The sequence below is a fragment of the Urocitellus parryii genome, chromosome 3 (genome assembly GCF_045843805.1).
Source record: "Urocitellus parryii isolate mUroPar1 chromosome 3, mUroPar1.hap1, whole genome shotgun sequence".
Classification (NCBI taxonomy): domain Eukaryota; kingdom Metazoa; phylum Chordata; class Mammalia; order Rodentia; family Sciuridae; genus Urocitellus; species Urocitellus parryii.
The window spans coordinates 31,476,399-32,629,831 of NC_135533.1; the positions used below are offsets into that span (position 1 = coordinate 31,476,399).

At 37.6% G+C, this 1,153,433-nt stretch overlaps 5 protein-coding genes, 2 non-coding genes and 1 pseudogene across 10 annotated transcripts; 2 read left to right on the forward strand and 6 right to left on the reverse strand.

Annotated features, from left to right (window-relative positions):
* The first annotated feature begins 22,764 nt into the window (after positions 1–22,764).
* On the forward strand, positions 22,765–80,457 carry Asb4 (ankyrin repeat and SOCS box containing 4). Its single transcript, XM_026391532.2, has 5 exons — positions 22,765–23,025; positions 33,185–33,484; positions 63,226–63,716; positions 74,952–75,065; positions 78,250–80,457. Exons 1-5 carry the CDS (start codon positions 22,839–22,841, stop codon positions 78,436–78,438), a joined length of 1,281 nt encoding a protein of 426 aa, XP_026247317.1. The 5' UTR covers positions 22,765–22,838; the 3' UTR covers positions 78,439–80,457.
* Positions 80,458–122,136: 41,679 nt separating this feature from the next.
* Positions 122,137–134,247, reverse strand: Pdk4 (pyruvate dehydrogenase kinase 4). Its single transcript, XM_026391542.2, has 11 exons — positions 133,932–134,247; positions 132,849–132,990; positions 131,603–131,674; positions 130,675–130,859; positions 130,433–130,519; positions 129,882–129,959; positions 127,950–128,026; positions 126,033–126,131; positions 125,723–125,833; positions 125,326–125,439; positions 122,137–124,048 (listed from the first exon to the last, which is right to left on the reverse strand). Exons 1-11 carry the CDS (start codon positions 134,053–134,055, stop codon positions 123,905–123,907), a joined length of 1,233 nt encoding a protein of 410 aa, XP_026247327.1. The 5' UTR covers positions 134,056–134,247; the 3' UTR covers positions 122,137–123,904.
* A 14,600-nt stretch (positions 134,248–148,847) lies between these two features.
* Positions 148,848–149,459, reverse strand: LOC113184735 (large ribosomal subunit protein uL6 pseudogene; annotated as a pseudogene).
* Positions 149,460–188,436: 38,977 nt separating this feature from the next.
* Trnaa-agc (transfer RNA alanine (anticodon AGC)) lies at positions 188,437–188,509 on the reverse strand. Its single transcript has one exon. It is a non-coding gene; the product is annotated as a tRNA-Ala (tRNA).
* Positions 188,510–299,611: 111,102 nt separating this feature from the next.
* Positions 299,612–593,462, forward strand: Dync1i1 (dynein cytoplasmic 1 intermediate chain 1). Its single transcript, XM_026391510.2, has 17 exons — positions 299,612–299,693; positions 329,575–329,691; positions 337,005–337,119; positions 340,073–340,163; positions 354,763–354,822; positions 374,917–375,032; positions 474,444–474,533; positions 481,705–481,867; positions 484,457–484,556; positions 492,930–493,055; positions 526,857–527,003; positions 531,166–531,279; positions 534,241–534,374; positions 537,942–538,086; positions 571,077–571,217; positions 575,409–575,534; positions 592,556–593,462. Exons 2-17 carry the CDS (start codon positions 329,584–329,586, stop codon positions 592,664–592,666), a joined length of 1,887 nt encoding a protein of 628 aa, XP_026247295.1. The 5' UTR covers positions 299,612–299,693; positions 329,575–329,583; the 3' UTR covers positions 592,667–593,462.
* Positions 593,463–610,006: 16,544 nt separating this feature from the next.
* On the reverse strand, positions 610,007–789,975 carry Slc25a13 (solute carrier family 25 member 13). Of its 4 annotated transcripts, none has more exons than XM_026391539.2 (18): positions 789,771–789,975; positions 765,479–765,532; positions 754,601–754,743; positions 723,290–723,405; positions 697,720–697,859; positions 683,592–683,738; positions 681,233–681,371; positions 680,395–680,488; positions 680,105–680,189; positions 676,612–676,696; positions 675,972–676,130; positions 662,690–662,742; positions 661,087–661,167; positions 638,445–638,585; positions 620,052–620,190; positions 611,680–611,838; positions 611,488–611,578; positions 610,007–611,152 (listed from the first exon to the last, which is right to left on the reverse strand). In XM_026391539.2, the coding sequence occupies exons 1-18, from the start codon at positions 789,783–789,785 to the stop codon at positions 610,966–610,968; spliced, it is 2,028 nt and encodes a 675-aa protein (XP_026247324.1). In that variant the 5' UTR covers positions 789,786–789,975; the 3' UTR covers positions 610,007–610,965. The 4 variants fall into 4 exon arrangements, with proteins under 4 accessions (XP_026247324.1, XP_026247322.1, XP_026247325.1 ...); XM_026391537.2 differs by having other exon boundaries at positions 676,612–676,699; XM_026391540.2 differs by lacking the exons at positions 723,290–723,405; positions 765,479–765,532; positions 789,771–789,975 and having other exon boundaries at positions 676,612–676,699; positions 754,601–754,685.
* LOC113184748 (small nucleolar RNA SNORA30/SNORA37 family) lies at positions 756,515–756,643 on the reverse strand. The gene has a single exon (XR_003301042.1). It is a non-coding gene; the product is annotated as a small nucleolar RNA SNORA30/SNORA37 family (small nucleolar RNA).
* Positions 789,976–1,088,492: 298,517 nt separating the features above from the next.
* On the reverse strand, positions 1,088,493–1,109,625 carry Sem1 (SEM1 26S proteasome subunit). Its single transcript, XM_026391536.2, has 3 exons — positions 1,109,427–1,109,625; positions 1,094,887–1,094,980; positions 1,088,493–1,088,697 (listed from the first exon to the last, which is right to left on the reverse strand). Exons 1-3 carry the CDS (start codon positions 1,109,500–1,109,502, stop codon positions 1,088,655–1,088,657), a joined length of 213 nt encoding a protein of 70 aa, XP_026247321.1. The 5' UTR covers positions 1,109,503–1,109,625; the 3' UTR covers positions 1,088,493–1,088,654.
* Positions 1,109,626–1,153,433: the final 43,808 nt, after the last annotated feature.

The following is a 1,153,433-nucleotide window of genomic DNA, read 5'->3' on the forward strand; positions in this document are numbered from 1 at the left end:
TTGCTCCTGAATAATATTTTCACTGGATGAATAAAAATTTAAATAAAGAATTTCAATTCTGTGTTGAGAATTTTTATTTTATTTTTTCACTTAAAAAAGGTCACTTCTTTTGACCTCCATTCTTGATGAGTAATCTACTGTTGTTTGAATCTTTGTAGCCCAGGTTTTATAACTTTTTTCTGTTTTCAAGGTTGTTGTTTCTTCTTTTTGCCTTAAATTTTTGGAATTTTCACTCTGACTTAGATGTTAATGGGGAGAGGGGAAGTCTCTGCTTCTTGAATCCATACAATTACATCTTTCTTCAAATTTGAGAAGATTTTAGCTTTATTTCTTCAAATACATTTCAGTCCTTCATTCTTTTTTTTTCTCTTTCTCTTATTCTGGAACTTTGAAGCACATATATTGTATCTCTTATTATCCTATTTTTTCCCTAGGACTCAGTTTGTTCTAAAATATTTTTATTTTTCTGTTATGCAGTGGCACATACCTATGATTCTAGCTACTAAGGAGGCTAAGGCAGGAGGATCACAAGTTCAAGGACAGCCTGAAGAACTTAGCATGATCTGTGTCAAAATAAAAATAAAAAGAACTAGGGATGCAGCTCATAGGTCAAGCACCCATGGGTACCACCAAAAACAAAAGCAAAATGCAACTTTCTTGTTTGGGGATTAAATAATGTTTATCAATGTACCTTAAACTTCACTGATTCATTCCTGGCCCTCTTATTATGTTATTAAGCCCATCCAGTAAGTTTTTTTTTTTTAATTCACATATTATTTTTCAGTTCCTGAATTTCCATCTTGTTCTTTATGTCTTCTATTTCTTTGGTGATGTTTTCTGATTTTTTATTTGTTTAAAGGTATTCTCAATTTTTCATTAAGGCATTTTTGCGCAGCTTCTTAAAAATTATGCTCAGACAATTGTATTAATAGTCTTTTCTCATTTGATTTGAGATTTTCGTAGTTGTTAGTATCATCAACAGTTTTGTACTATATTCTGGACATTTTGAGTATTACTCTAAGATTCTAGTTCCTGTCCAATCATCTACTTTAGCAAATTATTGAGATTCTGTATGCATATCCTGAGACTTATTGTGTGTTGTAGTTCAAATATCAGTTTGTTTTAAGAAACCTCTACTATGCCATTCCAATTTGCTCCACTTCTGTATTACCCAGGTTACAACACTGTGTCCCAAATTATCTTAGCACTGACTGGGTGTTTAGGGTAATGCCACTTTTTACTGCATGGCAGACTTTGGAAGACAAAGTTTCACTCCCGACTCAACTGGAAAGAGTCTCTTTCCTAAATACTGGTGGGCAGGGGCATATTCCAGTAGCTGCAGGGAAAGGGTCAAAGTCAAAGTTTTGCCCAAAGACTCCGCAGGAAGAAGTACTCCTTGTTGCTGCAAGCAACTTGTGGAAATCAGAGTTCTGCTCACAAGGTCTGGAGAAGGGCTACCTCCTTGTTGTGACAGAGACAGGGTAGAAGATGAAGCTCTGCTTTCTAGTTCTGCCACTGTAGTGCCATTGCAGCAAGAGAGGGGGCTGATCTTTTTCCTAGTGTTCACCCCAAGAGCAGGCAAGGATGATTATAGAGTTTCTGACCAACATTTCTCTTGTTTTCTGGCTAGAGAAGGCAGACTTTTATTGAGGCTATATTTTGTCTATGACTTTTGTTAATGCTAGGTTCTGGTCTCTAGCACCAAGGTCAAGCTATTTATTTATTTATTTTATTTTTTAAATTTTTTTATTATTAGTTGTTCAAAACATTACATAGCTCTTGACATATCATATTTCATACATTTGATTCAAGTGAGTTATGAACTCCCATTTTTACCCCCCGTATACAGATTGCAGAATCCATCAGTTACACATCCACGTTTGTACATACTGCCATACTAGTGTCTGTTGTATTCTGCTGCCTTTCCTATCCTCTACTATCCCCCCTCCCTTCCCCTCCCCTCCCCTCCCATCTTCTCTCTCTACGTGGAGCTATTTATGAGGCAACAAGAAACTCTGGGAACTCACTGCCAGGTTGTTCTCAAGCTGTGAGGTCCCTCACCTTTCTACCTTCCTTTTCCCTCCATTCAGAGTCCTCTACAAGTGTCATATTTTTGTCCAGGATTTGTGTGTGTGTGTGTGTGTGTGTGTGTGTGTGTGTGTGTAGAAATAGAATAGAGTGTGATTACTCATTTCATCCAGAAACAGAAGTCTCTAGAGCAGCAGCCTTTGTAGTTGCTTGTTCCTGTTTATTTTTTAGCAGGCGTTTTTCCCTCACATTTAATTTCATATACATTTTTTTTTGTCTTTGTAGGATTCTTTCAAAGGAATCCATTTATGTTTTCCTTTGTGACAATAGACTTTAAGTCACACATGTTTTCTGTTATTTCTAGTAATTCAGTGTTGAAGAGACAGGCTTCCACATGGGCTCAGTCTGTCATTCAGAATAAGATAAAAGAATGTTCTCTACTGTGAACTTATTTATATGTAAAAGTATTACAAAACATTAAAATTAAATCATTTAAACTCAATTAAAAAATCACGCTTATGGAGAAAAAGAAAATTATATGCCAAGAAATACGCATTTCAGCAAAGATATGTACATCAATTAATATTGCATTTGAATAACTAAACTAGGATTATTCTAGCTCTGCATATATAAAGACATACCACAGACACAAATTGAGCTATTGGATGGAGTGGCTTCTGAGAAATCAGACAGCTATTGATTTGGGAATCGTTGCTATGGGTGACTCCATGGCAACAGTTGAAAATTTTAAAAAAGTCAAATGAAAAGGGAGAAGGAAGAGAATTTGGGTGAAAATCCCAACAGAAGCCCAAAGAAAAGAAAAAGGAGGTCTCAGGAATTTCTAAAACAGAAGTACAAGAAGACTGGGAGATCAGTGAGTTCTGTGTCACTATTGAGATAGAATGAAAGAGATTCATTTTGAAGAGCAACCGTGGGTTGATGTAAGTTGTCTTCAACCTAATCATCCATTACTTACTATTACTATTACTATTACGTTACTATGTCATTTTACCATTGAAATTGACATAGACTGTTTAAGAAAGAAAAATAAATCATGGCAGTTCTAGAGATGTAAGGATTTTAATTAAAGGGGAAAAGACGTCCTATTGCATTAGATGTATACAAAAATTAGTTTATTAAATGAGATGATTTTAAGATGAACAAAAATTTTGTAGCTTAGAAAAAAACATTATTCTGATGAGTTTTCAATCTGAGAGAATGCTCAATTTATTTACTTTCTTCAGAGCAGTCCTATCCTTGATCATAGAGTTGAGAATATGAATCTAGAGGTTGAGTAAATTGAAAGTTCACTCAGAGCCTGTAACAGGGGGTGAAACTTAATTGCTTTAAAAATTCTAAATTAGATGACTTGAACACAAATACATTTATGTAATTTTTTTAGTAATTATAATAACATTAATAATGACTAATAAAACATTGCTAGAGATTCTGTTAGACCTAGATGAGTAAATAAATTAAGATGACAGTAGCTTGTGAGCAAATGATGCTTGAAAACAACAAATGCAAATAGTGCTTGAAAACAATGCCTTAAACATCTCCCACATCTTACAACTATTAATTAGCAAACTATGCTTTCCCAGATTGGATCGAGGAAGCTTCAGTGCAGTAAATGAAATTATCATAAACTTGAAATTAGTCTGGAATGAATGGTATTCTGTACTAAAACTAAAAGCTTGATTTACTTTTTTAAGATTGTAACACTTTTACTTTTCTTCTCTTGAAAACTTCCCTTGATTCTATTTTGTTGATAGTTAACCTTTCTTCCTCCTGAGGCACATTAATAGTAAATTGAATGGAATCAGGATTCCTTTTTACTTAGGGGGAAGTCATTTAAATGATTGGTACAGGAATTCTGTGCCCAGCTCTGACCGTATTTTATATTACCAATCTTGGCTTGTAATGTTCTCAATTTATACCAACTAGGAAAAGATAAGATATTTTATGTTTATTGTCAGTGATAAGTTATTTTTCCTCAATATTAAATTCTAAATTAAATCCTATAAAGAACATCTAACAAAATCTGTAGTCTGCTTTACAACTGGACTCGCGTTACCTTTAGGGATTCTGCTACCTTTCACATTTTCTGTTATGGCAGAAAATTAAACGATATCTTAGAAAAATTGAAAAAGATTAATACTCCGTGGAAAAATAATTGAAAGTACAGCACTGGACTCTTTTCAATGCCTTTTCAAATATGACCTCATAGCTCATTTTGGAGCTTACAGAATCACATTTATTGCAGTCATAAAAATTCTGGGCATACCCATGACACAACAAGACACAACAAAAAGTGTCAGGGAAGCCATCTGTAAGGAATACAATGGAAATAGTGCCCCTGGAGTCCCTGGCTCGTGTACTTGTTCCTGTGCCAGCTACTGAGATACTCTCAGTTTAGTTAGGAAAAACAGATGTATGAAAAAATGATTTTTATGGAGTACAAAAAACAATAATGAAATATGTTCAAAATACTATGGTAATGCAAAGGAAGAATTCACATCTGAAGAAGTCCTCCAAGACTACCTACAGCCTTTTTTGTTGTTTGTTTATTTGTTTGTTTATGTTACTGGGCATGGAACCCAGAGCCTCATGAATGTTAGGGAAGGGCTCTACCCCTGAGCTACATCTCCAACCCATTTTGGTTTTTGTTAGTCAGGGTCTGGGCAAGTTGGTAGCTGAGGCTGGCTTTGAACTTGTGATCCTGCTGTCTCAGCCTCCCAAGGGAGGGATTATAGGTGGGATTATAGGTATGCAACAGCATGTGGGGTGCCTCATTCACTTTTAAAGAATTATCAACAGAGGACAAGTCTTTACAAAATAAAATAATGCAGTTAAATCATTATAATAAGGTCCATTTATTGGATTCTTACTATGTACCAGGCCTTATGCCCTTTTTTCCCCCTTCTTTTTTTCTTTTGGTGGTCCTAGGAATTGAACCTAGGAATGTTCTGATACTGAGCAGATATATCCCCAATCCTTTTTAATTTTTTTTTTTTTAAACAGGGTCTTGCTGGGTGCAGTGGCACGTGCCTGTAATCCTAGTGGCTCAGGAGGCTGGGGCAGGAGGAATCCAACTTCAAAACCAGCTTCAGCAATTTAGTGGGACCCTGAGCAATTTGGTGAGACTCTGTCTCAAAATAAAAAACAAAATGAACTGGGGATGTGGCTCAGTGGTTAAGCGTCCCTGGGTTCAATTTATGGTACACACACACACACACACACACACACACACAAGACAGAGTTTCACTAAGTTTCCTGAACTTGTATCCTTCTCCGAGCCTCCTGAGATTCTGGGATTTATAGGCCTGCTCCAACATGCCTGTATGCCATTTATTTAATGTGCCCTGCTTTTTTATGTAATTCATACAACAAGCTCATGACATAAGTATTTTTATAGCCATTACAATATTTGAAGTTTGCTGAGTGAAAACTTTGAAAAACCAAGGTCACATGGTTCTTCTAAGAGGTGGAGATGGTATATTTGGGGAGATGGGTACAATAATGGTGTGCAGCAGGGACCTTCAACATGGCAAAATGAGTATGCCCACTGCCCCTAAGGATCAGGTACAATGCCGCCAGGTTTACATTTGTGAATTACTAAAGGCTGTTTTTACGAAGCTCAGCAAGGTGAAAAAAAATTTTAGTCCTGCAGTTAGCATCCCAAGCAGGGACATCCTGTGGCAGCAGGATAGCCTATTGTTAGCCTCACTCTACCATCATAGCTTGTGTGACCTTGAGAAAGTCAGTTAATCTCTCAACTCCCACTCTTCTCCATGAAAAATATATGAATTATTCTTTGCTAAAACTCAGTAGTAGGTACATAATAAAAATTAAAGTCCCTTGACATCAGGGAGTCAGGAAGGATAGGTTAGGGAAAATGGATCACAAACCTTCAGAAACACTATAAGTGTGTGTGTGTGTGTGTGTGTGTGTGTGTGTGTGTGTTTATAGAACTACAGAGAGGATGTAGACTTAAACTTACACACAAGCGTGCACAAACATTATTTAATAAACTTTAAGTCAAGGTAAATTTAACTTCAAGCCTCCATTCTGCTTTGGATGCCAGAAAATCCAAGCTCAGTCATTTTTGATACTTTCCCCATCCCTCCCTTTGGCATTACACAGGTTTTCGGGCAGGGTGGGAGGCTTCTATGAGTCGATTGGCAGGTTGTGCTCCACACAACCTCAGGGGCACCATTCACATCTCAAGAGGCTTGACCACATTCTTGGAACAGGAGAGAGAAAAAAATAGAGCATGAAACAACCCACCAATTAACATTTCAATAAATTAGCCAGCCACATGCATTTTTTTTTTTTTTTTTTAGGGAAGAGAGTTCATACCTTTCATTAGATTCTCAAAGCAAAGAGGGAGACTGATTTGATCCAGCAAAAGAGATGGGTGTCAAACCTCTGTGCTCCACAAAGCAGGAAAACATCACATTTGCATTGATTATAGACCCCTTTCATAGTGCTGACACATCTATGAGCTTTGAGTGGCCTCATTATTTTTTTATTAAATTGAGTCAGGGTGGGGGCCCCCCATTCAACCTAAATGCAGATGGGGTCATTGTGAATGAACTGCAATATACACAATAGGTAATAAATTCTGGGAAATGAAATCTGTCATCAGACCAGTGTTTCACACAACAAAAACCGAAATGGGGTATAACATTAAGACTGCAGGCCAAAAAAAAAAAAAAAAAAAAAATCTCCAAGATAAAGAGGCAGAATTGAATTCATTGAGTTATAAAGCATTTGGGGGGCCTCTTCTATGGACAGAACAGGAAAGAGCCAGTACTGTTGCAGTAAAAAGTATATAAAACTACTAAACAGAAGACCATGCACGTAATGGAGGGAGCTTATGGAGTACACAATGGTTTCACGAATAAATGTGGACACCTGAATGGGAACATCATTATCAGCCTCATCTTCAAATATAGGCAGAGAAGGCGCTTTCAGAAGAGTCGTAGGAAAAACACTCAGGTTAATGAAGAAAGCCTGCACTAAGTCATATCTGTCATTTTAAGTGCTCATTACAATGATTATTTTTAACCGGCATTTAATTTTGTACAAAATTCAATTGATCAGACCTAGAGCCATGATTAATCACTTGAGGAAGACTAGACGTAAGTGGGTACTAATGAGCAGTAAGTGGATGTCCAAGTCCCATTTTTAGCATTGTTCTTCAAATAAGCAGCGTCCACTTTCTGCATCCTGTCGCCTTCGGATGAATCTGGAAATCCCCATCTCGTGACAGTTCAATTTAGCCTTTTGTCACTTTGATTCCAGAGTTCTTTAATAATTAAAAAAAAAATCAGTACTCAGAGTTTCAACATGTCTTACAATCACGCTTTCCATTTATCATCACAGAAAATAATTCATCTGTAAGATAACTGAAGGCTCTTCAGCAGCTTGTGGGAGGGAGCACAGGGGAATACACAGCCCGTGACATGTGGAATGGACAGCTTTACATCATCTAATCCATTCTCTCACTTGTTAAATGGGAAAGCAGTGCCTACCTTCCAATGATACAGGTAATGAGCCAAGTGTTCAGCCTTGGTGTTAGGATGTGGTCATCACTAAACAGTTCTTTCTTGCTTCAGGGAAAAAGTGAAAAATGATGGATGATGTGGACCATTTTATCTTGTGAGTTCTGGAATGATTGATACTTTGGAGCCAGAGAGATTCTCAGATGAGGAAACTGAAAGCCTGAAGGGGAATAAAGGCTTTTCAAGTTCAGGTATCTAGTTTCCTCAATCAGTAGTGTTTGTTGAACCAAGGAATAACATTACAACATCCACCAGAAACGAAATTTCCTATGCATGGAGTATTAATGTGTCTCTTACAAGTGTGGCCTATGACCTAATTGTGACCATGTGAAATGTTAAGTGGGAAAAAGAAACTGGACATGGTGGTATATGCCTGTGATCCTGACTACTTGGGAGGTTAAAATGGGAGGTTGCAAGTTCAAGGCCAGCCTGGGCAACTTAGCAAAACTCTGTCTCAAAGGAAAACAAGAAGGGTCTGGGGGTGTAGCTCAGTGGTGGAGAGCTTGCCTTGCATGCATGAGGCCCTGGTTTCAATCTCTGGTACTGCAAGGGAAAAAAAGTGAAAATAATTCCTTGTTTTAATTGTTTTAATTATATTTTTGTTGGAAAACATGTATTGAATTCATTCACACTCAACCAATTTAACTTGTCTATTTAGTTAAAAATGACATTGATTTATTGTTCCAGCCAATTACCTACTTCTACTTTTATAATTACTGTATATTATATTAAAGACAAGGACTGGGCTGGGGTTGCGGCTCAGCAGTGGAGTGCTTGCCTAGCACATGTGAGGCCCTGGGTTCGATTCTCAGCACCCATAAAAATAAATAAATAAAATAAAGGTTTTGTGTCCAACTACAACTAAAACATAAATATTAAAAGAGAGAGAGAGAGAAGGACTAAGTCACACCTGGCTGCTTCATTGCCCATTCATAAAAAAATAGAATTATTGCAAATAAGTTCATCAGTACATAATGTGATTCATCTGGCACACTTCTGATGCTTAGGATTTGGTTAAGTTTTATTTTCTATTATATCAGTCTTATTTATATGTGAAAACTACCTAAATGGTGGATTTCCATATAAAAGAAGAGGCATTATGATGTATGAATTTTAAAATAGTGGTTTCTGAGAAATTGCACTGTGGCAGTCCTGCCTTCCTGGGGTTATTCAACAGCACTTCAGCTTATATAATTACCACACATGCCTCCTGTACAGAGCCCGTGAATCTCCCAGGTCGGTCACCATGGCAACAGATTCTGAATGGAGTAGCCCTATCCCAATACTCTGCATAGCCCTCTTCTTGGAAAAAAGTTTTATTTAAAAAACAAATAAATAAACATGGCCCCCCAAATTACAGACATACAATTTCTGAGTATTTGTTCTCCTTTTCTTGTAACTGTAATATAACCACTAAAAGTCTGGACACACACAATTTCTTCAATAACAAAGGAGATATAATACAAAATTTAAATACAGATTGCTTTTTCACTCTGGCACCATTTTGAAAAGAAGAGAATAAACTTTCTGAATAAAAAAACATCTGAATGGAGAGCTATTGGAGAAAACCACCTCTCTTTGATGTTTATGCTGCTCTCAGAACTTTTATGTTTACTTTTAAGAGACTCTTAAAATCCATAGATATAAGCAAATAAAATGTAATTTTTCCATTAAGATTTTTTTTTAAAAGAATGAACAAACACTCCTCGAAAGGACCACATTTGTAAACTTTGTGCAATAAAATCTTTTCAATCAAAGCAGAGAATACACAGATTTGCTCAAGGTTCCCTGGCTATCCCACCCCTCCATGAGTCAGGTACAACTGGCTGAGCTGTTGAGAAAGCTCCTTTCTCCTCTCCTGTTTGCTATTTGGACAGGTCTTGCAGCTGTGTGCCTGAATTCAAGAAGAAGGGCTGATAACACTCACTGGCTCACGAGGCCAGTAGGACTTCCCAAGGCCTTTCCCCATCCATTAATTCACTTGAAACTGAAGGTAGGGTTTTCTTTTTTCCACATTGAAAAAGATACTTACATGTTTTTTAAAAAATTCATTTTAAAATCCATCACCAAACAAGAGGAAGAAATTCACCTTGTTCAGTGTAGCTCCCGGTTTCCAAAATAATCTCGACTTTTGGTTTGTTTTCTTTCAGAACCCTAAATTCAACTTCAATTTTATTCTTCACTTCCATTTTCAGCCATCCTTGACACCATCTGGATTTAGGTCTTGATGACTTCTTTGAAATACTTCCCTTTTTCCTTTCCTCTTGGGCTCATTTCTTAGTGTGTTTTCTATGCACCCTTCCTAGTGCTCTGCAGCAGCTGCATGACTTAGGAAGGAACAACATTATTAACCCTGTTCTATCAAAAAAGGCATGTGACCCATTCCACTGATAAGGCTGGCCCTGAGAAATTAGGGTTGGTGTTTTAGTCAGGCAATTGAACCCCCAGATCTCCAGGGCCAAAGTTATTATCCCATCTTTTTCATGCAAACCCCCTCATTTGCAAAACAATGTAGATTTCATGCTTGTCCTGTATTTAAAAAATGAAGAAATGCTGAAAAAAGGGCTGTCGTGCACTTAAAATGTTTCCACAGAGCAATTATATTTGTATGAGGAACAGAGGCTCTTCCAACATAGTCAGTGGACTCCTCTGATTGTACATATCTAAAATTCATTTGGAAATAAAACAAACGTCCAAATGTTTGGCCCTTCATTACTTTGAGGTCCTGGTTCAATGTCCTCTTGTAATGATACAGAATGCCCTAACTCCAATGTTAATGGTTCAGCGGACAGCAGTAGTGTCAAGAGTGGAGTGATTGCAACAGAGTCAAAGATGGCAGGCTAGTGACAGTTAATACCTCTGGAGCATTTGCTGTGTACCAGGGACAATGCTAAGTATTTTATGTGTTTCAACACAGTCTGCTTTCTTAGGAAGGCACTATTATTATCTACAGTTTAACAGATAAGAAAATGAGTCACAGAATGTTTAAATAATTTGCCCCTGGTAGCACTACTAACAGTAGAATTGAGTCTGTACTTTTGAGTACTATGCCATTCTGTTTATCACATGATACACAGCAGAAAACATAGGGGTGTGAGGGTCCTCAGGCTCATGGCAAAGGGAGCTGGGTGGGGGCAAGGGGATGCTTGGATGGCATATGTTGAAGGTAAACTTGGTGGTGCTCACCAACTCACACAGTTTTGATTCTTCCTCAATCTGTGGTTTTCCCCAGGGATGAAAGACCTGGGTAAACAAGGTTTACATCCTCACTCATATTTTCTCCCCACAGGCCATATGATGTGCTCAAATCAAAATGGAAAGTGTCACTTTTCAGTGACACTTAGAATTGGGGCAGTCACACAGGGCCCGGTGCTCAGGATGACCCAGCACTTAGATTAATGATCTGCTGTCGCCGTCTTGAAAGTCAATAATTTTTGAACAAGGGGCCCTGCGTTTTCATTTTGCACTGGCTCCCACAAATGACATAGGCAGTCCTGGGTAGGATCCTAGTCAATCTGCAGATGCTAGTGGCTCCAGTCTCCCAGAGGGAACGAGGTTCCATTTCCCTGTGGTTCCTCTGGAACTGCAGTGCCATAAATCTGCAGTTGCCTGTGAGTGGATTTGCATTTTACCGCAATGTAATACTTTTCCTCACAGGGAAAGCAGTCGGCTCTCACTAATAGGGGTTTTAATGATACTCTGCCAAGGTCCACGTGCATAGCTCTAAGCAAAAAGGCCCGAGACAGGCTCTGAATTCAATATCAGGGTTAACCGTGAGGGATCCTCTAGGCAGAATGATAAAACAAGGTTGGCCTCAGTGGGATTTGCAACTGGCCCCAAGGAGTGCTTCCGGGGAACAATATAGTTCTACATTTCAATGTGAAACATTAAAGCCCTGGTTCTCCTGGAAGAGAGTACTTTCCATCCCACTGTGTTTGCATGCTATAGCTAAGTCAAGATTTGACCAAACTTTCAGAGAAAACTAAACTGCCTCAGTATGAAGAGGAAGCCAATTTGGTAAACCAGCTACTTCTGCCCCCAATGCTTAAGCAGTTTGGCCCCAGAATAAGCGATTGCTCACCAGTGGTGAGTTTCTGTGGAGTCAGTCGCTCCTGAGGCCTTTTCTGAGGTGAACGGTAGTGAGCTGATTTTTCTCCACCAGTGCAGTAATGGTACCACAGAACAGACACTCTGGGGGGGGGGGGAGTCAACTTCCCAAAGAAGACAGAAAGGGAATTGCACACCTCTGTCAGTCAGAAGAGTCAGAGACTTCACATTGAAGGAGATCTGTCAGTTACACTGAATTAATAACGATGGCTAACATCTTCTAGCATTTACTATACCCCAGACAGCCTTGTAAAGGCTTTATAGATGTCAACTTAGCTAATCCTCACAGCAACTCAATGAGGTACATATTATTATCATCTCCATTTTAAAGGTAAAGGGCCAGAGGCACAGAGAGGGTAAGTAGTGAAGTCAGGAGAGCAGCTGCCTGGCTGCAGGAGCTACAGGTTTATCCAGCAGGACAATAACGGGCAGTGACGAGTTCCCCGGTGGGGCCTAACTGGGAGTGCAGCTGCCCGGCCTGTGTCCTGTTTGTCTGCACAATAAACCCCCATTAACGGGGAAGCATGATTGGTCTCCCTTGCTCTTGCAACCTGAAAGAGCCTATAGAATACAGATCCTATTGTGAATGCTTTTGTAATTTGGAGATTCCTTTTTTTTTTTTTTTTTTAAATAAATGGAATAATCAGCCTCTTAATGTATCCATAGGGAATTCAGGAGAGGGATGAAGAAGCAGCTCCTGTTTTTGAGGCATTTGCAATCATTGTTGGAGAGACAGAACCAACAGATGGGGAACAATGGGGAGGGATTCAGGCCTGGTGCAGGCAAATGCTGCTGTGCTGTGGTCTTTGCCTGTGAATGGCGTGGGGAGTGAGAGAGGGGAAGGGTATTTGCTTACTGGTTAGCAAGCTAGTTCAGAAAGGAGATAGAAAGAAGAAACTGGATGACTCTGGGCACTTTTCTAAATCTTCAGACTTCACCCACTTCTACTGAAAATAAAGCTATAAATTATCTCCAAGACTCTTTCCAGCTCTAGTAGTCAATGTATCTTGACCTTTTCTGTAAAACTTAATTTTTATGTGTGGTATTTGTTAAAAGCTGGGGCCCAACCATAACTGATGTGCCCTGGACTTTAGATCACGTGGTCAGATTGTTACAGTTTCTTGACCTCACAGTAGCTCCCAAGTGCATGTGTGTGCTAAACTTTAGTCTCTCACTTTTCTGGGCAATTCAACTTAATGCTGGCCCTAGCAATATGATGAATTTACTTGTTTATTTTAGCTATTTGTATTTTTCTTCATTTGGTTGAATTTAAATAGAGGATATATGTAGGCTGTAGCACTTAATAACTTACATGTTCATATTTTTCAAAGAAAAAAAAATTTACCGAGTGGGATATATCATTTTGCTTGCTGTCTGTTAATTTTTTTTCTTGTTTCTTTGTTCTCTTTTCTTTCTTGTAGCCTTGTAAGTTATTCTAGCCTCCAACATCTGGTTATGATTGCTGAATATACAGTTTAAACTCAATGAAATCTGTAATTGATGTAGATTGAATAAATTTTAATAATTAGTTTATATATCATTATGCACACCATGTTTTCAATAGTAAAATGATTTCATCCTGAACAGGCATGTTATTAAGATAAAAAATTATCTGATGTTACCAATCATTGAAACATAGAAACAATAAGAAGGCAGGATTCAGAAGGTAGTTTTGCAGTATGATTCTCACAATCAGTTGGCTTTCTATAACCTGGCAAATATCCTATAGAGCTGTAGACCATTTTTTTTTCTTTAAATATGGTCGCAGACCATCAAAACTGGCATTTAAATAGGTCTCAGGTATCAGACTTCATCAGATATGGCCCAGCAGGCTGTGTTGTAACAAGCCTTCCGGATGACTCCAAAGTACCTTAAAGTTTGGAAACTGCCAAAATAATCTAGGCTGTCAAGGGAACAAAAAAAGAGTCATAAATTATCGATGACTATCAATCCTTATATAGTCTCTCCTCATGCCCAGCTGGATAGAGAACTGAGAAGTAATATCACAATACAAAGGATAGGCAGCATTCAATGATTCCCCATTTCAGGCTGAATTAGCATGGACTGCTCCAGTTGCATTCAAAGCTGTCTATATTAATGAATGTAAGCCTGTCTCCAAAGTTATCTTTCGTTTCTAATGATACGCTTTTTTTTTTTTTTTTTTTTTTTTAAATAGTGACATCGGGTTACTATACTTTGCTTCCTGGCTTCTCTCCTGGCCAAAGGGACTATTGTGGTCAGGTGTGAAATCTGGGAAGAATCTGGAATAAGTGAAAGCGTAGGGTGCACATTCCTTCATGAAGCCACTACATTAAAAAGACATTAAGTCACCAGAGACTCTTGGTCTCTGTCAAAATCCTGCCTCAAACACCATTTCCTCTGTGAAATCCTTTTTTAATTCTTCAAGCCAAATAGTGTGATCTCTCCCTTCAGCAATGCCCTAGCCCCTCACCTCCTGTGTTTTGGATTTCTCTCACAGTATATCCTATTCCACCTTATAGATTCCATATTGTGTAATTTATTTGATTTGCTGGTATGTTCTTGAGATCAGGACTGTGTCCCACTCATCTTTCAGGGCTTTCCACGCCTATCACAGTGTCAAGCACATCATAACTCAGTCAATCGAGGTTGAATTGTGGTATGCAGAGGCAGGGCTTCCAGCCAAGCCCGGAGTCATCGGATAGCTTTCAGCCAAGGCTGTTCTCTGTATGAACTAGGTGACATTGCACGTTTGTCTGAAAAAAACCCCTTGCAGGTGACTGACACTCATTCTTTTAAGATTCCTAGAAAACCCACAACCCATGTTTAAAATATGAAATCCATCACGGAGGAATGGAGAAATGGAAGGAAGATCTAGAAGACAAACCTAGCTCTTTTACCCCCTGGAGCTATCAAGGGGTAGCTGTAGACACTAGAAAGGATTGGGGCTGGGAAACAAGAACAAATCTTTGATTTCACAGTCTTGCCTGGGGCCTTGACTGACAGTAGCTGCTGCCTTAACGTCCATCTGTGGCTTCATGCTTTTTTAGAAGGGACTCAGGAAATCTCACTCTGGTCTTATAGGGAATATTTCCAGCTTAAGAGGAAAATTGTGAGCATGAGAAGCAAGCTTGTCTTTCTTTCCCACAGCAAAGACAGAGACTCCTAAGACAATATCATCAGGAAAGACTGAAGATACGTGGTACAAAACATATTTAGTTCATTATTTTCAATGCCCTTTTAATACCTGTGTAGCAAAACAAACAATAAATGGATACCCCCCTCCTAACAATGTTTAATTTGCTTTTATGTATTTGTCAGACACATCTTGAAATTCATTCCATAAATCATAAACCCAGGGTGAATTCTCAACAGAGAAATTCATTGTAGAAAAATATGATCAGAAAAGATATGGTTCCTGTGGATTAAAAACAAGTTTTTTTTAAAAAATCTTTTTTATCCGCATTTGTGATTTAATCTAGATCATGTATTATCTGCATTGGCTCAATTTTTCTTTTTTTCCTTTCCAGGAGATACTGCAGCTGTTCTTCCAGGTTTATTTTTCAAGGAACACTGCCATCATGTGGCCTGATGGGCTGAAAACAGTGCATCAAAGACAACCACCAGCATGGATTCAATTTTGATTCTCTCCAGAATAATGTTTGTGTCCTTAAGATGTATTTTGTTGTTCAAAAGTGTTTTCTGTGAATTTCTTTCTGAAACAACATCCTTAAAATATTTGCCAAAGAATGATCTCTGTGTAGTCCTTTGGATTCCTCCAGTATAGTTAACACATCAAAAATGACATAATAAAATAATAACTGATCGCTGGTCATTGTATAAATTTGTAATATTTCCTGGATTTATCCACTTTAAAGTGAGTGAAATACCTTTCTCATGTACATGAATGCGGCTTCTTATGTTTTTCTTTACTCTTATAAATCAGTTCAGGGAGAGAGACTCAAAACAAGAATTTTAAGAGGCAGCATTATGTAGTTCAAAAACTAAGGGGTGAAACTTGACACGAGGTCAGAGTCTCTGCTTTACCAATAATTAGCTGTATGATTTTGAGCAAACACATAAGTTATCTGGTTTCTGTGCTTTCTCAAATGAGAAGCTTTGATTAGCTAGAAATTGTTTTTCAGCTGTAATTCTGATTCTACTTGACAGGTAAACAAGTTGTTTAAAAAAGCAGATCAAGATATTTTTTTTTCCCCTTTTGAAGGAGATTGCTTTCCTCTCTAGGTTTCTTGAAAGTGTGCAAGCCCCTCTGCTCCCTCCCCCACCCCTAACTACAGCTTTGTCTGCATGACTCATCATGCAAAATTTCCTCTGCAAAAAGCCAGAGATTATGTGTTGAGTTCAGAACTGCTCCAGCTCAAATAGCTTTCATGCATTAGGCATCTTCAACAATATAAAATAAAGTTGATGCATCTTTGCAACTGGTAAACAGCTTATTGGCTTCTGAGAACTATGAGTCTTAAAGGACGTTCCAGAATGTTAGAAAGACAATTCAGAGGACAGCCTGATTTCTTTGCCTCCTGAAAGGGAAGGGCAATTTTCTTCCCTAACTACACCTTCTGCTTCATAAATTTGTCAGAAGTAAAAAGGGAATGCAAATGCTGTGTGGAATACAATTGTGAGGTTAATGTTCTGATGAGACAAAATTATGGTAAATTATTCCCTCGAGTTGATTTTGTGAAGTGTGTAACAGGGTGAGGGATGGAAATACAAGCTGGTGTTGATGTTTAAACTGCGCTGGAAGGGCATGTAAATGCAGGTCAGTTGCTAGGAGACCTGGCACAGAGCTAATGCCCCCCTTGTGTGCGAGGGAATGTTTTGTCTCAAGAAACCTGGTCTTTCACAGTCAAAGATGACATTCAATGTATAGTCTGTCAAAATTCAGGTGGACCAGCGCTTGGTTATTGCTTGTGTCAATCCAGCCATTCTGACACTCACCACCCACAAAGGGACTTTCCGAAAGGGAACAAGTTAGCTTTGTTCCAGGGACCAAGATTCTCAGTAAACACTCAGGGCAGTTAGCTACAAATTCAATTTAAACACTCTCATTTGAAAAGCAGCTGGTTCGTTCCCCGATATCGGTTCCAAAGGGAAGTACTGAAGAAAAAATCACTTCCAAAGGGAGGAATGCCAACCCACAAATAGAGTTCCGAGAGAAGATGTGCTCACATAGGACTTTAGACCCCGATGTTGACAAAGCAACCATTTCAGCCATTTGTGGGAACTGTTTAAAACAAATTTTTATGTGAAACACACAGGCTTCCAGCTCCTAATTACGACCGAGAGCAGAGATGCACAGAACTCAGAGCTGGAACGTCTTAGGAGTTCTTCCAGCGCCCCCAACTGGTTGAAAACAGAACCTGAACCCGTTCGCGGACAAATGCAGCGCTGGAAACAGCTTCCCCGAGGCGAGTCTTTCAGAAAATCATGGTGAGGTCTTCTGCCTTTGTAAAATAGTGTCAAGCTTTGCTAGTGTGCAGAAAACTGGATTCAGCAAGGCTTAAAAATGCCTAATGACTGAGGCATGAGTCCAGTATGCCTCCTTTTACCTAGAGAAACTTAGATTAACTGAGAAGTATTTTAAATTATTTGAAACACACAACTGATTATCAACAGAGCCTGGAACATGATCCAGTACTCCCAGTCTGATCCACCTAGTTTTTCTCAGGAGAGTTGTGGTATTTTCTTTTTTTTAAAGCTCACTTAATATGAAAGTCTAAAATCTGTAACTCTATTGCAATGCTTAACAATGTACAAAGCACATTTATATACACTGTTTCATTTGATTCTTTCAACCTGGGAATCATTCTTATGAAATGGTTATTTAGTATGCATACACATGATCTGTGTTGTTATTAAAGTATAATTCTAATTGCATTACTTAGCTAGATTTTGTAGAATTTTGTTGTTATGCCTCACATTCAAAGGTGGTTTGATTTTTTTTTTTGCTCCACTTTAATATTGAATATCCACAAATAATATATTTACTTTTTTGACTATCTATAGAAAAAGCACAATCATTGTCAATTACCATTTTGGAGGCCCTACTGTGTGGTAGCGTGTCACATGCTGTTTTGAGGATGCCATTCCAGGCTTAGCTTTTGGTTGAGAGAGTTGGATGTGGGTTTAATATGTGGTGGAAATGAAATCAATGGATATCCATCAGTTCTACTCCTAAACCCTATTGACCTTCAAAAAAAGCTGAAAATAGGTGGTGGCCCCTGATTGAAGATGGCTTCCTGGTGTTCTCTCTTTTTCCTGATCTTAGAGACCTTCAGATCTGCTGCACCTCTTGTTGGAAATACCCTGCAGCTCATGTCTGAGCATGGTTCATTCTCACACTGCCTGCATGTTTGTGCTCAAGGGAAGTGAGGATTTCTCTGACCATTTGTTTGAAATTGCAATGCTTTCTAGGCCCTTATACCTTCCTAGGACCTGCCTGGAAACAAAGGAGGCTTTTCTTATTGGTTCAGATGAGCATACCTTTTCCTGATCTGTAAAAGGGTGACTTATGGTCTTGCTGAGACCCTAGAACTTTCTCAGTTTATTTTTCTTTGTAGCATCTGACAAACTGTATCTCACTTTTTTTTTAAAGTTGTTGTTTGTTTGCTCCCTCTCAGTCCTTCCACCAGAATCAAAACTTGATAGAAGTAGTAATTTTTGCATATTTTCTTTATTTATCCACAGTGCTCAGAAGAAGTACTGGTGTCGGCTAAGATGGGCCCCTGTGTTTCTTTCTTCCTAGAAGTCATTCCTTTATTTTATTCTCCCTCATGTTGTTAAATCAGGACTAGTCAGCATGACCAGTGGAATGGGTTGGAAATAGGGGCATGTGACTTTGCCGGTTAGGTTATCACAGCTTCCAACTAGCTCTGCTGAAATTTTTTCATTCTAGAAGAAGCCTGCTGCCATGTTGGGGTGACACTCAATCAGCCCCGTGGAGAGCACTACATTGATAGAAAACAAATTGTCAGCACCGACTTGCTAGCCAAGTGATTCAGTCAGTTTGAAAGGAGGTCTTTTAACCCCAGCCTTTGAGTATTTCATCTGGGGCCTTCAGTACCACAGAGCAGAGAGTAGTCTTTCTACTATGTCTTGAGAGATTGTAAATGATTATTGTTACTTTAAGTCAGTACATTTTGGGGTTATTTGCTATTGCAGCCAAAGATAGCTAATACAGTACCTGGTCTATATAGTAAATTGCTGCCAAATATTTACTCATCAAAGGAATAAATAAAAGCAGATTTCTTCCTAGTTTACTCAGGGAATTTAAAAAATGTTTATAATTAACCTAAATGAAACTGTCTAAAAAGTCATTTGAACAATGGAAACATTAGTTTCAATTTTCAACATCTAGGCTTGAGTCTTACATCTGCTACTTATTTGCCATAGCAGTCACAGTAGACTATAGAAGTCACTTAACAGTCATTAGTTCTTAGTTTTCCTGACCAGTATACTACATAATAACTATAATTACGTGACTAATAATACCACCTCCTGCACAATTCTGCTGATACTAAAAAGTTCTTCATCAGATCTCTGCTAAAACCCATAGTACAAATGAAATTTTCCATTATGCGAATCAATAAAACTTCTTTACTCTTTTTAAGAAAGTTTCTGTTGTTGGTGTTACCTACAACCCAAAGCATCTTTATACAAAACATTAACACTAATATATGAAATCATGACAAACAGGGTGACAGGTCAGGAGTAAGATGCTATGTGGTAGATTTAAGTAAAACAGATAGAAAGAAAGGGATGTCAGATAATCTTACCACCCTTGCATGTTTGTGAGCTGATAGTGCAAGCATTCTAATTCATCTGCTGGGAAAGTCAGGTAGGCCTCTGGGGTTCTGTTTTCATAGAAATTCTGATTTCTTTTTTCTTTTCTTTCTTTTTTTTTTTTTAAAGACAGTGTAGACACAAATCTTTAATGTCTTGAAAACTCGAAGAACTTCCTAGACAAAATTACAAAGAGGCATAAACAATAAGAGAAAAATACTGACATCTGTATACGTAAAATTCTGCTGTCAAAATGTATCATGAAATATATGAAAACACCATTATAGGCTGGGAAATGACTTTTTTTTAGTTTTTAGAAATTTTGATTTCTGAAGATATATTTTAGATCTATTGTGGCTTCTCTTTTCTTGCCTATGATTGTATTTCTTAATTGCCACTTAGCAGCATCAAATTCATGTTTCAGTGTAACAATAAACTAAGGAGCCATTCCTGTTCCAGAGATGGTAGTCCAGTGGTCAGATTGTGTTGTACAGAGACATCAGGAAAACAAATAGCTGGGCCTTTGTACCTCCTGCCTCAGCCACAGGTCCCCAGAGAGTCCAGTAGGGTTTTGTGGGCCACTTGCCACAACATCACACCTTGTCAGAAAGCTTCTTCATATCATTTCAAGAGAAGAGAACACTGTCCTGGGAATGTCATGAAACACTAATAAAAAAAACTCATTTTACAGGATGGAGAGTTTTCATTTTAAAGCTGAGGAGACAAGATTTTCTGACAGGTCTGACTAGACAGTGTGAAACATGGCCACTGTGTAACGTGGCCTCCTGAGTCCTAGAGAGATGGTGACTTGAAGCATGATCTAGAGAATGAAGAGAAGTCTCAAATCTGTTTTATTAGCATTGGTCAAGATATTTCCTAGATGTTAGAATGACGTTGTCAGGCAATTTTTAATTACACTGATATTTGTTTTTAATTATAAATAATCTCTAAATTTTATTTTCTGCTGCTTGGATAAATTGGTCAATAATTGATTTTTTTTTAGTGGAATAAGGTGATAACTTTCTTAATTTTATATATTTCTTCACGATTGGCTTTGTTTTCTCAAATTATCCCACAAAGTTTAGCTCTATTTATTTTTACAGCTATGGAACAGGACTTTCAGAAAGACAATAGTTATGAAAATCAGGCATTAAGAAAAGGAAGTGCTTTAGCACTTCCTTTCTAGTGTATCAATGATCATGCCTGAAGGACTCAAATCATGGAGTTTCTTCTGCAGTACAAAGATGAAAACTGTTTTTGACCTATGGCTTGTTGACCTAGAGAGAAGGAGGGAAAGTTATAGAGGAAGTAAAAAGTTCAAAACTGGACCCTTCTGCCCAGGATGTTTGGAAGTCTTAATGGATTATGAGGAGTAGAGGTTGATCCAGGGGTTAGATGTCAGGTTCTCACCTCCCCCCTTTCATGCACTTCTTCCAGTTGAACTCTGGTGGGGTGCGATGGTTCCAGAAAAAAACAAATATGCTAGAGAAAGTCTAGGGAGGCATAAATATGAATATAGCCAAGTAGGACCAATTTTATGATAAGCCCTTATCCCAGACCAGGGACAGTTTAGAGGACAAGGAGTTCATCTGAAGACCCCCTTTACCTCCCTGATATACACTCATCTGCTCATACTGGTAAGTTATGGCAAAAATCCCTTCTAATAATACTGATGGTTAAGTATTAGCATTTTTAAATCTTACCTCTGTATCAGGAGCCTTTAAGTGAGTTTGAATGCATCTATTGAATTCTATTCTATTCTTTGAGACTTTTGACTTTCCCTCTAAAATAACTTCCAGGAATATGAGATATATATAGGTAATATTTAATATACTAATATCTAACCATCAATTCAGTAGAAGAGACTTTTGCCACAAGTTGTCAGTGTGGCTAGACCAGTCTATATGGCTGTTGGTTACATAGGCATGTTCACTTTGTGAAAATTTGATAAGCCATAAACTTATAACTTGTCCTTTTCCTATATTTCTGTTACACATCAATATAAGAAGTCAAAAATTGTATTATGGTTTGCATCTATAAATTCTAACATTCAAATAATAGTATCATTATAAATTGTTAGAAATTCATATTGCTAATTATATCACAGAAAGTCCCTAGCGGTTTGATTCCTAGCAACAGTATATAAAAATGTATTTTATTTGCATTCTAGCTAGTGTTTGTTATCATCACTTTTCTAATATTAATAAGTTTAAAAAGTACATTTTTCTCTTCAACTTTTTATTTTGAAAAATTTCAAATATCCAGAAAAAACCGAAAGAATGATATAACAGACAACTGTATATCTTTCATTAAATTTGCCAATTTTTAACTTTTTGCCACATGTACACTTTCTCTTGGTATACACACACACACACACACACACACACGTATTCTTATCTACTTTTCTACATGAGTGTTATCTGAAATATTATAAAAGAAGCTTTAGGGGCTGGGAGTGTAGCTTAGTGGTAAAGCATGTGGTGTGTAAGGCACTGGGTTTGATCCACAGCACCACTTTAGTCCTTAATGCATGACTTAAGAAAAATAATATTCTTCTACATAATGACAATATCTTTATCATACCTTAAAATCAACAATTGAATAATTGCATTTTATCAAATAATCTCTAGTCCATATTTGTATTTCCAAATGGTCTCTGTCTAGTCTTTTCTAATTGATTTGAAGAAAACACAGGGTTCAATAAAGTTCATTCACTTGTTGCATCTGGCTGTTTTGACTCTTTAGCTCTTTTTTACTTTAAAATACCCCCCACCAACTGCCCACCCTGCTGTTTCATAATATTGAAAATTTTCAAGTCTAGGTCATTTGAAAACCTTCTGTTTGTTTTCAAATGTGTGTAACCATTTTTGATTTTTACAGACTTCTATTACAAAATTACTACAGGTTTCCAGAACTGAAACAAATTTTCGTTTTTTGGCTATTGGCTAGTCAGAGCAAGACCCTGGGTCTCCAGCCAGGCACCAGATGTTTTTACTGAGTGGAGAAAAAAAAAGAGCATTAAGAGCTTTTAAATCTTACATTATTACTTTGATCATATAAGAAATAAGAGTGACATTTCATGCTCGGAAATGTGTTGCGGGAGCTTTCTTTCATATCAGCACTATATATTACTGAATGGATCTGCTAATATATAACCAGTTTAAAGGACCTGAAAATGCACTGACAGCCAAGAAGGATATTTTGAAGTTTGAAATGATCCCTATATAAATAGAACGGATCAGCATAACTTTGGGATAAAATTAGCCGACAGTTTGTGGACTCTCCAGCATGTGCCTGTTCGCTTAGTGCTGTTCTCCTGATAAATCACAACAGAGCTTCCAGAGAGAGAGAAGGATGGATAACAACAATGTCCCTCTCAGTAAATCTGGAACTGCCAGGTTAATTAAGAGAAATTTCCTTGAGGCGCTAAAGTCAAATGACTACGGAAAACTGAAGTCTATTTTAATCCAAAGGGAAATAGATGTGGACACAGTGTTTGAAGTTGAAGATGAGAACATGGTTTTGGCATCTTATAAACAAGGTAAAAATACAGGTATAATTGTAAAATTGATAGAAAAGAAATTTTTTAAAAAGGCACAGCTTCAGTGACCTACTCCAAAAAAGTAGCTCTTATTTTTCTTTGTGTTTATTTAAAAAGTATTTTCTTTTTAAACTAGAATGCATATGGGCTGATACATATATATATATACACATGTATATGTATGTATGTATAAATGTATGGATATATGTGCATATGTGTGTATTATCTGTGTGTGTGTGTGTCTCTCTCTGTGTGTGTGTCTGCGTCTGTGTCTGTATCTTATATCTGTCTTTCTTCTTTCTCTATACCTTTGCCTAGATTTTGAAATCCTGGACAATCACATTTAGTGACACACTGTGTGTTTCCAACTTTTCTTTTTTTTTTTTTTTGTGATGACCCAGAATAGAGGAAACATCTTTGGATTATGGTTAAGCAAACTATTGAGATATAATCTAGACAATGTGGCTGGCTTGGGAACAGGCTGTTAATTCTCTGTTAACAGCCACTTAGGGATATATTATCTCTGTGTTCATGTGGATGAAAAAGGGGATTTTCTCCCCAATTTGGAGGTTTAATAAATGGGTAAAGCTGTTCCACAGTCACCTTGATGGTCTTCATCATTTTAAAGAGTTTCTATTCAGACACAAAAGTGGAACTCAGAGAAACCAAAAACTTAACTTTTTTCTTAGACTACAAATGCTTAATGCAGAAGACCTGCCTTATACAGAGCTAAGGAAAAAATAAATTAGGAAAGAGTTTTTTTTTTTTAAATCTCAGTATTTTCAGGAATACATGTTTAATAAACTGGAAATAAATTAGCATACTGATTCTGATTTTCCAAATCAACTAATTAAAGGGGTGGGGGGAACTTGAGTAGTTGGGCCCTCTCCTGAGTGGATTGCAAATAAATACCCTGCTCAACATCACTTCTGTTTAAATAAAATAGATGATGAAGTCTTGTGTATAGCATTTAGAAAGAGAGTACTTATTGTTACAGTTTAAATATGTTTTGTGCTTATATAAAAATCATCTGTTCCATCAATTTTCAGATACAATAGCTAATGATACATATTTCTATGCTAATTCACTCATATCTTCTTTTCAGTTCTAAAGAAAGTACTGAATAGTTGAGGCCAGTTACTGGGTTTGTGATTTGTACTTTCAGGACTTTGTAATGAATTGACATTTCTATTTTGATTGAAAGATAAAGGAGAGGGTCTATTTTTTTTCTTTAAATGTTGATAGGGACTCTGTTAAAAAGAAAAAAATTATGTGCTAGAATCATAATATAATATAATCATCATATAAGGTGATTGCTTTCATCTTTTGACTTTGTTCAATGAAAGACTATCTGAATGCTCAGTATATTTTAAAGGTATTTTTAAAACTTATATTTGCGCTCAATGTAAAATAACTCAGGTTCAAGCTGGTGGGTAATTTATTTGACCCTGAGTCACAAAGACTGCCTTTTCTCATTTCCTGAGCAGCCAAATTACCCAGACCACGAAAAGGTTCTGGGGTTATGAGAAAGGAACTTTGAGATGCTGGCTCTCGGGAAGCAGGGTGTTTTTTTTTTTTTTTTTCTACTGCTTCTAATGGTGTCATCACCTCTGAATGAGAAGAAAATGCATTTTAAATTCTTCTTGTCAATATGAGCAGACTCCTATGGTCCTCATAGAGCTAAATTTTCATTCACACTAATGGGTGTTTTCATAGTGTTAGGACTGTGGGATGTGGCTTTCAATTAGGAAACAGCAATTTACACCGTCTGGGAGAGGAAAGAAACAGTTCCAGTCTTATGTATAACAGGTGGGTGTCTACACAGAAATAATAGGACTTGTGGTCTTATCTTCAGGATTTATGCAGGATATCCTTGGTATGTGCATGTGTGCAAGCAAGAGAGTGCACAAATATGTTTCCTCTCTGTTTAACATGAGTGTGGGTATATGATTTTCTCTTCAGTCTTCAATCCAGGCAAAAACCTCATCTTTCTTCAAAGTCACTTCAATTTTTTCCCTACATCCTTCCAGCCTAATAATCAATCCTTTAATATTAAGATTAAGCATAGAAATGATAAATAGAATCCTAGTTGCTTGCCAAACAAAGTATATGTAAGTGGTTCTGTTAATTTCTTCATTCACAAAGGAATTCTCGGAGAACAGTGTGGAGCCGAGTGGTCTACAACTGGTTAGTGAGTTATTGAGTTCTTTTCCCAATAGTTCTAAAAGAATAGGACCCATTTATGTGTGGCCTTGAAGGATTGTGGCTGGATCAAAGTTTTTGAGACTTTATTAAATAAAAGCAGGACTTCTAGTCGTTGCCCTCTTGAACTGTTACACGTTACTCTTTTTGACTTTTAAAAGTGCATTTGAAAAGCTCTATGCAGAAGAGTTATAAATGGGTAACTTGATTAGTTTTCACAAAATAGGCGAACCGATGTAACTAGTATTCAGATGAGGAAACAGAACACTACTGTTTTCTTTTAAAGGATGAAAACCTTCAGTTTTTAGTTATTTTTGGCTTAGTAAGTAATGTATAAAGTCTATAACAGATATGCTTTTACATTTTCTTGTGTAGTTAATAATATAATTCTGTATTCAACATTTGATTGTCCTGCAGAAGATTAACAGTAGTACAATCAATTCTTAATCTTTTTTTTATTTCCTTTAGGACATACAATAGCATTTTTATAGGATTTTAAAAGTTATTAAATTTTATTTCTAAATATAGTACCCATAAGCCAATATGAAATCAGTGTGTAATTTTTGGAATGGCAACTCAGAACTTTGCTGGCAAAGAAATTAACTTAGGATCTGAATATCATTCTTCCAAATATATAATCTTATCAGTACATGACTAGTCAAAAGTTGATTTCATGAACAAATGTGGATTTTGTGAGGAAGATAGAATAAAGCTGTTGGATTACAAAGAAGTTCTAGAAACTAATTTCTGCTTTTCCCTCTAGCCCTGGGCTTCTTTCACTGAGTAATTTCTCCTATTAGTATACTAGAAAACAGATTTAGAATCCAGTTTCCAGAATGAGTATTTAAATTGTTGGTGCTGTGTCTGTGTTTTTTTTTTTAATATTTTTTGTTGTAGATTAACACAATACCTTTATTTTATTTATTTATTTTTATGTGGTGCCGAGGATCGAACCCAGTGTCTCATGCTTGCTAGGCAAGTGTTCTACCACTCTGCTACAACCCCAGCCCTGTGTGTGTGTGTGTGTGTTTTAACCAGCATCATGTTTTTTGGGGGGCATGGGATGGGGCTTTGAACCCTGGGCTTTGAATCCCAGTACAAAAAAATTATATATTCTTTTTTTTGGGGGCGGGGGGGGTGGTTGTGTAATCACACTGCTAGGCAAGTGCTCTCCAGCTGAGCTACACTCCAGTACCATAATAGTGATTCTTAAAATGAGAGAGATCTCACTTTATATTTTTTTCAAGTTATTTTAAGCTTCATAATCACATCTTCAGGTAAAATCATGTTTTATTAATTAAAAAAAAAAGCCACTTCTCACATTTTGCAAAGCAAACAATAAAAATGTGCTGGCTGGCATCTGAGAGGCCTCCCAGGAAATGGAAGAAATGTGGGTCTCAAAAGCAAGAAAGCAAAATAGCATTTACCAGATGACAATTTTAAATTAGGAACGACCTATACTTGAATGAATTCTTAACTCTTGAATGCAATGTATCTGAATAGTCAAAGTATGTATGATATGGGTTTTTTTTGTTTATTATTATTATTTTTTTTTCTGAGCCAAGCAGACAGTATTTAGAATGAAAGTAAACTCAGAAGAAATCTCTAAGAAAACTTAGAGGCCTTTTGTATTTTTGGTTCCCACTGGTGACGGACATTCTGAAAACCTGAACGAGTCTCCATAAAGTTGTTTCCAGTGATTTTCCCAACTATGCATTTTGATTCCCCTTCAGATGTATGAGTTTTGGCTCATTAATGATACAAACCGAATATTATACTTATCTCTTTGGTATGAAATTCCCTAGTCAGCAAGGTTAATCAGAGTCCTTTTATTAATCAGTGTAATGCACTTTAAGTACTTCATTTATGGCCCACAGCTTCTGATTCCTTGGTTGGTAGTCATATTTTTAATTAAAATAACCAATGAATGATTTTACTTGAAAACTTTCTGGCAGGTTCTCTATCTACTTTACTAAGTAGCAACTGCTATCCAAATATCATGAAGGCTGTTATTTTTACTTCCCTGATGAATAATCTCTTTTCCTCTTTGCCAGAAATTTACTCTCCTGCATTCCTATTACTATCCTAGGGTACTTTTTCCTGTCTAGATTTTTTAATTAAAATTTTTAAATTATATATATATATAATTTTTTTGGGGGGTGGTTGTGTAATCACACTGCTAGGCAAGTGCTCTACTGCTGAGCTACACTCCAGTACCATAATAGTGATTCTTAAAATGAGAGAGATCTCACTTTATTTTTTTTTCAAGTTTTATATATATATATATATATTTATATATATATATATATAATTAAAAATTTTAATAATGTAATATATATATATATATATATTACATTTCAAACTCGCTTTCCTAACCTTGTCTGGAGAACTCTTGGGAATTTTCCAGAAAATATTACTATTAAGAAATAGCCAAGAAGCTGGGCACTGTGTTGCACATCTGTAATCCCAATGACTCAGAGTCTGAGGTAGCAGGATTGCAAGTTCCAGGACCTAGGATATGGCTCAGTGGTAGAGTACTCCTTGATTCAATTCCAATCGCAAAAAAAAAAAAAAAAAAGGCAAGAATTTTGCTTCAGTCTATAATCCTCCAGGACTATGTAAATAAGTGGACACAGGCAGAGCAAATGTCTGCTAATCCGGCCATGAGCAGTGTGTGTGACCTTTGGCTGTATCACAGAGGGTTCTAGGGTGTGGGGTTCATTTGACCCAGATAACTGCAACAGAGCTTAGCTGAAGTTTTACCAGAGATATGAGCATCCGGCTCAAATAGGCTCAAATACAGGAGCAGAACCAGTTCTCTCCTCCAAAGGTGTCCCAAACACTCTACTCCTTGCCTTGTTTCCTGAGCTAGGGGGCTCTGAGCCCAGCCATACAGGCATCTTTCTTTTATTTCAGATTTAGATTAAACTTGAACACACGCTGGCGCATGCGCACTCGGGGGATTAGTCTGCATTTTTTTTTTTTTGCAAGGGGGAAACTTCTAACATTCCTTAGAACTTTTATCTACAAGTGATGCTGGTTTGGAGATGAACCGTTTGTAGCCTCTAAATCACAGATTTTGGGGGACACAGAGTTTGAGAGTTTGACTCTGTCAGGACTAGTTATATGAACATGGGAACAATTTACTGATTAACCTCTACCAGACTAATTGTCTTCATGTGTAATATGGAGGCTTTGCCAAACCCTCAGTAATCTATGATGTTATAAAGGTGAAATCATGGGAGTCCTCTGTGGGGTTCGTGCACCGGGAGAAGAATCTGTATTTCCCTTCCCTGGCTTCTTTTCCATTGAGCCCCTTGCTAAAGCCAAGCTGTTCTGAAAGGAGCCATCACTGTGCACAGAGGGAAGATATGAGATGGGAGTGTGAGTGGTTTGCAGCAGAGGGAGGCAGCCGCTTCTTCACCCCCCACCCGGCCGCTGGCTTTGTCTCCTGCTTGCTGCCCACCCCTGTCCTTTGTGCAGTCTGAGCACACAGAGAAAGGGCAGCCCAGCATCTGCAGAGGTGAACAGAGGGGGGCCTTTGAAAGACAAACACTAAGAATAAATCACATTCTAGGTTTCAAAGTCCTGGGAAAATTCTGCTGGGAGAAGAAGGGAGAGTATAAAAAATGAATCTGCCTGATTACTTTGCTGTGTTTCCTTATGCCATTGACCATTGGTGGGTTTATTTTGGAGGACACATTTTGATCTCTTGACTTATCAGCATGCACACAAGTATGCTAACAGACATAGCTTTATCAGTTTTTTTTCTTTTTCCACATTTTTTATTTTTTATAGTTGTACATATTAATGGGATTTGTTGTTACACATTCATCCATGCTCACAATATGACAATATAGTCTGTGGTTTTGAAGACAGTCTTAGCTCGGGTTTGGTCCTCCCTAGGGATAGGTGTACTTATTTCCACACTTGCTACACAGTGTAACCTGGGGCTCCAGACTCATTTTAAGGTGGTTGATTGTATGTGGGTGGCCTCTTAGCTAAGGGCTGCTCTTTTCTCTGCTCAGAGCAGCAGCCTTCCCTGTTCTGCTCTGGGCTGAATCATCTAGAAGCCCCTCCCAGCACACTTAAGTTCTGCAACAGAGCTTCAGGATACCTACCAGCATACCCTGAGCCATAGCCTATGGTCTGTTTATTCCCTTTTCTCCCTGCCAGCTCCCCAGGAGATGCAGCTAAGGTGCCTTGATGTCCCCCAACTATACAATTTTTATCTAGGAAAGTCAAGTTGTAGGCACAAGGCCATTCTGGGAGTTGGACGAATTCAGGGTCTGGTGGTCTGTGAGCCTGATTTGCCAGTTAACGGTTATGATTATAGGAGATGCAGATGAAACTAGCTGAGAAGCCAAGGATGACTGATTCATGTAATAAACGGGCAGGATAAATTCTCTAGGTGCTACTGGGAATTTAAGAGAAAGAAAAAAAATCAACAAGCAAATACATTTCCATATCTGAGATGTGACATATTATAGATGAATTCAGGATCTTCTTCCTTTCTTTGTGATTGGTAAAACAGGCTTGGAGCTAAACCTATTCTGCTTCCACAAAGACAAAGACAGATGAAAACTGCATTGCAGATATTCTGAGTCTATGAGCTTGGGCTGAGGCAGGCGACTTATGGCTTTAGCAAACTGAAAAAGTGGCAGTTTTCTCATCTGGAAAATGAAAGGCTTGGACTGGATAATCTTCCCTTCAGCGCTAACATTCTGCGTTTCTTTGATTTTACATCAAAATGGTGTTTTCTTAATCAGTTCTCTGCTGCTTCCTTTGCGAGATCATTTTTCTTCCCCTTACAGAAGCAGGCGTGAGTTTCCCATCAGTTGCAGCATGGAGCTGTCTAAGCTGTGCTGCTAATCAGCAGGGAAAACACACCCACCCTGGTGTGCAGATCTGGAACCAGCTTCTTTCCAAGACAGAGAAAGCTGTCTTTGCAAGTTGCTAATAGAAGGAAATTTAAATATTAAAATGATTTAAATATTACTTTTAATGTAATTCATTCATCATCAAAAGCAGGTTGCTTACCATATAACATAAGAACTCTGCTTGGAACATAGATTCAACATAAATAAATAAATAGAAATGTATAAGCAAGTGTAGATATGAATACACACACACACACACACACCTATATTGTATGCCTACCATCAAATGGAACCACACTTGAGGCTTAGACTGTCTATGAAACTATGAACTTAAGGACACATGATTTTGCCAGGGAAAGGCCATATCACTAAATGTTGTTTTCTCAGTGTCTAGAATCTTAAATTAGTGTCTTAGAACTCAATTCTATTGGCTGAATACAGATTTCTACATAAATTCAGATAATCCTGAGAGATTACATTTCAATCCTCAATCCATTATTAGACTTAGTGTGAAATAAATGGAGTTCTTTTGAAAGGGTATATTGGGTAAGGGGACACATGGGACAGAAAGAAAGCACGATAGCAGTAGAATTCTGAATAGGATACAAAAGGGATTAATGTGTGTGTGTGTGTGTGTGTGTGTCTGCCTGTCTGTCTGTCTCTCAGTGTGTATCTAGGTTAAAGGGTAGACAAACTTTGGGTAAGTTCATTCATCCTGTAAATGGCTTCTTTAAAATCCTCCCCTGCCCAATAGAAAGCTAATAGTTTATTTTTACTAATTAAAAAAAAAAGTAATACAGCAGGTACTAAGTTTAAAAGTGACAAAGGGGGCATTCAAGAATATACATCTATGTCCTTGTTCCCCAGTTCCCCAGTTCTTCAGTTCTTGGAAACCACCATTATAAACACTTTCTTGTTCTAGTATTTAAAATATATTTGCATACGATAGCATAATATATCTTGACATTTGTCCATTTCAGTGTCCATTGAATTGTCCAATTATTTTTAATAGCTGTATAGTATTTAGTTGTATGGATGCATTATATTTATTTAAATAGATTCCTATTGATGAACAATGAATTTCTTAAAAATTGTTTAACTCTTAGTAACAATGCTGTAGTATATGTATATTCTTATACATATGTCAGGTTGCCAGGATTCATGACTCTCAAAATCACCTTTCACAGGGCACAATGCAAATGATTTCTTGGAGTTGGACAGTACAGTGTGCTCCTTCAGGACATTTCACACAGGAGTGAATATGCTTGTAGGGAAAATATCCAAGAATAATACATATGTAGTTTTTTTTTTTTTTTTTTTTTTTTTTTTTTTTTTTTTGCTTAAATGAGAGAATTTTAATACCTCATCACCAGGTTTACTTTTAGTGTGGTCATCAGCCTCTGAGTGCCCACTAGTTGCTTGTCATTTCTTGCAAGGGTTGGTGCCCAGAAGTAATCACACTATTCTAGAGTTATTCTGGCTTCATTTAATCAGGTAAGAACACCCCTTTTAGTTCTCTTGTTCTAGTCTGTGTACTTTAATTAATGTGGCACCTCCACCCCACTGTTGGCTTATTTGAGCTTACTGTCAACTCAAATCCCGAGGTCTTTTCTCAAATAAATCACCATTAAACCATATTCTGCTAACCTCCTACTTGTCAGTGGAATGTTTATAGTCTCAAAGCAAACTTTTGACTTATCCATGTTAAAATTTATTTTGTTGTTTCAGCCCTCAAGCCTCCACTAGGCTGTTGAGTTATCTTCACATCTTCATCTTGGCATCAATATTTCATCTTTCTCTACCTATTTCCCATTCCTCATTCATAGTGAGTTCAAATGCTGTGGCTGTAGGTATTGACATAGAAAGGTTTATAAAGCCATCATTTAACAATGATGTCAAATATGGCAATTCTCGAAGACTTGCAGAAAAAAGACTCAGTGTTAAAAAATATTGGGTCAGGAGGATAAGAAAGGGAGGGAGGGAGAGAGAGAGGAAGAGGAAAAGAGAAGATGTTTTAATAACTAATGGGAAAATTTTATTTAAGATCTCAGTTCTAGAGCTGTTCTTCTCCTGATCTATTAATTTGTGTATAGCTCTTGTGGTCACAGTTAACTGTGAAACACATCTAGTTTTCCTGTTTATTTAGGCTGCCAGGAAGTTCAAAGGCAAATTTGCAATGCAGTTCTATTGCACAGAACATAGACCCTACCTTACTCTTGAACTCTTCTCATTTTTCTTTTTATCTATTTTCTATATCATTTTTAAAAATCATGTATTGTGTAAACATTTGTGATTTACTTTAAATTCTTCTTTGGAAAGAGATATTGTATAAGCCAAAGGTAGGCATGTAAAATCTCCATGTGACTTTCTAATTTTTAAATTTTTTTTTCAGCATTAATGATGGAACCCAGAACTTGCACATGCTGATCAAGGGCTCTATCCCCAACCCTTGATGTGACAGATTTTTAAGAAATATTGAACATAATCACACTTTGGACAATAATAAGTGTAGGAAAAAAGAATTGGGATGGAGGAAAATTATAAGCTTATAAATTTATAGCTTTGAAATTGTTCAAGATAAATCATTATTGGGAATTAAAATTCCTGAAGAGTGGGCTGGGGTTGTGGCTCAGTGGTAAAGCTCTTGCCTAGCATGTATGAGGCACTCGGTTCAATTCTCAGTACCACATTAAAATAAATAAATAAATAAATAAAATAAAGATTCATTAACAATTAAAAAAATATCCTGAAGAGTCTATGTAACTCACCGTGTAAAACAAAATACAGTCACATAAACGACAGTCTTAAATTGAAGTACTTTTGAAATCTAGGGAGGTACAGTAAATAAAAGAACAAGATAATAGAAATAGTAGAGACAGTTCTTACTAGAACTGGAGAAAGGCTGACCCATTGAAGTGCATATAAATATGCTACTGAATGAAACACTGGTAGACTCTCTATCTACTGATCCAAAATCACTGAGTAATCTTGTGCCTTGATTTTATAAATACGAGAAAAAAAATTCTTTTGAAACTCTAGGTCAAAAAGTTAAAACCATCTTTCCTTTTCTCTTTCAGGTTATTGGTTGCCTAGTTATAAGTTGAAGTCATCCTGGGCAACAGGCCTGCACCTGTCTGTGCTGTTTGGTCATGTGGAATGTCTCCTGGTGCTGTTGGACCATAATGCCACCATCAACTGTCGACCCAATGGAAAAACTCCTCTTCACGTGGCTTGTGAAATGGCCAACCTAGACTGCGTGAAGATCCTCTGCGACCGGGGAGCAAAGCTCAATAGCTACTCCCTAAGCGGACACACGGCTTTGCACTTCTGCACAACTCCGAGCTCCATTCTCTGTGCCAAGCAGTTGGTGTGGAGAGGTAAGCCTTTCTGGGAGGCTGGCATAACTGTCTGCTAACACACTGGGGGGCTTGCCCTTTACTTTGGGCAGCAGTGTAGTAGGCATCTCCCTGCCTTAAGCTTAGCTTAAGAGCTATAGGGTAAACATACACACGCATTTATGTAGTTCTTATGTAGCCAAGGTCCTGCGGTAATGATCACTTTGCCATCTTACTATTTTTTAAGTGTCGGAAGTGCATCAATTTACTCCTTTCCTTAACAAATATTTATTCTGCTCCTACTATGCATGTAATATATTTTGGGAGAGGAATTGATGGAATTCGGAGATGGATTAGATGTGGGTGTTGGGGGGGTGAAGGAAAAGGAAGTTCCAAGTATCATCTCCAGGTCTCTGGTTTCAGAAAACGGGTAGATAGTAATATTATTTTTTGAGGAGGAGAAACTTGAGAAAGAAGCACGTATGGCAGGATGATTTTTAAGGTAGATTTTTTAAAGTCTCGTTAATAGAGGTGTAATCAGCACACCGTAAAATTCACCTGATTTTGAGAAACACCATTTTTGTGAGACCATCACCACACCTTAAAAAGGTTCTTGATTCCCTTTTATTTTTTAAAAAATATTTTGTTTTAGTTGGACACAATACCTTTACTTTATTTTTATGCAGTGCTGAGGATTGAACCCAGCGCCCTATAAGTTCTAGGCCAGTGGTCCACTGCTGAGCCACAACCCCAGCCCTGCCCTTTGTATTTATTTATTCCTTCCACAATAACCACTGATCTGTCTTCTGTCTCTATAGTCTTGCCTTTTTAGAATGTCCTAAAAGTGAAATCATACAATGGGTAGGCCTTTGATATGGTTCCTCCCACTTATCATAATGGGTTTGAGATTCATCCACGTGGAGGATTGGACCAGTAGGTCAGACCTTTTACTCTCCTAGGACTATTCCAGGGTGAGCACGTAATGCAGTTTATTCACTCCCCAGTAGAGGCACATTTGGAATATTCCTACTTCATCAGTTTTGAAAAAATGCTGAAATAGACATGTGTGTACAGATTCTTACGTGGACATGTTTTCTTTTGAATAAATACCAAGGAGTCATATAGTAAATTCATACAAGATGGGCACACTGTTTTATTAGTGATTATACCATTTCATATCTCCACCAGCAATGTGATAAAATTCCATATTTTCCTATCTTTGTCAAAATTTGATGTTAGATATTAATTTTTTTTTAACATCTTTATAAGTATAGATTGGTATCTCATTGTGATTTTAATTTGAATTCCTTAATGACTAAGAATGTTAAGTATGTTTTCATGTATTTATTTGCTCATTATACATTCACTTTGGTGAATTACCTCTTTGCATCTTTTGCTCCTTTTTTTGGTTGTTGTTTTTAAGTAGGTTATTTGATTTCTTATTATTGATTTGAGAGAGTCTTTACATACTCTGGTTACTATTTCTTTTTCAGGTGTATAGTTTGTCCATATTTTAACTTTTTTTTTTTTGGCTTTACTTTTCATTTTCTTAGAAGAGTCTTTCAAAGAGTAGAAGTATTTAATTTTTTATACCTTTATTTTATTTATTTATTTTTATGTGGTATTGAGGATCAAACCCAGGGCCTTGCATATGCTAGGAGGGCGCTCTACCATTGAGCCACAACCCCAGCCTGAAGTATTTAATTTTGATAAAATTAATTTATTTTTTTCCTCTTATGATTTATGCCTTTTGTGTCCTATCTAAGAAATCTCTGCCTATATCAGATAACATTTTCTCTTGTGTTCTCTTCTAGAAGTTTTATAATTTTAGCTTTTTCTCCTAGGGCAAGAATTTATTTTGAGTTAATTTTTATAGATAGTATGAGATATGAATTGAAGTTCATCCTTTTTTTTTTTTAAAACATGAATGTCCAATTGTTTCAGCACCACTTTTTAAAAACACTATTCTATCATTACTGAACTGCCTTGGTATCTTTATCAAAAATCAATTGGTCATAAATGTATGGGTTTATTTGTGGACTTTAGCCTATTCCATTGATCTATGTGTCTATTTTTTATAGTGCTCCACTGATTTGATTGCTGCAGCTTTATATTAAGTCAGGTAAAGTTCTCCTAGATTGGCTTTATACATGAGAAGTTTCAGATCTCTTTGAGACTTCAAAGTGATTAAGCCAAGAATACTTTTGATATAAAAGTATGGATTTCAAAAGAAAACTGTGGACTAAAGCTACAACTTTCAGAATTGTTGGCCTATAGATTGCATTTGAAGCCAAGAAAATCAATAAAACCACCTGGATAAGCAGTATATATCTCTATAAAAGAGAAGCTAGGGCAAAGCCCCGTGAATTTTAACTTTCAGTCTTGAGAAGGATAGGGAGGAGCCATCAGAGAAACCTAAAACTGTCTTTTGGACAACAGAGACTACAAAAGAGGTAGGTTCTGGAAGCAGGGAGTGGTATGGCCATCAAAGTGTAATGAGATGTTCCCTAAACTGGATGGGACTTGTCACTGATAAAAACAATTTTGGTGAATTGGTATAGAAGCCAGATGAGAACAGTGTGAAAGGGGGTTTGATAAGAGATGGTATAGGTATACAATTGCTAAAAAAATTTTGTCTGAAAAAGTGAGCATAAATACAGTGGTTGTTGGAGAACTCTGGGATAATACAGAATATTACCTACAGTTGGAGATAAAAGGGAATGCATGTATATCAAGGGGAAGGACTCAAAGAAAAAAGTTCAGGGCTGGGGTTGTGGCTTCAGTGGTGGAGCACACTAGTATGTGTGAGGCACTGGGTTCGAGTGTCAGCCCCACATATAAATAAATAAAGTCCATTGACAACTAAAAAAAAAAAAAAAAGAAAAGAAATGTGGTAAGACTGCAGCGTTCATAAAAGATACCTCCGTCTTCTCAGCCCAGCCTCTCCTCCTTGCCTACTCTAGGAGGAGGGGTCTGGCACAGAGACACAGACAAGACCCATTCCACTTTTCAATTTATTCATTTCTTTTTAGATTTAGTTTCCATTTTTATTCATATTTTCATTAGTTTAAATTTTTATTTTTTAGATTTTTAGAAGAATATATATTTTTAGAAATTATATATTTGCTCAATGATTCACTTAAAAAAAACAAAAGCTTTTGTGGAGAGAACATTCAAAAGGTACCTTCAGCGACATTTAAGTGCATAACCTCGTGTTATTCACTACAGTTGCCCCGTGTCCATCAAAGCTCCAAACCTACTCATTGTGCAGTACTGAAGCTTTCCTAACTTTACATGCTGCTGACTTTTCATGTGATTTCCTCCAGTACAAAGGAAACAGTGGCCAGTCCTGGTACTCCACGGAGACTTCCCCTTTCCCATCTCTTCTATCCCTGTCAACCCAGGAGACTCCCTAGAGATCAGAAATAGAGCTGTGTGGGGAACTCAACTCTACTCCCTCGAGGCTGACTCTAAAGAATTAGGCTCATAGCAATTCAGAGAGAAAAGGTAAGTCCATGAAAGATGGACTTGCTCTTTAGAGCCCTGGCACCAAAGACTGAATCCAAGAAGAAAAAAAAAAAGAAAAATTAGAAAACAAAAGTGTTCAACTTCTGTGTGTCAAACATCTTAAAAGGCAGTTATAAAACCGAGACTATATGAAAAATGGCTGATATCCTTAACACATAAAAATAATCTTAAAACAAGCCAACAAACACAAAAAAAGAAAAAAGAAAGAAACAAAAAATTAGAAAAGAAGATGAAAAAAGCAAAAAAAAAAAAGTCACATAAATAAGAACTAATGATATGGATGTAACATAATGGTCACTTTCACTGGTAATCAGTAAAATATCATGGAAAGTAACACTTGGAAGACAAGAGGCTTCAGAATAATGCACTTATGGTATATTTTATATTTTTGTGTTAGAAGTATTTATTGGTTAAGGAAATTGTTTAAAATATACCACAATTTAAGCTGGTGTGGTGGTGCATGCTTGTGATCCTAGCTGCTGGGGAGGCTGAGGCAGGAGGATTATAAATTCAAAGCCAGCCTCAGCAACTTAGCAAGTCCCTTTTTTCAAAATTAAAAATAAATAAATAAAAAGGATTGGGGATGTGGTTTAGTGATTAAGTGCCCTTAGGTCTAATCCCCAACATTAAAAAATAATTAAAAATAACTGGGGGCGTTGGCACATGCCTGCAATCCCAGTGGCTCGGGAGGCTGAGGCAGGAGGATTGAGTTCAAAGCCAGCCTCAGCAAAAGGGAAGCCCTAATTAAGTCAGTGAGACTGTGTCTCTAAATAAAATACAAAAGAGGGCTTGGGATGTGGCTCAGTGGTGGAGTGCCCCTGAGTTTAATCCCTGGTACCTCCCCCCATTGAATAAATAAAACAAATAAATAAAATAAAAATAAACGCATGGTAAATAGGAGTTAATAAGAAAATAAAATTGTGCATTAGGCCATTGGGAAAGTCTCTCCCACTTTGTGGGTGGATGAATAAGAGAAGGTAGGTCTTCTGGTCTGGAAACTCTGGAAGCCTGAGCCCCTTGCATTGCTGCTGTCTTGGTATTTTTATGTCCTCAGCCTTTTCGACAATATACATGTCCTACTGACCTGGGAGTAGCTCCCGGAGCCCTGAGTGTGTGGATGGGACACTGTCATCTAATTAATAGAAACTGTTATGTTCACAGTTAACGAAATGCTGCTCTTGGTCAGTTTCTTTCCTCCCAGTCTCTGGGGACACAGCGAAAGGCTGAATTCTCACTCTCTGGCTCATTCGGTAAGCATTTGTGGGGAGAAGTCACATACATCACTTGGTGGCTGGACAGAGTGAATTGAGACAGCACACAGACAAGAAAAATAAGTCAGGCTAACATTAAACTCGGGACCAGGGAAGTCCATTAGGGGGAGAACCAATGCCATGGCAACTGAAAACCGATGTAATTTCATTTGCTATTTAATGGGCTCTTTGTGGAAAAGGCTAATTGAGTCCAAAAAATTGCATGCAATTTTCTCTTAAAGGATTTTCCCCTGTTTTTCAGTGTTGCACAGCTCGCTTTGTCCTCGTGCTGGATTTTTGTCTGCTATTTTTCTGTTTGCCTTTCTACTTAATGCCTCCCATCTCTGGCCTTTGTTTCCTTTGGTATTAGGATAATAGTGTTCATCAGTTGAGAGGGCTTATTTACCTCCGTGAAAACGTCCTCTCCCTACATCCACCATTTCCCTACGAATAAAGAGTCAGGTCAGGTTTGGCTGGCTGCAAAGCAGCATATTATTTCTACCTATTCCCTTTCGTAAGAGGAAAATGAAAGCTGCTTGCTTTGCTCTGCATGAAGCAAATCCTGACAGTGGGAGGAAAATTTGTTACTGCAGGAAAGCCATAAAAATTCAAATGTTTTCTAGCAGAATGTAGCATGAGGGCAATGTAAAGAAGACTGTGCCTTTTAAAAGACTGTCCTCTGCTACTTCGTGTGACAGTGACACAAGTCACCCACATGCTAGGAATTCTTTGTTCCACAAAGTGGAACGTAATAGGTCAAGATGGCACTGGTCTTCATTTTAACCAAGAAATAGATATACTTGCTGGACAGACACCACTCATACCACCCCAGTGTCTTCCAGCTTCCCATCGCTTATGTCACACATCAGAACAGCATAGATCTGACCATCTTGGTCATTTACAAACCACACAAAGATTTCTGCTATATCGGCTCTATTGTTAGTATCACTTATACAACATGAATTTAATTTTTCTTTAAGTTGACATTAATTCTTAAAATTAATTTTAGAGGAAACTTGATATCACTATAAAAAATAAAAAATGCAAATCCCTTGCCATACACAAAAAGGAACAGTAACAGGAAGTAATGGGCAAAGGAATTCTTGACCTTCACCTGCTCAAAACCCCTCTTCTCTCAAGTGGTAGAGAATGATTCTAAAAAGCCTCTCTTCTGATCACTGGTCTCTCCAATCATTCTGTTCTTAAAGAGAACTTGAAATTAGTTTGCAGGTCTTATCTCACGTTCAGTCAGACAGCAGTTCCTCCAACCCTGTGTCCCATGTGAAAATCATCCCACACTTTGCAAAACACAGCTTTAAGCTGTGCAACGTAAAGCTGATGGTCTATTTGGTAGTGGAATTTTAGAAGCAATCCCCTTAAGAATCAGGACGGGAACAAGGTTGCTGTTCTCACCACGTTTCTTCAGTCCTATCCTGGAGATCCTAGACTGCACAAAGACAAAAGAAAAATAAATAATGTATGAAGGCCAGAAAGAAGGAAGCAAACTGCCATTATTTCATAGAATCTATTTGTCTCATAGAAAACTTGAGAAAACCTACCACCAAGTGGTTAGTTAGAATGAGTAACTGAGTTCCGCAGAGGTACTGTATTTCAGATCACTATACAAAAATCAATTGCATTTCTATATAACAGAACCAAGTAACTAGAAATTGGTATGTATGTGATGATATATTTGTCATATGACATGAAATCTAAGGGATCTAGAAAATGTATTCAATCAAGGAGGTGAAAGAGGTCTAAAATTGTTTGATGAAATTAACAAGATTCCATATTCAAGGTTTATTATGAAAAATAAACCTCAGATGCAAACCTTTTCCTTCTTTAATTTGATTTACTGGATGTTTAGCTCCATATTGCTAAATAAACACCATTTATTTATGCATAAAAATTGAAAAGAATAACTAGTAATATAAGTAGTTTTGTGGCAATTGACAGATTTGTCGTAGTGGAAAAATGAGGACCTGGCTCAGTATTCTCCATTGGTGGCCCCCAACTGTACAGCTACCTCTCAGGTCCCCCACCCTCATAATATAGTTCCATCATAACTACAAGGTTGTAGCAAATCAGGGTAATTTTTTTTTTGTACAGTTTCCCCTGCTTTGGATGGTTTTGTGTAATTTATTATTGATTTTTATTTAGTTACCTATATACTCATTGCTATTTGAACCCCCAAACTTACTAAAAGTTTAAATCATTTCTGAAATATGTAAACTCAGTGAGTATTTTAACAATTTCATTTTCTGGAAAAATTGTTTCTGGAAACTTCACACTTGCCTCAATCAATTGTGTGTCTGGTGTATCACCACTGTACTGGGGTCTTCCTTCCCTATCATCCTGGAGATCCCTTTTTCTGAATTTCATGTTTGGTTTTCCTGTTTTCTGAATTCCAAGTCTCCCTAAGTCTTGGTTTGTTGCCTGTATTGGTGAAATATATTCTCTAGTAGATTTCTGAGAAAGGAGACAGGAGACTATACATGCTCCCAAATGTGCTTATTCCACCCTGATTGGCATAGAATTCTAGGTTATTTTCCTTTAGCATGATAAAGGCATTACTCCACTGCTTCTAGTTTTCAGTATTGAAACTGGAAAATCTGAAGCCATTTTATTTCCTGTAACCTATTATCTTCCTCTCTGGGGAGTGTCGAATTTTCTTTTCATCTTTGATTCAGAAATTCCACATGATCTGCCTTGGTGGGTTTATTTGCATCTATTATTCCTTTTAATCCCCAAATACTTGCCTATCAGTTCTGAAAAATGTTCTTGAATTATTTCTTGCCTGAATTATCTTCTTCTGTTCTCTGTATGCTCTCTTTTTTGATTTGTGATTATTTGAATATTATTACCTCCCCACCCTACCCCAGGCCATTTTTGTCTGTTTGTATTGTTTTTCCTGTTTGTGCTGTATTTTGTGAGAGATTTACTCCAGGTTACATTTCTCTGTTTTTATTGTCTCTATCTACTGCATTAGTGGCTTTCCTTAGTTGTCTTCTAATCCTTGGCTATCTACCTGTGTTTCAGATTGAGTGACTAAAATCAAAGTCAAGTTTGTTGACTATTAGCCTCACGGTAGGGGATCTGGCTAAACCTTTCATCTGGGGAATCATTGACATAGTATTTTTTAGATTTTTTTTTTTTAAGACTGGTCATATTCTCCAAAGAAAAATCTAACTGGCTTCTTCCTGGAGGCTCCAGGCCTAATTGTCAGTATTCCAGTTGTTGAATTAGGAGAAAAATCTGGGAATGCAAATATAGAATACCTGCTCTGCCCTCTCCTCTCTGCTGACCTCAAATTTACTCCCATGCAAAGTCTGAGTTCAGATTTCCATTCTGAAGATCTTTATTAACTCCCTTATGCTCACTTAGGTCTGTGCTATGTTCTGTATTCTGGTAACACACTCCAGTTTTCCTTTGTGGCACTTATATTTTATTTGTTTTGTTCTTCGATACATGTCTGCCTGGAGGGTTCAGGAGAGCAGAGACTGTTTTGTTTAGCATAGCCATGTGCACAGTGCATTTTGGGTGTTGATTACTGAATTGAGTGTTGATTATTGAATGCTCTTTGAGAACAAGTTCTAGTACTAAGGAGAAGAGTGGGATAGAAGTAAAGAAATTACCAGAGAAAATCATGCCTGCTTTTTGGATCTATTGTGTTCATCTTTTAGATGACACACTAACTTGAACATTTAAAAAAAACGGGTGGAAAATTCCACTAGGGGGAGACAGATTGAAGATAGAGAGGAGGCATAATTTTTGATGTGAGGATTCTGAGAAGTTTGGGAAATGAGATCCAGAGCAATAGAAGGAAAGATGGAATTTAGAGGAGAACCTGGTTCTACAGTTGCCAGAGAGGAAGAACAGGAGCTGGTATATGAAGTGTTAGGGCTTTGAAGAAGTTTCCATTTGAAGGGTATTTGTCCATGAAAAGCAAGAAGAAAGATCAGAGAGTGAAAAGAGATGGAAATGGATTAAAGACTTGAAAAAAGAGGCTGGAAATAATTATCATGGGGTAAGGGAATAGTTAGGAAGGGAAGCATTGGATTGCTGAGCAGTCTGGAGGGCCCAGCTGTTTTCACATTTGGCCAAGCCTGGAGTATGGTTCTTGCTATATGGCACCCAGCTGTGTGGTGCAAGCAGTGAGACCATAGGTAATTGGGTTCCCGAGGATGAGAGCTACCCATCGCACGGGTGTATGTTATGAAGAGATGGAGAGAGTTAAGGTTTTGGCAGTAGAGTTATTGAAAGGATGGGATATGAAGCTAACTGGACAGAGAGGGATGAAAGTAAGGACATCTAATGGATAAAAAGAACATAGAGAGATTGTGTGAATGAATTCCTGGAATGGCTATTTTGGACATTAAGCAAGCAAAATACAAAGATACAAGGTTATGGTCAGAGAATTAGATGTCAGTTAGTGACTTTCGGAGACTGATCAGTTTCCTGTAATGACTCAGTCCAGGTAGGAGTGTGGGTGGGAGTCACCCAATCACAGGGAGGAGAAAGTCACTCAAGAGAACGAGACCCAGAAACAGAGGGACCAGGGCATTCATTGGGTCATTCGTGTCGTTATAAAAAACACCCAGAAGAATGGCAGAGATTTGTGTACAGAAGGATAATGTGAGTTAGGTCCCTAAGTCTGATGGAGAGATAAATGCATTCAGGAAAGATGTTAGGTGGTATCATTGCAAAAGCAGAGCCCTAAAGAATCAGGGATGTTCTTTTTATTTATTTTTCCAAGGGAATTAGAGAGTAATTGGAAGCAGCAATAGGGAGTCAGATATATGAAAAAAGAACACCCAGCTATATACTGCAGGACAGAGTTAAGCATCCTGCATCCGTTGTTTGAGCTTGGAACAGAGCAAAGCTAGTTTGGTTGCCATGGTAACCAACGCCATGGCTCCAGGCTCATTAATCCTGTGTTCCAAACTAAGCACTTAGCAATAGCTTCTGAATAAATGCAACAAAGCTCTGCATACTGAAAAGGGCACATTCATGTTAAGCAGGGGAAAAAGGTTTTCAATTTCATTCATTAAACTTGAGTAAATAATTTAATATCTTTGTGCGCCAGTCCTCCGAGCTAATGAATAAGGATAAATGCTTAATGGAAAATCTAGCTTAATAAAGTTAACAGCATCGGCTCTCCATATAAAGGAAATTGATGTTGCCAGTATATATGCATATGAAGGGGAAAATGGAAAGGAAAATAACAAATATTAAGCATCTACGATGTGGATATGTCAGGTACTTTAAAATAAAATGTCTCATTTAATCCTTGCAATGACCACGTGAGGCGCACATTATTCTGCTCATTTTATAGATGAGGAATCAGAGACTCAGAGAAGTTAAATAAGGCCTCGGTGCACACAGCTCCTGGTATTCCAGAAGACTCAGTTATATTTGGTGAGTGTTCATGATGATCCTCCCTGTCTGCCTGGGAGTTGTGTACTGTTTACCCATCCGAGACATGTGACTAATTAAAAAATGAGAAGAAAAGTTTGTGCTAAGGTGACACAGAATAAAAGAGAAGCTTAAATAGTGGGTTGAAGGTCCATTAGCTTGAAAAATAGTCACTGCCATGAGATGTTTTGAAAGGTTTTTCCTTAAAAAAATACAAGAAGGCAGCTGGGTATAGTAACAGGGTGTTTAATTAAGACATGAAAAACAGTCGATGCTTCTTCCAAAATTTGTTCCCTCAATGCAATCATTTATCCCCACTCTGTCACTTCCTAGCATGAAGAAGGTTTGGAGCTGGGCTGCAGACCCTCAACACAGGAGCTGATTCTTTCCCTCTGGATAGGGTATCATGCCTTTGTTTGGGTTTTTTTTTTTTTTTTTTTGGATTTGCTGCAATGAAGGTGGAGATAAGTGATGAAAGAAGATATAGTCAAAAATCCATTAATTCATTTTCCTTAAAATTAAACTCTTTAATTAAAAACACCACCTTGATCAATTCCCAATTTCTGCCTCCAACAATGTGATATAGCGAGGTGTGAAATCATAGAAATAACTAGGTGCAGGTTAAATATCCCTGTCATTAAACTTAGCTGTTAGCATTTTGTTTTTTTAATCTAACTACCAATTGTTCGGTCTCAGCCTTACAGTTATCTCAGTCTATTTTCTCACATCAGAGTCACATAATGCTGCCCAGACTAGTCCCAAGAGCATTTTTCAGAGGGAAAGAAGCAAGAACAGCTTTCTTTCACCCCCGTCGGCATTATAGGTTTTCTTCTCGGGCTGGCTCTCTTGACTTTAAGTTCCCCTATCAAAAGCCACATGTGACTTGTGTTCTGAGTTTTCATCCTGGGCGTGCTATCTTTCCTCTAGAGCTAGAAGCATCAGAAATCGGAAATTAAAGGATGACATTTCCTTGGGTCTGTACTACTTCATTTTTTTTTCCTATCAGCACTTCTTTAATTTTATCTTCCTGAGAGTAGCCTGGATCTTATTATCCTCCAAACATTTTAAACACATTTAGCAAAAGATATCAGATTTAGAAACAGAAATGCAGTGTTTTCTTTGTAACCTCTGTAAGTAATAACTTATGTATGATAATCAAAACAACCTAAGAAAGGGGGTTCAAGGGCTCAGACTTGGAGGTAATGGTCAAATCAAACAAAAGCCCGAGGCTCCAATCTCAGTTTTCCATTAAGCTAACAAAGAAAACACACAAATAAGGAAAATGGAAAAAAAAAAAAAAACATCAGAATTGGCGGTTAAGAAAATCAAGAGTATGCCAGCAGAATTGGAGGTTAAACATAAACCAGCTTCCTAAAGGTCTCTACTAATTAGAAAGCCAATGGGAACAGAACGAGTGGACCCTTCTTTTCTGAGACAAAACATCTCCCTAGCAATCAGAAGAGGTATTAGCCAACCCCTGTGAAGAGCCACCAAGGGGTGGATGCTGCTGGGGCGGGGGTGGTCCCCTATAAGGGGGCCCACCTAAAGCAAATCCCTGGAGCTCAATGTTCTTTGTGGTTGTTTACTTGTGGCCTTAGACATCTTGAAGCTCTCAGAAGCATTCTTCAGAGAAGAGGGCCACACCAACCAAAGAACTAGATGGTAAAGACAGGAAACAAATTCACTTCCTGCAAGCAAAGCTGAATTAACCTGGGTGAGACCCTGAAGCAAGGTGGGCTTGGACTTAATAATAGCAGCAACTATCAGATGCCATTTCTATTGCACACCTGGAAATTTATCCACGTTATCATCAATCATCCCAACTATCATGTGAGAGCCGTTCTATTATCCTCATTTGCTGATTTAAACTCCCAGCTTTAGACAAATGGCTGTAATGGTAAAACCAGATTTTGACTGTAGATTGATCACATTGCTGAGTACCTGTTTTGTCCACCAGGTGGTGCTGCCTCCCCTTTGCTAGGGAGAGTACTAGGTTAGAGGTATCTAATTAGTCTTGGAACTGTCCTGGGACTTTTCTATTGCCCTACCTAGGGAATTTTTGTCTCCCTATTGTGTTTGACATTCAATCAGTGAACTTGCACTCCTTTAGCTCTTATGTAAAGGACGGCAAGATATAACTCCCTGAAATCTCAGCTCTCATCTACCAAATAAGGACATTGTTAATAACTCAATTTCATTCTAGGAAACTCCAGCAAGGGCTTTGGTTAAAATAAGTTTTGGGAAATTCATGTTAAGTTAGATTTCCTCACCATAGGGCTTCCTCAGAATCTTTTATATGGTAATGTGAGTTGTAAATAGACAAAGTTATACAGAATCAACACATTAATTTAGCTACAGACCTTTTTAATTTGAATGCATCTCCTATTACCAATATGCTATAGAGCAGACTTTGGGAAATGTTGGTTTAGAGGAATGAGATTGGGGCTTAGAAGGGAAGCTCATATTTGTGCTCCAAGAACTGCACAGAGCTCTGTGTGCATCGGTCTTCTGATGTACAGCTGAGGGCAGGCAGGCAGGCGGGCAGGAGATCCAGGGAGAAGCTGCAGTCTGCTAGCAGAATTCCTTCTGGCTTGTGTTACATGGGTTTTTGCTCTATTAAGGCCTCCAAAAGATTGGGTGAGGACCCCCTGGATTATAAAGGTCATCTCTTTTCACTCAAAGTCCACCGATTCAAATGTGAATCTCATCCAACAGACACCTTCAGAAAAATGTTTGATCAAATATATCTGGGCCACCATGGCCCAGCCAAGATGACACATGAAATTAACCATCACATCCACTGACACCTGTGTCAGATTTCTGACCTATATATCTATAAGATAAATGAACTTGTGCTGTTTTAGGCCATTCAGTTTGTGGTAGTCGGTCACAGCAGTAATAGGAAGCCAATACAGTGGCCATCTGCATCGTCTAAGCATCAGCGTCTACTACAATGCTGGTCATTTCCTGAGGAATTGGTCATCTGTTTTTTTAGTTTTAGTTCATTCCCCCAATTCTGCCATCGTCAGGACTGATTTCGTTTCTGACGTAGATCACCAATCCAGTCTCCCAGCTCCGTGACCACCACTACTCCATGGAACCACCTTCACTGTGCTCCAGTTCTCCACTCCCATGATCACACCTGGGCCCTTTCTCTTGTCCCATTATTTTCTCTTCTTGCCTTTTCTCTCAGTTACCCCTCACCTGTTCTTCAATGACACGATGACTCCAGTTCCTCTCACCTCTTCTTATCCAGGTTTCCCATCCCTTAGCATCATTTCTTTCCTTTTTCAGTCAGGGCTTTTGGTTGATTTGTTGAATTTCTCTTTCACCAGTATTCTAACTTTGCCACCACAGGGTTCTTCTGGGCTAGCAGAGACCTGGACTAGTCCACTTCTCTCTCCTGACTGTTAAATTATCTATTAACAATGCATAAAGAGGAAAGATGGTAGAATGAATCAGAAGTTACTTTTCTATGTTCATATATAAATATACCACCAGTGAAACTCCACCTATGTACAACTCTGCATATGTGCAGATATGTACAACCACATGAATGGGATCCTAATTAAAATAAGTTTTACTCAATGTATGTATAATATGTCAAAATATACTCTACTGTCATATATATAAAAAGAACAAATTAAAAGGTGTTACAAAATACATAGAAACGAGCCAGGTGCAGCGCTGCGTGCCTGTAATCCCAGCAACTCCAGAGGCTGAGGCAGGAGCATTACAAATTCCAGGCTAATTTCAGCAACTTAGCAAGACCCTATCTTAAAAAATAAATGGCTGGGATGTAGATAGAGCACTCCTGGGCTCAATCCCCAGTACGGCAAAAACAAAAACATGAAAATTCAACCAAAACACCCTTTAGCAAAGCTATATTAAACTAGACAAGCGATAAACCAAAGAATGATAAGTTAGCTACTAATTCTATCACCAAAGTTATGTTCATTTTTGAGGAGACGTCATACACAGTATTTTCTTAAACCACATAGATAGATGGCCCGCCAAGAGTTGGAGAAGGAGGTTGACTTGCGTGTTCAGTGTCTGCTGTCAGGGGCACCAACTCTCCCCCTGCCCTTCACTTCTTTTCAGTCTGTGCTTATGATAGTCCACCTCACAGCATGCACCAGGTCAGGAATTAGAGAAGATTCTGGGTCTCTACCTTTCATCCAGATGTCTCAATTTGAAGATGGTAAAAAAAGAAGTCCAACTTGAAGTTTATGGGAAATATTCTGTCCCAGAGCTGAGAGGGAACATTACCCTGACAACTCAGAGGGAAATCATTGTAAAAATTGCCTTTCTATAAGAAACAGGCAAAAATTGTGAAGACCTCTGCTTAATTCCATCTAAAATTTGAAGTGGATGTGGCCTCTACAAGACCCCAGGAGAAAACAGGCAGGGATACCAAGCAGGGATACAAAGGAAGCTGGGGAAATAGTTTCCCTCTTCTATTCTCCTCTAGGGGTCTTAGACTATGTAGTACACCTCTGGTTTCACCAGCCTGGGGCACAGACAATATCACACACAGAGATCCTGGGTCTAACAGCTACAATTGGCCACATTCTGCATTCAAGTGAAGTCTTTCTCCAAGGTTCTCTTTCTCTGCTAGGAATCTCAGCAGAGACTTAAACTCTATTCAGGCCATTGTTCTTTCTGGAAGCTATTGGTGGTAGAAAGAACCTAGGTGTTCTCTCTGGACTAAAGGACTTTACTCATAGTCCAGGATGTTGTCTACACCAGAGGTGGGCTTTATCATGGGGCTTTTGCTGCTGCTGTTGCTACTAAGCCCATTGCTGCTTACCTAATTTCTGCTTATGTAATTGTTTTCTGCTGACTTCGTGCCTCAGTTATATCTGTCTTCTTCCTGCCACATCATCCCCCAATCTCACTCCTGTCCTGCTTCCATGGGGCCAGGGTCATTCATCTTCACCCTCCGAACTGGTCCTGGCCTCCTCTTGATCTCACACACACGTAGGCAGAATTGTGTCCCTGGGTAGAGGAAGAAGTCCTTATTCACTTTCTCTAAGTTCATAGTCTTTTACTTTTTTTTTTTTTTTAAAAAAAAAACTTCCTCATGATTCACCTCTTCTTCGGTTGAATGACAGTAATAGCATTCATTTCCTACAGTGACAATACTCATCCCAACCCTAAGATAGGGTCTGACTTCATGAGCCCAGCAACATTAGTGCAAAATAACATCATAATGGTACATTTTCCAATGCCTGAGTTATTCAGTCTTATCTCTGGTTGTTTTGCTAAATTTTAATCAGTGTTTTTTTTTTGGAATTAAAAAGATAAAAAAATGAAATAAATATAAGGTGACTGAGCTCAGTGCCTGCACCATGATTGTTCTCCAATAACACATCTAGAAAGATATCTTTTCTTTAAGGTTGAGTAAGTTTAAAATAAACAAAATGATAAATAAACATGGGCTCGATGAAAAAAAAATATCTGCCTCCCAAGGGATGGGAGGCAATATTCTGAGGAGTTGGCAGATAAGCTTTGATATGAAAAAGATTTGCTTCAGGAGACAGAGGGAAAGTAGTCTCTGATATTTGCTTCCTGTTTTCAATATAGTTTTTTTTTTTTTTTAAATACAGATAGCTGTTAAAGAAAAAAACTTGTTTTTGAGAACAGATAGGTGTACAGGAGTTCTGTTTAACTAGCCAACTGACTTTCTAGCCCATTTGTGGGCCTTCCTCCAGCCTTGTTTGCTGGGGTTTCCTCTCTTTTGTGTTTAAGTGTTGGTGTGCCCCCCACTCGTTGTCCCATATAAACCCAAGCCTGGCTTCAAATGACATCATAAGGTATTCAACCAGGTTTCTCTCTCCAACCTGACCCTCTCCCCCAGCCTCCAGATGCCTCTTTTTCTCTCTGTAATCTTTCTACCCTGGACGTTCCATAATCGTCTCCAACTTACCCTGTCCAGAATGAAACTGTGCTCCCACCGGGCCCTCTGTGCTCACCACCTGTCCCATCTCAAGAAATCACAATTCAGTTCTTCCAGTTGTTCAAGCAAAGGCCTAGACGGTGTTTCTGTTTCCTTACCCTTTCCTCACACTTCACCATAGCCAGACCTGTTGGTGCTGTTAAAATTGATCCAGTCTGACCCTTTCACCCCTCCTACACTCTGGCCATCTGACTCCAAGTCAGACTCTTTCTTCCTGAGCTACGATGATGGACCTGATATCATTTCCCTGCTTTTAAGCTAGCCAGAGTGAGGGGAGGTGCACTGGCGAATCATTTTGTCTCCCTGTGTGTCCCCTTTGCATTTGGACTGTTGGGTTCCTCACTCCCTCCCTGATGCGATTCCCTACGGCTCCTGCTGTCACTCATCTCTTTTGGTGCTTGTCTTCTTTGTGTTTTCTGAAGCCATCAAATTTGTTCCTACCTTGGAAACTACACTCCTGCGGCTTGCTTTGCCAGGAAGGCCTCTCTCCAGGAACTTCAAATGGTTTGCTTCCTCACCACCCAAACGTCACACCTTAGAGAGCCTTTATGTGAGAAACATCTTGATCCCTTGTCCTTCTTCGTTTCTTATCCAGCTTTATTCTCTCTTGGTTGTCTGAGGTGTTAGGAAACTTTTTGTCCATCTTCTTCAATAACAAGTCAACTTTATGATGTTGGTGACACTGTCTGATTTCTTTAGTGGCTATATTATTCCCAGGGCCTAGATCAAGGGATGGAACACAGCAGGGGCTCAGTAAATACTCATTATGCAAACACCACCTGGATCAATTTTAGAACATTCCATCACCCAACAAGAAACCTGTGCTGTACCCTTCAGCCATCACCCTTCATCTTCCCAAGGCCCCTGCTCCTAGGCAGGTGCTAGCCCACTTTTTGTTTCTATGTACCTGTCTACCCAGAATTTTTCATAAAAATAGAATCTCGTAATAAGTGGTTCTCTATGTTGAGCTACCTTCATTTAGCAGAATGTTTTCAATGCTAGTTAAAACAATGAAATAAAACAATGTACTAGCATTTCATTGCTTTAGATTAAAGAATAATATTCCATTGTATGACTGGGATCCCACATTTTATTCATCCATTCACTAGTTGATGGACATTTGAATTGTTTCCACTTTGGGGCTATTAGGAATAATGCTGCTATGAATATTTATAAGTTTTTTTGTGAAGATGTATGTTTTCACTTTCCTAAAATATATGCTTAGCAATATTAGCAAAACTGGAATTGCTGGGTGGTACCATAGCACAGTGTTTAGCTTTTTGGGGGAATTCCATGATGTTTTCCAAAATGTCTGCAACATTTTACATTTCTACCAGTAGTGTGTAAGGATTCCGATATTTCCATGCCTTTGCTAATACTTGTTTATACATATGTATGTATTTTACCACATCTATTCTCTATTCTAGTGGCCTTGAAGTAGTTGATTTGCATTTCTATGGTAGCTAATGGCATTATGCACCTTTGCATGATTTGCATATTTTCTCTATAGAAATGTCTTTTTTTTTTTTTTTTTTTTTTTTTTTTTTAGTATTAGGGATTGGTCTCAAGTGCACTTTACTACTGTGCTACCCCAGTCATTTTTTAATTTTGAGACAAGAGTCCAGGTAGGTTGCTAAGGCTGGCCTTGAACTTGTCATCCTCTTGCCTCAGCCTCCCAAGTATCTGGGATCATATGCATGCACCATCTTGCCTGTAACTTTGCTCATTTTTAAATTGGGTTACCATTTTACTATTGTATTCTGTTTTTTAAAAAATCTATCAGATATATAGTTGTTCCTATGATTTCAAGAGTATTCTATTCATAGGTAACATGAAAAGAGTAGTTATGATTGCTGGAGGAAGTTATGTATAGGAAGAAGAGCAGGAGCAAATGACGACATCCAGGGTGAAACCCAACAATGTAAGGGGTGAGAGAAGAAGACGAATCCTGGAAAAATCATTAAGGAATAGTCAGAGAGGAAGTTGAAGAGCATAGAATTTTAAGGAGTGCATCATCAGCACCACTGGATGTAGCAGGGAAGTGCAGTAGACAAAGATTGAAGAATGCAGGTGGGAATGATCCATTGGAGGTCCCTGGTGGCCTTTGTTGGAGTTGTCCCAGCAGATTCTGGTGGACTGAAGGGTGACTGGGTGGTGAGAAAGCAGGTACAAAAAAACAGAGTACATACTTTTAAGATATTTGTCCAAAAATAGATCAAAAGAAATTGTAGGGTAGCTCAAAGGGAAGGAAAAGTGGGGACAAGGGTAACTGTGCTTATACGATGAAGGCAGAGTGGTGGAAAAGGAGATGCTGACTATATAGAACAGAGAAATTATTCTCGGGGCAACATTTTGTTGCTGGGAATATGATCAATTGCAAAGACGGAGGTATTGGCCTTCAATTAAAGGAAAGACCTCTTTTCTCTTAAAATAAAAGGGAGGCAGTTAAGGTAAGCATTATTTGTTCATTTTATTGCCACCTGCAGAAACTCCATTCAGTGGTGGTAGAAAAAGTAGAGGTCACTATTCTGTGGTTCTCATCTACTCAGGCTCGCTGGAAATCACACTTTCTAGTTCCTTTATGGTTTAGCAGGTGTATGACTCTTCTAACTAATGACAAGTAAAAAGGGAAAATAAGAGTCACTTTCAGTCTTTTGGGATGAAAAGTTCATATGGGAGTATTTTTTGTTTGGTTTGGTTTGGTTTGGTTTGGTACCAGGAATTGAACTCAGGGGCCTTAGACATTGAGCCATACCCCCCAGTACTTTTTTATATTTTACTTAAAGACAGGGTCTGGCTGAGTTGTTTAGGGCTTCACTAAGTTGCTGAGGCTGGTTTTGAACTCGTGATCCTCTTGCCTCAACCTCCCAAACTGATGGGATTACAGGCATGCACCAAAGCCCCTGCTTCATGTTGGATTTACAGTCAATTTTTCTCTCTGGTTAACAACACTCAGGTAGAGGTGGCAAAACCACAAGACCAACCAAGGCAGCTTGGATTCCTTAGAGATCAAATAGAAGACATTTGATCCATCCTTTGTGAAAGTGAGAAATAAATCATTGCTCTAAGGCTCTGAGATTTGAGTGTTGTTACAGTATCTATTTAGTTTATCCTGACTAAATCCTAGTCTAAGGAAAAATTAGAATATATCGGCAATCAAGGAAGAGTTTAATGAGTAGCGAAGGGTAAGACAGGGACACAACTGGACCCAGGAACTCGTACTAAGTCTAACAGAGTGCAGATGTGTAAACCTCTAACAGGAATCCACTGCAGGAAGATCCAGTGAGGTTTTGGGGGAGTGGTAATGCAATTTGCCCTGGAAGTTTTAGGAATGGGGAATGCAAGTATGTTAGATGGGGTGTCTAAAAGGGTTAGCACAAAGATAAGAGAAAGACTGAGCTAGATACCTATGTTGCCTGTGAAAACAGTAGAGTCACTGAGAGTTGTGAGATTATTGATAAAAAAAGGATGAGGAATAACTTCCCTGGGTGGCATAAACCTTAAAGGATGAGGTATACAGGGCAAGGAAGTAATGGTTCCTGCTAATCTAGAAGAAAGTAGTTCTTAACTTCAGAGTAAAGACAATGGGAGTATTAGAGAAATGGGACCTTACGGAAAAGGTTATTTCATTTAAGATTTCATTTAAGACAAGACTATGGAAGATACAAGAAAATGTATTTGCTTTAGATTGTAGCCTGAAAGGGCAAAATTGAAACAAGAACAAAGCAGCCAACTGAAAATATGCTTTGGTGACAGTTAATAACAAACTTGACACTGTACAAAATTGCATCCTTGACAAAGAAGCAGACCTGAGAAACAATTCCAGAACACTCAGAAAATGAACAGCTCTGAATAGGAAAAAAGAGATCTAACCTTTGAATTAACAGATGTTTCAAAAGAAAGCTTACCTTTAATAATGAGACAATGTATGTAAGACTCATAGTGAAGGCTCAAAAAAAATAGCAGACTTTATTAATTTTTTCATAAAGGAACATGGAGCAAACATGATCTCTTTTACCTGCACCAAAACTTGAACGAATCCTTTGAATGGAGGCAGATGTAGCTCAAGTTGATGAGACCAGGTGTGCAGCATCCAGATGAAACATCTCAGATCAAAGAGAGCTAATGAGGATTCTAAGCCTCCGCTTGAAGTTAGTAAATTGAACTAAATTTCTCCTCCAGTCCTTGTTGTCAGCCCACATTAATATTTTCTCTGTGCCTTTACACATGTTGCAGGCCGCTATGAACAATAAGACTGAAGAATTTTTTTACCCTGTTTTACCACCTTTTCTAGGAAAAGTGCAATTTTTCTAGAGGATGTTGAAAAGAAAGACATGAGCTTATTTAGTCTTATGTTCATTCATGCACTTGAGATCCAAAGTTAAAAAAAAATTGTGAGAAGGAATTTCTTATCAATGACTATAATTTGATAATTGATGGGTAGTGAACATTTTAAACAAAAAAAGAGGGGTTAGTTTTTAATACAGAAAGAAATGTTTCCTTTAAAAATATGACCTGTATTTCATAAGAATAGAAGAAAAAATCCTTATTTTAAAAATCTGCACCCATTTGGAGATGAAATGGTTAGGTTTGGTTTTTGACAAAATTGATGAAGAAGTCTAAACGTATTTAATAAAATATCCAATTTCAACAATAAATATAGTACAATTATGCAAACAAGTGAATAAATAGAAGACTACTTGCAAAGGAACAAAACTTGGTGAGCTTCCATTTCTCAACATTGTTTGGTATTAAAAAAAGAGTGGAACAAACATACAGAATTTTGTGGAGAAAATGCTGTTACTCAAAAATTGCATATTCTGGGCTGGGGATGTGGCTCAAGCGGTAGCGCGCTCGCCTGGCATGCTTGCGGCCCGGGTTCGATCCTCAGCACCACATACCAACAAAGATGCTGTGTCTGCCGAGAACTAAAAAAAAAAAATTAAATAAATATTAAAAATTAAAAAAAATTGCATATTCTTCAAATGGCGTTTTCAATGTACGACCCCATTAGGAAAATATTGTCAGGTACCTGACTTCTTAGAAGCATGCCTGAAGTAATCCTACCTAAAAAATCAACTGGACACGTAAAACTATAATTGGATGATGCATGAGATATGAGGTGCAGTCCTAAAACAATATTAGTTTTATCTTTGGTGTCTCTTTAAATTAAGAATTATTTCAGAGGGTCTAGCTTTTCCCCCCCATCGTGAGATGAAAACAGGCAGGTTCATATGCTCTCAGGTAATTCTTAAGGCAGAGAGAGAGAGAGAGAGAGAGAGAGAGAGAGAGAGAGAGAGAGAGAGAGAAGTTTGACAGTCACTTTTAGCCTCAAAACTCAGTCCCAATTCAAAAGTCAGACATTTGAGGCTGACTAATAATTTTAAACTTGATTTAAAATTGAGGCACCTCTCCCTCTTCCTTTTGCTTTTCTGCTTCGGATTGGAAGCATGCAGAGGGGGAAGGACTAATCTCTTCCTCACTTGGCACTTCTACTTTCTTTTTTTTTTTCATTGGTTGTTCACAACATTACAAAGCTCTTGACATATCATATTTCATACATTAGATTCAAGTGGGTTATGAACTCCCAATTTTTACCCCAAATGCAGATTGCAGAATCACGTTGGTTACACATCCACATTTTTACATAATGCCCTATTAGTAACTGTTGTATTCTGATACCTTTCCTATCCTCTACTATCCCCCCTCCCCTTCCCTCCCATCTTCTCTCTCTACCCCATCTACTGTAATTCATTTCTCTCCTTGTTTATTTTCCCAAACCTCTCACAACCTCTTATATATAATTTTGTATAGCAATGAGGGTCTCCCTTCATTTCCATGCAATTTCCCTTTTCTCTCCCCTTCCCTCCCATCTCATGTCTCTGTTTAATGTTAGTCTTTTCTTCCTGCTCTTCCTCCCTGCTCTGTTCATAGTTGCTCTCATTATATCAAAGAAGACATTTGGTATTTGTTTTTTAGGGATTGGATAGCTTCACTAAGCATAATCTGCTCTAGTGCCATCCATTTCCCTGCAAATTCCATGATTTTGTCATTTTTTAGTGCTGCGTAATATTCCATGGTGTATAAATGCCACATTTTTTTTTATCCATTCATCTATTGAAGGGCATCTGGGTTGGTTCCACTGTCTAGCTATTGTGAATTGTGCTGCTATGAACATCGATGTGGCAGTATCCCTGTAGCATGCTCTTTTAAGGTCTTCAGGGAATAGTCCAAGAAGGGCAATAGCAGGGTCAAATGGTGGTTCCATTCCCAGCTTTCCCAGGAATCTCCATACTGCTTTCCAAATTGGCCGCACCAATTTGCAGTCCCACCAGCAATGTACAAGTGTACCCTTTTCTCCACATCCTCGCCAGCACTTGTTGTTGTTTGACTTCATAGTGGCTGCCAATCTTACTGGAGTGAGATGGTATCTTAGGGTGGTTTTGATTTGCATTTCCCTGACTGCTAGAGATGGTGAGCATTTTTTCATGTACTTGTTGATTGATTGTATATCCTCCTCTGAGAAGTGTCTGTTCAGGTCCTTGGCCCATTTGTTGATTGGGTTATTTGTTATCTTATTGTCTAATTTTTTGAGTTCTTTGTATACTCTGGATATTAGGGCTCTATCTGAAGTGTGAGGAGTAAAAATTTGTTCCCATGATGTAGGCTCCCTATTTACCTCGCTTATTGTTTCTCTTGCTGAGAAAAAACTTTTTAGTTTAAGTAAGTCCCATTTGTTGATTCTTGTTATTAACTCTTGTGCTATGGGTGTCCTATTAAGGAATCTGGAGCCCGACCCCACAATATGTAGATCGGAGCCAACTTTTTCTTCCATCAGACACAGAGTCTCTGATTTGATATCAAGCTCCTTGATCCATTTTGAGTTAACTTTTGTGCATGGCGAGAGAAAGGGATTCAGTTTCATTTTGTTGCATATGGATTTCCAGTTTTCCCAGCACCATTTGTTGAAGATGCTATCCTTCCTCCATTGCATGCTTTTAGCCCCTTACTACATCTCATTACTAAGGCTGGTTTCCAACTGCTGCAGAGCTGGTGCAATGGAAAGGGGTAAAGAAAAGAAGATTAGGCATGGCATTGGCAGGTAAAGGGATGAAGTTAGAAAAGATAAAGCTAAGTGAAGTCAGCCAGTCCCCCCAAAACAAATGCTGAATGTTTTCTCTTATATAAGGAGGCTGACTCATAGTGAGGCAGGGAGGAGGAACATGGGAGGAATAGATGAATTGTAGATAGGGAAGGGGGGGTGGAAGAAGGGGACAGGGGATTAGCAAGGGCAGTGGAATGTGATGAACACCATTATCCAAAGTACAGGTATGAAGACTTGAATTGGGTGGCAGCATACTTTATATATAAACAGAGATATGAATAATTGTGGCATATATGTGTAATAAGAATTGTAATACAAAAAAACAAAGTACATGTATAAAGGCATGAATTGGCATGAACATACTTTATATACAGAGATATGAAAAATTGTGCTGTATATGTGTAATAAGAATTGTAATGCATTCTGCTGTCGTGTATTTTAAAAAAATGAAATCAATAAAACTAAAAAAAAAGAAAGAAAGAAAGAAAAGAAGATGAGGAAACTTCTTTCTTCTAGGGATCTAGCTTGGCCACTTTCTGGGTTTGGCAGTCATTTAACACAAAGGAACTAGATAAGCACATAGAAATAAATTGAAGTAATAGAGTTTACTGACTACAAACAAAGGCAGTAGTCAACATTGTTTAACAAACATTAACTTTAGAATAGTAGTTATCTCTGTGGAAGAAGAAAGGGAGGAGAGAAAAAGGAAGTGTTTCAGGCATTCCTGTAAAGTTCTATTTCAGAAAAAGAAAAGAAAGCTAAAGTAAATATGGCAAAAATGAATATCTATTAAATAGGGTTATGGTACCTAAATGTTAGGGTTATGGTACCTAAATATTTTCTGTATGTTGGAATAATTCATACTTTATAAAAATCTTAATTTGGTGCTATTGCAATAATAGATATTAAGATATAGTAATACAATAGAGTTAACCCAACTCTACATGTAATCATAAAATACTTTTGACTTTTAGGTAAACATGGACATTTCGAGGAAAGTAACTATAGTAAAAAAAAATCAAGGTAATATTGGGTTTGATTTATGCAGAACTAAGATTTTTTTCCTTATTTGAGAATATCATTCATTATGGCTGTGATGCTCACGATGTTTGAGTTACAATACAAATCAACTGTATCAGTGCAAATATGTAGCGGTTCAGATTCTAAATAAGGGTTCAGTGAAGGCACTATTTCATTATGTCATCTAGGGTGGTCTTCCCCAAACATTAGTAAGTTAAATTTTACACTACATCTTTGTAATTTATATTATTTATAAACAATCATAATTTTACTTCTAATCAATGTTAGCAAAGACATTGTATTTATTTTTCAAAACTATGTGAGAAGGTAGGTGATGTTACCTATGGAGGTTACTGAAGAATAGGGAAGGAAAGGCTTGTCCTGAAGGGCCGGGAAGCACTGATCTGGGCTGGTCCTCCAAATCAGCCCCATTTTCCCCGACAGGAGAGCTTCAAGAAATCATGACCGTCTGGACATGGAGACGAGAGAGGGGATGGTGTAGGGATATGAAAAGGGGAAAGGGATTCCCCAAGTTTGGGAAGACAGAGGGGTGAGAGTTTCTGCAGTGACAGAGACCTGTTCCCATTCCCCTGGTTCTCTGGGAAGTGACAGAACTTGGAGGGAGTGGATGCTTGGCCCAGGATAGTTCTGAGGGCCTGTAGGGAGCAGGAAAGGCCAGCAGAGGGAGCCAGAGTGACGACTGTTGGTGGATGGCCAGCCAACCCCTGAGGTCTCCTCACTAGGACTGATGAAATCACTGCTATCTCTTGAATATACCAAAAGAAGACAATGGCAGAAAAGGAAAAATGTAATATTAACGGCACTGTGTTAAAATCCCTCCTCAATCCTGCCTTCAGGACATTTCCCCACAACTACCTTTCCCTTGGGCTTGGGGCCCTTCCTTGTGGCTGGCCAACCTACTTAAAGTCTTATTCTATCTACTCTGATGATCCCATTCTCAGTGCACACAAACCTTGGTATCTGTTGCCCACAGGTGAAATTTGCAAGGTCCTTGTTCTTTATTATGCATAGCAAATTTAAATTTTTATCTGTCTCAGAGTGCCTTGCATGAGTTATAAAGTTCACGGAGGGCATCCTCTCATGAAAAGTAACTTTATCCCCAATCATTTATCCTGCTCACCTAGGATGAAAATACTCACAAATTCTTTTAGGGCATGTAAATTTACAGGAATGTAAAGAAACCCTCTTAAAGAAATAGACCGTATTTATGCATGGAAGGATTCCATAGTATAAGAAAATCTTTCTAAATTGATGTGTACATCAAAATAAGGCCCAGATGAATCAAGTGTTAAATATTTTATGGGTTAAAAAACCTATAAAGTACTATATTATAAATCTGGATAGTTATGCAACCTCTGAGAGAAGTAGGACATTCTAATATAAAGAGGAGAAAAACAAGGAAAAGTTGGCTTATCTAAAGTTATTGCCACTGTATTTAGGAAAAATCTGGATAAAATGGTTCAAATATACAGCATTATGATAGCATCAGCTTACATTTTAATTTAGTGAGGAGTTCATAAAATGCAAATGAAGCACAAAAGATTCAATATATAAGTACATTAATATTTGGACCATGAACTAAAGAAGAAACACCACTATTTAATAATTACAAAGAAAATGTTCAAACTCTACTAATCAAATGTGAATTCAGATTTTAAAAATGACACCATTTCTTCTTCCTAACTATAAAAAATTTTAAAAAAAAGTATAATAATACTATTGAGGGAAATAGCTACTTTTTGCATCAATGGGAAAGATGAATGTAACTTTGGGTAATCATTCATAAAGATCCTCAACCTATTTCAGATGTTCTAACTTATAAGATCAAAATTTTGGAAATATATTCTATGTTCAATAGTTGGTTGTACACTTACTTGCTGGAATATTATGTTGTTATTTAAAAATGTTTAAAGTGATAACATGGCAACACATACTAACATATTAGTATTAGGAATACTAATAATAGCACATAAAAAGTAATGCAAATATTAAAGTATTTAACTTAATTGATAATTAGGGAAAACATTCAAACACAATGAGATATCATGTAGTACCCACCAGATTGACCAGAATTAAGTAGACTGAAAATACCACTGCTGAGGAGGATGTGGCATAGAAAGAACCCTCACACATACTCATTAGAGCACAAACTGGTACAACCACCTGTCTGATGCTATCTAATGAAGTTAAAGATACACATACTCAATGCCCTAGACATTCCACTTATAGGTATAGAAACCAGAGATTTTTTTTTTTTTGTACATGAGCACTGGGATACAGGATTGACACTGTGGTTGGAATGACTTAACTGGAAATATTCATTACCAGTAGGATGCATAAATCATGAGTTACTTATTCTAAAAGAGCACAACAAAATGAATAAATGAGTGTTAAACATGATGGTATACATTGTTTTCCCCAGCATAATGTTGAATGAAAGAAGCAAATCATAAATGAATATGTGTTCATGATTTCATCTATCCTAAGTGCAAAAGTACCTACTAGTTTAGATTTATATACAAAAGTGGAAAAACTAAAAGAAATGCAGAGAAATGCACCTGATTCTCTGATAATGGTTGCCTTTGGCAAAATGGAGCTGTGTTCGGATAGAGTAGGGAAGTAGAGGGCTTTTCTGGGTTTAGAAGTATTTGATTTCTGGGCTGGGGTTATAGCTTCATGGTAGAGCACTCACCTAGCACGTGCAAGGCACTGGGTTCGATCCTCAGCACCACATAAAAACAAATAAATAAAATGAAGGTATTGTATCCAACTAAAACTAAATTTTTTTTTTTTAAAAAAGAAGAGTTTGATTTCTTGACTTGGGATATAATTGTATGTATGATAACTTTATAATTATATATGAATATATACTATATGTAAGATAAATAAAATGTGCATTTTAAATACTCTATAATGCAAGTTACATTTTATAGGTTGGATTATGTCCCCTACCCCTGCAAAAAAAAAAAAAAAAAAAAAGAAAGAAAGAAAGAAAGAAAGAAAGAAAGAAGGAAAGAAAGAAAAGAAAAAGAAATAGGTTTAGGCCTCAATCTTCAATAATTCAACATGTGAATTTGAAAGAGGGTTGTTGCAGATGGCATTACTTAAATTAAGAAGAGGTCATACTAGAGCAGTGTGGGTCCCTAGTGCAGTAGGATTGCTGTCCTTATAAGAGAATGGCCATATGAAAAGCAGACACAAAGAAAATGCCCCGTGAGGATGGAAGCAGAGACATCTGCAAGCAAAGGGTCATCAAGGATTACCAGCCATCACTAGAAGCTAGGAGAGAGGCTGAGACAGATCTCCCTCACAAGCCTTCAGACGGAACCAACCCTGCTGACACCTTAATTTCAGACTCCTAGTCCCCAGAGCTATGGGAGAATAAATTTCTGTTGTTTTAAGTTATCCAGCATGTGATATTTTATTATGGCAGCTCTGGGAAACTAATGCATCGTACTCTCACATTAAAAAAATATTTGCATAAGCCCACCAAAAATTATATTTCTGATCTAATTTCTTGGATAAATCTCCAAAACCTAAAATCAAAAAGTAGTCAAACCATCCAATTTTAAATATTCCCTGGAATAGTTATTCTCAAAGACATAATTCAAGTATAAAAATAAGGAGCTCCTAATCAGAAAAGACAGCCAAGCTGCATATCTAGTTGTACCAAGGGGTCAAGGATCAATTGTAAACGTCCAAGTCCATTAAAAAATAAAGGATGTAGTTGTTCCACGTTGGCCTGTAAAAATTTCATCCTGACCCTCTGCTTCTCTCCCTTACTGGAAAGTCTCCAGCGACTGATGTGACCCTGCACATGGCTGCTGGGAAAACATGCTTATTCATTCCATTTCACTCCTGAGCAAAGACCTGACCTGAAAGAAGACCTCACTCAGAACTTTTCCAGGGCAGAATACTGATGAATATAGGGGCTCTGTGGAAGATCAGCTTGGTTGCAGCTCGAATTTCTGCAATTTAGAAGTACACAGTCTCGGAGTTTGCAGAGAGCAATGTGCTCTTGCAAACCTCACTGGAGGTTTGATTTTGTGTAGCATACTAAGCTTGGTAGTGGAAGTATTGCTTTTCTCAAGTAGGTTTCATATGCCATAAATAAGGGCATAAATGAACAATCCATAGAGAACAGATTTTTTGAATTTTAAAAAAGACAACATTATTTTTCTACTATGCTCTGGTTTTCAAATATCAAACAAAAGTAATGTACAGAAAAATTTTCTGCAGGAAAAATAATAGTGAGGTAGAATAGCATAGTAATAAGGGAATTTGAAGCCAGCTTGTCTATTCCCAAATCATGATTCTGCTTCTTACTAGTTTGTTGTACTTTTGGCAAATTGTTAAGTGCAAATTTCTTCATCTGTAAAATTAGGATTAAAAATGCACATACTGTGAAGAGTTGCTGGGAAGATTCAATGAGGCAGTAAATGAAAAGAATTTAGCTCAGAAGGTTGCACATGGGTAAATGCAAAATAAATATTAGTTATTGAAATAATAATGATAATAATAATAACAATAATAACATCTCTTCAGACTTACACTTGAAGTAGCTATAAAAATTTCTAGAATTGATTATAGACTTGGCCCCCTAGGGGTCATTTGGTTCGCCATATTAAATTAGATGGAGAAGGGAAATTTCAGCTTCTCAAGTTGACCATTTTAGTACTTAACATTACTTATCAACAAATATAATTTATTTAAGTTTCCTGGTCTGTTAAATAAGTGGGTTGAATTAAATAATTTCCAGGAGCTTTTCAAACACACAAAAAATGTATTTCTAATATCCTTTCTCAACCATAAATCAAACATATTACAGTCTCTAAATTATTTCCTTTCTTTCAGGTAGTATTTCTATTATAATAACTTTTACCCTTTTTAATGCAAAATATGACCTTTAGGCTAGTTTGGTGGCCAGAGAGAGAGAGAAATGTATTTTCTGTATTTTCATTGTATTCCAAAGATTGTGATTTCAGTGAAAAGGCCGGGTAATTTCTATGCCACTGAAGTTTTCCTGCACCAAACTTTTAGGTTCATCAGCTTTGAACGAGAAGAAACATTCAAAACAATCGATGATTCTTAAAGTCACCCGTCTGAGCTTCAAAGTTTGCGATATAACCTTTATTTTAATGGTGTTTGGTATTTTGCTAATAAAAGCTTTATGGTTATAGAAATCATTTGATATTTCCAAATCCACCTGGGAGTTAGGAACTGAGCTTCTACAAGGCTCCAGCCTTCTTTGTTCTGTGTTCCTCTCCTCTGGGTGCATTTGTGGGCTTTCCAGGAGGTGGCGCTGTTGTTTAAAAAGAGTGACTTGCACGGGGATGAGAAATGGAACTGGATCAGGAGGTTAAAAGGAATCACCCAGAAAAGTCATGGGTTAAAAGGAATCACCCAGAAAAGTCATGTTCAATGAACCCTGGGAAGATTGACTAAATAAGTATAAGTAATTGTCTGACTCAATTTCCCCCTTTAGGTGCAAACGTGAATATGAAAACCAACAACCAGGATGAGGAGACCCCCTTGCACACGGCTGCTCACTTTGGCCTCTCTGAGCTGGTGGCCTTCTATGTGGAGCACGGGGCCATCGTGGACAGCGTGAACGCCCACATGGAGACGCCATTGGCCATCGCCACCTACTGGGCTCTCCGCTTTAAAGAGCAGGAGTACAGCAGGGAGCATCACCTCATCTGCCGCATGCTGCTGGACAACAAGGCGGAGGTCAATGCCCGGGATGACGACTTTAAATCCCCCCTCCACAAGGCAGCCTGGAATTGTGACCATGTGCTCATGCACATGATGCTGGAAGCTGGTGCAGAAGCCAATCTCATGGATATCAATGGCTGTGCTGCTATCCAGTACGTGCTGAAGGTCACTTCGGTGCGACCAGCTGCCCAGCCAGAGATCTGCTACCAGCTGCTGTTGAATCATGGGGCTGCTCGCATATACCCTCCGCAGTTCCATAAGGTGAGGCTGCGCCGGTCCTGGGCCTCTCAGAAGGGTGACCCAGACGCAAATGGTGCTTGTCCTAAATCTCCAGGTAACTCAAGCTTGTTGGAGGCTTGAGTCCTTTGGACTACGAACCTCTCCACCTCTAACTTGACCTTCCATTTACACGCCTAGCTCTAGCTGCCTCATCCTAGTCCAAGTCTGTTTGAAATCTGGGTCTGAGAGTCAGGGATGAGAACAAGGGTAGCAGATAATCTTTCATTCTTGTATGTACACCAGTGAATTGATAGTGACTTTCTGGGTGACTGAGGTGAGTTTCCAGAAAGGTGAATGGTGTCAGGCTGGCCATCTTTGAAGCAGAATGTCTGATCTCAAGATGCCTCAACATGTTTTGGAATAAATTAGCTTATAGCCATGAAAGGGTCACTCCATTTTCCAGTTTGATGGAAGCTGATATTTATTGAGGACTAATAATTATATTTATTCTACATATAAGAATTAAATGCACTGTTAAAAGCATTTTGGTATGTTAATTAAATTGTTACAACAATCCTACAAGGTATATATTAGTATCCCCATTCTACAGAGGGGATATATGTATGTTCTAGCACTGCAACTATAGCCAACTGCAACTACAGCTCCTAACTCCCAGATGGATTTGGTTCCATTATTTATTCTTGTAATACCACACTTCATAGCCTCTTTTCAGAACAACATTGATTGATAATCTCTAATGGTCTGGCAGGGACCAAATGCTAACAATATTGATATAACTAAGACATGGAACCTACCCTCAAGTAGTTTGGAATCTAGGAGGAGAGACCAACACATAATAAGCCATGCTAAATGATAAAGTAGGGAAATAAAGGATGTGATGGGAGCAGAGAAGAGAGAAGATTTTTTCATTAGGTTATTGAGGGTACTTAGTTTGGTAGCCAAAATGTATTTCACTTTAGAGAAATCAGAGAAAGCTGTACCTAGAATCTCCCTCATTCTCAAAATTTAATTAACTAGAAGGAGAAGAGTTTGCGGTGTAGATCAGCTAGCTAAATGTAGGGCCACAGAAATCAAATTAACAGAATTTTTTACTGAATTCCAGCTAAGTTTTAGCTCCACCTCCTGCCTTGGTAAAATGTCAGGACCTCATCTGAAGCCCTGCAATGTGAGGATTATTCAGAAGAAAAGTTCTGCTGAAGAATTTAAGGGTAGTGCACTCAGGGCAAACTCTAGACGGACAACCTAGAGAGAATTCAGATGAAGATATGGTGGAATCAGCGACTCCTGTGACCTCTAGAAATAGAAATAGAAATAGAAACTCTATCCTGTTTGTCAGTGTTTTAATAGAAGACTAAGTCATTTCTTTTCTTAAAATTATATGTTAAGCTCAGAATGTTCTGGGACTTTCTAAAATTTTTATCGACAATTCCAAATGATTGACTACCAGTTAAGGGTGTGATTCAGATGGAGGACTGTCCGACTCTGAAGCTTGAACTCTTAGTTTCTGCTGTATTTTCTGAAAAAACATTACTCATGAAATGTAATTAAACCTAAAACATCATGAGACAAGATGCCTGAAGAGGTCATTTTTGTTTAATTCTTCAGGTTCTAGGCAGAAGTAGTACTTTTGTCCTATTTGGGAACTTCCATGAAGGGCAGATTCTGCACCACTGTGGGATACCTGGGGCAACTCTTTAATTCTGAAACATTGCCTCCCTTTCATTTGTTAAAAAAAAAAAATATATATATATATATATATATATATATTTTTTTTTTTAAATTTTAATTCTTTGGAGATTGAACTGAGGGATGCTCTACCACTACATCCCTAGACCTTTTTTAATTTTTAAATTTTGATACAGTGTTTCATTAAGTTGTAAAGGTTGGCCTCCAATTTATAATTCTCCTTCCTCAGCTTCCCAAGTAGCTGGGATTATAGACATGCGCTATCATGCCCAGCTTAACTTAAAAAATATATATATATATGTGTATACACACACACACACACACACACACACATATATCTTCAAGCCAATCTTTCAATTCATGACCTAGGATAGTTCATATGTATCCTAATTAATTTTTACATTTTTGTATCAGTTTAGACCTGGGGCTTACTTATTCTTTCAAACCAAATTTTATATACCCCCAATTTTTAGCTACTAATTGTATTTGCCTCTGGATCTTAGTTACATATGTTTGAAAGGACCAAGAATCATGTAGATATTTAACCTTTACATTTTCCCTATAATTTTAAAATAGAAAGGGCTCTATAAAAGAGAAAGTACCCTATATATGGCTTCAAACAATACTCTGAAATCTTTTGTTGAAGATTGGCTTCAGTTGTGAATTATCATCTTTCTTGTGCTTTCAAATTTTTCAATATTTTTTGTCTCAAAGAATATTTTCATATCACAACAGCTATACTGTATCTTTAGAAGTAAAACTTATGAAAAGTCAGAAACTTATTTAAATTTATAATTAATATATTAACTTGTACTAAATTTTATTATATATTAGATATATTAACTTATATTTACATATTATATATTAACTATACTTAATATATAACTTATTTTTAATATATTAACGTATCTTAAAAATATAGTGATCTATTAGCTATAAATATCTATTGTTTAGATTTCCTCTATCTTCTCAACATACATTGGCATTCTGGACTTGGCTAAAATAACAGATGTTGACAACCTCAAATGTGAATATAGAAAATTTTAAATTGCATATGAATTTGTTCCTGCTTTCAATTTTTCAATTTTTGTCACATGCATCTCATTCACCCTAGATTTAGCTATGCTTTCATATCAGAAATAAGGAAACATGGACTTTGGGGGTCAAACTTGGGTCCTATTACTTTCATAAGACAGTGACTGAATAAATTAAAATTCTGGAGCCTCAGTGTCTTCCCCTGTGAAATGGATGCACCTTGCCTTTATTCCTTGGCAAGTATGCAAATTCAGTGTTTTGGAAAGAAGTTAATCCTACTTACAGCACTTTACAAATATGCTCAGGACCTAGAAAACATTTCATGATTCTTAGGTTACTTTCTGTCTTTGCAGAGTATCCCTGTTTCTTACCTTGACCTTCACCTGTGTCTTTTAACATTTCTCCCTTGGTCTACTTCCACCTTTCCCCCCCCACTCATGTCTTATAAGGCTTTGTGTATTCTTTATAATGGAAGTTCTAGAAGACAGCTCACTTCGTAAAGCATAATTTTGCACATATTTATGCTCCTAGGACACCTACCCTCCAGAGAAAAGGGTGGAGAGGGATATGGAGCATAATAAGTAGCTAGAGAGACATCCTCTGCCATTTATTCAGGAATAATAATTGCCTTCTCAAAGGTTGTTTTGAGAATTGAATGAGGTAATATTTAAGGGTTGTTTAGCCTGGTGTCTGGGCCATGGTAACCATTAAAGAAATGCTGCTATGACTGTTGTTATTGTTACCTGTCTGCTGAGCAGTAGAATCAGTACTCCTGGGCCTACTGTGACCCTTGGGGGACTTCCAAGCAAGGAGAGACACTGTGTGCTCGAGTCCTTGACTAGAGACCATATGCTGAGTTTGTACTCTTGATACTCACTACTGATTGCATGAAATTTCTAGGAAAATAACTAAAAGACCCTATCTTCCTTCCTTTTTAAGAGCCAGATTAGCAAGAATGGGCCTTTAAATGGAGTTTCTATTCTCCAGTAAGAAGTCTTGTGAGTATGGAAGGTCTTCAGGAAAATTTTTCATGAAGGCAATCCTTTGAAAGATACCAAAGAGAAGGGTTTAGAGTGGAGGCTTAGAGACTATGGTCTCAAGTCCTGCTTTGGCCATTTACTTCCTGTATGAGTTTTTATTTTTTATTTTTTTTGGTAGTTGTAGATGGACAGCATATCTTTATTTTATTTATTTATTTTTATGGGGTGCTAAGACTCCAATTCAGTGCCTCACACAGGCTAGGCAAGTGCTCTGCCACTGAGCTACAGCCCCAGCCCCTGTATGAGTTTTGAATAAGTTCTTTAATCTCAGACTCCAAATTCCTCATGTGAACAATGAAATAATATGAACTTTTCAAGAAGTCTGAGTAGTGAGTCCTCTGTGAGCCCAGGGCTAGAGCTCAACCACACTGCTTCCTTTTCTCTTCCTCTTGGAAAGATGTGCTCTTGGTTCAGTGTAGGCATCTCCCCTGCTAACCCTTTTGGGGGTTTCACTAGCCTGTGTCCCAAGAAACATCTACCCACCATTCGTGTTTTCTTTTTCAGTTCTACGCACTCTGCCATGTTCTTCTAGTTTGGCTGGATGCTAAAGAGATTTAAGACAGAGTTGGCTACTGGTAGCAGGCTGGTATTAAAATCGTTTTTTTGTTGCTACCCAACAGAATGTGTAAGAGAGCTGGCCCCCTTCCAAAGAAAAACTGAAGAAAAACTATTCAGTTTACTATGCAGATGCTTGAAAGTGATTTAGAACAACTACTCAACAGCTCGAAATTCCAAAGAGAAAGTCATCTTTACGACAAGTAAATGACTGACTCATTTATCCAGAAGATAAAGTGATTTGTTCTCTTGTGGAGGGGGAATTCAGTTTCCTTATTTACAAGGAACAAGGTCAGAGCTGAAGATGCTGTCTTCCAAATACAAAGCAAATTTGTAGAGGGTGTATTTCACTGAAAGCCAATGTATAAATTACATAAGCGGGGGAAAAAAGAATTATAGGGTCTTCAATTGCTTTCCAGGGTACAAAAGGACATTTGATTTTTTTTCCCTCTAAGCATAATTCAGTAGGAAGTGACACCCCAGGGAGCCAAGATTAGGATTTCTTGTAGGGCAAGAAAGACATTTTTCTAGGGGAGGGAAAGATAACGTGAGGGTTTGGGGGGCGGTAAGGATGATTTCTTCCATTGAAAAATGCTTATATGAAGCCCAGGATACAAGCAGTTCTCTTTGATTATCAAGCATATTTCTGCGCACAAATATATCAATATGTAAGGGCAAAGGTAGCTTTACAATTTCTCTACTGAAGTGGCTTATAAGTGGCAGTTGGATTGAAAGAGTGGCAGGAACTACTCAGAAACTACTTGTCTTGAATCTTTTTTTTTTTTTTAAACGGGTGATATTTATGCATTTAAGGATGAGATGATGAGAGGAAGTGTCTAAAACTCTCCAGCTGTCACCTCTGTACACAGAGGTGGTTTTTTTTTTTTTTCTAATTGTTCTTTTATGATGTGAGAGACTCCAGAGACTCGTGGGGGATGAAGCTCCCAGGGTGTCTATTGCTTTCCAGGAAGACAGAGGCAAAGAGAAGACAGTGGTGTTTTGCTTTGGGGTCTAGAGCAGTCCATTGTCATTTGATGATCCAGGTTCTGACAGTTGGCATCAAGTGATAATTTAAGTTTGCTACTTTTGAGGGTGTTTTTTGTTACCATTGTCTGGCGAAATTACTGAGGCCTGAGAAGGTGTGTCCAGTTGGTCTTAGTTCTAGAATAAGCCAGTGAGGAGAGCTGGGAGGCCGTCAAGCTAACAGGAGCCTTCCTGCCCCCAGAACCAAGTCTTCTGTCAGCAGAAAATACAGTAGTGAGAATGTCAGCAAAAACTAATGACAGCAGTGGAGACTTTGGACCTCTTGCATTTAAAGATTGCAGAAAGTTAAGATTTGAAACCACCTAATTTTTTTTTAACCCTAATGAAAGGAGAGAATTCATCTCCCTGTGATATGCAGGGATCTGCTGGGTGCAAATAGAAACACCAAACACATGAAGTTTGGCTCCCAAAGCACAAATGCTTTACATTCCCATATGCACAACTGAGTTTGAACTATTTTTGAACAGGGACTGGAAATAGGATTTCCAGATTAAAAAAAAATACCACTTACTAAGTTCAATGCGAATTTAGATATATAACAAATTTTTGCATAACCCCTTCTCAGGCAAAACTGGGGACATACTTATACGACAACTCATTTGTTGTCTGTCTGAAATTCAAATTTAACTGAGCAGTCTGCATTATTGTTATGTACTAAGACTGGCAACCCCAGCTAAGAAGTAGGTAACATGGAGCACGAGAGGAATAACTTTTAGCCACATCTATTCTGCCTCAGTTGCTCTGTGTTCTCAAGGAGGGGGAGGTAAGGAAACCTAGGGACAAATCAACTGTGTCGTTTGGATCCCTTGAAGAGCCAGTGTAGCCTGGGAACGAATGCAGAGCATAAAGGTCAGTTTTTTTGATGACCCTTAAACCATATGCTGAGCCTCCTGTTAAACTCTTTTTCTATAAATTCCATATATATATATATATATATATATATATTTTTTTTTTGATGCAGCACTGAGCACTGAACACACAGCAAGGGCTTTACCACTAAGCTATATCTCTAGCCCTTTTTATTTTATTTCTTGTGATAGGGTCTCTCTAAGTTGCCAAAGCTGGCCCTGAATTTGAGAGCCTCCTGTTTCTGCTTCCCAGGTAGCTGGGATTACAGGTGTGCATCATTGCACCAGGCTTAGAATAAGTATGTTTTTGATATAGACTAATTTTAGCTATCATGACTATATTGGTAACTTGTTTTTTTTTTTTTTTGATTCCTCAATTACAGAGGAATGAATGTGTCTGGAAGTCTTTATGGCATGGATGCTATTCCATATTGAGTATTAGCAAAATCTTTGAATTAACAAGGAAATTCTTTTGAATTTTAAACAAAAACCCACATTTCAGTTTCCTCATCTCCGTATATTAGGGGGACTGTTTTATCTCTAGGGTCTCTTGCAACTCTTAACATTTTGTTATGTTATGATGGCAGTTTATAACTAGTGCTCAGCCTTTAGGAAGCTTTAGCTTTTGTCTATGTCTTTTGTTTACAGGTACATCTCTAACATCCTCATCACAACCCCAAGAAAAGAGTAGCCCCATTTACCTCAATTTTCACAGACCATGGTGTTGTGAAATTACCTGCCCACCTCATGGTCATGAACCCAGATCCTTCCAGTTCACTTTCTGTAGGCTCCGGAATGCTGGGTCCTCAGAGGTCCACTAGCAGTGGGTGACTGGCTCCAGTAACCCTCTTACCCCATTATGGACTGAGGATACAGGGTTGCTCTTTGATTGCTGAAAAAGCCATGGTCAGTGGTACGACTCTGAGAACTGTACCCAGAACATGCTTGTGAATATGTCCTCCCATTAAATCAGTGTTCACATCTTGGTCATTTGGATCAGATCATGGGGCAGGTTATTTCTGATGCCTTTACTGATTCAGAACTTCAGTGTGTACATTGAGTCTGTCTTGGCTTGTGACTGAGCTTCTTAAATATGGAGAGTATTCAAAGAACCGTGTATTGGAATTGGGTTCCAGTAACCTATGAGACCTGACTGTGAAATTATCAGAAGTTTTGAGATCTGATTGTTACATGCAGCCATTATTAAAACTCAAATCATAATCTTAAAAGATAAAATATACTAAAAGAAAGCAAAAAAAAAAAAAACCCTGTTACTTCCTAATTCTATTCTCTGCATTTCCTAATTATTTTACTGTATATATCTGTGTTCTTGTCTGTATAGTGAAAACACTATAATACTGAGCAGGCCTTGATTTATTGTTTCATTGGTATCTAGGCTTAATAAATTAATGGAGGACGTGTTTCCAATACAGATTAAACTTAAACATGACCTGGTGATTTCTGTGTTGTAAATACTCTTATCATAGTCTATTTCAAGCCACCCAGGTGTGTGGGAAGGGATGGGCATATACAGATGTGTTAGATGCAGAAAATTCTTAAAAAAAATTTTTTTGGGGGGGGGGTAATATCCCCTTCTGATGATCCTCTCATCATATCTTCTTGTTCCTGATTCCCACTGAAGCTAAGTTTTGATGTATTATTCAGAGAACAGCCCTTTCCTTTGTCTCATATTTTTATAAGGAAAATTCTGGTCAGTAACCCCCAACAGCTTCTGTCCTGACCTTTTCACTCCAATTAACAGACTGACCAGTGGGGAGGAGGAAGTGGGTTTCCTCAATATACCTTGGACCTAGAGGATGTCTGACTGTTCTCTTTTTCTGAGTGGCAAGTTTCCAGGCACGAGTTCTGCTTCTAGGGAAGAGGCCTTTACTTTTGGGGAATAAAATTAATTTGGGGATAGAGTTAGTCAAGCTTTGTGTGGCCCCACAACTCAACATATAACACGTGGTCAGTTTCATCAGTATTAAAGACTGACAGCCTAATCTCCAATTGTTTGTCATCTTTCATTTCATTTTTAATGAGTTCTTAATTCAGAAGGGCAAGTTATTTATTAGGGTTCTAGAACCTTACACTCTGAAGCGAGAGGTCTTAAAGATGAGGGTGGATCAGCCCCAGTTACAAGTGTCCACCCATCCTCTATCGCACAATCTGGTCCTTTCCTGTTTCTGTTTGCCTGACTCCTGGTAACTTGGCCTTCTAATCAAATCTGTTAATATTTAATCTGTCTTCATCTCTGGGGTTTTCACAACCCCAGTGACAATCCAGATCTGAACACTCTGTTCATTTGGCATCTTTTACCCTGATATGTCTAGTTTTCTTTTCACTTTGGAGTTGTGCAGAACTGCATTTGAATCCTGGCTCTACCCTTTACTGATTAAGTGACCTGGAGTGTCAATTTTCTCCACCTGTGTTTTTAAACTTGCAAGGTTACAGCAAGCTAAACTGTAGAGATGCAACACAGTCCTTGCTTGGTACATAGGAAGTCCTTGAATTGTGGTAGCTACCATTCAAGTTTCCATCTTCCCTCCTCTTATTAGGATTTCTGAAGCTGGTCCTCGATCTTTTCCATTTATATACACTTAGAGTTTGCTCAGCATCCCAGCTTTAGCCAGCACATGCTTTGGGGGTGCACAAAGCTCCTCTCTCTCCACCTTGGCCTTCTGGTTAGAGCCATCTTCGTGCACATTTTTGATGAACATTAAGACATTACAGGTGAAATATCCTCCTGCTCTTTATCTGTTCAATGCCCAAATTCCTATGCCCTTCCAGGTTTCTCATGTCTATCGGGGGCACCCTATTTGTTCCTGACCTTAGGCTTTCACGTTGTATTCTCTACTGCCCATATCTGATTATTACGAGGCCACGCAGACTCTTTCCCGTGGCTTCCTGCTCTCCATTTCCAGGGCTAACCTTGATGTGAGCTGAGCAGCTGCTCCCAGCCCCCTCCAGCCTCTCCCTGCTCGCTGGCTGCCCTTGATGTGCTTGTTTTCTCCTTTGTGCTTTTGCTCATGGCGCTCAAGGGACACTTGATGATCTCTGAGTTAGTTCTTTTATTATTTACTGACTTATATTGCTCTCTAACTCTTTGAAATATCTGTCTTTTCTCCTCAGCTAGGTTGTAAACTCCTTGAAGACAAAACAAAACAAAACAAAAACCCAAAAAACAAAAAACAAAAAACAGGTCATAAACTTCTCAGAATTATTGTCATAGTATCAAACATAGGACTCAGTAAAGGCCTCCTAATAGCAGGAATAGATTGGCTCTAACCCTTCCCCAGGTCTTCACACTGGCTCTCCAGTGTCAGCTGCCTTTGTTGTACCTGCTCTTAGCTCTGACTATTTCCTGTTTGAGCTTACCACCATACACACACACACACACACACACACACACACACACACACACACACACTCACACTTACTAACTAACTTGGGCATTAAAATAATAATCTTTCTGTTATAATTTTTCATGAGACTCTAAGACATTAGGTACTCACTACTCTACCTTGAAAAATGTGAGGCTGGATGATCTAGGAAGAACTAGTAAAGGAAGTGGGAAAAAACTAGGTTTGTGATCTTTTTCTCAAAAATATGAAGTCAAGGGGTTGAAACCGACCAGGAAATTAGGAAGAAAATTTCTTTCCAGAGTCATTGACATGCAGAGGCATGACTTTCTTCTAATGGTGGAGGCCTAAGCGCCTTCTCCTTTTCTCACACCAGTGAGAGGTGTCTGAGGAGGATTCCTGAGAGAGCTTAATTTACGGTCTCTCTCTTCAAGGGGGAAAATAGGACTGATATGTAACTCATGATGAAGGAAGTGAAAGGAGCAAGTTTGTGACTAGAGCTGCTTGTCCAGTGGCATAGGAGAGAGAAGTGTTTACATTGGGAGTCAGAAGCACCTTCACTGGTGATGGGTCACTTCCCATGGCGGCTCCTCTAAGAAATCTTTCCTAACTGGCCACAATCCAAAACAGTTCTCTTTAGAACTTCTTTAGTTCCTATTTTTAAAAACCATGTAAAGTAACACTTACATACATGGGCCAACCAATTGACTCCATTGGTTTTTTCTCCCATCCTCATGATCAGTGTCTCACTAGGAACCAATGTATTTTATTTTGGGGGTATTTTTTTATATATCTTTACCATTATAATGTACTTGACTATGGTTGAGATAGATACAAACCTTATGGCCACTTCAAACGTCTGTTAAGTGAATTGAATAAATATACAGTTTGGTCTAAAATCTAAAATGAAATTATTCTTTCTTCTATGGGACATGTCAGCCACCTTGAATCAACTTTCCTGTGTTCTGGTTGGCCAATGAACTGTTGAACAGGGTGCTAATGAAATAACTAAGGTTCATATCATCTTTTATTTGTTCATGAAAGTTAAAATACCATAGTAACCAGTGAGTGTGGTTTAGTGTGTGACATTAATCCTCTTCAGGCATGTACTGGGAGATACCTTTGACCAACTCGCATGGTACTCTGACGTTTGCTTTATCTCATGATCATCAGTGAGCTTCGGTCCTTGGATTACTGACTTTCGGATTTTTGAGAACAAAATTTTCTGTAGACCTAGGAGAGTTTCCCAGGCAGCAGGAAGAATATTCTGAGAATATCTCTCTCAAGATTGCTTCAGTTATGGGCAGGGCAAGTAATTCTTCAGGATCCTAGCTGCTTTATTAGCACCTCGTTTTCACTGAAGATGGTAAAGGAAGGTAGTTTGCTTTTATTAATAGGCCTATCTACCATGAGACATATCAAAGAAATTAAGTTCTCCAGGGAGCCTAGCAGGACTAGAATCTGTTAATCACTTCCCTCCCTCCCCTGCACCTTTCTTTCTTTCTCCTGGCTTGATTTTAAACTCCTGGGCTCCAGGGATCCTCCTGCCTCAGCCTTCCAAGTAGCTGGGACTACACATGCACGTTACTGCAACCAGCCATGAGCTATGAATTCTTGATGTCTCTGTGAGCAGAAGGCATGAATCATATGTGTGCATTGAACAATGAAACTGTGCTTCCCCTGCAGGTGATACAGGCTTGCCATTCTTGTCCCAAAGCAATTGAAGTGGTGGTCAATGCCTATGAACACATCAGGTGGAACATAAAGTGGAGAAGAGCCATCCCGGATGATGACTTGGAGGTAAATAATCAATTTATTTCCTATGGTTTTCACTACCAAATATTGATAGACTGAAATTCAAGTATGGAAGGAAATTTCTAATAAAAAAATATGCTGATTTAAAATCTTTTGGATATATATTGAGGAGTGGTATAGCTGAGCATATGGTAGTTCTATTCCTAGTTTTTGAGAAGTCTCTGTACTGCTTTTCCAGAGTGGTCGCACTAATTTGCAGTCCCACCAACAATGTACAAATGTACTTCTCTCCCAGCATATTTGCTAACACTTATTACTATTTGTATTCTTGAGCATTGCCATTCTGACTGGAATGAGATCAAATCTCAATGTAGTTTTGATTTGCATTTATCTAGAGATGTTGAACATTTTTTCATTTCTTCTTCTGAGAAGTGTCTGTTTAGTTATTTTGTCCATTTATTAATTGGGATATTTGGGGGTTTTTTTGGTGTTAAGCTTTTGAGCTCTTTATATATTCTGGATATTAATGCCATATCTGAGGAGCAGGTGGCAAAGATCTTCTCTCATTCTGTAGGCTCTCTCTTCACACTCTTAATTGTTCTCTTTGCTATGCTTTTTGATTTGACGCCATCCCACTTATTGATTCTTGTTTTGTTTTGTTTTGTTTTGTTTTCTTGTGCTTTAGGAATCTTGTTAAGGAACTCAGTGGGCCTACATTTTCTTCTAGCAATTGCAAAGTTTCTGGTCTAATTCTTGGGTCTTTGAACTGCTTTTAGTTTAATTTTGGGTGAGAGATAGGATTTAAGTTTCATTCTTCTGCATATGGATAACCAGTTTTCTTAGCACCATTTGTTAAAAAGGTTATCATTTCTCTCGTGTGTTTTTGGCACCTTTGTCTAGCATCAGTTAATTGTATTTATGTGGGTTTGTCTCTGTATCTTCTATTCTGCTCCATTGGTTTTTATGTGTGTTTTGGTGCCAGTACAGTGCTGTTTTTGTTACTGTAGCTCTGTAGTATAATTTGAGGTCTGATATTGTGATGCCTCCAACATTGCTTTTTTTTTTTTGCTTAGGATTGCTTTGGCTATTCTGAGTTTCTTATTTTTCCTAATGAATTTTAGAACTGCTTTTTCTAGTTCAGTGAAGAATGTATTTTGATGAGGACTGCGTTGAATCTGTATAATACTTTTGGTAGTATGGCCATTTTGAAAATATTAAGCCTGCCCATTCAAGAACATGGGAGGTCATTGCATCTTCTAAGTTCTTCCATTCCTTTCTTCAGTGTTTTATAGTTTTCATTGTAGAGGTCCTTCACATCTTTCATTGGCTTAATTCCCAAGTATTTTATTTTATGTTTTTTTGAGGTTATTGTGAATGGGATAGATTTCCTAATTTTTTTCCAGCAGATTCACTATTGTAGTATAGGCAAGTGATTAATTTATATATGTTGATCTTATATCCTGCTGTTTTACTAAATTTGTTTACCAGCTCAAGAAATCTGGTGAAGTTTTTGCAGTCTTCTAAATTTAGAATCATGTCATCAGCAAACAAAGATTTCTCCTTTCCTATTAGTATCCCCTTAATTTCCTTCACTTGCCTAATTGCTCTGTCTTGAGTTTCAAGGACTATAGTGGAGTGGTAAGAGTAGGCATCCTTATCTTGGTCCTGGTTATAGAGGAAATGCTTTCAAGGAATGCTTTTTTATCCATTCAGTATGATATTGGCCCTAGGTTTGTTGTATGTAGCCTTAGAATGTTGAAGTAAATCCTCTCTGTCCCTAGTTTTTCTAGTGCTTTAAACATAAATGGGTGCTGCATTTTGTCAAATGATTTTCTGAATCTATTGAGATAAGCATGTGATTCTTATCCTTAAGACTATTTATGTGGTGGATTATGTGGTCTGTTTATTAATTTATGTGTCTTGAAGCAACCTTGCCTCCCTGGGATGAAACACAGTTTGATCTTGGTGCACTTTTTTTTTCTTTTCAAATTTTTATTAAGGGAAAAGAGATTGATTTGCTGTTTTATAACAAATTTTCCTATTCACCCATTTAAACAAGTGGGGAATACTTTTAGATGTATATTGTGCACTACCTTTTAAATGTGTTTTTGTATGCAGTTTGCCAATATTTTATTAAGCATTTTTGCATCTATGTTCATCAAGGTTATTGGCCTGAAGTGTCCATTCCTTGCTGTGTCTTTGTCTGGTTTTGGTATCAGGGTGATACTGGCTTCACAGAATGAATTCAACAGTGTTCCCTCCTTTTCTATTGAGGAGGACTGGTATTCATCTCCTTTAGAGTTTTGGTAGAACTTAGCTGAGAATCCGCCTAGTCTTGGGTTTTTATTTGTTGGAAGGCTTTTGATAGCTGCTTCAATTTCATTACTTGATATTGATCTGTTTAAGTTTTCTATATCCTCATGGTTCAATTTGGGAGGGTAGGATGTCTCTAGGAATTTTTACATGTCTTCCAGATTTTCTAGCTTATTGGAGTGTAAATTTTTCAAAATGCTTTCTGATGATACTCTGGATTTTAGTAGTGTCTGTGGATTACTGTACTAACTTTTAAATGCCTTGATGTAGTTATTGTTAGTCAGGAAATGGAGTATTGCAAACAAGCTATGAGTCATACAGAAAGCCCCTGGCAGAGCCAAGTTCACCTGTAGACTTATGTACTTTGCTGTCTCTGTAAAGCAGTCCTTCCCCAGAGCACCCTGTCCTTGCTTTTAAAATCACAGACTGTCCTCAACACACAGAGAGGCATCAAGTATAGAGTGCAAAGTTCCCTGGACTTAGAGGTCGATGGCTTAGGTGTGCAATTGTTTTCTGCTACTTATTAAGCTCTTTTACTTTTAAAAGTTGCTTCACTTGACTGAGCTTCATTAATCCTCTACTCCCACTAAATATATGAATTTGGAGGTCACACAAGACACATAAAGGACATGCAATAATATTAGATTAATTTGAAAAGATCCAGATAGCTCACGTAAGTATGTTTTCTCTCATTTCCTGGGTTCTGAGTTGTGCAGTATTATTTCTCCTCCTGGCTCTCTATGTACCTCCTTCTTACCTCCTCATCTCAGCTTGATGTTTAATTTTGTCTCAACATCAGAGACCCTAGAAGGCTGCCCTCAGGTATAAAGTGGGGATTGAATGCATCACTGTTGATTTTTATTCATATAAACAGTGGGGCCTTTGTAACGTTAACCTGTCTTGCCTTCCTTTACAGAGATACTTTGATTTCTACCACTCTCTCTTCACCGTATGCTGCAACTCTCCAAGAACCCTCATGCATTTATCGAGATGTGCCATTCGACGAGCATTACACAACAGATGCCACAAAGCAATTCCTTTGCTTTCTCTCCCATTGTCATTGAAAAAGTACTTGCTTTTAGAGCCAGAGGGAATCATTTATTAAGCCTTATGAGACAGCAGTTCCCAATCCTAGATATTTAAGTGGACTCGCTGGGTAGACACAGTTTGCATAAATAAAATGGTACTTGGGTTGATTATAACACTTCAGGGATTTCAAAACACTTTAAAAACACTATGTCATTAATCCTGGAGTATCATGGTGAGGGGAAATAAACAAGGAAAGTTAAGGAATTTTCAAAGACAAGAATGTGTTCACAAGGTACTGGTATGACAGTAACAGCTGACAGGTATAGTGCTCTTACTAGGTGCCGGAGACATCATGTTAAACTTTGCATATATTATCTCATCAGGGACCCATGTTTTCTTACAACCATTCTCACTCTCTACCTTATCAGTAATAAGTTTACATTACCATATAGTTCGCAACATAGCAGGTTTTGTGATGGGCCTCTTAAACTTGGCGTGTTCCTTCATGACCATTTAGCAGTAATTACTGTCACTAGTTTTGCAAACTCCTATTCCCCACACCAGGCTCCTCAATTTTAGTGAAGAATGCACATGAGCACAGGCAAAACAGGGAGATCTTTGAGTCTGATTAGAAACGAGAAGGGAAGACCAGTCCACTTAATAGTCAGGAATGGCCATTTCAATACACACCCATTAAGCGAGACTGGAGATGCAGAGATGAGTCAATGGGACTCCTCCTGCTCTCCAGGATCTCACCATTTAGCTTGAGGATCCGGACCTATAAGCAGGCAACTGCTATAGAAGAGATCGGGGCAAGAGTACAGGTGCAGACTCATGTTTATTGCTTTCAAAGTTGTGTTTCTGACATGAAGTGTGTGATTTTTCTTTGAAGCATGATAATAAAGAGTGAAGGGATTGTGTAAAGTAGAGGGATCTTCTGCTGTGGTTAGGGTAAAAGTATTTGAGTGTCTCTGAACATCCAGATATTGTCTTATTTTAGTTTCCTATTTAGTACCTTCCTGGATTCTTTGAGAAAAATAATACCCACTCAGTGACTCCTGTATGTAGCACAAGGAAGGTCAGGAAAGTGGGCTATTGATAGCAAGGGTGTAAGGGGAAAGACTTGGTCAGCTATTTTGCTCTTTTTATGTAATAGACTGACACGTGGAGTGTTTTAGCTAGAAGATAAGGAGCACTTTGCTAGTGACAGCTGGTTTCAGGAAGTAAATAGAGTTTTTGAAAATGGTACAAGTTTGAGAAACTTGGAAAGATAAGTGTGTTAATCAGACTTGCTAGAAAGAGGAACTTAGATAATTCACCTCTAGGTGTCTTGGTTTATGAGGCTAACTTTGCTTCACTTTTTTTTGTTCTTGCTAGTCACTTTTAGATAAGTTTATTGCCTCTTAGCATTGCTTTTTTTTATAGGTTAAAGCAGAAGTAATTAAGTGCAAACAAATATATTTGCCAGTTGCAAGCAGGTATCTTTTATTTGTGTGGTCCTCCATCATATATAACTTTGTATGCTTGTGTGTTGAATAGAGATGTGGTCAAATATTCCACTAGACTACCATTAGGCTGTGCTTCTGAACTGGGATTCTCCTACCCAGTTGTGCTCTGGAAGAAAAACCATAGGTAGATATAATAATCTTTTTGAAATATTAGTTCTACTCAACTAACTTAGGAGAATATGAGCTCTCTATCTTAGGACAGACTGCTGAATTTGCATGAATTATTCATATAAAACATGAACTTTCAAAAAGTAGTATACTTGTAGCGAGTGGTATAGAACACACGGAGGAACATTTGAAGGATTGCAAGCTCTCCTCCATTGTCGGGAATGTTCTGGCAGAAAAATCTGTGACATACTGACTTAGACAAGTAAGCTGATGCTGAGGAGGAGGGGAGGTGGTGTTCCTCCTATGGGGAGATAGTAATGTTTCCAGCTAGCTTGTGTGTGTTTAAACATCTATATCAATCTAGCATAGAATATGTGAATACTCATTTTGAAATGTTTATTTGTGGACTTAAAGTGAGCTTTTTTTTCCTTCATTTTTGAACTTTACAGAACTTAAATAAAGCTCTTCTCTTTCCTTTCCTCTTTGAGTGTTGTTTATTTACTGATAAAACTCATCTTCCTAACGCGGTGTTGACTTTTCAGCAGTGACACTTGAAGAACTTTACATATTTCATTGCTTCCTTCAACATTTAAAAAGAAAAAGAGAATGAAGCGTTGTGCCCGTGAATAAATAATGCTTTCTGAAGAAAGTAAAGGTTAAAGATGGTGGAAAAGCAAGTAAAACTCAGGCTAGTGCTACAGGGAAAAGAATGTTTTAATAATAATGAACAGATTGTGCTGACTCATTCTCCTCCACTTCTCACCTCTTCTGTTGTCCTGGGGTTTTTCATTTCCCCTCATTCTCACCATCCTCTCAACCCTGGGCAAAGCAACAGAAGAAATTACATCCTCATGATGCCTGTGTTGCTTTCTGGGAGAACTTCCTGTAAATAGACATCTAACGTCCTGAAGAAAAAGCCATCAATCTTCTGTAAGTTACACGCCAAATAGAGGCTATGATGTGAAGAAAAGACCACCTGTCCGGTTTTCTCACTTCTTTGGATCTAGTCAGACTCCTGTTTTATTTTTTAATCACCTAGTGTTACATCTCCACTTTGTCCTTCCATCCTGAACCCAGTGGGTTCTGATAAAAACACAGCAGTGGAAAGTCAATGGTAGTGCTCAGAAAAGCAACAAACCATTTGCAGTGGGTTATCAGTGTTGGAAAAGACAGCTGAGCCTGATATTAGTATGACTCATCTGATTGGGAAGAACTCACAAAAGTCCTAAGTTCAGACACTTTCAAAACTTTTTAAAAAAGGACTCTTGACTATTCACTCACTTTCTTTGAAATGCAAACATCGTACCTAATGCCTGGGAGGAACTCCCCGTCATTTTCTATAAGAGGATAAACAGGTGCATTAGTTCGATGTTCAGTGTCTTTCTATCTGGGCTCATAGATCAGCTCCCACTCGAATTTGACCTATAATCTAGGGGAAATGATATAATTATTCCCTTCCTTCACTGCCTCATTTGTAAAATGGGAATAATAGCGGCTCCTGTCTCATTGCACATTTATGGGATTATTTCAAGGGTTAAATTAATACATTAAAACACATAGAACTGAGCATGACAGTTAAGCATTTTACTATTGTCATTGTCACAATCATTATAATTTATGGATAGGTTTCTACCAGTGGGGTATTATATCCTTAGAGTGATGCTGTCACTGTGAGCGAGACACAAAGGAGTTCTGTTCACTTGGGGAAATGAAGCAGGCAAGCTCCTATCATCCCATCCCACTGTCCCACCAATGACCACTGGGAATCAGTGGGTAAGCAAGATGAACCAGGTTCTTGACCTTAGGCTTTTTTGAGATGAGGAGTGAGGGGTGGAAATAACATTGACGTGGAGGATTAGGAAACAAGCCAAATGGATTCATATTTGAAAATTTTCCCTTTGTAAGTGGGTTTATCAAGGAGGCAATGACTCCTTTTATTATTTTATGAAGGCTGTGGGGGATCAATTGAAAATTTGCCACATGGACAGAGAGGATTGTTCAGCTGCCTCCTTCTTCAATGGGGAAAAGAGTAGGAGATCACCATACAGTGGAGGAGTATGGATTAGCAATGAGGATCCTGAGGGTCACGGTTATTGTACATCAGAATGAATGAACAGGGACAGTTGGAGAATTTCATTCATTGATCCTTTTGCTTGCAAGAATTTATACAGTACTACTACACATACAGTTCTGGATTAAATGGGGATGGAAGGAGGGGAGTGTTTTTACCAAGTCTTTGTAAGATTCAATGTTTTTATTGATTAGTTTTTATGAGAAGCAAGAATAAAAAGATATATATTGTTTCTTTTTATTAGATACTATCTCACTGAACTATTTTTTCCCTATAGCCTGAAATAAAATGGTTGATTAAAAAATGATTTTCAAAATCTATATTTCTTTAATAAATTGCCTTCTTCATATTTGGTCACATCTGCCACCAAAAAGAAGCAATGCATAAAACATGCAAAACCAGTCTCCAAAACGTGGCTGTTTTTCTCTCTCTTTTTAGCAACATGAAGTGGATTAGGTGTGGTTAAGTGTGTTCATTACTAATTGGTTTTCTCAGATAGAGGTATGCCTCAGTGATATTGGATAACAGCTATGCAAATGTATGCTAATCCAGCCAAGGAAATGAAGTAGTGATGGCATTTGGTACTTTGTAAATTAAAGACGCCCCTGGATTAGTTTTTAGTGCTTATCAAGCAGGGAAGAGCAGACAAAACAGAACTATCATTGTGGGACGTGTAAGGCAATCTTCCACACAGATGATAGAAGGTTCAGGGGCCCAGACCCTGTCTGCTCAGAGACACGAGGGAGACACTCATTCCGTGTCCTGCTTCAGACTTGGGGGATCCAGAAAGTCAGTATTTGATTAACAAATGGTGGATGCCAAATGGAAATTATAATGTATTTTATGGAGGCAACAAGATGTAGAAACTGAGCTCTCCTTCTTTCTATCCTTCTCCCGGTCACGGCAGGATCAATTCCCTGGACTGCAACAACTGGATTGCCTACCCACTGGGTTCATCCAATAGGGAGATTAGCAGGATATTGGGACCCTTTCTGGCTCCCTTTCTGCTGGGCCCCTTGCTGGTGGCTGAATTTTTGACAAGGCCATACCTTGTGTCAAAAGTCTCTCTCCTAAGCTAAACCATTCTCCCTGGCTGATGGTAACTGCCTCCTCCATCAAATCCTTCAGATCTAGGGATAGTTAAGCTTTCTTAACTATGTTTGGTTGCTTTTGTCCCTGTTCCAAGTGCCTCATCTTCTTTCCTTGATGTTTTTTTTTTCTTTCTATGCTACCTACACTTCTATAATTAAATTCCCTCTAATCATCTCTATTGAGTATATGTTGCTTCTCCGATGGGGATCCTGACAGGTGCACATGCATAACAGTGAGCCTGATGGGTGGTCCTGGTCCTAAGAGGTGTTGGAGTGGAAGGCTGAGAGAGGTTGCTGTGAACCAGGGCAGGCTGCATGCAGGCAGATGACCTGGGTTGACCTGAAGAAGGGTGGGGTCTGGGTAACCTGCTGTGCATCTGTCATTAGCGAGGATAGCGTTTATCAATAGTGAGTAGCCCTCACTAAGGTTGGAGCTGGGATGTACAATGACACTCACCATCACCAATGACACAAACTTGATGGAATAGAAGGGGAGCATTGGTGTCACAGAGAGCAGTGGAAGACGTTGGAAGGACTGGTTGGGACCAAATGGTGAAATGCCTTGGATCATGAGGAGCACCCAGGGGAGCCAATAAATTCATAAGCACCTTCGTAATTATACTTCTCCCCATCTTGCAACTTGTATACTAATAATTTTTATGATACAACTATGTAAAATTTATGGAGCGGTTTATTACTTTAAAACATTGTCATGATGTTTCAGAGCAGATAATTGCCTTCATCATCACCATTAATTCATTTTCCATGTCAAAATAAATCAATAAATAGATATGTAAATAAATACATAAATTCTGAAGCTTTAGAAAGACATATGTCAACATACCACTAGTGAATCATGTAAAACACTCCAATCCTATGGGCTGATTTATTGAGTGGAAAGTGGGATTATAGCTTTGCCTTTTTTAAATATTAAAAGCTATCTATTATTTTTTTATATTGGGGATTGAACTCAGGGACACTCAACCACTAAACCACACCCCCAGCCCTGTTTTGTATTTTATTTACAGACAGGGTCTCACTGAGTTACTTAGAGCCTCATTGTTGCTGAGGCTGGCTTTGAACCTGCAATCCTCCCGTCTCAAGTCTCCCAAGTGGCTGGGATTATAGGTGTACACTAAAAGCTAACTATTTTTTTAAAAAATTATGTTATAAAAAGGAATCTTTTCCAGGGCATCTGAGGATACAGAACAGAAGCAAAGTTGGAGTTGTGGGACTGCTAGCTCCGGTTCTCAGAGTGGCAGTTTTCAAGTGATGAATTGTTTACGGAAATGCTGACATAATTACAGTCCTGCAGGGGTCCCAGACGTCCCAGTACTTCGAAGTCAGACGGACAGTGAAAGGCCCCTGAGGATGATCCATCAGGGAAAGTTTAGGCATCAGCAAATTGTTTCTCAGTAACCTCTCTGGCTAATTCGGTGGTAAAGAAACAAAAAAACCTGGGAGGGTTTGCTTCTTGTGTTAGCACTGCAGTAGGGGCTCAGGGATAAAAATAAGGACTTTGGGTTTCAATGGTTTGGTTTTTTTCCCCTGGTCGTGCCATTATTGTCTATATGACCTTCAGTCAGTTTCTAAACCCAAGTGTCAATGTAGATAATAGTGATTAAAGACCTGACACACAAGGCTCTTTAGGGAATTAAATAAGATGACATAAGTAATTCATTTTAAACAGCATAATGTATGTAGTTAATCCCCAATAAATGGTCAGAAAGTACCCTTCTCTGCTATGTGGTTGATCATGTAGAATATAGAGAATACAGGGCAGAGTTTCTAAGACATTTATATGCACAATACACAAAGACCAAAGACAAAGACAAAACCTTTTTTTTTTTTTTTTGTACTGGGGATTGAACCCAGGGGCCCTTTACCACTGAGCCACATCCCTAGCCCTTTTTATTTTTCTTTTGAGACAGAGTCTCGCCAAGTTGCTTTGGGCCTTTGCTAAGTTTCTGAGGCTGCCCTTGAATTTGTGTCCCCTCTTCCCCAGCTTCCAGTCTCTGGGCTCACAGGTGGGCATCACTGTACCCAGCCCAACGTTTGATTTTGATTGCTCTTTAACCGTTCACCGTTTTCCTGAGGTACTAACTCACTCTCTGAAGTCAAGGGTTCAAACTGACTTGTCAATCGTTCTCTGCTTGTGGCAGTGTGGTCTGAAGGAGGCACTGTGGGAGAACTTCCGCCTGCCCTGAATCAAAGCGGTTACTGGCGGCTGGAATGACTACAGGGAGCTCTCATTTCTAAAACGGACCCTTAAGAAATCTAAACCTAAAGGCCCAAGGAAAACAAATAGATAATCTATAGCAACTTTCTTTTATCTCCTGGTTGTAGTTTCAAACAAATCAACTCTGCTGTTTATTAGAATGAGATCTGGGTAGAGGGAAGAGATTTGGCCTGTGGGAATCTTATGGGAAGGAAAAACAGAAGAAGAACAACACTGCAGTGAGTTTCTCTCTCTGTAGCCCTGAAGTAGCCAATTTCATTAATCATTCTGTTCATTCAGTTTCCCTTCTTTCTTCCTCCATCCCTTTTTGTTTCTTGGGTCTTTGGCGGGGTGTGCTTTTTGCCTCTGTTCCGGTTGGATTCCAGTATGAGCAATATAGAGGCCATGCTGCTATACTCTTGGGGACTGTCAACAACCGATGACATGGGTGTCTGCTGCAAAATTTGCATTTAGTTTACACTTTAGGCCATGCATCCACTGGGACATTCTGTGCATCTTTCTCCTTTCTTTGATTCTGTGTTCCCAGTTTGAAAACCCCAATTTTGGAAGACTTTGTTTTCCTTCTAGCAATAACTTACAGGTGAGAGATTGGGGCCAAGCTAAAAACAAAAACTACCAGAGAGGTCACATGGAGAAGACCCTCCAAAATTAGGCATGCATATGCCCACCTGTCCCTGGAAAACGCAAAGGAAAATGCAAAAACATCCACTCTGGGTTACAGGTGTCTTGTTTGTTGCTCTGCTCAGTCAATCACACCTAGGGTTATAAATGTGCTCCCTTTGGGAAGAGCACTGAAGAATTACTTCCTGAGATAATAGTTGTGGGGAGCCACTCCAAATGCATGCACCTTTAAGTCCTGAGGCACCACGGGGATCTGAAACATCACTGGTGCGGTAGTGCCATCACTCATGACTCAGGCTTTTCCCTCGCTCAGATAACAAGGCATGGCCCTAGGAGTAGGTGGCACTGGGAGAGGTTGAGCTACACTCACCTGTTCCTTTGTAATCTTACCCCTTGCCTCATTTGAATGGCTTCTTTCCAATAAAAGGGTTCAGCACGTGTTTCTCTCTTTCCACGGACCCCTAAGGTCAGAGGAGCCATCACAGGACCCAAGGAAAAGGTATTTCTCTGTCTCTGTGTGATTATTTTGTGCAGCCCAGTTCACCTGGAGTGACCCTGAGGGTTTTAGTCGTGGAAGAGAGGACCACCTAGACCCAGAGTCAGACTTCTGAAGCAGTCTCCACCTTGGTCACTAGGGGCAAAAACTGCCTCATTGTAGAATTCACCAGGGAGTAAATAAAATAAGACCTTGAGCATATTTAGTACAATGCCAGGAGCATGGTTAATGTTGTTTAATGTGGTACTGGGATTGAACCCAGGGCCTGATGCATACTAGACAAGTGTTCTACTACTGAGCTAGAACTCAGCCCAAGTTTTTGATAAATTGTAATTATTATTCTAAGCCCACCATGCTTGATTTTTCCAGCTGAATTCTAGATTTTTGTAAGTGAATGATTAGTAGACCCCACAGATGTCAGCAAAGGCTAGACACACATATCTAGCCAACATACATGAGTAGAATACATGGCTGTATCTATTTAAGAACATTCCATTAGTATGTACTGCAGCTCACAAGGGTCATCTCTAGACACTGGCAACATCTAAATAAATCAACATAGGCCCTCTCAAGGTGCTAATCTTTGAGTTAGTTTTCAAATAATTTCTCTTTTCTCTTCCTTCCTTCCTTCTTCCCTCCCTCCGGTTCTCTCTCTCTCTCTCTCTCTCTCTCTCTCTCTCTCTCTCTCTCTCTCTCTCTTTCTTTCTTTCTTTTAGTTACAGGGTTCCTAATATGCTGCCTAGGATGGTCTTGAATTCTTAGACTCAAGGGATCCTCCTGCCTCAGCCTCCCTAGTATCCAGTGTCCAGGGTGATCGATATATATATCTTACATGTGCCTTAAATAATTAATTTTTTTCTGTGTTGGAACAGGTCTAATTGATTCACTGAACATACACTACCTCTGTATGTATGGCTTACTTTCTTATTTAGATATTATGTGGTGCTTAAATTTGAGCTGTTCTGAGATGGCACAGCATTTTCCACACCTATGGCAGGCAGTATTAACGAATTAAGATATTCCCTTTGTTGAGCCCAGACCCTGCCTCAGAATCCTTCTTAACACAGTGTCTGGGCTGCTACTGCCAATTGCTTGGAGTTATAGACAGGATGAAATATATTTGTCATTTCTGGGTTCTACTCTCCATGTTCTCAAAGGCTCATGGCCAAACATATTAATAAAAAGCTGGAAGGAATTAGAAGGCAAGCGATGATACTTGGAACAGGGCTTTGGTTTTGTTTTTATCAGACGAAGCATTGAATTTTGACATTTATTCAACAAATATTTGCTGAACTGGACCCTGCTCGGGGTTGAAAGGTGAATAATGGTGGATAAAGTCCTGGTCCTCATAGGTCACCAACGAATCCAGGTGTTCTCATTCTGAGATGTACAGCAGGACACCTGTGATAATTTTAAGAATACCAGTACCCATTCATTGCCACCCCCTTTTAAAGCTTCAGTCATCTAATTAGGCTAAGTTTTCCACTTGTCACTATATTTTAAATGTCTGCTTGCCTGTCTTCCCCAGTAGGCTGTAAACTCCTTCAAGGAAGAGCTACACGGATTCATTCAGTTTTTTTTTTTTTTTTAATTTGCATACAGTGAAATACACTACTTTAAATATATAATTGAGTGAATTTTAAAAAGTGTACACACCCCTGTAATCCACATTCAATGAAGAACACATTTATTATTCCAGAACACTCCTCCTCTCCTGTTTCCTGTGAATCCCTGCCTCTCGTAGGCAGCTACTCTGTTCCTTTCGTCATAGGTTAGTTTTACCTGTTCTTGAACTTCACAGAAATTGAATTGTACAGGGTTTTGGTGTCAACATTTTTCTTTTGACAGTGTTTTGGAGCTTCAATTTTGTTTTTGCATCTATTAGTAGTTTGTATTTCTTTACTGCTTAGTAGTATTCCATGGTAGGAATGTACCATAATATATATATTTTTCTAACATTTATTAACACTTATTAACATTTATTTCCCACTCAGGTAATAATGGAAATAATGGTTAATTTTATGTGTTAACTTGGCTGGAATGTGATATACAGATATTTATTTAAACACCAATCTAGACATTTCTAAAATACTTTTTTAGAAGTGATTAACTTTTAAATCAGCAGACTTTTCCCCATACATTTTTATTGATGAGTTATAGCTGTACATAATGGTGGGATTTGTTGTTACATATTGCATACATTACAGCAATATAATTTGGCCAAGTTCATTCCCCAGAATTTACTCTTTCCATCCCATTACCCCTCCCCCTGGTCCCTTTTCTCTATTGATCTCCCTTCAATTTTCATGGAATCCCACCACCACCATTTTTTTTTTTTTTAACTTTTTCCTTTCTAGCTTCCTCATATGAGCCAAAACATACAACCTTTGGCCTTCTGTGTTTGCCTTATTTGCTTAACATAATATTCTCAAGTTCCATCCAATTTCCTGAAAATGACATAATTTTATTTTTTCTTTATGGCTGAATAAAATTATGTATATAAATTACATATTCTTTATCCATTCACCTGTTGATGGGCGCCTAGGCTGGTTCCATAATTTGACTATGGTGAATTATGCCCCTATAAACATGGGTATGCATGTAATCACTACAGTACGATGACTTCAGTTCTTCAGCATAAATGTCCAGGAGTAGTACAGCTGGGCCATATTAAATCAGTAGATTTTGAGTAAAGCCGATCACCCTCTACAACAGGGGAATGGGCCTCATCCAAAGTGCAAAATACCTTAATAGAAAAAGACTGAGTTCTGGAGGTAGAAGGGATCCTGCCTTCAGACTGTCTTTAGATTTGGGGTTGAAGTGTCATCTCTTCTCTGGATCTCCAGCCTACTAGTTGGCCTTGCAGATATTGAGTTTGCCAGTCCGCATAATCGCATAAGCCGTTTCCTTAGAGTCTTCCTCTCTCTCTGTGTATGTGGGTTCGTGTGTGTGTGTGTGTGTGTGTGGTTGGGTGGTGTGTGTGCATTCACACTCACTGTGCATTGAATATCCTTTGGGTCAGTGATGGACAGCATACAAGATAGTGGTCCATAGTAGAGGTGAAAGATTCCTATTACTTAATGACATGGCAGCTAATGTAACATCATAGTGCCAGGCATGGTTCACGTGTTTCTGACAGAGTTGGTGTAAAAAAAATTTACTTCATTGCCACTTGTATAAAAGTGTTGGATTTGTAATTATGTGCAGTACAGGATATTTGAAAATGACAACCAGCAACTATTACTGGTTTATGTATTTACTACACTATACTTTTATCATTTTTTTAGAGTACATTTCTATTTACACTTCTACTTAAAAAAGAAGAAGGAGGAGGAAGAGGAGGCTGAGGAGGAGGAGGAGGAGGAGGAGGAGAAGAAAACTATAAAACAGTTCCAGGCAGGTCTCTGAGGAGGGATTCTAGCAGTAGGCATTGTTATTATAGGAGGTGATGGCTCCAGCAGTGCCCTTGCAGAACTTCTAGTGGGACAAGAAGTGGGGCTGAAGATAATGATATTGATGATCCTGTTCTGTGCAGCCCTAGTCTAATATCTGGGTCTTAGTTTATAACAAAAACTTACTAAAAAGTAAAAAAAAGAAATTTTTTTTAAATTTAAAAATCAAAAGAAGTTTTTAGACTAAGAATGTAAAGAGAGAAAATATTTTTGTTCAGTTCTACAATGTGTTTGTCTTAAGCTAAGTGTTATGAAAGAGTAAAAAAAGTTCAAACAATAAAAGTATTTAAAGTGAAATAGTTACAGTAAGCTTAAGTTAATTTTTATTGAAGAAAGAAAAATATTTTTATAAATTCAGTGTAGCCTAAGTCTTCAGTGTTCCTAAAATCTATAGCAGTGCACTGTAGGGTCCTGAGCTTTCACATTCACACAACTCAGTCACTGACTCACCTGGAGAGACTTCCAGTCCTACAGGCTTTATTTAGGGTCCATGATGTTAGTACAGGTGTTAGTACGGATAATGTTAGCTTTCCATTACTCTGACACAATACCTGAAACAACCAGTCTAAAAGGAGGAAAGGTTTATTTTGGCTTAATGTTCCAGAGGTTTAAGTCCATGGTCATTTGGGCCTATTGCTTTGGGCCTATAGCAGCACGTGGCAGGAATCATGGTAGGAATATATAGCAGGAGAGACCTATTCACCTCATGGTGACCAGAAGGCAGAGAGAGAGAGAGAGAGAGAGAGAGAGAGAGAGAGAGAGAGAGAGAGAGAGATATCCATCTACCTAAAGGAACGCCTCCAATGACCTAACTAGCTTATACTAGGCTCTGCCTTTTGAAGGTTCCACCACGTCTCAATAGCACCAGGCTGAGGACCAAGCTTTTAACACAGGGGCCTCTGGGGGACAAACTAGATCCAATTTATAGCACAGTACGCCATTTTTATTTTTGTACCACATTTTTACTGTACATTTTCTGTGCTTAGATTCATAAGTATTTGCCATTGTTTTGAAATTGCTTACAGTATTCAGTACAGTAATGTGCTATACAAGTTTGTAGTTTAGGAGTGATAAACTATATAATATAGCCTAGGTATGTAGTATGCTACATCATGTAGGTGTGTATAAGTATGTACTCTCACCTTCTCACAGTGGCAAAATCACCTAATACTGCATTGCTCAGAATATATTCCCTTTATTAAGTAATGCAAGATGATTCTCTCTCTCTCTCTCTCTCTCTCTCTCTCTATATATATATATATATATATATATATATATATATATCTCCTCTCACAATCTATAAACATTTCTACTCAACTACTTTTTGTGGATTTGTTTCCATTTCTCTTGGGTAAAATCTAGAAGTGGAATTTATAGGTCAGCCAGTAGGTATGTATTCAACTAATAAGGAAATGCTGAGAATTTTTTCCAAGGGATGTATAACTTTTTCACTTCCACCACCAATACATGATGAGATATTGACTGCTTACATACTTGTCAATAGTTAGTGAGGTTAGATTTTTAAATCTGATATTTCATTGGGTTTATAGTGATATGTCTTTGAAATTTTAATTTGCATTTCTCTGAGAGTTAATGGTGTTAAACAGCTTCTCACTTGCTGCTAATCTGGTTCATCAACTTGATGTGATTGGGAGATGCCTAGAAAATTGGCAAAGTACATTTCTGAGTGTGCAGGTGTTTCCAAAGATGATTGGCTTGTGGGTCAGTGAAATGAGAAGGGAAGACCCACGCTGAATGTGGATGGCATTTTTTTTAATAGGCCGGTGGCCCCACTGTAACAAAACAAGCAAAGGAAGGGGGAAGTTCCCATTCATGCACACTAGACTCTTCTCACACAGGTGTGATTTTTGCTGCTGCCATTGCCTGGGGAATCAGCCTCAACCTTTGAATGCAGACTTGCACTAATGACTCCAGGAAGCTTCCAGGCCTTCAACCTTGCACTAGGTCTGCATCATTGGTCCCTCTTGTTCTGATGCTCCAGCTTCTTGGACAGAGCAACTACTGTTTATCCTGCAGATGGCTATGGTGGGACTATCCAGCCTCTGATTGTTCGGCCAATCTAATAAATTTTGTTTGTTTGTTTGTTTTCTGCTGGAGAACCCTAATGCATTTGCTTATTGGCTATTTATGTATCTTCCTTTAATGAATCACCTATTCAAATTGTCCATAATTTGTACCCTTTGAATTTCAACTCCTAATATTTAATAGTCACTCAATATATAATCATTGAATGAAGGGAATGTTGAATCTTATATGATTATTAAATGCTTATAAAGTACTCACCATGCTTGATACAGAGTCAACATCCAACAACCATTAGGTGTAAGATTTAGTCAGATTTGCATCACTATGACCAAAAGATCTGACAAGAACAACTTATAGGAGGAAAAATTTATTTTGGCTCATAGTATCAGAGATTCAGTCCACGGTTGCCAGACTCCATAGATTGGGCCTGAGATAAAGCATAACATCATGGCAGAAGGGTGTGGTAGAGAAAGCAGCTTAGGACATAACAACCAGGAAGCAGAGAAAGATCTCTGCCTACCAGGGACAAAATCTAAACCCAAAGGTGATCTTTTTCTTCTAGTCACACCCTACATGCCTATGGTTCCCAACCAGTTAATCCATGTCGGTGGATTAATCCACTGATGAGGTTACACTTCTCATAATCTAACACTGTCACCTCTGAACATACTTTCATTGTCTCACACATGAGGTTTTGGGGAACACCTCATATCTAAATCATAACAAAGTGTCATCCCAGTTTGATATGTGAGGAAATGAGGATTGAAAAATATTTTTTATTTGATCACAATAATTTAGTTACTGTCAAAATTGCTGCTTATAGCTGGGCTTCTCAAATTCTGTATTTCATGTTTTGAGTTATTTGTTCTTAGGAGCTTGGCCACCTAAAAATTGGATGCTCCATTAAATTTGTTACTTCATTTATTCTGGTAACTATTATTCATTCTTTTAACAATTAATATGATAAATGGTGACAATTACTTTATAGGTTTTAATTTATTTGATTCTCACTACAACCTTATGAGGAAAGTACTGATAATTTTATTATGTAGGCAATTAAACTGCAGCCCAGGGAGGATTTGCAACCTCCCAGGCTCACACAGATATTTAGAGGTGCAGACAGGATTCAAACTCAATTACTTCCATAAAATGCCTGTATGTTTTTAAATCATGATACAATGCTGTCTCTTATGATAAAATAAATTTTGGATATGCTGAATTTGAGGGGCCTATGGAGCAGCAGGATGAAAAAATTCCTCTAGAACTATAAATTTAAAAGAGAGTTACAGGAGGGTGGAGTAGGGGCAGAAAATTATGTACTCAGTGACTACAGAGCAGGATCATAAGAAGAAAGATGTGTTAGGAGTGATTAGACTAGGTTCTGGATATATTGGAAGATGGAGAAATGCCACCAGTTTTGAGTTCAGAAAGCTCAATGGTGGTCTCCATTTTTGAAGGACTTACTTTGTCCATAAGTGTAGATTAGTAACTGTGGAATCTTATGATCTCCAATAATTCATCCCTAAGATTTTCTGCAATATATTGGCTACTGTTCGATATTAGAATCCAAGACAGATGGACCTATATTCCCTGTCCAAAGTGTCTAGGAGCTTAGAGTTATTCTCATGACCCCTTTTCTATTTACTGGAAACCCCAAGAGTCCCCACAGGGGCTCCTCAGGCCATGTTGACTAATCCGTCACTCTGCTCAGATTTTGCTTTCCTGATCAGGGAGTATGAGGAGCTTTGAGTGAGTCAGTGCTTCCAAGCTGGCAGTGACAGCCCTGGTGTTAATCTGTGTTATCTTAGCTCCCAGGGTGAGTAATCATGCCCAGAGAGAGGATCTCACCAGGAGAAACAGGTGCAGATTTCCAAAGAAGGCCTCTGTGACCATAGTAGGAGGTTAGCTGAAACCAAATCTATATTTACTCCTTGCAACAGAATATTTTTTAAACTACGTTTTGCAGGAACATTTGGGTTCCCTATAAAACTATTTCTGCCTCCATTACTTTGGCTTTGTGGACATGTCAGCAATGTGCCCTGCCAGGAACTAGTCTTGCTTCTGAGAACTTGCCTAGCCGGTCTGAAGTCAAGGCATCCCAGAGTAAGTATGTGACACAGAGCAACCAAGCCAGTCCCTGACTACTAGGATGCACACACAAACATGTTTTTGAAGTCCTTCATTCACATAGCAGGGAACACACTGTTCTTTCTGGGAAATTGCCAGAAACCTATGAGAAATTCTGATCCATGTCAAGAATAGACACCCAGGCTTGCATAGATGAGGACACTATGTGGTACTGAGTTGCCACCACCCCATCTTTACTCATCTGGCCTCCTAAACCAAGCCAGGAGACGGTTTCCCTGTACTGCTCATATCCTTGGTTAGTTTTTAAATTATTGACAGAGGCCACTATATCTCTAGAAATACCACACTACCACTACTGGCCCAAAGTCAAATGTCAACATATTCTTTCTTCTATTGCATCTCTTGCTTCTCAGAGACTCAGACTATGGACCTCTGAGGTGAAGCCCAAGGAGAATAACCTTTAATCTTTTCCAGTTCAAAAAGGTACAGGGAGAGTTTGAGCTGCGGCTGCCCCCCATTAGTCCTAGACTACAGCTTGGGCAAGAAAGGCAAAGATTACTTGAAATTTAGTACAGGCGAAGTAGAAAGAAAACTCGACTCTTCTCTTGAGGTATTAGCTATCTCTCTACTCCTTTTCTCCAAGTACTCATAAATTCTCAGTTTTTCCATCTTGATACAATTTTAAAGGCAAATATTTACCAATGTTTCTTCCTCTATAATAATATTTGTAAGAATCAACTTTCAATTTTTAAGTAAATATTTTAAAATGAGATTTTATGATATTCTTCATGTTTATATAGAGTATGGCTTCATACTCCCAAGTCACTTGACTCATTCTTCAAGTCTCTAAGACTCAAGTGCTTTTTAGATTTATGAAATTGCCAATTAACTAAGAGACATTTCACAAGTGTCAACTACCTGGAATTTAGGTATTTATCCAATCCATCCATGCATGTGTTCATTGACTCATCCAATACTTTTTGAGTTTACAGTCTATCCCTAAAGGTAATCAACCAACATTTATATAACTGAAGTTGAGTATCAACAGGAACTAACAAATGAAAAATGTCATATAGATACTTACTGCTTATTAAGCAACTGAAAATAGAAAAGTTCAGAGGAGAATGATCTTTGTGAAAGGTAAGGTTTCTACCATGGAAGAATTCAACTATGCAAAATACAGAAAGTCAAGGCTAAACAGGATAAGCTCATTCTGTGCTTAGAATGTGCTGATTGGTTTCACAGGCACGTGGACAGAACTATCACAAGGCTAGTCTCTAAGAGCGGGAGAGAAATGAGGTATTTCACCTCACTGATTATTTCTTTTGCTGAGAAGAAGCTTTTTAGTTTGAATCCATCCCATTTGTTGATTCTTGATTTTATTTCTTGTGCTATAGGAGTCTTGTTAAGGAAGTTGGGTCTAATCCAACATGATGAAAATTTGGGTCTACTTTTTCTTCTATGAGACTCAGGGTTCCTGGTCTGATTCCTAGGTACTTGAACCACTTTGAGTTAAGTTTTGTGTATGGTGAGATAAAGGGGTTTAATTTCATTTCTCTGCATATGAATTTCCAGTTTTTCCAGCATCAATAGTTTAAGAGGCCATCTTTTCTCCAGTGTATGTTTTTGGCTCCTTCCTCTAGTATGAGACAACTGTATTTATGTGAGTTTGTCTCTGTGTCCTCTATTCTGTACCAATGGTCTATAAGTCTATTTTTGGGCTAATTCCATGCTGTTTTTGTTACTATTGCTCTGTAGTATAGTTTAAGGTCTGGTATAGTGATGCCACCTGCTTCATGGGAGCAAATTCTTACCACATACACATCAGATATAGCACTAATCTCTAGGATATGTAAAGAACTCAAAAAACTTAACAGCAAAAAACCAAATAACCCAATCAATAAATGGGCTAAGGAACTGAACAGACACTTCTCAGAAGATGGTGTACAGTCAATCAACAAATATATGAAAACAATGTTCAACATCTCCAGCAATTACAGAAATGCAAATCAAAACTACTCTAAGATTTCATCTGACTTCAGTCAAAATGGAAGCTATTAAGAATACAAACAACAATAATTGTTGGCAAGGATGTGGAGAAAAAGGGACACTCATACATTGCTGCGGACTGCAATTGGTGCAACCAATATGGAAAGCAGTATGGAGATTTCTTGGAAAACTTGGAATGGAGCCACCATTTGACTCAGCTATTCCACTCCTCAGTTTATACTCAAAGGACTTAAAAACAGCATATACTACAGTGATGCAGCCACATCAATGTTTATAGCAGCACGATTTATAATAGCTCAATTGTGGAGCCAACTTAGTTGCCCTTCAGTAGATGAATGGATAAAGAAACTGTGGTATATATACACAATGGAATATCACTCAGCATTAAAAGAGAATAAAATCATGGCATTTGCAGGTAAATGGATGGAGTTGGAGAATATCATGCTAAGTGAAGTAAGCCAATCCCCCAAAACCAAAGACCAAATGTCTCTGATATGTGAATACTGATCCACAGAGGAGTTGGGGGAAAGCATGGGAGGAATGGAGGAACTTTAGGTAGGGCAAAGGGGAGGGAGAAGAATGGATAGGGCATGGGGGTAGGAAAAATGGTGGAATGAGATGAACATCAGTACCCTAGGTACGTGTATGAAGACGCAAATGGTGTGACTCTGCTTTATGTACAACCAGAGACATGAAAAATTGTGCTCTGTATGTGTACTATGAATTGAAATGCATTCTGCTGTCACATTTCACAAATTAGGATAAATAAATAAACTTAAAAAAAGAAATGAGATATTTCATCAAAAGGTATGTCTGAGTCTGGGTGAAGAAGCTTTTACATGATACAACAGCATTTGTATGAGGGTGAACCTCTGTTTAGGAGATGCTGATGATCCAAAAGCAATGGATTTGAATGCCACTTCACCATTTCCTAGGCATGACCTTGAACTATTTATTTACATTATTTATAAATCCCATAAATATTTATTGAGTCCTTTAATGTACTGAGCATAATATAAGGTGATGGAAGTTTCTCTGCCCTGATAGAATAATGTTAATTATTATTTGCAGTCCACTTACCTAAGGCGTAACAATACCTATGTTGCAGGGTGGTGTGTAATACTAATACTAAATGGGGCTTGGCTTATTATCTCAGAATTGGCAACTTGGCTCTAAAGCTGGTGACAAATAGGTGATAATTAGGGAACAAAGAGACAGCTGGGATTTATTAAAAGGCAAATTCATTCTGCTACCCTGGTTATCAGTCTCTAGTCACTAATCTTGAAGGAACTATTGAATTATAAATCTTTAGCTTCAGAAAGAGTTTTGTGTCTTTTCTTTCCTCTCCTTCTACAATAAGCCAATGAAGTGTTCCAAGAGGAAGATTTGTAGAGATTAGATTTGCCTGCAAGAAGTTGAGCCTGGAATCTCATTTTTCAGTTGGATGACTACTCAGGCAATGGATTTGCAGAACTGTCTTTTTTGCCTACTACAGCAAGGGGAAAGACATTTAAGGAGGGATCTCAGAGTAGAGAAAACAAGCAGCTGGAGGATGGAGCATACTCCCATTGTCTGAAAGGACAAAGATGCATGAATATTATGTGGAACAAGTGGACACCATGGAAAGCGCCAGGCTTGAACCATTGTGATAGAAACTTGCCCTACACTGTAACTTACTAAGAGAAGAGACCCCAGCAACTAAAGCCCATAGGGTGGGTTATATCGGAATGGGAACAGAAAGACTGGGAGAGGTTCACTGGAGCTGATTTCCTATGAGACATGGTCATACAGTGAAGAGGCTGCCAAAGGGCTTTGCAAAGAATCATCAGGTGTATCCCAGGAGATGCAGTATTTGGATAATTGCCTGGTTAGAGGGCAGAGAATACAATGACATCTGGTAAGCCAAAAAATTCCTCTTCTCTTTTGTGAATCTTTTCTTCCTATCCTGTACATAGAAAGCCATGCAGAAGGTGCAGAGGTCGGAGAAGACGCACCGGAACCAGGGAGGTGGGTGTATATTTAAACTGGGTGAGAAACTGAAGTGGATGCATCTGGACTTTTTTTTTTTTAACAACCTGAAAATGTTGGGAAGCTGGCATCTAGTGGAGATGCCATAAAATCTTGGGAAGGGGAGACTTAGAGGAGCATCATAAAGCCAGGATGGGAGGAAAATATAAACCTTGGAGTTCGAATCCTGTGGTGTTCAGTGTTCAATAAACTGTTGACAAACATGAGGCTCTTAGCAGTCTGTGCCCTACAAATGGCAGATATTATTCTTAGTCATCTAAAGAGAATAAATGCTCAGAAAATCTCTCTTTCTCTCTCTCTCTCTCTCTCTCTCTCTCTCTCTCTATATATATATATATATATATATATATATATATATACACACACACACACACACACATACATATTTACACATATATATTTACTACTGAAGAACAAATAGACATTCAACTTACATTTTTGGTTTAAGAAAAGGCATTTTTTTTTCTGGGCTGCTTTACCACGTTTCATATAGCTGTCTTAGGTGTTTGCCATCTTTGACATTTTATGGGCTTTCCTTCCCTCCTGGGATGCAGAAAATCACAAGTTTCATTTAATCTCACTTCTAACCTGGTTAACATAAAATGCTATTTAATTATCAGAAACTTCTTTTGTTATTAAAAAGTGTCATGTGCAAGTGTGCAAATGGAGTAATTTCTGCAGGCTTGACACAAAAGGGAGACCAAGAGTCCTCATGTAAGGAAGAGGACAGAAGATGTGGGCTTGGAGCAAGGGACCCAGAATGACTCCTGCATTGTGAAGTTTCCTGCATCAGTCAATCACACTTAGCGTCTATTTACTCAATGGTAAAATGGGGATTTTGATAAGGACCACTCTGAATTCATATGACAATTAAATGAACGATGGCATCTAACATATAGCAGAGTGCTAGGAAAGTAGTTATTGCTCAAGCAATAACTATTGCTCTTTTCCAAAGCTGCAGGGTCACAAGACACCTCTGAGTCAAAGAGATGGAGGACTCTTGGTCAGGAGAAAACAGGGGAGTACTAAAGAGCAAACCAAACATCACCTGCACATCCAGTCAGGACTCCTGGCATTATTGAGATGATCCATGGAAAATCATGGTGACATTGTTAGAACAAAAGGACAACAGTGGCCTTTTCCCATTCTTTTCAGAATGCATTTATATACTGTCATCAAAACTCATAATTGAGTTAAAATGCTGTTTACAATTCAAAAAGTTTTTAGAAAACCATAGAAGCTAAATATTTGATATTTTCACATATAAAAATCTATAAAAATAAAACATTGAACAAAGCTTAAGTTTCAAACACATAAACATTAAGCACATATTATCACTCTGAGTCCTAGGAGAAAAAAAAGCAATAAGAATAAGTGTATAAAATAAACAGCACATAAAATGAAAAAGAATCAAACCTGAAAATTGAAAACAAATTAGATGCTTGGATTTTTAAGTATGGTATTAAGAACAATATGCCTCAGGGACATTACCTCTGAGCCTAGTTTTGGGGCAAATTCTTTCAGCACAAGAAAAGATTTTTTTTTCATATTTTACAGAGGAATAGCGAAGAGAGAAACATAAACTAAATCCAAACACCTTCCTCCAAAACACTTTTTAAAAAAAATAATTTCATTTTTTGTCATAGAATAAAAATGGTCTTTCAGAAATTTTTTATTTTTATTAAAGAGTACAATATTTTTATTGACAACGGAAGCTTTTGTTGCTTAAGTCTCAGTAGTGAGCTTGCTGGATGCTAGGTTCTTAGCTTCTGCTATGAAATGGTCTTTGTTCAAACAAACAAAGCAAATCAGTCAGGCAGATAAGGAGTTTCCACCGTGAAACCCTGCTCGCCTTTGCTATCAAACTGACCCCATTGGAAGGGAGTCTCGTCTTGCAGTTGAGTCTTTGTTCCATATGATTCTCTTCCAGAGAGGCTCTGCTTCTTGCACATTCAGGGAAAGTAGAACTAGAGTGAATTTGATCTGAGAAAATCTGAGTCAGTGTTTCAGTTTTCTACTTTCCCTAGCCCAGAGGCCATGAGAGTTCCCAAGATCTCCCTTTTCATGTTGGGTTTAACTCTCTGGGTACTTTTCAAAGTAAAATAATTCAGCAAATAACTTCAATTTTAAAATTTCAAAATACTGAAATAATGGTATCACAGTGAGAAAAATGTTGAAGTTCTGGTACTTAACAATCGATAACATGATAAACTGCAGTTCTAGAATGTTAAAAATTGAGGCCACAGCCACCCATTAAAAGAATCTTGCTCAGAAAAGTTTTTTTTTTTTCCATTAAACTGCTATAATGTTTAACTGCCTTTTTAAAATAAATTTTGGTTTAAGACAAATTGTTCCTTAAAAATGATTATGCCCCAAAATGTTCCCCTTCAGTCACTGATAACTTGGCATGTGTTATAGTTTGGATCTGAGGTATTCCCCAAAGTCTTATATGTTGAAGTCTTGGTTGCAGGTGCAGCAGTGTTCAGAGGTAGGGCTTTGAAGAAGTGATTGGATCATGAGAGCTTTGATCTCTTCTGTGGATTAAGCCTTTGATAAATTCATAATTGAATGGACCACCAGGAGGTGGTAGAGGTGGGGCCTAGTTGTAGGAAGTAGGTCACTATGGACATGCCTGGCTCTCCCAGCCTTCTTTCTCTTTCTCTGTTTTTCTCTGTCTGCTTCTTGGCTGCCATGAGGTAGAATGCTTTACTCTACCCTGCGCTTCCCACCATGATGTTCTACCTTACCAAAGGCCCAAAGAAATGGGGCCAAATGATCATGGACTGAAGCCTCTGAAACCATGGACCAAAATAAAATTTTCTTCTTTTGAATTGATTTTCTCAGGTATTTTGTCACAGTGATGAATAGCTGACGAACACAGCATAGATCATTTATCAGCTGTGAATTTAAGAATAAGTCCCAGAACAAGTCCACCTCTTTTTTTTTTGAGGTTGGGACGGTTAAAAGAGAACTACATGCAAGGAGGAGGATGCTTACAAGTGTGGGAGAGGACCAGGGAAGGAGGTGCATAGACTGGCCCTGGAAAGCCTGAATCTGTTTTAGGAAGACAAAGTGGACTTGGAAGAAATGCTGACGAAGTGAAAGCCAAAGATGGAGTTTGGACAACATATGTCTCCTACAAGGACATCCAGGTTGAGCCCTCTCTTGTTTTGGGGGCTCTTGTATGAAGTGCAACTGAAAAAAAATGTATCTTGAAAAAGATAAGTCAATGCTTTTACTCCCTTGAAGAAGGGGAGAAATCACTTTTGTATAAAATACATGAAGAAAGGCACAAATGAATGGAATCACAAAAATATACAGGAAAAAACAGAGTGAATGAAACGGAGTGAATGAAGTAGGCAATGAAATGATTAGTGATGTATATGTTCCTGTGGAGAAGATATTTTTTTTTCTTTTCTTTTCAGAATTTTTTATTTGCTATAATTAGTTAGACATGATAGTAGAATGCATTTTGACACATCAATACATAAATGGAGTATCAATTCTTATTCTTCTGGTTGTACAAAATGTAGAGTTACACAGGTCATGTAATGGTATATGTACATAGGATAATGTCTGATTCATTTTTCTGTTCTTCCTACCCCCACCCCCCTGCTCTCCCTTCAGTCCTCTCTGTCTAATCCAAAATACCTCTATTCTTCCCTATCCACCCCCATTGTGAATTAGCATCCATAGATCAGAGAAAACATTCAACCTTTGATTCTTTGGGATTCACTTATTTCGATTAGCATGATATTATTCAGCTTCATCCATTTACCGACAAATGCCATCATTTCATTCTTCCTTGATGCTGAATAATAGTTCATTGTGTACATATACCTCATTTTCTTTATCCATTCATCTGTTGAAGGGCATCTAGGTTGGTTCCATGGTTTAGCTATTGTGAATTGAGCTGCTATAAACATTGGTGTGGCTGCATCACTGTACCATGCTGATTTTAATTCCTTTGGGTATATGCCAAGGAGTGGAATAACTGGGTCAAATGGTGGTTCCATTCTGAGTTTTCTGTGGAACCTCCATACTGCTTTCCATAAGTGTTGCACCAGTTTGCATTCCCACCAGCAATGTATGTGTGTACCTTTCTCCCCACATCCTTGCCAACATTTATTTTTGCTTGTATTCTTGATAATTGCCAATCTGACTGGAGTGAGATGGAATCTCAGTATAGTTTCGATTTTCATTTCTCTAATTGTTAGAGATGTTGAACAGTTTTTTTCATATATTTGTTGATCAATTGTATTTCTTCTATGAATTGTCTGTTCAGTTCCTTGGCCCATTTATTGCCTGAGTTATTTGGGTTTGGGTTTTTTTTTTTTTGTGTGTGTGTGTGTGTGTGTGTGTTAAGTGTTTTGAGTTCTTTATACCTCTTGGAGATTAATGTTCTATCTGAGGTACATATGGTAAAGATTTTGGAAAAGGATATTTTGAAGATTTGAAAAGAAGTTGATGGTGGGTTGATAAAGAGAGAAAATTGTTTGACAATGAGGGACTGCTCTATGAAAAGGTGTTGTCTTAGTTTGGGGCCCTGAGAAAAAGAGACTAAGGTTAATCTTAGGAGCACATGCAATGCTGTGGAGCACAAATCCATAGGAAAAAGGAATGAGAAGAAATGGGAAGATAAGAAACAAATGAAAAATTATGTGACCAAGCTCTGATTATAGGAAGTTCAAAGGGTTACTCAGTTTTGAAACCATCTCCAGAGCCACTTATAAATTCACAGCATCTCAGAACCATCCTATGGTGGAAACAAGGATGAATAAACTACCTAGTAGCTTCTTTCCATCTCCTGTTTCTCATGTTTGTTCTCCCCAGCCAAGTGTTAACATGCACACCATCCCTCCAGAGAGCTGCTAGGACCCGACTTAGTCATTAGAGCTTCTGTGGTTTCTGCTATGGTAATAGGAAGATGAGGTCAGTGAACTTGGGGAGGTTTATAACATGCCTGGTATAGAGAGAAAAATGAATAGTGAAACAATTCGCATGTCTAAAGGGAGTGGGGCCTAGAAAAACGGGTGTCTTCGTGTGCCAGTTGGGTGACATTCTGAGAGAGGCCCAAAGCTAGGATTTAATAGGTTGATTTGAGTGAGCTTGAAATTGGTGTCCATTTTGTTGTGCTTTTTATGACTGATCCTTTGGCTTTCACCTACTCAGTAGTCATTTCAACTTCCTGGCTTTATTGCAGGGGCTAGGAAGCAAAAAGCAACCGGAATTATTAGAATGCTGCACATTATTTCTGACTTTTCCAGTAAGATTGGCTCATGAAGAACTTGAACTTGGAGCTGAAGAAAGTAGTGAGCGAAGCATGTGATGCGATTGTAGCAGTGGCAAGATACATCAACAGCACCCACTATGGTGCTTTCCATCATGGCAGGGCCAGTGGTTCCCAGGTAGGCTGGTTGGGTGAGGTAGATTTGGATATTGCTCCTGTGGTCTTAGCCTAGCTACTTATCTCTTAAATGATTTGCAAACCTTGTAATGTGCACTCCTCTCTCTCTCTCTCTCTCTCTCTCTCTCTCTCTCTCTCTCTCTCTCTCTCAATATATACACACACACACACACACCCACACACACATATGATTTTCTTAAAATAGCTAGAGTGGATATATTATGTATGATATATGTGTTTACACACACATACACATATATATTTATACATCTTGCTTACAATAGAATACATATAACTTGCTTAAAATAGCTAGAGTGGATATTTCTTTCTGAGGAAATGACCACTGACATAATATTTTAAAAGGTTTATTGGAGAAGTCTATAGAAGGTGTGTGTGTGTGTTGAGAGAGATTGAGAGATTAATTCTGGTTTTTAGATGCTATTTTACCATTTAATGTCTGCCCACAGTTATTAAATCTGATCATCTCTTTCAGCACATATTCATATTGATAGGACACATGACGAAACCCAGAACTCCCAGAATCTTGAAGGTACCCAGATGCACTTGACTTCTCAGTCATCATCAAACGCTAAGAGAACCTCAGTAAAACATGCATCATGTTAAAGACTTTAGCATCCAAAAATAAGGAAATACATGGTGTTTGACTAGACATCTGCCACCTGTCTCTGTCTGCACTGGACAGATATATGTTAGCTTGCTGCTTTCTACATAACCTCTATGTCCTTCTGGTACACCTTGATCCCTTATTGCACAGTGTGACTTTTTTCCTCCAACTGTGCTTTGCCAAGCAGGTGATTAAAAGATCATTTCAAGCAATTGCAGACAGATGAGTAAAGAATAACTTGTACCTAATTTTATATTTTATCTGGAAGGTGAACTGAAGGTAATGGGCTCAGAAACATTAAATAACTGGTCTACATATAAAGAGCTTACAGTCTTAAAAAGCCAGACCTATCAAAGTGTTCCATAAAGGGGTATTTCTGAATACATTAAAAAGATTCTATGTCCTTAAAAGACATTTAAATTTAAAATAGAAAAAAAAATCCCAATAGTATTAAGAGAAAAAAATAACTTGAGACTAGTACATGGTTAAGACAAAAGCCATATGAAAGAAGGGAACATGATGTTCATAGTCACCAAATACACACAATGGCCTTTACTAACATCGTAGGGACCAGTTTTGATTTTTGTCATAAAAATCAAGGATGATTATTTGCAAAAATATTAATCCACAGTAAACTTCATGCTGACCACACTGAAATATTTAAAAAGATGTGGTTTGTTTTCTAGATTCTAGCTGTTTCAAGTGTCAGCAACCTTGGAATAACCTGGAAAATTGTTAGATGTCCAGGGTCAGCCCCCACCCTCAAGCCCCTCTGTTGATATTCAGATTCCCCTGACCATGTGATAAGATCTGACAGAAAAGGATACATTAAAGGTTTATGGAAAAGTCTATGCTCCCTAATAAGAGGAAAATAAAGATAAAAAATAGCTGACTGGTTCTTGTGAATTTTTCCTTCAACTTAAGGCCCAAAGCTAGGATTTAATAGGTTGATTTGAGTGAGCAAAACAGATATGATGCTCAGTGCTGAGAGCCATCCTGAAACCATGAAGTGCTAAAAATAAGGAAAAAATTTAACTTGCTGAAAATGGTACAGAGGAAAAGTAGGAAGAGCTGATTCCTGATGAGATGATAGACTCACTACCCATGTTCTGGACTCTTTCTCCGGAATTTGTGTTTCGTGAAAAAAAAAAAAAAAAAAAGAAGAAGAAGATAGAAAACAAAAACAATCTTATTGTTGGGACAGGTCCAAAATGACTATAGTTGGGCTCCCTGGCTGAGACTTCTGGCAGGTTATGTTATGTTTTTAATGTGTAGTTAAGGCTATGAGTTGGCTATGTTATGGTTAGTTTGTAGTCAGGGTTAGGAATACTCTGTTTCAGTGTATGTATTCAAGGTCAAAAACATTTGTGCATGAGCATGCACCCTCTTATATTATTAACTTGTTGCCAATATTCCTTCTTTCTTTGGACTTAATATATAAAAAGGGCCTATGGAAAAGACATGGGGGCTAAATGGAACTGGCTGGGACTAAATGAAATGGTCAGGAGCTAAAGCAGAAGCTGGAGGTTGGCGGCCTTTGCCTTCTCTGGATAAAGCACATTTACTATAGTAGCTTCATCTTGCATTTTCTTCCACCTGCAGGGATCCTGAATCTGTTTCCTGGGCCTGAGGAGCCACAGGACACTTATCTAATTAGGTAATTGCTAATCTACTTTGCTGTTATTTGCTGGTAATAAAAATAAGAACTTGCTGTAGTTGGGAAATTACTCTGTAAGCTGGTGTGGTTTTGGAGTCTAGGTACCTAAATAGGAAACGTGCAAGACGCAAGACCTGAATTCTGATATGAGTTTCTATACCTGTCATCTGTGTAAAATTCTGAGCCTTGTTTTATAGGGACTTTGAATCCTCTTATTTACAAGGTAAGTGTCAATACCTGGTATCTTTCTTTCAGGCATAAAAGGGTAATGGGGTTAAGTTCTGAGGATTTTTTTTTTCTGTAAATATATGGGGTTTCTTAAAATTTTTTAGAGAGTCAAATATTTTTCTTGCTAGTGGTTGTTTTCTATAAATGACATTTAATTACAGAATCTTTCTAGAGTACATTTTTAAGTAGTTATTTTTATTTCTCTTTTAAAGATGAAAAAGAAAAGTCAAGTCTTAACAAGGTTTTCTTTCACAACATTTTCCTTCTTTTTTTCCCCAAGAGAAACAAAATCTTATGCTGAATTAAAACAGATTTCCTGAAATCATATTTTAATAAACAATTTTTCTTTTAAAACCACAACTAGGTCCTGAGAGGAAAATGGAACATTATAAAAGAAGCAACAAATTAGCATTTATAGGATTTGGGGCCTACTAGAATTGAATACAGGTTTTTCAAGCAGCTGAGTTCTAATATTTCACAGACATTCTGGTGTGATCTCTCCATTATTGTTTTTTTTTTTTTTTTTTTTTTTTTAGTGATGGGGATAAAACCCTAGGTAAGCCCTCTACCGCTGGGCTACACCCCCAACTCTTCCAAAATTTTAAAAAAATTCTGAGTATGGTCTTTGGTTCTCATTCTTAACTTTTGGTGTCCCCACATTCCTACACAATTAATTATTTCAGAAGCACTGGAAGTTTCTTGATGCCCAAATTGTGTTGTGCTGAGTGGGAAGGCTGGTGAGGGGTATTATGGGTTGAATTGTGTTCCCCCCAAAGATGTGGAAGTTCTGGCCAACTCAGAACAACTCAGATGTTGTGATTTGGCAAAAGGTCACCTAATTTTGAAATAAGGTCTTTGTGGATAAGTTAAGTAAGATGAGGACATCAGGATGGGCCTTAATACAATAGCATAGGGTCCTTATAAAAGTGAAATTTGTGAAGAGACAGAAGACAATATGAAGACACAGGGAAAGTGCTCCCTACAAGCCAGGGAATGTCAGAGACTGTGAAAGCTAAGAAAGGGTCACAGAACAGACTCCCACTCACAGTTCTAAGAGAATCAACATTTCTAGTACTTTCAGTTTGGACATCAAGCCTTCAGAACTATTAGAAAATAATTCCTGTTGTGTAAACCTCTCATTTGGTGATTCTTTCTCATTGTGCCCCTTGGGCACTAACACAGAGGGAAGATCTTCACGGTTACATTCTTTTGAAGAAGCTTCAAAGCATTGCAGCATGGAAAACAGTATTTAAAATTTTAAGTAGTATCTTTTAAAAATAGTATTTTTAAAAAATATATTCAGTAGAACTTAAGCAATGAGACAAATCTGATTGGAAGAATATATCTGATACTCAAAATTTCAAAATTGTGTTTTCTCCTTATTGTGGGTCTTGAGTACTGAACTAAAATCATTACACCTGAATGAATGCTACAGAATGCATTTTTCTGATTTTTGCTTCATCATATTTTCAGTCATGCCCTGGTAAATTTGAGTGTTTCTTAAGTGTAAAAGTAGGAAGGAATACTGTAAAAATGAAGCAATCTACAGATTCAAATTATTCCCTATCAGTGACATTTTCACAGAAATAGAAAAGGCAAAACTAAAATTGGTATGGAACCACAGAAAATCTTCAGATAGCAGAAACAATCTTGAGCAAAATCAAAAATGTTAGAGGTATCACACTCTGTGATTTCAAAATATACCACAAAGCTATAGTTATCAAAACATGTTGATCCAACAGACAAATGGACCAATGGAACAGAATGGAAATCTGAGAAATAAATTCACCAGTTCTGGTCAATTGATCTTCAACAAAGGTGCCAAGGTAACACAATAGGGAAAAACAGTCTTTGTCAATAATTGATGCTGGGAAAACTATTTATCCATTGGCAAAAAAATTAAATGAGACCCTTATCTCACCCAATATGCAAAAATAAAACTCAACGTGGATTAAAAACATAAATATAAGACCTGAACCTATAAAACTACTAGAAGAAAATACAGAAAAAAAAATGTTCTTCCTGGCAAACATTCTTTGTATGTGACAAAACAGCATGGGTTTAAAAAATAAAAGCAAAAAATAGGCAGTGGGATTACAGCAAACTGAAAAGCTTCTACCCAGCAAAATAAATCATCAACAGAGTGAAGACACTAGCTACAGAATTAAAGAAAAAATTTCTAAACCATACATCAGATAAGGGATTAATATTTAAAATTATAAGAAACTCAAATAACTCAACAGTAAGAAAACAAATAACCTAATTTAAAAAATGGGCAAAAACCCTGGGTAGACATTTTTTAAAACAAGACATATGAAAAGCCAATAGATATATAAAAAAGAGACTCAACATCACTGATCATCATTAAAAGTCAAATTCAAATAACAATAAGATATTAACACACATCTCTAAGAATGGCTTTTATCAAAAAGATACCAAATGCTAGCAAAGCTGTGGAGAAAAGGGGCTGTCAGTACACTGTCAGTGAAAATGTAAATTAGTATAGCTGTTATGGTAAACAGTTTGGAATTTCCTGAAAATTTTAAAAATAGAATTACCACATAATCTCGCCATTGCACTTTGGATATTTATCCAAAGGAAATGAATTAGTATGCCAAGAGATATCTACATTCTTATGTTTACTGTAGCATTATTTACAAGAACTAACATGAAATCAATCTAAGAGTCTACCAGCAGATAAATGGAGAAAAATGTGGTATGTGTATATGTGTGTGTGTGTATATACACACACACAATGAAATACTGTTCAGCCTTAAAAAGAAGGAAATCCTGTAATTTACAAAAATATGGATAAACTGGAGGACTTCGTGCAAGTTGAAAAAAGCCAAGCATAGAAAGAAAAATTCTGTGATCTCATATGTGGAATCTAAAAAAGGTGGACTCATGGAAACAGAGAGTAGACAAGTGTCCAAGAGAGGGCAGGGAATGGGGAGTCATTGATCTAACAGTATAAAGTTTCATTTAGACAGGAGAGTAAATTCTAGAAACCCGAGGCAAGTATATCCAATAATATTGTATTATATATTTACAAATTGCAAAGAGAATAGATTTTAAGTGTTCTCATCACCAAAAATGATGTATAGGCGAAATGAAAGATTAATTTTTTTGATTTAACATTCCACAGTGCATACCATCTTTCAAAATACCATGTCATACACCATGCATAGATGCAATTTTTCTTTTGTCAGTTAATAAAATAAAAAATAGTAAAACCCCAAATTATAACCTGAATTGCCTTAGACCTCTGCCTCCTCTGCATATTACATGTTTGAGTCTCATCTAAACTCAAATTGGACCTCCATAGCCTTAGCAAAACCCTTCTAGAAAGGGCAAAAAGATTTCTTATTAATCTGTCCCAAGGTATCACTTACTTATGAGAAAATTCTTTCTTTTTTTTTTTTTTAACTTCACTTTGAAGCCATGATCCAAAACAAATGTGTTTAGTGCAGGGGAATAATTTAGGGATAGGACATTCAACTGCAGTACAAATGTGTTCATTTTTGTTTTATCTTCAGTAAGCAGAAAAACTGTGATAAGATGATTCTTAAGACAAATTTATGTCCATTGGTAGGGGTGGTGCAAGTTTTAAGATATTTCACTGTCTTCACTAAATAATCCTAGTACCTCTAATCTCAAAGCTTTTAACTTCCAACTTTTAGTCCTTTGAATTCTTGGGTAAGGATCCCTCATCAGTATCTCCATGTTAAAATTTAAGTCACCCAACTGGTAATGAATTTTTCAGACATGAAGTAAAAATAATTGGTGTGCATATTCAGAGGAAAACGCCCTACTCTACAATTCAATTTCTAATAGAAATCAAAGTCCTTACACACAGAGCTTCTCAGATTAAAGCATGGCAGTTCTTTCACACTCCTTTGAAGAAAAAATTTAAACTTGTGGTGAAATTATGTTGCTTATCACATTAACATTCTTTTGAGAGGACAGAAAGTAAATGACATGTTGTTGGGAATTCTTCCATCTAACTTTACTAAGATTAAAAAAAAAATGTCTTCACTTTCAAAGACACATATACAGAGCTGTAAAACTCTTTCTCCTCTCTAGGGTATCTTGTACACAAATGCATTTCTGACTTATATAAAATACTCCTTTGGTCAAGTAGCTCCTTGGTCAAAATCAATAATGTCTTCTTACTATGTATCAGATCATGTCTACACTTTTCAGGACCCTTGATAATCTGCACCCATCCTGCATATCATAAATTTTATTTCCTAGGAACCATGCTGTTGCCTTACATCCTTTCTCTCCCTGTCAACTCTAGCACATGTGGACTTACATACAAATATACACATGGGTGCACACATGTGACACATACATATTGTGACCTGGAACCTGACACATTTTCTCTTTTCTTCTGTCTGCTTATATATTTTTCTCTTAGAATCCAAATTCCCAAAGCTGCCACAAGTCTGTTTTCTTCTAAGAAGTCCCCACGGTGGCATTTATCTTTGTTGTTCCTCTGCTTTCTTGTTCTGGTCACTCACGGAGGATGATATTATCCAGCACTTGGCTAAATCCCATTTTATAGTGCTTTCTAATTTTTCATCTTCTTTTGCATCTCTCAAGTTCTTCCTGGCACCTGATGAGGCATAATAAACATTCAACTTCAACAGCCCCCTTTCCACCTCTGTGTAGTGAGCTGTAGCCATAGCTCAGTGCAAAGCACTTATGTGAGGAAGCTCACTGCCAGAATGCCCACCAGCCACCTCCTCCTGGGGAGACTAAGGTCGTGGGGCTTCCCGGCAGCCACACAGCCATTGCTGTACTGTGACTCAAGAAAAGAAGAAATAGTCCTCCTCATATTTGTGTCCACTCATGCCTCTCAAGCTTGTGTGAGGTGCATGCCCAGGCAGTGATCAAGACCGAAGTAACAATTCTTCATATCCATTCTTTCTTTGGTCACCTTTCATGCAATACATTCTATTTATTATCTCATGTATTCCAATCTTCTTAATACTCATCTCCTCTGATGATGCTATCACCCCTTTCCTTCTTTTTCAAAATCTTTCATGTGTCCTTTGAAACTCAGCTGGTCAACTGAACATCTCTTCACTTCATCAGGTCCATATAAACTTGGCTACCTCCAAATCACTTTTGAAGGTCTCACAACGTGGATATCTCATGGTGAGGGATCTATATTCTAAGGGTTCATGTTTTCTTGTTTCCTCATTCCATAATTCCTTCACCCATTCTTGAAAAGAAAACCTACGACTTTGCAGCTCATGTACTAAGCTTCCCCTTTTCGTCCTCATTTCTCAATCTCTTAGAAATTCTACTTTGGTCACTATTGTTCTAGAGCATGCCCATTGCATTCCTCTGCACCATAAATCCTGCTATCATGCTAAGTGAAGTAAAACTCTTAATCTTTATTCTCATTCCCAAATGTTCCAAATGTTCTATCCTATTTCTTCCTGTCTCAGAAGTGGCTCCGTCTATGAGCTGGGCTAATAAGCCAGAAGCCTGGAAATTATTCTTGAGACTTTATTTCTTCTTCCTAAGCTTATCCAGTCATTCTCTAAGTTTTTTCCAAAAACAATTTTGGAACAAAGATTTAAAGAATTAATATAAGACACTGCACATATTTAAAGTACAAATTTCACGTATTTATATAAACATCACTACAGCCAGAATAACGAATATATCCATCATCACCCCAATTTCCCATCTTCCTTTGTAATCACACTTCTCCCACCTCTCCTTTCCCACCATCCTCTCAATCACTGTACAACTTTTTTCCACTAAAATTTGGTTTTTATTTTCTAGAATTTTATATAATAGCACCATAAAGTAGTAGATTTTTTTTGTTCTGGTGTCTTCTCTACTTATCATTAGTGAAGTTCTTCATTTCACTTTATTGCTGCATAATAGTGTATAATAGGCCAAAATAATGCATAATAGGCCAAAACTATGCCTATCCACTAGTTGATGAGCATTTTTTTTCAGTTGCTTCCTATTTTGGGTGCATTCAAGAAAAACCTGTTACACACTCTCACATATAATCTTTGTTTACATGTATTGCTTTTTCTTCCTTTCAGTGTCTGGAAAAGCTGGAACATATGGCAGATATATATTTAACTATTTAAGGAATTGTCAAACTGTTTTTCCTAAATGGTTGTACAATCCCACCAATAGCATATGAGAGTTTCAGTTTCTTCATATTCTTTCCAACAAGTGTTATAGCTACATCTTTAAATTTTCATCATTCTAATATATCAGTGGTGGTATCTCATATGTTAATTTGCACTTTTCCAGTCACTAGTGATGTTGCATACATTTTCATGAGAATATTTGTCATTTTCATACATCTTCATTGATGAAATGTCAGTCAAAAATTTTTTGCCAACTTTTTTTTTACTGAATTAATATGTTTTCTTATTATTGAGATTTGAGAGCTTTTAATATATTTTAAAATGTCTTTTATAAATATATAATATATAAATATTTATTCCAACTTATGGACTGTCTTTTTATTCTTTAAGTCTCTTTAAAATAGTTTATACTTTTGATCAGGCCTAAGTTATTATTTTAAATAATGGATTGGCCTTTTGTGGCATGTCTAAGAAATATTCCTTAACCTAAGGTCACAGAGATTTTTCTTCTGAATTTTTCTCTATAAGTTTTATAGTTTGGGGTTTGCATTTAGGTCATTGATACATTTGGAGTTAATCTTCAAATATAGTATGATTGATGTTCATAGTTTGCCTGTGGATATCCAGTTGTAGCCGCTCACTTGATAAAAACACTAGCCTTTCTCCATTGAATTGCTTTTGCACCTTCGTCAAAAATCAATCGTCCATATAGGTGCAGGTTAATTCTGAATTCTCTATTATCACCAATTGATTTTTTTTTTTGGCCTATCATGATGCTTGGACCACATGGGCCTGATTATTACAGTTCTATAATAAGTCTTGAAGACAGATACTGTTAGTCCTTTAACTGTGTCCTTTTTCAAATTTGGTTTGGCTATTCTAGGTATCTGACATTTCCAAAAGAATTGTAGAATGAGCTTGTCAATTTTCACCGAAAAGCCTACTGAGATTTTGATTAGGATTGCATTGAATCTAAAGATCAATTTGAAGAGAATTGATTTCTTAAAAATGAGTCTGTTGATTTACAGATGTGTTATATCTCTGCTTGTGTTTGTATCATTTTTATTCTCTCAGCAATGTTTTCTTTTTTCTTCAACGTGTAGATTCTGTACACCTTTCATCAATTTTATCTAGATATGCTTGTCTGTTCACTTCTCAAAGGTGTCTTTCAAAGAGTAGTTTTAACTTTAATAAAGTTTAATGTATCAGTTTTGTTCTTTCTGGATCATACTTTTGGAATGAGAGGATGTTGTAGTTTTTGCATCTTTTTATGATGCAAAAGTTGTTCCCACTACCACTGATTAAGGTACAATTATTTTTTTATTTATGTTATCTTAAATTTACTCTGTCTATGCTCACTTGATGCTAAGTATCATGAAATTAGAGGCTGTACCTGTTTTTATGACCATTATATCCCAGAGTCTAACTTTATGTTAAATACTGAGTAGACACCTAACCAATATCATCTGAATTGATTCATAAATAATAATGATTGGTGACTTCACTATCTGGTGGACTCAATGTTTCAACAGTTTTGTTCACAGGGCGCTGAGTGTTGTTGCCTCTTTTAATTTTCATCTCATCTATCAGGTAGCTCTATAATGACAGATGAATGTGATCATCCTGCTTTATTTGCTTTCCCTAGACCAAGAGTCAGCAAACTGAACCCTGATCAAGGAGCTAAGAACAGTTTTTTAAAAAGAACATTTTTTTTAAAGTTATTAAAGAGAAGTAAATTGTGAAGGAGACCATAAGTGGTGCACTAAGCCTAAATTATTTCCTGTCTGCTCTCTTCCAGAAAAAACGTTTGCCAGTCCCAACTCCAGACCATTGAGCAAATTATGAGAAAAACACACAACTGAGCAGCAGTTGGTCCCCGGCATCTCCTCTCTCCCCACTGAACCTACCACTTTCTCTTACCAGCTCATTTTCTATTCTGCTATTATTTCAAAGCCACTCTCCTGAAACCTTGAATCCTCTCATCTTTCCTCTTTTTGCCTACAGATAAGCTTCTCAGCCCAGAATAGAATCTACCTGTGACTCACACTGTTTCCTCTTGCTGAATGGAGGATTTGTTCCTATCCATAGCTGGGAACTGTCCCCCCCCCCCCAACTGTGTCTGGACCTCCTCCTTTCCAGGTGTAATGGACATACACTTGGCTTGTAGTTTGCTACTATCCTTTCCTCTGCAGAAATATCCATATATTCTATTTCCTAATTATCCTACGACGTTGATTTGATTTGAATTGGACCAACTGCTTGTGATTTGCTACCATTAGTCCCATGGGTAGTCACACCACCCAGCTTTGGCTGATCAGAATATCCCATGACAGAGACATCAAGAGATCAAAATATGCTGTTCCCAAATATGCCATTTTGGCATAAGGTTTATTTTGAGCTTCAAGACACGTGTGACTCAACTAACAAAGAAAGAAGCTTTCTCAGAGAGTCCCTTATCTGACTAAAAGCAGAAACTTTTGAAAAATAAAGACTGCCATAAATCCTTTCTCCCAGGGAAGTTCTAAGACCATGAAAAAGTCAGAAAGTTGGCGCTGAGATGACCCTACATGCACAAACTCTGTTAGTTTTCCCATATATTTCCCTTGCCACAGTCTGCTGTTCTAGGAGGGCTAAAACCTTCTCCCTTGTCTTACCACTTTCCTATAAATTTATTGTTCTTTTCAAAGCTGCCACATAAGCATAAGTTTTATGCACTCTTTTGACATGTAGATCACTTGAGTTTCTTGGTGTGTATTTGTACAGAATGGGTTAATAAACTTTGCTTTTTTTTTTTCTTGTTAATTGTCTTTTTTTCAGTCTAATTTGCAGGACTCCAGCCAGTGAACCTAAGATGGTATCGAAAGTTATTTTCATCTCTTCCTCCACTAGGTCTGCATTGGTTGCACCAAGGGTACATTGGATGATTCAGAACGACCAGGGTAACTCAACATCAGGTACAACCACAAGAATAGGAATATAATTAGAATAAGTTTTATTTCATTTGGGTATAATATGCCAAGATACATTCTACTGTCATATATGACTAAAAAGAACAACCAAGGGCTGGGGAAAGTGGTGAAGTGGTAAAGTGCTTGCCTGACATGCACAAGGCCCTGGGTTCAATCCCCAGCACCACAAAACAACAAGAAAAAACAACCAAAACAAAAACAAAAGACTGGGCCTCTTCTTTGTGCTGGGGAAGGTGGCGCTTGTCTTTTCATCACAAGGGACCACACTGAAGAGCAATGGCAGGAGGGAAAGGAATAAAAATGGATACCTGCATGGTTCGAGCTTTGGGGGCAGGTTTTCTTAGAACCTGGATTAAAGGACAAGTCTGGAAACAAAGATAACTGAAAAGATAGAAAGAGAGACTTGCCTTCCAAGAGTTATTATTTCATGGACACATTTCAAAGGAGGTGAATTCAGAGAGCCTTGTCTTTTATTTCCCTTGTAGAAATTTACTTATATTCCAAAGTGTGAAAATGAAGGAACCTTCCCATTTTCTCCCAAAGAAGAGTTTGCATACATTAAGCATCAAAAATTTCTCTGTCTCAGGAGGAAAGTGGAGAGATAACAGTCACTCTTCCATATGGACTCAGATTCTCTTGGGGTTCTTTACCTACAGTGCTGCCCCAAGCAAGTGTAAAGTGAAATCTGGCTCTCATTGCATCACCTTAGAAGGGGTAAAAATTGGGGCAAGGAAAGTTCATGCAGTTATTACTCTAAATAAGTACACATAAGTTTGTTCCTGACCCCCAAATCACACATCTACTCTCAGAGTCATATGAATAAATATAGATATAAAAACATAGCAATATTTATGAGAGTAATTTCTGTGCACAGATAGGTTATGATGCTCTTTAGCATAGAACTCCTCAAGGTTTATTTTAGTCTTCCTGGGGCCTGGCAGCACGTGGTACTTTGAAAATCTTTGCCAATTGCTTGTTGAATATGTGAGTTGCCTCAGTGCCCGAGGAATGGTGAAGTGCCGTTTGGTACAAGATGAGGGCTGGTCCAGTCATCCCAGGTTTCTGATGGCTCAGAAGGTAGGGAGGGCCTTCTGGGTACCTTTGTCTGAAGAACTCCAGGGACTTGAAGCTGGTGGAATTGGCTTGGTGCTGATGAGGCCAGTGTCAGTGCTCCTCTTCCATGGAGATGACTCATTGTCAGGGTCTCAGACTTCATTTTGACTTGAGGCTGTTGTGGATGCATCTCTCAAGGGACCGTTTCTACACAGCAAGTGCTCTGGTGTTCCACTCCCAACACTGCCCTTCAATAGGAGCAACTCACTTGACTTCTCTGTTTTTGTAATATGGAAAGGATAATCGCATAGTTACTGTGAGGCTAAAAAGGGTGAATATTTACAGGAAGTTTGTAGTGATGTGCAATGAATTAATATAAAATACTTAGAGGAATACATGACATATGATAAATTCTATAGATTTTTTTTTACCATTTACTTTTTAATTTTAAAAGAGTTCAGAGAGATAAAAAAGAAAGTCCAGAGAAACGAATTTCTAGTCTAATATATAAGAGAGATGTGTATGGTCACTGAAAAATATAGTTAAAAAAATCAAATCAAATGTATTGTCTTTGGTTAAGAGATTATTTCTTCAAATCCAGGAGCCAATTTCATCCCTCCAAATGATTTCACTCAAATTAACACATGGTAAATGGGCAGCCTAACTGGAACTTTCTGGATTATGTAAAAATCAGAATAACATCTGACTCTATACAGAATGCAAGATATATTTTTAGTTACAAAGAACCATTGTCAGACATTCTAAGAAAAAAAATAAGAAAATAAGAAAGCACTCTCTACTTTCTAACAAGCCAGGGTACTCTTTTCAAAGGCTTTTAAAAAACCTTGTTTTTGTTATCATTTGGATGTCTGCTTTCACAAGATGAAATATGATATTTAGAAGGGGAAAGAGGCAGCCTAGGGAACAACTGAAGCCTAATTGTTACTCTAATGGCTTAAGCCTCTTTTCATCCATTCGACAAACAATTATCAAGAGTGTGCTTTGGGCAAAGTGCTGTGTGAGGCCGTCTGCGTGTTTATTTATAATGTTCAGCAAACTGGCCTCTCTTCTATGTTCAGGGAAACGAAGCGCAGTGCTTGCAAAGGGACCCAGAAGAGTTAATAGGTCTCATTAGGAAACACATGGCACCACCATCCACCCAGTTTTTGGTTGGACAGCATTACTAAAGAGGCCAAAGTCTAGGTCTGATCCTGCCTGGACAAGTTTTAACAGCTTCAGATCACAGACCTTACTTTGATCTAAAAATCTAACCCCAGGGTCACAACTGATGTACTTTAGAGCAAGTTTGTTTTCAATTTTTGTATGCTTACATTGTTAGGGCTTCACATTTTGAGGGCTATTCTCTATTTTTATTGCTATCAGCTCATTTGTATAAGCACTTAATATAAGGATTCAGTATCTAATGTGTAAATAACATTTTTGATAATATAGTTAATAACTATACAATATTTAGTATGAACCAAGCGCTTGTAAACATGCTTTAAATATATTAACTTGTGTTTCATAGCAACCTTCCTTATAAGGAAGAAGATATAATATTATCCCCATTTCTCAGATCAGAAAACGGATGGCAGAGAGGATATATAACATCCTGTAGCTGTTAAATGGTAGAGCTGGGATGAAACCTTGGTAGTCTGACTCTAGAGTCTGCATGACTGACAGTTTTGAGACTTGGGTGAAACACACTGTTCTCACTCATCAGTCAACACATATCAGATTCTCCCTGTCATTATTCAAATATTAAATTCTCATTTCAGAACACTGAACAAATTGCTGCATTGTATGTTGAAAATAAACTGACAGTGAAACATGCAGTCTCGAGATTTTCATCAATCGGACTATTTTAATCCTTTGACTAGTTTAATAAATGGCTCCTTGGTCCCATGCACAGGCACTCAGGCTATCTTTAGTTGATCTCCAACTTTCCTTTCCAACGGTCTTACCATATACTTTCTTCAATGGAATTTCCATTTTCCCATGTAAATTGTCCTCTTTCTAACTAGATTCTTTGGCCTGAAGTCATGTTTCTTTTTTACATTTTTTTTTATCACAGTTTGTACATTTTCATGGGTATATTAGAAATTATGGCATCCCCTCAATTGTTAGTTTGTATTGTTATTGAAACCTTTGGTCATGATTTAACTTCTCATGTTTGTCTTGACTCCAAATTTTCAATAGGACTCTAAGCTCCTAAAGGGCAAAAGCCTGAATTATGCCTAAAACAAAAGGTTTAAGTTAATTGTGTTTATATATTACAGTGAAAGTCCGTCTGAAAATAAATATGGATGCTTCTAGAATTGAGAAAAAATACTAAGGGCCATTAAAAATATTAAGATGAGTGGCTTTGGTTTTGAATCAATAGAATATTTTGCTCAGTGAGGACTTGTTCCATTGCTTTTCTGTCTTCCCAATTCATCGATAATACATTAATAAAAAATATTTCTTGATGTCTACTATACTTGAGACAGGCTTAAGGTCATTTTTAAAAAAAATCTAGGTATGTGTATTCATAGTCTAACACAATTAAGTTGGATTTCTGGATTTTCTCTCTCTCTGTAACATTTAACAGGTAACCTTAGGAATTATGTGAGAAGTATTATGATAGTACTGGTCATCTGAAATTTTAGAGGAGGTTGGGAGCTCAATCCATGGAGGCAGGATTTAAGATGGGCCTAGAAGTCTGAGCAGCATTTAGAAAAAAGAGAAGAAAAGAGGGGCATTTCAGACAAGAGGAAATATGGGTGTTGAAAGTTTAGAAGACAGCATACCAAACATAGTTCAGTAATGAAAGATAGGAACTGTAAGGTTGGTCATGTAGGTAATATTGTAGAAAACCATAAATATCGTATCAATATCAGATTCGTAAGCATTGGAAGGCCAGTAAAGGATTTTGACTTGGCAGTGATATTATGAGAAGATTGGTCTAGGAGAATTAATCTGGCACTTGTTGTGTAGATGTAACAAAGACAGATTGGAGGCAGGATATTCAGTGAGCAATTATTAGAAAATTTAGATTCAAAGACTTTAGGATTTGAAGTGCCTTCTGTATATAGCAAGAAGAAAAAAAAAAACTTAGGACTCAACTGGGTAAAGAAAATTACCCAAGAATGTGCATTTTGTTTTCAAATTTGTATTTTCACTTCAGGTCAAATATTTAAAGTTTTAAACAGATTATATTACAGTAAAAATGAATTAAAATGGAAAAGATTAAGCTAAGGCCAATTGTACCAAATGTAAAAGTATTTTTTTTTAAACCAGAAACACACTGAAAGACATAGCTTTATGAAATGGATAAAAATTCTAGATTTCCATGGACTAAGCAGTTCTAGATTTTAAAACATCCCTTTACATTTGTGTAAAGTAGTATGCTAATAAGTAATTGCTGGCTATATTGTATTACTTGACAACTGGACTTGTGTTTTTCCATTACATTAAATGCAATAACAGTAAACACAAAAATAATGGCTTAAAATTGTTGATGAATTTTATTATTTTGTTGCTGAATTTATTACTAAGCTCACATCATTTTCACATCATTTAATAGATTCAACATGTTTTCAAGGCTACTGACATTTCTGTTGGTTCTCAGTGGCTTTTAGTGTTTATTTACACTTGGGAAAGAACTACAACATCTTATCAAAAGGTAATTGTTCATTTCCATTAAGGAGCCATGATATATGGGTGGTAATATGTTTTCATCAGAGTCCAAGGTAAGAAGAATAATATTCATAAAATCTAAAATGCCAGCCCACAAGATCAAGAAATTTCCTTAGTAGTGATAACTTTCCCACGATTGAATTTCTTATGAAATATGTGGTAATTTCCAGGGGTCAAAGGCCATTGGAAAGTGACATTAAACAAAGATCAGTTTCAATTTAGCTGGTTTGGAAACATATTTCAGAATTCCAGAAATGTTGTAAGACTTCTTGAATATCACTTAAAGCATGAAGTCTTATGAAATTTATGCACAATTATTTAACAGTTTCAATTGGCCCTTAATTGCTGGATGATATTCTACAGCTAGAAATTCAGTCATGTAGTCATTCCTGTATTTATCCAGTGAATATTTATGGAGTGCCTATATAACTGTGCTGTAAGTGACAAATGTGGAACATGATACATTAAAAAGAGATGTGTGGCTAAAATGCTAACAGAGATAGAACCCTACTGATCTAGACACTCATGATGGAGATTCAGTGACTTCTTATGTCTTAGGCTCCTGTGAAATTATAAAAGCCCCTTAACTCTTCCACCCAATCAGACCAAAGTGACCAAAAGATTCCACATACTTGTCAGTGTTGGTATGTATGAAAATGTAAATGCGATTCTTGAAAGTATAGTAGGAGAATAAAGAAATTAACAGTCAATGCCCAGGCTACTAACTTATAATGGTCTATCTTTTTGCACAGTTATGGTAGTTGAAAGTAAATAATCTTACTATTTCTAGTTACATGGCCTGAAGAGAGTTTTGATGAAAATTTGGCCCACTTTGTTGAACTTAAAAATTAGAATCCACTGGGAGGGTATATATATATATATATATATATATATATATATATATATATAGACATGAGTGGAAAAGATGGGTGTGCATACATGGAAAGTCATGGGTCTCAAAGTCTTGTGATTATTATGGAAACATGGGTGAAATTTCTGAGACTGTACAGTGCACTAATTTATACCTATTAACCAAACATCTTGAAACAAGGAAATTGAACAGTTATATCTAACATGTGTGCACATGTGTGCGTGTGCACGCTTCTTCTAGGAAACATGTACATAGTGCACTGCTCCCTGGCCAGTGGAAGAAGAAATGAAGATTGTCAAGCCTTGGGAGAGTGTCACTGGTGAAGGACAAGGACGTTAGTGTAGGTTAAGGTCTAATGCTGTAGGCTGTTGACATTTTTGCTTCAAATGTGATTATTTTAATAGACAAGATTTTAGAATTTAGTTATGATAAAACTCATTCCACTGATTTTATTTATTCTAATTTCTCTTTTCCTTCTTTTCTTTTCTTGCAGAATCTTGCCATTAGGGCATTCTGAAGATGAGCAAGTGTTGCTGAAGGTAAAGAAGGACTGATTTAGTAAAGGAAGGCACTAAGACAGCACAGTTAATATTTGCTGCCATTTAATGTAGTGATTTCTATCCTGTTTCTACCTCACTGCTTTTTAGACATTTAATCCAAAAGTCGTTTGGGAACTGAAATTATCTAAGCAATTATTTTGTTACTCCACTCTCTTTATGCAACACAGGCACTAAGTGAAACTTTAAATTTATGCAAAAAGATGAAGAAGAAGATTGCAGGGGACATATTCACTGTAAAAAATGATTATTCAATAAATACATGTAGCTAAGCATAGTATTATGTGTTAGTGATGCATACACAAACAAGAAAAGGGCAATCTGAAATTTCTGAACTGCTGTGAAGCACTTATCTTTTGTTTAAATATTAAGATTTTACATTGCTTTCAATCCTTTTAAAAGGCTACATGAAATATAAATTATAATTGAATGAAGTGAGGAAACTCTTTAATTCAAATTAATCATTTCACTTTGAGGTAACTCAAGAAAAAAGCTTTAAAAGATTATGTCTAATATTATAATAAAAATATTTATTATAAAAATTATCACATTTCTCTGTACATACCAAGACAAAAATACAATTCATACATTAATAATTTAAGTGGGTCTGAGTGTTCAATAGCTATTCCTAGAATCTTAAAGGTCTTCCGTAGACTTACATATGCCAAGGTAGACAATTTCTATTTTATTTACATAGTTCATGTTATTGAGATATTAACATTTCTTTCTCTCTAGTATTTTAAAGATAGTTTACAGTGTTTGGGTTAATTATATAACTGCTTAAAATCTTTGGTAAATACAGTATGTACATGCAAAAAGTTTTTGCTCACATTTCAATAAAAAATTAAAACAACAAATAGCCTTTTGCAAACAGTTTTGGGTAATCACTAAATGCAAGAATCAAAGTTGCATCATCAAGAAAAGTCACTGTCTAGGACTTTTGATGATAAAATCTGAAATCCACAGGAAATAGTTGAGGCTTCTATTACCCCAACCAGAAGCACCACAACACCAGGCCATTGCAAAATTAAATACCAACACCAAATCCAACATGTAACAGTACCAATTATTTTACAATGTAGAAAATTCTAGTTTTATTTCTGTATATCAGTTTAACATTAATTTGACATGGATGGGTTTATTATCTCATAAAACTTATCATCTTGTAAGAGCGAGAGCCATTTAAAGAAGCCACACTCTTTTGAGAGTCACCAATTCCTCCTCTTGCCAGTCATTTTTCCATAACAATGTAGATCATTATCTGGAATAAGATGTGGGGGAAAATAGATGCCTGCCTTCTGCTTCCTTCCCTTCCTATCGCCCTTTCTTCCATCATTCATTTTGTCTTTCCTTCTTTTCTAAGAGTAATCTGCATGAATGGCCGGCCAACCTGCGGGCCATAGTCTTCCCAAAAAAATACCTTGTGCATTACAGCTGTCATTCATTAGCTCTCAGCCTCAATGACTTTCAAATGAAAGCATCCTGGCCTAAGAACATCTTACTTCCAGGCTACCTGTTGAAAAAGACATGCCAAGAACTATTTAAATTTTAATGTTCTTAAGTGATTCAGCAACTAGAAACTTTTAACACGCATGTGAATGTGTTAATGTTGGAGTGTAGAGGATATAATTAAATATATCAAAAATGCATCTTTCGTAGCCTAGAAAATGTATGCCTGTGGCTTATCACCACTTCAGGGTAGAGACTAGCCCTTACCAAGTTAGATACTTAATATGCGATTTCTTCCCTGAACATTGTTTTTTTTTTCCATCTATTGCTTCACTTATAAACAAAGCAAGGTAAGATATCATTTGGCTCTCGCTTTGCCAATTCTTCTCTCTCTCTTCAACCTCCAACTTCCTGAGTTCAGTGCACATTTAACAATTCACGCAGTACAAGGCACGTGGAAATAAGTATTCACTTATTGTGTGGAGTATGAACAAGACAAGCAACATAGTAAAGGAACTGTACTACTCAGAAGAGGTTTTCTTCTGAGTTTTTATATTGTCTGAATGCCTTGGCTGCAATGTCAAATTAATGCTGTGATTCATTCCTCCTAAAAGTGAACATCATTTTAGCCATTATTCTTTTCTCCCTAGAGCATATAAGAGTATACAAAACGTACAGGTACATAGTACAGAGTGTAAACTAAGCTCTAATTTTCTCATGGCAGGAGAATACTGAAATCTTGACATTTGATATTCATTAAATAACAGTATCCTTTGGGGGTATGTGGAGAGTACCAGGGTAGTATCTCGTGATGTCAACAAAAGGTCTCAACTGCTAACTGCTAGCCTCTCTCGTCATGTTTTCTCAGCTTTCCACCTCTTTATCCAAGAGGTGGAAAGCTGAGTTTACTTACTCTTCAGGATCTGGAATCCACTCATAAGTTATTCTCCATTATAAAACAAGGGACTGGCCATCTGTTAACTCCTGTGGTCCTGCTCTGTGTTCTCTTTGGGTCACAGAAGTGACCTCCGTTCCTCTTTGGAGCAATGTTTTTGTTGCTTTCCTTTGTTTTTGTGGAAACAAGAGTCCACACGCAAACATTCAAGAAGCAGCACTCTCATTGACCCACTCTGATCCCATACAATGTCCTGAGTGTCCCTCTTCACATAGCCATTTTTTCCTTTGAGAGGTTCCTTGGTTCCCTGCTTGGGATACACCAGTCGTCAGCCTCGGAACTCATCTGATAATGTTTGAAGGCTGATTTGTTAAAGACGGGGAGTTTTTCTACAGACTCAGATGATAAAGCCTAAAAGAAGAGGGGGAAGAAAACATCAGACCAAAGAAGTTTTGCCTTCAAGTTTGTACTTGAAGTTTTATTCAAAATACATTCTGAGAGGCTGGGGTTATATAGCTCAGTGGTAGAGTGCTTGCCTAGCATGTGTGAGGCACTGGGTTCTCTCCTCAGCACCACACAAAAATAAATAAAATAAAGAGACTGTGTCCATCTACCATTAAAAAATAAAAATCAAAAACACATTCAGAGGCATTTCATGTTCAAATACATTCGTTTAACTGATTTAGTAATAAAAGCATACCAATGTTCCAGTGTGCTAGGCATTTTTTGAAAATAAAACTAAAATATAAATATTATTTCCATCCAATAAGAGCTAAAATAGCACATATGCAATTATAAATTAGGGAAAAGAATTTACTTTTAGTATTTACACATCCTTTGTTTGAATATTGCTGATCTGATAGAATTGATTAGCAAAGCTATTATTTCCAGGGAAAATCCAGTCTGGCTATGATAGAATGAGGGTCCTAATCTGATACCATTAATCTACTAAAAGGCGCTTTTCCAATAGTTTGAAGACTTTTCCCCATTTCATAAATGAATGCATTAACTATTTCAGACAGTTAAAGGCCATTTGGCATTTAATTCCGATGTACAAAATGGGAGCCTAGGAGCTTAATGTTTTAGCTGCTACTCTGTGAATGTATTTTCAGCTGAAATAGTTGGCAAATGATTAACAGAATCAGGGCAGTGATCTTAGTAAATAAATTGAGCCTTTTTCAGATATAGGAAAAAACATGTACTAAATTTTAAAGTTCAAACAGGAAATGCCAGCCATCCCACTGACAGCTTGTGAGCAGTCAGATTTCCTTCCCCTGGATTTCTAATAAGGTCAGCTTAAGGTCTCCACGTGTCTTGATTTCTGTTGCCTTTTAGGCTAGAACATTATTTGCATATGTTTCCCCACAAATTTAAGTAAAACAAAAGCACAGCTTCTCTCACAGATGCCAAGAGGAATTGCCTTAAGAAATTCCCACGAGCATGTGAGCATGTCCTCACTCTGAAAGTCAGGTAACTGCTTCTTGGGAAACAATTTTGGTCACCTGAGGCAGGAAGCATGACCCAGCTTTCTGTTTGGTAGATGACAAAATTAAATAATATGTGTGAACACACCCAAATAGAAAACAGAACAACCTGTGCTCATTATTTGCATTAATTCAGTTTGTGTAATTCACTCTGGATCATAGAACCCAAAGCTGTAAAAGAAAAAACAACCATTCAAAGGCTACCTTTAAGTAGATGATAGCATCTGTCCCGTATCCTGACAAAGAGTAGAGATTCAAATCTCCTTGAAAGTACTTGGCGTAAAGACGAGAAATTGGCAAGCCGTAACCAAAACCAGCCTAGAGAGGGAAGGAAGTTATTAGTGAAGAAGTGGACATGATCATTAGAATATGATCCTCACTGATGCTGATGTCCTAGCTCCTAGGTAAATAAATTCTGGTTCCTATCAGAGACTCCTATTCGAATTGCTTCTCTTTGTTTAGTTTACTTTGTCATTCCTTCTCATATCCCTCATGCCTAATTCAACTAAATTGATTAACTTACCTAACTACTCCCTTGTAATCCTTGCTCTACACCTAGAACTAGGGACTGGGATGAATTCAGCCACACAATTGGTCTCACCAAAGGTGCATTCCGGGAATTGTCCATCACGGGTGTTGGTGCAGTGGAGTACATGTAGCTGAAGAGGCGGTCTGTAATCCTCAGGGGAACACCACCTCCTCTGTCCGAAATCTTAAGCAAGCAAACAAGTCATTAGAGCTACACATTAAAAACCATGTACATTTTGTCTCTGTAAAAATGTCTTTCCTTCATTTAAAAATCACCTGGTACAGATGACTTGAATCATTTGCCCAAAGCAGAAAGCCTCATTATTACTGACCCTTTCCAATTCTCTCAAGAGAGAACCACAAGAAAAGCAGAAACTGGTTACCTTAATTGTAAGATCTTCTTTTCCCAGGACAACAATCACCTCAACTGGTGTGAGGGAAGGCCAACTTTCCTGGTGTTCAACAGTTGCCCTCATTGCATTCTAAAGAAAACAAAACCATAAGGAATTCAATGGCAGAAGAACGAAGGACAATAAATAACTACTTTTTATGTTTAAAATAAAAGCAGCACAGAGGGTAATTCAAAGTTTCTATTTTTTTAAGTTAGTGGTAAAACAGCTCTGTAAATAGCCATTTATGAATGTGTCATGTAGGATGTATAATGAAAAATATTCATTTACCATGTAATATAGCTCTTGGGAGTAATGTCTAATGGAAAAACAATTCTGCTAGCTGTCAAGTTCTTATTTGTAAGCTTAATTTAAATGTAGAAATTGGTTTTTATAGTCCATTTCCTGCCTCTCTCTTTTCGGTCTTTCCATTACATTTTACATCCAGGCACCAAAGACTATTACATAACAAATGAACAGTGAATCATTGAACCAATTTATTGGCTTTTATAAAATTTGCTGGAAAAAGGTTGCTACTATTTAAAAGGACAGTCAATAATTCTAAATTAAGTTTCAATTTGCATCTGAACTTTTACCAGTAAAGGCAAAATAACTATGAGTTGGATCATTCAATTTAAAAATAATTCAAATCCAAAAAAAAAAAATGTATCCTTTGTCTTTTAACACAGAACAAACTTAAACTAGTTTGGCCTACTGGCTGAATATCCTGCAGATAAAATCTTGGGTTATTTACATCATTTTCCTCTCCCGCCACCTTTTAGTATATTTTCTGCTTTCTATATAATATTAAGATCTATTATTCACTCATTAGTGGAAGTGAAATAAAATAGATGAGATGTTTGTAGTTCAGTCAATAACTCATTGCAGTGATATTAGAATAAGTTAAGAAACAGTACATTTTGAAGAGTTATGTCAGAGTTAGGGGCAGATTTTATTGTTTGCTTTTTTTTTTTTTTTAAGTTTCCTCCTCTCAGTCCAGGGGACTTTTTGGAAAGTATCACAAAGCTTCAGGTGTTTCCTAGTTTTTAATTTTTGTTCTTGATTGTTTGTTTTTGGTTTAAGTTCAGAATTATAGTTTAATCTTAGAACCCATGAAAGGATTGATCCTTAGCACCTGGTTACCTAAGACTGGAAACATTGGAATCCTCTGAGAGTTAGTTAGAATTACAAATTCTCAGACCTACAGAATCCAGATCTTTAGGGCATTCAAGCATATGCATTTTAACAATACCTCCAGAAGACACTGGTGCATGCTAAAGTTTGAGAAACACTGTTCATTGTTAGGGAAAATGTAGACTGTGGGCAAGCAGCACCACTAGTAGGCTTGTTGGAAATTCAGCATCTCAGCCTCCACCCAGATTGACTGAATAAGATTTTGCATTTTAACAAAATCTCCAAGTGATTCATATACCCTGTAAAGTAGATCACTGAAGAACTGTCCTCTGAGCATATTCCAGACTAAGAATGCAGCCATATCACCAACAGTAACTCTGAGTTTTAGCCTCTCAGATTTGCGCTGGACCAGCCTTTGGGGGAAAAGGTTACAAGAACTAGTTCACTGAAGCATTCACCCTGTGACCTCTCTTAATGAATGCATAAATGACAAGCGCTTTTTTTGACAACTGGAAAAATAATGGGAACATATTCTTGGCTCTAAAGCATTGAGACACCATGAATCATGTTGTGTGTTCTCAAACATGTTGATGCTCACATATAGTGAGCTTCACGCACTTTTGCAAATATTGGCTCTATAGCTTCTTACTATTAGTAAGCACAGAAGTAACAGTGGAGAATATATGGAGGGTCTTGTTGAGTGGGGAAATAAAAATATAACCTGTGAGCTATTTTACATTTAAAGACAAAAATCACAACTGTTGTAGAATATCATACCTTGAATAATTCAAAGAGCATATGATGAAGGTGAGAAGGAACATACACGATGTGAATTGGCTGGCCTGGAAATTTTCCTGGAAAGAGTAGAATCTTTTAGAATTAGAAAGCAAATATTTTGCTAAAATAAACTTCCATATCTTCTTGATTAATAGTTTTGATTAACACAAGGTTGGAATATTCCCCATCTTCCCCAGCTGAAAATCCTGCCATAGAACTTCTCTTCTTAAACGATAAAGACAACTGGCTTATTTTCAAAATGTTGTTCCAGCTGCTTTATTTTTTTTTCATTTTTCTACAAATGCATAAAGTTCAATGAAGTATGAGACAAAAATATTATAAATTAGATTATATGACTCACCCCCATCTTGAACATATTTATATTGGACAAGTTTAGTGTTAATATTATATGTATTTGGAGCTGGGGTTATAACTCAATGGCAGAGTGCTTGCCTAGCATATATGAGGCACTGGGTTTGATTCTCAGCCATATAAATGAGTAAAATAAAGGTCCATTGACAACTAAAAAGTATTTTTTAAAATATTATATATATTTTAAGATAGAAGAAATATCTGTTTTAATGGTATAACAGTGAAATTAATTTTAATTTTTTTAATGCATGATAGAAGAACACAACTGATTTTTCTATCACCCTAACATTAAATCTTACATACTAAATATATTTGAAATTTACCAATAGGCTAATGAAAACAGAGAAACAAAAACCTCATGAGACTGTTTTGAAAAGAAAAATAAAAGTATTCTTTAGTGTCCCAGGCCTTGGCAAAGATTGAATCAGAAAACACAAGGTCTGGCACAATCTGCTCTTTATCAGACAGTTCAAGCAGTTTATTTACAAGTATTATGCAACAATGCAGCTTATGTTGAGAGATGTTTTTCAATCTTTATTTATACCCCTGCTTTATCTAATTCACTTGAATTTTCATGTTCCCAACCTACTCTTAATTTGAGCAACTTGATTTTAAATTTTGTACCTAACAAAAATTGTTCCTATATAAGTGTTACATGAAAAAAAATGTTTACTTTGAATGGAAAAGAGAAAGTCATTCCAATATAAGCATTCTGTCTTGCTTTGAGATACAACTATTTTCTAGAACAGAATGGGACAAGATAAAAAAAAACACCTTTCATACATCATATAATTATTTTAATCACTGTGGGATGACCTTGTCTTGTCAGAGTTGAAGTATGTTCTGCTTCCTAACAGTGATATATACATACAGTACATTTTTTTATGTGGTGGTAAGAACATTTAACATAAGATCTATTTTCTTAAAAAAATTTAAGTGTGCAATACAGTATTGTTAGTATGCACATATCTGATATCTAGAACATATTTATCTTGCATAACTGAAATTTTTGACCTGTTGAATAGCAAACTCCCCATCTCCCTTTCCCCTCAGCCCTTGGCAAACACTATTCTATTCTCGGCTTCTGTGAGTGTGACTATTTTGGATATCTCATGTAAATGGCATAATGCAGTATTTCTTAGTGCAATTTAAAGTATTTTTGTTTCCAAGTCTGATGAGGGACTTCTTTGAAGATATCTCCACTGCTAAGTGGCTCTCCCTGTTTCTGGTCTCCTTATCTTTCTTACTCTAAAGTAAGCAATCTTTTCTTGATCTAAGATCTTGGAAGCTAGGTGCTATTTTAAATTCATAATTATTTGTTTAACCATTCTTCTTTATGAATCATCATTAACAATTTAACATGCACAATTAGAGGTTTCCAGCTGAGATAGTTAAAGAGAACCTTGGCTCCAAAAAAATGAGTACAAGTTCTAGACAAGTTCAGAAGAGGAAAAAAAAAAAAAAAGGAACACAAAAGTTGTCTTATATTTACAAAAAGGAATTAGACTGGAGGAACAGTGAATTTTCTATAGGCTAAAATATAGTTTATTTATAGCTTACCATTTACTTGTGTGAGCTTTAATTCTGGAGATGTTAAATAATACTGATCGCAGAGCATTTTTGAACTCTCGAAGGCATCTAGAATAGAATTTTTTTTCAAAACAAAATGAAATGAATTTATGCCAAGTACTGCTTTCAAGTAATCTTCAACATGCATGGTACCCTGGATCTAAAATATTCACTGCAGCGTAGCTTTATATATATGAAAATGTCTTTTTAATATTTATTGGGCAATATTTTATTGAAGTTGTGGTTGTAGTAATAGGAATATATATATATATATATATATATATATATATATATATATATATATTGAGAGATCAAATATACAAGAATGTGACATTAGCCATTTATGTTTAAATTTTTTATAATATTATAAATGAATGTTCATGCTTCTTACTCTTAAAAGCAAAGGACTTTGATGGCAGTATTTATAACAATACAAACAAAATACTATGAACATAACTTCATTTGCAGTCACCTCAGTTATAGATATGTCAATAATTTATCATATATTTTCAATAAAGGAAATGCTAGAATTTAGAAATTACCTTGTATCACTGCTACCACGTCACATTTTGGATCAATGCTTCCAATGTGGCTGGGGTTTCCTGTCTGTGAGTCACTAAATATAAGAACTGTTGAAAAACAAAAATATGTTATAGTAAAATGCAAGACAGTGATTAGAATTATCACTGAGAAAGACTGTGACCCACTGGTTATTAGAAGGCCCAGTTATAGTTTGGCTTATAGTAGATACCCATATCTATGTATCATGATCAAGGTAACTTACTGTGCTGGTTCATCAGCATCCGAGTAGAAATACGGTTCATATAAAATCGATCCAAAAAGTACTGAAGACTTTGATTGGTGACTGGGTCAACTGTACAGGTATCTTTGTACTCTAAGATTCCTTGTGCCATTGTAGGTACTACATTGTGGTGTCTATTTCGAACTTTGATGAGTGTATCTACAAAGCTAAGCCATAACATTTACAGTTAACATAAGTTACATAAATTTCATCTACTTCTTTTTCTTAGATTGTTTTAAAGAAAGCTAAAGTTTTTTTTTTTTATGGTACCCATCTAAGTCTAAACAAATAAAATGATAAAACACTGGGGTGAAGATTCACTACAAATTCTTCTAATACAGTAGAGGAGATAGTTTCATAAATAGATTTATTTTATATCCATGTTACGCATAAAACTACTAGCTCTGTGATTGGTACATTGATTTAGGCATTCATTAAGCCTTCTCTTTAAAAAATTATTGAAATCCAAGATGACTCTGGAATATCATTGTGAAAAATGTCTCAAAATTTCTTGTCAGATGTAGGAAACATCTGAACTTAACTTATTTAGGTAGTTAGAAACTGTCAGTTACTCTGAAAGTAAGTGCATAATCTTCAATGCCACTGAGATGTATTGAAATTATTTAATAGTGCAAATATAATCATTGGAATAAATTTATAGTAAAAATGGAATTCCTTGGGGGGGAAGAAAATCTCAAGACCTATACATTTATTCATACTCAGTACCAATTTTTGATGCCATATTTATTCACTTCTAAAAGCCCAATAGGCCAAAATTTGTCATCTGTAAGGGATTGGAAATTTATTATTCAGAGTTGGAGTTCCTTTAATTTAGGTCTGGAAAAAATCTTAGGATTATGTCTGAAAATAGACAAAGTTTTAAACCCTTATTCTACTGCATAGAGCTTACTCTGACAAATTTTTCTGGTCTTCTGGGCTTTTCTCATGGAATTCCACCAACTCCATCAGGCTCTGGATATACCTGTAGAGTAACAATATGCTGTGTTTTAAAATCAACACTCAGAAACAAATGGCTGAAAATAAAATGCCTTATTTTTCCCAAATGATTTGAAAAGAAAAACCAAGCATTATGTTCAAAATTTAAACTTTCCTTTACAACAGTTGAAAAATAATAAGTTAAAAATGTAAAAAGCTACAAATTTCAATCCTCAACTTTCTAGCTTAAAAGTTTAGCTTAAAATGATTTTTTAGCTATTTCAGATCAGTATTCATTTCCTGACTATTAGCAAAGACACTTGGAAAGGACTTTTTTTTTTTTTTTAGAAAATGTTTTTTACTTTTTTCCAGTATTTTTTTCTATAGGAGAGTAGAAGTCTTGAAGGCAGCAGTAAATACTACAGATTAAATACTTGTGTTGGACTGTAACTGTTTCATGGGTGTGTATGATACATATATTTCCTGAATCAATGACTACAGAGCTGTGCAGTGAATGGATAAGGGTAACATTCTGGTTATCCTGGCTTTGTTCTCAAAAAAAAAAAAAAATTCTCTTTTAGGTTACTTACCTTCTCTAAGTATCAGTAATCTTATTGCAAAAGTGGCACAAACTGAGTGCTGGCTGTGTGCTAGGTACTGTTCTAATTTTCTTAAATGCATCACCTTACTTAGTTACGTTCAAACATCTTTTTGACTCCTACACTTACTCTCTTTAATAACAGATGGGGGATTGAGGCATAGAGGGTTTTAAGCACCTGCCATGGATTCCACAACTAGAGAGGCAGAAGCAGATTTCAACCCAGAGCTTACTCTGTAACTCAGTGTTAAGTAACAAAGATTAGGCTCTCTATAAATAGTCATTTTAATCTATTTCTAGGCATAGGATTTCTTTTGCAAACTCCATGTACTATTTTGTAAAGAACAAAATTGAAATTGCATATGTTGATTATTTTTCAAATTTCTCCCAGAAGTCAAAATTATATTGTAAAGAAATCTACATTTTTAGGATAAAAAATCCCTATTTATAGTTTCATAACTGCCCTAATGATAATTGATATTAATAAAAAAATTCTTTACATCTTTCAAAAGTTTACTGTTTCAGACCACCTGTTTTCTGATTATGATTTTATTACAGTACAAAAAGCCATCATTGGGTCATTGTTTTAAAACTCAAAACTTCAAAATAGTTCTCCACTTACCAGCTTTTAACCAACTGCACTGAAGAAGTATTTGTTAATCGATCAGGGAGGACATCAATCTCCTTTAGGATATTGGCTAGTCTCACTGGCAATTCTTGTCGCAAAAATGAAAAAGAAGTTCTTTCACATGCATTGTCTGAACCTATAATAAATGAAATTCGTTTAGTTTTTGGATAAAAAATAACACCTAAATGATATAACCAAAACCATTAACTATCAAATATTGAAAACACAAATATTATAAAATTATATTTCACTGAGTTGAGTTACTCTTTCTAGGTAATTCAGGAGCACATATCTTTATGGTCTTTTTCTTTCTTCTTTTTTCTAAAAAGTCACCAATATAGGAGAATTCTTTTCTTTTTCAAGAGACTATGTTCCCAAGAAGTAAAAACATCCCACAGTTCTTAACATTCATAAAAGGCTCAGACAACAACACAACATTCTTTAGTGAGTTTAGACTGAATTGGGAGTGGGGGGGGGGGAGAAGGTGATGGAGTGAAAATGGAGATGTTTCCAGACGAGCAATAAATAATGTTTCATTTAAACCCTTGAAACTCATAAAACTGCTGCAGCAAGTATATAAATATTTTCAGCAATAATTCAAATATATGGCAAACTATTGGCGAAAAAGAAAAAGTCTGTTAGGAATACAGAAAGAAGTACCCTGGAAGGGGTAGAATCCATTAATTGGAGGGTACTTTATAGTATTAGAAATCTTCTTCCAAGAAGTACACTGTTGTGAAGGAGGGGACACTTTCTAGTTCTTTGTTAAATGGTGACTGGAAGCTAAAAATATTTTAACTCAAAGATTTAGGCAGATATAGGAGAAAGATAAGCTGAAATCGTTCAGTATCAGCAGGGCTGCAGGTGGCCTTGACCTGTAAGCGCAAACTGTCAAGAGAGTAGCCACATCTGGGAAAAGGCCAGGTGCGCAGACCTTAAGGTTCCAGGACCTCACGGCAGAGTGGACCCCCGCTGGTTGCTTAGCCTGGATACCAGCCCTTCCTATACCAGGGTAGAAAGTTATGGCAGCTCCCCAGTGCTAGTGCCACCCGGCCTGGATCTTACGTCCCCTCTCACCAAAGTCCAGCAGCTGCTTCATGGAAAGCGGGGAGGGGCTGTAGCGGGAGAAAAGCTCGACCTCCCGGGGTACCAGGCTGCTCAGGGAGCCGGCGCTGCGCATCGCGAAGCGAGCCGCCTTCATCTTGACGCCCACCGAGCTTGGCAGGGACTGGTGCTGGCGAAAGCTGCTGGGAGCAGAACTTGGGACCAAGGAGGGGACGCGGTGTGTCCAGGCGAGAACCGCAGGTGCACCGTCAGGCTCGGGTTTGGAGGGTGCTGTAGAGGAGCCAGGCAGTGAGATCCAGGTGCAGTGGCCCAAATCCTTGCGTCTTCCCACCCTAGCTGCCTTTTATTTGTCTCTCTGCACTCTCCACCCCCAACCCCAGCCGGGAGGAGTCACTGGGACTTGGCAACAAGTCCCGAACTTGGAGCGACGCCAATCAGCTCAGAAAAGGAACTTTTGGCCCCGCCCCCTGGCCTGGGTCACCAAAGAGTGGCACAGTGACCACGTAGGGGCCTGGCACTGGCGGAAGGGTAGAGTGGGACGGTGGCCAGAGAGGCGGAAGCTGGGAACAATGTGGGCTCAAGATCAGTCTCTGGGGACCGGGACCCAAGTCGCGTGGGTTGGGGGCCCGCCCAGGCTCGTCCTTGTTTACAATTCCGAAGCTGTCTCAATGTCACGCAGTCGGGACCTGAAACTGTTTCCAAGAGTCGGGACTCAGAGAAGCTTATTGGTCCTCGCTCAGAGCGGGACTTTTACAGTAGCCAGTCATCTGCGTACAAAAGTATGGGCTTCCCTGCATTGGACAGAGAAAGGAATGAACAATCTAGAGGTTTCCCCGCGTTTCCCCATTAGCAAACTGCGCACACCTTGGGAACTGAAAATCCCTTTTGCTTTGACTTTAGGAGCTGCCAAAGGAAATCTACTTTTTTTCCCCCTGGGGGGAGGGGGAAAGACCATCAATTCGTTTATCTCCAGTAAACACTTTTTTCCCTCCATTAGATTTATCTCTTTATTTAAAAAGTGAAAAAAAAGTGATCAATTCGTTACTTTGACTCACCTTTTTCTCCCATCAGAAAATTTCATCACTCTCTCCCCTTGTATGAAATGTCCTTACACTAAATCTTTGCCCGAGGCATTCTATTGTGCCTTCAAATGTCCTGCACAAACTATCTGCCCCAAGAGATTTTTCCTGATTGCTCCTCTGCCCTCCTTCTTCCACATATGGCCTTTGCCACTCATGTAATCACAACACACTGTAGTTATTTAGGTTCTTATATTATCGCATCTTCCTGATCCTGCTCCCCTAAAAGAGATCAGAATAGGAACTTTTCTGATGAGTCTTTGGAATTCTTACCCTGCTTTGTCACTACTCAATATGCATTAAATTAGAACATTCCTCCTAACATTCTTCTCTCCCTATACCTCCTACATTCCCTAAAGGGAATGGAGAATGAAGCCACCGGGGTGGGGTAAGCTGGTAGTAAGAAATTTGGTGGGGCTGGGGATGTGGCTTAAGCGGTAGCGCGCTCGCCTGGCATGCGTGCGGCCCTGGTTCGATCCTCAGCACCACATATCAACAAAGATGTTGTGTCCGCCGAGAACTAAAAAATAAATATTAAAAATTCTCTCTCTCTCTCTCTCTCTCTCTCTCTCTCTCTCTCTCTCTCTCATAAAAAAATAAAACAGTGATGGAATTGAAAATGAAACCCACCTTATATAAAAAAAAAAGAAATTTGGTTACTAATGAAATGGAATGGGACCTAATGAGTTTAAGATGTTTGCTATACAAGATCCCATTTGGCCTCCTGCCCCTGCATTTAATAAGCAGCCTGGGAGAAGGGGATTATGAAAGTCATAGGTGAACCTCAACTCCATTGTCACTCTTTGCCTTCTTTCTCTAGGAGTTCTCCTTCAGTTATAGGACTAATACCCAATTTCTTTCTCTAATACAGACTTTCTCATGACAGCCAAATTCCTATGCTTTATTAACTATTTGACTTCTCCACTCGGATGTCTAATCAGCATAAATTTTGCTCCGCCCAAATGCACCACTATTACTGGGGTTCTGAGCTTGTCCTGTTAAGCTCTCTGTAATTTTTGTTACCTGTGTATAGACACCATATTTACTTTCCTACAATTTCCCAGTTTGTTTTTGATCATAAATCTTCCAGGATTTTTGACTCCCTTTGGTCCCCAAATATTTTGCTGAGACTTAAGAAAAATAGCCTTATGAAGACATCTGACTATTCTAATCTTCTTAATTATGAGAATGGGGCTTAGCTTTTTAAAGACAGTGAGAGATGATTCTGGGGTGCATGAAAAGACTCCAGCAGTTGCACTTGGGTGAGACAGAAAAAGAAAAGAAAATGCATCAATTCAAAACAACAGCTCAAGCATGTATCTTAAGTTGGAACAGTTGTGTGAACATAGCAAATTCCAAACTGCATCTCTACTTGTACATAGGTTTTGATACTACCATAATTTATATTTTGGTACTTGGAATCATTTATTTAACATTTACATAGTACTATGAAGCAAAGACCTGTGTTCAAGAAACCAAAAGATGAAATAAGACTCACTTTTATGAAGCAAACAAATTTAAGGCGAAATCCCCTCTTTTCCATGAAAATCCTGGGAGAGAATCCCTCCCCTTTTTGTGTGGTGCTGTGATTGAACCCAAGGCCTTATACATGCTACTAAAGCTCTCTACCACTGCACCACCCCACTCCTCCACGGATTACATCCTTATGTGAGGTCACAAATGGACAAAAATACATACTGCAAAGAATTATACTCTGATTTGCATAGGGAAGGCAAAGGAAATTATGTAGTGCAGGTAGATGTAGGAAATATGAAAGTCCCATTTGTTGAAGTCCATGTAGTGCTCAACCTCACTTACCCTGTCAGTTGTGGGATGATTAAAGATCAGGTGGAGTCATATGATGTTCACAGAGATGACTAAGAACTAAATGTGAACAGAGGTCACCCAAATTTTGTCTCCATGTTATCCCATTCAATAATATTTACCGCAGTTGCTCTCAGAGTACATGGCATTCTTCTAGGTCATTTCTGTATGATGGGAGCTCATGTTATAATTGGCACCATTGATGGTAGCTGGGCTGGAAGGGTCAGGTCACATTGTTACCCAGTTGGCTGAAATGTGATGTATTACTATGATTAAAGAGTGGCCTGGGGAGAGAGTGGCATATCTATTCTCAGCTGCAGATCATTGAGATGATCCAGTTGGGACAAAGGTGAAACAAAAACTATTTGAGGGCAGTGGAAGTGAAAAAAAAATCCATATATTCATTTGAGTAAACTATGAGAAGACTATGAAATGGTTTACTGTTGGGAGGAAGAATCAAAGCTACCACTTTGCAGATACAGCAACACAGCAACCCTGCATGAGAAACCCAATTTCTTGAAATTTTGAGGTAAACTCTTACCTAGTACAAAATAAGTCTGTCCAGCTTACTTGGAAAATGTAATATAAGGCTGGGAATGCGAGTCACAATATTTTTAGAGGGTGGGAGATGACCAATTTGACAAAATGCATCAGAATCCTTAAAGAGAAGCCTATTCTATTTTCCCACCTCCACGAACATACTCCAAGAAAGCAACTAAAAATATACATAATTTGAACTACAAAGCCACAGTGGAAAGATTAATGGATTTGAGGTTAAGACATGAATAGCAAATTTGAAGAAAGCATTTGCATAATATGCAACAAATGATTATTTAAGAGTGGCTATTCAAGTAGGGAACAAAAAGGTCATGATCTGTTCTCTCACGGAGATTATAGACTTCCGGGGAAATAGCTATTACCAAAGAAAATGGACAATAAGACTGTGTATTAAATCGGGACAAGCACTATAAAGAAAACTCACATAAAGAATATAATGGACTAGAACTACCTTAGATTTGGTGGTCAGAGTTGTTCTTTCTGAGATAATGACAACTAAATGAGATGGAACAGCCTTCTATTGCGGATGACAGCAAATGCTGGTGAAACATATTGGTGGAGATATTGGGGGAAAGCAGAGGCTAAATCACCACTTTGTCTCTGCTGTTTCTTATAATCATGCTAACTTGGAGGTGCCAGGAGCATTTTGTCGATGTACCAACACCTATTCTCAAGTACTTCAGACTCATAGTAGATGATGGGAAACAATGGTCAGCTATTTTATAATTTACAAGACTTTCATTCAATCCCTAGATTATAAAAAGCTGTAATTAAATGCATTAAGACAACAGTTCACAAGAAAGTTTTGACCAATGTACCATGTTAGTTATGATGGTGTTGGTGGTAATGGTGATGGTTCCTGACAGTGAGTGATGCTATCAATGCTAAGGAGCATGTGGAGGAAGAGCTACGATGTTGGTGATCAGGGACTTTTACCTCTGAGAATCAACACTTAGGATGACCTTAGAAGAATGAGGAAAATTTTGGCAAATCATTGATAGGCAGGGAGAAAAAAAATCATCCAAGCCTTGGCAAAATTACAGATTTGGAGGTAGGGATACATGAGTGGAGTAATAACCAATGTAGTCTAGAAAAACCTGAGACAGGAGGGAATGGGAGAATGTGCTCCCTGCTTAAATTTGTTAACAGTTAAATAATTCAATTCAACTGAACTTTTTTTTTGAACACCTGTGCTTTGGGCCCTATGATTGATGGTACGGATAAAAAGTGAAGAAGGTATAGTTTCTTTTTTTCAAGGATAGGAGAAAGACATGAGTAATATTTTTAAAAATATGATGCACATAAAGTATGTCTGGAAGAGGCAAGGAGTCAGGGAAGTCTTCCTTGATAGAGGAGACATGTAAGTTATAAAGGTTGAATAAACATTGATAGGCAGATGAAGAGGAAGGGTATTGGGCCTGACCATCGTGAGAGGGAATGAAAGGAAACTTCTTGTTTGGTAGGCTCCGTGGGCTTTGTCAAATCTGAGAATGAAGATTAAAAAAAAAAAAAAAGTTCTCTGATGTTCTAAGCCTGTAATACTGGAAGGAAGTGATTTCATTAATAAAGTCAAGGCAGCCAAAAGGGTCAGGAGGAAAGGATTATGTTGATTGGAAGATAATGTGAGTGAGGAGTGATGGAGTGATATTTTATCCAATTTCTTTACACAAGGCTCCCCTCCTATTTAGCTTCCAACTGTATCTCACTTTTTTCCATACACAATATTTCCTTCTAGGGTAGCCCTTCGTTTTATTCTTGGCCTTCTTAAACTTATCAAGGCCAAAATCTTTCACCTCCCTAATGTCATACCTTAGCAAAAACATCATTCCTTTCTTTTGCCAATGTTATTTTTTTTTTTAAAAAAAAAAAAAAAGCAAATGAATCCAGAATCCTGAAGCTAATACCTCTTGAATTTGGGGGTGGAGGAAGGGTGGTAAAAAGAATTTTTGTTTCAGCTCCTAAAACAGGCTTTTTTTCTCTTTTTTTCCCCTTGAGAAATTTCCCAATTATGTTTGATGTTTGTTTTACAAAGCAATAAAGAAAGAAAGGTGAGCAAAAGAAAATGAACAATTAACTGAAGAAGAAAAATCAATGCATAATACGCAAATGAAAACAACCTCAAACTAATGAGTAATTAGGAAAATAAACAGAGATAAAGCAGACAACATTGTTCTACCATCAGATTGGCAAAAAAGAAAAAGGCTGATAGCATCTGTTAATAGGGCCTGAGGAATGAATACTGTTCTGTGCTATTTGTGTGAGTGTAAAATTGGCAAACTTTTTTGGAAGGCAGTTGGCAGAATCTATAGAAATATCAAGCATGGTTATCCAAGGTGTCAGTCATTCCACATCTACAAACCTATCGTACAGTTTTACCAATGGAGAACATAAAGATATATGTATAAAGTCATCCATTTTACTATTAACTATATGAACAAAAATTTGAAAACGACTTGTGTACCCATGAAGGAATGGGTGATAATCTATGGCTGCCCACAAATGATATACTCATGTATCAAATGTTATGCAGAAAATATAATGAATGAGGTAAGTTTTTGCAGCAATCTTGGAGGTCTGCGGCTCTGATCTTTCAAGGAAGAGTTTGTTGTCAGTTGCAAGGAATTCAATAGCTGACAGCCTTCAGCACCAACATGTTTGGGATCCACACAGCAGTTGAGCTGAAGCCACACCCTTCCCACACAACCCCTAGTGAAAGATGAATACCTAGAAGGACCTGGCCACTTCTCCTCAACATAGGACTCCTCTGATGGGAATTTTTTGTTTTGGAGGCCCCTGCTGGGTAGCTGAGGCTTTTTCAGATCTATGTCTCAGACTGAGTCTGCCTTGCTCAGTATTGCCTCTCTGTCCTCTTTCCTTTCATCTGCATCATAGTTGGGAAAACTTTCCCAGATCAACTTGCTTCCTCCCCTTTAGACTTTCACATCCTGCCTCAGTCAACCTAGCTAGGAGCTCTGGAATAAACACTTGCCATTAGAGAAGTCCTACACTGGGAGAGAGAGAGATATTATTTCCCTCCTGTCCCTGACTGTATAACTGGGATTTACATACTTGGTGGTCGCCATTTGGAAAAATCCCACTTAGGACTCTGGCTCATGAGATTAGGGAAAGACCACGTCTGGAAAATTTCTCCCACAACTAGATAGCAAATAGAACATAATAAAGCATTTTGGTGGAAATGACTGAGACTAGTGCCATCTTTATAAGTATCTTATGGATGTAGGGATAGTATTCATCATCATGTACCATGTCATCATTCATATGAAGTCATCTTTGGAGACTGAATGTTTCCTTGAGAATGACTGGTGACTACTATGAGCCAGGGGTGTTGTGCACCCTAACTGAAGAGGCAATGCTGGATGTCAGATTCTCACCAAACCATATTAATTAGTGGAAATGTAAACTAGTACTCTGGGCATATATACAAAGGAAACGAAATCAGTGTGTTGAATAGACATCAGCTCCTGTGTTCATTGCAGCACTATTCACAATAGCCAAAAAATGGAAACAATGCAAGTGTCCATCAATTGATGAGTAGGTAAGGAATATGTGATACTGCTCGCTCCCCAATGAAATACTATTCAGCCATAAAAAGAAGAAAATCCTGTCATTTGTAACATGAAAGAGCTTGAAGAACATTATGTTAAATGAAATAAACCAGTCACAAAACACAAATACTGAATGATCTCACTTGTAAGTGGAATCTGCAATCATTGAACTCTTAATTGGAGAGTAAAATATTGGTTACCTTAGACTGGGAGATGGGGACATTGAGAAGATATTGGTCAAAAGATAACAAAATTTCAGTTACACAGGAGGTGTAAACACAAAAGATATCTTGAACAATACAATGACTATAGTTAATAATAATGTGAAAATTGCTAGAAATAGATTTTAAGTATTCTCACCATAAAAATAGTATGTGAGGTAATATATATATATATATGTATATATATATATATATATATATATATATATATGAAAATTACCTTCATGTAGCCATTTCACAATGTATACTTATTCCAAATAATAATAATATTTGCACATAATACACATATATGTTTTTCAATTAAAAAAAGAAAATTAAAAAAATACAAGTCAATATAAAAACATGGTCCAGGAGCATGTTATACAGGCACTGATTTTTATTTATGCTATCGTTTCTACCAGCCCACCTCCCCCAAAACCTTTTCCCTCCCATCTCTGCTTACCAGGGAATGCAGATTGACACCATGTGTACATACTGACTTAGGAAATTGTCCTCTGTAGTTTATTAATTGTACAAAGAATATTGCAGACCAATATATTAATAATATGATGTGATTTTTATTAGAGAGAGGGAGAGAAGTGTATGTGAATCTGAATTCATGGGAGCTTACAGAGAGTCTGGGAAGGAACCATACCAAACAATTATGGTATTGGAGATGTGTGGAAGGAGAAATACTCACTTCTCGCTCCATATTTATGTTCTACATGGTGCTAGCACAGTGCTAAAACCGGTAATAGTTCTTGACCGAGTCAACAGTGTAGGAAACACACTCCTCTGTAAAGGGTTGTCACTTGCTTTGTGATTTTCTTCTCTCTTGGGATTATGGGATGAAACAACAGTGAACATGGGCAGCCAGATCTTGACTTCTGCTATTGCTGACTATGCCCCTGCCAGTTCCAGTGGTCCCTTGTGACTGTGTTTCACTGTAGTGTGAAGGATTGGGAGGGCACAGTGGAGAGCATTTCTAGAAATAAATGCAGTACAATGAGTCATGATGGTCTAACTATTTGGTGTATTGGCCCACTGTCACTGAATTTGAAGGTAGAACTAGGGCTCTGGAAACTGTATAATCCTCGGCAACTTCAAAAGGTTAGGAGAATTAGCCAACTCTCCAGCCCCTCAATTTCTCAAACTCATCACAATAATGTTGACCCCCTACTGCATTTCTGTTACCTGTTTGCATGGGCACTTTACATATCAGATGCGAGGGTTTGATATATATCTTCCAAAATTCATGTTTACACTTAATTCTCAATGTGGTGTATTTAGAGGTAGAGACTTTGGGGGGAAGTTAAGTCATGAGGGTTTTGCACTCCTACGTGGATTGGCACTTTATTAAAGGGCTGGGAGGAACTGACTTAGGTTCTTTTTGCTTTTCTGCTCCTCCATCATATGATAACAGTGTTCCAGCCCTCCAGAGAATCCAGCAACAAGGCATGGTCTTGTAAGAAGAGAGCAGTCCTCAGCAGATAATAAACCTGCAGGTACCCTGACAAAGGACTTTCCAGCCTCCAGAACTATAAGAAAATAAATTACTTTTCCTTTTAAGTTGCCCAGGCTAAGTATTTTGTTATGGGAGCACAAATGGACTATATACCAGATGACACTCGGGACTATCTCATCTCTGAAAACATGAAGGCTGGTGGTGGTTCCTCCCCTCTCGGATTCCAACACATCCTGTTCTTCTTCCCTTTTGTGTATCTCCTTTCTGTCCTTCATTCTGTCCTGGCACTCATGAAGATTATCTGGCCATAATCCATTCCTTTTGCTCTAATATGTCATTCATTTTCTGTTTCCCATGTTTTCCCTCTCCAGCTAGATGCTCTGTTCATTATTTCTTTCATTCTCACCTCTCTGCTTCCTTCTCATTCTTCTTCTGTCTTGTTATCTATTAACCAAGGGATGTATATTATTCTTCTGTGATATATTCTCCCCAAGGCAATCACAGCCTTTCTAGGTGTGTAGAAATCATAATTTAGCTAACCGACTGTCTGGATTCTATGTTGTATCGTTGGACCTCAGAGTCTTCCTAGGCCCATCTCATCATGCATCAAGTCCTGATTTAACTCAGGCATCATCTAATTTCTTTGTCTTATTTCATCTACATTTGACTAGATTCTTCTCTGAACTGTTTTGGATATTCTTCAAAGTGACATAGCCTCTCATTCTCCTCACTCTTCTTCCAAACACATCTGCCTTCTGGAACTCAGAATTTGTCTTCAAACTCCCTATATAACCATTTGCTTCCCTGAACATTCTCTCCATATTTTTGCCACAACTTGAAGACACCATGTTTCTTGTAGCTTCTTGGGTGTAGATGACTTTTTTCAACCCAAAGTAATTCATGTGCTAAAGGTGAAATAGGAATCCTCCTCCTCCTCCTCCCATACCTTGTCTGTTACCTCTGCTGCTTTCAAAACATTTTTCTTACATTCTCTACAGATCACAAGTCCTTTGCAGAACAGGCATCAGACAATAATAGTTGGTTGCTTCTTCCATTTATAGAATACCTGGTGGCTGTCTTCCTTGTTAATATGACTCCTGTTATCACTGTTGTTAAATTTAATGCCCCTGTAATGGATCCAGCTATACTTCCTCCCCCAATTCATCAATCTCTTCACCTTAATATCACCGTACAGCCCAACTCAGCTTCCCATTTCCATAATCACACTTCTAAAGTTGTCTTCACAAATAATACCATGTCCAAATGATCCAATATAAGCATCCTATGCCCTCCCATAATTTGAACATTGAACTTGACTCTTTTTTCAAGTTCAATACCTCAAACTCACTGGGTCTCTCATTACACTTTCCTTCTTAGGTCTCCTTTCCACTCTTATCCAATGAGAATGCCCTAGTCCAACACTATAATTATTCACCTTGGGAAAACCTTTTAACTATCCCCTTCTGTTTTGCTTACTTAGTAAGCCAACTCACATTAAACCACTCTAAATATAGAAAGTAGGTACAAATTTCAGTCCATAAATGTCAAATGTGCAAGGGTTGATATTTGATTTGCCTTGACTTCCTATGTAAGTCAGATTGCTGTCTATGATAAGATCCTCTGGAGAATTTAGGATTTTATTCTTCTTTTTCTCAGAGCTTATGGATACCTAAGGTATTAGGACAGCTGGGCATCTAGCCATGTAATATCCATTGAGATACTTTCCATTCAAATTTGGTCTTAGATTGTTGGTTCAAGCGAATTGTTGCTTCATTATGCCTCATTCCATCCAAAAGACCCATTAGGCCTGGTGCTTTTCCTTTGTGCTTTTCTGAAGTCCATGGGAAGTATTTCACTCTGCTGCTCCTGAAACATACTGACATCTTGTGCTCCATCCACATCAGTGTCCCATTTGTTGTGGCTGTACTACATTATTAGGCTGAAGCAAACTTTACAAGGTTGTCTCAGGCCTGTGTGCCTAAATGCCCCCACAGCTATTGTTTTTCCTCCTGACTGCCAAGGGTTTTGGTACAGAAAATGAGTTTCAAAAGCAAAGATCTTGAAAGGATTTTTAATATGTGAATATAAAACATATCGCTTCAAGGTTCCCAATAAAATTACCTCTCAAACCAGAATAAATTCTCTGGTTCTGGAGTTACAGAATTGAATAAGAGTTGGAGAATTGACAACAACTCAGACGAGCCCTAAAAGGGGGTTACTGGATAGATCATAGGAATCATACATAAGTTTTGTGGAGCCAAGAAAAATGAAAACATGAATTTCAAATTTTCAGTAAAGCATATCTCTTAAGTTTGCAGTGAGTATTTTTGGCCCTTTTGTGAATCATGGTCCATCTATCCACATGGGTGACGGAGGAACATGGAGCCATAAAAAATGTTGGTGAAAACACACAGTTAATATTTTGAATATCACATGCACAGATGTAAGAAAATACACCAATTTAACAATAGTGGTTAATTTTTAGGTGGTAGAATTATGGGTATTTACGTTTGCTTCTTAAATGTTTTCCCAAATGTTAAGCAATGAACTATGTCTGTGTTATTTCTTAATCATATGAAAATAAATGTTATTTCAAAAGTTGAAATGAAAATAGAAAACATGTAGAAGAATTTGGAAAATATATATTCAAAAAAGGCTTTTTTGGGGGATTAAATTTTGAAAGAAGAGCAAGATTTAAAAATGGGTCAGCAGACTAGTTGCAGTGGCACACACCTGTAATCCCAGCCAGTCAGGGCCTGAGGCAGGAGGATCGCAAGTTCAAAGTCAGCCTCAGCAAAAGTGGGGCAAGAACCTGTCTCTACAGAATAGGGCTGGGGATGTGGCTCAGTGGTCAAGTGCCCCTGAGTTCAATCCCTGGTCCCACCCCCCCCCAAAAAAAAAAATACAGATCAGCAGTCTTCTGCCTTCTCTTTGCAACCCCTTGTGCACATCAAGAGGCAGAAAGATTGAGGAGCTAGGCCACCTGCAGACCACTCCCTCTCCCTCTATCATTCCCACCCAGTAACTGCTGGGGGCTGATGCTGAGCCACTGCTGGCTGAAACTTTGCTTCCGGTTCTCCTGCCTGTTTTTTTTTTTTCTCTGCTTTCTCATCATTGGCTAAATTTCCAGGAGTTTCACCAAACAGCATATTTCTTCTCCCCACAACCCCACCACACACAGAGTTCAGATAGAATTGGCTTCCTTTTAAAAATCAAGGTTTTGCCACCATTCAGGTTTGGTTTATGTAGTTCTGATTGGCCACCTCGGATCAGCTTTTCTGATGTTTCAAATAATAAAAGGGCTATGATCAGGCTCCAGGTCATGTGAAAGACAACTGGACAAGACAAAAGGAAGTCTCATCGTTTCTTTGTTTAACCCAGGGAAAGATTAAGAAAACAAGAACAATAAATAAAATCACATCAACCTTGCACTGACTATCCAGGTAAAAATGAAACAAATTTAATCAGTTATATAAATATTCCTGACTACCTAGTTAATTCAATCAATTCATGTGCTCTGCTCTATTAGTCTCAAAAATTTGGCAGTGAAATGTCAGGTATCAAGATGTTACGCCAAAATTTTTTGTTTGAAAATACTAGTTTAAGCAAGTGTATGTTATGCAAGCTCTCAGTCCCTCCCTGTCCAACGGCGGCTGCTAATAGATCGTATCCTTTCCTATTTGGTCTAGGTTGGTCTTGGGATTCTTCCCAATGTAACACTCCAGATGCCTGTGTATGAGTGAATTAGGTTTTGGGGATGCAACCCCTTTATTCCTGGGATGGGGTCCAAGGCATTTCCCAGTGAGGCATCTGGTCTACAGCAACATCCCTGCCTCCACCTTCCCTTTTCCATTTGGAAAATCTGCCCCATGACAAATGTGAAAATCATTTTAAAAAATCATTTTTACATTTTACAAATGTAAAACTGCCCATGACAAATGTGAAAATCATTCATTTAATCCGATTTATTCACCTGCAGAGGAAAAAATGAAAGAAGAAACATTAAGTCATCCAAGTCACATGGCCAGTAGGAAACATGGATTGTCTAAATCTCAGTTTAAACAGATACCTTTGCCAAACTCTCCTGGGTCCTGAGAATGCTAAAGAAATTTTACCTTAATGTTTTTGACACTCTGGAACTAAGAATGCCTGTTTGCTCTCTTGGCTAAAACCAGGCAACAATATGAAACTGAGTTTAAAACAAACCAAGCAGATGCTTGACATTCAATGGTTGGTGTGTTGTATGACACTTATTTTACCTGACGTCCTTTCACAAGTAGATCATGGTGTTAACTCCACCAGAGAGAAATCTAGACTGTTTCCGACTTTGACAATAATCACACAGGCACATGTTCCTTTCCCTCTTTAGAATCTCTGTTTTGAAATAAACTTGAGGATCCAACTGTGCTGAGTCTGGGCACATGTTTATGTTCTTGTTGACAAAAGGGGCCTGGCCAGGTTTCAACAGCCAGTGCAGGGCGCAGAATGGAAATGCAGGTGGGAAAGGCTGGGCTCCCCTTCCGGAATCTTTCTCCACCCTTTCCACACTAGGCTTCTTCCCCCTCTCCTTTCAACTCACTGTCTCCTCAGAAGTCAATGTGTGTTGGAGCAAAGGGATAGTTTTCCTTTCCTAGAGCAGTAATTAATTCACAGGTTTCATTTCCTCTTTAAAAACGAAAATAAAGTTACTTTCTGCACCGCACGGTTTTCATAGACATTATTTTGCAAGAAAGAACAGTCTGTTTTGCAGAAGCTGAGCAGAGACCAGCCTTCTCTTTAGTGAAGCTAAGTGGGTGAGAGGTCAGACCAACACCCACAGCAGGGCTGGACAGACCACAGCCGGAGTCAACAAGGAGAAGTTAAGTAGGTAAAAGGTCACTGTGGTGAGGCAGCAATAACTTTCCATGCATAAGCTCTTAGGCATCCAGTTTCTGTTCCCGGAAATAAAGCTCTCTAGGGCAAAGGTTGTGGATACCAGCGGCAGCTCTATAATAACCCTTGCCTGATCCGAACTGTGTCCAGAACATGAGATTAAGCTTCTCAGGCTTCCTGGCCAATAGGAATTCTGCTGCTCCAGTGGAAAAACAGATTGTACAGTGCTTTATAGGTCATCCTGTGCTGAATATAACAAACCGATAAATAGCCTGTCCACTGACAAATTCATATTATGTAAAGTAACTTTACAAGGAGAGATTCTTTCAAACAGTATATTTCCATAAAATAACTTATAGTTTTCTTATTAGTGTTCTAGACTAGAGCAATGGTTCCTCAGGTGGATCTGATGTGCAGCCTAACTGTAGACTTCTTAAAATATGGCTTTAAATGACTCCAGATTAGGAGAGAATTTCTCCACATTTTAGAACATGCTTTTTAGACTGTAGGTTAAAAGTAATCACAGGGTCATCACATCAGTTTAATGGGTCACAAATAACATGAAAAGGAAGTAAAAGTGGGAAAAAGCATGCCTGTAATAAGTGAGGGTTTTTGTTTGTTTATTTATTTTTGCTAAAAATTTGTTTCAGATCTATCTGGATCTTGATGTAAGAAAATCACTATTCTATATTTTAGGAACAAAATCTTGCTACCTTAAGCCCTCCTCCAAAGAATTGTTCTAAGTCAAACTGATTGTTAGCTTTTCAAAAAACTCTACTGATTCCACAGGATATTGTAGCTGTGATGGGGGAAACTTGTCATTTCATTATTTTAAAAGTGTCTGGCAAACAATGTTCTTCCCTGATGGTTTCCACTATTGGTTAAATGTGAGTATTTCTCTCCTAAAATATCAGGAATGTAAAAAGAAAGATCATGGTCAACATTCCAAGGTGAATAAATGCAAATGAGAAAGAAGTTGGTTGCTCAAAAGCCTGCACAGACACTTGCCCAGTGTGCACTCCATTTAAAGAAAATAGAGTTAACCAAGGACGAGCAGGGCTAGCTCTTACCTGTGGAATTGTAAGGTGGTAAACAGGTTGTCACTTAAAATGACTATAAACTGTCAAATGAAAGAACTGGTGCTCTGAGAGGATGGGGCAGTCCCACTCCAGTACAGCAAACTGTCCAATAGCTCTTAGAGATCCCAGAGACTATCAGTGGGGACAATAGTAGTAGAAGTGAGAGACTCTAATTTTTGGATGACATTTTTTTTTTCCAACAGAGGTCTTTTATTGTATCATTCAAATACCACAAATTGATCTTATAATCTGGGTTCTTGTTTCTATAGCTGGGTAACTCAGATCTTATTCATCAGCCTGCTGAACTGTTCCTTTTTCAGAAACATAGATGCCAGCCAAAAATTTTGGGATATCCTTGTTTTTAACTGTTGTGGCTTGCTAAATCAAAGCAGCTGAATTTGAAACAAGTTCAATATAATTTCTTTCAAGGATTAACGCATCTCTCTGGACTTGAGATACTGAACAAGCAGCACCTGTCCTCATCTGAACCTTGCAGATGTATTTTTTCACTCAAGGAATTTTAGATCTCAGCAAGAGACCCATTTCTTGAATAATGACATTGATGGGGACAAGAGTGCACACAGACCTTGTCTTGTAAGGAAGCCCAGCTTATCTGCACATGACTACAGATAGTGTGAACTGCAGCCACGTCTTCTCTCTTGCCCTGTTTTTTGTCAACCAGAGCCTCTTCTTTTTCTTCCCTAGGAGACTGAGTTCGAGTCTGATGTTATTGAAGTCCTTCCAGAGGGTTCTTCTAGGGTCCTTCACAATAACTAAGCATCCCTTCACAGTGATGTCAACATGTTCTGGAATGTCGACACTCTAATTGCTGAGAGTGGTCTTTGTTTTCACAATAGATATGGCAAAGAGAGAAGGATAGACCTCCCCCCCATCCATTAATGTTCTTTCTTATTTTTCTTTTGATTTTCTTTTAAATAAGTGTTTCTGAGTCATTTCTAACCTTTCCCTGGCTGCTAATGGACACTGTATTTTAGGCTGCAGTTAGAGAATCTATACTCAACATCAATTTGAAAGGAGATAGGAGACTTCAGCTATTAGACCTAATTATGAGGTCTCTGAATGACTGAGATTTTCACATTTTATCTCCGTTTTCCTTAGACACAGCCTCTAAGGAAACTCTTATTTTAATTCTGCCTCTACATTGATGAGGAAGAATTAATATTCTCTGTCTTTCAAAAAAGGGTGTCTAATGATTTAATCTAGCCATTTCAGTATTCTGATTTATGAAGGGATTTCTTGAAACCAATGAACAATAGCATTTGCCCTTCTTTCTCAAGAAAGGAAGATTTGCTGTGTTCTGGCAACCAAAGAAATAATTAAGCTAATTTCTCCAGGAACCTTGGAAAAAGTGGCAACACATAATGGATTTGTCCTTTAAGAAACAAACATCTTTTCAGTTACAAATCCATTTAAGGCATTTCCAGATCAGCCATAGGTTATTTTTCTCATTAAGGTTGTGTTTAAATGGTTGTATCCGGACGTAGGAGACATGAGACAAACAACACCTGCGATAAGAATTGGTGAAGTATTGATTTTTCATCAGTCAAAAAGTTTGCTAAGCAGATGAAAAACATTTGCACCTTCCTGGTGACATTTTCCTGAGGTCTTGCTAGTGGAGAGATATTACTTTTCCTTTAACACCAAAATTTTAATTACCAGAAAGGTCAAGGGCATGTTGGTAAATTAGAGGTCATATCAAAACAGTAAATCAGGTTTGAATGAATGTTCATATTATCTTCGCCTCCCGTTCAACTTTCCCCTCCCAACATGACTACATTTCCTGTGTTGTTAGCTCTGTTAACAACAATGGGCATATTGGAGGATTTCAGTAGGTTTTATATTTCTATTATGAAATGCACTTTCTCAGTGAAAAAAAAGAAGGATGGACTGGGAACATAGACATCTGGGTCTTGTAACTTCTTTCGATACTTACTGAGAGCCTGTGGGAGGGTGAGGAGAATCATTTTTGTCTGTCTAGGTCTCAGTTTCCATGTTGATAAAATTGTACTGTTATAGATAACCTCTAAGGTGCAAATCTCCTCACTTGCCCACTATGGACTTCAGAGTTGTCACTGAATGAGTCTGAAAAATTATTGCCTTTCCAACACTGAGGAAGAATCTGGATTAGAATTCATTTATTATAAACTTCTCTAATTGGGGACATGCTTACAGCCTCCTCAACCAAACGCCATCTCATTCTTGCCAGGCTACTTCAGGTGATCCAGTGTTCTCCCTCTAGTAAAGGGTTTTATTTCCTTTTGGTGCAGGAAAAACTAAGTTCTTTATGCTAAGACACTGTCTTTACTCTATCTTCCTCTAGAAGGAGTTAAAATAAAACTAACCCCTTCTAGTTTCTTCACTTGACATTTAGTAGTTATGCTATCTCAATTCAAGACCCCAATTTCTCTTTGGGGAACACCCCATTGTATTTTGTCTTGGAGGAAGAGGTGCACAAAAGATGTGCGCTCTCTCTCTCTCTCTCTCTCTCTCTCTCTCTCTCTCTCTCTCTCTCTCTCTCTCCTTGTAAAACCAAAGCCAGATATTTGATTTAGATTCAACTCATCGAGTATTCTCTGATGGGGTTTCAAATCTTGAGTGAGCACTGCTGCTTCAAGAGCCATGGGGTCATCATTATGGACAGTGGCAGGGGTGTGGGGACCAGTTGGTGTCTTCAGGCACTCTTGTTCCAGAGCCTCTTCTATCTTTACTGAACCTGATCCTCCTACCAGTTCTAGGTTTTGTGAACATATTTCTCCTTTGATTAAGATATCTCTGGTTAGGTACAACAAGAGATTTTTGAAAATGAGACTAGAAGCTGGCAATTGAGATGCCTAAATGAAATTCCATGAAATTTCCCCACATTTTTGGAAGCCAATGACATTTTTTTTAAAGAAAGAGTGAGAGACAGTGAGAGAGAGGGAGAATTTTTAATATTTATTTTTTAGTATTTGGCGGACACAACATCTTTGTATGTGGTGCTGAGGATCGAACCCAGGCTGCACGCATGCTCAAGCGCGCTACCGCTTGAGCCACATCCCCAGCCCCGAAGCCAATGACATTAATGCATGAGTATTCTATTCCTCGGATTTTGCACCCCATTTGTTAACATCATTCTCAGAGCTTTCATTATCTTACATATGTTTACAGTAATACTTAGCTACAATGTTTCTGTTATCGTTCTCTCAACAGTATAGACTAGGGTTGAACTGGTTTTTGATGCAGCAACAATATACTTTTGGTGGAGTTTATTCTCAGTGAAAGAAAACTCCAATACCTGATCTTACCCATCCTCCACAGAACATATACGCTGAACTAATAGATTTTTTTAAGTCCCATAATGTTGTGTCTCATCAATCTTGACTGTCAAGAGCTTAGTGATTTGAAATTCTATATTATTGTTCATTTCTTTTAAACTAGTTTGAGTCTGTTGAAAAACTGACAAATCTGTTTTTGCCATTTGACCTTATCCTTATAAGGATAAGGTCATGGTCCAAATTCTTTGGAAGATCTCTAGGAACTGTTCCTGGAAGAAAACGGAATAAAAACCAATTTTAAAAGATGCAGCTGAGAAAAGAATACCATGCTCAAACACATGTGGAAACTATGACATATTAATTCACTCTTTGAGATTTAACACTTAAAATACATACAGACACATATAGAATTAAAAACTTGAAAAAGAATTGAGTTAGAGACCACCTTCCAGATTTGCATTCATGAACTATAATTCAGCATTTCTCTAAGTGTGCCCCATTGGCTATGCCTTACTCAAATAAAGTAGGCCAGCAAAAATGAAATTATTTACTGCACGAATTTTACAACCATGTTTCTATTTATGTATAATGTGAAATCAATAGATAGAATATTCAGTGTTTCTACAATCTACTGAACCACAAAAGCATCTTTTCCACAGAGCATCCTTCAAGACTGGTATGGGAAACTTGGCAAAACTACATCAGAGAGTATTTAAGGGCCATGGTTATTACACTAGCTATATGTCTGTCTAGCTTTCTAATCTTAAATCTTGTGAATTGATCTCAGGAACAACTCATACACAAGTACTATGAGCAAACATCAAGATTACTTCTTGAAAGAAAACAGCGTCAAAAAATTAACTTTACTGAGTTCAAATCAACTTTATTGTTATTTATAAACAATAAAGTGTGCTCCTTCTAGGGGATGCATTCTGATAAATCTATCATAAGTTGAAAACATTGTAAATTAAAATACATTTAATCATTTAATCTACCAAACATCATAGCTTATCCACACAGTACAGTGTACAGTATCGGTTGTTCCCCTGGTGATTATGTGGCTGACTGGGAGCTGTGGCTGGCCACTGCTGCCCAGCATTGAGAGTATGTTGAACTATATATTTCCAGCCAGAGAAATTATCAAAATTCAAACTATGACGTATGGCCTCTACTGAATGCATATCACATTTGTACCATTGTAAAATCAAAACATAATTATGTTGACCCATCATAAGTTATACCACTTGCTGTTTGTAAACACACATTTACACAAATATATATATATTTGTGTATATATATGTATATATAATATATATTCACATACATTACTTATGTGCATGTATATATGTATATGTGTGTACAGTATTTTGGACATATATTGAATATTTTGTCCTGTCTGTAGTTTACTATTTCAATTCTTAAACAATGTCTTTAATGAGTGGAAGCTTTGGATTTTTGAAGTCCATTTGTTCTTTAAGGTTCTTGCTGTTCTCAGCTTCTCTATCGTCTACCTTATGGTCACAGAGGGAGAAGTACATTTTCTCCTTTTATTTTTGTGTTGGCTCATCTCTGTCATTGTGTTAAGCTTTGGTCTCATTTCCTTACCCTCCTTTCCTTTCCATGGACTCATTCATGAATTGGCTAGAAAAGTTTCTAGATGGCGGGAGTCTGAATTAGCCTGTATGACAGGTCAGTGGTTAGTGGGGCGCAGAGAATATTTATAACCATGTAAAATTTACACCAGAAGAGCTCTCTGGGAGTCCTTTCCTAACTTCCCCGATAATACGACTTCTCTAGATACTCTCTATCAGGTACCCTCAGGAATTTTCTTTAAGGTGCAATTATTTTTGATCATCTTGTTCATTTGTTTACTCATTTCCCATCTGACCTCCACATGAGACTGTAAACTTTTCTGCTTTGTTCACCTATAATGAATGAATGACCAGGAGAGACCAGGTTGCCCTGTGGCTTGCCCTACTGACAGCAGTTTGGGGTTGCAATCCCACCACTTCCCACTTCCTCTGTCACTTTAACCCCCTACTGTGCATTTGTAAATAACTATATGGAGATAAAATCTTTGCATGGAATTGCTAAGCCCATTCCTTTAGGGAGGCAATCTCTTCCCTCTTGAATGCATACTGGGATCCTCAGAAACTTCTCTGTTCACCCTTTCCTTGGTAAGAGAGGATTCAAGATAGGGGTAATGGGGGAATTATTGAGAAGATTGCTTTTTTTTCCCCCTGTAATTTCCTCTCTACCTTTTAGATAGGTAATTAGCAACAGTATATTGGTTTTTCTTAGATTGTTGCCTAGTAGCATAAGCTAGGTTAAAACAGTCCTGCTGGCATTCTGGAAAAAGGTTTCTTTTACTTGTGTTTATCATTCAGCTGCTGAAATTCACACTGGGTGGAAATTGGCATGACAGCCTTCAGCTCAGTTGCAAGTTGGAAGAAAACAGATTCTGCTTTGCTTAAATTGTTTTCGATTGACTGGGTAAGAATAAATTAAAGGTTCTCGTAGGTAATAGCTTCTGAATTCAATTAAAAATATCATCAGACAGCTGCTTTCTTTTTTTTTTTCCCTGAAAGTACAGAAATGATTTTGAGCTACTTAATTGATTTTCTTATGAAGTTTTTGACTGACAGATAGAGCCTAATTCTTCCTCAACATTTTTTCACTCACATCAATATAGGACTAGAGAGCAGGAATCGGAAGAAAGGAGCAGTTACCCTGCTATGGTAAGAACCTCAGAGTTATAATCTTAAAGGCCAATCCGTTCATCTCTATGTTTAACCATTCACCTACACATTGATTTATTGATCAAACATTTATCCCTTAATTGGAGCCAGGTTCACTTCAAAAGCATTTAATACTTATTGCACTTGGGATTTTTTTTTGTTTACAAATAATCCTACTTTGCTAGTCAGAGGTACTGATTAATAAGTACCCAGAATAGTGGACTTTCAATAAGCACTTAGTGGAAGACAGGAAGGGAGGATGGAGAGAGGGAAAGAAGGAAGTTAACAAGGGCAGTACCTTAAGGACATGCTTCTATGATGCTTTTTTTTTTTTTTTTTTTTTTTTTTTTTTTTTTTTTTTTTTTTTGCTTTTGAGAACCATGGAACATCAGACTAAAGGAGTCTGGAAAAAACAAAGAAACATACCCAGAGGCCAAAATTTCCCAAACTTTGCTCTCCATCAGTACAAGTCAAAGGAGATTCCACAAGAAGTACCCCCTCTTAGCCATGGAGGCAAGATACATTTTCTAAACCAAAAGGTGAAATCACGGGGCATCACACTAGGCCATAGAAGACCAGCCTGATTTGTTTGTTTGTTTGTTTTGTTTTCATTGAGAAGGCAGAACCTGAACGAATTCTTTGCCATCTAGTAGGGTTTCTAGCTTCAGAGGAGGGAGTATGGAATTCTGTTCTACCTCCACTCATAGCTGGCTGTAAGTTCCCCTCTGCCTCGGTTCCATTACCTTGAAAGTGAGGTAAGGATGATGGGGATACTTCCCACATTGCCTTTGTGAGAAGTGAATGTGCATCCATGTGAATGCGATTGATGGAACCTGGTTCCTTGACAGTAATTTGTGCTGAAGCTATGAAGAAGGATTCAGACAATTTTACATGCTTCATCCCCCCCAAAACCTTATCTATTTGAGAAGAAGAGACACTGCGAAATAAACTAAGACCCAAGCTGTACATTTTATATAATTCTGTTCTTCTCAATATCAAAACCAGTCAAAACTGGTTGACATAAGTGCATGAAGGATGGAAGTGAGTTTGGGGACTTCTGGAGTAAGTTCTGTAATTTTACCTGGTGGATGATCCCGTGGGTGCCTCCACAGTAAAGAACTGGTCTCCGTACACTTAAGTTTTGCATATTTTCCTTATATTATGTTTCAATAAAATAGAAATTTAAATACAGAAAATGATAAAGAAAAAAACTTTCCGAGAAAAGCCTTCTGAGATAACAATGTTTCAGTGAGTTTTTTTTTTTCATGGTGTTCCTGAGCCAAAAGAAATCCTAACAGTTCTGTTTATTAAACATTTAGATCCAACTTAATAGTAATAGTTTAAATGGTATCAGAGTGATGTCTCTGTTTTCCTAGAAAATTTTAAATATCCTGCAGCAACCTTGCAAATTTCTTGCAGTAATCTGGTTTGCCTTGGCAGACAGTTTGGGAACCAGGTGGTTGACCAGAGCTTTTAAACAATATGTGTTGACCAGCAGGCAAAGACCATTTGCTAAAATTTTAATGTAATTTGACCATTGGTTACATCATAGAGATCCTTGGACAAAAGTTCTGAGCCATATGTTACTCTCAAGGCACAAGTCAGGTGGTTATCACATTTGACTTGAATGAATGAAACTTACCACCAGGATTTTAATATTGCTAATGTTATACACAATATTAAGCAACCCAAAGTTCTGGGTTCTAAGGGACTAGATTCTTACTCAATCTTGGTTATTGGTAGCCTTAAAGTCCTGATAACAAATTGTATTAGTTCATAAACTTTGCTGCTAATAAATCATTTGCAGTCTGGATTAACAATGAGCAAAAAAAAATTTTTTTTGCTTAATATACACGTAGATTTTTTGTTTGTTTTGTTTTTTTAGTAGACAAAAATCAAAAATCCTTTCAAGATTCCACTGACATGTGAGACATAGAAGAAGTAAATTTTTGAAAGTTACATTTGTGGTGAAAAGTTTGCTCTAATCCTTTACTTAGACGTGGCTATACCTTAGTCTGATTAATGAAGTCACTTTAGGGGGAAAAAGTGGAGGCTCCTTCTCCAGAAGACTACCAGATTTCTGTGTGGCAATGTTTGTCAGGGGTAATGTGTTTGATCCTCTTCCCAGATTCTGAATTCTGGATTCCTATATATACAAGCCAACTTTTCAAATAATTTTTGATCTTGAGGGTCTAAGGATGGTTGAAGCAACAATCAGCTTTATTTTTAAATTTTTTTTATTTTTTTCACATCTTCATACATGTATTTTGTATAATGATAAGGTCTCCTTCCACCATCCATGCTATTCCTCTTCTCCCTCCCTTTCCCTCCCACCCCTATTCCCTATCTAGAGGTAATCTTCCTTCCTTGCTCTCCCTCCCAACCCCATTTTGAGTCACCCCCCCCCTTATATCAGAGAAGTCATTTGGCATTTGTTTTGTTGGGATTGGCTAACTTCACTTAGCATAATCTTCTCTAATGCCATCCATTTCCCTACAAATGCCATGCTCTTATTCTTTTTTATTGTTGATTAATATTCCATTGTATATAAATGCCACATTTTTTTATCCATTCATCCACTGAAGGACATCTAGTTTGGCTCCACAGTTTAGCTATTGTGAATTGTGCTGCTATAAACATTGATGTGGCTGTGTCCCTGTAATATGCCGTTTTTAGGTCTTTTGGGTATAGTCCAAGGAGAGGAATAGCTGGGTTAAATGGTGATTCCATTCCCAGTTTTCCAAGGAATCTCCATACTGCTTTCCAAATTAGCTGCACCAATTTGCAGTTCCACCAGCAGTGTATGAGTGTACCCTTTTCCCCTGCATCCTCACCAGCACTTGTTGTTGTTTGTCTTCATAATGGCTGCCATTCTTACTGGAGTGAGATGGTATCTTAGAGTAGTTTTAATTTGCATTTCTCTGATTACTAGAGATGGTGAACATTTTTTCATGTACTTGTTGATTGATTGTATATCCTCTTCTGAGAAGAGTCTGTTCAGGTCCTTGGCCCATTTATTGATTGGTTTTTTTTTTTTTTTTTGGTGCTTGTCTTGTTCAGCTCTTTGTATACCCTATCTGATGTGTGAGGGGTAAAAATTTGTTCCCAGGATGTAAGCTCCCTATTCACCTCACATATTATTTCTTTTGCTGAGAAAAAACTTGTTAGTTTGAATCTGTCCCATGTGTTGATTCTTGGTTTTAATTCTTGTGCCATAGGAGTCTTATTAAGGAAGTTGGGGTCTAGCCCCACGTGATGAAGATTAGGGCCTACTTTTTCTTCTATTAGATGCAGAGTCTCTGGTTTAATCCTTAGATCCTTGATCCATTTTGAATTAACTTTTGTGCATGGTGAGAGATAGGGATTCAAGTTCATTTTGTTGCATATGGATTTCCAGTTTTCCCAGCACCATTTGTTGAAGATGCTATCCTTTCTCCAGTGCATGGTTTTGGCACCTTTGTCTAATATAAGGTAATTGTAATTTTGGGGGTTAGTCTCTGTGTCCTCTATTCTGTACCATTGGTTACTAGCTTGTTTGGGTGCCAGTACCATGCTGTTTTTATTACTATTGCTCTGTAGTATAATTTAAGGTCTGGAATAGCAATACCACCTGTTTCACTCTTCTTGCTTAGAATTGCTTTAGCTATTCTGGGACTCTTATTTTTCCAGATGAGTTTCATGATTGCTTTTTCTATTTATATGAGGAATGCCATTGGGATTTTGATTGGAATTGCATGGAACCTGTATAGTGCTTTTGGTAGTATGGTCATTTTAATAATATTAATTCTGCCTATCCATGAGCAAGGTACTTCTTTCCATCTTCTAAGGTCTTCTTCTATTTCTCTCTTTAGGGTTCTATAGTTTTCATTGTAAAGATCTTTCACTTCTTTTGTTAGGTTGATTGCCAAGTATTTTATTTATGTATTTATTTATTTATTTATTCATATTGAGGATATTGTGAATCGGATAGTTTTCCTCATTTCCTTTTCAGAGTATTTGTCACTGATATACAGAAATGCCTTTGATTTCTGGGTGTTGATTTTATATCCTGCCACTTTGCTGAATTCATTTACTAGTTCTAGAAGTTTCTAGGTAGAGTTTTTGGGTCTTCTAGGTATAGAATCATATCATCAGCAAATAGTGCTAGTTTAAGTTCTTCTTTTCCTATAGTTATTCCTTTAATTTCTTTCATCTGTCTAATTGCTCGGGCCAGTATTTCAAGGACTATGTTGAATAGAAGTGGTGAGAGAGGGCATGCCTGTCTTGTTCCAGATTTTAGAGGGAATGCCTTCAGTTTTTCTCAGTTTAGAATGATGCTGGCCTGAGGCTTAGCGTAGATAGCTTTTACAATGTTGAGGTAAGTTCCTGTTACCCCTAGTTTTTCTGGTGTTTTGAACATAAAGGGGTGCTGTATTTTGTCAAATGCTTTTTCTGCATCTATCGAAATGATCATATGGTTCTTATCTTTAAGTCTATTGATGTGATGAATTGCATTTATTGATTTCCATATGTTGAACCAACCTTACATCCCAGGGATGAATCCCACTTGATCATGGTGCATGATATTTTTTATATGTTTTTGTATCCAATTTGCCAGAATTTTATTGAGGATTTTTGCATCTATATTCATTAGAATATTGGTCTGAAGTTTTCTTTCTTTGAGGTGTCTTTGTCTGGTTTTGGAATGAGGGTGATATTGGCTTCGTAGAATGAATTTGGAAGTGCTCCCTCTTTTTCTATTTCCTGAAATAGATTATAGAGTATTGGAATTAGTTCTTCTTTAAAGGTCTTGTAAAATGTGGCTGTATATTTGTCTGGTCCTGGGCTTTTCTTGGTTGGTAATCTTTGGATGGCTTCTTTTTGGTTGGTAATCTTTTGATGGCTTCTTCTATTTCTTTGCTTGAAATTGGTCTGTTTAAGTTGTGTATATCTTCCTGACTCAATCTGGGCAGATCATATGACTTAAGGAATTTATCGATGCCTTCACTATCTTCTATTTTATTAAAGTATAAGGTTTCAAAGTAATTTCTAATTATCTTCTGTATTTCTGTAGTGTCGGTTGTGATATTGCCTTTTTCATCACGTATGCTAGTAATTCGGGTTCTCTCTCTTCTTCTCTTCGTTAGCATGGCTAAGGGTCTGTCAATCTTATTTATTTTTTCATAGAGCCAACTTTTAGTTTTGTCAATTTTTAATTGTTTCTTTTGTTTTGATTTCATTGATTTCAGCTCTGATTTTAATTATTTCTTGCCTTCTATTACATTTGCTGCTGACAATCAGCTTTCTTAAAATACAAGTTTGGACTTTTCTTCTTTTTCATTCACAAGACTGCATTATGAAAAAGATAGTTTATGTTTTCTTTCTCATTTTGGTAAAATAATGGCCCAATTTTAGGCAACTACTAACTTCAGAGAAAGACCAGGATCTGAAGAGAAAATATATATAAGTAGATGTGAGAAAAGTCTTAATTTGAAATTTGCTTAAGGAATTTGATGATTTGACATTCACAATTCTAAGCAGAAGATCAGTGAGGTCACATAAGATTTAAATGCTTGCTATATACTAACTAGACCTGCTAGGCATCTGTAGAACACTCTATGCAACAATAGCAGAACACATATTTTTCTCATATTCACATGGAACATTCCTAAGGATAGACCATATGCTACACCATAAAACAAGTCCTATTAAATTCAAAAGAATTGCTATCAAACAAAGTATGTTCTCCCACTATAATGGAAATAGAAAGCAGCATCAAAAAGAAATTCTTACAATCCATAAATAAGTGGAAGTAAAACAACATACTCTCAAAAAACCAATGAATTAAGAAAAACTTTAAAATTAGAATTTTCAGACAAATGAAAATTAAAGTACAGCCTACCAAAACTTATGGGATGCAGTGAAAGCCTATTTTAATAAATAAGATATATCAGAAATCAACAACCTTACTTTCTACTCCAAGACACTGAGGAGTTAAAATTAAAAAACCTGAAGCACAAAAATAAAAAAGGAAACAGTAAATACTATAGCAAAAATGAATAAAATAGAGATTAAAAATAAACATCAATGAAATAAAAATTTGGTCTGGAAAAAAATGAACAAAATTGGCAAAACAAACTATTCTGAAATCTACAAAATGTTGTTGGAAATAATGAAGACTAAAATAAAAGACATACAACGCTTGATATTGGCAAAATGGCAATACTTCCTGAACTGATTTACAGATCCATTGCCCTTCCTTTCAATCTCCCACATGTTTTCTTTGCAGAAATCTACAAGCTGAACCTAAAATTCATACCAGAATTCAAGGATACCAGAATGAAATTATCTTGAAAAAGAACAAATTTGGAGGACTCTAGTCTTCTCAACTTCACAACTTAGTGTAAAGTTAGAGTAATAAAGACAGTATGGTACTGTTGTAAGGATGATATATAGAAGTAAGAGTCCAGAAATAAAACCTCACATTTATAGTTGATTGACTTTTGACAAATGTTTTTTAAAAATAAATAAATGGAGGAAAGCATAGTCTTTTAAATAATACTGGACACTAGTTATTTGCCTGCGGAAGAATGAAATATGCTAGTAGAAAACTAATGCTGCTTGTAAATTAATATTTAGACTCAAAAAACAGTTTTATTCAGCAAGAAGGAAATTAAATCTGGAAAAAAACTATAGACTTCAGAATTAATGAAAATAAATAAATCCTAAGCCGGTTGAGCCAAATAGGAATGTCACTGAGCTCTGCCCAGCCATCACAGAATTTATGTCCAAGTATCTATCAAACCATGTGCTCATACCTGATAGTGAACATACCTGGGGTCTTAGGCTGTGTTGAGAATCTTTTTCTGGCTTGAAAAGATTGAGTTTTTATAAATGGAACAGAGACACATTTTAAATATATTTCAGGAGTGTGTGTGAGTGTGTGTGTGTGTGTAGGAGAGGGAAGTCCAATTTGCTGACAAGGCTTCACTGTTCCACTCACAGAATCTGTGGTCAACAGAAGTCTAAATTATTGAAATGCAACCTCTGGTGCTCCCAGCACTGTTGATTTCCTTGATGCACTTCCTCCTTCCTCTAATCCCCCAACTCACACTTCATTCTGCTCACCCCTCCCCCTTTTCTCTACCCCTCTTGATGGTGATTCCTTCACTGGTTGCAAAACATTAAGTGAAGAGCAAAAATGCTACTCAGTGTGCCAGTATTATAGCCTTCATTTAGTGGACAGTTAATGTCTAATCTACAGTCACTGATAACTGTAAAGATTGTTGCTTCTTCTTTTTCCTCTCCGCTATCATAATAGGTTCAGCATATAGCTTGAAATTGGGATGAAATAGCCAACTGTTAGCCAGACTTTGGAGAAGCTCACCACCTGTGAATTACAGAATATTCTTAGCACAAAGGCTCAGAAGATTTGTGCATCATTGCTTTTTTGATATGTTGTGATACTGCTAAGTGTCTCTTCATATCATCTACTAAGTTCTCAAGTGATGCCCCTTTGAGAAAACACACTCTCTCGGGGTCCAAGGAAGGCATCATTGGATGGAGATTGTTATCTAGGGAAGCCTCATTCTGCACCAATGGCCTGATTCATTGCTTCAAGCCTCATGCTCATTACACCGTGTACTTTTCCCTTTTATCTTGTGAGGCATGACAGCTTTCATAGCATTGACGTCAATGTTCTGATGGCTTCCATGCAGTTGGCGGAGATGGGCTCACAGTTCTAACATTCATCTGCTTGAACAATCACAAACAGAAAGCCAAGCAAACCCTTTTCCACTTTTGTGCTTTATTTATTCTTAGCACTTTGCTGAGACTTGGCAACAGCCGATGGAAGCAGGAGATAATTTGTTTGGATTAAGTCAATAGCCATCCTCTGAGATTTTCAGCTATCTTGTTTGTTATGCTGCAATGATCCCTGTTCTACCATGTCATTTGAGTCATAAGTGGTTTGGATAAATCCATCTCAGACACATAGATGCCAACAGAATCACTGGTATTTATTTATTTGTGAAATTTCACGTTTAAATCAATCATTATTAATAGAATGACATCCATATCTATTTGCCAAACTCAGTTTCTTATTAAAAAACAAGGATACAACTTGGCGCAGTGGCGTATGCCAGTAATCTCAGCAGCTTGGGAGACTGAGGTGGAGGATCAAGAGTTCAAAACCAGCTTCAGCAAAAGTGAGGTGTGTTAAACAACTCAATGAGACCCAAAATAGGGCGGGGGATGTGGCTCAGTGATCAAGTTCCCCTAAATTCAATCCCTGTTACCCACCCACCTCCCCAAAAGAAAACAAGGATACAAACTCAAGGAATCTGTTTTCCTAACTATTCAGAGATGTGTACATATGTAACTGCTTAGAAACACATTCTCACTGATATTACAATTTCAGTTATTTTGAGAAGGTTTTTTTTCTTGATATATTAAGCTAAGTAACTTTTAAATTAATTGAATGTTTTTTTCTGGTACAGGAGATTGAATTCAGGGTTTTGCACATGCTAGGAAAGTGCCCTATCAGTAAGGTACATCCCCAGTGCTTTTTAAATTTTTATTTTGAGACAAGATCTCCCTTAGTTGCCCAGGTTGGACATGAACTTTGTGAACCTCCTGCCTTAGCCTCCCAAAGAGCTGGAGTTAACAGGTGTTCACCACTGCACATGGTACTTAATAACTTTTAAAAAATAATAGTAATAATTAGGGAAATGGGTTATACTGTGCAGAATAAATCTGGCTCCATTTTTAAAAGGTCCTATATAAATCTCTAGCCATAATTTGCATTTTGACTTTCATGTCCCCTCTCTTTTAAAAATACAGGTTGTAAATGGGAGTTCATAACCCACTTGATTCTAATGTATGAAATGTGATATGTCAAGAGCCTTGTAATGTTGTGAACAACCAATAAAAAATAAAAAATAAAATAAAGATGCAAAAAAAAAATAAATAAATAAAAATACAGGTTGTCTATGTCAGATATTCAGGCTCTTTCAAGAGTACTTATGCCTTTGTAATATTCTGCTTCTTCCATCATCAAATCATAAACCTTACCGTATTGCACAGCACATCTTAGTTTTCAACCTCTCATATTTACTTTGGTGTTTATAATAATTCTGTGTGGCAGTGGAGTCAAATATTATATGCCTCTGGTATGAAATGTTTTTCTTCTTATAATTAGTGTAATTGTAATGAAATTAATTATGCTTCAAGAATTTTACAATGCCTGGTGACATACCAGAAGAAATGGTAAGGTGCTGTAAAAACAGGTAGTGGAATTCCTGGCTTAAGAAATAGAGCCCTTCAGGGTGTGCAGTAAAATAAACCAGGAAGCAAAATGATGAATAGAGGGTGGCATCTAGCAATTTCCAGAAAAGCCTGGAGCTTCACATAAACTAATGCTGTGTTTGGTTTCTTGGCTTCTTCCATGTTTTCACACATGTTCTTTAGGCCATACATTGATTTTTAATTACTTTTCCTTTTCCTCCCCCTTCTCTCTGCAAAAATTTTCTTTATTTTTTTCCTTTTTAAAAAATTTGCCTGCATAAAAAGTTTTAAAGTGCGGTTTGGAGGAACTCAAGTTCTATAAAAGTCAGAGTAAATAACCACCAGCTGCTCTGATAGTCAAATTTTTAAAATCTCATTTGTTTAATAATACAAAGAATTATTTCTTGCTCTTATCACAAGGCTAATGCAGGTGAAGCAGATTTCTTCCAGTGGTATTGCAAAGAGATCCAGGCTGCTTCTGTAATGCAAAATGTTATCTCAAAATTCTTTGCTTCCAGATTCACCAATGGGGGGGGGGACGTGAGGTGAATTCACAATTCATACTGGTTCAACTCATACTACCTTGGACCCAGAGTAGCATATTATTTACATTCACATTTCCATTGGTTAGAGCTAGTTATAAGCTCCCAACCTAACTACAACACTGAAAATCATAGAGGAGCATAGAGAGTATTTAGTGAGTACCAACTATCTGTGCTATGAATATACAGAATGATAAGAATTCATAGAAAATTGGAGCTGAAAAAGTTTTTATAGACTATCTTGTCGAGTCTTTTTCTTCATTTTACAGATTGGAGAAGAATCGGAAGCTAGAGAGTTTGAGGGATTCTGCCCAAGTAGCAAGATATGGCAGAGGGAAGAGTGTCTAATCACAATAACTAGTATTTATTCAACTCTTGTTATGTGTTGGGCACTATGTTTTTCTGTATGAACTATCACATTCACCCCATGAATAGACTCTGTTGATCTTTATTTTAAAGTTGAAAAAAAAATGACAACTAAAATGTCTCATGTCACACAGGTCATAAAGAACAAAAAAGGAGATTCAAACCCTGGCTGCCTATCTTCCTAATGCCAGCATAGAATTGTTTTTGTTTGATGTGTATTCTTTTTCTCTGGTCTCCAAATTGCCTTCTCGTCATACCACCAGACTTCATAGATTTGGGATAAAATGTAAAAGTCTTCATCAAAGGATGATACTACAGGAACATTAAGACAGAAACTTCTCCAATGTTCTCAGTTATCTTGAAGACAGATTGAAGTTACCTATGAGAGCAGAGAGAGAGAGAGCAATGGTATCAACATAAGCTTATCACTACTAGATTGGCTTGGTAAAGCTTGCTGCTTGCTGTAAACAGGTCTTTCCTGCAAGATCTAGGAGTATTTTCTGTCACATGGGGAGTAGCCATTTAAGATCACAAGCTAACAAACATTAATTTATACCCATTGATATAAAAATGTGTGCCATAAGGGCATAAGTTGAAGAGAACAAATGTGGCAACTTATGTTTAAGAAGCCAAAACCAAATGTTATGGATTAGTTCTGAGTTGTCATCCATTAAGCTAATGTGATAGACAACACAAGAATATTTAGAGGTGAAATGGTTAGATTATGAGAGTTGCAACCTAATCATGGATTAATACATTGATGGATTAATAATTTGAATGGAACAACTGGGTGGTAACTATGGGCAGGTGGGGCCTGGCTGGAGGAGGTAGGTCACTGGGGTTGTGTTCTAGAAGAGTGCATCTTCTCTGGGTCCCCTTCTTCCTTTTCTCTCTGCTTTCTGGCTACTAGGACCGAAAGATTTCCTCCACCATGCCCTTGGGCCGTGACATTCAGCCTCACCAACCATGAACTGAGATCTCTGAAACCATGAGCCCAAAGTAAAATTTTCCTCCTCTAAGTTGTTCTTGTGAGGTATTTTAGTCACGGCAACAAAACTATGTCTAACCACTGAGTCAAATAAAATAGTCATTTCTCGTGGTTCTCACTCCTTTACATGACAGCAATACGGGGAGTTTAGTTCACAACTGTTTACAATAAGCAGTAAGGATCAAGTTTAATGTTCAAGTTATCTAGTTTGTCATCAAGGTTAACTTCTTCATTGATATAAAAAAAAATACAAAATCTAATGAATTAAGAACAAATTAGCCAGGCACAGTGGCACAAGCCTATAATCCCAGCAGCTGAGGCAGGAGGATGGCAAGTTCAAAGCCAGTCTCACAAAAGTGAGGAGCTAAGCAACTCAGTGAGACCCTGTCTCTAAATAAAATACAAAATAGGGCTGGGGATGTGGTTCAGTGGTTGAATACCCCGGAGTTCAATCCTAGGTATCCCCCCACACACAAAAAAAGATTATGTGATACAAATTATGTGACATGTTTAGCACAGTAGCTGAAATATAGTAAGTATCACAAAGTGGAAGCTCTTCCTCCATCCTCCTTGTTCTGTCCCATTTTAGCTGGTGAATCACTGTAGAATCAATCTTTTTTCCTATTTTTTTTTAAAAGGTTTATTTCTGCTATCAAAGAACAGAATTATGACAGTGTAATTTAACAATCCTAATTGGCTTCATTTTTAATTTTAAAATCAGGTAACACTTCATTCAATAAAACAGAATCAGTTTTCCCATGAGCTAAGCACTCATCAAAAATAATTTGATGAGTTAACATCAGATTATTTATTTTGCTTACCCAAAATAAGGTCAAGGGAAGTTCACTATTTCACCAGTTGCGAATGGCTGTTCTCCCTCCAATCCAGATTTTTCTTGAAGGACCAGATGTGTCAACTTGGTTTGATTGACTCCATGTTGTTGTTGTTGTTGTTGTTGTTGTTTTTCCCCCTGGAATATTGTCTCTGTTGAAAAACTGGCTTCACAAAGAAGGTGGCAGCAGGAAAATTTCTGAATCCAAAGCTTAAAAATAAGTCTTGGGCAGTGTGGGGTTATTTTCTGTCTCTGGGAGGGATCATCCAGTGTCTGAGGCCTGGAGACAGAGGCAAAGTCCTCAGCTGCCCATCCAGGAGATGTCACTCTCAGTAGCGTCTGGTGTCCTGACCTTTGCTCACCCAGGATGATGGTGGGTAAGGAGCAGCAGGTCACAGGGGCCCCCTGACCCTCTGGGAGACAGAGCTCTCCCTGGGCAGACCCCGGGGCTGAGGGTCAACGGCCAGGGGAGAATCATATCAACGACTCCCCGCCTTGGTCCCTGAGGTCCTGGGGCAGGGATGTAGGAGGCAGCTAGAGTCATAAGACGTCCCCATCCCCAGCCAGGCTGGGCGCCTGGCTAAGTGAGGAGAAAGATGGTGGCCTGGTCCCTGCGCCTGGTCTCACTTCCTCCTGGCACCGCCTGGAAGGGGAGGAAGTGACACTCAGGGGAAGGCCCGGAAGTGAGGCCACCTACACATTCAAGTTCAGGGTGCGACAGCTCAGTCTGCCCCCCAACAGGCCCCATACTTAGCTCTCCTTCATGGGCCACGTCCCTTCTGAGAGTCACGCCCTGCCCTTTATAGGCACAAGGACCCAGAAGTTCCAGGGACACGTCCACGTTTAGGCCCTCGGATCCGGAAGTACCTCAAGTGTCCATGTTTAGGCCCCCGGATCCGGATCCAGAAGTTTAAAGGTGCACATCCATGTTTAGGTGTCCAGATCCGGAAGTTCCTAGGGCGCACATCCATGTTTAGGCCACAGCATTCAGAAGTGCCTCAGGTGCACATCCATATTTAGGCTCTAGGATCCGGAAGTTCCTCAAGTGTCCATGTTTAGGCCCCCATATACAGAAGTTCCTCAGGCATCCATGTTTAGGCCCACGGATCCGGAGGTTCCTCAGGTGCACGTCCATGTTTAAGCCCCTGGGTCCAGAAGTTCCTCAGCATCCATGTTTAGGCCCCAGGATCTGGAATGCCTCAGGTATCCATGTTTAGGCCCCCAGATCCGGAAGTTCCTCAGGTGCACGTCCATTTTTGGGCCCTCGGAGCCGGAAGTGCCTCAGGGGTCCATGTTTAAGCCCCAGGATCTGGAATGCCTCAGGCATCAATGTTTAAGCCCCCGGATCCGGAAGTTCATCAGTCCTCCATGTTTAGGCCATAGCAACCGGAAGTTTCTCAGGCACATATCTATGTTTAGGCCCCCCGGATATGGAAGTTCCTCAGACATCCATGTTTAGACCCCCTGATCCAGATCCAGAAGTTTCAAAGGTACACGTCCATGTTTAGGCCATAGCATCCAGAAGTGCTTCAGGTGCACGTCCATATTTAGGCTCTAGGATCCGGAAGTTCCTCAGGTGTCAATGTTTAGGCCCCTGGATCCGGAGGTTTCTCAGGTGCACGTCCATGTTTAAGTCCCCGGGTCTGGAAGTTTCTTTTTTCCTATTTTCAACTGTGATATTATTACAAATTCTTTATCCCAGTGGAGAATTGAAATTTCACAGGTGGGGGGGGGCACATGGCAATGACGTACAATTACCCATATTATATTTTAACTGAAATGACTCCTTTCTTGATTGCATTCACCAGGTTGCTTCCGCAAGGTACAGACCCAGCTTGCAATTGGAAGGAGACCAATAGGGAGGCAGGGGATCACGTCGTTCCTAAAACAAGTGGACACAGGCCAGGTGAAACATGAGATAATTAACCAAATCTGAGTCCAAATAAGTGTTTTGGAGGAAGAATAAGTTTCTGTTCTCTACTCTTGATGAGATCTCTTGGGAAGGAAGCATGCTGTCCAGGAAAAATCAACATTTGCCACCCTAAGAACTAGTAGAAGTTCCAACTCTTTTTACTGATTTGTTAAGTCCCTTACTTTCTTCAAAGCTGTTTTCTTTTCTATTCTTATTTTTTTAATTTTCATATAGTTATTTTGAGAATATAGTAAGAAGACCTACTAAGGTTTAACAATAATTCTAGGTTCCTGCGAAACCCTACCATAACACGACAAATGAGATGTGAATATGGAGTTACTTTATTGCACGATTAATGAAATGTAGGAAGTTCCATGTTCCATGTGTGCCATTTAACATCTGCCCAGGTCCTACCTGAGGTGTGACACATCTCGTCTCTCCAAGTTACTTGGTCAGAATGAATGAGAGGAATAGTCAGGATCCAAGGATCCATCTTTTTCAGATTCCTCTGAGTGGTTGAAGATTGTTTGCTCATTTCCCTTCTGGTTTAGTCATCTTTTTTTCTTCTGGACACTTTAGCTTACACTGATTCAGAATGGGATTAATCAGAGGCCACTGTTATTTTCAATCATGTTATATCCATATTTTCCATACCAGGGAATTTTCACTTTGTTACTTTTGAGAGTTGAAGTTATTCACCACCGTATGTGTCATGGGATAGAGAAAGGTTTATTCTCGTGATTGGAGAGAAAGAACTGCATTTGGTTTAAGAAATAGTTTGATGTACTATAGCTCATGTTATGCATGAGGTGAAAAGAGAAACCGACGCTGCTGCTCAGAGGATGGTGTCATTTGGATAGAGATGAAGGGTGGAAAAAATGCAGAAAGGAATAAGCAAGAAAAGGAGAAAAGGAGCTGGAGTCCTTGTAGGCCCTGGATCTTTAGTGTGTGTGCAGTCCAAATATATGCTTTGATCATTGGAGTGTTTGTGTGTATGTGGAGTTGTATGTATATGGAGTTGAATTCTGGGTTGTGGTTTTCATTCAGCTGTCGTAGGAAGAGCACAGATGAGCACAGGCATATAGGCACCTTTATGGCACCCTAGTTATCTATGAAAGTTCCCAATACTACTAAATAAGCTAATTACCACATACAAGTCATTTCATAGGTGCACAAGAATCTCTGTGGGATGATCTCAATTTAACATCAACTTTTGAATCTGGGTTCACATAACCAACAGAAAGCTGAATTTCTCTTCAGTTTGCTCTAATTCTAGATTGTGGTGAAGTCATGAGGCTTAAAGTTGGAAACATCCCTGTCTTTAAACCCTTTCAGATGGCAAACTAATCCAGAATTCATGACTGCTTCCTTCATGGCACATTAAATAAGCAGGGCTCCATTGACTAGCAACTTAGAACCCTTAGGATTCTTCACATAAAATTGAAATTGCAGAGAATGGTATTTTCTGGAAATAAATCAATCCTGTGCCACTGCATATAATTTTCCTACTTTGTTCTTAAGTGATAAAAGGAATATTATTTTCAGCTTTTCAACCCACATGTGGTTGATGAAAAAAAAAAGTCTTACTTAAAAGTATTTAAATATTTATTACCTAAGTTATTAAAACATTACCAAAGACCAGTGGTTCCAGTTTAGTCTCAATAAGATATCACACATTCTAATCAATAACAGTGGCTTCCCAAGGCTTGATACTTCCTCAGAGAGTGGGCAGATAGGGAAAGAAATAGGGGCACCTGTTCATTTCTGAGAAATTTTATGAAGATCATATCAAAAGCAATCAAAAGAGTAAAGAATCAACCTACAGAATGGAATGAAATATGGGTTAACTATTCGGTGCTGGCCCCCTCTTATCCCACATACTGGTTTACCATGCTGTGCTGAGAGAGTGGGTTAAGAGCACCCATGTGAAACCAAGTTCCAGCTATGTGAACTTGAAAAGGCTTTGAACTTGGATGTGCTGTCTCCACCTGACAGACAGTTAATATCTGGACTATCTAAAAAACTGAAAAAAATTAACAAAAGACCAAGTAATTCAACTAATAATGGGAAAATGATCTGAACAAATACTTCTGAAATAAAGATATACAAATGGCCAAAAACATATACAAAGATGCTTAATATCATTTGCTATTAGGGAAATGCAAATCAAATCTACGAGATATCATTTCAACCAGTTAGAACAGCTGTAATAAAAATAATAACAACGAATGCAGGTAAAGTTGCAGAGAAAAAGAAACTGTTCCCTTTTGGTGGAAATGTAAGTTAGTAATAGCCATTATGGAGAATAGTATGGAGGTTCCTCAAAAATCAAAAATAGGTCCACCATCTGATCCAGCTATCCCATTTCTGGATATAAAAGCAATACACCAAATATCTGCATACCCATGTTTATTGTGGCACTATTCACAACAGCTAAAATTTGGAATCGGTCTAGGTGTCCCTCAGCACTTGGCTCAATGTTATTGTTCCAGACTTATGTTATTCGGGGTTTGGATTGCACCAGCACTATCGGTTAGTTGAGCAATCCCCTTCAGGTTGGCCCCACTTCTATTTTTTCATCACTTGTGGGAGGCAGGAGGTTGAGGTCCTGAAATCGTGGATGCGGGGGGTTTTCCAGGTGTGGCACGTGTGGAGCAGGCATCCGCTCAGGGCAAGCTGAGCTGCCTGGCCATGACAGGTCGTCACACCCTCTTGCCTGGGCCCTGCATGTAGAAGCAGCCCAGGCTCAGCACCTGCACTCCTGCCTGCCCCACCTGCCATTCCACAGCTCCAGGAGAAGGGCTTGGCTTCATCATTCTCAGTGTAGTCATAGAATCATCATGGAGAAAAGCTAATGAAGGATGAATGTGGGAATGAAAAAAAGGTGAAGTGAAAAAATGTCACAAAAAGTATTGTCTTCACTCGCCAGATAGGAAGATACAATATTCTAATATTAAAACCTGGAGTAGTATAGACATTTGCCATCTCTCAGCAAGACTGACTGTTGAAGGCACATCATAACTGCTTACCTTTGACCCTCCAACTCCTGTTTCCATGAACTCCCAGAAATCAAGTGTGTTATGAGTTGGATGTGTGGTGTCCCTCAAAAGCTCACATGTGAGACAATGCAAGAAGGTTCAGGAGAGAAATGATTGCCTTGTGAGAATCAACTCAATCAGTGAATTAATTCCCTGATGGAATTAGCTAAGTGGTAACTGGAGACAGGTGGGGTGTGGCTGGAGGAAGTGGTTAATTGGTGGCATGGTTTGGGGGTATATATTTGTACCTGAAGAATGGAGTCTCTCTCTGCTTTCTGATCACCATGTGAGATGTTTCTCTCTGCCACACTCTTCTACCATGATGTTCTGCCTCACCATGATGTTCTGCTCTGAGGAATGGAGCCGGCTAAGACCTCTGAAAATCATGAGCCCTAAAGTGAGCTTTACCTCCTCTGCAATTGTTCTGGTCCAGTTCTTTAATCACAACAGTGAAAAAGCTGACTAAAACAAGCAGAACAGGAGACAACAAACCCCGAATCTTATTTTACTGAAGTATCTCAGATCCTTCCGTTTTGATTTAAAGCACAATGTGGACAGGGAATGTGTGTGGGAGCCAGGAATCTGTTTCAACACCTGGAAATGACTTCAGGTTCTATAAAAACCACCTCCTATTATTCATCATAACAAGTGTCAGATATAAAAAGAATCCAATATACTAAATAGGAATAAATGTAGAGCTGGATCTAAAGTTCAATTAATTACAAGTTGGAAATTGTTTAATTCAGTGCAAATATTTCAAGGGTCTATAGCTTGTTTTTAAAAAGCAATCGATTAATTATAGATTGAATTAATCTACATGACAATATTTTATGTCAGGCAGTGAGGAGATATAAAGGACAATTCATTATGATGCATGTTATCTTTTCTGGATTTCTTGAATGAGATACAAAGTAAGCAAAACAAAGTTAAAATCTATTTTGCCTATAAAGTGGACCATTTCTTCACTAAAGTATGGTTTGCTTTCTGTGGTTTGTCCTTCAAAAATCAAATGTGTGCAATAAGTTCATCTGACAAAGCCATTTCAAGAAACAAGAGAAAAATGCAGTGGCAAAGTTGGTCCAAGGGTGAGTCTTGAGTTGGTCACTGCTGTGGGCAATTAGAACTCTCTGATGAGCTGTGTAGATGGTGCTTCAGGATATTCAATCCAGGGAATAGAAGAAAGGGACATTTATCCATCAGCTCTCATTCTGCATTTGCCAGAAGTTGCCTTATGGTATTAACTTCCTATACTTCCAGGCTGCACACGTGTGTGAGAGGTTCTTAAAGAGATGCCCAGGAACAAAATATGATAGATAATCAGTAAAACTAACGTAGTGTATGCATGTATCTTTGAGCAGAAGGGCTGGCTGCAGCAAAGTATGTAGTGAAGGGTGACTTGAGAGGAAGAGAGATGGACACAGGAGTCAGCTCTATCAGGTACCACATCCAACTAATCCACAGTGGCTGCCAGACTCCGGTATTGGGAAGAACTCAGATGCCGATCCTGGACTCAACAATGAAGAGGTGAGAGTTATGGAATTCTCGTTTGATGTCATTTGGAATTAGAAAGGTCATAAATTGGTTTCCTTGCTTCCTCTTTGATGGGAGTGGGGTGATGAGAACTGTGGCTGATGGAGTCGTCCTAAACCAACCTGACTTGGTACTAAATGCCTCCTTTCAGAGAGATGTTTAGATACTGCTATAAAATGTAAAACAGAACAATATTCTTTAGACTGTGCCTAAAACAGAAGTCTGTCATGAGATGGGTTGGCAGAAAATAACCAATTCCTTTGGATTTGTTTGCTTTGGATTGAAGAGAATAACCAATAAGGAGCATAGTGGAGAACGTTTCCCACGCTAAATGAGAAACTACTGCCATTTTAAAGAAGGAAAAAGATATTTGTGTGCTTAAATATTCTATAGGTCTCTGAGTATTCCGATATTCTGGGGACTCTTCTTGATTTAACTATGTCCCTATGCCAAGCAGTTTTGGGAAGGCTGGCATCTTCTCTTCCACTTCTGAGGCTTTTAGGATAGGAGATGTGTACATTCTCTGATTGTTTGCCATCTGTCACTCAGAATTCTTCTTCCTGGCCTTGCCAGTGTCACTGATACCTCTTTTGTCACCAGTTCTGCTGGATGCTCTCCCCTTTTGTCACCCCCAATGTGCCTGAATGCCCCTCTCTTTCATTCTGTGGCTCTATCAGAGTTGCCATTGTCACAGAATTTTACTGAGGATTTTGGGAAAGTTGAGAGATCAGAGCAGAGATGAGGAAGTTCGCCAAATGGCAGGTTTCACTGTTTCTGGAGAACTTGGCTACTTCTCCACAGAGGAATCCAGTACAGGCCGTCTTTCTCTTGAGCCTCATATGTCTCAGGTTGCTGGAGTCTGCAGTTTCTCATCTTTGCATGTCCTCCCACTTCCTGGGGTCCCTAGTCCCTCTGGTAGCCATGGGACAAATCAAGAATCTCTGTCACTTCATTATGCAATTTAGCTTTTGCTTTTTCTCCATCTCTCACTTTTAGACTAGACCAGAAGCTGTTCCTCAACAGAATAACAGTAAGATCTAGAAACCAACTTTTTCCCCAAAGGGGCAAATTCTGCTACTCATTTGGAGCTCAAAGCTCCAGGATGTTTACTTTATTTTCTAATTTATAATTTATTTATAATTGTCTAATTTATTTTCTAATCCTCCAAAACAGGCTTGGAGCTAGTTAAAGTTAGAAGTTTAGGATTTGGAGGGATCACAAAAACTAAGACTGATGGAAAGAGAGTTTTCAATGGAAGAATATTTAAATGTATCTTTAGGCCAAAATAGAGGAAGAAAATAAGAATTCCCACCCCCCAGAAGAATAGAGAGAATCAAGCACCAGAAATTCCAATTATAATGTCTTTACTAATGAATCATGGGACCTAGAGATGTGTGTACAGTGAAATAAACAGAACTGAATATATACCCAGGTAAAAGAAGAATCACTGGGCAGCATTATTTATTAAAATCTTGAGTGGTCGACGAAGACATTAACCTTACCCATTGGGTTTAGAAAATCTAATTATTTTCCCCAAGAGTTTGCTTCCCACTCTAACTTGAAATGAAACAAATCCCCATGTGTGAGGTAGAACTGGAAGAGATTTATTTCATGTTGGTGGAGGACATTTGGAAAAAAGCATTCCTTTCTTGGTAATACCCCAAAGTACTCAGGTGATTTTTTGGGAGGAGGGGGGAATCAGTGTAGATGACTTAAAAAGAGATCATGTGCAGTAAAAGAAAGAACTACCCATCCCACCTAATGTAAAATGTCAGCATTCTTTGTTTAAACCAACTGACAAACTGTATCCAAAACCACAATGCACTTGCTGAAATTAATTTAAATTACGAAGTAAAACCTAAGCAGCTACAAGCAAACATTTACTCCATTAGAACATTTGTTAAGTCCTCAGTGAGAGGCAAACTAGGAATAAAATTCATCTTGAGTTATTCTGATACTGGATTAGTTTTCCATTCAGGTGCAGTGGATTCCCTTTAAAGTGATTTTCCAAATCAACCATATTCTGGAACTTTTTATGATACTTTGAAATGATGACATAATCTTTTTGTATTTAGAGGTGGTGTGCTTTCTTAATTTTTTTAGGAAATTGATTTTTTTTTATTCTCTGTGCACTAAAGTTTGCAATCAGCAAAATGAGAAATTCAGGGCCAGCAATCTTTGTGAATAACATTTTGCTTTGTCCTTCCTAAGAGCTGGTAAAGAACAGGCTCAGGGTAAGAGGTATGAGTTTCAGATTGGAGCAATTGAGACTTGTAGACACCTTACAGCGGCACCAAGCAAATCCTGGCTTTGATAGTTTCCATCCACATTATTTCTCAGGCCCCCACATATCCTATAAAATACCACCTTCTGATACCTTTACTAGCACTGGCATTACTAGCTTCCAAACCTGCTTTCTATCCGAATGCTTAGAATTCTGCCTGGTTTTGGTCTGAGTGGTGAAACTGGCTAGCATGGAACACTTCTCTGTCTTGCCTTCCCCACAGGACTTCTCTTTCTTCTCCATATGTTGTAGGCCAAGGTTTAGCAATGCTCCTTCTGCTTGTCAGCATGAGTTCCCCCAGACTTTGTACCCTATGTCAGGTCAAGAGCTTTTGAATGTTCCTTTCTCAGAGGAGAGAGTGGTTACTTCAGTCTGATTAGAACATTGAAGAAGCCAAGGCCGGCTCTGCATCTGGACAGCTGTACTGCCAGTTGGTCCCAAAGAAACTTGAGTAGCAGATGGATGATCAAGAGAAGGACTCTGACCCAGCTGGAGTTGAGAGGCAGATGACATGGGGCCTTAGATGCAAGAGCTGTGGCATAACTCAAAGTATTAATCACATGTTCAAAGCAAGAGGCCACACCTCCAGCATTCAGGTCTTGACATCATCTGCCTCTCAACTGCATCTGGGTCACAGTCCTTCTCTTGATCACCCATCTGCTACTCAAGTTTCTTAGGGACTGACTGGCAGCACAGCTTCTTCCTACCCTCTTTCCAGTGACTAGAAATCAGTCCTTGGCTGGAAGACTTCATCATCAACTTTCCTCCCGCTTGGTGCTTCCTCTTTACTTTCTATATCTGGCCTCATCTAAACTATTACTGCTATCCATTCTCTCTGTCCATGCCTAGGGCTTATCACTGTGGCTACACCTTCTCCTTGTCCCCAGACTTTCTGGATCCTTGTCCACAGACTCTCTCTGTCTTCTTGTCCCAGCCATCTCCAATCTTGACTTTTAAATAGCTAATCAATATCCAGCAGCAATATTTTCACCTTTGTGGAGCATTTCCTAAATATCAACATTAGACACATTAACTCTCAGCCTCACAGCATCTCCAAAGTAAGTCTCTTTACCCTCATTTTGTAAAAGAGTAGAATGAGTTTGGGATTGACCATTTTAGGGGAAAACACAGGAGCCAGAATCAGACTGAGGTCTGGCATCAAAACGTAGCTTCTTCATTTCACCAAATTGTCTCCCCTTGGAAATTGGTGAAGTACATTATCTTGAATCCTCACCAATATTATTATCTTCACTTATAAACGTAGGGACCTCACGAATGACAAAGTCATAATTTGAGTCAAGATTGACTCTGAAAACCCTACTCTTTCCACTGCATGACGCCATCTTCTACTGTGGTGCTCAGTCCATTATAAATTGTATACTTGCTTTGTAAACACTCAAATTTTAGCCTGAGATCAACTTAAGTGCCCTTACAGTAAGGTCCCCTAATATTGCATCTGAATGCTGAATTGTCACTTTGGACAACACCTTTTTCCTTGATGTAATTCTGCCTCTTTCTCAGCTTCCCCCTCCATTTGTCCTTAGAATGATTCATCTTTCCATTTTCTCTTCAGCAGGCATAGATTGTCCCTAAGGATGCTTACAGAACTTGAAATATCAGCCAGAATGCCAGCTTTAAATTACAGTGAGGAATGGAGCCATCATGCTCTCTAGTGACTCATGTGTGCTGATCAGTTGCCCCTCTCCCTGTGGGCAAATCTATGTGGGATGTTAAATTTATAATTGGGAGGTGGGTTCACAAAGGAGGAATTGGAACAAGAGAAATTAAATGAGGTGACTGGGTGTAACAGACTACATGGTCCAATGCATCCATCTTTTCGTTTGAAATTTTGCTGCCACTGGCCTTGGCTGCTTAAACCTGGACCTGGGTACAGGCTCCCTCCTCAGGTACTTTAGTGGAGTGGGGAAACATTGTTACTGTGCTTGATCTGCTTGAACAGTTTTTAAGAATTTTTAAATGACACATTAAGTAAAGATAAAAATATTTATGGAAAATGTGTAACATTTAAAGAATAAATATTGTGAACATACACTTTCCCAGTGTCCAGGCAAGAAACAACATTATCAAGAACTTTGAAATCTATGTGTTGCTACCTCATCCTATCCCATTTTCTTTCTTAAATAATTATGAATCAGCATTGTGTGTTTGTAATTTCATTTGTTTTCAGAATAGCAATATCATTGAATCTTGAAATAATATATTGACTTTAGATAAATGAGATCATATCATAGTTTTTAATAAGAAAATTTAAGTTCATGCTGTTTTGTGTAGCTGAAATGCATTACATTTTTGTAGCATATAGTAGTCCATTGTAGTAAAATATGACTATTTACCTGTTCTACAGTTGATGTGCATTCAGATTGTTTACAATTGGCTAAGACAATTAACAGTGCAACTATCTATATTCTTGGGCATTTTTCTTGATGTCTATAAGCATATATTTCCAGGGTGGAATTCCTGGGTTATATGGTACACACATTTTTATTAAATTAAAAATAATAATTTGTATCCTAGAGTACTGTGGTTATTATATATATATAAATATATATATTTATATATATAATATATATAATATTTTATATATTTATATATATATATATATTTTTTTTTTTAAACATGGGGTCCCCTTATATTGTCCAGTCTGTACCAGATCTTCTGAATTCAAGTGATTCTCCCACATCAGCTTCCCTAACAGCTGGGACAACAGGATATGCCCCATGCCTGGTTGATACTCCTATCAGTAATATAAAATTCATCTTTTTTCCTTCTCACCAGGGTGTAATATAGCCAGACTTTAATTTTCATTAATATTGTGGGTGTGATGGTATCTTATTATTGTCTGAATTTACATTTCACAATTTCTAATAAAGCTGAGTATCTTTTCATGTTTATTTCTACTTGTGATTATTCATCTGTGAAGTTCTTATTCAAGATCCACCCCCCGTTTTTTTTATTGTATTCCTTTTCTTTCTTTGAAATTGATTTGCAGAGATTTTTTTGTTTTGTTTTTATACATCTTTTGCTATGAATCAGTTTTATGTGTTAAAGATCTTTTTTCCCAGTTTGTGTGTTTTCTTTTAATTATTTTTATGTCTTTTGAATGAAATGATAAATCACAATTTTCCTTTATGGTTTTTGTGTGGATTTTCAGAAATCTTTTGCTAGATGGAGATCATAAAAGTATCTTCTGTCTTATTAGTTTTGTCATTTCTTATCTAAGATTTTAATTTAATGAAACTGGGTTTTACTCATAGTATATGATAAGAATGACATTTTACTTTTTCATCTGTAGATACCCAAATATGCGCAGATAATTTATTGAAAAGTGCATTCTTTTTCCAATAACCTGCTATACATCTGTCATGAGTACCACCTGACTCTCGGCTTTCTAGACTGTTACTGGAGTACATCCTCACAAGACCCCTCTGTCTTAATAATTGGTTTTATAATAATGCATGTGATAAAGGAAGTACTCTTTTTTCTTCTCCATCGTGACACCTTGCTCTTCCATATAAATTTTAAAATCAGACCGTCAAGTACCACAAAGTTCCTTTGGGATTTTGATGAGACTCTCTTTGAAATAACCAGTCAATTTTGGAAGAATTGTTTTTTTCTATGGTATCAAGTCTTCTTGTGTATAAGGGTTATATGTGTGCTTATGCAGATTTTTTGCCTTTCCATAAAGTGTTATATTCTTCTTCATTAAGTTCTTGAACTATTTTGTTAGATTTATTAAAAATATTTTATTATTTGAGGTTATTATAAATGTGTTTTAAATTAAATATTATGTTTGAAGAAAGTTGTTTTTGTACATTTGATTTTTTCTGTGAATCCATTCTAAATTGTCTTATTAATTTTAGTAATTTATTTTTACCTCTTTTTGGACTCTGCTCCACAGATCATATCCACAAATAATATCAGCTTTTTTCATTCTTTCCAATCCTTATACCCTTTATCACTTTCTCTTGCCTGATTATTGGCTAAGACTTCCACTACAAGATTATACTAGTGGTGCTAGCAGATGTCCTTGTTTTCTTCTCAATATCAGAGAATGCTTTCAATATTTCACCATTAAATATTATGTTTGCTATAGGCATTCTGTAGATACCCCTTGTCAGTATAAAGATGTACATTATTGATTGCTTTCTTTACATCTACTAAGAGGATTATAAGATTTTCTCCTTGTATCTAGGAATATGGCGATAAAAATGTCAAATTAAAACATGGTATTTTATATAAATAAATTAATTAATTTCCTATATAAAATCAAACTTGTTATCCTGAGACCAACCAAATGATGCATTATTTTAAAATGCAAACACACACACACACACACACACACACACATTTCTGGTTTATATTAAAATTCTGTTTAGAATTTTTTTTAATCTTTGTTCATAAGCAAGATTGATTTTCAGTTTATAATCATGTTTTCATATTTTGTTGGACTTTGGATCAAAGTTATGCTAACTGATAAAGCAAGCTAGGGCTATTCTATTTTTCTATAATGAGATAATTTGTGTGATGTGGAATTATTTTTCCTTGACTATTTGTAGACATTTCTGTCTTTATTATTTGCTGGAAATTTTTAACTGATTGGACCTGGTTTTTCTGTGAGAAGATTTTTTACTTCTTATTCAATTTTTTTATAGTTATATAACTTACATTTCCTATTTCTTTTTAAGTAAATTTTGATGTCATTTTTTTCTTAGAGATTTATTCATTTCACCTGAGCTTTCACATGTATTACATAAAGTTGCTCATGATATCTTTTTATTATCTTTTTAACTTTGAAGCACTGTTAATGTTTTTCTTCCTAATATTGTTTACTAGCACCTTCATGCCTTTTCAAAAATCTATCTTCAGAGACGTTTATCAATTTTATTAGTTCTGTCAAAGAGTAATGATAGATTTTCTACTCTGATATTTTTTCCTGGAAATTTTTCTACTCTCCTATGAAATCATTTCCTCTGTCAAGCAGTGGCATTCAAGATTGGATATTATAACTTGAAAAATCACTTTTTTCCCTCAAAAAAAAAAAACTATCAGTGTTTCTTAAGTATAACTTTGAGTTGAATTCCACTGGAAAAAATAATTATGAAGTCAGTTGAGTTGAGGATTTAGGATAATAAACGTTCTCTTGTGTAGTTTTAAGTAGGAGATGTTGGATGCTCATACAAATATTTTAGTACTCTACCTCCATAAGCTTTTGCAGACAGGTCTTAACAGGTTTTTTTTTCCAAATCCTTTAAGCAACCCACCAGTACAAAACACAGCAACCATCAGAAAAGAACAAACATAACGCTGGTTGCTTTGATCAGGTGGCAAAGTTAAAGGGTGAGGTTATTTCTTGAAGGTCATAGAATCTAAGCTTCCAATCTTATTTTTTAATTATATTTCCTCTTTCCCCTTCCGGCTAAACGGAATCATGCATTCATACCGAGATAGGACCTGTGTTTTCTTGCTTCACTTCAATTCTTTCCTGTACTTGGAATTCTTTTCTTATATATCTTTTACCCAAAATATATTTATCCAGCAGGGTTTCTTCCTAGTCTATGTCCTCCTTATTTGAAAATTGTCTTTCTTTTCTGCTCACATATGTGGCTTCAGCTACTATGTTTGCTCTACACAACCTTTTGGCACTTAACAATACTAAACTGGCCAAAGTTGACACCTGACCATATGTCAGATCCCCTCTTTGGGTAACTTGGAATTGGAATTCAGAAGTTTTGTGAGTCTCAGATGGTTCCTACTTTCTACCAGATTCCTGGATCCAGTCTCTCTTTAGGCTCAACTAATTTCTACCCTTAAGTTCCAGAAGCTACCCTTGTATCATTATAACATAATTCCCCTTTTTCCTTATGCAAGTCAGGTGAGATGATTTTTTGCAACCAAAAGACAATTTTGACAAAGAACCCTCTGCCATGAAACCATTCCTTATTCTTCCTATTTAAAATATAATCTTTTCATGAATGGCTACCCAACTTTATTCTACTACCTACTTAAAGTATGTCCTATTCTTTTTTTTAAAAAAAAATAGCTCTTATCCTGTAATTTTTACTTTTCTTTTTTATTTATTTATTTTTTATTTCTTACATACATGACAATAGTGGAATGCATTACATTCATAATTATCCATTCACATCACAATTTTTTGTAAATCTGTATATAGAGTATGTTCATGCTAAATTATGCCATTATACATGAGCTCTCTTATTTTTTTGCATCACAATTCTTAATACATTAATTTTTATTTTTAAAATGTGGACAATACACACCAACTTTTGACAAAGAAAGATGAGGATTTACCTCTGTCACTGTCCTCCCCCTTCAAGCTCTTGTTCTCTTATTTTGGTCATGACATAATTTTGCTTAGATCATTGCTCAATATTTACAGTTGAATGTACATACCAGTGTTGTAACAGCTGAACCATATGCAATAATGGGTTACTTTTCCTTTCTTTTCCCCTGAAGGTTAATACTTGGCTTTTTCTTTTCTTTTTTTTTAGTTTACTAGATTCCTATTATAAATATGGCCTCACTTTTTCACTAAAAGAACTTTAAACCTCCTCTAAATATGGCAAACACATCGTGTAAATTGAATTTTTCTTTTGACGATGTCTCAAGGAAACTGCCTTTTTTCTCCTTCCAGTTCTTCTGTTGCTATCTGCACCATAGTTGTCTTAAACTTTCCTTCACCATCTGGAATATTCCTTCACCACTTTCTGTTGTACGATTCCTTTGTTTCCTGGGTCTCATGTCTTCTTCATTTTTGTTTTTCTCCCTGATGATTTGGAGAATTCTTTCTTTTCTTTGACCACAATGTTCTAACGTCTCATGACAATGTACCTGAATGTGGGTTTGTTTCATTGTTTCATTCATTGTTCAGATAATCCCTTTAATCTGACTTTTTTCTTTTTTTCTAGCGAGGAATCATCTAATTTCCTGCTTTGGATGGGAATGAGTGGGGATGTGTATATGTGTCATAAATCCAGTAGCTAGTGCTCTGGGAGTATAGCAAGCTTTCACTTAAAACCTGTTGATGGTTTATTCAACCTTTTAACAAAACTATATGAACATACATTATATTTCTTTTCTATTTTAAATTTATTTTATTTTACCCATCCCAACAGACAGGCCTTTTTTGTGGACAATTTCTGTAAATGAGTGTTTTGGAGGTCTGGTTTTCTGTTTGACTTATAGTATCCCAGTGTGGGAAATAAGAACTATTAATCTATTTTGTGCCTTTGGACCCTTTGGCAATATTTTTCCTAACCAGAAAAATATTTTTAATTCATAAAGTCAAACACATATAGGATTATAAATAAAATTGCTTATGTTCAAATACAGATATTAAAAAAACACATTATAATGCAATAATTAGGTACTTGTAAATAAACACATTAAAAAACAAGATTCAGTGATAAGTCTTAATAACTTTTATGATTTTATGGTAGCAAAGAACATAACATTTTAAGATCCCTGCAAAAAGTAATATATCTTCCAGGCACAGTTGTGCATGCCTATAATTCCAGTGGCTTTGGAGGCTGAGGCAAGAGGATCGCAAGTTCAAAGCCAGCCTCCCCAATGGCAAGGTGCTTAGCAACTCAGTGAGACCCTGTCTCTAAATAAAATGCAAAATAGGGCTGAAGATGTGGCTTAATGGTTGAGTACCCCTGAGTTCAATCCCTGGTACCCCCCCCAAAAAAGTAATATAATATGGAAATAACTATAATTGCTGTTGATGAAAAAGACACAGATTTCTTGCCTCTATTCATAATGGAAGGAAATGCTGAATTTCAGCTAGATGTTAGTGAAAATAACAATGTATTTCCTTTGATTCCCAGGTTCATAAGCCATTGAAGTATATCCATGGACCCCTGTAGAGGAAAGAGGAAGAGATATTTATTGTTGTAGTACAGAAAAAAGCTCAATAAATTCTTACTTCAGAACTACTTCTCTCTCTCTCTCTCTCTCTCTCTCTCTCAGTGTGTGTGTGTGTGTGTGTGTGTGTGTGTGTGTGTGTTTGTTTCAGCTGAGCTTTGATATTTAGTCACACTCCCAAGGATGGCTTACATGACTTTAAACTCAAGTTGGCACTACTCCATTTCAAGCTACATGTACAATGTTGAAACAGATTCTGACAGAGTCTACATTTAAAGAACCACTAGAATGGTTGGTTTTCTCAATTTATTTGTGATGCAATTTTTGTAAATCACTAGTTGTGTTTACATCATCCATTACAGAGACAGTTAAAAGAGATGAGTGTAAACCCAGGATATTATCTGTAAATGTGCCTCATAGTATTGACTGAATTTTTAAAGTGCCAATTTTTATATATTTCTCCTTTTTTAGTGTAGACAACATCTCAATTAAATAAATATAATTTATTAAATAACACAACACTTAATATTGCCTGAAGATTTCACAATGTGAATTCAAGTTTGAAGTCAGGTTGACCTTGACTGTGGTAAAGTAAAATGGAATAAAGGGAAGGGGGCAAGTAGGTAAGAAACTAAAGAATAAATAAAAATAACTTCAAGTCTTTTCACTAGTGACCATTATAGGCAATATTCAAAAGACAGCAAACAGCTGAAATTCAGAGTAGTTCATGTTTTCTACACAAAACTAAATTCAAATTACCATACATTTTCTAACAAGCAAACAAAATATAATTTTGTTCTGGTAAGCCTCTCTGCAATTAATTGAGTTGTTGAAAGTATTTTAGAGGAATTTCTGTAGTGTTGCATTAAAAGCTGCATGTGACATTAACAGATAACTCAACATTTTTTATTTTGTTTCCCTTTCCTCCAAACACATGCATTACTTCAATTAATCAATAAAGTGCTTTTTAGTATATGACTGAAGGGGAGATTTGGTTAGGGCTCTCTGGCCAAATACATCAAACCCTCCAGTTTGTCCCTTCATCTTTATAATTTTACTCTTTCAGACCCTGAAGTTTTATTTTTCAACTTTAATTTTTTCCAGATTTTTAAGTGTTTTGGGGAAACATTATTGATTGAACATCTATCAGGAGTTATTGTATAATATATGATTATAATAATATATACTAATATATGATTAATTGCTAGGACCATGCAGAAAAATGTTAGAAGGAAAGATGTAACATGCATATTCAGATGACTTAAACCTAAATCTTGGCTATACTACTTTGAGGATTTTTTTTATCTTTGTGGGGGGTATTTATTATAATGTCAGCCTTGTCTATTTCAGAAAAATGCATAAAGTTGCACTGTAATTAATATATACTCCCATTTCTTTAGTGCTTCCCTGTGGGTCAAGTTTCAGGAAGGAGAATAAAAAGTAAACTGAAAAATAAGGTCAATTAAAAATTTTTTCATTGTAGATGGACACAAAACCTTTATTCTATATATTTATTTTTATGTGGTGCTAAGGATTGAACCCAGTGCCTCACATGTGCTAGACAAGTGCAGTACCACTGAGCCACAACTACAGGCCCCAGAAGGTTAATTTTTATTGTTTTTGTCATTACTGGCCTGTAGGGTCTATTCTGAAGTTCAAAAGGACAAAAGAAATTTAAAATGTAGTTTTTTCTATAGGGAGTTTACACCTAAAGTGTGTCACCCTTTATTTATCCATCCATCTATCCAACTATCTAATTCATGATCCAGCAATTACCTAGCACCTGTTCCATGCCAGGTATGGAAGAGCTCAGACTGATGGAAAGACCTGCCTCCCCACCCCTTGTCTAGTTCTGAGACTCCCAGAATAACAGATATATTGTCCTCATTCTTTGAGTTTTCTTCCATTTAATGTTCTCCAACTACTGTTTCCTAAAATAAGCCTCTAATTGAAGATGTCCTCTTTTTGCAAAGCTAAGTTTTCCTCAAATGAGCTGAGATAATTTTTCTGAAAGAACCAAGAAAATCATCTGACAAGTTATAAACTCTTAACACACATTCAGGTATGTGTGGATGTATTATTAGTATTGTGAAAAAATGGCAGGTATATAAGACATGTGGAGGGACATATGAAGATGGATTAGTAGGTATCCAGATGACTGGAACTAAAAACAAGTAATTGGTACTCTTTATTTCAATGCAACTTACAATGCTTTCACAAACGTTATAGCAAAGTTATCAAAAGTTAATAATTAATTACAAAAGAAGTATTGAGTAGATACCCTACACTGATCTTAGTTGGGTATTTCAAAGTGTAAAGCATATGGGTTCATGCAGTTTTAAGGACACTATTTTATTATTTTCTTTTTTTCATTTCACATTACATTTACCTAGTCTCAAACTCTATTTGAGACATTAAGAAACAAAAACTTAATAAAACAACATAATTTGTGGATTTTTTTTTTTTTTTGGTCTGCATTTGTATCATCAGAGAATTACAGTGGAAACCAAAAAACTTCTGTGAGCCTGGGCAACTCAACTAAGCACTGCAGTATGTGTAAAATGTCAATATGCATAATTTGCCTGCCTATCCCATGAGGTTACCATGCAGATCAAATAAAATCATACATGAGAAGGCTCTGGGTTTTGTTTCTGTTTGTTTTTTTTTTCCAAAAAATGTTATGCACGCACGATATTATAATTGTAATTATTAGTTTGATTGGTATTATCTGTGCTTCTCAGTCAGCTATGTTGTTTACTGTGTATCTTCCTCATTGTTTCCGTTTTAGAAACTGCTCCTTGGAAAAGAAATAGATTGTCCTTTGTTGGTCATTATATCTAACTGTCTAGTGGAGGTGTAGCGCCATGCATTCTGGAAACTCTCCTCATCATGCTGAGGACAGAGTGGCATAACCTTGTTATAAACAGTGTCACTATTCACAGATTACCAGAGGATCCAACCCTGTCTCCTGTGTACAGGATGATTTATAGTGTATGGTATAATGGAAGGTTATAATGCTGCAATCAGGGAATAGATTCTACTTGCATCATGGAATAGGCCATACATAATTCTGTTCACAGGATACAGCATCTTTCTTTAATGGCCTGAATAATGTAGTAACAGAACAGCAAAAGAAAGTAATTTGGGAAATAAAACCAACCTGTTATTAAGTGATGCATAACACTGACAGTTGCCAAAGCATTCTTTGTTCTCATTATTTTTTATCTATGAGGGAAGTTAACAACCATATAATATCTGATATATGCCTATAGAATATGTTTAATAGTTTTAATGGAACATATTTTAATTCCTTAGTATCTTTAAATAGAGTATGGAGGGTAGAGTCCCGCCCTAATTTTATAGAAAGGGAGACTAGATTTTTAAAAATAGGCTCAACAAAAAGAAGAACGGAATTATGTCAACTGCAGGAAAATGAATGGAACTTGAGAACATTATGTTAAGCATAAAAGCCAGACTGAGGAAGTTAAGATTTGTAAGTTTTCTCTCAGATGTAGAATAGAGAGGGGAAAAAAGGAAAAAAGGGCTAGGAGAGATCCCATGAAAATAGAAAGGAGACCAGTCAAGGAAAGAGGAGGGAGGAGGGGAAGGAAAGGAGAAGTACTAAGGAGTAAAATTGACTAAAGTATGTTTTGAGTTTATAACAAGATATCACAATGAATCCCACTGTTATGTATAATCATCAGGTACCAATAAAAATTTTAATATGCTGAAAATCTTTGAATATATACCTTGGTATAGTAATTATGAATCACACTCAGGTCTTTGATTTGGTGTTTTTGTTTTGCCTCAGTAGATATGCTCTAAATGCATATGCAACATCACAAACATCCTGGCTATCCATTAAGTGTACATATCTCTTCTGTTTTGAGATAGAGAAGATTCTAGAGCTTCTCCATGCATGCTGCAATGAACAGACACAATCCTGAGCAAATCAAGAGAAAGTAACCACAATGTCACACAAAAATAAAAACATCACCACTTTTGTTAAAAGTTATTCTGTCAAAAGACAAGTTTCCTGACATACTTTAGTCAGATACTTACCAGTTAATTGACTAACAGGTCACAGTTGCATACATCTTTTTCAGTTACAGTTCAATTATTCCTGTTATACTGGTGGTACAAAATGTACTTATTTTATTTTTATGGGAAGATTGCAAAAGATTTGCATTGAGCTCAAAGTTCGTTCTTTGCTTCCCTGGTGATAAAGATCCTCAGCCATAGGACAACTCAGTCAACGAAGCAGCTAGTGCAGCAAAGGGAGGTGGATTTGCTTTCCAGTTGAGAGTCTTTTATTACAGGTACTACCAAAGCAATCTTGGCAAAGCCCTATTTTTGTTTATCGATGAACTCTGTCCTGTGTTCCACGAGAAGTCACATACTGTTACAAAGCACAACCACTACCCTCTTGTTATGACATCAGAGAAGTATTGGCTATGGGCTCAATTCCAAGATTATGTAATATAAAATGGTTCTACCCAATGATGGGGCACAGTCAAATTCACGGCTCAGGTCTTTTCCCAAAATTGTAAGAGAAGATGATGTTAAAGGTGTGTTATGTATTAAGGGACATTGTCCTTAGTTTCACATTACATTGCTTTTGCACAGCCCAAGTAGGATGAAGTCTTGGCAATTATCTAGCTAATGTGATCAATGTTAATGGACAATCTGGTTAATTTGCTTCTAAAAGCAGATTTCAGCAACCAGAAGTGAAACACCGAGAGAGTTCTTAAATGATTTTTCTTTAATTTTTAAGTTAAATTGCAGTTCCTTTCTCTATTTTCCAATTACTACATGATGTTTCAATAGTATTGTTGCAATAATAACACTTTGTTCTTAAACAGTTCCTTGAATTCAATTAGTTCAAAGTACATTTTGGTATTTATATATAGATTATCAGTTTCCATCCAGCCTTGTAAGATGAATTTGAGCTGCAGACATTTGTAACTCTCACTTTCATTGTACTTATTCTTCTCTGCATTCTAGTCATGGTGATTTATCATGTCCTTGGAAATTTCATATATATATATATATATATATATATATATATATACACACACACACACATTATATATATGTGTGTGTGTGTTTGTGTGTTCTTGGAAAATTTTGTGTGTGTATGTGTATGCACATACATTTTTTATACATTTTGTTGGACACAATTTTGTTTGTATGCTTGTTTTTGCAGTATTGGGAATTGAACCCAGGGTCTCTTGCATGCTAGGCAAGTGCTCTACCACTGAGCTATATTCCCAGTGTAGATGGATACAATTTTAATGTTTTGTAATTCGAAAGTATTAAGCTAGTCTTACCTTCTTTCATTGTTGAACTTTAATACTTGTTTTTGTCCAAATGTCTATTCACTTAAATGAGTACATTTTTATTAGACATGTACTAATTTTATGCAAAGAACAAGGTTTAAGGTTGATGCATGACTTTTCCAATATGTAACTGCTTTTGACCTCTACTTTGCATATCTTGAAACTAATAGGTGAGAGATTCTAGCCTTTAGCTTTCCTTAGGAGCTATACTTACAATCTCATCTTTATGAGATCATCTGTTGCCATCTTTATCACCTAAGTACTTTTTAAAAAATTAAGCCATAAATTTAGTTAATTTTAGTTTAAATTGGTCTTTAGCAATGTTCGTAGGCTCAGCTTTATTGACAGAACTATAAATGTAAATGCTTTATTTTATTTTTTTTATGGTACTAGGGATTGAACTTAAGACATCGCACATGCTAGGCAAGTGCCCACCATAGAGCTATGTCCCCAGCTCTTTCCTAAGTTTTATTTTGAGGCAGGGTTCACTGAGTGGTCCAGGCTGACTTCAAACTTACAATGTTTCTGCCTCAGTCTTTGAAGTAGCTGGGATTACAGGTTTGCACAAACCTGACAGGCAAATGTAAATGCTATCTAAAGGAATTTACCTTCATTTCAGGTCTCAAAGAATCTCCACAAACAACATTTCAAGGACAATTTGCAACACAGATATTATGAGTGACAGAAAGTGGGGAGAAGGGCAAAAAAAGGCATAAGACAGTAGGGATGAGAATTATCAGCAAATATTTTAAAACAGCTATGATCTATAAGGTTACTAAATAAAGAAAAAACCTTCAAAATATCTTTGGGGAATAGTATTCTATAAAATATTGTAGACTGGATTTTTTAAACAATTAAAAATAACTTTTAGAAATAAAAATTACAGTAACTATTAACAACTCAATATACAGACTCTTAAAACTCACCAATAAGAAAATGAAAATCCCAAATAAGATGTAGTGTAAAAATCTAACATCCCACCAAAGAAGATATACAGATGGCAAATAAACATAAGAAAATATACACATCATATGTCATCAGGGGACTGCAAATTAAAACAATAACATATCACTACACTCATTAAAATGTCCAAGATTCATGTAATGATACAGATTGCTGATGAAGATGTGAAGCAACAGGAGCTCCATTTATTGCTCGTGGGAAAGAAAAATGATTCAACTACTTTGGAAGACAATTTCTTACAAAGCTAAACATAGTCTTACCATGTACCCAGCAATTGCACGCCTAGGTATTTGCCCAAATCAGTTTAAAGCTCATGTCTACAAAAACAAAACAAAACTTCACATAATGTCTACAGAGGCATTATTTATAATTTCCAAAAATTGGAAGCAACCAAAATGTCTTTCAATTATTGAATAGATAAACAAACTCATACAGTCATACAATGGAATATTATTCAGCAATAAAAAGAAATGAGCTATCAAGCTGTGAAAAGACATAGAGAAAATATAAATGCATATTGTTAAGTGAAGGAAGCAAATCTGAGAGTCTCTGGTGTATGATTCCAACCATATATTCTGGAAAAGGCAAAATCAGAGAGAGTAAAAAGATCTGTGATTGCCAGGAGCTTGCAGGTAGAAGGAAAGAGAGGAGGAATGAAAAGATGGAGCCCAGGGAGTTTTTAGAGAAGTGAAACTTTGTCTATCATACTGTAATGGTGGGTACATGTACATGATACATGATACATGGCAAACCTACACAAATGAAGACTATAAAGAGTGAACCTTAACGTGAATTAGGCAGAGCAGAAGTTATAAATTTTGATGAGGTCGAATTTATTGATACTTTTTCTCATGGGTCATGCCTTTGGTGTTGTACTGAAAAAGTCATTGCCTTATCCAAGGTCATCTAGATTTTCTCCTGTATTATCTTCTAGAAATTTCTAATATATTTTTTATTGGATTTTTATTGCATAGGAAGGAGAGAAAAAAGTAGAGGCAACAATTGAAGAGAAAACGGATAAAGATTTTTCAGAAATGATGTTGAGAAAGATGTTAGTGAGGAACAGAACCACGGAAAATGCATCCACTCTAATACACATGTGCAAGAGGCAACAGGGAGGAGCATGGTTTGTCCTATGGTAGGAACTGTTTCTCTTTATTCTTTATTGTTCATTGAGAATGAAAAAGTTTAAACAGCTGTGTATGATCCATTTTCCCTGAGTGTGTTGCTCCCAACAGAGAGCAGAGAAAAAATAGAAAAGTTAGCCCTGTCTACTCTTTTTGTTAACTGGAACTCCAGGTAAATAAGCTATTAACAGTTGCTCAAAGAGGGGGGGGGTTCTTATCTGTAGAATGCCTTATCAGGATGTCCTTGCTAAGAACTACTTAGTAAATAACCCCCAGAATCTATGGATCTTTGACAAGGGTTCTCTGAAGAATGCTATGAGTTATTCACCTCTTGAATGGGACCTGGAGATGTTTCATAACCTAAGCACTCCTTCTTCATGAGTCAAAGCTGAATATGTATAGGAAACCTCATCCATCATTTTGGAATGGAGAATACATGTACGAAGTGTGGAGGGAGGAGGACCCATGAAGCTGCATCTGATGTCCCAGACCATGTGCTTTGTCTTAACTTCTTGACTGCCTGCTTCCTGAAATCATTAATGATGCTCGTTACTGTGTAAGAACATTGTGAGTCTGACTTGACAATCAGATCTTGCATATTAGCCCACTCATGAAATTGGAAAACAACTTTTTAAATGTTTGGTGCTATAGAGCACTTTATTGTATTGAGCCATGTCGGCAGGCTAAGATAAACTTAAATAGGCAACAAATGTTTAGCTCTCAGAAATTGAACTGCAGTAGTAAAGGATCTGTGAATATCTCTGTATTAGGTCTGCTATAAAATCAACATATAATAAACAACATAAGAAAATATCCTTGAAAAAAAACTGTAAGAACATATGCCAAAATATTAGTAGTAGTTATGTGTGGGTAGTGACATATGGGGTTATATTCACTTTTTTCTTGATTTTATCTATTTTTCTCAAAATATTTTATAATTGCATGATACTTCCTTTATAAGTCATAAAAGATAAACTTTGAAAACTACAATCTTATGATACCAAATTTATCACAACTGTTTTTAAAAAGTACCCAGCAAAAAGACTGAAAGGAAATATACCATATGTTACCTAAGATTTTCTTGAAATTGTTGGTATTTGAGTGATCTGTTTTTATATTTCAATGTTCCTAAAATATTTATATTGAGCAGGAATTATCTTTGTAATGAAAAAAAAACTGCTAAATTTTGGAAGAGAATGCAATTTAGAATAGATTTTGAACTGAGCATTTCTCTCTGTCTTTCTGCTCCCTTTCAATCCACTCATTTCTGATCTTGTGTATTCGCCTGCTCATAAAATCAATGAAGAGAGTTTTTAAATTAAATGCTTGGTGTTATAATTGACAGTTAGTATTTAATAGTCACAGAAAAAGTACAAAGTATATAGACTTTGGCATTAGCAGTTAATGATCCCTAAGCCACCAATACTTTTTTTTTTTTTTTTTTTGGTCTTCAACAGATTCTCTAAAAATGCTGTTGAAGCTATAATCTTGTATTTACTTATTTACCCCTATCTATACATATTTTTGTCTTGGATGATAAAGAACTTAGTCTAAGAGTTGTAGAAATAACTTCTTCACCAGGATTTTAAAAAATGGCATTTTTATTTTAGTTTAACCAATATAAGTCATGATCTTCCCTCCCTTTTATTTCATGCTCTAAGCACTATATAGCAACTTTCTGACAGTACTAAGTTTTTTGCCTTTTTTTTTTTTTTAGCATTATCAGGGAAATGACTCAGAAGTAAACAGAAACATTCAATCTAGAGCCAAAGTCAAGAATATAGATTCAAGCCCATATTGGTTACAACTTGTTGCTGAGTTCTATGGACAGACTAACCTTGGTCAATGTCTGCTTGAAAAGACAACTTTACTGGTAGGTTAATCCCATTCATTCATTTATAAATTATCCCTAGCAATGTGTATGGAATAGAGGATTCAGGAGTCTTTAGGGGTAAGCAAGACACACACAGTCTCTGAGCTTACTAAATTTTTTATTTTAGGAGTGACAGAGGAAAACATTAAAGAAACAACATTAAGTATGTATTTATAACCTGTAATAATGGCTTCAAGGGATTCTATGGAAAGAACAGTACAAGAGGACCTGATTTAGGAAGACCTAAATTGGGTTCAGTTATCTGAGCTTGATCAGTTTCCTTTGGTGGTGTTAGGTTTGCCTGATTGTTTGCTACTCATGTAGCCTTATGTTGATGTCTATGCAATTGAAGGAGTAAACCCTTATTTCAGTTTTCACTGATCAGTTTTGGCAAGTTAAAGCCTTCTCCTGTTAGTTCTTCAGGCAGATGGGATTACCTCTGGGCTAATTAATGGTTGTGTGAGATTGAATTCTATCTGATCCCTAGGTGGATAATACTCTTATAGGACCTTGGTCCATGAAGTTTGGTCCATGGTGCTGCTTCAGGGATCTCAGATAGTGGGCTTGTTACCAGGTGACTGATGGGTGTAGTTTCCTCTTTGTCTATGGAAGAGCTCCTAATGCATCACTGGAAAATCACTGGACGACCCTCACCCGAGGCTGGGAGGGTCTAGAACCATAACAAAGAAGAACAATCTTCTTTAGAAAGGACATTTAATGGAGTAGAAACAGCATGGATATTTGAATCAGAAGGAGGAAGATGAAAGACCGAGGAAGGAAATGTGTGGAGTATTGGAGGAACTATAGAAAGTCGGAATGGTTGAACCAGAGTGAATAAAAGAGCCTGGAATGAAAGACAGTCTCAGTGCCCTGGAACTCACTGTATTTGGGATTTCTATCCAAGACCAATGGAAAGTCATTGAAGGATTTTGAGCAGAGGAATAATCCTGCTGAAAAAATAAATGAAAATGAAACCCATTCTCATATTTAAAGCCATCATGGGAGGGTTGAAGCACTAGATTCCATCTCTTTGGGGATGAAAGCATACATACATGGGCTGTATGAACATCAGACAAAGTTTGAGTTTCCTATAGTGGAGTGTTAAGACTTAAGGCTTTGAAATCAGACTGTCCTGTGTCCGCTACTTCCTCAGTGCGTGACTTTAGGTAAGCTAACTCTATACAGCAGGAATAATAATTTGTTTTTGTGAGAACTGGATGAATAATACATATAAAAGGTGAACACAGTGTCTGGTACATAGTTAGTGATCAGAAATAATAGCTGTTATTTCCTGACTCACCACCATTGGGGAAGAATAAAATCATCACACTGTGGACCTTTATGCTCCTTACATAAGCTAATGCTGGATGTGTTTTTAGTGAGCTAAATTGTACTCAGTGTTTTCAGAGTAATGAGCCAAATACATTAACTGTTCTGGAAACAGATGAAGCCTGACTATTCTGACTAAATATAGAGATAATTAGAGTCTAGACTCTATCTGTTGATAGGCTTGGGGAAGCATAATAAGAATAATCATGCCATAATAGAATAATACACAGGGCTAAAACGAATCAGAAATTTCACAACACAGATGAAAAACAACTAATTTTATTGATGTCAGAAATACATTATTAGCTGAATCTTCTTATAATCTTATGATGTTTGTTTCATGTTGTAACAGCTCCCTAATAGTGTAATCAATTATACCTTTCTGTTTTGTCTTTTCTTTCCTCCAAACATAGTTGAGTAAAATTATCAAGTGTCAGATAAAACCCTATTCTGTAGTTTTATAATATGCATTAAAAGCACTCATTCTTTGATGTACTTGAATATAGAGATGAAAGGTCCTTACAGATACTTTTATTCAAAGCCAGAGACCTATTTTCTATAAGAAAGGTATTGACTCTTTTGCCTGGTAACAAGGCCTAACTACATACAAGTTGAGTATCCCTAATCAAAGAACCTGAAGTTTGAAACGCTCCAAAGTCTGAAACTTTTTGATCACCAACATGATGCCACAAGTGGAAAATTCCACACTACTAAAAATATTGTATAAAATTACCTTTAAGCTATATGGATGTGGTATATGTGAAACATTACTAAATTTCATATTTAACTTAGGTCCTCATCACCAAGCTATCTCATTGTGTATATGTAAATATTTCAAGATAAAAAATATTGAAATTTGAAACACTTCTGTTCCCAGGCATTTCAGATAAGGAATACTCAACTTGTATTTGCATATTGTCAGTGGAGCAATTCATGTTATCTTCTGATATCATTGACTAATATACATGTAAATAAGTCTACAATGCCCATGTGTTACACAGAAGGGAGAAAAGAACAGACTAAAATATTGGGCTTTGGGCCATCCTCATGATGGAGAGCCAGATGTGAATGTTAGAATTGCAGGATTCCTTGTTCATCTCCAGCGGTGTGGGAGAAAGTGACAGGGCATAGCTAATGGTAAACCTGTCTTCATTTTATGATTTACAACGCGGATGAAGTTCAGGGTTTGAAATACCAAACCAAGCAGTGCAACAAATCAAGCAATTGGGAGTTGTTGTTAAATCAGATGAGCTTCATTAGGCTAAATGCAGGAACTGATTAGTGTATGGAACACAGTGCGAGTTTGCAAATGCAACTGATCAATCCCAGACCATGGTTAATTTTTCACTAGTTCTTGGCAAAAAGAAGAAAAGTAAAGACAAAATAGTGAGCTTTTCATAGAGTAAGTCATTTAGGAGTTTTTAATTCAGAATCATGTCCCACTCTTTTTTTTTATATGGAATTATAGAGGTAGAAGGTTTTTAAAAATCAATGCTGGTTACTCTGCAAAATAAAAAGTTGATGAGATTATGTCAGTCTACAAAGAAAACATTTATTTATTTATTTTTAAAATTAAATACGTACATATTATTTTAATTGACATAATGCTAATTGTGCATATTTATGGCATACAATGTGATATTTAAATAATACATGTATACAATGTTTAATGATCAGATCAGGGTCATTGGCATATCAGTTGCCTCCGATATTTACCATTTCTTTACAATGGGAACATTCAGAATCTTCTCCCCCAGCTATTTTGAAATATTCAATTAATTGATGTTAACCAGTTACCCTACTGTGCGACAGAACGAAGTTTTTACTCTTGTCTAACTGCACTCTTGAAACTATTAACATCTTCTCTCCATTTCTACTCACCTTTTCCAACTTTAGGTAACCACTAGTGTACTCATTGCTTCTATGAGGTAAACATTTTAGCTCCCACATAAAAGTGAAAACATATGGGACTTGTCTCTCCGTGTCTGCTTTATTGAACTCAAGTGTCTCCAGGTTTATCCATGTTGCCACAGATGACAGAATTGTATCCCTTCTTGGGACTAAGCAGTACTCCATTCTGTATTTATGCCATATTTTCTTTATCTATTCATCTATTAAGGGACACATTTGTTTTTGAATCTGTGAAATTTAAAACTCTAGCATCCACTGGGATAGAGCACATGTAACAAGAAAGAAAGCTAAAATGGGCCTTTTAAGGATCCCAATAAAATTAGATTATTAAAGTAAATATTTTGCAAGAATTAGAGGTTGCAACCTGGAGGCCCTGGTTCAGTTCAGGCCTGTGGGCTCAGGCTATGACAATGCAACACATTCAATCAATAGGTATAGCTCTATTTTATGAGAATGAAAGACTCTGGCTATAGTGCTAGAGTAAGATTCTGCATCTAATGTGCCATGATAGAATCTTTGTTATGACAAGATGTGGATGGGGGCAGGAGAGCATGCAGGAATACCAAAAAGTGGCTGAATAACCAGACCCTTGGGACACTCTGTTCCAAAGCCATTGGTTTATAGAAAGACAATAGAGGCTCCTGAGCCCTCTTCTCCCAATGTCTTCACTGCCTCTAACCAAGATTATTTGTATATTTAACTCTTTCTCACTGCTAAACTGTTCACTCTGGAGGATCAATCTTTGAAACTGGCCATTCTGATTACTTAACACATATTCTGCAAAAAAAAAAAAGCCTTCTCTAAATCAATAGTACAGCATTCCAGAAATTATACATAAAAGGATGTCAATAATATTTAATTTATTATCAAATACCCAAACTGCCTCTTATTCTTCTGTGGCTGCTGAGTTGGAAACATGGTCTCTTCAAGGACCTATAATGTAGTTATAATATACTTTAATATCCTCAGATAAAATGTGTCATGTCAATTCATCATAATTAAAATGCATTATTAGAGAATCTCTACTTGCTTTTGCTATATTTAATATTTTTAATTTGTAACTTCTTGCTATCTCTAATTGCTGCTTCTGAAAATCTCTGTATGAGATGAATGGAAATTATACTTGTGTACTTCAATCCTTTTTAACAGGAAAGAAATGTAAATTCAGACTTTTTTTTTAGCTCACACAAATCAGAGGTGAAAGCGGTTGTGAACAATTCTGGTTCTGGAAGAAAAGTAACTCTAGAACACTTGACAAAAACAAAAAAAACAAACAACAACAACAACAACAAAAAAACACTAGACATGCTGGATAGTTGATTCAAAGAAATCAAGTGAAGTCTCTAGTTTTCAGAAGTATAAAGGGAATGGAAGACAAGAAGATTAAGGGTACACATGGACACTCCAAAAGGGTATAAAGTGAGAGAAAGGGGCTTGCTCTACATCAACTACAAGGCTGTAGTACCCACAAGGGGACAGTAGATGAGCCTATTATTATGAACTGAATGCTTGTGTCTAACATTTATGTGTTGGAGCCCTAACCCCCAATGTGGTAGTATTATGAAATGACACCTAATGGGTTACCACTGAGGTTGCATGAGGTTGTAAAGGTGGGGCCCTCAGGATGGGACTATGCCCTTACAATGAGACGCCAGCATGTTTGCTTTCCCTTTCTTTCCACCTTGTGAGGACGCAGCAAGAAGGTACCTATTTACAAGCCAGAAAGAGTTCCCCTGAACCCTACAACACCAGCACCCTAAACTTGGAATTCTATCATCTAGAACTGTGAGATAATAAGTTTCTGTTGTTGAAGCTACCTAATGTATAGTATTGTATTATGGCAGCCAGAGAAGACTAATATAAGACCTTCGTGAGGGAGAAAGTTTGAATTGTTTGGATGCTCTGAAAGGATTGCACTTTTAGTAGAACAGTAGACCAAGAAATAAATGTATTCTCTAGCAAAGAGAGACAACTGATATATTTATTTGTTTCTGCCTAAGTTTAGAGTGAAAAAAAAATCAAAACAAAAGAGCTACCTCTGATAATTTAATACTATAGACTTGTGCCTCAACTAGAGTTAGAGCTTGACCTTAGCTTACTCAAAAAGGTAAAACCCTCAACCCTAACTTAAGGAATTAATATAAATGTTAATGAATGTAAATATTAATTCCTAGGCTATTATATTCCAATCTCCTGACAAAACCAAGTAGACTGAAAAGATGCTCCACAATGCAGGCCAGAGGGAGTTAGAACAGGAAAAAAAAAATCAGTTAAAGAAGAGAATCCCTGGCAAAAATTCCAGACCACACAAAGAAGGCATTTACCATGAATGAGAGAGAAGGAAAGCAGTAGAATGACAACATAAACTTGAGATAATAGGACAACTTGAAACAGGACATGAATTGCCCATTTAAAAGTGTGAAGAAAAATTCCTAGGATTGCAATAAGGAATGAAGAACACAGAGGCAAATATGTGAATAAACTTAAATAAACCTTGATTGCATTCAAAAAATTGTGAAGAATTGAAGCCCTAAAAAGAAATAAAATATGATAAAAGGAATAGTAGACATGTTAGAAAAAAAAAGAATAGAAAAGCAATATAATAGATTAAATATTTAAAATAGATGAATAAATGGATCCTGCAGCTGAATAATTGGTGAACTAGAAAATTTATCTGAGGATATTAGATAGAATATAGCACTGGGAAATTATGAGATGGGAATTAGGAATTGGATTAATAGATGAGAATTTTGGAAGTAGAATTAGAAGGTCCTCATACCCTTAATAGCAATTCCAGAGGATAGGACAGAAAAAATGGAGCTAGGCATACTCATAAGGCTGTGAGAATTTTTCAGAAGTGATGAAGTACATAAATTTGCAGAATTACGAATCACATGGTTTCTAAGGATAAATAAGAAGAAATCTAGCCCTGTGTTGTGGTGTTCGCCCATAATCCCAGCCACTTGGGAGGCCAAGGTGGGAGGATCACAAGTTCAAAGCCAGCCTCAGCAACTTAGCGAGGCCCTAAACAACATAATGATGCCCTGTCTCAAAATAAAATATAGACTACCAAAAAAAGCGAGTGTGGGTGGGTACGTGGCTCAGTGGTGTGTGCCCTGCTTCAATCCCTAAAATCTTAAAAAAAAATCACACACAAAAGTAATGTAACCAACAAAACCACAACTATTAGACAAATCCCCCAAACCTCTCAATAGCAAAAAGCAGAGACTAGAAAATAATGAAATAATGCATTCCAAGTGCCAAGGAAAAGTAACTACCAATCCATGCTCAACGAAATTCTATTCAATCAAATTATTTGAGAATCTTTAACCTTTGCTAAAAAGAACTGTTAAAGGATATACTTCACAAAGAAAGAAATTGAATTCATGAAAAGACTGATAGAAAAGAACAATCACACTCACCCACATGGGAATTAGTAATGACAGTGGTGACATATTTGAAGAAACAAAATCAAGATGGAGCAAGAATACTAGAAAACAAGAGAATGTAAAAAGTAAAAGGAAAAAACATTCTAAGATACCATTAGAAAGTAAAATGTTGACTAAATTTAGACATTATTATGTCAAAAAATTTATGTTAAAAGCTTAAAGACACCACTAAAGGGGAAGAAATGTAACATACAACTTTTAAATCAGGGACAGTGATGGATAAAGAAAATTGTTAAAAAGAATCTTAAAAAGGAGAAAAATAAACAAAGAAAAATTATGCTAAACAGAATATATTACCCTATATATTGAAGATCAGTTCAAATATATATGTAATCATAATAAATTCAAGCAAACTATACTCATCCATTATAAGATAGTAGAAGGATGCCTTTTTTAAATATTAGCTCTACTGTTTATAATAGATAAAGTATGACTCAGGGAAGCTGCAAATAAAAGGAAAATTAGTCAAATACAATGATGACTAAATGAAAGTTGGTGTAGCTATGATATACCTAATCATTTTAAGTAAAATATTTTTAAAATTTAGGGGAAAACACACTATGTAGTCACAAGGAATAAAACAATCAAGAAGATAAGAAATTCTAAACTTAGTAATAAACCAAAAATAATAAAAAGTTGAAAAGTTCACAATGAAAACCTGACAAATCCATAGTCATAAGACTTTAATAGAGCTTTTTCTATAGTTAATAACCAAGCAAATAAAAATAGTAAATAATTAGAATAAATATCAGAAAAAAATTAACAAATTTGCTATAACTTATATGGAATTTCATATATATATGAAAATAATTAGTAGTTTTAAATATATATATCTCAAAGAAATCCTTAGCAAGAAGAGTGAAGTAGGAGGCATCACAATACCAAACATTAAACTATACTACAAAGCAATAGTAAAACAACGGTATGATATTGGCACCAAAATAGACTGTCAGACCAATGGTGCAGAATAGAAGACACAAAGACAAACGTACATAAATACAGTTATCTCCTATGAGACAAAGGCACCAAAAACACACATTGGAAAAAAGATAGCCTCTTCAACAAATGATGCTGGGAAAACTGGAAATTGATATACAGCAAAATGAAACTAAACCCCTATCTCTCACCGTGCACAAAAATCAACTCAAATTGGATCAAGGACCTAGGAATTAGACCAGAGACCCTGTACCTAATAGAAAAAGAAATTGAACAGAATCTTCATCATGTTGGATTAGGCCCTGACTTCCTTAAGAAGACTCCTAAAGCACAAGAAATAAAATCAAGAACCAATAATAAATGGGATGGATTCAAACTAAAAAGCTTCCTCTCAGCAAAAGAAAAAATCAATGAAGTGAACAGAGAGCCTACATTTTGAGAGCAAATTTTTGCCACACATATGTCAGATAGAGCACTAATCTCTAGGATATATAAAGAACTCAGAAAAACTTACACAACCTAATCAATAAATGGGCTAAGGAGCTGATACTTCTCAGAAGAAGATAAACAATCAATCAACAAATTTATGAAAAAATGTTCAACATCTCTAGCAATTAGATAAATGCAAATCAAAACTACTCTAAGATTTCATTGCACTCCAGTCAGTATTGCAGTTATAAAGAATACAAACATCAGTAAGTGTTGGCAAGGATGTGGAGGAAGAGGCACACTCATACATTGCTGGTGGGACTGCAAATTGGTGCAGCCAATCTGGAAAGCAGTATGGAGATTCCTTAGAAAACTTGGAATGGAACCACCATTTGACCCAGCTATCCCACTCCTTGGTCTATACCCATAGGACTTAAAAACAATATACTACAGTGACGCAGCCACACCAATGTTCATAGCAGCACAATTCACAATAGCCAAACTGTGGAACCAACCCTAGATGCCCTTCAGTGCAGGAATGAATAAAGAAATGGTGGTATATATACACAAAGGAATATTACTCAGCAATAAAAGAGAATAAAATTATGGCATTTGAAGGTAAATGGATGGAGTTAGAGAATATTATGCTAAGCAAAGTAAGCCAATCCCCCCAAGCCAGTGATAAGTGGATCTGATAAGTGGATGTTAATCCATAATTGGGGGCAGGCATGGGATGAGTGGAGGAACTTTGGATGGCGTAAAGGGGAGAAAGAAAGGGGTATGGGGGTAGAGAAGATGGTGGAATGAGATGGACAACTTTAGCCTAGGTAAATGTATGACTGCATGAATGGTATGATCCTATTTTGAGTATAATCAGAAAAGTCAAAAATTGTGCTCCATCTGTGTACAGTGAATTAAAGAGCATTCTGATATCATGTATATATGTATAGAAGAAATAAATAAATTTAAAAAATAAAAAGAGTCAATGATGAGATCATCATATCAAAATTTATGTAGTAGAGTCAAAACAATCATTAAATGTATTAATTACATATATTAAGTGAAAACACAAATTAAAAATAAAGAATCTATCTGGTTTAAAAGTTTGAGGAAAAATATTTACAAATTAGCAAGCAGTATGGGGAAATATGATTTTCCCATAGATCGTACAACTCATAGCCTTGACTTACCCCTAATCAATAACGAAAAGCACTTTATCTACCCCTAGCTATTTAGTGGTTAAGCCTGAAAGCTCCATTGACTTGGAATTATGATTCTATCAGACTTTCCTGATGTGGTCCATATGTAAACTAGGGAGCATTGAAGCATTTAATATTCAAGATTCCTTAGGAAAATAAAACATCATAATACGAAAATACTGACTAATGAATTGGCCTTGTCATTTGAACTCCCCACCCAAGCACCTTAACCCTGCCTAGCAATGTCTACTTTGGTCAGACTCTCACTGACCATCCATTGTCTAAAACTTCCTTCTTTTCAGATAGGACCATTAAGAACATAATGCAAATGCTTGTAAAGTGAAAGTGCAAACAGTGGAAATCATACAGGATATTATGAAGTCAATAAAAGTGGAGAAGTATTTGAGTCAAAGCCATTGACAAACATTTGGCAGAGTTCAAACATGTTAACACACTCCCTGAAAAAAAAAAATTGACCAGAACAACAACACTATAAACATTGTGGATGAAAGTAATTTTAAAATCCAAGCACTAAGGAAATTTTGAAAATCTAAAAGAATTTTGTAAAATTATCTTTATGACCACCTTGAAAATACAAACCTAAAGTGTAGAGTATTATATATCTACCCATGTAATTTTCTTGAAAAAAGTTTGCATCACCCACTTAAAAAAAAAAAAAGCCCATTTGAATGACTCTTCATTCATTTAAAAAATTATACTAAGTTGTTTCTACAACGGGCATAAGTGTGGTTGATGTAAGACAAAATAAATGTATGCTATCATGTCAATCACTTTCAAAGATAATGTTCTAATCAAACTCTCTCCACCCCATTGCTCAATCATATATACATAATTCATCATGTAAACATAAATAAATGGTTTTTATTTCAAGTAAGGTCTAAGCTGGTCTTTTCTGGCACCATTTACATTTTAAATAGGGAGGACCTCATGAACCCTGACAACCTCAAGGTTACTATGAATCTTAATTGACATAATTAATATGATTACAATGTGACCGGCCCACAGTAATCATTCAATAAATATCAGGAGTTAACAATGCCATGCTGCTGTAGAACTAAAACTTCAAAAGATCTCCAAGCAAACTTTCTATATAATTTACAAACATCTCTGAACAATATTGGCTCCTATAAACTCTGTTTCTAATCCAAATTGGACTCCTCTATATCTTCACACATACCAACACAGTAATCTTATGTTCTTTTTTTTTGGCCCCAAATGTCTTTCTGCACATTCTGCATATCTAGATTCAGACAAGGTTAAACAAAACTTCTCAAAAAGTCATTCTCTAAACTCCAGTTGGAAATAGCACTTTCTTCCCCTGAATTCTATGTTTTCATAGTAAAACGTATCCTCTATAATAGATTGATCAAGTTTTTCTTAGGAAGAGCTATTTATGTCTCACTTCGCTTATGGAGCTGTCATCTCTGCTGAGAAAAGAACCCATGTTTGAATTATCTTAATATCCTCATAGCATCTTGCATCTCAACTTGCCCGTAATAGTCATTCACCCACCCATTCATTCACAATTGTCTGTGAAATATCAAAAGGAGTTAGTTCTTAGTAATCGTATTCATTGCATGAAAGAATCAGAGTAGTTTATTAAATGGGCATTAATACGAGGTTCTTTCTTGCAGCTTGCCTAGCAATATCCCTTCCCAATCTTTTCTAAACCATGAGAACATACAGGATTCTGGATATGTGCCTTTCCGGAGATGTGCTTGAGGGAGTAGCATGTGTTATTCATTACATCACATATAACCTTTTCAAGTTTACAATCAATCTTGCTTGGACGGCTGGTGTCATTTAAAAAGTACGGCAGTGTGTTGGAAGGAGAGACAATCAGAGCTGGCTACAGTCTGTGAATCCAAATACCCTATTTAAAGGTCCAAACATGAAGAAGGAGGATGTACTAAACACATCATTTTCCTTCCAAGTGATTGAAAAGGGATGGTACATTGAAGCTTTGTTGGGTTTCAATGCATTGATTTTTTCACTACCTATTTTTCTCAGGTTTGTCAGGTACTTAAGAGTCTATTTCAAGTTGCCTGCAGACTTCTTTTCTCATGTTTCTTAAAACTATTTGTGATTAAATCACCCATATTGTCTTCCAGGATCTAATGATTCTCTTCCTCCTAAACTCTCTTCCTTTTCTTTACTATATTCTGTTTACCACATCTTTATTTTCCACTCCACTGCTTACTTTTGGTATCCCCATCAATTTTTCTGTTTCTTGATTCTCTGTACACACTCATATTTGTTCACCTAGATATTCATTCAGCATATAGTAGTTTCAGGACACTTTCCAGGTCAACACTGCACTAGTCAGAGATAATAAATTCCCTGCATTTAGAGAACTCACAGTCTAAAGTAGTGATGGGAGATGCAAAAATTATAAATAATACTTTTTGACATAATGAGCAAGCACAGGATAATATCGTGCATGTTATTTAGGCTTCTCCATAAAAATGGCAAAGGGGCACATTAATTATGAGGTAAACTGATGGATAAGGATTTTAGGAATTAGAATTAAACTAGAATTTTAAGTAAACAATGGGTGAAAAAAAGGAATTCTAGGAGTATCAAATAGAATAGCAGAGTTGATAGATATTTAATTGAATGATGCCTGATCAAGAGCAATAGTTCAGTTGGGCACAGTGACACACACCTGTGTTCCCAGCGACTTGGGAGGCTGAGGCAAAAAGGTTGCAAGTTCAAGGCCAGACTCAGCAACTTAGGGAGGCCCTAACTCAAAATAAAAAATAAATAAAAATGCCCAGGGATGTGGCTTAGTGGTAGAGCACTCTGGGTTCAATGCAGTACTGCAAAAAATTAAAAATTAAAAAAAGAGCAATACTTCAATATTTTGCAAAGTACTATCTATGGACTAACTGCATTGGGATCATCTAGAATGTTTTTGAAGTTGTACATCTGTGGGCTTCACCCCAAACCTATTGATCTGGAATCTCTGGAAGTAAGTAAAATCTGCCTTTTAATAGTAAGCACTGCAGTTTCATGTTAGGCACAACTAAGTTAGGAAGCATTGTATAGAGACAGGGGAGTATCGATAGGAAACAGGCAGATGAACTTTCCTGACATGAATGAAGGGGGGATGTGAGTCCAAGGCAGCTGGGGAGGTCCCCAACTTTATTACTATTATTTTCTATCTTTTATCATTTCCAATGGAGAAGTGAGTGTTAACATTTTGATAATGCCAACCAGGTGTGTGTCATGATGCTAGGAATTCTCTAACTGAGAATTTATATCTCAAAACAGTTCATCTGTCTTCTATGTATCTCTACCTAGGCTGATAAATACTGTTAGAGAAAACCATACAACCACACAGGTTGGTTTCACTACCAGCATATGGTCCTCCATCATGTAAACGCTCAGCATTGTCTGGTGACCTATGTTTCTGCAGACATCTCATTCTTACAACACTTTTAAAAAACTTTCTCCATTCTCAACCCTCCTACTGTACTACCTCTGTCTTCATTCTTGATAGATAAGCTTAACTCCTACTTCATCAAGAGAAGGAAACCCTGAAGATAGAACTCTCAACCCCCATGCCCTCCACCCCTGCTACAAAACAATTGCATTTGCACAGTAAGTTTCACTATCTATCCATGTTCTTTCCAACCTGGGATCTAAGAATGGAAACAGCCACCACCAAGACACTTGTTAGGAACACAGAACTTCAGACACAACCGGCAGGATTTGCATTTTAATGAGAGGATTAAAGTTTAAGAAATTCTGCTAAGCTCCCAGCCCCTTGAGGGTGCCTGCCTTCCTCAAGTTTAACCATAAACCCTCCTCCTTCTCAGCAGGACCTTCTCAATAACATTCAAATATGTGAATCTCCCCATTCTAAATAAAAAACAAAACATCGCTTTTTATTGAATGTTGAAAAACATTCAACTATTCTTAAAAGCAACACTATGATTTTCTCTTTTTCTCTACAAAGTCGGAATCGTCTAATACTCCCTTATATTGTTTCTATTTTGTTCCCATTCTTTCCTCAACTCACTTTTAAAAGAGACCACTAGTTGTTCTGCACGATTCAGTATTCCTGTTTCCTATAGTAATAATAGTAATAATACCCTGATATTTAGCCAGGCATTTAATGGTTTAGAATTCGGGCTCCATTTCCTAGCTTCCTTTGCAGATCTGTGTGTGCAGGTCTCTAGGTTCTGAATGGTGAGCTGCTAATGGAAGTGGTATGTGTACTAACTGAGAAATGATTTTAAAGGAGAGAGGATAACCTTCCCAATTTTTCTCTTTCCTGCTGGTAGAATGTGGAAGAGATGACAAAAATCCTAGCAACCAACTTGAACCAGGAGATGAATTTGGAAACAGAAACCACAAATAACATGGGGACAAGAAGAAAAAGATTGAAATAATGCATTTCTATCCCACATTGAACAGACTATCCTCTGACTTCTTAGATATGAGTAAAAAAAATATAGTTCTTTTATTTAAGAAATGCTATAGCAGGCTTTTGGTGTCAGAATCCTAGCTAACATTTTACAGCAATATGCCAATCTTCCTTCACTTTCACCAGTCCTGATCAAGTTATCAATGATATTTGTTGTTACTCCTTAACACTCATAACACTGTTGACCACTCTTCCTTTTTAAAATTTTTAAATTAATGCTACTCACCTCATTTAAATATTTTCAACACTCTTCTTTGGCTTTCTGTGTATATACATGGGTACATATGTGCATAGACATATATATAGAGAGACATATATAATCATAGACATATATATGTCTATATATATGGACATATATAATCATTACATATTATATGTGTATACATACATAGATAAAGATATATATATACACACATATGTATTCATGTACACATCTGTACATTATGTACTACCCACACATTTACATAAATATGTACATGTATATATATGTGTATGTATGATGTGTGTGTGTGTGTGTGTATATATATATATATATATATATATATATATATATATATATATAATACAAATTTTGTTTTGCAGTACTGAAGATGGAACCAGACCTCTGGCATACTAAGAAAGTGCTCTACTAATGCCAGGCATGGTGTGAAACACCTGTAATCCCAGTGGCTTGAGAGGCTGAGGCAGGAGGATTGCAAGTTCAAAGCCAGCCTCAGCAACTTGGTGATGCCCTAAGCAACTTAGTGAGATAGTGAGACCCTGTCTCAAAATTTAAAAATGGCTGGGAATGTGGCTCAACACCCCTGGTTCAATCCACATACAAAAAAAAAAAAAAAAAAGAAGAAGAAGAAGAAAAGAAAGTGCTCTACTACTGAATGACACCCAGCTCTATTACTTGGGTTTTTATCCAAGCAGTCCTCTGCCTCTATTTAGTCCATAAATCAGAGTTCTCACCCAGTTTCACTTGAGAGTTTTGAAAAAAAAATACTGATATCTGACCTCAATTGCAGAGATTCTTGTTTCAGCAGGCAGGGATGCCGTCCTGCATGGCTATTGTTTACACTCTCCCCAGTGAGGAATAGCAGCCAGGGTTCACCACCATAGCCTTAAGTCTCACTGGGCTGAAGGATGTTGTAGACTTAAGACTCTTATTTACTGCTCTGCACATTCATCCTGACCAACCTCATCTGCTCCTGCTTTCAGTTACTGTCTACATACTAATGACTTTCAGGCTTAAGTCACTTGGATCTCACGAGCTTCAGACCCATATATGAAACAGCCAACTGGACAGCTCCAGTAGATAAGTCATCAAGATTAACACCTGCAACTATTTTGATTATTTCTTTCCACCTACCTAAAAATTCTTGTTCCTCTTCTGTGTTTATCTGTGTGAATAGTACCACTACCCACATAGTTGTAAGAGCTAGAAATAGCAGAATCCTTCCAATTCACCTCATTCTCAGTCTCCCTGTTAAATCAGTCGTAACACTTAGATTCTATATTTTCATATTTCTCTCCATTTGTCAATTTCTTTCCATCCCCACTGCTGTTTTCAGGTTGAGGCTTTTTAACTTCTTGCTTGTACTGGTTTTTCTCCCAACTTGCTTCTTTCCAATCCATTCTTCACACAGCAGCTGCAGTGAATATTTTAAAACACACATCCAGTTATGACACTTCTTCACCTAGAACCCTTCAGGGGCTCCTCTTTGCTTTGGGATGAAAGCCAAATGCCTTTGCTGGACCCATCGTGATGTATCTCTGCTTTACCTCTCCAAACTCATGGCTCCAGTCCTCCCCACCCTGTGCTACTGTTCAGGTACAAGGAACTATGGTTTCCCAAATTCATATGTTCTCCCCTGTCCCCAACCTTGAGCATAGTTAAATGTCCTGCTTTCCTATCTGGTTGACCAGTCCATAAACTTGCCTTAGTTCAGGGAACTGTTTCTTGATCGCCACTTGTATACACAGGCTTTTATACAATGTCTGGGGTATAATTGACTCTACAACAAATATTTTTGACCACTTACTAAATCCCAAATGTCATGGAACTTGAATTATGGTGAATTAAATATTTGTTAGGTGAAAATAAGTCCTTAATTATTTCATGGGTAGACTCAGAGAGGTTTAGTAATTTTCTAAGCTTCACAGAAAATGGTTTAATTGAAGCTATGTTTGATATAGATTTACTGTATTTGAAGCTCATGTACATCTTTTAAAACATAAAAATGCTTTTTGAAGAGATTATAATGGCAGGGCATGGTGTTGCATGCTTGTAATCCCAGCCACTTGGGAGGCTGAGGCAAGAAGATTACAAGTTCAACGGCAGCCTCAGCAACTTAGTGAGACCCTAAGCAATTTAGAGAGACCCTGTCTCACAATAAAATATACAAAGGATTGGGGATGTAGCTAAGTGGTAAAATGCCCCTGGATTTAATTTCAATCTCCAGGATGAGGCAGTGGGGCTGGGGAGTGTCTATAATAAAGATGGCATTTAAAACAGAGTCCTCTAATACTTAAAATGTTTTCTAGGTTATCATTATATTTTCTGGCTTTTCTAATTAGCCTGTGGCTTCTAACAAGCTCATAAAACAGCAGTCTGGAGATATGTTCATCTAAAAGCAAAACATTTGGTCAATTAAACCAATTTAGTGAAAAAAGAAATAAACAACTGAATCCATTGGAGGGACATCAATTTTCTTTTGGAATAGTTAGTTGGATATCACTAGGCACAGTATTACACTCCAGAATGCTTTTCCTTTTTTCATTTGGGTTTGGATCCTGAAAGTGAGGCTTTGCTGTGCTTTGCTTCCTGAAATTACACAAAAGATTAATTCTAGGTCACAAGAACGAGTGCTTATGGGAGCAGGGTAATTAAAGCAATGAATAGAGAAGGTCGTATGTGACAAATACAGCAGCATACACATGATGGTAATGCATTGCAGTAACACAGAAATGAAACACAGGGCTTTGGGGGTAGAGAGAAGAGATGAGCACAGAAGTGAATGATCAGAAAGAAAGAAGGCAGAAAGAGCAGAAGAATTCGGTGGGAGGCCATGTGGAGGTCTTGCCGCAGCTGGGTTCAAGATGAGAAGAACTGGAATCCCTGGGTTGAGGGGCAGAAGGAGCAAGGTGGCTGTGACAGCCATATTGACCTGGAGCTTAGATGAAGCATCTTCACTCTGGGAGGAGTTTCTACTACAAGATAAGGAACAATGAAAAGCATAAAAAAAAATCTACTCCTAAAAGGAATGACTTATGTAAATAACTCATTCCTGCATTTGTGTAAGAACATGTATAATATTAACAAGTCAAACTGGGGAGGAAGAACAACAGCCATGGGATCAAGAAAATGTCATTGTCCCTTAACTCAGGGATTGAGGAGGAGACTGAACCTAGATGCTTCCCAGAGATTTTTTCTACTTAGAAGCAAAGCCTTAGAAATTTGGAAGTTGATTGTTCATAAACTACCTATATAGCCTTCTAAAAAGTAAATCGTATGGTAGAATATTCAAAAGATGTAAAAACAACCAAAAATTTTTATTCTGATGTGTATCCTTTCTAAGTTATTTTTACAAACCAATTAATTTTATGTTAGCATTTGTGAAAATGAGGAAGCAGACAGATATGTGTTTGTGTGTGTGTGTATATATATATATATATATATATATATAGAGAGAGAGAGAGAGAGAGAGAGAGAGCTTTATCTATATACCTACATATAGGGATATCTATATATATATATGTCTATATATTTATTTCTGGAAGGACATGCAAAAAATAATGAGTTGGGTCTAGGGTGTGGCTCAGTGGTAGAGCGCTTGTCTAGCATGTGTGAGGCAATGGGTTTGATTCTCAGTACCACATATAAATAAATAAAATAAAGGTCCATTGATATTTTAAATATATTTATAAAAAAAGAATGAGTTGTATATTTGGGAAGTAGATGTGGTAACTTGGCAGACAGGAGATAAGGTTGGAGGGAGTTTGTGTGCATACATATCTGAATTTCCCCTTATTCTCTTTATTTTGGAGCCAAAAGAAATATACTATTTATTCAAAAATCCAATCGATCTACTTTAAAGAAAATAATAGAGCCCTCATTACTTCATTATAACTATAGATCCCTAAGCATGTGCATAGGGATCCTGGTACCTAGCTCCAGTTGGTCTTATATATGGGCTTGTCATGTTTCATCTACCTTCTAGAATTTCTGGTCTATTGCAGCTCTGAAAGATCAGGGCTGAAATGCTCTACAAAGATACTTCATGATTCAGGTGGCCCCTAGAGGACAAATAGAGAAGTTTGGTTATATCTTCCTCTTCCTAAACGAGAAGGAGTTTAGGACACAAGACACATGGTTGGGAGTCATGACCTTGGGTTGCCTTTTGCTCGTGATCACTAATGTAAGCACTAGATTCAAAGCCAATTTATAGAGAACACATTAGGATGACAGCATACTGCAGAATGAAATACACCTGGAACGTGACACTACCCTTGTCACTCATGCAGACTCTGGTAACTATGGGAAGATTCCTAGCCTTTTTCGGTCCTAGTTTCCACATGTGTACAATGTAAATCATGATAGCATCCTCGTAATATCTTGCATTTAAAAACTTCCCCTTTTAAGATTTAGAGCTCAAATAGGTCAGGTATCTTCAATCCTAAGGCAATCCTAGGTCTCCCAAACTCACTCCTACAGGAAATGAGCTGCTACAAAGCACCGCCAGACAAAGCCTATTTCAAAGAAAACCTTCCTAGAGACAGAACCAGCACATCAAATTAAATTACTAAGGAATGCCACAATATGATTGGGGTTCTGTTTTAGTTACTTCTGTTGTATTCCCCCATTTTTTGCATTTCCCTACGGAGTTGTTATTGCAATGAATAGTTTCTGTTGGTTGAGGATCACTAATGTTATGATTTACTATAAATTGCTGAACCACATGGAGCCAAGTGAGATCTGATAAAAATGCAGACCACCTACATAACCCAGATTTGAAGTAATGAAGTATAGGTTTCCTTTCCCTAGAAATGAGGTGAGTGATTTTAATTTTTTTTTTTTCTGTAGACAGGAGCACCTTTTAAGTTATATGTATGGAGTGAAGAATATATGGAGATGCTGGGAATCCTCTTTAGTATTTTCATTTTCCTTTATGTTATGCAATTCTGATTTACCCCAGAAAATTCCTAACCCTAATTTTTAACCTTTAACCCCAATTGCCAAAGCACATAGTATGGGTAAAGTTGATTTTATTCCTGGCTTGAAAAGAGGGCTCTGACTCAGAACACTATAAACATTTAATCCCAATGGTATGAATATCGAATCCAGTGCAGGTCAATGCAGAAAAAGGATTTTGGTCCACAACATTTTTTGCCAGCTTAGAGCTGTGAAGTTACAATCAAGGAAAATCACATGAAAGAAGTTCAGATAGATGAGAGAGAGAGAGAGAGAGAGAGAGAGAGAGAGAGAGAGAGAGAGAGATTGATTCTTGTGATCCAAGAACATGTATGTCCAATTATGTGAATAATAAACTTCTTTTTGCTTCAGCCACTGAGTTGGGTGTTTTAACCCTTGCAAGTAAGAAAATCTCAACTAAATCCAATGGATCTTCAATAGATGAAAAGATGTTTTGCTTTACTTAAAATATAGGAAACAAAATTAAATCCACAAGTGGTCTGCCAAGTTACCACATCTACTTCCCAAATATACAACTCATTCTTTGTTATAAATATTTTTTAAATGTCAATGGACCTTTATTTAATTTATTTATATGTTGTGCTGAGAATTGAACCCAGTGCCTCACACACGTTAGACAAGCACTCTACCACTGAGCCACAACCTTAGCCCCAATTCATTATTTTTTGCATGTCCTTCCAGAAATAAATATATAGATACATAGATATATCTATCCCTGGATTTAGGTATATAGATAAAGCTCTCTCTCTCTCTCTCTCTTTCTCTCTCTCTCTCTCTCTCTCTCTCTCTCTATATATATATATATATATATATATATATATATATATATATATATCTGTATATACATAGAGACAGTTAAGGTGGAGCAATCCATTTGAAAATGTTTGTTGAAATTACAAATGCATTTACCTTTTTGAAAAATTTTTATTCTAATTTGTTATATATGACAGCAGAATACATTACAATTCATCTTACACATATACAGCACAATTTTTCGTATCTCTGGTTGTATACAAAGTATATTCACACCAATCGTGTCTTCATACATGTACTTAGGATAATGTCCATCTCATTTTACTGTCTTTCCTACTCCCATGCTCCTTCGTTCCCCTCCCACCCCTTTGCCCTATCTAGAGTTCATCTAATCCTCCCATGCTCCCTCTCCCATCCCCACTGTGAATCAGCCTCCTTATATGAGAGAAAATATTCAGCATTTTGGTGTTTTGGGATTGGCTAACTTCACTTAGCATTATATTCTCCAACTTCATCCATTTACCTGCAAATGCCAATATTCTCTTTTATTGCTGAGTAATACTCCATTGTGTATATATACCACATTTTCTTTATCCATTCATCTACTGAAGGGCATCTAGGTTGGTTCCACAATTTAGCTATTGTGAATTGTACTGCAGTAAACATTGATGTGGCTGTGTCCCTGTAATATGCTGTTTTTAAATCCTTTGGGTATAGATCAAAGATTGGGATAGCTGGGTCAAAAAGTGGTTTCATTCCCAGATTTAATCTCCATACTGCTTTCCATATTGGCTACACCAAATTGCAAAAATTTAATGCAATTTTGATTGGAATTGCATTAAATCTGTATAATGCTTTTGGTAATATGCTCATTTTGACATTTTGCTCATTTTGTATGAGTGTGCCTTTTTCCCCATATCCTTACCAAGACTTATTGTTGTTTGCATTCTTAATAGCTGCCATTCTAACTGAAGTGAGATGAAATCTTAGAGTAGTTTTGATTTGCATTTCTCTAATTGCTAGAGATATTGAACATTTTTTTCATATATTTGTTGATTGATTATATATCACCGTCTGAGAAGCATCTGTTCAGCTCCTTGGACCATTAATTAATTGGGTTATTTATTTATTTATTTTTGGTGTTTAGCTTTTTGAGTTCTTTGTATACCCTAGAGATTAGTGCTCTATCTGATGTGCAAGTGGTAAAAATTTGCTCCCAAGCTGTAGCCTCTCTATTCACCTCACTGTTTTTATTTTTCTGAGAAGAAGCTTTTTAGTTTGAATCTATACCATTTATTAATTCTTGATTTTAATTCTTGCCTATAAGAGTCTTATTAAAGAAGTAGTGGCCTAATCCAATATGATGAAGATTTGGGCCTAATTCAACATGATGAAGATTTGGTCCTACTTTTTCTATTATTAGACTTAGGGTCTCTGGTTTAATTCCTAGGTCCTTGGTCCACTTTGAGTTTTGTGCATGGTGAAAGATAGGGATTTAATTATATTTTGTTGCATATGGGTTTCCAGTTTTCCCAGCACCATTTGTTGAAGAGGCTATCTTTTCTCCAATGTAAGTTTTTGGCACCTTTGTCTAATATAAGATAACTGTAATTATGTGAATTTGTCTCTGTGTCCTCTATTCTGTACCATTGGTCTACCAGTCTGTTTTGGTGCCAATACCATGCTGTTTTTGTTACTATTGCTCTATAGTATAGTTTAAGGTCTGATATAGTGATACCACTTGCTTCACTCTTTTTGCTAAGGATTTCTTTAGCTAATCTGGGTCTCTTATTTTTCCAGATGAATTTCATGACTGCCTTTTCTATTTCTAGGAGGAATATTATTGGGATTTTGATTGGAATTGCATTAAATCTGTATAGTGCTTTTGGGAGTTTGGTCATTTTGACAATATTAATTCTGACTATCCAAGAACAAGGTAGATCTTTCCATCTTCTAAGGTCTTCTTTAATTTCTTGCTTTAGTATTTTGTAATTTTCACTTTAGAGGTCTTTCACTTCTTTTGTTAAGTTGACTCCCAAGTATTTTATTTTTTTAATGCTATTGTAAATGGGGTAGTTTTCCTCATTTCCCTTTCAGAGGAGTTATCACTGATATACAGAAATGCCTTTGATTTATGGGTATTGATTTTGTATCCTGCTACTTTGATGTATTCATTTACTAGTTCTAGAAGTTTCTGATGGAATTTTTTGGGTCTTCTAGGTATAGAATCATATCGCTGGCAAATAGTGCTAATTTGAGTTCTTCTTTTCCTATCTGTATCCCTTTAATTTCTTTCATCTGTCTAATTGCTTTGGCCAGTGTTTCAAAAACTATGTTAAATAGAAGTGGTGAAAGAGGACATCTCTGTCTTGTTTCAGTTTTTAGAGGGAATGCTTTCAATTTGTCTCCATTTAGAATGATGCTGGCTGGGGGCATAGCATAGATAGCTTTTACAATGTTGAGATATGTTTCTGTTATCCATATATTTTAGTGTTTTGAACATGAAGGGATGCTGATTTTATTGAATGCTATTTTCGCATCTATTGAGATGGTCATATAGTTCTTATCTTTAATTCTATTAATGTGATGAATTACATTTATTGATTTCCATGTTCCCACTTGATCATGGTACACTCTTTTTTATATGTTTTTGTACTCAATTTGATAGAATTTTATTGAGAATTTTTGCATATATGTTCATTACAGATATTGGTCTGAAGTTTTCTTTCTTTGATGTGTCTTTGCCTAGTTTTGAAATCAGGGTGATATTGGTCTCATAAAATGAGTTTGGAAGTGCTGCCTCTTTTTCTATTTCCTGAAATAAATTGAAGAGTATTGGTATTAGTGCTTCTTTAAAGGTCCTTCAGCTATGTATCCATCTGGTACTGGACTTTTCTCGGTTGGTAGGCTTCTGATGGTGTCTTCTATTTCATCACTTGAAATTGATCAGTTTAAACTTTGTATATCATCCTGATTCAATTTGGGCAAATCATATGACTCTAAAATTTGTCAATGGCTTTGATATTTTCTATTTTATTGAAGTACAGGTTCTCAAAATAATGTCTAATTATCTTCTGTATGTCTATAGTATCTGTTGTGATATTTCCTTTTTCATCACATATGTTAGTAATTTGAGTTTTCTCTTTCCTTGTCTTTGTTAGCATGGCTAAGCATTTATCAATTTTATTTATTTTTTCAAAGAACTTTGTGTTTTGTCAATTTTTAAAATTGTTTCTTTTGTTTCAATCTCATTGATTTCAGCCCTGATTTTAATTATTTCCTGTCTTGTGCTGATTTTGGTATTGATTTGTTCTTCCTTTTCTAGAGCTTTGAGATATAATGTTAAATCATTTATTGGTTGATGACTTCTTTTAAGGAATGAACTCCATGCAATGAGCTTTTCTCTTAGTACTGCCTTCATAGTGTCTCAGAGATTTTGATACATTGTATCTGTGTTCTCATTCACCTCTGAGAATTTTTTAATCTCCTCCTTGATGTCTTTCACAACCCATTGTTCATTCAGTAGCATATTATTTAGTCTCAGGTGTTGGAGTAGCTTTTATTTCTTATTTTATCATTGATTTCTAATTTCATTCCATTATGATCTGATAGAATGCAGGATAGTAACTCTACTTTTTTAAAAAAATTTTTTAGTTGTAGTTGGACACAATACCTTTATTTATTTATTTATTTTTATGTGGTGCTGGTGATTGAACCCAGGGCCCTGCACATGTGAGGCAAGGTCTTTACCCCTGAGCCACAATCCCACTCATAACTCTACTTTTTAATATTTGCTTAGAGTTGCTTTGTGGAATAATATATGGCCTATTTTAGAGAAGGATCCATATGCTACTGAGAAAAAAGTGCTCACTGAAGGATGAAATATTTTATATATGTCTGTTAAGTCTAAGTTTTGATTGTATTATTGAGTTCTATAGTTTCTTTGTTCAACTTTTGTTTGGACCATCTATCCAGTGGTGAAAGAAGTGTATTAAAGTCACTTATAATTATTATGTTGTGGTCTATTTGACTCTAGAACCTGAGAAGAGTTTGTTTGATGAACATAGATGCTCCATTGTTTGGGGCATAAATATTTATAATTATTATGCTTGTTGATGAATGGTTTCCTTAAGCAAAATGAAATGTCCTTCTTTATCCCTTTTGATTAACTTTTGCTTAAAATCTACTTTATTTAATAAGAGAATGGAAACCCCTGCTTGCTTCTGAAGTCCATGTGTATGGTATGATTTTTTCCAATCTTTCACTTTCAGTCTGTGGATGTCTTTTCCTATGACATGAATCTCTTGGAGGCAGCATATTGTTGGGTCTTTTTTTTTTAAGTCCAATCTGCCAGTCTATATCTTTTGATTATGAGTTTAGGCCATTAATATTCAAGGTTATTATTGAGACATGATTTGTATTCCCAACCATTTTTGTTTATTTTTGGTATTTAACTTGACTTGTTTTCTCCTTTGATTAGTTTTTCTTTTACTGTAGTACATCCCTTTGCTGATTTTCATTGTTGTTTGTCAATTCCTCTTCATGGAATATTTTGCTGATGGTGTGATGTAGTGTAGGCTTTTGAGTTGTAAATTCTTTTAACTTTTGTTTATCATGTAAGGTTTTTATTTCATCATCAAATCTAAAGATTAATTTTACTAGATACAAGATTCTTGGTTGGCATTCATTTTCTTTCAGAGCTTGATATATGTTGTTCCAGGATCTTCTAGCTTTCAGGGTCTGGATTGAAAAAAATCTGCACATAATCTAATTGGTTTCCCCCATATGTAACCTGATTCCTTTTTCTCATGGCTTTTAATATTCTCTCCTTATTCTATATATTAGGCATTTTCATTATAATGTACCTTAGTGTGGATCTGTTGTGATTTTGTATGTTTGGTGTCCTGCAAGCCTCTTGAATTTGGTTTTCCAATTTATTCTTCATGTTTGGAAATTTGTCTGATATTATTTCATTGAATAGACTGCTCATTCCTTTGGTTTGGAACTCTATGCTTTCCTCTATCCCAATAATTCTTAAATTTGGTCTTTTTATACTATTCCATATTTCTTGAATGTTCTGCTCATAGTTTCTTACCATTTTCACTGTGTGGTCTACATTCTTTTCAAGATTATATATTTTGTCTTCATTGTCTGAGGTTCTGTCTTCCAAGTGATCCAATCTGTTGGTGATGCTTTCAATTGAACTTTTAATTTCTTTTAATTTGGTTTATTGTTTTTTTTCATTTCAAGGATTTCTGATTTTTTTAAGAACCTCTATTTCCCTATTGAAATAATCTTTTGCTTCCTGTATTTGTCCGTGTAGCTCTTTGTCAAATGATCTTTTTCTGCCTGTATTTGCTCTCTTATATCATCCTTTATTTTGCAGAACATTTTAATCGTGTGCATCCTAAACTCCTTCTCTATAATTTCTTCTGCTGTACTAGCCGTGGATTCTAATAATGTGGTATCTTGATTTGTTTGGGGCACTTTATTCCCTTGTCTTTTCGTGTTACTTGTGTGTCTTCCCTTCTAGCACTGTGGATCCAAGGTGTTACCATTTTTACCCTGTAGGCTTATAGTGCCATGTGGGGTTCCAATATCTCTCCTTTGAGTTGAAAGACAATGTTAACAGATCTCAGTATAAACAATATACATCCTAAAAATAAATATTTGCTATTAAGACATACACAGTTTGGCCACAATGTACAGAAATGGTGAATTCAATTATTATCTAAAATATACTCAGTAGGTTTGTACAAGGGTTTACAGTTTCTGATGGTGGACAAAGATCTAGGGGTGAGGAGTAGGATGATATGCTAAGGAGATAGGAAGTAAGGATATAGAGTTATTATATCTTAGGAAGTGTGAAAGAGAAATCTAAAGAAGAAGATTAGTAGCAGGAGAAGAGAGAAGAAGTACCTTTGGGTAGACAAGTAAGTGAGAAGACAGTAGAATACATAAAGCACACACACACACACACACACATATATTAAGAAAAATAAAAAATGTTAAAATAGTAAAAAATGGTGGAAAAAGAAAAAAACAAAGAATATACAACACAACTGTAATATACTATTCAGATGTCCTCGTCCTCAAAATCCTAATTCATGCAAAGTACTTGGTTTCACATATGTTGGGGATGTGAGGGCAGGAGAATAGAGAAGGAGAAGGAAAAAAAAATCTTGAAGGAAGAAACAGATTATGTTTTGGTTGGAGATCAGTATCATCCCTGCTTCTCTTCTCAGCCAATAGATGGAGTCCTCTGTTGTTAACTGGTATCCCGCCCTCAGGATAGTGAAGGTAACCAGGGTGGGAGAGTTGGTCCTCATTGGAGGGCCCCTGGAAGGGGGGTATAGGACCCACTGATCCCCAAAGGGAGACTGCACCTCAAGGATCTCCTGGAGAGAAAAGTCACTCATTAGGAAGTAGTAAGGAAGAAGGTGAATGTGATCTAGTTTAGAGACTAACACAGAGACCAGGAACTAGGAGGTCTTCAGGTGAGATAAGGAGAAAGACCAGGTACTCACAGCACAGGAGTGGGCCCTTTCTCTCGGGGGCTCTTGAGCATGGCACTTTGGGTATGCTGCGCACTTGCCTTGCTGATAACTGTTCTGTGTTGGGCACTCACTCTGCCAGGTTAGCAGCTGCTGAGGAGAGGGGGGATTTAGAATCTGGGTACCTGGCCAGTCGGAGTTCCAAAATGAGAGTTGCCCCCACTAAAGATGGTGATGAAGGTGACCCAAGACAGAGGTGATTGTTTTCAGCAATGGGGTGTAGGGTTGGGTGGAAGGAGCCAGTCAATGGTATTGGACAATGAGTTCAGAGATGAGTTTTGTGGTGTGCTCTGTGTGGCTGTTGCTGACTTCAGAGCCTCTGTGAAGTTCCCAGGTACAGTCAGGCTACTGTGCTTAGGGGGACTTTGTCTGCTGCTGCAGAGTCTCAAGATGAAGGCAACCAGGGGAGACCCACGGTGGCAGCTGGAGTTCCTGCATGTGGGAAGCTGCTGGGTGTCCTGTGTGGGAGCGTTGTCCATGATTTCTGCCCGGGGGGGGGGGTGGGCTGAAAGTTCTGCGAGGGTGCTGATGCCAATGGTCCCACTCTGGTACCTGGTACTGGTAGTCCTGCATGGCGAGTAGTTGGGAGACTTACTCTGACGCTGAGGCTTGGAGCCCTGGATGGGCACATTGACAGTGCTTCCTGCATGGGGGCAGGAATATCACTCAACAGAGAAGCAGTATTCTCACTACTTGAGTCCCAGGTCATGGAGTGACACAGAATGCTGCCTCCCTCTGGCTCACCATCTTGGATCTTCTGCATTTATCTTTTTAGCTAACAATTTGACTTCAGGGATTTATGCTACAGATGTACTTGTATATGTGAAAAAAAGTAACACTTATTCATTATAGTATTGTTTGGAATAGCAAAATGTGTCAGTCAGAATGTTCATCAATAGGGGGCTGGAAATGTGAAAGATTATGGTACACTTATACTAGGGAATCTGTGAAGCTTGTAAAAAAGACCAAGTATTTCATAAATATATGAAAAAATAGAGACATACTTTCAAGATATGTGTTAGAAGAAAAATTTTTAAGTACAGATATTTGTGAAAAAAAAACATTTAGGTAAAAATGGGAGGAGAAAAGGAAATATCTTTTCATATTTGCTTGTATGTGTGTAAATATAGAGAAGAAACTGACAAGAATAATTATTCATGGAGTGGAGATGTGGAGATGACTCTTGAGATTTAGGGAATACAAATGCAGGGGATTCTTCTTCTTCTTCTTCTTCTTCTTCTTCTTCTTCTTCTTCTTCTTCTTCTTCTTCTTCTTCTTCTTCTTCTTCTTCTTTTACCGTATACCTTTTATGTTATTATATTTCATTTTTTTGAACTATATAAACCTTTCACAATATTTTCAATATATATACGTTTAGAGAAAAAAAAAACAGAATAATCAAGTGAGGTTCTGGAATTGTAATTTACATACGGGGTGCTCACACTGAAATATCAGCCGCATAAATTGGAGGAGCAGGCTTTCTTCCACCTTCTAGAACATTAGCTGGAAAGAGATCTTTGCTGCATTGCTGCAAGGGGATATATCCTGTGGCAACAGTGACATCTACAGGACACATCCAATATCTTCTGTTTGTTTTTTTACTTCTCCGAGTTGGAGGCAAGATGTGGATCCGGTGGTAACCGTTAGTTTTCCATTGGAGTTGCTGGACCAAAGTGTTTCTGACCGTCACTGAGATTTATTACCATATTCACCTGGATCACTATTCTGATCATCCAGCATCGGTAGCTGTGCACAAAGGCACTTACATCTTTTTAAAGCCATAGTTCCTTTGCTTGTAAAATGTGGATAATAATATCTACTCTATCATATTATTACCCGCTGATATTTTAAGTGAATCATGTCTCTTAAGGAATAACAACCCTGCTCCCCAAAACAGCTTGTGATCGCTCAACCCCAGGCCCCCAAACCTGCAGCGGAAACCAAATCTTAAACAAAGGCTGCTCACGCAGCAAGAGGGACTCCATGCAGAGAAAGCAAAGGAAAACCGCCAAGCAGAGGGGAGCTGGAGAGAGAAAGGCAGGTGGAAGGGGGATGTGGGGAGAGTGGAGGGTGATGGCAGCCTTGAAACCCTTGTACCCACGTCTACGGAAAGCTCTGCATTTACCTCTGACTTTTCAGCTGAAGGACAACAAATCCCTTTTTCTAAAGACAGGGCAGGGTGGTTTGTATGTTCGTTTAGTATTCCCCACATGTAACTGAAAGACTCCTAAATATTTCATATTAGAAGCTGTTCAACCTCACTCTAATAAAAGCAGACATTAAAAATGAGATAGCTCTTTCTACCAATTATATTGGCCAAAAAATTAAAATTGATAACACTTGTTGGACAAGCTGGGCAGAAACAGACATTCTCCTATTTTACTGGTGAGAGTATGAGTTTAACAACCCCGAAGGAATGCAAATTAGACACATTCATTAAAACTGTAAATGCATGTATACGTCAACCTAACAATTACATTTTTGTGCTATTTACCCCACGGATATTTACCCATATGTGCAAAATGAGGTGGGTACAGGATTATTTGGGAGCCAGGACAGTGATGCATGCCTGTAATCCCAGTAACTTGGGAGACAGAGATAAGAGGATCACAAGTTCAAGGCCAGACTCAGCAACTTAGTGAGGCCCTCAGCAACTTAGTGAGATGCTGTCACAAAATTAAAAATAAAAAGGGTTGGGGATATGGCTCAGTGGTTGAGCACCTCTGGGTTCAAACCCTAGTACAAAAGAAAGAAGGAAGGAAGGAAGGAAGGAAGGAAGGAAGGAAGGAGAGAGAGAGAGAGAGAGAGAGAGAGAGAGAGAGAGAGAGATTATTTGGTGCAGCATTGTCCAAAAGAGCAAACAAGGGGAATCAACCTAAATGTTCCTCACTGGAGAAGCAATTCATTAATGTAGTGCAGAACTTTCAATATACTAAAATATACTAAAAGCAATAAGTAATTTCTAGAAACTGAAAATGCTAAGTTCTCCATAATATATAGCTGTGTAGGAAAAAAAAAAAGCTTGTTAGGAACAGCTTGCTGTAATTAGTGTTAAAAAGGATGAGGGAAGGACCCTTTGTTCATCGTTACTTGTATATTCTTTAATATTTCTGAAATAAATTATAAATGAATTACCATTGTCAAGGCTATGTAGAGAAAATTGGTGGATAACTGAGAGGAAGAGAGATTTTTTTCTATGAATACCTTTTTGTGCACTTAATTTTTGAAATCCTTTACATGTATAAATCATTGAAAAATGAAATAAAATTTCAGAGGAAAAGACTCCTAACTTATATGTTGAGTTATGGAATTTGGGGGTCTTTAGGTGAATAATATGCAGACTGGACTCCATTGCCCTAGAATTTCTGACCCTTTCCAGCTTTGAGAAAATAGGCTGCATTGCTGGAGAGAAATAGCACATGCAGACAGTGGCACCTATAGGACAAGCTGAGAATGTTTCAGTTTGTTTCTTCATTTTCTGGTGTTTGCAGGAAATCAGAGTTTAGGGGGAGAGGAATGATGATTTTTTCCCATTTAGAGTTGGTAGTTATTGCAAACGTAATTTTCATAGATACATACTGGAAGCTTAGACCTTGAGCAAAATACCCCCGATTACAAATATGAACAGTGTCACTCACTCTTTATTGTTCCCAGCTGTGTGACTTTAGGTAAAGGAACTTATTGTTTCTGAGTCATAGAATCTACCTTTTCAAGTGCAGTATGCTATCTGTGTGGTAGGTTAATGCCTCACAGTGAATTGAAAGACTTCTTTTGCCAAAGAAACTCCAAACCTGGCAAACAACAACCTGTGATTGCTGAACCCTTAAGACAATCCTAGACACCAAAAGCCCATTCCAATAGGAAGTGTGATGGTTTAGATGTGATGTCCCCCAAAAGCTCACATGTGAGACAATGCAAGAAAGTTTGGAGGAGAAATGATTGGGTTATAGCCTTAACCTAGTCAGTGAATTAATCCCTGATAGGATTAACTGAGTGGGAACTAGAGGCAGGTGGGTTGTGGCTGGAGGAAGTGGCTCGTTGGGGGCGTGGCTATGCGGGATGTATTTTCTATCTGGAGAGTAGAGTCTCTGCTTTCTGATGATCATGTGAGTTGCTTCCCTCAGCCATACACTCCCATGATGTTCTGCCTCACCCTGAACTCTGAGGAATGGAGCCAGCCTTCTGTGGACTAAGAACTCTGAAACTGTGAGCTCTCAAATAAACTTTTCCTCCCCCCAAATTGTTCTGGTTAGATCTTCTAGTCACAGCAGCGATAAAGTTGACTAAGACAGGAAGTAAACTGCAGAGAAGACGTACCTCCAGATTATGACTCCTGCCCCAAGGTCTCCGGCTCACAGGGGCGGGTGATGGAAAGACAAAAGAGGTGCAGACAGCTGACCAGAGCTAAGAAGCTCACTTTATCTGGAGCCCAGGGAAGCTTTACTCTTCCTGTCCCATGCGACATGGTGTTTGCTATGCTACATTTTACTGTTTCCAATTTTCCTCTTTACCAAGTAGATTTTTAAGAAATAACTGTCTTGGTCTTTCTCTGTCCCTCCATGTATTGTGCTTATGGTTATACTGGATCCATAGGTTACTGGGCCACAAGGGCCCACATCAAGATGTGGCCAAAAAGAATAACCCAGAAATTCTGGACTTGGAGCAATAACTGGATGATTCTTTTTTGTGGTCTCTGTCTGGGAAGAGAGGAGTGCAATTTTCATAGTGTTTATTTAATTAGATAGACATGGACATCTTTGAAGGGATCTATGTGAATAAAAGGATATGAATGGATGTTAGGCTGTCCAAGGTGTGGATTATAGCAAAAACTTGTGTTGTAAATCAGTCAGCATCTATTTGTTCTTCTTCATATAATATCACTTTGATCTTTCACTGGACAGTGGGAATTCCCATCGTTCACTCAGTCCATCTAGTTGGGGTGATTTTGACTATCCCTGGAACCAGGAGTGGTCGTGTGACTCAGAAATGTCTAATCAGAACACATATTTCCTGCTCAGTTCAAGTCACACTCAGTCTCTCTGTTGGTGTTGAAGCTGTGAGGATAAGAGGAAAGGGAGGCTGTGTGAGGATAAGGCTAAGACAGAGGGAGGCTGGAACAAGAGCAGAAGGGGAGCGAGGAGGAAGAGACAGAGAAAGAGAAAGAATACTTTTTATTCATTCTCAGATTGGCACAAATCCTAAGCACACTGTGTTGGTCAAGCTGTAGGAAGATAAACTATTTCACATGTGGTTGGTACAAAGATAAGCTGGTATTGGCCCTGCAAAGGGCAATTTGGAAATACCTATAGATGTAGTAAATACACATATCCTCAGATACATTGAGACATGTTAATGTGCATGAAAAATGAACTAAATACAAAACATTCACTTAAGCATTACTTTTAATACCCAAAGTATTAACATGTGATAATAGAGAAATGAGTAAATTTAGGTGTATCTATACAATGGGAATACTCAGAAGAGAGACAGGAAACTTTTTATGCCCAAGGTTTTTATTCCAGTTTAGGATTTGTAGTACAAGATTTTGAAGGTATAGTGTCATATGGAATAATCAAGATGAAAAAAGATGATGTAATAGTACATTATTTTGCAAAATAAAAGGAAGTCGTTTTTAAAAATTATTTGTATGTGCATAAAACATTCTCTGGAAGTACAAATGAAATTAATAACATTATTAACCTTAGTATGGACTTAGAAAAAGGGAATTTTTTCCACTATATTCTTTTTATTTTTATTTGATTTTGAACTAGAGAAATATATTACCTATTCAGAAATTAAATGAATATAGAATTAAATCCCTCACTACTGTCCAGGATCTGCAGAACAATAAAAATAACAACAACAAACACAGGTTTTGGATCCTGGCACTGAACTGCATAAATTGGATGAGCCGACTTCTTCCATCTTCTAGAATGTCTAGTCTATTGCCGTCCTGAGACAGCTCACAAAACTGGAAATAGATGTTCTGTGATGAGGGTGGCACCTGCAGGACAAAGTGAGAATTTTTCTGTGTTTTTCATTACCCTCTGAGTGGCAGAGAAATTCAGCAGGATGTGGAGCTAGAAGGAACTATGCAGGAGTTTCCACTTAGAATACCAAGTATGAAAGTTTTACTGATAATAATAGATATATTGTTAACAAGAGTATTTTTATATAAGCTATACAGGAAAGTCATGTGGAATAGAGGGATAAATATATTTATAACCCCTCTGTTATAAATATTGGCTTTGTTACTCCCTAGCTATGGGGATTTCAGTAAAGTCACTTAACATTAATGAATTATGGAATACAAATTTTATTTTACAAGTTATAAGGGTTATTGCTTTGTAACTTTTTAAAAGAGAATTTAACCCTTTTTTAAAATTTATTTGTTTGTATGTGGTGCTGAAGTTCGAACTCAGTGCCTCACACATGTTTGGCAAGCTCTCTACCACTGAGCTGCAACCCCAGTCCCCCTGTAACTTTTTAAAGGGGTGTCATAGCCAAAGAAATGCCACACCGCACCAATAGTTCCCCACAGTTGCTCAATCTCTGAGGGGATTCCAGGCCCCTACACCTACTCCTTCAGAAAGTAATATGTCAGGCCATACATCTCTAAAATGTTCTCACCTCAAATGGGACCATGGAAGATAAAAGAGAAAAGAGAACATTCCACGCCTGCTAAATTCATATGACCAAAGAGCTCACTTTGCCTCAGCATCAGGGGACTTGGTCGGTGTTAACTGTTTGAGGTCACAGACCACTGTGCTCTGCTTTTTTTTTTTTTCCAAATGAAAGACTTTATCTTATTTGTCATTATCTCTCCCCAAGTATAATGTGAGTTATGATCTTCATTTAATCATGTTTGTTGGATTATGAGAAACCACATTAGGACCTGATCAAGAAGAATATTCATCTCCCAGAGTTTCTGGACTTTGATCAATAACTGTTTTATTTATGAGTTAGTGTTGTGCATCTTCCCTCCCTCTGGGTAGTGAAAGAACACAGTTTTTATTGTGCATAATTCAGCTGCATGATGTTAATGGGGGCATTTTGGAAGATATATGGATGGGTAGAAGGAAGGGTGCATTGTCCTGTGACTCCAGCCTAGACAAGGAAAGCTATGCCCCCTCTGTCTGTCATGCCTCAAGGATATGCACATGATGCAGGCAAAGCCATGAGAGCCAGGCCTCGTTGCTGGTCCTTACTGCTGATGTTGGAGCTGTGATGCCCAAGCCTGGTGCTGCCTGGGAGAGTGAGAGAGATGCAGAGGGAAAGCAGAACCAGGTGTGATGAGATCCTTTCAGTCCCTGGATCAAAGTATGTCTCCAGATGGACCTACCTGACTGTTTTCCGTGAATCATGTTTCTTTCTGTTTCTTAAAAAAAAAATCCACTTGTGTTTTCTGCTGCTTATAATTGGGTTTTTATGAAAGGATGTTAAACCCCCTCATAAAAAAGTGAAACTACTTGGAATATCATTTTTGACTTATATTGGCAAAAGTCCAAACACTTGATAGCACATGATTGGATGAGTTGTGGGTTGGAGGACATTTCATGTTATGTATTGGAGAAAGCATTAATTGCTATGACCCCTGGTGGGGTGAGCTTGGATATTGTATTAAAATTACAAATGTATCTACCTTTGGTCCAGCAAGTCCACTTATATGAATTTATTGTGCATTGTGCATATGTGGTGCAGTCCTCCCCTTACCCGGGGTTTCATTTCCTGTGGTTTCAGTTATCCAAGGTTTCAGTTACCAGTGCTCAACTTTAGCCTAAAAGTATTAAATGGGAAATTCCAGAAATAAACAATTTGTAAGTTTTAAATTGCACACTGTTCTGAGGAGCATGATGAAATCTCCCTTCATCCTGTGTGGAAAGCGAATGATTCCTTAATCCAGTGTATCTACACAGTATGTACTACCTGCCTTCCAGTCATTTAGCACTGTCTCAGTTATCAGCTCATCTCCTCACATCCATCCATCAGCATCATCATGGCTTGATAATCCTCCTCTGACCTATCATCAGAGGATTGATAGTAGCCCAATGTCATGTCACGGTACCTATGTCATGAACCTCACTTCATCTCAGCACCTGAGTATCAAATCATCTCTTATCATCACAAAAAAAGAGTAAATATAATTTTAAGGGACAGAGAGATCATATTCATATAATTTTCATTAGAGGATTTTTATGGCTGTTCCATTTATTGCTATAATTGTTAACCTCTGTGCCTAATTTGTAAGTTAAACTTAATGACGGGTGTCTATGTATAGTGAAAGCATAGTCTATATAGTGTACGGAACTATCTGCACTTTCAAGCATCCGCAGTGGTGGAGTGAGGAGTGTTTTGAAACATATCCCACGGATAACAGAACTGCAGCACTTCCTCAGAGAAAGTCCAATGTGGTTGGCTCTTCTCTCTTTGTTTCCCCACTCTGTTTCCATTCTTCATCCTTTACTGCCATACTTTTTGATTCAGAAGACTGGCCCCTATTGAGTGCATCACGTGGACTCCTCTGTGGTTTTGTCTTTTGAGGTTAGATTTAGGGAGGGGGCACTAGCAGGAGGTTGAAAATGAGAGGAAGAAGGAAGACAAGGTAAGTAGTTCTTCTTCTGCTGACACCTGCTTTGACGAGAGTGACCTGTTAAAAATTGTGTTTTTCTGTCCAACACAGATAATGTCAGATGGCCTCTTCCATAGCTATAGCCATCACCAGATTCTGATGACACTAATTCTTCTTCATTGTCCCTACAGATAAAATGCTAGTAACAGGTTTCTGCTACAACTAATCCCTACATAATCCTCATTCTATTTTGGTTCCTATAATCCCCCAAAATGTATTATATATAGTATGCATTAGTATATTTTATATGTCAACTTAAAATTTACAGTAAGTTTATTTAAGTATTTTTACTTAAAAAAATATTTGGCCCATAGATTCCCAAGATATTAGGTCAAATATGATTCTGAGATGGTTTCTCTGAGCATGTTTGGATCAGATTATCATTTAAATTAGTAGATTAAGTAGAGAAAATTGCCCTCTACAATGTGGGCAAGCCCCATCTAATCAGTTGAAGGCAGGGATAGAAAAACAGACTGACTTTCCTCTAAACCAGATTGACTTTTCCTGCCTGACAACCTTCAAACTAGGACATCAGTTCTTTCTAGTATACAGCTGCTGAGCGTTAGTCTTTGGACTCACGCGGGGACATGGGCTTTACAGATTTTGGATTTGCAGGTCTCCGTAATCATGTGAGCAAAATCCAAAATCCAAAATCTGTAAAGCCCATAAAGCCCATATGTGTGTGTGTGTGTGTGTGTGTGTGTGTGTGTATTGTCTTCTGTTTATCAAGAGAACCCTTTTACTCCTCCCCTTTAAAATATTTCCTTCATCTCATTCTCTTTAGTTAAACATCTTGAATATAAGATTCATTTTTGTGGATGTTCTGACACAGTAATTGTCATCAAGATGACCCAAGGAAACAGACCCTCAAATGAGATTCTGGGATTCTGTTGCCCATATATTTGATAAGCCCAAATTATCCTTTACCAGGGGGAATTGGGACACTAGTAATCCACAGGATATAGCAATACCATGATTACTCAAGTCATCACTAGTGTGAGACGCAGTGCAAACAGATGACAAGGCATGATCAAATGACTGTGCCTCTTACTTGCTATGTCAACCAATGATAATTGGGATTTGTGGTCTGGCTGCTCTTAACTGCCTTGGAGAGCTTTCAAATGGTGGGGGGAGGGGTGGGGCTTAAAACTTTGAACTTCTCACTTGTAGAACAAGGAGAGAATTAAAAAAGACTAAGTGGTGTTCTTAAAAAATTCTTATCTAGAGTGTAGACATAACTGAGAATTAGGTCCAACGACTGACCATATGTATTGCAGAGAAGCAAGCTTTCTGGGTATCATGCACTGCCAATTAAGTCATTAATGAATAGGAGTGGAATTCTGAGAGTTGGAATAGGAACCCTTGGGTAACCACACATGAGGCTGAGCATTTTGAACCCTGAAGTCCCCCTGAATCTTCCTTGACTAAGAAGCCCATCTCTTCCCCCTCTTCTCCAAGGAAGCTTCACTTTCCTATATAAATTTCCTTTATTGACTTAACCAAGGGCTACACCTCACGATGGGAGTCAATTCTCCCCCTACCGAGCCCCACTATCCCTCATGAACCTTCAGACCTATCATGAGAGTTAAATACCAGAATAACTCAAAGGGAGAAGTGCAAGGTTGGCTCTGGGAGGAGATGAAGCATATTTTGGATAAGTCACCAGATATTGTCCTTTGTATTGGCAGGAGTCTAGGGAACATGCACAGGCATTGACCCTGAGGGTACTAGATGAAACATGAGATTGTATTGGGCCAGATTTATTGTTACAGAGACACTCATAGAGGATTTCTTATTGAATGCTGGAGCACCTGAATATGGTTAATTGAAACCTGGGCAATAGTAGACTAAGTTAATGAGGCTGTGACACCAGAATTTTTTTTTTTTTTTTAGCAAGCTGTAAAGGGCAGAGTTCAAAGACCTCAGAAAATTCAACTGTTGGAGTGGATCTATTTGCACACAAGTTTCATAGCTGCCTACCATCCTCAATCATAACTAGCAAGAAGAATCAGGTGATAGTTTGTTTTCCAAGGCATTAAGAAATGTCTATAAAAGCTCAATTTAAAAATTCAGATTTAGTAGGCATGTAATAATGATGGAATATGCTGCCATGGAATTGGGCCTGATTTCACTGGGAATAATAGGATTCTGGAATGGAAGATGCCAAGTGGCTTGCTTGGCTGTCAGAGATAAAATGGTAGTGATTATTTTAATGAGTCACAGAGACCCAGTGGTAATCAAGGTGTTTTGACTCATAGGTCCATTAAACTGATATTATGCTAATTGTGGCTGGTAAACAGAAAGTCGAAACACCTTGACTGCCTTAGTAAAATAGATGCATGCCAAACATGCAGGATCCTACTCCATTGATGAAGTTTCCAGGGGTCAGTGGTCTGAGCATCTATGTAAGAGACAAGTTACTATCACTGCAAAGAAATGGTGTCAATGCACAGTGAGCTTCTTTGGAGTGTAGAGCCAGGGAATTCGGCATTTCAGCTGCATTTCCCTCAGCCTCTTTACTAGGTAATCTATAAGACCACCAGTTTGCTTGAAGCCTCGAACAAGAAATGGTCAAGGCTGGTGGTACACTGGTAAATATTTAAGAAGCAACTCTCTAGTAAAGCAAAAAGCCTGATTTGCTGTTTAATGGTGGAAATATTCCCATTATGGCCAATTTCAAGCTACCATTGTGACCGTCCAACCTTCAAAATTCTGAGCATTGAATGGTTGGCTCTTGTGAGTCAGTATGAGCTATGACTAGCATACCATGGGTCAATGCAAGGTACCTTCTACTCTTCCTCTAGGTACTTATGATACAGCAGATGCATTGGTACTTGACACCATTCTGTAGCAGATAGAAATTTTATACAAATGCTTTGAAATTCCCACCATCACAGGGCAGACCTAGTGATCTTTGGAAAAAAGCCTCTTTGGTCAATACCTAACGTCCATTCGAAAAGCATTCATGGCTTAAAACAAAATGTTGATAGAAACTGAATTTCTCACCATTGGACTCTAAAATATTATGTGATACAAACTGCTCGCTCATTCCCTATTTTCTCTATGCCTTCTCTGAGCCTGAGCATATTAAACTCTAGAGAGGACATCTTTCGGGCTTCCAGTGGGATTGGCCAATGCAAGGAGAGCAAAAGTAAGGGCAAAAGTAAGTTAGGTATTTAGCCTCACTTACCCCTACTGCTTTTCTGCCTGGTCTGATTGCAACAATGCTCTACTTCCCTTAGGTCACAGCTTGTGAAACAGGAGCCATCTTCCACAGTTCCAGCCCTTGCCAGCCTCAGTTATCACAATTTTCTCTCTGTTCACTTCAAGCTGAGGGATGAATTTCAGCTAGCTGCTGGCCATTCACCATCCTTTGTGAATTTCCTTCATCTTCCCCTCTCTCTGTCAATAGTTGTTTTGTTATATTCTCTTCAGTTAAACTCTTTTTAATACATCATGTTTCCTGCAGGTCTCTGGTTGATGCAATGACTAATGTGTTGAGTGACTAATGGCAACTCTATATTTGACAGAGGCAATAGGGGGAAGTGCTTAAGAGCACAGATTTGGTGCCAGAGCAACTCCACCACTCACCAGCTTTGTGACCTTAGGCAAATGATTTACCTTCTTTTTGCCTCAGATTATTCATTTGTAAAATGGAAATAAAAATTGACCCCTCAATGGGTGGTAATAAGGATTACATGAGTTCATATAACCAAAGTACTTAGAAACAAGTACTTTGGTTTCTAAGAACATAGTTAAAAAAAAAAAAAAGACAACTGACATTCTATAAGCAGAATTTTGTAATCTCCAGAATCTGTAATTCAATGCGCTCTAGGAATACATTACTTTGTATCATCTCAAAATAGGGAGATTATTTGGGTAAGTCTGATTTGATCACATGACCCCTAAAAGCAAAAAGCTTTCTCTTGATGGTGGCAGAAAGAAAGTTCAGGGAGACTCCAAATGTAAAAAAGAGTTGATTCCCTTTCTGGTTGGAAGAGGGCAGGAGCCATGTGAAAGGAATGGGACTGCCTGTAGGGTCAGAGAGTGACTCCTGACTGGCAGTCCCCACAAGTCAAGGAATTGAATTATGCTTGTAGCCCAGTGAACTTGGAAAGGGGAGCCTACAAATAAGAGCCCAGCAGGCCAATAATAGCTTGACTTGTCTTTATCAGACTCTGAGCATAGAACTTGGTTGAATGCACTCAAAATTCTGATCTACAAAACTATGAGATGAGGGGAATTGTTTAACTTGTTATGGCAGCAATAGAAAACTAATACAGACTGACATTTTTATTATCATTGATAAATAATAATAAACAGTAAAATTGGAATCAACCTAAATACACATCAATTGGAAACTATTTAAATAAATCATTGAGTGTTTTATAGTGAAGTACTTTTAAATGATTGAGAAATAGAAAAAGCTTTTTATATCTTGATATATAGAAAACTCTAATATGTATTTTTATATGAAAAAAACAAAACAGACTAGTTTATATAATATGCTATAGTTGTGTAATAAAAGGGGGCAGTGATATGTATCAATATTTCTTTTTTAAAAAAAGAGAAAGAGAAGAGAGAGAGAATTTTTTTAATATTTATTTTTTTCAGTTTTTGGCAGACAAAACTTCTTTATTTTATTTTTATGTGGTGCTGGAGGATCAAACCCAGCGCACCGTGCATGCCAGGCAAGTGCGTTACTGCTTGAGCCACATCCCCAGCCCTCAATATTTCTTTATATATGCATTAACACTCTCTGGAATGATACAAGAAGCTGATAATGGAGGCAAGCTGCTTTGAGAGGTCATGAATAAGTAATGGAAGGGATATTACTTATATGCCTTTTTATATTTTTTGATTTTTATATAATGTATATATCCTCTATTCAAAAATTTAAAAATGATTTCTAGAAGGTAAAACACATAACATATATTCACAACATACATGTCAGAGCTACAGAGTCTAAACACATGGCAGGATTTACCGATATGACTATCAGCCACATAAATTGGCTTCTTCTGTTTTCTAGAACGTCTGATCTCTTGTAGCCCTGTGAAATCAGACAGTTAGAAAGAAATATCGCATGGTTATAGTGGCATCTACAGGACAAATTGAGAATTTTTGCTTGTTGGTGTTATTTTTTTCTGAGAGGCACGTATTGGAGGTGGTGCATACTGAGTTCTCAATGGAATAGCTAAATCAGAAAGCTTTAATGACTGATGAAATATTGCAACCAAAATACATATTTACATAGGCCACACTGAGTAGGATGTGCAGAGCAATGAGATAAAGGAAGGCTTCAGAACCTCACGCACTTGGAGTCATATTTTCTCTTTGCCACTATAGAAAAACAAACCATAACCTCTTGAATATTAATCTCTTCATGGGTAAACCTACACAATCCTGTACATTTGCAGTGTTGGTGTAATATTATGTGTAGTGTGCTGAATTTGGGGACTGGCACACAGCTGGTTCTCAGGAGCTGTTAGCCAGTGTGTTCTTGAACTTGAACCTCTCTTCGATATCATTGCACTCACAGGCCGACAGTCCTACAGACTCACCCTGCTTCCAGCCAACCCTTAAAAGATGCGTTTTGAGCTTCTCTCAACTTTACACAGACAATCTCATCACATTATGCACAATTTAGCTTTTTTGTAAGTCTCCATATCAAATTAGCATGGCCTCATATTGTCACTCCTCATGGTACTCAGGATCTGGGGACAGTTTATGAAATTTTAGTTTGTACTTTTCATTTTTTTTTCAGGGAAAGTATCACGAATTATGTTTATACATTTTTTTTAAACTCACTGACAATAACATGTTGTAATCCACATAATGACATGACATTTTCTCCCCTGGGATGGTTATTAAGCTTGAGCCTGACCTTTCTTCACCTTCAGAGTGTAAATGTCCTTCTGAATCTCTGCTGGCCTTTCTGTACACATGCACTGCTTCACATTTTTAAACTGATGTGCTCTTGTATGTGCATAAGACGAAAGCAAAATAGATCTTGAGATAAAGAACCAAGAGAAATTCATTAGTAATCTTAATCCATGAATAAATTAAAAAAGATTTTCTAACTCAATGAAGGGAATATTTCCTGGACAAGGTAAGCATGATTTTTAAAAAATAATTAACTAGTTATTAGAAAATACAGAGGTATGTTGAAATCTAAAGCAGAAGGTGAGTTGGTTCCCTGTTTTCATGATGTTTAGACTAAAAAGAGAAAAACTAGACAGTAAAAGGATGTGATGATTATGATTTTAAGCAGAGGAGGATTTAGACCATAATGGGGGGGGGACAGCAACAACAACAGAAAAAAAGAACCCTCTGTTTCCAAGCAGATGGTGCTGCATATCATAAATATTGTGATGAAGATAATGACCCAGGGGATTCTGGGGCTTCCAGTTCACTCTAATGGGAGATTTTAACAATCTAAGTGACAGAAATCAGAGAGATTAACCAATCACAATACTAAAAACTCTATGCTGTGGTAGTTATGAGGTATGATCAGTTATAAAATAATAAATACATAATATTACAAACCTAGTGGTATCTGCAATGTCCATCGTTACAAAATATGGCTAAAGAATTAAGGCCATCAAGTTAGAGACTCAGAGACCATGGGGCAATATACGTGTGCATCATGTACCTTGATACTATTGAAGATGTTAAAAACAAAATGGGGCTGGCATTTAGACAACAGAAAGGTCACAGGCTGTCAACAGGCATTACTGAAATGGACATTTACAGGGTGGCAAATTAGATGGCTAACACCGAACAACAGCTTAAGAGCTAAGTCACAGAAGGACTGAAGAAGAAGAACAAAACAATACTGACGACACAGGAAGAGAGAGCACGGGTGTAATGCACTCCCCACTTGCAAGGCAAATTGTTGTTCACACAAGTGTAATTAAGATGAGGGCACTTACAAGAAGAGAATTGCAATTATAGGAGCAGCTGAAAGACGTAATGATGTCCCAGCTGAGACGAACATGGTTAGGACATTGCTGTCAGACTGCTAAAAAATATGGACATATAATGGACAGAAAAGTGGACGTGCGAGAAACTGACAAAAGAGGAGAGTACATCAAGAAATGTCTTAGAAAAACAAAGAATCAGAAAAACTCCCAGTGCTTCTAGAAATGAAAAGAAATAAATCACACCCATTTTAAGAAGTAAACCCCATAAGACACACCAACAGATGACATAGGGATAAATGAACTTCATACAACTCAAAACCTCTACCATTCCCACAAAGGGAGGCAAGGAATGAACCATTGCAATAAAAAAAAAACACCCCAAAACAACAAAACAAAACCAGAGAAAAACTGAAATGATGTATACAAAATTGAGAGATCCAAATTAGATAACTTGGCATTCTTTTATCTTCCTAGGTCAGAATTTCCCCTTACATTATCTATTAAAATGTAATTGACTAAAAAGTTAGGATTACTATATACAGATATATGATATCATATATCAGTAATTTTAGGAAAATGCCTGTGTATGCATAAAGAAAATAGAAACATAAAATTTGAGATGTTATGATTCCTGGTGAAATGAGAACTAAGATCAGAAGTTGCTTTATCAGAATTTAAGAAGTGCCCTTAATAATTAGTAACATATCTAAAAATGGATTTTTATTCAAAATACATAAAAGAACTCTCTAAATTTTTTAAATATGTTTTAGTTGTCAAGGGATTTCTCATTTTATTTATATATATATATGCGGTGCTGAGGATCAAACCTAGAGCCTCACACATGCCAGGCAAGTGCTCTACCACTTAGCCACAACTCCAGCCCCAAGAACTCTCTAAATTTAACAGTAAAAAACCAAACACCCAGTAAGACAAAGGATAAAATACTGGAACAGATACTGAGGAATAGGGGAGGATATGGATGATTAATAATTGTAAGAAACAATAAAAAGAAAATCATAAGATATTAAAACAAGATCAATTTAGCTGTATATTTTTCTTTTTATAATTTTTCTGTTCTTTTTAGTTATACATGACAGTAGAATATATTTTGACATAAATATAAGGAATATAACTTCCCATTCTTGTGGTTGTACATGATTTGGAGTTACACTAGTTGTGTATTCATATATGAGCATAGGAAAGTTATGTCTGATTCATTCTACCATCTTTCCTATTCTCATCCCTCTCTGTTCTCCCCCTCTCCCCCTGTCCAATCTGGTGAACCTCCACTCCCTCCCCATCCCACACCCCCCCACCTATTGTGAGTCAGGATCCGAATATCAGAGAGAACATTCGACCTTTGTTTTGGGAGGATTGGTTTATTTCACCTAACAGGATTGCCTCCAGTCCATTTACTGGAAAATGCCATAATTTCATTCTTCTTTATGGATGAGTAATAGTCCATTATGTATATATACCACAATTTCTTTATCCATTCATCTGTTGAAGGAGACCTGGGTTGGTTCCATTAGTTGTACACTTTTCTATTGGAGAGAAAAAACTGGAACCAGTGCCACTGGATCTCACATTGGTTTGTGAAGTGTAATATATATTCTGTTAAATCAAGTTTATTCTTGGAAGTGTTATAGAAATTATTTGGTGTTTTTTAAAATATTTTTTAGTTGTCATTGGACATTTATTTTATCTATTTATGTGCAGTGCTGAGAATCAAACCCAGTGCCTCACACATGCTGGGCAAGCACTCTGCCATTGAGCTATAACCCCAGACCCCTTATTTGGTGTTTTTAACATGGGAAAATTTATTATAACTTTACTTCATTTCTTTAATTTGTATAGATGACCTATTTAGATTTTCTTTATCTTCTTGATTCAGTTTTGATAAGTTGCATTTCTCTAGAAATTTGCCTATTTTATGTATATTTTTAAATTCATTGGGATAAAATTGCGGAGGTGGCAGTAGTATCGGCAGCTCAGTGGTTCCTTTTTGGATAACCTTTTGAAATGATTATAGACTCACATGAAGTTGTACAAATAGTACAAAAAGATCTTGTGTATCCTTCACCCAATGCCTCCCAGTACTAACATCTTACCTAGACAAGTACATGATTGAAAGAAATCAGGAAATTGATATGGTCCAGTACTATGAACTCTATTTGAATTCTGCTGGTTTTTACATGAACTTATTATTTTTTTTGTGGGCATATCATTCTATGAAATTTTATGGTTGCATTGGCTCATACAGTTGCACCACAATCAAGATATGGAACCGTTCTACCACCACACATCTCCCCTGCTACCTTCCTATAATCTCATCCTCTTTACCTACCCATCTGCCTTCATGACCACCATTGATCTGTTCTCCATCTCTGTAATTTTGTCATTTCAGAACTGCTATACAAATGAAATCATGATGTGTTCAATCATTTGTTACTGGCTTTTCCTGGCTCATCATGGTAAGTCATGGTGAACATTTATCTTCATGTGCTTTTATTTGCAATCTACTTTCCCTCTTGAGTGTCTGTTTCAGTGTTTTATCCTTTTTCTAATTGGATGTTTGTTTGTCTTACTGTTAAATTTAGAGAGTTCTTTATATATTTTGAATACAAGTCTATTGTTAGATATGTGACTTACAAATAAGTTTTTCAATCTGTAGCTTATTTGTTTTTTTTTTTAATTCCCTTAATGGGTTTTTTAAATTAGAGCAAAAGTTTTTAATTTTGATAAAGTCCTATTTGTAAATTTTTCTTTTAATTTTGTACTTTTTGCATCATTACTAAGAAATCTTTGATTAGTTCTTGGTCATTAAGATGTTTTCTAAAATGTTTTCCTCTAAAAATATTATAGTTTTATATTTCATATGTAGATCTGTGATCTATTTTGTGTTAATTTTTGTGTAATGTGTAAAGTTCAGATCAAAGTTTTTCTTGTAAAGATGTCTCATTTTTACAGCACTGTTAAAAATGTTATCTTTTATTTATTGAAAGTTCAGTGTCTCTACTTGTGTGGCTCTGTTTCTAGGTTCTCTGTTATGTTGAGTTGATCTTTGTTTCTTTCCCTCTATAAGACTATCTTATTACTAAATAATAGAGTAAGTCTTGAACCGAAGTAGTTCAATTTCTCCAGGTTTATTCGTTTTTCAAAAAGAATTTTATCATACTTTATTTTCCATTCAATATTTTATAGTAAGCGAGACTATATCTACAAAAGATTATGGGGCTTTTAATATGAATTGCATTAAAACTATAAATAAATTAAGGAAGAATAAAGATTCTTACTATATTGAATAGTCTAATTTATGAACAGTCTCTCTCCAATTTATTGGTGATTTAATCAGCACTTGGTAATTTGCAGCAAGTATTTAAATTTTTTTGCTGAACTTACACCGGGTTTTAATTGTTGGAGTTAATTGGTATCTAAGTTTGGGGTTCCAATGATCATTGCTAATCTATAGAAGAATAAATTTTAGTATTGACCTGTATCCTATGATCCTACTAAATTCATTTATTAGTTATAGGAATTTTTGTTTAGCTTCTTTTGTGTTTTTATATACATGAGGAATCTGCAAACTATAGACTGTGAGGCAAATTCAGCCTATTGTCTGTTTTTGTAAATAAACTGTCATAAGAACATGTTCATTTGTTTTTATTTTGTCTCTGAGTGTTTTCATACTACAAAAGTAGAATTGACAAAGATCATGAAGCTGCAAATATTTACTTTTTGACCATTTACAGAAAACATTGCTGACATTTTTTATAGACAACTGTACACACAAATGGAGAAATTTTGTTTTTTCCTTTGATATCTGTGTGCTCTGGGTGTCCTTTCCTTGACTTATTGCACTTTCTAGAATTTCCAGCACTGTATTTACCAAGAGTGGTGAGAGGGGATAACCTTTCCTTGATCCCAATTTCAGAAGAAAAGCATTCAGTTTTTTATCTTTAAGTCTGATGTTAGCTTTAGGTTTTGCTAGATGCTCTGTATGAGATTGAGGAAGTTCCCCTGACTCCTCGTTTGTAGAATTTTATCATAAATCTGTCAAATATTTTCCAACCTTATTTTCTGTGCCAATTGTAGGTGTCTTTTCTCTCTGTTAATATTGACCTGCTCTGATTTTTAAATTTAAGCAGTCTAATATTTCTGAAATAAATTCCATTTAGTTGTGATACATAATTCTTTGACCTGGATATATTTGCAAATATTTTGTTGAATTTTTTTTTTTGGTCTGCTGCTTTCATATTTTTTGCTGAATTGTCTACTAACTTCATAAAATGATTTGAGAGGTGTTTCTTCTTGTTTAATTTTCTGAAAAGATTGTATACAATGTTTGTTAATTTTTATTTAAATGTTTGTGGGAATTTTCCAGTGAAACTATCTTTTTCGTCTTTTTCTTTTCCTGAAGTTTTCAATTTCAACATCAATTGACATCAATTGATAGCTGTGAAAAATTATTCAGACAATCTGATTCATCTTTGGTAAGTTTTGTCAGCTTATGGTTTTTCAGCAACTGATTCACTTCATGTAAATGGTCAACTTTATGTGTGTGGTTGGTAATAGTGTCCTCTTAATAGTCTTGATATCTGCAGATTTTATAATGATATCCCTTCTTTCATGCCTGAAATTTTTCATTTGTGTCTTCTCTTTCTTCCTCAGTTTTGTTAGATGTTTATCAATTCCATCGATTTTTTCCAGCAATTAAATTTGGTTGGTTGATTGATTTTTCTCTATGATGTTTTCAATTCCATTGATTTACATCCTATTATTTCTATTATTTTTCTCAGCTCCTCTTCTCTCCCCTCTTCTTCTGGGACTCTGATGGCATGTGTCAGATTTTATATTATTGTCTTACACTTTTCTAAGGTTCTATTCCTTTTCTTCAATTGTCTTTTTGTCCATTGTTTTGATTAGATAATTTTTATTGATCTGCATTCAAGTTTATTACATTTTTCCTCTGACATTTCCATTTTCCTATTAAACCCACCCCATTAAATTTTAAGGTCGGTTATTGCAGTTTTCAGTTCTAAATTGTCATCTGATTATATCTTTTCATTTTTTTCCCATTTATTTCAAGAGCGTTTCTCCTTATGAAAGCATTTTCATGACAGCTGCTCTAAAATGCTTTTCAGATAATTTTAACAAACCACATCACCTTGATGTTGGCAAGTCGTGATTTCCCTGGTTTTTGTATAATGTGTCATTTCCTATTCTTTTCTAGACAATTTTTGTTCTATTATTTTATGAGACTCAGTTCCTATTTAGATCTTTTCTTAAGCAGGCATTCAAGCTACTCCTCTTCCAAATAGAGAGTGCATAAAGAATCTTAGAAAGGAAATACCTGGAGAAAGAGACACTGAAAATTCGTGTACAAAGGTTTCACCAAAAGAATTTTGTCCAGGTGGCCCATTCCTTTACCAGTCCCTCGGGTGGTAAGAACAGGATTTCTCTGAGCTTCTCTGATCCAGGCTTATTGGCATTTTCTGGCATTTCCAGGGGTCTTCTCCAATACAATGCTTGATTGATAGAAGGGAAAACAACTAACTAAGATAAAGAGAGACCACACTCCCCTGCCCTTCCTTATACCCTAATGAGGGACCACACCTCCACTGCCCTCCCTCAAGCTCCGACATCACTAGTCAGTATACTTTTTTTTCCCCTCACATTTCAGATTCTTTTTTGTTTGTTTGTTTGTTTTATGTAGTTTGTCCAGGCTGTTTAGCTATAATGAGTAGAAGGAATATATTAAAACATGTTTACTTCATCTTGTTTAGAACCAGTAGCTCAACTGTCACTTGGCACTTACCTCTACATCCCTTCTGAACATTTTGCAAAAATTAACTTATCATATTGAATCCCACCACCCACCTTTTTTTTTCTTAAGCTATCTAGTGGATTTCTACTTCTTTCCTTAACAGTAACTGCTATTTAGGAAGCTTGGTCGTCAGAAAGATTATGACTAAATACTGAAATACCAAGTTTAGCTACAGCAATCCCACTGGACACTCTTCTCCATGAGTTTCATTGCCAGATAACATAGCTTCTGGCCACAATGGACAGAGGAAGATGTCCTCTGCTTCACTTTTACCTTCCAGTGCTTACATGACTCCCATGTGCCATATGGAATCAAATTCACATCCGTAAGTTTAATTCAAAGAAGGGTGGAGAATGCAGTTTGTAACTCTTCAATATTTTTATTACATAGGCCCTGTACAAGAAGACTGGGATTGTGATGGAAAAATAAATCCACAGAATGCACTACAGCACATGCCTGCAATACCCAGTCAATATTCACAGACAAGTTTCTGCTCATACTTAAAAATAGTAAACAAACAAAGACAGCACCAATATGTTTCCTCCTTGCAATTGTGCAACTAGTACTTCCACAAATTAACAGCACTCCCTCCTAAAGGGGTGGTCAAATGCAACAAGCATCATCTTATCAATTTTTTTTTTTGGTATTGGGGATTGAACTTGGGGGCACTCGACAACTGAGCCACATCCCCAGCCCTATTTTATATTTTATTTGGAGACATGGTCTCACTGAGTTGCTCAGCACCTTGCTTTTACCGAGGCTGGCTTTGAACTCACAATCCTCCTACCTTAGCCTACATTATCAATTTTTGAATGCTGTTTATTCTTTTTATTAATTAATATCACAATCCACTATCCAGAATAAGGAGCAAAATTAATTTTTTAATAAATATGTGATTTAGAGAAATGAAGAAATAAGATACGTGTGCAGCTGGTCAAGAGGTTGTATTTGTTATTTATCACTGTATTTCTGTATACCTACCTAATCTCCTCTCCTTTGAAGCACACAGAATATTTTATTTTTCTGCCCCCACCACCTTAAGATTAGAAAAAAATATCTGACAAATCTTGACCAGTGGCCTGTGCACAGAAGGGAGTGTGTGCATCTCCCAGCCCAATCACTCAATCACTGGAGCTAGAACGTCTAGCTTTCTTTTCCTTTACCACAAAAACCAAGGGGCCATCATGTTCCATCTCTAGCTTCACTAGAGATGGAGGAGCCTCTGGGACAATGTGAATCAAGTTCCCCACTGGGCCATGACATGAATTTGAAGTAAGAAATAAACTTTGTTGGGCTAAGTCACTGGAATTTCAAGTTTAAAAAAGTTTTAATTGATTTTTTAACTGACATAAAATGTAAAAATAGTACATGTTAATGAGGTGCCATGTAATGTTCTATACATTACACATTGCATAATGTTTACATCAGGTTGACATATTTATCTCCTGAAACATTTATCATTTCTTATGTACAAAACTTCCAAAATTTTTTCTTATAGATTTTGGAAAGGTACAGTGCAGTATTGTGATCTGTATCACCAAACTACCAGGCATGGTGGCGCACGCCTATAATCCCAGCGGTTCTGGAGGCTGTGATGGGAAGATGGCGAGTTCAAAGCCAGCATCAGCAATAGTGAGGCACTAAACAACTGAGACCCTGTCTCTAAAGAAAATACTAAATAGGACTGGGGATGTGGCTCAGTGGTTGAGTGCCCTGAGTTCAGTCCCCAGTACCTACCCCCCTTAAAAATACACACGCACACACACACACACACACACACACACACATCATCATCATCATCATCATCAAATTGTGCAATAGTACCACCAGAGCTTCTTCTCCTAACTGTAACTTAGTATCTATTCATCAACATTTCCCTATCTATCTCACCTATCTCCTCTAACACCTCTGGTAACCACCATTCTATTTTCAACTTCTATGAGATCAACTTTTTGAGATGAAGTATGGGTGAGATCAAGTAGTTGTTATTTTTCTGTGCCTGACTTGTTTCACTTAACACAATGGTCTCCAATTCCAGTCATGCAAATGACAGGATTTCATTCTTTTTTATGGCTGAATAGTATTCCATTGTATATATGTACCACGTTTTTCTATCCATTTATCAACTGGTGAATACTTTAATTATTTTTGTTTCTTGGATGTTGTGAATAGTGCTGCAATGAATGTAGTAGTAAAGCTGTCTCTTCAGCAGACTGATTACATTTGCATATATACCTGGTAGTGGAAATGCTGGATCATATGGAAGTTCTATTTTTAGTTTTTTTTTTGAGGAATCTCCATATTAGCTGTATTAATCTACATTCCACAAATAGTGTGTAAGGTGTCTCTTTTATCCACATCCTCACTAGCCCTTATTAGCCATTTGTTTGTCTTCCTTTGAGAAATGTCATTTAGATCTATTGCCCACTTAAAAAGAATGTTTTAAGTTGTTGATGAACCTTTATTTTTTTCTTTATTTTTTTTTAATGTGGTGCTGAGAATCAAACCCAGTGCCTCACACATGCGAGGCAAGTACTCCACCATGAAGCCACAATCCCAGCCTGTTGCCCACTTTTTAATCATGTGATTTGTTTGTTTTTGCTATTGAGTTTTTAGAGTTTCTTAATGTATTCTGAGTGTCAATCTCTTGTCAAATATACACATTGGAAATATTTTCTTCCATTCTATAGCCTGTCTCTATACTTTGTCAACTGTTTCCTTTGCTGTGCAGAAGTTTTTTAGTTTGGTGGAATCCCATTTTGTGTGTGTGTGTGTGTGTGTGTGTGTGTGTGTGTGTGTGTGTGCTGGAGATTGAACCCAGAGGCACTGAATGATTGAGACACATCCCTGTCTTTTTTGTTTTTCATTTTGAGACAGGGTCTCACTACATTGCTGAGTCTGGCCTTGAACTTATGATCCTCTGGCCTCAGCTTCCTGAGCTGCTGGGACTACAGGCATGTACCACCACACCTGGTGCATGTCTATTTTTTGTTTGTGTCTTGTGCTTTTGGAATCTTGTCCACATATATTCCTTGCCCATTCCAATGTCCTGAAGCATTTCCCTTATGTTTACTTTTTTATATTTATTTTTTAGTTTTATGTGGACACAATATTTTATTTTTATATGGTGCTGAGGATCGAACCCATTGCCTCATGCATGCTAGGCGAGCGCACTACCACTTGAGCCACATCCCAAGCCCCTTCCCTTATGTTTTCTTCCAATAGTTTCAATTTAAGTCTTTAATCCATTTTTGTAGATGGTGAGACAAGAAGTTCAGCTTCATTCTTCTATGTGCACATATCTAAGTTTCCCAGTACCATTTCCGTTCTCCTCTCCCTGTACCTTTGTTGGAAATGAGTTGGCTGTAGAGGTATGGGTTTACTTCTAGGCTCTCTTTTCTGCTGCACTGGCTGATGTGTCTGTGTTCATGACAACACCAGGCTGCTTGATTACTGCAGCTCTGTAGTTTGTTTCAAAGTCACCTAATGTGACCCCTCGTTTTTTGCTCAAGACGGCTTTGGTGTTAGAGTAATTAATGCTAACCTCCTCCCAGAATGTGTTTTGAAGAATTCCTTTGTCTTCTAAGTTTGAAATAACTTGGGGAGAATCAGTATTACTTCTTCAAATGCTTGGTAAAATTCAGCAGGGAAGCTGTAGAGTCCTGGGCTTTTCTTCAGTGGAAAGCTTTTTATTCTGATTCAGTCTTTTTACTTGTGATCAGTTGGTTTGGGTTTTCTACCTCTAAGGTGTATGGGTCTAGCAAGTTTTACATTTCCTCTAGCTTATTAAATTTGTTTTTATGCGGTTGTTCCTAATATTCTCTAATGTTTTTTTTTTAACATTTTTATTTTATTTTATTTTTTTTTTAATTTTTTTTTTATTGGTCGTTCATAACATTACATAGTTCTTAATACATCATATTACACGGTTTTTTTAAAGATTCTGTGGTATCAGGTGTAATGTCTCCCTTTATATCTCTGATTTTACTTATTAGAGTTTTCTCTCCATTTCTTAATCTAGCTAAGGGTTTGCCTATTTTGTTTGTTTGTTTGTTTTGGTACCAGGGATTGAACTCAGGGGCACTCTACCACTGAGCCACATCCCCAGCCCAATTTGTATTTTTTTAATTTAAAGACAGGGTCTCATTGAGTTGCTTAGCACCTCGATTTTGCTGAGGCTGGCTTTGAACTCATGATCCTTCTGTCTCAGCCTCCTGAGTTTCTGGGATTACAGGTGCGCATCACCCACCTGGACTGTTTAATCATTTTGAAGAACAAGTTTTGTGGTACACTTATACATTGCTGATGGGACTGCAAATTGATGCAATCACTCTGGAAAGCAGTTTGGAGAGTCTGAAGAAAACTTGGAATAGAACCAACATTTGACCCAGTTATCCCACTCCTCAAGTTTATACTCAAAGGACTTAAAGTAAGCATACTGTAGTGACACAGCCACATCAATGTTTATTGCAGCTCAATTCACAATAGCTAAACTATATAGGAACAACTTAGGTGCTCCTCAACAGATGAATGGATAAATAAACAGATGTATATATACACAATAGAATATTACTCAACCTTAAAGAAGAATGAAATTATGGCATTTACCAGTAAATGAATGTAACTGGATATTATCATGCTAAGTGAAATAAGTCAATCCTCCAAAATCGAAGGCTGAGTGTTCTTTCTGATATGCAGATGCGAATACCCAATTAAAGGTGGTGGTGGTGACAGAAAAATAAAAGTTTATTGGATTGGATGGGGGGGCGTAGTATGAGGAGGAAAGGGAGGGGGATGAGAATGAGAAAGACAGTAGAACGAATTAGACATAACTTTCCTATGTCCATATATGAATACATAACCAGTGTAACTTTACATCTTATATCTTTACAATCACAAGAATGGGAAGTTATACTCCATGTATGTATGTCAAAATACATTCCACTGTCATGTATCACTAAAAAGAACAAACAAAAAAAGTTTTAAGTGAACAAGCTTTATTTATTTTATCTTTTATGCTGTTCTTTTATTTTCCATTTTATTAATTTCTGCTCTAATCTTTATAAATTTTTTTCTACTAATTTCTGGTTTAGCTTTATTTTTCTACTGCCCTCAGATGTACGATAAGATTTTTTATTTATCTCTTACACCCTTCCTTTGTAGTTAAATGTATTACCCTAGTAGTGTGTTTTGAACACTTGCTTATTATTTTGGTTTGTCTGTTATAGACTTTTGCTTTGTGGATACCATGAAGCTTACAAAAAAGAAAATCTACTTTTCTGATGTGGCCATAGATTGCTGTAAACTTTTTCCTCTTTATACTGCTTGTTCTATATCCCAAAGTTTTGGTATGTTGTGTCTCCATTTTCATTTTTTTAAGACATTTTTAAGTTTATTTGTTAATTTCTTTTTTCATACATTGGTTATTCAAGTAAAGGGTTTAATTTCCATGTATTTCTATAGTTTCCCAAGTTTTTTCTCTTATTGATTTCTAGCCTTTTGCATTGTGGTCAGATAGTTACTTAATGTGATTTTAGTTTCTAAAAATTTGTTGAGACTATTTTTGTGACCTGATATATGATCTTTCCTGGAGAATGTTCCATGTGCTGATGAGAAAAATGTGCATTTGGTAGCGTTTGGGTGGAATGTTCTATAGATGTCCGTTAGGTCCATTTGGTCTAGGGTGTAATTTAACTTTGATGTTTCTTCATTGATTTCCAGTCTGGGTGATCTATCTGTTCCTGAAAGTGGGGTGTTAAAGTCCCCAACTATTACTTTATTAGAGTCTATCTCACCCTTAGATCTGTTAATGCTTTATATATTGGGTTTTTCTACTTGGGAACATAAGTGTTTAAAATTGTTATTTCTTTCTGCTGAATTGACTCCTTTATCATTATAGAATGACCTTTCTTGTCTCTTTTTACTGCTTTTTATTTAGAGTCTATTTTATCTGGTATTCATATGGCTATTCCTGCTTCTTTTGGATTCTATTACATAGAATACCTTCTTCCAACTCTCCACTTTCAGTCTGCTTAGAGGTGAAGTGAGTTTCTTGTAAGCAGTATGTAGTTGGATCTTGTTTTGTTTTATCCATTCAGCTGCTCTGTCTTTTATTTATTTATTTATTTTTAATTTTTATTTGTTTTAATTAGTTATACATGACAGTAGAATGCATTTATGCACTTCGATATATCATACATAGATGGGATGTTATTTCTTATTTTTCTGAGTGTACATGTTGCAGAGTCATATTGGTCATGCAGTCACATATATACATACAGTAATAATGTCTGTTTCATTCTATTGTCTTGCCTATCCCAACATCCACTCCTCCTCTCCCATCACTCCCCACTACCTAATCTAAGGTAACACTACTCCTACCTAGTGTACCCCATCTTATTGAGAATGAGCATCCGTATATTATTGAAAATATTTGGCCTTTGGTTTTGTAGGATTGGCTTATTTCACTTAGCATGATATTCTCTGACTCCAACCATTTACTGGCAAATGCCATAATTTCACTTTTCTTTAAAATTGACTAATATTCCATTGAGTATACCACATTTTCTTTATCCATTCATCTATTGAGGGACATCTAGGTTGGTTCCATAATCTAGCTATTGTGAATTGAACTACTATAAACATTGATATGGCTGTGTCACCATAATATGCTGATTTTTAAATCCTTTAGGTATAAACCAAGGAGTGAGATAGCTGGGTCAAATGGTGGTTCCATTTCCAATTTTCTGAGAAATCTCCATACTGCTTTCCATAGTGGTTGCACCAATTTGCAGTCCCACCAGCAATGTATGAGCGTATCTTTCCCCCCACATCCTCACCAATATTTATTGTTGCCTATATTCTTGATGATTGCCATTCTGACAGGAGTGAGAAGAAATCTTAGAGTAGTTTTGATTTGCATTTCTCAGATTGCTAGAGATGGTGAACACTTTTTAATATATTTGTTGACCAATGCTATTTCTTCTTCTGTAAAGTATCTGTTCACTTCCTTAGCCCAATAATTGATTGGGTTATTTGTTTTTTTTTGGTGCTAAGTTTTTTGAGTTCTTTATATCTTAGAGATTAATGCTGTTTTGTAGGTGCATGTGGTAAAGATTTTCTCCCAAGATGTAGGTTCTTTCCTCATGTTATTAATTGTTTCCTTTGCTGAAAAGAAGCTTTTTAATTTGAATCCATCCATTTACTAATTCTTGGTTTTACTTTTTGTGCTTCAGGAATTTTGTTAAGAAAGCCAGATCCTAAGCCCATGTGGTGAAGATTTGGGCCAATTTTTTCTTCTATTAGCCACAGGGTCTCTGTTCTAGTGCCTAAGTGTTTTATCCACTTTGAGTTGATTGTTGTGCAGAGCGAGAGATAGAGGTTTAATTTCATTTTGCTACATACAGGTTTCCAGTTTTGCCAGCACCATTTGTTAAATAGGCTATCTTTTCTCCAGTGAATGTTTTTGCCACTCTTGTCTAGTGTAAGATAACCATATTTATGTGTGTTTGTCTCTGTGTCCTCTATTCTGTACCATTGGTCTACAAGTCTATTTTGGTGTCAATACCATGCCTTTTTTTTTATTCTCTAGCTCTGTAGTATAGTTTAAGTTATGGTATTGTGATGCCTCCTGCTTCACTTTTCTTGCTAAGGATTGCTTTAGCTGTTCTTGGTCTCTAATTTATCCAAATAAATTTCATGATTGCTTTTTCTATTTCTATGAAGAATTTCATTGGGATTTTAATAGGAATTGCATTAAATCTATATAACACTTTTGGTAGTATGGCCATTTTGACAATGTTAATTCTGTCTATCCAGGAACATGGGAGATCTTTCCATCTTCTGAGGTTTTCTTCAATTTTTTTCTTTAGTGTTCTGTAGTTTTCATTGTAGAGGTCTTTCTTCTCTTTTGTTAGATTGATTCACATGTTTTTTTATTAAGCTATTGTGAATGGAGTAGTTTTCCTAATTTCTCTTTCAGTGGATTCATGACTAATGTATAGCAATGCATTTGATTTATGGGTGTTGATTTTATATCCTGCTGCTTAGCTGAATTCAGTTATTAGTTCTAGAAGTTTTCTGGTGGAATGTTTTGGATCTTCTAGATATAGAATCATGTTATAGCAAATAGTGATAATCTGAGTTCTTCTTTACCTATTTGTATCCCTTTAATTTCTTTCTTTTGTCTAATTGCTCTGGCTAGAGTTTCAAGGATGGTGTTGAATAGGAGTGGTGAAAGAGGACATCCTTATCTTGTTCCAGTTTTTAGCATGAATGCTTTCAATTTTTCTCCATTTAGAATGATGCTGGCCTTGGGTTTAGTATATATAGCTTTTATAATGTTCAGGTATATTTTATTATCCCTAGTTTTTCTAGTGTTTTGAACATGAAAGTGTGCTTTATTTTGTGAAATGCTTTTTCTGCATCTGTCAAGATGATCTTATGATTCTTGTTTTTAAGTCTATTAATATGATGAATTACATTTATTGATTTCCATATGTTGAACAACCCTCTACCCCTAGGATGAATCCGATTTGATCATGGTGCACCATCTTCTTAATATGTTTTAGTATGTGATTTGCCAGAATTTTATTGAGAATTTTTGCATCTATGTTCGTCAGGGATATTAGTCTGAAGTTTTCTTTCCTTGATGTGTCTTTGGTTTTGGTATCAAGGTGATATTGGCCTCATAGAATGAGTTTGGAAGGGTTCCCTCCTTTTCTATTTCATGGAATTCTTTGAGGAGTATTGGTTAATTCTTCTTTAAAAGTTTTGCAGAACTTGGCTGAGAATCCATCTGGTCCTGGGCTTTCCTTGGTTGGTAGGCTTTTGATGGCATTTTCTATTTCATTACTTGAAACTGATCTGTTTAGTCATGTATGACCTCCTCGTTCAGTTTGGGTAGGTCATGTATTTCTAGATATTTGTTGATGTCTTCAATATTTTCTATTTTATTAGAGTATAAATTTTCAAAATAGTTTCTAATTATCTTCTGTATTTCAGACATGTCCATTGTGGTATTTCCTTCTTCATCTTATATTTTAGTAATTTGAGTTTTCTCTCTTTTTCTCTTCACTAGCATGGCTAGGGGTTTATCTATTTTATTTATTTTTTCAAAGAACCAACTATTTGTTTTATCAATTTTTTTCAATTATTTCTTTTGTTTTGATTTCATTGACTTCAGCTCTGGTTTTAATTATTTCCTGTCTTCTACTGCCTTTGGTATTGATCTGTTCTTCTTTTTCTAGGGCTTTGAGATGTAGTATTAGGTCATTTATTTGTTGACTTTTTATTGTTTTAATGAATTCACTCAATGCAATAAGCCTTCCTCTTAATACTCCCTTCATAGTGTCCCAGAGATTTTGATATGTTGTATCAATGTTCTCATTTACCTCTAAGATTTTTTTATTTCATCCCTGATTTCTTCTACTGTCCATTCATCATTCATTTGTGTATTATTTAGTCTACATTTATTTAGTAGCTTCTATTTTTTTCTTTTATTATTGATTTCTAATTGTATTCCACTGTGGTCTGATAGAATACAGGGTATTATCTCTGTTTTTTTTTTTCTTTTCTTTTTTTTTTTTTTTGTATTTACCAAGAGTTGCTTTGTGGCATAAGATATGGTCTATTTTAGAGAAGGAGCCATGTGCTGCTGAGAAGAAAGTATATTTGCTCCTTGATAGATGAAATATGCTATATATGTCTGTTAAATCTGAATTATTGATTGTATTATTTAGTTCTATAGTTTACTTATTTAGTTTTTGTTTGGATGATCTGTCCAGTAGTGACAGAGGTGTTTTAAAGTCACCCAGTATTATTGTATTGTGGTCTTTTTGACTCTTGAAATTGAGAAGAGTTTGATGTACATAGATGCTCCATTGTTTGGGGCATAAATATTTATAGTTGTTATGTCCTACTTATATAGACTTCCCTTGAGAAGTATGAAATGTCCTTCTTTATCTCTTCTGATTAACTTTGGTTTGAAAGTCTACTTTATCTGAAATGAGAATGGAAACCCCTGCTTGTTTACACAATCCATATTAACTTTGGTTTGAAAGTCTACTTTATCTGAAATGAGAATGGAAACCCCTGCTTGTTTACACAATCCATATGAGTGATAAGTTTTTTCCATCCTTTCACCTTCAGCCTTTGGATGTCTTTGGCCATGAGGTGAATCTCTTGAACACAACATATTGTTGGTTGGTAGGCTTTTAATGGCATTTTCTATTTCATTACTTGCTTTTTAATCCAATCTGCCAGTCTACGTCTTTTTATTGATGAGTTAAGGCCATTACAATTCAAGGTTATTATTGAGATATGATTTGTATTCTCTGTCATTTTGATTTATTCCTCATTTTTTATTTGTCTTAGTTTCTCATTTGGTTGAATGTCCCTTTAGTGTAGATCCTCCTTTGCTTATTTTCACTTTTTTTTTCATTTCATCCTCATGGAATATTTTGGTGAGAATGCTCTATAGAGTAGGCTTTCTGTTTGTAGATTGTTTTAATTTTTGTTTATCATGGAATGTTTAATTTCATCTTCAAATCTGAAAAAAAATTTTGCTGGATATAAAATTCTTGGTTGGCATTTGTTTTCTTTCAGAGCCTAAAATATATTATTCTAGGACCTCCTAGCTTTGAGGGTCTGGGTTGAGAAATCAGTTAAGATACAAATTGATTTCCCCCATATGTAATTTGATTTTTTTTTTCTCTCACAGCCTTTAAGAGTTTATCTTTATTCTCTGGGTTAGTCATTCTCATTATAATGTGTCTTGGTGAGGGTCTGCTGTAATTTTGTACATTTAGGGTCCTATAAGCCTCTTGTATTTTATTTTCCATTTCATTCTTTAGGTTTGGGAAATTTTCTGCTATTATATCATTGAAAAGATTGTGCATTCCTTGGTTTGTATCTCTGCTCCTTCATCTACTCTGATAACACTCAAATTTGGTCTTTTCATGTTATCCCATAATTCTTGGATGTTCTGTTCATGGTTTCTTACCATCTTATCCACATGTTCAACTCTACTTTCTTTTTTATTCACATTCCAATCGTCATTTATTATTTAAGATCCAATATTTTATCAACTCTACTTTCAAGATTAAATATTTTGTCTTCATTGTCTGAAATTCTGTCTTCCCAGTGGTCTAGTCTGTTGGTGATGCTTTCTATTGAATTTATAATTTGGTTTACTGATTCCTTCATTTCAAGAATTTCTGCTTGGATTTTTTTCCAGGATCTCTAACTCTTTATTGACATGGTCTTTCATTCCTGTGTTTTTTCTTTGATTTTGTTCCTTATATTATCCTTTACTTCACATATCAATTTAACTATATACAATCTGAACTCCCTCTTGGACATTTCTTCTACTGTGTTATCAGTGGCTTCTATTGTAGAAACATCTTGGTTTGTTTGGGGTGCTTTATTCTCTTGTTTTTTTCATGTTGTTAGTGTGTTTTCCCATCTAAAACTATGGATCTAAGGTAGGATAAATTCTGCCCTGTAGATCTATAGTGTCCGTGAAGGTTTCTAGCACTTTGCCTTTACTGGTGAGACCAATGTCAACAGCACCCAGTGTATACAATATATAGCCTTAAACCTAATAGCTCCCACTAAGGTGTCTATTGCTTTCTCGAATTAAACCAAAATGATGAGTTCAATAACTATCTATAGTACAAACAGAATATTTGTTAAAATGATTTACAATTTCAAATGGTGGATGAGAGAACAAACATAGTGTAGTATGCAATATTCACGAGGGAGAAAGAGAGAAGCTAGAAGTAAAAATTCACAGGAAGAGTGGAAGAGGAGTCGACAGAGACTGGCTGTTGGTTGGAGAAAAGTTGGAAAGAAAATAGATGAGAGAGAGGAAGGATATGAAAAAAGAGAATTAAAGACAAAAGAATACAACAATAATGCAAAATGCCATTCGTATATCTTTATCCTTCACACACTGATGCATAAAAAAACCTCCTGTTCCAAATATGGTAGAAAAATTAGTGAATCAAAAAATAAAATAAATAAATAAATCTTGCTGGAAAGTCAAACTGTCTCTGCCAGTGTTTAACAGTTTCTCAGCCCTGTCTCTATCCAAACCCAGTCTTTATCCCACCAATATGGGGTTTAGATACCTCAAGCTCAGCCACGCTTCAGTTCCAAGATCTCAATGCTGCTCCTACTTGCAGAAAGACCACCAGGGATACACTCAGGCAAAGGAGCAACCCCTTTTTCTTGCAGCAGCAAGAAAAGGGCCACCAGCACTCTCAGCAGGAAGACCCCTAGCTCCTCCAAATTCGCAGGCACCCCTACACTGGACCTACAGGTCCTAGCTGTAGTCCCCAGACAGAGGCTCTTATGGTTGTAAACTTGCTGACACCTAGGCCCCACCCAGGTCCTAGCTGGTATCCTAAAATGGGTCAACCATGTGCAACTAAACCTGGAGTCACTCCTGAGGCAGTCCTCTGGGCTGTGATAGCATTGGTAGTGATGGTAGTTGTTGGCAGCAGGCAGCGGGTCAGGAGTAGCAGCAGCTGCAACTGCAGCTGTGGGGGCAGTGTCACCAGGCAATATCCAGGGGTCAGCAGCAGTGTTGGCTTCAGTTGCATCTGGGATGGTGTTTTTTTTTCTGTGGCAGCAGCACCCAGAAAGAAGACCTCCAGGTGATCTCAGACTGGCAGCAGCAGAATCAGAGGCAGCAGCAATGGCCATAGGGGTGCCAGCAGCCTGCTCTGTCTTTTAATTGGAGAATTTAATCATTTTAAAATTAAGGTAACTACTAACAGGTAAGGTCTTATTACAGACATAATATACTTTATTTTCTAGATTTTTTTCTTCTTTTTTTCCCTCTCTTACAGCCTTCCTTTTTAGTTAATTACCCTAATAGTGAGTTTTGATCCCTTGTTTATTATTTTGGTTTGTCTATTATAAATTTTTGCTTTATGGATACCATGGGGCTCACCCAAAAAAAAATATTTTGGTTAAAAGAAGCTACTTTGAAATGATAGCTTAACTTGACCAAAAGGATAAGAATAAAAACAAAGAATAAGAGAAAATATGTGAATAAGAAAACTCTCCAGTTGCATTTTGAATTTTTGAAATCCCATTTTATCTCTTTCTTTCTATATTGCCTATATTGACATATTAACATAGATATTATTATTTTAATTATTTTTTAGTATTCATGCTTAAGGATATGAATCGTTTATGCACCACATGTAAAATATTAGAGCATACTGATTTGTATAATTACTCTTACCAATGAGTTTTATTCTTTCCTATGTTTTCTTCTTATTCATTAACATCTCTTTCTTTCAGTTCGGAAAACTTCCTTTCACATCTCTTATAGAACAGGTCTGGTAGAGACACATTCTCTTAGCTTTTGTTTGGGAAAGTCTTTATCCCTTCTTCATTTATAAAGGATTTTTTTTTTCTGGGTGTAGTATTTTTGGTTGACAGATTATTTTTTTCAGTCCTATTAAAATCGCATGTTCTTCTCTTCTGGCTTATAAAATTGCTGCTGAGAAGTCAGCTATTTGTTTCTTTTCTCTTGAGCCTTAAGAATCTTCTCTTTATCTTTCACCAATAAAGTTTGATTGAAAGATGTCTTGGGATAGAATTTTTTGAGCTAAATTTGGCTAGTGACCTTGGGACCTTCCTGTATCTGGATTTTGTATCTTTCTCTAGGTTTGGGAACTTTTCTGTTATTATTTCTTTGAATAGGCCTTCTACCCCAATGACATTCTCAAGTCCTTCTTGAACCCCAGGAACCAGAATATTTGCTGTCATTTCCACCATTTCAGCACTGGCTGTTGCCCATGTTCACATTTGCCCAGAGTCTGCTGTTGGCGTGCTGTCACTATTTGAGAACTAGAGGGCAATCAAAACCCAGGTTTATCCCAAAACACACTGTTTTTGTGTTGTCAAGGAAGAAACAGGAGAGTATCTAGAAATAGTAATGACCACATGCCTCACCCTAGACCAGGGTAGGCTGGATGCCTCATGTATAGTCATTAGCCTATGGTCAGATACTATAGGATTCTTCCCAACTCTGGGAAAATTCCACCATGATGGACCAGTCTCTGGCTCCTATGTCAGAGTATTTGTTGTCACTAATACTCGCAAGTTGTGTCATAACCTGTTCCCATAGCCCACCAAGACCAGTGCAACACCGGATTAGGACCAAGGGCAACATTGCTATGGGCTGCCTATGGCTCAGGTGAACTTGTGGCCCAAGACCATTGCAGCCAGTAACACGTGATGCTAACAGTGATAAAACAGTGATAAAATGGGCTTGCAAGTCTTCCTCTGGCATTGGGGTTGTTCCAGAGGCTCCCTCTGATTTTCTTAGTTCCTGTAAAGGTAGTTTAGTGTGTGAATAACAGTTCAACTTGGTATGTCTATGAGGAGAGATCACTAGAGGATCTTACTTAGCTGCCATCTTACTCTGCCTCCATAAGGTTAGTTTTTCAAGTGAAGTATAACTGGTTCTGTCTTGACTATTAAAACTACTGGTTTCAGGTTTCCATTGACTTCAGCCAGTATCTAATCTGGTCAAGCTTATTGACATGGAAATGTGACCCAAATTTTAATTCTAAATGTATCTGTTTGGTGAACTCTGTCTGAATTTTATTTGGACAATCTTTCATTAACTTTTATCATTGATCATGCTAGTTCTGGTGTATATTTTAGAGTATACATTCAATTTCACTATTTTTTTTTCATGTTCCATTTCTTAGTAGCAACTTTATTTCTACTTGATAGCAAGTATCACTCCTTCCAGTCAACACAGTAATTTCCTTTATGGCACAATGACACAGAGCCCAGCATGGCCTCAAATGGCATTTTCATATTTCAGTTTAAGATATTTGTTGTTTTTTTTCCTTTATAAAAACATTCCTTGATTTGACCTATGAAACAATAAAGCTATAGGTCACACAACTTTCAGATTGATCATTAAATGAAACAGGGAGAGTTGACACTACAGTTTTTATTCTTGGAGACTTGTATTCTGACTTTGAGAGAAATACTATCACATATTGTTCATTTATTCAAAGAATATGTGATACTTCTCAAGAAAACAACCTGTTCATGTAAAATTGTCCAGTAGCTGGGTCATTCTGCTATTCCATAAGGCCTGAAGTTTCTGAGAGATAGGTGTTTAACAACATTAAAAAAAAAAAAAAAAGGTGTTTGGGTTGTGAAATGAACTCTCAGGCCAGAGACAATATTATTATATTATGATATAAATATACAGGTACCAAATGTCTGAGTCTTCCCTGATCAGTGCCATTGGTGTCTACTGTCCCAGAGTAATTATTAATAACACTCCTTCCTCTTTGAGAATAACTGAGTTTGAACAATCAACAGTAGGACAGTGGAACAACAGACAAAAGTAAAAGTGACTATATTAGAAGGCTTATTCTTTTGCTTTTAACCCACCAGTGTTTTTATATTTAAAGTGATTTCCATGCAGGTAGCATATACTTGGATAACACTTTTCTATCCAATCTTATTGATGACTTTTGTGTGTTTTGATTAGAAGAAAACATTTTAAGTGATTTCTTGCAAAGTTAACTATATATGTATCACACAACCAAATAATTCTACTCTTTACTCCAAACCAAACTATTCATAAAGATTGAAAACAGCTTTATTTGTAACAACCAAGAATTGGAAACAACCCAGAAAATCCTTCCGTGTTGTAAATGGGGAAATAAATCCCCAAATGACCACAGAGATTACAGGTAGAGAGGCACATAAGATTAAATGGTTTATTATGGGTCCTAGAGTCTTGGCAAACCACATGGGACCTCATGGGAGGAGCTGCCATTTGGGACTCAGTCAACCAGGTGGGGAGCAGAGAGAGACAGAGGGCAAGTACTCTTATTAATGGTCAGGGTGGGATGAAAGCAAAAGGCTGAAAAGATTTCATGGTTGTATCTGAACATCACCAGGTCATAATCAGGGAAGGGCAAGAAGGTTAAATTGTGGTGGGGGCCAGCCTTGTCATTGCTGAAGTACCTGGTCCCTGGGATGGGATGGTCACATTCAATATGTTGGGCTATTAAGGCAAGGGGAAAATATAAAATTTTAAAAAGGTGAAACACACCTTCAGTTTCTGGCTGGATAATTAAATCACTTACATCTATACAATGGGATATTACTCAGTGATTCAAAGGAATAAATTTCACAGCATGAGTGGATCTCAAAGACAGTGTGCTAAGTGACAGAGCCTGATTCAGAAGACTACTGTACGGTATGATTCCATTCATCTGGCAGTCTTGAAAAGGCACAACTCTAGGGACAGAGAAATCAGTAGTTGCAGGGGCTGGGGTGGGAAGAAGGTTCAACTGCCAAGGGGCAAAAACTAAATTTGAGAGTAATAGGACCATTGTTCTGCCTCTTGATCAAAATGCTGGTTACCTGATCAAAATGCTGATCAAAATGCTGTGCTGAGGCAGTTGTCAAAGTCATAGAAACTATAAACTAAAATGAGTGAAATATACTTAATAGAAATTAAGCCTCAATAAACCTGACTTCTTAAAAAATGTGCACAGAGAAAATTCCCATGGAGGTGTTCCATCTCAACCCACCCAGCACCAAGTTAGAGAGTACAATCTTCTCTACAGTTCCCATGTGCAGAAAGTGGCTTTGATTTTTTTTTTTTAATTTAGATTCACCTTCCTGATTGAGGGCTTACCCCCACTGCAGTCCCAACTTTGTGTGATGGTATTTTATCTGACTTCCCATCTTGTGGGAACTCTGAGGCTTGCTTCCTATTTTGATGTCCCTGGAGGCCACCAGATGGTTGGAAAGCATGAGGTAGCTTTAATTCTGCAGATGCCCTTTGAGTAGTCTATAATCTCTGAAATTTTTCACCTTCTTGATTAGCCTGTTCACCAAATTTTACCTTCTGAAAATATTTGATACTTTTCTGCCTAAACTGAAAAGTTTCCTGCAAATTCAGAAAAATTAGTTTTCCTGAGCTTAAGAATTAATTATTGTGTTTCGGATTTTTAGATTTTTTTTTCTACAGAGTGACCTACTTTTATTTATTTTTTAACCATTGTGTCATGACTGATAGATAGAATGAATTTAGTGTCTTTCCCTGTGACTGAAAGAGGGAGAGATTAAAAACCAAGAAATAGGAATGTTATTCTGGGCTGTGCTCTTTATTAGTGATGTGGCCCCACAAAATTAATTTTCCTTTCAGTGTCTCATTTCCCAAGTAGGAAATGAAGGAAATAGACTAAATGATGTCTCAGAACTCTTCACTGACACTTGTACTATTTTGATATTGTAGCATAATAGAACAATCACTGATCTGGGAATCTGGAGTCTTGATTTGGTTCTGAAACTTTCTAGCTTTCTGCTTTTAGAAATGCCATTTTATTTTCTTTCATTTTTCCCCCTCCATATTGTTCTTTGTGTGGTACAGTTGTGCATCATGGTTGGGTTTGTTGTTATATATTCACACATGCACACAACCTAACAATATAATTTGGCCAAATTCATTCCCCAATATTGTCCCCTTTCCTCCTCTTCTCCCTTTCCCTGGTCCCTTTCCTCTACTGAGCTCCCTTTGATTTTCATGAGACACCCCCTACCTTTTCCTTCTCTAGCTTACATATATACGAGAAAATATGTGATCATTGACCTTCTGAGTTCGTGACACTTTATTTCTGATTTTTCATTCTTTTTCCTGCTTCTCTCTTTCTCTACACACACACACACACACACACACACACACACACACACACACGCTCCTGTGCATGCAGATTATATCTACTTCACTTGTCAAAATTAAATGTGACTTTATGTATAAAATTGTTTGGCATATGTCTAAATTAACAATAAATTCCTTTAGTGTTCCAAAAATCTATGCTATCACCTAAAGTCAGCTGTTAAGGAAAAGGAAAGGAAGGAAGGAAGGAAGAAAAAGAAAAGCTTTTGCTGCAGTTCTCACATGAGCTCTCTAGAGGTCTCCATTACCAAACAAATGAGCACAAGTTTTAGAGCTATTGTGGAATTCAGAAACTAATCTCTCTCTTGTCAAATTCAGTATTTTCCAACGAGATTTTTACACTTTTGAGGCTACACCAGATGATTTTCCGGTAACATTTGTTCTTTCATCTTTCAGATTAGGAAGGACCTTCCTCCAGTACTCATTAGCAACTTTAGAATGGTGATGGATATATCACTATCTACAACTCCATTATGGATGTGTGTGTGTGTGTGTGTGTGTGTGTGTGTGTTTTAACATGATGAATTCAGTTGTTTCTCTCCAACTCCTTATATTTAAAAAACCATTAGCCAGACCCAGATACTACCCTGTTCTTTTCCAAATTCAGGTTATCTGTCAAAATAAACAAGCAAAAAATTGAAAAGGGAAAATTTGAGCAGAAGAAAGAAAAACCTCCTAAGGCAATGTTTTTCATAACTACTGTTCTCCTCAGTAAGAGGCATGTCTCCGGCTGTGGCCCAGCATACACACATTTAACACACATTTAACACACATTTAATACACGTGTTTCACAAAGCAGTAGTTATCCTTACAAAGGAACCACACTTTCCTATTCTATTCTGCTCTATCCTATTGTATCCTTTCTAACGTTGTTTTTTTTATTATTTATTTTTATTTTTTAATTTGTTCTAATTAGTTATATATGATTATAGAATGCATTTGGATCTGGGAATCTGGAGTCTTGATTTGGTTCTGAAACTTTGGCACATTATACACAAACGGAGCATAACTTCTTCTTTCTCTGGCTGAACATGGTGTAGAATCACACCAGTAATGTAATCATACATGAATATAAGGTAATAATGTTCTTCCCATTCCACTGTCTTTCCCATTCCCACACCCCTCCCCTTCCTCCCTGCCCCTCACTTCCTTCTGCACAATCCAAAGTTCCTTCATTCTCCCCACACCATAACACAATGGAATATTGCTCAGCCTAAAGAAGAATGAAATGATGGCATTTGCAGGTAAATGGATGGAGCTAGAGAAATAAGCAAAATAAGCCAAACCCAAAAAAATCAAAGGCTGAATGTTTTCTCTAATGGTGCTTTTGACACCATGAACTACTGAAGAGTGCCATCAGTGGTTTGAAGGATTGTGAAAATCTAAGACTAGGTAGATTTGTTTAGCATGCAATATATGCTGACTGATCTAGAAATACTTTATGAAATGACAAAAGCAATATTCTCAGGTGACTCCATTCTATAAGGCATGTGAGTACTTGTATGCTCATTTATTAGGCTAAGTGGGAGACCACACTGTGCTTTCTTTTTTGACCCAGGTTCGAGTTGGCCATCAGGGAACTTGTATAAGATTTGGAAGGTAGAAGCAATACAGCAGTCTTTATTCTGAGGTGATCACATAGAGCGATGCATAGTGGATCAAAATTTCATGTCCATGTGACCTTTTCTGATGCCCCAAAGTAGGCCCAAGCTGATAAATAGATGCTTGGCTGTGGATTCAGAGAGGCTGATAGGCAGAGGCGATAGCTTTCCCATAGCCTTCTCCTTCTTCTACATCAGGTGGACATGGCTGGCTTCTCAGATTTCCCTGCAAGCTCAGGGTATGATTTTCCACAAAGCATCGCTCCCTGGCACTCTGGCTGGGGACTTTGATCTTTGACTCCCCTTCCAGGTTTTCACCACCCCAGCACCCAACACATTTTTGTAAGGTCTAATTCCTGTAATAAACATCTTCATCCCATAATTCTCATCACAATTCTGCTTCTCTGAATGAATCCCTAGTGATACAGACAAAAATAATCAGTAGACAGTAGCAACTTCTGAAGAGGGAAATAAAGGTGACAGGAAGCATAAAGGAGAATAGAACTTTCTTTGAAGATGTTGAAATCAGTTAAAGTTATTGAAGGGAAAGCAAGGAATAAGAGAGAAATGAAATACAGAGACCAGGCAGAGAAACAGGAGAGTTTGTCAGTGCTGACAAATCTTTCTATAGGAGAGGCAAAACAGGCTTGAATTCAGGGACTTTTATGGGAGAGGCTGAAAGCCCAGCAGGTCCTAATGCAGTTGGTATAAGGGAGTGGTGAACCTTTCTCAGAAGTGCCCTTGGGCAGGAAAGTGAAACTTTTTTTTTCAAATGGTGGCTGTCACTTAAGAGGACCATCTAGATGCTAAGCTAGGGCATTATAGTTATACAACAAGAGGGAAAAGAAAAAAAGGAATCTTTTAAAATACCAAAGTACATGCAGACCCAGAAATATGTCACACGGAGGTAAAATTGCCCTGTTCCAAACATCTTAGAATGGATCAAAATGACTTTGACATTCATATAAGTGACTATAAAAGTGTTTGTGGAAATAAAAAGACAAACTGACCTAGACTTTTCAAAAACTCATAATCATGGGAAAAATGTGAAAACAATGTGCAAGAGCAGTCACTTCTCCATGCCGAAGGTGCAGATGGGTCACCTGGAGACCTGTTCCCAAAGTTGATTCTGATCCAGTAGGTCTGGGGCAGGGCCTTATATTCTGCATTTAAAACTAATTTCCAGGTGATGAGGATACTGATTCATGGATCACACATTGAATAGCAAAGTCCAAGAGAACATGGGAGACAAAAAGATCGACTGTAATATAGAATATAGATTGTTTCAAAGGGGGAAATAAAGTCATTTGGAAGACAATTAAGAAAGTTAAGTGTAAACTAGATATCAGAAGATATTACAAAGGTAATGCTAATTTTTAGGTGGGATGTTCTTGTGGTTCTATGAAAGGATATTCTTAGAAAGGGTATCCTGAAGTACTAAGGGTGAAATATACGGTGATGTGTGCAAGTTTCTGTGATTGTAAGAATAAATTCCTCTTGCTCTCAGTTTTTAAAAAATGCATTGGATTTAGTAATTATTTTCCTAAATAAAAATAGACGAAGAAATAGAGGCAGTGAATAGTAAATAAATGTCCCCCAAATTATCAGCAGTAGAGGTGTTTTGTAGTGTAAGTGCTGGTTTGGAAATGACAGTGTTATGGCTTGGGTTAGGTGGTGTCTCCAAAAAGCTCATGTGTGAGACAATGTAAGAATGTTTAGAGGTGAAATGATTAGATTATGAGAACTGTAACTTATTAGCAGATTAATAATTTGAATGGATTACTGTGGTACTAAAGGCAGGTAGGGTGTGACAGGAGGTAATGGGGCACAGGGCAAACCTTTGGGATTTATATTTGTCCCTGAGGAGAGAAATTCTCTCTTCTCGCAAGCTGTTATGCCCTGAGGTGCTTTTCTCTAGCATACCTTTCTATCCTGGTGGTCTGCCTTATCTATGCCCAGAGCAACGAATTTGCAAACCATGGACTGAACTTTTGAAATTGTGAGCCAAAAAACTTTTCCTCCTCTTAAATTGTTTTTGTAGGCTCTTTGGGCATAGCAATAAAAAGCTAACTAAATCAGACAGTGATAATAATTGGATTATTCCTGAGCCCTGTGCTCCTAGAACATTGTGACAGCTAAGAATCTACCTCATCCTATAGTGCTCTGAGAAAGATGGGTTCTTCCCCATATGATTTAGCTAAAACTTGTAGAAGATTTTCTTGTTTCCTTAGGTCAAGGCCAGATGTAGGTCCTCCAAGTTCCCATTCTTTGTCTTATAAGTTATACTAGCTGAACTATTTATCCCTGATACCACTGGTTACCTTGACAAGTCCTGCTACTTTCTACACACTTAGAGTAGAAAGTAAGAAGGTTTATTAAAGGATAGTAAAAGAGAGTTCTCCGGAGTGGAAGAAGGGGACCCAAAGAAGAAATCCATGGGATGAGGAAGTCCTGTCCCTTTTATACATCTGAAGTTTTCCTGTTCTCCTGCATTCTTCTCCCTTATTTTGTTCATTTTCCCTCATCCTGCATAGTGACTGGGGCATGTTGGTGGAATGGCCAGGGGATGAGCAGGTGGGTTGGAAGAGCCTTGGAGGAGTGCTAGGCAGAAAGAGAGCGGCAGCCCATGGGGCATTGATTAGTAGCCTCCAGTCTGCTCAGGAGTTGCTTAATTAACAACTTGGGAGCAGTAGTATCAAAGGGCTCTGGAGATATGAGTATTTCAATCTCCCAGGGAGCTATTTCCAATTTCCCACTCAAATCCGACTCCATTTTCTCAATCTAACCTGATTTACCTAGCTACACTAACTACCTGTCTTTAAATCTGGCTCCATCCCCACTTTCAATATGAACAAAATGTCTACTAACATCTCTCAACCAAAATTCAGTCAGCTTCTGTCCTTTCCCCAGACCCCTGAACTCTGTTCTCTGAGGTGAAGCAAGTGTTGGAATGCAGAACAATTCCACATAACAACCCAAAGAAAGACATTTCCAGCTCTACTCTCTGAGCATTCCACTTCTCATCCCGACCCCAGACTCCTATTTCTTTCTATCCTTGTTTACTCCTCCCTAGAAAACAAAGGTCCTTTGTGCTAACCATGGAGGTGCTTATAGATCTTACAGTCAAGCATCTCCTCTGTATATAGAGATAGTCCCCTTCCCCCATTGCAATAATCTTTTTAAATAAAGTCCAGATGTGTTTTTTTTTTATTTGAGAGAAATCCAAAGTGGAAGACAGACATTGCTCTACTTAAGTGAGTATCAGGAGAGGGGGCAAGACAAGGAGTTGCTGAGTCCAAGGAATCTTGGAGCAAGGATTCAAGAGTCCCAGAAGCTGAGTGCTACAAGATAGCATGGCCCTGAAAGAGACCTTGATCCCTGCTCAGGGACTCTTCTGTGTGATTGCACTATGATCTCAAAATCATGTTGTGCTCTGTTTGACTGGTTTTCATCTGGCAAGTGGTAAAGGGGCTGATTTGCAGCAAGCTGGGCTTCTGTCTGAACCAGGAACAAGTTATGAGATGATGGCCATTAGCAATTCCAATAACCACTAGCTACTGGATTCTTAAAGTGTGCCGGGAGCTGAATGATGAACATTAGATACCTCATTTCAAATATAACTCTGAAAAATGGCCTTCATGATCCTTATTTTATACCTGAAGGAATCATGTCTCAAAGGCTGTCAAGTGCTTTTGCAGGAAAAGCAAAGCAAGGAGAAATTCTTTTTCCTGGATACCTCAAATGAAACATCTTCATTTGCAGTATTTCCATGGGTGCCTATGCAACATTTTTGGCTAACAACTCCAATGGGAAATCCAAGATCACCTTCCTTGAGTGATGTTCCAACTATAGTGCTCTTCTGTTCAGCAAAGATAAATAAACTGGTATATTCTCAGTTTGTCCTGCAGGTGCCACCCTTGTCATGAAATAAGTATTTAGGGCTCTCAGACACTCTTTTTTTTTTTTTTTTAAGACTGTGATTGCCTGATCAACCACTTTTTGCAATCTTTATTTTTGGGGTCATGACTCTAACTATAGATTTAGAGGTTCCTAGGTCCAACAAATTCCTTAGAATTCTTCCTGCCTTTTATATTTTGAAAGTATTTTATTTATTTTTGAATAATTAATGGTTTTATATCAAGAAGTATAAAAAATATATAGTAAAAAATATTTTTCCTGTCACTATCATCCTTCTGCTAAGTTTTATCCCCCAAATAGAAAAGCTACTAGTGTTAGCACCTTGTGTATCTTCCCTGAGTAATTTTTTAAATAAGCAAATATAAGTGGATATTGCTTTGCCATTGTGTTTAATGCAGCTATTAAACAAGAAGTTCTTTAGCTTCTCCATATGAATATGTCTTGAGTTTTTTTACCTGTAAACAACCACGTGGCATTCCATTTTATGACCACATTTTAAATCAATTAATCAGTTACTTATATCTGACTGATTTTAATGTTTTGCAATTAAATGATGGTGATGGTGGTGGTGGTGGTGGTGGTGGTGACGCTAAGTGTTTACTCTGGGTCTGGCACTGTATCAAGCACTTGTCTTGTATTAACCCTGAAGTCCAAACCACAACTCTGTAAAGTAAGTGTTTTTATTATCACCATTTTATATATGAAGATAGAAAAGCAAGGGAAGATCAGACAATTGGTCCAAGATCACCCAGCCTGTAAGTGGTGGCTTGAGTAGAGCAATTAAGATAACACAAAAGTGGTTGGCAGTTCTTGGAGGTTAGAGCCCAGTGATTCCTCAGATGAGGGTAGGACTGGGAAGGGGAGGACAAGGAGCACCCCTGCTACCACACCAGAAAAGACTATCTAAGGCCCCCAAATATTGTTCCTATAGGCTGGAGATTTCCAGATCTCAGTATATGAACATGTTAGGCTGTGACAAAGAATGTTTACACTCATCCATAAAAAGATATGGATGCTGATGGAAACTGCATCCCAGGTACCTGGTAATGACTCTGATTAAGGACACCACCTTCATACTATTATCCCTATTTTCTGCTTCACTATAGGGCCTAAAAGATGTGACTCCTTGACTGGGGATTCTCTTCTGTTATTTCCCACCACCAATCTTAAGCATGCTGGTGTCTATCTTAGCCCTTTAAACCAATTCCTGCCTTCTTCTTTTTTTTAATATTTTTAAGTTGTTGATGGACCTTTAATTAATTAATTAATATGCAGTGCTGAGAATTGAACACAGAGCTTCACACATGCTAAGCAAGCACTCTACCACTAAGCCACAACCCCAGCCCGCCAACTTCTGCCTTCTTGATGCCACAGATTTCACTGTGCCCTTCAGTGAGATTGCTTCCAGCCCCTATGGTACCCTTTTGCAAATGAGAGTCAAAGCTGGATACATCCTAGGTTTGTATCTAGAAAGAAGAAAGTTGTTTCTTTTTTTCCCTCCTTGGTCTTTTCTTTTATGGAATGAGCATGAGAATGACCTTGTACTCTGGCCAGCTTCTACCTGTGCAGCTTGGCAGAAACTTACCTCATACCCAGTCATTCCCTACCCTCAAGCTTTTTATTGATCCATTATCATAGAGATTTGACTGTGAAATGGCCAGCCACTCATGCATGTAGAACTAAAACATGTGGGGCAATGTGATATTTAATTATGGTGGCAATTTGCCCAAGCCATGGTACCCAGATAACTGGCCAAACATTAGTCTACATGTTTCTGTGAAGGTAGTTTTAAATGATATTAGCATTTAATCAGTAGAGTTTGACTAAAGCAGATTGCCTTCCATAATGTCATATAATTGATTGAGGACTTAACGTAAAAAACTGACCTCCTCCAAATAGAAGAAATTCTGCCAGCAAGTATCCTTTGGCCTCAAACTACAGAAGTAATTCTTTCCTGAGATTTTGGATAAACCAGCCTCCATGATCAGCTGAGCATTTTTATTTATTTATTTTATTTATTTAAAATAAATCTTTACCTATCCATCTATGTTAGTATATGCAGCACGCACACACACACACACACACACACACACACGTGTGTGTGTGTGTGTGGGGGGGTACACATGCATGTTTACATTCTCTGGAGAACCTGATTAATACAGGTGGTTATTTCCTGATGAGGTAACTTTCACTAATGTGAGATGGAAATCAATGGTAATTCTGGACTGCCTGCTCAAGGGAAAAAAAGAGGAAGCCCTTGAGCAGGCAGTCCAGAATTACCTATTAGGCAACAAGTTGAATTGATTTTCTATTACCACTGTAAGAAATCAGCACAAACTTAGTGACTTAAAACAATGTAAATTTGTCAAGTCAAGTTTGGTAGGGCTGAAATCCAGGTAGGCTTCATGGGTTTGTCTGCCCTGTATTTCACAAGACCCAAATTAAGGAAAATGTCAGTCTGGATTTCTCTCTGGATGCAGTGGGAGAATCCCATTCCAAAATGATTTGGTTGTTGGAAGAGTCCATTTCCTTGTGGTCTCAGGATCAAGTTTCCCATTTTCTTGATGGCTTTCAGCTGGAGAATGCCATTAGCTCCTTAGGGGTCTCTCTTCAATTTTTGCATATGGGCTCCTACGTCTCAGAGATCGTAGAAGCATTTTGAAATCCTTTTCCTACTTGAAATCTCTCTGAATTTCCCTTCTGCCAAATCTTGCTAATCTTTTTTCTCCTGTCTCCAGTCAGAAAAAATTCTCCATTTCTACAGATGCATGGGATTAGCGTGGGATCACCTGAGTAACACAAAATATTTTAAGATCAGTTAATTAGTAGTCTCAATTACATCTACAAAGTCCTTTCATGTTAATACCTAGATTAAAGGACTGTTTTTTTAAGTCCTTTGGGTATACACCGAGGAGTGGGATAGCTGGATCAAATGGTGGTTCCATTCCCAGTTTCCCAAGGAATCTCCATACTGCTTTCCGTATTGGCTGCACCATTTTGCAGTCCCACCAACAATGTATGAGTGTGCCTTTTTCCCCACATCCTCACCAACACTTACTGTTGTTTGTATTCTTAATAGCTGCCATTCTGACTGCAGTGAGATGAAATATTAGAGTAGTTTTGATTTATATTTCTCTAATTGCTAGAGATGTTGAACATTTTTTCATATGTTTGTTGATTGATTGTATATCACCTTCTGAGAAGTGTTGGTTCAGTTCTTTGGCCCATTTATTGATTGGGTTATCTGTCTTTTTGATGTCTAGCTCTTTGAGTTCTTTGTATAGCCTAGAGATTGGTGCTCTATCTGATGTGCAAATGATAAAAATTTGCTCCCAAGCTGTAGGCTGTCTATTCACCTCACTGACAGTTTCTTTTGCTGAGAAGAAGCTTTAGTTTGAATCCATTCAGAATATAATTAGAAATTATTTTGAAAATTTTTACTCCAATAAAATAGAAAATATAAAAGGCACTGACAAATTTCTAGAGTCATATGATTTGCCCAAATTGAATCAGAATGATATACACAATTTAAACAGATCAATTTCAAGCATTGAAATAGAAGATGCCATCAGAAGCCTACCAACCAAGAAAAACCCAGGACCGGATGGGGATACACAGCCGAGTTCTACAAGACCTTTAAAGAAGAACTAATACCAATACTCTTCAATTTATTTCAGGAAGTAGAAAAAGGGGAAGCACTTCACCCTGATTCCAAAGCCCAATATCACTCTGATTCCAAAACCAGGCAAAGACAAGGAAAGAAAACTTCAGACCAATATCTCTAATGAACATAGATGCAAAGATTCTCAATAAAATCCTGACAAATTGAATACAACACATATCAAAAAGATAGTGCGCCTTGGGGGACATCTTTAGAATTCTATGGTGGTGACCACCTTAGTTACTTTCTAGCTTTTCCTGCTTTTTCTTATTATCTCTTACCTTTGCTTCATGGTTCATGCTCCCCAATAAGATAGAGACATTTCAGCTTTCTCTCAAACTCTACATATTGGGGAACTGGCCTATAATATCCACAGTGGTTCCCAAAATTAGACCCTCAGGATGGGATTCTAAAGCTGGTTCAATTACTAGTCAGATGGCAACAAAGGGCACAGGCTTGGAGTTATGCAGCCTGTAGTTGTATTTGCATACCGAAGTTCTCGTCTGTAAGTTGATGGAGTAAGATGCAGGTGGAAAGTAAGATCATGGGTTATATTTTGATTGTGTACTATGTTAATACTGAAAAATTAATAATCATGCATTGAATGAGATTTTTTTTAAATTTTTTAAAATTGAGCTTTTATTTTGAGCTAATTGTGGATTCTCATGAAGTTGTAAGAAATACAAAGAGATCCTGTGTCCCCCTTAACCTCCAATGGCAGTACCTTTCAAAACTGTAGTATAATCTCACAACCATGACATTGGCCTTGATATAGGGAAATTATAAAACATTTCCATCTCTACAGTGAGTCCTCCTGTACTCTTATATAGCCATACCCTTTCTCTTCCACCCTAGGCTTCTTATCCCTGCACTCATCAACCTGTTCATTTTTATAATTTTGTCATTTCAAGAGAATGATATGAATGAAATCACATAAACATGTAAATTTGGTGGTCATTTTTTCACTCAGCACAATTATGCTGAGATGTTGCCAAGTTGTATTTATCAATACTTTGTTGTCTTTCATTGTTGAGCAGTACTCCATGGTATGGAATGTACTATATTTTGTTTGTTTGTTTTGGTACCAGGGATTAAAACCAGAAGCACTTAACCATTGAGTCACATCCCTAGCCCTTTTTATCTTTCTAAGTTGCTTGGAGCCTCTCTAAGTTGCTGGGACTGGTTTTGAACTTGCAATCCTCTTGCCTCAGCCTCTCAGACCACTGAGACTACATGCACGCAACACCACATTCAGCTTTTTTTGTGTATTTTATGTATGAGTTTGCTGAGTCATGTATTTATTGAAGGACAGCTAAGATTTTTGTTACTGACTTTTAAATTTTATCACTGTGGTCAGAGAATATATTCCCTAAGAATCTAATATTTAATTTTAAGTTAGATTATATTAAAATAAATGAATTGTTTCAGATGACACCATGGGGTTGAGCAACCATTCACACACCTGGGAAGACAAGTTATTGTTCTGGTTTTCCCTGCTTCAGTACCATTGTCTGCCATTCTTCCTTCCTGGATCACACTCTCCAACAAACTATCAGCACACGAGATGAGATCTGTTCTCAGGTACTCCTTTTATTAAACCCAGGCTAAGACTGGTATTCTAGGGTATTAGTTGCATTCTCAGAACTTGCTCTATGTACTAGTGCCCATAGTCACATAGAAGATGAAATAGATGCTAGGTCACTGGGAAGGAGGTTCAGACATTATTTGGCTTTGTCCTTGATAGTTTTTCTCAGGCTCCAAATATATAGGGAATTATTAAAGGTAAATACATTAATCTAGAATGAAGAATGATATGGAATGTAGTATATTTGGTATATGAAGGTATAAAAGATATAAGAATCTACAAAATGAGGCAATACTTCAGGAAATAGGTATTTTTAAAAATCATACTGTCTCCAAAGGAATTGAAATAATTATGTCTAAGAGACATCTATACTTCCATATTTATTGCAATATTATTCATCAGAGTCAAGATATGGAAACAACATACATGCCCATTGAAGGCCAAATGAATAAAGAAACATACAGAAACACACAAACACACACACACACACACACACACATACACACTACTGAAATACTATCCAGGCTGTAACAAAAAATGATTTCTTTTATTTGACATATCATGGATGAAATTTAAAGAAAATTATGTTAAAGGAAATAAGCCAGACACAGAAAGACAAACAGTCCTGAATATCACTTATATGTGTAATTTTAAAAAGTTTAATTGATGGAAGTAGGGAGCAGAATGGTGTTTACCAAGGATGGAGTGAGAAGTGGATGGGGAAAGAAAGCAAGTTAGTCAAAGGGTATAAAGTTTTAGTTACAAGAAATAAGTTCTAGTGATTTATGCACAACATGGTGACTCTAGTTAATAATAATGTATTGAATATTTCAAAATTGCTATAAAATTTTAAATGTTTCCACCACAAAGAAATGACAAGTATGTTAGGTAATAGATATGTTAATTAACCTGATCTAATCATTCCACATATATACATACATAGTAGCATCACATTGTACCACATGAATGTATACAATTATCGTTTGTCAATTTAAAATAAAAATTTAAAAAGTAATCCTGAGATCAATGATTTAGAGTTCATATTTTAAAATTCATCAAAGTCAGAAAATTTATGCATTGGAATTCTTAAGTGTTATTAATCATTGTGTCTTACATGAATTTAGGAGAAATTAGAGTTTTGTAGATATCATAAACTGAACAAAGATTTTACCAATGAAACGTACTTTAAGTTCAGAATATCATAGTCTGGTGAAGTTGTTTGGTTTTATTGGTATTTATTTCAGATACTCATGAAGACAGAAACATGAGAAGAGAGAGTCATATCTAGTATAAGTGTTCCAGTTCTAGATAGTGATTTGGGTATTTCCAAAGTCTAGCCACCTTTTGAGAGGTAAAAAGGAAATGAAATATTTGGAAATGCTGATGACCCCAGAAGGACTTTGCAGAAACTTAAAGGAGGAAATTGACCTTGTAAGGATTGGTGCTGCTGCAGCTGACATATGAGGAACACATTGTGCCTCCATAGGGGATGAGCCCAGAGCCAGGGAACACTTCTGACTTTACCTTATTGAAGGCCTTTGGATCCTTTAGAGAGAAGTGGGAAGAAACCTGAGCAGCCATGCCAAGCACTTATGTTGGATGTTGAATGTAAAATCCTAATTGTATTTTAAATAAATGGCAACTTGAAAGACTTCAAGTGGCATTACAATGGGCATACACTTGAGTAAAGGAATACATAGATTTAGATTTAGATTTAGGATGCAGTGGTTAAATCTTAGTATCTGTATGGATTGCAGCAATGTCCTTACCAGTGTTAACTTGGGCACGGATAACAGCTCTAGAAACTGTAATGTTTGCATTTATGATTGATGAGGGCTGAGAAACAGAAATGTAGACAATTTATTAATGGCATCACCAGGCTCAAATCTCAGCTGAGGGAGCACTTGCCATCCAAGATAGAAAAGACTTGCATCCAAAAGATTGTAATATATATCAGCAGCCATACAATAAGTAACTTAAAACTTTCACAATCATCCCAAATGAGAGTGGAAAACTGGCAGAGAGCCCGGTGGAAAAATTCAAGGTGACAGAAATAACAGAAGTCTTCAAGTAGGGAAAAGATGAGTCTTCTCTAAAGGCCAGAACCTACTCTAATGGAAAGGGTTGAAGCTAACACCAATTAATGAGAATTTCTAGAAGGTATTCAATGCCTTTTAAATTTACTCAGGAAGGAACAAGTACTTCCACAGCAATTTCAATTCAGAAGAGTAAGGAAATATATGATGACTGACTGTTCCTCTGAACTCTGCCTAAACTAATCAGAAAAGGAATGCATTACAATGCTCTTATGCAACTCACAGATTTGACAGGAAAGTTAAAGACCTAGGCTTACATACTGGGCAGATTTCTAATGAGTCTGGGAGCAGATAACATATCTATAGTTGTGCCACAGGAATAAGATCCCAGTGCTGGTACCATATTGCTGTGGTGCTGGGTACAATATTGACTCCACCACCACAGATGATCATTCTTCCTCTATATCCCAAATCAAGACACCTAGTGTCCTTTAGTTTTCATGTGAAGATTAGATCTCTACCTCTCACAAAGACTTATATGTTTTGGTGGTTTGTTTGTTTGATTTTGTTTTTAAAAAATATAAATGGGACTTATTGGCTGGGCACCCAAAGATCACTAATAAATATCCATTCTTATAACCCTGTGGGCTATTCCATATTCTACATGCATTCTTTCTACATAAATGTACTTTATTAAAATAGCTTATGAAATATTAAGATTATTTCTTATTTCTTTTAAGAAAATAGAACTTGTTCATGTATCCATCAGAGCTTAGAATTTTCATTGTAGGAAAATTTGCACAATGATTTCATTAGTGATTTAGATTGGTTAATATTTATTGCATTATAGAAATTGTGAGCATTGGGGCTGGGGTTGTGGCTCAGTGGTAGAGCACTTGCCTAGCACGTGCGAGGTCCTGGGTTGGATCCTCAACACCACATAAAAATAAATAAAATAAAGATATCGTGCACAAGTGTAACTGAAACAATTTAAAAAAAAAAGAAATTGTGAGCATTATAGGCCTATTTAGACATTTGTCCTGTTAGCTTTGGTAAGTAGTATTTTCTAGACTTCTAGGTATATCATCCACATTTTTACACATATTGGCATAAGATTATTTTTAATATGCTAATATGTTCCTATTTACTTTTAATGCCTGGAAGATCTCTAGTGATGCCACCCTTTTCAACCATAGTATTCTAATATCTGTGCCTTTTTCTCTTCCTAGGCTCATTAAGTGTTTATCAGTTTTCAATAAATCAATTATTTTTGTTGTTGATTTTCACTATCAACGTTTTGTTGTCTGACTTCATTAACTTCTGCCCTTATTTCTGTTCGTCTTTGTGCTTTGTTTAGATTTATTTTACAGGTTTTTAATTTTAACTTTCTGAGAAAAAAAAAGTCACATACATTATCTCACCATTTTTCTGGTGAAAACATTTAAAATCTACTGTCTAAGCAATTTTCAAGAATAAAATACATTGTTATTAACTATGGCCATCCTGTTGTACAATAGATCCCTTGAACTTACTCCTGCCAACTGAAATTTTGTATCCTTTGACCAATATCTCCCTAACTTCCCCTCCTCCTCCAGGCCCCTGCTGGCCCCTGGTAAACACTATTCAACTTCCTACTTCCATGAGTTCCGTGTTCTAGAGTCCCCCTATACGTGTGAGGGAATTTTATCTACAAACTTTTCTTTTGTCCATTTTTGCATAAACTGAATTTTCCTAAACTTTTAGAAGGAAACATTGTGATAGTTTTTCTAATTTGATGCATTTAAAGTTCTTCTTCTGTTTCGATGAAGTTACGCAAAAATAAAGTGGGTCTACTGTGAAAGATTCCCTATCTCAGTTTTCCTTGTCTCCTCTCACTTTTATCTGCACCTTCCTTTTCCTTTTCCTTCCTTTTCCTCTTCTGCTCACTTTGAGCTGATTTCCAGCAATTTGCCTACAGCACGAGGCTTTATTCCAACTGGAGCTCTGACTGTTAATTTTGAGAGTTCACAGGGTCAAGGCTACTTGGGTGCTTTCAGATGTACTGCAGGCCACTTGTGCCTACCCTTTACTATAAATGCACATCCTCCCAGTTGGAGCTGTTGGACATTGCCCAGCTACTTGATGAATGGTGACTTTGAAGTTCTCTGTTTTGTCAGAGGCCCCCTGGCTTCCCCTGGTTCCTCCTACATAGATGATGCTGTTACACAGGTTTGAAGCTCTGAGCATGCTCTTTCCCACTCACATTTTGAGCTTCATGGGGACATTTGGCTTACTATTGTTTTGTGTATCATATCTTTCGAAAATGTTTTAGAATTCTTATTTTGATACTCTATAGAAATAAAATTGATTGTGAGTTTGGGCCTCACAGTTGGCAGTTAAGCCCATTTGCATTAATTCTATTGATTTAATTTGTCCATATATTCTTTTGGATAGCCTGTGTATAAAATCATGTCAACTAGGAAGTAGTTGTGTCTATTCCTTACCCTTTTTGTATTTTTTCTTAACTATTGAATTATCTAGGAACTTAAGACTAACATCAAAGAGAATCGTGGAAGTGGGCATCCTTGTCTCATTCAAAATTATTTCCAATTTCAGATGAATATATTCAACATTTCACTGTTAAGTGTAATGATTATACAATTTTGTCATAAATACCTCCTGTGAGATAAAGAATGTTCTCCTTTGCAACTAGTTTGCTGTAATTTTTATCATGGAAAATGATGAATTTTATCAAATGCTCATTTAGTACCTGTTTAGATGATTACATAATTTAACCCTTTATTTTACTTATGTAGTGATTTATTCTGTTCCATATGAAAATATTGTAATAAGATATTACTCACATTAAAAGAAAATAATTTTTTTTGGTACCAGGAATTGAATCCAGGGATACTTTACCACTGATCCATATCTCCAGACCATTTTTCAGGTTTTATTTCGTGACAGGGTCTCACTAAGTTACTTATGACCTCACTAAGTTGTTGAGGTCAGTCTAGCATTCTAAATCCTCCTGTTTCAGTCTCTAAATAAAAGAATTTTAAAAGTACAGCTTAGTGTGCCATGGCCAGTGCATAGACCCTTGTAATCAAGAATCCAATCATGCTACAGAACATTGCCATATCTTAGTTTTGCTTGTGTTCCCTTCTAGCCATTTGCTCACCCCTCTTTAAGCAAAATACTGTTTTGACTTCTATCCCCACAAATTAAAGTTGCATGCTCTTGAATTTCAAAGAAATGCAACCAAAAAGAATTTCTGCTGTGTATGATTTATTTTCTGCAACTATTTTCTCAAATAGTTTGAGATTTATGTATGTTGTCACACCAATTAGTAGTTTCCTCTTTTTAATTGCCAAGTAACACACCATGATATGAATAGACCAAAATTTGTTTATTCTTTTGATGGACTTTTGGGCTCTTTCCAAAGTTTTGCTATTATTTTTAAAGCTAAAATGAAATGAACATTCTTATACAATTTGTTATCATCGGGGGAACTAGATGCCCAGAATGGAATTGGTGCAGCACATAGTAGGGATGTTTAATTTATAAGAAAGATCCTTAATGTAGTTATCCCACTTTACGTTCCTGCCAGCAATGTATGAGAAACTCAGTTACATGTCATCTTCACTAGAAGGTGCTTTTCTTCACAATTCTGAATACTCTAATGGATACGTAGTGGCATCTCATTGTGGCTTCAGTTTTCATTTCCACTTGGCCAAGAACATTGATCATCTTTTTATGTACTTCTTGGGTATTCACTTTTCTTTTGTTAATGAGGAACCTGTAAAACATTTTACCCATTTTTATTGAGTTATTTAGATTTTAATTATTGATATGTGAAAGTTCTTTGTACAACCTGGGTGCAGGTTCTCTGTAAGATATATGAAGTGCAAATAATTGTGACTTGTTTTCACTTTTACTTTTATGGATTTAAACTATCTTGAATTAAGTTTTATGTGTGAGGTAAGGGTCAAGATTTATTTTTATCCATATGTGTAGCTTGTTCATAAACCACCATTGTTGAATAGACTTTCTGTGTACTATTAAATTCATGGGCATATTTTTGGAAATTAAATTTACATATTCTTGTGCAACAAATTCTGAATTCTTTCTTTGATTCCACTTTCCTGTTTAACTATCCTCACAACAATACCATACTCTTTTAATTTATATTCATGCTAGATATGTAAATCAATACTAGAAGTACACTGTTATTCTGTTTTCAATGTGTTTTGGCTATTATTCGGTTCTCTGCTCTTCCATATGCATTCTATTATTAATTGGTCAATTTCTATATCACATACTGCTAGGATTTTTATTAAAACTAAGTAGACTTAACAAATCAACTTTGAAATAATTAACATCTTTAAAACACTAAGATTTCTACCTATGAGCATGGGCTATTTCTCCATGCATTTAAATGTTCTTTAATAACTATCAGCAAGGTTTTGTAGTTTTCTGCAGAGAGATACTTTTTAATGTCTTTCATTATAATTATTCTTTCCATCTTACATTTTACATGCTACTATAAGTGGTATGGGTTTTTATTTACTTTTTCATTTTGTTTCTATTACACAGAGATACCATCTTTTTTCCCTTATTGGATTGACTTTCCATGTCTTGAATTCACTTATTTAATCTAGTAGTGGTTATAGAGTCCTTTGAGTATTCTTCATAACTACTCATGTTGTCTGAGAAAAGTTTTACCTCTCTTCCAATTTTAATGTCTCTTTAATTTTTGGTGTTATTACTCTAATGTTGGGTAAAATCTTGAGGTCAAATGGTAAAAGCAGATGTCTACACTGTTTTCGATCTAAGAAACAACATCCATTTATTGATTGGTTTATTTGTTTTTTTTTTTTGTTTTATTTTGTTTTGTTTTGGTGTTTAACTTTTTGAGTTCTTTGTATACCCTAGAGATTAGTGCTCTATCTGATATGTTAGGGGTAAAAATTTGCTCCCAATATGTAGGCTCTCTATTCACCTCACAGATTGTTTCTTTTAGTAAGAAGAAACTTTTTAGTTTGAGTCTATCCCATTTATTGATTCTTGATTTTAATTCTTCCCCAAAGGATTCTTATTAAGGAAGTTGGGGACTAATCTCACATGATGGAGATTAGTGCCTACTTTTTCTTCTATTAGACACAGCATCTCTGGTTCTATTCCTAAATCATTGATCCATTTTGAGTTGAGTTTTGTGCATGGTGAGAGATAGGGGATTAATTTCATTTTGTTGCATATGGATTTCCAGTTTTCTCAGCATCATTGTTTAAGAGGCTATCTTTTCTCCAACGTAAGTTTTTTGGCACCTTTGTCTAATATAAGATAACTGTAATTATGTGAGATTGTCTCTGTGTCCTCTAATCTGTACCATTGGCATATCTGTCTGTTTTGGTGCCAATACCATGCTGTTTTTGTTACTATTGCTCTTTAGTATAGTTTAAGGTCTGGTATAGTGATGCCACCTACTTCACTCTTCCTGCTAAGGATTTCTTTAGCTAATCTGGGTCTCTTATTTTTCCAGATGAAAATAACCCAATCAATAAATGGGCCAAGGACCTGAACAGACACTTCTCAGAAGAGGATATACAATCAGTCAACAAATATATGAAAAAAAATGTTCATCATTGCTAGCAATTAGAGAAATGCAAGTCAAAGCCACTCTGAGATTCCATCTCACTTCAGTCAGAATAGCAGCTATTAGGAAGACAAACAACAATAAGTGTTGGCGAGGATGTGGGGAAAACGGTTCACTCATACACTGCTGGTGGGACTGCAAAATGGTGCAGCCAATATGGAAAACAGTATGGAGATTTCTTAGAAAATTGGGAATGGAACCACTCTATGACCCAGCTATACTACTTCTCAGTGTATACCCAAAGGACTTAAAAACAGCATATGATGGGGACACAGCCACATCAATGTTTACTACAGCAGCACAATTCACAATAGCTAAACTGTGGAACCAACCTACATGCCCTTCAATTGATGAATGGATAAAGTAATGTGGCATATATACACAATGGAATATTACTCAACAATAAAAGAGAATAAAATCATGGCATTTGCAGGTAAATAGATGGAGTTAGAGAAGATAATGCCAAGTTAAGTAGCCAATCCCAAAAAACCAAATGCCAAATGTTTTCTCTGATATAATGAGGCTGATTCATAGTGGGGTTACAAGGAGGAGCATAGGAGGATTAGACAAATTCTAGATACAGCAAAGGGGTGGGAGGGGAAGGAAGGGGGCGTGGAGTTAGAAACAAGGGTGGAATGAGATGGACATCATTACCCTAAGTACACATATGAAGACACGAATAGTCTGAATATACTTTGTATACAACCAGAGATATTAAAAATTGTGCTCTGTATGTGTAAAAATTATAATTTATTCTGCTATCATATAAATAATAAAAATAAAAAGTAAAATGGCAATTAGTATTCTGAAAAAAAAAGAGACAACATCCAATATTTCACCATTAAGTACTGTGTTATCTTTAGATTTTTCATATATGCCCATTATCAGGTTGAAGAAATTCCTTTGTTTTCCTGGTTTAATGAATTTTTGTTTTAATCATGAATAGATCTTCATCAGTTACTTACCTATTTGTGAAGATATCACAATTTTTCTCCTGTGTTTTAAGCTTGTGAGTTATCCTGATTTGTTTTCCAAAGTCGAACTAATATAATATTGTGTTCCTGAGATAAATCCTACTGGGCCATGAGGTATTATCCTTTTAATATATTTCTGGATTCAAATTGCTAAGTTTTTATTAAAGCTTATTTATCTTGATTCCTGGGAGAGATTGGTTTGTAGTTTTCCTGTGTTTGTTTTGGCATTAGGATTCATGCTGGACAAAACAAATTGGGAGATAACATACCACCACCCCTTTTCCTGAAAGACACTGCAGTGGGAGACTACTTCTTCCCAGAGTATTTGATACAATTCAACTAAACTATCCAAGCCAAGAGTTTTTTTCTTATGATAAGACTATCAATGTGGTTTTTGTTATGGTTTAGATGTGAGGTGTCCCCCAAAAGATGCAGTTCATGTAGACATGTTTAGAAGTGAAATGATTCGATTATGATAGCTGTAGCCTAATTGATCCCTCCTAGTTTGAATGAACTGACTGGATGTGGGCAGATGGAGCACAGGCTGGAGGAGGGCATCACTGGGTACATGCTCTGAAAGGGTGCATCTTCCCTGTGACCTCTTCCCCAACTCCCCAGTCTGCTTCTTGACCCTGGTGAGAGCTGAGTGGCTAGCTTCCACTGGGCCCTTCCTCCATGATGTCCTTCCTCATCTTGGACCCAGAGCAATGGAGTTGCCTATCTATGGACTGAAGCCTCTGAAGCTGAGCCCCAAGTACACTTTTCCTCCTCTAAGTTGTTCTTGTCCGGTATTTTTGGTCACGGAGATGCAAAAGTTGACTAAAACAATTCTTTATAAAATATGCTAATTAAATTGTCTTGAAGGAGCTGGGGTTGCGGTTCAGTGGCAGAGTCCTTTCATAGCATGTGTGGGTTCAATTCTCAGCACCACATATAAATAAACAAAATACAGGTCCATTGACAACTAAAAAAATATTTTTAAAAAATTGTCTTGAAATGTCATGTTATCTCTTAATTCTATAATCAATTTCCAGTTATTTTTATACTATGTAATAAAAGTGGGATTAATGTTTGTCTTCATACGCCTACGTAACTTACCTAGCACCATTTGTTGGAAAGAATTTTCTTTCTTCATGAAATTAACTTGGGAATATTGCAAAAAAAATAAATAATTTGGCCGTAAATATATATGGTTTACTTCTGCTCTGTATTCAGTTCCTTTAAGGTATTTATATACTAGTCTTGATTACTATATCTTTAGAGTATGTCATGAATTCAGGTTGTGTAAATCTTTCAATACTATCTTTCTCAAAATATTTTTGGTTATTCCAGGATCTTTGCAATCTTTACAAAATATTTATTGAGGATGTCTGTAATTTCTGCCAGTAGTGCTTTGTGATTTTCATATCATGTCTTAAAATATATTTGCTAAATGCATCATTGAATATTCTTGGTTTATTGATACTATTATCTTTATTTTTGTTTCTAATTGTTCCTTGCTATTATATAGAAATACAATTGACTTTTGTGTATTGACCTTGTACCTTTACTTAACCTTGTATCTTAACTAATTTTATGTAGATTCCTTAAGGCAGTGATCTGTAGGTGATATTTTCTGCAACTAAGCAGTTGTTATTTTCCAATGTCTTTGTCTTTTATTTTGATCTTGCTTTACTCAACTTTCCAGGAGCTGCAGTATAATATTAAGTAGGACTGGTAATAGAAGTCATCCTGACATCCTGGGGAAAATATTCAGTCTTTCAGTATTTAATACAATGTTAACTGCTGGTATTTCATAGGTGCTTTTTATCAAGTTAAAGGAAATTTCTTTCTTTTACTTTTCAGAGGGCTTTTTTTTTTAAAAAATTACAAATGGGTGTTTAATTTTATGAAATGCTTCTCTGAATCTATTGTAAAAATCATATGGCATTTCGTCTATAGTCTGTTAATATGATGAATTACAGTGGTTGATTTTAAAATGTTAAACCAACCTTCCATTTCTTAATTAAACCTTTCTTGTTCCTAATGTATCATCCTTTTTATAGATTGATAGATTTAATTTGCTAACTTTTTAAAAGGAATCTTGTTTATTAAGGACATTAGTGTGTAATTTTCTTTTCTAATGAAATCTCACTTTAATAGAAAACATGAGCCATTTAAAAAGTAAAAGGCCAGAAATGGATATATCATGCAAATACTAATCAAAAGCAAGATAATGTAGCTATATTAGTATTAGGTAAATAATACTTTCAAACACTGAGTACATCATAAAAAGGAACAATTCATAATGATAAAAAAATCATTTTACTAAGATGTCATAACAATAACCAAGTAAGCAAATTAGAGAAACAGACACACCCAAATTAAAATTGGAGATTACAATGTTCTTCTCTCAGTACTTGATAGAATAATTATACAAAAAAATCAGTTAAATTTGGAAAGGTTGAACCACACTAACCATCAACTTAACCTGATTGATATTTATATAACACTCCAACCCAAACTAGCAAAATAGATACTTTTGAAACATATGTGGAATTCTCAAAGATACACCTTATGCCAGATGACAAAACAAATTTCAATACATTTAAAAGAACTGAAACAGTTTAGACTATCTTCTAATCAAAGGATTATTAAAACTTTTAGAGCTAGATTTCATTATCCAAAAATGAGCTTCAACATCCAAAATCATGTTATCCCTCTGTCAGGAAAAATGCATAAATGTATTTTCTAGTCCCTGAACACAGAGCCACCTAGTAGTTATTTCTCTCATATTGTTACAGATTCAGTTTTCTTTCAACATTTATTTATGAAAGGGAACAAAATAATGGTTTCATTCCCATACAGAAAAAATGAAAAAGAAAACTCAAAGTGTTTTTTTGTCTATTTATCTTTTTTTTTTGTCTATTTATCTGTTCATAGACATTAAGGTTGCTTTCATAGCTTGGCTATTTTGACCATGCAGTAATGAGAGTACAGATATCTCTCCAACATGCTAATTTCCTTTGAATATCTATCCAGTATCATATATTTAAATATTTAATCAATTTTAGTTGATTTTTTTATATGGTGTGAGAAAAGGGCTTAATTTCATTCTTCTACAATGTAGATACACAATTTTCCTAAATCATATATTGAAGAGACTGTACATTCCCCCTGGGTGTTCTTGGCATCTTTGTTAAAACTCAATTGACCATAAACATATGGATTTTTAAAAAATGGACTTCAATTTCATCCAGTGGTCTATATGTCTGTTATTATGATAATACCTTACTATTTTGGTTAGTGTGGCTTGGTAGTATATTTTGAAATTAGTATGATTCCTCCAGGTTTGTTGTTTGCTCAAGCTTGCACTAACAAATGGAGATCTTTTGTGGTTCCAAATAAATTTTAGGACTTTTTCTACATCTTTGAAAAAATGATTGGAATTTTGAAATAGATAGCATTGAATCTGCAGATCACTTTGAATAGTAAGGAAAATTTGAGAATATTAATTCTTCCAATCCATGAACATGGAATGTCTTTTTATTTATTTTTGTCTTTATAATTTTTTTTCATAAAGTTTTACAGTTTTCAGTGTACAGATCTTCCAACTCCTTGATTAAATTTATTCCTCAGTATTTTATTTTTTGTAGCTATCATATATAAAATTATTTCTAGATTTCCTTTTTGGATAGTTGCTAATATATCTGGCTACAATTTTTTGTATATTGATATAATATTCTACAACTTTACTAAATTCCTTTATTAGTTCTAACAGATGTGTGTGTGTGTGTGTGTGTGTGTGTGTGTGTGTGTGTGTGGTCTTTACAATTTCCTCCATGATTTTCTAAGACTTTGTCATTAGCAAACAGAAACACTTAAACTTCTTTCTTTCTAATTTGAAAGCCCTTGTTTCGTCACTCAGACTAGGACTTCCACTGCTTTGTTAATTAGAAATGGCAAGGGTAGTTTCCTTGTCTTTTTATTGATCTTTAAAAAAGCTTTCATTTTTTCCCTATTGAATATGATGTTTACTGTGGACTTGACAAATGTGACATTTGTTGTATTGTTACATTTTCTTCTATACATAATTTGTTGAGAGTTTTTATCATGAAAAGATGTTGAATTTAGTCAGATGCTTTTTTCTTCATCTAGTGAGATTATCATTTTTTTTCCTTCATTCTGTTAATGTGGTATATCACATTCATTGATTTGCATATGTTAAAAAAAGCATCCTTACATCCCAGGGATAGATCTCACTTGATCCTGGTGAATTATTATTTTAATATCCTATTACATTCAGTTTGCTCATATATTCTTAAGAATTTTTGTATTTTGTTCTCTGCAATATTGTTCTATATTTTCCTTTCTTGTAGAGTTCTTGTCTCTGGCTTTGATATTGGGGAAATATCAAATATTGCTGGCCTCAAAATTTGAAAGTGTTCCTTCCTTTTCAAAATTTTAGTAGAATTTGAGAAGCATTTGTGTTAATTTTTTAAAATATTAGGTAGAATTCAGTAGTAAAGCTAACTGGTCCTGTGCTTTTCTTTGTTGAGAGGTTTCCAATTACTGATTCAATCTTCTTACTAATTATTTATCTGTTCAGATTTTCTATCTCTCCATGATTCATTCTTATTTATTTATTTATTCTAATTTGTTATACATGACAGCAGAATGCATTTTGATTCATAGTACACAATGGAGCACAATTTTTCATTTCTCTGGTTGTTCACAAAGTAGAGTCACAACATTTGGTCTTCATACATGTATCTAGGGTAGTGATGTTCATCTCATCCCATCATCTCCATGATTCATTCTAGGTAGATTGTATGGTTTTAGGAATTTGCCCATTTCTTTTAGACCCAATGTATTGTTCATAGTTTTTCTTATAATCCTTTGTTTTAATGAAATTTTTTATTTGATCTTTTTAATTATGCATGACAGTAGAATATATTTTAACATACCCGCATGGAGTATAACTTCCCATTTATGTGATTGTACATGATGTAGAGTTACAGTGGTCATGTATTCACATATGAACATAGGAAAGTTATGTCCAATGCATTCTACTGTCTTTCCCATATTCATTTCCCCTCTTTCCCTTCATTCCCCCTCCCTCCAATCTGGTGAACCTCCACTCCTTCCTCCTGCCCATTGTACGTCAGCATCTGCATATCAGAGAGAACTTTTGGGATTTCCTTTTTTGGAATTGGCTTATTTCTCTTAGCGTAATAGTCTCCAGTTCCATCCATTTACTTAAAAATGCCATAATTTCATTCTTCTTTAAGGATGAGTAATATTCTATTGTGTACATGTACCATATTTATCCATTCATCTATTGAAGGGCACCTAGGTTGGTCCCATAGCTCAGCTATTGTGAATTGAGCTGCTTTAAACATTGATGTGGCCATATCACTAAAGTGTGCTGATTTTAAGTACTTTGGGTAGATGCTAAGGAATGGAATAACTGGGTCAAACATTTGTTTCATTCCAAGTTTTCTGAGGAATCTCCATACTGCTTTCCAAAGTGGTTGCGCCAATTTGCAGTCCTATCAAAAATATATGAGTGTGCCTTCTCCCCCACATCCTCACCAACATTTATTGTTACTTGTATTCTTTATAATTGCCATTCTGACAGGAGTGAGATTAAATCTCAGTGTAGTTTAATTTGCATTTTTCTAATTGCTTGTGATGTTGAACATTTTTTCATATATTTCTTGGCCAATTGTATTTCTTCTTCTGGGAAGTCTGTTTAGTTTCTTTGCCCATTTAATGATTGAGTTATTTACTTACTTACTTTATTTATTTATTTAGAGTCCTTATATATCCTGGAATACAATGCTCTGAGTTGCAAGTGGCAAAGATTTTTCTCCCATTCTACAGACTCTCTCTTCACATTCTTGATATTTCATTTGTTGTGAAGAAGCTTTTTAGTTTGATACCATCCCATTTATTGATTCTTGATTTTATTTCTTGTGCTTTAGGATTCTCACTGAGGAATTCAGTTCCTAAGCCAACATGATGGAGAGTTTGCCTACATTTTCTTCTAGTAGGCACAGGATCTCTTGTCTAATGCCTAGGTCCTTGATCCACTTTGAGATTTGTGCAAGGCAAGAGATAAGGGTCTAATTTCACTTTGTTACATACTGCTTACCAGTTTTCTCAGCACCATCTGTTGAAGAGGCTATCTTTTCTCCAATTATGTTTATGGCACCTTTGTCTAGTATGGGATAACTGTATTTATGTGGGTTTGTCTCTGTGTCTTCTATTCTGCACCATTGGTCTTCATGTATGTTCTGGTGCCAATTCCATGCTGTTTTGTTATTGTAGCTCTCTAGTATATTTAAGGTCTGGTATTGTGATGCCTCCTGCTTCAGTTTTCCCACTGAGTATTGCTTTGACTATTCTGAGTCTCTTATTTTTCCAAATGAATTTCTTCACTGCTTTTTATTTTTCTGTGAATGACATAATCAGAACCTTAATAGGAATTTCATTAAATCTGTATAACAATTTTGGTACTATGGCCATTTTGACAGTGTTGATTTTGCCTATCCAAGAACATAGGGGATCTTTTCATCATCTAAGATCTTCTTCAATTTCTTTCTTTAGAGTTCGTAGTATTCATTGTAGAGGTCTTTCACATCTTTTGTTAGATTGATTCCCAAATATTTTATTTTTTAGAGGCTATTAAGAATGAGATAGTTTTCCTAATTTCTCTTTCAGGTGATTCATCACTGATGTATAGGAATGCAATTGATTTATGCATGATAATTTTATAACCTGCTACTTTGTTGAATTCATTTATTAATTCTAGAAGATTTCCAGTGTAGTTTTTTCCTAAATATTTCTGATTTTCTTAATCAGGTTGTCAGCAAATTGAGGTATTTCTTTTCCTATTCATATCCCTTTAATTTCTTTCCTTCTGTGAAATTTCTTCCACTGTTGTGTTGATGTATTCTGCTATTTGTTCCCTTTCTTTTTCACATTATTTGTCTGATAACATTTAACAGTATGGATCTGAGGCAGAAGAGTTTCTATCCTGTGGACTTATAGTGTTTCTGTATCTTTCCAGTACCTCACTATTTAGGGGAAGACAAATAATAACAAAATCGATGCAAACAATATACAGCAATAAACCAAATAATTTCTGCTATGACATCTATGATGTTAATTATCAAAATAAACAGAAACTATATGATCAGTTATTGCCTACAATAAAAACAGTAAGTTTGCAAATGGTTTTACAATTTTGAAGGGTGAACAGCAAGAGAACGGAAGTGTTAAGAGGATGTGATAATATGAGAAAGGAGAATAGGTAGAAGTAAAAAATTAAAAGGGAGTGAAAAAGAGAACAATAGAGATTATCTGCTAGTGGAAGAAAAGAGTGAAAGAGAATCAAGGGAAACAAATGAGAGAAAAATATATAAGTACATATTTTAAAAATAAAAATAAAAGAATACAAAACAAAACTGATATATATTAATCAAATATCATATTCCTCAAAATCTGATCCATGAAAAATAACTGGCTTCAAAAATGCTGGAAATGAGAAAAAAATATATTTTTTCTCATATGTATGAGTATGTGTAAATATCCATGAATCATTGAGGTCAAAACTACAGGAGGAAGGGAGGGAGGGAGGGTATCACAATGAAAAGTTAAAAAATTGTTTCCATTGCAGTTCAAAAGATTTTCAGCTTCTCTTCTCAGCAGTGTTAGGTGGGGTCATCTGGAGCATGATACTCCATATTCTGGATTGCTAGAGTGAGAGAAGTAATCCTGTAGGCAGAACTCCTGGATGCAGGTTTTAGGTTTAGGTGTGTTCCAGGCTTTTTGTTGAATGAAAATCGGTCTGGAGAGTTCAAATCAGTGCACCTCCAGGGCCCAACAATTGCTGGTCTGTGATGGAAGACTGCACCCCAGGGATCTCTCCTGGGTTCCACTTGTGTTGTGGAGGAGTTCAGTCTGCTTTGGGGTTCAGTCTCCAAACTGAATCTCTTCAATCCCCACCCTTTGGAATTCCCAGCCACATGTGGCTCTCCCAACTAGTCCTGCAAACAGTTGGATCCAAGGGGGAGGGGAAGAGCCAGGTGGAGGTCCATGACCAGCTGTCCTCTGTGAAAACCTCCCTTCATGTTTGATTTTCTTCTTGTCACTTAGGCACACTCTATTTCATGCAGCATGGATTTGCCAGGTCTGTATTTTGGGCCAAACTTGGGTTTGCCAGGAATCAGCTCCCCCAGCTGTTAGGCCCTGCACCACGGCTGCAAAATGGCTCCTTCCTCTGTCCCCCACATGCCTCCAGGAGAGATGCTGTTCTTTCCTGTATAAGGCTATTGTACAGGGGCCTTTCAGTTTAGCCAGGCAATGTCTTTGATTTCTTTATTCTCTGTACCTAGACATGCCTCAGTTCTCCTAAAATTGTGGGTTCCTTTAATTCCCTATCCCTCCACTTTGCTTGCAGAGGGATTGCTCTTTCCATGGCAGTAGCTGTGGTGCTGGGGATTTCTTTCTTATTGTATTATATCCAACCTCCTGAGTGTCCTATCTGCTTTGAATGTCCAGCTTTAAATTCCAGTAAAGCCTGATCCCCCCACCTTCTTTTATCTACCCACTTTGCTGAGAAGCTGCCTGTCTGATTTCTTGGTTTCAGGCCTCAGAGCAGCCAAGAAAGCAACTATCTCTCTTCTGCCACCTTGAAACCCCCTCTTATAGTCCCTTGTATTTCTGTAGATCGGTTATGATGTCTCCTTTTAAATTTCTGATTTTCTTAATTGAGTATTCTCTTTTTTCTTGACCTAACTAAAGATTTGTCAATTTTATATATATTTTCAAAGAAACAAGTTTCATTGATTTTTTTTCTACTATTCTTCTGGTTTCTATTTCATTTACTTCTGCCTTCATATTTGTTATTTCCTTTCTTCTACTGTCCTTGGGCTTAGTTTGGTCTTCTTTTTCTAGTTCCTCAAGGTATAATGTTACATTGCTTATTTTAGATCTTTCTTCTTCTTTGTGGTAAATATTCATTGCTATGAACTTCTCTCTTTGAACTATTTTGCTGTATTCCATGAGAACTGATATGTTGTGTTTCCATTTTCACCTCTAGGATATTTTAATTTCTCTTTTTAATTCTTCTTTGATTTACTGATTGTTCAGGAGCATGTTGTTTAATTTCCACATATTTGTAAATTTTACAAAGTTTTCCAATTATTGATTTCTAGTTTCATACTATGGTGATTAAAAAAGGTATTTGATATTTCAACCTTCTTATATTTATTATTAGTTGTTTTGTGGCCTAAAATATGATCTATCCTGCAGAATTGTCTGTGCAAACTTGAAAAGAATGTATATTCAGCTGTTGGATGGAATGTTCTGTATGTCTGTTATGTCCATTTGATATGAAATATAATTTATGTCCAGTGTTACTGATTTTTTTTGTCTGTGTGATCTGTCCATTGTTAAAATTGGGTTATTGAACTCCCTTTCTATTATTGTATTGCAATCTCTCTCTTCAGATCTATCAATATTTGCTTCATATTTAGGTGTTCTAATGTTGGGTGCCTCTATATTTATAATTGTTATATCCTCTTGATGAATTGACTACTTTATTTTGTAATCATGTGTTATTTAACAATGGTGATACATCCTGAGAAATCCATCATTAGGTAATTTTGTCATTGTGCAATCATCATAGAGTAAACCTAGATGTATAGAGTTGTGCTACTTGATGCAGTCAAGAGACATGGTTAACACAAGCTGTATGAGGCTGATGTTTTTGTGAGATGACATGCTAATTTATAGTAACTATATTTTTATAAGTAGAATTAGCATAACAATTTATAAGTATAAGATAAAAAATTATAGTATAGTAAATATATAAACAAGTAACATGGTCATTTATTATCTTTAACAAGAATTATGTACTGCCCATTATTATATGTGCTATACTTTTTTATGATCAACAATGCAGTAGGTCTATTTACACTAACATCACCATAGACACATGAGAATGTGCTGTGTTACAATGTAATAATGGCTCCTACATCAATAGGTGATATGAATCTTTCAGTTTCATTATAATCTTATAGGACCATCAGCATATATGTGATCTGCCACTGACTAAAGTGTTGCTATGTGGCACATCTATATACAATGTCTCTCTTTGCAGTTTTTGACTTAAAGTCTGTTTTATCTGATACAAGTAGAGCTACCTCTGCTCCCTTTTGCTTTCCATATGCATGGATTATCTTTTTCTTTTCCTCACTTTCAATTTATATATTTCCTTAAAGGTGATGAGAGCCTCTGATAGGCAGCATATCTTTTGATTAGAGAATTTAATCCATTTACATTCAAAGCACTTACTGATATGTAAGGACTGCTACTGCCACTTTGTGAACTGTTTTCTTGTTGCTATCTTTTTTGTAGTAGTATGCCTTAATTCCTTACTTTTTATCTTTTGTGTATCAACTATAGGTTTTTGTCTATTAGTGCTTGCTGCTTGCCTGAAACATCTCATAGCCCTATAGTCTACTTTAAGCTAATGACTATATAATTTATTTTGCACACAAAAGCTCTCCACTTCTATTCCCCCTTCCAAATTTTGTGGTTTTGATGATATAATTTACATCTTTATATTATGTATTATAACCAATTATTATAACTACTACTATTTTTATTAGTTTTAATACTTAACCTTCATCCTAAAGATAGGAATGATTTACACTTCACTATCATGGTATCTGAGCTTTAGATCGGTTTCTGTACTTACTGTTACCAGTGAGTTTTGTACTTTGGTGTTTTCATGTTACTAATTAGTATCTCATTTTCCCCCTAGCCTGAATTCCCTTGAGTATTTCTTGTAAGGCAGGTCTAGTGACAGTGAACTCACTCAGCTTTTGTTTGTATAAAAATGTCTATCCATGATATCTGTTCTTATCAAATCATGGAAATATCACATTTCACAACATCACTGCTAGAAGTGATAAAGTATCCTCAGCAAGAAGGTGGTCTAGCTAAGATCCGAAACAAAAATTAGTATTAGAAGTGTCATTATCTCCTTAGCCACCCCTACTAATTGCACTTGTGTGGGCATGTGCATATGTGTGGACATGTGTGTGTGCGCGCACACACACACACAAAGCGCGCACACACACACAAATACACACACACAATATCACAGGAAGGAAGGGTCCCTTTATTTAGGAACATTAAAGGGAAAGAATTTTTCCACAGCAAAGCTTATCACACAAATGAAAACTGAAAAAAAAAAAAAGAAATGTAAACTGAAGTTAAAGGAAGCCCTGTCCTAAGAAGTCATTTCTATTGGGTGTGGTTTCCACTTATTTGAGAGATTCTGGGTGTACTTCCTTGGCTTTTTCATTTTTAATCACTCAAAACTGCTCTCATGCAGTTCACTGCTAGATTGATCTGTATTTCCTTCTTACCATCCACTGCCACAAGAATTCATAAAAGTTGTTAATGAGGCTGACCATGCTCAGGATTCATAGAAACTGGCACTATTTTGAACTCAGCCATTAGTAGCAATAACAAATTCAGCATTGGTGCCTGACTTGAGTCTTAAAAGGGCCAGCGAGCGAGGCTTCGGGTGGAGTGCATTGGGGCAGGGTGGTGGGTGTAACAGGGGTGGGAGGAGGGGAGTTACAAAAGGCACATACACATCATACACATCGTTAGTGGGAGGCCAGAGACCCAGTCTAACCACAGCCCTGAGCACAGCTTCATCCGGGACAGGAGTAGGTGGCGGGGAGAAAAGGGCTGGCAAGGAGTGGGGGGATGTCTGAGGATGTGATTGTATTATTATGTCCTACCACCTGTCCTTAGTGTGCTGGGTTGACTGTGCTGGCTTTTACCACTAATTCTCCCAGTGTTTATTTCTATAGAGATAGCTCTCAGGTTGTGGGTGTGTGTGGATGTGTGTACATACACATGCTTAAATTTTAGAAATCCTCCTTCTGATAGGGAATAGTAGCCATTCTTTTTTCATCCTTTCAGTATCCCTCAAAGTAGTTGTGTTTCCATCGCCTTTTGCATACTTTCCTTTCTTAACTGACAAGAGCTGAACCCACCATTCTTCAAAATCAGAAATGGAGAATTGAAAAATATATGTATATACATACGCCTGGGGAACTGAAAAGCTATTAGGACACAATAGTTCAGAAGTTTAGGGATAATGCTTGCTATGTATGTGGCATTTTTAAAGTGCTTCTGATGTGTTAACCCATTTAATTTTCAGGGTTACCCAGTGAAGTAGGTGCTGTTAATATCTCCATGTTACAAGGGAGGACCTTGAGTCACGGTGAAGTGACAATGGAGGTCAAGTAAATACCTGTTTTGCCCAAATTATCATTGTGAGAAGTCTGTGTGTAAATTCAATTCTCTGTTTCCTGAGTACAGCAGACCTGATAAAACCCCCAACTAAATTACATAATCATGGTAAAGCACTGGAGCTCTGGCACCAAACAGTGTGAGGGTCCTGGCTTCAGTCTTTATAGGATGTGAGATCTTCAGAAAGTTACTTGACCTCTATATACCTCAGTTTTCCTAATACATCCAATGGAATGATGCTAATAGTGTGTTTATACATCAGGAAGAACTGAGCACACAGTGGGAAACATTCTTGCATCTTTGGGAACTTGGCACAACAAATATTTATTGAATGCCAGTTGTCATAATAGAAGAGCACATGTTGACAATAACAGTGAAAGGGTCATTTATTAAATGTACTTATTCGAAATCCCCTCATTTTTCCAACATTGGAGAAAACAACCTACAAAATATTTTAAGTGCCAACATCGGGTAATTCTAAGGCAGGCAAATAAAAATGAATAATTTGGTACACATTTACTTGAAAAAAGTAGAAATGATGCTACAAGCTAAGTTTCTCTCTTCCTAGCAAATATATACCCATTCTTGGACATAGCTATGGATAGATCATATCCAGGATGCTTAAAATACTTTTTTTGTTGCTTTGATGCTGATGTTTTGATCAATAAAAAAAGTATCTCCTATGGCTGGAGATGTAGCTCAGTGATGGAGCACATGCTTAGCATGTATGAAGACCTGAGACTGAGCCCCAGCACAAACAAACCTCTTGCTCTCTTTTCTGGCCACTCTGGCATGCTCATTTATAGGAGCTTTGAACCAAAGTTTTAAAAGATGATTGACAATTTCTGAATAATGTTTAAAATACTGATTTTCCCAATTTCTTCCCCCCTTAAATAATGTTCTTCTATAAATTGTGCTTGATAGAATATTTTTAGAAAAAAAAAATCTACATCTGACTTGGATATAAAGGCTCATAAAGTAGACTCTGATTCTGATTTTAGAGACTTTGCAGCTGGGCATAGTGGCACACACCTGTAATCCTGGCAACCAGGGAGAGTGAGGTAGGAGGACTGTATGTTCAAGGCCAGCCTGGGCAACTTAGAAAGCCCTGTCTCAAAATAAAAAGTTTTAAAAGGGATAGGGATATAGCTGTTATAGGCTAGATATGAGGTGTCCCCCAAAACTTCATGTGTGAGACAATGAAAGAAAGTTTAGAGGTGAAATGACTGAGTTATGAGAGCCTTAATCCAATCAGTGTGTTAATGCCCTGATAGGGATTAACTGGGTTGTGACTGCAGGCAGGTAAACTGTGGTTAGAGGAGGTGGGTTATTGGGGACATTCCTCTGGGTATATGTTTTGTTTGTGGTAAGGGAAGCAATGTCTTTCTCTTTCCTGGTACCATGTCCACAGCTGCTTTCCTCTGCCACATTCTTCCACCATGATGTTTGGCCCCACCTCCAGTCCTGAGGAATAGAGTTGGCTATTTGTGGACTGACACTCTGAAATCATGAGCCCCCATATAAACTTTTCCTCCTCTATGCTGTTCTTATCAAGTCTTTTAGTCACTGTAGTGAAAAAAACTGACTAAAACAGTAGCTCAGTGATAACAAACCCCTGGATCAATCTCTAGTAAATTTTCCCTTTCTAATAATAATAATAATAATAATAATAATAATAAAGAAGGTGGCCATGATTTTGCACAGGAAAACAAAATAGCAATTTAGTGAGCTATGAAATTCAAAGAGCTACTAAAGCTCTGTATTTAGTAAATTCATGGACAGGATATTATTAGGAGTTGAACAAATGTGTCAACTCTAAGTTATTCCTTTATGTCTGGATAAAGTTCTCAGAATTCCACTGGAAAACAAACCTTTATTCTAATAATAAATCTCAATGCTTGAAAATAAAAGCGAGTCAAATGTTTCCCAATGGTAAAGGGAACATTAAAAGATTGTTAGTAAACCCATTAATATTGACCCAGTGTTCAAAAATGATTGAAATAATATGCAGACGGGGAAACTTTATCTTATACTGGAACTAATCTCAGTGTTCACTGACTCCTTGCCTGTTTCTTTGTTTTGTGTTTCTTTGGGACTTATTCCCAGTGCTTTCCTTTCTTCCTTTCCTGTTCTCTCCTCTTCTCCTCTTCTCCTCTCTCTCCTACTCTACCACAGAAGTAAAACATAAAATGCACACTTTGAGTTTGTTGAGCAAAACTTTGAATTCTATTAACCTGTTGACTTGAAATGTTTTGAAATATTTTCCTCAAGATACAGAAATTTATTTAATTTAAAAATTTTATGGTAATTTATAGTATAAATTTATTTATAGTAATTTGTAGTATAAATTTTTAACATTTAGAATCATTTTTTAACTATATAGAAGAAAAAGGCTTTCAGACTCTTGATGCTAATCATCCCATTTACAGGCTCTTGTATGGTCTTATTCATATTTGACAAGTGAGAATATTAAGAAACTATTTGAACAGTTCAGCAATTTATTTCCATCAATGTGAGCCTTTAGTGAGGGAGAAAGTTTGACTTAAAAATGATGAAGTAATATTAAGGATGTCAAAGTAATGAGAGACATAATAATTTTAAACAGCTTACGATATTTAGTCTTTTCCTTTTAGTCCATATGTTAAAAAAACTTTCATTAAAGAAGTCTTAAAGAAAAAACTTAAATAAAAATTTGCTAACCAAAAGAGGAAAAATTGAGTTTAAAAAATACTGTGAAGAAAAGTTGGTTCACTACTGTTACTAAATAGTTTCATTCAAAGTAAGAAAAAAGTCCCCCAAGGCCCAAATGGACATATATGGACACTTTTTTCAATGCTCATAAATCATTTTTTTATCCATAGACCATTATTCAACATTTTAGTACATATGTGCATACATACATATCTGCAATAAGAAAGTGTTCAATCTAAAACATCAAATTTAGAAGTCTTTCAGAATTTGGTGAATACAAACAAAAGGCAGAGAAATGGTCCAAGTGAACAATAAGATCCATTCTTAAGTCAGAGTATCAGAGTACCAAAGGTTTCCTCATGTGCAAATTGGTTTTCATGCTAAAAACTGAAATGGAAATATTAAACTTATAAATTATAGTTTAACTGTATTTTTAAAATTCATCTTGTCAATCATGTGAATTGTATCATCCTCCACAAAGAATTTCACCTGAATACTAAGAAAATGTCAAGGAGGACTGTTGAGGTGCAAGAGTATTTATACCCAGATGGGTCCACCCCAGTACTAGTGTGAAGGGCATCTCCCCAGAGAAAAGACAGGGGCAGAGACTGCAGTAGATCATGGTAGAATCCCTGGGGAGGGAGTCCTTCCGGGATCACTGAATCTCAATGGAACCAGAGTGGCACAACCACCCACTAAGTGGTAGGAATTAGATGGAGTGAGCAGAAAGAGAATGTGTACTTGGTGTTTCACCAGGAAGTGAGAGGGCACACCAGTCCTAAGTCACATGGACTCCATCCTCATCTTGACTCTTCTTGTGACAAGGAAGTGCCACACTTTATGTATCTGCAGCTTGCTGTTTCTAATGTCTGAAATACATATTATAATCACTGCCAACAGTTGGGATTTAGTGCATATGTAGGGAGTTTCCAGAGGAAGAAGCTTATACCGTGACCTTCTATTGTGTTTAACTTAATGCTGTTACTGAAATGACTCCTGGTATCTAACAGGCTTATTGAACACACAAAATTTATATTTGTCATAGAGCAATTAGAAAATAAGGTTAAACTCAAAAAGAAATCTATAATCTATTAACCAAGGAGAGACACCAGTAACATTTGGGTAAACTTTCTATTTTTTCTATGTCCTCCTACATGCTAATAGCAATATCTAGGTGTCAATCATTTTGTCAAGTTATGTATAAACTTTATTTCATTTAATCTTTGTAACAACCTTAAGAGATGGGCACTATCACACCCATTTTACAGATGATAATATTGAGAGGTATAGAGTTTAAGCAATTTGTACAGAGTAACACAGCTAGTTAATCATAGGAACTAGTTTTAACTTAGATATGCCTTACTTCAAAGCCTGAGTTCTTTACCTCTAACATTTCTGATTTGTACATTAATACCAGAAAATTATGGTATTTCATACAAACTGTTTAATAATTTTTTCTTCAAAGTGTAGCTCTATTAATGAAAAAAGCATAAGAAGAAAGAGCCTTAAGTGGGAAACATATATAAAATTTGTATTTTGAAGTATATAAAATATCTGGATTTTGCTTCTTAAGGGTCAAATGATTTTAAGAGTTAGCACACGAGAAGCAACAAATAATGAAGCACCACAAAAAGAATCACTCAGATTCACGTCAAAGGCACACATACAGGCACACACATACCAATATGTATGTGTGTGTATGTGTAATTATCTAAAAATAAATACAGATGACTATAGATGGTGGGGGAGCTAGACCAGACAGATATATCACTCCTCCATTAGAATCAAATTTTCGGAGTAGTGGTTACAAAAACTATGAAATGTGTTTCTAGAGAAGTAATGTACAAAGATGTGGTTTATTTTTATCTTTTGATAAAGTTGGCTTATTTGACTCCTAGAAATAAAATTTCAAAATAAGTAATGAAATGTATGTATATGGATAGATTTCACAGCAGGGAAAAATAAATGTTTCTATTTAGACAATGACAGAAAGTGAATTTAAAGCAACATAAATAATTTATATTTAAATTATGGATCATTGGATCCATAATGCAAATTATTATTTTTCCCTCCATAAATGTATGTGCTTAAAATGATTACTCTAAGATCTAAAGATTTTAATTTGTGCTGCATAAGTTATATTTTATTATTGATTATTTAAAACATGTATTTTGGCTTAGTATTATCCTTGAAAGTAAAACTGATCAAGGAAGTATGAGGAGGAGGGAACAGGAAGAGGGGCAGACACACAGAGGCAAAAGTGAAGGGGGTGGGAATGTTAGTAATTAGGGTACAGTTATATTACAAATATAGGTCATTATAATATAATTGTAGTTACATTTGAAAGTTTTCCAAAGAGCATTAACAAAACTCTGAAACCACACAGTGGACATCTCTTAGCTCATTCTTGTAAAACTGAAGACGAATTCTCTGCATGCAGCATAAGCAAAATCCATTAATGAAAAGTGTTCAGAAGACAAAAAGCAGGCATTGCATTAAATGTTGGAATCATTGATTTCCCCATAAGCCACTCTTCGATTTTCAGTAAACTTTCAAATATGTTTTGGGATCTCTAGTATGGTTTTGCATTGGCACAAACAAACCAGCTTCTGTCATATAATGAAAAAATAAACTGTATCTGTCATCAACCCTATCCTACACAAAAGCATAATAACACTGGCAGTGGTTTCAATTAATGTCTTTATGGGTATTTATTCTTAGCATGATGGAGAGTTAGTGCCATCCTAACTAAAACATATTTTCAATCATTTTTTTTTCTTCTGTGGGTGTCTCACATTTAACAGCTGGATACTGATGGGCTCAGAATTCTTTTTTGTGATTTTAGAGCCTTTGGATAACAGATAAATTTTCAGTTTTATTTCCTCCAACCCAGATAAAACAAACTGAGGAATAACTTCCAAAGGGGGATTCTGGGAAGAGCTGAAGGGTTTGGATATCTAAGAGTGTTGGTGGAACCTGTGTGAAGTGAGGCTCTAGAAAAGCAGTTCAGAAACCATTGAGCCACATCTGTGTCCAGCACTCATGAACAAAACAACAGGTGCACGGATGCAGAGGAATCTCTGTCTTGAAGCCTGGTAGAGCCCTAAGGTCTGAGTGGTCCCTAAAGTCAGGTAATGTTACAGTTTGGACACTGAAATATAAGAGAGTACAAAGCTTTACTTTTGTACTTTTCATGCAGGCTGGGTTAAAAACAGCCAACTCTAGCTAACATTTATTGAGTGTTTTTAATTATGTGCTAGGGACTGAGCCAAGTGCCTCACATTGATTAAGTCATTGAAATATCACAGTAGACAAATATTGTTTCTTTCAGACTTCTAGGAGACTTGAGTCCCAGAGGAGTCTAGTAACTTACACAAACATTGGTTATGGAACCAGTCAGTGGTAGACTTAGTTTGCACCCACAGTCTGATTCCAGAGTAGGAGAACTCAGCCACACTGTTCTCTAAGAACCTCTAAATGGCCAGCAAGTCAGAAATTTGCCCAGTCTGTTTTGCAGTAGCTATTTAACCTTTTCATTGAGAACTTCTTTCAACCACAGGAGCAATAACTAGCTTAAGATATAAAACAGGTGCATTGCAATGAGTATTATTTAGCTTGAAAAGACTTTTAATATTTCCTTCATGAAAGTTTTATCAAATACCTTTCATTTTAATCTCAAAGTGATTTCTGTCTCTAACATATGCTTGAGGCTGGGTGAAGATACATAACATTTCAGATTTGGCACTCTTTCCCATAAGAGGGAAGTTTTGATGCTGGAGTTGAGAAATGTTATTTCATGTAGAAGAATTCTTCTCCTCATTCTGATGTTCCTTTGTACTGAATGAAAGTGTCTAACGTTTTTAGGAAATTTCAGTGCTTGAAAATCTGATATACGAGTTAGTGGGTGATTACTTGTAATACAAATAATCCATCCCAGAAATATAGAGTGTTAGCATTATGTGCAGGTTTATGCAATAAAAATGTAGCTAGATTTAACTTTTCAGATTGTTGAATAAAGTGAGATGCACTGTCTTTAATTCACTATTCTCTAATCCAGAACAGAGGTTATCTTGGATTGTCAGATTACAGGTATGTTGCTGTAAAGAGCTAATTTGGCCAGCATCATATGATAATCCCTAAAAGATCACTCCAGCTGAATATCAACTCAAAGGAAAAAAATATGCCTCACAGAATCTTTTTCAAGAAAGTGCTGAAACAAATGGAAATCCACATGCAAAAAAAAAAAACAGAAAAAATATGGACACAGACATAATGTTTTCATAAGATTAGCTTAGACTTGATAGTAAACCTAAATGCAAAATGCAAAAATATAAAACTTTAGAAGAAAACACAGAAAGGAATCTATGTATTCTTGGTTTTGGGTTTGGTGATAACTTTTACATAAAACACCAAAAATATGACCTATGAAAGAAAAAATTGATGTTATTCTTCTTGAAGTTAAAAACTTCTGCTTCATGAAAGATATGGCTAACAGAAGAAAAGACATGCAAAATAATAGAGAAAATCTTAGCAAACAAATCTGACAAAAGATTTATAGCTAAAATATGAAAAAAAAATTCAAATTTAACAATAAGAAAATAAACAACTCCATTTATAAAATGGGTAAAAGATTTGAAGAGATATCTCACCAAAGATATACAGATGGAAAATAAACACATGAAAAGACACTCAGCATCATACTTATGAGGGGATTCAAATTCAAATAATAATGAGATGCCACCACACAGCTATCAGATTGGCTAAAATCTAAATCACTGATAGCACTAAATGCTGGTGAACATTTGAATCAATAGGAACTCTCACTTCCTGCTGATGGGAAAGAGAGAAACGATACTTTGGAAGCTACTTTTAAGCTACTTTGGAAGAAAGTTTGGCAATTTCTTACAAAGCTAAATATTAGGTTCATCATATGATCCAGTAAACACACACACAGGTATTTTCAAAAATGAGTTGAAAACTTGAATATATACAAAGTCCTGCTCATGAATGCTTGTAGAAATTTTATTCATAATTACCCAAACCAGAAGCGACCAACTTGTCCTTCAACAGGTGAATGGATAAACAAATCAGTATATCCATTCACTAAATGTTATGCCGTGATTCGGAGAAATTAGCTATTGATTCATTAAAAGACTTAGAAGAGGGCTAGGGTTGTGGCTCAGTGGTAGGCGCTTGCCTAGCATGTGTGAGACACTGGATTCAATTCTTAGCACTGCATATAAATAATGAATAAAATAAATGTCCACCAACATCTAAAAGAAATAAAAAAGAGATGTGGAAGATACTTAAGTGCATATTTCTAAGAGTAAGGAGTCAGTCTGAAAAGTCTGTATATTGTATATTCTAACCATAGGACATTCTGGAAAAGGATAACATGTAGAGACAGTAAACAGCAGTGGTTGACAGACTTTGAGGGGAGGGAGAAAGAAGGATAGCAAGGTGGAGCATAGAGAGATTTTAAGATGGTGAAATGTGTGTGATATTGTGATGGTGTATACATGACATTATGCATTTGTCAAAAACCTACAGAACTTTATAACACAAGGTGTAAACTCCAATGTAAACTACAGACCTGAATAATAATATATTAATTTTGGCTCACCAATTTTAACAAATATATCACACTTTTGCAAGGTGTTAATAATAGGGGAAACTGTAGGAAATTTAGGAATATCTAATTTCTTCATATTGTGGAATAACATTTAATGAATTGATATACTGATTTGTTCATCCATTCACCTGTTGAAGGACATGTTGGTTGCTTCTGGTTTGGGTAATTATGAATAAAACTGCTGTAAGTATTCATAAGCATTAGGAAGGTGGTATATGAAAACTCAGTTTCAGCTATTTTTTTTTTTTTGGTAAACCTAGAATTGCTGCAAAAAAAAAAAAAGGTAGCAATTAAAACAACAACAACAACAACAACAAAATGGTTGATGTTTCTTTTTGGCCTTATCTCTAACCCCAATTATCATCTTCAAACCAGTCTCTTCAGCATTTGCTTGTTCCAGTCCCTTTCTCATTAATACCCTCTAATGACTCTTCTTGAGTATCAATCTTTGCTCAAATGCCTTCAGTGGTTCTTCATTATTTGCTCTTCAGCGTCTCTTAAGACCCTAGTCATATCTTGTAGGAGTTTGTCATTCTTCAACATACAGGCTCACTTGCTGTTTGCTAAGCAATTTTGTCTATTCTCTGGAGTTTTCTTTATGGCTGGAAATGCTCTCCCCTCCATATTTCTATCTTCACAAACAATAGCTTTCCAGCTCAGATTTTATTCATATTCACAATGGTCTTTACTTAGGTTGCCTTTACTCTTCCTTCCATCTTCAATAGGATTTTAGCCCCTGTGAGAAGAGAGACTGTATTTTGCTCATTCTTTAATTATGTGAAGCTTCTAGAAGTGTGCTGTGCAGGCAGTGGGCGCTCAGCAACTCAGTGTTATTGATATTGTATTCATAATCAGATCTATATTTATTTTAAATTACTGTAGTCCTTATCAATTGATAAACTTATAAATATTATGCCTAATACACTATTGTGCATATTGAGGACATAGCAATGATCAGGAGACAGTCCCTTCCTTACAATATCTTACATTCTAAGGTAAGAACCTGATGAACAAGGAACTTGAAAAGCTTATCTATAAAATGGTGTCCACCCCATCGATTAGCATCCCCAACTCCACTTCTCAGTGTTAAAACTTAGTTATTATGACAAACTTTGGGGGAGTCCAAGAATGTTTACTCAGATATCTAAAAGCTAGGACTAACAACGTGGAAGCAAGCTGTGTATATTTCCTTTTGGGAAAAAATGGGATCCATCAGACTGGGAAGTCACTGTGAATAGCGAGTGGATCTGAGCTTTCTTTTTTTAAAATGACCTTAAAGTTTAGCTGTCTGGCAGTGGAAGTTGTTCAATGGTGGCATGTCGGCTGGAGCTGCCAAAACACTCTTCCGTTTGCAGCAACTCAGGTGTGAGTCCTGCCCAAGGCAGAGGGATAGACCTCCCCAGGTCCCTCCCCTCCTTGCCACCAGCCTCTGGGCTGGGGGTGCACCGCTCGGTGCCGGAGCGCGTGCGGGAGAAGGAGAGGGAGGGCACTCCCGCGGGAGGGGCGCGGGGCGTGGAGGGCGTGGGCCGGGGGCGGGGCGAGCCCCGCAGACTGGGTGCTCGGGAGCTGTCAGTGTCAGGCTCGGGAGAGAGAGGAAGTGATCGCTCCCGGAGGAGCGCGAGCCGAGCGGCCGGCGCAGCGTGAGACAGCACATCCTGCCCGCGCCGGGCCCGCCGCCCTACGGTCGGCCCGCGCCGCCGCAGCCCGGGAGCCGCCTCCGCGCTCCGGAGCCCAGTGCCGCCGCTGCAGAGCGCATCCAGGTAAAGCCCCAGCGGAGGTCGGGTCTCCGCGCCGCAGCCTCCGCGCCCCTCCCCAATCCTTCGAGCCCGGGTGCCTTGGGCACTGAGAGTGGGGCAGTAGCAGCGACCGCTGCAGCCACCGCTGGACCTTGCCTCGGCCCCCTCCTCGGGCTTCTGCGTACTCTGCTGCGCCCAAATGCGACTGGAGCCCCCCAGCGGAAGTCCCTGCAGCAGTTCCCCCAGAGGAACCCAGAGACGCGGGCGGAGGAGGCAGGGTCATGGAGTCATCACCTTGTCGCCCACCTTGTAAACTGGGAGGGGCATCTCAGTGCGCCCCGCCTCAGTCTTCTCCTGGGGGAGCCGAAGGCAAGCATCTGTGCTATCCGCACCCCAGTGGGCCACCAGCTGACGGCCCCTGGGGGAGGGGGAGCTATAGAGGGAAGGGTAAGGATGCTGTTTGATTACATTTTCAAGCTGTCTGCAAAGCTCTTCCAAGCCTATCCGCTAAGTCGCAGGGAGCGAATGCACTTTCAGCAGGGCTTTAATTAAATACTCACACAAGAAAATGCCAATTTCTCTCTGCTGAAAAAAAAAAAAAAAAGTGTGACTGGAGTATGTATTTTGGTAAACACCTTCCTGGCTGCTTGGCTCTCCTTCCCCCACTCCTACTCAGAATCGCTCTGGCCTTATAAATCTGTGCGTCGTCATCCTAAGGGCAGTGATCCTGGCATCCCTGATGGGAACTGAGTGTGCAGGAGTCTCATGACTTGTACCTTGGCTAATGAGGTTGAACAGAGGACCAGGACCGGGACAAGAAATTTCTTAGGAAGTCAGAGATTCAACAAAAAGGAAGAAAAGGGAATATATTTGTTATTCTGGTCTCTACACACCTAAGTAAGGGGCAGTAAGTAGCCAGCCATTTTCTTGCCTGGAATGCCTTTAAAGTGTGCACTGTAGATTTACTGCAGTTCATAATTGTGAAAAAATTGCTTCCAAACATTCCAGACTAGCAGAAGACATAGCTAAGAGCGAGGGACAGGTAACTTCAGTAGACATCCTTGCTACTGTTAGCACAGTTACCTGTGACTGTCTCTGCACTTTGGTGAAATGGGGAAATCATAGAGAAGCATGTTGATCAGTGTTCTAAATTTGAAATGGGAACATACAGATCAGATTGCATCCTGAGGGCACCAGTGAGAATTTCAGTAATACTCCCTCTGATTATTTACAATGCCAAGTTTGCTTTGAAAGGTTTGGGGTGGACAAGGGGTTTAGACTCAGTTCCGATCATGATTCTCAATGAAATGAAATCTGATACTGCTAGCTTTAAGGCACCATATTCTCTTCAATGGAACCAGCTCTCCAGGTTTCTTAGGATCTGGGGAGCCAGTGCCTTAGGAGCCATTCTTTTAAGAATCCCTGGGATGTTTCTACAATAATGTAGAGGTCCAGAGAGGATTTTTCCAACCTGTCCCAGCTTTAGGTCCTGTTTTTGGCATAGACTATCCCTAGCATCTCTTCCTTGCCTTAGGCTTCATGCATAGATACACCTGCTCCCTCTACTCTTATCAAGATGCTGTATCCTCCCATGCACCCCTTGAAGAGGAGAGGGGTAGCCTACAGCCTGTCCCTACTCCTACCTTCCTCCTCCTTTTCTGCTGGAAATATATTCAAGATTGCTTGGCCATTAAAGGTTTACATCATTGGGCTGGGGATGTGGCTCAAGCATTAGCGTGCTCGCCTGGCATGCCTGTGGCCCGGGTTCAATCCTCAGCACCACATACAAACAAAGATGTTGTGTCCGCCGAAAACTAAAAAATAAATATTAAAAAAAAATTCCCTCTCTCTCTCTCTCTCTCTCTCTTTCTCTCTCTCTCTTAAAAAAATAAAAAGGTTTACATCATTAGGTATAATTACTGTTAAGGACATGGTCAGAAAAAAAGAAATTCAAGCCACAGGAAAAAGGGACAGAGTTCTTATACTATTAATCTGTGATCCCCAATTTCTGATCAACTTCTGAGATGGCAAAAGGAAGTCACTCAGAATTTCTGTCATCATGCTTTATGTCTAAGAGGGATCACTATGAAAAATTTTACCAGCAGTTCTTTCCAAAATACCCCTTCCTGAGTTTACGTTTAATAAATGAGTATTTCCTTGACTCCAGTGCTGAGTCAAGCAATTTCTGGGGCTCCTAGACTCAGTTTATACTCAGAAAGCTGTGTAGGCCAAAAATGTCAAGGACATGCCAGGTCTTTAAACCCAGTCCCCTCTCCCAGCACAGACCATGCACTCAGGGTTCACTCTGCTCCCCTTATGGGATTTTCCTTCTCCCCAGTTTCTTTCTGTCGTGGAACCTAGCCTCAAATGGAAAAGTCACACACATACATTGCAAACATAAGTATATTTTCTCTTTTGTTCTCCCTTCACTTTGTTCTACCAAATAAAACAAAGATTGATTAACAACAGCTAAAATGTAATGACACTTTATCAGGCATTTCAGTTTAAATTCTTTCACGTGTTTTAATTTATTTAATTCCCACAAGGATCTTATAAGGCAAATATGGTTGATAATTATATTTTACAGAGGAGAAAAATCATGGCACAAAAATGTCAAGTATGGGGGGCACAGAGGTGCCTGCCTGTAATCCCAGTGGCTCCGGAGGCTGAGGCAGGAGGATTGAAAGTTCAAAGCCAGCTCAGCAATGGTGAGGTGCTAAGCAACTCAGTGAGATCCTATCTCTAAATAAAATACAAAATAGGGCTAGGAATGTGACTCAGTGCCCCTGAGTTCAACCCCTGGTACAAAAAAAAAAAAAAAAAAAAAGTTAAGTAACTTTCTGAAGCTTGTTCAGCTACCAAATTGTAGAGCCTGGATTTGAATCTAAGAGCCCTGACTCCAGGCCTGAACTTTAAAGTACTCTTCCATACTATAAAATAATTCTACTGCTTAATTGTTAAATACCAGATTGTTTTCTTAAGTTATCTTGCTTCAGTTCTTATATTAATGCTGTTAAGTAGACATAATTCATATTTTATACAGAGTGAAACTGAGTTGAGAGTTAAGTGGACCAGGCACTGTGGCACATGCCTGTAATCCCAGCCTGGGGAGGTTTAAGTGGGAGGATTAGAGTTCAAGGCCAGCCTCAGCAATTTAGCAAGGCCCTAAGCAACTTAGGGAAACCCTGTCTCAAAAAATAAAATAAAAAGGATTGGGGATTTAGCTCAGTGGCAAAAAGCCTCAGGGTTCAATTCTGGTTACAAAAAAAAAAAAAAAAAACAAACAACAACAAAGAGAGAGAGAGAGAGAGAGTGAGAGTGAGAGAGAGAGAGAGAGAGAGAGAGAGAGAGAGAGTTAAGTGGCATAGTTAACTAATGGCAGAGGTAAGATTCAAATCAGTTCTGTCTGGTGGCTCTAAGTAGAATCCATTTATTTCAACTCCTGTTCCCTATGAGAAACGAAAAAGGAGTGTTTCTTTCAAATTGGTTGCCCAGTTTCATAGTGAGCAAAATTTCCTTGAAGCTACAAGTGTAGCCAGTGGCCCCCCCCCCTTTTTGCCAGCTGATTGTTACTACAGATGACAAGGTGAATCCTGTTACCCTATTGTCCCTTTGAAATCAAATATTGCATTGAGTTTTGCCTCCTTAGTGAAATTAGCTAATTGCCCATAATGCTTTGTGGATTTTAAATGTACTGTAGATGGTTTCTCCCTCAATCAGGGGTCCCTTTTATGGGAAACAATTGTGGCTTCTATATCCTCTAGAAAATGTGAAAACATGTTCTTTGGGGAACTTTTCTGAAACAATGAAACTCTAGGGTTGACCTTTTTTATAAAAAAAAAAAAAAAAAAAAAGGTTAATTCAACTCTTGCTTTTCTTCTTTGGAATGTATAAACTCTTGCCTAGGGCCATATGACAGTCATCCCTCTTGACTGGGGATTTTTCATGGCCTTTGCTTCCTTGGTGCAGGAGACCTGGCACCAGAACTTCATTTTACATAGCTGCCACTGCCCAAGTGCTAATCTGGAGCAACCCCAAGGTTCCTAGGATCCCTGATTTTGTTTGGAGCACCTTTCTTAAAGGCCATACACTCTAGAGAGAAGGCACATGGATAGTTTCATAATGGTTGTCATTTAGCCCATTAAAATTAATCCAAAATTAAGCATTTGTGCATAAACGCAGGGTTTTTAGGGTAAATATAGGGTATTACAACTAAAAAGAGATTTATAACCATTGGTTTATAAGCACTGGTTTGGAAAGGGGAGAGGAGAAGAGGTTGCTCTGATGAAATATATTGAAGAAAAGGCAAAATATTGTGCCTAAGGAAAAAAAAAAGTTCTTGGCCATTAAGACATTTCTGGCCTTTCATAGGCAGCCTGGGCGACAGGAATAGTGTACAGTAACATCTGCTGCAACCAAATTAGGCCTCTAGGAGTGGCGGGCAGCCCCAGCCCTGCTTCTATTCATGGGGCATTTATTTACCCTGTGCATAACTAGAGCTTTACTACAGATATTTAGTTCATCAGATCCTCCCAATATTCCTGTAAAAATAGACATTTTTCTTTCTGACAAACAAGGAGATGCTTGGAAGGATTTCAGCCTCTTGGCCAAGGCCACATGAGGCCAGTTGGTGGAAGAGCTGGATTTCAAATGCAGATCAGTCTGATTCCAAGGTCTGTTTATTCTCTTCCCACCCCATCTATTGTTTCTCTATCTATGTGGGTTGCCAAAAAAAGTATTGTTTAGTGTAGCTTTTCATTGTAGCAGCACTGTGAGTCCCTCAAGAACATACTCACATGCTGATAGGAAAAGCCTAAGTGTTATCAAAACGAACAAGAAAATTATACATTTCTCTGTGTGGCAGAGGATAAGCAAGCCCTGCTTTCCTTGATGTGAAATGAAGTCCCACTCACGTGGCTCTCACATGTTGCCAGGCGTCTTGCTGAATACCAAATATGTAGCAGTCCTCATCTAACAGCCCAAAGACTATCTGGCCAGGGTAACTGTAAGTCAAAACTTAATTCATTGCAAAGAGGGATTTACTTGCAGGCTGCTGGATCTTCTGGGGCTTACCTGATAGAGTGACTGTGTCATCTTCTAGTACTAATTTAGGCTTGGTACTAAATCCTGAGAGGTCCTCTGCTTACTAACTGACCCTATGCCTTGTTTTTAGTTCACATCAATCCTGAAATCCTCTCAAGCAGTTTTTTTCTGCTTTGAAATATTAGTTAAGCCCTAACATCTTTACACTGTCCTGTACTCTTGCTATAGTCTTAGAGAACAACCTGTGGTTCATCTCAGGGCACCAAATGGCTGATGCCATCAGGATGGCAAGTGTCCAGAGAAGAAACTTGTGTTGGAGTTGAGGGCATTCTTCTTAATTGAGGCAGTGGGCCTCTGACACTGTAGAGGACAACAGTACTTGATTCACAGATCTGCCTGGCAACAGTTGCTAGTGAGCTTCATCGTGATTTAATTCAGCTACTTTCAGCATTTGTTTCTCTTCTATGACCCTTAAAGAATTTTTTTAAATTCTGCCACTCCCTCCTTACCCCATGTTTTAGATTGATAGCTAATGTTTGTCATCATAAATTTAAATAATCACATGAATGTGATTTATAGCATATTGTAAACTTTGGCATGTACCAACGAAATAATATTATTCATTGAATCAAATAATATCTAAATATGACACTAACTTCAATGTAAAACATGAAGATCTGTAACAAAGGGAAATACTTCTATCTGTAGTAAAACATCATTAAGATTTGGGATTTCCTTTCATTTTCCTTTGTTTTCATTTTCTTTTTACAATAATATAACATAAGGGCTTTTGTGAAAATGGATGGAGTAGGAATGTCACCTCTAAATGACTGTATGGTACATTCTCTGGTAGATCAGTTTTAGGAAAGCATGCAGACACAGAAGCTGCAGATCGTCATTTGCTCTTGTCATTCCTGCACATTCTTTAGAAAGACTTTGTGGGGCGAGTGGTGTACAAAAGCCAGTTTGAAGACTGCACATTTGACTGGCCCAGGTGCCTTGTGTGGGGGTTAGTGTGGAATAGGTGCTAGCAGTCAGGCAGTGCCTGTGTCTCTGTGGCTCCAGTTAAAGATGGGTAGGTGGAAAGGAACCACGTAGAGCAGTTGGTGTCATGTCCTGCTCTCAACTAGAGGTGACTGTGTGGACAGCTCTTTATTTAATGATTTTCAGTAAGAGATGGGCCATTCTAGGATGTTTTTAGATTAGTGGTTGTCAGCCAGGATTATTTGGCAAAGATCCTGGGAACATTTGGCAAAGCCTGGAGTCGTTTTTTGCTTATCACAGTTGGGCAGAGGGGCTGCTACTATCATCTACGAGGGAGAGGTCAGGGCTGTGGCTGAACATCCTACAGTGCACAGGACAGATCCCACAGCAGTGAACTACCTGGATCCAAACATCAATGACACCAAGGTTGAGATGCCCTCTTTCTTGGGTTTTCTCATTGAAATCTTCCTGTGCAATTTGTCCATTTGTTTGATCTTTTACCAGATAACAAGAGCATACCATGTAAGAGGCAGCATAAAGTAGTGGGAAGAAGTGGTGGGATCTCCTACACATTGCCTTATGAGAGCCTCAGCTCCTCCATCTGTAAAATGGGGATAATAATGCCCACTTATGATAAGCATCATGAGGATTATAGACATGAGTGTACAGGTTCCAATTCATGAAACATAATCAATGCGTGAAAGATGGTGTTTTCTATTATCCAGTAGCAATTTTCATGCACGAGGCTTCTCTTCTCTGAAATGGGCATGATCTTCAAAATAAATAAAACTCCTTGGAAATAAAGGTTTGCTTTTTGAAAAAACAAAAAACAGACTCTTTGTTTATACTTACTTATGTACATTCTTCCCTCCCTTTTAGACTCTAGATTTCCTGAAACATCCTTTTCTCTTCTAGCACAGGGTCCTGCGCACAGTATATACTCAACAAGCTTTAGTTTGACCTGAAGTATTAGCCAAATAAATCCCACTTAATTTTCTTTTTTTTTATAAGACTGAATCCCTTCCCCTTGGACCATTTTCATGTGTTTAGTGAAAACAGTCACTTCCTGAAGCGTAGCTCCCATTGTGTGTCTGGTCCCAGTGTGAATGTGGGCTTGGTAATGCCTAGATTTCTGAAAGCCTTGCCTTCCTGCATCAGAATCATGTGGAGCACTTCTGCTGGGGCAAGAGGAGTCTTGGGAACTTTTTGTTCTAGAAATGACAGGCAGGATGTCTTGAGTCTTGTGTTTTGTTCTGCGAACCCCTCAGGCTAATTCTTTTGATCTGGCTTTGATCTGACACTCTGCTGAGCCGTCCAGTATTTGGGTTCCTTTCAGATGGGAGCAGGGGAAATTTTGATTCATTATCAGATTTATATTTTATTCTGTCCAGAGAGAAGCTACCAGTCATAAGCATATTTTAAATAGCTCTAATGAGTTAATGAGGACACGCATTTGTCCTTTGCCTACAGTCTTCTGCTGTAAGAGGAATGCCTGCTGGATTGTCTGCTCAGACCTGAAATAGAGCCCATTTTTTTTTTTTTGGTTGGACAAGATGAAGATTTTACTAATTGAATTGGAATGAAGTCCTCTCCTTTAGAGTACAGTTTTAGATCCTATAGTGTGCCATATGGAAGCTTTTAAGTGTTTATCACGTTGTTGAATGTTAAAATGAGCCTGAGTCTAGAGAATGGCCTGAAATTCTGTCCCAGAACCCACTTGTGGAATGTCAGGAGTTGTTGGGTTTGGATGACTGAAAGGGCAGAAGGCCCTGTGGGGAATGTGTGTTTTGACACGGTGTCCTCATTTAAAATGACCGTGCCTCTCTTATTTCACCATCCGCCCCATTAGTATCAAAATAGCAAGGGGTTGTGGGAATTGGAGTGTATTTTGTGGAAGAAGAATAACAGGAAAACTTCTCTGCCTGATTCCTTTAAAAGTGTGACTTTGTTCACTTGTGGAAGGTATAGGTTACAGCTGATTGGGAAAGAGGATCTCCCTGTTTGAATGCCTTCAGGCTCAGAGGAAAAGTAGAATTTATTTACATAAGTTAAAGTGCCAAACTAAATCTCCCAATGCAAATATGGACCACCCCAGGACAGTGTAAGGGCCAGGTTTGGGGTTTTGAATGCTTACAGATTTTCTTAAATTTTTTTAATATTTATCAAATACTGCTGAAAAGTAATTGGCATATCAAGCAATGGTGAAATCCCATATCTCATACCATATAATTTAAAGGTGGAAACTATTCTCATTTTCCTCAAGGATTCCCCACCCCCCACCTTTTTTTTTTTTTTTTTTTTTTTTGGTACTAGAGATTGAACTCAGGTCAAACACTGAGCCACATCCCTAGTCCTGTTTTGTATTTTATTTAGAAACAAGGTCTCACTGAGTTGCTTAGCGCCTCCCGTTGTTGCTGAGGATGGCTTTGAACTGGTGATCCTCCTGCCTCAGCCCCTTAAGCTGCTGGGTCACAGTGCCAGGCAAGGGTCCCTTGTTTTTAAAGGTAAAATATGGGAATGTCTAAAATTTGAAGGCCAACACATCATTATAATAGATTTTATTTAAAGAAAACAGAAAAGTCAGGTTACCAGGCAGTTTCTTGGTTACTTGGGGAAAACCTTACTTTGAGGATGGGTCAGAGCATTGGAAACTGCACCTCCACACCATGATTATCTTCCCAAATGCCAGGCAGGTAGATGAGGTCAGCACATGGTGAGGGTTCTCCATACTCTCTGGTGGCAAATAGAGAGTGGAAGTTGCTTTAACTGGGGCATGTGTTGAGGTGACCATGTGGTTCATGTTGGCAGTTGTCTCTTTCTTCTTTACACTCTCCTCACAGGACGTTCCACAGCCATGTCTGTCTGGGGATGGTGAAAGAAGAGTACTTAGCAGTTGCCAGCATCCATTTGAGGAAGGTGGAAGTAACAGGAATCCTGGCTCACTGGGGTGAATTTAGGCCATGGGGCTGTGGCGGGGGCTCTATTGAATAGGTTAGGCTGGGTCACGATGCAGAAATAACTCCCAAACCTCAGCCCAGTGGCCCAACAAAAGACTTTTCTCTCTCATTTGACATGGCCAGTGTGGGCCCACAGGGGCTCTGCTTACCCTATTCACCAAGACCCAGGCTGAGAGGCTTCATCTTGGACAGCATGTCCCCCATCTCTATAGCAAATTGCATACTGGATATTAAACCCATTCCAGAGGTGACACAGGACAAACTCTGCCCACAAGTCATAGGCCAAAGACAGTGTTCCGTCCTTGCCTAACTTCAAAGAAGTCCTTCAGAACAGTCCTATGGGAGGAAACTGGAATTTTTGTGACTAATACAAATGACGGAAAAGGAGGGATTTACATGAGATGTGCTATTTTCTGTTGTTATCCATGGGCTCTAAGAAGCATCCCTAAGGATACAATCTGGTCTGTAGCCACAAGACCATTCAACTCTAGTAGCACATGAAAGGATGCTCATTTAGAATCTAAAATGCATTTGCATGATTTTAGCATCATGAGCAATAATAGGTCCCTGGAAAACAGAGCTTCTAAATCTAGACTATTTTTTTTTTTTACTAACAATGAATTTTAAAAATATGTGTAGGGGTGAAAATTAGCTTCTTCGGTAGTTTTTCAATTGTAGTAAAAAATATTCATTTAGTACTTATGGAGTGCCAGCCAGTGAGTGTTTGGTGGACACGTGGAAGTGAACAAGTTGTAGATCTTAAGAACTGTTATCTAATCAGAGAAAAATAGAAAAGTTTAATATCAATAACATGGTCATATGTTGTCAGGTGTATCACATATCAAATGGTGATCACTTATGGTAAGATGTGATAAATGCCTGATAGAGGTTTAACAAAGTACAATGGGGAATCAAAGAAGGAAAGTGATTAAGAATTAAGTGAATAATCACCTTAAATTTTCATGCTGATCATACATCAGTGTTCCACTTTTATTGATGTTTTAGTCTTCATCTTCCTCCCTTTTCTTAGACTTAATTTGATCCCAGGAAAAAATATAAAGTAATTATGATTGAAAGGTACTAGAGAAGCATGACTTCACTTACTAGATATGTGTTACTTTGCCTCTCTTACATTCTTTGTTTGTAAAACAGGTCTGATAAAAAGAGCATCCACCTCTTAGTATTGTGACAAAGTTTGAAAGAATAAAATCCCCTTGATTTTTTTGCTTCTATTTTTTTCTCTTGGATCATTTTGATACATTTAATATAAAAGCTTGACTTCCTGAAATGAAGGAAATGACTGGTTAGGTATCAAGGCCCAAAATGAGCATGGGTTTGGCCAACCTTGACACTCTGGAAAGCTGGCCTTCCTGAGTCAGGATCAAGTGGAGCCTTTCTGTTTACCCAGGTGGGTTGTGCCTGGTTCACAGTAAATAACTTTTTCGGGTGAGAATTCAAGTCAGCATTTTTCCTGGCCCAGGAGGCAACCTTATTCTAGAGAGCTCTGGAGTTTCAAGCTGGTTTCTCTTCTGATCTTGTATTCTGGTCTGTTGAAGGCACATTTCCTTGTTCCCTTATACCCATCCTCATCACTTCAAAGCCATGTTAAGTTCAAATCTAATGTAGTACAAATTCTTCGTGGCTGAAGCCTGGGACATCGGCATGTTTGATTCCAGAAAGTTCGAAGGTCATGTGCTTGGAGTCAGTGTCACAGGCAAAAGTATGACAGTCAGAGTCTGGGTACTATGGATGGAGAGCTGGGTGGTTCCTTTGGTAGATGTGCACATTCTGTGTCCTCAAGCTCTTCTTTGGCTCCCCCCTCCACCACTCCTTATATATAAAGTCGGAGGAACTGAAGGGATCCTGTTCTGAGCCTATGGGCTGTAAGAAGGTGAAGGTCTAATTTCAAAGACTCCATCTTTGGAAATGAGATGTGAAGACACCTATCAGATGTGGCCCAAACTTTTAGTAAGAAGCATTGAATTCATATCAACGTAATAGAAAACCATTGATTGACTCAAGCTGATCAAACACTGGACAGCTGTTGCGTTGTGAATTCTCCATGACAGGAGGAGATCAAGTGTGTCCTGTTCAGTGAGGATCATCTTGAAGAGACTCACTGATGAGAGGTCAGGGTAGTATTTGGTAATTTCTATATTATTTTTCTCCAAATTTGAGAACCTGTGATTCTGTGGACTAGACAGAGCCTTACCTCACTCTTTTCACTTGGGTGTAGCATAAACAAGGGGTAGATGCCGACCTGGAAAAATAAATGTAATGATGTATTCTACTTCCTTTCCCTGGGACCCACTCAGGTTGTAATAGTCACTCAGTTGACAAATCACTAAATTCCTGTTACATGGAATTTAATGGTGTGGTTGGAAGTAGCAGATGTCATTGAAGAAAGTTGACTAACTTGTAACAACCACTAAAAGCAAACAAGAAATGCCATGGCTCATTTCATTCCTAACTGGCCACACCACCATGCAGGTGAGGGTTCATTAATTCATTAATTTATTTGCTCATTAGGTAGTCTCTTAACATATCCTGATGATGTTTGGGATCTGATCTGCCATCTCCAAAACAGAGGCTAGGTGAAGGCATCATTTCAAAAGGCATAAGCCAGAAACCCCCAAATACCATGAAAAACAGAAAAGCAAGAGATTACTTGAGGGATGAGTTCTCACCCTGCTTATATTATGTGAATAATATATTATACATGCTAAGGTATCTGTTTTCAGGCTTAATTTCTCTCGTTTTCACTCTATACAGGAAAGGTGTGATATGTGAAGTGTGAATTCTAGTTCTTTGCATTGATTAACACATTTGTGTAGATTGGGATAGTCTTAACATAGAAATGCTTGTTTTTTTTTCTTAATCCCTTACATGTTTTGTAAATAAATAATTTTCTTTTGCAGTGAGGTGGGATCAAAGGCCAGAAACAATTGCCCTTACTCAGTTATAGCTTGAAAGTACAGCACTAAATACCCTCCTTCCACTTTCTCCCCCATTGTTCTTCCACTGCTCTGACACCAGTCAACCATATGCCACAGTCCACTGACTTGTGCTTTTCCCCAAACACAGGCTGCTGCCCCCTGTGCCTGTCATTTCATTTACACTGGTCTCCTTCCTCAAGACATGCTCTCCTGGTTCATATCCTACCCGCACATCAGTGTCTGGTTCTTGCAACTGTTCCTTTAAAAAGCCTGTTCTGTCCTGCAGTTCCTGCACACCATCCTTGGGCTTTACATGTTGGCATGTATTTATTCCATTCTCCCTTGCAAAGTTGCAAGTGTTTTCAGATCCTTTCCTATTACAAGCTTTTTGGGACAGACTCTATCTTGATCCTTTTTGTGAGTCCTACAGTATCTAGAACAGCACTTTGTAAGGGCTTGGTAAGTATCCATTCAACTGAATTAACATACAGATACATTTAGCGTCCTGGAGTCAACAACTACTCAGTCTTCCTGTCTTTTAGCAAATTAAAAAGTTTGGTTGATTTAATTTTCTGGGGGGAGGGGTGTGAATAAAAGTTTTTACTTATTGCTTTGTAAAGCAATGTGAATCTCCCTGGTTTAAAAGGCATGGGAGACATTGCTCAGACACTGAGGTATTTTCTTCTTCCCTTACATAAGAACAAATCATCCTGCCCTCATTCTCAGTTCTCACTCCCTTCCTGCAGAGAGTTACTGTGCAACAGGGACTGGAGCTGTGGAAAGAAGAGTGCTCTGATCCGTGAAAGAAATTGGCATTAGGTGACTATATGTACATGTGTGTGGGTGCATGCTTATGTACTGAGAATATGACCAGGCTACACTGGTTGGGCATCAGCATCTTCATCTGTAGTGAGTTGTCATATTGTAGCCATGGAGACAGACAAGGTCAGGGCCAGCAGTTAATTAACTATACAGATAGGTGGGATTAAGATCTGAATCTTCATTCTGAGAGTGGGTATATTAGATTAGTCTTAGGTAGTCCAAATTCTCCAGCAACTCAGTGATGAATAAATACACGACTCAATATAAGTATATATTATATATGATACCACAGATGTAATATGCCACCTTCCTAACTTGCCAGGAGAAACTCAGCTTCCCATGGGATCATAGTTCTCTTGCTTATCAGTCAATATGGACTTGTTTGAGAACTCAGATTGCTAGGCATTTGGTATCCCGTCTGAGCTGGGCATGGTTGGGACATTCACCTAAAATCATTCCAAAGGCTAAGTCTAGATGTGGCATGTGCATTGGAAAACCAAGCAGATGGTCTCATTATATAGTAGATTCAAAAGGGCAGAAAAGGGAAGTATGATAGGTGTGGTAATAATATGTCAAGCAAGAACATTGGATTGAAGCCAAAGAGTTGAGAGGGAGGGTTGGGGAACAGATCTAGGGGAATTCTGAAGCCAGTAGAGCTCTGATCCTTTTACAAAGGGTATGGCTGGGAAGAGAGGGAAGAGCTCACTCAGGTACATTATTGAAGCCAAATTTGTTCATGTGACAAATATTTATTGAAGATCTATTCTGCACCTGTCATTATCCTCAGGACTAACAGTACATCAGAGAATGTATTATGGACAAAATCTCTGCCTTCATTAGAGCTTAAGTTCTAAGAGGAGGGACAAACAATGAAAAATATGTAATCGTTAGGTTGCAATATGCATAATGAAGAAAAATAAGGCGATGAAAAAACTTGGGAACACAGGGGCAGTGAGGGAGTAGTTTTCTCTTTTAAGTACAGTGGTTAAGTAAGGCCTCAGTGAGATGAAGTTTGAACTACAAGTTTGATTTTCTTGAAGAAGAAAATCCTTCAGATACTTAGGGGAAAATGGGTAACAGCCGAGGAAATAGTAGGTGCAACCTCGAAAGGTGTACTGATGTTTATGAGGAGCAGCAAGCAGGCCAGCATGTTTGGAGATGAAGCTAAGAAGATATCAATGTTGGAGAGGTTGAATTGCATAGGACCATGGAATCCATTATAAAGACTTTGACTTTTTATTGATATAGGAACCACTGGAAAGCTGTATGCCAAGAAGTGACATGATTTGATTTGTGTTTTAATGAATCACTGTAGCAGCTGTGTAGAGAATGGGCTGCATAGAAGGCTGAAGGATGAATATGAGAACTTTTCGGGGAATTTTGCAATAATATGGGTGATGGTAGCTTAGACTGAGTGATAGCATAGGATATGATACAAAACAGTTTTTGAAAAGGACTGGAAAGGAGAGCTCAAATAATTTGCTAATGGGTTGGATTTAGGGTTTGACAGAGAAATCAGGGAAGACACCAATATTTTTGGCTTGATTTACTGAAAAGCTGCAGTTGTCTTAATCCAGATTGGGGAATTTTAGTGGTTGGATGCACATGGGACCAGAGCACAGGAAACAGTCATCAGGCTAGGCTTTGTGGTGACTCTCCTAACAGATGCAGAAAATAGATGTCAACCGTTCGTCAGGGTACCCTGTTCCCTAAACATACTGCAGAAAACCTTAAAAATTCATGACCATTCTCCTACCATTCAAGACTCCTCCTTTAATTGCACAGTTTTTATTTATTAATTACGTGGAGTTTTTCATTACATTGGATCAGCCCTAGCTCTGTTGTGGTTTTCCATGACATTTGGCATTGTCCTTCAAATTCTTCAGCTGGAGACACATCCTGTCTTTCAGGATAAGATCCAGTGCAACTCTGAAAAAATGACCATGCTATATTTCAGTTATTTCCAAATTCTTGGAGAGTACCTTACTATCTCACCTTTCACTGCCTCTAATATTGTCCCTCAAATCAGATAAGTTGCTTTTATGTCTCCATTCTGCTGTTTTGCAACGCTGTGACTTGGTGGGAAAGGTCTAATTGCAGCGATTAGAACTTTCACAGTGATTGACTTTGCATTCAAGAAATAGTGTGGAATAGGAGCAGCAGCCTAACAAGGAAAAAAGATGATAGAATTGATCATGTAAAATAGCTGCTTCCTTTGGATGTTATGTTGCTGCTTAATGTGGTCTTGAAAATTGAAATATAATTCTTCTTCCAGTTTAAAATTCTTTCTGCCAAAACTGGTTTTCTTTAAAAGCTAATATATACAAGCCTACATCCTATTTTCACACAGAGAGACAGATGGTTGAAACTCACTGTAGCTAAATTTTTTTTAAAAAAAAGTTTTGAATAAAAAAAATACATGTAGTATCAGACAGGTTTAAGCCTTTTAGGACTGGTTGAGAAATCTGTTCTGAATGCTGTCTCATACCATGGAGTTATCCATTCATGTACAGAATGCTATTTGCTGGGCCAGTTTAGGGGATTTGCAGGCAAGCTTTTCAGATAGATATTTGCTTTCTAACAGAAATATAAAGATTATGCTGATGGGACAAATAGCCAATTCCCAAATCCTAGAGTGGCATTCCGCATTTATGCTGACATGATCTGCAGGAGACATGTATGGTCCTGGATTTCTGGCAGTATTGATTTTCTACACTCTTATGGGCATATAAGAGTAGCTGGAAAAGTGGATTAATCTTTGAAAGTGCATCTGCCTAGAAGTGCTTTTGCCCTGAAGTACTCAGGGACTTATTTTATGTTTTCATGCTTCCATTTGCTGGTAGATTTAAACAAGTAGAGCCAAGTTTGCTTTGGTCAGTCTATGGTTGATTTTCCCATCAACACTTTGTGAGTGAATTACACGCTACATGTGTACCCAGAGAGTAATCTCTTGGCCCTTAATTTAGTCAGAGCCTGGGAACCTCTATGGTAGTGTTCTCTGTCTGCCTTAACATGTTTTATAAATATCATCATGATCCATGAGTGTCATAACATGTAAATTGTTGGCTGAGAAAGAACAAATATAGAGATAAATTTAGAATTTAAAATTTATCAGTCTTAAAAATGATGTACCTCAACCAGGCATGGTGGTGCATGCCTGTAATCTCAGCAACTCAGGAAACTGAGATAGGAGGATTGCAAGTTCAATGCCAGCTTCAGAAAATTACCAAGACCCTAAACAGTGTCGTGGCTCAGTGGTTAAGCACTCCTGGGTACAATCCGTAGTACAAAAAAAAAAAAAAGAAAGAAAGAAAAGAAAAGAAAAGAAAAGAAATGATGTAGCTTAATACATCTCAAACTTTTAACTTCAACTAATAATAATAAATATGTGTATATAACACATGAATGTGTATGTATGTATCCAAAACAAGTTATTAAAAATATTTTTAGTTGTAGATAGACACAATACCTTTATTTTATTTTTGTACTTGTATGTGTTGCTGAGGATTGAATCCACACATGCTAGGCAAGCACTCTACCACTGAGCTACGACCCCAGCCCCAAACCCATCTTTGTGAAATGGTATTTGCTCTTATCATGTATGGTGCATTCTAATTGTTTTAATTTGCTAAATAACAAAAATTGCTGCCTGTGACTAACTTGATTTCATAACTTGCCAGTGAATTGCAACCCATGTTTTAAAAGGTTGATGCAGTGTGTATTATATGGTAGTAATAAATTATCTGGTCTGGTACTTGCACAGATGTTTTTGTGTTTCCCTTCTGCCTACAGAGAAGTTCAGACCCCTTTGAAGCATGGTAGAGCAGACCTTTGGCTGTAGGGTGACCAACTCATCCAGTTTGGCTGGGGTTTTCTTGGTTTTAGCACTGTAACATGCTCAGTGTGGTTACCCCCTCAGTTTTGTGCAAACTGGGGTGGTTGATCATCCAACCTTAGTGATCTGATCTTGGACTGCATTTCCAGTCTCATCTTCCTTGACCTTCTTTTGTACTATGTGCCATCCATATCAAGTCTTTCTCATCCCTGCATCCCCACACTTGTCCATGCATCCTCCTCTGCCTGGGATGCACTGCTCACCCCTGCCTTCCTCAGCTACAGTCTTCCTCTGTGATGGTTTAGTTCACTTACTCCATGGATATCTGTCTCATATGTTCTGTGAACAAAGGGGTGGTTACAGGCAGCATGGATTTATGAGATCTTTAGTAGCTCTGAATTTTTCTCAGTAGTCTTATTCTTTTTTACCTGTAGAATGAACACTGGAAGGAAAACATGATGTAAGTGGGTGACAGTGGCAAAGACAGAATATAAAGGAAGTAGAATAAACCTGCAAAGGTGCCAAGGCCAAGGAAGTAGGGCAAGGGAAGGTGAGAAAGTATAGCTGCAGGACTCATAGCAGTTAAGAGCCTGCGCTGTGGAGATGGGTTTGAATCCTGACTCTTCACTTGCCTAAGTCATTGGCTTTGGGTGTCTTGTCTACACATCCCTTTTCTCTTTGTGCTTTTCCATCCATCATAACTTCAGCAAGGACTTATGGTCCCTGAAGTTGGATAGGCTCAATCACAAGTGCATAAGTATTTTATAACTGATTTGGAACAGCACTGAATTAAGTGAGTGTAAGATGTAGAGATAATCTGAATAACTTCTATTTTTTAAGAAGATCAAAACAAGATGGCTTCTTGTGAAAGTACATATTGCTGACTTATATTAGGGGAATCTGCTTTTTACTTTATTATTGAACATTAAAATTTTTCCTTCCCTAGTTTTTTAAAGTGGATCTTAACTGACTTTCCTTTAGTATGATAGTTTAATATTTTTTCTCACTTGAGAGCTGCAAAAACATCTTGGAGCTGAGATCACCTGCATCCTCAAATAGGAAGACTGTGTGCTCTCTGCAGGCAGGCTTATTGGCCAGTGCTGGCTTGACTTAGTTCTCTTGCATAGAAAATCTGGCCCCTTTATAAGGACAGCAGGTCAAGACTCCAAGTCAAAGCTAAAGCTAATCATGTCTGATGATTTGCTTGTTATCAGGTATTTTAAAGATCAGTCCCTCAGGTTACCTTGGAGTAGTTTATTTTTAGACATGTTCATTTATCATCTTAGCAACTCAGAGAAAACAGCTTCAAGTGCTACAGAGGCTCTGTTCTAAAGCACAGATTTTTTTTTTTGCATCCATTTTAAAGAGAAAGCCCAGGTATCAACACAATAATTTATCCTTAAGGCATTTGGTACAATAAATCCTAGTTTGCTCAGAGAAGCAATGGAGTCTGTCAATTATAAATTGAATGAATTTGCTAAATAATCCTTTTAGATTCAGAAATCAGATTATTGGGGAAAAATATATCAATGAATCTATAAGGATAGTGGCTTAGTAAGAGATAGTTTAACGGATGAAGCGGTGCTAGGAGTGGGTGTTTGTTGCACATTTGTACTGGCGGGTGAGAAAATAAATTTCTTCTACCATGGGAATAAAGATTTGTTGCATAATAAGGAAGGATTTCTTTGAGCTTGGTCATTCAAAAGCATGGCACAGTGACCTAAATTTTTGATGACTAGAAAATCTCCAAAATTTTAGTGAAAATATGGAAGATTTCCCATTTATATATAATGGTTCTTTAGCCATTCAAAAAATATTTGCTGAGTACCCATGGCTAGGCACCAGTGGTACACAGATAATTAGATGTGGCTATTGTCTTAGAAGCTTTAAGTCTAACAGGAGGAGAAAATAACATCAAAAAAATAATATAGTCACCATTGTGGTACCTGTTCTAGCAAAACCACACACAGGGCACTCTCGGGGCACCAGTGCCCAAGCTTGTAATGGCATTCAGAGCACACTACTCCAAAATATGGGACCTAAGAGTATTGAATATGTTAAGCTAAAGGAATTCGAGAAAGAGCATAGGCAAGAAAGACAATCTTCCCTCACCTTCCTCTAAAGCATATCAGGTTATAAGACCCCCATGGAGGTGCCCCCTTTCCATTCCCAAAGCAGAGGAGCATCCTTATCTCCAAAGTCACAGGGACACAGGAATCTGAACACTCGACCTTGCTAGGGTTTCCCCAGTTTATTACCTTTAGGTCCCTCTCTTTTTGCCCTACCATCTCTTCCTATGACTCTTCCTTCTTCATCAGACCTATTTAAAAACACTCAGGTAACTGTTTCTACAGGCCTTCATTTCCTTATGAAGGCTCCAGTGCCATGTAAAACTTATACTAAAAACAAAACTGTATGGTTTTTCTCTTGTTAATCTGTCTTTTGTTAAACGGTCTCCAGATAATGAACCTAAGATGGGTACAAGGAAAAGATGTTTTTCTTCTCTGACTCTTGATGCACTGGGAAGGCCTTCTGAGTTGAAACAGAAATACCAATAAGAATCTTTAGGTAATGAGTGGGAAGGAAAGCATTTTCAGAGTTTGTGACATTACAGAGGTATGTGTCAGTACAATGTGAACTAGGGAATGGAGTGATCTAGAGACGGAGAGATGGGAAATAAGAACTCTTAGGTGCCATGATGTGGAGTTGATGTGTATGTTGTAACTAAAAGGGAGTCATAGCTGTTTCAAGTGTACTCATTAGATTTGAGTGACAGAAAGATCACCTTGACTCAGTATAGATGTTGTCTCATGGAGGGAGCAATATTAGCATGGAGAGAAGAGGTGTTAGGTGAGTATCACCACTGTCAATGATGAAGCAATGATGAAGATTGCCATTGGGTAGTGTGAATGGGACATAGATAGGAGAGCTTGGACTTGGAAATACTGCATGGTAAAGTTTGGAGGACTGTTGAAAATTGGCTGTGGGATATAGTGAGCTGAGGATTTGGGGGCTGATCAAGGAAAACAAGAACATGAGATGGCAGCATTGCACAATAAGATTTATTGGGTGGTATTTGGAAAGGATTGCATAAGAAAGGAAGTCCCTCACAGCAGATCTTATAGGGATAGCATCATGGCCATAACCCAGAAGGTGAAGAAGGCAAGGGAATTTCCTGGAGAGAAGGGAGTGGAAGACGAAGACTATGTGCATAAGGTGGGGAGCCTGGGTGTGAGAGACCCAATCTTCTATAGCCTCAGGGCTGGTCTTATCTATGGCTAGCAGATGTTGGGAGAAGTTTTGCACAGTATGAGAAATATCCAGGCTCTAAATGGCTAAAAACATGCTTATATGAGCTCCATTTAAAGCAATAGTGTGTGTAAGAAATTGTGTTTGGGGTAAGTAGGCTTTCAGCTAATGCTACCAGCCTGCAGAAAGGAAAAATATGGACGCCAATAGACAGGTGCCATCTTTAACTTATTAATACAGCCAGTGTTGATTGAAAGCCAACCATGTACCCAAGCTGAGGAGCCACTGTACCAGTTCCAAAGTAAAGTTACGTGATGATCTGTGAAGAATTGCCCCTTTCCATGTGTTCCTTGAGAGTATCTGTTAAGAATGAGATGCTCCCTTGTATTTTAGAACCTCTAGGGACACAGAAAATTTTCTGTTATCTAAAGTGTAATGGTAGGAGCCTTCTTGGTTTTGTTTCTTGTCTGATACCTGGCCTAGGTGGATGATTCCTCTTTCCCATCAATTTTGACCCAAATGTATGTGTTTCCAAGAGATACTTTTGGAAGGTCTTGCATCTTTCTTCCTTCTAGTTTTCCCTGTGATGTAGCCCTAAGCATGCCCATCTTCTTTTTTCCAATTCTATTTCCTAGTTCCTCTTCTGCCCTAATTCATATAGACTCAATTCCAAAATACTTCCCTCTAGTTGTCCAAACTCTTCCATTTCTAGTTCATGCTCTTCAAGGATTCTACTTAAAGTTATCATTTCCTGAGGACTCTTGATATCATCTGAGTGTTTCCTGAGGAAAGATGTTCTAGGATATGAATGGCTGATTCTCTTAATTGGGGAACAATCTTTTTCTCAAAGAGAAGCATTTAGAATCTCTAAATTGGTGGAATGCACAGTAGGAGTCAGGAATAAAATAAAAAATTTCAGAACTTTTTGGCAAAGATAACAATGGCTTTTGAGTCTTTTAAGGATAAGAGCTCTTATCCCCATTCTGCTAACTAGATGAGAGGTCAGATACCCTATGGATTGATTTTGCTCTCTAGCAAATGGGTGCTGTGCTAAGTGCTTGAGTCTCTTCTGTTTAATACACTGCGATTGCCAATGCTCAAGTTATAGGTTAAGCAGTACAATTTAAGCCACTCAGAATCATGAAACAGTGGAAGTAGAACTAGAAACACTGTGCAGACAAAGCCATCTGAAACACATCTCACAAACTCAGCAAGAGTGAAACGAAAGGCTTTCTTTTAGACATATTTTGGTTTGGCTTCTTAGTTAAAAACTTACACAATAAGAGTAAAATTGAGAGCAGCCTGGGAGAATCAACATGAATATTTAAAACTATGTATGATTGAGATAGTTGTTTTTCCAGAACAGTAGTTCTCTACTGACATAAATAGATTCTTCCTTTGCAGATGATTCTCATGAAGTACTTGAGATCACCCAGTATTGGGCTTTGGTTTTATGACTGGGAATTTTCAGTGGCAAAGGCTTACCTAAGTGGTGTTAGCTCTTCCATGCAATTTACATGTACTGTCACCAGGTGGTGATAAAGAACAATGGCAAGATTGGACTGGAGGTGGACCATTGGGGGGTCCACCATAAAGGTCTTTAAAAGGAAGAGCTTTCTTTAGATTAAAATGAGTAAAATCTAGAATAAGTAAACATCAAAAGGGAAGAATTATTTGATAAAACTCTTCAAGAATAAGGAGACTGAAAATTGATCAAATTATGTTTTTATGTATGTATGAATATGCCATAATGAGACCAGGCTGCATGCACCATATGCACCAATTTAAAAGACTTTTAAAATTTTCAAATTAGGGTCTGGGGTTATGGCTCAGTTGTATAGCGCTTGCCTCGCATGTGCAAGGCCCTGGGTTCGATCCTCAGCACCACATAGAAAGAAAGAAAGAAAGAAAGTAAAGGTATTGTGTCCAACTACAACTACAAAAAATATTTAAAAATTTAAAAATATTTCAAATTAAACCTCAAAACAAACAAATGAAAGAGTAAGGAGATCAAACGTGTCCAGTTCTTACTCTTTCCCATAATGGTTATGAACTTGGCTAACTACATCTCAATTTCCCTATTGATGGGTAATATGTATTACCAGATATATAATCTTTGAAGTTTTTATTATGAAATAAACATGCATCATTGTAATTATTAGAACAATCTTAGCCAAATTCAAAGGACAAAAGGTAAAATAAAGTTTCACACAGAATAGTCTATTACTAGTTTACTAACAACTGTAGTTTACAGTAGTTTACTAACAACTGTCTTTGCTTATATCACAACCAGGCTAAAGCCATTTAATATGCATGTGTGTGTGTACACACACATATTGTGGGAAAAGGGGATAGGGAATGAGAAAAGGCTTCTTGATTCATCCGCCTTATCTCTTGCCTAGCATAGACAAGTGAGAAATCGTTCACACATAGTCTATGGGTCCTTCTCCTCAAGGCCTCTCTAACTCTACTTTTCCTCATACTATACATATCCTGAGGTCTTAGATCTTCCTGGTACTTCTAGATCAGTTAGTTTATAGACACTTAGTTCCGAATTTTCTATGTGATTTTCAGTGATTTTCATACTGTATCTTTCCCCTTTCTTCAAAGGAAAAAGTGCAAACTCCCTCCATTTAAGATATTTATATAAATATTTAGCAGCACTTTGTTAAGAAAATGTCGCTCCAGGTTTTAGAATCAGCTCCATGTTATCATAAGTGTGTTAAGTCAGATGGCAGTCTAAGGAACCCTGGAGGACCCAAGACACGTTCAGGATTTGTAAAGGCAAAACTATTTTCATAATAACAATAAAATATTTTCTGTGATTTTTCATCATGTTGATATTTTTAGTGACAATGTAAAAGCAGTAATGAGAAAATTGCCGCATAGTCACAGCTTACATAACCCAGTTTCCCTTAAGAATGTTCTTCATGAAGTAGAAGAGATATTAGCTGTATTCAATCTCTACTCTAGATGTGTGTCCTACTGTGGGACAAATGGGAACACATAAAGTAGTTCTGCTACCTCCCAGAGTTCAGAGTTGTCTGAGGAAAAGCCTTTATGCAATAGTTGAATTGTGAGTTCATTAGCTCCCTTTTGTTATAAACTCTATTATTTACTTGAAAAAGTTAACTGACAAAACTATGTTTATTCAGACTTCACTAATTGGCAGACATTTTCACAAAAATCAATGCCATCAGCTGTCACTTCAAGAGAACAACTGACAATATTTGTTGCTAATGATGAATTCTTGAGCAAAAATTAGAAAGGTTTTATGTGTCACTACCATAAGCTTGAGAGCATTACCATACCTATAGGCTTTTCTGGGGAGATTGGTAGTGATCTTACCGAACTTGATTTTCAGATGTTTTAAGAAACTGTTGTTTTTTGACTTTTGATGTGAAATCAAAGAAAATCCACAATTACCTGAAGAGGACATTAAAATACTCATCTGTTTTCAAACTGCATATCTGTGTACAGCCAGATTTTCTTCACATACTTCAATTAAAATAGCATGTCACAACAGATTGCAGAAGTAGCTATGAGAATCCAGTTGACTTCTGTTACATCAGATATTAAGAAGATATGGGAAAATGTAAAAGAATTTGGGATTGGGGTTATGGCTCTGTGGTAGTGCACTTGCCTAGCATGTGTGAGGCACTCGGTTCGATCTTCAGCACCACATTATAAAAAAAAAAGGTATTGTGTCCAACTACAACTAAAAATATATTTTTAAAAAATGTGAAAGAATTATACTATTCTTACTGCTTTTTGTCTTGGATGACATAGGTATTCTTTTCATAAAAATGTTATATGAATAAGTAACAAGGTTTTCATTGTTTTAACGTTAATCATTAAAAAATGTTCCCAGTGTTAATTGTTAACGAGGGTAATATGGATATAGTCCATAGATATGAAAGCTCTTAGAAGTCTTTGATTTTTAAGAGTTTAACAGGATTCTGAGGTCATAATGAGAACTGTTCTTCCATGGTAAAAATGGATCAGGTCTGGGCATTGTCCAACTATGAGAAAGATTTTATTTTATTTTTAGAGTGTACTGATGGCTATAAAAATTAGACAATAACCCCTGTACATGTTTCACCAACCAACTTCCTCCTGAGATGTCTACATTTATTGACTCAGATATACCTCTAAGCTGGGTTAATGGTTGTGGTCCATGTCATCCCTGGGTTTCCGGATCCACATAGAAGGAGGTAGCTATGTTGTATGAGAGAGCAAGCAGGTGAAATGAGGCTGCGAAAGATCCAATTCCTTACACATACCTAGTGGCAAATGGAAAGTTCAATATCTGATAGTGTAGAGCTCGCAAGAGCAATGGCATCCAGGCAGGAAAAGAGAACTTATTTCTAGGTATTTTTTTCAATGAGTCTGGCAACAGCTGAGCAATGACTTCGACCTTGCGTGATTACGACTTTAAGCTCAAAAATACATTTGCGTCTGCCAGCATTAGAAATGGAATCTCCAACTGCTGCCAACTTAGACGACCAGAAGGAAATAGAGATCTATAGTGTTCAAAAGCTAAGCCTTGGAAGGGGCTGTGACCCAGCAGCTGTGCAAACAGGGCCAACCCCATTGCTTCTCCTCTGTTAAGACACTTGGTGTGAAATGAGACAAAACCCGCTGTGAGGAAATGTGCAGAAATGAAAAAGGTGATAGGCCCCTTTGGGTTCAAGAGAAGCTGACAATTTCCCTTTCTGCATGGATATGCATGGATATGAGGAATGTGAGGACAATGCCAGGGAATAAGGGAGGTGGGGGAAGATGTGACATTGACTGGTTTTTCATCTTCCCTCCCGAGTGTCCACATTTCTCTATTTCATGTTTTCCTCCTTCCCTCTTCTTCCCCTTCCTCCCTCTAATGCAACTTGATTTACCTTCTGTGGGAAGTGGGTAAGAAAGAGAAGGATGCCTATCCAGCAGAGCCTGTTAAATAATTCTTATGTTCACAGAAAAACTGGAATAATTGTACTACTACTGTTAAATTAAATGACTACATTTCATATTTCTAATTTTTTTCTTTGACTCTCAACTCTTTCCTCTCATGCATTCCACCTGTAACCCATTGAATCGCAAAGGTGTTTCTGTGCACCCTGAAATGCCTGAGAGTCTTTGGGGGCACAGATTGGCTTTCCTGGCTCTGAAGGTGCTGCTGCTGTTGAATCAGTAACGTTCCACACCCGTAATGAAGTTCTCGAAGTAACACCTTCAGAGTGATTAGATTGAAATTTGACTGATGGTGACGTTATAAAATAAGGGCGTAAAGAGTTTGTAGGATAAGTTAATAGCAAAACTAATTGAAAAAGAAGAGGAGGAAGAAGTAGAAGAGAAGTTGAAGGAGGCAAAAGAGGAAAACCAACTTTCCTTAGGTGGTTTAAAATTTGCCAGGTACAATTCCAACCTTTTTACATGGAGACTCATTTATTGGGGGTCAAAGGAATGGCAGATCACTGGGGTTGCAGATGGGCTGAAGCCAAAGTTATCTGAACTGAGAACTTTGGGAGGATGAGTGACAACACTGAGCTGGGGATAAAGGGCAACCCAGGGGACCAAAGGGAAATCAGAGGCAAAGAATTGAAAATTGGACAAGTTAGGGTGTATGGGGGTTCACTTACGGAATCCAGAGTAAATGGAGTAGCAGATTTGAACTTTGAGATCTCTCTTTTGGAGTGGATGTAATTTGGTGAACAGATGAACACAAGAGAGAGATGGAATTGTGTTTGGCCATAGTAAAGCTGGATGTTTTGCAAGAGCCATGATGTGGGGTAGAGAAAGATAAGAAGTATGAATTTGGTAATGAAGCCAAAAGAGATGGAGGCGGGGGAGAAGCCAATGGAAAGGAATTCCGCATATGGGACTCTGCAGTGAGGGGTGCTGGACAGGAAACATAAAAGTGAGTCAAGTCATCCCAGAATGGAAGTAGCTCTGGGTGCCACTGAGCCATGACTGTTCCTAAGCCTGGGTAGAGTCAAGCCGTGTGTTGGCGGGTGGGTGGGAGAACATGTGGATGATTAGACAGGGAGGAGCCCCACACTCAGAAGTGGGCTTGATTTATCTACTTGACCCCTTGCCATCTGTAAATGAAAGAGACCAGCTTTTTGTGTATGTGAAGTAAGCGAGCAATAATTAGCAGTGGGTAGCTCTGACTTTTATTTTCTTAGACTGAGAACATCAGAATTGCCTTTGCCATGACCTATATTAGCCCCAGGAATCTCTATAACTCATGTCCCGCATGCTTTGCTTCTCCATTTGCTTTGTTTGATGTGTAGAGAGATTTAGTGGGTCAGACTGGCAAGTCCCCTGGGAAAGCCTGTGGAGCTCAGTGCTGACACTGCATTTAATGCCACCATTGAAGCCATCTCCTTATGTGTAAAGGCTCATTAATTTACTATAACATGTACTTTCCAAACCTTTTAGGAGGCATTCTCTTGAGATTTTTTTTTTTAAATTCTGTGAGTCGATGATAAGTGTCTACTGTGGAATAGATTAAAAAATCAATAAATGGAAGGTCCTCCATAGCTTTGTCTTTTAACACTGTAGCTCTACGACATTCTAAAAGGGACTCATATACTTTCAAACATCTCTACTTAATCTCTCTTTCTCTCTTTTTAATTTTTAAAGTATCAACTCTGTGGCTGAGAATACAACTTAAACGATCAACATCATTTGGCATGTTGAGCAGTTTGAAGAAAGCCTTTGTACTTTGAAGAAATGAACTAGGGATATATCTTACTTCCTCTTGTGATTAAAGTTCTTTGCAAGAAAATCACAACAAATACAGGATGTTTTATAGAATGGTTTTCTCCTTATGTCCATAATAGATAGTGAAGTGGTGCCAGGCATTTCTAACTGGGGAAAGGTATGTAATCATTGAGGAAACATGGAGGAGGGGGAAAGTTAACTTTTCTGAAGTTTTCACTGGCTGGATTTTCAGCTTAGAATGATACAGGTCTTGCTCTAACAGTGATTTATTTTCTAATGGTACATTTCACTTTTGACAACAGAAAAAAAATTCAACTACATCAATTAGCTTGAACCCATTGGGCAAGAATGTGTATAACTTCTCAGATGGCTTTTGTAATTAGGTTCAAATTTGCTCCTGCCAGGAATTTTACCTGCTGGTCTCAAAAATTATTGTCTACCTGTATTTTATTGATAAACTTCAGTTTTTTCAGATCTGTAGCTTCTTTTGGAAAAAAAAAAAAAAAGATAGGAAGATCTAACTGCTTGGATCCATGTTCCTCCATGTTGGTCATCAGTGGGAGCTGGGTGGAGTGGTCTCCTTTAGACAGAGCTCTTCCTCTCTGCTAGCCTCTGACACTATTCTGCTTCCTTGCACTATCAACCTGACTTCTCTAGGTTGAATCCATGACTCAAGTTTTAACAATCTTGTAGGTGGATGACTCCAGTGAGTTTTATTCCATAGTTTCAGTCCCTGATCCAACTGTCAGTCTCATCTGTATGTTGTATCTATGCATTTGTCTAAAAGTCTCATTGATGCCCAAATTAGGACATGTTACAAGTGTGTTTTTTTTTTAATAGTACCCTTTTATTTTTTCCTTCTCTTCTCGTTTTCACTGCCTTCCTTTTTGCTCTCTTGAAGATAAATTGATACTGATCCTTCCTCCTTTGCTTCCACATCTAAAGACTACCAAGAATTACTTGGTCCTTGGCTGTGCTATCTCCAGTCCACATCTCTACTTGCTGTCTCTCCACCACTTACCATCCCAGTGCAGGTGCAGTTGACTGAAATAGGTGTTGGCATCAGCCTCCCAGCAACTTGCATTATTTCTAGTTTATGCTCCTATCTGTAATGCAGGCAGGGACAAGAATAGGCTTAAGCAAATTCCATTCTCATTTTGTCACTTCTTTCCCATTCAAAAAGCTTCTGTGATTGTCCATCACCTGTTAAATCAAATACAACTCATTTCTCTGTTTCTTCCCCCCGCAAGGCTTTGCCATTTGCCTTCATTTTTCACAACTAGAGTTTATATTTCTTGATGGATTCATGTGTAACTCTTATATTCAATCTTCTGGTTTCCCCCTTCCATAGATCTCTGCATATCTAAATCTTCCCTTCCTTTGATAGTTCCCAAGCTTGTACAACATCCCGTTCAAATTCCGTGGGCTCCTCAATGCTCACCTGGGCCTAATTCCTCAGATCTTGATTATTATTTTGCTCTGCATTCCCTTTGAACTTGCACCTTGGAGATTAGAAGTGTGTGGTAGGTCAGAGCACGTGCAAGCTGGAATGTAGGTTCTGCCACATATTGGCCATGTAGTCATGGGTCTTGCTGAGCGTTCTTTATCTTGATTGTGAAAAAGACATTAATTGTGCCAGTCTGCTTGAATTGTGGTGACAAATATGATAATGAATGCAAAGGGCCTGATACGCTGTAATCAATAAGCCAATGTCTCAGAGACCTCCCCAGTCACACTATAAGCCCGGGAATTTGAGTTCAATACTCCTTGAAGGGAAGAATCTAGTATTGCTGGTCATTGTATCCCTGTGCCTTATAGAGTGGCCGGCAAGGATTAAATATTCAGCAAATGTTTGTTCAAAATTGAAAACAGGGTGTGATCATGAATGGCAGAGATTGATTATTGTGATCATTGTTATTTTGCAAGTCTTTGCCATCACACTGTGAGCAGAAATGTGTCCAACAGGAACACGGTACACTTCCTGGCTGTGTGTCTATCTGACAGCATGCCTTAGAGTGATTGCAGGTTCATGATTATCTTCCAAGGACAGTGACAGGAATTTTGAGCATCTCTTATTGTTCTGTTCTTTGGTACTTTTTTTGTGTGCCTTCCATCACTCTGGCATCTATTTAGGAATATATTATACATTTTTTATAGTTGCATACAAATAACGTACAAGTAAATACTCATGACATTTATAGTTAGTTGATGTTTTTGTTTTTGTTTTTTTTCTTCTTTGAGAAATTTGGGTCAGAGGAAGTTCTTCATTTCTCAGGATTTTCATCTTGTTTGCTTCAGTATGTAAGAAACAAGTAATTATTGATAATTGATAAACTTATTTTATTTTAAAATATTTCTGGTACCATTGCCACCAGCAGCTGCATCACGATTAGTATTAAAATTAAGTCTCATTTGGATAAATTTTTCCAACAACTTGCCCCAGTATTACCTCCTTTTCACGTGTTCCCAAAACACATGAAGAAAAAGGTAAGTGCTAAAATAGTAAATATTGTATTCTGTATGCAAATCAAAGCTTTATAGAATCAGGGTTTATTGGACATGAAATTAATTGTCACAGTTCAGAGGAATTTTACAGAGAAAGAAGATTAACTTGCTAAGTCCTCAGCAGCTGTCTTCCCTGATACATATGTTAGGCAAAATGAAACTTCCATGTACTCAGGTCCAGTGGAGGAATGTTTATAGAGTCTATAGAAATTTGGGCAGGACAGGTCTCTCAGGATTCATGGCACCTGTTTTCTCAGAGTGGAGATGGATTACCCCGTTACCATCTGAACTACAATTCGTGATGATTATTATTTTTTGATGCTTTCCTTTGGTTTATTTGTAAGAAACTTGTACAGGAGATGCATTGCCTATTTTTTAAAATTAATTTTTTAATTTATATATGACAGCGGAATCCATTACAATTCTTATAACACATATAGAGCACAATTTTCATATCTCTGGTTGTATACAGAGTATATTCACACCAATTCGTGTCTTCATACATGTACTTTGGATAATAATGTCCATTACATTCCACCATCATCTCTAACCCCCTGCCCCTTCCCTTCCCCTCCCGCCCACATTGCCTATTTGGAAGTAATTTGCTATTCATTTCAGACCATCTGTTATAATGTTATATTTCTTCAGACATTTATGCCTGCATAATAGGGGAAGATTTATGTAGAGTCAGACCAGATTTAACTTAATTTGTTTTTGATTCTTCAACATAGGCTAAGTAATATGACCTATCAATACACCCCAATCACATTTTCAAGCTGCATTTCCTTTTGAATGATTTTTCCAATGATAATATAAAAAGTTATATGTTCACTTTTCTTCCCTTTTTCTCCAAGGAAACCAACATGTCTGACAAAAGTGACTTAAAAGCTGAGCTTGAGCGCAAAAAGCAGCGCTTAGCACAGATAAGAGAAGAGAAGAAACGGAAAGAAGAGGAGAGGAAAAAGAAAGAGGTAAATACTGGAGGTTGGGGTGTGGGTGTTGTGTGGTAAGAAGAAAATCAGTTGGTTCTGAAGGACTGGTCAAATGGATAAATAGGACCCCTTCCAAGAATCCTTTTTGGATATCTGGAAAAAATGAGTGGGTATCTATGTCCTCAGAAGGATAAGGTCATTGCTATCTGAAACCCAAGGTTCTCCCCAAACTTGAATAGAACCCTAAAGGTAGTCTGGGATCTGTTGTCGGACATTTCTTGACCTTTCCATGCCTCATTTTCCTATCCTTAGAAATGAGAATATATTTATTTTGTGGGCTTGTGAGGATTAAGAGAATTAATCTTAACAGTACCCAAGGTATAGTTAGTACTTAACAAGTGTCAACAAGATTATTTTTAAAAATGACCAGCAAAACTATTTTAGCTGGGCATGGTAGCACATGCCTGTAATCTTAGTGACTTGGGAGGATGAGGTAGGAGGATTGCGAAGTTGAGGCTAGCCTCAGCAGTTTAGCAAGGCCCTAAAAAACTTAGTGAGACTCAGCCTCAAAAAAAAAAAAAAAAATGGATGTGGCTCAGTGGTAAAGTGCCTCTGGGTTCAATCCCTAGTACTGGGAGAGAGAGAGAGAAAGAGAGAGAGAGAGAGAGAGAGAGAGAGAGAGAGAGAGAGAGAGAGAGAGAGACACTATTTTAGATATTTCAGAAGAAAAATAGAAAATGATTCTGATGAATTTCCATTGATGCCTATATGGTATATATTTTCATGGTAGATAAGAATCCTAGGTTTGGTTGAGGGGAAAGGAGGTGAGAGAATGGATGGGGTAGTATAGGATATAGCATATTAAGTGTTAGAGCTGAAAGGAATTTTAGAGACCTTCCATTGAGTCCCCTTTTGATGTCAACAAAGCAGGAAGTACCCAGAGGTAAAATGCAGCTTTTCTGCTGCTAGATCCAGAATTAGAGTCTCTCAACTCTCAGTTCAGTGCCTGGCTGTCATGTCACTATTTCAATCCAAGAAATAATTTATTTTTAATTCCCCAATTTGTTGTGGCAGTTTAGAAATAGCCCATGCTTCCTACACAAACCAGATGCCAAAGATAATCTTGCATAGTCTCCTACGAAGAAAACATCGTGTAGTGTGATACACTTGTGTATACAGAAACCACAGCTGCTTCCCTACACTTTTCTTCAAGGAAAAAGAAAATGTATTTAATGCCTTGCAATCTAAATAAGTGTTGTTTTATACTACAAGGCTGTGAGACCAAAGTAACAGATTCTTTTTTTAACAATTATTATTTTCCAACAAAGTAAAACATAATTGCAATTGCATTTCAGCCCTCTGGCATCTCCCATCTCTCCACACCATTACACTTTGATTGATGTGATCATTTATTTGTCCTTGACATCATGTGTAATGGTTTTCCCTTGGAGATCTTTGCTGTTATGTATGCAGTTTTTGGGTGAAATAGAGGTGAGAATTGACAAGGAATGGCTATTCATGTCTATGCGCAGCCAAAAAAGGCATTAAGTGATTATGTTTCCTTTCCTTCAAACGTCAACACTTAGTGTAGTTTTAAAGCACCTGTTATACTTTACTAATAACTGGTTTCCTTTTAAACTGACATTCTAATATCCAACTCGAATTTCACAGAATTACCACAAAAGATGATGTGATACAGGAAATCTGGTTCCAAATTATGCTGTCTGCCTCATCTTGTTCCTTTTGCACATTTTGGGGAAATTAGAGGCAAACCAGATTGATCGAAACTGGGTACCCCTTTTGCTCCCACACCATGAAGTTTTGCCTGATAGAGATTTAGCCTCTTACACTGCAAAAAGAGTCCTGGGAGATTGGGGTGGCAGGTGGTGGGGAGTATAGAATACCTGGATTCTAGATGTTCCTTTGCCTCTACCTGGTTCTGGACTTAGAGTCACTTAAGGTCTTAGATGCCTCATTTCTAAGGAGAAGAAAGGGCGGTTAAGGCCATGTTAACTCAACCTTGCTCCACAGAGTCACATGGCCATTCAGAGTCCTCAGGTCTCATTCTCAGTTTCTGTCTCAAAAAGTCCAAGTAAGGGTTGGATTTTGCAACACACTGACTACATCATCTTTGAGAGCTATCCTGGCTTTAAATTTTCTTTCTTTATAGTCTTTCTCTCCTTAAAAAGATCTTTCCTCTCCTCAACGTAAGAATCTTTCACAAACTGTGCTGACTTGGTTTGTTCTATGTGACCAGTATAATCAGACAGACGGCAGTAATGCCTGGTAGTTATGCACAGAGGGTGTTTTTTTGTTTTTTTTAAATTTCAACTTGGCTCTTCATAGAATGGCCTTTAGTGAGGTCTTCTATGAGCCTATTTCCTCCTCTATAACATGGAGAAAAGAGTGGTACTTTTCTCAGAGTTCTGAGCAGATTCAAGAAGATACCACAGAGCAGTGAAACAAATCAGTAAGCAACAGATCACATTCTGCTTCTAAGACCAGCAACCAGTGACTGGGACCCCACAGAATGGATATGCACACACTGCTCAGCACCACTGCTGGTAAGAGACATTTTCCAAAAATGCCCACTATTGAAATAATCCTATAATTCAAGACCCCTAGTTTCATAGGATTACAGTATTTTGTAGACAGAAGGAGCCAGGAAATAATCTTTTTTGAAGCCCCCCCCCTTTTTTTTCAAATAAGGAAATAAGATCTACATCTTAGAAGTAGCCCTTCTTTACCTCTAGTTCCCGAAGGACCCCCTCATCCCGCCAGGTATCCAAAGCAGAAACCTTAGATAATTCTTTCTCCATCCCCTCCATAATTTTCAGTGATCACCAGGTTCTAGCTGGAACCAAACTCTTTTCTCACCCATTTCTTTTCTCCCCTAAATCCACATTCTAGCCAGATTCAGTTTCAGGTTGAGTGTCTTTTATCTGAAATGCTTGGGATTGGGGGTTTTTAAGATTTTGAAATATTTACATATGCACAGTGAAATGTGTTGGGGGTGAGACGCAAGTCTAAATAAACATGGAATTCATTTATGTTTTGTATGTAGCTTATACACATAACTTAGAGGTAATTTTAAAAATTAATTTAAATACTTTTGTGCACAAAACAAAGTTTCATTGTGTGGAATTTTCCACTTGTGGCATCAAGTTGTCATAGAAAGTTTGGGACAATTTTTTATGGCGTTCTGGACAACACTCTATTGATGTGGAGTTTATAAAACTCTTTTCTCAACTAAAGGGGACTGGGAAGGAGGTTGGGGACTGGGGTAGAGAGTAGAAGTAGAGAGGATGAAAAAGAATCAACACATGATGCATGTGTGCATGGAAATATCACAGTGAATCCTCTTAATTTGTATAATTAGTATGTGTTAATAATTATAATTAAAAACAAACCTTTAAAATTCTCTTTCCTTTCATATTCTATTTCTCCCTATTGTTCTTCACCTGGCTCTTAACTGCATGTCTTTCTGTTCTCATCTCAAATGTCACTTTCTCCAGAAAGCTCATGCTGATACCTTTATCCACCCATCATGAGGTTAGATCTGCTCTATCCTTGACCTTATCAAACCATTTAAAAATTTTTTTTTAGTTGTAGTCAGACACAATGCCTTTATGTATTTATTTATTTTTATGTGGTGCTGAGAATCGAACCCAGTGCTTTGCACATGCTAGGTGAGTGCTCTACCGCTGAGCCCTAGCCCCAGCCTCCTTATCAAACCATTTAGCACAGAGTTTTACATTTGCTTCCTCAATTTTCTTTCTCTCCCCAGAGATGGCAAGTTTGGGAGCTCATGTCTGTATGTTGGTTTTGTTTTGTTTATAGTTGTTGTTTTTAGCACTGAGTAGCACAGGTTTTGCCAGATAGTAGACCTTCAATAAAATATAATGAATAATGAGTGAATAATAAACATAAACTAGTTTGAGCATGTCTGGAGAGGCTGGTCCCAGACACTCTTTCCAAGTATCTGAAATTTTATTCTGCAGATTCATATTTCTTTGGAAGCTTCTAATCCTGAGTTTTTACAATGCTGCATCAACTGGCCACTGTCATTGGCTCCTAAGTTTAAAATTTGCCAATTTTGGGGTTGTTTGTAGAAAATGAGCCATACTCTTATAACTTTGTTTATAAAAAATATTCTCTAGGCTTATCAAGTAAAACAAATAAATTTAGAATTAAAAAGAAATAAGTTGCTCTTTAATGCTAAACTGAATGACTTTTTTGCCATGACTTTGAAAACTAAAGTCAGGACCACCCAAGTTGATTATCTCCACAGAACCCAGAAAACTGTGTACATATATAAAATTGCCACCCTCTGCTCCTTTGGATGTCATGCTTTCTTGGCTGTGGTATTATGGATGAAATCTGATTTTAAAATAAATATAGTGGCCACCATTTAAGACACAGGCCCAATGTCATGGAAAATTGGCTTTCATGCAGTGAGGTGAGTTTAATGGTGGCCACCCTGTAGTTTTACTCTGTCCTTGGCCTTAAGCCGAATTGCTAGAAGGTAGGATGTACCTGAGTTTCCTAACCTGTCCTCACTTGTCCCTCTAATAAATGTGGAACTGTCTTTGAAAAGTGACTGATAGATAATTCTCAGTTGGCAAATTTTCTGTCTTTGATTTTTCTTTCTGGGTCTCAGCTGTGATTACTCCACACAAACAAAAATTTCACTTGCTGGGAACGTCACCTTGCAGATTTTTAATTACTAGTGCTACAGAATCACTCCTTGTTGAGTCATTAAAACAGTAGGATTCTGTAGTATTTACATGCAAAAAATAAAAAATTTCATGATTAGGGTATTCCCTATTATTGTCTTAAATGAAGTAACATTTTATTTTAAGTTGCTAACGGGTAACAATCTGCATTTACAATAAGCCCCAGTTAACTATTTGCATTTTTCATGGTCAGCGTTGAGTGTTGATAACTTCCCCTTCTTCTATTATATCTGGATGGATGTTTATTCTTTTTAATAAATGTCATTGTATGGTGTATTTTTCTATATGATAATTTTCTTCTTTAAGTTAAGTTAAAGAATTAAAAAGGAGTTAAATGGAGAGCGAGTTTCAGAGGCTCCTTGTGCTGAAGTGAAAATTTGGTGATGAAGCTCAGGGATATTGTTTTTGCACAACATGAGGTTATATGTGTTGACATGTGATTTTCTCTTTACTATGCTTCTTGAAAGCTTGCTGGTTAAAATTAGAATAAATCCCCCAAACCAAAAATAGATCTTGTGCCTTTCTGCACAGGATATCTAGGACAGAAAGTTTTGAATGAAATGTCCTAAGTTTGTTCAAAAGCAAAAGATTAGGCAGATCTTTTTCTATTTACTCTATTGGGACTTCTCAGTTTACTGATACTCTTGTCCTTTAATACATTTTTGTTGAAAGAATGAGGGAAAATTAAACATATCTTTGATGCTAGCACCTGGAAGTGGGTTTGTTGTGAGTGCTGGGTCTTTAGATGTCTAGGTGTTTTGGTCTAATGCTGGTATTGTAAAAGAGATTCCTGGGTGGGATATATAGTTGATGGGAATCAGCCTAAATGATGTATAGATCTAAGATTCTATAATTGTTAAAACAATACTCACCAAAGGCAGATAACTGATGCCTTCATTCAGCACATCTTTATTGAGTATTTACTATGTGCTAGGCCCTGATCCAGATGTGAGCATATTGTAGTGAACAAAGCAATCAAGTGCCTGCTCTCAGTAAAGCTGACAGTTTAGTTATGGTTAAACGCTTTGTTATAACAACGCACTATTCTACATTGGATTTTGAAGACAAATTTCACTTTTATTTTATTTGTCTTTCAGTAGCTGCTCTGGTAATTCCCTTTTCTTTTATTTCCCTCTTTCTTCCTCCCACCTTTTGACTTTCTGACAAATGTGGATAGAGATCCTTCCTCTGCAGCATCCTCTCATCTCAGCTTTGTCTCCACCTCTGTTGTGTACAAACATTAGAGCTGCTTTAGTAGTTTAAATGTTTCAATTGGAAAAGAAGATGAACTTTAATATCTTTACTGGTAATGTGCCATTTCAAAATCTGAGCTTCTGTGAGAGGCTAAAATTCTCTAGTAGTCTCTTTAGCAGTTATTGGCCTACATAACAACAGTTTTCTCTCTAATGACAGATAGCCTTAAAAACTATGTGTGCATTTTAAGCCCAAAGTGAATAATAACAGAAGCATTGGTTCCAGAGCCAAAGATGCACTTTTAGCTTATAATCAGGGAATAGGTTACCATCTGGGGATAAGTCAAAGCTTTCATGAACTCTTTCTACTTCAGATGCCAAGATACGAATTAGGCTTTGCATGTCTGGTGCATGCCCTGGAGAAGGGATGTCTGATCACTGGATAGTTGGTTTCTGAAAAGCTTGAAGACAGCTTCACTCCTGTAAGCTCACAAAACTTTCTTGCAAGGTATCTACACGTCAATGTTCTCATGTTGGAGATAGAGGGAAATACCTCCTCTGGAGTAATAATTGTGTTTTAAAAAGGAGGAAAGACCTGGAATTTTGAAATTTCTCCCAGAATACCTCTGTTGATCTTCATTAAATTGCATTTTAAGTTGTCATGATTTTGTAAAAACGCAAACCGGGGATATAATCTGATTTAAGGATGCCCATGTGGTGTGTGTCAGGCAGAATTCATGAAAGGAATTCCTAAAGGATTTTTTTGCACTGTATTTTTCTATATGATAATTTTCTTCTTTAAGTTAACATGTCGAGTGGAAACCTAATATATCAGAATCAAGTAACAAGATTTACAGCACTGTTGTATTGTTAAGTCTGTATTGCCTTTTGAGAGTTTAGCCCACTGTATTTTAAACCACCATCAGCTTACACTACCAGTACAAATAGTGTAGTATGCAGCTATAGATTTTTATAAATAACTTTATTTTTCATCCAAATTCCAAGAATTGCTGTTTCCACAATCCCAAACAGGGGGCATGAATTTTATAAATATATACTCATAAAGAACTGATGTCCCAGGAGGGACAAGGAGGTCTAAACAACATACAGAATTCTTTTTGAAAAATTCACAGCCCCAGTCAGAAATAGTTGGCTTTGATGGTTTCTTTCAAAACTGGGCAAGAGAAACTTTGATGCCATGGGGTAGAGATGGGAGAAAACTTTCAATCAGGAGAGAACAATGGGTCAGTAATTATTAAATGAGCAGTTGAGGTATTTTTTTCATCCTTTATACATTTGAGGGAATCTATTAGGGCTTTTGCCTGGATTCTCTGCCTGGCATTTCCCACTTTCTGTTTCAGCCAGGAAAAGTACACATTTAGTGATGTTTTTAACTTTCCTTACCGACATCCATGCTTTTTAGGCAGATCTGCAGCAGAAGAAAGAACCTGTTCAAGATGACTCTGATCTGGATCGAAAACGACGGGAGACGGAGGCTTTGCTCCAAAGCATTGGTATTTCGCCGGAGCCCCCTCTAGGTACTTAACAGAGCTTTGTGCTACTATTTCTCAAATTCAACTTGAGTAGGATATACCATGTCCAACATTTACTATTCGTTTATGTCTTTAGCTTTAGTATTTTTATTTTTAAGTAATTCTATGGTTTATGGTTCAGGGTGCATGCATTTTTGGAATTGAGGGGGCTGGAAGGAGATGGGAGGAAAGGTTGTAGAGTCATCAGCAATTTGCTGCTTATTGATGAATCACACAGTCGAACTTTGCCATTGTGTTATTATTGGATTATTTTGTTACTTGTTAAATGAGTTGCCACTTGGGAAATATGAGAAATCTTGGAATTTATTTTTTATTAAATTGTTCTTCGTTTTCACTGATGAATCCCAACTTCTCTTTGCCTCTCTAAATGCTGTGAATCCTCCTTAAAATCCACAACCACGGCAGGCATAGAGTTATTTTATGATGAAAATAGATCAGTGGGAAATTTGAAGAGAATTTATAATGGTGGCAGATCAGCAGCTAATGAACAAGTTTAAATTTATCTGACTCTCTCAAATACCTTGATTTCATTTCTAATTGGCATTCTCACCTCAGTACCCTCCTCCAACTCATTCATTCCTAGTTGCTTGTCCATGAACTCCCTATCACTAAGGTCTGCATATTGAACTATTTGTTTTCTTTGTGCTAAAGATAACTGTGCATGTGCTTATTCTGTCATTTACCTATATACCCTTCATGTAATAAGTTATTTTATTTTTCATTAATTCTTTTATTTTTCATATAATTAAGAGTTACACTAGGGTGTCTGTAAAACTACATGATACCCAATATAGGAAAAAAACCTTTTAAAATAATACTTGGAAATAGATACAATATCAGATCTGTTTAAAATATTTAATTGTCTTCTAATTCTATCACTGACTTTTATATTAAAATAAAATTTCATTTGTTTCCATAGTAACATAAAATAAGAATAGAAATAATCCATGTGCAACAAATGCTCCTAACAATATGAATAAGAAAAGACTATGGCCAGGTGTGGTGGTGCATGCCTGTAGTCCCAGCAGCTTGGGAAGCTGAGGCAGGAGGATTTGGAGTTCAAAGCCAGCCCCAGCAAAAAGTGAGGTGCTAAGCAACTCAGTGAGACCCTGTCTCTAAAAAAATTACAAAATAGGGCTGGAGATGTGGTTCAATGGTCAAGTGTCCCTGAGTTCAATCCCCAGAACTGCACCACCACCCCCCCAAAAAAAGAAATAAAAAGTCTATGTAATCCTACAAATTCCTAAGTATCTCTTGGTATAATTTAATGCATACATGTAAAACTGAAATACTACTAAAAAGCATTTGTACTCAATCTCAATTTGTAGTAGATAAAATCATGTGTCTGAAAATGAAATAATAATCCTTAATAAAATTAGATTTTTTTTTTAGCTTCTTTATGTCTTATAAGATGTAACCAAGGGATTATTTGAGTGATGTAGCATCTTTGAGAAGCTGGAAAACTTCTTTGAACTAAGATGATATGTGACATAAATCAGACACTTTGCAATCAGTTATATTTGTACCTCAAAATAGTCTTTGAAATGCTGTTGCTATGTCAACACCCGTTAGACACAGTAGTGGTAGATCCTGTTTTCCTGTGCCCTATATAAAGCAAATAATTAAATTTTAAGAACAAAACAGTTAACCAACCTTAAACCATAACCAACTTCTCAACTGTTCCTCCAAGCCTGCTAAGGGGCCCTGGCAAGGCTCAACCCCATTTTCATTTTTTGCTGTCTCTTTGGCTTACCCTCTGACTTAGCATGGAGGATAATTGGTGAATTAATTGTGGAACCACATGAAAATTCCCAGCTTCTTGACAGATCTGCCATTGTGCTATAGGATTTGGACAAAATAGTTAAGTCCTTTACCCTATTAAATAAATAAAAGGAAATTGCACATGATTGAAACCAAATGGAAATCTACATTTCTGTATTGAAGTTTCTTTCTGCCCATATGGCTTCTTTGGCTTGTGTGATATTAAGAACCCATTGAATCATCTGGCCTGGAGCCATCTTGGCTATTTGGTACCACTTCTCTCTGAAGGACATTTGGCATGTATCTGAAGGATGGAGAAGAAAAATACATTTTCATTTCCTTTAGTTCTCTCTTATTATCCTTGCTCTCAGATTTTTCAGCTCGTGCCAACCTTGATCCTTGAACTTTTTTCTCCTGTCTTCAGAGCAGCCGTTGACTTCTGGGCCCACAGCACTGCCTCTTAGGGCTGCCAGAAACAAAGGAAAAAAAGTCCCAAATGCAGTAAATGGTACAATAGGATGAAACTATTAATTAAGTGTAAAAATAAAGCAGCCTGGAATTTTCCTTTGTTTTTCGAAGGATTTTTAAATTACCAGGTTCAAATTTATCCTTCCTCTCTGTCACTTTGTCTCTAGTGGCAGAGTAGTTTATATGCCACCAGTAATACATTTCCCTCCCCAGGCAGACATAGGGCTGATTTTCTGACTTTCCTTGGCCATTTAAAATCATTCAGGATCACATATTTCATGATCTTTTAAAGTTTTATAGACACCCCATTTTATTTTTTAATAGGTCACATCTATACTAACAAAATAAAGTGAAGAATTGGAATTATCTGGATAATTCATACAAGAGAGATATTTGACTTGAATTATCTGGATAGCCGTTTTGATTCTCCATTTTACTTCGTTAGGGTGGACATGGCCTCAGAATCCCCAAGTCAATTCTGTCTAAATTCATTTCAAATTTTAATTTCCAAAATGAAAAATTCACTTGACTTTCTTCCTTTTCTTTCCTTTTCTTTTCTTTTTTTCTTTTTCTTATCCCATCTCAATCTCTCCTGGCCATACAACCACTTTAATTTGGGCCCATTTGTTTTGATTTGTCTGACACTGCTCTTCACCAGTGCAGCCGTTGCATTTTTTAACATGGGATACCTGTTATTTTCATTATTTAGTCCCAACCCCTATGTCTCCCTCCTCGAAATCAGTGAGCACCCCCAGTGAAGCTGGAAGCCAAGACTCAGGCGACCTGGGGCCACTAACAAGGTAAGAATTGTCCCTTTGAAAGACAAGGGTGGGATCCTGAGGACATAAAACCACACTGTTAAAACACTGTCAAATGTGCATGCATCTTCAAGTGTGCTGGGTCATTTGTTTAAATTCGTGCTAGCTGCTAGCTTTAGTGGTGTAGCAATGATTTTGAACACTAGAAATGATAAGCTGATATATCATCCTTCTTGGAGTCAGAGTGGGCTACTTTAGGGCCATGTGTCTTTCTTAGCCAACATAAACATTCCATTAGCTTAGGACTAAAAGAAGCAGGAAAGGACTGAAGGTAAATTGAAGGTATAGCCAGCTTTTCATTATTCACTATTCTGCTTTGGTTAACTATAAATTTAATTTTTCAAACATCTTGTCATTTGCTTAATAGAGTTGACTAATTTGAGAATTCAGTCCCCACAGTGTTGTTGTTGTTAAAAGGACTGACTGTTTCTGTTCAGTGAATCGGTTGCCAAACTTTTATTATACCATCAATATTCATAGATTATATAACTTCTGAGTGAGGCTTTAGACGTCCTCTAATTTGATCACCCAAGGGATATTTGAAAGGTAGAGATGTGAAAGGAGAAAAGAAGTTTCATTAATACAGATGCAGTCATGATAACTCTCAATCTAATTGCCTTTACCAGAATTCACACTTGCGGGTGCCCATAGGTAGGTAATATAAGTGGGTGTGGGGTGAGGCCTATAGCAGCTGGTTAGCAAGTACTCCTTTTAAGAAGGCCAGGTGCCTCCTGATGGCTCAAGGTGATTTTGCTCACCTGGAAATCTGGACCCAAGTTTTCCACATCTTCCAGTTTTCACCAGAATTCATGCATTAGGTGTTTAAGCATCAAATGTTAGTAACATTTGGTAAAAGCAGTTATGGGTCAGATTTGGCCTGAGAGCTCTCAGTTTGTGACCTCTGGCTTTGACCCTTAATTTTTAAAAGATCTTTAAATACTTTAATCAAGCTTCAGATAAAGGAAGAAATAGCCATTCTCAGCAGTGCTCTTCTAACAAATCAGCCTTTTAGCTCAGCTATGCACCTTTGGAACCTTATCTACCTGACAACATTTGCCACCATATGTTACTGAAGGAGAGTTACAAATTTTTTATTTCTCTTTTTTCATCTAGTGCATTATCATAAGCATATTCTTCTGAAAGCACATTGCTTGCATAGAGACCTAGGCAATTTAGAAGACAAAATCATGGATGTGAGGATACCAGTAGTCTAGGCTTTTTTTTTTTTTTTTTTGCCTTATAGATACCAACATATAAGACAATAATTCTTTCACCCGTATCTGCCTGTTGATGTGCTTCAGACTTGAATATTCTGTTTTGATAAGGCCTTTCAAAACCAGTAGACACTATTTTCCATTTGAGAAAAATGAAAGTAGTCTTTGGGGGCATAAAACTGGTTTATTTTAGCAGCTGCCTTTACGATCTGGGGCAGCATATGGCTTCTGTCATCTTTTGCTTTGAATAGTTTTCAAAAGGTCTTTGAGGAGGAAAATAATAATAACACAGTTGTATCGGATCTAACATCTATTCAAGAGCTGGCATAATATAATCATGTTCCTTAGGGGGTCCATTGGCCTATCATTAAGTTAACATAGTTGACTGTTTCTACACAATGATCGTTGGGTGTCATTACTGCTTAGCTTCAAGGGGTGAAGTTGGCAGCATTAAATTGTATTACTGACTTCACTCACAGTTGATGAGCCCTTTTGAAAAACTTTCTAGAGAAAACTGACCTACGCTGTTAATACTCTGGGGACAGTAGCAATTATTCCTTCTCAGAGAACATCACTCTTCATTTATTTTACTTCCCTGTAAGATGTCTTTCTTAACTTAGTGAATCACTTTGAAAGAAGGGCAGTTCACTCCCACCCCACAAAAACTCCAACGAGTTTTATTTCTTCATGGGAAAGTTCTGGCAAGAGTGAGTAACTAGAAGTCAATGAGTAAATCTCTTGTTAAGTGCAGGTTTCACAGGACTGCAAGAAACTTGGCAGTGGGAAAATGACAGTTTTCAGAAAAACTGAGCACAGTTTGCTCTAGAAGAATGCACTAGGAATAGCTCAGTAAAACTTGCCCTTGTTTTGAACTTAGGAGAATTCCACTCAAATTTATGATTTTGCCTTAATAACACAGATATGAGAATAAAATTGCAGCAGAATTTATTTGGGTTTTAAAAAACCCACTTGGAATGCCTTTTTATATAGAAGTAACATCTTTTAAAACAATTACTCTTAACTTTAACACTTCATAAAACCTGAGGCTAAGAAAAGAGCTTGGAAAGAGCTATGAATATAATTCTGTAGTCAAAAATTGGCTGCTTTGTGTGGAATGTGGACTCTTAAAAAAAGGAAAATCTTTCAGAAGATAACTTAGAAGTCAAATTAACACATCTGGTTATACCTAAAGTTGCACATAAATTCTGTCATTCACTCACTAACACTTCAAACCCAAACTAAGATTTTTTTTTTGAGAGCCAAAATTGGCAAACATTTCTTTTAATACTTATGACTAGTTAATCTGTAAATTAGCATGTTTCATGTATCCCATTAGAGAGAAAATGTTCAAATAGTGCTTTAAAAACAGAAAGTATAACAAAATCTCTTTCAATGATTTTAAAAGCACTTGAGTCAATGTTTTGAGTAGAAATATTTAGTAATTTTTAAATACATTAGTATGATTTAATTTTTAAAAATTTAAAACTTTAAGTGTCATGATTTGTTTTGCAATTTCTGCTTCTTTATAACCTACTTCATTTACAACTTGTGTTTGTGGTATTTTTCTCTTTCTCTTGATCAGTTGTGGTAGAATCAATTAATCATTGCTCAGTTAATCATAATGGGCAAAGAACAAGCTCTTGGATTAAAGAATAAACTTTTATTAATAAAACACTTGGAAGGCAAGTTTTACTTATAAACATAAATTTTAAGATCCCTTAATATACTATATTCAACTGGAATCCAATACAATATGAAGAGGATTCTATGCTATGATTAATAGGTAATAGATTCAAGTTGCAATATTTTAGTAAAGTGTGTCATCATAATTCAGCATAGAAAAAGGTACAAGTAACCATTGCAATATATACTTATATTATGCCTGAGAAATTTGAACATACTCTTATATTTTAAAACTTAACAATCTAGGAATAGAAGTATGGTTCTCAGTATGATAAAGAATAGTACTCTGAGGCCAATAGCTCATATTTCTATGCACAAGAATGAAGGATTAGCTCTCTATAGCCTTTGAAGAATAATGGCTTCTGTTTAACTGAATCCGTACCTCTTTCTTGGGAAATGATGAATTCCTGAAGACTAGACACTAAGTGGTATTAGAAGTCGTATCCATAGGGTGGGCTTTTGATATATGTTTATTGAATGAATGAACGATCATCCTACTCCTTTATAGATGTGGTCAGGGAAGCACAGAAAGAATTAGTAATTTTCTCAGGTTCACACAGAACATAGTTACAGTGATAGGTTTTAACTTAGGCAGATTGATTTGAGTTTTCATAATCTATTTCTCTGCCCTATATTATCACCAATAATGATTGATATGAATGATGCATGACCTGCTGCATAAAGTTATTATGAGAAGCAAACAAATTAAAACCAGCAAAATGTTTGAAAGCATGGTATGCAGCAAGTTAATGTGAATTTTAGTTATTACTATTAGTAGTAGTCTGTTTTTTTAAAAAAAATACTTTTTAAAAAAGTTTTCCAATGGAAGGAGATCTTCTTTAGATTTTTCTTGTGGAACATGTCAGTATCATTTACAAATTTGATAAGCATACCTATATTGTTATTCAGTAATAATGCAAAAAATGTTGAAGGATGAGGCCAAGGACAGATTATAGTCTATGTCCCTAGAGACCACTTTCTGGGTTGCTCAGCATTTGTTCACAAACCAGATATTCAACCAGAAATGAATCTATCTAAATGATGATCACTGAGCTCACGTTTATTCTTTCCTTTACATGTATGGCTCACGGGGGACTTTGCACCAGACTCTTCTCTTGTTTGGTTGGGGTTCCTCTAGGGTTCACAGAAACACAGACTGAAGAAACCTAGGAATGCTTATTGACCTCATAAAGTTTGCCCAAACACTAAGACATAGGCTGCACTATGTCTCAAACCAGATTCATAAGGGAAAACCTTCAAAATTAATTCAAAGATAAGCATTTCTCGATGTAATAGCATACTGCGCAATCCCCTCTTACAATACTAAATATCAGAAGGAGCAATTTCTGACATTTGCTTTTGATAAGAAGTGGCATGGGGGCTTGGATTGTGGCTCAGTGTCCATCTACAACTAAAAAATATTTTTTAAAAAAGGAGTGGCATGAGGCTGGGCATGGTGGTGCATGCCTATAATCCCAGCAACTTGGGAGGCTGATGCAGGAGGATCGCAACTTCAAAGCCAGCCTCAGCAACTTAGCAAGGCCCTAAACAACTTAGCAAGACCCTGTCTCATAATAAAAAATAAGAAGGGCTGGAGATGTGGCTTAGTTATTAAGAGCCCCTGGGTTTAATCCCTGGTACCAAAAAAAAAAAAAAAGAAAGAAAGAAAGAAAGAAATGGCATGAGTGTGGTAATAAAAATGATTTCTACTTTGTTCATTTGACTATCTGTAGTCTAACAGTATCATTAAGGTCTATTTCTCATAGAAACATTCAAGCTCTCAACATTTTATTTGTAATAATCTGATCATTCCTGAAGCAATACTTATATATTTCATACAATTAGAAAATATAAACGAGTCAAAGTAAGAACATAAAAACATCCTATGCCTACCATCAGAGATGAGCACTCTCAATATCAAACTATATATTCTTTCATATAATCTTTATATCATCATATATATGATAAATGGCATCTGACTGTGCACAGTATTAACCTGCTTTTCTAGTCAAATGTCTCTATTTTGGTTTCGATGTATATTCACCTTATCTAATGACACCATTTTCAAATTTCCCCAGTTGCCTCTAACATAGTCCTGTAATTTTTGCTATTTATTAGTGTCCTCCCAATTATTTTGGCATGTGTTAGCCAAAAATCCTTAAAGCTGTAGGATTTCTCTAGGGAGGTGAGACCCTTCCTTAGGGAACTTCAAATGAGCAGGTGGACAGATGTCTTCTGAGCCACTGTGTGGACACTCAGGTACCAAAGAAAAGCCGAGGAGGTCATTTAGGCCTTCAGCTTCACTCCAGATGAGGATTCAGGGGTGGAAGGAACAGTTTCCGCATTAGAATCTGTAGAGTTAATCATTAATTCTTGTTGACAGAACACTGAAATAAAGTTCATATGTTTGTTTGTTTGTTCAGCCTTTCTCTGGTGAACACTCAAATAAGGAGATTAGATTGGCCTAGAATAAGTTGTTTGTGGGGAACTTGTGCTGGCTACATGTAGACACCACTTTCTTTTCTGGGTGTCCTCAGGAGAAGAAAATTCTCAGGGTCACATTGGCCTCATACCCAACAGAAAACCCGAACTTTTGTCCTTCTCCGCCATCAGATTCTGCAGGACTCTCTGAAAGCCTCAGAGAACTTTTGACTTACTTTGTGAAAACACCATCATCTTCCAAGATAGATGAATAGGAAACTAAAGGGAGGGCATTAGAGAGTGATTTGTAATAGTGAAAAAGTAAAATAAAATCATGCATGACTATGGAGAAATTGAACGAGACTATTAAATTTTTTTTTATCAAAAATTTCAAGTTATCACTATGGAAAGAGAAGTTGGCAGAATGCCCCCAGCTAATTGGACTTAAGGGTGACTAAAGATACTGATTCAAGGTTGATTAAAAATCACTGTGTTTGAAAAATCAGATACAATTTACACTATAGTATTTTCTCTTTTTTGTAGCACAGTAACTGATTGGTTCCAAATTTTTCTTATCATCCCGTCTTCAGGCAGAAGTTACTATATATACCCATACGGTTCTACTAACAAAGTTAGCATCTGTTTTAGCAAAGGGAGGCTGAGCATCCTTCTAGAGAAACTGTTGCTTGGCAGCAGGACTCCGTGTAAGATTTCCTCATCCTAAGATGGAGTCCTACATTTCCTTTTGAATCCAGCACAGATGGACTTCCTATATGTCTTAGCATGGCCCAAATTGGAGCCTGTGTTACGGCTCAGGGTTAGCCAACAGAGGGAATATTCTCATATAGTAAATTAAGAAAAAGACCTATTAAAAAAGGGTCTGATATAAGTGTGCATTGCACAGTCCCAATTTTATCTCTCACATAAACAAATTTTTGCCAATATCTTTGCTGGTCCTAACAAAAGAAATAATTGAATCCGAGAGAGGTAAAACATTAACTCATTATTTAAATACCATTCTTACTTACTTGACACAATTTTAATTAATGTGACAGATTGATATGATGGATTTGAAATGGTCTTATTATTCACTGTTTTACTTTTGAAAATGGCATTTAAAAAATCAGATATTTGGGGAGGACACTAATTAGAGGTTTTATGTTTGGTACTATGCTCATATTGGTTCCAAACATTTTTCTTGTCTGATTAATGGCTAATGACTTATTTGACAGAGAAGACATGTGGAACAAGGGTTCATCGGATCAGTGGAACACAGGAAAGTTCTGTGTCCTGCCCTCCACTGTCTTTCCATCTTAGTAATGAAAGACCATGCAAAGTTGGCTCCAGGGCATTGACTAAACTTGCTATGTTAACTTGGTAGAAAAGATGGCTGGGCCTCTTTTTGTTCTCAGTACAAACCAGCAATATTGTGAATATTTTAAAGATGAACTTTCATTCATCGGTATGGAAGTGAGTCTGAAAATTCTCCTAGAACCATGTAGTGACATCATGCCACACAAGACAAGTTTCTTGTTAAGTGCTTTGGTGAATGTTAAGAAGTCAGACAGACATGCCCTGATTTTTTTTTTCATTTTTAATGAAGAAAATAAAAGCTTTTTTTTTTTTTTTTGGAACCCACTTCCCTTCATACTTCATACTCCTCGGTAGGAGAGGCAGATAAAGATCATTCCCTTGTTCACTCGTTCCTCTGTTTGTTCAATAAATAGTTGAGAAGTTATTGCCTAAAGACATTGCTAGCTCTTCAAGAAATACAAAGGTAAGGAATTATTCTTACTTCCAGAAAGCTTCCATTTTGTAAATGGACAAATGTAATTCGAAACCTTCTAATAAGAGGTTGTTTTTTACTTAAGTGTACTCATAGACATGAACAATAATGTCATAAACAATAATGTCATAATGTCATAAATTATTCCCAAATCACCTACAATGAATTTGTAATAAATTCACATTAGACAAGTGATTTTAGTTCATATCTATCCTCCATAGACTTTTGATTGTTTATTGACTCACAAGACTGTGTGTGTGTAGCCTGCAGAAAACTGGGTGAGTGTAGGAATAAGGACACAGCTGAAAGCAAGGAAGTTTCTTGTCTCCAGAGAACCAAGCATGCTGGCCAGGTTGCCTGAAGGTGGACTGCTCTAGAGGAACTAAGGGCAGTTATAGGAAATGAGGTTTAAGGTGAAGAATCCTCAAAAATAAGGCAGAAATCCAGTTACTGGTTTGAAAAGGCAAAAAATCAGTGTGAGTGTAGTAGTATATATATTTGGCTTGCTGCTGAGATTCCTAGGCTTTGTAAAGTGCTTGTTACCTCTTATAAACCATCTTTAGACTATCTTTAGATGTGGTTTTAATGCCCGATGTAGGTCTTCTACTGAAATCCAGTGTGTAATAGATTGGCAAATAAAATTGTGAAATAAGAGGCCCAAGTACTTCTCTAATTCATGTGCCATGGACAAGTTGCTTCTGAATGGTATTATTAAGGACAAATATATTTGGAAAAAGCATTTGATCTGGGCCTTAAAGAATGCACATGTTTTGGAAAATTAGAGATGGGAGGAAGGCATTCCAGAAGGTAAGATGTAGAAGGGATAATAAGGAGGCAGAAGAAGGGATGATCAGAGTCTAGGAGACTATTAAACCATTGAGGTAGTTGATACTTCTGGCTCAGATACCTGGCAGCTATTCACTGAATTCACTTGGGAACTACCTAGATCACAAGTTTAAGATAAATTATGGGCCTCTTCATTGTTATAATGTTTTCAAAATCTGAATGTTAGTTTTGGAAACCATTGGCCTAATAAGGATTGAAGGTCTAAACTAGGGTCATGGATGTAAGAAGAGAAAACAGATGAGATAAGGAAGGTAGGTGTACAGATAGACTTGTCCAACGGGCATTTGAAAAGGTGGAATTTGGAGCTCAATGGTGATGAGGATGTTGGGATTATTTTTTTGTGGAAGGTGTAATGGACATCTATGCAATTGCCTAGGGTTAGAATACAGAAGTGAAGGCAGAAGACATAACCCTGTTTGGAGAAGGCCTATCTCTATGAGAAGAAAAGAGTAAAGACCTCACCAGAATTATAGTGGGAAAAGGAGGAAAATAAACAAGAGTCTCAGGGACAAGGAAACAAAAAGAAAGAACACACCGTGAAGGAGCTAATAGTGATCGGCAATGGAGAGATAAAAGTTGAGGGACAAGAATTGCCCATGGAATTTGATGATATGAAAGTTGTAATCATCATTATCATCATTGTAGTCATATATTTGTTTTGTTATTGCTGATGATGTTTATTTTTGCAGCCTGAGTTCCTGGCATTAAAACCAATCCATGTGTAATTCAATTATTGTGGTTCCTGCTATACAATGGCATATTGCTTCCCTCCAAAACTGTACTAATTAAAATGCCACTAGCAATGTAGGAGAGGGTCCCAACCACATTTAGTGTTGGCATTATAAATGACAGAGTTTTTAGATATTGTCTTCCAAATGTTTATTGGACATCTCTTTCTTTCTAACCAATACCCAGAAAAGGTAAGAGCGAAATACTTTTTAGGGGAAAATTTTAAGGCTTTCTTCTCTGAAGTCTAGTAAAGATGAAAAGAAGAATGGAAACCACCAAATTGCTGTTGGTAAGAGCAGAACACAAAGAAATGAAGGGCTCTGCAGAGGGCAACATACATGCAACCCACACAGCGTGTCTTTCACTCTTAAATTATGCTTTCAACAGATGGCCAAGGATTATAATTTTTTGTTCTGTTTTGTTTTAAATTTTAACTTCTCTCTAACCTATAAATTGGAACTGAGCAAATAAAATTGGACCACTGAAAGGGAAATTTTATAAGTAGTTGGATAGTGAAGAATTGGTAAGGGGTTTAAAATATAAAGTTTTGTTAGTCTCTTAGTAGTTCACTGCTATCTTGAAGAATTTTGAGGGGGCTAGGGATATAACTCTGTTGGTAGAGTGCTTGCTTTGCATGCATAAGGCCCTGGGTTCTAATCCCCAGCACCAAAAAAAAAAAAAAAACAGGGGCTTTTCTATTCTTTTTTAAGAAGAAATATTGAAGAATATACTGACCCTCAAATTATAAACTGTTACATAGGAGACCCTCTTGGATGAAATGCTAGAGAATATGCTACCTGACATGGTCAGGGTCAAATAAGTGATTTTTTTTTCATGGTATGAGAACATTCCATGCCTAGTATTTTAGTAAATGTGATCTTAATTGGTATGTTCATAAATGCTAATCTAAAAGTGGAACTGCAGAACCATAACAATGCTCCTTAGTTCAGAGTAGGTAAGGAATTACTGTTTTATCTAGCATCTGTGCAAACAGTAGTTCCCATATGAAAGAGATCAGAGTTCTTCTCTTAGACCCCAGAGAGTTAACCTGAGAAGTCAGATAAATTGATCAGAAGAGAGAAACAAGACTCATAAAATTAAGCTAATAAAACTAACATGGTTTCCCATTGAGGAATACTGGACAGAAATCAGAGAGAGAGAGAGAGAGAGAGAGAGAGAGAGAGAGAGAGAAAGGGAGGGAGGGAGAGAGAGAGATGGAGAGGAAGAGGAAAGGAGGAGGAAGAAGAGAAGAAGGAGGGAAAGAGAAAGAGAGAGAGAGTGGGGTGGGGAGACATGGATCAATCAGAAAGGGCTGGGTTGGTCAGTCCAGGAAGTAGAGAGAAGAGAGGTGGGCATCACTGAGGGTCTGTGTGGTCTTAGTAAATGATGAAAACCTGGTGGAGGGAAAGCAGGTGGAAGCCACATTCAGCTTCACTTGTTCTAAACTCAAAGACATGAGTGATCATCTGGCTCCCTAGGAAGCTGGTCTTCAAGGAAAGAAGACTTTGTCAGGCACGTATGATTGACTTGCTTGGAACTTACTGTTCTCATCATAAATTGATAAATTGGCACCTAATGTATAACACAGTCTTGTAAGACATAGCAGACTACCTCAGCCACTTAAGTCCAATAAAGTAGGCACTGATGGAATGAACTTATTATGTCCAAATCCTACTTCATCCTTCAAGATCCAGGTCAGATGGACTCTCCAAATGTATTAGAGAAAGTCTGTCTCCTAGCTGTGACATCCCGAGGATGGTGAAAGTGCAGCCCAGGGCCTGGCTGCATGGTGCAGAGTAAACACAGGGAGATGAACTTACAGTTATCATTATCTTTAATCTTTTTATGGCATTATTTTTTCAGATAATATTTATTGACATTTTAAACTGCCATACAAGTAATAAAAACTACCCTCTTCCTGGTGTATATTTATGTTTTTTCCGTGTCTCGTTTCCTTTACTTAAAAGACACATTCTTAAGTGCAAGTCCCTCAGTATACCTGGGGTGCCACTTTATGTCATGTTTTGTTTTCTACCTTGTTCCACTAAACCATTTATATATGTTTTATCTCCCCATAAGAGCCGTAGTTTCCCTGAGAATTCTTTTAATCCTCTTTCACGGTGTTTTATACATCAAGCCCTTAATAGGTGTTTCTCAAATAAGTAAATGAATGTCCTTATGAAAAATATTCTCTTCTCTGAATGCATAAATTGGGCCATTTCAGAAATGACTAAAAAATAGAACTAATCCTATAGTAAACAGATAGATTTCTATAAGAAAAGAATTTGTGATATTTACTTACAATTTCACTACTTCTTTTATGTTATAAATAAGTTTCCTGGAAAGAAAAACCATCTTTATATTTTCCATGATGCAGTTACTTGATGAAAAAAATGTCTGGAAAGTAAAATCTATGTCAATTGGTTAAATAAAATTATTCCAACCGGGAAGTGAAAGCAAAAAGACAGTATCCTGTAAAATACAGTATCCTGGATTTTAAAACATCAGAGAAGATCCATAATGGCCTGCAGGCCTGCTTCTTCATTTTACTGGGGACAGAGGAGACTTGCCTGATGACACCATATAGCCACACCTAGAATACAAACTCCTCACTCCTTGGCCCAGATGTGAGAGAGGTCTAAGAGACTGCCATCTGCAGGGAAGCTCTCTACAAACTTGCACAGAAGTGAGCATGTCATACATACTCCTAGGCCATCCTTGGAAACCAAAACCAACCTTTGCTCATTTAATGTATTGGCTTTAAGTTCCTTAAAAAAAGAAAAAAAAATGTGCATTCTGTGTGTTTCTGACCATGCCACAGATAATGGAAATATGAAAAGGAAATGAAACTAGCACACTTGATGGTGTCCTTGGCTTTATTCTTCACCCAAAGCTTGTTATTGACAATAACTATGATTTCTTTTATTGGATCATATATGTATGATGGGATGGGGTGGGGGTGTCACAGAGTCAGTTACTATATCACCTTTGCTGCTGTGGTTGAAAAACGCAAACGCCAGACTACTAATCTTGAGACTTCTAAAGTGGGGGATTCTGATGGAATCAGTGTTTTTGCTTAAGGGGACTATGAGTTCAGGTGATGTGGTCATTAAGTAACAGGACAACAGCCAGTCTGCCTGGGAGCCACCTGTCTTCACCTGCCTGGGAGAAGTGGAAAAAGGTCAAGAAAGGTCATATCATCTGAATCCTCAAGGCATACAGTGGGTCCAGGACCTGATCCCACCCCTTACAGGGGAATGCTTCTTACGGTCATCAAGAACCAGAGGCTGCTCTTCTGTCTGTAGCAGAAGAAGTGCCCTTAAATTTAATCCCCAGAAGTATGTGAACAGCAAGTATGAATTATTTTAATGGATTCTATTATTTCCACCATATGAACTGAAGTAAAGAAATTGATTCCTGAACATGAAGAGCTACTTTCCTTGAGTAGAGCATGAATAAGAGCAATGGTCCTCACCCCTAGTTGCACACCAGAATCACCTGGAGGGTTTTCAGAATGACAGATGCCTGGATTCCACCCCAGACATTCTGATTTCATTGGTCTGGAGGTGGCCTGGGCTTCAGGCCAAGCTTGGGCAAATCATGAATTTAGATGCTGATGTAGTTGAACATCAGTGATGTTTTCTGTTTGCTGGCAACTGAGAGCAGTGGCTTAGCCTCGTCATTCTTTAAAGGTAGTCTGCCAGTCAGCTTTGTAAATATCACTTGGGAACTTATTAGAAATACAATTTCTAAGGCTCCACTCCAGATCTACTGAATCAGAATTTTGGGCATTGAGGGATCTAGCATTCTGTATTTTACTAAGGTCTTAAGGTCAGTTTGAGAACCACTGATCTAGGCTAAGACCTTGGTACTCAAGGTGTGGTCCATAGACTGGCAGCATCTGCATCCCTAAACTTGTTCAAAATTCAGTATGAAGCCATCCCAGACCTACAAGATCAGAATATACATTTTAACAATATTCCCAAGTATCTGTATGTGCATTAAAGTTTGAGAATCACTGATTTAAGACACAGTGGCCAGTTCATGTTTCTCACTAGAGTTCAATTATCATCTTTCAGAGCATTCAGGCAAGAAGACAAGAGCACAACCAAAGCTAATAAGGAAAGCTGTGAAACTGCATCCTGATCTCTGCAGGATGAGCTAATATGGGATCTGTTGTGTAGGTGGGGTGTTGACTCATAGAAACTTTTATAGTAGATAGAGTGGTCATGGTAGTAGTAAGAACAGCTACTGATTATGAAATGGTTGTTATGTGCTTTCTAGGTAGAATTCCATTTATCCCATAGAAAACCAGAGAAAGAATCATTCTTTCATTCAGCTAATATTGTATAATATAACCACATAGCCAGGTATAATTCTAGGCATATCCCTATAATACCCACCTCTACCATTGGGAGGCATAAATCCAGGTTCAGATAATGATGGTAATAACTGATATATAATAACATCATAAGTAAAATTGGGTACCATGAAGAAAGTAAGGCAGGGTAAAGGGAAAAAAAATAGTGATAAAGAAGTCCTACTTGAGATCAGGTGGTGAAAAAGAGAAAGAAACTATGAAGTGACAGATGAGCCAAAATATGAAGGAAACAAACTCCTGAGCTCTGTAGACCTCCTATGGAAAAAAAATATCAAGCAGGACACTGATGCTTGCATAGGAGGAGGGAGGAGAAGAATGGTTAGAAATAAGTTTGGATGGTAGCTGCAGGAAGATCATAAATTATCTTATAAGCCATGGTCAAAAACAAGAAAACTGAGCAAGTCTTCTCAAACTTCAAGGTGCCACGAATTACCTGGGGACCTTGTTAAACTGTAGTATGCAGTCAGTAATTGGGGGATGGGGACCTGAGTGTCTACATTTCCAACAAGCTCCAAGAGATGCTAATGCCAGTGGTACATGGGCTACACTTTGAGTCAGCAAAAGAGGTACTGGAGCTGAGAACTTAACAGCATGCCAATGTCGCCCAGCTGGTAAGTGACCGAGGCCAAGTGTGAATCACCCATGCTGACTCCAAATCCAGGCTGTCCATCTGTAGCTTCCCAGACAACCTCATGCCTGGTTCACCTGTAACTGATTCTGAGCAGTAAAATTAAAGAGCCTCCCTGAGATTGGACCCTCATGTGCAATCTCTTATAGAAAAGTTGTTTATTCCTTCTTATTTGGAAGGAGAAATCCCAAAGGGAAATTGGATGCCCTGATGATCTGTGCTATCTCTTGTGAAATATTTAAAAGATGTAAGATGTAATGAAACCCTGGCATCTTAGAGACAAATGACGTTGCTGGTGACCATTTTGATGTACTCTCTATAGAAAAGAAACATGAAAACACATGAGTCTTGAAATCTAATGCATTATATTTGCAGTAATGGACCTGAGGAAGCCAGTTATTCACCAGACACTGCAAGTTGTGCTCCCTCTAGCCTGACTTCCCCAGATGCTCCCATCCTGGCCCATTTGCACTTAGTCTTCTTCGCTGCATGGAAGATGGTTAAAATTCCCAAATGTGGATGGGCTCCGAGGTGTCAGAGATGCATGCATCAGTTTAGCTGCTCAAGTCCTCAGACTTCAGTATAAACCAAAAACAAAGCCAGGGGTGGTTGGCTGTGTGCACAGAGTTTGAATACTTGGCTCTGGGCTTTCTTCCCTGAAAACAACCACACTTCCAATATCAGACGGATGTTCAAAGGGAATAAAAAATGGCTCCTTGCTTTCTCTCCTCACTGGATGATCACTGGGGGACCAGGGGGGAGGGAGTGGGGACATGTTCTGTGTGTGTATTGTATATGCTCCTGCCTTGATGAATGACATGGTTTGGTTTGGTTTGTTGCCCTCCCCTTTTGTTAATTCTCTGTGTTCTTTTTCCTTTGTGCTGCACGATTAGGACCCTGCAGTGGGATACAGACCCCTCAGTGCTCCAGCTGCAGTCAGACTCAGAACTTGGGTATATGTCTGCTCTTTTGTTACTCCTTTTATTGTTTCTTTGCTACAGTTGTGTTGAAATGCTGGAGCTGTTGTTGCTCTTGCTTTTCTCCCCTTTTGTTGAATTCCCAGTTTGATAAGTTTATTTCCTTCTGTTAGTTTTCCTTATAAAGCTTTGAAGAAAGTCTCTCTTTGTGGAAAACACCACAAAAAGATGGCTTTTGATTTCCCCTGTTTATTCCTAGTATGGCAAGAAAACACTGCCCCCAAATCAAAATATGAGCACCTTGACCTACTAAAGGTGGGGCACACAAGTTCTGTGATGGGAGATGTGTGTGACTTTGTCCTAACCACGGTTCCCCTTTACCAACAAGTTGCTGAAGGTTAATTTTGTGAAGATTGATATCAAAATGTTGTCTTATTTGTTTCCTTTCCTTTTCGTTCTTTGGAAAATTCATAATCAGTTATTAATTTGAATTAAATTTTGAATGGGTAGATTCCCACGGAATAAAATCATATTTTTTAATAGCTCTATCTTAAGATATCTCAAATATTTGATACTCTGTAATGACTTCTAATGATAATGTTTTCCGATGGAAATGCATTGTCACATGTTAAAAGATAGCTTCAGAGTTGAAAACTCATCCCCAAAGAACAAAGCACATTGGTATATCCCAGAAACTTGGTTTATTTCTAAGATTGAAGGTAGCTAGAGTCACACATGAAGCTATTCCCAGTGGGTGCTGGAACCAGCTCATTGTCAAGCTCGGAAGAATAGGTTGTGCCTTCTTGATCAGATCATCTCATAATGGCTATGGTAGAGTATATACAATACAGAAATTGATGAATGCTACACAGGGCTAGCTCCTTTCCCCCAAACTAGCTTTTATGCATTTACCAGCATACCACTGGGTACTTCCAATATGTGAACAGCAAATTTTATTATAGCATTTTATGAAACTATCTTTTTTCTTTCTAAATATAAAATAGTATGTGTCCAAGCGGGTATTTATTGCTTATTTATTTTGATTCCGGAGATTCCTGGACATGTATCTGGGTTTCTATCAATTTTAGTGCCTATTGTAAGTGTGAAAGGAGGCTGAGGATCATCACCTTCCACGGGAATCTACCCATTCTGCCTGTGTTCTTTTCTATATGCAAAAGTTCTTCCTTTTCTCACAACAATGCTATGTCAAGGAAATAGTCTTCCTAATACTTTAGTTTACTGACACACTGGTCTTTCTTTAAAATTACTAAAATTTTGGCTCTTTAGTTTTATAGTTTACTGTATGTTACATTTCAACTTATGTTATTTAAAATCAAAACATATGGTTTATGTTAAAAAAAGAAACAATGCATATATAGTAAGTTATGTTAAGGAGAACCTCAAAATGCATTCTTTAATATATCACCATGTTAAATAAATAATAGAAGGGAGGAACTGGCAGAGATTATCCTATGCACTTAAATTAGTGATTTTTAGAGGGATTGCAGCACTGCTAAATTACACTTGCTAATGTGGAATAGTTAGAAAACTTCCTATTTGCATCTGTTTTCCAAGCAAAATCTCACTATTGGCTTTGCATATTAAAACTTCAGACTTATTCTAGGGAGAAGGAATAGCTGTGACTACCACCTTGCCTGCCACAATTCACTTCAGAGTGGACTCGAGGAGAGACAGAGACATGAGATATTCTGTTCACCGACAGTGGCTTATCTTAGGGGGTTTGGAAGGAGTGTTCAGAAAATATAAGAGAGAGACAATATTTTAGCCATGTTACAACTTCAAGTATTGCTTCCATGAAAATTTCTCTTTTTGGTAGTTCTTATGTGCAGGGCAATGAGATTTTTCTATGGACAGTTCTATTTTTCCTTCTTAAGTCTAGGCATTGATTCACCATAGATTGCTCTGTCTCTTGATTTAACAGCTGTATTGAAGTATACTTTGCATAAGATAAACTATAAATATTTAAACTAATAAAATTGATGTTTTAACATTTCTACACATCCATGAAATTATCACCATGATCAAGACAGTGAACATATTCATCATCCCCACAAGTTTCGTCGTGCCTCTTTGAAGTACACCTGTTCTTCCCATGCTTCCAAATCCTCCAGAACAACTGATCTGCCATTACTATGTATTAGTTTGCATTTCCCAGAATTTTACTTTAAATTTAATCATATATCAGGCACTATTTTGATGGCAATCTTTTATTCAGAATAATTTTTTGTCAATAGTGCATTCTTTTGTATTGCCAAGTGATATTTCATTGTATGGAAAGTGGAGGTGAAATGATCGGGTTAGGAGAGTCTTAATCAGTGCATTGATCCACTTGCATGGGTGGTAATTGTAGGCAGATAGGGTATAGCTAAAAGGGGTGGGTCACTGGCGATGTGCTTTTGTGGTTTATAGTTTGTCTGGTGAGAGGAGTGCTCTCTGCTTCCTGGTTGTCATGTCCTGACCTGTTTTCCTCTGCTACACCCTTTCACCATGATGTTCTGCTTGCCTTGGGCACAGAGCAATGGAGTTGGCCTTCTGTGGACTGAGACCTTTGAAACCATGAGTTCCAAATAAATTTTTCCTCCTCTAACATTGTTTTTGTCAGATCTTTTGGTCACAGCAGCAACAAAACCTGACTAAAGCAATTATTAAAAGATCATAGTGTTACTCATTGTGGTTTTAGTTTGCACTTCCTTAGTAACTTCATATGCTTTCAATTTGAATATTTTCTCTGATGAAACATCTTTTACCTTATTTATTACTATTATTGTTTGTAGATGGATGGAACACTTTTATTTATTTATTTTTATGTGGTGCTGCTGAGGATCTAACCCAGTGCCTCACACATGCTAGGCAAGTGCTCTGCCACTGAGCTACAACCCCAGCCTCCCTTATGTATTATTTTTAATTGAATTGTTTATTGTTTCATTATTGAGTTTTGATCATTCTTTATATGTTTAGGAAACATCCTTTATCTTGTATCTGATATAAACTCGATTGAGTTTTTAATCTTTCTTTTGGATTTTTCTTTGACCCAATGGTTATTTAAGAGTGTGTGGTTTAATTTTTATGTATTTGTGAATTTCCTTGTTTTCCATTATTTATTTCTAGTTTTATCTCCTTGTAGTCATAACATATATTGGTATGATTTTGATCTTAAATGTGCTGAGACTTGTTTTGTGGCATAAAAATCTATTCTGAAGAATGTTCCATGTGCACTTGGAAGAACATATATTCTGCTGTTGGTTGTCCTGTACATTTGCTAGGTCTATTTGATGTATAGTATTGTTCAAGTTCACTGTTTTTTTTTTAATGATTTTCTACATGGATGTTCTATTATTGAAAGTGAGGTGTTAAATTTTACTGTTATTACGTTCCTCCTATCAGTTTATCCTTTTAGATTTGTGCACATTTGCTCTATATACTTAGGTACTCTGGTGTTGAGTGCCTATGTATTTACAATTGTTTTACATCCTTTTGGATTGACACTTTTATCATTGTAGGATGACCTCTTATCTCTAGAGAATTTTTAAAATGTGAAATCTACTTTGTCTGATATAAGTACAGCTCTTCTTGTCTTATTTGGTTATCAGTTGCTTGGGTATCTTTTTCCACCTCTTCACTTTAAGCCTACATGTGTCCCAAAGTAAGTTTCTTATAGTGTATTTGAATCTTGCTTTTTAAGAAAATTATTCAGTCACTTTGCATCTCTTGGGTGTTGATTTTAATTCATTTACAAGTAAGTATTTATGTGAGGAAAGGGTTTACTATTCTCAGTTTGTTAACAATTTTCTGTTTGTCTTATAGTTTCATTTTGTTTTTCTCTTTGCCTATTTTGAGTTTTGTTGTTTGTATCTATAAGCTTTGTTGCATTTTTCTTCTTCTTTTGTTTAACTTCCATGGGTAGTCTCTGTTGTTCAGGTGTGGATTATGTAAAATGCCTTATAACATTCTGTTTTAAGTGGGCAGCAATTTCTCTTACATATAAAAACTATCTACACTTTTCTTTCCTATCCCACATCATATGCTGTGGTATCACAATTCACATTTATACTGTGTGTCTATTAACGTAATTTATTTTTACTTATTTTTAGTGGTTTTGTCTTTTTATTTTTATACCCGAATTAAAAGCTTTTTAATCACCCCATTATAGTAAAATAGTATTCTATTTTTGTTCATATGTTTATCTTTACCAGTGAATGTCATGCTTTCTTTTACTCTTCTGTTGCTGTTTATAATTCTTTCATTACATCTAGAACTCCTTTAGCATTTTTTTCTTCTTTTAATTTTTTATTTTTAGTTGTTGATGGACTTTTAATGTTTATTTATTTATATGTGGTGCTGAGAATTGAACCCAGTGCCTCACACATGCTAGGCAAGTGCTCTACCACTGATCCACGACCCCAGACCCCTTTAGCGATTCTTATAAGTCAGATCTAGTGGTAAAGAACTTCTTCAGTGTTTCTTTTCCGAGAAAGTTTTTCTTTCTCAATTTCTGAAAGACAGGTTTACCAGGTATAATATTCTTGGTCAGCAGTCTTATTATAGTACTCCTTATGTCTGTACAGATTGTACGGGAAAATCTACTCATAGTCTTATGGACATTCTTATAGATTTCTCTTATTTTTAGCTTTGACAATTTGATTATAATGTGTGTTTATGGATCTCTTTTGATTATCTCATTTGGTGTTTTCTGGGCTTCCTGTTTCTGAATATCTGTTTCCTTCCCCAGATTTGGGAATGATTTAGCAAGACCCTAAGCAATTTAGTCAGATCGCATCTCAAAATTAAGACATAGAAAGGGCTGGAGAGGCTGGGGTTATAGCTCAGAGGTAGAGCACTTGCCTTGCACTTTTGAAGTATTGGGTTCAATCTTCAGCACCACGTAAAAATAAATAAATAAAATAAACAAAGATATTGTTAAAAGCGGGGGGGGGGGGGGCTGGAGATGTAGCTCACTGGTAAAATGCCCCTGGGCTCAAAGTTCCTCAGTACCAGGGGGGAAAAATTCATGTATTGGTTCACTGATATTATCCCATAATTCCCTTTAACTATCTTTTCTCTTTTTTATTTTTAAAATTTTATCCTTGTTCCTTTCACTGAGTGATTTCCATTGAACCATCTTCTAATTCACTAATACTTTCTTCTGCTTGGTCAAGCCTGCTGTTGAACTACTATATTGAATTTTTCAGTTCAGATGTTATTTCCTTCAGCTTTATCATTTCTGTTTGGCTTTTTTTTTTTTAATTTTTCTACCTCTTTGTTGAGATTTTCACTTTGTTCGTACATTGCTCTCCTGACTTTGATAAGCATCTTTGATTGAAAATTTTCAGTTCTCTGTTGGGAAAATCACATGTCTCCATTTCATTAGGGTTGCTTTTAAGAGATTAATATCGTTCTTTTATTTGGAACATATTTCCCTGTTTCCTCATTTCTTAACTCTCTGTGTTGGTTTCTGCACATATGACAAAATAGCCACCTCTTCTTTGTCTTTATAGACTGATCTTGGATAGGTGGTGAACCTTACGAAACAGCCAGAGATTCTGAATGTTTCTTAAATCTGTTTGTTCATATAAATTTTCATCTTTTAAAAAAAATTAAAAAATAAACAAGTTGTCATCTTTTTTTCTTTCTTTCCTACCAGGACACTAGAGTATTCTAAGTCTCATAGGTACCCTGAGAAAGATAAGAGCCAGTCCTGCAAGTAGCTGCTGGGATAATTGGGATGCTAGATGTGTGGTCCAATTTTCTTCTCTCCTTAGGAAGAAGTTGGGAGCTGGAGTTTATCACCCACTTTCTCTACATTGAGCCAAGAAGCATACTTGTGACAAAAGCCTGTATGTTTGTTCAGATGCATGCTTTTTCAAAACATTTTTGTCACCTCCAGAAGTCTACCAAATGCCAGTCCCCATCAGCTCTCAGATATAGTCAAGTTAGAGTCAATCTCCAGTCTAATAACTAAAATAGTTGGGGTCTAGATGAGTTATTCCGTTCCTTCTAGGGAGAAGCTAGAGGCTAGCTTTTATGGCTGGAATAAGTTGCTGGGAGGAGCCACAGGAAGTATCCACTCACTCATTCAAACTCCTGGCAATTGCCTTCCCTGTCAGTTCCAGGAAACTCAAAAAAGTTGAGATACTAGATGTGCAGTGTAACCGGTTCCAGGAGAAACTGGGAGCTGGGCTTCATTGCTAAAGCCAGCTGGCAGGGGGAATCATGAGAAGAGCCTGAGAGCCATTCAGAGCCACAGCTCTGTCCTCTGGAGACCTCAGGTGACTAGTGAACACTGAATTCAGCAGCTTCAGAATAGATGAGTGAGTAGCAAACATGACAGTTGTTGCCTAGAAAGAAGCCTTGTTTTTATCACAGTAGAGCTGGGTATTGGAACATGTTTATACTCCCAGGGACCACTGATTGCCTGCCTTTTTGGCTTCCAGGTGCAGTCTAGTTAGGGTCCATACACTCAGGTAACAGCTAGAAAAGTCAAAGATCTTGATGTACAATCTAAACCTTTCCTGGTAGAGCTGGTCTTTATTGCTCTTATGCTCTGTGCTGCTCAAGGGGTAAAAGATATGAGAAGAGCTTGAATCTCTGTTTAAAGCTCCCTCTTCTTTCTCTGCAACCCCAGGGGACTAGTGAGCATTGGGTTCCATCAGCTTCCAGAGATAGGCACATTAAGAATCAGTGCCTTTGGTAGCAGCTGTAAAAATTGGGGCACTAGATGAATGATCCAAACCCCTTCAGTCCTCAGGGAGAAACTGAGAGGTAAAGGATCCCCTCTGATTGAATGGCAGAGTGCCAGGGATAGAGTTTATGATGAGACTAATCTCTTCTTACTGATTTTAAAGTGGGAATTTTCTCATTGTCCAGCATACAAGAGTTTCTCAACTGGTTTCTGAATTTTTCTCAGGGAGAAATTGATTCATGTATTTATTTGGTGCTTCTGTGGGTGGAGGAAATTTCCTGAGACTCTTGTTTTGCCATGTTGCTGATGTTCCCCCACAAGAATTTTCTGATACCTTTTTATTGATATCAAACTTTATGAATATTACTTTGTTATGTGTTGGATATATTTTAATGGCTATAAATCTCTTGAAATTTCTTCTGAGATATAATCAATTCACTTGAAAACAGTTTCAGTCTGTCAGTCTTGCTTTAATGTTTTCTTTTTTTAAACTAGCAAGGTCAATGAATTCCTAAAACTAAAGCAAGACTCTTAGGTGTGTTGGAAATAATTCCCCATAAATCTTGAGGTTTTCTCAGGTTGATAGAAACAGGGAATATTCCTAATCCTGTATGAATGCCCAGAACTGTTACCTATAATTCTAGACAATCCTTCCCTTGGTCTGAGGTAGTTTCTGACATATGTGCATTGATTGGTAATGAGCTAAATACTCAAGGGTCAGAATTTTCATTTTGTGGAGTTACCTTCTCTGCTGTTTTGTCCTGTCAATTCTAACAGCCTGGTCCAGCTCAACCTTGTCTCTTCAACTTAGGAATTCTGCTGGATTTCACTGGAGTTCTTTCCCTGCATCATGGCCTGGAATTTCTCTCAATTCAGAAAATAGGGACAGCAGGAAGGTTCAGCTTGCTTGCTTCCCCCTCTTTCATGTATCCCTGTCCTTTATCGCCTGATCTTTAGTATCTTGTAAACTGTTCTTTTGTTCAAACTGCTGTTTATTTTTTAATTATTTCAGTTGTAAAGGTTAATCTGGTGCCCATTGCTCCATCTTGGGACAAGCTACCAAAGGTTTGTTACTTGATTCTGTGTTTATATGTTAACTACATGATCAACACAGCAAATAGCAGCAGAGAGAAATACAGGAGATAAGAGACCTTTTAAAATATAACTTCAAAACAATCACAAATAAAATGAGAAAATAAGTGAAGCTCAGCTCGATTTTTACCAGGCAAATACTAACAAAGGACTGAAAATGCTTTGTTTTCTTAGGCTAGTATAAATGTTTAAGTGAATTGAAAATGCTGGAAGGGAAAAAATAAGATGACAGGATAAAAAGAGCAAGTTAAAATGTCATAAGAGAGAAAGAACAAGATCTCTAGTCTTCCAGGAGATGGGCCCCGTCTGCCTAAGTGAGGTGGGATTGGAGGGAGGAGAGGATTCCCAATTACAACTGGACACCAATGAGCAACAAGGGCTTTCTGTAGCTTACCACTCCGAATGGTTAAACCCAATGACTTAGAGATATTTAGTGGCTTTCGATTTCATTGAAGCCTCATGGTTATGTTTTCTATATAGGTTAGTATATTAAATTCTTGACATAGTTGTTTGAGTATTTGTAAGCAAAGAAAGAATGAGGGAAAACTGAAGCTGTGAGCAAAGATCTGACAGTTCCTCCCCTGGAGGAGGGAGTGGGAATCTCTTCCAGTCTTGAAGAGACATTGTTCCTGGATGATCACCTCTACTCTGAACTCTCTTCTCTGAACTCTCTTCTCTGCATTCTTGGCTAAAAGACAGGATGAGTATTTCTCCCACCACATCCCAAACTTCTCCAGTGAAATAGAGAGGTCACTCTGTCAAAAGTAGAAGTAAAACCAATTCTGAAAGGATACCATAGAAGCATATAATCTTCAAGCTGTTGGTGGGTGTTAGAGAAAACCTAACTGGACCGCTCTGAAGGTCTCTTCGCATTTTAAACTTGTTGCCATTTGCCTAACAGAACTGTAATAACCTCAGTAGTCTCTGATGAAGAATTTTTTGTTGTTGTTTATTTAAGTTTTGTCAAATCTCTTTTTGTTTTGTTATGGTGGTGGTGATGCTGGAGATTGAACTCAGGGCCTCAGACATGTTAAGCAAGTGCTCTACCACAGAGCCACATCATTACCCTTGTCAAATATTCTTATTTGTCTTGTTTAGATCTCTAGTTGAATTAACTTTCAAGATTTCCCATGAAACCATATCTTGAGAGAACTTTCTGGAGAGTCATGTTATGTGGGTTGTGCTCTTGAGCAACTTCTGCTTCTTCAATAACATTCAATCATACTTTGCCCCAAAATGGAAATATGGATCAGCATCTTGTATCGTGTGTCTGTCTATCAAGAGGTGATAGTAAAAAGTGAAAATCAAAAATAAAAAGGAAAAAAAGAAGAACACAACTAGCAGCTGGAAAAAAATGTGATAGTAAAATGCTTTTCGGGATCTATAAATATAAGTGAATTCTGACTCATGAAAGGCTTTAATAATTTGGTTTTAACAGGTTCAATCAAAATCCCATGATTAGCGAGAGAAGAAGCTCTTTGCTCAGCTCTTAACAATAATCATTTATTTGTCCCCAAACATTTCTTGAGAAGCTCCTATTTTGCCAGCCTTTATCATGTGCTCTCAAGAATCTTCAGTAAGCTATTAAGAGATATTTTCTGTTCCACACTAACAACTAGATTAGATTTTTAAAAAGGCAATACTTCATTTTCAATCAATTTCAGAACAATGAAGGCCAGTTGGTAAGGAGGTATGTTTTTACTGTGGTGCTCAGAAAATTCTGTAATTGTGTAGCTTTATGCTAAAAATTTTATGGAAGCTTGTTCAAAAATACCAAGTAAACAAGGGTCATTCCTAAAAAATGTTTTATATCATATTGTCATTTGTATGTAATATTGGGAAAAAACACATTTAAGTACCATCTGTCATTATTCTGAACTTTCAATTTCCTTATAAAGTGGACATTTAATAGCAGAAACTTCAATGATGTTGCCAAATTCCATTATAAGCACGACTACTTTGACTTGTCCTTCAAACCCAAAAATTTTGCAAGATTTATTTGTGTTATGAAATTCAAGGCAAACCTCTTGACTGTGCCTGTTGACTGAGCCAGAATTGACATTTGCTTCTGTGCAAGAAAAATGCTTTAACTGCCAAGCCAATATCTCTGCACAATTAGAAGCAAATATCATGGCAATGAAGTAAGTACTTCATAAAATGATCTTCAGCTGTGAGCATAGAAGAATGGAAACTCATCTTTTTTTTTTTTTTTTGGTACTGACCTCAGGGGCACTCGACCACTGAGCCACATCCCCAGTCCTATTTTGTGTTTTATTTAGAGACAGTGTCTTACTTTTGCTTGGTGCCTCACTTTTGCTGAGGCTGGCTTTGAACTCATGATCCTCCTGCCTCAGCCTCCTGAGCCAATGGGGATTACAGTTATGTGTCACCACACCTGGCAGAAACTCATCTTTCTTGGGGTAACTTGAAAAGACCAGCTACCAAGCCACTTCTTGGTATTTGGAGGGAGGCATAACTCTGAACCCAGATGATAAATCAGCATGTGTGTGATGAGGGACCCCAGAGCCAGCTTCTTCCTTGGTGCCATGCCCTGTCCTTACTTTTCCTCCCTGGGGTGTCCCCATGCTAGCTCCAGAACTCTATCCTGGAGATGTCACAGTTTGACACCAGATTACAGTAGAGCACATTTGGGAAACAAACTCTTTGTCATTTTTAAACCTCTTTCGTGTTCCATGAGCATCTTTGCCCTTAGCCCCTTTTTCTATGGATGCAACTCTTTCTCTTGGGACTCTCAACAGGAGGTTCCCTAGGGATATCTTTAGTTTGTCTTTCCCCCTGAGTGATGGCCTTTCAGTTGGAAAACTCTGCCACAGATCCGTCCATTACAATTTCTACCCAAAGCAGATCTCTCTAGATTCCCCTGTCTTCCAGCCATGCCACTTGCTTTTCTTATGAAGCATGAAGCCTTGAAATCACCTGGAGCCCATTCCTTTTCTTTGACTCTCCATATCAAGTAAACTACTAAAGTCTATCCTGAAAAATTTTCAAGAGTCTCCAAAATGCAGCGTTTCCTTTCTCTTCTTAGTGACTTCTCATCATGCCAGACCAAGTCTCCATGCCTCCTTAGACCACTGACTACAAACCCAGTTGTTTTTCTGGCTGCTCCTTTGGAACTGACGCTTTGCTTACTTTCTGTGGTTGGTTTCTGAGTCTACCCTCTCCTCCTCCTTGGCTTGTGGATCCTTTCTGTATTCCCCTCCTCTCTACACTCAGCTTCTAAGGTCCAATCACTTCCCACACCTAACATCTTTGTCAAGAGGGGGATTTAGATGTCATTTTTCATGTAGCTGTCATAATAATATGTTTTAAATGTGACCTTACAGCTGTCACTTTCTTACTTGGTAACTTTCCATAACTTCTCATTGTCTATATAAAGTCCATATTCTTTGGCCTGGTTGGTATTTGAAGACCTCTAATAATCTGACCTCCAAATCCCTCTCTAAATTTATTTTCCATAGCCCCCCAACTCAAAACTTCTATTCTGAAGGACTTTGGAACACAAAATAGGAATTCAGGTCCTAGATGTTTATATATCCAGGGCCAGCTCCCTAGGACACTGTCTCTATCACTGAGTTCTGCTTCTCCTTCAAGAGTCACATCGGGCTCTCTATTTGTAATGAAACCTTCCTCACTCATCCAGTCATCTGCCCATTGCACTCTCCTGCCCCTGTTCTTATGTGACCTCCTTTGCTGGCTGGTTTTATTTGCTGCATTTCATTCTTATTTGCCTTTTGAGGTATATGTTCTATTTCCTCATTCTCCTTGTGGATCGTGTCTTGCTCAAACACTGTGGTTCCTGATAAATCATGTTGACCAGGTAGTTCCTTCACCATTTGTCCAGGACACTATCCCACCCACATAAAAAAATAAATATATTGTACTAGGAAGCAAATGGCACTATCTTCCCCATCATCCTAAAGGGCTCCTCTTTGAAGAAGTTACCCCAATAAATTTTAGAAGCAATACAAGCAGAATCTCTGGCAGTATTTCAATGTACCCTCAGGATTAAATACAGGTGAATAAGCAGGAATGAAAATCCAAATGGAGTGTGGGCCCAATACAGTCATGTTTTATTCCTTGGCCTTTACCTGCTCTGGCATCCAGCCAAAGAATTCCCTTTCTCTGAGAGCATCTGTTCCTGGTTTTGTCTGTTTGATTTTCTTGTCTAGAAATTTCCCATTATTGCAATGACCCCTTTTAGCTTCCTGGTGTTTTTGAGTGTCGAACACTGGCTTCTGACCCACCCTCCTGACTCTGCCACCTTATCTGCCCACATTCTTCTCCTGCCACCAGGTCTAGCCAATATGCCTTCAGCACTATATTTTCCTGTTATCGAACACTCTTAAATTGTCACTCAAGGTCATATTTTGAGGGTCTTTTGTGAGTCACACTTTTTAAAATTTGGAGACTTTCTTAGATGACCAAGGTGTTATTTTAATTCTGACTTGTCTGTGTCTTGGTACAGGTTCTTAAAATTTTGACATTTAAAAAAAATGCTAACAACTTCAGGTTGCTTCTTTCTTATAAAATTATCTACGAATATCTATGATGGGTCAGAAGAGTCATAACTAAGAGATGAGCCGATGTGAGGATTAGCTGATGGCATCTGTCAAATTTGCAGGGCAGCCCTCTTACTTAGTGCCTTAGCTGTCAAAGCTAGCTCTCCAGCACTGATGTGTTCCTCTGAGTCCATGGAGCACAGTAGTCTTTGCATAATTTTCTTCATGTTTCTTAAATATTAAATATATAAACATCTAGTTTGCTGTATAAAAATTCACTATTGCCTTAAATCAAGTATCAGAAAGTGAATGGTATAGATAGTGTCTAGCTGAATCAGGAAGAATTTGATGATGTCCATGCTAGTGCTAGGGGACAGGCTCAGGGATTCTGAGCTGTCAGCTGATGAGGTTACTGCCTTTGAATTCATCCTTCCACCAGAAACTTGGTTATTGCTCAGGACTCATATCATCAGTGATGATTAATATTCATGAGGAAAGCACTTCTCTGTTTACCACTGGAGAGTAAAGAAAAATTAAGCTTGGGACAGCTGGATATTACCAGGCCAAGAGTGAAGTTGGATTCCTACCTGACACAACACACAAAAATTAACTCAAAATAGATGAAAGATCTAAATGTAAGAGAGAAAACTCTTAGGAGAACACAGGCATAAGTCTTAGGGAACTTGGAATGGGAAAAGACTTTTTAGATATCCACTAAAAGCAGAGGCAACCAGTAAAACAGAGATAAATTGGAGTTCATTAAAACTAAAAATTTTTACATTTTGAAAAGACACCATCAAGGAAGTGGAAGGGAACTCTGAATGAGAATATATTTACAAGTCACATAGCTGATAAGGATCTGTATCCAAAATATTTATGAATTTCTTACAACTAAGCAATAAAAAGAAACCAATTTAGAAATGGACAAAGAATTTGAATGGGAAAAATAAGCACCTAAGAAAGACAATGGACATCATTAGCATTTGAGAAATTTAAATGAAAAGCTCCAATGAGGCACACATCATGCTCACTAGGATGTTATGATTTAAAGAGACAGATGACAGTAAGGTTTGAAGAAGATGAGAAATTAGAACCTTCATAGATTGCTAATGGGGATCTAAAATGATGCAACCACTTTGGAAAACCGGTAATTCCTCAAAAGTTAAAAATAGAATGACTGCATAGCCCAGCAATTCTCCGTCTAGGCATAAGCCCAAGGGAATTGAAGCCACATGACCACACAAAAACTTGTACACAAATATTCATAGCAGTATTATTCATAATATCCAAAATGGAAACAATACAATTTTCTACCCACTGATGAATGGATTAGAAATAATGTATGTCCATACAGAGGAATATTATTCATCAATAAGCAGAAACGGTATACTGATACATGCAACACCAATGAAACTAAAAAATAAAAAAAAGAAGTGAAAGAAGTGAGACACAAAAGGCCACATATTACATTATCTCATTTATATGAAAGTAGACAGAAAACAGATCATTAGTTACCAGAGTTTAGGGAAAGAGGAAATGGAATTGACTGCCAGTGGATACAATGTATCTTTTGAAAGGGAAACAGATTATATAATTAGATAGTGGCCATGGTTGTACAACTCTGTAAACACCCTAAAAATCACTAAATTGTGTACCTTATCTTTTTGTGGTCCTGGGAATTGAATCCAGGGGCACTTTACCACTGAGCCGCATCCCCAGCCCTTTCTATTTTTTTTTTTTTTTTTTTTTTTTTACTATGAGACAGGGTCTTGCTGTGTTGCTCAGGCTGCCTTTGACCTTGCAATCCTCCCAAGTACCTGAGATTATAGGCATGCACCTCCATGCTTGCCTTAAAGATTATACTTTTAAGAGGGGAATGTTCTAGTAGGTAAATTTTATTTTCATAAAATAAAATTAAGGCAGTCTTGATCTTAACTCCCTGATCAAAGAGCTCTGCTTCCTTTTGCCTTCCATCCAATCACCTACCCACCCAAGTTCTTGACATGTGAAATTATTTTCCCACTTAAAATCTTCACCTTTATTTGTCAAGGCACTAAGCAGGGGTTTCTGTGAAATCTGGTGGGTTTTCACTAGCCCACCCCATGTTGGCATGGACCAGTGTCTCTCATATTTCAAGATGCAGGTGCAGTGGCTTCAGAATTGTCCCACTGGGGTGCTCCACTTTTGCAAATACCTCTATGCTTTGCCCATTGTACTGAAAAGAATATTTGAATATTAACAATGTCTTAAAATATCAATAAGTTTTGCCTTCAAATTTCTTTCTTCTTTGAAATGGAAGACAAACCACATGGTATACATTTATTGGAATTCCAGGGGTCGTAGACATGTTGCCCATGCTGTTAAATAATAGGAGAGAATTCTTTTTTCAGTGTTTATAAGTAAGTCTGCATAATAAGAACTTTCTCCAGCTTTGGTGGATATTATTACACCATGCTTAAGTTATGCTTTAGGCTTCCTCTTCCCCAGGTAATGAAACTTTGTCAACAGTTAGCAAAGCCATTGTGGGTAGATAGACAAAATCTCAATTGAACCAGAAACAGAAAGGGGAATGGGGACAGTGATTCATGAAGGGAGCAATTTTCTTCTTGACGTCAAAGACAAATGTCCAGAATCTGGGGGGTGGGGGGGACTGGATTATGCTAGTGGTAAACTAGATATCTTTGCATGCTGAGCAGTTCCAAATACCTTCTCCAACTTAGCTTCATTATTTATTCTTTATCAAGGCCCAATTTTCATTTCAGCAGAAACATTTAATTTTGGTACAATATGGCCAGCTTACTCTGTGAGTTAACATGTCCAAGGAGAGAGGAAGATCCACGTCTTTTAAGGGAGCATTCAGCCTCAGCCATGAGAGAAATGCAGGTCTTTTTCAAAAAAAAGTCAACTTAGGACAATATCACTTGAGGACAATATCAAGTCAGCTCCTGAGAGACCTGTTGTTCTGTTGCCCAGTATGTCTGGATTCTTTACTTGACTTCTTAGTTTTAGATCTAGGACAGATGTAAGCTGTTTCTTCACATTTTTTACACTGCTGTCCTCTTTATCCGACACTCATCTTCTTGCCCTCTCACTTAGGTTGCTTCATAGAGCTTCATAAGCTTGGTCTAGGAACATCTTCTTTCTGAGGCGGCACTAAGCCATGTGCTCTGGAATTTGACTAGGAAATGGGAAGCCCAACTGATTCTGGTAAAACACTGAAGTCTCTCTCTCTCCACTGTCTAATATTTCTAAGCCAGTGGTGTTCAACCTTCAGTGGGCACCAGAATTCCTGGAGCTGGTGAGAAAGAGAACATGGGCAGGCTTATTAAAACACAGATCACTCTGTCCCACCCCCAGAGTTTGTGATTCTATAGATTTGGGGTGGGGACTGTGAATTTACATTCTAACTTCTTCCCAGGTGCCTCTAATGCTGCAGGTCAGAGACCATACTCTGGGAAACCCTGCCCTGGCACTTCTCCAATTTGTATTTTCTCTGTTCTTATTAAGCATGATCACAATTAATCCAAATAGATGAGACTTACATAATTTTTACATGATATTGATTTTTATGTGTTCTTATATAAAATTCTATACATTTAGTTTAGTAATTTAAAAAAATCACTGAAGTCTATTATTTTGGAATGAATTACCAGGATAAAAATATGGAGTATGATTTGATTAAAAAATGCTACAACAGTCAGGATGCAGACCATTTAAAGTCTCAGTTTATGCTTTTATCATATTTCTTCTTTTAACCTCTTCTCTTTCCCCCTCTCTCCCTTCCTTCCTCCAACATTTATTTAGTACTCTCTCTGTATCTGACACTTAACCAAGCCCCAGGCTACAGAGATAGATTAGTAAGGGATAAAAAGTAAGTTTGCAGCCAAGACAGGAAGACAGACATGAAAAGCAAGTGAATACAGTGATATGTGTCATGGGCTGTAGCAGAAGTGAGGATGTGTACCACAGTGTACAGGCACGGCACGGGCTATGCAGGAGGGGTGGCAGGATGGCAGGAAAGATGTCCACAGAGCCTGAACTGAGAAGCCAGCATGGAACTTACAGTCTAATCAGAAGGAATGGGAATTATAATAGTATTAATAGTACAGCAATCCCTCCCCTTTGCTCAGTTGTTTAACTTGCACCTTTAAATAAAAGAATTATGAGCTGGTAAAGCCTTGAGTAAAAAATAAGAAACATGATACTTAAAAGTTCATACTTTAAAAGAAAATAACTAGTACATACTTCAACTGTTAGACATAGTTATTTGATAACTTTGTCGGCTGATAAATTGTAGAAATATTTTAGGGAAATTGAAGAAGGTCTATATTACAAGATCATAGCACATATGTTCTGGATCAACTGAGACAGGCAGACCCTGGGGTGGTGCAGTAGAAGGCCATCAGTGAGGGAGGACTCAGTGGCAGAGCAGGAGGAAAATCTTTCTTGTGAAAGGGCGCCACCTTCTGGCCAGCCTTTCTGGGATGGCTGGGACGTGGGCTTCCCTCAGAAACAGATCCATTATGCCCTGGTCATCTACTCCAGGACACTTCTCAGGAATCCTTTCTTCTGCTTATAAAACGAACACATGTTCTGGACCTCTACTATGTTAGATTGTAATAATGGTGCCTGCATGAATGGGTGGTTAGGAGGCAGTAGAAAAAAAATAGCAGGGAAGAGAATCAGCACATCACCTTTTTGAAGCACGTGGCCCTTGGAATTACTATTGAATAGAGCTAAGGCCTGGGTCTTTTCACTTGCAACCCTTGCAATTTCAAGCACAATTCTTAGCATCACTGAGCCTCAGGGCTTTGCTTTTTGTTTTTGTTTTTTGTCTGTGAAGTTGGAATATGATATGAAATTTTAATAAGGACAAAATAAGATAAAAGTATGAAAAGTGTGTGACATATTGTTACTAAAACGACAGCAAAATAGCCACACACACAAAAATCATTTAATATAAATGCAGTTTAATCAATCTGGACATTATATGGAAAAATAGTTATCTGCCAGTATGCTTAAAAGTATTACAATGAGTTTCTCTACAGTTATAAATTATTTGAGACAGACTCACCCTCAAGCCTGAGAACCACAAATTTATCAATGTGTCAACCAGTCCACGTACTGGGAGAATCATATGACAGCAACTCGGCTTTTATTTATATTTAGTGGCTTGGGTTGAGTTGGAATCTTGAACTCAAAAACACAGCATCCTTGAGAAAATGGCTAGAATGCTATAATTATTGAAATTATTCAATTATTATTGAAACAAGAAAATATTTTTAGTGGAATAAACTCATTCGCGCTAAGTTTTGCAAAAAGGGAAGTTTTACAGTTATATTTTTAGTGAAAGCAAAAGCTAAATGGACTGTTTCAAGCAGTCTGAACCTATATATGTGCCCGTATAAAAAGAAAAATGGAAGTGTGATCCCTATATTTTATCATCAGGGATAATCTTCAACTCTACTGCCTTAAAAAAAAAACATGAGTTTAGAATGTTCATGAATCTGTCTTCTCTAATTTTTAATGAATATATGCATTATTATAATTTTAGTCAAAAAGATAAACTAAAATAGAGCTGCTTGGGCCAAGAGTCACTTGTGAGATGACAGACACCAAACTACATGCTTTGCAAGTATTAGCTTGTCTGATCCTCTCAACTCAGGACCCATTTTACAGACAAGAAGCATGAGGCTTAGAGGGTTGTCACTTGTCTGGGGCTTTTACCTATCATTCATTCAGAGCAGGGCTTAGAACCCAGTTTCTAACTGAGATCCTTATGCTTTGCTACCTCACTAGTTGTTTTTCATTTGCCATGATGGATTTCAAGTTACAGTCAGCCTCCTACTGTCCAGAGCCTGTATCTTGTCACTCAGCAAGATAGTACCTTCAGTGAGATGTCCTCAAATCCCTGCCTCCAGGTATAGGTATCACTGAGTCAGAACCTAGAAATGACTGGCCCTCATACAGATGCCCATGGAAGCTGAGGGTCCAGGGTGCTATCTCTGTGTCCGAGATGGCCCCAGATTGAAGCAGTAGAAGTATGTTCCTGGACCTTGGCTAAAGACTAACCTACAAGGGCTTCAGAAAGGTGCTGGGCAATGGAATGGCAGAGGAGGCTTTGCTTCAAGAAGTCCTGAGGCGTCCATCCATGTTTTCTTATTCACATGCATCAAGAAAGAGCCTTTCCTTCAGGAAGGAAAACAATCTTTTCTTACCCAAGAAGCTTTAAAAATTATAGCTTGAATTTCTTCCTTTGAGACTTGGAGCCTTTTACCTGGTTTGATAATTTTGTTGCTAGTACATTTTCTGTGTTTCTCCCTAATTCATATGAGGGAACTATGTGGGAATGCTGGGTCCCACCCCAGCCCTCCTGTGCATTCTTGTGGTCCAGAGTTCTAAATGTTGGGCTCTTGTAGCCTGGGCGTCCGTGATCTCTGGCTACAGCCAAGCTTATGTATCTGCACCTTACCACCAGCTGGGTAGTTTCTCTCAAGAAGTGTTTGGTCTGTTGGCTTGAATCTGCTCCGTGCACATCTTAGATCTCACCTCAACTGAATTAGTGACTCATAGAAAAGAAGAATTTTTGTTTCTCTAGAATGCTTGGAAATTAATATTGATAACAAAATTAATATTGGTATGCTTTCTCTCCCATAACTACTAATAATAATTTAAAGAAAAATAACTGAATCTAGGCCATCTGCTAGGAAGAAGGAATCATGGTAGTATGCACAGGGTATGTTTCTATTGATCTTAGAAAGCTAGGAAGTGTGGGATTTTGTCTAAATAGTTGCTATACCTTTCTCTATTTTTCTCTCACAGAGACATACAAATGTGTCTCTGCCTGGAAACATTTAAAAAATAGAATATGTCTAATACTAATACTAAATCTGTATACTAAAGGTAGTGTTCCAGAAACTGTTTTAAGTATGTATGTGTATCAGTTATGTACATCTGAATACATAATGTATGTGTGGTGAATGGATAATAATACCTAAACATGGCCCATGAAATTTGTATTAAAAAGTACTATGATCTCCATTCACAGATGAAGAAGCTGAGGCACAGAGAGCTTAGTAACTTGTACAAGATGACACAGCAGGCAGTGATGGGGCTGGAACCTCTGTTTACCCCCAGACAAGGTCCCCCCATGACTGGCTGTTTCTTGGGTGACCTAGGAGGCACACCAGGTTTTTGTGGTCTCAAAGAACCCTAGGAAGGAATTTTTCTTGGTGTAAATTGTACTGGACCAGGACTTGGGTTAGTGGTCTATATATTTGGGGGATCGATATTATTTTAATCCTGATTCTACTGCCTCTGAGCTGTATGCCCTTGGCATGTTCCCTGAACTGGATCTCACTTTCCTTATCTGTAAAATGGAGATGATAGCGTCTGTCCTTACTTGCACAGAGGGGTCATGAGGACAAGTGACATGAGGGATCTAAAGGCACTTGGAAACACTTGAAGTGTTGCATAATCTTTCAGAAATGATTTCCTACGTGGTCACACTTAGTTTGGGAATGCCAAGCTACAACTTTATCCGAGACCACATAGTGTGGCCCTCTGCACACATCAGTGCTATATTAACATCTTTCAAATGTGAAGGATCGGCTTCAGACTTATCTGACATCATCCCACCAATTTGGGCCAGGGTGGGCCAAGAACCCGAGTGTCAGACAGCTCTGTCATGACCTGCCTCTTGTACTGAGAAGTCAAGGTAGTTTGGGAATTGCTTGTTGTAGTGATCTGTTTTATTCCTGATTGCTATTCTGAGATGAAAGACTTCCTTCTCTAAGTTTTGTCCTTCGTTACTTACAGAAGAAGACTGCATAAGCTGGGCGTGTCGAAGGTCACCCAGGTGGATTTCCTGCCCAGGGAAGTAGTATCCTACTCCAAGGAGACGCAGACCCCTCTTGCCACACATCAGTCTGAAGGTGAACTATTCCTTTTGCTTACTTTACTGATTGTTTCTGCAGTGATTGGGAGTGACATCCTTCCTATTGTTTGCATATCTTACCATAAGCCATCTTCATAGGATAGAGACACAATGGCACACAGAAAGCCCAAAGCACCTTTTTTCCAGATCTTGAAAGCTCTGGAGAGGGAATTCTGGATACTCCTCCAAGGGACCCATGAACTTTAAAATGAATAACTAGTGAGATCACCCTATGTCAAAATTATGTGAGGAGGGTGAAAATCATCAAAGTCTTGTATAAGTGACACTTTGTGAATATTGTAATAAGAGTGTGTACATTCAGATTCATCTTTGCAAGGGTCAGCAAACCCCACAGTCTACCACCTGTTTATAGAAATCAAGTTTTATTGGGATATAGCTACCTCCAGCTATTTACAACTATGGCTCCTTTCTTGCCACAGTGGTCAGATTGAGTAGGCATGAAAGAGAACTTTTGACTCACAAAATATAAAATTTTTCATCCTTTACAGAAAATCTGGTGACCTCTGATTTGCTTGGCTAATTCGGATAACAATACATCATAGTTTCTGACTTTAATTTAAAAATGTTATCCATGAAAGCTTTACGTAAGTGAATTGAACTTCCTACCTCCTTTATGTGTACCAGAAAATACCAACTGAATAATTCACATGCAAATCCCAGTGAATCATAAAAAAGTCACTAATAAGAAAAGTTGAAGTTGATAAATCAAAATGCTTCCTAGAATACAGACTGCACCAAAGCTCAATTACATTGAAGTAGATGTTGGAAATATGCATACTGAAAATAGAATTGGTAAAAGTCATACTGTTAGAAAGTGACATTGTGTATATAGCAGAGCAAATTCTCTCTTTACTCATCTTCTGTTATAGTTTGGCATAGTAAGGAGGATATTAGAGTTCTGGGTTTGTTGTTGTGGTATAGTAAATAGTCAACAAAAGTCCCAAGAATAAAAATGAGGGCTGGGGATGTGGTTCAAGCGGTAGTGTGCTCACCTGGAATGCGCGGGGCACTGGGTTCGAGCCTCAGCACCACCTAAAAAAATAAAGATATTGTGTCCACTGAAAACTAAAAAATGAATTAAAAAAAAAGAATAAAAAATTATTAGCATTTCCTGCTTGATTTACAGCAGATATCTAAATCACTGCAGCTCATGCAAGCTGCAAAGATTTTAAATCTCGGTTCTAAACACATATTGTCAAAGGCAGAATGAATCTTAGTGCTTGAAGGTCAGTGCTGCCTACAAGGCTCCTGAAAAGCTTTGATCACTACAGGTGTTTGGGGGGCAGTTCCTTGGAAGCAGGGCCTCCATTGTTCAAGCTCTATAGGGAAAAGAATTTTCAAAGCAAACGTGTAGCACCCTCTGGTGGTAAAATTTTGAACAAACCAGTCAACAAAGGAGACCTGTATGTTAAAGTGGCAGAAAATACCAAGTTAGAAGAACCTTTGGGAGTTCTATCCATGGGCCTCCAGACAAGAACAGGAAGAGCATTAAAAAACAGCCTCACCACCCAACCAAAACATTTGTTTGAGTTAATTTGCTGCCAGAGGTATTTGCAGAGCTGTAGTCGGAGGTATGTTTATTTAGCCCAAAATTTGACCCATAACATAAAGTTCTACAACTGAAACAGGAGAAGGAGTGAATTGTTTTTTTTTTTTAAATGTGTGTACTCAAGATATTGGAAATGGTACAGAAATATTTACAAGGGAAGATAAATTAAGGATGAAAAGGCATCAGCTCTAAATTTTTGAACTGGAACACATCAAAAGGAAAAGCCTGTACATTTCATTTTATTACTGCAAAGAGAGCTGGGGAGCCCTCATTATGCTGTGGTCCAAGCAGCAGGAAAGGAGGAATTTATTCCTCAGCTATTGGCAGAAGTTCTTTCTGTTTTGTTAACAAGACCCGTAGAGCTTTCTTGTGGTGATAGACATTTAGATGGTTCAAATTCCACATTGCAGATTTGAACCCAAAGCTAGCTACCGTAGCTCTTGACATTAAAGCCATCCCTGATGGGTTTGGACAGAAAAACCCTTAGATTTGGGTTCAGTGGATTGTGCTGTCACCACAGGCATTGACTTGACCTTTGGCTGCCTGTAGCCAGTAGGCTGTTGAGATGCCTGGCACCCGCCTCTCACCTGCTGTGTGAAGGCAGCTGGCAGGAGGAGAGGGCGCAGGGAAGAAAGTCAGCAGCGAGGTCCTTCCATGTGGCAGATTTGAGTTGGCTCTCCACTTGGGGTTTGAGCCATGGCAGTGTTTTCATGACAACTGCAGCCTTTCAGAGGCAGGAACACCAACTACTGAGTTTTAGGACACAGTGAGGGTCTTAGGTGGATAACGTTTGAAGCTGCTGTATATATAAAATCCACTTTACTGCTCATAATATATGAAAACCTGATGATTATTTTTTTAAGTCACTGTTTGACTGTGGACAGTTTAATGATATTCAAACTGGTGATCTCAGAGCACTGATTTTGTTCTACTTCTAATGGAGTTCAAAGGTAGTCACTTCCTACACATTTCCATTTTATTATTATTATTATTTTTTAATGAAGGAGAAGATACTTTGGATATGCCAAGCTTAAGCCTCCTTTCTCTGTGTGCTCTGTAATGAACATACTCTTCATACTGGCATTAACTTGGGATATAATGATCCGTTTTTGATAAATACTCCAAAAAATGATTTAAACTAGAAAGATTTCAAAATACAGTCTCTAATGAATACTGTTCTTTCAAATAAGTTAGACCTTCCTTGTCTGCTTAGGTCATTAGTTGTAGGGAAAGGAGCCCTGAGAATAGAGAACACTGATTTGGAGCAGGCTATCTCTACCCCCCAAACATTTTAAACACATGCTTTTTATTTCCAAGTAGTAAGGAAAGGAAAAAAAAATGGTTCCCTGCCAAATTGCCTCGGCTTTGCTTATTATAATATTTCCCTGGATTGTCCATGAGATCCTGGGGTTAGGGAGCCAGTCTTCTGTGTGTTTATTATAGTGAGTAAGTGACTGGGCTCCTAATAGGCACCCCACAAAGCTGCTGAGTGACAAAGATGTTGCCAGGCATCTCTAGCAGCTCCAGGTTCTGTATGGCTCCCAGGTATGAGACTTTCCTAACCTGTGGAAAGACGCCAGCCAAGCTGAGTGGGGAGGAAACTTCTGCAAGCTGTTGATCCTGTTGAAGAGTTCTCTGAATGGCCTCTCTTCTTCCTGGTATCTTACAAATGGCAACTTTGTCATCACATTTAAGCCACTGCCTCCCTGTTCTTCCCTCTTATACCTTGTTTCTTCTACTCAAGACATATCAAACTGCTTGCATTTTTCCAGTATCCTGCAGGCTCATGCCTTGGTACCTTGACGCATTCTATGTTCCCTGCCTCAAATGGCATCTCTCCCATGTGCCTTCCTTCAGGAGTGTGCTCAGTGGCCAGCTTCTCCTTGGTAATTGCTCTTCTGGTTGACGTTTCCCTCGAGCTGCTGCTATAATCTGTTTCCCCCTTATCACACTGTATTTAATTATTATTTATATGTGTACCTTTTAGTCTGTGATTTCCTAGAGGGCAGGATGTGTGTTCTTTACCTTTATACCCAACACAGTCCCTGGCTGAAAGAAGGTGCTTACTAAACATTGATGCAAAAATGAAGAATGAGGTGATGCTAGAGTACTAAAGCTATAGAAACCGCACACAGAGAGATGGAAGAAGGAAGAGGAAATACTGTATATCAGCGAGTGTGATCCATGCATCAAGTCTGCTCTGGTTTTCTGATGTTCATATGGAAAAATCATGTGGGTGAGATTCTGTGGTGAGGGGAGGTCCTGTTTCTGTTTCAGTCAGGCCTCTGTTTCAGGCTGGTGCAGACATTGACTACGCCTGAACATGATAGTTAGGAAAACTGAAGGAGAAAATCACTGAGGCTGCCTGGGTTGGCTCAGGATAGAGCAAAGCAGGCTTTCAAGACTTTTACTGTGCAGAGATGCTACTTAATGTAATTTGTGTGTAAAAGAGTTGTGCAGGCAGGTGGCTAAGGAAGGTTCTTGTTTCACGTTTGAATTTTTAAAAATATATATTCTCTTTCAGATAGAGAATTGCTATTTTGACTTCCAATCCTCTCTATTCTCACTATAGAAGCTGCACACAGAGAAATGATTGCTATAAAGGAGTTAGAATAATCTAGCCCAGTAGAAACATGTGTCACTGTTAATTTTAAAAATCTATTTTATTTAATGCCATACATTCAAGAGGTTGTTATCTTAGTATATAATCAGTATAAAAATTCTCAAGGAGATATTGCACCTTCTTTTTTATACGGCATCTTCAAAATCTGGTTTGTGCTTTACACTTGCCGCATACCCAAATTCAGACCAAAATTTTTCATCAAAAATTCTTGAACCAGGGTTGGATCTCAAAACTTTGCAATTAAAAAGTAGATTCACATACTACTGTTGTTCCTAATATGTTAAAAACTTTTCTGACAATTGAATCAGATGTATATTTTAATATTTAAACAATTAATTGCAGTTAAATAAACATAAAAATATAGTACCTTGGCTACATTAGCCATGTGTCAAGGACTTAGTCACTGCATGAGGCTAGCAGCTCCTGGTGATTATTTCACAGGTTGAGCAGCTGGGACCCAGAGAGCCAGCCTGCCCTTCACTTCACCAGGCTGGACAATGGGCTTGGGTGAGAAGACCACCCAGGTTCATAGGAAAGCTGAATGACAGTATTCTGGATTCTCCTCCTTTTTGAGAAATCAGCCATATCCACGCAGGCATTACATGGTTTGACTAAAGCAAATCTGTCTCCTAGTGAGGCAGCTCAAGCCTCATCGTTTCATCCCAGAAGCCAGTGTGGGAAACCTCTGAGTTCTCCCTTCATAGTCCTAAGTGTAGGCATTGGGGATATCCATCCCTTTCACGCCATCTTCGTGCTGTCAAAAAGGGCCATCAGAGTCCATGCTTGACCTCTTGTCACTTATCTCCACCTTTACTGCTCTCTTCCCTCCCCTCTTTCCATATGAGACACACTAGCACTTAAGTTTTGAGTTTTCTCACACCTCCTTTCCTCAAAAGTATAAATTTTTGATTTAAAAAAATTGCCAATGTCATTTTTGGAGAATGCAAAGGGAAATGTTTGGTTGGAACCTTAAAACTGAAATCAGGCAAGTGTGTGGTAGCAACCTGTGGTGGCATATGGCTGCATATTAAAAATTTCTAGTAAGATGGTATACAAAGTTGGTAGGAATGATGGTGGAATGAGTTAGACATCATTACCCTAAGTACATGTATGAAGATATGAATGGTGTGAAAATACTTTGTGTATAATCAGTGACTTGAAAAATTGTGCTCTATATATGTAATATGAGATGAATTGCATTCTGCCATCAAGTATAACAAACTAGAATAAATAAATAATTTTTTAAAAGATGATAGACATACTAACCCTATTTTTAGTCTCTGTTGCATGATAATAATAGACTGTTCCAGAGCATTATTGACACCTGATTTATTTTTCTTTCTTAAAAGATGCCTGATATTTACCCTTTGACACTTGTTTAAAGTCTTAATCCTTTTTCAGAACAAACTATAGAGCCCCCAGGCCCTTGTTAACAAAGGTCTGAGATTGGGGGACCCTCTCCTGGGATATTAGCTCTCTTTAAAAAAGTTAATTTTAAATCATCTTAGCAAGTCTCCTGGAATTCAAATATCAGATAGAAATATAGATATTACAGACTTTTTGAAAAAGATATTTATATTGAACAGGAAAATTCTTATAATAAAAAATTATTTTCCCTTCTCTCAACCACTTTTTTTTAAAGCTATGGTTAAGAGAGCTTTCGTGGTTTAATGCTTGATTTAGATTAAAATCACTGATTAATGCAGTGGTCTTAATATTACAATATTATCATCCTAAAAAGTTTATAAAGCCTCTAGTGACAGTACCATTGCAGTACAATCAACTCTCAGTAAAATATACTCATTTATCCAGAATATCCTTGTAAATTGGGAAAACAAGATGGAGCTAAATGACAACTAAAAATGAAACTAGAAAAATTAGAAATCCAATAAAAAAGACAAAATGCAGAGCAAGACCTAGTATATGGAGATTCTGTCTTATTCCCTATACTTCCTTAATGGGTAGTTCTATAGAAAGAGGAAAGACCTAGAGAAGCTTGGCCTGCTGAGAATACCATGGGAACTTCAGTCTCAAAATAAGATTATATCTTGATCATGGTTCTGTATTTAGGAACACTGGAAAATGAATAGTTTAATATTAGAAAGATTGGGAATTTTCTGTTTAACCATGAATTACCCAGTTAATTAATCACATTGTTAAAAGTAGCTGACTTCAGCATTTATTTATTTATTTTTTTGTATATTCATGGGTTTCAGAAGTAGAAAGCTTTGCAGAAAACAAAAGAGAGGTCATGGTATAGGAGGTGGAAAAAAGTGCTTCAGAATTCATCATTTCAAATGTTAGAAACTGTAGTCAATATAGTAAGAGTCTAAGTAAGAGTTTGAATAGAAGGATAGGATATTCCCAAACTCGCAGAATCAACATGAAGATCGGTAAAAACAGGTTCAGATTATAGGCAGAAACCAAAAGAAGCTAGTCAGACACCAAAGTCATAGCAAAATGTAAAGTTTTCAGAAAATTTGTGACTGTTAAACCTAGGAGAGGCATGACAAGCAGGAGAGGAAAATCCAGAATAAGCAGCAATTCTAGCAAAGAGAGAAAGGATCAAAATGGTAAACTGGCTGACTCTTCTTTCAAGATATGGTCTAATATTGGGCATTTGGGTTGCTCTCCAGTTGGGGACTAGCCAGGGAAACCTTAGATAAGGAAACTGAGCCTTTGTATGTTATTGCCACTGTAGACACTCAGCAAGCACTTATGCAGCTTGACACAGGAGGATGATGGACATTATAGAACAGGTCAACTCTTTTACCTAATCACTAGAGCCTCCTTTAGTGCATAACTTTTGATGATATAGAAATACCCAAAAAAAAAGGACAAAGAAAAGAAAGAAATACCATGTCCAGATATATTTTTAAAGTTCCCTCCATATACTTTCCCCCAAACCTTTTGCCACCTGTGTTCACTATAACCTGGATTTCTCAGTTAATGCATCAGTCGCTATCCATGGATAATTACAGAGCTTTTTTTCATACAGTCTGTTCTTCCAAGCAAAGTGGGCTTTGAGATATGCTGGTCAAAGTTCTTTTCCTCTAGTGGAATCACAATGGCTTTTCTTCTACACTGAACTTCAGGCCTCATATAAGAGGCTCTACATTTAGCAGTCTGTGTTTGGCTTGAGCCAACATGTCACTTAGACCTTCCCACAGTCTAGGCCCAGATGTTTGCTCTTCAGACAGGTAGTCACAGGTCATTTCTGTTTAGGCTGAGGGAGGGGCGACCAGTACGAGTAAGAACACCGAGAGTCTGAGCAGCAGCTAGCTCATGGCTTGTTCATTGCAGCCCGGTGTAGAGTGCTTGACCAGTTGTAAAGGAAACCATGCCTTCACCTGACTTAATGGCCAGGTGGGTTACTGTGACTCATGTCACTGTGATTCATAATGTAGTTTGTTTTCCAGAGTTTTCTGGCATCTCTTGGTCAAGGCTCATTCTATCCTCAGGCTCCTGAGCAAACCAAGACCTATCTTTTAAAGGGAGAGTGATAATACAGTGAAGAGGTTATGTCATTGTTCTAAAATCTGAGGACCTCTGCTGTAATTTTCCTTGTAGGAAGAGTTTGATTTGCCCCAACACTTGAGGTACCATTGCATCAGCTGGACCATAATATCTAAGTGGTATGGCCACTTTAAAGTAGAAATCTTTTGAATTACCTGGTGAATGGAATGAATAAGTGCATGCAAATGTTGAATATCTTACTTACAAAATCCAAAATAGCCCACCAAGCAGAGAATCATTATTTACCACATACCTGAGCATTTACCAGACCACTAGACCCATGGAAACTTTTCTAGAGTATGGCTGCTTCCTGTATTTTCAAAGAATTTTTCTGCATTGTCTGACCTGCACATGTCTTAACTAGGTTTTGAAGGTACCAGCTACAGTATACACTTCAGGTCCTATAAACATTATGCCTCATGTTCAGAATGAGAAGGTCAAGATCCAAGGATAGAGCAACAGAGCTGGGTCAATCCTGATGCAAGACTGTTAAAATTTGGATCTGAAGTGTCCCCCCAGGAACTTATTTGTTGAAAACTTGGTCTCCATGACAGCCATGTGGGGCTTTTGGAACGTGGGGGGGTCATGAGGACTCTGACCTCATCAGCGGACTAGTCCATTGGTGGCTACTTGGACAACTAGGAAGTGGTGGAAACTGTAGGTAGGTAGGGCATAGAGAGAGGTAGTAGGTCATTGGGTTCATGCCCTTAGGGACTATTACTTGTCCCCAGTTCAGTTCTGTTGTCTGAGTTTCCTGGCTGCCATAAGCTGCCATAAGCTGACAGCTTTCCTTTGCCACACTGTTCCGCCATAATGTTCCGTCTCACTTCAGGCCAAGAGCAATGAGCCAGCTAACCATAGACTGGAACCCCTGAAACCATAACCCAAATAAATATTTCCTCCTTTAATTTGTTTACGTCAGGTATTTTGGTCACAGCAATAAAAAACAAAGCAAACAAGCAAACAAAAAACTAACATAAGAATGATGAAAATGGAGAGACAAAGATGAGTCTTCTTCGACTCTCCATCAAAATTCAGTCCAGAACGTAGTTTGGGGGTATTCACCTCCAAGGCCTACATATTTTTGCCACTCCATCCAATTTCCCACGATTTCCTGATTATTGGTGTCACTTTTATGTAAGTTATTGGTAACACTGGCAATTCAGCAGACTTTGTTCAGTAACCTCCAGAATCTGAACTTTGTGTTTGGGGGAAACATTTTCTGTAAATGTTCCTCAAAACTAGAGAATGCCCTCTGAGTCTAGGCCTTGAGCTAAAATACAAAGATTTGAACTTCTCATCTACTTCTTTAGCTGTCCAGGCCCAAGAGTAGTAGTCATCACACCCTCGTGTCTTTAAATTCTTTAATACCACTCACATTATTCCATAGCAGTGACAACTTGATACCCTAAAATCTTCCTTTACAATGGACACTCATTAAAGATCTCCACAAGGAAAAAAAAACATTATTTAACTCTTTGTTACGGTTGATGGGTTCCCATTCTTGAACTCTAACTGAATTTTCATTTTCATATTCTTTAACATCAACTAAAACAGATAACCAACACCAATTCCCCAAGTGACTGTCTTCTGATACTAGTTCTATACTATTGGGTTTATAATTACTAACAATAGAAACTATTCTGGATAACGTGAAGAAAAAATGAATTTTAGGTAAGGTGGTAGGAGATACTTGAGAGAATTAATGAAAAAAAAAAAATCAGAGAATTAGGCTGAAAATAAGAAGGAAGTTAGGCAGCTTCTCTGGACTGAATTCTATCCCCTCAAAATTCACGTATTGAAGCCCCAATTCCAAAACAACTGTATTTGGAGACAAAGTCCTTAGAACATAGTTTAAGTTGAAGGAAGTCATAATGGTAGGGCCTTGATAGGACTGTTGGCCTTAAAAGATGGCAGAAAAAGGATCTCTTCTATTTCTCTCCATATACACAAGCCAAGGAAAGCTATGTGCAGACACAGAGAGAAAGCAACCACCTGCAAGCCAGGATGCAAGCCCTCACCATAATCTGAGTTGCTCAGCACCTTGATCTTGGCCTTCCCAGCCTCCAGAATTGTGAACAAATAAATTTCTGTTCTTCAAGCCATCTAGTCTATGGGATTCTGTCTTGGCAACCTGAGCAGACTGAGACAGCAGCTAATACGGCATGGTCACCCCCTTCACCTGCCTGGTTAGAAGATCTGAACCTCTGGACTTCCTGTCATTGTACACTCAACTTCGTCTCAGAACTTGAACTCTCTGTTTCACTGTTGCCTTGAAAACCTCCAACTCCTCCTTAACAGGGCTCCCTGGAGACTTCAAGAGCTAGAAACCCATTAGCTAGGCCTAAGTAACCAGGTACTGCATCAGCAGCGATGGACAAGGCAGAGAAATAACCTCCCCACCCACTGTATACCTTCCATAATGTCTGGGGTGACTATGACTCTGCTTTTAACCTATTTTGGTACATTCCTCTCCAAAAAGGGTGTTTGGATGCTGGGTGGCTAAAAATGTATATTGGAAAAATGCTTTCTTTGGTGTAAGAAGAAAAAAGGGATGCAAAGAAAAAAATAATATTTATTATGTGCCTGGCACACTCATATACATTATTGGACTTGTAGTGTTGCTGCAGAATTTAACTCACCTTATAAATCAGAAGTGCAGAGAGATTTCAGCTCCTTTATTTTGTCTGCAGCTGTCTACAATACTACTGGTTGTCAGGGGAAAATGTATGAAATAAACAACCTTAGTCCACTCTTTTATTTTTCACAGTCTCTGTTAGTATGTTCCATTCATCTTGGGTGGAAATGCTCAAACTTTCATAAAGCCTCATCTTTCCTTAGATCATGGCCAAGTGTAGATGGGTGAGCGGTGAGGTATACATGATCCCATGGCCTTGGTGGAGTTGAGAGGATGAGAGGGACTCTGACCTTGTACCAGTCCTTGGTAGCTTGCTAGGTACATCTATTGCTTACTGACATAATATTCTTTGTCCACCTTGGTACTGGCACCCAGTGCTAAATCCTGCAGCGGATGAACTTGTGATCTCTTCTTTTGGCAAGGTTCCTGGGGAATTCTGGCCATCTTCCTGCTGATGGCTTGGTGTCCTCTCAGTTTTCATTGTCTCCAGACCCCAAATCCATAACCCATCCTCCATCCAACCCCTTGCCTAGAAGTCTACTTTCAGCCCATATTTTTACCCACCACAGCCAACCCCTTGGCAGACTGAGTCTCGATTCAGTGACCATGCCTCAAAATTTCTGAGGGAAGCACTTACCAGTTTTTCTTTCTGTCTTATCATGCCAACTACCCCCAGCAAGGCCCAAGCTGTCTTGTGGTGAATGAGACCTGTCATGTAATGGTCTCCTCCCGATTTCTAAGCAAGAAGTTGTTTCTGCTTATCTCTCTTCATCAATGACACAAACAAGAAAGCCAGGACTAAATAATATTATAATAGGCCTTTTGTTACCATAATAATAATAATTCATATGTTACTTAGTTCAAAAAGTCTACAAAGATTTCACTTCCAGCATGGCAGCATGAGATTCTCCATGGATCTCTTTCCCAGTAAACTGGTACAAATTATAAAACACACACACATACACACACACACACACATACATATTTAAAATTTCTAAAAATGGTCCTAAGAGCATACAGCAGATAAGATAAAAATCATTAGGAAACTCACTAAAAATTGGTAAAAACAGGAAGAGTTTATTATGTTTAAACTATAGCCCATTCTCTTCCTCCCTACTCCCAATAAAGTTGTAAGGAAACTCCAATTCAGGTGGGCTGCCTGTGCCTCCAGCTCCCCATTGGAGGGTTATGGTATCTTCCTGGGAGGGGCAGAATAATAACATTTCTTATTCTATCCCTAGCTAGCTACCTGGAACAGAGGCTAAGTTCCAGGCAAGTGTAACTGTGAGGTTAGGGGTGTTCTTCTTCAGCCTTAACCTGATTTGAGAGATGGAGGCTCTATTTTGGGTTCAGGATGCTGAGAATAATGGGGCCCAGTTGCTTTCACTCAAACTCATGTGTAAAGCAGAGGTCCATGTTGAGAGAGGCAAGCTGTGTTGACTAGAGGCTACTGCTGTATCCCGCTCTGCCACAACCCAACCCAGCTCTTAAAGTAGAAGTGTCCTTCAGAGAGAAATGTCCAACCTGCCCTCTGCAAGCTCCATCTTGTCTCAAAGATTTTGCTGAGAGAGAGAGGGGGGTGGAGGGATGTGTGAAGGCCATAAAACAGAGAGCACAAAATCTATCCTAAGGAAGCTGACTTAAATTGCTATAGAATTTACAAATGTTCAAGCCTAAGGACATTCTCAAAACAATCATGGTTCTGGTGGAAGGCAGTTAAGAGGGTACTGGTAGATGTGTTAGGTATACAATCTAAAACATAGAAAGAACCAGGGAAAGAGATAGCTAACAACAAATTTTAAAGACTAATCTCAATGGACTAGGGGTATATCTCAGTCTGTTATCTCAGTAGTAGAGTGCTTGCCTAGCATACACAAGGCCCTAGGTTCAATACTAGCCCCAGAAACCAACTAATGAACAAACAAAAAACTGCTGTTAATGAGCCTGAATTTAATTGGATTTGTGCAGAAATCTGTGCCCAAGAACATTGATGAAAAAAATAAAGCAACTGGTCAGAAATTAGTGAACTTGATAGGAGATATAATTTAGGAAAAGGACTGTAAAAACCTGTTATTCCAGAATGGCTATGCATATACCCAAGACTTTACTCTTCAAGGAGAAATGTCTAGGCTTTATACTATGAGGGAAACAGAACAGATTTCACTAAAATAATCCACCAAGTCACTGAAAAAATAAATAAGCAAATAATAATTGCAAACCTGGGTGTAGGTGTGATGTGACCAGTACTGAAAGTTGCTATAATAGATAAATTGATAGTGCACAATAATCCAGTTTCCAACAAAAAATTATGAAGCATACAAAGAAACCAGAAAGTATGACCCATACATGGATAGGGGCAGGAAGTGGGCAACAGAAACTATATGTGGGGGCAACCAGATATTTTTGAGACTCCAAAGTAGTGTGCATGTTTGTGTTTTCAAAAAACTAAAGGAAACCATGATTAAATAAGTAAATGAAGGTATGATTACCATATTTCATCAGAGATTATCAATAAAGATGGAATTATGTATTTATGTAAAAGAACCAAGTGTAAATTCTGTAATTCAATATGAAAGCAGAAGTGAAAATTTTATCCATGGGACATAACAGTACACTTAACTGACAAAAGAAAAACTTAACAAACTTAAAGATAGACTGATAGTGCACAATATGCCAGTCAATAGATTGATAGTGTACAATATTTAAGTTAGAGAAAAAAATAACGAAGGAAAAAGAAGCACTTTAGAATAATGTGGGATACAATTAAGCGAATCAATGTACATTCAATGTGAGTGCTGGAAGGATAGGTGAGAAAAACAGGAAAAATATTCCAAAAAATAGATGAAAACATTACAAATTTGTTGAAAACCTTCAATCTACAAACCAAGAGTCTGAAACTGTTCCGAGTGGGCTAAATGCAGAGTTCAACAGTCACCTCAAAGTATAAATACTGAAAGCCAAAGACCAGGAGAATATCCTGAAAGCAGCAAGAGAAAATGTACTTCACTTTCGAAGGAATCTCCAATGTGATGAATAGCTGACTTCTCATCAGAAACACTGAGGACCAGAAGACAGTGGGAGAAATTCAGAGTGCTCAAAGACAAACACTGTCAGCCAAGAATCATGACCTAGGAAATCCATCTTTCAAAAATGAAGGTGAAATAAAGATATTCCCAGATAATTAATCACTGAGATGATTCATTGCTACAGACCCAATTTACAAGAAATGCTAAAAGCAAGGAGTCCCAGACACTAATTCAAATCCATAGGAAAAAACAAAGAACACATGTGGAGTTTAATAAGTAACTATAATAGACAGTATAAGTAAATAGTATAAGTAAATATTTTTCTTATTTTTTGTTTTCCATACTTCTGATTTAAAAAATAGTTATATAAAACACCATGCATATAATTACGTTGTTGGGCCTATAATATAGCAAAATGTAATATATTTTCTAATAACATCACAAAAGAAGTGGGTAGGAGCAAAGCTGCATTTGGACTGAGGAGATGACTATAAATGGTAATTTGAATCCAGAGGAACAAATAAAGAGAACCAGGAATAGGAACTATGAAGGTTAAACAATAAAAGCTGTAAGTATATAATTGTTCTCTTCTCTCAGCTTCTTTAAAATATGTACAGTTATAGAAAGTAATAATTATAAATGCATTCTTCAATTTGTAGCACATAGAGATGTACAGCAATAATAGCATTTAAAAGGGAGAAAGGGAACAGAGCTGTGTGGCTATAATATTTCTATATTTCATTGGGATTAAGTTAGTATGAATCTGAAACAGACCCTGCTAAGGCGTAATGCTTATGGTAAGTCTTAAAGTAATCAGTATGGTAATAACTCAAAATAAGAGTGAAAATCATTACAAAGTAAGATGTTACATTAGAAAATGTTCACTTACTGCAAAAAAAAAAGTAGTAAAAGAAGAATAGAAGAACAAAAATATCATTAGACACACAGAAAACAAAAATAGAATGGCAGACATAAAATTCAGCTGTAGTCTATTAGTGATTGGTGGAATGGGTATGGAGTTGGGCATCTTGATGGTACCAGACCTGCCAGGGGGGTCCACAGAGGTGACACCTGTAAAAGAACAATACAAGTAGGCAAGTGTGCGTGGATGGGACTATGTAGCAACACAGGCTATATACAGGCAAATTGAAGCTAGAACAGTTAATGCAGTGGTATACAAAAAGATGTCAGAAGAGCAAAATACAGTACCAGGAGAATAATGTATTCAGTAGAAAAAGGAATCGGGAAAGCATTGGGGGGAAATGGAGAAAATCCTATGATTAAAGAAAGTATGAAACATGGAGGTAACATATTGTCAAAAACCTTTTAAAAAGACAGCATGAAGTATATTTCTATTTATGAAATAGAAATATATTTTGAAGATCAGTTGAAATGTGTTCGTGGTGACCATCTGGATTGCTGTCTTGAGAGGACTCTAAAGTTTCTATTTAAGATGTCTATCAAGGGCACAAGCTGGAGAATAAGCATGTTTTCTATTAGGAAACAGTGGTTTAAAACAGTGTAGTGCATTATTTACAGAGTTTGGATTATTCACATGCATTATAACTAGATGAGGGAATAATTCTTTTGAGTACTTTGTTGATTAAAGAAATTTTCCAATGTTCATTTTTCTTTGCTGACTTTCTATTGTTTGTAGCAACTAGCATTGAAATAACTCTTAAGTGAAAAGGCATCTTGTATTTTGGGGATATGAAAGAAGTGAAGAAGAAATAATTTGGAAGATGTGGAACCACAAAAATAGAGTAAGTGGTGACAAGCAAGGGGTAGAAGGGAGGCATGCTTTGCTCTTGTGGCATAAAGCAAGAAAGAAAATTGTAACAAATGATTAGTCAAGGACCTGGAAATAGGGGCAAGGGAACTTTACATGGTCTCCATGTATTTTAGACAGTGAAGCGTTTAAATCTGAAACATCATTTCAATTCTCCATAAAATGTGTGTCAATGCTGGGCCTGTAAGTGGAAGGACCAAGTGTGCAAATTAGAAAGTGGGTGGTGAGGGTAAGGAGCCAGAGAGGTTGTGATACTTGATGCTTTTATTTTTTTAAAGAAGAAACACTTACACACACACACACACACACACACACAAATAAAAATTTGATCACTGTTATTACAGAATTATACAATGGAAGATTTCTTGTAAAGTTGTCAGAACATGGGTCTGGGGCTGTAGTTCAGTGGCAGATGCTTACCCAGCATGCACAAGGCCCTGGATTCCATCCTTGACACCTCAAAAAAAAAAGTCAGAGCAGGATTCCAGTTTTGATAACAATTTAGATGATTTTCTTACAGGAAAACATATACCTGGTTTAGAGGCTTTCCTTTCATAAGTTAAGTAGTTGTGAACTACAGGAGAATAACTGATGTCTTTCAACAGTCCCAAACTCTTAGTATGAAATTTATGTCCTTGTGGTTAATAGAGCAAGTGATCATTTTCATTGTCTGGGTGGCATACTGAAGACTGCGGCTAATTTATTTTTCTGGTAATGCAAAATAAGATTGAGCTGATGGCTCAAAAGAAAGTGAGAATAACTTTTAATTCACTGTACCTGATTATTCTCGGATGTCATGTGGCATTCCTAGCAGCCCATTTATATTTCCTGATTAACTAAGCAGTTTGGGTCAGGCATAGGGCCCTGCATGGAATAGTATTCTGGATAATATCAGTTCCAAGGTAAGAGGAAAAATACGATGAGACGTGTATGAGTTTGTGATTTATTAACTGTTCACAAAGGGTGAGATTTGCTTTGTGCATCGCTAATTGCACAATTCCCACTGGTTCTCTACGTGCTCTGGCTGAGGACACCACATTCATAGATAATTTTGTATCTTCAGGGGGATTATTTAGAATTCCCTCCCATTCCTATTTTTTTTTTTTTTGCATGATGGCCTCTCCTTCCAGAATGCAGCCACTTCGATTTGTTTAGTCATCACAAAATTCATTCTCTACCTTAAGAGAATATTGTGAAGATAAAATGAGGAAAAGACTGGAAAATGCTTTTCCTTTAACTGTTATTTCAATGTTAGATATTATTTGGCTGCTGACAGATTGAGAAAATAAAATACATATGCGTACCAATTTTCCCATCCTAAAATTGATCAAGATGTTGTTCTTGCCAAAATCAAGGATTTCTTAGTAAGGATAAGCTTTGGGATGTGTATTTTCCCCAGAAGAAGAGGACAGAGCTCTGCCATATTTCTTCAAGTACCTGGAAAAGAGCTTGAGCAGCTGTTCATTGCTCTGCATGGTTCATGTACTGTGGTAACCTCCACAGTCAGCCAGCAGAGCTGAGGAGTGTCCCCATCACCTTCAGGTGCTCCAAACAAGCAGTGATTTGGGCTGCTGTGGGGATCCTTGGGTGGGCTAGTGGTGACGCGTCTTTCAGTGGTCATTACTAGAAGTGTCAGCTTAGGTAAATTCACATTCATCTGGGACAATTACTGTGCTTTAATGTAACCCAGATTTTGAGATTCGAGTGTTAGGTTGAGCATTTGTTTAGAAAGGTACGGTGAAATTTGAAGAGGTGGGGAAAATTTTTCCTTTCTACCCTTATAGAGACAGCTCACTGAGGGAATAGGACTCCCCACTCTCCTCTACTTAGGTAATCCTTGGCTTGGCATATTTGGGTAAGAAAATGAAAGGTTTGCCTACATAGTTGAAATCTCTCGTCATATTATATCATCTGAAGCCTATTTGTATGTTGGGATCATTTTATTTGGTTTTGGTTAGGCATAAAAGTGTTCTGTGGTCTCTCCTTTTTTTTTCAAGGCCTTCTGGCTTTTGAAAAATTGAGTGATTTCATCCCTGTCCGGGTTTCCTATGAAATTTTGTATTTTTACTCAAATTACTTGATCAATTAGTTATGTCAGCTGCCCAAAATGTACCTTTTTATTAATAGCACCTTTTATCAATTCATTGGAATTAGAAATTGCAACCATGGTCTGGGGCTGGTAACATCTTGCAATAATTTATAAATATTACTTTTTTAAAAAAGGCATCACAATTGCTCATTTGTGAACTTTTTGGATGTGTCCCTGTGTGAGAAATTGCACTTGTATTATTATTAGATCTGACAAACTGGATTAGATCTTGGCTATTGTTAAGTGGTTCTATCTGCCCTCAAATCTATGGAGAGACACAGAATTTTTAATGAACTTAATTAAAAATGCATGTGCGTTGCAGAGTTGCCTCCAGTCAGTCTGCCATTCTTCTTGACTGAATGGTTTTTGCTAATGTGTAATTTTTTTTGTGAGAGGTACTTGAAACCCCTTCATAGTAGCCTCAAGGTAGTTTCCGTGGAATGACATGGTGGTGAAATATTAAAATTCTAAGAAATCCTTTCTACTTAAGTGAGTCATGTTTACACTAACTAATGTATGCATAAATGTGTTAAATATGTTTGCCGAAGCTGTGAGGGACATGGATTGTATTTCAACACCAGCAATATGTTGGCAGTGAAAGGTTTTTACAAAATTCAAACCTGACAGCAGTTTGGAAGATCTGGTATATGTATTATTCTTTGAAGTATGAAAAAAATAGACCATTGTGGAATTTCTTCTTAAAATTTAGTTTATTTGGTCAGCTAGTTTCAATGGTTCTCCCCTAAGAAGTAAGAATTATACATAAAGATGTTTCTCAGCATCAATTTAAAGCAGAGCCTTGGAAGATACCAATACTAGAAATTTATGGTTTTTTTTTAAATGAAGCCATCTGTTGTTGCATTTCTTAAATATTTTTAAAGAGTGAATTTTTAAAATTAATTTATTTATTCTAGTTAGCTATATATGACAGCAGAATGCATTTTTGATTCTTTGTACACAATTGCAGCACAACTTTTCCTTTCTTTGGTTGTACACGATGTCGCATCACACTGTTTGTGCAGTCATACATGTACCTAGGGTAATGAAGTCCATCTCATTCTACTATCTTTCCTGCCCCCATGCTGCCTCTCCTCCTCCCCCTCCCATTTGCCTAATCACAGTTCCTCCATTTTCCCCATGTTCCCTCCTGCCCCAATAATGGATCAGCCTTCACTTATCAGAGACAACATTTGGCCTTTCGTTTTGGGGGATTGGCTTACTGCACTTAGCATGATATTCTCCAACTCATTTACTGAAAATGCCATAATTTTATATAAAGAGTGCATTAATTCAATACAACTGTATAGATGGAGTCTCTGAAGTCCCTTGACTAAATTGATTTAAATTCCAATTCTGCGAATTGATCTTTGCTGATAATGATAGGAGAATGGCAGGGAAATAACTCTCATCCTAACCCATTTTCCCTCCGTATTTAGTCTTTTAAAATGATAAAAACACTACTTCAGTCTTGAATATCACTTTTCTTAAGAACATAACACAGTGTCTTAATAATTTTATAGAACCCAGCAGGGCATGGTGAGGTGGCTTTGTAAAATTAAAGACAGGAAGCAGTTTGACACAAAGCAGAAAGCTCCAGGTAAACTTGCAGCACAAGTGGAGAAGAACATCCAGAATGTGGAAATTGACAGCTCCGAGTGATGAGCCTAGAATGCAAGAGGCTGGTGAGCGAGGAAGGGAACGATGGACTCTCCATGACATAGTTGAAATAAAGGTGATGGGGATCTGAGGCAGCAGGTTCTTAAGAGAAAATCAGTGAAGATGGATAAATAGACATTAATGGGATACTACAAGCAAAACCAGGCTCCAGCCTGCCTCCACAGGAGTATTCCCTATTCTTTTCAGAGCCTCCATAAAGGCTCATGGACCTCATAGGGTTGTAGTGAAATCAAATGTAGTCAACATGAATTTCTCATTTATACTTATTCTAATTAGGTATTCAAACGTTTTCATAAAAGATTCCTTGTACCAATTCCAAATGACCATATATCCTTTCACTTTTAGAAACCCTCTCTCTCCTCCAGATCTGAATAGCTTGTTATTTTAGAATTCCTATTATGAGATGTACACTTGAGCTTAGCTTCTTAAAACTGAAATGATTTTAGGTAGTGATATTTCCTCCAAAAATATCATTATAGGAAGAAAGACTGAAAAATAAGTTTTATTTATGCACTTCGCTTTCTGTCCCCCCTTTTGAGACATGGAAATAATCTCTATGGAGAAAAAATAAGCTATCAAAGATCATATAAGACTCCTAACTTTTAAGATTTGGGTGACATTCATTAGTAAAAGCAGCTACATTTTATTGAGTTCCTATCAGGATCCCAGTGAGACATACTATCCTCGCACATTCTCTAGAGTTCTCACTCCTATGCCAGATGAATTTGAGTTTTCCACTCTTTATAAAGAAACTAAAATTCAGAGAATTTAACTTTGCTGGAAAATAGCCAAGGTGGTGTTCACAGCCGGTGCAACAGTTTTTTCTCAAAGTATTTTAACATTAACAAGTTGATGAAGCATGTTTGATAGTGAAACCTTGGCCAAGGAGACAAAATGTAAGGTAAACGTTGGGAAAATTTTCAGATGATAGAGACACAACAAACAAAAAGATACCTGCTTCATTTGAAGAATATATAAAGGAAGCTGCAATGATCACAAAGAACAGCGTGGAAACATGCCTCTTAGGGGTGATGGTGTTCCGTTTCCATGGTAACTAGACGTGGACAAGAGTCAAAGCAGTATTTATGATTACTCAATCTGTGTGTGTTTAATATATATGACAGGGTGGCTTTCAACAAGGAGTAATTCAGAAACACAGTTCTAATCGTGTCACCCTTGCCTGGAAACTTCCCAGGATTTCTGGCTACATGCAGTGTGCCTTGTGAGCCTTGGGGCCCTGCTCCTACGACACCTACTACCTTGTGTCATCTCCTCCTCTATACAATGCAGTGTGTATACTCTCATCCACAGGTTCCCAGCCCTGGCTGTGTGCTAGAAACATGTGGAGAGCTTAAAAAATATACAAATGTCCAGGCTTCATCTCCAGGGATTCTGATTTATTGGTCTGGGGTAAAGTCTTAAAATCTTTCCAAGTAATTAGAACACATAGCCAGGACTGAGGACCACTACCCTAATCAAAGGAGTTTCTGAAAAGCATTTCATTCTTCAGACTGTGCTTGATGCTAAGGCTCTTCCTCCTGAAATACCTTTACTCTCTTCTCCCCTTCCACCTCCTCTGCTCAACTATGCCTTTTAAATTCTTCTCATCTTGTAAGCTTTTCTTACTCACCATATCTCTCTCATTTAAACCGTTCAAAAATGTTTTTATGCCCCTGTTATTGCATCTTTATCTCCCATCATCACCTCCTATTACCCTTCCATATGAACAGATAAGTGTTACTGATTTCTTTATAAAGACTTGACAAAAATTATATACATAGGTTTCTGATGTTGCAAAAATAATCTTTATGTAGATCTTTAGAGAAAAGAGTTAATGTCATACTCCTTTCTGATGATATCTGAATTAAGTCAGATTGGGCCCAATAAAAGTAAGATTTTTTTTTATTTTAAAGTCTGCAAATCCCCTGAGATATTTATAATGGTGTATGGACCTGCGTGCATTTTTTTCCAGGAGAGGTTCTGTAGCTTTAATTCTTCAAAGTCACCTGTTCTGTAACCCATTGACATGTTGAAAACTACCATCCTACAAGGTAAATCTCTGCAGCTCAGTCAGCATTCAACAATGACAGTGATCTTGACTTGACCCTGGTTGCTGGGCACTAGTCCTCCATTTCTTTATTTGCCATAGAACACCCCACCTCCATTTAGATTGAATGCTTTCAGAAAATATTATTATTCTAAGATTATCCACATATAACATCTGTCATTTGGATTATTAAATATTTTCAAAAGAAAAACAAAATTACAGTAAAGGTCCTAATGTTATTGGCTCAAAAAAGGTGTACATTCCCAGCTTCATCAGGTGATAAAAGTACAATGGTCCTGACATTGTCCTCAAATAACTTACAAGAGAAAATCTTGCGTGTGTGTGTATGTGTGTGTATGTGTGTGTGTGTTGTATGAGCGTACTTTTTCTTAGACAAAAAAAAAAAATCTCCAAAGATCCAGTTGTCTGCAAAAGAAATAAAATTCATTTTGGCAGGCCACCTCTGAGTTTCTTATGTTTCATTATTTGCTGCTGAAGTTTTTGGGACTAAAGCAACAACAATCAAAACATGACTTAGTAGCTGCTAGATGTAATTTTTCTATTCCTGGGCACAAAATTGCCAGAAAAGCATCTGTCTTCTCAATTGAACTTATTTGTAATTCTAGAACATAAGAAGAAAAAAAAACTGGAAAGACCTCCACTTAAATCTGTAATTTTGGTAATTCTGAAGTAACGTGACACAAGGAATTTTGATCAGCCCTCCGTTGAGCATGGGAGATCTCCTTTCAAGGAACAGGAAATGCTTAGAAGTAGTTGGGGGAGGTGCAATTGAGATTTGACCTGAATAAATTGAAAGAGAACGTAGGAGACAATATCTGCTGAACAAATTATAATGAGTAAGCTAAAGATATGGGTTAGCATCATATATATTCACATATGTATGTACCTACACTCATGCTTTTAAATAGTTGTCAAGAATGAATCAGAATTAATTAAATGAAATACAAATATACCTTCCTACATTAAAATATTATCATTAATATTCATAATTTTCAAAATTCAAAAATTAAGAGGTAATTATTCACATTTTGAAATGACTCTTTGCTCTCTAAAAGAATCTATGAGAATATTCCATTCAAAAGATCTCTAAGTGTGTTGAAATTGCCACTTGGTTAGTCCCAGTGGGTTCTCAAATGTGAGCATGTATTGGAAGCATCTGAAGATTATGTTAAAACATAAATAAGTTGCTTGGCCCCACTCTCAGAATTTCTGACTCAGAAAGTTTGGGTTGGGTGCTGAAAGTTTATACTCCTAGAAAGTTCTTTGGTGAAGTTAGGGCTGTGGGTCTGGGTATGATGGTTTGAGAACCACTGGTTTATTGAAATTCCATCTGAACGTAGCTTTTAGCAACCAATCTCTAAGGCAACAGCAGGTATACCTGCTGATGATTCTTCAGAGGGAGTTATACACTAAATTGTGTTCTGCTTCCAAATTCGTATATTGAAGTCATAAACTCCAGTACCTCAGAAGGTAACTTTAGTCACAAAAAAAAAGGATCTTTAAAGAGTTAATTAAAATTAGGTCATTAGGATGGTCCCTAATCCAATATGACTAATATCCTTATAAGAAGAGGAAGTTTGTACACAACCACACAGAGAGGGAAAATTATGTGAAGACACAAGGAAAAGGGGGCTCTCCCAAGCCAAAAAGAAAGGCCTTAGAAACCAACCATACCAACACCTTGACTTAGATTTCTAGTTTCTAGAACTGTGAGAAAATACATTTCTGATGTTTGAGCCACCCAGTCTGTGGTACTCAGTTATGACAGCCCTAACAAACTAATATAGACTGTGGGCTTCAAAAGGAAATAGTCATTTAGGAAAGCTTGTTTTACCATTTTGCATTTGGTCTAAGAGTAAAAATCAGGAACAGTAGTAAAGTAAGAGAAGTAAATAGGGAGAAACTCAGTCTTAAACTCTGCTTTCTTTCCATTTTTGGCTTTGTGGGTGTCCTTCGGCATCTGGGCTTGGAGGCAACATCTGAGCTTGAACTTTAAAAGGGGACAGGCTTGGTCTCTTAGGTTGGTTAGCTCACTGTGTGGGAGAATAACGAGGTGACCACAGGACCAGAATGAAGTGGGTGGACTGGGTCTGAGGAGAGTTGCTGTATTTGGGGATATATAATCTTTTTGAGAATGGTGCGCTGAATGTTGAGGAGTAACAAGCTACAGGGCAGGGGACACAGAGCAGTGGAGAGAGAGTCTTTATTTGATCCCCTCCCTATATTGAAAATTTGAAGTTAAATAACCTGGGATATGTACTGTTCCCTCGCCCTCATTGCTCATATATTCAGCTTCTTCACTTACACATCTTTCTTGGCCACACCTTTCAGTGGGTGACCCTTCAGTTTAAAGAATCCCCTAGTGACCATTGTGCCCATAGATGGTTCACTTTGGTCACAGGTTCAGGTAAAATTTGTTTTTATAAGTATTCCTATTGTAGGAATTTCCTCCATGCTGTAGGAATGGGAATAATATTGGAAATGCAAATCCTTTCTCAGATGAAGAAAATTAAGAAGTCTGAGAGCATTTTCATGAATGAACCAGATGGTGAAATCCACAATCACTTGCTTTTACTCTCTTTGCTCAAACTTTCTGGTCTCTAAGCAAAATACCATCTATTTTGTTAGAAAGTAATACTTAAATTCCAAATTATCTCCCATAAACTGTTTCCTCATAACTTTTCTTAAATTAATTTTACCTTTTCTTGGTTTCTTGATGACTCTCTATATTTTGGCACAGTGGACTTTGAAAAGGAGGAGTTTAAAAATTTCTGGTTTCAGCTACGAAGCACCAGTATGTTTTGGCGTGCTCTCAAAACAGGCTAATTTCCAAAGAAATAGACATTTATTCATCCTGTAGGGCTATGATATTGAGGAATCAGAGGGGAAAAAATTCAACTATTGTGTGAAGATAATTTGAGAAACATAAGTAAGGAATGACTTTGATTAATACTTTCAGTATAGACCTGGGATTCAAGAAAGTCTTGTTCATACATTTCTTGATCTTTTTCTCTGGAATTTTATGATCATAAAAGAGAAAGATATAGAAACATATATCTATTTGGCCAGAAATACCAGTGGTTATATATGGAAGAGGTCCCTTGGGTGTCATAGGATTTGGTTTGCAAATGTCTAGACCTTTTATTTAAGAATCCAAAAATGACAAATATGAAACATCACTTCCAATAACTCCCCTAAAGTTCAGTGTAATAAGATGTGTTGCCTGGGCTTTATCGTCTTATAAATTGCTTGGCTGAGAACATGTGCCTTACTCCCCATTTTTATCCAGGGCCCATGATATTGCTTGTACTCCATGAATGTCAACTACCAAATGTACAGAATTAGGTATCAAAGACTGCTGATGATGTGAAATCTAGGGATCTAGGAAATACTGAAGAATAGCACCTCCAGACTCAAAGGATTTATTTCTTTAAGCTGTCAAACCTAATAATAGAAATGAAAAATATAGTTAATCTAGACATATGTCAAACAAAGCCAAGTAGAAAGGACAGGAAACAGAAATATGAAAAGAAACAGCAGTGTGCTGACTGTGTTGAGACTTGGAGAACTGGATTTGGAATCTCTTGATGCAGTCTGCCCCGTGAAAGGTCGAAACAGACATTTTGAAGTGAAATGAAAATTTACTTGGTTCCTCAATGGATAATAATTTCCTAAACAATACAGAATTTCTGATGAAGTCTTGGGTTTTATTGTTTATGAAGAAACTTTCTATTTAGTATGTTGGGGTTATACCACTGTCATGGGATATGGTATATAGCCTCCTTCATCCACCTAGGCCCATCATTCTTGGAAATCCAAAATTACTGACTGCATTAGTCCATTCAGGATCCTATACAAAGTACCATAAACTGGGTCAAATTATAAGCAACAGAAGTTTACTTTTCACAGTTCTGCAGGCTGGAAAGTCCAAGATTAAAGTTCCAGGAAATTCAATGACTAGTGAGGTCCTGCTTTTTGGTTCACGCTGTCTTCTAGTTTTGTTCTCACATGATAGAAGGGGCAAGGGACCTCTGTTTTTTTTTTTTAATAAGTTTACTAATTTCATGTATGGAAGCGTCATACTCATGACCAAGTCACCTACCAAAACACAATCTCCTTTTGTCACCTTGGGGTTTAGGATTTCAACCTAAGAACTTGGAGGAAGTTCATTAGGTGAGCACTGCAGGCATAAGATGCAAGGGTGCATGTCTTATTCTAAAACTTAGTTGGTGACCATTTATTCATAGATTCTTCTAGTTAATAGGAGCATGGGAATCCTGTCTTATGCCAGTTTTTACCAGAAGGTGAGTGAAGTTCAGGGTCAGATTGAGAGGGAGATAAGAGAAACTTTTTTCTCCACCCTTCCCCTTCTAAGAAGGTTGCATGAGAGAAGAGATTTCAGCAGGCCCTCTCCCTGCCTCAGCCTCCCAGGGGAGATCCTTGGTGTAGGCTAATTGCAGCAGAAGCAGGGCTACTACACAGAAGCCAGAGTTGGCAATAGCTTGTGATGGCTTAGCAATTCCAGGCACAGTACATGAATGGAGGCTTTAGAAGGGACTGGAACATCCCTACAGCCTCATCAGCTAAGTCTTGCCAAGTGACAAATCTGCACCTTAAACTCTAAGCCAAAAGGAATGTGGTTTAAATGGAAAAATATACCCAGCCTGAAAGAGTCATAGGCATCATGGCAAAACATGAGGCAAAGGGGTAAACTGGTGAGGATTATCAACATTAATAAGTATGATTATATGACCTAAAGTAAGTGTATTTGCTATATATCAAATCTCAGAGCACTTTAAATTCAACGCTTCCTTTAATCCTCTGAGCAACCTTTTTTTGAGTCCTATTATTCTCATTTTCAGATAAGATAGTTGACAAGAGAATACAAAGTTGGCCTAAAGTTGCATAGTAACTGAACAATGGAACTGGGTTTCACCCGCAGTTTGACTTAGAGTCCCATACTCTTTCCACTAAACCATGTTGACTGTAAATGAACACAGGAAAAGGCCAGTGAGAGATCAGAAAGCAAGCTGCTTATTATTTCACCGTGTTGTTTTGTGTTATGAGAATTATGAGCAGCATTAAAATATGATCCCTTCCCTGGAGGAGCCTAAAATGTCAAGGATCTTACTTACCAATTTTGCTTATGTCTGTTTATCCTCATGCAAAAGCTAAAAAATAAAATGTACTCAGAGTCCAACTGAAGGGCTTCTTTTAAAATTTCTAAAATCAAATGTATGTGAAATGTTAGTAAATACTGTTTGTAGACTTGTTGACTATATTAGTATAATGTACTGAAAAGGTAAAAATTGCTTAGATATTGGGCTTATAAATACTTTTTCGATGCCATGGCTTCTAATTTCTAAGGCCAACTTGGAAAATTTGTCTCTAGTTTATCAGTAAACTGGGACTTTATCAGTTAAAAAATAGAGGAATATGCCAAGGACCATGGAATTTTAGGAAAAAGGGAAGCCTTTAATTGGGTGAGGAAAAGGAGAATTTGAGTTATAACCTCTTCCACAGGCCATTTATGAGCACACGGTCATTAACATCTATCCCCAGGTTCCTAAGCAGGAAGCAGGAAAGGCAACAAACCAGAGAAAGTTCTGAGCCCCTTTGAACTTTATAGAAAGGCACTTTATAAATCCTAGGAAAGTGAATTTATGTTATAATTTGTCCAGAGTGACTCTGAGTGAAAACTCATTTGAAGGGGGGCCCTGTACCATGCACCATAGACAAATTCACCTCTCTCCTCCTCCAGACAGTACTTCCAGTTCTGTGTTGACTTGTTCTTTCTGGCTGGGATTTCTTGTAGGCATCCTTTCCTGGGACCCAGATTAAAAGTATAATAAAGGGAAAGCGCCTCTTCAACAGAAGGCCTAGAGGGTAGGAAGAATCATCTAGACTTTGGCATGAGGGAGAACGAGTACTTATCCCTGAGTGTTGATAAAACAAGATTTTCATCAGCCATGGATGGTGTGATTTAATTGTCAGGCAGATCTGCTTTCTGTGCAGTGGAGTATATGTGTATGTGCTTATTTTTTTTTAATGCATTCCAAACCTTTACAGTGGAGTTGATGATTTTTTTTATAATAATGATATGCTTTCAGTAGTGTGTCATTTTCTTTACCCTTGTAGAGAGATAACATGCAATTATGGAGTGATGTCAGCCTATAACATTTTGGTGTAAAATTTTGGTCACACCAAAATACCAGGCTCCTTAACAAAGCTGGCAGACACATCTTTTGGCAGCAGCTGCTCGCCATGTGATTTAAAACTTCCTGTCACTATAATTGATGTGTTTTTATTCTTTCCATTTCCTGAAGCCTGATCAGAATTAAAATTGCTGTTGGAATTTCCTGTCAAAGCAACTCATTTATTCGCTGAGCTCTGCACTTTGATTGGACATTGCCTTCAGCAAGAATCAGGTGGAGATAGCTGGGAATTTGCCTTTCTACACAGGTTTGATGACCATGTAGAACACATCTGCAAATATACACAGATTGTCCATTGTGTGGTTAACTTGTCCTAACAAAAATGCCACATGCAAAATGTTAATGATTTGAATATCATTTGACCACCTACAGGGGATTCTGGGTTTTGTGTTCATCAGGAAGTCCGACCCAGTTTTCAACTGATTGTCTCACCATGGAGTTTTGATCCTTGTCCGAAGACTGCTGTGAGGTCTTGGACCAAGACTCTGATCTGTCTCTGGTTTAGATAACATGGCGAGAAATGTTTTCATTCATCCCAGCCCATTTCTTTATCCTTCCTGTGCTCCATATGCTACTTACATATGACATTTTGGGGTAGTGGGTCTGAAGGACAAATGATTCTGAAATATGCCCCAGTAGGTACTTGCTCATGGATCTGAGGACCAAGGTCACTACAAAAGTTCAGGTTGTGGGTAAAATAGAAGGCAGTGGAAGGATCTAATTTCTACTTTGTTGTTTTATTCTGTTTTCATATCTGAAAGGAAAATGCATAAAATTACTTCTCCATGCTAAAGAAAGAAACACTGAGATTCTTCCATCTGTGAGTATGCAGAAGAAATTATTTATTTACTTCTAGAGTGTGAGTTTGTCTTCTTTCATAAATGAGTGCTTTCAGGTTGAAACAGGTAAAAAGAGAAACTTCTATGGGCTTGAAGAAGAGGTTGATTAAGTTCAGTGTCCTGGACAATGAGATGTGTTTTACTTATCCCACTGGTTAGTCACTAAGATTTCTTTATAGGAATGGGAATCTCTTTCAAAGAAATAAAAACACAACAAATTTACTTTATAAAACAACATAATCTATATAAAACTCATTAGTTAATCTGGTATTTAATTAATATGCACATCTTTTCTCCAAGTAAAACTAGGTTTTTTTAGTGTGAGACTCTCCAAGTACTTTTAAAATATTATTTTAATCTCTCAGGAATGTGAACTCTGAGAGTTGGGGATTTTGTTGTATTCATTGCTTACCATTCCCACCCAGGACAGTGCCTTACAGAGTGTAGATAACTCCATTGGTATTCCTTAAATGAATGAAGGAAACCCTCTAGACATCTAAAATGTCAAAACAAAGGAGAGGGGGCCCATTTTATATCTGGAGACAAAGTCCCCAAGCATAGTAACTTTGCTCTGAATAGGGATTTCTACTTTGCTTATACGTTAGAATCACTAGAGGAAGAAAACAAACTGTTGCCTAGATCTTTACCTGAGCCATTAAATCTGAATCTTCTACTGGTCACTCTTGAGCTAAATGACATCAAGGTCTGAGGTCAGCCTTTCTGCAAACCTGGTTCTCTTGAGATTGACTCCCCTTCCAGATTACTAGGTTGTATTTGTTGATCCCACCAAGTCAGAATCATCCAGGAATTTTTTTTTTATTTACTAAATTGAGGCTCTCAATCAGTCTTTGAAAAATGAAAATAGGGAACAGGAATTGGTGGCAAAAGTAAAACCACTCCTTCAGGCACATGGTGAGACTGACTGACAAACCTATTTAAAGTCACAGGTAAACTGGACATAGTGACACACACTGTAATCCCAGCAATTTTAGAGGCTGAGGCAGGAGAATAGCAAGTTTGAGGCCAACCATAGCAACTTGCCAGACCCTCTCTCACAGTGGTAAAGCATCCGTAGGTTCAATTTTCAATATCAAAATCAAAAATAAAAATAAATAAAATGACAGGTAAGAATAATGTGGAGTATGTTAGAAACCACTTTCATTCAGTGTTTCCAATATGTTCAGATATTCAGAGTCAGGAGTTGACAAATTACATCACTAGATTTCTTTTCAGATATTAGGGTACATTTTGAATATTTTATTTTTTCCTATAAATCCTCCCCATATACTTCTAGTTCCACACTATTATCTGACCTCCATTCTACCTCTCTCTCTTTCACATTATTCCCCCAAACCCTTGATCTTAGAGTAACTCACAGGAAGAGCAGATAAGTAATATGCTTATCATCATGGTAGGAACTTGTGTGTATTATGCACATAAGAAGTATCTGTTCCACGGAGCACATGATTTTGCCCTGATGATGATGTAGAAAGAGTTTGCACAAATATTTCTGATGGCTTTTGTGCCCACAAGCTTGGGGGTTTGTCTTTAGAGGGCACCTGAGGCTATGTGGATTAGGAGGTCCCTCCTACTTCATTTCCAGCGGTGTTTCACAGCCTGCACTCAGCATGCCGCTGCAAAAGGAATCCTAGTTTGTATTTTTCTTCAAATTTCCCTTCCCCTTTAATTCTTGTTTCCTTCTTATGACGTTCTGCTGTTCTTTGCCACAAACCATTGCAAAACAACCCAGACAAGAATTTTGCCTCCTCCTTGGCTAGCATAGAAGGCTCTTTGAAACCACAAAGCCACATCTCTAGGGAACAGTAGCTTTATTAATATAATAATTACCATCATCATGGCCTGGTTACAATACACACATTGCTTTAGAAAGCAAAATAAGGACAACCTGGGGTTTGCTGGAGAAGCTGCACTTGAGGTTAGATGTGCACCGTTAAATATGAAGTCAAGTTGAGGTCATTGCTAAGGAGATGTGGAATTGGAAATCCATGTGGAAAATGGTTGCCCTGTGGAAGTCATCTACTCACCATTAAAACTCATTTTGAATAATATCAAATCAGGAAAATTTGAGGGTTTGATCCTGTAACAGATTTGAACTTTTCTTGATGTCTTGGTTGGTTTGCAAAGGAGGTTCTATGGTATTTAATCTTTGCCATCCATCCTCTATTTCTCAAAGAAATCCTAGTAAAAGTTGAATGAAAATTTTTAATGGGAAGATGTATACCATATACCTACCAAGGGACTTTTTATTCTGAATAACACAGAGGGAATGTGTTGTTTATACTATAGTTCATACTTTGCTCCTTCTGAAGAAATTTAATATATTTAATGACATTTTTCCCCTCATTTGAATTTGGTACAAAAAGAAAATTTTAAAATGTAAAAGAGCATTTCACTTTCTCTTTGGTTGTTTCTTAGATGTAAAAAGAAGGGAAAAACGAAATAAAATGTGACAAACAAACTTGGCATCCTCTTGCTTAAGCAACCACGTCAGCCTGGATGCAAATGGCTGGTGACAGAGGAGTCCAGCTCAGTGTGCTGGAGCCTGAGGAAGGCATACTGCTGACATGGCAGCAGCTACGTTTCCAGCTGATTTTAGTCCTAGATAAGTATCCCTTTCAGCTTAAATGATGCTCTACCATAATTGACCAGTGCCCATTTGGGTTGGAGCAGAGTTCTTTTGGAACCTGTTCAGACCAACTTTGACTGCCTGTAAATGCTGAGCCAAGATCAGACTGGTTTCCTGGAGTCTGAGGTATAATACTGGCTGTAGCCTAAGGGACAGAATACTCTGCATGTTCAATAGAATGTAGCAGTGGATCTGTTTGTTACCTTTAGCATATTAAAGAACTGTTCTGTATAACTAAGAAAGAATCACCACCAGCAGCAAAAAAGAACAGTTAGTACCAAATGAATAAGAGCTGCACTATAAACTTCAGACTGAAATGAGGTATGCACTGGGTATTATTTATAATGTTTCACAAGTTAACTGGTCATTTTCCTTTAAGAATAACTTGTACTAATCTCCTCTCTGCCCCCAAGAAGTTGCTCTTGAACTGTTTTCAACATATTACTTTTTAGGATACCAAACACTCCTCTTAATATGAAGCTTGCTTTAGTTAACCAAAAATACCATTTCAAGATGTTCAGTTCTCTGCAATAGCATTGCTTACTGATGGTGCTTACTGATACAGGCCATGGAATCTAGAAGACATGAGTAGATGATTGAAGCTTAGCATGGATAGATAGAGGCTGCTATCTGCTTCAGACCTAGTCAAACACCTGGATAACTTGGGTGAAAAGACCAGTCATTTCTCCATTCTGAATCTAAATTAGAAGTCACTGCTCTATAGGTTTGGTCTCAATCAACTAGAGGAACTGACTTCCCTGGTGATGCTGAGTGTTAGGAGAGCAAGAAGTGCAATCCCAAACCCATCTCTTGCTGCAGCGAACCAGTGTATAAAATGATACCAGTTTCCTGAATCCACATAAGCACCAGGTGGTTTGTTTAGTGTTAGTACCATCTTTTGTTTCTTTAGCTGCTGCCTACAAATACTGGTATTTCAGAGTGGCTCTACAGTGACCAATAAGAGTTCGTGAAATTCAGGTGGCTGGGTTTTTTTTTTCTTTCCTCAAAAATAATTGTTTAGTATATGAGCCCAGGAGATAATTGCATGCTGACTTCTTGTACTCCAGCAGCATATTTTTTTCTGCCACTGAACAGAACTGAAATAGTTAGCATGTAGAAAAATACATGGAATATTAAGCTAAAATATGTCTGTCTAGGGATCCATTTAGTTCCCCCCAAATAGCTCCTTTCTTTGTGAATGCTAGTATGTTTATATATATTTAAATGCCCCATTTGCTACACTGGTTTTAGCTTCTTGTTAGCATCACTTCTTGTTAGCATGATGTTCTACAGCACAAGGCAGCTGGAGAAGTGAAACATGTGTTGCAGAATTTATGCAGTGTCCTTAGTTTCTTTCATTAAGGGAACCAAGAATAATAGGTGCATATTATAAGTTTGCTGTGTTCAGCAATATGTTATTGCTGTGCTTGACAGACATCTTGTTTACATTCATGTTATATATTGGGACAACATAGCATTTTAAGGAACATGGCACTTTAAAAGTAATATTTATACTGTGTCTCTATGCATGGGAAATAGTTCTCTAAAAACATGATGTGCTTTAAATCCACTTGTCTCCTCCTCCTAATGAAATATTCCAAGTGCTTTCTCCCCTAAGCAGGGAGGGCAACATGTTCTCCATTCAGGTCATTATAAGCACCCCAGTCCCAAGCTCTCGGTTTATTAAAACAACCACCCATCTTATTCCAGTTTGGTTTAATTCATGTATGAAAACTTTATCCCACCTTCCTTCCAAGAAGAACAGTAGGCAAGTTGTCTCTCTAGCTGGTTCAGTGTTTTTATTTTTAAAAACCTCTGGCTGTTTTCAGAGTGGCTTGGGACCTTCATTGACCTAGTGAGTAATGTGAAATTGTTATTGGGCATGAGATAGCTTAGTGGGGCAGCCCCATAATATTAAAGTACTCCATGGCTGTATCTTGGTAGTCAGTATTCCTTGCTACATCTACTGAGGAAAGATGTGAAGTGTAGTGTAAGTTAATAATTTCTTGTGTTTTGGGCAGTAAGGACATTGTGGGGGATGCATACCTACCTTCTCCTCCTTTTCACATTTTTGAGCTGAGATCAAACTCTACTTCTCCAAAATGCTTTGCTCTGTTATACCCACATGCTTCAAATCGGTGAGGGAAAGTGCTCATTTTGAAAAGAAAGGAACCATGAGTTTTCTGAAATGTCCTTGTCTACTTCTAGTAGGAAGTGGCAAGGCTGGTCACAGCTGGTTCCAGCTGGGTGGTAACCCATGCCAAGGACTGGAATCAAGATGAAGTAAAGCCATTATGATATGATTCTGTGACAAAGGAGGGAACTACACACAAGGAGGCAGACTGGCAGGGAGTCAAAATTGGAAGTTTTTGAGCCCACAGAGAAACTGACTTTGGGGTGAATATTCTGTGAGGTAAGAAATGGGGCTGGGGTTGTGGCTCAGCAGTAGAGTGCTCACCTAGCACATACAAGACCCTGGGTTTGATACTTAGTACCACATAAAAATAAAGAAAGAAAATAAAAGGTATTGTTTCCAGCTATAATTTAAAAAATAAATATTAAAAAAATAAATGATGTGTCATGGTTACTTTATTAACACCACAATCCACAGTTTATTGAATGCTTCCATGTTTCAGATCTTGCTAAGTGCTTTGGATTCATTATTTAGTTTTACCCTTACAAAAACACTGGGGGGGGGGGTAAGGAGACGGGTAAATACATTCATTTTTTCTTGATGGATGAGAAAACTGAAGCTTATAGAGATTGCAGAACTAATGTGAGGACACAGCCAATAGTAGAGACAGAACTGTAATCCCCATTAAGCTCCAGAGTGAGAATTGGCTTCATTGGCAAGATGCAGTTAATGGAGTATCTGAATGCTAGGAAGCAGTGGCTCTCCTGTGGGAGAACATGGCTCATGGCAGAAAGCAACTCCCAAAGAGAGACTTGGACACAAAGGTATGTGGGCAATTTGGCAACATTTATGGAGATGAGCTTTATAATCCACATTGCCTTACTCTGCTGGAGGGATCCAGACTGTACAGCTGATAACTAGGCTTCATTAGCCTTTTATTAATATATATTATTTATTATTATAATTATTTAATATTATACATTATACTATTATATATTAAATTTATATATAATAATATATAATACATATATATAATATATTATATATATATCCCCAAATCTCACATCTGCCTTATGGTATACAGTCAACACAACAGAATCCACATGACATCACTTCAGAGTACTGCTCATGGGGACCTGGACTATAGCTCAGACCTCTGGCTCCCAGATTCTATTTACCTGATCATCCATAAAATTTGGAGACATCTAACGGATGGGCTTCTGGACAGAAGGAGGAAGGAATATTTTAAGAGCACATTTATGAGCCATAACTGATGTGCCTTACCTGGAGAATTCTGTAAAAGAATCAGTGAAAAATATTTGGCATTGAGAAACAGGTGAGATTATTTTTAACAGAAGCAGGAGGAGACTGGAGATGAAGAAAAACACTATCAGCCAATGACAGACACAGGGCACAACAAAAGGAAATAATTTGGGGATTTATAGGTTGATTAATATTAGGAAATATATTTCATGCCTTTTGTAAATATAAGAATGAATAAGTTCTTGAATTCATAGAAAACTCTTCTCCTTTAACTTCAAATCCCTGAAAAGGCTTTTTCAGTTAGAGATAAGAGTGTATTTTCCAAAAACTGTTTTAAGTCCTTCTTTGGGCCATCTGCGTACCACATGAATCTTTCCTAACATATTGGCATAATATTTCCACATTGATTTTTCTGATTTTTTGAACTTTCTTTTTGTCACATCAATGTTCTATAAATAGCCTTCATAACATTGAAACTATCTACCCATAAAGTCAAAAGTCCTTATCACTGAAATCGATGTTTTACAAGTTAATTTCAATCTACATTCCCAGGCTTATTTTTACAATTTCCTTATAAAGGTTAACTAGTGTAAGTTAAATGGGTCACTTTATTATTTCTGATCTTTGTTTAAAATATTACTTTTACCTATAATGTCTTCACTATTTTTTTACCTATTGAAATGTGAAATTGAGAGTTTAGACTTAGAAATTGTGATAGGAAATAGACAAGGTATAAGTTGACTGGGGAAGTTATTGAAGTCATAAATAGTAGTAGCTTCAAGGGAACTGAAATGAAGAGGTCCACCTGTTACATGTGCAGAAATACTATGGCAAGCCCTGGTCCACTGGGCCAGAGAGACTGTGCTAGACCCAGTCAGTACCCTGGATAGCTCCCAGGATCACAAATCTGAGTGTTGAGAGGGGTTCCATGCTTTGAGTTATAGACCTAGAGGCAACCAACCCATATCCATGCACTATTTTTCTTAAAGAGTCTCTACTTTCTCCCTTCTCCCCCAAGCTTAACAACTATAGATTCAGAGGCTCATTTAATATTGGCTCTTCCTCTGGTCCAATTGTGTCTTACTTACCGTTAGTCGCTGATCATACTGAAAAACTTATTCTTTGATGCATGAATCATTCTCCAGGGCTTTATCTTTCCTGGGACAGAGATAGGAGCTAGACGGCTGATAATACTCCACTATGTTTGAGCTTTTTCCCTTTTCATAGATGGTATTTTATGGTCTTATCAATGTTGAGCAGGTTGAAATTTTGCCCATCCTCATAGTTAATTCCCAATCTCACCCTTGCTTTGAGCACTCTACTGACCAACCCAGTGTAAAAGAAACTCTCATCCAAATTAGAAAACTTTTTAGTCTTTGATTTTAATATTGATGATATACTGTCTCTTATAAGGTTCTCTTAGCTTGCCTGTGTCTTAGCACTGCATGCTTCTTGGGGGATTACTTCTTAACAACAGGACTTTTTAGCAGTAGGCACTCACAGAGAGACGTGGGTTTGCATTCTTGTTTCACCATCTATAAATGTGACCTTGAACTAGTTACTCAATCCCTTTGAGCTATGGTTTCTACATCTGTATATGGAAGAACAGCACCTACTGCATAGGATGTTCATGAGAATTAAATGAGATATTGTCCATAAAGGGTGTTGATCACTTAACACAGAGTGAGGACACTCAATTCTTGTTGATGCATTTCCCTGTTTTCCTACATATGTCACTCTTTTCTTATTTAAATCAAACTTTCCAGATGGTTGTTAAAAACACTGTTTTTAGGTATTTTCTACCAGGTGTTTACAATGGGATCCTTATCATGGTAAAAGATTTATTTTCCACTTCCATCTGTTTCTAAAATGAGCCTTTTTCTTCAGTATAAAATTGAGGCTTAGGGGCTGGGGTTATGGCTTAGTGGTAAAGCACTTGCCTAGCATGTGTGAGGTGCTGGGTTCGATTCTCAGCATTACATAAAATGAATAAAATAAAGGCTCATCAACATCTAAAATAATTTTTTAATGAGACTTAGTTGCCTTATTTAAAATATAAAACAGACTTTTAAGCTTTATGCTATATTTCTTGGAATGGGGGGGGTAACATTTATTTTTGTAGAAAACAAGGAAAGCAAATTTGTGCTTGCTTCTTTTATTTATAGTAAGCCACATTACCAAGCAGACTAAAGAAGCCCCGTCCACTAGATCTCCAAGAAAATGAAACACACGTGCCAGAGGCCTCATGATCTAGAGAAGGCAGCCCAGACTTCACTGCTTACAAGTGGCTGATTCTCAGGGACTGCTAAGGAACAAAGCCTCAGTAGAATAAACCTGAATATTTATGAAAGAAAACCAAAGCATTTTAACTGGGCTTCCATCCCTTTAAACAATACCAGTCACAGAAATGTGGTTTCATAGTCATTTAAAATACAGTTTACAGAGGAATTAAGCTAAATCACTTAAGCTCTCCAAGCAGCTGTGCTTTCCCAGCTTCCTTACTGGGATCTGCTTGCAGAGCATCCCCTTTGAAACCTGCAGCTGGGGCAAAAACAGGGCTGTTGATCTCTGAGCTGCTTCCTTTTTCTTGTTCCACACTTCTCAGGTAGTGCAAAACAGTGGGAAATATTTGGACATAAGCACCTATTCTTGTTCCATATTTTAGTATTTTAAATGGCATTGCTATCACAGGTTTAAATAAGTGAGTACCTGGATATGAATTCAGGTCTCATAGTGCTTTTGAAAGTAGCATGTAATTCTCAGGATGAATCTACATTTGCAGGAGAAATGCTAGGGCTTCTTTTTGCAAGAGGGTAAGCTGGCATTCAAAGCTGCCCAATCCACCTTCCCAATGTCTTTCTCACTTCCACACATAAGCCCTGGGCTTCCTTCTGTCTGGTCTCGTTGCTCTTCCCAGAAGTCAGTGCACATTCCTGTCCCTTTGCCAGTGTCACCCTCTTCCCTACTCTTCCAATGGTATTTCCTCTGCTTTTGGTGTGATCCTGCCCATTCTATTGTTCAAGACCCATCCATCACAGAGATTTCCTATAGTCTTCCCCAAATCAAGTTCATGTCCCCATTCTCTGATACAGACCATGGCTATATCAATGTGATCCTTGATCTATGAATTCTTAACTATAGTGCTGTCTATTGAGGGAAATAAGTCTTATTTAACTTTTTCTTTTGTCCCAGAAAGTGTTTCATATTTATTTAGAATTTAGTAAATATTATTTAATAGCATTATCAGTTAGGTAGAAAATTGGAAGAGCATAAGCAAACTGAGCTCAGTTTTTTAGCAAAATATAAGGAGTGGGAAATAAAAGAAATTCAAACAACATGTGGAAATTATGCAAGTAAATTCAAATAAATGTTATATGTGGACATTTTTGTTATTGTTGGGTATGTTTTGTTTAAATTTTATAATTTACATTTTAATGAATACAAAACAATGGTAAAGTGTTGGTAGAATCAGTTAAGGTAGAATAAGATATCTATAGATATCTTACTGTAGGAAGAAATTATGAAATGTTCTTTCTAGCTTTGTTAAGGCAACCATGCAGGGAGATGGTGTTTTTGACAACACTTCTTCTTTTTAATAAAAATGCATACATTTTTATGTATAGTTTCACAAAATAACAAAATATTTGTTTATGGAACTCTATCACCAAAATCTCTATAGTTTAGCAAGTTAGTTATTTTTTTCCATATTTCAGTCTATAAGCATGTTTAACACCTAAATAGTGTCCTGTAAATAAAGTTAGACTCCACTATATTATATCTTTTAATTTCTAATGTTTTAAAATAACTGATAGGCACTACTGGTAAGATAATTTTAAGTGTTTTGTGGAAATATAACAGTCTCATATCAGAAAGCAATACAAAAACAATAAATGATTCATGGTGTTTCTTCAAAAAGCAGTAATGTACCAAATAGCTAAATAGTATGGCTGAACAATTCTTCAGTTCTCTGATTTCCCAAGCAATTTTCTAGCTAATTTGTAAGATTTGGGGATTTGGGCCAGTAGTCTGGCCTCTTTGGGGGTGAGGTTTTCTTGTATAGGCAGATGCTGAAGAGCATCCTTAATTGCTCACAAGCAGCCCTGGAAATCTATGTCTTCCTGTGATGCTGCCCAGCATCTGTCTTAGAAAGAGTCTGCAGAGTTTAAATACACAGTGAGCAGGGCTTCTGCAGTGCATTCTCAGCAGATCAGCACTGGAAAGCGAGGACATCCACATTATCCTATCAAAGAGTCAGTAGTAAAATATACCTTGTTAAATGTGATACTGATTTGTAAAGAAACTACTTTAAGACCAGACACAAACTGCTTTCCAAGCCAGGAAGTTGAGGCTGATGGAAGGACTATGGGATTGCAAGAAAGAGAAAAAAAAAATTAAAGTGTTGGGTATAGTTTTCCCAGTGTCCAAAAGGTGTGTGTGGCGGGGTGAGGGGCGGGGGAGGGAGACTAAGTCTGGAACAAATAAAAAAGGACTTGAAAAATGATGAAATACCGATGAAGACTCAGGATAAAGACAATTCTAAATGAGAGGGAAAGAAAGTTCATGGGGAGGAGAAGGAAAGCCCAGTGACAGAACAGCAAAATAAGCACAGCTTATTCTGGAGGAACTTGGGGGGGGAAAGAAATAAAACTCAACTTGATAGCTTTAGAGCTCCAGTAGCTCTAAAATGTTTTTGAACCTCAATCTTGGCTGTAAGGACCTTGTTGTTGCAAGTTACATGTAAAACGGAGATCTGTTCAGATTCAGTTCTCCTGTTATTCACATTTAGACACATATTTATAGAGCATCTTCTGTGTGACCACATTGTTCTGGAGTCGGGGGTGCAGGGTGGACAGCACTATTAAACGCACACACTCTCGTCTCCCAGGATGTAGAGGAACTTGGATCCTGGACCACAAAAGAAAAAAATGAAGGAGGAAAACCAGGGATTGGTAGAGGGAGGAGGGATGAAGCTGGAGTGATTTTTTTGTAAAATATAATTAAATCACATCGCTCCTTTTCTTAAACCCCTCCAAGGCTTCCAGCTGCTCTGGAAATCAATCAAAACTTCTTGCCATGTCTTCTGAAACCCGTGTCATCTGTTCTCAGACCTGCTCTCTATCAGACCCACCTTCAGTGGTCTCCCTTTTATTCCTTCTAATGCATTGATTTCTTTCCTAATTCACAGCTACCTTTGCAGCTGCTTCATGCCACTCAGCATGCTCTGTCACCGGCCCTCAGAATGGCTCCCTAATTTTCATCCCTGAACTCTTAGTTCACACGAAAATCTCCTCGGTCATCATACCTTCTCAGCCTTCCCGCATCTCTGACCACCGTTTAGTCACATCACCCTGTTTATGTCCTCATGGTACTTATTATAACACCTAAGTTTCTTGTTATAGACTATTTAGTTATTTGGTTATTCACCTGCAAGCCTTGGGAGCTCAGGAAGTCTGTTTTGCAGCATTCATCACAGTGCCTTCCATCTAATAGGTGCTCCATAAATACTTGTTGACGGAAGAATAAATATCTCCCTCTCCTAGTAGGCATATTTTGGTTTCCCCAAGTTGGAAGCTGCCTGTTTCTCAGCCTCTCCTGATGGTCATGAACATGGATGTCTTCTGACGGAATCTGTGTGAGCCCACAGTGTCATTACCCCTGCAAGATGGAGACCAAGCCACATGGACCCCGCACTTGGGCTTCCTTCTCAGCTCAGTTGAGAAAACAGAGTTGTGGACAGGACCCTTTCCCTCCAGCATTGCAAATGCTTAAGCAAATGCCTATGCTGGCCTGCCCTCGTAGCCTGGCCACATCTCTCCACTTCTCTGCTCACTTCATTGCCACATCCCTGAAACAGTTTGGTTTCCAGACTTATTAATCAAGGGATCATCTGACCTGACAGTGTTACAGATAGTTCTAGATATTCTACCTCATTCCAGCCAGTAGAGGGGCTGACTACCCTCCACCCAGTTGCACTCAAACTTCTGCAAATGTAGCCTCAGCATATCTATAAACAATGATACCTCTCTGTTGAAGATACAAGCAAAAGATGAGCTCCTGAGGCCATCTTCCTGCTCATCCTGAGCTCTGGACTCCAGACCTGTTTGTGCCAGAACTCCAGAGCCATGATCCTTTTAGACTGAATCACATCCTGGGTTTCTGGACACATGGCTTGTTTAACAAAGACTGAAAATGACAGCTTGCTTCTGCCTGTATTGCTTTGCTTCTGGGCTCTTGCCTTATCCTTGAGTCTTGCAACCCCTGCCATCTGCACACCTAGAGAGCACCTGTGCTCCTGTGTGGCTAGGTCCAAAAGGTCCCCCTCACAGAACCCTGATCCATGCATTCACGTCACTGCCTTGATTTCTAATCACATTTTTAATTTATTTTTTTATTAGTTACACCTGACAGTACAATGATCTTGACAAATCACATTTTTTACTGTGCACTTATTATTTTTGTGCCTTCCCCACTCCTGGTTAGACTACTAGCTCCAAAAGGGACTTTAGGAGTTTATTAGTACTGCTTCAACCAGTTACCACAAATTTAGTAGCTTCAAAAAGCACAAATACACCATATTATGGAGGTCAGAAGTTTGAGATAAGCGTGATTAGGCTAAATTCAAGGTATGGGCAAGTCTGTGTTCCTCTCTGCAGCCCTAAGAAGGAAACTGTTTTCTTGATTTTTTTCAAGCTTCCAGAAGCTACCACATTTCTTTGCTTGTGGTTCCATTTAATCTTTAAAGAAAGGCATGGCCCATTGAGTTGTTCTCATGTCACTTCACTTAGACACTGTCTCTTCCACACTGAAAGGACCACCTCTTTTGATTACATAAGAACTAACAGGATAATCCAGCATACCCCTGTATCTTAGATCATTTCCTACCTCATCTCCCCCTTGCCATGTAACATAACAGCCACACCTTTCAGGGACTAGGACACCTACTGTAGGGATTCTTTCAGTTTTTCCACCAATTTCTAGGCTGCACCCAATACAGTGCTTGGCACAGAGAAAGTAGTCAATATATTAATTAACTCATTAATTAATTAAAGATAGAAAGCACCTATTGGCTGAGAAGGGAGATTAGTGTTACTACACAGCCTAGATGAATAAAATCACAGATTATTTCTTTGAACTAGTCCCATTAAATAAAATTAGCATCTTGACGTTCAGGTGATTCTCTAACAAATGGTCAGTATTGTCCTTGTGTTGGGTGCACTTTGGGAGTGGAGCGTGGGTCAAAAGACTGGTCAGGGAAAACTCTTAGGCTATTAGTTCTTCACAGGACTTCCTCTGGCCTCTTCTCTTGCTTCACCCTGACCTTATCACCCCAGAGGGATGCTGTGAGGATGAAGGCTTTGTTCCTTGCTTTATTTGGTTTATGAAAAGGACTTGGATGGAAATCTTCTCTTTTCTTCCGTTTCCATCTATTCACTATTGAATCTGTTTTAGGGCCGGTGGATTCTTTCTTCATAGTTGTTTGGCTTTTGTCTCCTTCTGATCACTCCCAGAGCAGTACCCCAACTCTAACCATTCTTGCAGCATGCCGGAAATATGATGACAACATCCTAAGTTGATTCAGCATTAACAAGGCCTTGGAAGCCCATGAGCAGGGTCAGGAAGAGAGTGTTTTCCTAAAGAATAGTGGGAAGTTAGATAGGGTTGGCATTTGGAATAGAAATAAAGATCAGTGTTATTGGCTATTTATAGATATATACCTAGGCTCAAGTTCTATAGAGAACCATATCAACATTGGAAAGCACCCAGATTTTTTCACTTGCAGAACAGGTAATATAGGCACCTTCTCATGAGGTTGTTTTGAAAATTAAATCAGATCGTAGCATGTGAGTTGCTGCTGCACATGACTAGCATTTAATAAATTCTGGCCATTAGGACATTGGCCACCATCATGTTCATCATCACCATCTTTGTCATGATAGTTCCTTTGAATAGAAGTGAAGATTAAAGTTTGGTAATCTTTAATAACTGACGGTGAGAAAGCCTTGGTGATGACAGCGATGCTTGGGAGGTATGGCTTTTTGAGGAGGTTGCTTGGGAAAGATGACCTCAACCAAGTGTTGGTGTAGTTGGCATCACAGCCAACAGCAGGAGTGATTGATGGATGCTGGACATGGTAGAAATAGTGGACCCATGAAATTTAATAATCTCCCTGTTTGTCATAAATGAGGACAGAGCAGGGAAACTTTACAGGTAAACTTGTCAGTGGCCAAAACAAGAAGGAATATGGGATGGCCAAGAGAAGTCCGGCCAAGGGGAGGAAGCAATTCAGAACCTGAAAATGAGGCAGATCAGTGAAGTGGGGCCAAGAGACCCCTACTATAGTTTGGATGTGGTTTGTCCCTCAGGGTTCCTGTGTTGGAGGCTTGGTCCTTCGTGTGACGGTGTTGAGATAATGGGACCCTTAAAAGGTGGGGTCTAGTAAAAACTCATCAGGGTCATGCCTTCAAAAGTGATGAAGGTCATTATAATAGAACTTCTGAGTTAGTTGTCTCAAGAGGGTTATTATAAAAGAATAAGCTTAGCCATGCCCCAGCTACTCTGGCTTCCTGTCTTGCCATGTGATCTCTCCCTCTTGCCACCGTGATGCCATCTGCCTTGAGACCTTCACCAGAAACAAGTTGATAATGGTACCATGCCCTTGATCCTCCAAAATTGTGAGCTAAATAAATCTCTTTTCTTTATAAAGTTTCCCAGCATAAGACATTTGATTATAGTAACAGAAAATGAACTCCAGAGAGATGACACTGAGACGATGTTTGGATGTACCTGTCTGCTTCCTTCAACCTTATTCCATCAAGTGTCAAGGATGGCTGACCAGATGTGAGAAGGAAAGAAAGAATGGGAGGGGTAATACCAGGCACTACTTCCTAGAACTGGCTGACTGGAAACAGGATACAGAGGCCCAAACTTCAACTTAGGAACTATTGAACCAGTAAGAGAAGCAGGAAATAATGTGCACTACATAGTGATTCTCAAATTTTGCCTGCATTAGAAACACCTAGAGCTTGTTCACATTGGATGGCTGGCCCCATCCTTTGAATTTCCAGTTGAATGAGGCCTGAGACTTGGCCTGTGTAGTAAGTTCTCAGGACATTGCTTGGTCAGCACCTATTGACACTGGTCTAGGGAACTCATTTTGAGAACCACTACTCCAATGAGTATTATACTACCAACAAGATAAATTAGAAAAAAAAAAGTGTAACTAATGTTTCAAGGTCACTGCAACTAGTGGCAAATTATTTGTAAGACATCTTCAGAGATTAGGAAGGATGCCCTCTATCTCCAGGGTGAATAGGCAAGCACCCAAATCTATGAATGTGTAATCCAAACTGTTTTAAAGGCATCTTGTTTCGCACTCCTCATTTGAAAATTGGGATGCCAGAGAAGGAGAGGGAAGTCCATTCTAGAGCCAAGGAGTTACTCTGGTTTGTGTTAACCCACAGCAGAAGGATGTTTTCCTTTGACATTGAATTCATTCTGTTCAGGGTGTTCAGTGCATGTGGCTCGGGACAGACCACCACCTCTTGATTTGCAATGGCATCAAGAGAGGCTGTCCATTGAGGCAGTAGAGAGAAATTGTGCTAACCGAAATTGTAGTCTTATCTAGCTTCGGCCAATAGGAGGCAAGGTGTGAGTCAGCAATGGGGGCAGGAGCAGGAAGGGCAGTCTGTATCCATGTCTAGAGTCCCATTCACACCAGCCCTGATCAGAGACTAATGACCCACAGCCATTGTCTTTCCTGGGCTGGGTTTGGATCAGCTTCTTAAGTATGGAAGGATCACCTCACAGGCAGAGATCTGTGGGGTACAGGTGGACCTAGATTTCCTGTGTGTTCGTATTGTGGCAATGGGTGGGTTTCATGCATCCCTGAAAATAGCTACTCCCCCGTGCTCCCCAAATGAGAACCATGAAAGTTGTCGGGGGAGGGGGGAAGCCAATTAAATCTCTTTAATTAATATCGACTTCCATTGGTAAATGCAATTTTTTAATATTTTTGTGTAGGCATTTTCTTTGATTTGTTCACTTGAGACCAATTAATATCTCTATATGGAACCCAGAACATGGTTCATGATTAAGCCTTAGATGGGAGGTACTGCTTTTATTATGGTTGCATCTTCAGATCCACAGATGGACATTATTTGTGAGCTCTGCTGGAATGAAAATTAACCTTGAACCTTATTCCATCACCTAGTTCTTGCCTTCCAGTAAGATTGTCATGATGTGAAAATTTGAATGGGAGTGAACTCAAGTAATGAAACAGAGCTTCATGGGAAATATCAAACATCTGAACCGGGGAGACTCAGCACAGAACATTAGCGAGATGGTATCCTTACCAATCTTTTGGGTTGTATGTTTGATTTTTAGGCTATTCTCTAGTAAGCTATGTGGTTTTTAGTTCAACTGATTGGATGTGTGCTTCCGATCTTTAGGCATCAAAATTATAATATTTGTATGGAACACTAGGGTCAATAGTGAAGGTACTCTATCCCCATCCCAGGTGGGACCAGTCACTTAGAATATGCTTGTTGCCCATAAGAGGCACACCCATTTAGAAGCTCTGATCTTGGGCAGAATCATACATTCTATTTGCAAACTTTTAGCATTAACCCATTTTGTGGCAAGAACTCTATATAGTTATCACTCAGTATCCTGAGGAAATGGTTCTGGCATTACCACAGATACAAAATCTGTGTGTGCTCATGTCCCTAATATAAAATGGCATAGAATTTGCATATAACCTACATGTATCTTCCCATAGTTTAATCATTTCTAGATTATTTACAATACATAATACAACATAAATGATATGTAATTAGTTGTTTAGAGATTAATAACAAGAAAAATAGTCTGTGCATCTTCGATACAGATACAACTTTATGTGTGTGTGTGTGTGTGTGTGTGTGTGTGTGTGTAGTAGTAGGTGGATACAATACCTTTATTTTTTTATTTTTACATGGTGCTGAGGATCGAACCCAGCACCTCACACATGCTAGGCAAGCAACCTACCACTGAGTCACAATCCCAGCCCCAGACACAATTTTTAAAAAAATATTTTCTGTGGTTGGTTAAATGTCCCAGTGTGAAACCCTTGGATATGGAGGACCCTTTGTGGCCGACTGAACATTAGTCCCAGCAGTCTCTCAGTTGACAGATTTACTGGAAACACTGGGCAAGAAGGGTGAATGGAGCACCTGACCTGTCACTCCTAGAAAACCAAAGTACATTTCATGTTATGGCTGCCATGAATATGTGTTGGTTTTCCACGAGGCATCATTCAGCTCCTTCCAGCAGCTGAGTAGAAAGGGGCTGCTGTTCTTGTCTGTGGCCTTACAATTTTCCTTCACCAGAATTTCCTCCATTATGTATTGTTTCCTTTGCATTACGGTTGTTTTTATAAGCTATTTGAAAATCTTTTTTCGGGTTGTACATGAAGGAAAGGAGCAAATCATTTAAAAAAATAATTTAAAATACACGCCTTCCCCAGATTGGGTCAGTCGTGTCATTTTTATATGTGGACAGAATATTTTCACCCTTTAATAAAATCGGTAACGGGATATGATATTAGTCATAATATGAAATAATGTTCCTTTTTAAATGTGATGATCATCCTGCTTTATTTCCCCATCTGCAAGATGAGAATGATAATTATCCCTTTGAAAATATCATATGGTCAAATTAGTTAATGTTGGACAAGCATTTCAAAATGAAGATACCTAATAATTTATTAGTGGCTCCACTGGTGTGCAATTTGAGAATGAAATCTGCCTTTGAGGAATTGCTGTTTGCAATCATTCATATTTTCCTTGAATTCCTTACAGAACTCTAGTTAGTGTTCTCTCCTCTGGGTGCCAGCCATGCCCGACTGTGTGGCACATGGTCCTGTGGCCTTTGCCTACAGCAGACTTGCTTGAGCAATCTGAAGCCTGATGATCATGTCCTGAAAGAGAAACTCAGTCAATGAAACTGCCCGTGCACTTCTCTTAAATTCACTTACTTTTTCTCTTTTTAAAAGATAGTTTTGTTTTTTGAGTAAAGGAGAAATCTTGCCACATTTTATTTTCTACTGCATGCCCTTCAAGATCCACTGATCCTCTCAAGTCCCTGAAATGAGTAATCTCAATTGTGTCTTAAATGAAATGAGCGAGTGAGCTCTGTGTCTTGTGCTATCATTTCTTTCCATGTTATTTTTATAATTAAACCCTTCTTAACTCAGAAAACATAATGTTTTTGTGTAATCACAAGGACTGCCATATAGGACAAACACATAATAATAACAAATACAATGCATTCATTGAACACTATGTGCCAGAAGCTAATCTCCAATACAGCTGTTGTGGGGCATATTTACAGGATCCGAAAGGCCCAACTAACATGCACAGAGTCACATATCATAATGATGAAATGCTGGGATTTGAAATTAGGTCAATCTTTAAAGCTTTTATTTTTCTATTTAATTTGTATTTTATGCATCCAAATCATTAAATGGTATTTATGCTTTATTTCTCTGTGCCTCTAGAAAATCTATTTTAATTAACTAATTAATTAATTTTAATTAGGTATATGATAGCAGAATGCATTTTGATTCATTGTACATAATTGCAGCACAACTTTTCATTTCTCTGGCTGTACATGATGTAGCGTCACACCATATGTGCAGTCATGTATGTACCTAAGGTAGTGATGTCCATCTCACTCCACCATCTTAGAAAAGCTATTTTTAAAGACAATTCATTGAATGCTAAGAGGAGCCACATCCTCATGAAGGGGGGTTAAACAAAATGATCCTCCCATTCCTTTGTAACTATAACAATATAGGAATCATTATGTATAAGAAACTTCCTAAACATTTAATGTAATTTTTTCAATGTTGCTGTCTCCAAGACTTTGGCAAATTGCAACCAAATAAAATCCATAAATAGAATGGAATTCCTCTTTGTCAATAAAATGAAATCAGAAAATTTCACTTTTCACTGTAACAGGACATACATTTGTATATACAGATTCTCAGATTAGCAATGTCAGAATATTTTCCTTGTTGGATTTCAGGTGTTAGTGTATTTCTTCTGTTTCAATACAGCATCTCAATAGACAGAATTCCCCACTGCAGTTCATAGGCAGAGAAACCAAGGATTTCTGGTAGACTTCTCACTCTACTTGTGTCAGTTCAATGACAATAAAAAAGCAAGCTCACCTACTTTGTATGAAAGGAGGTTACCAGAAAGTAAATAACTGGTTATGGCTACTTTCAGAATCTGTGGCCTCTGAAAGCTTTGAAACTTGATTTGTCTCTCGGAGTGTATGCAGCATTCTACCAATGTGTCTGAACTGCCTAACAGGGAATATTTAGAAGTCATACTGGTCCTCTTATTTAAAATATTTATTTAAAAGTGACTAGCCACAGATGGGAACATTTCTAAGTAAAAATTATCTTTTCCTGAACGTAAAAACATTTCTTAAAATCAAATATTTCCCATATAAAGTCAGTTCGCTGTGGGCTTTGGGACTTCATTTTTCATTGCCAATAAAAGCCTTTGATAGGGGAGCTTTTCTTTGCCTTAAATCTGAAACTAGAGTATGTAAGCAGAGTTTGAATGTGAATGGAAAAACTGGCTTAAATTATGTGAATTTCAGAAATATCACTATATGTTTATTTGTACAGTTCCCACTAAAGGGGAAATTTTTGTTTAATATTTGAGTATGTTTATTTATAAGAAACGATAGAATCTTCAGCAGACATTTGAATTCTATTAGACCCAAGTTAATCTCCATTTGATTTTCACATTTTTCCATATAAGGTCCTAGTTTTTTATGAGAGTACCTACCTTAACTTTTAGAAATGGCTACAGTTTCACATTTAACCTTTAATATGTGGGCATCGATAATTTCCGTGGTACATGCAGCCTGGTACATTTTCTGGACTGAAGCCTTGCTTTGCCCTTTGATATCCTGGACAGTACAGAAAATAGCCAGTAGAGGGCACTGCTGGCTTACTTTTTAGAAAATGGCTCAGCCTGATTTCAGCACTTTGAAAAACATGGAAATTATTTTAATTCAGTCAAAGCAGTCAGAATGAGAAAATTGTCTGAAATTCTTCAAAGTCATTTCTTCGTGTCTCTTTCTACCTCATTCTGAAAAAAACATCAATAAAACTCAGCAGCTCTTATGCTTCATCTGTCTGCAGAGCCCTTAGCTGACCCTCCATAAGGATGAGTAGGTAGGTGAGGGCAACCGGGTGTGATTATCTAATTTTTCCATCAGCTTGAGGTTCTTATGTGAAAGTTCTATTCATGGAGAGCCAGAAACGGGGAAAATAAAAACCTGTTTACACATTCACTTTCCAACTGGCCCTGCCAGTTATCCCCTGACCTGGTGCAGCAATGAGAAAATATCTGCACAACACTGGTCTCCTGGGCCATGCGCTGGGGAGGAGATGTGGGGAGCTTTGCAAGTGAGGAGTGAGAAGTGAGAGGCAGACATGATTTTATAGATTCACAAGTATTCTCTCTTTCTATGTCTGTGTGTCCTGGCACACAGTGGCACTGCTAAGAAGTGATCTGAGGCAAACTTTTACATCCCACCAGCACCTTGGTTCTTTGAGATGAACAATTGACAGTTCCCCCAACATTTTATAAACTGCCATGTAAATATCATTTCAGGTTGAGTTTCTAGCCAACATTCTCCCTAGGCCCCTTCCAAAAAAAAATGCTGTACCTAAGCGCTTCATACTAAGAAACTCTGGAACCTCCACTAATAATAGTTATATTCTGAAGAATTCTCCACCCTCCAGTCACCCAGGAACATGGACAAGCGGTTTAAGATGGTATGTGGAAGTAGAAAATATCCAAATACCATGGCAATCACACTTACTATTCATCTTCACAGGGGTGTCAGTATATGCCAAAGGCATCCTGATAAAATTCTTGGTGCATCTGAACGTTGCTTCATGTGGTTTTTCTTCCCCCTGTGGCACTGGGCACTCGCCGTCTTTCATTAGCTGGTAGGTGCTACTTTTGGCTGGGCTTGGAGTTGGCTGCAGCCGTCTGTCCTTCCACAGGATGAAAAATGTCTTCCATTAGCTAATGGCTGTGTGCGCCGTGAGGCATTCTGCCCCTTGGCCTGGGGCTGCAGGAGAGCATCAATCAAGTCTCTTAGATGAGGCCTCGGAGGACTGAGGGAAATTTGTATAATCCTGAACTGTAAACATGGGGACCAGTGGTTGAGGTTTTGGATTTGAACAACATTTAAAAATGTCTATTTGAGTATCTAAAGTAAACCTTTATTTTAAAGAGAAGCTGAGGCCCAAGAGGCTCTCTGGGTGGCCTTCAGAAGGTCAATTGACCTTCCTGCCTTCATTTCCCTTTTTTCAAATGGGGAGGGCACTGTTAAGGAAAAAAACCAAAAAACCCTACTTATCTTACTTTTCTGTTCCGAAGGTAAATCATATCATTTTTGAGTTTCAGTGAAAGACTCATCCAACTAACTTAATTTTGACCAGCCAGGATTTTTTTTTTTTTTTAATGACACTTCATACCTTATGAACCATAAGGTGATAGGTCAGTCCCTCAGCTTAAGTGACTACTAGTGACCATGCCCTGGTGTGATTATTTTTTTTGGGGGGGGGGGAGATTATAGTTTTCCTTTAGGTTATTTTCTTTCTCTTCTTTCACTCCCTGACCAATGAAAAAGAGCAGAGGTCCTCCCACCGGTCCTGGTCATGGGAAAACAGCTTCTGGTTCCTGAGGGCAATTATGGAGGCCCGGATGTGGGAAGTAGGGAGGTGGGTATCCATGTGTGTACGTGTGTGCCTGTGTGTACACATGTGTCCACGTGTGCTTATGTGCGTCTTACAACAGTTGCTGTTCTTTGTCCTGGTTTATTGCTGTTGTCACCTTTAAAAGCAGTCAGGCTGAAGAAATTCCTTAGGAAAGCTATGAACTGACTTTCTAGAGATGAAGAGGAGACTACTAAGGCTTCAGGGAATTTTGTGTAGAGTGAATTTTCTCATTTGCCTTAGTATTGCTTTCTTCCTTTTTTTATTTTATTTCCTTTTTTGTATTGGATATTGAACCCAGCGGTGCTTAACCATTGAGCCATTTTTCTGACCCTTTTTATTTATTTTTATTTTTTATTTTTTTGTCGTTTGGGATGGGACCTCACTAAGTTACTGAGGCTGACTTTGAACCTTTAATCATCTTGCCTCAGCGTCTCAGTCACTGAGATTACAGGTGTGCAACACCACACCCAGCTCCTTATATTGCTTATTTTAAATTCTTTATTGTGAGGACATGTTTTTATTCAGCACTTCTCTATTCATTTTTCCCCTTTTAAACAGCCTCAGTTTGCCTGAATTCATGCCTTTTCCGTTGTGTAGACAAGGTTCCAGAACTTGAATCTTGGGAGATCTTCTCAAGGAGTACTGCTCCACGGTTTTGTAAATTCTTTTTTTCATTCCAGCCTGTGAAGACAAGATGGGAGGGACACAGAAGAAGCTGTTGCTTCTGCAAAGAGCAGGCGACCCAGAAATGATCATGAATGACAATTTAATTACGCCATGCTGGTTTTTTCTCAATAGTAAACTCACAGTTTTGCTATGTATTCTTGTGTGTTTATATAAGGCTATGACCCTTACAAATTTGTAGTTAATTCTACTGAAATATCAAAATGATGTTTTCTTCAAGTCATACTATCCCAGGGAAGTAAAACAAAATCTCAACGTGGGATTTGATGAGTGGTCCAATGTCACTAACCCAGAGGTTTCTTCAAAAGTGAGAAAAAAACTGGTTTGGGGTTGGCTTGCTAGAAATATTTATACTAATTTCACATGCCATGTGATTTCCATTCCACTTTCATAAATACAGGTTAATATCACAAACATATGGTTAATTAGGTTCTGTTTGTAAAAAAATTAAATATTAGCTTCTTTTCATAGAACAACACTTAATATGAAAAGAAAAATATGTAAAGCAAACTAAAAGACTAAAGTTTTGACAATATGTGAGAAAACCTGTTGCAGGCTATTATTCTGATTTAAAGGATCACTTGGACTCTAGGTGAGGTTTGTCCACTGACCAAGGAAAGAACTGAGCCCTATCCTCTCTGCATATAAATATATATAACAAATTGAGGAATCTGGCCTTAGTTTTTAAAACAGTACGAAATCAATATGAAAATGGGCATATTTTCATATATAATTTTGGGGAAAATCTAAAGCAAGAACAGAAAAGATATATTATTATTATTATTATTATTATTATTATTATTAATCTTTAGGAACAAACTGAAAGAACTCCCAGTGGTTAAAGCCTGAATAATTCAATCAATGAAAGAAACAGTTATATTATTGTGTTGTAATCAAAATATACATCTCCACAAGTCTATAAGTCTATAGATAAATGATGGAATAAATAAATAAAGAGAACAGATGCACACAACTCCCATGCAAAAGAACCTCAAATAATTTATGTAGATTCTGTTTTCAAGGAGGTGAAGCATAACTTTTTCCCCCTAAGTTATACCTAGCAATACCCCCCCCCAAAGAGTACAGTATGGAAAACAGTGGAAAGAGCAACTTTGTGGTGGAGAAACTAGATGACACTACCTCAGCCAGGTGTCAAGGTCAACATCAACAGTGATAAATCCTGTTGATTGCACGTACCGTGAGTATGATATGATAAGAGGGGCACCTCACTTCTGTGGTCTTCCCCCTCCCCACCTCAGTCTAATCTCAAGGAAAACATTTCACAAACTCCACTGGAGGGGTATCATCTAGAAGGCCTGAGTAGTCCTCCAAACCTTCAGGGTCAACAAAAACAAGGGGAGTACTTCAGGACACAAGATGACTCAATGATGTCCTACATAGAGTCCTGGGATGGAAAAAGGACATTAGGTAAATAATTAGAGAAATCTGAATAAAGTATGGTAATGAAGTGTCAAGGTAATCTGTGACACATGACATAGTAATGTAAGATGTGAACAATGGGGAAAACTGTGAGAGGTCTGAGGAGAATCTTTGCAACTTTTCTGTAAAATTATAACTGTTGTAAAAGTTTATTTTAGAAAGTTTATATTAGTAATTTTATTTTCATACATTGGCCCTCCATCTCAGTGTACTTATTCTCCCAACTCTTGGTTGATTTTTAGACGATGACTTGAAATTAGATAAAAGGAAAGTGGTTCTGCAAGTGTTGCTAATATGTATGTTAATTGTGATTGCCTTTACATATAGACTCCATTCTGTTTTATGGAGAGTGCTTATAGATGGATCCAAAGTATGAGAGAGTTCGGTTCCCCTGGTCTGGAGAATGCTCTGAGCAGCCGGGTCATAAATGGCCACTCTGGCGTTCAATCAAGACTATTCCCCCTCTCTGTGTACAGGCCCTGCTGATTAGATAGTTACCTTCGAAAACCCAAGTTTATCATAGTCTATCAGAATGGCATTACATTTTCTTGCATTAATAAATGCAGTGCTTTGAAAAGAAAGTAAAATATTCCCTTTGCCATGAGGTAATGACTTTTTATTCCAAAAATTGGAACTGTTTATAAAGAGATGCAACATTTATCATGGACATTGATGAACCTGTCAAGATTTTTTGAGGCTTAGTTATTTTAGAACTATAAGTAGCATGTGATTATGATTGTGAAAGTTTTAACATATTATAAGTCCCTACATACACATATAGCTATAGGACCAGGAGACATTTTCTTTCTTTTTTTTTTTTATTGGTTGTTCAAAACATTACAAAGCTCATGACATATCAGGAGACATTTTCTATCAGAGCCTGTGGGAGGCCCACCTTCCCCTTTCTCATCCATTATTTCTTCCATGTTCATGAGTACCAAGGTCAACTCTTCTTACTGTTTGCATTGTAGTGTTCGGCTACAGTCTGGAACAGATTTTTCTGCCCATACAGTGAGAAACACATGGTCTGTGCTTCATTATCAAAAGTTTCTGCATGATCTCAGAGTCTTTGATAAGCCAGTGGGTTTGCCAGTTGTTCTCTCATCTGCAGACACCCTGGTCATCTTCCAAAATGAAATTCTGGGAGTCAAATGTTCACCATGTTTGTGAGTGTGTTGACTGACCAGTGACTGTTGAAGCTGTCACACAATGACTGACGAGGAGTATATTGTTTTCCTCTCCAAATTGACTCCTGTTGCAATTTGCTTGTGAACAGTATGGTCCTACGGTTGCCTTTTAACCCTGTAAAGACTTGCTGTCTTACTCTTTGAAGGAATATTTTAGTCATTTTTGAAAGTACAGAAATTGAGCAATGCTGTGTACAATTACTGAGCATTGTATCTATCCCTTAGGTAAAATAATGTATCAGTAGATTCTACTTCATCTTTTAAACACACACACAATAATTTAAATTCTTAACTAGAACACACTCGAATTTTCCCATGTTTAATCATTAAAAAGGCAAAACTTAATTTCATCAAGTGCAATCAAAGAATTTTTCATACTAGCAATTAAAAGATATGAAACTGGAATTTCAATGACATAAAATTAAACAGCTGCTGTACTTTTAATCTTTGTTCAAATCAAAAGGCAAATCAAATTTTTCTTCTGGATATTTTCTCGTGTTTTCTTTAATATCAGTGGGTTGAAAGGTGGTTTCAGTAATTCAAAAACCTCCTTAAACATGCTCTCGCATATTTTGAAATGTATTTCGAATGTTACTCCACAGTCAGTAACCTTTGTATTTCTGTAGGACACAGAAGGCCAAACCCTTTGGAGAAGAAGCAGTTGGTTAGCTTGCTTTGGCATAAGAGGACTTCCAACTATATTGAGCTGTTTAACTAAGGAAACCAAAACCTGTTTTGCTCGGTTTGCTGTTCTTACTGTACTCCATGTGTGGCACTTACAATAAGAGAAAGTAGAAACCACACATGAAGCTTTGGTCCTTCTTCTCAGTCCTTCCCATTTCCATACTGGGCAAGAAGGGCTATTTTTGTGATACCCAGATTCCTTATGCTTTTATGTATATAGCAGCGTGCTGGGACATAGGTAGCAGATATGTAATTAGCCAAATGCTATATTTTTCACTCCATGCACAAACATGTTCTCTCTGATTTTCCTCCTTGACTTTGAGATGTAGAAGCTGAAGAAAAGCAGCACCCAGTGAAGCTAGGACTCCAGATTTTACAAAAATTGTAAATATTTTTCAAAGGTAGAGCTATTTAATCGATTATTTTGTGATTTCAAAAGTCATCTCAGTTTCCCTATTACTTTTAATTAAAAAAATGGAATTGAGTTCTCTGTTCCGTCTAAAGATTTGTGTTTTACTCTATTTCCTATTGTTAATCTCCACCCCCCAAACCTGTGCTCACGGCACATTTTTCTGAAACTCTAAATTCAGTCTTTTGGTATCAGAGTTTAAATTTCTTTCAGGAGCCTTTTGGTCTTCATACTTTTTTTCTGGTTGGAGGGCAAGGACATTTCAGAAGTTTAGCTGTTCTCACACCAGACAGAACGACATTTAAAATGGCTTCAGTCCTTTATTTTGTTTAATTCAACTTTACTGAATAATAAAGAAATTGCTTTGACTAATAGAATTTATTTGACCAAGATCAGGTAGGACAAGAGTTTTGACTTACTCTGGGTGAAAACCAAATGCCCACAGTTAATCAAGCAAAGGAAGGAGTTATTGATACCAATTTAAAAATTAAAAAAAAAACAAAAAGCCAGAGAGACCCTCCTATAGTAACCTTGTAAATAGTCTGTGTGCCTGAAGGAAGTAAAAAGTGGAAAAACAGTCCCTGACAAAGAACTTGTATTTCCCTTATTTTTGCCATCTCTGCCTCCCAAGGTTTCTTGTGAAGCTTAATGAGACAGTGTAAACCATGCTTTGTAAACAGTAAAGCACCATCCACATGTAAAGTATTATTATTATTACTAAATTATAGGTTGTGTTACATGAAGGAAGACTGTATTCGAAGAATCATTTTTGTGGGATAACAGCATTTTATAGCTTATTTGCAGAAATTCTCTACACATTTAAAACAATGGCATGTTATTATGGGGAAGCAATTTAAACTTTCCCATAATCTCTGCTCAACATCCTTTTAATTGCTTTGAACAAAATGCACACACTTGGAAATTATAGAATTTCATTGTACAACTGGCATAGGAGTAAAGGGGAAAATTATAATGGAATATTGCCCACCAACTCATTTTTTTAAAAATCTAGGTCTTGTCTGACAGTTTCTTACATGTAATTCATGTTCATATGATGGCCATCAGAAATTGGCACCAAAACAGAGGGACAATTTTGTATGTTCTTTACTTTGGGTACCTTGGTACAGGTCATTGTTTTCCCAGGGACAGTAAGAGAGGCTCTTTGCTTTGTATTTTGGGGCTACTATTGAGAGCCATTTTCCTCATTGGAATGTGATATTTTAGAGCTTGTTGGAAAGCATATGTAATCCTGAACGAATGATCTCATAGAGCATCTCCCCAAATATGTTTGTTTGTTTTTCCTTTTCTGTTTTGGGATTGCTGGATTTATGAAGCAGTTTGGTTATGGATTATGCTCTTCTGTATTTTGAATATCAAATTATTCTTATGTCTCTTCAGTAATCCTGATTACATTTTAATCTGTAGATGTATAGACCCTCCACTATAGCAGCCACTGGTACATGTGACCGTTGAGCACTTGAAATGTAGCAATGGAAATTGAGACGCACTGTAAGGATTAACTGGATTTTGAAGACTTTTTGTAGGAAAAAAATGAAAACTATCTCAATGGTTTTCATATTGATTATATATTGAAATTATAATATTTTGGCTCTCATTAAGTGGAGTATATCATTAAAATTACTTTCAACTTTTTTTAACTTTTTATATGTGGCTACTAGAAATTTTTAAATTATATATGCAACTCATGTTATGTTGCTAATGGACAGTGCTGGGCTAGATGAGATGCAGAATTTTTCTGCTTCTGATGAGAACAAGGAATGGGGAGACACATTAGGTCACACATCTGGATAATTTATTATATTTCAGCTAATTTTTATGGGAAGCTTGGATCAAGTTCTTTTTATCTGAGACAAAGACACACAAAGCTGGAGGGGCAGTGGGTCAGCTTTCAGCTGCTGGACCAGAGCGTCTGGCCTACTCTGATTTGTGGCAGAAGCTCCCTGATTGCATGGGCAGGAGAGAAGCTTATCTCTTTGACCTATCCTAAAATGGGCTCTCCCATAAAGTCACAGGGCGATAAACTGGCCATAGCTAAGCCTGTGTAGTCATCGCAGACTCTTACGCATCACCAAAGAACAACCCTCTAATCTTGCAATGAGTATGCAATAAGCATAGACTTTGGCAACTGAAAACCTCAAACCTAATCCTCGGTGACTTAAGGTTTCTGTTGGTATTCATAAAAATGCCTTTTGCTTGTCAAAATATGGATTGCGATATTTGCTTTAGTATCTGCTCACCATCCCATCCCCTCTCTCTAAACTTGTCCATTACCATTAGGATATTCTGGACAGCTGGGATGGTTCACATAAGTGGGGACAAGACTTGCCAATATGTTATCAATGTCTTGAGCTTAAAAATACATGTTTGGATGCTCACCAGAGTGAAGATTTGTGTCTAATCACCCCCTTTCCACCTCTCTTTTGATGAAAATCATCAAAATGTGAGATGAAAGGATCTAATGGGTTGTTTGAATGTTTTTCCCAGCCCTGTTGGAAATGATTGAGGCATTGGCTCTTCAACATTTCCTCTGAGAAAGCAATTCCAAAGGTTGGTGTCAACTTACAGCTTAGTAATGGACTAATACACATTATCCTGTATGCAACTCTAAATTATAGCCTGCCAGCTGTGATGCTGGAAGTTTGGAATAGGTTCCTTCCCAAGATTCTAAACAGAAATGGCTTTGAATGTTGTGGGCATGAGTCTGTCTAACCCTTCTAAAGATGGCATGAATGCGGTAACATTTCTATTGATTTTTAACATTTGGCTCCCTAGAAAATAGAAAATAGCCAAAATTTGACAGGCACTTTACAAAATGCTCTGATCTTTTAGAGATGCAGAGTAAGAGCTTTGCTCACCAGTGACATTTGTGCATAAACTTGGAACAAACCTTCCTTGTTTCTCTCTGATGCCTGTTTTATTATGTGGAGTGGAATTACATTTTACTGGATTTGGAATAATGTTTGAAATGTCATTTTATCTCTTTTAGTTTTCCTTTTTATCATTCAAATATTTATAGTCCAAAATTCATAAAAGGAGAATAAGAACTTCCAATAAAGTTATTTAATGTTCAGCCTGATATATAAATTTTAAAATTCCAAATCTAAACCAGGAGCCATGTTGCACATATTTAATTATCAAAGATCACGTCCAAAGTTGGAATGGGTGTGGGTGAAGCAGCTCCCTATCTCATTGCAAGAGGAGTTAAAATTGTCACCAAATTGTCACCAAATACTTATCATTTTAAATTTTCAAACAATATACATGCTGAGCAATTGTATTTCTAGGAATTATTCCTATGGGAAATAATTAAGAACGAGAGAAGAGATTTAACTAGACGACAAGAATGCTCGTTACAACAATGTTTATAATATCACAAAATAAAAATATCTAGAAATACTAGGAGACTAGTATTTGCATCAATACAATAAAATACTGTTTAGTCATTTTAAATAACACCTTATAATGTACTTTTAAGTAAAAAAAGATGAAAGAGGCTACAAAATAAATAGGTTACAAAAATGTATGTGAATGTGATATGATACTGATGATTGCATTGAATTAATAATTAAAGTTGTATCTGGAAGTTAAAATTGTAAGAGTAAAATTGGAAGGCTGAGGTAGGAGGATTGCAAGTTCGAGGCCACCCTCAGCAACTTAGTGAGACCCTAAGCAATTTAGCAATACCCTGGTCTCAAAATTAAAAATAAAAAGGGGTAGGGATGGGCTCAGTGGTTAAGCACCCCTGGGTTCAATCCCTGGTATCAAAAAACAAAAAGAATACCACAAAGGGAGAGAGAAATGTCAGGGATAGGGGGTGGAGTTATAGGGTCACGGAAGAGGTGGCAAACTTGCATTTGTCTTGAGCCTGAAAGACATTATTGAGTCAGATGACCAAACCAAATATAAATGGCAGGTGTTATAAATATAACATGATATAATATATATGTTTCTATGTGATATAAACATGTTGTATCAGTGCTGAGCTTATTGAAGTCAGTTACTATTGTAGGTTATGTGAGGGTGTACCCCTTTAATTAAGAAATAAATGAGGTATTGGAGAGATTGAGGAGGAGTGAATAAGAGAGCAAGAAAAGAGGATCTCATATAATAAATGGAGGCTGGGGTTGTAGCTCAGTGGTAGAGCACTTGCTTAGCACATGTGAGGCACTAGATTCGATCCTCAGCACCACATAAAAATAAATCAATAAAATAAAGGTAATGCGTTCATCTACAACTAAAAAATATTAAATAACAATAATAGTAATAAATGGGGTAAATATTAACAATAGGTGAGTCTGGGTAAAGAACATGTGGGTACTTTTTTCAACTTAACTGCTGATTGGAAATTGTTTCCCAAGAAGTTGTTTAATTTTTTTTTATTCATTCTTATTAGTTATACATGACAGTAGAATGTACTTTGACTTATTATACATATGTGGAGTATAACTTCCCATTCTTCTGGTTGTACATGAAGTACAATTACATTGCTCATGTGTTTATATATGCACACAGGAAGTAATGTCCAATTCATTCTACTATCTTTCCTATTCTCATCCCCCCTCCTTTTCCTTCATTCCCCCTTGTCTAATCCAAAGTACTTTAAAGCCAGCTTCTGATAAGAGGTGACAGAGGATAGCTGTCCTTATTTACTACCTTCTGAAGGCCAGACCCCATGCCAGCTGCTTTTTCATTTCCCCCAAATGTGGTTCATTCGAGTTATTTGTTGACTTCACCAAACCACCGCATAATTTTGCACAAACCAGGATGGAGCGCAGCGGCATCTGTGTTACAGAACCAAGGCCCGAAATAGCAGGAGGCTGTGTCGTGGCCTATAGAGGAAGCCTGGGCCCCACCCTGCCACCCTGACCCTACATTGTGGAATAAACAGCCAGAGCTAAAAAAAAAAAAAGAGTCTAACTTGCACAGCAAAGCCTCTGCCTTCCATCTGAACATTGCCTTGCCTCACCCCTCAGCATAGCACACGCCTTGAGACATTGCACTGTTGACATTCAGCTATTCTCTATCATTATCACTAAGTTATATCTCTTCCTAGAAGATACTGAGCTCTCCTTTATGATGTCCAGATAGCCTTCCCCATGTATTTCAAAGATGGCTCAGTCCTGAGGTCTTTCACTTTCTGTACTTGTTAAAGCTGCCTCTATACAAAAAAAAAAAAAAAAAAAAAAAAAAAAAATCATGTTTTCCAAAGTGCCAGAAACATTAAGGATCCCACAGTAGTGTAGGAACCCTGGGAGTGAGAGTGCATCTGGAGAAGAAATCAGCCCCATCTGATTAGGAGAAGCTTAAGTTTCCAGAAGCTGCAGTCCTGACCATGGTGGCTTTGGAACTGTGTTGTCCACATGAGCTCCCACTATTGTCCAGGTTGAAAGGAGAGTGTCGATACCCTGCTCACAAGTCCTCTATCCCCCAAGAAGCATGCAGCATTGACCATCTGTGCGGGCTTCAGTGCTGGACCCACCAGGTTCTGGCTGCAGCTCTCCTGCTCACTGCTATATGGCAATTGGCAGTAATTCAGCCTAGCTAAGCCTCAGTCTGGGCATCTTCCAAGTGAATATAATAATAGTCCTCAGCTCCTAGAATTGTTGTCAACAGACTATGCAATAGACTAAGCACATAAGGCACGAAGCGTAAAGGATGGTTACTGTTGCTGCCACTGTGCCACTTCTGAGCATTGCTGTTTGTGATGCTTCCATTCTCCCTCCCTTCTTCCTTTCCCAATTTACTGATGTCACATAGTTGGTATAATATTTAGAGATGCTGTGAAGATGAGAGCCTTTCAATTGGATGTGAGTAAAGTGCTCTTTGAAAGACTGAAGTACTCAACAAGTACATGAAGGCGATGGACACCTGTGATTTGTTCGGGCCCACCCCATGAGATTCTCATTTTCTGTCCTATGTGTATTCTGCTCTTTCATTCTGCTGCTCCCTAACCTTCCAGAGTTCCCAGGTCTAGAAAGTCCTTCTCCTTTCCCTATGCTTCTTGAACTCATGACTCCAAGCCTGGCTCAGTGTCACCTGCTCCCAGAATGCCTTTTACCTAAGGCTTAACCTGTCCTTCTTTTATAAAACAAAAGATTTTGTTTTTGAAGTTCATCTCCTCTACCTGACTATTCTTTGGGGGAGATAAAAATTAACCTAGTTATCCTAATTCCTATTCAGAGCCTAGAAGGTAAGCTGCTCAGTGATTTTTATTTGTTTATGGTTTGTAGGTTTTTCTGACAGTATAATATGCATGCAGGAAACTACTTAAATCGGAGATATACAGCTTGCGCTGGGTGCGGCGGTGCATGTCTGTAATCCCAGGAGCTCAGGAGACTGAAGCAGGAGGATCATGAGTTCAAAGCCAGCCTCAGCAACAATAGCAAGGTGCTAAGAAATTCAGTGAGACCCTGTGTCTAAATAAAACACAAAAAGGGACTGAGGATGTGCCTCAGTGGGTTAAGTGTCCCTGAGTTTAATCCTTAGTACCAGAAAGAAAGAGAGAGACAGAAAGAAAGAAACATACAGCTTGATATTTTTACACAGTGAACAAACCATCCCACCAGTCTCCAGATGAAAAATTCAGAGACATATTAGGAGACTATCAGAAGAAATCCCAGGTCCACCTTTAGTCTCTATTTCCCTGAAAGATAACCACTGTACTCCCTTCTACCCTCACAGATGGTTTTGCTTACTATTAAACTTTATATAAATGTAATCAAACCATACACACTTTTATGGCTGGTGTGTCTTTTGTTTTGCATTATTTTTGAGATTCATCCATACTCTTGTGTGTACTAGTTCATTCACTCTTATGATTAAGTAGCCTTCAACCATGTGAATATGATATTATTTATTTATCCATTCTGTTGCTGGTAAACATTGGAAAGTGATTATTGGTGAACTGAATACTAATACCCAGCTCTTAACAAACAATTCCCAAGGAAAAGGTGACAAGAGAAGGCTGAACTCTTGTGTGCCAGGGAAGTAGCACTAGTTTCCCACCCTTAAAGATGAGGATGCCCTGTATCCACAGCCAGCAGATCTTTAAGATCAGCACAGGTGGGCTGGGGATGTGGCTCAAGCAATAGCACACATGCGTGGGGCGCTGGATTCCATCCTCAGCACCACATACAAATAAAATAAAGATGTTGTGTTCACTGAAAACTAAAAAAAACCAATTCTCTCTTCTCTCTCTCTCTCTCTCTCTCTCTCTCTCTCTCTCTCTCTCTCTTAAAAAATAAAAAAGTATCAGCACAGCCTGGTTCCCCAGCCTAGGAGTTCTTGACTCAACTCTAGCTTAGCTGGTTGCTAAATTGATAAAAATCATACAGAGATCTTTGGGGCACAGTGGTGCCCTTGGCTTTTGTTCCACTATTAAGTCCTGGCACATATTGCTAACTAGACAAATGTGTTTTACTAAAGATGTGGTGGCAGTCGTCCCAATCACTGGTCAACCTAACTTGTTACTGGTGTCTTAATTTCCAGCATGTCCAAAAAAGGTTTTTTTAAAGGATTTCACTAGCAGTCTTATAAATCATTTTCAATAAATGATGAAAAGGTTTTACTGTTTATGTTTCGATGTTATCATTCTAAGGGGTGACTGTCTACATGCCACCCACTGCATAAACGCTTTTTCCTCCCCTTTTCTGAAGAATGTGTCTAAGGTGGAGGGAGGTCTGGTTGCTATGGATATCTGAAATTTCATGTTTATGTTGTAAGGGGTAAGCTGAAACCTCACTATTTGGTCTCCACCTGAGTGGCATTCACATTTAGAAATTACAAGATTGTTATTGGCTACCTGGTCCTGGAGGATGTGGCCGAGTCCTGGCTGTTAATTAAGATGAGGCTGGCTTTCAATATCAGAGTTCTGTAGCCTGTTTTTGTAGAATGTCCCTGAAGTCTTCAGTACCCCGCAATGTGTTTTTGATGTAAAAAAAATATTTAAAAAGGAAACATAACACAGGGCAGCTTGTCCTCGTTTACTGGAGAGGTTGGTGGCTCTGTGAGCTGTTGGAAGTGGGATTCTGCCCCAGCATTCTCTGTCCCTTAGCTCTGCAGGCTCTGGGCTGTGGTGTTTTAATGTAGCCATAAGGGCAAACAAGAACAGGCCCTGGGTCTCCCTGGCAGGAACATCACTTCACGGATGCCTATTGGAAAGTTCTTTTGTCAAATCAGAATATTTAAATAGCAGGTGAAATCTTCTTAAATTATTTTTGTAATTATTATTATCATTTCAATTACTTTTTAAAATATATTTTACAATATAGAAGTAATTCATTAATAACATTTTTACTGAAAAACAAATCTAACAATAAAAATAAAATTTCCCTTGGCTACTGGTTTTCTCTCCTCTAGATGATAATTTCATCAGACTAGTGTGTGTTATTCTAGATTATTCTAGATGGGAGTCACCAAACTGGGCTCCAAGGGCCAAGCTAGTTTCCAACTGCTTTTCTAAATAAAGTTTTATTGAAACACAGCCATGCTCATTTGTTCATTCATTGTCTCATGGTCCACAAAACCTAAAATAACACCGACTGGCCCTATACAGAAAAAGATTGCCAATCCCTGCCCTAGATATTTTTTCTTTGCAACTTTACATATTTAAACTAATATAAATTTAAGCACAGTGTATATATATCCTTTTAATTTTACATAAATAGTATCATGTAATTCCATCCTGTGCAATGCTTCCCCTTTTTTTTCAATCTAGTTATATGCCTTCCTGATCTGGCATTCTCATTATGTTTAGCTGCCACACATTATCCTTAGTGGACGGAGTTAAATTTATTTTTTCCCTATTAATGAGTGTGTAGTTTATTTTAAGCCTGTTGTAAAAATAATGCAGCAATAAAAACTGGTAAAAAATATCTATTTTTCACCCCAAGTGTTAGAAAAATCACAAATATAACATGGCACTTTTTCATGACAGAGAATTTAACATGATAATCATGGCTAACTTGAAGAAAAGAAATTTAATTAATCTGGTCAAGGACTTAAGACTCTGAGTATTACCCAAGACAGACATGTGGTGCTTCTAATTGCCAGGTAGTGTCTTCTCTGGGAAAAGGTGTGAGTGGAATTGAAAAACCTCTCTACCTAAGGGATAGATGAGCAGATTAAAAGTAGCCTTAGGTAAGGTATTTGTAGGTTTGTCCCTGCTTAAACTGTAGCCAGCCTGAGAAAAATGTCAAGATTATAGTATATGTGTTAGAAACATGAAACTATTAAATATTCTAGGAGATGCCACATGTTGAACTTGTTCAATTATTAGATGGGACAGTGAGCCTCACAAATGTTAAGTGATTTATTCAAAACCATAGTGGTGGATTCTGATCATGGTTTACCCTTTCAACTGACTCCAGCTGCAGTGGCCTGAAGTTGAGATACCTGACTTCTGCCACTCTGAAGAAATACAACTTATAGTAGCACATCATTTAAAAGTCTTATATCCTTTCAGAGTTATTTATAAACTTTTTGAAAAACGTGATTTAAGTATGAAAATTCACATTATAGTTTTCCTTCTCACAAAATATTAGTGTTATCCCCTCAGCAATCATAACAACAACGACAACAACAAAAAGAGTCCCAACAGATTAATGGCTTCAGCAGTTTGGAAATTCATGTACCTGACCTGCCGAGGTACGTGTTCATGTGTATAGAAGTATCACTGGAAATAATATAGATGATATCAGCTGAAGTCATTTCAGCATATTAATGGGTTCATGTAATACAGAAACATAATATCTTTCAGAATTGTAAGGAAATAATTTGGCTTCTAGTAAAGTAAAAAATAATAATTCAGTGATCATGTGAATTAACATTTCTGGTAGCTTAGATATGGCACCAGCCACTGGAAGAACTTATATTTTCACAAATGTCTTTTAAATACATCAGAATTTCTGCTCAGGAGAAGCACACTGTTCAAACCCACACTCTTGTAGAGGTGACATGAAAGTCCTCTAAAGGTAGTGACACACTGGGCTGTCTTAGACCTCACATGAAATCATGTAAACACTTCCTATGACTCCCACCTACAGGCTGCTTGCTCAGCCTCCCACGACTGTTGCTTCTTCTCTGTTCTTAGCTGTATTTATTTTCAGCCTGGTGGTGGTAAAAGAAGCAGCCTGAAATGAAACCCAACACGCAGAGCTACCTATTCTTAATTCATAAATTCAGTCTGGGGTCACTCATTGGTGCCAAAGAAAGATTTATCTAGAAAACAATCGCAGTTCATATTCTTTACAGCAAGGAGAAGAGATTTTTGCCAGTGATAATTATCTTTATGTCAGTGCCAGCAATAATTGCCCGGTGGCCTTGGAACAGAGAAAAAGAGGGAAATGACTAGAGAAAACTCTGCTATTCAATTTCTTGGCCTCAAGACCATGTGGAGACAGAGGAAATAGCCTGAAAACCGCCAGCCATGGCCAGTCTTAGTGACTGCAAGAAGTGAAACAGTGTTGGCCATTCTGAGAGTAATAGAGGGTCACTAAGTTTTTTTGGAGTTCCTCTAAGGGACACAGATGCATTACTAAGTGTTAGAGGGCACATAATAAATTACAGACAAGACCTTTCTTATCCTTATTAGGAAAAAGCAAAGCAAACAAGTCATAATCAGCATCCAAGCAGGGATTTCTTTTTAGCACTTCTAGGACCAAGACTCCTAATGTCTGTTATTGAAATCTATGGTTGCACAGATAAAATACTATAACAGCTCATTGCAAACGAATCAGTCACATATCTAGTTATATATAAAGTAGTGTATATGTAAAATGGTATAATAAATATTTCTTACAAACACAGTTATGCTGTTGTTTTGGTTTTATATGGGAGATATTAAAGGCAAGTCCACATTATAAATACCTTGGTCATTCAACAAAGGACCCCCAGCACTGGAAGGGACTTATCCAATGCCAGTATCATCACCTCTGTTATCTTCCTGGGGGATTTTACTGGAAAATTTTGTAAATCTCAGTTTGACTTCTTGCCTTTTCTTGAATTTTAAAGGTGCCTCCTCTTACCATTCATTACTTGAGAATACAAATTGTTTTTATTTAAAAATAAGATCCTGAGATATTTCCAGATTCTGAGGAATTGACATTAAGATCCTTCCCAGATTAATAGATTACAATCCCACATGGCTGGGTTTTCATCTGTAGCTGGTTTTCAGGTAAAACAGGTCTATTTTAAAAATACCCAAAGCACAGACAAAAGACAAACAAGAAAGAAAACATTTTGGTAGCAAAACAAATGCAAATAACAGGAGAAAATTACCAGAAACCAAAAGAGCATTAAGATTAATATATTTTGAGTAATTTGAGACCATCGTACACTCAGAAAGCAAGAATAAGGTGCTATTTAAAAAGCAGAGAACAAGAAAGTTTTAATTTCCAACAAGTTTTAGAAATTAAAAACATGATAGCTCTAGGAGGAAACAATCAGATATTGCCAGAATATGGAACATTCTACAACAATGTGAAAGACTACTAGATATAAATGCCAGGTTAGAGGATGGTTTGGGACAGTCTCCATTGGGTTAAAAGATTCTAAACAAACATAAGAGCTCATTGCTGCCCTCTTCACAATAAGCCAAGATATGAAAACAACCTAAATATCCATTTACAGATGAATGGAAAAAGGAAGTGTGTGTGTGTGTGTGTGTGTGTGTGTGTGTGTGTGTGAAAGAGAGAGAGAGAGAGAGAGAGAGAGAGAGAGAGATGGAATACCAGTCAGCCTTTACAAAGAAAGAAATCCTGTCATTTGTACCAATGTAGATGAACCTGTAGGACATTATGTTAATTAAAATAAGCCCTACAGAAAAAGGCAAATATTGTCTTATATCACTTATATAAGAGATCTAAAAAATCAAATTCATAAAAACAGAGAGGAGAATGTTAGTTGAGGGGCCATGTGGTAAAGAAAATAAGGAGTGGTTGTTAAACGGGTACAAGGTTTCAGTTATGCAGAATAAATAAATTCTAGAGAGCTAATGTACATAGTGGGCCCATGGTTAACAATAGAATACACTGAACATTTATTAAGAGAGCGAAAGTATTTTCTTTTTTAATTAATTAATTTATTTTAATTAGGTCTATATGACACTGTGTTTTTTGGGGATTGGCTTACTTAACATGATATTCTCCAACTCCATCCATTTACCTGTAAATGCCATCATTTTATTCTCTTTTAATGCTGAGTAATATTCCACTGTGTATATACCACAATTTCTTTATCCATTCATCTATTGAAGGGCATCTAGGTTGGTTCCACAGTTTAGCTATTGTGAGTTGAGCTGCTATGAACATTGATGTGGCTGTGTTACTATAATATGCAGATTTTAAGTCCTTTGGGTATAATAGACCGAGGAGTGGGACAAGTGGGGGTTCCATTCCAAGTTTTCTAAGGATTCTCCATACTGCTTTCCAGGTTGGTTGCACCAGTTTTCAGTCCCACCAGCAATGTATAAGTATGCCTTTCCCCCCACATCCTTACCAACATTTATTGTTGTCTGTATTCTTGATAACTGCCATTCTGACTGGTGTGAGATGAAATCTTTGAGTAGTTTTGATTTGCATTTCTCTAACTACGAGAGATGTTGAACTTTTTTTTATACATTTGTTGATCGAATATATATCTTCTTCTGAGAAGAGTCTGTTCAGCTCCTTAGCCCATTTATTGATTGGGTTGTTTATTTTTTTTTTTTTGGTGTTTGTTAAGTTTTTGAGTCCTTTATATATCCTGAGATTAGTGTGTGTGGCAAAAGTTTGCTCCCAAAAGGTAGGCTAAGAGAGCGAAAGTTATTTTCACTAAAAAAAATTAAAAAGAGACTTCACCAAATTCAGTGTGTGAAACTTAACTGGATCTTGGTTCAAAATAAAAGAAACTATAAAAGACATTTGGGGGCTAACTAAAAATATGTGTATATGGAGTGGATTTTGAAGATTTTAAGGTATTATCATTAATTTTCTTGTTGTGATGATGGCATTACAGTAGGATGATGTGTTTGCTTTATGAGATGCTTGCTGAAGTAATTAGGGATGAACTGTCATGCTCCCTGAAACATTTTAAATGGTTCATCAAAATACTAAAACAAAAACATAAAATTTTTATTACACTATACTTTTTTCTGTTACAACAGCAATACATTTTCATTGTAGAAGAAGTAAAGCATACAGAAAAAGAAAAAAAGAAGAAAGTTTATAAGCAACCATGAGTACAATTCATACCTAGATGCTGTTAATACCTTTATGTCCTCTCTGTGTGCATGTTTAATAATAGATGCTATATGCTTATATATTTATTATCTATTCATATATACATACTACACAATGTATATATACACTCATAATATATACTTTTACTAACATCAAGATATATATATGTATTTATATACATATATATATATATATCTTTTTACATTAAAATTGTTAATCACACAGTGCATTTTAATGGTTGAACAGTAACCTTGCATTGCATGTGTGAAGCCTAATTTCTTATGCCTATCTCCTCCAGTAAAAGGGCTATTACTTATTGTTACTGGGCCCACCTCTCTCTCCTTTTGCTTGAGGTGCTCCTTAAGAGTGCATGACTTGAAGTGCTCTGAACTCCCTCCTGGTAGTGTATTATGTTTTCTTATCATCCATTCTGTCATTTGCACAACCCCAGAAAGGAAAAAGGCATTTTATCTAGATGGGTATATCTTACACATAACAAATTGGTTGCATATCTTTGCTCACTGATACTTTATTTAACAGACTAATCTGATAAACTACCTATTTTTCAAGTTACAATAACATTCATGATCGTGGTGACCTTGATAAAGTTTCTGGGTCTCCAGTTGCTTGCAGCTACATTAATTACAACTAATGTAATCAAGAATTACTTTTCATATTGATAAGATAAATGTTGTCTGCAAAGAAGGGAGTAGCGTTAGTCTGTTAGAAAAAAAAATGCAGAATAATCACATATGGCAATTTATTGCTTTGGAATGTAGATTCTTTTTATTATATTATTATCTTGAATAAGGTGACTTGGCATCATATAGACCCAACTTCAAATAATGCCCTGCTGCTTTTTAACTTTGGCTATTATTGATTGTTACTGACCACTTTTGTCATCTGTAACATGGACTGTAAGGTATGGCTGGGAGTCTAATAGGTCTGTTGTAAGAATTTCATGAGGTCATGCATTGAAAGCTTTTTGTAAACTATATAGTGCTGAGGGAGATGCTAAGGATGGGGACGTGTTGTTGGTGGTGACAGTAGCAGGGGTTAGTAACACTACAGAAATAGTCATAGACACAGGAGAAATATTAGTAATAGACAACCCTACTGAGATATTTATTTTTAAGACAAATTTCTTGAGGATAGCCTGGTCTCAATCAAAGGATAGTGTATTTTTAGGCACTGGACAGACCACTGTAAAATAAATAATCTGTATGTATTTGAAAGTAGAGGGGAAGAGACGAGGTATTACTTGCTCCTAAAAATCAATGTTTATTTTATATTGCATTCTCTCTAGAAAAATGTCCTATCTTATTATAAATCATAATAGCAGTTTAATACTAAAGTTTTCTAAATAGAGGATTTCTGAAACAGCGATCCCAAATTTCTTCATGATGAGACTGGAAACTCAAAACTACCCCCTTTGGGGCAGGCGCCAATGAAGCTGATACTGACTTCCCTGACTAGCACAGAATGACTAAATCTACATATTTATATCTCCTGGCTTTTTTTTCTATAAATTGTAACTGCATCTGTAGGACCCATGGAGAAACAATCTAGCTGCTTTTCCCCAGTTTGATCAAACTGCATTAAATTAATTTTTCCTTTTTACGTAGTTTGCTTATTTCTTATGTGGGCAGTTGGCCAAATTCAGGCAGCCGGACTCCAGACAGCTTCCCAGCTTGACTGGCAGAACATTTCTACCCAATTTATAGCATCCTCAATCTCTGCTCAGTAGTCCTGATTTTGCATAAGCATCCCTTCAATTGAAATTCATATTTGCTCTCATTCTTATCTTGATTATAAAAGGACTTTTTTCTAAGTAAGTGATGCACAATAACCTTGTGTAAGATTAGCTATCCTAATAAATTCACAATACCCTTTTGGCTTTGTTTAAAGAATACTTTTGGAAAACTGACAAGTTTCTGAAGCATTAAGTTAGCATCATTTATTTTCTTAATGTTAAACATCAGGTATTCTGTAACCTGAGAGACATGTAGTCCAAATGAAATGAACCTAAGTCCTTTCATAGTGGAGGATTAATGGAGTGGATGTTTGTTTTGTTGTTATTAGTGAAGGATTAGTAAAGTGGGTATTTTTAAAAAGGCACCAATATATCAAAATATAGAATGAATAAAAAATTAATAAAAAAAGGTTTAAAAATGTAGAATTATATTTAAAGCAAAGAAAGATGTTCTTTCTATCTGTTTGAACTGTGTCGTGTTAAATCACAGTATTTGGAAAAACATATAAACACGATGATATGAGGTGTTGAAATAAATACAAAGATAAATATAACTAAGGTCTTAAAATCCCACCTCCCCCACAAAATCGTGTTGAGCACCCTAGAAAAAGGTGTGACTCTTGTCACCTGCAGTCCATGTAAACAATATACACTTAAGTACTGAGCCTTTTAGAGTAGGAGGCCCCATTTGAAGATAAATTGCTATGGAGCAGAAAGCATCATAATCCCTGTCATTTACAGTTCATTCATGGATTGATTCATTCAATCATCAGATATTTCATGAGTGTCTACCCTGATGTAAGCCCTATTTTAGGTGCTAAAACAGGATAGTGAAAAAGGCCTTCATGGAGCTTATATTTTGCTTTGAGGACAGAGAAGAAATGCAATAAATTAATTGAACAAGAACATACAGATGATGGTGCGAGCTACAGAGGAAAAAAAAAAGAGCAGAGTAAAAGAGATAGAGAAGGTTAGTAGGGAGGGAAGATCTTTTGTATAGGATGGAAAGCAGAGCCTCATTATTGACTGATGCTAGAACAGAAGCATGGGGACAGCCAGGAAGATAGTTTGGGAATACTGGGGCAGTGATTCCCAGGAGAAGTGATGCAAAGGCCCTGGGCCAGTTAACCAATGTAATATTTGAGGAATAACTTGAGTTAACTAGCTTCTCTGAGTTGCCATTCCCTCCGTTGTAAAAATCTGGATAATAATAGCACTGTGAAAGATAGTTAATAAAGATAGCTCAGGACCACTTCTCTTTCATATGTGCTACTCCCTCCACCCTGGGAAACTCATGCACCCATTAAAAGGAGTGGGCCAGACTCCTTTCATTACTTCTCTAAACTCTAATCATCTCTCTCCAGCTCCCTCTTTCCAGCCTTCGCAGGCACAGAAGCTAAGGCAGCTGAAATGCTCTGCATAAAAAAAATGAGAGAAATTTAGGATCAAGGTAGGTGTTTGACCCTGAGAGAAAGAGAAGAAAAACTTTTCTCTAAGCCTTTTGGTGGTATGGCTGGTAACCTCATAAGAATAGAAAAGACAAGTATTTCTAAGGGGTTTGCACTGTGTGCTATAAATTCTCTCCACCCCTCAAACTTTCAAGAGTCATCTACAAAAATAGGTCTTTGTGCGTGAGTTGTAAAAATATCAGCCAAGAAAAGGGAGTGAATTGCATTTTGGAGTAATCATTACGTAGGAAACCAGTGATAAACCCTGTGACCAGTCATAAGGTTCTAAGAATTCAGTAGAGGCAGGAAGGAGAAGCCAAAGGTGACCATGCCTCTATCTTCTAGAAATTCTCAGAAGTATCTCAAGGGCATTGGACATTTCAAGCCAATAATATATTGATCTTCATAAGCAGGATACACTTGACTAACCAGTGCATGCACCAGACCCTGCAGTTGGTAGCATCTCAAGCAAATATAGGCACTGAGCCCTCTGAGATGGCAATCTGAGAGTCAGTTTGAAGTTACAGGTCTGAGAAGGACTTTAAGCTTTCAGAAAATGGACATGACAGAGGAGAGTTGTCCATAATGGTCAATGTCTTTGAATGGACTAGTGCTTACCTCTAGCATCTATGTAGGCTCACACTGCATTGTTAAAGTCCCAGTACCAAGTTCAATAGTGAGCATAGTGGAAATGACCCTGTTAGCCCAAAAGTTCACTAGGTGGGTCTTGAATTGATATCTGTGATTCCTTAGAACACAAAGCACTTAGGTTTGGGGTAGCTAACAACATCCAGGGTTGTACTAGGTAGAAATACTATTACACCAATATTTATTATTTTGCATGAGTAAATGATGTGCTGGACTTTGGTATGTATTCACTGATCTAGTTCTCCCAAAAATTCTTTGAAATAAGCACTGTTATTATTTTTAACTAAAGAGGCACATTGACTCAAGTATAGACTTTGAGGAACGTGGTGTAAGTAAGAGGGCTGAGGAGTATTTTTTGAGAAGCTGGAGATGATGAAACAACCAGTTCATCAATTCTCTAATAGTACATGGGCAGTTAGCTTTACCCAGATGTCCAGTGTCTTTGTCAGGTGTATAAGATGATGATGATGATGATGATGATGATGATGATGATATTTGGTTTACATTTTTTCTTGTTTTCTTTTCAGACCATAAAGTCTCCCAGGTGAGCTTTGCCTTGGTCCTAGGTCTTCCTCTATCTTTGTGATTTTTCTGGCATGGGAGGGTATATAGCCCATGCAGGACAGAGTGGATATGATGATGATGATGATGATGATGATGATGATGATGAAAGTTGGGGAAAACTTGGATGTTGTGGAGAAATAGAGAGATACTGAGCAAAGATCAAATTGACACAAGCAAAGAAAAGTGTAGGCAGCATGAAAATTTTTGTTCTAATGCACGTGAGGTGCGTGTGCTTAGTGAGAAAATGTAGCTCTGGGCATCCTTTCCAGGGTCCAGTCTTGTGCACATAGAACGGCATTTGCAGATTCACCATAAGTGCACTTGTCTTTGGAGCTACCCATTAATGCTCTGCACTGAGCCCGTCAGAGCTAGGGGGAAGTGAGGCATAATTCACCTTCTGGCAACCCCATCTTTTGGGAAAACTAATTTGCTGCACATTTGGATGTTTGGCCTTCGGTGGCCACTCTTAAGCCCGATGTGACAGAGAACTCGGCTTGTAATGAAGAATCGCTTTTGTGCAAGAAACATTCTTGAAATTGTTGAAAAAGGAAAAAGTAAATCCTGGGGGATTGTTACAACGGGTAGATGAGGCCTGTTCACTAGCCTGGCTGGATTTCCTTTCAACACTCAGACGAAAGCTGTTCAGCATGGAGCTCTCACCACTGAGGATTTAAGAGGTTTTTCCTCTCGTTCTATACTGCTGCCAGGGACTATAATTAACAGGTAAATATAAGAGATGGAGATATTTTTTTCTGCTGATTTAAATACTCCTCCTCCTCTAAAAACTAACCTTTGTCCTAACTAAAGTGAACTTGAATTGTGGCATTGCAGACGACCGAGGCCCTCTACAAATCCAAAACAGGACATCAGTAGTTTTTGTTTTGGCCTAAGCATTAATAAAGGCCCTTGGAACCGTTAGCCATTAATCTCCACCCCCCACCACCACCTTCCTGGTTTCCTTACTTCCTTTTTTTTTTCTTTTCTTCCACTAAACATCTACAAAATTGCTTCCAATGGTATTTTAGAAATTATGGATTTTTAGATGCATTCACTTTTAGATTCTTTCCTTCTCCTCCTGTTTTTTAAATGTTTATCACACTCAGAGGCAACTTGAAGTTCCTTTTATAGAAAGACGTATCCCATAAAGGGACTGGGGAAAATGGTCGCTTAGAAAACATCAGGGCCCTGTGATACTTTTATATTTCTAAAAGGACTTGGCATTGAAAGAGCACCAGGGACTATAAAATAAACACTTTGACTATGAAGATGTCGCTATTTACCATTCTCTAAGCATGCTTTCAAAGTTGTGTTTTGCTCTGGCTCATTTTGGGTTTTTTTTTTCTTTGTGTGTGTGTGTGTGTGTGTGTGTGTGTTTGATTTCATTAGTTTGCCTTTTTTAATGAACATTAATGGCTCTGTATAGACTTATCTACACATACTTCCTCCTCTTTGTGACCAAAAATGTGTTTCAATGTGGGATAATCAATGAAAAAAAAAAAAGCTTATTAATCTGTCCAAATATGGGCCATTGAGTTTTATATAAATGGGTAGCTTATATTACCAATAAGGAATGATGGATTTGAGGGCCCTTTATCATTGTCCCATTTTGACATCTGCAATTCTCATAACAGAATTTGGCAAGACTAAATCGAGAATCAGGAACAGAGACTCAGTAGGTCAGTTTTCCGTCCAAGAGCCAAGGGAAGGATTAAGAAGAGTGGCACGGACAGTTGGGGAATGTGCAGTTACAATCATGTCCTTGAAACAGAGTGAGAATCAGAACCAAGATCCACTTAGAAACACCAACAAAAGCTTATGGATATAAAAGGCCAGCAATGAAGATCACAGTAATTAGCCAACTATGGAATTATCATGACACAGGGCTTTGAGTCACCTCTGCTCCGGGGTATGCAGAAAATTCATTACCTTCTGTGAAGCATCCCTCTGTCTTCTTTAGTCTTTCTTACCCTGAGACTAGTCTCATAACTTGTCAAAAGAAAATGATCTGCTGAGCCAAGAATGAACAAAGTCAAATAACATAGAATGGTGTATTTTGGTGACAATGATTATACCTTTTAAAGTTTCATAAATAGCTCTTTACTATTATCATTATTTTCTACTCAATAGATAGCAACAGCCCTAGAAGTTTTGTGATATAATTGAAATTGATTTTTTTCCCCCAAAACAGCCTATTTGATGTTTCCTCAGTGAAGCTTGGGCTCTCCTCCCCATGCCAGCCCCCAGATGAAATTTCTTCATCTCATCTTTAACTAGCCTGGTGCTCCCTCTTCCTGAAACCCTTCCTGCCATCAAGGTCATGGGCCATCTTTAGGAACGCTGGGATGTGCCTTCATAACCAGTACATAAGCACCCACTATTACGATAAATCATGGTTGAACTATGGAGGGTCCGTGTGGGCTGATATCTGCATTTGGATCTTGGAAGTCTGCTTGGGATCTGAGAAGCTGCTCCCGCCTTTGCCTTTCTTCGTCACCAAAAGTTGTTGTTGACAACTTTCAATGATACATTCAGTATAACCTTTTTATTGGTGATTAAAATAATCCTAAAGTCATGCTTTAACCACTTTTCAAGAGCCTCCAGCTGACAAAGGAGAGAGAAAACTTTTGTGTGACAGCATGGTGTCACCCTCCAGGAGTGGGGGTACTACACACCTGTGTGATAACGAGCTGTGTGAGTTGCTTCTGGGGCCACCAGCTGCCTGAGGAGGGTTTGTCCTGGAAGCCTGTCCTGTTTCTTTCTTTCTTTTTTTCTTCCTTCCTTCCCCTTCCTTCCTTCCTTCTCTCCTTCCTTTCTTTCTTTCTTTCTTTCTTTCTTTCTTTCTTTCTTTCTTTCTTTCTTTCTTCCTTTCTTCCTCTCTTCCTCTCTTCCTCTCTTCCTCTCTTTCTCTCTTTCTCTCTTTCTCTCTTTTCTTTCCTGTCCTGTTTCTTGTCTGGGGACTCTGCATGGAACCCTGGCCAGGGAGTCAGCAAGCAGGGTCCCCAAGCTCCTTCACTGTGTGTGTTTCTCTGTTTCTCTGCAGCCGCATGGAACACATTCTTTTCGATTTCACTCAGTATCGTTTATGTTTCATTATTTACAGATGGGGGGAAAATACAAGTTGACAAACAGGGAAGGATCTTTTTACTCCATAAGTCTTGGTTGCCTGCTTGATTCTGAGATGTGTGTCTGAGCTCCAGCAGAATGAATCTGATTAGAGTGTCGTACTTGGTCTTCCTGTTTCTTCTTTTCTTCTTTCCTTGCACCCTCCCTCCTTTCTTTCTCTACCCCTACTACCAACTTTATGGCCAGTCTCGCTGATCCCTAAGATGGAATCCTTCTGTCTTTCTGACTCTCAGATTTGTTCCAAGTCATTGTTAGTGCATTAATCACTTCTGATATAAGGGGGTACTTTTTATTTTAGTTTATATTTTCTTCCCTCTTGCAAGTCCCTTCACTAATGGTGAAGAGTGACAACGAGTGATTACAGAAATCTTGAAAATGCCACTGGCAACTCAGCTACCGAGGTATCTCAGCAAGACTAATGAGCTCATTCAAGACCAGACCCAGGTGTGCCCTCCCCAGATGTCCCACCCTATTCCTTTTATCCCAGCTTTCCTAGCAAAGACTAAGTCACCTCTTCCTCCTTCCTGTCCCAGAAGTTCTAGAGGAATCCTCCTCCGCAATCTGGGGTACACGTGGTTCTGCTGGGTGCCTTTACACCACCCTCCCCCACGCAGTCTATTTTGAAGTGAGCACTATGTTATTTCTGTACCAGGCAAAAAAGCTTTTTGTGTCAATGGAGACATAAAATTTGTAGGTGCCACATACTATGCTTTAAAAAAATAGAAATAAAAAAATAAAAATCAAGCGTTTTGTTGTATTTTCACTGTTCCTGCTTTCTTGTGCTTCCTCTTTTTCTTTTTCTTTCTTTCTTTCTTTTTTTTTTCTTAGTGCATGACTTTGTCCTGTGTCTCCTTTCTTCATTTTTGGTCTTGCTCTGTGTATAGCTGAGCTGAGAGAGGACCTTCTGGGTCTCCTTGTCCTGCAGAGCTCAGTTTTGTCCAAACCAGGAGGCAGCAGTGGCCTCCGTGGAGCAGGATTAAGCTGATCAAGGCAGCTAGTGGCCTTCACTGCACATGCCAAGGGGCTATAGCAGAAGGTCCAGGGCTTTCCAAGTTCATGTGTCCCTTCATCAGATATCTGTTTAACACCTCCTATGTGCCTGGCTATTCCAGCTCTGAGGATCTCATGGAAAACCAAATAATTTCCCTTCATATGCGTCTTCATACATCAGAATATATTTTTATTTTCTCTTAGATAATAGCAGCTTTTGCCAGTGACTCTAGCATCTTTTGGAAATAAAACACCAAAATTTTTAATAACCATAAGCATCTTATTTCATTTTGTAAGTCTTCTTATTTGTTATTTTTAAAGAAACAGGCTACAAAAACAAAAATGCCCCTGTTTATGGGTCAGAACAGACTTTGTGGAACATTTGAATCTCTCTTCCGTAATTCCCTTTCACCTATCAAAAAGAAAGAAAGAAAGAAAAAGAGAGAGAATGAAGGCAAGGGGCAGGGAGAGAGAAAGAAGAAATGTTTGGATTTTCACCACCTGGTTATGGTTAGTTCTTTATTTTAAAATCGCTTTCAAAACAGATCAGACATTACACTGTTAAAAACAATTTTCACTGTAGGTATTGAATATCATACTGTGCTTGTAGTAATAACTGATAGATATCTAGAATAATCTTCAATGTGGACTGAGACTTTAAAGAACTGTCAATCACCGAGTTTAACTTTAAACACAGATGATTTGAATTCATGTTAGCAGCGTGAGGAAGCCAAGAAGATGGAATAGTGCTGTTTGGAGAGAAGATGATAGGATTACCTCTGCAGTTTGCCTTTCTTGCTGGTTGTTTGAGTCACTAAATCAAGGCAAAGTTTATGAAAAGCCTGTGGCTGGGGTCTCCAACTCTTTGCTCCTGCTGAGATTTTCCTATTATAAATCTGCTGTCAGAAATAAGTGCTTTACTTGTGACTTAATTCTATGCAGGCACAAACACCTTGGTTCAACACTTTGACCAGACAGCCTTGACGGTCTTGAGAGCAACAGAGATCTCATTAACTTGGGCCGTTAAAAGAAAAGGGGTCCCATACTCTCTGGTCATCATTCATTCGCTGCATTGGCAACAGCCCTGTGGACGCTAAAAGAAAACATGTACTCTGAGGTGGGAGGTTCCGCAGGTTAGGGAGGAGGGAGCATAGGAATTTGTGGATTCCAAAGTGTTATCCTTCTAGAAACAGGCACTTCTGCTCTTGAGCATTTTCCATGTCCCTTCTTTTTAAAATTGTTTTTTTGAAAACCTGACTGCTCCTTTCATAATGAGCTGGATCTATGTGGTCCAATTTGGGAGCCACAGGAGGCTATTGAAGTTTAAAATAATTAAATTTGAATAGAATTCTAAACCTAGTTCCTCAGTTTACAGTAGCCTCATTTCAAATGCTCAGGAGCTACACGTGGCTCCTGGCTACTGCTGGCTATTGTATTGGATGGTGCAGAAAGACAGTTTCTATCATCACAGAAAGTTGGACAGTGCTGGTGTAGGCAGTGTTTATAGGATATTTCTTGGTCATGGCCACTTGACACTTTTATGTTGATCAAACATTTAACCCAGCGGCTCAGGAGGCTGAGGCAGGAGCATCATGAAAGCCAGCCTCAGCAAAAGCGAGGCATTAAGCAATTCAGGAGGACCCTGTCTCTAAATAAAATACAAAATAGGTCTGGGGGTGTGGCTCAGTGATTGGGTGCTCCTGAGTTTAATCCCCAGTACCCCTCCCACCAAAAATAAAGCATTTGAATGGGTACAAGCAATAAGAACTGAATGATACTATTTAAACATATTTACATACTTAATATTCTGATTTTATATTAATTTTATGTTAAAGATACATGGACGATTCCTTTCTCTGACTTCTTTTAAAACGTCTTTAAGTATCATCTAAGATGTCAGTGGTATGTGACATACTTTCCAGACGGTCCAGCACACAAAATGTTAGTTATCAGTCTATAATGAAGTGAGTACAGAAATTGAGAGTAAGCAGGTAGACGTTTTTATAGGGTTTTGGCATTGTTGTGACTTGTAGTCATTCAGGCTGATTCTGATAAGTATGTGAGGCATGCATATATGCACCAACTTGGTTTAACTCTTCTGCTATATGTACATATATCAAAACATCAAAAAATGTATCACTTGTGAGTTTGTAAAAAAAAATCAAAAAATTAGTTTGTGACAGATGAGAATTTTTTTAAAAAAAAAATAAACTTCCCCTTTACCACACAGAGTTAAAAAGTAAAGGTGAAATGTATGAAAAAGTTCTCCATTGGAAACACATTTGCTAGCTCTCCTAAAAATTTATACAGAACTGGCTTAAGTGAATCAGGAACAGAAGCTCAACTCAGTGCAGAATTATATTAAATTTATAATTATTTGACATAAACATAGCCCATGGTAGTTCTCTCATTCGCTCTTAATGTATGTTAAGGAGGTTGATACCAGGTGTTCTTTTCTAAAGATTGAGCACCACTTTTATGTAGCAGTCTCCATCTCAGGGACCTTATGCTGAAGTGGGGGGAGTGGGTGTCTGTTGTTGACCTTGATTTGGTACCTGTTTATTTCACCTGGCCAAGGATGAAAGGTTTATCCTTTAGCTAATAAAAGTATCTACTATTTGAAGAACATTCCAGTATTTGAATTGAAAAATGATATGTTTTACTCTCTCTCAGCACACAAGAGAGGCTTCCTGGTGATGTGACTGACAACCTACAACAGGAGTATCCTCAGCCTTGTTCCAGATCCATCCCTGGGTAGCAGGTCATGTTCAAGACACTCAGCCCCAGGGACCAGAATCTTTGTGGCACAGGCATGCTGAGTCACTAAGGAAATGATATGTAGTGTTAAGTGCTCATTTAAAGATTCCCTGACAAAGCTCTGAGCTCTTCAGGGAAGGGGCTATATTTTGCTACTTTATCTACCTCAACACAGAAGATGCTCTCTTCATTTATTGGCTATAAGATACAAACATATTAATAATTACAAAACAAATATTGAATAATTAAGTCAGCCATTCAGTGCATTCGACACAATACCCAATGGCTGCTTTGAGGTAATGGTTTTGCTTTTGCTTATTGTTGTGTAGTCTTGCTGTGTTAAATTTAAACTCCAGCTTGGTCAGTGACTTGTTACACAACCAGACAACCCTTATTCCAAATTACTGCTATTCCTTAGCTTTTGATATTGTTAAGGTTTAGGTGTGGTGTCTCCCAAAAGCTCAGTGTGTGAGACAAGGTATGGAGGAGAAATGATTGGGTTATAGCCTTAACCTAATCAGTGAATTAATCCTTGATAGATTAACTGAATGGTGACTGGGGGCAGGCGGGGTGTGGCTGGAGGAAGTGGCTCATTGGGGGTGTGGCTATGGGGCATGTATTTTCTATGTGGGGAGTAGAGTCTCTCTCTCTCTCCTTTTGATCATCATGTGAGCTGCTGATCTCTGCCACATTCTTCCACCACGATGTGCTGATGTGCTGCCTTACCTGGAGCCCCTGGGGGATGGAGCTGACTGTATATGGACTGTTGTTCTGGTTAGGTCTTTTAGTCACAGCAGCAAAAAAGTTGACTAAAACAGATAATATTGTTTTGCATTAGGGGCAATGTGATAACAAATGTTTGAAAAATACTTCGCTATAACATAAGCATAAAATATTCATTCTGTGAAATATTAACAAAAATGAATAAATATTTCTTGAAACATTTTTTAAGACTTCCATGCACTAGAGAGATCATGCTTAGAATTTCAGAATCAGTGGCATTCTTGTCAAGCTTGGCATTTGATAAGTGAATCTGCAAAGACAAACTTGTTAACCATCCCAATTCTCCATTTCTTTGCTACCCCACCCCAAAAATAAAAAGTTTCAGCTGCTCATCCCCTGCTACAGAATTCTTGAATGGGTGCCCATTCCTCTGAGTAAGGGGAAGTTGTGATCTTGCAGATATATGGGAACTCACTGCCTGTGATCTTATGAGCTGGGGATGTCAGGATTGGGGAAATGGCTCCTGCTGCCAAAGCCTTTGTTGGAAGACAGCAGCCAGGAGCCAGGAGACTCCTCTAGAGTGGTAAAAAGTTTTGCTGGTTATGGGATTTACAAGAAAGGAGACATGCAGATGTAGGCTCTGAAACTGATCAAATTCTCCATCCTTAGGACCACAGAGTTCCTTCTTCTTGCCGTGGCCTTTATGCCCCCTTTACTCCTGCAGGAAATACCACCACTCACAAGAACTTTCAAAGGACAAGGAAGTGTAGGCTGTGTCATCCAGTTCAACAGAATTGCAGAAATCTATCTTCAGAGAATCAGTGAATCTGAAACACCATAGCCAGAGGTTCTCAATCTTTGTACCACGGGCATTTTGTGCTCTGGGTGGTTGTCCTGTGCTTTGTGGGATGCTTAGCAGCGTCCCTGGCTTCTATCCATTATATTTCAATGCTGATCACCTCCAGATGAGACAACAAAAACATCTCCAGAGATTGCCAAATATTTCCAGATATTTGCCCAGAGGCAAAATCTCTTTAGGTTGAGAACTATTAGTACCATAGGGAGACTCTTAGAGGATTCCAGATGTGTCACCATTTCTCAGACTTTCTTCTAGGAGTCTGTGGAAGAATTATTAAGGAATGTACACTTCATGTCATAACCAAGAAGTATAAGCTCCACCTTGTGTGCCTTGTATGAGAGACTCAATTCTGAACAAAGCAATCAAAATGACTCTCTCTAGATATTTTCTTAGTCAAACAAATGACAATTCTTGCCAAATCATGATTTCTGAAGATAAATCATATTTAAAATATATTTACAGAAATTGACATTGACTCCTAAAATATGCCTTAAAGAAATTGTCTGTTAATTCAATGTGAAAAAAAATAGTTATTGACTATCTACTGTGCTCTATATATTTGACTAAGCATTGGCCAAAAGGGACAAAGAGTTTAGAGTAGAGTAGAGACAAATAGATAATAGTCAATTATAAATGATCCATGGCTGGGCTGTTCTATTCAGAGGAAAAGCAGATAATCAAACTGAGAGGTCAGGGAAAGTTTCAAAAGAGGTGAAACTGAAGCTATGAAGCTTTGTTTTGAAGGACAAGTAGGAGCTAACTAGATAACTAAAATATGTGAGCAAGAACACTCCAGAGGAAGGAAGCAACATGCTCAAGGTCTTAGAGGGATGAAGGAACAGCTATATGGAGATGAAGGCCTCTGAAGGTTTGAGTAAAGGGACCACATGGAGGAAGGGTGTAGAAGGAGGTGAGAGAGCCATGTCCCAACAAGGATTTGGATGCTAAGCCTGAAGCCGTGGTGGAGACACCCTGGCAGAATTCCAGCAACTGTAACATGGCCTTTGGGAAGCTGCATCCAGCATCCTTGGAAGGGCTTAGACTGGGAACAGAAAGTGGAAGCAGCAGCAATAACTCAGCTGGAAATTTATAGAAACCCAAATCGGGACCATGGCAATGGGTTAAAGAAGAGGAGAGGGCAAGAGATCTTTCAGAAATTAAGATAGTTAAACCTATGTGCATGTGGGGTTCCAGATACAGAAGAGACATTCTGATGGATCAATCCCAGGGCTTCGTGCTTATGTGACTCTGTGGCTATTTCTCATTTCCAAAGAAAAGAACCCAGGGAGAAGTTCAGTTTGGAAGGAGAGAACAGTGAGAAAATATGGTGGAGGGGTTAAAACTCTGAGTTCTGAAATTAAAATAGACCTGGATGTTTCAGTTGTTATTTACCAATCACCGGAAACGTCTTGGGCTCATTTAACTTTTCTGAGCCTTGATTTTTCTCTCCTGATAAAGGGTGATAACAACAGTACTTATCTGAGAGAATATTGTAAGGATTAAAAGAGATAATCACTGGGAAGGACAAGTCCTAGCCCTTGGTAATTGCTCCATAAATGTTACCTGCAGTGTGAAGACTGACTCTCTGCAGTCAGGCAGTGAAGCATCCCTGAGCCTAGGTAGTCAGAACGATTGCCTCAATTGGGTGAAGATTAAATCATTGAAATATAGCCTGCCAAAGGGAAGGAGTACAATATGAGGATAATAAACAGGTGAAGGTTAGATTACAGGAGATCTCGTGTGGCAGGTGAGGGAGATTGGCCCTGAAAAGAAATGAGAAAATGATGAGTTTTAAGTGGAGAGATGATATGTCCCAGTTTTCATTTTAGTATAGGCATGTCAACAAAAAGGGATGGCCTAACGACCTAAGAAGGGGTTGAAGGGAAAGACCTACCAGCCTACCTCTTCCTGGTTTCTCTCCTAAATGTATAGAAAACTCAATTTCCAATTTAATTTGCTTTCTTCTAAGTAAAACTATGATTTCAAGTATATCATCTCTCTCAGATGATCCTTGCAGCTGCAGATAATGTGGTTCCAGAATGGTCCATAGTTGACACCATACAGACTATGGAAGGAAGTGCCCATAGTCTTGCAGAGGGGTACAAGAAGCCAAAGCCATGGGACTGCAGTAGGCTCTGATCTAGACACAAAACCCTGTTCAGCATCGTCTAGACCTGTTTAAGTGATTTGGTCTAATTAGCCTGTCCAAAAAAAATCTTCAGATTTCAGTGGTGCATAGTTGTGTTGGCAAACTTCTCTCTGCCAAGCATGGGCTCTGGAAGTAAGGAGACGATAGCCCACAATGGCTTGGCTGGAAGCCACGGGGGTGCTTTAATAGCTTTTTATAATCTAATGACTTCATTCAATCAGAACAATTTGGACTAGGAGAAGGGAGTAAATAAATGAGGTAGTAGCAGTCTCGACAGGTGTCGCTTGCGGAAAGCATGTGAAACAATCCTCTGCCAAGACACATTTCTGCTCCAAATCTAATTGGAATTGAGGTTTTTCTCCTCTAAGACAGTCTTGCTGCCACAGCCTGAGTAATGGAGAGAGAATTAGAAAAAGGGTCAGCAGGTCTGAGTTCCAATCTGACCCTTGCCATTAGCTGGCTGCATGAGCTTAGGGGTCACTCAACTCCAGGGATGGTAGCAGCTCACCCATTTGGTGAAAAGACCAATCTAGGTATTGAAGAAGGAGGAGAGGAGGAAGAAAAAAAGAAGAAAATATAATTTCCACTTTCTTACTTGTTGGTCTAATTTTGTGAACATTGCACTATATGGTTTACATCATTCTTAAATATCACAATACTTCCAGAGCTGTCTCTATGGATTTTTTCAGTTTCTGTTTTAATGATTCTGAATTTATGTGAAAACACTAGAAATAATATGGGATGGCAAAAGATGAAGACAAAGTTCCCTGTGTAATAGGAGGTAATATTTTGAAATCTCGGGGCTGTCTCAACATCAGCCAAGGCCAAAGGTGGAAGTTGAAGTGCATGGTAGAAAAAAACATCTGTTTCTTTCAAGCATCCTTAAATCAAACCCCAGTGGCAGTAGTTTTGTTTCCTCCTTCATTGCTGATCCACCAGAAAACTTCATTCTGGCCAGGGCTGAAGCTGTAGCCTGATTAGTAAGTGGCTAGCAGGAATTACTAATTTGAATCTAGTTTTTTCCTTGCTCTCACTGCTCCATCAAAACCCAAGGCCTTAACCTCTTTTCTAAGCCATCTATCACATAGCTTCCTGCCTTCCCACTATTCTCTTCCCTTCTCCCTTCCCTCATGACATTTCTTCCCATACCCTTGAACACGTGATCATTCTCCTGACTTCACACCTTCCTTCATCATATGCCCAGGGTTGGTTCAATACACCAAGTAAGTGGCCCCTTTTTGTGTTAGATATTGCACTAAGAACTGGAAGCATAGAGAATAGTCCATACAGAATCTTGATTTGCAATGGGCTTATGCCCTGATAAACCCATCATAAATTCAGAGTATCATTAAGTTGAAAATACACTTAATACAACTAACCTACCTCACACCATATCCTAGCAGCACAGCTGTTTACTCTCATGATTCCCATGGCTGACCGGGAGCTGCAGGTTGCTGTGAATCACTTTTGCACCATCCTATAGTCGAAAAATCTTCCAGTCCAGTCGTTTGTAAGCCAGGGACCATTTGCAAGCCAGGGACCATTTGTACATAGTTTGATTCCCTCTGTTTATGTGCCTTTAAAGAAAGGACCATTTCCCTGGTGCTATGAGATCCCAGAGCATTCAACCTAGATGATACAGGCATTAAACCCTTTCCTCTGCCTGACCTACTCTTCCCTGTTCTTGAAGAGAAGCCTGCAGAAAGCCACAGCTTACATGCTTCTCTAGTCGTAACAGGATTTAGAGCCTGTCTCATTACAACTTGAAACTTTATTTCATATTCTGTTGTTAACTAGGCTAAATGCTTTCTCCTCATCCTCAATCCAACCATAACTTAACAATGGCTGATTCTGTGGGTCTTTCCTGTGTTTCTCTAGTGATTTCTAACTGGAATGTCATTCTTCTCTTTTCTGTTGCTTAACCTTTCTCCTACCAGGCACCTTTACTATAACAATGATCTCATCTTAATAACTAACAGCTTACAGCCCCCAACCATTGACAAGACATTACTATATCTTTATATCCATTATCTTATTGTTTCATGAAACAACTGTATTATGTACATAGCACAGAAATTAGCATCCCTGGTTTGCAGATGAGAAAATAGAAGCAGATAATGAAATTATCTTGTACAGTTCATGGAACCAAAGGTAATGAATAAGACCATATTTCGGCTATGCTATCTCTGCTGGTGAAACTGTCCTCCTGGTTCATGCTAGTTATCTACTGATCCTTAAAACCTTCTTCTGACATCAGTTAAAGCAGTGTTTTCCAAGGAGCAAATGTGAATGACCCTGCTTATCCTGATATTTATCCTGGTACTTAGGGTCTTCATTATTTCATCTACTGATCTGCCCATCAGACACTATTCACAGGTTTCCACTGTGGTGTGATTGCATATTCTCTTTTCTCTTGCTAGAATGATACTCTGCATTCCCATCTCTACATCCTCATTGGGACTTCACCATTCCTCAAGATCCAACTCAAAATCCATTAAAAAAAATCCACTTCCCCTTCTTCTCTCTCTGTTCACAAGCACCCTATCAGGAGATCACATCACCCCTATTGATTTGCCATACACATCTCCAACTGCTGTCTTTTCTGATGTAGCTATTTACAGACAATTATGATTTCCCTGCTAGAATGCCAGCTCTTTGAGTTCAAGTATCTTCTAGATTCACTTCTGTAGCCCTCATAAAGCTTAACCTATGCCTTGAACATACAAGGTTCTCAAGAATATGAGTCCACTTGTAATGAATAGAATATTTCTTGGTAAAGGGGGCAATTTAGGTTGGGTGAGGATACCCAGTGTGAAACTAAAATAGCTGAGAACAGGAAAAATTTTATGGCTGCCTGCTCTAACCACTGGACCATTTTTCCATTCCATACAGGACAATAGAGGTCAGAATTTTTGTTGCTACCATTTTGTTTGCACACTCCCACTGATTCTTTGAAGTGAAATCTTTCCTAGCACCCTTGGGGTTGTTCTTCTATTTGGAGGGATATTTGATAGAAAATCTTAGTCTTTGGTGAAGTGCTGCTTCATTTATTCTTGAGAGATTTAGATTCTTTTTACCAGCCTGGTGTTCCAACAGCTTGAAAAATGAAAGAAAGAACCATGTCTGTCTAGACTGACCAGAAAGTAAAAACAAGGGGCACTTTGAAATCTGTGAATCTGACCACAACTGAGAGTTGTACGTTGTCCAAGATACTGGAAAATCAGTTTCTTGGATTAGACAAATGCTTCCCTTAAGTCTCTCAAACTGTTAGCTTTCTTCTTTTATAATTAATAGAAAATTATTACATTGACAGACAAGGGACTTCATATTTGAGCCAATGGGAAAACATGACGTTAAAACCAGGGGAAATAATTTAGCCCCAAATAGAGTTGTTAATGCCAGGATAAAAAAAAATGTGCTAATGATCTCTAAGAATCAGACTGTGATTAATTTAAATCGTATTCTCAGATGGAAAATATACCAGTTCTCACTGGTTTGGGGATTGGGCACCCAAATGCAAAAATTCTAAATGCAAGTTTAACAAACAAACTCAAACTATCTCATTTGCATTTTATGAAAAATTAGAATGCTTTAACATTCTAATAGCTAGAGATAGATGGTTCCCACTTCAAGGAACCAGATCCATGGAGTTGTAGCATCTACAAGGTCCTGATTTTCATCATAGGGACTGCTATCACTCTGCTAGCTTACAGAAATGAGAGTGTATTAGGATGGAGCAGGGGGCAGGGTAGATGGTTTCAAGATACAGTGCTGCCTTGATCTTCTCTTGTACATTCAACCATCTCATCATCCAACAAATATTTATTGCCCATACCATATGTCCATCTCTTTTCTAGGCATTTTGAATGCAGCAAAGAAGAGAATCCGTGCTGTGGTGGAATTCCCATTCTAATGGTGGGGTACAGAAAATAAATACATACATAAATAAATATACAAAACCTGAGGGTGATCAGTGATATGGAATTGAAAGGAAAATCGAGGAGACAACAAATTCTATGTTCCAGGGTAGAACAGAGTGAGATACCTATATTGTTTAGATTGGAAGAGAGAAGGTCTCATAAATGATATGAAAAATTTAACAGGGAACCTACAGAAGCCATAGAGAAAGACACATAAATATTGGGATAAAGAGTGTTCTGGGCAGAAGGAGTAGCAACTGCAAAAGCTATTAGGTGTAAGAGTCTAGGGCAAGTTCAAGAGACATCCAGGTTGAAGCAGAGTCAGCAAAGGAGAAAGTGGTCACCCATGCATTTAGAGATCGAGCAGGACATATCATGGAGGCATGGTCTTGTACTTCTTATACTGGAGAATAAAAGACTGTCCAAGAAAGACTCCCTACAGTAGATGGGAACATGTCTACAACTACACCTGGATTGTGAAGCAGTCCCCCACCATACTGAAACTATAATTGAATCTGGAACATCAAGGAAAGAGACACTGGAGCCCACTGAATAGAATATGGTTGGCAACAGTGCCTCCAAGGTGGACCAAACACTTTCACCACTCCCTTGACTTCTCTTTCCCTCTGAACCTACTTATTCTCACCCTGAACCCAATGAGATACCTCCATCCTTCATAGCCTAGTTCAAGCATTGGGGCATTAGTGGAACACAATTGAAACAGAAGGGAATTAGGAGCCTCAAAAACATGGATTCAAAAATCTACCTTTGTAATTTAGCTACCTGACCTTGAACATTTTACTTAACCTCTTCAAGACTCTATTTGTTATCAACAATAAAATATTCTTTAAATGTATAAAGCAATTAAAGTAGCTCTATTATCTAAGGAGGGCAATTTTGTTATTGATAGCAGAGGACAGTGATGCATAATGGGTTAAGTAAGGAATACAAGGTCACTTTTGTAGAGAACCAAGATTTGAACCTTAACATTATGGCAATTTGACTATATGTACCTTGCAGGGTAGTGTGTGTGCCCAAAAAACTCATGTAAAGAAAATACAACATAGGTGCTTAATAAATTATTAGTTCCTAACCGTTCATACTGGTTTTGGTTGCAAGGGACAGAGGAATCAACCTCAAATAACTTAAGCCAAAAGTAAGATTTTGGTTTTATGAGTAAAAAGTTAGATACTATCTCAATTTAGACATTCAAAGCATGCTTGCTGCAGATACTGTTAGTGAGGTTCCAGACTATTGCCACTATCCATCTCTTGATCTTACCTTGTCCATTCCTTCTCTTTTAAGCCTCATGTGGTGAGCCAGGGTAGGGTCAGTTCCAATTTTATACAAAACCCAGTCCAAGAGAGAAAAGGAGTTTGCTGTCTTGATGGTTAGGGTGAGTATGTGTCCTGGTTTAGCCAGAATGTCACCCAGTCCAATAGAAAAGAGGAGTCCATTTCCCTGATATGGGGAGAGGGGTGGGGGGGGGCACATCCTGAATTTCTCAGGGCACCTGCCCAGTCTAAAGGAAGAAGGGAGTGCACTTCTCTGGAGGACAAGGTAACCACAGGTCCTGGTTTTCCCAGACTTTATTCACACTGTCTTACCAGCTTAGTTATTAGGTACAACTCTCTCCTCTCTCAGAACTATCTGTTTACAGTAGACCATATGGTAATTCCACTAGTAGTGCAAAGACAATTACCGAGAGTTGGTCTCATTGACCATTACCTCAGATACAAAGTTTTCCCCTAATCTCAAGAAGGAATTATTTGGTTGAAAGTGGTAGTGATGTGTCTGCCAAAAAAGAAGAGAGGAACTGCTATTCCAAGAAGTTGGGAGGTGGATTCTGGGTGGCCAAAACCATGACTGTCAATTACATTTCTGCTCTATGTTTGATACTGTTTGGTACCATTTGGTAATACATTGGAGAAGTTTGGGAGTTGTTAAAATATGTATTTGAATCTTGGCACTATTGCTTCCTCTAACTCGTTGACCTTACTTGGATCATCTTGCCTTTCTAAGCCCCAGTTTCCTCATGGATAAAGAAAGCTTATTGTATCTGCCTCTGTGAGTTATTATGAAGATTACATATGTTTATGGGTATAAAATTATTTGCCACAAAATTTGGCATACACAGTTCAATAAATTGATAGCTGCTATTTTCTATGTTGCCTGAAATAGATTTAAGCACGTAATAGATGGTCAGAAATACCTAGAGACCAGTCGCTAGGATGGGAAACAAACAAGAAGAATCATGAATCTTGTAGTGAGTGTAGGAGTCTGTGTGAGTTTAGACCAGAGCTGCTGACAATCCTGGCAAGCCCTAGTGATCAAGGAAAGGAACCTTAGAATTTTGAAATTGAGTTGATTTTTCATCCAACTGAAACTAGGGGAGATTACTGAGAAAATGTCCTTTTTAGAACAACTGATTTAATGAGGAAAATATTACAATCTAAAAAAGAAAAAATGTTTATTAAATACCCATATGGGAACATACAGATATGAATAATTAATAGACCCTATGCCAAGAAATTTGTAGAAGAAAACTCATAAATATACAGAGAAGTGTTCTACTTAACAATCAGTATACAGTAGGTATGTTAGTCAGCTTTCCATTGCCATGACAAAATACCTGAGAAAACCAACTTAAAAGGAGGCATAGTTTATTTTGGCTCATTGTGTCAGAAGTTTCAGTCCATGTTCTCTTGGCTCTAGTGATGTGGGCCTCTAGTAACACAGTACATCATGGCAGGAACACTTAGTAGAGGACATTTGTCCACATTATACTAGCTGGGCAGCAGAGAGGGAGATAGGAGGGGCCAAGCTTCAATATTTCCTTCAAGGAAATTTTCTTCCAGAGGCTCTGCCTCATAAAGGTTCCACCATCTCCCAATAGTGTCACAGCCTGGGGACCAAGCCTTTTAACACCTTGACCTTTAGGAGGCATTCCGGTGCAAAACCATAGCAGTAGATCATGATGAATGTCATCATCTTCAGCAAAATAGTTTATTGGATGAAAAAAAAAGTTGTAAGAGATGACCATCTCAAGTGCTCTGAGGGGTTAGAGGAAGAGGAAGTCCCTTCCAACAAGGTAGAACATGGAAGATTTAGGGGTCATTAGAATCAGGTCTTAAACGTAGCTGCTTTTTACATGTAGAGAAGAAGAGAAAGTACCAGAGGCCTTGAACATCATAAGACAATCCCACCCTTGGGCTTTTGTTTCCTCTGACCAGGTTGTTCTCCTTCCAGTCTCCTGGAGGATTGTTCCTTCACTTCCTTGCATCTTTTTTTTTTTTTCCATGTGTCCTCCCTTGCTCCCCGTGTAAAACTGTGACACCAACGACTTCCCATTCTATTCAATTAGTTTTTGTCTTGAGCACTTGAAATTCTCTAACCCAGTATATATTTTATATGTTTATCTTTTTTATTATCTATTTCCCCTTTCAAGAGCCAGCTCTAGGAGGGTGGGAATTTTTTCCTGTTTTGTTCACTGTAGTATCTCCAGCACCTAGAATAGTTCCTGGTGCACAGTAGGTACTAAGAGTTTGTAAAAGGAAGGGAGGAAGAGAATCTGGCTGGGGTGGAGTTACGAATCAAAGGATAGACAGAATGTGGAAGTTTGTGCCCCAGTATTGGTGCAGTCAGATTGAGGCAGACATATATGTGTGTGCAGGGTGAACCTAGGAGAGGAAATAGGTACAAGGAGCACATATTGAAGTCAGACCTTAGACTTAAAGCCTTGGCCAAGGAATTTAGCTTTTACTCTATATATCATGGAAACTATCGAATGTTTCCTTCTGAAGCTAATGTAGAATTCTGTTCCAAGAGGATTGATATGACAGTGTTACTTGTTGCCAGGGTAAGCAGAAAGAGAGGCTGCAGTAAAAGACACCAGTTATGTGACCACTATAAGCTACCTAAGAGGCTAAGCTACCTCCGACAAAGAGAAGAAGGTGGAAAATGGCAAGGAAAAAGGGGGTGTGCAAGAAAAGAAGAGGGTATACAAAGAACTAGCTTAACAAGAGTTGAGCCTTTTAATAAAAAAGAAAGAGAGTGTGCAATAATGAGATGATCTATATGTGCAGTGTTTGATGTCAACTGCTCTGACATTTATAGACAAGAGTTGATGATTCTTAGACATCAACTGTCTAAAAAAAAAAACTGTCTAAAGTGGACAGAACCACTTTCTCCTTAGGAACAATTCCTTGGCAAGGAAAGTGATTTTTTAACTTGGCTTCTTCTTATTTCACACTATTTTTACAAATTATCATAACATAATACCCATTTTAGTATTTGGAGACCTTGAGGTCTTCCTTCCTTTGGGACTTATCTACAATCACTACTGAAAGTTAAATATTATGATATCTCTATCCATTCCTCCAGCCTTCTTTTTACAAGCAAGTCTCCTACTAAGAGGAATTGCAAATTTGCACATTTGGAAGACACAGTAGAGAGAGAGCAAAGAGTATAGTATGGAATTGTCCAAAAGCTGAAATAATCAGCAAAAGTCTGGAAATAGAGTGTATGAGTCCTCCTTCCTTTTCCAAGCAGCCAAAAATTACATTTCAAGTGCTTCAAATCTATTCTTAAGTGTGTGTGTGTGTGTGTGTGTGTGTGTGTGTGTGTGTGTGTACATCCACATAAATAGGGTTTCTGGTGATAATCATAGAGGCCATATTCACACAGAGTGCAATGGCAGTGCTACTTTCTATAGATGGGCAGTGGAATGGTTGTTTTTACAAGAATGCACAGAAGAGGACTGACCTAAGGGTGGTTCTCCTCCAAATTATCTCACCCTCTCAGGTCCCATAAAAATTACACTTTGGTGGTGCAAGCCTGTAATTCCAGCAGCTTGGGAGACTGAGGCAGAAAGATTGCAAGTTCAAAGCCAGCCTCCATAACTTAGCAAGACCCTGAGCAACTTAATGTTGCTAAGTCTCAAAATAAAAGATAAAAAGGGCTGGGGATGTGGCTCAGGGGTAAAGCACCCCTGGTATCAAAAAAAAAAAATTGCACCTTTAACCTTCATTCGGGTTACCATTATCTAGCAGTGTGAAGTAGTTCATGAAACCGTTCTCTTCTGTGATTGAAAATCCATGATGTTCTGAGAAAGTTTGGCAGACAAAGGCTTGAAAAAATGTAGAGGTCTAGAGGTAGGGATACAGGGAGGATGGTTTCTGACTACACACCTGGCCCGTTTCATACACAGTTGAGTCAAGGGGTGCATTGCCCTGAGCTATACCAGACAACTGGGTTGGAGTCAGACGGCAATGGGTCTTAAATGCTAAGTTAACTCAGGAAATAGGCAGCCATTAAAGATTCTTAAAGATGAAAATTGATGGAAACACAGATCAGTTAAGCCCTCCTACCTCCAAACATCAGAAGTTGAAGTTATCCACAGACTCCTGCCTGAGTATCTCTCTGAGAAAAGCAAGGTTCCTTTCCTCCTTTTCGTGCTTCAAGCCAACTGATCCACATCAACTCAATTCCCTATATATTTACTGCACACATATTATACCTTGGTGCAGTTACAAGTTACAGAAACATCTGCTGAAAGTACTATTTTCTGGCTTCCCTCTCACTTTGAATATTTTCTTTCATTTCCTCCCATTTGCAAGGCCTTGGGTGACATTCCATCAGGAAGTAAACTTTCCAAGTACTGTCATGTTAGAGCCTTAGGAGAGAGCTGATGTGGCCTAGAGTGTTAACAGGAGCGCTCTGTATGATGAGAAATGTATGTTTTCTTTACTCTGGCCAAATTTTTCTAGACCAGAAAGTGAAGGTTTTTTAAATATTAGCATGTAGTATATTTAACAAAGTGCTTACTGAAAATCCCACAAAATATGTCTTTCCTGCATATTTTTAAAGCACACAGGCGCTCACCTTGGTTTGTGTAAGCAGTCAGTGGTGCATGTTATACTTTATTTTGGCTGATATGAGACATATTGGAAGGGTGGCTCTCTTCAGACTCTGGGTTAAGTTGGCAAGCTGTGTACGAAGTTGGTCCCAGGATAGGACGACCTGAGTGAGACTGTTGGAGAGCCTTCACTGTCTGCTGTACAAACAGCACCTCTCTACATTCACAGTCCCACTGGCACCTGAACCAGCTGAGGTTAGGGCCTCAGCCGTGGATGTGGCCTCGCTTCTAACTGCTCCCTGACTCCAGTCTCATTCACCACCCTCCAGCCTTCATGTTACCGCCATAATCTTAAAAATACAAGTGTGCCTTCTGTTTTTAAAACCTCCAGTTGTTCTGCAGGGCTGAATGAGAGCAATCAGTGTCACTGAGGGTCAGGCCACCCCCAGGGAGAGAGATCAGAATCTGCACACAGGGCTGGCTGGAGAGAGATAAGTGTGCTTTCCAAGTCCTATTTAGCTTCACCAGTGCTTTGTGTTTCTTTTAAATAATATTTGTGAGCCAAATATGATTTATGTTTATTGAAAGTGGGATACTGAACTCTAAGAAGAAGGCAAAACTTAGTGGGGCCCTAAGTAGGGGAATGCATTATTTAATTCAAGAACAATTTTGTGTTTTGACATTTCTAGTCTCATTAGTTGACACTGATGATACTAACGTGAGTGGGTCTTGGAGAGACTTTTAATCTGGTTGTAGAGAAAGATGATATGTCTAATTTCAAGTGGTCTGAGATGTTATCATAGAGATATGCACAAGGTGGGTAAAGGAACAATAAGGATCAGTAGACATGCTTGGGAGCTGCTTCATAAAGGGCAGTAAAGACAGATGGACTGTAGTCAGATTTGGAAACACAATTGTCAGGGCTTGGAGACTCTCTTATAGATCCTGATGGAAAGTGGAATTAAAGATGGATCTTAAGTACCCTGCTGTGATCCCATGTGAATGGTGGCACAATTAGGCAGGATGGAGTACCCAACCCAAGGAGCAGGTCTCTGCAGAAGGTGGAACTCCACCTTGAACACATCAAGTGTGCAGTGCCTGGTTGAAATGTCTATCCCAGAGTCTGAATCCGTAAAGGGATTCCTTGGCTGGAGAAATCAGTTTGCGGTGATTAGTGGAAGAAATAGGTGTAAATATTACCCAGAATAAACACGATATGAGCAAAAGATGAGGTCAAAGATAGAACTACCAAGAATATCTTTAGGTGAATTTCTTTTAAAATCTAAAATATAACTGTTTCGTTTTCCCATAGAAAAACCTAAAATGTAAGAGAATCAACATCTGAAATATCCATACGTGGAATTAGATAAAATTGGCTAGGGCCTTTGTACTCAAATTGAAAACACATCAAAACAACGCAAAGCAAAGCAAAGCAAAGGCAAACATAAATAAATACAACACACGCCTTTTTGTCTTTCCAAGTCCATTCCCCAACTGTGGCATAGTAGTAAGCTTAATTTACAATTGCCCTGGTAAATCCTTGCCATCTTTTTTTTTTTTTTTTTTTTTTACCTTTTAGAAGTTAGTTGATATAAATTTTATAAACCACAAATTCTTTTATGGATTCTAATATCCAGAATTTTCCACATTAGATTGGATGATGTATTATAATTTAATTAGTAGCAATCTTCTTAATGGTACATAAAGCAATTGTGCATCTTATGGTCATTGGCTTGTTCAATTCAAACTCATGTGGTAATTACTTTTGGCCTCCCCTTTTGGTGACAGCAGGCTGCCCTTTCTAGTACAGGATGGAGTGAATGGCCTTTGCTCCTCCTTGCCTTCATTCCCCACCTACCCCAGTCTTAGCAGTCTCCCCAGAGTGGCAGATAAAGGAACCATAGCCCTCTCTTGCAAAGCCAGCAGCAGTGCAGCAAGAGCGCTACCCAGGAGCTGAGCCCCTCTTAGCCCAAGGCTTTGTAGGCCCTAGGAGAGCTGGGGAAAGCAAGAACCCAGTGACCTCGTAAAACACAAGCCCCTCTCTTCACAGAGGGCCGCCCTGTGTGCTGAGGGCTCTGGTTGCAAGCAGCAGGCACCAACCCCAGTGGGATTTACTGGAAGGAAATCTGGTGCTGACACCGCCTCTCTTGGAATTTATTGGAAGGAAATCTAGTACTTACAGAATCAACAGGAGGCAGAAGGAGTGGCTTGAAAAAGGGCAGGGACCAAGGGAACTCAGATACAGGACCTGGGGAAGAATCTGGCCAGGATGTTGGGCATCACTGTTTCTACCCCATGTTGCCCCACCTAACCATCCTCTCTCTTTTGTCTCCCAAAGTCCAAAGACAAAACATGAGTTGGGAGCATCCAGGCTGATTGCCCAGATACTATCTGGGTCCTGGTCACCAGGAGATAGCAAGAAAATGTCTCCCCTTGGAATCAACGGGAGGGAAATAAGATCCAGCATGTCCCCAGGACTGAAAGGGATTTTGACACTGTATTGCCAAACAATGGCAAATGTTCCACTATATTCACTTTTAAATATCTCAAATTCATAAGGCCATCAGAGCAAGTCAACAGAGGACTGTGTCATATTAAAATTGGCTACATTAGATTTATCTGAACCATGGGCTAGTAGAGGAAACTACTCTCCTTTCTGGAGCTCAGGCAAAGGGTCAGAACTTGTGCTAAGTGAGTTATGTGTGATTGCTGCATAATGTGCAATTATTCTTTCTTAGACCTTCAGAAAGTGTTAGGAAGGTCGACAGTGGTTTCCAAAGATTTTTCTAAATAGGGGAAATGAATGTAGCAACTGGAGATGGCAGAATATGGGTGCTAAATAAAATAATGTGTCTAAAAGATGCCATTGTTTGAAATTAGCTCCTTGGACTGACAGGTAATTAACTTCTGCCACTAGTTTAATTTCTTGTGTGAACCTGGATACAGGAAACCATACATGGGTGGTAAGTTTTTTCCCCCCTCCAATCTCAGAGGAAATGTAACCGGGTATGAACTAGTGGCACAACTCATATATCAGTAGTCTGTAGAGGGTCTACATAAATCCTTTTCTTTAAAGTTATTTAACTGTTTTGAAAATGGTTTCAACAGAAGTAATTCCAATTGCACCAGAAAGGAAACCAGAGTCTTAAAGAAAAATATACTCTCTTTGCTGAGCAAGGCAAACATATCAGTATGCAGAGAAACAAACCAGTCTCTTATGTTTTATTTCCTTAACAAATCCACTGAAACACTTATTTTACATCCTTAAGGGGCTGATAGACAAAGAATCCTGTAGCCACTAAAAATTAATATGCACACTGGCTTCTAACCACTTTAAAAAGATAGGTACTTTTTAAAAAGTTTCCCTGTTATTTACAGTATATTATATGATTTTTCACATAAACACAGTAAATAGTTTTGTGCTTAAAAAAATAGATGGAAAACATACTCTCTGGAGACGGATTTTTCTATTTAAGAAATCAGATAACTCACTATTTTCTTGAGTGTGTGTCTCTTTGCATAAACTAACACATTGTGTCACAAACCTCCCCTTTTCACAGCCAAGTCCTTCATAAGATAATATTTTCCCAATAAGTTCTTAGCGCCTTTCTGTCATGATGGATTTTTTTTTTACTCTTTTAAGAATGAATGCTAAAATAAATAAAAACCTTTATATCTGGGAAGATGAGAACTTGATAGTATTTAAAGATGACTAATCCAAAGCCTTTTAATAAAATTGTCTTCAGTTTTGAGAACTGGAAGATGCAAATGCATAAACTAGATGGCCCTCCTAAAAGCACAGCGATAGAACTGAGAATAACTGAATTTGACCTTGATCCTTGGTTCCCTGGACTGAGAAGAAAGAATCTGATTGTTGCTGTCCTACTTCCCCCAACTCACCTTACCCACAACTCACTCTCTCTCAAGTGTCACCTCAGGGAGACCTTTGCAGGTGACTGTTTTACATTGAGACTTCCTCCCTTGAGCAGATGCTTATAATCCCCCTTTCCCACTTTCTGTTTCCCTTATAGAACTTGCCTGACACAGTACACACTTTGCTTTATTTTCTTGCTTGCAGTTTCTCTCTTAACTTGAACAGAAACTCTCTGAGCACAGAAGCTTTTTGTCTATTTGGTTCCAGCGGCACATGCCCAGCTACTGGCATGTAACAAGTGCTCAATCAATATTTGTTGACATACAAGCTAAGGTAACTTTTACTTGAAGATTTTTGCTTATACATGCCCAACCAACGTAGTGGTTTAAAAAGCATTTTCACATCAACTATTTTATTTGGTAATTTTTACAACAACATTGTGTTTTAAGAAAGGACTTTTATCCCGATTCAGTAGATAAGGAAACAGAAACTCCGAGAGTTTGTATATATTGGGTCAACCCAAAGAGCTAGCAAGTGACAGACTCCAACCTGGCACCCAGATCAGTTACTTCCCTTGAAGTGCTACTTTCACCCAAGTGGAGAATCCTTCTGGTCAGGGAAATTAATTCTTCATATTCAGCATTATTAGTTGTGTCTCAGATCAGTGGATTCCAAAGTGAAAGTGCAAACAAAAATTATATGTACCATATATATCCCTGATTAACAAAATAATCCATTATGGATAGTTCTCAAGGATGTGAAACCTCATTTTCCAATTGAAATCCACATTTGCTCATCTCCTAAGGTGGAAGAGTGACCATGATGAGGCCAAGCATGTCCACCTCAAAGAGCCTCCAGAATTCCCCCCTTACACCACAACCTGCTTGTCTTGGTCTAAAGGTGCCAAGTTCTGATACATAAATTAGATTATTTGCATGACACACTCGCTGCCTTAAATATCACTATATATCTTCTGCGTCCTTCCTACTAGATTGGACCATTGCAGAAGGCAATGCACTTTATTAGCTTTAGCAGTTTCCTAGGTCTACTGTAACAGGGAACCACAAACTGGTGTTTTCAGCAACAGAAATGTAATGTTCCTCATTTCTGGAGGCTATAGGTCCATGTCCATGGGTTTGGTTCCTTCTGAGACTGAGGAAGAACCTGTTCTGGACTGTCCCTTAGCCTCTGTTGGCGTTACTCCTTGACTTGTAGAAGCATTGCATTGTTTTTTTTTTTTTTGCCTTTGTCTTCACAGTGTTCTCCCTGGTGTGCATTTGCATCCAAATTTTCCTTGTTTATAGACACCAGTTATATTGGACTAGGTGCCCATCCTGCTCCAGTCTGACCTCATTTTAAATAACGTCACATTCTAAGACACTATGGGTTAAGATTTTGACATATGAATTTTGAGGGATACAGTTCAACCCATAACACTGGACTTATGAGCTTTTGGACTTGTGGTACTACCCTGCACTTCGTAAGTGTCCAGGCACCGCTGCTGAATCCATTCAATGTAAAGAGATGTCTCCAGAAGGCTCAGCAATGGGTCCACTTTCCAGCAGATGAGTGGCCTTTTGAAAACTGTTTCAGAAGAAGAAACTTTCTTCCAGCTAGTTCCTCACTGTGCTTTGTGTTAGATCCCTGGATCAGGATGATGCAGCATGTCAAAGTGGATATTTTCTGTGGGACTTTCCAAGCAGGATAATATGGGTAGATAGCATTGATTATCTTTATATATGAGTAAAGACAAATATGTGCCAATGCTTTAAAGGTTTATTTGTTGAAAATTCTGAATAACTCAGTGTCCTTTTCAAAATTTTAAGTGCAACTTTAAATATCACAAATGCAACTTCAGAGTTATATTAATTATTAATAAATAACAATTCTCCTTAAAGATGTTCTATATTCTTTCTGGTGTGTATATAGTGTGATAATAAAGTAATGAGGTTGGCTGCACAAGCTATATGCCTGCATATGGGGTACTGTATTTCAATGAAAATTTACATTTAAAATTTCAATATCTTAATTTCAATCCTGTGTACTTTATACCTCCACATTTTAAAAACTGGTATATTTCTTCCACAGTTCTTGTCAGAGCTTTTGAGGTTGCTTTTCAGGCTGTACATATTTACATGGGTACTTAGGTATGCATTATAATATTTTCTTCAGGTAGTTTGTATTAAATTTTGAATTGATACATTTCAGCATTCATGATGATAGGAATGGGAATGAACTTGAGATCTTATAAGGAAGTCTGTGAATATTTTTTAAATAAATGAATATGTGGTTTGGGGGGAAATAAATGAGGTCATTTCTTTTAGACTGCATTTGGATCAACAAAATCACCCACCTACAGTAAATATAATATTACATTCAGAAACTATGAAACAAGTTTTTAATTTTCATATCATATTTTCTATGAGTTGAATTTTCTAATGAGTTGGATTTTCTTATGACACCACAACTGTCGTCATAAATCTCCCATGTTGATTTCAAGCTCTACATAATAAAGGGGGCCTCTTAGAAAGAGGCAGGTGGAGAGAAGAGGGAGAATGAACATACTTTGCATAGGCAGGAAGGGCACTATCACATCTGGTCCTGGTAGTTGCCTTTGTTAGTGCTCATTAAATTCACATTAATGCATGAACTCTTCTGAATGTGTAAATGCCATTTGGGGTTACTTACTTTCGCCCACCAATAGCATTCCCTTTGGGGGTCTCTGCCTGGTTGTTTACTTGCCTATGGCATTTGACCTGGGGTCAGACCTGTATTTAACCCTTTCCTGTAGGTCAAAAACAAATTAATTTGGTGAGAATTCAATTGGAAATGAGTCATCTGCACAGCAGGTGTCCCCCTTGGAGAAAATGCTCCAGGTGGAAACATTTTCAGATCTGTTCCTGGGCCATCTCTGAAGAAGCTTCAGAGGTCAGGGAGGCAATTCCAAGACGTCCCACATGGTGAGGGCCTGGAGAGGAAGGGAGCAGGTGCCCACCTGGGGCGGTTTTCTCAGCAGCTTGGGGAGACCTTCAAAGAAGCCTCTTTGGGAGATAATTTATTCATGTATTCATGAACATTCATCTTGGGCATTGACTGTGGACTGACTGACTTAGAAGTTGCCCTAAATGATTGGAACTTTACCCTTTAGCCCTACCTCCCACCATCAACCAATGACTTTGAAGAAATTATTCCATTCTTCTCTTTCTTTTTTCTAGAGGATGAGGAAGATGAGGAAATGGTGGAACCCAAAGTTGGCCATGATTCAGAGCTGGAAAATCAAGACAAAAAGCAGGAAGTGAAGGAAGGTATGATGTGGGAGATTGAGTAATTATTTTATTGTTTTGTTTTCTCTTAATGTAAGGGATGATAAAGGTAAATAAAAATTAAATTTCTATCCCCACATGAAAGAATTTCTTCAATTAGTCAATATATTACATTTATCAACACAAACTGTAATCGCCAAAGCAAGTCTTAATTATTTGATTGGTAGAAGCAAATAAAATGGAAATCACTTGCAATTCTAGTAAAATTATTACTATCAATAAAATAAGATACAGTATCAATTTTCATGTTACAAAGTTCACTCTACCATATATTCTCAATGATAACAGTAAAGAAAAGGAGCAGATATAATTATCTTATCAATAAAATTCTGACTTTTTTTTCTTGTATTCTACGTGGAAACATTAATAGGGGCCATTACTATTAACTGTACTATTAAAAGGGTTTTTTTCCACAACTCTGCCTAGATGAGGGAAAGAACCTCTTACATACTCACTCTCCAGTAAGAATAGTAATTTAACATTTATTAAGGATTTATGATATACTTGGCTCTCTTCTAAGCAGTCTACAAATACTATCTGAAAGGAAAGTGAGGAACCAGAGATGGGCGAGCAAGAAAGGAAAGAGGAGACCAGACAGAGATACACAGGAGAGTTTATTTGTCAGAGCTGACAAATAAAGGCCATCTCTCCATAGATGGAGAGAGGCAACACAGGTTTGGGCTTTCCTGACTTTTATGGGGCAGGCTCAGGGATTAGAGCTAGGCGGGTCCTAATGCAGGTGGTTAAGGGTGGGGTTGGTATGTTGGAGTAGTGAGCCTTTCTCAGAAACACCCTTGAGCAGGAAAGTGAAACTTTTTCTTAAGATGGGCTATCACTTAAGATGGCCATCCAGATGCTAACCAAGGATCTTACACTATCTACTCCGCCAAACAACCTTTGAAGCATGTCCTGTTATTATTCTTATTTTATAGATAGAGAACTAAGAAGCCAGTGGCTTAAAAACTTACCCAAGGATACACAATTTATAAGTGCTTGAGCCAAGATTGAGAGCTGATCCATTTTACCACAATGCCATTCTCATAGCATTTCCTTACAAATCCAATTTTTTATTATTTTCAAACTCTTAGTCCATGGAGACTGAAGAGAATTTTGAAATTGTCATTCTTGCTGACTGATGGACAGTGATACCTGAGAATTGAATGTAGGTCAAAAGATCATTCCATATTCACAACCGAGTTTCTCAAATACCGAACAATATAATTCTAAAACCTCATTTGATTTGTAAATTTTAAAGGTGGCCCTGATTCTGACAGAGCCTGTGGAGCATGGAGCATAGTCAGCACTGGGAACTTCTGTAGGAATACATGCATAATGATCCACGCACTTCCTTCAATCCCTTGGGCTAGAAAATTTGTGTAGCCTGCCTGCGTACCTATTGCAGATCACATCCCCTTACATTCAGATTTTTGCTTAAATATCATATGGAGTTTAATGAAACAAATTTTAATTGTTATAAATCTCGTCATATTCAAAATCATTTGAAGTTGTATGTGTATGTGTTTAATTTTTTATATGCATTTTATGCAGTTTCAGTTATCTAAAAAGCCAATGCAGGATAGTGATGGGGGGGTGGAGTCTGGAACCTATATCCCCAGGATCAAGTGTTGGCTCTGCCACTTATTAGCTATATGATCACCACTAACTTATTTAGCTTAACTTCTCTTGACTTCAGTTTCTCCATCTGGCAAGCAGAAATAATATCTACCTCCTAAGATATTTTATGAGGTTTAAAGGGGCTAGTATGAAACAATTTCGCACAAAATAAATGCTATAAAGAAGTTTGCCAAATTATCATTAGCAATCTTATCCTGTAGTTCCTGCGTCTAAAACTGGGCTGTACCCCTGATGGGATTTCCTCTTGAATCCAGTTCTCTGTGTACAACTTTGTCATAGTCTATAGCTTTGCAATGGGAGCCTGGTTACCTGGGCCCTTGTGAAATAAATGCAAAGTCCTTTCTACCTTTTGTAGAACTATTATTAAGTCTCCAATTCCTGTGCTTAGTCCCAGGTATCAAGGAGGTATACTCAAGTTATGGGGTGTGACTGAGGGCATGAAGAAGATTGAGCAATTTTAACAATAGCATCTACAGAGAGCACCACAGTTACTTTTTCTGAGACATTCTAAGTGGATTTGATGGAAGAGATTTCACATTTAAACTTCTACTAAAAACATCTTTTTTAAAAGGCTGAGGAATAGAATATTATTATCACAGGTATAGCAAAGAACAAAATAAGTCAGGATCTATTAAAACGTATTCTTTTTCCTTTTGCAAAATACGCTTAAAACATACTGGATGATAAGGAGCCAGAGCAGTTTTTGTGGGTCTTGGCATGGATTCCCCACCCCCTCACCCCCACCCCTACTCCAAACCCAATCTCCAAATCATCTTCCCTGGCAAGGCAAAGCAACCTCCTTCTTAAGTTCCAAGCAAAAACACCCTTCAGTTTTAACTGTTACTCATGCTTCATGGAATTGATTAAAGTCATGTTAAAAGTCAAAAAGAAGTTTGTAAGGACATTTCCTGTTACTGCTGTGCTGTGTGCCTTATTCTCCATTAATGGCTTTTCTGCAAATTAGCACATAATGGGTTAAAAGCATGTTTATGTTGGCATCAAACTATCTGGCTTTTTTTTTTTAAGCAGAACAGTATTTTGCAAACTTTTAAAAGAATCTCTTGCAGATATAATCATGGCGCCATTTGCACGACTGCATGGTAGTCAGAGCTGTGTCAGCACTTCCAATATGAACCCTGTGTTTCAGGATTTATTATTCAGCCATAAAAATTTGCTCTGGGCTGAAACTTGACATACACAGTTTCAAACCAGGGAATGCAATTTTGAGAGATCCATTTGGCTTTTTATTTTGGAAGGAAGATTTTAAAAAGTGGTGAGAGGGATGTGGCAAAACTAAGTGCTCACTAGCTTTTGATATTTTTGCCCATGTAATATCAAAATGCATTAAACAGTAAAGAAATGTAGTTTGATTTACTACCGTTATCACATAGAGTAGGAAAAAAAACTGTAGGTACATTTTAGCTTTTCATCAACATTTAGGAAATTTCGACATGTTAGTGTCTGGCATCTTCATGGATGTTCAGAGTTTCGGAACAGCAGAATCCAAAGCCTGACTCTTATAAATACAAATTAACTCATAAATTGCACATCAACTTCAGAGAAGGATGCCCTTCCTCATTAGTTTGATTTCCTTGCTGATGTTTATGAACTGGTTTTATTGTAAAATTCCCATTAGAGCCACTGTTTCTATTTAATCTGATGATTTTCCTGGGTTTATTTATTTATTTTTTATCTTTTAGATATTCTGAAAAAATGTTTTTAAATGTAACCTTTTATATTGAAATGTAATGCTATGTCATTGAAACAAAGTAAGACATTTCTGAAGTAGATAGTTCAAAAATAACTTTTTAAAATTGGCTTTAAAAATGAGTGCATTGTGGTTATACATAAATGTGGAATTCGTTTGTGATATGCTCATACAAAACACAGCCTGGTTAATTTCACTCTGCTGTTCCTCCCCTTTCACATCCTTCTTACTCCATTGTTCTCCCTTCTATTGTCATGAGATCCCCCCCCACTTAACCTAAAAATGAGATATTAAAGTATTCAATATAAGCTGTGAATTTCATTATTAACTTTATATTTTTATAGAGAAAAAATTCCAAGAACCCTAGAAAAGACATGGAATATAGTAGGTAGGAATAATTAAAGAAAATGTGTGACAAAGCACACATTTGAAAATTATTTAGTCATTTGGATTATATTTAAGTCATATCTATATATTCTATTTTTCATAAAGAATTTTTATAGGCACTTTATTTTTTTAAAGAGAGAGAGAGAGAGAGAGAGAGAGAGAGAGAGAGAGAGAGAATTTTATGTGAACCCGGGCCGCACGCATGCCAGGCGAGCATGCTACCGCTTGAGCCACATCCCCAGCCCTTTATAGGCACTTTAAATGCGTGAAGTATTGTTAACTATCAGATCTTGAAAGAAATATTCCATGTTTGGGTTGTAAAATCAAACAAACAAACAAACCCTGTTATAATAGCACTTTCTGCTTAAATTATAAGAAAAGTAAAATATATGCCCATGTTTTGTTCTGGTATGCCTTTTGCTATTAAATTAATTTCTACCTTTTCATAAGGTGAGCTTGTTGAAAATAATTAATTAGGTTTCAGGGATAGGGAAAAGTTGAAGAAACAGATATTTCAGGGTGAATTTGGGGTCCATCCTGAGTAAAATAATTTATTCTTTTTGTCTATGCCTGTATTTTGCACTTTGCAGATTTTTTTTTTTTTAATGCCTAGAGAGGTTTGTTTTTTGAATGCACCTTTTAGTTGTAATTCCTGGATACTTCATTATGTTTTCATTATATTGTAATAATACTTAACAATTTAAAGATTTGGAAGTAATGGGAGGTTTTTCATCAAAAATGACTATGGCCCTATTGAATTCATAAGTTGAACATTGTTTATGACTTTTAAAGAGTACTCATCTGCACATGCATATTATTATTTTGTACAAAATAAATGTCAGTTGATCTCTTTCAGACATCAAAGCTTAATATAAAGTATATCCTTTGTTTTGCTTCAGTAGGAATTTAATTTCAGGCCAAATATTGTATTGTCAAGCACACTATCTGGAGAGGCTACTGCTTCAGCTACCTGAGCTTGGCCTCTGCGAGTACACTTTGATCAGCCATTTATGTTTCTCTTAGAGGAGAGGTTGTATGTCTTGAAAGCTGAGATCAAAGTGACAATAAGCTACAGGAAAGAAAAATTACAGAAAATTACACAGATGCTATTTTTTTATTCAAGGTAATGGACCCATAAGGAAAGATCCAGGTGAAATAGAAGTGGCTCAAAAAGATAAACAGAGACTGGAAAGATTTTTTTATATCACAAAAAAAGGAATGGAAGGGGAAAGTTCCTATATCTTTGCTTATATCAAGTGTATCTCAAGTCATCCATTAAGAGTGGCCAATACTGAGTGAATCTTTCTAAATAGGACCCTCTTCTTGGCCCATCCTATCCTTGTTTAGTGACACTTCTTTATTTGTTTAATAGAATGAGCCAACAAATTGAACAGAGCATTTTGTAGGGTATTTCCCCCCTTTTGCTATGTTACATTTAGTAGTTTAATGGTATTGTGGAGATAATTTAAATGCCTCAAAGGGGTTTAAGGAAATAGACTAGTAAGTTACTGCTTGATTACTAGTTATTGAAAGCATAACTGTTTCCCAGAATATTTATCTTTAACCCTTAAACCAGCCAGAATTAAAGTTTAGGTATCATTCTATCCCCATTGTACAGATAAAACAGCTGCCCAGAGAGCTTCAATTTACGGATTAAAGAATGAAAGCTAGCAAATGGCAGAGTAGATGTTTGGTTCTAGCTTGGTTTTGTAGAATTCTTTATGTTATTAATAGCCTCCACAGATTCCCCCAACTCCTAGCCAATGTCACCATTCTTAAACTGATCTCTGGGCAGCACTACACAGCAAAAGTTAATGGGGATTTTGGACAGTCCCAATATACATGGGAAATTATTTCTGTCTAGGACTGCTAAAAACTATGGAGTGGATTTTCTTTGGAGGTCTCTGGTGTAGCTGAGGAATCATGTTTTGCCATGATACTATCTGGACAGCATTTCTTAAACTGTGAACCAAACTACATCAGGATAATTCTAGTTTCTTGAAAAACCAGATTCTCAGTTCCCTCCAGATTCCCTTTGTCATGCTGTCTGGCAGAGATGAAGAAGCTAAAAGAAGAAAGATGTCATGAACATTAAAGATAGAGATCACTGCCATATCAGTGCAAAAGGGCTTCTTTAGCATTCAGATTCCTTAGGACTGGGGCTTTGAAAAACCAATAGTCAAATCAGCACCTCTATAAAATATTATGCTGCCAGTGACTGTACTTAACAGAATCCTCTGACAACCAGGTAGAAACTGGTCCTGGTTATTGGTGGTGGTGGAGTGAGTAGGGTGTGACTGTGGATGTGTTTGGGTAACTCTGAAGGGATTAGATTCTACCTTGGAGCCCAACTGTGATTTTTTTTCCTTCATCTGTTATAATTTATTTTAAATGTGTATATCAGCATGATTTTCATAGTTAAAAATTCAGTAATAGTTAGCTTGAAAAATGATTTTAATGCCTGCCCCTCCTGTAAAATAAGCTTCAGGAACTTCCATGCTACTGAGGAGTAACCAGAGTTCAATGAAGCTTCTCTCCTAGAGCCCTGAGGTGGGGTTCCTGAGCCACTCTGAAGTTTGGGCTGACAGTATCTGCCCTTGAGGGTTTTTCAGTCTGGGAGAGTTCCTAATCCATTCCCTACAGTTTTATGCAAAACCTGCCACCAATAAATGGTTTATATAACCATACTTGTGACTCTGAGGTGAGCTAATTTTCAGACCCTGTGACATACCGCTAGCTATGTCATTTCTCTGGCTCATTTTTTTATCTTCAAATTTAGCTTAATAAAATTAATCATGCTAAAAACAACAGGAATAAAAACAATTGTGGGTGTTTTATAGAAGTGTTTATTTGCTCCATATTTAAAGGCAGAAGATATCTTGGGTGACAACAGGTTTGGAAAGAGATGTTTCAGCTTTAAACAGAGCTGTGTAACAATGTTTGCTTTAGTAACAAGCTATGCAAAAGAAAGTGAGTTCACCCAGTAGAAAGAGGAAAGTTATAGTCTGGATCGTAACGATAGATGGTTCCTAATTATTTAATATGTGTGGCTTTATAATAGTATCTAATATATATAGTTTTATAAATTTCTTTCATGCTATACTTGAGCTGTTTTTCAAATTCATTTCCAAAGAAAATAACATTTAGAACCGATTGTTAAAAACATGCTAATCTGTTCTCATTTGTAATCATTTTCAATTCTTCAAAACAGTAATTAGGCCAGAGATGAAATCTTTTTGTGGGAATTTCTGCAAAAGCCTTTGCTGTGAATTTAAGAATGATCTAGAATTCATATTAACAATGGTTCATTTCACTGTGTCTTACTACTCCCTGATGAGCAGTCTCTTTCAAAAGTTGGATTTCTCTGGAAAATCTTTTAATTGTCCTTTTTTTCTTTCCTAATCATCTCTTTTACACAAAAAGCCCCTCCAAGGGAGCTGACAGAGGAAGAAAAGCAGCAGATCCTGCATTCAGAGGAATTCCTCATCTTTTTTGATCGAACAATACGGGTCATTGAAAGAGCCTTGGCTGAAGACTCTGACATCTTTTTTGACTACAGTGGTCGAGAGTTAGAAGAAAAAGATGGGTTAGTCTCTTGTGTGCATTTTTAAAATAGAGTGTGTTCTGTTATTTGTTGAGCTGGGGATTTTGCTGTTTTCAATGTTGCTGTTTTAAGAGGCAGGGCCTTTCTGGGTGCAGTGGTGCATCCCTGTAATCCCAGCAGCTAGGGAGGTTGAGGCAGGAGGATCATGAGTTCAAAGCCAGCCTCAGCCAACAGTGAAGCTCTAAGCAACTCAGATAGGCCCTGTCTCTAAATAAAATACAAAATAGGGCTGGGGATATGGCTCAGTGGTCAAGTGCCCCTGAGTTCAATCCCCAGTACCAAAAAAAAAAAAAAAAAAAAAAAAAAAGGCAGGGCATTACTATTTCATGTAGGCTAGAATGGAACTCCTGGGCTCAAGAATCCTCCTGTCTCAGTCTCCCATGTGTTGGGACTACAGGCGTGCACTTCCATGCCTAGCTTTGTCGGTTGATTTTAAATCCACTTATGTATTGACTAGGCAACTCCATATATAAAAAATCAGAGGTGGGTGAAATTCCAGGACTGATCTTGCTGAACAGCTTTGACTATGAGCTTTGATTATAAACTTCTGTCTTAAAGTTTCCCTGTAATTATCATGTGCCTCTGTAAAATGTTTTTAAACTTGGCATCTTGAGAACAGTCAGGTGAAAGAGACAGGCAGAGTCACATACATTGTACTGTAAGAAAACATTCTTATGATTGGCAAAAGGAGATTTGTATTGTATCTACTAGATCTATTTCTTGATATCTAAGCAAACAGGAAGCTGAAGAACATAAACATGAGATATAAAAGGACTTAACTGATGTGGGAGACAATAAAGGTACTGGAAAATTTTTCTTCTTTTTGGTCCTGTAAGATGATGCATATGTTTGTGCACTTTTAGAAACACATATGACAAGGAGGTATTTACAGATAAAAATGAACAACCACCACAACAACTAATCAATAAAAGCAAGAGGCCCCAAATGCCTTTCTCTGTTATGTAGTGTATGTGTTAGAAAATGTAGTGGCTGTCAACTGTCATTATAGGATAACAGGAAACACATTATAAGCCTTATAAGAAATAGACATAGGGTCACAAGTTCAAAGCCAGCCTCAGCAACTTAGTGAGGCCCTAAGCAACTTAGCAAAAGCTTGTCTCTAAATAAAAAAGGCTGGGGATGTAGCTCAGTGGTTAAGCATCCTTGAGTTCAATTCCTGATCTCAAAAAAAAAAAAAAAAATAGATACAGCTGCTTTTTTTCCTAAGCTGAAGATTTCTTTTATCTAAAAACAATATGTGAAAGTAGGCTTACTTGCCTTTTTTATCAGATGTGATTTTTCACTATTTCTAATTTCAAATGCATTCTTAAAGGACAACATCATACCATCATTGAGGATGCTCAAAAAAATGTAGCAAAGTTTCAGAGAACAATTTCAAAAGGGAATTCTGAGAATGTTCCTAATAGCTGGAAGCATCTTTAGGTTACTTTGATGAGACAATAATATTTTATACAATTATTATTATTTATAATAAAAAAGCCATTATTTATGGCTCAGTTGATTTTGTTTGTCCTATTCCTCCAAGTTCCTACAAGCATTATGTTGGTTTCCTGGAAGGACCTGATGAAGGCACCTCTTTCCTGAGTGTGCAGTGGTGGAGCTGAGGAAGGGTTCCCAGGGAAATTAAACATCATTATAGGTCAACCAGTTAGAGCCCAGATAAGTGGTCTGGAGCCAGGTCACTCAGACTGAGCAAGCACTATCTAGGATAAACAATGCAAGGTGCAGTCCAAAGGGGGGGGGGCGGATAAATGGAAGAAAGGTGAATGTAAGAGAATTTCTGAATCAAAACTCATGCAACTTAGGCAGCTTCTTGTGCAGATCTGGTAGCTGCTGGTGCAGAACAGGCATTACTTGATTTAAGTTTTCAGCCTTGTGGAGCAACTGTATGAGTAGCACAGGGTTCTTCAAAGGAGGTGTTAGGGCCAGTTGTCTGTCAGCCAAGTAAACACTGGCCAAAGTGCAATCCTTCCAGACCTAAATGCTGTTTGGGTCCATGGCAGGAATAGTAAGCATCTGAACACATCTGGTGAATCCTCCATTCTCCACCATGCCTGCCTCCTGCCAGAAATTATAACTATTGAGCAAGAAGGAAGTTAGCAAAGCCAGTTGGGGTTTCTAGGAAGATAAAACATGCATATCCTTTCTAAGCTAATGATAGATAAGATGGTATTGATATCAAAGAATTTCCTTCTGGGCTATGCTCCCTTAATAGCAAGATTTCTAATAAACCTTGCTTCTGGCTAGAACCACTTAGGGACAGGAAAATACTTCAGGACTGGTCAAGATGGAAACCTGAAACAAATTTGACATCTCATATGAGGGTTAGAACAATGTGTGGGCTGGATTGGAAAGAGCTTTTCAGAAAGGAGACCATGTTCAGTTCATTTGTTTATGATCAGAGTTTGTGGTCTAGATTGGTATTTGGGCTTCAGAGAATATTTACGTGCTTTGCCTATGACATGTCTTCACTGTTTTACTATGAGTTGGGTAGAAATGAAGCTCCGTTCTGAAGCATCCCATTTACCTCCATTGTTTAAACCCTTCTAGGGATGTTCAGGCTGGAGCCAATCTATCTTTTAATCGTCAGTTCTACGATGAGCATTGGTCCAAGCATCGAGTGGTCACTTGTATGGACTGGTCTCTTCAGGTAAGAATTGTTGCTGGCATGGACAACCTGGGCTTGTACCTACTCATGGTATTTGTATAAAAAGTAGGAGAGGTTTATTCCTGTGTTTTGGGTATGTTTGCCAATCTACAATTTTCTCTATGCCTGTTTGTTTCTCACTTTACTGAGGTTTTCATTTTTCATTCTCCATTTAGTTATTTGTATGTATTGAGTAGTCACACACACAGGAGCCGGACCATGAAACTGCTTTCATGAAGGTCACCACTGATTTCCTACTTTTCAAATCCTGTGGATATTCGTAAGCTTTCATTCTGCTTTAACATCTCTCTGTCAAACAGCTGAGCAGACTTCCCTGTACTTACAGAAACAACCTCCCTCCATCGATTTCTCTTTGCTCAATTCTCCTGTCTTCTAGCTCTCCACCTTCTTCAAGACTTCTTTGCACACACGCTCAGCCTCTACCCTTCTTCTCCACCTGCTGTCTGGAGAGGTCTTTTCCACTGCAATAGACTCAACCACAGTATAATGTCCCACCCAATCCCCCTCCTGAATTCCACTTTATCCATCAGATAGAACCACTCAGGTGTCCCATTGAACTTTAAACTTAGTATTAACTCATTATTCCCATATTTCTGAAATCCATTTTTGCCTTGTATATTATCTCTGTGTTAAAGGGCATTACTGTATACCCACTTTCATCAACACTACAGACTCCTCTCCTTTGTCATTCAGACCAGTCTGTCTTCTAGATTCTTCATTTTCCCACTCAGATATTCATCATCTTACACCTGTACTATTTTTTTATTTTTTTAGTTACACATGACAATACAATGATCTTGACATTTCATACATTTGAATCAAATGGGATATAATTTCTCATTTTTCTGATTGTACAGGTTGCAGAATCACATTGGTCATACAGTCACCTATATACTAACCCTATTTCCTACCTCTATTCTTATCCACTCACAGTGTTCCTTCCAGATATCTCACCAAATGATATTTCTTTTTTTTCCTAGTTAATTACACATGACAGCAGAATGTATTTCATTTCATTGTGCACAAATGGAGCACAACCTTTCATTTCTCTGGTGGTACACGATTTAGAGTCACACCATTTGTGCAATCATATATGCACCTAGGATAATGATGTTCATTTCACTCCACCATCTTACCTACCCCCATGTCCCCATCCCTATTCTCCTGCCCTTTGCCAAGTGATATTTCTAAAACTAAAATCTACTCACTTTAGCCCCTAGATTAAATCTCCTCCATGGCTGTAGAAAGAAAGTCTAAACGCATAGTGTGGCATTTAAAATGAAAGCAGACAAATGTACCAAAAGTTGATATGGTGAATGTGCAATTCACCCAGGGGGCAACATACAAAGCACTGTACCCAGGATTGAGCAGATAAGTAATGTACACAAAGGCACTGAGCCTTGCTGTGGTGAGGTCAGAATTTGAATCCAGTGATCTGATCCCTGAGCTCATGTTCTCAACAACACATGACACCATAGTAGTGAGGGAAGCAGAATGATTAGGCCCAGGCTTTCACATGCAGCACAATTTCTGCTTTCTTGTAGGCTATGCTTTGATTGGAAGCAACAATCAGCTACCTTGCAATTTGTGTGTCTTAGATGCTAAGCACTGCAAAAACTGCTCTGAAGGCTTTATCTTATTTTCCCCTTATAATAATCATAGGAGGCAATCTTTATTAATATTTTCATGTTACAGTTGAAGAAAAGATGCCTCAGCAAAACCGAGTAACTTGCTGAAGCTCACTCAGCTATGAAGAAGTAGAATTGGGGTTTAAACACAAGCTTTTCACAATGCTAAGGCATATATATTCAACCACTTATCCCTGCAAAGGGTTTCCTCTATATCTGAAACCAAGAGATCTTGTAGATGCTGAAGATGTGGGTAGCAGGTATGTTCAGAGTTCAGTTGAGGTTGGGCTCTCTCTCTGATCAGGCAGGGCTTCTTGGAAGTCTGGGAATGAGGCAAATGGAGATTGGGGATGGGGCATGTGATCTAGGCAGAAGAATAAAAGGGATTTTGATCCCCACAATGTGACTGATGACAGTCACATTGTAGGGATCAAACTCCTTTCAGTTCTCCAAAAGTAAAAGCTTGATCCTTTTGGAGAACTGAAAGGAGTTTGATCCCTACAATGTGACTGTCATCAGTCAGCAAGTAAGTGAGGGCTCCCTCCTTTTGAATCCCCTTTTACTTCCAAACAGCAAAGCATCCAGAGTGTGATCGTGCAAAGATTAAGACAAGCAGGGTTTGCCCAACCTCCTTCTGCCTCTGTGTGTCAGTCTGCTCACAGATCATGCGTGGGGTGTGCGTATGCACAGGCATGGGATCCACACCCGAGAAAACACTTAGCTTGACTTGTTCACTTATTCAGGGTTTAGAAATCACACAAGAACCTTATCTGACATGTTGCTCAGCAAAGGTAACTGCTAGCATGTTCCTGGACTGCTGATGATGCTCCCTGGGGATGTCGGTGCCAGCAACAGTGAGGCTGGTCCCTACCCTGCCTCAGTGTGTGAAGGGATCCGTTGCCCATGGGTTTGTTTCTACACAGGGTCATGTATAATTTTTGTATTGGAGAAAGTAAAACTGAAAAGGGAAAAAAACTCCATCATGGAGAGACTACATTTATTTTTGTCTTGTTTCTGTGTAACCTACCCACCAATGCTGTGAGAAAGGTTTACATTCTTTTTTTTTATAGAGGGTTAAGTAAAAGGAATATTGGAACCCCCAGATCCTGCCTCACAACACTTGTATGGCATTCAAAGGACCAACCAGGTATACATGCTTATGGGATAAGGGTCTAAGTGGATCTAGATGTAACTCAATGATGTTAAGAAAGAAGAAAAGTCTGAGAGCAGTGGCACACTCTTATAATCCCAGCAGCTTGGCAGGAAACTGAGGCAGGAGGATCGCAAGTTCAAAGCCAGCCTCAGCAACTTAGTGAGGCCCTAAGCAACTTAATGAGGCCCTGTCTCTAAATAAAAAGTAAAAAGGGATGGGGACATGGCTCAGTGTTTAAGTGCCTTGGGTTCAATCCCTGGTTTAAAAGAGGAGAAGTAGAAAGAGAAGGAGGAGGAGAAGGGCTGGGGGAAAGGAACAAAGAAAGAAAGGGAGGAAGGAAGGAAGGAAGGAAGGAAGGAAGGAAGGAAGGAAGGAAGGAAGGAAGAAGGAAGGAAGGAAGGAAGGAAGGGAGGGAGGGAGGGAGGGAGGGAGGGAGGAAGGAAGGGAGGGAGGGAGGGAGGGGAAAAGGATGAAACAGTCTCAGGGCCTGATGGTGGCAGATACACCTAGAATAGTTTTCTGAATAGAACAGAATTAAACTGAGGATAGAAAAAAGAAACTCAAGTTCTTTATAGCTTTGCTTCAATCCCCCAGACTTCTTAAAAATAACACATTAACTTTCCAATATTTGCAAAATATTACCTGAACATTATTGCCTCAAAGAAATTTGGGCACTTGGGGAATTATTTCAACTCTGTCATTCACTGAATTTTATTTAGCACAATGGGTCAATAGTACTATCCAAATACCACATCACAGATTTTCCAGATGTGTACAAAAGTAGACTTGTGGTCTTGCTTTCACCATACATACTCCTGTCACATGTAAATCGCATCTTCCAATCCTGTAGTCATCTAAGATACAAACCTGAGTAATCTTTGAAAGTTCATGCAGTTGCTAAATCCAATCAGATTTACAGTGGCAAAAGATTCCTGGTGATATTCTATTACCATGTGAATTTCACAAGAACTTTATATTACTCTTTCTGCTTCTTCTTTTTAGCCTTTTTAAATTTTATTTATTTATTTTTTATTTTTTTTGATACCAAAGATTGACCCAGGGGCACCACATCCTCAGCCCTCTTTATTTTTCACTTTGAGACTGGGTCTCCTTAATTTGCTTAGAGCCTTGCTAAATTGCTGAGGCTGGCTTTGAGCTTGAGGTCCTCCCACCTCAACCTCCAGAGAATCTGGGATTATAGGCAGGCACCCCTGTGCCTATCCCTTTACTTCTTTCTTATATTAAAAATTGGTCTCCCTTAGCCAGGCACAGTGATGCACACCTGTAACCCCAGTGGCTCTAGAGGCTGAGATAGGAGAATCACGAGTTCAAAGCCAGCCTCAGCAATGGCAAGATGCTAAGCAACTCAGTGAGACCCTGTCTCTAAATAAAATACAAAATAGGGCTGGGGATGTGGCTCAGTGGTCGAGTACCTCTGAGTTCAATCCCTGGTACAAAAAAAAAAAAGAAATTGGTCTCCCTACTTCTAGACTCTACACAGTAGAGTCATTATAAGTACTTTGATCAGATTAATCTTTGTAAAGATTACCTTTATATGCTATATCACTTTGGTAAATTGTGTAACTTCCCTTGGCTAATATTTTTCTCATCCATGAAATCATGATAATACTTAGCTCAGTCTTGTTCCAAGTATTAAATGAACTACTATATCTAAAGGACTGAGAATTTTAAAAGTGTGTTTAGTGCAAAAGAAGTACTCAATTAACATGACATAGTAGTGAGTGTAGTAGCAGCAGTGGTGTTAGTAGTTGCAGACTGTGACTCCTTTGCCCCCATTTCCCAGAGTAAAATAGAAAACTGTCCACCAATACTCAGTGACTTCTGAGATAATGCCCCAGGCACTTCCTGCCCTTGCTTCTATTGCACCTCTTCACATAGCCTACAACCTGATGTCCCCTGAACATTTTCTTCTCCACACTAGTAGGATAAAGAAGGAAAAAAAACACTTTACTCTTGGCAAGTTTAAGTAAACAGGGAAATTTATTGGAGAGTCACTGGAATATTTAGAGAATCTCTGGAAAGGATGCAGAACCACAACTCAGTAGAAATTTGGACAGATCAAGGAACCTCACCTGTGGGATACTCTCATTAACCTGACTCACTAGCCCACAGGTTTTGCATTTCATCTCAGTTCAAAATTTGTTACATCTAGGTTTAGAGAAGGTGATTAGCTTAGCTTGGTCAAGCATCTACCCCATAATTAATTAATTATCCCAGGAAAATTACTCCTATTATTGGGGTAATCCCAAAGGAGAATGCTGTGAAACAGGCAGACACCAGGGAAGAATCTCCAGGGCCAGTCTTTGTACTCTTGCCCACATTCTCCTCCCTCTTCTCTCCTAGTAACCTACGCAGCTGGCAAGGTTCAACTCAAGTCTCATTTCATCTCTGAAGCCCCTTCCAGCTTCTCTCCCAGATATATACCTCACACCTCCCCGCTGCCATGGTTACTCCCAGCTCCACCCACTGTGCTTCTACAGAAGCCCCATGACAGTGCCTTCCTCTTAGCGCATGCTCTGCTTTGATACTGGGGTTGTAGTTATTCATACCTGTGCCTTACCTTCCTCTACTCAAGGGTGAGTTCCTACCAAGCAGAGCATGTTGTCCCTCTTGGATATTCTTGTCCTACATTTTACCTGGCACGGTGATTTATGTATGAATAGATGGCACCTGCCACAGTGGACAAGAAGGGTGTGATGTTTGAAGCCCACTGAACTTCAAGAGGGGTCCTCACTGATCACTTATTAGCAGTATGACTTGGAACAACTTTTACCCTGGGCTCCTTTGTGGAATCGAATAAACCATGTCTGCTTCAGAAGGATGTAAGAGGCAAGGGGGCTCACGTATCACCCAGCTTGGTGTCTGGCACTTAAAACATGCTGGTTCCTTCCTTTCCAGGAAATGATAGATTTCATTTCTCTTTAAGAACAAACCAAGCTTGACAACGTACATGGTAATTTTGAGGTAAAATTCCCATAAATTAAAAATCAGATAATCCAGCCCTTTGAGTAATTAAGTGACCATAAATTTCATAATTGTTCAAAATCATCATTTTAAACAACATTTAAATGCAAATAATTGCTTAGAGACTTTTTATCAGTGAACAAGAAGAAATGACTAGTCATGCTCAGACAGAGTAGGAAAAGACAGGTTAGAGGATACTTTGAAATTAAAACCTTGCGTGAAATAAGACTTCAGTCACTACCCCTAGGCCTTGTAATCCCAGTTACAGAAATTGTGCCAAAGGCACTCACTAGTATTTTACTAAAGCACTCCTAGTTTTCTAAAAGGAGTTTGAAGGTAAATAATGTAAATAGAAAAAAGAAAAGCTGCAAGTGGGTGCCAGCGATGAGACCCAGATGGAAAGCTGTGGGGTATTACTTCAGACACATCTGGCTGCTCCCCGGCCCCCGTGGTGGTGGTGTCGGTATTTATAGAGTTGCCTTTTTACATGTGACATAGTTAAACTTCAGATGGACAGTCTGGAGACTTCTGTGTTTATCTGGAGGTTAGTTTCGTAGAATGGGCTTTGAATCAAAGGCCTTGCTTAATCAGCTTTGATTCCTCTGCTAAGGAGCATTTTCTCATAAAGAGTGATTACTTCCCTTGGTGGCCACATCCATGGATCTCAATGTGTGCCACCACCTCCTCTGTACCCAGCACGTTGTAACTCTCTGCAGCTTTCTTAAGTCGAGACCACTGAAAGAAGAAACAAAGCCACATAGAAGACTTAGATTGGTTATCTTTGATAGGGAAAAAAGACAGTGTTTGAATGTGTAAGGGAAATCTTCTGTTTATATACACAGCAGAGTAAAAAGGAAGGAAAAAATTAAATCATCTATGAGAAAAAGGTGACATGATCTGAAAGTCTCCTGATGCTATGTTTAAGGGGCTACCTCATGAGAGCCTCAGGTAGGAATGGCATTTGCCTGAAAAGTGTCCTAAGGATGAGATTCATCCTAAATTTATTTAGAGTCAGAGTTCATGCAGGGTGAGTAGGTGTTTCCAACACCCAGCATCCCTGCAGCGTTCTCCCTGTTATTGTACTGGTTGTGTTTCTCACATATAAGCCTTTAATTATTGGTATTGTTTGACAACAACAGGTCAAATATTTCTGCTGAGCACAGTTACTAAAATAAAAACTGAAAAATCATTCAACCGATTTTGGTGCAGGTTGATGATATGCTAGGAATTATTAGACTGTGGATTCAGATGTCAATAACAACCAGTCCTTGCGCTCAAAGAACTTACAATCTAGTGAAAGACATGGTGGGGAGAAGATCATTATGCAGCAGGAGAAGTGCTTCAGAATCAAAATGGGAGTGGGGGCAAGTGGGAAAGAAGAGGGCAGATGGTTAGTTAGGATTGTCTGGAGGATTTGACACCTACATTGAGTCTTAAAGGATGAATTTTTGATGTAACCAGCATAGACAAGGTCTTCCCATGAGAGTGAGATCAGACCTGTAGTTATAGAAGCTAAACCTGTGTGCTTCAAAACCAGCCTGGTGAGGCTGGGTCATACAGTGGGGTGGTAAGGGAAGGTTGTAAGAGATTGAGCAGGGAAGCTAAGAAGTGTCAGATCGTGAAGGATCCTACATGACTTGGATTTTTGCCTTGAAAGTGGTGATGAACCCTTAAGGGTATTCCAAGCTGAGGGTGACTTAGCCAAGTATATATTTTGTAAAGGCATCCTGCAAAGGGTGGAGTTTGTAGATGAGGGTAGGACCTGGCAAGCCTGGATACAGAGAACCATTCAGGAAGCTAATGCCTTCCCCAGACCAGAAATTAATTTAGGAGGCTCTGACCTTAAGAATGTGAAGAAAACATGGATTAGAAAGGTATGGAGGGAGTAGTGACACACTTCAAGAGAGAGAAAGGAAAGGAAAACTAAAATAGCACATCTGGCACATCTGGCCCAGCTGGCCAGATCAGCGTTGCAAGAGCAGTGGGTTTTGTGTGGAAGTCAATGAGCTTGTTTTGCCATGTGTGGCATCTGATGTCTTTATGGACAGCCCTAAGCCAACTCTAGGTGGCAATCAAATATGAGGATCAGAGATCAGAGAGATATCAGCCCTAGACATAGCTTTGAAAACTCTCAGCATACTGTTTTTAAAGCTATTGGATTAGATGAGATAACCTGGGGAGAATGTATAGACGGGGGCAAAGAGCAGCTCCTTTAGAATATATGTAGCAAAAGGAGAACTTATAGGGATTTTTAAATAGTAGTCAGAGAAGAAAATTAGAAGAAAGCAATGCAGTAGAAGCCAACATAGGAGAAAGAAGGAGTAACTCCAAGGGTCAGGCATAAGAGAGACCAAGCAGTGTTTGCCATTGGTAGTTATTGGTAACCATACAAGTACACGCAGAGTAGTGGGTACAGAAACCAGATTGCAGTAGATTGAGGCAGTAGGCTGTTATTACATATGCCACCAAAAAAATTAAAAATAAAGCACCATTTGAAGTATGTAACATAACATGCATATGTTGAGATGAGAAAGTGTCCCTTGTGTTGTCATCTTAGCCTAATGGATTCTTGTGACCTCTTCCATTTAGTACCCTGAGCTGATGGTCGCTTCTTACAACAATAATGAAGATGCTCCCCATGAACCAGATGGAGTGGCCTTGGTTTGGAACATGAAGTTTAAGAAAACCACACCAGAATATGTCTTCCACTGTCAGGTAGGAGTCATCATAGTAAAAATAACCTACATCTCAACTAGAACAAATATAGTTCATGCTGCATTGCATCTGCCTTATGTTGGGAGGAAGCACTGAGTTTAAAAATGGAATTGTTGACAATTTTGGAAAATTCCCCCACAGTAACCTAATGTTTTGGGAAAGTGGCAACCCTCCCCAAACAGTTAGGAAGCCTGGTTGGGGACTGTGTCATTTTCTTTCTATTTAAAACAGCCCCCATGAGGATGAGTTTATAAAGACCTCGCACTTATGAAGAAATTGTGGTGTACCACTTCCTTTGCTTCATAGCAACATATGCTTGCCCACCCACGTGGACATCCTCAGAGCACTACCATTTCAAGTTCCCTCCTTTCTCTGAAATGCAGTTCAGTGGATTTTGCCAATTTTAGGTCTACAGGCACCATATTGTTTTGTAGATAATAATACTTGTGAAGCTGGGTTGGGGGAAGATTTACCACCAGTATTTCTCAAATTGTTGAGAAATGAAGATGCTATTTCTAGTTTGCAAGTGCAGATAATATCAAAGAGCTTTGGATATTTTACTCCTTGTGTCTACTGAGAAGTGTCTTCTATTTGACATACTATGAGCTGAAATTATGCTACACTTGCACACATTCAGCTTTGCTCTGTTGCCATGACTCTGCCAAAATAACATGCCTTCTCATTGACCAATGCACCAACCCCTTTATTAATGCTCCTATCCTGTTATTATGCACAGGGAAAAGGAAAGCAAACATGCCAGTTCAAAGTTCCAGTTCCTCAAATATTACAATTCAGAAGTACTAAGTGACAGATCTCTCTGAATACATCCACATTCGAAGAGGATTGGTAAACCTGTAGATTTAGGGAAGCTTTGTGCCATTTTATATCTAAGAGCTGAGTAACTTTTTGAACTAAAATATGTTTAGACTTTAGAACATTATCAGATATAATTTGGGGAACAGGAGCTGCTGGAATAAAAAGTCCCAGCTTCAATGTGATTGAGTAACCTCTAACGCTGGCCATGTTTTTCTAATTTACTATCTCAAAAACAACTTAACAAGAAGTCTAGGTCTGCATAGTAAATAACCTTTATTTTCTGAGCCTTTGAAATAAGAACACTTTTTTTTCCTTTTTTTTTTTTAAGGTTATCAAGTTTGTCAGCTCTTTCTGTAAACATAGAAGCACAAAAATCCTAATTTTGCTCAGTTTTAAGAGTTTTGCTGAATTGCCAGAAAAAATCTATAAAGATTCTGAGATAAAGAGAAGCACATTTTTGAAAAACTGCCTTTTAAACTACTCAAAATAACAGAAAGCATATTTTTAATTAAAAAAAATCCAAGAAGCACTCCATACTGTTTTAGTCAATATGTATAATATTTATTATTAAAATTTTTAAAAATTTAACTGTATTAAATAATTGTTTTAAGACTCAAAATAAAATATATTTAATATTCATACCATTACATAAATAAACAAGTCAATAAATTGGAGGATGAAAATACTGAGTAAAGAAGCAAATTCCAAAGGTCTTCAGAATCAACTAGAATTTTTAAATTACTTGTTTTATCATGTGACAGTAGTTGCTACTATCAAAGGAAGTGATCATCTTTTCCTTCTCCTAGTACCTTTGGGATTCCATTCACTAAAGATTTCATCAACTGCATTAAATTTTCAGTTTTTCCCTTAAATGACCCAATGAATGTATTTTAGAACAAAATGCGCTTCTGTTTTTTTTTTTTAAGTTAAAAAAAAAAAAGCAGTCAGAGTACCTTGAATATTCACAAGATAAACACACCAAAGTTACCCAAAGATGCTGGGTGACATCTCTGTGTCTCTCAAATTCCTACCTTTAATTCTTCTGGTGACTAGTGGCAGATGGGGGCTCTAAACTCTACCTAACATTCCCACTGGGAAAACAGAAAAGTAAGAATGCTGATAAACTTTAAAGTTTTTAAACTTTAGGGTCCAAGTAACATGTGCAGAAGTTCACGATGACAGACTTCAGGTATCAAAAGCTGTTAAATTGGGCTGGGGTTGTGGCTCAGTGGCAGAGCGATTGCCTAGCAAATGTGAGGCACTGGGTTTGATTCTCAGCACCTCATATAAATAAATAAATAATAAAGGTCCATGGACAACTAAAAAAAAATTTTAAAAGCTGTTTGGTTTTTTTTTTTCAATTTAGCCATGCACATTTATAGATATTTAAAATCATGATTGTGCTACTCAGATATAAACCATCAGTAGTTCATATAAAATGACATTGATATTCATGAAGCACATATTCATGAAAATTACAAAAATCTGTTACTAAATACTACTACCAAACTAGTTTCTATCATTAAATTAATTGTCTTAAAGTGATCTAAGGAACTGTAGGGGAAGAATGCAGGACAAACTCTCAGAGGGTAAACTGGAATGAGCTCTGAACCCACTCAGGAAAGACGGAAAGAGAAGAAGGGGACAGATTGAAAGTAAATAAAGTCAGTCCTCTATAAAAAGGGTTCTGTATCCATGGATCAACCAAATGTGGCTCAAATATATATATATATATATATATATATATATATATATATATATATATATATATATATATAATTGCATCTGTACTGAACACGTAAAGACATTTTTCTTGACATTATTCCCTAAACAAAAAAGTATTTCAGTAATTTACACAGCATTAATGTTACTTTAGGTATTACACATAATGTAGAGATGATGTTAAGTATTCGGGATGACACAGGAAGATGTTCGTGTTATATGCAGATACCATACAATTTTTAAAAGGGACTTGAGCATCTGCACATTTTGATACGTGATGAAGAATTTCTGAAATCAATCCTTCCAAGGACAGATATGTGAAGCCCTTCTGAGGTCCCCTGGTATATTAGTCATCAACCAATAGGAGATATAGATCAGATAGACATAAGCCTTTCTAAATATGTCCTTCATAGGTACATGAAAGAGAGCAAGCAAGAGAAAATTGGCTGACGAGACTGTGAGAGTTGACAAGTCTAAACTGTAGGATAGACCAGCAGGCTGAAGATTCTACTAAGGGCTGATGCTGTAGTCTTGAATCTATATCTGTAGAGCAGGCTAGCAAAACAGGGTTTCTATGTTACAGGCAGAATTGTTTTTTCTTTGGACATCCTTGGTCTTTGCTCTCAAGGACTTCAGCTCCCATTACAGAGGGTAATCTGCTCAAAGTGTACAGATATAAATGTTAGTCACATCTGAAAAATACCTTCACACCAACATCTAGTCTGCTGTTTAATCAATAAGTTGAGTACCATAGCCCAGCCAAGTTGACACATGAAATTAACACCTTTATTTTTTCCCCAGATCCAGGAAACCAGTATCTTTCACAACTCCCAAGTCCTTCCAATTCCAGATAACTGTGGAGTGATTAACTTTAGAAGTGCAATTATTAGATACCAGGGAATGTGAGATTTCCTAAGCAATGAAAATGATACTGAAATGTATTAAGAATCTACTCTTGACATTCATTATCATAAATGCTCAGTGTCTCCAGGTGTACCTATGAACCACTTCAAAATCAGCTGGATTTTATTCCAGAGTTTGTGCCCTGCCTTATTCTATATTTGTAAGGGATGCAGCAAGGTGACACCACGCAGGTTCATGGCATGGTGTGGGAGTGGGGGCACTGAATAGAGAAGAATTGGAACAAACTGGGTTCTCCACCTTTGCTAATAATTGCAATGACTTGGGCAACTTTAAGAATGATGCCTAAGTTCTACTGACAGAGATGCTGGTGTGTCTAACTTATTTACTTTGAAGTGTAGATGGGCAAACATGGGCATTGATAGCAAAGACTGTGTGACTTGTTCAAGCTTTATTTTGGGCTCCCTGACATTTATAAGACATTGGTTGAATGTGGTCCTACACAGAGCCATCTTTACCATTTTCTGACCCTGAAGGAAAAATCAGAGAGCCCATGGAATTAAAATATATATGAGAAAGACAAAAATTCTCACCCCTGACCTGTAGCTTTTCTCTTATATCCTTTCTGATTTTTGGTAAATCATCATTTATTATAACTGGTATTTTCTGGACACTAACTCACTGAGATCAGGTCAGTTGAATGCATTTTCTCCTGGGTTATTTCAGTAGTTTCAAAATTTGACAGTCTGTTTAGTAGTCTGAGGATAAGGGAAACCTTATTATAATTATGTTTTTATAATTTCAGAATAACTGCATTAGCTGCCCCTTTCTCAATGATCTCCACTGATTTCTTCATCTTTTCTCCAAGTTTATAATTGCTCACAAATCCAGTGGCTCAGAAGAGCATTGTTTCAGGCACTAGAAAGAAAATGCATAAGAAACACATCAACACAGTCTTTTGTAAAGACTGATAGGCTTTTAACCTAATCATAAAAAGATTTCAGTCTGAAGATTCTTGTCTCTGTTATGAGTAATGAAGCCAAATACCTTCTCCTTTCATGGGCAGTTTCATGTCTTTACTAAGCTGAATTTTTGGTGTGGGTTCTAGTCTTGCATTTTTTTTTTCTATTTTCATTTCAATAAAAGCTGTCTATACTTGGAAAATATCTGTGGACTCTGCATAGAAATCAGCCACACAGCCCCATCACAGACTGGCAGTGCTCCTGCTGCCTTCTGTAGTGGCTTCACACACTGTCATTAGATTATGTGTCTGACCAGCCTGCGTTGCTTACCCTGGTGTGGTCTTTCTCTTTTAAATGGAATGAATAGAATCAGAAATATATATCTTAGAATTAGCTGCACTGGAGTAAGTAGAAAAGCTATATTTAGAGGTTTAACATGGTCAGAGGTTTTTATTTTTACTTTTTTCCTGATTGGGTTTCTTTGTCCTTGGCCTCCTCTTTTCAAGGGTGATCTGACAGTGGCCTGAAACTGACCATAACCTGAACACACTCACTGTTCCAGGGAGAAAACAGAAATGTGAAACGGGGCTATATCAACTAACCTCATTGGTGCCAGGGTTTCAAACCCTCAGTTGTACTTTTTCCTACGTGTGGCTTCACTTCTCATTAAGATTCTATAAAGATTGCAGATGAGATTGAAACTCCTGGCCTCAACTGCCCGGCGTCTGGTTCTGCCTGAGATTCCCACTAACCTCAAAGAGAGTTCTGCCTGCCTGCCAGGAGTGATGGTAAATGCAGGAGGATATGTGGGCTGGTGGTTAGAACAGGGACAGAAATTCAGGCTTTCAGCTCTTTCCTGACTGACCATTCTACTGGGTGACCCCTAGTGAGTTGTGAAGGCTCTGGTGTTAAACCTCCTGATCCCCTAAAAAGAAGTCTTCCTCTGTCTCTGGTAGAATTGCAAGGTTTGTTTTAATACATTGGATTTATATTACCATCAATTTTTGTTGAACCCAGACTGTGGTTCATAATACAAATCTTTAATCTTTGTGGGGACACAAAAATGTATATTGATTTAATTTTATAAAGTAGATTATGACCAGAGAAGTGTTAGAATCTGACTTTAGGATTTTTAAATCTTATTTTTTAACACAAAAGGAGGGGTAACTTTCTTATAGCCTGGCTGATGAAAAGACAAGACGTTTCTTAAGATTTTTCTCTTGGCTATACTCAGAAGTGGTTGCTGGAAGTCAAAAAGACAGGAAGGAAAAACAGTTCTTTGACAACTAAGGTTTGGTATACATTGAGTTCCTGGAATTCACAATGAAAGCATATAATAGATACTTTGTAATTGGTAAATAAACTCCATGGTCAAGAACATGCAAACCAAAGTGAGACCCAGACAGTTTTCAATGTACCTTAAAATCAGAAAACAAGAGGAAACCTCAACCAGTATTGTAAGATTATGACACATACTTCAAGGTACAAAATCATGGAAAATTAAAGATTCCATAGGACATAACAATAAAATTAAGCTGTTACATAAAAGATGCAAATTAGTACGGATCAGACCAGAGGAGCAGCTAGCAACACAGCATTGCTATTTTGTGTCTGTAGAAAAGGGCCCATGGGAGTTCAAACCAATGTGCTAAAATGAAAGGCAGACATTTGGAAACACTTCTTTTATGCCAATTGAGTATGACTGGTCCAATGATCGAGGCTTGAGCTAGATGCTGATTCTTATTAAATCAAGCAGCAGGAACTTCATTTTCTGTTTTGGCCCAGGAAACTGGAAGCAGAAAAACTGCCTTGCCAGTTTTCATTCTTTATCTACCCTCTTCTGGGATCTTCTCCAACGAGTAACTCAAGAAGAAGCAGAATGAGTCATTGAGATACATCCAGGGAAATTAGAATTTTCAGCTGGATTATAGCAAAGAGATAGTATCCAAGGTGATTTCTCATCTGAGATCAACAATGAAGGTGCTTGTACACCTCCCCGATGTGGTTCTGAACCAGGGAGTTATCTGATGGGAGGGATGTCATGAGACAATACCTTTGAGCAAACTATTTTAAGTTGTTTTGGTTTGCTATCATGTACTACAAATGATCAAGCTGAAGTTTCCTACTATTATATACACTATATAAGACTCTTTAGTAGGATACTCCATTAAGGTGCCATATATTGTAGATGTGGAACCCAGAATTGCAGACTGCCCTCAGCTTCCTAAATGTCTTTGCCCTGTGCTAACCCATCGGAACAGGGCCTTATCCAGTAGTGCTCCAAGGCACTGCCCTAGGAGTCACTGATGCTGTGCAGTGAGAGCCAGAGAGCAATATGAGCAAGCTCTTCTGGTCTGTCAAGTTGTTCTCCCCATCCCCCAGTCATCCACTGAGGTCAAAGAAACCTTGATCTCAGGAAAGCAGGTGTTCTAAGAGGTCTGGACTGAACATTTGGGGGAAGGAGGCCCTATCTACCTCTTAGAATCACTGTGAAGATTAAAGAGATAATATAGGTATGTAATTAGCTTGGGCTGCCATAACAAAATACCATAGATTGAATGGCTTATAAGCAGCAATTATTTCTCACATCTGTGGAGGCTAGGATGTCCAAGGTCAAGGCTGACTCAGTTTCCTGTAGGGACTCCCTTTCTGGCTTGTAGATGATGCCTTCTAGCTGCGCCCTCACACATGAAGAGAGAGCGTATGCACAGGAATTCTCTGATGTCTTTTCTTAAAAGGACAATGATCCTGACATATCTGGGCCCCGCCACCTTCATTACCTCCCCAAGCCCTGTTTCTAGATACTATCACATAGGTTGTTAGGGCTTCCGCATTGGAATTTGGAAGGAAAGGGACACAACTCATTCTATAGTAATAGGTGAACCTACCTAAAATATGGAAGTATTTCCTTTGTGTTTGGTTGTTGCACTATCATTGTATAATAATCACGTGGGAAGAAGCCAAAACCTTGACATTCTTAATGTCAAGAATGTCATTTCCTTACCCACTCATTTATTCATTCATTCAACATATATGTACAGGGTACTACCATGGCCAAGCCTACCCAGCAATGATTGGCTGGAGTTGAGAAGTGGCTATTCCCTCACCATAAGAACATTTCAGTTTTCCCTAATCTCCACCAGGTTTAATGTTTTTCATCACCTGACAAATTCCCTGGAACATGTTCACATTAGTCAGATCCTCATGTATGCTCTTTATATATAAATGCCAAGTGAAGAGACAGACTCAAACCATTCCAAAGTTCTCTCATCCCAATCACTTAACCATTTATTTTCTGCTTAAATTATGATCAAATATTGACCACACCAGTAAGGAAAGCAGGGAAGCAGTTAAGTGCATAATGGTTAAGAACAGACTATGGGGCTACACTGCCTAGATTTATAACTCAGTTACTTAGGAGCTGTGGCAATCAGCAACCCAAAGGGCATCATAAGACTAAAATAATATACGTAAAGCTCTTAGTGTCAGGCACATAGTAAATACCCAATGAATGTCAGATTTGATTATGACCTGATACGAAAGAATGAACTCCAGAATATGTATTTATCTATGTGTTCTGAACAAACAGCAGGAATGTGGGTCCGTTTGTGCCAGGCATTGCATCTTTAGTGGGTGAATGGGGGAGATTGTGACTGAAAAGTCCGGAGGGAGAGATCAGGTAGCTAGGCAGCAGGAGGGTGCTGAGGAACGTGGGGAAAGGTCTCTTACCAGCCAGTACAAAAGGAGCTCAGTGTTTGAATAACTGATAGGGTATACTGGTGTAAATGGCTTGACTACCCTCCCTGCTGCTGTGCTTCTGCCACATGCCAGGCACCCGTGCATTGACTTTTTTGGCTTAACTGCTCACACTGATGGCCCCAGGCACAGACTTTATAAAGGAACCCTCTAGTCCCTGTGTAGCTCCATGACTGTACTGAGTTCTATGTGGACTAACAGGCCATTTGCTACGCTTCATGCACTCTGTGGACTCTGGAGTCAGAATGAGGAAACAGGGCCAACCAGTATATTCTACTTTCATCTAAGACCAGTTTGGCATCTCGTGAAGAGCTGTCCCTCCCAGAGACGCTTATGGCCTGGGCGCTGCTCCCCTTAGCGGGGCTTGCTTTCTGTGGAATACCAGATTGTGCTTTTTCTTTATCCTACATTTTTATATAGGCAGGAGCAGATGTAAAAGAGTAGCAAGTGTTCTGAGAGGAAAGCTAAGTCTCAGAAGAGCAATGCTCTCCCTCTGAGGTCTATGTAGGGGAGACCTCATTCTTGAGAAGCAATCAGGGAGAAGCAGGGGGTAGCTGTAGTGTTGACCCAGGCCGTAGTAGTGCCTACCAGGAGCATGCTAAGGCCACTACCACCTCCAAGAGGGATGCCCGTCATTGCTTTGATTCTTTATATTCCATGAACAGAATCACCTTGAAACTTCAGACCATCTGTTTCTTTAAAAAAAAAAAAAAATTATCCATCTGTGAACTAGAGCCAAAATTTCTGATTTGTATTAGGTTCCCTTAAGTTCCCTAATACGAATGGAGCTATTTGAACATACTATGTTTTTAATTAATACAAAGACTCATATTTCCCCAGTCATATTGTTATTTCAGTTTATCTCAAACAATTTCAGCACAACTTAATTCTTGAAATTATTTGAGAGCATTTATTTATCAAAGAGAATTTCTGGAAACAGAACTACCAATGTTACTTGGAGGAACTGTTTTCTAACCTTTGTCATAACAAATAGTCTATGCTTGGCAATTACTCATTTTTTTAAATATTTTACTTTTTTTTTTTTTTTTTTTTTTTTTTTTAGTTTTCGGTGGACACAACATCTTTGTTTGTATGTGGTGCTGAGGATCGAACCTGGGCCGCACACATGCCAGGCGAGCGCACTACCGCTTCAGCCACATCCCCAGCCCAATTACTCATTTTTTAAAAGACATGTTTATTGTTAGCCAAAAAAAAAATTAAACAAGGTGTTGTTTTTCTCACAGGTGAACAATTTAACTTAGTTATTTTTAACTATAATCTCCTCAAGAATATATTGAGCTTATTGTGTCTTACATGCTACAAATCATGGTTGCCATAATAATTTTATAACTTCTACTTTTTAAATTCCCTAAAGCTGATGTTTTCTGCTCTTGACTTGTTTAAGAGGTATTTGCAGCACCCATGTATAATAAGGTATGTTATTTAGTAGTGCTGCTTTGCTTCTCTGATAACTTAGTCTAGAATTATATTGAGTAGTTGAAATTAAATCAAAGTATGCCTTATGTACAACAAAAGCCTCTAATTTTCTTTAAAATAAGTTTATCACAAATATATTGTCCCCTCAATAATGAAGAAAACAGGAGGAAAAATTGTCCACAAGTGCCCATATGCACACAAATGTACACACACACACACACACACACACACACGAAGCTAAAATCCTAGTCAAAAGCTCTATTTCATAAAAGAGAAGTATAGTGATGTTGATGGTTTGCCAAAACCTCAAGGAGTGACAAAATCCACAGAGTGTCCTGAAAGAGATGCCTTTGCAAAACCATGCTTCTCCAGATGGTTTAGATTAGAGATGTTGAAAAACACATGGCAACATTAGTTTGGTTTAGAATTCATAGTTAATTCAGTAGATAAAATAATGCAAATTTGAAACCCTATCCTACATATCAGAAAAATCATCAAATCTTATGATTGCTCTTAGGGGAGGTTGGTATGTGATGTGTTGATTTTTAAATGATCTAATTGTAATAATAAAATTAACCAAGAAGAGGTAAAGAAAGGATGCAACTGCAAGAGGAAAACTTTCTTCTCTGCAGAATCTGTATTCCTTTCAGCTGTCATATCCAATCAATTTGTATGGGATACGACAGCCAATTGTCATTTCCTGAGATATACTATGTAAAGAGGTCATGTTACAGAGACAACATGAAAAAATGGAAAAAATAATTTCAGAGCATGATGCTAAGAGAAGCCAAAGTGTTCCTAAAGACCACAAAGTGTTGCCCAGATCCCCTCACCTTGCTAATAATAGCAGAGAAGCAGCTTACCCACAAGATTGTCCCTGGGTTTATTCATCTTTTCCTCTTGTACACTTTATAAAAGAGAGTGCTCTTGGTCTATGTTTTAGTAAATGCTTTTCCCTTAACTGTGACTGTTTATCTTGATGGGGGATCTGTGTGAATAGCAACACCACACAGTGTGTTCTCTGACACAAGGATGTATAGCAATTGCCCCCAGGGTCCCAAAGCCTTCATCACTAAAAGCCCGATTCTTACTTTCCTCTTCCTTTGTGCCTAGTATCTACTGCATCCCACCCTCTGATCCTACAGCTGTATAGCCTGCAAACAATACCTGGAAAAGAACTTCTATATGGGAACAGTATTAATTTAATGATGTGCTACCTGCTGCAGAAAGAAAAGTGTTCCATTGATACCTTAGAATTGCCACTAGAAGAATGTCCACTGAAGGATTCCAACTGAGAAAAGCAACACAAGGAAAATATGGGACAAAAGATTCTACAAAAGTAGAATCCAAATTTTTCAAACAATCATGTCTAGCCCCTGAAGGACGTGGCTGTCAAAGTGGCACCATATTTAGTTCCCCCTGAAAGTAACACATTTTGAACATTTTCCAAGCATTAAAAACTGGAATCATGGTTGTTAATGCCTGAAGGGAGCTCCACTGCAAGGGCTCTCTCTCATCCAGCAAGGAGGTCCACGGAACAGGGTAGAAGAGAGTGTGGCTGCGGAATCACTAATTAAGACCTCGGGAGACCAAGCAGGAAGCAGGTCTGATTTTATTCCGCAGTTACCATGTATACTCAGGCAGTAGCTAAGCACATTACAGGCAGCCAAAATGCAATTTCTGCTGACTGTCCTTGCAGCAGCCAATCAAGGAGTGGGCCATGAAGCAAGCGCAGGGACTCAACACATAGCCTCATGCCCAGGGCTGTGCCTATCAGGTATGCATCCATGCACTTGTCTCCACACTCCACCATCAAAGCAAAGGTGCTTCTTTGACAGCAAGGACATGCACATGCATGCAGAGAGAAATATGAGGGAGAGTTGGGAGATCATGTGCACAGAATTTGTATGAATTGATGAGTATTTCTTTTAAAATTTGCTTTTAATTAAAACATAATTATACATATCTACAGGGTATGCTGGGATGTTTTGATACACCTATACATCATGCAATGATAAATCAGGGTAATCAGCCTATCTCTTACCTTGTATATTTATCATCTGCTTGTGGTAAGAACATTCAGTCCTCTCTTGTATGATTTTTTAAATACTCAATACAATATTATAAATCATAGTCACCCTACTAAGCAGTAGAACTCCAGCGCTTTTGCCATCTAACTATAACTCTATACCCATTGACAGTCTTGCCCTGGCTTTCCTTCTCTTCTTCTATTATAAATTTTATTTTGTTTTAGTAATAAAATCATTTTATTAGCTAGTCTTAACCACTGAGCAATCATTCTACATACATACTGATGTAATTTTTTTAACATGTTAATGACATCGTGTCACCCTTGCCATGACAATTGTTGAAAAGATTTCACTTTGGGGGGAGGTACACATAGAAAGGAAACCTCTACCTCTGCCCCCTTCTCACCTCCCAAGCCATACTTCTGATCACGACTCCTACCTGCCTAGTAGCATTTCCTTTAATATGTTTAGTCAAATTTGTGAGGACTTGGCTGTTTTCAGAACCTGATTTCACTGGATTATCCCCTCTGTACATTGAAAGCTGCAGAGACAGACTGAGCACAAATCTTCTTTCAAACCTTGCAATGCATTCTCCCCTTTGTCAAAGGAATATTTGAGTCAAGTTCCCTAAAAGATTGTGAATATTTGACTACATGGCAAAAGACAGCCAGTTGTCAGATCACATAGGGTTTATTGAAGAAGAACGGACTATTTAAACGATTTTTTTAAAATAAATCACACCCTCCAATCTGTCCTTTGTAAAAATAAGAATTTCCATACTATCAATTCCTCTGATTTGGATCATTGTTACGGAAGTGAAATATAGCACCAAGACTATGTGATAAACTTGAACTTGTGATAGAACATTAGGAGCCTGACAACTTTAATCAAGAGTTTTGCTATTTGCATGTTGTATCACATAATTGGTAACTATAAAATGTTTGCAAGACCAAGAAACTCTTTCCCCACAGTAGTTATTTAATTAGCAAATTCTGTCTGCCATCCCCCACAATATAAAGGGGAACTTGTTACCCTTTGTTATCCTGTAATAATTGCATAATTAGGCATTATTTGTGTTCTGGGAGTAATGCCAAAATAAATGAGAAAGGGGCTCTGTGAGTTTCTCAGACCTGTTAGTCAAAATTTAAATTAAAACTTTTTTTTTCGAGAATTCTTATGGATTTTTTGAATATTGTGAACTTTTCCTATAGGATCCAAGAGTATTGTATCTTATCTATCAATGGAGTAAATTCAAGCCACAAATGGATTACATTACTGTTCTTCACCTTGTTTTTCTAAAGTGATAAATAAAGCAAGTAAATAATATATTGCTATTCTACATAGCTCCTAAGTACAACCCTCAGAGAGCTGCAGATGGGACTAGTTCATATCAATAGTGTTGGAGTACAAAATTTTGAGGTGGCCCTATAACAAAATGAGATACTTTGGGAGGAATGAAAACGCAGAAATAGGGCAAAGTTTTTCATAATTAATACAATTTGCCAACAAAATAGAATCAGAAGCTTTCAAAAAAATTTTGCTGGGCTTTTAGGGAGAGACTCTCAAAGCAATGCATTCTGAGCATTTTCCAAGTATAAAAACTGGAACTGTGCGAACATAGCCCCATCATCAAAGGACACACACACACACACACACACACACACGGAAAAATGGGAGAACTGGGAGACCCAACCTTAGTTTGATAGCCGATTGACTCAAAGAAAAACATTCTGAGCCTCTGTACAGACATTTTTTCCCCCCAAAGATCAATGGATTTGTGTTGCCTAGTTCGCATGTGTGAGAGTGAGAAAGATGAGCAGGAAGTGCAGGCTCCAAGTGTGGCCTGGGTGCTGAAGCCTAGATCAAGGCGCATACTGATTCATGCCCCAAGCCTCATTCCTTGGTGCTGTGACTGTCTTCTCTCTGGCTGTGAGCCTGAGGGCCATAACCCATTTCACTAGTTAGCTAGGTCACTACCCACCTGTGTTCCAACAGTGAGGTTGGACCAAGAGGACAGGAAGCCCCCTGCACTGCTCAGATCTATACACACTCAAGCCACTGTGTTTATTATTCCTTGAGGGAAGGCGCTGCCCTTAAAGGCTGATCCCACTGGGGTGGGATGGCAGGCAGAAGGTGTGCCATGAACAACAAGGCTGTATTCTTAACATATGTTTAATTTGAGCAGCTCTCCTCCTTTAAAATACCTCTTGATTCTAAATCCACATCCTGATTTGCCCACTCTTGTTACCATTTTCGGCTGCCTGTTCTGAATTAATTCTTTGAGGTAGTCATTCCCCCAGGCGGTGAGGTGGGGGTGGGGGATGGGGGGGAGGGATGAGAAGAGAGATGCAAGGTTGGGAATGTGAATGGAAAAGAAAGGAAGAAAGTAAAGGAGGGAAGGGATCATTAACCAGAGTCTGCTTCCATGAGCTGGATTGTCTTTGAGCTGTGGAGGAAAGAAGAGATAGAGGAAGAAAAAAACACAAGCAAAAAGCCCTGGAAAGTTTACCCGCCGCATCCCTACTAAGGAATGAAGCTCTTTTTTTTTTTTTTTTTTTTTTTTTTTTTGCAATAGAGCTCAATTTACAGATTATTTTGATTCTCTGTCGTACTTCATCTCAAAGAATTGGTATAATCTAAAAAAGTGGTTAAAATTATTAAAACAGTTTCCATAGTAGAAAATTAAATGATTTTACTAACTGTCAAAGTCAGTGTTTAAACTGAAATAATTTGAATTATATTTCATATAGTGATCATGTCACTGGGATGTCTAAACATTCTTTGTAAAAGTAATGATCCCTGATTCTGATTTCTCATCAACAGAAAACTGACTAAAGGTTAGGAAGATTAGCCACCAATGGCTGTTATTTGTAAAATCTAAAGACAAAGCTGGTTTTCCTTGAGGAATTTTTCATTTAAATATATTCTCCACCTTGGAACAATTAACCCTTTGAGAGACTTTCTTGATTTTTCTTAGGTAAATTTTCTGCTCAGAGGACCATGAGAGTACTTCAAATCCTTGATTTAAAATGAACTTGGAAGTGAAATAGAACTGTCTTATGCTATTAAAACAAAAAATAATTTTAATAGATTTCTAATAGATATTAAGTGAGCTAAATATGATATTGCTTCATATCATCTCATTCATCTTCTGTCTATCCATCTGTTTATGCATCTAGTGCAGGCTGGCCATGCTAGGCTGGTTTTAAAATGAAGTTATATTAATAGTATAGACCATATTTCTCTACCACTTAAGCCCTCTGGTCTCTTAAAAATTTTACACTGTTTTCTGGGAGCTCCCAAAGGAGGTTGCAATTGTGCAAATGATAAGGCTCCAGTGACCGCCTGTGAAGCTAAAAGCAGTTTGCAGGACTTCAGCGTCCAAGTCCCTGGGCCTCATTCTTTGCTCTGTCCCTATCTTCATCCATGAACTAGCCTTCACTCACTGCAGAGTGAGTTTTATTACTCTGTGCTGGTTTCATTTGGTGAAGCACTGTTGTTGATAATGATGCTTTGTGACCCCAAGTAGCCCAGTGACTGCTAGAAATTCCAGAGAGTTCAGTCAGGGAATATCCCATAAAGAAGGGAACAGAACGACTCTATCCCTCAAGTGTGTATTCTTTGTCTCAAGGAAACCTAAGCAATGCAAATTGGTATTCCACACCGTCTCCCAAAGGTCATAATAAATATAGTCTTTGTAGTTTACTGATAGTACCTTACGAAAATGGAGTTCTGGCAGATCTGTCCCATCGGTCTGCTATTCATGCCTGTCCAAATGTGAAAACTGATTATGCTCAAAATTGACTATTTAATATTATTTCAGATTCAAAAGGTGATAGTCTTTACTGTTAGGGCAGACTTCATTTTATCCAGAACAATTCAATACATATTTATTGTGCCTAGTTCTATGTGAGGTACTGAAGCCATAATGATAAATACATCCTGTTTCCTGCCTTTGAGGAATCTGTCCCTCCTCCATAATCAATAGCAAGAATGAGTGATTGGAGAATGCAACGTACATAATGAAATAATCAGTGTACGGTTTACCCAGAATAGCCAGCTCAGTGTCCCCTGGCTTAGGACAGTCTGAAAGGTTGACAGCGAAGCAAATACAGGGATGGTTATGTTGGTTGGTGGAAAAGGTCTTTGGAAGTCTGAGTTAGCTCCCATTAGGAGGCAGGCGACCTCACATGAAGAATACCTACCTCCTACCTCGGGATCCTTCAAATGGTCTGGGGATGGTTGGCGAACCACAGGTATTCCTAAGGCTGGTTCCTATTAGGCAGTGAAAACTAGACGCCTTGCTTTTCCTTGTCCTTGCTGTGAAATGAAACCGGTGAAGTCAGTTACTATTTAGACAAGTGAGTGAGTGCTGTTCATTTGGGAGATACTGTTCCTGGAGAGGGACTGACCAATAGAATTCGCTGAAGGGCTTTGGTGGGGGCAGAGGGAGAGGCACAGCTAGAGGGTAGTTCAAGTAACTCGGGAATGAGTGGCAACTCTGTTAATGCCATTAAGTTAAACCCACCTAATCAAAATCATAAGGAAAGCCTTACCTTCGCAGATACGTTTTTGTTATCCTGCAAATAAAATATGTAGCTCAAAATCTGGCACAATGACTGTCTACACATGGCTGAATATCTATGAAGAAAAATACCTAAGAGAAGTTTGCTTTGCCAGATGCTTGGTATCATGTAGTCAAAACATTTTGAATGTGTTTTCAAAATAGTCTTCCACATGTATGACAACTTGTAGGCTAGCCATAGCCCTTGCCTTCATTTTGGAATAGAGTTGTAAAACTGAAGTAGTTACCCAAATTATGCATGAAAATAGAACTTTTATTGCCTTCCTGGTCTGGTCTGATTGCCTTGGGAAAAAGTAGTTTATTTATTTATTTATTTATTTTTGTCATTCTACCAATTTCTTCAATATTGTATTCTACTTGACAGATACGGACACAGTAGGATTTTCCATGTTTCATTGCACTTGCCATGCTAAAAGATATCACTGCTACCAAGTTTTGACATCTCCAACTTTGGAATTAGTGAATTATGTAGATCAACTTCATTTGATGTGTATTTTCTCTATCATTTGATATTAAATATGATAAATTCCACGCATATAAATTTTCCCAGTATCTTTTCATTTGAAGACATATGTTCAAGAAGGTGGAATGAAATAAGGAAAAAATGACTAATAGAGTTTTATTTATCCTTGATCAAGATTTTCCCATTATAATTCACATTTTTCCATTAGAATTATGTGCTTTGTCAAACCCACTGTAGGCTGTTTACATATGCGCACAATAGGTGCTAAATATTCAACGACCTACTAGAACTGCAGGAAAAATCACTCAGGAGAATTTGCACCTTATGAGTTTTATACAACTATTTCCTCTAGACCAAGAAATATTCTATTTATACTTAGGTTCGTCAGTGAGTAAATCTGTGGACTTTATTATTGATATAGTATCATTGCAAGGTTTTAAAGAAGAGAATACCTGGGGTAGCAAATTCTGAAGTGGTGTCCTGTGCCAATCTAATTCTCAAAAATTATATCTTTTGTCAACAGAAATTCAGTGTTCTGTGTATTTTAAATTACTCCTGATTACTCTTTGACACCAACTATAAATGATACATTAGTAAAACTGCTACCTATAATAGATTGTCATCTCTTTCTGAACTCTAAAAGACAGGATTCCTTATTTTTAAAAAAAAGTTATTTTGATAAGAAATTTGCCTAAGTGATGAAGACTAATTGGCATACAGTGCCAACTGCTTCAAAACAATTGGGAAACTTAAAAATTCTGTTTATTTAGGTTCCCTGCCAAAACCATCCTGAAACTTTATCTGCATTGGTGGAAGATGGATCAGATGGCAGTGGGGGGGTGGGGGTGGGGAGTAGCTTATTGTTGTATTTTTTTTAATGTCATGAGGGCAATTTGAACACTCTTAAAACATGGCATATGGATTTTGATTCAAGTGAAGATTGGTATCAGAGATAGTTGTGCAGTGAATGTGACTTATATTTGAAGGATTTGTTTAGAAGGAAAATGTATGTGACTCAGGATTTTAATAATGGCAGAATTTGGGTTGTTGTTTTTTCTGTGTGTGTGTGTGTGTGTGTGTGTGTGTGTGTGTGTGTTGTTTTGTTTTGTTTTTCTGGTAAGATTTCAGTATGCCCTCTGCATCTTGTTCCTGCCTGAGAATTACCATCCTTCCTTTCTTGTTAATTGATCTGTTTGAAATTTTTAAATGGTAACTGGAAAAAGGAATTTAGCATGAGATGGGGTAACAGGGATGTAGAAAGGAGTTTTAAATATCTAGTCTGGCTAAATCATTAACTTTCTTGATGTGCCTGTAGGCAATTCATATTCCTGGTTAGGAAAATCTGTCACAACAGATTATATTTTATCAGGCAAAAGAAAATAGGACAGATCTAGAGTTCATTTTTTGAGCCACAAAATAGGGTAGGTAAAAATAAGCTTGAGTGTGTATGAAGGTTGTGTGTCTAGCAGGGATCAGAAGCACACAATATACATGTGACCATGACTTTGGCTAATGATGAACCATGGGAATTAACTAACCAACCCTACACACAATTCAAAGTATTTAACATTTTCTCAAAATATTTACAAGCTTATAAAATATTTGTTCAAAACTGTGGCCACCTGAAGATATCTAGGTCCTAAACCATAAACCTGAGAATGTTAACTCATGGGGCAAAAGAGATTATGCAAATGTAATTAAGTTAAAAATATTGAAATTACCCTGTGATTGCTGAGTGGGCCAGTGTAATCATAAGGATCCTTGTAAATGAAAAAGCAAGACAGTCACCCTCAGAGAAGTGATGATGGAAGCAGACAGAGGGCCATAATGTAAAAAAGACTGGACTTTGATAATGGAAGGTGACCATGAACCAAGAAATGAGGGTAACCTCTAGAAGCTGAACAGAAGGCCCACTAATAGATTCTCCTCTAGAGCCTCTAAGAAGAAATGCAGCCCAATATAGCCCTATATTTTAGTATTTCTAACCTTCAGAACTGTGAGATACTAAGTTTGTGTTGTCTTAAGCTGCTCAGTATATGGCAATTTGTTACTGCAGCAAGAGGAAACTAATACAGACAGCTACAAATTTTCCGGAACTATCTTGGACACAAAGAACAACACAGAAAAGAAGCCCATTAAAGCAATTCAACCTGATAAGATTAACATGAATTACCCATAGAAAATGGAATTTTCCACTCCCTCCACGTCCAATGAATGGGGGGAGAGGTGACACCCTGCCTCTCCTGTACAGTCTTTGTGTGTTACCCTAAGTGACCAGAGCAGGAAACCAACAGCTTTCATGTCAATCCGATTGTTTTGTTTATGAAGGATTATCTATAAAATATGGCCTGCATTTTGCATTCTGAAGAGCTGGACTACCCCCAATCATTTTTTTTTTTAGCTAGGGCAGTGGCTCTTAAATGAAGAAATATTTCTGAGAGAGAGAGTTTAGCCGCATAAACAAAATGACAGAGCTGTAGTCAGGGACCTCTTCTAGAACTTGAGTTCTCTGACTGCCTTCTCCCCACAGATGAGGGTGCCCTGGTTCCAAGGGCTTTTCCAGAATCTGAAATAGGAGAATGCCTTTCACTAAGCTACTTTCCAGCACTCCATGTAGATTACAAAGGGAGATCAGCACATGAAGAAACCCTTTGGAAACTAAAGGGGCCATGTTCCTTCTCTTGCCATGTTATTTGGCTGGCCCCCTATCCACGTCATTTTCAAGTATGGGGCCTGCTTCAATAGAAACAGCCCACAACTGTGGATCTCATCAAGTGGGGCTCAGAGCATATAACTTTCAGTGTGGGGGAGCTATAAGAAATATTTTCAAGTTCTGGAGCGGTCTAACAGGAATAAGGCAAAATGTATTCAAAGGGAGATGGAAAAAATCAAGCTTAGGGATCTTGTTTTTCAGGACTGTTTTAGTGACTTTGTGAAGTATTGCAGACAATTCATTATAATTTATCATACTGATTCTCATAGATTGGATGAAGCCCAAACACAACTGAGTAGATTCATATTAAATTACCTCTTACTTAAAAGGAGGGTGGTCTCACCAGGGCAGGATGGAGTTCATTAGCAGGCCGAGAAGATTTTCTTAACTCTTCATTATCTGGATTCATATTGTTCCTGCATCCCCAGGATCATTGGACATCTTTCTTTTTTTTAACTCTTGGAGAAATGCAGTGGGCACTTGTCACTAACACCAAAGATAAAATACTCATCATCACCAGTCTATAAAAACACACAGATGACTAGGAAAATGCTCCTATTCTTCTTCTTTTTTCAGGGAAAAGGAGAAAAATACTGTTCTTTGGTAATTTTATTTAGATTTGCATGAACCAAAATATCACACTCCATTATGACAATTGACTGATGTGTATGTTGGATGTGCTCTAACATATGTGTTCAGGAATTTATGACCACATTTCTTCCAGCTGAGCAGTACCCTTACCTACATCATTTAATGAAGGACATAGTTCAGGATAGGTCTCTACTCATGGATCTCTCTTTCCAGATCTCTCCAATCTCTCTTTCCAGAACTGGAAACTTCAAACTCTATGATAAATGCCCTTTAATTTGTGCATTCTAAAGGTCTTATGTTTAGAGTAGATTTCTTCTGTGGACTAAGACAAATTCATCCAGTGCTATAAATTTAATCATTTGATCCTACAAGAATTTTGGTTCACCATTTTTCTTTGTATCTTTGTTTGTTTATTGTTTTGTCCTTTTAAAAACTAGCTTAGGGGCTGGGATTGTGGCTCAGAGGATGCCTCGCACGTGTGGGGCACTGGGTTCGATCCTCAGCACCACATAAAAAAATGAAGATATTGTGTCCACCTATAACTAAAAAAAATAAATAAATATTTAAAAACAAAACTAGTTTAGATTGAAGTCTGGGGAATTTGATTCCTATTTATTTGTTGGTCTTCCAAGAATATATAAATGGTGTTTTATGATGGGATATATCTCAGTTTAGGAATGAACAATCCAGGACAGATTTTTAATCCTCTCCATGCTCAAGTCATTCTCAGTCTTTGAGTCTCTTGCAAAGGGTGTGGTATAGAAATCTGGAGACTCCATGAGACCGGGGATTGCTAACAATCACAAAAATCAGTTTGCACTTTTCTCATGCATGGACCAAATAGCAATCAATTAAACCTAGGTTTTTTTCTAGTCCTTTTTCATACTCCAAAGTAGCAGTTTATCCATAGAACAGCTGAGCTAGACAGTTCTTAAAGGTCATCTGGTTCATCTTCATGCCTTCGGCATAAGCATATCTAAGTAATTCCAGAAAAAAAAAAAAAAGGACAGACAACTTCACTGAGACTACTTCTGCCTTGGTGCCACATAGCTTCATTGGGTTCAGGCTTCACTTTTTATTTGCATCCTCAAGATCTGTATTAACCACATAGTTTTAATGTGAGGAAGAACCAATTCTTGCTGAATTATTTTATTTTCCTGCTAAATTTAGAATGATCTAACTGATTCCATGGACTGTCACAGATGGCAAACCCACCAGTCACTCAGACTCAGACAAACCATGTGAAGAGGTTGTGAGTAGTGGAACACTTTGGGTTTTTTTTTCTTCTTTTATATTTTTTTAATAGTTCCCCTATAATTTCTGACCTAAGTGGCTTGGTCATGATCTAATGTGGGATTATTCCATGATTCTTTGGGTGGATACTCCAAATGTAGATTTATTTTACTAGCAGGGGGTTGCTGAGTGACATATGGAGACTACATTTTCTTCTTCCTTTTTCAATGTCCTCATGCACAAAACCCAAATCCTACAAATGCAGAAGAAAAAAAAATGCACAAATCAGAACACAAATCTTTCGTGCAATTATTTTCAGACCCTCTTGCTAGTACATCAGTTCTAAATCCAATCAGCCCATTTATTATTATGCTGGTAAAAAATAAAATTCCTGGTAACTGAATTCTTCTCTTGGATTCTATTGCTCAGGGCCATTATTGCCTCTTTTACATGGCCGAGGAAGGGATCATGGACTAAGAATATGGCTCTTCTTATCCATGTTTATCCATACGATTTCCATCAAGGTTAAGTGGATAGTAACATGTTTCTGAATGCTCTGTTTGCCCCCTTTGCAAGGACTTAGTACTTTTTTAATAAAAGTAAATGTTAATTTGTGGCTACACTTCAAGTAAGATGGTTTGATGGTACAGTGGAGCAGCCCCATCCCTGGATTTAGAGAAGTCGTGTGGCTGAGTCCCTTTGCGTCTCTTTCATGTGGTTGGCTGAGCCTTTCTCAGAAACCTCAAAGGTTTTTGAAGATACTAAACTGGAGACATTCAAAATTCTTTTCTCCCTTTTTGCTATTAATCCTTCTTGTTTTAACAAGCACTGAAGTTAATGCTGCCTACAATCTTTCCTGTCTATTGGAACTCTTTTTCTTCTTTCTCAGATAAAGTAATCTCTTTCTCTCTGGTACATAACTTCCAGAAATCAAAGAGGTAGATGACAACACATGCCATATCCAAAAAATCAACTTCCTATTTTTAGAAAAATTAAATAGGACTTAGACTTTTGATTTGAAGAAGGCTGGTGCTTTGTAGCATACAAAAAAAAATGATCCATATATTTCTCTCTTCCTCTTCTTTTTAGTCTGTATAAAGTAAAATCTAGCTCTCAGCTTGCACTGTGTGTCCACTGCAGCCTACCATAGCAATTTTGGTTTCATGTTTCTTTAAAAATTGGACAATAATATTTAGAAAAGGACATTGACCTGAGAGTGTTTCAGTGAGCATTACTGTCAGATGTGATGGCATATCCGCACCTGGTTTTATCTATAGTAAAATTTTTGAATAACAAATTTATCAAAATAGGAAGTATCATGTGGATGTGGATGGATAGATTAAGGAATAAATAGATAATCATACCACCACTGTATTATAATCTTTCACCAACTAAGTTCAATACCTCAAACCCTTGGATCTTTTTCTTGTTTTGTTTTGGTTCTGAATATTTACTACAACCTGAAGACATCTGTTTGTCCCATCCTAATCATAAAATAGGAAGAAAATAACAACAACAACAAAAAGCAAACCCAAATTGAAGGACATCCTACAAAATACTCCTCAAAACACTTAAGGAAATCAAGAGAAAAGTGAGAAACTATCACAGCCTAAAGGGACCTAAGGAAACATGATGGCTGAGGGTTATATGATCTCTTGGATGGGATCCTGGAACAGAAAAAGGACATTAGGTAATGAGTAAGGACAGCTAAATCAAGTATGAACTTTGATTTGATGATGTATTGATATCAGTTCCTTGATTGTGACAACTTGCTATATACTAACATGACAACAGAGATGAAGTTAATAGCAATAGCACAGCGTTAGTATATAGGAACTGTATTGTCTATACAACTCTCTGGCAAATTCAAACCCTATTATTAAAAGTTGTGCTGATTTATCTACAAAACTCTGTTGCTATGAGGGTTGAAATAGGAAGAGTGAGAACTACTTTTCCTTTTACAAACTATGGATAGAAATTCCTCAACTGCTCTACCATGTGGCAGGTGGTGGGTCACAGCTAGTGGAACAACTAGCAGAAGATAAGTTTTCAGTACATTGTGTGGTTGAGGTACTGAGGTAGATAGTTTCTAAGAATAACTTTGCATTTAAAGAACTTGCTACCAAGATTCTCCACCTGGTTGTTGGTTAGTTTTTAACCAGAATGTAAAAAAAAAAAAAGAGAGAGAGAGAGAGAAAGAAAACTTTTGTATGTGTATAAAAAAAAACTTGAATTGGAGTATATGTCTTGCATTTTAAGACTCTATAAAGGCTCTCCAGGTACAGGCAAGACATAATGCTCCTCAAAATTTTCAGTTATTTTTGTTTTTGAACTTTTTTTAAAAAATGCAGGTCACCTTTTTTTAAAATTTCCAAAATGTGACTTTTTACCGAAGATAATTCTATCTCCCAAGAACCTATTTTTTTAAAAAATATATACATATTACCACTTACTTATTGAACTTGAAATGTTCCCCAGGTACTCTATGTCTCTAAATAGAAAGTCCTTTTTGTTTGTTAAAGTACACAGAGATACCATTCCTTTTGCACAACAATCAATAACATTTCACATAAATATTTGGGGGGATACACACACTCATTAAAAAATAATTTGTTGTATTGCAATGGTCTTTTCAGTTTGGTTGCACAGTGATAAGATGAAAATGAAGCATTTTCCTCCAAAACAGTGGTGATAAACACAGAGCTTGTCAGTGGTGACCCAACTGGTGTCCCACCTGCTCCATAGATGCTCATGAAATGATTAATTGGTCTCAATCAGTTCTCAGCAGGAATACCCACCTCATGGTAAATATCACTACAATTGATACTAATTAGCTCTGTTGCCTCCTGTCAGAACTGATAGGCTGGGAACTGAGTGAGGGGAGCCATCTTTATGCCAGTAAGAGAAGCCCAACTGGAGAGGGGTCAGAGACTCACTGTCAAAGCCACTGTGGCCAGCAGGGAGCCCACAAGCCCTCTCTGCCATGTAGCAATACGTGAGGTTCAGCCTGTGACTCCCAGGCTCGTGGAAGTGAGGGAGTCAGAAGTTTGGTGTGCAGGAGGCGGGATCATGGATTGCTAAGAGAAAATGCACCTGTCTTCAGTTGATTTAAGTTTTTACAATATATTGACTTTGAAATCAGCCAGGCTGTGGTTCAAATCTGGGTTTTGCCACTTTCTGCTAATTCAATCTTAAACCAATAGCTTTACTTCTCTGAGCCTGGTTTTCCTATTCTGAAAAACATGGAAGCCAAGTTATCCACCTAATAGGAACAATACAATGTTAGGTCATGCTTGAAACTCGGTGCTCAAAAACTTTGGAATGCCCCCACAGCTAAATAGGCATGTGACCTGGGACGACAGTGATGATGTACATTAGCCCTCCTAACAATAAACAGGAAACTCCAATATATTTAGTGTCCCCACATATAGTGATGATGCAGGAAAGTTGGGACCAAACCTTCACTGTCATTTTCAGTTATTTTCTGAGAGTCTCATTATTTCGGTGAAGAAGAGAAGCTAGATGAGATATCAAACTAGCAATTAACATTGAAGGAAATGGTAATCTAGCAGAGGAAAATATCATATTTTTTTCAGTTGGGTCAGTTGTAAAAATGGCACATAATCCTATAAAGAAAAGAGCCCAGGCTTGGAACTACACTGGTGCAAAGCAAATGCATTCCAAACGACACCAAACTCTACCAAATTATCTTTTTGGAATTGGGTTTTTCAACTTTGTCCACCATATCAATCACCTGGGTTCCTATTAAATACACACATCACAAGGTCTCTTCCCAGAAATTCTGACCAGATAGATCCAAGATGGGACCCAGGAATCTATGTTTTTGCTTGTTGTTTGTTTAAATTGACAAGGAAAAAAATGTATATATTTGTCATATAAAGCACGATGTTTTATATAAATGTACATTGCAGAATGGCAAAGTCAAATTATTTAACTTGTGCTTTTCCCCCACATACTTACCTTTGTGTATGTGGTGAGACTACTTAAAATATACCCTTTGAGCAATTTTCAAATATACAATATATTATTTTTTAAATTATTTTTTGGTAGTAGATGGATACAATACCTTTATTTTAAGTATTTATTTTTATGTGATACTGAGGATAGAACCAAGTGCCTCACACATGCTAGGCAAGCACTCTACCACTGAGCCACAACCCCAGCCCCTACAATATATGATTAACTTTAGTTACCATGATGTACAATTGTTCTATTGAATTTATTCCTCCTATGTAACTGAAATTTTGTGTCTTTTGCCATTCTGACTAACATTTCCCCAATTCTTTCATTCTGCATCTTCTAGTAACCAATCTGTGTTTTCTAGGAGTTCTCCAAGCACTTACATTCAGACAAGTTTGAGAAACATTGATTTAAAAGAGTATTCTTCATACTTGACTGAACAGGGGAGTTTTAAAAAATATTGATGCCTGATTCCCACCCCAGAAATTCTGATTTAATTGTTATGGAATGTGGCCTGAGCATTAGGTAATTTTTAAAGCTCTCTAGTTGATGCTAAGGTACAGGCATGTATGGAGTGACACTGGTTTAGAAAATAGCCTGAGCCAGGCATGGTGGCACATGACTGTAATCCCACTGGCTTGGGAAACTGAGGCAGGAGGATTGTGTATTCGAAGCCAGCCTCAGAAACTTAGTGAGGCCTTAAGCAACTTAGTTAGATGCTGTCTCTAAATAAAATATGGAAATACTTTTTCCAACCTAGACCATCAATACAGGACAATGGATTTATGAAAATATTTGTTGACTAAAATGAGGAGTCCTCTGAACCTTCTTTGTTTCTGGATATGTTTCTTCAAATTAGGAATAAAGTCACCTCTAATCATGTATGTGTAGTATGTCAAAATATACTCTACTGTCATGTACATCTAAATAGAACAAATAAATTTTTAAAAAGAAAAGGGATGTGGCTCAGCGGTTAAGTGCCCCTGGATTAAATCCCTGCTACCAAAAAAAAAAAAAAAAATACCCAAAGGGTGCCTTATTGATGAATAAGTACTAATCAGATATAAAGTCATATCACAGATCAGTCTATTCCAGGTCTAATTTGAGGTCTGAAAGGGTTATCAAGAATAAAGACTCACTCAAAACAGTTAAACCACATAATAGTTTAATAATACATCTAGAAGACAGTTTTCCAACCTAGACCATCAATACAGGACAGTGGATTTATGAAAATATTTGTTGACCAAAATGAGGAGTCCTCTGGACCTTCATTGTCTCTGGATATGTTTCTTCAAATTAGGAATAAAGTCATCTCTAATCCTGTGTGGAGGGCACATCACTTACCAAGGTCTTTAGTTGCCTAATTCAAATCTTTCGGCAGCTCCAGAAAAGATGGGCAAAGAAAATGCCCTGTTCCATAGGCAGGGCAAGAACCATCATGTTCCTGTTGTGAATCAAGAAGTAAGGCTTAGACGCCTCACATGCATTAGGAAGACTGCTAGAAACAAACAAAAGAAAAAGAAGAGAGCAAGTGCTGGAGACATTGGAACCTTTGTGATATGGTGGTGGAATATAAAATGGTAGTCACTATAAAAAAAAAAAAAGTAAAACAGTGGTTCCTAAAAAAAAAAAAAAAAAAAAAAAAAAAACCAAAAAGGACAAACTACCATAGGATCCAGCAATTCCATGTATAGATATTACCCAAAAGAATGAAGCAGAGTCTGAAACAGGTAGTTGTCTACCCATGTTCAAAGCAGCCACAATATAGCCTTTAGCTATTCACAGTAGCCAAAAGGTAAAAACAGCCCACGTGTTCCTTCATGGATGAATCAACACACAAGATGAGGAGTCCTCTGGACCTTCATTGTCTCTGGATATGTTTGGATATCGTATGTACATACAATGGGCTGTTATTCAGCCTTAAAAAGGGAGGAATTCTACATGTGTTCATGGATGAGCCATGATGACAGTATGCTAAGTGAAATAAGCCAGTCACAAAAGACAAACACTGTGTGATTGATTCCACTCACATGAGCTACCCAGAGCAGTCAAATTCAAAGCAATGGAAAGTGAATGGTGGTTGCCAGGGTGAGGGGAAAGAGGAAGAAGGAGTTGGTGTCTTGCGGGGACAGAGTTTCAGCTGTGGAAGATGAGGAAGTTCTGGCGATGAATAGCAGTGACAGTTGCACAACATTGGTGAGTGTACTTAATGCCATTGAGCTGCATGGTTAAAAATGGTTAGAAGAGGGGCTGGGGACGTGGCTCAAGTGGTAGCGTGCTCACCTGGCATGTGTGCGGCCCGGGTTCGATCCTCAGCACCACATACCAACGAAGATGTTGTGTCCGCCGATAACTAAAAAATAAATATTAAAAAATTCTCTCTCTAAAAAAAATGGTTAGAATGGAAATTTTTATATTATGAATATTTCAGCACAGTTTTTAAAAGTGGATAAATAATAATTTTAAAAAGTGCCCCAAATTAAGCAAACAAAAACAACTTAAAACTTGGATCACACAACTAATAGGAACCAGAGCAGAAATTTCTCTGGACTTGAAGTCTGCTGATCTTCCCTTTCTACCTCAGTGTCTCCAAGGGAGTACAAACTGGAGATGATGCTCAGAAAGAATTACAAGGCAATGACTAAGTGTTTGAGAAGAGAGTGATCCAGGTAGTTCAGACAATTATCCAGAAGATTAAAACTGAGACTGGGAAGCTCCATGAGGTTGAAAACTTGTCTGTACCCAATTTTCTTTTAAAAATTGATATGTGTATCACGCCACATAAATTCAACCTTCAAAGTCTGTTCTTTTTAGTAAACTCACAAAAGTGTGCAATTATGACTTATCCTTTTAGAATTTGTTTTACTTAAAGTTTTTCAAAATTCATCCATGTTATAGCCTACATCTGTATTACATTGCTTTTTATTGTTGAATAACATTCACATGGATTTACCACATTTTGTATATCCATTCATCAGTTGATAGACATTTGAGTTGTTGGCACCTTTGGCTATTATGAATAATGCTGTTGTGAGCAAGTTTTTGCATATGCTTATGTCTTCATAGAAGTGGAATTGTGGGGTCAGATGATAACTTTGTTTATTTTTTTTGAGGAACTGTCAGACCATTTTCCAATGGCTGCCCTCATTTTACAATCTCACTAGTAGTGTGTAATGGCATTCCAACTTCTCTACATCTTCATCAACACTATTTCCCTCAAAAAGAGAGAGAGAAAGAGAGAGAGAGAGAGAGAGAGAGAGAGAGAGAGAGAGGTATAACTATGCTAGTGTGTGTAAAGCTGTGTGTCCTTATAGTTTACATACCACCCTTTGTATTCTTGGCCTACCACCCAGAAAGATGTATGTGATAGGGTATCAGTAGTGAAAGTCATGACATTCCTAGGGATTCTATGGAAGGTCATCAGGATGATTGATATCTAGTCTTTGGGAAATAAGATCTTAGAATCAGATACTTTCTTGCTTTCTTTATCATGCTTTCTTTTGTTTTTTTCTCTTTCTTTCTTTTTTAATTTTTTTGTGCAAACTGAGTTTAGAAGTAGCAGACAAGCTAATTCCATCTTTCCTCCTAGGCATTCTGGCACTAATAGGGGAATAACTTTTGGGAGATGGTCACTCTTGCAGTTTAGAAGAATGGAATGCACATTTGGGCATAGAGATTTAGAGAGAGGACAGGAGAATCCTAAAGGGGGAAAAAAAGGATCATTTTCCTTCATCATTTCCTTCATCTTCAAGTGCCTGGCTCGAAATGCAGGGTGTCTTCAATACCTTCACACCTTCCACATTGTCACGTGCCTGGTGCCACATGATCGCCTCTAAAAAGAGTTTTCCACAGCAGTGTTCTCCAATTACACGTGTTTCCATTAACAAATAAAATATTTTTGTGGGTTTCTTAGATACTTGCAGAAGTATCTATACAAGTTCACTAGTAGCCAGAAGGATCTGATCTGTCTGCCTCACAGCCCTCTGACAGTTAAGCATTTGCTTTTAGGCAAATAAAATGTCAGCCACCATTAAACAGCATATGGCAACAATATGGCCATTCCCTCCCTGGGGACTGACTTCTCCCCAGAAGAGATGGTACTTGAAATAGGAGATGCTTTTGAATGCAGGACCCCTATCCCTCCCACCCAGGCATGAAGGATGGGGAGTGGGCAGAGTGCCACACACACAGACGGACATGGGCAGCCAGATCAAATGTGAACCTAGAGGGCACGCTTCCCAGCCAGCATTGACCAAAGACTGTTCACCCTGGGCCTATGGGTCTGTGGTTAAGGGGAAGTAAGCTGGCCTGGATTAGCTCTGCAAAATAGAAAACAGCCTCCACAGCCACTTAAAGAGGGGTTTGGGCCGACTTTGAATTGAATGCAGTGGTGTGCAATGAGTGAAGGGAGACGTTCAAAGCCGGCTCCCCACCCTTCCCGTCTCCGTGGAATTCCCTCGATGAATGGGCTAAAATAAACTGACTTCTCTTGAAATAGACGATGAGGATGTGGAACCGCATCTAGTGGGTCAGCTTGTGTGCAAAGGCTCACATAACAATGTGGGTCAGGAGGAGAGCCACTGTGCAGGGATGGCCAGGAACCGGGCCGTCTGTTCAAGTCTGAAAAGTAAGCCAGGCTTCCTCAGGAGTCTCAGAGATAATGCCTCTGTTGAAAACAACAAAATGATCTCTGTCAACAGAGATGGCCTGGTCCTCAAGACATAGTCTCAGCATATTGCTTGGCTTGATTTGGGGGACTGTGCTATGCAAATGATAGAGATGGGATGCTCATCCTCTTGGATATTGGTCCCTTGTGTAACCCCATCCCTGTGTTACTTGTTGGAATATAGTCAGGCAGACTCACCAGTTTCACCTCAAGCCTTGAATATCCAAGACTATCCTGTTTCTGAGTCCCTGCTTGGACCAACAATATGGCCACATCATGAAATCCTCAGCTTTGTAAAAACAGCTCAACAGTAATGGCAGAAACACTTACTGTGATGAAGAGGTTAACATTCACCAACTTTGTATTATTTTCTACTCATGTAATTGGCTTGATTAGAATTCTTAAAGACCCTATGTAGATTTTCAAAATCATTCTGAGACTCTATTACTTTAAAGAATATAATAAAATAATTAATATTTTAAACTAAAAAAAATTGTACCCATGTGCATTCATATAGAGCCCAGAATAAAAAGGCAAAGAAACTTCTTCTCAATTAATTTTGTTTGTCATTATTAATCCTAGTTTAATAATGCCTATTTACAACACTGGATGACTTAACTTAAATTGTGAACACCAAAAAAGTGATGAAATTTTTAAAAATAACAATATTATTAATATATTTTTCATATAATTTGCCCTCAGAAAAAAAATACTGTTGAAAATGAAGACAACAAAAAATTCTACATTTTTTTTGAAGTGTCAACCAATTTTTCTGAAGCGCTTTTTCATTTTTTTTTTTTTTAACCATAGATGTAACTGACAGGATGTTATCAACATTGGCACCTCTTACTGGCAGCCAGGAAATTCCATGACAATGGACAGCAGCAACAATGACTAGATCAGTAGCTGCTTGAGCAGCAGGAGATTGCAGGTTTCCAAGCCCAGACTTCCCCAGTTGGAAGAGGGGCTCACATCCTCTGTGCTGTAGATGGAGCACTGTTCCCAAGTCTAAAGCAGAGGAAGCATTTGGATGCAAATAAAAGTCAGTCTCCCAAGTGTTTGCCACCTTTACATCAAGGATCAGAGTATTTAACAACATCTCAGGAAATGTCTGAATTCTAAACTTTACATCTAGATGACGGTGATCATACTGCCTTAGTGCTTCCGTATAAATGATAGTGTCAAGTGTGGACATCTGTGGTCAGCTACATATATGTATACACATAGACACACAGCTATACTTTATCTTCCAAATATAAAATGAAAATAAACATCTACTCTTTTTCCTCATGGAAATATTGTAAATATTGATTTTTAGCAAAGCAATGTAGATTCTCGTGGCAGAAATCTGGTGCCCCAAGGTGCTTTTTCGGCATTCATTTGACATTTTTTTTTAAACCAAATTTAAGTAGAATTCTGAATCCAAGACTGGGGGGCTTTGGTGACATTTGCAATTTTAACAAATGGTTTAGTAGACCTCAGTGCTAAGTGTTGGTAAATAAATAAATAAATGAATGAAGATAGAACAAATGAATGAGTGAACAAGTACCCTGTGGGGTCAGATTCTGATCGGTGCCAACTCTGTGTTTCATTTTCATAGAAATACCTACAGTGTTTGTTTTGCTCCAGTCTCTCAACAAACTGTACAAGATTTGGAGGAAAGTTTGCTGGGATTTAACTGAAACACGGAAGCAATCAAGTGGTTAAATTCTGGATTTTTCCAATTGAATGACATTCCTTTATCCATATCGATTTGAGCTTTGGCAAATTCAATTGTTGATACCACCTGGATAATTTTAAGTCTTTCTGAAGCTTTCTAAAAAACTTTCCAACATAGCTCAGGCAACATAAGAATTTCATCAATTGAAAACTAAGAATCGTTTCTGTGGGATGTGTAAAACAAGAAGCTGACCAGCATTATTTTCTTTTTCTTTAATTCGGTGTCATTATTGAGAGTTATTCTTGAACTTTATGAAAACCAGATTGGGGCATGGGTATGTTCTTCATCGAATCGTGTTTAAGGAATTGGAACTGAAAATCATTCAAAACTAGGAAAACATGACATTGAAAAATAGTCTACATTCTTTATTCTACCTCAGAGTATCGAGACTGTTTCTGACTATGAAGCCTTAGGCTGACATTAGATCTGGTTTTGCTTTGTTTAGTTTTATTATAAGAAACGGGCATTCACTTTACCTATCAGAAGGAAGTCGTAATTTTTTTCATCAGTTACTATTTTGCTGGATTATTAATTACAAACTTTGATTTCCATACTTGTTTGCTTAGAAAGCTATGATTTCTCACCATTGCCTGCAGAAAAAAAAATTCAAATAGGGCCATTCAGGGGTTTCTCTGGTCCAACCAAAGCTGCCTCTTCAGCCATGTTTCCTAACAGCCTCTTCCATGCTAGCTCCTTCCCTGTGGATCCGGATTAGACCATTGATGCTTCTGGTTCTTTCTTCTCATTTTCTCATCTCTCAAAAGTACTTTTGTCTTCTCCTATCCACTTGCAGAATGGTCCACATAGACTTCAGGGTGTAACACAACCCCTTCCATGAGGTAGATCTAGCCACTGTACATTTTTCACCTTCCTCTCCTTTCCTCTAAAACAAATCTTCCCCTCCCTTCACCCCTGTCACACACACAGAGAGAGACACACAGAAGCTGCCATGATTTAGTCAGATCACGTGTGCAAGTTGGGAGTCTAGATTATGCCCTGAGCAAGGATGTCAAGCACCATGAACAAAAAGGGATGGGAATCCATCTTACTCTCCACTTGCCAAGGCATGTGCCTACCCATATGATTGCATTTGTTCTAAGGGGCACTTTTTCCTATTTCACACAAAACCACCGTATGGATTGGCAGCAACTCTATTCTTTTAAATGCATATATTCTTAGTTCCCTTTACCAGAACACAGGTTTGTTGGGGGCAATAGCTACCTTTTTATTCGCATTTTTGGTATAGTGACTTTCTTGCACATAGTAACTTCTCCACTGTTTAAATTGCTTTATGTTTTCTAGAATGCATTGAAATTATTGAATTTAGCTGGAGGAATGAAATGTGTTTATTAAAAACAAATACTTCAGCTGATAAGTGTAAAGATAGAAAGTGCTGCAGGAATCACAAGAGTCTTAGCAGATGTGGAAGAGTAACTTGTTTGATTTTAAGTGCATTCGCTAGCTAAGTAATTTCATACAAAATATGGTGCCCAGTAGAACTTTGTGGAATTTCAGAAACCACATTTGTGATGCTATGACAGACCATGGGCAGAGTTGGACTGAAATCCATTTCTGGCTGTTTATTAAAATAGGCAAAGGCTAACATTAAGACTTGTCTGAAGTGGGCAGCTTCAAGGTCAAGGAGGATGCCCAGGGGAGGTGAGGGAATTGGGGGAGGAGCCAGTTTGATTAGTCTGAGGTCAGTATCCTTCCTAGAAGTCTACATTAAGGCTAAAACAAAAAAAAAAAAAAAAAAAAAAAAAAGAAAGAAAGAAAGAAAAAACTGGCCTGTCTTAAAGTTCTGAAGCTAGAATTGATCTGCCATTACCAACACTGCACCTAACCTAAGTGAACGTGAAAGCCCTCAAAGTGAAGAACTGCTTTGTAAAAACTTCAGTGGAGAATTAATACCAGTTCTGTTGCCATTTTATTCGAGAAATGGGAAATGTCCAGAAAGCAAGTTTTACAGACCACAAAACAATGATGCACTTAAGATAGGTTTTATGCCTATTTGATAACAAGGCCAAGACTTCAAATTTCAGATTTCAAGGGGTAAACCATTGGCCAACCTCTCCAGAGAAAGTCCTATGTCTACGTACAAAATCTACTCACTATGCATTCAAAATCCCAGCTTTAAATTGCTTTATGTTTTCTAGAATGCGTTGCATTTATGCAATGAACCATTTTGCCTTCAGGAATCAACAGAGACGATGGTCTCCTCCATAGCCGTTTCACAGTTCCCCTCTCTCTCCTTTTCCTTCACAGTCCTCTGTCATGTCGGTCTGCTTCGCCCGTTTCCATCCTAATTTGGTGGTTGGTGGGACTTATTCGGGCCAGATTGTTCTCTGGGACAATCGCAGCCATCGAAGGACGCCTGTGCAGCGGACACCTTTGTCAGCTGCAGCACACACGGTAAGTCGAGCTTTCATCATGTCCCTGTCAGCCACCAAGCCCTGAAAAGGAAAGTAGCTCACCAAAGCATGGGTCTTACCAGTAATTCAAAGTTAGAAGTACCTATTATAACCATCATATTCTGATTAAAATAAAGATGAATGAAAAAAAAAAAGGTGAAGGAAGCATTGGGTTTAGAGAAATCTCTTCATCTCTAGGTTCTTGCACGTAAAAGAGATCTCCTTGGATGTCCCAGAGGCCACCAGTGAAAAGCGTTAAAACTGAAAAAAGACACAAAGTTTAGAAGGGGTAGCTCTGGAATCATTTGCCTAAAGAAAACCTTCACATTTATGTTAGAAGATGGAAACACATATTTTAAATGACCATGAAAAGTCAGTACCTCATGTCTGGGGAGAGCATGGGGGAGACACTTGCCAACAGGCCTTTTCCATTTGTGATTTGAGGGAGTACTATAACTTTAAATTCTGGAATGTGTGCTGTAAGTCTCAACATAAAGACTACAGTGACAATATAATCCCTAGGGTTAAAAGTCAACATATCAAAACCATTACCCATAATTTAGTAGAAGAGCTTCAGTATAGTGTTCATAAGACAACTGCTCTGTCATTTCCTTTAAGAGAATGACAGGTGTGGATAGTAATTGTTAGGAGGAATGAGAAGACAGACATGTCTCCATCAATCCTCTCTACCTTGACATTCAGGGTAGCTGATGTTCCTTCTATGAAATGCCCAAATTATGCCCAAGGATACAGCTCTACTATTGTTTTCAATTTCCTTAATGTGGTTGCTTCATTTGTTTCATCTGCTGGCCTCAAAACCATTCTGGCTTGAAAAACAACTGCAAGCTAAGACCATGAGGAGGAAAATTCTTCCGCTCTTGTAAGTTTGACAATGGGAAATGACAAATGCCAAGTCAGCCCTAATTTTGATTGATTGGGGCCATAGACACATGCAGGTGAAACTAGTTCTTGCGAATCTTGGGAAATTGCCCTGGCCTACCCCATTTCTCCAAACTAATAACAGAAAATTGTGGCCCAGGAGAAGACAGACTCAATGCAGGTGTTTTCTCAAGTAGTGTAGAACCATTTCTTGGCTCTCTGTGGATGTCAGTCAGGTGCATTTGTGAACATGCCTTCTGAAATTTCAAAAAAAAAAAATTATAAATCCAAATGTTAGAACGTTTAACAATAAGCTTTTGGGGGAAATTCAAGTCCAGGAGTTCTTGCAAAGAGTTAACATTTCTTTTTCAAGTAACTTAAAATGTAATCATCACAACTAAAATGCAGTTACCATCGAACTGAGTGGCATTATTTCTTTCTGCTAGAAAATAAAATGAAAACAAATTTGTTTTCTCTGTCACTGTGTTTTGTCTAATTCATAGCTGAAAGGGCACAGTTTAATTTTATGTTTGTCTTTCAAGTTCCATTATTGCCTGGCTGATTGGTACCAGGATCAAAAAGGAAAAAGAGGCCCACCACAGATTACTCACTAATTTCCTTTCACACCCACCACACATATGTATTTGAGACAACAGGAAATCGTAATTAAAACAAAATCCTTCTGCCACACAGTAAGTTTATTCCTAAAATAAATAAAAACAATCTGGCATCTTTAGTGGAAAAATAAGCTGTACTGTTGCTTTTTCTTTCCATTAAGTACAGTTTGTGTGTGTGTGTGTGTGTGTGTGTGTGTGGTGTGTGTGAAAGAGAGAGAGAGAGAGAGAGAGAGAGATGCACTTGAGTAGGCATTCCCCAGTGTCTGCTTCTGTTCAGGTTTCTTTACCTCTCTTTTCTTTCAGACCAAGATTTATTACTCATGAAAGCACAAGCCATCGTACTGATTAAAGACCAGTAGGAGCTACCATATACACTCCTCCTGGGCATTTGGCTCTGTGCATTCCTCCAGGGTTGCCTGGGGTCTTGGCCTATTCGAGTTCTAGCAATTTGTGTCTGGAGTTTTAATCTATTCAAGTTCTAGCAATTTGTGTTGTGGACCCACCGTTAGCAGAGAGCCCCATTGGACTTTTACTGGGAACAAAAAAAAATGGATGGATTTTGGTTCATGACCATGTTTGCTCCGTAATTTCCACTCATGGGAATAAAGAAAGTTCAATTCAATGCAATGGCTCCTGGGATCAGACAAATTGAATTAAGATAATACAGCTTTTTTGCATATTCATTCACATATCCTTCTTCAGTTTTATGAAGTCTGCTATTTTTAGGTAAAATCTATTAAATCCATTCTTCCATGTGATTTCTACTCAGAGCTTTGCATGTTGTGGGGCTTGAGTCTGATTGCATGCTGCTTCAGGTTTCATAACACCAGAGACTTGGGAAAGAGCACTGTCGACAGCCCCACGACCAAACAGTCCTCTTGAGATTTGGAGGCCTGATCAGGGTTCAGGTCTGTTGTATGTACTACTATGCAGATCCACCCAGGCTGATTCAATTTGGAAGTGTCAGAAGGAACACAGCACAAAAAATACATAGGGACTTGGTTAACTGTCCATCAGTATGATTGAAAGAAGTCATTGTCCAAAAAATAAATGTAATATTAGGATGCATTAATATACACATATTCTTTATGAGAAGGCAGATTTTTAAGTCATGAGAAGTGACAATTCAGTGCTACCCAGATTTTTGTATTCTGTGGTCAGTCTGTAGATAGACAATTCTGTGTCATTCTCAGAACTTCACTGTTAGAGGAGTCAGCATTAGAGGAACTCATATAAAAGACAACATATTCAAAAGAGATTGACCAGGATGAGGAAGATTTTGACAACCAGGTGGCCAAGCATCAGCTCCAAAAGTTGGTGATACCTGGTCTATGACAAAACTTAGGGGTTGGGGTTAGAGCATTTAAAACAATAATCTATAAATATTTAAATAGCTAGATTGTTTTCACTTGGTCTGTGTTATCAATAGAAGTCGCCACCTGAAAGTATTTCCATGAACTTTCTTTATAACATTTAGTAGAAGCATAAACTCCCCAGGAGTTAGTTAGCACTAAAACTGGCTACTACTTAAGAAAGGTGTTTAAGTGGGTTTTGGACCACTTTTTGTATAAGACCGATCCCTAGCTCCACTAAACAATTATTAGCACTCCTTCTGACCAGGACTTTATATGATAATAATAGTCTGCGAACCATTCTTTATATAATATCAGCTTTCTAATATTAAAGATTGTTTCGTTGTAGTTGTGGCTAGGTGTTGTGGACAGTAACTCATCAAGGGTAAGACTTAGACTGTCAGCTATTTGCACAGAGAAGCATCAAGTAAGTTGTGGTTTGGCCACTCATAGCTAAGCTGCCTGAAATCTAACCCTAATTGCTGCTAGGTTCTGCTTATGCTAACCTTCCATTTAGTGTTTAATGTGCAGCTGCCCATGGCTTTAAGCCTACCACGTAGAATTCTGCAGAACGAAATAAACTATGAGAGTTATGATAGAAGGAGAGGGCACCGTGCTTATAGTTCCTGAGATGTAGAAATGGCCCTGGCTAAATCTATGTTTCCATACTACTCCAAATGACTTTTTTTTTTATATTTGAAAAATAAATCTATCATTACCCTAAGTTTTGCAGCACATAAAAGAACCTAATTTTATCTCACTAGGTACATTGTGCCAACAATTTTGCCACCAGTATCCTTCTCTCAAATTAAAAAGGCTAATGAATATTAACCACTTTTTTAAAAAGAATGTTAACCAGTGTTTGGCAGTGGGACAACAATGCATTAAACTCCAGATTTAGTAACATATATTCCTTCCAAAAGTCAACAGTTCTATCCTTTTGAACACTGTCTTCTTTCACCGCTCGAGATTAGCAGCTGAACTGTGTGGTGGGGACTTATTCAAGCCATCCAAATTCACTCCCCCGTGGTGTTGTGCCCCATCAACCCTCATCTGCCCTCGCTTCCTTCACTGCTACTGCATTGCTTCTGACTGAGCAAGGTGAGGCTTGGGAAGTATTTCCACTCTTATGTTTGCTGTCAGAGCTTTTAGAGAGAACTCAGGTCGAAATCAAAAATGGCAACTGACCTGAGGCTTGTATTCCAGTAGGATTATGTCACTCATGATTGCTGTTTCAGAGTGAAGTGTTTGACACTCACACACACTCATTTCCTCTCGGATCTGCTCCTGATTCCCCAAGTTTGTGTTTTCGCAGCATCCCGTGTACTGTGTAAATGTCGTTGGCACCCAGAATGCTCATAACCTCATCACTGTCTCCACCGACGGTAAGATGTGTTCCTGGAGCCTCGACATGCTCTCAACTCCGCAGGTGGGTTTGTTTTCCCCTAAACATAAGAGCATCCTGGTTAAAAAGATACATGCTTAAAGGAACAAGGTTCCTAAAAGCCAAACCCTCACATCCTATAGGAGCTAAAAACCAATGGATGCCCTTGAAAGAGTGGGGCCTGGTTTCAGCAATCTCCTCCTGAAGCCAAAACCCATTTCCTTTACCACAAATCATGTAATTATTGTAATACGTTAATCCTTAGGTCAGTTTCAAGTGAAAATGAAATAATCCATTTTAAAGCGTAGTAATTATGGAAGTTGCCTGTGGTATGAATTGTACTCGCCCTACAGCACTGTGAGAGAGATGCAAATGAGGTTGGAGCTCAGCAGAGCAATCCCGTAAGGGGACTTGCCTTGAAGGAAAGATATCCCGGCAAAACAGAAACCCAAGCCCTTGCTTGTCCCTGTCCCCCATGACAACTGCCTGTGTGGACGAAGAATTTGTTAAACCATCTGTTTTTTTTTTCTTCTGGAATGTTTGTTAGTATGGCTCCTGCCGGTCCTTGCTGAACAAATGAGAAGCTGGAAATGAAAAAGTTCCAAAGTTTCCAAACCACTAGTGATTGCAGTAATGGAAACCAAACAAAGGAGCAAAAGTAGGAGAGGAAGCTGGAGGCAGGTTCTAGACACAACTTTCAGAATATACATGTGTACAGGCACATGCTGAGATACATACATGCGGGCACACACAGGAGACACACACGTTTTTCTTTTTTATTATTTCCATCTTTTTTTTATTTGCTCTTTTCAGTTATACAAAATAGAATGCATTTTGACATACCATACGTACCTGGAGTATAACTTACCATTCTTGTCATTGTACCTGATGTGGAGTTACACTGGTCACATTTTCACACTTCTTTGCATGAAAAAAGTACTTCATTATCCTCCAACTAAAAAACAACTAAAAGACTATAACATTGTTATAGTCTTTGAAAAAATGCAAGAAAATATCCAGAAAATTGTGAAGGATACCTAGGAGACAATGCTCAGTTCTAACACTCCTGTCCCCTTTCCTGAATAACAACTCTAGAATATCTGTCACTCAATTTTAGGGGACATGACAATTTCAAAATGTATGTGGAGACTGTAAAGAACCTTCTTGAAGTCTCTTTAAAATCAGGTAAATGGATGGAGTTAGAGAATATAATGCTAAGTGAAGTTAGCTAATCCCAAAAACCAAATGCTGAATGTTTTCTTTGCTATAAGGAGGCTGATTCATAGTGGGATAGGGAGAGGGAGCATGGGAGGAATAGATAGACTCTAGATAGGGCAGAGGGGTGAGAAGGGAAGGGAGGAAGCATGGGGTTAGAAATGATGGTGGAATGTGATGATCATTATTATCCAAAGTACATGTATAATGACACAAATTAGTGTGAATATACTTTGTATACAACCAGAAAAAAAAGTAGATTTCTATTAAACAAAAAAAAAATGCAGATGTACAGAATACTATAGCTAAGCATGTTCTTTATATAATCTTAGAGGAAAAGAAATAGTTCAAATAAACTACTTAGAATTTAAGCACCTTTGTGCTGATTATTATAGAGGTTCAGCATTGTGTGTGGGTATTTTATGTTTTGTCTTAAAATTCTCAGCAATATATTGTTTTCTTTTTAAAGCATGGAGTTTATATCTATAAGAGCAAACCCTCTCTTTAAGAATTCTTACACATTTCATTTATGTATACATAATTTTTATATTTTTTCCCATTTCACTGATTTATCATGTATTTGTTTAGGTTAAAACCAGTGATATGGGGGCTCTGAGACCCTTTTGATTGGTGTTAGCTTGCCTACAGACTCCTGTCTGCACAATAATGGCCAGTTTCATGGCATGGCCTCCATGAATGTCAGGGAGACCTGGGGGTAGTCCACAGTTGCTCCTCCCAAGTGGGTGGCCAAGAGACATCACCTTCCTTGATGCTAACATTAGAGATGGGATAGATAGTATGCTCCAGTTTTCTATATCCTATTGTTGCAACATTCTCTTCTTTAGCCTGAGACGCTAATGTGCTTGCTATGTGTGGATCTCAGGAACAGCAACTCTTAAAAGCGACCATGTGGCCTAAGCAGCCATTCTGTGGCAGGCATTTCTGATTGATGGACTCTTTGGCTGAAATGGCCTGGTTTGTTTACACAGGAAGAATGAAATCCCCAGCAACTACAATGATATGATACCCCAGAATGATTTTTTAAATTATTTCAGATATATAAAATAGGATTGATGTAAATCAAGAATACTTAGGGATATTGCTTATACTTAATTATTTTTCACTATCATCAAACTTAATTCTGCAGGATATTTTTTAAAGTACTCCCTAATTCCAAATGTTACAAATAATTTTACATGAAATAAAGACTCTCCTTTACATTTCAAACACTTATTTAAAGACTCTTCTCAGTCTTATGCCCATACACCCCCCAGCTAACCTCCTGAAATGTAGTTCATTTCAAAATCTGGTTTTTATGACCTGAGTGACAATTTTCTGGTTTCAGTCCATGGAGGACCCACAGTTCTGATCTGACAAATGTGCTTAGTACATCTGATATTAATACATGTGTATTCTCATGAACAATTGATTTTGAAAATGTTTGTAAATACAAGGGTATTGTGTGTTTTATTAAAGCCTGGGGCTGACAAGTGTAATCATTACAGTATTATCTTTAGTTTCTGCACCATTAGTTTCAAAATTCTCACCTGTCATCTCTGCCTGACTTAGGAAGCAGCAGCACATGCTGATGAAATCCAGCCTGCCTGAAACCAGAGATACGCAGCAGCGTGAATGTCAGGGGCAGCAAAGCGTGGTTTCTGGCACAGCCGGGGTCTTTTGTAACGCTGTGTGAAAAGCAAACAGACGATTTAGCCAAATGATTTTTCCGTGCTATCTTTGGCATGGCGAGGAGTTGACAGATGGAAATGTAACCACACTGTGTTTTGGTAGGAGAGCATGGAGCTGGTGTACAACAAGTCCAAGCCCGTCGCTGTTACTGGAATGGCTTTCCCGACGGGAGACGTCAATAACTTCGTGGTTGGCAGTGAGGAGGGTACAGTCTACACGGCTTGTCGTCATGGAAGGTGATGTTCTGTTTTCTTACTGATGACATGTTTCCCATTTCCGAAAGTCTGTAATCGCATTCTGGATCATAACCACCTTGCATTATGAGAAAGGTATTTATGAAGACATGTGAAGGGCAACTTCAAGTCTTCATTACTTTAAAGCACATATCCACTCTGGTCCTTAGCCTTTTGTAACTCTGGTGCTTCACCCTGCCTTGTGTAAAAATGCCCAAGCTTCTTAGCAGACACTGTAAGACTCCTTATCTCTTCCCAGCCTCATCTTCTGCACATACCTTCAAGTTTCCACCATCAGGGATAGCAATGCCCAAATATTGCCTGTCCCTCCATGCCTCCTCCATCAGTGTGTTCCTTAAGTTCTTTTATTTGGTCTTTCATTTCTCTCTTCTTTGATTAATTTCTTTTTTGTATTAAAGAGCTAGCACAGATCTCATTTCACACTGAAGCTTTTCTGAGTCTCTAGGGCAAAGGAGAGTCAGAAAGGCTTTACATCCTGCAGAATTTTCAGATCTTTTATTCATTGATTGTTTGCAGGAATACTTGCTAAGAAGTTCTCTCACACCAGGCAACATCATAAAGATATAGGAAGGCATATGACACGCATAGAGTTAATGCTCTAATTGAGGGGAAAAGACTTATAAGCAGGGACTGGAGTTGTGGCTCAGTAGTAGAGTGCTTGCCTGGCACGTGTGAGGCCCTGGGTTCGATCCTCAGCACCACGACGTATAAATAAATAAATAAGTAATCCATTGACAGCTAAAAATATTTTTTTTAAAGAAACATATAAGCAAATAAATCTGTACTTTAAGATAATAATTGACATGGAGAAAATTTAAGTTAATTCGTATATTCTTTTATGTGTTTCTACAGTAGCATTAATCACATTTGTATTACAATTATTCATTTGTCTGCCATTTTTCTCTTACTAAACTATATCCATTTCATTTTTGATTCCCTGCCAAGTCCCTAAACTGTAACAACTAAGAGTTAAAAATCTAAATAGGGAATACAGAAATGACAATAACCAAATACCATAATGAAGTACCTTAAGACCCTCCCAGTCACAGGGCAGGAATAATAAGGGATGCACAAACCACTGTGCAGTTTCCAGGTGATAAGAGCCTTGATTGAGAGATTGGAAGATGCCCCTGGAAGACAGAGTTGTCATAATAAGTGGACTCCAAGAAGTTGGCCTAGATTGTAAAATTTAGTGCAAAACATAAAGGTGGCCTCCCTGAGCTCATGCTGGTGCTTAACTTCTCTGCTTACTTTCATAGTTCTGGTTCAATTGGTTTTTTCATCTCCTGCAGTCATCTAAGTCTATATGAGGAACCACAAATTGTTCCAAGTTCATATTTCTGTGCTTTTGTGATTTGTAGAAAATAAGCATCCATGGCTCAGCTCCATAATTTTTCCATTCAAATAATACACTGTTCTGTTTTTTGCTCTTCTGCTTGTTTTTAAACAAGCAGTATTTGCCCTGCTCATGTGATTTGAAGACAACTGGGGAAGAGATGCCTCACAGTTCCATGCCCAACTTTCCTACTATATAAAATCTGGCCGAAGCTATGCATTAAAGTTTTTGTCACAGCACAGGAAGATGTGATAAAGTTACTCATTCACACAAACATTTGCTGCTCACCTACTTTGAGCAGTGTGCATGGCTAGATGCTGTGAGTCACCCAGATGTCATTTAAACCTGGTTCCTATCTTCAAGAAACTGATGACAGTAGAAAAGACAAGTGTCATATCTGCAGCACAAGGAGAATGCCATTAGTGCCACATAAGGCACAGAGAGTACATAGGGCCAAACACCAAGTCACAGATTTATCTACAGATGTATTAGAGTCCTTAGGACACATGTTCAATTGGCTTGAACCAGAGTGTGCCTAAGTCCTTAATTATCTATGGAAGCTTACAACATATACATTGATATTTTTTGGATTTTTTTTAGTTCCTCTAATGTGAATAAACATTCACACGATGAGTATTTTTATTCTGTGGCTCTGAATATGCACTCTTGTTCAGAAAGAAGGGTCCCTATGGGGTACACCACAAATTTCTTTACAACGAGCTTGATTTTGCTTTTTGCATTGGTTCATCCATGCAAAATATAAAATACAGATCTCAGTAAAGTCATAAAGTAGCAGGCGTTGGCTTTGTAATAATTTTAAATGGGTCATATAGGGCTATAGGGGAGAGTGGGGGATTTCTATTTTTCACCTAACATACAGAAGGTGCAAATCCACTTCCATAAATTAAACAAGGTCCTCATTTTGCACCCTATAAACCCTTTCAGGATGCTGTTAAGAGAAAGTGGAGTCTCACCAGGGGCCACTTCAAAGATCGGTTCCTTGTGTTCATTAGAACAAATTTAAATGGTCACGTGAGGAACTGCTGTTAGCAGTTTCACTGGGCATAATTTTTGAGTGCCTGTTACATGGAACACATGCTGCCACACTTTGCTTGTGATTTCAAATTTTGCTCAGCCCATTGACATTTATTGGTGCTTCAGGGGCCCAAATATTTTAACAACGGAAGCCATTTTTTTCTCTTAGTGACATAATATTGAGATTTCACAATCTGTACATAGTTGTCTTATTTATAATTTCATGCTCATGAATTTTTTTAAAAAATAGTATTTGGGGTATTTTTCCTCAGATTTTCCTAATTGTGTAGAATTGCATGCAGAAATCATGTAGAATTGCATGCAGACTATTATGTGATAATAGGGGGGTAGAGGTAATCCAAACTTGGTTAAACAAAATATGTCTGAGGGTAATTTTTAAAATGTGTATCACTATTTCTCAAATGTGCTTTTTTTTAAGGGAGGGGCATGCATTTGTCTCTTTTCCTCTGCCGTTTCATTCAACAAGTGTTTATTGAGCACTTACTGTGTACTAGACATTTTGCAATACGAAAAACAAGATGCCTTCCTTTATGGAATTTACAAAATGGATTTGTAAATCAGTCTTCTGTTTTCAATGAAGCAAAAACATCATTTTCTCTAAATTATATTTATATTATGTGTCATATTTTGCAAAATAGAGGATTCCACAAATATTTGTAGATATGTCAACTTCAAGAAATTTCCTTGAAAGAATGAATGATTATTCCTCCAAGAATGGATGGAGCCTTATAACCAATAGACTCTCCAAAAAAGAGTTGAAATAGAACATGTGCAAATGCCCTCTCAAGAATAAAGCAGTCTGATTATAAAAATGAAAGCTTCTGAGAGTTAGATATATTTGTTTCCATCAAAAGAGCTGCAGCAACAATGACAGGCTTTGAAAAATTCCTGAAAATGGTAAAATTAATGATAAAATTGATTATTGAATTCTGATGTCTCAAAGGATATTTCCCCCAACCTGTTTTTTAATCACCAAAAATAGCATAGCATGCTTACAATTTCTTTTTTTCAAGATAACTGAAAATGGCTTTATTGGTGGTAGTATATGGGGTTATTCTAAATTCTGAAAAAAAAAAACACACAGAGATAATTTTTTAAAATCCATCACTGCTTTGCACACATTACTGAGATTCTGCTCATGTGTGCTCTTCATACAGTAAAGCAGGCATCGGTGAGGTCTTCGAAGGACACCAAGGGCCAGTGACAGGAATTAACTGCCACATGGCAGTGGGCCCAATAGACTTTTCTCACCTGTTTGTCACGTCATCATTTGACTGGACTGTCAAACTGTGGACCACAAAGGTAAGAACACCTTGGTTGAAATTCTCAGGTAATATATGGAGAAAGAGGATGATATTTTGTTCCCTGGGGAAGTTATAGGAAACAGCTGTCTACCAAGCCTCATCTGGGTGACATGGCATTGGGAATTCATAGAACCTGCTGGTTATCCCTGTCTGTCCCAGAGCTAGTCAAAGTTTACCTTCTCAGTCCACTTTACTTATTTTTAAATATATGTAATATTTGAAAACAGTCTAATTGTTAAAAAAAATTTTCAAATGATTCAAATAAGGATAAATCTGAAGTCCTCCTTCACCAAGACTAATCCCCCATATAATCAGTTTGGTATTAATCTTCTGGAGCTTTATAGCAATTACTTACTCACATGTGTACCGTGGAAATATATGCTTTGGGTCTTGTTTTATCATTTGGCTGCTTGGTTTGTTTTTAGACTTTGGAGGTTTTTAAGCTAGAAAATGGCCCTCTATTACTTGTGTTTTAAAGGTAATGCTGACCATATTTGAGAGCAAAAAAGAAAAGTAAAGACCACCTGGAAGAAAAGTAGAGTAGTCTAAGGAAGACCAGTAGTTTGAAATGGAAAGTAGTAGATGGATTTGAGAATCATATAAGAGATAAAAGCCACAGAAATTGGTGACTGTTTTGATGAGGAGGAAGGTAAGAGAGGAAGTCATAAGCAGAGAACTCAGTTCCATATGCAGGGCAACTGGCAATTTGTGGTAGCTTTCACTGTACTAGAGAACAGTAGAGTAGGGTGCATGATGAGGAAGATCTTTGCACATGCTGAGTTTGAACTGCCTGGGAGGAACATTTTCAAGACTTCCAGTAGGCAGTTTGCCATGTGCAACAGAAGAGAGTGAGCTCTGGCTCCAGGTATGTATTTAACAGAAGTCAGAATAGCTAATCACATTTAAAGGAGAGGATTTTAAAAGAAACACTAAGTCTCAATCTTGAGGAAGAGAAATATTTAGAAAATAAACAAGAGAAATGGTACCAGAAAGGGGGATGGAAAAGTAACTCCAGGAATAGGAGAAAAATTAGAATTTTGTGTATAGTTTCATGGGTGTTAATGAAGGACAGAATTGACTCTTAACTGGATGAAAAGATGCATGACCTCATTTACGAGAGAAATTAAAAAAAGAAAACCAAGCTGAGAGATCTATTTCTAACTATCAGTTTGACAGAAATCTTAATTTAACAACATATTCCGTGATGAGCCAGAAAGAAACCGGCCATTTGCATACATTGCCATTGGAGATGTAAAATAGCACTACAGTGTGGAAGGGATTCAGCACTATCTAAAAATACTGCATGCTTGAACAGACAATTCCAATTTCTGGGAATCTATGCCAAAGATAAACTAGCCAAAATAAGAAAAGGACGTATATAGAAAGATGTTCATTCAAAGATTACTTGAATAGCAAAAGACCAGAAACAACCCAGAGTCTTCATCAGTAGGGCATATGTGAATCAGAGTAGAAAAAAATGAAGAAGATTTCTCCATACATAATGACTGATCTATAGGATATATTTTTTAAGTTTAGAAAAGATAGATGGATAGAAGTACATATAGTATTTTGTCATTGTGTAGAATTACGTTTATATATTTTTAAAAATTGGAAGGATGAACCACATAATAGGGAGACAATAGGATGAAAGATAAAGACAATAAGCAGAATTCTTGGAATATGTCTTGTTTGTACATTTGACTTTAGAACCATATGAATATTTTATGTGGTTATAAAACAAAATAAAATAAAATTTGGTTTCATAAAAATTTGAAGTAACATGAAACAAATCCTCATAGTTGGTTCAAATTGATGGCAAAACCTTACAATAAGGAATAGCTTAAACTTTAAAATCCTGTACTGTTGGGTGTGGTGGAGCACACCTGTAATCCCAGCAACTCCAGAGGCTAAGGCTGGAGGGTCACATGTTCCAGCCTAGGTAACTAAGAGAACCCCTGTTTCAAAATACAATTTTAGAAAGAAAGGTGGGATTGGGATATAGCTCTGTTGTAGAGCATCCCTGGGTTCTTTTTCCAGTATAAAAGAAAAGAAAAAGAAAAAATGGAAACACCTTAATAATTAAGAAAGTAGATAATATCACCTTTAAATAGGCCTGCCCACATAATTAGATCTGAGTCTTATCAACTTTCCAGATCTCTGAATTTCAAGGCAACAGGAAATACAGATGTAACACCTCAGATATGTAATCAGACAAATCTGGACAATGGGTAAATTTGTTGGACAACTGATTCCACTTCTGTAAAAAACTAAAACATAACAAAAACAAACAAACAAAAAACCTTAAAGTAGAAGCTACAAAATAGAACAAAACAAAACTTGAGACATTTCATCCAATCTCAACATATGGATTTTATGTAGATCTTGATTCAAACAATAAACCAGTTTTAAAAATTTAGAAAGCTACTGAGGAAATGTGAATGCTGACTGTACCTTTGATGACACTTATGTGTTGTTATTTTAGGAATGATATTCTAATCACTTTGAGTGGTTTTTACTTCTTAGGAATGCATATTGAAATGTTTACAGAAAATACACTGATACCAATGATTTGCTCAAAATAAGCAGTTTGTGGATATAGATGAATATAATTGACCCTGTATTGATAATTACTGAAGATAGATGTTTGATATTAGTTTACCTCTAAATAGGTTTGAAATCTTCTACAATGTAAAAGACAGGAGAGAAATAATGACAAATACCTCAGAGAAGTAACATCAGGACCAAAATACATCCATTATTAGTTAGAACTCAGAAACCACTGATGTTCATAGCAAATGCAGTTTCTTTGTAGTGTATTAAATATTTGACACAAATTATGATGGGTTATAGAATGAGTGGAAAGTGAGGATAAATCAAGACTTTTCTATTTTATTTAAGACTATAGGGACTCAGGATATCGCTGCTATAGAAAAGCCAGTGAAGATGGAGAGTAGAAAATCTCTAAGTGTAAGGTAGAGAAAGAGTCATTATAGTGTGAGCTAGATCCCTAGCATGAGCAGGGGAAATGAATTTTAAATATAAGCCAGAAAGGATGCGGTCAGATATCTCTAAGTCTGAAAAGTCTCTGATGATGGCTATTTTCTCAAGGAGTTGAGAGGTTAACTGTTCTGCTGAGCATGAAGTGGAGGTACTGAAAGGAACAATTTCAGCTCATAAGAGGAGGATAGGAAGAGCTGAGTAGGGAAACAAAACTGGACTCTGAGCAGAACATTTTCATGGCACCAGTTCTCGGGACTGATTTCCTCAGCAATACAAACATGGAAGAGGAATGCTAGCTGGATGTGAGATTGAAGCCTTAGCAGGGTGTGATGGAAGGACCTAGAACATAGAATCTGGAGATATGGATAAGAAAAGTGTAAGCTGAATCAGAAAGGAAATGAAAACAGACAGGATGGCATCAAGGGAGCAAGGGAGTGGAAGCCCCCAGAAGATCAAAGAACAGGTATGAAGGAAGGACTTGGGTAAGAGAATTTGTAAAATAAGAGATGATCGTTAGGAAGTGAGGTGTTTGGATTAATGATCTACAACTGAAATAGTTCCATATGATAACAAAAAGAAGAAGAAAGAAGGAGAAAGTAAGAAGACAATGACAGCGTCATCAAGGATGTGGGATTGTGTAGTTGAAATTCAGTGAAGATGAAACTCACTAGAGAATGCAGGTCATAGAAAAGGTCAAGGTGTCTATGTGCCTTTGGAGTGGACAAGAATAATGGCTAGACTCAGATGGAAAAGGAGACAGTGACCACATGTTGAACTCCCCAGTGAATTAGGAGGAGAGATGAAGAGGTGAAGGATGATAGAGCCAGATCGATGAGCTTAAAAGAAGACTTTTTCCTGGAGAGCTGAGGAGCAGTGAAATAGCCCCAGAGAGCAAGTAAGAAACTGATGCACTCACTATTTTGAAAGACAATACAGATAATGCCCAGCTTCTACTTGAGGGCCCTTATCTGAGACAGACAGAAAGGTGGGGAGCTTAAGGTAGGGCCAGAATTCCTGAGGAGATAGTAGAACAGGCCACCAAGGAGAAAGCTAAGAACACAGGAAAAGGCATTTACCATGACAGAGAGACCCAGGGATGGGGGAGGGCATGGTGGAAACATCTGCAAAGGAAGAAATCATGAGTGATTTGGGTAAAATAAATGCTGATAGATATTTCTGGAAAACCATATGAGACCCCACCAAAAAAAAAAAAAAAATGATGGGGATGGGTTGCTAAAAAGGGCCCTGAAGTGCAGAATAAGATGGCAGTCTTTACAGATTCTAGCAAAATGTGGACAACATGAAGGGAGCAAGGATTAAAACACATTGCACATCCACCCCCACCCCGTGCCTGACCACACTGCATTTCATCACTAAACCGCTGTCAGGGAGGACCTCCCTTTGAAGCAGAAACCTTGCTGGAGTGGTTTTCCTTGCAAGAGAGGAACAGGCTGCGTTCCAGGCAGCTGAGTCAACAAACTCACAAGTACCATTTTCATCCGAACGGGCTTAGAGGAAAATATCCAGTAAGGAAATGAGGCTGGAATGATATAGGTCTCCACTTGCTTGTGTAGATTGATTTTTATTTTATAGGTGATGGCAAGTCATTTTAGAAGTGTATTAATCAAAATTTAATTTTAAGAGCTTGCTTTGAAATACTATGGGAGATGAATTTGCATGTGTGGCCTACACCAACATTTTAGTGAACTCATACTGCGTTGTAGGCATTGTGATAAATGTTTTAAATCCCTACAATAAACCTATGAGTGGATATTGGTATCCCAATTTATATAAGAGGAAATAGGAATAAGAGGGCTTAAATAACTTGCCTGCTCTCCTTAGTGAATAAGTGGGGAAATTGGGATTTAAACTTAGTTTTGTATGATCTCAAAGCCTGTGTACTTGGGTTAGAGCTATAGCTCAAAAATTCAGTGCTTACCTAGCTTGTCAAAGGTCTTGGGTTGGATTTAATTGGCGCATATAGTGAATTCATTCTATACACATATATGGAATATTACACTGAACCTCATTAATAGGTATAATTAATCCATGTTAATAAAAAATTTTTAAGCCTGAATTCTTTTCCCCACCAGCATGCTAAGCACAGAGATAAGAAGCCCAGTTAGAAGCCTAGTTTGGTTATCGAGATGAAAGACAATAAGCTTATGGAGAAGAATAAGGCCAAATCTGAGAGATAAAATCAACCAGACACAGTGACCAAATGACTTGATTTGAGAGTTAGTCAATGATGATTCTACTATTTCCAACTTTGGCATCTGAGTGATGGTTCACATGATCATTTCAGGACAGACAAGAGGAGGAGCAGTCTTGGGTTAAAGATACAAAATTAGCAATCTGAACACGTTTAAACTGAGGTACCCAGAAATTCCTAGAAGGTAATTAAAGAGACACGTATCAGTCCATTCAGGCTGCTATAACAAAATACCTTATACTGGATAATTTACAAACAATGCAACTTATTGCTCATAGTTCTGGAGGCTGGGAAATCTACAATCAAGGCATCAGCAGATTCAGTATCAGATCAGGACCCTGCTCCAAAGATGGTATATTCCTGTTACATCTCCTTGGGTAGAAGGGCCAAGCAGCCTCTCAAGCTTCTTTCATGAGGGCACTAATTCCATTCATGAAGGCTCCAACCCAAGGACTTAATCACCTCTTAAAACTCTCACCTTTAAATACCAACCTGTGGGGATTGAGTTTCAATGTATTGGTTTGGGGAGGATACAAACATTCAGACCACAGCGATACAGAAATTTGGGGGCAAGAGTCGAGTTCAAAAGTATAGATATGACAGTGATCAGTATATAGTTAGTAATTTATTCCCAAGGGGAAATTTACTAATAGAATCTGAAGAGCACATTGAGTCCAATGTTGGAGCCACTGATGCAGCATGTGTTGAAGCATAAGAATGTAAATCAAGGGTGTTAAACACCAGAGATGTCAAGGAACAGACAGTTGGAAAAGGCCAGAGGAGGGTCCCAGAGGCCTCAGTGAGAGCCATTTCAGTACAGCAGTGGGGATGGATTATATGTGGTTAGAGAGTAACAGTGGACACAGAAAATATAGACTACTCTAGAAGAGAAAGAGAGAGAACAGTGACAAGCAGGAAAAGCTGGAACATGGAAGGATTTGGTTATTATACTATTTGAAGGACCTGAGTATAATTTGTGACCTGAAAAGGAGTCAATAAAAAGTGTGGCCAATAATGTGAGTCTTAAAAACTGGGAAAAGTTGATTACAGGTACCTGTGTGGAAGAGCTAAATGGGGACTGGGGCGGGGGGGAGAATGAGGCAGGACATCAGTAGCGATTGTAGAAAGGGTTAGAGGTAGGTTTAGCTAAATGGAAGTGTAGTAGGGGAATGAGAAATAAAACAAGGGTTCTATTTCCTCAGTAAAATAAGAGGTACAGTTATCTGCTAACAGAGGTCTATGATGTGGTTAAGAGAGGAGCAGGGCACAGTCACACACACCTGCAATCCCTGTGGTTTGGGAGGCTGAGGCAGGAGGATCACAAGTTCAAAGCCAACCTCAGTAACTTAGAAAATAAAATATAAAAGTGGGGATATGGCTCAGTGGTTAAGTGCTCCAGGGTTCAATCCCCCATCCAAACAAAAAAAAGAGCAAGGGGGTTTAGACCAGGTCCTCCTTGGGGTACTCCCTGACTCCAGAGGATGTCTGACCTGCACAGACATAAGGACCAACTGGGACTAAATACCACTGGCACATTTTGTAGGTGATGTCTGACTTAAATTTTATAAGGTGATCAGAAGAGTGTCTGGAATTATGTAAGCATGCTGTTGTTGAATCTCTTCAGAAAGCTCCTAATTCTGACCTTTGAAGCTCTCCATGACAGGACCTCACCTTGCAGTAGCAGGTTGACAGATTTAGGTGTGGGAAATACATCTCATCTCCACAGTTCTTCTAAACCAGAGGTTCTTCTTTTTTATTGATTCTTTTTAGTTATACATAATTCATTATGTATTAGAATTCATTATGACATCACTATAAAAGCATGGAATATAATTTTCTCTGATTCAGTCTGCAGTACTTCCCCTGTCCCTCCTCTCCTCCCTCCCCCAGTTCCCTTCTTCTACTCTATTAATACTTTTTAAATCTGGGATTCTTAAAGGGTGGGTGCTTGTTCATCAACAGCATTACCTGGGTCTTAATTAGAAATGCACATTCTCAAGGTCCCACCCAGACCTTCTGCATCAAAACCCCTGGGAGTGAGCCCAACCATCTTTGTGTTCCTAATGCTGCAAAAAAATGTGAAAAGTCATGCTCTAAAGAACTATAAAGTTCTCTATCAAACTCCCCATCCTACAGTGTCAATAGGGCAATTCAGTCATTTTGAGGGAACTCTCCTTTCCACTAGGCTTATGTTGAGAGTCTTGGGACCAAGTTTTGAGTTCCTACTGGTGTATGAAAACTAGCTTGCCACCACCACACCACCAACTCACTTTCTTTCTTTCTTTGGTACTGGGGATTGAATCCAGGGTGCTTAACCACCCAGCCACATTCCCCAGCCCTTTTTTATTTATTATTTTGAGATAGGGCCTCACTAAGTTACCTAGGGCCTCACCAAGTTGCTGAGGCTGGCTTAGAACATGTGATCCACCTGCCTCAGCCTCCTTAGCCATTGGAATTACAGGAATGTGCCACTGATTCACTCAAGTTTCTTGATATTTTACAGATACTACTGATTCTGGCCAAGCATTTGTATGATGCATCTGTTTGAAACCCCAAATTAATTAAAACCTTTTGTTATGTGCTGGGAACAATGGTCATGCTTGAACTCTTTGACAATGTGGGCTGGTGTCATTCTTCTCTCTTTTGGTTTTTTGTTTGTTTGTTTGGTTTTGGTTCCAGGCATGGAACCCAGGGGTGCTTAACCACTGAATCACATCCTCAGCCCTTTTTTTATATTTTATTCAGAGACAGGATCTTGGTCATTTGTTTAGGGACTTCCTGACTTACTGAGGCTGCCTTTGAAGCCTCCTGAGTTGCTGGAATTACAGGCGAGCACCATACCACGCCTGGCACATTCTCCTCTTCTTAATCTTAACAAATGTAAGAGTTAAAGGGAAAAGTAACAACATGTCTTAAAATTACTAGTAATTTTTGCAAGACTATTATATAAAATAAATAGGGCAAAGTGAAAAAAATAAATATTGTTTTGAAAATACTGCAAATCAAGATCTTTGGCTTTTTAAAATCTTATTGACAGAATTTTCAAAGGGGTCTGTGGCAGAGAAAGAAAAGAGATGAGTATTTTCATTAGTCCTTTCTGACAATAATGATTACCTTAGTAATCTTTATTTTAACTCACTGGGTAGGTTGGAGTCATTTTATCAATTAAACAAAGTTAAAGATTATGGTGGAGTCTCACTTAATACCCAGATGAGTGACACCATCAAACTGAAGCTTGCAAGTGAAATAACGTGAGGATATAGAAAGATTGATGCTAAGAAACAAGACATTGAACTTAAAAGGAGGCTATAATATAATACTTTGTGAAAAGAAGTATAGGTCAAGAAGATAACCAAAGAAAGTTCAAAGACAAACCAAACAACAGGAGAATTTGGCCATGCAGATGTGCATTCTGTACACTCCACTGACCAAGAATTCATATTTCTAGTGCAGAGATAAAGTATTAGGAAAGAAAAATCTGTATTCCAGGGAAGGCTGCTCTAAGCCACTATAAATTTTCTTTCAAAATGGTATTCACATACCCTGCAAAATCAAGCTCATCTTGAAGTCTATAGCAAAGACCATATTCACTTACTTTGCATAACTAATATGATTTCCAGAGAGACAATAGCACTTCACATTCTTTTAGAAAAAGAGAAGCTATTATTTTAAAGATCAAAAATTTAAAATGAAACTTCTGTACTTAGGATTTAAAAATATTGCAGCTAAATGAAAAGTATATTTGCAAAAAAATGCAAACATTGACAATTTTCTTTGTGATTTGAATAATTAATACTCCCAGTGATTTTACATATGGCTTTACTTAAATTTTTCATCAATATTGGACAGGTTTTGCATTCTTGAACTGGGAAAAATGAACGAAAAACACAACACTTCATATTTTAAGGGATTTGAGTTTCTAAGTTTCCAAAAGAATAGCTTGGTTTATGAGCACCAAATAACCACATTGATTGATTATAGGTGAAAATTTTATCAACCTATTAGTGTTAGAGAATCTTGAAATTTTAAAAGTATTAAATAATTTACTGATTAAGTAGGTAAAGGAAAAATAAGCAATAATGACAGAAGCAGTTGGGGGGTCATCAGAAACTTAAGGCAATGTAATTAAGGCCACTTATTTATTTATTTACATTGGGGATCAAACCCAGTACCTCACATGTGCTAGGCAAGTGCTCTACCACCGAGCTACACCCCTAGTTCCATTTTTATTTTTAAGCATATGAATGCAATTGTTTTTGACAATGAAAGGAGCTCTATTCACCATTTTAATTATCAATATATTTTGTTTTAATTCTATACAAGATTCTATATTGAGGAAAATGAAAGAGATAAATTATAAGCTCTTGTCCCAGCAGATGAAGAAACCATCATTGATATAATTGGTCACTATGTAGATAGAATCTGGGAGATGTCAAGTGAATAGTAGAGCAGAACCAGTTGTGTCCTGATCGGTGTATGGAGGGTAGGTGTTATTAGTCAGGTTTTTGTCACTGTGACCAAATACTGATGAGGAAAATCTTAAAGGAGGAACAATTTATTTAGTCTCATGATTTCTGAAGATTCAGTTTACTCTGAGCCAACTCCATTGCTCTGAGCCCAAGATACAGCAGAACATCATGGCAGAGGAAGGTGCTCAACTGTGACATCCAAGAAGTAGAGAGAGAGCAAAAGGGCAAGAGATACACCAGGGACAAGATACAGTCCATGGGCATTCCCCAGAGACCTACTTCCTCCATCCATGCCCAACCTACATACAGTTACCACCCAGAGTTTCACTCAAATGATTAATCTGTCAGATGTATAAAGCTTTCTATGAAGTTACTGCTCTCATCATCTAACCATTTCACCTCTGAACATTCTTACACTGCCTAGCACATGAGCCTTTCAGGGGACACCTCATATCCAAACTATAACTACAGAGCATGGAAGACAGAGAGCATAGGTCCTGTAGCTGTCCACATGGAGGCCACCCAGGAGAGACCATGTGAGTTCTCACTTGAGTATCGTCTGTTTCTGTGTCTTTATCTACCCAACTTCCCCTTTGCTCCAACCTATGAAAAACAAAGTGCAAACACCTACCCTTGACCTTGCTGCCCCCTTCCCAACCAGTTTGTATTCTGCCTTTTTCTACCAAACTGCAATTTCACCCCTTACAATCTGTCTTTATCCCCATGATCTCCACAGATCTTCTTCTGCTCCTTCAAAAGTTGCTGTGACCTTCTTCTTGCCTGGTCCAGTGGTCATTCTGCCACTTTCATTTCCTTTGATGATTTTGATGCTTTAATGTCAATTGGTCCCTGGAGCATCCATCTTTAAATGCATCAATGAGGCAGCTTTGAAAGTACAGTAAAAAGTTGCATACTTAAGTCTGTCTTTGATGATCCTTTCAAAAATAGAAAATGCATTGCCTGAATAAATTCTGTTGAGTACCAACTCTTACCTTTTACTGTATGTTAGCACATTAAATTTCCCATCCTTCAAAAAAATGCTGGTGTTGATGCTTGGAAATAAAGTATGCACTCTTGACTGGATTAAAACATTCGTTATTCCACTCAGCTTCTCTATTTGCTGAGGTTTGGGATAGTTTTTTTCCTGTGCTGCAGTTGAACTTAGTGGCTAGACAAGTTATGAGTCTCTGGATTTTCATCATTGCATCCAATTTGGAAAGTTTCAGTGGATTCCAATTAAACATTGGGTTAATATTTATTTTGGTCTTGGTACAACTTCACAAGATTTAGGTTCCTGATACTGTTTGTGTGTTTGCCAGGTCATTCCCTTTCTTTAGACTTCAAAGAGCTTATGTTTCTTCTGCTTCCATTAATACCATCTTCTAAATCCTTTCTACATTAGACTTTGGGGCTCTAAAATTTAATTTCTTTCTATTGACTGGTCAGGTATATGGCCTGACTTAACCCATGCATTGATATTTGATGTGAATCTTGGAACCTTGGGATGCTGTCATCCAAGGACCACTCATGAAACACATTTGATTGATGGAAATCACTGACTTCCTCTGAATGTATCATGACATGCGTACAGCTGTCCTATCCATTAACATGCATCTCAATCCTCTAGTCTCTTAACAAAACCGTGAATCTAAGAATGAAATTGTCTAAGTGGCTGAAGGATGATGACTTTGCACAAATTAGAAAAAAAAAATCTTCACTCTTCAAGCAATGGCTGTGAAATCAATAAACAAGTATTACCTACTTCATTTGTACATCTTCTGCCAGGGTTAAAATATAGGATCACTGTCTTAACTGATTGTTTTCCCTCTTAGCTACTAGGAAAGAATGATAATTTGAATCTGTTATGAATAAAAGAGATTGGAAACAGTTTTTCCCTAAGGAAAAACATTCATTATTTCTTTCTAAATGTATTCATTAAAAATGATTATGCATTATAATAAATGGTTTAAAATGGACACATTATATATAATACAATGACAGAAATACTTTTGTATCTTGAATCACAGTGATTATGCAACTGAGATAGAACTGCCACCCTTCCCCTGTCAGACTGTGAGCTCCTTGAGATTAGGTCTGTCTTTTTTTGTCTCTATTCCCACACCAGCCATAATGCTTGGAACCTGGTAAGCACTTACTAAACCAATGAATTAATACATGAACAAATAAATCCTTTTAAAAAAAAAATTTTAAAAGAGGTGTACATTGAAATCATACTACATCAAATGTATAATTAACTGTGCTTTCGAGAAGCAAAATTCATAGCTACAAATCCCTACTACCACACACAAAAAAAATTCATAGCTACAGTTAAGAAGTATTATAAATAGAAAACTGAGGTTAAGCTTTAAAACTTCTATTAGAAAATAGTTAAGAAAGTATAACATTGAGGGGACAACCAAAGGTAACCATCCATACAGTAGAGAGTCCTCCTAGATGAACTCCTCACAAAGGAGATGAGTAGAATCCAAATCAATTTTGAGACAGGTGTGAAGAACTAGGCAACCAGAGTATGTGTCCTTACCTGCCACCTGCCACCTGCCATCTGTGAGCAAGGGCTGAGCTTCCCCATCAGGCCTGGCTCAGGGATACCTGTTCCTGGAAAGTCACTTCTTGGTGTGCTGTAGCCCTCTTCCATTCAGGAATGCTCTTTCCAAAGACACTCCTAGGAAAGCCTGTCTTCTCTGGGGAGAAGAATGGGGCCTGTCTTCCTCACTCATAGTTTATAAGAGAAACTCCTATCTCACTAAGACAGTGAAGAGATGGAAGAAAAAGGTGCTGAAGAGGCTTCTCAGAACCAGGGACATCCAAGCTGAAGTTTGATGGAGGTATTAGTTAGATAAGAGGGAAAAAGGAAAGTTCACACAGGACAAACAGAGTATAATAAAACACAGAAGCATGGGAGAGTGGACATTTGCTAGCTCTGTGAATTTGGAAAAGTTGTTCCACCTCTCTGTGCTACACTTTATTCATCTATGAAGTTGGGATTAAAATACCACCTATTTCATGGTGTTCTTGTGAAAATGAAATGATTTAATATGCATAAAGTTCTGAGAATAGTGTTCAGCACAGAATAAACACTGTGAAAGAAGCAGTAATAATAATTACCATTATTACTATGAAACTCTGTTGTTATTTTTGCCATGTGACTTGGACATTAAGTGATTTAGTGGGTGCTATAGTTTGGATCTTGAATGTCCTCCAAAGGACCATGTATTCAAGCTTGGTCCCCAGGATGGCACTAGTGGGAGGTGATAGGAGTTTGGAGAAGTCGGTCCTCATTGGAGGTCATTAGTTCACAAGGGTCACCAGTCCTCTTCCTTTTTTGTTCCCTGGCTTATGATGAGACTGGTTTTGCTCTGCCTCGTGCTCTTACCATTGTGGAATGCGTCACCACAGACCCAAAGTAACAGAGCCAGGCAATTAAGGACTAGAATCTCCAAAGCTATGAACTAAAGTAAACCTTTTCTCCTTATAAGTTTGTTATCCTAGGGCTTTTGTTACAGTAATTGGAAGCTGATTAACAAAATCGGGCTAGAGCGGTAGATACAAGGTGACAGGATAGGAATATTGCAAGGATAGCTGTGGGGGAAGAAGGGACCAGATGACAAGACAGTCTGTCCGGTCATAAAATTGAATGCAGACTTTATTCTGCAGATGACAAGGGTGATTGTTAAATTATTTGGATCTGGAAAGTCCCCAAAGATTCAGGTACTTAAAGATTTGACCCCCAATGCAGCAATGTCCAGAGGTGAGATTTTTTTAGGAAATGAATGAATCATGAGGACTCTAACCTCAGTGGATTAAATCCAGTTGATGAATTAACAATTTGAATGAATTATTGGGAGGCAGGGCCTAGCTGGAGGAAGTAAATCACTGGGAGCATGCCCTGGAATGGTTTATTTTATCTCTGGCCCTTTCTCTTCTTCCTCTTCCCTCTAACCTCTCTCTTTCTCTGCTTCCTGGCTGCCATAAGCTGAGCAACTTTCCACCACTATGCGCCTTCCACCATGAGGTTCTGCCTCACCTCAGGCTCAGAGAAGTGGAGTGAGCCAACCATGATGCAGTGATTTATTTTACGTGACTGAAACCTTTGAAACTATGAGCTAAAATAAACCTTTCCTCCTCCAAGTTGTTTGTGTCAGGTATTTTGTTCCCATTGGTGAAAAGCTGACTAGCACAGAGATAGCATATGTTAAAGGGGGGGCCTCTTTGTCTCTTGCTTGATGTCATGCAGAGTGAAAGTAAGCACTAAGGACAGCACACTTTTCTCACAGAGTTTGGACCCTAGTATTGACCTAATTAATGTTCTGCTTCAGACAACTGGCTTAATCCAATTACCAACAGTATTTGTGTTCTATATTAACTCTGTGATCCATCCCATAGATCCTTCATATCTCAGCATTAGTGGGTCTTGTTATTAATGCACCCACAACTCCATCACAGTTATAGCAACTTGATTGACCAGTGTCAACTTTGGCAACCCTTCTTAAGACTTCCCCGCCCCCGATTCACTGCTGCCCCTAAATTTTGAGACAAAGCCAGACTGTATTTGACAATCATCATCACACTAACAGAAGCTTCATTTACCTGACTGCTTACATCTGACTGGCATTGTGCCAGAGATTTCACATAATTTTAAGAATATTTGTACCAGTGCACTGCCATGTGACCTCATCTTGAATGATTCATTGCAGAATAGTGTCATCTGGTCTTTCTACTAGTTTTGTGTTTACCTGCGTTTACATTGTATCTTCAATTGAACTTTTCTTTTCATCAACTTTAAATTTTTTTTTTTTTTTTGGTTTTGGATCCAAACGTATATTCCCTTTCTCCTTGTTCCAACAAACCTCTGTTGCTAGTTTGTCAAATCTTGACCCCTGGGTCTTTTCATACCTGCCCCACCAAGTCCTGGCTTCTCAAAGGGGAATGTGGCAAGATTAGAAGATAGAGGCAGTTTCATTTGTTTTAGATCTACAAAAAGTATGTTTAAGGGTTTTTTTTTTTATTTTTAGTAATCCTAATATCACTTGCTTTTACAATATCTACATATTTCTTTAACTTGTTTGACAATTTAGTATATTCTTCCACATTCTTTTTTCAGAATAGGATTTTCTTTTGCTCATCTTTATCTAGTACCTAATCCCTGCTAGTTTATTAGTGTTGCACATAATATAGAATGAGTAGAATTTTCCATAGGAGAAATTACTACTTAATCAACTTGAGTTAATAAATATTGGGAGATTGTTCTCATTTTTCTAGGACTTTGTAAAGAACAAATAAGAGTTTTGTCGTGGAAAAATAAATATAATTAATCTTTGAAAAATGCTCCTTTTTCCTTCCAAAGTGGAGTAACCAGCCTTCCCATAAATCCTGGGGAACCAGACCTCAGTGTTTACTACTGGAAGCTCACCAGCTCTGTGGAAGTTTCTGGAAAGGAATGTTGTGGAATTGGCGGTTGAGTGAAATAGCTTTCTCTCCTGTCCCCTGGTTCATTGGCTTGAACTAAACCCAAGTCGAAAGTAAGAAAAGGTTTCTTATAAGTTGTCAGTTTCCTTCTCACTTAGGACCTTCCTTAATGATTAAAAACTTGACTTTTAAACCCAAATTCCCCTTCACCTCTCTGCCAGGTGCAGCGGCAGGACAGTCTGCAGTGGGTCACCACTCCAGAAGGGCTGTGCTTGAGACTTTTGGCTTCCTCCACCCGTGGAACTTCACTTATGCCTAACTGGTTTGATTTTTCTCTCCCTCAGCCGCCCTCCTTTAACACAGGTCAGCAAATGAGCTGAGATTTTGCTATTCTTTTGCTTTGAGGACCATTTCATTAATGCAGCATCTATGGATTATCAATATGAAGTGTGTTTGTGTGTTTCTGAGTGTGTGGTTTTATTTCTTCTCTTGATAGTATTTTCTGTTATGGTAGATCCATAGTACATTAGAACAGCCATGCTTTTGTCAAAGAAATTCTTCCCCTCCCCACAACCCTAAAAATCTATTTATCGGGGAAAATGATTTCTTAAAAGCAAAGAATAATTATGTTTTCTTTATCAAGTGTGTGACAAAATTATTACCAGTTTCTCTGAGGTGGGTCTCTGCCTGTGCTTTCTTCCTACATAATCCTCTGAGATAATCTTCCTAAAATATACCTTTCATTTTGCTATTTCCTTATGCTAAAACATACAACAGTGGTTCTATTCTGTGGCCTCCTAACAGACATTTTTTTTTTTAAGACAGGAGAAGGAATTTCATGATTTTTTTTTAAAAAGTGAAAGTGTTAACACTAACAAGTATCTTCATTAGGGAGGCCCCTATCCTTCAAGAAAGGAATAATTATGCAGCATGTGGAGACACTATGCTGACCTGAATGTGGATCTCAGGGCTTCCCCAGTGTGCTGAGAGAACAGTATTCCTTGGAACACAGTTCTGGAAACTCTGACTGATAACGGTTCTATTTGCTGTTCTCATCATTCCAAACAACCTGCATTTCCTGGTTCTCCACCCTTTAGGGCAAGCATTTCACCATTAGTATTACATTTACCATTAGTATTACAAATCCTAACTACAGTTTTTCCAATTTGCTCTATAGTAACAATGTCAAACAAAATTTTTTTTAAAAATCAGTCAAGATAGAGATCATTTGAACAACATAACTAATGAAACTGAATATATCTAGAGAAAGAAAAAATAAGAGAGGAAAGAGAAGAGGGAGAAAGAATTGAGCACTCAGAAATAATGTTTAGAGAAGGCAACGTGACACAGCCTTAAAAGCCATGGAAGAGCTGTCCACAAGCACGTATGCAGTGCCAACACCACTTGCAATCCTGATTAAATAAGTACACCACTTATTATTTTTTTTAGAAATGGTTTTTACATCTTTAACAAAATCAAAGTCCACATATGGGAAACAAGATACAAAGGCAACAAGAAAATCTGGTTAAGTCATAGAAATCAGATCTAACGTGTACTTGGCAGATCCCCGATGCAATTCCCTAATTTTGCAGAAAAGAAAACTGATATCTAGAGAAGAGTGATTTAGATATCTTTCTAATCCCATTATTTTTTCTGCCTCATGTTGATTGTAATCAGGTCAGTTAGAAAACCCTGTGCTAAAAATGTGGCAATATTTTGTGTTGTCCACCAATTCTGATTTGCCATTTAGTAGTGACCTCAGACACTTGAGTAACCTACCAGATTTTACCAGCTTTAATAGTATTTAACATAAAACTATTCATCATAGTATGAAAATAAAGCTATTCTTATAATAACTTTAATCAAAACCCCAAAATTACAGTATGGGAATATAATGTAAATGACTTTTGATCGTCTTTATGTGCTACTTGCTTCTCTCTTATCCACTGAACTATGAGCTCCTTGGGGCCAATGGTCATATGTCAAATTTCATTTATATTTTCCCTTAAGCTTTAAGTCAGGTAGTAATGGGTTAATTTTTAATATAGGCTTTTTGACCTATTATATATTATTTAAGTTTGGTTGCTAGCAATTATATTTCTGATTAACAATAAGATAAATTCTGAGGTTTTATGTTTTCTGAAAATTTATTTCAATACAATAGCATCCCAGTGGACCTGCCAAGACATCTCTGTCCATTCCTCACTGATATTTCTAATTTACTTCAATCTACACTTGTCACCTTTTTTGCACCATCAATTTTACCCCCACTGCCCAATTGAATGTCTCTATGAATGTCCACATATGAACACAGCATTTATATACAGATTGACCTATAATGTTATTGTTGCAAAATATGCAAGAATATATCAATTTAAATTTAGTTATGATTCTGCCACAAAGTCAAAGCAAATATTGCCTCCCTTAACTACTCAGAAGAGTACTAAATTTGGCCAATTATTCATTTATAAAAATCAGTGTTGAAGGAGAACTTAATGTGTTTTTAACCTCATGCCAGAGAGTTTGATAAGGGTAGAAATGAGACCCAGTCTCTGGTGCTAACAGGTTCATTATACATGTCTCATTGCTCAAACTTGAGTCATGATTGGAACTACTTAAAAAAAAAAAAAAGTTCTTTTCAACTTTCAGTATTGCCTTATTTCCATTGTAATGTAATTTAAGTATATATAAACAGAGAACAAAGTATATGCTCTTTAGGCTTATTCATTCAATACCTATTTACTAAGGGCTTACTATGTATAGTCCAGGAACTGGGAATTTCACAGTGACAAGGATACACAAAACTCCTGACATCACAGAATGTTCACTAGGGTGGAAGAAAAAAAATTGGGAAAACAAACAAAAACAGTTAATTCTTGTTATTTGCCACAGTTGTAGTCTGTAAAGTTGCTACAAGTACTGAACTGGCAAATATTGAACAGACATTTCTACGGGAAAAGCAACATTAGGTTTTTACAAGCCTCTGGTCACAACATTTTCATCAACCGATGGACACATGATCTCGTTTTGTGTTTCTGTTGAAAGATACCGTGTTTAATATGTGCTGTTGATTCATTAACATTGAACAGTGCATGCTGGAAGCAAGCTTCTCTAACGTGCATTTTCTCAGGAGGACACATCAGACCTTTTTGTGCTTAGGGACACTAGACAGTGCTTCAGCACTCTGCTTGGAACTCATTCTAAACAGCAAGATCACCAGCAAGGCAAAAAACACAGCGCCAAGTAGACCACAAAGAGAACATTTGTTTACTAAATCATGAAGGCAGAGCCCTACATGGAAAGCTGAACACTTCAGTAATGAAGTAAGAGTGTATTTAAATCTAACTACATATAACAGGCTCCAAGGCAGCAGCAGGACAGGGCTTCTAGAAAGAGGTCAGGAAACAATGGCTGGGGTGGAGGAAAAGGAGACATTCGTATGCATTCTGCAGGTGTTTGAGAGTGGATGGCGGAGTTCAGGGATGGCAGGATTGGACAGTCTACAGCAGAGGAGAAAGCTGTCCTTTCTCCAGGGGTAGAAAGCAGCATGAACAGTGTTAAAGACCAGAACAGCTTTAGTGTGCAGAGGAGACTGTGACGGCAGCCACTGGCTGGAGCAGAGGGTTTTGAGGAGGGGAGGAGGGGCCGCCCGTGGAACCCCTGGTCCTGCCATTTCAGCACTGCTCTGCCCCAGGGGGATCGGATGGTAGTATTCAAAGCCCCGGCCTGTCTTGTTACAGGGCTGGCGTGGGATTTGTGGCATGGAGACACTTTCTCAATGTAGCTATTTGTACTGAGCCTGTCACTAGCTCAGCGGGAGGTAAAAATTACTTGACAGTCTCTCCTGGCTCTCACCCATCCTGAGCATGAGAGCAAGTGGGGGTGTCCGAGTGGGTGGGCTCCAGACAAAGTAAGTCCTGAGGAATTGGAGCTCTTGGTGCAGTAGAATGAAGGGCACTGGGAGTCTCAGCCACCATTGGGGAGCAACCGGGCCAGGCAAGCAGCCTCCATAATGGAGTCCCTTGGTGTCCCTATCCTCTCTACAGTTCACTCTTCACTCCCAAAGTGCTTGATGGGGTATAAAAGATAATCTCCTCTATCAACTCTTTATCTCTCTCTCTCTCTCTCTCTCTCTCTCTCTCTCACACACACACACACACACACACACACAAATTATCAAACCTCACTTTGGAATTTAAAATCTCAGCTAATAACCCCAACCCTTATCAGAATTTAAAAAAAAAAAAAAACACTACATTTTAGTGCAGTTTCCTGGTTCCCTGTTAAACTGCAAATGCAGACTATTCGCCATATGCAGTACACTCATTTAAACCCATTTGACTTCTTAAGGCAGGGTGATAACATTTTGGATTTCATTTTTATTTGTCCTACAAGAGTCTTGAGTTGTGGCCAAAAACCCAGGCCCTGGATGAATGTGCTTTAGACCTCACTTTTTGTCACAAGGCCAAGTGGACTTGGGAGAGAGGGTGGAGCTGTCTGTTGAGACATGATTTTTAGTTTGCCCTTTGCCTCTGGAGCCAGAGCCCTGGCCTCCATCCAGCCAAATGAAGAGAAGATTATGGTATTTTCTAGGTAATTTTAAGGAGCACAAACCCAAAGTAAAGTCAGGTGGTTTGAAGTCTGCTCTGAATTTTTCATGTGAAGGATTTGTCATGATTCTGGGTTTTCGGCAGAGCTGTACTTTAAATGCTGAAGGGAGCTGTATTCTTCTGGAGACAGGCATGTTTTGGTTGTTCACTAATGACCTCTGGTTTTGCTTATGGGGAATTTTGTTAACAAATGGAAATGTAGCAAAATAAAACATTCTCTTTTCTTTGGTACATTTTTTTTCTTCTTTTTTAAACAATGGGAACCATTGCAGTAAACTGTCAAAACCAGGCTATAGATATTGGTGATTGTAGCATCATTAATACTGTGTAAAAATAAATTAGTCACTTTGGCAATCAAATACATTCTTCTGATCTCTTGTCGGTGCTTTTAAACAGAGCCTTCTCCTTGCTGTTTGATAGATCCTATTGTTACAAGAAGAGAACCCGTAGAAATGTATTCAAAAATTCTTTGAAATTTTTCCAACTTCAGGAACCTATTCAGCGGTAATTAGCCTCTGAGGCGGCTGATAAGGAGCTGTGTAGGGGGTTGCACCCTTGTTTGGAGGTTAACCCTACATGCACTCCAAGGAGAAGGTATCAGTTTGGGGACCTGTTCCAGTTCTGCCTCCCCTCCCCTGCCTGTTTGCTTGCCTTTTCCCACCCTCTCTCCTCAGCCCCCTTCTCATGCTCTGAGATGTCCTTTTCTAAAAGAAAGAGAACTTAAGGCTGAAGAACAGAGGATAATAACAAAATCAACTCTAAACAAAGGGGCAGGAAACTTCCGTTTCAGGATGAAATCAGTCTACTTCCAGGCAAGCATGACAGACTGAATAGAATCCTCAGTTCTGGCTCAAGGTTAGCTAGAGCTCTGGGCTAGTTCAACCTCCTTGTATATAGATAGCATCGGCCGCCATAAAGTTTCTGTCCTTGCTTGTCCCACTAGTGGCAAGATTCTCTCTCAGTACTGTGGTATGATTTAAAGGTAGGCTGTATATTTTTTGAAAAGCTCTGCCATCTCCAGAAAAATGCATATGTTCTTATTCATCAAAGGCCATCTACCCCTTTTGTTGGAAGGCATAACAGAGCTGATGGTTGAGGGGCCATTACTGATGGCAAATGGGGTGTGTTCAGAAAGGAGAGAAGTAGCTACTTAAGAAACAGCATCTGTCTTGCACTCTTAGGAACCATTCCATAAATATAAAATGATCAGTAAATGTGCCCATGTAGATGTGCATTAGAGGCCAACAGGAAAAAAGAGTCTCCTCCTCTTCTCCTTTAAGAGTTGTGTTAATTTAAACCAAGTTCCACTGAGTGAGTGACTTAAACAGCAGAGATTTATTGTCTCACAGTTCTGGAGGCTGGAAGTAGGAGGTCAAGGTATTGGCAGACCTGGCTTCTTCTGAGGTCTCTCTCCTAAGCTTGAAAATGGTTATTTTTCCCTTGTGTCTTCCAATGGTCTTCCCTCTGTGTGTGCCTGTGTCCTGGCCTCTTCTCATAAGGACACTAGTCATAAGGACACTAGCCACCCATAAGGCTTCATTTAAACTTAATTACATCTCTAAAGGTCTCATCTCCATACACACTAGTTGCATTTAAGGTGCTAGACATTAGGACTTCAATGTATGAATTTTGATAGGGACACAATTCTGCCCACAAGAAGAGCTAAGTCTAGCCGGGCGCAATGGTGCACACCTATAATTCCAGTGGCTCAGGAGGCTGGAGCAGGAGGATAGAGAGTTCAAAGCCAGCCTCAGCAAAAGTGAGGCACTAAGCAACTCAGTGAGACTCTGTCTCTAAATAAAATATAGAACTGGGGATGTGGCTCAGTGGTCAAGTGCTCCTGAGTCCAATCCCTAGTACCCACCCCAACAAAAAACAAAACATGTCATAATGGTCACCCTGTATTAATTGGTGCAGGGTGTCCAGTTGGTGTGAGGTGCTAATTTGGGTGCAGGCTTCTTTATAGTTGATGCACCATTCTCCTGTTTCCTGGCATCATTGTTCTTCCTTGGATAGCTATGTTAACCCCCCCACACACACACACACATACACACACAAACACACATTTGAAATGTTTGTGTTACAAAGACTCTTCAGGAAGATACTAATTATTTACGTTAAAGGTTAAGTTCAGTTTTTCATGAGATAAAATTTAATAGCATTTATTTACTATTGTTTTGTTCTTGTAGTACAAAGAAAATTTCTGCCCTGATTTCCTACTGTCCAATTCACTTGCAGCTTTTTACTACTATTTTTTTAATATAACTTTTCTGATCAATAACAGTTCTCTAAAATGCAAAATGAATTTGACAAAGTTATACTATGTGTATCTATAAATATGCCACAGTGAATTCCACCTTTATTTATATATGTATATCACCAATTAAAAATATATAAACTGGTAGAAGGTAGAACAGTAGAATAGAAGAAGAGAAATAAATAGGGAAAAGGATCAAGGAAGGGAAAGGAGAGCTACTGGGGACTGGAATGAAGTAAATTAAATCCCATGCATGTATGATTATGTCAATGAACCCAGCTATTTGTGTTCAATTATAATGCACCAATAAAAGCAAAAAAACAGCTCTCTGATCCTGGTTCCCTCCTCAAAGTGTACAAATACACTGAAATGTTTGCCATCATCAGGCAGCAACCATGATCTTCATTAGAAGGTGGTATCAAGGTGCCAGTGGGCGGTGCAGCACCTCACAGATGTAGATGGGGAAGTACAATGAATGTACCAAAGTAGCTTGCAGTGACCTGAGGAGAAAACTGGATCAAAAATGCATCAGAGGAAGTAGAGGTATCAGGCAGAAATGGAACTGGAAATGAATCAGAGGCTTCCTGATTCATCAGCAATGTTCAATACATCTGTCTGCCTTTTATTGGCCAGGCTGTTTGTTAAGCACTTGAGATATGAATGCATATAAGAAATGGTCCAAAACATCAAGGTTGTTACATCTAAATGGAGAGAGGGTGGCTTAAGGAAAAACAAAGGAAGGCTCTAGATTCAGGATCCTCTTAGAGATCGGTGATTGGGGAGGAGATGGTTTGGCTTCAAGTACCACATGCATGTCCTATTTGGCCCATTTCTCAAAAGTTTCAAAATTTCTACTACCAGCCCTCCTTTTCTTCTTTCTGACGCTCTCCTCTCCTTCGACACCTCCTGTGAATGCTTCTTTAGCATAAACTTCAAGCCTGATCTGTCGTACAGTTCCAGACTTGAATTTCTACTGTCAACTTAACCTGAGTGTCACTTCCAGAGACTCTAATACAAAAATACAAATCAGATCTTACTCCCTACTCTATTTCTTCTTCTATTTTCTACCCAGTTAATGCTATTCGTCATTCACTTGTCCACACTAGAAGATCTGAAAACATCCTCATAAAAATTAAACACAGCACATTTACCTATGAGTATTTAATAAATTAGTAGCTTATTGCATCAAAAAGTTTTAACTTTATCCCTCCTGAGGCTGTCCCCATCTCTCATCCTGATATCCCTTTGGAAACATCACCCTGACATACCTAGCAAGTGTTTGCATGTTTTGCTTTCCCCTCCTTCATTGTCTTTATTTCCATCTGTCGAAGGCTCTACATTGTTCAAGGCAGGTCTCCTCACCTGTCCTAGGTAATACCTTCTTTGACCACATCAGACCATGGTAACCACCAACACACCACCACCTCCTCCACTCTTTGAATTCCTCTGGCACCTAACAGCTGTACCACAGAATTTAGCACCTGGCCACACACTTGTTCTTTTTCTTTGATATAAACAAGATAGAGCCAGTCTAATTTCCAGGGGTTCATAGACAAGGTAAATTCCTCCCTGAGTTTTTCCCAGGAATGTGGCTTTGAGGAGGAATTTATATTCTTCCTTCCTTCAGGTGGTGAAATTTGTGCACCTCCTTGTGATGTGATGTGTTTTCCTTTTTGTCTTAGTTTATGAGGAAATTTAGAGCTGCTTCAGTACCAGATTGTAATAATCAGCTTATCTCAGGATCCTGGAAGTAGGTATTGGTCTACCTTTTCTTTAACACTCTCTGTTGTATGTTCTCAATTTTGCAGTATATGTAACTTGGAAGGTACAATAAATCCTGTTTGAACAAAGTGAAAAAAAAAAAGATTCCCAAATAAGCAATTTTCTTCTCTTATTATTTCAAAATTCTCATTTTCCTACCTGAAGTGTTAGTGTTTGAGAACAGAGTCAGATCTTATATTCCTATCAATTGCCCAAAATAGAAAGCAAGTGTTAGATCTTTAGTAAATCACTGTTGATGGATTAATGCTCTTGGCTATCCTACCTGAAATATGTGCTCTGTTAAAGGAAATAGGTTATCTTAAACTAAGGTGGAACCATTACCTAAACTGACATGATTCTAATGAAGGGTTCTTAGCATACCTATTTCTGCTAGCATTTCATCAAATATTCAATATATCAGCAGAAAAACACAATAAAAATCAAAAGTTAAAGTTTTAGCTATTATAGTGTCTAAGGATAATACTTAAGACAGAGAAGAAGATTAACAAAATCAAATAGTTACCACCAGCAACACTTACTGGATAGTAGAGAGCACTTTCCTCACAATCCCCAAACCCTAATGGCTGCCTGTCTGACACACACAATATTCAAGCGGTAGATATCTGACCTACGTTTGTACCCCTTATCCCTATATTTACTCCATTCCCCTACCTTCCTAACATAAGATGGCAAATATTAAAATTGGCTTTCAATAAATCTACCTGTCCTAGCCATCAAATTCTTCCTGCCTACCCACCTTTTTTCTTTTTATTATTATTATTGTTATTCCTTTTTAAGCTCACTCAGGGAGAATACACTAACTTTGAAAGAAACCACAAGAACGTAATCATAGAGTCATCTCCAGACTTGGCCTATGTTCATACTTCCTGTCTTTTTACCTCCACCTCCACCCACAGCCCCTTCTAAATATTCACCCACCAACACATGCCTATAGCTGTTGAATATTTATGCAGGTGTGTGAATAATTCATGTATGTACAAGCACTTTGGAGACTTAGAATTCACCCAGCTGATTGGGCTCTCCCATTGTGCAAGAAGTGAGGGCTTGGTGAATCCTTTCTCTTGCTCTTCGAACCAGCATGAAAATGTTTGCCTTTGTATTTTAATGATATACTGCAGAGTTGCCTTCCCCAAGCTTCTCATTTTAAGCAATAGTGGAGAAAGAGAGAGACAGACGAGAGAGAGAGAGAGAGAGAGAGAGAGAGAGAGAGAGAGAGAGAGAGAGGAGAGAGAGAGAAATATGAGAAGGAATGAGAACAAAAGGCTCACTATATAATTATGAGATTTAAAGATACCCCCACCCTCCTGCTTCCCTGCTGTAACCTGTATTTTATGCCTTATGTTGGAAGATAAATTAAAATTGATCTTTACCCCAAAGTAGCTGTGGATCAAACCAGTGTGGGTCCATCTTGACCAGCCTTCTGTGACCATTTAATTTTGCAAATTGTCTAGGTCACGAAATGATTCTAGATTACTACTTCCCAATGGTCACTTCCAATGCCCTAAGTCACCTCACCTCTTATTTAATTCATGTTTACTTCTTGAAGAGAAATTAAATTCAATTTGGCTTAGGTGAAACAGAACAAGGTAAGCAAATCTGTTGCAAAGCAGAAAGTATATCAGACATATTCCCCATTTGAACAAAATATTCCAACTCTTGCTATTTGGGATTCTCCATGCTGGTTCTCACCACCATTAAAATAAATACTGTATCAGCTATACTAATAATACACATATTATAAAGATATGTGGCTTTTAATGCCAGTAGACACAAGAATGCCAAGCTACCAAAAACTTGCCTTGACTTCATGTGTGCGTGCGCAAACACACACACATTTTTTTCTAAATATTATATTTATTTGATAATGACATTATTAATGTAAGATTAGCTCTGGGCACTAACAAATATTAATTTTAGAAATTGGTATTTTAGAAATAAGTATGAAGGGGGATAAAAGTAGAATCTATGGATCCAGATTCATAATTTGATATTTTTAAAATTTCTTTAAGAATTACTGATATGTACAGTTTTAATATTTTTAATTTTTTTTAGTTGTTGAAAGACCTTTCTTTTATTTATTTATATGTGGTGCTGAGACTTGAACCCAGTGCCTCACACATGCTAGTCAAGTGCTCTACCAGTGAGCCCCAGCCCCAGCCACCAGTTTTAACATTTTATTTCTGTCTGTGAGATAGTTTGTAAATATATGCTAGAGTGAAGATTTCAGTTTAGTAATTAAAAGATTATCTGAGCACAGTGGCATGCACTTATAATTCTAGTTAGGAGACTGAGGCAGGAGGATCTCAAGGTTGAGGACAGCCCATCAGAAGGAGGAGGAGAAGGTGGAGGAGGAGGAGGAGAGAGAGAAAAACCCAAGAATTGTCAGTTTAAATATTTTAAAATATTCAAGTGGAAATGTTTTGCTATTTGCCTACCCCCTAGTAAAGTGCAGTTGCATAATTTGATATTAAATAAGTAATAAGCTTGGTCCTAGAAATACCACTTGACTGGCTAGTCTTTCTAACTACTCAAGGCTTCAAAGCATGAATACAATCACATGACTGGCTGCTTCTAGGTCCAGTCCATTATCACCTCTCCACATTCCCTTTTCCTTAATATCAACATCCATCTCTTCCTTCCAGCCTCCCAATAGTCCCTGACCATTATGGACATATGGGATGCATTATATATATATATATGATGTTGGATATGAAACTTTACAGTTATGGTAGGAACAGATTTGGGGCAGGTGCAGCCTTAGAGGGGTCCTTTTGAACCTGCTTGCCTCCTTCTACTGCCTGTGATCTTTCCAAGAGAGAACAGCAATCCAGAAGGAGATCATCAGTCAAGAGAACAGCCCTCTCAATTGCAGGACACACCCAACACAGCTGACCTAGGTTTGGGAAACATAAGGACCAACTCTATGGCCTGCCTCAACTCAAACAAGCAAGAAGGCTGAATGGAACCAGAAAGCCCCAGTGGTTGAGATGAATGCAAAAGGCATTTGGAAAGCACATCGCCACTGGCTCTTAAAATTCCAGTTTTAAAGGAAAACCTTTAGGTGGAGCTAATATTCATAAAAATGCATGCCAGAGTGAGAAATATTCCTTTTATGAATTAAGCAAAGCTTGTAGATTTTTCCCGTGGCTTTAAACACTCAAATACTAGTCAAAACCTGTGAATATGTATACATTCCTTTATATGGATAATTAGCCTCTTTATTGGTGGCGCCTCCTGGATTAGTAGGATTCTTCCATGCAAATAAGCTGTAGAGGAAGGCAGTATAACAAAGGATACCTTTCATGTGGCTTCAGATCTTGTTCAGTAAGAATAACTTCCACATTTAAAGAAAGAGAAATGCCAAATTCCTAGATTTCCATAACTTTCTTTCAAATGGTTTTAAATTAACTAATTTATCAAAATATTAAGTCCTCACAGATTTTCCGTTGATATACATGAACAACAAATTGACCCACTCTTCCCATTCTTTGGAAAATAGACTCACCAAGGAGTGGATGTCTAATTTTGAACTTGTGACTGTGATAGAAGTCATGTGAGAATCATATGTATGATTTGAGTAATAACCCACTTAATTTAAGATAAATATAGGCTAGTTGGTGCATTAGCATCTCAACTTAAGTTGCAATAAAGTTTTCCATTGATAGTACCAAATTTGCAACACCTCTCTCTCTTGGGCCAAGAGAGTTGGTTTTTTGGTTGGGTTTGTGAGTTTGGATTGACTTATTTGTTTAACCACTTTCTTTTCATGGTAGAAGTATCCATTTTTGTTGTGAGCTTGAAGTTTTGGGGTCCTTTGGTGGTTTTTTTTTTTTAATGATATTGTGGTCTCACATTTTAATGTTTCCTGGAAGAACTGGCCAGCTGTTTATTTTAATTACTTCACAGGAACCCACATGACAATATTTGAAGGCCATTTTCATATTACTCATTGTTTATTGTTTTGGTCATTTTTTTTCCCAACAGGATGTAGTTTTCAAGGTAAGATTCGATTGGTTTTCCTTATAGTTCAGAAATCAAATTTAGAACTTATTAATTTTCTTCTCTGTCACCGCCACATAGTACCCTCTACCACCCTATCCTTCCCCTCAAAGGAACGTTCATGGTTTGGATAAATATTTCCACTAAGTCTGCTTTGAAAGCCAATTATTTAGAAACAAATACAATCTCAAGAACCACACCGTTTGAGGGTGTTAAGAAGTGTTTTAACATAAATCTTCCTGTTCACCAGCCTCCCAAACACTAAGTCCCAAAGTGATGCCTGGAGGTGCCTGAGAAGAGGAAAATAACATTACGTTCTCTAACTGTGACTTTGGCACATTTCCGACGTCAGAAATAGAGTCGCCTCTTCAGAAATCATTTTAGAGTTAACTGATTGGGAAAATATGCAGGTCTATTCATTTTCACAAGTATACTTATAAAATCAAAGCTCAGTTCTCAAGATCAAGTCTTTATTGTCAAACATTAATGGATTGTGTAAAGTTTCATTTTTAAAACAGATTTCACTACCTGCCGAAAGTAAATTTAGCATTCCTTATTCCTTCTCCAATCCATCAAAGAGGAGGAGGTCTGTCATTGTGTTCATAATTCCAAATTATTTATAATGTGCCATATGCTGATGCATTTCTATATTATTTGAATGAAACACAAAGTTAAAAATCCCTGAAGTTACTACAATGTTTTGTGGAATCATAATATGAATTCTAAAAAGCATCAAGGAAAAGATAGATTTCATTATAATCTGTGCCTGTGAAGGGCATTTAGGGGGGAAAAAAACTTTCACATACTTGATTCCATTCTTGCTGCGAGTGATAAAGCACATAATAAAACAGTCACAGAATCATAAGGCTAACAGGGTTAGTAGTTCTGGCTTTCCATCTTACAGATATGAAAGCCAGGATCCAAGGATGTTAAGTGAAATTTCCCAAGGGCTCTAGTTTTTCCAGAGTTTCCCATTACCTTTCTGTCTGATACAGACTTTGTTAACCTCATCTTCCAGAGAATGTAAATCATAGCCCCTCATCCAAAGTCACTCAGCTATTCAGTGAACTGGGGACAGGTCTTTGCCTTCTAGCTCATTTTTTTCTACTCTCCAAGGCTCTGCCTGCTGTTGATCTCTGCAGGCTGAAGGGCCACTCCCACCCCATTTCTAGCTTTTAGGTGAAAAAGATCTCTGTTTCTCTCACAAGGTGCTACAGACTCCTGCAAACGTGTGGGTAACATCCTCGGGATCATTAATAACAGGAAATAAACATTCTGACTGCAGTGTTTTTTCAACTGCTTCTCCGAGTTACATAGTGTGTACTTAGTAAATATTGGTTGAGTTGAACGGGGAGTAGAGGTAACAGATCTCCTGGTTTTTCTGCGAGGACTGAAGACCCTGTAGAAGGAGCTTTTGGTTCCAGTGAGTAAAAGACGTGCTTAGCCAAGAGAAAACCTGAGAACCAAATCTGACTCCACCGCTTAAAAACCTCCGTGACCTTGGGAAAGTTACTAACTTTCCTGAACTATAATTTTCTTTTCTGTAAATACCATCTACCTTACAGGGATTTTATGCGGATTAAATTAGACAATGTGTGCACAGAGTTGGGCACACAGCGCACACCCTTCCCTGCCCCTGTTCGGGAGGTGACTGGTAGCCTGCTTCTCCTCTTTGTTTGAAAGTCAGGGAATTAAAATCAAGCTGGGCTGTGTCTAGATACTGTAGCATTATTGGCACAGCCCTGGAGACTTGAATGAAACACAGGGTGTCGTGACTTTATTTCATTGGCAAGTGCCACACGTGCAACCCATGGCGAGGGGTGAGGTTTTCCTTTTTTCTTTGACACTTCACTTAGCAAAGGAAACTCCCAGGTGAAGGGGGTTTTGTGTGGTGAAATTTGATTGTTTTGAAAAACGCTTTCTACAGTAACATGCTGTGGAACAATATTTAGTTAACTAAATGGTCTTCAGTGTTTTGTAGAGTAAATATTTAAAATCATGACGCTTCTGATATTATAGGATTTCTCCTTGAAATCATTGGTCAGATTTGTGCCCATACTTTCCACCTTTTCAAAATTTGGAATATTCTAAAATAATACTCACGTACTAAAAAATGGTAATAAGTATGAATGAGAAATTTATGTTTTGCAAATTCACAAACCCAATCTTTAGGACCTGACACTTTGTAGTTCTGTTATGGAAATATTAGAATCTCATGATATATGTGTTTACCATAAATTTGTTACATGAAGTATTTGAGATAGATTTTCAATCTGAATATCCTTTGAGCACAAATAAAACAGGATGATAAAATCTCATAATTGTGCAAAAAGTACAATTACTGTTCAAAATAGTACTATTGTAAAATAATTTTTGCCTACGCCTGTAGTTTATGCATATGCTGGACTTGAAAAGTAGTGGTTTGTCAATGTGAATCGACTTGGTACACTGATAATGAGTTCAATCAATCTTGATTAAGACATTCCCAGTCTGTGAATTTATCAAGGCTAAACAGAGCCTTGGAAAATATAGGCCCTTCTCCCTGCTCCCAAATAGGAACATACTTTAGTTTAGAATTATTTTCATAGTGACTTTTATAATAGAAGGTTCATCTTGGGGGTGAAGGGTGATAAGGAAGTTGGAGAAAAGCAGAATAATAACAACATTTTAATCAATACTATTATCATGAGAAAACTGGGTTTTGGCAACATGAACAATGGCAGTTATTTCCAGATGTTTAAAAAGTGAAATCTGCCCAGCACCACAAAAAAAAAAATTAAAAAAAGAATAAAAAATGAAGTCTCCAGGATGCAGCATAATTTTGACTAAATGTCTCAGAAAAGAAACTACCAAAAGAAAAACAAAAGAATACTAGCGATTAACAGATAATTTAATAAGGTAATTAACCCACAAGATAATATCAGCTCCTTAGAAAATGACCGTTTAAAGATGACGATCTTTTATTTGATCAAAATTAAGGTGACAGATGTTATATGTTTATCTTATGTCCATTTGTGTATCCAAAACTAAACTTCTGGCTATCCTCAGATGTACTATTGGCTGGGTTAATGAGAGAGTATTCTCTTTTAAATGTGTATAAATCTTTGCCATCCTTTGACTTTAAGAAAAATACAAACAGTGGCTGACTAGCCATAAAATCAAGAATTTGCAGTGGCAATAATCTCCTACTATGAGTTAGAATTCAATAATCACAAACGATCACTGAAGAAGCAGATTCTCCACACTGCTTTGTAAAAATATATAAATAAGGAGAAATGATACAATCACACTATTTTCAGCAATCATTGAATATTCAGATTTTCTGGGAAAAGGAGTTAGAATCACCTCGTCCAAAGAGTGAGAGGCAGAAAGAAACTATGTCAGTAGCCAATAAGCAAATGATTTCGGCTTCGAATCCCATTGCAAAGATGGTATATAAAACATTTTGCATAAAAGATTTATAAAATACAAAACTATAAGGCCTGGGTCCAGTTAATTCTTTTTGACATTTCAGTGTCACGCATTCTTTTTCAAATTACACCCCCCAAAAGACACTTTTAGAATTAAAACATCCCTCCCTATCCTACTCTTCTCCTCCTCTCTCTCTCTCTCTCTCTCTCTCTCTCTCTCTCTCTCTCTCTCTCTCACACACACACACACACACACACACACACACACACACAATACCTCATCTAACATCTATGTTGCTTCAATATGTTGAAATTTTATTTGCTTCAAAGTGGTGGTTTTTCAATGTCAAAGCAATATAAATCATGGAAAACGAAATCATGTGTAACTGCTATCTTAGTAAGTTTTTGCATTATATTTAGGTTAAAGAACTTTTATTATCTTTGCACTGATTTTTCTCAGAATTTCAGTACACAAATTCTGGTGTACTTTATATTCACAAACGGGACACTTTGGGACTTTGCTCTGATTTCCTACAGGTAACATTCTTTGAACGTCTAATGCAGAAAGGATTTGATTGTTACATTGTATGTTATTTTCTCCTGATCCTGTTACATTGTATGTTATCTTCTCCTGATCCTGTTACTCTGGCCTGTATAGGCATCCAGTAGAACCCATGAAGAGAGTACAGACAGCTGACTGGATGAAGACGACAGTGGGGGGGGGGAAAAAAAAAACTCCCATTGTTTAGATTTCTGTCAGAGGATATAAGAATATTTAATTTCTTTTATCTCTGGGGCTTTCATTATCATTTAAATTTCATTTTACATTAATTGATCAGGGATTAGTAAAGCCATTATGCAGAAATTAGAATAAGACAAGCCAGATGGAATGAATAATTCATAAAGTCCAATTACGTTTTATTTCTGGTGTACTTTCAAACTTGCCTCTGACTTCTGTGCTATTTTGATGTGACAATATTCACTGGAAATCAAGAGTGCCATTTTAATTTATTGTATCCCTCTGGAGTGGAGGCATTTGTATGCAGTGGGAGTATGTTAACGCATTTCTCCTCAGAACACCAATTTTAGGGTTCTTGGAAAGACAGATCTAGAAAATATGGCTCATTTTCTCTAGACAAGTTTAGGGGTACTACAAGAAGCCTCACCAGTCCACTTGATTTGGGCGAACTACTCCCAACCAGAGAGGCTAAGGTCTTGGGACCGCGAAATTTTCACCTCCTAGAAGAGATATAGCCCCTTTTAAAATATTTCTCCCCATCCCCCGCCACCAAAGAACCGTTAAAATACGAATTTGGCCTGGAGTGGGACTGGAAGCCGCAGGAGCTGGTGCAGCTGCAGGCCGCGACCACGAGGTGGCAGGCGTTGCCTTCGATGCACGGGGCTCGGGCTCCGCGAGCGCCGAGGCTTCGGAGCTGCCCGGCGGGTCTGAGCCGGGCCGACCAGACCACCACCGGGTTCAGGCTCCGAAAGACTCGCCAAGCGTGGCCCGGCGAGAATTCCGAGCTAATGGCATCCCCGTCCACCTGTCTGGAATGTCTCTTACAACTGTGTCTGAAACCGCCTCCCTCCGCCGGTCCCAGCCCCCGGCCCCTTCAGCGTGCCCCCCCCTCCGCCCCCCGGTATTTATTTATGCCACTGGACAGTTCTAGTCACATTAAAGCTCCGGTTCACCTTGTCGAGGACTTTCATCTCGGGAAGTTTTATGACACTTTGTGAATGTGCAAAGTTTTTAATTAGGCTCCCTAGACAGCCCGAGGCAGCAGCAGCGCCACAAAGTCTTCACGGTCTCTCTGCTTTACAGCACAACAAGCCGCTCTACTCCTTTGAAGACAATGCAGACTATGTGTACGATGTCATGTGGTCCCCCGTGCATCCCGCGCTCTTTGCCTGCGTGGACGGGATGGGGCGCTTGGACCTCTGGAACCTCAACAATGACACCGAGGTGAGCGGCGGCGCAGGCGCCCGGGCCCAGGGCTGGGAGGGGTGCGCAGGAGGCCACTCGCAGTCTCTGCCTCTTCTTCTAAATCGGCCTTTTTTGGACAGACCCTCCAATTGCAGGAGGGTTGCTGGCCCCCTTATTCTTGACTACCCTGAAGGGAATTGGCAGATGCCTTGGCCAAAAGTCACTTGATTTCACTTCGTCTCTAAACTCTGGCAGATCCTGGACAATTAACCACCCTTTTTGGCAAAGAGCAAAACTATACGTGTTTACGCCTTTCCGGATGGTCAAGGATACACAGGCATTTTTCAGACCCATGTTAAAATAACTTTATTGGCAAACACTTGGAAAAATTAGGTTTTGTGGACGCTGATTTTCAGATTGGGCTCTTCAAGGGGGCTATTTTGTTCAGCTTTTGCTATTTGTACAATTTCTATTTTGAACCCCTCCCCCCACACACAAAAAGACTGTTAACTATTTTTTGTTGTTGTTGTTTAAATCTATCATCCATTTGATTTTCACTAAGGTAAATGTGCCTTGTCGAAGATGTTGAACTCAGAGTCAGCATCTGACAATGGTGTTCAACTTTGAACAGATTAGCATATTTGAACAGGAACTCCGAATTTTTTTTAAGTGGAATTTTAACATGTCACATTGAGAGTAGTTCACAAGTGAAAAATGCCTATTTTTTTTAAAAGCAATTGGTAGTGCAAATGTATTGCTTTAAAAGCACGCTGTATAGTTTCGTATTAAAATTTATGCCATATGCATTGTTCCTTTTTTCCAACTCTCAACATTATTGAGGTGCTAATTCAGCTACTTAGATATTTGGGTGAGGGAGTTGTTTCTTTTATAATAATATTAAATATCCTTCAACTTTATAAACTAAAATGGTCTCTGCATCATTTCCTGACTTCTGATTCTGGGGAGCTCTCCATAAATACAAATGGGCAGATATGAGCAGCAAGGGCTGCAAACTATATGTCAAGTAGAGAACAAGAGAAAGGTCTTTTGAAGTGTTTTGAGCAGGAAGCAGCTCAGCCTTTTTAATTAGGAAGGGCTACAGCTGGAGGATATGAAGGAGGAGCACACTTCCTCATTTTTTTTTCTGGAAGAGGGCAGGGAAATATCCTTTAGGTATTGTTATTGAGTAATATATATATATATATATATATATATATATATATATATATATATATATATATATATGTTATATATATATATATGTTATATATATGTTTTATATATATATATATACATACATACAGAATTTCTGCCAAATTTATTTTTAAAAATCTTTCTGTTTAAATATTTTTCCGTTTACCTCAAAGAACTATGTGACAAGGAAGAATTATGTAATGAAACATCTTTGAAAATAATCAAAAGGCATAAGCATGTGAAATGCCCATCATTGTGGATGTTGAAATGTTTATAACATTATTACTCTTAATAGAAAGATGTTATTACCTTACATTGTAATGGTTTCCCAGTCTTTCATCACTGTTGATTAAAATCATATTGCTTCTATTTGGTAGAAGAAACTCAGTTAAAGCAACCAAAAAACAAACACTTTCCAGATTGACTTAGGAGTCCGCTATATCAGAAATCAGGCTTAGTTGAGGTAAGGTTTAGGTGGTGCCCAAATGCAGGATACAGACCCCTTCATAATTCCTATATATATAACTTTTTTATTTTGTTTAATCTGTCTTTTAGGAAAAAGGAAATTAATATGTGAACATTACCAAGTATTATTTTTTCCCTTTTCTTTCTGTAGGTTTCAAGAGACAGCACATAAGAGTTTTATGATTAAACATTTAAAAAAATCATTACTGGTCATACAAATCATTTAGTTTTGTGGTAAAAGTAATTCTGCTTTCACAATAATGTAAAGATATATTGAGTCTGACTCAAATCCAGTAATGAACTTAACGCTTTTTTAAAACCCTGAAATCATTTTTGCCTTCTATCCTGTTGAACAAGATTTTTCAAATGTATATCAAATTAGGACATAAATTTGTGGGAGAATAATTGAACCTGAATTCCCAGTGCAGTAGTCTATTGGTTATTGTTCAAATTATTATGCTTTGAGACCAAGTTATTGGAGACTGCTCCTGTGCAAGAACAGTTCATATTTACCTACCTCAGAATTACTAATTTCTGCTGCTTGGTAATTTATGTCCTGTCTTATCTTTGCAAGTAAAACGATTGAGCCATAAAAACACATGAAAATACTTGCAAAACTAAAGTATAGAAGTAAGACAGGGTGAATACATGGATTATTTTCAATATAGATTCATCAAATTTTGAAGGTCATTACCAATTAAATGCACACAGATATATTCTGTCTCTTCCTTTATGCAATTTAAATTATTTTAGCACATATCATAGGCTGTGATAGCTATTTTTTGCTATTTACAGTATGTATGAAAATAATATTTTAAAAGCTTAAAATGCCATTTCAGTTTGCTATATTATTTATATTCAAAGTTAACAAAAGTCTTAACATGTATTAGGAATTATTTTTAATTTCTCAAAAGGTCAGTGACATTTAAGTGATTAATTTTCTTCTATGTTCATATTATCATTTTGGCTCTCTTTTTGAGATCATTCAAATAAAATCTGATACTAAATAGAATTAGATAAGAAACCTGCATGATCCTTCTAAATTATAGCGTTAAAAATTAACTCTGAAATTCTATAGCAAAATCACGGATTTGTTTTCTGGCCAGCACACCAATAATAAAGTATATTGACAGAATTATGGTCCATCTAAATTCACATTGTTTCAGCCTTTGCAAGGTTTGGTTAAAAATTCAGACTCTAGCCTGCACAGCAGGTAGCTTTATTGTAGAAATTGTGTATTTTTAAAAAATAAATGAGCCAGGGACTTTTGTTTTACATTTTTGCTCACAATTGACATGCAATGATTTAAGCGGGTCAAAGAATTTTTATTGATTTCAAGATTAAGTTTAAACATAGATTCTTACATATGATGGAGTTTTTATTGCTATTTTAAAGACAGGTATTGGGTCAATAATTTCATATAAACAGATGGTTTCAATTCCCTGAATAACAGAATGCAGAAGGTGCTAAGTCACAGTACATGTCACGTTTCCATCAAAGTGCAATGTGGTTATTAGATGCAGGTCTCAAAGAGGGGCTGGAGATGCTCTCAGTAGCATTCTTTTCACAGTTTTTTTCTTTGTGTTCAACATTTACAGTTTTCTTTCTTGTGGCGTGTTGTCTTTTCCTACTCCACATTCTTTGTAGAAGGCTCAGGAGATCTGATCTCTGTGTCAGTTATGGACTCCCAACCTTGAAGACAAGAGTTCATACAACTGACTGCAGAAGAGGAATACACTCACTAAAAATCCTCCTTTCAAACACTAAGTTTCTTGTTAAGAAAAAAAAAAGTTCCATTTCAGCAGCGTGGCTTCTCTTTAATAATGACTATTATTATTATTAGCAATGTTTTCAGATTTCCAGAGTTTATTAAAGGAGACATAGTCATTTTCTACAAAGTAGGTGCCTATATTTTTAAAGGATATCACCCTGGAGTTATTAACAAAGTTTTGGATCATTTCCCACACTTTGGTACTTCCAGGGAGAAGGAAAGGAAAGAAAAGAAAGAGAGGAGAGAATTTTAAGTCTTTGAAATTTTCTACCTTCATTCTTTTTTTTTCTGATTATCCCCTCCCTGATGAGATTTGGAGTATCAATACATATGTTTATTTCTTCTCTGAAGATCCTTATGAACATGACTTTTACGCTACCATACACCCCCACCTTTTGGCCTCTTATGGATCCTTATTCTTGATAAATTCTGAAATCTCTCTCTTTTCACCACAGCTCATGGCCCAATGGCGAAGTATCACGTTTAGTTGTTGAATTGGTATATGGGATACACACCTGCCGTAATTCAAAAAATATTTGTGTCACTGACTATGCATCGACTATGGAAAAGATCTCCCTCCTTTTCTCTTTTGTTAAAGCATCTCTCCTCTTTGTCCCTTAATTCAGTGGAGCATATTATTTGAGAACAATGAATTCTTTTCACCCATGCACAAGGGATGTATGTTTCTTCCTGCACATGAAGCCAGTAGTGATTCATGTAGTTAAATGTATCATTTTGTAAAATCGTGTATTTAAATTAATATTCAGAGGTTCTTTTTTCTGTTATTACCTCTTTGGCAGGTTCCAACAGCAAGTGTGGCCATTGAAGGGGCATCTGCCCTGAACCGAGTCCGTTGGGCTCAAGGTGGCAAAGAAGTTGCCGTTGGGGACTCAGAAGGCCGTATTTGGATCTACGACGTGGGAGAGGTACATGTTTGTTGTTTGGTTTTTGTTTGGGGGGATTTTTTTTTTTTTTTTAACTTGTGAGTCTACTTTAAAGATCTGGGGAAATGATTGACAAGACCTTCTGGGCTACAAGAAACCTCTCGAGTGCGTTTGCAAATTTCCACTGACTTCAGTGGGAGTTTGGCAAGGCCTCCTTGGGGCCTAATTTGGCCTCCATTTCCATGCAAAGGACACTTTAGTTATAATGATCTGTATTCCTTTTAGACTGATGTAGAATTCCCAGCTTCCTGTGAAGCATGGAACTCCTCACCAATTTCATGAGAACAAAAAGTTTGCCAAATTGGTCATGTTAACATCAAAATTTGACTTTTATGTTTTCTTTGAAAAGTCAAGTTTTAGTTGGTATGCTTAATTAAAATGCATTCTATTTTTCTTTAATTAAAGCATAATCAATTAAGAAGGTTGAGGTATCAGATATGGTACCATTTTTGTGGCATTCAAAGTTATATAAGCTATATGTACCTCTGTGGCAAGTCTTATCATATGGTTATGTAAAATATTCTGAATATCATGACATATGTTAAAAGAAAAAACTACACCTTTGGGCTGGGGTTCTGGCTCCATGATAGAGTACTTGCCTAGCATGTGAGGAACTGGATTTGATTCTCGGCACTGCATATCAAAAAATGAATAAAATAAAGGTCCATCAACATTTAAAAAAATTTTTTTAAACCCAAAACACTACACCTTTTATTTCAGAAAAAAAAAAAAACTCCTTGACTTTGAATACCATCTTTGTTTAAGGCTATATCATTAATCAATTATACTTATCTGTTTATTTTTATTTCTGTGAGAAAGTATTGACAAATACTTTCATTTCTTGAGAGATTAAAGAAATTGTTCCCTAAAGACAAAGAAAATACTGAATTTTCAAGCAAAACAAGAGTGTCGTGCGAAGCTATTCTGGAATCATTTGAGTCTAACATTTTCATTCCAGAGGGAAAATACACCACATTTGTATGCATAATGTCATAGGCCTGGAAGGTACTCTGTGAATACCTGGTGCACACATTTAGTTGATCACACTGAGAAAGGTTCTTTATGGTTTCATCAAGTAGTAACCTATAAATGTGACAATCTTAGCCTGTTTGTTCTATAGTGGAACTTTTTTTTTTTTTTTTTTTTTGTGGAGGGGTACTGGGGATTGAACTCAGGGGCACTTGACAACTGAGCCACATCCCCAGCCCTTTTTTTAATATATTTTATTTAGAGACAGGGTCTACACTGAGTTGCTTAGTGCTTCGTAGTTGCTGAGGCTGGCTTTGAACTCACGATTCTCCTGTCTCAGCCTCCCAAGCAGCTGGGATTACAGATGTGTGCCACAGCGCCTGGTTTGTAGTGGAACTTTTGATGACATACTGTATGCTGCTATATGGCACAGTGGATCATGTTGAAACCATCTAGATGGTTTTATGAAATTTAACTGGGGCAGAAATTGAATAACCTTAGAAATGGGAGTTTTCTCTTCTGGGATGAATCTCTTAGTTTTACTCTATTTCATTAGATCCTCCCCCTTGATTACTACTGAAGCCACAAGCTGAGTCATGCCACAGTGACAAAGACTCTGTTAATATCGGCCCACACTGGTGACGATGTAAATGGTCAGTTGACTACTGACTTACTTTGAAGTCTTTGGAGAAGAGAAAGCCCTTTGAGCCAGAAATGTTGCCAATAGAGTTAGAGCAATATTTTCATCAAAATGAGTATTCTTTATAGTTAATGCATCCTCTCCATGGTCTTCACCAAAGTGAAACTAAATTGCAATAAAACAAATATTGAGTTTTGAGTTATTGCCTAAAATATAAAAACAGGGACAGCAGAAAATGTAGAAAAAAAAAGTTTCTTTCTTTCCGTTGTCTCTTTTATTTATTTATTTTTCTCTTTGTTTCCTTCATTTATAACAAGTGTAGTTGTGGGAGAAAAATAAATGTGGAGACATGCTCAGAGGATGAAATGGCAGAAAGTAGGTGAAACCTAAAAACTCTTTTCTCCATCTCCCCTGAATATACATAAGATCCCTCAACTCTCTTCAGATTATTTGCAGCATTAATTGTTTTATCCCAGTTTGTTGTACCTCGGAAGGATTAAAAAGCAGAATAGTTTAACAATCTGGCTTATTTTTTAAAAGGCATTTTGTTTATATACATACATGCAAACACACCCCACCTCTATGCAATAAGAAAACAGCCTAATGTGCAGAATTCTCTGCAGTAAAATGTCTTTATAGCTTATGGACAAAATTTCTTGAATATAACTCATATTATGGAAGGATATATGATTTTACAAAAGTTGCCTGGGCTGATATGTGGCTGCTAAAACTTCTTTCTAGGGTGCTATCATCATTTCTAAATTGTAAAGTGCTGTTATACTCATATTTCTACTATCGTACCAGCAGGTCAGGCTGGTTTTCATTTTTGTATTATTGCCCTTGCTTTTCTAAGTGATATTACAGACTATAGAAATGTCTGCAACTATAGGCCAGTCTTGCCTATTGTCTGGAGTCTAGACAGGCTATAGAAAAATCTGTGTGACACATAATAGGCCAAACAATTTGTAGGGTTGTTTATCCCTACAAATTCACTACCAGGGGGGAAAAAAAACAAGGATATACGATTTTATTGAGCGTAGGTAATATTACAATCCTCTCGCCCTTCTCTGAATGACCAAAAATCAGGATAGGCTTATACACTTGAACGATTCTTTCTGTATTGTTTGATCATACACAAAGCAATGTATAGCTCAGAAAGACTCAGACTTTAACAAAATCATTTTGTCTTAACTATAGTTTTCTTGCTAAGTACTTTTGTAAAGTATCTTCTATTTACTTCAAAGGGAAGAAAGGCATTTCTATTTCTCTTCTCACCTCTCTGAACTGTTCTAAATCTCTGAAGCCCACGACTGGAGGTGCCATGTACCAAAGGGAAAGACGACGTCCCTTGCAGCAAAGGCTTAGCCAAAGCCCACTTCTGAAAGATGCTAGATCCCTTCATGGGCAAATGCTGCCATTACTGTAATTACCATTGTATCGTTCACCAGCCTAGAACGGACGGAGCACAACTGTACTTTGAAGAAAAGGGCACCCTCAAAACAGTGCCTTCCCAACTTTCCGAATCACCTCTGCTGTGGGAAGCCAGATGGAATGCCTTCCCATTGAGAGTTACAGGTCAAATTTAAGGGTCGTGTTTGGCTGATGAGAGGGAAGGGGTTTGAGTAGGAAGCAATTTCAAAAGAAAAAATACAGGGGAAGAGAAAAAAAAATATGATATTGAAGACCAAATTGTTATTCAAAGTCAGTTTATCAGTATTCAAAGTCAGTTTCCTGGTCCCCGTTAAAACTGAATTTCTCCCCAAGGTCTTGATGGCCTTTGAATTGAAAGCCTTGCTTTGTGGAACCCTCCAGAAACCAGATGAAACACTTTTAGATAAGCCTTATAGTACAATCGATGTAAGAAAATAAGTGGTAGTTTTTAGAGTCTGCGTTGTTGATCTGTTTTCCTCGGGATCTTAGTATATTAAACGTATTAATGTCTGCCTGGGGGAAGACATCCCACATTCCTTCTCTCATTGTTGACATGACTGAGATCAGTGGTAGGCTGGGAAGAAAGGAAAGCAGCTCTCTCATGCCAAGGTATGATTCCGCAAGTGGAGTCAGCTCCACATGCCTGGTGCCTGGGACCTGTGAAATTGTATGGGGCTGGGTACTTAGAAGAGCATGGAACTTGGTTTGATGCTCTGTTGTCATTATCTTGCAATCACTAAGAATGTTCAACAATGGGCTCCATGTTTTCATTTTGCATGCCCCCCCCCCCAGATGATGTAGCTAGTCCTATCCACAAGAGTATTACTCTTAATACACTGATCACAAGGGCAATCAGAAATGAGAAATGTTAGTCCTGATCTAGATCATTAGAAAGGAGAACCTTTAGAAATGTGGTTCTAGAGGTACCAGTACATGCTGCATGATTTTCTTGGTACATATTTCTTAAAACTATTTTAAAATGGGCATGAGAAAAGGCAGTGATTCTGTATTAGAAACATCATCAGGTGCATAAAGATAGAGCCAGAGCCAAACTGGAATTTTCTAATTGACCTCCCCACACCACGCTGTTTTGATCACATCATAATTTTAAGGAGGATCTCTGTGATGCCTTCTTCATCAGTTGAAGTGGGGTGGGATAGACTTTCTCTCTCCACGCATTATCAAGAGCTCCCTGATAGGAGAGACTCCCGTGACTACCAATGGAGACATTTCCATTCAACTGCAGGTAGATTTGCCCTCCTGTGAGACCTGGCACTCAACGAGAAGGGCACTGCAGAGAGGAACCCTGGTGTCACCAGTCACTAACAACCGTCTGCCTCACCTCCTGTCCCAGCTGAGGCTGCAGCTGCTGCAGGGAGTCCCAGCACAGCGCCCCCATGATCATGTTCTTCTCTATTATGTACAATTATCCTCTATGACTTCTTAGATGATGGCAGAGAACTGTGGCTTGAATCCAGATTTACTGATGCAATTTATTATGAGCTTCTGAGGGGGTAAACAGAGTATTGTATAGGAGCTCACTGAAATGACCGGATTGGGTTTGTCCATCTCCCGCCCACTCACCTTTTTTTTTTTTTCTTTTTTGTTAGATCTAAATGTCAAAGACATTAGTAAAATCTCAGGGCCCATGAATCAGGAAGTAAAATATAAAACAGCCATGTTTTCAGGTAGGCCACGTGATGCTGTGTTTATACAGCACATATTTTTGGTTGTTTGATTTCAGCATTGTATCTGGAAAATATACCGTACACATTTATTTTCACAGATAGGGGTCTATTTTCTTTGCAGAACAGGTGCTTAACTCCCATTAGCAAAAATTGAAGTTATGCAAATCCAACCAAAGACAGAAGAGACCCCTTCTTATTATTTGGCTGTAGTTTTTATTCTATTTGTGCTTTGAAAAGCTACAAATAAACAGTGGTTGCATGTACTAGTTAAATTTTCCAAAATCTAAAATTTTAAAACTGAGCCTAGCCCTTGATTAAATTTTGAGAAATCCCTAAACTATGGGGATGCCACAAGTTTGGGGTCCCATTCAATTAATGAAATATGAGGAAGATAACAAGTCATAGATTAACTCCAAGTATAACCTGAAAACATTGGGTATGTTAGAACACATAAAGAGCTCTTAATCATTGTTGGATTTTTTTTCTCCCCAATGATGTGTGAACACACATATTTTAAAGAAGTGAAAATAAAAATTACTCACTGCCATGGCCCTTTTACTGAATAGCAAGATGTTCTGTATATACGAAGCTGGTCTTAACAGCGCATGGGCCAGTGAGTATAGAATTATTCACGTGTCCTGATGATTGATAGTCAGCCTATCTACCTGTCTTTCTTGCAGATGTGTTTTATAGAAAGCCCGCTGCCATTGTTAATGCTTCAGTGCTGTCACACAGATGCGGCTGTCATAAATATCCCCTAACAACTATGTTTGCTGCTTATCTGAATTAGTTAGAATGCTGTTTGCAGCTCCAGTTTTGAAAGAAGCAGTTTATCTTCCACCTCCTATTATTTCTTTTTCCATTAACCTCTTCCAGGGAAGATTTTGTTTTCAGTTGTTATAAATACATGTAGCTTTCAAATCCCTGATTATATTTTTATGGTAGTCAAATGATAAAATTCCAAAATAATTTTCAGCTTAGAGTAGGATTTGAAAAATAAAGTGATAACTTAAAAATGGTGATTTTCGAGATGGATAAACTCTATCACCCTTGCTTTATTTGATATTCCATTGGCTAATTACCAAATAAAACACGTATGAATTTTTAAATTTAAATTCTTAACTTTGGTAGCATTACAAACAGCTTGTTTGATCTGATTGTTTAGAGGCTGAAAGAATACCAGTCATTGCATTACAAATTTCAATAAATACAATTCATTTGATATTCATTCAGATATTTAAATACCTTGACACTTTTTCAGAAAGGAAGAAGGCAGGTGAATACGAGAGGTCATATTTTACTGCTAAGAAAAAAATAAACTGTGATTTTAAATATCCATTTTAATATATTTTAAAGCTGAAGTGAATAATTAGACTTAAAAAAGTCTATTTGGAATCCCAACAGAAAAACAGCCTGTGTGATGTACTTTAGAATGACGGTCAAGGTGTTGTATATAAGGACTATTAAAAAGGGCCCCCAACAGTTTTCACAGCCAGCAAGAATAAGAAGAAAAAGAAAGTGATTCCATGTACCGTTTCTCTTGCACTTCTAATAGCAGTTCAGTGTAGTAACGTCTGATAAACTGCAAGCACTGGGAGTTAGAAAGGGTCTGAGTGACATAAATACAACACATTTATGGATTTTAAGTGGATTACACTTAAGCAGTAATTGTTTGCTTTGTGGAACTACTTCATATTTTCCAACAGAGCAGGAGACCCCTGTCTATTCTCATAAGAAGACTGGGCCTTTAATATAAATAACCATCTTCCTTGGGAAGAGGGTACGCAGAACACAAAATAGGAAGTTAGACTGAGATTTGGGGATTCATTCAAACAGAAATCCCTGAATGAAAAAAGAACTGCATTTGAAATCAGCCAGTTATTGTGATTTCTGGAGGCTGTTATCCCCTGATCAAGATGAACCTGCCAGCCTGGCTGAGCTTTGGCAGCCTCCAGAAGAGAGCAGAGCTGGTCTCAGCCACGTCCAGTTATGATCAACCCAGGCACTCGTTTTTCTCATTAAGGGAGCAGGGCAGGAACTTGCTAGTTTTCTCGAAGGTCTTTGTAAGTACTGACTTATTCTTTGATGGAGAAACAATATTAGTTTCTTTAGCGGATGCTAATTATTTCCTTTGGCTTTCCTTCCCTGGAAGGAAAAGATAGGCATAAATTCTTCCATGATGTGAAATGTCCAGATAAAAACAGAATATCCCAATACCTAGTTCTGTCATTAGTATCTAGATATTTTATAATGCAGAAACAAAAAGTCGGGATTTCCACTGGATTTTTCAGATTTTTTATCTGACTGTTAGTGTTATGGCCACAATGCTGAGCAGTTAAGTCACAGAGCACAAAAGCATATTTGTATGGGCAGATTTGGGGTGCTAATAAATATAATTATATGAAATCAGCCACTTTGAAATAATGTATTAATTCAGTTCTTTGTCATAATAAATTACATGTGTTTGAAAAAAATAATTGTGGTAAAATGTATGATTGTAATTTTAGTATTAACTTGATTTCTCCTGGGAAAAGTGCTTAATTTTATAAAGAAAAGAAAAGGTGCTATTAATTCCAATTAATGTTATAATTACTCATCTTATAGTGAATGTAGTAGCAGTGGCTTTCATTTTGATAATGATACATGTAAAAGACCATGATTAGACTAATCATTATATAAATAGTGTGCTTATTCAAATAGCATTAGTTTATGAAAATGGACGTAAAGGATTAATACTTTTTCAAGCAAATTTTTTTCTGAATTGATATAAAAATACTTACAACTTTTATGAGGTGGTTGATTAAATGAAAAGAAAGCCCTAATATCTAATTTTGTAAAAACCAATTAATGTGTGTATAGTAATTTGCAATATTCACTGAAATTCATATACTCTCGTTTTGGTGATAAATGGTCTATGAATATAAACCTACTGAAACAAGAACCAGTTGTATAATTAATCATCTTTATGATTCTTCTGTGGTTTCAAACTGTCATTTTCAATAGCGGTTTGGATTCTGAAGCAGTCATTAATTATAGTGTTAATTTTTTTAATGGCTGACAAAATTGTGTTTGGTTTTAGAATTTCAAAACTGCTAAATTTTATCTTGAAAAATTGCCTCTTAGAACGGTAGCCTCAAATCACAGCTTAGAAGGCCCAGTATAAAGTTGTCCAGTCATGTGTGGATCTAACCTAAACACTGGTCTGTATAGAAAGGGATCATCAATTATTTTTTACAAGTATTTGTGGGCTGCTATTAGCATATTTAAATTATAATATGAAGTTAATTGTGTTCTTATTTGTGTTTATGTATAAATATTTATATGCCATGTAGGTTGGATTGCTAAGTGAGATAGTGAATGAATCATTACATTCGGCTTTCAAAGAAAGTTTACACGAATCTTTGAAAATGTCAGGTATCAGAACATCTTGTAAATTTTAAAACATCAATTATTTATTATTTAAGGAAAATGCAAACTTCTAACATCGTGGAAGAAATTTTGCCTTTTACTTTGAAGCTACGGGGTAGATAAAATTACTCCGTGGCCCTTTCTCCTGCTGACCAGCTAGTTGTTTTTCAATATTTAGTTAGATTCAGTCTTTTGTTTTTATTGGTCCCAGAAATAAGTTTTCTCAGATGGAAGGCAAATGCCTTCTAGTATTATAAAGACAAAGGACCACTTTGACTACTCATGTTGGTAACCCTGCTTTGGCAGTCACATGCATGGGTGGTTGTTCTTACCTTTGGAGTGAGGCATCCACAGAAGCATGTAAAGTGTGGGCTGGGAATATAGCTCAGTTGGTAGAGTGCTTGCCTTGCTTGCACAAGGCCCTGGGTTCAAAATACCCAAAAAAACCACCACCACCAAAAAAAAAAAAAAAAAGCATGCAAAGTGTCAGAAGAGGCTAACATCGTCAAGCACAGTGCTTGGCGCATAATAGGCACTCAGTAAATATTTGATGGGAGAATGAATGATTTACAGGTGAAAATTTGGGAGAAAATGAAGCAAAAGCTTAATTGTGTGAAGCATTCATAATGCAGTCTCCAAGTTCACTATAGATTGAGGGACAGGGGAAAATTCATTTAACTACATTTGCACACATAAAAAGCATATTTAGAAAATATATTTTGAAAAGGGTACTTATCCTTCCTCTTCAGTCTTTATCCCAGTCTCCCTCCCCTCCTGTGCTTTTAAAAATGAGCAATTGGCCACTAGAGCAATGAAAGCATAACAGTTGATTCAAACAGTTGTCAAACCACTGGAAAAAATGCTTCCTTTTCATTGTGCTTTTTTTGGACACTATAGATATGGTAAATCATGAACTGCATTATAAAAATACCTCTTTTATGCCCAAACATTCAGTAGGAGGGAATGACATTTCTTTTATTACCTTGGTAAATGTTTTTAAGGTGTTTAGCAATAAGCCTTCTTTTTGTCAAAACTGCTTAGATGCAGTGGTTGCTAGGAATTTACTAGAAAACCTATAGTTAATAATATCAAGAAAGGAACAGAGAGATGGTTAGTCAGCTAATAGGACAGATTGCCTTGAGTAGCACATGCTTTTTCTTTTTTCCTGCCATTTTCTTGATCTTTTGTGCTATGGGAAAAGGGGTAATTGAAGTTTTAAAAAGTTTCTTTTCCATCGTTGCTCCTCAGCCACTGTTTTTCGTGTTTTCTTCATCTTTTGGACCAAGAAATGAATTATGCCAAGTGGTAGGGAAAAAAATAATTCTGCTTTAAAAAATATGAACAGAGATATCTTTTAAATCTCAACAAATTAGCTCTTTCTTCTTCTTCTTAGCTCTTTTTTTTCTCTCTCTCTCTCTTCACAGGTAAAAATGCCAGAATTTTGACAGGCTTTTTAGATTGCTAAATTTTAACATGAAGAGTATGTTTAAATGTTAATTTCTTAAGGTAGTGTTTAAAGTATTAATTTCCTTGGCTATTTACTGGGTTATTGAAATTGATATAGACCCATACTTTTTTACTATTTACTTTGTCTTTTATGTCCTACTTTCATTTCTTACCGTAATTAGGTGGTAATGGATTTTTTTTTAAAGCGTTATTCTAAGAATCATGCAGTAAAAATAAATTGCTCATTTAAAGACACAGGGAAGAGACTTTTGGCAGAGGGGTCTCAAGCTTCATGGGTCCATGAGGGTTCCCTTAGGTGGAATTTTCACATGAAAACAAATTCAAGAATAGTCAGATACCGTCGGGGTGTAATAGATGAGAGCACTCCTGAGTTTCCCCAAAATTTTAACCTGTCAACTGGGAATGGCAGCCTCTGCAGAGCAGAAAGTTGTCTGACTCCTGCTTTCTCTACTTCTCTGAAACTGCTCGAAATACTAAGTTACCACACAGTATATCTTTTTGTGGTCGAACCCTGTAGTACATTTACGCCCTCTGTATACTGCGTTCTGGCTCAGGATTCTGGTCGGTGGTTTCATCCATTGTTAACAGTGATGCTAGACTCTCCCGAGAGTTAAATACAGTGGAGCTGTATTTATGGGAGGCCGGGATGCTTGGCCATTCCTGCGGCTGTTTCATCGCTTATTACCTCCCACTTTGCTCCCATCTGTGTGTGTGGCAAAGAGAATTGTCCTAAAAAATACAGGCTTCCTCTGAACACAGGCGTGCATTTGTGTATCAGTACATCAACAGTCTCCTGAATTTGGGTGACATTAATAATTGTACTTTTTATAAAGCTTTTAGAGCTCAAAAGGGTTTAACAGTCGTTCAGTGGGAACTGACACAACGCTTCCACTGTCTCTGTAAATGCATTAAAAGAGAATAGGTATTAGAGTGAAAAGGTAATTTGTAAGGTATCTTTTTAACAGAAAACTCGAATGTTTAGGTTAACACAGAAGATGGATTTGTTATGTATCTGTTCAGAATCAGTGCTCAGCATAATAATCCCCCAGACTTTTTTTTTAAATGAGTTCATTTAATTGAAAGATTACAAAGATGCCGATGAACCGCATATCCATGGAATATTTATCTCGAAACCTAGAGTCCTATTCACTTAATTTGTTTGCCATGGTTAATGTATCTGAGAAACCAAACTGAAATTACTGAATACTTTTCTAATGTCTTAATTATCCAAGATTTCTTGAAATTACCTACTTTTAAACTAACCAATGCCTGAGCCAGATATTTTTACCATAAAAAATATGCATAGGGCTGGTAGGAGTTACTGCAGATAATGAAGCAATTTAAAATCAGCTGCTAGGTACTATAAACTCTCAACAATTACTAAAAAACAAGGGAAGTTTGACTGAGGGACTGTTTAAAATGGTTAGCCAAGTTCTAATAAAGAAAGATGTGGATGGTATCTGTGTGTTTAACCCTGATTACAAAAAGTCACTTCATTTTTCATAACAACATGTTCAGCTGTTACCAAGCCTTATAACCTGAGGTGAATGAAACATAGAATCCTGCTATAGGAAGTGCCATAACAAAGAAATAGCTAGATTAGGATGTATTGATCATATGTGAAAAAATAAAATATATGTATAGATATGAGCGTGTGTGTTTATGCTTAAAAAGAATACTTATATTTTAATTAACTGGCAGAATTTCTCTTGTGATCTGGGAAAAAAAAAAAAAAAAAAACTCTTTCCCTGTACCTAGCTCACGAAAGTTAGCTATTATTAAAAGAATGACTAAGAAATCATCTGTATGAGGTGGTTTTTTTGTTATTATTTGTTTGTTTGTTTAGTTGTTGATGGACCTTTATTTTACTTACTTATTGTGGTACTGAGAATTGAACCCATGGCCTTACACATGCTAGGCAAATGCTCTACCACTGAGCCCCAACCCCAGCCCCTGTATGAGTTTTTAAGAACTAAAATGTAGTAAAACATAAGGGAAAATTTCTTTTTAAAAACTGCAACTCTACCTAGGTGAAAGAAGAAAATGGGAGAAAGTAAAGAGGGAGAGGAACCAGAAAAAAAAAAGAAAACAAATGGGAGGAGAATTAATATTAAGAAAGAAAAATAAGAAAACAATATCATTTATTTAGAGTTTATCATCTGCCAAGCGCTGTGCTAAACTTATTGAGCATTTTGTGTTAAGCTTACTGGGAGTTTTTTGTTTGTTTGTCTTATCTAATGTTCAAAACAGTGGGAGAAAATAGGTCTTATAATTCCTTTCACACAAGGGAGGCAGTGAAGATCAGTGATATTTCCTGAGGAAACACAGAAAATAAGTTGCAAAACTGGTAAAGAGAGAGAGAGAGAGAGAAAGAGAGAGAGAGAGAGAGAGAGAGAGAAACATGATCTGATTGCTGTCTAAGGTGGAAAAAGTCCACCCTGATACTGTTTTCAAAATCTAGTTATTACACATTCTATGCCCCCTGTTAGGTACCCAAGAAGCCCAGGCATGACACCCAGTGGCCTGACAGATTTGCCGCGGGAGGGGGTGGGGGCGGGAGACATTCAGAGGTCCCTCAGTGGGAGAGGTGGGTACAAATCCATGATGCAACCTCACAAGTACTAGGAGAGGGGAGCAGCTAATGTGGTCCATTTTCGTGAAATTTTTTTACACAATTGCTGTATTTTTGCTTTTTATTTTCAACCTTTTGTCTCCCAAGACTCTTAGAAGGTTAAATAAAGTCCTTAGAATCTTTTAGCAGGTGTCTTGAAGTTCATTACCCGCCTGCCATTCTGCCCTGGAACGCTGGCCATTCTCAAAGGGTGAGGTCCTGGATTGCCCCACACAAATATGTGAAAGTTATGTGGCCTGAATCAGACCACGTAGCTCCCTCGACTTCCCTTTTCCATCACAATCAGAATTAATTGTTAAAGAAAGAAAAAAAAAATAAGCCAGAAAAAATGTTGTAGAACTGATATGCATGATCCATCCATATCCTTTTCAGGAATCCGTTTCATCTGAGTGACAATTTAAAGAAAAAGAGTGCCTGACTCTTGCATGCTGGCCTCGTAGCAGTTCTTCACTTAGATTACCTTTCTCGTCCTCTCACATCTCTGTTGATAAATGGCCAGACGTCATCATCCCCATTTTACAATTGAGGCATTGAGAGGTTAAGTGCTTGACCATTGCCAGCCACCCAGATGAGAGCAGGACTCAGGTCTCCTGTCCAGATCTGAGGTTCATTTTGCTGCCTCCTTATGGCCAAATTGCTACCTCAGTAACTACCCTTGGCCTTCATTCCCTTGGCTGTAAAAAATAGGGTCATACCATATCTATAAACGATGGTCGCTCTTAGAGCTAAGATTTTATTATCTCAGGAAGCAGATCCCTGAATGCTTTTGGCATTAAAATGCTTTATACATTTAGCAAAAAGGAAAAAGAAAAAAAAAAACTAGAAAAGAGTCATCTAACAGGGGGTGGACTGGCTGTTGGTGAACTCTGTTCTAAGAAGCAGTGGGAAACTATGAGTCATCCCCGACCTCTGATGTGACTTTAGCAGATGAATCTGAAGGCAAAAAAAAGTGTTTCCAGATCCACTTTGACTCAGAACAATGTTGGACGATTTTTCTAAGTTTGTTTTCTTTAATGGCGTTTTTTTGATTTAACTATGGGTCATTTTTCTCCCATTGCTTCACATCTATTTTTAATTGATTGAAATTATTCATCACCCTCAGAAACTTGTGAATATTTTTTTCTATCACAAATGTAAATTGTTTAGAAATTATTCTGATTTATGATGTTCGGTGAGGAAAATCCATAGCCATGCTTGGATGCTCTAGATTTAGGTTTTCATGCTTTAATAGAAACTCGGAGAGAGGCTGAAACAGTGAGATTAGCATGCCATTTCCCTCCCCGCTACTTGGTACACAACGGATATCAGGAAATGTTGCAGTGGTTACTATAGGAAGGCACATTTTAGACAATTCATTTTCTGAGCCTCGGAGAATCTTAAAAAAAAAAAAAAAAAACAACTATGCCAGTATTCACACATTTTGATCTACAAAACATCAGAGTTTTTGCCTGTATTTCCTAGTTATCATATTCTGAAAAGATTTACTGCTATGTCTTTACTTCTAACACTGTGCCTGGCATACAACTGTTGCTTAATCAATGCTGATTGAGTATAGAATATATTTGTGTGCTATCTAGGACATAAGAGCAGTCTTATTCTTTAACATGAACAAAGATTTTTCCTATTTGATGAGTATGGTGCTATTGGATTAAAAGCCTCCTAGGGAAAGTTTCAAGTACATTTATGCCCTTGAGCCTCTTCCTCACCTTTTCTAACCAGAGAGTACCAGGCAGGAAGAATTGCCAAGGGGAGGACAGTCCTGTCCAAGCAGATTCCCTTCCCAGTCATAGATGTAAAGTGACAAGAATGGCCTTCTTGTGTGTCAGGACACCTGTTTGGCCTTACCTACAAGTAATTCAAATGCCAAAAATTATTACTCTGAGTGTGGAAACAGGCTGTGAATGCACATTCACACATTCAAGCTATGATTATACTTAAAGTGCTTCCTGATGGTGATATTTAATTCTAAAAATGGGGAAGTCTGCAGTTCGCCTTCTAAATCTAACATTACAATCGTTTTGGGTTATTTTTATAGTCAACTAAATGAAAAAGCATAATCGGATGAGGTAGTAAATGTATTCCAAATTTCTAGAAGCAAGTGTGTTTTCTTCATGTTCCATTCTAGAATTGGATATGTGTGAACTAACATTTTTTTGTGAAGTTTATGATGTTCTAGAGAGGAAAAGACTTGGCAACACAAATTTGCTTAGAAAAACGAGCTATTAATACATTGACAAGCTACATGAAACTTTAGCAAATCAAAAAAGAAGACATGTTTGAATACTGTGAAAATGTTTGTGATAACGAATCTGCATTTTAAAGGGATTTGTTAGTAGAGTAGTGTCAGTCTTGTCCCAGTGGAAAAGGCCAAATTATAGTTTGATTTCTGGATTATTTTGTATTTTGTTGTCATTGTTGTTATTTTGCTAAACAGAAGCATTTAAATTTGATAATGTTTACTCTTGAGAAGCTAGATGTGCACTTTTATCTAGTGTAAATGATTTCAGTTCTGTCCCATAATGTATCTGGGCACATATTCAAGCCTCAGTGTTTCATAATCTTTACTAGGGTCATTTCTTAACAGTCCAGCCTTTACTACTACAAGAAACTATGTAAACACATTTAGCCATTTTCTTGTTTCAGGATGTAATTTCTATACCTTGCTATGGGTAAAACGTTACACAGGGTATCATATGTTAATTTAAACTTCTCGCTTGTTAACCAGTAATACAATTTCATATTTGGGAACCAAACTCAGCTCTTTATGCTACGTGTATCAGTTAATATTATACCTTTTCCCTAATATTTAAAAATACATGAAAATCTGAGGTACCTTAGCTTTTGCTTTCTTCTTACCTTTTATGAGAAAAGGTTACAAATATGTTATTATGGGACTTTTGTCTCTCCTTAGGTTTTTTTTTCTTTCTTGTAAGGTTTGGTCAGGTGTTGGAGGAGGGAAAAGAAATTGTGGGTCTATTCTTTCATATCAATATAAGATCAACCCTTGGCTGCTTGTGCTTTAGGTTAGCTCTTTTCTGTCTTTTATTTGGGGGGCTTCATTTCTGCAGTGCAGTATTATTTAAAATTGAAGAAAAAAATGAATAACAGTGAAACATAGAAAAAGAAAAAGTGGGGGAAATGGAACATGCAAACAGGTTAACCGTGTCATTTAATACTATTGTAAATTTCTGTCATTGCTGAAAAGAAATTTAAATTCATTTCAATACCTAGAGAAGTATTTAATTATTCAAAACTTTATTCATGTGACTATAAATGAGAGTTCTTGTTGGTATAGAATTTCTCAGAATAGGTCCAAGAACTTACTTCCCCACCTGTATATCATTTCCAGAATAATATTCTTGAAACATTTAACCTTCATACTAGAACACTAATTTAAGGACATACTTTAGATAACAACATCACCACTCTCTAGTAAGTTTCCTTGGACAGATAGTATCTGAGAATATAACTCCTTCTAATAAAAACTTAAAGTTCCAATCATCTGTCTCTGTGTAGTGGGTAATTTTCCAGCTGTAGAAGTGATCAAAATGTTCAGATTTATTTTCTTCCTTTTTTTAATTTTTAAAAATGGATGTTGATTGCAGTGAATATGTTTTTAATGTTTATGGAATATATGGATAGCATGTGTGATACAGGTATGTAGATGGATTGATGATACCATCTTAGGGAGTAAAACTCCAAGAAAATGACTATAATGTCCAAATCAATTTTATTCTATATGAAATCCTTCAGACTTCTACTCAATTCTATTTTTCATCTTCAAATAATTTTCTTTTCTATTGCAAACACTTGCCTGATATCTTTAAGCAATTTGGTTTTGGAAGTTATGTAGAGAAATCATTATCTTTTAAAACTTCATATGTTCACTTTTCATTGAGGGGGGGGTGTTTAATTCTCTCTCACTGAATTATACACAGTAGAAGATATTATTGGGGAAATTTTCTAAATCTGCCTTTTTTGGCAAATCAGTATAGCATAATGGCTAAGATCCAGATACTGGAACCTTAATGCACTGGCACGATATTTGCTAAATATGCAATCTTGCTAAAATTATTTAATCTTTCTGTGCCTCAATTTCTTCCTCTATAAAATCAGCTATCTTACTCTACATTTGTAGGGTAAAATTATTATCCCTAGGATTGCTGTGAGAAACGAGTTAATACTATGTAAAGTACTTAAAACAGAACTCATGGTAAATGCTGGTTTGTAATACAATTATTCATAGTTATCATTAAATTAAGTCTTGCTGGAAACACCCAACAGCAGAAAAATACATCAAAGCAGAAAAATTTCTGTGTATATTGTAAGCTATTCTTTTGCCATGTATATTAACACATTAAGAAAAAGATCAATAGCATTGACTAGAAAGAAAAGACCACAGTTATTGCGAAATCTCGGTTAATAATGCATTTTTCATTTGCTGGGTTCAATCCAAGTCTGACCTTCTTATGAAGAAGTTTCATCACTAAAAATGCTTTAATGGGGCTGCTGTAATTGTATAGTTAATGTAAGTTTTTAAAAGTTCGATAAATTCCATGAGTGATTTTGCTTCTAAGAGTGACATTATTCTCTCATGTTAGGTTAAGAGCAACACTTCAGTTGCCACTTGATTCAAAGAAGAAGAATATTTGGTTTCCTTTACATTCCAAGGGAAATGTTTGCTTTGGGAGGAGCCGCCACTCGGGCATCAAGGCTTGCAGATGTAAAGATATCTTATTCATCGTGTCTTCATTGATTTGATTTGCAGCTGGCAGTTCCCCACAATGATGAATGGACGAGATTCGCCAGGACCCTGGTGGAGATTCGCGCTAACAGAGCTGATAGCGAGGAGGAAGGCGCTGTTGAGTTATCTGCCTAATGGGTTTGAGCCGGCTTCAGCGCATCCGTTTCCCCTGCTAGAGAGTTCAGCATCTGCAGTCAAGCCCATTGTACTGTATCCGTGTCCATTCAGTATCAGTATTGCTGTGATATTTTGGGTGCCATATTGTGCCAGCTTTGCTCCAAGTATTCCAAATGTATCCCACCATGATTTCCACTGACCTGAAATTCACCAGAGCATTTCTACCTTTATATTTCTGTCTCAAAAATGAAGGGGGTGAGGGACCTTTACGGGTTTAGTTGTTGCCTTTTAACTACTTAGTAGCTGTATTTAATAGCTGGAAACCTCTGGTTAAATTTGTGCTTACATGCACTTCTGGCATAGTCCTATTAAATCCATATGAAGCCAGATATGATTGGGTGCAGATGTGGTGTGCCTCATGATATGGTACAGGGCCAAAGACTTGAGATGTGGTGTTTTACATGGTGACTCACATTATGAATGGATTTACTAGAAGAACATTGCTGCTCCTTATTTATTGTAGTGTGCTGCATGGAACATATTTATTTGAAAGCATTAAAATAAACGATCCTAGAGCATGTGCATAATGAGAGGACTGTATTCTCTCTGCTGCTGTTGAGGTTACATTAAGTTCCAAATAACAATTACAGTATGCCAGTTCCACTGAAAACACGAAGTCTTTAGAGGTTTGTTGTAGTGAACGGAATGGATTTTAATGCCTATTATTTCTAGGTACTTTAACAATATTTCAAATATAGTTGACCATTGATACTTGTCATTCAAGCTAATACAGTCCAACAAAAGTCTGTGGTTCCTAAATATGACATCAGTATTGCCAATAAAATGTTCTAAAGCAGGTCTGCACCAGTGTGGGTAAATCCTTGGCTTGGGGAAAGGCTGACTTGAATTCTCTGGTGACAAGGGTTGGGAATGATACATTAGGGCCATGTTAAAGATTGATCATGAGTTTATAGGCAGCCGACCTGGCTGGTCAGAAACGTAGACTCCCAATTTTACTTTTATGAGGGAATGTGTGTGGTTTTCAGGGAGGCTCTCCCTTGTCCCCATCACCAAAGTCACCCTTGTCCAAAGACAATTTCAAACAGTGGAATAAGATGAGTTAATATTAATACCAAATGTTCCACACATTTCTCTTATTTAAAAAATTCACACTAGAAAATGATGTTTATTACTATTGAACTAGGAATTGTGTCTAAAAATGACTTTTTTTTTTCAAAAGGTCACTTCATGCCTAGAGAGAATGAAATTAAATAGTGGCTAAACATTTGAAGACAGGGTTTCAGCATTTTAGGAAGAAAGTTTTCATTGGTATTTCATTTGTAGGGATTCCTTGAACTAAAATTTCTTTTATTTTCAAAATCATGATACACTTTTCACAAAGTGCTCCACAGCATCTACATATTTAAATTTTTCATAAACGAAAAATGAAATTTTGTGAATAAAAAATGAGTGTCTAGGCTGGGACTATATAGCTCAGTGGTAGAGCGCTTGCCTAGCACGTGTGAGGCACATGCGAGGGTTCAATCCTCAGCACCACATACAATAAATAAATTATTAATTAAAGATATTGTGTCCATCTACATCTAAAAGTATTTTTAAAAAAGCGAGTGTCTAAAATAGGTTTTAAAGCAATCTAATGAAAAGTGTTGCATAAAATTTCTCAAATATATATTAAAATACCTAAGAATAAATCCAAAGCCTGTGAGTTGTCTCTGTGGACCACACTCTGAATGATATTTCAATGAGAGAAGCCTGCGAAACCTACAAAGACCAGAGTCACTTTTAGGAGTCACTTTTAGAAATGCAACAAGCCTTTATGTGCTTCTACATCCCACTGGGTAGCTAGTCTCCAGGATGCTTCCTCAGGCTTTGCCCCTCAGATCCCACCGTGACCAGGGGCTGACCTTGTATAACTGATAGGACATGGGGTAAGTGATGCTACGTGGTTTTCAGAATGTCTTAGCCAGTTGGGGCTTAGATGACATCGCTTGAACAATCAAAATTTATTTCTCACAGTTCTGGAACTGGGGAAGTTCAATATCAAGGCACCAACAGATCCAGTTATTGGCAAAGACCTTCTTCCTGGTTTGCACCGCACATGGCATCTTCTCATTGTATGAGTAGAGAGCTCATCTTTCACATCTTATCAGGGCACAAATCTCATTCATGGGGGCTCCACCCCCACGACCAATTCCCTCCCAAAGGCTCTGCCTCCAGAAACCATGTCTCTGGGGATTTAGGCTGTGAATTGAGGCATCGGTGAGGGACATAAACAGCACAGGGCAAGGTTGAAGGGGACTTAGTGCTTCCTTCCAGCTTGCTTGGCACACTCACTCTCGATCCAGCTCACAGCCATTGAAGTCATCCCAGCTGATGGCTCAGATGAAATGTGGTGACCTTGAAAATGAGTCTCTCAGATCTGTTGCAGAGAATGTAATTGATGAACAACTCAAACTGCTTTATTCTGAAATCTCTCACCATGAATTTCATGACCAAGACCATGCTTCCTCTCACAGGCTTCCAGCTACGGCAGTGTGAGAGGGAAATTCAAGTGGGGCCTGTACCAGGAAGACATGAGACTTCTCTGATGTGTCATTAGCCCAAGGATTCCCTGTCAGCACAGCTAAAACTTTCTTAGAACTGTGCAGTAATTTGAAACTATGTGTAAGTTTTTTCCTTCCTTATTCAGCATCTCTGGGAGTGGTGGTTTCCTCTGCAAGGCCAGGGCTGATGGGAGGTGACACAGTTATTAAAATCCATGAGGACAAAAGGAACTCAGAGTAACAGTGGATGGTAATGGCAGTTAACAAGCAGAAGTCAGGAAGCCACCATCGCTGTAATGGGGAACGAGGTCAGAGGAGCAGCCAAGGAGGCTTTTCCCATAGGATGTTGTGGGAATAATTAATAAGACATGGCATGCTTAGGGGAAAATATGCAGGGAAAAGGGTGTTGATGTCTGCCATGGAAACCATGAAGGCAAGATTGAAGGAACAGGAGGCTGAAGGCAGAATTCTGTGCTTATTACACAGACCTGAACAATATTTCAGGCTAGAACCTATTGACTGAGAGGAGCTAGGCTAGAAAGAAGGACACCATTGCAAATATATATTATGATGACACCCCCCCCTCCAAGTCCTTCTCCAAAGGGTGCTATGGCCATTTATTGATGTGAACATACAATAGAGTTGAGAAAAAAACAGATATCAATGAGTCCCCAATTCTACATTGGATATGGAATCTGAGTTCACATTGAAACTCTAGAGTGGTGGCTTATGGTGACCAGGTAATATAATGGAGCAGTTACAAGTATGGGGGTCACCATGGCCCCACAGGGTAGATAGACTCAGTGATGGTCATTTCCCAAATCCTTGAGGGGCCAATTGAAATTGATATGACTGCAGGAGTTTGGGGCCTTTGGGGCTAGAACTCTCACAGGAGAGAAGGCTACTTGAAGATCTCTGAAACTGCCATGTCCCCACTTCCCCTGGTGAAGAAAGAAAGTAAAAAGTATTACATCTCAGGGTCTGAGGAAGAGGATGGCAGACATTAGTGCCACTCTAAGTACCTAAAAGATGTAGATTAGTGGTCCCTAGAATACATATAGTTAAATACACCAGTCTAGCCCTTCAGAAACTGAGTACCATAAGCTCAACCAAGCAATATCTGTGTTTGCAGCTGCTGCTCCAGATGTGCTATCATTCTTAGAATAGATGGATAATTAATTTACAAATTAATGTTTCTCTAGTATATGGTCTGTGGCCATGGACGAATACATTCTTTTCCATGACAACTATATAAAAAGAAATCGTTTGCACTCACATGGAAAGAACAATATTCATTTTCAGTTTTGCCTCAAGGATATGCCAGTCTCTCCTCTTCTGCCGTAGAGTTCTGAACTACCTCACATTCAGAGTACATTACACTGCTGCATGCATCAATTGCACCACAGTAATCAGGTAGGATATGCAAAAGTTACCTAATGCACCAGAAATCTTGGTAAGAGGTATGTGCTCTAGAGAGTGGAAAATGAATTTGAGGATGATTTAGGGACCTGTTACTTCAGTGAAGTTTTTTGGAATCCCACCATCCCTAATGGTTATGAGCATGCTGAGATATCTCCTCCAAAGTCAAACTGCTGCAGGTTAGAATTCTCAACACAGAAGAAAGAACAGCACCCAGTAGGACTTCTTGGATTCTGGAGTCAACACCTTCCATGTCTAAGGTTACTGCTGTAGCTTTGGGGGAATGGGAAAGGAATTTTCTGCAAGTGCAAACTGTAGCACAAAGAGCTCTATTGCTTGGGCAACGCAACCAATGGGTGTCATGGAACTGGAAGTGTCAATGGTGAGAAAAGATGTAATATGGAAATTACAAGTGGCCTATGGGATTCGGGAGGAAGGCTTTGCCATCCAATACAAAAATAGTAGGTAGCCCTCCTTTCACTAGGTCCTGGTACAAATTGAGTCCCTCACAACAGGATATGAAATTACCACACATCCAAATGACTCATTATAAGTTGGTCATGTTAGCACCACCAACTGACAAAATTGGGCAGACCTAGAAGAAACCCCTTTGTAATATGGAAATTGTATTTTGAGAGGTACATCTGAACAGAACCAGAGAGATGAATTAGTTGCATGACAAGATAGTCCAGAAGCCCACTAAATGCCACTAACCAGAATTTTACCAGCCCCCCCCATAAATTGTTCATATGTGAGGAGGGCAGGTTCTGTATGACCAGACAAAAGAAGAGGTAAGGGTCAGAGTTTGGTTTACAAATGGGTTGGCGAAAAATTATACTCCATTTATATATGATGTATCAAAGTGCATTCTACCTTCATGTATAATTAAAACAAATTTAAATTTTTTTTAAAAAATGGGTTGGATCAGTTTGTGGTGAAAGTTCAAAATGGATGAAGGCTACATTATACCCACATTCAGGAGTGGCTTGAAAGATAGTAAAGAGGCCCAATCTTCTCAGTGAACAGATCTTTGCATTGTGCACCCCAGTCATCCACTTTGCATGAGAGAAGAGATGGCCCAGAAGTGAGAACATTCACATATTACCAGGCTAGCCCAAACTGTCATCTGTCTAATAGTTCTTGTGAGATAGCCTCCTCACTGGTCTCTCTCTGCTTCCTCCTTTCACTCCTCCAGTCCCTCGTGGATAGAGTCACCTGAGTGACGCTGGTAGACGCTGAATTCCTCTGCTCAAAACACGCAGGTGCCTTTCACATCGCTTGCAGTAAAGTCAAATCCTTTTAATGGCCTGCAGTCCCAGTATGGTTTGACCTTAACTCCGATCTTGTATCTTAGCTCTCTAATCTTAACTACCTGGGTCTTCTCACGCTTCCTTTGATACACCAAGCACATCCAATCACAGGGCCTCTGCACTAATTGTTTCTTCTATCTGGAATGCTGAAAGCATTGAGTTTATGAATCTTCATGCATGTATTTCAAAATTCCACCCTTTAATATAACGAAGGTCATTCCTCTGACTGATTTTTCAATTAACTTTTTAATCTGTGAAAGCAGCAAGCTGCTTGAAGGCCTAAGGTCAATGTCAGTATGAAAAAGCTGTAGTTTAAAACGGCAGTACCAACCACAAAAACAACAGGGGATGAGCTTAAAAACCTCTGACGATCCCCAGCAGGAAAAGCACGTAGAGAATTAAAAATTATAGGTAGAATTAAAATGAGAAAAAGTATGTTTTATGTTTTTTAGTGGGATATGATTTACATACACTAAATGCACAAATAATGTTTGCTGGTCAAGTTTAACAACTTTGTATACTCACGTAACCATCACATAAAACAAGATACAGAACATTTTAGTCAGCACAGAAAATTCTCTCATGGCCCTTTCCAGTAGCTGTTCTGATTTCTGCCATGACTTTCATGTCGAAACCTCATGAGCAAAATCATTCCATGTGTCCTATTTTATGTCTGAATCATATTGACACTCATTGGCTCGATATATTTTTTACATTCATTTGTGTGCTGAATATTTTGGTAACATATTCCTTTTTATTGCAGATTAGTATGCCATTTTACAATTATGCTGCAACTCACTCATTCACCCACTGATAACATTAGTGTTGTTTCCACTTTAAGGCCTTTTTATCTAACATCAATATGAACATTCATTAAAACTCAAATTCTTTTTGGAGGCAAATGTTTTCTTAGGTAAACACTATGAGTAGATTTCTGGGTCATATTCAAAGAATGTTTAATATAGAAATTTCAAAAGACAGTCAGGTGTAGTGGTGCACGCCTGTAATCCCAGTGACTTTGGAGGCTGGGGTAGGAAGATTGCAGGTTTGAGGCCAGCCTCAGCAACTTAGTGACATCCTGTCTCAAAAATTAAAAGAAAAAAAGAGAGAATCTCCAGTATCAAAATAAATAAATAAATACAAATTTTAAAAAATAAAGAAAATAGAAACTTCAAAAGAGTTCTACTGAGTGGCTATGTACCTTTTTGCATTCCCAATAAACATTAGCATTCCAAGTGGTCCACAGTGTCTCTGAAATTTGGTATTGTTGGTTTTTATTTTATTCAATCTGGCTAAAGAGAAGGTGGTAGTTAGCTGCAGATTTAGTTCATCTATCCTTGATGACTAATGATTTTGAGCAGCTTTTCTGTTCTTAGGGGTCATTCTTATAGAATGTTTTTATATGAAGAAATTTTCAATTTTGTTGAAATCTAATTTTTTACTCTTTTACAGTTAGTGATATGATCCTTCCAAGTCAATTTTTTCCTGCCACAATTCACAAAGATACTACTTTGTAGGGGTGGGTCGTGGCTCTGTGGTAGAGCTCTCACCTGGTATGTGTGAGGCACTGGGTTCAATCCTTAGCACCACATAAAAATAAAATAAAGGTATTGTGTCCACCTATAACTAATATATATATATTAATAAATAATATATATATATTAATAAAAAGATACTATCTTGTGTTTTTTTCTGGATGTTTTGTTGTTTTATCTATTTCATTTTAGTCTAAGATGAATCTTAAATTAATTTTTGTGTATGGGATGAAGTAGTGGTTAAGGCTGATTAATCTACAGGTATCCAGTAATTCTGGCAATACTTATTGGAGAGATCATTTTCTTTTAACTCATTAAGTAGCATCCTTGGTAAAAAGCCAATTGACCATATATGTATAGCTATACCAATGAATCCTCAATTCTATTTTATTGACCAACTTGTCTTTCTTTACCACATTGTTTTGACTACAGTAACTTTTTATCAAGTCTTAACATCTAGTATTATAAGTACTATGACTTTGTTATTAATCCTGAAAAAAAAATTTAAATCTCTTCTAGGTCTTTGGTGTTGGCACATGAATTTTAGAATCATTGTTTAATTCTTTTTAAAAAGTCTATTGCTTTTACTTTGAGATTTCATTAGAACTATATTTACATTTGGAAGAATAGACATCTCAAAAATGTTGAGTCTTGCAATTCATGAACAGAGTATATCTTTTCATTTACTGATTCTTCTTCAAGTCCACCAGTGTTTTCAATATGTGGATATCTTTTTAAAGACTTATTTTTACTTATCTACACTTTTATTCTACTGTAAATATTATTTTTTTTTCAAATTTTATTTTCCAAATTTTTTGCTTGTTTGTATAAATAAAGTTTGTTTTGGATGTTGATCTTTTATTTTGCAACCTTGCCAAATATACTTATAATTTATAGGTTTTTGTAGATTCCATTGGTTATGTGTACACATTTATGCCATTTGAGAACAGTACAACATTTAAATCTTGCCTCCCAATCTTTATTTTATTTATTTATTCTTATGTGGTGCTTAGGATTGAACCCAGAGCCTTACAAATACAAAGCAAACACTGCTGCTGAGCTACAACCCCAACCCCTTCCCAATCTTTATCTGTTTTTCTTTTCCTCTTTCTCCATCTCTCCCTCCCTGTAGCACTAGCTGGGACTTCCAGATCAGTGTTGTTGAAGAGATGTGAACTGACATACCTTGCTAGTATACAAGAGTTTCAGTGTTTCACCATTACCAGATGAAAAACATTGTATTCTATTCTCAGATTGTTGAGAGGCTTTATCCAGTATGCACTGCGTTTTATCATGTGCTTCTTTCCAGTATCTATTGATATGATCCTTTATTCTGATAATGTAAATGATACTCATTGACTCTTTAAAAGTGATAATTCAACCTTGCTATCTTAGGATCAACTTCATTTGACCAATATGCATTATCTTTTTAATATATTGGTAGATTCTATGTGCTCATGATTTCTTAAGGGTCTTCCCATCATCGTTTCTGCAATTTTCTATTCTTCTACTGTCTTTGTCAGGTTTTAGTAACATGTTATGCTCATATGATGAGTTGAGAAATGTTCTGACACCTTGTATTTTTTGAAAGTGCATAATGTTGGCATTATTTCCTCGCTAATGTTTGATGGAATTCACCAGTGAGTTCATCTGGCTCTGGAGTTTTATTTGTGGAGACATTTTTGCTAACAGATTCATTTATTGAATAAAAATAGTCTACTTAGGTTTTCTATTTAGTTTTGGTTTCATTTTGGTAAGTTGTTTTCATAAGTTCTGCTTTTCAAGAAATGCATTCAATTAAATTGTCAATTTTGTTAATGTAAAGGTGCCCATAGTACCTCCTCCTACCTTTTAATGTAAATAGAATTATAGAGCTATTTTCATTTTATTTCCTAATGCTGGTAAGCTGTGCTATCATTAGGGATAGCTATCAATTTTATTCATCTGTTCTTGGAATGAATTTTTGAAGTTGGTAGATTGTTTTTCTATTATTTGTTCATGTTTTCTTTCTTCTTTGAGTTAAATTTTCTCTTCTTTTTTCTTCATAAAGTAGAGACTATACTATTGATTATAACCACATTTTCCCCTAAAATAAGTCTTTGAGGTTAAAGAAATTCTTCTTAATAGTGCTTTTACTGCATCCCACACATTTTAATATGTTATGTTTTCATTATCATTCTGTTAATATATTTCCTAATATTCGTTGTGATGTATTATTTGACTTTTAGGTTTTTTAAACGAGTGTTGTTTAATTTCCAAACATTTGGAAAACTTCCCAGATATATCTATTTTTATTTCTAGTTTGATTCTGCTTAGTAAGAAAACACATAGAATAAGAAATACCCTGTATTTCAAATCCTTTAAAATTTCTTAAGATTTGTGCTATAGTTTTGCATAAGGTTTAGCTTGGTAAACGTTCCATGTGTACTAAAAAGGATAAATTCCTCAGATGTTTGGTATGTGGTTCTAGAAATATTGTATATTTTCTATATATTTAATCCATCACTGAGAAGGCAATGTTAAAATACCAAACTGCGGTTGTAAATTTGTCTACTTAATCATTTCTTTCTCTCCATTTTTTATTTATGAGTTTCGAATCTCTGTTACTAGATACATCCATATTTAGGTGATGATATGAATGTTCTTAACAAATTGACCCTTTTATTATCATGATGTCTCTCTCTAGTGTCCTTTTATTTCAGCCTAAAAGGACTCTCCTTAGCATGTTACAGGATGGGTATGCTAATCACACACTCAAGTTTTGCTCATCTGGGAATGCCTTTTCTCCTTCATCTTTGAAGAATAATTTTATCAGTCATGGCATTCTCATTGATAGTTTTATTTTTTCAATCAACACTTCTAATATCCTATCCTACTGCCTTCTGGCCTCCACTTTTTCTAATGATAAATCAAATGCTCAACCTTAGGGAGGATCCTCTGTGTGTGAAGAGTTGCTTCTCTATTGCTGCTTGCTTTCTCCCCAATCTTCATGCATTTTGCTTCTTTTTTGTATATTACTGCATTGGTACAATAGCCAGTCTTTTACATAAAATATGACATAAGGTATACGTTTTTGTGGATACCCTTTATCAGCTCAAACTTCCTTTCCATCCTGGCTAGTGAGAAAATTTTGGTTTGAATTTCGCTGAATGTCTTTTCTGAATCTAGGTCAGATAATCATGGTTTATTTATTTTTAATTTTTTTTTTTTGTGTGTGTGTTACTGGGGATTGAACCCAGGTGCATGGTACCATTGAACTATATCCCCAGCCCTTTTAATTTTTATTTTGAGATGGAGTCTTGCTAAATTGCAGAGGCTGGCCTTGAACATGCAATCCTCCTGCCTCGGCTTCTGGAGTCACTGGGATTATAGGTTTGTGCCACTGTGCCTGGCATGGTTTATCTTTTAAATCAGGATATTAATTAGGTTTTGTTTGTTTGTTTTGATACTGAGGATTGAACCAGGGCTGCATCACCAACCCTATTACTTTTTTCCTTCTTTCTTTCGTTTTTGAGACAGGGACTTAGTAAGTTGCCCAGATTTCCCTCAAAACTGTGATATTCCTACCTTACCTCACAAGCCACAGGATGTGCCACTATGCTGTAACATTAATTTTGTTGGTTTTTTTTTTTTTAGACACAATACCTTTATTTATTTTTATGTGGTGCTGAGGATTGAACACAGTGCCTCACATGTGCCAGGCAAGCGCTCTACTACTGAGCCACAACCCCAGCCCCACATTAGTCAATTAATGCATTAGGAAAAAGAAGGAAGAGATAAAGAAAGAAAAAAAATGAAAAAGAAGAAAGAAAACTACAGTTGACTTACGCTTCTGTGACGAACCCAGAGGGATATCATAGATCACCCCTTTTACATGTTGTTGCATTCAGGTTGCAAAAATGTTTTCAAGAATATTTGTCTCTGCAAGGGACATCAGTCTGTAATTTTGTTTTGTTCTCATTTTAATATCTTATTTGATTTGGCAATACTGTACTCCTAAAATGAGTTGGGAAGGTATCCCTCTCCTTCTGTTTTCATGCATCCTAGATCACCCATTGATCTATACCCCAGCTTCCCCCTACCTTTTTGAGTGTATGGATTATTTATAGGAGCTTTCCTAATTGCCTGTTGCTGGTTCCATCAACTATTATTTTGGGGTCTGTTTATACTGATAGGTTTTTGCTTTGTTATGGTTTATATTTTATTATTGGTAATCATTACTATTTTTTATTTGGGCATTGTGAATATTATCTTGTACACTGGGATTTTGTTGTATCCGTTTAAGTAGTATTGAACTTTGTTCTGACCAATAGTTAGGTTAGTTGGAAACAGCTAGGTCCTTGTGAGACTTGCTTTAAGCTTTCAGGGTAGTGCAGCCCTTACAGCCAGGGCTCATTTGGCTGTTACCCATAATATGACACTCTTCTGAAGATTCTACTTGATGTTCTACATATTATATGGACTCCCCCTCTGGCTGGAGAGAATAGAAACCATTTCCCTTCTGGAAGTTCCAGAATTTTCCTTCTTTCTCCTTTCCAATGATTCCTTCCCAAACCTCGGATAGTTACTTTCTTCTCACAAATGAGTAGGTCAGTGCTTAGCCAAACACTAGAGATAACCCTGCAAAACTCCAGAGCTGTCACTTGGACCAAGTCCCACCTGTTGGGCACTTCATCTTTCAAATTCAGCCACCTTGGTCTCCTTGATCCCCATCTCTTCAATTTGGGGAGACTGCTGCTGGGCTGGTTGGGTTCTCCTTCCCTGCATGGAACTGCCTTCAGGCAGGAAGCTGATGCCACAATAGGTTTCATCTTGTTTCCTTGCTCCCCAAACTCACAATGCTGTTTTTGCCTCATACCCAACATTTGGAAAACGTTGGACCATATAGTTTTGTCATTTTCTAGCATTCCTTACTATTCTATCATGTCCAGAAACAGAAATCTCCCCGAGATGTCATTTTTAAGACAGGAGAGAAAGAAGGAGCATTATAAAGAAAAGAGGGGTGATGAGGGAAAGAAAAGAAAGTAAGAGAGAAAGAAAGAAAAATGAAAAAGAAGAAAGAAAACTAAAACTCAACGTCTATAGATGCGAAAACAATGAATATTTACATTGGGGGCATCAATAATTCATTGCTACAGTGTTCTGAAAAAAAAATTGAACACCTTTAAAAGAGAGCAGTTATTCTTTAAATACAACTTATGCCAATGCAATTCGTATCATAATTTTTATAACTCAACCAGATATGTGTGTGGTTAGAAGGCTTAGTTATTAAATCAAGACACGACACTTTCTAAGTTGAGTGAAAGGAAATAATGCCATGATTAAATTTACCAAAAAGAGACAGAATTAATGATTTCTCTACCTTCATTCTCACACAGGCAAACTAAAGAGAAGAAAAATCAAAAAAAAATATTTTTTTATAAGTAGAGGTTAAAGGGTAACTTGAAGTTTCAGGTTAGGTGTGACCTGATTCTTCAATTGGAAAGAATGAGATATACATTCTCCTTGTGGGACAGGATGAAGGCTGAGACTGAATTGTGCAGAATCTCTACTTTTCTTGGCAATGAATTAAAAAAAAAAAAAAATACTGGCTTCAGTCCTCTCCTGAAGAAAACAAGGATGTCTTTTTTGACTTCTTCATTCTCCTGTTTTTCTTTTTGTTCTCCTGATTTTACTATAATAGAGATTAAGCCTATTGCAACATCCAAATGAAGAGTTTATCATAAAAAGTGACCTCTTAGCTGCTAATTGTTGGGAGAAAAAAATTCTGATTATTAAAGCATATTACTGTCCTAAGAATTTACGTAGGTAATTTCCGCTTCAATATAGAAATTTGCTTTCTGAAATATATCACCCCGTAGAGAATAGAATGAGGATATTAAATTTTTAATGCTTTCATAAAAATTTTGCCCAAAATGGAACAAAATGTAAATTTTTGGTATGGGTTGGTTAGTAATCTGCTCTCATTTATGTAAGAATGGGGGACAAATGCAGTGGTAGATATCTCTTCTTAACTTCAGGGCTAGCAGGAAACTTGTTGCAAGTACAATAAGACTTTTCCACCATTAGTGGTGATGGAGATTTCATATCCAAAAGTAATTTCAGCAAATTCCACATCCTGTAAACCGTCTCCATTCCCTCCAGACACACTTTGAGGCCAAGTACCCATAGATATTTACTTTTATTTTCCATTATTTCCAACTCTTGTTGAAGAACGAAAAGCATTTTCTAATTAGCAGAGATTTTTAAGATGGTACAATTCAGTTTGCATCATATCACATTGCACCGAAACAGTTTGTAAATTTACCTCTGCTTTTTTCCACATTACCTTCAATTTTACACCCGTGGGGCAAATGCTTTAAGTTTACCTTAATCCTCTCTTTACTGACTTTAATAGGCTGTAAAATAGTTTAAGAGGAACCTCAAAAGGCTTGTAGGGATTCACCTGGTCCTCAGGCTCTGGAACTCTTTGAGGTAGCAAATGTACTTTCTATGATAAATAATCAGAGATCACTCTTCCTTCTACTTTAAACCATGAATGATACATCTGAAACTGAGAACTGGGGATAACATAAAACCCTGGACAAAGACTGACATAAGGACCTTCTATATTGAGTTTTACTGAGAAATCTTCACAGGGAGGTCAGGCAGCCCTGAGTCTTGGATTCAAGTTTGAGCTTCATCTCTAGCCACAGAAAGACTGTGGTCAAGAAACTTAATCCAAGTCTTGGTTTCCTTGTTTTTAACATGGGGAAAAGAATGGTACCCACCACAAGGGTGGCTGAGAAGATTAAATGACATCATGGCTGCCGTGGATAGCTCATCTTTAATGAGTTCTTAGAGGTCAAAGAACTCTGGGGTGGAGGCAGAATTGCCCTCCTCTCTGGCTTGAAAGCAGCCCACGAAGGGACGACAGCAAGAGTTGGGATTAGTAGGTAAGAATGGTGAGGGAGCAGTGATGGGAGATGTGGAAGGATGTTTTTAAGTCAGCCTTTTCTCATTAAGCTATATTTCTTTTTCCCAACCTGTCAGGACAGATTTGTGCAATAGTCTGTCCTGAGAACTCAAAATCACCCTAAGAACTGCTTCCTTGCAAAATGCAGCATCCTCTTAACATTCTGTCCAAAGCAGCAGTGGGCGCTGGAGCCTTGGTGGCCAGACCAGTAGTGTGTTGGGGTGTGTGTCTGTAACCCAGAAGAAGTGAGTCTCAGACAAGCACAATTACTGTGTCTTCTTAATTTTCCTTCTAAAGTTATTTGAGGGGACTGTGGTTTTGCCTTGAGCAAAACCCCCTTAACAGCCGGGAATCTCAAAGCAAACAACATTATTTTATTAGGTTTCTCCAGCAGATGAAAGCAGAGTGTTCCATTTGGACTCTTTTTGGAGTCAATTAATGCATTAGGTAAAAAACCCTCTGAAAGAGAGTTCCTGCTGTCCTCAGCAGCCTCTAAGAGAAACCGTGAGGAACAGAGAAATGAGCTGTAGACAGACATTCATATGTATTCATTGATAAGAAATAACTATTGTCATGATACATCTCAGCCCCAATGCAACATTCACCTCAAAGGATGTGATATTTTTAAAAGCTTTCTTTTTTCAGAATTACCAGGGAAATTAAAATTAAGAGTTTATTTTACAATTCCTGATTTAAAGTAACCAATGAATTAAAACTGATTTGAAATAGCTATGGTTGCTGTAGTAAGATTTATCTAAAGTAAGTGACCAAAACATAAGACTATGATTGTTGTCAGTTATGGTTTTAACTCTAGCAACAGAAAAGACCTGTAAAGGATATCGTGGGGGGGGGGGTGGGATACACTTCTCAGAAATTCATCCATCCACCTATTCATGAATCCCTCAAAAATCAGAAACAAGAGGACACCAGGAAACTAAAAGGCCATCCTTGCCCTTATGGATCCCTATCTGGACTTTGATACTGAAAACTGCCAGAGTTGTGAAAACAGAGGTGATAATCAATGCTGGCAGATGCCTCCAACATTGAGATGAGGAAGTGAATTTCCCAACACCTGTGGTCTTCTTAATACCCGAAGCAGAACTCTTTGGTGAGGACTGTTCCCCAAAGGTAAAACAAAAAGCACACACCCCTTTGTGGGAAAAGCCATTTGTGGAAAGAACATTTCACTGCTCCGACTAGGGAACATGTCTTTTAAAAATCTTTGGAAAAATCCACATCCTGAAAGCATTTGATTACCCTGAATTTAAAATGGGATTTTGCTCGGTGGCAAGGATACAAATTCGTCCCCACAAGTATGGCTTCTGTGGTTAAAGGCACAAGATGACTTTGAGGGAGGGTTTATCTAGAAGGTTGATAAACGGGGCCATAAGACAGGATTCTTCTAATTCCACCACTGGAGATCCTCCCTCCTTCTACCTGATGAATTCCAATGTGACTTGCATTCTGAATACCTAGTCCGAGGAGGTTACAAACAGTTTCAAGCACAATTTGTTCCCGTTTTCACTCCCCGCTCACTGAGTTATGTGCTGTTAAACATTGCCAGGAGACTGTCAAAACGTAAGCATCCCGAGGTTTACATAGGCCACACCATTAAATAACATATAAGCACAAAATTTTAAACATTGTTTTGCAGCAATGGTAAATATTTTAGCTAAGTAAAAACTGAAGCTTGAAATGCAATAAGCATTTAAATGACTCTTTGCTGTGCCAGAATTCTTACTTTCCCTGTGCGACCCTGGCTGCTGGGATTAAGGCGACCCCGGGGAGCTTGGAAAATGGTTGTGGGTTATGAGGTGCAGCAGGGGCTTGGCGACAGTGTGCCACCCAGCCTCAAGAAACCCAGCCACGACTGGAACCCAAGAATCAGTGTGCTCACTTTGTGGTCAGCTTCACATTTTTTCCTCTCTTTGTAAAAAAAAAAAAGCTGCTACGAAAAGTCAGGCCTGTCCCCCACCCCTCAAGTAATCATGAGGTGGACCAAGAGCAGAGCTGAAAGACTCCAGGCCTGGAGGAGCAGGGGAGCCTGGTCCCCTTGGGTGGGCATGTAAGCACGTGGCAGTGACACGCCTTCAGTTCTTCAGCCTCAAGGGGGGAAACTGCGGAGGTACTGACAGCCGCCGCACCACTGCCGACATGTTGTGCTGTCACTTTGGGAAGAAGGGAAACCCAGAACAAATTTCACGTGGTTTTCACCACATGGTGATTGCAGTCCTATTCAAGGCATGTCATAGTCACGCCACCCACTGAGCAGAACTCAATGGAAATTAGGCCTCCTTCAAAGTCTCTAAGTCACCGCCTCTCCCCAAGCAGAATAAGCCAAGGATTTTAAAGCAATGCAGACAATGTGGCCCTATCTCCATTGGCTTCCTGGGGCCTCTGGCTTCTCCTCAGGTCGGGATAACTCTAAGTGAAGCCATGATGCTCTCCCATCACATGCCACAGCTCATAAAGAAGCAGGCAGGGGCAGTGCACCGTTTATGAGATTTAGATCAGTGTTTTTGCCATGAAAATTTGATATGCTATAAAATCTCAAGCAAGTGAAGAAAAGGAATGCAGAGATTCAAGGACTTTTCTCCATACTCAAAAGCCCAAAGTTAAAGTGCCCGTTCACTATAACACCATTCACATTTCAGAGACATATTTGGAGTTTTATGATTGGTCTTTTAGATTAACAATATAGGTATTTATCACTTATCACATGGGGCAGAGGGATGGAGGGATTGGCTCAGCCAAACAGTCATGGAATGAGCCATGTATGCTTTTTTTTTTTTTTTTTTTTTTTGGTGGTGCTGGAGATTAAACCCAGGGCCTTGTGCATGCGAGGAAAGCACTCTACCAACTGAGCTACATCCCCAGCCCCCATGTATGCTTTTGTCCTATTCTCTCTCTCTCATACACACACACACACACACTCATATAATGCACACACATCAAAGGCTAATGTACAATGTTGATTCTAATTTTAAACTATAACTTTGAATGTGTCAACCTGCAGGAACAGGGACTGAAAAATGGCTGTTTTGTATGAAGAGAAACTTAATGTTTGTACAAACCACCGATAAATTAATCAGTAGCATTTTTGGTAGCAAGATGGCAGCTGAAAAAGACCGACTCTAAATTCTGTTCAAGGTAAGTTTCTTTCCCCAAATCATTATAGTGCTAGCCAAATAATAGAAAATAGAAGATATGGTAGCATACAGTTTTGGTAGGATGTGGAGTTAGATGAGAAAATACAAATGCCATTCCATCCCAGTTTTCATGTCCAACTTCTCCTGAAACTTTATACTACTTTAATGGTTATGATAAGAAACTGCCAAAAGTGTCAGGAGTGACTAGAACAAAAATGTTAGTTTGCCAGTTCTTTGCTTATCTAGGGTCAATGTAGTTTTTCTTGTAACCAGGAAAATGAGGGTACGCATGACCTTGAGAGAGCATGCCAATATGAACCCAATCCTCCTCAACATGCAGAACGGAATCCACTAATGACAACTGCTGTAGTCATTCACTACACAACACACACATACACAAGAGAAAATGGTTCGATAGCATTAAAAATAGTTTATTTCGACCTTAACAAACACATGAGCCTCTGACCATTATGCAAGGCACCACAAATTAAATTAAAAACTTATATTAGAATATATTTGTCTGACATGATTTAAGACAGAAAGTGGATTTTAAAAGCAAATGGGCACCAACTATTGGGATGGGGAGGGGTTTAGGGCCAGTACCAGCAATAGGGTGCATGAATTTTTCTATAGTGTTTATTGAAACAGGCAGTAATCAGCATGAGTGCATCATATGAACAGTTATTCAAAATAATTAGCACATCCAGGAGCGGGACTGTGTCTCAGTTTCTCTGTCTATATTATCAAATGCCAAAAGCACTTCCTTAAAGTGCAAAAACTTTCCCCTAGCAGTCTTGGTACCAGTAACAGAATATGATTACTAAACATCTCCAATGTGGTTTTCATTACAAAAAACATGTTTCACATAAAAGCTTCATAATACAATCCAGAGACAAAATTTGTGCATGTTTAAAATTTGAATCCTGGCTGGCTATTTCTGATATTTTTTTCACTTCTTCCAGTGTTTTTCATTTTTATAAATATGCACGCAGCTTCCTACCAATTTAAACATGCTCGGAACCTTTTGCTCTGAGAACCATGATTGCCTTTCAGCAGCCTCTCTGGGACCATCATCTCAATCCAAGACGGGGAGCCTTAATCTCTAATCTCCTTCCTTGAATCATGTTAGGGTCGACCAATCTGAGCATATGTCAGATTTGAACCAAGGTTTGTAGGCAGAGGTCCAGAGAATAATAAGGAATAATTCCACTATGATCTGGTTGACAAAAAACACAAAAATGAATGAACTGGCTTTATAGAAAGCCTCGACCTGAATTCAAACAGGAGACGGACATGAAAGGAATGAAGCCTTGCTTCAGTCCAAGATGGGGCATTCTTACTGCTGTACCAACCACCAAACAAGCAATATCCTCGGGCCAGTCACCCTATGGGCCTCCACTGAGCCCTTCTGAGGTAGATGTTGATGGCTTGAAGAGAGGTAGGTAAAGTCCAAATTTGTTTTCAATTCCTGCAAATGTTGCAACGGCTAGCTTATAGCCCCCAACGTGATCAGGATTAGGAGCAGGCAGTGTGATCCTAGATTTAGGAACTGGCTCGGATCCCATGGGTTTTCTGAAAGAAGCGTAAACAGAGTAAAAAAATCTGAGTTTTTTTGTTTATTTTGCATGCAACATAAAGGAGCTGTTGAAGTCTTGTCAGCTATATGTTCCCCTTTGTATGTGAGTCTTTGTGTGTGTGTGTCGTGCTGGGGATTGAACCCAGAGCCTTGTGTATTCGAGGCAAGCACTCTACTGACTAAATTATATCCCTAGCCCTTCTATGTTCCCCTTTTGAATGACCTTGTCAATGTTTCTTAAATCCTTCTCTGTTTTAACATAGGGTCTGATGCACTTTTGTCAATAACAACTGAGGATTTGATGTAGCCACAAATTTAGCATGATACTTACACTCCTCCAAAATCAATGTAGAACCATCGCTGTAGCAATTCATAAGTCAGCAAAGTGACACCAAACTGGGGTGAGGATCGAAATACACGAGCTTTGGAAAAAAAAAAAAACAGGGACAGAACAGATATCATTAGATTTTTAAAATATTTACCTGATACCAAAGGGTTAGTTAAGAACCAATTACTTCCGTACCACCAGCTCCTTTCCACAAAGCTTTTGGGCCTTCTTCCCGCAGGATCTTTCTGAAGCAGTCTATCACTCCGCTGTAAGTGGTTTGGCCAGCCCGGGCGGCCACCTGTAATCTAGTCTTGATAACATCAGCAGGGGTCACTAAAGATGCCGCAGGCATACCTGTAGGAGACAGGCAACACCATCTCAGTCTGGTCACATTCTCACTATATAAAAATAACTGTGCTTTGAACTGCTGGCCGTGAAAAGAAAGTTAAGAGGCTGAGGCAATAAAATGCCCGTTTCACTGTCCTCTCTGGGCAGCACAGCCGGCCTGTGCACCTGCCTCCCCCTGCTCCCCTCCCCCAGCCTGCTTTTGTTATGTTCTTATTCTTAAATATTTAATAATACCAAGGAATCACCCATCAGTAACACACTTAAGTGGCCTAGAATGAATGTAAGTGATTCCTAAAGTATTTTTGCTTTCCTGTTGAAATCTGAACCTCACAAAGTTATTAGGGCTGATTTTTCAGAGGTGGGGTTTTCTGTATTTACCTAGCTTTCTGGCAGCCAGCTGTCACAGCAGGCTCCTTCTCTCACACATCCAATGGCCCTACCTTCCAAACCCCAACCTCTCCCTTATACCAGAAAAAGACTTTGCTGATAGCTAAACAAACACCATGTGTGTGTGTATGTGGGTAGGGGAAGGGGTGGGGGAGACTCCACAGATAACCCCATAGGATTCCTTTTTGCAAAGACTGACATCTCCAAAAAAATATCTGACAGAAGGCTTAAAATTTATACTGGCGAATCATCAATGAAAAAGGAACAACAACAACAAAAAACCCTCCCAAAATTACCAATGGGAAATTTTTCTACAGTCATTTTATCCAAAATGGGGCAGCCCATGTTTAGATTTTTTAAAAGCGAGACTGTGCTCAGAAGACACTGTCTCTTATGGTTTTATTACTTTTCCATTATGAACCTATTCCAAACCAAATTGGTCAAATGCAGATGCATAAATCTCCTTTGCTTTTTTTAAGGCTTAATAATTCTGTAAGAATTTCTGTCCAAACCAACATGGTCTGGCTCATAACTATATCTCATCCTTCTAACAGACAGTTTTAAAATTATAGCTTGAGTGTGAAAGTGTGTGTATGTGTGTGCATGTGCATGTGTGTGTCTAGGTAAATCTGCATGCTCCACGTTTGCTTTCATGTTACAACAGCAGTTTTCCCCTTCCACCTCCACTCAGCTCCTCCCATGTTAATCTTGGGTAACAGTTGTTACAAAACACACCACAATTTTACATGTGAAAAGCTCACTTTATATCCAATGCTTCACAGAGTAAGTCACACTGAGTTTCCTATTAGCTTGGAGGAATTATTTTAACTTCGAGCCAGGAATTTATCCTCCAGCATAATGGAAGGAAACATGAAAAATGCTTAGAAACCCACTGTGTTCACACCACTGATTTTGCTTTACTTCCTGGTTTAGAAAGAGTTTAGCAGGCAGTCGGCTTTAGACATGCAATCAAATCCTTCGTACAGCGGTGGGCATGCATGTCCGAGTGTTGCTATGAAATGCTTAGGAGCAGTGAAATGGGTAAGAAGTTCCCGGTCTGCTACTTCTCATAAACAGTTCCTTGTCATAAAAAGAGAAGTATCGGGGAGGGGGAAACAGGGAGAAAAGACACTGATTACTAGAATAAAAATGCCCAAAGAAATGTCTAGGCTACTTAGCAAGCTTGTCTGACAGAATTTGATGCTTCAGGGATACTGGAAATGTGGTAACCCCAGAGGAGATTAGGGGACAGGGCGACATCTTCCAGGATCCTCAACAGAGAGGACACTGGCAGCCTGTCTGATTCTTCAACGATGAGACAAATGTGCAACCCAGATGGCCAACCACCACCTTTGGGACAGGAAAAATGTGGGTGCTCCTCTGCTAAGAGTGTTTAAGGGGGCCAGCAATCGAAGAGTGGAAGAAAATGTGTCTGGAAAGTACAGTTTTGGGGCCTGGGTCAACGTTAATTTTCATAGATATCCCATTAATATTTTTTTAAAATGTGTTTATGGTTTAAAGATTAATATGTGTTTATTTTAGGTCAAGGATAAGAGTTTTCCAAATTTCCTTTCCATCCTTACCTATATTATCTACCTGCTACGTCTGGTTCTGAGGTGTGTGATGAAGTTCCTTTTTAGGAACAAGAAAGCTTGTTCTCCTTAGTCTTTTAAGCCGAGATCTGATATGCTGATAATACACAGAGGTTGATGATGGTATCTCTGTAGTGGATTTTATCCTTTTATGTATAAAATGTCTTTATGCTTCTGAATGCTATTTTAACCCCCAAATTCTATATAGTCTGACGTTAATATTCCTATGCTTGCTTACTTTTGGCAATTGCCTGGAACATATTTTTCAATCCAATCTCTTTCAATCTTTCCATGTCATTGTTCTCAGAGTTTCAGATGACTAGATGCTCTTTCAAAACTCATCTGAAAATGCTGTTTTTCCCCCCTAGGGGCACTGAATCCATTCCCATCTATTGTGGCAATTGGACTCATTTCTGATATCCTATATTATGCTTTCTATTTTCTCTGCTTCTAGTTACTTACCTTTTGATTTCTCACCTTTCCTGAGTAAATTTATTTAAGTAGTCCATGCATCTATCACACACATGTCCATCGAAAGGTGTACCAACCCTCAGTGTTTGCATCCTGCTCCAGCAAGGTGAGGATTCAATTCTTTCACTCCTGTCCCTTTACTTCATCTGTCTCCCAACAACCCTTCTTGTATAATAAACACACATACCAAAGTCTGCACTAATTTAGGCCTGTGGCAGACTTAACTTCTGTTTGTTCTGTCTCAAATACGCCACATTGTCCTCCTCCTCAAAATCACTCTGCATCTGGCTGCAGAGAAGGTCTGTGAGGGGTAACCTTGGAGTGACTGCATGTGCAAAGACTAAGCACCTGGGAACATAATCACAGTGTAAGACCCTCCATGGCTTTTTTTTTTTTTTTTTTTTTGGTACCAACGATTGAACCCAGGATTGCTTAAACACTGAGCCATATCCCCAGCCCTTTTTATGTTTTTTTTTATTTTGAGACAGGGTCTAAGTTGCTGAGGCTGGCTTTGAATTTGTGGTCCTGTCCTCCTGCCTCAGCCTCCTGAGCCTCTGGGATTACAGGCATGAGCCACTACACCTGGCTCTCTCTGGCATTTTGAAGGTGTTCAGTTGTGCAGATGTGAGAAGTCCATCTTCTGTTATTAATTTCTGTTTTCTGTCCTCCTCTCCTTATTTCTTCTCCCCAGGGAACTCTCATTAAGTACTTGTTAGATCTTCTGGATTAATTCTACAGGTCTCTTAAATTTTCTCTTATTTCCCATCTTTCTATTTTTGTTTCGCATTCTAGAGTTCTTCCCATGTCTTTATTTTCCAGGTGTCTAGCTTGGTCTTTCATCACGGCCATTCATTTTATCATTCAGAATGATCTCTTGATTTTTAATTTTGACGATCCTTTCATTAATTTTCAAGAAAGCTTCCTTAATGATTATTCCCTTCAAATCCCTCTGAGGACCCTAATTATAGTTCTTAAAAGTTCTCTTCTGTTCCTTGAACTGCCTGTTTTCTCTGTAATTCTTCAGTTTACTTGCATGTTGCTCCTTCCTGAAGACCCTTGGCTGTTCACTGATATTCAAGTTCAAAGGCTATGCTGATTAGTACTTTATACTAAGTCATTGGTTATCATCTACCATGCTCTGGGCTGGCTTCGCCCATAGGGGCTCTCTCCTGAATGAAAGCATCTTCTCTGTGCAAGGTGCCTTAGCAAGCTGGTAGGACAGAAACGTTTCAAACCACTGAAATGTGGAGGCTTCTCTCTATTGGTAGAATTTATTTTCTACTTCTATGGGAAAGAGCTGCCATTAATTTATGTTTTTCTGCAACACTGATCTGGAATTACCTTATGTCTTGCCCTACTTTCTTTCAGTTCTTACACAGGCCCCTTTTTTTATAACGCAGTTCTAAGTTTCTAACCTGCAGACAAGTGTTGCCTGAAGCTCTCGATGACAAGGGGAGAATGGCCATGCCAGGCCATCCTGCCACACAGCAGCTCTCTAACTCATGGTGTAATTTACCTTGCACCTGCACCTCCACCCTATGCATTCTTTTTGTTTTGTTTTGTTTTGTTTCCTTGGTACTGGGGATTGAACCCAGGGCTTCTGAGCATGAGGCAAGTGCTCTGTCACTGAGTGCATCCTCAGCTCCACTCCAGGCATTCCCATATTCATTCAGTGGTGAAAATGCTCCCTTTTAGCCCTTACATTGTAAGTAGTTTTTCCTGCCAGGGTTTTGGAATGTGGCATCATTCAGTCTAGCTTCAGAGTCTGAATATGGTTAATTTTCTAGGGCCAATAAGGAAAGTATTAAAAATGTATTTTATGGCATTGTAAGGTATTTCAGAGGAGAGAAAAATACATGATCCAATATCTCCTTTACCTTTCATTTTTAAGGATCTAAGAATTGTATTTAAATGATCTTAAGTTTTATGTCCACATAATTAACACATTTGTGCCAACAGTACTTCTCTCCCAACTGATGTTTCCTTATTTCCACCTTACGAAATCTACTGTTCTGCTTTCACCCACTGGAAGCCAACCAAGTAAGTTATTCTGTGATGGTGATGGACAGTGACATCAGTGATCCATACCCAAAATGGAGAGGCTGACCAAAAAGGGATCTTTGATTTTATTTTTTTTTTTAGGTAACACAAATTTTTAAAAATTTATCTTTATACATGAGGATTTATTTAATATAATCAAAAGGAATAATTGTTAAAGTAAATTTGGGCCCCAGAAGCCTCCCTAGAGTCTTCAGTAAGAAATGGCAACCTAACCCAGTGTGTAAATAAACTGAAAACCTAATTTAGGAACACACACACACACACACACACACACACACACACACCCCCCTTAGTCTCAGTCAATCAAGGCAGCCAAACAGGTAATTAGCTATCTCTGTATCTCAGTAACATTTTCTGTCTCTGTACATCATTTCCCTGTTCCTCTCTACAAATGTTCTTCAGCCAAGTGGCAGGGAGCCGTGGAGTTACTCTGAACCTATTCTTGTTCTGAGGGCTAACCAATTCACAAATCATTTTTTTTTTCTCAATTAAACTCTGTTAAATTTTACATGTCTAAAATTTTTCTTTTAACATCCTTTTAGTATTTTGTTATAAAAACGTTAGTGGTCATCAACTATTCACTGTAGTTGTCTGAAGCTCCACAGAAATAGAAGGACTTTTATATTTTAAGATAAGTTTTCCCCTTAAAGACAGCAAACATCACTCCTGCCCTGGGACGTCTTCCTGGGCTCTCTGCATTCTCTTCATGTCCTTGCCTAGGAACATCTTACTGATCTCCACAAAGGGAACCTGGGGGCCTGAAGCCAGGGTGGGTGTGGTGTGCCTCTGCACTTGCTGCTCTCCTCAGCAACGCAGCGCTGGGCCCGCTACTGAATGTATCTCGGCTCTCTGGGCCAGCCAACCAGCCGGGCTCTGCATAGCAGCTGGCTACCCTGCTTCCTCCATGGTGTCAGCCTACCCATTACCACTGGACACAGTTTTTTTCTAATATGTTCATCTTAACAATAAAATGCACTGCTAATCTTTCATACTAATTCTACTATTTTTAGGCAGTTTGGATTTTCAGGTAAACCATTTTAAATAATGTTAGCTTCATTTCTTCTTTTCTAAATTTATGCCTCTGACTTCTTATTTTCCATATTGGAACCTCCAAAAGAAGGGTGAATAACAAGGTTGCAAATGACATCTGTCTTATCCCTAACTTTAATGAGATGATAGTTATGGCATTTGCCATTGGCTTCTGATATCCTATGAAGAAAACTGTTTAATCCTTATTGATTTTAATAGGTTTGTAGACTACATAAGGCTATCAAATTTGTAACTAATCCATTCTTTGAGCATAAAACCAATATGATATATAATGTATCTCATGTTTTCTCATCATACAAGGAAGGGGAAGATTAAGAGGGAGATGGGCAACAATATGAAAGTAAAAGTTCTGTAGTAAGTGTACAAAATGGCCCTTGATGACCTTTGCCTCTTGGCATTCACACTCCTGTTTTAAGTGATATTTCAATAAAATTGCTATTATTGAACACATTTGAATATTTATTATATGCTACGAAATATTTTGGTGAAATATTTATTTCATTTAATTGTCAATAATGTAATGCTGGAACTATTCTTATCCTTTAAAATAGAGAAAAGGCCGAGAAGGGGTTAAATAACCTGTGCTGGTTACTTTGTTCTAAGTGGGGAAACTGGAGTTTGAACTTGGGTAGCCTCACTGCACAGCACACACCATTTTGCTGTGACAGTCAACAATGTTTAAGGTACTAAATTAAATGAAAATCACATTTATAGTGTGATTAGAACTCTGTTAAAAATCACTAAAGGGAAGGAAAAGCAGCAAAAATATTAAATAGCAATTACAGTAGAACAATGGATAATATTTTCTAATTTACCCTTTTTTGTACTTTCCAAATATTTTACAACAAGCAATATTTTCATAATTATGAAAATATAAACAGAAGGAAGGAAACAAATCTAAGAGAGAAAAAAAAAATCCAGTAGTTAATTTCTATAGCACAGGTAGCACGGATTATCTATTAAACTTCTACCCATAGATGAAACTGTTTCCTTTTCCTATTCACAATAAGAGTTAAATACAGTACTTTTATAGTTTAAGGAAAATAAGGCTTAGGAAAGGGTTGTACACCTTGATCTAAACTCTACTGCTTATCTTTAATTGCACATCTGCTACTAGGATTGATTCACATATGCTATATGCTGGGCACTATGCTAAGTCCCTCACGTAGATGCTGCCATCTTAGACACACCACCACACTCATAGTAAGTACAAGTATGGTCCTCATTTACAGCTGAGGAAACCAAGGATTAGGGGAAATTAACTTGCCAAGGTCACACATTAATAAGTTGTATTTAGTTATCCTCAATAGGTCCTATCTTGTTCAAGTAATTAATTTTAAATAAATTGTACTATATTCATTTTCAATTTTTTTTTCATTTATACGCAGGACATAGTGAATCAATGGCTAGGTTGGAAGTAAGCCTGGGAATTCTACATTCCAGACTTGAAATTATGCTTCCTTGATGTCATGGTGGTCTTGTTGCTACTCTGAAGAACTAGGGTCCTTAAGCCATCAGGAAAGAACCAGTGTCAAAGCCTTTGAAAAAGCAGAGATTTAAGAATGAAGGAGGCTTTACATGGCTTTTGCCCCCCCCCCCCAGGGCTTCCTATAGGCAGCAGAGGGGAGACCCAAAACAGGAAACATCTCAAAGTTGGGAGTTGTTCTCCAGCTGTCTTTGGAAATAGCTCTACTCACCTATCTGATGAGACCAACCCCCACACCAAAAATATTTGAAGTCAGAAATTCCATGACTGCCTTAGGATTTATTAACTCATTAAACGTTTGTTACCACCTGGAGAGCTTATCCAGATTGTTCCAGCCCTTAGGGTCTCAGGACAAGGAGGCTTATAAAAGCACAAACTGATCCCTGCTGTGCCTATATTCAATATCTATACTTTTCTGTTGGTATTTTCACCATAGCACGGAAAAAAGAAGACAGTTAATTCTGTGATTCAATTAACACAATCCCACTCCTTTAACTTTACGGGGTGTGGGGGACCCTGCTACTAATCAGTTCAGATTGTTATGGTTCTTATTATGCTTCTTTTATCTAAATGATATCTAAATGATAATAACTATTGCTTCAATTTTGGACAAGCTTGTATACAATATTTTGGTTAGACATCTTTAGGGCACAAATTTTCAAGTTTTTAAAAACTTCTGACTGAAACATTACCATTCGTTTGGGTTAAAGTGAAATTATGAGGGCTAGGGTTATAGCTTAGCGGTAGAGCGCTTGCCTAGCATGTGCAAGGCCCTGGGTTCCATCCTCAGCACCACATAAAAATAAATAAATAAAATAAAGGCATTGTGTCCAACTCCACCTAAAAAATAAATATTAAAAAAAGTGAAATTATGAAATAATATGTAACTTGAATTGGAATCCAATAAGACCATAGAATGAATCAATATTTAAGGAGACCTTTCCAGAATTATTAAGTTTACCTGATAATCTAATCTCCCAGAATGAAGATTACTTTCTCACTCTCTCTTTTCAGTCCGTATTCAAAACAATCTGTTATGTACCCTGTCAAGAACTATCAGCAAAATATTTCAGTGTTGTAGCACACGGTGGGGGTGGGGGTGTGTGGGGGTGGGGGCTAAAGCCTGGGGATGGGGGATGGGGAAACAAAAGAACTTCATGGAGGACACTCACCAGCTATAGCACCAGCTAAGAGCAGGCTCCCAGGGCTAACCTGCCCATCTTCATTTGCCAAAGAAGCCTTCACATGAGCATAACACGGGAAGTAGATGGCCGAGAAAGGAATGTCCCGCAGAAAGCAGGCTTTGGCACCCTGTGCGTTTGCAAAGGAAAAAAAAACCACATGAAACACATATCCCATTGAGAAGATTAGGCTTCTTTGGAACTCACCTCAGAACAAAATATTCCTGGAGAAGACCAAATTTGTACTCACAAGTTGAAAGGGGAACAGTAAAAAAATCATCCAAATTCTTCAAGTAACAAGTCTGAATCTTGTATTTAAAAATAAAACTAGTTTTGTTGTATGGTGTGAGGCAGTGGGAGGGGAGTTCTCATTTACTCTAATGCTAAGATTTCTATTTAGGCTGGAGATGTGGCTCAGCGGTAGCGCGCTCGCCTGGCATGCGTGCGGCCCGGGTTCGATCCTCAGCACCACATACCAACAAAGATGTTGTGTCCGCCGAGAACTAAAAAATAAATATTAAAAATTCTCTCTCTCTCTCTCCTCTCTCACTCTCTCACTCTCTCTTTAAAAAAAAAAAAAAAAAAAAAAAAAGATTTCTATTTAAGCATTTCTGGAATTCTGCCTGTTAAGTCCCCCACTGGTGGTAAGTCATTGCCATTTCATGGAAGATCTGTTTGCTGGTCTCAACAGAAGATGGGAGGCAATACTCAAGATGCTTTTTTTGCTTACACACAGCAAGTAGACAAATTATACAGGTGGAGGGGCAAGAGGTCCAATTTTTGCATTATTTGAGAATCTGACAAAAGTATTGGACACTTTCCCAGAAAAAAAAAAATTGCATGTACACAAAAAAGTTATGTATCTTTTCTGGGAATTCATGGATCCCCTAATTCATTCACATACTTACCCACCATTCAGGGTTTATGAAATGTTGATAAATACCTGCCTATAGGCCTTAAAATATTTACTGTAATTATGACACACATAAAAGCAGTGGTAAAATAATTAGCTTCTAGAGCAAGGTCTTCAATAAACAATTTCTGGTGCCAAAATCATGCCATGCAGAGGCCCTGAAAACTGATGAGTGCCCTGAAATATGATATAATATTATAATGAAAACCACAATACATATATTGCATTTGGGGTGGGCTGCACAGGAAGGAAATCACCCCTTTTCAACACTTAATGATTTAATACCATTTCTTTCACAGATTTCTAATACCTAAAAATTTCCAACAACTATAAAGATTCCCAAAAGAAAATAACGAATCCATCCAGATTCAACAGTTCTAGCCATGTCCAGCGACTTTAACTAGGTCTAGTAATGCCAGATCTTGGGTATTTCTCCCTGATGCTGCTCCAATCTGTCAAAGTTCTTTAACACCCACACATCTGTTATTGTAGCTTTTTTTTTCCCCCTGACATCTACATTTCATTCCTAACTCAAACTGAGATTTTGCATTATAAAACCCTTAGTCTTTTTCATATAAACTAGTAACCCAGTTCTACTGCAACTTAGTTGTCATACAGAAGTGAAGTAACACAAGTAGGACTTTGTATTTAATCCCATTAAATTTAATACCCATTTGGCTCATCCTTGCAACCAGAACAAATGCTTGGAATCTGGATTCTGTCATGTTGGCTGTTCCTCAGTCAACTCACCCATGGATGCCTGAAGCATGTCTCAAGCCTACGTTCACTCTGCAAATGGGTATTCAAAACAGGACCAGTCAATCTCACAATCAGCCTATGCTTCTGTATCATGTGCACTCCCGAACTGTTCAGTGTCTAACTGAAATTAAGAACCATGACATCATGCACACACAAGCTGCTCATTTTATATATGTGCAAACTGATGCCAGGATAATCCATCAATAGTGCTTTTATTGAAGGATGTACCCTGGGCTTGTTCAGGGTATATCTTGAAGTTATCTCTGGAGACAGGTCCAAAACTCAGGTCTCTAAGGGTTTCCCCCATCTCTCTCAGCTTTCTCAAGGCAAAAAAGTAAATTATAATATCAATATTCATATGTAGCATCCAAAATCTTTGCCTTAAGATTAGTTTTTTGAAGTCATATTTTAGGCAGTTAGTCTGTAAGGGTACTCGACCACCCTTTAATTTCTTATTTTTTCTACCTTTTCCCTTCTTGACTTCGTGTCTTTCTGTAAGTTCTGTCAGCTCTTTTGTTCACATTTCAAGGCCAGATTTCAATCTGTGGTCTCCTCATATCACTGCTGGTAATATTTTCTAATACTTCTTTTTCCCCCTCCTGATTATAAAACAGTAAGTGTTTATCATGGAAAATTCAGAGAAGCATTAAAAATTTAACTGCTCCTAATTTTCACCAGCCAGAGATAACTACTGCGAGTACTGTAAATGTTCGGCAGCCTTCTGTGAGCAGAAATATTACCAACCATTCCAGAGCTGAGATCATGGTGGAGTGGCTTTGGACTATGCCTTCTCTTCTCCTTAGATTCAGTGTATGATTTGTGTTTTTGCCAGGCATGATCTAGTATTTCCTTCATTCTTTAGTCATGTTGCCTATATTCCCCCCACCCCCCCACTTCTTGTTTCCAAAACTCTACACCATCCTTGGTATTGGGCTATCCTGTGGATCAGGATGAATATTCTCACCCTTGTCAAAGCTTTATAATGACTTCCTTCACTTGCCCAGTTTCCTCTCCCTGGTAATCCTGATGCCTGTCAGGTAAAGCTTTCAATGCCCCATTCACCTGATCAGTCAAGGTACATCTATCACTGAATATTCTTTTATGATTGCTAAGATGGGAGTTCCAACGTCTTAAATACAACTTCTTCATTCACTTAAACCCTACATACCACATTTCCACTGATGAATTTTTAAGTACAACATAGACAGGGATGGATTCCACATGGTTCTACACTATCTACACCTTCTTATTACTGTTCTGAGTTTCCTTCACGTCCTTTATCTGCCTCTTTCAGTATTGCCCATTTCAGACTGTAAGTAACCAGAGGCCAGGAACTATAATCTGATTTAATTTATAACAGACTTTGCAAAACCTATGTTAGTTGGGGCCTAACACGTGTTCTTGAAGATACTCATTTTATATTGCCAATTCCCATAGGGGGGAAAAAATCACAACTAAAAAAGACATGGGAGGCTTTCAGATATGTTGTCAGATTTCCAGAAGGACAATAATTCATGCTGGAAACAATATATTAGAAAACAAACGAAGTTTTTAGTTGAGCAAAGATATATTATTTGTTGGGAATACTACAAAACCTAGGAGAAAAGAGTCATTTTGTACCAGAATATGCTAAAGTTGGGCGGAGGGCACGGGGGGTGGGGGGTCAGATTGATTTGTCTTATGCTATGTGATTTCAATATGAGCAAAAAGACACAGATAGGAAGACAGAACCTGAAATCGGAACCATCCCTAAGACACAAGAAGAGTAAAGGCACATGAAAGAAGCAGCTGGGTGCGTCAAGAAGGGACCCCAGAAGCAGACCCTCTCCCTCCTTTCCTGAAATCATGGTAGTAAATCATGCATCCCTGGGAGAAATGCCTGGGAAGAGGTATGATGAAATTCAAGACATGTTTGACAATAACACTGGATGGCAGAGAGGAAAAATGGCTTGGCCAAAATTAAACATACAAACAAATGAAAAGGAACAAACCGGGGGAAAGGAGCAACCTCACAGTGCAAGGCTGAAGGGAAAGTGGTAGAATATGTTGCATTTTTAACAGAGGAATCGGGCCGAGTAAATTATGCAAACCAAAGTGAATGTTAGGATATGTAAGAGGACTTAGGTTTCCAATTACCTGAAAAAAAGAAAAAGTCCAAGAAGAGATGGAACTTGTGGGCAGCCACCATCCCTGCTCTACAGAGGGGATGTTCAAACTTAAAAATGCATCCACTGACATAGGGAGAAGACGTGGTAAGATGACATTCCTTCTACCTCCTATGCATGGTTGGGTAGCCATGTGATGAGTCCCAACAAACTTCTTGTCAAAAATATCAAAGGTGCTTGGTGAGGTAGTGCACACCTTTAATCCCAGCAGCTCAGGATACTGAGGCAGGAGGATCATGAATTCAAATCCAGCCTGATCAACTTAGTGAGAACCTATGCAACTTAGTGAGACCCTGACTCTAAATATAAAAAAAGGGCTGGGGATGTGATAAACGCCCTTGGGCTCAATCCCCAGTGGCAAACACCAACAACAAAACACCAAAGGTCACCTTCTTCAGGGAAGGGGAGGGACTGGACTCATTAGTAATAAATGAGGCAATTACTGTGAAAATCTTCTATAAAGTACCCAGTGCACTGAGTATACATGTAAGGGACAAATGTGACTGGAGGGTTATCTCCCTGCCTCTCCTGGTACCTGTATTGTTTCCCAGCCCAGCACCTGCTCAGGTGTCTCCCTACACAGCAAATAACTACCCTGGTTGAGTCAGGAGGTGGCCTTCAATTCCCTTACACTCCAGGCATCAAAGCCCAATTCCCAAAGAGAGCTAACTCTGCAAAAGGCTGGAGAAACAGGCACACTCATTAAATTTCCCTGGCCTCCTTTTCCTCACGCTTCCTTCAGGTTGTAGGCACAAAGGCAGGTGCCAATTTACAAGGCCCCCTTAGGCAATCTCTGACCTGCTGCTCCCTGCACAAAGAAAAGAGAAGCAGGATGTTAAAAAGGCTTTTAAAGTTCCAAGGGTGAAAAAGTTTCTCTCCCAGATTCCTTGATAAATCCTTCACTTTGTCGTGAACACCTATTCTCTAGTCCTACATCAAAACACAAACCCTTTTAACTTGTATTCTACTTGCCCCATGCATAATTTTTACTGAGCAATCAGCCACTCTGAACAAGCAACTGGGCAATAGAGGAAAACAATCTCTGCCATCCCACAGCCTGCATCAAGAACACAGAAATAATTACTTTGGCCATTAAAAAATTAGTAAATTACAAAGTGTGTGCCATTTAAAATAAATCTCCAAATCTTTCTGACCCACAGAAAAATCCTTACATTTTTTTGGCCTGGAGTCTATTTTCCTGATTCTCTGGGCATCTCTGCTCTTAAGATATTTTCTGGTTGGCCCTGAATTTCCTTTCTACATACAGTAAAATCATTTGAGGAAAATTACCAAATGCAAAATACAATCCTCTAATCTCTTACTAGCCACTAAAGTACTATCTCTAAAAAAAAAAAAAAAAAAATCATTGTTTTTTCTTCTTTTTAAATAAAAGGCCCACTATGACAGACAGGAACAACAAAAAGCATCTCTGGGTAGACCTATATATAAACAGTCTTGAACTCTGGCCCCTTCCATTTTTGAATTGTTCTAATGCCCTCCACACTCATCATATCTGAGGTCTAGGAAGGTTCTTTAAAGGTACTCTAATTTCACTTTAAGTTCATTGTCCATAATCACCACAGGCCAACTAGACAGGCTTAGAGATACTGGACAGGGTACCATCACGGCAGAAGAACCATTTATTTTGCTTCTCCTGACTTTTTGATGTGGACACTGTGCTGAAAGCCTCAGGGAGCTTTAATCAATTCTTAAATTTCTAGAACCATCCATTTGGGTTTACTCTGGCAGTTCTCTCTGATTTGAGATTATCAAAAGATACAACATGTCAGGATTTCCCTGCACCCCCCACTCCTAGAGCTATCTCCAATTCTCAATGTCTTTTGTGCCTTTCTTCTTTGTCTTTCAAAGTTCTTCATTTTGGATGGTATCACACCTGCCCAATCAATCCCAAGTTGGGAAAAGAGCCAGTCCTGAAGGGTGGTGCTGATAAAGAAGTCGGGGCCAGGGCAGGTCTTTTTGCATGCTAATTCCTGCTTATTCTAGCTGTACCTGCAAACACAGCTCTAAACAGGCTATTTCTAATACAGGGAAAGGTAATTACATTCACAAAGGCACCTCTGTGTTGGGCTGGGCACCAGGAGCCAGCAGGTCTGGGAGACAGAGGCTTAACAGAGACTCCAGCAGTGAATACACATTGTCTAGCATGGGGGAAAAATGCCAGACTGAGGGACCCTGCAGCATTCAAGACAACAGTGGTGCACCTTGTCTGAGAAGGTTATTTAATGCTTCTGGCACCTGTCGTCAGAGCCACCCCTCTTTTCCTACCTTACAGGTTTAGAATTTATTTGGCATGTATAATTGTATATTTTGATCCTGGAGCTACAAACAATGGGCAGCATGTCATGTCTTGATCCCTTAGCATTCTTTGTGATTTCCCCTAAATGAGTTAACCCTTAGATATGCAGCCTGACAGCATGCCTTCTGCCCAGTCAAGAAATGGTGGACCTCAGGTGCCGGGGACAGAGTGAGTTTCAGCATCTTGCTGAGAAACATCACTAGTGCCAAGACCTGTTATGTTATTGTCAGTGGTGTTGAAACCAAATAAACTGGCCAATAAATGAATATTTGATATCACTAAACATCAAAATGACACCCATTTGAATATAAAATGTAGTTTACTATTTGGTTTTTAGTTCATAGACTTTTAAAACATTAGGTTCTCCTTAATTACATTGTAATTCTAAAAAGATAATCTTGGCAACCCTGAGTTTTTGAGTTTTTTTTTTTTTTTTTTTTTAAGTAAATGCCACTGTCAGTCCCAGCTCTCCACAGTTCTGCTGTTGTATGTTGCTTTGTCATTGATGATGTTCATCACTTACATAGACTGGAATTTTTTTACATGGACCTTTAGTCTCCAAGCTGCCAGTCTTGCCACTGAAAGACCCTAGCCCAGTTAGTCCAGTTACCTAAGGCCAAGATATGAAATCAAGATACCGGGCTTGTCATAAACAGGCTCAGGCATGGATGTGCTTTCCATATAACCAGAGCACCCACATCCTGAGGCATGAATGAATAAACAGGAACAGATAAGCAGGAACAGAAAGAATAGAATGCAGACCTGTGGTTTTTGGAATGCAGACCTGTACCCCCTAGGTGGCCTATATGCTAGATTTAAACAAACCAATAAGAAACCTGTTGCTTCCCGCGAGCGCGAAACCTGTCCCAAACCCTATAAAAATCTCTGTATCCCCAAGCCCAGGGTGCCAGTTCACCAAAGCTCCAGCTGAGGTTCTGCTGGACACCCGCAGGCGCCTATGTCCCAATAAACCACCTCGTGCTTTTGCAGCCAGTGTTTCATGTGATTCTCCTTGGACAGGGAAACGGGGGTCTTTCATTAACGGGGTGTCTTTCACCACTTTCACAAAGCCGATCTGTGACATGTATCCCACCTTTTCAATTTTTGTTACCTTTCCTTCCTCTTCCCCATTCACAGCATTACCTGCAAAGTCTATTTCTCGTCTAGGTGTTTACACTGAGAATGTTAATACGCCTGGTTAATGTATTACAGTCTTTGCTGTCTTCACTTTCCTCTTGTATAAACACATGTTCTTTAGACTACTTAAATTACAAGCAATCCCCATTTTATGATTATGAATTTTAATTCTACCTTAAAACATTAAGCATTTATAATTACCATGTATAAACATAGACATACATATATAAATTAATTAAGGCAATGCTGTTTAGCGTAAACATTTATTACTTTCTTTGCTTTTCATTTCTGTTGCATTTCCACCTGTAATCAATTTTCTTCTACTTGAAGTACACTTTATAATTTCCTTTATTAAGGCTTTACTGGTGATGTGTTCTTCCAGTCTAAAAATGTTTTCATTTTTCTCTCTGTCCCTAAAATACATTTTTACAGGGTATAGAATTCTAGGTGGAAAAGTTTTTTCTTATAAACACTGAAGATACCATTCAACTGTCTTCTGGCTGTCATTATTACTAAATTAACTGTCAGTTCAACTGTTGCCCCCTTGGAAGCAAATCTGCCTTTCTCTCTGGCTGCTTAATAGGTTCTTTTTAGTTTTGATGTTCAGCAATTTTAGTCTACTGTGTCTAGTTTGGATTACCTTTATCTCATAACTGCAATTTGTTGTATTTCTTGAGTCTGTGGATTAATGGCTGTTATAAGATCTGAAAAATCTTCAGCTCTCATCTTTCCTTTCTTTCAAGTTTTGTTTTATACCGATTAGACCATCTCATACTTTTCTCTGTCTCAATTTCTATGTCTCTCAGAAATGCATACTGGATAATTTCACATATTCCAGTTCACTAATGCTCTCTTTGACTGTGTTCAATCTGTTGTCAAAGCTATCTGTTAAATTTTAATCATTATAAATATTTTCACTTTTTAATTTTTAAAAAATTCACTTAATATTTCTGATAATTTAAAAATTTATAACCAGGAATAGTGGCTCATGCCTGAAATCCTGGCTATTTGGAAGTTTGAAGCAGGAGGATTGCAAGTCTGAGGCCAGCTTGGGCAACTTAACTAGACCCCATTTGAAAATAAAATTTAAAAAAGGCCTGAGAATATAGCTCAGTGGTAGAGCACTTGCATAGCAGATGTGAGACCCTGGATTTGATCCTAGTATCTCCCAATCATTAAATCAAACAATGCTTCCCCATTGTTTTTGTTATTTCTTCTTAAAGGGCCTCACTGCCTGTATGACTTGAGATTTTCTAATGTGACTTGTTCACTTCCTTGTAACACAATCTATGAAAATTTTTAAGGCCTGAGTTGAATGTGGGTTTCTCTAGAGAAGATTTATGTTTGATTTTGTCAGACACAAAGGAGTACCGTAAGTTCAAGACTGTTTAAAAATAAATTACCAGCTTGACATTTTTCTGATCATCAAAGAAATAGAAATTCAGCCTATAAGCCCATGTGAGACCAGCTTAGGGTTTCTGATTCTTAGGAGAGGGTTTCCTCCCTAGCGCCTTTTCTCTTCCTCCACTGAGAAGTAAGGCAATTTTCTTTGCAACTTAGAGTAGAAGAGGCATTATTATTTTACCCGTCCACTGGGGGTACAGCTCTTTGTGGTCCATGTTATGGGGGATGATTTTCTTTAGGACCAGAGGTAGGGTTAAGATTAGTGATCCCAGAACAGACACATCAAGGAAACCCTCATTATCAGGGCTGTGCACACATAGGGCTGGCCCCTGGAAGTAAATATCCCCTTAAATTTTGTCACTGAAGTCCTTTGCTTGACTTACCTTAGTCTCCACCCTGTTCTTTTTAGATTTACTTCTTTAGGCAATACCTAGCTGTCCCACATAGCTTTAAAAATTCTGCTGTCATGTATAACTAATTAGAACAAATTTAAAAAGTCATTAGCATATGCCAAAGTTTACAATAAAAAAAAATTAATGCTCAACTTCAGGTGTTTGGCAAATGTCTTCAAGGCAAAAGTCAGCTTTATGGTTCTGCTGAATTCACCTCATTGTAGGCTTAAACATTCCTAATTTCTTTGCTATGATTTGAAAAGTCTTTTTAAAAATACATTGTAGAGGGGGCTGGAGTTGTGGCTTAGTGATGAAATGCTTGCCTAGTACATGTGAGACACTGGGTTGGATCCTCAGCACCACAAAAATAAATAAATAAATAAATATAATATTGTGTACAACTAAAAATAATTTTAAAAAACCCACCAAAACATTGTACAACATTTTAAGTTGTTTTTAACTGGATGATCATTTTTGATCTGCCAATGGCTGAAAACCCTATAGAGTTTAGGCCTTTTAGAGGAGATACTTAAGCTGTTTACTCGACACTGTCTCTAGACACATTTCCTTTAAAACATGGAATCATTATGTAGGTAGTGCCCCTTGCTAATTTTTTTTTGTTGTTGTTTTTCCCCTTAATGTAGATCACCAAATTTGGGGGGTGGGAGCGCTTTTTCCCCTGCCTCTCTTAGTATATCAGTGAGGCCATTTGTCTATAACATCAATGATTATGACTACTTAGCTAACTGAGATGGAGTTTTCTGTGCCTCACCACTCCATGCAACTCTCTGAAAGCTCTCTCCCTGAAGAGGATGACTTCTCAGAGAAGTACCCAACTTAAAAAAATATATATATTAAAAATGTATCATCTTAAATATAGAACTACATCTGAATTCTGCTTCTCCATACCAAAAATAGTACATTTTAGGAGCAAGAATATAATACAGGATTTGTCATCAGAAACCTAGCCTCAGATCATCTCTCTGACATTGGGTAAAATTCTCAGAATCTCAGTGCCTCAACTTTCTCATCCATGAAATACAAAATTTTTACACACTAAACTTAAATCCAATGATTAGAATAAGGTACCTAGTGTAATATCTGGCACAAGACCTCCAATAAAAGGTAATGATAATTACTATTATCAATGAAAAGTACATTGTCCTATTGGAGTGGAAAATGGAAGTTCATACCTGAATCACTCATTGTAGGGTTTGGCATTTATAAGGCTAAGATACAATCTTTTATTTAGTGAAAAACCCAATTCTACCAAATAAGTTTATAAGAGTTTACTAAGTTGATCAGACCCCATAAGCCTCTTTAGTTACCATGACACATTTATCTGTTTCATTCTGTAGTCAATTAACATTTCTTAAGCCAGCCAGTTTTTAAATGCATACCTTGGTCACAACTGGAAACCAGAGAATATAAGGATGACTTAATGGAAACAGAAACATATCCATTACTTCTGGAAAATATATTCACAGCCACTATGAACAGTGAGTTAGTAGCATCATTTTATATAGTTTGACCATGAAGGGCAGTATATTATAGTCTGAAAGTTAAGATAAAAGACCTGTCTTAAAACTAATCCTGTGGGCACACAGCAAGAAACAACAAAATTAGGACAAAACAAATAATAGAAAAAAACTGGCAAAAATGTTTGTCTCTGGAAAGATAGGTTACTGCTGGTTGGAGCTAGGGAACATATTATTATTTTTTTTTTTTGGAGATATCCCTTTGTATCTGAATTTTCTGTCCTATTAAAACAAACTTTTAAAAAGAACTTTATGGCAGTAGACTTTTATGTTTATATTCTCTCATGCCCTCAATACTGATCACACAAAAGGCAATGATACTATATACATCTCTGAAACTCCAGTACCTACTGAAGTGCTAGCACACAGTGAATATTTGGTGAATGAGGAGCTGGGGATATAGCTCAGTTGGTAGAATTGTAGTAAAATACACATAACTTAAAATTTATTGTCTTCAGCATTTTTTTTTCTTTTTCTTTTTTTGTGGTGATGGGGATTGAACCTAGGGCCTTGTGCATGTGAGGCAAGCACTCCACCAACTGAGCTATATCCCCAGCCCTGTCTTAAGCATTTTTAAGTGTACAGTTCAATAGGGTTAAGTGCATTCACACTCCAGAACCTTTTCATATTGCAAAACTGAAATTATGTTCCCATTGAATACTACCTCCCATTATCCCCTCCCTCTGGGCCATGGCAACCACCATCCCACTTTCTGTCTCTGCAAATCTGACTACTCCAGATACCTCAAACAAGAGGAAGTATGTCATACTGTCCTTCTGTGACTGGTTTATTTCAATTGGCATAATGTCCTCAAGGTTCATCCATGTTGAAGCATGTGTCAGAATTTCCTCCCTTTTTCAGGATGAATACTATTCCTTTATATGTATTTGCCAGATTTTGTTTATCCACTCATCTGAGCATGGACACTTAGGCTCACTTGTCCTATGTTTTAAGAATCTCTTTCCCCTGGCTTCTTTAACACTTTCAATTCCTTTGGGAACTATTTTATAGAAACAATGTTTTTCAAGACATCTCCTTTTTATTTGTTATTCTGAAGTCCAAAGTTGAATGCCTAGCTTAGAGGAGATTGCTGACCACACAATATTAGAAATTAGGCCTGGGACAGAATTAGGTATTTTTGCAAGGATCTCTTAGTTGGTATTCTATAATTAAAAATTAATAATAACTAGTACATCATACGCTCTATGTGCTTAAGCTCCACCTTGTGTTCTTTGTATATATGTACTTTAATAAATCCCCATAATAACATTATGATTATTTCCCTGGCATTCCCCCACTGAAGCCAAATTATATTTTCTCAAACATAAAGCTGCTCAGGCCATCCACCTCTGCCTTCCACCTGGTTCATGTGTTCATTATTCAAGGCAATCTCCTTCAGAAAGTCTTCCTTGCCGTATCTCTGTGAGTCAGCTCCACCTCCTCTATAGCCTGGGCATCCTCCCTTGGACAGCTCTTCTCAACTGTATGCACATAATTTCTGTGGATCTGTGAACCTGGCTAAGTGCCACCACAAAATGGTGAAGTCTTTACAAACCACACTTACTAAATTATTTTTGTAGCCCTGGTTTAGGGCATCTAGGGCAAAGCTTGCTGGGTAGAGAAATGGGTGCCTCTGAAACTGGATACAGATAGCCCCCCTATTCACTTTGACTTTCCCAACATCATGATCTTTTTGGTCATTTTTCACCAATCCACTTTCTCTGCTCTAATATCCTCTAATAATGTGGAAACACCTGGCTTTTAGTTATATTATGGGCTCAATAGGTATTTATCAGGAATCTACTTAAGTGCCAGAAAAGTTACAAAACAGCAATGAAGAAAGGTTGCTGCTACAAACACACTCTAGATAAGGGAGACACAGACACACAGAGAAGGGCATTAGATGGTGATGCATACTGCTGGAGAACTGGAAAGGGGACCACGATAGTAAGTGGCTGGCAGTCTTGCTGAGAAGGCCTCTGTTGGGCTAAGGGTTCAGGGGAAGAGCCTTTGGGCAGACTGAAGAACAAAAGGGAGCAACATGAAATATCTGAAGAAAGCAAAGGAAGCCAGCAGAGCTAGCTCACAGGATGTTGACACAAAATGGAGGGTGAGGAGGAAAGGCCCCCAGGCAAGCAGTTGGAGATCTGCTCTAACTGCAAGAGAAAGTGCTGGAAGGTTTTCCACTGGGGAGCAGTTTCTGTAGAGCCCACTAGTTTTACATTTCCTTCTGGTTTCTGCCCAGATACCTCATTCTAGAGGACTTCCCTGACCACCCTATTAAAATGCAGCCGGGCCTTCTTTGGCCCTTCTACATCCCCTTACCCTGCCTTTTAGGTCTAAGCACCACCTGATGTTATATATTTGTTTTCTTGATGGCAAACTTTTCCTATTCACCAAACTGTGAGCATCCAGTTGGTTTTTCCCAGCCATCTCCCAGATATATCATTGCTTGCTTTTGCAAGATATGGACAATATCTTCAATATTCCCACATGGCTAGAACAGCACCAGGCACATAGTTAGCTCCCAATAAAAGTGGGCTGATGGATCTTATTACTGTCTCTACGGTTTTGCCTTTTCCAGAATGTCATGTACTTGGACTCATGTAACATGTACCCTTTTCAGATCAGCTTCTTTCACTTAGTAATATGCGCTTAAAATTGTTTCCATGTGTTTTCACAGTTTGAGAGCTTGTTTCTTTTTAGCACCAAGTAATATTCCATTGTCTGCATGTCCCCAGTTTGTTTATCCATTCACTTAGTGAAGGACATCTTGGTTGCTTCTAGGTTTTGGCAATTGTGAATACAGTTGCTATAAATATTAAGAAAGTGTATTGTGTGAATTAATCTGACTTACATTTTAAATGGATCATTCTAGCTGCTATAATAACAATGAATTTGGAGTCAAAGTCAGAATAAAGTCCAGATGAAGACAGAAGTATAAGTGGGAGAGTGAGAGCAGCCATTAGGGTGGCAGTAAAACCAAAGCATGCCCCTTGATGTCAGACAACTAGTGTTCAACACATTCTCAAAGCAATAGTTAAACAATTTCATTCTTCATGTGGGGCATATGCATATAAAAAGAAATTTATAAAAGCTGATAAACTGAGGAATTATTCATATAAGTACTATGTGTTATCAGGATAAAATTAAACTGATGGAATTTGATTAGACCTATTGAAACTAAAAAATGTACATGCCCCTTTGACCTGATATCGTCACTCCTAGGAATTTATTCTTTGTACACACTTATAAAAGAATAACAAAATACCAAATTATACTGTCGCATAGTGTGTATATATGTGTAAGTAACAAATGCCACTATCATGTATAATTTTAAAGTACTAATTAAAAAAAATTATCAAAATAAAACACAGGGAAGTTCACCAGGCATTGCTTGTATTTCCACACTGGAAGAAACATAAGTATTCATTAAGAGGAAACCAGGAGGCTTGAGTTGTGGCTAGCACGTGGGAGGCCTTGGGTCTAATCCTTAGCACGGAATATAAATAAATAAAATAAAGGTATTGTGTCCAACTACAACTAATATATATATGAAATCAGTTAAAAAAAAAACTTACACCCAGCATGGGGGTGGTGGGTGAAAAAAAATTTTTAAATAATTGTATACCACCACTATCAAATAAAACAAGGAGAGAAAGAGAGAAAGAGAAACATTGTGCATAGAAGTACTCTATTTGTACTAAAACACCACAGGCTATATTGATATTGGTAAAGTTTAAAATACAGAGAGAGAAAGAATGAAAGGGATGAGGAGACAATACTGATCTAAGTAGACAAATTTTTCCAAGGATTTATAAAAAATTTAAGCAGCAACTATTTGAAGAGAATGGAAAAGTAAAGGTTGGAGAGAGAATTTTACTTCCCTCCATATACCCTTCTCAATAGTTTGAGGTTTTAAAAATATCAACTTGTATTTTATTTGAAGATTTTAAAAACCAAACCTTTGAGAGAAGTAACAAAATAAACAAGAACACACAGATATATCATTGCTTGCTTTTGCAAGATATGGACAATAGCTTCAATATTCATTTAGACACAATGGATGAACTCAGGTACCCACTGATGCAGGTAGTTGAGAAACACACTTGAAAACTGTCAAACACAGTGGGTGAAACGAATGCCTTTGATCAGAACACAACAGCCCATATTCCTAAGCAACTTTCTAGTATAAGCCCGTGTTTTATTTGTGATTATGCAATTTGAAAACTGTTTTGAACAATGCTTGATGGATCCTAGCTCTCAGTGCTTTACTAAACAGTTTCCGAAAAGAGGCATGAACTCTTCTGGGCTTCCTAAGGAAGCATCTTTGGACCTATGATAGCTCTGCTGCCATTTAATGGTTCAACAACAAATTTTATAAGTTGAGAGCTCCTATGGAATAGGTAACATTCCAAAGTAGATGAATGCAACTTTCTTTCCTATGAGAGAATCTGACTTATTTTATACTCCAGGGGCTTATGTATAAAAGAAAATCTTCCTAGGAAAAGATAATTACATCCTCATATAGTTTTTTTGTTGTTGTTTTTCAATGCTGAGGATCAAACCCAGGGCCTTATGCATGCTAGGTAAGTGCTCTTCTACCCAGTCCCAACCTCTTACATTCTTAAGAAATGTAATATATGTTAAAGATTTTTTTTTTTTCTTAACTACATCACAATCAGGCAGCTCTTCCAAAGGCAATGATTTATTCTGACTTTACTTCAACCACCTATTTTCTGCATGCTATAACTACAGCTCTCTAAATGTCACTATTTTAGAGGGGGGCTTTGTTTACATAGTTTCCTATATTGGCTCTAAACTATTTCTAATTTCAGGAATGTGAAATGTTTACCAAATCCACTCTTTTTCAGTTGCAAATGTATTTCTAAAGCAAGAATTCTAATTGCCATTTACTGGGAAGTTGCAGAATAGTTAGGTATTTTGCAAGTCAATTCAGGAGAAAAACAGAAAGCTTGCTTAAGTCCAATTCAGGTAAGGTTAAGCTCAGCAGGCCTAGACACACAGACAGAGCCAACCTCTCACTCCTCCTGTGCACGCCATTGTAATGTTAACAGAGCAAACAAAAGACCCCAGGGGAAGAGAAGGCAGATTACCAGTCCCAACAAAAACTATGACAGTGGTCTCTTTTAAGACCCACAGGGAAGGACACAAACCAGGCTTAAAAGTATTAGTTCACTTCTTGCCATTTGCATTTTTCTACCCAATCAAGGCAACAAACAGAGAAAGGCACTATTGCTAAAAAGAGCTACCTTGAAACAAAAACACATTAAATTCACATTAAAGCTGTGATGCTCCCTAAATGGAGGGAGCTTAACCTACTGAAATGATTTCTGACTAGGAAAGGTGAGGAAGGATAGGTAACGTGGGGTGGGGCTGGCACCCATGTCACTAGGCAAGGGAGAGGCTAGAAGCCAGGATATCAAAAATGAGGATCAGCTAGAGTGGTAATGCAAGAGCCAGTAGACTGAAAGGAGCAGATACCACAGAGAGGTGAATGTCCACCTAAGGAAGACTCACAAGTCTCCAGGAATTCAGTTGATATGGATGGCCAGCATGAAGGTGGAGTCTGCCAGGTCATTCTCTTGCAAAGAAACCAAGTTTCCAGCCCAAAGCACTAGTGACTTCACTTGGTAATTATCAATACACCAAAAACCAGTGTATTGTGAGACAGCGCCAAGCTCTGTGGAATGCCTCTGAACTAGATTAAATTACTAGACTAGTAATTAAACTAACTTTACATGGGAGAGTTCTCCTGCTCAAACTTGAGCAATCCTGCTCATTTCAGGAAAGCAATTTTAGCACAAAAGTGGAAACAAGCAACTTCTGAGCCTCTGTTTCAGCTCAAATACCAAGGCTGGCAGCCTCTGTTCACCCAACTGCAAAACCAGGATACCAACTACTTCCAAAGAGTGTTAAAGGGAATTAAGATTATGAAATAATGTGAGGATGAAAAGCACAAAGTCCCTGCCTCGTAACATCTGCAGGTGATTTAACAGGCCCTGTTTCTGTATCAGCAAACAAGTTTTTACCATTTTATCCATCTAGACATTCTGATGACAGTCACCACCAGAGTACCCAAGTGCTTTTTACCAGACAGCCCCACTGAAAGACTCCTTGGCATCCTGTCAAAATGACAAGCTGCTACATGGTGTTATACACCGCAAGAGCCTAAAAATTTAGAAAAGAAGATGATTTCAAACTGATCTATGTTATGCCTCATAATAATACTGTTTATTTCTTATAGCTGGATAATGAATTGGTAAAGAAAATAGCTTTAGAATGCTGCTTACTGCACAATCCCTGATTGAGCATCTTAAGTGCAACTTTTAAAAAAAATCAGCATTTTTATTCTCAAAATCCACATATGCTTAAGTAAATAAGGCAAGTTGTTCCTATCTCCCCAGATCAATCTCATTAAGGAGGACATCACATTGTATTTGATTCTTACAAAGGCTCAGCTTATGGGGTGCTCTTTCTAACCATTTGACCATGATAAATATCATTTGGGGAATGTAGATTTGCCTGAAATGACCTCAATTATTATTAATTCTGGATATTTAGTGAGATCACCTGAAGAATTCTGGGTAGTCAAAAAAGGGAGAAAAAAGTATTGGGGTAAGATCTCACAAATGCTACACTGAATGTCAAAACAAGATATTAAAAAGTTCTCTAAAAAGCAATATGGTAGTAAACTGAAATTCATGGGGATCAGTTATACCCACTCGGTACGAACTGAGACTAGGAAAACAGAAATCAGCTCTCTCAATGTTATATGTCTGTGGGATAAAATTTCCAGGGACAATATTGTACAGGAAGATCAAAAGAGCTATATCTTGCAGAGGGTAAAAATGAAGACAATATGCTCTGTAAAACCACATTAATAGATGATTCAAAAAAGAATTAAGTAGTGATCAAGACACTGGTTTAAAATTTACATGAATAATTGGAATAAGACATTTCTTGATATTAGCCATAGAAACAAACCATTATTAATTTCATATAATTGTTTTTATAATTTCTGTGTAAATATAAGAAACTACTTTAAGTATACATTTGACTTCTCCCCCTATATTCTTAAAGGTTTACTTATTCAAGTTGGTCTAAACATTTTTTTGGAATCTTACTGAAAAATGGTGATAGTCTTAGAGCAGGGCATATATACAAATGATTTTGTTGTATTTCATTACAACTTTATGGTAGAATGATGTGAATGATAATTTTCAAATATCCTCTGAAAGTTTGGTTTTTACAATAATTCTGAAAAACCATTTCTAAATGAAAAATGGTTAAGATTTATAATAATTGAGAGGTGGTGTAGACATAGAAAACACAGATAGGGCCAATGTGTAGGATCAGAAAATAAAATTCTTGCCCTGGTATGGGTTAACTGAACTCAGGATGCCTCCTGAAGATGGTGCCCTAGGATTTTTGCATATATCCCTCATGAAGGAGGACATGGAGAATTAGGTTTTTGTATCAATAACAAATCAAAATAAAGCCCCAGCCAGTGATGCTGTAAAGAGTTGTGCTGAACAGCTCTAGTGGACACCATTCACATCGTAGTCAGCTTGGATTTGTGTATCTGTGAAGGCAGTTTTTTGGCAGATGGCAGAATGGGTACCTCCCTATGGGTTCCAGAAGAACATTTCTTCACAGGAAAAGTCAATTTCATGCTCAAGAACAGTTACTAGTTTAGCAAATGATCAAGCAATTCAAACAAATGATTAATAGATACCTTGTAGATGCCAAAGAACCCCAGATCTCGCAGGACGGACAGAGCACTGACTCGGGGTCCAGTGGTGATTTCTCCAGCCACTTGCAAACGGATCTTGACAATTTCTAAAGGATTTGTGAAAATCACTTGGGAGCCTCCAGCCTAAAAAGATAAAGAAAAGATTTAGGATCAAAGCTGGGAAATGGTAAGGTGGGTCACAAAGAAATGAACAATTATTCTCAATAAAGCTTAGAAAGTTCTGTGCTAAAGAGACTCTAGTTTCAGTCTTTGTCCCATCAGTTAAAACAGCTTGTTGATCAAAAGCTTGAATCAAAATACAGTTACTGTCTAGAAGCCTCAGGTGGAGATCCTGCCTCCTTAATGTGGAGGCTGTGAGAGCACCAAGCCCAGAAGATTTCCCATTGGCCTCACTTGAATCCTCATACAATAAGACTCTTTGAAGTACAAGCAACTGCCACACAGACTCAAAGCAACGGAGAGACACACTTACCTCTAAGAATAGGAGGGGAACAAGGAGGACAAATGTTCTTAAATAATGGATTCTGTGATTCTAAGATGATTCAAATATCACCAGTGCTATGGTTTAGAGGTGAGGTGTCCCCTAAAAGCTCATGTGTGAGACAATGCAAGAATGACTGGGTTCTGACAGCCTTAACCCAATCAGTGAAATAATCGCCTGATAGGGATTAACTGAGTGGTAACTAAAAGCAGGTAGGATGTGGCTGGAGGAGGTGGGCACTAGGATACACCTTGGGAGTTTATATTTTGTCTGGTGAGGGGAGCGCGCGCGCGTGCTCGCGCTCTCTCTCTCTCTCTCTGCATCTCTCTGTTCCTAGGTGCCATGCTCACAACTGCTTTCTTCCACCACACTCTCTGCCATCATGTTCTGCCACATGTCAGGCCCTGAGGAATAAAGTCAGCCATCTATGGATGGAGATCTTTGAAACCATGAGTCTCCAAATAAACTTTTCCTCCTCAAATTGTTCTTTAAGTCTTTTGGTCACAGTAGCAAAAAAGTAAAAAAAACAGCCAGAGAACACATCCACTTAGGTTAAAAAACAATCTTAAAAAAAAAATTGTGGGGGCTGGGTGTGTGGCTCAGTGGTAGAGTACTTGCCTCACATGTACAAGACCCTGGGTTTGATCCTCAGCACCACATAAAAATAAATAAGTGACATAAAGACACTGTGTCCAACTACAACTAAAAAATTAATATTTAAAAAAATTTGTGGATCATCAAATACCATTTTATAGAATTATAATTTTATTTATTACCTGTGGAAAGAATTATTCTTTTCATATAAGATAAATGGTATGTCAAAGTAGTAAAAATATGCATTAAATCAATTATGGTCTAAACTATGAACAATGTGTGTTATTTCATTTCAGAAATGGCTGGATGCCACTCCTCCAAGAACATTAGTGAAATCTTTAAAATGCACTATACAGGAAATTTTAAGCTAGCTATTTTGAAGCTAAGCCTATGCTTATTATCAGCAATTATATTATTTCATAATGTACTTCAACTTGCTATTCATTGTCACAAACATACTAAATTTTATATACCCAAACTAAGGTTACTATATAGCACAGTTCAGAATACCTGTTCTACAGTAACCTCACCAAAGCCAGACCACAGACACAGAGCTGCCGTTTTACAGCTTAGTAGATGTCATCAGGGCAACTAGTACAATATCACACCAAACTACCTCTTGGTAGATTCTCTACTCTCAGTCCCCAATGTACGCAGCCTCACAAAATGGTCTTGGCTAATTATAATTGGCTACAAAGATGTTCTTGAAGTATTATTTATAATAGATGACAGTAAGAAGGAAACAAAATAAATATACAATGACAAGGGATAGATTAATTGAGCATGTCCACATATTGAGATACTGTGCAGTTAAAAAAATAATTCTGTGGAGAAATATTCAATAGATACTGTTAAGTAGAAACTCTAAACATTAAATGTTTAAAATACATGTAGGCTTTTCCCCCTGATGCACCCTACTACACAGAAGTCATACACCAATGTGGTGCTTTTGGGAGTAGTAAGATTTCAAATAGTTTACTTCTTCTGTTTTTTTTTATGTGTGTGTGTGTGTGTGTGTGTGTGTGTGTGTGCGCGCGCGCGCGCGCACATTATATATATATATGTATATATATATATAAAAATTTGTACACACATATAGAAAGAGATATCATGTGCTACTTCTAAAGAAAAATAAATACTTGTGCATAACTTCAAAGAAAAATGTTCATTTACTAACTCTAAATCAAATTGTTTTTCCATTTTTACCAATTTGATATCATAATCAAGACACAGTTGTTCTTAAAAACAGACAAGGATTTCCCCTCTCTCCACATTTAGAGGGAAACACCATTCACCAGTGTTGACAATGGCAGACTATCTCTTCTTGGCTGCTTTTATCATGTTTTGCTCATCGGCTTCACCTCTAAGAGGATGAGCCAAATGAGCTTGGTAGGAACAACCTGGATTGGGCTCACTGAAAGACCCAGGAGGCCCTCATAAAGTAGGAAGCAGAGAATGGGATGGCACCCCAGAGGGTGGTGTGTCCTGGTCCACAGGCAGCCTGTTCCCTTACTCTATGGCTCAGAGCAGCCCTGCTTGGCTCATATGCTGCCACTGCCTTACTTGGTAAGAACATCCCCTGCCTGTCTACTGCCCTTAGTGTTCTGTGGGTTTATATCTATCTTTTCAATGGGTCATGAAATGAAGAGATGAAACAGATTTTGGTAACTACACTAAGTGTATGATAAGCATTCTGTGTGTGCTTCTGAATCAGAAGCACACAGTGAAATGAAATGAAGTGTATAAAAGTGAAATGGTATCAAGAGACTCACAAAAATAAACAAAAAATTAAAATATAAAAAGTATCTTACAGGAGCAAAATTGATGAGAAAGTTTCACCTGGATGGAGTTAGCTTGAGGGCTCATTTCTAAAAGAGCCAACAATGGTACGATCATCTCTACTGGGGATAAAATAAAGTGTAATCAGAGCATACCATCTTCTTGGAGAACAGAAGAAAAGTGCAGCCCACCTGCATTCAAGCCCTGGCAACAGAAGGTAAGGAGGTAGCTGAGCACCTTGTGTGAAGAGCCAGCCTCGGCCCCAACATCGATCAAATTCTTGCTTGCCAGGAAGAGCAGAGACCACGAATGTCCAGCTGCCACACAGTGCCCAAGACAGCACAGTGGTTCCACACATTCAGGTTTCTTTCCCCTTCTCCTAATGAGCTGGTTTTCCTCCTTGGCTGCAAATCACAATCACCTGCAGAGCTTGTGAAAAACAGTGCCTTCTAGACCCGACTCTACCATCTCAATAATTTCTGCATTAGCCCTTATTAAAAAAAAATAATCATTTTGGGCAATGAGAGTTGACAGAGTTCCTTCAGTTCCTCACCGCCCTCCTGCATCAGCTTCCCAGGTAGCTGGAATTATAGGCATGTGCCAACATGCTTGCAATCACTGTTAATTCCAAGGGTTTACTAAGTTCCGAGGGTTTACTAAGCCCTCCTTAAGACTATGATTTCTAGTTTCAAGCCTTCCATACTATTTCAGAGAGTAAATTTCACTTTTTACCTCTGATCTCATAACCAAATGCTGCTTTATTAAAGGGTACAATTTTTAGTTACAGATTGTTGTCTATTATCTTCTGTATTTACTACTGCTTGTAAAAGTTCTGAACAATGTATATATAGTCAAATATAAATACTCAGCTCCCTGACTCCAAGCCAACTGACAGATAACCAATTCTTTCAGAACAGCCAACTGAGTTCTCATCACTGAGAATGATGCGAGACAAATCCACTTCAGATAGCTCATCAGGGGGAAAGAGTGCAGTGATACCAGGAAAAAATAACCCCTGGTGGACTCAGGAAGAAAGAATCTACAGACTCAAAGTGGCACATTGTAAAGGTGTCAAAGATGAAACAGGTCCTTTGGAGTCAGGCTGGAAGGAAATTCGAGACTCTAAGGCACTGAGAGAAGATGCTTATCATCAGTTGCACAGGGTCTGAGTATCACCGCAGCTTGACCATGGTGAATGAAGACCAGGAGTTGGATGAGCAGCAGCCAGAGTGGTGCTCTGTGGCCCACCTTAAAGACTTCATTTCACAGTACCTTAGCCATGTTGCTCCTTCACAGAGATCAAAGATAGCTGAATCGGCAGACAACGAACAGGAACACCTATTGTGTGCAATGTCTTTGTGTCTCTCATCACTTGAGAGCTCTGGCTGTGTGAAGATACTGGTTTTTTTGTGCATGCAATTTTGTCACAAATCATTTCCCCATGACTTTTTGGAGTATGACAAGGAGGATGGGGAGATTTTCCATACTGAGCTCCGTGTGGCATATTGTTTTTACAGTGGAGACACTTTCTTCTCTACAGGTTTCCTGTCATAGTCTTTGTTACTGAATCCATCTTAGAAAGAAACACACCTATTAAAGACCACTTCTACAACTCCATCATTCATCCATTTGTTCACCAAATATTTATAAGCATTTGTGTTCAAAGTTTGTGCCAGGAATTGTAAGGACACAAGACAAGAAAGCATTCCTGTCCACCAGGAGCTACTAGGTATTGCTTTACATATACTGTGAATCTTTTAGTCACTCAAGGTGTTCTTTTTTTTTCCCCCCCAGATTTTACCTAGGAGTAAATAGAGACCGGAAAAAGATTAAAGCAATTGTTATGAGCTGAATTGTGTTGTACCATAAGTCATAGTTGACCATGACTAACCCCTCTGAGGCACCAAACTACCAGCGCTTCAGAATGTGACCATGTATTTGGCGATGGGGCCTCTAAAAAGAGAATTAAGTCAAAATGAAGTCTTTAAAGTGGGCCTTAATCCAATCTCACTGCTATTCTTATAAACACAGGAAATTAAACACAGACATGTTAGGGTATGGAGAAAAGACTATGTGAGGACTCAGGGAAAAGACAGAGATCTCTAAGCCATAGAGGGAGGCCTCAGCGAAACCAAACCTGCCAATACCTTCATCTTGGACTTCCATCCTTCAGGAATGTGATAAAATACATTTCTGTAGTTTAAGCTGCCCAGTCTAGGGCATTTCACTTTGCAACTCATATTGCAGTTTGCCTAGGTTACCAGGAAAGCAAGCAGAAGAAAGAATTCTCTATGGAGTTCAACAACTACATGACTTACAAGTGTAGGAAATGGTATGTGAGAAAAGGCAAAACTATTCCGTGTGATAAGAGTTAAGGTCCAGACAAATTGGTATGACAGTTCAGAGGAGGGCAAGAGTTCTGGCTGGGATGTTCCAGGAAGTGGTAAAGCACATAAGATAACATGGTGGCTACTGACTGAAGAGGCCTTAGGGCCTAGGTAGTCCAGACAGAAATTGCACAAAACCTCAGTGACTGGGATGACCAGAGGCATGCCATACTTAAATGGGTAACACCATGCCTGTCACCTAACATTTTTATAAAGATGATAAGATCTACATCATCATCCACCAGCATTCACCTGAGTGCTTACTAAACCAGGCACTGTGGTAAGAGTTTATAATCTTTTTTTCTGCTGCTGGGTTGGTCTTTTTAAGATCATAAACTAAAGCTGAGAGGAGTAAAGGAGGTTATTTACCTTGCTTAGGGTCACACAGCTGGAAAGAGAGGACTTGGATTCTACCTGGAGCTGCTGATGTGACAGCCTGAGCACTCATACTGCTACTGCTATGGAAGTGGTATGGAAGAGGATAGCTGAAAATCCCTCTGCTGGGCCAAATCATGGATGGTCTGTGACACCATCTTGGTGGACAGGGTTGCATACTGGATTTGGTGCATGTGAGCTTGTAGAAGGAAGGTAGTGGGTAAACACAGTTTAGGAGTTGGAGAGTAGTCTGACTAGTATCTACATATCAGGAAGGTGCCTAGGCAGCAGTGGAAGAGGAGGTATTAGGGAAAGAGAGCCCTGAGGCAGGGATAGCAATTAGGGTTAACAATCAGGGTTTTAGCAGAGTAGGTGAGAAATGAAAGTCCACAATTAGAACAATTACTTCTGTAATGAACTAGGAAGTGAGTAATGAATGCAATAGAGACCAAGAGGGTTTGGCTGCAGAATATGGGGCAAAGAAGAACCCACATTTTTGCATCTCCTTAAGAGGAATAAAGGGTTTTAAAGAGAAATAGGACAAAAGGCAAGGAAGAGTGAGTTTGGAGAAAAGAACGGAGACAACTGTAAGGGCAGATTCCACATAAATCAGAAGCAGGAGAGTGATGGGGGGGGGGGGAAACAAAACTGAAGGGAAGAACTTATATGGAGTGGGAGGAAGAAAAAAAGAGACCTAAGAAGGGATGAGAAACCTCCAATACACAGCAGTGTTACGGTCATCCGGGCACAGAAGGCAAGAGACAAGCTTACAGAAGGCAGGTGGCGAAGTGACCAACAGCATCTGCTGACACAGGCAGGCTAAGTAGAGCTCACCAGGACCAGGGACCAGCGACGGCGAAGCGGAGGCTGAGGATTTAGAGAGCTGTGTGGTCTACACCTTCTGATGAAGGGAAAGATGATAGTGATTTGTGAGAGCAAATGAAAATTTACTTAGGGTAGTTAAGGAAAAAAGACCTGGGGGAAAAGGAGACTGTAGAGATGAAACAGAGCTAGGGATGGATAATTACTCCTCGGTTAAGCAAAACAGCACAAGTTCCAAGTAGAGGAAGAGGAGAAATGGAAGATACAAATATGAAGCCTTTGCTTTCATGACACTCATAGAACTAGGGGACAATTTTTTTACAAGACCAAAACTGATAACTGGTCATTGTCCCATTTGTGCTTTGAAGATAAACAGAATCAAATGGAACAGAGTTTGGCACAAGGAGACACAAATCAAGGTCTGATGCATCAACCAAAATAATAGTCGATCCTCTTGGAAAATCAATGATAAGATAGTATTCTGGCTCTCCATAAGAAGTTATGGTGAGGTCAGACTGATCGGTACACAGGGCTGAAGTAGCTACTGACTCTAAAGATGAGTCCACAGACAACTGCTCATGCATTCTGTTTCACAACCCAAATACACCGGGAGACACAATGGGCCCCCATCTGTTTTTACACAGGGCTCTGCATCTGCACCTGTCCCAGGGAACCCAGAACCTGAGCAGCCCAGTGATGGGTGCTCTATTAGGGGCCTACCAGATGCACATAGGACTGTAGATGAGCAATGACTTAAGTTCAGTGCCATGTGGATTCTTACTCTGGCTATTAATGGCAGGTCCTGAACAAGAACATTTGATTAACTCAACTCTATTCACATTGAATACTGGCATGGGTATAATAAAAAAAATTCTGTAGCATTTTTAAGAAGATGGATCCTGGCATTCAAAAACATGTATCCTTAAAGAGAAAGATGGAAATGGTACACCAAAAATAATCTTACACGTTAACTTCTTTTTTAAAAAAATTTAAGTTTGTTTTAGTTACACATGACAGTAGAATACATTTATGCACGTTGATATATCATACATAAATGTGGTATAATTTCTCATTTTTCTTATTGTACATATTGTAGAATCATATCAGTCATGCAATCACATATATACATATGGTAATAATGTCTGTTTCATTCTACTATCCTTCCTATCCCCATATCCCCTCCCCTCTCTTCACTCCCTTTCCACTATTCAGATACTTCATGTCTCTTTAAACAAAAAGTTTTCTTCATTTTGATCCTATATATTTCATGTTGTTATTTCTGACTAATGGCCACTTATTTTAAAAGAACTTTCAAAATGAAGAAAACTAGTTTTTTTTTTTTATTTGTTTTTTTTTAAGAGACACGAAGTACCTGAATAGTAGAAAAACAAGTACTGTATGTAGTTCAGGAGATTCTCAATTTGTCTGTAAATTAACTTAAAAAGTAAAAAAAAAAAAAAACCAAAAAAACCATCAATTTTCTCATAAATGAATATAATAGTCAAACATTATAAAGGTGTCATTTTCCCCCCCAAATTAATTTAAGATTCAAAACAATTTTCTAAATAAAATCCCAATTTTTCCAAAAGTGTTTGAAGACAGGAATGTTCTGAACAATCAGGTAGAAAATTTGGTGTCCAAACACATTCACAAACTTCTATACTGTCAGAAAATTTGTAAGTGTAACAGGACACCAGAGAAATGAAAAGATCCAAACATGGGGAGTCACTGAGTACCTCAAAAAGCCAGACAGGAAGTTCTGCGGGGTGACACAGTCAATGGTAGGGTAGGGCCTTTCTATCTGTAGTTAGGAATCCCTCTACCCAGAGCACATTATTTGGCGGCCTCCTAGTGAGTCACTATGGTTTGCTAATCTTTTTTTCTTTAAAAATGGATGAGTAGGATGTATTCATCATCAATCCCAGGGGCTGAGGAATACAGCTCAAGCTTTCTGGGATAGCATCCAGAGCCTATTGACTCTTGCTTCCCAGGGTTCTGCTTTTTCTTTATTTATAGGCTATAGAGTGAAGAGGTCCTGTGCTAGAGGAATCCAAAAAAAAAAAAAAAAAATGAAAGTACACAAGTGCAAGGAGGTCAAGATTTTGCTGCATAACATTCATGGATGGTATGGGAATTATCTCTAACCAGTTGTGTTAGGGATCATTTTGCAGTCTAGTTTTCAAATTGGTTTCCTATGTCTGCGGGCTCGCCAGCAGAGGGAAAAGCGGCCCAGTTGTGGACTCCAATTGCTCCTTCCTATGAGGCACTTTTCCTCTTCCTTCCTTTCTTCAGTTTTCTCATGTGCCAATGCACCTCTCTTTCTGTCCTCTATGGCACTTGCAGGCTGTATCCTTCCCTCTAATATGTGGCTTTCCACACCTTGATTTCTATATTGACTGTTTCTAACCACACCTTGATTTCTATATTGACTGTTTCTAGTCAGACCTCTAACAATGTCCACGAACATTGAGTCTGCCCCTCAAGGTCCCTTTCTGACAGGATGGGTTTTCCCAGCAACCAGGTGGAAGAAGTCACCTTGAGATTGACTGTTCAACAACAAACTACTCTACCAGTGTGACTAGAAATAAAACATAATTATAACTCTTTGAAAGACTAAAGTCCCCTGCAACGCCCCTACCTTAGGAAACCAGGGCCAGACATCTGTGGAACACTTTCCACGTAGCAGACACTGTGCTAAACTCCTCATGTGCTCTCCCACATCCCCACAATCATGCCAGTGCAGGCTGTGGTGTTCCTGCCTTTGGAGATGAGAAAACAGAAGCACAAAAGTCTGCCCCAGGCAGAACCCAGTCTGGCCTGATTTCAAACCAAAGCTCAGAACACTTATGCTTATTTGCTGACTGTCAAAGAAAATGAGCTTTAAAACAGATTCATTTTCGGTTTTCTTGCTTGAATGGAGTATCTGCCTGCATTTTTGGTTAATCTAGTCATGTGGACTGGAATTCCCATGTCTTGGTGAACCTCTGTCCATGAGATAAATAAATGATTCACAGACACTAATGCACATCAAGAAACATGGAGGGAGATGTTTCTTTAGATACAATATAATTGGATTTTCATCAGATGCATTAAATTTTTCTTTGTATGTTAATAAATCTCGAGGAAACCAAACTAACGAGTAATAAAATCCCTATATCATGCTAAATCTGAATCTGAGGCATAATTTAGACTCAGAAATGTACAACTGGTGATAATTTTAACTTTATTCCGATAACTTTGCAAAATCGTTATAAAGGGTAGAGGTTTTACCTAAATATAGCATAGTGGCTCAAGGTAGGAAGGATGGATGTCTCACCTCTCAACCAAAAGCCCATCTCCACATGATAGTTTTGGCTACTGTGATTCTGTGTGTCCAGGAGGCTGAGAGCAACTAGAAAGGGAAATGAGACGGCAAGCTCCAACCGGGCCAGCATGAAGCCCAAGTAGAGAGGTTCTATCTACACAGAACATTGTTATTTCCAAATACACTAATTTTTCACATGATATGGTTCTCATGGTGCAAAGTAAAATTATAGGTTCGTTCTTCTAATGCTCCCCTCTGAAGTGGGCTAGAAGGACAGTCTGCAAAGAAACGGAAGCGTAGCTTCTAGCATGGCTTCTCTCGGGCCATGCCCAGATGCTTCTCCAAGTGTGGTTTCCTCTTCTCTTCCTCACAGTTTTGTGACCCAAATTCCCCTTGCCATGTTACATAACTGTTTACTTCACTGTTGACATTTCTAACTCTGCAGAAGGAATTTTGTGATAGGGACTGGTACAGCTACCTCTTCTTTTCAGGAAAAAAAAAAAAAAAGAAAGAAACAGAGTCTTAAGAAATGAAATATTTAGAAAGGCAACATGATCTAGAATCCTAATACACTGTCCCATTTTCCCCCAAGTAGTCTAAGAACAATGACCCTCACTAAACTGATGATATTCTTTAGGTCTAAGGTGTGGACGAGTCGATTTTACAGTTAAACATGGATTTTCAAAATGACTGGCCGAGGCTGCCTGCTCATTATTGTAAATATAAGTATCAGCAGGCTGCATTAATGAATCTATAGGATTGGTTCAGGAGCTCTAGATCCTGTTTCTCCACAATCCATTTTCTTTCACCTGTATGAACTAAACCAACCTTTCTCCAATGCTGCTTTATTGAGACAGCATGCCCAAACATTCTTTCCTGGGATCTGAGGAGTCAAAGTCAAAAGAACACTTAAGATGAAAAAAATAGGATGCTTTCCTATTTTTTCCCCCAAACCATTCTAGTTTGGAGAATATTCAGAGAATGTTCACAGTCTTGTATTTAAAAACAGTCAAAACCATGATCATTCTGTAGTCCACAGAAAACACAGTGTACTTTTTTTTTTTTTTAAATCTGGGTAATTTCTGCTATGTTTTAAACTAAAAGCCTTAAATATAACCATAATTTAATCACTTTCCTTTAATTTGAATTCACATGGTACATACTTATAGCTACTTAAAAAATTAAGTGGCAAAATGTATATGAAGAATATGTATCTTGATATTTTAATTATGCTCAATTGAATGTACTTAGATTTAAAGTGCTTTTCACAAATGACATGTGCTAAGAATATCTAATTGCACACTGACATTCTAAAATATGTGCTTACATGTGTCAAAAATAGATTAATAAGAAGTTATGGAATATGACTTTTTTAAAAAACTAACACCCAAATACATTATTTTGATTATTAAGATACAAACAAAATTGTAACTATAAATAAGGTCTATACTAGTAAATGCCTCATGTTTTATGTTACTTTAAAATGACTATAAGTGATGACAGTATTTGCCATTTGAATAAATTAGAAAATAAAGGTTTCTTAGGAAACTTAAACTTCAACATATTTTCCATTTACTCTCTTACTAACGCAATGTTAAATGGAGACATGAAGATAATTTGTATACAGCACAAGTAGTGTTATTGTATATGAAGATCACAAGTAAAAAACAGATATTCAACAAATACCAGTGAATTGATTAAATTCACATGCTTTGCTGTCTAGCAGTTGACTACTATTTCCAAGAACTGAAGGCAGACATGCAGCACCTCACAAAGAAGTTGCAAATGTGAGGCTACATGAAGTCCAAGGCCATTCACTCTATCTGGCTCTGAAGGTAAAGTGTGTTAGGCTCAGTGTCCTCACAAGAAATGCCACCCTCCTGCAATCAGGAACTTAAGTTCTCATTGCAAGCTGAGAAAAGTACTTCTTAAATGCTAGTTATTGTGGGCTGAATTACATACCTTCAAAACTCATACCTGGAAGTCCTAACTCCAAAAGGATTCAGGATGACAACCTCAGAATGAGACTATATTTTGAGACAGGACCTTTAAAGAGGTAATTAAAGTAAAATGAAATCATATGGGTGTGCCCTAATCCTCTGTCCTTACAAGAAGAGGAGATTAGGGTTCAACAGCACACAGACTGGCGGTGACCCTATGAGAACCTAGGGACAAGGTGGTCACCTGCAAGCAAAGGGGAAAGGCCTCAAGAGAAACTAAACCTGCCCAACGTAATCTTGGACTTTTAGTCTCCAGAACTGTGAGAAAATAAATTTATGTCGCTAAGTAACACAGTCTGTGGTATTTGTTATGGCATCCCTAGAAAACTAAGATACTGAGTTACAGTTTCTAACTAATGACACATTTCTAAAATAAAGCAACATAAGATTTTTCTCCTTCGATTTGGTATGTAAACTTAGTTCTTTAGTAAAAAGCCTGTAACTGCATTTTTAACAACTTTGAAAAAAAAAATAGATTCTTACCATTTAACTATTTCTGAGACAGATACCAAACTGAAACATCCTAATTTCTCAACCACAGGGTAAGACGAAAAAGTCTATTCTGTTTACACATTTCACAAATATTAAAGTTTCATATTTTCAGCTTCATAGGTTTTTAATAGGTCTACAGAAGCCTGGCCAAGAAACCAAAGCAGAATCTATATGACTGACATTAAAAAGCAATTAAGTTAGACCTGTCAAATATGTTAACATTTAGGCTCTGCCTGTTACACATGTCTATTTTGACTACTACCACCAGAATCACTTAATGCTTTACAGACCTTCCATGTCTGAAGTACCTCAACTGCATGAAAGCTGTGACCCGATCCTCCTTCAAATTTTTCATATCATAACCCCCCTCCACAATTTATTAGAAATCCAGAAAGAAGGTCCAATGTTTCGAAGTGTGTTGACTTCTGAGACTTTTCTAAAGAGGGAGGTGGACTTCCCCACTAATGAGGCACTGCTGAACCTCTAAAGCAGCCCGTAGCCAGGTAGACCATCCTTGTCCCAGTCTGTTCAGCTGCTATAACAAAATATCAGAGACTGGGCAACTTACAAAAAGCATTGATTTATTTCTTAGTGTTCTAGAGACTGAAGGTCCATGGTCAGGGTCCATGCCATCTTCTTGCTGTGTCTTTACATGGCATAAAGATGAGGAAATTCTCTGGGGTTCCTTGTATAAAGGCAATAATCCCATTTGTGAAGGATTCTGCCCTCGGGACTTAGATCACTTCTGCAAAGCCCAACCCTTAATACAATCACACTGGAGGTTAAGTTTCAATGTATAAATACATATTAAATCTATATTTAATATAGAAAACCCTTAGTAACATAGACCCTTAGTACCATCAGATATTTTTAAAAAATTTTTCCCATACAAATGAAAGTCATCTGCAGAAAGATTCTCTCCTCTCCCCTCACAGAGGCAGACAGGCAGAGGAACTGTCATAGGCATGGTCTCAGTTCTATCACACAGGAGACTTCTTGGGTGAACTATGATGGAGCTGCCTCCGGCTTCACAGAGATCTTCAAATTTGGATACTGCTATGGCTAACTTTTTTTTTTTTTTTTGGTTTGTTTCATTAGCTCCTTTTTTAAAGCCCCCCTCCCCTTATTTATTATTCCTTCATGGTTCTGAGATAATTTCACATGTTAACCATTCAATACAATCTTTTCTACTTAAAAGAGAAGCTATAATAAATAAACTATACCAAATGTCCCATGTTATTATGTTCTTCCTGTTCTTGGGGTTCTGAATATATTGAGAGGTTATTTGACATTTTTAGGAATGAAGTCAAATAAAATAAACAGAGTCCTTTTTAAAGGCTGCTCTACCACTGAGTGTTTCATGTAATTTTTTCTTATGAAACACTCTGCAGAGTGGATATGTGGTTACAGCTTCTAGGGAAAGCCCATCAATTCCTTCACCCGCCTTCCTTGGAGTTAATACCTCTTCACTGGCCATCTTCCTCTAGATTAATAGTAATAGGGAATATGAAGTGACCACCTTTCCTTTCCAATTCCACAATTGTCCTCATCACCAACACCTTCCAGTCAAACATGTATTCATTCAACAGATGTTTTTTAAGCATCTACTATACATCAGACATAATACTAGGCTCACGTAACAGTGAGATATGTGCCCTCTGCTCATCACATGGATGTCTAGGTTTCCTCAGCATTTACCTAAGTTCTGAAAGACACAGCACATAGTTGTAAAAGAAGATCTTCACAAGTGGTGAAGCAGTGATTGCATCTGACAAAGACAGCAGGTCATACATAACACCTGCTACAGTCTCTAAGCCTTAAATCAATAGGAGTTGACAGCGTAAAGCACAAGGACAAATTAAGAAAATCTGTAATATGTTCTTACATTTTACAGGTGGGGGTATGCAAAAAATACTTATGGAATACAAAAAATATTCCAAATAATAAAATTTTTAAAAAGTGTAACAACCATTAGATTTCCATTAAACTACAAGTGAATTATAAAGGTATGTATATTAAAAATAATACACTTATTTCCATAATATCATCTTGGTTACTTGACATGTCACACAGGAGTGACTTCACAGAAATTCAACTTCATGACTGAGCTTCACATCTGACCTTCTATTTATAAGTAGGATAGGTGCAGAGACTTGTACAGTGAAATAAAAATTCTGTCTTAAGAAAACTACACTGTGAGGCCATGTCTCCGCAGGAAGCCCTGGGAAGAAAAGAAAAAGATCACCAAAGTTGGACTTAAATCCACTTTTGGCAACCTGCCTGACCAGCTCTGATTGCCAGAGCCTATGTGCTCATTACATTAGGAAATTTTCTTTCTTTCAAGTTTGATATGATTGGGTCCAAAATCTCAAGGGATTTTAAGCTCAATCATACGGAAGACAGTTTTTGGTATATCTTATAAAGGAAGAACCCACACTATTATTCAAGGAATACTTACAGAATTCAGAGCTAAAACAAAACAGTACAAAAAAAGGTTAGAAGATACACAGATGGTGCAAGATGAATTGTTAAGCACACTCATTCAATCTGGGTAGGGTCACGATTCCATGCCGCCACTGCCTTTTACCTAAAATGAGATTTGCCAATCAAATTTCCTCTCTCAATAATTAAATGAGAAATAAAACACTATTTATTATTAGCTTATTTTATTCAGCTTTTGCTAATTAGCTGGAGGATGAGAGAGACTGAGAAGTCATAGAGAGAACAGGTAGCTTGCAAGAACATGGAGGGAATTCTTAAAAAAGTCAATGCCATGAAGAGAAGAAATGGATCAAAAGTAAAAAATGTATGGAGAGATGCAAAGTCACTGTGAGAGAGACCAAGAAAGCCAAGTGGAAAAATGCAGAGAGGCACCTGTTCCCAGAGTTGTCTCATTTCTCGAGAAACTTCAGTTTCATTTCATGAAACCCTGAAGGTAGGCCTTGTTATTGCTACTTTATTGAGTTTCTGCTCCCTGTGGCCATTAGCGTTCTGGAACAGAATGGGTTCCAGAATCAGCAACAGACCTGTGAGAAGACATGGGACTGGGTCTCAAGCCTTCTCAAGGTAAAAGGTAACAAGGGTGCTCCTGCCCCACAACACAGCTTACTGCACCACCGACCAGGGGTTGCATGAGCTGCTATTCCTACTCAGAGGCAGAGTCTAATCTCTCTCCTTTTGAATCTGGCCTGGCCTCACTGGCTTGCTTGACCCACAGAATGCAGTGGAAGGTTGGGCCATTAGAAGTCTGGCATCTTCTACCCAGACTCTTCAGATGCCTGCTCTTGGAAGGCTCCTTCCAGAATCAACCTGGCAAGGTATGCACAGTCCAAGTTACACAGAGAAGTCATGGCAGGTGCTCAGGACTACAGTCCCTGCTGTTGGCAGCTGACAGTGCACATTATGGCCAGTCGTAAGAGTGAGCCACCACGGATAGGCAGCTCAGGTGAGCCCACAGATGAATACAGCCCTGGTTGCCATCTGCCTACAGCCATGTGAAATCCCAAACGAGAACCTCAGGGCTGAGGCCAGTCAACTCAGAGAACCACAAGAGACAATAAATTGTTTTTGAAGCCACTAGGTTTTAAGATGAATTGTTGCGCTGTGAAGGATCATCAGAACCCTGCTCCTCCTCAGTGATGCAGAAACACTTCCACCAGGAAGCAAACCCTGGGACCAGGACTGAATGCAGTGTGAGCTGAAATGAAATAAAAATCAGATTTACAAGAAGGATGCTCGGCTGACCAGCTGAGGAAACTGACCACTGAGAAACAACAAAACTATTAGGGCCGGGGGTATAGCTCAGTGATAGAACACTGGCCTAGTATATGTATCTCTAGTGCATCAAAAACAGACAAACAACGACAAAAGGTCAGAGATCTCAAGAGTCCTCATGGTAGCCCAGGTCCTCCACAAGCCATATCCAAACTCGAATAAACTTCCCCTTCACCCAAGGTAACTGGGGTGTGACTATATTCCTCTGCATTGTGGAAGCCTAACTGAAATGTTTATTTACATTTTGGACTCTGCTCCCTCTGGCCATTAGCATTCTGGAACAGAAGAATGGGTTCCAGAACCAGCAACAGACCTGAAGACGTGGGACTGGTCCTCAAGCCTTCTCAAGGTGGAGGGCAACAAGGGTGCTTCTGCCCCACAACACAGCTTACTTCCAAAATACATATATCAGAAATTTAAAAGAAGGTATTGGAAGAGGAGCATTTGAATCGTGTTTTAATACTGCACCTTTATTATCTCTGTTAATTTTCACCACAGCCACGACAGGTAATTGTGTGGGTTAAAGATGGCTGCAATACCTTTGCCACTTCCTCCACTCTGAAGTGGATTTCCCCTGCCACAGAATCTGGCTGCTTAACAAACACAATGCAGTAAATCAATGCCACGTACCTACAGAGGGAAGGCTTGTGAGACCTAGCTCCTCACTTTGCTCTCAGAATGTCACCACTTGGGGGCAGACAGTATGGTCTGAGGAAGCTTTGGCAGCCATGCCACCTGGGGAAGTCCACCTGCAGAACTCTAGGGCCTGGGCATCAGCCCCACTGAGTTCCCAGGGTGCTGCCATTTGTGAGAGGTCATGCTGGATCTTCTAGCAGCCCAGCACTCCAGATGAAACCATAGCCAACAGGCAGAAGAACTCTCCCATCATTCAGAGAAAGAACAAATTACTGTTTTAAGCCACTAAGTGTTGGAGTGGCTTGTTATACATAATAGATAATTGAAAGGAAGTTGTTATCTCCATATTACAAATAAGAAAACTGAGGCCCAGAGAAGGCAAATAAGCTATCTATCTAATCCTTAACTCCAATCTGTAGGTGAAGCCTTTGAGACCCCCAAACTGACTAAAAGCCTAGGCCCTTTACAGGATAATGACTGTCTTGCTGTTAGATGTGATTGCTTTTATTACAAGTGATTACAATTTTCTTGGGGGGGGGGTGGGTACCAGGGATTGAACTCAGGGGCACTCAACAAATGAGTCACATCCCCAGCCCTCTTTTGTATTTTATTTAGAGACAGGGTCTCATTGAATTGCTTAGTGCCTCGCCATTGTTGAGGCTGGCTTTGAATTCTCAATCCTCATGCCTCAGCTTCCCAAGCTGCCAGGATTACAGGTGTGTGCCACCATGCCCAGCACAAATGGTTACAATTTTCAAAAGAATTAATTTTATAAATAAAAACATTCCTATTATGCAAATTCTCAAAAATTAGACTTTTGAGGTTTTAAGAACACATTCACTTTATAAAATAATGAACATCAATATGCTTTCTACTTTTAATGGTTTGGGAATCATAATGAAGTATGGCTTGGAGGTGATAAATTTCATTAAGGACAGAAAGAAGTATAATATAAAGGAAAATATATATGCATGAGCCCATTACCAGATCTGTCACAGATAAACTGCAGGTTTAACAAGCTTACTTTTAAGAGCCATTTTGGTTTTAAAATTCTTCCACTCAACAAACATTTACAAAGAGTCTGCTTTGCCATCTACTACCTGAAACCCTTGAGGGTACATCTATGAATAAAAAGACCCCTGCTCTTGTGGAGCCTAACCTTTATAATGAGAGAGGCAAAAAATAAACAGATGTCATTTGATGAATATGTAAAATTATACGGAATGTTAAAAGATGGTAAGAGCTATGACAGAGGGAGATAAAGAAAGACAAGGGGAGAGGGAGGATCAATAGTAAAGCAGACAGGCAGGGTGTGTTTTTGAAGTGGGGGATGGTTAAAATTTTTAATTTACTAGTGTTGAGTTAAGTATAAACTGTGCAACTGAAGGAATGACTGTAGTCTAGGGAAGAAATCAAAACTTGGTTAAATGAATATACTGTTCCAACCCTAAGTATATCTATATACATGCCTATAAATCTACACATCTGTAACAGACACACAGCATATGCCACATTACGACATTTGAAAGTGATACTCCCATTTACTATTCTTTTCTGACAAGCAAGGCATAAGAATGGCACTGATGGGAAAATGCAAGGGCTTCAATCTGGAAATCAAGTTGTTCCTACAGGTTTGAATGAGACATTCAAAAGCAGACATTTGTATTGCTTAGGAGTACAGTCATATGTAATGCAAAGCAGGAAGATGAGCATGGGAATGAAAAACACCCATTGCAAGATAGGTTCTCTTGGGGGATGAAGAAAGGAAAAGCAATTGGGACAAGGGCCTCCTGTTACATTTATGAGTTTTGCTGGTAGGCACACTCATGTATCTTTGTGTTTTCTAAAACTTTTCAAGATAAACATCAACCACAAATGAATGTAATGTAAAAAAGATAAGGCAAGTAACAAAAACTTGCCTCAAAAATGACATCTGATATATGGCTATAAACAGGTATTAAAATATCATGCACAGGGGAATCCCCATGATAGTGAGAAAGTAGATGGGGACAGCATTAGGGTCCTGCCTACTTGCCAGGGACAGCAATTAAGACTGCTCTTCAACCTGGGCACAGTGATGCATGTCTGTAATCCCAGCTACTCAGGAGGCCGAGGCAGGAGGATCCCACGTTTACAGCCAGCTGGGCAATTTAGCAAGACCCTGATTTAAAATAAAATAAAAAAGCATTGGTGGTAGAGTGCTTGCCTAGCATGTACCAGGCCTGGGGTTTAATCCTTAGTACCTGAAGAGGAGGGGGAAAAAAACAAAACAAAACTGCTCTTCATTCCAAATTTTCCCAATGGTAATAGTCTCACAATCCCTTTCAGAACCAGTGACATGATCATATTCTCATTGATTTTGTTCACTCAAAATAAATGTAAATTTCCATAAACAGCAGGTATATTTCTACATGAAGACACACATGAGCATCACAATAGGAAAATACTGTGGTTCCATTACTAAAGGATCATAGTTCAAAAGCAGGTTCACTTGTTTTTCCAAAAATTATTGTAGAACCTTACTATTTTCTATTGGCATATAAATAAGTTTTACTAAATGAACTTTAAAACAGAGAGGTTTACACATTGTTAACATTTTTTTTCTTGGTGAATATTAGATTTATTTAATGCCTGATAAATTAATCATCAAATTTCTATTTCTTCCTTAAAATCAGTCATAGTACTACTTTTGCTTGGCTGGTCCTTTTGAAGATAAAAGGATCAAAAGCTAAAGATCTTAGACTGTCAGGATTTGAACCCTCTATTCCACTAGACACACAGAAGTTGAAGGACTATAACCTACAGATCACAGGAATTATACAGGATTTTTTTTTTTAAGATAGTAAAAAAGCAATAACAACAACATACACAGAGATAGTATATAAGTTTTCAAAGTCACTGGGGACCTAACTGGGAATCTGTAGTGGTCACAGGCTTCTCCTCTGCCACTTACTAAGAACCTCCATTGTCACTAACAGACTCCCTGAGCTTCTAACCCAAGAGTGGAAAGGATGGAAGAAACAGGGGTATATATATATTGTGCAGGGAAGCCTGAGGGTCCAGGGCTGTCAGAGCTTCCACAACTATTGATTTAATTTAGAATGTAGAAAATCCAACTCACAGAGAAAATGTAAACTGCAAAGAATTCTTTCAAACTTAAGAATTTGTAAACTTTGGTTTCAGTCACCTAGTTTAGTCTTGAAGTGTGCTGAATATGTCACTACTGTGAAGTGTGAATCTATAAAAATGCTCAGAGAACTCAAGTAAAAAAAATTTTAAATATGTATATTTTTAGTTGTAGGTGAACACAATACCTTATTTTATTTTTATGTGGTGTTGAGGATCGAACTTAGTGCCCCGTGTGTGCTAGGGGAGTGCTCTACCACTGAGCCACAACCTCATCCCCAAGTCAAATTTTTGATAAGGCACTAAACTAAAACTAATCTAAGTATGAAAAGTAAGTTTTAAAATAAAGTCAGATTCACCCTTTCAATGAAACCAAAGAATGTTTTTTATCTCATAAGTTACAGATATTATTATATAAAAAATATCAAGTTAAGGAATGGGATAGATTTTATTCCTTTTATGTGTCAATGATTGGCTTCCTCCAAACATGCTATCACTTTCACTTTTCCAAAAACTAAATAAGGTTTTGGAAAAAACTGGCTAAGCACTAAGAAGTTATGAGGTTATGAGACAGAGATCTCCCTGCATATTTTCTGTTTTTGTAGAAAACAGATTATAAAACAGAAAAAGCCTTGTTCAAAGAAATGAACAGCTTTGGTTGCAAGTGCAAAAGTCAGCCATGTGTACTGACTCTTAGTAATCATGAAGCCAGGTGAGCTCCCCAGGGACTTACAAGTCAACACCTAGTAATGCTTGGCTGGACTAAGGCAGGGCACTGCTCATGTGACACAACCTCACAAAACCCTCTGTTGCACTGACCAGGCTATGCAACTTGCAATGTCTTTCTAAAGTACACACTGGTTCCAGTTAAGGGAAAACTTTGCCAAAGACTGCCGGGAGAGATGCTGCTGCTACTACTTAAAACACACACACACATTCTCATTCTCTCTCTCTCTCTCTCACATGCACACAAGATGGAATCACTCATCTTTCCACTCACAGATGGAAAGATGCCTGGAGTTGTTTGCTTCCCACAGGACTGTTTTCCTGGACTGGGGGAGACATGAAACATTGAGGACTACTCTCTACCTGCCTTTGAGATGCAGGGTGGCAAACTTCACAGATATTTTAAGTAGCTGTAAAGCCCAAGTGGCTCCAATTTTAAGCCTGTGTTTAGATCAGGTTTGAAAAGGGGCTACACTTCTCTACAATAACTAGACACCACATCTGATGCCAGCCTGTGCTCTGCATTTGAAATGGGCGACCGCATGTGAAAACAAGACCACCTACAGATGGCACACTGACAATACGTGCCACAACCAATCTCCTTGGCACCCAGATGCATGCGTCGGCAAAATGCTTTCATTGAGAAGAAAATACACCTCCAGGCAGCAAGCCATGATGACTGCCAAAATCTTGAGGAGCATCACAGAATTCATTTTATATTTTGTATTGTTATAGAGATCTATAATTGTGCCTTTTTAGCAGGTTTAAAAATCTAATTTTAAAAGCAAACAAACAAACCCCTTCGACCTGACTTACTGAAATAAATGCCTTGCTATCTTGAATCCCTTGCGATGACCTGAAAGCCTGGGCGAGACACAGCCTATGGAAAACACCTATTTAGAAATCAGAAAACCCATTTACTCAAATGGATGCATAGAGGTTTTTGAAATGAAGAGTACTTATGGGGAAGAGCAGTTTCTGCAATTCCTGCCATTCTCTGTGATTATTATTGTGTGCCCTTTTTATTGAGGACACTAAAGGCTCCCTTTTTTTCCCCGTCCTGAATGCTACTAAAGTTACAGAACAAGGGGGATCCTACCTGGCCGTCTCTGACAGGTCAATGATCAAACAGAGAGTCAGACAGAAGCCAAATTCCATGCATCTCTTTAAGAATCACCAGGAGCCATGATTTCATATTATGCTGAAGGGGCTACTCAATGTTAAGACGAGAGCCCATTCCACACAAATGTTAATGCTCAGGTGTTTGGCCAACTTCTGCACTCAATGATTTTTCAAGAAAATTATTTTATGCTGACATAAAATAATTTCCAGTCCAGAAAAAAAACAATTAAAAAAAAAAAGAAAAAGAAAAATGTGACCTCATCTTTCCTAAAAGACACACAGGTTAGGCAGAAAATCCACCACTACTGTATTGCTTGAGTGATCAAAGCCTATTTATTTAACCAACCTTATCTTTAAATAGCACCAGTCTTTGTATAAGAGTTTAATTTACTTAAAGTATTTATATTCACACGAACAAACCAGTATATGAGATAAAGCGAGACAAAATGTTTTGCAGAGCTTCAGAAAAGGATGCGGGTTGTTTATCCATATCTAGAAGCAATCATTCCACAGTTTTGACAATGCAGAGCACCCTCAGCCAGTTAATCCCCAGCATCATTCCCCCAGAAGCACTGGAAGCTTGAAGGGTTGCTGCCCCTTGTAAGGAAAAGCAAAGCAGAGAGCCATGGCTGCTGACTTCAAGCTACAAATCATACTGCCTGACCTAGGACAGGGAGTCCTGAAGAAAGAATGTACTGCAAATTAACTTTAGAAAAGGTTAGCAAAGATATTTCAAAAGCCAGACATTTCTGCCATGAATGACTTCTACTGCAGAACTAACCACGAGCAATGATGCACTGCACAGGCACAATTTAACAGGCAGTATGACCAGAGACATTTACCCTTCCACCGCAGGAATGGTCGCCTGTGTAGGACAGGTAGAATTGCCCTAGGAGACTCTGCCTTTGTACAGGATCTGTGGTTAAACAGAAGCCTTAGTCCACTCTGACCATGGCAGTGATAAGTGTGTGAAACAAATCTTCCCAATGTAGTGAAAGGTACTTACACAGCCTCCAGCAAGAATTTCTGCTGCAAGTGGGACGGAACCATCTTTGTGCATAAATTTATCCCTCACAAAATCATTCACCTTGAAGAAAAATATTTATAGAAGCTGATGAAAAATATAAAGAAAGGCATTAAACACGTATAAATATACATCTGTTAACATGCTATTTTTTTCTGTCAGTCCATTGGATAAATTAACAACCTTAAAATAATTTGAGAGAGGTACTCTTAATAGCATACATGAAGTTTTTTCTTTCTTTTTTTTCCTTTCTTTATTTATACTTTCTTTCTTTTTTTATACTTTGCACCTAAGTTGTATCCCCAGCCGTTTTTATTTTTAGATAGGGTCTTTCTGAGTTGCTTAATCCTTCACAAAGTTGCTGAGGTTGGCCTGGGATTACAGGTGTGAACTAACATGCCCAGTATATATGCAGTTTTTAAAAGGTTAAAAAATATATATGCAACCCTGATGTTGCAGGGAGAAGAATTAAAGATATGTTGGCTTATAAGCCCCAAATTCAAGTATGTCCTACAGTTATAAATGCATGAAGAGAAAGACATACAGACAGTAGAAACAAAATACAAGCATGTCTTATAATTTAAGAACTGTTTTATAAGGTTTGATTAAAAATCACTTTCAAGTCTTCTAACAAGATTTAATCTAATATAGCACTCTTCACTGAGACCAATTTGGCTGTGCAGATTTTTTTAGCTTAGTAGAAATTCAGTATCTAAAAATTCCTCAAGGATTCTCAAAGAACCTTAATTGCATTAATTAATTAAATATAATATTCTCAAAATGGTATGTACAACAAGCAATCTTAAGGAATAATCATGTGTTTTTGGCAAGTACAGTCCAGAGAAGATTAGTTATCTTGAGGTCACATCATATAAGGCATCAGAAGAACTTTAAGGACCAAGGCTGCATGGCCCAATTCAAAACTAGAGTTTAAACTCCTGGGGTTTTGTGACCTTAATGATTCACATGCCATATCTACTCATTCCACAAACTTAAACTGAATGTCAACCACCTGTCAACATAAGCCAGGCACTGGGCAAACAGTGATGAAGGATCAATTTCAACTAGAACACAGAGCCCTAATATGGGGCTTCACAGAACAAATCCTAAACTCACAGTCTATAAACAGCAGGTGTAACTGAAAGAGTATGTGCTTTGAAGTTGGAAAATTTGATTTTGAATTCTAGTTTTTCTGCTTATGAATGATGTGGATGCAGGCAGCTACTTAATCCCTGTGCACCTTTCCTTACCTGTAAACAGTGGATTAAATTTTGCTTGCAATTAAAACAATGAGAAATTACACACACTAAGTGCCTACTGTGGTAATACTGAAGGAAATGCTGCTGTTGCGGCAATGATAAAATAATGATGGCAGCAACCACCAAATTCATTACAAATTCATTACATTTTGGATGTTCAGTGTTACGTGGGGTATAACGAAAAGCTGTATGTGCTGAGTACCCCGTCTACAAATTAGTTAGCACCTCAGAGGAACCACAAGCCTGCTGGTTCACAGAAGAATACCGGCGAGATCCTTGAGTCTTTGCAGATTCCCTTAATAAGAGCACCAACTCAAAAGACTTACTGTTAGTTTTATGGCCTTCTCCGGGGCGACTCCCAATAACTGTGGCAACAGACCTAAAAATCAACATAAGTAAGAAGTATATTAAATAAATTAGCATTAACTAAACAAATCAACAGCTCTGCAGAGGGGATCACCACTTAAAAACTGGGGCAATCTTTGCTGCAATTTTCTGCTATTACCTTTAATGAGAATACTTGAAATGGAATGTTCAAGTACTAACTTCTAACAGCCACCCACATCAGGCCCAAGTAAATTCCCTTCCACATTCTGGATCGTTTGCACATTGAGTAAATCAACAATATTAGTGATACAGGAAGTCTCATTATTCCAGGGAAGTCTCCTCCTTTCCCTCCTGCCTCTTGGATCAGAGGGCTTCAGTAAAAAAGTATATGTACATATATCTTCAATAAAGAGTATATAAATATATATGCATATATCTTTTAGTAAAAATATACATACATATGTATACATATACAGTCTATCCTAATGATGTGTGTGTATATATATATTTACATATATGAATGTACATGTGCACATTCTTTATTAAAGATATATGTATATATAATTAATAACACGCATACATATATATTATTTACTAAATCCACTGATAAATATATATATGCATATCTATATATTTATTTATTTATTCATTCCTCTCAAATTCCCAGAGTTCAGTCATCCATTCATTCACTGAATAACTTGTGACTTGATGACAAGCACAAAACAAATCAGATTATGTCCTTACGTGACTCACATGGAAGGAGAGACCTTTGGGGAAAGTGACAATTGAAGAAAGATACATTCCAAAAAGGGGAACAGATGGGATAAAGAAAGTGGAGGAGACCCAAGCCTGGTATGCTCTAGAATGAGGGAGAACATCAGCAGGGCTCCTGTAGAGCAGGCACAGGGAGAATGGCACAGCTGGGCACCAAATGCCATGGCCACACTATGGGCCAGGATTCTGAGCCTGATTCATTCTCAGATGAAGAGTGAGTGGTTTTAAGCAAGAGATGATGTGCTAATTCATGGACTTGAAAGGGCACTCTGACTGCTGTGTGGAAAAGATGAGGACATAACTGATGCTGTGTGTGTGTGTGTCTCAGGATGGGAGACTGAGGTATGCCCAGACAGTGCAATTATGAAAAATGAAAACAAAAGATACTCTTGGAAGTAGCAAGAAAGAAGCAACTTGTCATATACAGGAATCCTTATTAAGATCAATAGCTAATTTCTCTTCAGGAACCCCAGAAGCCAGGAGGCAGGAAGATGATCAGTTTGAAGTATTCAAAGTTAATTCAATCCAACCCTGAATTCTATATCCACCAAAACTATCCCTCAAACTTGAAGGACATATTAAGACATTTCTTGATTAAAAAAACAAAGAAATTAAAAAAAGGAGCTCATTACTAGATCTGTGCAACAAGAAATAAGTCTTCAGCATGAACAACTAGGAAGAAATGAGGAAGCCTGGGGAAAGTGATGAGTTCGTGGGGACCATCGGACGGACACACTTTAGCCAAGTGGGAGGAAAACAAGGTTGGAGAGTGCGGGGAGGTGTGCCTTTAACAGGAAAGGGCCTCTTTCAGGAACGATAGTTAAACAGTAGTGGATCTACCTAACTGAACTAAAAAATGTCATTTTGTTCTTTTCTTTTGGGGGGTACTAGGGATTGAACCCAGGGGCACTTAATCACTGAGCCACATCCCCAGCTCTTTTTAATATTTGATTTAGAGTACAGGGTCTCACTGAGTTGCCGAAGACCTCACTAGGTTGCTGAGGCTGGCTCTGAACTTGCAGTTTTCCTGCCTCAGCCTCCTGAGCTGCTGGGATTACAGGTGTGTGCAACCATGTCTGGCTTTCATTTGTTCTAACAAATAAAAATCAAAGAAGAACACCTTTTCTTAGAAATACTAAACAGACTGAGGGAAGGATCAGTTCTTCCTTGTGCCACACTGCTGTCTTTCAGAGAAGCTTCACTAGACTCTCCTTGGACAGGAAGTACAATTTTCTAATTCATCTGTACTAAAAAGTCCACTTGTAGCCTCTCCTGAGGGACCAGCCCTGCCCACACATCTTCTTAGAGGAGCAGTCTGAGGTCAGAGGTCACTAGCCTGTGTGCTGTATCTATCCAATCTGGGGTTGTATGTGATGGAGGAACACAAGTTTTCAAACATAATTTAAGCTCCTTGCAAAGACAGACAGATCTGACAGCCCTGGGCCTCCTCCTGATATCACAGCAATCTCCTCCAGGTAGGTGAGGCTCTGTCCAATTGGCCAAAGTCCTTCCCTGCCTGAATGCTGACAACTCAGTGAGGACAAGTGCCAGTTTTTGTTTTTATTGCTCTGTTGATATCCACGCAATAGAGAGGTGTTTCTTTTTGCTCATGGCTACACAAAAAGGGAAACTAAATAGACCAAGACAGCTTTGGTTTTAGGAAAAATGGGTCAAAGTCCATTTCATTGTGGAATTCAACAATAATGAAGATACTGATGCTAATGAAACATTTTAAAACGGTTATATAGTGGTTGTTATGTGCCAGGCACCACTGTAAGTACTTTATTAAGTTTATTTAATCCTCATAACCACTCTGCAGAGAGGAAACTAAGGCATACAGAGATTAAGTAATTTGTTCCAGGTTATCCAGGTGGTAAGTGGTGAGATGGGGATTTCAAACCTAAGCCCTTCTACTCAAGAGTTTACACCCTTAGATGCCACTCAACTGTCATGTGTGTAACATGCATTTCTTCTCAGCCTCAAATGCTCCCTTAATAAGCTACCAGGATCCTAGAAGCAGTTCGTTTGCAACCCCTTCTCTAGGTAGCTGTATTTTCAGAGTCTGTGTTTCCCTGAGGCTACAGCTGATTAGACAATGGGCAGACACCTAAAAGTTACACAGCCAGGCAGTTCAGCAATCTAAGCCCTAGGGCAACCAAAGTGCATTTCCACTCAGAGGCAGGTTGAGAGTCCTTTAAGGCAATGGTGCTGGTTAGCACAGAGGTATAAACTGAAAAGATGCCATGAGTGGAGCAGGGGAAAGGACCAGCTTGAAGCTCTGCATGTGCTAATGTCACAAGGAAGCAGAAACCATGAATAAACAAAGGAAAGGGATTGGTGGAAAGAAGAGAATGTAGAGCAAAAACAAAGGGGACACCAAAGAGAAAACAGAGCCCAAAGGCACAGAGATTGTCTCCAGCATTCTCCAGTCCCAGTGAGGGCCAGGCTCTAGGTTAACTCCCATTACTCCATGAGATTTCTGCCTTGCATGAACTCAACAGAAAACCTCCCTGTGCACTAGCTAGCCTGAATGGGGCTGTGCTTTTTTATAATCTAAATAAGCCAAAGCAGCACAGGAGAGAAAGCGGGAGTAGGAAACCACCTGGGTGAATCAAGCACTCTCATTCAAAGAAGGCAGTCTCACCTCCTAAAACACTCATTTATCAATCTTTAAGAAGTTACCCATAACGTGAGAAGAAAAGCTTAGTTATTAACCAATGAAAATACATTAATATCTATTAGTAAAAATGTGGGCAAACAGCTGTTTAAATTTCAGATGTTAAGATTCAAAAATAAAATCTCTATTTTTACTTTCTGTTTTCAGGTCAAAACCAAAATGTTTAAACATTTACTTGCTAAATGTATTTTTCTTATTATTATTAAATTGTAGACCCAAATTGTGAATGGTCTGAAAGCACTGTGATTTCAATGATGATCTCTTGTCTCCAAAACTATTCTGTGACAGTCTTTTCAAATGATTAATACAAAAGTTCCCAGAGTCAACTGACCACAGTGTTAGATGTAATCATCTCGGCCAGCCTTGTAAACTACTGAAATTTGTCTTTCTCACTATAAATTCAGTGATGCATTGTAAACAGTTAAAGAAAGAAAAAGAAAACCCTGTATTTATAATTAAAATGAGAGTAACAAATATTTACTTATGGAGCATACATTTACCAGTTATCTTTTCTGTGTGCCCGGTTCTAGAATGAACTAGGATGAAGACAGTGAGATTGGTGTCTTCCCCTCAAAAAAACGTATTCGTTTAAAAGGAAAGGGAACCCTAGTTGTGTCCATGTACCAGCAAGGGACAAAATACTTGGAAATAGTTTGATAAGCACCAGAGCCCAGGGTCACCAAAATACCAGGAGACCCAGTTATTCTGCCTGCAGGAAGGAGGATGCACCAAAGAAGAGGAGCTCTTTGCCCTGGGGCCTTTAAGGGAAACAGATTCTCCTTAGACAAGAGATGTGAGTAGAGGGGAGAGCAACCTGGTTGGGCTGAGGGAATCCTATGTGCAAAGGCACCCAAAGTTCAAGATCATGGCCCATTCAAAGTCAGGGCAAGATCCCAGATGTTTTTACACACAATAATGGTATCTATGCACTTAATACACACTAGGTACTAGGTGCTACTTTTATGTGTTTTATGTGAATTAACACATTGAAGCCACATGACAACCTTAATCAGGGCACACTGTTTTTTTTTAATCTCCATCAACCTAGGAAGAAACTGAGGCTGACTTTAAAGTTGCTACCCAAAGTTAGTCTGTTGTTAGACGGAAAGCGGGATTCAACCCAGGCAGTCTGGCTACTGCCTGGCATACGGTAGCACTTATCTCATGTTTGGTCACACTAAGAAGAAAGAACCTAATTCTCTTGATGCATGGGGTGGCTTTTAAAGTAAACACTAAGGGTCAAAAAGTAAAACTTTCCAGAGGCAGGTGAAGGATACTTACCAAGGGTGGAGACCAGAGACAGGAAAAAGAATTAGGAGATTAAAAGAATATCATCAGAGGCCATGAGTTTCATTATACTAAACTGAAGAATTTCAACTTAGAATGAAACCCATGTACATATCAACTTGTAAGACCTGGGCCAGATCAGCACTCGGGGCTGGTAGGTAAGAACCATTCTTGTGGTGATGACCCAGGATAAACAAGAAAACACAGGAGGCTGTGGGCTAAAATGTGAAGCCTCGCAGCTGAGACCCTTGACACCACCCGCCTCGGGTAGATGCTCTTCAGGAGGCGGGAATTCCAGGAACCTTTCTTAGGCCCTGACCTTAAAGGAAGGAGGTCTATGTGACTCAGTGAGGCTGGAAGCCACCACTCCAGCTAAGGTGCTTCATCCCCGTGACATTTAAGTGGCAAGTGCATATATGTTGAACATCTGGGTAACTCAGCAAAAACATCAGGTTTTTAACATAAGATGTTTCTGTTGGGTACTGGAAATCCATTTTAACCATTCAAAACATAGCTTGGATGTGTGTGTGTTGCTTCTGACTTGTCAAAACAGCAGTTCATTTTCCAACTGCCTCAAGTGAAATTTATTAGTGTGGTTAGTTTTCTAATCTTCTCTTTTTAGTTCAGCTCCATCAGCACATATGGCAATGCTTCCTTGGCAAACTCTACTCTACCAGAGGGCTGTTAATGCGAGAAAAGATTTACAGGGTACAGAATTAATATGGTATTTTGTCTTCAAATTTCATGGGTTAAAGATATAAATCATACTGTCCCTCCTGATTCCAGTCCCTTGAGCAGCCCAATGAGAGCTGAGGTGGAGGTGTGGGATCTAAGCCTACATCAGAAGCCTCCAACTTAAGCTTCCTTTAGTCTCCCAAAAGGAGAATCATGCAAGCAATGTGCTAGATTAGAAGGCTATCATACTATTTACCTAAGAACTTTTTTAGAAATTCTAGAATTTCAGAGTTGGAAGAAACTCTGAAAGAAACTAATAATGCTGGCCCAAGTAAGGTCATTTATTTCCAGTGGCCCAGCAACAAAATCAACAGTTAGGGCTCTGGGTTAAAATCCTTGGTTTGTACCTCTTTCGCGATGAGTGATCTTGGCCAAGTTATTCTTTCAGTTCTGGGTTTCTCGTTGTTGAAACAAGGATGCTAATTACTATTCACTGACTTAATTTGATACATACATGAAAAAAAATGAATACTCTTTGTCACCGATTTTACATTGTCAAAAAATGTAATGCTTCTTTCTCCATATCTTCTCGAGGCATATCCTTGATCCATTCCTTGTTTACAAGAGGCAGTTCAGTCTGAATAACATCCATAATCCAGAATTAGGTAAGGAGTAAATGCTATTCCTATGACATTATGCCTATACTTAGAAGAGCTGTCCCTAAGCAGCAAGGGCAGAGTCCAGGGCCCTCCTTTCTATACGCAAAGATAATGAAGTAACACAGATGTAACAATACATCTTCAACTGTTTTGAAGTTAAAATAAAATCTTTAAGAACTTAAAAATTTCTCAATCTCTGCTGACAAGCAACTTTTTGCAGTGTAATTTCTACTTGCTGACAGGGGAGCCAAGTGGTTAAATGCATTGGTATGAAGCCCAGCCACTGGGTTTGAATTCTGACTCTCTTATGCTTTAGCTGTGTAAGTGTTGTCAAGATACCTCATCCCTTTGCTTCCACACCCGTGGAATGGGAACACTTACGGTATCACATCATCTTTACGGTGTACTTGTGCAGATGAAATGGGTTAATATAGACAAATCCCTCAGAACAGTGCCAAGCACACAGAAAGTTCTACAGAAATAGATTCTGTTGTGGCTTATTTTTAATCTTAATGTTATCATCATCACTACCATTTATTCTTCCTTTTCCTCCTTCAAGGAAACTGGAATCCAGACAGGATAAGCAGGTTGCTCCAGGCCCACTCACTGACTATAGGAGCTCTCAGAATCATGTCCAGATCCACCACCAGTCCCCACAGTGGGCTCTAGGCCCCCTAATGAACTTACTGCTCCAACTTCCTTCTCTGTCCCAGAACGACATTTCTTTCAGCACAGACAGTTCCGAAATGTTTCTCTGGGCTCCCAGCTCATGCTGCCAGCTCCCTGCACTGACTGGGCCTTTCATACCACTAAAGGAGGGTGGCCCCGGGGCGGGCATTAACATCACATCTCCACATCATGAATATTAGGCTTTCTGGGAAAGTAGTGCTCAAAAGCCCGGTTGACAGTCCACGAACCACTGTAGCTGTCCAAAGCTGCTGTTCCAAAAGATCAAGCTGGATAAGACATGCAGAACCATGGGGCTGCTAACAGGGAAGAAACTCAAAAACAAGGCAATGCTACTATTGTTCAGACAAAAAAAAAAAAAAAGGATTTTGAGAAGCACCATGCCAGCCCTGAGAAAGGTAATGCAGAACACATGAAATGGGGTGGAAAGCATTCAGAGGCAACAACTGGAATTTGGTAGGAGAAATTATTCCACAAGATACCCCTGTTCCCATAGCTAAAGCCACAGCAGCACACGGCTGTTATCTAGTTTCCAACCTGGGGGCGACCCTTCCTATGTTAAATTCTTACCCTCCTGACCTCACTGTGGAGGCCACTACACTTGCCCCCCTTGCTTTCAACATCAGATTAACCTTCATTCTGGAGCTATCAGCGCCCAGTGAGCCCTGCCTTACAGCTCTTATTCCTGCTCCTATTTCCATGCCCTTCTCTCCTCACTTGTTCAAGCATTCTTTCCTCTCTGCTCCTCCCATCTGTCTGTCTGCTTCTGACTAGTATTGCCCCGGGCATGAGGCACTTCCACCTTCCCAACCACACTATCCCCTTTCAAAGCCCTCATTACAGTCCAGCTCTCCACAGGCTCCTGGGCTGCTGCCCCGAGGTGGCTGGATAGTGGAGCTGGGGAAAGGGCAGGGGCCAAGGAAGCAATGAAGATTTCAATGCCTGCTTATCTGGGTTAAATGCTTTACTCAAAATTTTAGACACCATCTATTTAACTAAGTTATGGCTCGGGATGCCTCTGGGAGACTGCTAAAAAAACATAAAAATGAATGATCCCGAGTAGAGCCTAGAAAAAAATCAGCTACTTCAGGGGTTTTCCGGAAGTAAAGACCATTAGGAAGGATCACAAAGTCTCCTTCCGTTTTTCATCCCAGTTCCTGACAACTTTCAGGATGCTGCTTATCATTTTGTCTATCTAAACTATGAAGTTTAATCTACTTCCTTTGTTTCAGTCTCAGTGAGGACAGTAGCTGGTTATATATGACCATTCCAGAGGCCTGAAATTAGTTCACTCATTAATTTTTTCTTTTCCAGGGTATCTGGAAGGGTATGTTTCTGCCACCTTTCCCAGTTTTCTAAGCTCATCACTTTCCTCACAAGCCTCTAACAACTCTTCACACCCACCTCAGTTCTAGTTTCTGTCATCTTGGTCTCAGATAATAAGGTCGTGTGCTCACTACAGTTGGCTCCCTGTATATTCCTGGAGATATGGTAACCTAACGTAGGGATTGTCCAAGTCTTTTGCTCTTTCTTGTTTGATTTCCCATAATCATTTTTTTTTTTTTTAGTTTAACACTCTAACAGAGTATATAGCAATTGGCTAAGAAAATAAAACTCAAACTAAACTATTTTATATTCATTAAAAAACTTTTGTTGGACAAGGGTGGACCCATGGCTCAGGACAGTTCGCAATTTAGTCATGGTTTGTTCCTTAATGCACGTGTTCTTAAATAATGTAATTCAAAGTCATGCAAACTTCATTTTATTTTAGTGTTAGGATTTTTTAATCTATTTTTGCCCAAAAAAATTTTGCAAGGAGAAAGACTCTCACTAAGGGCCACACAATTTGGATACTCCCTTCTATGGTACCATCAACCACAAGAAGAAATCTGGCATAAATTAGCTGCCTGACAAAACTTCCTTTCAGAATATACATAGATCAATGACTTCCTGATATATCACCACAACATCCTCTAGATGTCACCTTGAGAACATTCCAGGACGGAAGATGACTGCTTCACGCTACACAGACAACCTGGAATAAGACTTATTTAAAACTTTGCAAACCTGGATCAGTGGACTCATTAATTTTTCCCCCCTTTTTTGGCCAATTACCTCAAAAGATTAAGTACTACTCCAAATTAAGTTTCATTCATGGAATGATCTAATTTCTCTTTCTGGAGAATTTTCTTTAGGGCTTCTTGCACCAATGGAAACATAAACCTTCATCTAAGAAGTATTTCTGATGGACCCTGATTTCTCTTGAATACGTCTTTTTCCGAAAGGTCCTCCCAAATCATTTTCTAATTTCTGAGGCTGCTCATCTCAGCACCAGAAGCACCTGAGACAGGAGAGTGCCCTAAAGTTCAAAAGCAGAAATTAGTTGTTTCTGGAAAGTTCAGAGCATTTAATCAATTGTTTCTCTTAAATATGCTTGCTCTATAGTAGAGGCCAATGACTGACTCATTGGTCATCCAGTTCATTCAGACCAAATGAGCTGTCAGGTAATTCATTAAGGCTCTGGAGGATTCACTGGGTCTGGAGTATGTCAGGTGTTATTTCCCTTCACACAGACAAACTTAGCCTGGAGGTCACATTTTTAAAAATTACAAAAAACTTATGAAAACCAGTGTGTGTGTGTGTGTGTGTGTGTGTGTGTGTGTGTGTGTGTGTCTGTCTGTGTGTAAAGAAAGCAAGAAAGCAGTCTGCCTTACTATAGAGCAAGTTCGTGGAGCCAGAATCAGAGAACTTCTAAGGAGATCTTTTCCAGAAACCAAAACTTACACAAAAAAATAAGAGTGTCCTAGAGACAAAGAAACAGAGACATGGAGAGTAAGAACTACCAGCTCACAAAGTTAAAATTTCTTCTGACCCTGAGGCAGTCTACTAAAGAAAGGCCATCACCAGCAGTCCCTAGAGCTACCTTCTGATCTCCTTGGGAGGAAGGGGCAGGGATTCAAATGTGCTCTCTGATTACTGCAGGATAACTTCCGGGACTTTATGCAGATGTTGGCAGCTGCATGAGAAAGGAAAAAGCGAAACAGAGCATCCTGAAGCTAAAAGAATTATTTAAAAATAATCTTCATTCTAGTTCCACAGGGAAGACTTTCAAACACAAAAACAGCTTCCTGTATTCTTGGTATAAGAAAAAAGACTGTGACAGAGAAAGATAGTTATTAACCTTGTAATAAGAATACATGCTGCAATAGCACCTTCATTCGGAGTCATTCACCAACTTCTTAAAAAGTATACACAAAGGTAATTTTAAAATAGGGGAGAGACCTCACTTATGCAACATTCTCAAATTATCCTATTCAGGGAATATGAGCAATTATATATGTCTTGATGGAGAAAAATTACATGTTATGTAAAATTTTAAAATATGAAAAAAATGCTCAATATTTTGAAACATGTTTATAAATTAGAAATGCACTCCGACATCTTCTCACATACTGCAAGGTGAAAGCATTAGTATAGTCAATTTATATTCTCGAATTTCAAATTTAACCATTTTCCTCTAGAATGATAAAATTTTTAAAACAATAAAATTACATTTAATGAGAAATATACAAAGGATCACAGGCAAATATTTAAATCTTGACTGTGTATATAAAGGTTACAATACTAAGTAAGTCTCAGAAATACCTCAGGTCTTTTTTATTTCTATTATTTCTTTTAATAATGATAGTTTCCCCTAAGTATCTACATTTTCATCTGATCTCTCTCTTCCCCGGTGATAAGCATTTATAAACATGTAGTTATACACAATTAATGATTATGTGCAAGGAACTAAAGGGAATTAGTCCCTGATCAAGCAAGAAAAGAAAGAAGTCATTTTCATGGCAAGATTGTAAATCATTATTATTATTTTTAACCTGAACTGTCTATCATCTCTTTGCTCTCAAGATCCAAATTACAGATTGGAACTAAACAAGAGTTTTACAGTAAATGTTTGTCTGCTGGAAAAGAAAAGAACTCAGGACAAAATGAACATAGGTGACTCCCAGGACTAATTTTCCAATATTCACACTCTATTTGTCATCTCGACAGATGGATTTGGCCCTTGCCCTGAAGGTTCAGACACCCAAGCAGATAGATAAATGTCTATTTATAATCCTGGAATAGGGTAAAGAGCTGTCTCTTGGCTATTCCGAGTGGGCCTTATCTCTACCCAATATGCCAGCTCATTTTCCCTATGAGAAACTAACAGCAGTTGTTCCCATCTTCCACATGCAATAACTGAGCAGTCCCTAGAGATATAAACCACTTTCTAAGTCCCACCTTAGCTCAGCAATCGGTACTGAGGTGTGCTTTGAGCTCTTTTGACTACCAGGTGAAAAGGACAGGTAGCAGAAGAGAGATCTAGATATAATCAAGAATGAGAATCTGGCGGGGAGTACTCGAGAGTGATATTGGCTAAATTATATTGTTATATCACATGCATGTACAAATATGTAACAACAGATCTCACCATTATGTACAACAATAATGCACCCATTAAAAAATGTAGGGATAGATAAGAATGAGGATCTGGCAGGTGTGGTCACAGAGAAGAGAGAGGGACTAAAAATTAAAAACAGTCTAGTCAACACAACAAATTGAAGACACTTAGTAGTGCTGGACAGGGTTCTCACAATTCCAAAGTTACACTGACATTCAATCTAGCACACATAAAAGAAAACCCATGAAGTAGTTGGTGAAGCAATGCCAAGGCTCTGACATTGTCCAGACTAGAGAGGTTCCAAGTTGTCCTTTCAAAAAAACCACCCACCTGAACAGTTAAGGTGGTCACTTCTGCCTAACTCACTGCAAAGCAAGCCCTGGGACATGAACCTTGTACTATGTAGGAGCCATTTCATTTGCAAGGTTGTTGTCATCAGGGAGAAAAAGTATTTCAAAAAGAAGGCAGTGACCCTACAGGGGTCATCATCAATCACCTGGGGTCAAAGACCTTCCAAATTGTAAAAAGAGGCAGGGGTAAGGGTAGAGGGCAGAGAGAAGATCAAAAGGCCTTTGATGAGGGTTATCTGCCTATATATTAGGACCTGCAAAATGGAACTCCTCTGTAGTGGGAAACCTCCTAGCTTCTAAGGTGAGAGGGTTTTTGCTTTTTAACTTTGGTGCTTACTTTGGAGACTAGAGTCAGCAGATGGCAGAAGAGGCCTAGAGGCGTGTTTTATATGGCTGCCAGTTTCATCATATGCCTCATCAGAGCACTAGATACTATCCTCTTATAGAGCAAGCACTGGGAGGGGAAGGAGGGGAGAACTGCAGTTGGCCAAATGGCAAAGCAGTCAGTGGGAACTGCCTTGCAATTCTGCATTTTAGCTGACAGAAAGGCACTTCTTTCCATTTGCAGAAGATGAACATAAAAATGAAGTTGGGAAGTCAAGGTGTGTCTCCTTAGGCTAAGGCCAACAGGGAAGCAGGGGGTCTGTGGGTTCTTTCCATTTATAAGGAAATATTCTTTGTTTCTGTTACCATGCTTCACGATTAGAGGAATAGGTCTTGGAGACATGATGACCAGGCTACAATGGTGTGTGAATCAACTCCACTGGATAGAGAGGGAGAAGGCAAGGAGCAAGTTTCACTCAGAAAGAGACAGGAAAGGAGTGCTGCGCTGAACCCTTGGTTATCTGCTTGACAGACTTTAATGTAGTTTCACAGTCTCCCACCATCAATGGTGGGCACATTCCAAGACTTCTAGTGGACGCTGAAACCCTGGATAGTCCAACCTATGTATGCTCTTCTTTCCTATATACACATACCTATGATAAAGTTTTAACTGATAAATTAGGCAAAGCAAAAGATTAACTACAATAGCTAATAAATAATTGTACGATATACTGTAAAGTTACACGACTGTAGTCTCTCAAGATATCTTAGTGTACCCTACCCACCTAAAGCTTCTTCTTGTGATGATGGGAGAAGACCAATGACTCAGAGATTATGGGAAAGAAGGTGATTTAGTGTAAAGCCATATATGACCTGAAAATCATACTTTGGTGTAGGAAAAGTGTGATATGTCATCACTGTACTTACACTACTGCTTAATTTACAACTTATAAATTGTCTACTTCTGGACTTTTTTACTTGATATTTTCAGATCACGGTCAATTACAAATAACTGAGACCCTGGATAAGGAACACTGTGGTATAATTCCAGAACATGAATCCTGAGCAGGCTTTGTCCTGATCCTAGAATAACTTTCCCTATTAGCTGGTGAGTGGAATACTTTAAGAATACAATGAGCCTTTTAAAAACTTGCTGAAGATGTTTATAAAAATAATTTATTATTTTAAGAAATATAACATACAACACAGCAATATAAATGGCTTTCAGATTCTGGGCTGTTTTGATTAGCCATGCCCCAGATGCCTCGAGCCTACTCCCATTAGCATGGATAATTGAGAATCTGCTGCATTTCCATTTTAGCATAGTCTCTCTGATTCATTTCAGGAACTGAGATGAGAAACCAAACCCTTATTTCACCTTTCAAGAATTTAGTGCATGGCACTAACCTCTATACAGGCCAAAGAAGCCTTCGTAGCGTAGTACTTTCTTAAAACAGTCAAAGCTGTTTTTATACATGAGCTCTCCCACAAAAGAGCCAGTTGATCGCTGGTTCTGCATTCGAGTTTTTACAAGATCAATAGGATACACGGCAGTGGCTCCAACAGCTAAAATTAAAGAACGACATCATTTTAGAGGGAAGTAGGGTCAGGTAGAGAAAAGAACAGACTAGGTGGACAAAATCAAACAAAAGGCTGAAACAAAATAAACAAATTCTGCATGTCCAGATTTTAAAACTTGCCCTTCTATACCCTTAATAAAGTGCTGTGGATTGTCACAAGTATCTCCTGATAAAAGATTGGCACAGTTTAAATTAAAAGCATATCACCACAGCCTAACTACATTACTAGCCTGTTTTTAGAAAGGTTGTGTGAAGACAAGTAAGACAAAAGTATCACTTATAAGACATTGCTCACATGAAGGTATGGAAAAGAGTTCCCTTTGCCCTGGTTCTACCTCATACAGATAGATAACTGGCTGGGGGAACAACTAGGCAGGATTTGACCTGTAATAGCTCAAGGTGGTAAATCAGAGAAAAGATAAAAAGGAATAATAAAAGCAAAAATTTTGTACTCATCCATGACTAACCTCCAGCAATAGAACCCAGACCAAACCTGTAGGCCGACTCTGCAACTTGGAGGAGGATTGGCCGGGCTGAATCACCTGAAGCTTTCTGCTTTGCATGCACAAGGCCCGGGGTACAGGCAGCAGGCAGACAGGGGAAAAGGATAAGAAAAAAAAACGAGCACATATTAAAGAATTACTCACTGGGTTCTCAATCCATGATATAACTAAAATGTCAAAGAGGAAAGCAGAGTTAGATTCCATGAGTTTTGATTAACAAAAAGGTTTTTTTGCTACTAATGTTTAAAACTCAATTTGAACAAAAAGCAATTATTACCAAGATAAAGTTGTGAACCTATTTTCAAATGTTCAAGTCTCATTAGTGATCAAAGAAATGCATACTTAAAAATACCAATGAGACCTCATTCTTCATTAATCAAATCAATCAGTTTTTTATTTGTAATTTTTGTTTTAAATGGCAATATCCAGACGGGCAAGAGTTGGTAAAAACAGACCTTTTCAAAGTTACCATTAAACTAGGTATAAACTGAGGGAAACTGTGATAATATACATCCAGATATTTAAAATTTCCCTAACCCATGACCCCCTATAGTTCTGTTTTTAAAAAGTTAGGTTAGAAAATAATCAAGTAAATACAGATCAAGCTACAAGAATGTTAATAGAGTACTTTTCTTTAAAGAGCAAAAACTCTGGAAATATCCTAAGTCACTAGTAATAGAAGACTGTTTAAAATGTAACACTATTACTTTAAAAAAAGTACACCATTATGCGCTGGGGCTGTAGCTCAGTGGCAAAGCGCTGGCTTGGCATGTGTGAGGCACTGGGTTGGATCCTTAGCACCACATTTAAAAAAATAAATAAACGAATAAAATAAAGACATGCTGCCCATCTACAACTGCAAAAAAAAATATTTTTTAAAGTATGTCATTAAAAATTATATTGTCAAGGAATATCTGATATTGGCAAAAATGTTGATAATGCATCATATAAGAAAACATAAGCTGAAAAGAGCATGGTGGATGGACGGGTATGTTTCATGATAATATTTTAAAAATAATTTTTAAGATTTTGCAATATAAAGTCATTTTTTTACATGTATCTATCTAACATTTTGGTATCCCTACTATCTACTACCCAGAGACATTAAAAATATTTATAGTACCTATAACTAGGGGACCATATTACAGATAATTGTTACTTCTTCCTCCTTTTATCATTTTTCCTAAATTCATACTTCAGCTCAGCCAGTTGTTCAGTTGCTATTCTTTTGAGCTATTTTCTATAGTGTTTCTGAGGCCAAAATGTTTCAGAGTATTGCACTTCTCTGCCTGCATACATAAAATAGTAAATTTATGTCACACTGAGTTGTCAAATGAGGGTGACATATAGTCAGTGCTTAATAAATACCTGTTGAATGAATAAATACATTCACTAAGACCTGTTTTTCAAAGCCATGATAATTAAAATTAGTGAAGAATGAAAATAATCAGCAACCCCAGCAAGCAACCCACTGAATTTTAGTTGCTGTCAATGCAACACAATTCTAATACAATTAGATTATTTGGAATCTCCTTCAAAGTCACTTAACTGAAAATAGCTTTACACAGAAATATGCATCTGTAAGAATGGAAAGCATTTCTTGCAAATTCCATGGTTGATGATTCCAACTCTATCCCTGAAAAGATGGAGATCAATAGTACCTTCATTTTGATAGACATATCCAAAAGAGAAGCACTATTTTATTTACATAGATAAAAATATGCAACACTTAGAAATGTCCTGGCACCAAAATAATGAGTGAAAATACTCTGAAAATAATGAGGGGGAGTAACCTACCATTATCACTAATTATTCATCTAAAAGACAAATGAAATCCCAGACTTTCATTAAACTTTCCAGAAACTAAAAATGTAGTGTATTCTAAAATGATATAAGAAAGCTCCTTCTTTGCTCCTCCGTGTAGGACAAATGTTCCAAGGGCTGCATGGTGCTGGACTGGCACATCTACCCACAGGTGGATGACCTCCCTGGCTTGAATTTGTAAGGCCCAGTGGGATTCATACAGTAAAAAGCACACTGTATGCCAGGCAAGGCTACTATGAATTGCTAGAAACCTCTAAGCAGCAGCCAATCATTTCCTGCTGTAAATCTCATCAAACTAGCCTAACCCTTTCATGGCCGGTATCAACAAGCACCCCTTTATAAACTCTCAAAAGCTGCAAAGGGCATAAAGGGAAAATGGTGGGCTACCGCTACCAGCTGGAGATCAGAGAGATCTAAAAAAAAAAAAAATGTCTCTGCTTTTCTTAATCCCCACATTTCTACATAGCTGGTGGCATAGAGATGAAGAGATAATCATCTCTTGAGCAGTGTTTAAAATCAAAGGGAGGGAGCGCAACGTTGCTTCCACCTCTGCACGTGATTATACAGTTCTTTCTCCTGCACTGAGGGAAAGCGGCTTCCTCTTTTAACCACAGCCAGCTGGTTTTCCAGAGGTGCCTCACTAGGATTTACTGAGCACACACCCACTACTTTGACTTACATGCTGCACACAAAACTCGCCGCTGCCTTTGGGTGGGAAGGAGCTAAAAGGAGGGGGTCCTGGCTCCAGGCCTGACAGTCCTAAAAATGTAGCCCGCATCAACCCATTGTGGTCAAACTGGCGTCTTAGTACAGACCCAGAGCTCCAAGCCAAAAACGGTTAAGTCTCACAGGATTCAGAGATGGCTTTGCCTTAAAGGAGGTATTTTTCTAAAAACGACGCTCTGTCTGTGAGTGGATTTATTTTACAAACGCCAAGCAAGCACAACACCCGCTATGAGGCTTTTCTTCTCTAAGCCTGATCTATAGAGAGTCGAGTAAGAGTTAAATGAGGAGGTCCTGCCTTAAGTTTCTGACTCCCACAACTTTAAGAGATTGGTTTCTGTTAACCATAAAATAAAATTTAGCATTCCTAAAATTGTTTCCACATAACTTATGAATCCTTTCACAGAGAAAATAGGTCTAAAAGCCTTCAAACTACAACTCCAGACTAAACAAAATTATCTCATTTTGATATTCAAAAAAACGGAAGGCATGGCAGTTAGACAATGCGCTGACGGGGTCCCTCTGTGCAGAGTAAAGATGGCTTTCATTTAGCAACACACAGCTGCGACAGGGACTGTGACACCAACCCACTGCATGTTCCTCTCATCCCTCAATGTGAGATTTAGGGAAGAAGAAGAAAAGATCTATGTGTTTACCAAGTGTGTAGCTACCGGTACAGTGAGGAAATCACCCCATCTTTGAAAAAAATAAACAGAAACCAAAGTGTGTTCATTGTCAGAAGGTTTCTAAGTAACTTCTCTTTTCTACCTTCTGAAATTGTCTGCATTGGGCCGGGTGGGGGTGGTAAAATGGAAAAATGTTAAGTCAGGTACCAATGCCAGAAAGGCAAATGTGAGTGAAAAGGAGCTAGGGGAAACACCAGCATGCACATCTGTCCCTCTTCACTCACCTGCCTCTGGGCCTCAGCCAACTTGAAGGGCAGAGTTCCCTCTTCCAGGGGAGCAATCCGCTCGATGTCGGCTAAGGTCATACGTCTAGAGGGAACAGCACAAGCAACAATAAAAATATCGATTTATTACATTTTCATTATGGAATTCTACAGTGTTCCTTCTATCATTTTCCATATTTCAGTGTTGCCTTTCATTTGGCTTCTTTCTCTCCCAAATGCTGCCCTCCCCCTACTCCTACCTCCTAACATTCTTTTATTAAGCTAATTAAAAAAAAAAAAAGCCAACTTACCCCCTTGGCTCATATAAATCTGCTAACTGAAACAAGATGTCAACCTCCATGGGTGTAACCTGACCAAATTTCTGAGCTGCCAGAACAAACTCCTCTGTATGGAAAAAAATAAAAGGGAAAAAGATTCAAGAAGGAATAGCACTACATTCAGCATTAACTCAAGGCACTGGAATGGGTGGACATCACAGAACTTTATTACAGTCACAGAATTCAAGTCAATCCAAATAGGGCAAGAATTTTTGTAGTTCTTTCCTGCACTTGGAAAGAGTATGAAGAATACTTTCTCCAACATTTACTTTAAAAACATGGTGCCATCTGAAGGCTTTGAATAAATGACACAGGATATTATTCAAATTACAAGTCAAGGAAAATGAGAAAGCAAATATTAACTTCATTTGCATCGGTCTGGTCCCAAGAAGTTATATTAACAAAGCTGTGGAATTCTTATGGGAAGCCTCTGTTTTAGAAAAATCCCATTAAAATGCTGATAAGATCTTCTTCAAGTTTATAGATCAACTTACAGTGTCACCAATACAAGTTTGTGGAATTCCTCATTTACTTCTGAAGAACAGTCCTTTAGAGGCAACCAATATAGCTCAAGTTCTAACAAAATTTGAAAATATTTAAGAAATTGTACACGTTTTTCTCAAAGGCTGTCTTTATTTGGTAAAGATTATTTTGTTTGCTTTTGTTTGATCAAAAGATAGAGGACACACGTGTGCCATATGGTTAATATGTGAGAATGGAGTGAGAAATCTGTAACTGCGTTGCCTTCTTCACTCTAATAACAAGTCCCCAAGATGCTTCCAGGCAAAAATTCAGATACATTCTCACTCACCCTTAGTCACCTCTACATCTTTCCTGTTGCCCGCCAGAGTGCTGTAGATCTTTCTAATGAGTTCCATGTTGTTAAGAAGCGAATTAAATCCATTAAAATAGGAGAAACTAACTTGATGAGATGTGGTACCTCCAGCAGCCTCAGTAAGTTGAAAACAAGAGAGAAGAAAAACAAAAGATTTTTAAGTGAGGAAGATTCAGAAGTACATAGTGTAGAATTAACCAAGATTGAGTGTATAAAAACAAATGATCACATGCATTTTTCTTTCACATTAAAAAAAAAAGCCATAAATGATTTTTAGAAGTAACTGCAACTAATCATGACCAGAACCTGGTACATTCCATGTATAACTCTTAGAAAACTAAATAAATACATGTGTAAGATCATAACAATGGAACCAGCAATAATTTACAGAGTTCAAATTTCAATTGGAAATGTTTTATAAGTTGGTTTATTTCATCTAATGAGCAAATATTATACAAATGCACACATTTATGTGCTTATACATGCAAAACTGTATTATATCAACATAAACATACTATGGAAAGTGATCAATCTAACATTAATATCAAGATTTGTCACATTACTTACAACCAGTAATAAATCATCATTTAAGTACAGACTTCAAATTGGTGGGATTTCTAACAAACAAGCATATCATGATAAAATTAAGGGATGTCATGTGCTTGAATGGGGGTTAATACTCATTAGAATTCTGATAATCAGAGTTCTTAAGAAAGCATATTTCTTCACATGGGACAAAGGAAATAGAAAGCATGTCCATTATGAATGGAACTTCAGTGTGGGGTTTCAAATTCTATCTTTTTCTAACAAGGCAAAATGTTTTTATTAGGAAAGCACTTCTTTATAAGGTAACAACCACATAAATCTCCACTTAGTAATCATTTAAATAGCTGACATGAGCATTTAGTATGGAAAAGGAGGTGGTGGTGGTGGTGGTGGTAGTGGTGGTGGTGGGGATGGGGGATGGGGGTGGGGTAGATTAACACAGTGCCAGAGTGGAAAAGCCTTGTCTGAAGGCCCTGTCTCCAGAATGAAACATTGGGAAGAGGGAAATTGAATGGTTCCTGAACACCTGCCCTGAGTAAATTGTGAAAACAATGAAAGTCTTTTGCCCAAGATTGGCAAAAGGAAAGCTACCATTGGAAGTGGTCTCCAAATCTGAGTTATCATAAGAACCATCTAGAATTTGTACCAGTTAGATTCTAAGACCTCATTACCTACAGATGGTAAAATACAGGCCTAAAAGAAACCTACAATCTTTATTTTCAATAACTATCCCTTTTGATTCTGATGCTCCATGAACCACCACCATGATGCTTAGGAACCCACTATTGAACGGTGCCTGTGATGTCAGGACAACAGCTGGATACCCTCTGGGATGATACAGATGGCAGGGTTCTGCCTGCCACATGTGCCATCATAGCCTCAACACATGAACACTGGATGAACAAGCAAATCTAAGGTCTAGAGTTTCTGCTCTGCCCACTATTCCAACAAACAATAAATGCATGCACCATTTTCCCCCTTAGATAAGAAAAAAGATCAGTGTTTGACATAACTCAAAATAAAAAGTGAAATTAACACAAGATCACAAGCTGATTTTTCCTTTTTTCTTTAACAGGTTAATATAGTCAGGTTTCCATATACATGAGTTCCATATCCATGGATTTGACCACTCCCAAACTGAAAAGATTTGGGGAAATTTACATCTGTACTGCACATGCAAACATTTTTCTCATCGTTATTCCCCAAACAATACAGTATAACTACCATTTACGTAACATTCACATTGAATTGAGTATTATAAGTAATCTGGAGATGATTTAAAGTATCAAAATCATGTGCATTGGTTATAAGCAAAGACTATGCCACTTTATAGAAGCAACTTGAGCATTTGCAAATTTTGGTATTCATGAGAGGGTCCTGGAAGGAATCCCCAATGGATACAGAGACACAACTGTGCATTTCTCTAGGATATTCCATATAATCCAGCAAACAAATTAACTTACCCACTAAAACTAGCCAACTAGTTTCTAAGTTTGGTAATTTATACAATCACATTAAGAAAATGTTGGGGTTTTTTTAAAATATTTTTTTATTTGCAGATGTACACAACATCTTTATTTTATTTATTCATTTGTATGTGGTGCTGATGATCAAACCCAGTGCCTCATGCATGCTAGGCAAGTTCTCTACCACTGAGCCACAACCCCAGCCCCAATGTTGGAGTTTTAAGAAGAAAAAGAACATAATTTATAAGTGTTCTTCATAATCTCATATTTACTAAGCTTAAACCAGGTTGAAAAATATGTCATTAGGGCAAGTTACAACTTACAGCTACTAGACATTCTTCTACAAAAGGTGTCAAGACGTGGGGCCGGATAGTGACCATGATGTCTCGGAAGTCAATGGCTGTGACTCTTCCAGTTTTGGCATTATCCCGTTGCACAAAGGCTTGCTTTGCATGCTCCAACTGTATTTCCTATAAATAGAGAAGGTGCAATTCTTAAGTTTTGCTTCTTATTTACTACAAATGACTGATCATTTTCAAATCTGGCTGAAGAAATAAAGATTACATCTTGATTTAACAGGCCCCCACTGGCTTGTTTAACAGTGCCCCCAAGCTACTACCTTCTTTAAGAGAGAGAACTTTGCTCAGATCAGTGAATATGTCCTCAGAATATAAACTCCACCTTAAATCTCCTATACAAAGAAACCAAATCACTTCCATCCTCTGCTAGAGTCTGAGACACAAGGAAATGAAAACTGGAATGAAGTTTGGTAGGTTCCAAGATCTGGCCAGACCCAGCTTAAGTGATGCAGAGGAAAGGAAAAACCCATATTAGGACATTAACCTCTCTCATAAGAAGAACAGTCAGTCAAACGTGAACTCTAGCAGCAAACTGAAAAGAGTAGGTCTCTTCCGGAATATGCTATTTCTCTAATACAGAACTATTGACATTTTGGGCAAGTAAGGACTGCAAGGCTGTCCTGCACCTTCCCTGCCATCTTTCTACTAGATCCTCCCAAGGTTATGACAATTAAAAGAGTCTCCAGACAGTGCCATATGTCCTGGTTGAGGACTACCGGATAGTGACCAGAATGAGAAGCTAGATGGTATGCAGGTCCGGTATATCTGTGGCAGTGTCTCAGGACATATATTTAACTCATATGATCTAAAGTCAGGAGGTCTAATCACAGCTTTCTATTGCTATTCCCAGGGAATAAGTGTATACACAAAATAAAACTTAGCTTCCCGTCCACACTCAGTGTGCACCACACGACAGACGCATCCCTCCTGCAGAGAGCATTTTGCCATTTTCCTCAGGACACTCTGCCTACTTCCCAGATGGGCCCTTAGAAAGAAAGCTAATCTCTACAAAATTAAAAAGCACCACTGAAGTGGCTCTCAAGGACTTCCAAGTATTTACATGAAATAAGGTTTTATTAAGTGATATTACAGAATTGTTGTTAACTTGGGTAAGATAATGACTTGTGCAAAAATTAATTGTCCTCCTGAATTAGTGCAAACTAAAAGAGAGATGGCATGTGTCTGATACTGCTTGAAAATATCAACTTCCTTTCTTTGCCCCAGATAGCTGGGGAGACGAAAGAAGATTGAGAAAATACTCATAAAGACTGAAGCCGGACGATGAATACTGGGAGGGTCCTCAGAACCTTTCTCTCTACTCTTCTGAAGTTGGTGTATATTTAAAAGAATTTAAAGAGAATCAGAGTTCCTATTCTATTTAAAACCTTTTCTCAGTTATGGCATCTGCCAGTTCTGAGCCAGCCTGTCCTTACGGTGCTAATGGTTCAAGGCCTCCTCAGATCTTGCCTAAATTACTACCATGGCCACCTGGCGTGGCATCCAAAGTTCCCTTTTGTAATCACAGATCTGACCCCCACCTCCCTCCGTAGAAAGCTGATGGCCTTTGATCACAGAGACCCTTCTCTACATCAGGGCACTCAAGACCTATAGGAGCTACTCTCAGCTGCTTCTTGTGCTACCCCATGCCCAGCTTTGCCAGACCCTCCACATATCTGGTAAATATTAATAGAGACCTCCTAACTGAAAATCAGCCACCTGAGTTCCTGTGACACCCCCCACCCCTGCCTGAGCTTCAATTATAAGACCTGTCTTACCACATCTTATACTAGAATCAGTTGTTGACATTCTGTCCTTCCTTTGGCCTGGGAAAAGATTCTGTGTCCTCTTTATGTTAATCCTACTTATGCTTCCGGGCAGGATAAGTTAGGCATAGAGTCACATGGTAGGCATTATCATCAGTGATAGAAGTCTATAAAACCAACCAGATGAACAAATCACCGTCTATTGAACAAAATGGGGTTCTCTGTATGAGTGACTCTGATTTAAGAGGAAGGAAGGAACCAACTGTTAAACACCCTGTAGTGGTAAAATGACCACAGTATGTATTCAATTGAAAGTAAATGAACACAGTCTCCTTTGAATTGTGAGACCCACTGCTAAAGCTATCATAAGCCGAGATTACTTTCAACAATAGGAGGAGGTATGTTCAGTTATTTATCATTTGCCCTAGTTTATAACTCTGTCTAAGGGATCCTCAGAACATCACACCAAAAACAGCACCGCATTCCTTGGTTACCCTGTCACCCCAGGAAGCAGGAAGCCTGAACACTAAGACCAGAATGCTGGAATGTCAGATGGAAAAAGGAATGCCAAAGCAGGGAGCAGTCACATGGCAGGGCAAAGCCTGTGACTGTGAAGGGTACAGTGTCACTACACTTCCTTGATTGAACATTTACTAGCAGGGATTCTATGATCATGTGATAAAAAGGCTCTTTCACCCGGATGATGAACGACCTGAGAATCCATTTCCAACAGCTTTTAAAAGCTGGTGACATTAGAATTCCATGCAGAACAAGAAACTAGATCCATGTTGTTCTCTCAACAGTTAGTTGGCTCAGTAGATTACTAAAGACATGAGTCTTGCTATCTTCTGTGGCTTGCTGTCTACAAAGTGGCTGCTGCTTCCTCTGGGTGAAGAAATGAAACTATCTTCTCTACCAATGCAACCTCCACAATGACCTGGTGTGTATCAGAAACCATTCTAAAGCACTTTATAAAAATTAACTCATTTCATGCTCACAGCAGCCCTGTGTGGCAGGCAGATCATTCCTCCATTCACTGAGGAAACTCAGGTCTCAGGGACAGACCTGAACAGCAAGGTTGACTCAGCCCCAGGCACTTCACTGACAGCACTCCCACTACTCTACCACACTGCCTGGAGGGCCTGGAGAATGAGACTGTCAGAAATTTGATGAAAAATGCATTTGATACTTGAGAATCTGAAGAGCTTTGGAAAGAGAAAAACGAAACTTACTTTTAAGTTACCCTAGATTTTGCTGTTGCCTGCTTTCATTGGAAAACAATAATATTCCTGAAGGTTTCCTATTAAGGAAAGGCCTGTGCATCCAGAGTGCCAGGACAGTTTTACCAACAGTCACAAAGAACATGGAGAGGGAACCAAATCTAAAAGTCCTTCTCTGGTTCTTCTTCTTCTTCTTCTTTTTTTTCTTTTTCTCAGTCCAAAGAGACTGAGGAGAGAAAAACCAAGAGAGAGGCCTGTGGGAGCTAACACATCAGTTCCTCTATAAACATTTAAATCAAGAATGAGTCATCTTTGAAATAAATGACCAGACTTCTTCTCCAGTGACTTAAAATTAGAGTTCTCTGGGCACCTCCATAGCTATTTATGGAAAACTTAACACTCAGGCAGGGCCATCAAGAGTCCAAAGGCTTCTAGATGTGTACCCAGAAGGTATACAGACCAAGAGCTTTTAGTTGTACAAAACACAACATATGTAAATAATATTCATTTTCTAAGCAAAGGGGACCATAATGGACAAACAACAACTCTTATGCACAGGGGAGGGAAGAACTATAGAGAAGAAATCATCAGATTCAAATATTTAAAGGTTAAAAAATTATCAGGTTAAAAAAAGATATTAGATTGTTTCTTTGTATTTCTTTAAAAAGAAGTCAATGTGAAGAACATATTGGGTCAGGTTTTGAAACAAACACTGAAATCCTTAACCTATAAAACTATTGTGCAGTGAAATGGGCTACCTTGCAAAGTAGCAGGTTCCGTGTCACTGGGATCTATGGGCTAAGGGATACAAGTCATGGATTTCAATTTATCTTTTTGCAGGGAAGAGGTGGGGGGTACCAGGGATTAAACTCAGAGGCACTCGACCACTGAACCACATCCTAGCCCTATTTTGTATTTTATTTAGAGACAGGGTCTCACTGATTTATTTAGCACCTTGCTTTTGCTGAGGCTGGCTTTCAACTCCTGATCCTTCTGCCTCGGCCTCCCCAAGCTGCTGGGATTACAGACTCGACCACGACGTTTGGCAAGGATCTTACTTCATCTTGATAGGACCATGGAAGCACTTTATCCTAACAGTGCTGTGACATTCGGAACAGGAATGCCACAGCAGTTATAACTCTCCTACTGGAAAGCACACAGTGGTCATGTTTGCACCTCAGGCCCCAGGTCTGCCTTCGATGGCACACCAATGCCTGTTATGTGATCTACAGGTCATTTGTGACAGTCATTTAATAAGTGGAAGCTCAGAGGCCTGGTGATGTACCTCAGTGACAGAGGACTTGCCCATCATGCACAAGGCCCTGGGTTGGATCCCAAGTACCACACACACACATTGACTTTAGCTGAAGTTAAAGGATTAAAAACCTTTATAATCCTCTTCATTATGGAAGAGTAGCTCTGTAAGTTGTTCTGAACTAGCCACAGGAACAGAAAGAAGAACACAAGATAGGGTAGGGCATAGTAATAATAGCTGAATGCATTAACACTTATTGCAGGCCAGATGCTATGCCAAGAATGTCAAAGATAGCACTTTACTTAAGCCTTGCAATACCTCTGTGAAGTAACAATCATTATCTTCACTTTATAGGGAGCTACCTGATGTTCAGGAAAGACAAGTAAGTGACCCAAAGTCACACAACTTAGAAATAGCTGAGTTGAGATACATGCCAAAAAAATAATGTCTGATTTTAAAACTAAAATTCTTAACTGCTGACTTAGGCTACCTTGGGCAAAATCTTAACTGAGGAGATCATATGTAGGTTTAGATATATAACAGGAAAAGAGAGTTAAAGAAAAGTTTTAATGACAACTTGAATGCTATGAAAACAAAGCAGACATATCTCAAAGAATTCTCACTCTTGGTTGATGGGGGAGGTAGGAGAATCTAACACACACACACACACACACACACACACACACACACAAATATTTAAGGGGAAAGAGATGAGGTGGTTGACCACAATGAGAAACTTGCACTGAAATATGTTTAAGTTATAAACAAAAGTTAAGCTACCTACAAAAGACAGCTTGATGTTCAGGTAGAAGTAAATCTGGAAAATTCAGATGATGGGATCGTAGCGCGGAAGTGAAAGGCTGGACTTGACCAAGTGCGGACTGCATGCTACACTCCCTGGATTGTGGTTTTCCTACTTGAGCCACCTTAAGGTGGAACCTCCAACGCTTTCATGCTATAGATGAAAAAATGAGGTGAAGAAAGAGAGGGTCACTCGAGGCTAAGGACAAAACTGGACACGCAGTCAGGCGTTCTGGCTCTGAAGTCACAATCTTAACCTACATCCAGACTACTTTTTCATATTAGAGGGAGGCCCAGCAAACACCAGGAGAAAACAAGAAGTTGTAGAGAGAGATAAGATCATCTTACAGTACATACAAAGGGCAGGCACCAAAAATCCAACAGGTACATGAGCCAGGGAGTTCAGAAAGTGATGTCAAGGGCCTGAGAGTACACAGAAAACCCAGAGCCCCAGGAAGATAGATAGCAACCTCTGTAGGAGCTCTCAATGTTGGCAAGCAAGGGGTACCTGCTAACTGTGGCATGTGCAGGCCTTCCTGCAGGAAGAGAAAAGCACCTCCCATCACTACGGCCAGAGGTCCCAGAGCTCTACAGCTCCCTCTCAGGCAGTTCTGCTCAAGCCTGCGAAAGGAGGCCCAATTTTTCTGTAATATTTGCCAGTGAACTGTTTTCTCTTCCCTCTATTCTAGTGAATGGTGATTAATGGAATAGGCTTTTATTGTAGCGGTTTTGAACTACTTCAACATACCCATTCAGATTGCTGAAGGGGGGAAAAAAAGTCAAATTTTTCAAAATTGCTAGTGGTACAGAAATAAACAGATATAGGGGTTATACTGCTTTTGGTCTAACTTTCATGCTTCTAACATTTCCAGGCCTGCCATTTCCTTAATAATCTCCAATTTTCAAGTGGGTATATTTCTAATGCAAAAAAATTCTTTCCCCCTCTATTCAGACATGCAAGTTTGTGCTTTATCCTGAGAATATTTTACCAGAAAGAAAGAAAGAAAAAAAAAGTGAGAGAGACCCTCAAAACAAGCAGCAGTTCCAGAGGACTTATATTATAAAACCAAGAACATTTTTTTTTTAAATTCTGGAATATTTACACTTTTTTTGTTCTGGAATTTTAAAAAATCTAAAATTTTAATAAAATCAGGGAGTTAAGGAAGCATTCAGACTTCCTTCTGGGGTGGAATAATTGTTGTAGAATAATTCTGGGCAAAATGCAGGTAAACTGCTTATCAGAACAAAGAACAAAAAAGTATAATGATGTGTAAAAATATCGTATCACATTTAGTACTATTTCAACAAATTCTATATCAAGTTTTATTACCTATGTACTATTTAATATTTAAGTATCTACTTTGTTTTCATAATTCTGCACTAATTTGGAGAACAGTTTAATTAAGATGGAATCTGGCAATGAAATACATAGCAGTTGAGTAGTTTCCGTTCTTAGCATTTTCTCCATGTTTAGTCATGCAGTCAGATTTTCATAGTTCAGCTTAAAATTTCACCCATAATTCATTTGGAGGGGGCCTTTAATTAATATTCGTCAGAAGCAACATCACCCATGGCTCTGCATACACAGCAACACCCTGGCAGAAACCAAGTACAGAGCTTTTCCACCTCAATTTTCTTGCTCTTCTGATTTAACGTTAAACTTCACAGTGGGTAATGGCTGGGGAGATGTTGTGTAGAGTGCTCATTTTTAGCACGATGTTACAGTAAAAGCCTGCACAACAGGCTGCTCAACAAAACAGCAAGGTGACAATACACCACGGACACAACAACACAGGACATATTCTGCATCTAATTGTACAGGTGTCCAGTGAACACAGCTCTGGTCATCATTGGCCAAACTAGCAATGGTTTCCATTTGGACACAAAACAGAATTTAATCTGCTGGAAGAACTGGGGGTAAATAACATTAGCTGCCTTTTTCATCATTTCCTTTTAGAACCCAAGTTATATATGTATGCATTTCTGCAGTATTGGGGATTGAACCCAGGGGTGCTCCACTACTGAGCTACATCTCCAACCTCCTCCTCCCACCTCCTTTTTTTTTTTTTTTTTTTTTTTTAACTGAGACAGTGTCTTGCTAAGTTGCTGAGGCTGGTGTCAGATTTGCAATCCTTGTTTTGGTCTCCTGATACTGTATCTCCTCAGCCATAGCACTGGCTGTGATATGGTATTTATTAAACAGGAATGACTTATATTACATACCCTGTCTTAAAATCAATATAAAAGGTACTCACAAGTTGAAAATGCAAATACAGTGTGATTTCTGGCTATTAAGTTTTTTTTTTTTTTTAAAGACCTTTGGTTTAGATATATTCACTAATACAGATAAGGAGTTGGAGTACAAAAGGGAAACACAAATGGCTCTGGTTACTCAATACAAAAAAAAAGACTTGCTAATTGTCCAATAACTACAATAATAAACAATAACTAATTGTCCAATAACTGTAATAACAATAACTAATAATAAACAGTGTAATAATAAACAGTGGCGGCTTCAGCAAGTCAACAATTGATTCTTTTGATAACACCTGAAATCCCTTATTAATACCAAAGCTTAAGAATTTTGATGCTCCCACATTGAAGGTATGCTGTCTTTTATTTGGTGGTGGCAGAAAGCAATTTCTTTTTTAACATATGTAACCTGTTGTGTTGAAAATTTTGCCTTATACCAGGATGCCATCACAAATAAGGTAGCAAACTCTCTAAAGCCCAAAACAGAGCTGACTAGCAGTAGTCAGTCTCTGACTTCTAGAGTAATAGGTGGCAACCACCAGCAACTGGATGCAAGATTCCCAGTGGCCTGCTCTCTAGGGCTCAGAACCTGAATAACTAAATTGGTCCATTTCACATTGACTTGGACTATCTGGGCTGACTTAGTCAATCTGATTTAACAAAAAGAACCAAAAATGTTCAGCTGCATGAGTAAGCTTTGACATCCAACTGGGTTACAACAGGGGGCTCATGTGATCTGGGGACAAGGATCCTTACCAAAAAGAATGACCAGTCTAGAACACCAGACACATCTCTGATCCCTATGTTCTGCTCTCATTTCTTTCAACTAAAGTTCATCACTCTGGTTCTCATCATGTTCTTCCAACAAAATGAGGACTTGAATACAATTATGGTACCTGTGTGATGTGGACCCTCTGCTGGGTCAGTTGACTTCATTCTTATGTTCTATCTGATGCAAAGATGTTAAAGGAGATTTTTAGACCTATCTTTCCTCAAATCAATTATCCTATCTCTTGGTTAATGGAATGTCAGCCTCAGAATCTATTTGCCAATCCAGAGACTGCTGATTTCTTGATCTTGCCTCTACCTATAATGATGGGTGGAAAGCCCCTGGATATGGAAAATTTTCCTGGCTCCAAAAATATGGGGAATAATCTTTTCAAAAAACCCAAATTTACATTAGAAGCATTCGTAGAAAACATCATCGTAATTCTCAGGAGCAGAGGAAAGCCCAAATGCCAACATGCATGTGTGAGACTATTACGTGTGAAGCACTGCTCCGCAACCCTACCGTAAAACCACCTCTTCTCCCTGTGCTCCCCTTCTTAATAAAGCCTCACCATCCTTCCACTTGCCCAAGCCTAAAACTCAGGAGGTCAACGTTGAGTTCTGCCAAAGCCTTGACTATCTCCTTCATATTCAATCACCAAGCCTTGTAAGGACTATCCCTTTAACTTTTCTTGACTTTTCTTCACTTTGGCCCATCACTATTACCATCCAACTTAGGCCATGGTTGTTTCACTCCAAGATTAGAAAGTGACCAGCTGGTCTCTTCAATCATGTCCTTTTCCACTTGATTACACATAAAACAGACAGAGTGATTCTTCTGAGGTACAAATCTGATCATGTCTGCCACGAGAAGCTTTATCAGACTTAAAAATGAAGACTTAGGGCCAAGTTGTATGTTCTTAAACATCCAGAGTTGAGAAGTCTAGACCAATATGGTTCATAGACTATCTGCAGCATTACAATTCAGGATGTTTAGTGGAAGGGCAGTTTCTTAGCCCAACCCAGAAATACTGATTCAGAGTCTTGGAGGCAAAAAGGACCAGGATTCTGCATTTTAAAATGAGCATCTCAGGTCACTTTTACACTACATTTGGAAAACACTGCTAGAGACTTAGAAAAATTCACTTTCGATTCCACCTGTCTGATCTAGAACAAATTCAGAAAACTTCTCTAAGCTTCTGAGTGCTCCTCTTTCATGGAGAAACAACAGCAAGTGCCTTACTTAATACCTAAGGTGACTGTAAGGACAAATACAACCAACAGTGAAAGCACTCTTTAAGCTGGAAAATGCTGCATGAGAGGTAGCCGATAGCAATGTTTTTCTAGTTAATAGTAATATTGGATTTGGCAGCAATCCTAGACTTTTCAAACCTGAGGTTGGAGCCATGGGAAATTCCCTATGTGTAGATTATTTTTAAATTTTAATAATTATATGTGAAATATAGATGCAATTATAAAACAGTATCAGAAAATAATTGAAAACAACAGTAACATGCACTCCACTAAGGTTCATATCTGGTGACTAAAGGTTGGGGTCAGGAATGCTCGATGTCCAGCAATGCATGGACGCCGAGCACCCCTACTCAGAGGTAAGGCTCCTTCCAGGAACACATCCTTGGCCCTGGGGAAAATGCACTACAATGGTAACATCATGGTTTTGAATCCCTCAAATGTCTTTGATTTCACGGAAAAAGCTAAGCTCTACAGCAGCTGCTCTTTCTGTTTTGGGATACTCCTTTGGGAACTTACTGAAAGCTATGGGTCATTTCCCCAGAAAATTATCTATAAATGCAAAATTTTACCCTAGAGTCTATTTATTCTTTTGCATATAATAGGGGATAATGATAATTACGTCTTGGGGCATTGGAGGATGCTATTATCAGAAAAACAATATTTAAAACACTTTGTAAATTGTAAGGATCATACAGATATTAGTCACCATTATTACTTCTTTTGAAAAAGTGTCTTAGTACTGACTCTAAAGAATAATTTGGCAGAACAGTTTAAAGGATCTTTCATTCTGTGCCCCAAGTATCCTATGACACCTACTCAATAAAAAAAAAAATGGGCAAAGGAATAGACACTTCTCCCAAGAAGACATGTGTCAGTAAGCACTTGGAAAGATGCTCAACATTATTTTTAGAGAAGTATGAATCAAAAGCACACATGAGGTCATTGTAAGAGTTTCTGAAATCAAAAGTCTGTTTTCTCATCTGTAAAATGGGGTAGTTAACTAAATGACTTGATGCTCATACCTGGCTCTGTAAGTTCATACTTCCGATGGCTGCTGTATACCCACATTTTGAATGTTGTTAGGTTTTATATTACAAACCCTTAAGAGTTTTGCTACAAAAGAACAAACTCTCAGGGTCTATTCTACACCTGCTTGAGTTTCTCTTTTTATACTCTCAGGTGGACATAAATAGGAACAATTTCCAGATTTGTACATTATAATTGTCTCAAGAATTGTTGCCTCTGCACAGCTCAGTTCTTCACACAAAGGCCTCTTGACAAACCCTGTATACTCCACAAACACTGCTGAAGTGAATACTTTGCCTGATAGGAGTAATTATTATAGCACAAAAGAGAATTCCAAACAGGGATAGAGTTTGTGGTTAATATCATTTATGAACTGGAATTCCACCAGGTATAGAATAGGAAAAATATTCCAAGTTGCTTTCTAAAAATCTTAGAATATTAAAATTCACTTTTATACTAGCAACCATAAAATTAGAAATTTGTTCTAGGAGCTCAGAGTAGAGGTACATGGAGAGGTTTACAAAATATTTTAAAATACACATACATAGGGTTTGGGATGTAGCTCAGTGGTGGCTTGCCTAGAGTGTGTGGGACCCTGAATTCAGTCCCCAGCACCACAGGTAACAACAAGAACAACAAAATAGGAGCTGGGGTTATGGCTCAGTGGTAGAGCACTCACAACGCACGTGCAAGGCCCTGGGTTCGACCCTCAGCACCACATAAAAATAAATAAATAAAATAAAAAGTTATACAAATTTTTTTTAAAAACCAACAACAAAATATCTAAAAACTGTATGCTTATGTAACTGTATTTATATTCATACACACTATCATCCACAAATTAAAGAAATGGGATTTTAAAAAACATCAGCAGACAGTACAATAATATAAATGAAACAGAAATGTGGCCCCATTCTCTTCTCAAATTCTTCCACACTAACAAGGAATGGGACTACAGGAAGAAGGCTTCATGTCCCTGCTACTTGATTCAGCACTATTAATTAGAGGCACGATACAAATAAGGCAAGATGAGCTCAAAAAATTAACAAATTGATCTGCCCATTAAATGAATTTTATACACAAAGTACAGAAAAAGATACTGGCTCACCATTTAAGGAAGGTCCCTGCCTGTCATTACCTTAATGGGTGGGGACCTGACCTAGACCATACAAAGATGAGCACATGAATCAAATAAGACTCTCATAGTCACATGGTAGATGGTAACAAACTCGGATTTGTTTATAGTAAAACATTTATTAAATGAAGAAAAAATTGGAACTTGCAAAAAAAATGGCACTGCCCACCAATGACACATGTATACATACATGAGTATGGGTACCACATGCTGGCTGAAACCAACCTGATCTACTACTTTCTAGGGACCTCGGTGAAATACAGCAGTGTTTTCTCTATATTGCACTCAGGCTTCCAGAAACCACAAGCATCTCTTAGTTGTCCCTATAGCTGTTCTTCTTCCTCATCAGAGACAGGTAGTAACATGCATGGTGGCAGCTCTTTCAGCCAAGCATCTGCTTTTACAACCTTGGCACCAACCAGGGAGCTGGTGCCTATGCTTCTGAGCCCTGCCCTAGAGCAGAAAGACGGTGCATGCCTGATGAAGTGCAAGCTTGAAACACCAGATAAAATTCATTTATTTCTTTCAGACGCTATCCACATCCAGAAACAAGAGCCCCAGGAAGCAAAAAGGAATTCGAAGAGGAGGTCAGAAGCTCAACCTGCATTCAGAAAGAGTTCACAGGAAGTAAACCAAACATCTGAAATGAAGGAAAGAAAGGTATCAAAATGGCATTCCTAGGTGTCATGTAGAGCCCGTCATGATATGTCTACCAATTTCTTTAAATCTGGGTCTGGAGTTGCACACAAAAGCAGGACCTGGACAAAATCATTAACCACCATAGTCAATTCAATCTGGTAAAAGTTTAATACTTCTATTCTGGCCCTAAGATCAAAATCATTCCGTCTAAGACACCACAGGATGATTCCATTTATCAGCAAGGAATGAAGTCAAATTTAAATGGACACCCTACAAGCTGCAGCTGGAAACATAGCTGGTAATCCATGAGTCATCCAGCTCTGCACTCTGGCTTTTCCCATATCTTCCATTCTTGCCTAGAAGCTGCTATGCAATTCAGTATAATTGATACTTGCTTAAAGGGGGAAATGTGATCATCTTTACTATTGCTAACATCCCATTAAGACTAAAAGTTAATTAGGCTGTATTCTATAAAGTCAATTTGAGGCATTTGTCTCAATAGCATTATTGTAATTATTCCTCATCAAAATGAATACTGCCTCCTACAGTGTGCCAATGTCCTGTGTAAACAACAGCAAAAGCCCAACTCACATTCTCTTCTCCACCTGAGTTACTCAAGTACGTTTATGTTCATATGGAACTGAAAATAAGGACACATACATATTAACATGTTAAGAAAATACAAAGGCATGTTTAAGGCAAGAACAAAATAGTCTATGTATCCTAGCAGTACTATTAAAAGTCAAAAAGAGAGGCACCTTTTGAAGTTAACTAATTGTAGATACTGTTACCTAAAAAGGGATGCCACAGAAATGCTGAGGAAGGAGCACCACAGCTCAGCGTCCATGTGCAGCTATGCAACCTCCTCCTCCCTCCCAGCTGTGCCAAAGGCTTTGGCGATGTCTTGGGTACACAAAAGAACCAGGGGCACCAAGAGAGCTATGAACATTTTTAGTAACCAAGAACCAAAGCTGATTTCCCTGGCAAGTTTAACCTCAAGGCTCAGAATTTAAATATATCAAAAGAATACTCTTAAATGAAATTTATGATTTAACAAAATATAAATGAAACAAAATAAAAGCATAAAAATCTGAAAGAAAGGGTGGTCCATCACAGAGATCTATATATCATACTGGTACTGACAATATATGACTAAATGTTTTTTTTTTTTCTATTTTTTTTTAAATTTTTTTTTATATGACTAAATGTTAACACAGGAATTGAAACAGTTTTTAGATGATACTTCTGAAGGAAAACTTACACTATAATCATATATCTTTTTAAAAACACTCTTCAGTTGCCATCATCTGTGGCCCAATGATATAATCATAATGGAAGAAAGTGGTAAAGAATAAAGGGCAGGAGGGACTGGGCTAAGGAAGGTGCACCCAGAAATGCAGACAATTCCTGAGTTGCCCATGGGAAGCACTGGTTCTCAACCTGTCTGCACATCAAGGATACAAGAGAAGCTTCAAATATCCCAAAGCCCCCCGACCCCATCAATCTCTGGAGGTGGGAGCCAGGCAATGATAGTTTTCAAAGCTCCCCAGGTAATTCCAATATGCAGTCAACTTTGAGACCAGTGGCTTAAATCTATAAAAGGCCTCAGATGAAATGATGTTACAGTTAAATATGAACATGACATCTCAGTTCTTAGGGTGGAGGTGGGGAAAAAGAAACAGTACACAGTAGTAGAGCCACTCAAAAGTCCTGAATTCAAGTTCAAATTTTGTCGCTCCTGACCGAAGTGATCTTGAGGAAATCATCCGATTTTGTGGGGTCTCAATATGTATATATATTTTAATGACTTAAACATACTAATAAAGAAATACTTCCAAATGAGACAGTCTTGTCAGCATTTCAAAGTTGCAGTAAATCAAAATTCAAGGCTAAAGTCAAAGCCAGTATCTTTTTACCCACAATTTGATGTCATGTTTTACTTAACTGCTCTTTTTAACGTTTTAAGAGTTAGACCCACCAGCAAAAACTGAGTAAACTCTGCATATGTCAGGTGTCTTTTTCTTTCTTTCCCAAAATGTAGTTGCACAAATTCTGAATCCCAGTTAAACGGAATATGTTGATGAATTGTGGTCTGTCCAAAAACTTGCTTAACGTCCTCTGAAAAGAGAAAAGAAAGGTTGATTAAAACAAAGCAAGCCAGGGCCTTTTGTACAAAAACTGTTAAACAGATATTGCTTTTCTTCTTCTATAAAAAATAATTCAATATTAAATCAATTTAAAAACTGGCAGAAATAAAAGTAAAAATTCTCATAGAATCAGTCAAGAAACCAAAGTCAGTAATCCCACCAAAGGTGCAAAAAAGAAAAATCAAAGTTGCACACACATGCGCACACACAGAGACATCCTAAAGGCAAAAGGAACCCAAAGTTAAAGGCTGAAACTATGATCATCTCATTTGTTCTGTTTCAAGAAATATTGGATTTTCAATCTTCATTGGCAGGAAACATATAACAGACCTACATACAATATACACTGGTCTCAAATAGAATCTTTACCTAGTTATTAAAAAGTTTTTGGAAGATTTAGATACCAGTTAAAGGAGTGAAGCACATATTCAACACCTGTAAGACTCTATTTGAGCTTTAAACAGTCAAAAAATTATCTGCTATACTTAAAAGGAGATAGAAAGAAAAGTCAGCAGCCCGATTCTTTAACTTTGTGCTTTTTCTTTTTACTGAAGTCTTCAAATTGCCCAAATAATCCCATTTCAAGGCTTCCGAATGTACCATAGTTACCCGTCACTTCTTTTCCGTCTCTCCTAGAGACTGTAACAGGACTGACAGAGAAGAGGAGTATGAAGACATGACTTTTTTAAAGCTTCAAGGTTTTATTAGTTCCTTCTCCTCCCAAGAAAATGTGTGTTTGGAGGGTGGAGGATGCACAAGTTATTTGATTAATAAATTTTGTTCTGGCTTTCACATTTTTAAATATATCCACCAAACTTGCTCGTATTTATGAGCAAACTGAGCCTGACACCTTTTTCCCCTTTTGATTCTATTTAAAAGAAGAAGAAGGTTCTTTAGTCTTCTAAAGGGTGCCAAAACCTTTGGCATATGTTTCTGGTTCCCCCTAATTTCCTACTTCCACCCCTAGTATATCCACAAAGTTTTTATTCCATGCTTTTAAAGTTTCCAGAAAATGTTACAGGCTTGCCATGAAGAAACAGTAGTGCCACCATCAGCATAAGTGAAGGTGTGCATTTGCACAGAGAAGGCAATAAAAATCAGAATTATGCTGGGCATAAATTTTATAAAAGGTGGCAGAAAACCTCAGGCCGGCTCTAGTGAGGACAATAAAATCAAAACTTTAAAGTGCAACTCCAATTTCTCTGCATTTATTCTGTCTTCTTCACTTTCAAGAAGAAAAACAAAAAGCAGGATATAAAGAAAATGAAGTGAATTAAGAATTGGGATTTAAAAGAAAATATAGGCACGGAGGACTCTTAGAAGGTCTGATCAGAGACCAATAAAATGAATTTGATAGAAGAATCTCTTCAATACCTGAGAACAAATTACTGGAATTGGGTTCAAATTCTTCTAATAACAGTAGCCAAAATTTCTTGGGCACTCACCATGTGCTAGGTATTACTTTAATGACTGTAAGTCCCTTAACAGCATGAAGCCTGACTTACTCCAGAGGCAAAATATACCAACCAAGATATCGTGCAGCTCTTTTCCAGTTCTCACGTCTATGTCTCTGTCTGGAACATGCCCGACAAGAGACTTCACAGGTCCTCCAGCCTTCTAATCTAGACCAGTAAGTTATCTAAGGAGAAACGATGTTCAAGTGATAAAGACATGATCAAAGGATGCAATTTTTACACATTAAATAAAACTTTAGACCATGATAAAATTCAGAGAAATATTGAGTAAATAAAAAGCTTTCTGGTTTATTCTCAGTGAACTTGAAGATTGCTTTTCACCAAGCATTCCAGTGAAGCAAAATTTTAATATAATCAGGGGCTGTGGCTGGGGCTCAGTGGTAGCACACTTGCCTGGCATGTGTGAGGCACTGGGTTCAATTCTCAGCACCGCATTTAAATAAATAAAATAAAGGTCTATCAACAACTAAAAAAAAAAAAAAATATTTAAAAAAATTTAATATAATCATCATAGGACAGCTGTCAAATATAAGATCCTTTCTCTTCTCTTTCTCTTTTATTTGGTGGTGCTGGGGATTGAACCTAGGCTCTCACGCAAGCTAGGCAGGCACTCTTTGAATCACATCTTTAGCCTGAGGTTTCTCCTCTTTTTGACCTCTCCTTCATGTCCCATAGAAACTAATAGAAAGTACTAACCAAATTAGATAGATAGATAGATAGATAGATAGATATAGATGTATGGCACTCATTATCCATTTTAATATTTATATGGCTTTAGATTACTGATATGAGTTTAAGTTGCTAAAACATTTGTGAATGAAATTAAAATGGGTTTCATTCTAACCAACTATAATTAATGTAACATTTACTGCTTGAGTCCAAAACTGTGAACCTTTCCCCACTATTCCTTGAAGCTGGTCTCTCTTATGCAAAAGCCTGCCTGAAGTACTGTTAGTAAGTCACTCAGGTTTATAGCTACACAGTATCACAAGATGATGTGTATGTATGTACACACATAAACTGTTTATTTTTATTTACTTCATATCTTTTATTTCCCAATGAATTATTAGCCCCTCAACAGCAAAGTCCCTACTTTTTACATTTGAGTCTCCCATGTGGCTGGCACAGTAGTGAGCTTTCAGCAACTGCCCCCTAAGCAGTTTTTTTAATTTAAATGAATCAGAAAAGTTTTACAAGAGACAGTATAACAGGTTAAGGCAGTGGCATTAACCCTTTAAGGTACTATGGTCTCCCTTGCTGAACTTATTTCAATGAGTAATAGTCTTTCTTATTAAAACTACCAGCCCCTATCCTTAACTGACTTTAAGTCTACTGAAGAGCTGAATAATCTATGTTGTAACCAGCACCCTAAATTTTCCTGATGCAAGAGTTGGGGACCTCATTTTACAAAAATGATCTTCAAGAGTTATAGGAGGTTAGACTCACACCTCACTAATTTTTAACTTTCCATTGAAACAGACAAAACAATGAAAGGAAGGAGGTAGGGCAGAGCCTCCAGACCAGCCAGCATAACGCAGTAGTGTGTCAACCCTGGAGGACACTCAGGGCCACTGTATTGCTCAGCCCCAGTGGATGACATTCATTTCATGGACTAGTACTCTTTGGAGTTGGGCAATGTACAAACTCTGTGGCCCTGGGAAAGTGGTCCAGTCAGTTTCTTGGCCGTTCTCATGTACCAGCCATGTAGAAATTTTCATTTCAGTTCTCAGCTAGCTAGCCACCAACTCCTAAGCAGCATAGCTTATGATTACTGGACTAAGTTGTGTAGGAAGAGAAAGCATGGAAGGAGACATGCTGTACCCAGATCTAACCCACAGGAAATAATGCAGCAGCAGACCCAAACAGTATTGTCCATCAGCACTAAAACGCTGGGGCTTCCCATAGCAAGGAAAGAGAATTTTAAAAAGGAAGGCAAAGAAGAAGGAAAGGCTTCTTAAGAAACTAAGACTTGATCTGGGTCCTGAAGGCAGCCAAAGATGTACTCAGATAGACCTTCCAGGAATTATTCAATGACAGCAACAGAGTGAAGAAAGGTTGGCTTCTGTGGAAGCAAGTTAAGGGTTCAGTCATAGTGCCTTGGCCCAGAGCCACCTGGGTTTCTGCGATATGACAGATCCTGCTCCATGTAACCACAGACACTGACATCGTGTGCCAACTACAAATATTATTTTTAAAACCTAGGACTTACGCAACATTATGGTGAAGAAAAGTTTGCTAAGGGAAGAAGAACTGGCCATGGGACTTTGCAGGGGAAAAAAAGGCCTTGAGTTGTAGCCACTTGGCACAGTTCTACAAAACTTACTTTTCACTCTTCTCACATGGCTAGCAGGATCATTATTCAAATATCCTAAGACTGCCAAGCCATTCTAATCAGACAGAGCAATGATATGCAAAAGATGAAATGAAGATATCTACCAATGTATCTATTCATCATCACAGCTAATAAACACTTTTAAAAAAAAAATTAAATCTTGCCACTCTGGAAAACTCATATATTTTCTCCAAAAAACATTTTACAGGCTCTTAAGTCCCTGAGTATTTTATTCTGCCTCATAAGCCATTCTGGGGCATCCATTTTCTAAAATACTTGCCTGCAGGTTCCTGAATAGCAACAACATCTATAAACCAAATAAATAACTGAAATGGTTCCTGGCATCTCCCCTCACTTTGGAAGACATTAAAACGCCACCTTGAGTTAATATGCTTTTCTCCTTTGGGAGACACAAGGAGCTTTCTCACATAACATTGGATTGTTTAAGATTTCTACAGGCCTTGAGAAGCAATGACAGACAAGAGTATACTTCTCATCCAACAGCTGGCAAAATCAGAAAGAAAAACAATAACAACAACAACATATACATACAAAGGAATTTTCAAGTCCAATTCTGCCCTGTACTCTAGCTCCTGTGGGCAATTCAATGAGTTTTACCATTAAAGACTGAAGATCATCTAAAGCAAACTGAAGATCATCCTATCACTAAGGCCTCACTGTTTTCAGATCTTTCCTCTGCAGTTCTGGAGAGGAAAGAGAAGACCCAGAGACTTTTCGGTTGCTTGCTGGGTCCAAAATAATCCACAACTCACCAGCAGAGAGCTTCCAAATAAGCATGCTTTGACTAACCAATACTAACCTAAAAAAAAAGAAAAAAATCAGATGGAAGTCCTTCCTAGTCTAAAACATTGGCCTTAAAAACTTACCATGCACTTAAATCATACAGATTAGGAAGCAAAAATAAGTTAGCACTAGAAAGTGAATGAGGCAGTAGGTATAAATTTTGAATATATAAAATCATGTTTTTCTTGGTTCAGCCACTCCTCCTGAAACAAATTACAATGCTTATCTCTAAAAGTGTAAACGCTGTTATTCCAGTCAGTGCCACACAAACAATGTTTGGAAGGCCTACTGCTCCCATAAGATAACCAAGTGATGGTGATATTATTTAAGGCAAGACTTCACCAAATAAGGATTGCTCTGGGTTTATTTACGGGACTCTATTTTCTCCACAAATATTTGCTGTGTAAAAAGTCTGCTGGGTTTTACTTTTATTTATTTCTTTTTGTACTGTACATTGAACTCAGGACCTCCCACATGCTAGAATAGCATTCTAACACTGAAATACATCCCGGCCCTTTTTAAATTTTATTTTGAGATAGGGTCTCACTAACTTATGCAGGCTGGTTTCAAACTTGCAATCCTATCTCAGATTCAAGCTGAGATTATAGATGTGTGGCACCACACCGGACAGCTGTATTTTTTAAAATCATAAAAAGATGATAACAGAGTGGCAGCTGTTTCTTCCTAAAGGTATCTTTAAAAAGTCAACTAATTTCTACTAAGTTAATAAATTTTTCTGGCTGCTGGGTATACATATGGTGGAAATTTCTGAAATCTGGATCACATGACACATTCTCTTATATACAGAAAGTCCTCAGAAATCAACTAAAAAACCTTTAGAACTAATAAATGAGCCCAGCAAGGCAAGAAGATACAAGATCAGTATACAAAAATCATTTATATTTCTACACATTTGAAATAAGCAACCTAAAAATGAAATTAAGAAAACATTTCCATTTACAATAACTTTGAAAAGAATACTAGAAATAAATTTAATAAAAGATATGTAAACTATAATCTCTAAGAACTACAAAAAACCTGTTGACTAGAAGACTAGAATATTGTTCAGATGGCAATATACTTCCAAAGTTAATGTGAAAATGGTAATGGTTTTCCAAAGAGATCCACAGAGTCATTGTAATCACTGTCAAAATCCCAACTGGCTTCTTTGTAGAAACTGACAAGTTGATTCCAAAATTCATATGAAATTTTCAGGAGTCAGAAGAGGCAAAATAACCTTGGAAAATAAGAACACAGTTGGATTTCAAAGTCGAGAGTGGTATGGCATAAGATAGACCTTGATTTAGTCAGATTTTTCACCACTATGACTAAAAGGTCTGAAGAGAACAATTTTAAGGAAGAAAAGTTTATTTGAGGGCTCACGGTTTCAGGGTCTCAATCCATAGGCAGCCAGCTCCATTCCTGTAGGCTCTAGGTGAGGCAGAACATCATGGTGGAAGAGTGTGGCAGAAGGAAGCAGCACGCTACCAATACCCACCTCTTCCAGCCACACACTACCCGCCTTCAGTTGTCACTCAATCCCTATCAGTGGGTGGTTCACTGATTGGGTTAAGGCTCTCCAAACCCAATCATTTCACCTCTGAATGTTCCTGCATTGTCTCACACATGACCTCTTGGGGGACACCTCACATCCAAACCATAAGAGGCCTATAGACCCACAAGAAAATTGTGCCTATAGAACAAATTAAAGTTAGAATGCAAACGAGAGTCCAGAAATAAATCCTTATATTTATGGCTAACAAATCTTCAACATATATAACAAGATAATTCAACAGGAAAATGGTCTTTTCAACAAATGATACTGAGACGAGATATCTACATGTGAAAGAATGAAATTGGGTCCTGATCTCCTACCATAAATAAAAATTTTACCAAAAGGAATCAAATATGTAAATGTAGAGCTAAGACTGTCAACAACTTTAGAGGACAATATAAGCATATATTATAGAAAATTATAAAAGAATACATAGGCATAATCTTTGTGACCGTGGATTAGTAAATGACTGATTAGATATGACAATCAAAATAAAAGCCACAAAAGAAAAAAATAGCCAAGTTGGACTTCATCAAAATTATATTTTTTATGATCCAAATACCATCATGAAAGTGAAGACAGCCTAGAGAGTAGGATAAAAACTCTGCAATCACAAATCTGATAAGGAACTATGGATCATACAAAAAATTCTCACAACGACAATAAGAAGACAATCCAATTTTAAAATGGGCAAAGGATCTGAGTAGAAATTTTCTCAGAGAAGACATCAGTTACTAAGTACGTGAAAAGATGTTCAGTATCATTACATATCAGGTAAATGAAAATCAAACCACAGTAAGCACTTCATCCAAGCAGGACAGGTATAATCAAAAGAGATGGTGTTGATGAGGATGTGAAGAAATCGAAGCCCTCACACACTGTTGGGAATACACAACAGCATAGACACTCTGGAAAACAGACAGGTCCTCAAAATGTTAACCAGAGTTACCATACGACATAGCAATTCTTTTCTCATGTGTATCTTCATGAGAAATGAAACACATGTCTGTAGAAAAAGGTGTACACGAATGTTTAGAGCAACATTATTCATAACTTGCCCCACAGTGGGAAACAACCTCTACACTCACTTACTGATAGAAGGATTAAACAAAATGTGGAATATCCACAGAATGGACTATTAGTCATCAATAAATAAGGAATAGCATGCTTGCTAATATGTGGATGAACCTTGACAATATTATGCTAAGAAGTCTGTCACAAAAGACCACATATTCTATGACTACATTTATGTGAAATGTAGACAAATTCATATAGACAGAAGGTAGACGAATGGTTGTCTAGGACTGAAAGAACCTACAAAAGTGGAGACTGGGGTGTTAAGGGGAATATGTCTGCTAACATTTGGGGCTCCTTGTCAGGGTGATGAAAATGTTCCAACTGAAAGTAGATTCGGTTACACACATCCAGAAATGTACTGGTAAACCCACTGAATTATGAATTATATACAGATGAATGGGTAAATGGGGGATTATATCTCAACAAAGCTGATTTTTCAAAAACCTGGACCTGCCAGAGCCACCTTTCACGGATGACAAACACGGGCAAATTACTGACTCAATTCTCTCAGTCTTTACAATGGGCATAATATATCTATTTTAGAAAATTATTCTGGAACTAAGTATGGCTAGCACGATGCTCCATACACAGTAGGTGAGCCTTAAGATGGTAAAACTCTAAAGTCTCAATTATACTGAAAATTATTATTTGGGCACCAAATATTTACAAATGATACAAAAAAAAAAAATCAGGCACAGTGTGATTTGGGAATATCAGTTTATGCACCTCTCAAAAGGCCATGATTTTCCTCAAATATTTAAAATCCATCCTTCCCTGAGTTCATGTACTAAAATTTTGAATGAAAAATGATCAAAATTAAGTAATTTTCTATTATGTTTCTTAAAGTACAAAATTAGGAAAGATTAAGAACCTCCACTCTGTACTTTGAAGATCTTTGAGATACTAGAAATATTTAATTGGCAAATTACTTGCAAATGCCATTAAGTGGTTAGACTGAATTTGTTTTTTACAAATTCTATGGGCCCTTATTCCTGAACCTCCACCACACTATAATCTGAAATCATCAAGGTCTTCACTTATGCAAATTTTAACTTTCTACATTTTTGTTTTCATACAGAATAACTAAATTAATGCACTTTAATTTCTAAAAGATTTACTTTTCAAAGCCCCAAATCAATGAAAACAAGTTTCCCATTAAAATAAAAAAGGTTCATCAAGCTATATTATTTCAAGCACTAAGCCATAATCTCTCTCACACAGATTCTAAAAATTCTATTAATACAATAAACACCAAAAAAGGATGTTTCTGTTAAACATGAAAGTAAACCCCCTCTAGGAGGCAAGACTTTCTCTGAACAGCTTCACACTTTATTTCTAACTTTGCTAAATCCTCAGAGAAAAGTTGTGGTTTTGCCCTGAGAGAAATAATATTACACCCTGCTGATATGGTTAACAACAGCTGATATGGCCATCATCTGCAGGGAGCAAAAGACAAATTGTTGAATTCGTAAGTTAAATAACATAATGGAGTAAGTGGATGCAGACTTATCTACTACCACATGCTCCAATATCAAGGTTGCCATTTCAAACCCTCTTGACAAGTGCCTTTTTAGATTAATCACAGTTAAGGGTCTGAAGAGGAAAGAAGTATTCTGACTACAATTCAGCCCTGCTCTAGGAAGTTCTAGGGGGAAAATGGGTGCCATTAAAACAGAGTAAGTACAGCCCAAGTACTTCACATTAAAACTGAGTTCTCCATAAGCCCCTGCAAACTTTTATTATTATTATTCTGAACATGCAAGTACAGAGATGATAAGTGTCTTTCAAAAAATAAGCACACACAATCAAGCCAAGCTGAATGTTACATGAAGTCATATACAATGTTGACGCATATAAAAATTAAGACTAATTTAAAACTCTTTCAGTTCTATACTTAGAGAGTGAAGGAACCACCCTTATTAAAGTTATGTGGCATCCTGGAAAGAATATTGTTCTAGTGCCAGAAGACAAAGTTGTGGTTCCTACAAAACTAGTCACCTTTCTACCCCCTGGGCCTAATCCCTCACGCATGAAAGAAAGCCATAAACTACACTAGCCATTGTACAACTGAAGTATGAACTATGTTCCTTTGGAAAGCCTGTTTAAAACATTCCACGGCCCACGCCCAAAGATTCTGAATCAGCAGCTTTGAGATGGAGCCAGTGTGTCCAGAGTGGTAACAAACACTCCCACGCTATTACAATGGGAACTCTTACAGACGCCTCATTGATAAGAATCCTATTCTAAAACCAGATAGACCTACAAATCCTCAAGATTAATACACCATTCAAGTCTGCATAGAGAATGTTGGTTACCAACAAGGAAAAAGCTAAAGGTCAATCGATATTTAGCCTAAGATAGTCATCACCTATCACACTTTCTGTACTGACTAAATCAATAGCAGAAAAGCCCACTGAGATGTCTTCAATCTGCTAGAAAAAGTATTTTCAAATGAGTAGACTAAATCATTAGCAGCCCTTCAGGACATCAAAAGTAGGTCAGTTAAAATGGTGTTTAGAGGCATATAGCAGACTGTGGTCACTCTCCAGATGTGCCTGCTTTAATCATCTGTTGTGTTAATTATTGTTAACTTTCATCACCACTGGAGAACACAACCAAAAAACTCCAAAGCTTTGAAATTCTTAAAGCAGCACAAAGAATACTAATTCATTCTCTAAATGCAAGTATAATATCCATATTGTTTAAAAAACCAATTTCCTAAGCTAGTTTCCTTAGACGGATGTTATCAAAAATAATTTTCTTACAAAAGCATTAACATACATTTAACCCTCCTTAAATGCTTCAAGAGCAGATGTACTACAAATGCACACCCACAGTGATCCTATATTAGTATGAAACTGTTTTATTTCAATTAAAATGTCTAACTATCCACCCCCAACATATACCTAAACTGTAATTTTCTCTGAGAACTTCCAATATGTTCTTGATTTTGTTTCCTTTATCAACCTATCAGAGCAAAAACTGCCTTGCAACTGTTGGGAAGAAATCAGTCATTAGCAGCAAGATTACAGCAAATTTTCCAATTTAGAAAAACTGTATTTTTATCTCTCTCTCATACTGAAAGAATAATGGTATAATTTTACTATTTTTAAATGAGCTGTACAGTTTAAAATGCTCAAATTTTCCCAGGACTTCAAGTCTTAGGACTCACTGCTAACAGCTTTTACCCCATACCCGGTTCTACTGACAAGTCCTCTTCACCCTCGGTCTTGCTCACAGACGCGCACACAGGCACAGGTACCCAGAGGGCCCCCTGTGCGGCCTCTCCACACCATGATAGCCTTCTAGAAGCAGTTAACCTTCAGGCCACAGTTAACTAAGGAGTGGCTTCACACGGTTCTCATGATTTCCTCTCCAATTGACATTCTTCCACCTTCTCAACAAGCCTGCCTTTTCCCCCTCCCTATTTTTAAAATGGAGTGATGAAGTAGCAAAAAGTACAATATTTTAGCCATTTGAGCATGGGCGATGCTCAGATTATCCCACCAACTGGAAGTGCTCTCTGATACCACTATCTTTCAAAATTGAAGCCATTATGGTCAATCGTGCAAATCCGTATTTAGCTTTTCGTAAATAGTGGATTTTTGACCCAATGAACTGGAACAGCTTCTGAGCGGGTCTCTAGGAACTCTGACAAGATGCTCGGTGTGCAGCCACACCATGATTGTTACCGACGTGGAGGTGTTCGTTTTCAAAGCTCACGCTACCCTTCCTGGGAATTCTTGCTCCCATTGAAATCGACTATGTGTAAGAAAATGTGCTTGAGTACCACACAGTGGACATAAAATCTGTAGGGCAAGAAGTTTCTTCCCCAAAAGGAAACATTATTTCTACCAAATACCCAAATCAAAATCAGTATTAACAAACAATTTCCCAAATAATTTTCCTTCTGATTTGTAAACAGTCGGGTATCTTTTTTTTTTTTTTTTTAATATTTTACTTTCCAAAGGCCTTTTACAAAGATAATAATAAATGCTGGTTGAAGCCTAGTTCCAGGACAGGCAACCCTCTAGCTTTTTGTATTTAGTATTAGACTTGAGAGGTTAACTTGGAAACTTCTCATTTTCACACTTCTAATTCTCATCACTTTCTGCACCCACATGACTGTTACTGAAGTGGGCTGTTTCCACACATTTCCTCATGTTATCTAGCTTGCATGTTTTGCCAAAGTACACCAATTTCACTTTTGTCACAGCAGGTGTTCCTGGACACAGTCTAACTGAACCTAGAAAGGGCCCCTTCAAACATCATCCACGTTAGAGAATTAACTAACTGAGAAGGAATAGTTTAGGATTAAGAATTAACTAGTTTGGGGCTGGGGATGTGGCTCAAGCGGTAGCGCGCTCGCCTGGCATGCGTGCGGCCCGGGTTCGATCCTCAGCACCACATACAAACGAAGATGTTGTGTCCGCCGAGAACTAAGAAAAAATAAATAAATGTTAATATTCTCTCTCTCTCTCTCTGTCCCCCTCTCACTCTCTCTTTAAAAAAAAAAAAAAAAAAAAAAAAAGAATTAACTAGTTTAAAAATTGCCTCAGTTTTGTGGATCTTATTTAGTGTGATACACAGGAAAGAAAGGTCCTGTTAAAATTAAGTCTGTTAAGTGCTAGTTTGAACAAAGTCAAATAGATTTATTTTTCCTGCAGGACTTCTCAGAACCTTAATAAACTAAAAATCTTAGGCTTTATGATTCTCTAGTTGGAGAGTCCTTTTTTCACAACACTTACTAATAAAAACAGGAATCCCTCCTGTAAAGTTACTAAACATTATTTTTCCACGTAAAGATTAAAGGACAAAGGCCACTACCATTTCCAATAAAAGGGCAAGACTGGGCTGGCTTCTTCTGCACTACAGGCTAACTGACAGGGCTTGTAAAAGAAAGCGCAGGCCAGTTTCTTCCATTCCACATTTCATGAAAATCAGAACCAATTCTCTTGAAGGGCTTTTATTAGGTAGCCAACAAATAGCCCTTTCTGTGTTCTTTATAACTCATTAATTGTTCTATACTTATTTTAGTTATGAAAAAATGTCTTTTCAAATCTGCTTCTTATGTTACATAATGGGATTGTCAAAAACATTTCATTCCCTTGTATGTCCCAAATTAAAAGGCATCCCAAAACCAATCATCATTACATACATAAACTACAGCTGATATTTTTAATAGCAATGTTGGTAAAGACTTAAAATACGATATTTTCACTAGTTCAACTGGCCCTCTATGAAAAGCAGATTTTATCTTTGACAGATCACTGACCCCTTTAAGATTTGATAAAAGCTATGCAATTTCTCTCCAGAGGTGCGGGAAAGCCCATTTAGACAAAATATTAGAAACCATTGTAACCATTTATGGACTCTCTGATATTTGTCTAGGTCTTGCACACTGAGAACCCATGTATTTCAAATTCAATTAAAACCTTGGAACAGTTCCCCCAAATACATGCGCACGGCAGGGCACACACACACACACACACACACACACACACACTCCTACTCTTCGTCATCATCATCACTGCCACCACCATCAGGACTGAGATAATGAAATTGGGTTACGTTCACAGACTAAGAATAACTTTGAAATTGGACATAAAAATACATTTCATGAAATTCTGTCCACTGTAATAAAAAATATAAATAAAAAAGTCAAAGGAAGAGAAAAACATGTAAAGCTATTATGCAAATAAAATTTTAGCTCTTCACTCAAGGAAGTGCTGTGGTATGGAACATACTTGAAATTTCCAAGAAGTCCACTGGACAAAAGGAGGATTCAGGCCCTCCACCACTACTGAGCAAGGCTACTACTAACATGGCCTACTTCGGAATCACCACTAAGGAAAGGGCAATAAATAAGAACAGGTGAGGTCTTCAGTTAGCATCACAATAAGACTGATCACTAATGCACATGCCAAACACTTCAGATAATGGCTTCATTTTACCCACAGCCCCCCTCTCTCTCTTTCTAACTTCACAATGAAAATGCTCTTCTGCTGAGCATCATTAATTAAGAATTATGGTAAAACAAAAGTTTCTACAAAACTACCATCAGCACCACCATGCTCAGACACCAGTAAGTCCCTCCACACTCTAACCACCCCACACACACTCAAAAAATGGAATGATTATGTGCCTGCTGCACAAAGAGACTGGGAAGCAGTGTCACAGGCCCATGTGCCTCTGACTCTGCCCCAGACTAATCAACACAACCAAAATCATCTCTTCTAAGCATCTTTCTGATCCTACCCTTGTCCTCCCAACAACCTGAACTGACTCCCAACTGCCTCTCATATGAAATAAAAACTCTTGCTCTGGGCCCTGTGGTTGGAGTTCCACCAGATGTGCCCCTCCCCCACATATCTAAAGCTACACCCCTCAACCAAGGGCTTTGTCTGCCTCAACCTGTTCAAAGACAACCATCCCAGCCCTCTCTGCTGCCCTGTGGTCCTCCCATCAACTCAGAATTCTGTTCATACCCAAAGACAAAGCTCTCCTTGGTAAGCCCACATTGAGCTTTTTTTCTAAGTAACCTAGACATCTGTGTAAAAAACACTATTTTCTTTTTATTTTCACTTATTCTAATTAGTTCTACATTATAGTAGAATGCATTTTGACACCTCATACATAGATGGAGTGTAACTTTTCATTCTTCTGGTTATACATGATGTAGAATTATACCAGTTGTGTAATAATATATGCACATAGGGTAATATATCTAATTCATTCTACTCTCCTTCCTACCCCCATAACTTCTCTCCTCCCTTCACTCCCCTCTGACTAATCCAAAGTACCTCTATTCTTCCCTAGCCCCCTTCCCTGATTATTGTGACTTGGCATTCGCATATCAGAAAAAATATTTGGTTTTCTCTGGGATTGGCTTATTTCACTTAGCATGATATTCTTCAGCTCCATCCATTTACCAGCAAATGTCATAATTTCATTCTTCTTTAAAGATGAGTAATATTCCATTGTTTATATATACCACATTTCCTTTTCCATTTATCTGTTGAAGGGCACTTACATTGGTTCCATAGTTTAGCTATTGTGAATTGAGATGCTATAAACATTGATGTGGCTGTGTCACTGCAGTATGCTGATTTTAAGTCCTTTGAGCATAAATGGAGGAGTGTTAATTGGGTCAATGGTGAATCCATTCCAAGTTTTTGAGGAATCATCATACTGCTTTCCAGAGTGGTTGCACCAATTTCCAATCTCACCAGCAATGTATGAGTGTACCTTTCCCCCCACATCCTCGCCAACATTTATTGTTGCTTGTATTCTTGATAATTACCATTCTGACTAGATTGAAATGAAATCTCCATATAGTTTGGATTTGCATTTCTCTAATTGCTAGAGATGTTGACCATTTTTTCATGTATTTGTTGATCAATTGTATTTCTTTTTCTGTGAAGTGTTTATTCAGTTGCTTTGCCCATTTATAGATTGAGTTATTTGTGTTTTTAGGTGTTGAGTTTTTTGAGTTGAATTCTTATATAAGCTGGAGATAATGCTCTATCTGAGGTGCATGTGGTAAAGATTTTCTCCCATTCTGTAGGCTCCTTCTTGACATTATTGTTTCCTTTGCTGAGAAGAAGATTTTTAGTCCGATTCTACCCCGTTTATTGATTCTTGATTTTACTTCTGCTTCAGGAATCTTATTAAGGAAGTCAGTTCCTAATCCGACATGATAAAGATTTGGGCTTACTTTTTCTTTTATTAGGCACAGGGTCTCTATTCTAGTGCCTAAGTTCTTGATCCATTTTGAGCTGAATTTCATGCAGGGTGAGAGAAAGGGGTTTAATTTCAGTTTGTACATACGGATTTCCAGTTTTTCCAGCACTTAGTTCAGTGGCTGGTATACAACAGGTGATCAATAACATAAAGATACAAATGCCAGTTTCTTTCATTTTCTCGTAAGATCATGTAAACCATATATATATATATATTATTTTTTTTTCCATCATGGTACTGTGGATTAAATTCAGTACCTAACAACTGGGGTGATGCTCTACCAATGGTCTATATATCCCCAACCCTTTTTATTTTTTTATTTTGAGATAGTGTCTCATAAACTTTCCCAAGTTGGCCTCAAACTTGTGATCCTCCTGCCTCAGTCCCAGTTGCTGGGATTACAGGTGTGCGCCACCACTTGCAACAACCCAGTAAACCATGTGTCTTGAGAGCAAAACCAGACCAGGAGCGACTCCCTGGATTTTCTTAATTTCTTTTGATCCTTCTTTCTCCCACTGCCAATCAGGAGCCGAGCCACACAGATTCACTCTTGGGAATGGCCCTGGCAGGGTCATGGGTAAGAATTCAGTCCAGGTCTCCATTTCCGCTGCCCTGGCTGTGACACTACTTTCCACGTGACCATCACCTCCAGAGCTCAAAGTCCAAGTCCTAACCTTGGCCTACAGGGCCCTACCTGAGCTCCTCTCCTACTGGCCTCCTCCTGCCTCACTCCATTCACTTGGGTTCTCCTTGCTGTTTCTCAAATATGCCAAGCACACTCCAGCCCTAGAACCTGGGTTGTAGTTATTTCTTCTTCCTGGGAACATCTTCCCCAACCCACCCCAATTCCCTCACCTTTTTTTTGTTTTGTTTTTAACTACGGTAAGGACACTTTACATGATATCTATCCTCCTAGTAGATTTTTTAAGTGTACAGTATTGTTAATTGTATGTGCAAAGTTATACAGCAGATCTCCAGAACTTATTTCATCTTGCTTAGCTGAAACTGTACGCTTGCTGATAACTTATCATTTCCCTTTTCACTCAAACCCTGGAAGCTACCACTCTTTGACTCTATGAGTTTATCTATTTTATTTTAGATAACACATTTAAGTAGAATCCTGCCTGTCCTTCTGAGACTGGCTCATCTCACTTAGCATAATGTCCTCATGGTCCATTCGTAAGGTATATGGCAGGATTTCATTTTATGACCATACATTATTTCGCTATATATCCCACATTTTTTTTACCTGTTCACCTATTGGTAAATGTTCAGATCATTTCCACATTTCAGCTATTGTGAATATTAGGCCAATGAATGGGAGAGGGCTAGTATCTCTTCGAGATCCTCACTGATCCTTATTCAGTTATATTGAATAAATACCCAGAAGTATTTACTGTATCTTATGGCTGTTCTATTTTTATTTTCATTTTCTATAGGAACTTCCTACTGCTTTCTGTGGTGCCTTCCCCACTTTGTATTCCTAAGAACACTGTACGAGGAAGGCTCCAGTTTATCCACCTCCTTGCCAACACCTGTCTTTTACTTCATTTCTTTAACATGTACTCAAAAGTCATTTTCACAATGAAATCTACCCTGAATAACTCTATTAAGGGGACAGTTCTACCCCCTGCATATATTCCAGTAGTCCTAGTCCTACTTAACAGGCTCTCTTTATTTTTTTCCAAATCACTCATCTCTAACCATTACAACTCTATAATTTTTGTATTTATAACGTTTGTTACTCTCCCTGCTAGAATGTATGCCACATGAGAGAGAAAATTTTTCTTTTATTCATGTATTCTAAGTGACTAGAATAGTCTTGGCAAATAATAGTGACTCAAGAATTCTCTGCTAAATTAATATATGTGGATTAATGAAAGCATTTATTGAATAAATGAAAGGATTAAATAATCAAGATTGTCAAGTCATCATCAACAGGACCCTCAATCTACCTTTACAATTTTCCTTGCCCTCTCCCCTACGCTCCCCTCAGATGAACTTTTTGTGAGGCCCATCACCCATTCCTCCTCCACTCTAACCCTCTGCTCACATGGTTTCCTATACTTCAGACCTTCTGTTCGCCCCCACCCCCAGGCCCAATCTGAACATCAGCACCTCTTTCTGTAGGAGTCTTGGCATATTTCATGAACTTCCTTTGTATCCCACTAGGCTGTTCACCTCCTTCACAGATGGGTCTGAGTCTTCCTTACCTTTGGAACACAGGCAACATCTAGCACAGGACCTGATACAAAATGAGTGTTTAGTAAAGGTTCTCACAGAACTAAAACCTCATTTGACAGATGGGGAGAGGGAGAATCCAATGGTGCAGACAGATGCTCATTGATCTATACAGATCTTAGGTCCTAACCTAGTTCTCCTTCCATGACACCACCCATTCCCCTGAACCTGCTGTCACACTCTGGCTCCGTATTCTAGGGCATCCTGAATTCCTACTCTGAAACACACAGGTATTCATTCCACAGGCTGCAACAGTGGGACTCCACTAGAGGGACTAAGAAAGGTCAGAAGCGCAGCAGCACAAGCCCAGCGAGGCCGACATGAAGTCCTAATTTGCACAACCTGACACCTGCACCCTGAGGTAAGTCTAAGAACTCAGGCAGCTAGGGACCACACCTTAGAGTCAGGCCCAGGTGGATTCAAATCTATTTCCTCCAGTGACTGTGATTAACTGTGGGAACTTGGACTTCCATTATGTTTTTTTAAAAACTGTTTTAAACATTGTGGTAAAATGTCCATAAAATTTACCACTTTAACTTTTAGTCAGATAATGTGGCATTAAGTACATTTACGCTGTTGTGCAACCATCATGACCATTCCTTTCAAAAAACGTTTTCATCTTGCAAAACAGAAACTCTGTACCCATTAAACACAACTCACCTTTCCCTTCTCCCCAAAGTCTACTAACCACCATTCTACTTTATGCCTCTGTGAATTTGACTAATCGCATATAAATGCAATCATAAATAAATAATTTTTTGTGACTAACTTGTTTTACTTAGTATAAAGTCTTCCAGGTTCATTTATATGTTGTAGCGTGTGTCAGAATTTCCTTCCTTTTTTAAGGCCAAATAACATTCCATTATGTGTGCATACACTTTCATCACTGGATACCTGGACTGCTTCCACCCCCTGGCTACTATCTTCATTGCTGTTAAGAACCTGAGTTCACAAATACTTGTTTGAGTCCCTGTTTTCACTCCTTCTCATTTTCCTCCCCTGGAGAGAATACCAACTCCTAGCATTATTATGAGGATTAAGTGAAAGACTGTAAAAAGCTTATTGCACTGCCTCACATACAGTAGGTACTCAATAAATGATAGCAAACACTCCTAATTAATGAAAGGCCAGTTATTATCACTGGCAAAAGGGTTTCTGGCAGCATGCTTAATCAGGAAAGCATGTCTTCACTGTTTCAAGGATAAAGAAAGATCAAATTTCTTCATTTCCAATTCCAGCCAAGAGTCTTTCAGCTTGGCTCAGGCCACACCATTGGAAAAACAGGCTCTTGGAGTAGTTCAACCCACTTCCTCTTACAAACTGCAGACCTGGGCAGGATGATAGCACCTCACATGCAGGTATTTGAAAGCTACCACTGATCACTGTGAAAACAAAAAAGCAGTCCCCAGAGCATGCAGGATGTGTCTCCAGCTTCCACTCGGTTGGCTGCACACTCATCTCCTTTGTCCATGTGATGTCAAGAAAAGTCACCCAAACTATGGAAGAACCCAAGTTGACTACCTGCAACTAGAAAATTTTATCTACAATTATTTAAAAAGGAAAACAAATGAGATTTAATAGCAATAAAGATTCAAATAACTTTAGTCTCTTTGTTAAAGTTACATCTGCTACAAACCTGACAGATGGGATTTTTATGAACCAAAGTTTTCTGCATTTCTAAGAGGCATTTAAACTAATAAATAAGATTTCTAGACCATATTACATACAAAGAGAAGAACCTATTTCATTTTTTCCTTTACATTTCCCTAATCTTTTTCCAGTTTTATTGAGGTATAATTGACAAAAAATGTGTGTGTCCATGTGTTTTGATACATGCATACACTGCAAAACTTATCACAAGCTAATTAATATACCCACCAACTCACAATTACTTTTTAAAATTTGTAGTGAGAATACTTAAGATCTACTGTTTCAGCAAATTTCAAATACATAATATATTATTATTAACTGAAGTGACCATGTGCTACATTAGATCTCCAGAACTTATTAATCTTGAAAATTTGTACTTTTTGACCAACATCTCCCCATTTCCCCCATCTCTTTCTGATAACCAACTTTCTACTGTTTTTATGAGTTTGACTATTTTTTGGTTTCCATGTCAGTAAGATCACATAGCATATGTCTGTTTCTTTAAAACAAAGAACTCTCTTTGTTTTGTGACTATAGAAAATACCCAAATATCACAAAATATGCATTCTACTAAGTGTCTTAGTCCCTAGTCTTAATATTATCAACATGTATATGTCCCTGGCACAAAGACTGGCCAATTTCTTTTTCTTTAGCCCACCAACTGGTCTTGTAAATAAAGTTGTATTAGAATAGAGCCACACTCATCATTTGCATATTATGTGTGGCTAGTCTCCCTTGGAACAACAGAGTTGAGTAGTTGTAATAGAGACTCTATAGCCCAAAATTCTAAAACATTACTACTTGACCCTCTACATAAAAAATCTCAATTGCTGTCCTTGGATAAAAAGTAACGTTTTTAAAACAGAAAAAATCATGCTGACACTCAAAAAAATATGGAATTTTTTTCTGGGGGGTGAGGTAGCAGGGATTGAACCCAGGGGTTCTTAACCACTGAGCCACATTCCCAACCCTATTAATACTTTTTGAAACAGGGTCTCACTAAGTTGCTCGGGGCCTCACTAAGTTCCTGAAACTAGCTTTGGATTCATGATCCCCCTGCCTCAGACCCCTGCGGCACTGGGATAACAGGCATGAGACACCACACCTGGCTCAAAAAATATGTTTAATGAGATAAGGCCTTAAACTTTTTTTTACCTGGGGTTTTATAATATCCTGTCACAAACTACATAGATTTACAATTAATATAATGGTATGCCACTCATTATTTCTTTCCTTTGGTCAAATGACTACAAAACCAACAAAAATCCTTTTCTCCTTCCTCCTTACCTACCACCAAGATTGTTATGGTTCAGTTATATCCCCCAAAAGCTCAGGTGTGAGACAATGAGCTTAGAGGTAAAGTGATTAAGAGCCTTAACCTAACCGGTACATTAATTCCCCGGTCGGGATTACCTGGGTGGTAACTGTAGGCAGGCAGGGTGTGGCTGGAGGAGGTGCCTTACTGGGGGCAGGCACTTGGGATTTATGTTTTACCCACAATGAAGGGAGTAGTATCTCAGTTCTCTCCCTCCCTCCTTCCCTCTCTTTCTCCATCCACCCCTTCTTCCCCCTGCCCCTCTCTGCTTCCTGGTACCATATCCTGAGCTGCTTTTGTCTGCCACACTCTTCCATCATGATGGCTGGCACTAAGGAATAGAGGAGGCCATCTATGGACTGAGACCTCTGAAACCATGAACACCTAACAAACTTTTCCTCCTCTGTGTTGTTCCTGTCAGATCTTTTGGTCATAGCCGTGAAAAAGTGAAAAAGACTAAAGTAATGATTTAATCCCTTTAGACATTCCTCTCTCCCACTGTCATGGGAAAATTTGACAATGCCAGTGTCATTACAACTCAGAATCTTCAAGTTTCTATTTAGAATATTCAAATATATGTTGGCATAATATAAATCTACTTAAATATTCATGAACTTAAAAAAAAAAAGCAATGCTTACTCTTCATCTCAGAGATTCATGCTCATGTTCCTACATTTTTCCTTCTGAGATTCTTAGCCCTAATTCCTACTGGCAGAAGTCCTACCTGCAGAATGGTGCAGGTCCACTGGCATCCTTAGATGATGAATGACATAGATAAGCTACCTTTTCTTTTCAAAAGTTATACTCTTCACCAAAACTTTCAAATAGTGATGAAACAACTGGATGACTATTTAGTACTAAATGAACTTTTATTTAAATACTTTAAAAACCTTTATGGGAATTAGAACTTATTTATTCATAGAGATATACATGCAGTTATGATTCATATTTGATGAAATAATACTCAAAATTCCAGTACGCTATTTTGGGAAATTAACGCCTTATTCTAAAATTGGTGTGATAATGAAAAGGACCAAAAGTTGCCAAGATAATTAATCTTAAAAAAAAAAAAAAGCTGTAGTAATTAAGTAATAACTGGTATAATTTCCCTAGAAAACAGTTTTGCAAGATCAACTAAAGTAAATAGACATATTTCCTATGACTCAGGAATTCTATCCCTAAAAATACCTACACACGAACCCCAAAAATACGTGAAAGAGTGTTCAAAGGACGTTACTGATACTACCCAAAAGAGTAGAGTGAATAAATGAGGATAGATCCACATAAATGGATACCATATGATAAAGAAAAAGAATAAAGTAAAAAATACACACCAAAACATGAAAGAATTTCATGAATAAGATGTTGAACAAAAGAGTACATTTTTTTTTTACCACTCTACCGATATTACATTTTAAAACAGGCAAGATCAATTGATATCAGTAGTTACCCTGTGACGGAGAGAACAAACTTCTACACTGCTGGTACCATTCTCTTCTGATCTGGATGGTGGCGAATGAGTATTTATTCTGCATAGAATTCATCAAAATATCTACTTATGATCTGTGCATTCTTCTCCATGTACTGATGTACACTTATACTAATAAAGTATACTTTTAAAAATTAAAGGTAAGTTCAAAAACTATAATATAAAACAGACAAAATGCCAACAAAATTTGGAACAAATTTAAAATTTAAAACAAATTTTTTCCACACACACAGAGACTCCTAAATTATTAACTAAAATTTACCATTATACTAATATCCTATCATCTACCAGTTCGTTTCTCAAAATGCTACTTATAAACATCAGGTATCAAAATAAGAAAACATGATAGCAAGAATATTGGAGGTAAGTTTTCTCTCAAAGGAAACAGGAGAATGTAACGAACTGGATATCAAAGGAACAAAATTGGCCTAATCAAGATCTTTTCATTGTAGCAAACATAGGGAGTGATCCAGACATGAAAATATAGTAAACATAAACAAGGACTCAAAGAAACGGGGCACGGTTTCACTGAAATGTGACACTTGATTATCTGCCCATCACTCCATCTGAATTTTGCTGAGAGCACGTCAGATTCAGTGTTCACGTGTGCAGGAACACTGCTGCTTATTGACAAACACTGGTGTGCACTGAGCTTAGCTGCAGAAGCCTACTTCAAACACTCTTCCATGGCAACCAAATATGTAAACAGATAAAGAATATTATCTGCTCTCACTGCAGGAAATTCAGAGCTGAGGGACAGAGGGGACCTCAGGCCACAGTCTCCAGCCTTCTCTGAAGTCCAGGGGAAGGCCAGGTGACAATCATAATGTAAAAACAATGCTAAACCCGTGAGCACCTGTGTACCAAGCCAGTGTGGGAAGTAAAAGGAAAGAGCCTCCTTCCTCTCAACACTCCATGACCACTCTTCCCAAAAATGCACACTGAGGTGGACGGTCTTCAGACACGCTCAAGGGTTGTTCTCAGATAAAGCTTTTACACAGAGGAAAGGATGTCAACAAGTGAAACTGCCACTGCTTATCTCAAAATAGCCTCAAGTGGGCAGGCGGCCAGCTTCATATCTGGATTTTCACTCTCTGAGTACTTTGGGTTTAGAGTCCAGGATTGACAAGGTTAAGTCCTCTAATTTGGTTCAATTCATCTTTTTCATGGATTTTTGCTTGTTTTTTCACATCTTTTACTCTATCTTAAGTTTTTAAAAAGCATTGCTAGTTTTTTTCTAAAGGTACCTACTATCAAAACAAAAACAAAAACAAAAAGCCCTCCTTAGGTTGTCACACCTCTCCTCCAATATGATTTTGTTCACTTGGCCAAAAGGCGGTCACTCACTTAGCCTGCATTTGATGACTTCACCCTACCTTATGAAAAATGTTAGAAGTCAGCTATTAATTTGCAATTTGATGGTCATTTGGGTTTCATAGTACTATGCATTTTTCTTTTAATTTAATCTAATTAGGTTTAGAAAGTCTAGACTACATTTTATGACATTCACAGGGTGAGGACCTCGTAGAATGATCATAAATGTAAACAGGGCATACAAAACACGTTCTTGTTTGACGAGATATGCAAACTCTACCAATATACTACTCATGAACACAGGGTGCTGCTGGAGGGGCTGTATGTTCTTCTTCAACAGTCATACGAAACATACAACATAACCAGCATATTAGTTTCTGGAAGTTGGGGTTTCAACCCTTCTGCCTTGAGAAATGGGGCAGCGTTGAATACACACAGCCAGATGGTAAGCAAACAGTCTCCTGGATAACAGACTAGAGATTAAACTGCATGTTCAAACACTTTTCCTAAGAACCAGATTTTTTAAATGGAGGGAAAGTAAAAAAGGAAATCTCTTCTTCTCTTGGGTGATTTCATTCTGTGCTGTTATTTTTATAAAGGCCTTTACTTTACAGACAGTGACTATATATGTGGTAGATCTTTTTAAAACACAGTCTTTTAAGGTAGATACTACCCCAATTTCATAGATGGGGAAAATAAGGCTCAGACAGCAGAAACACTTTGTCTATCAATAAAGAACTAGTAAGAAACAGCAAGGGATTTCTCACACCTGTGCAGTTCTAGATTTACAGAGGACTCTGTCTCCTACACCCTGCTTCTCTACCTGTCCATTTTATTTATTTTTAAAATTTTTTTTCTTTTTAACTCTCATTAACTCACATATCCTTCTGTACTGATAAAGGTCTGTTTTCTTCCTCTACAGCCACCAACTTCCCTTGCCAGGTCAGACCCATGAAGGCAAGACTCATCCAAATCAAGGAAGATAACTGAAGCCCATTTCCCAGCCTTGTCATCCCCAACCCAGCTTTCTCCCCCTCCTCCCAGGCTTTTGTAGTTCAACCCAAGTTCATATGGTATCATTTTCATCAAACTGGCTTCCATGACACCACAAGCTAGCTGCTCATTGATCATCTGAAGGATTTAATGGGACATTTTTTTTTTTTCTCTGCAGTGCTGGGAATTAACCTCAGGGCCTCATGCATGCTAAGCAAGTGCTCTACCACTGAGCTACATCCCCAGCACTTACAGATCTTTAAATATTAAATGATCCTTCTGAAGTCTTAGTAGAAAACATCTGAGCCTCTAGAAACAAGCACATCATTTCTGCCTTGGCCCTAGCTGATCCCATCTTGCATAATCTTGTCATGCTACATGAGCATGAATGCAGGCGGGCAGAGGAGAAGGCTGGTACAATAAACCTATCATACTATCCTACCTATGCTTTATGTAGTTATAATCTTGATTTCTGATAAGGAACTTGAGAGGATAATTCACTTGGCTCAGAGGCAAAAGTGGCAGGGAAGGGCTGAGTCTCCCTGATTTTATAACCTACGTGGCTCTGTTACATCATCTCTGTTTGTCCAGCATCTGTCTGTTTCCCATAATATATCAGAGAAGACAAGTTCAAGAAGTCTGAACGAATTGGAAACTAAAAATAAAGACATTAAAATGAGCACATTAGCCACTTCCCCTAAAAACACAATCAATACACCCAAAGGGCACCCAAGTTCTTCATGGGCAATGGTACATACTGGGCACCACACAGTCCAAGGGAAACAGGGTGTTTCCTGTTGCATCGACCTTCATTAGACAACTTCTCTTAAAGAACTTACCATTGCCCCACTGTTCCCCTTTCTTTCACGTACTTAAAAGACTTCAGGGTTTCCTGCAGTTTTGCAGCTCATCCCCATGAAGATATGTCTGTCTTTTATATAAAAGGTGGCAGCATGCAGGTACTACCACTGCAGTGATGAGCCAGGCTGCTCTTAAGAACAGAGTCCTTCCTGCGCCATTGTGGAGCCACATCATATGCTACGCCTCTGACAGCAAACCACTCCATGAGAACAAGAAGGATCAGAAGTCTAGGTGCCTGGATAACTTCTGGTCATGGGCAGTTTACTAACCTCTATATTCTCTCAAGACAAAAGTGCTATTGATGGGGAAGGGAAAGAACAGAAGTCCCAGCTTCTACAGACTCCCACATTCTACCACTAAGAAGTTATGCTGCATCATGGTGAAGATGATAAGCAGAGATCAAAACTACTAAGGCTTCAAAGAGGAAGACATTTGAAATGGAGCCCCAAACACCAAGTCATCTTTGTTAAAAAAAAAAAAAAAAGAGAGAGAGAGAGAGAAATGCTCACTAGCCCACCCTTGTGCAGCTATGCACACACTCACACTCCTTACCAAAAGTAACTTCTCCTTTGCCAGCTTTGTCGAACAGCTGAAAGGCGACCATAAACAAAGCATCTGGGGCACACAGGACAGACTCAAATGCTACAAATTCTTGAAAGGATATTAACCTGCAACATAAAACAAGCACAAAGCACAAAGTCAGCAGCTTATGGAAAATAAAAGCATACACAAATACACACTGAGGGAAAATAGTCGAAAAAGTAAAATTCAAAACTAAACACATTTATTAACACTTAGCACTTCCTTTTACATACAATAAACAATTGTATGGACTGAAATAACAATATATGGAACCTAAAAAATATGGCAGGCTTGAGCATACAGTGAAACACTCAATGCATTATAATTTCAAATGAGACAGTTTTACCCAACACCATTTATGTTGATTTACCTCGCTCTTCCCTCAGGCACATTATTAGATTCTATAATTAAAGCTTAGAGACTTTAGGTTAAGAAATGACTGCATTACAGCCAAGACAGAGCAGCTTTGTTATTCATTAATACCCTTACACACCGTGTAAAAATGACTCACAGATGCGCATTCATTACTGACATCTACTGACCACATGTGAATTGTACCCGGGACATTACTGGGAGAAATGCAGATAAATCAGACACCAAATGTGACCCAAAGGAACTTCCAGTCAAGCAAGAGAGGCAACACTAGTCTAGAAATAGTAGCATACAAGAAAGACAAATGGGAAGGCAAGGACCAACATGACAGCGGAATTCAGGAAGAAAATCAAGGGTGGCTTTGTGGCAGGAATGGAAGTGAAGTCAAGACTTAAGGACTGGGGCTGGGGATGCGGCTCAAGCGGCAGCGCGCTCGCCTGGCATGCATGCGGCCCGGGTTCGATCCTCAGCACCACAAACAAAGATGTTGTGTCCGCCGAATACTAAAAAAGGTTTAAAAAAAAAAAAAAAAGACTTAAGGACTGAGTAAAATCCAGACATGCAGAGATGGGCTCTATGGGAAGGCTCCTCAGGCAGAAAGGCAGAACACGAAAGTCACAGAGTGCACGAGGGCAGTAGTGACAACTGATTTGTCTGAACAATGGAGTGCACAAGAGAGAAGACTGCCAATGAGACTGGAAAGAGAACACAAGGATGTCCTAGAAGGCAAGAAAAGGACGAGTCCTTCTTCTCTAGGAAAAAGGACTGCCTAAAAATTTCTAAGGAAAGTTATAATATGATCAAATCCAGGCTTTGGGAATGGTGTGACCAGCCAGGGATGCTGAATTTCCAAAGATTAAACAGTCCATGAAGGATTTCCTAAGAATTTTTTTTCCATCAGTATATTGTATTTAAAGTTCCAAGTATTTCAATAATATATTGAGATAGTCTAGGTTTATGGAGGGTATGGAAGGAGAAAATATGAATATTTTCCTATGTCTCATACGACACCATAATTTCAAACCTCTTAGAGAAGAAAAGATATCTCTATTCAAAGTGTTACAAAGTTAACCTACCTTTTTGCCCGAATGTCACCTGACTACAATAATGCCATAAAATAAAAGGGAAAATGCATGGTTTGTCCAATATGGCATTTCCAAATCATTCACCATCCAAAACACATCCTTCTGCAGGCACGGGTCATTCAGGAACACGGGTTTCAGGAGAACGCTTGCCCAGGAACGTTCACTCTCTACCATAGTTTCTGTCACTGAGAATCTGCGTGCAAGTGAGGCCAGGGGTGGTGGAGATGGGAAGAGAAGCATATGAGTCCGACCTTCTTGGCTGAACTCAAGGGGCTTCCTCCCTGTGAGGTGGGAGGGGAGATAATCATGAGCATCTATAACCACCAGAGTGGGCAAACAGTGGGAAAAGTCAAAGGAGAAATAAAGTACTAAGGGACACAAAGAAGGAAGAATTTACTCTGCTTAGAGGAGTTGGGGAAATCTCCATGAAGGTATGGCATTGAAAGTATAAATTCTGAAGGTCAACAGATCTTAGGGACCATCTGCTTCAAGCTCCTACTTTTACTTTTGAAGTTGGAAAAAAAATGACTTTGTTAAGGGGAAATAACTGGTTTCTGGCATTTTGGCTTAAGAAATGGGTCTCTTGGTTTCTGTTCGACCTGGGTGGATTTACAGTGGTGTGAGAAGACAGAGAAGAGAGAGATGCGGACACAGCGCATTCCACACTGAGGGAGCAGCAGAGAACTGAACAGAGGTCAAAATGGAAGCTAGTGCTATGTTTAGAAGGACTTAGGAGCTACTGACCCTGCGTCCTACAGGTCATGTGGATGAGAGTGGCCTGAGGTAGAATGTCTGCCACCTGAGGGACCTCAGAGACCAGGTTACAGAATCACCATGATTTTACAGGCAGGGGGAATTCACTCCAGGTTTTCAGATTAACAAATGACAGGATCAAACCTTTGTTTTAGAAAAAGAACTGGGGTGGAAGATGAACCTAAAAGGAGAGAGATGAGATGGGGGAGGCTCTACTAGGGTAGAGGCTCTGAGCCAGAGTGGGAGCCCTAGGAATTAAATGGAGGATAGGAGAGGCTAGAGAGCTACAGGTGAGGCCAAAATGACAACATTGCAGAGGCTGAGGGCAAGGACAGAGACCAAGGTGCTCCCAAGACTTCTTCATTGCACAGCTGAGTGGGATGATGACACACCACCAATGTTAAAGAACAAAAAGGAAAACACTGGAGGAGAGACTCAGGGGAGCATGGGACCAGTTCTGACTGTGTGAATTTGAGGTGTCCCCAAGTGTAACTCAGGTGAGTTGCTGGTTGAGCTAAATTTTTGTGTCTCCCACCCTCTGCAAAAGCCTGACCCCTAGTACCTCAGAACATGGTCTAATCTGGAAATAGAAGTTGTTACAATGTCATTAGTTAAGACAAAGACCTACTGGATAGAGTAGTCACCTGATCCAGTGTGACTAGAGTCCTTAGACAAGGGGGGAGATTTGGACATGGACATGCATATAGGGGACATAATATGAGGGTTAAGGCAGAGGTCAGGGTGAGACTTCTATAAGTCAAAGAACCCCCAAAGACTGCCAGCACGCCCCCAAAAGCTAGGCAAGAGGAACATAACATTCCCTCAGAAGAACAACCTCACCGACCCCTTCTTCCTGGATTTCCAACCTCCAGAACTTGAGATAATACAGTGCTATTTTAAAAAAAATATTTATTTTTTAGTTGTAATACCTTTATTTATTTTTGTGTGGTGCTGAGGATCAAATCTAGGGCCTCACACGTACTAGGCGAGCACTATACCGCTGAGCCTCAACCTCAGCCCCCTACAGTGTATTTTCTAAGCTACCCAGTTAATGGTACTTTGTTACAACACCTGAGGAAACTAATACAGAGGTCAAGGCTGGAGACACAGATCTGGGAGTTTTTAAAAAAACGACTCCTTGAAGCTATAAATGAAACTATCTCCAAGCACTTTATCTAAAGATATTTTACCTTCCTGCCAAAACATCCCTCATGAAGGATGGCCTTGAGGAACTGCCCAGCAAGCCCACCACGCCCTGGGCAACTGCAGGGTCACAGAATAGTGTGTTACTATTGTCACCACTCCTTGGCCCACCACCCCACTGAGCAGGCACCAGCAGGCAACAGCAGCCACATGGTCACACTGCACTGCTTTCCAGGTGACCTGTGGGCAGCATACGGAGGCAGAAAGCAACCATATTTGCTAAATTACCCATGCAGAGGCATAAGGTTAATTTAAAAAAACAACTATACTATGTGTGATCTAGAGAGAAGATGTTTTCCACTTCATGGCCTGAATAAAAGCTTGAAATACAATAAAAAGAACATCCTACCTCTCTCAAAATGATATGAAAAACCTGAAAACCATATATATTGTGTGAAGAAATCCTCTTCTGGAAATCTCAATGTGGTTTTATAACCGTTACTGGTCAGTGAATACTGTGGCATTTTAGGCATGCTACTGATACTAAAAAGGTATGTAATTTGGTAATCCTGTTAGATACAAGTATTACACATCTATGTAGGAGGTATATAGAACCATGAAATCATAATGTATTACTATTCATCAAAATCATTTTGGATTTTCAAGGTAATCTGACTAGAAAGCTATGAGAATAATTATATAGTACTATATTCATTTACAATATGATATCTTAAAACATCTATATTTTCATATAAACAGTACTTCAGTCTTGCTTTACAGATTTAATGGTATTAGCATAAGTTGCAACAAAGAATCAAGCTTAATCAAGTTCAGACCTAGCTGGGGAGCTCACTTAGTTCCTTTTCCAACACCGACTCCAGCAACTACTTTGACAATGTCAGATGCCCTTTAAAGACAATCACATAAGGGGCTGGGATTGTGGCTCAGTGGTAGAGCGCTTGAATGGCACATGGGAGGCCCTGGGTTCGATCCTCAATACCACATAAAAATAAATAAATAACAATATTATGTCCAACTACAACTAAAAATAAATAAATAAATAGATCGATCGATAGATGGATAGATAGATAAGTATTTTGGAAAAAAAAAAGATGATCACATAATTCTGATCAATTCCATCACTACTATGTAAGGAAGAGTATTTGACACCAACACTAACCTGCAGCAACTAACAAAAGGACATAGGTCAGCAAACACGGAAGCAAATATAAAAGTCACATTTCATAGGCCTATACTACTCTGAGATGGGAGAAAGCAGGTTTACAACTACTGTATCAGAGTTCTAACACTACCAGAAATAGTTTTCAAGAAAGTCTTTTCTACTTTCCAAAGCACTGGAGCTATTGTTCTCCTTTTGGATGCCATTTACAATAGCAGCTACTTCATAACTCCGGTAATTAGCCTAAATACCACATACTACTATAAAATACTGAATCAAAGAGGAAAGGGATTCAAAGTGGATTGCATTTATACACTAGGTTTATGACAATGTAAAGATCATACACCTATCACATACACAGAAAGATACTAGAAGGCTATATACCCAAATGAGGATAGTGCTTCTTTATCATTTTGTAACTTTAGGGCCCCCTAGCCTGTTCTCAACTTGGCAAGGGATAGCTTTTAGCCTGGAGGTACTTAAAATATAAAAAGAACACAGACAACCTGTATTCTCTATGCTACTATGGAAAAAGTAGTAAGTAACATCAGGGAACTGGAAATAAATTAATGAATTCAGAGAGAAAGACTGTTGTCATATTGAGAGCAAGGAGGAGATGAGGAAAGTCTTACTGAAATTAGGAACATATGACATCCAAGGGAAGATGTGATTAAGTGACTATGAGATCAGTCTTGGCACGGAGGGAAAATGTAACCAAGTGAACATATCACATCCATCCTTTAGCAGGGATATGACCCAGTAAACATGGGAGGTGCAGAAGGAGGTACACCAACTGTAGTTTGGCTTCAGTGTCTTCTCTGTGCACCAGGCAGAGGCCTGTGCTAAGAAGTGTAATCTCTGTTTCCCGGAACTGGTGGGCCAGAGAGGCAAAAGTTAAGCCAAGAACCAAAAAGGGAGGACTAAAGACAAAGCACCCTCTGTGGAGGGCAAGTCCTATGGTAATATGGTACTCACACTGAGCACCCATGATGGTAGGAAAAGGTCTGAAATTTTGAAATATGTTTAACTACATAATCAATTTGTGCTTCAGAATGCTTAATCTGACAGGATAACTAAAATGAATTGGAAGGAGAAACGATGAGTTAGGGAGACATGCTAGAAGGATCCAGAAAAGAGCCAGGAAAGCCTGAGTTACAAAGAAGAGCTCCCTATACCAGGTGGCTAGGGGTATATGGCATCAGGGCTCCTGAGTACAATTTGACAACACAGCAAGAGTCTTTAAAATAAGATTCCTTGTTTTGTGATGCCACAATCCTACTTCTAGGAATTTATTCTAAAAAAGAATGAATGAATATATGCCAACTTTTATCTACAGAGATGCAGCACTGAAGACAATAGTAAGAATAACCTCAATATATAATGTGACTGATTAAAGAAACATTCATATATGATATTCCCCAGACACTAAAAATTGTTATAAGCAAATCCATGGTATTAAATAAAAATTCAGGGGCTGGGGATATAGCTAATAGAGTGCTTGCCTCGCATGCACAAAGCCCTGGATTCAATCTCCAGCATCACCAAAAAAAAAAAAAAAAAAAAAAAAAATCAGTTATACATGATATGTAGAAAATGAGCTCATTTTGTTAAAAATGGAAAACAAATGTTATTTTACACACAAATTCTGAAGCTTGTACTCCAAAGTGTTAACAGTAAATATCTCCAGGTGGATAAATTATTAAAAATTTAAGGTTCTGTGGTTTGTTGTGGGTTTTTTTTTTGCCTGATCATCTTTTCTGATTTTTTTTCCCAATAGTACAAATACTGTTATTTTTATAATAAGAAAAATAAAGAAAAACTCATGCAAAAGAAAATAGCAAGGCCCTAAACTTGGATGGTAGCAGAAGGAGGTAAGAGATGCGGTTGGAGAATAAAAAATTGAAAAAGAAACAAACTCTCTGAAAGCCTCACGGGAACTCCTGTTATCCAAGGTGGATAACCTCCAGTTCTCTTTCTCCCTGCTGGTGCTCATTCCTACTCAGTAGGGGCTGAGACCCCATGTGGTCCCTTTCATCTCAGTCTGGCTCCTATCTCCAGGCCAACTCTGTGGCTATGAAAGTTTAAGCGAGTGCACATAAGGATCTGATCTGTTCATACTTCAGGAAGTTTGGGTGTAGACAATGCACCATATCAAAATCCAATTACCACTTCTACTTAAGGTTCCTAACCACAGGAGTGCTTTGCAAAAATAACTTCTTACTACCCTCTTCCGTGTGTTACAACAGAAGCCAAGCAATTGTGCAGGATTACTGGCAGAGATAAAAGTAAATTCTAACTCCACAAACAGGGTTCCAAGACCACCCAGATTCAAGTATCTGTGGATATTAAGAAAAAAATCCAGAACTGGACTCTCCTGTGACCACCAGTTTATCAAAAGAGCGCTGGTCTCCACAATTTTAATCTTTAAATAGCTACCTGGCTTTCCCAGTTCTTATCTTTTCCTCCCAAAGCTTTGCATACATGCATTCTTCAGGTAGCCAAGCAAATAAGGAGCTTGTGCCTACTCCATGCCAGGCAATGCCCTAGGCAGTAAGATATGGTAAAAAGGAGAACTACGGACAGAATCTGTGAGCTCAAGGAATCACATTCTAGTGATGGGCATGAGGAGGTGAGCAGGCAAAGAGCACAAATATATATAAAGATAATTCCAGAACCAGATAACCGTGCACAGAGGATAAAGTAGAGGAATGCATTAGAGAAATGCTTTTCAGCCCCTCAGATTCTACTTAAGGGGTCTGAACTTCCCAAGTGACTCTACTATGCTGTCAGGCTGAGAATCAACAAGGGAAGAACTGGGGGGATGGGAGATGGAGCTGCTTTGCCTCAGAGGGTTCAGGAAAGCCTCTTGGGAGGAGGCATTAAGATCTGAAAGATTAAAAAGCAGCAGCACTGAGAAGAGTGGGAGGCAGGGTCTTTGGGGGGAAGAAAACTTTGTGCAAGGGTCCAACACAGACCAGCCAGGGCAAGTTCCCGGGCACAGGAGATGGCCAAGAGGTGGAGGAAAGAAAGAAGGACAGAGAAGGTGATAAGGCGTGCAGGGATTTTATTTTTGGTATATGTGTAAACAGCACTGTTGTCAGGTTGATGTAGGGAAGTAACACAAAAGAACCCTCAGGACAGTGAGGCATGGTCATCAAGGCAAAGCTAGATCAGGGTGAAAGCAAAGTGGTAAAACCAGGATCCGTCTTCTAGATAATTGTTAAAGCTTAATAATGCAGGGTCTGGTGGGGCAAGAAGTTTTTAAAAGCCAGGCAACCAGTCAGATCCCTGGTGGAGCAAGAAGTTTTTAAAAGCCAGGCAACCAGTCAGATCCCTGAAGAGGATGCCTGGAGGGCTGTGGCTACAGGGGCTACAGCCACAGGAAACAGACGGAGGCCCTGAGCTCACTGAGGATATGAAAACTACCAGTTAGGCAGACGAAAAAGAAGCTCATAAATAAAGATTTTTACTTAAAATGCCAGTTGATGGTCAGTGAGCATACAAAGGAGGCCTCCCAGCCCTAATTATGCAAATTTATCCTAATTGTTTATAATGAGCTGTAAAAAGACAATGAATTATTGGTTTTCTAGTCTAGACCTTCAGGAACAGGGTAGAAAGAAGTACAAGTTCTAGTCTTACCTGTGCCTAACTGCCAGAGTGACTTTGCCTCTTATTCCATGGAGGGTGCTCTCTCACATGCCTTTCACTCTGAAATCCTGCTCTCTTCCATTTTCGGTTACAGGGAGTCAACCCATGCCCACCCTGGCTCCAGCATGGGCTTGGCGGTTCCTGGACTGCATCTGTTTGGAGACCAGAGTGGTTCTCTGAGCTCTGCTATGTGCTCTGGTTCAAATCTCACTGCAGTATTTGCCAAGGGCCTATTTAAATTCATTGGCTCCAATGAAACCTGGCAGGCTGAATATTGTTCAAACAAGCAGGCTACCGCCTGGCTTTAAAATCCTATTAAACATTTTATTAGCAACTTTACTATATTGTTATCATGAATTTGGCCTATAAATACCACCTCTGCACACATATCTATCTCCATATTGGCAAAAGAAGATAAATATATAGGCTCTAGTAATTGTGAGCTTAACTCAGTAAGTGATCTGTCTATGGTTCCAGCCCTACCTGTCTGCCCCCAGCCTTGCAGTTCACTCCAAATGGCACTTGTGGCCCAAGATTGACAGTGCCAACCTGGGGGACTCATACAGGGCATTCCTATGCCCCTTGCACCCCAACATCTCTTCCTTATCAGAGGAATCAAGCACATTTAATGGGCATAAGTCATCCCTTTCTAGTTCTTTGCTTAGTTAATTTAATTAACACTAAAAAAAATGTCTTTCACCTTTACATCTTTTTATACTCCATCATTCTTCCCTTTCCTATTAAATCACTATTGCCTTGCCCACTGATATCGGAGAATCTGTCTCCATGTCCTTTTCAACTTCATAGCCATAAAACAGTTGTAATCGTGGCTGATTCCCACAAGAATGACACTGTACCAAGGGGGAAAAAAAAAAACACTACAAGCTTTTTAAAAATAGAAACACATCAAATGCTCTATCTCTACAAGTCTTTACATAAGTATCCTTTGTTTTTTAAATACTACAAATATCATTTTTTAAAATCAGAAATGCTATCTTATCATATTACATTGTTCCTATTTTGTATAACAACCAAGGGCAGAACTGCAAATGTATCACAAATGTTTTCTCTGTATATTACATCACAGGTATTTAAAGATCCAAAGACTTTTTTTTTTTTTTTTTAGGGAAAAGTGTACTGAGTTTAAAAAGAAAAAACCCACTATACATAAACAACTCATTTTAAATCAAAAATTGTCCTTAAAGAGGGGTTAAATATAATTGGGGCTCAAGACAGATCATGGGGTGAAAAGGAAAAGGTATCTGTAAACCATGTTGGAAAATTGAGTTAAACAAAGAAGATTAAAAAACAAAAACCAAAAAAAAAAAAAAAACTGTAGCTTTCCTATATTTTTTCTTGTTTTTCTAATTAAGGCTAGATAAGAGGCTTCAACTTTATTCAAATGGCAAATAAAGAGGTATAATGGGGAGATAAATCACAAAAATCAGTCACTGAAAAGGCAGCAGGCAAACAAATCTGTCAGCATTTTTTTAAGTGACCACTGAACTCTGGCCTAACATGTCATAGAGTAGCAGGCCGCTTTGCCCCGATTCACACTGGACAACCAGTTTAAATGCACCAAGGACACAGAGATAGGTCTACATGTAGTACCAGCACTGCCAGACCCTTTGCTTATCAGATTACAGTCTACAGTTTGATTGGGGACCTGAAGCAGGGCCTGAGAAACAGTTTCTTCATGCAGACTACCTGCTGAAGATGCCCTTATTACCTGTTGGTTCTTTATTCAAATAGCATTTTAAAACACCAAAACTGACTGAGCTTTAAATGATTTTTTTATTGAAACACGATATCTTTCTCAATGGATTTTTTTCTGAATCTCAAAGGCAAGTAATGATTAAAATAATGTTCTAAAACAATAAAAGGTATCTAAGTGCGAGCACACACAAAAAGCGATAAGAGCAAGTAGGCTACATTTTTGCATCTTCCAATGATGAATTCCACTCTGCTAAAAAACATATATAAAAGAATACATTATAAGAAATAAATTAAAAATTTTTTAAATAGACATAAAATCAAATTATACTGATTCCTCTTTGAGAAACATGATCAATTATTTAGGCACATTTTAGCATTTTCTTTCATTCAATTATAATTCTTAGGTTTTGGATAAAGTACACAAAAACCTCTCTTGATGTGATTATAACATACCCACTCCCGCCCTGGCAAAGCAAAAATTAAAAGACGAAAACAGCCCTTATCATTTAAAAATATAAAATTATTCATGGTGTAGGCAAGAAGAAATAAAAGTCCACAGGATTCAGCCAGAATATGGCCAAAAAACAGCCAACATTAATATCTGCTGTGCCAGCTGAATTCAAATTAACCCAATTTTTACATGTTAATTAAACCAGCTATTTTCTTCTTATTGTATTTTTGCTTCTTAAATAGTAGAGTCTACAAGTGATTCCCAACAGACTTGTTCCAACAACAATGACGTATTCATTTACTTCTATTATGACCATACAATACAGTAACTGAGCAGTAATTTTTCACAGTCAATTACATGTGTGGTTCTTTATGCTTAAAGATGCTGAAATAATGTGTACTATAGAGCCATATGCCTGAATCTCTAGTTTGCCAGAAGCAGTTGCCTGGGTAACACATTTTCTCTCCAGTTTAGCATAACCCTTCATTGAATATCATTAGGTGTCATTAAATAGCAAACATTAACATGAACTTCAATATACTACTTAGATAGAGTCATTTTACCCATGTAAACAAGTGCTCCATCATTTATAATAAGCTTAAAATAGATTATGATTTTCTGTATTTAAGAACATGAAAAAAGAAAAAGTACCCACGTGTTGATTCCAAACTGAATTTGCAAAAATTTCTGGTAATATATGAGAACTCAGACCAACTTCCAGGGATAACATTTCTCATCAATATGGTCAAGATAGTCAATATAAACAAAGAAAAATTAAGCTTTCAAATTTTACTCAACATTAAAATACTTCCATCCATTGCATCTCGAACCAAAGATTGTTTTACCTTCTTTTGTAATTGGGAGGAGGGGCACACACTTGAATTCATTAACAAAATGAATTTAAGGAATAAGGTGTTTAAAATCAAGGTACACAGAAAATATGGGATACTCTGTGCATTATCTAAAATTTTTTCCAGCTTTAGTGGGGTATACTTGACACCCCAAAATTATGTATTGAAGGTATACAAGATGATATCTTTATATACACACACACACACACACACACTGTGAAATGATTGTGAAAATTAAGATAATTTACATATCCATTTTCTCACATAGTTATCTCACAGTTAAAATAGTTTAAATATTTAAAGTTTAAGGAAGGATTATATTGCTTACATTATATCAATATATAGTTTATATAGAGAGTTCTAGAGGAATGCCTGCATTAATAGTAGTGGCCATCCTAAACAATCTCCATCAGCCCTGTATCACATGCTACCCCAAACAAGCATCCATGACTAAAAAAGACAAGATGCTTTTTGTACAAACAGTCTCAACAGTCAATCCCTTCACTTTCCCAATAGGATTACCCATCCTAAATCACGGAACTATATTGTTTTTGAGATGCATCATAATTCCATATAAACCTAAGCTCTTAACCTACACAGTCAGGACTTTTTCTCTCTCACCATATTGCAAAGTCTTCCAAATGTTCAATGTCGATTTTGGTGGACACACATAAGAAGAAATGAATCATCAAATGGCACTTCTACCCCATTTTATTTTCATACCTCTCCCAGTGAAGAAGAAATGCAGGCTTCAAAACCCTGAAAGTAAGGGTAGGGGAACTGACCAAGGTTCAGTGGCAGCATCCACACTGACCAATCAACCTAAGGATAACCGAAAAGAAAGCTCTGCCAAGAGTAAGTGAGTTCTTAACTGTGGTAAATGAGATCCCACAATTCCACACCTGGTTCCTAATCCAAAATAATAAAAAGCACAAAATGCTGTGACCTTGCCTTAGGTGGACTACTTCCACCTCCACTGCTCCAAGAACATCCCTCCGACGGCAAAGGTGAACAAAACATCAAGCACATGTCCAATCCAGGGCCAAGAAGTAGTTAGTTGGCAGGGGAAAAGTTTCTATGCAGCAAATCATAAGAAACCAATGGACAGAAAGGATAAATAAATCTTTAAGACACTTTTAAGATATATTGTGATCAGTAGCAACTCAGTCACATCTCTGATGCCTCAATGATAATTCATATCCTGAATAATTACCTAACACTGTGATTTCAAATAAAATGTTTAAAAATATTGATGTGGCTGTGTCCCTGTAGTATGCTGTTTTTAAGTCCTTTGGGTATAGACCAAGGAGAGGGGTGGGTAGCTGGGTCAAATGGTGGTTCCATTCCAAATTTTTCAAGAAATCTCCATACTGCTTTCCATATTGGCTGCACCAATTTGCAGTCCCACCAGTACCTTTTCCCCCACATCCTCGCCAACACTTATTGTTGTCTGTCTTCATAATAGCTGCCATTCAGACTGGAGTGAGATGAAATCTTAGAGTGGCTTTGATTTGAATCTCTCTAATTGCTAGTGCTGATGAACATTTTTTCACATATTTGTTGATTGATTGTATATCGTCTTCAGAGAAGTGTCTGTTCAGGTCCTTGGCCCATTTATTGATTGGGTTATTGGGTTTTTTGGTGCTTAGCTTTTTGAGTTCGTTATATACCCTAGAGATTAGTGCTCTAGCTGATGTATGAGGGGTAAAGATTTGCTCCCAAGATGTAGGCTCTCTATTCACCTCACCTTTACTGAGAAGAAACTTTTTAGTGTTGAGTCCATCCTATTTATTGATTTTTTAATTTTAATTCTTGTGCCACAGGAGTCTTATTAAGGAAGTTGGGGCCTGACCCCACATGATGGAGATTACGGCCTACTTTTTCTTCTGTTAGACACAGGGTCTCTGGTTTTATTCCTAAATCCTTGATCCATTTTGAGTTGAGTTTTGTGCATGGTGAGAGATAGGGATTTAATTTCATTTTGTTGCATATGGACTTCCAGTTTTCCTAACACCATTTGTTGAAGAGGCTATCTTTTCTCCAATGCATGATTTTGACACCTTTGTCTAATATAAAATAATTGTAATTTTGTGGGTTAGTCTCTGTGTCCTCTATTCTGTATACTGGTCTACCACCAGTCTGTTTTGGTGCCAATACCATGCTGTTTTTGTTACTATTGCTCTGTAGTCTAGTTTAAGGTCTGGTATAGTGATGCCATCTGCTTTACTCTTCCTGCTAAGGATTGCTTTAGCTATTTTGAGCCTCTTATTTTTCCAGATGAATTTCATGACTACTTTTTCTATTTCTATGAATATACTTTGTATACAACCAGAGATATGAAAAATTGTGCTCTATATGTGTAATAAGAATTATAATGCATTTTGCTGTCATATATAAATAAAAAAAGAAAAAGAAAGCTGAGTTGTATAAACTGTAATGCATGGAAAAAATAGTCTAATAACCCAAGAAACACTATGAATAAAAGCTGAAATTAAAAGTGATTTCTGTTAATATTCTGATTAAATAATGGTATTTCTAGATTTTACCAAAAATCTGCAATAAAGAGAATACTATCCCCACCCCTAACCCTAATACTGATTAAAATTTTATTACATGAACATAATTTGCTTAAGAATTGGCACAAGATCTGGGATCTGGTAAAGAAAAACATATAAATTTTTCATATTATGTTTTGTTGTAAAAATAATAACAACAAACTACAATGAAATTCACCTATTAACACAGGCCACACATGAATGTAGATTTTCATTAGAATAACCAAAAGAATTTATTATGACTGAGTCTAGTTCTATTTAGGTTTATATGTTATTTTATTCTATGGAAGAAAACAAGAAAGAAAATCTGTCCCAATTGATCCAGCATGTTCCCCCATCTTATTCCACACTATCTCTGCATTCTTTAGCAAATCCTATGTGGAAAGGCCTCATAATAATTCCAAGCTTTTATAAAAGTAGGCAGTTACAAAACAGAACAGCAATTGTAAAAGATAATCAAAATTAGACACTATTGGGAGTGCTTTGTAGTTTTGCAAAAGCTAATTAAACTATAAGACTTTTGAGACTCTATTGCTTTTTCTGGGCACAATTATTATAGAAAAGCAACATCAAGATTTTAATGCTTTTTTCCTTCAGGAAGTTGGTGACTTTTCTTTCCTAACTTAAAAAAACAACAACAAAGAAAAAAAAAAAAACCCCTGAATCAAGCAAGCACTGAATCAGGAAATCATAAGTGACAAAAAGGGTTTCCATATGAACCACATGTTCAGCAAATCCTCAGATACTTTCAAGAGGGGTTTCCCCTTTTGTGAATCTAAAAATTACCTTTTAAATTAACAACCTGAAGAGTAATGTAAACAACTAAAATGTATGGAAAGAGAAGAGGCATGATTCCATTTATTTAGCTCCTATGCAGAAGGCAGGAATTCATCAAACCAGAAACTACAGATGAGAGGGGCAGAGGGCAAGTGCCTAAAGGAGTCAAGTTCACAAATATCTTGGCATGTATTTCTCACGTGCTGTCCCCTTGCAGGGGATTGGGGGTATGGCAAGAGCCCCCAAAACAACATAGGATCTCATCCTATGGGTGATGTTCTCAACACAAAGAATCCCTCAGAATACTTTACGATAACTAACACAACTCTAAACTCTTGTGGAATTAGCTTAGTTGGAGAAAAGTAAAGACAGGAAATGAAAGAAGGTTTGCTAGGAGTTTTAGTACTTGTTAAATAGAAGAACTGTGTGAAATGTTACAGTGATCCTAAGAAGAAAATGACAACCAGGGATTTAACATGTAGAAATTCCATACTCAACCAGAGAAATATGACATTTTTTTTTTTGTACTGGAGATGGAACCCAGTTGTGCTTATCTACTGAGCTGCATACCCAAGCCCTTTTAATTTTTTATTATTTTTGAGACAGGGTCACACTAAGCTGCTTACAGTCTCACTAGGTTGCTGAGGCTGGCTTTGAACCTTCCACGCTCCTGCGTCTGCCACTCAAGCTGCTGGGATTACAGGCATACACCAACATGCCCAGCTCACCTCCTTATCATTTTGATAAAAACATTTCACACATGCACAGGACCTTATGTGTTCAATACATGTAGCAAATATTTATGGAATACTATTACGTCCCAGCCATGATCTGCACGCAGATTCAGCATTAAACAAATTAGAAAAAAAAAATCTCTGCCTTCATGGAGCTTAACACCAAATGTTGGTGGAGGGGAACAAACTAAAGCTATTAAAAAAACCAATGTGTACAAGATAACCACTATGAGAAAACCTAAAAGAAGTGAGTGAGTTTCTTGGGGAAGAAACTTTCAGAAAGAAGACAGAGGCAGCACAGGCTCCTAGGTAGGTCCAAGCTTGGTGTGTTAAAGGTGCAGCAATAAAACCAACGGTGCTGGAACAAAACAATGAAGGGGAAGAAGTGAAGTAAGGGGGTGCAGAATACAAAGCAAGAAGAGCACTGGCACTGGAAGATTCCACTGGCCACATTCTGGCTGCTGTGTTCTGCAAGGAATGCAATCAGGGAGACTTGGAAGTCTTTTCTTTCTTTCTTTGGTTTTGGGATCAGATTTAGGGATGTTGAGCTACATCCCCAGTGTTTTCCACTTTTTATTTGGGGATAGGGTCTTGCAAAATTGCTAAGGCTGGCCTCTAATTTGCAATTCTACCACCTCAGCTTCCTGAGTATCTGGGATTACAGGCATGCAACACCACATGGGGCTGACTTGGTAAGTCTTGGAACACAGCCAGGTGACAAGACAGTCATACCTGGGACCAGAAACGTAACAGCAAAGGTGATAAGAAGTGGTCAAATTCTGTCTTCACAGTAACATCTCTCCAGAACCCTATAATTCAAAAAATAAAATTACAGCTCACGCCTATAATCCCAGTGGCTGAGACTTGAGGATCTTGAGTTCAAGGCCAGCATTAGCAACTTAGCAAAGCCCTAAGCAATTTAAGGAGACCCTGTCTCAAAATAAAAAATACAAAGGGCTAGGGATGTAGCTCAGTGGTTAAGTACCTCTGGGTTCAATTCTCAGTATCAAATAAAATAAAATAACGAAAAATGCAGGGTCACATTATTGAAGAGTACTGTTGCGTTGTAGAAATGCATCTGAAGAACTAGACCACTGGAAGCCAGGTGCCATCACCAGCTGTTCTGTATCAGAATTTGCACTGCTACAGAGTGAACAAATGAGAGCTTTACTATTTTTATTTAATAGAATTTGATTCTTTAAAATGTACATTTGGATGAATCTGCAAAGAAAATAAAAATGAAGCAGCATAGGAGTGGAAAGCATGTTTGCTGACCTACTGGTAACCACCTTTACCAGCAGCTGCTGTGTGGCCACCGTCACTATCTCTACTATACACCAAATATGGGCTATATGTTAGAAACCAACCTGATGAGCCTTTTCCTAAGTACCTAAAGATCAAGGAATCTCAAAACATTAGTCCTTCAGAGAAAAACCAAAGCAGTTATTAACTTAAAAAACTCTTTATAGTTTTTCTAGTAAGATTTTATGAATCAAGACCAATAATAGAACTTGTCCCCAGATTTTCACTAGTTGTGTCTGTCTTTGTCAACTTCCCAGCATCTTTCTTATTCCTATTGTCCTTGCTGGTATCATGAAGCCTAAAGAGCAGCTACTCTTACAGTCACCTTGCAAAGAACCCAGACATGACATGTTGGTGGCAAAGCCAGCTATATTTGATGTAAGATCAGAAGTGAGATATGAGAGAAAAGGAAGAAGCAAAAGACATCTCCAGAGTTTGGGGCCTGACAACTGCAAGATGGAGTGTTCTCAGGTAGCAAATAGGAAAGGAAGAGAGAAGGCTCAGAAGCCTAGCTTACAACACTTGAGGTTTGAGAGACCTAAGAGACAGGCAAATGACAGATCTCACAGAAGCAGCTGGATGAATATGTAACCCTGGAGATCATCAGAGAGAAGAGTTTGAGATGTAAATGTAGACATGATGAAGTGCTTAGAAGCCATGGCACAGAACAAGATGACCAAGAATTAGCCAGGGCAAACTAGAGACAGGTGGGAAAAGGGGACTAGGAAAGAACAGGCAGTGAGTGAGGTATAAAAAAAGAACATGGTGCACTGGAATTGAAGAGAGTATTTCAAGAAGGTGTGAGGGAGCAACTGTGTCAACCTGAGCTTTACTAGTATCACTGGATTCTACTGTGTGGATAAATTGAGGACTGTAGCAGGGGAAAGCTGAGGAGAGCAGAATGAAGAATGAATGGACACAAAGGACTTAACTGCAAGGGCCAGACGAGACAAATCTTTTGATGAGGGCTGCAGAAAGAAGAGAACTGAGGCAGAAGCTGAAGGGGAAAGTGGAATCATGAGGTTTTCTTAATATGGAAGAAATATCAGCAGGTCTGTGTGCTGCCAGGAAAGACCCCAGGAACAGGGAGAGTTGGGAGGGGACAGAAGACAGAAAGGAGACAAGGAAGGGATGCGGGCACATTATCTGTGAGTCAAGTGAGATGGGAAAGCTAACTAAACTATCTCTTAAATGTTATTTTGCCCAGTAATCACACACAGGTATTTACTAAGATGGAAAAAAAAAAAAAACCAGGCTCAGAGAGAGAGATCAGTACACTTGTCTAAGGTCTTATGGCTTATAACAAGACCTAATGTGATGCGAAGGCTTCCTCAAACACTATTAGTTCTCCTTCCACTAGCCAATGTCTTTCTCATGTGAAAGATCCACTGTATCTGAGGGCAGAAGTTAGCAGAAGGAATAAATGAGCCTTATAACACAGAAGTTCCTTCTGCATGATAAGGGAAGCAGATAGCCTAAGAATTGTTTGATGCAGGAGATGGAGGAATTCAGAAGCAAGCAAAATGATATTCGGAGGGTAGTTAGAGTTCATCTATTCATTATGGCATGTCCAGTTCTCTCTGACAATTGCCCTAACGTATGGTCAGGGAAAAAAGACTTATGACTTGAATAATGTTAAGCCTTAAAAAGAACTGGCCTGTCAATCCCAAAAAAACAAAGGCCAAATGTTCTCTCTGATGTGTGGATGCTGACTCACAATAGGCCAGGAGAGGGAGGAGTGGAGGTTCACTGGATTGGACAGGGGAGGATGGGGGAAAGGGAAAGGATAAGAATGAAAAGACAGTAGAATGAACTGGACATCACTTTCCTGTGCTCATATATGAATACAGAACCACTCCACACCATGTACAACCATAAGAATGAGAAGTTACACTCCATGTATGTATGATATGCCAAAATACTTTCTAGTGTCATGTATAACTAAAAAAATATATATATACAAAAATTGGCATACAATTTTGAGAATAAACTGAGGAAAGTATAAAAATGAATACTGTTATACTATGCAGTCATTAAAAAGAAATGAGCAAGTTTACATATTTATAGAATGATCTTCAAGATGTATGGTTAAGAGGTAAAAGAGGGTGAATGCAAGAGCAGTGTGTATGCTTGAGTGTGTGTGTGTGTGTGTGTGTGTGTGTGTGTGTCTGTCTGTCTGTCTGTCTTCCCTGGGGCTAATACTATGATGGTTAACTTCATGTCATTTGACGGGGAAACTGGGTTCCCAGATTAAACACCACTTCTGGGGTGTTTATAAAGGTGTTTCAGGTTGAGATTAATCAATGGGTGCTCTGGCTAGGAGAGATTGCTCTCCCCAGTGCTGGGCAGCATCCAATCCATTCCAAGCTTGAATGGAGGGAAAAAAATGGAGAAAGGGAAAATACACTCTCTGCCTAAGTGCTTGAGCTGGGAAACCATCCACCATCGGACTGGGAACTGTACTATTAGTTCCCTGGTTCTCTGGCCTTTGGGCTGACAGGGAACTACACCAAGGGCTTTCCTGGGTCTCTAGCTGTCACAGGGCAGATAGTGGAACTTCTTAGCTTCCGTATTTGCATAAGCCAATCCCTTATAATTAACCTCTTCATGTATGTCCTACAGGTTCTGTTTCTTGGGAGAACATGAACACACACACCCGCATATTCTTTCTTCATCTCTCATATTAATGTATGTATGGTATGGGTAACTTGTATATCTGTCTTTTGTTATAAAAAGTGAGTAAAATATGAACACAAATATTTATACTAATTTTCTTATATTTGGGGGAGAAATATTCTGTGAAAAGAGAAACCAAAAACTTAAAGCAAACAGAATGTCTTCTGAAGGGGAGGGAGGAGATGGGGTGAGGTTCAGGCATACGTCAAACTTCCTTAAGTACACCTCCCTTCTGTTATAGACTTCAGAAACATATGTTTTACATATTCAAAAATTCAATTAAGCCTAAAAGAGAAAAAAGCGATCCCTAAAAATTGAAAACAAACTGAAACGAATGAGCCTAACCATATATCAAGTTGGTGGCAAAACCACACAGAGAAATGGATTATTTCAAATAACTTATATGCATTTCATAGATTGCAGTATAAGTACAAATAGAGCCAAAAAGAAACCTTAAACTTTATTCAGGAGCTATTAAAAGAAATACAGGTGTTACATAATACAATACAAAATTATGTGATTGTTGCTGGTAATGAAGAATAAAGAAATGAATAGAAAAATCAAAAAAATAAAAATACTCTGAATGTTGCCAGCTTATCCTGGAAGTGGAAATGCCAGTATGAAGACCCCACACCCACTGAAAAGGCCTAATTCATTGATAAGACCTCAAAGTTAATGAAAGCCCAAAAGTAAGAAGTACACCTAATACCCAGACTGTGATGTCTAAATAACTGCTCATTTAAAAAGGATAAGAAGCCAGGTGGGGTGCACACCTGTAATCCCTGTAACTTCTGAGGCTGAGGCAGGAGGATCATAAATTGGAGGACAGCCTGGGAAACTTAGTGAGACCCTGTTTCAAAATAAAATAAAATGGGCTTGGGATGTAGCTCAGTGGTAGAAGCCCTGGGTTCAATTCTTAGCATGAGCAGGGAAAAAACTAGAAGAACAAGAAAGAGAATGAAAAAAGGGGAGGGAAAGGAAAGGGAAAGGAGCCATGAGTTCATAATACTAAAAGGTACCCCATTCCTATTCTCCCCCCGCAACAACAACAACAAAAAAAAAACTCCTAACACATTAAACCCTCAAGAGCTATTACAAAACCAACTCCTCATGATGAAATTGGCTCAAACCAAGGAAGTAATCAGGTCTAACCCATCTCTAACCCAGTCTTTCCCCCTGAAATCCAGACCCACACATCCAACAGCCTACCTTTCCAACCTCATATCTAATAGGTATCAATACCAACATATCTTAAACAACTCTTAATTTTGCTTCCAAATTTCCTCCCCTAACGTGTCCTACCCCAGTTGCTAGAATTTCCTCCTCTGTATTTCATATCCAACTCATCCAGAAAATTCCAGATCTAACCATTCCTCCCCATTCCAAAACCAACTCCCTAGTCCTGCCTTCGCCAGTTACACGGATGGCCTCCGGGGCCTCCTGATGGATTCTCTTTCTTCCATTCTTGCCAACTTCATTCTATCCTCTACAAATCAGCCAGGGAGATCCTTTTAAAATTTAATGCAGACAATGTCATTCCCAAGCTCAAAACTCTCCAATGACTTGGACTGCTCTTGGAATAAAATTCTACAAAATCTACACAGTCTGTCCCCACATAGCTGTTTGGTTTCTTCCACTCTCCTCTTGTCATCCTTTTGTAGCCAAAGTGATCTCCTTGTTGCTTCTCAAACAGGCCAAGCACTCACTCTTCTCAGGGTCTTTGCTCTTATTCCCTCTCCCTAGAAGGTTCATCCTAAAGTCTCCCATGGGTGACTCTGCCAGGAATGAAACTTCCTCAGAAGTTTCTACCCAAATGTCACACTTTTCAGCGAGATCTTCCCTGACCACCGTATCAACTACAGAATGTTATGAACTGCTACCCATCTCTACGACACCTATATTACATTTACATTACCTGTTTGCTATGTGAGAGCACAATGTTTCTGATTTGTTTAGAACTGTGCCTGAAATATAGCTGGTGTTGACAAGTATTTGTTAAGCAAATTAATCTGAAACTAACCTCTATTTTTCAAATATCAATGTTTTTTCAGATTTGTAACAAAAGACCACTTTATCTTACCACATATCCTTTTTTATAGAAATTAGGTTTCTCTATCATTTCTAAGAGTTAAATTCTTTCACCAGTTGTTTTCTTTTACCTCTTGTGTTTTTCTAGGCTGAAGGTCTCAAAACTTTTCCATTAAATTGCAAATGAAGTCTTACTTCAAATCCTTCACTAAATCTGAGATTTATGTATTTACTAAGAAGTCTCATAGATAATTAAGCCAATATCAATGAGAAAGTTAACAGGTACAAAATCTAATGTTTTGCTCTTGGTTCATTTAGTGCTACCATAACAGAATACCTACAACCAGGTAATTTATAAAGAAAACAAATTTGCCTTTTATATTTCTAAAGGTTGGGAAGTCAAGATCAGGGTGCTGGCAACTGGTGGGGGACTTCCTTTTATATCCTAACATTGCAAAGGGCATCACATGAAGGCTAGGAATATAGCTCAGTGGTAAAATGCTTGCCTAGCATGTGCAAAAGGCGTAGGGTTCAATCCCTAGCACCATCAGAAAGAAACGAAGGAGAGAAGGAAGGAAGGAAGGAAGGGAGGAAGGGAGGAAGGGAGGAAGGGAGGGAGGGAGGGAGGGAGGGAGGGAGGGAGGGAGGGAGAAACTCCTCACAGCTTATAGTTTTAATTTAAGCAATATAGTTTTAATTTAAGCAACTGTCACATCCCCTGCCTCTGATACCAACATTGGTAGACAAAGAGATTTGCAAGTGGCTAGGAAAGAGGTTATATTTTATTTCCTTTCTTTTCAAATTTCGTGTTTGGGTCTTAAACATGTATGGTCTAGGTAAAGCAAAACATGATAACTGGTGCAATCTGTCTCTCCACATTAACAACCAAAGAAAGAAAGGAGGCCAAACAATATCTGTCTTTCAAACAATTACTGAGCACTATAATAAGATAAAAATAAAAATTTAAAAGGAGGGTTGGTATTTTAAGTTGGCCCGGAAAAGCTTACATTATGCAATGATAGCTCAAGGTTCAACATTAAGAACAGGAAAAAGGGAAACAGGATTCCAAAAACGACTCTTGAGTTAAAAAATATATATGAAGAGTGTGAGGCTATGAGGCCAGATTTTTTCTTTCTTCCTTTCTCTCTTTCCCCATGGGTATGTGTGTAAATATATAAATAAAATATGCATATTTTATTAGAAGGGTAAGGCCAGTTTTTCTAAGTAAACCTGTGGAAGAAAATTAAAGTAGCTCTCAATGGTGGTTGTAGGTCTACCTTATGTAGGCCAAATAGGAGGACTGAATGGTGAAGATTCTTTCTAAGAATTTTGTAAGGGTTATCTATCAGAACTTCTAGGTAAAGACATACGCAAAGCTCAGTTTTAAATGTTATTCTTTATGCACAGAAAGTTTCGTGGTAGAGCAGACTGGACACAAACCAGAAAAAAATGGGGACTAAATTCTAGTTCTCCCATGCACTAGTTACAAAACTTTGAGCAAATTATTTAACCTTCCTAATTCTCCACCTCCCTCTGTAAGAGGATGACAATAATTATTATTATTTTAATAATTATTTTATTATTTAATCTTCTGAGTGAAGATTAAATAAAACAGATGGAAACTGCTAACACCAGATCTGCAATGCTATCTACATGCTCAGTAGCTATAATTTCTTTCAGCTTTTGGTCTAACCACCTAGGAAGAAACACTATAGCAGAGCTTCTACTCACAAAGTATTTTGTTTTAAAAATTCTTTAAGTAGTAAAACTGCACCTCTTCAGCCTCCTGCCTCTCTGCAAAGATCCCTATCTCCCCACCAGCATAAAGCGGAGTCCACCAAGATCAATCACAACCTCCCTCTATGCTGTTGAGGGTGGCCTCTACACAGGCAGCCCCACAGACCTGTATCACCCCAACTAATCCCAAGAGGCTCTGCACTTTCCCTATTTTGTCATCATCTCCCAGACACCCTTTCTACTGTGCCTTCTAGAATCACAGTGCAAGGTGGGCAAATCACCTCCTCAGTCCCTCCCATAAAGAGAATCCTTCCAGGGCTGGGGCTCAGCGGTAGAGCGTATGCCTAGCGTGTGTGAGGCCCTGGGTTCGATCCTCAGCACCACATAAAAATAAATAAAACAAAGGCATTGTGTCCATCTACAACTGCAAAAAAAAAGCTGGAAAAAAAAATAGAGAGAGAATCCTTTCAGAGCCCCTCTTCCAGTGATCTTCTCTCTACCCTTTCTCAACTACTCACTTCTACTCACACGGGAAGATTCTAAACTGTTGTCATTAACAATAGCTCCTTATTCTCAATTTCACTTATCTTGCTGTTGGACCAGTCCTTTAGTCTTCCTGCTCACTCCTTCTTATACCCCAACTTCAAAGATCTTCAACCACACTGAACCCTACAATTCATTAAGCCTACCATGTCTCATTGCACCTACGCCAGCATCTTTCTAAATCTACAGTCCATCATTGTAATTGCTCCCTTGTGGGCCCCATAGCTCCCTGGAATCTTTCCTACTCTGTATGATTTAATGTATTTTTAATTTAATATATTATTATTATTATTATTTATTTCTAGTTCTATCCAGCCCCTCCTAACTCCATGCCTGGACCTGTGCAGCTAAACTTCAACGGAAAAAACACAACCATATGAAACTGATCTCAAGGTAAATTTTATGACCACAAAAACCTTTGGTGCACTCAAGTGGGGCCTGTGCAGCAGTCCTGATGCTCCCTTATCCATTCAACCTCCCAACTTCCAGATGAAAATTTATTATATTATTCTTCTCCACAAACCACTAATACCTCAACCTGTACTGCCCCTCCTATATTTCCAGGAGAAAAATCAAAGAAACCAAAGGAAACTTTGTTCCCAAATCCACCATACCCTCTATATACTACACTACATCTTCACCCTCATCTCTGCTTTCCCTTCAACTTTTTAAGCTCAGTGTTAAATTTTAGACCCCTTAACATGCTTATAAATTACTGAGGATCCGAGGAGTTTTTATTCATGTGGGTTATATCTATCACACTTTACTATATGAGAAATTAAAACTGAAAAAAATCTTTAAAATATTATTTTATGAAAAAGTAAATAAATCTATTACATAGTAATATAAATACTTGTATGAAAAATAACAGTATTTTCTTTAACAATTCTGTGAGAAATGCGGTTTTATATCTGCAAATCTCTTTAATGTCTCACTTAATAGAAGACAGCTGCGTTCAATTGGCTGTAATGTATTCTTTTGGTTGAAGGATATGAAGAATTTCACCCTCGTACAGATTCACAGTTAGAAATAGGAGTATTTTAATTAACTTTTTAGATAACTGAGGACACTTTTCTTTGACACAACAACAAATCCCAACAAATAATATTTGAATAAAGGTTAGCTGCAATGTGGAAGTTGAAACCATATCAAGGAACTTTTCCATACCTTGAAATTTTAAAATTCATAGGTCTGTTGTGCACTTTGAAAAGATCATTTATACATGCATGATTCCATTATCAAACACACACTGGTCAGCTGAAAAATTTTGTTTCGCTAAGTTATGTTGATCTTCCAAATGTTCAGACATTTCATTACATCATATTAGAAGACCTACATTCATTAGTGTTATTACCAATAACTTCAGAAAAGTCCTGAAGTACCAGGAAGCTGTCATGTGAAAATGTTAATTCTTTCAAATAAGTAATTCTTTTGAATAAAAGCAGTATTGAATAGGGCACGGGGGGGGGGGGGGGGGGAGACTATCTCAGCTGGTTACTCATGTTTTTTTCTGCAGACCACCATCATACTGGAGTAAGCAGAAGTACTTCCCACTTGTTCAATTTTCAAACAATGTGTACTCAACAGTGAGATTTTAAGTCAGCAGAGTCCTCAGAGGACTTACTCACCTCCCAAAGGTCGAATCTATGAATACTATCCTTCTGGGGGTAGGTTCCAACATGAGTTTTGGGGAACACCAACATCTGGTGTTAAGGTACCAGCAGTTTTACCTCTGCAGTTTTTTTCAGTTGAAAATATCAACCAAGTGAAAAGGGTGTATTGTATTAGTATTTAGCATTATTATGTAAGCAGTTCTGATCTCCTACAGAGGTCTTAGGGACTTCCAGAGATCCACTGACCACACTTTGAGGGCAGCTGTTCTAGATGAACTCTGAATGTTCTTACAAGAGGCCAACCTCCTAGACAATCCACCAGAATGTCTTCCTGTCCTCCTACACTGTCAATTTCCTGCATTTCCCACCAAGGCCTGCCCATAATCACACATTATGTTATTTACCCACCTACAAAACACCCTCCAGTGACTTCCCCTTTTGCTCTGGTTACGGCCCCATTTCTCATCTTCCTTTTTCAGCAAAATGCTCCAAAAGAGGGCTTAGATTGGTAAGTAGGAAGAGGGGGAAGAGGAGGAAGGCTATGGGTACATATGAAAGAGATGTGAAATCAGTACCTAGTCATTAATCAACCCTTTCTGGAATTTAAAAATAAATAAATAAAACCTAGGCACCTGACATTCCTAAAGATCTTCTAATACATCAGCAACATAATACCAACCTTTTTAAAAATTCTTTTTAATTTACTCTTCGTAGACAGTGTCTAGCCACCACATTGCACGTACCCCCCTATGATTTCAGACATCAAATATTAACACGAAGTGAGTAATGCAAAAAGAAAGGGGGTTAATCAGACATCTTCAGTGAAAGAAAAAGAAAATAACACTGATTCAATGAGAGCTGTTAATGAGGCTTTTTGTTTTGGTAGATTAATTTGGGAGTCTGATGACTACTAAGAACATTTAAGCTTCTCAGGTGACTGCTGTTGATTATTATCAAGTTTTTTTTTGTCTTCTTTTTTTTTTTTTTTTAATTAAAGAGGTGCCTTTGCTTAATTCTACAGTTTATGAATTTCAGGTGTTTACCTCAAATCTGTGTCCACCCTAATAGTGTAGAAAACTTTCATCATTAGCAAACTGAAAAAACTCCTCTTATTGATTTGGGATTGTACTTGACAGATGATGAGCATTTCAGGCTGTGAACTGCTGATGTTTAAATACATTACCCTAATACTCTTTAAGCATTGCCAATTGTAAACCTCATTAACTCCCAGCATGTGGCCAAGGCCTGGATTTCTTCACTACAGCCTCACAAAGTGAAAACAGGTATATAAAAATGACTTTATCATCAACATTATTATATCCTCCTTCACCTTGTGAACATTTAAAAGGCTGTACTTTCATTCCTCAGAAGGATAAATAGCGAACTTAGGAAAAGCAGTGAACACACTTTGTTTATACAGGCTATACATTCTGAACTCCTCAATTCTTTTTTTATCTTTTCTTTTTTGACACTTTTATTCCTCAGGCATCAAAATCCAAACTGTCCCAGGAGTGACTCTCTACACTCTAAACAGAAAGAATTTATTTGAGGATGCTGACCATACTGCTATCATTTTGATTCACAAAATGAGGGCTGACAAGGCAGTATGTTGAACCGTTGATGTGGGAGGATAAAGGAAGGTTCTAGGAAAGAAAATTGATCAAATTATGTTATGTCATATACAAATATAACATAATGAACCCCAGTCTTGAATGTCTGACATTCCCCTTTGCCAAAGGGCCAACTTTTGCTTGCACATTGTGTGTTCCAGAAGGGTGTCAAGAGGTTCCACACCTGAGGTGAAAAGCAAACATAGTCAGACTTCTGCATCCCTGGGTCCCAAAACCTATGGATTTAACCAACCCCAGATAGAAAAATATTCAGGAAAAAAAGTTGCTTCTGCACTGCCCATGTGGACTCTGGTTTCCCTGTCAATTATCCCGGAACAATACAGTATAACGACTATTTACGTGCATCAGGTATTATTAAGTAATCTAAAGATGACTTAAAGTTCAGTGGAAGATGTGCACAGGTTATATGCAAACACTAGAGCATTTTTATAAGTGACCTGAGCATGTGCAAATTTTGGAATAGCAGAATCCTGTGAGGGTCCTGAACCAATCCCTCAAGGATACTGGGCAATGACTGTATGTGATAAAGGGATTTGTGATCCTAGCAAGCCAATTAGATACTCCATTCAATGCTGGCCCCACCACACACACAGACAGGGGTCCCTGTACCATGCAGCCAGGCAGCCAGGCACTCAACAACTCCAGCTAGTCTTCAACGCCACTTAGTCTTCCCAGGTAAGAAGGTCTGGCATTAGTGAAAACAGTTTTTTAGCCTTAGAGCTCTGTGATGAGACAACAGTTAATAATAAAAACAGAAGCGTGTTTGCAAATCTCAAAGAGACCCAAATGAATTTTATTTTCACCTTGCTCTTAATAAATTGTGTGAATATTGTATAAAAGTCACACTTCAGTGATATTCAATGCTTCAGCCCCATTTTAAATGAAAACCAAAATCACAACTGAATCTAAAAGACACATCAAAAGTCATACAAACAAATCCAACAGCAAACAGTCCACCCGTTCATGGTGTGATATTATCAGAGTCTGTGGGCCCTGAAAAGCCCTGAAGACACACCTCCTCCTCCCTCAGATGCTGAGACAAGCCCTTCTCACTCAGGAGGCCCACCAAGCAAAAGACCCTCACCCCGGGTATTCTCACCTCCCTCAAGGAACTTTATAAACTGATTAAGTCAATCATTAAGTCAATTAGAACAGTGGAACACAGAGAAATCTAAAACACAACGATGAATATTAACAAGGATTACGCTGTCACACAGGCAAAACAGACCAATGCCCTGGTTCAATGGCTCTCCATTGCTCTCTAAGGTAAAGACTCCAGCTATCTTACCCCACAGTATTTATCCAAAAGAACCACAATTAGAACTCTGATACATGTATACCAATGTTTATAGAATGTGATTCACAATAGTTACGGAATCAGACTAGATGTCCATCAGTAGATGAATGGATAATAAAATGTGTATATATACACAATATTGTTTTACTTGGTCATAAAGAATAAAATTGTCATTTGCTGATAAATGGATGGAACATCATACTAAGTAAAATAAGCAGACTCGGAAAGACAAGGGTCAAATGTTTTCTCTTATATATGGAAGCTAGAGGAGAGGGAGGTGAGGGAGAGAAATAGAAATAAAATTTTTTTAAAAGTTGGGGGTGGGGGCTGGCTCATAAAAGCAGGAAGGGGATCTAGAGGAAGGGAAAAGGGGAGTGCAAGGGAAGTACTTGAGAACAAAATCTATCCAAATTATTCGATGTCCATGTATTAATATGCCACAATGAATCCCACCTGTACTAATTAAAATAATAATTGATAACAACAGTAGAAGATCAGCAGACACACTGTCAGAATAAGGATGCAGGAGGGTAAAGGAAGGTTCTAGGAAAGAAGATGGATCAAATTATGTTATGTCATGTACAAAATATAGTATATAACTATAATGTATCAATTAAGGAAAAAAAAGATAAACACCCCTATCCTTAACATGAAGTATAAATCCCTACATGACCCACCTCGCCTACCTCCAGGCCCATGTAATCCCAAGTTCCCGGCATGCTAGCCTCTGCATTTCAGAATGCATGGCCTTTGCAGCCACTGTTCCTCTGCCTTCAATATTTTGTCTTCATTGCCCCCACCCCTCACTTCTGTGTCATTCACAAGAAGTCTTCGCTGACTTCTTAGTCCCAATGAAGCCCCTATTTTCTGTCTCTCATACCATGTCTCTCTTCGGGTGATCATTCTGCCTCTTCCTCTTCCCTGTGTCTGGGTCACATCTCCCTCTTCCTCTATCTTATGAAGACACTTGTGATAGAATTTAGGACTCACCCCAGAAAAGCCAGGGTAATCTCTTCCTCTCAACAGTCCAATATTATTAACTTACAGTTCTTGGATTAACACCTGTTTCATTAAATTAGAAGCTTCCAGAGGACAAACACTGCATTTTCCCAGTTGCTGTGTTTCCTGAACACACATAATAGTGTCAGGCACAGAGACAAGACTCTCAAGCTGCTGAATGTCTGCTGGATAAGCACCCAGGGAGAAGTGCCCATCAGGGAAGGCAGACCAAGTCACCACTTCATGAACCAGTAAATCAGAACTAAGAGAGCTCCAGCAAACAGGATCCCTTAGCCAATGAGCTGGAAATGAAACCTTAAGTTCATGCAGTGCACAGGCACCTAACTTCCTGCTCAGAGTTCAGGCCAAAACTAGACATAGGTGAAGTTTTCAAGAAGGGGCCAGGCTCTGAGGGAGGCAGTTCACAGCAGGGGTCTCTGCCTGGGAAATGTCTACATCAGCCAAAAACTACCACTGGAAAAAAAGTTTTGTTTTTTGTTTTCTGGATCAAAATGGTCTTTGACCAAAGAAAATTCTTCATAACCATAGGCTTTCTAGTTCCCCCCAAAGGGTGGAGGGAGGATCAGCTACATGAGTGTATTAGTTTTCTACAATTGCTATAACAATAACAAGGAAATAAAACCATCATATTGAAGAGATGTCTGCACTCCTACATTCACTGAAGCATTATTCATATTATCCAAGACATGGAAACAACCCAAATGTCCATCAACAGATGAGTGCTTAAAAGAAAATGTGGTGTCTATACATAATATTATTCAGCCTTAAGAAAGAAAATTCTGTCATTTGTGACAATATGGATGAACCTGGAGGACATTATGTTAAATGAAATAAACCAGGGCACAGAAAGACAAATACCATATGCTCTCACTTGTACGTGGAATCTAAAAAATTTAAAATCATAGAAGCAGAGAGCAGAATGGAGGTTACAAGGGGCTGGCACGGGGGTGTGATACTAAGGCGATGCTGGCCAAAGGACACAAAAGTTTACATAGGAAGAACAAGCTCAAGAAACTCTTTGTGCAACATGGTAACTCTAGTTAATAACAATATATTGTACACTTCAAAAATTACCAAGAGAACTTTTAAATGTTCTCAACACAAAAAAAAAATGAGTTTATTAGTTAATAGATACGTTACTTAGCATGACTTGGCCATTCCACAATGCATACAATTTCAAAACATCCTGGTGTGTACCATAAATATATATAATCTTTATTTGTCAATTAAATTTAAGTAAAGCAAATTACCATTGGCCAGGTATCTTAAAACAGAAGAATTCATTCTAACAGTTCTGGGAATCTGAAGTCCTAAATCAAGGTGTCAGCAACACCAGACTCCTCCCACAGGCTCTAGGGGAAAATCCTTTGGTTCTTCCAGCTACTCATGGTTCCAAGCATTCCTTAGCTCATGGTTCCATCACTCTGGTCCCTGCCTTTGTGTTCACACTCCTCCTCCTCTTCCCTGTGTCTGTGTCAAATCACCCTTCTGCTTCTGTCTTATAAAGACACTTGTGAGGGAATATAGGGCCCACCCAGATAACTCAGGGTAATCTTTTCATCCCAAAATTCTTAATTTTATTACATCTGGAAAGATCTTCTTCCACATAAGGTATTTACAGGATCCAGGGATTAGGCAGAGAAAATTCAAAGGGGGAAAAATCCAAAGTCATTCTGCAAAGTGTCCTACTTAATTCTGTATGGAATAATCTCTCTCCTCCACCTTGCAGAATGCCTTTCCTGGTGGTTTGGAATCATCATATATCTGTCTCCTAGATCCATATCATTTAATCATATATGAATTTTTAAAGGTGATTTGAGTAAGGGAAAGATGATAGAAAAGTTATGATCACAGTGGTATGTTTAAGTTTACTCATAATTCTACACCTGCCTTGAGAAATACCAGTGTACGCACAAATACCTTCATACTACCTCATCAATTACAATTGTTTTGTAAAATTGTACAGAGGCCTTTCAACTAGTCAAAAACCAAATACATGAAATCACTAATTGTGAAATGACCACTAAAGGAAATATTAAGGATAATATTTATAAACGAATGTGTTAATGATAACAGAGAAAATGCTCTTAAGAGGTGGAAAAGTATATATTTAATAACTTTCTGATCATTAAAGTAACAAAAATAAGTTCTGAACAAAAATAAACATACCCATCTTTGGTCTGATCCACCACGCCACTTAAAAGTTCCACAGTCTTTGGATTAGGCTGGCTTTCTCCAAAAATATTCAAATATCGAGTAACAAAGTCATTAGGAGACATAAAAAATTCACCATTTTTTTCAATGCTTGCATACTGTTAAGAAAAGAGGAAAAAAAGAAATGTTATTTTATATACTTGATTCTCTAAAGTATATAATCATGGGATCAACATGTGAAAAGCCTGAGAATATTCTTTTTTTTTTAAAGAGAGAGTGAGAGAGGAGGGAGGAAGGGAGGGAGGGAGGGAGGGAGGGAGAGAGAGAGAGAGAGAGAGAGAGAGAATTTTTAATATTTATTTTTTAGTTCTCGGCGGACACAACATCTTTGTTTGTATGTGGTGCTGAGGATCGAACCCGGGCCGCACACATGCCAGGCGAGCGCGCTACCGCTTGAGCCACATCCCCAGCCCCCAAGCCTGAGAATATTCAAAGGATACTATCAGATATGAAAATACACTCTACAACCGCAGTTATCTCCCGTCACTTCAAAGAAAAAACAAAACACATTAAATTTGTCAAATTTTGTGCTTACACCAGTGGTTCTCAATTTTAGGTAATTTTCCCCTACAAGGGACAATTTTAATTGCATAACTTGGAGGAAAGGGATGCTACTAGCACCTACAGGGTAGAGACCGGGATGGTGATAAATATCCTACAATAACTCACAGGCTGAGACCATGAAAACAGAATTGTCTAGTCCAAAATGTGAACCGTGCTGAGAAACCCTGGTTTACAGAAATTTAGAAAGACAAATTATATTTTGTTTTTTGGCAAAAAACTAAAAAGTGTAATTAATTATAAAACTAATTGAGGGACAGTGGGATGAGATGGTTCAGTGCCCTGGGTTCTCACATAAGAAACATAAACCCAAATTAATGTAAACAGTGAAGCAAAACTTAAGCTTAACCAAAGTGTAATGCCTCTCACAAGGGGTTTTTCCACTTTAACCAATCAAATGTTTTGTCTTGCTTCCTGAACACTTTATAAAAGTTCATGCCCCCTTGATGGAGCCCTGAACTGCCTGGGGTCTGATGTGCTGCCCAATTCATGAAATCTTTAGTGCTCAAGGAATGCCTGAAAGATAGGATTCTCTCTCTACAGAAGTCCCAGAGGTAGCAAATACAAGAAAGGGTGATAAACTCAGCTGAAATGCAAACTCTGAGCCACGGTGCGGGTATCAACTGCTGCCCAAGCTAATGTTCTCTCCACCCTTGAGCCCTACACAGAGATGGTAAGAATCAGCTGGCATGCAATGCTTCTCCTCCAGGTCTTGCTTTAGTAGGACACATTCCAGCTGGAAGGGGGGACCCACTGACTCGGGTTCCACGGGTCCTCAAAGGCTGTGGGAAAATGCTGAGAGCAGTGTGCCAATCAAGATGTCCTCATGGAGCAGAAGACCCCTGAGCCAAGAGATTAACTTTGAGGGAGGAGAGGACAGTACAGCTAGGAGAGCAGAGCTAGCTAGGTGATGGGAACCACAGTGACCAGGTGCACTGTGAGTGAGGTGCGAGGACAGCATCTCCCCTTCCTTTGGAACCCCCGAGTTCAGTCTGATCAAAACTGTTTTTACAAATCATTTGTTTTTCTACATTTTTAATCCACTGTAGACTAAACCTTTGCTTAGATATTTGGGAATAAGCTTTAGAACCTCTTGAGCTAGGGTTGTGTCTCTTACTACCTGAATGGTCTCATCGAACATCTAAGTTTTCTGGGCCTCTGACTCTTTATCTGAAAAGTAGGCATAACAATATTACTGGTCTCATTAGGCAGATGCTTTAAACAAATAAGATAATCATTTAAAACACTTAGTACTATGTTCTACACATGATAGGCACTTTATAAAAGTTCTAGATTATTGTTTTTTTTCTTTGTCCCACTGAATGATATCTGCCACTGGTACAGTACCAGGGCAAGGATGCAATCAGGGGTTTTCTCTTAGCACCAGCTACCAAATCCTGGCCCCACAGATCAGGGGAGGACCTGTGAATGTGCTAGAATATACTGTTTTCTTTTTTCTTTTTTTTTTTTTTTTTTTTTGAGTGGGAATAGGCACTGAAGATTTGACCCAGGGTCACTTTACTACTGATATACATCTCTAACGCTTTTTTTTTTTTGAGACAGAGTCTCACTAAGATGCTGAGGCTGACCTTACAATCCTTCTGTCTCGGCCTCCCAAACTGCTGGGATTACAGTATGCTTGGATCACTGTTTTCAATTAACATGTTTTTAGCATAGTGCAAGAAAAAAGATGGTCCAGTAATCCTACCATTCTTCAGTTAGAATTTGTTTCAGCTTCTGGGTCATGTAGAAGAAAGAATATATTTTAATTTTTCTGAGGCAAAACAAGCTTGAAATATAAAGGATATGCCAATACTAATTACAGCAATCCTATGATTCAGAGTTGTGACTATGTTTCCTTATGACAGTGATTATTTTAAAACACAATTTAACTTTTCTCCTTCCAGTAGACAGATTATTTCCAGTTTGGGGTATTTTAAATAAACCTAAGGTAGCCATTTTTGTGTGTAACATTTGTCCAAATTCCTGGCAATTTTCAAAAGCTAGACTCCCAGAAAAGAAATTGTTAAGTCAAAGGAGAGGAACTTTAAGGCTCTTGGTACTTATTATCACGCTGCTCTTCAGAAAAGATTGTACCAATTTACACTCCTACCAGCAGTGTGTGAACATGCCCTTTCCCTGCTTTGTCTATCATATTTGTTGCAAATATTTTTCCAGTTTGATATATTTATAATTGAGCCTGTAGATTTATTTTCCTTTACAATTTCTTCCATTACTTTTCTAAGCTTAAAACCTAGTCTTTCTTCATCACCAGACTAAATATTCACACACAGGTCCTCTTAGTTTTTTTTAAAGTAGGGTTTCCTTTAGGTTTTAGTATACCAGTGCTTTATTTGTGTGTGTGGTTTGAAGGTAAGAATCCTCCAAATTTGTTTTTCCCACTTAATCCTGGTTGTTTCAGAACCATACATGAAATCATTGTTCCTTCCCTACTCTTTAGGACACCTGCTTTGCACATACTAAATTACCATATGGTCACTAGGGAAAGCCCTGACAAGCAGGCTGGATTTCCAGCAACAGGTCTAATGAGCTGGCCATGGCTTCCCAGGGAAAACATTGTTCTGAGACTGCCTGGAACTTCACAGGAGAATGTCAGCACAGCATGCATTGAGAGTTCTTGTCATTGCTGCAATGGGAAATGTTTCAGGATCATCCTCTCAATGAATCTGGCTACTCTTGCAAGATTATGTACATCTTACTTGCTACAACTAGAGGGAAAGCTCTGTCAGAACAGGAATTGTTTTCCTGTCTTTTTCACTGGTATGTCCTCAAATTCCCAGACTAGTGCCTGGCTGCCAGGCAGATGATGAAACATGGTCAACAGGTATTTATCAAATGAGTGAAAGCTTAAAAAAAATGTTGTTTTACTTTGCTCCTAGAAGTTTCATAGCTTGACAAACATTCTTTGATTTTCCCCAAATGACCTTTAAAATCAATGTCAAGTTGCTCCTCCTTTAGAAAAAATTCCATAGAAAATGCACAATAAAACTACCATAAAATGCCACTACTCAACCACAAAATAATGAGAATAACAAACATTGGCAAAAAATGTGGAGCAAATACTCTCACATAAAGGTGTTATAATAAGCTGAAAAAACATTTTAGAAAACTCGTAGGCAGTATCTTCTATAACTGAACATAATAACCACAGACCCCGCAATTTCAATCATAAGTAAATCTCCAACAGAAATTTGCATGTATGTATATAACACCAAAAAATATGTCAAAGAGTCCATAGCAACATTATTTGTAATAACAAAAAGTACCAAAAATAATGTGTTAACTAGGAACAGGATACATAAACAGATTATGGTATAGTAACACAACTGAATACAACACAAGCAATGAGAATACACTAACTCCAAATAGACACAACACAGATAAAACTTAAAATAAAGGTGAGAAACTAGACAAGGCTGGGAGTGTAGCTCAGTGGTAAAGCATTTGCCTAACATGAATGAGGCCCTGGGTTTGATACCCAGCAACACACACGCACACCTACACACAAAGAAGACAAAAGAATATACACTGTATGGTTACATTTTTTATAGTGACAAAACTAATATACAGTGAGAGAAGTCAGACAAAAATTACCTTGGGAGAGGTGAGTACTGAGTGCAGGGGTATCAGAAAGTTTTGGGGGGTTTTGGGGGTTTTTTTTTTTGGTGTATGGGAGGGTGCTGGTCATGCATGTTTGCTCACTTTATGAACACCCATGGGCTGTACACTTATGATCCCTGCACTTGATTTATACCTTAATAGTTTATAGTAATAAATCATTAAGATATTTTATCAGCCTCATTTGTTTAGAGATGATAAAGAAGGCATCTCTGAAATATAAGAACATGTTCATCTGGGCAGAGAGAACACAGCTTTCTTCAGTTTGCCAAAATCAGCTCATTGCCAAGTGGTCTGCTTTGTGATTCAAATAGATAAGTCAAAGTTTGTTTCTCAGACTGATGTTTGAGGCAGACCAAAGTAAGAGTAGGTACTAGACTACTACCAAAGGCAGCTCGGCTGTCCCTGCAGCAATGAACAGAAGGTGCCTGTCAAGAGAATGCACTAATTCTTACAGCTACTCCATCTTTAGAATATCATTTAATCTTTCTTTGGAATAGATTTTAAGTGGCCTGAAGTCTCTCTTTATTACAATTTAGGAGAGTTTTAATATGATTAAGCATATGCTCACAAAATGGGAAGGTTTTTACGATTCCTTGCACAATCATAAGTGTCACCAACAAGAAACACCACCACACCCAATGAAGACAGCAGCAAAGAGAATCAGAACAGGACACTGTCATTACAGTGTATGCCCTGAGGACAGGGGTCCTATCCAGCCTGCTCACAGCCTCTTAATAAAGGTGTGTGAACCATAATGAGCCAGGTCAGAAACACAGTCATTCAGTGACCTGTCCCTGCCATGAGCCGTTCATATCCTGGGGCTGAAAGGCAAATTCTCCTTGACTCTTTTCCAACCATTGAAAGTCCCTCTAACACACCAGGTCACTTCATCTGACCATCCTTCACCTAAGCTCCCTGTTATAAGGATGGAATGAAATACAATTAAGAATATGAATATGGATCATTTCTTGCCTTTTGGACATGCTCAGGTGAAGAACATGAATACGGTCTGGGCATTTTATGTTATTAGGGAATTACTATTCACTTTATTAGGCACACAATGGTATTGTGATCATGTAAGAAGCCATGTTTATGATTTGAAGCTTTATGTTACAGTATTTAAGATGAATTATGGTGATATATAACTTACATTAAAATAAATTAGTAATATGTATGTATGTATTTAAACTGACAAATATTAATTTATATTAAGTGGCTATTATGTAGGTGCTTGCCATTCTATTTTCTATATGTTTGAATACTGTCACAATAAAAAAATCAAAGATGTAATTAAGAATCACAAATGTTCTAGGAGCTGGGATTATGGCTCAGCGGTAGAGCACTTGCCTAGCACGTGTGAGGCCCTAGGTTCAATCCTCAGCACCACATAAAAATAAATAAAACAAAGATATTGTGTCCAACTACAACTAAAAAATAAACATTAAAAAAAAGAATCACAAATGTTCTAGTGAATATATTACTATTTGTTAAAAAATGCAAATTTTAAGTAAGATACAATTTTTCAACTAACTGTTCGGCAGAAAGGTTTTTTTGTTGTTGCTGTTGTACTTAATAATAATCTGAATGGATAACATTATGTGGGAACTGTACACTTCCACACTCCCACCCAAAATATGTAGTCTGCTAAGAGCAATCAAATGCCTTAATCTATTGTAAACCCACTGTTTAACCCAACAATGCCACTTCTAGGAATTCCTACTAAGAAAATAATGCAAGCTATATACAAATATGTAAGCTGTTATGACAGATAAGTAAAGCTGGCAACTGAACATCCAATCATAAAGGATGGTTAGGTAAATTGTGGTAAGATAAATTATGGTACAGCAGCCATACATAGGAACATCACAGGGCATTAAAGTATTGTAGAAACGCATCCAGTTATAAGAAAAGGTGTTCATAATATATTAGTTGAGGGAAAATACTGGATACAAAAAAATAGTTTTTTCCTCTTGTTAAAGAAAAAAAAGTATAAATATACAGAGACGTATGCAGTAAGAGAGAACACTATCTCTATACTGACATCAAGTTACTTTATTTACTTTTAGCTCTTCATCAATGAAAGAAACTGATTTGTTGTTAAGAAAGTTTTTCAAATAAGGAATTAACTGTTTTTCCTATGAAAATGTTTAAAGTGTACATCATTCTTTTATTGAGAGATTAATTCTAAAACTCCAAGTACAATTCACCATTACTGACTATCACATCCCACTTCTGCCCAGCCCCTTCCCCCAGTTTTCCCATTTTTCACTTCTGACGTGTAGTCACTCTAGACTCCAGGCTTCTGAGCAGCCCATGATCACCTCCCTTCCTCCCCCTTGAACCACTGCTTCCCTCCTCTGTTTCTCTGTTCATACTGGCACCTCTTGGCACCCAGGGCATACACATTCCCGCCCTGCTCTCTCTCTCATTTATAATAAAACAAGTCACTTTCTGAAATATCCCTTTAAAAGTGTCTCTGACTTGCCCAATCCCTACTCCTCCTGGTGTTATGACCTTAATAACTCTGACAGCCTCCAACACCATCACTCCCAAGGCCACACACCTCATAGCCTTGCTGCACCAGTTCAATCTCAAACCCATCTTGTCCCTGGATTACTCAGAAAACCTTCAATGGCTTCCTATTGTTCAGAGGCATGCCAAATTCCCAATTACCTTTCCAAGTTTGTTACCCACACCCTGTAATACTTAGCAGATTCCCTGGCAGAGAGTTGTATTTAAATAAACATTTTACAAATGAACAAGAATCCTTCAACCTGGCCCGGTCTCTGGGCTTTCCTTCCATGTGGTCCTCCTCTTCTCTCTCCCACCATCCCAGGGGCTCCTCGCATTCTCCCCGCCAGCCTTCCCTGACCACTACCCACAATGGCAACTGCTCCCTCTTTCCGTTTCCTGTGGTATTTGCTGTAACCACACAGGCAGAACCTTCAAGTATGATGATTTAGATTCTTTTTACCTGCCACTGCTAGCCTACAAATCTGGTCTCCTGTATAAAATCCAAACTCCTTTGAGACACAATTATTGCTTACATTTCTTTTGCTCAGCCCACTCACAGCAGAATTTCATGATGTTTTATTTAAACTGCAAACAATCAATACATATCTGTTTAAATTAATGTGAAGTAACACCAAAAGCATTAAGTGAACCAAAAAAAAAAAAAAAAGGATTGTCAACACAGAGGTTAAAAGCAGAATTGTCTACCTAGACTCAAACTTCTGCATCCACATAAAATGTAATATATTATCTTCTCACAAAAGTCTGACAATACCCTCAGATGCTTCTGGCATGTTTTGCACTAAGTCTCTCCTTCCCTACCAATCTAGAATCACGAGAGCCTGCGCTCCAGGCCACCCAAGCTATTGGCTATTCCCTCCACACAACTGGCACACTTACAGCTCTCTGCTTTGAACATGCTGTTTTCTTTGTTTGGAATAGTCTTTCTTTACCCCAAACCCTCCTCTACTTCTCTATCTGAAAAATACCTATTAGTCTTCAAGCATCGCTCAAACATCCTGCCTGAAATTTTGATGACCCTCTATAGGAAGAGGTAATAAATCTCACTGATCTTCCTTTAATGCTATGTAACATTTTTCAACCATATTGCGAATTTTCGTTTTCTTGCACATACATACACACAGTGAGATATTTAAGGGCAGGAGTCACGATTTATGCATCTGTAATACTCAACACCTAACACTCACCTAACATCTAGTAGGCAACGTTACGGAACAAAGGAAGAGAGGGAGAGAGGGAGGGAAGTTGATTTTTAACTCTTTTCTAAGACATAAACTATAAAACCTGAGTCCTCCAGGGCCCTTTCCTCATCTGGTTCAGTTCCACAGGTTCTCTCTCATCTCTGCAGCTGCCAACTCCTCTACCACCTTCTACTCCCTGTACATCTGGTATGAAGGAGACAATGAAGCTCCTTTCCACCTCCCCCAAGCTACAGAAGAATCCTCTCTCCACCTAGTTTAGCAGGGAGACAATTGGGATATTTCACACAGAATTTTTATCAGGAAGAAAATCAAGTCAGAAAAAAATTCACAGACAGAAAATCAGCAAAGTCGACAGGTTTACAGAATGCTTACTGCTGATCCGTACTTAACGAAAAAGCCCGGCCTGGCAGCCCCCATGGCGCCTCATTCCCCTTTCTCCTGTTCACCACAATGCTGTCTGCGGTGGATGGTAAACAAGAGATCCTCAGCTTGCTGAGCCAAGGTGGATTTGTGTTGGTCCCACACTATCCAGGCCTGGTGAGGTCACCAGAACCTTTGCCAGATCTGCAATCCCTTCCACAAACTGCTGATGCTGTTTTCTTCAGGTACCACCCGCCTCCCCCTCTATTCCATCTCCTCAGACTCAAAGGGATAAAAACTCTCCTTCAAAAGCCACAAAGTCCTGGCCACCCAAGTTTCCTATCTGGTCTCAAAGATTCCACCCCCAGCCTTCAGGTCTATGGCTACAGAAACCTCACAGGTGACTCTTCAGAATTCCTGCTATCCCTCAGACTTGTCCCCAGCCTAGACCTGCCCAATATTGAGTGGATATAGCAGCTGGCAAAGATGCTATTCCAAACTGAGATCTTAACATAGCCTCACCAGCTGCCACATGGCCTCAAATGGCCACTGCCTTTAAATGGACTCTTTCCAATGGATCATGTCAACAGACTAGTGAGCATCAGAGCCCTAAGTTGTTCTCAGTTTCTGTCAGAAGGAGGCTCTTAACTCCTGTTAGAAAACTGAAGTAGTATGCCCTGAGTTGAAAGAATTATTATAACTTCAAGGGCTCAAGTGAGTTTAGCCATTTCTCTAGGTTCCTTAGCAGCACACTTAGATGTTCTTCTGCTCCTGTCTCTCAAAATTAAATCATTAAGGAGTTTTACAATAGCAATAGACCTTCATACACCTGATCCCAATCATGTGAGCCCAGTATGCACACAGCAACAGAAATTAGTTCAGGAAAGATAAGAACGCTTTTCTGTTGTCTGGGCTTTCATCTTCTAGAATCTCTATATTGTATTGTGCTTTATGGGAAAAAAAAAAAAAAAAAGCAAAGATTCTTATAGAGAATCCTGTTCTTTTCTATATAATCCAAACCTCCTTGCAAATATACCTTTTCTTCCTCTCCCAAAACTGCTCCTATGTTTAACCACTTTTCCATTGGAACCTATCATTCCTGTATTTGAATTACTTAATTTCACACTTTGACTGCATCAATGTCTAAGGCATAGCAGGTGTTGGGCATGGTGACGTAAAGGTACCCCACTGAATCTTCACAAGTTTTTGTAACAAATTTTAACTATGAAAATGTTCCAACATATGCAAAGTACAGAGAACAGTATAAGCCCAATATCCCACTTTACAATGTCAAAAATTATCATACTGCCTACTCTTTCTTCCCACTCCGCCAAAATTGGATTATTTAAAAACAAATCTCAGACATCATGATCTCATCTGTAAATGCTTTGGTATCTATCTCTAATAGACTCTCTGCATGTCTCAGAATCAGAATGTCATTATTCAGCTTAAAAAATCAATTAATTACAATTTAGCTAATCAATTAATAATCAATTAATTATTATTCAGCTTAAAAATCAATTAATTAGCATCAGATGTCCCCAAGTATTTGAATCCCTGTGTCTCCATCTTTTTGATCTTACTGTTCTATTTTGGTTCTGCAGTGCTGAGGATCCAACCCAGGGCCTTCGACATGTCAGACAAGGGCTCTATCACTAAGCTATATCTCCAGCTGTCACTTTTATTTTTTATGATAATGCATTTTGATGAGAAAAGTGAGGCTCACAGAATTAGTAACCTTCTAGCTCACATGGGTACACATCAAGGTACCAGTTTGATACCTTGACTCCCCATTCCAGTCAGCACTGCCTACCTTCTCTCAATATTTAGAAAAGTCCACCTATTTTGCTTTTATTATCTTTACAAAAGTGGCCTTTCCTTTTTTGAGTTTTAATTTCAGTTCAATAACATAATATGCTTTAGGTTAGAGACCTGAAGGAGACTTTTATTATATTACTCATTCACTGCCCAACACCACCAAGTAGGCAGAAGCCTAAGAAACCAAGAAAATGAGCTTGTGTGGTATCTGGTGTACTCCAGTATCATACCCCGGAGGCCTTCTCACAGGGCTCCACAGCTATAATAAAATGACAGGATTATGATGAGGAGAACAACAAAAATGAGCTGTTTCTACCAAGCAGAGACCAGATAGTCCCCTCTGGAAGAGTACAGGATTAATAGGGATGTTTACAAAGACCTTTAAACTTCTTATCAGTAAAAGCATTTTCCTCATCCTACTCAGGTCAAGCCTGAAGAAGTAAATGAGTTGCAAGACTACTCAGCCAACTTCTTTTGAGCACTTGACACCATATAAAAGAAAATATCACCATTTGCCATCACAAACAATTGGCCACACATTTCCTATACATTGTTAAAAACAGAATTGTAAAGCAACTCTTTCACAAATCCTGCGTAAAGATGCTTTGGAGGATGTTTTAAAAATTTAACAATGAAATAAACAGTTGTTTGAAAATAACTTTCGAAGTTATAGAACACAAACCAAATAAGAAACAAAATAGATTTCTTTTATACTGACCTTCAAAAATATTGTTCTAAGCTCAGCTGGATCTGCTCTCTTGGTTAAAGCCACCTATAAATAAACATAAAAATGTTTATATTATTAGAACAAAGCTGAGAAATCAAGCTAGCAGACTAAGGGAAAATAAACTTAAGGTTAGAAATAAGTGGATTTCACTTTTGTACTTAAAACATCAAATTGCCCCAGTGCATAAATGAGTCCCCAGATTTTAAATTAGACCCTGTATTTGGCTTCTAGAATGATAATATTCTGTGCAAAAAACCAGTTAAAGCTCATAATATCTAGTGTTTAATGTGTATTGTTTTTTTTTAAAAGAAGAACAAAAATAAACAAACAAAAAAGTTGAAACAGATTTGTAAACACCTGGCATTCTTAAACTACACTCTAGGGGTATCTCATGCCCTTTCACAAGGGAATATTAAAGTACAACCTGTTTGCTAACTATGCAAGGGAACATATTTCTTAAAGAAGCCAGTGAACTAGGCAAATCATATTAAAGAACCTAAGGGAATTACTTCCCATGCTTCCACCATGAGCAGGCGTGTATACCTAACTACCTGGCAATGTCAAGGAACTTGTCCCTTCCCCAACTTCTAATTTAATAAATCAGAAGTCTCCAAAGGTATGACTATTATTGTCCACATTCAGAAATACAAGAGGCTGTGGTTACCTTCCATGAGTAAAATTTGACAGATTAGCTCAGAATAGGTGTTGTGCTTAATTCTCCAGGCCACAAAGTCCAAAAACATCACTGGGGAAAAGCAAGACAAACTTGAACATGACTGCCTTGGGCCAACACAAAAGAGCCCTTATGTGGAACCAAACAGTGGGCTTATTCAGCGTCCCATCACCCAATCCTGCTGGCAAAAACCATCATGAGACTGAATTCTCACCAGGCACAGCGTCGCCCCAAGACACAGCCAAGGAGGGGCTCCTGGAACCACCCCAACATTGGAGCCATGTCACTATCCACGGGGAGATTTATGCAAATTGTTCTAAATCCCTTCTGTGTGTTTGCAAAGACTCTTCTGAGATCTTGGGACAATGAATTCTCTGTCTCTAAGTATGGAACTACTGAGCTCCTTGGCCCTCCACTGTCAGGAATAATTTTATTAACTAATCACTGAAATGGGAGAGGTAGTCTTTCTGAAACCAGTTGGTTAGTCACCATGATTCCCAAAGCAAGACTGATAACTCTTTTAATTTTAGCTCAGTACCTATAGCCACCAATACTATTTTTACTCACAAGAATTTCTTGGTGGTCTCTGCTCTTCAATAGAGGAAAAAATAGACTGCTAACCAACTTAACCCAAGATTAACGATACTGCTGACCTAAAAGTTCCCGAAGAGGAATCCTCCTGTGGGGTCTCTACTCTGAAAACGGTGGGACAGGACAAGAACTCCTGGAGGTCATAAAAGCACTCCAACCTCCACCGTCAGAGCAGGAAAATGACCTCCTCCACACCAGGAGTCCCACAGCTCTGGATGGTTCAGAAGTAACATTTTGAAAAGGGCGCTTTCAGTATCTTAAGTTCTTAATTGGTTTTCCTTTTAAAAGCCAAAGGAATTTTCCACAAAAGGAACTATTCCGGTTCTATCTGAATACCACATCTTAGTTCGCTTAGCTCACTATGCTATGCACTTTGTAAGGCCTCCTGGGCAACGCTATCTCAGAGTGAACTTCCCTTTCCTTAAATCGCAACAGCACAATCTGTTTACCAATCCCAAGAACCACATCTCTGTGACAGAAAGCATGGGTTCACTTTGTAACTCACCCAGGATTTAGGACACACGTGAAAACAATCTATACAGTGATCACCACTTTCAAGTCACATCACCCAGAATGCAGAGAACACTGGACAGTGTTCAGAGCATCACTATTCTCTACTTGGATTCTCAGAGCAAATCAGAGAGTTAAATAGGATGGATATAACTTCCCTCACTTGAAAGAAGGGGAAACTGAGGCTCATTTATTTCCCAAAAAAGCCAGATTAAGAGCCAATCTGTGCCTACATTTCTAAGTGTTTCCTGAGTTTTTCTCACTTCCTACTGTGCCACATTATAGGTAGTTTCAATGTGACCCTGACTTATGCTAACTGGGAGTACCACAGAGTGTGTACATAGAAATCAAGACTCTCCCAATTTATCCTAATACCACCAATTTAGTGTCCGTCCTCTGCTATAAAGAGTATGACTTTAGCTGGGCATAGTGGTGCACAACTTTAATACCAGCGACTCAGGACATCAGGGCAGGAGGATTGCTAGTTTGAGGCCAGCTTCAGTAACTTAGTAAGACAGTCTCAAATAAAAAGGGCTGGAGATGTGGCTTGGTGGTTGAGTGCCCCTGAGTTTAACTGTTCAATCCCAATAAGTGGAGTGGGGGCAGGGAAGTTCAGTGTCAGACCATCTTTACATGGGGTGCAGGCCTGACTGCTGGAGCTTGCTGTTTGCAACCCCAGTGCTCTTGACTCTTAGTTTCCTCATCTCTAGAACAGGAAGCCCTGTAGACTTGGAAGGGCCAAATATGAAATAATTACATAAAGTATTAAGCACAAAAAAGGCCAGACAGTTAAAGTGCTTAATAAATGGTATCAATCATTATCTGGACTATTTATCAAAAACTATATATAGTCTCCCATGCTTACTTTTTAATACCCTAAATAATGAGTCACCTGGCTCACAACTTTGAGGGGAGAAATAAGGAGGACAAAAGAGAAGGGAACTCATGGTCCTCAAAAACACTCACCAAACAACTGAGCAAACACTAAAGCCATTCTAACTCATCGTCCCCTCTGCTCTCCTAGCCCAGTATCATGCTCCTTCTTGAAAACTGACCCAAAGTTGCAGTAAATGGTTAATGTTCATTATGGAATTTCCTTGAGGCCAGCTGAAATTTGTGTGAGGTCCTGGGCACATTCGATTTAAGCACAGATAACTATTGTTCAGTGGGGGATGGATTCAGAAAAATTCCTACCAGCCTCCTGGGCCTCATCTCTGTACTAATTCCATCTACTCCCCACCAATCAAATGTGGCTATTTGGAATTTCCATTTGAATGTCCACCATCATTCTTATCTTCTTGTTTACATGCCACATGTGGTGAAGGAAGGACAATTTCACAATTACTTGTGCAATTTCACAGAAGACTACATAATGTTGCAATGAGAAGTGCCAGTGTTTTGGAGGTGTATTTAGATGGATTCTACCTGGTGGTCAAACCAATACCCAGGAAGTTCCATGAGCTGGAAAAAAAGAGCCACAGAAATGTAGCTGTCCTTTTTAAGTCAATTCAGAACAGCTGTTCAACATGCATACTTTACATCACACAAGCCTGGAATTATTAGACTTAGTTTATTCTTGGGCTTCAGAAGATTCATCAAACTTTAGATTGTTTCCAGAAGGGTGCTATGTATTTTTTAAATATACTTACAGCATGTTCATATTCATATGTACAGCCACTATTCTTGAAATCTAATTGCCTTATTGTACCACTATTCTTCTGAATTTGCAATAGATTCCAACATTAAAACAAAAATTTTATACCAATAATTTAAAATAAACTGGCTTTCAAACTTAATAAGTAAATCACTAAGAAGGAAAACAGTTCTTTGCAGACGACGACGAAATATTATTTGGTATTTAAATCAGTACAATAGAGAATTTTTATACACAGTCAGGTAACATATCAATTCTAAACTTAAGATAAAAAGAGATGAAGGAATTGATGCAATAGGAAAAAAACTGTGCACTAACGTTTCTCCCATAAACAGGGAAAAGTCTACCATTATTCAACTTTAGAATGGAAATTTCAGGTCAATTCCCTGAATCAATATTCCATGGGGCAAAATTTGAGGATCACTAAATCTGGAGAGCTTTGTGACAAGATAAACACTAGCTACACCTATGTGAATAGGTCATCAATAGCATTTGCAAAACATAAGCTAGGCATATCTTAAGAATTAAAAAAAAAACAGCCAATAACACAACTTCAATAACTGTTTTTTTTAAAGGCAGATAAGAGGAGGAGAGAAATATGACAAGAAGAACCAGAAAGATATTTTCCAGTACAAATAAATTTACTCTTATTCTAATGTGAATTAAAGCAGCCAAAGATAGAAGCTTGCTAGGAAAAGATATTCCTGAATGTAGGAATATGTTTAAAATTGGCTTTCTTATCCTGTAATCAAGTCACAGTTGCAGGCTCATTACTTTAACAAATCACAGTGGTACAGAATCGTGCTCTCCAAATAGTTGTTAGGTCTAACCATGAGCAATGGGGACGAGTATTTGAAAGCCTACATAAGATAAGGGACTCATTTGAAAAATCAAAGTCAAATGCAAAGAAAAGCAGGGATGCTCTAGAGATGTGAAACCCTGATCTCCCTGAAGGCTTCTTATTTCTCAGACCATCCCATGCTTGGCAAAGAAGAGAAGCTAAGAAGACACTATTTAAGTGTTGACTGAAGTGTTAATTCTAAGTAAGTAAAAAGCCAGATATTTACAATGAAAATAGGGAGCTCTCTTCAGATCTCTGGTTCTTAAAATACAGGATTGGGACCATCAGCACCAGTATCACCCAAGAACTTAAAAAATGCAAATTCTCACCCTCCACCCTAGACCTATGGAATCAGAAAATCTCGGAGTGGGGCCGACCAGTCTGGATATTCCTGGGCCCTCCAGATGGTTCCAGAGCCATAGATTTACATAGTATCCAGTTCTAAAGTGCAGATTAGGACTCAGGTTCTCAGGCCCATCTCAAAACTCAAGCAGTAACCAAGGGGGAGGGAAATGAAATCTCTGGAATGGGCATCTTTAAAGCTCCCCCACAAGATTACAATGTGTGAATGGGAGCAGAGCCACTGGCTTAGAACCCCCAGGTCCCAAACCTCTACTGCTAGTCACCAATTGAGCTTTCCCTTCACAGGATTTTCTCAGTCCTCTTCCCAAACAGAAAAGTCTGTAAGTCAAGAGAAGCACAGGATTAAGTGGAAAATTCCATGTCACAATTATTTATATGAAATATGAGACTAAAAACCAGAAGAGGCAGATCATCGAAAGCAGACTACCGTGTGTATGTATATAAGCAAGCGTTCAATGGCAAGAAAAGTGGAGGGATAGGGAGAAACATTCCTTCATACCCTCCACACCTGAGGAACCAAGTGTAGGTAGACCTGAATCCCACTAAAAGATATTCTCAGGTAGGACCCAATAACCAAGCAGCTGGGGCCCACCCTCCTTCTCCATCTTCCTGTACTTCAGAGACAAAAAAGGTACAAGAAGTATACTTTCCAGACTACCTTGCAGCTATGAGGCCCAGGTGCCATCAATCAGAAGAAATGGAGTCAGATTTGAAAGGCAAAGATTGGGGAGTTGGGGGCCAGCAGAGGCACCATCACTGGAAGTGTCTGGGTTTACTGTCGCACCTTCCTGCCCTCCCACACCAGTGGTAGCATGGTCCTGAAACATCCCAGAGTTGGCAGGCAGCATCCTGACAGCACAGGACGACACTGCTCCCTTGGTGGCCTGCTCTTCTGTGAGGCTCTGGAAGTCATTCCTGAGAGTTCAACCTCAAGTCTGTTTCTTCACCTTCCCAACAAATTCTGTAAGCCATTTAATACCCTATAATAAATCTTCCTCTGCTTAAACCAGCTAGAGTAGATTCTGTTCTCTGCAAGTGAACCTTGACTGATACAATCTATAATTGCAAAAGAAAGTTTGGAATTCCCTGAAAACCACACGGTTGCCATTAACTTGAGGGAAGAAAGAAAAGAGGTGTCTCACCAAATTTAAGAAAATAATTTTTTATTGAAACCATCGTCCCTTATGCTAGTTTCCCTAATTTCTAGCAAATGAAGAGCAGTAATTATGCAAAAAGTTATTGAAGTATGAATTAGAATACAGACAAGATGCCATGTTAAGCATTTTTCAAACCACAACATTTCTGTGTAATCAAACCTCAAAAGTTCATATCACTCAACAGTTGACTTATAAAGCATCAGGCGCCACATGTTAAACCATGGGTAATTACACAAGCAGGTCATTTCAGGGGTGCTGGAGATGTTTATCAGAACGTTCAGTAGGTTGTGACGTATGTTGGCTTTTACTCTATTCTGTTGTAGACAAACATTAAACAACTGTAAAACCATCATCATTAAAATTCTGATATTAAGAAGCAGAATACAACAGTTAAGAAATAAATGGTGGTGTTTTAGCTGTGGGTCTTGTTTTGCAAAAAAAGTTTTAGACACATTAGTTTTGGATTCCACTATTATCGTCATTAACCTAAAGCTAGGATTCCGGCAAATGTCCCCAAGAGTAAAAATCTGACAAGAGGTGGTATGTACCTTTTCCAAAATAGACAAATTTTTCTGTTTATATTCTCAGCTCCTTACTGAGACAGAGAGATGCTTGCTCCCACTGACACTGGCAGACAGCAGCAGGTTTACAGGAAAGATGTGGGGCCCAGCCCTGCTACTAACATGGTGACCTGGGGCAAGTTGGATACATCTGAGTTTTAGTTTCTTCAGTTATAAGATGGGCCAGATGATAATAAAATCTAAGTTAAGTCGAGAACAAGACTATGTGGCATTTCTAATTCTAAATATGAATGAAAGGCAAGTAGGTCCAACATATACTGAACTTAGAAATAGGCAACAAGGGAGGGCATATTAAAATGCTATGGGATGACTAGTGTCTCGTCAGGAAATCTGGAGAATCAGCCTGCGGTGGAAAGTCCACTACTACCCCAGATGCCCAAAACTACCCCAGAATGGCTTGGTAAGAAATCCACCTCAGTTTCACACCAAATATCAGGCCGCTGTGGCTGCCTATCAGATAAACTGCAGTGAAAACATCACACACAACCCGGCTCCCACGGTGCCCTCTTCCTAATTGAAATCTTACATGTGAGCCTCTGATGAGCAGAACCTAGCTCACCCACTTGTGTCCTGCCTCCAGGCAAAGATGGGCACCGAGTTCTCAGTTCTACAGTGGGGAAGGGAAGCCTTCTAATGAGATTTCCTCCAACACAGAGGAGCCAGTCAGAGCACTGGAGCTGTGAAAATGAACTTGACTGGCCAGAGGCTTTAGGCACATGCCTGCATAAACTCCCTTTCTTTTCAAACCTCAAAAGTAGTCTTCTTTTTCTTTATAGTTGGGAAAACTGCAGATCAGAAGCAGATTATCTGTCCAGGTCCTGCCTTTCCACAGGGTCACAGTCCAGGCAGCCAGGATGCCTTAGACCAGTGCTTTGCAACCTCTGTGGAGGATCCAGTGATCATTCTTTGTGCAGTGTCAGTGCATTTAGGGTGCTGAGCAGAATCCTGGCCTCTGCTCACAAGATATCAGTGGCAACCTACCCCCACCATGCTGTGATATCCAAAAAAAAGTCTCCAGACATCGCCAAATATTCCCTAGGCGAAAAAAATTCCCCCACCTCCAGTGAACAACCGCTGCCTTAGGGGGCTATACTCTACTTCCCACACATGCAGCACAACTCCTAGGGAAAGGCTGCAGAGCACCAGGCCAGGGCCTCGCTCTAAGACAACCCCAAATAAACCACAGACCCTGCCCCAAGGAGAAGGACTGACTTATCTATGAGGGATTGGAATTAAGCATATGATAACATATGTCCTCACAAGGTACAGAGGTGGCAGAACTATGATCACACTTCTGCTAGAGTTGGGGTACACAGAGGTGCAGTCTTGAGTTGTATTGTTAATTCTCAGAGCAACAATAGCGACCAACTAACTTTTACTGGGACCTTAAATCTATGCCAGGTCTGCTGCTAAAGGTTTTACAGCTGATCTCATTTAAACATTACTTAAATTTTTTAAGGTGAAGAGTCACTAGCATTCCTGTTTTTAGATGAGGAAGCTGAGGCATTTCAGAGTCTTCAATGAGTACTCACAAATCAGACGCAGAAGTGACCCCAGAGCCCGCATCATCTGGATGCTAATTATAATATATGCAGGATGTGCCCAGAGTTTGGCAAGGATAGTTTAAAGCTATCCTGATGAATCATGCCATTGGACAACATTGTAACTGAAACCAATTTAAAACAGTCTTTTTGATTTGGCATTATGATTCATAAATGCTCATGGTTCAGTAGAAGGCAGACCTGCCTAATGTAGAATATTACTTTCCAGTATTACATACTGAACTTAGTCTCATTTTTTTAAACCATCAAGGTTACAGTATAATTAGGAACCAGCTGCAATTGTAATTACAGCTCCCAATATAATTTGTTACATATTAGCAAGTGTCAAATTACTACTGCTTCTTAAATGAATAAAAACTGATTGTGCTGCTCTGAAGACCGGGATGTGTGTTCCTGGTGGGGAACAAAGGAATATAAAAAGTATATGACATATTTATAAAGTGCTGAAAGGCTCTACTTAGGAGATCACAAGTTGCTAGAGCCCAGATAATGCCATAAAAAGTTAAAATGGCTTCCAGGGAGAATAGCTAACTTAATAAATACAGAGAAAGAGAAAACCAGAAATGACAATAAAGAAGTTGCTTCCACTAAATAATATCTTACCTGTTCCAAATTCTGCTACTTATCAACCTCATCTAACTGAAGCATAGTCAAGACCACAGAAGGAAGCAAAAAGCAAAAAAGAAGCCCAACAATGGCACCATTTCACCTGGCTGAGCGGGCCCCTGTACTCTCCTCCTGAGACCAGGATTGACATGCCTTGAAGCAACTTCTCTGACTCAAGAGTCCATAGCTATCGCCTCTAAAAGCATACTATGTCACAAGCTCTGCTCTAAACTTTGCAAACATTAGCACACTGAACCTCCCAGCAGTTCCAAAACGTAGGTGCAACTACACCCCTTTGATAGATGAGGAAACTGAAATATAGACAGGTTGAGTAACTTGTTCAAGTTACACAGTAAGTAGCAGAGCCATAACATGAACACAAATCCAGGGATACAACCATTATGTGACACTGCCTTTCAAAGGAAAACAAGAGAGAGGCTGAGAATGAGAAAGCAAGAGAACTCAGAGAAAAAAGAAAATCAAGACATATCAACCAATTATGATGCGTGGACCTTATTTACACGATAATTTAAAAAATCATTTAAAATTTCTAACACAATAAGGGATGTTAAATAATTACTGTGATTTTTTTTTTAGATGTGACAGTGATATTGTCATGATGTTTTTAAGAAATTTTGTTTAGTGATATATACTAAAATTCTTACATATAATGATATAATGTCTGGGGTTTGCTTTGGGGAAAAAAATGGGGGGTGGGAGAGTATGTTACAAATAAAATAATATTGTCCATAAATGAAAAATTACTACTGGCTAGATAATGAAATCGGGATTTACTACACTATTTCATTTTTGCACATACTTGAAAATTTCCATCATGAGTAGTTTTTAAAATGCTCTTATTCTTTGAAGAACTAAGTCAAATGCATCTTCCTCCAGGAAGAGTTTCTAGATTCTCTAAATACATTCTCTTCATAAAGTATTACTTGTAATTATTTCATGAGTTTTGCAATGGGACATTTAAATTCTGATATGGCTAACCAACAACATCACCTCTTGCTTTTTTCATCATTAAAAAAGAAAAAGAGCTGGGCGTGATGGCGCACACCGGCAATCCCAACAGCTCATGAGGCTGAGGCAGGAAGATCACAAGTTCAAAGTCAGCCTCAGCAAGAGCAAGGCACGAAGCAATTCAGTGAGACCCTGTCTCTAAATAAATACAAAATAGGACTGGGGATGTGGCTCAGTGGTCAGGTGCTCCCAAGGTCACTCCCCAGTATACAAAAAAAAAGGAAAAAAAGAAAGAAAAAGAGAATCGGGATTGAATGAAAATGCGTAACGTAGGACGGTATCTAGCAGTATCTGCTTTCTAGTTATTGGCATCCCTTCCCCAGGTAAAGCAGCCCAGCTGACTGAGTCGGCAGAGGATACCTGAGCTCCCAGGGAGGATTTCTGGGCCTTGGGAGCTGATAGGATCTCTTAGGACTCTGAACCAGCAGATTCAGTCTGAATGGCAGTGGAGCAGGCTGGCTGATGATATGGCACTAGAGAAGGTTCATGAACTCCAGGACTGAACAAACACAAAAACTGAACCTCTTCCCTACCTTTCTTTGGAAAGGCAGATTGGGGGAGGAGTAGACAGGAGGACAGTGGGGAGAGAGTGGGTGGATTCTAAAAAGTATCAGAAAAATATTTGGGTGATTTCTGATGTAACCGTAAGTCAGAAAGCCGTAAAGGAAAAGACTGATTAACATAAAATTAATTGAACCAGTTAAACATCAAACCACTGAAGAAAAAAACAATGTACAAATAGATGGGGCAAAGGGACAAGGTTCTTAATTTAAAAGTCCTCTAAGGGGGAAAAAAAAAAAAAAATCAATGTCCAGTGGAGAATCAGGCAAAGGTCACAACTAGACTCTACTCAAGCTGCTGCTAAACATGAAACATGGACCAATCGAAATCTCCATGAATCACTGTGAAAAGAGATTATGGGGCTGAGCTCTGACTTTGGGAACTGAGATTGGAGACAAGAAAAAGGTGGAATCCTCCACTGAGTCAACATCACCTGGAAAGAAAACAACTGTGAGGCTCCTCAGAAGTGAATGAAATCCTTTGCCAGTGGGCAGAGTAGGGTCAGAGACCTGAGGTCACCAGCATACTTTCAAGCCACCCAGCATACTCTAGGGACTAACTGGTCTGAAACAGCTACAATGGACACACTGTTTGGACTTGCTGGGAATTCTGCCCTGTAATGTAGCTGGACTTTCTTTTTATTATTTATTTAGTACCAGGGATATCTTAATCAAAAGGGAAAGTATTTCTATAGGCACCTCCTTTTGAAGTAGTTATTCTGTGGTCAGAGAATCATTTACCTTAGGCCCAACCCACCCCCCATCCCGCCAAGCCAAGGTCTGCTCAGCAGTAGAATCTCCAAGGCATGCACTTAGAGATCACCAATGCCATGTGCAACTTCTCCAGTATTTCCAAATGACTTATTTTGGTGGGTAATGTAGGGCACTGGGTAAGTAGTTTACTAGAAAAAGAAAAAAGTCTCCAACAAACCATAAAAATGCAATAGAAAAATCTTCCCCTTTCACTTTGACAAAGATTGGCATACCAAATTAAAGTCAATGAATAGTGTCTAAATGCTATGGAACAGCTACTTTAAGTTCCTATGGAACTTAATCTTACCCAAGGGACAATTTTAAAATATTTCAATATTTGTTATGCACTGAATTGTGTTCCCCAAATTTGTATGTTGAAGTCCTAACCCAGTACCCCAGAATGTGATTTGCCATATGTCAAGAGTATTTAAAGTGTTATGCTCGAATTCGGGACCCCCAAAAGACCACCAGAGACCCAAGATCAATGTAAGCAGCAAAGAGGTGTTTATTGCGAGCTAGCTCGGTCCTCTGAGTGCACAGAGCAACTGGTGATGCTGAGAGGCCCCGAGCCCAGGTTTGCAGCAGTTTTATACATTCTTTGGAGAAGGCAGGGACTTCACATACATCATAGCATCTCTTAGCAAATCATCACACACCGCGGGAAAATCAAATAACAACTCTAAAACATGATTAGCACATTCACTGGCGGGAACAAGTTAGGTAGGGATGATTGGTTACTACAAGAGGGGGATTCATTTGAACTGATTGGTTTAAGCCAAGAGGGGTGTTCCTGCTGAACTACAGGGTTTCCCAACACGTTTTATCAACCACCATAAACTACTGGGAGGGTCATCTGGAATCCCAGGTATTTCCCTGTCTCATGCTGATTGGCGGCTGCTAGGGGGTTGCTATGGATCCCTACCTAGCCTGACTGAGTCAGGGACACCTGGCGCAGCAGATCTCTCCTGTTATTTGTAGATAAACAACTTAGCAGGGTGGGAATGTGCCTAGGAGTGCTCCATGGGTCTTTCCAAGGACAAAGGTCATGGACAGGCTTTGCTCTGAGGTAGAGGCTGGTTTTTCAAAAGAGACTATTAAACTGAGATCAGTAAGGGGGACCCTACTCTAATATGACTGGTGTCCTTATAAGAACTGGAAATTAGGATACAGACACAGACGGAAACACAAGAACACGCAGGAAGAAGACAGCCAGCCAGTGACAAGCGAAGGAGAGGCCTCAGAAGAAACCCACCCTGCCTGGACCCTGATCTCAGCATGATGAAAAAAACAAACTCTGCTACATTTAAGCCACCCTGTCTTTGGCAGTGCCAAACACACACAATGTCACATAGTACAGAGCTGGTCTACCTGGGCCAATTATTTCTTTCATTCCTTCATTTGTGTTGAATCCAGACTCAAGCATTTCCTTTTAAAAATCCTCATGTCTCTTTGGGCATCTCCTTAAATTCAGCCCTTTTCATTCATAACTTGACATTTTTTCAGTCAGGACAGAGTCTCAGAGATTGTCTCATTTTCTGCATTGTCCAATTGTTTCCTCATGATTGGATCCAAATTAAGTAATTCAGGGAAGAGTGCTCCTAAAGTGTACACCCTCCAATGCATCTTATCAGGAGGCACAGTATGATAGTTTGTTCCATTTGTTAATGGTGACTTGGTCGAAGCAGATCTCTCCATTGTAAGGTACTTTCTTCCTTTTGCAAGTAGTAAGTAATTTACAGGGAGATACATTGAGACAACGGAAATTCTAACAATCTTTTACCAAAGAGCTTTAGTATCTATTAACAACCCTTGCCTGAATCTATAATTGCTAGCCAGTTGCAAAGTGACTTTTTCCCCTTCTTCTAATTCTAGCATCCCTTTCACCTACAGGTAACATTTCAGTAAAGAAAGCATCATATCTCTGTCTTCCAGTGCACTTGGACTCCCATGGGAAGTGACAATAACCCTCTATAAAGAGCTCAGGCCTTATGTGTTAAAATACGTTTTCAATTGATTTTTTTTTTGTAAACTACACATAAAATTTATCATTTTCACCATTTTTTAAGTGTCCAATTTAGTAGCATCAAGAATATTCAAAATGTTGTATAACCATCAGTATCACCCATTTTATCAGCCCAAACACAAACTCTTTTAATTAATTAATATCCAAATGGTTTTTAACAGCCCTTTTTTTCTAACAATTACAAAAGGAATAGTAAGAACTTTGTTTAACAAAATCTGCCCAACCCTATAGAAAAATTCCAGGAAACATTCTTATCTCTAGCTGAGCTCTAAGCTAAATAAACAAATAAATAAGTAAGCTCTCATTTTTTTTCTTGCTACTCTGTTGCCATGGCTTTATGGAAAGGAATTTGAACAAGGGTTGGCTATGGCCCCTGAAACTACGGTAAAGGATAAGGAGGGAATGAGTATGAGGTATGTGTATGTAGGTATGTGTATGTACACACACACACACACACACACACCCATAAATACATAAAATGTGTATACATAAATGTGTGTATTTAAAAAATGGAAGTCACTTCTAACGTTCCACAGAGAACAACTGTTAATATTCAAACTTGGTCAACAAAAATAAACCATTACGCAAAAAGCTGGTAGACCCAAATGACAACATCTGAACCCACTGATCAAACATAAGATCACAGAAACATCCAAAATGATACGCCTCCCAGTGTGAGCAGCCCGTACCAATTACTCAGTAAACTGATGGAGCACCTAGCACCACCTAGGAAGTATTCTAGTCAAAAACAAAAACTAAGACCCTAACTTGATGAAGCTTCTAGATTTATCACTTGGCAGGAAAAGCTGAGGACAGTGCAACAGGACAGGGATGCACGCAGCAAAATCCAAACTGTGGGAAACTAAAGGAAAGATGACCCAATTCCCTCACCAAATACACTGCAAGGAAACAACAGAAGAGGGGAAAACTAAAGATTGACAAGCTGTCAAAGGCCTTCTAACCAAAAGCCATGTGCAGTGTGTCTGAATCCCGATTATAGCAAACCCACTGTGCAAACTATAACTCAGGACACGGGTTGAACATCTTTACTGGATTCAGGAAACCAGGAAACAGAACTAAGAGGCCTTCCAAAAACTTTGGAATAGGAAGAACTTTGTTTAACAAAATCTGCCCAACCCTGTAGAGGAATTCCAGGAAACATTCCCATCTCTAGCTTAGCTCTAAGCTAAATAAACAAATAAATAAGCAAGCTCCCTTTTTTTTTTTTTCTCTCGCTACTCTGTTGCCATGACTTTACAGAAAGGAATTTGAACAAGGGTTGGCTATGTCCCCTGAAACCTCTGTAAAGGATGAGGAGGGAATGAGTATGAGGTGACATAGGAGACGTATTCAAGTATTAATATACAGCTAATACCAAGGCAGAGTAAACTTTCTAAGACTCTAAATTTTATTTAAATTCTATTTAAGCTAAGCATGGTGATGCACACCTGTAATCACAGCAACTGAAGCAGCTGAGGCAGGAGGACTGCAAGTTTGAGGCCAGCCTCAGCAATTTAGTGAGACCCTGTCAATAAAAAATAAAAAGGACTGGAGATGTGGCTCAATGGTAGAGCACCCCTAGGTTCAATCCCCAGGACCAAAAATTTAAAAAATAAATTTTATTTTATTTTATAGGCATCAGAAGCCATACTATGTAGCAAGGTAATTTAAAGAAGGCAGTGTAGCACAATGGTCATATGCATAGGCTCTGGAACCAGGCTGCCTGCTCTCAAGCCATGTCTGTGCCCCTTATAAGCCATGTGACCTTTGGACAGGTTACTTAGTTTCTCTGTGCCTCTTGGAATTTAACTCTTCTGTATAAGGGAGCATTCACATATCATATAATTGTTATAAAGATTAAATTATTTGATTATAATACAGAATGCCCAGAACAGTGCCTGGCTTTTAAGGTGTTAAATAAAAATAAACTAATGTTATTTTCATTTGTATAACCTTTCTAAGCCTTAAATTCTTTGTCAAATAACATTAGGAATGCCTCCCCTGCTACCTCACAAATGATTATAAAGTTCAAATAATGGAACTTGGATCTTCATATTTTCTGGTTACTTTACTCCCTATAGCCTGTGAGTTTCTGAAAGCAAGTCCAGTAGCTTCCTCATTTTTGGAAGCCCCGCACTTTAAAAAGTGGCTACAAATCGGTAGAGTCAACTGCATGCTTGAATGCATTTTTTAAAACTGTTAAGTGTTATACCCATGAACACAGTACTGCCACTACCATGGCAACGAGTCAATCTCAGAAGATTCCTTTGGCAGTTCTGGGAAGAATGGACCGGGAGAAGCCAAAGGCAAGAAGACCATGGAGATGATCCAACTAAATAGTAATAAGGGTCTGAATTTAAACAGAAAAGGCAGGATGCGTGTGCTCCAGGGAAATAAAAGGGTTTCACTGACCCATCACTTTCCTGCAGTGTCTTTCCCAGCTGCCTATCATAGGCATTTAATTGAATGAACTAAAAACTTCAAAGAGAAAGTTAAGTTTCAGGCTGACAGTAAGGAGTGAAGAAGATGCATTCAGTTCTAGATGAGCAGAATTTGGAGTATTTTTGAGACAGACCAGCTGACACTCCCAACAAACATCTGAAAACTCCACCTGAAACTCGAAAGAGCTGCCCGGGTTGAGGCAAGTCACCATTTCCACTCAGAAGGCAGGTGTCACCACGGGAGCTAGAGGAAGGAGGGCAGAGCTTTGGGGGACACCAACATTCCAGGGGAAGCAGAAGAATGAAGAGAAGCCTGCAAAGAAGTATAAAGGAGTAACATGAAAGGTAAGGTGCCAGCTGTGAGGGGATTCATCATGGCAGCTGGTGGTGGCAGTTCCAGGAAAGAAAGGGGTGGGCGGGACACAGTCCCCTGAGGCCACAAATGAAGAGAACAGGCTAACAGGTTTAGGAGTGAGGTTCCTGGTGGCCTTTGGAAAGCCTATAGGCAGAAGCTCATCTACAGAATTTTAAGTACAAGTGAGTAGCAAAAAAACCAACCAAACAAACAAAGCCTTAAATAATACTTCAGAGATGTGCTCTAAAATAATACTCTGGCTCCTTGGTGAAACTGAAAGAAGCCCTAAGCACCCTAAAATTTATACGGGATTTTGTCACTATGTATTTAATTCTACAAAAAGTTGGACTAATTTACAATGAATCCAAAAGGTGTTGTACCTTTGTTTTCGAAAGGCAGTTACACTTAATTACATGGTAACAAGAGTTCCAGATCAATATTCCCCAAACATAAATGTGCTTAGGATCTCCTGGGGATCTTGTTCAAATGCAGTTGCTCATGCAACAGGCCTGGGGTGAGGCCTGATCCGTTGCATTTATAACAAGCTCCCAAGTAAAGCCAACACTACCAGCTCCTGGACAAAAACTTCCAATGACAAAAGTCTCCAGGAAAATCACTTGGAGAAGGTGCCTGTTGAAGCAGCCATTATGGTAAATCATGAGCTTTAGCTAAGCACACCATGTTTTGTTCATGTAGGTCAAATCATTTTACGTCCACTAATTTGAAGTTAAGTGGAAATGTTCTGCAGACTCCAACAGACACATTTGGCCTTTCCATTGTGATCACTGCAGATGTAACAGATGGTCCTGTTGCCCATAGGGTGATACCAAGCACCCAGAAAAGTTAATTACTCATCCAAATTCTCCACCTCAATGGCAACAATGGGTGATGACCTGGGTTCTCCTACTTTCTGGTCCAGGGTTCTTTCACTACACAGAGTTATGGATACGGACTGCGGGGACAGTCCTGGAATCTTCTTCCCACTCAAGAAAGTGGTGCAGAGCACACTAGGCAGCAGGGTCTTCTGCACCTCCACCTATAACTGTGACCAATGTTTAGGAGAAGACACTAAAAATCTGAGTCTGAGTCCAAAAAACTAATAAACATGCACACATCTTTTACAAAAGATATCACCAAACAGCAAGAGTACCAGGAAATTTGACTCTCATCAAATCAACAATTTTCGTGGATAATGTGGAAACTGTGGCTACATGTGGAAATGTAGACAAAGCTACCAGTCTAATAAGAACCATTAAATAGAGTAGTTTATTTAGATTGAATTGCAAAGAATTTCAATACTGCTAATTAAGCTATACTGTCAGGATCAAAAGCCAAAAGAAACCATCCAACCCTTTTCTTCACTCAATCAAAGGAAAAGGTGAGTCTTGAGTACTCTGTTAAACATTTCCAACCAACAAAACAGACTAAGGCTCCACAAATTAACCACTAAGAATAATTCTGAATTAGCAGAATTCTTAGACCAAAACCAGCATCTAAATGAGTTGCCTGAAAGAGTAAGAGGGCCTGGTTTAAAATATCATCCAATTGCTGTGAAGTACTTTGTTTAAGGAACTGTATTACTGCAACAGAGCACAACCTCCTCCCTGAGCATGACCAATATACAACTACCGGTTCACATCGTCCTCTGTTCCAAGACTCACCCTAAAGCAACCAAGGAAACATGAAGAATAGTGCCTATGAGGCAGCAGGCACCAGGCAGGCAGAGAAGGGAGGGCAATGTTCAGCAAGCCAGATTCTCACAGTGAGAATAAAGGAAGGACTGGCTTCCCATATAAACTCATCAAAAGCAGAGGCTTGTCAACAGGGCAAAATGTCTCAAGAGGCAAAAGCACTGGGAGTCACTGCTCCTCTGGTAATCTTCTAAAATAACTCACTACCAAAAAGACCTTCACCCTAATCATCTTATACTACACACTACCTTACATCTCTCGCCATCCACCCACCCCAGTCCTCTACTTGCTGATTAATACCTGTGAATAAGTGTGAGAATAATGTTACCCCATACCACTGGACAAGGAGCAGGGAAAGGGCTCTAAGACCAGATGTATGCTGTTCATAGAAAACCTCGAAGTCTTCCCAAGAGACAACTGGGACTTCCAATCAATTTTAATGATGAAGCCTATATTCTAGGATAATTACAAAACTGTAAAAGTTTGATGTCTAAGCACCAAGGGGACATGAAAAAGAACTGAAAAAGAAGTTTTCAAGGAAGAAGAGAACTTGAAGTGACCTTTGTGCATCCCTCCCTTAAATTAACAACACCAGGGATTTTTTCTGGCTAATCTCACTTTTCTGGTTGCATTCCTTTCTTATCCCAGGGAGTCAGCAGAGGATCACTTGAGGCAAATAGTTTGGATCAAGGGTTGTGAAGCTTTTAAAAATCCTGAGGCTCAGGCCACACCCAATGAAATCAATCATATTGTGTGGGTAAGACCACACCCTAAACCCCCACCCCCTGAATTAGCATCTTTCATATCTGCCTGGATGATTCTAGTCTGTGGGAACCAGAGTGAGAAAAGCAAAGGAGTTCAAGGGAACTAGAACCAATTACAAATGTTCCTAGGAATCCAATTCTTCACCTGGGAAAGGGGGAAGGATTGAGGTGGGGGGAAGAGTGAAGATCACTGTGTTATATGAATTTTAATGCCCACTCAGCTCTAACAATTAACGAGATCCTAAAATTCGAACATTAATGGAACTGTGGAAACTTGCTGTCTTAATAACCACCATGGTCACATAAAAAGAACTCGGGATTTTTTTCCTTCCTTCCTAGGGGTTGGAAAAAAAAATTGGTCTGCTTGTGCCTGAGGTTGTGGCTCAGCAGGAGAGTGCTCGCCTGGCAATTACAAGGATCTGGGTTTGATCCTCAGCACCACATAAAAAATAAATGAATGAATGAATGAATAAATAAATAAATAAATAAAGGTGTTGTGTCCAGCTACAACTAAACAATAAATAAATAAATAAATAAATTGGTCTGCTTTACTATGATATTACCTAATACCTGGCAGATTTTATTCTACCATAAGGGAGGGAAAAAACCCTGCCACATGAAGAATATCCTTAATCACCTCAAGCACAGGTACCTTCATAAAAAAAAACCTCAGAGGAGAATTTCTTATAGGTGAGATTACATGAAAAAGACAGAGGTTAAATGTACAGCCCAAATCCTATGTAGTAGAAATTGGATTAAAATCTTTCCAAAGGTTTATGGCAGTGGTGTCAGTTGTACAACTCTACGAATACATTAAATACCAACTAATTGTACTCGTTAAGTGGGTGATCTGTATGGTATATGAATTATATCTCAATTGAGCAGTTTTAATTCCTGCCCTATTGAGATTTACAATCCTCTTGGAAAGAAGGAAAAACCACATCTAACAAACAGTGCAGTGAAACCTCTACTGAGTGACAAAGGTGTTCTAAGATAAAGACGACTGTCCTGGGCCAGGGGCAGTGGCTCACACGTGTAATCCCAGTGGCTCAGAGGCTGAGGCAGGAGGATGGAAAGCCAACCTCAGAAAAAGCAAGTTACTAAGCAACTCATAGAGCCGCTGTCTCTAAATAAAATATAAAATAGGACTGGGGATGTGGCTCACTGGCTGAGTGCCCCTGAATTCAATCCCTGGTACCTGCCCACCCTACCCCACTAAAAAAAAAAAAAAAAAAACTGTCCTGGGATTAAGGATATATGCATGTCCCTAATCTATGGTTTATGAATTCTCACACATGTACTTTTGTAAGTGGAACTCTCTTTTAAGGCCTGGGAGAGGGGGGAAAGACAGGGGTAGGGATTAAGGTAAGCACAACTCTGAAAACTGATGGGTAGGGCTCAAATCCAGCCTATACGACCTTGAGAAATTACTGAACCTCCCTAGACCCAGGCTTTTCACTTATAAATGAGGACAGAAACAAAGCACCTGTTTCTTGGTATTATGAAAACTAATTTATTATTTATGAAGCACTTCGGAAGGCACATAACACACAGTAAGCACTATGTAAGCAATCGTTAAATAAAGCCTGGTTTATGTGGGGACACCTAACTTCCCCTCCCAATCCAATTCCTACACTCTCCCATGCACCTCCTCTCCAAGGGCTATACTACTCTGTCCACAATAAGGTGCACAGGCTGAGAGGACAGACTCTGAGCCAGAATGGTATGATTTGAATTCTAGCTCTGGAGTTTCCTGACTGTCAGGTTGTGGGCCACTTACATAACCTTATTGTTTCAGAGTCTTCTTCTATACAACAGGGATAACAGAATCTAGTTCAGAAAGCTGTCAGAAGGCTGGGCAGGGTAGCACATTCCTGTAATACCAGTGACTCTGGAGGCTGAGGCAGTCAAAAGTTCAAAGCCAGCCTCAGAAACTTAGCAAAACCCTTTTTCAAAATAAAAAATAAAAAGGGCTGGGGATGTGGCTCTGGGTTCAATCCCCAGTACAAAAAAAAAAAAAAAAAGCTGTTAGAGGTATTAAATGAACTAATAATGAAAATATTATAAAGCCCTGGAAGTGAATCCAGTATCTTAGTAAGCATTCTACAAGAGATTGCTACTTTTGGATTTTTTTTTTCCCCCTTATTACCTGCTGGTTCCCTAAATGTAGCATGTGCTCTCACTTCCTTGCCTTTGATGCTGTTTCTCATCACTGGGTGGGATCTTTCCTCTTTCCAGTGCATTCCTTATGATATACCACCACTTCTGAGAACTCTGCCTCAGGCAGAAATGAGCTCCTTCACAAAGCCCTTGAAATAGGGGTTTTACATCAGAGAACTCAGCCCCTAGTATGGGTTTGGTTTTCTTGAAGGCCTGATATCTGATTCATTTTATTATCCTCAGTCTAGTCCTATTTGCAACACTAGAAAGAATACACAATTCCAAGTGCACCAATGTCACAGCAATGACCCATCCAAGAATGAAAAATTAATAAAGTCACTAGTCCTTCAGAAAAAGTTTTTCATTATTATTAATGCTTTAATTTATCCCCCACCCCTTTTTTAGGTTAATTTCACCCGAATTACTGGTCCATGTCGTTTAATATCTGAACATCTGTCACTTTTCATGCCTGAACTCAAATGAACACTCTCTAACTTTAAACAGTTTTATGTAGTTTAATTTCACCATTTTTTTTTTTTTCCTTTTGCAGTACTGGGGATTGAACCCAAGGCCTCACACATGCTAGGCAAGCACCCTACTACTAACCTACATCACTAGCCTTTTTGTTTGTTTGTTTCATTTTGAGTCAGGTCTTGCTAAGTTGCCCAGGCTCTCCTGAACTTGGGATCTTCCCACTTCAGTCTTCTAGCCTCAGCCTCCAGAACAGCTGGGATTACAGACATGCACCAAAATGCCCAGCTTAATTTCATCATTCTTAATGTATAAAACCTGACAATGACAAAGAGGGAATGTCCATTACAATCAAAAAGGACAGAGAAGATAGTATTATTTTTAAAAAATCCATTTTTATGTAATTATGTAAAATAGAACTTTTATTTTAAAAACTTATTTTTATCTTAATAGACACTGAGTAGTTTGGGAAGTTTTTAAAATACTCAAAACAGCACAAATAGTATAGAAAGATACTATAACAAGGAAACAATAAGGATTATGCCTATAAGAAAACGAAAGTTGCTTGGGTTAATCTCAAAAATACTAAGAGTGGGTGGGCTTGGGATATAGCTCAGTTAGTAGAGTGCTTGCCTTGCATGAACAAGGCCCTGAGTTCAATCCCTAGCACCACCAAAAAAAAAAAAAGGGGGGGTTAGAAGTATAACTCAACATAGAATACTTGCCTAGCACATGCAGAGACCTAGGTTCAATCCCCAGTATAAAAAAAAAAAAAAAAAAAAAAAAAAAACTAAGAGTTTCAGATCAACGTGTTACTATATGAAAAAACAAATACCTCTTGCTTCATTAAGTGGCAACTTTCCTGGTAAATATCAAAATAAAAAGCAGATCGGACTAGATTCTCAGTCTTCCCGTTTAAACTATCTAAAGGAAGAAAGATACAAATAACCAGTTACATTTGAATCAATACAAAGATCAAAAAACCAAGATGAGATTAGGAAATAGCTAGTTGGGACCGAATCTACCCGGAAAATAAATGTGGCTTGGATGTTCAAACAATTCATTCCAATGAGGAGAGTAAGTGTTGGGATCCTGCAACTGCAATCCTCAGGTTCACAGCCCAATTTCTTTACACTCCATTGAGGTGGACTTTCTTTTACTCAGGCTCTTCAACTTTTCATTGGGTCCATCCTACACCCAGATGAAATTTTCAAGTTTATGCCTCTGCAACTGACAACATGGAATAACTATACTCCAAGGAAAAAGCAAGGAGCACCACCTTTAACTCAGGAAACCCAGTATGGACAGCAGCCAACAGAAGCAATCCATAGGAAGGTGCCCAAAGGCAATTCGGCAAGAGACATTCATTCTTGGACCTAGTCAGACAGGCCACAACTTCACTGTGAGACCTTTAAAGACCACATTTACTACACTGCCCTTAAGCTCCAATGAGGGACATCGTAAGAAATGACCTTATAAACCCACAAATGTGTATTTATGGTCCTGAGGTAGTTTCAAATGCAGTTCACCCATGGCATATAAAAGGACATGGGGAGAAAGAGTTCTCAGATAGAAGTACCGGGAGACCTCTCTCCCAAGTAACTGACCTTTCTGATTATTTCCTCTTTGTTTCGGCTGCCAGAAAAATGCAGTTACCTCTAGTGAGCACCTACTTATTTCCCACTAACCTTGGTCCTGGCTTTATCTAACTTTCTCTTTATCCTAGCTTTCTTATCTACTCAGACTGGATTTTGATATGTCTTGTTGGATTTTAAATGTATGTATATATGAGGTAAATCATTAGAAATCCTGAAAAGAGATGAGATTAAATGAATATACAAACAAAAATACAGGTTCCCAAACAGTAAAAATGAAATGAATGTTTCATTTTTCTATAATTCTCACTACATGGCTAAAAATCAATTCCTCTTGGTGGGATGTGACATTTTAATAAAAATACAACCAAAAAGTTCCTATTTCCATGTCACTTGTTTACTTCCTGTTAGTTAAGTCATAGACTCCATCTCTGTTCAGTTTCTTCAATCACTTCATCTCTGAAAGTAAATTTATTCAGTTTACCTACAGATATACAAAGTAACAATTAAAAAATGGATATTTACTCCCACCTTCTCAGGGAACCAATTCACTCCCAATTCTTAAGACTCTAACTTCATGAAAACTTACTGAAAAGAAAAGGCCAAAAGCTACTGGGCTTAAAAGAATTATTGGAGCTTCCAAAATTAACACATGTGAGTACACACACACACACATACACACTCAGGAGCACACACATCAGAGCACAATCCTGAGAATGAAACAGTAATTACTAAAAAGAGGCCACTTAGGCCACCTAGTCTGGGAAAACGAAAAAGCTTGTAGATTTGGGGAGCCTGGAGAGACTTAAGTCACAGAAACAGTATTTAAATATATTTGTCTGCTTACAATTTCCATTGCAAATGTGATTAGTTTGCTTGAATAAATAGGAATATGATGTGTTGGCCATGTTTTCCTCTTGAGGGTTATCACAGAGTTTTGATTAAGGACAAATGTTTGAAATGTTTAGTATATTTAAGTTCACTGCACTTAAAATGAGCTAAGAAGTTGTATAGACTTGATTAAAGGACTGCCTTCGTGAACTCAAAATTAAAAGCAATAAATTCCAATGATTCGAGTGATTGGGACTAAATATGGTATTCTGCCAGGAAAGTTGAAATGCAGTCCAAAGAGACTGAAATGGTGTCCAGGTTTCAAGACATGGTGAAAGAGGAAAGGTCAAGCGGTCGGAGTTGCCTTTCCTGTGCGTTAGTGAATGATTCACGTTGCATAGAATTCCTTTTAAGTATAACTTCACAGGAGTGACAAGCTCCCAGGACAATCTGTTTTGTCATTTCCAAAATGATACTCAAACGCTCCGAGCCTGGTTTGTAAATGTTGTCAGATGGGGAGAGAGGAGTGATGGGAAAGAGAGCCGGGGAAGGGTTCCTGGTCTTTTCATACACACAAGGACAGGCCAAGTCTCCAGGCAGTTTCCAAAACGGAAGTCAAGGTGACTCCCCCACCCGCGGGAAGGCGGGGCCCATGAAACGTAATCGGATAAGGCTTTGGCCCTGGCAGTGCCCCCCTGGAAGGAGAAGCCCGGGTCAACTACAACCGGGGTCAGAAGCAGGAGAGTCCCGGGGTGGCCGAGGGGACCTGCTGGCCTGAGCCCTTCCCTTCCCCAGGCGCACCGGGCCCCAGTCGCGCCCGCTCCTCCTAGCCGGCATGAGCGCTGCGCCGCCGGGCACCGACTCCCGTCCCAGGCCAAGTGGGAGTGTCCGGCTGGCAAAGTTTCTGACCATACCTCGGTCCCCACACGGGCCGCAAGCGGCCCGGACGAGGCCGACTCTGCAGCCTCCGCAACTGCAAGGTGGAGCAGCTGCCCGACACCCGCTTTTCTCCCGGGTTGCACCAACCTAGGCACGTGCGCGCCCGAGCGGCGCGGCCCGGGCCCAAGCTTACCTTGGCGGCCGCCATGCTTCGCCCCGGCGCGGGCGGCTGCGGGGCCCTCTCACCGGCTTGCTTTTACTGGGGACCCCGGAGGCTCACTTCCCGTCCCGGCAGCAGCGGGGGCGGCGATTCGGCCCGGCAGCGTGCGCGCCCGGCCTGCCTCCCCACGCCCTCCCGCCGGCGCGGGTCATGCGGGCGCTGCCTGCCCATTGGCTGGGCCAGGCCGGGGCCGCTGGGCGCGCGTGATCCCGCGGCCTCTGCCCTGAGGCTGGGGAGGGCCCAGGCCCGCGGGCAGCCTGGGGGCCGACACGTGACTCCGGCTGCGCTGTCCAGCAGTGGCCAGGCCGGTGGGACCAGGCCTGGCGCCAGCCGGTCACCTAGGGACAGGTGACCAGGTGAGGGAACCTGCGGGCTTGGATGGTACCAGGAGCTACTTCTGGGCCAGGTGGAAGGAGCAAATAAGACTAATAGGTACTCAGCCTGGGACAGTTGAAAACTCCACCAGGGCCCCAGTATATCCAGGTTCTTCCTTCGTTCCCCTTTGAAAGAGCTGCACTCTGCCCTACCATATAATGGATCCAAAAAGCCTTTAATCTAAAAGCATTGACTGGTGGAAGGGGAGATAGCAAATATTGCTGCAAGCCCCCCAACAGGTGAATATAGTGCAAAACATATATTTGTGGGTCTACTCCAGAACAAAAGGTCAAAAGGTCCAGGATTAAAAGACACTGTCTTCCAGATAGATAGGCCCTAATAAAATAAATATGCAAAAGTTTAATTGAAAAATTAAATATATGACCTCCAGACGTCTTATTCCTCTTTATCAGAATTTCATTCATTTGTCCTTGTCATCAAAATTTATAAAATGGTGATCAAGGAAAAGGTCGTTTAACATATTGTGTATTGCACATAGAATATATCAGCAAAAGCACCTATTACTAATCAGTTTAATCTGAGTGCCTTCTATGTGCTAAGGACTGTGCTCAGTGCTGAAAGCCCTAAAATTACTTAAAAGCTGGTTATGGTCCTTAAATATCTTAAGGTTAGTGAAAAGGCAGACACATAAATGCTAATTCCATATAACTCATTAAGGCAACAACGTGTTCCCAGGGCAACATGGGAACACTGAGGACTGGGGAGGCCTCTTAAATATGATGCCTGAGCTGAATACAGGAAAGTGGCTGTGTATCAGTCCAGTGAAGAAATAGTGAGTGCATTCCATCCAGAAAAAAAAAAATGAGAACAGGCAGGAGACCCTGAAATTGTTGGGGAGCCCAAGTCAATGAAGCTAACCTGAACAATAGTACTAGTGCAAGATTAGGCCAGACTGGCAGGTGGGGGATGTCATGGAAGGTCTTGGATGCCATGCCAAAGGATGCCCTTAACTGAAGGGGTTTAAGGGCAGAAGCAGCATGACTCAGTTTCCAATATGATGAATCTCACTGTGTTGTGGTCTGAATGTGTCCTGAAAATCTATGTGTTGGAAACTAAATCTCCAATGCAACAGTTTGAGGAAGTGGGGCCTTTAGAGAAATGTTCAGGTTACAAAGCCTCTGAACTAATGAATGGATTAATGCCACTCTGAAAAGGACTTTCAATGGTGAGTTCACTTTTTGTCTCTGCCCTTCTGCCATGTAAGGACATAACATTCCCCCTCTCTGGAGGACACAGTATTCAGGACCCACTGCCTTCAATTAGAAGTGGACTCCTGTAGTTTCTGCCATCATGGAAACAGAGAGACTAGGCCTTACTTGCTGGCATCTTGATCTTGGACTTCTCAGCCTCTAGAACTAGAAATATATTTCTATTACTTATAAATTATCTAGTCTCAAGAATTGTGCAGCAGGCTATAGCCTATGGTGTGGAGGATGGATAAAGATTACTATAATATCCAGGCAAAACAGGCTAGGGATGGGCTACAGCTGGAAGAATAAATAAAACATATCACTAGTTGGCTATAGACACTGATTATATGTGAGGTTGGTAGGGGAAAGAGGAGTGGCTGTATATTGTACATGGACCTGTGGTATGGATGTCTGGAAAGACACCTGAGATCAGTAATAAAAGAGTGTTTTGGAGATATGTGTCTATCTGTAAGGAGTGTATGTACAACAGACAAATTCTCTTCCAAAGGCCAAAAGCCAAAAAAAAAAAAAAAAAAAAAGGAAAAGGAAAGAAAAATTTTTGGTTATCTTATTGTGTCTATGACAAAATGCCTGAGATAAACAAGGGAAGAAAGTTCATTGGCTCAGAGTATCAGAGGTTTCAGTCTATGGTCTGCTAGCTCCATTGTTTCTGAGCCTACAATGAAGCGGTACATATTGGTGGAGAGGTTACAGAAGCACAAAACTGCTCACCTCATGTCAGCCACAAAGCAGAGAGAGAAAGAGACAAGAAGGGGCCAGGGAACAAGATATAGTTCCCAAGGGTACACTCTCAAGGACCCACTCTCTTCAACTGAGTCCTGCCTCCTACTGTTTCCCCCACATCCTGGTAGTCCATTTAGCTACAAATTCATCAATGGATTCATGTCTCCAAACACTCCTCTTGTATTCCTGATCTCAGATGTCTTTCCAGACATCCCTTATCTATTCTCCTTCCAAAAGGTCCATCTCTAAACCTTGCTACATGGGGACCAAGCTTTCAACACATGGGCCTTGGGGGAACATTCCAGGTTCAAATCATAACGTTTCAAAAAGGATCCACTAGTTAACCTACTCCTGAGAGGTCCAATAAAGCTCAGAACATGTCCAGAGGCTGAGGAAAAAGACCAACAAAGAGTGAAAGAATAAAGGTAATAGCAAAAAAACAGGAGAATTGGTGTAGAAAAGTATTGTACAAATAGATTCTACAGCTGTAGAGGGGAGGTCCAGGTGCTATGAAGGGATTTTTAAAAAGCTGAGAAAACACAAACCTCATGTTAACAAAATCACATCAGATTCTGCATAGTGATTTTTCTGCATATTGATTTCTAAAGTATCACTAACACTCTCATGTATAAATGAAGCTTAGTGTTTTTTTAATTTGGTAAAATGTATATAACATAAAAACTACCACACCTTAACCCTTTTCTTAGGATTAACATTCATAAGTGTTAAATGCATTCATACTATTATGCACATGCTCTTCAAGATTTTTTTATCTTGTAAAACTGAAATTCTATACCCACTAAACAACCACATACACTCCTGCCTTCCTCAACCCTTAACATCCACCATTCTACTTTCTGCCCCTATAAATGAGACTATTCCAGGTACCTCATATAAGTGGAATAATACAGTATTTTTGGTGTGTGTGTGTGGAGGGGGGGACTGGCTTATTTCACGCTTCATGCTTCTCTCACAAAAAGTCATTTAAACTTTGTTTTTGCTATAACATATGTCAGATTTCCTTCTTCTTTTTTTTTTTTTTTTTTTTTTTTTTTTTTTAAATACCGTACTGGGGATTAAACCTAGGTCTTTACCAAGTTGCTGAGGTTGCTATCAAACTTGTGGTCTTCCTGTCTCAGCCTCCAATATCACTAGATTACAGGTGTACAACATCATACCTAGCAGATTTTTTTTTTCTTTTTTAAATCTCAGTATTATTCTATTAACACATTAACTTATTTGTTAATAACAATTATTATTATTATTTACTTGTTTTTTAATTAATTATTTTCTCATACTAAGGATTGAACCCAGGGATGGTCTTCCACTGGGCTAGATCTACATCACTTTTTTGTATTTTTTTTTTCAGTTTTAGGTGGACACGATCTCTTTATTTTATTTTTATGTAGTGCTGAGGATCAAACCCAGTGCCTCATGCATGTTAGACTAGCACTCTACCACTGAGCCACAACCCCAACCCCACTTTTTGTATTTTTATTTTTAGAGAAGTTCTCACTAAATTTTTAAGGGAGGCCTTGAACTTGTGATCCTCCACCTCAGCCTCCCAAATCACAGGGATTATAAGAGTGGGCCACCGCACCCAGCTTAACATCATGTTTTTAAATGTAAATACAATGAATCATCCTATGTATTAGTGTCCTACAGCTGCCACAATAAATTACTACAAACTTGATAGCTCAAAACAACAAAAATGTATTCCATTACCATCTGGAGACCAGAAGTTTGCAATAAGTCTTACAGGGCTAAAATCAAGGTATCAGAAGGCAGTTTTCCCCCAGAGGCTCTATGGAGGAAACTGCTTCTCTGCCTTTTCCAGAGGATTTCCATACTTCTTTCATCTTCAAAGACAGTGGACGTAGTATCTTATCTGTCTGACTCATGGCCTCTTTCTTTCTATAACCTCCCTCTGTCTCCATTAATATATTTATTTGCTTATTTATTTATTTTTTATTGGTGCTGAAGATTGAACCCAGACCCTTGAGTATGCTAGGCAAGCACTTTACTGCTGAGCTACATCCCCAGCCCTTTGCATTTTATTTTGAGACCGGGTCTAACTTTCCAAGCTGGCCTGGAACTTAGGATCTTCTTGCCTCAGCCTCCTGAGGAGCTAGGATTACAGGCATGTGCAACCATTCCCTGCTCTTTCTGCTTCCCTTTATAAGGACAGTTTTGATTGCATTTTTTAGGGGCCACCCAGAATATACAGGATAGTCTTTCCACCTTCAGATTCTTAATCACATCTGCAGAGTCTCTGTCATGCAAAGTAACATTCATAGGCCCTAGAGATTAGAATTGGGGGTTGGAGGGGCTATCGTTCAACCTACCAAAACTGCCACACCATGGATATGAATTGTAAAAGTGTATTTTTTTAAATACATTGGTTTTAGTTGTAGATGGGCACAATACCTTTATTTTATTTATTTATTTTTATGTGGGGCTAAGGATTGAACCGAGTGCCTCACATGTGATAGGCAAGCACTCTACCACTAAGCCACAACCCCAGCCCTATAAAAGTGTATTTTAATTACATTTGGAATCACACTCAGTTAACTAAGCTACCTTCTTCATTCTATAAATCCCCAAAATATGAAATTTCTTAAAAGGGAAACTGTTAGAAACCTTTTTCCTTGGCTTCACTTCACCTATAAACAATAAAAATGTGAAACATCATTTGAGATAAAGTATAAGCTATTGGAGAACCTGCCACTTTGCCTTTTGCCACATTGTCTTAACCTGATAGGCTTAAGTGCTTTCCTGATTCCTATAAGTTCAAATGACTTGTCTCATGCTCATCCCCTCTGTCCCTAGACCACTGTTCCACCTACCATTTAAAAGTAGCTATCATTTAATTTTGATGGAAAAGGTTCTGCTTGCATGTTCAGCTGTGTCCCCTAAAAGTCTTTAACCCTAGTATCCCATAGTAGGACCTATTTGGAAATCAAAGATATAATGAGTTAAAATGAGTTCTACCTACTAGAGTAAGGTGGGCCCTTAATCTAAGGGCCTGGTGTTCTTAGAAGAAGACACAGAGACATGCTGAGCAAACCTTTGCTCACAACAAAAGCAGAGGTTACAGCTATGCAGCTGCAAGCCAAGGGATGCTCAGGATCAACAGCCATCACCAGAAGCTAGCAAGAAGCAAGAAAATATTCTACCCAGAGTTCCAGAAGAAATATGGCCCTACTGATTCCTAGGTCTGAGATTTCTATTCACCAGCAATGTGAAAGAAAAAATTTCTGTTGTTTGAAGCCACGTAGTTTGTGGTATTTTGTTACGACAGCCCTTGGAAACTAATATAGGTCCCCAAACCACCTGTGTTTTATAGCACATTTTGCCAACCTTGTTGGCTGGGAAAGCAGCCAACCCAAATCATGGGGAAAGCTCATGGGCTAACAAGGCACACAGCGTGAGCATAAGTCCAAGCCCAAGAGTTCAAAAGACCAACAATATGGTCAATTCTGAGCTTTCACCTTTCTCTGAGCACCCATGCCTTGCAGTTGCCCTTTGACCATGCTCTTAAACTATCTGATTCTCTTCAGTTCTGTTAATAACAAACAAGCAAACAAAAGACATCACTACCACAGCCACCATGCTCCCAGGTTGGATTGCTAGGAAAGATATTCTGCCAGAATGCTTGCAAAGCACATCATCTACACGAAATTTTAGGCATATAACTAACTACAAATTGCAATAATAATCCTTTATGTGGATTGCATTCTGCAAGGGTAATAGCAGGGCTGGTAAAGGACATGGTGTGACAGAGTGAAAAGAGCACCATGAAAATGAGATGTTCCCAAGTTTTACAACTGAGACTGGGCCACTCGAGGACATAGAGAGACCCTCTGTTGCAGCCATTTGGCTTTGGAATTCTAACACATATCAGATCACACATGACCAGCCTTCCCTAAGAGTGGGCTAAGGGTAGGTCAGAAATGAATATAACTCAGCTTCTTAATAGATCCAAATGAGAAAGCTGTGTCAACATTTTTAGAGTTAAGAAGGAAAGAGGGGGAGGGAGGAAATGAGTCAGGAGGAGGAAACATAAGACACCTTGGGAAAGTGTGATTGAAAACAAATCCCCAAAGCTTTGAGATATTATGCTCTGTGAGCAAGGTCTTAAACTGTTAGTTCCTGAGAGCAGAGCAGGGCTATTGCTTTCTGGAGGCCCTAGGATAGCATCTACTTCCTTGTCCTTTTTAGCTTTAAGAATCCACCCACAATTCTTGGCTCATGGCCCTCCTTTTCCATCTTCAAAGCCAGGAATAGAGGGTCCAGTTTCCGTATTACATCACTCTGAACTCATCTTCTGTCTCCCTCTTCTATATTTAAGGACCCTCAGGTTACATTGGGATCAGCCAGGTAATCCAGGATAGCCTCCCAAAGATCAGTTGACTATTGTGTTAATTTGGTAGAGCTGCCATAACAAAATACCAGAGACTGGATGGCTTATATAGCAGAAATTCATTTTTTTTTTTCAGAATGTCTGAAATCAAGTTATTGGCAGGATTGACTCTTCTGAAGCCTTTTTCCTTGGATTACAGGTAATCATTTTCGGCTGGTATCTTCTCATGTGATGTCTACGCCCTATTTTTTATATAAAGCCACCAGTCATATGAATTACAGTCCACCTTGATGACCTAATGTTAACATAATTATCGTTTTAAAGACCCTGTCTCTAAATATAAGCATCTTCTGAGGTATAGTGGGTGGGACTTCAAGATAGTAATGAGGGAAGGGACACAATTCAATCCATAAAATTTAACAACTTTAATTTCATCTGCTACCTTAATTCTCCTATGCTGTGTGATATCTATAGTTTCCAGTGGGTGGGACACAGACAAGTTTAAAGAGCCATGATTTTGTCTAGCATACCTTGTCTTAAAAATATTTTCTCTGTGTAACAAATTGTACAGAACAGTGAGTTCTTAGAGTGGAGTACTTTGTACCCTTAATCATAGTCCCATATGATCCCAGGAAAGCAACAGTGACTTCACAGGGTAATTAAATCAAAAGGCTTTAGGGGTTGAGCCCAGTTTCTACAGCCCAGAATCAGAATACCTCTTGGTCTTATACCAAGGATAGGTCTGTACTTCTGAATTCAGCTAAGGCCCTCTCAGCCTAGCAATGCCACTTGAGGCAGTGACAGATCCATCTTAGGCCATCCTGGCCCATCAGTGCACTCAAGAGGCACGTATCAGAACAAGCAGGTGCCCCAGCAGTCCAGGGTCTAACCATCAAGAAGGAGCAGCAGCCAGTGATGCACACAGTGAGCTCTCAAGCCCTGGCCATCCCATACATTGGAGCATTCTTTTGCAACAATTCCTGAAACTCCTTTATCAAGAGCTCTACAATATTACAAATAATTAGATGCTTGGTAAAACAATCTAACCAAAACTAGTTTTTGTTTTGTTTGCAAAAGAGAAAGGCTTTATTCATGAAGCTGCCAATCCAGTGGAGACAGAAGATCTAGCTTCAAATCCGCCTCCCTGAGGATAGGGTTTAGGGGTATTTATGGGATAAAGAAGCAGGGTGGTCTAAGGCATGGGGAAAGGTGATGAGAGGTAAGCAAAATTGATATGTCTTCTAATTTGTAAAACAGAGATAAAAATCACTCATTTTCCAAGGTTGTCACAAGTATTGAATGTATAAAAGTTATTTGCACATACAGTAATATAGTAATATTTATATTAGAATGAAAGGGTCAAAGTGGCTGTTCTAAGTCTCCTCTGAACCTAATCTTCTAATATTCTGTTATACAGATGAAGAAAATTTATGCCTAAAATTTGCTATCTCAGGACCTTTCAAAGGCAGGGAAATACTGGGATAGGAGGGAGATAGGAGATAGGAGGGAAAATCTATGTTTTGCTTGTTTGTTTGTTTTAAATTTTGATGCTGGGGATCAAATCCAGAGCCTTGCATATGTTATGCACCTGCTCTACCAATGAGCTACACCTCCAGTCCCTAAATCTACTCTTACAGCTGGAAATTCAAACTCAGATAAGATAGAGTACATGAAAGTACTTGAGTATTTAAGAACAGCCTATTAGTGTTAGTGTTAGGTTTCCAATTTGAAAATACTGGACCAGACTGTTACTGTCTGAGCTTGTCAGGTGGATACAATCACAGCTTTGGCCTCAGGGCCACCAGCCTTAGCAGCTTTAACTTACTTCCTGCTGCTACTGTCTAAATCCATTAGGGATCCACTACTGGAAACAGAGCCTCCAAGGACTCCTGCAGGTGGCAGGACTAATTCTCTTTAAGTTGCAATGCAACAAAAATCTTTAAACAGCAAAATATATGGTTAAGATGAAATTTGCCATATATTAAAAGAGACAGGAAACCAAATCCTAGCTGAATGTCTGACTCTTCTTTGTAAGAAGGTATATAATGTAGCCTCTGCTGCCTTCAGGTCCTCCCCATCCTTCACCTGTAGGCTACCTTCAGATCCTCTGCACATCAAGCTCTTCTGGCCCCAGGGCTTGTGCATTTGCTGTCAACCACCACCTCTGCCTGAAGCTCCCTTCAGCCCCTCTTCTAGATTGTTGTTCTTATCCTTCAGTTCCTAAGAGATGCCTTCCTTGAACTCCCTTTCAAAAGCATGAGCCTCCTTATCATTCTCTGTGTGTCCTGCTCCGCCCTCTTTTAGCACTTGCCAAATTGAGTATTTGGGGTTGTTTTTTTAGCATTACTGTCAGGAGATGGCATTAAAAAGCAAGACTGAGGTTCCATGGGGAAAGTGAATGGCCTGTACCTCTAGAATGATCCACAGACTTTCTGTTGGTAAATGACCTGCCTCATTAACTCTCTCAAAATTGTTAGGAATGTGGGGTGCGGTGGCACGCCTGTAATCCCAGTGACTCAGGAGGCTGAAACTGGAGGAGTGCAAATTCAAAGCCAGCCTCAGACATTTAGCAAGACCCTAAGCAACTTAAAGAGACCCTGTCTCAAAAACTAAAAGCTGCTGGGAGTGTTGCTCACTGGTTAAGAGCCCCTGGATTCAATCTCTGGTACCTCTCCCCAAAAAAGTCAGGAATGACATGAGACTTGATATAATAAACTGGCCTGTAATCCAGTTCCAATCCAATTCTGCCACTTAAGAGATATATAACTGTGGATAAATTGCGTCTCTGCTCTAGGACTCAGTTTCTCCACCAATGAAACAGATGAGGTTGTTTTTGAAGAGGCACCATCAAATCTTAACTTTCTATTCTTTTTCTGTATTTACTTAAACAGCCAGCCAACTTCAGACATAAGGTGAAATGGAAAAGTGTTCACTTTGGGGAATAAAAAGCAATATACTAAAGTGATGGCCCCTGGATTTATTACAAACTATTCTTTTTTAAAAAGATATTTATTTTTTAGTTGTAGTTGGACACAATGTCTTTATTTTATTTATTTTTTTATGTGGTGCTGAGGATCAAATCCAGGACCTTGCATGGGCTAGGCAAGTGCTCTACCGCTGAGCCACAACCCCAGCCCTACAAACTATACTTTAATCAGGGGCAGAACTCCACTTGATCCCATCCCTTAGCCAGACTAGATTCATAGGTTAAATAGGTGAGCACCTACTCCATGTAACAGAATAAAATGTTACTTGATATCCCCCCATGTGTCACACTGTGTGACAAGCAATTTTCACCAAAGTCACTGGTGAAAATAGGTAGCTCTCATGCTAGAGCCAGCCCCAAAGCTACCACTGGGCCTTTCGTTTTAAGAAACCTCTGGTTATGGAGACATGGAATACAAGTGGTCAAACTCTCGAGACCTGCACTGTCCAATATGGCAGCCACTGACCACAGGTTACTACTGAGCACTCGAAGCGCGGTTTGTGTGAATTGAAGTGTGCTGAAAATGTAAAATAAACACAGAGTTTCCAAGAGCTAGTATGAAAAGTCAAATGTAAAATATCTCATTAAATAGTTTTTATATTGATTGCATTTTGAAATAGCAATATTTTAGACATGTTGGGATAAATAAAATATATCAAAATTAATGTCATATGTTTCTTTTAATGTTTTTTAATGCTGCAGCTAGAAAATTTTAAGTTCCTAGTGACTTACGATATTTTGCTATTGAATAGTGGTGATCTGAGAGAGAGAAAAAAGAGCTCATGCACGTGTTAGAGGATGAAGGAGTTGATATAGCAAGAGGGAGACAGGTGGAGGAGTTGGAAGGATGGAAGAAGACATTTTGCCTACTGTATTCTCAGTTTGGACTTAATTGCACCATTAGATAGCAAGCTTAAACAGTTCCATAATAACATGGAACTGGCTGGAATTACTAGGATAACAATTCTAGGGATTTTCAGTTTGTGATTTCATGTCAGGCTAGGGTGTGATGGATTCAGTAGAGTGCCAGGATGGAGGAGAAGCCTGAAGAATTAATCAGCCACCCCTCAAAACTACAGTGCACTAGCCCACTGGTGAGGTAGAGAGTGACCAATGGAGAGGACAAATGACCCTAAGTCTAAAATGATCCACATACTGGATTCAACAAAGATAGAGCTTTCTCACTTTAGTACAAGTAATTTATTGAGGAATAGGATCTTATTTTATTGCATAGGGATTAATTTTTTTTTAATTCCAATTATAAGAAATGTTGACAACATAGAAGGAAGACAACTAAGACAATAAATGAAAATTAACCTTAACCCAGTTATCACTACTTTAATATTTTAAAGTATTTTTCCCAGTTATTTTCTTTATATATACAAATATGTATCATAATGATGTATCCTATTACTGATAGAACAAATTCTTGAATCTTACTGTTCAACTTAACTGCATCATAAGTGTTCTTTCATGTCATTCAGTATTCTTGAAAAACACGATTATAAATGGGTACCTAATGTCATGTCATGAGAATTTATCAACAATTCGACTATTCTAATGGGTAGGTTTTAAAATCATTTATCATTTTTATTTTTTTATTTTGTGGTATTGAGAATTGAATTTCAGAAATGCTATACCACAGAGCTGTATCTGCAGCCCTTTAAAAAAAAGAAAGAAATTTGAGGCAGATTCTCACTAAATTGCTGAGACTGGCCTGTAACTTTAATCCTCCTGTCTTAGATTCGAATGTGACTCCGATTATAGGCATGCACCACCACACTCAGTATGATGCTCTTTTCCTCTACACCAATCTGAGGCCCTTTTTTGTCTGGCTATTCTACTTTCCTTCCAGATTCCCTTGCTATAGAGGTTAATGTCTACATGCATAATCTGCAAAGCAGCTTGTACAGAGATTTTTTAGTGGAGCCGGTTGCTCCCATTCAGACAGGGCCAGGTCCACTTCTGTGCGTGAAGTCAGGGCAAACCACCCTTGCTCTGCCAGCAAGACTGCAAATGTACTTGAAACAGAGTAAGAGGCCCACTCTCTCACTCCTGGAGATGAAATGGAAAGAACACCTCAGAATCCCCCTTGCTTCCTACAATAACCTACATCCACGGTTATGGCTGAAATGATGCTAAGTGCCAAAAAGAAGAGTCTAAAAAGAGATCTTACCAAAGAGAAGATTTTGTTTCCTAAGGGAGAAATCTTCATAACATTGGCATGAATAAGTTATGAAAAGCCTTCACAACTGAAAGAGACATAATCATCATTCATGTATAACAGATTTGTTTATTCTGTAAAGATTCATTTCAGTTGATTAATTATCAGTATCTGCTGATGGTGGGGGTAACAAGGCTGCTCTGATGAGAGAATTATTGAAGTACATGCTTAGAATATTTATCACTAGCACATATTGTATAAACTTAGCATATTTATCACGCTCTTTCTGTACGGGATCTTTCCTCCCCAGAATAGATTACACAGTACTACCCATGCTGGAGGCAATTTTCCTTCCAGATATGGTACTCTCCTCTTTATACAGAAGTTCACTATTTTTACGTATAATAACATTATCCCAAAATATAAATAAATGTGACTTTGTAAATGGCTCTCGTGTCTTCCTCTGCCTTAGGCAGAGCTACTCTGAAATAGAACACAAATGGTTATTTCCAACCACGTCCAGTTTGATCTTTGTACTGTCCGCAATAGTATAACTACTATTTAAAGGACAAGTGATCATTTGTGTAAATTAATACTAAGCATTAAAATGAAAGTTAAATATGACAGGTTGACGAAGTGTAAATTAAAATATTAAAATAAATATCCTTCCACATAATCTCTATATAATGATCTTCAAAGAAACATGTTAGTTCAGATTGACTAAAGAGCGATTGCAGGGATGAATGTGGTAAAAGATGAGGCTGCAGAGGTAGACAGGAGCCAGTGAGCAATGTAAAACGTGTTCCTTTGCTGGGCACAGTGGCGCATGCCTGTAATCCCAGTGGCTCAGGAAGCTGAGGCAGAAGGATTTTGAGTTCAAAGCCAGCCTCAGCAAAAGTGAGGTGTTAAGCAACTCAATGAGACCCTGTCTCAAAATAAAAAATAAAAAGGACTGGAGATGCAGCTCAGTGGTAAAGTGCCCCTGGGTTCAATCCCCCACACCCCCACCCAAGAAAAGAAACATGTATTTGTCAAACATAATAGTTATAACTGCCATTTATGGATTCCTTACAATATGTCAGACACTAAGCTGAAAGCTTTATATCTTTCTCATTTAATGCCCACAACCTTCTCAAGGCTGCAGTTATTATCATCTCCTTACCATAGGTTAGGAAAATAAGGCACTCGTAGAGTATCACTTGGCTCTGACGTCTCCTTGAGTCAGGGCTCTTTCCTACCATGCTAGGTAGGGTTCACCCTTCTAATTCTTAGGCAAGATCACGATAATAAAAACTGATTTTGATCCCAGCTCCAAAATATAATACCATCTCCATGATATTTTTAATGTTTTTTTTTTACTCTTATCTGATATTTTTACTGTATCCTAGTTTCCCCATATGTCTGGCTCACGAATCTCTTCATTTGTTTTTGCTGTACTGGGGATTAAACCCAGGGTTGCTCTACCACTGAGCTATATCTCCAGTCCTTAGCTAAATCCCCAAGATTTTACATTGCTCACTGGCTCCTGTCTACCTCTGCAGCCTCATCTTTTACCACATTCATCCCTGCAATCGCTCTTTAGTCAATCTGAACTAATTATTTCTGTTTCTTTAACTCTTAATTTGCTCTCTCCTTGTCCTTCTTCAAATTTTGTCCATTTCAACCTGGGGAACACCTTCCTCTCCAATTTCTAATTTCTACTCATCTTTTGAGCCTGGAGCCTTCTGTAAGTGTCGCCACATCCCATGTAGCTATCTTTGCTCTGTGCTTTCATCAAGTTCTAGCTTCCATTGGTTACCCCTTCATGGCACTTTTCTTTCATTATGATTACTGCTGTTTCTCCTCACTGGTAGATTGTGAAGACTGAAATTGGGGAACTCAACCTTGCTAATTATTGATCAGCTGTTCTTAGATCATCTTATAGACTATCATTTATAAAATGGGAATTATAATTCCTCTCCTGCCTGCATCTCAGAGTTTTTGGAGATATTTGAAAAAACATTTCAAGCTTTATAAAAATGATAAACCACCACAAGTTTTTTTTTTTTATTATTAAACTTAGCTGTACACTTAAATTTAAGACAGCAAAAATAAAAGACTATCTGAGGTCAAGTCCAGTGTCTGAGATCTAGAATCACTTTGGAATGGTTTTCTGATTCAATTATGCCCGGGGTTAGGGCCACGGAAGTTGTATTATTTTAAATTTCTTCAGATGACTCAGAAGCACAGACAAAATTTGAGGAGTGATGACTTAGACCATGTTTCCTGACCTGAAAGGTCCTCATGAGTCAGTGTAGAGAAAAATAAGGGTAATTTCCTTGGTCAGATTAATCCTACAGAGAAAGACGCAGCATGTTCTTCCAGAAGGGAGCCTATTGAAGCCCAATAATATAATGACAACTGATCAACCCAGCAAGTAGGGTATATTTAACTTGTGAAGGTCAGAAACTAGTTACTAAAAATCAAAACTTACTCAGAAAAATGACTCATGAAAGAGAGAGTAGAACTAGTTACCTATAGACCAACAGAATAGAGACTACGGCCCAAGATGGTCAAGAAGTGAAGGATTGGGCAAGGGTGCAGGGGGTGGGGGAGGGGGTAGGAGGGAAAGAGACTGTGTAAAGTAACATTTCCTAAACTGAGTCCTTAGGAACACTGTTTGGATGAAGGTTAAAAAAAAATATCTTGAGAACGTTATAATGTAAAATAAGTATTCATATTATGTCCTTTTGCACACTAATGTATTATAGGCTGGGATCTTTTTGGTAAAGTTAAGTGCTATTAACATTGTTTTACTCCATATTTCCTAAACTTATTTGAGAATGAATGAATTGCCTTATAATAGTTCTGGAAATAGAGTGTTTTAAACTAGGCATTAAGGGACTTACCTGAAGTGAAAAGGAAATTGGGAATCAACCCTATAAAAGCCTCCTTGAATGACCATCATCACTATGGAATATGATCTGCAAAGACCATAGAGCCTAAAGGAAATTTTTTTGCTAATTAAATTTAAAATTTTTAACAATTAGTGTAGAGCTGGACACAACAGAAACGTATGTGGAACTGAATTGTCTTCCATCTCATTCAAGTGAATAATATGACATTTAAATGTTTAAAGCAGAGTTAAATTATTTAGGCACATTCACTTCTTATTTATCCAATATTTCTTTATGGCTTTATGAATGCCATTTAAATGATTGTCACTGGTTAGGGTTATATAAAATTAAATTATATAGCAACTGAGATCACATAGCTTTGAAGATTTACTATGTCCAATTGTTTATTTCCTTTCTTTGAAAGTGTAGGCTTGCTTCATGGAAAATTAGCCAATTAACATGCTATAAAAAAGTACGTTACCAGATTATAAATTAAAGAAAATAAAATGATCTTCTAAATTGCTTTGAAATTTATTCTCAGTGGCCATTCATTCTTCTTCTTTTAAAATTTTAATTTAATTTAATTTTGTTTTTGTGGTACTGAGACTTGACCCAGAGGTATTCTACTATCAAGTTACACTCCTACACGCCCCCATGCCCTTTTGAGACAGTTTCTTGCTAAATTGCCAGGACTATCCTTGAATTTGCCATCTTCCTGCCTCAGCCTCCCGAGTCACTGGGATTACAGATCTGCACCACAGCAACCACACCTGGTTTGCCATTCATTTTTTTCACTTCCTTCCATTAGCATCTTCACCTCACTTTCCAAACCACCACCTCTCGCCTGGATAGTACATTCCTGATCACCATGCTAACTGACATCCACATTTGACTCAATCTTAATCCACTCTCCATGCAGCTGCCAGGATTCTCTTTCAAAACATGGACTGAGTCATATCACTATGCTTCTTAAAGGGTTAAGAACTGGATCACATCGCTATGCTTCCAAGGGTTCTCTTAGCACACCCTGATAAAGCACACAAAAGCCTAATTCTCCATTCTCATCTCCTGGCTCTCTCCCTTTTCTCATCACAAGAGCTTCCTTTCTGTTCCTGAAAATGCCAATCTATTTCCCATCTTCAAGCTTCTCTATGAGCTCATCCTCCAGCAGAAATGCTCTCCTCCAGCTTTGGGTTCTGCTTCTTCCTCCCAATCATTCTGGTCTCAATAGTTCCTGATTCTCCTCTCAGAAGTAGCAGCCTTCTTCACTTGCTGTCACTCCCCGTCACTGTCACTCTATTTGGCTTTTTCTCATGAAATCACTATTGGTGGTGCTGGGGCTGGGGCTCAGTGGTAGAGCACTTGCCTTGCATGCATGAGGCACTGAGTTCTATCCTCAGCAACACATAAAAATAAATAAATAAATAAAAACATTGTGTCCATCTACAACTAAAGATATATATTTAAAAAAAAAGAAATCACTATCGGTATTTCTCTTGCATATTTAAATCTTTCCTTGTCTATTACCTTTCTTCCATTAAGCTCTAGGAAAGTCTTTTCTTCCTGGTCACTAAGATCTGGAACAGTGCGTGACATGTGGTGGTGAGCCTTCAATAATTGTTTACTGGGGCTGGGGATGTGGCTCAGTGGTAGAGTGCTTGCCTTGCATAAGTGAGGCACTGGGTTCATTCCCCAGCACCACATTAAAAAAATAAATAAATAAACAAAATAAAGGTATTGTGTCCACCTACAACTAAAATTATTTTTTAAAAAATAATTATTTACTGAAGTAATGATGGGATTAATTAATTAATCTAGAATTTTAAAGCAGCTAATTTCTACCTCCTGGTAGGATCATGAATGGCCAGACCTCAGAGAAGAATAAAATAGGATAATCGGGCATCAAAATGTTTAAAATTCTAACATTCCTAATTGACTTCTCATGGTCCAATTATTCTTTTTGTCCCTTTTTTATTGTAGTGAAATATACCTAACATAAAACTTACCATTTTAACCATTTTAAAGTACACAGATCAGTGACAGGAAATATATTACAACATTGTGCAACTATCATTGTTATAACCATTTCCAGAACTCTCCAGTCATCCCAAATAGAAACTCTGTATCCATAAAATAATAACTTCCTATTCTTTTGTTCCTCCAGTCCTTGGTAACCACCATTCTACTTTCCACCTCTATAAATTTCTTTTATAAGTGAAATCATACATTTGTCCTTTTATGCCTAGTTTATTTCATTTAGCATATTTTCAAGGTTCTTTTATGTTGTGGCATATATTGGAGATTCCTTTCTTTCTAAGAATGAATACTATCCCATTGTAATGATTAATTTGAATTGTTAACTCCACCGGATTAAGAGATGTGGAGGATTAAGGGGTTTGGGATGTGTCAATGTGAGTGTGTCTAGGAATGATTGGCATGTGGGATAGCCCTGAAATGGAGACCCTCCCTAAGCGTAGGCAGCATGGTCTAACTGGATGATGGCTTGGATGGAATAAAAGTTGGAAGGACAAGGAAACATCAGCAAATGCAAGCTCAATTCTTCTTGAACGGGTTCTTAATTGCTGCTGTGATTGTTATGAGGTTATCGACTCTCATTTCTTCACTCTTCCAAAGCAGACTCTGCCAGTGATTCTCCAGAAGCCTTTGGTCTCAAACTAGGGTAGAACCATTGATCCTTATTGTTCTGGGGCTTCAGCCTCTTGGACTGCACAGCTACTGGTTCTTCCAGCTCTCCAGCCTATAGACGGCCATTGTGGACTATCCAGCTTCTAGTCAAGTAAACCAACCTAATAAATCCCCTTTTATAGTTATACTTCCAGTTAATTCTGTTCCTCTAGAGAACCCTGATTAATACACCCATTGTATGCACCATATTTTACTTTTACTTATTTGTTATCTGTTGACGGGCCCTTGGGCTGTTTCTATCTTTTGGTTCTTGTGAATACTATGGCTATAAACTTTGGTGTACAAGTAGCTGTTTGAGTGCCAGCTTCCAATTCTTTTGTGTAAAGACTTAGGAATGGTATGGCTGGATCATGAGGCAATTTCATGTTTAACTTTTTGAGGAACTGGCCTACCCATTCTTACCACTCACTTGCTCACTTTCCTTCCAAAATGATCAACTTCTAATGCTATGTGACAAGAAGGTAGCAGAGTTTCAGGACCTAGTCCCATTTGAGAACACTCCATGACTTTTTGCTTTTCGTCAGGATGCTTCAATTTCCTGATATTGACAATATCCACCCTGCTCAAAGGAACCAAGTTCTTTTATTTCCTTTTCTATCGAACCTCCCAATATTTGAAAACATAATTGGATCATAACCAACATAGAAAATAGCTCTGAACATTTAAGCCAGCATTTAAGCTCCATGGGAAAATTGATCTCCGATTGACAGGATGACTGATCATTTATGGTTGGGGAGTAGTCAGCTCAATAGTGGATACTCAGCCCAAGCAGCATAGGACTCATGGTATCAAGTGTTATCACACTCCTGACACCCATGTGCATATTTAAACAGAGGCTACTATTTGCTTTATTGCTATTAGGCCTAAAGATTTATTATGCTCCTCAAACTTGTCAGTGATTCTCAGACATCATGAGGTTTGATGCAGCCACATGGAGCTATATGAAGCCCCATTGTTTATGGATCACTTTCTTTTCCATTTTCTCCCTCTTGTGACTTTTTCCATCATTTTTTTTCACCATCAGAAAAATGCATTCAAAACATTATAAACAGCAGTTGGTAATCAGTGCATAACAGCTTTCTGTGTATAATACAATCATTAGGTATACATTAGACATTTGGCATAATAGGAATACTGTCACCGTAATAGAACTCTGTCAAAGTACCAATGCCTCCTGCTTCGAAAATGCACAGATCAATTTTGTATCACCCTATGGATGGAGAGAAGTAGAACAGCAGCATGGTATTACTTTGTGACAAAGTTCAATTGATTTTGCTTATCAAATTCTGAAGAAAGACAGTATACATGTAAATGTGTTAATACCAATTTCTCTTACATGCCATTTTCTATCCTTCAATCTCTCTTTATTGAACCTGTATTCTTGAAGCTTTTAAGTTAAATTTGAGCATGATTTTACATCATGTCCATAGCTGGCACTAGAGTATTAGTGAAAAAAATAAAGAATTTATGATGATGAGGATTGGGCATATCCCAATTAAAACTAAAATGCATTCCTGGATATTGAGAAGTATCCACGAAAGGCAAATATGTAGAGACAAAAGTAAATTAGTGGCTGCCCAGGACTACTGGTGAGAACAGGGAAATGACTTCAAACACACATGAAGGTCCTTTTTGAGATGAGGATAATATTCTAAAATTCCATTTTTGGTAATGGTTGTATGACTATAAATTTATTAAAAATCACTGACTTGTATAATTACAATGAGATAACTTTAAGGTATATAAATTAAACCTCAATAAAGCTATTTTTTAAAAATAAACTAAACATAACTATAAGTATATCCATAAGAAGAATTCTGAGGTATGAAATGGTGGACCAAAGGATTATTCACCTAAATTTTTGGTAGAAACCACCGAATTGTTTTTCAAAGTTAATTCACCAATGTATTCTCCTACCAATGTGTATATCATTATATATTTCTCTATAATATTGTCAATACTTGATAATGTTAATTTCATATGTTTTTATACTGTAGGAAAATGTTATGGTTAATTTTTTGAATCACAGTGCTATTTTAGCTACTTAAATAATATTTGTGTTGTCTAATTTCTGTGTGAATTATTTATATCCTTTAACCTCTTTAAAATATGGCTTGCCATTTCCTTACTAACTTGCATATTCTTAACTTTTAGACATACTAATTTTCCCTACTACAAATACTAGAAATTTCTTTTTTTCTTTTTTCCAGTGGTTGAAAACTATAGATCATGAGCCATATCTGACCTACTGTCTGTTCCTCATTTTTTTGTTTTTTTATTTAACTCTTTATTTTGAAATAATTATAACTTTACATAAAGTTGCCATGTACCCTTCATCCAAATTTCCCCTCAGTGGTTACATTTTATGTAATAAATAGTATACAATATTATTTGTAACCAAGAAATTCATATTGATTCAATGTGTGTGTACTTCTGTGGCATTTTATCACGGATATGGATACATGTGGCCACCACCTCATCCAAGATACTCAGCTAAGATACAGAATGACCCCATTATCACAAAGATATCCCACATGCTACCTCTTCGTGGGCATGGTCATGTACTTATCTTTGACCAAGCCTAACCCCTAATCACTCCATTTCTATGATTTTTGTCATTTGGAGAATGTTAGATAGGATAATACTGTATGTTACCTTTGAGATTGGCTCTTTTCACTCAATCAATAATGTGCTTGAGATCTGTCCAAGTTATTGCTTATATTGAATGTTTGCTTTTTTAAAATTTTCACTATTTGTAGTATGTATGTACTTGCCCTGGTTTTAGTGGGTATATGTGTGTGTGTGTGTGTGAGTGTGTGTGTGTGTGTGTGTGTGTGTGTGTGTGTGTTGGTTGTGGTAGGGATCAAACCTAGGGCCTTACACCTCATACATGCTAGGCATGTGCTCTACTATTGAGTTACATTCCAAGCCTGGTGTCCATGAAAATGGTTTTATTGTAGTATGGATTGTGTCCACAGATTATGTGTTCCATGGCTACTTTCATGTTATAGCTGTAGAATGGAGTGGTTGGAACAGTGGCCCCTATCCCACTAACAGTGTGGAAGCCAGGACAGGGAGGGCCAGGCCTTGATTTCTCTTAGGCAATCTTAGCCCCTTGCCAGCCTGGGCTGCTCAGTGGGCAGAACTTCTTTCCTGGTTCAGTGTACTTTCCACTTACCCAGAAACTCATTTCTTTGCTAAGTAGAAAGCTCTTGAGCAGTTTAAATTCTCTACCTTAAAGATCTTTCATCATTGCCTTGTTTCCCTCTACATAAAGGATACAGAACTTAGGGTGGAAATGCACATTTTGGTTCTGTACTGCTAGGAATAGCTTAGCCAAAAGCCCACAGCAACGAAAGCACCAGCATTACAGAAAAACGTACAGCACAGGGAAACCTGGGACTCTTTGCAAGCTAATGTAACTTGCAGGAATCTCAATTTGAATTTCTGATTTTAGTTGGGTATGTAGCCGCCTAGCATAAAATCTATATTTCTGAGGGAGATTTGACTGTGCAAATGGGCTGTGAGAAGAAGTGACGTGTGAAAGGGAAGAGAAGATAGAAGGGTGGACAGCCGCCCTGGACCATGGGGCTAAGTGCCACATGATGGTCAGCAAAGACAGAAGATGCCTCCATCCCTAGAACACAGCCATCACCCTAGTCCTGGGCCACACACCTCTGGATTCCTATATGTCAAAGGGAGAAATTCCTCTGATTTAAGTCAGAGCATATTGACTCTCTAGTACATAGAAGCTGGACCTTTGATCTAAACTTCACAGTCCTTTCAGAGTTGTTATGAGAAATGTTTAAGGAAAAAAGAAGCCGATATGTAGAACAGACTTTATCATTACAAACATCCTTTCCTTTATGCTTATTTTTGTATTTACCACAGAGCTAGACACAAAGAAGGCATTCAATAAAGAACTATAATGAATTGAACTGCATTTAGTAACCTGAGATAAAACAGATTCTAGTCTTCACACTCTTGGAAAAAGGTACACCAGGGTTTATATTTCTGTATAAGGGAGGCTGACATTTATTCACATGTCTTGTTGGAAGATCTCCACTGTTAAATAGCCTGCATTCTTTCTCAAGTCATCGAAAGTTGGAAGTTGCCTTCTAAAAACCCATGAATTACATCAAGCTTCAGGTGCTTCCGAGGTTCCATGTTGTTGAGGGCCACAGACAAGTCAAGATGGCTCCTGGTACTTTGCCGGGAGGAGTGGTTTGAGAAGTAATGCCAGCGAGCCATTAAGATGATGGAGATTCCTTAATGACTGACTGCTGTGTCTAGATGATGTCAATTAAGTTAAGCTGTGTATAATTATTAAGACAATGAGGATTCTTTAATGACTGATTGCTGTAACTGGATGATGCTAAATTGAGTCAGGCTGTCTATTCAGTTATGTATATATACCTCTGCTGTCCTACAATAAAGCGGCTCCCGCTGTATCAACCTTCACAAGTTGCTTGTCTCCCCCACCCCGTTACTTTGCCCAGCCAGACTTTTCTCCCAGGAAAAGATGTGCTAGACTAAAAGCAGCCCCACCCCTGTCCATCACACATCATACAAGCTCTCCCTGGTGTCTATCCTTCCAAGCATGAATTCACAGGCTACCCTGCTAAAATTTCCCACCTTTCCCAAAGGAAAATGGCCTATTATATTTCTGGGCAGATGCTATAATAAATGGTGAGGTTGAGGGGCAGGGAGAGAAGCCCTATTTGCTGAAAGCTTTAGATCAGTGGGAAGAATCCTTTGTACAGTGGAAAGGTTGGATTTTATGAAAGATTCAAGTATCTTATCTATTGAAAGATTACAATAGATAAGCCTAATCCACAGCTCCAGCTTCATGACTGAAATTTCTATATATTTGGGAAACAAAGGCAAGGACACACACCTGTCTCCACCTTGTATAAATAACATCCCACTTCAACCTTCAGAGAATCAAGGGACTTGATCATTCTTAATTATTCTCCCCCACCCCAATTAACGAGTGAGAATTCAGAATATGAGATTGAGGTTTGTTTTTTTTTTTTTTTTTTTTTTTTGTGTGTGTGTGTGTGTGTGTGTGTTGAGTTACATGGAAGAGAGATAAAGCTAAGGCATACTTATGTGTTGATAAAGAGAAAATCTAGCACATGTGTATAACTCCATGATTTAATCTCTGGGAGGCAATGTCTTTCTGCTCTGTTTGGCAGTGAGGTATTTATTGGAAAGAAAACAGTGAAAATTATATTGATAAAAATCCAGAAGAAAATAAAAAACAAGGGATTTTATGCTGATGTGTAGTGTTAAAATACATGCGCATGCACACACACACACACACACACACACACACAGAGGCAAACAAAATTGCCTTAACAAATGTAGCTGATCCATCTCGACCACAAAGAAAGAATCATTTTGTCTTTATATTTTTGCCTTCTTACCATACCCCCAAAACCATATTTGTGTTTTTAGTTGGAATGACTCCTAACTAACCTCCAAAATCCTTTTTTTCTGGCTGGAAAATAGGCAAAGGGAAACCCTAGCTGACAGAATCTGGTTTGGCAAAGCATTTCAGCACTGAGCAGAAATTAAGGATCTGGGAGTGGGAACAGGAGTGGAGAGATGTGGGAACCAAGGCTCTTCAAAATAAGATAACTCAGCTCCAGTGGTTCTTGGTGAAGGAAAGTTGGGAAACCAACCATCTAGTTTCATAAAAACTGCTTCTGTATATGGAGAAATGATAAATGTCATTTATTGCACTGTTGTTTTGTGTTAAGCATTACACTAAAATCTCTTTTATACATTTTCTCATTGAATTATTGCAACTTTGAGGCAGGGATCTCATTAAGCTCATTTTACTGATGAGGAAATAATGTCTAGGGGAATTGAATAACTACCTCAGATTACCCTATGGCAAAGTAGTCACTGAGTCAGGATTCTTAGTTAAGTCCCCTAAGTCCCAAATTGCAGCTCTTAACCCATAATGCCCACAGTGTCTCTCTTCTAAGATACTAACTTCCAAAATATGGCTATTCAATTTGCATTTTAATTGCTCAAAGGCAATCTTACATTTAGTAAATTCTCAGAAGTACAATCAATATCATATTGTCACACAATATTATGTTGTTTTGGATTGAGATCTCTGGAATGTCTGGATTAGCAATTATATCTCTCTCTGTTCTAACGAGATCCCATGTACAAATGTTGAGGCTGGAAGGCATAATCAGCTCTTAATACAGAGTTAAAGCATGAAGTATATTGTGTCATTAGTGGCCAGGTTACATTATCTTCCTAGCTCCTTAGAAACAAGGAGTCTGGCACTGGTGAGACAATGTAAGACAATGTGAGACAATGTAATGGCCTTTGAATGAGCCAGAGTAACTTCTCTGCCAAGGTCAGCTTAATTTATACTTCATTGAATCTGGCTGTTGCCATCCTCTGTATGTCTGTGTGTATGTCTGCCCTTGATGATTTCCTCTGACTCATTGCTTGCTTGCTTGCTTGTTTCCTTGCTTCGGAAGGCTATCCAAGATGTGTAAAAAAGTCTTTAGGAAGATAATTCCTAAAGAATGTCACTACAAAGGAATGGGTAAAGGTGGGAAAGAGCAGAGTGGCTGGGCTGGATGGCTCAAGTGAAAATGAATGAGGAATTCTTTGTGAAGTATCAGTCTTTGTGATCACGTGATGTAATACATGTTGTATAAAAATTGTAATATATATTGTATAAAAGGGAAGAATTATCTGATACTGATCTCTAGAGAGGTACTTCATATGCTCCTAGATTTGCCTCTTTAAAGTTGCTAAGATTATGGTTTCTCCTCTCTTTTGACTGTATAGAAAACTTTTAATCCACAGTTGTACTTTATTATCATATTGTAGTTACATTCTTTGAATTCATCAATAAATACTTGTGGTTAAAAAAGATTTCTCATGTTGCCTGCATACAATAGAGTCCCAAGAACAGGTTAGGATAAATACTGTGTTCCTGATCTCTGGTTATATTGACTGAGGTTAAAAACATTCAGCAACATTTTAGCAATTCATGCACTTCTATAAATACATAAAAATTCAAATATTTGTTGAGTGTCTACAATTTGAATGGGCTCAGTCTGTAGATGTACCTCATCTTATGCATTTTATATTCCTGGGGGATGGAGTGGAGTGGTGAGAATACAATAATCAAATAAAATGAACAAAATTTTATTTTAGGTAGTGGTGAGCACAAGAAGAAAATTGTATAAGTGACTTGGCATATTTGTGTCCTCCTGTGGCTGTCATAACTTTCCACAAATTTAGCAGTTTAAAAGGACACAAATTTATTTTTGTTTGTTTATTTATTTATTTTGATTCTGGGGATTGAACCCAGGGGTTATATACCACTGAGCTACATCCCAAACATTTTTATTTTTTTTTGAGACAAGGTCTCATTAAATTTTCCAGGTTGGCCTTGAACATGTGATCTTCCTACCTCAGTCTCCCCAGTAGCTGGGATTACAGATGTGCACCACCATATTTGGCTGTAACACATATTTATTTTTGTTTCTGGAGGTTTGAAGAGTCCAAATTGGACATTACTGGCCAAAAACAAAAAGTTGGTAGAGGTTCTAGGGTGCAGGAAGTCAGGTCCTCAGGTGACCTTGGCTAACCCAGCTCTTCCACTCTTGCTTGAAACTCTATGCAGACTGTACCAAGAATGCGACATCCTGAGATGAGGAGGAAATGTCAGGAACAACCAGACTGTGTCCTCATTCCTTCTAGAACAAGGTATTCTGCAATGCTTAGCAAGTCAGTTTGTACCCAGGGTGGAATGTTTCCAGAATCCCTCAGCTGAAGTTGAACTTGCTACACATGCAAGCAAAACTCTGCTGTATGCAGCTTTCCTGGGCCTTGGGGGACCGGTTCACATGGATCCTAGGCTCTTGCTTATCCTTGGTAAGAAATGTGCTTTTCCTGACTGTGTGTGTCTGTTTCACTGGACTCATGCAATTGAAGAGAACCTTTGCATAGGGGAGAGTCTGTTTCCTTGCCTCTCCAGTTTCTAAAGGCCATCTGTGTCCTTTGGCTCATAGTTCCTTCTTTCATCTTTAAAGCCATCCATATAACATTTTTAAAACTCTCTGACTCCCACTGTCCTGCCTCTGCCTATAAGGACCACTTTGATTACACTGAGCCCATCTAGATTATCAGGATAATCTTTTCATCTAAAGATCCTTAACTGAATTATGTGTACCCAGTTGTTTTGCCATGTAAACCATCATATTTACAACTTGAGGGATTTTGAGGAGGATATGGTGAGGGGTGTCACCGGAGGGCAGGATAGATGTCAACTTGATGATGAACATTTCTATTTTGGGTTTCAGTTGGCTACAAAACTCCTACTGAAATAGGTCTTTTAAAGCTCTTTCATGACCTTTTTTCTGTTTGGTTTTTGTATGTGTTGGCGGGGGGGGGGCATATAAATGTTTTGGTAAATGGCTTTTAACTTGGAAACAAAAACAAAGAAAAGGTATGGAATACTTAAGAATGGAAAACAAGGGAAGCAAATACATTGGAAGACTTATTAATCTCTGTCAATAGAAATTCTTATCAACTTCCCCCACCTCCCTGCACACCCTCATTTATGTAAAATTGAATCAAGTAAAATCCTCAAAGGAATATGGATAATGCTCTTCCCCTTTTCTAGGTCTAGCAGGTTTCTGGGTAGTTGAGCTATTAAATAGGAGATTCCAGATCAAAAGCTGGCAGCTGGGCTCTATAACCTGCATCTCCAACCACTATTATATTATTATTATTTGTTATTCTGGTTTTTTTTTTTCAGATTCTTTGAACTGTCTTGCTTTTTGAGTGATTCCAATTAGCATGTGTCTAAAGATGATCAGCTTGTGGAAGGCAGGGAGTTACAAAAAGTTTCCATGAGAAAATGACCTCAGACAACATTCTTAAAACATGAAGAGGGCTTGGCACAGTGGTGCACACCTGTCATCCCAGCAACAGGAGAGAATAACTTGAGTCCCAGAGTTTGAAACTAGTCCCTGCAACAGAGCAAGACCTCATCTCAGAAAAGAAAAGGAATAAAGGAGAATGCAAAGGGATATCTGGGCATTTCATGATAATTCTTAGACCTATTCGTTTCCATGATTTAGTTCCACTTTTTGCCACAATTGTGCTTATTTCATTTATAAGTGATAGCCATTTACCTGATCAAATGTTTTGTTGTTCAAATGATTCAAACTTTTATTTTTATTTACGATCCCTTTTTTTCCCATCAGAATTCTAAGGAGAGGTAGTAAGGAGGTTAGTCTGATCCACCTGGTCCAACAGAGAGACACAATTGCAGGAGAGAATTTGACTGGCCTTCCAAGGGTATACACACAGTTGCAGAATCACAGGCACATAGTTTCCAATGGCAGTGGAATGAGAGGGAGGGAGATGGTGGAGGATCGGCAATGCCTGGTGAAGGCATTTGTACCACTCTTCAAGAATTTCCTTAAATTATTCTGTTCTAAACCATGAGTGTGCTGAGATTTCTTGTGAAATGCAGCAGAACAGAAAGCAAAGTGGCTTCAGATGATAGAGAAGCAGGAAAAAAGTACAACCAGGATCCTAAGGTCGGACGTTAGCAAAAATCACAGGGAGACTCGATTTGTAGAAACCAGGAAATAGATGGTTCAGAGTAATTTACCTAAATATGAAAAGTCCAGTGAGGTCCTCAATGACAGCTGCATCTTCTATGCTTGGTTATAATTGTGCTCCCTACACAGTGAGGTCCTAAATGACAAAGACTGCAGAATTCTAGTTCTCCTTATCTTTATATGCAGCAGGAGAAACTACCTGTTCCTCTCTTTCAAACCCACTCCCTCATTATTGGATCACAAATTCTAACAGTGTCATTCAGCTCTCTGATTCTAACAGTAGCATTTATTATCCACCTTAAAATATATTTTAAATTAGAAAAGCAATCATTTAAAAAGTTCAAAGAGAAAAGGAATCTCTAGAATATAACTAAAATTGGACTGCCCAGAGATAATCACTTTAAATTTCTTTTGTAACTTTTCAGACATTAACCAAATATAACTTGGGTGTGACTATGTCTGTATGTGTATGATACATGTTTCTTTAACCAAAAAAAGTAGCCTTTTTGTCTTTTAGCAATGAAATACAGACATAGAGACACTTCTTTATTTTTTTGGTTGTAAAATTTATTATACATATAATAAGTATATAAAATTAATGTAAAACTAGGCATGGTGATGCACACCTGCAATTCCAGCTACTCAGGAGACGGAGGCAGGAGAATCATAAGTTCGAGGGCAAATTTGTGAGACCCAAAAAGGGATGGGGGTATAGCTTGTTAATAGAGTGCCTCTGAGTTCAATCCCCAGTACTGCAAAGTAAGTAAATAAGCAAGTAGGTTAGTTAATTAATTAATTAAACAAACCTAAAAAAAATGCATGTGAAAGTACAGTTGCCCCAAACCTGGTCTAGCAAAGGAACTTTTTGAATAAAGGCATTAAGAACATACCCGAGGGAATAATATTTTTCATTTTTTAAATCTTGAAAACATTTTAAAATTTATAGAAAAATCTTAAGAGTAATCCAGAGATACTTTATTCAGGTGAACTAGTTTTTAATATTTTGCTACTTTTCCTGTTCGTGTCTCTGTCTCTCTGTCTCTGTCTCTGACTCTCTCCTGGATAGAAGTATTTTAAATGACTTGTTACTCCATAATGCTTTAGTCTTTACTTTCTAAATCAAGGATATTCCCTAGACAGCCATACACAGTGATCTAGTTTAGGACATTTAACATATTAACCATATGTATTCCATATGTAGTTTGTATGTCAACTGTTCCTATTATGTCCTTAGAGCATTTTCTCCAACGATACCAGATCGTACTCGGTTGTCTTATTGTTTTATTCTACTTTAATATGGAACAGTTCCCAATCCATTCTTTTTTTTTTTTTTTTTTATTTCTTAGTTCTCGGCGGACACAACATCTTTGTTGGTATGTGGTGCTGAGGATCGAACCCGGGCCGCACGCATGCCAGGCGAGCTCGCTACCGCTTGAGCCACATCCCCAGCCCCCAATCCATTCTTTATCATTGTTATTTCCACTGCTGGGGATCAAACCTAGGATCTCACGCATGCTAGGCAAGCATCCTACCCCTGACACACACCCCCAGCCCCTCCCAAGCTTTCTTTTTTCTTTAATATTTATTTTTTAGTTTTAGGTGGACACAGTATCTTTATTTTTTATTTTTATGTGGTGTTGAGGATCAAACCTAGCACTCCATGCATGCCAGGCGAGCATGCTACCACTTGAGCCACATCCCCAATCCCCCAAGTTTTCTTGACATTAAGAATTTGGAGAGGGGCTGGGGATGTGGCTCAAGGGGTAGTGCGCTTGCCTGGCATGCGTGTGGCCTGGGTTCGATCCTCAGCACCACATACAAACAAAGATGTTAAACCTATAGAGAACTTTTAACAACAAGAATCAACAAATGGGACTTACTTAAACTAAAAAGTTTTTTCTCAGCAAGAGAAACAATAAGAGAGGTAAATAGGGAGCCTACATCCTGAGAACAAATTTTTACTCCTCACACTTCAGATAGAGCCCTAATATCCAGAGTATACAAAGAACTCAAAAAATTAGACAATAAGATAACAAATAACCCAATCAATAAATGGGCCAAGGACCTGAACAGACACTTCTCAGAGGAGGATATACAATCAATCAACAAGTACATGAAAAAATGCTCACCATCTCTAGCAGTCAGAGAAATGCAAATCAAAACCACCCTAAGATACCATCTCACTCCAGTAAGATTGGCAGCCACTATGAAGTCAAACAACAACAAGTGCTGGCAAGGATGTGGAGAAAAGGGTACTCTTGTACATTGCTGGTGGGACTGCAAATTGGTGCGGCCAATTTGGAAAGCAGTTTGGAGATTCCTGGGAAAGCTGGGAATGGAACCACCATTTGACCCTGCTATTGCCCTTCTCGGACTATTCCCTGAAGACCTTAAAAGAGCATGCTACAGGGATGCTGCCACATCGATGTTCATAGCAGCACAATTCACAATAGCTAGACTGTGGAACCAACCCAGATGCCCTTCAATAGATGAATGGATAAAAAAAATGTGGCATCTATACACAATGGAGTACTATGCAGCAATAAAAAATGTCAAAATCATAGAATTTGCAGGGAAATGGATGGCACTAGAGCAGATTATGCTTAGTGAAGCTAGTCAATCCCTAAAAAACAAATACCAAATGTCTTCTTTGATATAATGAGAGCAACTATGAACAGAGAGGGAGGAAGAGCAGGAAGAAAAGATTAACATTAAACAGAGACATGAGATGGGAGGGAAAGGGAGAGAAAAGGGAAATTTCATGGAAATGAAGGGAGACCCTCATTGCTATACAAAATTACATATAAGAGGTTGAGAGGGGAATGGGAAAATAAACAAGGAGAGAAATGAATTACAGTAGATGGGGTAGAGAGAGAAGATGGGAGGGGAGGGGAGGGGGGATAGTAGGGGATAGGATAGGTAGCAGAATACAACAATTACTAATTGGGCATTATGTAAAATTCTGAATGTGTAACCGACGTGATTCTGCAATCTGCATTTGGGGTAAAATTGGGAGTTCATAACTCACTTCAATCTGATGTATGAAATATGATATGTCAAGAGCTTTGTAATGTTGTGAACAACCAATAAAAATTAAAAAAAAAAAAACAAACAAAGATGTTGTGTCAGCCGAGAACTAAAAAAAATAAATATTAAAAAATTCTCTCTCTCTCTCTCACTCTTTCTTTAAAAAAAAAAAGAATTTGGAGAACACAGGTCAGTTACTTGATAAACTTTCCTCAGCTTGGAATTTTTTAGTTTGGGAAGCTGGATTAAAGTTTAGCAAGGGGACAATTATTTGGCACCCGAGTAAATAAAAACAAAGAAAAATGAGTTCAGTTACCAAGGACCAATTTCATAGAGTTCAAAATATAGAGTCTGTCTGCATTTCCAACCAGTATGCTGACCTCAAGAACTATCCCATTTAATAAAAATGAATGTCTACAGTTTGTTAGGAACAACAAGGATTTTATTCCCGCAATTCTTCAGAGCAACAGAGTAAGGTGCCAGTCAAAGGCTGCTTATATCTTACAGATGCAGAATCTGAGATTGAAGTGGGTAAGTGACTTTCCCCAGATCACACAGCCAACGAGTGGCAGAGCTGGTCCTCATGCCCATGTTTCCAACTCTTGTTTTCCATTTTACTACAGCTTCTAAAAGACTTTTCCTCTGGCATAGTAATTGTAGGTAGTTAACTCAGAAACAAACACACTATTCAAAATTATCAGGGAAATTCTTGGCCTGGTCTTTGGTACAGACATCCTCAGCTGCCTTTGACTTACAGTCAAGTGATCATGTCCTCTTTCTGGAGATGCATTCTTTATTTGGCTTCCAAATCTTCTATCATGCGACTACTCTGTTTCCCTGATATGTAGAGGTGGGACTTGGGGCTCTGCCTTTGGGTTTCTGCTCTTATTTAACTACTCCCATGTTGTCCTTGTTCCTGTTTGGTGTCATGGATTTCCATGTTATTTGAATGCTCACAAGTCCCCAGTTGATATCTCTGGCTCAAATCATTTCATGAGCTCCCACTGAATATATCCAATGTCAAACTAATATTTCTACTTGACAGAGGACAGGCTTCTGAAATTTAGTGTATCCACAAATGAGCTCCTGATTCCATCCACATCAAATCTGCTTCTTCCCTAGCCTTTCTTTTCTTAGAAAACAATAATTCCCCAATTTTTAGTTGCTTGGCCAAAGACTTTTGAGTCACAGCTATATTTCTAGTACCTAAATCTGCCTGGTACATCATATATGTTAAAAGAATGAATGAATGAATGACAGAATCAATTTTTGTTGTCGTTGTTTTTAGTACTGGGGATTAAATTCAGAGAAACAACCACTGAGCTACATCCCTAGCCCTTTTAATTTGAAACAGAATCTCACTAAGTTGTTTAGGGCCTCACTAAGTTTCTGAGGGTGGCTTTGAACTTAGGATCTTCCTGCCTCAGCTTCCTGAGCTGCTGGGATTACAAGTGTCCACCACCATGTCCAGGCTAAAGCAGTTCTTCAGTTTACTCATAGACTGATATTTTTAAAGGCTGTTCATTTGTTACTGAACATTCCAAATAAGTATCCATATTTGAGACCATTTAAATTTTTCTCCCTTTGTACTAGGTTGGAAATTATATTCAGATTTAGATGAATTATATAATTTCTGATTATAAAATTAACAAAATTATTCTAGGAAATGTGGATTATGCAAAAAAGAAAATTAACAAATAACCCAACCACTCAGAAACTGGTGATATTCTTCTTTCAGACACATTTAATTTCAGTGATATTTTATTTTCAAGTTTCCTCATCCCCATGACAAGGAATGGAACAAACAAACCAAGAAACTCAAAGCTGTCTGTGGTTTCATGCTTCTAGCAAAATGCTATCCTCACAGTTCAGTAACAGCCGCAAGCACTTCCATGGAATTTTTGGGCACTACTATTTTCCTTTTCCAAGAAAGCATGCTATAATTCAGATTTTTAAGTTACCCAAACTTCACCTGAAGGATCGCCATTCTACAGTGACCTCAGATTTCCCAGAAAATGAAACATTTGGAATTTGGGAAACTGATTCATATTATGACCAAAGCCTTGGTCTACTGGCCGGCCTGGGCTTCTAGTTCTAGTTCTACAGTTTTCTGGCTGTGAAGCTTTGGCAAGTCATTTTCTCTGAGCTATGGGTTCTTCAGTGGGAGATGGAGACATGATTCTCCTCATGTGTTACTATGGGGAGAGACTCTGTGGTGCATCCACGTTTTAAAATCTGTAAAGGGCAACACAGTGCAAATAATGATTATAATTAAAGTGTGATAGGTCTTAGGGCCGTGATGACATCAATGGGACAGACATGCCACCTAGCAAGCCCAGGGGAGAAAGGATGATCAGTCCTAGCAAGATCTCCATTATTGCCCGAGAGCACTTTCTCCTGGAAATGCTGCCTCCCCACCAAAATAGGGACTTCTGAATGAGAGAAACTGTTTCCCTTGTTCACTGGTGTATCCCGATGGCTTTTCATACTGATTACTCTATGGAAAGATTTTTGCTAAATGTCAATGAGAAATTATGCTGTGGTAAACTTATTAGAGAGTGTTGTGAGTGCTTTTACACACATATTAATAAAGATACAGCATATATTGTTTACACTAAGAAAAGACTGATACCATGAAGATATGGTGTCTAGCTTGAAAGCCAGGAAAAATGTGTCCTGGTCCAGTCTATTGGTCACCAAGTGTGACATTGCCAAGTCAGCAAAATCATCTGCTGGGGATGGAAAGATACAGTCTCCTCTGGCTCTAAAATTTCATGAACTTTGACCCCTGCAATGATACAAGGGGTGTCTGGTGAAACTAGTTTTTGAGAAGTATTGAGCAAATCATTAGCTTAATATATAGTTTCCTTAAAAAAATGAGTTTCAGTTCTCTGTACTGTGGGATAATATTTGGAATTTTTAAATCATTAACAGTCAGTTGTTTACGGTTTAGAATGTAACAATACTCTTTGATGTTCCCTAATTATCATGCACATTTTAAAATGAGTTCTGAACCACTTCTCTGCCTAATTAAGCCTCATTGAAAATTTGCTGAATTTTAAAGAAACATTTGATTTAAAAAATAAGTCAGACATTCAGTAACCTTCAGTATTTCACAAAGGACCCATAGAACATTTTAAAACACAGTAAGGAAATGTGAATGAGAGATGTCTTGGACTAAATGGGAGGAAATTTGGAAAGCATCATTTTTCAAACTACTCTTTTTTTCTCACAAATTTCTGTTGATAATATTTATTCTATTTTTAATAGCCATTTACTCTCCAGTTTCAAAGTCTATAAAATACCTGTAAGCCCTAAAAGTTAATTACATGGCTTAGGAAATCATGAATAAATCATTTTTGTGGTAATGTTAACTGCTTGAACTTACAGGAAAAAGGTGAAATAAAAATAGAGATGTGTTTTCATACAAGGATAGAGGTCACTCAATATTTATCTCTTCCTACTAATCAGTTAAATGATTTTAGGGCTTTTCATTTGAGGATAAACACTCTGGATGATGTCTTAAAAATATTAAATCTGATTCTTACACATGGTTAGTATGTAAATTGGTGGGAACACACATTTTCCTTCTTGGAATTTTTTTTTCTATAGATACAATTACATATGTGTGCAAAAATGGATGCTTATTTGGGGCTGGGGATGTGGCTTAAGCGGTAGAGCGCTTGCCTGGCATGCTTGCGGCCTGGGTTTGATAAAGATGTTGTGTCCGCCGAAAACTAAAAAAAAAAAATAAATATTAAAAAATTCTCTCTCTCTTTAAAAAAATGGATGTTTATTTAAATATTGTTTACACTAAGAAAAAACTTAAAATAACTTCTATACATGTAAATGGGGGAAGAAGAAAGGTTAAATTAAGATACAGTTATACAAAAAGGTTTAATATAGATGCTAAAAAGATGTACTATGGGAAACAGTCTTTAAAAAATTTTGCCAAGTGAAATAAGAATGCAGTATACCATGTTCAAATGGCATATGCCTATATGCATGTGTTTTCTCTGTAAAAATACATAGAAAATTGATAGTAATAGTTGTCTCATATATATGTGTGTGTGTGTGTGTGTGTTTGTGTGTGTATATACACACACACAAACACACACACACATATGTATTTTTTTAATCCTTTTGTGGAAAAGGTGCCAGGGAATGAACTCAGGGGCACTTGACCACTAAGCCACATCCCCAGCCCTATTTTGTATTTTATTTAGTGACAGGGTCTTACTGAGTTGCTTAGTGCCTCACTTTTGCTGAGGCTGGCTTTGAACTCCCCTTGTCTCAACCTCCCCAGCCACTGGGATTATAGGCATGCACCACTGCGACTAGCTTAATTTGTATATTTCTAGTAGACTTTAGTTTTTAGAGAGGTTTTAGGTTTGTGGCAAAAATTGAGAAGCAGGTACAAAGATTCCTCAAATACCCTCCGCCTACCACATACGCATGGCCTCCTCTCTTTTGACTGTGTCTTGAGACTTTCTGTGAGGCTGAATTAAAAGGTGATGGTTTTCTTAATCTGGCAGAAGAACACAGAATTGAGTCAGTGACATGGATATTGCTGGAAGCTTTCAGCCAAATGTATTGTGATCATTAGGAGCAGAAAGCAAAGCAGAAAGGTCTGAAAAACTTACAGTTTGGACAGAAAACTGTGAGTAAAACTAGGGCTAAGGAAGTTGCAGTTGTTAAAGACATAGAGCCACTAAAGAAACCCTAAAGACTTTGAATAGAGACAACTGGAAAGATGGCTTCAGAGTATCTCAGAAAATGACAAGACCACACCCATCTCAGGCTCAAGGGAGTAAAAATTTCCTTGAGAAAAGAGCAGTGGGGTACCATACTTGCACAGGGCAGCCTAGAAAGTTGTTTCACTCAGGCTGCTGCAACCATAGTCCCTGGAGGGTTGGTTACTGCTAAAGATGGCAGCAGATCTTGGCATCAACCATGTGCTGCTGGTTCTGCAGGATTGCAGAATGCTGGAGTTAGGGCATCATGGAGGCTTCATTGAGATATCAAAGGCAGGCCTGGGAGGCCAGGAAAAGTGCAGCAGGGTCAAAATCCATACAGGCAGCCCCTAAGATGGCAATGCATGAAAGTACAAGGAGGAAACAGAAGCTGCAATAGACCTCCAAGATTAAGAAAGGCCAATAACACAGGTCTACCCAGGAAAGCTGCAGTAATCGGGCAGAGACAAGCCAACAGAGAGGCCATGGGGCTGCAGCCAGTAAGGCCATAGGAGCAGAGCTGCACAAGCCCTTTGGAGGAAACATCAGGATGCCATATGCCCCAGCTGCTGGATGTGGAGCTACATAAGGACTTGTTTGCCCAGCTGGATTTTGGTCTTGCTTTGGTTCCATTCTTTTTTTCTATGTCTCTACTTCTTCCTTTTGGAATGGAAATGTTTGCTCTGTATCTTTATATAGTGGATATATGTAATCTGCTTTTGATTTTTGTAGAGGCTCACGCTGAGAGTTTGCCTTGTTTCAAGGAGACTTTGGACTTAGACTTTTGGGTAGTCTTGGAACTGTTCAGACTATGGGGACTCCTGGAAATGGACTAAATATATTTTGCAATGTGGGATGGACATGAGCTCTTGGGGACCAGGGGTGGAATGTTATGATTTAGATATCAAGTATCCCTCAAAATCTCATGTGTGAGACTATGCATGAGAGTTTAGAGGTGAAATGATTGGGTTACAAGAACCTTAACCTAGTCAGTGCATTAGTCCTCTGATAGGGATTCAATCGGTGGTAACTGTAGGTAGGTAGGTTGTGGCTGGTGAAGATCCCTGGGGGTGTGCCTTTGGGATTTATATTTCATCCTGGTGTGGAGTATTTTCTTTCTGTGCTTCCTGATCATGACCAGACCTACCTTCCTCCACATAATCTTCTGCCATGATGTTCTTCTTTACCTTGAGCCCTGAGGAATGGAGTCAGCAAACTATGGACTAAGACCTCTAAAACCATAAGGCCCGAAAAAAACTTTTCTTCCTTAAAAAAAAAAAAAAGTTGGGCTGGGACTGTGGCTCTGTGATAGAGCACTTCTGGTGCACCTGGGGCACTGGATTCAAGCCCCCATACCTCATAAAAAAACTGAATAAACAAAATAAGGGTATTGTGTCCATCTACAAATAAAAATATTTTTTTAAAAAGTTAATGGTGGAGAAACTTGAGCCCCTTATGGCATCATTGATCTACTGAATCATTTGTCTTGGAACCTGCTCTTCCTCTTACTTTGATAGTAGCATGGACTAGGTCATTCCTAGCCTTCTGAATAACACACCATCCCCAAATCTCAGTAGATTACTCTGAATCTTGCTCATTCTACATTTCCATCATGGGTCATCGGGAGCCTGATCTGAACGTCGTCTTTACCAAGGGATGCAGGCTGATGAAGCCTCTTTCATTTGGTATGTTCCCTTCTGGGTGCTGTAGCAAGCACATGGGAACACGTGCATAATCATTTAAAGACTTCTTCCTGAAATGCATGCTACCTTTGCTCATATTTCATCGTTCAAAGCAATTAGTATAGTGATTTCTAACTTAAAGGGATTTCAGTGGAACATTTCTACTGTGTACCTGGGAGCAGAGAAACAGGGACAGGCATGAACTGAAAATGAGTAAGGGTATAAAGAATTTTAAAAATAGTTAATGGGGTGGATCTGACATATATATGCACTTACATATATACATATATATGTTTGTACATCTATATGTATCTCAAAAACTTTACTGTGAAAATAGAACACTCATCTTTTTAGTTGCTTCTGAATATTCACCAGAAATCATTTATATGTCAAGTCAGTTAATACAAAAACTCAATAAACCTAGAAATAATCAACATGATTTGATGTAATGACATAAAATCATAGATTATGAAGTAATTCATGACAAAAATTTCATCTGTCTAGAATTTTAAAAGTTCTCTTTATAAACAACTTCCAGGTCAGTAAACAAATTAAATCACAGAATTTCTACATAAGAACAATAATTAAAATACCAGACATAAGGAATAGAGCAAAAGCAGGCTACAGGAGAAAATTCAGGAGCTTTAGATAATATTATTAGGAGAATCCAAAGATTGAAAAACTAATAATGTTTTAGCATTTACCTGAAAAAGAAAAAAACGAAGCAAAGCAGATGGAAGAACTTAATAACAAAATAATTAGTGATTTACTATACAGGAAATACAGTTCTAATATTGAACTTTAAATATTTTTAAAACAACAATAAATAGATAAGATACAGATAAGTTAATTAAAAAAGGATAACCAGGTGTGATGATATATGCTTGTAATTCCAAAGACTCAGGTGACTGAGGTAAGAGGATTGCAAGTGTGAGGCCAGCCTCAGAAACTTAGCCAAGCCCTAAACAACTTAGCAAGACCCTGTCTGAAAAGAAAAAACAGAAAATGTTGGGGATGTGGCTCAGTGGTTATATGGCTCAGAGGTTACCTGTCCCTGGGTTCAATCCCTAGTACAAATAAAATAAAATAAAATAGAGTAGGGAAGTAAAGACATAAATAGAAAAACAAATCATAAGAATACTCACTTTACTCAGCTCGTAAAAATATATTTGAAAATCAGGAAGAGAAGAATAACTGACTTTTATGGGAAAAATACACCCAAATTGACATCAGAAGACTTAGACAAATCTAAACAAAATGATCTCCTAGAAGAAATAAAAATAATAAAGAAAAGTTCTAGGTCTATTTGTTTTCATGGAGTTGTACTAAACCTTTAAAGGGAAGACAATACTACTTCTATTTAGACAGCTTCTAAGATTTAAAAAAATGTGCTATTCCAGGTTATTTTTATGATGTGAATATGACATTGATTCCAAAATCTGACAAATTGTAAATTAAGGGTGATAGAGGTTATAGACCAATTTGATTTGTAAATATTTATGCCAAATTACTGAATAATCTCTAGAAATGAATTTTAAAGTTAAAACATCATTAACTTTAGGAATTTATTTCATGAATCAACCACAGTTCTATATTAAAAAAATTTAAATTGGAGGAACTGATTATAAAAATCACATCATCATCTCCTTAAAGGCTGAACAGGCATCTGCCAAAATTCAGCAATAATTTTTGACAAAAACAATGAAATAGAAATATATAAATACTTCCTTAATAGGATGTAAATGTATATTTCAGTCTAGAAGTGGCACTATACCTATTAGGAAGCACTTGAAGTATTTCATGGAAATCAGGAAGAGCTGACTTGGAAAAGTCAGGTCTCTAGTCTCTATTCTACTGTATCATTGTAAATGGAGGTAATGGTGTGATCAGATCAGAAGGTTGAAAATTTGGAAAGGAAAAGTTAAGAGATCCATTCATCAACAGAAGGACTGAGAACTCTTGGAATACCTGTACAAGGGAACACTAGAAAGCATAAAAATGGATGGTTTACTGGTACACATATTTATATGGCATTATCTCAAACGCTTGACAGTAAAACATCAAAAAAAAATAACATGCGGAAGAACACTTGAGGTATGATTCTATTTATACAACTCTCCAAACAGTAAAACTATAGTGTTAAGCAGTAAAACCATATAGTTCACCGGGCACAGTGAAGCACCTGTAATCCCAGTGGCTCGGTATCGCGGAGGCAGGAGGATCGCAAGTTTGAAGCCAGCCTCAGCAAAAGCGAGGTGCTAAGCAACTCAGTGAGACCCTGTCTCTAAATAAAACACAAAATAGGACTGGGGATGTGGCTTGTTGGTTGAGTGCCCCTGAGTTTAATCTCTGATACCCCAAAATGAACAAACAAAAAACCCACATAGTTCTACAAAGGAATAATTGGCACAAAATTTGAGTTGGTGGGATAAAGGGAGTGATTTCAATAGGACACACAATGAGCCTCCAGGGTACTGATCCCTAAGCCAGATGGTGGATACAAACACCTTCATTTTATTGCTACTCTTTAAGCTGTAGGCTCATGATAGATTCTGTACATTTTCACAACCTAATGCAAACTAGTTTTTATTTTTCCTTTTTGTGGTACTGAGGATATAACTTGGGGCCTTGCGCATGCGAGGCAAGTGTCCTACACTCAGCTACATCCCCAGCCCCAATTTTTGATATTTCACTTATAATTAAAACTAAAATTGAATATGGGTGTGTCTTGATGTTTTAGTATTTTGACATTTAAGATGTCAACATAATGAGGAAATCAACATACATATATATATCTACCCTGGATTCAGAAGAGACTTAAGCTGGCACCAACACAAAGAATTTAACCACACAAATAATTGTCACGGCCATCTCAGATTTTCAAGAGCTGAGTCATCAGCTGAGGAAGAAGGGATTTAAAAGTAACAGCAGCTGGACAGGAGAATTGAAGATAAAATAATTGAAGATAAAATTATTGAGGATAAAAATATTTTTGCTAAGTGATAAAATAAATCAGTGACTCTATTAAGAATTATAGATTTAGCTGGGCACAGTGGTGCACATCTATAATTCAGCAACTTGGGAGGCTGAGACAGGAGGATAACAAGTTCAAGGCCAGCTTCAGCAATTTAGGGAGGCCCTAAGCAACTTAGAGAGACCTTGCCACAAAATGAAAAATATAAAAGGCTATGGAATATGGCTTAGTGGTTAAGTGCCCCTCTGTTCAATCCCTGGTACCAAAAAAAAAAAATAGATTTACAGTTAGTTTATTTATTTTATGTTTCTGGGGATTGAATCCAGAAGCTCAGGCATGCTAGGAAAGTGGTCTATCATTGAAATACATGTCCAGCCCCTCTCCTTTTTAAACAAATTTTATTTTGAAATAAGGTCTTACAAGTTGCCCAGACTGGTCTTGAATTTACAATCAACCTCCCAAGTAGCTGGGATTACAGGAGTGTGCCACTACCACTACCGCTGGCATAGATTCCCCAATTCTTTTGCAGCATTTGCTACTGCCTGCCTCTCTATATATACAGATATACAGTTATGTATGCAGGATTCAGATGGGTATACATGGATATATTCATTTGAAAGCAACTTAGACATCATGAAACATTATCTATAAGTACTTCATCATGAATTTCCTAAGAATGAAGATAATTTGGTATAAAACTATCCAAGTAACTTATTGTAGAGTCAGTAATATCTAATATAGAATTCATATTCAGATTTTTCCATTTGTTCCCAAAATGTCCTTTGTTGCAGTTATTTTTGATCTGAGATTGAATCAAGGATTGTGTATTACATATGATTGTCATGTTGTCTCCTGGAGTTTTTTAATCTAGAAAATCTCTTCTTGTTTGTCTTTCATGGTATTGACATTTTTAAAGGGTCAGAGCCAATTTGCTTTAGAGACAGTTCTACAAGTTGAGTGTTTGTGTTTTTTCCTTGTGATTATGAACAGATGAAAGGTTTGAATGAGAATATTATATAAACTATATCATCTACTTCCCGTAGCATCAGTTGAGAGTCACATCATAACAATCTGTCCCATTATTGAGGATGCTATTCTTGATCACCAGGCTAAAGTGATAGCTACCAGAGTTTTCTATTGTAAAAGAAGGACATTTCATTTTATGAACTTGATTTTATTTATATTAACAACATATAATAAAAAAATTTTTAAGTGACTGTAATTATCAGAAAATAGGTTCAAAATCTAGTCCATAACTTTCCAAACAGAACTAATCTACATAGAATACACCCTGCTCTGTTCTTTCCAAGCCATCATCGCAAGATGCACTGAGGAGAACTTTTCTTGGGAAACAAAAAGGCTCAGTTAAATTTCTGTTCTTCTTTTGTTTTTACTAAACATATGCCTAATAATGTGAGCATCTACTGTTTATTTTCTTAAAAATTTGCAAGAAGATTAAATTATTTCAGGTTCTCAAAGTGAAAAAGGAGAAAAAAAAATTTTATTATCCAGTCCCAGAATATATGTACAAGTGTGTATATGTGTGTGTGTATACACACACACATAGAATACACACACACACACACACATTCAGTTAGTAGATTTTTATCCTTTGGAGGAAATAGCTTCTCTTCTTGAATTCTCAATATTCAAAACCAAAATTCTTTCCTTCACTTTGTATATGTTTCCAGTAATTTTTGTTATGGCTAGAAAGGAAGGCTAGCTTTGTGTATATTGTTATAGTTGGTACTGTGAAATGACTCCCTTATTCTACGTGGAGCTTTGGAAAACGTCCCTGTTCTTGCATGACTTTGATGTTTGAGGATCATTCTTTGCCTACTTTATTAATCACATCATTTCAGATGTAAGTTTATTTTGATTTTCAATTCTCCCCCCTTTTTCGTTAGCTGTTTTTTGTTACTCATCTTTCTCTTTGCAGTCCTTCCTCGAGTGCTGTCTTGTGTCTTTGGGAGCCAGTGCCCATGTGTGCACGTGATACAAAAGGAAAACGATCATTTTCCAATTGAATTGCCTGCCGAGAATCTTTTAAGTGAATTAAATATTCATATATTTGACAATCTTAGTTTACAACTGTTTTGTTAATATTGGGTGTCTTAACAAGATGTAAGGCTGATTCCTAAGTATCCTCGATAATACAAGCGAATTATTAATATTCAAGATTGACATAAGCAGAGACTATAATGACCTTGCCCCATGCTTCTATGCCGTGGAAATGCCTTGGCAGAGAAGAGGGCCTTCAAAGGCAGATCATCAACACTCCATTTTCTCTATAGGGACCTTTCCCCCCAGCTCTTCTGAGGTCTCTTTTCTTTATTCTCTACCATACTGTAGTCTATACCATTCCACCGTATGGTCTTTTGAGTATTTTGCAAGTTTGTAGGCAGGCACTTGGAATTATAAGCCAAACTGCTTTTAACTGAAGGATAGAGGAACAGTCTTTTGGAAAAGAGTGTATTATTTGGCTCAGGATACTATTTTTCATGCCCCATCACAATTTTCTTCATGGCAATGGAGAAAGGAAATGTAGCAGGAAATAATTGGTGTCAAAACTACTGTGGGACAGTCCTGGGAGCCCTGAAAAGCAGTTTTCTGGGATTTAGCACCAAGACTCAAGTGTCTTGGGGTGGGGAGCGCTGTGAGTCGGGGGCCTTGCTCGTCTGGGGCCTATCAACAGGTAAAGGCAATGTGCTTAGCCCAGCTCCTGATGGCCCCCAGATGGTCTGTTTCCCAGAACGCTCTCCCTCAGATCCCACGGAGTGGCTTGCCTCCCCACCTCCTCGGCCCTTGCTGTGGTCTTGAGCTACATATAACTCCGGGAGTGTTTGCTCAGCTGCTGTGGGTCTCCTTGCTCAAGAAACCTAGTTTAATGGGGAAACCACGTGGAGGTTTTAACCAATCAAACATCTTGGTTTTCCAAGGCAGTAAACAGACTTGTATTCTATGAATGTGAAGAGTGTGACTTTTTTACTTTCTCTGTTGGTAAATATGCTCACTTATAACCCTTGTTTTAAACTTTCTATTTATCCTCAGTGACAAATGCTGATCATTCTTCAAGTCACATTTTTAAAAAGAACCATGAACCTTTAGAAGTATTTTATTCTTAGCAGTCTCTCAAAATGTTTTTAAAAGCTGTCTTTCACAATGCAGTACGAAAATAAGAAGTCGCCACTGTCTCCTGGCTTATGCCAACACATTGCTGTCTTTTATGTTTCCTTTTTGGTCAAAGTCACTACTTGTGTAAAAAAAAGCCTTTATTTTTGTTCAGAACAAAAATCCGGTGTCAACAGAAATGAAACACAAAAGAACACATTTCTTTGTTTGTGTTTTGAAGTTTAGTTTCCTCTTTAGAAAGGATAGTCTGACACTGGCATATCAATATGATTGCAAATAAGACATTAAAAACAGAGACCTTTATTATCAGCCCTTGGCATTTTTATTAAACAGAAGAATCATGTATGCAAGGAACAAGCCTTCAGATTCATTCACATCCTCAACAGAGCTTCAAGATGAGAATTGTATTATATTTTAGAAACAGTTTGCTCATTACACACGACGGTGTGAAAATAGTCACCATGCTATAATTCAAAGGGAGAAAAGACAAATTCATGGGGTAAAAGGTAAGATGATTTATGGGTCATGTTTTAAGCTACAGGATGATTATATCACCAGCTTGTGGTCTATTTTTAAGTTCATAAACATCATTTAGGTTGTTATTAGGGGGAAGTTATGAAGATAACTGACCTGCCGATGGCCTGGTCTACTGAAAGATCACCATACAAGAGAGTTACCCTTTGGCAATACTGGGGGTTTCCAGGCAAGTACATGATCAAGAAGTCAATTTATTTGTTCATTAAGTCACTAAGCTCTGTGGAGTGGCACTTTTTGATGCTGAGTTTAGCTTTACCCTATCTAACATGTGTATGTGTGTCAACCCTATGCAGGACATGAAGTGACTGAATGACTGCATTACAAGTCCATTTTGCAACAGACACATTTAGTGTCACTAAATGTGTAGTAAGTATAGTGGTGTCCAGGTTTTTCCATACTGGAAGAACAAATAAGAAATAATTTCTCCACACACAAAAAAGGGAAGTTAGACTTTCCTTTCTCATAGACAGGATGATAATTCCGATGATGCTGAAAACATTGACATATCAAAACCTGCAACAGAACTATGTGACCAGAAATAAGTGACTTGAAGAATCATTCTAGATGTTATAAGACCCTGAGAGTGGAGGAAATAAAAACAAAGCATTATCAGAATGCACTGTACAGTATCGAGTAAACTTGATAGTTGAGTAAGATTTATATAGTCTTCTTTGTAGAACATGAGTTTGGTTATTCTTCAAAAAACACTTTGTTCTTTTCATAAAGCCTAGATTATTATTTCTTCTTTTTCTTCATCATCATCATCTCACATATGTTACAGCTTTTGGCTCCTAAATTACTTTAAGAATCTGATGCCAATTGTGAATGAGAAAAACAGCAGCATCTTTTATAGATTTCCCTTTCAACCTAATTTACTTGATATGAAGCATCTTACAGAAAGCCCCAGAACTATTGCTCTTTTAGATGCAGAAAGAACTAGAATACCAGAGGCATTCCCCTTTTCTTCTTTTTTTTCAATTTTTAGATGAAGAGCTCAAGGGACAATTGTCCAAGTCTCCCTGCACCAGAAGGGAGCAGGGTCGTGGTGGTGGGGAAGCCTTAGCACATGTTACTGGGGTTGGAATTATGCACAAATGAATTAGATACCACTAATGTGATATAATATGAAGTGACCTGGAAAGGGATGACATTCCACTGCCATTTGGCCAGGATCACTGAAGTAGCTACTGTGCGTGCAACACCCAGGGAAGATGCCACATCACATCAAGTGGCTGGAAAGATGCCCACATTCACAGAGCTGTTCCCATTAGCTCGGAAAGGCAGAGAGGGAAGAGGTTTCCCTGGGGGACAGGCATGCTAGGAAGTGCTCAGTGTCTCGAGTACAGCAAGGATAAAAGAATCTTTAAAACGAATCATGTAAAATGTACCATACAAGATGGGGTGAGGGTGATAGGCCCCTGGAAGTTGGGCTCCTCCCAAATAGAATAGCATTAATAAAAGGCCGATGAATGGCAGCAAATACGAACATGTCAATTGTGTCCTCTGCTGAGAGATGGGCTTTTATAGAACCCACATCTATTCGAATTGATATAAATGTGTTTCTGACTTTTTTGGAGATACAGCATGAAGGATGGTGTGAGTTTGTGGTTTATGGCACTAGTGAATCCAATTTATTCACTTTCATAGGACTTAAGAGTTTATGAATGTTCTCACATGATATCTCATATAATCCTTTCAGTTATCTTTGAAGTAAGCATTTTAATTATAATTATTCATATTGCATTAATTCATTTATTAAAACAACTAGTTTTTTTTTTGAAAACTTATCAAGTACCGGGCTGGAAATATGAACACTATGAACAAAAGAAATAAAAATCTGTGTCTTTGGGGACTATAGAGAGGTATGGGAACTCTTCTGTTCATAACTTTGGGAGTATTCTGCTATCTAGAACTTAAAAAATATCAGGTTATTTGAAAAAAGAGGTTGGTAGGCACTATTTCCTTTTAGAGGACCATCTCAACACAAGTTGGGAACATATTTAAGTATGTATCTGGAAAGCTTCTTATTTAGAGGAAGTGGATGTGGGAAAGGCCATCAAAACCAGGGTCTTGAATTCAATTCTGTCCAAATTTATTAGATTATTGCCCTTGAAACAGATTTGTTGCAACATGGCTTAATTCACATGCCCATGCTAATAATCTCTGGTAGCTCCCTATTTTTGTTTTGGTATCATTATCAAACTTACAGTGCCATTCAGGAGCTAGAGTTACACCATAGTATCATTTGTAAAGCCAGACTGAAGGTTTTCAGACACATAAGCTCTAGGAATGTGAAAAGCTAACCCCAGTATCCTGGAACTATACAAAACCCACAACTGAGCTCAGATTTGCAAAATCCAGCAAGCAGAGCAGGCGATCCACATGGGGAGCTGGCCAAACACATTTCCCAGATCTGCAAAGTAAGCAGGGATCATCCACCAGCCGAGAGAGTCTTCAGTTAAATGGAAACAAGGAACAGGCCAGCAGAAGCTTCTCAGTATAGCAAGAGCTCAAACAAAAGAACTGCATTTTCAACTATACAGCTCAAGTTCCAGCATGACCCATTTCCTGAAGAAAATGTGGTTCCTAGTGTAGCCCACTCAAATAGTAGAGTTTGGCAACAGCAGGCAGTTTTCACCAAGACTTGATCCCTCCTGCTTGCTGAAATTGGATTTAACTCAAGTACCTGAGAGGAGTGAGAGGGCCTGCATGATAGGTAAGGACCCATAAGTGACTTAAGGCCATACCCAAATGATTTATCAAAGATTTTGGAATAGTCTTCCATCTTACCTTCTCCTTCACTCTCTTCATGGGTTCCAGAGTTCTTGGTAGCCAGGTGTATGGCCATACACCTGTAAGTCTAGCTACACAGGAAGCTAAGGCAAGAGGATCCCAAGTTTGAGGCCAGCCTGGGCAATTTGGTGAGAATGCCTCCAAGCAAAAATGAAAAGTGTTTTGGATGTAGCTCAGTGGTAGGGTGCTTATATAACATGTACAAGTGCCTGGGTTCAATCCCTGGTAGAGGAAAATAAAAGTTCTTGGAGTATACATGAGATGTATACCACAGGCCTCTTTGCAGTCTGGTGAAGCATATGGAACCCTTTTTTGAAGAATTCTTATAGCCAGGCACAGTAGCACACATCTGTAATCCCAGAGGCTCGAAAGGCTGAGGCAGGAGAATCTCACAAGTTCAAGACTAGCCTCAGCAATATAGTGAGGCCCTCAGCAACTTAGCAAGACCCTGTCTCAAAAAAAAAAAAAAGATGAAAAGTGCTAGAGATGTGGTTTTGTGGTAAAGCACCCCTGGGTTCAATCCCCAGTACAAAAAAAAAAAAAAAGAATCTTTTAAAATTCATTAAATAAAACAGCATTAGACCTAGGCATAGTAGTCAACACCTTAATCCCACCTTCTCAGGGAGCTGAGGCAGGAAGATAACAAGATCAAGGCTGATCTCAATAATTTAGTGAGAACTTGTCCCAAGGTGAAAAAAATTAAAAAGGTTAGGGATGTAGCTCAGTGACAGTGTCCTCCTGGTTTCAGTTTCCAATGCCAATGAATGAACGAATGAAATAAAACAAGCAATAGAAAGGTAACCAAATATGATGGAATACAGTTATTAAAATATTGAATTGAAAGCAAATCTATGCTGGGTGCCGTGACGCACACCTGTAATCCCAGGAGCTGGGGAGGCTGAGGCAGGAGGGTTGTGAGTTCAAAGTCAGCCTCAGCAAAAGCAAAGTGATGGGGCTGGGGTTGTGGCTCAGTGGTAGAGTGCTCATCTAGCACAGGCAAGGCACGGGGTTTAATCCTCAGCACCACATAAAAATAAAGGTATTGTGTCCAATTACAATGAAAAAAAAACATTTAAAAAGAAAGTGAGGTGTTAAGCAACTCAGTGAGACCCTGTCTCTAAATAAAATACAAAATAGAGCTGGGGATGTGGCTCAGTGGTCGAGTGTTCCTGAGATCAATCCCTGGTATCCACCCCCGATAAAAAGCAAATCTAAATCTACGATATGGTATTATGTGTGTGTCTTTATTAGTACATTAAACAAGATGATTTAGGATTAATCTACAAACTGCAGCATTTGAAAGTAGCAATGAGCATAGAAATTATTTTGTGATGCTGCAGCACAGTAATGTGATATAAAAATATCTGTGATTTCTATGGGTGCCATTTATAGGTTCTCCAGTCTGTTGCTGCTACCCATACATAGGAAGATGCTGGTCAGGCTTTGTGGTGTATGCCTGTAATTTCAGTTATTGGGGAAGCTGAGGCAGGAGGATGGCAAGTTTGAGGCCAGCCTCAGCAATTTAATGAGATACTGTCTCAAAATAGAAAAATAGGAAGGACTGTGGATGTAGCTTGACGGTAGAGCATCCCTGGTTCCACCCCCAGTACTATGTAAGAAAAAGGAAAAAAGGAAATAAAAAGAAAAAGAAATGCTAAATTTCCATTAGAGGTTAACAAAAATATTATGTTAGTTAGCTATTTAGTTTTCCATTACTGTGACAAAATACTGGAGATTCACAACTTATAAGGAGGAAAGGTTGACTTTGGTTCACAGTTTAAGAGTACTGTTGTTTGGCCCTGCTGTCTTCAGGCCTGTGTCATGACAGTGCATAATGGTGGGACTGTGTGGCAGAGGAGCTCTTCACTTCATGGCAGTCAGGAGGTAGAGAGAGGAAGAGGAAGGAACCAGAGTCCTAATATCCCAAGCACACACCACTAATGACTTCACTTCTCCCACTAGACCCCACCTCCTAGAGGTTCCGTCATCTCCAAATAGCACCAGGGTCCAGGCTCCAAGCCTTCCCCACATGGACCTTTACCGGAATTTCAGGTTTTTTTTTTTTTTAATTTTTAATATTTATTTTTCAGTTTTCGGCGGACAGAACATCTTTGTTGGTATGTGGTGCTGAGGATCGAACCTGGGCCGCACGCATGCCAGGCGAGCGCACTACCGCTTGAGCCACATCCCCAGCCCTCAGGTTTCAAACTATAGTAAGAATATCATTAAGTTTCTACTTCTGACTATGAGGATTATAAAAAGATATATGAATTCTATTACACAGGTATAAAAATGGGAAAATAATTCCCCCCATGCTGATTCATAGATCCACAGCTTTATCTTGAGCTAAGGACTGCAGATGAATTGACCAACTCCTTTCTTCACCTTACAAAGAGGTTACAAACTGCTATACAATGGGCCAAATCTGACCCACAAATTTGTTCAATAGGAATTGCCCTTTTGATCCATCACATTTTGATGCTTTTTGTATGAATATATTGATTTGCAGCTTCTCTCAAAAAACTTAGAACATCGGACAACACTGGGTGTTCTAGTTTGGATGTGAGGTGTCCCCCATAAGCTCACACGTGAGACAATGCAAGAAGGTTCAGAGGAGAAATGATTGGGTTGTAAGAGTCCAATCAGTGAATTAATCCCAATAGGGATTAACTGAGTGCTAACTGAACTGTAGGGGTGGTTGGAGGAGGTGGGACTTGGGGCTGGCTTGGAGGTATGTATTTATATTTGGCAAGTGTAGTTTCCTCTCTCTTTCTGCTTTCTGATTACCATGTGAACTGGTTCCCTCTGCCATACTCTTCCGCCATGATGTCCTGTCTCCCCTGGGACCCCGAGGAATGGTGCCTGCTTTCTATGGATTGAGACCTCTGAAACTGTGAGCCCTTAAATAAACTTTTCTTCCTCTACAGTTATTCTGGTCAGATCTTTTAGTCACGACAGTAAAAAAGCTGACGAAAAACCTGGACTAAAAACTACAAAAATTGGCTGGACTTGAAATAATAGCTGCTCTGTGTACACTGGATGTGGGCCCTTGTGCTAATGGACCCAGTTGGCTCACCTTCTTCACAGGTATCACCTATGGGGCCATTGTAGGCACTGAGCCTATGACTCCCTGCATAGAAGTCTACAGTTGTGGAAACCATCTCATTTATTTCTGTGTCTGAGTATCCAGTTTAGTGTTAGGAAGTGGGTAGGTGTTCTAATGCTATTTTACAATAACTGCATTCAGAATTTTTAGTTATAGGTGCTAAGGGTGTGGCTCAGTAGCAGTGTGTGCTTAGCATACAGGAGGCCCTGTGTTCAGTTCCCAGCCACAACAACAAAAAAGCTAGAAATAATAATTTGTATATTATAAATTTATTGAGAATAAGAGACTAGTAAAAGGCCTTCCAACTTGAAAATAATCTTATGAAGAAGAAACTGTTATCATTCCATTTTGCAGATGAGGAAAAAATCTAGCACATGCGAGATGTTGGGTTTGATCCTCGGCACCACATAAAAATAAATAAATAATAATAAAGTTGTATTGTGTCCAACTACAACTAAAAAGAAGTATTTAAAAAGAAAGTGAGGTGTTAAGCAACTCACCCCAATTTTTCATTTATGTAGAACAGAGCGCTTCCACACAATTTGTTCCCCAAATTCCAATGGATGCTTGTGTCTGATGAGGAGGATTTCTTCTGTTATATAACACCTATTGTTATCTTTGCCTTCTCCCAGGGACAGTACTTCCTCATGGTATGCCAAGTGTTGATGGACATAGTTGGCTCTAGAACTGTATGACAATAAAATTATGTTGTTTTAAGATACAAAATTTTAGGGCTGGGAGTGTATCTCTGTGGTAGGGTATGTGCTTAGCATTTATAAGACCCTGGATTTAATCTCTTGTATCCCCCACTCCCACCAAAAAAAAAAAAAAAAAAAGGTACTGAAATTTTGTATCTTGTTACAGCAGCAATTGAAACAAATACTAGTGTGCAGGCCATCATAGGAAACATATTGAATTTATCTATTCAGGTCATTTTTCATCACAAGACTAACAACTCCCTGTGGCCAAGTACTATGTCCTTTTTAGTTCTAAACTCAGCATTATGTAAATACCATGTTAAAAAGGCATAGCCATTTTAAACTGCCTTTTCTCTGGTCCTCTATTTTCTGTTTCTCTCTTCCACACTTAAAAACATGTGTGATTTTGTTGGGTCCACCCAGATAATCCAAGATAATCTTGCATCTTGCAAGGTCAGCTGAACTGCAATCTTAGTTCCCTGAACATTTTGGTGTCTTGATAAATGAGCCTTTTAAAATGCAGTTCCCAGCATGAAACATGGTTTCCAGATGTTGTCTGTGCAGTGCAGAGGTGAACAAGCTATTATCTCCCTTGATTGGTACATGAGCTCTGTAGTTGTATTACTTTTGTAAGGGGAGAAAGCAACTTATTAATCATATTTATTTTACTTGTGTTCTTGTTTTTTGGACATTTTAAAATATGTTAAATTGGGCTTTCTCAAATTTATGCTTGTATCATTGATTATCTGAGTCTAAGAGCACAAAATACACTTATCCCTTTTCAATATTATTGTATTCATATTTTTACTTTCTTCTGGTGTAATGAACTAATTTACAATTGTGATTCCATCATGGAAGCATCAACAATTTCCTCTTGATTAGATTCAACATTTATTGAGCAATTACTAAACACCTAGCATTGCACTAGACGAACTGGGTCATCTGCAAAATTAATATCACGTATCACTACAAGTGATTATAAATTTGATGAAAAGGACGGGGTTAAAATTAGAGCCCTTCCTACAAAATGTGGGCAATTCATTATCAACACCTTCTGGGTGTTGTCAGGCTTGAATTATTCTAAACCACACAACCTTATCCAGTCCCCATTTCTTTACTGTGTTTCTTGTTGTGAAATGGTTGCCAAATACCTTTTTGAAACCCAGATGCACCATATTGCTATTATGTTATATATGGTGTCATATGTTTTAACAAGGAAATGAGTTTAGATTTGGTACCTGTGTGGCACCTAGTCCTGAGTGACATATATTAGGTCAGTTGCAGGCTTTTGCCCACCCCTTCCACTCCTTCCTTTGATAGACTTTTGGACACATGAGTCTAAAAATATTAGGAAATGGTATCAAATTGGACTGGAAAGGGATTCCCTTTTAAACATAGGTTCCTTTTGAGAGGAGAGAGAGTTTAGGGCTGATGAAACTCGTAACAAATAAAACAGTTGATAGAAAGGGATAGGGAAGTGGGATTTCTGCAAAAGCTAAGTGAAGAAGTAGCATTTTCACAGTTTGAGTTTGTGATTTTCCACACAATCCCAGAGCACAGCAGAGATCGGCACAGTGTGGAGGCCTAGGATGGAGACCTCTTAGCAAGAAACAGGCAGGGAAGTGAGGGCAGCTTTGAGGAATGTGCTGAGCTTTGCAAGAGGTGGCTTTCCAGTTCTCAGGCAAGTTAAATTAAAATCTCCTCAACATATGTGATATTCTTATTCCTGAAAACTTCTGGTTTAAAGAATTGGCTTGAGCAATGTTCTGACAAACGGGGTGGTGAGAGATCTTAATGACATAAGCAGGCAGTTCAAACACAGGTTCTTTCTCTGGCTCTCTGTGATGGACCTCAGTCACACTGTGAGATGGGTCCCACCGTGCATTGCCTGCTGACTCTGGGGAACGTGGGCTGGTCTCTCTGCCTTCAGAACCCCATCATTCAACTCTGTTCAGTGCTTTTTCTAAAGTGTCTGCTCCTTGTTTAAGATGCTTGGATGACTCCATTGTTTTCAGAATGGAAACATGGTATATAAGACTTTGAGCCATTGTGGTCACTCCCCTCCTTCAGTCTCCCTCTATTTGAGTCCCTCAGAGTTACTGGTGTTTTGATCCCATCCCATGCCCTCTTGCCACCTTCATCTGCAGCTTTCACCATTTGGGAGGCCTTCTCTATATTTCTATCTTGCATTGAAATTTCAAAGTCAGCCAGGCAAGGTGGCATATACCTGTAATCCCAGAGGCTTGGGAGTCTGAGGCAGGAGGATCTCAAGTTCAAAGTCAGCCCCTCAGCAACTTAGCAAGGCCCTAAAGCGACTCAGCGAGACCCTGTCTCAAAATGAAATATAAGAAAGGGATGGGGGGGCTGGGGATGTGGCTCAAGCGGTAGCGCGCTCGCCTGGCATGCGTGCGGCCCGGGTTCGATACTCAGCACCACATACCAACAAAGATGTTGTGTCCGCCGAAAACTAAAAAATAAATATTAAAAAAAAAAAAATTCTCTCTCTCTCTCTCTCTCTCTCTTAAAAAAAAAAAAAAAAAAAAAAGAAAGGGCTGGGGATGTGGCTCATTGGTTAAGTGCCCATGGGTTCAATTCCTGGTACAAAAAAGAAAAAAAGAAAATTCAAAGTCATCCTTTGTTTCCTCCCAAATGCCTTCCCCAGCCTCTTTCTTTATAGGGATCAGAATCACATATAATAATATTTTAGTGATAATAATTCTTTTAAAAGATAAAGAAAGTCCTTATTTGAATGCCTGAAAAGTTTTACAGGATTCCCAAATTCTCTATCTTAGCAATTTTATGTTCGGTACATAAAATTTAGAGCAGGCCATTGTTTTTGGCCTTACCTCTTGCAAGAGGGCCCCAAAAAACCAGATTAAACTAAAAATGGTGTCACTCATACTCAAGTTCCACATCACCAAACTAAAATGAAATTGTTATCTGACTTTTCCAGAAATCAGAAGAAAGAGGTAACTATGGATTTCCCAACACAGGTCAGTTTTAATTGGCATGGTAATGAACTTGCTTCAGCTTTAAAAACATAACCTGAAGTAAACTGATGTTGTTTTCAACTGTTCTTACTCCTTGTCCCTTCCTTAAAAGGGGGAAAAAAAAAACCTTAAAATGACTAATCTGCTTTTTGTTCCTTGTTTCTGCTTTCTGTAGCCTTTTTCTGACTATGAAACAAATCCCTTTGGCTCCACCCATCAGAACACTTACTCTGTTTTATGGAGCATAAGTTCTTCATTCTAGAATCTCCAATGAAGGCAATTGAGATCTTTAAACAAATCTTATGTTAATTTTGTCCTTTGACATGCTAATGAGAAGTTCTGGTAACACCCACATCTGTTGGCTAGGTTAGATTGCCTGAATCAGAAAGGGCCAGTACCTGTAGGAATGGATGTCTCCATCCCCTCCTGCTGGTTCTTTCTCCGAAAGTGTTACAAACAAAGCAGAGTTTGGCAGGGTGGGCATGGCGGCACACTCCTGGAATCCCAGGAACTCAGGAGACCAAGACAGGAAGATTGTAAGTTCCAGGCCAGCCTCAGCAACTAATGGAGACCCTAAGCAACTTAGTGAAACCCTGTTTCAAAATAAAAAATAATAATAATAATAAAAAGGGCTGGGTATGTAGCTCAGTGGTAGAGTGACCCTGGTTCAATCCTCAGGACCAAAACAGACAAAGAAACCTGGGTTTGGTCTTTTTATCTTCTCCAGTTCTGGCCTCACCACTCAAACCCTTGCTTGAGTGTACATTTTCCACAAAGTCTTCCATGTTCCTTTCATCCAGAACTAACTCTGTAATTATAAGGTCCTTGCTTAGCATCTGGATGGCCATCTTAAGAGATAGCCGCCATTTTAAGGAAAAAGTTTCACTTTCCCGCCCAAGGGCCTTTCTGAAAAAAGCTCACCACTCTCTCATACCAACCCAACCCTTAACAGCCCACATTAGGACCCACCTGGCTCTGATTCCTGAGCCTCCCCATAAAAGTCTCAGAACCCAAGCCTGTTTTGCCTCTCTCCTATAGACAGATGGCCTTTATTTGTCAGCTCTGTCGAATAAACTCTCCTGTGTATCTCTGCCTGGTCTCCGTCTTTCATTTCTCGCTTACCCGTCTTTTGTTCCACGCTTTCCCTTCAGTAATCGTCAGTGTTTACCTTGGCATATTTATATTTTTCTTAAGGAAAACTCTGGGCAAGTTTTTGCTTCCTCCAAACCATTCATTGAAAGAAAGGATCCTGGGCTGGGGTTGTGGCTCAGTGGAAGAGCACTCGCTTAACCTGTGCCAGGCCTTGGGTTCCATCCTCAGCACCACATAAAAATAAGTAAATAAAGGTGTTGTCTCCAACTACCACTAAAAAATAAATATTAAAATCAAAAACAAGAAAGAAAGGATCCTTATGGCAAGGGTTCCTCCTAACACTTTGCATTGACTTAAAGCATTTGATCCAGGTTAAATTGGACTTTTATTTTTATTCAGGAAACGTTTGCTAAAAAAATCTATAAAATAGCTTATTTTGGACATCAGAGCCTCCACTGGCTATTGATTTGAGTTGAGATCTGTAAGTATTTTGCATATAGATCAACTTCTTTTTTTGTTGGAAGGGGAGTGGAGAGAAATAGAAAGAGAAGGAACCATCTCTCTTTTTTTTTCTTTCACAATTCACTTCTCCTTGTCTCTATTTTCGTTATAGCCAAACCCAATTAATTAACAGACCCTAGTTCCACCCTGTTCTCTATGCAGCTTTCTCTCTTAGAATATTCTCTCCCCCTCATTTCTGTCAAATTTCTACCAAGATTCAAAGAGTTTTAAATGCCCTTTGAAGCTATCCTGGTTGACTGATCTGAGTGTGGTCCCCTTCTTTGACCTATCTCCAGTGTCATTTGTCTATTCTGCTCTAGGATCTATACTCTTTTCTGTTATTTACTTTCATTCTTTCTGTATGCCTTTCCTTTTAACTAAATGGGAATTTCCTCTAAAACATAGTGTCATCTTTGGAGCTATGTCTCCAAAAACTAAAGCCTGGAGCAAAGTAGGTGATCAATAAATATTTGTTGAATGAATAATAACAGCAAAAAGTTCACTCAATAAGTTACTTCAATAAGTTGCTAAATAGTTATATCAATAGGCATCTGTTACATTGAACTGATCATAACATTTTTTCATCATTGAAAGACATAGTGTATTTTTGACACTTCATGAGATCCACTTAAGAGTTGCAAGTTGTGATCATTGTCTTGAGATCTTTCTCCTCTTGAGAATTTCTGCTAAGAGTTAGTTCCCTGTAAAAGAATAAGTGACAATGACTTGAAGAGCAATAGGCAGAGCACCATACTGGGGAGACAGTTTACCTCTCTACCATCTTCTCCTGGAAGAAAGAAGAGTGAGGAAAATGATGGTTTAGATGAGAGGAATAATTAGAAATGTTGTAGGCAACATGGGTGACCTAGATCTCTGTAGAGACAGAGAACCTTATGTTTAACCCATATGAACAAAACTCTTCTCAGAACATTCACTCGATTTAACTGCAAACTAAGTTAAAGATGAATCTTGGGGTACTTTGCATCTTCTTTTTGTTCTCTCACTTTACTGGGTTACATATTGGAAACACACACCGTATATATTAAAGGATCAAGCTCTTTCCCAATGTACCTCTTTATTAGTGTCACACAAGGGTGTTCACTTGAGATTCTTCATCAACTCGTATACTTTGGGTTTGTACACTTGTCTGTAAGCATATTACATTTCAATAATGAATTTTTTAAAAGAAAATCTCAGTAGCAGGCTTAATAGCAGAAAAGATAAAACTGAAGAGCTACCTGGTGATATGGAAAATGGAACCAACCATCCCTACAGAATAGAAGACAGAGAAATGAAGAGATGAAAAACATACTAGAGAAGTAGAGAGACTTGGATGAAATACTTGAAAGTTACAAAATCTTTTTAATCTGATGGAATAAAATACACATAATTAATACAATGCTCAAATAAATGACAAAATAAATAATACCTGAAGACAGAAATGAGATCTCACACTAAAAGGCATGTGCCAATGAGATGAAACAATCTCACAAATTTACATGAAATTATGTCACTTTGGCTTATTCAAGAAAAAGTAAAAAAATATATATATAAAAGCTAGAAGAAACCAAACAGATAACTTCAGTTTTCTTCCTTCTAATACTGGGTAAGAGGGCAATCAAGTAAAATCTTCAGTGTTGAAGGAAAACAAGTTTGAATTGGGAGTGAAGGTTCAGCCACAGTTGAAGTGTCAAGGGATCATGGTGTGGCATACCCCATAGCTGCTCAGTGGACTTCCATGTGGGCAGAGCCCTGTTTGACTGAGGTGTGCATTCTTCCCCCAGGTGATTCAGAGATGACAAACTCAGGCAAAACAAACTTTGCCATACATTCCAGGATCTGCCCTCTGCTCCCTTAGGTGACCTAGTAATAGCCTGGCTTACCAGGGACACCAGAGCTAGACAGCAAACGCCCCCGGGTGGCTGCTCACCAAGTTGCACATATTCTCTCACCAGCAAGGCCATTCCCAACTAAAAACTGCTGCAGGCCTGGTGAAGTGGTCTTGTGCTGTCCAGGTTTCCTGGGAAATGCTAAAGTAGCACAAACACAAGCTCCTAGTCCCAGGTAACCACTAAGGCTGCATCCTGTGTAGCCTGGTTCAAGCACACCTCTGTGGAGACCAAGTGCACTCTGGGGGGCCCTTGCTACAAGTGTACTCCGATAAACCAACCATTATCCCTATCTCAAGTTGATGGTGGTGTATCTTAGTCCATGCCAACTGCAGTAAGCATTCTCCTTGACAGGGGTTGGTATTGAGAGGGCTGGGTGACTTAGTCCTGCAAATCAGATGAGAGAAAACTGCTGGTTGGCTCATGTCAAAGATCTGCTTTCCTGTAAAAAGACTAAGAGAGGAACTGGTAGAGTATGCTTTTCTTGGACATTGACATGTCTGCCCATAATTCCTGAGACTGTAGCATCCATAGCCCACAAGGGAGTTAACCCTAGAGCAGAACAGAAAGATAGAGAATGGTGAGAAGGACTTTCTCTTTACATGACAAGGAGCAGGTCTATCTCAGGACCTCCTGGTAAGTGAAATAATTGAGTTTCTTTGAGTTTTAAATCTACTTGAGGGGCTGGGCATGTGATTTAGTGGTAGAATACGTGCCTCGCATGCATGAGGTCTTGGGTTTGAGCTCTAGCATTTAAGACAAAAACATTTGAGTATGGACTTTTCTACTAATTGCAGCAAAAGGCTTCCTAACTGAGACATATCAGACTTGAAAATTATCATCCACAGATCCTCTTGCAGAAATTATTCCAGAAAGAAGAAAAATTAATTCAGGAAGAAGTGATGAGATTCAAGAACATGGTGAGCTAGGAATCAAGTAAAACTTAGGGTTAAGAATAAGTAAGTGAATGTAACACAAACATTTGTGAGCAATTAACAATAATATCTAGCAAAATTAAATAAGTGTTACACGGATTTTAGAGAGCATGCTACGGGAGAAACAGAGGAATTATGTCGGAAGTTTAAAGACTTCATAGATGTGATGGGTAATTTCACGTGTTAACTTGACTGGCCACGGGATGCCCAGATAATTGTTTCTCAGTATGTCTGAGAAGATGTTTCTGGAAAAGATTACTTTTGAATTGGCAGATTGAATAAAGAAGATTGCTTTCCCCAACATGACTGGGCATCAAATAATCTAATTTGTTCTGTTCAATTGAGGGTCTGAATAGAACAGAAATGTGGAAAAAAGGAGAATTCTCTCTCTCTCTCTCTCTCTCGCTCTCTCTCTCTCTCTCTCTCCACCTGACTACTTGAGCTGGGACATCAGTCTTTTCCTGCTTTGGGGCTGGTGCTGATACCAGAGGCACTTCAGTTTTTAGGGCTTTGGATTTGACTCAGATCTTCTATCACTGCTTCTCTTGGTTCTCAGGGCTTAGACTCAGATTAGAACAATACCATCTGCTTTCATGGATCTCCTGCTTGTGGATGACAGATCATGGGACTTCTTAGCCTCTATAACCATGTGAACCAATTTTTTTTTTATAATAAGTCAAAGTGTGTGTGTGTGTGTGTGTGTGTGTGTGTGTGTGTGTGTGTGTGTTAGTTAGCTTTTGCGTCCTTGGGACCAAAATACCATACAAGAACAACTTACAGGAGGAAACGATTATTTGGGACTCATGGCTTTGTTCTCCGTCCGTAGATATGGTTGCCATTGCTCTGGGTCCAAGGTGATGCAGCACATTGTGAGGGAAGGAAGAGCCCAGAAGAGGAAAGCTGTTGGCTCATGGCAAGGTGGGGAAGGAGAAGGCAGGAGGAACCACAGAATGACATTTCCAGGGTATGTTCCCAGTGACCACCCAGTCAGTCCATTCAGTCCACTATTGTGGACCGATGAAGTCACAACTCTCTTAATCTAATCATTTATCTTTTCATATTTCCTGTATTAACAGGAGCTTTTGGATGACACCTCATATCCAAACCATAGCACTGTGTAATCGTCTATGAGTTCTGTTTCTCTGGAGAACACTGTCTAATGCAATAGATGAGGCAGCATTCAAGCTAGGCCTTGAAGTTTGATAGGATTTTTGGGGTGGAGAGGTGGTTGAAGGAACAGGGTGAAATGCATGAAAAGCTGGGTCCTCAGAGAGTGACTGGCGTTCTGAGAAGTTTAAAGTCCAAAGAGCTCTTTGGCTTATGATATACTTCAGAAATAAAATAGAAAATATTATCATTCCTCTGTGCCCAAATGCAGGACACACATATTTTTTATGTGGCAAATCTAGTTTTTGTATATTCAGAAAAAAATAATAATGTTGGAAAAGGTCAAAGGAAGGGCACCTTAAACCATCAGAAGGGCAGAGGCACTTCTGGGGATATGATGATAGACTAGAAAATGAGGGGTTTTCTAACTGTACTGACAAAAAGAAAAGCAGGAATGCATTTTGAGAGACTTAGCAACTTTCAAAGGAGTGTGGAAAAGGTAAATACGAATTAGCTCACCAAAGAGATTTTTATTTTGATGGGGTTAGTGAACAGATGACTGAAAAGCTTACTGAATTAAAATTTTTAAAAAGCAAACAACAACAACAACAACAAAAAATCTGTGTTGTTCTCCCAATTCTGCTGCTTATTAGCTGTGTCAGAATAATAATTGATTGACAAATCAACAAATCTCTCTGAACCCCAGTGACCTCATTGATACAATGTCATCTTCCTGATCTTTATATGACAGGGAGGGACTCTATAGATGCATAAAGGTAACTTGCTTTTTTAGAGCATATTTTTGATGTGATGAGATTGGCCACGCACCGGGTATGATTAGGAGGTGAAGGTGTTGGAGGCTGGAAAGCTCAGCTCCAGGTAGTTGTGGCACACACAGAATGCAGGAAGCCATCAGTTTTGGTTCAGGCAAACTCTGAAGAGAGCAATATGGGCATGGAACCAGGTTGGAAGTGGATTGGAGACACAGATAGAAAAAAAAAATCTAATAATTTCTTTCTAACAGTATGGGAACTATGCCAAGACTTGCAGCTTTGGTCTAGGGGCTGCAATTAAGGGTAAACTTTGAAGGGAAAAAATGAAATGGAAGAGAGCCTGACCCCTTTTTGAAGCTGTAATGACATAATTTGCATGCTTAGCTCATGAGCTTCCACCAAGCCACAGTAGAATCATTTATGTGCCTTCTGACCTTCAGGAAGCTTGGCAGAGGTGGAGCACCCAGAGAGGAAGGCGGGGAATCAGATCTTAGGCCTATGGTGTGGGCAAGGACACAAAACTTTCCCCAAAGAATGAAACCCTTGAAGGAGCCTCCCTGCCTGATTTATCCATGGGCCTCTTCCTCTCCATATCCCACACTGGAAATGAGGCATTGGCTTAGGAATTTGCAGAGACACTTAGACTTCATTATCTGATGGCTTCCACCTCTGAAAAGACTAAACCAGTTATATTTCCCCAGTGGGTCATTTAAAAACATTAGTGAGTTTGTTTGTCGATTGTCACACTGGTGGGGGGGATCAGGACTAATGTTACCTGGCAGGTGCTAGGGATGTGAACATTTGGAAGCTGCAGGAGTCCTGCACAATCAAGAATTGTTCCAGGCCTGGTGTAATTCTCCTATGTCCAACTGGGAAGTCATGAATTTGTAGAAACCTATGTATTTAAAACAAAAGCCTAATTACATGTTACATGCAAACACAATGTATATAGTGTATACAGTGATAATACACCCTAAATTTTTTAGGAATAAAACTTTGTACTTTAGCTTTGTTCAGAACTTGTTAAAAAACGTTATTCATTATTTGGGAGATTTGCAACACAGAAAATTGCAACACTACTCAAAGAATTAGTTGTCTACATACCACATTCATCTTGGTTGGTGTTTTTAGTTGATGAATTCAAAGGCCATTCTCCACCTAAATGTAGCTTTTATTTCATTATATTTTCCAGTATGTACTTATTCCCAAGCATTTATGTACTGGGACACATATTGTTTTATTTGAAACCATATTCTTGTTTTTTGTTTAATTTGTATTATGATTAAAGTATTGCCCTGACTTAAAAAATTTATATGGACTACTAATCTCATATAAGGACAGTAAAAGGGCTTAATAAAATATTTGTTGCAAAAGGTGGCATTGGGTCTGATGGGCATGGGAAGCACTTTTTAGACTTAAGATGACAGAAAAAGCAGGAGTTAGGAACATGCCTTGTATAAAATGCCTGTTACCAACACATTGTACCCCTCCCTGATTCAATTGGAAGATAATTATAACAAATATTTAAGTGAAAAAAAGGATAAAAATCAAAGCAAAACAACACAAATTTGGGGGGTTGACCATAGTACCTCAGTGTAAGATTTTTAATGCTTTCACTTTAAGACAGGAATATGCCAGTATCAGCAAAAACAAGGTGCTAAGCAACTCAGTGAGACTCTGTCTCCAATAAAATACAAAATAGGGCTGGGGATGTGGTTCAGTGGTCAAGTGCCTGAGTTTAATCCCTGGTACCAAAAAGAAAAAGAAAAAGAAAGAAAGAAATTTTCCTACATGCTGTAGACCTTGAAAACATCATGCTTAGTGAAATCAGATACAGAAGGACAAATATTATATGATCCCAACTTAGACAAAGTACCTAAAGTAGACAAATTCAAAGAGGAAAAAATAGGAAAAAAAAATGATTGCTAGGGTCTGGGAAGGAGGAATTGGAGAGTATTGTTTAATGAGTACAGAGTTTTTGTCGGGATCATAAAAAGTTTTGGGGTGGTGATGGTTATACACCATTGTGGATGTATTTAATGCTACTAAATCATACATTTAAGAATAATTTCAATGTTAAATACTATGTTATGCCTATTTGATCAGAATAAAATATTAAATTAAAAAATAAAGTTTGCCTTTTTGGTTTTTCTTTTTTCCTGTACTGGGGATTAAACCCAAGGGCACCCTATCACTGAGCTACAACTTCAACCCTTTAATTTGTTGTTGTTGTTAACTTTGAGACTGGGTCTCATTAAGTTGCCCAGGCTGGTCTTGAACTTGTGATTATAACCTAAATAGTTGTTAAAAAGGTTAGCTTCCTGATACAGTTCAGTTACTAGAATCTGTAGATTTTACATCATTTTACCTTCCTATCTTTCCAATTTTGTGTCTTACATCATAAACACCATTTTATTAGAAGGAATAAATAATAAGTAAGTGCTACATAGGAAACTTTCATATCACTGTTGACCTTCCAGATCTTCAACTGCTGCTTTTAAAATAAAGCAGAGGGCTGGGGATGTGGCTCAAGTGGTAGCGCGCTCGCCTGGCATGCGTGCAGCCCGGGTTTGATCCTCAGCACCACATACCAACAAAGATGTTGTGTCTGCCGAAAACTAAAAATAAATATTAAAATATTTTAAAAAATAAATAAATAAATAAATAAAATAAAGCAGAAAAGACGACCATTTGACATATATGGAAGATTTATCATTCCCCAACTTTTAATGAATTCAAAAGGCCTTAGATTCCTTTTCTTGGACTGTCTTTCATGACTCCATATGAAAGCAGTCTTTGGGCAGTGAGCGGCTGGGGTTGTGCCCACTGACACAATTACACAAAAGGCCATTTCCTACATAGAGGTGGGGGAATAAAATCATAAAAAATAAGGTAATTTGCTCCAATATCTAATTGTGGGATTATGGGAGTCTCATTTGTGTTTCTAGATTTTTTTTTTTTTTTGGTGGGGGAGGGATACTAGGGATTGAACTCAACGGCACTCAATCATTGAGCCACATCCCCAGCCCTACTTTGCATTTTATTTAGAAACAGGGTCTCACTGAGTTGCTTAATACCCTGCTTTTGCTGAGGCTGGCTTTGAACAATCCTTCTGCCTCAGCCTCCTGAGCCGCAGGGATTAGAGGTGTGTGTGCACCACAGCACTCAGCCTAGATTTTAAATCTAAAGGCAGTTTTTTAAATGTTGTCATTTCCCAGGTCTTTTCTTTATGATCATCCTAAGAACAGATTCCTACCATGTGGACAGAGTTTCAAGAGGACACAAGCTTAAGGAGAACCTTCAGCCCCTTTACTAGATTGGGAAGATGGAAGGCAAGGATTCATTCTCCCCACCATCTCCTTGCTCAGCCTGACCCTGGGTGGAGCTTGGACTTCTCCACTCTCATCTATACAGCTGCCATGGGCTGTATAGTATTTTTAAGTCTCTTTATTTTCTGGGTGAGAGATTACTCTAAATGAAATATTGGTCTTCATAATTTTGTTACTCTGTGAATGAAAAATGTCTCTTTCCATAACTCCATAGCTGTAACACTCTTTGTTCTGACAGACAAGCTGCCAGGTGAACTATTAAGTGTACCCAGATGGGCTACGAATTTACGTACCTCATAGAACTGAACTGCCTACCTAGGTGTTTCCACCACAGGTCAGGGGACAACAGGAAGCAGTATCAGCCTCCAGATCACCTGGGTAGTGCCATAGAAACTTCAAAAAACCTGACCTCTTGGGGACATCAAAGTTCTTTTTTTTTTTTTTTAATTTTGTAGGTAAGGCAAATAATAGAGTCTTTGTATTTTTATCAGAAAAGCTAATGAAGTTTACTTCTTTAGAACTTGGAGTGAATAGTAAACAAAATTATGCTGTCACTCTCCCTGGAGTACATCCAGTGCTGTCACATTAAGCAAACATTTCTTCTCATGGGAACACGGCACTTGATGGCTTGTGCAGGCAGAAAGAGCTGAAGAAAAGAAAATATGTTGTATTTGGAGCCATGTGTGATGGGAAAGACAAGTGGGATCAGCCTTTTAAGTGTTTGCAATTTTAAAGAACTGTAGGAAAACTGATTTGGGGCCACTTCTGTGTCAGTGGGGACTTTGTTCTAAAATGTCAGTGGGATGGACCTGGCCCTCAGAGTTCCTCATGGGAAGAGGAGGGGCATTTAGGGTGGCAAGGGCAGATGGGCACTGCATGGGGAGGCAGGGCTAAAGTTTCAGGTGACTTTGGGGACTCTTCACCAGATGGAGGCTTACTTGGCCTGGATTGAGAAGATTGAACAAATTGCACAGGACGCTGGGGCATAAGAACGCCACTTCTCCCCTCTGCTGATTCCATGTCTCTGCTGCTCTGTGCTTCTGCTGAGAGCTTCTGGGACCAACGTGACACAGAACACGATGACTAACTGCCCACAGAGGGAGAGGGACAAAACTGGCTGGTGGAAAGCCCTAACCGGGGATTTAGAAATTTGTCCCCCAAATGGGGACTGGAGCTGTTGAGAGTAAACAAATGAGCTCATTTTGAGAAAGAAGTATTTATGACCAAACATGACAGGTATAAAATGCTGGAGAAACAACTTTACCACTATGAGAAAAAGTGGGGCGGCTGACCCACGGGCCTGCCCTGCTGTGCAGTGTTAACAGCTTTCTCCCCACTGTGCTCCTTGGCAGAAGAGAGTGGTACTGCTTTTCCCCTGACCCTAGTAAAGTTGTCCTGGACTCTAGCTGGCGCCCTGGTGGACAGACACCACTGACTCCATTTCAAGTGGCATGTGGGGGTACAGCTGGCCGCAGAACTGGGTTCTCTTGTGGTCAAGGAGCATACAAAAGAGCAGGAGAAGGAACAGCCACGTCAAAGCCTGGCTTGTCCACGGGACATTCCTCTGCCAGGAACCACGGGACGCCTGACCCCAGTACAAGAAGGCCACACGGAGAAGTTGGCAAAAGAACCAGCCATTGGCACAGCACAGGAAGCAGTTTCTGTGGGTTTTTGCCGTGGCCACACCGCCAGTGTTACACAATGTGAGGTGATGGGGGGGGGAGTGGTTTTTCTTACTCTTTCAGATGAAAATAGCATTTCCTCGACAAATTAATAAAAAATAAGTTTTTTTTTTTTAATGTGAAGAATGATCTGGAGCTATTTGTCCATTAGCTGATGAAATAAATGATATGTGAATGTTGGAAAAACAAATGGGTACATGACAGTTTCTTTCCCTCAGCTCACTCCCCATGCTGAGACAGACAAGCGAGTTTCATCCTGGTCAGGAGCATGTGGTTTGATGGTCAGGGGACAGGCAAGGGAGTCAGAAAGTCTGGGTTGGATTCCCAGCTTGGCCACTGACTCACTGGGTGACCTTGACCAATAGCTGCACCCTCAGTATTCAGTATCCAGAAAGCAGGATGTAATGACAGACCCCAGAGAGGAAGCTCTGAGCAGTTTCTAGGCATCTGGGCTTTGATACTCTGAGGTCCTATGCCGGCAAAGATGACAAGAATTCCAAATTTAATTTTCTAGTACAGGGAAGCATGGTTGAGAGCTTTTAGAAACATTTAAGGTAGAAAACGTGATAAATCCCCACAACTGTCAGAGGTAACTTTGATATATAGCTTTAAAGACTCTCAACCCTCCAAAGCCACCTTGTCACCTTCCAAAGTTTCAGGCTCTTGGACCCTTTGAGTTTATTTGAAAACAATTTAAAATTAAATTCCATGGCACTGAGTCATCTCCTGCCAGCCACTAAATACTGAGATGAAAATCTCTTGTGACATTTAACACAATGGCTGTTCAGAGGTCTTGCTTTAGATGTTTTAAAAACTTTTATAATCTGGCTTGTTACTTTTCTTTAGAATCTTAAGAATTTCAAAAACTGTTACACATACTCTTCAGCCAGAAAGCAAATACCTGGGATTTGAGATGAGGATACTCATCTCAACACTCATTGTTCCTTTGTCCAATAAGTATTGATTCTTTCTTTCTTTCCTTTTCTTTCTCTTCTTCTTACTCAAGAGTGCTTTACCACTGAACCACACCCCCAGTCCTTTTTAATTTTTTATTTTGAAACAGGGTCTCCTAAATTGCTGAGAACTTGCAATCTTCCTGTTTCAGCCTCCTGAGTCACTGGGATTACAGATGTGTGCCACCATACCTGACTAGGGATTCTTTCTTGAAAGGAAAGGATGGTGCTATGGAAGATGGTAACTGACAGAGTAAAAGTCAGTAAACTGCATTCTGGTCTTGGCAATTCCAAGGTAGGTAGTGAAAAATGATTTTTTTTTTTTTTTTTTTGGTGAAAAAGTACTTTGTCCCTAGAAATCAGTTTCCCTATTTGCAAAATGAGGGTATGTCTCATGGATTTTTCACTTTTGATGCCATGGACCCTTCCTCTGGAAGTTTTATGCTTTGTTCCAGGATTAAACAGCTCTAGAAAAGGAAACTTAGTCCCTTACCTTCTGCTAACAAGCCTGGCTGGAAACTTTATGAATTCTTCAAGTCACATTCACATACAAGAGAGACTGTGGGTGAAAGCAGGGAGGAGGAATTGGGTATGTTTACAGCCAAGCAATGTGGGTTGGTGACTACTGTGCTGGATTGAGAGATGCCTATTTTTGGTTTTGGTCCAGTCATTAAAAATAGAAGGTTTTAAAAGTTTGGATGAAAGCCACTTTGTAGTGTTCCTTTTGATGTGCCCTTGCCCTGTGCCCACATAAACTCTGCATACTCCCAGTTAACTATAACACTTCATTCCTTAATCGTTCTTGTTACATAAATTTTTGTGCATAGAATTTTTTCCTTACAGGATTAGTTTGGTTGAAGGAAAACAAACCCTGATAAAGTATTTTCTGAAGTTACTTTTTACTCAGTTAAAATAGACTTTTAAAATTATACAAATTCTCACTAAAAAAAAAGTGTAACATAAAGTAGATGGATAATTTCCCTGGCAACCCTAGTAACCAAGTATAGTTGCTGTTAACATTTTGACATTTTTATTCAGAAGCTTTTTCTATGCTTATGTTTTCTTACATACTATGTAAAACATATAAAAATGGGCTCATACATTTAAAAAAATGGCCCACTGATTTAAATATATATATATATATATAATATATATTATATATATATACGCGTACACATATATACACACACAAAAACACACAAACATGTGTATCCTCAAAATGTGTGTGTCCACACACACACATACACAGCTGACTGTATGTAGCAGATAGATTCTATAATTTTCCATCATTATGCTATATTCTAAGTCATGAAGGCATCATTAATTTTTTTCATTGATGAATATTTAGCTTTACTAATATTAACTTTTATAAACAATAATGAATTGAACATCTTCATATGTACATTTCAGTGTATGTGTCCACTTATTTCTACTGAGTATATTTCTTAAAGTTGAACACCTTTGTCAAATTGTACCTACATTTAAAATTTTAATAGTGGTCATCAGAAAGGTTGGTATGATCTATATTAGTGAAACAGGAATACTGATGAGTTCTTGGTTTCTACTAGAAAACAGAATAGCACTGCTTCTTGTAAATGCTTGTTGATGGACTTTAAAATGCAGTCTTTCTTGGTAAGTGCCAAACTGAATACTCTGAAAGGAGATATTGACTGAAGAAAAACGGTTAAACAACCACACGATTGGCTCCCCAGGTGAAACAGTAGGTTTCAAGGTTCATGATGATTTTCAAACTCAAGGAATATAGACCCCTTTATCCTTATTTATTGAGAATAATTCCCTTTCTCCCACCATTTTTATTTTTAAAACACATGACCCTTATTTTAAAAAGAGGGAGTGAATGCAGACAAAAGTAAGGCTAAATTGATGTATGGCAGGAAAATGGTTAACCAGGAAGCAATTATACCACAACCCATCCCTCTTAAGTTACAGTGGGCTCAAGAGGGACTTACCCCTGAAGGATGAAATTAACTTGTTTGAGACCAGCACTTTGATTTTACTCAACCAGCTGAAGAAGAAATACTATTATTTTTGCACTGTGAATTGATCTACTGCACTACACAATGCTGGCCTGTCACTCATAGTGACAACCCAGACAGGGGCCTTACTTTGATCTCTGGAAAGTTAAGGCGGCAATGCAGGAGTCAGTGTGGAGGAGAGAGTTCTTATTCCAAACTCTGGGACACAGACACTCCAGGCCAGGAAGGAAGCTGGTGGGAGTGGCATCTTTTGCAGAAATGGATCTTCTGCATGAAAAGCATCATTGGAGATACAGAGTCAACTGCTTCTCGTTTCAAGCAACACTGCTATCATTACCTTAAGATTTCACTTCCTTTGCAGAAATTGGAAATATTAAACCAAGGCTGCCTTCTTTAGCTTGAAACTCTTAATAAGGAGAGTCTCTACAAGCATTGATTAATAGCTACCCACAAATATTCAAATCACCCATCATTCTCTCCTGAATAAATAGAAGGGACAACAGATACAGCACAAGAAGCTGTTTTGTGACTATAAGACGCCATGCCACTGTGAGAAATTATTAGCATGTTTAATGAAAAGCTGAAGAGACTATGGCTCATTTGAAACAGCCCATCAATCTAGAATTACTTATAATGGAGAAGAAATGTTTATAAAGGGAATTAGACTCAGGCTTCAAGAATACAAGTGTTACTCTAAGGAATAAGTTGATTAATTGTTTCTCTCTATCTCATTTCACTTCCTCTTACCCTCCTCATACTCCAGAACACAGGTTTAAGTTCAATCTAGACTTTTAAATGACCAGTAGAAAAACTATTTTTCATGTCATTGGAATCAAACCCAAGACTTCATACTTGCTAGGCAAGTGCTCTACCACTGAATTTAACCTAACTCCTAGAAAATTTTTCTGAAGATGAATGCATTTTAACTACTGTGATGAGATTGAAAATAGCACAGAAACTCAATTTATCTATTTTTCTTTATTTGGGATTGAATTAAAGGATGCTTTACCACTGAGCTAATCCCATTTTTTTAACATTTGTTTTTTAGTTGTAGGGGGACATAATACCTTTATTTTATTTTTATGTGGTGCTGAGGATTGAACCCAGTGCCTCATGTATGCTAGACGATGAGCTACATCTGAGCCACAACCCCAGCCCATCCCAATTTCTTTTTATTTTTATTTTGAACAGGATCTCAATAAGTTTCTGAGGCTGGTCTTAAACTTGCAATCCTCCTGCTTCTACCTTCTGAGTTGCTAGAATTATAGGTGTGTGCCACTGCATCCAACTTACAAACTTTTTAATAGTTGATTTGAATGGGTTTTAAAATGAGAGGATCCAGAAAACTTTTCAGTCCCTTGAATCTGTGATCATACTTGGGTTTTGCTTCATCTGAGTGTCAGGAAGCCCTAGGCAGGTATCCTCTGTCATGCTGCAAATAATCTCAATTGTAGAGAATGTTCTAACAATGAGTATATACGGAGCAGACCTCTATTTCCCTCCATTTCCCTGACATCTACAGAGAGGTATATTGTGTCACTATCAATATTATCTATTTTTTCTTCCTGATATTACTGTGGTCTCTTCATTTTAAAGATTTGGCTACACAGTTTGTACACTTATTCACTGACAATAGAAAAAAATTCACTCATGCAAAATAATTAGGAATAAAAAAATTCAAGTTTTCTAACTTGTTGGCCAGAGCTTACCATTTACATGTGTTTTAAAAAAAGCAACCTGCTGACTATGATAATTGGTTGAGGACATATAGCCATAGCCCAGTTCTCTTTGCCTTTCATTTATCTGTCAGATTGCCTAAAGATATTAACGTTAGAATCAATCTTGAATAGTCATCTTAAGGATTCAAGGACTTGAATTTACTTGGGAGAAGAAATATATTACCTGATTAACACAGTAGCCGGAATAATTTACACAAACATCCCTATATCCCATTATATCTTAGCAGAGAACAAGACTCAAGACAAAAATTGAAAGGAAATCAATAGAGAATAGAAACAGGGGTTCCTGCCCAGGACCAGTCCTAGAAGCCCAGCAAGTGGTCCAGGGTGCTAGGTCTTAGTTATGATGTCCCAAAGGTCTAGAGCAGGGTCTGGTGCTGAATGAATGAATAAAGGGATGAATGTATGGGTGTCAGGGTGAGAGGGTGTTTAATAAGTGTTGATGGTGGGGGCAGTCTCATAAAAATGACAGTGGAGGGATGGGGGTGGTGCGGGTATATAGGGAGTAAATTTGTTGAAATTTTTTTTTAAGAGCAACTCTCAAAGCCTGGAATTTGTTTTGGAAACAGTGACCCATAGCCATTGCCTCTTGCCAGATGTGCTGGGTTTAAAGAGGGTCGGGACTTCTTTTATGGCTTTTCTTCCGGCACAGGGACCCACAGTATTAGCCCCATTTTCTTCATGTCCTTGCAGAACGCAATGAGCTCAGTCTTATGTCCAGTAGACGGCGCTGTTGTACTCCAACCTTGCTGGCGATGCCATCTTTCTTCTTCCCAGTGGTTCATCCCAGGTTTTCATAATAAAAAAGTTCTCAGACATTTGGGTAAAGATTCCCGCCCCCACTCCAAACTAGATGCAAAAATATCTCTGTGCAGGGGCCTCACCCCTATGTCTTTATAAATTATTATAAGAAGGAAAAAGAAAAACATTTATGTTCCTCCTTTTCTGGGAAACAACAACTCAAACCTCCCTAGGATGAGGTCCTGATACCTTTGACTGAATTAAGCAGCTAGAGGCAAGGAGGAGGTAATGGTGGCCCCATAATCTCTAACACTCAACCACCACCCTGTTTGGGTAGAAGGCCTCAAGTCACAAACTTGGTGGGAGGCCTGGGCTGAGCAGAATGAGTCCTCCTTCCAGGGCACAGGGCAGTACACAAGGCCATTGTGAAGGTAGGTTTAGGGGATGCTGCTGAAGGCTTGGGCAGCAGCTATCCCCAAATGCCTACTGCCAATGAATCCACAGGGCAGCACTGGTTGTGACCTCAAAGGGACCAAGGAAGATGCCACTCTGGCCTAAGGTCAAACTGCGTTGTTGACAGGGGAAGGAATTTGGACTTTGGTTGGGTGAGGAGAGGAAATATGGAAACCCAGGGAGAAGCCACCACTGGTCAGGGAGGGTGATGTTCCTTGTCTCTTAAGAAGCAATTTAGGAAGCCCCAATCCATTAGCTATTTTGAGAAATCTCACTCTCTATTGAGTAAGTCCTCACAAAATAAAATGAGCTCTTTAGCTGGGGAGAGAACTAACTGTGATTCCATTCCACAGAGAGTAAAAGCCACATCAAAAAACAGGTCATTTCACAACACATAGATTCTCCTTGACTTTGATTGTTGTAAAACTGATGTGCAACTAGGAACTACAGAAAATACTCAAAGCACAGAACTATTTCATGAAAATTCTCTTTTTTTTGAGAGAGAGAGAGAGAGAGAGAGAGAGAGAGAGAGAGAGAGAGAGAGATTTTTTTAAATATTTATTTTTTAGTTCTCGGCGGACACAACATCTTTGTTGGTATGTGGTGCTGAGGATTGAACCCGGGCTGCACGCATGCCAGGCGAGCGCGCTACCGCTTGAGCCACATCCCCAGCCCTCATGGAAATTCTTAATCGTAGCTGTGGGTGGGGGGAAGCAAGTTGGATTAGGGATGGAAATATCTGGGTTTGAGTCTTGTTTGGGAAGCAAGTTGGATTAGGGATAGAAATATCTGGGTTTGAGTCTTGAGTCCTCCCTTTTCTAGTTCTGGAAGGTTTTAGTATACTGAGTCTCAGTTTCATTCCCATAGAATGGGGATACTTATTCTATCTCCCTCACTAAGTTGCTGTAAGAGCCACACATGGAAAACAGTTTGTCAATTCCAGCATTCCACACAAGCATGAGGATTTATATTTGCTAGAGATCAGATCCTTTTCCTCCTACTTCCCAAACGCCCCTATGTCTCAGCATAGAATACAGAAATTTTACACAGTGAATACAAAAACAGACAAATAACAAAGATCCATGTGACGATTGAACCACATCATGATAGACTAATTTATGTCTCAATGAACAATGGGACATGTTCAGATTTATTTCCATCCTATGCGGTGGGTGTTCCAAAGCCCAGCTAGCTGCTGGTTATTGTAAAGCCCCGAATCCAGAAATCCTCAAAATTTAGTTTTGTCCATTGCTATTGCTTCTCAGCTGATTACTGCAGATAGAAACCAGAAAAGACCACTCTGTGACCTCAGAAATTTGAGCAAAATACTCTATCTAGATTGTATTTACAGAAGAAATATAATGAAGACAAATAGGAGACATATGTAATAACCTTGAATACTGATGTGAAACTGTTCATGGCAAACTGATGTCTACAGAAAGCAGAGCAAGTAAGAGTTAAGATGTTACATACTTGTAAAAGGAATAACACTAAGAAATACAATTCAACAGACAGAATAAAAAACACAAATGGGAAAAAATTGTGTTATTAAAGACCTTAAGTCCTTCAGAATATCCCCTAAGTGAGCTACCTTAAACTCTTTTTATGAAAAGACAGGACATAAACAAATGCAGATAAATATACCAAAGAAAGTCCAGAAGTCTTTTCTGCACATATTTTTAGGCTATTTCTATGAACTAAAGGGAATACAGAATTAGAATAACTGACTAGTAAAATAAATCCAAACAGGGGAACCAAATAATTGTTCAGTCCAATAACTGAAGGCAAATATTAAAACCTGGTGTTTGGGTTTGTTTTGTGTCTTTCCTCCCCCACATGAGACCTTGTGAGCACTTACCTCCCACACCTTCTTTTACACATCTTTGTTGTGCTCTGAATAAGTGAAAAGGCCACTGGATCTGGGTGTGCAAAAGAATTCTGAAGTGAAAACTATTGAAGCTATTTAAAAACCTCTTAATCACACCAAGTTTAATTCAGCTTCCAAATAAATATCTAGTATTAGGGGAAGAATTAGTTAAATACTTAGTGGCATGATGAACTATTCTGCAGTCATTTAAATAAGTGGAAAATGTTTACAATACAATGTAAGGAAGAAAAATAGGAATTCAAAATAGGATTGCACATCATCTGGAATCTATATACAAGTGGAAGGTAAAATGTAGAAAGAAAATATGTACAGTATAGTCATGTGCTTGCTGATAACATTAATTTCAATGCTGATTTTAAATTGTATTTTATTTATTTATTCTTACTACTTAATTTTTTTTTTTGTACTGGGGATTGGACCTAGGGGTGCTTAACCACTGAGGCACATCCCTTGCTCCTTTTTAATGTTTTATTTACAGACAGGGTCTCACTGAGTTGCTTAGTGTCTCGCTTTTGCTGAGGCTGGCTTTGAACTCATGATCCTCCTGCTTCAGCCTCCTGAGCCACTGGGATTACAGGTGTGTGCCACCACACCCTGGTTAAATTGTATTTTAAAACACTTATGTTGCTTTCTTTTTTTCCAGTTAAAAATAATGGTGGTTATGGGTTGGGGTTATGGCTCAGTGGCAGAGCACTTGCCTTGCAAGTGTGAGGCACTGAGTTTGATCCTCAGCACCACATAAAAATAAATAAAGGTACTGTGTCTACCTACAACTAAAAAAACTATTTAAAAAAATAATGGTAATTCTGAATGCCATTATGATCTCCATAAAAAAGCAAAACAAAAACAAAAACAAGACTTCTTTAATTTCAGGGCAGGTTTTTAATTTTCTAGTGTAAGCTGAAAGCTTTTGCATCATGCTGTTCAATGTTTTTGTCTGGGGAATATCCAAAGTTCCACTATTGCTATTCTCCAAAGCACAGCATTGCCTGAATTGAACAATTATTTCATGCAATTCTGTTGAATAAATACTAAGTTAAGATCTTCAAAGGTGAATATGTACTAAGTAATACAATATCATATACTGTGATCTTTCCACTTATTTTGCCATTCTGAGGATTGAATCCAGGCAAGTTCTCTACCGCTGGCCAACATTTCCAGTCCTGAGGTTTTTATTTTGTTTTTCTTTCAAGATAGTGTCTCACTAAGTTGCCCAGGTTGGCCTGAAACTTGTGATCCTCCTGCCTCAGCCTGCCAGGTAGGTGGGATTACAGCTGTGTACCACTGTACTCTATTTGGTTTGGTGTTTTGAAACCACACTATGAATAGTGCTGATGGTTTAAGAAAAGAGAAACCAGAGAAACAGACTGATAAACAAAACTCTTACAATGTCCCTGAGGATCATTTCTTAAATTTGAAAGGAAAAATAAAAAAGAAAACTTCATGTAAAAAAGATAGCTGCATCAAATTCAATTTATGCAGCAAGTTGTTACAGAAAGAGCCCTAGAAATGAAATCAGGAGACTGGAGTCCAAATCCAGCCTCTTACCTGGTCTATGATGGTAAACATTGAGTGGAGCCTCTGTGTCATAAACCACTTTGATATGACACCTGTTGTAATGTACTATTGTAACGTATTTAATAACTTCTCACTCACATTTCCCTGAATGTGTGGTCAGATTATTATCTTTATCTTACCAATCAGTGTGCTGAGGCTCAGAAAAGTTCAACCATTGACAAAAGTCAGAGAGCAGGCAAGGGACTGGACTTGCACACCAATCTTCTGATTTCATATCATTTCCTTGACAATGTATTCTATAAATTGAATTTCAAGCACTTATCATTTTTACATGAAGTTTTCTTTTGTGTTTTTTTCTTTCAAATTTAAGTAATATCCTGGGCTGGAGTTGGGCTACAGTGGTAGAGCACTTGCCTGGCATATGTGATGCCCTGAGTTTGGTTCTCGGCACTGCATATAAATAAATCAATAAAACAAATGTCTATCAACAGCTAAAAATATTTTAAAAATTAAGTAATATTCTGTAGAACAGTCATATCTCAAAACAGATAAATATGAGATACAGGAATGCAAAAAGAAAAAAAAAAGAAAGAAAGAAGAACTAGAGGACAATGAAATTGATAAGACACTAGCACAACCACAAAAGATTCCAGTAAAACTATTTTATTAACAAAGTATGCTGGAGCAAGTGGGATGTCACCGGAGCTACAGGAGGTACATGGTTTTCAACCTGTCCTAGGATAAGTCTAAGTGTGGTCTCTTGTCTGCCAGATATCAAAGGGACTCGGGTTGACAGTTTTAGAACAAGGATTCCTGCCTGCCTAAGCACAGAAAGTGGAGCTTCCAACGAGGTGGGCAGGACAGAGCACCTGATGAGCCTGATGAGCCTGAGATGCATCTTCAAAGTAGACCAGTGCTCCCAATAGGCCTGAGAGTAGGAGAAGAAGCCAAGGAATCAAAGCAACTTAATCAAAGCAGGACCTAAGGGATCAGTAGGACTTACATTTTTAAAGCCCAGCAGTGTGAAACGGTGAGGAAAAAACAAAGTTACCTCCAAGGCCTACGAGACAGGTGGCCTGGGCTCTCTAGTCCTGGATCCAGGGTGAGTTTTGGCAAATCTCATCACCTTTTGAGCTTCCATTTTCATAGGTAAGACAAGGAGCTTAAATTCCATGATCTACTCTCTCTCCTCACACTGTGTCATTAGAGTGTGTTTTACCAGGAAGTCCCTAATTTGCCAGTAGATCTGAAGATTCAGGACTGAGGTAAATCTAAACCTATGCTCACCAGGCCATTTCAAGACTGGGGATAAAAGAATTTTTCCTTTAAATATCCATTGATGATTTTTCTTCATCCATGATCATCCTGATTTGACTGAATCACCAAAAGCAGTTTTGAGAGAGGTGAAAAATTTTATGAGCTTTTCCTCAAGATGGACTCAAGAAATATTTAAACAAAGAAATACCATGGAGCTGGAGAAATTAAAAAAAAAAAAAAAACTGGTGAAAAAGATCCTGTGGAGACAAGACTGGGTTGAAGTCCAGCGGAAATCCTCTGCAGAAGAAGCAGTGAGTGGAAACCAGAGAAAGACTCATTCATTTATTCAACAAACTTGGTGCTTATCAAGCTCAAAGCTTCATGCTGATTAGTTGAGAGTTAACATTCCATTAGAGATATGATCTTCAGGAACTTTTAAGTTCAAGGTGATATAAAAATGTATACACGTATGAGAGTACAGGGTAGAAAACATGAACTTCATCCAAAATACTGGAGGGTAGAATGGTGTCACCTTCAAGTGATTAAAAAATGTCAGGAAATGGCATGTGAACCCAAGTGCAATCCAAGCTCACTAAAGGTAAGCTGGGTGAAGGAGGTGAGAAGGTAGCCCAACTGCAAACCAAAGAGAAAAAATGTACTCATTCTGTCAGGTTCCCCACCTGAGCAACATCAGAATTTAAAGACCTTCTGACCTGGGTACCTTGGCCCAAGGCTGCCACCCTCAGTTCCTGAGTTGTTCTGTGGGCGAAGCAGAGCTTCTGTTCTGAGAGCATCTGGCTCTTTTGGTCATGCGGTCAAATCATGGTTTTATGAAAGAAAGTGAAATAATGTTTTCAAGGGCATATTGAAGTGATTAAAACTTGGAGTGGTCAAATTCTAATTTATCTCAGGAATATGTTTGAAGAAAGCCTTCCTTCTAAAGGGGGAGCCAGATGCAGGATGAGGAAAGATGGTAAGAGCCGGGATTTGGAGTCAAACCCCAGCTATAGCACTCACTCACACAAAGCCTTGACCCAACACTTACCACTTAGAACCTTGGCTTTCCTATCTGTGCAATGGGGTTTATAGAGCCTGTTCTGCTTAATTACTGGATTCTTACGTTAACCAAATTAAACAAGGTCACATTTAGGTTAGCATTTTCCTCTTCCTTAACAGCAAGAATATCTTATGAATCTTTCACTCTTTAACCCCTAATGCATAACATTGCACATACCAGGCACTTGCTAAATTATGTTCCATTCTGTTGCCTTTTAAATAAGGCAACATTGGGCATTGCTATGGCCTCTTTTATAAGTGTGGATTTGACTGTCCCAGGGGCACTTATCCCTTTGGCCCATCATACCAGATCAAGATGTGCAACTCTGATGAAGTGCAGTTTACTACTCCTTTGCTGTAACCAAGGGTGGTTATATCATACTGTTTTCCTGCGGTCCCCATTCATCAGTACACATACAATGTCATTTGTCATGTAAAAGGATTTGCCCTTCAAGGTCTTAGGATCTGTTCTGTGTTAGTGAACAACTATCCACCAAGGGACAGCTTAGAACACTGCTAAGCAGGAAATCAACATCGTAAATGATTTGTTTTACTTTAGTCTTGTCATCCTGTGTGGCTCTGCATTGCTTTATCTGGGCTGTGGAAACAGCGTTGAGTGCGAGTGGTCAGAATCAAGCCATGTTCTCTCACTTCATCGCATTTGGCACATTTTCTCTCTGGACAAATCCAGTGGACATTTTGCAGACCTGCTAATCTCAGGAAGACTGAAGTTTTTAGAAGGCTGCTTTTCATATTTAGGGGTAAGTGGCAAGGGGAGGAAATGCTCACTACTGTTTGGGTATGTTTTCTTAGCTTGGCAAAGAATTATAACTTAATGGGATTGATTAATGACTCACACAAGAGACACAGTCCAGTAGTTTGGGCTGAATGAGGCTGAGTGCCTAGTTTGCTTTGCAGACTCCCAAGATCTTTAGCAGTTGTAAAGTATCTACTTCCCCAGTTTACTTTTGGGAGTAGATTATACTGATAGGAAAAAAAAAAAAAAACACCGTGCTTTGAGTGGAACTTACAGTACTATCTCTCTAGCCTTCTGGACAATGTCACCCTACCAAGAAAACTATGTTCAATTTCATAGAGAGCATTTTAAGTTATCTTGAAATGGATTTCTGAAGTTTTATTATTTGATCTAATGATACTTGCTTCTAGAACATTTCATTAGGGAAGGGCAGAATGTCAGTACCTTAGCAAAAAGAAAAAAACTCAGGGTGAGAGTGCCAGAGGTTTGGGCCCACTCATTCAACCTCAGCAGACACCATCATGATGGTTAGGTGGGTTTTTATGGGTCTTTCCAGAACCCCTTTCTGCTCAAAGTGCAAGTCCCTTAAGCACAGGGCAATGCAGCTTACCGTAATTTGGTTCCTCTGCTGATGGTGGTATGATATGTGCTACACTGTTAGTAAGTTAATATACCCATACACAACAAACAGTTGAATGTGTTCTGCGTGAGAAAAGCACTGACGTGAGCCCATCCAAGTTCCTATGTTTATGGAACTTAACTTTCTAGTGGTAGAGAAAGCAATTCATGAATAGTCAAATAAATATTTAGTATTGTATTAGTTGCTATGAAGCAACTGGAAGGGATGGAGAAGCACAAGAGTCATGTCTGGATCAGTAAATCAGGAAAGGTCATTTGGAGGAGTGGCATTCCAGCAGAGGCCTGAATGCAGACAGGGAGCCGTGGAGATGGATATCTAGAGGAAGTGTGTGTCAGACAGATGCACAAAGCAAGTAAAGGGCAATGAGGGATTGTGGTTAAGAAATTGGACTCTGGAATTTAGCTGGCTGGGTTCAAATCCTGGCTCTGTCAATTATATATCTCTGCATGAACTAATAAAGGTAATAGTTGGTATTCATTAAGTATTTACAACGTGTCAGTTAAAATACCGCGCCTTTTACATGAGCTCTCCTGTTTAATTCTCATATTAACCCTGCAGCATCAGTACAATTATTCATCCCATTTGACCAATAATGAAATAAGGCAAAAGGAGGTGAGGGGAGAGTGACATCAGGATTCAATCCCTACTCAAATTGAGAGCCAGTAGTTTTAATGCAAAATAAAATGTGGAATGAGCATAGTTAGATGTGAGAAAATTGGTTGCCCTTTGCAGCTTCTCCTTCTCCTGCCCCTGAACCTGTTTTCTTTTTTTTTTTTTTTTTTTTTTTATTATTGTTGGTCGTTCAAAACATTACATAGTTCCTCATACATCATATTTCACAGTTTGATTCAAATGAGTTATGAACTCCCAATTTTATCCCGTATACAGATTGCTGCATCACATCCGTTACCCTTCCATTGATTGACATATTGCCTTTCTAGTGTCTGATGTATTCTGCTGTCTATATTATTCTCTACTATCCCCCCTCCCCTCCCCTCCCCTCCCCTTTTCTCTCTCTACCCCTTCTACTGTAAATCACTTCTTCCATTTGAATTATCTTGTCTTACCCCTCCTTTCCTCTTATATGTCATTTTGTATAACCCTGAGGATCGCCTTCCATTTCCATGCGATTCCCCTTCTCGTTTCCTTTCCCTCCCACCTCTCAACCCTGTTAATGAAAATCTTCGTCTCAAGCTCCTCGTCCCTACCCTGTCCTTGTTTCCTCCCCTTATATCAGAGGAGTCATTTGGTATTTGTTTTTTAAAGATTGACTAGCTTCACTTAGCATAATCTGCTCTAATGCCATCCATTTCCCTCCAAATTCTATGATTTTGTCATTTTTAAATGCAGAGTAATACTCCATTGTGTATAAATGCCACATTTTTTTAATCCATTCATCTATTGAAGGGCATCTAGGCTGATTCCACAATCTTGCTATCGTGAATTGTGCTGCTATGAACATCGATGTAGCAGTGTCCCTGTAGCATGCTCTTATTAGGTCTTCAGGGAATAGACCGAGAAGGGGAATAGCTGGGTCAAATGGTGGTTCCATTCCCAGCTTTCCAAGAAATCTCCATACTGCTTTCCAAATTGGCTGCACCAATTTGCAGTCCCACCAGCAATGAACAAGAGTGCCCTTTTCCCCACATCCTCTCCAGCACTTATTGTTGTTTGACTTCCTAATGGCTGCCAATCTTACTGGAGTGAGATGGTATCTTAGGGTAGTTTTGATTTGCATTTCTCTGACTGCTAGCGATGGTGAGCATTTTTTCATGTACTTATTGATTGATTGTATGTCCTCTTCTGAGAAGTGTCTGTTCAGGTCCTTTGCCCATTTATTGATTGGGTTACTTGTTGTCTTATTGTCTAATTTTTTGAGTTCTTTATATATTCTGGTTATTAGGGCTCTATCTGAAGTGTGTGGAGTAAAGATTTGTTCCCAGGATGTAGGCTCCCTGTTTATCTCTCTTATTGTTTCTTTTGCTGAGAAAAAACTTTTTAGTTTGAGTAAGTCCCATTTGTTGATTCTAGTTGTTAACTCTTGCGCTATGGGTGTCCTATTGAGGAATTTGGAGCCTGCTCCCACAGTATGTAGATCATAACCAACTTTTTCTTCTATCAGATGCCGTGTCTCTGATTTAATATCAAGCTCCTTGATCCATTTTGAGTTAACTTTTGTGCAAGGCGAGAGATAGGGATTCAGATTCATTTTGATGCAAATGGATTTCCAGTTTTCCCAGCACCATTTGTTGAAGATGCTATCCTTCCTCCATTGCATGCTTTTAGCCCCTTTATCAAATATAAGATAGTTGTAGTTTTGTGGATTGGTTACTGTGTCCTCTATTCTATACCATTGGTCCACCCGCCTGTTTTGGTACCAGTACCATGCTGTTTTCGTTACTATTGCTCTGTAGTATAGTTTGAAGTCTGGTATCGCTATACCGCCTGATTCACACTTCCTGCTTAGTATTGTTTTTGCTATTCTGGGTCTTTTATTTTTCCATATGAATTTCATGATTCTTTTATCTATTTCTACAAGAAATGCAGCTGGGATTTTGATTGGCATTGCATTGAACTTATAGAGAACTTTTGGTAATATCGCCATTTTGATGATGTTGGATCTGCCTATCCATGAGCAGGGTATATTTTTCCATCTTCTAAGGTCTTCTTCTATGTCTTTCTTTAGGGTTTTGTAATTTTCATTGTATAAATCTTTCACCTCTTTTGTTAGGTTGATTCCCAAGTATTTTATTTTTTTGGGGGATATTGTGAATGGAGTAGTTGTCCTCATTTCCGTTTCAGAGGATTTGTCGCTGATATACAGGAATGCCTTTGATTTATGCGTGTTGATTTTATATCCTGCCACTTTGCTGAATTCATTTATTAGCTCTAATAGCTTCTCTGTAGACCCTTTTGGGTCTGCTAGGTATAGAATCATATCATCTGCAAATAGTGATAATTTAAGTTCTTCTTTTCCAATTTTTATCCCTTTAATTTCTTTCGTCTGTCTAATTGCTCTTGCCAGTGTTTCGAGGACTATGTTGAACAGAAGTGGTGAGAGAGGGCATCCCTGTCTTGTACCAGATCTTAGAGGGAATGCCTTCAATTTTTCTCCATTCAGAATGATGCTGGCCTGTGGCTTATCATATATTGCTTTTACAATGTTGAGGTATGATCCTGTTATCCCTAATTTTTCTAGAGTTTTGAACATAAAGGGATGCTGTACTTTGTCGAATGCTTTTTCTGCGTCTATCGAGACTGTCATATGTGAACCTGTTTTCTTCCCTGCTCAGGGTCTGATGAGATAGTTTGGAAGGGGAGTAATTATACATTACCACCACTTGTTCTGGATCTTCCCCCATAAAAAATCATTTCTATTTTCTAACTCTTAGAGAATGGCCATCTTGGTTTAAGGCAAGTGGCAAAAGTGCCTGTGGAAATTGGGACTTAGTAGAAACAGAAGAAATGGTAGTCTTGGCTTTGCAAATTATCAGCTGTGTAACCTAGGCCAAGTTGTTGGGTCTCTGAGCCTCAGTTTCCCCTGCATATAATGGATTGATAATATTTCTACTGCTTCCCTCACCTAATGCCATTTCTCCTATGCAAATCAAATAAGGTCATACTAGATAATGTAAATTGTGATACATAAGCTATATTTGATCACAGCCTATTGTTTTAAATATGCAAACATCCTGTGTTGTTTAATTTCTTGGTTATTAGAATATATTACTGTGACAACCTTCTGGCCCTGTTTTTATATATTTCATCTCTGATGTCATGCCCTCCTATTCCTTCCCGTTCTTCAAATTTCATTTCTCAGGACAATAAAAATATTTCTTGGACTTTCACCAACTGCATTCTCTGGAAACTAGATAAATTAGAGTAGTTTGTACCTTTTGAAATTGAAGCTATTTGACTGTAATTTCTACCACATGTATTTATTTTGTTGTACAAAATAATCTTAGTTAAGCAGAATTTTAGGAGGAATGAGATTTTAATTCTTGGCTAACTAAAAAGCAAAAATGAATATATAAGCCTCTTTCTCTTTTTATACTGTAGAAAATATTTTTGAAATTTATTGGCTACTCCTCTGATTTAGAAGGTGAAGTCTAGTGATCTGAACAGAGTGTGTGCCCATGTGCGCATGTGTAATTATTTTATGGAGAACAGAATTGCCATTTTGAGCACCACTGCTCAAAACATTGTACAACATTGTATACAGTGTTGCAGTTGTGGGCAACATAGGAATTGAGTTGTACATGAAATGTTCCTGGACCAACACCTGGAGGAATGAAGACTCCTTACACATTGAAAGGGTGTTAAAGCTACATGGTGGTTTAGGGCAGAGGCTCAATGCCAGTTCCCTCGGATTGGAATCCTGGTTTGGTTATTTAATAGCTCGGTGGCTATGGATAGATAAATTACTTAACTTCTTTGAGTTCTTAATTTTTTTCATTGGTAAATGAAGATAATAACACCTACTTCATAGAGTTATTCCAGGAAAGACAATGATTGATGCATGGGCCCCTGCAAAGATAGGCATGTTTGCTATTGTTGGTTGTGTTGAAAACTTGGTATGTCTTTAACATATTCTTGACAATTCTAGGAAACATGTACTATTATTATCCCTATTTTACAGGTGAGAAAATTGAAGAATAGACATAGTGAGAAACTTGCCTGAGGCCACTTAACTAGTTCTAATGGAGCTGACAACTCATCTTGCATCTGCATGACTCCGAATTCACCGTCCTAACCACCATCCTAAACTACCTGATCCTGTATTTCCTGATTTCAGTCCTTATCACCTCTCTTTACTCTTTTTCTTGTGGTTTGAATAAATAGTAAACATTTCTAGAATAGAATGGTACTGAACATTCGAAAATAGAGATCTGATTGCTTAATTCTACTTACTTGAGGTTTTTGAGTGCTATGGGAATGGTCTTGATTAAATTGTTTTAAAATTAATATTTCTTTTGTTTCAAGCCTACTAAATAATCATAAGATTGATCTTGCAGAATTGGATTCTGCTTGGCTTTGGAATACATGTTCTGAGATTTTTTTTTTAAATTAATTACCTTCTTAGAATGTATTCTTGCAGAGGTCCAAGGTAAACTTAATGGTATAGAGAATAGTCCACTGCTGTGTGGGTGAATGTTGATATTTCTCCACGTGGGACTTGATGTGATACCTGTGAAGAAGAGGGATAGGGTGGATAAAGGTGGCATGATTAAGTCTGCCTTTTTCAGTCACAGCAATGGGTCATGGCTGCATTTTAAGAGAAGGGGAAAATTATTTTTGCATCCCAAGGTATAAAGCTATGACTCATACTGGAATTGGTCCAGGATGTCTGTCAAATAATCCAGATTGACAACTAAAGCTAAAAGATCTTGGGAAGACAAAGTAGAGAGTTGGAACGCAGAGCAGATATATAAGAAGCTTAAATTCTTTGGGAAAATGTGAGCAAGTAAGAAAAAAAAAGCATAGGAAAAGCAGAATCTATAACATTAAAAACAAACCAACCAAAGAAATGTTTTCCAAGTGACTTTCCTGTTCTCCTTAGATAATCCTAGGAACTCCATCCTCCTTACCCAGGGAATTCATGGGATATCCAAAGAAAACCAACCTCTCCTTGTAAACAAAGTGGAAATTTCCTTCTTTCCAAAAGGGCCCTAGTCCCAGCCATAGAGGAAGCAAAGAGGCGAAAACACATTTCTGCCTGAAATGACCTCCTATTTTAAGAAAAAACAACAGCCCCAAAAGAAGGAAAGGAAAAACAAAGTTCCACCCAGAAGGAAATTGTATGTAAACAGCTCAAAGGGAGCCTGAGATGGAAAGGGCTAGAATACTGAAATAAGCAATGAGCGAAAGGCATCATTAGCCTCTGACAATGTCAGAATCTGAACTTTGGGACAACTGCTTTGTGATTGACAAAAAGGGGTCGGGGGTGGGAGGAACCAGACAAAAGCAAGCTGGCTGAAAAGTCCCCTCGGCAGCCTGGAAACTTTGATCTTTCAAGTTTGCCTATTTTTTCAAGACTCTGCTAGTGTGTAACCCAGGGGAAGATCAGCAACCACAAAATGTTGGCTATAATTTTCTGCAATTTGTCACATGCCCTCTTTAAGCCCTGGTGAGATGGTTTCCTTTTGTTTTTAAGCTGCATCCTGGATGGTAGCAAGGTAGTTCAGGCAAGATAAGAGCAAATTGGAATCTTCCTTCAATTTTCCTTAGTCTGGAGGCGATATTAACCTGAAGGCTTATTTTGTATTTTCTTTTTCTGCATATGTATTTTGTTTGGCCTATAACAGCATTAACTCCCCCCCCCCCCCGCCTTGTTTTTGGATGGAACATTTAAGAATCAACAGATTCCAAGTGAAGGTTTTATTTTAATTTACTCTTGCAAAATTCAGATAGCACAGATCCCAGTGGGCAATGTCTTCTGAAACTGAGTACCTGCCTCCCCACTCTGGTGGGGCATGCACTTAACATCCCACTTGCTTCTGTCATTTGTTGGCCCTTCCATGGAGATTTCAACTGGGTTCTAAGCTGATCTATTGACACTTTAGGGGTATCTCTTGTTTAATCCAGAATTGCAACAGCCTGTTGGGAAAGATGCTGAGGCTATGCTGAGTGTGATGTGGAGTTAAAATTGGTTGCTGATTGCTCTCTTGGGGCATAGAGAGAGTTGTAGTGGTAGCACCTATGCTCTGTATCTTCCCAATATGATGTCCTATATGATGAATCCTGTCTTCATCTTGCCTTTAAATAGGATCCAGCATGCTTCTTAGCACACGTTTGCTATAACACACTCCCCAAATCTGGAAGTGTTCATTTAATCTCAACACCCACATTCACTCTGTATAAATCTCATTCCACTCACCTTTCTTTCATGGACCCTCAACCACTTCACAAGCAGCTCCTGGTTTAGTTCAAACAAAGCCTCAAAGAAATAAAAGACAACTACCTTGATTATTTTAAGATGATATATGAAGGAATCATCCATTCGTTTCCTTGTCCATCATTCTGTTTGTCCATCCATCCTTTTAGCCATTTCCTGGGACTCCCAGCTGCCTACCATAGGAACCAAGCCTGCAGGTATTCTCTCCTCTTCTCTAAGTGGCTTTCACATTCTCCTCATGGTTCTCTACCTACTGCCCCTTGGCTATTCCTTATAATTCAGTGGAGGCCAGTATGTAACCAACCCTTTCACACAAAATGGCCTGCCAGAAGTCCAGGGGTGAATTACTTTTCAAAAGTCTCCAACCCTTAAATGAAACCCCTTTGGTGCTTTTAGGGATTCTGTTGTTGGAGCCACAAGGACCCTTCAGAAAAATACTTGGAGCCAGCTGGTCCCTGCCATCATTGAAACCTAAGGGGAGGAGCTCCACGGGTGAGGGACTGCTCCCTAGACGTCTTGAAGTTGCTTGTATTTCAATAGAATTCAGCTTACCACCTCTGTGGCTTTTAGCCTCTCTAATAAAGCAGTTTTTAAAAAGCTAAAAACGTAATCTGCCTTTTAAATCTGCTCTTCCTGCTGAGTCTAAATGGGGTTGCAGCAGAATGCCTGGCCAGCATTTGAGCTCCCTGAAGTCAATCAGCTGAAATGGGGTTGCTTGGGGGTTTGAAATGTATTTGAAAACACTCCGGGGGTGGTGCAAAATAACTGAACAAAGGCGAATTACATGAAAGGAAGAAGCAGGTGGAGGCTGATAAAGCTAAAGAATCTCTTATATATTTTGGAAACATCAGAAACTGAGACAGGGTTGCTGACCTTAGAAGTTTATCTGTCTGATCAAAAAAAAAAAGTTTTTCATTTGGCATTAGAAAGATTATGCTAATGAACAGGGCTTCAAACATACAGCTTTGAATAGTTAAGGATGTACGGACTACTTGAAGAAATACCCAAGTATCCAAAGAAGAACAAAGGCTAAAACATGTCACAAGCAAGGATGGGCATTACTATGATACTATTTTTTAGCAGCTTTGCAGAGGACAGCTAGTAAATTTTCTTCATCCTATTGGAAAGGTAGAAAAATTCTCTGAGAATTGACTTTCTGACAAAGCAAACTTTAGCATTCTATTATAACCCATTGGAAAAAAAAACAACAACATAAACAGTACCATGGGAAAAATCTACTATAAATAAACTGAAAATAAAATTTATAAGCAGAATTAAGACTGTGGCATGCAATGGATACTCTTAATAATTTCCTGGCAGGCAATGCATCTATGGATGAAAGTCACTTAGAATAATGGTAACATATAGAGAAATGTATGTAAATTTGGGATTACCCAACAAAGATACAATTTATCTGATTGGGTAAGTTTGGATGATTTCCAAAGGAGATCTCCCAGGGAATTAAAAAAAAAAAAAAAAAAGGAACAAGACTAGTTTCCCATAAATTTGCTCTTTGGATTTACATGAGCTGCCTTAAAAATTTTGCTTGGCCAAACTGAACTGTATGCTTACAAGGGAGAATAATTTAGTAATGTGAAGTATACTGATAGAATATAAATTTCTATGAAAGAGGGTGTTTGACATAGCCTTTTCTATACCTCTATTCTGTGTGGAAGAGAGTAGATAACAAGCTAGCAGTTCTTGTTTTAAGTTTGTACCTCCAAGAGGTACAAACTTAAAAATACTGCTGCCAAGACTCTATTGCTTGCTACCCTTTGAAGGCCAATGTGTGTGCTGAAAGAAATGTCTCAGAACACTTGAGAAGGTGGGTGCATATGAGTAAATTGCAAGGGATTGAAGTATTGGTTTGGATAAGAATGGAAAAATTCAGATGCTTAGCCAAGGCAGTTCCAAACGACTTTGATCTGTATATCTCAGGAGAATGAGCTTGTGCCATTCCAGCGTTTTCTGGTTTTGGCCAGGCAAAGCATATAGTAAAGAAATAAATAAAAAATAAAACCCAAAGTTTGTAATGGGTTTTCAGAGTTTCTACTCCTGGCTGCAAATGGGAGACAAAAGGCAAATAGATATTGTCTTAAAAATGCTAAGCCAGGCCTTTTCTAACCTCAAAAAAACATTGGGGTTTGATTAGGTTCAGATTTGGGGCAAGTTTCAGGATAGTGTTTGTTCTAGCAACTTCCTCCCCATCTCTGTGGAAAGTCTGTTGGAGTCTGTTGTGGTTCTGGAAGCCATGCTCTGAAGGCTCTAGGCTACAGCGTCATGAGACAGGCTCCAATCTGTCATTTGCGCCTCTGCCCACGCTTCCTTCAGTGTGTTCCTTGGAACTGGGCCTCACTCCCCTGCATGATCCTTTACACCACTAAGGAGAGCCCAGACCCTTTCTTATCCAGTTCTTTCTGGTCCAGTCTATTTACTTCCCCTACCTCCAAGCCTTGCCTTTACCTCCCACCTCCAAGCATCTGCTCTCAGCTCCTGCAGAGAGACAGAGGTCTCATTTCCACCTTCAGCTGACCTTTATTCCACTTCTTCAAGCCATGACTTGGACCTGGAGGGATTCCTCATGTGAGTTCTTTGGGTTGCGTCATTCATTCACATCTGGAAACCCACTATTATCTAGGATATATCTTCCAGAAGGAAAAAGGGTGCTATCTGCTGTGAAATAAAAGGGAGTGGGGGCTGGTGGTATAGCTCAGTGGTAGAGAATATGCTTTTGCATGTGTAAGGCTCTGGGCTCCATTCCCAGCACCAAAAAATACATACATTTCCCAAAAAGGGAGACAGAATATTAATATTGTGTGAGCATCTAATATGCTCGAAGCACTGTACTAGCGTTATTAGGATATTTAAACCTCTCATCCATACATAGTATATAATTCATATTTTCATAAAGATCAAAAGAGGTAATTCATGTCAGACACTTAGTACAGGACATGGCACACAGAACTCAATAAACATGGGTTGTCATTATTATTCTTTAAATTCCTTCTTTGGAAGGAAGAAACTCATCAACCTGTGCCTTTTAGTTAGGGTCTCCTACAATGCATTATTATTTATAGGGCCCTATAAACGTTTGTTGAATAACTGAACAAATGAGCTCTGCTGGAAGGATCTCCTTACTATTACTGATTTTTATGGTTAACAAGATATTCTTTAATAATTTATGTCCCTTTGTAAAACCTTAGTTTGACATGTGACATCAAAATGGTCCAGATAAGACAATCATTTCCCACTTATTTCATCTCTGGTTTTCTTTCTTCATCTTATTATCCCTGAATTCTAATGAGCTATATACTTGCTCTGTTGAGATGGATACAAATATATTACTTGGATACCTTATTTGATAAACCCAACCAGAAGATCATAATGTTTTGCAGACATAGAAACTAGCTTGAAATCTAGCCATGGGAACACAAAAGTGTAAGAACATAGACCATTTCTTGAAAAAAAAAATACAAAAAATAAAATCTAGAAAGCCAATATAGGCAAATGTAGGGACAGTAATGATTTGGAATGTGATTCTTAGCCAGAAATAGGGTACCATGGAGTAATAGAAGAGCTCTGATCTCTAGCACATCATCTCTTTGGACCTGATTTTTCATCTGTGAAATGAAGTCATATGAGGTGCTCTCCAGGGCCTTCTGGCCCTAATATTAATATTATGTGGTTTTATTTAATAACAACAATTACATTTATATTGTTTTTCCAACTTTTCAAAAACTTTCATATAGTCTTATTTAATATAGGATTACTACACTAGTAGATACATGCGGAATATGTGAGAAAGAAGAAATATATAGGCCCAATTCTATACATTCTTTTTTAAAAATGTAATTCACGTTAGACTGTCAAAAAGTGAATCACAAATGTTTAAATTTAACATATTATTTAGCCTTATAGAATGTTAGAAGAGAAAGACCTAGGAAACCCTGTGGTCATCTTCTTCATCATAGATAAGGAAAGGGGAGAGAAACAATATCATTGGCTTTGTGCTGAGATCTCTGGACTCAAAATGAGGTGCTCTTTACAAGACATCGTTTTCACTGAATTGATTGCTAGCTTGATAATACAGTCCCATTCAACCCAGACCATGTCTTGGCAAAATAGAGAGAGACAAGTAATGACAGATTCTAGAATCAAAGAAAGAGGAAATTTTGCTAAAAAAAAAAATTTTTTTTTTGAGAAACTGAAGTGATTTCTGCTTGGTACCTTTATTTTATAAAAGTTCTGGCTCATGTATCATATATATTCAGGGGAAAATCATATTTATCTCCCCTCAGATTTCCCTCCACCCTGAATCTACTCCAGCATTGTTTAATGTTTACATTTTAACTTATATTCTCTTAAACTTATACAGTATCTCATTTTGTAAAATATATTATGGCATTCTCTTTGTCCCAATACTTTAAGTATTAAGTTTAAAAGTTTGTAAAGACTGTTACATTAGTTCTGAATTTATCCTCAAGAGAGGCAATGCCAGGGATTAGAACTTCTTAATCCTTAATTTATTTTTGTGCTAGAAAACTAACATAGTTTTATGTACTGACATTTAAAGTTTGAATGGTACATTAGTGTAATTTTCAAGATTTCAACATGAACATCTATTTCATTTTTTTTAAAAGACTGTAAAATTACTTCTCTTTTTTGGGTATGATAAATTCTCATTGCAGCATGGAGTTTTCTGGTTAAAAAAGCCTGTTATAGACTTCATATGCTAAATATCAAACTAGGTGTCAAACTTTGTAAAAATATAAAGAAATTAGTGCTTTCAGTTTTATTAGCATATAGAAGCAGGAATTCTGTGGCACACATTTGAATACTAAAAAAATGTACAGTGATGTTAATGCAAGAGACATTTATCAGCTCTTTAGAATGTAGAAATCACACGTCTGGGTGCTGTGAGAGCTCCTTCCACTAGAACCTTATTACAAACTAGTAGACTGCGGATAAACAACAGAGCTCTGGTAGTAACTATTTTTGGTGTTGCATACTACATGATCTCTGTTCTTAATTCTGCTATTGTAGAATGAAAGCAACCATGAACAATACGAAAAAGGATGAGAGTGGCCATGATCCAATAAAACTTTATGAGGAGAGACAGAAATTTGCATTTTGAATAATTTTTATGTATCACAAAATGTTATTCTTTTATAAAATGTTATTCTCGTTTTGTTTTTTTCAACCATTCAGAGATGTTGAGACGATATTCTGAGCTTCTGGGCCATACACAAGCAGGCAGTGGGCCAAATTTCATACTCCATCTTGTAGCACAAATACAAAGAAGAGGCTAATGTCATCACATACTTGGTTGATGTACAGAGGAAAAGGTAACTGAGTGTGGCATTTCAGAAACACCTGTTCAAAGTCCAATTATACCAGGCCTCTCAGGTAATTTGACAGTAAGAGAAAGTTCGAATTGTCATTCCTCTGTTTAAGTTGCTTCTATGTCTCCATACTATCTTTGAATAATAAACAAAAACATCAGTATTAATGAATTAGAATATGTGGCAGTACTTTCAAATACCCCACTTTATTGTGCTTCTCTTTATTGCATTTCTCAGATTCTGTACTGAAGTTTGACACACCGATGACTTGTGACAACCCTCTTCAGGCAAGTCTATGTATGCTATTTTTCACAAAAGCATGTGCTCAACTGTGTCTGTATCCCATTTTGGCAATTCTTATAATATTTTGATTATTATTATTATTATTATTATTATTATATCTCTTATGGTGACCTGTGGTGAGTGATCTCAATGACACTATTACAATTGTTTTGGGGTTCTATGAACTGTGCCCACATATGACTATGAATTTAACAAAGGTTGTATGTGCTGACTACTCCTTAATTACCTGTTCCTCATCTCTCTCTCTCATCTTGAGCTTTTCTGTTCCCTAAGACACAACAATATTGAATTTAAGTCAATTCAGATTCCTACAAGGACCTCTAGGTGGTCAAGTGAAAGGAAGATTTCCACATTTCTCACTTTAAATCAAAAGCTATAAATGATTAAGCTTGGCGAGGGAAGAATGTCAAAAGCTGAGAAAGGCCCAAAGGTAAGCCTCTTGAAACAGGTAGCTCATAGTGAAAGTAAAAGAAAAGTTCTTAAAAAGAAATTAAAAGTACTACTCCAGTGAGTAGTACTACTAAAAGTACTACTCCACATGAATAATAAGAAGGTGAAGCAGTCTTACTGCTGATAAGAAGAGTTTCTGGAGGGCAGATCCACCATAATATTAGATTAAGCCAGATTTAAAGCAAGAACCTAACTCTCTTTACTTCCATGAAAGCCGAAAAGTAAGGAAGCCGTACAAGAAAAGTCTGAAGCTAGTGGAGGTGGTTCATGGGGTTTAAGGAAAGAAGTCATCTCCATAGCATGAAAGTTCAAGGTGAAGCAGCAAGTGCTGGGGTGTATCTGCATCCAGTTGTCCAGAATATCTGAGTAAGTTCATTGATGAAGCTGGCTTCGCTACACCTGTGATTGCAATGTGGATGAACCGTCCTCTGTAAGAAGATGCCACATAGGACATTATAGCCAGAGAGAAGTCAATGCCTGGTTTTCAGGCTTCAAAGAACAGACTGGGCTGTCTTGTTGGGGGCTAATGCAGCTGTGACTTCAGTTGAAGCCAATATTCTTTTCCTATTGTAGAAATCCTATAGCCCTTAAGTATTATGTTAAATCTACTCTGCCTGTGCTCTTTAAGTGAAACAACAAAGCCTTGCTGACAGCACATCTGTTTACAACATGGTTTACTTAATATTTTAAGCATACTGTTGAGACCTACTGCTCGGGGAAAAAAAAAAGAATGCTTTCAAAATATTACTGCTCATTGACAGTGCACTTAGTTACCCAAGAACTCCGAAGGCAATGTATAGAAATATTAATGTTGTTTTCATGCCTACTGACATAAAATCTGTTCTGGAGCCCGTGGATTGAGGAGTAATTTAAATTTTCAAGTCTTTTTAAGAAATACATTTCATAGGTTAGAGCTGCCTTAGGTGGTGGTTCCTCTGATGACTTTGGGCAAAGGACATTGAGAACCTTCTGGAAAGGATTCACCATTCTAGATGCCATTGAGAAAAGTTGTGATTCATGGGAGGAAGTCAAAATACTAACACCAATAGGAGTTTGAAAGAAGTAGATTCCAACCTCCATGGATGACTTTGAAGAATTCAAGATGTTATCGGAGGAAGTAGTTGCAGATGTGGTGGAAATAGAAAGACAAGTATAATTAGAAGTAGAGCCTGAAGACATTATGAACTGCTTTAATCTCATGATAAGACTTTAATGGATAAGGAATTCTTATGGATGAGGAAAGAGAGCTGTTTTTTGAGGTGGAAACTATTCCTGGTGAAGATTCTGTGAAACTGTTGAGTGACTACAAAGAATTTAGACTAACTAATACATAAACTTAGTTGATAGAGCAGTAGCAGGGTTTGAGAAGACTGACTTCAATTTTTAAAGAAGTCCTACTGTGGGTAAAATGCTATCAAATGGCATCACATGCTACAGAGAATGTCTGTGAAGGAAAGGGACAATCACTGCAAACATTATTGTTATTTTAAAGAATTTCCCCAGCAATCAGTAATCACCACCTAATCATTTAGCAGCCATCAACATGGAGGCCAGATCCTCTATGAGCAAGAAGCTTTCCACCACATCTGCAGTTACTTCCCCCATATCAGGTGAAATGTACTCAGATCCCTCAACTCATTCAACAAGTACTTGTTGAATATGATTAAGTGGAAAATTACTGTTTTGGAATTTATGATTGTGAGCTTATAGAGAGTTTATAATTGAGTGTGTGTGTCTCTCAAATATATATATTTGTCTCTCAAATATATATAATTGTTTTTATTGTGTGTGTGTGTGTCTCTCAAATATATTTGAGAGACACACACACACAATAAAAACAAGCATATACTAAATCAGTAGTAAGTGCTTGAAAAAGTAGATATGGGGTTTAGAGAATGATGTCAGGAAGTTAGTGGTACAGTCTGGACAGGAAAACTCTTGGAGGTAAAAAGGCATTTGAGCAGAGAACAAAAGGAAGTAAGAGACTGAACTATGAATATCTGGTGGAAGGACATTTCAGATAGGAAAATGGGAAATGGAGGTGTTCAAGAGCCTGTGGCAGAGATCTGGGAATACTGAAGTTGTGGAGGAAGAGGTCAGAAAAGGATGAGAAAGCCAGGCTGTGAGATCATATCAGTCATAGTAAAGCCTTTGGAGGTTACCAAGAATGCGAAGGGATAGAAAATTGGCATGATTTACCCAATGTTAAAAGATCATGTAGCCTGCCGTGCATGACTCTTTTATTGACTATGTCTTCTCAAGGATAGGGACATGTCTTATTTACCATTTTGTCCCCAGTTACTTGTGTAGGCAGTATCCATTAAATAATTAAATGTTCGACTAGTGTTTACCTGGAATACTGTTGAAAGATTATGGAAAGAGCTTAAAAATAGAAAAGTTCCCTGAGCTATCACGACTCCAGTGAAGCAATTTTCTTCAGTAGAACATTCTGAGGCCTTTTGTATGTATTTATTCAGTGGATAATTGTTTTATTTTGTTTTCTTTTCTCAACATTAATCTCCCAACGAGGGCTTTTGCTGCAATAGTCAAGAAAGTCACAGTTTTCTTCTTGAGCATCCTGTACTTTTGTAATACCAAAGTTTTGAAGAACAGGAAAGACTTGGGATTCTAATTTTGGCTCTGTAATTCATTAGCTGTGTGACCTTTGAAAGTGAAATAATCAGGCACCTATTTCTGCGGGCAGCACCTATTGTGCTCATTGTCCCTGAAATCTAGTCTTCCACAGTCTGACAAAGACAGACATGAAAACACACATAATGAACAGGGGGCAGTGAGTCAGCTTTGGGGAAGCACATGGGGAGGGTTCTGAGAGCAACCATCCTGTTGAGTGCCCAGCAGCTAAGAGAGAAGGGAGTCCAAGGCAGAGTTCAAGTGCAAAGCCTTAGCTTATGGTGGAGAGTTGTGTGTTCAGGGAATTGTAAGGTGTTTGGAAGGGGGCTGGAGTAGAGCATCTAAAGACGAGTCATTTTTGTTTGCCAGCATCTCTTCTTTGAGAAAGCTATATCCCACCTGGTCCATGTAGTCTTCATGGTGTGTCCGTCACTGTGCCTTCCCTGCCTGTCACAAGATCAGATGACTATTTGTAGTGACTTAGTCTACTGGACGGTGCAAATTGAGTTAAGTAGAACAGTTGTGTGAAATTCACTTAAACACACTGGGAGGGTGAAGGTCCTGATCCTTATGCATCAGGAGTTGTAAGAATTGAGGTTTAGCAGTGACTGTGGTCACATTTCCTGCCAAGCGATAGGAACTTGCTTGACAAGGAATCCATAGCGTTGAAGGAAGCAAGTGTAAAAAATGAGGGAATGAGGGTGTGTATGTGTGTGTGTGTGTGTGTGTGTGTGTGTGCGCGCACATGCAAGCGGGTGTGCAGACAGATAGCAAATGACATAATTTGAGCCACTGGGTCAACTTATGACTAAACCAGCCATCTCCCTAAACTTCTTTGCTTTATGAGTCTAAAAACAACACCCCCCACCCCGCTTTGAGCTAGTTTGGAATGTATATCTGTTACTTGTAGCTAAAAAGATCTCAATGAAAAGATCACACAGTGGCAGAACACAGAATGCAGAATAACCTTCAGACTTTTAACTTACTTAGGTTGGTATCTGACAAAAGAATTTACCATCTTGAATTTAGATCTGGGACATTGTCCCCATTGAAGGCAGCATTAGAGCCCATATCCACTTCCTTGAATTTTGTGATCCTGTTCATCATGTACACAGTCTCTTGAGTTGTCCTAATCTCCACTACATCAGGTACTTTTTGTTTTTCTGGTACCAGGGATTGAACCCAGGGGTGCTTAACCACTGAGGCGTATCCTCAGCCTTTTTAAATATTTTATGTTGAGACAGTCTCTTGCTGAGTTTCTTAGGACCCCACTGGTTTGCAGAGGCTGGTTTTGAACTTGCAATCCTCCTGCCTTAGCCTCCAAGCTGCTACGATTACATCAGGTAATGTTAATTGTTCTCCTTCCTATTCCTCATTGAAATAGATTATTCAGTGTCTGTTATGTGCCAAGTATCATTCTATGTGCTAGGAATATAATGATAAACAATTTAGACAAGGTTTCTGCTCTCATTAAACTTACATTTTCATTGGGGAAGAAAAATAGTCAATAAACCTGAATAAGACAGACTGTGGCACACTGTGTGTTGGAAGCTGAATAGAGAGTAACCAGGTAGAGAATTACTTCTGGAACTTCATCAGTGAAGGCATCCTGCCATGTGAAGAAAACACTTCAGCTAGTTCCTCCAGGTGCTAATTGAAAGCTAGTATGGTGGAAAGGGTTGATATGAGTCAGGTTGAGAAGGATATAAATTCCATGTCATGTGGAGCCTCGTCAGTGAAGGGAGTTCTTGAACTGTGAAAAACATCCAACAAGTTTTAAGTATGTAAATGGGATGGTTTGATGGACACTTGAGAAGCTTTACTTTATCTAGTGTGTGGAGGATGGGTTACCAAAGGAAGAAGAAGACAAGCAAGGAGTCCATCTTTGAGGCTGTTGAAAAGTTAGGCAAGAGATGATTGTTGCTTGGACCAGAGAAAGTCATGTGATGCAAAGAAGCAGATAGAACTGGTTGATAGATCAGAGGGAGGAAAAAGGAGGACTCAGAGGTGATTCCTAGGGTTTGGGCTGAGCAAATAAGTGAATGGAAATACCTTTTACTAAGATGGAAAAGGCCAAGAAAGAAATGATTTAGAAAAATATCACACTAGATCTATTTTATTTTTATTTTTGATCTATTTTAGAAATTTTAAGAGTTTGCTGGGTGTGGTGGCACATTCCTGTTAAACCAGTGACTCCAGAGGCTGAGGCAGGAGGATTGCATATTCAAGACCAGCCTGGGCAACTTAGTGAGATCCTGCCCCAAAATAAAAAATAAAAAATTTTAGGAATGTAACTCAGTGTTTGAGCACTCCTGAGTTTAATCCATAGTTCAGGGAGAAAAAAAAAAGAGGATGTTAAAATTCAGTATGAGGAATATAAAGAGGTATGTGTTGGGCAAATCACATTCCCTATGCAAGAGTTTGTCTAGTCCATATTTTAGAGTTGGTCACATTTGGTCCTTACCTAGCTCATGTTCTGATTTTCCTTGCATGTCCATCTTTGCCCTCAGCTAAGATGGGAAGTAGGTAGGTTCATGCATTCCTATTCAGAGCCCTGGAAGGCAGGTCTGGCAAACACACCCCCACACGGGGGTAACATCTGCCTGTGCTGCTCCACAGGGTTCTAACTACAGGGATTCTGCAGGTCAAAACACTCTGTAAAGCCTAACGCGGTCACAAAGGTAACAGGGCTTACCGACTGAAAGCTGTTTAATGTACCAAACCTGCACATTTAAACCAATTTTATTAAATCAGTTGAAAAATTATAATAAACTTTTATTTAACCAGATTGGCTGTTGCCAGATGGCCACAAAAATGCAGCAAAAGCTTCACACACTTTTGGGCTCTGTGGAAGGTAATTTAACACAAAGGCTAAATTGGGTCCATAAAACTCTAAACAACAATTTAAGAATGACTTTGTGTTAATCGAGCGATAAATAATCCCTAATATTCTGACCAGCAATAACATGCAGCCTGGTATTCTGTTGGTACAAGGCCTATCTGCTGTTGGGACCCTCACCTCCTGGCAGAAGAAGGTCATCCCTTAAAACAAGAAAAAGGGGTCATTCCACCTCCAGTCTCTCCCTTTCAGTCCACTCTACTGGAATTCAGCCCTTCTTATTGCTAACCTGTGGCCCAAACTCCCTCCGGTCTAAACCTCTATCCAGGGCTTGCTTCATGGGCATGTGACCTGTGCTATTGCGTGGAACCCGGTGCTCAAAGAAAGCAACAACTCTACTGTCACTGTTTGTAAATTCTTAATAATTTTTATCTTTGAACTTATGTTTTATAAATGAAGGGTGGTGAGGCAATCAAGTTCACACCTGAGCAGAGGAGATATGTGCAATAGCTACCTGCCCCATTTGCAGACAGCATTTGTAATGCTGTGAGAGCACAGAATTTGGGCAGACCTGCAATGCATGGAAATTCAGCAAAACTCAAAGCAAGTACAATGTAAGCATGTTCTCTCCAGGTCTGTGTACTGGCGGTGGGGAGGTGAGAGGGAATTCCAACAGCTCTGAAAGACTATACTTTGTATTCTATTCTTCCTATGTAGAAACAACACAGGAAGAATGAAATAGTATTCTAAGAAACATGTATGATCAGAGAACCCTGTCATTTCTTCTGTTATTTTATTACTTCCCTGTATTAGCCAATCAGTTATGCTAAAAACATTGACATAGAAGGAAAACATAGGGCAATCTGTAGTTTCTTTTCCCTACCATCTTTCTTTACTCATCAGTAAACTGAATTTAGAGCATATTTGTAAAATATATTGAGAAGTAAAATAAAAATAACTGAGTTAGTTTTGCACAGTGATTCCACTGTTTTGGTAAGAAGTATCTATGTATGAGCTACCTCAACAGCTAATAATGACTTTACAATTAGCATGGTCTTTTTACTTTAGTGGGAACTTTAAAATGTCCCCAAATTAATGTTTTTCCTTGAGAACCAAAATAATCTCTTGAAAATTCTATAGATATTAATAATTTGCCTTATATGTGCTTTGTTTATTGACAATGGAAAAGTTATCAGCTGAATTTTTAAATTTATGAGGTTTAATTCAGATATTATTGTACTATAATTCTCTATGAATCACTGAAAATGTAACTGTAGAAAACCTTTGTCTAGAACACCTATTAGGAAGAATCATTTCCCTTCTATCTCCAAAGGAGGGAATTCCACTTGGAAAGCACATCTGCATTCTTATTCCAACCTCATGGCTTCATTGGAAGATGAGTGATTTAACCTGATTCCTGAATTTGAAAAGAGAAGCTGGGCATGCAAAGCCACCTCTTTCCTCATCAGTGTTCAGCCTTCTGCAGGGGAATTTCTGCTTACTTCCTTGGTTCACGTGGGAACTGTCCCCTCATGACATGGCCTTGTGGTTCAGACATTGTTGTAAGTTTTTCTAATTCTGAGGTCTAGTCCCATCAGGAAGCCCACTCATTTATGATATATCAACCACCTTCTCTGATATGATGTTCAATATAGTGTTACATTTTATTGATTTTTTAAAAAACTTTGAGATAATTTCCCTTGAGAGTATGTAAAATCAGAATTGAACTCAGGAGGGTAGGTGAAGTATAGATGAAGAATGCTGTTTATGAGGCACCTTGATGATCTATCTGCAGGATCAAGACCATTATCTTTGCTCCTGGTTGCAACCTCAGCAAAACCCCAGGGTAAGATGAGATCAGTTGCCTACGTTTTCATTTTCACTTTTGTATTCCTTGTTCATCCTATGTCTTTATTATAATGACTTAAGCTTATAAAAAAATTTTCACAATATTCCCAAGAGTAAAAGTAAAGGTAAAAAAAGTAAAGGTAAGTGAAGCTCTGACACATGCCACGAGGCAGACAGACTGTAGCCTGGTGACATGCCTGGTCTTCCAAGACCAAGGGCTGACATTTTCCTGCCCCAGGCTTTTGAAGGAACAGGGAAACATGAAAAAACAAATTGGTACCAAGGAAGGAGACTGATCAAATTATGTTATATACGTACAAATGTGGTACAACATATCCCATTATTATGTATAATTATAATGGACCAATTCAATTTTTTAAAAAATGCAAATTGTTCCAGTGAAATATTTTTAGTCTCATACCCAGCAATTGTATAGATGTGTGTGTGTGTGTGTGTGTGTGTGTGTGTGTGTGTGAGATGGGGGGATATTCTGTACAGAATTTACATTGAAAGTGGGAGATCTAAGATAAGAACAATCAGATTATCCTGGCTTAAATGATTACCTTTGGCAAACATATCAAGTTATCCTAAGAGTTTTTTTCTAAAATCTTTATGATAAGTAACTCTCATCCCAGTCTCACTCTCTGTCCCTCTACCAAAGTGACTACAAATGAATTAACTAATTCCATTTCTTTTTGAAGATAGCAAAGAGGAAACCAAAGAACATGTTTAAGAATTGTATTTCCTTGTCTGATTAAATTAAATTCTCAGACAAAACTGGCTTGACTCTTAATCTTATAACTTAAAAAATTGACAAGCTTTTCTTTGGCAGAGGAGGCTTGGTGAGCTAATGAGCTCCAGATAGCTGTGGGGTGGCCCACCAGCCTCCTGGACTCCCTAAAGTCCTACCTTGGGTTTCCTCTTTTAATGGTATCCAAAATAGACCCATTCATCTATTTTTAAACTTTCTAAAATTAGCAAGAGAAAAACAGAACAGCTCTGAAGCCATAGGCTACTTCATTACCTCAGTTATTAGCCTGACAAAATAAGTGACTTTCCATTAAACAGCAGTGACAGAAAAGGAGGAAGGTTTAGAGGTCAATAGCTCCTGTGATACGGATCCCCTGAATGTAGCTTTTCTCCAGGGACTGTCAGAATTAACTGCTGACAAGCTAATTGCTCTTATTCCCTAATTAACTGAGCCTTGCTTCATTAGTAGTTTGTCACAATTGGACAACATTTTCAAGGATCTAAAGATCTACCCAATAATAATTAGTAAACAACTGAAATGAAACCAGCTTCCACTTGTTGACAAGATTAATTGAATAATTATTGTTTCATTGAAAATAAAAAGAGCAAGGAAATGTAGCTAGGGAATCTGTGCCAGTCTTTTCTTGGGCAAGATTTCCTGGGAAACACAAAAGCTTTCTGTTAAGAAGAGTTGCTGAATCTCATCTTTCAAAAGAATCCCAATGCAGAATTTAATATTGAACTTGTTATGATTTAATTTGTCTTTAACGATTTTCAATAAAATGTACTTTTTCACATCTAAAAAGGAATTTTTCATATAACATCTCTATATATTGTTTAAAATACTAACCATATGGATAGATTTTTGAACAGCCATTTAACAAATGCTCCACACATATATAACTTAGCAAAAACTAAAACTAATTGATTCAGCAAAGCAAATTGTACTCTGAAGTAACTTTGGCAAATATCTCAGAACAAGGTGTTTAATTTGACCTAATAGCTGTGATTTTTGAAATTGTTCGACTGGCTTTTTACTACCTAAATGCAAAAGACAAAAATTTGCATCATACTTCCATGGAAAAATTTTTTATGTGTGTCATAATTAAGCAGTACAGATTTTGAAGTTTGAAAATTGGTCACTGTGGAGGGTCTATGATTTTGTTGGACTTAGCCTGTTTTTTTCCTGTCAAAGATGATTTCAACTACATAGCTTAGACTGATAGGGAGAAAAGATTCCAACTATCTCAGACATGATAGTCCCCTCTGGAGACTTGATAGACTGTTAGTAAAAACCCATTTGAAAAAGTCTGGGTATTTGCCAATCCCTTTTATCAGTGGGAAATAAGACCTCTCACATGACTACAGGGATGTCTTTTTATCCTATCAGAGAAGGAAGAGGGAGTCCATTATTCTCTTCCCAAATGGACTGTATTATTGAACAAGTTTGAAAGCCAAGGGCAAACCCCGAGCAAAGAATCTAGATCTGGAGTACTCAGTCAACTCTATGAAAGTTACCATAGGGGTATTTATTCCCACTAGTGACATTAAGTAGAATAGTGATGGTGGTACAACAGTGGCGTGCCATTTCTCAACTGCTTGTAGTGCATTTAATCCATATGAAGATCTTTGCAAGACAAGTTTTCTTTTATTTCAAGTTTATAAATGAGGAAACTGAGGCTCAGAAAAACTGGGGTCCTTTAGAGAGTCACAGAGCTGATCCATAGTGGAGGCAGACTCCAATCCAGGACTTTCTGGTTCTATAACCATGATGACAGCCAAGAATTATCTATTCTGGTTGTGTTTGTATAGAATATAGATGATCCAGAATCAGACAACATGCAGAAAAGAAAATCAGTTCATCTGAGTTGGTGAGTTTAAAACATTGTCTCTCATGGGGAAGCTGCATTGGTCAGAAGGTTACATTTGTGCTCACCACAAACAGAAAGTGCTACAGGATGTTTTTTCCTTGTCGAATTGACCTCCATTCTTACCTAGAAGACTCTGTATGGCTCTCACAACAGAAGCCCTATTAGAAGGGATAAGATAAAGCAGCCACTCAAGAGTAGACATTGGATTTTATCAACAGGGCCCTGACCATTCTTGGAGAGCTCAAGGAGGGTTAGGAAAAGAAAGACTTGTAACTATCAGGAAAATCCACATGCTGGTGGCAAAAGAGCACCAGGCAGGGAATCAGGAAACCTGGGTTCATCTTGGCTTTGCCTTTTGACTTACTCTGGACAAATCACACAGGGATGTTTGATTCTCAGCCCAGGTAAAATCAGAATCCTTCTCTCTTTGTATTTGATTTTGGCTTACACAAGTATGGGAGAGTACTGCAGGCACTCAGATGTGGACTGGAGAAGCCAAAGGACTGCCATCATAGGCCAATTCTGCCCAGTAATGACTGCTGCCAGTAACACTCCCACTGAGTGTCTAAGTAGGACATCTAGATTCTTCATCCAGACATGGAAGGAAGAGAATATTTAACTTGAAGTCCCTGTTGGGAGGGACAGGTCAGTATAGCAGTGGGCCGCTGGCCACCTTCCCCTCCATGACCAAAACACATTCAAGTGTCTCTGTTTTACATCCTGGGTTTCTGGGTGAGTCTTAATTTGAAGGAAAGATTCCTTGGTGGAAAACAAAAACAAAATCCAACAACTTTGAAAGTCAGTGGCTTAGAAGAACTTTAAGCTCCTTCCTATTCTGCGTATTTGTGAGTAGAGGAAAATTGAGACTGAAAGTGAGAAAGGAGAGTCCTAATGGGAAAAGGAGACTATCTTGATAAGATCTAAGAGAACAAATGGCCAGGCCCAGCTGCGCCTAGAGTCTTTGATTGGCCAGCGACCTCAATGGGTCACAGCTATAGAGTGGCCTGACATCATTCATTCAAATGCAGATGCCATCTGACTGGATTAGTGACCAGGGCTAAAGATTCTCCCTCAGGCTTCCTCATTATAATTAGCAGGCATGTTCATTGCAGATTTGGTTTTTCTTTTCTTTCTTTCTTTTTTTTTTTTTTTCAGATTTGGTTTTTCTAATTGCTGTTTCTTATAGGTTTTTCCATGTGGGGTTGATATTTTCAAAAGGTCTTGAAATGCAAATCTCCTGCCAGTTACAGAGTCTGTATAGCCCTACTCTCAATCCTGGTGTAGGAGTAATTCTTATTAAAGGAATGTCTCTGTTCCAATAAGTTTCATGCGAATCAAAGTCTAAAAGTTCAAATGCAACACAGAGGCAACTCTCTCTTTTGGAAAGTAAGCATGCTAACTACTTTATCTGTTTATATTGTGTTTCCTGAAGGTGGTAGACAGCCATATTATCTGAAGGATCATGGGTATTGCTAGGCCACCTTCTTAATAATTTATTCCAAATAGACTACCTCAAAGGAAATGTTCTTTTACTTTTCCACAGAAATGCTTCCGAAAAGGGAAATAGAAAATGGTCTTTAAAAATGGATAAATACCAGGAATGAGAAATTTTAAAAATTTATCTACTACTAATAATGTTCCTGATTTTTTTTTCTCCCATGACAGAACAATTTATTATTAAAGCAGGTGTCCCTTGTCTGTCTCTTTGGACTCTCGTACTGGCACACATACTTCAATTTTGCTGATGGGTTCCTCAGCTCATGGTTACCAGCTCTTCTCACCATCACCTTTACTTCCTGAATTCAATGAGACATTTCCTATGCATTCTTTCTGTCTGTCAGGAGGAATAGAGCCAGAAGGCACAGGATGACCTTGGCCTGAGGGGAGAGGCCAAAGTCACCCTGGTATATACTAGCTACAAAATATGCTTGCTTGGCTTGTAAGATGCTGGAAAATCACAAAGAGAAGTCTAAGAAATGAGGACTCCAAATGTACATTTTGACTTCAGCAGTAAGATATGTTTTATTTGTGTGATACTGTTCAGGAAATTATATTTCTGTTGATAATTTCATGGAAATATTTGTATAATTTAACAATACAATTGATTGGTTTTAATGGAATACACACCCCTATACCCCTGGGAGCCTGTTTTCTCTGCAGGAGTATTATTGAAATATGGGGCATGTTTCCAAAAGAACTGCTAGACAATGCTACGATTTACAGCAGACACTGAATATATCAAACCAGTGTGGGTATTAATGGTTAATTTTTCCTTCCAACACACACACAGACCCTACAGACACATTTACATATTGGGTTGATTAACCTGTAGTAAGTAGCGCGTTACTTACATCTTGCTTTTTCACCAGTTTCTTGTTGCAGCTGCTAGGTGGGTCCCTGGGACCTGTGTGAGTCCCATTAGCTACATTCCCATAGTTTCCACACAGCAGGATAATCTATTATTTTATCAGCCCCATTCAACCTTACAAAAAGATCTGTTTCTACGTGGGCTGATATTCTGAGTGCTGATTTCAGACCAAGGCCTGCTGCTCTATTAGCTTTTTTCTTTCCATATGCCTGAATGCAGAACCCCAGAAAGGGGGAGATGAATGGAAATGCAAAGGAACTCTCAGCTCTAGTAGATGCAATGATTGCTTTACAAATTTCATTTGCACAGAGGTCAAAAAGAAAGAGTGAAAGTAAGCCCTTTATGAAGACATGTAAACGTGTTGTAGCAGATGCTTTTTCTATAATAGGAGGAGACTGACTGATATAAACCAATATGGCCCTGATTTTTTTTCTTAAAATTTGTGTTAATAGGCTGTCAGAGAGCAGCATGCACTTGGTTATATCATGTTTTCCATTGATTTCTAGGCTTTGAATTGATTTTAATTAAAATAATTTTTTTTTTCACAGACTCTTGACTTTGTAGCATGGTGAATACTCTTTGGTAGCAATTATAATTGGGAATTATGGACCCTAATGACTGAAGCTCATAGGATAGGTGTCAACTATATATATTCCTCATTGTTTAAATCTGCTCCCTTATCACAGATGAAGCTTGACCTGAAGCTAGCTGAAGGGCCCTGGAGGAGCATGAAGGAGGCTTAGCTGCCTTTTCAACTTTTCCCCTCCCTTTGATACCCTAAAGTGGAGGGAGGCAAGGTTGGTTTAAGAGGCTAGTTTAGTTCTCCCAAGTTCAAGTCACCAACTGCTTGTTGCTTTATTTAGAAAGTAGGCACTTCTGCTTCTTTATTTTGGCCAATTTAATTCCAAAACTATGTGGTAATATTTTTATGTTGCAGAATGATTTGGGATCCTTTTCATTACTCTATTTAAAAAACTGCAAACCTTTTAAATAGCAATAAACATATTTACTCCTGAGAATTTAACTAGAAGTTGTCTCTAAGTTTTTGGTCTAGTGTTTCTTATTCAGAAAGGGATTATTCTTGGTCCTCTTTATTCAATTTTCTTCCATAGTTGTGAATTAGCTTTATATCCCCTTTTAACATTTCTTTTCTTTTTATTGAGGTATGCTTTACAGAAAAGTCCAAAAATATTAAGCATAGTTAGGCATGGTGGCACACACCTGTAATCCCATGGGCTCAGGAGGCTGAGACAGGAGGATTGTGAGTTCAAAGCCAGCCTGCTTTGCTCAGCAACTCAGTGAGACTCTGTCTCTAATAAAACACAAAATAGGGCTGGGAATGTGGCTGAGTTCAATCCCCTGTACTAAAACAAACAAACAAAGAAACAACAAAAACAAAACAACAACAACAACAAAAAAACCCCACAGATGTAGTTGGATGGTTTTGCATTTATATAAGCATGTGTAACTACCGAATAGAATTAAAAAAATATATATATTTCCAGTATTCCAGTAGGCTCTTTTTCTTCTCCCTGAAGTGACCATCATTCTAACCTCCATCACACATATCAGATTTGTTTGTTCCTGAGCTTCTAAAGAAGCTCATTCAGTATTTACTCATTTGTGTCTGCCTTCTTTTGCTCCTTAGGTTTTTGAGATCCATCTATTGATTTGTAAAAATTTGTTTGCAAATATACAAAGAATTACTAAATATGTTATATATCTCTGTCAAATATTAGGAAAATACTTGGGGAGAGGCTATAATCAAAATCAGATCAGAGAACTCAAGAAAAGATGAAAAAAAGAGAAAGCAGGAACAAAGGAGGACATAGTATCAACCCATCTATCTAATCACATGCACAAACATGAGAAGCACTCATTACCAGGGCTCAAACAATGATCCTGTAATAGAAGCCAAACATTGAAATATTCTTTGGCAGTGGTGCTCATACTCTACCATATACATGAGTCATGAAGGGGCATCTGTATTTTTAATTTTTTACAAATTTATTTTTTGATTTTTTATTTTGGTCACATGGGATCAACCTTCTTACCAAATTTTTAACTAATAATATTGTAATTATTGGCACAGCGTAATACCAGAGATCTCTGGAACATGCTCATTTTGTGTACTTTTGCCTTTTTACTTTTATATTAGAATTCAAGGTGATTTACCCACCACCATTTTACAACACATTGTCTGTATTTGACTAGGTATTTACTTTTATCAGTGAGTTTCAGACTTTCTTAAGCTAATATATTGCTATTTAGAATTCTTCCTTTTCAACTCTAAGAACTCCATTTTATATTTCTTTTATAGCATGTCTATTGGGGATGAACACCTCAACTTTTGTTTATCTCAAAAAATCTTTAATTCATCTTCAGTTTTGAAGGACAGTTTTGTTGGGTACAGTATTCTTGTTCAGCAATCTCTATCCCCCTGTACCTTGAATATATCATCTCATTCCCTTATGGCCATAAAGATTTCTCCCTCCCTCACTCCCTTCCTTCCTTTTGTATTAGAGCATTATAGTTATATATAGTAGTTTGGTTCATTTTGACAAAATGATAAATACATGGAAATGATTTCAATTCTTATTCTCTCAGCTTTCCCTTTTCTCCTCTCTTCCCCTATTCTCCTTCATTTACTAATCTTCCTTTATCTTGTTAATTTATTTATTTCTGATTGGCATTTTCTACACATACATAAAGGTGAAATTTTCTGTGTTACATTTATATATGCATATAGTGTGATTTTATTAAATCCATTCCACATTTTCTCCCCTTTCCGTCCTTCCCCCTTCCCTCTTGATCTCCTTTTCCTGCTCCATTAATCTTCCCTATATCGTTATGATAGTCACACTCTCACTTCCTTATTTTTTTTTCTTTTGTTCTAGCTTCCACACGAAAGAAAATTATTTGATCCTTGACTTTCTGTGTCTGGCTTATTTCATGTAGTGTGGTGTTCTTCGCTTCCATTAATTTACTGGCAAATGACATTATTCATTCATCTTTATGGTTGAGTAAAACTTCATTATTTATATACATATCAATAATATATTTATATATAAATAATATATATATATATAAATATATAAAGACTGTATATATTTAATAAATGTGGTCATATATTTTATGTATATAAAATATGTCATATATATTATATATATAAATATATCATGTATTTAAATATATAAGTGATATATAATATTTTTCTTGATCCATCCATCTATTGATGGGCATCTGGATTGATTCCATAATTTGGCTATTGTGAATTGTGTTGCTATAAACATTGAAGTATCTGTATCACTATAGTATTCTTCTTATTTTATTATTTTGGATAAATACCAAGGAGTGGGATAGCTGGGCCATATGGTGATTCCAGTCCTAGTTTTTTGAGGAATCTCCACACTGCTTCCCAGAGTGGTTGCACTAATTTACAGTCCCACCAAAAATGTGTTAGTATACCCTAACTGGTACACTTGAGGTAATATTTTATTACCTCCACATCCTTGCCAGCATTTATTATTTGTGCTCTTGATGAATTCCATTTTAACTGGAGTGAGATAAAATTGTAGTGTAATTTTGGTTTGCATTTCCCTGATTGATAGAGATGTTGAACATTTTTCCATGCATTTGTTGGCCATTTGTGTTTCTTCTTTTGAGAAATGTCTGTTTAGTGCCCATTTATTGATTGGGTTATTTGTTTTGTGGCATTTTGTTTTTGAGTTCTTTATGTATTCTGGATGTCAATCCTCTGCAAGAGGATCAGATGGCAAAGATTTTCTCCCATTTTGTAGGCTCTCTCTTCACAATCTCAATCATTCCTTTTAATTTTATGGCATTTCTTCATTGATTCTTGGTTTTATTTCTTGAGCTTTATGGATCTTGTTGAGGAAGTCAGTACCTGCACCTATATTGACCTTATGCTTTCTTCCAGCAGTTGTAAGATTTCTGGTCTAATTCCTAAGTCTTTGACCCACTTTGATTGACTTTTGTGCAGGGTGAGAAATAGGGTTCTGATTTTATTCTTCTACATATCCAGTTTTCCCAGACCCATTTGTTTAAAAGGCTATCTTTTTTCTCCAACATATTCCGCCCCCCACCTTTGTCAAGGATCAGATGGCTGTAAATATGTGGGCTTGTTTCTGTGTCTTCCATTCTATTCCATAGTTCTTTATGTCTATTTTGATCTTTTCTTCAATATTTCTGTTGAAAAACTTTATAGACATTCTTATGGTCCTTTCTCTCTTTTCATTTTCAGACTCCTGTAAAGCACATATTGTTCTACTTAATGATGTTCCAAAAGCCCCTTAGGCTTTATTTTCTCTTATCCATTTTTGGCTGATTAATATTTGGCAAACTGCCCTTGAGTTCCCTGATTCTTTCTTCTGTTTGATTCAGTCTGTTGTTGAATGCCTCTAGTAGATTGTTCGGTTAAGCTATTGAATTCTTCACCTATATGATTTGTTTGGTACTTTTTAACATTTTCTCTCTGCTGAAATTCTCAGTGGTTTTTTTTTTTTTTGGTAGTATTCTCCTGACTCAGTGGGCATTTCTGAGCTTTTAAAATTCTCTCTCAGTCAAATATTATATCTCTGGGTAACTAGGGTCACTTTCTACAAATGCATGTTGTTCCTTTGTTTGGAATATCCTTGCCTGAATTTTCATTGTCCTTGACTCTCTGCACTAGAATAACAGCAACCTCCTTTTGTCCTCACAGACTGACCTGGTACACTCACTAATCAGCCCAATGAAAGATTCTGGGGACTTCTCAAAACTTTTTGCAAGTCCATCAACTTTATTTGTTCTAGACACCTGGATTATGCTGTATCCGATTAGTGCTCTGTGACAAGTGAGAGGGAAGGCATTCCTCAGACAATCTTCAGATACATTGAGATATTGTATGTGTGGTGCATATCTTTTACTTTCCAAGTGGAAGCTGGGAGTTAGTGTTTTCATCTACTCAGTGTGATGACCTGGGGGGAGTGACAGTGGTTACTGCTAGCCCAAAGTGCCATCTCAATTCTCTCTGGTCCTTGGCAGCTACCCAGGGTATGCCATTTCTCATCAACATTACATGACAGGCTAGACAGAAGCCAGATCTCTGTATATCTCTAGAAGAGCTGGGGCACTGGATATATGCAGCAACTCTTTCCCTCCCCAGGGAGAACCTGGAATATGCAATGGGTGTTGTCCTGATTGGTGCTATTCCAGGAGTTCGGATTAAGGAGAATATTTCAAATTTCCCAACTGGCTTTGATGTGGTTAGTTTTGCCCTTACCGAGGGTGTAAAAGACTTTTAACTCATTCTTGAATTTCTCACAAAGAGAATTTATCCATGGGTTGTTGAATTGGTGTGTTCATGGGGGTGGAGGGATGATGATCTACAGCTTCTATTTGGGCATCTTGCTCTTTAGTCTGAGCATAAGCCAATTGATGCGGAAGAATTCCCTGATGACCGAAGCAGAGGTGAACATGGACTCAACGGCCTCAGGCAGAAGGGGTAAAATTTCACGTATGAGAGAGGCCATCTTTTCTGGATTTGAACAAAGGAGAATGTGGCATGTTTACACGAGAAGATATCCAGTGTGTGTCAGGGAAATCGAAGATGAAGCTGATGTTAAGAATCACAGAGTAGAGATAGAAAGAAGGGGTGAGGAGATACACCAATGTTCTCACTGTTCTTGAGTCTGCCCTGCCTCTGGGGTTCCAGTTACATGGGGTCATCAGCCATGGTGAATGGGGATCAGATGGGTTTCAGGTAGCTAAAGAATAATTATTATTAATATTATGAGTCAATATTGAGGGCTGCAGATTTATATATATTTGGCACAGGAATATGGTTGAGAGTGTAGGCATATAGCCATTACAGCTTCATGGGGAAACTAGGGGCTGTAAAGCTGTGGATATCTGAGTTCCAATTCTTATTCCTCTACTTACTTGTTGTCAGGTCTTGTGCAAGTTACCTAGTTTTTTTTTTTTTTTGCCTCGGGCGACTAGTATGTAAAAGAGCAAATGGTTAGATAGAATTTTAATGTTATGATGTCACTGAGGCACTGCACATAGTGAACGGAGAAAAGGTGGTAGCTGGTAACCAGTATTTGTTACAAAAGGAATATTTTTAGACCTATGTTTCATTTCTCTGATGGTTCATAGTAAAACTTTGCAGAAAAGCTGTCTAAAATTATTCTCTACATTCCTCAGATTCAAATCCTTTCCCAGTCCACTATAATCAGGATTTGGTCCCCTTGTGGAGGCCATCCATGATTTATATATTGATAAATCCAATGAAATATTTGGGGTACTTACCGCTTTCATTTCAACTGTACTTGACTGATCACCACCTTCTTCAGCAATTCTTCCGAACACTTTCTTGTCTTGATTCTCAGAATATGCTTTTCTGGATTTCCTGCCTCTTGTTCATTGTTCCTTTGTTGAATTTTCCTCCCCTGCTTTCATCGGAATGTTGGGATATCCAAAGCTCAATCCTGACCTTCTTTTCTTCCTTTTATAACCTTTCTATGTGACAATTCAGCCCAAGCCTTTATCTACTATTGCTTTGCTACCGATGAGAATGAATCTTCAATTTTATCCTAGACCTCTTCCTTAAATTTTCTGCAGTTCCCTGCTTGCCTCTTTATTAGGTTACCTGTTTTCCTGTCTTCATGCCCCATAGTGGATCCATCATTCTTCCCACCTCAGCTACTGTAATTGCCACTTAATTCATATTTCCAATACAACTGGGGCTGTTCTCCACCTCACCACTCCCAACCCCAATCCATTTTTTTTTCCACACAGCAAACAGAGTGATTGTTTTTTTTTTAAAGTATAATTCAGAACATACCCTTGTCCATACTTAAAATTCTCCAGTGGTTTCCTACAGCCCTTAGGCTAAAGTTTCAAACCCCGCTGTGGCTAGCAAAGTTGGTGCTACATGCTGGGCACCATCTTGCTTTTAAGCCTCACCTTGTGCTACTCTCCTTTTTCATGACCCTCCAAGTCCCATGGTCTTCTCTGGTCCTCAAACAGGCCTAGCTTAGGGCCACTGCATTTTCTTTCCTTTCTTTTTGGACTGTTCTTCCTCTTATCATTTAATTCATTTCCTCTCCAGCTCAAATGTTACTTTTTCAGAGGAACTTTACCAAAGGAACCCCATAGAGTAACTGACTGTTCCACTACCCTGCTTTATATTTCTCACATCATCTATTACTCTCTGGAACGTCTTATTTGTTCACCTGTCTACCTCACCAGAATAGAGACCACAGTAGAGCAGAAAGCATATCTGTCTTATTAACCACTCCATTTCCTTCACATAGAGCAAGCCTCAGTACCCAGTGAGTGCTCAAAAGGACTTTCATTTTTGTGAATAAAGGAATGCATGGGTAATGATAATACTAGTTATGTTTAACTAACACATCATTTGATATTTTATGGTGTCTTTTCACTCACATTACCTGGTTTCATCCCCATGATAACTTGCAAGGTAGATGTTATTGTTGGGTACATTTATGGATGAACAACGTCATTTTGTACGTTTTCACCTCTATACCCCAAAGAGAAAGGAATCACATTTTTTAAGCCTCCCAAGGAAAAAAAAGAGTCAAGGAACTTCAGTAAAATTATTTAATAGGCTGAGCCAACCATCTGTGAACTTTTGCTTTTTGTTCTTAACCAAATGGTAGAAATTGAACTACACGTGTTTCTATCCTAAACACTACAAACCATTCAGAGAAAATGCTCCCTATTATTCCTGGGTCCAGATGCAAGAGGTCCATGGTAGTCAATGCTCTGTAATTAAATGAGATTTCAGGCTGAGCTTCTAATCCCTTGAGACACAGAATGTGCAGCTGTACTAATAACTCCACCGATTATATGGAAAGCCCTTATTTCTTTATGTGCACGCGCGCGCGCACACACACACACACATGCACATTCCCATTTATATTTTTAAAGCCAACAACAACCTAAACACAAGGTTCTCATTCTATCTTTAAATATGGGAAATAATATTAGATTAAGTTAATGTAATCACTAACATCATGTTCTGTAAATTGAAAACTAATGCAGCCTGTTCCCAACCCCCAGACTGACTGAGAAATTAGGGTTTGCAGAACATCCAGACCTATACTTTTCCATGATAAAATATATGTACCCCATTTAGAATAAGGTGCATAATTTAATATTTTATTGTGTTTGATTTATAAGCTTCCTCAGCCCTTATTAAATTTAAATTTTTACAATTGAGGAAAGTCCGTAAAGAAAACATATTTTGTAGTTAAAGATGCATCCCATATGTGCTGGGCTGGCAATTGAAAAGGCACAAGACCTCCTCTCTGAGCCTTCATGGTGCTGCTGAAAGTTCTCTTCAAAATATAGATTGAGAGAAATGTTTATTTTTTTCATTTTTGCATTTTTTAATGGAAATGCTTATTTTTTTTTTGAGGTCTGACGTTACATCAAAATAAATTCAGCGACAAAGTTTGATATGCAAAGCCTTGAAGAAGTATCTCAAAATTAGTCTTTTTTTTTTTTTTTTTTTGTACCAGGAATCAAATCTAGGGCCTTGCACATGCTAAGCACATGGTCTACCCCAGATCCCATCTCTCTTAGTATTGTTTTTTTAAAAGAAAGAATTTTTAAGGGGGTGGGGAAAGTGTTTCTAATAACTTGGTAGGCCATCTCTAAATACACTTTCAGAGCAGCAATTCCCAAACTAATGAAGACCTGGATGTGACCTCAGATGGCTGCAGCTTGAAAAATATGACTGGAGCTGCAGACATTTTCAGGCATGAATTCCAGGCCCTGATGGATGACTGAATGGACCCTTTCCCTAATGCCTCTTCTGCACTGAGGACTCTGGCCACTGAAAAGGATTCAGGCTACAGGTCTGGCATCACTGGAGAACGAAAATATCATTTCCACTTTTTCTAACCAAGCAGTCCTCATAATCTTAACCCAACTCCAATGCCTCCTAATCTTGATGGTTCTGATCCCTTTGTCCCTTTCACTCATCTTCTGCATCATTGATTTCTGTTGTCAGAGATCATATTCTGTCCTACCTCCTATTTCACCCAAATGGGAACAGGAAGATTTGTACTTTTTGTCCTATCCCATCTCAAGTCATCTTATATTTTTCCTTCTGCTCCACTACATCTCAACCACCAATCCTTATTGATTTCCTCTTCTCAACATCTCTTGAAACTATTCGCTTCTTTATAGTTAATACTGCCTTTTCTGAGTCCAGAACACCTCCAGGTCTTGCTTTTGTCATCAAAACCATCAAATTATTTTTTCTGACTCAGATAGTCAGTGTGCCTCTCCCCTTCCCTACTCATTTCTTAATCTGCAGCCAGTGATTTCTCTACAATGCCCATGTGTCTGATAATTTCATTCCCTTGCTTAAAACCTTCAGCACCTTCCCATTGCCCTTGGGATGAAAGTCAAACTCCTTACCTTGGTTTACAAGGTTGCACTGACATCTCTCCCTCATTCCCCTTCTTGCAGGAGGCACTACACTCCAGGCATGTGCAGATCTTACTTCTTTCTCCAGGGAAGCCTGGAAAGCCTTTGCTTGCTTCTAGGCCTCTGCCTATGCTATTCCTAGTACTTGACCCGTCTCTTTACCTGCCTAATTCCCACCCATGCTTCATTTTCAACTTAGATGCCCCTTCCACCTGGATACCTTCCTCATTCCACCTTTCTTGCTCTTTGATCATATAGGATTTTGCCCTTCCTTGGTACAGCACTAATATTTTATTCTGATTGGCTTGTTTCCTATAGACCCTTTTTCCCCAGATTAGAAGCTCCCTAAGGGCAGAAACTGTATGTAGTTTCCCTTTTACACACACACACACACACACACACACACACACACACACATAATACACATACACCAGGTATAGAACCCTGGCGCACACAACCATTGAGCCCAGCCCTTCTAAAATGTTTTATTTTGAGACAGGATCTGGCTTTGAACTTGCCATCCTCCTGCCTCAGCCTCCAGAGCTGAGGGATTACAGGAAAGGGTCATTGAGCCAGGCTCTCCTTTAGATTTCCATTGCCTAACTCAGGGTCTGGCATATGGAAAGCCATTGAATAGTATTGAGTAAATGTTCATCTTTGTAATCTCCCACACATCGTGATTCAGTGTCTTGCACACAGTGAACGTTGAATACCGATTTGATGAGTTTGATACACTGTTCAAAGTGATAAAAAACCAAGGTCTGTTGGGACACAGAGCATCATAATTGACTGACTTAGGAACTATTTGAAGGCTATTTGCTGAAACAAATGGATTTGATTGTCTGATCAATGACATCTGGTCACTAAGATGACCATAATAAATAGACCCCATTATGGCTGCTGTAATTGTTTTACAGATGCTGGTGTTTAATTTTTACTTTCTGTGTGGCAACTCCATCTATCACCTGGAAATTGGCTGCTATCACGTTTGTTAAGAATTAAAAATAACCAAATACCAATTATATGAGTAATAACTACTAATAGGTAGATCATGTTCTTTATGTCCATCACTCATTTAATCCTCATGATAATTCCAGAAAGCAGCTCCTATTATTTTTCTACTTTACAAATGAAACAATTGAGGCAGAGAGAGGTTAAACAACTTCCTTAAAGTCATACAACTAGAGAGTAGTAGAGATGGAATCTGAACCTCAGAATTACTTTGGATTCCATGCTTTTAACCATTATGTTGTATTATTACTACTCTTTGCTTTGGAGAGAGATGAATTTATGAGCTATGCAAAAGCCTCGGGAGTCTTTTGCACAGACATAACACTTAGGAAACGAGGTCAGACTGTTGTCTTACCTGCTGGACCTGATTTTAATAAAGCTTTGCAAGCAAGTCATAAGAGAAATGGGAGCAATTTGGAAATAAATTACTTCCATTTTGCTTCAGGATCTCCTATATTCTGTGGCATTTAGGAATTATTCACAGATGTATGTTTACAGTTAAAAAATCAACTATACTGTGCTCAATTATATGAAGGGGAAACTCTAGTAAACAGTTTTTAATTGGATTGAAATTAAGATAAATTTAGGATAATGAAGGAAAATGTCTTAACAGCAAGATTTATAGACTGTGTGCAAAACTCCCATTGGAAGTGAACGAAGCCCAGTATTTTGAAATGCAAAATTTACATGCACATGAGGAAAAAAGATTATGTGTACAATCAATTTCCATGTAGTCATGAAATTCTTTTGAAATCATTTAGGGTGTATGTGGGTTATTCAGTAGAGAGATATAAGCATTTGCTTAGAGGGTCTTATGTTAATTGCTATCAGAGATTGAAAACTTTCTGAAATCTAGTTATAGATTTCAAGTAATTTATAATCTACGTAGTTATAGGACTTTTCTGTTAAAGTAACTACAAAATATAGGCAAAAATGTTCATAAAATGAGAGAACTAGGTTACAAAATGTGCTTTTGGAAAAGATGCTGCATTTGTTTGGTAAGAGGATATGAGATCCCAGAACTGTATGTTTCTCTTCCTAAAAGGAGATAAAGAGATCCGATTTGTTGTTCTCCTTCTCTCATTCTAGAGCTTCAGTGTAATAAGATGTTTATGGGATATACTATCTGAAGCCTTAAAAATAGGGACTGTCTTTACTCTTTTCAGTGAGAGCTGCTCTTTTACTGGATTGCCTTCCCATTTCCATTTCTGGCTAAGCCATATAGAACTATCTGCATTTCCAAAATATATATTGGATAGATTTTGAATAACAGTACTAGAGACTATTTTTAAAACTCACATAGATGACTTGGGACAAACCATGATATTTTCTAAATCCTTGCTATTCCAAGTGTGGTCTGTGAACCAGCAGCAGTAGCATCACTTGAAAGCTTATTAGAAATGCAGAATCTTAGGCCATAAGACTGCTGAATCAGAATCTTTGTTTAACAAGACCTGGTGAATTCATTTGCACACAAACATTTGAAAGCATTGATATAAATAATAAATCTGTGGCAAGGAGATTTTGCATTTTTCAAGAATCATGTCCTCTGCCATTCATTTTCTTTTCTCAACATGTTTTTCTCTATTTCCTTCCCCAACCCAGCTTCTCCAGATGAACTAGTTTTCTCCATCTTACTAAAACTTGAGCTTTTCTGTTCCTGCTATTTTCTATGAGAGCTTCTCTTTACTGGATTGCCTTCCATCTCCCTTTCTGCCTAAGTCATAGAAATATCTGAATTTCAGAATACACATACTATGTTTCTTCCTGTCCTCTGCCCAGGTTACCCTCCCTATATCACTTGATCCACTGGGCATTGAGAACTCTGATACCTTCTGTGTCCACTTTTCACTTTACTCCAATTCTTTTGTTCACTTTCTTCTATTCTCATTGTGCCTGATATTGTTCTAGATTATATTTCTAGATTATATTACCACACTGTAATTTAATTATTAACACGCTCTCTTTCAGTACACTGTAACATCTCAAGGGGAAAAATGTTTTAGCCTGTTTTGTAACCCAAATGCTTATAAAATGTTTAATGAGTGAATGCTGTATTTGCAAATTAAATGTCATGCTTTCCTATTCCATCCACCACTGGCCAGTGAGGTAAGTGCTAAAAAGTGAAGGAGCCAAGTCTTAGATCTCTAAAATGTTGCCAACAAGGTTTACACACCCAAACACATGTGCGCATGCGTGCGCACGCAAGTGAGCACACACACACATCATTTAACCTCTAATTAATGATAATCACTTTGTAATAAGTGTTGCAACTTCTGTAGAAAAAGCACTTAGCCAGTGTCAGATGGTCTCACATTCTATAGTTATTGTTCATATGACCCTAAAATTCATCAGGAGTAGCATAAAAGGGTAAAATACAAGGTAACTTCTCAGACTGTGTGGGAATACATGACACTGGCTTATTTTGTGATCTTATATCAAATTAAAACTCTTTTCGTATTTTAATTTCTCTATCTGTAACCTATTTATTCCCCATCTATGGACATCGATAACATCTAATAACTCTCTAGAAAGATGTCTGTGTAGTTACTTGTTGTGGTTTAAGACTGCAATGCCCCCCTAAAGCTCATGAATTAAAACCATGGTTCCCAATGCAGAGGTTGAGAGGTGGGGCTTTTAGGCAATGATTGGCTCATTGGCTCTGACCTAATTGATAGGTTAATACATCATGGATTTACTGATAACGAAGTAGAGAGGTGAGGCATAGTTGGAGAAAGTAGGTCACTGGGAGCGTGCCCTAGAAGGGTTTATATTTTCCATGTCTTGTCTCCCTCATTATTTCTCAGCTTCCATGAGCTGAATAGCTTTCCTCCACCACAACTTTCCACCAAGTTGTCCTGCCTCACTTCAGGCCCAGAGCAATGTGGTCAGCCAACCATGAACCAAGATCTCTGAAAGTGTCAATCAAAATAAATCTTTCTTCCTCGAAGTTGTTCTTGTCAGGTATTTTGGTTATAGTAACAAAAAATTGACTAATTACACCACTGAAGATTTTTCTGGAAGTGTTTTCAATTTGAGGACACATGGATTGATGAACAGGATCAATTCTATCAAGTCTGACTAGAAATTATTGGTCAGATATTTTTTCCTTAATTGATGCAAGAATTTGTTGATTTTTTAAGGATATTGTTGCTTTAGGAAAATATGAAAGATTTCAAATAGATACAGCTTGTAGGAGAATGGAGTTTAGAAAGGTAGAAACTAGACTTAACATTTTGTGTAATATTGCTCAGAGACGAGACTCTGTGAAGACTGGATTACATTCAGGTTCTAGATTTTGGGTTAGTGTTAGGAGCCACAGCAAAAATATTGATACAGGCACCTTTGGGTTTAGTGACTGCCAGCCAGCAATTCACATTCATATGGTAATTGGACTCATGCTGTTTACCTGGGCCCGTTTCAAGACTCAGGTTACTCATGTCACTCTTGTAATGGGAGAGTTCCCATTGGTTGGGAAAGGATGGTAGGAGGGTGTTCCGGGGGAAGTGGAGGGCCCCCCCCCTGCTCAGGTAGAACACACGTGGTGGACCCACTTGTTAGGGGACGCACACGCACACGGCCTCTCACAAAATAAAACTTTGTCTCAGTTTGACTGGCTTGTGTTTTTGTGCCCAACCGGGTTGCAAGATTGCAAGCCCGCGTGCACTGACAGCCCAGCAGGGAAGCGCTCAGCAGGGGTGCGGCAGGCAGTGCTCGGCGGCGATAGCAGCGGCAGGAACGGGGCTCAGCCAGCCCGCTTGACCCGCGGCCGGCGAACAGCCTGCGGCAGGTTAGAATATTTGAAAGTTTGTGAATCTTTGTGCAAACAAAATTGAAGAAAAAACAGGTCATTGAAAAACATCTGCATAAGTTTTATTTGCATGTAAACTGTGGAAAAATATTCAAAAAATGGGGACACAAAATAAGGTACTATTAAGATAGCAAAAAAAAATTACAGGGGAAAGGTAAAAAATGAACTCTTACTTTCTGTTGCTGATAAAATGGTAGATGTAGACATCTTAAAAAGTTATAATAATGACTCCAAAGTTTAGATATAATATTTAAAAAGAAATGATTTTAAATACATAGGAAGACTGTCAAGGAAAATCTTAAAGGAAATCAGGAATCCAGACATGAAGGAGGACTAGGTAGCTGCCTGTGGGTCCTAAAGCTTAGATTTCAAAAGCCTCTGCTGAGGGATCCGTAAAAAAGTCAAGGGCACAACTAAGGTAGGAGGTAAGGTCAGACCCCAGCTGTTAAAAGCCAGGAGCCCTAAAATCGAGTGAATGATGGGGGACCTCTCTTAGAGGAAGAAAGTGAACAAACATCTTTTTCTCTGTTGTAGTTTGAGGGGATAAACATACATGTTCTAAAATTTCTCAAACAGAAGTCTCTCTTCAAGTAGAGTTGGGAACATAATAGGTACTGTAGACATTGAGATGTATTTTAAATGGGGACAGGCACATGTCAATATGAACTCTGAAGAAGTCCCACCTGTAAGGTCTCAAATAATTACCATCTTAAGAAACTCAGGTTCACACATAAGATTAGAAAATATGCCATGAAATTAACCACCATTAGAAAGTTAACAGACATGACAAAAATAAAAGGTGTCAAAATTACTGAGTAAATGTGTAAAGTAATTGTGTGAGATACACTCAAATACATTAGAGGTCATTAATATAATTATTAAAAACTACTAAGCTAACTTTGAAAAGAAACCAAATAAAAGTTCTTGAATCTAAAGGTATAGTTTATATAATCAGATATGCAAAGGAATAAAACAATAGATTAGGGGAAAAAAAACCTGAAGGGAAAATCATTAAACAGAAACTCCAACTGAAAAGACTATGAGATTAGCATTATGAAAAATATGAGGGACTGAGTGAAGAAGTTTTCACAAATGCTTACTGAAGATTTCTGACAGAAGAGAGAGAAAAGTCAGTGTCAAAAGGACAGCCTTTAATAACCTTCCAAAATTATGGAGGAACAGGTCACAAAAAATGTGGGAGGTCACATAATCTCAAGCAGTATGAATAAAATAAAATGCTCTACTCTATACATGAGCCATATTGCAAGGGTTCAGATCTATGCTCTATAGCTAACCAATTGCCTCACTTTCCTCAACTATAAAATGGAAATAATGGTAATAGCACCTGCTTCATAGTACAGAAGATTAAATGATAGTATACATAAATAGAGCCCAAAGTAGTCCCTGTAAATTGTAACACTAGGGCTTTAACTGTTTTTTAATCCTTATTATTATTATTACTTACATAGGAGGGACTTCTCTAAAGCAGTAGTGAGACCAGAGTAGAGTGCAATGCTATCTACAATCTCTGAAAGAAAATAATGATATACCCTGTAAAATTATCTTTCAAGAAGAAAGTCAAAATTATCTTTCAAGAAGAAAATAACTGTATACCAAGTAAAAGTATTTTTCTTGAACAAGTTTGAAATAAAGGCATTTTGAGACCAAAATACCACTAATATCTTACAGAAAAAAACTTCTAGAAAAAATATATATAAAAAGAAAAGAATTCCATAAGGTAGCCCCCAAATAAGAAGAAATGGTAAGTATGTTAGTAAATCTAAATAGATACACTGTATAAAATAACAATGTTTAACATGTAAAGAAAAAAATAAGGAGAAAAATTATGTTATTTGTGTTTGTATCATTATAATAGAAGCATTGTAAGATCCTTAGATTCCAAGACAATATATGTTCTAATTAACTTTGACCTAATTTAAATGTTATGTCAATATTTATAGATAATCCTTAGGAGAATAATAAAAGAATTATAATTTTCATGCTAATAGAACATTGGGAGTGGAAAAAATTTTAAATTAAGGTAGGAAAGAAGTGGCAAGATCAGAAAAAAGACAAATAAGCCCAAATGATAAGTTGGAATAAATAATAACTTAGACTAAATCTATCATAATTAAGAGTAGTTAGGTTACAGAGGATGGGGGTAAGCAAGGGAAAGAAAGGGTAAATATTAGAGAATGATATTAGCCAAATTATATTGTTGTGTTGTGAATACGTATAAATATATAACAACAAATTACATAATTAGGTACAACTATAATGCATCAATAAATGTGTGGAAAGAATTCACTAAAATTAAAAAGAATAGATAGGTTAGATTCCCTACTTGAAAGATAAAGCAATCATACTTAATTAAAAAATAAAATCTAGTCCATGATGTCTTCTCAAAGACAATACAAAACTAAAACATGGAGACATTCAAACACAAACATTGAAAGCTAAATGATGGAAAAACATATCCTAGGCAAATACTTAAGAGAAAGCCAGTGCAATTATATTTGAACCAGGCATATTAGACCTTAAGGAAAAAGGTATTGTGGGAGGTAGTTTTATACTTAATGATGAAAGATTGAATTCAATTGAAGCCTTGATTATTCTAGATATGTACGGACCTAGAAACGTAAATTAAGTTCACTGAAGGAAAGTTTTGGTAAAACTATAAGGATAAATTGCCAAATTTATCACCAGTAAGAAATTTAATACATGTTCCTATTGCAGTAACTTATAGATCAAAAGAAAAAAAAAAGAAAAAAACCTCACAAAGAATATGAAAGAAACAACACATTTTACAGAACAAAACTGTATATAACATTGTGCTTAAAATTTGGCAAATATACATTCTTTCTAAGCACATAACAAATTGATGAAAAGTTATCACGTGCCAGGACACAGAGGTCTACAGTCTTTGATCATCTTATGATTAATTTAGAAAAATGAATGTAAGTTTAAAAACACCCCAAGTAATTTATGCATCCTGGCATACAAACTAGAAGATACTTCAAACTGAATCAAATTAATAATACTAAATATCAGAATTTGTAGAAAAGCTATAGCTGGAAAGAAACCTGTTGCCTAAGTGTTTATATTGATGAAAGGAAAGATTAATGAGACAATCATCAAAAGAAAGGACAGCAGAGTAAACCTAAAAAGAATAGCTGAAAGGAACTAAAAGATAAGAGTGAAAAAATCAATGAGATCTAGATCAAAAGCGTTAAGGCTTTTTCTCTGATGAAACTTTGAAAACACGTAAAACTCTGGCTGCCAGTATTAAGAAAAGGAATAGGAGACAGATAATATTAGGGATGAAGGAGGGGATGCCGTTCAGTGGTGGAGTGTTTGCCCAGCATGCACAAGGCCCTGGTTTCAACACCCAGTACCACAAAGTATAAAAAATTAGGAATGAAAAGGGGGAACTAACCAGAGACAGAACATTACAGGGGCTTAGAGAAAGCCATGAAGCATTTTAACTCAGAGTATAGATTTGGGGGTCAAAGACATATGCTTTGGATCTGAGGTCAGCTGTGTTCTAGTAATGTAACACTGGGTCCGTTTCCTGACCTCGTGGACTCGTTGGAACAATAACGATAGGTTGTAAACATAAATGAAATAGGAAGTAAAACAGGAAAACAATAGCCAAGAATTTTACTGTTTTTTAAAAAAAATTATTAGCATTTGAGAACAACTTCACTTTTTCTTTAATATATAAAATAGGATGTTAAGAACAGGTATGCAACTGGAGAGATAATGGAGAACATTTTCTGGGGGGACAAACATATTGCAAAGGTACAGGACAGGACCAGAGCATCCTGTATATGGAAAAATCAGTGCATTTGGGAACATCAGAAACTTAGGACACACACAGAAAATAGTTGTGCTTTTTGCTAGCACTGACTGAGAAAATATGTTGTTAAAAATGGGTTTGCAGACACCTTACCTTAACAGCTCCGCATTCCTCTCTCCATGCGCTCCTCAAATACATATACTAGAATAATCCTCTGTGCTGCTAAAGAAGATTAAACAGTAGCACAAGGAAGAAAATCAGACCAGACCACATTTCCATGTGAAAGTTTAGAACATTACTTTAGGAGACTGAATGGGTCGGGGCACCGAGGTTGTTTAAACTCTTCCCTCTCCTTGAAACTGAATTGCACCTTAACTGTTCCATCTAGAGGGGAACCTGCCCTTGTTTGAACACTTCTAGGGAAATACAAAGGTTCAATATTATTGAAGTAATTCACGTGGAAGATTATTTAATCCTGACATATAGCTCGTTCAAACTAAGTGTTTGATAAATAAGGGTAGCAATGGATCCTTTGAATAACAATTCTTTTTAAATATTTTTATTTGTAGATGGACATAATTCCTTTATTTTATTTATTTATTTTTATGTGATGTTGAGGATCAAATCCAGTGCCTCCCATGTGCTAGGCAAGTGCTCTGCCACTGAGCTACAATCCAGCCCTGAATAACAATTCTTCTAACAATCAGAATCTGATAATTCTTTCGTGTGTGTGTGTGTGTGTGTGTGTGTATATATATATTTATTTATTTATTTATTTATTTATTTATCTTTTATGTCAGGATGGAGTATGTCAGCCCTCTCTAAATGTGTGGTCCTGAGGTTTTGAGACCTTGGTTCAGTAATCCTATCTTCTTTAATGCCAGCCACCAAAATAGGTGAATTCATTCAAGTTGCATGGCTCCCGTCAATACAATCTGGGATCCTGAAGAGTCCAGAAAATCTGATAATCTCTCTGAAGGGAGCTACATCCCAGCAGGATGATTCCAGAAGAAGATACAAATCAACAGACCCTGGCTCCAGGAATGAGGCCATCATCACCCAGCTCAGCTCCATGAAAAGAGGGTGAAACAGTCAGTGACGCTCAGCTGGCTTCATCTCAGGGCTTCCCTGCTTGGAGACTTCTTGACATGGACCACACAAGCATCCTTAGTTGCTGTCTCGTCCTCCAAGGGAGGGAGAGCCATGGCCAGAGATTCCCTCTAACAAACAAGACACAAACCTGGGCTGCTCAAGCCCTATCATTGAGTAGTCCAGGGAGCCCGTGGAGAGCCGAAGCCTGGTGTTTTGAGGGATGGCTGGCAGCTTTGCTCCTGCTGGTCCTGGCAGCCTTTATGTCTGGAGATTGCAGTGCAATGCAAAGGGAGCCATTTGACAGTGTTTGCACCTTATCATTTCCAAAGAATCTCTGCTCTTGAGACAATCAGTGCTCTCAGCTGTCTGTCAAGTTCAAGCACTTTTTATCTTAAATATATCCGAGGGTTGGGGCTGAGGAAACTAAAGGAAACTGACCACCAGAAATATTATTTGTGGAACTCAGGATAAAGCCCATCGCTGTATCTTTCTGCTTCTCTTTCTTACCCTGTCAGTCTGGGGACAAAATTTGCTCTCTCTGTGTGGAACTGGCTCCTAGAGCACTGCGTAATGCTGGCCTGGAGCTACTGGGCAGTCTTTGGTAAAACCACTGTTTCATGGTCAATCAGTCACTTCCTCTGGGTGCCTTCTTCCTGTTCTGCCATGAGCTCAGGGACACTCCTGTTTGGGGACAATCCACCTTGGCTCTGATTTATGTTTTTTCTGGCACTTGAGACTGGATGGACACTCCATGAACAAACAAACAGACCCAAGGGGATTGTTGAAGTTGGCACTTAGATGGGATTTTAGTTCTTTATTGCAAATGGGTATATAAAATATATTCTAGGACTGGGGGTGTAACTCAGTAGTAGTGTTTGCCCAGCATGCACCAGACCCTGGGTTTGATCCCCAGCAAAATAAAACGAAACAAAACAAAACAAAATATATTCTGTACTCTTAACTTGACAGATATACCCTTACAATGACAAAAACAAAGATTATGAAACAGATTATGTGTAAAGCTATGGTTGCTATGAGGGCTGGAAAAATATCAACAAGTTATCTAAATTTAATTATTATTGCACATATTTAGCTCTTTTGCCTATGGGCTAGAGGTAGTTGAATGAATAATAGGATTTATAAAAATTACTGATTTTGTGTTTGTTCCATCAAATTAATTTTTGACCTTCATTTCATCAAATTCACTAATTTTATTATAATCAAGATGTTTACATGATTTTCAACTCATAGTTGAAATCCCCTAAGGGGTTTAAAAATTGAAATTATATTTGAAGTTCACAAAATTAAGCATCTTTTATGAAAACATATAAATAGAAAAATAAAAATTATTTTGTTTCCAAAAGTTATCTTTTAAAATATTCAAAATCATCTATCAACTTTAAAGATAAAATAAAAATTATAATCAGAAATGGTAAAATTTTATTTAGAATGTTAATAATTTAAATATTATTCTTATAAAGATAAAATGATTCACATTGTAAAAATTTTATATCTAGCCAGTTACTAATATAAAGAATTGTCCATGAAACACTTATGATGTATCCATGGAAATTTAAGAGCATTATGAAATATTTATATTGCCAAAAGTTCTGAACTCACCATTTACAACTTTTCTGAATACCATGTTAATCAAGAATTAAACCAAGAAAGAGAAATAGGAAAAAAAAGACTCTTAGCCTTTTTGAGTTATAAATGAGTCTACTACATTTGCATTATCCCAAAGGGGGAACTTGGCAAGTTTGACTTTTCTTTTAACCCAACACTCTTCCTCTCACATCCTCCAAGCATTCCAAAGCAAAATCATCATTACCCATGATCTTTTTCAACTTTGGGTTAGATTACCTTTTCTTCCAAGGAACTTTTTTTGCCCTACAGAAGATGTGGAGGTGAACTTCCTCAGGGTCTGAATACTCTGGCTGTGAGAGTGAGCAGTATGATTATGGACTGAGCTGTTTCAGCTCTGAGTGCCAGATTAAAACTGTGATTGTGGTATGTGGAGCCCTCTAAAATTTCTCTTGCCCAGTCTATAAAAGGTACTGCATGCATTGCACATAATCAGATTTTCTAGGAAGATCTACAGCTAACATTTTGGAATGTTTCATTCCAGTTATTTTCTGTATCTTGTTTTGACATATGAGAATATGCCTTATATGCAATACAACCTTGAATCTTGCTTTGTTGATAAAGTTATCAGTGAAAAGAGATCTTAGCTAGATTTTTCACTTGTGCAGGAATTCCTGTCAGATAGGCATCGAGCCAAAGAACTGCATTAAACTAAATATTTTAAGGGTATATATTGTTCAGTTATGGAAGTTCACACTATTGGCATTGGAGGATTATGGTCTCATGGTGAGTATGGTAAAAATTAAACATAATTTCAGAAATCAAAGCAACTAAATACATAAAAATCCAGAAATATACCCAAGGCACAGTGTTAGATAATCTCAGTAGAAGAAATTGAAAGAAGCATGAGAATTATTGTCCTTGTGAGGGCTTGCTTGGCTTTGTTCTTAGTAAAGAGATAAGTAAGCAAGAATTAACAGGCTACTGGAGGGATTGTCTGTTCAGCCAAATTATCTACTTTACTTAGACACAAGCTAACAATGGAAAGTTGGATCTCTTAGAGATAAATGGGCCAAGAAACTGACTTAGTTTTCCTCTTGCTGATCAAGAGGAGCCACTGTTTACTGGGGGATATCATGGACTAAAACAAATGATTTATGTTAATTATTTCCTTTGAAATTTGAATATGTATTTATTTATTTTTAATTAATTAATTAATTAATTAGATCAAAATCTCATGTGGTAATGGAGATGGGGGGAGCATGGGAGGAATGGAGGAACTTTAGATGGGGCAAAGGGGAGGGAGGAGAAAGGAGGGGGCAAGGGGGTAGGAATGATGGTGGAATGAGTTAGACATCATTACCTTAAGTATATGTATGAAGACATGATGAATGGTGTGAAAATACTTTGTGTACAATCAGTGACTTGAAAAATTGTGCTCTATATGTGTAATATGAAATGAATTGCATTCTGCCATCATATATCACAAATTAGAATAAATAATTTAATTTTAAAAAATCCCATGTGGACGATCCTATTTACTTCAACTTTTCTTTTTTTTTTTTTTTTTTTTCAGCATTGGGGATTGGACCAGATCCTGTTAAATGCAAATAAATGACTCTGCCTCTGAACCACACCCAGCCCTCCTTCCACTTTTACAAAGGGAAAACTGAAGCTTGGTGATGTTAAGTATCTGGCTTTAGGTTCATGGGGAAGTGGGACCAATATAACTGTTTCCAGTTTTGCTGCTGTGGCTCTCCAGTAGGAAGCTGTAACAGGTAAAACTCTGTTCCTTATTGACTCTTCTATTGCCAGGCTAGTCAAGGATCATTTATCATTCAGGATAGGCAAGATCATGCTGTAGCAAAAACAATAAGCTATCAAATCTCAGAGGATTACTTTAGCAAAGGTACATTTCTCATTCACCCTATGTGTCCATCATGTTCCAGTTGAGAACTCTGCTGGGCTTTAGTTTTACTCTGAAACCAAGTTGATGGAGAAGCCACAACCTGAAACACTGTCAGTTGTACTGTAAGAGGGGAAAAGAGCACTAGAATATCTATCAACAATCAAAGACGTCTAAACATAATTCATTGGTCAGAAAGTGTCATGTAACACACTGAGCCACGTGGTGAGATGGGGCAGGAAGTACAGGTCAACCAAGTGCTTAGGAGACAGCCATAAATGGTTGACATCAGCATTCAATAGACAAGGGCATCACATGGTCAGACTTGTCCTTTCCTACTGTTTTTATGCTGGTAACAAGTTTTTTGTTTGGGCCAGATTGTGAAGGGCACTTGAATGGCAGCTTTGCAATAGTCATCACAGTTGTGTTTGTGAAGATAGTGGGGAATTAGTGGAAGAGTGGGGGGAATGGGGTCCTGGAGATAATAATATCAGACATAGGCCAGGCACCATTTGAATACACTTCATGAATATTAACTTATTGAATTTTCATATCAACCCTATGAAATAGGTCCCATTATTCCCATTTTAGAAATGAGGTATATATGTTAAGTAAATTGCCTAGAAAACATGGCTAGGAAGCGGCAGAGTCGGATGTGAAATCTCACAGACTGGGTCCAGAGTTCATGGCCTTAGCCACTGAGTACATTCTCCTGACTGTGGTCCCTGCTCAAAAAGGGATCCCAAAATCATAAGCCTGGGCCTGTTTTCAACTCTGTCTTTACCACAATGATTTTAACATTTGATGAGATTCTTTTTGAGAGGCATATAAAAGTATGGGCTCTCTGTAACTATGAAGATGAACAAGTTTGTTGCTCTTTACTTAAGCCAGGGAGAAGGCCCAGAAGATGTACCATAAATTGCTTAGGGTGGTTACACATGCCTCATGTAAGTTAGCAAGTACATGATGAAGAATCATAGTTGTGGTGTTATTGATTTGAACCACTTATGTGTACATAAACCTCAATGATTCCAGTTCCATTGGAAGACATAAGTCAATGCCTTACCTATACCATGAACACAAGTAGATGCAGGGCCAGTGTGCAACCCACAGAAAAGTCATTTCACTCACTGTAGACTGCCCCCCAAACTAACTCTTCCAAGTTACCCCACTTCATTGGCTTGGTTCCTTAAAAAACAAAACCAACAGAAGTCCCTGTGACCATATAGAAAAATTATTCTCATGGATCTATTTTCTTGCCCACTTCTGTTGAGATGGAGCTGTCAGCATTATATCTCATGACTCAAGTATCTGGACTCTAAAAACTCCCTCATTCAGACACAAATGGGAACTCCAGTATGCACACCCAGCTGTTATTCCTATTAAGACTGACGAAAGCCTGTATTAATGCCTAATTGTATCTGGAGCATTGACCTGGGTTCTATCAGCTCAAACAAGTTTTGAGGTCCTTCAAATTTGCAGCAAAATAAATATTTCACTAGCTTTCAACACTTGCCTCCAAATTACTTGGAGCAAACACATTGTTGCTTGCTATTAGAAACAATTTTTAAAAACCAGAAAGGTGATAACACATTTTCCACTGTATTGGCTTCCTATCACTGCTACAACAAGTTACTACAACTTAGTGGCTTAAAACAAGACAAATTCACTCTCTTTCAGTCAGAAGTCTGAAAGCACAGGTGTCAGTAGGGCTGCATTTCTGCTGAAATCTTTAGAAAATTCGTTTCCACGACTTTTTCAGTTTCTTCTTCCCCTGTCCCTCCAACGTCTTGCCTCAATCTTCACAGCTCTTCCTACTCACTCTGATCCCCTCTCTCTCTCCTCAAAGACCCTGTGATTGCATTGGGCCCACCTGGATAAACCAAGCCAATTTCCCCATCTCCATATCCTTAACTTAATCACATTGCAAAATCCCTTTTACCACATAAAGCAGCATCCAAAGATTAGGATGTGGACTTTGGGGACAGGGAGAAAACATTATTCACCTGTCAGGGTTTTTCAGATTGATGATGTTATACAACTTGTACTCCAAAAATCAGAGACAAGAGAACCATTGCAAAAAAAAAAAAAAAAAAGAAATTATCACATGTAAAGAGAATGTTATAATATTGTTGGTCTCTAGTTTTTAGTACCTGTGTCAAGGACTCATAGAGCTGGTTTTCTTCTCCCTTTCCCTTCGGGCCTGGAATCTGCTTTCTGGTAGATCCATAGTCACTCAGATGTGGCTCTGGAGTTGGGTATCTCAAGTCTATCTGCTGCTTTGCCAAGGCTGGATGCTGATTCTTATGGATGCAGGGTCCTCTGGGTTGCTGGGCTGGGCTTCTTGTGTTGGGTCTTCACACTTTTTATAGCATCATTTCTCCCTTATTTCCATCAAACACTGTACAAATATTGAAGTCCTGCGAGAGAAGCTGAAGGTATTATCCCAGGCCCTTCAGGCTAGAAAAAGGAGGCAACTAAGTGTACCTTGCCCTGTCTTCTCATTTCTGGCTTTTAAGCTGCCTCTTTGGTGCAGAAATCTCAGAGACAGTGGCATGAAGAGCAAGGGACTTCTTCCTGTTCAGGAGATCACAGGCCCCACTCCCTCACCTTCTGGCCCTTTACTTACCACTTCACACCCTGATGGGGCTATCAGGCCTGGTGTCACTTAATTTTGCCTCCCATGCTAGGGGATTAAAGCCAGTCCTGGGTAGGTACTACTCTGAAATAGAAAGCTACCAGGGAGGCAACTTGCAAATCCAGACTTCCCTGGGATGGGTGTGGAGCTGCAGGAGCTGTCCTCCCCAAATCCAGGGCAGATTTTCCAGTTACACAAGTCAGACTGGTTCTCATACCAAACATCTCAGCAAAGAGCTCTTCCAAATGCTGGGAAGAGACCCTAAAGAGCACAGGACACATGCCAATGCCTGCTTTCTGTTCTCCTAATTTATGTATTTTTTAAAATTTAACATAAAATATTTATACTTATTTATGGGGGTAAAGTACTATAATTTGATATATGTATACAATGGGTGATGATCAAAACAGGGTAATAGCCATTTCCATCTCCTCCAACTTATCATTTCTATGTTGGGAGTCTTCATATTCCTCTAGTTTCTTAAATGTATAATTATTTGTAGTAGATTTGAGTTACCTTACTGTGCTATAGAACATTAGAACTCCTTCCTCTGCTCCTAACTGTACTTTGGAGAAATAAAAGGGGATGGCATCCTGCCTTCTGTTCTTAGGACCAGTTCGTACCATTCAATAGGTAGAACTTGGCTAGGATGCCAGTGGGGCCTTCAGACATTTGTGTGCAACTATGTGAGAAAACTCTGGACCTTGAAGAGACAGTGCCAGATAAAAATGACAACCTGTATCTCTACAATCCATTCTATCTTATAGTGCTAGGACCAGGGCAAGACAGGTGAGGCCTGTAAGATACAGACTTCAGATGCAAAATTTAAGGGAGTGCCCTCAGTGATGAAATAATCAAGAAAAACACAATTTTGGTGGAAGTATTTTTAAAAGTAAACATTAATGCCAAAATACATAATGAGCAAAATGTCAAAATTTTAAATAAATTCAGTAACAATGAGGTACTGTATTATATGAGAGCTTAAGGCCCAAGAAACAACCAATAACAATAATTCCATCTTTAGAAATTTTTGCTTTGTTCATTATAGATCTTTTTGCATTTTTATTTTTTAAAAATATACTGCATTAAAATATTACTTATTGTGGTTATGGAGTCTCTTGGCACTCCCTTAAATTTGGTTCCTCAAGGTGAGATGCCCCTTTCCATCAGTTTAGGGCCAGCCCTACAGTACATAGAACAATTTGAAGGCCTGAACTTCTTTGAACTTCATGCATGTCCTGTCAGGTAGGCAAGAAGAGTATAGTGTTATCTGAATTTTCCAAAATAAGTGTTATGAACTGTTTGGGAGCATTGTGCACTCTGGAAAAGAGAATAAAGTCAGGCCTGTGGACTGAATCTGGGCCTCCAGGCATGACAACAGAGATTCTTGATTGCCTGTGTATCAAAAATCATCTAGAAGAATTGCTAAAAATCCAAATTCCTGAGTCCCAACTACAGAAATTCTGATTCAGAAAGTCTGGGGTGGAACACAAGAATCTGCATTCTTCAAAGATGACATGAGTTGATTTTGACTTCAGTGGTCCACTGGGCAACTTTGTAGAACTCTAGACAGATGTCTTCAGGTTATGACTGGACAGACATAGCAGCAAGAGCTCACAGTTCTTATCATTAAAAAAGATATCTTTTGTTAATGTAAAAATTAGAATATTACTGTATCTAGTTAAGTTAGCCTCAGATAATTAACAAATAACCCAAAACCCCTCCTCATTATTGTTAACTAAGGGAAAGCAGGGTCTTAACCCATAAAGTTGATGTACTTTGAGGCATGAGAGAAGAAGAAAAATTGAAAGATGAAATTCTTGTTTTTCTTAAGGGGTTCTTTGGGCAATCCTGGGTTTGCTTGAGGTTACTGAGTACCTGGGATAAGCACCCCAAAAGAGGGAATGGCACCTCAAAAGCAAACTTTGTCTACTTATTAAATTTTTCAGTGCAGGGTAGAGCTGAGAAGTTTAATCTCCGGGCATATTAAAATCTCAATCGAGTAAGAGAAAGTATTTTAAAAAATAGTATTTTTACTTTTACTGCTCATGGGAATGGTGCTTGAGATGTAAATGCATTGCCAGAGCCACAAAAGCATAAAAGAAGATTGAGCTGAGTATCTGGCTATAATGAAAGCAACTTTCAAAAGAATCTCGACAGTGTTGCCAGGGAAGGTTTTCTGTTTGAGGTCAGAAGCATGAAAATCAAACAAACAAACAAAAATATTTAAACTGGATTCTTAAACCACTCATCTCTGAAAAAAAAAATAGCTGCTAATATTTTCTTTTCTATCAAGTGCTAGTCATGTGGATTTTACCAAAGCTTTTCATGTGCAAACACAATTTCCAGTTACCCCTGTCTTTAGTGGTTCACTGGAGTCCCACATAGCTTGATTATGGCAAAAGGCAGGATTCCACTCCAAAATTTATTGGCTTGTTTTGTTCTTTGAGCTGTGGGTAAAAGAAGTGGTGAAGGGAGCCAGTTATCTAATAATTGAAGAAAAAAGAAATTGGCCACAATCAAGCTTTGGAACTCAGTGTTCAGATTGCTCTGGTTCTCTGCCTCCTGTGTATGGATACACACTGACTCTTCAGGTGGAGTCTGGGTGTGTGATATATGTATACATTGGGTAATGATCAAAACAGGGTAATAACCATTTCCATCTCCTCCAAAATATCATTTCTATGTTGAATACCGTAATGGCAACAAAACTGCACAGGCAGCTGTGCAAATTTGAAAATAATTTGTATCCAAAAATTGTCTTCATCTTGAGTGGACTTTGCTTTTCTTAGTACTAAGAAGAGGAAGACAGACCTGAATTTGCATATTTCTAATGCCATCTGATGGTCTCTGCCATGTTAGGATATGGCACAAAGACTCTTACTGGATATCAGTGCCATGCTCTTTGTCTTACCAGTCTCCAGAACTGTAAGAAATAAATTTCTATTCTTTACCAAAAAAAAAAAAAAAGAAATTATCAATTGAAGCAATATCCAAGCATTCATGGCAACAGTATCACTTAGAGAGCTTGTTGAATTACCAATTGTTGGGCCCTATCCCCTGAGTTTTTTTTATTTGGGAAGTCTAGGTGGGGCTTGAGAATATTCATTTTTCCTAAGTTTGCAGTTGATGCTGATGCAGACTTTGAAAACCACCTACTTAGAGTGATGATTCTCAAACATGAGAATCATCTGGAGCTTTTGTTAAAATACTGATGCCCAAGTTCACCCCAGATCAATTCAATCAGACAATTTGGAGATGGGGGTCTGTGTTAGTTCCCCAGAGTTGCTATAACAAAGCACCACAAACTGGGTGGCTAATAATAATAAAAATTTATTCTTCCACAGTACTGAAGGCTAGAAGTCCTAAATCGCAGTGTTGTCAGACACAGCATCCCACAGACATTCTAGGGACAGACATTCTTCTAGCCTCTCATCATGGCCAGCAGTCCTTGGCATTCTTTCTCTTACAAATACATCACTCCAGTCTCTGCCTCCACCTTCCCATGGCCTTCTTGTCTGTAGGCAGCTGTTTGTCCTCTTGTCTTTCTATAAGGACACCAATGATCGGATTTAAGTTTCACCCCACTCCAGTATGACCCCTCCTTCATTTATATATTTATTACATCTGCTAAGGTTCTAGATGGAAGTGAATTTGAAGGATTGGAGGGGTCACTGTTCAATCCTGTGCAGAGCCTTCTCCTGATCGTAAGGTGCCTGAGGACAAGATCCCTATGCTGCTCAACTTCCATGAAGAATCCTGCACAGAATACAATGGACAAAACATCTTGGGTAAGCTCTTGTGTTCCCTTCTAATTCACAGTCAGCACAACATAACAGATAAAACACACTCCCAGTTTATATTAAAAGCTTGTTAAAACTAACTGCAGATTCCAAGGACTTTAAAGTGTTTATATGTATGACTAATTCAGCCCTAAATTAAAGACCTTTCCCTCCAGCAACTGAAGATACTGAAGGTATTTCTTTGTAGAAAGACCTGTATTCTGTTCCTCAGGGCATTTTATAGGGAACATACCTATAAAGAGCCGAGATTACACACTTCTGAAAGCTTTTAATGATAAGAAACAATGTTTTTGAACTTCCCATTATGAACTAGAAATAATATTTTCACATGAAACAAAAATGCTAAATTACTAAACTGCCTCCCTAGGGTTTTGAATTTTGCAAAGTGTAAATGATTGTTTTCCTGAATGAAGACCACAGGGGTATCTCTTTAAAATGCCTGTGATGCAAAGCAGGTGGCAGAATGCCTGCTGTCTGAACTTCAGAGTTGGGGAGGCTGTTATTCATGAGACTGGGGGTGCTCACAAGTAGGTAACAGGGCCAGGCAGAATGTGGGCCAGGTCACCTGTGGGAAGGTGTGATGTGGATTGGAAATCAGAGAATGAGTGAGGTTTGTTTTGGAAGAGGTGGTAACTGAGGACTACAATCAGAACTGCCCACATGGCTTTCTGCTGGCTCTGTTATGCCAATATTGAATTTGGGAATTTGATGGGTTTCTTTGAAGACGGCTTTGTGACCCTCCCATGGAGTAGCAATACTGCATTCTGGTCTGAGCTCTGCCAGAAATGATCTCCGAGGTTTTTTGCAATTTTTAAATACACTGATGTGTGGAATACAAGTGTAATTAAAATACTTGTAATTAAAAACCCTGCTTTGCTTTGTTGCATTTGTTTTATGTGGGTATATTTTATTAAAAATGTTGAGAGATTTGGTCACTTATTTCGATTTTTTTAAATATTTATTTTTTAGTTTTTTAGGTGGACACAATATCTTTATTTTATTTTTATGTGGTGCTGAAAATCGAACCCAGTGCCTCACCCTTGCTAGGCGAACGTGCTAGCACTTGAGCCACATCCCCAGCTCCCTTATTTAGATGTTTGAAAGTATTTTTCCATGAGTGTATTTCTGTTTTTGATACCCTTTATGACAGAAAATTTCTTCTTACATAAAGCAGGAACATCGCAATGTTTAGAAGTTAGGAAAATGTCTAGGAGTTTTTGCAACATTTATGATGCCTTTAGAAAACTTTATAAACGTATGCTCAGTAGTTACAGTAATTTTCAATTTTCTTTTTAAACTAAGAGTGGGGACAACTTTTCACCACAATGTTGTCTTACTGCTCCCTTGAACCACCTTCTCTGCTAATGAAGACTCCTGAAAGAAACTGAAATCCTCTGCCCATTTCTAAGCAGATACTCTCAGCTGTCTGAGACTTAGAAGTTCTACTTCAGTTCTCACATCTTAATAGTCCACTTTGTTATAAAGATTCCTTAAGGTAAAAATCAAACACAATTCAGTTTACATGACAGAAGTTTCTGGGCTTTGGGCAGGAGGCCTAGGCAGCAGGGACATTTGCTAGTCAAAGGTAAGCTCATGGTCCTCTTTGTCAGTCTTTGCATGAGGAAGAGGGAACCCTTCCTGCTTGAGCGTGGGCATTTCTTCCTGCCAGCCCTCCATCTCTTCTTTGGTTATTCTGTTTGGCATGAAAGATGCACATTTGTACATTTGAAGTCGAATTCTGTTGGAGGAAAAAGTTGGAATCAATGGGTGATTTTTTTTTTTAAGTGAAAAGCAAATGAATATTTATGGAACATCTACTAAGGGCAAAGGAGCTTTTCTATTTCTTTTAGTTTTCAACATTTTCCCTCTTTACAGATGATAAAAAGAAGGTACACAACTAGTAAGTGGTATTAAGTACATTCATATTGTGCAACTGTCACCACCATTCAACTCTGGAATGTTTTTATCATCTCAAACTCTATACCCATTAAACAATTACTCTGCATTCCTCTCTCCTCTTAGCCCCTATATCCACTACCTACTTCCTATCTCTATGAATCAGTCTATTGTTGGGACCACAGATGAGTGAGGTCATACAATATTTTTTCTTTTGTATCTGGCAAATTTCACTGAATATCATGCCCTCAAGGTTCACTCATATTGGGTCGTGTGTCAGGGCATCATTCCTTTAAGAGGGAACAATAAGCCCGCCTCTGTGGCGCATGTCTGTAATCCTGGCGGTTCAGGAGGTGGAGGCAGGAGGATCACAAGTTTAAAGCCACCTCAGCAAAACAAGGCACTAAGCAACTCAGTGAGACCCCGTCTCTAAATAAAATACAAAATAGGGCTGAGGATGTGGCTCAGTGGTGGAGTGCCCCTGAGTTCAATCCCTGGTTCCAAGAAAAAAAAAGGGGGGGTGGGGAACAGTATTATTCCATTGTATATGGAATATTCCACATTGTAACAGTAATATTCCACATTTTGTATATGCATTGTCTTTTGGTGAACAGTTGAATGGCTTCTGCCTTTTGGCTGTTCTGAATAATGCTGCCATGAACATGGACATAGAAGTATCTATTCTAAAGTCCCTACTTGAAGTCCTTTTTGTACATATCCACGAAGTAGGAACAGTGGACCATTAGACGTTTTTAAGCACATGAGTGTAAACTGATATATGTAACAATTTTAAAATATCTTATAAAATGAAAAAGTGCATTTCTTATCCAAGTTCCCAGCTTTCTCATTTCTCTGATGTTACATTCTTCCAGTTTCCCAAGTGTGGCATGTTCTTGTCACCTGGGACTCTTCTCTACTGATCTCCTACATCTAATCTGTCATATGCCAAAGTGTCCTCAGATTAGGTTCCTTCTATTAATCTTGACCTTCACCCAGGTCTGATCTCTGCAGATCACTCCAATGGTGGTCTGAGATAGCCAACTCATGCTTCCACAAGGTTCAACCACTAACCCTCCAACACCGTTGTCAGAGTGATCTTCCTAAAACATCAAGTCACTCCCTGCTCTAGGATGTACAGAGGTATTAAGTTCAGGCTACCTTTCTGCCTTTAACAGTAGTAACTTCCTGGATTCCCCCTCCTCTAGGTAACATTATTTTAAACTTCTTCCTTGCATTCTTTTCGGCTGTGCTTCAAGGGCTCTTTTCAATGTTAGTCTTACAAACCAAGCTTTCCCCAGAACTATATCATTGTTTTCCACTCACCTAATCCTCTCACAAAACCATTTCCTATTACACTTCAGAACGTATATGGCCTCCATTTATTTCCTACTTTTATTAGTTTGCTTCCCTCTGGCCACATGCTAAGTTTCTTGAGTACAGGATCTTTGTCCTGTAATTTGTAAGGATCCAGTGATTCTGGGCAGTTATATGCTTGCTGGTTCATGAAATAAGACAAAGTAACAGGAGTACACAAATTGCAAAATGTGGAGACAGATTTTTATCAGAGCCCTTAGGACAAAACTGCTTTACACCCAGGAAAAAAATCTCTCATAGCTGTTGTCAAATACCAGAATAACGAGAGTGCAGCTATTTAAATAGTTCCTTATGCATCTTTTACATTGTGGTATGCAAACTTGGGCTGGTGAATTTCCAAGGCGAAATGTTACCCAGGTGAGTCTGTTTCTCATTTTAAATAATTCTCAAAATATGTGAAATGCCCACTGAGTATTCTTGCCCTTCTCCTAAAGGTCCAGATGATATCCAAACCCTAGAAACACACCAGTCTAAGGAAATAAGAAGTATTCTTCCTACTATTAAATTTAGGAGCTATTTTCAAAATAGCTTTTGAAAAGCTTTTAAGTCCAGTTAATAAACAGAAAAATTTTCCCCTTGAGCAGGATTTAGAAAGGACAGATTCACACCTTATAACAGTTTCATAAATGGATAATTTGACAGTAAGTTGGGAATGCAAATCATTCTACTGTAAGCAGATGTGACATCCAGAAAGTTAACCCTAGAATTTGGCATGCCCTCCTCTTGCATTAGGATATGGGTGTTAGAATTATAACATTGACCAATGCATGTCTAAGAACAGAGCGTCAAAGGAGTTCAGACAAATAAAAGCTACAGGAACAGCAGGGGAGAGAGACATAGGGAGATGGAGACAGAGAGAAAGAAGGAAAGACAGAGGGGCATCCATTGGAAGAATATTGCAGTGATATTTCAGGCCATTGGGATACTGTGAAATTTTATAGATAAGTTGATTCATTGAAGGCAGCCAGACCATAAGAAGAGGATTCTAATTAGAATAAGTTACACTCCATGAATGTGTAATAGGTCAAAATACTCATATGATAACTTTACTATCATGTATGTCCAAAAAGAACAAATAAAAAAAGGCAGCCAGCATTTTTTTTGCTTATGAATAATAAATAGATAAAAATCAAATAATCAAATTAGCTTATTGTTATCTCCTATTTATACACCTTGCATTAGATAGGTTTTCCACAAGTAAATACCACATTTGGAGACAAGGCGATAAAGTGCATCCGTGGGTCCTGTTCCCTTCCCTTTCATTCCTCTTAGTTGAGTCACAAAGGCACTTGGGGCCTTTCCTTGAAAGTGATATATTCTTCTGATTCCTGCTAATGCAGTCGGTAAGAGAGGCATATTAACAAAGCATTTGGTGTTGAGTGCTGTTGTGTCCACTATGGCCGTTATGAAAGATAAAACTTAAAAACATCCACCATCATCCCAATACTTAATTAACAATATTACAGCACTGTCAGCACCAGAAGGCCCTGAATAAACTATTGTTGTGGCTTGGCTGACAGACAGCTTGTCAGGAAATGATCAGTATTGGCCGTGATTTAGGGCTAATTTCATGGATGCTTTCCAGTTTCTCTGATCCTCCTTTCCCCTTTTCCAAACAAAAGTGCTTCTGAAAATTGCTGTTTAACATCTTTCACTTTGAATAAAGAAAACACAAAACATTCCCCTTGCAGCTGGTATTGGTGAAATTACTTCTCTGGAGGGACCCGCAGATGAGGGGTCTTGTTTGAGAGGCACCAGGGAGAAGGTTTCATTCTGTATCAGAGCCCACACTCAGACCTGCAACCTGAGAGCTGTCCCTCACTGCCCTCTCCACCTACCTACCTACCTACACACACACACACACACACACACACACACACACACACACACGATCTAAATGAACACAGATGGCTGGCACCCAGAGTAGGCATCTAGGAAAACAGCCTCAGGCCTCTCTGTAGTTGCTATCATTTCATTCTACTACTAGAGCGCATTTAGGATGTCAGTGCTGCTTCTTAATCTGAGATCACTCCTGTTTGGGCATTTATTCACTTCCTGTGGGGAAATACAACAGAAGCATCAGAAAGATACCCAGAGCTTGATTTGACTAAAATCAAACATTCCTTTAATTCACTGATTATGTAGAATATTATATCTAATTAAAACCACACTATGATAAAATTCATATCAGTTCCTAACAGACAATGTTTTTTTCTTTCAGTTCTGTAGACCATAACTTGATCTATTTGTTTCTCTGTGTGAAATAAATTAATTTTTCAAATGGAATATATAAGAGTATAAAGCCAAACCTCACAAATGCTGATAAACAATCTAAATCTTTAGACCTTTCTCCCAATCCAATGAAACATATGTTTTCCCCCATTTATTTCTCTATAAAATATGCAAACAATTACCTGGATTTGGAGGGCATAATTATAAAGAGGTTGATATCTAAAAGGTTATTATTGATTTATAGAGTTCTCTAGTTTAATAGAAGACAGACTTAGGAATAAGAAAAACATACTGCTTTCTCCAGGAACAATAAATGTCTCAAAAGGGAAATGTAAGATTTAAAATTATTTTTTAAAAGACATATACAGTTTGTGGATCTAGGAAGTGTTTCTAATTTGAACAACGTATATGCAATGAAAATTTCATAGAGCCTTCTCACACATTGTACCATATTTTATATGCCTCAAAATGTAGTAATTAAATTCCAGGATAATTTTTGTTAAGTCTGAACCCCTCAGTTTCCTATTATGAATTTATGATCCTTGGTTGATGGATTAAATACTGTATTAAAAAGTATTTAAGCAAGAAATTTAGCTTAAACATGTTCTTTCTATTTCTTGTGTGCATGCACGCATGTATACGCGAGTGCACACACACACACACACACACACGCAGCTATCCCATAAGCTCATCTAATTTTGAACAATTTGATAGTGCTTAATATTAGCATGCAGCTGTACAATAAAAATTAAATCTTCCTAGGACAGGCTTTCCATACTTTAGCTTCTTATGTATGTTAAATTATTGCTGCAATGTATACCTATAAGGGAAACCTAGCTTTCGACATTCAGAGGGTTGCATGATGTCAATATTCAGAGTAAAACAAAAATCAAAGTCAATTTCTTTTTCTTTTAGGGAAAATTTTAATTTACCAAATCATTCTTAAAAGCCTTAATCATACCTTCTACAGGATTTTGAATTATACCTAAGCTTTCTAATTTGGGGCTTTTATATAAAGATTGGCCTCGTGCTAAGAACCCCAAAGCCAAATGTTTAAAGAAGTGAAAACAAAAAGAAAAATAACATGGTACATGCCTAGATTGGTGAATGTATTTAATAACATTCTATAATCATATACATAAACCTGTACAGTCCATAATGAATCACATTTATTTGTTCTAATGGAGTACTGTGTTGTATAAGACTGGCATTTGGACATAATCATAGTAAAGGTCTTAAGCTTCTGGCAAGGATGGAGTAACCAGGACTGGATTCACCCTCTTATCTTTAGTGACTAGAAAACTGGATAAAATATGTGAAACAGCAACTTGGAGACACTGAACAGCAGGCAGGATGGACTGTCATCCCTGAGAGAAGGGAAGCAAATCAGGAGAGTCCAACAACTGTACCAGCGTGATGTGCCTCCAGACAGAATGTGGAGAGAAGCAAGCCGGTGTTGGTGGTGTAGCTGAGCTGAAGGATGCAGAATTGGTGTTCAGGGAGACCAAGACACAGAATTTGTAGGGCAAAGTGTTGGATAGGGAGCTATCCAAGTAAAGAGAGAGAGGAAGAAAGGAGAAGAGGGAAGGGGAAGAAAAGAAATGGGAGGAGAGAAAAGACAAAACAGACTCAAGAAAGAGAAGACAAAGGGCTATGTTTTGCATAGACACTAAAAAAAAAAAAAAAAATCTAAAGTCTTTACACTTTCTGCCCAATCAAATGGAACAAGATTTTCCCCATTTATTTCTGTATTAGGTATACAAACAATTACCTAAATTTGGAGGGGATAATTATGAAGAGATTGATATCTAAAAGCTTTGACATCAGGGAAGTCAGTCTCCTTGAGTTTTTGACTGAGAAGTGATCTGCACACACATGAGAGTTAACTACCTGAGACAGAGGAAAGAACCATTGGAAAGGATTAGAGCGACCAACAGGGATGGGGATACTTTGTGTTCCCACTAGCCACAGTGGAAATACACTGTAACACAGGGTTTATGGAGTAGAATCCTCACAAAGATATTGCCTCAGTAGAAGACTAAATTAGCTACATCTTATAGGCTCCTGGAACCCACCCAACAAGGCTGAAAAGGAAGCTTTGGAATATCTCAACCTTTGACAAAAAACTTGACCAGGTCAAAACCCAAAACTACAAAGGGAAATGGGGGAAGGGACTGGGAATGGGAATAGGAAAGACAGTAGGAAAAAAAAGCAGGAAAATATGATTCATAAATAGGGAAATACTAATTAGTAAAATAGATTAGAAAACAACAAAGATGATAGAACTAGCAAACAGGGACTTTGAACAATTGCTATATTTTCCATGTGTTCAGTATGTAGAGGAAAACACAATTATGATGAGAAGAGAAATAGAAGACATTTAAAAACTCAAATGGAACCTCTAGAAACAAAAAGTTCACCTGTTATGAAGAATAATGATAGCTAAAGCTTAATTGAAGCATTTACAAGGTGCCAGGAATGGGGATGGGTTGTACATGCAATATCTAATTTAATACAAACCTGCTCCCATAAAACAGATGTTGCAGATGAGGATAATGAGGATTCAACAGGATAAACAATTGTATACCATAGAGTTGAAACTTTAAAGCAGGCATTCGGCTTTCTAGGTTCATGCTTTTAAAAAGCATTCCACGTTATTGATCGCACTGCTTACAATATGGTATAACTCAGGTTAAAGAATGAGGATTAGACAAAGAGAAATGAAGGACAGGGAGGGCTAGGAATAGGAAAGACAATAGAATGAATCCGAATAACTTTCCTATGTTCATATATGAATACACAACCAGTGAAACTCCACATCGTGTACAACCACAAGAATGGGAAGTTATACTCCATGTATATAAGATATGTCAAAGTACATTCTGCTGTCATGTGTAGCTAAAAAGAACAAATAAAATTTCTTTTTAGAAAAGAATGAGCCTCATCTGAGGATGTTTATATAAATTTTTAAAGGAGCTCATTAAAAATGACATAGCCCTCTGTCTTCTCTTTCTTGTGTCTGTTTTGTCCCTGCTCAGTGTGTGTGTGTGTGTGTGTGTCTGTGTGTACACATGCATGGGTACATGACCTAGATGTAGGTTTGTTGGAGAGCTGGTAGGATTTTCAAAGATTGTTGTAAGACCGTTGAGATGGATGATGATTGAACTTATTAACACCCTGCTGTTTTCTCAGAAAGATATGATAAGTATGAATTGAAGGAAACTTGCAATTTAATAGTAAAATAAACAGATGTAAGCTCTTGGTAGCTCTTTTTCTTGCTATTAAAGTATGTACAACTGGTACTTCAGTTAAAGAAATACTAAGAATAATACAGTAGTAAGTAAAGCTAATGATTGTCATGTGTCATGTCCTGTGCTAACATATATTCATTACCACAGTTAATCCTTACAACAAGTCTTTGGGGTGGGTTTTACTCTTATTTATTGAGTTGAGGGAGGTCACCTGATCTGCCCAAAGTTACATGGACAAAGGTCATGCAACGTTATTTCTTGTATAGAATTATCTTTGTAATGGAGTTTAATAATAATTTCTGTCCCATTACAACTTTTGTGCATAAGACATTTATTTTAGTGATTTTCCTTTGAGTTTATAGAATGATCATTTAATAAACTAGCCTTAACCATAATTAATATGCTATCCAAATGATAAAGAGTGAAAGCAATTAGATTTTTTAAAATACAAGTATTTTAAATACCAATATGAATATCATCAATGAAGTAATTATATATTTTTCCCCAAAATATATTAACTTAAAAAATGGTCTGTCTACCATCCTGTGATTAAAATGTTTCAGCTTTACATTTCCTGGAGTCCAAAATACTGTCAGGGAATGCTTTTCCTGTACTGTACTCACACATATAATGTCCTATGCCAAGATGGTTAGTCAACAAGGGCAATTTGACACTTTTTCACTCCTTGAAAATAGGAAAGAAAGTCCACTTGAGAGATTGTGTCAGGTCACAGGATAAGTCAGTGATAAAATTGGGACAGATTCTATCAAATGGAGTTTTGCTCTAATAGCTCATCATTTTATTAAAGCTGATTTGTAGTCCCAGGAGGTCTGTAGTCCTATGCTGGGTGTCAGTTGGCTGACTGTGGCTCACAGTGGTCAGGAGGGAACAGCTACAGAGCTTCTTATACACCTTGAGCAATTCAAATTGCTTCCATATGGACCAGTGTTTATTAAATGCTGTGCACAGTCTAAGCTGGAGATGGAACTGCAAAGTTCTAGATGCTCTCCTAGCTGGTTAAGCCAGTGTCTTCTTAACAAATAAGCGCACAAGAATATTAAGACTACTGTGCTTATTTTAGTTTCAACCTTACCTTTGAAGTAAGTCATAGGAGTAGTGACTAGGGCAGAGAGTACAAAAACAACAAATACTTGATTAGTGCATTTACTTGGCAGCTAAAGGTACTGCAATTTGGAGATCAGGAACCAATTTCCACAGTTCTGATTTCATGAACTAGAACAAGTTTTCTAAACATTGGGGACCAACTTAGATCAAGTAGAAGTAAAACCAAAGAAAAACCACCATCGACTATGGGCATCAATACATAAAGTAGTAAGGAAATAATCTTTTTTTTTTTTTTTAATCAGTAGAAAGGATAGTTACTGAAACTAAATATATTTAGGTTTGTAAAACGAAATTCATTGCTTTTTCCTTTTCCAGGGAAAGCTTTGTCAGACTGGGACTCCTTTGCCAACAGGAGTTGAAGAGACTTTCTGTGAACAGATTTTAGTGTTGGTGGTATAAACAACATTGTCTGAGGGAAAGAGAGGTACAGCCCCACACCAGGGTGCAGTCTTGAAGGATGCAGTGTTGACAAAGAGGACACTGGGCCTTCTGCTAAGGCTGGCATCTCCTTTGTGGTATTACTGAAGGGAGTTGTAGTGGGGGATTCTTTGAATATGGAGATTGGAAACATGTCCAAATACTTTCTTTTAGTGATAAACTAACTGCGCTCTTCACAGACTTAATAGGAAGGTAAATATGTCTTCTTAATGTAACTACCAAATTATAAAGTCTACATGGAGCCTACTCAGAGTGGTCATATACTTTTTTAATAGCAAGCTACTTTGAGAATAAGATGAAAGCTATGGGCTCCTCATCCACCCCTGCCCAGAAAACTGCACACATGCATATACATACAAATATTCTGCAAATATTCCAGGGGGTACCCGAACCCCACAAATGTATTCCAGTTCAGAGATCTCTGCTTTAGTGTACAAAGGGATTTTCAGTATTCACCACTATTATTCCGAGTTCTCTGGGCTTCCTCATTCCGTTTTAGTTTCTATATGACGCCCAGGAAGTCCTTGATTACTATCTTTGCAGCAGCCTTCTTTCATATCCCCTGACACATGGAGTTTAGATTTTCATCTTGGCTCCTAAATTTTACTTCCAGCTCCCTGCCAGCCTCGGTCTGCGGAAAATCTGCAGAAAATTTCTAAGAGCTAGCAAATCTGTCTAGCTCTTAGTATCTTTTCCTCAAGATGTGGATTTGTTCTCTGATCCCTTGCCACAGGCTTACATCCAATTTCAGCTGGATGATGCAAAAGAACAGTCTCCCTCTTATGAAATCTCAAAGAACCAAGATGTTGACATCAGTTGACCTTACGTATTACGGCTGCCTAAAGACTTCTGGCATGGTGCTTATACTCTGAGATCAGACTTCTTGAATACCACTGCAAGTTGGAATCTGACCTGAGGTCACTATCACTCCTATGTACATTCTAGGTTTAAGTGTTGGTCAAAGTCCTTAGTTACTTGATAGCGCTCACCTTGTCCTGATTTATATAATTTTGCCTTATACCATCTTGCCTTATATCACAGTAGTTTCAGCATGCCTGAAAGAAAGGATGATACCCAGCGTTGATATTAAGTCCACTTATCTGTGTGGAAGGGAATGGTCAAGCAGCATTAAAATGTTTCCTCACTGTCATTTAGTAATATTAACTCATCAACAGGGAGTGAGTCTGAGCAACATCTAATTGGCTAGCCTTCTTCAACTTGCTCATCAAGACATCATAGTGGTATTTAAACATTTTAATTAACCATAAGTTTGCAGCTGATAAAAAATTTCCCACAAAGTCTTCAAATATCATAATCATAATTAAATTTCCATTGTTAGAAAAGATTAAAAACTCTCCAAATATGGTAGATATTGAGTATCATTGAGCACACTGAACTATTTTAACAAAAAAATATTGAATATTGGTAAGTACATAGTAAATACTCAATAAATGTAAGTTATTGTATAAGTAGTTAGTATTACTATATGTGTCCAACATATTAAACACTTTAAATGGGTTATAATTATAGGAGTTATATTAATCTTCAGAAACCCTCTTTGAGGCAACTTCTATTTTCTTCAGGTTTTTAAAATTTATTTATTTATCTATTTATTGGTAACAGGAATTGAACCCAGGGGCACTTAACCACTGAGCCATATACCAAGCCTCCCCCCTTTTTTTTTTTGAAACAGGGTCTTGCTAAGTTGCTAAGGCTGGCCTCAAACTTGTGAATCTCTTGATTCAGTCCCTGAGTCACTGGGATTACAGGTATAATGACCTAGGAAAATATCAAGCTTTATCCAAGTAACATGACAGTTCTTAGTCCATTTAAGTACATGACTGAAATTCCCTGTGCCTTAATTTTCTATCTGTAAAAATTTATCATGATAACTCACAGGTTCCTTGTGAGAATTAACACATGTCAAATGTTGAGACTACAACTTGATTGTAAATGTTAAAAAAATACAAGTTATTTTTATTTGGATTATGTCCATTAGTATAATATATTCTTTAGTCCTTTATTGTCCAAAGAAAAAAAGCTCTCTAACTTTTCATGCTTGAATTCATTAACATACTGAATATACCTCAGCCATTCGTTCAACACATCTGAATTCGTCCTATGTGTAAGGCATTGTATTTGACTTTGCTGTCTCGTTCTGTGTTTAGGGCCAAATGAATGTGGGCTAGTCAGTCAACTTTGCCAAGAGACATCTTGTGTAGTAGGTGATCCATTCCAATTCAGTCCTAGAAATGGCCTGGATTTCTCAGTTTCTCTAGGAGCCTCCCTCTTTATCAGGCCAAGCTATAACCTTGCAGTGCTGATTCCCTTTAATAATGGATTTACAAAGCATTGATCAAGTGCTGAATACAATAAGTCGGATAGCAACAGAACACACTGGCCATTATTTCTCTACTAGAAGTACAAGCTTATCTTTAGATAAGAAAGATCTCCCAAATGGCTCTACTCAGTTCACTTCTTAAAAATATGCCTCTTTGGTGAGTTGTTGAACTTTTTGTTATCCATTATAATCTCCAAGGAACTATCAAACTATTTGCTGTTCTGTTTTACAGTTATTTTGTTCTTAAGCATGAACATTTGGCTCTCAAGTGAGCTCTGGAACTCTATGTCCATTTGAAAATAATAGTACAGAACGATAGCACAGTTTTTCTTGCTGGATGCCAACATCACCTCTGCAACTCTTCACCTTATAGGCAAAAAGCATGGTTACATTTTGTAGGAGAGAGAGAAAAAATAAGGATTATTAGTCTAAGAAAACATGCCATTTTTGTTTTCATCTTGGAGACTGTGTATCATAGATCATGTGACTCATAGAGATGGAGAAATCATTGAGATAGGTTAGCAAAGGAAATACCCTTGAGAGTATCTATTTCATCTTTTCTGAAATAATGTAGTGTTCTAAAGTAACACAAGGTTCTCTAAATTCTTTGCCTCATTTTTTAGCATCATAAGGACCCTTAATGAGCAGGGCCCTTGTGATGCATTAGAAAATTCTAGTGTCAGTAGATGTACTAAACTGAAAGTGCTCACCTCAGAATTCCTCTAATGCAGGATTGTTCTATCAGAGCCACATGAGCTCAGACAGTGTGGTCAGTAAGGTGAATGGGTCAGGCTTCATTGGTGTTTTCTTTAGCAAGAAGAGTGCCAAGGTCAAGAGCCACGCGTACAACCAGATATCGTTGGAACTGCCCAAGTATCAAATTCACAGTGGTCCTATAGTGTCCACAGATGCTCACTTCCTATTGGGTTTGACATGGAGCCCTCTGGTGTGTGCTTTCAGTTTCCTTCATGTTCCCCTTAGGAAAGTTTTAAAAGTTTTTCAGGAAAGTGATCCCTTTCCAGAGATTATTTTAAATACAACCGTAGGGAACTTGAAGACATTCTGAAGTCCATGTCAGCACCCCCTGGGGTCGAAACATCACAAGTGTGTTGCTGGAATAGCTCCTGAACTTCATTTCAATGATTTTCCAATCACATGCTTTCCTAAGTGACCCCATTTCTTATAGAATCTGCAATTCACAACTCTTATCGTCAAAAACCACAAGCAGAGCCTCCTGAGCAAGTTTTAGTGTCTGAATGCCGCCCCCCCCTTTATTTCTCTTCCAAATAAGATTAAAGAAAATCATTTTAGAACAACTTAGAAGAGGAAACATTTATTTTGGTTCTTGGGTTCAGAGATTTAGTTCGCGGTCAGCTGAGTCCATGGCGCTGGGCCCAAGCGAGGCAGACCATCATAGCTGAAGGGAGAGCTGCTTTGTTCATGGAAAACAGGAAGCAGAGAGGGGAAGGGGAAGGATGTGGGGAAGATGCACCCTTCCAGGGCAGGCAGGAATGTAGCCCTCATGTGCTCATCATGTTGGGACCAGACAGGAGGCCACCATGGCCTGCGTTTCTGTTCCTTTCTGGGGGATGATTAATTTGATATGTGAAGTTATTAACATTATATTTTTGTTTCCATGCTAATATAAAAAACTTAATAAAAGCATGTTGTACATTTAAAAAATTATTTTATCGTGGGACATTTCAAACCTAAAAGTGCAGAGAAAAGTGTAAGAAATCTTCGTGTACTTATGAACCGATTCAACAAAAGCTCATGGTCAGTATTCTCTCATTCATGCCATACCTACTTCTCTCCTTCCCATATTATTTACCAACCAGGTATTGCAGTATGACATTTGTCTTTCTCTTATTATCTTTAACCAGTTATACAATATATTAATACACTTGGAAATATTTCAATAGTATTTACATAAGAAGTCATGTGCATGACAAGAAAATGGTAAGGAAAGGTCCATTATCAACCCCCCAAATTAAACATTTCTCAATATACATCTAATCAGAATTCACATTTCTAATGATTTTTAAAAATTGTTTGTTTATATCAGAAATCAAATAAGTTATATTGGAATTCAAGTAAAGTTTCGCCTACGAATGGTTGTTGTGTCTCTCAAGTCTCTTCTAATCTAGTAAATCCTCTCTCCATTTCTTTCCTCTTATAATTTATTTATGAAAACACAGGTTGTTTGTCCTATAGTTTCCTTGAGTTGGGGTTTTGTTGGTTGCATCTTCACGGCATAATTTATATGTTTCTTTAATGCTTTTCCTTCTGATGTATTTACCATAAATTAGTAACTGGACCTAAGTCTTTCTTGGATTAAAGTGTGATTTGTCAATACTATTTCAGGGTGATAATTTGCATTTCCATTAGGAACTATCTCTATTTATGGGATGTTCACTGCTGTTGCTACTTCATTAGTTCATTAAAGGTTACTAAATATACCATACTAAGTCTATCTTCTTTATTAGCTAAAATACTTCTTCAAAGAGAAACTTTCCCTCATTTCCTGTTTGATTTCTGTTTTTGTCTGTTTAGGCTTCTGCATAACACAATTACACATACTGGGTGACTTATAAACAGTAGAAATTCATTTCTCATATTTCCAGAGGTTAGGAAGTCCAAAATTAGGGAAAAAGCAAATTCCTCATTTGGTAAGAGCCTTTGTCCCTGTTCATAGTCAGCTGAGTTTTTGCCATAACCTTCCTTAGAGGAAGGGTAAGGGGACTCTATGTGATGTAGCATACTGTAAGGACACTAGTCTCAATCAAGAAAGCTCCGTCATAACCCAAACACCTCTCAAAGGCCCTCTTTATACTATCACCTTGGGGATTAGAGTTTTAACACATGCCATTTGGGGGAAACACAAATATTCAGATCATAGTGGTTACCCAGTAACCTACTTTGTACAGGTGAGATAGGATAATTATTTTATTTCTTTTTAAAAAAATTATTTTCAAAATTATGAGTTGAATCCTATCATCCCAAGGTGACCATGGATTTCAGTACTTTCATTGAATTTAATCCATTGCAGTTTGTATCCAATTTTATGCTCAAATTGTCTATTTTTAGTTAGTGGAAACTTTTCTAATTGTCTCCTGAATCACTTTGAAATGATCAGAGAAGTCTTAATGGTTTACTTGACATCTACTTGACAAGATTTCCTTTGCTTGTTTTGTACATTTTTGTTTTAGAGTTAACCACTTCTCCAAAGATCTCTGTCTTTTCTTGGAGGAAAATTTAAGTTGGCGACATCAGTCTTCATTCTGATATGTTCACTGATTGAACCAACTCTTGAGTATGGACTTTTAACATTCTGATAATTGGCAAAAAATGTTTGGAGTGATGTTTATATGATAAAACATTCCTGTCTTTTCTGCAATGTAATTAAAGTAGCATGCCCTTTCCTTCGGACATTATGTCATACTTCATATGACCATATATTCTAGAAATACTACTAGACAACTTCAAGATGACATCTAAAGAAATGCCAAAAGTCAGATGTTAGAGGATGCTCCAGTGATAATTTATTACAATGCCATTTGTAACAGATCTCATTCATAAAATTTACTTTAAACACTGACAATGTCTAGTGATGTTATTGAGAAACACCTCTTCTATAATTCCACAGGATCAAGCAACGTCTACCCATTTTAACATTTTCAATTAGAATAGAAAGGTTGACAAGTGAATTAGGGATGCTCATGTACAATTGAAATATTGTGAAGTGGTGTAAATGTTGAAAAAATTTCAAAAATTATGCTGAGTGTAGAAAGCACATTTAAGACAGTTACACATAGAATGAATTGATGTTTGTAAACTTTAAAACATTCAACAATATTATGTACTAGGTAAGAATGGGCACATATGCAGTTAAAACACAATCACCACATAACATACCAATTTCAGATTATTGGTTACCTCTTAGAAAAGAGGGAGATTGGGAGTGGTGCCAAAGAACTTCAGTTATATCTGTAGTGCTTTCTTTAAAAAAAATCAAAGAGAAAATAAAGAAGAAAATATAAAAGAAAAAGGTAGTGTAGCCTCTGAATATATGAATCATGGGTAGCAGGTTAACTTATCAAACTACTTGGTATGTGGCAAAGCAGTAAGTAATTTTAAGTTTTCAGCCTGCCTGCTCCATTTTTCAAGGTAGAGATTATATATATTCTCAAGTGTGTGGGTATGTGTATATACTCACACAGTTGACAATTACTAACTGCCTGACGTTTAAAAAAAAAAGAATTGGACCTGCATTTTTTGTCAAAACTGTATTGTGTTCTGCAGCAGTATCCAGGTCAAGAAAAAAAATGGATCTTTATTTTTGCCAATAATATTTTATTGCTGCAAAAATTACTGAGTGCTAACTCTACCCTGAATCACTCAACATATAACTACTGGAACTTAAAAGGAACAAAAAACACAACCCCAAATAGCACATTCTTGCCAACATAATTGGCCTCCAATCCTCTCCTCTCTGCCTCTTCGCCAACATGACCTAGGAAAACATCAAGATTTATCCAAGCAACATGACTGCACTTAGTCCCTTTACAGTCCCAATATTGGATCTCTTTAGTAACTGCTGTTTCTTAGGGTGAAGAATTCTGTGCATGGTAGATGGGCAGCCTGAGACATCTGCCAGTTCTTGTGGGGATTTACCTTCTCCATTCCTTACTGCCCAGTTACTCCTGGGGAGTTTAGATAAGGCAGAAGAGTATCTTAGTGGAACTGAAATCAGCTAGGGTGGCATCTCTTCAGTGACCTTAAGATGACACCAACTCAGAAATGCTAAGATCTTTCATTCTCAAGGAAAGGTATGATTCAGGAGAAATGTGCTGTCTAACCAACTGCTTGGTAAAAGAGGATGTATTGAGAGCAGTTTTAAGTTCACCTAGAATCCTATCCTGTAGGTATTTGTGACTCCTCCGGTTTTATCGTTTCTTTGTTAGTTCTTTGTGTTCAATAGCACATTTACATATTTTTTTCCATTTGCCATGGTGTACTTTATGAAGAGTATCTTAGGATAAGAATATTTTATGTGGAACTCAAGCTGATGGAGTTATAAAAAAGAGGGCAGAAAAGGAATAAGATGGATCTCTACAATCAGAAAATGAATGAAAGGAAGCAGATAAGAAAACAAGATTAGGGATAAGAGAAGGGAGGTTCCTGGAAATGGAAACACCAGGATAAAGGGGAAACAATATTCTCTATAGCTTAGTAAAGTGAAATATATTTATATATTGCACATATAATACAAATTTAAAGAAAACTTAGTAAGAAATAGGGAAGGTGAGAAAAGAAAAAGTGAATAGAAAGAAAAAGAAGTAAGGGAGTGAGATCATGATTGAACATTGTAAAACACTTTAGGTGGCAGGGTGGGAAGCAGTTTGGGGTCAAGAAGAACAGGGCAATTACAAAATACTATACTCATGTATACATAGCCTAAGTGACGAATCCAGGAATAAAACCCAGATTTCTCAATTCCTGGCCCTGGGCCTTATGTATTAAATCATGTTGCCTCTGCTGTCAGATAATCATCTTGCATCTGGAACATAAATACAGCCAATTCAAATATGCATCTTGATCTTATCATGTGGTTAGCAATCCATGCTGTAATTACTGTCAATAAGACTGCATCCCATTAATACCACGTTCACTTTTTGGCTACAGATCTAATGGCATAAGGTGGATAAATACAATGTATATTGTGGTCAAAGAAAATCACCCTGATTCCTCATACCACAAGACCTAAAAACAAGCTTCAGGTAGTGCTACTGTGGTGAATCTTCAGGAAGCCAAAGGAAAAAGATGGAAAATTTTATTTTAAAGAAAGATGTGCTCAGTCTTGGTAACTAAATCAGGTGGGATTTTTTTTAAGTGTTATGATTTGATTAGGGAACTATTTTTAAATTAAATGCCAATCTTCAAAAGATAAAAGTCTTTACTGTTGACCATGCTCAAGTGAAATTTCCACAATCTCCCTTTACCCTGCTTAGATTCTATTTTCACATTAATGAGTACTATATGCTACATAGACTGGAGAGCTGATGATCAGAGTATTTTCCGATGCATGATGAGTGATCAGCATAATGCAAGTTTTGACATTGAATCAGTGGAATAATAAGCACTGATGCACTGTAGCTTGTGCTTCCCTTCAAACACAATGACTTCGTATTCAAAATGCTTGATTGTTTTAAAGACCTAAACTACAATTTGTACACCTATATTCCCAGCAGCATTCACTATAGCCCAAAGCAATCCAAGTGCTCATTGATGGATAAATGGATAAACAGAATATGACATACACCTGCAGTGTAATACTATTCAATTTTAAAAGGGAAGAAAATTCTGGTGCATGCTACAATAAGGTTCATCTTAAAGACACTGAGCTAAGTGAAATAAGCCTGACACATGCTTGGGGTGTAGCTCTGTGGTAGAGTTCTTACCTAGGATGTACAAAGTCCTGGATTCAATCCTCAGTATACCCCCCGCCCCCCAAAGTGCTTGTAAAATAAATCAGGCACTAAATGACAAATATTGTATAATTCCACTTACATGAGGCACATAGAATATTCAGTTCACAGAGACAGAAAGTAGAAGGGTGATTTCCAGGGGCTGAGGCTTGGAGAAATAGGAAATTAGTGTTTAAATTGTAAAGAATTTCAGTTGGAAAAGAAGAAAAGTTCTGGAAATGGATGGTAGTGATGGTTGCATGAAGATGTAGATATACTAAAGGCTACAGAATTACATACTTAAAAAATGGCTACAATGATGAGTGTTATGTTTTGTATAGATTACCACAATAAAAACCTAAAGCACATTTTACTCATCACTATTCAAATTACAATTATTTCTTAGTAATAATTTTGAGACCACAAATAAAAGAGAATATGGGTGTCGGGTCAGAACTCAAATTATATAATCTGAACGACCACACAGCATGTCAATATCAGAGAATATAATCTAATTAACATGATGTAACTTTATAAAGCAAAGTCTGTTTCTGAGACTTATGCCCAGAAATGCTATTTTTAAAGTCCAAATGGGAAGTTCTGGAAGCAGCTATCACATATAGTTTAATTTTAATATCCCTCCTTCCCATCAATGTTTCTTTAGGATTTTTTCTGTACCAAGAATATTTGGGGCGGGAGGGCTGGAGATGTAGCTCAGTGGTAGAGCATTTGCCTGACAAGTGCGAGGCTCTGGGTTCAATCTTTAGCATCATAAATGAACTATTTGGATGAAATTATGTCTAAAGGCTAATTGACCCAGCATAATAGGTAGGCTAGAAGGGATCCCATGCAGAGACTGCCTCTGCCTAGAGGTCCTGTTCATCCCTGTAGCCACTAGACCCACCATCAGTCTGGACTTAACATAGGTAGAGAAAGACTGACATTATTTCATGTTTTTGATTCAAGCAAATGTCCTTGGTAGAGTTTAATTACTGTGAGTTATGTAAGAAGAGCTAACTACCACCACCGCAGGAACTAGAAAATGAATAGATTCATAGTTCTTAGAACTTAACTAGTCCTCAAGGAATAATCAGGGAAACTCATGACTTTATAGATTTGTTCCTTCATTCATTTGGACACTCAGTCAACTAATTATTATGAATTACCTGTTATGGTTAGGCATTGTGCTGGTCTAATCTGGTGGTGAACAATGAATATAGTAAAACACAATAATCTGTTTAAGTGAGGTATAAAATTTTTAAGGATTCCAAGGAGAAACTGATCCTTTTTGACTGAGAATTATGAAAAGGCTTCATGGAAATGGTCTTTGCAATTAGAAAAGAGTGTGAAAAGTCATACTAGCAATAAGTAGGAATGAATGGTGTATGCCAAAGGAATAGCAAAATAACTGTTAGACTGGAGTATACTGTACAAATTGGAAGAGGCAATATGGTGGTTAGAAAGTTAGGTTGGGGATATAAAATGGAAAGACACATTCAAAATTTTTGTGGGGAACACACGTTGTTTTTAAAAAGAGCAGTGATTACAAGCACAGCATTGCCAGGTTCTTATATCAAGAGGCAAACCTAGAAGAAGGGTCAAGAATTGGTGATCCAGGAGAGTAAGTACATAGAATGGAGTGAACTCTTTTTCATTGCCTTCTACCTAGGTATCACCATCTGTCCACTGATGTGAAAAAAAATCTCACATCGGATGGATGGACATTTTCTTTCACAAAACTTCATTTAAAACAAGGCTATTCAAAAATTTATAATGCATCCAAATTACCTAGGAATACTGTTACATTTCATATTCGGATTCAGCAGCCTTGGGTGGGGCCCAGGATTCTGCATTTCTGAAAGCTCCAAGATGCTATTTTTCCTGGGAGAACATTTCCAGGCTTTAAAGTCTTAAATTCTCAAAGCCATTGCATCAAAGACCCCCTTTTAAATGGTTAGAAAACATTACTCTTAAAAACTGTTCTCCTGGGCTGCACAACCATTTCTCCTGTACCCACAACTGTTCCCACCACTCACAGCCCAGGACTACCATTGTTTAGGGTTCCATGTCAGGGAAATTAACTGGACTCTGATAGAATGGATTTGAATAGGAAGAGCTTGGTGGTATAAGCTACAGTCAAAGTTAGAGATGAGAAAGGCTCTTTTTTTTAAATTATTTTTTTAGTTATAGATGAATTCACAGTATCTTTCTTTACTTTTATGTGGTGCTGAGATCAAACCCAGTGCCTCACACATGTGAGTCAAGCGCTTTACCACTGAGCTACAGCCCAGCCTGGGAAATTCTCTTTGATAAGGAGTTGCAGAAACCTGGAATTAGTAAGACTCACCTGTCTTATGGTATGAGCAATCTGAGATTTAGAACAATTTTAAAAAACAAATTAGCTAACACACATGAACTGCTAAGCTAATGGGCCTCCACCACCTGCCTTCTTCCACCTCAGTCTGCAGGTAGTCTCTGAGCAGGCTTGGATCAATTAGTCAATGTAATTGAAGCCAAATGTAATTAATTATATAATTTGGGGGCTGTTTGAGTTTAATTTCACTAAATCACATTATGAAACTGGGGTATTATGAAGGATTAGTGAGAAAAGAGAAACAGGCTTGAGTAAAGCTTTCACAGGAGCTAGAATACATGTATTATTTCTAGACTGGCTACCTTAGAAGTGGAGCAAAAGCTTTAAATTCCTATTATTGATAAAAATCTACAGGTCTTGCTAAAAGACTCAATATTCTCAAGATGTCAGTTTTCCCTAACTTGATCTGTAGATTCAATGATTCAAAGAAATCTTAATCCAAAGCCCAACAAGTTATTTTGTAGATATTGAAAAACTGATTCTAACGTTTATATGGAGAGATAAAAGATCCAGAATTGTCAACACAATATTGAAGGAGAAGAATACATTTAAAAGACTAAGACTATAGACTTCAAGTCATATTATAAACCCACAGTAATCAAGACCCTGTGGTAATGGTAAAAGTAAAGACAATTAGATCAATGGATTATGAGAAAAAAGTAGAGGTCCTCTGGGACCTCTATTTCTGAATAGACGTGTGTGTGTGTGTGTGTGTGTGTGTGTGTGTGTGTGTGTGTGTTTTCAACTGATCTTAGACAAAGGAGCACAGAAAATACAATGGAGAAAAAAAGACAGTCCTCTTAACAAATGGAGCTGGAACAAATGGACATTCACCTGCAAAAACTGAACCTAGACACAGAATTTATACCCTTCATAAACATTAACTCAAAATGGATTTACAGACCTAAATGTAAACTGCAAAAGTACAACCTGAGAATATACCATAGGAAAAAACCCATGTGACTGGTGACTTTTTAGATATGACACCATGGACATGGTTCAAGGCAGAAAGGATTGATAAATGGACCTCATAAAAATTAAAAATTGTTTTTCTGCAAATGATAGGATGAAGAGAATGAGAAGACAACTCCACAGAATATGAGAATGTATTTTCCAAAGATATAATAAAGGCCTATTATGTAAAACATGCAAAGAATTCTTAAAATTCAATACTCAGAAAACAAATAAGATTCAAAAATTAATAATAAACACATTAATAATAACCTCACCAAATAAGGTAAATAGGTAACATACAAGCAAATAAAAATGTGTTCCACAACATTTGCCATCAGGAAAATGAAACAATAACACCCCACTAAAAACCTATTAGAACGTTCAAATTTAAGAACACTGGCAACCCAGATGCTAGAGGGGATGTGGAGCAACAGGAACTCCTATTCGTTATTGGTGGGACTGTAAATATATAGTTACATTGGAAGATAATTTGACAGTTTCTTATAAAATTCAACTTTCTTCCCTGTGATCCAGTGATCACATTCCTTGGTCTTTACCAAAGAAGTTGAAAGCACAGGTCCACACAAAGACCTGTCCACAGATGTTTATAGCAGTTTTATTCATAATTGTTAAAACTTGGAAGGAACCAAGTTATTCTGCAGTAGGTGAACGATAAAGTCTGTGGTACATCCAAACATGGAATAGTATTTAGCGTTAAAAAGAAATTAGGTATTAAGCCATGAAAAGAACATGAAGGAAACTCAACTCTGTATTATTAAGTGAAAGAAGCCAATCTAAAAATCCTACATACTGTGTGATTCCAACTGTGTGACATTCTGGAAATGGGTAAACTATGAAGATAGTAAAAAGAGCAGTGACTTCCAGGATTGGGGGCACAGGAGGGTGAGGAAGGGAGAGACAAAAAGTTCAAACACAGAAGATCTTCAGGGTAGTGAAGACACTCTTATGATCCTATAGTGATGGATATATGTCATTATACTTTTGTTCAAGTCATAGGGTGCATACCACCAAGATGGAATACTGATATAGATTATGGACTTTGGACAATCATGTGTCAATGTAAGTTCACCAACTATAACAGGCTGCTGACAGTGGGAAGCTACACATGTGTGGGGACAAGAGACATATGAATGATCTCTGTACTTTTCTCTCAATTTTGCTGCAAACTTGAAACTGCTTGAAAAAATAAACTCATTTTTAAAAAAAATCTTGATATTAAGCTCCAGCCAAGGAGTAGGAGATTATTCCTTTCTCTGTACTCTTTTCAAAATATATATTATCAATCTCTAATAATTTTTGCTAACTTGAAAGCTAAAAAAACTCCCAAGAATCTCACTATTTTAAACACATATCTCAATGGCCCGCTAGAGACTTGAGAAACTTTTCAGAGTTTTGGACATTTGAAATTCTTATTTTGAAAATTGCCCATTTGCATACTTTGCCTTTCTCTGACAGTTGTCTTTTCTTATATTGACAAAAGTATCTTGTATATCTAAGATGGTAAAAAAGAGCCATGGGGAATATTTTCTCCCATTTGTATAAAGTTTGTTCTACTAAATATATGGCAAATATATTTCCCTAGTATAGTATATGTCCTATTATCTTTTATTATGTTATAGTGTCTTCTGCTTCTAGAATATTTGTCAATAGTCAAATCTGTCAATCTTTTCATTTGTGATATTTGTCTTTCATGTCACTTAGGCTTTAAACATAAATATATTTTTCTCATATATATATATATATATATATGCAACAGATATAATTGCATATATTTTAAAAGGTGTACATACTTATATTTTATGAACTGAAGGCATTGGGCCAGATGGTAGAGAAATAATTATCATGTAGGACATCATTAGAAATTAAGTGAAGACATAGTGTAGGCTGGTGCCAGAATGGTGAATTTGGTGGTTAAGACAATTTAGAGTTTACCCGATGTGTATAGAACATTTTAATAATCCATTCTCTAATATCATTGAGAATATCATTTATTTGTTTGTTTTTGTTGAGGATTGAACCCAGGGCCTCACGTATGCTAGGCAAGAACTTTTACCTTTGAGCCATATCCTCAGCACAACACATGACTTTAAAATTAACGTCAAGTCCATGCACATACTACAATGAGATGGGGATGGAATGATGAGTACAGCAAAAGCGTACAGTTATTATTAAGACAAGGAGAGAGTTAAGGCCGATAGCCCATGTCCTTGTGTCTGCAGTGGAGACAGCCCAACTGCTGATGTGAGCATCTGGTCCGACGGCTGTATCTCTAGTTACTGGAGTTGGGATATCACTGTTGTCAGTCAGACACAACCAAGTTCCTTTGCTCTGAATTTATGTTCATCATGTAATCTTTAGATTGTCATTTAGTTTCCCAAATAGATTGCCCTACTGAGCAGTCAATGCTCAATTAACCACTACCAATATTCTGAATTACCCTAGTTCTTTAGTAAAGAAGTAAAATTTTGCATCATCTCTCTGTACCTCTCCCTCAACTATTCCCATAGTGACTGTTCACTTGGTAGGGAAAGTTTACAAGCTATATATGCAATGGCCTGCATGGACCATTTTGTGCCTCCATGATCTATACATCTTTATCACATTTTATTCTGTATGCTGACAAACACTAAATAGATTTTCTTTTTCTTACTTTTACCCAGTGGTATCCACTGACCTACATGTAACACACATGTGTTTGCAATTACTGTGACAGAAAATAAAGAGGGAGAAGGGTCTCAAAGGATAGAGGGGTGATCATTTAATAGTTTATCAAGATGTGAAAACTGGCACCTAGTTTTTATGCACTGGAAATAATTCCTGGTCTCATGTGATTTGGAGCTCCATAAGCCATTTTTCTAAGAACTAAGCAAATGTGGTTGAATAACAAATTCTTACATCTGCAGATATGAAACTGGTTCTTTGCCTCCCATAAATGCTCTATTCAGTACCGAAGATACAGTGATTAATTGGCATGGTAGACAATAAACACATAAATATTCACAAGTGGAGTAAATCAGTGATTTGGGGTAATTTGTTATTAAAATATTGGTAACTAGTGAAAACAGGAAAATGAGCGATCTTGAAGGTTAAAGAGGAAGATAAGATGCATGGCAGAGGAAAATTGTACTGACTCAACAAAAATATTTTTGAGCACTTAGTATATCTCACACACTGTTTTAGGCATTTGAGGTACATCAATGAGCAATAAAACCCAACTTCTTCCCCTCATAGGTCTTAATTCCAGAAAGAAGAAACACACAACAAAAATTAGAAATTAGAGTACACCACATTTTTTTTTTTTTTTTTTTGGTGGTACACCCTTTGGAAAATGGAATCATAGAGCTAGGTAAGCAGGATCACAGTGCGGAATAGGGGTGGGTGGGCTAAGATTGTTAAATAGCTGGCAAAGGGGTAGAAGGCTCATTCAGAAGATGGGAACATAAGACTTAAAGGAGGCGAGGGAAAGAGCTATTTGTTTATCTGGAGGCAGAACATTCTAGGCAGTGAGCTACCATACAAGTCCCTCTAATATCTGAGATGTTAAAATTTCCAGTGTTTAAAACAAAAGAAAACATTGTATTCCAAAAAGATCTCCAAGAGATGTATAGATCACAGAGGCACAAAATGGTCTATGCAGGCAATTGCATATATAGCTTGTGAACTTTCCCTACCAAGTAAACAGTCACTATGGGAACCATTGAGGGAGAGGTACAGAGAGATAATGCAAAATTTCTCCTAAACTGGCCAAAAAGATAAAGGTGTGTACAGGTATACACTTATCCACTTAGGTAATGGATAGTTCCTAGAGTTTTAGATCACATGCAAGCTCATTTGTTGAGAGCGAACTGGACCACCTCACGATTGTGTACTTGGAAGGAAAGGAGATGGATGGGAAGAAGGGTTTCTTGAAGATTTTCTCCATAAGTATTTTGGCATTTGTCTCATGCAAAGTGAAACTCATTCCATTCTGAAATGTTCTGCCAAGAAGAGCCTACCAGAAAGGATTTTGATGTAAAGAGTGAAACTTGAGGAGCCAAAAGAAAACTATTATATTCCAGTTGAGGTTATCATGGCTGAAGCAGAGATCCCAAAATGGATGATGACAAAGGATGCCATGAGTCACTCATTGCACTTTGTGACCGGAGATAACAATTTGGCAGGGGACAGGGTGGGATGACCAGATCCTTAGACCATGCTGCTGCTTACTTTTGTGACTTCTGGCCAGTTACAAAATCAGTTGGGGGCTCAGTTTCTACATCTGTGGAAACGAATTGAGAAATGACACCTGTTTGACCTATTTCATAGAGCTTTTGTGAAAATCAATTGAGGTAACAGCAGAAATTGTTCTGTGAGTAATCAAATGCTGTACAAACGGGAGATGTTATTCTCCAGGCTTTTATTCTCATCAAATAGCTGATACAACACTTGACTCGCTTAAGTTCACACCTGCAAATAATTTGCATGTTCGAGACCAAAGTAAGCTCAGTCCTGGTGGTTTACTATTCTGTCTCCCCCAACAAAGGCTAGAAAGACCCAAGGTTGGGAGAAGGTTCCAAGAAATCTTAGCCCCATGATATAGATTAGAAAACAGCATAGGAAGAAAATCCATGCTCTCTTTTAAATTTTGAACAGAAATAAGAGGGGGGCATGTCTTTGTGGGAAATCTTTCCATTTCTGCTCCCAAGGTTTGATTTTTCTGTGGCTCAGAAGAAAAAGTGGAGGCCAGTAGGCTGGACCACTGACCCATACCCCAGCTATCTCTCTTTCTGGGTTCTTATCAGACGTGAGTTTGGCCAGCTTTTCCCAGCCCACCAGCTTGCTTTGCTCCTCCACTGCTGATTTTCCTGAGAGCCCCGTAATTCTCAAGGTCAGACCTTCCCATGCAATGCTGAACTGACAAATCTAATCTCTCAAGCAAACAGGTTATTTTGCTGCAAAACCTCACAAAGAAAGGGGAGGGACATTTCCCTTGGCTTGAAATTTTAGCTACTTTGAGTCCAAACTCACAGAGCTTCTCTATGCTTTTCTTCCTGGGGGCTGGAGGGCAAAAATGGAGGGCTTGCCATCTCTTACTGAATATCTCCATTTCCAGCCTCAGTCAGACCACTCAGAAACTCTCCTCACAGCTTTTATCAGCTTAAACCTGGCACAGACATGTGGTGTGTGAAAGGATGTAGGTTGTTATTCAATGCCTCTGGCATATCATGTTAAGATGAAAAACACAAGTTTGCTACTTAAAGGGGAACTGTCAGTCCAAGGTCATCAATCCCCAGCAGGCCATGGTACAAGCCCCACCACAAATACCCGTTCTGGGTGTGGGACAAAGCGTCTGGTTAGTGTCTCCATTTGGAAGAAGCAGAGAGAACAGCATTTCCTCCAAATACCAGATCAATCATTTAGGAGCAATTCATCTTCTACTAAAATGATCTCAAGTTCACAACTAATAAGACCACAGCTGCCTTTTTATGGTTGAGTTACCCACACACAACTCGGCACCGCATTTTAGGTCAGGTCACAACTGCGTAATAGGCCTCAGACTTGGCAGTTTCATGTTCTTCTGACTTTTCCTTGCCCAACCCACACCGAATTACATGCTGACCAAAGCTCCCCTGGAGTCACATGGAATGAGGATTTGGCTCCAATGATCCAAATTTGCAGCCCAAAATGGAGGCCTCCCTGGGCCGACTAAGTTTTTCCATTTCACTTGCAGAGGGCTGCCATGCTCTTTCCAAAGTCCTGTGCAGAATTCAGCCTGCATTTTCCTGCTGATGGTCCAGGTTACACAAACGTAGATAGGAGAGTCACAAGGAATGTGTCCAGATGGCCCTTAAACTATAGAGTTACCCAGAATTCAAGAACAAAATGAGACTCAATTGTTTACAGAATGAACTTGAACTGTAAGGAGTACAGAGGGAAATAGATCTCAGGGAAAGAGAAGAAGAAAGTAAATAAAATTTGGTCTTTGTTTCCCCTCTTTTCAAAATCAATTTTGCTAAATTGTTAATTAGCCTTGAAAGGATGTAAAGAGCACTAGGGAGGAAGTCGATGTTAGCATTTTGGATATCCTGGCATGTATCATGTGCAGTCTCTGGGACAGCAAGATGACACAGACTGACATGTTGCTCCAGGCATATGCTCTATGTTACCATTATATTTGTGTAACTGATCCATTCCCAGCACATAAATCCCTGACCTCTGGGTGCCGAGGGATTAACATATCAGTCACGGTGTTCAAACAGTTGTCTTTATGTAGGTGGATGTTAGTTTCCTCTTATTTGCCTCTCTGTGTCCCTAGACTTTTAGTCTGCTCTAATAATGCAATATTCCAGTCAGCTAATGGGCACTGGCCTGAGCACCAGGGCTTTGGGATTCACTGCTGCTGCCCCTCTATTTTTACCTTGGTATTTCCATTAGCATTCCACCTTAGGACGATTGCCACAGCCAAGCACGTGTGCAGAGCTGAACACAATGCTGTGTGCAAAAATAATGATGAATGAACAACATTTAGGTGTTCCCACCGTTCTTTTAGGTCCCATCTTTATCATGAATCTATCCTTCCTGTTGTCTAGACTTCTGCTTAAAAATTTGTAATGATGTACTGTGACTCAACTCTGTGATATTTGCCTTCGTTTAAATCTTTGACTCAAGTAAAGAATAAGAAAACAAAAAGGGCACAGCTCTATGATGTTTTACTATAGATAGTCTCCTGATTCACACCTTAACAAGTAGATCTAGTCTCTATTTTCTTTTTTTTTTGTTTCTTTACAAGAATATTCAAATTAATCCAGCATGAATTCCAGAAGAAACTGGAATAAATGAAGAAAGCATTGTTTTAAATTTCAAAGAACTGCCAATCTGGTGAGAGTATGTATGTATCTGATGGAGACGAGGGTAGGGAATAGAGTGATACAGGGATAAGGAGTAGGAGGTGGTTCTAAGAGTATATAAATAGTTACAGTTTAAAGCATACCTAAGGCTTTCCAAAGAAGTGCAAACTGCTTCTAGGCTAAAAAGAGGGAAAGATTACATCTGATTGAGGAAGTTCAGGGCTGCTTTATGAAGCGGCTTGTTCCTTTCTTCCCCACAACACTTGGGAGCATCGTTCCCCTATCTTTATTCTACATCTTCTATCAGGGTTCCAAGCATCAGCTTATTTCAATCTTTCTCTTTCCTTCTCTTTCACAGTCACCCACCAACCCCTGGACATTCTTCCATCTTCTACACCTTATGGATTTTGTCCCTTTTATCAGTTATCATCCTCAAAAACTCAATCATGTTACCCATTATCAGCTGCAGACTCAGCTACCCCCTGATGTAGTCAGACATTAACTTTCATCACCACTGAAATGGGTCCACTCCCATAATGCAAACTTAGAACCTCCATTTCTCTTGTCATCTTACATTTAACAAACTTATTTTTGTTCTTTGTTCTTATCACGATCTTCATCTTGTCCCTGGATTCTTCATGATCTTCATCCTCATCCTCCAATACCATTTTGACCTTAGTCACCTTCTTCTTCTCTAGCCTAGAATTTCTGGTTTGCCATTTATTAAACAATGTGGGTGCTTCCCAGGTAAACTTCCTGGACATGATGTCACTTGTCAACCTTCAACTGCCATGCTTCCCTGAGAACTTTCAATCCATTTGCTGATCTCTTAACTACCTAATGAATTCCCACATCTGCTTTAGGCCTTTACTGCTCTCCTCAACAGTTTCACCATCATCTATAGGAAAGGCCCTCTCCTCATAAGTCTTTGAACAGGTATAGAGCAAAGCCGTTCAATAGAATTTCCTGTGAGGATGTCAATATTCTGAATATACACTAATACATCAGCACTAGGCATGTAGAACTATTCAAAACAAAGTGTAGCTACTGAGACTGAGGTACTAAAATATTATCTTAATTTAATTAATTAAAATTTAAATAGCAAAATGTAACTAGTGTCCATTCTATTGGACGTCACTGATAGAAACTGGTGTTGTCCAGAAATACTGTAGAAATACAGTTGTCTCATATGTAATTTTAAGTTTTCTGGTAAGTACATTAAAAAGTAAAAAGAAGCAGGAGAAATTAACCTGATATAATTAATGATACTTTTATATAATTCATACATATTAACTTAATATATCAAAATATTATAGTTTCAATATGTAGTATATATAAAATTATTGAGGAGGGGGAGATTTTATATTCTTTTTCATGCTATATTTTTAATATCTGGTATGCATTTTATCCTTCTAGAGGATCTCAATTCAGACACTAGATTTTCATGGGAAATATTTGATTTGTATTCAAATTTCGCAAAATTTGCAGTTGAAAACACATCAAGTTATGTCAAGCACACTTAAAAAGTTTTCTGTGAAGTGAATCAAGTATTAGTCTTTCAATTCAATTTCCACTAATTAAAACTAAATGAAATAAAATTTTAAAAATTACTTCCCTAGTCTCTTTGGTCACATTTCAAGTGCTTTCTTCCTTAACGAATCCTCATCTAGGCTCTCTCTGCCTACCAACCTCAAAGTATTGTTTATTACTTCACCTCCTTTTTTTTAAACTCATGTCATTGATATTTTCCCTCTTGTCCTGCCTGCCTCCTCTCTCTCTTTCTCTCTCTCTCTCTCTCTCTCTCTCTCTCTCTCTATATATATATATATATATATATATATATATATATATATATATTTCTTTTTTTTTGTAGTTGTTCTACAAGCCAGCAGCAATCACCTGAGAAGCCCCAGACCTACTGAATCAGAAATTCTGATTTAGTAAGCCCTCCATGTGATCCTGATGCCTACTAAAATATGAGATTCACTGACTCAGAGAAAAGTACACTTAAGAGGTAAATTAAAACTAATAAAAGCAGTAACTTCTGTACAGGATGGAGCAGGGGACAAGTAGGATGGCGACAAGGGTAGAAGTGAGACTTTTTTTACATTGTGATGATTTTGAACAGTTTAAATGTTCAACTTGGACATAAGAAGAGGACATTTCAAATATGCTGACAGCCTTTTTCCTGCTTCGTTTTATTTGTATTGAGTTGGGTTAGACCTCAGTATATTTTAAACTCCCTCTAGGTGTCCTATGAAGTGCAAAATTCACTGTGTTTTAGTATATTCAGAGTCGCACAGCCATCACTTCAATCAATTTTAAAACATTTTCATCACCCTCCAATCAAACCTCATACCATTAGTAGTTGCCACCACTGCCTCAGTTACCCCCCAGACTTTTTTATTTTTAAGTAAACATTTTATTACTAACAATTTAGGAAATAATATTACCAGCCATCATATATTTAGGTGAAACATGTTTTTAAGGCATTCATATTAAGTTTGACAACACTGAAGTATCTCTCTGAGTCATAGATCTCTCTCTCTGAGCCTAAAACTTTTATTTTTATTTATTTATCTTTTAGTTTTCAAAATACATGGAGTCTGCAAAATTTCTGCCAACAACAGTCAAAATTGCTTTTGACCTGGAAGTGAAATAGCTCCTCAATATAAAAAGAAAATAACCTCTTCTATTCCTGACTATCAATATAAGTTTCCCAGTTTTCACAGGGGGGAGTGGGAGACACAGAAACAAGCAAGGAAATTTGAATGGAGAAAAAAGTGGGACCCAGAAGCTTCCCTGGCCTTAGACCATGCTGAGGATCCTAGGAAAAGGCAAGGGAGAGCCACTGGGACAACAAAGGCGGAATGCTCAACTCATCCTTGAAGGCATCTTTCCAAACACTGCCTCCCTTGATCTCCCAGGGCCAGAGGATGATAAAATGGTTTGTGGGCTCTGGCTGGTGCCACAGGGATGAGCGGTTGCACATGACCCCCTCCACCTCCCAACTCCTCTCAGAGGGTGGCTTTGTTCTTCCCAGCCCCCAGGGCTTGTGTTCTGTGGGAGGCTAGGACAGTTTTTGTTATCAAGTAGACATATCAGTTTCAATGACAATCATCCTTCTCCAAAAAAGGAAAAAAACAACAACAACAAAAAGTTATTTCTCATGATTTCCTCCCTTGCTCTAAAAATGTAAGCTTTAAAGGGAAAGGAAGAAGATGTGGGTAAGAGGATAAGAATGTACCAACAGGAAAGTAAAATGAAGATCCTCAGCATCCTCCCTCGACTGGCCCCACGGAGTCTGTTTCCAAAACTGTGCACATAAAGAAATGTATTTCCTCAGAGTGTGCACCAAGAAAGTTCACCCAGGTGGCCGCATAAAGAATCTGCAGAAGAAGAAAGATAGAATGTTCATCTTGGGTTGGCAGAGTGGGGGGAGGAAGGATGCACTTCACATGCAATGAAGTGAAATGAGAAAGGTGGGGGCAAAAAGCCCCAGCTAACAGTGTGTTCTTGCCTTCCTCCCTAACACAATGACACACGTGACTTAATGAAGCCAGGGAGTTCTGAGGCTGATGTAAAAGTTCCAAAAAAAATACTCCGTGGCAAAGGCCCCTGGGTAAACGATGTCATTTCTAATTTCTCCAGTTCCCATGATTTAGAGCAGACCCGGGATCTGAAATTCACACCAGCTCTTTGTGCACAGGGGTCTGGGCGGCGAGGGCCTAGGCCTGGGGAACAGGGACGCAGGCTTCCTATGTGATTTCACCACTGCTGCCCTGCTTTGTTTCACGTTTAAAATAATTTGCCAGGTAAAAATAAACTTCTCAAAAACATAGAGTGAAAAATGTACTTAACAATTCAATCCCTGTAAGTTTAGGATTGACAGAGAAAGTGCAGCCAAGGCTAATTAAATTACCCAAGATGTATTTGAATAGTGGTTTCACTAGCAAGTTTATTAATTCACATCGTTATCATTGTTATTATTACCACAACTGGTAAATTATGCTTTTCATGAGATAGCAAAATGTGCAGGCTATTGGCTTTCATTTATACCCTACTTAGCTTTTGGTTTCTCTCCTGAGTACCATTCTTAGAAAGCAAGCCTCATTTGTCCTAAGTTCCACTTCTCTGAATGGCATATACTGAGTTATTTTTGTTTATAACTCTTTGGAAATAATTAAGATCTACAAGGGTTTTTTGTTTTCCTTTTGCTTTTGCCAGTAATTCTTACAATAGGAATATGTATAGTATTTGTGACATCAGTTCCCTGCAGGGTGATTTTCTGGCATTTAGCTGATTTATAAACCTCCGACTCCCAGGTTCAAATTCAGTGGAATCAGAATTGCTCTTTGTCTCTCAGGGACAATTTATGGTATATGCACAGGAGGTTTGTGCAGCCCGAATGACCCTGTGTATTAAATATCAATTGCCGGTTGCATATATGCTCATTTGCCCAATAATTTTGACCATATTTAAGAAGACTTGACTGAAAGGAGCAAAACTTAACTGTACAATATGTTATGCAAGCATTCCAAGTCTTCCTGATTCAAGAAGAACCTACCAAATTTTTGCAAAATCCTTCCGAAATCTGGGATAAAACAATTTTGACTTCTAAAACATGCTACTGAAGTGTAATCTCTGGTCCAACAACATTGGAATTACCTAGGAGTCTGTTAAACATGCAGAATCTCAGACCCATCACAGACCTACTGAATCAGTCTGCACTTCATCAAGATCCCCAAGTGACTCAGAAACACATTAAAGTTTGACAAGCTGCTCTAGTATGGAGGAGAGAGATGTCTTCTCATCCCACCCTCACAAGCAGCTTCCTACCACCATGATTTTCTGCACCAAACCTTGAAATAAATATCATTTGACAAACTTAGAAATTATATTCTAAAATATTTTCCCATAAAATGTAATGCAGTTTATACAAGATCTATCTCAGAAGATTAAACAACACAAATGAAACACCTATAGCCAAAATGTTCTATTCTGTAGCTCATGCTGGTTTGGAGGAAAGAATGAAGTGTGTTGGATGATCTTGGGTAACTGATTTCATCCCCTATGATACAATCACCTTCTTATGCCATGAGTCACCCTCTGGCTAATTTTGTAGAGTGAAAAATTCTTCAGACATAGCAGGCTGTAGAAACTCCTTCATTTCTACCCTCCATTTTTTTTTTAAATAAAAAGGAAAAAGAAAGGCAAAAGATGGCATAAAATAAAAAATTAAATTAAATTAAATGCTAATTTGTAAACTTAACAAAAATTCAATTTGAAATCGCTTTCTTTCCTACTGTGCAGGCCTCCATGAATTTCATACCATGCAGTTTATTTCACTAATAACACCCTTGTGCATGAATTTGATGGATAACAAGTATAAAGTACTTCTGCACATGATAATATTTCTCTTTTAAATTTTATCTCACATTAAAAATCAGTTATCTCTCCCTCACTCATAAAATATTTATGCAAAGTAATTAGACTTTCAGTACTTATAAGTATGGCAAAATTCTTTGCATTAGGAATAAAATGTAAATACTCATACTGCTGCGGTTCTTGACAAAAAAGAATCCAAGGTCCTTGGAGAAGGATTCTCACTTTGGAATTATTTTGAGCACAGAAATGTAGCATTTCTAAAAAGGACGATCATTTTACAGAAATAGTTTTCCATGTGTTTTACACTCACTTCAACATACAAATAAAATGTTATTCATATATAGAAACTGTGATTCTTTTCTAAAAACAAATACACACTCTGGGTTTAAAAATTCCCTTGGTGAGGTGTACAGGAAGAGCCTTCACTGTGGCATTAATGCATTCTGAATTACCGTGGAGGACCTCCGGGAATCCCTCCTCTCACTAGCATAAAAATAGTTGCTCTATTTCCTTCCCAAAGCACTTTGCAGAAGATGATACTTAACTAATGCAAAACTCTGATAAAATTCATGGCTATCTGAGGATGTCTTGATTTGAGTAATTTTAGTGCTGGTTCTAAGGTGGTTGTTTTTTGTGGCTCCAGCTGATCTTAGATGGGCAGCCAGTCAGTGAGGAAAAGCTGAGAGGACTGTGGGGTCAGCCCTCAGGACTGAGGAAGGGCAATATTTCAAGGAAAGGCCAAGCTTGTGTGGACTGGGTAGGGTAGCCATGGTGGGGGTGCTGTGGAGGCGGGCAGCAGAGAGGGAATTATCAAGAACTTGAGGGGGCATAGGGACAGAGTTGCTGCCCCTCATTGGGGCAGGAAAGTCTATAGGATAAAAGAACTCCTGGAAGTAGTAGAGCTTGTCCACATCCATCATAGGTGACAGTACCTTGGAGGTCCCATCTAGAGAACCTGGGCACTGAAACCAGTTCCAGGAAAACAGATTGAAAACTACAACCCCAGGTGAAGCCACTCTGAGAGGGCTGCTGAGAAGACATGAGGAACAGTCCTAGTTTGAGGCCTGGTGGATACTACAAGAAATATAAACTCTAGACATTTACTTTGGAGTCATAAGACACACCCCTCCAGTATCAGAAACATTTTTTTTTTGGCTGGGGAGGGCACCAGGAATTGAACTCAGGGGCACTCGACCACTGAGCCACATCCCCAGCCCTATTTTGTATTTTATTTAGAGACAGGGTCTCACTGAGTTGCTTAGTGCCTCCCTTTTGGCTGAGGCTTGCTTTGAACTCATGATCCTCCTGCCTCAGCCTCCTGAGTCACTGGTATTACAATTGTATGCCACCATGCTCAACCAGTATCAGGATCTTAACGAGGGACTAGAAATCCAGTGGTCCCTTTTCTCCAATGGCTAAAGGCCAGAAAATAATCTAGTGTTGCTTTCCCAAACAGGAGGCACACTCTTGAATTCCATCAGCATTTATGAAGCTGGAGAAATGTTGGACCATCATAGGGCCTTTAAGACCCATCAGTTGATTCAGAAAGGCTAGGATGGGACAGGGAACCAGCAAAAGCTGTGAGAAGAGCCTGGGATTTTGTGTAAAATGAAGAGAACAACCCATGTGGGATGGAGTGGAGTAAGGCAGATTCCAAGTTCTGCCAACTGGAACAACATCTTAGAGAACATGCTAATTGTGCAAGGAAGGGAAAAGGAGTATTTGTTGGCTTACTCTGCATCTATATCATTGGATTTATCTGAAACAGGTGGGAAGAGAGCCCATATTTCAGAAATTTTAGTATTTGTTGGAGATATCATTGTTGATGAAGTAGTCGTAAGATGATGAATACATGAAAGAATTTTGAAGATCATCAATATGTATGCACATATGAAAATTCATCCCCTGGTAGGAAAAATATGCTTGAGATCAAGGCTAAAGGCTTTGCACTGCAAAAGCACAGTAATTGTTCATATGCCTATCAATCTTTGAAAGAAGACTCCCTGAAACAAGAAGACATGATCAGGCTCAGAAAACACAGTCTTCAGAGTTAAAGAAATTTTGAACATTTTCTCCATTATTACTGATAGTTAATATGGCAAGAAACTAGGCACTTCAGTATTTCTATGTGCATCTGTAGGGTGTATTAGGAATGAAATCCTACATGTATTTTGTATCACCTTAGAGTTTTGTGCCTATTAAGTGTTTTACCAGATTGAATTGAAACATCATCAACTTTTCTATGAAGACTTTTTAAATTCTTCTAGGAACTTAGTCTGTCCTTTCTTGGGAATCTCATGGTCCCTGCTTGGTCCTCTAAGTTATTTTCCCTCTGTCTGTCTTGCCTAGGTTCTGAGCTTTTTCAAATGGGGATTGTGTTGCTATATACTTAAAACTTGGCATATATGTCACAGAGAATGTGGGATTTGATTTTCCCAAATCCAAACTTGCTAATTACATGTTTAAAGAATAAACCATTCATATTTTTAAAAAAAAATCTTTTGTGTGATGGGCTCAAAGTTTTGTTTTTATTCATTTTCCAAATTAAGTTTTACATTTAAAAAGGTAATATAGGTAAAATATAAAAGTGCAGAAACTTTAGGGAAAAAATTCCTGATCTCACCTCAGAGTCATGACTAATATTTTGGTGAGAATAATAAGCACTCAGTGTTGTCTTGGACCCCAAATGACACCTGAGGCTGTCTTCATGGAGCATTACAAAATAAACAATGTTTACTACAAGAATCTGAGTGTGGCTTTTCAGATTTTCAGTTTTAGTGCCTCTAATGAGCTATTTCTTAACCTTCCTTACTGGAGAGTGTTTTAAAATTGTGCGTGTTCATTGTTGCCAACATTGCTGACTGGTGAATCAATGAAAGGGTCATCGTGTTGCATATCTTGCACCTGTGTGAGTCTTCTGTAACGTGCTCAGCCAGGGTGTAGTGGATGCATCTGCTTTACAAGTTAACTGACAGAATTTGTTTATAAACCCACTGAAGAGCTAAATGAAGCAAACTGCATTATCGTACTTGCTAATTACATTTCATTTCAGCTGAAAGCTTATTACAGATACAGCTTGAAAAAAAATTGACTTTTTAACTTTGTTTACATCCACTTCTGTTTCTACATCAGCCCCGAGAAGATGTTTTTCTTCATAAAATTCAGGAAGAGGATGAAAACAGTTGGCTGGAAGATGCTGTGGTGTTATTGGCTAACATCCCTTGGAATCATGTTTGCTAACAGGAAATGGCTTTTACTCCAGTCAGGAAAGCTTCTTTTAAGGGACTCCTCAAACATCCAGAATGTGTCACGTCTTCCACTTGTCTTTAACTCTTACTTCCAGAGAGGGGGCTACAACTCTTATGGATACCACAAATAACTGGAGGGCAAAACAAGCTGAAACCCCAAAGCACATTCTAAACATTGTCACTCTCAATTCAGATGTGCTGGCCTCCTTCCTTTGTCATTAAAATGCAGCACTGCCCAGTATCTCATTAACTGCTAGCTGTGTGCATAGTCTAGGACAGCAGGACCTGTGCTGGCCTCAGCTCCCACATGTCCCCCAAAGAGCAGTTTGCTCCCCTCAGCATCTGCAGCAGTATAAAGACGATCATTACTTGCTACTATCTTTCAGAACAGTCACCTGCAAAATCACCCTAGATCTATCAGTTGTTTAGTTTTTTTTTTTTTTGCATTAATTGATAGAATTTCTCTCTAGTAAAATTAGACTCTCCTACCTTCATGTATTAAGATTACTTCTTCCTTAGCTTCTCCATTCTCCCACACCTACAGATGGAACTTCCGGGCGTTGGCAGCAGAGGCAGGAGGCCCTGATTATCTAACATGACTGACAGAAGGCTTTTATTCTCTTTATTGATGTCCTGGTGTTAAAGTTTTCAAGGTTCTTGGGAGTCTGCTGGGGATCCCCTAAATCCTCCAAAGCATTCATAAAGTCAAAACTATTTTCTGTTAAAATACAAGGCATTATCTACATTTTTTACTGTGTTGATGTTTAAATTGATGGTAAATATAAGTGCCAATACCTTCGTCCAACTGAGGCAGTGACAAAAGACCATGCAATCACAGGAAAAAAATAACCCAGTGTCACTTAAGACTGTCCTTGATGAAGCAGTAACAATTACAAATTTTGATACATCTCAACTCTTGAAGGTGATAAAATAGGAGGTGTGGGTAAAGCCTGTGCACATACTGAAGTACAATTGCGTCTGTGCTGCAGGTATGCAGGTATTTGAGTTGAGAGTTGAACTTGCTGTTTTGTTTTGTTTTTCACTGAAAGACATTTTATTTGAAAGAATGACTGACAAACTATGGTTATTCATACTTTGGTAATGTGGCAGACATTTTGTCAAAAGCGAACAAAGTGAACTTGTCACTTCAAGAAAAACAACTGACAGTATTTGTTGCCAACAATAAAATTTAAGCTATCAAGCAAAAATTAGAATTTTGGGAAATTTGTATCTGCCACTGGGAGCTTGACAGCTTCCCAATATTTAAAGGCTTTTCTGATAAGACTAGGTTGATATTAATGAATGTGATTGTTGATACTGTATTATGAAATGTGTCAACTTTAGGGAAGTCTGTATAACTCGGCAAGATATTTTCTAAATGACCACTGCATGATGTTACAAAATCAGACATGAAAAAAGGGTCGATTCAAAGTGTACAATAGACCAATGGATTTTAATGTGTTAGTTTGAAGAACAGAGAACATTCATTGATAGTTTCAATTACATATTACAATTATTCATTAAGAAACTGCCACTTGTAGAGTTTTGATGTAATATCAAAGAATAATCAGAATTAACAAAAGGTATTAAAATCCTCTTTCTTTTTCCAACCACATATCCATGTGAAGCTGATTTTCTTCATATACTTTAATCAAAGTAATATATCACAGTGAATTGTGGAAGATTATATGAGAACCATTTATCTTGTGTTATGCCAGACCTCCAAGAGTCTGCAAAAATAAGTCACTCTTTTCACTAAATGTTTTTGTTTTTGAAAATAGGATCATTTTGCATTCAAGAGTTAATTTAAAATGTTGTGGGTTTATTATTATTATTTAAGTATACAATAAATAATTATTTTTAAAACATTTGTTTTAAATTCTAATATATAATAGTTACCAATAGTGATAAATAATATATAATAAATATTTATATAAACCTAAATATCAATATGTAAATATTAATATAAATATTTATAATTAATATAAATACATAAATATTTACATAAGTATTTATATAAATAAAATTTTCTGTTGTTATCAACAATTTTTTTTAAATTTAAAAATTTTAATATTGCTTTTATTGAAGTATCACCATGATAATTGCAATAAAATATTTTTACATTGAATCCTATTATTTTAGGAAAAAAAACAAATAATTCCAATTTATATACATATTTTTTTTTGTTATGTTTTTTTTATTCTAATTTGTTATATATGACAGCAGAATGCATTATAATCATATTGCACATATGGAGCCAATTTTACATATCTTTAGTTGAATATAAAGTATATTCACACCGTTTGTGTCTTCATACATGTACTTAGGGTAATGATGTCCATCTCATTCCACCACCTTTTTTATGTCCATAACCCCTCCCTTCCCCTCCCACACCTTTGCCCAATCTAGGGTTCCTATAATCCTCCCATGTTCCCCCTCCCAACTCACTATGAATCAGCTTCCTTATATCAGAAAAAAACATCGATAATTTTCAGAGTGCAAAGGGATTCTAATAACAATAATCTTAAGAACTTCTGTTCTACCTCCTGCAATGGTTTGAATGGTAAAATTATGATGGCTATTGTCTAACTTATGCTTTTACTTCACAGTCATCTACATACAGTTGTATTTGCATACATGGCAAAATAGACTAAATTTCTAACACTTTTCTTAATAAACAAGCTCTGTAAAGATGAATTTGTTAAATCTTGGGCTGTATAACTCAGGAACTTCTGTCTTAGACCACTAAATTTTTCAGTACCTTAAAAATAATCTTTCTTCCAAACAATAAGCATTAAGGAAAGCAGATATCCACAATTTGGATGTCACATTTTCATTTTCACCTAATTTAAAACATTTAAAAATGTTTCTTGATTCTTGTTTGATTCATGTACTATTCAGGATTGTGTTTAATTTCCAAATATTTGAGAATATATTCCAGTTCTGCCTCATGTATTTTGATACCTTTTTGTTAGCATTAAGGATTAGGTCTTCTTGGGAGAAAGGTACTTTTTTCACAATGTAATACTTCTTTTGATCCTTGATGATGTTCCTTGTTCTGAAGTCATCTTATTTGAAATGAATTCAACTACTCCAGCTATCTTTTGACTAGTTTATTAAGGCATATCTTTCTCCAACACTTTACTTTTAACTGGAGTCTTTATATTTAAAGTGGATTTCTCATAGATTAAATAGCTTGATCCTATTTTTCCATTCTAACAATCTCTGTCTTTAATCCATAGATTACATAGATTGTATTAAACCAATTGCATTTAAAGTATCTACTGATACAGTTAGATTCATACCTACTAATAATTTTTGCTTTTTCTCTCATTTTGTCTTCCTTGGTTTTGAAAATTTATATAATTTCACCTATTATGGTATCAATTTACTTCTTTTAAATATTTAATAGTTGCTCCTGAATTTATACTATCCATCTTAACTAATATAATTCCACCTTCTTACACCAATACCGTGTATTGTATTTGCCACACATGCAAATACAATCCTATCGCTCAGTACAGTTTTCTTATGACAGACTAGTCCCATGTTCTCTCCACTGTCTCTTGTGCCATTGCTGACCTTCATTTCTCTTGCAACTGATGCATTATAAACAATGTTGCTTCAAGCACTTTTCTTTTACATCAATTACAAGTAAGAAAATGAAAAGATTTTACCTTCATCTATTCTTCCTTTGACCGTTTTCCTTTCTTTCTTCTTTTCTTTTAATCTGGATACTTTTCAAAGTTATTTTATTAATTTTTAAAATTTTTCTAAATTAAATTACTTATTTATTCTAATTTGTTATACGTGATGGCAGAATGCAATTCATTTCATATTACACATATAGAGCACAATTTTTCAAGTCACTGATTGTACATAAAGTATTTTAACACCATTCGTGACTTCATACATGTACTTAGGGTAATGATGTCTAACTCATTCCACCATCATTCCTACCCCCATGCCTCTTTCCCCTCCTTCTCCTTTGCCCTATATAAAGTTCCTCCATTCCTTCCATGCTCCCCCCATTGCCATTATGACTCAAGAAAACATTCAGCCTTTGGTTTTTTTGGGATTGGCTTACTTCACTTAGCATTATATTCTCCAACTCCATCTATTTACCTGCAAATGCCATGCTCTTTTAATGCTGAGTAATGTTCCATTGTGTATATATACCAAAGTTTCTCTATCCGTTCATCTACTGAAGGGCATCTAGGTTGGTCCCACAATTTAGCTATTGTGAATTGTGATGTTATAAACAAAATTTTCAGATCTACATAAACTTCTTCCTGGGGAACTCCTTTCAACATTTCTTTCAGGGTATGTCTCTAGGTGATTGATTCTCAGTTTGTTTGCCTGGGAAAGTATTTTTTCTTTACTTTGCAGGATATTTTTGCTGGAAATAGAATTGTAGATTTAAAAAAAAATTCTAGATAGTTTTTTTTTCTTTTATCACTTTATATATTCAGCTCCGTTCTTGCTTGCACGGCTTATGATGAGACATAGCCTGTACTTTTTGTCTTTATGCCTGTATGATAAGGTGTTTCCTCCCAGGCCCTTTGGCTTCTCCCAGGTTTTTTTCTTTGATTTGCTGCAATATATATATGCTATGTTATATTTTAAGAATGTCGTGATGGTTTCTCTTTTGTTTGTTTTACCATTTATCTTGCTAAGTGTTCTCTGAGATTCTGCACCTGTGGTTTTCGGTCTGACATTTTTGGGAAGCTCTCAGTCATTATCATTTCAGATACTTTTCTGCCCAGGGCTCTATTTCTTCTCCTTCTGGTATTCTCATTACGCAGGTGTTACACCTTTTAAAAATTTCCCACTGCTCCTGGAAGTTCTGTTCTGTCATGCTTTTGTTTTATTTTCACTGTGGTTTCTCTGTACTTTCATTTAGGGAGTTGTTACTGACTTATTTTCAAGTTAACTGATTCTTTGGCCATGTTGAGTATACTGAGAAGCCTATCAACAACATTTACAATTTATACTACAGTGTTCTTCATTTCTAGCATTTTCTTTTAATTCTTTCTAGGACTTTTCCTATCTCCACTTACATTATTCAAATATTCTTATATCATATCTCCTTTATCCCATAAGAGTTCTTAGCATGTCACAGCTATTTTAAATTCCCTCTCTGACAATTTTAAAAGCTTTGCCATTTCAGAGTCTGGTTCTAGTGCTTGTTTTGTCTCATCAGACTTCTTCTCCTTGCCTTTTAGCATGTCTTAGAATCATTTCTAAAAACCACACATGTATAATAGGAATTGAGGTACCTAGGTCCTTAGTATGGGGACCCATGCTCCTCTGGCTAAGAGTTTGGCTGTGTTTAATGTTTTCTGCAGCTATAATTGTATTTGTCTAGTGTTCCTAGTTTCATCTCCCCATTTGACTGCGGGTCTTCCTAAGCTTTTCTCCTCAGAAAGCATCTGTGCCTTGCAGCTTTCAGCTATAATCCACTCTTATAATGTTATGTGGTGGTGTGGTATGGAGGAGGGGAGCACTTAACATCTTATGATTACTCCTCTTTTAGAAATACCTTGTTGAGCTGTGAACTTCTCCGCATCTCCTTCCTTGGTGAGACAGACTGGAGGAAACTGGAGTAGAAGAAATGCCCTTCCTTTATCTGGGATAAAGCTCTGATAAAGTCCTTTCTCCCCCAGACTATGGCTACGGAGATCACTCTGATCATATCACAATGATTAGTCTTCTTTTCCTGTTGGAACTATGAAAGATATTTCCCATTTTTAGTATGACAACTTGGTAGTGTTCTTAAAATAAACCCACAGTCCTCCTTTATGCTAACAGACTCTTTTGATTTTGTTGAAAAAGCGAACTACTATGTTGGAGACCCTCACCTGGTAATTTAGTAAATGTGACCTCCAGCAAATATCCGTCGAAGAACTGAACCCTACCAGAAACCATCTGAATCTGTTTGGAGGTTGATCTTCCTGTAGTAGGACCTTCATATGAGACCACAGACTCTGATTTAACACCTTGATTTCAGATGTTTTGAAGAGCATGAAGTAGAAGATCCAACTAAACCATGGCCAATACCTAATACACAGACACTGTGAAATAACACTTGTATGTTGCTTTGAACTGTTAGTGGCATAATTTGGTAAGCAGCAATAGATAACTAATATAATATGTATCTGAAATAATAAGACAGACAAAAAAAATCACTTACATGTTTAATTGACATATAAATTTATCCATTTAATAAGGTTTTCTTTGGTTATTTTTGTTCTTATAATATGCCAGATCACTGAGCACTTGAGATATAATGGTAAGCTGAAACAGACACACTATAAAATCCTAGACTTTACTCCAACTGGAAATGATGGGATCCATATGCACAAAGTTATCTCCCTGCAAGAAAAAAAAAATTTACTAAAGTATATAAAAGATGATTTTAAAATAATACATTGAGAGGCATTCAGTGTTCCTGAATGAGAAGTCAGAAGTAAGCCTCATGGGCAGGAGCTTTATTGTACTCATGTCAGGGCCTCTCTCATGGTATGTGCTCAAAAAACACTTATTGAGTATGGGAAATGCTAAGAAACAAGTTCTTCCCAAATGAATTCATGGAGTGAATATAATATTGATAAACACCAATTGGATTTTATAAAAGTAATTAAAAATTCATTAGGAAGTTTATATTTATAACCATATGTGAAAAAATTTGAAAAATTTTTCTGAACATTGTAAAACTACATTAATGATAAAGATCAATTGAATGAACCTTAAATTCTGAAATCAACCTCATGACAAAGAACCTCAGCAATTCATAGGTTAGGCTACATTTGATTGTTGAAAAACAGGATATTTGGGAGAAATAAATCAAGGTAAATCTAAGTTAACACAATCCATCTATATAAAATTCATGTGGATTAAGTAATTATATATAAAAACCAAATTTTTAAAAATAGATAAACATTTATCTGATTTCAGTATGTGGAATAACATTCTAATAATAAAATTAGAAAAATAAGTAATGAAATGCAATCTATAAAAGTGATTATTATTATGCCTTTGTAAAATGAAATATTCTTGAACATGAAAAAAATCCTCATACACAAAAAGGTAAACTTCAAACTTACTCAGAAATACTTATACCAAGATGACAAGAATAGCTAAACTTCACCTATGGAGATTTCTTTGTAAATCAATAGGAAAAGCCTATTGGCTTGATTTTTAAAACTGGAAAAAAGGACATGAACTGATGATTCATAATAGAAGACATGCAAATGGAAACTAAAAATGTGAAAGTTTAATTTCAGTACCAATAAAAGATATGTTGATTTAAATAATGAGGAAACATTATTTTACCTCTGAATTCAGCAAAATTAAAGAAAACACACATGGTAATACTTAATGCTAATGAGGGTGCAGGAGCTGTGCTTTCATATATGGTTTGTGAGAGTTTAAATTGCTACAAACCTTTTGGGGAAAATATGACTAATCTATATCAGAATCTTCATAAACTTAAATATCCTTTGATTAAGTTAGGTTAGTTTATGTGGACAAAGATCTGTATACAAAGATGATCATGATGGTGTTATAATTGAAAAACAAATAAATAAAACAATGCCAAAATGATTCTACAACTTAAATTTCCAGGGATCTGGAAATGATTGAATAATTTGTTGAGACATTATATCCTTTGAAGTTTTCAATGATGACATAAAAATGCTTACAATACAATGTTAAAATGAGGTAGAAAGGTAAGGAGTGGAGGATGAGAAATAAAGATTTTTTTTTGCATGTGTATATTCATGAATAAATTCTTCCCAAATGAACTCATGGGTTTAATATAATCTTGATAAATTTCAAATTGGAGTTTATAAAACTAATTTTAAAATCCATCAGGAAGATCTATTTACAACTAAGAAGACAAAAAATTTTAAAAGAATTCTGAATATTGTAAAACTATAATAATCGTAACAATAACAGCAATAAAAAAGAAATCAGCATGTACCTGATAGATTTTCTATCTATCTATTGTTCATCTATCTATCCATCCATCCATCCATCTTATCTTTCACACACAAACTCAGAGATCACAGTAAAGAAATGTTTCAAAAAACAAAAGGTTGCTGTGTTCTTTTGAATGTTGAATTACAGGCAATTTTTATTTTATCTTTTACTGTTTAGATCAATGGGTAAAATGTTCATAAAATATGTATTTTCTTTTAATAAATGTTAAGTCTTTAACATTATAGTTTCTATCCATGTTAACTTGAACATTTTCTTAATATTCTTTTTGCTACTTTTACCAAAATATAGTGATTTATGCATCATACTACAAATCCAGGGAAATAATTGACACCTAGCTCCCATATTTCAGGTTCATCAGTTTTAAACCACCACAGTAAAATGAGATTCTATTATATTTTTAGTCTTTTAGGAAACACAATCCCATAGTCATCTTTGCTAGCCTGTCCTTATATTTCCTAATTTCTGGTATTACAAAATCTCCACATTTAACAGAAATACTTCAGTTACAAATAAACCTATTTTTTTGTCATTTCTACCAATAACAGAATCTTGATACATCAGCTATGGAATTGAGCACCACTATACTTCTGCCTCTGTAAATATTACTGACATCTGCCCTCCCCTTTTTCATAGGATTTTATAAGGATCAGATGAGCATGATGTAAGTATAAAGTGCTATAGAGGAACAAGTCATTGTTAAGATATAATATCATTATATTTTCACTGTAGATGCTTAATATATTCTTTTAAAATAGCACTGAGTCCTATTTTGTTCAGTAAACTATAATGTTTAATGTTGGTAAATATTAACATATTTTTAAAAGATTTATTCATGATCCTTTACTCTTAACCAGTTCTCCATAAAATCCTAATCATTCAACCTCACCAAACAGTTTTTTTAAGACCTGAATTATTTCACGAATGGAACAAAACTACTCTATAGTCCTAGTAGTGGCATGGGCTGTTTGACAAAGAAAAAGAAATAAATCTCCTTGTATTCATTATTTGGAATCTGCACAATCAAGACATCTTCATATTTCCAGCTCTAGGTATTTCCTATCTACCAGATGCTTAATACATTGATTGCTGTGTCATGTTTATTTCATAGTCTCCTCCGACTGTCTCCATGTAAAGCAAACATTCACATTCTGAATATTAAATATTTTGCTTTCCTCCTCTCCACCTCCATTTTCCTTTCCCTCCCTTTCCTCATCCTGTTCAACTCTATTTTCTCTGTCTTCTTTACCGCTCACATTTTCCAGGTACTTGAAAATAAATTCAATTTTATAAAGTCTTACATCATTTTTTAAATTCTTTTCTCAGATTTATGATTTACTTTAAAAATAGTTAAGATGTCATAATACATACCTGGAATACATAAATTAAATAATCAAATAAGGGTAAAACAAGTACCAAATAATTAAGATGATTGAGGAATCAGGGGATAAAGGGCTAAAGATGGGTTCGTTCAACAAGAAAATCTTGGAGAAAGAAAGTTAATGTGATTGAGCAGCTGAATATCCAGGCAGCCAGATTTTACAAAGACACACTGTGAGCTAGATGTCATGTTGATGAAAGGAAATGTAAGCTTTAGTTTCTAAAATAAGATTTACCTAAACTTTTCTATAGATTATTCCTTTAGATGATTGATTACTATGGAGATATGCTAGGACCTTATTCATGTATTTAAACATGTAATGAGTAGCTGCCTTGTGTCAGACACCATGGCAGATTGAAGACATAGGGAAGACCAAGCAACAAACCTGCCCTCAAGACACTTGTTCTAGAAAAGGACAACCAACTCATAATAATAGCAATAACAGCAGTAATAATAATGTGAATGGAATGAATAATGGTTTGACCTTTTGCCATATGGAGACATTATAATCAAGGTGGAGTTTAGTTAACTAGTTGGGAAATGATAAGGGGTGGGAGTACAGACAGGAAAGGGGGTGCCTCTCAACCAGTAACTGATTCCTGAGGAATTTATAGGGAAAGCAGGAAGAGAACCCGAGAAGCCCTAGAACCCTGAAATGCAGGACAAGTGTGTGGAGTAGCTTGCAGACCTGAACTGCTGAAGTGTAGAGGTCCTAGGCATTGGGGTAGGGAAAGCCTGCACCAGTCCTGGAACAGTCCTGTGTTGTGCCCACGGGCTTAGAAATTTCCTTTTCCTAACATGGATCATGATGATTTTAAAGTAGGAGATGACATGCCAAAATTGCTTCTGGTGGCATTGAAGAGGACAGAGGCCAAGCTAGAGATCTACTTTGAGATAGAAGGTTCTCTTCACTCTTGTAAGGCAGTGATAACAGACCTATAGAGTGGAGAGAATTGATTCAGGCATTCTGTTGCATGATCAGGCCCATTCCCAGCTCCATCCCAGTTTCCACGTTAGTCATAGAACCTTTTCTGTCTGTATTTCATAATTTATCATTGGCTCATTCTCTCTGACCCTACTTGAACTTTTGGAACCCATTTCCAGGCCCTTCCACTTATGAGCTAGAAGAAAACATGATTCCTCGCTTTGGGAGTTGCAGAGTTATGAATGTTCTTTCATTAAATTGATATTTTTAAATTTAGCACAATGTTTTCTAATTTTCTTGCTAATTTTATTTAAAGATCAGTAGCAGGGGACATAGATTAAATGAAGGAAATCATAAACTGTTCAGAGCTCCTGAGGATTTAGAAGTAGCAGATCCTAAAGCTGAAGCAGTAAAACTCAACAACTTGCTAAAACATTGCCATATGAGGAAAAGAAAAATAGGACCGAGGAATTAGTGTGCTGCCAGTATAAAAGACTATTTGTTAGCACTTGACTGGTACCAAGTTTTATGATATTGCTAACAAGAAGCTGATAACATGATTTCTGAAAAATTTTCAATGCTTGACAAATATATTTGCTCCTTAGTTCTTCATACTTCAATTGTAAATATTTCAAGAAAAAAATCTAGTTTTCTTAGACATAAATCTTGGTTATTTTCAAACCATGTATACATATATTGTCTATTTAATATATGTTCCAAAAGCTATTCACATATGACCTATGTAGATAAATGCAAACAATAAGATGAATGCTTTTATTTTCTACTCTAAATCTTTCAGCTTAATATTTTGACTTTGCAACAATTATAGCTAAAGAGAGATGGAGGATTCAAATTGTCCTATTTACATTCCAGTGGTTGGTCTAGCAATGCAATCACTGAACTTCAGCCTAACAGATTCTCTTCCTGCCTCCTTCAGAAATGACCCATGATAAATGAGACCTGATAATCTAACTCACTTGCACATTTGCACCCCATCATTTGATCAGCCTATAGGATAAAAAACTGTTTGCAGACCTTGCTTTAAGGAGAAAAAATCATGCTCTGGTTTCTTTTCAGCCAAGTACATCCATCATGTTGAATCTTGGAGAGACCAACGAAGACAATTCAGATAAGAAGAAACCTACAAATAGCAAGACTTTTTTGGACACATACTGCTAAATGTTGGGTATTCAAAATGAATGTTTTGTGCGTTTGAGTAACTCACCATTCGAGGGGAGGCAGATAAGTAAGCAATTACAGTTTCCTCATTTAGAACTGGATACACATACCTCATACTCTTAAACTAATTTTCACCTCTTTTTTGCTTACACCAGCATCTGTAGAACTTACAAAGTAATATGACCTTTGAATGGATTCACATAATCCTTCACCATATTTCACATGAAGAAAACACTGATCATTTTTAGTACCTACTTTTTATGCATCAACAAAACCAGCAAAGTTTTCTCATGTGTTTCTGGATTTGTGGGTAGGTTTGACTAATTAATTGAGCAGGAGAAAGATGGATTAGTTAGTATACAATTTTACAGCTCATCAGCATCTTCAGGGTTCCATTAGCTAGACCTGGAACAATCCATAGGCACAATCCTCACCAGGACATTAAACAGGTTTTCTGTCATTTGTTTCAGAATGAATTTCTATTCAACTTTTTTTTTCCTGATAAATGTTGCTTAATACATTTGAATATTTAAAAACATCACTTTAGGGTGTTAGATGTCATTTTAAGATGAACTGTCATTCTCTAGTCCAAAGCAGGTTTACTCAGGGGTCATTACCCTACATCTAGTTGGTTAGAAGCCAAAGAGTTGGTTTGCTATCGCTGGTAATCACCTACCCCGTGTGAGGGAGAAAGCATCATCATTTGGTTGTACCTGGCACAAGAAACTATTTGTACTAAATGGGAAACCTGCAAATTCTCTATAGTAGATAGCAGCTGAGGAGATAGAAGTATATTCAGGCTACAGCCCAGATGAAGCCTTCTCTAAACATCTGTTTTTTATTGAGACAGCAATTACTGGATAGCTAAGAGAGGAGGCAGGGAAGACACCCCATCTCACTAGAGCTTGAATATCTGAGCTGAGACATATATGTATTTTAGAATTGATATTTTTTTATGTCTGCAATGTTAATTTTCCTTTGATTGATTGTCTAGAAGGCATCTAGGAATCTCTGTCAGCAAAACAGATCTTTTCCAATCGTTTAAGCTAAAGATAACCTCTAATGTATAAAGAGGAGCTTGTAAACTTTGTTTATGCTTCAGTTTTTCTGTGAAGACTCCTGGGAATGAATAAGTATTGTGGTCAGTTGAGCTCCATGCCATTCATGGTCCCAAGGAAAAAAAAAAACACAGTGTTGTCACTTTGGAAAAGTAGCATATGTTTTCCTAGTAATTACATCTTCTGTGTTTACTATTCAAAAAATGCAGGTGTGGGTTTTTGAGCAGTAGCCAAGGACAATGTGCCTGACTGGCAGCAGTTCCTAAGTGAGTCATGTTTCACTGTCTGTCGGTTTTTATAACTGTTTTCACTACTAATTTAGTTCTGTGATGCACTGTGCAATTAGTTCTATTATGGAAGCAGCTGTCTTCAGTTTTACAATGGCACTTTCCCCTTTGGCTTGCACAGAGCTTGTTGTGGTTCTTCTGATATGATGATGAGAGTTGTAAAGTGGTACCTAGATGAGCCACTGTGGGCCCGCATTCTCCACACACACAGGATTCGTGTTTTCTCACTGCCTCTCTAATGCTGTTTCCCACAGCTAAGAAAAGAGTCACAAAGGATGGTTACATATGTCCCGCAGAGATTGGTGAGCCGACCATTTATTTGTACGCTTATAATCCAAAATTCTATTTGTAAGCAATATATTGTATGAAAGTTGAGGTAGGGAGGTATGGTAGGTAGAATAAAAAGGTTGTATTTCATGCACTTTTAAACACTGAACTATGATTTTTAAGAACAAAGATGAAGCCTAAATGCAGTAAATACCACTATATGAAAAATAAAAGAGCTGGACTTCATGTTTGCAGCTAGATGGGGTGTGATTATACACTTGGATTTCTCTCTGCTCTTTGAATGAGCATCGTGTTCTTTCAGAAGTTTCCATGTTTTTTTATTCTCAATCTCAAGTCCCTTCTGACACCCAGTATTTCCTGTAAATGTAGAGCAATGTCTACACTGAGGCTGTCTTCCCCTCATTGGCTGTAGGGCCAATGAACAAGCTTTCCCTTCTGAGTATAATTCCTTATCATGTCTTTAGAACCTTGCTACTCAAAATATGTTCTCTGGACAAGGAATATTAAACCTGGAAGCCTGTTAGAACCAGGATCTATGGCATCACCTCTGACCTTCTGAATCAGAATCTGTATTTTAATAAGAACCCCAGGCAATTTGTACATACCTTAAATTGTGAAAAGTTCTACTTTATAACTATCATCTACTCCCCAAAGCAATAGCTGTTATGTCAGAGAACCTGCTACTTATTAGTAAATGCTAATGAGAATCACTGTATTTTATTAAATTCAGAGCATTTTTGATCAATTAAAATTTATTGTTCTTTTATTTTTATTATTCCTTTATCCCTCTAAAATACAAGCTCTTTAAGAATAGATGATTCCTCTGTTATGTTCACTACGGTATCTACAACAAGTGTAACAGGCTCACTATATATTTAAACATTCAAGATATGTTTGTTGAGTTAAATAATTAACAAATGATCCACTATAGATAAAATGTGTGCTCAGAAAGAGAGACAGATCAAGTTCCATAATCTCATGGGATTAACTCAGAACCTCAGAATATCAGTACCTGGGTTGGCATATGAGAGAAATTGAGACAGGTACCAAGAAGTCCAGAGCCATTGATAGCCTTAGAGGAAACCTGGGCTGTCCAGGGAAGGAGTGGCAGCTCCTAATATTTGAAGAATGGCAGCATTACCTGTCTCATTGAAAGATGCAATGCTTTCTAGTAGAGCCAAGCATTCCATGAGAATATTCTCCCCATTAGACTTCTGAAAAAGTGGGGTCCAGGAGGCTGAGATTTGGTGGGGTGACCAATTCACTGTGGTTTGACTGGAATGTTCTGGTTTTATGTCTGTTCATATTATGTTTTCACAAACTTCGCAGTTACAGTCAAATTGAGCCAGTTAGTCACCCTACTTGAAGATGTGCCAGAGTGTTCTACCTGTTGAAAGCCTCTGTCAAAGGGTGGAGAAATTGGGACCTTTGAATTACATTTAGATTTTTAGGGCACTTTTGTGATCAACCAACAATATTTAACAGATTAAATTTACCTGGAGGCAGATCTCTTAAGTCCACCCATGGGATGGTTGCTTAAATCCCATCACCTTCAAAAAAGAGACCTTTAATTTTGCCTTGTGATTAATATGGGCAGGAACAGGTCTTTTATTCAAAAGAGGATAGCTTTCTTAAATCACTACCTTAGAAATCACGGTAATTTTTTATCTAGTGCTGCCCTAAAGGTACTAACATTTCAAATGCCTTGGAGGTACACTGCTCTAGGATCTGAGCCATATCTTGCCTTTACACACTAAATCATGTGGGTTATTGTCTTAAGTTACATGTATTTGCAGAAATAATTTTGATTGCCATTTTCCAATGTACTCATTCAGTAAGTCATAGGAATGTGGTGTTATAAAATCAGAATCAGGGCTGGGGTTGTGGCTCAGTGGTAGAACGCTCACCTAGCACGGTGAGGCCCTGGGTTCAATCCTCAGCACCACATAAAAATAATAAATAAATAAAATAAAGGTATTGAGTCTATCTGCAACTAAAAAAATTTTTAAAAAATCAGAATCAGACTATTGCACTGAAAAATGTTTTGGTTCAATTAGAATACTTTCCCATATGCTCACTAATGTTTTGGTTTTGTCCTTTTTATGTTTTTATTAGTGCATTATACTTTTATACAATTTTGGGGTTCATTTTGACATACTCATAAATGCATGTAAGTATTTGTTCCATTTCAATCACCAGGAGTACCCTCTTTTCTCCCTTATTTCCTCCCCCCCCCATCCCCTTCCTCTACTCCATTGGTTTTCCTTCTATTAATTTATTTTAAAATTGGTACATTATAGTTACACATAAAAGAGGACTTCATCGTGATATATCCACACATACACATAGCACAATTTGGTCAATTTCTTCCACAGTTCCCTCTCTTACTCATCATCCTCCCTCCCCCTGAAGCCTCCTTCCTTTACTGCACTGTTCTCCCTTCTGTTTTCATGAAATCCCCATTTTAAAAAAATCCCTTATTTCTCCCTAGCTTCTGCATGTGAAAGAAAACATTTGACCCTTGACTTTGAGTCTGGCTTATTCCATTTAGGATGATGTTTTTCAGTTCCATCCATTCATCAGCAAATTACATACTTTAATGCTTCTTTATGGCTGGGTAAAATTCCATTGTGTATGTACACCACATTTTCTTTATACATTCATCTATTGAGGGATACCTAGGGTGGTTCCACAACTTAGCTATTGTGAATTGCATTGCTACAAATACTGATATGCATATATCCCTACAGAAGGCTGATTGTACTTTTTTTGAATAAACACCAAGGAGTGGGATAGCTGTCAGAATATACCCTCACCCACATCTTTGGAAGCATTTCTTGTTATTTATATTCTTAATGATTTCCATTCTAACTGGAAACAAAATTTCAATGTAGCTTTGATTTATATTTCCCTGATTGCTAAGAATGTTGAACATTCTTTTCATATATTTTGTGGCCATTTGTATTTCTTCTTTTGAGAAATATCTGTTTAGTTCATTTGCCCTTTTATTGACTGGGTTTATTTGACCTTTTTGGTGGTAAGTACATACACTTTATATATTTTGGAATTGATACCCTGTTGGGAGAGTAGCTGGCAAGATTTTTCACCCATGATGTTGGATCTTGTCTTCATTATTCCCTTTCCTGTACAGAAGCTTTTTCATTTGAAATCATTCCACTTATTGATTCTTGGTTTTGTTTCTTGAACTTAAGGAAGTAGGTGCCTGCACCAATATGTTGGAATGTTTTCCCTAACATTTTCTTCTAGCAATTCAGCATTTCCAGTATATTTCCTAGGTCTTTGGTTTGCTTTGAGTTCATTTTGTCAGGCAAGGTGAGAGATGGAATCTATTTTCATTCATGTACATATGGATATCCAGTTTTTCCATTACAAATGCTATATTTTCTCCAATGTAGGTTTTTGACATGTTTGTCAAAGATCAGATGATTGGATATATGTTGATTTTTGTGTGTCTTCTACTCTATCACATTGGTCTTCATGACTATTTTTATGCCAATACCATGCTGCTTTTGTTATTATAGCTCTGCAATATAATATGAGAGCAGGTATTGTGACAGCACCAACTTCAGTCTTATTGTTCAGGATATTGCTTTCACTATTTTGGGTTTTGTATTCTTCCATATGAATATAAGGACTGTTTTTTATAGTTCTGTGAAGAATGTCATTGGTATTTTGATTGGGATCACATTGAATCTGTAGATAACTCCTGGCAATCTGGCCATTTTGACAATACTAATTCTACCTATTCAAGAACATGGGAGATCTTTCCATCTTCTGAGGACTTATCAGGTTCTTTATTCAGTGTTCTATACGTTTCATTGTAGAGGTCTTTCACCTCCTTGAATAGATTTATTCCCAATATATTTTAGTTTATTTTGAGGTTATTGTAAATGAAATTGTTTTTTTTAATTTCTTTCTCAGCAGATTCATCATTGGAGTGTAGAAAAGCTATTGGTTTTTTTATGTTGATGTCGAATCCTCCTACTTTGCCGAATTTGATTATGAGCTCTAGTAACCTTTTGGTGGAAATTTTTGGATTTTCTAAGTATAGGACATTGTCATCAGCAAACACAAATAATTTGACTTCTTTTCCTACTTATATCCCTTTAATTTCCTTCCCTTGACTGATTGCTCTGGATAGAGTTTCAAGAACTATATTGAATAGAAGTAGTTTTAGGGTGGATATCCTCGTCTTATACCTGATGTTAGAAAATGATTTCAGTTTTTCTCTCTTCAGAATGATGTTGGCTTGGGGTTTGTCATATATAGCCTTTATGATGTGGGGTAGGTTCCTTCTACCCCTCGTTTCTTTAGTGTTCTTATTATGAATTGGTACTGAATTTTGTTGAAAGCTTTTTCTGCATCTATTGATATGATCACATGATTTTTGTCTATTTATGTGGAATTACATTTAACGATTTGTGTATATCAAACCAACCTTGCATATCTGGGATGAAACCAACTTGATCATGGCATACAATCTTCTTAATGCAATTTTTGAATGTAGATTGCTAATATTTGATTAAGGATCTTTGTGTCCAAGTTCATATTGGTCTATAGTTTTCTTTACTAAATGATGTTAATTAATGACAATCTATAAATGGCCTAAGTTCAGCATATTTTCCATGAAGCTATTATCATGATGGTCAATGGTCACTATTTAAAGAACAGGATTATTCAAAGCTGGACTTTCCTAGATTCAAAAATAGATTTTTATCAACAAAAACCATCTAGGATTCAAGTATTTAAATTTATTCCTTCAAATAAGTCCAGGAAGATATTATTATATAGAAAGTTTGGGAAATAGTGGGGGAAGGGAAATAATTTAATATGATTATTCTGAGATAAACTGTATAATCTGTATAACTGTATAAAACTTATACAGTTTTATTACAACTGTTGTAATTCAATGTTTATTTGGTTTGTCTCAAATACTCTGCTTTAAAATACTATTGACAGAATGACATCAGCAAGATAATAGAACAGGAGTTCCCCTGCCTCTCTCTTTCCCAACAGAAATCCAACTAGCATCTATTTATAGGCAAGAATACCATTATGAATACCCCAGAACCCAGGAGTAAGGCTGAGCCACCCCTTGGACTACAGAGAAAGGCTGTGATTAAACTATAGGAAGAACAATTCTCTTTAACATGCTGCCCATCCTGCAAGCAAATACGGGGCCACACACACAGCATTCTCTTGAACCTACAGTGTCTGCAGAGGGAATTGGAGACCAACTTTCAGCTTTCCAGCCATTTTGAGTTCTTTCATAGGAGGTTCAAGTCTATCTCTAACCATAGGCAACCTTGGAAATACCAGCAGGGTTAAACCATCTGTGATCAATTATAAATAAAATGGGACTTGTTACTGGTAAAATGGGAAGGGATTCCCAGTGGGTACAGTGTCCAGGTTCTTGGCCACCTAGCAAAGTATGAGCAAGACATAAGAGGTTGGCAGGCAAATCCAAAGTTTATTGAAAGTGAAAGTAAACACTCTGGGAGAGCAGAGTGGGCTGAGCTTTGAAGTAGCTCAAGGTCATATCTACACAGTGGAACTCACTTTTATAGAGCTATGCTATTTCTCCCCCTTTGGGTGGATCTGGTGTTGATTGGCACCTTGATTGACAGCAGAATTTTATATGATCTCCTTATTATCCATGCTGTAAGTTTTTTTTTATCCTTTTCCTCAGAAAATTCATTGGGAAAGCAAACTGCAATGCTTATAATACATTAACTAGAAAGAAGTAAATTTAGGTCAGTCTCTCAGGCTACTGTGCATGGCCAAGACTAGAATCTTTCCCTTTAGGGGCTTGAATTTCCTTTGTGGTCCTCTAGTTTCCTTCATTTACCTGCAAGATGGCTCTGTTTTCCCATACAAGAAGACTGTTGGGTTGGGCTTGAGGGCCCTAGGTGGAGCTGAAAGCCTTAAGGAATGTTGTTTCCCCATGCTTTACCTAATAGGACTCACAGCAACCAGCATAGAGATCTTCATGGTTACTCTGCTTTCTGGCCAATGGAATTGCCACAGCAGAGAAACTAGACAACAGCATCATGCTGTAGGAAACACAGTGCATTGGGGTTCCAGGGCCCAATCTAGTCTGCTTCCCCACTCCGCCCGAGTACTCTCATTAAGTCTTCCCAAGTCTAGACGCAACTGTAGGTCAGTAATTACCTGTGGGGGAATCATCTAGCCCAACCTAGCATGGAAGAATAACCCAACTAAGATTCAATGCCTGTACTAAATTTTTCCCAGACCAGAAAGCAATTGCAAGTCAGCAATTACCCATGAAGGGATCATCTGGCCTTACCCAACCCTAGCAGTAGAAAAGTGATCCAACTAAGCCCTTGTGCTCTCACTAAGATTTCCTCAAGTCAGGAGACAAGTACAGGACAGTGATTACCCATAGAAGAAGCGTCTGGCCTCAGTTGCAGAACAGCCCCACCATACCTTGGTATTCTACTTTAGACTACCCTAGGCCAAGGGGCAAGTGGAAGTCCACTGTGGAATATAGCATCTAGCCCTGCCTCTCCCATGTAGTCAAGAGGCCACTCCAGAGACTCACCGAGCCAGCTACAGATTTCAAACAACCATCCTCAGCCAGCAATATCTCCTGATAGTAGTATCCAGCCAGTGGTCTTGTAAGACCTTGGAGAATAATGAGCATTATCATTTGACCTCAGAGTACAGGAAGTGACTTAGTCTAACTATAGAATTCAACACCAAGGTTTTCCCATTAGGATTGCTATTAGCTAGTCCACTCACCATCTCAGTCTAGATTAAATAGTAAATGTCTATTACCACCAAAGAACCCTTGCCAAGGCTGGAAGGGATGACCATTTCCTAAAATGTGCAGGCATCAACAAAAAGACATAGTATCCTGAAAATTCAGGGCTAGAGAGGCAAAAAGAAAAAAAAGAATAAGAAAGAATGAAGAAAGCTTATGATAATCATGGGTTATCACCAAGTGGATTAACCTTTGCATTGTAGGAGTTTCTAAAGGAGAAGAGAGAGACAATGGCCTAGAAATTGCTTTTAAGGAAATAATGGCCAAGAATTCCCCAGATCTGGAGGAAAGATGACAATAACCAGGCACATGAATCAAAGAGAAATTCATCAAAACCTAGGATAATCAAATTATCAAAAATCAATGACAAAGAAAAAATACCAACAGCAGCAAGAGATACTCTATTGAAGGGAGCCCTGGTATGGATTTCAGTAGATTGTTGTTGTTGTTATCCAGATTGTTGATGTTATCCAGGGGCACTCAATCACTGATTTATATCACTACCCTCTTTTATTAATAAATATATATATTTTTTAAATTTTGAGACAAGTTCTCCCTAAGTTGCTTTGGGCCTTCCTTGCTAAATTGCTGAGGCTGGCTTTGAACTTGTGATCTTCCTGCTTCCGCCTCTTGAATTGCAAGAATTACAAGTATGTGCCACTGCCCAGCAAAATGAATTTCTTAATAAAAACCCTATAAATCAGAAGAGACACAGATGATTTATTTAAAATACAGAAGGAAAAAACTGCCAACCAAGAATACTCAAAAAAAATCGATCCTTTAGAAATGAGAGAGAAACTTTTCCAGACAAATCAAAACTAAAGGAATTCATCACCATTCCTGCTTTACAGGAATTGCTAAAGGAATTTATTAAGCTGAAATAAAACGTTGCTAATTAACAACAGCAACAACAAAAAAAGGTAAAAGTGAAAGAATCTAAATAGTATAAGTAATACATAGTCACATTCAGAATTCTCTAATACTGTAAGAGTGGCATATAAAGCAATCTTATATCAAATAGGAGGCTTAAAAGATAAAGACAACCACAGCTACAACAAATTAAAGGATGCAAGTACAAAAAGCAAGTAAATTTGGACATCTGAACCATAAAAGGGGGTAATAGTTGTACAAATAAAGAGACGTCATTATCAGTTTCTAGTAGGCTGTTTAAGGATAAGATATTTTATGTAAGCTTTATGATAACTGCAAAGCAAAAATCTATAGTAGCTGAACAAAATGCATAAGGATTTAAAGCATGCAACCACAGAAAATCATCAAACCACAAAAGAGAGAAAGAAAGAAAGAAAGAAAGAAAGAAAGAAAGAAAGAGAGAAAGAGAGAAAGAAAAAATCAGCAAACAAAGTACAAAATGGCAGTACCTGGATGTGATGGCACATGCCTGCAATCCAAGCAGCTCAAGAGTCTGAGGCAGGAAGATCACAAGTTTGAAGGCAGACTTAACAGCTTAGTGAGGCCCTCAGCAACTTAGTGAGAGCCTGTCCCAAAATAAAAAAATTTTAAAAAAACTAGAGATGGGGATGTGGTTCAGTGGTTATGCTCCCCCTATCGGTTCAATCCCTAGTACCAAATATGTAAATAAATAAATTAAAGGCAGTAACAAGGCCTTACCTACCAATTACCTTGTATGCAAATGAATTAAATTATTCAATAAGGCACAGAGTAGCTGGGAGAGAAAAAATCCAAACATATGCTGCTTATACTTGAGTCATTTTACTTGTAAATATACATGAACTGAAAGTGAAGAGATTGAAAATAATTTAAAAAACATTTTAAAATCCCATTTATAATAAAAATGTAAATAGATATTAATTTAATGAAGGAGATAAAACTATAATATGCTGATGAAAGAATTTTAAGAATACACAAATAAATTGAAAAATATTCTATAATTGTGGAATGAAGGAATTAACACTATGACAATGTCCATACTACCCAAAGTGATCTGCAGATTCGATAAAATCTGTGTCAAAATTCCAATGATATTTTTCATAAAAATGGAAACAACTATCCTTCAATTCCTATGAATTTAATTCCACCAAAGATCCCAAATAGACAAAATAATCTTGAGCACAAATAACAAAGGTGGAGGCATCACATTTCCTGATTTCAAAGCATATTATAAAGGGATTGTGATCAAAACAGCATTATACTGTCATAAAAACGGACACATTGACCAATGTTGAACAGAGTAGAAAGCCCAGAAATAAACACACATATTTATGGTCAACTTGTTTTCGGCAAAGGTAGCAGGAACATACAATGCTAAAAGGATGATCACTTCAATAAATGGGGCTGGGAAAACAAGACATCCACACCAATAAGAATGAAATTAGACCTTTATCTTACACTATATACAAAACTCAACTCAAAATAGATTAAAGACCTAACTATAAAACTTGAAACAATAACATGACCAGAAGAAAGCACAGGGGAAAACCTTCCCAACATTGGTGGAGGCAATGATACTTTGGCTGAGACCCAGAAAGCAAAGGTACCAAAGGCAGGAAGACAAATGGGGTTACAGCAGACTAAGAAAGGACTCTTACACAGCAAGGAAGCCACAAAGTGCAGAGACTAGCCACAGAATGGGAGAAAGTATTTGTAAGTCATACATTTGAAAAGGGTTGTTATCCCCAAAATATAAGGAACTCAAACAACTTAACAGTAAGAAAACAAATAATCCAATTTTTAAACTGTACAAAGGAACTAAACAGACATTTCTTAAAAGAAGACACATAATAGCCAGTAGGTTTATGAGAAAGTGTTCAGCATTACTGATCACTAGTGAGATGGATTTGAACCCCACAATGAGATGTCACCTCACATCTGTTGGAATGGCTTTTATAAAATGATGAATGATAACAAGTGTTAGAGAGGATGCTGAGAAAACAGGAACCCTGTACACTTTTGGTGGGAATATAGATTAGTACAGACATTTGGGGAAACAATATGGATGCTTCTCAAAAAACTAAAATGAGAACTACCATGTGACACAGTGCTCCCACTTCTGATTATATATCAAACATACAAACAAAACCCTAAAATCCATATGTCACAGAGATACCTGTCCTCCCATGGCCATTGGTATATTAGTCACAATAGCTAAGATATGAAATCATCTTAAATGTCCATTAATGAATGAATGAATTGATAAAAAATATGGTCTTATATAAACAGTGGAATAGCATTCAACCTTTGAAAAGGGGAAAATCTTGTCATTTGCACAAATTTGGAGGACATTTCATCAAGTGAAATAAGTACAGAGGGACAAATACAGCAGGATCTTATTTATACGTGGAAGCTAATAATTTCCAACTCATAGAGGTAGAGACTAGAATAATGACTATCAGAGAAAGGGGTGTGGGGGAGAAATGAGGGAATTGTTGATCAAAGCATATTTAGTTTCAGATGCACAAGATGAATAGGTTTTGAGATACACTGTACAGCAGGGTAACTGTAATCAATAACAATGCATTATGTACTCAAAATGACTAAGAGTAAATTTCAAATGTCTTACTATAAAAAAATGATAGGTAAGTGGGGTGATGGATATGTTAATTAGTTTGATTTGATCATACCACATTGTATACATATATCAAAACATCACATTTTATCCAATAAATGTGTACAATTATGATTTGTCAATCAAAAGGATTAATAAACTTTTAAAAATGAAATAAGATATTATTGTCTCATGGACTTGATGTAGAAAATACTGAACATGATACATGGTTGTATAATTGAAGAAGGCTAAATAAAGCTATTCCACAGACTCATGTTTAATTGTTTAACATACCTGAGTGACTTCAGAATAGCTAAGTACTATATTACTGAGCACTCAATAATGGCAAATGCAATTACCAACTGAAGTGCATTAATATTTTCTGAACTGCATTTATTACTTTGATTGCAAAATGGATTATGATTCCATTCATAAAGCATAATTTTATTCTTTGCACTCATCTGATGGACATTTTTATGAGCTGTGAGTTCTTGTATTTATAGCAATATTCTTAACTAGGATGCTGCAACACATGGATAAGTCAGAATAAAGTATGAAAGAAGTTGTACTAGTCATAATAAAGAGTCCAAAGTTTACAATTTATTTATTTTTTTAAAGAAATTAGAGTAGCTTGAGGTTATCCACATCATTTTTTTTTAAGTTGCATTTCCTTGAGAGAGAGAAAAGGAAGATGGTTTGAGCTAGCAAGCCAGGATTGGTCATAACTTTCTCATTCTGTTTTTGTACAGAGTATGACACGTGGGATGGTAGAAAAAATGTGATGAGTGACTGAACTATACTATCAAAAAATAAGGAATAATGATTCATGAAAATTAGCAAGTCATGATAAAATCCATTTCCTATTTTGCTAAAGTGTGAAGGAAAGAAGAAAGCCTTTCACTATTATTCATGCAAAAAATAGGTTTAGGTATTAAGTACTCATCAGATACTATATGTATCAGTTTAGGTCCTCTAAGAAGTAGTCACCACTTGGGATAGATATGCAAGAGATTTATTGGGGAATTACCTATGAAGAATATGAGGAAAGGGAGTAGGAATAAACAGGGAATGCCTTCAGAACAATATAAGTCGGACACACACCCAAGATGGATGATTAGATAGGAAGGTCTCTGACCACAATATAGATCTGAGAAAGTTACGGCCAGGCTAATTAGAAGTCCCTGAGCATAGTAGATTCAATAAATACTCAAGATCTGTGAAAATGACCTTATTTGAAAATTACATATTTCAGATATAACTGAGGATCTCAAGATGAGATAATTTTGGATCGTCCAGGTGGGCCCTAATCAAATGACAACTGTCCTTGTAAGAGATGCAAACACAGAGGGGGTCATGTGAAGACAAAGACAGATACTGCAATTCTGCTGCTATGAGCTAAGCATCAACAGGGACTTTTGCTGGCAGCCCCAGAAACTAGGAGAGAAGCACAGAATTGATTCTCCCTCAGAGCCTCTGGAAGGAACCAACAACACCCTGACTTCATACCTCTGGTTCCAGAGCTGTGAGAGAATAGATTTCTGTTGTTTTAATCCACCAGTTTGCAGTCATTTGTTTTGTCAGCCACAGAAAACCAGTACATTGAGCTGAAGTTGCTCGTTAGAGGAGTCCTGCATCCCACAGGAACGGGCTGGCACCAACACATGGTCATGTTCAGTCATTAGCTGGAAGAAGCCCAGGGACGTATGTATGGCTTCCCCAAGAACAGAGCAGTAGTTCCAGGGGGTGGCAACTGGGGCTGCTGTTTAACTAGGCTTCCTACAAGAGTTTCTCTTGGAGGAGTTCAGGTGATGCATGGCCATGGCTTATGAAATATCAAAGAAGCAAAGAGCAGAGAAGAGTCTTTGCCTTCTAGCAGCTTAGTTGGTAAACCAATAGATGTTGCACATATGGGACTGTAAGTATGTTCAGGAGAAGGCAGGATTACTACTCTGTGGTAGGGAAAATCTAAAATTATCCAAAGTCCTGCCTGTGATGAGTTGAATCTGGCAAGTCTTCTTAGATAAACAAAATGGCACATTTAGATCAGAACACAGGAAGTAGGATGGATGGGGGTGTGAGGGAACAGAGCCAAGGACCCACAGGAAAGTTGAAGAAGAGAGTGAAGAGCTTGGCCTAGTTTTTTTCTTGAAAAACTCTCTACAAGGAGAGAAAGAAATCAAGGAGGAAGGGAATCAACAAGGAAGGGAGTGACTATCAAGGGAAAGGTAGACAAAACCAGAAAGAGGCAACAAGTACTTCCTGAACCCATGTTTATTTTGTTTAAAAAATACATCTCCTTAGTTATTACAGGCCTGCCTGGACCATGATTCACTTGGCATGGATCCAGGAGGCCCCTCTCTGATGAAATGAAAATTTCACTTAGGATAAAAATAAGTTATTTCATTGACTAAAATAATTAAAAAGAAGTATGGTATTTGGAATTGGTAGACACTTTCAACTTCTTATTGACTAATACTTAGATTTCCACATGTTAAATGGAGATAATAAAATCTTTATGTCAGAGTTATTGAGAGGATTAAATGAGCTGGAAAAGTTAATCCACAGTATAAACTCTGGTGTGATCCACAGTGTTAGTCACTCTGCTTTATGGAGACAAACAGTATCATCTAAACTTGAATCAAACAATTTAAGGTATCCATAATCCTATCACTCAACACCAAGTGCTGTTAACTTTATAGTATATAAATTCTTTCAGATTTTTTTTCAATTTGTATGTAGAAATATATATTTGCATACTTTTCTGCCTGTGCTGCCTTCTGACCCTCACCCCTAGATGAAAGAATTATCCAAAACGAGATTTTATTCTCCCTGAATAATGTATTGTGGACAAACTTTTGTGTTGGTAAATAAAGATCTGTAGCACTTTAAGTGGTCATCTGTGGCAGAGATTATTACAACTCTCTGTTCTCTTCTTCTTGGGCACAGAGATAAGGCACCCCAGCTCCCCTGGAGTTAGGCAAGGTCATAGGACTAGCTCTGACTACTTAACTCTAAGTGGAAAATGAAGTGTCACTCATTGGCTAAGACACTGACGAGCCTTTGCATAGCACTGTCCTACCACAGTGGCATTATACAGAAAGGATAGAGCTATGCAATGGAAACAGCCAGACAAAAGAGCTGCCCCAAGAGATCAGCAGACTCTCAGTGACCTTTGGGTGAGTAAAGGGAGAGGGGACGAACTTTTAAATGTAAAGTTTTCATGAATTCAGAATTTGTTTGTTACATCAGTGTAGTCTAGCTTATCCTAACACATGGAGTAATGTTTCATATGTGGAATGTAGGTTGTTTCAAACGCTTCATTATTATAAATGTTTCATTATTATAAAACAATTCTGCAATGCACATCTTTACTCTTTTTGTATGCATGTAAATTTGTCCAATTATTTTCTTAGAAAAAAAATTCCTTAAAATAGAATTATGGGTCTAAAGATAGGCACGCATTAATTTTTTATACATGTAGACTAGTTGCTCTCCCACCAAGGTTGTACCCAAATTGTAAAGCCATCCAGCATATACTAGAATGCCATTTATTATACATGTTTGACAAAACTCTAAATATCAGGACACCAAAGCTGATCAGCTTTCTAATCCTTTCTATTTCAAGTTTTAAAAACTATTTGCCTATGTTTTATGGAAGTAGCTACATGATTTTCCTTTCTATATTTAAATTATTAACCACCCTGTCAGTTGTGTGATAGGGCTTTTATGTCGTATGCTGAGTAATCTTCATTTTTCATTTGATTTGAAAAACACTCTATCATCTAGTAAATCTTTAATATTTGTGCACTCTTTATTAATTTGATGTTTATTTCTAAAACAGCATGTGCTTTTTATTTATTATAGGTTTAGCGTTTGCTAAATTTAGTGCAAATACCCCTTTCCATTATTCTTTTTTACAAAAATTAGAACTTTCATAGCTACTAAATTTTTCAAGATAATTAGAAGAATTTTGTAAAGTTCCATAAAACAGGATATTTATTCTTTCAAATGAAATCCATAGAACTACCAAGGTTAAAACAATAGCAGTGGAGGGTAGAAGACTAACATCCCTACTTCTCCACCTAGTGAGTCCCTACCTTAATACCCCTCCTCCCCACCACCCAAACAATTTGAGAAACCACTTCTCTGGGATTCCTCCTGCTCTAATGGACATCCTATCCCATTATCAAACACAATGGGGCAACCAGAAACAGAAACTCATGGTTTTGGGTTGTTTTTTTAAATTTTTTTTTTCTTTAGTTGTAGATGGACACAATGACTTTATTTTTTTATGTGGTGCTGAGGATTGAACATAGTACCTCACACATGTGAGGCAAGTGCTGTACCACTGAGCCACAACTCCAGCCCTGGTTTTGGGGTTTTTTTGCTATATTTCTGTTCTGAAGCCTTAGATCTCTCACAAAATGGCAGAGACTCCAATACCTTTAGATTATCATCACCTTCTTACTGCAGTTGTTTTGGCTACAGGTGTGCATCTATCATGAATTGACCTTCCTTATCCTTTTATCTGCTTTTGAGCTGCCCTAAAAAATATCTTTATTGCCCCCATACTTCAACATCTGTTCCACATTTAAGTATTTCACTTAACAGTAGCTTTGGAACCATTTAAATAACTAACCATTTCCATACTCAGCTGAAGGGAATATAAAATGGGAAACATTAAAGATGTGCTATAGATGGAGAAGTGACAAGTATTGGAGAACTCACTTTCTCTGGGTAAAAGCAGAAGGCTCTGTGGTGGTCTATATATCTCAAGTTACATTTACATGTCCCTAGCAACTGAGGAGGAAAAGTTGGGAATCCTACTTTGTTACCGTGTCTGGTACATTTGTGTTATCATTATGCATGCTCCAAAATGGAGAGAATACTCACCACTGGTTTCTTTTTACAACCATAGCATAGAGCAAGGAAGGTCTGGATATTCACTATCTGGTGAACACACATTCTAGCCCTGTAGATCCAAATCATTCCACCAAGTTAATTCCTATGACCACATATTATTCATTTATTCAAATTTAAGTTTAGAGAGTTAAATGGAAAGTCATCTTTCCCATGTACATACAATGCAAATTAAAAGTCATCCATTTTTAAAATAATGTAATGAAACATAATTTTTAAAATTTGTATTTCTACCTGTTCTTTTTTTAAAAAATTTTTTTGGTTGTTGATGAACCTTTATTTTATTCATTTATTTATATGTGGTGCTGAGAATCAAACCCAGTGCCTTACCTATGTGAGGCAAGCACTCTACCACTGAGCTACAACCCCCAGCCCTGGAACATAAATCTTAATGAGGTTATCTCTATTGAAGTTTATTAGAAGTGGATAATAAGACTTCCCCTTCATTCATTACTCACTCATTAATATTTATTGAATGTCAAAAGTACTGTTCCATGTGCTAAGTAAGGATATAATGTCAGAGATGTAGAGCAGTGAGAAATTTATACTACCATGGAGTTAAAAGTTAAGCAGGAGGGGATTTTTAAAAAACTAATAAGTAATAAATAAGAAAAATGTCAGACACCAAGTGATAATGCTATACTAAGGATTAAAATAGAGTGAAATATGAGAGGTTACCTCCTTTTAAATTGGATGGTTGTGGAAAATTCTCTGTGAATGAATACAGGGAAACATCTGTAATATCAAGAAAGGAAGGCTACAGGTGGACAAAAAGACTGGAATAATGTCAGAGAGGGTGGAAAAATTGGTGAGTTTTCAGAAGTCACTGTGACTGACTTGCAGTTAGTGAACAAGAAGAGAACGTGGCACAGGTTAGTTTAGACAGAGTCTGGGGCCAGATCACAGAGGACTTGATAAACGGGGTTAAGGAGTTAGGACTGTATCCAAAGTCTGAATGTAAACCATTGGAGGATTCTTAGACGATGACTGAGGCCTTCTGATTGACACGTTCAGCCTGTTGGGTGGTATGCAGAGTATCAAGGGGGCAAGACTGAAATGACACAGTTGCAGAGAGGGCACGTGACAACGTGGGACGAGGGAAAATCTGTGGGAGAAATGTTCCTACGTAAACACGATGGGATGTGCAAGAGAATGGTTTTATAACAGACCGATCATCAGGACAGGAATAAAAACAGATTTGCCAGATACAAGGAAGTAGGTAGCTTGGCAGTAGGTGAGATTGGAAGGTCTATTCTTGCTTCTGTTTTCGAGTGAAATAGGAAGTAAAGTTGTCGCAGAGATGGGACGGAGAAGGATGTGCCAGAAGTTTGAAGAAAGGGGAGAAAATGTGAAACAGTACTCTAATAAAATGATCATGGGAAGTGTAATTCGATTCCCAGGCAGCACACAAACAAACAAACAAAACAAAAAAACACTCTTAAGACCCATCATCATAAATCTGAACAGATCAGTCAACATGGTTGTGTTTTTCTCCAGCTAAATTCAGCTATCCAGAGTGCTTTGGATTGGATATTTCCCTCAGATTCATGTACTGGAAGCTTGATGCCCATGGGGTTTGGAGGCAGGGCTTCATGAAAGGTGACAGGGTCTTGAGGGAGGAGCCCTTAGAATGGGTTCATATCTCATGAGTGGCCTGTTGCAGAGTGAGTCACTCCCCAGGCTCTGTCTCTTCTGCACACGTCTGCTTGCCTTTCTACTTTTCTGCCATGAGGTAACACAGTGCAAAAGCCTTCACCAGTCATTGTCACTATGCCTTACCCTTCCCAGCCTCCAGTATAATGAACCATGATAAACTACTTCTTTCTTTTATTAATTACCCAGTCATTGTCTTAAAATATATCTGTATATTTTTAAAATATATTTACATATAACAACAAACAACAAACTAACTTTGAATTGGGGTTAATATCTATCTATCTATCTATCTCTATATATACATATATCTATATACACACACACACACATATATATATATATAAAATATACAAAAGACAATAGAAAATGGAATAAGATTCAGAGATACATAAAGAATATGGAAAAATTATAATTTACCAGCTTTGGGACAAGAGAGTTGAGGATTTATTCAAGACAATGATTTTAGTGATGGGGCATAGTTTAAAGAAGGGACTGGAGTGAGGACACTGTAGTAGGAAGGGGAGCATGAGAGACAGTAAATGATTGTATAATTCATCTTAGACCATAGGGTAATCCAAGAAGTATTAGAATTGGAATTCAGGAGTGAGCTAAAAAGAATGGGAAGTTATGGCAGAGTGGAATGTGGAAATTGAGATTATGGATTATTAAAGTTGCCGAGAATAGACGGCTCTAACAAAGGAGTGGGGAAAAGAAAAGCAATATAAATCAATAAAATAAGTGACAACGAGACAGAGAATGCGCATACATAGAATTTATATGCTTGACAAACAGCCAATATAATAAAAGCATGAAGTGAAGACATGATAGAATCACTTCCATTTCCAGAAATATGAATATTAGACCTCAAAAGAAACAGTTAAAAGAAGGGGAAATTTTCTTAAAAATCCTTCCAGTTGAACCATTGAGCTAACGTGAAAGCAAGGAATGTGTCTTCAGAGCAATTGAAAGCACAAACTCTTGGAGGTGAGTAAATTTGAGTTCCCTTTTCTCTGATATACCCTGGGTACCTTGAGCCTCCAGGTTCATGGGGATAAGGAATGCAGGAGACTAGAACAAAAGCCTGAGCCAGTGCTGAGTGGAGATCCAGAAGGAGAGCTCCTTAATACGTTCCTTCCATACCAGGGTGCCTGATCAAATCCCACCAGGTAACAGGCAAGAACACGTGACTGTCCTGAATCTAGCATTAGATGCAGAGGGAAAAGTAATCTCTCTTGAGAATTCCTAGCCACAAGTCTGCTTTACTTTTATTCTTATTATGAGTCCTTGTTTATTATAAGAAGGTGTATTGGTCCACATGAACACCAAATTAAACAAAGCAAAACCACCACCACAAACTACCACTAACCAAGCTAACTGAATCCACAAGGATCAACAACCAAAGCTTAGACATTAACGTCAGGGTGGTTCTGTCAGAAGAAGATACAAAATCTCTGTTGAGGAAATTAATTTCAACCCCAATTCAAAGAGTTAGCACTCAGATATAAAAATAAATAAATGAATAAATTACTCACGATAAAAATTACAAACTATCCAAGATCAGGAGCTCATGAGAGAAATCTAACAGAAAAAGAGAGTAGATGTAGAAAGATTTCAGATTTTAACATCCTCAGATACAGAATATAAAATGCTTGATATTTTCTAAGAGAAGTTTTAAAAGTACAATTATTCTTTCGTATCCATGGGGATTGGGTCCAAGGCCCACCACAGATACCAAGATCAGAGGATCATCAGTTCTCTCATAAAATTAAGTAGTATTTGTATCGGATTTATGCATGTCCTTATATATACTTAAAATCATCTCTGCATGGCTTATAAATTGAGTATCGCTTACCCAAAATGCTTAGGACTTGAAGTGACTTAGATTTTGTATTTTTAAAAATATTTATTTATTTTTTTAATGTGGTGCTGAGCATCAAATCCAGTACTCACACATGCTAGGCAAGAGCTCTACCACTGAGCCACAATCCCAGCCCTAGATTTTGTATTTTTTTTATTCTTGAATATTTGCATAGATGTTACAATTGAGCACCCCTAATCCAAAAATTCAAAATTTGAAATACTACAAAATCCAAACTGGTTTAGTGTCAGCACTCAAAATTTGGATTTTTGAGCATTTCAGGGTTTTAGATTTTCTTACTAGACAGATACTCAGCCTGAGCCTAACACATTGCAAATGTTATTTAAATAGTTGTTATACTGTCTTTTTAGGGAATAATGACAAGGAAAAAGTCTATATATGTTCAGTACAAATTCAATTTTTTGGAATATTTTTGATGCACAGTTGCTTAAACCTGAAGATACAGAGGGATGATTACACTGTAAAATGACATCACTTACTAGAACAAAAAGGTCCAGAATATTCCACACATGAAAACCCAAATGATATCCAAACTTTGACATATCATAGATAACATTCAAAATACAAACAATAACAACAAAAACAAAAACATATGAGATATAGAAACATATAAGATATGCAAGCAGCTTGGAGATAGATCACATACAAAAATAGGACTTAGACTAAAAGCTGACTTCTCAAAAACAATGGTGGAAGCAGAACTTAGTAGAATGGAATCTTAAATGTGTGGAAAGAAATAGCAGTCAACCCCAAATTGTACACCCAACAAAACTGTTTTTAAATAAAATGAAGAAATTAAGAAAATTTCACCCAGACCCCAAGAAAACACACCATTAATAGGTTGGCAATAAAGGAAAATCTAAAGTCTAAACCAGGCATGGTAACATGTGTTTATAATCCCAGCTATTTGGGAGACTGAGGCAGAAGGATCACAAGTTCAAGGCCAGCCTGGGCGATTTAGCCAGATTCTGTCCCAAAATAAAAAGGGCTAGCAATGTAGCTCAGTGGTAGAGTGCCCATGGGTTCAATCCTCAATACTGCAAAAAGAGAAGAAAAAAAAAATCTAAAGAATACACTTCAAATAGAAAGAAAGTGATCCCAATAGAATGTCAGGTGCAAATATTATCAGAAATATGTTATTGAATATGCTTGAAACACTAATCAAACATGAATTCTACAAATAATCACATCAATTTATAAAAGAAAAACTAAAATTCTTGCCAACTTATCATATATAATACTAGAGGGGATAATCATAGATAAGGCATTCTAAGTTTTTCGTGTTAGGAAAGAGGATAAATATACTTACTAATATTAGAATTTGTTCAGTATTTTTGTTAAAACAATAAGTGTTATCACCAAATAAAGAGACATCAAGTGGTTAACTTTCCAAATAGTAGAGAAGAAAAAATGAAATGAGAAGAAACCCAAGCCACAATCCAAACTGACAATGCCCACCTCTTTATAAATAAGCAGAAACCCACCCACATTAATCTATAAATTCAATATAAATCCGGAAAAAACATATCATATTTTCCCTAACACTTCCTTCATAAGCTTTAGCCAAATTTATAACTGCCTTTTGGCTCTGATTTCATTTTGTTAGGTTCTTAACAAGATCTTTTATAGAGGTTTTACTAGACTCATTAAATGAGCATCACAGTAACTTTCCTCTTTTCCTAACCTCTGAGACAATTTGTATAGAGATTAATTAAAACCTGAGAATTTGATAAAATTGCCTGTTTGAGTTGAGTGTCTTTTCTCAGATATAAGAAGAAATTTGGTGATAGAGAGGCAATGATAAATTGAAGTTTTTAGAAGTCATTCACCATTTTCTATTTTATTTTAAGTTAATGTTGATGATTTACATTTTTCTAAAAATTTTCCCATTCTATCTACTTTTTGCCTTAAAGCTGATTTTTATCTCATGATTTTATAAAACAGGATAGAGCAAAGATAAAGCTTCAAAACTTACCTTTATGTTAGTAGTACAAAGATGTGCACCATTATAAGAAGCAATGGGACTTAAACCAAAACTCTTTGAGATTTTCAGTTGGCCATGTCATCTCCCCTCACCTCCAAATCTAGCCATCCTTGTGAAAGAATGTAGTCATGATGTGTGGCATGTTTCACTTTAGATATACTTATGAAGAGAAAGGACCATGTTCTATTTTCCTCCCCCTTTTTATCCTTCAGGCTAGAATGGGAATGTGATGGTTGGAAAGTCTGTCTCAGATCATAAGTGACCTTGGGAATGGAGTCTCCTACAGAGGAACTAGAAGTGGAAGGGACCCATTTTCCTGAGGAGTATATGGAACAGAGATGCTTTCTATCCCTGGACTGCCCCTTTCTGGATTTTAACATGAGGTAGAAAAATCTATCCTTTATACATCACTGCTACTGGAAGTTTTGGAAGTACTTGCTGATTAACCTAATCACAATACAGATATGTATATGTGTGTGTGTGTGTGTGTGTGTATATGTATGTTATACAATAAATGCTGATAAGACAAACACCTAAATTGACTTGTTGATTTTATTTTCGTCCTTATTCATGTTTGTATTTTCCAAATTCTGTAGTCACTGTTGCATTTAAATTTTAAGCATGACATATTTGTTTATTGACTTGAGCATTAAAACAATAAGCAAAAAGAGAAGAAAGATCAATGATAATCTCACTAGTTAGTCAACTACTTTAATTTGTGAGGGGTGTGTGTGTGTGTGTGTGTGTGTGCGCGCGTGTGTGTGCACGTGCACTGGGGATGGAACCCAGGGCCTTGAACATGCTAAGGAAGTGCTCTACCACTGAGCTATATCCATACCCCCAATACTTCAGTTTTTATGTATATTTTTACACTAAGCAAAACTTTCCCTCTCTTCAAATTTCAGGAAATAATCCAGGAAGCCTGATCAGAGCTGGAGGTTTTACTTGGTAGCATTTAGGGTTTCAAATCTATTATCTTAGGATAGTAGACTTTCTAAAGAGCCCTCATTTCTACTCAAAGATAAATTTGATTTTTAAGAATATCATTTCATACACTTAAAGTCCCCAAAGTAGGCTAATGGTTTTGGCTTTTGGTAGGAAAAGTGAATTTACAAGTAGAGACTTAGGTACTTTGTACTCTAAAACTTTGTAACCTTTACTAGCACGTTGAAAGATTGGAAGGTGTCTGCCCTATAAGTTGTAATGGCCTTGAGGATACCATTATAGTCTAAAGGTCAGTGCTCTGTGAGGCACAATTTTAGTAAGTGGATTCTGTGATTAAAAAAAAAAAAAAAAGTAAATTCTTCTAGTTCAGTTCCTACAGAAGGACTCTACAATGTTCCAGAGATAAATTCCTTGAGTTCTTCACTATAGCCAAATAGTACATCAAGATAGATTTTTACTCTCAATCTAGGTTTTGCAACTTAATAGTGTAAAGCTTGAGTCATGACTACATACACACAGTCTCTCTGTCTCTCTCTCTCACACACACAGAGTGTCCATTTTATAAATGAAGAGGATTTAAAAGTAAAAAAAAAAAAAACTTAAGAAACCCTAGGTCTACTAGAGATGCTTTTTAAACACAAAAGTGTCATAGTTGCCTCCCTTATCTATTAGTAAGAAAGAAAGAACAGTATGGAGGGAATGAAAATATCAACCTTTCAATAGGTCTTTACCTAGACCTTCCACAAGTGATAGCCCATATACAGAGGTATCCTAGTCTAATTGGATTCCTTGACAAAACGTTTAGAAATACCAATGCAAATTAAGTCAACATACATCTATGTACTTTTGTCCAAATTATAGACCTACCTGGGCTTGAATGAAACATCCAGTTTTTATTAACTATGTGACATTAATTGATCTATTTCTTTTTTTCTGGATTCAATTTATATATATATTTAACCTTTGTTTTATTTATTTATTTTTTTTATGTGGTGCTGAGGATTGAACCCAGGGCCTCGCTAGGGGAGCACTTCACCACTGAGCCACAATTCCAGCCCCAATTTGTATTTTTAAATTATTATATTTTATAAAAGTGATGCATATAATTTAAAAATTAAGTACACAATACTGTATGCAGTAAAAACATGTATTCACCTCATCCTTGTTCTCTGTTTGTTCTTTGTACAGGTTACTACCATTAGCATCTTGAGGTGGTTTACCCTAGAGTGAGAGCATGCAGATACAATCATGCATGCAAGCATATTTTAGTATATCTCAATTTATACTTTTAAATGATATATTATTGCTATTTTAATGAATATTTATTTCTTTAACGATTGACAAGGCTAAAAATGTCTTCATTTCATTTAACTTGAATTTCTTAAAAATTGTTTGAACTTACTTTTCTATAAACTGCCTGCTTGTGTCCTCTTTCTTATTTCCCTGCTGATTTTAAAATATTTTTCTAATTGATTCTTAAGAACTCTTAATATATTAAGAAACCTGTCCCTTTATTATATGTAGGAGGTTATAAATACTCTTCCCAGTTTGTCACTGATTTTAGTTATATTTCATTATGCAGAAAATGTTTAATTTTTAGACACATCATCTTTTGTGTATGTGTGTGACACATCATCTTTTATGGCTTCTAAGTTTTGTGACATGTTTAGAAAAATTTCTCTCCTTTCCAGATTAACTTCAAAATTCTCACATCACTTCTTTTATTGCCTGTAGAATTTCTTTTTATGATGTTTAAATCTCTGGTCCTACTGGATTTCATCTTGGTATAAGAACTTGGGTAGGAATTAATTATTTTCCAGAAGGTTAGCAATTGATCATCATTAATTTTGTGGTAAATTCTCCACAGCTTTTTTTTCCCTTTTAGGCTTGAACTTCAAATTCTTCTTTTCTAAACCACATTTTCATGAGGATTTTGACATGCATCTCAACTCTTCATTTATCCTACTAGGTTTTGTTTTTTTGTGTGTGTGCCAGTAAAATTTTGTTTTAATTTATGTAGCAATATGTTTTAATATCTTGTGGAACTCATCTAACTTTAGAAATTATCTGTTTCTAAATTGTCATCTAGACTAAAAATTGTGATTTATTTTATTGAGATGATATTACTGTATAGATTAATACATGGGGACTTGCTGTCTTTGAAATATTGACTATTATCCAAGAATATGGTATTTTATTATATTGCTCAATTCTTATGTTGTTCTTCTTTATTATTTTAAAGGACCTTTAATTTACATATACCTTAAACATTTTTATAAGTTTACTCATATTACATTTTACCATTTTGTTTCTATAACAATTGATACTTTTATTTCTTTATATTTAAAAATAACTTTAATTTGGGCAAAAGAAAATAACTGAGTGGTATGAATTAACGTTTTTTACTTGTGGCTTGTAATGACCTTGGCAGGTTCTTCTTTGTTAACTAGTTATATAATTTAATCATATATGTTAATAATTCTATGTTTTCCAAACCTTTGCATTTTTAATCATTTCTCCTTTCTAATTGCATTCCTATGACTTCTAAAAACAATGATAAATAATCATTGTGATAGTGGCTATTATTGTCTGTCTCTTGTTAAAAATATTTTGAGTAGCACAATGCAAAGTTTCCACTAAATCATTCAGATACTCTAAATACCTATTTATTACTGTTTTGTCAAGAGTTTGTCAGCAGTGTACTGTGAACTTAAATATACCCTTTGAACTTTATACTCATCCTGGGAATGACATATAATATTTTTCTTCTACTATAATAGAAACAGGCAGGAAGCCATACATGAATTACATGAGGATCTTCTCTCAGTATGGCAGCCAAGGAGATTTAGGTTTGGCATTGTGAACTACACTTGGCTCTCCTTTGCAATAGATTGCCCAATGCACATGACCTTTATCTCCTCTCTGCTAGGAAGATACCTCGTAGTAGCTCTGGTGATGGGCGTAATCCATTGGGAACTGGACAGTCCACCTTTAACCTTTTTTGGAAAAGAATATTCTGTGGAAGACCTTCGATGTTTCCTGATATAAATAAAGCAGGTGCAGGCTCCATTTGGCTAGAGACTAGAAGCCGGATCTGTCTGATTGTCTTGCCTGTCCTGCCCTGCTTTTGAAATTGTTTTCTGTGTCCTGTGGTTTTTTTTTCGTCTTTCTATTTTTCCTAGCTTTTATTTCTCAGCCAGCCCGTTCCCCCTTGGGGAACCCCATTTCCACTGCCTGGCGGGACACGGGCAAGAGAAATGTAAATTATGTTGATAATATTCCTAGTTCTCTTTCTTGGTCATGATGTATTCTTTTAAAGTAATGTTGGATTCTGTTTGATAATATATTAGTCTAAATTAATATTCATAATAAAGATTTGCTAATTAGTTTCCTTTTACTATGTTGTAAAGTGTTGATATGATTATTAAAATACATACATACAGAAATGGAAACTTTTCTTCACTTTCTGATTCAGAACCACTTCAATATCATGGAATTTCTGACCTCTGAATTTTGTGGCAGACTTCAGGAAAGTATAGTCTGGCCTGATACCTGCAATTTGTTGATAACTTTTGTCATTTCTCCAAAATGTTCTATCTAGATTTTCTACCCCATCTGAAGTCACAATGATCTAAGTTTCTTAGAAACATCGTCCATTTTATTTAGGTTTTTCCAATTCATATGAATGGAGTTGAGTGAAGACACATTTTTGTAAGCAAATTTAAAATTTTTTTTTCTGCTGTCATGTATAACAAATTTCTAATTTGCTATACATGACAATAGAATGCATTTTGACACATCATACATAAATGGAGTATAACTTTTCATTCCTCTGGTTGTATATGATGTAGAGTCACACTGATTGTGTAATCATATATGCACATAAGGTAATGATATCTGAGTCATTCTATTATCCTTTTTACCTCTATTCCCTTTTCCCTCCTTTCACTCCCCTCTATTTAACCCCCTTATTGTGAATTAGCATCTGCATATCAGAGAAAACATTCAGCCTTTGATTCTTTGGGATTGGCTTGTTTCACTTAGCATAATATTCTCCAGCTCCATCCATTTACCTGCAAATGCCATAATTCCATTCTTCTTTAAGGCTGAGTAATATTCCATTATATATATAAGACACATCTTAATTCCCTCAATATCTATGCTCAGGTCCTCAACTTAATTTATCATTTTAGTTACTTGTATTTTCTCTATCATTCACCATTTAAACATTGCATAATGATTCATCTACCTGATGAAATTTTTAAAATGACAGTATCTCAAGCTTGTTAATTTTACTTCTTTTTTTTTGTTGCTGTGAGCCACTCAGGAATTTCACATTTTACTAGTTTCTTGATTCTGACTTCCTTAGTATTATTTTAATGGTGGCCACAATTTGTTATTTCAAATGCTTAGTTGTCTTTATTCCTTCAGATGTAATAATTTTTTGTGTCCTAAAGGTTTCAGTCTACACTGCCTTCAGTATTTGTGTCTTGATTTCTTTTCTCACCCAAGTATTAAAAGAGACTGTGTATTTTAGGTCCTAAGACTTTTAAAAAATTTTTATAATATAGTCATTTATTACTAGTTATATTTCACTATTGATAAAATGAATAAAATTTAAAAGTTTTACTTTCTTTGAAATATATTAAGATTTTTGTGCCATAATAAATTGCTATTTCTTATAAAGTTCTGTGTGTATTGGAAAAGAAGGTATATTTCCTGTATGGAGTTGAGTATATATGAATTACTTTAATTCCAGTAATTTTTTGATAGTTTGTTTCCTACTTGAAGGAGAAGACATATATATATATATATACATACATATAATATATATATATATATATATATATATATATATATATATATATATATTATTGTGAGCTCTGTCTACCCATTTATGTATGCGTATGTTCAACTTCGCCTCAGGAATCCTAATACTTTTTGTTCAATGCATGACTATTGTACCTTCCCGTGAAGTATAGCATTTGTCGTTATATGATGCCTTCTTAGTTTTATTTAATGCTTCTTGGTTGTGAATTGAACCTTGTCTGACATCACAGGCTCTTGTGTTATTTGTGTGCTGCAGTGTATTTATCTTTTCCTTTCATCCATTCTGAGACTCTTCCTTTTATTAGCAGCTTTTGTGTTTAGCATATAGTTGAATTTCTATTTGTGATTCAGCCTGAAAGTCTTTCACGGGAGAGTCTGTAACACTCACCTTCAGTGTGTGTGCTTGCATTCTGCCACCATATTTTATTGCCAACAGTGAGTTTCACTTTTGTCTTTTATATATCAGCACATTGTCCGAGTTTACTATGCCTTATTTTATGCGTGCAGTTTCTTAAATGTGTGTCTCTTTTTGTCTTCTGCATTCTACTTTGTGGTCTGTTTGTTTCACTTGCTTTTTACGTGCATTTTTCTGATAATTTGAAAGTTTAGCACCTTTTTCTTGTTACAGTGTTTACCTTTAGGATCTTATGTAAGATGCTTAATTGTATTTCTAAGACACCATATTTTGAATTCTCACAATGAATGGTAAACAAATTAAATATATTTCCAGTTCCTTCTACTCCTCTTCCCTCCATTCTACCATCCAATTTGCTTGGCTATGTTATTATACTTAGTTCTTGTACTAGTTTTACTCTACCTTTGAATGCCATTTTGAATTCTATTCTAGGCAATACGGCAAAGAAGTTATCGTAAAAGCCTTCCTGGTATAGAACAACGACAAGCACTGGAGACATCTGAACGTGGTGATACACAACTGTAATCCCAGCTACTTGGTAGGCTGAGGCAGGAAGATTGCAGGTTTGAGGCCAGCCTCAGCAACTTACTAAGACTGTCTCAAAAAAAGAAAATAAAACAAAAAGGGCTGGGTAAAAGCTCAAGGGTAAAACACCCCTGAGTCCAATCCCCACAATCAAAACACAACTAAACTAAAAAATCATACAAAAAGGAGTGCTAGAGATGTTTGATCATGAAGTGAATAACTGAACTGGCAAGACATTGAGCCCTCACCTGGAGAAAGTATGGTTTTCTAACCAGAGAATTAGAAAAGTCCTGCCCACGGCAACTGCCCCAGGGGCATCCAACAATTGCTGGTGGCCTAGGGCCTGGGCCCTAAGAGGCCATATCTGTCAAGGAACCTAAAGAATCCAGAACTCCCCAAAGCAGCTTTTTTGGTAAAAAGATAAATAAAAAATTTATAATTGTATTATAAATTTTATTATAACTAATTAAACATGTTAATTAGTCAAACAAAACAGCCAACAGAGGAAAAAAGAAATAGGAAACAGATGTCTAGCTGTCTTAGATTTGGTTCTTGATGGGAGGATTTCAGAAATATTTCTCTGAGAACTCAAAACCATAAGCAGGCCTTTTCATGGGTTTGGAGATGGATTTCAAAGAATTCAGTGACCTTGAAAAACACAGAACTTAGAATTTAATTTGAACTGGTACTGTCTAGGTAGTACCCCTAGGTCACTAACAGAAGCAAAAATAAATTATATCTAGAATACTTTAAGTCTGAGCTTCAAAAAATTCCCACAGCTAAAATTCCAAGGAATGTGTTCTCAGAAGGAAAAAAAAAAAGATCATATTTGGTGAGGAAATAAACCACCATGAGAAAAACTCAACAGAACAACAACAAAACCCAAAAATGTATCAACAATCATGTATTGAGACTACGCATTAGACCCATTAAGACTTCAGGACTACACATTATTACGTTCAGGGTATAAAATATGTGTTTAATATTCTTAAAGAAAGAAGAGATTCTTTGAGTATTAATGAGAGACAAAAGACTATGAAAAATGATCAGACAAAATAAAACATTTTTTGAAAAACTCTAAGAAACCAAATTCTACTCTAAAAACTCAATGAGCAGAGTAAAGAGAAAAAAAATCAGTGAACATAGAAAGAAGATTAGGGAGCTCTATAAAAGGTCTCATCAAGTTTCCTGAGAGGGATAATAAAATTGGAAAAAGGCAATATTCAAAATAACACTGGCTGAGAATTTTTCAGAAATTCTCACACACATGCTTAAGTTGACAATCCAAATAAAACTCAAATAAGATCATGGGCAAAGAAAAGTCATTTGGATACACTATGAAAGTGCAGATTGCTAAAGACAAGAGAAGTTGTTCTTAGAAGGGGAATGAGAAACACGCACATACCAGGTAACTTAAAGGGAATGACACTTTGAGACTATCACAAGATGGGATACCATCTTCAACATGCTAAAAGAAAACAACTGTGAGTCTGTAGATATAAAGCCAGTGAAATGTCTTCTGGTGTGAAATTTGCACATTTCTAACAAATGAAAGCTCTATGTTCCTATGAAATTTCCAGGAGAACTTTAAGGCAAAGAAAACAAAAAAATCTCCAAAAGGTCTGAGATGCAAGAGAGAATGCTAAGAAAAGACATGGGTAAACCTATAGGCAAATCTGTATTGACAACAATAATGTCTGAGTGGCAGCATTAAACATAGATTTCATAGAGAGCACTTTAAGAGATGATCTTATTTGACAAAACACACTTAGCAAAATGCTCTAAATTAATGCTAGGCAGGGTGCCAGAGCCAGTCTCCTTGTTGGTGGTGATAGTGAATACAGATGCCCGCCCAGCCTCCAATTTCAACAAAATTTTGTTCACCACTGATCATGAAGAACTCATTTATGGATAAAATTATTGGTTATAATAGCATTCACCAGTGTGGAGATCTAATAAGTTCAACAATTTTTTGAACTATGAATGTCATGATTATGCTTTACAACTAACCAAGAACTGTAGCCCTGGCAAAACTATGACAACTGGTCTCTTAAATCTTGACCTATTTGTATTAAAGACCAGAGGAGAATATGAGAAAGAATATGGCATAAAACCAGTTATCGTCACTGAGTTTTTACTTCCCTAACTAGCACGATGAGATTCCAAGCCTTTCTTCTCCTTTCTTTTTAAATAAGCCATTATGATGCCATCATGAGATCATTTCTAACCCAGTAGTGCCGGCCTTTGCTACTATTTGAAATATGGTTATGCCTTTCAGCTGTGGCTTAGTAATGATATTAAGTCTGAATTTTCTTGCAAAAGCAATTTATTCATGTCACCACTTACTGCTGTAAGCTTGTTTATGGCTTTTTAAATGGGATCTGTTTCCCCATTTGGTTCTTTCTTCAGCACATTTTACCTTTTGTAAAACACATACATTTGCACCAGTGCAATCATAAATGATGCCAGAGGGGAAGAACTGAATTCAAATGTAAAGTTACTTCCCAAAGCATTCACATCTGATGACCAGATTTACAAACAGGAAGGGGTGAGTGCATTGGAGCCATAGAAGAACTATAAAAATCCTGAATCGTCATATCCAAACCCTCCAGTCAGTACCTTTTTACTCATGCTCACCTTGTGAAAGTTGAATAGAATCAATTAAATTAATTAATGTTCATTGTGATGTTTAATTCTTTTATTGTAAGAAAATACTGCCTCTTGAAAAGGAACAACAGAGCCTTTAGTTTTATATCTTTTTTAAAGTATTTTTTTAAGTTGTAGATGGACACAATACCTTTTTATTTTATTTATTTTTATGTGGTGCTGAGGATCGAGCGTAGCACCTCACACGTGCTAGGCAAGCACTCTACCATTAAGCCACAACCCCAGCCCTAGTTTTATATCTTAATGGTGGTGGTGAAGCTACACATGTGGTAGAATGACCTAGAACTATACATACCCTTTATATGAATCTCAGCATCTTGATTTTTTTTTATATATAGAACCATACTTACTTACAAGGTTGTGGGGAAAAAGGTTCACTCAAAACATTGCTGGGGGACTGCAAGTTGGTGCAAATACTATGGAAAGCAGTATGGAGATTCCTCAGAAATCTTGGAATGGAACCACTATTTGACCCAGCTATCCCACACTTCAGTTTATATCCAAAGGACTTGAAATCAGCACACTGCAGTTATGTAGCCCCATCAATGTTTATAGAGCTCAATTCACTAATTCAATTCTGCTAAACTATAGAACCCACCTAGATGTCCTTAAACAGATAAATAGATGAAGAAAATGTGATACACAATGGAACACTACTCAGCCCTAAAGAAGAATGAAATTATGTCATTTGCAGGTAAGTGGATGGAGCTGGAGAACATTATACTAAGTGAAACAAGCCAAACCCCCCAAACTGAAGGCCAGCATCTCTGAAACGTGGATGCTGATCCATAATGGGGGAGGGGATGGAAAAATGAAGGAACTTTGGATTGTGCAGAGGGGATGGAGGGGAGGGAAACGGGTGTGGGGGCTAGGACATTATTATCATATAGACATATATGATTACACTGCTGGTGTGACTCTGCACCGTGTACAGCGAGAGGAATGAGAAGTTGTGATCATCTGTGTACAACGTGTCAAAATGCATTCTACTGTCACGTGTAACTAATTAGAATACATTAAAAATAATAATAATAAATTATTATTTTTTTATTATTTTCTCCAGCCCCGTAGTTCTGGTACAATCATATCAATGTACTTATATACATTTGACCATAGACCCAGGCACCATGTTGTCTTTTTAACTTGGTCAGAGATGCAATATTCATTTCATCTCTATTCTCTAAACACATATGAGTAACCAGGTAGAAACTCTGCTTAGAGACTTTTCAGAGGAGATTTGAGCACTGTATCTTTTTTTTTTTTTTTTTTTTTTTTTTTTTTTTTAAGATGAGGTCTCACTATGTTGCCTAGGCTGGTCTCAAACTCATCAGCTTAAATGATCCTTCCACCTCAACCTCCGGAATAGCTGTGTCTACAGGCATATATCACCAGGCCCAGTTATTGAATCATTAATATTAAGATTGTTGTTTCCCAAGGGCCAGAAACTTGCTCATGTGTTTTACCTGATTTCCTCCCAGCAAATTATCAAAACTGGCCTGCTATTGTTAGTTTTTTCCCCCCCCCACTTTTTGACAGAATTGGAAACTGTAGCATAAAGAAATCAGGGGACCTTGGTGAAGCGTGGCAGAAGACCTGGAATTTAAACCCAAGGATTCCAAATCAAAGTTCCTGCTTTTAATCACCGTGCTATTCTGCTTATTGCCAAGGGGTTATAGATAAAATAAAAACAATGTTTTTGAGTACTCAAAGAGAGACCCCTCGTATAATAGGGAGGTTACCAGGTGGTCTAACACGATTAATTCCATAGTTACATAAATTCAAGGAAATCAATATTAAGAATGAATATGTTTATTAACCAGATTAAAGCAATTTCTAAAAAAGATAGCAGATCTTGGAAATTGTAATGCTCAATTTTGCAGTGTAAATCTCTAAAACAGAAATATAGATAGATAGATAGATAGATAGATAGATAGATAGATAGATAGATATTTCTCAAGCATATTTGACAACAGAACCTTTCTCCCCCAAGGGCACACCTTTCACATTTTAGACACTAATTTCTATAGTACTAAGTCAGAGAAATAATATTCTCCTTCTTTTCTAGGAGATGCTTATTTCCCTCTTTTGGTGCAGTCTAGATTTTGTGCTATTGCTGCTTCTGGTCCATGACCACCTTCATCCAACTGTCTTCTTTCAGCTTTTCTTTCTTTCTTTCTTTCTTATTTCCTCTCTTCCCCTTTATGGGAATATTTCTTTTTGACTCTCTACTTTGACAAGAACAGGTCTGACTCCATAGCCTCAGTGAGCACTAAGTGTGCATCCTGCTTCTGGTTGGCGCATAGCCAGACCACAGATCTGTTCTCACGATGCATTTTGGATTCTTTGGGGCCATTTTTTTTTTCCTATTGAATTGGGACCGAGACCTTATTGGGTCCCCACTCCCCCAGAAAAAAACAAATATTCTGAACTCTTCTAAAACTGATATGTTATTTTACTGATGTTGAGAGAGCCAGACAGTATATAACAAACAACAGATTTTTAAAAAATTATACTAGAATATACACACATACACAAACATACATTTTTTTTTGCTTATATCTACTTATAATGGAAGCTTACACACACAAAAAAATTGGCATCTTCATGCAGACACTGAGTACATGATACTGAACGCTGTAGAAAGCTAGATAAAATTAAGGTTAAGAAAACTTTAATCAGTGGACTCAGTACCTATACTTTGTCACATTAACTTAAAAGTATTGCACATTCTAAATCCAGAATTTGTTCCTTAGAGCACCAAAAATGAGTACTTGTCATTGTTTCAATTTTCATAAAATTAATTAAAAAGAAAGACATTTTTATTTTTGGAACTTCAGATTATTATAACATTAGGTTTAATACAGATAGGTATATTATTTGAAAATAAAAACCTATTTCATCATAAGAACAAAAGTACCACCACTCTTATTTATTTTAAGAATAAGGAAGGAAAACATAAAATTATGAAGAGACTGATGTGAAAGGTAATGAAAAGGAAATTTAATTATAAAATAAGAAATGTTTCACTTCATACATGGGTGAATGTTAGCACACACATTATAAAATTCCAATACTCACAAAATAATTTATATCATATCTCTTAACTGTATCAACAAATATTTTTAAAATTGGCTTATAGTATAAAATTTATGATGAAAGAAATCATAAGAAAACTCATTTGATCGATTTTGTAACCATTTTGCTAATAATCGTGAATCATGGAAGTAAAAAAATTATCTTTAGTATGTTTTTCTTGGACTCTGAAAATTATATAAAGTATTTGTTTACATACATAAACAAATTATATAAAGTATTCGTTTCTTAATATTTTGCTTATGACAGTTTAATTTAAAGCAGAGAATCCCTACTCCCTTGAACTGAGCTAATTTTAATCAGACTACTATTTCCCATTTGCTATTCTCACAAGGCTTCACCAGTTTTGAGTGACTGCAGATGACTTGAATAATGGAGAGTGTTTTAGAGGGTCATGCACAAAAATAACAAATGCTAATTCAGGCAGAAAACAATGGAGTTTTCATATTTATACACACAGAAAAAATTTATTTTACTAGAATGTGAAAAAAGGCATGAAATCCCCATTTGGGTTAATATTTCTTGCCAGTATCTTATTTTTACATATTATTCAAATTAATCCTCTCATATTTCCCCAATACCAAAATTGAAATATAACTCATTCCTTTGTTTCCCAATAAAATGTTACTCATAGAAACACAGAGATATAAATCAATTTTGGCATTATCCAACTCTAAGGTTGCCAGACAAAATATATGGAGCCTGGGTGAATTTGAGTTTCTGATAAAAAGAAGCTATTTCTTGATATAATTATGTCCCAAATATAGCATGAGGCACACTTATACAACAAACCATTCTTTGTTTATCTGAAATTCAGATTCATCTGAGCATGCCAAATTTTTATTTACTAAATCTGGCAACCTTACTTAACTCCTTTGTTGCTTTTATTCCTACAAGTCATAGAAAAGTCCACAAAGTAGTACTCTTTTCTGTTGCATAAAAATTAGGATATAGGAAAACTAGGTTCCTACACAGACTGTGCAGAAGGAAACTGATGATAGTATATGCTGGGGTTCAAAATAGAAGGATTATTTAACTATTTGTATTTGGGTCATGAGAGAGCATTCCGGAAAACAAAGACATTGCTTCAAACAACCAGGTTGTAGTAATTGAAAAAAGTTTAGCACCTTCATTCTAATTCAAATTATCGTGCCTGAGAAGACTAGCTCGTAATTTGGCAAGATCTAAGGCAATTACTTAAAAAGAGAATCGGGTGTAATTGAGCATGCAGCCTTGTCACCTTGTCACTCCAGGAGCAGGTAGATTCACCATTGAGGATGTGTGGTTAGGTCAGAAGCGTTAGTTGAAACCTTATTTTGTGTGTGTACTCTGGGGGAAAAAGGAGATTGTCAGAGGAGGATGGGAGTTGCAAGCATGGGAATGTGGCCCCCTCGGTCAATTAATATCGGAAAGGACCCCAACCAAGGCTAAAAAGTAACACTGTACCTCACAAAACTGTCCAAATTAAAGAATGTCAGGACCGAGAGTTAATAGACACATTACTTGCTTATAGAGGTGATCAAAATTTATATATATATATATATATATATATATATATATATATATATATATATAGAGAGAGAGAGAGAGAGAGAGAGAGAGAGAGAGAGAGAGGGAGGTAATATACTTGGCAACTTAAATGTAACTGTCAGGTGTTCTCGTTAGCTCTACAGTGTCTCCTTTTGTTTTCAGGGCTTGTCATCTTAATTTTCTTTACACAAGATTCTTAAAATTGAGCTCTTTGGTAGGACTGCAGTGTTTATTTTGCTTGATTTCCTTTTTGGATAAATTCTTCACACAAATATCTTCAACAACTACCAGAAAAGATTTACCTACACTTCATGATAAAAGACTCAAGTTAACTTTTGAGGTTTTAAAGTAATGAACTGTCAACCACTGGAGTAGTGAACTCTGAACTTGAAGCAAACTGAAGAGGAAAAGTTGGCTCATCTGCCTCTGTCTAACAGAAGGGAACACTTTCCTGGAGTTAATATATGCGTTATATATTTCCAAGGAGAATCAAGTGACAGGTTCTATAAAGGTTGCCTTAACTGGAGTACTTAAAAAAAAAAAAGACATCTCTGCATGACTAGAGTCTCAAAATGCACCCCATTAAGACAGATGATTTCATTGGATGGGCTGTGCCCCAAATTTCAATGTTAGGGTCAATTTTCATCTACACTTACTCCTGAATAACGGGAGTCCTTAAACCATTTATAACTCTTTATCTGAGGGGTCCTTGTTGGGGCTTCTTCTGAGCATAGAGGACTTTTCCTTTTGCTTTAAACCTATTCTAATTCAAATTCTTCCTTCACTGAAAAGACCTGAAAGGAACCCCTAGGCTATGGTGAAGATTTCCCCCCCCCCTCTTTCAAGACAACAGGCATTTGCTAAGTTTCAGGGAAGCACCTGTATTAATTGTATTTCCTGCTCATGTGTTGCTTTTGTTTGTAATAAAAGCATTCATCTCAGGTGAGTTAACCTTGCTATTTAGAGGGGGCACCTGCAGTTATCTTAGTGCACCTTGTAAATCAAAACATGTTGAGCCTTTAAAGAGGGAAATAAAGAGGTGCTGACAAGAGGGGATGCCAGTGGGATTAGGGACTTTCTCACCACTTGTATTATCAGGGCACAGAACAACTGAGGCACATTAAATTACAGGGGGAGAAAGATTCCCAGAAATTCCACAGAGGGGAGGTTGACTGGCCTCTTGGGTAAGCCTGGGAAGAGGAGGGGTCTGTGAGGAGGTATGAAAAGACAACTCCCTCCTTAGCCTCGGGCTTCTATAATTGACCAAGATTTTTCAGTTTGTGATTTGATCCAGCCAAACCCTGTTAGAGGCACTTGCCCCCAACTGAGACCAAGGCTGGAGTGAATAAGAATTAGGTGACTCACTGGTATGTACAATACACGCATTCACATCTATTAGGATAAATGACACGTCGCTCACTTTAAGCACAGGCAGCTGGAGATTGTCATATTCTGAAAATGACAACTGTTATTTATTTATTGAGAATATTTATACAGGTTCTTCCTGGGCACAGAGAATGCATTTTTCCAGCAGCACTATGACACCGGGTTGTCACGTGTCTAGAAGAGAGCGTGGAAAACCATTAGCACAAGTGGAGACAAAGCGTTTGTACTGCGGGCAGCAATCTGTAGGAGCGGAGATTTCGAAGGTTGAATGTGGCAGGTTTTTAAGTGAGGCCCAAGTCATTATCTTAACAGGGTTTCAAGCTACTCTGAGGAAGAAAGGGTTGTTTTTTCCACACAGTATGATTTCGTTAACTGCCAGGATTAATTTGGTCACAGGGTTCACATTATACAACTCAGGGGGCAAGTTCATCAGTCAGCTGGTGAAGGAGGGATGGAGTAAGTATTCAGGATGGGAAGAAATGCTTCTAGTCTGTTTCCCACACATCACAGTCTTTGGACCTGGAGAAAGGGCTCTTTCTTGCTCTCAGGTATATTTTCCCATGTGTTCAAAGAGGCACATGTTCTTAAAATGATGTTTGTCCAAGCAAGAACCCTGTACTGGGGTTCACCTCCCATATCTACTGAGCAAGACTTTCTGGGAGCGTGGCCTTGGAATGTGAATTTTACCAAGTTTCCTCAGATGTTTCTTTTGCCTGCCAAGGATTGAGAACCATTATCTTAGGAAGATGGAGTGGGTTTATGTAAATGAGTGCATTCAGTGCTTCATAGATTCTAAGTGCTGATTGACACTGCATTCACAACAATAAATATTGCTTGATGGTGGCTCAAATTAATGCAGAATATTTACACACCCTGCACAGTTTTTAAGAGGTACTGTCCTATTCTAATTATACATGTAAGTCTGAAGGACTAAATATAACCCCTTCCAGGGATGGAGTATGTATTCATATATATATATTTCTATACATATGTGTGTATGTATGTGTGTGTATATATATATATGTGTGTGTGTGTGTGTATATATATATATATATATATATATATATATATATAGAGAGAGAGAGAGAGAGAGACAGAGAGAGAGAGAGATTCTAAAAATTCAATTAAACATAAAACATGTCTCTTGAATCACCTGGAACTAATTTTTTGGTACACTGGCCTATTACCCAATCACAGGTATGGAATTTGTGGATTCCAGTGTACCATATGTGAGATTGACCTGCATCCTGTTGTTATAGTAAGTCCCAGAGAGTGACCCTTCTTAGGAATAGATTGTTTCTTGAAAATGGGGTTTTTAAAAATTTCAGACCATTATTTTATTCAGAAAGGCTAAAGAAATCTAATGTAAAAATGATATTCTCCCTTTTGTCATTAAAATTATTTTCTTATTACTAAAATAAAACATGGGCATTAGGACGAAATTTTAAAAGATCTAAGTTTTTTTTTTAAATTTCACATCTTAAAATTATAACTGCATAGACAACTACTTTCAACACTTTGCTACATATATACATATTTATACATGAAAATAAGGAGATTTTTAAAAGCAAAACAGATTTTACCATTTATATTGCTTTATATTCTGTTTGTTTTATGTAAACCATATTGTAATTAAATTTTAAATCAATAAACGTACAACTATGGAACATTTCAAGATGTACTCGTGCTTTGTATAAATGCATAATAAGTTTTTAACTAACAGCTGACTTTTAAATATGTAGGTTATTTCCAATTTTGCTGTTATAATCAGTGAGATAATGTTGTCAACCAAAAGGAATTTGCTGAATGGTCTGTCTCTTGTGTGAGAAGCAAATTCATGCAATGACAGCAAACAAAATACCTGCCATTAGACACAGGTTATAAGTAAGCTTGTGGATCCTGACACTGGGCTGAAAGGGAGACAAGAGAGCCAAGTCCCTTAGAATCACTTCTTCTCATTTCCCTATTTTCCACATTAAGAACTCATTCCCATTCCATTTCCCATTCTTCACTCTCTGAAGAGTCTGGGGGTTGGGGATCCCAGCCCTCTCCTCCTCAATTTAAATTTTCTGTCTCTATATTTAAATGTAATAACTATGCCTTTAGCAATAGACTGCTTTGAGCAGGGTGCACAATGGAGTGTGCCATGCTTTGGGGTCATCTCTCAGAGGCCCCAAAGCAAACTCTTCATAACTTTAATAAGGTTTAACTCATGGTCTCTTACTTGTATCAGGAACTTCCAAATACTATGGTCATTTTTTTTTTCAACTTACAAAATTGTTCTGATATGGAGAAATGAATTTGGAAAGATGTTTTGAAATGTTTCAGTAATACAAGTGAGAATATATTTTCAGTGTCTTCCAGATTTGAATGCTTACAAAGGCTACCATGTTTGTCATCTATAAATATATTAAAGAATTAAAAGGAAATCCAGAAAAATCAATGGAATATGGAGCCAAAAGCAATAAAGATGAGTAATGATATCAATAGAAATTACTTTGATAGAAACAACATAAGCAGAAAAATTTCAGATTATAAAACCACTGTCATATGAAGAGGCAATCAGACTATTACCTCCCAAAGGAAGAAAAATAGAATGATAGGAGAGTTAGGCAGTTAATTTCAAAAGCCATGTTATTCTTCTGATTAGATTTTGTTATGTGTTCAGATTTGTCAACTTTTAAAAATTTCTCATTCAAAAATTCATTTTTGTACCTAAGTTTATATTCATAAATTTTCCTTTGAAAAAAAAAGAGCCTCCCCACAACTGAGAAGTTCAGAACCTCTCTAACCTGGATTCAACCCCGAGGTTGTCCAAACCCATAAAGTTCAATTGCATCAACATTAATTTACACCAGGAAGGTGTTTGTGGCCAACAAAGAGGTATGTAGCACAGTTGATGATCAAAGAATGGAGAAAGCCTCAAAGATTTGGAAGGATTGGAGGGGAGGGAGTTGGGAAGGAGAAGCATACAGATCGTTCATAGGATACAGTGACTTGGGAAACTCTTTGTAACCAGGTAAAGTAACTTTCTTAAGCAGCATGTTAGGTCCTTAAGTGGTGCTTAAATAGATCACCAAGGTAGCAGATGAAGGATCAGATTATTAGGGAACAACTTGCTTGTAAAACTCAAAGAGCAGTAGTTGATCTGATAACTGGAGGATTCTTAATAGCTCAACACAAATAAACCACTTGTAAATGCCCCTGGGCTGGCCTGCCTCACAACCCTTTTCACATGGCAGTAATATATGGCCAGTAATTACCATAATGAGCCACCAGAAGGCATCTATTTGTTAGCCCTGGAAGAGCTTGCATCTGGCTTTTAGGTGTGAAGCAAGGAGAGGCAAATGACAAGGAGCATTTGAATATATATTTCCTCCGGGCAGCTACTTATTTGAACAGCTGCTTATGAGGCACACAGCAACATTAAGAGTCAATCCAATCGGGGAGGTTGCCTGCATCTTGATTTCTATTTTTTTTCTTTGAAGTACAGGACCAGCCTATTTTCTCCCCGGGTAATAATTTCTCCAAATTAAAAGTGGTTACCCGACTTAAAACCTGTGACAAGTCTATTATGTTGACCTCTACAGCTGGGAGAGGGTGGAGGTTGCCAGGGAAATGGGCTCTAGAAATGAAACGTGGAACACACTCAGAAGTCACGTGCAAAATTGTTTGGTTTTAGATTAAGTTTCATAGGAAAAATGATCCAGAGCTTTCTCTTTCTCTCTCTCTCTCTCTCTCTTTTTTTTTGTCTTTGTCAAAACAAAGACGGTACAACAAAGGCAACATTTTGAGCCATCTCTTGAAAATACAAAAATATTTTCATCAAAATAACAAATTGGTGGTTTGTTGTGTCAGCTTGTACATTTAATAATTCCAAATATAAGCATTCCGGAGATAGTAGATAGAGACACATTAGCCATCTGAAGAAAAGAAAGGCATCTAGGTGCATAAAAAAATGAGCTTAGAAATGACACTGGAGCTGGCTTTGCAACTGGAGATTGGAGACTGGAGAGGATAATACAGAAATGGGCAAGGGGAAAGTCTTTGAATCTTTATAATTCTACAAATAGGGATCAAAACAAATGTATGCTCTCCTTCATCACCAAGCATACTGTCATCATGCCAGGGCTTGATTTTTCAATGCCATATGCTCTGTTTATGGAAATATATTAGAAATGTTGTATGCTTCTTGAGCTGTTAAGAGTAGGTGAAATAATGCCTCGGAAACACTAAGTGGCATAAAACAAAGGTCACAGGTATTTCTATTTACCTTAGATAAAAGAGATTTATGTGGAACTTGGAAGAGGCATATCAGAGTTTGCCTTGACATTCATGGATCACTGAACAGTTCCGAATGCCTCTAAGAAGATTATCAGGTGGTTGTGTTTTCTGAAGTTTCCTGATTTCTCCTTTTACCTGGGGGTCAAAGTGTAGGTTGGTAGCTTACACTTGAGATATTAGCAAGACACAAGATGCAAGCATGTAAATCAAATACAGACCAGTATTATTGATTTCCTGTATAGATTCATCAGCTTGCAACTTTCTTTTGGACTGGGGCCTTTTCAATCTTTTGGCACGATAAGGAACTTTATGGGCTGGGGATGTAGCTGAGTGGCAGAATGCTTGCCTAGCATGCACCAGTCTCCAGATTTGATTCCCAATACCAAAGGGGGGAAAAGAAAGAACTTTAAAATTATGTATAAATTACACATATACACATGGTTAAAAGATCTAGCAGTATAAAAACTCTCTATAGTAAAATATTTCCTCAGCCCTGTAGCCAATCTCCTTGGTCATTTCCTGCCCACTCATCTTAAATAACCACTTATTGATTTCTTGGTGTGTTGTTCCTGGGTCTCTTCTTGTATATCCAAGTAAATGGATAAGATATTGCTCTCCCGTATTTATGTAAAAGTTGCATACTTGGCATACTGTCCCAACTTGGCATACTGTTGGTCACTTTATAATTTATTTGGGCTTATTTTTATCTCAGTACATGATTTCCTCACTCATTTTTATAGCTGCATAATTTCTCTTTGTTCAAATGGACTTTAACTTATTGAATTCAAACTGCAGTATTTCAAGTCTTGGTCATTCTTAAAAAAAAACACCACAAAAAATATGATGTGGCAAACTTTAAGGACTTTTATTTGTATTAAATTCTGAATTAAATTTTTATTTGTCTGTAGCCTAAATTTTTAAGACTGGAAATTCAGTGAACCTGTGGAGTCAGGGATGATTTGAGTGAATAACCTCATTTATGAATTAGCATAAAATGCATGGAATTAGAACACAGACTCCACGGAAAACATTTAGATGTGATTAGTTCTCGGTAGGTTTTGTCCTGAGTTGACAAACACCCCATAGAATATATTTGTCATACTCTCCCTATTTTTAAAAAAATATTGTACAAACATTCAGACTTCCTTTGATTTTTTTTCCCCCCATACATGGGAACAGCTGCCCTACACGGCTTTGTCTCTCAGACCACAGAACTAGAGTTTCCTTAAGGCCTTCCTACCTCTCTGATCCTACTTTTACATTTAATTAAGGTAATCCTTCAATCTACATCCTCTTCCAGACCCCTTTCTCCTTTCTTTCTAAGCTGTTATCCATGTTCCACCTGAAGTAAGAGATCATATTGCAGTTTGGGTCCTAAGCTCATTAAAGAAGAATGCATCTGGCATTTCTCTGGGAGGAAACTGGGCTTTCAAGTTCTAATTGGAAAGATCTGAAGAGACCAGAACTACAAGGTCTTTTTGACCATGGGCCGTAGACCACTGGGTATACATGCTCAGGATGTGGAAAACATGGGGTCTATGATCTGGGTTGCAGTTTTTGTTTCCTCTTCAATAAAATTAGATTGAAAAAAAAATAAATGAAGCCTTCAACCCAGTGTGGGCAAAATTGTGTAGGTATGTGCAGTCTTTTATTGAAATTAACTTTTCTCTTCATTAAAATAGTACGAAGTTTGTACATAACTCTGGAGTATTAGAAAAGTTCAGACACAGAGAAAAATAAACGATATGAGGAAGAAAGAAGAGGGAAGGAAGGAGAGAGCAGAGAAGAATGGACGGAAGGAAGGAAGGAGGGAGGGAAAAGAAAAGAGGGAGGAGGAAGGGAGGGAAACTCTTTGGTGCTGTGGTTGCTGAGATTTGTCTTTGCTGCCTGTCAAGAAGGAAGATTTAGGGTTTTGTGGGGTAGAAGGGCAAAGTATAAGCACTTGTTTTGCCTGCAGGAAAAAAAAAAAAGCTAATTAATAATATTTATTATCTCCCTTTCTGTTTTTCTTAAGCAAAGGTATTGGGGACTCGAATCCTTTTTAGAAACTGAAGTGACAGTGGGCTAGCAGAAAAACAGAGCAACAAACAATACAAAACCCACATCCTCCCAGATCTGTGGCCACTTCCACTCTCATTTGTGCATATCTACGACTTGCCTCCTTCCCAGGAATTCCTAATAAAGATTTCTGATGGCACTGATAGCAAGTTGCGTTAGTTCCCCCACTTGGCTTTCCACATGACGTGATAATGTATCTTTATGATCATCATAAATATTAAGTTATCTTTCTAACAAAGCTTCCTTTCCCAAGCCCTCTTTTTAAAAATGGCATGCGTTTGGCTCTTACAAGACTTTAAAAGAGAACAAGAGGACTAACAGATTCCCTTCCTGCCCTCCTGACCCACACCCATCCTGGGGTCAGCGCCCTGGCCTGTCTTTATATAGTCACTAGAAAATAGGTGCCAGATCCTCTTCTCTGGGCTTGAACCCTGCTCTGCATGTATTTATTTTCACCTGTTGAGAATGCAGTTCCACGAGAGAACCAAGCCAAACATACAGATCCCTTCTCAAATAATCATAAAGGGATTTATTTCCCTAAGAACATCTTAGCTTATCTAAACATCTGCTCTTCAAAAGTGATTACTTGGGAATTTCCAGGTCACACAGAACAGCAGAGTCTGTTGCTACTGGATTCATTTAGACAAAAAACAGTAACCAAACATCTTGGGGTGAGGCAGAGAATGTTTTAAAAATTAGTTTGTGTTTAAGGAACTTAAAATGCGAGTGCTGACCTACTTTGAAATGCCATTCTTGATTCTGTTTGATTTCAAACAATTTGTTAATTGGCTTTTCTGTTAAAGTCTTAATAGCAAAATATACAGAAACCATAAGGCTTTGAAAGATAAAATCTCATGTGAGAACAGCAACATTTTTAAAGAGAGAAAAACAATTTAAAAATATTTATATTTTGTTTTTGTCTCTTCCACATTTTTTAATTGGTACATTATAGTTGCACATAATAATGGGATTTGTTGCTACATATTTGAACATGCACATGATATAACAACATAATTTGGCCGAAATCACTCCTCAGCACTCCCCCTCCCCTCCACCCCCGTCTTCTACTCCCTGGTCTCTTTCCACTAGTGATCTCTCTTTGTTTTTCATGAGATCCCCACTCCACTTTCATTTCTCCCTCTTCAGTTTCCATATATGAGAAAAAACATGACTCTTGACCTTCTGAGCTTAGCTTTTCACATAACATAATGGTCTCCAGTTCTATACATTTCCTCCAAATGACATAATTTCATTTTTCTTTATGGCTGAATAAAACTCCACTGTATATTGATATCACATTTTCTCTATCCATTGATGGACACCTAGGCTGGTTCCATACTTTGGCTATTGTAAATTGTGTTGCTATACAAAGCTACAGAACCAACCTAAATGCTCTACAATAGATGAATGGATAAAGAAAATGTGACACATATATACACAATGGAATATTACTCACCCATAAATAAGAATGAAATTGTGGCATTTGCCTGTAAATGGATGGAACTGGAGAATATCATGCTAAGTGAAATAAGCCAGTCCCAAACAACCTATGACAGAATGTTCTCTGATGTGTGGATGCTAACCTACAATAAAGGGAGTAAAGATTAGAAGTTCATTGGGCTAGACAAAGGGGAATGATGAGAAGGGAGGGGGATGGGAATAGGAAAAACAGTAAAATGAATCTGATATATCTTTCCTATCCTTACACAACCAATGTAACTCCACATCATGTACACAACCACAATAATGGAATTCTAAATAGAATAAGTTATACTTATTCTATGTATGTATAATATGTCAAAATACAATCTACTGTCATGTATATCTAGAAAGAACAAATACATTTTAAAAATTGTACTGTTATAAACATGGCTATGCATGCCTCATTGTAGTATAATGGTGTTAATTCTTTAGGATAATACCAAGGAGTGCCAGATCCTCTTCTCTCTGCTTGAACCCTACAAGGGTTGTTTGGTGGTTCCATGCCTAGTCTTTTGAGATACCTCCATACCGATCTGCAGATTGGTTGTACTAATTTAGAATCCCAACAGTGTAAAAATGTTTCTTTTTCTTCACATCTTCCCCAGCATTTATTATTGTTTGTATTCTTGTTTGCCATTCTAACTCGTGTGAGATGAAATCTCAGTGTAGTTTTGACTTGCATTTCCCGATTTGCTAATGATGTTGAACATTTTTCCCATATATTTCTTGGCCATTTGTATTTCTTTTTTTGAGAAGTGTCTATTCAATTTATCTGCCCATTTACTAATTGGGTGTAATCGATTTTTTTAGTGTTAAGTTTTTTGAGTTCTTTATATATTCTAGATATTAATCCTCTGTCAGAAGAATAGTTAGCAAAGATTTTCTCCCATTCTGTAGGTTCTCTCTTCATATTCCTGTTTCCTTTGCCAGGCAGAAGCTTTTTAATTTGATGCCATTCCATTTATTGACTCTTGGCTTTATTTCCTTTACTTTAGGGGTTCTATTGAGAAAGCCATTGAAAAGATACCTATATGCTAGAGTGAATATGTTTTGAAGGTAAATGCAACAAGGTCTATTGGATTGCATGAGGACAGAGAAGTGAAAAATGATTGCAGAGGATCTGGCCTGAGCATGTTGTCAGCAGTGAGATGGGAAAACTGTGGACAGAGCAGGTTTTACAGGAATGGCCAGAAGTTCAGTTTTATCATTGTCACGTGAGCAATGTCCATTGGATGTCTCAGAGATGCCAAAGGAAAGGTAGATATGCAAGTCATAGTTCAGGAAAATTTCTTGGATAAAAATATAAATTTGGTAGCCATTGGCACAATGATAGTGTTTAAAGACATGAGCATAAATAGCATTTTAAAAGAATGAGTGGAGAGAGAAGAGGACCAAAGACTTTAATGCTAAGATATTTGGAAAATAAGGAATGTATCAAAACATGCAGATTTCTTGAAAATGGAATGATGTGGCAAATATAAACCCACATTTCTGCATGACATCAATCAGCTGGTGCTGAATAATTGATGTGTATTCTTTTCCCTATGCTTCTCCTGTCCTCCCGTAGCCTGACCCATTTAGATATGCTATGTGCAACCCAGCTCACTAATATCGACATCAGACTGATTTTACTTATTTGCATCACCTGCTTGCACTCACAGAGAATAGGCGCTTGCCAATCCTGCAATAGATGCATGCGTAAGGATGGTGCCAATATTCCAACCTCCCACCCAGGGGTAATAACAGCTACTTTGAAACAATCTAGCTTTTCCTCTTATTGTATTTGGGAAATGCAGCCAGCATTATCATGAGATGACATCTGGCCCATTGGTAAATCTATATCTGATATTCTTGCCTAAACAAAGAAGGGGAAAGATGGTACAGAGAATGTCACACAAATTCATTTCAAAGAAAGAATATTTTTATCCTTTCTTTCATTTTAAGAATTCAAAGTACTTAATCTCTAGGGTATATAAAGAACTCAAAAAGCTAAACACCAAAAATAAATAAATAAATAAATAACCCAATCAATAAATGTGCCAAGGACCTGAACAGACACTTCTCAGAAGAGGATATACAATCAATCAACAAATATATGAAAAAATGTTCATCATCACTAGCAATTAGAGAAATGCAAATCAAAACTACTCTAAGATTTCATCTCACTCCAGTCAGAATGGCAGCTATTACAAAGACAAACAACAATAAGTGTTGGCAAGGATGTGGGGACAAAGGTACACTCATACACTGCTGGTGGGACTACAAATTGGTACAGCCAATATGGAAAGAAGTACGGAGATTGCTTGGAAAATTGGGAATGGGATCACCATTTGACCCAGTTATCCCTTTCCTTTATCTATATCCAAAGGACTTAAAAACAGCATACTACAGGGACACAGCCACATCAATGTTTATAGCAGCACAATTCACAATAGCTAAACTGTAGAACCAACCTAGATGCCCTTTAATAGATGAATAGGTTAAAAAAATGTGGCATATATATACAATGGAATTTTACTCAGCAATAAGAGAGAATAAAATCATAGCATTTACAGGTAAATGGATGGTGTTGTAGAAGATAACGCTAAGTGAAGTTAGCCAATCCCAAAAAACCAAATGCCGAATGTTTTCTCTGACATAATAGTGGGGATAGGGAGCATGGGCGGTATAGATGAACTCTAAATAGGGCAGAGGGGTTGGAGGGGAATGGAGGGGTTATGGGGTTAGACATTATGGTGAAATGTGAGGGACATTATTATCCAAAGTACATGTATGAAGACATGAATTGTTGTGAATATACTTTGTATACAATCAGAGATATGAAAAATTGTGCTTATATGTGTAGTAAGAATTATGATATATTCTGCTGTCATATATAAATTTAAAAAATAATTTTAAAAAAGAATTCAAAGTACTACCTCAATGTTGGTCAACTTTGTAATAGCAGCAAGCATTTTAGAAATGATCAAATGGAGGTCATGTACAGTTAGAAGGAAAAAACTCAAAAGGAAATGAATGGATTAAGAAATAATAATAATGAGATGTTAAATCTGAAGATCCAGTTATATCTGAAGAGTTCAGGTCCCAGGCATCAAGCATGATGACTGTGCCTACGTAGTAGCATGAAAGTGTATATTCATTGGAAAATAAAAAACAATGAGTTTATAACCTGACAATTCAACTTGGAATGTGGTCCCATGTATTGCATGAATAAGAAATTGCAAATAAGCCATAACTTCAAAGAAATATGCTAGACTGTCAGGCTTTGTGCAAAAAATTTCTTTTTCATTTGAGACTTCAAATACATTCCCCATGCACTGAGATTCTGTGTTATTAAACGCAATGTTAAGAAACTACTAAGTGGGCGAATGGTTGACAAGCATACCAAATACCTACTATGTGGTTCTTTAGGATAGTTGAAAGAAAGAAAAAAATGAAAAGGATTTGTAGTTGAGGTTTATGATTGTTCTCAAGACTGACTCACGGAGTGGTAGAGAGCTCTGAAGGAAGATGTGGGTAGCCAACCAGTACCTCTCTCCTGCCTAACATATTACTACCTGATTTTTGATAGAGAAATGGTCACCACGTCTTGGGAATCTACACTCCAAATCTCCCTGATAAAATACCATCTTTTCAAATGCAGACAAATAAAAAGGTGTTTTTTTTTTTTTTTTTTCCTGGTGCAAGTTTCTTTTGTTTTCTCCATTTGTTGTGTTTATTTTGTTTGCTACTCCTGTCTTCCTTGGGAACTGATATATTGAGCAATTGGTAAATGGTTCCTATAGCAACAGTCACCAAGTGAAATCTCTCCCAACAGCTCCCTCCCTCCAACCCCACCTCAATGCTTTTTTTTTTTTTAATTTTTAATCTTTCCAGTATTTTACATCAATATGTTTTGGTAAAGCCTCCCATAGACAGATTTTAAAATTCATTCACTATACTCACCACTCACATATTATGGACATTAAAAGTTACAGGAAAGCTTTATGAATATAGGCCTCAGGCCCTCCCAGGTGCCATTAATTTTGCATTAATGGTTGCATGAGAAATTGTAACAATAAAATTTTTAAATTTAATTGAAGAAAAATTCTTTTATATTGAGTTTACCATTTTAGCTTTATTTATGAAGTATTCATTAGGGGACAGATGGAGTTTAAAAACTATGACATGACCAAATATCCATTTTACTTAGCAGCGAGGTAAAGCAGCTTGAACACACGCATGAGAAGGCCACCAATACCCAACTCTATTCAGTGTTCAAATCTATTCACCAGCAGTGGAAAGCTGTGGGAAGACTCCTAAAGAGCACTAAAATATTCCTTCTGTGGCTATTACGACATCAAATGTAAGCAGGAAGCTTTTTGCACTCCCACAACATTCTGGTTTGTTTGAAACAGGTCATTTAAGCTGAGTTTGGGAAGACGTGATGACTGTCCCCAGTACATCAATAGCCCCAGGATGGCACCCTCCAATGTTTCCAGGTTTTGTTGCTTTTGGGGTTTTTTTTTTTTTTTTTGTATCAGAGATTGAACCCATGGGCACTTAACCACTAAGCCATCTTCTTAGCCCTTTTTAATATTTTATTTAGAGACAAGGTCTCTATAAGTTACTTTAGGGCTTCGCTGAGTTGCTGAGGCTGGCTTTGAACTTATGAGCCTCCTGCCTCAGCCTCTCGAGCCCCTCGGATTGTGGGTGTGTGCCACAGCACCCTGTCTAAAGAGTTCTAGAAGCATAGAAGCGTATCAGTTTTATGAGTATTCCAACAGTTGGGCTTAGTTCCATATACATCATAGGCCATCTAGAGTGGTAATGAAGACAATCAACTTTAGTGCTAGACTAGATAAAGTCCAAGTCCAGTTTTGCCACTCTGAGACACTGAGCAACTTACTTGACCCCCACATATGTGCAGTGAGTATAGTACTTTTCTTATATCATTATAAGGATTAAATAAGTTAACATACCATATATAAATTACTCACAATTCATGAATTAAACGGCTTTAATAACCTCTCCCCTTTGCTTTTCCATGTTTCATTCGTAATTTTAAATTAAAATTAACCTGGAATGGAAGATCATCAATTTCTTCAGTCATCTTAGCTGCTCTTTAACTCTCAGTTCCATATTATCATTCATGAGGTACAGAGGCCAAAACTAAATTCAAATGAGCCATGATGTCTTGATCTTTTTTCCAAAATAAATACATACTAGGAAAGTCCATGATAAAAAACAAAAACAGTAAAATCATACAGAGGAATGGAGTAAAATCATATACCTTAGCAGATCACAGTCTATTGTCATAAAAGTAGCTCTCTTTTTCCCCACTGAGGATTATATAGCAATGTTTGGGAGCTGGCTGGGTATCCCCTCCCACCTCATTATGTCTGGTGCTACCCAAAAGTTCTCCAGATATAGGCTAAGGTACAATGGGATTGAGACTGCTTCCAATCTGGGAAAACTATTCAGTTTTTTTTCCCCAGAATCTCCTTCCAAGCTTTATTACCAGTAGAATACATTTATATCCATGTATATTCAGGATAAGGTAGGGGAATTCTTTTCTCTCTTACAATAGATTTCCTACTGATAACTTTTTTAAAATTTTTGATTGTTGCAATAAATATAAACCTAATCAAGCCAACTTTAAATTAGATTTATTCAGGCACAAGGGGGAAAAGTGTGGATAGTAAATACTGTTCAGACTGCAATTATATATATATATGTATATATATATATATACATACATATACACACACACACACACACACACAATTATAAATATAAATATAAACAAAAGTATAATATAAATATATATAGGATATGTAACTTGGCTTTACATAAGATATGTATATAATATATAAATAATATATACTTTAAATATATATTATATATACATATATAAATATATATGTGTAAATATGTGAGTGTATATAGATACATATATATTTTTTTTCTTTTCTTTTTTTCAGAGAAGATGAACCTACCATAGCAAAAGCTTCAGAAACTCTTCCTTCAGAGAAGGCACCCTGATGATGTCACCTGAGCTGAGTTTATTTCTGCCTTTTTTGGTGAGAACTAATGGGCGTGTAGCCATAGACAACAGGTTTATATAGGGGACACAGAAAGACAGAAGAGAAAATTGTGACATAACCATTAGAATAAGATTTATTTATTTTCTACAGATATTTTTCATACAAGTCCAGAGGTGCATAATTAAAATAATGTGGACTTATTTCTTTCACTATATTGAAGTTGAAGAGTAACCCCTGGGCATAAAGTAGGCTGCATTCAACAACTCCTTTGGATTCTCTCCTGGTCCCTGTCTGACAGCCAGGAACCATTATCTTATAGGCACATTTGCTCCATTTTCCCATAATGTGTTATCATCTTACATCAGTCTGCATGGAGATTATTTGCCATTTTTCTGCCCACTCTTATGGCCAAGTTATTTTCTTTTACAGTTTATTCTTATTGCCTTGGTATGTCACTATACAGAAGAGTTTTGTGGAAAATTTTATTCTAGCAGGGATTTTTTTTCTTTGATCATTTATAACAATGATAAGTAAGATTAGGATAAAAGTCATGTGGTACAATGTCTGGGCATGTCTATTAATTGCTCTAAGTCAATCTCTCAGGCTACTGTAAGAATGCATTTGGAACTGCTTTATAAACTGTAAAGTACTATACAGCTATAAAATGTTGCAATGAATGCTTGTTAATAATAGCCATAATTTTGATAAATCATTATACTCATTATATTTATTGTGCATAGGAGATTATATACACAAGATTAGAGATATGGTAGAAATAGTACTATAATATTTTTGTGGGGTAGGAGGAGAAGAAAAGAAAAAGAAAAAAGGAGTCCTGTCCTGTCAGCATAAAAATGTTTTTAAATAATCTAGCAAAATCTATGAGTCATGAATTGACTATTAGATAACAGGTGTGATCAACTTAGGATCCCAATAATATAGCTAAGATGATAATTTACATTAGAGTTGGATCAGCTAGTTCTTTTTATGTCTATTTGAGGTCATGATTTTTAAAAATTATCTCGACAGTTTTCTCAAGTATTTTAAAAAATCAATCTTTAGAGAAATATTACAACTTGCTAGATTTTTCCATTCTGGTCTTGTATTCCTCCTGTCTTTTTCCCCTCCTCTGGGGCAATCACTGACATGAATTTGATATGGATTCAAGCCATGGCTTTATGCTTTTCTTAAATATATACATGATCAAAAACAATGTCATTAGTTTAAAAAAGACTTAACTAGTATATCAATGTGACATTCTGCAACTTATTTTTTAACTCACAATAAACCCTTGAGATTTCTTCATGCTGCTGTAATAGATATTTTTAATAGGTAGTGGTCTACTGGGTTTTTCTTTCTTTTTGACACAAAAATGTCCATTCTTTTTGCCTCCTAAATTTCTGACATCAAAAACTTTAAGGTTTCTATATTGAATTTTTTCTTTACTATAGATTAATTATGCCCATATTTTTCACTCCTTCAATTGATGTCTTTTGTCTTTTCTATGTTTCCCTCATTTGTCTCTTTCTTGTTGTTCTACTTCTTTCCCTATGAGTAAATGCTTGGGCATGCTAAATTCTTCTATTATTTTTGAAGTTGTGGACCTACTCTTCATCTTAACTTCTGTGATTATCTTGATGATATCTTTCTTTCTTCTTTCTTTCATTGTTCAGGTTCTTAGTAAATTACTTAAGTGTTGAACCAACTTACTCTGAGTATTCCTTATTTTTCAAATAAATACATTAAAAACACTGTATTTTCCTTACATTCTACCTTAGTTTTGATCCTTCATGTTTTCAGATGTATTTTATTGTTTTATTCTAATATTTTGCCATTTTTCTGTTTTGATGTCTTGCTTATCCCTGTGCATTTTTTAGAAGCATATTGTTTAGTCTCCAAATATGTAGTCAAGTTTTGATAGTATTTTACATATGAGTTGTGAGTTAATTGCATTGTTGTTGGGAAATGTGGTACTGATTCAAAAGAGTAGACAGGATTTTTTTTGTTTGTTTGTTTACTTGAGACACTTGAAAGACAAGTATTAAAATCTCCCATTACAGTTACATACTTCTCTTCATAATTTTGTCAGTTTTCCTGGGCTATGTTGATAAGTGTGTATGAGTTTGTGGGTATTTCATCTATTGATATACCATTTTTATTATATAATGATTTTCTTTTAAAATTAGTACTATCAGAGGGATTAGTGCTTCTTCCTTAATTTCTGCTGTATCTAATATTACTGTTTTGCTTTCTTTGTTTTATAATTTGATGTACCTTTTTTCATATTTTTTGTTTTCAATCTTTATATGTCATTTTATTTTGTGTGGTTTTTGTAAACAGAAAATAGCTGTTTTTTTTTTAAACAATCATATAACCCGCTTTTTTAGGTGCTGTTAGTCTATTTACATTCAAAATGACTATCAATATATTTAGACTTACAAATACCAATTCATGTTTTGGTTTTTCTTTGTTGTAGTTTTTGTTTTGTCTTTTTATATCACTTCTTATCTTTTTTTTGGTTTTATTTTTATTTATTTTTTATTGATTGTTCCATACATTACAGAGCTCTTGATAAATCATCTTTCATACATTTGACTCCATTGGGTTTTGAACTCCCATTTCTGCCACAAATACAGATAGCAGAAGCACATCTGTTACATACTCACATTTTTACCTAATGGCATATTAGTGACTGTCTTAATCTGCTACCTTTCCTAACCCCTACTATCCCCCCTCCCCTCCCCTCCCACCTTCCCTCTCTGCCTCCTCAGCTGTTGTTCAATTCTCTCCCTTTTTCCCCCCACCCCTTTCCCCTCATAACCTCTTATAATTTTGTGTAACATTGAGGGTCTCCTACCATTTCCATATGCTTTCCCTTCTCTCTCCCTTTCTCTCCCCCCATTCGTCTTTGTTTACTGTTAGTCTTTTCCTCATGCTCTTCCTTCCTGTTCTGTTCTTAGTTGCTCTCTTTATATCAAAGAAGACATTTGGCATTTGTTTTTTAGGGCTTGGCTAGCTTCACTTAGCATAATCTGCTCTAATGCCATCCATTTCCCTGCAAATTCTATGATTTTGTCATTTCTTAGTGCTGCATAATACTCCATTGTATATAGATGCCACATTTTTTTATCCATTCATCTATTGAAGGACATCTAGGTTGGCTCCACAGTCTAGCTATTGTGAATTGTGCCGCTATAATCATTGATGTGGCCGTATCCCTATAGTGCGCTCTTTTAAGGTCCTCAGGGAATAGTCCGAGAAGGGCGATAGCTGGGTCAAATGGTGGATCCATTCCCAGCTTTCCCAGGAATCTCCATACTGCTTTCCAAATTGGCTGCACCATTTTGCAGTCCCACCAGCAGTGTACAAGTGTACCCTTTTCCCCACATCCTCGCCAACACTTATTGTTGTTTGACTTCCTAATGGCTGCCAATCTTACTGGAGTGAGATGGTATCTTAGGGTGGTTTTGATTTGCATTTCCCTGACTGCTAGAGATGGTGAGCATTTTTTCATGTACTTGTTGATTGATTGTATGTCCTCCTCTGAGAAATGTCTGTTCAGGTCCTTGGCCCATTTGTTGATTGGATTATTTATATGGAAAAACAAAAGATCCAGAATAGCAAAAGCAATTCTAAGCAGGAAGTGTGAATCTGGAGGTATAGAGATACCAGAGTTCAAACTGTACTACAAAGCAATAGTAACAAAAACAGCATGGTACTGGTACCAAAACAGGTGGGTGGACCAATGGTATAGAATAGAGGACACAGAGACTAATCCACAAAGTTACAACTATCTTATATTTGATAAAGGGGCTAAAAACATGCAATGGAGGAAGGATAGCATCTTCAACAAATGGTGCTGGGAAAATTGGAAATCCATATGCAACAAAATGAAATTGAATTCCTTTCTCTCACCAGCCACAAAAGTTAACTCAAAATGGATCAAGGAGCTAGATATCAAACCAGAGACACTACGTCTGATAGAAGAAAAAGTTGGCTACGATCTACATATTGTGGGGTCGGGCTCCAAATTCCTTAATAGGACTCCCATAGCCCAAGAGTTAACAACAAGAATCAACAAATGGGACTTACTTAAACTAAAAAGTTTTTTCTCAGCAAGAGAAACAATAAAAGAGGTAAATAGAGAGCCTACATCCTGGGAACAAATTTTTACCCCCCACACATCAGATAGAGCCCTAATATCCAGAATGTACAAAGAACTCAAAAAATTTTTTTTGGTTTTAAAAACATGTTCTTTATGTTATTTCTTTCCTCTTCTAGTTTTGATGCTGTAGATTATATTATTTTAATAATTATTCTTAAATTTTTGACGAGCATGTTTAACTTCATTTTTCTAAAAATGACTATCATATTTAGCATCTCTATTCTCCTCAGGTTATCCCATTGCCCATTATTCTTTTCTCCACCCCTCATATTACCCATTATTATTATTATTACTACTACTACTACTACTACTACTGTCTAGACAAGAGGTTAGCAACTTCTTACAAGCCAAACCCTGCCTGCCACCTGTTTGTTTATAGCTGATTAGCTAAGAATAGTTTTTATATTTAAATATTTTTAAATAAAGTAGGAACAATTGTTCATAACATCAAAATTATATAAAATTCAATTTTGTTTATAAATAAAATTTTACTGGAACACAGCCACTCTCAGTTAATGTGTTATTTACAGCTGCTATACACTGATGCAAGGGCTGAGTTGAAGAGTTGTAATAGAAACCATATGAACCACAAAGTCTATTTAGCCTTTTAATGAAAAAATTTTGCTGAATCCTGCTCTAGACTTTGTAATGTCATTTTATTTTTCAACTTTTCCTTTCACAAACATAAATCAAATATTATGATTGTTTCTCTCCTTTTTTATAGTGATAATTTCTCACATCACATTGTATCTCATTCCCTCTGGGTTCACGTTTATCTTTGCTAAAAGTGCACAGTCTTTTTTACAATAGTCTGTGCTAGTATTTGTGTGTTTGAAAAAAAAAATTACTTTGCTCTCATTCCTGAGAGTTTAGTTGTATACATAATTTTAGGTAGTTATTTTCCCTCAACACTCTGAAGATATCACTCCATTGTCTTCAAGTACCTATTATTCTTTTTTTTTTTTTTGAGAGAGAGAGAGAGAAAGAGAATTTCGATATTTATTTTTCAGTTTTTGGTGGACACAACATCTTTGTTTGTATGTGGTGGTGAGGATTGAACCCGGGCCGCACACATGCCAGGAGAGCGCGCTACCGCTTGAGCCACATCCCCAGCCCAAAGTACCTATTATTCTTATGAGGAAAAATATTTTTTGCCTAACTGCCTAGCTTTGTAGTTTTTATCATTAGTTTTTTATTCTGTTAGCTTTTGAAGTTTTCTTTTTCCTTAATCTTTCAGGTTTTAATTTCAGTATAATAAATCAAGTTGGGATTTTGTTTTTGATTTTACCTTTTTAAGCATTTGGTGTGCACCATTAATCTGAAAATACATTTTGTTTCACTTTTGGAATCTTTCCAGTTAAGATATTTCAAATATTATTTTTCTATATTCCCTCTGTTCTGTCTCCCTGAGATATCTATGGTATAGTGTAAAATATTTCAATGACTTGTGTCTTTGAATATTTATTCATATTTTGCATCTTTTTAATCTTTGCTGAATTCTGAGTGATTTTCACCATATTATTTTTCAATTCCCTAATTATCTCTTTAACAAAGTTCTGTCTATAAATTATTTTTACTTTTTAAGAGTTTTATTGCAAATACTATATTTTTTGTTTTCAGGATTTCTAATTGTTTTTTGACTCTTATCAATTAATTTATTTTCATGATTATCTCTTTATTTTCTATGTTCATTTGAAGATATTGATCATACTTAAAATTACACTGATATGATTTCATTGTTTTTAATTTGTCATGTGTGAATTTATCTACTTATCTCTTGATTTTTGTTTTGTTGGTTTCATTATTAATGTTAAATTTCCTAATATTCTCTAAAATTTTGGCTTGTAAATTCACGGAAAGTTTTTGAATGGAAAGTTTTTTTCTTTGCTTTTTGTTCCTGGTCTTTATTTCATTCTGTTCCAAGCAGTTTTCCGATAAAGTTCTCCAGAAAAAAAATCAGGTCTTAAATTAACAGTTTTGAATTTCAGTTTCAAGACAAATTTTGAGCATAAAAATCTACTCATTCGGCCAGCAGGCAGCTCTGACCAGACCCTGGACATTCTAAATGACTTTTTCATTTTTTTGCCATAGTTTGTATTTTATGCATGTCATAGCCAAAGGCAGCAATATTAGATTTTCCAGCTTTCTTTTCTTAGGTAAGGAAGCCCTGATCAGTTCCTGGTTTGAGGTAGAGTACAGCTCAGGTCTTTCACCAAGACATTGCAAGCTTTGGGTTCTCTGTATTCTCATAGTTATGATACTCTGACTTTCTGTTTCTGCACATGAAACAGAGTGACTGTGGGTAAGCCCAACTCACAACTCTAGGTGTCTGTTCCATTTCCATTTTCAGTCCACATAAAATTTCACCTTGTCTTTTACACAAATATATGATACACGTGCACACACATGCATGCAGACATGATTGCCTTGTTTGGAGAGGAAGAGAGTTTTAAAAGTTTAGGCTTAGAATCGGATTTTTCCTTCTTATGAGCTTGACTTACCTGTGAACCAGATTGTCCTCTGGCTGCTTTTGCAAATGAAGTCTTATTGGAACATAGCCACATTCATTATTTTCATGTTTCACATCTGACTGCTTTCATGCTACAAGGGCAGAACTGAGTAGCTATTAACTACCTTTAAAACTTTGGATGAGTCCCTTATCTCTTTGAAACTCTGAAATGAAAGGATTTAATCAGATGATTGCTAAGGGGCACTTGATTGCATTTACCACTTCCCAATACCTTTTCATCATCACCTCTTTGTTGGTTTGTTTCAAGTCATATCTTTCTTGAGAGTCTGTTATCTGTTATACTCATTCTATGTTATATTTCTCTTTTTTTACATTTTAATTTACATGTTTACATTTTTATTTTATGTTTTTGGATACCCGTTGTGCAATGTTGGTAGTTTGGGATTTTTCTATGTTTTGGGACAGCTGGAAATTGAGTTTCCAACATATGTGTCTTTGGAGACACATCTAAACTGTAGCACACACCATCTAAATCCATCTCCTGTACCAGGGAGGCATTCAGTTCATTCCACATGCCATCATCTCAGAGGAAAGCCCTCGGAAGTCTGCTCCAGATCTGACCTGTCTTATATGAACACAGAAGGTAGGACTGCTATTAAATTTGTATTCATTGCTATTCCTACCCATTTTAATGAGAATCTGCTATGCACAATTTTATCTCATTACATTTTAAGAAAATCTAGGATATGAGGTAGATTTAGATGTTTTGTGCTACAGTTGGAATGTGTCCCCCCAAAATTCATGTGCTGCAAATGCAGTGCAGCAGCAGCGAGAGGCAGGATATTTAAAAGGTAATTAGGTCATGGGGGTAATAGATTAATGTCATCATTGTGGAAGCAGGTTAGCTATTTCTGGAGCAGGCTTCTGATAAAAGGATGAATTTGACCTTTCACTCTGTCCCTCCCTCCCTCCCTCCCTCTCCTATTTTGTCCCTCCACGCCTTCTGCCATGGGATAACAGCAAAAAGTCCTTCATTAGACATGTCCTTTAGATTCTGGAGTTCCTAGCCTACAAAACTGTGAGGCAATTATCTTTCTGTTAGTTATAAATCACCCAGTCAGGTATTCTACTGTAGCTGAAACAAAACAAGACAGACCAAAGGCAGTTTGTGTGTTGATAAGGAGCTATCCAGGAAAGTTTGAAATATTGCTTTCTTTTTATTCAATGATAGTAAGCATAAGCACAAAAAAATAAATAATAAATAAGGATAAGTAATTCACACCCATAAAGTATTCTTGAAAAAACTATTCATTGCAGCATCTAAATAATTGATTAAAGTTAGTAGAACGATAAAGTCTTTTTGTTTTGGATCATTGAATACTTTTTTCAATCCTTTCTCATTCTAAAAGGTCAGCTTCAAATTTATAGTAAAGAATTTGGATGAGTCCCTTAGTCTCTTTGAAACTCTGAAATGAAAGGATTTAATCAGATGATTGCTAAGGGGCACTTGATTGCATTTGCCAAGGAAAGATAGATGTAGAACCAAGATTTGTGAAGAGCTGAACTTTTTCCATGGGTGAGGACAGAATAGGCTGAGTTTATGTTTCCAGCTCCAGGAACCTCATAATTTTACCCTCTCCTCTTCTCTCCCAGTGCTTCTCCATGCTTACCCCCTGCAGAAATGAATGAATAAATGTACCAAAACAAAACAAGTTAAGTACAGACATTAATCAGGCACCACTGAATATATACATTATAGAAATGAAAAGCACCAGAAATGATGATAGCAAATTAATTTGGGTAGAAGAACCTCTAATTAGGAGTACAATAAATTCAGATTTTCTCCCGTTTAAAGCAGACTCTCCATGTATCCTACATTATGGCTTGACTTTCCTATTGTAGATGTTTTACCAAGAGAACTCTGTGTCTCTTCTTCCCTATATCCTCACACATGAAATGCTACGAGGAGCCAGTCAAACTTTTGGTGGCAAAATGACCTCCAGAGTAAGCAAAGGAACATGACCAGTTTCCCTGAGGGGCTAACTTGTCTCAGCTGAGAACCAGCTCTCTGGAGAAGCAAGCCAGTGAGTGTTACAGTCAAGTTCATTGTCATGGAGTCTTGCCTATAACTCAGGCTCAGACAGTCTGCTATCTTTGTTGTGCCTATTGATGTTTTCTTATCTTTATGAGAAAAGGAAATATGCCAGCCTTCTAGTAAAGGCCTTTGGATTAAATGTTCAGAAGGAAACTAGCCTCACCTAATAAACTCAACAGAACATAAAAGGACATGGAAGAAAACACTAAAACTAATGTGCTAATCAGTTCAATAAATGCCCGAAGCAGGCCTTAAATCAAATAAAAGACAGGAAAGAATAACTTGTTTCAGAACTTTGGGACATACAGGAATAAGAAAATGTTTCCTTGGCTTTGAATCACTGGGGAGAAATAGTAGTTGATTTAGAAGAAGTAACCTGGCTGATCCACAGACGACACTGGCAGTTTCTAAATAGGGGGTGTTATTATCCTTTCTGTTTCTTCCAAAGTGAATGGGACTTCTCATAAGTCCAGGGTCTGAGCACCTTAGCTTTCCTTCCCAGCAGCTGCATGATCACTGTCAAGTCTGACTCCAGAGTAGTGAAAGCTTCCCTCCAGTTCTCCAGTTCTGCATCCAGCCTTAGGCAAAGCTAGAAAGTAGGTGAAGGGTTTTGTCTTGTCAAACACCTATTAGCCTCAAATATTCTTTGATCATCCAGTCAGTGGGAAAACTATGTGTATCATAAAATCAGTTCATACCACTGTTTAGCAATGCATTTCCTGTCCAAATGCCTAGAGATACATCCTTTACAAAGGATGCAAGTGACATTTCATGTAAATATAGGCATTTCAAAAGGTAGTATTTTAGCCTCGTGAAAACTGCATGGTATACAAGTGCTTTGGGGTCAGGGCCAGTCTTGACACCTGGAATGGTTAATTTAAAGTGTCAACTTGACCAGAGCACAGGGTGCCCAGATATCTTGCCAAGCATTTATTTCTGGGTATGTTTATAGATATAAGGCCCATTGGTAAAATCCAGTAGGATTTAAACTCATGATCCTAATTACATTTGCAAAGACCCTTTTCCCAAATAAGGTAATATTTCATATTCTAACAAATAGTAATACTCACAAGTGCTGGGGATTAGAACATGGACAAACTTTCTTGGGACCACCATTCCACCCATTACAGAAATGTAATGTTATCTAAAATATAAAGAGATTTGAAATTCACTTTAAAATAAATTAAATAGAAGTAAATATGGGTGAAATAAGACAAAAGATCATTAATTGACGAATCTAGATAGTACAGTATGTGAGAGTCTATTGAACTACTCTAAAATTTTTTGCTTAACATTATCATAATAAACAGAATTGAAGTCCCTCACTTTGTGAAGAAAGTCTCTTTTAGGGAGTTGTTTCAGCACAAGGGTAAGAGCATGCACTTGGAGAAGGAAAGCCTCGACTGACACACTGACTAGCTGTGGGATCTTAGTTCAATTGCTTAGTTTTTCACCCATAAAATGGGATTTCAGACAGTGGTTATATGAATTGAATGAAACCGTGCTCATTAAGCACATGGCACATCAAAAGAAACCAACACCATTAACTATATTCATTAATATATTGGGAATTCCAGGATCTCCTCCTCCTGACTCTGCACCATCAGTTGAGAAAACTTGTAGGAAGGAGACGCAGTGGTGTGTGTGTGTGTGTGTGTGTGTGTGTGTGTGTGTGTAAGTGGGGGAACAGAAAGGTGTACTGACTGTCAGTTGCATAGTAGCACAGGACAGGCTTGGGGTAGCTGCAGTGACTGGGGAAGTAAGGAACTTCTGCAAATAAGGGCAACCCTTGCAAACTTTTAGGCAGTTCCCTAACAGCTCTTGCTCAGCACCCATTTCTTAGTCACGATGCTAAAGGAATTAATGCAGATTCCCAAAATGCCTATCATAACTAGAAAGCTGCTTCAATGCCAACTGACTATGACTCAACCTAAATGGAAATGTTATTTAGCAGGACTCCATCTAAGCTTAAACTCTTATTAAGAGAAACTCCCTCTGCCTCACAAGGAGGTTGCTGCTTTGGGAGTGTTGGAGGAGGCTGTGGTATGATCCTGCCAGGGAACCCCATTGTTCCAACGCAGAGTGGAGCTAGCCTGCTCAGGTGGAGTGTGGCTGCCGCCTTCTCCTCCCACACCTCAGGGTGTCAGTGCACCGCCAAGCAATTCACGTTTCATAGTTAGGGTGTCATTTCATCTTTAGATGAAGAGCATGAAGGCTTTTGCCTCCTTCACATCTCACTTAGTATAATCCCTTCCCTCAAGCTCCTGCTGTCACCAAACATGGGCAGGATCAGGAACAAAAGCAAGAACTATACCAAACATTTAAAGACGGAAACATCAAAAGCAAAAAGGATAAAATGACATCCCTTCAGGGACATGCAACTCCCTGAAAAGATCTATAGGCTTTTTAAAAAACAAATATTTAAATGTATTCCTTTGTGTTGGCACTTTATACGCCCCCCACTAAATAAAAATGATCAACAAATAACAAATTTTAAAGGTTAGGGTCTAACCTGCAAGGCCAAAACAGTAGCAATAAAACTTTAACATGATAAAACCGTCATCTGCAGACAGGATAGACCCAATATGGCTGTTCTAACAGGTGATAATACTGCTGTTGGATCACAGATCACACTTGCAGTTAGAGGGGTATAGAACATCAACTCTTAAATTTGGCCATACTTTTTTAAACTAACTGGGGAGCACACAAAATAAAACTGATGCCACTAAGATTCTTATTTGCTCTTAAGTGTGATCTGGACAACAGAAATTTTAAAAGCTCCCTAGTGTGCCTAATGTTCAGCAAAGCTTGAGAACTGCCAGTAGATTGTTGATTTCCTCAAAATCCTGGAGGGCTAGACTCAAAGTGTTTTGTTCAATCAACATTGAGTAAATCTACTGGCTAAATATTAAAAGTTTCTGAAACAATTTAAATAATAAATTGCCTGGAACTCACTTGGGCTTGTTCAGAGTTAATTGGTTTAGGGGAGGGTACATTCATTGCAATATTTCACATCCCAACTGATTCTTCTGGGCATGCAGGTTAGAAAAAAGTATTTAAGACATTGCAAGAGGAAATTAGAAAACATCTTTGTTATAGGAAAAAAAGCTTGGAGAAGAAAACATGATGATTCTACACATACATATATAGTACAGCCACTACTTGCTTTGCTATTTTGATTAACAAACTTTTTGGCAGATGATGGTGAGGATTGGAGTAGCATTAAGCAAGAGTCTTTGAATTAGCACATCCACTTTGTAAGTCCTCCTTTAATCCCCTTATTTGCAGAATGAAAAATAGCACAATGTGTTGCACATAGTTAGTTCAAAGTTAGCATTGAATGATACATCAGTTAAAGGCAATATTATAATGTTTGCTTGGGTGGCCTCCATACTGAAACAAAATATGGCAGTGACAAGAATGCATTATACTATATAGCTATGAAGCAAAAAAGTGAGACAGGCTTGGGAACACTAAATGACATTGGGAGGCTGCAAAATTAGGTGCTGATGAATATCCATGTTCAGATTGGAGAGACCATAAGACAAACTGTGGTTTGGCGAGGAAGCATTATAGTCTCTTGGTGAAATGCTCTTTTGAACAAAGTATTAAACACACCCTGGGTGTGGTTCTAAGGCAGGGGCAGGAATGGTGCAGGGGAAACTCCTATGTAAGCCAGCTGGTAATTCTGATCAATAATAAGGAAAAGCATAAATACCTGTGATGTTGTGATAGATTTGGTCTTTGCCTTTGGTTCCTGACACAGAGCTTCTAAGACGTGGAATCTCCAGAGTGTTAAGTGTGTCTTTTTGTACCTTAATGAAATAACTGGTGACTAAAAGCTCCTACATAGCTCCAGGATGAAGGCTGGTTGTCAGATGAAATATGTGATTAGAATTTCAATACCACCTCCTGACTTTGGGGGAGAGAAAAGTGTCCAGGATCAAGCTTAATCACCAGAGGTGAGTTATTTAAGAAATCATGCGAACATAAGGGGACCTCCAATGAGAACCCTGAAAAGTGGGGTTTGAAGAGTTGGGTTGGTGAGTATCCATGTTCAGGAGGATGGTGCACCCCAACTATGTGGGAACAGAAGCTCTTGCACTTGGAACCCTTCTAGACCTTGCTTATGTACAACTTCATCTGACTTTTACTTGTATACATAATAATTCTTTATAATAAATGGATAATAGTAAAGTGTTTCCCTGAATTCTATAGCTATTTTATCAATTTTCTGCACCTGAAGAAGGAGTTGTTCAAACCACAAATTTGTATCCAAGGTGCCAGAAGTGTGGATAACCCCGGAAATCCACTACTTTGCTATTGGGAGAGAAATGAAGGGAAATCTATGGGGACAGAACCCTTAACCTGTGGGGTCTGGCGCCAACTCTGGGACACTAAGTGTCAGAATTGAATTGAATTGTCGGACCTCTAGTCAGGTTCACAGGGAACTGGAGAATTTCCTAGTGTATGTGTGTGGGGACCATATACTGTTAGACATGTGTTAAGTAAAAAAATAGGTGTGTTTCTTTTAGCATCAAGTTCTAATAAGGAGTAAACTTTAAAAATTCATCATGCAGTTACTCAGTTTCGGATAGGTGAAATACAACAGAAGATGGCTCTCAGGAAAATATATATGAAATCTTGGAGAGAATTTTAAAGCAAATGTAGGGTATTCCTCTAAAACAGCCATTCCTTAGTTGAAGAAGATAAACACTAGTAGAGAAATACTGCCACATTTAACTGGCAAGCAAATGAGGATGACAGAGGGGCAGCATGGAGCCTGACTCCATCAAAAGATAGTGGCTTTAGAGATAAATGCAAAAATTTATGGGAAGATTTGAGCATAGTGGAACATGTCTGTAATTCCAGTGACCTGGGAGGCTGAGGCAAGAGGATTGATTGCAAGTCTGAGTCCAGTCTCAGCAATTTAGTGAGGCCCTAACAAACTCAGTGAGACCCTGTCTCAAAATTAAAAATAAAAAGGGCTGAGGATGTAGCTCAGTGGTAAAGTGCCCCTGGGTTCAATCCCCAGGACCAAACAAAAAAAAATTATGGGCAGAAATGGTGGTCACTGAAGGATTATCTATAAAGTCAATAAATTTCAAACAGTTCAAATGACCATAGTTTGTTAAATTAGGTCACATTATACATTATGCTAATGGCTGTATTACTAACATACTTCAGTAGAATGATATTGCTATGGGAAACTATCAGCTATTGATTATTGAGTGAAAAGGAGATGTAAACAGTATGTAAAAAAAATCATAACAGTTAATGCATAGAAAAGGGATTAGAAAGGTATAAATCAAATGGTTAATAAAGGTGGAAGATTATAATTGTATTTTTTTAGTTTATCACACACACGTTTATTGTGTAATTTTAAAAATACAATGTCCACAAAGCAAAGTTTGCCCAGATGAAGAGAAAAATATGGTTAGTTAAATGTAAAGTAAGAATTAAAAAGCCCAAATAAGAATATGTGGTGTAGCTTCTAACAATAAGTGGTTTTCTTGTGCCCCGAAGAGAGGGACATTTATGGCACCAAATAAGAATGACAGCAAGGGGTGCAGAATGTAGAGGGTAAGTTCTGATTACGGACACATTCTTCATCACCCATGGTCCTGGGGATTGAACTCGGGATACTCTACCACTGAGCTACATCCCCAGCCTTTTTAAAATTTTTATTTCGAGACAGGATCATGCTAAGTGGCCGAGTGTAGGACAGGTCAAAATGGCTACAGTTAGACTCCCTCGCCGAGGCTTGGGACAGGCTGTTTTATGTAGCCAAGATCATGAAGACCCTAATTCAGTGTGTGACTCAAGATCATAAACATTTTCTTATGAGCATACACCCACTTATGTAACCCGTTGGCACTGATCTGCACATAAAAGGCTTGTGGAAATGACTGGGGCTAAGTGGAGCAGGCTAAGGGACATTACTGCCTCTGAATAAAGAATGTCTATTATCCCAACTGTGTCTTGCATCTTCTTTTACCTGTCTGGATCCCAAATTTGTTTCCCAGGGTCTGAACCTCTACCCAACACTGAGGCTGGCCTTGAACTTGCAATCCTCCTGCCTCAGCCTCCCAAATTGCTGACTTACAATGTGCACCACCATGTGTGGCTTAAATATGAATTCTTGATTTTGATCTTCTCTGAAAGGTGCTAAGAAAAGCTTTTATCAAAGAATCATCTCAAAACTGGTGAATTGGGGACATGTAGCTAAGGAGAGCTCATTTGAAACAGTATGAAAACAATGCCACCTGAGGTTATTTAAAGCTAGCAAACATCAAAGTAGTAGATACATTAAATGCAGGCAGCATCTGCTAATTTGCTGTTGACCAGTAGGTGTTAACCGTGGTTTCTATGACCAGGTTCCTACAGAAGTCCATAAATGAGCTTGCCATTTTCCTTGGAAGATCAGGGAAGGTGATGGTGAAAAGAGGGAGGCTATGAAGTTGTCGAAGAAAGTCTAAATAAATCCAATAACAGAGACAGCCCAAGGTGCACCTTAGAAAAGCCAGGATGATTAGAGGAAAGAAGATGACAACTAGAGAAAGGAAGAGAATGCTTGATTCAAACAGGGGTCACTTGCTCATGCCCAGCTGGTTCATAGGCAGCAGAATAACCAACTGAAGAGTTGCTATAGGAGAGGCATCCCTTTCATCCCATGCAGGAGCACATTATTCTGAGTGTTTGAATTGAGAGTGACGAGGCTCCCCATTATGCTTTGCTAAGAGCCAAACATACTGATATTAAACAGGAAATAGAATCAAGCACATCATCCATTGGCATAAAAACAAAACTAAGTAAAACAGCAATATAAGCAGAGAAACAGAATTTTCTACTAACAAGAAGGGAAATGTGATAAGGTTCTCTGAGAAGCACCTAGACACCTTGCTTGTATTGACTTCAATTATGAATTGAAGACTGAGAGAGCTTGGGACATGCCACTCCACAGCCTGGGAGTGCTAAAATGAGAAGAGAATTCTATTTTTGACCAGAGACCTGGGAAACTTGTGTCAATCTCTGTGTGAAGGTGAAGAACACACTGAGATAGACAGAAAAGACATGTGAGTAATGCTGCTGACATTTGAAAATCTTTTTCTGTATCTAAGTATACCCTGGGAGATTTCACGGTTTTCTGATAGAAAGAACATAGTCATATCCTCTCCTCATCAGATCGTAACCTCTGCAGCACTTGCCTAAGGACTATAAGGAAAGCCAGGGACGGTAGCTAACGATAGCCTAGAGCCATTGTTTCTGAGTCAGACATGAGTAGAATTTTGAATCATTTCTTTCTTGTACCCTTTTTCTTTTTACTCCTCCTTCTCATCTAGAGAACACTTGCCTCAAATGTAAGGAAGTACTGCCCTATCTACTGCACTGAGTGAGATGCAGAAATTCAGATCCTTTTCCTATTCATAACATGTAGGACCAGGTGGACTTTAGATTGAGCAAAGACCAGTCACATGAATCTCCGAAACCCACAGAAATAACAGGCACCATGTAATACAGACAGCTGGGTTTACACCCAACCCCCATTATGTAGTCTCCATTTTATGACCTCTTTCAATAACCACATTTCTTTAAACTTCATCAGAGCCTTCTTTGGTTGGATTCATTCAAGCTACTTAAGCACTGGACACAAGACCAAGACAGAATCCACGGCTGTTTGTGAATGGCTAACTATGGTTTCCTATAGTGACTGAAGACCACACAGTTAGAGACCTTAGGTACACATGCTCCAAACCTATTCTCTATTTAATTGATAAGCAGGCACTCCTGAGGGAAAAGGAAGGGGAGTCTGTGGGGTTGCCCCCAATTCTAACTGCATGGAAGAGCTCTTAGTGTAACCAGAGGATGGTCACCATGTCCTATGGATTTCACCCACAGAATTACTCAATGAGGAACAAATTCTGCCTTACCACTCAAATGACATTGTTCATAGTGATCTAATTGCCATGACCTTCCCTTGGTCAGCCCTTTCATTTTCTGAGTTGTTCTCTAAAACTCTAAGCAGGAGCCAGGAGTTATAAGCCCTTCTTTTGACTTCTAGGTGCTTTGTGTTTTGTGTCACCTTACCACCTTATGTTATAACCCTTAGCATTCTCACATTTAACATCTTTCTAGACTGTAGGATCCCAATGCAATGACAATAATGTGTTGCATTGAATTGATTTAATTTGGTTTTGAACCAAATGACCTGCTAAAAATGGTTCTTTTACATTAATACTTTTGACTTTCTAACTTTTCTCTAATATACTTTTTTAGTCAAAAGTATTAATGTAAAAGACCAATTTTTAGCAGGTCATTGGTTATTCTTTTGAAAGTATTCCTTTCTTTTCTTCTAAAGCTTCAATTTGTTTTTTTTTCCAAATAAGTAATAAATCATACCAAGATCATTTATAATTTTTATTCTCCCAACTGCTTTGAACTGTCATTTTTAACTAATTGAAATAATTTTTTAATTGAAATGGTTGAAATGACATTTTAGTCTTATTGCAAAGGTTGTCAAAGCTACTAGTCTTCGTTTTCTCACCCCCCATTCAATAGGAAACTGGTATCCACCAACTTCATCAAGACTGGTATTTTCAAACAAGGGAATGACTTCCATTTTGTTCTTACTTGAACTCTCACAGATTTAGCAGAGTTGAAATTCTCCTCACTCCATGAGATATTTCCTTCTCTCAGCTTCAGCATCTGGCTGATTTTCCTCCAGTGTCATCAGTGACTTTCTGTCCCCACTCTCTTGTTCCTGCCTTCCAAATATCAGACTCGCCTTTCTAGATCTCTAGCTTATTTAACACTCTCATCTGAGCTCTGGCTTTAAACAACATCAATGTACCAATTTTGCCTAAAATGGAAATTGTGTGTTCAACTTCTCATCAGAATACCACACTTGGGTAGCATATTGCCACTTCCTCAAAATGCCTAAAAAACATCTAAAACTTGCTATGAAACTCTTGATTCACTCTACCAACACCAATCCTGGTTTTCCTCCAGTCTTATTCTTATTATTTTTCAGTTCCTTTAACTTCTAACTAGGAATTACCCTATTCCTTTCTTTCCCTCAGTGCTCCAATTCTGTTATCTGTTCTTCCAAAACGTATCCCAAATCTCTTTATTATTTCGAAAGCATACCACTTAATTGCTATAACTGTAACATGTATTTTAATATCTGATAGGAATAGCAAAAATTCTTTCTTCTTCCTCTCCTTATTCCAGATATTCCAGCCTGGTGTTGCCTGTTTACTGTCCAAATGATCTGGGGACACAGTGTATATTTCTTTATTTATTTTTCATCATTTTCAGCACAAAAATTCTGTGTATATCTTAATAAATTTTAGTTATTTTGTATATTTTTGCTACTGTGAGAAGCAATGTTCTCTACATGAGGAGAGTCCATGCATTTAGGTTACGGACCTTGCCTATAAAAAAAAATCATCTGATATAAGAAAAACTAAAATTTTTCAATGTTTATTTCCTATATAATATTCATACTGTACTCTTTATCTGATTTTAGTGGATCTTTAAAATCCTTTAATTTTCTAGGAAGAATAGCATATCATCTGCTATATTATAAAATAACAATTATTTGTTTCTTCACTTTCAAAGGATTAAACCCTTTATTCTTCCCTCCTCCAAATCTGGTTGCATTCAGTAGAACGACCACAGCCATGTTAAGTAATGATGGGTATCCTGGCCTCACAGATGACTTTACTGTAAATTTAATTATATTCTTAGGTGATGATTTTACATACATTTTATTCTAGATGTTCCTTCCTAGTATCATCTGTTTATTGTCCAAATGATCTGGGAACACAGTATGTATTTCTTTAATCAGTTTTCATAGAGTCAGAATAAATATTTGGCGTATTTCTTATTGATACTAACTAACTATACACACACACACACACACACACACACACACATACACACACACATACACACACACACACACACATTTTTGGTATTGGGGATTGAACCCAGAGGCACTTAGATACTGAGCCATATCCCCAGTACTTTTTATTTTGAGACAGTGTTCAGGGCCTTGCTAAGTTGCTGAGGCTGGTCTTGAACTTACAATCCTTCTGTCTTAGTTTCCTGAGTTGCTGGGATTACAGGTGTGCACCACCATACCCAGGAATACTAAGTATATTGATTGATGCTTATTTGGGGCATATTTTAACATATAATGAACACTATATCCTTCTTTCCTAGCTTAAGTGCTTTCTTTTAAAGTCGGGAATGGAATCTGAATATTACCATATACTTTTTCACAATTATTGAGATGGTATATTGGTTTCTTTCAATAATCTGTTGGCATAAAAGGAAATATAGCTAATGGTTAGAGTGATTCTGGAGCCAGACTATCTGGATGGGAACTTAGCACTGCCCTTACTGATTGTGTGGTTTGGGCCAAGTTGCTTAACCTTCTAATACTTCAATTTCCTCATCTGTAAAAGGGATATAATGGTGGGACCCACCTAATTTATTCCTGTGAGAATTAAGTGAGTTAATACATGAACAGATCTTAGAACACCACCTGGGATGGAAAGAAAGCAATGTCTTTGAAATTGTTTTTAAATACTAAAAGAAAGTTTGCCATGTCCTCTTAATACATTGCTGAGTTTTCTCATTTCTATTTAGAACTAGTTATGATCTCAATTTTTTAATTATTTAATTTGACTTTGCCAGGTTAGGTATCAAATTATATGTCCTTTAAAAAGTTACATTTTTTCATTGTTTCCTATGCTCTAGAACAATTAAAAAGAACTGGGCTGGGGCTGTAGCTCAGTGGTAGAGTGCTTTCCTAGCATGCGTGAGGCACTGGGTTCAATCCTCAGCACCACATAAATATAAATAAATAAAAATATAAAAAATACAATAGCATTATTTTTTAAAAAAAGAACTGGAGATGAACAAAGAGAACTGATATGACCTGACTTCAAGACTTACTATACAGTTACAGTAATTAAGACAGTGTAGCCTTGGCAATTGAATAGACAAATAGATCAATGAAACAGAGAAGATTGCTCAGCAATAGACAACTATAAATACAGTCACTTTATCTTTGACAAAAAGAGAAAGCAATACAATAAAGAAGTAATACTTTCAATAAATGGTGCTGGAACAGTTAAACATCTCCATGCAAAACAAACCTAGACATGGATCTTACACCCTTTACACAAATTAACTCAAAATGGATCACAGATCTAAATGTAAAGTGCAAAAAATGTATATAAGCACATGCTTCTGATTGTTTCCTGCAGGTCTCCTAGAAAATAACATAGAAGGAGACCAAGATGACGTTGGGTTTGGTGATGATTTTAGATATAACATCAAGGGTATAACCCATGAAAGAAAGAATTGATCAGCTAGACTTCATTAAAATAAAAAATATATGCTCTGCAAAACAAAATAAAACAGAAAACACTGTCAAAAGAATAAAAAAGATAAACCACAGACTAATAAAATATTTTTTTAAAGGCATACTGATAAAGAACTATTATCCAAAATATACAAAAAATTCTTAGAATAGAACAACAAAAAGGCAAATAACTTGATTTAAAAAGGATCCAAAGTCCTTAACAGACACCTGACCAAAGAATTGCATAGATGTCAAATAATTATATGAAAAGATACTCCACATCATGTCATCAGGGAAATATGAAGGGAAACAACATACCACTACCTAACTATTAGAATGGCCAAATTCAGAACACTGACAGCACTAAATGCTGATGAGGATGTGGAGCAACAGGAACTCTCATTTACTTCTGAAAATACATAATGGTATAGCTACTTTGGAAAACTGGCAGTTTCTGACAAAATAAACTCTTAACACTGTATCCATCAATCACACTCCTTGGTATTTCACCAAAGGGACTGAAAACTATGCCCATATAATACCCACATACATAGATATTTATATCAGCCTTATTCATGTTTCCAAATATTTGTAAGCAACCAAGATTTTCATCAACAAGAGAATGAGTAAATAAAATGTGATACATCCAGAAAGTTAAATATTATTCAGCACTAAAAAGAATGAGCTACCAGGGCATGAAAACACACGGAGGAAACGTAAATGTATATTATGAAGTAGAAGAAGAAAATCTGAAAGGCTACAAAATGTTTGATTCTAACTATATGATATACTGGAAAAGGCAAGTCTATGAAATGATTGGCAAGGGTTGGCAGAGGAAGGGATGAATAGGAAGAGCACAGATGATTTTTAGGACAGTTAGCATTCTCTGGACAGTATGGGAATGGTGGTAATGGTGGATGCACTATACATTTGTCCAAGCCCATAGCAGTTGCATTGGGTGACGATGATGTATCTGTGTCAGTTCATCAATTGTAACTAACCCATCAACAACCTGCCTGCTATGGTAGGGGTGTTGATATTGGGGGAGGCTTTCCCTGGAGAGAGGAGGTATATAGGTGATTTCCTCTTAATTTTGCCAAGAACCCAAAACTGCTCCTAAAACAAGTCTTTTAAAAAGAAAGTTTGAAAGTAAAAAGACTCATTCAAAATTTCCAAGATGAGATTTTTTCCAAAGTGACTTTTAAAAATATTAAAACTTTTTTCTGTAGTTATAGTTCTTAAATTACTTTTGATGCTTTATGCTTTCCTGAAATTGTTTTCATCTTTAAGATTTTTCTGTGGTATTTTCTCTCATTCAAAATAAATCCACCTTATAACTACTATTATATTTCCTTTCCCACTAATAATTTTGGTTGTGTTTATTCTCTTTTATTCTTTGGTTAGACTAGCTAGAGATTTATTTATTATTTTTCCCCAAGCAACCAATTCTCAAGTTTATTTTTTATCCTGTGATCTTTCTATTTTCTGATATATTAATTTTTGCTTTAATATTTTTGTGTTCCTGTCTTCTGCTTTTCTTAAGTTTGCTTTTCTGTATTTTCCCTAGCTTCTTGAGCTGAATGCTTAAATTATTTCAATTCTGTACTTTAATAATGAGAGCATTGAAGCCAGTGGACTTTGAGCACAGAATAGTACTTCTGTTATCTTCTCATTTTCATAGAAGATATATTGTTTTAAATTCAACATGTACATGTGCAAAAGCATTCTATACTTCTTGTCAAGTCTAATTAAGAAACAAATTACTCTTTTAGGAAAAAGAAAGAAAGAAAGAAAGAAAGGAAGGAAGGAAGGAAGGAAGGAAGAAAGGAAGAAAGAATGAATTAATCATGTTTCCTACCCCTGCCTCCTATCCATGCCCATTTTGCTAATATTGTTTGGAAGTTAAGGCAAGGACCACTGTCTCAAATGTTTCAATGCTACACTTAATTTGTCTTTTTCAGACTCTACGTTGATCTTTGAAGATTTTTTTCCAAGCAAAGCTCATAAATGGTATATTTTTTAAGGCCCTGAACACTTGAATAAAGGCCCATTTCCTTTATATGAAAAAGACAGTCTCAATGGGAAAAATGCTCTAATAAGGTGAATAACTTAATCTCAAAACTATAAATTCACACTGCCCAGTATGTCCACGTGGAGTTATTTAAATTTAAATGTAGTTACATCCCAAGAGTTTGACAGTTACATGTGGGTAGTGGCCACCACATTGTTCAGCATAGATCTAGAACATTTCTGTTATCACAGCAAGTTTTACTGGACAGCAGCCCTTGGGCTACACATTGATCCATTTCCCAGAAAGCAGAGAAAGTTGAAGACACATGTTTTTTATTCAATTGTAGAAGAACCGGATATCCTGTCTAGAGTTATAGAATTTTAAAGTTTCCATTTATAATTATTTGGATTTTAGTTTAGAATACCAATCCACATATTCTGAGTATTCTTGATTTGGGAAAACTTTATTCAATTATGTCTTTAAAAATTGTTTTGTTTCCTCCAGCTAGTCTACCATCTACCTTGGTTTACATTTCTGCTCTTCCTGGTGTGTGTGTGTGTGTGTGTGTGTGTGTGTGTGTTGTGTGTTTCACCTTTGTTTCTTTTACCTTTCCAAGAAAGGTTCTCAAGTTAGTCCTTCACATCATTGAGTTCATTTCCTGTGTACTTAATTATTTTGTTTTCTGTAACAATATAGATTTTAATCCTATTATGCACTTTTAGATCTTATAATTTATTCTTATATTCATCTTATATCTTATTGTTTTTTAAGTGTGCTTTTCCTTTATTACTTTTGCCTCCTGTTTTATAGAGGCTATGTTTTCTTCATTTTTACTGAAAATTTCAAACAACTGTCTGAATTCTTTCCCCAGGATTCCATCCAGTGATAAACTGTCTCTGTTCTTCCAAGTCCTCAGCTGGCCCTTCCATTCTCTTATTTTATATTAATGAAGACAAGAACAATAAAGAACTCAAGTTTGACAATAGAGGATTGGTTTTTGGTCTGCCTCCTTCTCCTTATTAACTGCAAACATATAAATCTTCAGCTAGAAACTTGAGTGATGACATTCACCTTCCCAATCCCAATCCCAATCCCAATCTCAATCCCAGGTGTTAAAGTCTCCATCCCTAATCACCATCCCTCTGTAGTGACTCTACCTCTGGGGTATAACCTTTCACTGGACATACCCTCTTCTGTTCCATTGCTTCTCTAACTAACATGGAATAGAAAGGCAGTTAGCACAATGCTCAAGAGCCCTACCAAAGCAGAAATTGTGTGATGAAGGTGTGACTCCACAATTTTTGGTTGGAGCAAGTTCTAGTGCTCTGGGTTATGGTCTGTCTCCTGAAGCAAAGTTTGGGAATGCCACTGACTAAAGAACCAAGCCTGGGGCTGGGGATGTGGCTTAATCGGTAGCGCGCTCGCCTGGCATGCATGCGGCCCGGGTTTGATCCTCAGCACCACATACAAAAAAAGATGTTGTGTCCGCCAAAAACTAAAAATAAATATTAAAAAATTCTCTCTCTCTCTCTCTCTCTCTCTCTCTCTCTCTCTCTCAATAAAATAAAATAAAATAAAGAACCAATCCTTGTTTATTTGGACCAAGCTCTATCAGCCTTATAGAGTCCAGGTATTGCTTTCAGCTTCTGGCAATACAACTTCCATAAGGCTTGTTTTTCAGTCTTGATAGATTTCTATTTTTTCTTTGTAGGCATTCAAGGGGATAACTAGAAGAGGCTACCCCAGGACAACCAGTGCTTATATTTTCAGGATAACTGTCAAGTACAATATCTTGAGATCAGGAAGGACTATCCAGAATATTCTGGGCTCTGCTCCCATCCCTTATAGAATAGGCTATCTGGCAATCATGTGGCCCAGGGATCCAAGTTTCCCCAGGGTATGAATCCAAGGGTGGACTATTTTGGTGATCCCTCATCTGTGATGCAACATGGGACATGCCTGTTGAGACTCTGTTCACCTTGGGCAGACTCCTGGAAGCCAGGCACTCACTCATGATGAATCCTCACCTTCTGTTGTCTCCTATCCCCTGTTTCTGTGTTGTAAAGTTGCTCGATAAACTTGTATAGATGTTCTGTCTTAGTGCATGCATGTGAGTGGTGGAATAAAAATCATGTGGTGAAGCTTTTCATACCAGTTAGATTCCATTTTTAATCAACTGCCAACATTTTTATATACTTATTTATCTCTTTTTGCTGTTTTTATTATAAAATAAGTTCATTTAAACATAGAGTATATAGTTGAATAAAAAGGAAAAGACAGTAATTTATAATCCTGTAATTCAAAGATAACCACTATTTAGTCCCTTGAAACATATCCCACTTTTTCTTAATGCTATCTTTATGTTTTTATAATACAAATGTTAGAATATAATAAAATTATCTCAGTGTTAAAAAAATAGACAACAGGATGAATGTTCAGTGATTAATGAATTAATTTTTAAGTATTTATCAGTTTTTTAAAATTTTTTTTAGTTGTTGATGGAACTTTATTTATATGCAGTGCTAAGAATCAAACACTCTGCCTCACACATGCTAGGCAAGTGCTGTACACTGAGCTACAACTTAACCCCCTGTCAGTTTTAAAATTATCAGACTATGTGTTGAGGGTACAGGGAATAAAAATGTACTGGTTTTTCCAGACAAACACACATCAAGAAAAGAAAACTTTAGACCCTAATCCTGATGAAAATAGATGCAGATATTCTTAATAAGCTACTGACAAATTGCATGAAAAGTATTAAAAAGGTAGTGTACCATGTCATGATTATGTCTTTAAAAATTGTTTTTAAAGACAATCATGTGGGGTACATTCAAGGGATGCAAGGTTATTTCAACATACAGAAATCAACAAATGTAATTCATCACATCAATAGACTTAAACACAAGAATCATATGGTTATCTCAATAGATGGAGAAAAAAGCATTTGACAAAATTCAGCATCCACCCATGCTCAAAATGTTAGAGAAACTAAGGATAGTAGGAATATACCTCAACATTTTAGAAGCTATATATGCTAAACCTAAGGTCAACATCATTCTAAATAGAGAAAAATTGAAAGTATTCCATCTCAAAATAGGAGCAAGACAGGGAATGCCCTCTTTCAACACTCCTATTCATCATTATCCTAGAAACCTAGCCAGAGCAATTAGACAAAATAAAGAAATTAAAGGGATATGAATAGGAAAAGAGGAGCTCAAACTATCTCTATTTGCTGACAATATGATTCTATATTTAGAAGATCCAAAACCTCCACCACAAAGCTTCTAGAGCTCATAAATGAATTCAGCAAAGTAGCAGGAATTAAAATTAATACCCATAAATCAATTGCATTCCTATACACCAATGACAAAGAGAAATGAGGAAAACTATCCCATTCATAATAGCTTAAAAAATACTTGGGATTCAATCTAACACAAGAGGTGAAAGAAGACTACAATGAAAAGTACAGAACACTAAAATAAAGCAATTGAAGAATACCTTAGAATACGGAAAGATCTCCCATGTTATTGGATAGGCAGAATTCATATTGTCAAAATGGCCAGACTACCAAAAGTGCTATGCATATTTAATGCAATTCCTATTAAGTTTCTGGTAGTGTTCTTCATAGAAATAGAAAAGGCAGTCATGAAATTAATTTGGAAAAATAAAAGGCCCAGAATAGCCCAAACAATCTGTGGCAAGAAAAGTTATGCAGAGCTATAGTAACAAAAACAGCATGGTATTAGCACAAAAACAGGCATGAAGACCAGTGGAACAGAATAGAAGACATAGAGACAAACCCACATAAATATAGTTATCTCATACTAGACAAAGGTGCCATAAACATACCTTTGAGAAAAGATAGCATCTTCAAAAAATGGTGCTGGGAGGGCTGGGGATGTGGCTCAAATGGTAACGCGCTTGCATGCGCGGGGCGCTGGGTTTGAGCCTTAGCACCACATAAAATAAAAATAAAGATGTTGTGTCCACTGAAAACTGAAAAATAAATATTAAAAAATTCTCTCTCTCCTCTCTCTCTCTCTCTCTCTCTCTCTCTCTCTCTCTCTCTTTAAAAAATGGTTCTGGGAAAACTGGAAATCCATATGTAGTAGACTAAATTGAACCCCTATCTCTCACCCTGCACAAAACTCAACTCAAACAGGATCAAGGACTTACACAGTAGAACAGAGACCCTATGCCTACTAGGAAAAAAAATAGGTCTAACTCTTCATCATGTAAGCTCAGGAAATGACTTCCTTAAGAAGATTCCTAAAGTGTAAAGAGTAAATCAAGAATCAAGAAATAGATGTTATAAAACTAAAAAGCTTCTTCACACCAAAAGAAACAATCAAGGATGTGAACAGAGAGCCTACAGAATATACCTCAGACAGAGCATTAATATCCAGGATATACAATGAACTCAAAAAACTTACACCAAAGAACCAAATAACCCAATGAATAAATGGACAAAGGAACTAAATAGGCACTTCACAGAAGAAGAAATACAAATGGTCAAAAAATATGAAAAAATGCTCAACATATCTAGCAGTTGGAGAAAAGCAAATTAAAACTACACTGAGATTCCATCTCACCCCAGCCTGGAAGGCAATTTTCAAGAATAAAGTAACAATAAATGTCAGCAAGGATGTGAGGAAAAGGTTAGCTTATTCATTGCTGATGGGAATGCAAATTGGTGCACTCTGGAAAGCAGTATAGAGATTCCTTAGAAAACTTGGAATGAAACCACCATTTGACAAGTTATCCTACTCCTTGGTTTATACCCAAAGGACTTAAAATCAGCATAGTACACTGATGCAGCCACATCAATGTTTATAGCAGTTCAATTCACAATAGCCTAGCTATGGTACCAAAGTGCCCTTCAACTAATGAGTGGATGAAGAAAATGTAGTATATCTATACAGTGGAATACTACTCATCCCTAAAGAACAATGAAATTATGGCATTTGCTGGTAAATGGATGGACCTGGAGAATATCATACTAAGTGAAATAAGCCAATCCCCCAAAACCAAGGGTTGAATGTTCCCTTTGATATGTGGATGCTAACCCACAACAAGGAAGGTTAGGAAGGGAAAGAATAGAAGTTCATTGGATTAGACAAAGGGGAATGAGGGGAAGGGAGGGAGATGAGAATAGGAAGGACAGTAGCCTGAATTGGACATAACTTTCCTTTGCTCATATATGAAAACACAAGCATATTATGTACACCGACAAGCATGGGATCCTAAATGGAATGGGCTGTACTCTATGTATGTATAATATGTCAAAATATACTTTACTGTCATGTATATCTAAAAACAACAAATAAAAAATGTGATGGTTTTGGCCCTCAGGGAATTCAGGTCTGGCAAAAATTCAAAGAGTAAATACAATATAATATGATGTATGTGCTGTTACAGAGGCAGGCACAAAGCACTAGGAACAGGAAAGAGGGCACAATCTCCAGGCCCTTAGGTTGGGGAAGTATCCCAAAGAGGGAAAACTTGGAGCATGTCTTTAGCATTTCTCAGGTGGACAAGTGAGGTCATGGGAGGATAGAGATGACATTCATTCCAAGTAAAGAGGATGGCTTGTACAAAGCATGAAAGAGACCCCAAAACAGGCTCAAGGAACTGCCAATAGTTTGGGATGACTGGAGCACAAAGTATGGGCACGATATTGAGGAATTAAGTTTATGTGCCATACATGAAAGTTTAATTTTTAATCTTGAAGCCTATGTAGAGCCACAGAACAAGTTCAGGAGGGGGAATAGACTCAGATGTGTACTATACATGGTCCCTCTGGATGATGGATTAGAGGCAGGTAAGAATAAGAAATTGATCCGGGTTTGGGAGAAGCTATAGTAGTCCAGGTGTAAGTTGATGAAGGTTTGAACTCAAAGAATGGAGGTGAGCATCTTCTCAGTTCAGAAGAAAGCCGTCTTTCACGGGCAGAGGTGCTGCTGCTGCTGCCTTTCTTAAGAAGAAAATATATTCTGTGAATAGTCACACAGGGTTTCTTTCACACATGATAGTTTTTCATGAAGTTATCACTTCTGGCCCACTCTTCACTGTCCCAGGTATATATCCTTCCCTATACCTTTGAAAAATCCTCTTTCCTGTAATATTCTCCATAGTCTAGACCAGAGTCAGCAAACTATAGCCTCCATGTCAGATGTAGCCTGCAGCCTCTTCTTAAATAAGTTTATAAGTTTTACATAGAACACAAAGTTTTATTAGAACACAGCCCAGCCCATTCATTTACCTCTGCCTATCGTTGCTTTGTACCACAAAAGCAAAGTTGAGTAGTTGCAATAGATATGTGGCTCACAATGCCTAAAATATCTACTACCTGGATATTTATAGGAAAAAATTTCAGATCCCTCCTGTACCCTATAGATTTATCTAAATCCTGCTCATCACTAAGAGTACATTTCAAAGTTCTTGAGTCCCTAGACCAAAATGATATTTCTCATTATCCTCTGAATTAGTACCATTGTTGTCTGGACCATACATTATTTTAATTCTCTTATTATATAAGAAAATATGTATTCTTATATATATATATATGTATTACTATTATGTAAATATGTATTATTATTCTTATATATAATATGTATTATCCTTGTATATTATATTCTCATATATAATTATGTATATTATTATATAATAAGAATGTATAAAATATATACCTTAAGTTTCTTTTCTTCCTAAAGACAGATTTTTTTATATATATATAACCATTATAAATGTAAGCTCTTTTGGAAACAGAGACCAGATATGCAATTAATACTTGCTGACTGTATGCAACGCATAGTTCTAGGAGATGTGGGGATGCCTCTAGATTCCACACTGTGGTTGCTTGCCCATTCCCACCTCCACTCCCCGCCTCCATTTTCTCTCCAGGTGTGTGAGCTACACAATTTTGAGATGCCTGCCACAATGGCAGTATACACTTTGGAGACAGCTATGTGAGATTAAAGATGCAACTGGAGATCAATCAAGAATCTACAAGAATCTACAGGTTTATCTCTTCTTTTGTTAACAGCTTCAATGAAAAAGATGAATTAGGGACTGGGGTCGTGGCTCAGCCATAGAGTGCTTGCCTAGCCCATGTGAGGCACTGGGTTTGATCCTCAGCACCACATTAAAAATAAGCAAAACAAAGGTATATTTTAAAAGGATGTGTTAGCAGATATCTGTAAAGGTTAATGCTCACTAGCATCAATACACCTCAAAAATTGTCTTGGTCTATTCTCTAACCATCATTGGCACTGAAGGAACTTATCAAGCTATAGGTAGGGTCACATATTAAATATTAGGAAAAACTGGAAATGGATGCAAATACTCTAAGCATGGTGTAAGTATTCGGGAAATTATAAGGAAGTCACATGTTTCAATCTTTGTGTGGTCTCCAGCATTCTCTAATTCTTCTTTGCTTTCTCAGTTAAGCTTGCTCATGGACTAAATAGTAAATAGTAAAGGGTGTGAGGTACTAACATGCATACTCTTATTGGTGAGACAGTATTGCAGAGTGAATTCCAGTGCTGAAGTCAAACTAAATAGTACTATCTTAGAGGGGTGGTTGTGAGGACTTCATAAGATAATACGCCTCAGGTTCTTAGATTAATGTCTGTAACACTATAAGCAATAAATCAATATTAGTTGTTTTTATTGTTGCTCTTATAATATTATGAGACAAGTGCTTTTTTCTTAGAAAATCCATCCAGTGAATATTTAGTCATGTATAGTTTCTGTCAGTCATAGGTTTGATGGGTACTTGAAATGATGCTAGTGATCCAGGGTCCTTTTGGTTGATGCATTAGGAAATAAGAAATAAGAGCTCTTACTTTGAAACCAGTTGAATACAAAATCCTCTCACAGTGGGCCCCTAATCCCTATTTTATTTTAAATAATACAAAATTAAAGACAATGAAAAATAAACTTCCAGTGCTGACATCATATCTCATAAACACATTGCAATTGTATTTCTTCTCTTTTTGAATAACAAGACTTATGTTAATGTAGCCAAAGACAACCTGGAATGTGCAATCTGTACAGGAACAGAATTGCAAATGTTTGATCAGGATAGCAGGAAGCACACATTCTGCCACTCTGCTCCCAAAATAGAAAACCTATTTAGCACTTTATAAAACACGCTAAATGAAGTTTGCTCTCTCCTGCAGATAGAGATTTTACTTCATTTTGTGCCAGCGAAATTTTTGAAAATTGCATGAGGAGAGAGCAATTTTTGGCACTTTGGCTAGGAGTACAAAATGTTAGCAAATGGTGCTGAAAGGATCTTAAGTGTAATGTTGGAATAATATTCACACAACACTGGCTGCATCTTCATTTTTAACCTATTTACATATTCACAGGAAAAAAAATGCTTAGCAGTTATTTGTCTAAAGGGGCCTATTTAAGGGGAAAATGGCATTCACAATTTTTGAATGCATTAGCCAAGAAGGTTGCTGCGAATAACAATTCATAAAGAAAAATATCATTTCAACTATCATAGAAGAAGTGGAAGGATATAGGCAGAGGAATTCTGGATATCAGTATTAGCTCTTGATACAGAAAGAAAAGGAAGAAAGAAAGGCGCCAAGAACTACACACTGGAAATTTCCACAGATTAAGTGGACATTGAGAGAGCCACTAATGAAGCTGCCCGAGATTGACAGTCAGAATTTCCACAGTGCTAGCATGGCTCTCCTAATTTGTAACCACTTGCTAACTACAGAAATACCTCTATAATAGAAGTTTGCTCTCCATCTACATAAAAGGAATATGCTTTCCTTCATAATATATAATAGCTATATTTTTCTATATCTATGACACTGCAATAGAAACTGGCATCTATGTAGAAAAATCTCTATATTTCTTGCCTACATACAATCAAGTTAGAATATGCTGTATTCATGAAGCAATGAATACACATTTCAGAAATAAGAGAAAGGAAGCATGGATCTCTGGATATAGGTTGACTTCTCCAAAAGCACACCTTGAGACAAAATTTGGAATCTACACTTGTGAAAAGAAGTGGAGGAAGTAGGATTGAACATACAACAAACAGCAGTGCTTTTGCAGACCTGACAAAGCTTTGGCCCACCTGGTTGAGGGATAGAACAATGAAACATGTGTTGGCTCTCAGAGCTTTCTCATACTGAGCCAAAATGGTTGTCTTTTCATCCCTGTCTGGAACAGTCAAAAGACAAGAACCATTCTGAGAAGGGTGTTATCTCCAGTAAGGAGGCTCTCCACGGTTGAGGTGGAGCCTCCAAGGCCTGAGAGCTACAGGCTCCCTGTAGATGGGCCTGCTCACTGTTAGGCAACAGCACATCCTGGAAGGGGCTCTGAGCTCTTTGTAAAGCTCTTTGAGAACTCCAAATTAAAACATCCATTAATGAAGGTGAATGGAAAATAGAGCAAAGAGATCTAACAATAGACTCACGAGGAGAAACCAATATGCAGCTGTATGTACACAGTTTAGTAGAGATAGCTTGTAAAATGTGTCTTAACAACTGTGTTTTATCAGGATATACCTTGTATTTACCATAGCCCACTAGTTCCGTGAAATATTAATAATATTTCCCCTGAAAAAAGATCCTGTAGTAAAATTTAGAGAAGTTATAAAATTTAAATAAAAATTTTAATTATGTATAAGAAACTATCCAATGAGTTCAATCCTTTCTGATTTTAAGATGGCCAATCTTAACCAGTTTTGAAGACAGCCAACTTAGTGGCATAGAAATATTCATATACTTAGCTCACCTTAGCTCATTTGTAAGGTGCTACTTCCAACATGTTAAGATACCAAACAGCATACCTGTGCATGTAAGACAGCAGCAACTCCAATAAATCACTTCTGTGTCAATATTCCATTTTTTTTTTTTTTAGGTCCTAGGGTTCATTTGTCAAGGAGAGTCTGATTCAACCAAAGTGGTACCAAATACTAGTCCCATGTTCTCTCACCCATTGGCTCCTTTTGTTCCCCTTCCCCCAACACTCTGTGTAGTAATTACTATCATTTCCAATTTTCAGATGAGGAAGTGGAGAATGAGAAATGAGCAGAGGTAAAAGTAAAATTCTGTGACTTCACATCCATTGTTCTTCCCATTACACATTTGATCCATTCATCACTATGTTCTGGGTGTTTTTTGTAACCCACTAATTCCATGAAATATTAATAACGTTCCCCCCCCCAAAAAAAAAAAAGTTCTGTGGTCAAACAAATTTGGAAATCACTAAGCTAAACAAAGTTAAACAGAGTTCTTTTTTTTTTTTTTTTTCTAGACACAGGAAGTCTCAGGACATGTTCATGCTAATATGCCCTGTGAATCTATAAATAGCTCAAAGGCAGAGGTTTCCAAAACTGACTTAACCACAAAAATTTTTTTCCTATGGGCATCTTGCAAAACTGAAGATCCACAGAACAAACTATGGGAAATTCTGCTATACAAGACTCCAAATAACCCTCCTTCAGCTAGATGTTAGGAGAGTTCTCTTTGGTCTGGAGTTGCACTATTGCTGAATTGAAGATGGGTTTTCATCCCTGAGAAGGAATAGGTTCCAGCCTCTTAGGCATGTTCTCCCAGAATCAGGGGTCACCTTATCCAGCAGTCCTTTATCTGACTCAGTTGTATGAAGGCAATGCCAGGAGACATAACCATTTGGGGAGATTGAGTTCAGGGCTTTTTCTGGCAGCTTTAACACAAAAGGATAGAAAAGTAGAAAATTTTGAAGAAAAACAAGATTTATAAATAACAGTAACAACATTGTAGGTTTGTTCTGTCTCTGGAAGGTATTGCTTAGAATTCCAGTGAGAACCACCAACTTTTAAATGAAAAAAGCAAATGGAAGGATTTACACATAAGCACACAGACTTGGAGCTGAAGATTTAATCCAAAATTCACACTAGGTAAAGAAGTGCTATGATGCCAACAACCATTCACAAAACATATTTGAGATATATAACTTCTCAATTTCTCTTTCAAATTTATTTTCTGTTTAAGGTTACATTTATGCAATTTGATAGCAACTGCTTCCCAGAGTTAATGTGGCTATTAATTTGCCTATGGTATTTTTAGGCGTTATTCCCACCTGATTGTTATCTTTGGATTTTGTGCCTCCAGATTACTAGGACTGAGAGGAAAGCAGTTAAATTACTCAAGGAGAAAAATGAAGGGTGATGGATGAATAACAAAAATCATTAATCTAGGACACCAGGGTCTCCTCCTAAAGAATAGTTTTAAACAGCACATGGGTAGCAAGTCCTATTGGTTTTTATTAGGATTGCCATAAATTTGCTAAGCTTTGTAGAAATGTCACCTTTTGGGGTCAGGGTGGTAATAAATTAGAGATCAAGAGTACTTAAAATTCCATGCTGAAATGCTCTTTATAAGTATGATTTTTCATATTTTATTAAGTGGCAGAAGACAATTTTCACAGATAAACTATTATTACTCAAACTAAATGAGAAAGCAAGTGAGGAGGTCATTCTGGAATTTTATACCATCAAATGCAACACATTGAGAGAAAAATCTAAAGGCAGAGTCAGACCAAGCTAAAGTCAGAGCCAGATCTCTGCTCATGGGTAATGGCATTTGTGATTATTAGAAATTCAACCTGCAGAGCTGATGAAGAGCAAGATGATAAAGGGTTTCAAGATGTAAGATGATAAATCACAAGTTTTACCAAATTCAAGTCTGGAAATTTCTGTATCCAGGTACTTCAGAGCAGAACAGATGGCCCTCCTATTTGAATATAATTTAATATGTACCATTTCTCATTTTATTTCATACTTCTTTCCATTTCTGTTTACACCCCTGCCTCCCCCACCCCTGACACCACTGGTTTGGGACAGTATGTAAACTAGAGATAATAACATTGATTGAAAAGATAGAATACCTCTTAATCTTCATGTTCAGTTTATTTTTATTTTTTATTATTCTGGTACTGGGGGTTGAACCCAGAGACATTTAACTACTGAGACATAATCCCAGCTCTTTTTATTTTTTATTTTGAGATAGAATTTCACTAAGTTTTTAGGGCCTTGCTGAATTGCTGAGATTGGCCTTGAAGTTAGCAATCCTCTTGCCTCAGCCTCCTGAGTCACTGGGATTACAGGTTTACACCACTGTACCCAGCTACAGGTTCAATTTAAATTTTAGTAATCATGAATTTAATGGTTAAGTACATGCTCAAGTCAAATCGACTTTTTATATTAAAATAAAATTTATTGCTTTATTTATGTCTAGTGGTCATTTGTATTTATGTTGTGAATTGCTTGTTCATATCTGTTGTCCATTTACTATATGAAAGTGTTTATATTTTTATTATTGATTTTATGAACTAATTCTATATTAAAGATATAAATCCTTTCTCTTCTATATGCTGCATATGTTTTGGTACACTATTTTTGGCATATTCAACATAATAAATATCTCCTCTTTCTATTAAAATGTGGAGGAAAATTACAGAAAATAATCACCAACCCAAAATGAATGGGAATTTTTAAAAATTTAAACTGATATTAAAATATATGCTGCATGAATAATCCAATCCATTGTTTGCATTACTTTAATTTTTATGTTAACCAAAAAATAAATTCTTAAAAACTTAGGAAGCATAAAAATGTTGTATACAATACTCTCTCTATAAAAAAAAAAAATCCCAAATAAAATGTAAGCTATCTTAGAAAAACTTTTTTTAAAAAAAAATCTTCAGTTGTGTTTCTTAAAGAACAAAGTTTAGTTTTTCCTTTTTGTTCTCAAATTGCTTGAGATGTGAAATGAAAAGCTAATTGTGTGAATTAAACTTAAAACACACATACTCATACTGATAATCACTCAAGCATGCACTGAAATGAATCTGTGAACAGAATAAAAATGTTTCCCCTTTTCTCTTTTTGTTTCTCTCCACTCTTTCTGCAGTTTTGACAGCACCATTAGTGTTGTCATGTGAGCACAATTGGGTTGGATTCTTCAGCAGCTACAACACCATGGTTTTGGAGATTCCTCCATTCTAATAACAATGGTGATAAAAATGGCCAATGTGCCATGCGGGAGTTACATGCTTTTTGAGCATTATCTGATTTAATACAATTTTATGCTGGCAGATACTGTGATTTTCTCCATCACCCCAGGGTTCAAGTCATTTGACCAACTTGCACAGTAGTAAATGGGGTCATGATTCCTACGCAGGCCTTTATGACCCATGTGGTGACAAGTACGGTGCACTGTCCCTCACAACACAGAACAAAAAAAAAAAAAAAAGAAAGAAAAGGGGGGAGATATTATTATACTTAGCTTTTTAACATAGGAAATAGATTCTTCATAGAAAAAAAAAGGGAGAAAATCAGACTTTTCCAAATCTGATATGCTTAACAAATTACGTATCAAAGAATCTGGATTCTCAGTTCAGATTCTAACAGGGGAAATAGATGCATAAATAAATATATTTTCAGGGGAGAAGTGCCCTTTCAGGAGAGAAGAGGTGGGGGAAAAGTGATAGTTCTAGCAAAGACCCAGCAATGGAAACAGAAATGGTGTCAGGAGGACAGATGGAGCTAAGCTTACAAAGGAGTTGTCATAGCATTGACACTGTTTTAGTCAGCTTTTCTCACTGTGACCAAAACACTTGACCAGAACAACTTAGCAGTGGAGGAAAAGTTTATTTTGGCTCAAGATATCACAGGTCTCAGTCCATGGATGGCTGACTCCACTGCTCTGAGCCAGTGGTGAGAAAGTGTATCACGGGGGAAGGGTGTGGTGGAGGGAAGCTGCTCCCCTCCTGGCAGCTTCCTGGCTGAGACAGGGAAGGAAGAGACCAAAGCAGCTTCCTGGCTAAGACAGAGACAGAGAAGGAAGAAACCACAAGGAAGATGCATCCTTCCAGGGCATGCCCCCAGCAACCACCTCCTCCAGCCACACTCCACCTGACTACATTACACACCAGGAGTCCATTCAAACAAGGATGGACTAATTAGGTTATAGTTCTCACAATCCAATTAATCATTTCATCTCTGAACATTCCTGCTTAACACAGGAGCCTTGTGGGGGCACCTCATATCTAAAACATAACAGATACTATCCTGTATAAAGTGTTACCAACCAGCTACTGTGTTAAACATTCACTTTCTCATTTATTCCTCCCAGTAGACTATTATTATCTCTGCATTACAGATGAGTAAGTTGAAATAGTTTAGGTAATTGACCCAAGTTCAGCAAGCTAGCAAGCATTGAAGCAAGATAGGAATCTCAGCCAACCTGCTCCTAACCATTATACAGCACAGTCTTCTCTTCTGAAAAAGGAAGGAATGAAGGAATAGTGGGAAATGATATACTTTTGTCTGTGGGAGAGAAATTATACTTACTGGTATCTGGTTCTCTATGCAGTTGGAAGGTAGGCTCTTTGCCCAAAATGGAGGAATATGATTGGATGGGAGACTTGAAGAGAGCTGTAAACATTCACATCCAGCTAGAAGCTGACTAAAGAATAATTTTAAATGGTTTGCAGAGCAATGAGAGTGTAGATGAGGAAGGAAACCCCTTTTTTAGGTAATGGAACCCATCCATGTATTCAGATATTGTAGCATTCAGTATGATGGTACTGGGCAAGAATTATTGAGAGAGCAATTTACTAGGTAAAACTTATGGAGGCAGGATAATAGGTCCCTACCTCTCACAGCATCATCTAGGGTCCTTGCAGGGGAAAGTTTCTAACTGGGGATGGGGGGGAAGACCTGAATTTTGGCATCTGAAGTTTTCAAGATTTTCATTAGAAAGCATTGTCCTTCTCATGAACAGACATTTCTTAGAAGAGGATATTCAATCATTCAACAAATATGTGAAAAAATGTTCATCATCTCTAGCAATTAGAGAAATGCAAATCAAAACCACTCTAAGATACCATTTCACTCCAGTCAGAATCGCAGCTATTATGAAGATAAACAACAATAAGTGTTGGTGAGGATGTGGGGGAAAAGGTACACCTCATATACTGCTGGTAGGACTGCAAATCAGTGCAGCCAATTTGGAAAGCAGTATGGAGATTCCTTGGAAAACTGGGAATGGAATCACTATTTGACCCAGCTATCCCTCTCCTCGGTCTATACCCAAAGAACTTAAAAACAGCATACTACAGGGACACAGCCACATCAATGTTTATAGCAGCACAATTCACAATAGCTAAACTGTGGAATCAACCTAAATGCCCTTCAGTAGATGAATGGATTTAAAAATGTGGCATATATACACAATGGAATTTTACTCAGCAATAAAAGAGAATAAAATCATGGCATTTTCGGGTAAATGGATGGAGTTTGAGAAGACAATGCTAAGTGAAGTTAGCCAATCCCCCAAAAAACAAATGGCGAATGTTTTCTCTGATATAAGGTGACTGATTCATAGTTGGGTAGGGAGAGGGAACATGGGAGGAATTGATGAACTCTAGATAGGGCAGAGGAGTGGGAGGGAAAGGGAGAGGGAAGGGGGTTAGCAATGATGGAGAAATGTGATGGACATCATTATCCAAAGTACATGTATGAAGACATGAATTGGTGTGAACATACTTTATATACAAACAGAGATATGAAAAATTGTGTTCTATATGTGTAATAAGAATTGTGATGCATTCTGCTGTCATGTATTTAAAAAATAAAAGCAATTTTAAAAAAAGAAAGCATTGTCCTTCCCCTGGTATAATCAGGGGCTGATAGAATATTTATGTAGTATGATGGGACATTGGTGTGGGTATTTCCTGCTTGCCCAGGGTTCATAACTGGGGGCTTACCAGCTTCCTCTCTATTGTGGTGGGGGTCAAGATCCACACTTTGAAGTTACAGCTATACAATATGGTAACTAAGCAGCACCCAACACAGCAGTGTTCATGGTGTGAAGTGCTGTCCTGTTCCTAGCAGGACAAGGAGAGGTTGGCCTCCAAACTAGTAGTTAGCCAGGATGATTGATTGCTATAAGCACTAGAGCCTTCTATTTCCATGGAACTTTTCAGGAAGTCAACTTCTTTTTAGGGAGGCTAGCCAGCAGGGGTTCAATCTTGCACAAGTTAACCCGTAGTACTTATTCCAGTTTCTTCCTGAGAGGTAAACTAGGGGTGCCAGAGATTAGTAAACTTTAAATTTACCTTTCCAGGACAGGTAGTGAAGAAAGAAGAGAATAGAACAGTCTTGTTGACAGTAAAAATACGCATGAATTTAGTAACCACAACTCTCATTTTCACTGATTTGAAGTTATACAAAAATTGTCTTATTTCCACTTACATTTTGTCAACTGTTGGTGCCACCAGTTATTTTGTTTCTTGAATAGCTTTATTGAAGTATATTCAACATATCCCAACTGCAAATATCTAAATTGTACAAACAGTAGTTTTGAGGCATGTTCACACCTGTGAAACCAGCATCACCAGAAAGATAATTAACAAATCCAACACCTACAAAGTGTCATGCCTCTGTAATTCAGCCCATTCTTCATCACAGCAATGTCTGTTGGGTGTTCTGTTGTTTGTTCTCCACCTAATTCTGAACTCAAAATTAAGTTTCATTCTTGCTGTTGGCAGCAGCCAACAGATGTTGCCTGATTTCTCTGGTCTCAGTTCTTAGACTTAGTTGCTCAAACTCACTAGTCCCCAGTTTCTGAGCCATAGTCCTCATTCCTACCACCTGAAAATTCTTTCCTCACTGCCTAGCTGTTCTTCCTGAGTTGGAAACCTTTGCCTGGTCATAGCTGTCTCCACTGAGTTCCAACTTGTATCGACAAATATGCAGAAAACATCAGCCTCCATCCTACCCTGGCCTCCCCAGCCTACCTGGTCAGCCTACTGAAATCCTATCACTATAGTTTAATCCCCATGTCTTTCCTCCTATGTTCCTATTAATTTTGTATTTAAGTGGCTTCCATGATAAATTATATATATTTTTTCTTTAGTTCTCAGAGTTCAGAACCTAGTAAAAACCTAGTTTAGGTTTAGAATCTAGTAAAATAAGATTTTTCCATTTAAATTCAGGATCAATGTTTGGAAAATTATCTCTGTACAACAGAATCATCTACATTTATTTAGTTAGTGATGCAAGATGAATGCCATTAGTTCTGGAAGTGAGAATGGAATAAAGAAGAATACCATGCTCTAGAACTTTGGATATAAGCACTCTTGAATGGGACTGAGAAAGCCCAGTTGAAGAGTGTAATTACAATGGGGGCTGGGGAGAGCATGGGAGGAATGGAGGAACTTTAGATAGGGCAAAGGGGAGGTATAGGAAGGGAGGGAGCATGGGGGTAGGAAAAATGGTGGAATGAGATGGACATCATTACCCTAAGTACATGTATGAAGACACGAATGGTGTGAGTCTACTTTGTACACAACCAGAAACATGAAAAATTGTGCTCTATATGTGTACTATGAATTGAAATGCATTCTGCTGTCATGTATAACAAATTAGAATAAATAAATTTTTTTAAAAAGAGAGCACTCATTAAAAGTACATATATTTAAAAAAATATGTATAAGTTGGACTTATTTATAAGTTAGGCCAATTTATGATGAACTATAGCTGTGACTATAAAAATATGCAATATAATATTATGATTACACATCCTAAAGAAATATTGTCTTTAAAATATGAAACAACTGTTATTCCTATCAGAAGAGACAAGAAATTTTAATGGCAGCAAGAACACTTAAGTTGGATATATTAAATAACATTGGAACAGTGCGAATGGTTTAGGCAAGAATCTTTGAGTCTCACTGATGACATGAGCATTTTTTCTTAGATGATTTTAGAGATGCCATTTGTAAACTGAAGGCTATCAGAGTTAGGGAAATGGTTATAAGTTGAAGTTGGCTTACACTTGTAGGCTGTGTATTTCAAATGGGAGTATACACTGTAGACAGAGATGTATGGTGAAAAATAAGGTATTTACAGGGATGAATGAATGTCACAAAATTAAATTTCACATGCTTTCAATTTGTGATCCTAAATTTCAGTATCTTTATTCAGACTTGATGATACTCTTTCAGATTTTGGTTCAGGCTATTTCCACCTTAAGTAGAAGAGGGATTAAAATGGAGGGAAAGGACAACCACCCCCTGTGACTCCAATGTTTTTTCTGAGCAAAGTGGCTGCTCTTAGTTTCACCTCTCACTAGTGAAATTCAACAGAAAGAATTTCAAATTCTTTAGGGCCACCTCTAGTGGGTTTTCTCAGTTGGTTGAAAAACCTCAAAGTGAGGATTTAATTAGGAATTTAACATTGGCTTCGAAAAAGAAGTCTCAGTATCTAGGTATTTCACAGAGGGGAGAAGTTGAGCCACTCACAAAAGAGTTTCCTGCTAAAAATTCTTCAGTGGCATGGAGTGTGTCTTGCTAATTGGGGTGATGACCAAGATGACGCCAATGGCCAGCCCTTTGCCCAGGGTGGCTGCCTCCATTAGAAATGGCAATATACCCTTTTTGTATACTCTGAAAGGCGCCCAGTGGGGAGGCCAGAGGAGCTACTGGCAGCCTTTGTGGAGAGGGCAGGTCTGGGCAGGCCATGGGCCAGCAGGTCTGAGAAGCCACCTGCTGACAGGGCCTTTTTTCTATGAACGAATCCAAGGGATTCCATTAGAGAAAGTGCTGCTTCAAGCATGCCTTGGCCACCTTTAATGATTTCCAGGGAAGGAAATGAGTCTCCCAAATCAATTATGACACTCAATTAGGTTATTTAGGCTGATGTATCCCAAGTGAAATCAGAGGATGGGATGTGTGATTTAATGGCCTACAACTCTCTGGTCTTCAGGGCCCAGAGACTTTCAGGTTAGTCTTTTGCTAATATTCCTATAGTACTGGTGAAGTGCAGCTCAGTGCCAGCCCAGTCCTGGACACAGAGTGAGTGCCTTATTAACCCTGTCAGAGTGCAAATCTCAATGCTTCTTTTTTCCCTGGATTTGGTTGGTATTAAGCACTTGGGAGACCAGGAGAGCTAGGTGTACACATTTGACATCATGAAAAGATACTAAAGATGTTTAATATACATTTTAAATTACTGATCCACATTCTAAACCACATAGGCATTTTTTTTTTAGAGAGAGAGAGGGAGAGGGAGAGGGAGAGAAAGGGAGAGAGAGGGAGAGAGAGGGAGAGAGAGGGAGAGAGAGGGAGAGAGAGGGAGAGAGAGAGAAGTTTTTAATATTTATTTTTTAGTTTTCGGTGGACACAACATCTTTATTTTATTTTTTATGTGGTGCTGAGGATCCAACCCAGCGTCCCGCACATGCCAGGCGATCGCATTACCGCTTGAGCCACATCCCCAGCCCAACATAGGCATTTTTCAATAGCAAAAAATTATCAATTGATTTGTTATTCTATGAGGTCCTTTGATAAAGAATGCAGGTAGAGGGAAACAAAGAAACAAAGCTAAATCAATGCATGGGAGACACACAATTCCTAGAAGATAATATCCTTTACTCCTCCCAGTATAAGAAGATGCTACTAACAGGGGCAGAATGTTTTTGCACAAGTATTATATAGGAGACCAGCCTGTGACCAAGTTGTCTTTCCTAATGCACTACATGAAGATTCTCTTGTGGTTCTGTAGCTTTCTTATGTGCTTCTTATCCTAACAATGTCCAGTGTCTCACAGCTACTACAGGTCTTATCATTTCAGGGGTGCTATAAATGGTCGTTCCAATGTGTTCAGCTAAAAGAAACTCAGTTAAGGGCATAATAGAAGACTAAAGCCCAACTCTAAAACTGACTGACTCCTTAAGCCATGATCATTGCTTACTAAAGCAAATGCTCCATATTCAACTGAAGGAGATGCCTTTTTCTAATTTTACAAAAGTATCATATGACCTATCAGGTATGATAGGTCTGGTAGTTGTATATAGTTGTTTTTTTATGGATGTCTCTGAAGTACTTATAATAATACAACAACTTCACTGAAATTGTTTGGCAGGGTTATACCAGAGCAAACCTCAGAAATAGACAAAAAGAATAGGAGAAATGCAACTTCTAAATTAAAGGCCCAGTGTTTTCCAGAATTGAGGAAACATGAACTCACAGACACAAGAAGCATGATAGATGCCAACCAGAATAATAATAAATAAAAATCCCACGCCTGGATATAATGGTGAAACTGTAGAACATCAAAGTCAAAGGGAAATTTTTTTAAAGCACAGGAAAGAAAGATATCCACAAATTACAGGTAGAGATTCACCACAGCAATAAGGAAAGCCAAAACAAAACAAAACAACAACAACAACAACAACAAAAACCCAGTGAAATAATATTTTCAAAGCACTGACAAAGAATAACTGCCAATTTACATTCTCAGTACAATCATCCTTCAAGAATAAGAGCAATACAAAGATATTTTTGGCAAACAAAATTTCAGGTCATCACTAAGAGATCTTTACTGGCAAAATTTCCAAAGGGTGATTTAGAAAGAGAGGAAATAATTCCAGAAGGAAATCTGAGACACAAGAAGAAAAATGGACAAGGAAATATTAAAACATGGAGATAAATCTAAACATCATCATTTGCATGAAATAATAATAAAAATAATCTCCAATTTGATTATTTTAAAAAAAAAGAAACATTCAAGATGGAAGAGAGGGTAATTAGAATTATAATAATTTAAGTATTAAAGTATTTAAATATTATAGTACTTAAAATATTTTAGAATTGTTTTAGAGATTTTCCTTGTATTCTCTTAGAAAGATAAAGTATCGATTACTGATTTTGTTAGATTTACTTGCAAAATTTCAAGGGTAATCGCTAAAACAGAATTAGATGAATAACAGTAAATCAATAGAAAAAAATTGAAATGAAAAATAAATACTTAATTGACCCCTTCAAAAAGCAGGAAAATAACTGGAAACAGAATAGAAAATGTAAATTAAACAGAAGATACAAAGCAAGATATTAAAAAAATAAGCTAAAATAAATTGGTAATCATAGTGTAATTGTATTAAACTTGCCAGTTAAAAATAAGACTATCAGACTAGATGAAAAATAAAACTCACTACATATTGTCTATCATCAGTGCAACAAAAATATATCTAAATACATGAACGGTTGAAAATAAAAGGAAAGAAAAGAAAACTATGTAAATAGTAATAAAAATAGAACTGGAGAAGCTATAATAATGGCAGACAAAATAGACTTTGAGACAAAAACCATTCTTATGGATAGAGAGTGTCCCAAAATAATGGCAAAGTTTCAACTCTCAGGAAGATCTAACAATTCTAAAATTACATGTAACTAATAAAACTGCTTCAAATTATATAAATGAAAAGTTGTTAGAAACAGAGAAATGGACAAATCCTTTCTCATTGTGGGACACTTCGAAATGCCTCTCTCATACTTGGTAGGGCAAAGAGATCTTTAAAACATTAGTAGAGATGTTGAGGTATTTTGTTGTTCAATAACTTCATTTTTTAATGAAAAGTATATGTAAGTACCACTGTGAACATAAGGAATTGATCTAATTCCAAGAAAAAGCAAAGAAATCTTATGCTTTATTTAAGCCAAAAAGCCACATTCTTGTTATATATATAATTTTCATTATGCATTTAGAAATTTTAAAATTGTTTAGGGATTTTCTACATTACTATTCTCAATTTCATCCCCTGATCTGGTGAAATCTATATACTTTAAATATAGTAATACATAAGACTTGAATAACACAATTCAGAAGTTTGATTTAATGAACATATAGAGAAATCTGTAGCCAATAACTTAAGGATACATACTTCTATGAAATTCATAGAATATTTATGAAAATTGACCAAACAGAGCAATTCTCAAGAAATTTCAAACAAATTGTATCTGACCACAACAGAATTAAGTTTAAAATCAGTATATAAAAATCAATTACATGTATTCAGAACTAGAAAAATGTAAACCCTAAATCCTACTTTATTGAACAGAATAACAAAGAAAGCTAGAATAAGTAATACTAGCAGCAAAAACTTGCATGATTCTTACTACTTACTGACTTGTTTCTATATTCCTTACATATATTAATTACTTTACTCATGACAATAGCCCTTTAGCAGGATACAGATGTGATCTCCATTTTAATGATTAAGGAACAGGCTCAGAGAAGTTACCTAAGTTTGCACAATTAGCAAATGGCAAGATTCAAACCCAGTCACACTGGTGATTCTACAGTCTTTGCCACTATTCTTTATTATGCATTTCTCACAAGACGTAAAAGATCTTTGGGAAATCTATAAAACTTTATTATAAGACAGTTACACCTAATGAATGTCTTATAATAATGTCTTCTAATTGGAAAGTCTACATTTCATTAAGATATCAATTCTCGCCTGTAATTATTCCTCAAATTCAATGCAATTTCAATCAAAATACTTGCAGATTTCTGCTAGAAATTCAACAAATTGACTTTAAATTTTATATGAAAAGAACAAATGGTCAATAAAGCTAGAACAGTACTCCAGAGGAAAAATAAGGTGAAGAGATTTGCCCAACTTGTTATATATTGTTTTAATTAGCTAGTGTGGTATTGACACAGAAATAAATTTGACCAAATGAATTACAGAGGAAAGAGAAAGAGATTCACACAATAATTATCTAGTATATTATAGAAGTAGTACCACATATCTTTGGGTCTAGAACAGACTTTTAAATAAATAGTATTTGTATATTCATAAGGAAAAAATGAATAGATACTTCATATTATATGCAAAAATTTATTCCATATGATTAAATTTTTAATGTGCAAAAGCTAAAGACTAAAAAAAAATTAGAAGGCACCAAAGAATATTTTGTTTGATCATATGATTTTAGAGAATTTCTTAAACAAGACATAGAAGGTATGGATTATCCAACTACATTAAAACATTTGTATTCAACCATAAAAATTTGAATCCAGATTAATGATTAAATAATACTAAGGAATTCATAATTTTATTAAACATGATAATAGTATTAAGTAGCTTTTGTTTTTATTTTTTAAGAAGTTTGCTTGAGAAATATTAGAGTATGTTCTAGTGAAATAATATAATATAAAAAGGTTGATTTCATAGAAATAGCAAAATAGTGGTTACTAGAGGTTAGAAAGGATAGGGAGGAGAGGAGATAAAGAGAAGTTGGATAACAGGTACCAATACAGTTAAATGGAGGAATAAGTTCTACAACAGTGGGGGTAACTATAGTTTACAACAATTTATTATACATTTTATAAATATCTAGAACATTTTATTACACATTGTATGCATGTAAAAATCATCACACTGTACCCCACAAATATGTAAGGTTATTATGTGTCAATGAAAAAATACTAATTTCAGGGAAATAATAGAAGAAAACACACAAAATGAGATTGGAAAAAATATTGATAGTGATTAAACCTGGGTGGTGGGTATATGCAAACTGTTTTAAACTTTACTTATTTTTGCATATGTTTTAAAATTTACATAATAAAAAGGAAAGAAAGAGGAGGTAAAAGAGGAGAAAGAAGGATTCTAATTCATCCAAAAGCACGGATGGTATTAGTTTCAGTTCACTAGGTAGTAGAAGCCAAGATGTAATCAGAAATAGACTTTGGAGAAAACATCTGTGAAGAACAAAGACTAAAACAGCAGGAGTATGTGGGCAGAACCTTGGATCATGATGGAACTCTGTTACCTGGGTAGAAGGCACCTTATGCTTCAGTGCTACGCTGAAAAAGTTCTGATCAGGTTTTAGTACCTACAACATGCTCAGTCATTGTCTTGGAGCAGGTGATCCCAAAGGTGATATATGAAGCTTGTCAACAAATTACCTTTCTCACAATAGGTTTTTTTCTTGAAAAAGGTACTGCCATGGTTACCACAGGCACCAAAAAGAAAGTGAAAACACAGAGGAGACATTTTCAACACTATAAAGAATTCCTGAAAAACTAATAAAAGTAAAACAAATACAGCACAGAAAAGTAGACAAAAGACAAATAGGCATTTCACAGAAAAATATGATACATATAGCCCATAAATATATTAAGTCTCATTAGTAATCTGGAAAATGAAAATAAAATGAAATTCAATATGAGTTCATACTCCCAAGAGTGATTCTGAAGTTGAATATACCAAAAGTGTGCAATGTTATAAAATAAAAGAAACACTCCATCTATTGCTGGGGAGGGGGTGCGATAACTGCCTTTGGAAATCTGGGTTTAGTTAGTGAAAGAAGTTGAAAACAAGAATTCGCAACTCAATAATTCCACCCTAAGTTATGTATCTGCATTAGTTTTCTATTGCTTCTATAACAATTGACCTCAAACTTGGTGGCTTAAAACAACATGTATTTATTAATCCTATGAGACAGATGTCTCTATGGATCTCGCTGGACTAAAATTAAGGTGTTGGCAGGATGAGTTCCTTTCTGGAGGATGTAGGGAAGAATGTTTTGTGACCATTCACTTTATTGGCACAATTTGGTTCCTTGTGGTTATAAAACTAAGGTCCTTATTTGATTGTTGGCTATGCAGACTGAGAGATCTTTCTGATTTCCAGAGGCAACCACATTGCTTGGCTTGTGACTCCCTTCCTCCATCTTCAAAGACAGCAATGATAGGTTGAGAACTTCTTGAGAAGCTCTCTCTGACCCATTCTTCTGCCTCCATCTTCTGCTTTTAAGGACTCATAATTAGATTGGGTCCACATGGATAATCCAAGTTAGTCTTTTTATCTCAAGGTCCTTAACGTTAATTGTATCTACAAGTCCTCTTCTGTCATATAATCAAAGTCTGGAAATTAGGACTTGGATATTTTAGGAGGCTACTATTTGGCCTATGCAGACATGTGCTAGATGACATGATCAGAGATGTTCATAGCCATGTACTTCGTGAGAATAAAAACTGAAAATAATCCAAATGTTCATTAGTGGTAAGATGACTGAATAAATTGTTGGTAGTTCTATCAGTGACTCTTCCTTTTTCTCACCTGTCTTCTGGAATGGTATATAAGTCTTTAACATATAATAGAGGAGTGATCAGTAAGTCAATTGAGGATTGATAATAAAATGAATTAGAGAGGAAAACAGTCAGATGACATTACTCTGGCTGTATCCTGGCCTTAAAGAATGCCTTGAAAACCCAGGTCACACAAAACAGCCTGATTCAGGAATGCAGGCCCACCTGATGATACTCATTAACTGTATGATCCTTACTCTGGATTCCCTTTCTTTATATGCTACCTGCTTGTTACCTGCCTCAGATCTACTGGTCACTTTCTCCATAATGCACTCTCACTCACTGCCCAATTCCTTTCTTGGCCCCCAGGGAGCCCTTCCTCTCATACCCTATTACTGGGACCTTTCTTAAACATCTGGTCTGACTAGTCCACCTGCCTACCCATTCCTATATAATCCAGAATAACAGCTGGATAGGAGCCCACAGAATAAGTATGAAAAGGACTTCTAGACTATGTAGATTTTTTAATATATCCTAGACAAAAAGCCATTTCTGTGCTTTTGTTGGCCCTTTGACTTTTTTTGGACTTAATAGCCAGTGTCAAGTGCAGGATGATACATAAAGGTTTGCTCTATGAGTTAATAAAGCATTCATCATGTTTACTTATATTCACACTGAAAATGAAAAAAACTGCAGATTTTCAGTTTGTGTTATGAACTAATGAAGTATGATATCTGCCCATATACTAATTAGAAATAAATAAATATGCTAAATTCTTTCATGACTTAGTGAAAATTCTTTGAACTCTGAATTAACTGTATATTTTCAAAGAAGTTTAGTCTCACAAACAAAATTTACTTAATTTCTCCTACTACCTTGCTGGGAGATCGCTGCTGTTAAGAGCTTTCAACTGTTGCAGTCATTTTCCCTCTGAAATATCAAATGATTTTGGTGAATAATCTTTACCTATATTATCACAAGGATGGTCAGACACTCATTTTGGAAATTATAATTAAATCCACTGAGACAGTGTGGCCAGTTCTAATTTAGGGGATGAGAGAACTCCTAGGCTCTCATATAAAGGAGTTATGTAATTTTTTAAAATCTTAAATCAGGATAACTTTGGGATTAAGAGGGAACTCTATTTAAAATGCCCCTCAATCCAGGATGAATGAAGGTTCCCCTTTCTCTATTCTATACTCTTTTTATAATCAATTTGTTCTATCACTTATGCCAACTATTTCTAGGCCATTTGAAATTTTCAAAAAAGTATCCAGTCAAAATGGCAATTATCAAGAATACAAACAACAATAAGTGTTTGTGAGGATGTGGGGGAAAAGGTATACTCATACATTGCTGGTGGGACTACAAATTGGTGCAACCACTCTGGAAAGCTGTATGGAGATTCCTTAGAAAACTTGGAATGGAACCACCATGTGACCCAGCTATTCTGCTCCTCGGTTTATAACTTAAAATCAGGACTTAAAATCAGCACATTAAATGACACAGCCACACCAATGTTTTTAGCAGCTCAATTCACCATAGCTAAACTATGGAACCAACATAGATGCCCTCCAATAGATAAATGGATAAAGAAAATGTGGAATATATACACAGTGGAATATTTTTGCAGGTAAATGGAAAGAGCTGGAGAATACCATGCTAAGTGAAATAAGCCAACCCCCCCCAAAAACCAAGGCCAAATTTTTTCTCTGATTATGTGGATGCTGATCCATAATAGGGTGGAGGGGGCTGCAGAAGAATGGAGAAACTTTGGATTGGGCAGAGGGGAGTGAAAGAAGGGGATGTGGGGTGGGAAGAATGATGGAATGAGACGGACATTATGTACATGTATGATGCACAAATAGTGTTATTCTACCTCATGTACAGCCAGAGCAATAAGAAGTTGTGCTCCATATGTGTAAAATGATTTGCAATGCATTCTGCTGACATGTATAACTAATTAGAGCAAATTTTTTAAAAGTATTGGTCATAGAAAGATTTAAGGATCATGAAAAACGTCTTTTTTTCTGAAGAGCTCACCTTGACCATTAAGCCAAACTGACACCTAGAAAGTAGACCAGTGGACATATGGGGGTATTTGAAATAGTCATTCTGTATCCTCTTTACTTGCTTCCACCCTGCTCTCTGTTCAACCCAGTTCCCTTCAGGTATCCCACATTTACAATCCCATAATTTGACATCTGCTCCGTAGACTCAGCATTGGCATCTGAGCGCTCAGTTATGAACCCTCAGGACTTCACAGGTGTTGGCTTCCATCTTCCCTCTGGCTCTCCCTCAGAAACGTACCTCTCCCCCAGCCTCCCTCTCATAGCCAGCTGCTAGCCCAGCCTTCAGGTTGGACACCCCCTGGCCTGCCAAATAGTGGAATCAGATATAACTCTTAGACTTCTCTGCAACCTGAGAGCTTACTGAAGGGTGAAAAATGTGTATGTGGTAGTGGTGTTTCAGGCAAAAAGAGATAAAAGATGATATGTTGTAAATGTATATAACCACTTTAAAATTATGCACTTGGGTTGGGTGCAGTGGTGCATACTTGTAACTCCAGTGGCTCGAGAGGCTGAGGCAGGAGGATTATAAGTTCAAAGCCAGGCTCAGCAACTTAGTGAGACCCTGTCTCTAAATTAAAAAAAAAAAATTGAAAAGGCTTAGGATGTGGCTAAGTGGTTAAACACCTCTGAGTTCAATTCTGGTACAAAAAAAAAAAAAAGAGAAGAAAAAAAATCCTGCACTTGGATTCCCATTTTTGTTCACTGCTCAAATTATACAGCTAAACTGGAAGTGTAATATAGAAGCTTTGAACTTTGGGGAGAGTAAATATAAACAGTTAACTGTCTTTAAATAGGAAAATACTTTTTGCGAGGTGGTACTGGATTGAATTCAGGGGCACTCAACCACTGAGCCCCATCCTCAGCCCTATTTTTTTGTATTTTATTTAGAGACAAGGTCTCACTGAGTTGCTTAACACCTCGCTTTTGCTGAGGCTGGCTTTGAACTCATGATCCTCCTGCCTTAGCCACTCATGCATCTAGGATTACAGGAAAATGATCTTTTAATACTTAAGATTTACTATAGTTATTTTTATTCAGGAATTTCTCCAATTATTTGATATATGGAAGATCAGAATCATCTCCACTAAAACAAGAGAAAAATATTATGCACTATTTATGTGTTGGTCCCTAACAATGGCTGCACATTGATTAATAAAAGGAGATTTAAACAAATACTGATATATGTATCCTGTGCCTAAACATTCTGAATTAATTTTTTCAAATATGTCTGTCTGAGCATCAGGAGTTTTAACACACTCTGAGTGCTTCTAATGTACTGCTAAGGTTGAAAACTATTAACAACAGCCTGAATATGTGTACACAGGTCCTCACGACTCCTCACAACAATCCTATGAGATGCCAGCACTGCAGATGAGGAAGCTAGGGCTCAGAGAGTTTAAGTAATTTACCCATAACCATGCAGCTAGTAAGAATCTGAAACAGGATTTCAAATCAAGTCCATATGACTTCAAAGTCCATGCACTTAACCACTAGTAAGTGAGGAAAAGCTGTCATTGTGGGGAAGGACAAAATTAAACATGGATAAAGACCTGCTTAGCAACTTCAATTTCCCAATCCAGAGCCATTACATTCTTACTCAAAGTCACAGTCACATCTTAATCTCTAGGACCAATCTTGACATTGAAAGCCATATTAAAAGTTTACCCAGTACACCTATCAGCATTGAACCTTTGATCTGGAAACTGAACTCTTGCCTTGTGCCTATAAACTAAAGCTCTGATGTGCTCCATACCTTAGTAAGAATGAACATAAAATATGTGCAATGGAATTGGGAGTCCCAGGTTTGATGCCTTCTCCATCTAATGCATCACTGTGACATTGGGTAAGTCAATGAACCCCTTTGAGTCTCCACATCTATAAAATGTAAAAGTTAAAACCTACATTGCAGAGTTATAATGAGTAATGAAAAGGTAAAAAATTTAAAAAAATAACATAACATCCAGATCATAGCATGCTCACTAAAAAGTATATGTAACCAGGTGTGGTGGTGCACATCTGTAATCCCAGTGGTTTGGTGGGCTAAGGTAGGAGACTGTGAGTTCAAAGCCAGCCTCAGCAATTTAGTGAGACCTTAAGCAACTCAGCAAGACCCCATCTTTAAGTAAGTTATTAAAAAGTGCTGGGGATGTGGCTCAGAGGTTGAGTGCCTCTGGGTTCAATCCCTATACTGGGGGGGGGGAGTAGATGCAGTATGATTTTAAAAATCAATATGTTTGTTTTCACCTGCTGTCCTGTAAGTAAGACTGTTGTTTTACTCTTTGAAAAACAGTCAGACTACAGCCATTTAAACCTAATTTTTGAGTCTTAACTCCAAAGATGTACGGCCCAATCCTGTGATGCCTGAGGCTTTCCTATCAGAATGGCAGTCTGATACTCATAGTCAGACCATACCTCTTCCACACTCTTTTACCATGCTCCTCCTGTTTGCTTTCTAGATATACTGGAGGATTTCTTGATGCAGGGGACATGTCCATTTAAATCCTTGCAGGTCATCCATCTCAGGACCTATCCAGATCACCCAGGTGGCCCCAAGAAGAATGCTTTTTCAGTTTCCAAATTTCCAGTTCTCTCCTCTCTGCCCAACTTAATTTTTCCATCACAATACATATTATGACTTCTGCCAAGTATAAAGCACAATGTTAACACATTGATTTGTGCATCATAAACTCAACACAATTAGTTTAAAATTTGGGCTGAAGGGTAAGGCAATCCTTCCCAGTTTCCTCAGAGGGACCTGGCCTAACCCAAAGCCACAAATGTGGTGGGGGCAGAATCCTCATTTATTCCAATCATTGCATAATCAACATAGATAAAGAGACATAATTCTCTTGAGAGATTTTCAAGGTCCTCCTTAAAGTGTGTTTCCCTCACTACTGTGGTTATAAACTATGGCCACAGCCTCAAGACCAAATTATAGCCTTTGGTGGCTGGTTTCAGTCTGGTGGTTTCAGCAATGAATTTGGAGTCAGGAATCCTGGAGTCTCAGCCAACTATTCCTTGGGTAACCACATGCAAGTTAGCTGCCCTTGTCTCAGTTTTTCTATCAGTCAAATGGGGTAATTTTTCCTTCATTCCATGTACTTCAAAGGCATATGTAAAAACAATTAATTACCCCAGAGCCACATAAACTTGGAACTTTCTATGCAGTAACAATGCTATTGTCAGCTTTTTCTTTCACATTGTAATCATTTAATCTTGGGATTATTTTAGGTTTGGATGGCTAAATGTCACAGCTGGAGTTTCATTCAGGGGTGTTTTTCTCTAGGGTCTCTGAGCCACATACCCAACTGCCTTAGTGCTGGCCGAGGGAAGCAAGAGCATCTTCCAAAACATTAAACCAAAAAGCCTGGATTCAGCCCAAGAGAACAACATTGCTGAATCACACTGGCGGCTTTCTTTAGTTCCAACCACTCAGTCTTCCCCATAAAATAAGCATTTGCCATTTGCAAAATACTGTAAAGAATATAGTTTGGGAATGACAGGTAAACAACACTGGTTAAAAGTTTTCCATTTCCTCTTCCTATCCTTGTATAACACCAATCTATCTTCATCAGACCTGTTGCTATTACTTACACTCCATATTTTAATATTTAAATACTGAGAAATTCTATTAGCTTCTTGCCTACAACTATTAACAAACCTATTGGAAGTGGGAACCAAATAGTACTTTTGGAGTAACTTTGAGAAAGAAATAACTAAGCTTGAGTTCTTATACCTAGAGAAAAGAAAAAAAAAATTCTTCCATTAGTAGATATATTTAAAGGTACTTAAACAAGTTATTATTTATATTAGATTTTTCCTCTTTTGTATTGCTTTGTGAATGTCATTCTGAATAAGAATATAAGCTCTTGACAGTTTAGTAAAATATATTAAAGTGTTGCCACATATGTAAATTATGAATACATTCAATTCTGGCTTTAAAATGGTTTACTGACAACTGAAATAGAAAGAAGAAGAAATAAGGAGGAGGAAAGAAACTTCATTGTACTCATTCTTTCCTGCTGTAAATAATTACAGTACTGGGGATTTTAGCCACTTATAGTTCACAAATTTAAAGAGTGGGTTCCCTTATTAATGCTTAAATAGACATGTCCAAAAAGGACTCAGTAAAGTATTTCATGAACATTAGATATGGAAATATTTATTCATTTTTAACTCATGTGGCATAGTAGATCATCAGATCATCAATAAGTTATAGGTTCAGCATCCCAAGGTCTTAGTACTGCTACTAACTCTGTGTAACTTTGGATAAGTCACTTAATATTTTGGGGATTCAGTTTTCTCATCATTACAAGTTGAATTGTTTTCCTCCCTCCCCCTTTACCCAAAAAAGGTAGGTCGAAATTCTAACCCCAGTACCTCAGAATGTTTAAGACATTGAAAATGGAGTCCTTGCAGATATAATTAGTTAAAATGAAGTAATACTGGAGTAGATTGGTTCCATGATGCAATATAAGGACTGTTGTCTTTATAAGAAAATGTTCATGTGAAAACAGAGACACACAGAGAGAATGCCATGTGACAACAAAGGCTTGCATAGCTGCAAGCCAAGAATGTTGAGGACTGCTAGGGAACCATTGGAAGCCTGGAAGAGGCAAGAAAAGATTCCCTTACAGGTCTGAAAAAGAGCATGACCTGAGGACACCTTGATTTCAGAATTCTAGAATTTCAGATTTCTAGTCTCCAGTATTGTCAGAATTTCTGTTGTTTTGAGCTACCAAAATTAGTGATTCTTTGTTATGGCAGACCTAGGAAACTAAAGCACCTATTTTTCAATTGAAAGTGCTGGACTATTAAAGCCTCATCTGGAAATATATTTGTATTCTAATTCAGGGTTTGTATTCTAAACTTTTTCCCTAAAGAGTTACATAATATATAAGTAAGGTTTTGCATGTTATGTATTTTCTGTCACAAATATTCAACTCCTGCTGATTGAACACTGCCATGAACAACACATAAATTAATGAATGTGGCTGTGTTCCCTTAAATTTTATTTATGGATGCTAAAATTTGAATTTCATATAATTTTCCTGAATCGCAAAATACAATTTAAAAATTATTTTTCCTATCACTTAAAAAAATGTACAAACCAGGGCTGGGATATAGCTCATTTTGATAGAGTGCTTGCCTCACATGTACAAGGCCCTGGGTTCAATCCCCAGCACCACAAAAAAAAAAAAAAAAAAAAAAAAAAAAAAGTATATACCATTCCGAGCTTCCAGGCCATACAAAACCAGAATGGGGTCTGGATTCAGTTTGCAGGTGCAGTTTGTTGAACTCTTTTCCAAGTTGTTGACAAGTATGATGCACTTGATAGAAAGCATCATAGAAAAGTAATATGCAGCCTTTTACTAAGGATACCTGAGTTAGGTAACCTGACTTATTATGGGTGATAATTATTGTATTCACTAAGGGGTATCTCTCTAAAATAAAAACATTTGTTTTTTATAAAATCATCTGAAATAATATTTCCAAATGTAAACAACATTAGTAGTCTTTAAAAACTTCATTTCATTACTTTTATCTCTAGCACTCAAAGTTTGTAGGAGCATAAATATGAATAACAAAAAGGATCATCATTTATTGAAAATTTATAGAGTGACATTTTGCTAAATGCTGTACACAATTATCTCATTAATCCTATAATAACCTACAAATTACTAGCCCCTTTCTTCTGATGAGGCTTAGAAAAGTTATGTGCCTGAGGCCAGACAACTAGTACATAAAAGAGCCAGAAATGAATCAGATGATTCTAACATCAGTTTCTTATATAAACCACTATCTATACTATTGTTAATTTCTTCTTAGGGTTAATTTTAAATTTCCACTCTCAAGAATATAAAATTAACAATAAAATCCACAACCTTATTACTAATAATTAATAGAATCTGTAATTTATAACAATAAGAGAAAAAATATAACACATTCTAACATTAAATTAGATCAAATAAAAATTTTACTTATTTGTCACAAATACTGGAATTATGTGAACAAATGACCTAAACTTAGTCTTAAAATACTACTTAGCCCTGGGAAAAACAGAGTACAATATAAAACTAGATAGTGTTTTATAATATACTCTTGTCTTAACACCCAATGAAAGAGAATGTTGAAAAAAAAACAACACTAAACCTGTTGATAGCATGGGTGATTAAAGTCTTCATTCAGATGTATTGACAGATGGCAGAAAAGAGAAGAAAGGATCTAGATGCCAGGGAGATGGAGGATGGTGTAATCAAATACAAAACCATCTGGATCCTGTCTCTATGTAACCTAGTGTTTGTGTTTAAGTTAAGCCTTTTGTATCATCACCTGACAGATCAGACTGAATTTCTAACCTAAAGAATTCTTTCAGCACACACAGAAGAGCAAGATATTCTTTGAGGAAATTATACTTAATCTATATAAAGGTTAAGTCAATGAAAAAATTATTAAAATGGTAGAACAGGATTTGAGGGCTTAACCTGCAAGGATGCCATCATGACTGGCACAAGGAGAGCATACAATATGTCCTATATACAATGTTCACAGAATGCAAACCTAGCAATCTGCTTTGTGTTACTTTCTAATAAATGTCAATGGGGCAAATGTGTTCATAACTTGAAATAGAGGGGAGGGAATTCAGTAGCTTGCCACATGGAAATACATACTCCCTGTTGATTGTAGGAAAATGTCAAATCAGTTCAACTGCTCCGAGGCTTTTGGTCTTCACTTCTCCATTGATTAAGCCACAAACACTAAGAATAGCAGGACTCATGGATTTCCATGAACACAGTATTTATAGCTATTTTGCAGCTAGACAAACTAAGACACCTAGAATAGACAACCTGCTTTAAAACAAGTTAGAAGTGAAAGTTGGAAATAAGATTCCAAGTCCAGCTTTGGTGCCTTTTATTTACCTTTCTTGAATGGCTGGATTAAATAATTTAATTTTGGTTCACCTGAGTCAGATTGCCTAGGTTTCAACACCAGCTTCTTACCAGTTGTGGACTTGAATTAAATCACTTATCCTGTTTGCCTGCTTCCTCATCTGCAAAAAGGGAATATTAATACTTAGAATTAAATAAAATTTAATTTAGATCACAAATTTATCCAGAGGCAATATGGGTTAGTATATACTGTTATATATAGCTATGTATGCTATTTAACTATATGCTACAGTTATTACACATAATAATTAATTAAAAGTTACTAGTTCTTTGCCTTCTATCTAGGACTCTAAAATTAAGAAGTCTATCATTATTGATTTTTTAAAAGAAGATATAGCTTTCTACTGAACTCTGGTGACTGGAACAATAAATGATATCACTTGCCAGTAACCCTCTTCCACAAGGCTGCAGGAAGTATTATGACCTCGTATGCTAACCATAATCCTACCTGAGACTCATTTTCACGCACTTTGAGATAGAAATGACTACTGCTAACTCCTCCCTGTGCATCCCAGTCCTTTGTAGTTATGTGGTACCATGAGTTCAGTCATGTCAATGGCCTATTAATAACAGAAAAGCATTCCATGTCCTTCGCTTTTGAAGGATACCAGAGTAGACACATGTGGAGATGGTGATTCCTCGATTGGACTAAGTTACGAAAAAAGTACAGTTACCTAGAAGAAACTGCATAAACAATAAGCTTTAAGGTATCAAACCATCATGATATGGGTGCTGCTTTTTACCACAGAGTAATTCTAGTCCATCCTGAAAAGTACAAAGCACTTAAATTCCACCTGAACCTCACATTGCTTCTCCCTTCTCCAACTTCCACCTGCCCCATCCCTTTGTCTGACAGGTTTCTTGTTAATCTGAGATTATGACTCCTCTGATACTCAGAGAAGCTTACTGGTCATTTTTCTAAGTAGATCCTATACCAGAGCTGCTATACAGTTATGAAGGTTGTACTCTGTACGAGAGAATCCAGCAAAAACTCAACAAACAAAAAAAATCCACAGGGACTGAAATCTATGCTAGCTCTACTTGCCAAATTCAAGTAGATTACATTTTCCTAAATGAAGGAAAGACATATTCTAATGTACAGAGAGACATTGCATAGGGTGGAAGTGGCGCTGCCCCTACTGACACAGTCCCACTTTCCAGCTGTGAAACAAAGGCCTAAAGATTCAGTCACTGACACTTAAACTATGATTACAGTAATGATAACTATGATATGGCATGGCTATTCTGTTGCCTCTTTGCCTATTGAGTGAATGATTGAACTACCTAGATATTCCTGCAAAGAAAATGTAATTGAAGAAGGAAACTGTTCTTGCAACAGTTCATTCTCCTATGATAGGGCCCACCACAGTCTCAGTTACCTATAATTTGCCTTCAATTATTTTTGAATTGGAAATTAAATTTAAAAAATCTTTACAACTATCTAATACCTGCTGCTATGAATTAACCCTTTACACACTAGCTTAAGGAAAAAAACATAAGAACTTTCCTTTAATTTCCTTCAAGCTACATTTTCCAATTTTAGAGATGTTATAGAAAGATAAAGATCTCAAATTATGCTACCCAGTGCCTTATTCTACCTATTCAGTTTTCTCATGATTGTTTTACATTTCCCTTGTCCTTTTCTCCTGATTTAGATGACAAATTTATCCAGAGGTAATGTGGGATAGTATATACCATGCCTAACAGTGAACACATTTATTGTTAAAAAGGAAATTAGAGAGTCACTGCTCCTTCCATTAGGAATCCAACAGTTATGCTTCCCTTCCTTTACAGAGTTTCCTTTTACCACATTAAATCCTCCAGTCTTCCTTTCATGTTACTTTAAGACACTGATCAAAATCTTTTGTTCCTATTTCCTTTCCCTATAAAAGAAAATTAGATTTGTTTTCAGGCTTTAATCCTGCTAAGATAAAGTGAATCAGCTCTGTTTTCATTACTGTCCAGTCTGTTCCATCAATCATTGAAGGGAATCACTAAAAGCAATCAGTGAACAAGGTCAACAGCACTCAGCAGAGGGCCAGTGCAATGGTACTTTAGCAGATCAAAATGAACACTGGCAACAGGATGACAGTGCTTCACAGCCCTAAGAGGCCCAGGACAGCTTCTTAGGAAGTCGTCTCTAAATGGATAGAAGATAAGCGAGGAAAGGAAATTATCTTTATTGCATAACAGGTCTCCTGATACTAAGCTTATTAATTTAACAAAGAGTTAAAAGGTTCACTTGGGGATTAGGGTTGTTTTCTTGGTACAGTAACTCAGGTTTGGGACTTTGAAACAAAAAGCCTATACTCATAGATTCTGTTCTTCTCTAGCAGTTTGTGTTGTCACTTCAAACAAAGAGTTGCAGAATCACAGACATAGGTGATCTGTGAGGGTTAACTGTTTGCAAGTAACACAAACCAACCCTCACTTTTTTTTGATAAATGTTTTTAAGATGGGAATTTATTGCAAGTAAGAATTATGAGAATTGGTGATGAGGTTGAAGAGTCAACTTGAAAAGAATAGGATGCAAGATACTCTAGTGGGGAAAGGCTCTGAAACTATTCAGTGGTCTGGGGTGAATGAATTCTGACACTTTCCTCCATATTTGAATCCTTCCATTTGAGAAAGAAAGTCTCACGATAAAGTTTAATTGCCCTATCATACATAAGCCTTCATTCTTTGGTCAGGTTTGGATAAAAGACCTTGATTTTTAGCCTCACCAATACTGAAGAAAAGGTGTTGAGGAATAGAATGGGGAAGGGAGGTAGTGTTAATTACCCTTAAGGAAATCAGGGTTATTATCAACATAAGTCCCTGGTAGCCAAGATGAAACCAATGTCCATTATGGTATCAAAACAAATTGTTTTAACCCTAAAGGCCAGGAGTCTTCTACTAAATTCAGCATTAACATCACATAAATCACATGTAGATTTTTCATGTGTAAACTACCAAACGAGTTTCAGTAAGTAGTATAATATTTGATGCATGGTGGCTATTCAATAAGTATTTATTGAATGGGTATTATTCTCATCCTTTCCTTTATGTCATTTCTATTTCCTAATATCTAGCATATACTCTGTATTCAAAACTGATAAAATAGAAATCACTAAAAGACAAAGCTTAATGCAGTGGGAAGAGTGCTATATTAGAATCCTTTCTTGCTTCTACCCAATGTGACCTTGGGAATGGGTCACAACCATTTGGGTTTATTTCCTCATCTATAAAATGAAGTGGTAGAGGTAGATGCTTTTAAAGAATCTGCCGAATTCTGTAAGTCTAACATCATGGTCACAAATATATAGATGACAGAGACTTTACAAACTTAGAAAAAATGTTTATAATTTTCACAGTATGAAGTAGCTTTACCCTGAATCTGGAAAGAAAGTAAAACCTAACTTTCTTGGTGGTATTTAGGAGAAATTGCCAATATTGTAGAAAATCTAGATCACTGTTATCAAACTTTAAAAGAAGGGCAGCAGAATCAATTTTTCAAATGAAATCTTACATTGAATCCCAATGTCTAAAACAAATAAAGGTCAAAGTACTCTGAATGAAACAAAGGAGGTGTGCCTGAAGTCCTAGTCTTGTACCTTTTCTTACAAGTTCTGGGAAATATCCTTTGCTGTCATCATTCATCTAATTCCTGATCATCCCTAGATTTTTCTGTACTGTGAAACAATTTTAAGATGAGATTATCAATTTCATTCACACAAGAAAAATTAAATCAAAGCTTTCTATGGGAAAGTAGAGCCAATTTTGTGGATCTATCAAAAATTTTAACTTGAAAAACAAAGTAAAATCTAACAATAATTAGTTAAACCCCTACATTACTGACTAGTAATATGTAGACTATTTTATTAAAGTTAAGATTTTGGTTCCAAATCCCCCAAAATAACACAAATTACAAATACTTATTTAACACATTATAAAATATAAAGAAAACTGCAACATATAAAACAACAGCTTTTAAATTTTGTTTACAATTTTGATAGATTTTAGTAAATTAAGTCAGGCATGGTGACATATACCTGTAATCCCAGTAACTTGCACAGCTGAAGCAGAAGATTCGCAAGTTCAAGGTCAACTTCCACAACTTAGTGTAGTCTGTCTGTAAATAAATAAGTGGTGTGGGATGCATCTCAATGGTAGAGTGCTCCTGGGTTCAATCCCTAGTACTGAGATTTTAATAAATCATCTTTCTATATAATTTTTTCTATAGTCCTACTTCACAGAAATGATGCATACGCCTCTGAAGCCAAAGTAGTTTCATATGAGGCCTTTTAAAAATCATCAAGTCAGAACTTTTCTAAAAAATATTAAATGACATGACCCTCTCTGGCTCATGGTAAGGATCTTTTTGGCCTTAGCAAAAATGAACACTTGCTCTGATTATAAAATCAGTGTTCTATCCATTCCTATACTTGTAAGTATCATCAAAATCATTAAGACCCATACTACTAACTTGAACTAGGGTTTCACACAAAACACCAATGAGTCCTTGAGAATGAACTTTGTTCCTAGTTAAAGTCTTATCCTTGTTAAAGTCATCTTTATTTACGATTCTAATAAGATAAAAGCACATTGTTTTACCTTAAGGGATTAGGATTGAAAATATAAACAAGAACCATGTGATCAATTTGTTGAATAGTTATTGAGCTTTAATGATGCCATATTTTGGTCAAAGTAAAAAGCTATGATTTTTCTCTGAGACATTTCACCACAGGCAGCAACAAAAGTATACTTCATAGTCATTAGGAATCCTACTAACCTCTTTGGCAAGGCATAAGGTTTGAATTATCTAGGTACAACCAATTAGATATGAAATGGCTTGTTATATGGATATGTGCCTTATAAACAAGAAGGAAGACAAAAGCCATCTCTTTTGTTATAAAAGGTCTTCACTGTTTTCCTTTCTATACTAATTCTGCCAAATTTTCTTGGTCTCCTGGTTTTAAGAGTCACTTTATAGCAAATATTTAAGATATACCAAGTATAGCCTTGAGATATAACAAATGGTATTGATGCCCTGCCCCAAATCCATCCCTTTACCCTTTCCAGGGAGAGGAGCTCCACTTTCAACTGTCAGCAATTTTAAGTTTCTGCCTGAACACTTTCTCTGGTAGTAGAACCTACTCTGCTTTTACATGGGCCATACCAGAAGATGCTGGGGGTAACTTTTCCTTCTCAGAGAAACCTTCCACCAATGACTTGACTGAAATTGGTAAATACCCTATCTCCTTGGATGGGATAACTCTAAGTTATATTGTATATGGCCTCCCAAAGTTCCAAAGTAGAATTAAGGTATAATTGCCTAAAATGGTAATTTGCTTCATCGATACACATTAGCTTCTTTCTTTCTCCTTCCTCATCATCTGTCACCTCTGTAAAAAACTACATTGACTCCTATCTCTATTCTAAGTTTACTTCTAAGATAATCCAAACTAAGACAAAGGGATTTAAAGATGAATACAATTTGGATTCTGCTTTTAAGAATTTCACTCTGAAACAGGAAGCCACTAATAAATACTACAAACCGACAATAAAAATAATAAAAGAACTACACAGTCTTAACATGTAAATACAGGTGTTGAAGATGATAATATTGCAATTTTAAATGTGCTATGTATCATTGGAATGTTAGCTAATGGTCCTTCCCATAATTTTAGATATTATTCTCACTAGGGAAAAGCTGCAAGACTACCTTTAACAGTTATCTTGATTAAGAAGCCGTTTTACCTTGTTGCCATGCCATATTGTTTTAATACTTCCAGAATTCTGGACCATAGCAAAAAGGTAACAACAACGGTAGGAGTATTACAAGTTTCAACTTCATGACAGCTATGAAACAAAAGGGAAACCAGAATAATAGTGATTCTACCTGATTAGAGAACGCATATATAGTGCTATAAAGTGAAATTTTTCCTTACATCAAACTATTGATATTTCATCAGTCTCCAATGCAACTATATGTAGAACAAGATGAAATCAATAACCTGACGAACATCATTTGTTGGTTTCTGACACTGAAGGAAGTTCATTTACAGTGAACAACAAAAAAAACAGGTAGTATTGCTAAACATTTCCCAGAAAACAATGTGTCATGAAGTAGCATCTTAGACTAGATGAGGACAGCAGGCATTCCAGGGAAAAACTGGTGCAAAAACCTGATTCAAGCAACTAGGTATTTGAGTTGCTGTGAGTTTACTCACTTTCTGCTCAGGTGACTTGTTTACTAATTTATGTTTTACTCTTCTGAAGTGATCAAACTAAGATACTACGGAAGTCTGAAACTAGAATATGGCTCTTATAAACAGTTTAGATGTTTCTATTGCTTTAAGAAGCACTGACAGCATTTAAGAAAAAGGGTAACAGGGTCTAAATTTCAGAAAGACCCCCACCACTTTTTTTCCAGAACAGATTATAGAGAGGAAAAACAATAAGTGATCATTGGAATAGAACCTAGTGATGATGGTTAGATTAGGATACTAGTAGTAGAGGTTGATTCTGGATAAATCAGATAAAATGTTTAGGGATATAAATAACCAAATATCCAACCTAAGGGTATTATATATTTTAAAGAAATAGAGCTGGCTCAATGATATCCTTAAACAATCTTGTATTTCCAAACCTTTTAATCATTCTCATTATCAACCTGGAAGGGTTGTTAGATGATAACCACTAACAATGAAGACTAAATGCCCTCTTATTTACATTTAGAGGGAGAGGTTGGCTTCATATAGCTATTTTATGAGGTAAGACTACTTTTTGCCAAAGATTTTAACACCTCTTTAGTTCCACTGGCCCACAGTTACTTAAATCTGTTCTCTGCTCCGTCCTTTATCCAAACACTTGCAAAGGAGGTGATGGTTGTTAGAACTGGCTGAAGATAAAGTAGGTCCCACCCAGACTTGGGAATGGTTTTATATCATGTGCCTATGTGAAAGGATGGATACCTAAGTGGATAAAAAGATTAAGAAAAAGAAAGGGGGAATGGATGCTGAGTAGGCAAGCAATGCTATTATTAACCATATGCTTTGGAGGTAAGAGTTGACCAAGTTTGCCAATGGATTGGATGCAAAGAAAATGGAGAAAGCCAGGAACGGTGTGGAACATCTGTAATCTGAGACAGAAGGATTACAATTTTGAGGTCAGCCTCAGCAACTTAGATCCTGTCTCAAAATAAAGATTAAAAGAACTGGGAATATAGCTTGGTGGGAAAGTGCCCTGAGTTCAATCCCTCATACTCCGCCACCACATCAAAAAAAAAAAAAAAAAAAAAAAAAAAACAGAACAGAGGATTAAAAAACGGTTCTTATATATTTTTTTTTTTTTTTGCTTCAACAACTGGATATAAAAGGTGACATGGGGAAGTCTAGAGAAAAAATCAGGTTTGAGGACAATCAATTCTGTTTTCACCAAATTAACTTTAAGATACTTACTAGACTTTGCAGAGGCAATCAAAGTTATTAGCTGGATATAGTTTGGAGTTTCAGGGACAGGCCAAAACTGAGAAGATGGATTTGAAATCATGTATGTTTTTTTTTTTTTTAAACAATTAACACTGATGACTATAGAACATATGGATAAATCAAGAAGTAAATTCAGGACAGTCTAAACAAGTCAAGATGTAGAGGTGGAGTACAACAGGACACTTCAAAGTACAACAAAACGCAAGACCAAACCCACACACAATATCATATATGTGAGTAGAAAGAGGGTGGTGTAAATTGTCAGCTCCCTGCCAAAAGAGTGAGATTCATTGCTCCTCTCAACATGGAAGTGTAGGACAGAAAGGCTCTGAGTAAATTTTATAAATTCACTGTAGACCAAAACACAAGACAAAGCAAGACATTAGTAAGATATCAAATAATCTTTCAAAAAGGAGTTGGTTCATTATGGATAGTCCTCTAAATTAAACATTTAGTGAGAATGGGATAAAAAAATATAGCATCCTTTGCCACCTCTAAGCCAAGACTGAGAGAAAATGGCAATAATTACATCTACAATTTGATTTCAAATGAAATTGAATTAATAGAAAATTATTGGGAAGTGGTTAGAAAAATTATAAGGCAAAAGGCGAGTCATCAGTAACAGAAATATTTACGTCTGCATCAATAAAAACTTCTACAATGGAGCAAATTTGCAATAAACATTTCTTCTGTATCTACTCAGCTAAAATTTAAGCACTTATGTTTAAAAGACTATAATAATGCTGTTGAAAGAGAAATCCAAAATTTATAGAATAGTCACTATCCTTGGGTTGTTTTTAATCATTTCATAGCTGAGTGAGATTATGGGCAAACTACTCACCTTGGTGCTTCAATTTCCTTATCTGTGAAATGCAAATGACATTGTCTCAGAGTTGTGAAGATTAAGACACATAAAAAACTTAGAACAATGCCTGATACATAGTAAAAACCATGAAAGCGTTAATTATTATGGGGAGGTAAGGAAACTTCCATATAAGCAGTATCATGTATGGGTTTAAAAATAAAACAAAAAAACTCCAAAGAACTTACCAATCAATCATCAAATGTTATTTAATCTTTAGTTAAACCCCAAATACTTCACTTTACAGAATAGGAAAACTGTTGCCAGTTGTTTTGAAGCTTGCTCAACAGAACACAAAGCTAATAAGTGGCCTAATTATGTCTCCAATCTTGATGTAACACCAGAACTCTTGTACTTTCCAAAATATTCAGGAAACGTGGACTCTAGTTCTATATGTACAGGATTGCTAACTAGGCAATCCTGAGCCCTTTCACTTCCTTAGTGTCTGTGAGACTGTTTTCTATTTGTTAAAATAGAAATAATAGGTTCTTCCTGCCTGCTTCACAGGGTTATTGTGAAAATCAAAAGTTAAAGAAATCTATAAACTGTAAAATTCCGTAATTTTTTTCAGATGCCAGACTAGTCTCACTTCCTACCTCTGATATGCTTCACAATCCTGATGCCAAATACCAATTTCCAGGTACCCAATCCTTAACAAAGAAAATTGATGAAACCATATTATGGATAAAACACTTTGGATAAAAACAGATAACCCATTAAAGTCTGCCCAATTCCTATGAGGTTTCAAAATTATACCTCATCAATTTAAACTGAAATCACATAAAGTAACCATCACTCTGGGTCCTGATTTGACGTTGTCAAGGTGACCACTGTTATGAGATCCAACGGTGACACTATCCGCTAACCAGAACACCAAAAAAATAGACCTCAAAATATTTCTTAGAATGTTGCTACATTAACATGACTGAGCTTCACTATACTTATAAAAACATAACTTATCTGTACAGGACTTTTACACTTCCCAAAGTTCTTCTGTGTTCCACATTCTACTTGATCATCTAGTAGTTCTGTCAGGGAGCCAAGGCGGGTTTATTCTATCTTAAGAGAAAACATACTTATATTCAAAATAATTTTGAGGCATAACATATGTTTAGGTCCTATCTTGGTGTCTGTTTACTGCATTGAGTTACATATGCTTTACATTTGATATCACTCACCAGTAGTGAGTAATTCTATTGAAGTAACACAAGTTTGAAAATATTCTTTTAAAAAACCCTGTACATTAGTGTTAGTTTAAGTTTTACCAGAAAAAAAAAAAAATCCTTTTCAAACTGACTATCCTATTGACAACAGTATAGTAATAGCAACACTTTGTAGAATTTTCTCTGCAGTACCTGAGAATATATATATGTTGATAAAGTATTTTGAGCCCACTTCCCAAATGTTAACAGAAGATATTATTGTTACAACTGTGATCAAATATATAAATACTAAAAATACTAAACCATTAATAATATTGATTGCTCAGGAACTACATAAATTATAGCAATTTAAAATGACTAATATTTTAGAAACATGGGTTCTGAGAGGTCATCTTATAAATGTCAGTGAATACTGCTTAAGCTATCAAAATATAGAATAATGTAATATGTAAGAGGTACTTCATAAAACTGAACTAACATTTAATTGATGTGGCTTAAGGAAGGTACTGGATTGGGAACCAGATAAATTCATTTAACTTGATTCTCAGTGAACCAATTTTTTTTTTTTCAGTTCATAATATGAAATTTTAATGTCTCAGTACAATAAGGTTCTGGAAAATCATGACTACAGTGAAAACATCAAGAAGTCTGAACCAAATCAAGATTAGATCAAAACATTTATTTTTGTGATACAAAAACAAAAATAAATTCAAGCAGATAATGAAATAAACGTTTTCTTAAAGTATTTCGTCCTTGGTTCTCTGTTCTAGAATTTAGTATACAGTTCAAGTGTAGGGTACTTCAGCACTTCTTTTGGATGCTATGAAGTCTCCATCTTATAACCATGTTTCTCTAGTTCAGCTCTGTAACAGAATACAAAGAACAACACATCTGTAGGCATTTTTCACAATAAATCAAAGAAACATGATAAGAAATAATACCATTAATAAATAAATGAGTTAAAACGGGGCATTAGCTTAAAATATTACCAAATTGCTTTATTTTAGACCCTAAAAATAAACCTGTAAGAAGGAAATTGGATGTGGATCACATAATACTAATAAAATTTTGCTTCCATTAGTTAATTTTATCTCCCTTAATTTTCTTACATATCATTTATGGAGAAACATGAGAGATTTATTATTATCCTCTAAATACCTTCCAAATACCACACAAATATTCTGTTTCTAACAAATACTTAAAAATACATTTTTGTTTGCTTGTGTTTTAGTGGTGCTAGAGATTAAACTCAGGGACTCAAAAATGGTGAACTACACTTAGCTCCTTAAACAAATTCTTAGAATAATTAACCTATAATCATCATCAAAGTTGTATATATATGAGAATAAACACACTCCTTTCCATACTGACATATCATATCAATTGTTCTAACATAGGAGAAAATTAATCAAATTTAAGGGTGTGAGAATTTTCTGTATTATAAATGTCATAAAATGTTAGACTTTACTTTCCTAATATTAAATGTGAGTGAACATCTCAAGTTTAAATTGGTATAAATGAACACACATTAAAGAAACATTTTTTGTCATTCTATCTATTTATTTTCGGGAGCAGGGGATTGAACCCAGGGGCACTTAACTACTGAGCTACATTCCCAACCCTTTTTGAGACAGGGTCTCACTAAATTGCTTAGGGCTTTGCTAAGTTGTTGAGGTTGGTTTTGAACTTGTGATCCTCCTGCCTCAGCCTTCTGAGCCACTGGGATTACAGGTGTGTGCCACCATGTCTGGCTTGTCATTTTAAATAATTTATCCAACTTGACATATTAGTCATAGAGAATATCAACTGCAATTGTTGATTATCCTTCTATAAAACATTTGCACAAAAAAGTTAAATCCTATAATCAACTTTAATTATTTAAGTGACCATTCCAAATATTACCAGCAACTTTCCTACCACAATTCAGATTTTATAAAATTTTGTGATAAAATTATTGGAGGAACAGTCTGATATAACACTTTAAATGTAAAGTATGGTTAATATGTTCTATATCATTATATCCAGAAAGAAAAAAAATGTTATCTTGTGTAATATGGCTTAGATAATATTATATTGTCCAATGTAACCACAATGCAAAAAAACACATGGTTAAAATGAGTATAATATTTATTATTCATTTTCCAAAATTCCTTTACTTAAAAATTTTATAATACAAATGATGACCTTATTTCCATGAATTTTATTAAGACCAGAGATCATCAAATGATTGAACTTTGTTTTCTGCTTAGGTGTAGAGTATAGTGTTAGCTGGTGACATAAATGCTGAATTAGAAATTAAGAGCCCAGTGCAAGTCTCTAACTCTGGCCCTACTTTTGTGAAGTCTTAACTGAATTGCTTCATTTGGGCTCTTTCCCCTTCCATTAGGAAACTGAAAATTATAATATCTATTCTTTATATATAACATCATATCTCCTTTGCTTTGAAGGTTAAATAAGAGAAAATTATACAAATGTAATATAGCATTAACATAAACACTAAGGTTGAAGGAAAAAGCTATAAAGATTTCTATTTTTGCTCATCACAGAAAGCTCCTCAAATGTTTCCTACAAGATTTTTGTTATAATTCTAAAAGAAACATGATTATCTTTGAATTTTATATCATTCTAAAATGTAATATTTTTCTTACTTAAAATGGAAATAATTTTAAAACTCAATTAAGTTTTCTATTCCTTTTTAACAAGATCACTATCAGTTAATCACTTTCTCTTACTTTAATAACAACAAAGCCCTGGGAGTTCAACCTAAGACTTAAATAACAAGTACACAAAATGTATCCTTCAGGTTCATGTCTATCTGTCTTACTGATAGGAAGTGGTCATCAATTATATTTATAAAATTGTTTATGAACACAGATGCTGAGAAACCCCTATAAATGAAATTCTTAGAGAATATGCAAAATTCTTTAAGAACTTAAAAGTATAACAAGCCAGAAGAAAAAAAACATTGAGGTCACTAAGTATAAAACAAAAACACAGTAACAGCATGAGATTGCTGAAGGGAAAAATCCAACAGAGACCAAAAAAGGGGGGAAAGAAACCTGCACAACTGGAATATTACAGAACACACAGTGAATATAGACTATTTAAAAGACTCAGTAATAGCATTCCTTTTGCAAACCAAACATGAAAAAAGACTAATAACAACAATTAGGTTTTCAGCTTTATTACAGTGGCTATTTCTGATCATTCAGGAACTACGAATCTTCTTGGGATTTTCATATAAGGTGATAGAGGATTGGAAAAATCCTCATGATACAACCTATTTTTACTGATAGGTGGAGAAATTATATAAAGTCAGGAGGAGCAAAAAAATACAATGACTTATTTTTGGAGACAAAGATGACCTTATGCTATTTGTTTAAAGTCATCAGACTGAAAAAGGAAAAGGAACATGGAAAGCAGGCCTACTATATTGAGTTTTTGTTTAACATACACCATAAGCACTTTACATATATTAACTAATTTATAATAAACCTATGAGTAAAGTAATAATTATTATCTGCATTTTATATCTGAGAAAAGTTAAGTCAAAGGAAATTTAAATGACTTGATCAGGGTCCATGTAACCATGTAGCTAAATAAGAGGCAGATCCAGCATAGGAAAACATAGGCAGAATGAATGAATCTAAAGTCTAAGCTGCCTCTCAAAGTTAGATGAGATTAGGGCTCAACAATGATAGAAAATAGTAAAATGTGTCCTTTACCATGATTCATGATACATTGAGGTTCTCCATACATTTTACAAAGACCAAAAATAACATTGTTGCAGGAGACTTCTTAATTAAAACAAAAGTTTTAAAACAAAGATTATCTGTTATTTAATATAACAGTCATAGTGACTATTTAAATTAAAAATTTAGTTCATCATCTGTGCTAGCCAGATTTCATATGCACAATAGCCATATGTGACTAGTAGCTTCTGTTATAGATTGTGTAGCTCAAAGAACAATCCATTATTATATGTAAGTTCCCCTTAGTAGGGGGAAAAACTCATAATTCAAATGGAGAAATAAAAACACTTTATCACTAGTGGTCATATCACAATTTATTTACTTATGGAAATTAAGAAAACAAAAGGCAAAAACACAACAGAGCAAATACGAGCACCTGGAGGCATATTATAAAAATAGTAAGTCATAAAGAATAAGAATATATGGATAATGTTTCTAAGCCAGTAAAAAAAGGGCAAGAGGTGATAGTGATGAAAAATTCAATTACTGATACATTTACTACTAAAACCCCTTATCATAATATTCACCAGTCTTAAAATTTTTAAACGAAAGATGTTATTAAATGACTAATGAAAGATAGAAAAGAAACAAAATCTCATGATATCTGATCTTTTTGAATGACAAAGGAAGAAAAAGTCATTTAGCCTCAAATTTTTAAATTTCTAGAAATTATCAGGAAAGAAAAACTGTTACATAATTAAGAACATGGACTACAGCTCAACAGCATTGGAAAGCCTCAAAATAAGCATTCTAATAGGATAATATGACTCCAAGTGGGAAGGTGCTTACTGTACAAGAAAAGTGGCAAGGCATTCTCTAATGTAGTTCAGTTTTAAAAGGATATAAAAACAAAGATTAATACAAAAAGAAGGCATCTAAACTCCTATATATAGAATAAACTCTAGTTCAGAATGGATTAAGATTCATAAAAAGACCAAAAAAGGGCTATTTTAAGAGGCATATACTGATCAAAGAGAATGAGAAAGGATAGGTCCAAGGACCTACAATGTAATGTTAACAGATTTTAGAGAAAAAGCAAGACTGTTCAACAGCTATCATTCTTATTTTGTCCATAAAACTATAAAAGGAAAACATCATTAAGACAAAATTGAAAACCAAAGTGCAATAACTCCAAACAGTATAAAAGTAGTTTATACTGGCAGAATAAAAAGATAAAATTAAAAACCTGAGTCAGCGATCTTTTGAGAAATCATGGAGAACTATAAACATATTAGAATAACAGTGAAAAGTAAATTGTACTATTTCCAAAAAAGAGAAAAAAGAAATGGATAAATTTGTTATTAGTCTTCAGTAAAATTCTAAAGAGCCTTTAAAATGTAAAGGTTTTGAACCCATTAAAAAACAAAACAAAACAAAAAACTGCATTGCACAAAAAGCAATATTGTATCACTATTAAAAATAAATTTTAAACCAGGGAATGACCGTGCATGCCTATAATCCTAGAGACTTGTTACATAAGCAGAAGGATCACAAGTTTGAGGCCAGGCTTAACAATGTAGTGAGACTCTGTTTCAAAATAAAAATCTCAAAAGGACTAAGGATGTGGCTCAATGGTAAAGCACCCTGGATTAAATTCCCAGTACCATAAATAAATTAATCAATCAATAATTTTTAAAAATTAATTATAAAGTTATCTTACTTTCCTTTCAAATAAACAAGAGACCTTCTTTCTACATCTTGTTTTGAGCAAAGCATGTGACAGATTTAGATATCCTTATGGTCAAGACAGATAAATATAAGATGAATCAAAATTAAAATTAGAAAGAAAAGAAATGTCTATTCAACAAATGGTGTGAGGACAGCCAAATATATTCACATGCAAAAGAATGAGACTTCTACTTCATATCATATATGAAAATTAACTCAAGATGAATTGTAGCTCTAAATGTAGCTAAAACTCTTTTGCAAGAAAACAGGGATAAATCCTCATTATCTTGAATTTGGCAATAAATTCTTAAATGGGACAGTCTTAAAAGCATCGAGTAACAAAAGAAAAATAAACTGGGCTTCATTAAAATGAAACACTTGTGCAAAGGACACTATGAAAAGACAACCCAACAGGAAAAAAAGTATTTGCAGATCACGCATCTTATAAAACTTGAGTACCAAGAATACAAAAGGAAGTCTTACAACTCAACAACAAATGACCCAATTTTAAAATGGGAAAATAATTTGAATAGACATTTCTCCAAAAATGGTTAATGGTCAATGCTAATGGTCAAGAAGCACACTAGAAGCTAAGTCATTTAGAGAAATAAAAATCAAAAGCACAATGAGGCCAGGTGAAGGGAGTATGGGGGTGGTGGGGCATGCCTGTAATCCCAGCAGCTTGGGAGGTTGGGGCAGGAGTATCATGAATTCAAAGCTAGTCTCTGCAACCATGAGGTGCTAAACAACTCAGTGAGACCCTGTCTCTAAATAAAATACAAAAACAGGGCTGGGGATGTGGCTCAGTGGTTGAATGCCCCTGAGTTCAATCCCCGGTATCAAGAAAATAAAAAGCACAACGAGATTCCACTTCACAGCTTTCACTTATAAGATGGCTGTAATTTTTTAAGAAATTAAAAACAAGTTTTTGTGGAACATTTGGAACATTCATACATTGTTAGCAGAAATGTAAATTATTCAGTCACTGTAGAAAACATTTTGGCAGTTCTTCAAAAAGTTAAACCTAGAATTACTACAAAACCCAATGATTCCACTTCTAGGTATATACCCTCCAAACATGAAAACAGATAAATACATGTATATCCATGCTCACAGCAGCCACTATTCATAAGAAATAAAAAGTAGAAAATTTCCAACAACTGATAAAATCTATAAAATATGGCATATCTATACAATGGAGTATTATTCCACCACAAAACAAAGTATTGATACATGCAATCATGTGGATGAATTTTAAAAACATTATGCTAAGTGAAAAAGATGAACACACAAGAACACATTGTATGATTCTATTTATATGAAATGTCCAGACCAGGCAAATCCATACAGATGGAAAACAGATTAGCAATTGGTAAGGGAGGGGGAACTCTGCATAGTTACTGCTTAAGGAGTATGGTATTCTCTTTTGGGATACTAAAAGTACTAAAACTAAATAAACTAAGGTGATGGTTGCCCAATATTGTCAATGTACTAAATGAACTGAATTATAAACCTCAAAGTTAATGTAATAAAGATTAAGCATCTTTTGAGAGGTCAATTATCTACATAAGTTATATATTCTATACTCAAAATTAATACCAAGCTATAATAAAAATCTGGCTTAAAACTTACCGTAACTGATTGGAGAAGTCATCCTCTACGTTGTCATCATCCCAATTATCCTCCCAGACATGTGCATCCTCATCTTCATCTAAACCAGCCCAGTCTAAAAACAGAAACAGATGTTAAATATCTTTCATACATTATTTACATAAAATGAAAACTTCAGAAAGTGTGTCACTTAACATTCTTGCAATTCAAAAACTGTTAATAACATTTCTATGAAAAATGGAAATCTTTCTCCTTAAATTTCAAAGTTTTTGCTTTTATTCTCTCAATTCTTAAAATTGCAGGTAATCCAAAAAAATATTACTTGCCATGAAAACTTTTAATTTCAGAAGGATGCTTACTTCACTGATTTTTATTTTAACTCATTTTTATAAGGCCTATTTTACAATCTTTCAAAATCTTTCTTCCCTTTTGGTGGTAGGAGTGATTTAGATTAAGATTTGAACTTTTCTTCATAATGTTCAGAAAATACATATGTAAACTAACACCTTCAGGAATTCTAGGCTGTAAATAAGGAATATCTATTGGGAAAGTAACACTAAGAACACAGAAGTTTTCAACCACTAGGTACACAAAAAGAAAGGAATATCTATCTATAAGGTGGTTCTCCTACAACCTAATGTCTAGTTATTACTTCTGTATCAAAAACCAAGGCAGCAAGCTGGATGTGGCAGCATATACCCATAATCGCAATGACTCAGGAGGCTGAGGCAAGAGGATCTCAAGTTTGAGTCCAGCCTTAGTACCTTAGTGAGACCCTATCTCAAAAACTAAATAAAGGTTAAAGGTACAGCTTGGTAATAGAGCACCCCTGATTTAATCCTTAGTACCTAATAATAATAATAATGATAATAACCAATGGGCACATAGGGAATTATAAGTTGTCTCCCAATATTCCTTTCCTTACGCTCTTAAACACTAATTCTTTATAACAGAATGTCTGGATAAGGAACGCATTCCCAGTCCATGCCCTCCTCCCTCAGTGCTTCCCTAAATAATATATTTTTTTAAGACTACATGTTTCATCTCCAAATCTGAATGCAGAACCCTCCTGTGAACACTATAATTCTACATACAATTGCTAACTGGACACAAATTCAACAGAACAAAAATTTAACTTTCTTCAGTTATCCTCACATACAACCAATACACTTCCCTGGAAAAACACAGAAGCATTTCTTCAGTCTTACCATGTGCCAGGAAAGTCACTCCAAATTTCCTTCTCTATCATGACCAGGTCTGGTCCATTTCATTCCATAAATCATATTCAAATTTATTCCTGTCTATCCCCATTACCTCTGCTCTAAATTAGACATTCACATCCTTTCTCACATACATACTGTCATATTCTAACAGGTCTTGCTTCTACTCTCTTGACTATGATAAAAATTTAGTTTCCAAGGCAATGTCACTATGTTCTCTTCATTTTAAATTAATTCATCCTCAAAACAAAAGATTTTAGGCATATCCTGCTCTTCTTCCTCTTAGATGGATCAACTTGCTAAAATCTTGACATAGCTTTGTTTTACACCCCACCATCCTACAAAATAAAGATTATTTTAAATTGTTTAACACTCAAATCCAGCAGGATAACTTCCTGATAGTTATGTGACTTGAGGTACTCTCTCATATGCATTCTTGAAAACTGTATGATGAAGAATAACCAATAAGATCTTCATTTTTATTTAGGCCCTAATTTTTTACCTCATGTTTTGAAACTGCTATGATTTTCTATTCATCTAGCACTTCATGTTGCTACTCATCTGTCTAAGTGCCACTAGTTGACCTGATTTATACTTATCTTGAATTTAGTTTGAACAACATTCATTCATTCTCCCTTTGAATGAACTCTAGCTCGACTATTTAGTGGATTTCGGATCTGAGAAATGGAAAAAACAACATAAGTCAGGGATTTATTTTTAATGCCAGAAAGCACATCAAATGGTGCAGAAACCAACTTAAAGGAATAACACATTGAATATAAAAAAAAAAAATCCATGAGTCTATAGCAATACTAAAGAGACAAAGAGAAGATAGGACTGTTCTTGTTTATACCTACTATAAATGTTAAGAGTGACAGAATTAGAAAATCACCATCTGGGCATTAGAGCAGATTATGCTAAGTGAAGCTAGTCAATCTTTAAAAAACAAATACCAAATGACTCCTTTGATATAAGGGGTGTAAACAAGGACAAGGTAGGGACGAAGAGCTTGAGAAGAATATTTACAGTAAACAGGGATGAGAGGTGGGAGGGAAAGGGAGTGAGAAGGGAAATTGCATGGAAATGGAAGGCGATCCTCAGGGTTATAAAAAATGTCATATAAGAGGTAAGGAGGGGTAAGTCAAGAGAATACAAATGGAAGACATGATTTACAGTAGAAGGGGTAGAAAGAGAAAAGGGGAGGGGAGGGGAGGGGGGATAGTAGACAATAGGACAGACAGCAGAATACATCAGACACTAGAAAGGCAATATGTCAATCAATGGAAGGGTAACTGATGTGATACAGCAATTTGTATACGGGGTAAAAGCGGGAGTTCATAATCCACTTGAATCAAACCGTGTAATATGATGTATTAAGAACTATGTAATGTTATGAACGACCAATAAAAAAAAAAAAAAAAGAAAAGAAAATCACCATCTGCAAACTCTCAATGAAACTTAGGTAAAGATCAACAATGGATACTAAAATTATAGGGTGAAAAATGGTTGGGTAACAGGATAGACAGCTTACTCATTACAAAGGAAGAAATGGAAAGGCATAGTGGCCATAATCTTAACCAAGTGAGCTTAGCATCATTAATAACTGGGACAACTTGACACGGGTCCTTGATGTCATGTAATAAGAAACACTCATCACTTCTATAGTACTCTAACAAAGTTGTAACTGAATCTAATCATGAGAAAACCATAGGACCAGAAGGTGGGACTTACTACAAACTAGCTTGTTCAAATAAGTCAATGTCATAAAAAAAGAAAAAACATCTAACAGCAACTGTTAGATTTAAAAGCACTGAAGTGATGTAACAATCAAATATAATATAAATATAATATGCAAATTAACTGACCACAGGGCTAGAGGAAAAGCAATAAGACTTCTAACAATTAGCAAAATCTAAATATGGACTGTGTATATTTGGATGATATTAATGATTTTATGTTAATTTTCTTAATCATGATTGTGAAATAATTTTAAAGAAGAATGCTCTTAACTCTAAGCATTCATGCTAAAACATTTGAGCCAAGTGTCATTTTGTTAACAGCTTTCTTATATTTTATATATAAATCTATACATGTGTAAAACACTTATTATTGAATATATTTTCTAACATGAGAAAATAGGGCAAAGCATTAACAAAAATTCATGAATCTAGGTGTTAGTTGTCTTTAACTTTTCCATAATGTTAAGTTTCAAATTTTAAATATGGGGAAATTGGTTTAAAAAAAAAATCATCCTGGAAACCACTTCTTCTGTTTTGTGTATCTCTGTATCACAACACTGATAATATTGTAAAATCATAATTATCAATCAATATGTTCATCACTACCATTTGAGTTTCTTCAGAATAATAATTCTATCTTATCTTTGGAATCCTAAATTACAAACAGAACCTAGCACATGCACAATATGGTTGTGAAAGATGGCTAAATCACAATTAACAATAAAATCAGATCTTGGAATATTTGTTTGACTCCTCTCCCCTCCAGTAATTATGAGTTATACACTCTAAGCCATTAGTTTCATATTAGTAGTTACCTATTAGAAACATAGCTATAAACATTTCAAAGTTAAAGGAAAAATAACTAAATAACAAAAGGTATGATTTAGGCTTTTATTATTATATACACGTAGAGTTTGAGCTACTTCATGGTTTATAATATGGGCATTTTATTTCAGTTACATTATATATTTAACAAAAATTTAAAAAATGGGGTATCATCATCATCATTTAAAAATAGAAGTATCTCCATTTACCTGGTCTCCCAAGACAGAAAAGAAAAACTCTGGAAGCCCTTCAACTATCACAATCAATGATTTTTTTTTTTTTTTTGGTAACAGGGATTGAATTCAGGGGCACTCGACCACTGAACCACATCTCTAGTCCTATTTTGTATTTTATTTAAAGACAGGGTCTCACTGAGTTGCTTAGCACCTTGCCATTGCTGAGACTGATTCTGAACTCTTCTCCTATCTTGGCATTTCTATTTCAATGCATCCCCAGTTTCTCACCTCATCTCTGTTCTTACTGCTACTCTATCAATTTGAGATTATTCCTTTGAGTGGTCTTTTTTCTGTTCCAATTTTATGTATACATGAGAGGAACATTAAGTAAAGACAGTATGGGGGAACAGCCCAAGATGAAATTTTAAATTAAGAAGGAGCCTTTGGGCTGGGGATGTGGCTGAAGCGGTAGCACGCTCGCCTGGCATGCGTGCGGCCCTGGGTTCGATCCTCAGCACCACGTACAAATAAAGATATTGTGTCCACCAGAAAAAAAAAAAACTATAAATATTAAAACATTATTTTTTTTAAAAAAAAGGAGTCTTATATAAGACAGTAGATGTATTTCTGTGCAACATTAAATCAACAAGATATTTTAATTTTTAAAGTTAAAAATGAATACAGCATTTCAAATAATCTCAAATTTATTCTTTTAATTTGCTTTAATAAGTTATACATGACAGCATAATGCATTTTGATTCACTGTACACAAATGGAGCACAACTTTTCATTTCTCTGGTTGTATACAATGTAGAGATGATCATGCAGTGCAGTCAAACAGGTACCTAGGGTCATGATGTTCATCTCATTCCACCATCTTTCCTGCGTCCTCAAATTTATTTTTTATTAAAAGAAATCTAGATTCTTGTGTGTCAAACTTGTAATGGCACTATTAATCCTTTAGCAAAATAGCATTTATGATACGAGTAGTTGTGATACTTCCTGCTAATTTCCTCCACTCTTGCTATAACCTATAGCTCTGCAGCTAATAATTTTACTGGACAGCTCAGGATTATATGTTTTTAGTTTTAATAACACTAAAATTTTCCTATATAGAAAGTGCATTTTATATTGCCATTAGAGCAAAGTTTGGCTTTATACTTCAAGATTTTATAAAATGAGAGGACTTTCTATCATACTCCTTTTTTTTGGGGGGGGGGGACTAGCACCCTTATCACTATCAGAAAACAGATAAGAAAATATTTTATAACATTTTTTCTACCATCATTTCCCAATCTCAAACCCCAGGTTTATATAAATATGCTACTTGGGTTCAACCTAGATACAGGAAGTCTCCAAAAAGTATCTAAGGAGTCTTTGTAAAGATATCTAAAGGAGTTTAATGTTCTAAAAATATTGAATAAAGACTGTATTTACATTCTTGAGTAAAAGGGATGAGACAGTCAAGATAGGAACTGTTTTAAGATTCTAAGTCTAAACCACTAGCAACTAAACAGGCTCCCCAAACTGTTAACTAGGTAACAGTTATATATATCATTACAGATGTTTCCCATCTGTAATGATATATAAAAAGTAAATGATCATGTCACAGATTAGAGTTTGAAATATATTTGACAATTTTCTGCTAACCTTATAGGTCTTTGAAAATATACTGTAGAGCCTTAAATGTCTTTTAAAGCCTTTTTGGAAACAATGAAATCATAGTGTCCCAGAAACTTTTAATCTAATCATGATCTTATTTTATTTTTTTTGAAAAAAAATGCCGACTTCAATATTATTATTGATTTAAATGTCTCTGTGCTATTTTTATTTGTTTTAATTATGAGAGAAAAAAAACTTGCTAATTTGGACCCTAATGCCTCAGAAAATCACCAACAACAAATATAACTGAAGTGGGGCACTGTGGTACAAGCCTGTAATCCCAGTGACTTGGAAGGCTGAAGCAAGAAGATCCCGATTTCAAACCCAGTCTCAGCAACTTAGCAAGGCCCTAAGCAACTCAGCGAGACCTTGTCTCTAATAAAATATATTTAAAAGGGGGGGGGGCTAGGGATGTGGTTCATTGGTTAAGCGCCTCTGGTACCAAAAAAGAAATACAATTGAGCCAATAACTTTTTTAATGGAGTGGCTACTTAATTTGAAAAAGTCAAAATTTTTAACAATATAGGAATGAGTGTCTTCTCTATTCTCTCCCATTCCTTTTCTTCCCTTTTAAGATTGCTGCAATTTTTAGTTCATCAAGCTGAATTTCGATGGTTATTTGGCATATATATATATAAAGCATCTCTTCTTCCTTTAACAATAATCTGGTACTATTTTTTGACAGGAAAAGGAAAGAAATAGGTAAAAGTTGCATTCTAAAAAAAAAGAAACTGGCTCATGAAAGAGGGAAAAACACTGGGGAAGGTTTTAGGAAGAGTGCACACAAAATTATTTATAACAATAGCTCTACACTTCTTTGGCATTATTATACAGTATGCTATAACTATGATTCTATTATATGAAGGTAGAAATGCTAGATTAAATTGTTCATTAATCATCTTATAAATGTGAATATACTTTTTAACCTTAATACCTATCCTAGGAATAAGATGCACTGTAGTCAAATACTACCATACCATTCTTCCAATTGCCATAGATAAAGAACCAAGAAATAACTTTTCTTATGAGTGACCACTTATTAAGCATTTAAAGTTATTTAATAAGAACACTTATTATTAAGAAAAGTAATGTTCATATTAAATCAGAATCTGTTATCTACTTTAGAGGGAAACTTTAAATATTCTTCTTAATTTATTAACTAGGATCATGTACTGAATTTATTATATAAAAAGGTTAAGTGATGGTTTAACACTCACATCCAACAATCCTCCATACTACACAAACATTACAATATGTGTAAATTATAATAACTCTAAACTCTAAGCGAGTACATAACATAAAAAGTTACATGACTATTTTAACTACTAAAGTTAGGTGATATCTCATAATAATATCTAAATTTTGTTTTGATTTTCAATTACAATATTGATAACCAAGTAATTTTATTTAATCACTCATTTTTACAGCGTTAGGTCCAGAAATAGCTTGTTAAAAAAAAAATGAACAAGATACATGACCCATGACTAATGCCATCCTTCAATAAGTAAAGGACCTTATAAAATACATACTTTACCTTTAACACTAAATGCATTGCCAGAATTGTGATGATCAATTAAATAAGCACACCTGTGTTAGCTTCAAGGTGTTGGCCTTCCAGATGTGTATTGGTGAGAAAAAAAAAGTACCATATTTTAAAGTCAGATTGCAAATAACCAATAACAGACACCTAATATACGTTTCTAGTAATTCTAAATTATTTAAGACTTTTCTTCTAAGCTTTCTTCACATCTGCCAGTGAAAAATTACAACTGTGACTAGCTTTAAATTTCAAAAATCCAAGCTATCAAAGCTCTTACATACTTCATCTTAAGTATTACCTTGACCTCAACTTAAAAATATTTTAATACTCATCCCCACACTTTTCTTTTTCTTTCTTTCTTTTTTTTTTTTTTTTTTAGTTTTAGGTGGACACCATGTCTTTATTTTATTTTTATGTGGTGCTGAAAATCGAACCCAGTGCCTCATACATGCTAGGCAAGCGCACCACTACTTGAGCCACATCCCCAGCCCCTCACACTTCTTAAAGGCAAGAAGTATAGCACTCTAGAGAAAAATACAGAGGAAATTCTAATTATTACAATAGGGTTGCAAAAGTAAAATTCTATATCAGTTTTCAGAAGCATCAATCTCTCATTCTATAACAATAATGTTACTCTAAATATAAACAAATCAACTTCCTTTAAATAAAAATGTGCACATATATGCAGAACATTAGATGAAGAGAAATACACTAAACCAAATACCATCATAGGAAAGCGTAAGAGAACAACAGTTACAGTTTTAATTACACTCATTAGTATGACAATAAAACCAAACCAAATCTGACCATTCTGAGATTAATTTACACTTGTTCCTGCTTAAAGTATAAAGCATATTAGTTTTTTCTAAGATTTCATTTCTGCAAGTTATCCCAATGCAAACACACCTATACCTTACGTATCAAGTAACTATTTAGCAGCTGAAAAATCAGTACTTAGTAAAGCACAACTGTACTACTATATTTTCTCTAGAAAGGACCAAATTGTCAGTGGGGAACTCAGAGTAGACAAGCAGAAACAAGTAATAAATGATGTTGCTACCAGGCCATTGGTAAATTTTCAGTTATTGGTGGCAAACAATCTAAAACCAAGGCTAAAAATAACCTGCATAACCATTTATAATTATTTCTGTATTTAAAAAATTCAAAACCAATTCTTTTTCATCAGTGAAAACATAATGTTTCCACATTTTTGGTTCTTTATTAATTAGTCCTTTTATTTTTAATTCAATAAAAATATAAAAGCCCTTACTTTCATCTTTTCCATGCCTTTATACCTTAAACTCATCTGTTTCCTCATTCTAACCCTGCTTCACATTGTTCAATAGTATCCAATCTGCACTCTACCATCCTTATACTTAAGACATGCAAGTGCAAAATCATAACCCAATTTTCTTCTTATTCCCAACACACCATATGAGGCTAGATGCCTAAGGTCCATCAGTTCTACCTCCCTTGTTATTCTTGTGCTACTACTCTCTTCACTTCATTCCTAATAATAACCTCAAATGAACCTTAGACCTCATCTGAATTATTTCAACAATTTGTTGACCAGTTTACTGGTCTGTGGTCTCTGATCTTTTCAAATTAATTCTGCTGGGTTAATGTTCCCTAAACAGCCTATTGCTGAAAGAAAACTCACATATCACTGTCATAAGCAAAACAATCAAACAAACAAAATACTTCTTCCTTGTTTTGGAACCCCCCTTTCCTGGATTTCTATTTTACACAGCTTTGTTTCAATGGTGCTACCTCACATAGTAAATAAATAGAAATAATTTCTTTCTTTTGAACTGCTGCTGCTGACTTTATCAGATGTTTAACTTCCCCCTCCCAAACAAACACACACACACACACAGAAGAAAACCAAAGTACTCAAAAGCCCAACAGATGAGACAGACAAATACAAAATTGCACTGGTTTAACTGGGTTGAGAAGGGAAAGATTTAGAGTCTCAATCCAGGATAACCATTTTCAAAATACTAAAGATCTTCAGTTGGTGTGAAAACCACTGATACTTATCTCCTCAGCACTTATATTATTTACTAATTTCAAAGAAATACATAGGGAGCCAAATTTGTTTCAGTATACCCTCTAGTTAACTGTGACCTCAGATGAGTTTTTCTTTCTTTCTTTTTTTCCGTGTCCAGATATAAAACCTATACCTCAGAGAGCTGCTGTAAGGGTAAAATTATGTATTTAAAGCAATTAGTACCAACAAGTGGCAGCTAATATTCTCTCTGCATCCCTCAGTACCAGATTTGTAAGAAACAACAGGCCTAGCATGGTAGCACAAATCAATAATCCCAGCAGCTCAGGAGGCTGAGGCCCTAAGCAACTCAGTGAAACCCTGTCTCTAAAATCAAATATAAAAAGCTTGGAATGTCGCTCAGTGGTTAAGCACACTGGGTTCAATCCCTGGTGCGCGAGCGCGCGTGCACACACACACACACACACACACACACACAAAGACCCAAATAGCCATCAAATGAATTAATCATTTATTATATACTAACTACTACACAAAGGAATTTATGATATTAGAACGTGTTCTAGAATAAATACAATAATAGTTTGTCAAAACATTACAACAGAGCACACAACTGGAAAAAGACATTTGGTGAATTTTAAATACTTAAACTATGTAGTTTTAGAAATTTTTATTTTTTTCTCAATGTTCTCACAGTTCAATCACATCTTTCAATGAATAATCTTTAATAACCAAGTAGTAATATCAAACACTATTTAAATCACAATCACTTGCTCATTCCACAGAACCACCAAAATAAATAATCAATTAAGTTTTTCAAAGAATTTTACTGCTTAATAACTCCCAACCATCAGAATCTAGATCTGGGGATTTTTCATTTTCATCTGTATGCATCCTAAACAATACATGCTATATACATACATATCTTATGTGTGTTTATACTATATGTATGAATAACTACACTATTGTTACTGTTTAAAGCACTTCTGGAAAAACATCTAATGGCAGTATTTCATTTTTTAACTTAGAATTTTCTAATACTAAAATATTAATTATCAAGTAACCTATAAAATCAACAAATTTAATTTGGGGTACACCCAAAATTAGTAATGGAAATGTCATAGATAGTTCAAATTCTAAATAAATACCAAACATCATGCAAATCCAAACTCCTAAGTACAAGAAAGAAGAAAAAGCACTAGTGTTTATTGAATACACACTTCGTACCAAACTCTATGTGAGGCACTTTATATATTTTACATACATCATTGTTATACTGAAGGTATCACACCAAAATTCATATGCTGAAGCCAGCCCTTTCCCAGTGCAATGGTTTTTGGAAATGGACCTTTGACAGGTAATTACGACTAGATGAAGCCATGAAAGTGGGCCCCTCATGATAGAATTAGTGGTCTTGTAAGGGAGACACCAGAGAAATCATTTTTTCTCTCTCTCTTATGAGAGAACACAGAAAGATAACAGCCTTCTACAAGGCAGAAGAAAGAGAGCCCTTACTAGAAACTTTATTTGCTGACACCTTTCATCTTGGACTTCCCAGCCTTCACAATGAGGGGAAAAAAAAAGTTTTGTTGTTTAAGCCACCCTATTTATATTATCTTGTTATGGAAGCCTAAGCAGATGAACACAATCACATAATTCTTTCATGACTCAAACATCAGTATCCATAAATAACAGATAAAGAAACAGATTAAGTGGTAGTGATTCAAAGAAGAAATAAAATGATCAACCTCAAAGAAATCAATCCATATTAAAACAATGCGGTTTCTACCTGCATCCACCAGGTCGGCAATAACTCAAATGTGTAAGCATGCTTGAGAGAAAAAGTGAACTGTAGAAAGAAATGTAAATTAGCATAATCCTTCTAAAAGGCAATTCAAGAATACATGTCAAAATTTAAAATGTGCCTAGTTCCAGATAATGTGTCAGAGCCCAAGCCAATTGAGCATTCTGTGGAGGGCAGTATGGTGTGATGTGAAGAACCTGGAGAGGATGAAGAGGTCACCCACACTATATGAAAGGAAAAAGGGTGGCCTGGCGAATACTGAGACTAAGTAAGGTAAGGAGGGTGGCAAAAACTAAGTAAAGAGGAGGATAACCAAAGAGACAATATATTTAAGAAAATAGTAGCCAGGTTTCTCACCACTGAAGGAGGAGTTACAAAGGTAAAAGGGGGGGGGGCGGGGACCAGAATGAACCCTGTGGTGCTGATATGAAATTAGAGATGACTGTGTGAACTCATGGTTTTATACATACACACCCACTTCTGTATATTCTCTAGTTTCTTCCACTTAAGATGGTCTGGAAGCAGGAATATCCTAAAAGCAGTGAGCATAACTGGCATCAAGATTTGTCTTCTAAATATCATTCTCTACTAAAAGGTAGTTGCTCTGCAGAAACAACTGATTGTAGGGCTGAAGCAAGAAAAGCAAGATTAGCTTGTAACACCTGTGTCAGAATGCTAGGAAATGCAGAAAGAATGAAGGGGACATGCCAAAGAGACATAGCTGACAGTTTGATGGGATTCCCTCATGTTCAAATGTACAATTATCCTATATAATGTACTTTCACAGAAGTAGCTAAGTAATTAACATGAGTCAATGAGCTAAGAGTTTATGAACAGATTTTGAACATAGGTCTGATCTACATTTATCATGCTTATTATTCCATAACCTGGGGTTCAAAAACTTTCTTCTTTCATACAATTACCAATAACAGACATTTAATAGGTACTTTGCCTTTCATGATGATGACTAGTTTTTTCTTTCAAAATTTTAATGACATGAATTCTCTCCATGTAACTAACGGAGATAATGTTAAATGTTTGGGATACTATTTATATGTCCACATTATAACATTTAATAATGGCAAACTACAAAGTCCCCTGTAGCACTAGTTAAACTGGCACAGTATCTGAGTTGATATTGCTCCTGTCTATCTTCTATATGATTCTAAAGAACCCTTTTATTGATTATCTATTCCAGATAGTATACAATGTTCACATAAATAATTCTCAATGGCAATTCGTCCTTCTGCAAGACTGTCTATGCATGAGCACATATTCCTTGACTTCTACCCACTAGTATCCTAAACAATACATGCTATATACATACATATCTTAAGTGTGTTTATACTATATATATGAATATAGCATAAACACACTAAATGCTGGCAGTTTTTTCATTCCCACCTGTCAAGTGAATGTGACATTGCAAAACATCCCCCTGGTGTCTAGACCACTGTTTAAGATGTCCTGCTTTGGTAGGGACAAGTGAGAGAGCCTTAGTTATTCCAGAAAACTGGCAGCTTGTTCTTGTTAGGGGACCACCAGATTGTTGTCCACCTCAAAAAAAAAAAAAAAACCAGATTCCCCAGATTCCCCAAAATAATAGTGTCTTATCCAGGAATTTTTTCAAAGGGGTCAGGGATAGATGGGGAGGTAGATAGCATTCTATTCCTGATTTCTTCAGATAATACAGTAGTTTTCCTGATTATAGAAAAATTATAGAATTCTTTATAATAGCACTCTCTTGCAAATACTAGTGCTCCTTTGGCAAACTCAATTTCATTTTAAATATCCTAAAAAAGCAAAGCAAGACAATCTTGCTGGCACAGAAGAGAATAAAAGAATCTAAAGGACCACTTATTTTCTTTCCACTTTTACTTTCATCCTCGTCTAATTGTCAGAAAAAGGAAATTAATAAAAATATTATTACATTCTTTCAATATCTGTCTGATATGAAAAAATATTCAAAGTTTCAAATAAATTATGGAGTACTTCAGTGTTAGGTCCCACTCTGCTACTAATGTATGATGAAAACTGGAATCTCTAGGCTACGATGCTCTCTGGTTCTAAAGCCCCCAAAATATCAATCATGCCCAAGACTTCGAATATCTCCCTAAAAAAGCCTTTTCTCAGTTTAACGAAATAGTCAAGAAGTTGGAGAATGCACTTCACAAATGTCCTAAACATGATTTTTTAAAACCTCTCCTGCTTAATGACCAATATATTACATACCCCCTTCCATTAGTGTGAGAAACTGCCAATGTAACAGATTCAGAACAAATAATGGGAGGGAAAAAAAATAAAAGGAACATTTGCTCCTTTGTACCTTTAGATAATCATTCCAGATGTTATACTTAACATCAAAAAGAGCTAGTAAGAATAAACAATGAGGCCTCCACAAAAACATATCTTAATTTCCTTTTTAAAATAAAAATTCCCTTTCTTTAAAATCCCTAAATTGACATTCTACCAAATACATTCTTATCTAGGATAAGATGTAGCAACAACACTCCCCAAAGTTGGACAATGAATTAGTTAAACCATGAATACACAATTTCAATAACAATTTTTATGTGACAGACTCTAAACTACAAGTTATTCCAGAGAGCAACCACAATTCTCTTCTTATCACCTCCAGAAAGCCTACATAATAGTAACCTCCTTTTGTTATAAAATAAATATATGGAAATCCTAGTCATAACCATTAGCCAATAAAGAAGCCAATTTTTAAAACCTAACTGGCAAAAACAATCTAGCAAGTAGAAGGTGTAACAGCTTTAGTTTGAACAGGTCAATTTCAGGTTGATCATTTCCAGCCAGTTAGGAGACAATGGGCCTGTTCCTTTATGGTTCCAGGGTTTTATTTCCTTAGCTGAAGAAAATGACAATACCAGTATCCTCCTCCTATATTTGTGAAAAATGGAGTGTTAATACAAGCACAGCATTTATGTTTCTGCGAACACAGCAGCCACTCAATATTAACTATATGCTATTACCTACAATGAGAGAAATAAAGTTCCTCTTTAGTTTTGAAGTTAATAAAATTGTGTAGGTTTTAGAGCCTTAGAAAGCCTAAACGTTTCTCAGGTCAAAGAGACCAAAACAGACGAGGAACAGGAGTAAAGCAATAACACGTACTATGCACCCAACACATGGTCCTGAAATCCTACCTAACAGGCTTCATTTGTAACGTCCTAATAGTAAGTAGCAATGACAAGACTAGGGACAACAATTTAATTTCGGAAAAGTTTAAAGCCACAGGAAGGCTGTTAAACCAAAGGAAAATGGGTTCTTATATGAACGAGGTGGTGGTAACCAAGATGAAAAGTAAAGGACCCCGGGTGAGGGGCCTAGCTTCACCGCGGTTCCTCCCATGGAAAAGCAAAACCAGTGGGCCTCGCCGCTAAGTCCTATCGTGACACCCCACGCCCGAAGCCGTGGCACACGGCAGGTCGTGCGTCAGGGGCTCCAGTGCCGGCCGCGGGGGTGCAGGCTTCCTGCGGCGTCCCCGAGACAGGCCCAGGATCCCGATGGACGCCTGAGTCACCGTCCGCGCGGCCTAAAAGCCGGCGCACTCAGCCGGTTACCTTCGGCGGGGAACTCCTCGAACTCGTCGTCCTCCTCTAGGAGACCCAAGTCTACCGGCTGTTTTTTCTCTGACATCGCGACCCTCCAAGCCCAATACCGCCCAAAGCGGTATGAAACTTGGAACCCTCACTCCTCAACGGCCGTCGCTACCGCCGATGTCGACGCCGGCGCTACCACAGAGACTCGGGGAAAGAGCTACGAGACCAGCGCGAGGGATGCTGGGATACCGGAGGTCCTCCCAGCGCTTCCTGCGGGTTTAGCTGGGCTTCCGATTTAGGTAGATTCTTTTTTGTTTTTACTATATTATTCGGACTCGGAATTGACCAAGTGGACACCAGTGTAGATTTCCCTGATTGGAAAAGATTCAAAATGTGTAAAAAGTATTAAGCACCTTTACTTAGTTTACGACTTAGGAATTCTGTAAAGATGTAGAACGACTGCTAACATTCATCAGCCTTCCAAGTGCCGGACCCTTAAGGTGCATTACTGCGGTCTTTGAACCAACCCCCTAAACTTGGCATTAAGTATCTCCGCTTCACAGAACACTCAGGTTCAAAAAGGAACAATCAGAAACGGCACCGTCGCTCAGGTAGTGCTAGGAAATCCAAATGCAAATCTCTTTGCCTGACTCCAATCTCCAAACTTGGGGATTACTTAGTGGCAAATGGCCTATTAATAGAGTTTGTGGGTGTGTGTAGAACTCTAGTTTGAAGATTATTATAAAACAATAAGTAAAAATGGATACGGTCTAACATTTTATACTGTTCAAAATGTGTCATTTGGGACTTTTTTAGTATCATTTTGAATATGGTGTTGAACTGTCTGGAACTCCGTATTTAACAAGAGAATTTATGGATGAATATGAAATATATATGTAGATTTTTAAAAAAAATTTTAGTTGCATATGGACACAATGTCAACTTATTTTTATGTGGTGCTGAGGACCGAACCCAGTGCCTCACTCATGCTGGGCAAGCACTCTACCACGAGCCACAACCCCAGCCACAACCCCAGATAGATATTTTGTAAACTTTGGTACACAATTAAAAAAAAAAAAGTTTAAATCCTATTTCTTCATTCAATAACTAGTTTATACCATTTACCAGGCATGGTTTATCAGTATCAAACATGTATAGACAAGGTCCTTTTCCTCAAGGAGTTCATATTCTTTCTTTTCAGAGACATTTAAACATAAATGATAATGAAACAGTAATCCATTTGAATCTCCTTCTTAAAATAAAATTACAGGAGAAATGAACAGAGTGTATGGGATAAAAGAGAGTGAATCAACTAAAGAACAAATTTGGATGAGAACTACAATTAAGACATAATTTTTTGAAAAGTAACCTTACCTTTATAATACTATATTGATTTCTGAAAATATTGGTATCTCACTACAAAAGAAAAGGATAAGTATGAGAGGGATTGCATATTTTAATTGCTGAAAATATTGGTATCTCAATACTAAAAAAATAAAAGGATAAGTATGAGAGGGATTGCATATTTTAATTAGCCTGATTTAGCCATTTCAAAATATTTCAGAACATTGTGTTTTATACCATAAATATACAGGTAGTCTCTGACTTGATGGTTCAAATTAATGATTTTCAACTTTATGATTATGTTAAAGTGAGATGCATTCAGTAGAAATCATACTGTGAGATTTGAATTTTGGCCTTTTCCTGGACTATCAATGTGTAGTAAGATGCTGTCCTGCTTACTGGGCAATGACAACAAGCCACACTTGCCAGTCCAATAACTGTACTGGTTCCTAAATTCCAGACTGCTGAAATTATTTCTCATTTTAATTATTGTGGCAAATGGAAAAACTTTGGAAAATGATAGATATTAAAGTGTGAGAGGCATTATTGCTTAGTTAAATTAAGCATATAAGAATATGTATTTGTAGAGAGCAATATAAAAATCTAGGCCCAATTCCTTCTAAAGAGTGGACAAATTAACTTCTCTGTAGTATATTTTGGTGTTTGCAGTGCCAGAGTTAAGATTAAATGAGATTATCATAACATACCTATCTCAATGCCTGCTTGGTAACTATTAAGAGATCAATACATGATAACTGCCATTAAATAAGTGATTTATATTTTTTAAAATCTCAAATCCTTCCTACCAATCCTAAAAGTCTCCAAGTGTGGTTTTGGTTCCTTGATGCAATCTTGTTGATACTTTCTGAGGAAGTTAGTCCCTCCCCACTCTAATAATAAATTAATAATAATAATTTGTATTTAGTATTTACTTTGTATTAGGTACTGGGTGTTTGTGTATTTACTCATTTAATCCTCTGCACATCAGCCCTATTAAGTGAATACAATTAAAACCTTTTTTATACTGGAAGGAACTGAACCATAGAGGGCTTGGTTATGTAGCCAACATCAAATGCTAACAAGTGGTGGAGTTATTATATTCTAACAGCTTTCCTAAAGAATAGAAAACAAACCCAATATGGAAAGAGGCAGAATTTTGTCCCAATAACACCACCCTTCCTAGCCACTGGGATTATACATGTGTGCCTCTATGACCAACCTAAAACTATTATGAGAAGTATTTGTGGTCAAAACTTGATTTTACTTACATATATAATGTCTATAATTGATCAGTTTTAACTTTAGAGTTAGGAAATCAAGTTAGCAGCATATTTTATAGTTTTTTGTCACAAGTAAATCTGTTTTATTACTGAAAGTTTCATTGGACATTCCCATGATGTTAATTACATCACAGGTACCTACATCCTTAAATTTGGAATAGACCATTTAGTCATCAGGAAGAATGGAACACATCAGATTTACTTTTTTGTCTCTATGTCTATCCAAGGAAAAATGATGAGAAGCTGTTAAATAGTCTATGTGTTGAGGACAAACTGATATCAAAAGTATCTTCAATTTGATTTCAGGAGGGTAAAGCTAATTAGCCATAAAGTTTTATGAAAACTGACCTACACCACAATTTCCCTGACCTCCTTTCAGAATATGTAAAAAGCTTGGACTTCAGAGTCACCTAGGTTGTGTGCTCCTAGAACATTTCCTTTTTTTGCCTCAGTTTTCCAATCTTTGAAGTAGAATAATAAAATTGCCTTCCTCATAAGGTTGCTGTGAGTATTAAATTAGGAAAACACTCAGAATGGTGACCTGCATATGATGGAACACAATAATTGTAGTTGAAGTAGAAAGAGAATGATAATACTTATTCCCACTCTGCAGCAATGCATAAAATTCTTCAAACTTAGAAGGGAAGTTGACTATTTTCAACAGTGTTGATTCTTTTTGTCAAGAAGTACTGAACATTTGTTATGGTGAATACTATAGCTACCTTTTTATTTGCCTCGTGGAATCCCCAGAACATTTGTTGTTGCCTCTTTCTGAGTCTCCAAAGGACAGGTTCTCAATGAGATTATATCCATAAAACTGGTCAGTAGAACACTTTTTGAAAACCTATTTTCCTCACTAGATCAGAATTTAGGCAGCTGTCAATGTTACCATCAGAATTCCATGTATCTGCAATAAATGCAAGTATAACTCTGTTAGGGGCAAATAGAAATTGTAAAGGGTTGGGCAAACCAATCTAAATGTAATTTACAGGCATGGAAATGAATAAGGGAAGAATATAAAGGAGGGATTATTAGAAAGTAGAGACTAGGCTATCTTTTATAGGAAATCTCTTATTTCACACAAACCCATAGCTTCCTGTTCAAATTTTCTTTCTTTCTGGATCTTTAAAATTGACTTATATCCCCCTAAAGAGATCCTGAGGACTCTAAGAAAAGTAGACGATGGCTATGCAGGTAGACTCTGGATATGTGAAGCTAGCTCTAAACCCTACTGTGATGTGTTTTAGGTTATTATTATTATTATTATTTATGTATTTATTATTATTTATAATATTTTGGTAAGAAGCCAATGTGAGATCTAACCTCTTAAAATTTTAAGTACACCTTACCGTATTGTTTACCATAGGAACTACTATGTTCAGCAGATCTCTAGAACTTACTCATCTTGTATAACTGAAACTTTATAATCACTGAACAATGACTCCCATTTTCCTTTCTCTGCATCTCCTGGTAAACACCATTCTACTTTCTAAGTTTGACTGTTTGGGGTACCTCATCTTATGGTCTGGATCTAATATGTCCCCCCAAATCCCCTTTTGCTAAAGTCTTGGTTGCCAGACTGTGATGCTGCTGGGAGATGATGGAACATTTAAGAGATAGGACCTAGTTAAAATTAAGGATTGGGGGTGTTCCCTCAAAGAGAATATTGGGACTCTGGCCCCTTCTCTCTCTTCTTCTCAATTATGAGGTAGGTAGCTTTGCCATACTTCCTACTCTCTGTCATGATGATCTGCCTCCCCAGAGGCTCCAAAACCACAGAGCCAACTGACCATGGCTTGAAATTTCTGAAGCCATGAGACAGAATAAATCTTTATTTTAAATTGATTTTCTCAGGTATTTTTGTCATAGCAACAGAAATCTAACACATCTCATTTAAGTGGAATCTTGGAATGTGTGTCTTTCTGTAACTAGCTTATTTTACTTAATGTCCTCTGTGTCCATTCATGTGGACACATGGCAGGATTTCCTTTTCTTTAAGGTTGAATAATTTCCTGTTGTATGTGAATACCACATTTTCTTAACCTATTTGGCATTGAGGTTGTTACTGTATCTTGGGTATTATGAGTGGTGTCTTGAACATGGCAGTAGACTGATATCTTCAAGATCTTGATTTCAGTTTCTTTGGATATATACCTAGAAGTGAGATAACTGGATTATATGATAGTCCTGTATTAATTTTTTGAGGAATTTCTATTCTGTAGACACTGTCTCATTTTCCACCCCTACTAATAGTGTACAAATATTCAAATTTCTCTACATTCTCACCAACATTTGTTATCTTTTTATTTTTTTGAAATAATAGTGATGAATACTTCTAACAGGCATGAAGTATTATCTCATTCTGGTTTTGATTTCCATTTCCCTGATGATTAAGCAATGTTGAGAATATACTTCGTGGCTATTTGCATGCCTTCTTTGGAGAAAAATCTATTTGTTTCTTTGCTACTGAATTGTAGGAATTTTTTATGTATGTTAGATAATATCCCCTTATCAGATGTATGGTTTGCCAGTATTTTCTCCCATTTCATAGGCTGTCTTTTCATTCTGTTGATTATTTTCTTTGTTTGCAGAAACTTTTGAGTTTGTGGTCCCACTTGTCTATTTTTGCTTTTGTTGCTTATGATTTTGGGATTACATCCATGAAACCCTTACCTACAACCAATGTTATAAAGTTTCTCCCCTATATTCCCTTCTAGGAGTTTTACAGTGTTAGGTCTTAAAGTTAAGCTTTTCATTCATTTTGGGTTGTTCGGGATGTGTAATGTGTTTAATGGCTTGGTTTATGGGAACGGGGCAGTTAAAATGTAAGAACGTTTTCTTTTAAAAACATAATACTTAAAAATATGTCAGTTTTGAAATAAAGAGATTTTTTTTCCTTCTTTGTTCCCAGAATTAGTGAACATTATTCATGGATTCTGATGTGAGCTATACACTGCAGATGCCACATGAAGACATGACCCCTTCCCTCTTAGAGTTTACGTTCTAGTGGATTTTGTTAGTTTCCATCATCCTATCTGGAATAAGCTTCTAATACATTCCTAAAGCAAATAGTTGGGGCTAGCTATGTTTCTAAACTTTAATGTGTGTTCAGATCTCTAATGATCTTCTTAAAATTCAGATTCTCATTCAGTGGGACTATGTATGGCCTGAGAGTCTACATTTTTAATGAGTTCCTAAATGACGTTGATGTTACTGAACTGGAGACTACATGTTGTAAAGCAAGGATTTAGTGGAAATCAAAATAAAAGAAAATATATGCATTTCAGCTAGTAATACTGTGTGATTAAGAACTTGTGGTTCTTTCAACAGCCATAATAAGTATAAATATTTGCTTCTCAGCAGATGTTCTTACTCCTTAAACAGAAAGTTTAGGTCTTCTTTAAGGTATGCATATACATACATATATACACACCTGCAAACAGCTCACACTCACAGCTTCATTAACATTATAAGTCCTCTGTACCCAATGATTGATTCTGGACTTAAGAGAAGAATTAAATTTCCAATAAAAGAAGGCTTTTTTGGCTCTTTTATCATGACAAGATGCTTGGACAAATAAAATATGAAAAAATCATAATGGTAAAATAACCTGAAAATCATAATTGTAAAATAACCATCTACAATATGTAGATCTTACTGTAGAATAATTAGTAATGAATAAAGAAACTGTTATATAAAATCCAATTGCTAATAATGAGAAATACTTAATCTACCAGATAGTTAAAAACCCAGCCCAAAAAGACCCATCTTGTACCAAAAGACATGTTTAAAAATCGATATTTGTATGCCCAAGACTTGTTTGAAAAGGCGATTATGGTCTCACAAGTAAATCATAAGAATTTTTAAAATTTTGTAAATGCTGTATTTATATGACAGACAAGAACCACTCTGAAGGAATCATTATGGTTTGGGAAATGATATGCAATTTCAAAATCATCTAAATCATTTCAATTGCCTGTATTTACATTTATATAATGGGTATTTATAATGGTGATTATTTTAGAACTTACCTTGTTTTCCAGGATCTCACATTGGTTTCTATGGGAACAAGAATGGCTCTGAAGAGGAGCGTTTTAAGAACTCTTTTCACATTCAGTGACTGCTAACTGAACTGTAAATTCTGTTTGTCTGTTAAAGGTTTTTAACACTTAAATTTTAACACTGAAATAAAAGTTGAGAATTCTAGCTTCATAAATCATTTTAAATAATAAAAATTATTTTTATGAAACATCTGGCATATTGAAACATTTTTAAAAACAAAATAACTAGCTTTAGGAGCTAATAATCTGTTCACTTTATTGATTTCATTAGTGATTAATCCACGTTGGCCATGTGCTTGCTCTTGAAAAATTGTGTAAAGAGAAACCTCATCTTATATATTGTTTCAATGCATTTTCTCTGCTATTGATATGTGTATACCTATGTTTTCTTACTTTTGTAAAAATCTGTTAGAAAAGCAGTGTAAAATGTTCTGCATTTAAAGTTTCCCTCTGCCAACACCTCACCCATCCTGTGCTATTATTTACCCTGGTACTATGTTGTACCTTGACTGTGAGGTGGGACTCTATCCATGTTCTCACACCAGCTGGAACTTATTTTTACTATTTTTTTAAAACAAGCTCATAAGTCTTCAAATTTCCATTTTTCTTTTTCTTGGAATAGATTTTTAGATCATAAAAAGCCCAACGTGTAACTTACGCATTACATTTGTTCAGTTTGCTGTATTTAATATTTCCCCACATTTCATGTTTTCCCATAAACTTTATTTAATTCCCTGGAAAAATGAAATTTCAGTATATTTTTATTCAATTCCCTCTCAAAGTAATTAAAACCCACTAAAAATAAGAGAAGCCTATTTCAGAAAAGAGTACTAAAACTTTGAAATTTTTCTTCTACTCAAACTGTAAAAGATGCCAGTTGAAAGCACATGGCATCCCATAAGCAGCTTATGTAATAACTACTCCAGTCATTACTGATATATAATCTGTGTTTTAAATTCAAAAAGTACAGGTTGATGGCAGAGCGCCAGCTAGGGTGGAATAAACGCTGGGTTCTTTTTGTCTTCCTTTGGATTAGTGGGTTTCTGCCTGCCTTCAGCCTAGTTCTGACTTTGGATTACCAGAAACTCATGACCATTTGAAAAGCAAAGTAGCTGTCATCGCTGTTACCAAAAGATTGTTCTGTGATTCATAGGCAAGTTGGAAGCTCCAGTGTTTCTCATATCATACTGTCATACCATATCCTATAAATATGTACAATTAAATAATATTTTATAAACTTTTTAAAAGTATTTTCAGTCTGATTTTATTTTATAAGATAAATTAGAGATTGTCTCACTTTGTAAATGGTGAAGACAAATGAGAAACAGGTAACCAAATGTTTGGGGGAAATGATTAATTGATTGACTATTCTATTTTTTAAGTTGATTTTAAATTGAAGAAGAAAACAAATTGAAAAGTAAAAGCAAGTTTAATGTTACCCTTTAGAAGAGAAAGTCTTATCTTGAAAAATATTTAAAACCTATTTACTTATATATATGTACCAGTGATTGAGCCCTGGGGGGCTTAATCATGGAGCCACATCCCCAGTCCATTTTTGTTTTTTTATTTTCAGACAGGGTCTCACTAAATTGCTTATGGCTTCACTAAATTGTTGAGGCTGGTTTTGAACTTGAGGATCCTCCTATCTCAGCCTCCTGAGCTTCGGGTATTACAGGCATGAGCCACCACCACAGGCCAAAATATTTATATGTTAATGTAATTTTCTAGTATAGAGCTGCTCAAAGTGGGGTCCACAGATAATCCAGTGAACATCTAAAACTACTACAAAAAGCAGAATGTAAGTATTTAGAAACTTTTACAATTGTTTGACACTGCACTTCATCAACCCTGCGATTCTGTATTTTATAAAAATTAGTCCATGTTGTTTGAAAATTTTTAAAGATTTACCCTTTATTAAATATAGATGCATTGATTTAGCAAATTACTGTAAGCCAGGAAAAAAGAGTGTCATTTGAACTTTGTACTATTGAGAATGATTTATCCTGTGTGATTCTGTCTGAAAGCTGGGAAGTGAGGTGTTTTTATCTCTGAAACATCTCTTTCTAGCCCTCAAATAACATATTTATTTTCTTAAGATTACAGCCAAATAGACTGAAGTAGATGTTGTTCTCTCCTTTTGCAGATATAAAAACAAAGATACAAAAGGCTTAAGTGCATTGTCTGATATTACACAATTACCATCAAAATTTTAAAGTCAAGTTAAGTGAACAGCATTGCATAGAAAACTTACTTCATATTCTGATGAATAAAATAAAAACACCCTGGGTCGATTATGGCAGAAAATTGGTTATATTCTCTGCTTCATACAGCAGTGCTTTGTCTTAAGGTTTCAGAAGGAACAGCATTGTGTTACAGTCGTTCAATGGGTGACTAGTGAAATTACACATACTGCAAATCAAGGTGAGGAGTTGGAAGGAATTCAATAGCCAAAAACAAAATTAAAGAGAAGGAAGAAAGATTAAGTTAGGAACGCATATGTAGTTTGGCTAAAAAAATAAAAAAAAAATCGAGAGCAGAAATATAAGTCCACAACTCTCTGAAAGTATAAAATGCCAAAAGAGAAAGGGCTTGCTCCCTTGGACTGTAAATAGGAGGAATAAACTGAAAATAAGAAAGGAAAAGTTTAGACAAAACACCAAGAATTCTTGTTAATTGTCAGGAGTATTAGGTTTGTTGAGTGGGCGCCCATAGAAATCTCTGAAGATATTTAAAACCTCATTGAACAAAGCCATGGACATTGTATTGTGGAGAACAAGACTTAATGGCAAGGGGGATGGCCTGGATCAACCATGAGAACTTTTTCCAGCTCTGATTTCTTCTCCTTAGCTCTCTGAAGAATAGTTGCTAAATTGCTTGATCAACCCAGACAAATAGAACTCAACACAAGAATAAAACCCCAGACAAAACAATAAAGTCAGCCAAAATTGAAACACGCCCCTCAAAAAAAAAAAAAAAAAAAACTAAATCTTGCATCATACCCCAAAGATGACAACTTCAGTCTCTGGCAACCTGCCCAGAGTAATAAATTCCAGAGACAAGATCCTTTCCTGAGCAAGCCTAACCAACAGGTTGGGAGAGTTTGACACGCTTGTGGAACCTCCCAGATGATTGTAATTCTAGCGAGGGAGTAAAAGTGAAAGGGAAAAGAAATACAGAGACTGGTTTATCAGTAAACTCATTCATTTACTCACTTTGCAAGGACTTATGAAATTCTTTTTATCTCTAGCAATTATTCTAGGGTGGGGTACATAACTGAGCAACAACAAAAACCCCATAAAAAACAAAAGATCTATCTTTGGAACTTTCTAGTGTAAGGAACAGTGTGGGCATGCCACATTTTGTTTAATGCCTTATCAGCTGAGGTATATTTTGGGTAGTGTGCATGTATGCCAAATCTTAAGTAATGAGGTGGTTCTAAGGAAGGTAGGAGGAAAGATAAACAACAGGGAGGGAGGGATGAAATTGAGTTATTTAATAATGCAACCAGAGTCAAACTCATGGAGGAGAGACCTTTGAGCAAGACTTGAAGGAAATGATAAGAGATAGCCAAGAGAATACTGGGGGAAGAGCATTCCAGGAAAAGAAAACCTGCCAACTGACATGTTTGAGGAATAAAAAGGGGCTGGAATGCTAGGGGGAGTAAACACAAGAGAAGAATATTAAGAAATGAAGTCAAAGAGTCTTTGTAGGTTATTTAGGATGACTTTGTCTTTTACTACAACTACCCACAACCTCTGGCTGCAAGAACCCAAGGAACTCGGTGAAGAAATTATTTCATGTCAAGTGTCAGCTTTCCTGGGAAACCACTCGCTAGCTTATCAGTGGTGTTTCTGTGTGCCCCTTCAGATTGTCCAAGAGGTAATCTTTAATAATGTCAGCATGATTCAGTATCTTGGGTCCTAACCAAATAATTATGAAGTTTAGTTATTGTCAATGAAAACATGGGAACAATAATAAATATTAGAACTCTAAATATTCGCTTCCATTTCTTCTTAAATCAACTACAAAAAAAAAAAAAATCCAAACAAAATTTTCCTTGTGATCTCTGTAGGTGTTTGTAAACATATGGAATATATATTTTGTCACGGAAAAAGTCCTAAGTATTATAATATTTTATTATAGGTTCATGTCCTATGAAACCTGATTTTACTAAGGGCTTCGTAAATGTTTAAAGGTAACTAGGAGTTTAAAAATCAATTTAGAAGAACAAAATGGATCTTTTTGTGAGATGTCATGATAATATTAAAGGAGTTATTAGGTGTTATCAAATATTTGAAAAGAAGGTTATTAAAGGTTAAATGAGAAAATCACTGTTGGTGTTTATTCATAATTGAAAAAAATTTTGTTGAGTGCCTGCTATGGGCCTTGCATGATTTTTAGGCTCTATGGATACAACAGTGAGCAACACACAAGAGCCTGGTATCTAATATTCAACTCCATTAAGATTACTCTTAAGTAATTCACTTCTTGTATGACAATGACTGAGGAGATGGATCAGTGTGAGGCTCATTTGCAACCCAATATCACCTGTTAAGGTAGCCAGAAAACAATGCTCCATGACCTGTCCCCATCTGGCCAAATCCTCAGGCAGAGACTACACCCCTGGATATTCACTAACTTTATAAAGGGAAAAGAGCACAGTTTTTGAGTTAGAGCTATCCAAAAGGACAGCCACTGGCTACAAGAAGAGATTGAGCAAGTGAAATGTGACTATCCAAACTGAGATATACTCAACTATAAAATACACTGGATTGCTAACTTGGCCTAAAAAAAAATGTAAACTATCTCAAAATATTTTATGTCAATTGCATATTGAAATGGTAATATTTTGATAGGGTTAAATAAAATTATAGGATAAATTTCTTCCTTTTACATTTTTTTAAAAAATGTGACTACTAGAAAATATAAACTTATATAGTATGTTACATTCCACCAAGCTAGAGGATCTGTACTTGACTCCCAGATCAACTCAGAACTGTTGCAGAATATTAACTGACAATTATTGAATACTCATTAAATGTCCAGCCCTCTTCCAAGCATGTTACCTTGTGTTAAAATGTTTAATCCTCACAATAACCCTCGGAGGAATCATTTTTCCAGATGAATGATTTAAGCCTTAGAAAGGTCAAGAAACTTGCCAAAGGCTGCAAACCTAGTGAGTGGAAGAACAATTAGGCTCTTAAAACTGTAACTAACCCAGTGGCTCTCAAACCTGAATGTGAATCAGAATCACCTAAAGGGCTTTTTAAAACATAGATCACTGAGCCCAGCCCCAGGGATTCTGACTCAGAAGATATGGTGTAATCTGAGAATGTGCATCTCTAACACATTTCCAGGTGATGTCGTTGTTGCTGATCTTAGACCACATTTTGAGAACCATTGGTCTAATCAAGGTACCATATCACCACCTCCCTTCAATCTTAATATAAATCCTCAGCCCTTCTGATTCAGTTTCTTTGCCTTAAAGTGTGACTAGTTCTAATACCTACATTATGTGCTATAAAATTTGCCATTTTAAAATGTATACCTTACTTGCTTTTACTGTATTTACAATTTTGCTATAAGTTATAACTACTAATTCCAGAGCATTTACATCACTGAAAAAAGAAACCTAATACTGGTTATCAGTCCTCCCCACTTCCCCCTTAGTCAGGCCTAGGCTACCACTAATGTACTTTCTATCTCTATGAATTTGCCTTTGAACATTTCATATAAATGAAGTCATATGTGGTCTTTTGTGTTTAACTTCTTTCCCTAGCATGATTTCAGGTTTCATCCATGTTGTAGTACATGTGAATATTTCATTCCATCTTATGGCCAAATAATATACAATTGTATGGGCATACCACATTTTGTTTATTCATCAATTGCTGTCATACTGGGTAGTGTTCATATTTTGACTACTATGAATTTGCATGACATATGTTTTCATTTCTGTTAAGATAAACCTATAAGGGTGTTCAGTAGGAATGAATTACTGGCTTTTGGGAAATATGTTTAACTTTTTGAGAAACTGCTAGATTGTTTTCAAAATATTACATCATTTATGTTACCATCAACAATGTATGAGGGTTCTAGTTCTTCACATTCTTGCTAACACTTGTCATTGTCCATTTTTGATTATAGCAATCCTACTAAATGTGAAGTGGTATTTCATTGTAGTTTTGATTTATATTTCCCTAATGACTAATTTTATATGCTCGTTGAAAATTTGTATATTGCCTTTAGAGAAATGTCCATTCAATTCTTTTGCTCATTTTTATTTTTATTTATTTATTAGGTACTAGGGATTGAACTACCACTGAGATACATCCCCAGTCTTTTATTCTATTTTATTTTTTAATTCAGAGGCAAGGTCTTGCTAAATTGCCTAGGCTGGCATTAGACTTGTGATCCTCCCATCTTAGCCTACTGAGTCATAGGACTGCAGGCTTGTACCAACACACCCTGCCCTTGCTCGTTTTTAAATTGGGTTATTTTGCTGTTGAGCTTTAAGAGTTCATTATGTATTTTGCATGCAAGTCCCTCATCAGATAAATGATTTATAAGTAATATCTCTATTTTATGGATTGTCTTTTCACTTTCTTGATAGTGTCCCTCGAAGCAAAACAGTTTTTAATGTTGTTGAAGTCTAGTGTATCTACTTCTTCTTTTATCACTTGGGCTCTTGGGTCCCATCTAAAAAACATTACTATTAGGCTAGGAATATAGCTCAGTTGGTAGAGTGATTCCTTACATGCACAAAGCCCTGGGTTCAATCCCCAGCACCCCCCCCACACACACACACAGTTGCTATCCAAGATAATGAATATTTTACTCTTGCATTTTTTAGTATGAAAATGTAGTTCTTATATCAAAGTCTATGCTCCATTTTGAGTTAATTTTTATATGAGGTATAAGATATGAGTCCAACTTTATTCTTTTTCATGTGGTTATCCAATTGTCCCGGCACCATTTCTTAATCATAGGATCCACTTAAAACTTAGGCAAGAATGTTTTATAGACTATATTAATCGTTTATAAATGCTAATTAGAATACTATTTTTTCCTCTCTACATATTACCTACTCTGCTGTCAAACTTTTTTAAGCACTATAATTAGAACAAAATAAATGTCTTCTGAATGAAAACCTCAAGTTAATAATGACTGACCACAGGTAGGCTTGTTCAAATGCACCCCTTCATTTATTGTTAGATAATACAAAATGCTAAGTTCCTTACCATTATGTCATCCTATATTAATCCTCCCATTCACTTGAATAGAATGAGAAACAAAGAAATGTTTAGCCTATATGAATCATAAATCCTTAATGATTTTTGTTGTTATCTGTGCTTATGGAGCCTCATCAACTGATGCTATAAATACAAATGTAATATGTGGTAAGCTATTTTTGCATATACTATTGTAATAATTGGATTATTACAGACTCAAATAGGATGAATAGTAGAAAATAAGCAAAAAACAAAAAAAGGTGAATCTTATCTGATTAGGGCTGGTAATCATTGGTAAATTATGTACATGAATTCTTCCTTTCCATAGGAAGTCAGTAAATGGAACATAAAACTCAAAGGAGACATTGCCCAAATGTTGCAAAAAAGTTGCAATGAGGGGTGAAAATGTAGAACTTGAAAGATGTGGAATCGTATAACATCCAGAAAACTGATAGTTATAAGGTAAGAAATTTTGTTATGTCCCAAAACTAAGGGCATCCAGACTTGTGACAGTAATATTTGGGCTCCTGGATGGCATAATAATAGGAAGAAAACTCCAGGAAATTCTCCCCGAAAGGAAAGTGAGAAAGCAAGAGACGGCAAACGAAAAATGAAGGACGGAGACCAGGCCGAGAGCCTCACGAAAGTTTATTTGTCAAAGCTGACAAATAAAGTCCATCTCTCTATAGAGAGGAGAGAGGCCCTGTGATGTTTGAGTGTTCAGCTTTTGTAGGGTAGGGGTTTGGAGTTGTGGTTGTGGCTCTACAGGGTAGGCTCGAGGGTGCTTGCATCAGAGCTGGGTGGGTGGGGGATAGCACGGGATTGACTTAGGTTGATCGCACCAAGGGGCTTTCCAGAGCAAAGGGGTCACCTCCTTCTGGAATTGGCTTAGGGTTATGGTACCATGGGGTAGGTCACTAATGGGGGTGGGAGAAGTTTGGGTAGGAGGAAGTACAGGAAGGCGAAACTTATCTCATAAGATGGAGCTTAACATTTAAGATGGCTGTTCAGATATTAATCAAGACCCTATACGCTCAACTTAAGTCAGCTTACAAAAAAGATACCTGCATACCCATGTTTATTGTGGGAATATTCACAATAGCCAAGACTGGAATCAGTCTAGGTGCTTGTCAACAGATGAATGGATAAAAAAAAAATATGGTATATATACATGGTGAATGTTTTAGTCAGTGTTTTCACTGCTGTGTCTAAAAGACCTGACAAGAACAATTTTAGAGGAGGAAAAGTTTATTTGCAAGCTCATGGTTTCAGAGGTTCCAGTCCATGGCTCCCTTCCTGGAGACTTGAGGTGAGGCAGAACATCATGGTGCAAAAGTGTGGCAGGGAAATGAGGCTCACATGGTGATCAGGAAGCAGAGAGACTCCACTGGACAGATACAGAATAAATGCCCTAAAGCCACGCCTCCAATGCCCACCTTCTCCAGGCACACCCTACATGCTTTCAGTTACCACACACTTAATCCCCACTAGGGGATAATTCACTGATTGGGCTAAGGCTGTCATAACCCAGTCATTTCACCTCTGAATGTTCTTGAATTGTCTCACATATGAGTTTTTAGGGTACACATCACATCTGACTATAACGGTAGAATATTATTCATAAAAAATGAATAAAATTATGGCATTTGCTGGAAAATGGATGGAATTGGAGATAATCATGTTAAGTGAAATAAGCCAGACACAGAAGTAGTATCACCTGTTAATTCTCATGTGGAAACTGGAAAAAGCAGCAGAATGACAGACCTGAAATTAGAGTAGAAATTACTAGGCAAGGGAAAGGAGACTTGGGAGAGGGGGAAAGAGTAGGGAGGGCACAAGAGGATAGAAAGGAGGGTGGACAGGATCAAAACCTGATATGGAACATGATATATGCACATATGCATGTATGTGAGAGAAAAACCCATTAATTTGCACAGTTCATATGAGTTAATGATTCTAATTAAAAACAAAAACATTCTCTTTTCTTTATCTCTGGCTTCATAGTCATTAAGCCTACTGCTGTCCTGAACTCATCTCTGAAGTTGTTATCTGGAGATAAAAGAAAATTAACTTTCTGGGGATGGGTTGTGGCTCAGCGGTAGTGCTGCTCACCTAGCATGTGGGAGGCACTGGGTTCGATTCTCAGCACCACATAAAAATAAATAAATAAAATAAAGGTAACATTTAAAAAAAAGAAAATTAACTTTCTTAATATAAATACTTTGCATCAGAATTTCATAAATAATTCTTGTAACTTTATGGTAGATAATGTAAGCCCAAACTGTCAGATTAACTTCTGACCTGAGGAATGAATAGGGCAGGAAATCTTGGACCAGCATTGAGTCCAAGAATCATTGCTAAGTAAAGGGATGGAAAGGAAATTAGAAACAAGGCCACAAAGCCTTGTGACTGTGCTCCAGAGTCACATTTACACTCAGTAGAATTCTAGGTAATTGCACTCCAAATCAGCTATTAGAAATAAGATTTGAAGTCATATTCTTCTTTTTCATGACATATTGATTAGATCAATTAACTCCATAGTACTCTGAGAATTCTGGATAGGAATGTAAGTAATCCAAAAATATATTCACGGGGAATGATTCCTATGTTGTAAAAATGCCTACTGCGTTTAGTAACACACACTTGGAAGTTTCTGAAAGATAAATGTTACCTGTAAATAGGAACCTGGTCAATATTTTCCCTTATTTATCCTGAATTTCAAACTTATGAACAAGAACTGAAAGCCAAAGGGTGTCTATCATCCCACAACTTCAGGCTAGGGACTATGACTGAAAGAATTCTATATAGTTTTTTAGTCTTTACAGCTTCTGTGCTTATTACCTTCTTTTCTGATGTCAGCATTCCTAAGGTACTTAGTGGGAATGACATGCTTGTCTCTACTGTTATTGAGAAGGTATTAAGGACTAGGACTGCCATCCATGCAGCCATCTTAAATTGAGTACAGAGTAGAATCTCTAGGAACAGAAGCAATAGAGGTTTATGAAAGAGAAGGAATGCAGACTGTGGAACCTGGTCATACAACTTTCAAGTCACACAGTATTTGAAGTCAAGCCATAGAACCTGATGAAATTATGCCCTATAAAATTCTTTTTAGTAGCAACCATGAGTCGTAAGTCTTCATCACCATGAGTTCCTAGAGCCTACGTGAGAGAAGGGAAAAAGCACTTGAAAATTACCTTGGGCAAGAGCCTAGACCCAGCATTCCTATTTCCTGTTGAAGGTTGAAGTTCTCTTGAACCAAGCACCAATGGCCCAAGTCCTAAGAACAATGACATCACAGAAGTGATAACCACACTCTGCCCTTGCCTAGTTTCTGGCATAGCCCCAATCACATCTCCTTTCAGAGCCTGCAGCCACCCTTGCTGTCTTGGAACTGTTTCTGATTTCACCTGGAGTTGTTACTACACACACACTTGTGCTTGAGTTGAACAGGTGATTGACTTACCTCACATTATCTGAAGAGATCAAGCAATGAAGTGTTAGTACCTGGGGCTCAGTAATTGTGCATGTAGGCAAAGCTAACACAAATAAGAAAGACAGCACCTACCATTGCTGAGAGCCATAGCCAAGTAGGAATGACGCATGGCATTTTTGGTTGAAAGGTGACCCCAGCAAGCCATTGAGATGATAATGATCATGTTAAGATGCACATTCAATTGGAGATTAGACCCCTGCTGTCTGCCTAGGCCTGCTACTTTGGAGCTCTGCGGGACTCCAGGAGAGTTCCCATTGGTTGGGGAAGTGTGCTTAGGAGGGAATTCCGGAGGAGGGATTTCCTGTTGGAGTAGGGTGTCCCGGGAGGAGCCGCGTGGCGTAGTTCGGCATTTTTTCCTGGGAGCGTGTGTGGAGTGTGCTGGTGGAGTTCAGAAATAAAGTTTGTTCCTGCTTCAGTGGCTCGTGATTTGTGCCCAGCCTGACTGTGGCATACCATCTTAGGGAAAGCATGCATTGTTAGGATATTAGAAAAGCAAGCTATAGTTGGCTTAATTCTGAATGCTGGGGGCTAATTCCAAGCAGAGCAAAACTCCCTATATCTTGAACAGAGCAAATCCGCAAGTGTGGTGACCTTGATGTCTTCCCCCTAGGTAATCATTTCTCTCACCTTGGAGGAGCATGGCCAGGTCACCAAAGCTGTTTTCCCTCATATGGAGGGGCTGATTCATGAAGCAGAGACTTGTACATATTGGTCACATTGTGTCCTGTGATTTTGAGGGCTGAGTGGAGCCAGGGTGTGGACCATCTATGCAAGTCAGCCCCCGACTTGTGTTAGCATGTCTTGGTATTAAAGCAAAGTTCCAATGTGTGCTCATTTGTGTGAAGAAAATTTTAAAAAGAAATAAAATCATTATAGGCCTCTTCATTGACAGGCAAGTCAAAACCCATCTACATTTGAAATTGATTAACATTGCTTATTTTAAAAGCTCATATGTTAGAGTATTAGATCTAAAGTAATTATTTTTATGCACTATCTATTTCATTTCATTGGCCTTTGTAAGCCTCCCCCAAAGTAGGATTTTATCTGTTTTACAAATGTAAAATGACTTTTTTAAGACCATAATTGATTAGCAACAAAACTAAAGAAAAATAGCCTTGAGTTTCTTAATCTCTATTTATGAAAACAAGATGGGAGAAGGATATTACACACCTATTATACACACTGATAAACACATACTTCCCATGGATTTTTTTAAAAATGCTTTTCTTCCTCTGTCCCTTAGATTTTTTCAAGAAATATGAGCATACAAAGGAAAGTACTATTTTAAGAAATTTATTCAAAGCAAATTCCTACTTACATACCCTTTTGTTTTAATTTTTAAAAAAACTTTCTCTTTTAGAATAACTTTAGATTGTTTAAAAATTATGATGATGGCATAAAGTCTCATATGCCCCACACCTGATTATTCATAATTAATAAATAAGTATCAATACATTATCTACAAGTTCATAATTTATTCAAACTCGCTCAGTTTTTCCTTGTCCTTTATCTGTCCCAGGGTTTCCTCCAGGATATCATATTGCATTTGGTCATCATGATTATGCCTTCTTAGGTATGACAATTCCTCAGACTTTCTTGGTTTTTGATGACCTTGACAGTTTTGAGAAGCACTTGTATTTTTGAGGTATATATTCATATAATAACCTGTAGGCAATCTCTCTACTGAGGTTGTTTTGAGGTTTTTCTCCTAAATAGTCTGGGTATGTGTGTTTGGGAAGGAAGACAACAGAGATAAAGTGCCATTTTCATCTCATTATATTAAGGATAATATCAACACATCTTATCACTGTTGATGTTGACCTCCATCACCTGACTGTAGATACTTTCTGTAGGTTAAATGTGCTCTTGAAATTTGATGACTCAGCATAATCACTTCATTAAAAATATTAAATTTAATTTTAAACATCATTTATCCAAGCATCAGTAGCATTAAAATGAGTTCTCACCTGCACAGGTTGTACTACTTAAGAGATGACACTGCATATTTAAGAGACAGACAGGGGGAGGAATTACACACAGGAAAACTGGTTTAGTCAGTCTTAAAGTTCATTATGTGCACAATTCCTATGGGACAGGTTGATACTATCAGTTCTTCATTAACATATTTTACTTTTCAAAACATGATACAATCATTCTTTGGTTATTTTTTCCCAACATCATTATGAAGAAGCAAAGTAGAGCTTCCTTCCTTTCAGTGGATAAGGCAGACTTTGAAGGAAGAGAGACTTGAATTTGATTTTGACCTTAGCCACTTTCTACTGCCTGACTTTTGGAAAAGCCTTTGGAATGCCTCATCTATAAAATGGGCATAATAATGCAAACATGATAGGTAAAGAATGTATGGAACCCTTTGACCAAGCTTCTCAAATACACACAAGACATTCAATAAGTCTTGATTCCCTTTCTCTTCCTTCTTTCTCTTTCTCACTCTCCCTTTTATAATCCTTCAAACTTATAAATAAAAACGTAAGAATTTGGGAATTATAGTGAGTATTAAAACTGACCATCGACTTTAATGAAACATATAAGTGTCAAACAAATGTTTGACAAGAAAATATTTGACTTCAAACCTGTGGAACTCTTGTGGGAATACATGAACTCAGTTCCTATGTCAACCCAGATGATAGTGGAATACCAGCACCATGGTCAGGAGGGAACAACAATTTACAGTGGTGCTTTGTCATAATTCTAGATCTTCTGGGTCCTACAGAAAGTTTTCTATACCTTATGAGTAATGAAAAAAAGGTAAGACTCAAAACACCATAGAGTGTTTAAATATTGAATATTGATTTTCATGCTATTATGTTGTTGAGTTTACCCTAATATGGTGTCTTTGTGATCAATAATAATGGGAACCCAAATTATATGTAGGGAGGTTACATCATGTGTGCATGTAACTTAATGCAACTTACATATTCAGGACAAAAATAAATACGCTTGTCCCTTGGTATCGGTAGGGGACTGGTTCCAGGACCCCCAAACCTGGGGTTATATAAAATGATGCAGCATTTGCACATTACCTACATACATCTTCCCATATACTTCAAATCATCTATAGATGACATATAATGCCTAATGCAATGTAAATGCTATGTAAATAGCTGATCCACTGTATTGTTTAGGGAATAATGACAAGAAAAAAGTCTACGGGTTCAGTCCAGATGCAATGTTTTTTTCAAATACTTTCAATCCATGATTGGTAGAATCCATGGATATAAAGGGATAATTGTAAACAGAGAGAAAGGGAAGGAGAAAGAGCAATTCCATCCATCATTCTCCTCAGTGAATGGAGACCTTCAAGTAAGCATGAGCTAAACCATGAACGTGTTCTTCCCACAGGTTGCCTCACTTCTATCATGCCTCTCATAATTTCCAAGCCTTGGCATACCCTGTGTTATTCTAGTACTTCAACGAATACATTTTTCATATAACAAAACTCCTAGATCTAAGCCAATGACTCATCTGGATATTAAATTAAATAAATTGAAATATGATCCAAAGATGGAAAGTCTATGTAAGAAGTTTTTATTTCTAATGTGGGCTACTGAAGGTAGCCAATTTTGATGATAAAAAGTATGAGATATACTTCGCCTTATAATATGTACTTACCTTAGAAATTAATGCCAACATAAAAAACAACTCCACTGTTTCTATTATTAAGTTGTATTTAAATACAAGTTTCTTCCTTTTGGAAGTTATTTGATAAGAATAAATTTAGTTGAATTGGAGCAGACCGTATAGTGTACCTGGTTCCTGGTACCCAGGCAAATAATGGTTTCCCCTGATAAGGGCTGCTTAAATCCCATCCCCCCCCCCACCTTGCCACTCAGAACATCATAGTCATGTACCTCTGTGGATGCTAAGCGTGAAGCATCATCCTGGCTCTGAGCCTCCAGCCCAGACCCAATGTGAGCCACAGGAGAAGAGCTGCTAGGACCCTACCCCTTTTCTCCTCCTGCATTAATGTCAGGAAGGTTGAGGTGAACAAATCTTTATTCTACTGGGAATCAGAGAAGCAGGAGGGATAGTTCTCTGAACGTTATGGAATATCTGTGGGGTAGGTAAAGAAGATTACTCTTCTCTGCACTGTGTAAAGAAATGGATATATTTTCTCTCTTCCTGACACTAGAAAAGGTTTATCCAGAGATGGTAATAGAGAGAGAACCTTGTCTTCATTCACCTTTTCTTTTCCTGGGCTGGCACGTTAAGGTGGTACCCAGTGAAGTGGTTATGATAGGACCAAAGGGAAAAATATGAACACATACAAAAATAGAGAAAAGAGTGATACACATAGGTTAGAACAAGGTGACATGAATTTTATGACTCGTACATATATTCATGAACATGCTTGTTCTTATGCCCATATTCTTTAAGGTGCAACAGAAAATAGAAAGCTATTTTTCTAGGGCCTTGCAGTGTGTTGGAGAGACTCAAGCCCACTAAGTAATCATTGTATCATGTCATAATCAAGTGAATGACATTTCAAGAGTTCAATATTTACAAGCAGAAGACCTAGGCGTGTTTCCTGAGTCTATCAGTTTCTACCATGTGGTTTTGGGCACATTATTTAACTTCTTTCAGTCTTGTCATAGTCATCTATAAAATGAGTATAATTGGGGGGATAAACTAATGCATCTAGTACATTGGTGATGTTAATTCACTCTGAATTTTAACAAACTATGGAGAAGTGCAGAGTCTTGCCTCTAGAATAACTGGCAGAAAGCTACATAGCATTCATAGCTTGCACTTTTGGAGAAGGAAATGGAGCTCATAATATCCTACTAAGCCTCCTTTTGTTTAAGGCTAGTTCCTAATTTGACTCAGTTATTTGAGGCAAGAATGTTTTCAAAGACCTAAGTGATATTATTAACAAATGGGTTACATCTTCTCTTTGCAGAGTTAAGCCTCTAATTATATGTTGAGCTGATTTATTAGCACTACAGGCTTAAACATTTCCTACCTATTAACACTGACTAAAGACACAGGATAACTGTCCACATGGAAGGGATCTGAGTGGCAAAAACACTGCAGAGGAAGAGGTGATACATGGTGGATGAGTCACAGGGAACAGCGCAGAGAAAGGTATTAATTAGGGTAATAGGAAATTATAACAAGTAAAATATGGGTTAAGTATCAGTGAATTTCCCTTAAGGACATACTTCCTATGATAGTAGGGAAGAGTCTTCTAAAGGAGGTGATTAAAGCTTCCAAGCTTAAGGCCTTTAAAACTAGACTGAACAGAGTCCTAATGAACACACCAGAGAGAAGAATCCTACCCTGGTTGGGGGTGGGGGAGCTGTAGGTGATCTAATACCTTTACCTTTTGCATTGCTAAGGGCCTTGATTTGCTGATCTACCCGGTAAATGGATACATTGGAAACCATCCAGTAAGTACACAGTTCTCTCCCTCAAGAATGTAACTGTCATTTCCTATGGCACTATTCTTTTGGGCTGAACCTTTTGATATCACTAATGTTAATATAAAAACCATACAAATCTGCTTTCATTTTTAAGATCCAATATATACGTTGATCATTCTGCCAGCACAGGAAGTTTTCTTTGTCAAGACATAAGAATCAAATACTAATTTTAGTTTCCTCAAATTGGTTAAAATTAAATTTTAAAATTTTAAATTAAAATTTCTTGTGCAAAATTGACTGTAATTCTTTTAAATTTCATTCTTTGATGTCTTGCTAAATCGAGCACTATTAGTTTGGCATCATCAATTGAGCAGAAATAAGCTGTATCTCTCAGAACCCCTTCCCATGGATACGGTGTAATGAGAAACTGTTGTAGTTATCACTATTCTATAGTGATAATTGAGATATTCTCTCTCAATAAAGAGAGAACTCAGAGATTCATAATCCCATTTCAGCAACATTGATTTCCACCTGTGGTTACAACAACTGGACTGATCTGGATCTTAGACAACATTGACCTTACCACTCCTCCCAGGCCCAATCTGGTTTGAATCTATCCTCTTCATGGGGGTGGGATAGGTGGTTACCTAAGTAGAGTGACTTCATGGGTGCTGGAAGATCCTCCTTACCTGTTTTCTTGGTGATGTCTAAAACAAGTATCATTCTTTAGTTAGCATCAAGCTTCAATGTCCTCCTTCTCTCCATCATCTCCCTGTTCATCCTATCTTCTCCCTCTTTACACTTCCCCACTTTGCCTCCTCTCCCTTTCAGGCACCAGGAAACTGGATATACTTTACCACTTTTCTCTCTCGTGTACTTATTCATTTAATATCTAAGTCTTTATTTCATTTAAATCTACTTCCAAATATTTCTGAAGTCATCTACTTTTTCCTCAATTACCTTAGTTTAATTCACACTCATGTCTCTCCTGGATTGTTATAATAGCCTCCTGAACTAGTCTTCTTGCTTCTTGTCATGATTTTCTCTTATCCACTGCCTGCTGGTGAACTTTTAAAACACTAATCTGAACATGTGATCCTGTTTAAACATAAAAATAGTTCCCCGCTTCCCAAATGTGCCTTTCAACTCATACTAAGCATTCTATCATCCCATTCCATCTCACATGGAATACTGGCCATTCTGAATCATGGGCAGCTCTCCAAACATGCTGGCTCTTTCCTTTCTCCCTAGCTTCTTCTACCCTGCATACTCTCCACTAATCTTTTTTCACTGCAATAACATTCATTCATCACACAGATTTAACCACAGATAACTTGTTCTCAAAGTATCTTTCCATAGTTCTCTAAAACAGGATTAAATCCCCTCCTGTATAGCTTATGTTCACCCCATACAGCACTGTCACATCATAATCTTCAAGAGATTGTCATGACCATGTGATCACAGACTGAGTTTTTTCACTGTGTTATCTCCGACATTTAGTACAATGCTGGTGTCTAGTAAATATTAAGAAAAACTTTGTTGAATGAATAAATGAACAGAAAAATCTCTGCCTGCGACAAGTGATACATTGATTCAGTGGTACCAAAGAGAGATAAGTTAGGGGAAATAACCTAGGAAAATTTTATGGAGCAGAAGTAATTATAACTGAGGAGATAAAGGAATGTTTAGGACTAGAGAAACTGGTAACCAGATAAGGATAGATGGTCATGAAATAATGAAGAGTATGTCTTGATTAGAGGGGAGGATATGTTGAAGAAATGAATGGTCAAATCTGAAGGGTTCTGAAAGAGGAGAAAGATTTTAAACATGATTATAGTTGGAAATAGTGTCTCGTTTATGACTTCAGGACAGATACATGACATGATAAAACTGATGTTTCAGGAAGAGTAATCCAGGAAATGGATACAGGAAACAATGGACAAGGAAGCTTCATCAAAAACTACCAAGAGGCTGATGTGCTGTAATATCCGAATAAAGGGACATGGTAGGATAAATTGCTGTTTTAAATATTTATTACTTTTTCTACCATCCCATGCATTGTAGTCCTTAGCTCTGGATTTGGTCATGTGATTCACTTTGGCCAATATAATATTAGGAGGATGAAGTCAGAAAAAGCTTGAGAAGCACTGTGTGCCTGTGTGATTGGGCTGACTTTTGCCATCACCAAGAGAAAAACACATCTGAGTTAACCTGTGGAGAGAGCTGAGGAGCCATAGAGCCCCAGCTAAACTCAGCCTTGATCAGCTAGCCTCCTGCCAGCCCACAAATACATAGTGAATACTAAATAATTGTTTGAAGATTGAGTTGTGGGATGTTTTTTGTTATGCAGTAATAGTAACTATTGTAGGGATAAGGATGAAATAGTGATATAGAAAGAAAGGAGGGATTGATTATGAGGAGTTCTTTGAAGGACAAATTAATAGTTCTTTGGTGATAACAGATATTGGAGTGGAATGAGAATATTTCAAAGAGTACTCAGTTTTTATCTCTGAAGTAAAAGAGGAACAGTCGTATTTCCATGACAGAGAAAATAAGCGGCCAAATTTTATATTTATTGAATTTGAAGTGATAGGGGAGGATTTTAGGGGGCAGATATAGTAGGAAGTTAAAGAGATAGTAGGGAATTAAGGAAGATAAGGAGAAAGCTTGAATTAGAGGACAGAGGGATATTTTCAGTCATGACTTGCTATGGATTGAAGTGCATTCCCCCAAATTTATATGTTGAAGCCTTGAGCTTCCTCCAACACCCCCCCCCCCGCCCCACACAATGTGACCGTGTTTTAAGATAGGGTTGTTGGGATAATTAAGATCAAATGAGTCCATAAGGGTGAGACCCTGATCCAAAAGAATGGTGGCCCGAGATTGATCTCTTTCTCTTTCAAACCCCCCGCAAGCACCCAGGGAGAAAAAGGCCATGTGAGAACACAGTGAAAAGGTGACTATCTACAAGCCAGGGAGACTTCACCTCAGATCTTGATTCTGATGTCAGACTTCTGGATTCTAGAGCTTAGAGAAAATGAATTTCTGTTGTTTAAGCCATTTCTGTTGTTTATGCTATTTTGTGATAGCATCCTGAGTTGCCTGATAGAATTCTAGAAAGAGCTAAAGAAGAGTGAAGAAGAAGAGCAGAGGGCCAAGGCTGGTGTCTGAAAATGCCACAAATGAAGTAGGTATATGGATGGGGGATGGATCAAAGGAAAATGGGGTCATCCATGCGAAGGGCCAAAAGCACATTGTATGAAGTGAGCGTATCAGTGTGAGCAGGTGGGGTGTACAGCACGGACTGAAGAGTCAACATGACCTAGGGTTGAATCCTTCCTCCCTACCTGGGACCCTTGAACAATGGCTTAACCCCTCTAGTCTTCACTACTTTATTTGTTAACTGATTGCAATCAAGTTCTCCACCTCGTGTGGCCATTGGAAATACGTAAAAATTAATTCATACAAAATGTGAACTAGTGTGCATGGCATACAGTTAACTCTTAGTTATAATAGCAGGTATTATTTCAGGACACATGATATGTATTTGCAGTATCCAATATTACAGATGGGTCAAAGTAAAAGACAATGAAGTAATTTGTTATTAGAGACAAATCTTTAATGACCATTGAGTGTTTCAGTACAGTAGGCTTAAGTCTGGGTATGTGTGTGGGGGTATGTGGAAAAGGAGCAAGAAAAGGACACCAGTTTGCAGAGGGTAAGAAAGTGTGGGCAAAGTGATGTAATTGGTACCATCAGAGTTTAGAAATGAGGGTGCATTCAATAAAAACACCATGGAATAAAAGCTGAATAGACAGCTGTGGTGGCTAAATTTATGGCATGGCTTTTATTAAGAAAGTGGAAACACAGGTATATGTAATGTCAAAAGGGAAAGACAAATCAATAGATCATTATTGCCAAACTGCTCATAAAGCTTTTGATTCTAGCTCTGTGTAACTCTAGAAAAAATTGCTTCTATTAGCATAAACAGTCCCTAGTGTTTAGCCTGTCTTGACAAGACAATTTGTTGATCTGCTATTTACTTCTTGGATCTGTCTCTGCTATTTGGTGCATTTTGAAGCCCAGGGAGATTCACATAATGAGTTATAGATGGACAACTCCATTTTCCTGGCTGACCCATGGAAGAGTCTAGATGGAGGGTAAGGAGTGATACCAGGCAGAGGCCATAGCAGAAGCAAGGATTATTGGCCTCCCATTTCAAATTTATTAGTTGGACCTGGGATTTAAAACCATTTTTCTTTGTAAAGCCATTGGAAATATCTGAACAAGAAAATTTTAAGTGAATGAGTAACATTATTATTCCTGAGGCACAGTTACTTAGGTATATTCTTTCCCTTTTGGGGGTAAATTTATTTTTCTATTCAGCTTGCCACTTTGTGCATTTGCATTCACAAAGCCCCTAATTTGGTGAAATCCTTCTTTTGGAAAGTGTACCCGTCAGTTAATTATCTACTTACAAAGGAGGAAAGATGATGTCATTGAAAAGCACTTATTCTTGAGGATTTACATAAATGCAGAATGCAAATAAAATAACATTTTCTGAATGTTCTTAGCACATTTTCACTTTGGAAGCAAATAAAAATTGACTGTAGATTTCTGGTAATTTATTTTTTTCTGTAGACTATAGGTAATTTGGAGTGACTAATCTAGCTGTCTTTATTCAATTACATGGCTTGCTTCTGGCAAAAGGTGTGCTAGTGGTAGAAATCAGAGGGGACATTATAATTATAAAAGCAAAGGAAAACCAAATAATGTTTTGGTTGTAAGAATCGCCTTTTGTTGCTGGAAAATTGCATTGTAGCATTTTAATTTCAGAGTCAGATCAGTCAAAACATAATCTTCTAGACATAATCCTTTGACCATGGTGGAAAGTGTTTCTCTTTGCCTTTCCACCAAACTTCCTGCTGCAAATCTGCTTTTACCTGCACCCAACTGTGTGGACTCACATCTCGATGGGCAAGTAGCTGCTGATTATTTTACATGCTGAGAAAAAGAGAGGGAGAGGAAGAAGTAAAAGGAGGAGGAAGAGGAGGGGAGGGAGGAGAGGAGGAGGAAAGAAAGAAAGAGAGAAAAGAAGAGGAGAGGAGAGGAGAAGAGAAGAAGGAAATAAAGAGAGGAAATGAATGAAAATATGTCTATAGAGTTTCTGGAAGCCAACAAATGTGGCTGAAGTATATAAACTTGTGGAAGACTGTCTTGCTGTCTGGCCCTAGTTATGTTCTTTCTCAAATCTTGGCACAAAGCTGTTACCACAAGTCTATGAAATGCTTTCTATCATGAGATAAGACTTTCTGGGTTGAAGACTCAGCAGTAACATATTTCTGGGCAGATGTGTTTTATTAGGTATGTTTTTAGGCCAGGATTGATGTAAAGCTAGAAGTTTCCAGAAAGTGATTGGCTGATCCTCTCAAAAAAGTGAACTAACTCTAGGTGGGATTTTCTCCTAACCAACCCCCAGAATGCTGAAAGAGGGACAGAATTGTTGAGGAATCAGAGAACCTCACATGGAAACTGTGGTTTTAGGGAGGCGGAAGGTATCAGGTCCTGGTGTAAGGCCCTCCAGAGCTGAGAGCTGTCCTGCATTTTGGATCAGTCAGCTGCATAAGAGTTTAGGAGAGCAACAAGAACACATGGGAGGCCAGACTCTAAGCATTCTATCCTCTTTTTCCCCTTCTCTTTTCAACACCCTGTGGAATAGATGATTGTGATTCAGAAGGAAGCTCTTGAAAAAGAGTAGTTCCGTCAGCCAAACGGTAGGAAGCTTTCAAGGAAGGTTGCCTAGTGGGTGGTGGGGAGAACAGCAGAGTGAGTGACAGAGAGTGAATTATAACACCCAGGAGGATTCCCTCCTTAGTGCCAAATCTACTGTGGTGGGCAGAGATAAGGCCTAGGCTTTTACTGCTTCAGAGTGGAAATATTACCAGCCAAAGTAGCAATTCTCTGAGGTACAAGAAATATGAAAGAAGACAAACTGAACAATTTGTGCTAGGTGAAGCACTGTTAATATACCAGATAGAACAATTTTTTTTTAAAAAAAAAAGCATGAAAAAAGTCCTCAAAGAAATAAGGGGAATTATCGGGAACACAGAGACACAAATCATTACAAGAATGAATTAGTGAAAGAAATGGGGCATCAAAATATGAAAGTTGAAATAAAGAAATCAATATATTCAAAGAGGAATTAGTGCACTAGATGATCAAATAGGGATCTTTCCCTGGAAGCATCAGGCAAGATATTATGATATTCATAGTGATATAAGGATAAGAAAGTTTTTAACTTATAAGATTCTTTTTAAATGTATGCTTGGATAAACATTTCTGGACAAAAGAGAAATGTATGATATGAGACATATAAGAATAAAGTTTGATTTCATGTTAAAATGCAAGGGTAGAAAGGGTCCCCCTGCACTCACCAGGTATGATGCTACCACTCTGGGAAAGGCTACCTCTCAGTTACCAAGTGGCCAGGAGCAAGGTGGCCTGAGAAAAGTGAGTATACACTAAGTTACCCCTGTTTTTTGGAGAGGCAAAGGTAGCAATTGTAAATATTATTAGCTCTTGGAAGAAGACCTATCAAACAAATATGAAAGCACTGGAAGTAGAATTAGCAAACTAAAATTGCTATGATGACTTTCAGTAACTGACCCACCAAGAGTCAAAAATAAGCAATGATTTAAAAGACTTAAACAAAAATTTAAACCAATACTTATATAAGTTTAGATCCAACAAACAGAAATGCATATTATTTTAAAGCCCAAAGAAACACAAAAAATAATTATGCCATAAATGAAGCAAATTCCTAAACGAATGGAATAAATTTAGATGTTAAATTTCTCTCCATTTTACACACACACACACACACACACACACACATAAAATCTCTCTATATATGTTTGTGTGTATTTAATGTTTAATCTTGTTAACTTGGATTGACAGATGCCTAGAAAATTAGTAAAGGACACTTATGTGTGTGTCTATGAGGGTGTTTCCAGAGACAACTGGTGTTGGAAAGTGAATTGAGTGGGGGTACCCATCCTGAATGTGGGCTACACCATCCAGTAGAACCTGAATGGAACAAAAGTGGAACAAGGAGGAAGTCTAACATGCATGCAAGTTTGATTCTTCTTTAGCTATGTGTTTTTTTGCTGCTGCCATTACCTGTGGACATCAGATTCACATCAGTGACTCTCTGGGGAGCTTGTAGACTTTCAGCCTTGGACTAGGTCTACATCATTGGCCCTTTGTGTTCTGAGGCTTCAAGCTTTTTTATTGTTTTGCTTCCAGCTTTTGAATTGAGCAACCACATGGTTCTCCAGCTCCCCAACATGCAGACAGCCATTTTGAGACTATTGATCTTCAGATGTGTCAACCAATATGGTAAAGATGCACTTATAATGATATCTACATTACATTGTTTTCCCCTCTAGAGAACCTTGACTAATACCCCACCACACACACACACACACACACACACACACACACACACACACACAGAGTCAACTATTGAGTTAAAGAGTCAATCATAGCCTGAGGCAGGAGGATTGCAAGTTCAAAGCCAGCCTCAGCAACTTAATTAGGCCCTAAGTAACTTAGTGAGACCTCGTCTCAAAATAGAAAATGAAAAGGGCTGGGGATGTGGCTCAGTGGTTAAGCAAACCTCTGGGTTCAATTTATGGTACCAAAAAAAAAAAAAAAAAGTCAATCATAAGGAAATTTATAAAATACATAGAAATCACCTTATATCAAAATTCCTAGGATATAACATGTAGTGTGAGGCTTGAAATTAAGAGTCAGTATTTATGTGCTGCACTGACATCTGATACAAGAAACCAAGAGTCCCCCTGCACTCACCAGGTATGATGCTACCACTCTGGGAAAGGCTAGGTCTCAGTTGGTTCCTCAACCTGCTAGACTAGCTGATCCTGCATCCCATCTGGTCTTCAGCCCAGTGGGTTTCAGTCCTCTGTCAACCCAGGAAATTATTTGAACAAGCCAATCATATCCTCCTACAGGAACTAGGGGTCATTTACCCTCTTGCTACTATAAAGCCTGCCTTCCACTGTCCTGCTCATTCTCTCCATTCCTTACCACAACCTTTTGTGGCCCTGCATAACCTGTGATATCCTCTTTTCCCAGGCTGATATTATATGCGACTAAAATGATGCTTTCAATCTCTTCTGTCTAATATCATGATCCTGTGCTAGGTCATCTCATGCCATTTAGGGCAGAGGACTTCCTCTCTCACCAATGGGGGATATAAGAGGCAATCAGAAATATAGCTAATGTGGAATATAGAGGAGTTTTTTTTTTTAATTAAAAACATTTTCAGAAAACAAGAAAATCTGAAAATAAATGAATTAATAATTCAACAGAGGAAGCTGGAAAAGGAATAAGAAGTAAACTCAAAGCAAAAGTGGGAGGGAAATAGAGATAATGTTTTTAAAAAAAAGCTAAAAAATCAACTAGGTAAAATATATAAATTTTGAGAAAAACCATAAAATGTATAATTGGCACAAGAAGAAATAGGAAAGTTTAACAGACTAAAACAATTAAATTTTTATGGTAATCAAAGCATTTTTAGTTTTAGAGTTGAGTTTTACTAAATTATTTTAAAAACTGTTAAACTTTATATGAATTATTCCAGGGGAGAGGGGAAAAAAGGAAAGCTAAGTAATTTTTTTAAAGTCAGTAATACCTTGAATTTCAAATCCAGATGAAAATAGTACAAGGAAACAATATCTAGGTTGTGCACAGATGAGAAAAATCTAAATAAAACAATTAGCTAATGGATACCGATGCTCCTCAGCTGGCAGTGAGGTTTGATATTGATTAACTCATTGCAATATGAAAATTCATTTAATGCAAGGAACCTACCCAGACATCTTAGTTTAGCAACACAGTATCCTGTAGAGTGTCAGTTGTTTACCCTGGTGATGGCGTGGCTAACTGGGAGCTGCCACTCATGAGAATATCACATTGCACATCATTAGCCTGGGGAAAAGTCAAAATTCAAAATTCAAAGAAAATCTACTTACCTCATGACCAGGAAGCAAAAGAGACCAGGATCTTACTACCACCTTCGAGGGTACACCTCCAGTGACCTCAGGACCTCCCACTAGGCCCCAGCTCCCAAAGTTTCCTCCACTTCCTAATAATCCTAAACTGGGGAATCAGCCTTTAACACACGGGCCTCTAGGAAACACTTAACCCCAAACTGTAGTAGGGACCACCTATATTGTAAGAGCAACATTGTAATCAAGCAAGTTTTATCTTGGGAATGCAAAGGTATTAACATAAAATCTATACATTAAGGAAATAAAGGAGAAAACATCTGCAGACTTTTAGCTGTGGAAAAAATTGGATAACCATGTTACTAGAAAGAAATTATTTTCCCTAACTAAAATCTATCAATTAAAAATTTACAGCTTCTTGAAAAATTGTGCTCTACATATGTGATATTAAATGAATTGCATTCTGCCATCATGTATAACAGATCAGAATAAATAAAAAAAATTACAGCCAATATTATACTTAATAAGAAACTTTGAATGTAGGTTACTATGACCATGATAGTTTGATGTGATATGAGAACTGCTGGCCAAACCATAACATTAAAAAAACAAAATAAGAGCTGAGTATGGTGGCACACATCTGTACCTTCAACTACTAGGGAGGTTGGAGCATGAGGGCTGCTTGATCCCACAGTTAGAAACCACTCAGTAACATAGCAAAACCCTGTCTCGCTGGGTACAGTGGTGCATGCCTGTAATCCCAGCAGCCTAAAGACTGAGACAGTAGGATTGAGAGCACAAAGCCATCCTCAGCAAAAGCAAGGCGCTAAGCAACTCAGTGAGACCTTGTCTCTAAAAAGCAACACAGGGCTGGAGACGCAGCTTAGTGGCAAGTGCCCCTCAGTTGTTCAATCCCCAGTACGGGAGCAGGGGGAGAGAGAGAGAGAGAGAGGACTAGAAAGAACAAACAACTGACATTTTTCATTTTTCATGGCTACAGAAAAAAACAACCACAACAAGAAGAACTCAAAGGGATAAGCAGACAAATATTAGAAGTGTTAAGAGAGTTTAGCAAATTGGCCAAGTGAAATCTGTTTAAAATTTTAATTCTTAGCCAACAATATTTAGCTAAACACATTAAGAGTAATAAACACAATTGTCTTCTAGTGTCCAAAAGGAAAAACAGCATTTACAGTAACAATCCAAACTACAGAGCCTATGAACTAACTTGAATATATAACTGCATGCAAAATGTTCAAACTTTGAAAAATACAGAAGAAAATCTGAGTAAATAGATAATGTCTAATTATCACATGACAGGATAACATTTTTCTCCTAATAATGACCTGAAAATGTTAACAAGAATTTAAGCAGATATTTCTCAGGCTTTAACCAAATGAATAAATGATTTATAGGGAAGAATATAAGTCCCCAACTTGCTAGAACAATTTTGCAAAAGGAAGAGAAAAGTTAGTGGATACTCTTAGACTTTAAGACAATGCCCACTGACTCAGAGTAATACAAACAACTTGATGTTGGTACACAAATATACAAATAGGCCACTGTGATTGAACAGAGGGCTTATAAACAGGCCCCTGTGGTATGAAACCTCATATATCATTGCAGAAGCATCACTAATCAGAAAATAAACATAGAATTGTAATAAATGGTACTGTCCAAGCTGGCTTTCCATACAGAGAATAACAAAGTAATCCTCTACAACATACATAACGGTGAACTCCAAATGAATTGAAGACCAAGAAGTTCGAGGTAAAATCATGATGCTGATAAAAATACAATGTAAAGGAATATTTTCTAATTTCATCCAGACGATTTTGTTCTTGAATCAAAGCACAAATAATACTGCCCCAAACTAAAAAAATTAAAGATTTTTGTTCAACGAAGGGCACCAAGATAAAGCTGTCAAAGAGGTCATTGGAAGAAAATATATGCTAGCTCTGAAACTATAATAACAAAGATATCTAAGACATTTAAAAAATGGAAATAAAGAACCCCGAATTTGTGGCTAGAGAAGTAAAGCACAAAATGAAAAATCCGAAGAGCTTATGGGTATATGAAGAGATGCTTAGCTTTACTAGCAATTGAGGCTGAGGGCTTGAGGAGGAAAAGCAAATTAAGAGAACAATAAAATGTCATGTTTTATTTATCAGAGAAGTAAAATTAGAAATTGGATAACATCAGGCATCAGTAATATCTGGGTAGAAACATCTTAGTGTGCTGCTGGTAGGGATTGATACAGTAATGGTGATTCTAGATAATAACTGTTATTACTTACATTAGTAAAAAATATCTGTGTATATATATATATATATATATATATATATATATATATATATAAATTTTACATATAGATATATTTCCCTCTATTTGGTGACTTATTCATCCCACTCCAGAATTTATATCCTAGAAGAAATATTCACATAGATTTATAAGTAGTCATAGGAGAGGATGCACATGAGGTGGTATGTGGTACATAAGTATGATTTGGAGGTAACAGGACCAATGACTCAGAGAATATATAAGTAAGTTGTATCATATGTATGTAATTTAGAATTCCACACAGCAGTTAGAAGCAATACAGTAGTTGTATATTTAGAAATATGAATAGATCTTAAATTCATTGGGCTGAGTGATCAAGGCAATACACATATTAACACAGTTCTCAAAGATATGTGCATATCTAAGGACATAATTAAACACATTAATTGTCTATTAGAGTGACTGTCAATTGCTAGATGGGCATTGAAGTTGAAAGGGGGGAAAATAAACAAAAATAAAACAAGACAGAAGACCTACATACAGCTAGAGGTCCAAAGGAGTAATAAACACAATTGTCTTCTAGTGTCCCAAAGGAAAAACATAAAAACAAAAGCAATGCCTCTTTGTCTAATTATTCATACAAATTCTCTCATAATCCCCAAATGTGGGATATGTACATATGCACATAGACCCTGAACAAGTCAAGTCAGGAAAATTTGCTTTTAAAGCCTTTACTGGAAGAGTTCATATTTTTTTCTAACCACTAGTCAAATCAACGAATGCAGTGGAGCTGGTTTGCGCTTTTTATTTTTCTCCTCTCCTTACACAGACTTCTCAGTGCTGTTAGTATCGCCCATCACTTTACTCCTCCACAATTTTAGAGGATCGATAACATCAAGTGCTGAAAAGTAACTTGAAAAACTAAGGTATAATTAAAATTAATTTAGCAAAAAACATATCCACTTCATGAACTGAACTTTCTTTGCAGATTAATTGGAGAATGGGGTGATTAAGCAGCAATTTTGATTGTAGTTTGCCAACATGAAGTTAAACCCAAGCTCTACCCTTGCTCACTGGTAAAATCCTCAAGAAGAAATGTCAAGGAGAGGTTTCATCTAAATTATTGAGAGAGAAAGCTCGATTTCTTATTCATTAGCTTCCCAAGAAACTATAAAAATATAATAGTTAGCTGGAGTACTGTTCTACTTCAAAATAAACTCGTTAAAATATTCAAATGTTAATGGTTAATACTTATGAAAAGCTCACTTGATCTCAGGCAATTGCTAAGCATCCCACATGCACCCTGTGAGGTGGTCTCTGTTATTATGATTATCTTTTTATTGTTGAGGAGACTTGCCTTAAGATAAAAAGTATCTAGCTGAAGATTGCCCAGCTACTACATGGTTTCAAAATGGTAAAAGGGGGTCAGCTTTAAGAGATGCTTCCTTTCTCGTGGGACTTTTTTTTAATTAGAGCTTTATAGTTATACATAGTAGTTGGGTTCATACCAACAAACTCATCCATACATGGAATTTGATTTCAGTTCATGGTCCTCCTCTTTTCCTTCCTATCCTCCCCCATTCTCCTTCCTCTATTCTATCAGACTTCCTTTCACTCATCTATTGATTTATATTTGATTGTTTTTTTTTTCAGCTATGCATAAAGGTGAAATTCTCTGTAGGAAATTTATATTTGCACATAACTTTTTTTTTAAGAAATCACTTTGCGTTGCCTCTCCTCACCCATCCCTCCACTCTGTCTCTCAATCTCCTTCTTTTACATTTCTGACCTTCCCTTTATCTTCATGTTATCCTCTCCTTCCCTCTACGTTACCTTTATTTTACGCTAGCTCCTGCATATGAGAGAAAACATTTGACCTTTGAGTTTGATTTAGTTCACTTAGCATGATGTTCTCCATCTCTATCATGGATCATGGGACATTCTTTATGTACACCTGTAACAGGGGCAGGAAGCCAATTCTGAACTGCAAGGGTTAAACCAGGTGGAATTATGATGTGATGAGACATGTCTTTTATATTGCCTGGTATATTGGGGCAGATAATTTCTAATGTTCCTATTAAAATTTAATGTGGTCCTGACCCATTGACTGCATAATTAGAAACAAGATGGGATAAAATTAGTAAGAAAATGCTCTGGATACAATAGTTGAAGGCTACCTACCTGTCAGCACAGTGAACGTGACCTAAGGGTCCAAAGAGTATCAGGACAATGAAAAAGTCAAACTCAGGAGGCTCTGGGCTTAAAAACAAGTTCTTAAATTTAGGTTAATGAGTCAGAAGCACAAAGTAATCCTTTCACGATAGACAAACCTCCCTCAGAAAGGGAAGCAGATGCTCTAATTCTCAAGGTACAATTTTTAACTGGTGTCTTAAAAGTGGTTTTTCGTATTACTGGGGTAAAAATAAAACTTCTTTGAGAATCTGAAAAAAATTCCACAAATATGAGCAGACATTATTTTTCACAGAATTTTAGAAGTTCATTGACCACAAATTCAGCCTTCCAGTTAGTACCTATGTCATGCAAAGGGTTAGCTATTTTTTCCCATTGTCTTGATGATTATGACAGAACTCATAAATTCATTCATTCATTCATTCATTCAATACTTCAACAAATGTACATTGGTCATCTACTATACTGGAAATACAAAATTGAAACACATAATTCCTGCCTTTCGGGATTCTGAATAGTGAGAGTGAGAAAGCAAAGTTAGAGGCAGTGTATGCCTAGGGCAAGCTCTCTCAGTCTTGGCACTACTGACCTTTCAAGCCAGATGATTCTTTTTTTGTGGGGGGTGTCCTATGCACTTGCAGGTGTTTAGCAGCATTGCTGGCCTCTACCCATTATATGCCAGTGGCACCCTCCCTTACAGTTGAGACACCCAACAATGTTCCCAAACATTGCCAAACGTCACCTGGTGGAAAAAAACCCACCAGGCTGAGAACTACTGACTAGAGGAAAGCACAGAAGTTAGAGGAGGATACACAAAAGAGTGAGGTGTGAAGAGTGTTGCTTTCCTTTCTTCCAATTCTGGTGTCCATGTGGAAGGCTTCTTTGAAGTCCATTCCTACCTCCTCTCTGCTCCTTTTGTCACTCTGTTCCAGTGAAAATAAGATGACTTGCCTAATGTAAGTTTGCACCAGATCACTGGACTTTCCAGTGATCCTTCTCTTGGGATTGGCTCCCTGTGATGGGCACATCTCTTTTCCAGGGTCCCCTCAGTTTTATCCCCACTCTGGAAGTGGGGAGGTTTATCTGCATTCAGAACTGCTTCTACTAGTTGGTGAGCTGCCTCATTCTGGGGTTCTTTATTAACATCACTGGGTTCACAGACCCATCACAGGCCATGACGGGTGTCAGTCCTCATCCAAGTGCTATTTTGATGGCCTAATTTCCTCATTATTGATTTTATTTTTCAATTTATTCAGAACTTAGATGAGGTAGAAGGTGTTCTGTAGTGTCCCTTCAAAGACCAACCCCGTTCCCAAAAGATGATTATCAGCTAGTCAGGTAGATCATCTGGAGAATATCATCTCAGCAAAGGGCACATCATAAACAGAAACAAGGAAGGAGGAGATTGTGCACACTCAGGAAACTCCTGATAGTTCAGGAAGCAAATCTAAATTACAAGGCCTTGGAATAGTAGGTGATGAGTTAAACCAGAGAGGGAGGCAAAGGCTAGGTCAAAAAAAAAAAAGGGGGGGGGCTTCCCACGCTACATTGAGGAATCTAGATATTTTCTGAAATAACAGTGGGTCAGTGTGGAGAAGAACTGGAGAACCTGAGAACCTGAAGAGGCTGTATTAAGTCAAAGAGACTGTTGAAGTATCTAGTACAGAAAGGATTGACAGGAAAGGATTGACCCTCAGTAAAGGTAGGGGTGGTTTAGATGGAGCTGTTTATATGATAACTATGTTTGTACTTTTGGCACCACCTTTACATGTTGTTCCCAACTGACCTCAAGAAAACACCATCCACTGTGTTACAAGGCAAGTTTGTTGTCAAAAATGAGAATGGATGGGGAAGGAGTCTCCTTTGGTGTTTTTCTCCATTGCTTTCATTGAAGTGGCCTTTTGAGTTATCAAAGCTCACACCCAAGAAAGAATTCCTCACTAAAAAGAATACAGAGGGACTGGGATTGTAGTGCTTGCCTATCATGTGTGAGGCACTGGGTTCGATTCACAGCACCACATATCCATAAATGAAATAAGGATTCATGACAACTAAAATAATATTTAAAAAAAAGAAAGAACACAGAGTTTGAGCATGATTGACAGAAGAGCAACAGAATCGTTGACTAAAGAGTTGGCAAAACCAACCCTGTAGGAAGTTAGGGGGAACGGGAGTGATTCAATTCAGGGACAAAAACATTCATAAAGGTGGCAATTCTAACCCATTCTCATTAACGACAAACATGACAAAATGGGTTTAAACAGAAGCTTAAAGATTCATCTAGGCTGGAATAATGAAAGATTTTGATGATGAGAACTAAACATTGGAATAACTGAGAATTGTGGCATCTCCCTCTACAGAGACCTCTAAAAATAAGGTGTCTAACTGTAGTGTATAGTGGAAGTGAGACCATTTAAAAGATAGATATGCAATATCTAAATCAAGGTGCTATGCATATAAGCTAAAGCAATGATTTTTTTTTCCCAGAAGGAAAGAATAGTTTTATTTTTTAACTGTTTATGTGGCAACAAGCTCATGCTGTGTTACAGGAATCCAGATTAAAGCTTTGATTTTGATTTGGTTTAAAAATAAAAAGATGATTTTGAACTTGTAGTGCAGCAACACACAAAAAAGCAAAATACATTGTACTCTGATATTTTGCTAATATTAACTTAAATCCATTCACTCAACAATATTTTGCACAGATGTATACACACATACACTAACTCTTCTAGACGCTGGGCATACAGTACTGAACAAAACATATAAAAATTGATGCCTACATGGAGCTTACAATCTTATTTGTCAAAAATTTTGAAGTAAATTAATAAAATATATAGGGTGTAGATAAATGTCAGTGCTAAAGAGCAAAATTAAAGGAGAAAGAGATGTGTGACTGTGAGTTGTGTAGGGGTATACAAATTTAGATACAGTGACTAAGGAAGGCATCATTCAAAAGGCAAAATTGGAATAAAACCTGAAAATTAAGTGAGAAAGCATGCAGATCTCTGGGAGAACCACACTTCAGGAAGATAGATTAGCAGGTGCAAAGGCCCTGAGACAGAAAAAATGCTAGAAGGTTAGTAGAGTGGATCAAATGAGTAGAAGAAATAAGAGAAAGGTAAGGGCAGATCACATAGGACCTTCAGTGTCATTGGAAGGGCTTTCACTTCTGTTTTATTTAGAGATGGAGAGGCAATAGATTTTAAGCAGAGTAGTAACCCTGGAGCACTATGGTTACCCTCAAGAGTAAGCTGTAGGTGTTCAGAAGTAGGAGACCCAGAAGAAGATTATTGCTGTAACGTAACCCAGTGAGACATGGTGGTGGTTTGGACTAGAGTATAATGAGAAATATATTGAGCAGCGGATGGATTATGGATATTTTTTGAAGGTAGAGTACATAGAATTTCTGGATGGATGGGAAATGGGTATAAAAGAGAAGTTGGGGAAATCCCCAAGGATTTGTAACCTGAGCAATGGAAAGAATATAGGTGACATTTATTAAAATGCGGGATTTTATGAGAAAGAAGACTAGAGGTGGCGTCTACAAGAAATTAAATTTTAAATAGATACAGTTTGAAATGTAGCTTAGTATAGATACTTCTCTACTACAAAGTATTAAGAGAACAACAGATTATCTAGCTATTCCTGTTCCCTACCACCCACTTTATGCAACCTACCATTGACCTATTGCTATAAAACAAAACAAAAAACCTCTTTGATTCCAAATTTTAAAACTCACATGACGATTGTGCTTTGCTTTAATTTCGTCCCTTAGTTTTATTTTGTCTAATAAAATGAAATATGCATTAAAATGCCTGGCACATGGTAGGCGTTGAATAAATATTTGCTGAATGAATGAATGGTAGTGGGGAAGCCACAGAGTAATTACCCTTTCCTGAAAAGACCACACAGGAATGGAGGGAGAGCATGGCAATGTTTTTAGAGTCTAAATAAGAACCACTATATGTCTCGGCATTTCCAGAAAACCAAGGAGAGATGAGAAATCCAGAAATCCTTTACTGCTATAGACCCCAGAGACTTGGACAAAAGCCTTCACAACATATTCCATTAAAGAAAGAACATTTGAAAAGAAAAATACTATGTTTTTTTTTTCCTTTCCTAATCTCAGCCTTGCAACTCAAACCAAGCATAAAGAATTGGCAGGTTTTTTCTTCTTTAAAGCCTTCCTACGATGAGAGATTGAAAACTCAACAGTGTTCCCAGCCAACAAGAGAGTGGTTTGCAGCATGATGGGCAGATATATTAATCTGGGGGCTGTGCAGCTGTAAATGATTCATGGGTAAAACACAATGTGGTCTTAGGGAAGAGAGCTAAGGATCCTTATGCAAGACAAAGACTTTCAATGGAATTTGTCATCCATGCATAAGGACCCTTCAGCATTCCCTTCTGGAAAAAGAGGCAGAATCTCAGACAGGAGCCTTCAGAACCAAGGTAGGATGTGCCAGGGCTGGATACAATGTTTGAGGATAGAAAGAGCTCACACTTTTAAGTGTGACAGGCATTGTTAAAATTTGATGGGCATGACGGCGAGGGTAACTGAGGAAAAGATTCCAGAATATTGCAAGGTTGTCAGTTGTGTCTTCCAAGAAGCAGATGCTGAGGTGGAATGGAGTGCAAGTGGCATACTAGGAACAGTGGAGAAGATGAGGTACACCTAAGAAAGAGAAGGCAGAATCAAGCAGGGAAACAAAATCGAGCAGGGAAAGCCTGCAGACTGAGATGTAGTTCTGACATCTGTGAAGGAGAGGTTTCTGGGGAAGAACTTAGCAGGATGAGGGCAGACCAGGACAGGCATCCAACAAAGTATTGGCCAATCAACAGGGAGTTCTAGAGTAAAGCTAACTTGTTAGAGACCCTACAGGAAAAAAATTGCAGACCTTAGTACCCAGACTGTGCTTCATGATTGGCTGAAGAATTCTTAGGGGGACCTCTGACTCAGCTCAAAAACTGTAGAGGATACTGAAAACTCAGCAGCTACAAGCTGTTAAAGAACTGCACTCCCTGCAGATGAATGCAAAGCTGTGTGATACAAGATTGTAATTATCCTAAATTATGAGGGCACTTCACTAAGTTAGCACAGTGGCCCTCATATATGCTGATTCCATATCCACACATTCAACTGTCATGGATTGAAAATGTTTTTTCCAAAAAAATTATGTCTGTACCTGTAATAGTTAATTTGAATTGTCAACTTGATTGGATTAAGAGATGCCAAAGATTAAGAGGCTTCTGCCTATGTTCATGAGGGTGTGTCTAGGAATGACTGGCATGTGGGATAGGGATCTAAAGTGGAGACTCTCCCTAAGCATGGGCAGCACTGTCCAATAAATTGGAGGCTTTGATGGAATAAAAATTAGAAGAACAAGGAAGCAGCAGCAGATGCAAGCTCAATTCTTCTTGAATTGGTTCTTGATTGCTGCTGTGATCACCTGAGGACATCAGACTCTCATTCCTTCACTCTTCCAAAGTGGACTCTGCCAGTGATTCTCCAGGGAGTTTCCAGAAGTCTTCAGTCTTGGATTGGGGTAGTACGGTTGATCCCTCTTCCTGTAAGGCTTCAGCCCCTTGGACTGCGCAGCTACTGGTTCTTCTAGTTCTCCAGCCTGCAGACAGCCATTGTGGACTATCCAGCTTCTGGTTGTGTAAGCCAATATAATAAATCCCCTTTTTATAATCCTACCTTGGTTCTGATCCTCTAGAGAACCCTGACTAATATGGTACCTGATATCTTTCCTTGCCATTTCCCTTAAACAGTACATTAGAACAATTAATTATATAGAACTTGCATCTTCTTAGATACTATGTTATCTAGTTATAATTCACAGCATACAGGAAAAAGAGTGTGTGATATATGCAAATACTACATCATTTTATATAAAGTACAAAATGGAGCATCTGTGGATTTGGGTATCTACAACATTCACGGGACCAATCCCTTATGCAAACCAGGCATCAGCTGTACACTGTGGGAGTCAATGTGCTGGAAACCCAGCAGATGTATTAAAAAATACAATGCCTAATATTTTCTGGAACAAATAAATCACACTAGGTCCGTTCATCCATGTTTTTGAAATGGTGCTGTTCTACCTATTTAAAGCTTTTTCCCCTCATACCAATAGTTTTTAGATTTGTAAGTTAAAAAGGCATAGCAACATACAATTGGAAAATGAAAATTTAAAAATACCATCACAATAGCAACATAAAATATCAAAGATCTAGTAACAAAGAATTGTTAAACTTCTACTAAGAATGACAAAACTTCTACCGAGAGAAATTAAAGTAGAACCCAATTAAATAGGAGAGATAATCCATCCTTGTGGACTGGAAGACTATGTTTTTGAGGTATCCATTCTTTTCAAGATATGTCCAGATACAATGCAATCACAGCAGACTTTTTTTAAAAAAATCAATTTTATCGAGGCAAAATTAATATGCAATAAGATACACACATTTTGAGATATCATTTCAATGGATTTTGACAAAAGTGTACTCCAATGTATCCACAACCAGTATCGAAACAGAAAACATTGCCATAATTCCAGAAAGTTCCCTCTTGCCCTTTGCAACTAGTCACCACTCTCTGCCTTTAGTTCCAGGAAACCACTGATTTGCTCTTTTTGTTTTATCTTTCTTAGACATTCATGTAAATGGTATCAAACACATATTTATTTAAGCTTTGCTTTTTTCACTGTCAAATGTTTTTTTAAATTTTTATCCCTATTGTTACATATTTTATATTTCTGGTTTCTAGAATATTGTATAAACATACCATAATTTGTTTATCCAGTCACCTATTGATGGATATTTAAAATTTTCCATTTGAGGGCTACTATAGGTAAAGCCACTAAGAACCCACATTTACCAAATTTTAGTGTAGGCCATCGTTTCTCAACCTCAATGCTATTAATTTTTGAGGTGGAAAATTCTTTCTTGTATGGGGTTGGCTCATGAAGTGCAAGGTGTTTAGCAGCACCCCTGCCCTCTACCATTAGATGCCAGGAACACTGCCCATTGCAACATCGAAAAATGTCTCCAGACATTGCAAAATGTCCCTTGCTGGGTTGGGGGAGGAACTGCAGTCATTGTTCTTGGGTAAATATCTAAAGTCAGGATTACTGGGGCACAGTATAAATGTAAGTTTAACTTTTTAAAGAACTGAAAAACAGTTTTCCAAAGCTGTTGCTTCACTTTACACTTCCATGAGCACTATGAGAGTCCTAGTTACCTATATACCTGTCTACATTAGGTGCTGTCGATCATTTTTATGTTAACATTCAATTTAAAGCAAATATATTGTTCTAACTTAACAATTAATGAGAGATGATATTTATCATCTTGCATTTATTAACAATCTATCTTTCTCCTTATGAAGTGACTTCAAGTCTTTTGATCACTTTTAACTGTTACTATTCTTTTAATTCTCGGTTTTGTAGAAGTTCTTCATATATTTGGCATATGACTCTTTCCTCAGATATATATGTTGCAAACATTTTTCCCAGTCTGAGACTTATTTATTCACTTCCTTAATGATGTCTTTTGAGGAAATAAATTGCTTGATTTGCCAATGTTTTGTCTCCTAAAAAAGTCTTTGTTTTTATCTTATCAAGGGTGTGAATATATTCTCCAGTGCTTTTGTAGAGAAGCTTTGGGAGGTTTAATACTTTGAACCACAATCCATTTTTAGTGTGTTTTTGTGAGTGGGGTAAAA

Excerpts from the sequence above, each read along its gene's own strand:
- Asb4 (XM_026391532.2), top strand. The coding sequence starts at position 22,839 with ATGGATAACAACAATGTCCCTCTCAGTAAATCTGGAACTGCCAGGTTA. Across the intron at positions 63,717-74,951 it reads ACCCTCCGCAGTTCCATAAG|GTGATACAGGCTTGCCATTC; the intron begins GTGAGGCTGCGC and ends CTTCCCCTGCAG. Across the intron at positions 75,066-78,249 it reads TCCCGGATGATGACTTGGAG|AGATACTTTGATTTCTACCA; the intron begins GTAAATAATCAA and ends CTTCCTTTACAG.
- Pdk4 (XM_026391542.2), bottom strand. The coding sequence starts at position 134,055 with ATGAAGGCGGCTCGCTTCGCGATGCGCAGCGCCGGCTCCCTGAGCAGC. Across the intron at positions 130,860-131,602 it reads GACCAGAAAAATTTGTCAGA|CTTTGTAGATACACTCATCA; the intron begins GTAAGCTCTATG and ends GTTATGGCTTAG. Across the intron at positions 125,440-125,722 it reads ATTCCCGGAATGCACCTTTG|GCTGGTTTTGGTTACGGCTT; the intron begins GTGAGACCAATT and ends TTCCCTCTCTAG.
- Dync1i1 (XM_026391510.2), top strand. The coding sequence starts at position 329,584 with ATGTCTGACAAAAGTGACTTAAAAGCTGAGCTTGAGCGCAAAAAGCAG. Across the intron at positions 340,164-354,762 it reads GACCTGGGGCCACTAACAAG|GACCCTGCAGTGGGATACAG; the intron begins GTAAGAATTGTC and ends CTGCACGATTAG. Across the intron at positions 531,280-534,240 it reads ACATGCTCTCAACTCCGCAG|GAGAGCATGGAGCTGGTGTA; the intron begins GTGGGTTTGTTT and ends GTGTTTTGGTAG.
- Slc25a13 (XM_026391537.2), bottom strand. Across the intron at positions 697,860-723,289 it reads CAAAGGAGAAGTTACTTTTG|AGGACGTTAAGCAAGTTTTT; the intron begins GTAAGGAGTGTG and ends TTCTCTTTTCAG. Across the intron at positions 681,372-683,591 it reads TAGAAGAATGTCTAGTAGCT|GCTGCTGGAGGTACCACATC; the intron begins GTAAGTTGTAAC and ends CAACTTACTGAG.
- Sem1 (XM_026391536.2), bottom strand. The coding sequence starts at position 1,109,502 with ATGTCAGAGAAAAAACAGCCGGTAGACTTGGGTCTCCTAGAGGAGGAC. Across the intron at positions 1,094,981-1,109,426 it reads CGAGGAGTTCCCCGCCGAAG|ACTGGGCTGGTTTAGATGAA; the intron begins GTAACCGGCTGA and ends TTCTGTTTTTAG. Across the intron at positions 1,088,698-1,094,886 it reads GACTTCTCCAATCAGTTACG|AGCTGAACTAGAGAAACATG; the intron begins GTAAGTTTTAAG and ends ATTCTGTTACAG.